Source organism: Sorex fumeus, unplaced genomic scaffold, assembly GCF_029834395.1.
Source record: "Sorex fumeus unplaced genomic scaffold, SorFum_2.1 ptg000058l, whole genome shotgun sequence".
Classification (NCBI taxonomy): domain Eukaryota; kingdom Metazoa; phylum Chordata; class Mammalia; order Eulipotyphla; family Soricidae; genus Sorex; species Sorex fumeus.
The window spans coordinates 14,291,040-15,419,459 of NW_026606115.1; the positions used below are offsets into that span (position 1 = coordinate 14,291,040).

General features: G+C 40.5%; 3 protein-coding genes, 2 non-coding genes and 5 pseudogenes across 9 annotated transcripts; 7 read left to right on the plus strand and 3 right to left on the minus strand.

Annotated features, from left to right (window-relative positions):
- Nucleotides 1-139,069: 139,069 nt before the first annotated feature.
- On the minus strand, nt 139,070-143,996 carry RTL9 (retrotransposon Gag like 9). The gene is made up of 2 exons (XM_056125685.1): nt 140,028-143,996; nt 139,070-139,495 (listed from the first exon to the last, which is right to left on the minus strand). Exons 1-2 carry the CDS (start codon nt 143,994-143,996, stop codon nt 139,391-139,393), a joined length of 4,074 nt encoding a protein of 1,357 aa, XP_055981660.1. The 3' UTR covers nt 139,070-139,390.
- A 6,124-nt stretch (nt 143,997-150,120) lies between these two features.
- On the minus strand, nt 150,121-694,958 carry TMEM164 (transmembrane protein 164). Of its 5 annotated transcripts, none has more exons than XM_056125663.1 (7): nt 693,751-693,866; nt 692,716-693,373; nt 614,476-614,525; nt 575,949-576,015; nt 536,239-536,317; nt 501,900-502,000; nt 150,121-150,236 (listed from the first exon to the last, which is right to left on the minus strand). In XM_056125663.1, the coding sequence occupies exons 2-7, from the start codon at nt 693,103-693,105 to the stop codon at nt 150,192-150,194; spliced, it is 732 nt and encodes a 243-aa protein (XP_055981638.1). In that variant the 5' UTR covers nt 693,106-693,373; nt 693,751-693,866; the 3' UTR covers nt 150,121-150,191. The 5 variants fall into 5 exon arrangements, with proteins under 5 accessions (XP_055981638.1, XP_055981636.1, XP_055981637.1 ...); XM_056125661.1 differs by lacking the exons at nt 150,121-150,236; nt 693,751-693,866 and adding exons at nt 498,734-500,237; nt 694,896-694,939; XM_056125662.1 differs by lacking the exons at nt 150,121-150,236; nt 693,751-693,866 and adding exons at nt 498,734-500,237; nt 694,133-694,151.
- LOC130034340 (U6 spliceosomal RNA) lies at nt 221,850-221,956 on the plus strand. The gene has a single exon (XR_008794106.1). It is a non-coding gene; the product is annotated as a U6 spliceosomal RNA (small nuclear RNA).
- Nucleotides 324,076-468,044, plus strand: AMMECR1 (AMMECR nuclear protein 1). Its single transcript, XM_056125659.1, has 6 exons — nt 324,076-324,558; nt 399,935-400,045; nt 441,294-441,408; nt 458,546-458,636; nt 460,020-460,116; nt 463,749-468,044. Exons 1-6 carry the CDS (start codon nt 324,086-324,088, stop codon nt 463,858-463,860), a joined length of 999 nt encoding a protein of 332 aa, XP_055981634.1. The 5' UTR covers nt 324,076-324,085; the 3' UTR covers nt 463,861-468,044.
- Nucleotides 553,983-554,189, plus strand: LOC130034329 (uncharacterized; annotated as a pseudogene).
- A 16,891-nt stretch (nt 694,959-711,849) lies between the features above and the next one.
- LOC130034308 (U1 spliceosomal RNA) lies at nt 711,850-712,014 on the plus strand. The gene has a single exon (XR_008794080.1). It is a non-coding gene; the product is annotated as a U1 spliceosomal RNA (small nuclear RNA).
- A 38,375-nt stretch (nt 712,015-750,389) lies between these two features.
- Nucleotides 750,390-752,954, minus strand: LOC130034123 (tubulin beta chain-like; annotated as a pseudogene).
- Nucleotides 752,955-829,380: 76,426 nt separating this feature from the next.
- LOC130034288 (prefoldin subunit 4-like) lies at nt 829,381-829,777 on the plus strand (annotated as a pseudogene).
- Nucleotides 829,778-847,125: 17,348 nt separating this feature from the next.
- Nucleotides 847,126-847,392, plus strand: LOC130034124 (heat shock factor-binding protein 1-like; annotated as a pseudogene).
- Nucleotides 847,393-1,091,929: 244,537 nt separating this feature from the next.
- Nucleotides 1,091,930-1,092,188, plus strand: LOC130034125 (mitochondrial import inner membrane translocase subunit Tim10-like; annotated as a pseudogene).
- Nucleotides 1,092,189-1,128,420: the final 36,232 nt, after the last annotated feature.

The window sequence follows — 1,128,420 nt, forward strand, 5'->3', positions numbered from 1 at the left end:
CAGCAAAAAAGCATGAGATCTAAGCTGTAACCACTGAAACCTTGTAATGTCCCTTTCAAGTTGACATGTGGGGCTGGGTTGGGATTGGGATGGGGACAGAATATAGGAAGACTGGGTTTGGTGTTGAAATATTATATTCCTAAAAAAACTATTTATAAATTTGTAAATATCAGTTCTTTAATAAAGAAAATGGAAAATGCTCATCACCACTTATTATTAGGGGAATCCAAAATTAAGACAATGAGATATCATCTTATACTAATTGGAATGGCACATATAAAAATTATTGGGAAAAATGTCTATTGTCAGGGATGTGGTGAAAAAGGAACCCTCATCCATTGCTGGTGGGAATATTGTCTGCTCCAACCCCTATGGAAAACAGTATGGAGGATACTCAGCAAGCACAGACTTGAGATCCAATATGATCCAGAAGTTCACCTTTGGATATCTATCCCCAGGACAGAAAAACACATATTCAAAATAATGTATGCACAACATTATTTATTATAGCACTCAGTACAATAGCTAATATTTGGAATCAACCTAGATTCTCAACGACAGGTAAGTGGATCACGAATATGTGGAACACTATATTGCTGTTAGGAATGATAAAATCCTGTAGTTCTCAGCAACATAGTACTGGAAGACATGTATGACAGAAGAAGGATAAACTTACAATGATATCCCTCATATGTAGTATTTAGAAAAACATGATGAGAGAATGCAATGTTCTAAAGGGTGGATGCCCTGAGTATAGTTGGCCCCAGAGTATAGAGAGGAGAAGGAAAGAAAATGTGGTGCGAAGCCAGAGAAAAGATAGATGAGAAGAATCGGGGGCCCAAGTCAGGGGATTCAGGCACAACAGGAGTGTTAAGGAATGATAGACCCAAATATCCAAAGCATAGAGTTAACAGCACTGAAATCAAGAGACCCAAATTTTAGCAGCCAAACTTAGAAAAGTGCCTGTCAAGAGGGCAAGCTGACAGGGAGAGGGAGAGATGAGAGGGAACCTGGGAACATTGGTGCAGGGAAGTTTTCATGTGGTGAGATCTGTGCTGCAATACTGTATGTCTAAAATTCAACTATGAATAACATTATAAATCACTGTCACTGTCCTCCCATTGTTCATAGATTTGCTCCAGCGGGCCCAGTAATTGTGACAATTGTTACTGTGTTTGGCATAGTGAATACGTCATGGGTAGCTTGCCAGGCTTTGCCATGCAGACGAGATAATCTCGGTATCTTGCCAGGCTCTCCGAGAGGGGCGGAGGAATCGAACTCGGGTTGGCCATGTTGGCCGCTTGCAAGGCAAACGCCCTACCCCCTGTGCTATCGCTCCAGCCCATTGTAAATCATACCGCTTTAATTTTTAAAAGTGGAAAAAAGTTTCCAAATATTAAAAAGTGAAAAACCTCAAAATTTTGCCAGAATCTATTAAATAAATTGAAGAAACTCTCCAATATGTGAACCTCAAATGAGATATAGTCAATCATTTGCCCCCAATGACAAATATAATGAAAATAAAAATTAACAATTTGGATTATATCAATCTAAAAGTTTTGCAAAGCAAAATGCACTCAGGCTAAAATAGAAAGACTCCCGACTGAATTGGAGACAGTATTTCCACGCAATGAATCAGATATAATATCCAAGATATATTAAGCACTCACAAAACTCACCAACAAAAATTTAATATCCTCATTTAAAAATGTGTACATGAGGGACCAAAGAGATAGTACTGTGGTTAAGTTTTTTGTCTTATATGCAACACACCCAGGTTAGATATTACTGGAAAGCTATCTTGATTTTCCTAAACTTTCAGGTTCCTTAATTCTGCATAGTAAAAACTCTCCTCATGCAGACAGACCAAAGGGTGTTGCTGTTATGCCTACTGTATTTCAAATATAGTGTCAAAAATGGTGCTGAGGCATTGCATATGGCCCCCCAAACCTTTTCGGGACTGATCCCTAAGGATAGAGCCATAAATAAACCCTGAGCACAGATGGCTGTGGCCCCAAAACAACAAAAACAAAATGGAAAGCTGAGATGAAAAGATTCATCCCCAAAGAAGACATATGGTCAGTTAGTAGCCACATGAAAAAGTGTTCATCACCCCTTACTACATAAGGAAAATCAAAATGAAAATAAAAACAATGAGATATATCAGACCACTGAGAATGGAACATATCCAAAAGATTAGAAACAACAAACATTGACAGGGTTGCAGTGAAAAAGAACCCCTCATTCACAGGTGTTGGGAATATCATCTAGTTAAGTCTCCAGGGAAAATAGCATTGAGACTTCTCCAAAACATAAACTTAGAGCTTCCAAATGACCCAATGACTTCACTTCTTGGCATCTGACCAAAAAAATGAAAGCATTAATTTAAACAATATATAAACACACCTATGTTCATTATGGTGTTAAGTACAACAGTCAGGCAATGGATGGAAACAAAACAAATGTCCAACAATATATGAATGGATAAAGATGAATGAATAAATATATAGTATTCCATAAATACACAAAACGGAATACACTATAGTTTAAAGAAAAATTAGGTCATTGTGTGTATGTACCACATTTTCTTTAAACCAGTCATCTGTTCTTTTACACTTGGGTTTTTTCCAGATGTTGGCTAGTGTGAATAATGCAGCAGTAAACATCAATTTTAGAAGCCTCTATAATGCAAAAGACATGACGGTTAACTTTTTTAAGACACCCCCAAACTGGGGAAAAACAAAAGTTGAGTTATTGTGTTCTATTCAGTTGTGGTTGTCTAGAGAATCAGTAAGTAGCTATAATCTACATGGGTTTCAAATGTCTGGCACTTGTAGCAAAAATGTGATCTAGTCTCCATATATCTCTTAATTCATTGTGCTAGCATAAATTTCTCCACCTATTCTCTTTTATAATACTTATATTATGAATAAAAAAGAAAATTAAATTAAAAATTTAAATGGTAATATAATTGTATTCTTTCCTTGATTTACATGTCTCAGCATCTCAAAGGAAGAAAATCACACATCCAACCTCAGAGAAAATAAAAGAGGACACTAGAGTGAAACAAGGGTATGAAACAGTGAAGTTTGAACAAATTTGGATCCATTGCTATACCTCAAAGCCTAATGTTGAATTAAAGAAATGGAATATAATAATTGTGTTAAATGAACAGATAACTTATTGTAAATATTTGTGCTGAATACACCAAGTATTTATTTGAAATTAATTTGTAATTGGGAGAGAATCAGACAATGAATGTATCAGGCACTCAAGAAGGAACTTCTAGAATGAAATACTATATAGTACCATATTCATGTATGCATATATACATATATACATGTACACATATATGTATAAATGTATATATGTCAGAGTTTTAAACATGCATTTTTCCAAGAGCTTGTCTCGTATATGACTAGACCCCTAAATCTATATACCTGGAAGAACCCTGTAAAAGGTATCTCCAGGAATACCACAGAGAACCGAAGAATTTTATTCATAGAAATGTACCTAGAAGAGGATTAGAATTTTTGTGTTAGGTAAATGGCAACATATCTTACCCTTAAATATATAAACACCACTTGATATGAAGACAACTTATGCTTGAAATTCAACAGATCTTTAAATCTTCATCCAATTGCATAGAAAAGAAAAGTTGCCATTTTCCCAATTGGCCAGCAGAGACTTTAGCAAATATGTCTCTGAAAAGAAATGACTGGACATGCTCTACTCCTTTTTATCCCCATTTCATATTTAGCTAACCCATTATAATATCTGTCTTGAATTTTGTGCCTGACCCAGTCAGCCATGTTGTAGAAAACTTGTCTCCAAGGAATTCTATGGCCAGATTGATAATGAAATATTATTTTGGTTCCATCGTGAAAACTCTGCAAAATTCTAAAAAGAACTTCCTTGCCTGCTAGGAACTTTCAATCAAACACCAGCTCTGCCTTGTGCAAACAGAACCAAGGAACAGTAAGATGATTGTGCAAAATGTCATCTTACATGGTCTATAAGTTTATATTTAAACAAGTGATTCTGAGAAATTGTCAAAGACATCAAGGTTTTGTCCTGAAAAGTTTCAGCAATCTTAGTCACTCACTCTCTTCCTGTAAATTTTTCCAAACAGAAAGCAATCTGAGAGGCTAATTTTCATTTGGTGGAATACAAGAGCTATTATTATTCCACCATTATTATTCACCATTATACATCGGTGAGATGAGCTGACTATATTTCATCTATTGACATTATTCTTCAAGCAGATAATCAAGATGCAGCTGTTTTGGTACCTATGGGAAATGTATTCATACACACTTGAGATTACAGACCATGCAACTGAGTTTTGGCTTACTTGTCAATAAACACTGGAGCTTTGTTTGAAGAAAACACCCAAACAATTGACTTGAGGAAGGATTGGAGAACAGCAATGGGAGCAACAGAGGAAAGAATGTCTCAGATTACACTACACAGAACTTGCTCAAAAAGCAGATCAATTTCATCAAGAGCCAGTTCATTCTCTACTACATTCCTGCTTATTTGAGAGTGATATTTCCCCTTCATGGAACTTTTACTACAAATGAAGAAGATAAATAGTTCCTTTTGAAACTGAAGGTTACTGATTCTTACTATCCAAAGTTTCCCAAACTGTTCCATGACCTCCATTATAATCACTAGAAGCTTCATAAGGAAAAACATTTCATTTATGGACAAGTGTCCTACATCTGTTCTTTGGGTATTCATATTGATTTAATAGACTTTGGTGAAGTTACATATCAATATTTTAATTTTACTTTTTTATTGAATCACTATGAGATAACATCAATTTTAATGGATTAGATTTGACCACTTCTCACAATGTAGAGGAAGCTGATACCATTAGGGTAGCACTGTAGCACTGTCATCCCATTGTTCATCAATTTGCTTGGGCAGGCATCAGTAACATCTCCATTGTGAAACTTGTTGTTACTGTTTTTGGCATATCGAATACGCCACAGGGAACTTGCCAGGCTCTGTCGCATGGGCAGAATACTCTCGGTAGATTGACAGGCTCTCCGAGAGGGACAAAGAAATGGAAACTGGGTCGGCTGCATGCAAGGGAAATGCACTACCTGCTGTGCTATTGCTCCAGCCCCACTATTAGACATTATTGGGATAATTATATTTGGGCCTATAGTCTAAACAGAAGAAAGCAATAGAATTGTATCATGACAACCATGAAAGCGGGTAGAGTTTGAGCACTCATCATAGGCCTTTGGGTAGAGCTCACCCTTGCCAGACACACTCACTGCTTTTATATTGATAATCTTATTGCCCCTCCCCCTAGCTCTAATGCATTTCACTCCTAGATTTCCTATGTTGTTTTTCCACCCAAAAATACTGTGATCTGTTTACTTTGCCTATCAAAAGACTAAAACATTTTTGAAGCTAAGATTAAGTTCTATGTCTTCTGAAAAAAATTTCTTGACTGCAACCAGACTAAACATATCTCTCCCTTTTCATAATCAGTAGAATCACACTAGTACTTGGGCATGTAAACCTTATGTCTTCCATGCCTATTTCATAAATACTAGCCTTTCTACCGGAGAGCCCGGCAAGCTACCGAGAGTATCTCACGCACGGCAGAGCCTGGCAAGCTGCCTGTGATGTATTCGATATGCCAAACACAGTAACAACAAAGTCTCCAATGGAGATGTTACTGGGCTCGCTCAGAGCAAATCGATGAACAACGGGAGGACAGTGACAATGACAGCCTTTTTACACTCTTATAAATCAATGGCATATGATAAAATAATTTTTAAACGTAAAAAATAAGTTATTGGAGACTCATGTAGATAGGTAAATTCTTTATGAGAACAAAGGTCTCAGAATTTTTGAGGCAAACACATAAAATATTACTTCCTTAGAGAGAAGAAATTGAGGAAGGATTGGAGATCCTTCTCCAAGGATTACTCCAATTGCTGCTCTCCAATCCTTCCACTGGGAGGCTCCACAGCTCACAGAGAATGCTCCAGGTCCCAAACAGAGCCGAGATCACCGGGAAGTCCCAGATGGAATAGGTGCCGCATCCCGCCTTCTCCAGATGGAACCCTGGTGACCATGAGCCTCTACAAGCATAGCTCAGGCATGCGGGAACCAGGACTTTTACTCCAAACAGTCGGGACTGCCCCGGCTCCCAGGTAACCTCTGATTCCGGAAGTCACGCCCACAACCCGCACCCCAGCACCATCTTTACAGCACACAGCAGCAGAGGAGAAAGTCCACTGGGAGGCTCCACAGCTCCTGGAGAAAGCTCCAGGTCCCAGAGCCGAGATCACCGGGAAGTCCCAGATGGGGTAGATGCCGCATCCTGCCTTCTCCAGATGGAACCCCGGTGACCATGAGCCTTTACAAGCATAGCTCGGGCATGTGGGAACCAGGACTTTTATTCCAAATCTCCTTATATACAAAGTGATCAATGTAAAGTAAGTCATCCAACGTTTCTCCCTGAAAATCAGGGTTAACTCTTTTACAAATCACAACACTCAATAGAAGAGAGAGAAAAAAAAGGAATGCCCTGCCACAGAGGCAGGGTGGAATGGGGGGGATGGGGGGTGGGAGGGATACTGGGATCCGTAGTGGTGGGAAATGGTCACTGGTGGAGGGATGGGTATTCTAAATAAATAAATAAATAAATACAAAATTTCAGAAAAAAATACTCCCTTAGATTATAAATCACATTCCAGCACAATTGACTATATTTATTCACTTTACATAAAAAATTTATGGAGAGATGGCTTTAGTCATGGTAGCTACATGAAGACATCGAAGAACCTGAGGGACTAGAGATATAGGTCAATAGGCTGAGACCATGCTTTGTATGCAGGAGGCCTGGGCTTGACCACTGGCACTGCATGTTCTCCCAAGAATATCCAGGGCTGACTCTCTGAGCACAGAGCACATAGCTACAAGTAGACCCTGAGCACTGTCAGATGTCACCTTAAAACTAAAATTGTAAGAAAATTAAGAACTCTGAATTTGGAAATCAGTAAAGTCAAGTTTAATATCCAAACCTACAGCTAATGTTAGGTGGATAAATAGAGCAAATTAGCATATTAAAAATCCACCTAAGGGGCTGGAGTGATAGCACAGCAGGTAGGGCGTTTGCCTTGTACGCGGCCGATCCGGGTTCGATTCCCAGCATCCCATATGGTCCCCTAAGAACGCCAGGGGTAATTCCTGAGTGCAGAGCCATGAGAAACCCATGTGCATAGCCAGGTGTGATGCAAAAAGCCAAAAAAAAAAAACCACTTAAGTGTATTTATAAATACATATTCTTTATTTTTAATTTTTATTAGTGAAAGACCATGAGGTACAGTTGTAGACTTACAAATTTTTGTGTTTGGGTTTCAATTATACAATGATTGAGTACTTATGCCTCCACCAGTGCCCATTCTCCAACACCAATCATCCCAGTATGCCTCTGTGGCAGGGCACTCCCTTTTGTTCTCTCTCTCCTTTGGGCTGCTGTGGTTTGCAATAGAGGCATTGAGTGGCAATCATGTTCTGTCTATAGTCTACTTTCAGAATGCCTCTTTCATCCTGGGAAGGTCCTCCCAACACCCTTTATTTGGTACTACCTTCTCTATCTGAGCTGCCATTTCCTCTAGCATGTGCAGCTGGCCTCCAATCCATGGAGTGAACCTCCTGGTACTTATCTTGGCTATTCTTGGGTGTTAGTCTCCTATTTTATTACTTTATGTTTCTCAGATGAATGCAATCTTTCTATGTCTGTCCCTCTCTTTCTGACTCATTTCGCTTAGCATGATACTTTCCATGTAGTACCACTTCTTTGTAAATTTCATGACTTCATCTTTTCTAACAGCTGCATATAGTACTCCATTGTGTAGATGTACCAAAGTTTCTTTAACCAGTCATCTGTTCATGGGCACTCAGTGCTTTTCCAGATTCTGGCTATTGTAAAGAGTGCTGCAATGAACAAACAAGTGCAGATGTCACTTTGACTATACATTTTTGCCTTTCAGGGATATATTCCCAGGAGTGGTATTGCTGGGTCAAATGGGAGGGCAATTTCTAATTTTTTGAGAATCGTCCATATTGTTTTTCGAAAGGGCTGAACCAGTCGGCATTTCCAGCAGCAATGAAGGAAGGTCCCTTTCTTGCCACATCCGCGCCAACACCAGTTGCTATTTTCTTTTGTAGGTGGGCCAGTCTCTGTGTTGTGAGACGATATCTCATTGCTGTTTTGATCCTGCATCTCTATGATGATTAATGATGTAGAAACTACAGAAATTCAAAGGATCCTTAAGCAGTACTTTGAGAAGCTTTATGCCAACGGAACACGAAAACCTCGAGGAAATGGATAAATTCCTAGATTCCCGTAGGATGACATTTCTTTGTCTTTTCTTCCTTTCTCCACAAGGAGCTTAGGTTTATCAGGTTACACCCATCACAGTGCTCCCAAGTCACTCCAATTCCTTCATTTATCTGTAATCACTTCTCTATGCTCTTTTCCCCAACCAGTTAATCAACTTTTCCCCTAATCATAATTTGTTAATTTGTAAGGTCAGATCCTCTAGGACACTGAAACTGTATTGTAAGTTAGTATTGCCTTTCTCCTCTCCTTCTGTCTTTTGAATAGTTTACTTTAAAGCAATGCCTTTTTTGTATAGACACAGGAAGACCATTAATATTATGCTTTGTAACTTACGATTTAATTGGCTTTGAATATTATTCACTCCCGGGCATCTGCTTTCTCGACTTAAGCCTCAATTGCCCTTAGTTCCTAGCACCCCAAAAGAAGGGTCCTGACGAGGGACTGAATGGACGCAGGGCAAGTGGAGAGGTACCCTGGCATCGACATGGGCCAGGCAAAAGTGCCACAATTCTTAACTATAAGTTAAGAGCTTGATCATAGACAAATGCTGTCATGATGCAAAAGTAACAATGAGACTAGGACCGTTCTAGGAATAGGAAAGACTATCTGGCCTGAGCACTGTAGTCTGATATTGAGATGGCCCTAGGAGACCAATTCTATAAGCTTAAGGTATTTCTTACTGTATCCATACAAAATGATTTATATTATATATATATATATATATTTATATTATATGTTTGTTGGACAAGGAAAGGAGAAACACACCCATGGGATTCTGCTCTAGGGTGGGTTGTCCTGCTGAGATAGTATCTTTGCCAAGGGAAAGAATTCTACCCCTATTGATTGTAACCACACCTATGTGTAATTGTTACCCCAACCCCTCATGCTTTGGTATTTAACTGTACTGTAAGAGTGGGCTGGGGTATCTGAACCGAGACTCCAGAGCAAGAGGAGAAAGGGAATCAAGATCAGTATCCAGATTCCAGAGTCAGAAGGAGGATGAAGGGGGATCTAGAAGGAGAATTAAGTAGCATGGGGAGGAAGAAGCAGGAGGAGGGGCAGAGGAGAGAGACAGGTGTGGATGGAGAAAGGATTGGAATAAACTGCAACTGATATCAACCAGCCTGGCCCTCATTCCTTCCTTCGCCTGCCCATCGCCATCAACCTCCCAAGGGTAGGGGAAGCAGCTTGAGACTACCGAACACTGGTGGCGGGACAGATAGACCGCTGCCACTGCTATATTTTTGAAAACACAGATTCCTATAGCCTCCCAAGGCTAAACCAAAAAGACTTGGAATACCTGAACAGACCTATCACCATCAAGGAAATTGAAACGGTAATAAAAAGTCTCCCCAAGCATAAAAGTCCTGTCCCAGATGAATTCACTAGTGAATTCTTTCAAATCTTTAAAGAGGACTTACTGCCAATACTTTTTAAGCTTTTCCACAAAAGTGAAATATCAAAAACACGTCCGAACAGTTTCCATGAAGGAAATATAACTCGGATAACAAAAGCAGAGAGAGAGACCACAAAGAAAGAGAATTAAAGGCCGATATCCCTGATGAACACAGACGTAAAGATCATGAACAAACTATTAGCAAATAGAATCCAACAACTCATCAAAAAGATCATACACCATGACCAAATGGGATTAATCCTACGGATGCAAGTATGATTTAACATTCGGAAATCAATCAACAAAATCCATTATATCAATAAAAGAAAAGATAAAAAACATATGATCATATCAATAGATGCAGAGAAAGCATTTGACAAGATCCAGCACCCATTTATGATGAAAACCCTTGCCAAAATGGGGATAGAGGGGACTTTCCTCAAAATACATAAAGCCATCTACCACAATCATATGGCAAGCATCATCCTCAATGGCGAAAAACTGAGAGCTTTCCCTCTAAGATCAGGGAAGAGACAAGGATGCCCACTCTCTCCACTGCTGTTCAATATAGTACTGGAAGTACTTGCAATAGCGATTAGGCAAGAAAAAAAATATTAAGGGCATTGAGGTAGGAAAGGAAGAAATCAAGCTCTCACTATTCGCAGATGATATGTTACTATACTAGAGAACCCTAAAACCTCTACCAAGAAACTCCTAGAAACAATAGACTTGTATAGTAAAGTTCCAGGCTATAAAATCAATACCCAAAAGTCCATGACTTTCCTATACGCAAATAGTGAAAGAGAAGAAAGTGACATGAAGAAAACAATCCCGTTCACAATTGTGACCCAGAAAATCAAGTATCTAGAAATCAGCTTAACTAAGGAAGTAAAGGACCTGTACAAAGAAAATTACAAAACGGTACTTCAGGAAATAAAAGAGGACATGAGAAAATGGAAAGATATCCCCTGCTCGTGGATGGGGAGAATTAACATTGTCAAAATGGCAATACTCGCCAAAGCATTGTACAAATTCAATGCTATCCCTATAAGGACACCCATGATATTCTTCAAAGAAATGAAGCAAACACTCCTGAAATTCATATGGAACAATAATCCCCCACGAATAGCTAAAACAATTCTTGGGAAAAGGAAAATGGGAGGAATCAACCTCTCTAACTTCATGCTTTACTACAAAGTAGTAATAATTAAAACATCATGGTACTGGAACAAAGGCAGAGCTGCAGACCAATATAACAGGGTTGAATATACTGACATCTCCCCCCAAACATATGATCATCTAATCTTTGACAGGGGAGCAAGAAATGTGAAGTGGAGCAAGGAAACCCTCTTTAACAAATTGTGCTGGCAAAACTGGATGGCTACATGCAAAAAAATGAGCTCAGATCTCTGCCTAACACCATGTACAAAAGTAAGATCAAAATGGATTAAAGACCTTAACATCAGACCGGAAACCATAAGGTACATTGAAGACAAAGTTGGCAAAACCCTCCATGACATTGAAGCTAATGGTATCTTCAAAGATGTCACACCACTGGCAGAGCAAGTGAAAACAGATAGATAAATAGGTCTTTCTTAAACTAAGAAGCTTCTGCACCTCAAAAGAAACAGTGACCAAAATACAAAGACAGTCTACAGAATGGGAAAGGATATTCGCTGAATACACATCTGACAAGGGGTTGATATCAAGGATATGCAAAGTACTGGTCGAACTCCACAAGAAGAAAACATCCAACCCCATCAAAAAATGGGGCGACAAAATGAACAGAAACTTTCTCAAAAAGGCACATGAATACATATTCTTTTAGACTTTTTATGGTAACTTTAAAAGGATACAAAGTAATGTTTTTACTTTAAACTCAGCATATAAACTGGTTCCCATTCCTCCATCTCTCTTGGACAACATGTTTATAATGTTAAGGATACTATGGGTATAGTTTGGCATTTAAACACAAATCCCACAACTTATGCCAGGGCAACACATTTTAGAGAGTATACACTCTTGCTACAGTCTTCCTATTTTTTAGTCAACACTTGCAAGCTGCTAAATCTTTAAAAGTATACAATATGCAAGGAAAGTGAGAAAAGCTAGAAAAACAATACTAAAAATGTAAATAGGCAAGAACAAAAATGACTGAAAACCATGTTAGTCAGCCTCCATGAAAGTCAGATGAGTTCAAATTTTCCATGTGCCTTAATGAACTATATAATACTTTTTTCCAAGGCTGATGTTCTTGGACCTCCAAGGTTCTAATCCATTGTGGGAGGCCCATAGTAACCACTAGGGAGATGGAAGCCCCAAAATAGAATCAGTATTGTTCTCTAAGAGCAAGAAAGAAAATATTTTCCAGAAACTCAGTAATCATTTGCTTAATTGTTCAGTAACAGTAACCAGAATATCTAAAATAAAATAATTGATACTTCCACATATTACCATTAAAGAAACTATTTATCTAGAGGTGTGTGACATTTGGAAATTCAGGTAAGAAGTCAAGTGAGAAGGGTAGTGAACACTTTCCTTGCATATGTAAGGCCCTGTGTTCAAACTCTGACAATGCATATGAGACAAAATAAAACAATAACCAAGAAGCAATTTCTAGGAGATATTATGTCAAAAACGAGATCCCAACCTATCGGGGTTTATGATATGATTCTTTTTCCCAAGAGTTTAGGCAACATGGAACTTAAAGTATAAGATAGTTAATACTAAGAATGGAAGAATAAAATTGCAGAATGTTAGAACTGAACACAAAATTAGGGTTCTCCTAAAATAAGGTAAGCATAATAATATTTCAAATAGTATCAATTTAAGACACTGTACATTTTTCCTTACCAGGTGTGGCTCTAGAAAAAGAGCTAAAATTCTAAAATTGACAAGATGATATCAAATATCTTCAGCTGAGAAAAAGAATATAGAGGCTCAAAAGAAGATAGGATTTACTACTTAGAGTCATGTCCTTTGATACAAGACTAACAAAAAAAGAGTAAAGCCAAGTCATTGTTAGTTTTCTGTACAAAACTTTTCCTAAGCACAGAATGCCCAGTGCAAATATACTTCAGAGTGCAGTTAAGGGGGAATGTAGAGAACTTAGATAAACCAAGCATGCTTGATTATCACCCTTTGTATGGGTTCCAGTTCTATAGTTCACCAACTACAAGACTAAGATGACTGCCCTCTGATGTCCTGATGGATCTATCACATCTTCCAGAAGGGCAATAGAGAAGATTATTCATGACTTCTACTCAGATCTCTTTAATAGCCACGTCCACCTGCCCACATACGAAATTCCGCAGGATGGATATGTCGTTCCCGACATTCTCCCTTCTGAAATCCGACACACCATCTCGTCTGTAAAGAAAGAGCACCTGGCCCAGACAAGGTCAGACCTGAACAACTGAAGAACCTGTACTCATCCATACACTGGCTCGGCTCTTCACACACTACCTGTCTGAATGCAAGGTTCCATCCCAATGGAAAACCAGCAGGACTGTACTACTGTACAAGAAGGGAGAGATCCACAACATTGGCAACTATCACCCAATCTTCCTATTGTCTGAAATCTACAAGCTGTTCACTCCAGTCATCCTGAATAGGATTGGCAGAACACTAGATGCGAGCAAGCTGGGTTCCAAAAAGGATTCAGCACAATTGAACATATCCACACGATAACCAAGCTCATTGAGGTTTCTCAGGAGATCAAGATGCCACTCCGAGCACATCTCTTTGATTCCACTGATCTTCCTGCATTAACATACACCTCGGAGACCTAAGCCCTACAAAAACAGGATGAGAACGCTACTCAGGTCTCCAAAGGGGAATCGAAAGAGCTATGCTTGGAGTATCAAGCTTCACTCAAATGAGAGAAAGAATCCGGTGTTCCGAATTTCGTCAACGCTCAAGAATCAGGGATGCTGTCTTGTTTGCCAAGGCATCGAAAATCAGATGGGCTGGACACGTAATGAGATTTGGAGATGACCGCTGGACTAGAGCCATTACTGACTGGATTCCACAGGACATTAAAAGATAGAGTGGACGCCCACCTACAACATTGTCAGACTTCTTCGTCAAGACCCTGAACGATCGATTTGAGGCTATTTGTGTTCCTAGAAAAAGCAGATGCCATTTGCCTACGCTAGCATGAAACAGGGATGAATGGAGACGTTACTGGCGCCCGCTGGAGCAAATCGATGAGTAATGGGATATCAAGTTATCAAGTGATCTATTGGTCCCAGAGATCAAAATTGCCTGTTTCACATAAAGGAGACAGAATTTTTTCCTTAATGGCATCTTCTGACTATATGGTAAGACAATGAACCTTTATAGAGTTAAAATAGCCTGTCATTCTTATATCTCAAAGAAAAGGAAGGCTTGGAGCAGAGAATGTCATCCACCCAAAAATTAAAAACAAACAAAGCTCATCTGAATTTGGATTTTCCATTTTAGGACTTGGAAACAGTTGAACAGAAACCATTACATAAAAATTATAAATGTTACAACTTGGCTCCATATTTGCCACTTATGCTTGCTCTTCTTTAGTGATTAGCCTTCAAATCTCTAGAGTAGTGTTTGTTAGCCAGGGACCATATGGACACTGTGTGACCCCAGGGTGCTCCAAGTGGACCACAAGTGAAAACTTTAATAAATGACAGCCATGGCATAAAACTCAGTGTCTAACCAGTAAGTCAAGGGGCCACAGGAAAGAAACAAGGCTGGAAAAGTGTTGCAGTTATAAAGAGGTGAGAAACATGTCTAGATCAAGAGTTAAACTTTTTCTAAAAAGTACCAGAGAGTTGGTATCTCAGATATTGCTAACTATGATAGTTGTCTCTGTAATAATTATTCACCTTTTTTACTATTCTGCAAAGGCAGTCATAGAAAATGTATGAGAAAGTGACAATAAAACTTTATAAAATAGAAAGGGCCCTAAATTTAGAAGTGGTCTATAGTTTTCTGACCCCTGCTCTAGAACCCCAAATGGCCTGTCAGCTTGCAGTTGGAAATAACAGAGGCAAGGGGCCAAGGTTATTGCAATCAACTGAAACTAGGTTCAGAGGGACAGATTCCAAGTAAGTCAGCTATGTAAGTGAAAGAAACAGACTTCAGACCCTGATGCTGTGAGAAAATAAAAGACCTCAGAAAGCAGGTTTGGCACTTAGAAGAGACAGTGAGATTGAACAGTGTTGATCCTTGTATGGTTCTCTCTGGTGGTGAGTCATGATGTCTCTCAAACCATAAGCATAAAATTATTTCCTTTACTTACCTATGTTGCCAAGCCTGGAAAGGAAGAAAGGAAGGAAGGAAGATTAAGGTAAGGAAGATTAAGGCTCAAAAAGGAAGAAGGAAGGAAGAAGGAAGAGGGAAGAAGGAAGAAAGAGGGAAGAGGGAAGAAGGAAGGAAGATTAAGGCTCAAAAGGGAAGGAGGAAGGAAGAGGGAAGAGGCTAGAGGGAAGGAAGATTAAGGCTCAAAAAGGAAGAAATCTGATTTTGCATCAAAACAATTTGGGCATGAAAAAGCCTAAGAATACTATAGGGTATTGAGAACTATACGAAGATTTTAGAATGCAGCTCATAATTATAGCAATTACAGAGTAGCTAGAAGTCATTATTAAGAACTATGCTTGAGGCCTGAATTAGGCCCTTGAGTTTTTCTTGAACAGCACTGAGTGTACAAATATTAAACTTTGACCTTCAAGGCTCTTGGAAACTAACAAGTGTATGTACCAATTCCAAACTCCGCAAAATGAAAAATAGATTTATGCAGGTGAAGCAACATGTACATATGCTTAAGAGGGTCTATTGGGACATTTTTCTCAACTGTGCCCTGAAAATAACAACTGAATTATAGACAGACAGCCAAATTTTGTTAAATCCAATGTAATCCCCTGGGGAACAAATTTTTTTGTTTCTCACTGTGTCTTGTGACATCCTAGCAGACACTCAAAAGTGGGGGCACTTATAAATCAAAGATATGCTATTCCAAGGACAAAGGTTACAATAGGATAACAACATCAACCTTAATCTGCTCTGGGTCAAAACACACTAATCCTGTGTCTTCTGAATTTTCTCCAGAAAGAGAAAGGCACACACCCAGGAGTACTATTCCAACTTAGTCACAACCATGGGGTAAGCCAACTAAGTAACTTAGAAGGGGAGAAGGGACGTTTACAAAAACACACCCTCAAGCATGTGCATTTACTCTGGAGCCAAAGTGAATCTTCAGAAGAAACAACTTTACTTTTTCCACTTATTTCTTATTAGGTTTTCTCTCTTTTGTTGTCTGAGCAGAAGACAGTCTCCTGGGTGAATAAGGAAGGCTTAAACAGAATCTAGACAGAGCTCAAGAATCAGACATGATGGAAAATTAGCAACTCCAATCTGTTAATCTAAGACCATGACCCCTCAAAAGCAGAGAGCTAGAAATTCTACTCTCAGTTTATGGAGTCCTCTGAATAAACTGTGAAAATTTAGAAACACTGAGCTTTTTCAAAATAGACCCAGCTCAGTCATGTGCCTGTAGATTTGGCCTGAGTCTAAAGAGATTCCATCTATTACAAACTTGTTTGCACAATTGGAGACATGTTTGTATAAGTTATGGGCTATGTTTTAAATATGGCTTTTCTGTATCAAGATGATATCCACAAAAATAGTCAACTGCTTTGATTGACTTGACCAAAAACAATCTATGTATTGTACCTGATTGTACATGCAAATTGATTATAGTACTCTTTCTATATTTCAATTGCTTAAATGAAAAAATGCTCAATGATGGTAGCAACAATTTACCATCTTTGGACAAAACACATATTCCTTCCTTCATCCTCTTCATTTTGTGCCAAGATATTAACAAACTTGACTGGATAAGCAGTTTTAAAACATTAATGTTGGTTATTAATACCTTTTTATGAATACCAATCTGGTATTTTTATCAGAGTGGTCTAATTTACTAGAGCAAATGATGTTAATTGTAGTGATTGCAGTTTGTCAGATTTACCTAGAATCTGGACATGGCATATAACATGGGTTGAAAAAAAAGCCAAATGTTGATCGGTTGGTTGACATATCATAACTCCTCATTTCATGGTTTATCTCTTACGTTCTTCAAAGAAAAATCAATCCTATATTGCCCCTTATCTATCTCCTCTATTTACTCATCAGGGGCAATTTACTACTCATTATCCACTCAAAAATCCTCAGGGATATTCTGGTGACCCTGTACTGATCTGAATTCTCAAATCCATTGCTATTTGGATCATGACTTAAATATCTTGAACTCCTGACTAGGTGGGTCTCTGAACTGATTTTCCTGGAAATTTTATTGGGTATGCTCATTTCAAATATTAAACCATGGCTTTGAGACTAGCTTACAGATCTGTGTCTTGTCCCTGAAATATTCATTGGAAAAAGTATTTTATCTTCTTGTATTTGTCATGTTAAAAATGTTTAATTCTATATAGAAACATAACCAATATGTGATTTTTCAATTTCATTGCGCACAGAAGAAAAATAATTATTTTAATTACTATACAAAGTTTAAAGTACAAAAAAGTATTATACTAGAAGATGAAGTAAGCCTGACTTGTGACGGAAATACTTAATCTTGAAAACGAAAACTTCTTCTGCACTGCCATAGTGTTTACCCATGAAAATAGGTTAGCTATTGATTTATAATTTAGAAGTATAAACCTGGATTCTTTACGAACTCTACTACTTTTCCAATGCAATCTTAGGTAATACACTTAAACACCTCAGCGATAGAGTCACGATAATAATGCCTAAATTGGGGGTTGAATAAATAGTGCAAAGTAAGGTGCTTGCCTTGCATGCAGCTAATCTGGGTGTAATCCCCAGCATTCTATATGGTTCCCTAAGCCCCATCAGAAATACTATCTAAACACAGATCCAGGAGTAAGTCCTGAGCCTAGTCAGGTGTGTTCAAAAAACAAAAACAAATGCCGAGTTTACCTGGTTGTGGAGAAGATTTAAGTAAAATGAAATCATTGCATGTTGCGTGAATATTCGTTCAATCAGAGGCAGGCGCTGAGACAAGGAATGCGGAAGAAATTTTTTTCATGGAGGGCCCAGGTTTTCTCAGACCTGTAACAAAGGTAGAGAGCCCCAAAATCTCCTTTTAGTGATTATGGTACCTCTACAGGGCGCAATGCAGTGGCTTTATCAAAAGAAGTTGCAGAAAGAACATTGAGGTAGCAAAACATACATTGTTTCCTTGCATCTGCAGGCCAGTAATTTTGGCCTCCAGAAAGAAGATACAAAACCAAAACTGAAACTTTTCTTTGGCTACAAGCACTGGAATTTGCATCCCAAAGACAAGGCTGGGTAGCCACCTGAAATCTACATCCTAAAGACAAACTGGGCTGGCACCTGAAATCTTCATCCCAAAGACTAGGCTGGGCTTGAGCCTGGAATCTACATGTCAAAGATCAGGCCTGGCTAGCACCTGAGATCTGCTTGTGGATCAGCCAGGCTTCTGTGAGAAAAGGAAAACTGCCCCTTTCAATATACTAAAATTATTTACTGAAGGCAGTTTGAAGGAGAAAAGATGTTCAGCCTCATCCAAATCAGTCAGGACATATGAGAAATCTTGCCCATTTTCATGGGTCCCTTTGTTCCTACCCATTGTGTGGTGCAGTCTACATGGGCTCACCCTGACAGCTCAGTCCAGCCCCAATAATTGCCTAAGTCAACCAAAATTTGAAAGCCTGCCATATACCAGATAATGGGATCTACAAAGATGTGGGAAAGAGCTTGACTTTTTCAGAGAAATGTCTACTCATCTCCTCTCTCTTAGGGTTCTTTTTTATTTTTTATTTTTTATTTTTGCCCACATCCTGTGGTGTTCGTGGTTTACTCCTGGCAGGACTTGGGAGACCATATGTGGTGTTAAGAATCAAATATGGCTGGGTCACTTGCAAGGCAAGTTTTCTACCCACTGTACTATTGTTCCTGCCCCATCCTCTTCCCAAGTTTAACATTGTTAGGGCGCGGATCGTGATCTCCCTTTAACGACAAAGAGACTCCAGAGACTGCAAACAGCAAGAAAGGTTTATTGTAAGACTGGCTAGCCAGGGTCAAGCCGCCTACACAGACACGCAGGTCAGTTAGGTGAGGCAAGACCCCGAACTTCTTCAAAGGGGATCTTATATAGGCCTTCACTGGCCGTTACAGCAAAGCCCGCGCATTTCATAGCCAATAGATTTGTAACAACATATGCTTTCTTAACCAATCCAATTAAGGGTACATCACTTCTTAGCCTATAGTTTAAAGATCAGCATTGAGCATTGGTGCTTAGGAACTGACAGGTTTTTAAGGTAGTCCTGGGTCTTGCAACATGGGTCTTGTGAGAGACATCCGATTATCTGGTCTGACCCCCACCCTTCGAGTACCTGTATCTGAATTCCTTGCTCAGGGGCAGAAAAACCAGTTATTTTGCAGTACAGGCTCCTACAAAGTGGATCTGAAAAAGCTCATCTAGACCTGTTCCTTGAAAAATAAGTTATTTTGCAATGCAGGTTCTATTAAGCTAAGCTAAATTAATTCTGGTGGTAGTCCATTTTGGGCCTGTCCCTCACAAACATGCAAGTATTTTTTCCCATTCACAATCATATTTTAATTTTAGCCCAAATTCCCTTTGTCATGAAAACCCTTTTTAATTTGAGTTCCATGTGTTTCATTTTATTTTTGTTATCTTTGCCAATGGAGTCAAGAAATTGAAGACATCACTGAGAGTTATATCTTAGGAAATTTTACTTGTTTTCTCAATGCATTTTATAAGTTCAGTCTAATTTCAAAGTCTTTAATCCACTTCAAATTAATTTTGTAAATGGTTGATTCACAGACCATAATGAGATATGGTCCCTATTTATCTTTTTTATTGGCATACCCAATTTTGTCCCTACGATTGTAGAACAGGCTGTCTTGCTCTACTTAACACACTTGACACTAGTACATAGCACTAGTGCTGGTGGAGCATATTTGAATGTGGCTTAATTAAGACAAGTTGCAGCACCTACGTCAGTATTAGTATACTCAGCTCCTTGTCTTGATCAACTGTCCTAGGCTGTATGCTTATCTCTGGGATCTCAATTCTGTTCCAATGGTATAAAAGTACCACAATTTTGATTACTATAGCTTTATGGTATCATTTTCAGTGAATGAATAAAATATCCTCCATCTTCATTTTCTCAGAATTGCTTGGATATTTGGGGGAGGTTTCTGATTCTATACAAATTTTAGCAGTATTTGTTGTAAGTCTTAGAAGATTGATGGGTACTGCCTTTAATATGTATAATAGTTTATGTAGCACCATTATTTTGAAAATATTCTTTCTTCCAAGTCATGAACATGGAATATTTTTCCATTTCCTTTTACCCTTTTCTATTTTTTTCAATAAGTGAGTTATAGTTTTCAAAGTATAAGCTTGTTACATTATTTTCCAAGTTGATTCCTAGGTATATAATACTTTTGGACACTATTTTAAAAAGAATTGTCTGTTTTATTTGTTTGTCATCTAATTAATTATTTTCAACTGAATTTTGTGTGACTTTGTAACTTGCTGCTTTGCTGTATTGGTTTATTGTTTCTATCAGGTTTTTAACAGAATCTTTGGGGTTTTCTATTTATTTGATCATGTCATATTCAAATAGTTATAATTCAGCTTTATTTCTAATTTTCACCCTGATGTAGGCAGGTAGACAGGGAAAGCCCCCTCGAGTCAATGACAAAAGCGAACCCTGCAGAAAATAGGAAAACAGGAACTAAGGCTTAATAAGACCCTCACCTGGCTCCAGCAACAGACCCAAAGAAGCTCCTCCAGGAACAAAAGGTCAGGAAAGGAATTTCAAAGACCATCACCACTCCCATTCTCCCTGGTAACCTCCTTAGCTAAAGACTTTTACCTGGGAAGAAGCCCCAAGTAGGGGCAGGTTGAAGAAACTCTATAAAGGCCACCTTGAACAAAGGAAAGGCACACATATGCTGCCCGAGCCCATGTGCTGCTTGTGCCCGCGTGGCCGAGCACATGGGGTGCCCGAGCACATGTGTCACACACATCTCCCCTCTTGAGATGTGTACTTTCATGCTTTCGTGTCTAATGCTAGGATGTGTATAGGGACTCTCTCCACCCTTGGAGAAGCCTGTGTTCTCTCTTGAGTATGTTACTCTCACTCTCCCACCCTCCACACCTTAAAAATCCTCCAAATAAAATATGTTTACTTCACTGCTTGTCTACTCCTGGAATTCCTTTCTGTGAGGTGAGACAAGAACCCAGTAACCCTGGATCCTGGGTGGCAGAGGCAGGTGGGGAGAAAGTGACCGTCTTTCTCCTCCCCACTTCACATAAGACACCCATGGGGCCCACCACATCAACCCCTTTGATTTTTTTCTCACCTGATTGTTGTGAAAAACACTTTCAAAACCACATTGAATAATAGTTTGAAGAAGGCACATTGATGTCTAGTAGGCATATGAAAAAGTATTTATCATCATTTATTATCAGGGAAATGCAAATCAACAATGAGATATCTCCTTACACCAGTGAGAATGGCATATATCAAAAAGACTGTAAAGAATCATTGTTGGCAGGAATGTGGTAAAAAAAAATCATTCTCATTGTCTGTTGGTGGAAATGTCATCTGGATTAGCCTCAGTGGAAAACAGTATGGATATGTATTTCTCAATAAAAGTAATAATAGAACTCCTATATGACCTAGTGTTTCTAATTCTTGGTATTGTGGGGAATGGGCCCAGAATTACAAGAAACAGGTCCGAAACTAACTTACAGCAACCAACTTCTTTTTCTCAGATCTGCTTTACAGGAACAATATCTCATAAAATGACTTGTTATTCTCCCTGGGGCCTGGCACCTAGATGCGGGTGCTCAGGTGACTGACAACGCAGGACAGGGGTGGTTATGGAAGATTACCCAAGGCTTACTGTTACCAACATGTTTCGGCTTGCTTAATAGTGATGTACTGACGGGCTTTGTGTGTTACAAATTCATTGGCTATGTACTGCGCAGGCTTTGTGTGTTACAAATTTATTGGCTATGTACTGCGCAAGCTTTGCCTTAATGGCCAGTGAGGGCCTATATAAGATCTTCCTTGAAGAGGCTCGGGGTCTTGCTTGGAATACTGGTCTTGCGCTACATAGGTGGAGCTTGACCATAGCCCAGCTAGAACAATAAACCTCGTCTGCCCATTGCATTCTCTGAATAGTTTCTTTGTGCAGTATGTGGACATCAAGAACCGTGCCCTAACAGTATCTACTCCCCAAACACAAAAACCTTAATTTAAAAATGCATGAATGTACATGTTCATTGCAACACTTAGTAGAATAGACAGGATATGGAAACAAACACAAATGTTCAATGCAGTTGAGCCATTTGCTGCAACATGGATGCAACGAGGCGGGAGGGAGAGTACCAGAGTTTCATATTAAGTGAAATTAGTTGGAGAGAGGAGGATGAACACCAGGTAATCTCACTTATACGTGAAGCATAGTAAGCCCAAACCAAGAAAATAACAGTAACAATTTGGCCATGAATTACAAAACTGATTACCAAGCAGTAGGAGGAATGGTGAGGGGGAATAAAGATAAGACCATCAGTGACATGGTGGAGAATCTTGGGCATTTGAGAGGATGCAGTAACTTTTTACATCAGTACCATAAACTTTAACACTATTATGACCAGGGATGGAGCAGGTAGGGAGCTTGCCTTGCACATGGCCAACCCAGGTTAGATCCCTGGTAAACTCAGGTTCAATTCCTGGCATCCAATATGGTCACTTGAGCAACACCAAGAATGATTCCTTAGCACATAGCCAGGAATAACCACTAGGCATCAACAGGTGTGACCCAAAAAACAAAAATATGGGAGAGAGAGGTCATGATCACGATCACAATCATCCTGTTGTTCGTCGATTGCCTCGAGCAGGCACCAGTAACGTCTCCTTCGTCCTAGCCCTGAGATTTGAAAAAGTGCCATATTCAAGGCTCTTTCAGGGTTAGGAGAATGAGACCCATCATTGTTACTGGTATTTGGCATATTGGGTAGGCCACAGGGAGTTTGCCAGACTCTGCCGTGTGGGCAGGTTACATTTGGTAGCCTGCCAGGTTGTCCAAAGTAAGAATAAGATAATAAGATGTCCGGGTGCTGGGTTTTATAGTGTCTGGGTCTTGGCCGTTGATGGGATTATAGGGCACCAGGGGGCCAGTTGGTGGGTGTGACCCCTGCCTACTGGAAGATGGAGGATCTGGGTGGAGGATGCTCAGCCCTGATCCAAGCAGTCTTGGAGATCTCAGCCACTGGACCTGCATGCCTTTGTTCCTCTGCCGGTACCTTCATGTGTGTGAAGAGTGGTCTCAGCATGGTTGTGCCTAGTTCTAGAGGTCTTCCGCTGCCGGAGCTCTGCTCAGGGCGGGGAGCGAAACTCAACCCACCCCCCTACAAGGGGCCCCAGTGAGGACAGCCAGGCGTGGGGGCAGGAGACTCTGCTATGTTCTCTTCCGAGAGCTGGGTTTTATAGTCTCTGGGTCTTAGCTGTTGATGGGATTACACGGCACCAGGGGGCCAGTTGGTGGGTGTGACCCCTGCCTACTGGAAGATGGAGGATCTGGGCAGAGTCTTCTACCCCCGTACCTGTCTGTCCTCACCGGGGCCCCTTGCGTGGGGGGGGGGGGTTGAGTTTCCCTCCCCGCCCCGAGCAGAGCTCCGGCAGCCAAAGACCTCTAGAACCAGCCACAACCATGATAAGCATTTTATATTTGTTAATTCATTTCTTTATAGCACTTATATAAGATAGATGCCATTATTTTACACCATTTTACAGATGAAAAATCTAGGATATTAAGAGGTTAAGAAACTTGTCATGGTCACACTTTTGATAAGTGACAGAAGCATATTTTAAATTCAATTTGTTTTTAGTTATTAACCTATACAACTAACTTAGAATGACACTTCTCTTTCTCTTTCTGTCTCTCACTCCTATCCTTCCTCCCTCCAACATTTCTCCCTTTCTTTTGGCTGAGAAATAATATATCAGCAATTTACCATTGTAGCTTCTTCTCTTTCCCTAACTATGATTTCAGAATTCAGAAAAAATTAAAAAATTGAAAGAATTCAAGTGATTGTATTTGTACTTTTAAAACTCGACATAAGGATAATTATATACTGAGGGTACATGAAGGTAGAGACTGATGGCCTATCTTTTTGGCACATAAATTTTATTCAAGTATATATGGTTATATAAACTAAAATTTACCAAGCATTTAACGTGAATCATTATAACATCCTCAAAACAACAATATGAACTAGATATGAAATATTAACCAAATGATTTATTAACTTTACTGATGAGGAAACCAACCACAGGAATAGAGATTAAGTAAATTGTTCAATGAATTATCTAATAAGCATTAAATATTAACTAGCTTTGCCTAGCTGATGCCAAGTTCTTTTAATTACTGTTACTATGTAAATATCTTAAAAGAGATCAGTAGATCCATTTTCAAAGAACAAATATATAGTAGGTAAAGGTAAAGGTAAAGGCCCTCCCGTTGTTCGCCGATTTGCTCGAGCGGGCCCAGTAACGTCTCCATTGGAGACTTTGTTGTTACTGTGTTTGGCATATCGAATACATCACGGGGAGCTTGCCAGACTCTGCAGTGCAGGAGAGATACTCTCGGTAGCTTGCAGGGCTCTCCGAGAGGGGCGGAGGAATCGAACTCGGGTCGGCCATGTTGGCTGCATGCAAGGCAAACGCCCTACCGCTGTGCTATCGCTCCAGCCCAAGTATATAGTAACAAAGAAAATTCAGATACATAAAGTTCTGAAGAAATGTCAAACTTGTGATCTACTTTAGTCCTGAGCCTCAGATCTCATTGTCTTCAGTTTCCATAGATACTGCAGTGGGAAAATTAAGAAACACTGCAAAAAATGCAGTTCGAAAAAAAAAAACCAGAATTAATGGGCCCCTTTCATAGTAACTTATGGGAAAGTCTTGTGAATATCTAATTCTAGTCTTTTGTATCTGTCAAGGCCCTGAAAAAATAAATGCAATGTTAAAATTAGGATAATTTGAGAGATCCTTAATTATGGGCCAACTCCTCATATTTAAGATACAGCTTACACATTAAAAGAGTTATTTATATAAAAGTGGATGGGATAAAGAGATGTGTATTGGACAGACCAGTAACTTAAAGCTAGAACCAACTATTGCCCTTGTTGGAGTACCAGGGGCTTAGGTTTACCGGGTTGCACCCCTCACAGTGCTCCCGAGTCATTCCCATTACGTTGTTTGTCTGTAACTACTTCTTTGTGCTCTCTTCCCCAACCAATTTGTAAGGTCTCATCCTTCTTAGACACTGAAGCTGTACTGTAAGTAACTATTGCCTTTCTCCTCTTCTTATGTCTTTTGAATAGTTTGATGCATTGTCCTTTTTGTATAGATACAGGAAGACAATTAATATTATGCTTTATAACTTAGGATTTAATTGGCTTTGAATATTATTCACTCCTGGGCATCTGCTTTCTCAACTTAAGCCTCAGTTGCCCTCTCTTCCTAGCATCCCAAGGGCAGGGTCCCGACGTGGGATTGGATAGAACCAGGGCAAGCCGGTAAGTTATGTGCTACTCTGGCATCGTGATGGGCCAGGCCAAGGTGCCACAATTCCTTTTTTTTTCTTTTCTTTTTTTATTTTTTTTTTATTAGGGAAACACCATGAGGTACAGTTGTAGATTTACAATTTTTTGTGCTTGGGTTTCGATTGTACAATGATCAGATACCCATCCCTCCACCAGTGCCCAATTTCCACCACCATGGATAATATCCCCCCCCACCCCCATCCTCCCATCCCCCCTGCCTCTGTGGCAGGGCAATCCCCTGTGTTCTCTCTCTAGTTTTGGGTGTTGTGGTCTGCAAAAGAGGAATTGAGTGGCAAACATGTTCAGTCCATAGTCTACTTTCAACATGCATCTCCACTCCTGGGAGGATCCTCCAAACACCCTTTATTTGATGCTCCCTTCTCTATCTGAAGTGCTCTTTCCCCTAGAATACCCGGCTGGCCTCTGAGTTATGGAGTAATCCTCCTGGTGCTGATCTCAGCTATTCTTAGGTATTAATCTCATATTTTGTATCCCCCAGATGAATGCAATCTTTCTATGTCTATCCCTCTCGTTCTGACTCATTTCGCTTAGCATGATACTTTCCATGTTGTACCATTGTATGTAAATATCATGACTTCATCTTTTCTAACAACTACATAGTACTCCATTGTGTAGATGTACCAAAGTTTCTTTAACCAGTCATCTGTTCTTGGGCATTCAGGTTTCTTCCAGTTTCTGGATATTGCAAAGAGTGCTGCAATGAACAAACAAGTGCAGATGTCACTTCGACTATACATTTTTACCTCTCTGGGATATATTCCCAGGAGTGGTATTGCTGGGTCAAATGGAAGCTCAATTTCTATTTTTTTGAGAATCGTCCATACTGTTTTCCAGAAGGGCTGAACTAGTCGACATTCCCACCAACAGTGAAGGAGTGTCCCTTTCTCGCCACATCCATGCCAGCATCGGTTGCTTTTGTTATTTTGAATGTGGGCCAGTCTCTGAGGTGTGAGATGGTATCTCATTGTGGTTTTGATCTGCATCTCCCTGATGATTAATGATGTAGAGCATTTTCTCATGTGCTTTTTTGCCATTCGGATTTCTTCTTTGAGAAAGTTTCTGTTCATTTCATTGCCCCATTTTTGGATGGGGTTGGATGTTTTCTTCTTGTGGAGTTTAACCAGTATTTTGTATATCCTGGATATCAACCCCTTGTCAGATGTGTATTCGGCGAATATCCTTTCCCATTCTGTAGACTGTCTTTGTAATTTGGTCACTGTTTCTTTGGAGGTGCAGAAGCTTCTTAGTTTAAGATAGTCCCATTTATCTATCTCTGTTTTCACTTGCTCGGCCAGTGGCATGGCATCTTTGAAGATACCATTAGCTTCAATGTCATGGAGGGTTTTGCCAACTTTGTCTTCAATGTACCTTATCGTTTCTTGTCTGATGTTGAGGTCTTTAATCCATTTTGATCTTACTTTTGTACATGGTGTTAGGCAGAGTTCTGAGCCCATGTTTTTGCATGTAGCCGTCAAGTGATGCTATGACAATTTGTTAAAGAGGCTTTCCTTACTCCACTTCATATTACTTGCACCTTTATCAAAGATTAGATGATCATATGATTGAGGGGAGATGTCAGTGTATTCAACCCTGTTCCATTGGTCTGCAGTTCTGCCTTTGTTCCAGTACCATGCTGTTTTAATTATTACTGCTTTGTAGTACAGTTTGAAGTTCGGGAGGTTGATTGCTCCCATTTTCTTTTTCCCAAGAATTGCTTTAGCTATTCGTGGGGGCTTATTGTTCCATATAAATTTCAGGAGTGCTTGCTCCATTTCTTTGAAGAATGTCATGGGTATCCTTATAGGGATTGCATTGAATTTATACAATGCTTTCGGTAGTATTGCCATTTTGACAATGTTAAGTCTCCAGACCCATGAGCAGGGGATATCTTTCCATTTCCTCATGTCCTCTTTTATTTCCTGAAGTAGCGTTTTGTAGTTTTCTTTGTACAGGTCCTTTACTTCCTTAGTTAAGCTGATTCCTAAGTACTTGACTTTCTGGGGCACAATTGTGAACGGGATTGTTTTTTTCATGTTGCTTTCTTCTCTCTCACTGTTTGCATATACGAAAGCCATGGACTTTTGAGTATTGATTTTATAGCCTGTAACTTTACTATACGAGTCTATTGTTTCTAGGAGTTTTTTGGTGGAGGTTATTGGGTTCTCTAAGTATAGTATCATATCATCTGCGAATAGTGAGAGCTTGATTTCTTCCTTTCCTACCTGAATGCCCTTAATATCTTTTTCTTGCCTAATCGCTATTGCAAGTACTTCCAGTACTATATTGAACAGCAGTGGAGAGAGTAGGCATCCTTGTCTCGTCCCTGATCTTAGAGGGAAGGCTCTCAGTTTTTCCCCATTGAGGATGATGCTTGCTGTAGGCTTGTGGTAGATGGCTTTATGTATATTGAGAAAAGTTCCCTCTATACCCATTTTGGCTAGGGTTTTCATCATAAAGGGGTGCTGGATCTTGTCAAATGCTTTCTCTGCATCTATTGATATGATCATATGCTTTTTATCTTTTCTTTTGTTGATATGATGGATTATGTTGATTGATTTCCGAATGTTAAACCATCCTTGCATACCTGGGATGAATCCTACTTGGTCATGGTGTATGATCTTTTTGATGAGTAGTTGGATTCTATTTGCTAGTAGTTTGTTAAGGATCCTCGCATCTGTGTTCATCAGGGATATCGGTCTGTAATTCTCTTTCTTTGTGGTATCTCTGTCTGCTTTTGGTTTCAGTGTAATATTTGCTTCGTAGAAACTGTTCGGAAGTGTTTTTGATATATCAATTTCGTGGAAAAGCTTAAAGAGCATTGGGAGTAAGTCCTCTTTAAAGATTTGGAAGAATTCACTAGTGAATCCATCCGGGCCAGGACTTTTGTGCTTGGGGAGACTTTTTATTACCATTTCAATTTCCTTGATGGTGATAGGTCTGTTCAGGTATTCCAGGTCTTCTTGGTTCAGCCTTGGGAGTCTGTAGGAGTCTAGGAATTTATCCATTTCCTCGAGGTTTTGATGTTCCGTGGCATAAAGCTTCTCAAAGTACTCCCTGAGGATCCTTTGAATTTCTGTAGTTTCTGTTGTAATGACACCCTTTTCATTTCTGATTCGGTTTATTAGGGTTTTCTCTCTCCCTTCCTTTGTGAGTTTTGCTAGAGGCTTATCGATCTTGTTAATTTTCTCGAAGAACCAGCTCTTGGTTTCATGATCTTTCGGTTGTTTTTTGGGTTTCCATCTCATTAATCTCTGCTCTGAGTTTTATTATTTCCTTTCTCCTGTTCGGTTGTGCTCCTTTTTTTTGGTCCTTCTCCAAGCTCTTAAGCTGTGAGGTTAGGTTACTTATGTGTGCTCACTCCTCCTTCCTGAGGAATGCTTGTATAGCTATAAACTTTCCTCTTAACACAGCTTTTGCTGTGTCCCATAAGTTTTGGTAACTCTTGTTCTCATTTTCATTCATTTCTAGGAATCTTTTGATTTCCTCTTTGATTTCTTGTCTAATCCACTCGTTGTTCAATAACGCACTGTTTAATTTCCAGGTGTTTGATTTAGTTTTCTGTTTTTGTGTGTGATTTACTTCTAATTTCAGCGCATTATGGTCTGAGAAGATTGTTGATACAGTCTCTATCTTCTTAATTTTATGGAGGCATGTTTTGTGGCTCAGCATGTGGTCTATCTTGGAGAATGTTCTATGTACGCTTGAGAAGAATGTGTATTCAGCTTTTTGTGGATGAAGTGTGCTGTATATATCTACTAAGTCCCTTTATTCCATTGTTTCCCTCAGATGAAGTATGTCCTTGCTAAGCTTGAGTCTGGTTGATCTATCAAGAGGTGACAAAGAGGTGTTGAAGTCTCCCACTAGTATTGTGTTGCTATTGATGTCTTTTTCCAAATCTATGAGTAGTTGTTTTAAGTACTTTGCTGGTCTCTCATTAGGTGCATATACATTTATTATTGAAAGTTCTTCCTGTTGTACAGATCCTTTGATCAATAAGAAATGGCCTTCACTGTCTCTTATGACCTTCTTCACTCTGAAATCAATGTAGTCTGATATTAGTATGGCTACCCCAGCTTTTTTATGGGAGCTGTTTGCCTGTAGGATTGTTTTCCAGCCTTTGACTCTGAGTCTGTGTTTGCTTTGTCTATTATGATGTGTTTCTTGTAGGCAGCAGAATGTTGGGTTCAATTTTCTAATCCATCCTGCCACTCTGTGTCTTTTAATTGGTGCGTTTAGCCCATTGACATTGAGAGAGATTATTGTTATGGGATTTTGTCCCATTGTTTTTTTGAAATTTGGCGTACTTGAGGGGCCTTTCTTGCCTTAAAGTAGCCCATTTAGTTGTTCTTGTAATCATGGTTTTCAGTCTATGAAGTTCCTGAGCTGTTATTTGTCTGTGAAACTGTGTGTTGTTCCTTCTATTATGAATGAGAGTCTTGCTGGGAAAAGTATTTTTGGGGAGGCATTTATTTCATTGAGTTTTTTTCACTATGTCCCACCACTGTTTTCGGGACACGATGGTTTCATCAGAAAAATCAGCTGTGAATTTTAAGGATGCTCCTTTGTAAGAGATTTCTTTCTTCAATCTTGCTGCTTTCAGAATTTTGTCTCTGTCTAAGGTTTTCGTCATTTTGAGCAGAATGTGTCTTGGGGTATTTTTATTCGGATTTCTTCTAGCTGGTACCCTTCGGGCCTCCTGAATGTGGTCACAAGTTTTCTTCAGCTCTGGAAACGTTGTAGCAATGATGTCTTTGACAGTTTCTTCTTCATCAAGGTTTTCTTCCTATACCTCTAGGACTCCAATAATTCTTATGTTACCCCTCTTGGCTTCATCACGATCTTCTCTTGCCATCTGTTCCCGAATTGTGAGTCTCTTTTCCATTTTCTGCTCTTTTCTGGAGAGTCTCTGAACTTCATCTTCGAGCTCAGTGATTCTGTTCTCAGCAGCTCTTACTCTGCTGCTGAGGCCTTCCACTGAGTTTTTCAATTCGCCTACGAGATTTTTCAGGTCTGACATTTCCGAATGCATTTTCCTCATTTCTGCCTTCAAATCCTCTTGTCTTCTATTGGCATTGCTTTCCATTGTTTCTTTTAGTTCCCTAAGCATCCTAAGTAGCTCCCTTCTGAATTTCTTGTCAGAGAGGTTGTCTAACACTACAGTACTGTTGGTGTCATCTGGGCTAGGCTCTTCAATAAGAAAGTTTGGTGGGCTTTTGCGTTGCTTTACCATTGTGAGAAGTGTGGTTTAGTCCTTCACGTTCACTGTTACTATTCTGCTTGATATGCAGTGTGAGTTAATATAGGCTTATGAGTTATTGGCTACTGTGTTTCTAGTGGCTGAGCTAAACTAGAGAAGTTTCCATCTAAGAAGGTAGCTTATGGTTCCTATGGCATAGGTAGTGGGAAAATACTTCGTGGCTACGTTAGCGGCCACGGCTCCGGAAAGAATCCCTGGCACTGGGCGAGGAGTTGGGAACGTCTCCTGGTTGGAATGAGGAGCCGTTCAGCTTTGTTGCCCAGAGCTGTGCCTCCGTGTCCGTCCCGCGCAGAACAGGGGAGAAAACCGGCTTTGTAGGAGATGGATCTAGCTGCACATGCCCAGAGAGGGTCCCAGGCCCTTGGGGACAGGCTGTACCTGGTTGGAATTGGTGCCACAATTCTTACCTATAGGTTAAGAGTTTGATCATAGGCAGATGCTGTCATGATCCAAAAGTAATGATGAGACTAGGACCCTGCTGCTAGGAATAGAAAAGATCTGGCCTGAGCACTGCAGTCTGAGATTGAGATGGCCCTAGGAGAGCAATTCTATAAGCTCAAAGTATTTCTTACTGTGTCCATACAAAATGATTTATATTGTTAGGGCACGGATTGAAATCTCCATTTGACGACAAAGAGACTCCAGAGACTGCAAACATCAAGCAGGGTTTATTGCAAGACTGGCTAACCAGGGTCCCACCTCCTACACAGACACGCAGGTCCAGTAGGTTGGGTAAGACCCCGAACTTTTTCAAAGGGGATCTTATATAGGCCTTCACTGGCCGTTACAGCAAAGCCCGCGCATTTCGTCGCCAATAGATTTGTAACAACATTTACTTTCTTAACCAATCCATTTAAAAGTACATCACTCCTTAGCCTATAGATTCAAAGATCAGCATTTACATAAATAGGCATTGTGGCAAGTGGGCATCTGGTAACTCACTCGGACATTTGGTTATCACCTGGCTTCTTTTGATTCTCAGCTCTGCATTCTGGTGGAGGTGGATAAGGGAAAAGTTCCTAACAGAGGTAATAGATAAGGAAGGCCCAACAAATGGTTCCTGAATTTACATCCCAACAGGGAAGGGTCAACAAATGGTTTCAGAATTTGCATTCCAATAAGGAATGGTTTCACTCTAAAGCTCTGCTAGGGAGGGGGCAGGAAAGGGAGAGTTACTAATTTGTAGAGTTTTAACTCTGGAATCTCCCTCAGGGTCCCTAGAGACCTTACAATATTATGTATGCTTATATGTTGGTCGAACAAGGAGAGGAGAAACACATCCAGGGAAATCTGTTCTAGGGTGGGTTGATCTGCTAAATGAGAATCTGTCCTGGAAGCAGTTTTCCTGGGTGTCCTGACTAGCTTGAATGAGACTGAACCTTTCTCCCTTTCAAACTGCCTTCAGTAAATGATTTCAGTATATTGAGGCAGTTTCCCTTTTCTCACAGAAACCTAGCTAGTCTTAGATATGCAGATCTCAGGTGCTAGCCAGGCCTGATATTTGGGATGTAGATTCCCAGATCTAGCCAGGCTAGTCTTTGGTATGCAAAGCTCAGATACTTGTCTTTGGGATCTATATTCTAAGCTCTAGCAGACTGGGCTTTGGGATGCAAATCCAAGTGCTTGTAGCTTGTGAAAGTACTTGTGAAAGGTTTCAGTTTGGCTTTGTATCTTCTTTCAGGAGGCCAAAATTACTGGTCTGCGGATGTAAAGAAACAATGTATGGTTTGCCACCTCAATGTTCTTTCTGTAACTCCTTTTGCTGGCATCACTATATTGCGCCATTTAGAGTGTTGGGATCGGGAGTTCCCTGGCCCTGGGAGGCGCGGAGAGACCAGATAGACACAATTCCTGCAGGAGTAAAAACGGGGTTTATTTAGACCAGCATGCTGGGGCTCCGCAGCATACCCCAAAAATGGGCAGTGGCTGAGAGCCCCGAACTTCTTCAAAGGGGATCTTATATAGGCCTTCACTGGCCGTTACAGCAAAGCCCGCGCATTTCATAGCCAATAGATTTGTAACAACATATACTTTCTTAACCAATCCATTTAAAAGTACCTCACTCCTTAGCCTATAGATTCAAAGATCAGCATTTACGTACATCGATTGTCAGCACAAGCAAGGTTATAGCTGGAATCATTAAGCCTTAGGTAATCTCCCTTGACCATCCTCGTTTTGTGTTACCCAAGTCTGCAGGGTGCTTTAGTGAGACAATACATTCCAGGAAAGGGCAATTTCCCCCAACCACCAGCATCCTGAGTTAGCCTTTACCCAAATCTGCAGGGTGCTTTACTGAGACAATACATTTCAGGGACAGTAAATACACCTGAATCTTGTAGAAAGAAGTTATGCCCTGTTCACTTTGCAAGTCCCCTCTCCCCCAGGTGCAAAGCAGCCAAGCAGTTTTACAGAAAGCAATGTTGCAAGTTAGCTAAAGTACACAAAAATTTGATGCCCTAATATGGATTCTTTCAAGAGGTACTATGATCCATATAAGGGAGATTTCAGGGCTCTCTGGGGGGACACGTGCATTAGAGAACCTGGGAAGATGGGGCTGAGGACAGAAGCTGAGAGAACAGGAGTGCAGGTGCTCGAGAGATCCTTGGGCCTCTATGACATACACTTTTTCCATGTAAGAAACTGCTGTTAAGACCAACCAGCTTGGCCCCCGTTTCCTTCCTTCGCCTGACCATCGCCATCAACCTCCCTGGAGTGGGGAAACGGCCTGAGACTACAGAACGCGGGTGGCGGGAGAGATAGGCTACTTTGAGAAGAAAGTGACCTTTCCTTGAAGGATAGTCACCTCAAGGAAACATCACAGCAAGAGAGTTATGGAAATGGGTACTCTGACCTGAGTCTCTCACTTTCCTCTAATCTCCCATGAAATCTTCCCATTAGCAAACTGAATGAGATGCCAGACTTCAAGAGAGTTTAGTTGAGGTGATCCATATAGTTCAGATCACAAAGACCAGAGAACAGGGAGAAAGGAGGCAGGAAAGGGCTAAGGAAAAGGCAAAAAGACAAACAGCACAGTTGTCTCCTGACTCAGCTGTGAAAATGAAGACCTACCAACCAAAATGCCCTGGAAGACTCAATTTGTTATTTCCAAGAGATCATTCTGTTCCTTAAATACTGAAACTGCTTATGTATGGATGCTACTAGAAGTCCTTAAATACTGAATTTTGTTTTGTATGAATTCTACCAGAAGTTTTAAAACATAAACTCTAAATGTTCAGTTATATAACACAATGTATAAGACTGTGAAGCATTTCACAGTACAAGGTAAGGGCACCTGGTTGTAAAGGGTTTCAATATAGGCACCAAGAATCCCAACATTTTGTGGTATTGGAATGATGCACACAAGGCATAAAACCATCATTAACAGTATAGTAAACCAGAGTACCTCAATAAAGATAAAAAATTTTAATGTAAAATCAAAACTACCCTTTATCTGATATGTTTTCCACAAGTATTTTCTCCCATTCAGTTACTGTCTTTTAGTTTTACCCTGTGTTTCGTTTGCCATGCAGAAACTCTTTAATTTGATATATTCCAATTTGTTTATTCTTTTATTCTGTCACCTTTGGCAGTGGCATTTTATCGTTGAATACACCTTTGAGGTTTATATGTTGGAGTGTTCTGCTTATATTTTCCTCAATGTCTTGTGTATATTTTCCTCAATGTACTTTATTTTATTTATTTTATTTTTTGACTGTGGTTTGGAATTTAAAGTGCAAAGATCCCATTTCTTTTTTTTCTTTTTGGGTCACACCCAGCAACACACAGGGATTACTCCTGGCTCTGCACTCAGAAATTACTCCTGGCAGTCTTCAGAGGACCAAACAGGATACTGGGAATCGAACCTGGGTCGGCTGCGTGCAAGTCAAGCACCCTACCGGCTGTGCTATCCTCTCAAACCAGTGAGAATGGCACATTACAAAAATAATAGGAAAAAACTGTGCTGGTAGGTATGTGATGAAAAACGAAGTGGTGGGAATGCAGTTTGATTCAACCCCTATTAAAACCAGTATGGAAAGTTCTCAGAAAATTTAGAGTGAGCTATCCTATATCTCAGCAATTCCACTTTTGGATATCTACGCCTGGACAGGTAAACATTCATTCAAAAGGACATATGCATGCCACTATTCATTGCACTATGCAGTACAAGAGCTAAGACTTTGAATCAATGTAGATGTCCAAAAAGAGATCAGTGGATCATGAAGATTTGGTATATATACACAATAATATGCAGTTGTAAGGAATGACAAAATCATGCAATTTTCTGCAATGTGGGTGGAACGGAAAGATATATTAAATGAAGTAAGCCAGGAGAAGAAGAAGAATAAATAGAGGGAAGAAGAATAAATAGAGGGAAGAAGAATAAATAGAGGATTATATTGCTAATATGTGGTATATAGAGAAACAGAATGAGGGAATGCATTAGTTTAAGTAAGATGCCTAGATTACCCTTGGCCCCAGAGTATAGAGAGGATAAGGAAAGAAATAGAGTGAAGGGGAAGAGAAGACATAGATGAGAAGCAATGTGGATAGGGTTTAAGGAGACCCAGGTATATTTGGTGTTGTTAAGGACGGATAAAGCTAAATAAATATCCAAATCACAGAATCAGCAACACTGAAATAACAAGACCCAAACTTTAATAGCCAAATCTGAAAGATGCTTGCCGGTATGGTAGTCTGGAGCTGGGATGGAGAGGGGTAGGAGAAGGAATCTGGGAACACGGGTGGAGGAAAGTAGACACTTGTGGTGGGATTGTGTTAGGGCACAGATCGAAAGCTCCCTTTAATGACAAAGAGACTCCAAAGACTGCAAAGAGCAAGCAGGGTTTATTGTAAGCCTAGCTAGCCAGGGTTCAACCGCCTACACAGACACACAGGTCCAGCAGGTTGGGTAAAGACCCCGAACTTCTTCAAAAGAGATCTTATATAGGTCTTCACTGACGATTACAGCAGAGCCTGTACATTTCATAGCCAATAGATTTGTAATAACAGATACTTCCCTAACCAATCCAATTAAGGGTACATAACTTCTTAGCCTATAGTTTAAAGATCAGCATTTGCGTCAGCACTTAGGAATGTCCTGGTTTTTAGGGCAGTCCTGGGTCTTACAACATGGGTCTTGTGAGAGACATCCGATTATCTGGTCTGACCCCCACCCTTCTCGAGACTAGCAACTTGAGTACTTGTATCTTATTCCTTGCTCAGGGGCAGAAAAACCAGTTATTTTGCAATGTGGGTTCCTGTTAAGCGAAGTTAAATTAATTCTGGTTGTGGTCCATTTTGGGCCTGTCCATCACAATTGGTCATGGAACATTGTATGTCAAATAAAATAAATTTTTTGAAAAATATTTAAAACTAAAGATAAATAATTCTTGACTCTTTAATTTCATGTTTTTCGCCCTCATTTGGACCTTTGGACTTACCACCATTCAACTGGTAGACAGAAAACTGGACTAAATTCACTGCCTCCTTTTTTCTAAATAGATATGAGCATTAATTCCCTCCCCTTTCTTACACAGTTAATACAGAAATTATTTTCTGTATCTTACTATTGATGCAAATACCAGATTAAATAATACTAAGTTATTACTAATTATAACAGAGACCAGTGAAAGTCCTTAAATCCATGACTTCTCAGTTCCTCATGTTACTCATGCATATGTATATATAATCTTTAAAAAGTCATTGCCTCTAAACTATTTTGGTCCAAAAAGACACAAAACTCTTCCTCTAAAATTAAAATAGTATCACAGTCCCATCTAGAAACGAGAGAGGCTGAGAAATACGGTCTCTGGCTGAATAGTCATTATTCAACTGCAACTGTAAGATATGGAATGGAATCAGAGATCTTCACTAGTTTTATAGAATCTTTGGCAAAGATAGGCTTGCAGACTTATATGAATTTAAATTCTTTGTCAATACTGAAAAATGTCATACCAGCTATTTAATCAAGTGGTTATTGAAGGCTGCTATATGGTATCTTTGTGTTGAAAAGAAAGAAAATATCAGGCATAGTCACTTTTCATAAAAGGCTTACAGTATTTACAGAGATAGCCAGGTAAAATGGCTAAAATTTGAAGAAATTATCTAGCCATTTAAAGTTATTTATGCCTGGTTCTACTGGAAACCAATATGAGTTACTAATCTAACATACACACATATTCATATCTATGTTTAAAGTCTTTCCACAGTGACTCAAATATTTCTATCATTCTAAAATTATTCCATAGACTTTGTTAAACTACCAATAAGCAATATTTATAAAATATAGTCTAGCATATTTTTTCTGTAACTGGAACAGCAGACTTCGGTGTTCTTGCCACTGCAAACTAGCTCCATTATCCCCCTCAACTGTCTTTGGCTATTTATTTAATATCAAGAAATATTTATCAAGCAGTTTAATTTTTTTATCTCATGAAAAGAATGCCTATTTGTTACATGTAATTTTACCCCAAGATTCTACTCTTCTACTCAATTTCTATTGAATTAAACTTATTCTTTTTTCCCCTTCCATATGTCCTATAAGAGCCTACTTTATTTTATTCTTTGAGACTGAATTTTGTTTAAAAGAATAGTGACACACAGATCAGTTTTGTTTTGTAAAAGGGAAAAGCTGTCTGGCAGAATAATTAACAAGGGGATTGTGAGAAAGACTGGAATACACAGATGGAGACAAACATCTGCATTCCTGACATGCCAATCTCATGTTTCACTGAGAGGAAAAAAAGTTGTATTTCTAATTATGTGACTGTGGATTTTTCCCTTCTCCTTTAGATTGATAAAACACTATGATTTACAATAAAATAAAAAATCAGTAAATGCTGCATGATTTGCCCTTGAAGATATGGTGCGCCTACATAAATTGTATAAATTAAATTGCCTCAAGTTTTCAGTCTCCTCTTTTACCCAGTCAGTAATTGCTGACAAAAATTTAGATGAGATCTTTTAAATAGTAATATTTTTCCTTGTGTGTCCTTAAGAAATACCACTGAGAAATAAAAGTACTGTTGAATTATAAAAGGAAAAGAATTTTATAACAGACTACCAATACTAGATTATAGAGACATTACTACATCTACAAGCATACAAAGCTAATCAATTGGAATTGAAATAAAACACAGAATTTACTGGTCATGGTTCTGCTGAATGGCTACTCTCTCTATGCTCATTCTCTTTACTACTTGAACAAAAGTAAAAGGGACTTTATCCACTGAGAAGATTTTAGTGGCTTATTTGATTGGTTAGTAAAAGTTGATACACAGTGACCAAGTTAGAAATGCAGATATAACTTGGTTTAGTGCAGAGAAAGAGATTAAAGTTTCCACTCATTAGAATGTTAAACTGTATTTGTCAAAATCTCATATATATGGACAGTTAATTTTTATAAGGGAACTGAGAACATGAAATGTAGTCCAACAACAGATGAATTATGAAAATGTAGTATATAAAAATAATGGACTACTATGCAGCTGCAAGCAATGATAAAATCATGCAATTTTCTTTAACATAGTTGGAACTGGACGATATGTTAAGTGAAGTAAACGAGAAAAAAAAGATAATAATAATAAACTGCAACTAAGACCAACCAGTCTGGCCCTCGTTTCCTTCTTTCAACTGCCCATCGCCATCAACCTCCCCAGGGTGGGGGAAGCGGCATGAGACTACCGAACACTGGCGGCGGGACAGATAGACCACTGCCGCTGCTGTGCTCTTTTTGAGTTTACACAGATGATCCTACAGTTGATACAATATGTGTTAAGTAAAGAGTCCTTTTTAAAAAAATTTTTATTAGTGAAACACCATGAGGTACAGTTGTAGACTTACAAATTTTTGTGCTTGGGTTTCAGTTATACAATGATCGAGTACCCATCACTCTACCCATCTACACAATAGAGTACTATATAGCTGTTAGAAAGGATGAAGTCATGACATTTACATACAAGTGGTACTACATGGAAAGTATCATGCTAAGCGAAATAAGTCAGAAAGAGAGGGACAGACATAGAAAGATTGCATTCATCTGGGTAAAGAGTCCTTCTTGATCAATTGTCCTCTTAACCAGTAAATAATTTCCATCTCCATCTTCAATTACTTTCTTTAGGTTAAGTGCAATTTGGTCTGATATAAATATGACTCACATTTTTTCTGTTTACTGTTGGATATTATGATCTCTTTCCATCCTTTCACTCTGAACCTGTGTCTATCTTGTGATTTTACATGCATTTTCTGATCCACCCATCAATATATGCCATTTGATGGGAGAGTTCAATCCATTGACAGTCAGAGAAAATTATTGGCGTAAAGGACTGTGTTGCCCTTTTATTCTTTGGGATTGTTGCTTCTACGATTGGCTATTTGATTTATATAAGTTATCCTTCAGTATTAGCAAATGTTGTCAGCTCTTGTTTGTCTGATGATGTTTTTATCCATCCTTTCCATCCAAATGAGAGCTTTGCAGGGTAGTTGAATCTGGGTGGAAAGATTTTTGCCGTGAGTAATTTAAATATGTCATTCCACTCTTGTCCATCCAGTACCACTTCATATGAGAGATCTGAGTGATTCTTATGTTATTTCTCTTATACTTAAGGCTTCTCTTCTCTTTTGACCCTTTAAGAAGTCGGTCTTTCTCTTCGGATTTTTTTACATTTTGATTATTATGTTTCTTTGCATCATTCTGGTTGGGCGTATTTTGTTTGGTACTCTTTAAGACTCTTGAATCTGTACATCTGCCTCCCTCCAGGGAGTGGGGGGTTCTCAGCTATAATCTCTCCCACCTTTCATTCTTCCCTTTACCCTCCCCTTCTGATATTCCTATAATTCTGAGATTATTCCTTTTTCTATTATCTATTTCTTATCTAATGATTGTTTAATTTCATTGTCCAGTGATTGCTTAATATCTTTTTATATTTCTAAATTTATTTTAATTTATCATCGTGAGATGCCGGAGAGCCCGGCAAGCTACTGAGAGTATTCGATATGCCAGACACAGTAACAACAAAGTCTCCAATGGAGACGTTACTGGGCCCGCTCGAGCAAATCGACAATCAACGGGAGGCCTTTACCTTTACCTTTTTTTATCGTGAGATGCAGTTACATGTACAAACTTTTGTGATCACAATTCAGTCATACAAGATCGAGCACCCATCCCTCCACCAGTGCCCATTTTTCACCACCAATGTTCCCAGTATCCCTCCCAACACCCCCACCCCTAACCCATCCCCTCTCCCCACCTCTGTGGCAGGCACATTCCCCTTTACTTTCTCTCTCCTTTGGGGTATTATGGCTTGTAATACTAAGTGGCCATCATGTTTGGCCCATAGTCTACTTTCAGCAAGCATCTACCATGATGAGCGAGTCCTCCAAGCATCATTTACTTAGTGGTCCCTTCTCCATCCCAGCTCCTTTACTGCCAGCATGTGAGGCTGGCTTCAAAGCCATTGAGCGATTCTCCTGACCTTTATTTCTACTATCCTTGGGTGTTATTCTCCCATTCTGTTACTTTATATTCCACAAATGAGTGAAGTCATTCTATATCTATCCCTCTATCTCTGACTCATTTCATTTAGCATGATACTCTCCATGTCGATCTTATATGCAAATTTCATGATTTCATATTTCTAACAGCTTTATAGTGTTCCATTGTGCAGCTTACTTTCTATCACCAATGTTGTGAATGCTGATTTCAGGTCCTTAATGACCAGGCTCAAGAATTTTAATAGACTTGTGAATTTGCTTGGGTTTCTATCTCTGTCTGACACAGCAGTTTGGTTCCTTAATTTTACTATTGGCCTGTAAGTTTTATGTAGGTTAATGGTGGAGGTTTAGATTTTACTTATTTAACAACTTCTATATTCAGTTGTTTATACCGGAGTCTGTTGATTGCTTGAGAGGGTCCAGTAATGTCTCCATTGGAGACTTTGCTGTTACTGTGTTTGGCATATCGAATACATCACGGGGAGCTTGCCAGGCTCTGCCGTGCCGGCGAGATACTGTCGGTAGCTTGCTGGGCTCTCCGAGAGGGGCGGAGGAATTGAACTCCGGTCGGCCATGTTGGCTTCGTGCAAGGCAAACGCCCTACCGCTGTGCTATCGCTCTAGCCCTGAGGCTGTTGATAATATCTCTGTTTTCAGATTATTTCCTTTAGCATATAATGCTATTTGAGTATGACAAGAGGGTCTTTAGTTAACAGAGATTAACTGTTTAATTAACAGAGATTTATAACTGTATATCATCGAAGTATGATTATTGCATCACAAAGGCTTCAATATGACAGTTTATTTAATACTAATCCTTGCTTAATAATAAACCTTGTGAGAGGGTAGGGGTAGTTGTAGTCCTGGTGCCTGGAAGCATGTGCCTGGGTTTGGAAAATTAGAGATGATGCTGAAAGGTGTAACTACATGAACTAGGGGTTGAAATTGCAAGGAGGGGATCCTCAGGGTCCCGGGGAACAGGATTGTCCATCTGGATCCCAGCTGTAGAAAGAGAGTGGGAGTGAGCAGCGTCCCTCTCCTTTCATTTCTGATTCACTGTAAACTCTTTGCATTCTCTGTAACATTCTTGTCACTTGTAAATAACACAAAGACTCAGTTTTCCCTACCCCACCTAAAATGAGCAATAGTTAGTCCTCTGTTAAGTTCTGCCCCAGCTGTGAAGTTTTTTCTCTTTTACTTTTTGGTAAAACTTCTCTGTTTCTTGATGTGATTCTGATCGTATTCCTGTGCTCACTAGTATGAAGAGCAAGCAAATTGCCTGTTTGTATCCCAGTCTCTGCTAGTACTCAAGAAAAACAAGAAATAATGAAATATAAAAAAAAGTATTTAGCTTCCTCTACAGAAGTGAACAGAAGTCTATATGAGTTATCAAATTTACCAGAACCTGATAATAACCAACACCACCACCTGAGAATAACCTAAGAACAGCATTCTTCTTGAAGACAAATATGAGAAAAAAGCAATGGATAGAGATTCATATAGCTTCAGGAAACCTATTGAAAAAATTTAAGAATTCATTGAAATATAAATGAACGTGCTAAAGAATACAGTCACAAGTTACAGTATTTTCATAAAAAGAAGTAAAACATGAATCAGTGACATTAAAGACATATCACAAGATATACACACAAGAAAAAGTGAAGGAAGGGGCTGGAGTGATAGTACAGTGGGTAGGGAGTTTGTCTTGCATGCAGCCGGCCCGGATTCGATTCCCAGCATCCTGTATGGTCCCCTGAGCACCACAAGGAGTAATTCCTGAATTTATGAGCCAGGAGCAACCCTTGTGCATCGCCAGGTGTGACCCAAAAAGCAAAAAAAAAAAAAAGTGAAGGAAATGGAAAAAGGAAAACATAATGAAGAAAATTTAAAGAATTTAATGGACTATAGCAGAAAGAACAAACTAGAGTAATAGGATTACTGGGGATAGATGAAAGAGAGAAAGCAGAACAAAGACTGACTGAGGAGATAACAGTTGCAAACTTTCCCAGTCTGAGGAGAGAGATTTATGTACATATCCAGGAAGTCCAAATCGTTTCAAATAAATAAATAAATGCAAATATAACTGAATCAAGACACAATGTTACCAAAATGTAAATAACCAAAGAGAGACAGACTATTGAAGAAAGCAGAGAAGAAAAATTTCATATACAATAAAAAATAACATAAAATTCACCTAACATTTCTCATATGAAACTATAAGCAAGAAGGGAATTGAATGACTCATTCACATCAATAATATCACTCAATGTCAATTGCCTCAACTCTCCCATTAAAAGTGTAGACCTACTTTATGAATGAACAAACAAAATATAATGCTCTGCTGTTTATAAGAAATGCACATGAAATAACATGATAAGCACATGCTCAGAATAAAAGGATAGAAAAATATCATATAAGCTAACAGTAAACAAAAAAAGCTGGGACAGTCATATTGCATCAGACCAAGTATCATTCAAGCTAAACAAAGTAACAAGTGATAGGGATGAACACTACAGACTGTTTAAGCAAGGGTTCAATATACCAAGAGGTCTTGATATTCATTAACATTAAGCACACCAAATGAAGTGACATAAAACTTTATAAAGCAACCATTAAAATATCTTAAAAGGTACAAATATGGCAACAGAACAGTGTGAGAAGCTTTGATCCTCCACTCTTATGACTGGATTAATTAACCAGACAGTAAATCAGTAAGGAAACAAGAGCTCAAAATGTAGAATTGGAAGAACAAGAACTGGGATAAATAGATATATATCGGACTCTCCACCTTCAAAATTCTAAACATATATTCTTCTTCAGTACACATGGAACATTCTCAAGGACAAACAATTTCTGGCACAACGGAAATATCCATAAAGTTTAAAAAGAAACCTTATGAAATATCTTCCGGGGCCGAGACCTCCAAGCCTACTCGAATTGGAGTCGAGCATCTTCCACCCAGATCCTCCAAATTCCAGTAGGCGGGGGTCACACCCACCACCTGGCCCCCTGGCCCCCTGGCGCCGTGTAATCCCATCAGCGGCCAAGACTCAGAGACTATACATGAAATTTACATACAAGTGGTACAATATGGAAAGTATCATGCTAAGCGAAATGAGTCAGAAAGAGAGGGATAGACATAGAAAGATTGCATTCATCTGGGGGATATAAAGTAACAAAGTATGAGATTAATACCCAAGAATAGCTGAGATCAGCACCAGGAGGATTACTCCATAACTTAGAGGCCAGCCGGGTATCCTAGAGGAAAGGGCAGTTCAGATAGAGAAGGGAGCACCAAATAAAGGATGTTTGGAGGATCCTCCCAGGAGGGGAGATGCATGTCGAAAGTAGACTATGGACTGAACATGTTTGCCACTCAATGCCTCTTTTGCAGACCACAACACCCAAAAGGAGAGAGAGAACACAGGGGATTGCCCTGCCACAGAGACAGGGGGGATGGGGGGATGGGGGTGGGAGGGATATTATCCATGGTGGTGGAAAATGGGCACTGGTGGAGGGATGGGTATCTGATCATTGTATAATTGAAACCAAAGCACAAAAAATTGTAAATCTACAACTTTAAAAAAAAAAATAAAATAAAGGGAAAAAAATCAAAAAAAAAAAAAAGACTCAGAGACTATAAAATCCAGATCCCGGACGAGAGCAGTGCAGTCTTCTGCCCCCGCGCCTGGGTGTTCCTTCCCGGAGCCCCTTGGAGGGGAGCGGGTTGAGCTTTCCTCCCCGCCCCGACCAGGGCTCTGGCAGCTGAAGACCTCCAAGACCAGCCGCCACCATGCTGAGACCACTCTCCGCACACATGAAGGTACCGGCAGAGGGACAAAGCCACGCGGGTTCCGGGGCCGAGACCTCCAAGCCTACTCGAATTGGAGTCGAGCATCTTCCACCCAGATCCTCTAAATTCCAGTAGGCGGGGGTCACACCCACCACCTGGCCCCCTGGCGCCGTGTAATCCCATCAGCGGCCAAGACTCAGAGACTATAAAATCCAGATCCCGGAACCGCGTGGCCGCATTCATGGCCGCGCGACATCTTATCAGAACTTTTTTTATGACTTCTTATTGTCTCATTCCTACTTTGGACAAACTTGCAGGCTATCGAATGTAGCCTGCCCACAGGGCAGAGTCTGGCAAACTCCCCGTGGCGTACCAAATATGCCAAATACCAGTAACAATGATGGGTCTCCTTCTCCTAAAGATCCTTGAATATAATCTCAGGGCTAGGATGAAAGAAACGTTACTGGGGCCTGCTCGAGGCAATCGACGAATAACAGGATGATGAAATGAAAATGAAAAATGAAATATCTTAGCAAGCCACAATGTCATGAACGTAGAAATTAATCATAAAAAGGAAGTGGAAAAATTAAAATATTTGGAAACTAATATGCTCCATAATAACTAATGGATCAAATAGAAAATCAAAGAAGAAAAGGAATCCTTAAAATGAAGAAAAATGAAGATGCAAACTATTAGAAGATACAAACTATTAGAAGGGACCTTGACAAAAACATACCAATAGAGGTATACATCAGAAAAGAAAAGAAATCTCAAATGAATGACCTAACCACACAGCTGGAGAAAGAAAAATAAGTAAATCCCATAATCAGTGGAAGAAAGAAATTACAAAAGTTAGAGCAGAAATTAATGATGAAGAAATCAAGAAAACAATACAAAGTGTAAGTGAAATCAGGTGTTGGTTCTTTGAAAGAATAAACAAGTTCAACAAGCCTTAACTAGCCTCACAAGAGAAAAGGAGAGAAAACGCATGTAAATAAGATCAGAAATACACCTCAGAAATTATTTTAAAAACCATGAGAGAGAGAAAAAAAAGAGAGAAGAAAAGTACCTGCTATAGAGGCAGGCTGGGATGGACGGGCAGGGGACAAACTGGGGACACTGGTGGTGGGAAATGTACACTGCTGTTGAAACATCATAAGACTGAAAACCAACCTCTAACAACTTTGTAGTTGTATATATCATGGTGATTCAATTAAAAAATAAATCATGATATAATGAGCATTTTTGTGCCACCAAGCTGGAGAATCTCCGTTAGAACCTCACATAAAACCTTCCAAGACTGAATCTGGGGAAAGTAGGTAAAACCTGAACAGACCAATCTCAGGTAAAGAAATTTAAACAGTAATGAAAAAAATCTTACCAAATATAAACTCTCATTTTCAGACGGATTCACTAGTGAGTTCTACAAAACTTCAAAAAGAAATATTACCTATATTCCTCAAGCTCTTCCAAAACAAAAGAAACAGGTCTCCTTCTCAGTAATTTCTATAAAGGCAACACTACCCTAATACAGAAAGAGGTTACTAAAATATAAAACTACAGACCAATATTTCTAACACTGATGAAAAAATCCTTAAAATAATCTTACTAAATTGAATCCAAAAAACATAACAAAAGTATTATATATCATGATCAAGTAGGATTCATGGCAGCCACAATAAAAGATTGTTTAACATACTCAAATCAACTAATGTAATACATCATACTAACAAAAGGAATAATAAGCCTATATAATCATAACAATAAGTGTCAATATAGCTTTGGAAAATTTCAACATTTATTTATGATTTCTTACTCCCTTTTGTCCTCTCTCTCCTTTTGGGTGCTGTGGTTTGCAAAAGAGGAATTGAGTGGCAATCATGTTCGGCCTATAGTCTACTTTCAGCATGTATCTCCCATCCTGGGAAGATCTTCCCAACACCCTTTATTTGGTGCTCCTTTCTCTATCTGAGCTGTCTTTATCCCTAGAGTGTGCGGCTGGCCTCCAAGCCATGGAGTAAACCTCCTAGTATTTATCTCGGCTTTTCTTGGGTGTTAGTCTCCTATTGTTGCCTCTCCGGGGTATATTCCCAGGAGTGGTATTGCTGGGTCAAATTGGAGCTCAATTTCTAATTTTTTTGAGATTCGTCCATACTGTTTTCCAAAAGGGCTGAACCAGTCGGCATTCCCACCAGCAGTGGGATGGGTGGATGGGGGGTGGGAGCGATACTGGAATTAGTGGTGGTGGAGAATGGACACTGGTGGAGGGATGGGTACTGGATCATAATATAACTGAAACCCAAGCACAAAAATTTGTAAGTCAACAACTGTACCTCATGGTGTTTCACTAATAAAAATTTAAAACAAAACCCTCTATCTAATCATGATGGAAGGTGGCAACGGTGCCAACCAGCAAAGAGTGAACCTACACGTGCTGCCAAAGACGCAAGCAGGCTTGTGTTTGTCAGTGTGCAGATGGTTACAACATGGAGAGCCCGGCAAGCAATCGAGGGTATCCTACCGGCACTGCAGAGACTGGCAAGCTGCCCATGGCATATTCAATATGCCAAAAACAGGAACAATAATGGGCCTCATTCCCCTGACCCTGAAAGAGCCCTCCAATATGGCAGCATTAGGAAGGACAAGCAAGGAGAGGCTGATAAAATAAATCTCAGGGTTGAACAAGGCTGCCATAATGAGGAAGGACTGAAATGACTGTTTGTACTTTCAATGCACATACACTGCCATAGGAAGCATCTATTGAGGACCTGATGGTGCAAGCACAGAAGATCAAGTATGATGTCATTGGTCTGACCCAGATGAGAAGGCATCGATGACATCATGCCGTTTTCGACACTGGAGAAAAACTGTTCCTCAGAACATTTGACAGTAGAGGCATCAGTGGTGTCAGCGTCCTTGTCAACACAAACTTGCCATGAGCATTGATTCATTCCAACCCAAATTGGACACTTACTTTTGAATTGATGTGGCTCATAGACGGCAGTTTCTATCTTTGTCATCTATGCACCAACATCCAACTACGACGAAAAAGAAATTGAAAAGTTCTACATAGAGCTGGAGAAGTCCTACAAAGAAGACCACACATTCTACAAGGTCATTGTCGGTGATTTTAATGCAAAGATAGGACCGAGAGGGCTGCCTGAAGAACTCCACATTGGGACCCACAGCCTAGAATGAAACAAACAGGGTGAGAGACTGTCTGAGTTCATCATGTCAGCCAAGACCATCCATGGTAACTCACAGTTCCAGAAGGCCGAATCTAAATGTTGGACATGGGAGTCTCCTGTGGGCAGTTCCACAATGAAATTGACCACATCATATTCAATCAACAGTTTTGCCTGACTGATGTTGCCGTTGTCCCAAAATTCAAAACGGGATCAGACCACTGTCTCCTTTGTGAGAAATTCTGTTTCACAGAGCAGAGAGAAAGTGCTGCAAAGTTTAAGAAGAGAACTCCCAGAACGACCACCAACTGGGAGTTCTTTGGCACTAATCTGGCAATATGGGAAGATGTCGTCGTTGACAACATCGACAAAGAATATGATCAACTGGTTCAGCATCTCCATGACTCCGTGTGTGAGGAATGCCAAGAGTGAGAAAGCCACAAAAAAAATTAAAAAATCCAAATAAAAGAAATGCATGGTTTTGAAATAAAGCTATACTCTCTGATCAACGGGTGAGAATCAAATACCCAAGAAAAATCATTATTGCAGTTAATTTTCTTTTCCCCTTTTATTCTTTACTTGGTTACTATTATTTAAATACTTTTTTAAATTCACTGATTTTTTTTTAATTTTTATTTTTTCCTTAAATTTTTATTAGTGAAACCCCATGAGGTACAGTTGTAGACTTACAAATATTTGTGTTTGGGTTTCAGTGAAACAATGATCGAATACCCATCCCTCTACCAGTGCCCATTCGCCACCACCACCAGTCCCAGTATCCCTCCCACCCCCTATCCCCCCATCCCACCCTACCTCTGTGGCAGGGCATTCCCTTTTGTTATCTCTCTCCTTTTGAGTGCAGTGGTTTGCTAAGGAGACATTGAGTAGCAATCATGTTCGGTCTATAGTCTACTCTCATCACACAACTCCCATCCTGAGAGGAAACTCCCAACACCCTTTATTTGGTGCTCCCTTCTCTATCTGAGCTGCCTTTTCCCCTAGCATGTGCGGCTGGCCTCAAAGCCATGGAGTAAAACTCCTAGTACTTATCTCGGCTATTCTTGGGTGTTAGTCTTCTATTTTATTACTTTATGTTCCCCAGATGAATGCAATCTTTTGATGTCTGTTCCTCTCTTTCTAACTCATTCCGCTTAGCATGATACTTTCCATGTAGTAGCAACTGTATATGAATGTCATGACTTCATCTTTTCTAACAGCTGAATAGCACTCCATTGTGTAGATGTACCAAGTTTCTTTAACCAGTCATCTGTTCTTGGGCACTCAGGTTTTTTCCAGATTCTAGCTATTGTAAACAGTGCTGCAATGAACAAATAGGTGCAGATGTGACCTCGACTATACTTTTCTGCCTCTCTGGGATATATTCCCAGGAGTGGTATTGCTGGGTCAAATGGGAGCTCAGTTTCTAATTTTTTGAGGATCGTCCATACTGTTTTCCAAAATGGCTGAACCAGTCGGCATTCCCACCAGCAGTGAAGGAGAGAGAGTCCTTTTCTCGCCACATCTGCGCCAACACCAGTTGCTTTTGGTCTTTTGGATGTGGGCCAGTCTCTGTGGTGTGAAATGATATCTCATTGTTGTTTTGACCTGCATCTCCCTGATCTATCTATCTCTATTTTCACTTGCTGGAGCGATAGTACAGCGGATAGGGCTTTCGCCTTACAAGCGGCCAACTATGGCCGACCCGAGTTCGATTCCTCCGCCCCTCTCGGAGAGCCCGGCAAGCTACCGAGAGTATTCGATATGCCAGACACAGTAACAACAAGGTCTCCAATGGAGACGTTACTGGGCCTGCTCGAGCAAATCGACGATCAACGGGAGGGCCTTTACCTTTACCTTTACCTATATGTTGGATAATGTTTATTAATTTCCGAATGTTAAACCTTCCTTGCATTCCCAAGATGAACCCCACTTGGTCATGGTGTATGATCTTTTTGATGAGTTGTTGAATTCTATTTGCTAGAACTTTGTTGAGGATCTTCGCATCTGTGTTCATCAGTGATATCATCCTGTAGTTTTCTTTTATTGTGACGTCTTTGTTTCCTTTTGGTATTAGAGAGATATGGGCTTCATAGAAACTGTTTGGTAGAGTTTCTGTTTCTTCAATTTCCTGGAAAAGTTTGAGAAGAACTGGCCAAAGGCCGTCTTTATATGTTTGGAAAAATTTGCTAGTGAATCCATCTGGACCTGGGCTTTTGTTTTTGGACTATTTAGAATAAGTTTTTACTTGTATTTATTTTTGTGCATATATTCCCAACACCACAATTACAAGCAGTTAATTATCAATAAAGGACCTGAGAACATGAAATCAATTAATGATCGCCTTTTCAAAAATTGGTGTTGAGAAATCTGGATAAGCAAAATTGAAGCTGTAAAAATTAAAGCTGGTTCCATTTCTCAGACCTTACACAAAATTCAGTTGAAGTACATCATAGACCCAAAATCTCGTTTTAAAAGGTTTTCCTCAGAAAAAAACGAAGCAACAAGAGAATTTTTGGTGATATCTGGTTTGTTTACTTATTTGTTTGTTTGTTTTGGTGGCTCCAAAACCTGTTACCTTACGGCTCTGCTCTATGGAATCACTCCTGGAGAGCACTGGATGACAATATGTATGTTCGCAGCATGTAAGTCAAGCACTATAATATCACTCAACTCAAGACTCTGAACTTTAGATTCTTTTTTAAAATTAAGCAACTTAATCAATTTATTTAAAATTATATTAAGGCACCATGATTTACAAAGTTATTTTTAGTTGAGTTTTAGGCATAAAATATTCCATACCAATCTCACCACCAGTGACAACTTCCCTCCCAATGTCCTCAATTTCTCTAGTGACCCTCAAACTGAGAGGCACATTTTTAAGTTTGGTTGTTGTAGTTTGTAATCATATCAAAATAGGATTCATGTAAGCAGTATTCTCATACTTTAAAATGTTTAGACTGCAACTAAAAATTTGATTATCTCTGGGGCTGGAGAGATAGCACAGCGGGTAGAGCATTTGCCTTGCACGCAGCTGATCCAGGTTTGTTTCCCAGCATCCCATATGGTCCCCTGAGCACCACCAGGAGTAACTCCTGAGTGCAGAGCCAGAAGTAACCCCTGTGCATAGCCAGGTGTGACCCAAAAAGAAAAAAATTAAATAAAAATAAAAAAATAGAAATTTGATTATCTCACCGCATACTTGTTTTCCTCCAATTTTCTCCCTAGTATGGGGTTCTAAATCTAGATCTGGGATGACCACTATTGTGGACACCATTCTATTGTGGAGTCAAATATTACCTGCCCTAGGTAACTTGCATTGTCTGGTAAACACATTTTCCCTGGTTCCAGATGTTCTCCTTAATCTGTCAATTTTTGTCAGAGTTATCTCATATTTTGTGTGAAAGCCTCAAATTGACTACGATTGCCTTTACTTCATATCCAGACTTCATCGCTTCTCCCTCACTTTGATTTACTTGATTGGTAAGTTAATAAAATTGGTAAGTGGGAGGAATGACAATCATATCTGTATAAAAAAGACATTAGTAATATATGTGCTTCTCACCTTCAGTAAAAAAAAATTCAAAAGTGTAGCAAATGCTCTACATCACTAATCATCAAGGAGATGCAGATCAAAACAACAATGAGATATCATCTCACACCATAGAGACTGGCCCACATCCAAAAGAACAAAAGCAACCTGTGTTGGCAAGGATGTGGTGAGAAAGGAACTTTACTTCACTGCTGGTGGGAATGCCGACTGGTTCAGCCCTTTTGGAAAACAGTATGGGCAATTCTCAAAAAATTAGAAATTTAGCTCCCATTTGACCTAGCTATACCACTCCTGGGAATATATCCCAGAGAGGCAAAAAAGTACACTCGAAATGGCATTTGCACTTCTATGTTCATTGTTGCACTATTCACAGTAGCCAAAATCTGGAAAAAACCCGAGTGCCCGAAAAGAGATGACTGGTTAAAGAAACTTTGGTACATCCTCACAATGGAGTACTAAGCAGCTGTTAGAAAAGATGAAGTCAGGAAATTTACATAAAGTGGTACTACATGGAAAGTATCAGGCTAAGTGAAATGAGTCATAAAGAGAGGGACAGACATAGAAAGTTTGCATTCATCTGGGGAATATAAAGTAACAAAATAGGAGACTAACACCCAAGAATAGCTGAGATAAGTACCAGGAGGGTCACTCCATGACTTGGAGGCCAGCTGCACATGCTAGGGGGAAATGCAGCTCAGATAGAGAAGGGAGCACCAAATAAAGGGTGTTGGGAGAATCCTCCCAGGATGGGAGAAGCATGCTAAAAGTAGACTATAGACCAAACATGATTGCCACTCAATTCTTCTTTTGCAAACCATAGCACCCAAAAGGAGAGATAAAACAAAAGGGAATGCCCTGCCACAGGAGTAGGGTTAGATGGGGGGGGTTGGGGGTGGGAGGGATACTGGGAGCACTGAAGGTGGAGAACGGGCACTGGTGGAGGGATGAGTACTCAATCATTTTATAACTGAAACCCAAGCACAAAAAATTGTAAGTCTACAACTGTACCTCATGGTGTTTCACTAATAAAAAAAAAAACTGTAGCATAACTTCCACTATCTCAGTCTGTCCTTTATCCCAAGCTTTTTATCATCTGGGAAATTGTGTACAATCCACTGTGTTCTACCATCACTGTAGTTAGCATTTAGAGGAGGAACCCCATAAAGGTGATTCATAGTTGTTGCCGTCAGAGGAACTAATTTCCTAACCAGTTCCTCCTACTCTCTTTCTCTTTCTCTCTCATACACAAACAACACACACATGCACAAAGAGCTTTCAAGTAAGCCCTTGGTTTTGTTTTTGTCTGAAGCCCTAAAAAATTGTTGGCAACTATAAAATAATCAAAATAACATTTGCGAAGACATAGTAGTATGTAATGATTTAAACAATATGTAATATTTTAGTCTTTACTATGTACCAAGAATTTTACTTACATTCTCTCAATTTTTACAACAATCCTAGGAGATAGGTACTGAACTATTTTGTTTCCATTTTACAGATGAGAAAACTGAATCACACAGAAATACAGAAACTTGAAAAATTATACACAAATGACAGTTTCGGACACCCTCTGCTCATCTCATTCAGCTACCCACCCGGTGGCAGTGTTCCTTCCCAGAGCCGCAGCTGCTAATGTGGCCATGAGGTATTCTCCCCCTCCACATCCCATAAGAACCATAAGTTACCCTCTTAGTTGGAACTTTCAGTAAGTTAGCTTAACCACCAGAATCACATTAGCCAATAATTCATTAATCACCTCAATTAATACTGCATCATAAGCAGAATAGTAACAGTGAGCATGAAGGGTTAAACCACACAGGTCACAATGTTAAAACAACGCAGAAGCCCACCAAGCTTACTTATTGAAGAGGCTATCCCAGAAGACCCCAACAGAAATGAAGTGCTAGACAACCTATCTGACAAGCAATTTAGAAGGGAGCTACTGAGGATGCTAAGGAAGCTAAAAGAAACAATGGAAATTAATGCCAATAAAATAAAAGAGGATTTGAAGGTAGAAATGCATAAAATACAAACAAAATTACAAACAGAAATGTCAGACCTGAAAAACCTTGTAGACGAACTGAAAAACTCCGGTGAAGGCCTCAGCAGCAGAGTAACAGCTGCTGAGGATAAAATCAGTGAGTTCAAAGATGAAGTTCAGAGAGTCTCCAGAGAAGAGCAGAAAATGGAAAAGAGACTCACAATCCTGGAACAGATGGCAAGAGAAGATCGTGATGAAGCCAAGAGAAGTAACATAAGAATTATTGGAGTCCCAGAGGGACAGGAAGAAAACCCCGATGAAGAAACTGTCAAAGACATCATTGCTAAAATGTTCCCAGAGCTGAAGAAAATATGCTCCCACATTCAGGAGGCCAGAAGGGTACCAGCTAGAAGAAATCCAAATAAAAACACCCCAAGACACATCCTGATCAAAATGACCAAAACCTCAGATAGAGACAAAATTCTGAAAGCAGCAAGATCAAAGAAAGAAATTGCCTATAAAGAAACATCCTTAAGATTCACAGCTGATTTGCTGATGAAACCCTCACGGCCCCAAAACAGTGATTGGATATAGTGAATAAACTCAAAGAAATATATGCCTCACCAAAAATACTTTACCCAGCGAGACTCTCATTCATAACAGAAGGAACAACACACAGTTTCACAAACAACAGCTCAGAAACTCCATAGACTCAAAACCATGGCTACAAGAACAACTAAATGGGCTACTTTAAGAAAAAGAAAGGCCCCTCAAATACACCAAATTTCAGCAGAAAAATGGGACAAAACCCCCTAACAATAATCACTCTCAACGTCAATGGGCTAAGCGCACCAATTAAAAGACATTGAGTGACAGGGTGGATTAGAAAATTGAACCCAACATTCTGCTGCCTGCAAGAAACAAATCTCAACAGTCAGAGCAAAAACAGGCTCAAAGTCAAAGGCTGGAAAACAATCCTACAGGCAAGCAACTTCCATAAAAACCTGGGGTAGACATCCTAGTATCAGACCACATTGATTTCAGACTGAAGAAGGTCACAAGAGACAGTGAAGGTCATTTCTTATTGATCAAGGGATCTGTACAAGGAACAACTTACAATACTAAATGTATATGCACTTAATGAGGGACCAGCAAAGTACTTTAAACAATTACTCATAGACTCATAGAAAGACATTGATATCAACACAATACTAGTGGGAGACTTCAACACTGCTTTATCACCTCTTGATAGATTAAGCAGACTCAAGCTTAGCAAGGACATACTTCATCTGAGGGAAGAATGGAAGAAATGGGCTTAGTAGATATATACAGGACACTTCATCCATACACATTCTTCTCAAGTGTTCATAGAACATTCTCCAAGATAGACCACAGGCTGAGCCACAAAACATACCTCCATAAAATTAAGAAGATACAAATTGTATCAACAATCTTCTCAGACCACGATGGGCTGAAATTAGAAGTAAATCACACACACAAACAGAAAAATAAATCAAACACCTGGAAATTAAACAATTCACTATTGGACAATGAGTGGATTAGAAAGGAAATCAAAGAGGAAATCAAAAGATTCCTGGAAACAAACAACAATGAGGACATGAGTTACCAAAACTTACAGGCCACAGCAAAAGCTGTGCTAAGAGGAGAGTTTATAGCTCACAAGCATTCCTCAGGAAGGAGTAGCGAGCCCACATAAGTAATCTAACCTCACAGCTTAAGAGCTTGGAGAATGACCAACAAAAGGAGCCCAGTCAGAATAGGAGGAAGAAAATAATAAAACTCAGAGCAGAAATTAATGAGATGGAAACCCAAGAAACAATCTGAAAGATCAATGAAACTAAGGCCAGGTTCTTTGAGAAAGTAGACAAGATCGATAAGCCTCTAGCAATACTCACAAACAAAGGGAGAGAGACAACCCTAATAAACCTAATTAGAAATGACAGGGGGTATATTGCAACAGAAACTACAGAAATTCAAAGGATCCTCAGGGAGTACTTTGAGAAGCTTTATGCCACGAAACACGAAAACCTCGAGAAAATGGATAAATTTCAAGAATCCTATAGCCTCCCAAGTCTGAACCAAGAAGACCTGAAATACCTGAACAGATCTATCACCATTAAGAAACTGAAATGGTAATAAAAAGTCTCCTCAAGCACAAAAGTCCTGGCCCAGATGGATTCACTAGTGAATTCTTCAAATCTTTAAAGAGGACTTACTCCCAGTCCTCTTGAAGCTTTTTCACGAAATTGATATAAAAAAAACTTCTGAACAGTTTCTATGAAGCAAATATCACCCTGATACCAAAAGCATACAGAGATTCCACAAAGAAAGAGACTTACAGGTCGATATCCCTGATGAACACAGACGCAAGATCCTCAACAAACTATTAGCAAATAGAATGCAATTACTCATCAAAAAGATCATCCAGGATGGGAGATGCTACTGAGAGTAGACTTTAGACCAGGAATGATTGCCAATCAATGCCTCTTTTGCAAACCACAGCACCCAAAAGGAGAGAGAGAACAAAGGGGAATGCCCTGCCACAGAGGCAGGATGGGATGGGGGGAAGGGGGTTGGGAGGGATACTGGGATCAGTAGTGGTGGAGAATGGGCACTGATGGAGGGATGGGTATTCGATCATTGTATAACTGAAACCCAAGCACAAAAATTTGTAAATCTACAACTGTTTCTCATGGTGTTTCACTAATAAAAATCTAAAACTAACAAAACATACACCATGACCAAGTAGGATTCATCCCAGGGACTCAAGGATGGTTTAACATTCAGAAATTGATCAACATAATCCATCATATCAACAAAAGAAAAGATAAAAACCATATGATCGTATCAATAGACACAGATAAAGCATTTGACAAGATCCAGCACCATTTTATGATACAAACTCTCAGCAAAAATAGGCATCGAAGGAACGTTCCTCAATATAGTCAAAGCCATCTACCACAAGCCCACGACAAGTATCATTCTCTGTCACTGTCACTGTCACTGTTCTCCCGTTGTTCATCGATTTGCTCGAGTGGGCCCAGTAACGTCTCCATTGTGACAATTGTTACTGTGTTTGGCATATCGAATACGTCATGGGTAGCTTGCCAGGCTCTGCCATGTGGGCGAGATACTCTCAGTAGCTTGCCGGGCTCTCCAAGTGGGGCAGAGGAATCGAACTCGGGTCAGCCATGTTGGCCACTTGCAAGGCAAACGCCCTACCCGCTGTGCTATCGCTACAGCCCAAGTATGTGTTCAAGTATCATTCTCAATGGGGAAAAACTGAAAGCCTTCCCTCTAATATTGGGCACAAGACTAGGTTGTCCACTTTCACCACTCCTATTCAATATAATACTGGAAGTCCTGGCCATTGCAGTCAGGCAAGAGAAAGGTATCAAGGGCATAAAGATAGGAAAGGAAAAGGTCAAGCTATTACTATTTGCAAATGATATGATACTGTACTTAGAAAACCCGAAAGACTTTATATAAAAGCTCCTAGAAACAATAGGTCAGTTGGGACTGGAGTGATAGCACAGTGGGTAGGACGTTTGCCTTGCACGCTGCCGACCCAGTTTCAATTCCAAGCATACCATATGGTCCCCTGAGCAATGGTCAGTTTAGTAAAGTGGCAGGATCTAAAATCAACACCCCTGCCACTTTACTAAACTGGCCTATAGTTTTTGCTTTTTTGGGGGTGGTCACACCCGGCGATGCACAGGGGTTACTCCTGGCTCTGCACTCAGGAATTACCCCTGGCATTGCTCAGGGGACCATATGGCTTTCAGTGGGTATACTGAGGATATTGGTGGTGGGGAATGTGCACTGCATGGAGAGATGGGTGTTTGATCATTGTGCGATTGTAACCCAAACATCTCACGGCGATTTAATAAGATTAAAAGAAAAAAAAGAAACACAGTTCCAAAAAAAGAAAAGAAAAATTACACACAACTACTAAAAGGAACCCAAGTATCTAGTTGCTGTATCTCTACAGTTATCACTCCCTTGGATGACAGTTAAAATGTCTTTATTTGACTTTCAGAGCTCCAGGATAAGTATATTGTACCATGCTTTCTAATTGTAACAAAGCCTTTCCCCCTTTAAACAAGCTAATCAAACCCATTACAGAGAATAAAATTTCTTCTCTTTGTAAAGTCTTTCTTTTAATCTCTTCTACTTTCTGGTATTAACTCTTTTTGAAACATATCTCCAAACAAATGTTGTGGGTAGTAGAGTTGTTTTACAGTAGTTGAGGGAAAATACAATGTGTCATGCTTGCACTATACTGCTGAGCCACATATCCAGCCCCCTCCAAGTTCACCTTTGTAGAAAGCCTTACCCTGCCAATTCCAGCTTCATTGTTTATTCCAGAACTTCTGTAAATGTATTAAGTGTCAGAAGATCAGTGACCAGTACACAATACTATTAAAATAGATGCTTTCCTAGAGGCCAAGAAGGACTTGAAAATTCCTTTTTATGGAAACAAAGTTTTGCACAAATGTATGTGTTTCAAATTGCACAATTTCTACCCTCTTTAAAGTATATGCTGCCACATACCATTCCCCACCAAAGTGCCAAAATCCCTCAATCACAGTTTATTATACTTCCTTCTTCACTTTATTTCCTCCTCTTCACTCTTTCTGTCTGGTAGTCTCAGCTCTGTAGTCTGAGTTCACAGTCTTATTGTTTGGTCTTGTCTGTTTCCATGTTTTGCTTCTCTGTATCCTATATGAGTGAGATTATTTGATATTTTCTTCCTCCTTTGACTTATTTCACTGAGCATTACCCTTTCCAGTTCCATTTATGCTGTTGAAAAACAATATTTCATTTTTTCTTATGGCTGTGTGCCATTCTATTGTGTATATATGACACGTGTTCTTTTTCTGTCTTTCATTAGGCACTTAGCTGTTTCCAAATCTTGGCTATTGTAAATAATGTTTTAGTGAACATAGCACTTCTAAAATTATTTCAGCATATAGTTACTGAGATACTAGTATTTATGAGACACAATTTTGGGCTTTGGAAATACCATCTTCTTCCTTAGAGATTTACATCCTGCCTTGGAAGTTAATGAATAAAAAGGACAGCATTAAAATTTGTTTGCTGCCAGTAAGTTAAAAAGTAATGAATATAAAATGAAAATGGATATCTAGTATTTGTTACAAAGAAATGTTGCCATTTTCAATAGAGTGGATTACTACATTTCACTGAGAAGATGATATTTAATATAATTCAGATAAAAACTTCAACTGAGCCATCTGACATTAACCTCAGATATTTGATAATAAAGTTGCAAACCAGGGATGGAGAATTGAATAAAAGTTATCCAACCATTTGATTTGTTTAACATGGATAAACTGTAGCTATCAGATAAACATTTAGTATACCTTCACAAGTTCCATATTATTTAATTTTCAAAACTACATGGGATATCTATAGTACAGCTTCACTTTGAAAAAAGAAGAAATGAGCAAAATTGTGTTGGGAGTTATACTTAACTGGTGTTTCCTTCTCAGATTTGCCACTTACTTCTTGCATGACTTTGAATCAAATGGATTAAATCAAACTCTTCTGCCAAATGGTGTTATAATAGCAGTAAACTCAGATGTCTATTATGGGAATTCAATGGGACAGGCACGTGATGCATTACACAAGGAGTTTGTGAAAGTTGGATTCCTGTGGCAGTTTGTTGCCAAACTATGAATGATTTGTTGGTTATAATTCATTTACAAGACCCTAAACCAAGATTGGCTCCTGGTGTCTTAGTCTCTGCCAGAACATTTAAATGGCATGATTTCCATGTGTTTATGTTTTTAATGTTCTTTGGATGAATACCTGCAAGTGGAATTGTGGCATTGTATGGTAGATCTATTTTTAATATATTAAAATTCTCACACTTTTTCCCATAGGACATAAACCAACTTCTATTCCCACCAATAATAAATGAGGATTACTTAACTCCATATCCCTGCCAGTATTTGCATCTGGCCTTTCAGATATAGGCTATTTTCTTAGGTATGAAGTGATATTTCATTGTTGTTTGAATTTGTCTCTCCGTGACAGTAAGGAAAGTTTTTTCTCCTTTATTTAAGCACTGTGGTTTACAAAGCTTTCATGATGATTTATTACAAGCATTCAATATTCCAACACCAATCCCATCACCACTGTCACCGTCCCTCCACCACTGACTCCATTTTCCAACCATATCTCAAGTCTGCCCCTATAGTAGGCCCACAATAATTTATTTTACATTGCTTGTCACCATTGAATAGCTAAAAGAATGATCAAAAATTATTTTCATAGAAAAAAGTGTAAACATCATTGTATCTCACTATGGGGACAATTAAGACGTTGAGATTTTACTAAGCTGTTTTTTGCTAGTTAAGCCCTCTATATTAATGTTTTTGTTAGCAAACGTTGTTAGGCTTCTTCATTACATCTCATCCATTCTGGTATCCTATTACTGGCATGTCAGTGTTGTAGAATCAGGACATGCCTCAAGTCCACAAGCGTGGACACGCACCAGAAAATCCAGAATGTTTAACTGGTCGTTGGTGTCAAGACTTCCAAAATTACCAGGAGGTGCAATGAGGTGACTCACCCTGACTCCAAGAAAGCCTGTAGTTTTCAGCCACAAAGACCCAAGTTCCTGGAGTTTTCAGCAAATTGTGTTCTCTGTGGCATTCAGTCCCCAGGCATGAAGGTTCAGCTGGAGGCATGACAGTGGCTTTGGGGTGTGAGATTGGTTGCCATAGCTTTGTTTGGGTGATTGCTGGCCCAGCCCCCGATGAGATCGCCCTAGTGTTTTCAGCCAGGAATGTGTGTCTGAGGAATTTTTAAGGGTACTTGATCTCTTTTAATGTTTGTGTATGAGTTTCTGAAGCAAGGCCACTAGATGGTGGCAGTGGTGGATCATGGACATGGCTTCCAGGTCTTTTGAAAGTATGGGGCGGTGGGGAATGTCACCCAATCCAACACTGAGAAACCCTCGTGACTTGTGACTTTGGTCACAAAGACCCATGTACCTGTAGTTTGGGGCAGATTAGGTTCTTTGTTGCATACCGTCCTGAGGAGGTGGGATCCGGCCCAAGGTTTGATGGAGTCTTTGGGAGGGGAAAGTAACTACTGGAATTTTATTTGGGTGGGCACTTGCCTGCCTGATCCCCGCCAAGATTGCCCCAGAGTAAAAAGAGAATTATCATATACCTATTATTCATCTTAGTTGTATATCTTCCTTAGTAAATTGTCTACTAAGACCTTATCCATTATTTGATAAGGTTGTTATTTTCTTTTTGAGTTTTATGAGTTCCTTTTTATCTGGGCTAACACCCCCTTTTTAGATACATGGTGAGCAAGTGGTTTATCTCATTCAGTTTTATGTATTTTGTTTCAACAATAGTTTCTTTATTTGTATGGAAACTTTTTAGTTGAATATAATTTTTTGTTTAGTTGTGTATAACTTCCTTGGAATTGAATCACTAAATAGATCAGAGAGGTTAATATCATTAACCATTTTATATTTTTCTTAATGTAATTTATGGTATTAAGGTTTAACATCTAAGTCATTAATGCCTTGATGTGACATTACTGATCCTTCTCAGATAGCCATATGGTTTCCCAACATAATTTATTGAAAAGACTTTTCTTTCTCTAGTTTATGCTCTTGAGTCCTCTGTCATAAATTAAAAGCTTGATTCTTAAAAGATATATAGACATCTGTTTATTATATTGCTCTTTACAGTAGCCAAGATATGAAGTCAGCTCAAGTACCTAATGATAAGAAAGTGGATAAAGAAATTGTAGTATATTTACACAATGGAAGACTAGCCAACTATAATAAAAAAAGAAATTTTCCTTTTTGATACATGTTTAGAGCTGGTGGGTATCATGTTAAGTAAAATTAACAATGAAGAAAAAGGTGAATACCAATGATCTCATTCATATTCAGCATATAAAGAAACAAAGCAAGGAATAAACGATAGCAAATAAAAACAAAACCTTCTATTCTAATAACAGAAATGAGGTTGCTATATTGAGAAAGGGGGGTAATCAATAGGAGAGGGAGTCCTATGCACTGCAGTGGAGGGACATTGGTATTTTGAAAATGGATGTGATGTAGCAGCTAACATGCATTTAGAGAGTGGGTAATTTTTTTTTACGCGTAAGACATACACAGTTGTGTCAACAAATGTTTGCTCAAATAAAAAAATTAAATAAAAATTTAATTCCTGTTTTAAAGCATAAAACATATTTTAGAATAGTTATTTGTTATGTTCCACTGTATATGACATTATTGCTTATTGTAGACCAACAAATTATCCGAAGATTTTGGGAAAAAAATAATGTCATTGATGCAACAGAAAATCACTATTTTTGAGATTATCTACTAATTAAGAAAGGTTCTTTGTAGATGGCTGAGCCTTTGGAGAGACTGAAAGTGAGGGATATTTTGTCATATGACTTAATGCCAGAAATATTCTGAACCAATAGAATACATTGCTTACTTAATTTTAGTGTACATTTTTCTATTTTGATGATAATTACTTGTGGACGGAAAATACATCAAAAATATGTGTTTGATCTAGGGGAAATGAATCTCAATTTCAAGCATACAAATAAACTTTCTTTGAATCTCAGTGAAAACAAATTTGTTTCACAGTAGACACCTGATATTTTATATTGCAGCCTACAATCTACATTTGAAGCCAAATAATAAACCCACTAAGATAAATACAGAGCAGAAATACTGAAATAAACTTCCCTACATACTGCTAAAGTACATGATCCAAAATTAGTTATATTTGAACCCCGAGTTTCCATACATCTCTTACATATTTAAACACTACTAAAATTTGTTTCAACTGTATTTTTAAAGTAGAGCTATGGAGAGAACGAGAGTCCTAGACATTAGATGTCAGTTTGGACAAATTTGACTCCTCCTCATCAATGTTATAGATATGAAAGGTCATGTTACAGCCTAATTGTTGCATTCTATTACTCAAACTGTCGGCCAAAAGCCAACAAAAGACTTGTTCTTTGGCATTTTCTTTATTTATGGTACATAAACATATTATTTTTGTACCGTTTTGATCCTATGTTATTATGGGTCACTTATGGTGATATATCTTCTAAAAGAATCTCAACTTCGCATCATGAGTTGCCCCCCACAAGCAGCTCTCCGGCCCGGCCATGACTCCAGAGGCAAAGGGACTTAATCCAGAGCCCGGCAGCTTGTGGCAGAAAAGTGAATGGACCATGCGATAACCATGGCCCCGTGCCTCCCTGGGAGGGAAAGGATGTTGCTCCCTTCCACCTCCCCCCCCCCCCCCAGCAGCAAGGTGGCCGCTGCCTCAGAGTTTATAAGAAAGCCAGGTATGGGAAGGGGGGTGATATCAGCTCATCCTTCATGCCCTACCAAGGTCACATGTTGCCCCCCACGAGCGTCTCTCCGGCACAGCCATAACACCAGATGCACAGAAACCAATCTCGTAATTATCTGGCTTTTTGCAGAAATCCAAAACCGCAAGGCCACTAATGCGGCCACACGAGATTATATGATTCTCATAACCAGCTATAGAAAACAAAGTATTTCACAATGCCTTTTCAGCAATTCTGATTTTTGGGTGGGAAATTCTAAACAATAATAGTGCATCTTTTGTCGAAATAATGAATGTAATCAATGTAGAGAATAGTTAAGTGGAAATCATCTGCCTCACAGGCATTGGAAGGGGTAGGAGGGGGGTATATTGGGGTTCTTGGTGTTGAAAAATGAGTACTGGTGAAGGGAGAGGTCTTTGATCATTGTATGACCTAGACTTAAACCTGAAAGCTTAGTAACTTTTCCCACAGTGATTCAATAAATAAATATAAGAAGAAAAAATAATAAATAAATAAAATTATGAAAAAAAAGTAAGATGGAGTTCATGCCCAATTTAATCAGTGGCTGAATAAATAGCAGTACTCCTACATTAAAATAAGAATCTCAATTTCCTGTTCATCATCGATAAAGTATATGCTTCACATGTATGAGACCCCAGGTTTGATCACTAGCACCAAGGCAAAAACAAACAAACAAAAAAAAAAAAAACCAAACAAAAAAATAGTATTGATTTTCCTTGGTATGCTTCAAATCCAACTGTCCATATGGAAATAGCTTGAAGGCAATAGTAATTTGAAATAAGAGTACAATCTTGGTGTTTTGTGATCACTATTCCTTGTTAGGCTGTTATTGATACCATAGTGTTTTCCTACCCATAGTTCTTCCCCCATCTGTCCATTTTTAGAATCTATACAATCTTGTTCAAGACATACTTCTCCCTCTGCCTGCTCCCCCTAGGTAGCTCAGTGGCTTCCAGCCTCCAGAGGCCATTGGACAGGCAAGTTTGGGCCCTCAGTGATAAGACATGTGGGCCTCATGGGGTAGGGGTGGAGCTGGCCTTTTCTTCTCCACCCCAATGAGATCCTGGGTCACTGCCCATGAATAGCCTTTCTGGCTCCTGATCAAGCTGCTTAATGGCCATGATTCCAGAGACTCAGGAACAAATCTCGGAACCCAGAAGGTTTTGGCAGTACTCCCTCCAGATTTAAGTGTTAAAATTTCGGAATTTCAAAATCACGCTGCCACTACTGCAGCCACGTGACATCATATGTTATTCTTAACCAGCAATAGAAAACAAGTTGTCTACTGTTGCCTTTTCAGAAGATCTGAGTATTGGGGTAAAATCCCAAGTAATAATAGTGGGTCTGGTGTCAAAATATTGAATGTGATCAAAGTAGAGAGAGAGTAATGTGGAAATCATCTACCCCACAGGTATGGGGAGGGTGTAGGATGAGGGTATACTGGGGTTTTTGGTGGTGGAGAATGGGCACTGGTGAAGGGACGGGAGTTTCATTGTATGACCAAGACTTAAACCTGAGAGCTGCACCAGGATGATTACTCCATAACTTAGAGGCCAGCCGGGTGTCCTAGAGGAAAGGGCAGTTCAGATAGAGAAGGGAGCACCATGGAGGATCCTCCCAGGAGGGGAGATGCATGTCGAAAGTAGACTATGGACTGAACATGTTTGCCACTCAATGCCTCTTTTGCAGACCACAACACCCAAACGGAGAGAGAGAACACAGGGGATTGCCCTGCCACAGAGGCAGGGGGGGATGGGGGGATGGGGGTGGGAGGAATATTATCCATGGTGGTGAAAAACGGGCACTGGTGGAGGGATGGGTATCTGATCATTGTATAATTGAAACCCAAGCACAAAAAATTGTAAATCTACAACTGTAAAAAAAAAAAGAAAATAAAAAAAGAAGATTAAAAATTAAAAAAAAAAACCTGAGAGCTTTGTAACTGCTCTCACGGTGATTCAATAAATAAAATTATAAAAAATGAAAAAATAAGGTAGAGTTCATGCCAAATTCAATCAGCTAATCAGTGGCTGAAAAAATAGCAGTAAGAATAGAGAGACTCTTGAAAGCATTAGAAGAAAACAGAATCCTTTTATACAGGAAAAAATAAGATTTATGATCAAAATGTTGAAGACAGAAGGTAGAATATGATATATTTAAATAGATGAAAGGAAAAACATAACATGAAAATTTTATACTCTGAAAAATTACCATTAAAATTTGTAGATAAAGATATTCTCAGGGCCTCTCTCCACAGGCTTACATGAGTCTCACCCACGAGTGAATCTGCAGAAAAAAACAGGTGCAGGACCTGTGACTGAAATCTCCAAGCTCTCTCAGTGGGGCAATGGGGCTCCCCCCATCATCTCCCAAGTTTACCAGTAGCTTGGCAGTCATATACACAAACTGTCACTCGCACCATATAATCTCATCAACAGCCATGACTCAGAGACTTATAAATAAAGATCCCAGAAGAGAGCAACATAGGCATTACCCATGAGTGAATCTGCTGTATAATCGTATTCTAAATTTTAAAATTCCTATGCCTCAAAAAAAATTCCTGGGCCTCTCATGCTCTACACCACTGATGTACCAAGAGTAGCATAACATTTGATTGGGTTTAGCAAATATGTTTGTAATCTCTTATACAAGGCATTAATGGCTCAAGGATGAAATGCAACAACTTTCACACACTTAACTTCTAAGGAAAATTTAATGGATCATTTTTAGTGAATCATTCATAACAAGCACTGTAGCACTGTCACTGCACTGTCCTCCCATTGTTCATCGATTTGCTTGAGTGGGCCCAGTAACATTGTGAGACTTGTTACTGTGTTTGTCATATCAAATATATCATGGGTAGTTTGCCAGGATTTGCCATGTGGGCGAGATGCTCTCTGAAGCTTGCTGGACTCTCCAAGAGGGGTGGAGTAATCCAACCTGAGCCAACCGGGTTGGCCGCATGCAAGGCAAATGCCCTAACCTACTCCAGCCCTCATAACAAGCAATACAAAATTATTTTTTTGGTTCTGTTTTTGGGGGCACAGTTTGGAATTTGGGTTGGAAACATTTGAAATATGGTGGTGGAAAGGAACAATGGTGGTGGGATTCATGTTTGAATATTAAATGTATTGAATTACTGTGAACAAATTTATAAATATAAAATAAAATTTAAAAAAACATTCTCAGATAAAAGTTGAAGGAAATCATTGACACTTTATATTATGAAGAAAGGTAAAGGCTGTAAATTTGAACTGAAATAAAAGAACATGGAACAGTAACTCTAATATATTATATATATGAAAATATAAGACTTAATCATCTATAACAAATGACAATATCCTGTGATTTTCTGCTATGTGGATAGAAATAGAGGGTGTAATTCTGACTCAAGTTGATCATAGTATAGTGGACTTCTGTGGAGAGAGCCTGCGCAACTACCCACCGCCCTTCTCAACAGGTCTGAGCCCCCCCCTTGCGTGCCCCCTCCCCACCCAGTCCAGAGCTCCTCATCCCCAGCCACCGACACCTGGCCATGGGCGCACCTGCCCAACTTCCACAGGGAGCACGAACGCAACTGCCTGCTGCCCTTCACAACAGATCTGTGGGCCTAGAGACTAGCATTCAGACTGGTGAGGGGTGTGGCCTCCACTGTAGAGCAATGGTCTCTTCAAAATTGGGTGTGGCCTTCTGTGTGGCCGCAGTTATATTTCCCATTTCCAGCACTCTTGACTCACATCACAACCTTTATCACCTAATTCTGCGGAAAACGTTCTGGACGCCTCAAAAACAATATGGCAACATCCAGTGACTTACTCCAATTCCAACAAAACACCAGTGCACACAAGAAGCTATTCAAGCCCAATATAAAAGAGTACCTCCTCCAATGCTTCACTAGATACCAATCACATGTCACAGAATAATGTCTGAGAGTAAAACGTATTCTAGAAGGGGAGAATTGTGAACACCATTGACCGAGCTTATTCAGAAGCCTTTCACTCAATAAGAGGGAACAGTGCTAGTGAACTTGAAGGTTATACCTCTATACAACCACAACAGCATGAAGAAACAGTGAAAATCTCCAGCACGAGGAGAGGACAAAGAAAAGAGTCCCAAATCCTCAATAGAGGTTACCCACAAAATAGATCTCTCCAATAAAGAATTTCAAGATGAAATGATGAAGAAGCTCAAAGAATCAATGGAGCAGACATCCAGAAAATTAAAGAAAGAAATGAAAGAAACAGTGGAATGGATAGTTGAGAAAATACAGGAAGAAATGAAAGCAGAAATAAGAAAGCTGCAAAAAGAAGTGTCACAAATAAAGGATTCAGTAAATTAAATTAAAAACTCAGTGGGTGCCATAAACAGTAGAATGACGGTAGCCAAAAACAGAATCAGTGAGTTGGAAGATGAGGAGTAGAAATCGTACAGGCTACAACAATCAATGGGGAAAAGACTTCAAAATAGGTCTATGGTGAATCAGAGAACTAGGGGATGACTCCAAGATGGACAACATTAGAATCATCAGAGTACCAGAAGGACAGGGAGGCAACCCCAATGAAAAAGCCACAGTCAAAGAAATCATTGCTGAAAACTTCCCAGAGTTAGAGAATGCAGGCACCCAGATCCAAGGAGCCAGAAGCGTGCCAGCTAAAAGAGAACCAAATAAAGACACTCCAGGATATATCATAGTCAAAATGATGGATGCTACAAATAGAGACATAGAGACACAATACTGCAAGCAGTATTGTGTCAAAGGTCAAAGGTCAACTCTTAGGGAAGGTCAAAGAAGGAAATCATATACAAAGGAGCACCCCCTTTGATTTACAGCAGACCTATCAGAGGAAACACTCCAAGTCCGAAGACAATGGTGGGATATAGTGAAAAACCTCAATGAAATGAATGCCTCACCAAGAATACTTTACCCAGATAAACTCTCACTCAAGCTCAATGTAACGATACACTATTTTATAGGTAAAAAAGAACTCGGGAACTTCATAGAATCAAAACCAAACCTAAAAGAAGGATTAAAAGGGCTCCTGTAAAATAACAAGGAAAAAACCCATAACCACAAGAACACTTACAGAAATATGGTACAAAATCCCATGACAATAATCTCTGTAAATATCAATGGTCTAAATGCATCAATCAAGAAACACAGAGTGGCAAAATGTATCCAGAAACTGAAGCCAACATTCTTCTGCCTACAGGAAACATATCTGAACATAAAGAGCAAACACAGACTCAAAGTTAAAGGATGGAAAACAATCCTACAAGCAAACAACTCCCTCAAAAAAGCTGGGTTGGCCATACTAGTATCTGATAACATAGATTTCAGGTTGAAAAAGATTCAAAGGGACAACGAAGGCCATTTTCTATTTATCAGGGGATATGTACAACAGGAAGAAATCAAACTCTTAAATGTATACACACCGAATGAGGGACCAGCTAAATACTTAAAACAACTGCTAACAGATTTTATGGAGGACATTGCTAGCAATACAATAGTAGTCGAAGAATTCAGCACTGTCTTATCACCTCTGTATAGATCAACAAGAACAAAACTCAGCAAGGAAACACTGACTCTGAAGGAAGAAATACAAGAGAGAGGGCTAACAGACCTATATAGAGCTTTATACCCCAAAAAGAAAGAATACACATTCTTTTCCAGTGCACATGAATCATTTTCTAAAATTGACCACGTGCGGGACACAAAACATACCTCAATAGAATCAGGAAGATACAAATTGTTACAACTATCTTTTCAGACCACAATGTGCTGAAGATAGAGGCGAATCACACACAGAAGTGGAGAACCAAATCAAACACATGGAAATTAATCAACTCAATGTTGAACAAAGAGTGGGTCAGGAAGGAAGTCAAGGAAGAAATCAATAGATACCTGGAAACAAATGAGAATGAAGACACGAACTACCAGATCCTATGGGATGCAGCCAAAGCCGTGTTAAGAGGAAAATTTATAGCTTTGCAAGCATTTTTCAGGAAGAATGAAAGGGCCTACATAGATAACTTGACTTCACAGGTCAATATCTTAGAAAAAGATCAACAAAACAAACCCAAAACTGGCCGAAGGAAAGAAATAATAAAACTTAGAGTAGAAATTAATGACATGGAAATCCAAAAAACAATTCAAAAGGTCAATGAAAGCAAGAGCTGTTTCTTTGAGAAAATGAACAAGTTTGATAAACCACTAGCAAGACTCACAAAGAAAGAGACAGAGAAACCTAATAAACTGAATCAGAAATAAAAAAGGGGACATCACAACAGAAATCAATGAAATTTGAAGGATCATCAGAGACTTCTTTGAGAGTCTGTATGCCACGAAACAAGAGAACCCTAGAAGAAATGGCTAAATTCCTGGATTCCTAAAACTTCGCTAGACTGAACCAAGAAGACTTGAAATACCTGAATAGACCCATTCATATCAAGGAAATTGAACTGTAATCAAAAGTCTTCCCAAAAACAAAAACCGAGGCCCAGATGAATTCACTAGTGAATTCTTCCAAACACTTAAAGAAGACCTTTTGCCACTTCTCCTCAAGCTTTTCTAGGAAATTTAAAAAACAGGAACTCTCCCAAACAGTTTCTCTGAGGTACATATCTCCCTAATACCAAAAGCAAACAAAGACACCACTAACAAAGAAAAATACATGCCCATATCCCTGATGAGCACAATGTGAAGATCCTCAACAAAATATTAGCAATAGAATCCAACAAATCATCATAAAGATTATACCCCATGACCAAGTGAGATTCATCCCAAAATGCGAGGATGGTTTAACATTCAGAAATAAATCAATATAATCTATCATATCAACAAACATAAAGATAAAAACCATATGATCATATCAATAGACACAAAGAAAACATTTGACAAGATCCAATGCCCATTTACAATGAAAATTCTTACCAAAATGGGTTTTGAAGGAAAACCTGAAGATAGTCAATGCCATCTACGACAAAGGTATGGCAAGTATTATCCTCAATGGGGAAAAACTAAGGGCCCCTTCTCTAAGATCAGGGACAAGACAAGGATGCCCAGTCTCACGACTCTGTTCAATATACTGCTGTAAGTAGCTGCTATAGCAGTTAGGCAAGAAAAAGATGATAAGTTTATCCAGATAGGAAAGGAAGAAATCAAGCTCTCACTATTCGCAGATGATATGATACTACATCTGGAGAATCCTAAAGCCTCTACCAAGAAACTCCTAGAAACTATAGACTTGTACAATAAAGTTGCAGGCTATGAAATCAATACCCCAAAGTCCAGGGCTTTCCTATACACAAATGATGAGACAGAGGAAAGTGACATGAAAAATGCAATCCCATTCACAATCGTACCACAGAAAATCAAGTGACTTGTAATCAGCTTAATTAAGGAGGTAAAGAACCTCTACAAGGAAAACTATGAAACACTACTCCACGAATTAAAAGAGGACACAAGGAGAACAAAGAAGAAAAACCCCTGGGAGGCTCCACAGCTCCCGGAGAATGCTCCAGGTCCCAAACAGAGCCAAGATCACAGGGAAGTCCCAGATGGGGTAGGTGCCACATCCTGCCTTCTCCAGATGGAACCCCGGTGACCATGAGCCTCTACAAGCATAGCTCTGGCAAGTGGGAACAAGGATTTTTACTCCAAACTGTGGGGACTGCCCCGGGTCACAGGTAACCTCTGATTCCTGAAGTCATGCACACAACCCACCCCCCAGCGTCATTTTTACAGCACACAGCAACGAAGAAGAAAGGCCCCTGGGAGGCTTCACAGCTCCCGGAGAATGCTCCAGGTCCCAAACAGAGCCGAGACCACCGGGAAGTCCCAGATGGGGTAGGTGCCGCATCCCACCTTCTCCAGATGGAACCCCGGTGACCATGAGCCTCTACAAACATAGCTCGGGCATGTAGGAACCAGGACTTTTATTCCAAACTGCATGGCCACATAAACCACCGTGCGATATCTCCTTATATACAAAGTGATCAATGGAAAGTAAATCATCCAACTTTTCTCCCTGAAAATCAGGCTTAACTCTTTTACAAACCACAACACCCACTAGGAGAGAGAGAACAAAAGAGAATGCACTGCCGCAGAGGCAGGGTGGGATGGGGGGATAGGGGGATAGGGGTGGGAGGGATTCTGGGATCCGTGGTGGTGGGAAATGGTCACTGGTGGAGGGATGGGTATTCAAAATAAATAAATAAAATTTTAAAAAAAGAGGACACAAGGAAATTGTAACAATATCCCTTGCTCATGGATAGGAAGAATTAACATTGTCAAAATGGCAATACTCCCCAAAGTATTACACAGATTCAATGTGATCCCCATAAGGATACCAATGAAATACTTCAAAGAAATTGATCAAACACTCCTGAAATTCATATGGAACAACAAACTCCCACGAATAGCTAAAGCAGTTCCGGGGAAAAAGAAGATGGGAGGCATCACCCTCCCCAACCTCAAACTCTAGTACAAAGCGGTACCAATTAAAACAGCATGGTACTGGAACAAAGGCAGAGCTGCAGACCAATGGAACATGGAGGAATATCCCTACACACAACCCCAAAAGTATGTTCATCTAATCTTTGATAAGGGAGCAAAAAATGTGATGTGCAGCAAGGAAAGCCTCTTTAACAAATGGTGCTGGCATAACTGGACAACCATATGCAAAGGAATAGGCTTAGACTTCGACCTCACACAATGCACCAAAGTCAGATCAAAAAGGATTAAAGACCTCAACATCAGACCAGAATTCATAAGGTACATTGAAGACAAGGTCACCAAAACCCACGATATTGAAGCTAACAGTATCTTCAAAGGTGACATGCCATAATCAACCAAGTGGAAACAGAGATAAACAAATGGAATTATATTAAACTAAGAAGTGTCTGCACAGCAAAAGATATAGTGACTAGAATACAAAGACAATTTTCAGAATGGGAAATGATATTCACACAATATCCATCTGATAAGGGGTTGATATCAAGGATCATATAAGGCACTGGTTGAACTCTACAAGAAGAAAACATCTAACTCCATCAGAAAATGGGGCAGGATATGAACTGAAAAATTCTCAAGGAATAAATATAAATGGCCAAAAGGCACATAAAAAATGTTCTTCACAACTAATCATCAGGGAGATGAAGATCAAAACAACCTTGTGATACCATCTCACACCACAGAGACTGTTCCACATCCAAAAGAACAAAAGTAACTGCTGTTGGCATGGATTTGGGGAGAAAGGGACCTTCTTCAACTGCTGGTGGGAATGCCGACTGGTTCAGCCCTTTTGGAAAACAGTATGATCTCTTCTCAAAATATTAGAAATTGAGCTCCCATTTGACTCAGCAATACCACTTCTGGGAATATATCCCGGAGAGGCAAGAAAGTATAATCCAAATCACAAATGAACATGCACTTGTATGTTCATTGCATCACTTGATCATTTGATCATTTGACTTCCCGTTAGTCATCGATTTGCTCGAGCGGGCGCCAGTAATGTCTCCATTTGTCCCTGTCGCGTGCTAGTGTAGCCCAATGTCGTCTGTTAGCTCTAGGAACACGAAGAGCCTCAAAACGATCGTTCATGATCTTGATGAAGAAGTCTGACCATCTGGTAGGTGGGCGGCCACGCAGTCTTTTGACATCCCGTGAAATCCAGTCGGTAACAGCTCTAGTCCAGCGATCCTCTCTAAATCTCATTATGTGACCAGCCCAACTGATTTTTGACACCTTGGCAAACGAGACAGTGTCCCTGATTCTTGATCATCGACAGAGGTAAGGAACTCCGGATTCTTTCTCTCATTTCAGTGAAACGTGATATTCCAAGCATAGCTCTTTCAATTCCTCTTTGGAAGACCCGAATAGCGTTCTCATCCTGTTCGCGTATGGCCCAGGTCTCTGAGGCTTATGTTAATGCAGGAAGAACAGTGGAATCAAAGAGATATGCCTGGAGTCGGAGGTTCTTCGTCCTCTTGGCTATTTCTTCAACGCTCTTGAAGGCGTTCCAAGCTGCTCTCTTCCTCCTGCGCAGCTCGAGTGCCAGGTGATTTGTCATGTTGACTTCTCGACCTAGGTACACATAGCTGTTGCATTTGGAGATGGTCGTTCCGTTGAGAGCGAATGGGGCATCAGGAATGAGGCTGTTTCTCATAAACATTGTCTTCATAAGATTCAGCTGTAGTCCGACCTTTCCACACTCACGGTCAAAGTCGGCCAGCATCTGTACCGCTTGGCTAATGTTTGGTGTTATTAGATCGATGTCATCAGCAAAGCGGAGGTGGTGTAGTTGCCGACCATCTATCTTCACTCCCATTCCTTCCCATTCCAGTCGTTGCATGATGTTCTCGAGGGTGGCACTGAAGAGTTTCAGTGAAATGGTATCATCCTGTCGAACCCCTCTCTTGACACCAATGATCACCTCCCTGTAGAATGGTGAGATTCGGGTAGTGAATCCACAATACAGCTCTCAGAGGATATTGATGTATTGAGTTTGAATGCCTTGATTGGCTAGGGCTTCAATGACCGCTTCCGTCTCAACAGAATCAAAGGCCTTCTTTAAATCAATGAAGGTTAGACAGAGCAGCATCTTGAACTCCCGAGAAACCTCCATGAGCTTGGTTATCGTGTGGATGTGGTCGATGGTGCTGAATCCTTTGCGGAACCCGGCTTGCTCACATGGTTGTCCTTCATCTAGTGTTCTGCCAATCCTATTCAGGATGAATCGAGTGAACAACTTGTAGATGACAGACAATAGGCAGATCGGGCAATAGTTGCCAATGTCATGGATGTCTCCCTTCTTGTACAGTAGTACAGTAGTACACTCCTGATGGTTTTCCATTGGGACAGAAACTTGCATTCAGACAGGTGGCATGTGAAGAGCCTAGCCAGCTCAAGATTCCAGAAGGCCGAATCTAAACGTTGGACATGGGAGTCTCCCGGTGGATGATTCCACAACGATATCGACCACATGATATTCAATCAACGGTTTTGCCTGACTGATGTCGCTGTTGTCCCAAAATTCCAAACGGGATCAGACCACCATCTCCGTCATGCAGAATTCTACTTCACAGAGCAGGGAGAAAGGGCTGCAAAGTTTAAAAAGAGAACTCCCAGAACGACCGCCAACTGGGAGCTCTTTGGCACTATTGAGGCAACATGGGAAGATGCCATTGTTGACAACATTGACAAGGAATACGATCGACTGGTTCAGCACCTCCTTGATTGTGCGAGGAAAGCCAAGAGAGAGATAGCAAAAAAAAAAAAACGCCTCTCTTCAAAAACTCAAACTTATTCGCCAACGTGTTTTGGCGCATGCCTCAGGCAACCGCAAAGCAGTGCAGAGATGCGATCAAGGAAAACCTCAAAGAGAGAAGAGCAGAAGTGCTGGTAGATGCGGCAGAAGCTGGGAAAAGTATTCGTAACGCCCTTCTGTCCTTCGCCAACTACAATACCAAGATGAATGGCCTCTGACATCCTGATGGATATATCACATTTTCCAGAAGGGCAATGGAGAAGATTATCCATGACTTCTACTCAAATCTCTTCGATAGCCCTATCCACCTGCCTATCCACCTACCAACATACCAAATTCCACAGGATGGATATTTCGTTCCCAACGTTCTCCCTTCCGAAATCCAACATGCCATTTCGTCAGTAAAGAAATGAACAGCACCTGGCCCAGACAAAGTCAGACCTGAACACCTGAAGTACCTGCCGTCAGTACTCAACAATATGCTGGCTCGGTATATTTCATCACCATTTACAATAGCCAGAATCTGGAAAAAACTGAATACCCAAGAACAGATGACTGGGTAAAGAACTTTGGTACATCTACACAATGCAATACTATGCAGTTGTTAGAAAATATGAACTGATGAACTTTGCATATAAGTGGATCAACATCCTCATGCTAAGTGAAAATTTACAGAAAGAGAGACACTTATAGAAAGATTGCACTCGTCTGTGGAATACAAAGTAACAGAATGGGAGACTAACACCCAAGAATAACAGAGATAAGTACCAGGAGGTTTGTTCCACGACTTGGAAGTCAGCCTCACATGCTGGGGGAGAGGGCAGCTCAGATAGAGAAGGGAAAACCAAGTAAAGTGTGGTTGGAGGACCCGCTTGGGATGGGAGTTTTGTGCTGAAAATAGACTATAAATCGAACACAATGGCCACTCAATACCTCTACTGCAAACCACAGCATCCAAAGGGAGAGAGAGAGAGAACAAAAGTAAATTCCCTGCTGCAGAGGCAGGGTGGGGGTGGGGGAAAGGGTGGAGGGGTGAGATGATGCTGGGATCATCAGTGGTGGAGGGTGGGCACTGGTGGGGGAATGGGTACCCTAGCATTGTATGACTGAAGTACAAGCATGAAAATATGTAAATCTGTAACTGTTTCTCATGGTAATTCACCAATAAAATTTTCAAAAAAGTAAAATAAAAAAGGAGCCTCTTCCTTTTCGTCCCGAAAGCCATGCCTGATTCTCTTCTCCTCCAGGTCAACCATTATTCGAATCTTGGACTTCGCTTTACCGATTGTATGCACCCCAGACACCCTCTAGGACTCTGGGGTGCCCACCACCACTGATCCTCTTCCTGTTCCTCCCAAACAGCCTGCTGGGTTTTCTTCCCCTCCCAGGGTGTGCACCCCCACACACACCAGGTACTCATAGGGGGCGTGGCCACTCCAGAAGTGGGCCTGGTCTCTGCAGAAGTGGGCGTGGCCTAATTTTGGGCCAGTGAACACTCACACAGCCACAGGTAAAATTACTCATACCCAGCCATCTCGTGTAACATCTCAATCTCCATATCACCACACCAACATGAAGAAATGACGCAAATCCCCACCATGAGGAGAGGACGATGAAAAGAGACCAGAAGCCTCATGAGGTGTTACTCACTTAAGTGAGCTCTCTGAGAAAGAATTCAGATATGAAATAATGAATTTTTTCAATGAACTCAATGAAACAGTGGGACAGATATACAGTATACTAAGAAAAAATCGAGAAAATGCAGGAAGAAAAGAGAGCAGAAATTGGAAAGCTACACACAGAAATGTCATGAATAAAAGATTCAGTAGATGAAATAAAAAACTTCGTCTGTAAATTTCATGACTTCATCTTTTCTAACAACTACATAGTACTCCATTGTGTAGATGTACCAAAGTTTCTTTAACCACTCATCTGTTCTTGGGCACTCAGGTTTTTTCCAGATTCTGGCTATTGGTAAAGAGTGCTGCAATGAACAAAGTGCAGATGTCACTTCAGCTATACATTTTTGCCTCTCTGGGATATATTCCCAGGAGTGGTATTGCTGGGTCAAATGGGTGCTCAATTTCTAAGTTTTTGAGAATCATCCATACTGTTTTCCAAAAGGGCAGAACTAGTCGGCATTCTCACCAACAGTAAAGGAGTGTCTCTTTCTCACCACATCTGCGCCAGCATCGGTTGTTTTTGTTCTTTTGGTTGTGGGCCAGTCTCTGATTTGTATGATGGTATCTCATTGTGGTGGGTGTGACCCCCGCCTACTGGAATTTGGAGGATCTGGGTGGAGGATGCTCAACTCCAATCCGAGTAGGCTTGGAGATCTCGGCCCCGGAACCCGCGTGGCTTTGTCCCTCTGCCAGTACCTTCATGTGTGCAGAGAGTGGTCTCGGCATGGTGGTGGCTGGTTCTGGAGGTCTTCCGCTGCCGGAGCCCTGGTCAGGGCGGGGAGGAAAGCTCAACCCGCTCCTCTCCAAGAGACCCCGGCGAGGAACAGCCGGGCGCAGGGGCAGGAGACTGCACTGGTCTCGTCCGGGAGCAGGATTTTATAGTCTCTGAGTCTTGGCCGCTGATGGGATTACACGGCGCCAGGGGGCCAGGTGGTGGGTGTAACCCCCGCCTATTGGAATTTGGAGGATCTGGGTCACACCCACCGCCTGGCCCCCTGGCACCGTGTAATCCCATCAGCGGCCAAGACTCAGAGACTATAAAATCCAGCTCCCGGACGAGACCAGTGCAGTCTCCTGCCCCTGTGCCTGGTTGTTCCTCGCCGGGGTCCCTTGGAGAGGAGCGGGTTGAGCTTTCCTCCCCGCCCTGACCAGGGCTCCGGCAGCGGAAGACCTCCAGAACCAGCCACCACCATGCCGAGACCACTCTCTGCACACATGAAGGTACTGGCAGAGGGACAAAGCCACGCGGGTTCCGGGGCTGAGATCTCCAAGCCTACTCGGATTGGAGTTGAGCAACCTCCACCCAGATCCTCCAAATTCCAGTAGGCGGGGGTCACACCCACCACCTGGCCCCCTGGCGCCATGTAATCCCATCAACACCCAAGACTCAGAGACTATAAAATCCAGCTCCTGGAACCGCGCGGCCGCATTCGCGGCCGTGCGACATCTTATCAGGACATCTTACTTTGGACAAACTTGCAGGCTATCGAATATAGCCTGCCCACAGGGCAGAGTCTGGCAAACTCCCCGTGGCGTACCAAATATGCCAAATACCAGTAACAATGATGGGTCTCATTCTCCTAAAGAGCCTTGAATATAATCTCAGGGCTAGTATGAAAGAGACGTTACTGGGGCCTGCTCGAGGCAATCGACGAAATCTCATTGTGGTTTTGATCTGCATCTCCCTGATGATTAATGATGTAGAACATTTTCTCATGTGCTTTTTTGCCATTCGGATTTCTTCTTTGAGAAAGTTTCTGTTCATTTCATTGCCCCATTTTTGGATGGGGTTGGATGTTTTCTTCTTGTGGAGTTCAACCAGTACTTTATATATCCTTGATATTAACCCCTTGTAAGATGTGTATTCGGCAAATATCCTTTCCCATTCTGTAGACTGCCTTTGTATTTTGGTCACTGTTTCTTTTGAGGTGCAGAAGCTTCTTAGTTTAAGATAGTCCCATTTATCTATCTCTATTTTCTCTTGCTCTGCCAGTAGCATGACATCTTTGAAGATACCATTAGCTTCAATGTCATGGAGGGTTTTGCTAACTTTGTCTTCAATGTACCTTATGGTTTCCGGTCTGATGTTGAGGTCTTTAATCCATTTTGATCTTACTTTTGTACATGGTGTTAGGCTGAGTTCTGAGCCCACTTTTTTGCATGTAGCCGTCCAGTTTTGCCAGCACAATTTGTTAAAGAGGCTTTCGTTGTTCCTCTTCACTACCCTTGCCCCCTTATCAAAGATTAGATGATCATATGATTGAGGGGAGATGTCAGTGTATTCAACCCTGTTCCATTGGTCTGCAACTCTGCCTTTGTTACAGTAATGTGCTGTTTTCATTATTACTGCTTTGTAGTAGAGTTTGAAGTTAGGAAGGTTGATTCCTCCCATTTTCTTTTTTGCAAGAATTGCTTTAGCTATTCGTTGGGGTTTATTGTTCCATATGAATTTCAGGAGTGTTTGCTCCATTTCTTTGAAGAATGTCATGGGTATCCTTATAGGGATTGCATTGAATTTGTACAATGCTTTGGGAAGTATTGCTATTTTGACAATGTTAACTCTCCACACTGTTGGTGGGAATGCAGACAGGTTCAGCCCTTTTGGAAAACAGTATGGACGATTCTCAAAAAATTAGAAATTGAGCTCCCATTTGACCCAGCAATACCACTCCTGGGAATATATCCCAGAGAGGCAAAAATGTATAGTCGAAGTGATATCTGCACTTGTTTGTTCATTGCAGCACTCTTTACCAATAGCCAGAATCTGGAAAAAACCTGAGTGCCCAAGAACAGATGAGTGGTTAAAGAAACTTTGGTACATCTACACAATAGAGTACTATGTAGCTGTTATAAAAGATGAAGTCATGAAATTTACATACAAGTGGTACTACATGGAAAGTATCATGCTAAGCGAAATGAGTCAGAAAGAGAGGGACAGACATAAAAAGTTTGCATTTATTGGGGGTACATAAAGTAACAAAATAGGAGAGTAACACCCAAGAGTGGCTGAGATTAGTACCAGGAGTTTTGCTCCATGACTTGGAGGCCAGCTGCACATGCTAGGGGAAATGGCAGCTCAGATAGAGAAAGGAGCACCAAATAAAGGGTGTTGGGAGGATCTTCCCAGGATGGGAGATGCATGTTGAAAGTAGACTATGGACTGAACATGATTGCCATTCAATGCCTCAATGCAGACCACAACACCCCAAAAGAGAGAACAAAATCGAATGTCCTGCCACAGAGGCATGGTTGGAGGGATACTGGGATCCAGGGTGGTGGAAAATGGGCACTTGTGGAGGGTTGGGTATTTGATCATTGTATAATCGAAACCCAGGCACAAAAATTTGTAATTCTACAACTGTACCTCATGTTGTTTCACTAATAAAATTTATTTTAAAAAAGCTTAAAGCAGAAATCAACGACATGTAAACCCATAAAACAATCCAAAAGATCAATGAAAGCAAAAGCTGGTTCTTTGATAAAATAAACAAGATAGATAAATCACTAGCAAGACTCACAAAGACAGAGAGAGAGAGACCTAATAAACCGAATCAGAAATGAGAAGGGGGATATCACAACAAAAACCAAAGTAACTGAAAAGATCATCAGAGATTACTTTGAAAGTGTGTACACCACAAAACAAGAGAACCTAGAAGAAATGGATAAATTCCTGAATTCCTGTAATCTACCAAGGCTAAATCAAGAAGATCTAGAATATCTGAATAGTTCTATTAATATCAAGGAAATTGAAACTGTAATCAAAAGTCTTCCCAAAAACAAAAGCCCGGGCCCAGATGGATTCACTAGAGAATTTTTCCAAAGGTTTAAAGAGGACCAATTGCCAGTAATCCTCAAGCTTTTAAGGAAATTTAAGAAACAGAAGCTCTCCCAAACAGTTTCTATGAAGCTCATACCTCTATAATACCAAAAGGAAACAAAGAAACCACAAGAAAAGAAAACTACAGGCCGATATTCCTGATGAAAATAGATGCGAAGATTCTCAAAAAATACTAGCAAATAGAATTCAACAACTCATCAAAAAGTTCTTACACCATGACCAAGTGGGATTCATCCTGGGGGGATGCACGGATGGTATAACATTCGGAAATCAATCAGCATAATCCATCATCTCAACAAAAGAAAAGATAATATCCATATAATCATAAGAATAGGTGGAGAGAAAGCACTTGACAAGATCCAGCACCCGTTTTTGATGAAAACCTCCTCAAAATGGGTCTAGAAGGGACTTTCCTCAATATACTTGAAGTCATCTACCACTATCCTATGGCAAGCATCATTCTCAATGGGAAAAAACTAAGAGCCTTCCCTCTGAGATCAGGGACGAGACAAGATTGCGCACTATCTCCACTGCTGTTCAATATAATACTGGATGTACTTGCAATAGAGGTTAGGCAAGAAAAACATATTAAAGGAATTCAGGTAGGAAAGGAAGAAATCAAACTTTCACTACTCGCAGATGATATGATACTATACTTAGAGAATCCTGAAACCTCAACCAAGAAACACCTAGAAACAATATTCTTGCATAGTAAAGTTGCAGGCTACAAAGTCAATACCGAAAAGTCCATGGCTTGCCTATACACAAGTAATGAGAGAGAAGAAAGTGACATTAAAAAAAAATCCCATTCACAATCTTGGCTCTGAAAATCAAGTACCCAAGAATCAGCTTAACTAAGGATGTAAAAGACCAGTACGAAGAAAATTACAAAATGCTACTTCGGGAAATCAAACAGGACACAAGGAAATGGAAAGATATCCCCTGCTCATGGATCGGGAAAATTAACATCATCAAAATGCCAATACTCCCCAAAGCAATGTACAAATTCAATGCGATCCCTATAATGATACCCATGACATTCTTCAAAGAAATGGAGCAAACACTCCTGAAATTCATATGGAACAATAAACACTCACGAATATCTAGAGCAATGCTTGGAAAAAAGAAAATGGAGGAATCAAACTCCCCAACCTCAAACTCTACTACATAGCAGTAATGATTTAAACAGCATGGTACTGGAACAGTGGTAGAACCACAGACAAAATGTAACAGGGTTGAATATACTGACATCTCTCCCCAAACATATGATCATCTAGCTTTGATAAGGGAGCAAGAAATGTGTAGTGGAACAAGGAAAGCCTCTTTAACAAATTGTGTGGGAAAAACTAGACAGCTATAATAAAAAATGGGCTCAGAGCTCTGCCATAAACCATGTAAAAATAAGAACAAAATTGGTTAAAGACCTCAACATCAGACTGGAATCCACAAGGAACATTGAAGACAATGTTGGCAAAACCCTCCATGATATTGAAGCTAATTGTATCTTCAAACATGCCATGCCACTGGCCAAGGAAGTGAAAACAGAGATAGATAGACTAATGGAATTATCTCAAACTAAGAAGCGTCTGCACCTCAAAAGAAACAGTGACCAAAATACAAAGACAGTCTACAGAATGGGAAAGGATATTCGCCGAATAGGTATCTGACAAGGGGTTGGTATCAAGTATATGTAAAGTACTGGTTGAACTCCACAAGAAGAAAACATCCAACCCTATCAAAAAATGGGGCAAAGAAAAGAAAAGAAACTTTCTCAAATAATAAATCCAAATGGCAAAAAGGCACATGAGAAAATGCTCTACATCATTAATCATCAGGGAGACGCAGATCAAAACAACAATGAGATATCATCTCACACCACAGACACTGGCCCACATCCAAAAGAACAAAATCAACTGCTGTTGGTGTGGATGTGGCAAGAAAGAGACCTTCCTTCACTGTATTGGGAATGCCAACAGGCTCAGCCCTTTTGGAAAACAGTTTGGACGATTCTCAAAAAATTATAAATTGAGATCCCATTTTACCCATCAATACCAGTCCTGAGAATATATCCCAGAGAGTCAAAAAAGTACAGTCTAAATGACATCTGCCTTTCTATGTACATTCCTGCACTGCTTACAATAGCCAAAATCTGGAAAAAACCTGAGTGCCCTAGAATAAATGACTGGTTAAAGAAATTTTGGTACATCAACACAATGGAATACTATGCAGCTGTTAGAAAAGATGAAGTCATGAAATTTACATACAAGTGATTCTACATGGAAAGTATCAGGCTAAGTTAAATGAGCCCAAAAGAGAGGGACAGACAGAAAGACTGCACTCATCCGGGGAATATAAAGTAACAGAATGAGAGTCGAACACCCAAGAATAGTTGATATAAGTACCAGGAGGTCTGCTACATGGCTTGGAATCCAGGAGCACACGTTGGGGGAAAAGGCAGCTCAGATAGAGAAGGGAACACCAAGTAAAGGATGTTTGGAGAACTTGCTCGGAATGCAAGATGCATGCTGAAAGTATACTATAGACCGAACACAATGGCCACTCAATACCTCTATTACAAACTAAAAATCCTGAAGGAAAGAGTGAGCAAAATGGAACGCCCTGCCACAGAGGCAGGGTGGGAGGGATGGGGTGTGGGTGTGGGAGGGCTATTAGGATAATTTATGGCAGAGAATGGACATGGGTGGAGGGATGGGTACTCGGTCATTGTATAACTGAAACCGAAGCACGAAAGTTTATAAGTCTACGAATGTATCTCATGGTGTTTCACTAATAATAAAAAGGATAAAAAGTTGAGCAAGCAAGAATTTGGTCTTTTTAATGTATAAGTGAAAAAAATGAATGTTCTAATAAATTTAAGTGTAACAAATAAAATAAAATGAAAATAAAATATACAAGCTTAAACTGCAAAAAAATAATAAAAAGTGACCAAGGAAGAAAATAGTAAAGAGTCACCCAACAGTTACTGTTGCACAGAAAGACAAACATTGATACACTAGACAGTGTCTACCAAAATGTCTTCCAAAAATAAAATTGGAGCAAAATAACCAGGTCCTGCAACAATTGCTCAATAAAATGTCAAAATTGCTGTGAAAAAATCATACCATATTGAGAGGGACAAATACAGAATGATCGCTCTTAGGTCGAATATAAAGAAACAAAATAGCACTGTAGCACTGTAGCACTGTCCTCCGGTTGTTCATCAATTTGCTCAAGCGAACACCAGTGACTTGTTGTTACTTTTTTTGGTATATCAAAAACGCCATGGGAAGCTTGCCAGGCTCTGCCGTGTGGAAGGGATAGTCTAGGTAGCTTGCAAGGGTCTCTGGGAGGGACAATTTTTATCTTTCTTGTCTATGCACCAACATCCAATTTTGATGGAGGAGAAATTGAGAAGTTCTACATGGGGCTGTAGAAGTTCTATAAAGAAGATCACACCTTCTACAAGATCATTGTCGGTGATTAATACCAAGATAGGACCGAGCAGATCAGCCAAAGAACTATACATCGGGACCAATGGCCTAGAATGGAACAAACAGGATAAGAGACTATCTGAGTTTATCATGTCCACCAAGACCATCCATGGTAACTCACAATTCCAGAAGGCCTTAGTCTAAACGTTAGACATGGGAGTCTCCTGGTGGACAGTTCCACAACAAAATTGACCACATCATTTTCAATCAACCGTCTTGCCTGACCGATGTCGCTGTTGTCCCAAAATACCAAACAGGATCGGACCACCATCTCCGTCATGCAAAATTCTACTTCACAGAGCAGGGAGAAAGGGCTGCAAAGTTTAAAAAGAGAACTCCCAGAACGACCGCCAACTGGGAGCTCTTTGACACTATTGCAGCAACATGGGAAGATGCCATTGTTGACAACATTGACGAGGAATACCCTCGACTGGTTCAGCACCTCCATGATTGTGCGAGGAAAGCCAAGAGAGAGATAGCCACAAAAAAAAAAATGCCTGTCTTTGAAAACCCGAGCTTATTCGCCAACATGGCTTGATGCAGGCCTCAGGCATCTGCACGCAAAACTCTGAGTTCACAAAGCAGTGCAGAGAAACGATAAAGGAAGATCTCAAAGAGAGAAGAGCAGCAGTGCTGGCATATGCAGCAGAAGCTGGGACAAGCATTCGCAAAGCCCGCCTGTCCTCGCCGACTACAAGACCAAGATGACAGCCTTCTGATGTCCTGATGGATATATCATATCTTCCAGAAGGGCAATGGAGAAGATTTTCCATGACTTCTACTCAAATCTCTTCCATAGCCACATCCACCTGACCACATACCAAATTTCGCAGGATGGATGTGTCATTCCCATTGTTCTCCCTTCTGAAATCTGACACGCCATTTCATCAGTAAAGAGGCGAACAGCACCTGGCCCAGACAAGGTCAGACCCAAACACCTGAAGAACCTACCGTCAGTACTCATCAATATAGTGGTTCGGCTTTTCACGCACTACCTGTCTGAATGCAAGATTCTGTCCCAATGGAAAAACAGCAGGAATGTACTACTGTACAAGAAGGGAGACATCCATGACATTGGCAACTATTGCCCGATCTGCCTATTGTCTGTCATCTACAAGTTGTTCACTCGATTCATCCTGAATAGGATTGGCAGAACACTAGATGAAGGACAACCATGTGAGCAAGCCGGGTTCCGCAAAGGATTCAGCACCATCGACCACATCCACATGATAACCAAGCTCATGGAGGTTTCTCGGGAGTTCAAGATGCTGCTCTGTCTAACCTTCATTGATTTAAAGAAGGCCTTTGATTCTGTTGAGACGGAAGCGGTCATTGAAGCCCTAGCCAATCAAGGCATTCAAACTCAATACATCAATATCCTCCGAGAGCTGTATTGTGGATTCACTACCCGAATCTCACCATTCTACAGGGAGGTGATCATTGGTGTCAAGAGAGGGGTTCGACAGGATGATACCATTTCACTGAAACTCTTCAGTGCCACCCTCGAGAACATCATGCAACGACTAGAATGGGAAGGAATGGGAGTGAAGATAGATGGTCGGCAACTACACCACCTCCGCTTTGCTGATGACATCGATCTAATAACACCAAACATCAGCCAAGCGGTACAGATGCTGGCTGACTTCAACTGTGAGTGTGGAAAGTTCACACTACAGCTAAATCTCTCGAAGACAATGTTTATGAGAAATGGTCATGTACCTGACATTCCATTCGCTCTCAATGGGACGAACATCTTTGAATGCAACAGTTATGTGTACCTAGGAAAAGAAGTCAACATGACGAATGACCTGGCACCTGAGTTGCGCAGTAGGAAGAGAGTGGCTTGGAATGCCTTCATGAGCATTGAAGAAATAGCTAAGAGGATGAAAATTAATTCTGGGCACATCTCTTAGATTCCACTGTTCTTCCTGCATTAACATACACCTCAGAGACCTGGGCCCTACAAAAACAGGATGATAACGCTTTTTGTGTCTCCCAAAGAGGAATCGAAAGAGCTATGCTTGGAGTATCACGCTTCACTCAAATGAGGAAAAGAATCCGGAGTTCCGACCTCCTTCGATGATCAAGAATCAGGGATGCTGTCTTGTTTGTCAAAGCGTCGAAAATCAGATGGGCTGGACACGTAATAAGATTTGGAGATGCCCACTCCACTAGACCCATTACTGACTGGATTCCACAGGACATCAAAATATCGTGTGGCCACCCACCTATGAGATGGTCATACTTCTTCATCAAGACCTTGAACAATCGGTTTGAGGCTCTTTGTGTTCCTAGAAAGAGCAGACACCATTGGGCTACACTGGCGCACGTCAGGGACAAATGGAGACGTTACTGGCACCCGCTCAAGCAAATTGATGAGTAACGAGATGTCAAGTAATCAAGTGATCAAGTGATATATATATGTATATACAGATATAGAAATGTTTAATGTTACTTAAATGAGGATACATGTGAGTTGAAGTGAACAGTCCAAATGCAGTGAAATTTGGGATCTTTATAGAGGAATGGGTGGGCTGTGGAGATAGATCAAAAGACTGTTGCATGAATTCTGGAGGCCTTGGTTTCTCCCATGTTCCTTGTGCTACCCCAAGCACTGCTCGAGATACTGTTGGAGTACCTCTGAGCACTGAAGGGTGTGTGTCCCCCTTTCAAAAAGTAGAGGGAGATGTGAAGCCATATAGTCAATTTAGAAGTGTAAATCATTCACTCTCCTAAAGAAACAAAACGTGGAAATAAAAATGGGCAATCATAGCAGATCCTCAGTGGGTGACTATATAACTGCTACTAAAGGAATAGATTGGGAAAGAATAAAAGGAAACTTATAAAAATTGGTGGAGAGACACGGAGATTGGCACTAACAGCTGCATAGTATTCCATTGTGTAGATGTACCAAATTTTCTTTAACCAGTCATCTGTTCTTGCAGGTGTGATCTTGAAACGCTATATGCCTAAAACATTGTTATTAACAATATTATAAAACATGCTGCCTAAATTAAATTTGAAGCAAGTTTTTAATTTATATATCAATATGTGATCAAATATAAAATTATGTAACTATATAATTTTTATCTGTAACCCCATAGCATTTTGTTTTATTTATTTATTTTTTTAAATTTTATTGAATCACCGTGAGATAGTTACAATCTTTCATGTTTGAGTCATAATCACACAATGATGAAACATTCATCCATCCACCAATGCATGTTCCATATCACCAATATCCCCGGTATACCCCTCCTTTCCCACCCTCCCCCTGCCTCCATGGCAGATAATAATTCCCATACTCTCTACTTTTGGTCATTATGGTTTGCAATGCAAATACTGAGAGGTTTTCATGTTTGGTCTATTATCTAATTTCAGCACACAACTCCCATCCTGACTGATTTCTCCGGTCATCATTTTCTTAGTGATCTCTTCTCCATTCCAGCTGCCTTCTCCCCTCTGCTCACGAGACAGGCTTCCATCTATGGAAAAATCTTCCTGGACCTTATCTACTGTCCTTGGGTGTCAGCTTCATGTTGCGCTATTTTATACTCCACAAATGAGTGCAGTCCTTCTTTGTCTGTCCCTCTATTTCTGACTCATTTCACTTAGCATGATACTCTTTATGTCTATCCATTTATAAGCAAATTTCTTTTAACTTTTATTAGTGAAACACCATGAGGTATAGTTGTAGACTTACAAATTTTTGTGCTTGGGTTTAGGTTGGCTGGAGCTATAGCAGAGCAGTAGGGCGTTTGCCTTGCACGCAGCCAATATGGCCAACTGGAGTTCAATTCCTCCGCCCCTCTCGAGAGCCCGGCAAGCTCCCGAGAGTATCTCGCCTGCACGGCAGAGCCTGGCAAGTTACCCGTGATGTATTCAATATGCCTAACACAGTAACAACAAAGTCTCCAATGGAGACGTTACTGGGCCCGCTCGAGCACATCGATGAACAACGGGAGGACCGTGACCGTGGATTTAGGTTATACAATGATCGAGTACCCGTCCCTCCAACAGTGTCCATTCTCCACCACTAATCCCAGTATCGCTCTCACCCCCATCCCCGCCATCCCACCCTGCCTCTGTGGCAGGGCATTCCCTTTTGTTGTCTCTCTTCTCTTGGGTGCTGTTGTTTGCAAAAGAGGCATTGAGTGGCAACCATGTTCGGTCTATAGCTTACTTTCAGCATGCATCTCCCATCCTGGGAGGATCCTCCCAACACCCTTTAGTTTGTGCTCCCTTCTATATCTGAGCTACCTTTTCCCCTAGCATGTGCGGCTGGCCTCCAAGCCATGGACTAAATCACCTGGTACTTATCTCGGCTATTCTTGGGTATTAGTCTCCTAATTTGTTACTTTATGTTCCCCAGATGAACACAATCTTTTTTATGTCTGTCCCTCTCTTTATGACTCATTTCACTTAGCATGGTACTTTCAATAGCGTACCACTTGTATGGGCTGGAGCAATAGCACAGCAGTAGGGCATTTACCTTGCACGCGGCTGGCCTGGCCAAGCCGGGTTCGATTCCTCCACCCCTCTCAGAGAGTCCGTCAAGCTACCGAGAGTATCTCGCCCACATGGCAAAGCCTGGCAAGCTACCCCTGACGTATTCAATATGCCAAACACAGTAACAGCAAGTCTCAAAATGGAGAAGTTACTGGGCCTGCTTGAGCAAATCGATGAACAGGAGGATAGTGCTACAGTGCTACCACCTGTATGTAAATTCCATGACTTCATCTTTTCTAACAGCTACATAGTACTCCATTGTGTAGATTTCATGACTTCATCTCTCCTAACAGCTGCATAGTATTCCCTTGTGTAGATGTACCAACCTTTCTTTAACAAGTCATCTCTTCTTGGGCATTTGGATTGCTTCCAGATTTTGGCTATTGTGAACAGTGCTGCAATAAACATGTGGGTACAGATGTTATTTCTGCTGTGCTTTTTTGCATCCTCCAGATATATTCCCAGAAGTGGTATTGCGGGGTCATATGGAAACTCAATTTCTAGTTTTTGAAGGACTGTCCGTATTGTTTTCCAGAAAGACTGGACCAGTCAGCATTCCCACAAACAGTGAAAGAGCATTTCTTTTTTCCCGTACCCAAGCCAGCACTGGTTTCTTTTGTTCTTTAGAATGTGTGCCATTCTCTGACCCCACAGCATTTTAATGACAAATACATTATAAGTATAAATCTAAGTTATTAGTTATATGATATACAAAAATGTAATTTTGACATTAATAACACAGTGAGTAGGGTAAAGCTGGGTCAATTCCCTATCTTAGCTATTTAACTGAGTGAAGCAATTAATAATGGTATGTATATGTCATTTTGAGAGAGTTTTTATGTCCTGAGGGTAGATGCCCCAAAGTGAAATTGCTAAATCATAAATAAGTAAAGTAAGTAAAGGCCCTCCCGTTGATCATCAATTTGCTCGAGCAGGCCCAGTAACGTCTCCATTGGAGACTTTGTTGTTACTGTGTTTGGCATATTGAATACGTCATGGGGAGCTTGCCAGGCTCTGCTGTGCGGGCGAGATACTCTCGGTAGCTTGCCGGGCTCTCAGAGAGGGGCGGAGGAATCAAACTCGGGTCGGCCATGTTGGCTGTGTGCAAGGCAAACGCCCTACCACTGTGCTATCGCTCCAGGCCATAAGGCAGTTCAATTATAAGTTCACTGAGAACTCTCCATACTGTTTTTCACAGAGGTTGTACCAGACAACATTCTTATCATGTTGAGTTAAATAAGCCAGAAAAGGAAAGACTACCAGAGGATTGTCTCACTAATCTGTGATATATAGAATACTGGATGAGGAAACCTACTACAGTAAAAGGGTGATGAAAGAAAATGACTAGTCTCCATAGAGCAAAGTAGAGACACATAATTGGAATAGGAGTAACATACAAAGAATAGGGAAGAATACTCCAATGAAATTTTAGTCAGAAAATCTTAACTACTTACCTGAGATCACCCTTGATCCCAGGAAAGAACAGAGAAAGAAATCAAGCTGGGGTGGGGCTGGGAGGCGGTGTGGTAAGAGGAGAGTGGGAAGTAATGGATGAACATGGATAGAGCTTTAGTTATACTGGTGATATAGGTTAGTAGTATAGCCATATATCCAAAACACAAACTCAACAAAACTGAAAACGTTTGTTTTAAGCTGCAACTACTGAAACTTTGTAATGTGCCTGTCAAGTTGACAGGCAGGGATGGGGTGGGAATAGAATACAGGAACACTTGTGGAGGGAAGTTGACACTGGTGGTGGGAAAGGCGTTGAATTATTATCGGCCTAAAACCCAAATATAAATAATTTTGTAAATCACAGTTATTTAATAAAAAAATTAAATATAAAAGTGAAAATGTAAAGGCTATAATGAAATACTTGTTATTGTCATTGAAATTAAGTAGGTAATAATTTAAATTATATTTCTTTGTCGTAAGGATATCATATCAATTATTATGGTAACTACAAATGGTATTTGTATAATATTTGATAAAATTCCACCTTCCAGGTGGATGTAAAAGATTATACAGCTGGTGTAAACCAAGTCCTGGAACAAAAGAGAGAAGTGAGTTGTTCCTGGAATTTTGGACTATTGGAAGATACATTCACTGATTCTCCTTCCACATTTCAGAGAATGGTGCAAGAGGTTGGACCACAGTCCAGAGGTACAGAGCTATAAAACAGAATTTCAGCATTAAATAGGAATGAAGTGTAGCTACAGAGGCAGAAGACTGAAATAGAGTTCTTCATCTTTTCCTCCGAACCACTCCACACACATAAACCAAACTGTCAGCACCATGAAAAGTAATGTAATTGTTACATGTAATGTTGATCATTGATCTCCTTTTCCCTATCATTCTTATAAAAATTGAGAATTTCAACACTAAAGCCATAATCTCGTCTGCAAGAAAACAGAAGAAATTAAACCAGAGCAGATGTATAAGAAAATTCTGAAAACAATGGTTATAATAAGGTGGAATTCTTCAAAGAAAATGACTAGTCTCCATAGAGCAAAGTAGAGACACATAATTGGAATAGGAGTAACATACAAAGAATAGGGAAGAATACTCCAATGAAATTTTAGTCAGAAAATCTTAACTACTTACATAGAAATAGAGCTAAGATCTACCTCCCCCCCCCCAAAAAAAAGGCACGAGTGCTCCAAAGAGATTGAAGATATAAAAAAAGTCCAAACAAAAGTGATGTGTATAATAAGAGTGAAATTTAATATAATATGGAAAGAATACCAAGATGATTTTATATTGTTTAAGAAATATTATAAGGGGCTAGGCTGATAGTAAACTAGGTAGGACATTTGCCTTGGACACAGCTGACCTGGGTTTGATCCTCAGCATCCCATATGGTTATCTGAGCACCTCAAGGGTAATTCCTGAATGTGGAGCCAGGAGTATCCCATGAGCATTGCTGGGTGTGGCCCGAAAGCAAAAATATATAGGAGAATTATCAGAAATTGAAGACAAAATCACAATAATGACTTATACAAGAGAAGAAATATGGAAAATAGAAAGAATCTAGGAGAAACGTCAGAATCAATTACAAGGGTAAATATCAGAAAATGGCAATCTCAAAAGGTGGCGATCCAAAAAGGGGAAGTTATCATATTCAAAGAAACAATATCTGAAAAGCTTGCTAAACTAAGGAATTAGCCAACCATAGATAACCATAAAGCTGAGAGAGCAAAAAATACTTAAAATACAAAATCCCCTAACCAAGAAACATCACTTGATCACTTGATCCCCCGTTATTCATCGATTTACTCGAGCGGGTGCCAGTAACGTCTCCATTCATCCCTGTTGCATGCTAGCGTAGCCCAATGACATCTGTTCGTTCTAGGAACATGCAGAGCCTCAGAGTGATCATTCAGGGTCTTGAGGAAGAAGTCTAACCATCTTGTATGTGGGCATCCATGCGATCTTTTGACATCCCATGGAATCCAGTCAGTAATGGCTCTAGTCCAGTGGTTGTCTGTAAACCTCATTAAGTGTCCAGTCCATCTGATTTTGATGCCTTGGCAAATGAGACAGCATCCCTGATTCTTGAGCGTTGACGGAGATCAGAACTCCGGATTCTATCTCTCATCTGAGTGAATCGTGATATTCCAAGCATAGCTCTTTCGATTCCTCTTTGAGAGACCCGAATAGCGTTCTCATCCTGTTTTCGTAGAGCCCAGGTCTCAGAGGCATATGTTAATGCAGGAAGAACAGTGGAATCGAAGAGATGTGCTTGTAGCTGAAGGTTCTTTGTCCTCTTAGTTATTTCTTCAATGCCCTTGAAGGCGTTCCAAGCCGCTCTCTTCCTCCTGCGCAATTCAGGTGCCAGGTCATTCATCATGTTGATTTCTCGACCTAGGTATATATAACTGTTGCGTTTGGAGATGGTGGTTTCGTTGAGAGCAAATGGAGCATCAGGGACGAGGCTGTTTCTCATAAACATTGTCTTCGTAAGATTCAGCTGTAGTCCGACCTTTCCACACTCACGGTCAAAGTCGGCCAGCATTTGTGCCACTTGGCTGATGTTTGGTGTTATTAGAACAATGTCATCAGCAAAGCGGAGGTGGTGTAGTTGCCAACCATCTATCTTCACTCCCATTCCTTCCCATTCCAGTCATCGCATGATGTTCTTGAGGATGGCAGTGAAGAGTTTTGGTGAAATGGTACCCTGCCGAACCCCTCTCTTGACATCGATGATTACTTCTTTGTAGAATGGTGAGATCCTGGTAGTGAATCAGCAATACAGCTCACGGAGTATCTTGATGTATTGGACTTGAATGCCCTGATTGGCTAGGGCTTCAGTGACCGCTTCCATCTCAACAGAATCAAAGACCTTCTTTAAATCAATGAACGTTAGACAGAGCAGCATCTTGAACTCCTGAGAAACCTCAATGAGCTTAGTAATCATGTGGATATGGTCGATGGCACTGAATCCTTTTCATAATCTGGCTTGTTCACATGGTTGTCCTTCATCTACTATTCTGCTAATCCTATTCAGGATGACTCGAGTGAACAGTTTGTAGATGACAGACAATAGGCAGATTGGGTGATAGTTGCCAATGTCGTGGATGTCTCCCTTCTTGTATAGTAGTACAGTCCTGCTGGTTTTCCATTGGGATGGAACCGTGCATTCAGACAGGTAACGTGTGAAGAGCCGAGCCAGTGTATTGATGAGTACTGATGGTAAGTTCTCCAGGTGTTCAGGTCTGTCCTTGTCTGGGCCAGTGCTCTTTGTTTCTTTACCGACGAGATGGCATGTTGGATTTCAGAAGGGAGAACATTGGGAACGACATATCCATCATGTGGAATGTGGTATTTGGGCAAGTGGACGTGGCTATTAAAGAGATATGAGTAGAAGTCATGAATAATCTTCTCCATTGCCCTTCTGGAAGATGTGATAGATCCATCAGGATGTCGAAGGGCAGTCATCTTGGTCTTGTAGTTGGTGAAGGACAGGCGGGCATTATGAATGCATTTCCCGGCTTCTGCTGCATCTATCAACACCGCTGCTCTCCTGTCTTTCAGGTCATCCTTGATGGCTTCTCTGCATTGTTTTGCCAGCTCGGACATTCGCTTACGGTTGCCTGAGGCATGTGCCAAACCACATTGGCAAATAAGTTCAAGAGTGTTCGAAGAAAGGCGGTTTTTTGTGGTTATCTCTCTCTCTTGGTGTTCCTCACACAATCATGGAGGTGCTAAATCATTCGATAGTATTCCTCATCAATGTTGTCAATGATGGCATCTTCCCATGTTGCCGCAACAGAGCCAAAGAGCTCCCAGTTGGTGGTCATTCTGGGAGTTCTCTTCTTAAACTTTCATTTTTTTCTCCACGTTCTGTGATGTAGAATTTTGCATGAAGGAGACGGTGGTCCAATCCCGTTTGAAATTTTTAGGACAACAGCAACATCGGTTAGGCAAAACCGCTGATTGAATATGATGTGGTCTATTTCATTGTGGAACCGTCCACCAGGAGACTCCCATGTCCAACGTTTAGATTCAGCCTTTTGGAACTGTGAGTTACCATGGAAGGTATTGGTTGACATGATGAACTCAGACAGTCTGTCACCCTGTTTGTTCCATTCTAGGCCATGAGTCCCGATGTGGAGTTCGTCGGCTGATCTTCTTAGTCCTATCTTGGCATTAAAATCACCAACAATGATCTTGTAGAAGGTGTGATCTTCTTTATAGAACTTCTCTAGCTCCATGTAGAACTTCTCAATTTCTCTTTCACCATAATTGGATGTTGGTGCATAGACAACAAAGATAGAAACTGCCGGTAGTGAGCCACATCTATTCAAGTGTAATCGTTCGATTCGAGTTGTTAGGCATTCGAATGAATCAATGCTCATGGCTAAGTTTGTTTTGACAAGGATACGGACACCACCGACGCCTCTTTTGTCACATGTTCCAAGGAACAGTTCTTCTCCAGTGTTGAAAACGGCGTGATGTGATTTATGTCTTCTCGTTTCGGTAAGATCAATGATGTCATACTTGATCTTTCATGCTTGTACCATCAGGTCCTCGATGGATGCATCAGATGCCAGTTACATGCATTAAAAGTACAGACAATAATTTTTGTCTTTCTTCGTTTTGGCAGCCTATTTCTGCCTTGGGATTTTATCAGCCTCTCCTTCCACATCCTTCTTGACTCTGCCGTATTCAGGGTCAGGGGAATGAGATCCTTTTTTTTTTTTTTACTGGATTTGGCATATCAAATAGACCACGGATAGCTTGCCAGGCTCTGCCGTGTGGGTGGGATATTTAAGGTACCCTGAAAAATTAAATGAATGTAAATAAAAAGTCGTGCGGCCGCGTGCTCCCGGGAGCTTAGTGTGATAATCTCTGGATACTGGCCGTTGTTGGGGTTACAACCAAGAAACATAGCATTATTTAATTATCAAAAGTTAATGACAAAATATACTGAAGGAAAAGGAAAAATAACATGCCAAACAACTCTATCAAACATACAAAAGCAAAAAAAACATACAAAAGCACCTCGTATCAAGTTTTTGTCAGTCTTAACATAAAAAATACTATAAACAAAAAGAAATTAAAATGACATTTACATTACTAAAACCAAGACATTGTTATTTTCTGTTAAATCACTCTGAAATACACAGTTACAAAGTTGTTGAGATTGGGTTTCAGTCATGCAATGTTCCAACACCTCAGTATACTTTTGTAAATTTCTCACCACTGATGTCTCCAGTTTCCCTCAGGTCACCTCCCAGCCTGTATCTATGGTACACCTCTCTTTCTCTTTCTCTCTCTTTCTCTCTCTCTCCCCTCTATCTCACACACACACACTTGCTGTCTCGATTTCTTTCCTTTTGGGCATTATGATTTGCAATACAGGTACTGAAAGGTTATCATGTATATTCTTTTACTTCCTTTCAGCACTCAATTCTTGTCCAATGTGATCATTTCCAATAATTATTGTCATAGTACTTCTTTCTCTATCCTCTGTCCTAACTGACCACTCCCCCAACACTTGTGGCAAGTTCCAAACATGGACCAGTCCTCCTGACCCTCATTTCTACTGTCCTTGCGTATAGGTCTCACACTATGTTTCTTATATATTCCACAAATGAATTACTGTCTGTCTCTGACTCATTTCACTCAGCATGATAGTTTCCATGTCCATCTTTTATAAGAAAATTTCACAAATTCATTTTTTATCTGGTGGCTGCATAGTATTTCACTGTGTAGATGTAACATAGTACCTAGTTATCTGTTCTTGGGCAGTCGGGTTGTTTCCAGATTCGGGCTATTCAGAATAGTGCTGCAATAAACACAAAATGCAGATGGTTTTTCTGCATTGCCTTTTTGGCCCCCTAGGGTATATTCCCAGGAATGATATTTCTGGATCTCATGAAAGCTCAATATCTAGGTTTTTTTAGGAATTCAAAAAAGGCATAACAAGACATTATTAAAAAAATAGAAATTATTAGTTTGAAAAATAAAGTGTATTTAACTGTTCATCTGACCTAAAGCAATCTATAGAATCAATTTAATCCCTACTAAAGTACTGATGACATTTATCAAGGAAACAAGACAAACAAGTCTAAAACTTATGAAACCTCAAAACTTCTTCCCTCAATATCCCAAGCAATTCTGAAGGAATGAAGTGGAATCATCGTGCTCCCTAACCTCTAACTATAATACAAATCAACACCAGTTATACTGTATGGTATAGAAACAAATATGGGAACACAGAGAAGTACAGATATATGGACATAATTGTTAATAAAGGAACCAAGATCGTACAATGAGAAAAGAAACACTTCTTTAATAAACACCTGGGAATAAAAAAGTACAAGAAAAACTGGGCAGTCGTGTAAAAAATAATGCAACTAGGTCACTACTTAACAACGTTCACAAAATTGAATTTTTATGAATTAAATTTTTGACACAAAACTTCAAACCATAAAATAAATACAAGAAAACTTTAAATGATACACTACAGAACATACGAGGTTTTTGAATATTCAGTGCCATTGTCTATAAAATAAAAGCAAGAATAAACAGAGGAACTACATCAAATTAAAAGGGTTTTACACAGTGAAAAAACTAATAGAAAAACAAAAGTACAACTTATCAAATGGAATGAAATGTTTTTGCAGAATATTTCTGATATGTGATTGATAAGAAGTTGAATTGCTGGGTCGAATGGACACCCAATTCCTAGCATTTGAAGAACGTCTATATTGTTTTTTTCAAAATGGCTGGACCAGTCAACATTATCATCAGCTGTGAATGAGAAATACATAAAGGAAGATACAACTTCAAACACAAAGACAGTCTACAAAATGGAAAAAGATATTCACACAATACCCATCCGAAAAGGGGTTGATATAAAGAATATACAAGGCACTGGTTGAACTCCACAAGAAGAAAACATCCAACCCCATCAAAAATGGGGTGATGAAATGAACAGAAACTTTCTCAAAGAAGAAATCTGAATGGCTAAAAGGCACATGAGAAAATGTTCTACATCACTAATCATCATGGAGGTGCAGATCAAAACAACGAGATATCATCTCACACCACAGAGACTGGCCCACAACCAAAAGAACAAAAGCAACCAGTGTTGGCAAGGATATGGGGAGAAAGGGACTCTCATTCACTGCTGGTGGGAATGCTGACTGGTTCAACCCTTTTGGAAAACAGTATGGAAGATTCTCAAAAAATTAGAAATTGAGCTCCCACTTGATCCAGCAATACCACTCATGGGAATATATCCCAAAGAGGCAAAAAAAAGTATAGCAAATATGACATCTGCTGGGGCTGGAGTGATAATAAAGCGGGTAGGGCATTTGCCTTGCACAAGGCCAACCCGGCTTCGATTCCCAGCATCCCATTTGGTCCCCCGAGCACCGCCAGGAGTAATTCCTGACTCAGGAATTATTCCTGACTCAGGGGTTATTCCTGAGTCAGGGGTTATTCCTGAGTCAGGGGTTATTCCTAAGCCAGAAGTAACTCCTGAGCATTGCCAGGTGTGACCCAAAAAGCCAAAAAAAAAAATGACATCTGCCCTCATATGTTCATTGCTGCACTGTTTACAATAACCAACATCTGAAAAAAATCCGAGTTCCCAAGAACAGATGACTGATTAAAGAAACTTTGGTACATCTACACAATGGAATACTATGCGGCTGTTAGAAAAGATGAAATCATGAAATTTGCATATAAATGGATAAACATGGAAAGTATCATGTTAAGTGAAATGAGTAAGTTAGAGAGGGACAGGCATAGAAAAATCGCACGTATCTGTGGAATATAAAGTAACAGAATGGGAGACTAACACCCATGGGTAGTAGAGATAAGGACCAGGAAGTCTACTCCACGGCTTGGAAACCAGCCTCACATGCTGGGGAAAAGGCAGCTCAGATAGAGAAGGAAACACCATGTAAAGGATGTTGGGAGGACTCGTTCGGGTTGAAAGATGCATGCCGAAAATAGACTATAGTCCGAACACAGTGGCCGCTCAATACCTCTATAGCAAACCACAACAACCAAAAGGAGAGAGAATAAAACAGCATGCCCTGCCGTTGATGCAGGGAGGAGTGGTAGAGGATGAGGTGGGGGTGGTGGGAGGGATGCTGGGAAAATTGGTGGGGCAGAATGGGCATTGGTGGAGGGATGGGTAAACGATCATTGTATGACTGTAATGCAAACACGAAAGTTCTTGAGTTTATAACTGTACCCTACAGTGATTCACTAACAAAATTTTTTTTAAAAGTGGGCAAGCAAACAGAAAAACAGCAACAAAATTAAAGAGAATTAAAAAGTGAACAAACTATTTTAATAGATACCACTCCAAAGAAGACATACAGATGTCCCACAGACACATAAAAATGCTCAACATTACTTATTATCAGGGAAATTCAAATTAAAATCACAGTGGATAATACCTCACACTATTGAAAATTGGTATATTTAAGAAAATATTGGAAACAGTAAATTTTGTGAGGAGGTGGAGAAAAGGGAACTCCCATAGACTGTTGGTATGATACAAACTGGTTCAGACTTTATGGAAAACACAATAGAGAGTCCTTAAAATTTAAAAATGGAAATACTGCATGTTCCACTAACACCACTTCCAGACAGTTATCTGAAAGATAAAACACACTAATTTGAAAAGACCTTTTCACCCCTATATTAATAGCAACGTTATTGACAATAACCCAAACATGCAATAAACCTGAATTCTCATTGACAGATGACTGGGAAAATAAACTGTGTTAAATATAGTTAATAAAATATTTCTCTTCCAATAAAAATACAAAGTTGTGACATTTGGAGGCAAAATAGATGGAATGTGAAGTGATTTGCTAAGTAAAATAATAAAGTAAAGATAGTTACTATTCACTCATGTGGAATAAAAGTAACTGAATCATATGGAATTGAAAACAATAAAACAACGAAACTTCAGCATCACATATGATATCCTGAGCCCTGCCAGGAGTAATCCTTGAGTGCAGAGCAAGGAGTAAGCCCTGCTGGTTGTTGGCCTAACACGCAGAAAAAAGAGAGAAAAAATAACTAAAATTCAAGAATGCTTATATAAAAACCACCCCAACACATAAAAAGATGCTCAACACCACTATTGGACAAATGTAAATTAATATGGCAATAAGATAGTACTTTACATATATTTGAATGAATGTTATTTAGACAAAAATTAAGTTTGGATAGATATAAAGAAATTAAGAACTCTCACCCATTAAGCATTGTAAATTGTTTATTGAAATGTAAAAGGTTATTTCCACTGTGGAAATAACTATGGAGTTGAGTTAGACCTATGGCCAAGAAAACAGAAGCAAAGATAAAAAAAAATGGGACTACATTAAATTAAGAAGATTCTGTACCTCAAAGGACGCAATATCCACAAATATTCCACAGACTGGGAGAAAACTTTTGTCGCCTTTTATATGATAAAGGGTAAATATGGAAAGCACTGGCAGAACTCTACAAGAAAAAAGATTCCAACTCAAACAAAAATTGGGAGAAGAGATAACAAGAAAATTCCTCAAAGAAGACATTCAAATGGCCAACTGGCATATGAAAAAGTGCTCTGCATCATTAATACCAAGGAAATGCAAATCAAAGCCACAATGAGATATCAACTCACACCGATAGACTGCTATACATCAAAAGGAACATAAACAACCAATGACGTTGTAGATGCAGGAAAAAGAAAACCTCATTCATTGCTGGTGGTAATGCTGACCCACGAGTGAAGCCCCACAGAACCGGGGAAGCGAAACTCTGTGAACTTGGACTCCAGGCTAAACGGACCCGGGAACAGAGATCCTATGCCTGCTCCCAGCAGCCCGGAAAACCTCCACTACCTTCACTACCTCCACTACCCAGCTGCCGCCACACTCCAGGACGCTTTCTGGAATACTGCACCATATTTGATGGGGTTCAAATATGGTTTGAACCATGGCAACACCCGTAAGGATGAATAGATGCCACCCTAAAAGTCTCTATCCCTCTTGGAGAGCCTGGCAAGCTACCGAGAGTGTCCCGCCCGCACGGGAGAACCTGGCAAGCTATTATCCGTGGTGTTTTCTATATGCCAAAACCAGTAAACACAATGGCTCTCATTCCCCTGAGCCTGAAAGAGCCACCAATACGGCAGCGTTAAGAAGGATGAGAAAGAGGAGGCTGATAAAATCTCAAGGCCGAACTAGGCTGCCAAAACGAAGAAAGACAAAAATGGTTGTCTGTACTTTCAATGCATGTACACTGGCATCAGATGCATCCATCAAGGACCTGATGGTGAAAGCATAAAAGATCAAGTATGACATCATTGGTCTGACGGAGACGAGAAGGCATCAATCACATCACGCTGTTTTTGACAATGGAGAACTGTTCCGCAGAACATGTGACAAAAGAGGCATCGGTGGTGTCGGTGTCCTTGTCAATACGAACTTGGCCATGAACATTGATTCATTCGAATGCCTAACAACCCGAATTGGACGATTGTAGGGTAACATTGCTTTGTCCTTCCACAAGAAGCTTAGGTTTATCTGGTTACACCCATTAATCTGGTTACACCCATCAATCTGGTTACACCCATCACAGTGCTCCTGAAGCACTTCCACTTCCATTGTGTTTATCTGTAAACGGTCTTCCCTATGCTCTCCTTCCCACCCAGTTAATCAGCTTTACCCTTAATCAGACTTTGTTAATTTGTAAGATCAGTTTCCCAGAAATCTATGATTTTATATGTATGAGTGAAATATTGCCTTTCTCCTCTCCTTATGCCTTATGAACAGTTTACTTTAAAGTAATATCCTTTTTGTATAGATACAGGAATACCGTTAACATTATGCTTTGTAACTTAGGATTTGATTGGCCTTGAATATTATTCACTCTCGGGCATCTGCTTTCTCGACTTAAGCCTCAGTTGTCCTTAGTTCCTAACACCCCAAAAGCAGGGTCCCGACGAGGGACTGAATGGACCCAGGGCAAGCAGTGAGCTACCCTGGCATCAAAATGGGCCAGGCCAAAGTGCCACGATTCTTAACTATAAGTTAAGAGTTTGATCATAGATAAATGCTGTCATGATACAAAATTAACGACGAGACTAAGATCCTGCTAGGGGTGGGAAAGACTATCTGGCCTGAGCACCGTGGTCTGAGATCGAGACAGCCCTAGGAGAGCAATTCTATAAGTTTAAGATATTTCTTACTGTATCCATACAAAATGATTTATATTATATATTCTTATATGCTTGTCGGACAAGGAGAGGAGAGGCACACCCATGGGATTCCGCTCTAGGGTGGGTCCTCCTGCTGAGAGAGGATCTGTCCTAGGAGCAGCCTTCCCTGAGGCTAAGATTTCTACCCCTATTGATCTCCACCCCTATTGATTGTGACTGCACCTATGTGTAATTGTTTCCCCAATTCCTCTTGGAGAGAGATATAAGGAGACTGGTAGATTGGGCAGAGACAGGGCAGAGACAGAAGGAGAAGGGAGCAGAGACAGATGAAGAGAGAATCAGAATAAACTACAACTAATACCTACCAGCCTGGCCCTCGTTCCTTCCTCCACCTGACCATCGCCATTGACCTCTCCGGGGTGGGAGAAGGGTGAGACTACCGAACAAGGGTGGCGGGAGAGATAGAGCCACTGCCACTGTGAGTGCCGTGCCCCCTCGTGAGTGAGTTTACACAGACGATTACACTTGAATAGATGTGGCTCACTGCCAGCATTTTCTATCTTCATTGTCTATGCACCAACATCCAACTATGATGAAAGAGAAATTGAGAAGTTCTACATGGAGCTGGAGGAGTTCTATAAGGAAGACCACACCTTCTACAAGATCATTATTGGTGATTAAATGCCAAGATAGGACCGAGCAGATCAGCCGAAAATCTCCACATCGGGACCCATGGCCTAGAATGGAACGAACAGGGTGAGAGACTGTCTGAGTTCATCATGTCGACCAAGACCACCTGTAGTAATTCACAATTCCAGAAGGCCGAATCTAAACGTTGGACATGGGAGTCTCCCAGTGGACGGTTACTCAATGAAATTGACCACATCATATTCAATTGATGGTCTTGCCTGACCGATGAAGCAGTCATCGAAGCCCTAGCCAAACAGGGCATTCAAACTCAATATATCAGGATCCTCCATGATCTGTATTGCGGATTCACTACCAGGATCTCACCATTCTACAGGGAGGTGATCATTGATATCAAGAGAGAGGTTTGGCAGGGTGATACCATTTCACCAAAATTCTTCAGTGCCACCCTCAAGAACGTCATGCGATGACTGGAATGGGAAGGAATGGGAGTGAAGATAGATGGTAGGCAACTACACCACCTCCGCTTCACTGATTACATCATTCTAATAACACCAAACATCAGCCAAGCAGCACAAATCCTGGCTGACTTCATCTGTGAGTGTGGAAAGTTTGGACTATAGCTAAATATCATGAAGACAATGTTTATGAGTAATGGTCTCACTCTTGACATTCCGTTCACTCTCAATGAGATGAACATCTTCAAATGCAACAGTTATGTGTACCTAGGTCGAGAAGTCAACATGACGAATGAACTGTCACCTGAGTTGCGCAGGAGGAAGAGAGAGGCTTGGAACGCCTTTAACAGCATCTAAGAAATAGCTAAGAGGACCAAGAACCTCTGGCTCTGGGCACGTTTCTTTGATTCCACTGTCCTTCCTGCATTAACATACACCTCAGAGACCTGGGCCCTACGAAAATAGGATGAGAACGCTATTCAGGTCTCCCAAAGAGGAATCGATAGAGCTATGCTTGGAGTATCATGCTTCACTCAAATGAGGGAAAGAATCTGGAGTTCCGACCTCCGTCGAAGATCAAGAATCAGGGACGCTGTCTTGTTTGCCAAGGCGTTGAAAATCAGATGGGCTGGACATGTAATGAGATTTGGAGACGCCAGCTCCACTAGAGTCATTATCGACTGAATTCCACAGGATGACAAAAGATCGCATGGCCGCCCACCTATGAGATGGTCATATTTCGTCAGGACCCTGAATGATCTGTTTGAGGCTGTTCGTATACCTATAATGAGCAGACACCATTGGGCTACGCTAGCATGCAACGAGGACAAATGGAGACATTACTGGCACCCGCTCGAGCAAATCAATGAGTAACGGGACGTCAAGTGATCAAGTAATCTAGTGAATGTTGACTGGTCCAGCCATTTTTAAGAACAATATGGACATTCCTCAAATACTAGGAATTGGGTGTCCATTCGACTATGCAATTGAATTTCTTAGAACGGGCTCATATATCCCACTATGCAAAAAAGACATTAGCACTCCCATGTTCACTACAGAATTAATTACAATAGTCAAAATCTGGAAACAACCTAAGTACCCAAAAATAGATGAATGAATAAAAAATCTACGGTACATATATGCAATGGAATATTACTCGATCTTAGTAAAGGTAAATCCACACAATCTGCTACTATATGAATATATCTTGATAGTATCTCACTGAGTGAAATTAGTCAGGAAGAGAAAATGACCCAGAATATCTCTCTCAAATGCAGTATTTCAAAGAGACATAGTTGGAGAATAACAAATGCCCAAAGACAATAGAAAAGAAGAACATGAGAACTGGCATTAAGTAGGAAGTTTGCTCCTGTGTGGGGCAGGGAATAGGACAGGGAAGGGGAAACTGTAGTAATAATGAAGGGAAGTGATCAGCTGAATATGGAGAGAGTGCTTAAAGGTGTTTAAGTGTTATGCATGAAACCCTACCAGAAACAGAAATGTACACCACAGTGCCAAACCTCTATTGCAAGCTGCTGAAGCCCCAGCAGCTGCACTCACATCCCAACAGCTGCCTCCATGCCAAAGGCCAGATTCCACTACCTCACAACCCAATTCTTTATAAATGCCAAATTTAAGATGCACCGAGAACTCTTGGGCCTTCTCGGAGTGAGGGTGGGCAACATCCCCCCACCCCATCCCCATACTTATGGAAGCCCTGACAGTCACATCCACATTCCACAACCACCACCATGTAAGTTCATCTATCAGCCCAGCTTTACCTACCCAAGGCTGTTAATTATTACCTCAATCTCTGAGCTGAGGAGAGAGCAATAAACAAAACAAGCTAAATACTGAAAATCTTATTGTTTTTTTGAGATACAGCCATTGCTTTTGAGTAAATACTTCATGAATTGTTAAAATGCTTTGATTAATCTCCATGTTTCTAAAGAATAGTATTTTAATCAGTTCTCCCTAAGTTCTTGTTGTTTTATGTAGAACCAGAATTTTGGAAGTCCTTACTCTGTCAATCCAAAAGTAATATTTTATAGCTCTGTTTTAATCCTAAATTTTTGTTATTCCAAACAAAATCCAAGTGTAATCAGACTCTTTATACATATGTCATGTTAACTCATATCAATCATAATTATAACATGGACACACCACGCAGTATTCACCCATTCAAAAACAGTGAATTGGGTTAAAACAGCTTAAACATTAAAAGATTCAAAAAACAGTGAATTGGGTTAAAACAGCTTAAAACAGTATTTGAAAAATCAGCTGACTTCCTCCTACAAATACTTCTGACATCACCTGCTGTGGACAGTATTCAAACCATGGAAGAGATCATGATTGGTTAAATGAAAACAGACAATGGTCTAAAAAAGTCATGAATAGGTGATAGTTAAATACATTTAATGTGCTAAAACACCTCTCTGTTTCTTTTATTTTTTTCATATGGAGAGTTTGATAAAAGTTAGTTGAACATTGTTTCAAGCAATGTAAACATGTGGCTACTCTTCTTCTTATAGTATATTTGTTTACAATATCTGCTTAATTTATTTTTTACTTTTTATTAAAATAAATTAAATTAAAATTTTAATATACTTGATTGCTTTTCCATTAATATTTTACTTTTTTAATTGGAAGAACCATCATTTATAATAGTTAATTATATAGTTTCATGTATATGTTACAATACAACACCCTCCACCCGAGTGTCCACTTCCCTCCACCATTGTCTCAAAGTTTCTATACTCAACTTCACCCACCCACCAACTCCCAAATGGGGTAAGCTCAGTTATAATTTGATTTTTATATCATTACTGAATTTATAGCAAAATGAGCAGAATCACATACATTCACGTTACTTACAATCATCGCCTTCCCCATTTTCAATATCCCTCTCCAATATGTACATTTAATGTGACACTTTCCTCCTGATTTCAACAAGATATTTGTTTTAATTCACTTTTGGAAGCTCTCACTTTTGGATAACATTGGATCCTTCAGCGACTCTTGGTCAAAAATATAACATTCAAGATCTCTTTTAATATGCCTACAGGAAACAGTTACCAAGAAAACCACTGTAACAGTGTCAATAACTAGTAAAGTAAATAAGAGAGGGGTTAAAATGTGGACATGAATACTCTTACAGTCACGAGTTGCCCGTTGCCCCCCATGAGCGGCTCTCCGGCACGGCCATGGACCCAGAGGCACACAAACCAATTTCGGACCTATGCGACTTTTGACAGAAACCCCTCCAAATATAACTAGTAAAATATCATAAATCTAAAATCGCATGGCCACGCAACATCATATGGTCTTCATAACCAGCAATAGAAAACAAATTATTTCAAGATGCCTTTTCAGCAGTCTTGATTATTGGGGGAAAATTCTAAATAATAATGGTCACATATGAATAGTGGGTGTCGTTGGACAGGACAGATATAGAGGCCAGATTACCCACAAACTGGAGAAAGTCAGAATATAAAGAGGAAAGAAGTCAAGTTAGAGAAAAAACAAGAACTCATAGTATCCAAGTCCCTGGTATTAGGCCTTCTGGAGCATCTCACATATCCTCACACCAAGGACATTTCACCCAGACCATAGCTTAGATCTACTTTGATATAGCTTAGATCTACTTTGATATATCTTAGCTTTTATTCTCAAAATATTCTATTTATTTAAAAAAAAGTATGAAGCTAACTTTCAAGGCCAGGAAAAACAGGCCAGGAGGACTGATTGGGAATTATGACAAGGGTGTGGGAAATGGAGGAGGGTCCATTATGACAATATTAGTTGAAAATGTTCATTCTGGACAATATCTGAGTTTTGAAAGTAGATACAGTGATATAAATGATAACCTTTCAGCATCTGTTTTGTAAACCATAATGCCTAAAGTGAGAGAGAGAAAGAGAGAGAAGAGAGGTGCCTGCCATTGAGGCAGATGTGGTTGAGGGGTAGCTTGAATAAGTGGAAGGAAAGCTGTGAAATTACGCTGGTGGAGGGATGGGTGTTGGAACATTGTATAACTGAAAAGCAATCATGAAAAACTTTGTAATGCTCTATCTCATGGTGACTCAATAAAGAAAACAATTTAAATAATTATAGAGCATAAATTATTAGAATTTGTGAGAGTTACACTGAATACTCACCAATGCAAGGAAATAAAATAAAAAGATAAAGAAATGTCTTCAATAATATCTTATTTTGCTAGTAAAATATATTTTTCATTCCTATTTTATCAATAATAATGTCAAGTGTATCACTTTACCTTAGGGATAACAATTTTCCCAATTTTTATACCCATATTTCTGTTCTTCGACATTACTAATTGATTGTTTGCCCTCATTCTTTTTTTTGTAAAATTTTATTTTATTATTTTTTAAAAATTTTTATTAGTGAAACACCATGAGGTACAGTTGTAGACTTACAAATTTTTGTGCTTGGGTTTCAGTTATACAATGATCAAGTACCCATCCCTCCACCAGTGCCCATTTTCCACCACCACGGATCCCAGTATCCCTCCCACCCCCATCCCCCCTATCCCATACTGCCTCTCTGGCAGGGCATTCCCTTTTGTTCTCTCTCTCTCCTTTTGGGTGTTGTCGTTTGCAAAAGAGGCATTGAGTGACAATCATGTTTGATCTATAGTCTACTTTCAGCATGCTTCTCCCATCCTGGGAGGATCCTCCCAACACCCTTTATTTGGTGCTCCCTTCTCTATCTGAGCTCCCTTTTCCCCTAGCATGTGTGGCTGGTCTCCAAGCCATGGAGCAAAACTCCTGGTACTAATCTCAGCCACTCTTGGGTATTACTCTCCTATTTTGTTACTTTATGCCCTCATTCTTGTAGATCCTAAATGTGACCCAAAAATTCTTCTCAAAAATGTTCTAAGCAGTCACAACCAACTAATTAGAATATAGATATAAATGGAAATGTCACTTCTGCCATATTTGCAGTACTATAGTTGTAGCGTGTTCATTTCATTCTTTCCCTTGATAAGGCAGCCATATGAGAACTATCTTTATGAGCACATCACACATGAAACAATTCCTGATGCTCCTTGAAATATTGTGAATATTTCTGTGAATGATTTCTGTGAATATTGAGATGGGGAAGGAACATAAACTCATAGAGGACTGAAGAATCAGCAATGCTTTCAGGGTAGACAGACCTAGTTATATATATACAACGTACATAATGTGCAAATGTACATAATGTTGGCACATTTTTTTTGCTTCTTTGGGTCACACTCGGCTATGCACAGGGGTTACTCCTGGCTCTGCACTCAAGAGTTACTCCTGGCGTGCTCAGGGGACCATATGGGATGCTGGGAATCGAACCTGGGTCGGCCCGTGCAAGGCAAACGCCCTACCTGCTATGCTATCTCTCCAGCCCCTGGCACATTTGTTTTTTTTTAACCTGATAAGTAAATTGAGATTCTAGTCTGACATAAAGAAACAGACATTATTATGTGTCAAGTAATCAGAAGATTTAATGGGTAACTTATGGACCATTCTTTATACCATATTCATTTTCTAAGTATTTTCATTTGAGGTTGTAGTTAATATCAGCCAAGAGAGAGTAAAAATAATAAATACTAAATAAATACAATAAGAATGTTGTCACTGGATTTGTGAATCAAAACTCGGAAAGAAATTTTTAATGAATATGAACATTTCTCTCATTTTGCTACTGGGGATTTTGAAGAGAAAAAGATATTTGTGCAAGTGTATTCAAATGAAACCAAAAGAAAAATGGTTTGGTTATAAATTAAAAGTAGAATCTTTCTTGTGCAATCTTAAATCATTAACAGACTATGAAACTTGCAGAGAGCTAGAGGAAATCTCTCTCAGGTTTCTTTGGTTTTCTTTAGAAATTAACTTCTTTTTGTAGAAATACCATTTATGAGAGAGGAAAAAATCTTTGTGCAGTTTTTACTTAAAGGACTCCAGATCGACCACACCTCTACCAGTGTCATTATAACAAATGCTGATACAATGCTGCCCCCTAGCAATGGCTCAAACCAGGGTTTCATCCAGCAGTACTCTTCCCAGGACACATACCTTCGTACAGCAGTAGCAAATAAACAAAGACAAGGTAGTTATTACTTCATCTGGTTCCTAATCACAATAAGATGAGGTTACAAAGGGCCATATTGGTCAAGTCACTTGCCCAAGATCATACAGGTTGTTACTAGTACAACTAGAATTAGAATGCAGATTTTTTTTATTTCATTTTGTTCTCTCCTCTCCATCCTCCTTCTTTCTTATTCTCCATCACCTTCTCTTTCTCCTCTTCTTCCTTTTCCTCCTCCTATCTCTTCCCTCCATATATTCTTTTTAATCCCCCTTTAGTCTCAAGAAAATAAACTTTAAGTTGATGTTATGGTTATTGAGACACTCCGAGGCATATCAGAACAAAGATGCTTAGAGCAATAAACAAAGGCTTCTGGGTCTCTACAAGCTCACACCATGTTCTGAGGCATTATTTGTTCTAGATGGAATTAGTCAAAAGAAAGTTACATGAGCCTGGGTGTGTTCAAGACCTTTCTAAACCATGTCCCTTATCCTGAAATGATCTGGGCAATAACAAAGTTGAGAATGGGTTGGGGAGAGAGAGTTGAGCAGTAGCTTCTCTGATGGGATCTTGGATCACAGCCAACTGTTCTCAAAGCTTACCCCTGGCTCTGCACTCAGAGATTATTCCTAGCAGGCTTGCCGGGTGGGGGGTCAGTATATGGGGTGTTGGGGTGAGAGCCTGGGTCATCCATGTGGAAGATAACACCTTGTATGCTATAGTATCTCTCCTGCCCCAAAAACAGAAATATGTTAGACCAAAACTCAACATCATTGTCCTTCAGGAAAATAAATTCAAAATCACAAAATCTTAGCCATTAGGATAGCTATAACGAAAATAATGAATAAAACTATTAACAAGAATCTAGAAAACTTAGATCCATGTATACTACTTATTTGAACTCAAAATGGATTTGCCACTATGTAAAATAGTTTGGCAGTATCTCAAAGGATTAAGCATAGAGCTAACATATCTCAACAGTTTTACTCTTAGGTATATACCAAGCAAAAATGAAAATATATGTTCACGCAAAAATTTCCACAAGAAAAGGATAAATCAAACATATAGAAAAGTTCTGCATACAAATGTTCAAACTAGAAATAAGATTTTATAAAACCCAAAAGATAGAAAAAGCACAGCCAATGAAGAGGCATTTCAAGACATTTGAGAAGGCTGTGCCCAATGATAAACCATGTGAGAACTTCACTCCATCTCCCCATGCCTAAGAGGGAGTTCAGCTGTCGGAGAAATGCCCCTAGAGAAAAAAGCAAGCTTGCCCCACTCTCGCATTGCAGTTAGACCACATAGGAACTCCAATCCACTCTCAGAGGGTTCCTAGCACTAGCATGTCAAAGGCCATCTGAAGAGAAAAGAACCATCAGTGTCACTGATGTGGATGTCATCAAATAGAGAGGGAAAGCCTTCATCTCCAGAGCTGGTAAGAAAGACAGAGAGTCAAATTTCTATTGGAAATTCACAGCACCAGAAAAAATAAAAGAGTGGAATAACTCACAGTGCTAATGCATCAAGACAAAAGCCTTAGAAGGAGTCCAAGCATACAATGTATCTCCTTAATGAGGAATTCAAAGTGAAAATGGTTAGAAATTCACTAAACTAAACAATATAGGAGAGTTCCAAGAAGGAAGGGAAGGAGAACGGTATGAGAAAATGTCGATCAGCAATGATCAAACTGAAGAGTATAGTAGGAGAGTTGAAAAACACAATAGAAGGAATAAATAAAAGAATTACAGAAGCACGGGCATTAAACAATAGCACTAATTCTGAATAGGCAAGCAAACAAGAACACTTCCTACAACTAAGTTATCAAGTTTTATGGCACTATAGCACTGTCCTCACGTTGTTCACCAGTAACGTCTCCATTGTGAGACTTCTTGTTACTGTTTTTGGCATATCAAATACGTCACGGGTAGCTTTCCAGGCTCTGTCGTGCGGGCGAGATACTCTCGGTAGCTTGCCAGGCTCTCCAAGAGGGGCGGAGGAATCGAAACCGAGTCAGCCCCGTGCAAGACAAACGCCCCAACCACTGTGTTATTGCTCCGGCCCAAGTTTGATGACACAAAATAAAACTTGACTGGCTAACACAACTAAAGGACTTCTTAATCAGTAAGTCAGCACTCAGCAAAGCACTAAATATTCTCATAGTAAAGGTTAAAGAAAAAATACTAACTACAAAATACCCAGAACCCATACAAAAATATAGCATTTAATTCCTTGACTTCAAAACTTAATGTCAAAGGCCTGATTTTACTGATTAAAGGCACAGAATGACTGTATAAATTAAAAATATGACCACAATTTTTGCTGCTAACAAGAGATTCTCTGGAGGTGTCATGATAAACAAGACCAAAATAGAAGTTTTAAAAGCAAACATATGAGCAAACAGTAATTTTTTTAAGTTGGTGTATTCAACTTGTACCATACAAAATAGACTTCAATATAAAAATAGTCATAAGACCAGAAAAACAGTATGGGGCTTAAGGCACTGGCCTTACATGTTATCAACCACAGTCAAATCTCTGGCAAGGCATTGCACCCAAAGCACTTGGGAGCAAACCCAAGCACAGAGCCGGGAGTAACACCAAAGCATCACTGGGTGTACACTAACCACAAAATTGAAAAGAAAGATTAATAAGAAGATTAAAAAGAAAAATTAATAAGAAACAAAATTATATATAATCAGAGGACCTACACACTAAAAGAGGTTCACAATCATTTAACAAATGTATACCAAAGAGTCATCAAATGTAAAACAGGTACTAGTCGATCTGAAAGAAATCATCTTTCTTTCATCTACAGCAACACAATAATAGAAAAACATTTTTGTTTTTGTTTGTTTCTTTTCAGTTCTTTAAACCACACCCACTGTGCTCAGTGCTGAATCCTGGCTTTGTGCTCAGGAACTACTCCTGGTGTACTTGGGAGAATATATGAAGGAGATTGAACCTAGGTTAGCAGTATGCATTGCAAACACCTTACCCATGGTATAATCTCTCTGGTTCCATAATAAGATAATGTAACATGATCACTTGATCACTAGACATCCCATTAATAATTGATTTGCTCAAGCAGGCACCAGTGACATCTCCTTTCATCCCTGTCTTGTGCTAGTGTAGCCCAATGGCGTCTGTTTGCTCCAGGAACACAAAGAGCCTCAAACTGTTCGTTCAGGGTCTTGACAAAGAATTCTGACCATCTCGTAGGTGGGCGGCCATGCAATCGTTTGACGTCCAGTGGAACCCCGTCAGTAATGGCTCTAGTACAGCGGTACTCTAAATGTGTAATCTCTAAATCGCATTATGTCTCCAGCTCATCTGATTTTCGATGCCTTGGCAAACAAGACAGCATCCCTGATTCTCGACCGTTGATGGAGGTCGGAACTCTAGATTCCTTCTCTCACTTGATTGAAGCGTGATACTCCAAGCATAGCTCCTTTGATTCCTCTTTGGGAGACCCAAATAGCTTTCTCATCCTGTTTTCATAGGGCTCATGTCTCTGAGGCGTATGTTAATTCAGGAAGAATGGTGGAGTTGAAAAGATGTGTCTGGAGCAGGAGGTTCTTACTCATCTTAGCTATTTCTTTGACGCTCTTGAAGGCAAGTGTGGAAGATCAAGTACGACATCATTGGTCTGACTGAGACTAGAAGGCATCGATCACATCACGACATTTTTGACACTGGAGAAGAAGTGTTCCTAGGAACATGCGACAAAAGAGGTATTGGTGGTGTCAGGGTCCTTGTTAACATGAACTTGGCCATGAGCATTGATTCATTTGAATGCTAATAACCCGAATCAGATGATTACACTTGAATAGATGTGGCTTACTGCTGGCAGTTTCTATCTTTGTTGTCTACGCACCAACATCCAATTGCGATGAAGAAGAAATTGAGATGTTCTACATGGAGCTAGAGAATTTCTATAAAGAATACTACACCTTCTACAAGATCATTGTTGGTGGTTTTAATGCCAATATAGGACCGAGCAGATCGGCCGAAGAACTCCACATTGGAACCCATGGCCTACAATGGAACGAACAGGATGAGAGACTGTCTGAGTTCATCATGTCAACCACAACCATCCATGGTAACTCATGGTTCTAGAAGGCCGAATCTAAACGTTGGACATGGGAGTCTCCCGATGGACAGTTGCACAATGAAATTGACCACATCATATTCAATCAATGGTTTTGACTGTTGTCCCACTTCATGCAAAATTCTACTTCACAGAGCAGGGAGAAATGGCTGCAAAGTTTAAGAAGAGAACTCCCAGAACGACCACCAACTGGGAGCTCTTTGGCACTATTGAGGCAACATAAGAAGATGCTGTCATTGACGACATCGATAAAGATGATCAACTGTTTCAGCACCTCCATGATTGTGCGAGGAACTCCAAGAGAGAGAAAACCACAAAAAGATGCCTATCTTCAAAAACTCTCAAGCTCATTTGCCAACGTGGCAAGCCTCAGGCAACCACAAGCTAATGTCCAAGCTCTCAAAGCAGTGCAGAGAAGCGATAAAGATCTCAAAGAGAGAAGAGCAGTGGTGCTGGCAGATGTGGCAGAAGTTAGGAAAAGCGTTTGCAATGCCTGCCTGTCCTTTGCCAACTACAAGACCAAGATGACTGCCCTCCAACGTCCTGATGGATATATCACATCTTCCAGAAGGGCAATGAAGAAGTTATCCACGACTTCTACTCTGATCTCTTCCATAGCCGTGTCTCCTGCCCATATACCAAATTCCGCAAAATGGATATGTCGTTCCCAGAGTTCCAAAATCTGACATGCCATTTCGTCGGCAAAGAAGCGTACAGCACCCAGCTCAGACAAGGTCAGACCTGAACACCTGGAGCATCTGTCGCCAGTGCTCGTCAATACACTGGCTTGATTCTTCACACGCTACCTGTATGAATGCAAGGTTCCATCCCAATGGAAAACCAGCAGGACCGTTCTGTTGTATAAGAAAGGAGAAATCCACAACATTGGCAACTATCTCCCGATCTGCCTGTTGTTCGTCGTCTACAAGTTGTTCACTCAAGTCATCCTGAATAGGATTGGTAGAATACTAGATGAAGGACAACCATGCGAACAAGCCTGGTTCTGAAAAGGATTCAGCACAATCAACCATAACCACACGGTGACCAAGCTCATTGAGATTTCACGACAGTGTAGATGCCGCTCTGTCTAACGTTCATTGATTTAAGGAAAGCCTTTGATTCTGTTGAGACTGAAGTGGTCATCGAAGCCCTAGCCAAACAGGGCATTAAAACTCAATACATCAGGATCCTCTGCAAGCTGTATTATGGATTCACCACCAGGATCTCAGGGGTTCGATAGCATTTCACCAAAACTTTTCAGTGCCACCCTCAAGCACGTCATGCGATGACTGGAATGGGAAGAAATGGGAGTAATAATAGACAGTCAGTAACTACACCACCTCCTCTTCGCTGATGACATCGTTTTAATAACACCAAATATCAGCCAAGCAGCACAAATACTGGCCGACTTTGACCATGAGTGTGGAAAGGTCAGGCTGCAGCCGAATCCCAGGAAGACAATGTTCATGAGAAACAGACTAGTTCCTGATGTTATATTTACCCTCAACGGAATGAACATCTCTGAATGCAGCACTTATGTGTACCTAGGTTGAGAACTCAACATGACGAATGACCTGGCAACTGAACTGTGCAGGAGGAAGAGAGCAGTGTGGAACACCTTTAAGAACGTCAAAGAAGTGGTTAAGAGGATGAAGAACCTCCCGCTCTGGGCACATCTTTTCGACTCCACCATTCTTCCTGCACTAACATATCCCTCAGAGACCTGGGCCCTACGAATACATGATGAGAACTCTATTTGGGTACTCAAAAGAGGGATCAAAAGAGCTATGCTTGGAATATCATGTTTCACTCAAGTGAGAAAAGGAATCCTGAGTTCTGACCTTTGTCGACGATCAAGAATCAGGGAAGCTGTCTCATTGGCCAAGGTGTCAAAAATCAGATGGGCTGGACACCTAATGCGATTTAGAGATGACCACTGGACTAGAGCTGTTACCTACTGGATTCCACAGGATGTCAAAAGAATGTGTGGCCGCCTGCCTATGAAATTGTCAGACTTCTTCGTCAAAACCCTGAAAAAATGGTTTGAGGTTCTTCGTATTCCTGGAGCGAGCAGACACCATTTGGCTACACTAGCACTCAACAGGGATGAATGGAGACATTACTGGCACCCACTCGAGCAATCAAAGATTAACGGGATGACAAGTGATACAAGTGATTTATTTTTGCAGACTCTGGCCTCTTTAAGAAAATACCTCAGACCTGGTAGGTCGTCATTCCAACAAAGCTCAAAGATGTCGCTACAAAAACTCAATGTAGTGGGTGTGGTGGATAGGAAAGGGATCAATGGAATGTGGTGACAGGACCTTGAAACACTGGTGGAGGGATTGGTGTAGTAGGTATGAAACTAAAACAGTTTCAATAGCACTGTTAACTGGCATACCACTATAAACAGCATAAAGGTAAAGGTAAAGGTAAAGGCCCTCCCGTTGATCGTCGATTTGCTCGAGCGGGCCCAGTAACGTCTCCATTGGAGACTTTGTTGTTACTGTGTCTGGCATATCGAATACTCTCAGTAGCTTGCCGGGCTCTCCGAGAGGGGCGGAGGAATCAAACTCGGGTCGGCCATGTTGGCCGCTTGTAAGGCGAACGCCCTACCCGCTGTGCTATCGCTCCTACCAGCATAAAATAAAATAAACCACCGCCCTACTAAATCTAGGAACATTCCCCAAACCTTTACCAGAAAGCTGTTTCTTTCCTCTTAAAAGCACTTTTTCCCGTTTTGCTCATACTTTTCCCCATATTTTCCATTTTGGTTATGCATTTTTCCTAACCTTTCCTTGGAAAAGTTGCCATCTTATCAGGTTCTCAGTGAAAAATTGCATAATAAAGAGAGAGGCTCATCTGAATTACAGATGGGCATGTCTCTTCTGTTATTCACATTTTTACTTGTCCATTTTGTGTGTGTGATGCTGGGAACCAAATCGTTTATACTCTTTGTATGTATGTGTGCATGTGTGTGTATCTGTTTTTAGGCTGTGCCTCATGGGCTAGAGCCTTACTCCCAGCTCCTGACAATGCTTGGGGGAACCTTATGGGGTGCTTGGGACTGAACCTAAGTATGTTACATTCAAGGCAAGTGCCTTACTCTCTGTGCTGTCTTCAGCCCATGAACCACTAACACTCTTGAGATCTGAGTCCTACCACTCCTTTTCCTGTTTTAGATACAGAATACCCAAAGCACCGTGAAACAATCATAAATTATTTGCCAAATATGCCCTTTGTGCAGAGAGAAGATGGACTATGGGACTGAGAAAAAAGGGGCATTCAGAGGAACTGGCTCTGCTTCTCCATGTATTTGTAATATGATTACCTCCTTAAGTGTCCATGGCAATGACTGACTTAAAGCATGTAGATTAAACACACACCAATAAAGTCAAATGGCATTGACGTTTGGATTCTCCATGTGGTGAATTTGGCATAAGTGACCCCCCCCCCCATGCCTCAGTTCCATCATCTCTGTTTGACTCACTGGGTTCTTAGAATTGAATGAATTATTCATGCAAAAATTCACCCCACCCCCACCCCTCATTTATCCTGGAACATGTTAGTAACTGAGTAAATGGCAACTCACTGACACACACAATACTTGTTAGTGCTGAGAGTGCTGAGCAAGCAGAGCAGCAGACAGACATCTTTGCTGAGAGCTCCTGCCTTCATAAAGTTCAGTATGCGCTAGTGGATGTAGAACTTGAACAAATAAAACAGCACTTACGTGGATATATAAAAATCAGGGCACACAGGGTAGAAGCCAGGTGTCACATACTTAAATGCAGTCAAATATAAGGAGGTGACTTAAGCAAGGGTAGTGGAGGAATGCAGGAGGCTGAGGCTGAATTTAGAGGCGTTCTGATTCAAGTTTCAAATTACTCTTTGTGGGGGAGTGGGGGGTAGCACAGGCATAGTACAACAGATAAGGCTCTTGATTTTTAATATGGCTGGCCCAGGTTCAATCCGTGGCAATGCACATGATCCCCTTTACCCATTCAGGAGTGATCCCTGAATACATAATCAGGATTAAGCCCTGAATAGCACAGATATGTATGGCCCCAAATCCCCTCCTTCCACAACTTCCCAAATAAAGTACTGCATCAATCAGTAATTGGGGCTGTACCTATAAGAGTTAGGGGATAACTCATGCCAAAAACTGCTCTGATTATGTAAATTTGTAATGAAAGGCAAATAGCATGGGTTAAAACTGATGAAAGGACTGAAGAAATAGAGTCATGCCCCAAATGAAAGGTTAGGCCTCCTGATTTTTGGACCTTAAAAAGCCTGCTTTGTCCCTGTGGAAACCCAGATGTGAAGCAAGGAAGAACACTGGGAACCTCTCCCTATTTCCAGATTAGCTGCTCTTTTAATGTTTTCCCAGCTTTTCTTCATACACTCACTCTTTTATTCATTCACTTTGGAAAAACAGATCATATGTAAAAAGTCTTAGAAAGTTATGTGAATCCAGGGATTTATCCATTTTATTCTAGATTCACCTGTTCCATGGCAAAAAATTCTCGAAGTAATCTCTGATGATCCTTTGAATTTATGTGATTTCTGTTTTGATGCCCCATCTTTATTTCTGATTCAATTTATTAAGTTTCTCTCTTTTTTGTTTATAAGTCTTGCTGGTGGTTTATCAATCTTGTATAACTTTTTTTCAGAGAATCAGTTCTTGATTTCATTGATCATTTGGCTTGTTTTTTAGGATTCTAGCTCATTTATTTCTGCTCTAAGTTTTTTTTAATTCTCTCCTCCTGCCTGGTTTGGGCTCTTTTTTTCATCATTTTCTAATATTTTAAGCTGTGAAGTTATTAAGTCAAGTTATTAATGTGAGCCATTTCTTCCTTCCTGCTTTATACTTTCAAAATTATAAACTTTCATTTTACACCTTTTGCTACCACCACTTCTGGTAGCTCATGTTCTGACCCTAGCTTGTTTCCAGGAATCTTTTGCTTTCTTCTCTAACCCCACTGATTGTTCAAGAGTGAGCTGTTCAATTTCCAATTGTTTGATTTGATTCTTCGTTCCTCTTTGAGATTAACTTATAGTTTCAGTGTCTTGTTGTCTAAAAAAATAACTGATATGATTGCTAGAAAATACAATTTTTAGAAAATCCTAAATACTCTGCCAAAAAAAGCTCCTAGAAACAATAGATTTGTATATTAAAAGTGTCAGATTAAGGGAGTAGGGTGCCACCAGCAGGTCAATCTGTACCTGTGAGGCAAGTGCATCAGCAGCCTGATGGCGCCTTCAGACTTCCAGATACCCCAAAATTGCTGCTGTGCCTTTGGCCAGATCCCAAAAACTTGGGACAAAGTTTACCAAGAAAGTAAACAGCCAAAAGTTAGGTATGTGGGAAACACACCCACAAACCACCTCCGGCTCAGCTATATATTGGAGGCAAGGCCTCTTTGGTTCCTGATTGAACTGCTTAATGGCCATGATCCCAGAGACTCAGAAACGAATCTTGGAAACCAGTGGCTTTAGGTAGAAATGCGTCCGGTCCCTGCAGTAGGTTACCGGTGCTGGGCCAACCCAGGTGGGAATAGGTTTCTTGCCTTGGCCTGTTCCCCCTGGAGACCCAGTGGCCGCCATCCTTCAGAGGCCACTGGATAGTCAGGTTTGGTCCCTCAGTGACGAGACACACAGGGTCTCACAGGATAGGGGTGGAGCAGGGCTTGTCCTCCCCACCCCAACGAGACCCCAAGTCATCGCCCATGAATGGCCTCTCTGGCTCCTGATCCAGCTGCTTAATGGTCATGATCCCAGAGACTCAGAAACAAATCTCAAAACCCAGTGGCTTTTGGCAGAAATGTGTTCGGACCCCACAGTACGTTACTGTCACCCGGCCACCCCAGGGAGGAAAGGGTGTTGTCACTCCACCTGCTCCCTCTTGGCGGCTTGGTGGCCATCATCCTTCAGAGGCCATTGGACAGTCAGGCTTGGACCTGCAGTGACGAAACTTGTTGGGCCTCACGGGATGGAGGGGGAGCAGGGCCTGTCCTCTCCTCCCCAACGAGACACCAAGTCATAGCCCACAAATGGCCTCTCTGGCTCCTGATCAAGCTGCTTAACGGCCTTGATCCCAGAGACTCAGAAACAAATCTCGAAACCCAGCGGCTTTTGGCAGAAATGTGTCCAGACCCTGCTGTAGGTTACTGTCACCAGGCCACCCCAGGGGGGAAAAGGGTGCTGTACATCCGCCTGTTTCCCCCTCGCAGCTCGGTGGCCACCATCCTCCAGAGGCCATTGGACAGTCAAGCTTGGGCCTGCAGTGATGAAACTTGTTGGCCTTCATGGGACGGGGTGGAGCCGGGCCTGTCCTCCCCACCCCAATGAGACCACAAGTCATCACCCACGAACGGCCTCTCTGGTTCCTGATCAAGCAGCTCAACAGCCATGATCCCAGAGACTCAGGAGCAAATCTCGAAACCCAATGACTTTTGGCAGAAATCCCTCCAGATTTAAGTGTTAAAATTTCGAAATTTCAAAATCACATGGCCCTACTGCAGCCACGCGACATCATATGTTATTCATAACCATCAATAGAACACAAATTGTCTATTGTTGCCTTTTCAGCATATCTGAGTGCTGGGGTAAAATCTCAAATAATAATGGTGGGTCTGGTGTTGAAATATTGAATGTGATCAAAGTAGAGAGAGAGCAATGTGGAAATCATCTACCCCACAGGTAGGGGGAGGGTGTGGGATAGGGGTATACTGGGGCTTTTGGTGGTGGAGAATGGGCACTGGTGAAGGTATGGGTGTTTCATTGTATGACCGAGACTTAGACCCGAAAGCTTTGTAACTGCTCTCACGGTGATTCAATAAATAAAATTATAAAAAATGAAAAAAAAGGTAAGGTGGAGTTCATGCACAATTCAATCAACTAATCAGTGGCTGAATAAGTAGCAGTACTCCTACAAAAGAAAAGTGTCAGATTACAAAATCAATACCCCAAAATCCATGGCTTTCTTATATACAAATAATGAGCAAGAAGAAAGAGATATTTAAAAACAATCCATTAAAACTTGGGCCTCAGAAAATAAAGGACCTCACACTCAGCTTAACTAAATAGGTGAAGGACAAAGAAAACTACAAAACTCTACTTCAAGAAATAAAAGTGGACACGAGAAAATGGAGGCACATCATTGGCTCATATACCTGGAAGATTATCATTGTCAAAATGGCAATACTCCTCAAAGCATTATAGTTATTTAATGCAGTTCCTATAAGGATACTCATGGCATATGTCAAGGAAATAGATCAAACACTTATGAAATTCACATAGAACAGTAAACTCCCACAAAGAGCTAAAGCGATCAATAGGAAAAAGAAGATGGGGGGCTGTAGGATAACACTGTTTTGTCCTTCCTCAAGTTTCTTAGTGGTGGAGATGGGTCGCGCCCATCCTAGTGCTCCCGAGTCACTCCCATTCTTTTGTTTATTTGTAATTACTTCTTAGCCAAGCGGCACAAATGCTGGCCGACTTCGACCGTGAGTGTGGAAAGGTTGGACTACAGCTGAATCTTACGAAGACAATGCTTATGATAAACAGCCTCGTTCCTGACACTCCATTCACTCTCAATGGAACGACCATCTCCGAATGCAACAGTTATGTGTACCTAGGTCGAGAAGTCAACATGACAAATCAGCTGGCACCTGAATTGTGCAGGAGGAAGAGAGCAGCTTGGAAGGCCTTCAAGAGCGTTGAAGAAATAGCTAAGAGGACGAAGAACCTCCGGCTCCAGGCACATCTCTTGGATTCCACTGTTCTTCCTGCATTAACATATGCCTCAGAGACCTGGGCCCTACACAACAGAATGAGAATGCTATTCGGGTCTCCCAAAGAGGAATTGAAAGAGCTATGCTTGGAATATCATGTTTCACTCAAATGAGAGAAAGAATCCAGAGTTTCGACCTCCGTCGACGATCAAGAATCAGGGATGCTGTCTTGTTTGCTAAGGCGTCAAAAATCAGATGGGCTGGTCACGTAATGAGATTTAGAGACAACCGCTGGACTTGAGCCATTACCAACTGGATTCCATGGAATGTCAAAAGACCGCGTGGCCGCCCACCTGCCAGATGGTCAGATTCTTCATCAAGATCATGAACAATTGGTTTGAGGCTCTTCGTGTTCCTAGAACGAACAGATACCATTGGGCTATACTAACATGCGACAGGGACAAATGGAGACGTTACTGGCGCCCGCTCGAGCAAATAGACGATTAACGGGAAGTCAAGTGATCAAGTGTGATCAAGTAATTACTTCTCTATGCTCTCTTCCTCAAACAGTTAATCACTTTTTCTCCCTAATCAGATTCTGTTAGCTTGTAAGATCAGATCCTTCTAAGGACACTGAACTTGTAAGTTTAGGACACTGAACTTGTATTGTAAGTTATGTCTTTTGAATAGTTTATCTTAAAGCAATATCCTTTTTGTATGGACACAGGAAGACAGTTAATATTATGTTTTGTAACTTGGGAGTTGATTGACTCTGAATAATATTTACTCTGGGGCATCTGCTTTCTTGACTCAGTTGCCTTTAGTTTCTAGCACCCCAAAACCAGGGTCCTGAAGAGGGACTGAATGGACTCACGGCAAGCTGTGAGCTACCCTGGCATCGAAATGGTCCAGGCCAAAGCGCCAAAATACTCAACTATAACTTGAGGGCATGATCATGAACAAATGCTTTCATGATACAAACGTAAGTAACGACGAGACTGTGAACGTGCTGGGGCTAGGAAGACTAACCTGGCCTGAGGACTGCAGAATGTATAGTGAGATGTTCTCAGTAAGAACCAAACTGTAAGTTTATATCTCTTGCTGTGCTCATACAGAATGACATTGCTAGAAATATTAGAAGTAGATTTACTACAACTATTTAAGTAGATTACTAGCTGAGGAAAGAACATACCCTCGTTGGGATCCCACCCTTGAGCAGATCCCCTAGTAATCTTGAGTAATCTCTTTAACGATGAGATTTTATCTTGAGTTAATCTCCTGGAGGAGTGGTTTTACCTCTCTTTGTTGATTTGTTAATGTTCAACCCACCTTTGTGTCACCACCCTACATGATTGCTATATAAACTAAGACTTGTAAGATCGAAGGAGCTCTGGCTTCAGAGATCCAGAGTCAGAGCGAGAGGGGCTCAGGCTTGAGAGAGAGAAGCAGAAGAGGAGTGAAGATTGGAATAAACTACAATTGATATTAACCGGCCTGACCCTAGTTTCTTTCTTCTTCTGCCCTTGGCCAACAGCCGTCCTGATCCAAGCCACACACAGCAGCTCAAGAGCACCGAACGTGGGCGGTGAGATAGAGCCGTCCAGAGAGCCCGCGAATACACAACCTTCAGGGTGCTAAGATTTTACAGGGGGCATCATCACCTTTCCCAACATCAAACTGTACTACAAATTAGCACTGTAGCACTGTTCTCCTGTTGTTCATCGATTTACTTGAGAGGGCCCAGTATCATCTCCATCGTGAGACTTGTTATTACTGTTTTTGGCATATTGAATACTTCACGGGTAGCTTGCCAGGCTTTGCCATGCGTGTGAGATACTCTAGGTAGCTTGCCGGGATCTCCAAGAGGGGCGGAGGAATTGAACCTGGCTTGGCGGGGCCGGCTGTGTGCAAGGCAAATGCCCTACTGCTGAGCTATCGCTCCAGCCCACTACAAAGTAGTAGTAGTAATTAAAATAGTATACTATTGGAATAAAGAGAGAATCGCAGACCAATAGGATAGAGTTGAATGTACTGAGACAGACACTGAAATATCACTGTCACTGTCCTCCCATTGTTCATCGATTTTATCGAGCGGGCCCAGTAACGTCTCCATCATGAGACGTTGTTGTTACTGTGTTTGGCATATCAAATACGTCACGGGTAGCTTGCCAGGCTCTGCTGTGCGGGCGAGATACTCTCGGTAGCTTGCCGGGCTCTCCGAGAGGGGCGAAGAAATCAAACTCAAGTCGGCCATGTTGGCTGCTTGAAGGCAAGCACCCTATCTGCTGTGCTATTAAATCTTTGATAAATGAGCAAAACTATGACGTGGAGAGCCTCTTTCAACAAGTGGTTCTGGGAAAACTGGGCAGCTACATGCAAAAAAGTAATGAACTCAGATCTCTTTCTATCCCATGTACAAAAGTCAAATCAAAATGAACTAAAGACTCAATATCAGATCTGAATCAATAAGGTTCATGGAACAAAACATAGACAGAATCTTCATGACAATGAAGCCAGATGAATCTTCAAAGATGAAGCACCAATCCATGGCTTGGAAGCTGGCCTCACATGCTGGGGGGAAAGGCAGCTCAGATAGAGAAGGGAATACCAAGTAAAGTGTGGTTGGAGGACCCGCTCGGTATGGGAGATGTGTGCTGAAAGTAGACTGTAGATCAAACATTATGGCCACTCAATACCTTTATTGCAAACCACAACACCCAAAAGGAGAGAGAGAACAAAATGGAATGGCCTACCACAGAGGTGGGAGGGAGGATGGGGGAGGGATACTGGATCTGTGTTGGAGAATGGGCACTGGTGGAGGGATGGCAGATGGGTACTCAAGCATGGTATGACTGAAACACAAGCACGAAAGTTTGTAAATCTGTAACTGTACCTCACAGTGATTCACTAATAAATTTCAAAAAAATATGAAGCACCAATGACCAGGCAAATTGAAGCAAAGATAAATAAATGGCACTACATTAAACTAAGATTCTTCTGCAGCCGGGTTCAATTCCTCCGCCCCTCTCGGAGAGCCCAGCAAGCTACCCAGAGTATCTCGCCTGCACAGCAAAGCCTGGCAAGCTACCTGTGACATATTCAATATGCCAAAACACAGTAACAACAAGTCTCACGATGGAAGCTTACTGGGCCCATTCGAGTAAATCGATAAACAAAGGGGGGACAGTCTTCTGCACCTCAGAAGAAAATGTGACCAAGATACAAAGACAACCCGTGGGGCGGGAAATATTATTTACCCAATGCCCGTCTGACATCTGACAATGATATATAAGGCACTGGTAGAAATTTATAAGAACAACCACCAAAACCCATCAAAAAATGGGGAGAATGCCTGAACAGAAAATTCCTCAAGGATAAATACAAGTGGACAAATGGCATATGAAAAAATGCTCTTCATCAATAATCATCAGGGAGATACAAATCCAAACAATGACATGTCATTTCAGGCCACAGATACTGGCACATAACAAATCCAGTGCTGCCGCAGATGTGGGGGAAAAAGGACTCTCATTCATTGTTGGTGGGAATACTGACTTTTCCAGCCTTTTTGTAAAACAATATGGACATTTCTCATAAAACTAGAAATTGAGTTTCTGTATGACACAGATATGACACAGATACCACTTCTGAGAATATACCCTGGTGGCCTAAAATTCAACAGCAAAAACACCATCTGCATTTGTATGTTTATTCATTGCAGCACTATTAACATTAGCCAGAATCTGGAAAGAAGCCAAATGCCCGAGAACAGAAGACTGGATAAAGAAACTCATATGCATCTACACAATGGAATACTATGCAGCCACCAGGAAAAAAAAAGAGGTAATGAAATTTGTTTATAAATAGATGGACATGAATAGTATCTTGCTGAGTAAAAAGAGTCAGAAAGAAAGGGACAGATATAGAATTATTGCACTCATTTGTGGGATTAAACAAAACATCGTGTAAGACTAACACCCAAAGACAGAGAAATGAAGGCTTCTAGTTTCTAGAAGATGGTCAAGTGTTGGAAGCTTACCAGAAGTCAATATGAGGTGGGAGGTTAATGCAGTTATGATAGAGAAGGGACCACTATGACAGTGATAGTTGGAAGTGATCACTGGACAAGAATTGAATGCGGAAAGTAGGTAAAGGGATATCCATGATAACTTTTCAGTATCTATATTGCAAACCATAATGCCCAGAAGAAGAGATAGAGAGTGAAAGAGGATAGGCGAGTGAGAGAAATAAGAAAAGTGCCTGCCGTAGAGACAGAATTGGGGGTGTGTAGTAGGATGGAACTGGCGATGTTGGTGGTGGGCAGTGTACATTGGTGAAGAGATGGTTCTGTTGGCATATTGTAGAACCAAAACCCAACCATGAACAACCTTGTAACTGTATCTCATTATGATACAATTAAAAATAAATTAAAAAATTTGTATTGAATCACAAAACTTTTTAATAGCCAAAGCAATCCTAAGGAGAAACAAGAAAATGGAAAACATTGCATTTTGCAACTTTGAACTATATGTGAGTCCCAAGTTAAGCCTAAGATTTGTGGGCAGCGAATCTATGACAACGGATCTAAAGAAAATATCTTCAACAAATTATATATTGAAAAGTTTGGGTGTGCACATGCAATAAAAATGAAATTAGAACCATTTCTCACGCCATTCACAAAAATAACCTTAACGTGCATTAATGATATCAAGATTAGACTAGAATTCATAAAATATACTGTAGAAAACATAGGCAAAACACAGGCTTCAGAAACGTCTTCAACGAGATGACCACAGTGGCAAAGATATCAAAAACAAAACAGAAAAATATGACCAATCAAATTAAAAAGCTTCTGCACATTGAAATAACTCAAGCTCTAATAAAAAGACCCATTACTGAATGTGAGAAAATACTTGTACACATCAGATAAAGGGTTAACGTCTAAGATCTATAAAGCACTCACTAAACTCAACAACAACCAAAAAAAATTCTAATGACCCAATCCACAAATGGGGAGAGGAAATGAAAACACACTTTCCCAAAATATGAAAACATGTGGAATGGCCAACAAGCATATAAAAAGTGCTCATCATCACTCATAATTAGGAAAATGCAAATTGAAACAACATTGAGATATCATCTCACATCAGTGAGTATGGCACATATCCAAAAGTCTGGAACAGTCAGTATTGATGTGATCATGAGAAAGGAATCCACATCCACTGTTGATATAGGAATGTTAAAAAAGAGGAGTTATATATATATATATATATATATATATATATATATATATATATATACACATAGGCTGGAGGGATAGCACAGCAGGTAGGGCGTTTGCCTTGCATGCGACCGGGTAAGCCAACCCGAATTCGATTCCTCCGCCCCTCTTGGAGGGCCTGGCAAGCTACCGAGAGTATCCCACCCGCATGGCACCATATTCGATATGTCAAACACAGTAACAAGTGTCACAATGTTACTGGGCCCACTCGAGCAAATCGATGAATAACGGAAGGAAGAGACAGTATATATACAATTATATTATACTGCACAGCTCTAAGAAGGAAAACAATCATGCAATTTGCAGCAACATTTATGGAATAAAAGGATATAATGCTGAGTTAAGTCAATCATAAGGAAAGGTATAATATATGGAACTTAAAGAAACACAGTAAGATATAAACAGGTGACCAAAGGCAACATAATGGGAGAAGTGATGCACATAACTTAGTTAGTGGGGATATTTAAAGGAAGGGACATTGGGGTCTTTGAGGGAGAGAGGTGGGTACTTGGATGATGAGTGAAGTATTGGGATTATGCTCTGAAGAAACCATTTTAACAGCATTGTAAGACACATAATCTCAATCAATATTATTTTTTAAAGAAACATGCAGTCATATCTATTCTAAACCTCCAAGAACAAAACTCATTTGTTAATAGGTCATAAATATGTTCCAATAAATAGAAGCCTGGCAATTATTTTAGGGAGATAAAGAAGTTTAAGAATGTTAGAATACATTTTAAGACTGAAATCTGGGCATGAGCAGCTTTATAACTGTGTATCTTATGGTGACTCAATTAAAAAAGAATGTTAGAATAAAAAATAATCTTAGAATAAATAAATTAATATTTTTAAAAATATGACCAGTATCCCTGATAAACAGCGATGCTTAGATCCTCAATAAAATTCCAGTGAATTAAACACAATATATTATGCAGATCATGTATCATGCTCAAGTGTGATTTATCCCAGCATTGGAAGATGGTTCAATATGTGCAAATCAATTAACACGCTATAATGCATTTTTTTTTATTTTGTGTAAATGAGTTTATTGACTAATACACAAGGTCAAGCTTTCCCCAGTCCTCCCTCCCCCCACCCAGATCCCAACAATAAAAGAATGGTAAGCATTCTTAGGGTGACATTCCCCCTCCCCAATTCTCTCCAGAGAACCCTGCTTTACAACACAGACACACGGGGCAGGCTCGGGTGTTTTCAAAGGCAAAAAATATAATCAATAAAAACCTTCCATAAAATAGGGGTGGAAGGAACCTTCATCAAGTTAGTAACAGCTATCATTAAACAATAATATATATGGTAAGCTAATTTTTTACAAGAAGCTAAAATAATGAAATGGAATAAAACAGCCTTTTTAACAAATGGTGTTGGGAGAATTAGATAACCACATGCAAGAAATTAATGCTAGATCCATATCTCACACCTTACACAAAAGTCAACTCAAAGTGGATCAAAGACTTTGAGATCAGACCTAAATCTATAAAGTATATTGAGTAAATTTGGGTAGAATGCTCCAAGATCTAGACCTCAAAAGAGTTTTCAACAATACGATGCCATTGGCAAAGGCTACAGAATCAAAACTAAACAAAAGAAACTACAACTAACTTCAAATTTCCTGTACAACAAAAGAAGAATTTGCTAAAACTAAATGACAGCTAACTGAATGTGGAAAAAAATTCTCACCCAGCACATCAGATAACGGGTTGATATCCAGGGATATATAAAGTACTCACAAAGATCAACAAAAAATCTAAAAGCCTCATAAAAACAGGGAGAATGGACAACAAGCACATGAAAAAATGTTTATCATCATTCAATGTTAGGGAAATCCAAATAATGGTGACAATGAGATATCAACTCACACCAGTAAGAATGGCACATATAAAAAATATTGTTGTTGGGGAGACAGTACAGTGGGTAGGGCCTTTTGCCTTGCATGCTGCTAACCCAGGTTCAATCTCCACATCCCATGTGGTCCCTGAGCACCATCAGGTATGCTTCCTGAGCGCAGAACCAATAGGGACCCTTGAGCACCATAGGGTATGACCTAAAACAAAAAAACAATATTGGAATAAACCTCTGTTGGCAGGGACATGGTGGAAAAGAAACGTGTCATCCATCCACTGCTGGTAGAAATATATTATTCAATCCCTATGAAAAACATAGATGATACTCAGTAAACACAGAATTGAGCTCTTATATGACCCAGCAATTTGACTTTTGGATATCTATCCTCAGGACAGAAAAACATTCACTTCAAAATAATGCATGTACACCATTATTCATTATTTATCTTTGCTTCAATTTGCTTGGTCATTGGTGCTTCATCTTTGAAGATTCATTTGGCTTCATTGTCATGGAGATTCTGTCTACGTTTTGTTCCATGAACCTTATTGATTCAGGTCTGATATTGAGTATTTAGTTCACTTTGATTTGACTTTTGTACATGGGATAGAAAGAGATATGAGTTCATTACTTTTTGCATGTAGCTGCCCAGTTTTCCCAGAACCACTTGTTGAAAGAGGCTTTCCATTTCGTAGTTTTGCTCATTTATCAGGGAATTAATGATCATATATTTGAGAATCTATCTCAGTATAACCAACTCTATTCCATTGGTCTGCAATTCTCTCTTTAATGGACTTGCAATTTTTGTGCTTGGGTTTCAGTTATAAAATGATCGAGTACTCATCCCTCCACCAGTGCCCATTCTCCAACTCCAATGCTCCCAGTATCCCTCCTACCCACCATCACCCCATCCCACCCCGCCTCTGTGGCAGGGCATTGCCTTTTCTGTTCTCTCTCCTTTTGAGTACTCATCCCTCCACTAGTGCCCATTCTCCACCTCCAATGCTCCCAGTATCCCTCCCACCCCCCCATCACCCCATCCCACCCCGCCTCAGTGGCAGGGCATTCCCTTTTCTTTTCTCTCTCCTTTTGGGTGCTGTGGTTTGCAAAAGAGGCATTAAGTGGCAATCATGTTCGGTCTATAGTCTACTTTCAGCATGCATCTCCCATCCTGGAGGATCCTCCCAACACAATTTGTTTGGTGCTCCCTTCTCTATCTGAGCTCCTTTTTCCCCTAGCATGTGCGGCTGGCCTCCAAGCCATGGAGTAAATCTCCTGGTATTTATCTTGGCTATTCTTGGGTGTTAGTCTCCTATTTTGTTACTTTATGTTCCCCAGATGAATGCAATCTTTCTATGTCTATCCCTCTCTTTCTGACTCATTTCGCTTAACATGACACTTTCCATGTAGTACGAATTGTATGTAAATTTCATGACTTCATCTTTTCTAACAGCTACATAGTACTCCATTGTGTAAATGTACCAAACTTTCTTTAACCAGTCATCTGTTCTCAGGCACTCAGGTTTTTTCCAGACTCTGGCTATTGTATAGAGTGCTGCAGTGAACAAACAAGTGCAGATGTCACTTCGACTATACTTTATTTCCTCTCTGGGATATATTCCCAGGAGTGGTTTTGCTGGGTCAAATGGGAGCTCTGTTTCTAATTTTTTGAGAATCGTCCATACTGTTTTCTAAAACGGCTGAACGAGTCAGCAATCCACCAGCAGTGGAGGAGGGTTCCTTTTTAGCCACATCCGCGCCAACACAGGTTGCTTTTGTTCTTTTGGATGTGGGCCAGTCTCTGTGGTGTGAAATGATATCTCATTGTTGTTTTGACCTGCAACTCCCTGTTGATTAGTGATATAGAGTATTTTCTCTTGTGCCTTTTAGCCATTCGGAATTCTTCTTTGGTAAAGTTTCTATTCATTTCATCACTTCATTTTTTGATGGGGTTGGATGTTTTCTTCTTGTAGAGTTCAACCAGTGCTTTGTATATCCTTGATATCAACCACTTATCAAATGGGTATTGTGTAAATATCCTTTCCCATTCTGTAGATTGTTTTTTGTTCTGGTCACTGTATCTTTTGACTTGCAGAACCTTCTTAATTTAAGATAGTCCCATTTGTTTATCTGTGTTTCCACTTGGTTGGTCAGTGGAGTGTCGTCTTTGAATATAGAGTTAGCCTCAATATCGTGGAGGGTTTTGCCTAACTTGTCTTCGTTGTACCTGATGGATTTTGATCTGATGTTGAAATCTTTAATCCATTTTGATCTGACTTTTGTGCATGGTGTTAGGTGGAAGTCTAAGACCATTTTTTTGCATGTGGTTGTCCAGTTATGCCGTCACCAATTGTTGAAAAGGCTTTCCTTGTTCCACTTCATATTTCTTGCTTCCTTATCAAAAATTAGATATTCATACATTTGGGGTTGTGTGTGTGGATAATCTACCCTGCTCCATTGGTCGGGGCCCTGCCTTTGTTCCAGTATCATGCTGTTTTAATTATTACTGCTTTGTAGTAGAGTTTGAGGTTGGGGAGGTTAATGCCTTCCCAAGTCTTTTTCCCAAGAATTGCTTTAGCTATTCATGGACGTTTGTTGTTCCATATCAATTTCAGGAGTGCTTGATCCATTTCTTTGAAGAATTTCATGGGTATCCTTATGGGGATCGCGTTGAATATGTATAATGCTCTTGGGAGTATTGCCATTTTGACGATGTTAATTCTTCCTATCCATGAGCAGGGGATGTGTTTCTATATCCTAGTGTCCTCTTTTATTTCATGGAGTAGCGTTTGGTAGTTTTCATTGTAGAGGTCCTTTACTTCCTTAGTTAGGCTGATTTTGAGGTATTTAATTTTGAGGGGCACGATTGTGAACGGGATAATTTTTTTCATGTCACTTTCCCCTCTCTCATTATTTGTGTATAGAAAGGCCATGGATTTTTGGGCATTGATTTTATAGGCCATGGATTTTTGGGCATTGATTTTATAGACTTTACTATACAAGTCTATTGTTTCTAGGAGTTTCTTGGTAGAGGCTTTAGGGTTTTCCAGATATATTATCATATCACCATCACGATCACGACCACCCTGTTGTTCGTCGATTGCCTCGAGCAGGTGCCAGTAACGTCTTCTTCGTCCTAGCCCTGAGATTTTTTTTAAAGTGCCATATTCAAGGCTTTTTCAGGGTTAGGAGAATGAGACCCATCATTGTTACTGGTATTTGGCATATTGGGTATACTACGGGGAGTTTGCCAGACTCTGCCGTGTGGGCATGTTACATTTGGTAGCCTGCCAGTTTGATCAAATTAGGAATGAGATGATAAGATGTCGCGCGGCCGCGGCTGAGTGTGATGATCTCTGGATCCTGGCCGTTGTTGGAGTTACACGGCAGTTGGTGGGTGTAACTGTCTAGTTACTGGCAGGTCCAGTCCCAAACTGTGCAGGCTTGGAGATCTCAGCCCCGGGTCCCACACACCTGGGTTCCTCTGTCAGTTCTTTTATGCGTGAGGCTCATCCAAGTGTGTGGAGAGTGGTCCCAGCATATCATCTGAGAATAATGAGAGTTTGATTTCATCCTTTCCTATCTGGATGCATTTAATGTGTTTTTCTTGCCTAATCGCTATTGCAAGTACCTCTAGTACTATGTTAAACAGAAGTGGTGATAGTGGCCATCCTTGTCTTGTCCGTTATCTTAGAGGAAAGGCCTTTTGTTTTTGTTTTTCCCCATTGAGGGTAATGCTTGCCATGGGTTTGTCGTAGATGGCTTTGACTATCTTGAGGAAAGTTCCTTCAAAATCCTTTTGGTTGGAGTTTTCATCATAAACGGGTGGTGTATCTTGTAAAAAGCTTTCTCTGCGTCTATTTATATGATCATATGTTTTTATCTTTACTTTTTTTGACATGGTAGATTATGTTGATTGATTTCCGAATGTTAACCCATCCTTGTATCCCCGTTATGAATCCGACTAGATCGTGGTGTATGATCTTTTTGATGAGTTGTTGAATTCTATTTGCTAATATTTTGTTGAGGATCTTCGCATCCGTGTTCATCAAATGATATCGGCCTATAGTTTTCTTTGTTGGAGGTGTCTTTGTTTGCTTTTGGTATTAGGAAGATATGTGCCACAGAGAAGCTGTTAAGGAGCGTTCCTGTGTTTTCAATTTTCTGGAAAAGCTTGAGGATAAGTGGCAAAAGGTCTTCTTTAAATGTTTGGAAGAATTCACCAGTGAATCCGTCTGCACCTTGGCTTTTGTTTTTGGGAAGTACTTTGATTACTGCTTTAATTTCTTTGATATGAATGGGTCTATTCAGGTATCCCAAGTCTTCCTGGTTTAATCTTGGGAGATTATAGGAATCCAGGAATTTATACATTTCTTCTATTTTCTCTTGTATCGTGGCATACAGACTCTCAAAGTAGTCTCTGATGATCTTTTGAATTTCATTGGTTTCTGTTGTGATTTCCCCTTTTTTATTTCTGATTCGGTTTATTGTGGTTCTCTCTCTTTCTTTGTGAGTCTTGCTAGTGGTTTATCAATATTATTTGTTTGGTCAAAGAACCAGCTCTTGGTTCTTTGACCTTTAGGATTGTTTTTTGGTTTTCCATGTCATTAATTTCTGCTCTAAGTTTTATTATTTCTTTCTTTCGGCTGGCTTGGGTTCCTTTTGTTGGTCTTTTTCTTAGATCTTGAGCTGTGTTGTTAGGTTATCTATGTAGGCCCTTTCTTCTTTCCTTAGGAAGGCTTGCAACTCTATAAATTTTTCTCTTAGCAAGCCTTTAGCTGCTTCCCATACTTCTGGTAGTTCCTGTCTTCATTCTCATTTGTTTCCAGGTATCTTTTGATTTTGTCTTTTACTTCATTCCTGACTCACTCATTGTTCAACATTGATTTGTTTAATTTTCAGGTTTGTTGATTTGTTGAACTGGAGAAGAATGTGTGTTCTTTCTTTTGGGGGTGTAAAGCCCTGTATAGGTCTATTAGCCTTCTCTCCTCTATTACTTCCTTCAAAGCCAATGTTTCCTTGTTGAGTTTTGTTCTTGTTGATCTATCCAGAGGTAATAAGGCGATGTTGAAGTCTCCAACTATTATTGTGTTGCTAGCAATGTCCTCCTTAAAATCTGTTAGTAGTTGTTTTAAGTATTTAGCTGGTCCCTCATTGGGTGCGTATACATTTAAGAGTGTGATTTCTTCCTGTTGTATGTATCCCTTGATAAATAGAAAATAGTCTTCGCTGTCCCTTCTAATCTTTTTCAACCTGAAATTTATGTTGTCGGATACTAGTATGGCCACCCCAGCTTTTTTGAGGGAGCTGTTTGTTTGCAGAATTGTTTTCTTTCCTTTAACTTTGAGTCTGTGTTTGCTCCGATTGTTCAGATGAGTTTCTTGTAGACAACAGAATATTCATTTCAGTTTCTGGATTCATTTTGCCACTCTGAGTCTCTGGATTGGTGCATTTAGACCATTGACATTGAGAGAGATTATTGTCATGGGTTTTTTTTTTGCCATCTTTCTGTAGGGGTTAGTTGTGTTTCTAAGTGTTTTCCTTTTTATCTTACAGGAGCGCCTTTAATCCTTCTTTTAGATTTGGTTTTGAGTCTATGAAGTTCGTGAGCTGTTGTTTATCTACAAAATGGTGTATAGTTCCATCAAGTTTGAGTAAGAGTTTAGCTGGATAAAGTATTCTTGATGAGGCATTCAGGTCATTGAGTTTTTTCACTGTATTCCAGCATTGTCTTCGGGCTTGGAGGGTTTCCTCTGATAGGTCTGCTGTAAATCTAAGGGGTGCTCCTTTGTATGTGATTTTCTTCTTTGACCTTGCTGCTTGCAGTATTGTGTCTCTGTCCACAGCATCCATCCTTCTGACTATGATATGCCTTGGAGTGTTTTTATTCATGTCTCTTTTAGCTGGCACCCTTTTGGCTCGTTGGATCTGGATGTCTCCATAATTTAACTCTGGGAACTTTTCAGCAATGATTTCTTTGACTGTGGCTTTTTCATTGACTCCCTGTCCTTCAGGAACTCCGATGATTCTAATGTTGTTTCTCTTGTCATCATCTCCTAGTTCTCTGATTCTCCTTAGAGCTATTTTGATGTCTTTTCCCATTGTTTGTTGTTCCCTATGTGATTTCTGTTGCTCATATTCAAGCTCACTGATCCTGTCTTAAGCTGTATTCATCCTACTGTTGAGGACAGCTACTGAGTTTTCAATTTCTTCTACCGAATCCTTTATTTGTGACACTGGGCTGGAGAGATAGCACAGCGGGTAGGGCGTTTGCCTTGCACACGGTCGACCCGGGTTCGATTCCCAGAATCCCATATGGTCCCCTGACACCGCCAGGAGTAACTCCTGAGTGCAGAGCCAGGAGTAACCCCTGTGCATCGCCAGGTGTGACACAAATTAAAAAACCTTTATTTGTGACACTTCTTTTTGTAGCTTTTTTATTTCAGCTCTCATTTCTTCCTGTATTTTCTCGACTATCCATTCTACTGCTTCTTTCATTTCTTCCTTTAGTTTTCTGGATATCTCCTCCATTGATTCTTTGAGTAGTTTCTTGACCTCCTCTGCATTTCATCTCGAAATTCTTTACCGGAAAGAGCATATTTGTGGATAACCCTGGTTGAGGATTGGGACTCTTTTCTTGGTCCTTTCCTTGTAGTGGAGATTTACGCTATTTCTTCATGTTGTTTCAGTTGTCTAGTTGTCAAATCCTGGAATTCCCTAGCACTGTTCCCTCTTATTGTGGGAAAGGATCTGGTTAAGGTCAGTCGATGGTGATCACCCTTCTCCCTTTCTAGAGTCTGACCTTCCTCTCAGGCATTATTCTTTGTCTTATGACGGGCATCTAGTGAAGCTTTGAAAGAGATGATCTTTTAATATTGGACTTGTACAGCTTCTTGCTTACTGGTCTTTTGTTAGAATTGGAGTAGGTCAGTGGGTAATGGTTGTAGTTGAGGTGGACAGGAATTTTTCCACAGAATTAGGTGAAGAAGTGTGGGATGAAAGTCAAAATTGTTGGGAGTAGGAAATGTAACATGTTTGCCACTCAATGCCTCTTTTGCAGACCACAACACCCAAAAGGAGAGAGAGAACACAGGGGATTGCCCTGCCACAGAGACAGGGGGGATGGGGGGATGGGGGTGGGAGGGATATTATCCATGGTGGTGGAAAATGGGCACTGGTGGAGGGATGGGTATCTGATCATTGTATAATTGAAACCAAAGCACAAAAAATTGTAAATCTACAACTTTAAAAAAAATAAAATAAAATAAAGGGAAAAAAAAAGAAAGTCAAAATTGTTGGGAGTAGGAAATGTAACTGCAACCTCAAAGAAGGCCACGCCCACTTTGAGGAGACCACGCCCACTTGGAGGAGGTCACACCCACTTTGAGGAGGCCGCGCCCCCAGCCAGTCCAGATGCTAGTCCACAGACCTATTGGGGAGGGGCAGCGACTAGTTGGGCTGGCGCTCGCTGCAGACGTGGAGGCAGGTGCCCCAGGCCAGGGTCCCGGTGGCAGCTGGCTTTCGGGGTCCCGAGTTTTGGTGGGGAGGGGGCACCAAGCGGGTACACAGACCTGTTGGGGAGGGGCAGCGACTCGACACCTAAGGATTGTGAGATACATCTTTACAAAGCTGTTCTTAATTACGTTTCAATCATACAGTTTTCAAACACTAATCCTCCACCAGTGTACATTTCCCAGCACCAGTGTTCCCAGTTTTGCTCCCATCACCTGCTCCCCCTCACAGCCTACGTCTATGGCAGGCATTTTATTCTCCTCTCTTTCTCTTTCACTTTATCTCTCTCTTTCCCTTGTTCTCTCTCTCTTTCCTTACCAGTATTGTGGTTTTCAGTACAGATATTGAAAGGTTACAATGTATATTGCTTTACATACTTTTATTTATATGCAATACAGGTACGGAGAGACCATCATGTTTGGTCCTTAGTCTACCTTCAGCACTCATCTCCCATCCCAAGTGATCCTCAATCATCATTGACTTAGTGGTCACTTCTCCATCCCAACTGTCTTTTCCCCCAGCAATTGAGGCAGATTTCCAACAGTGGAGCAATCTTTGTGGCACTTGTCCCTACTATCCCTGGTGTTAGTGTCATGTTATTTTATATTCCACAAATAAGTGTAATCATTCTGTCTGTCCTTCTTCTTCTGACTAATTTCACTTACCATGATGCTCTCCATGTCCGCCAAATTATAAGCAAATTTCATGACTTCATTTTCCTAACAGCTAAATGGTACTCCATTGCATAGATGTACCATAGTTTCTTTAAACAGTCATCTGTTCTTGGGTACTTGGGTTGTTTCCAGATTCTGGCTATTGTTAACAGTGCTGCAATGACCATACAGGTTCAGATGTCATTTCTACTGTGGTCTTTTTTTTGTACTGCCACCCAACCCCGGATATATTCCCGGAAGTGCTATTGCTGCATGATATGGAAGTTCAATTTCAGTTTTTGAGGAATGACCATATTGTTTACTAGAAAGGCTGAACCAGTTAGTATTCCCACCAACAATTAATGAGATTCCGTTTCTCCCCACATCTGTGGCAGCACCAGTTGTTCTTCTTTTTGATGTGTGCCAGTCTCTGTGCTGTAAGATGATATCCCATTGTTGTTTTGATATGCATCTCCCTGATGATTAGCGATATAGAGCATTTTTCATGTGCCTGTTGGCCATTTGTATTTCTTTTTTGAGGAAGTTTCTTTTTTTGATCGGATCGGAGGTTTTTTCTTGTACAGTTGTACTAATACCTTATATATACTGGATATTAACCTCTGATCTGATGAGTAATGGGTAATTTTTTCCTTCAGTGGGATCTCTCTGTGTGTTGGTCACTGTTTCTTTTGAGGTGCAGAAGCTCCTTGGTTTAATGTAGTTCTATATGTTTCTGTTTGTTTCCACTTGCTAGGTCAGTGGTGTTTCATCCTTAAAGATGCCTTTAGCTTCAATATCATGGAGGGGTCTGCCTACATTTTACTCCATGTGTCTTATGGATACAGGTACATTGAGGTCTTTAATCCACTCTAATCTGAGTTTTGTTCCTGGTGTTAGACAGAGGCCTCAGTTCAATTTTTTTCCAAGTAGCTGTCCAATTTTCTCAGAACACTTGTTGAAGAGGCTTTCCTTGCTCCACTTCACATTTCTTGAACTTTTGTCAAAGATTAAGTGATAATATACTTGATAGTCTGTGTCACAGTATTCCATTGGTCTGCAGGTCTGTTTCTATTCCAATACCATGCTGTTTTAATTACTACTGCTTTGTAGTACAGTTTGAAGTTGGGGAAGGTGATGCCACTCATCTTCTTTTTCCCAAGGATTCCTTTGTGTATTCATGGGGGTTATTGCTCCACAGAAATTTCAGGAGGGTTTTGTCTATTTCTTTGAAGAATTTCATGGGTATCCTTATAGGGATTGCATTGAATCTGTATAATGCTTTGGAGAGTGTTGCCACTTTGACAATGTTAATCCACCTGATCCATGAGCAGGGGCTGTGTCTCCATTTCCTAGTGTACTCTTTTGTTTCTTGAAGCAGTGTTTTGTAAGTTTCTTTATATAAATCCTTCACATCTTTAGTTAAGTTGATTCCAAGGTAATTGATTTTTGAGGCACCATTATAAAAGATTTTTTAAAATATTTCTTTCTTATCATTATTTGTATATAACAAAGCTATCAACTTTCAGGTGTTGATTTTCTTTACTATGCAAACACTTTACTATACAAAACTATTGTTTCTGGGAGACCTTTTGTAGAGTCTTTAAGATTTTCTAAGTATAGTATCATGCCATCCGCAAATAGTGATAGCTTGAACTCTTCCTTCCCTATCTGGATTCCCTTGCAGGATATGAAATTGTCTCCTGCACTTGAGGATATGATACCCCAGTTCCATGTACATTATGAGTAGCTCTTGACACATTTCCAAATATAACTTTTGAGCTGGGTAGAAGAGCAAGGGGTGAACTTTAGGCCAGCATAATCAAACTTAATGCATTCTGTTTCACTCTAGTGACATTATCTTAAAGTCAAGTACAGGCAAAAGCAAAAAGAATGGGGAGACATGGGAAAAGATAAAATTGTGCAATTTTCTGAACTACCTGTATGGATCTGAAGAGCATATTACTGAGTGAAGTTACTCCAAGAAGGGGTGATGTAGATACAGAATGATCTCTTTCATATGTGGGATATAAAGAAAAACAGTAGGGGAATAACAAATGTCCAAAGACAATAGAAACAGAGAATATAAAGCTGGTCTTCAGTAGGAAGCATGCCACTGGGGCAGAGGTAGGATGGGGCGGGAAACATTATGACAATGGTGGAGTGGGTACTGGAAGATAGTAAAGTGTTATGAAATCATATCAGTAACAGTATTATAAATCACAGTTCTTAAAAGGTGGGGAAAGGTGCCTGCATAGAAGTAAGCAGTGGTTGGGAGGGAAACTTGGGACATTAGTAGAGGAAAGTAAAGACTGGTGAAGGTATTGGTGTTGGTATATTGTATGCCTGCATCTCTCTTATTAATAGCTTTGTAAATCACAGGGCCTTGGTAAAAAAGAAAACAATAATTCGAAGGAGAAAAAAAGAAGAGCTATTTTTCTCCATGATTGTGGCTATAAGAAAACCAGTTTGGCTTTGGTTTTGGTTGATAGGGACAACGTAGTAGAGCTGTGGTTGGTTTTGAAAGTCTGGAGTAACACCCTGTAATTCTCAGCCAGGAGTTGTATTGTCTGATAGTTTTCTGTTCAGGCACAGCAATGTGGTGTTGTTCAGATCTGGTGGTACTGGGGGCCATGAGGTCCACACTCAAGGGTCTTAGGAAGACAGGCAATGTTGGGAATAGAACTCAGTCAGTACTTGTGCATACCAGGCATGTGCTCTACCACTTGCACTATTTTCGTGCCTGCATCAGTTTTGTTTCTAAGATATTTTCCTCCCTGTGTCAATGTTCCAGACACAAATTGTCATTCTAAGTCATCAGTTTCTTTTTCAGTACAATGTGAAGTAAGCAGTACTTTCTCCGGCTAAGAGCCACCCCAAATGAACTGAGAGATCTAAACACCACTTGAGCTTAGACAGAGGGGAAAGCTGGGTCCCCAGAGAACCACTGCCTCCCTTCCTGGAATTTGAGTTTCTCAACTTATTGCACCCTCTTCTTCACCCAAAGCAAGAGAATTGGCTATAAAGACAGCTGACAGAGCCAGATTTTTATCTGTATCACCATGGGACTGCCAAATTGTCTGCCAATCTTTTTTTTCTGAGAAATGTCTACCTCTTCCTGGTATCATACCCAATATTTAGGATATTGGAGCAGGAGACTTAAGTCCTTAGAGACAGCCTGGGTGCATGACTTTCCATTTCCACTGCCATAACCTAAGATTTAATCACCGGAGAAGTCAATCACCTTCATTATTGCAGTAGGGTGCTCATAAGTACTCTTTGAACCTTGCCCCATCCTGACTCCAAACTGTTACTCGGTTGGCTTTCTGAATACGTTTCTAATCATCTGGATCCTATTGCTATTAATTTTTTGAGGTGTGTTCCCTCTTGTTCCCTTACTACCTATTCTTGTGGAAGTGTTTTTACTACTTTCTTTATTCCTTAAATATATAGTGTACTTCAACCGCAGCTGGCTGATAGTTTCCTTTTTTCTTGAATAAATTCTTGCTTTAAGAACAAATATCTTAAATATCTCTGACTTTCGAAAAGAAAATGAACCTGGTAGCATTATGAGGGCGAGGGAGACCTCCTAATGCTATAAAAAATAAAAACAGAGATGTTCAGAGAGATTAGTATATTTGCCTTTCACATATATTTGACCTGGGTTCAATTCCAGGCACCACATATGGTATCCATAGCACCACCGGGAGTGATCCTGGGTACAGAGCCAGGAGTAAGATTTGAGCACTGCTGAGTGTGTCCTAGAATAATTTTAATAATAAACAAATACCTTTGAGTAACCCAATTACATGGATTATACTAAATAAATAACATGAATTATATCATGAATTACATGGATCAACTAAATTGAATAAATTCTCCAATCACCCTGATTTCTTGTCTTCACAGACTTCACCACAATTTCAACCTATCTTTTATGGTTTCTTACTTACTCTCTGTCTTCCCATTCCATTGGAATGAAGATTATTTTGATTGAAGTTCTGTTCTTCCTTTCTTCCTTCCTTCCTTCCTTCCTTCCTTCCTTCCTTCCTTCCTTCCTTCCTCATGCTTTCATTTTTCTTTCTTTCCATTTCTCTTTTTTCCTTCTTTCTATTTCTTTCTTTCTTTTCTTTTATCTCTTTATCTCTCTCTCTTTCTCTCTGATTTTTCTATGTTCTGGCCACACTCAGTGGTACTCAGGGTTTATTCCTGGCTCTCTGCTCAAAGATCACTTCTGGTGAGCCACATAGATTGATTTTCAGGGACCAAACCTGGGTTGGCTACATGCCCTACTTGCTGTACTATCTCTCCATTCCCAATTAAGGCTCTTTTCTGTGTGTCCCCAAAACAGTGCTTAGCACATGTTAAATAACAATATTAATTAAATTAAGTACCTGATAAATTCTGTAAGTCAAAGTTAACTCTTTTTTCACAAATAACTTTATTTACTTTTACGTTTACAAATTTAATACATGCTTACATTTGGAATCTGGAAAGTACAGGTAAGAAGAAAGAAGAAATAGACACCCAAAATCTTATCACCTTAAAGCAAACACTGCTCACATTATATTCTAACCATCTATGCCTTTAGAGTGTTGACTGTGAGGCACAAAAGCCAAAGGGAGTGAAAGCAATTAACCACTGAGGGGTCACCAGCTAGAGGTCAGAGCTAGAGATTTGCTACTGAGGGACAAAATTCATAACAACACATCAAGAAGTCAGAAATTAACAACACAAGAACACATCTGGTTATGGTAATGATAAAGTGAGATGGTACTTGTCAAGAGTTTAACACTGTATCTTTTGACTAACACATAATAAATAGTAACCACTATTACTATGACTATTCTGGGTCAAAACAAAGGGTTCAAGGTGGAGACTATAAATAGGGTATGGGCCTAGAGTCCCGTTTGGGGTTTATTAGTTGAGACATATAAGGAACAAGGCTATTGGGTGAAAAGGCTGATATAGGAGTGGGTTTCACGCTCCTTAAAGGCCCCCAGGCCAAATGTAATGGGACCAAGACTTCCTCAGATTTGTCTGATGACATGTGGCAAGTTATTCTAAGGCCATTTTGAGATAAATCATGACGTGTCTTCCTAGATTTCTAAGGCCATTTTGAGATAAATCATGACGTGTCTTCCTAGATGTCTCTCTGGACCAAGAACTAAGACAACCTCAATGGTAATGGGAATTCAGGATCTCTACACAAAACACTTGAAATCTGCACTCTGATTTTAGAACAATTCTTAGGCATATAGGGTAAAAGAGAAGATCAAATCTGACAAGTGGCATTTTGTGTGGGGTGTGCCTGAAGGAGGAGCTAATGGGGAAAGGCCACAAGGTTTATGATATATTTAAATGGAATGGGTTCAGAAACCAGTCCTCAAGTTAGCAGCTGAGCCACATATAACAGGAGAAGAATTCAGAGGTCATTTCTTGTCAGGATCCCTGCTTTTTCGAAGATGTTCTTGCAGGCTCTTTAGGGGATCTTCATGCTCTCTCAGGTAGAAATAGCGTTTAGGAAAATTCCGGTTCTAGGAGTGAAAAAAGGAGCAGAGATTTTTAAAAAGAAACACACTTACTATGACAATGACTTTTGTGCTTGGATAATTTAAATATCTTAGCAGATCAAGTAACATGGCTAATGCATCTTACTTGTCTGACTGTGACTGAGAACTATGTGGATCAAACTCCCTAATGGCCTGAAAAATGACACACATGATTACAGGTGGTAACCAGTCTCCAGTAACCAAACAACCTCCCCTTTAGAAATAGAGAGTTGAGACAGACCTGTTCTCTCTTGCAGAAAATTCTTTCAACTATCCCAAGACCTTAGTAACTTGCTAAGGAGATAATTGCTACTCAAAGTGGTTACTACAACTCAAATAATTGCCTAGCCAAGCCCACCTTTGATTCCAAGTAGATTTTTCTATTCTACATCATTAACTCAATGCTTCTCCTTGCCTCTTTCTTATTCTACTCTCAGGAACAGAGTATATTTCCCACCTCCTCATTACCTCTTCATTTCTCTGCTCAAAAGTCTTGAGTACATTACCCCATCATTACCTCGTCATTCTGCTGACGAGAACTCGGATTACCATTCAGTGTTTCTTCATTAGTACGGTTACGAGCTGATCCGACAACCTGGTTTGAATAGCCTTGGGAATTCTTCTCCTGAGCCAGCTGGCACTCTATGTAGAGAGACCTGTCTATCAGTTCTTTTAGGCTGCCAGCAACCTTCAAGAAGATCTGGCTCATTTTGGTGGAAACAGCTTCTGAGAGTCCTTCCAGGAACCTGGTCTGTAGAATGGCTTCAGACCAAGACAAGTGTTGGGCCAGCAATAGGAAGTCAGTGGCATACTGCCTGACAGACTTCTGGCCCTGCTTGGGATGGCAAAGAACAGCACTGAGGATGTCTATATTGGATAAAGAGTCATATAAGTACTTTGATCTTCTCAAGAACAATGCATTTTTACCCAAGACGGTGGCTCCTACTTCCATCTGCAAAATAGACCACCTCTCTGCTCCTCCCAAAAGAATAGAGATTAGAAATGCCATTTTTTCTGAATTATTCAAAAACACCCTAATCTGTTTCTCTTTACTGATATCTGCCTCCTCCTCTTTAGGGCTCGGATTTTGAGTTCCGTAGCCTTCTAGGAGGCAGTGGAGACTTGGGGTCAGCATGCCTAAGGATGGTACTTCCTCTCGCGGAGTTTTTTTTTTTTTTGCCGTGGTCGTCTCATGTGGTGTGGACTTTGATTGAGAGGCTGTGACATTGATGTGAGAGGCAGATGTTTCTTCAGCGTCTGTGGTTTTGGTTTCCAGAGTGAACATCATTCCAGACATTGTGGCTGTCATTTGTGGTGTGGACGTGGTGCCCAGGTTTGGGTTCCTTTCTGGTAGCATGCATATTTCCCCAGAGGATGTGACTTTCATCTGTGGCTTGGACATCCCTCCAGAGGTTGTGGCTCTCAGAAGAGGCTCAGACATTTCAGAAATCGAGGATCTCATTGGTGGCACAGGCATCCCTCCAGAAGGTGCATATGTCATTTGTGGCACAGACAGAGGGCCAGAACTAGCAACTCTAGTCTTCTGTGCAGACTTTGATCCTGGGGTCGTTTTTTTTAGTAGTGGCACTGATACTTCTCCAGAATCCACGGCTGACATCGATGGTCTTGGAATTTTTTCTGGGGCTATATCTCTCCTTGTTGACTTGGATGTCTCCCCAGAGGACCTGGCTATCTTCTGTGCAGTAGGCTTCTTTGTGGGAAATGTGGACACCACTTCAGTGGCAGTTCCTCTCTTTGGTGGTGCACACATCATTTCAGAGACCGGGGCTCTTACTTGTGGTATGGCCATCATTCCAGAGGCTGAAGCTGTTACAGTTGGTGGATGCATATCTCCAGGAGCTGTTTTCATGTGTTGTTTTGGCATTATAGGTGATATAAAAGGTGCCCCAGTAGATGAGGCTCTCATCTGTGGTACAGACACCCCTCTAGAAGCTCTGGCTGTCACTGGAGGCACAGACATCATTGTTTGAGAAACTTGTGGTGTGGGTATCACCGTATAGACTGAAGGCCACGTTTGTGGCATAGGCATCATTCCAGAAGCTGTGACTGTCATCTGAGGAGTTGACGTTTCTCCAAAAGTTGGAGGTCTTGGAGGTGTACCTATGTCTTCAGAATATGGGAATCTCACTGACGGTGAGGTTATCTCTCCAGTAGACAGTTCTGTAGTAAACAGTGATGACATCTCGATGGGGTCTTGGGCTTCCGTTAGTGGTGTGGACATAATTCCAAAGCTTGGGTTTCTCATTGTGAATATAGACATGGTTTCAGAGGCTGAGGATCGCATTTGCAGTGGAGGATTCCCTCCAGAGGGAATGGATCCCATGTACAATGTGGACATAGCTTCAGAGTCTTGGGTGCCCATTGAATGAGTGGGTACATTTGCAGAAGTTTTAGTTATCATTGTTGTCATTGGCATTGCTCCAAGGCTAGAGGTTCTCATCAGAGGTGTAGATATACCTGCAGAGTTGGTGTCTGTCATATGTAGCATGGATATGGGTCCTGATGCTGTGTTACTCATTATCATTGAGGGCATCTCTCCAGAAGTTGCAGTTGTCATGTGCTTCATGAACATAGCTTCTGGGGCTTTGGAACTCATTGGTGCCTTGGGCAAGGTTTCAGAGGCCAGAGTTCTCATTTGGGGCATAGACACTGCTTCTGCTGTTGTGTCTCTCATTGCCAGTGTGGGCCTGGCTGTAGAGGCTTTGGCTATTTTGGGGGGAGTAGACACTGTTGCAGAGGCTGAGGCTCTCTTTCTTGATTCAGCTGCTACTCCGGAGATTGTGGGTCTGTATTGTGGCACAGATATGACTCCAGAAACAGGGTTTCTTATCTGCAATGTGGACGTTGAACCAGAGAATTGGGCTGTCAGTTGTGGTATAGATATAGTTTCAGAGACTGGAGCTTCAACTGGCTTTCTGGACATTGCTCCAGAGACAGAAGCTCTCCTTTGTGGTGTGGACCTGGATTTAGAGGCTGATGATCTCTTACAAGATGTGGATGTTCCCCTCTTGGCTGAAGATTTTGAAGAACCTCTAGAATTTCTGGCCTTTGAGGACTTTGAGGGCATCTCTGTAGAAGGTGCAGTTGACATCTGTTCCATGATCACTGGTCCAGAGGTTGTGGCAGTCATCATTGGGGCAGATGAGCTGGCTCCAGAGACCAGAACTGAATTTGGCAATGTAGGCATGTTTCCAGAGGCTGAGGTGCTCATTTGTGTCGACATTGCTCCAAGGTTTGAGGGTCTCACAGACAGTGTGGACATTACCCCAGAGGCTGTTGCACTCATCATTGTAGTAGACATAAGCTGAGAATCTAGATTTTGTGTCAATGGCGGGGTCATTACTCCAGCTCCTTGTACTGGCATCAGCTGGGTGGGTCTCACTCCAGAGGTTAGAGCTGAGAATAGTAGTGGGGACATCACTCTAGCATCTGGAACTTGTGTTGGCAATGAGGACATTTCTCCACCACCAGAAACTGGTACGAATGGTGTAGATGTCATTTCAGAGCCTTGATTTGATGTGAGTGAAGAAGACACTACTGCAGGGTCTGGACCTGACATTGGCTGGGTAGACATTTCTCCAGAATCTTGTGCACGCACTTGCTCAGTTTCTGTTGCTCCAGAAGCTATGGTTGACGCTATCATTGCAGATATCGCTTCACTGTCTGTGCATGAATTTATCAGTGAATGTATATCTCCAGACTCTACTGCAGCTAATAACACACTGGACATTGCTTGCATGTCTTCATCAGTAACTTCCACTTGTGATATTTCTACAGAGACTGGAGCTGGCATGGGCTGTGCGGAAGCCGCTTCAGAGTTTGCATCTTCGATTAGTAGTGAGAATATTTCCCCAGGATCTGAGGGCCGATTCAATGGAGCTGACACCATATCAGAGGATGAGGTCCCCTCAAGTGCTGTAGGCATTACTCCAGAGGCTGAAACTGGCAGGGCCAACTGTGATGCCTCTGTAGAATCTGGTGCCTGGGACGTTGGTTCAGAGTCAGGAATTGTCATCAGCCCTGGGGATACTAATCCATTGTCAGGAGTGGAGAGCAGTGGTGACAATGGTCCAGAATCCGAGGTTGGCATTAACAGTGGAGAGAGTGTCCCAGAGTCTGAGGTTGGCATTAGCAGTGGAGCTAGTGCTTCCGAATTTGAAGCTGGCAACAGTAATGGACACAGTGCCTCAGGGTCTGAATTTAGCATAACTGGTGGAGAGTTTGGTGCTTCCATGAGAGGTGCCATCATGGTGTCAAGATCTGGGTGTGTCGGTTGTGTGGACATCCCTGCAGGATCTGATGCTGAAGTTGAGGCTGTAGGCTCTGCATGAGCATTTAGCATTTGAAGATCTTCTCCAGAGTCCATCATTGGTCCAGAGAAGATGGACTCTGTGTTTTGGGAGTCGGCATTTTCCTCCTCTGGCATGTTATTTGGTGAATTTGAATGGTTTGACATGTTTTCCATGACCACAAGATTGTGTGGAGGAAGCTGGAGTTCTCCAAAGTTGGGTCCTGCTGAAGGACACGTGGCAAGAAATCTGTAAACAGGACACAGTTTAGCAATGAAAACCCAATGTCAAGAAGATTTGGAACTAGACAAATTATTCATAAGGAAGACCTGTTTTCTCTGTGCATCCAGCTATGTGGTATTTGTTAAAGAACTTTCAGGTTAAAGAAGTGATATTGCCACAAACAAATGGAAGTAGGATCAACTATTACTTCTGTCTCTATGCTTTTCAATCCAACCCACTCACATAAATCAGTATCTGAGATTAGTAATACTATAAGTCTTAATAAATTGCAATATACATATATGTGATGCTCTATTTATATGTGATGCCAGCCAGCTGTATTCAGAATCTACTGAGCAATCCTGGATCAAATAAAGAAGCAGCACCATCTTCTGGACAACTATGAGATGTTCTGGCTATGGGTCTGTTCTATCCCTAGCAGTGCACTCACAAGAGAGCCAAGGATTGGCGGGCTTGGATGGGAAAGTTCTTCACCCTGGGATAATTATTAGTTTCTAGGTCTCTTTGATTTCTGCCAGTGGCTTAATTCTCATATTACTACTCTAATAGCCCCAAATGTTTTCCTTAGGAAAAGAAAGACATTGATCTGCTTAATGACTGACTAGAAGTAGCATTCTATGAACTGAAAACCCTAACAATTATTATTATCATTATTCTTATTAACAATAACAAAAGCCCATACAACTACCAGTGATTGTTCACTTGGTGTTGCCCACTCATGGTATTTTAAGTAACTGTGCTGTACTTTAAACTGCCCATAACTAACACACAGGGCTTAGCAATCACTGATCTTATAATGCCCTGCATAATAAGCACTCTTATTATTTGTCAAATTTTCTCAAATTATTGAGGCTACAACACCATCAGACTATAAGACTTTGACTATCACCCCTTCCTTGGGGTTGCCCTCCCTTTGTCATCCCTAAGATTGTATACAATGATCTTTCTGACATTATAGAACTTGATTTAATCAAGATTTTCCTAGTCTATGATGCCTAGATCACCCTTGACCCCAGAGTTTAGGGAGAATAAGGACCTAGAGGAAAATGCATCAAGGGCATAAGGAAGAAAACTAGAAAGGGACATAATGGGGGAACCGGGGTAAGGGCTTCATTTATACTTGTAACATGGAGAGTGGAATAGATCTAAATTCAAAGCAGAGATTCAACAACACTGAAAACATGAGAAAACATGAGCTGCTACTGCCAAACTTTCTAATCCCTATCAAGGTGACAGGCAGTAGTGGGGCAGGGGGGTGGGGGATGAAGTATGAGAGCACTGCTGGAGGGAAGTTGACACTGGTGGTGGGATTAAAATATTATATGTCTAAAACAATTATCAATGATGTTGTAAATCACAGTTCTTAAATTAAATAAAAATGGCTTTAAAATATTTGTCCAGTTTGTAATATGTTTCATGTTTTTGAAAAAACAATTTTCATGTTTTTGATGATATGTGAAGATCAGTCTAGAGCTTTACCCATCTAGTTCACCTCCCCTTCTGTATGCAGCTTTAGAATGGGGTTCTTGGAAAACAAACACACACACATTACACAATTGTTGACACATTCCCACATTGTGCCCATGCCAAAAATGGAACACTTGCTCATTTGGGGACAATGTCACAAAAATCATCAATCTGTGGCTTTGTGCCTCTTTAATAACACTGAGAATACTAACAACAGCAAGCATTTCTTAAGCATGCACTAATGAGCAAACACTTTTCGAGGCACTTTACATACATCAATTCATGTGGTTTCCAAAGCAACACTACATCTTGGTAATACTCGATCTTCATCTTACAAAGTAGGAAAAAAAGGCTCAGAGACACTTAGCCAATTGCCTGAAGAAATACAGATTGCCGGGTCCATCCAACTCCAGAATCTCCTCCTTTTCTCTATTGTGCTATAATGTTACATCTTGTCGCCCTATGTTCATTGTACTCAGTCACGTTACCAAGATCCCCGTCACCAACCCCAGGTAGCCAAAGAAAGGCAGATAATAAAACAAATACTGGTCTTCTGGCACCTTGGTTACTAGTAATTGGTATAATGGGAAAGATGAATCAAACGCACAGTAACAGATGTCCACTTCCCATCTTCAGAAAAGCCCCTGTACATGTCGCATTTCCCCACTAGCCAAAACCCAGAAAGATCTTACCTTGCAAATTAGGAAGAAGAGGAGGAATGTGTCTTTTGTGACCCTAGTTCTTTGAGTCTAGCCATTTTTTGCCCATACCCAGCCAGTTCATTAAAGCCAGACCTAACACCAGCAGCTGTTCTCTGCAATCTCCCTTAGTTGTCCCCTGCCACGCCCCCCTCCTGTCAGCCAGTCAGCCTTTCCGCCCACCTGCCTCGCTGCTTCTGACTTGCTAGTGCTTGCGCTGTCTCTCTATTCCCAGATTCCTGCCTCTATATAGGCTCTGACGTTTGCCTCTGGCTGCCTTTCACTTGACAGCCCTCCAGTGGCTCTGCTTTAGCACTTGGTCCATACAACTCCACCCCAATGGTTGCACCAGTCCTCTATACCAGCCTCTGGCTGCTCCGAAGAAAAGATATTCACACAGTTCAAATAATGAATCTAGAAGTCCTCTGTATCAAGAAACAGCACAAAGGAGAAGACATGAGAGTCTAGAGAACCAGGCACTATAAGCAATAGGACCTGGAAGCACAAACAGGGGTTCCTATGAAGGAAATAAGGCCTAGAGGTCAGGTAAAGCTATTAGAAATCTTCATAGGGGCTCACTCAGGAGCCAGGAAATCAGGGTTTGATACCTCCTGAGTAGTGAAAATTTAAAACTCAAATTGCCCCAGTGCCAGAGACTTGGTGGGAATTCTGGCAGCCAGTATCCCTACCTCAAGGCTTGGATTCAACAGTGAGGCTTAAGGGCTTTCAGGCAGCAGGCATGAAATGTACACCTCCCTTGAACATACTAGGCGGGACTTGCCCATAGACGCAAGACTTTAATCTCCCTTCTAGAGCTGCTTTCTAGAGCTTTCTAGAACTGCACAAGGTCAGAGAAGAACTGGAAGAAAAGTTATTAGAACTCTCTAACCATCTCAATGATATACTTTAAAATTACATACTATAGACAAGAGCAATTCCTAAATCCTAGAGAAGGAAAAGCCTTGAGGTGAAGTTCAAGCAGCCTAAAAATATGATCCAGAATCTAGGGATTTGGTGTAGGGTGAATTCAGGTCATTACAAACCTCCTCACACTCTAACTAACAACCAACAATATCTAGCCCTTGGGCTACAGCACTTTCCTTACATTAGACACTATTTCCTCTTTACCAGTGAGGAAGCAGCATTGAAGATGAAGTTCTGACTATCAACTCAAGACTAGTAAAGTGACAAAATCCCAGATTGAGGTCTGGTTCATTCTAGATCTTAAATATTTTCTCTGTAAAATCAGTTAAGTAGTTAGAAACACTCCAAAGTGCTGTACTCCTTGCTGCCTTCCTGATCCCATGTCTACCAATGATTGAGTCATTGTAGAACCATCATCATTAAAATATTAACTCTTTAACTGAATTCTTTCCATAAGAACTGTGCTAAGGGAATGGAGCAATAGTAGAGTGGGCACAGTGTTTGCTTCCCACACAGCCAATCAAGATTTTATCCCTGGAATTGCATATCGTCTGCTGAGCCTCAACAGAAATGATCCCTGAGTACAGGGCCAAGAATAAGTCCAGAGCACTGCCAGGTATGGCCCAAACTCCCGCTTCTCCCAAAAGAACTGTGATTAGGAAATTTACAAGCATTCTCTCATTTGATCCTAATAGCAACCCTGTGAGTTGAGGTCCTTTTTATTTCCAGTTTACAGGTAAGATAAATGCACTTCAGCAAGATAAACTGGCATGACCCAAAGAACATAGCTCTGATTCCAGAGTTCACTACTACTAAGTACACTAAAGTGAAAAGAATGATTGATCTCTCCACTTCAATAAACAAACAAAAATTCACAGAAAACACAGCTATGACAAATATTAAATATTAATAGCACTGTAGCACTGTCCTCCCATTGGTCATCGACTTGCTCGAGCGGGCACCAGTAACGTCTCCATTGTGAGACTTGTTACTGTTTTTGGCATATCAAATATACCACGGGGAGCTTGCCAGGCTCTGCTGTGTGGGCGGGATACTCTCGGTAGCTTTCCAGGCTCTCTAAGAGGGATGGAGGAATCGAACTCGGTCGGCCGTGTGCAAGACAAACGCCCTATCTGCTGTGCTATCGATTAAATATTAGTAATGATAAAAATTAACATCTACTCTATTGAGCATTATTACAAATAAGGATTATTACTCAAATAATTTTACATGCATGATCTTATCAACCCCTTATAGGAGGCACTGTTCATTTCCAGACTAAGAACCGGAGGCAGTCAGAGGTTATCAGGCATTCTGAAGGTCACACAGCTAGAAAGCACTGTTCTTTATTAAAAAATGCATTTCATAGTGAAATGAATAACTATCTTTGTGTGACAGCCATTAAAAAGGATAATCTTAATAAACTGTTATGATTTTGCTTGCAGGAATATTATAGGAAAATGCTAACAGGATTGAATGAGTGGTAGAATTAGATGTGGGGGTTTACACTTGCTTTTAGTCTGCATTTTCTTGGGGTGGAAAGATATAACAGAAGATAAGGTGTTACCTTGCATGTGGCTAACCTGGATTAATTCCACAGCACTTCACACGATCCCCCAAGAACTTGCAGAAGTGATCCCTAAGCACAGTCAGGAGTAAGTCCTTAGCATTGTTGAGTGTGGCCCAAATCCATATTTGTTTATAATGGGTTCATATCACTTGTACTGAAAAAGTTGTGTAGTCCTCAGGATTCTATCTCTGGTCCTCTTCTGGCCTACTCTCTCTAAGGGTTCTCAAAATACTTTCACTCAAGCAACTTTTTTCCCCAGGAATCTTAATGGTTTCACCATGCAAATATTTGGCCAATCTCTACAAAATGTCTCTAGTGGTTTTCTTTTTATAATTTTTGTGGTTATTTTGGCTGTATTTTTTAAATGATTTCTTGTTTCTCTAACTTTCATTTATGTTTAATCATTACATAAGCAATCTAGAAATATATTGTCAAGATCCAAACTTGTAATCCTACATAAAGATAAAGCAAATCCTGTACCTACCCCACCCCCTATCCCCTCATGTCCCATTCCTCTGTCTGTTCGCAGTTGGGTGTGTCTCCTTCCAAATTTTTTCTAGCTTGCAATGGCATTCAGAGTTCATATCATGAAATTGCTTGCAAAACCCAGTGTGTGCAAAGAGCTACAGTAAGAAGACCATTCTGTGTCTGATCACTCCTGGATTCCTGTGACTATGGTCATCAGTCACCAGATTCTAAGGAGAGAGTTCATCAATGTTCAACTAATTTGGGTCATAGATTGACAATTTATTCCTGCCAGTGTCCCTACAAACACAGAGAACAAAGACCTTTCAAGCAAGGAAAATCTCAAGAATTGCTTATCATATAACAGGTCCTTCATGTCCTGCCCAGCCTACACTGATCAGTACAGCTAGGAGGTGTCTTGCTCCTGCCACCTCACAAAAGGTAATAGAGTTTGGGAGACTGCATAGCTAACTGCTTTGGTTAATAATAATAAACAATATATTGTTCAATATGTCAATAATTAACTTTCAAACTCTTGAAAAGAAACTCTTCTTGGGTTCTCACAATATCCTCTCCCCCAGCTCCAGCACAAAATGGTTCTCAGTGAACGGAAAATAGACAACTTCAGGATAAAGAAAGACATCAGTTATTATAGGGTCCTCTGCATTCTCTAATTAATCATGGAGGAAGAACCCCTTCTTACCTCTTTGCTCCCTAACATCCCTGAAAATTAAAATATCCACCCTACTCTATATAAGTACAGAAGTAAAATAGGAAGCATTTGAGGAGTAATCTCTATGCATGGAACTGTGTTCAGTGTTTTACATACACTGTTTGTTGCACAATAAACCACTGAAGTGGTGAGAGGTGAGACAGATTTTCTAAATCATCTAAATAAATAAAGTAGAGAGAACACAAAATCAAGTAACTTACCTTGGCTCTCACAGATGGGAGAAAGTGAAGCCAGGCTTGTCAATCGGGTTTGTCTGACTCAGCTGGTGCTCTTAACTCACGAGAGAATCACACACTGTCTTCAAGTCTCTGAAGGGCTGTCATATAGAAGAGAGGGTAGGTGTGTTCTGGTTAGCTCCAGAAGGGTTTGACTGTTATATGGGAATTACGTTTTCATTGGATGTGCTTCAAATTCCCCAAACAACATGTACATGCACGTCCAACTCTATGGGGAAAAGAACAGTATAAGAAGTACAAGCAGAACTGCCTTGAATTAGGTGCCGTCCTGAAGGATCTGTGGAATTTGGGAGAACAGGAGGGATATGGAAAGACTGAAAATGGGCACAGTCCCAATTTTCTTAAATAACGAAACTACAAGATCTGTATACTGTAAACCCCAGAGTTTTAAGCTTGATGTCAATCCTTGGAAGGATTCTGCTGCAGATTATGAAACAGGTAATTTATAAGCACTTCTGATATAAGTGGTAATAAGAGGCACTGAGAGATAGCAGCAGAATTGTACAAATTGGACCAGGTTTCTGGACCAGGTTCCCAGACTCACAGTTACTGCAAGATAAACAAAATTGGGGACTAACAATTAAGTTGTTAGATTTTTTTATTTTACCAAGTAAAGACTTTAAGAAATAAAACTGACCCAAATAATATTTTATAAAAATAAAGGCTTTTCTTTAAACATCAAAAAGAAAGGGAGGCATCTGAGAGTTTAGGACAGTTCCTTAAATGTAATAGATTTTGCTTAACAAAATATGAACTGTATAAACCTAGGTCATTCTCATTGTGCTGTTTATCGCTGCAATTTTTATGGAGGATGGGCATTTGTCCAAGGACCTGCTTAAGGGAATCATTCAGGGTTAAAACAGCAACACAGATAAGATCGGCCACCTGTGAGTCAGGAAGTCTCTCTGGCCAGATGACTGAAAAACAGACATCATCATGGCCAAGGCGAGAACATTAACACAGACAAAAAAGTGTCTACATCAACAAGTATAAGAGAAATGAAAGGTGCCAAGTGCAGATTCAAGCCATGCTGAGGCGGGACTTGGGCAAGCGTATGACCTATGCCACCCCTTGGAAAACAATGCCCTCTGGTAGGAATATGTGCTTAATGCCATTCAGCATTTGGATTAAAAACCAGTCTTTGACTTGTAGCTTTCCAAGCAAACTGTTCCTTTTCTTCCTGGGAAGAGTTCCTAAAGGCAGATGAATTCAAAACTGGTTCAAAGCTTTTACTTGGGGCAGGGGCAGGGGAGCATTGCAATTCTACAATGACCTAGAAAGAGACTGCTAGCCCTGATCAGGTCCTAGTCTGCGTTTTCATCAACAGTGAAAATAAGGGCATGGATAGAATTCTCACATAATTATTTAGGGCAGAGAAGACCCTCTATGATTAGCTTAGAAATTCAAGTTACTTTTAAAATTCTATGATTTTCAATATAACTTTCTGACTTTAGTTATATTTTGTCTGTTACCAATCAACTGCAATTTGTGCTCTTCGTGGAAAGTGCTCAGTGAACACATGCTATCTCTTTTGATGCCCAGAAGAGAAATCAGGGTCCTTTATAACAACATTCAGCTCAATGTTGTCATGTTCCCTCCATGAAAGGTACAAATGCCTACTGCCTGGATTAGAAAAGATGGCAGAACAATGCCCAATTTGAAGAATCAGCTCTACCTCCAAGAGTTCACATTTGGCGTTGAAACACATCTGTTGACTTTGACCTTGTTTCTGAAGTATATACTGTCACCTTACTCTCTCAAACAGCATTTCTCTTAGTGTAGCTGGGAAGTGCTTGTGCATCAGTCATGCACTGAGAGGTTGATTAATGCGCAGGTGTGGGTTTTGGAAAAGGGAACTCCACTTTCAAAGAGTCACAAACCTACATTTGGTTGCGATCAAGGAATCTGCATTTTGACCTAAAAGATTCTAAAGTAGTGTATAAGGTTGGAAGGGGCATGTTTGGTTTGGGGCCACACCTAACACTACTCAGGAGTTGCTCTCAGCTCAGTGCTCAAGACTCACTCCCAGTGGTGCTTAGGGGATCATAAATTCCCAGAGATCAAAAACAGTTCTCACAATATGTGAAGCATGTGCCTTTCTCAGCCCACTGCGATCTCTCCCGCGCCCAAGAAATAATCTACATAGCTTGTCTTGCACATAGCTGACCCTGTTCCCCACACACTGCCAGGAGTGATCCCTGAGCACAAAGCCAGGAGGAAACCCTAAGCAGTGATGCATATGACCCCAAAACAAAATTTTAAAAAATCACTGGATTAGGGGTTTGTACACTCTAATTTTAAAACCAAAAAAGAGTGGTCTCCAACCCTAGGAATTTATTACTTTGCCTCAATTTTCTGGTTAGTGAAACAGGTATAACAGCAATGCCTACCTCACTGGCTCTGTGAGCGTTTTGTAAGTTAATGGTATGTAACGAATCTGGCACCTAGCTGAACCTCAGGAATCTTTCCTGGCCCTGCTTATACCAGCAGCCTGCCTTCTCTATTCAGCTTCTACCCTGTTGCCAAATTGCTTACTCTACGTCTGGTATTCAAACTCACAAAACCAGAGACCCTCACTGGTTCAAAATCAGCCACTGTTTTGCTTGTTGGGCAAAGCTTTCATCCTGAGCTCCTCCACTGACTGCTTGCCAGCCTATAGAGAAACTGCTGTGGGATCAGATGCCCTCTTCTGGCTCAATAAGCTATTGCCAGCAGAAAGCAGGGTCACGTGGTTCCAAACATAGCCACCTATTCATAAGAAGCTACTACTTCCCTCCTCTAGGGTCTGTGGATGGAAACTCCTTAGAAGGGGACTGTGGGTGTGGCAGGAATTCTGAGGCTTAGCCCGTCCAGTACATCTAGGCTTCTCATTTATCCAGCCTGCCAAAGGAATGAAGTGTTCAAGTTCACTGAAGTCTCTATTTAGTTCCGACTTTTCATCTCCATCAGGCCAGAACACTCAATTTAAAAAAAAACTATCCCACAGTCTGGGGCAGGAGGGGGCGATCACCTTAACTTTTAAATAAGACAGTCTGTTTCTAAAACACATTTTTAACTTTTCAAAGCACGTTTACATCTATTTCCTCCTTGCAGAGCAGACTGCTGCCACAGGCTGGATCCAGATGGTAGACGGGTTTATTTGACCCATACAATGTGTTTAGCAATTTTAAACATTGTCAATGTTTAAAAGTCAGAAAATTTCACATAAAATACTGGAGAACCCTGCCTGCCTCCCCCTCCAAAAAATAAACCTGGATCCTCCTTCTGCTGTGGCAACAGTTAGCTGCAGCTGAGCACGTTCCTCCCTGTTGACGGGCACTAACTCGCCAGCTCCCTTTAATACCCATTCACCACCTCCACACTTACAGTGTCTTTCTTGGCTCCTTAAGTCATTTTAAACCTCATTTTAATCTCAAAGCATAAGTAGACATGTTGCATAAGAGCACAGACTCTGAAGCGGAATTGTCTGAGTTAGAATCCCATTCCTACCCCTTCCTGGTTTGGGGATATTGGGCAAGTGATTGACACTCTCAAAACCTTAGTTATCTCACCAATAAAATGGAGGTATCTTTATAAGTTTCTTTATTTAACTAAGTGATCCAGGGGACTATGAACAATAAAACAATACCTAATACATGGCAAACACTAAATAAGGATTAGCATCTTTCCTTGTTTCTAATTTCATATATGGCTTTTCTAATATTCACAGGAATCTGAAAACAGAAATATAGCTCATTTGGTGGTCAAATTGGGCCCGGGTTAAAATCAGGCTGTTTCTTTATTCTGTTTAGGATTGTTTGAGTACAGAAAACAGCCACAGATTTATTTAGAGTGTTACACAACATACATTTTGTGCCCTGTATTTCTTTTCTAGATTACAAGAATTCTAAACTCCAAAACACAGCCAGCTCCAGTAGTTTCAGATATAGAATAATGGATCTAAGCTATCAGTTTGAATACCCATGTGACAGATGGGAAAACTGAGCTTCTAAGGATTATTAATGTAATCCACCAAAGATCATGCACATCTTGGAAGCAGAAATGGCATGGACCTGTAGGCATGAAGTTCAAAATGCCTATAACCAATGTCTGTGTGCACCGAGCACATCATAAACATGTTGATGCAGAGCACTAGGGGATGTCAGTCGGAGTCCCCTGAAGATGCCATCACTTAATGAGAGTGACAAGCCTTAGTAACATTCTTGTGGCTCTTTGCATTAATCTTCACTATATACAGTTGGATCAGGAGGGAAATTATTATCTTCAATTTACAGAGGAGGAAACTGAGGTCCAGAGAAGAGAAATGACTTGCCCAAATTAACAGAGTAAAAGCAGCGCTGGGACAAATAACCCAAATCTGTGCTTTTTCTTCTTAAAGCCCAAGATCAGTCCAAGAAAGACATATGCTGAAATTTCTACACACTGACCCCCACTGTCTGCAGACAATCCTAAAATTTTCAACATACCTGAGGAAAGGAGAGTGTCCCAAGAGCTCAGCAAATACCAAAGCAAGACAGCGCGTCTGCGTATACCTCATCCTTCCCAGTACCATAGGCAGCAATGTACAGACACCATCCAGTCAGAAGCCAGGGAGGGGAGATTTCTCAAAACCCGAGAAAATCACAGAGACCCTACTGTTTGCTCTTCTCTGTTGATTTTTAAGAAGCTGACATTTACTTATGCCAAAGGCCAAAAGAAATGAAAAATCTACTGGAAAGGGAATTTCATCAGTTATGAAGCAATATCTTAAAGAAACCTTTGCACAGTGTCAGTTTCCTTATTTGAAATGCAGAATATAGAGCCCTGCTGTTTTATATTGTTAGCGCATCAGAGAGCTTAAAATGCAAACATCCTTAGAACCTCTTGGCAGCCCCCTGCCTCAGCAGAAAGGACCCTCTGACACTGCCACCAACTTAAGCAAGTTTGGAAATAGAACATAGGCCACGACCCAGGTGACCTGGCATCACTCCTAAGCTCATGGTTTGAGTTCCTCCTACCAACGAATCTGCACTTTTATCACACACCCACAGCGACCCAGATCTTTGAATTCAGCAAATCTTTCTCAGGTTTCAGCAAAGCATTGGCAGCCTGCGCTATTTTGGGACACTTTCTCTGCTGTGGATGTCACTTTTGGAATATGCCAGGAACATGCTAAGGACCTGAAGCTTTCCGCCCTGGACCCGTTTTCGGATTTGCTTGCTTGCTTGCTTGCTTTTTCTTTTCTCTGGGAGGACAGTCATTACTTCAGCCAAATCCCATGAGCCTGATTACCTTGCCGGTCCACAAGGCTCCAAGAAGTAGAGTGGATGTCAGCACCCTCCTGGTAAGGGGCCACGGAGGCACCAGGGGCCGGCATCTTAGGACAGAGCCGTTCTAGGGGGTAGTCTGAGTTTGCATGTGGAATGAAAGGGGGAGGGAGGGGGCAGCAAGCTTTGCCAGACATGTTATTCTCACAGTCATCGCATCCTAATCTGATGCAACTGACTCGGCAAGCATTCAGGAATCTGCGCTCTCTATTTTCCTGTCCTAAAAGCCTCTGCACCTGTAAGTACCAGGGCTCACTGCTGCTCATTCTGTCTTTGGAGGGGGAGGGGATCCGTGGTCAGGGTCTGGGAAGGTCATCAATATCAACTCAGGTGTGGGCAAGCCCATGGCTTTCAAATTCCAGACTTTCCACTCCCCTCCCCCCCAAAGGCTTTTTAGTTTGAAAAATGAAAGCACCTCATTTTTTTTCTTTCCCAAGCCCCTAGCATACGACAAGCTCCACCTGTCCTTCTAGGACTTCAGTTCGTCAGTGCTATGCACACCTGACGTCTCACTCTGGACTTATTGGTAGAATCCACTGTACCCCGGGCATTTGGATTATTCAAATGTAGTCACAGGCTCATACTATGGGCACAGCATCCTCTGCCTTCTCCATCTTTCAGACAGCAATTTGCTGCAACCGTGAAAGATGTGGTAAACAGGACAGTATAAACGGCAACTGAGAAAATCCTCCATGTTAAAAAGAAAAACAGCCAGCCGTGGAGTTTCAGTAGATTCAAAACGCAGTTAGAAATGCTGCCACAATGGGGAGGCTCCATGCACTGCAGAGACATGGCTCTGTTCAGTGCTTTCCTCCTTTAATGGGAGGAGAAGCCAAAATACTGGTTTCCTGGGAAAGAAGCCATGGTGCTTTTGGTTATTACTTTGAGAGACTGGATATTGTCTCAGGTCTCACTGTCAGTCCCTTAAATAGCTCCAAAAGGGGCATTCATCCCTTTTCGTCTCGTTTTGGGGACTTCCAAGTTCACTCAAAATGTCCCAGGATAAGAGGGCCTTGCTCCATTATCTGCCGTAGCCCCTCCCTGAAAATTCAGACCAAACCATTCTTAGGGTAGAGAAAACATTCAGAGGCCAAGGTAAAGGTAAAGGTAAAGGCCCTCCCGTTGTTCGGCGATTTTGCTCGAGCGGGCCCAGTAACGTCTCCATTGGAGATTTTGTTGTTACTGTGTTTGGCATATCTAATACATCACGGGTGGCTTGCCAGGCTCTGCCGTGTGGGCGAGATACTCTCGGTAGCTTGCCGGGCTCTCCGAGAGGGGTGGAGGAATCGAACTCAGGTCGGCCACGTTGGCTGCGTGCAAGGCAAACGCCCTACCGCTGTGCTATCGCTCCAGCCCAAGATGAGGAATAAATTTTGACAGGAAGTGCTTTAGAAAACTTGCCATGACCCGTACTTTCCAAAATCTTTCCTCAGCCATGAATAAGAACAGGATAAGACTGGCATGTTCCATCTTTTGAGTCCCACAAAATACTGTTGTGTTGTGTATAGCAGATAAAAAGTATGAGCTGTTTATTAGACCAAGGATAGTTATCTTCAATTTCCAAAATGGAGGGATGAGCCAATTCTTGTTTGTATTCTCCTCAGAGTGCCTGGTGTGAAGAGAATTTGGGGAGGAAGTTAATAGCAGTACAAGATAAATAAAAAGGGGGAAATTCACCTCATGTTTGGTGCATATTAGAATCACTTGTAGGCTATAGAAAGAAATGAGTCTAGGAATTTGTTATTTATTTGATTGCTGCCTTTGTTTGAGGTCTTGGATAATTCACCAAACACCCCAGACCTCTTCCTTTGAAAAAGTGCTGAGGATTTTAGACATTCGTTGGATGGAATACTTCTTTGTCTTGGGGTTGGGTGTGGGGACATGATCACCTTATATGATGAATTATGACCATAAGCAAAATAATCCAGGTTCTCGCTTAGTGGTAGCCTGAATTTTGTGGTATTCCAAGAAGATATTCCCCAGTCCTTCCAAAATGGGTTATCTATCCCCACCTCTTGAAAATTCTTAACTACATAATTTTACTCAGAGCTTTGGCATCCCCTAAAATGACAATCTTTTAGTGTGCAGTGTCAACCCGTTAAGTATTATCCCACCCTGACAGCATATTTTGATAGAGGATAAGAAAGGAAAACCACAAAAAAGCACAAGATACAAAGATGAGTTCTGGATCAGAGTCTGTAAGCAGGTTCTGGGTCAAGGACAAAAGTAACTTAGAAGCCTCACTGGCAGAAATGGCAGGGATGGTGTCAGTCTTGACAAAATACGTACAACACAACTTATTGAGTCAGAGAGCCAGAATATGAGGAATAAGACAAAAGTGTACTTAAGAAAACTGGTATATTAGGAAAAAGAATAACCTCACCACACAGTGTAATAGGGCTTAAGAGAGTTCCTGCCACTAACCTAAGGCTCTCAAAAGTGGTAAGCAAACTTCATATAAAATTAGACGAAATTCTCTGTTATCTCTCAACCCTGGCAATTTTTATTAGTCGAGAAGAATAAGTGAAAGGAGTGGAGAACATGGGGTGATACCAATTCCCATACTTTCCTTTCTCTTGATCCAGCATTAATGACATACCTGGGTTGACTTGATGGTGGATAAAATAACTCACTGTCTTTTAAGGTACAAAGAGCAGTTGCCCCTGAGGAACCACAGGCCAATGGCAAAGCATTCCTACATTTCAACATAGACTCTTTTAGGGGTAATGGGTAGGATTTTGTAATCAAATTACCCATTAGTTGCACAGCTTTGGACCAGTCATGTAATCTGTCTAAGTCTCATCTGAAAATAGGCACAGTAGTAGTAGGACCTATCTGATGTTGTTGAAAAGATTCAATGAGCCAGTGCTTGCCCAGCAAAATGCCTGATATAAAAAAATTGCAAAGATTATAACCACCAGCCCCCTGTATCTGTCAGCCTCTAGGAATGAATTCCAACGGTAAATGTCTGGTCTTGTTTGTCAGAGTCTTAGGTGTTCATCATGACTTTTAGTGTGAATAGTCCCTCGTCCCTTTTGTTTTTGAAATTTTTTATTAAGGCAGGCTGGAGCAATAGTACAGCTGGTACAGCGCTTGCTTTGCATGAAACTGACCCAGCTTCATTCCCCGCATCCCATATGGTCCTCTGGATCCTGCCAAGAGTGATCCCTGATCACAGAACCAGGAGTTAGCACTGAACTCTATAGGATGTTTCCCCAAAAACAAACAAAAAAGATTAAGGCTCCATGATTTACAGTTATTCATAGTTGAGTTTCAGGCATACAATATTCCTACACCAATCCAATCACCAGTGTCAACTTCTTAATGTCTCCAATTTCCCTCCTACCCCCAATCCTACCTCTTTGACAAGCACGTGTTAAAGTTTGGTTGTAGTAGTTTGGATCTCAGGCTTTTATTTGTTGGTGCCGAGGTTCAGATACATATTTATACCACACCTGTACACCATCTCTGTATCCAAAATTCTGGCCCTGCCCCTGCTACCTCTTGTCCACCTCTACTTACTTTCTCTTTTATGATTCTTTCCTTACCTATCATTCTAAGTTCTATAATTTGGGGATCCGAGTTATGTATGTATCCCCCCTTTGATTTAATGCCTTGCATTCTCTGTCCTGTTATATATTATATATATTATGCATCATATATTATAAATTATATCATCTGGTATTTGTCTTTCTTCTTTTTTGGAGTAAATTCCATGATTTGGAGTAAATCGCATGATTTTACCCTTTCTTGAAACTGCATAGAATTTCATTGTGTATATATAACATACCTTCATAATTCACTCATCAATCATTGGACACTTAGGTTGATTCCATACCTGAGCTATTGTACTAAACGCTGCAATGAATAACTGTGCCCATATATCCTTTGTGTCCTGGAGGTAGATACCAAGAAGTGGAAATGCTGGATCATATGGTAACTTGATCCTCATCTCTTTTGTCTTCCAGTTTCCCTAGATGAAAGTGTTCCCAGGTCTTTCCTGCTACTAGTTGTGTATCCACTCCACACCCACTCTGTAAATAAATAGATTCACTGCTAGTAAGTCATAATATTCTGCCCTCGGTATGCCCCAGCCACAGACTAAGCTCCAGTACCCACTCTCTAGAGGCAAAATGGAATCATTATCAGAAGTCATGGTCCCGAAGAGGGCAACTCCTAAAGCCATAGCTTCTTAGTCTGTGTGTCACGAGTCCATGTGGGAGTAATTAAACAATATCTGGAGGTCACAAAGACTTGTTTGAAAGCTATGATTTATTTTGAGAAAATTTTTGGGTTGTATGCCTGTATTACAAGCCAGGATTATAATAGGTTTGTGTAGGGTTTCTGAATGAACAGGAGTCATGAAGGGGAACTGTTTAAGAATCTCTGTCCTTGGACCAGACAGATGGTATAGAAGGTAAGGCACTTGCCTTGAAGGTGGCCAGCAAAGTCTGGTTCAAATTTATCACCCCACGTATGGTCTCCCAAGCACTTCCAGGGGTCACACCTGAGCATGAGCACAGAGCCAGAAATAGCCACCTGAGCACTTCTGATGTTATGTTCCCCACAAATTTTTGAAATAGAAATTCTATCCTAAAGCACTACCAAAAAGTGAGGTGTCCCACCAAAACCCTTGCCTCTCCTTATCACTAGAACTATTAATTGATGATGTAAAGAAGGTATAGAGAGACCTTGGGAAAGAAATAGGGGGATCTTAACAAGTCAGTGGTTGAAATGATGTTAGCAGTACCACAAGTTTACATTCATCATCTCAGTACTATTAGAAATCATGATGTTTAACTAAAAATAACTGAGTTTTGGTGCTGGAGAGATACTAGAGCAGGTAAGGTACTTGCAAATTTTCCAGAACCTGGTTTAGTCCCCATCCTCAGCACCACATAGAGTTCACCCAAGTACCACCAGGAATGATCCCTGAGCAAAGAGTCAGGAGTGAGTCCAGGCCCCACCAGTTGTGCCCCCTCCAAGAAAAACAAAACCCGAAAGAACATATTTTTTGAAAAGATTCATAAAAATCTTATTCAACTGATGAAGTCATTACATTGCTTCTTTTAAAAAGGAAAAGAAAAGACCTTGTGTTTGTTTCCTGTGAGGCTCACTGGAGTTTTGGCTTCCCTATATCAGCCTAGGCAGGTGCACTGTGACTCTCTGCTGCTGGGGCTGCTAGGCCACTGTTGTCTCTCTCTCCCCCACATTCTCCTGCCCTTGGGACTCTCTCTTATCTGTGGCTTCCAGAAGCTTTCCTTCATTTCCTATTTCTCCCACTCTTGCCCTCTCTGAGGAGCCTGAATTCATCCTCCTTTGATGGAAGTGGTTGCAAGAAGGAGCTTTGCTTTCTGGGCAGGGGTGCCCTCAGCATGCTCTCTAAATTTTCCCACAGCCTCTATCTGTAGATGGCGGGGGAAAGTAGCCATAGGCGAGTGAGTTTATAGTACCTGTAAAATCCCAAGACAAGCTGTTATCCTCTCAAATAGGAATCAAACAGGAATCAAACAGGAATCTCCAACTATTTTGGACATGGAATTGGTTGAAATATATATTTCCATTATCATCTCCAGAGAGGTTCAGAGGGTCTGGTTTGGGGGGAAAGGGGTTGTCTCTGAAACATGCGTGTTTAAGACAATCTTGGGGCCACACCTTCAGAAAGAGTGATCTCCATTTTTAAAAATAGGGGCAGGGTTTGAGGTGGAAATTGCAGGACTCAGATTCTTATAAATGAGCCTTATCTTTTATCCTGGTTCCCTCTGGGAGTATAAATGCCTTCATAATCTTGACCTGTCCCTATTCATTCAGCGACTCCCAGGCTTCTTCACAAAGACCCTGAGCTGAAATATTTGGACAGCATGCCAAAAATTAAGGACATTACTAATGTGAGATACAGAATGAACAGAGGACAGAGAGATGCCTAAAAGGATACAACACTTCTTTTGCATGAGAGAGGTTCAGGCTCAATACCCAGCACTTCGTGTTTTCCTATGCATACCTAGAAGTGAGTCCGAAGCACAAAGCTGGAGGAAGTAGCCCCTGAGCACCCCCTTGGTGTTACCCCCAAACTAAAAGAGAGTCCTCATCTAAAGTTACTGCACCCCCTTGGTGTTACCCCCAAACTAAAAGAGAGTCCTCATCTAAAGTTACTGCACCCCCCTTGGTGTTACCCCCAAACTAAAAGAGAATCCTCATCTAAAGTTTACTTTGAGGGGCTGGAAAGAAAACACAGTGGATAAAGTACTTGATTTGCATGCAGCAGACACATTCCTGGTACCTATATTCTCCTCTGAGTACTGCCAGGATTGATCCCTGCATGGAGAGCCAGTAGTAAACCCTGAGCAAAGTTGCATGTATCTCCAAGACCAAAAGGGGAAAAGGTAGTAGGTTCTTTGAACTAGGGGGACTAGAAAAGATCTTTACAGATATTTGCATGCAAAAGTCATAGAGATAGGCTTTACCTCTCAGACATCTGATATCTGTAAACTTGGACAGCTTACTAAATCTCTCTGGTTGGTTTCTTCACCTGCAAAATGGAGCTTAGTAATAATATCTACCTTCTAGTGTTATTCATGTAGAAATAAGTTATTTTATATAAAGAATTTAGAAGCATGCCATGTGTACATGAGGCACTCAGTAAAAATATGGTTGTTCTACAGCTATTAATAGTTAAATATATTAACTATCATATTCATGAAAAATAAATAAGTACATGTATATAAACAACCATTGTTTGGAACCATTATTGTTGTGCTCCCAGGGACTTAAGAGACTTAAGAAAGAAATCAGTAGATGCCTAGGTGATTTAAAGAGACTAAAACCATCCTACATCGACAAAACTAAGGAAGGAGGTGGTCAAGGATCACTCAGAAGTTCCAAGAGAAAATAGTTATTTAGGATTGTGTTTAAACTCTCTTGACCTATTTCTATTACAGGTTCATTGGTCAAACTGGCAGGCTACCAAATGTAACCTGCCCATACGGCAGAGTCTGGCAAACTCCCCGTGGCGTACCCAATATGCCAAATACCAGTAACAATGATGGGTCTCATTCTCCTAACCCTGAAAGAGCCTTGAATATGGCACTTTTTAAAAAATCTCGGGGCTAGGACGAAGGAGACCTTACTGGGGCCTGCTCGAGGCAATCAAAGAATAACAGGATGGTCGTGATCGTGATCATTCATTTATAGGGTATGAGATTTGGTTATGATGTAATTAAAGTTTCAGGAGTCCTAGGAAACTGGACTGGGTTAAAGCACATTGGATATTTAGTATGGTCTACGAATAAACTCAGGCCAAAAAACACTGGGAAAGTACAAGTCAGTGGCTTGCCCTGAATACCCCAGAGGAACTGGATAGCTGTACTGTTTCTCATTCTATCCCAAATCACATGTCATGATTGCTTGGCTTTCATTAGCAGACTACCCTAAGGGAGCCATAGGCCATGGGGACTATCCCCATTTTGGCTCACAGCCCCAGCTGGATATGACTTCTGCCCACAGAAACCACCCCCATCACACATATACACTGTCCTGGGCAGGAGCACAGCCCTGAGAGGTAGGGCAAGGCTTCTAGCAGAAGCTGGGAAGCTTGATGTATTATCACTGCAGGTAGAGCTCTCCCACCCCTCCCATTGGAGGGGATGGGATTTACAAGGTCTGCCCTCATCCCCGGCCCTGCCTGTTCCTAGGGGGTCATTGAATACCACTCAATGGGGCCTCCCAAGTCCCACCCACCGTGGCACTCCCCCAACTAGTATCCCTATCTCTCGTGTCTCAACCTGACACCCCCCAGGACTTTACTGCCATTGCTCCCAAAATCAAGACCAACACAGTCGTGAATTATCCAGTTGAGACAATCTCCACTTGAGCCTGCTGCTGCCGGTCACATGCCCACCATCCACTGTCCCACCCTGAATCACAGCCCTTTTCCATTTACATAAAATAATGTTGCCTTCACTCCTGCCCAAACCTCAGGATCAAACTCTGATAAAATCTCTTGATACCAAGTCATTCATCAGCAAAGCTCAGCTGTGGCCTACACAACACCAGGGATACTTATGCCTCACTGCCGCAAATGGAAGGCAGAGTCCCCAAAGACTGCCTCGTACCATACTGGGTTCACCCTGGTAGTCTCTACACTCCACACTAGGCTATAAGGCGTTATCATCAGCATCCTCATTTATCATTTAGAGATGTAATTAATAGTTTCCACTTCACGGGGTGAGAAGGATAAAAGGCACTACTTCATATAATATCCCTGTTGATAATGGTAATGAAGAGGCAGATGATAAGAAGGAAGATGAGTAAGCAGCAATTCAGTCTGTTCTACATGACAGACACTATCCTGATCTCTTTCTCTGAAGGAGGGTCCACGGAAAGTGATTAGGTATGTGTATATATGGGTGCACGTATATTATAAATATAAAATACATAATATATAGCATATGTCTATGCATAAACATATGTGTGATATGGTATATTAGATGTAATAGAATCATTATCTATAAAATACATCCATAAATATATACATATAGTATATATTGTAGCACTGTCTTCCCATTGTTCATCAATTTGCTCGAGCGAGCCCAGTAATGTCTTCACTGTGAGACTTTTTTTTGTTACTGTTTTTAGCATATCAAATACGTCACAGGTAGCTTGACAGGCTTCGCCGTGCGGGCGGGATACTCTCAGTAGCTTGTCGGGCTCTCACAGAGGGGTGGAGGAATCACAGTCAGGTCAGCTGCATGCAAGGCAAACGCCCTACCTGCTGCGCTGTCGCTTCAGCCCTACATATATTATATACAAGCCACAGTGTACCTGACATTTAGTGAGAACTCTAGGCTTGCTTTTGTCTACCTTTAAAAAAATTTTTATTGAATCACCACGAGATAGAGTTTCAAAGTTGTTTGTGGTTGGTTTTTAGTCATACAATGTTCTAGCACCTGTCACTTCACCAGTGTCCACAGTTTCCCTCTTCCCACCACCAGAGTCTCTCTTTCTCTCTCTATCTCTCTCCTTTTGGGCATAATGGTTTGCAACACAGCTACTGAAAAGTTATAATGTATATCCCTTTACCACTTTTCAGCACTCAGTTCTTGTCCAGAATGATCATTTCAAACTATCATTGCTATCACTATAGTGGTCTCTTCTCTGTCCTAACTGGCTCCTGCCATTCCTCAACACTTGTGGAAAGCTTCTAACCATGGACCTGTCTACACCACTCTTGTTTCTACTCTCCTTGGGTTTAGTCTAATGCTATTTTTTTAATATGCCACAGATGACTGCAATCAGTCTATGTCTGACCCTCTCCCTCTAACTCATTTCACTCAGTATGTCCACTCATTTATAAGTAAATTTTCTGATTTCATTTTTCTGGTGTCTGTGTAGTATTCCACTGTGTAGGTGTACCATAGTTTCATTAACCAGTTGTCTGTTCTTGGGCACTTGGGTTGTTTCCATATTCTGGCTACTATGAAGAATGCTGCAATGAACACAGAAGTGCAGAAGTGTCGGTGGCTTTTCTTAAACTCTTCATCATGAGCTTTCTCTTACTGATTACTCCAAGATCAAGGAAATGATGAGGGCTAAGATATTGCAAAGGGTATCTTAACCCGACCCCACCCCCCACCTCTGCAATCGACTGTATAGTAGAAATGAGCCAAGCTCTTGATTGCCTTTGGGCTTAGGATCTAAGATTAATCTCCCTATGAATAGTTGTCATTTCTCTGATGACAAGGTTTATGCTCTAAGCATATCTCAGGCACCCCTTTTACATGCACTGATCTGATAGTGAACTTACAGCAGGCCCTAAGTGAGCTTGAGACTGGACTGACATTCAGAAGTCCTGGTTGCCAATGTCATCACTCTTTTGCAGTGATTTTCAAGACAGGTCATGGAGTTCGGGCTCTCAGGTTCTCAGGAATGCAGAAAAGACAGCATCCAGAGCCACCGAGGGGGAACCCTGTTGGCAGCAGTCTGCTGGCAATAGAGTGCCAGGCCAGAAGGCAGAGGGCCTGCATCCTGGTCACACACTGACACCAACCTGCCTGGCGACCTGGTGCAAGTCTCTGCTTGCCTGCACATATGGGTCCTCACCTGTACCACACAGTCCCTCCAGGATGACTGTGGATGCCTGGCATGGTGGCTGATAGAGCTCTGCCAAAAAGCTATGAAGAAATGAGATGCTATGAATGTAAAGGGCTGGAGTGTTCTTGGTGGGAATAATTCCCGAAGAGGGGGTGGCAAGTGAGAGCAGGGGCTTGTGTATCCAGGACAGATGGGAGCCTCTATTTGTTGTTCTCCTGCTTAGCAGCATTAGTGATTCATGCTGGTGCTGCCTGTGGAACACTCTGTCCTTGGGGATCCTCAGGGAGAAAAGAGGTTGCAGAGCAGTGAGGCTAAAGCCAAAGCATAACACAGTGCAAAATCTGCAAAATCGGGTGATAGCAATGAGGCACTACCCACACCGGTTATTATGCTTGCAGCCACACTCCTGACTGCCCACAGCACTGCCTTGCAATGGCAGCTGAAGCTAATTGCAGATCAAGAGACAGACAGCTCCTCTGTTTTATTTTCTCTCAACTGTCAGCCCTCACCACCACCACCACTACCCACTCCTGAAGAATGCCTGAGCTCTCAGAAAGGGTATTGTTGGCGCCAAAATTAAGTGCCTAGCAAGAACATGGAGGAGGCATGTACAAGAGTCTAGGAAGCTGCCATGTGGTTCCCCATCTTATGGGAATGAAGGGGTTTAGAGCTGTCTGGAATACAGACATAGCTTTGTATTAACAGATGTGCTCTCCCGACAAGACAGAGCCAAGGCACTCAACCCCTCCCTTATCCTTCATCTACATTCACTAAGGGACCCCACTCTTAATCCTTCTCCCTCTTAAATCATTAATTTCCTCTTAAGACTCTGGATCTGTCTAGAAATCACTAGGTGTTGAATCAATGGATGAGTGAATACATGTACCTTCATCCAATCCATGCAACTCCCAAGCCTTGTTCCCACCCACAAGCCATAAGAACTCTGTAAGCACTTTCCTCTGCTTTTTATATACTCTCTTTGGGCAATTTAAACTCTCACCTATATGCTCCTAACTCCCATATCTCTCTTTGCAGTCCAGTCCTTGCCAGCTGACAATGTTCCTTGTGATCTCAAATCAAACATACCCCACATAAATTCTTTGGCAGTGACGTCTCCAGCAATTTTCTAGAAGCATATATTGATATGTTACAGAATGGTGGAGTGGAGGTGGGAGAAACCCTTGCTATGCCCCTTTGTAGGACAAGGGCCAATAAATTTATTAGCAGAGGCATTTGGGATAAACTTTTAATCCTAGAGCCTCTCTTCATGCCAGGACACCAAAGCACTTTCACCCTCTTAATCCTAATTCCTTGCCATAAAGAAAGCCAAATTGGAAATCCATGTGTGCTAACTGTCCAATCTGAGCCTCTCAGACTGAACCAAACAAGTCTTTGGCAAAGAGAAGTCTTTTAAAGGAATCCATTGTGTGGTAGGGCATCATTTCTTCTTTGACACTTTCCCTACCACTCTCTTTGCAATTCTGATACCTTCTTACCACCCATCGCCCTACCGCTTCTCACCACTCCTCATCTGAGAATGTATGCACTCTCTCACATACAGACCTCCGCTGACTCTCCAACTCTATTCCTTTTCATTCTAGAGTACTGTACTCAGACTCCTTGAAAATATGCCCTTGCCAGGTAAATATTGAACCAAGATTTCTGGAAACTGGTAATTTCATTCAGTCAGAGCAGTGCTGGAGGGAAGAGCCACAATGTTTATGGAGAGTCCTCACTCAAATTCTTTCTTGGCTTTGGCAAGGATAAGAGCAAATAAAGTCCCCCTCTTCTTGAAGCCTCAAAGATTTGGACAGTAACCAAAGGACTCGATTACAGAGTAGCCTTTGGTTTTTGACAGCCTCAGGGCCTGTGAAGGCAGAACCTTTCTTTCTATTCCCCAGGACTTCTAAGTACCATATAGAGGGACAAATGCAAGGTTTGATCATAACATGCCAACTGTGGTATAGCCACATCTACACCATTTCAGGTTTAAAAGAAAAATGAAACCTTTATCACAAATTTGTTTGACACATAAGATGTGAAGTAAATTATTTAAAGTATTCATGTGTTTAATTGCAAAAACCCTCCTTTGTTTCTTCAGGAAATATACGTGTATATTTCATGTCTAAGTTCATGTCTGAGTTCCTTCCTTCACCAAATTTGTGAACTTGATATTCTTTTTTTTTGTTTTGATTGTGTAGTTTTTTTTAAATTTTTTTTTATTAGTGAAACACCATGAGGTACAGTTGTAGATTTACAATTTTTTGTGCTTGGGTTTGATTATACAATGATCAGATACCCATCCCTCCACCAGTGTCCATTTTCCACCACCATGGATAATATCCCCCCCACCCCCATCCCCCATCCCCCCCTGCCTCTGTGGCAGGGCAATCCCCTGTGTTCTCTCTCCTTTTGGGTGTTGTGGTCTGCAAAAGAGGCAAACATGTTCAGTCCATAGTCTACTTTCGACGTGCATCTCCCCTCCTGGGAGGATCCTCCAAACACCCTTTATTTGGTGTTCCCTTCTCTATCTGAGCTGCCCTTTCCTATAGAATGCCCGACTGGCCACTAAGCTATGGAGTAATCCTCCTGGTGCTGATCTCAGCTACTATTCTTGGGTATTAATCTCATATAGCACAGCGGTAGGGCATTTGCCTTACAAGCGGCCAACATGGCCGACCCGAGTTTGATTCTTCCGCCCCTCTCGGAGAGCCCGGCAAGCTACCGAGAGTATTCGATATGCCAAACACAGTAACAACAAAGTCTCCAGTGGAGATGTTACTGGGCCCGCTCGAGCAAATCGACGATCAACGGGAGGGCCTTTACCTTTACCTTTTAATCTCATATTTTGTTACTTTATATCCCCCAGATGAATGCAATCTTTCTATGTCTATCCCTCTCTTTCTGACTCATTTCGCTTAGCATGATACTTTCCATGTTGTACCACTTGTATGTAAATTTCATGACTTCATCTTTTCTAACAGCTACATAGTCCTCCATTGTGTAGATGTACCAAAGTTTCTTTAACCAGTCATCTGTTCTTAGGCATTCAGGTTTCTTCCAGTTTCTGGCTATTGTAAAGAGTGCTGCAATGAACAAACAAGTGCAGATGTCACTTCGACTATACATTTTTGCCTCTCTGGGATATATTCCCAGGAGTGGTATTGCTAGGTCAAATGGGAGCTCAATTTCTAATTTTTTGAGAATCGTCCATACTGTTTTCCAGAAGGGCTGAACCAGTCGACATTCCCACCAACAGTGAAGGAGTGTCCCTTTCTCACCACATCCGCGCCAGCATTGGTTGCTTTTGTTCTTTTGAATGTGGGCCAGTCTCTGAGTTGTGAGATGGTATCTCATTGTGGTTTTGATCTGCATCTCCCTGATGATTAGTGATGTAGAGCATTTTCTCATGTGCTTTTTTGCCATTCGGATTTCTTCTTTGAGAAAGTTTCTGTTCATTTCATTGCCCCATTTTTGGATGGGGTTGGATGTTTTCTTCTTGTGGAGTTTAACCAGTATTTTGTATATCCTGGATATCAACCCCTTGTCAGATGTGTATTCGGCGAATATCCTTTCCCATTCTGTAGACTGTCTTTGTATTTTGGTCACTGTTTCTTTGGAGGTGCAGAAGCTTCTTAGTTTAAGATAGTCCCATTTATCTATCTCTGTTTTCACTTGCTCAGTCAGTGGCGTGGCATCTTTGAAGATACCATTAGCTTCAATGTCATGGAGGGTTTTGCCAACTTTGTCTTCAATGTACCTTATGGTTTCTGGTCTGATGTTGAGGTCTTTAGTCCATTTTGATCTTACTTTTGTAAATGGTGTTAGGCAGAGTTCTGAGCCTATTTTTTTGCATGTAGCCATCCATTGATGCCAACACAATTTATTAAAGAGGCTTTCCTTACTCCACTTCACATTACTTGCACCTTTATCAAAGATTAGATGATCATACGATTGAGGAGAGATGTCAGTGTATTCAACCCTGTTCCGTTGGTCTGCAGCTCTGCCTTTGTTCCAGTACCATGCTGTTTTAATTATTACTGCTTTGTAGTACAGTTTGATGTTCGGTAGGTTGATTCCTCCCATTTTCTTTTTCCCAAGAATTGCTTTAGTTATTCGTGGGGGCTTATTGTTCCATATAAATTTCAGGAGTGTTTGCTCCATTTCTTTGAAGAATGTCATGGGTATCCTTATAGGGATTGCATTGAATTTATACAATGCTTTCAGTAGTATTGCCATTTTGACAATGTTAAGTCTCCCGACCCATGACCAGGGGAACTTGATATTCTTAAGGTACCAATCTGTCAAAGCCTGGGGCCTCCTGGATAAAATCAAGACAATTAAAATACCTACTTTTCAGAATAACAGTGGGGACTGAATTTGCACATGTGGCATTAAATGATAGTAGGCACATAAAAATGTTCAATTAGTATTAGTACTCATAATTTTCCTGATGTGCTTACCATCCTTTGTTATATTAGAAATTATAATTCATATTGGTCTTCTAAGATAAGATCACTGGTACTTCTTTATGTATCCATTCCAACTAAAAATACATACAGTTTGCTAAGTGAAATGAGTAAGAAGAAGTACAGACATAGAATGACGGCACTCATTTTGGGGATATAAATAATAGTAGGAGACTAACACCCTAGGACAGTAGAAGCTAGGGTCAGGTCAAGTGGTCCACCATTGAAAGCTTGCTTCAAGGTGAAGGGCTGGAGAAGAGGTCAGTTGGGATAGAGAAGGGACCATTATGACAATGATAGTTGGAAGGAATAGCTCTGGATGGGAGATGTGTGCTGAAAGTGGGCAAAGGAGTAAACATGATGGCTTCTCAGTATCTATATTGCAAATCATAATGCCCAAAGAGAGAGAGAGAGAGAGAGAGAGAGAGAAGAAAGTGCCTGCCATAGAGGGAGGCTGGGGTGGGGTGGTGGTGGCAGGAGGGGTAGAAGGGATATTAGTGGTGGGAAATATACACTGATGGAGGAATGGATGTTGAAACACTGTATGACTGAAACTTGATCATGAAATCTTTTTAACTGTATCTCATGGTAATTCAATAATAAAATAAAATAAAATAAAATACATACAGAATATCTGCCTGTTCCTGAAGTAAGCCCAGGTCACCTAAACAAATATGTCATGGCCCCTATCTTTGGGACTAAAAATACACTCATAGTGGTTCTGGGTTAAAACTCAATTATCAATAACTTTGTAAATCACAGTTTTTAATTCAATTAAAAATTACTTTTAAAAGGGTCCCAGGGTTAACATTGCTCCGAAGGAGCCAGATAAAGGAAACAAATCCTCTCTGGAGAAACACACCCTTAATCTAGTTTTCATAGGATTACCACAGATAAATTTTGGCTAAACATAAACTCATAAATCAAAATATCAAAGCACAAAATCCAGAAACAACAAAAACAGAATTAGATCCTTAAATATTCAGATATTTTAAATTATGTGACACATAATACAAAGGGAGTTTTAGGTGCATTAAACAACAATTTTGAGAACACTAGCTAAGAACAGGGGACTTGCAGAAAATATATAGGGAAGGTATATTTGTGCCAAGCTGGGGCCCAAAGAAGGAGTAACTTCTGTGATGTTATACAGCTAATAACAAGAGACCCAAGTCAAGTTCTGTGTTGAGATTTTTTGTTTAAGTGACGGCTTTCCTTGAACACACTTGGTTGCTTTGAATATGCCATTTTCTCCTCTTGAATAAGTCGATGGATGATGTCAATACAAAGTACCAATTAAGATCTGTATGAACTATAAAAATGAACAACAATGGAGTATCTGCCCTCAAGTAGTTTAAAAATCTGTAGAGACACAGGATTGCACACATACAAAAATAACTCCTTATGGAGTGGCCCTAGAACGTTGGTAAGCATGAGATGAAAATGATACATGTAAAGGATGGGGTGTGAAGCTAACTTCCTAAAGTTCAATATATTGTAAAACAACAACAATATGAAAATACATCATGTTATTGTATTCTGTGGTTACAAATTACTGTGATCTAGAATGGTTAGGAAATAAGACCTTGAATAAATTATAGGGACGAGGTGGATCTATGAGAAGTCATTTATAATTGGCGAAAGAGGGTAGAGGAAACTGGGAGCAACATGACCAACATCCTGAAGACAGTAATGTTCCTGAATAGTTGAGGGAATGGTGAGTTCACCTGACTAGCATACTGAACTTATGTGGAAACAAGTCTTTGTATACACAGGACTTTGCACTCACGGGGATATCTGCTTAGTATAATGCATTTCTTCACCTTGCTTAATAGTCTAAATTTAGGGCTGGAGAGATAGTACAGTGGGTAGAGCACTTTCCTTGCTTGCAGCTGACCCAGGTTCCACCCCTGGCATCCCATATAGACCCTTCAGCACCACCAGGAGTTATTCCTGAGTTCAGAGCCAGGAGTCACCCCTGAGCATCGCCATGTGTGACCCAAAATAAAAAATAATAATAAAAGTCTAAAATTTAAAAATTATTATAGTTTAAGTAACATGATTTCAGTGGTGTTAACATTTATGATATTGTTATACAAACTTACTGCACATCACTACCACCAAAGTGTCCAGATTCTCCACCAATGCCTTATATTGCTCCATATTTTTATTTTTCACTAGAATCCACATATTATGTAGTTAGTCCTAACAAAAAATGGCATGGGTATGATTAGAAAGGCATGGGAACTCTTGGAAAATATGTTAACTGCCATTTTGATATTTTCTATACAAATAATGAAAAAGAGCAGAAAAGGATATGGTGAATATAGTTATAGAAAGTCACATCGGGAAAGAAAGTTGGACACAGACAAATTGGAGAAAGAAAAAAAGTGATTAGCCAAGAAGCTATTATGATAAATCAATGGAGGCCTAGACAGGAATAATGGAAGGCATGGAGAAAAGTGCAAAGGACTTCATTTCAATCAGCTACCCATTCTATAGAAGCATCTACTTTCTACTTTGGGGAGTCATTTGGGAGCCACATTTGATGGCACTCAGTGCTCACTCTCAGCAGTGTTCCAGGGACTATATGCAGTGCCAAGGATTGAACCAGGGTCAACCACATTCAAGACAAGCACCTTAACCCCTGTACTCTCTCTGGCTCCATTATAGAGAAATATGAAATTGATGTTTACTGAACATCTTATATATACTGGCTGGAGCGATAGCACAGTGGGTAGGGCGTTCGCCTTACACGCGGCCAACATGGCCGACCCGAGTTCGATTCCTCCGCCCCTCTCGGAGAGCCCGGCAAGCTACCGAGAGTATTCGATATGACAGACACAGTAACAACAAAGTCTCCAATGGAGACGTTACTGGGCCCGCTCGAGCAAATCGACGATCAACGGGAGGGCCTTTACCTTTACCTTTTACCTTATATATACTAGACAATGTGCTAGGACTCAGAAAGAACATTTGGGCCACATTAGGACAATGGTAACAGAGGAGCAAGCGAGAGGGGAGGGGAGGATGCAGAAAGCTATTAAAGAAACCAAGGAAAGAGAACATGGCAAGCAAGTATTCAACTAAAGTCGTGTCCTCAAGAATGGACAAAAATGGTTCTAATTGGATAAATGCTAAGAAGTAGGTGTGGCAGGGCTTTGTTTCTGAATGTAGAGATAAGAAATAAGGATGTGGAAAAGATAATTTTTTTATTTTTTATTTTTTTATTAGTGAAACACCATGAGATACAGTTGTAGACTTACAAGTTTTTGTGCTTGGGTTTCAGGGAAAGATAATTTTTGAGGTTTGTGTTGGGCAGTTGGTGATGCTGATTACACCAAGAATGTTAGTTACCAAACAAATGTTAATGATGTTACTAAACTAGAAAGTGGGAACTGTTGGCATTGGACATTTCTGTCCACAAATCCCATCAGTTCCAGGGATTCTGACAGGAAGGCATGATTCATTCTCCATTTAACCCCAACTTTTGGCACCACGAATCCTCACTTAGACCCAAAGCAACTTGGAGTTCTGTTCCAAATAATGAAAAGGCAGATAGTGATTACCCCAACTTGATGACCCTATGCCAGAGTCCTGGATACAGGGCTAATTCTTTTATTACCACAAGTGTGTTTATTTCATTCATCTGCCATTTCAGTAGTTATACTCAGCTCCCGGGAGAGAACAAGGCAGAGTCTCCTACCCTGTGCCTGACTGTCTCCACCAGGGCCCAACAGCTGAAGACCTCTGGGCCCCAGCCAAGGCCATGCTGGGTCCACTCTCCACACACTTGGATGAGCCTCACACATAAAAGAACTGGCAGAGGAACTCAGGTGTGTGGGACCCGGGGCTGAGATCTCCAAGCTTGCATGGTTTGGGACTGGACCTGCCAGTAGCTAGACAGTTACACCCACCAACTGCCGTGTAACCCCAACAACGGCCAGGATCCAGAGATTATCACACTCAGCTCCTGGAAGCGCACGGCTTATCTTATCATCTTATCATCTCATTCCTACTTTGGACAAACTGGCAGGCTACCAAATGTAACCTGCCCACACGGCAGAGTCTGGCAAACTCCCCGTAGTATACCCAATATGCCAAATACCAGTAACAATGATGGTCTCATTCTCCTAACCCTGAAAGACCCTTGAATATGGCACTTTTCAAAAAAAATCTCAGGGCTAGGACGAAGGAGACGTTACTGGGGCCTGCTCGAGGCAATCGATGAACAATCGACGAACACAAATGATGTCTAGAGAGTGTTAGACATATTCATAAAGTGTGTCTCACCTGAAGATAAGAGATTCACAAATGGACTTGTGTTGATCCGCGCCACCAAGCCTGCCCGGAGGGGGAAGGGCGTTGACCAGCCCGCCCGTTCCTCTCTGGAAAGAAAGATGGCGGCCGCACGGGAGCCTTGTGGAAAGCGGGTTTGAGCCGGGCTCGGGGGGGGAGCAGCGGGGACCTCATGGGAAGGGGGGCTTTGTGGGCCGTCCCCCACGCCCCACCGGGGTCGCCAGCTGCCCCCCACGAGCGGCTCTCCGGCACGGCCACGGCCCCGGAGGCACAAGGACTTAGCACAGAGAACCAGCCGCTTGGAGCAGAAAAGCAAATGGACTTGTGTTGATCCGCGCCACCAAGCCTGCCCGGAGGGGGAAGGGCGTTGACCAGCCCGCCCGTTCCTCTCTGGAAAGAAAGATGGCGGCCGCACGGGAGCCTTGTGGAAAGCGGGTTTGAGCCGGGCTCGGGGGGGGAGCAGCGGGGACCTCATGGGAAGGGGGGCTTTGTGGGCCGTCCCCCACGCCCCACCGGGGTCGCCAGCTGCCCCCCACGAGCGGCTCTCCGGCACGGCCACGGCCCCGGAGGCACAAGGACTTAGCACAGAGAACCAGCCGCTTGGAGCAGAAAAGCAAATGGACTTGTGTTGATCCGCGCCACCAAGCCTGCCCGGAGGGGGAAGGGCGTTGACCAGCCCGCCCGTTCCTCTCTGGAAAGAAAGATGGCGGCCGCACGGGAGCCTTGTGGAAAGCGGGTTTGAGCCGGGCTCGGGGGGGGGAGCAGCGGGGACCTCATGGGAAGGGGGGCTTTGTGGGCCGTCCCCCACGCCCCACCGGGGTCGCCAGCTGCCCCCCACGAGCGGCTCTCCGGCACGGCCACGACTCCAGGACACAGAAACCAATCTCTTAACTAGCTAACTTTTAATCGAAATTCTTCCAGGGTCAATAAGTAAAATAGCAGAAATTCAAAACCGCGCGGCCGCGATAGCGGCCGCGCGACATCATTTTATTCTTAAACCAAGTTGTAGAAAGCAAATCATTTCACAACGCTGTTTCAGCATGTCTGATTGGGGGGGGGGGGTGGGTCGTAAACTCTTAACAATAATTGTGCATCTTTTATCGAAATAATCTATCAAGTCAAAGTAGATAGAGTATTAACTAGAACTCATCTACCTCACAAGAATTGGGAGGGGTGGGAGGTGGGGGTCTATTGGGGTTCGGGGTTAAAAATGAGTATCGGTAAAGGGAAATGTGTTCGGTATCTACATGACTGAGACCTAAACCCGAAAGCTCTGTAACTTTTCCCACAGTGATTCAATAAATAAATAAATTATAAAAAAAAAAAAAAAAAAAAAAAAAAAAAAAGATAAGAGATTCATAACCTGCTTATATGTAACCAGAAAACAAATGCAGCTTAAATTGCAGTCTATAAAGGCATTCATTCTACATGGATTTCAAATGTGTAAAAACGAGCAATTTTCCAGCACATCATCAGTTATGACTATTTTCAAGTTTCCTCTGTGGGCAAGTAGATTGCCAGCTATCAACAAGACCAGGAAGATGATGGATGGCATAATTGTCCATTAGAGTACAGATAACTTTTTTACCATGAGAGGGTTCAACAAGATACAGACATGATAGAAGAACAGTTAGCTAATGTGGTAGTAGTTGCCACTCCATTTGTGACAGTAACCATTCTCTGACTGAATCAATGATTAATCAAAGACACACTCTCTTTCAAAATTCTTTACTCACTGGTGCTCAGTCCCCACTATGGGTTAAATTTAATGGCATCATTATAAACCACTCTTCAAGAAACTTAAATTACTTTTCCTCGGAAGAACATGTCACCTTAGAGAGTGATTTTGTGAGCTTGTAGTCAGAGGCCTTTTAGGGAGAGTACCTGTATTTAAATGTCTAACATTTGAATCCTCAATGTCTAGAAAATGGACTGACACATACAGTGCATTCAACAGGCAGTAAAGTGAAATGAATTAATACAATTGTCCATTCATTCATCTGTTTATTCCTTCAACAGGCATTCATTAAATACAGGAATTTAATCATTCAATACAGCTATGGTCCAGGAACCAGATGCTTCAGGCTTCAAATTCTAGCTCCAACCAGCTGTATGAACTTGGAAAAGTTAGTCTGCCTCTCCTAACCTAATGCGTTCTGTGTACAATGGGTCAAACAACAGCACTTTCTCTCACAGAACCTGTGCCAAATGAGTTAGTGTATGTATTTAATACAGGATATAACCCAGCGTAAGTGCTGAAATGTATTAAAAAGTAAATATTAGCAAGTTACATATCAATTTTCTTAAAAGTAAGTTATTACTGTTGCTATCGCTACCAAGATAGGCCTTTTTCAAGTAACTTGGTCCATGGAGAAGGCATAGACTATCTTAAGAAATGACAAGACTCTTAGTCAAAGCTGGTTTTCATTAAAGTGGTTATTTATGTGTCTCAGTTCACAGCCCTACTGCCCTACATGTATCATTCCTGGCCTATAGCCCCCCTGTGCCAGTTCAAGCATTTTCAAGGTGGTCTATGCCCTCTAGAGAGGCCTCTGAGAAATTTCCTGGTGGGAAAGAGTTGAGTTTTTTCTGTGTTTTTGCGTAGTTCTTCCTGGCAACATTCCTATGTACTAATTGCTATTTGTAGTGGTTCTTTTTTTGTTTTTTTTGCTTTTTTTTGGAGGGTCACACCCGGCTATGCACAAGGGTTACTCCTGGCTCTGCACTCAGGAGTTACTCCTGGCGGTGCTCAGGGGACCATATGGGATGCTGGGAATCTAACCCGGGCCAGCCGCGTGCAAGACAGATGCCCTAACCGCTGTGCTATCGCTCCAGCCCTTTTTTTTTTATATTTTTAATGTTTATCATCTTAGCTCTATGGAACAATATAGTCCTCAATTTTAATTTTAAGACAACGTAGTAGAGAACACATGGCTTGAAATTCAGTCATGATGTAAGAGAAATGCTACAACTTAGTGGCTATGCGAGTATCTAATAGGTAGAAAACGACCACTAAAGTGCTTTGTTTCTTAGGGCACAAGATCTAAAGTCTATGAACTGCAACTGTAGAAATGGGAAAGTAAGAATAGTGATTATCTAGACTAAATATCAACTATCTAGTACAGTATCTGTTATACAGTAAAGGGCTCAATACATGATAGCTTTTTTTAAAAAAAATTTTTTATTAGTGAAACACCATGAGGTACAGTTGTAGATTTACAATTTTTGTGCTTGGGTTTCGATTATACAATGATCAGATACCCATCCCTCCACCAGTGTCCATTTTCCACCACCATGGATAATATCCTCCCCACCCCCATCCCCCCATCCCCCCCTGCCTCTGTGGCAGGGCAATCCCCTGTGTTCTCTCTCTCCTTTTGGGTGTTGTGGTCTGCAAAAGAGGCATTGAGTGGCAAACATGTTCAGTCCATAGTCTACTTTCAACATGCATCATCCCTCCTGGGAGGATCCTCCAAACACCCTTTATTTGGTGCTCCCTTCTCTATCTGAGCTGCCCTTTCCTCTAGAATGCCCGGCTGGCCACTAAGCTATGGAGTAATCCTCCTGGTGCTGATCTCAGCTATTCTTGGGTATTAATCTCATATTTTGTTACTTTATATCCCCCAGATGAATGCAATCTTTCTATGTCTATCCCTCTCTTTCTGACTCATTTCACTTAGCATGATACTTTCCATGTTGTACCACTTGTCAATACATAATAGCTTTAACTTGGGTATGATCCTGGAGTTGTGACTATTAAAGTTAAGGAGATTCAACCAACGCAGCTAGTCACACAACATTTTGCCCCTTATTCTTAGTGCTAAACTAGACAGGTCTGTTTCAAACCCTTTACAGTGAGTACTCCAGGGCCTCAAGATTATTGTTTAGTTAACTGTTATTTTGTTAGAACACTAATGAGAAACAAAATCTGTTCCCAGTAAGGGTCACTCTGTGTGCAGTTTCCAAATTCTCCTTGTGTCTTTCATGAGTTTTTGGCAAGATACTCAGTTTCCTCCTTCAGCCCAAAGCTGTGCCCCACGGGCTCATTTCATGTGTGATTCTCCCACTCTGACTAAGTAAGGGTGTGTGTGATATAAATATTACTCTGTGATAGAAAGGCATCCTGTCCAGTGTAAGTTCATGCATTACATCCTAAGCTGCCAGGAGAGACTCTAAGCTGCTTGGGAAGCTGAACTAGAACAATTCAGAGAGAAAATGACTAAAGAAGTGCCTGGAAGTGGATGTTTATTTGATATTAGAAGACTTGAGCATCTTTATTGAAAAAAATGAGGAACATTTTTGCAACCAGAAATATACTATAGGAACTGAACTCCTTTTTACATCTATTAGCCTCTGATAAAATTGGTTTCACTAAATGCTACTTCACTTAAGGTTGCCGCTTTCAAGAACATATCTGTAATGGTAAATGAAGACTCACTGTACTCCAGGATACTAGTAATTGAAGAATTTTTATTTGTATGGAAATTAAATTTAATTCATTTGAAGCTATGTTACTCATATCTATCTAACTAGAAGGTCTTGCGAACACTCTATTGCAAGAATTGTACATTATAACATTATTCACCTAACGTGTGCTTAGTAAGCACTTGGTGAATTTTGGTATTGATCTTGCAATCAATAAACTAACCAAGGTTTGGGGAGATATTTCAGTGGATAGGGTAAACTTGCACACTGACAAGCCATGTTCAATCTCCAACACCACATCTGGTTCCCTAAACCCTGCCTGTCGTGATCTCTGAGTGCAGAGCACCACTGGGTGTAGCCAAAAAGAAACAAAAATATATAAGTAAACTAACCAAGTTCCATATGTCATAAGTTTCATTAACAAACCATAGAAAAGGGTTAAGTTAGATCATAAAATTATACATTTCTGAGCTTGAAGTGTATAATTGGTATCTAGTGTAAAGCAAAAGATTTTTTTTGCATCCCATTTTACCGATCTTGTAAAATGCAGTAAAGATTACTCGATGAATTGTAATAGTAGTAGTTGTAGTCATTGTAGTACTAGTGATGGTGATTGTGATGGTGGTGGCGGCGGAGGAGGAGGAGGCAGAAACAACAGTAGCATTATCAACAGTTATAACAGAAGTAGTGAATATTTCCAAAAATGGAAGAGGAAAAGTACTCAGACACTTGTTGGTACAGTGTGTACTATTTGGAAGATGTATAGTGTAGTTGAAAGAGATCAGCCTTGTTTGAATCCCAGCTCCTCGTGAATTGAATGTGTGATCTTTCATTATGCAACATGGCCCTCCAGTTCTTTATTTGCAAAATTAAGATAATGAAAATACAAGTCTCACAATTGTATGATGAGGTTGAAATGAGATATGGTATGTAAAGCACACCCCATAGCACAGTACCTCACACACAGTAAGGACTGAAAACTTACATTCTGAATTAATAAATGTGCATTTCCAATAATAGGGCATGAATGGAACTCTGGAATCCCTTTTGCATCTGTAGGACCTGTGTCTAGAGGAATAATAGATAACTCTCAGTAAGAACAGTAAACCACCTGTCATGCCAAGAGCTGGAGACACTAAAACATCAAATTTATCAGAACAAACCATTGCCAGTAGGTGCATAGAATGAAGTCCCTGGTTCACCGCATAAGCACATAGACACTTAGAATGTGGTTCACTTCACTTAATCACTTAACTTCCCTTAGTCGTCGATTTGCTCGAGCGGGCACCAGTAAAGTTTCCATTTGTCCCTGTCGCGTGCTAGTGTAGCCCAATGGCATCTGTTTGCTCTGGGAACATGAAGAGCCTCAAACCAATCGTTCATGGTCTTGATAAAGAAGTCTGACCATCTGGTAGGTGGGCGGCCATGCGGTCTTTTGACATCCTGTGGGATCCAGTCGGTAACAGCTCTAGTCGAACGGTCGTCTTTAAATCTCATTACGTGACCAGCCCATCTGATTTTTGACACCTTGGCAAACGAGACAGCATCCCTGATTCTTGATCATCGACGGATGTCAGAACTCCGGATTCTTTCTCTCATTTGAGTGAAATGTGATATTCCAAGTATAGATCTTTCAATTCCTCTTTGGGAGACCCGAATAGCATTCTCATCCTGTTTACGTAGGGCCCAGATCTCTGAGGCATATGTTAATGCAGGAAGAACAGTGGAATCAAAGAGATGTGCCTGGAGCCGGAGGTTCTTTGTCCTCTTAGCTATTTCTTCAACGCTCTTGAAGGCGTTCCAAGCCGCTCTCTTCCTCCTGCGCAGCTTGGGTGCCAGGTCATTTGTCATGTTGACTTCTCGACCTAGGTACACATAGCTGTTGCATTCGGAGATGGTCGGCCCGTTGAGAGCGAATGGGGCATCAGGAACGAGGCTGTTTCTCATAAACATTGTCTTCCTAAGATTCAGCAGTAGTCCTACCTTTCCACACTCACCGTCAAAGTCGGCCAGCATTTGTACCGCTTGGCTGATGTTTGGTGTTATTAAAACAATGTCATCAGCAAAGCGGAGGTGGTGTAGTTGCCGACCATCTATCTTCACTCCCATTCCTTCCCATTCCAGTCGTCGCATGATGTTCTTCTCGAGGGTGGCACTGAAGAGTTTCGGTGAAATGGTATCACCCTGCTGAACCCCTCTCTTGACATCAATGATTACTTCTTTGTAGAATGGTGAGATCCTGGTAGTGAATCCGCAATACAGCTCACGGAGTATCTTGATGTATTGGACTTGAATGCCCTGATTGGCTAGGGCTTCCGTCTCAACAGAATCAAAGGCCTTCTTTAAATCAATGAACGTTAAACAGAGCGGCATCTTGAACTCCCAAGAAACCTCAATGAGCTTTGTTATCGTGTGGATATGGTCGATGGTGCTGAATCCTTTGCGGAACCCGGCTTGCTCTCATGGTTGTCCTTCATCTAGTGTTCTGCCAATCCTATTTAGGATGACTCGAGTGAACAACTTGTAGATGACAGACAATAGGCAGATTGGGCGATAGTTGCCAATGTCAAGGATGTCTCCCTTCTTGAACAGTAGTACGGTCCTGCTGGTTTTCCATTGGGACGGAACCTTGCATTCAGACAGGTAGCGTGTGAAGAGCCGAGCCAGTGTATTGATGAGTACTGACGGCAGGTTCTTCAGGTGTTCAGGTCTGACCTGGTCTGGGCCGGGTGCTGTTCGTTTCTTTACTGACGAAATGGCGTGTCGGATTTTGGAAGGGAGAACGTTGGGAACGACATATCCATCCTGTGGAATTTGGTATGTCGGCAAGTGGACATGGCTATCGAAGAGATTTGAGTAGAAGTCATGGATAATCTTTTCCATTGCCGTTCTGGAGGATGTGATGGATCCATCAGGACATTGGAGGGCAGTTATCTTGGTCTTGTAGTTGGCGAAGGACAGGCGGGCATTACGAATACTTTTCCCGGCTTCTGCCGCATCTACCAGCACTTCTGCTCTTCTCTCTTTGAGGTCTTCCTTGATCGCATCTCTGCACTGCTTTGCGAGCTCGGACGTTAGCTTGCGGTTGCCTGAGGCATGCGCCAAATCACGTTGGCGAATAAGCTCAAGAATTTTAGAAGACAGGCTTTTTTTGTGGCTAGCTCTCTCTTGGCATTCCTCGCACAATCATGGAGATGCTGAACCAGTCGATCGTATTCCTTGTCAATGTTGTCAACAAAGGCATCTTCCCATGTTGCTGCAATAGTGCCAAAGAGCTCCCAGTTGGTGGTCGTTCTGCGAGTTCTCTTTTTAAACTTTGCAGCCCTTTCTCCCCGCTCTGTGAAGTAGAATTTTGCACGAAGGAGACAGTGGTCCGATCCCGTTTGGAATTTTGGGACAACAGCAACATCGGTCAGGCAAAACCATCGATTGAATATGATGTGGTCTATTTCGTTGTGGAATCGTCCACCGGGAGACTCCCATGTCCAACGTTTAGATTCTGCCTTCTGGAACTGTGAGTTACCATGAATGGTCTTGGTCGACATGATGAACTCAGACAGTCTCTCACCCTGTTCGTTCCATTCTAGGCCATGGGTCCCAATGTGAAGTTCTTCAGATGATCTTCTCGGTCCTATCTTGACATTAAAATTACCCACAATGATCTTGTAGAAGGTGTGTTCTTCTTTATAGAACTTCTCCAGCTCCATGTAGAACTTCTTGATTTCACTTTCATCATAATGAGATGTTGGTGCGTAAACAACGAAGATAGAAACTGCCGGCAGTGAGCCACATCTATTCAAATGTAATCGTCCGATTCAGGTTGTTAGGCATTCAAATGAATCAATGCTCATGGCCAAGTTTGTGTTGACAAGGACACCAACACCTCCGACACCTCTTTTATCGCATGTTCCGAGGAACAATTCTTCTCCAGTGTCGAAAACGGCCTGGTGAGATTCGTGCCTTCTTGTCTCGGTCAGACCAATGATGTTGTACTTGATCATTCGCGCTTGTACCATCAGGTCCTCGATGGATGTATCTGATGCTAGCATACGTGCATTGAAAGTACAGACGATTTTTTTTGTCTTCCTTCATTGTGGCAGCCTAGTTTGGCCTTGAGATTTTATTGTCCTCTCCTTTCTCATCCTTCTCAGTGCTGCCATGTCGGTGAAGCCTTCAGGGTCAGGTGAATGAGACCAGTTGTAATTACTGGTTTTGGCATATCGAATACACAATGGATAGCTTGCCAGGCTCTTCCGTGCGGGCGGAATACTCTCGGTAGCTTGCCAGTCTTTCCGAGAGGGATAGAGGGATAGAATGTGGTTAAGTATAGAAAATGATAAGTCCAACATGTACAGAGTAGTTGATCATGCCACCACTTACAAATGGGTGGAAATAAATGCACCAGTATCTGGGAATTCCAAACCAAGGAACCTAGTCAAAATGGTTGAGAAATAATCATGGCAATGACATCACTGGACAGACACTTCACTTTTGACCCTGGTGTTGTCTGCCAGACTGGCAACCTCCAAGTCTGAGATATTGACCTTGACAGAGATATCAGTCCTCATGATGTTACCAAGCATCTTCTCTTGTCTAAGTGGAAGGCATAATAGACATGAAGGAAAGAGTCCTACCTTAGGAAGGAAAAAGCTGCCTTTTCTCCTCTTTCTGTTGTGACCCACCCCCATTCCCTAATTCTTGTTTGGACATGTGCTGAGAATAGCACTCAGGATTCTTGAATTCTCTCTTTTTTTAATGTTTGCATTGGATGTTGGCCAAGGCAAGTGGATTGCATTTTCAAAGAGCCAGTGAGTTTAAGGAATATCTCTTATCTTCACCAATGTTTTAACTCCCTACAAATGAAAGCAGCCAGAGGACCCCTTCCCACACAGGAAAAATATTAGGAGTGCTCGCAGGGCTTCCAAATTAAAGTCCCTACAAGACATCCAATCAAGTGGTCATTTTCAGGGAGAATTATCCAGGGGTGGTAGCTTTGAGAAAAATCTAAGAAGTGTTTTGCAGGTTCCATATCTGAAGTGCAAACCATTCCATGTTCCTAATTAGCAACTGTTTGATGTGTGACATGACAGTTGTATGTGTGTGTGAAAGAAACATCTAGTTTTCATCAGAATGTGAATGAGTTACAATTGGGGAGGGTGGGTAAATATGGTTTTGTCCCCTGGTACTGTATCTGGCCCAGACATGCAAATTCTTGTCTGCCAAATTATTCTTTTCTGTCAGAATTTAATGCATTAATGTCAGCAGTTGGCACAAGTACGCCTGTTGCTGTGCCACATGGCAACAGGTAAGGCTGACAGAAAGCTACTAGCAAAAGGGGCCCAGTCTGTCTCCAGAGCAAGTGATCTGGTCTACCAATCAAAGGAGAGAATAGGACTGAATACAAGCAAATAATGTAAGTTCAGAAAACAGAACTAGAAGTGGCCTGAAAAGGGAAAAGAGATGATGACTCCCATTTTTTGACCACTTATGCTCTGCCAGGCCTTATGTCAAGTCTGGTACTTTGTCTCAATTGATCCCAGTGAGAGTCCCAATGATCAAAAAGGGAAACTTCAGCCAGAGGGAAAAGTCAGATAAAATGCAGGAATCAGGACCAGAAGATATGCAAAAACTTTCACAAGGCAAAAGAGTTGAGACTGATTATCATGGAAAATTCAATAACCTGCATTCTTTATGGTCATGAGTATTGGGATTAGAAACTTTGTGTCTAAACTGCTCCATCTCAAAACTGGGGCTATTGTACAGTGGACAGGGCATTTGCCTTTCATGCAACTGACCTGGGGTTCTATCCCGGGATCCGATATGATACCTCGAGCAGCACCAGGAGTGATTCCTGAATGCTGAGTCAAGAGTTAGACCTGAGCATCAATTGGTGTGGCCCCAAAATAAATATAAATAAATAAATAAATAATTGCTCCATATCTTCGACTGAGCCCATTATTGGGCCAGCACACCTACCTGTAATATCTCAACATATCTGGCAAGGATCTGCCTGCTTTGTGTAGGTGCAAGACCAAAAAAGGATACACAGATGTTTAAATACATTTCTTTGAAGAATACAGTATAATCAGACATCATAAAACTCTGAGTAGCATGCTAATGAAAGAATAGAGTTGCTAAATTGCAATAGAAAAATAGGCACATAAGAAAACCAGAGTGATAATACAGAAGGAAGGTCACTTGCCTTGCATTCAGTCAACCCTGGTTCTATCCTCAGCACCATATACAATTTCCTGAGTACTGCCAGGGGTCATTCTGAGAACAGAGTCAGGAATAGCCCCTGAGCACTGCAAGGATGTAATCTATACCCCCAGGAAGAATAGGAACACATATTTGAAGCTATTGGTACTTCTTAAAACCATGATAATCATTTGCTTGTTTGGAAATGAGGTGTTCTGCCATTATTAATACCTTTTGAGAAATGCACATATGCCTGAATTCCATCAGCAGAGCCCAATGCTTAGACATACTGACAACTACAATCAAAGCATGAGTCCTACTGCAGCTAACACACAACAGAAATCACAATAGGACTCTGATTCATGAATCAACTAAATAGTCTTCCCCACAGACAACATTAGCCATTGTTTGTTCTTTAGCCAAAACTGTCCTTGGCTCTGATCAGCAGTTAGAGAACAAATGACACTGCATTACAGCATCCTGCCACTAGAGTGTACAACTCCCACATGAGATCTCTGTGCCTATGAGCTGGAAAGTCCAAGACCATCCTACATGGTCCTTTAAATGGTTAGGAAACATTTTAAAGGTGACACACATCAGAGCGATCCATTTACACTGGTCGGGCTGTGAAACAAATCAGAGGTTGGACACGAACCTCAAACAATGACAACACAGTTGCATTCCCAGCTGTATTAAATGACCAGCATATCATGATTGCCTTGTCACGCAAATGTCAATGACATAATCCTAACAGGCTTACAACACTCTCACTGGTGTAATAAAACAATGACCCAATTATTTTGGAGGGCTGAAGCAGCAGATGTGATGACTGGGTATGTTGTGCAGGGTGCTGTGTGTGATGGACAGGGCACAGTAGGGCAGCAAACTGTATTCCGAGGATTTAAAGCCCTCCTCCTGAGCCAAAACTCCTGCCATTCATCTGGTCCGGTGGGGAGAGAGGGTGAGGGAATAAAGCTATTCAGTATGAAAGTTCCCACTTGTTCTCATGATGGAGGCCAGTTGGGAAAATGTGGTGCAGCACTGATGGAAACAAATTCTGTTTAAAAAATCAGCCAGTTTGTGGATATTTGTTTATTTATAAATCCCCCCTCCTCCTTCCCCCACACTGCCTGATTCTGCAAAGGATTTGAGACAGGATTTGAACACTGGAAGTTTGTTTAAGTCCTAAACAGGTCCTGCTACTTTTTAGATTGACAACAAAATGAACTGAATCTTTGAAGCAAGCTCCTTGCTCTCTACAAAGGGCCCAGAGTTCATCCTGCATATTGTATCCCTGTGTACACCTTTGTGACCCATGCCATGTGGCTAGTGGAAACCCAGGAAATAAACATAAGCCCATAAAGCCAAAGCCTGAAAAAAGTAATAATGGTACATGTATTCATTCATTCTCTAACTTGTTTATTCATTCATCCTGCAAATATTGATTGTCTGTATTCTAGGCACAACAGAAGCAAAAATGAAAATGGCCTAGTTGTTGCCCTTGAAAGAAGAAGTTGCCCAGCCAGGGAGTAAAAGAAAGACTAAAATGAACCCAGATATTAATGTTCTCAGTTCTCTGGGAGAAATACTTCCAGGGATGGCAGGGAGGCATAGGTGAATTACTGAGACCCAGGCTCAGCATGTCTTGGGTTTAACTTTTTCTTCTGCCTCTGACTAGTTGTGTGCCTTGAGAAACCATATTTCCCAGGTTGTTTTGTTTATGTCAGCCTACTATGTACGAAGCACATAGGTGAGAGGGCCACTGTTAAATACAAAGTCCCTCCTATGAAACCAGGAGTTTACATGGTTCCACAGATCAGACCCCCAGTTCCCACATCCGTAAAATGGAACTAATAATAGAATTGATGTCATTGTATTGTAATGAATATTAAATGAAGCAATCTCTGTAGAACACTTCAAACGATTCCTGGCACATAGTTCAGCACCCAGTAGAAGTCCCATTTTCTGCTTTCTATTCCTTTTGTTTAATTTTTGTAAGACTCTGTCTGGTGATGAGACTCCAAGGACTGGTTTTTAAACAGATCTGCTTTCAAAAAACTCCTCCCTTTAGCCTGATTTTTTTTCAATTAGAATGACACAGTTCTGTCATGATTTTCCCCCTCCACAACCATATGTTTGGCAAGAACTTCAGGGAGAAAATCTTTCCCAGATGGTTTTGTTTATGTCAGCCTACTACGTGCCAAGCACGTAGGTGAGAGGGACACTCTGCTAAATACAGACAAAGTCCCTGTCCTCTTGGAGTTTACATTCCAGTAGGGGAGACAGACCATAAATAGAAAAACAGAAACAGGCATAATTTCTGAGAAAGGCAAGTGTATTGCCACTCAAAGGAATATTAGGAAGAACCAGGGGGATACTAACTGTAGATTGATATAGAAAGATTATCCCAGAGGTGATAGTTAAACTGAGATGGAAGGGTTCTAAGGAAACGCTGGTCCAATAAAAATCAAGAGTGGTGGTAGTCCAGGCAGAAGTCGTTAAACGTGCTAAGGCCCTGGGGCAGGAAAAGATTTTGATTTGTCCCAGTCAGTAATCAAAAGGACAGCAGTGTACCTGGGATCTAGATCCCTGGCAGAGAAGTCAAATCATCAGGATTTTTATGCCCATTTTTTAAAATTATTATTTTCAATCAGAACTTTGTAAATGACATGCATTTTTGGAAATGAGGAAATGGAAAGCCAGAGAGCTCAATGAACTTACCCATAATGTCTTGCACACAGTGATACTCCATATGTTGTAGCAGGCTTAGTAAATAGGGCGGAGCTGAGGCCCTCTGCTTTCCAAATTCGGACTGAGAATCATCTAGCCAAGGAGACCGAAACACGCAGTGTTTTTTATGGGTGAGTCATAGGCAACGCACATTAGCGTGTAGGGTCGAGTGGCCCCAGCTGCCGCTGGAGTGCAAGAAGGGAGGGGTGGCATTGGGCCCCGGCTGAAGCCTTTTAGCATGTTTACGATGAGCGGAAAGCACTCAGTGTTTTATTTAAAATACCACTCACACATACACGTACAATACAGCAGCAGCTGGAGGGACTGCCAGAAATTGACGCTGAAGTGTAGGAAATCAGAGCATCGGGAATACCGGCTACCCGGGACCGTTTCCCGGATCTTTTGGGATATTTCAGACCCCATAGGCCCCATCTTCCCCAATGATCCGCAGAAGATCCTCATATAGTGTTGGGGGGAGCGCAGCAGCAGATTAAAGAAGCGGGAGCCCTGCAGAGCCCTCGGAGCTAGCAGCACCAATCACACTGTACGTGCTCTTTCACATTCCTGTCTGCCTTCCTCTCCATCCACAACTGTCAAAAATACCCGTTAGAGCCCTAACTCACCCTCACGGTGAAGCCTTCCTTTGCAATACTAAAAAAATTCCCTCTTTTGTATCTCCCCCCGCTCCCCCCCCACACACACACCCCGCCTTCCCCGCGTCTTCATGTTTCTGGAAATCCGACAGTTGGGAAAACTCATTTGGCTTCGATCACAAAATCACAAACTGCTTGCGCAGGCTTGCAGCTTTTTCCAGCTTGTGTGACTTGGCCCAACCACACGGGGGCCCTCAGCACACACTTGAGAATCAGAGTTGCTTTCTTTTGTCGCTCCCCCGCCTCGGCCCTCAGCACAGTAGTGTCTCCACAGCCTGCTGTGTGCTCCTGGCGTTACATGATAACATCGTTTGAAAAACCCTTTGGGTGGGATGTCCGCTCTTAACTGAAAAATAAGTAAGAACTTCATCTTAACAACAATGTGAAAATTGTCAAGGCTCTCCAGTTTCCTTCCCTTGCTACCAACTGGACCCCTGCCCACAAACTGGATGTACCTGTATCCTTCTCAATCAAAATAACCCACAGTTCATCACTTGGGGTCCTTTTCTCAGTAAATAAACTCTGAAACACCTTCTTTCCCAACTCTCCCTATCCAAAAATCCAAATATCAAAATCCCGACTCACTCTTTCAATGAAAAATCCAAAAGTACCTCTTTGCATCAAATCCTTCCAGGCCCAAGCAATTGTCTTTACCCTCACGCCTCATAGTATCCTCTACTACTGATGTAGCCTATGTTCAAATTTCAACTCTTACTTCCCAAGACAACATCAGTGTTCTATCCTGGAAAATGGGCTAACAATCAACCTCAACTGAAAAATGAAAGTTAAGGATGAAATCTCATTGACAGTTCACTCATTTTGCATGTTTTACAGCTTGGGCCTACAGAGAGAAATACGTGTTCCTCCTTGTCATCATTTTAATCATCTTTGGAAAGCAGAGTGATGTAATGGGTAGGGGGTTCAGATCTGTTTCTAGAACATTCTATCCATGTCACCTTGAGCCAGATACTTCCTCTCTGAGGCTCAGTTTCCTCATGTGTAGAATGAAATAATAATAGCCTCCCCCCCCACACACACACATATCACAGAATCTATTAAGAAGTTTCAAAAACATAAACATACACAAGGCAAACTCCAGGGCACAGGAACTTGTCACATAAAAAAAAACGTGTTCATTCATGACTCCACACCCCTACATCTCCTTTAAGGGCATAGACAATATTTTACTTATCTTTGCATCTCTCCCTGCCTAGCCTAGCCCAGAACCTCTGCAGCTGGCAGGCCCACAATAAATCATTGTTGAGTTGAGTTGAAAACCCAAACCAGATGTGCCTCCTCCTCTGGCAAGTCAAGCTTTCAAGCTGGTGGGTTGGGCCTGCTACTCCCCCACAAGGCTCCCCTCCCACCAAGCTAAGCAACCTCCATTATTTGTACCAGGCTCTAGGGAAGGAAATTCAGTGGAGAGGGATGGGAAGTGGAGAGGGCATTGGACAAGGTAGGGAGGAGGAGAGTGTCGTTTCTTGGTGTATCCTTTCAGAGGTGCGACCCTGAAGTCGCTGTAATTTCTGAAATCATACATATCCAAAGTCACTCATTCCACCAATGTCTTCCTGCTGAGGAAAATACCACCCGCAAGTCATGACAAAAGGGGTGTCTATAAAGGTATAAGAAGACTCTCTTGCCTTTAGCAGAGAACATGACTCTGAGGATCAGAGGGAGAGATTTGAAATCATGAGTCTCAACTGAGAGCTAAACTGATGCCACTGGGAAGCACTAACAAATAACTTGCTCCCCAATCTCAGCTTCTGAGTAAGTTTGATTCCACACCCAAAATATGTCAGGGGGCAGAACAAAGGTCTTTACTGGAGCATAATACTCTAAAAAGGCTGCTGGAATGATAATACAGAGGGCAGGGTATACCTATGTCTTGCACTCAGTGACCCAGCATCCAATATGATTCCCTAGCTATCTGTGAGTGATTCCAGAGAACAGAGCCAGAAGGAAACCCTGAATGTCACCAGATGTGTCCCAAAAACCTAAAAGCAAATTGTCCAAAAAGTACAAATTTGTTTTTGAATGACAAAAATGCTCTCTATTCAGGGATTGTGAGCAAAGCAGTGCAGACAGGGAAATAGAATGCTATGCTGTCTCATGCAATGTCAAGAACCAGACACCAGAACATGCCGACTTGGACTGTAACTTTGGCTTGGTCTCAGACCAACCGGCACGACCTGAGGCAAGTGAGGACTATTATTATTTCATATTATTTCACCAGGCTTCAATAATAATACCTCCTCACACTGTTGTCCATGAGAGTTCTAATGAGCTAGTGTTTGTAAAACAATTCCCATGGGTCTAATACCTTATTAACAGCACGTGACTGTTAAAAAAAAAAGATACATAACACTGTCCCTCGCCAGCAAAACTATCCTAGGGGCAGGGTGTCCTAAAGGTTAGAGTTTGCAGGCAGTGCCAGATGTACTCTTCTGCTTCCAACCCCAGTCCTATGATCTAAGAGCTGAATTTCTTTGAACTTGTTTCACCAATTCGAACATGGGGCGAGGAGATAGTCACTTTCCTGCCAGCTGTTGCATTCTGGAACTGAGCTAACCCACAGTTCTGAACACATTGCCTGATCCACAGCACCCAAGAAAAGCAGAGCAATTTATCATCTGGATCTTGCTCCCCTCCCCTGCCTATTGGGGCCTCTTTTGGGTTAAGTTAGCACACGATATATAGTTTTGGCAATCCTGCAGTAAAGGAATAATTTCTTTGTTTTGCCAGTGAAATTTCTAAACATTTTATTCAAGTGCCAGAAAAGGGAAACAGTTTGAGATCATTTGTAAACCACACAAGCATGGACAATCAGCTTCCCCCAATGCAGCAACCCTGATCCCCATAGCTACAGAACACACTTTTCAGGACTCAATTTGAAGAAATGAGTATTTTACTGCAAACAAAAGTCACCTCTGTTTCCTGTCCAGCTTTGGGAGAAAAAAATACCTCAACCCAGAAGCCTGGAAAATTCTTGAAAATTCTCACTTGATTCCAGCAAATCCAACCAAACTGGCAAGATTTCTTACCATGTGAACCTGAGTCAGTATGAATTGCTTCTCCCCATCTGCCCACAGCACCCAGAACTCAGCAGGGTACACTGGGCGTCAATACATATTTGTTGTCCAGTCCATCATCAGAGTCCCAGATCCCATTTCTACAATGTCTGCTCCATTGCCAATACATTCAGAAAGCATGAAAATGGGGAAGGGGGAAAACACGAAACATCCATCAATTCACCACCCTAACACAACTCTCAATTTTGTGTGGAAATTTCTCTTCCAGTCTTTATCCACATGCAAACATATTTTTACAGCACTGTAGTTATAGGGAAATACTGCAGCAGTTTCAGCCAAGAATCAGATACCATGTAGCTCATGTCACTAAACTTTCCAAGTGAGGGATTTTTCTTCTCTCATTCAATCCACTCATCCAGTCACTCAGTCATTCAACAACCATGAATTTAAATCAGCTCTGGTACTGTGCCCTGGGGGTCATAAAGATGACTAAAGGCAAAATACTCACCCTCAAGTAGCTCCCATTTTAGTGCCAGAAACAGACAAGTCAGCAGGAAATTATAACACATAGCAATCAAGGCACAAATGCTGTAAAAGCACAGAAGAGAAGCATTTAAATAGAGGTGGAAAGGGGAAGGAAAGCAGAAGTTCAGTGGAGACCAGACAGAACACATACAGAAGCATGAAGTGAGAGCAAAGCAAGGTGTCATCAGATAGGGAAAAATAGCCGATTGGCTGGATTGTAGGCAGCAGCAGTGAATGCAGCAAGAAAGCAAGCAAGGGGGCAAAATGATTCAGATGGAAGATTTCTGATTTGTTATGATGATGGGTAGGGAGTTCGGGAGGGGGTTCAAGTAGGGTATGAGCAATCAATGTATATTTATAGATTGCCCCAGAAACAGAGTGGAGGGTAGAATGGCAGAGTACCTGAGATAGATGGGCAAGAAGTGAGGGGCTTAGCAGGTTGTCATAACAATGAATGGAGATGAAAAGGATTCAAAGCAACGGAGTGTCTTCTCCCCTTAACACTGCCTATCGCCTTAGTAAGTGACTTACTTTAGTAGGTGGCCACAGTGCTTGTATTTCCTCTTCTGTAAAACAAGAATCTCATAGTTGCATCTCCCTAAGCTAGCTGCTGTAAGCGTTAGATAATATGCGGCATGCAAAGCTCCTTGTGACTGGTACTCAGAAAATACTTGGTAAAAGTTGTCTTCTCCTTCCCCTCCTTCCCTTTACTTCCACCTCACCCTTCTGTAACAGGCTGCCATGGTATAGAGCATGAAAGTGACTGAAGCAGAATTTTAACCCAGACCATCTGACTCCAGAGAGCAGTGGAGAAAGTTTGAAAGTGGTTTTTTTAGGACAAAATGTCCTGATAAAAGCTCTTAGATGGCTTGCTCAGCTGAGTCAAGGGCCCGGCTGAAGTCATAAATACGACTTTCAAGTCACACTAATCAACAGAGTGATAGGATTGTCTTCATCAGAGTTCCTCCATATGGGTATAAGCACAGAGAAGGATGTTCTCAGTTAAATTTATCCAGTGGATGTGTCAGAAAGACAGGAGCAAAGCAATTGGGAATAGAAGCAGGAGTCAGGCAAACAGACCTCTATCCTTGAACATAATGATAATGGTCAAGCAAACAAACAGACCTGAAGTCTCATCCCAGGAGTCAGGCAAACAGACTCGACTTACAGTCTCATCTCTGTGCTGAACTGACTGTGGGACTTTATAGAAAACATGCAACCTCTCTGAGTCTCAATCATCTCGTAAAAAATAATAGAAGACAGCAGGACCTGGCTCATAAATTTATTGTGAGAATTACATGACAGTAATAAAATGATTCTGTAAGATGCTTAGTATGTTCCAGCATATACATAATATTTATCCTCATCATAATCAGTACCCCCGTCATCATAACCACAACTATCAGCATGTCCAAGGGTGAAGACGAAAAGAATTGAGATGGAAAGGGATGACAGGGTGAAAGAATGAAGGAGACCTGAAGATATTCCCAAGGGGGAAAAATGAACTTTGAGATGAGCAGGAAGGGTATGCATGGGGAAGGGGGTATGAGACAGCACAGTTCTGAACAATGATGAAGAGTGTTACTGCTAAAAATGGGGGTGTGTCTGCACATGGATCACAGATGTCAAACTCACCCAGAATGAAGTCAGGACTTGGGATGTAGAAGAAGACAGTGAGCCAGATGTCGAACTCTTCGTTGCATGGGTAGTAATGGGGAAAGGGATCAGATGGGGATGGTTACAATGAATAGCTGATAAGCAGAGAAGAGCGTGCCGTAAGGGAAGGAGGAGTTCTTCAGTCGTAACCGGAGGTCTACGCGTCTGAGAGAAAACTGGGGAAGCTAGAGCATAGACCCCACCTCCTGCCTAACGGTGCGTGATGTGAGAGCGCGAGCAGTGTCCACTAGAGGGCGGTGTCGGCAAAGCCGTGATTTCCTCCATGGAGACAGGTTTCAGCACTTAACGGAAACGGAGGTAGAAATCATATTCTGTGAAGATTATTTTGGAGTGCGAGATGCTTCCCAGTGGGGCAGTGTTTTTAGAGGGTACATAGAAGGCTCAAAGAACTCCGTGGCAGGAAGATGGATGAGTCAGGGGTTATGGGGAATGGAAGCAAAAGAAATCAATGGAGATAGTGTGGGAAAGGACAAATGACAGGCTGAAGGGCTCACGTTTGGGCTGTAGCCAAAGACTGAAAGATGTGAGGCTTGCTGGGATTAACTGTCCTCAGACTCCCAAATGGAGCTTTCCCCCCTTTATGTCTTTGTTTATTATAAAAGTAGCACATACTTGTTTCAAACAATTTTAATTATAACTGAAGTGAAAATCCCACATCCCTACCCTCAGGGGTAATCACTGTCCTTCAATCTAACATATTTTCCTTAATAAACCCAATAGCATCTATACCATGTTTCTCCCATTTGCTTTCATCACAATACTATATTAGGACATCATTGTGTATCCATATATAAATCGATAGCTTGTCTGTATTGTGGCTACATCATCATTGTTATCATAGTACCAGAAAGAATAGCAAAGAGTGGCAATTATTGGGTATTCTAAGTGCCAGGTACTTTCTAAGTATTTCCTGTGGACCTCGATTTTTCATCAAAGTTTTATGAAGGAAATATTTACCCCTATTTTGCAGGTGAATATATTTTGAAAGTAATGAAATATTTGACCAAGTATTTAGAAACTTGTTCAGCGTCAAACAGGTCAGGTAGGCTAGAGAGGAGGAAATCAATTTCTCTCTATTTATAAATAATGTTTAGATGAACATACAGTTCAGACAGTGTGGCTCAGCAGTAAGGCACATGTCTTGTTTGCATAAGACCTCAGTTTGAGCTCCAGCACCACAAAAAATTTTAAAGAAACATCATTATACTCCTAAGAGAAGACTTTCTGTGTTAAATGATATTTCAAGCTGCTCCCAAGAAGTTGTGCTAGCTTAGATGTGCAGCAGCAGTAAATGGATGCCAGTTCCACCACATCCTCACCAATTCTGGGTGGGCTTTAGCAACCTTTTAAATTATTGCAAAATCTGAGAGGTGAAAATGGCATTTCCATCATCGCAGTGCTGTTTTAATTTGCCTTATAGCTTACGGAAGCTGTGACCTTTTTATATGACATTAGCCCTTTCTGTCTTTTGGAAATTTCTTGTTTATTATTCTTGGATCAATTTTCTAATGTTTTTTTCATCCTTTTTCTCACTGGTCTATAGAAGCTCATGCTTTCACCCCTTCAATAGCTATTTATTGAACAACGACAGCAAGCCGGACTCTGTCCAAGCTGTGGGAATATAATGGTGAATAGGAAAAGCCTCAGCTTTCATGAAGTTGACGTGTAAGCAGAGGAAACAATAATGAACATGGAAATAGCTAAGTAATATAATTTCTAATCCTGAAGAATGTTAAAAAGAAAATAATGCACTTCCTATAGTGGGGCTCTCAAAATACTTAAGTAATATAAACCTCTGCCTACCTTCTATGTTGTGACTCCCTCCTGTGTCTTTCAACTTTGCCTGAAGCATCTTTTGCAATTCTGAAATTGTATAGTTTTTGCATAATAAAATATGTCATTCTTTTTTATAGCAAGAAGGGGGAGGGTTTCTTGTTATGTTATTTTTTAAATGCTTATTTTCCAGTTGTGTAATTGTTTCTCTTTTGAAAATTAAAATATTTCAGATCATAGGTGACCCAAGACAAGAGAGGGACAGTGATAGAGAGTTGTGGGCATGTTTTTGATGGTGGGAGCATGCAGTAACTTTGTACATCAACACCATAAACATTAACATTATTGTGATATCACCTAAACTATAAGAAAAAATGTGAAAGGAAGTCTAAACCTTAGCCTAAGTTATAATATAGTTAGGGACAGGGAATATGCTAGGGTTTCAGCTTTTTATTCTTGTAGCTGGGACCACTATCCACACATCCGGACGGGCCTCCTGCATGAAAGAACTGGCAGAGGAACCCAGGCATGCGGGTCCTGGGGCTGAGGTCTCCAAGCCTACTTGGATTGGGACTGGGCCTTCTCCAACCAGACCCCCCATCTTCCAGTAGGTAAGCATCATACCCACCAGCTTCCGCCAGCACCAGGTTGGTCCCATCAATGGCCAAGACGCAGAGACTATAAAACCCAGCTTCCAGAAGTGCGCAGCCGCATTTGTGGCCGCACGACATCTTATTATCTTATTTTTTCCTTTGGAGAACCTGGCAGGCTACCAAAAGTATCCTGCCCGCACGGCAGAGTCTGGCAAACTTTTCGTGTCGTACTCAATATGCCAAATACCAGTAACAATGATGGGTCTCATTCTCCTAATCCTGAAACAGCATTGAAATGGCTCTTTTAAAATCTCAGGGCTAGGAAGAAGGAGACTTTACTGGTGCCTGCTCAAGGAAATTGACGAACAACGGATGATGGTGATCGTGATTCTTGTAGCAGGTCTGAGCAGTAAAGGGCACTATTATTAAATGGTATTCACAGTAAGTAAGGTTGTCACAGTAAAGGGCACAATTCCTAAATGGTGTGTTCTTCTGGCCGTTGGCAATGTTGAAGCTGAGGCCTACACAAGGGAAGTGCGTTTCTCAGGGTCACATAACCAGTTAGTAGTGCCAGAAATTTAACATTCTGTGGTATGCTGCCTCCTATAGCACTGGCTGGAGCTCCATCTCCTACTACACCAGAACCTTCTTCCAGGCCTAGGCCAAGATTCTCTGTCTCCAGCCAGGTTATCATTCTATTCCAATAAACCTCTGACCTGATGCTTTGAGAGAGAATTACAGTGCTCCATGACAACGCTGCAGCTTATAAATAGACACACACCTGTTGATCTCTGCAGACATGTCAAACATTTCTTGAGGCAACATCGGCTGCAGGGGGCTGGGGACAGAGGGCAGACAGATTTGCCATTTAAGAACCAAAATAGGAAATGTCTATTCTAAAAAAAGCATTCTGGCTGTTGTTTTCATTCAGTTGCTGGTAGAACAGCTGTTGTCCCAGGAGCTTTCCAAGGGGGCTGCCATTGAATTAGGCTAAAGCGATAAGCTGACAGCATGGAAGTTTCTGAGACTTGTTTCATGGTCCCAGTTAGAACAGGCCTGAAATCCAGAATTTTCTTTTAAAAGGATGAGCATTTACCCGACCTCCAATGCAGTTTGGTCTAAATATCACAATTCACTTGGACTTTCCTAGACAAGACCTGCTTTTTACCTCCACAGTTTCAGGGACTGTGGGCATTTTTTATGCCTCCCAGGAGACAGAATAGAAGGAGAGTAACTCCGTGGAAAAAAGAAAGGGGGGTGTTGCAGTCATTCAGGCTACTTGAGGAGACGTTTTCCTTGTTACCAGGGGACTGGCAGTCCATGTTTGAACAAAATAGGTGGGTAATTGCCTTCATTATTTTTTCACTTGGCTCTCCGTGTATAGACACATCTGAAGATATTGGCAAGTTCTTTTGTCCTTCTAACTGTGGCAGGTATTTAGTTGCTTCTCTCCCAAACAATACAGTAAATTTGCTGCTTTGAATAAGGTTTTAAAAAAACCAACCTTTTAACATCCTCTCTGTTCCCTTCACTACAAAGCTGAGTGCGCAGCCATCCTCTGCAGTAAGATTTAAAGTCCTTATTCTGAAGCTTAAGATATAACTCTAACACACCATAATTAGATCAGGTATGGCCAGCACACATAAAGTAGAAATTAGCCTGAGATCCAGGTCCAAGTGTGTTCCAACTTGCTGTGGCACCTGGAGCAAGTCAGTGCCCCCCTCTGGGCCTCAGATAACTTCCAGGGAAATAAAGTACTCTGGATGGATTTTTCTAGCCAGGTTCCTCATCACAATCACCAGAAGGTACTTAATAATATGCTGATTACAGGCCCAAATCCAGGCTGATTGAATCTGATAGGCTGAGTATCTGGAACCAAAAAACCTGGACTCCAACATAACTCCTGGTGGTTCCACTGTGTGGCCAGCACTGGGGTCCTGTGAACTAGATGATCTCAGATCACTTCCTGTCATTAGGTGGTTTGATACTACCCTAGAAGGTGATGGATTTTTCTCTCTATGATGCTTTCCTTCACCTTCACCACACCATACAAAGGGAGAGGCCATTCATTCTTCCAAAACCTCAAAGATTTTCAGCCATTCAGTTGTCAGGTAGTGGCAGAGGGACAAAGCCTCGCGGGTTCCGGGGCCGAGATCTCCAAGCCTGCTCGGATTGGAGTCGAGCATCCTCCACCCAGATCCTCCAAATTCCAGTAGGCGGGGGTCACACCCACCACCTGGCCCCCTGGCGCCGTGTAATCCCATCAACGGCCAAGACTCAGAGACTATAAAATCCAGCTCCCGGAACCGCTTAGCCGCATTCACGGCCACGCGACATCTTATCAGGACATCTTTTTATGACATCTTATTATCTCATTCCTACTTTGGACAAACTTGCAGGCTATCGAATGTAGCCTGTCCACAGGGCAGAGTCTGGCAAACTCCCCGTGGCGTACCAAATATGCCAAATACCAGTAACAATGATGGGTCTCATTCTCCTAAAGAGCCTTGAATATAATCTCAGGGCTAGGATGAAAGAGACGTTACTGGGGCCTGCTCGAGGCAATCGACGAATAACAGTTGTCAGGTATCAAGGACAAGACCCAGAAGGAAGTGATACTCATATTATTGATAGGAGAGAGTGAAAATGAGGGTAAAGGAGGAAAAAACTATACATGCATCAGTAAACATGGCAGACTGTTTCTTCTTAAAAACTAAGGTTTATAGGCTTGCTCTTCAAGCCCATAGTCTCCCTTGAAAATCTATCTCTCTTGATTGTCTGTGTTTCTATGCTTGATGATTTTCACTCTGGATAAGGCTGTCTCAAACATGTACTTCTCTTTCTACCTCCCCTCACATTTTTCTAAATAAGATTCAATAAAAACTTTCTTATTTTACCAAAAAAAGAAAAGTAAAGAAAATCAAGGTCGCCAGAGACCCCCAAGTGTCATGTAGGCATTGATACATCACAGGAACCATCATAAAGCTTATTTTCCCTAGGCCATCTCTGCCTTGGAACAGTACTACACTATAAAGAGGTAGAGCTGAGTTGGGAAAGAGTTTTCATTTTAGTTGAGGTGGAATTCAGCTCCTGAGTAGCACTGAACACATCCCTCTCTGACACTGAGACCATTTGACCTCCATCTCTGGACCCACGTTCAACTGCAGACAGGAGGCCTGTCAGGAGCATTAAATTTTGACTTGAAGACACCATGAACTTGGAAAAATCTCAGAACTAAGACCCTCTTCTGGTAACTGATATCCTGTCTTCCCTTGCTGATTGCAACCAGCCACACCTTGCCAGCTTTCCCCCCCTGCTCTGCTGACCTAGATCCCTAACTCCCTGACCCCATGTTTGAGTCCACATTCATTATTCACGGTATACTCATGTGCTCTTTACTAAGCACTGACTCCAACCTGGCACTTCTGAGTTAATTAGGTCAAATGTAACAAGACAACATGGCAGTGGGTCTCAGCAAACCAACAAGCTAACATTGTAGTTTTCATCCCTTTCAGACGCTACACATATTTTTTAATTAATTTTTCTGTTTATTCCTTTACTAGCCTGAAATTCAATTCAGAGATGCTGTACCTGCCTATACATATTAGTTTGAAACTATTAGCAACGAGTGCTTGTCACATCAAGAGGAGATGAAAGTGATCTGTAATAAAAGGCTTTGCACTTAAATATGGAAACACCCACACAGGACTTCACAGAAAGATTCTCTCAAGTAGTAAAAAGCTTCTGTATCATATACAATTCCCTTCAGTGCTTCATCTACAAACACAAAGTGATAGAGAGATATTTCATTATCAACTCCCATTCCAAAAACAATATCACAATTGTTGACCTGGTTTTCTGAAATGATGAGCGATTCTGGGTAAAACTCTGTTGGAATGGGGGTAAGTGGGACCTTCCATCTCCTTGCACAATAGATTCATTTCAACTGAGGTTGTGTTAGGGAGGAGACTGATGGTGAACCAAACCTGTGCACATATATGTCAAATATTTATTGTGGGAATGCAGGTCATTCTAAACATTGTTTTCACCTCCATGGAAGTTGAAAAGAATATTCGAAAATCATCAAAATGCCTGGCTATTCTTTTTTTTTCAATTACTGTGAGATACAGTTATAAAGCTGTTAATTATTGCATTTGAGTCATACAATGTTCCAATACCCATCCCTCCACCAGTCTACATTTCCCACCACCAATGTCCCTAGTTTCACTCCCGCCAAACCCTCACCTCCCAGTCTGTCTCATGCAGGCACTTTCTTTACATTTTTATTTGTCAAGACTGTCCTGTCCAGTTCACCTAGCATCCCTAGTTCCCATCTGCTGAATTACCTCACAAAATTTCAAAGGAGCCTCCAGGAAGCAGAACTGTCCATTTGCTAGTCTCCACCATCATTTCTCCATTTGCTTAGGATTGGGGTTTTGTCAAATTTTTGTCCCCTTCATCCCCGCTTCCAAGGAATGGAGTCTGATCCTTGCCACCAGATTGGAATAGTCAACCTCAAATCCTCTTGTTCGGTTGAGCAATGCTAGGTATGACATCTACTTCCACAAAATTCAACTGCTTGTCTACATTTCAACCTGTTGTTATTCTCTTTGAGCGCCTCCCACCAGCCCTCATGCCACAACTGTCTCCTAATGTATCCCAAGGATACTTGAAGATATGAGCCTTTCCCAACTGCCAGTCCTGTAGCTGAGAAACTTCACCTTGATTGGATATTAGAGCAGGTCCATGTACAACTAGGTTGGAACATGGATTTCATTAGATCCCTATCCTATTTTGACCCACCACTAGATTCTCTTTGGGTATTTAAATACTAAAGAATTGCTGTCTTGAAGTGGACTAGAAATAACATAAGAACATTGGTGGAGGGTCTTGGGTACTTTGGTGGTGTTGCAGCGCAGTAACTGTCCAATGAGACCATAAGCATTAACAACAGTGTAAATATGTGAGCTAAACTATAGTAATTTTTAAAGTGTGATGTACTTATGTGCAAAGAATGGTCTTCTACAGGAACTGGTAGAGAACATGAATCACATGAATGAGGACCTGGGTTCAATTTATTTTCTGCAAATAGGACAGTCAGACATCTTTGATGTATACTATCGCCAGTCTTTAAGCCACTTTCTTGTAATCCACACAAATATGCCAAGCCATTTGAGAAGACAGCTCAGTCCTCTTCAAAACACTGTAGCCAAGAGCACATATTGGGAATAAGACAGACCTGGTTTCATGTCTAAGATCTATCTCATATTGCTCTGGGATTTCAGGAGTTTCACATAGATTCTCTGAGCTTCAGTTTGAATGGTTGGAAAGTGAAGATGAAAATAATACCTACATCGATAGTGTCAATGAATAAAATAAATGCCTTTAAGGGCTGGAGCGATAGCACGGTGGTAGGGCGTTTGCCTTACACGCAGCCAACATGGCCGACCCGAGTTCGATTCCTCCGCCCCTCTCGGAGAGCCCGGCAAGCTGCCGAGAGTATTTCGCCCACACGGCAGAGCCTGGCAAGCTACCCGTGATGTATTCGATATGCCAAACACAGTAACAACAAAGTCTCCAATGGAGACGTTACTGGGCCCGCTCAAGCAAATTGATGAACAACGGGAGGGCCTTTACCTTTACCTTTACCTAAGTGCTTAACAGAGATCCTGATACATAGTAATCCCCTAGTAAATTACAATTGTTGTTCTAGATATCTCATGGTATGTAATGATAATTTGCCTTTGCAATTGTACTTGTTGCATTTTGAAAGTCTCCACTTTCTCCTGAACTGAATTAGAAGGTTTTTGAGGTGTATCAGGATGGGTATCGAAACTGGGTTGAAGTTCCAACTATTGAGAAATACCAAGCTAGCAAAATATTACCATTTTCTTCACCCAGATAGAAAGAGAAAGTACACTGGTGGAGGGATGGGTATTTGATCATTGTATAATTGAAACCCAAGCACAAAAATTTGTAAGTCTACAACTGTACCTCATGATATCTCACTAATAAAAATAAAAAAAGAAAGAGAAAGTAATTTAATTGCTTTCCATTCCTGTCTCATTCCACAAAGAAAATATGAGCTGCCATTATTAAACTGACCAGTATTAGTAGGCTTTTAATGAATTAACTAGAAGCTACACTTAAATATGGCAAATACACTCCTGGAGAATTCAAGAGTTGTCTGAAAACGTGGCTGGTGAAGTTGCCTGCATCTTTAATGATCTTGAGTAGTGTCTGCCATGATGCCAATGGCAGAGTTGGGGGTGGGGGGAGCGGAGAGAAAATATTATCACTCATTCAGGTACCAAAGATAGCATTCTACTCTGGTACAGAGGATATTTTAAAAAAATGAGAATTCGTAGGTTCTCATCTGTTTGCTTACCACTAGGAGATGACCTCAAACAATGCAAATATTATTAAAAGGGACACCAAAATATGCATTTATCATTTGACATTCATTGCACACAGACGATGTATGTGGCATTATTCTGACTAGAGAAAGATGCATATAAATCATTCTAGAACCTTCCCCATGACTTACTTCACCAGTTGGGTGGTGGCCGTGGGTGAGAGCATATTTCTATACACAACGGTAAAAAACCATCAGCTAGGGCTTTCAGTGTAAGATAACATCTTCTTAGTTGCTATAATTATATTGTCACAAAATCAAAAATACCAGATATTCTGCTATTTGGTGCAAGAAAAAAACGCTACATTTATTAATATGGCCGTTTGACTTTACAATGATGTAAACTGTGTAGTCCAGAACCAAATTTTGATGGCCGACCAACCTAAGGTTTAGTTCTGTCTCTGTAATTTTACTAGCACTGTGACCTAGACCAGGTAACATAACTTCTCTGAGTTAGTTTCTCCTGGTGGAAATCGAAAGTAACAACAATAGCTTCCCCAAATTGCCATGGTAATGAGAAGAAGTATGTTACATAAAGCATTGGTCACAGAGTATATCATGAAATTAATGTTCCCTAAAAAGGCAGCTCACTGTAATAATTAAAAGAGATGAAATGATCATCCATAGCACAAGCCAAAGACATTTAGAAACTGTGAAAGAAAATTCCCACCTCTCATCCATTTGCCATGAGGACAGTTTCTCCACTTCCCCTTGGAGATGCAGAATTCTTAAGGGGAAGAGCCAACTATGCCTGGTAAAATAATAAAGTAGAAAATTCCAGTAACAGTTCCTCCTGCACCCAGGTTAATCTAGCTTCTATTCTACTACCTGCTTGCTCAGAAGGGACTTCATTCTGCCATTAAAGACTGGTCTGAGATTTCATGGTCCATTAATTTCTATATTTTCTCTTTATTGCCTCCCTTTGCAGGTTGGAACTCTCCAGCTCCTTCCATGAGATAGAAGCACACAAGAAAGGTAGAAAAGTGGTAATGTGTTCTTTCACAAAAGAATGCCCTGTGTATAAAAAAACCAACAGTGCCTCTTAGAAAATGCATTTACACAAAATGCATTTCATAAAAGGCTGTGTTTCATGCTTGAGAGAAGCAATAGGCATACATGAATAGATCTTTCATAATACACCGATTGGAAATTTATCTGTGAATCTTCATCACAGTGTGTATGGTTTCTACCCCAAAAAAGAAGCATTTGGGGTTATGATGAAACATCATAAATCACAGTTCCAACAAAATGTGGATGATGGAACCTGCTTCTGAAAAATACTACCATGTGAATTTTGTTATTTTCTTGTTGTTAATATAATAATTTTGCCTCTGAGTCAAATGTTTTTACTTATACACCCAGAATTGTGTGTTACAGGAAGCCTAATAGGCTTAATTAGTGAGGAATTTAACTTAATCCGGTAGTTTTATAATAACAGATAGCAAATCAGGTTCACTCCGCACATTTAATGGAACATAAGTGGTCAGAAAGGGCCTTTAACAACCTTAATAGAGAGAAGGCACACAGTGCACACAAACAAGGACCGTTCTCTGAAGATAAAAATGGCAGTCTGAGGTCACCCTAATTATCAATAGTGCTTTTTGCATGCCTGTCCCTATTACCTGTGTTACCTGTTGCTTTCAACTTTCTATAATTATAGTTTTTATGGGTACATGTGGTCCTCTTTTCCCCTTCCTGTTTTTGCCCAAACAGAGCACTTGAGAGAAAGTTATTTAAGGATTTCAAGTTTGCCTTGTAAGTGTATTTTAATTGAAGCAAACGTACTGAGTCCTGCCAAACGGAACCATATGAAAAAACTCACCATAGATAGGAGAGGCCTCTTGGGCTCCTGCAGCCCTATCCTTAGCACTAGGCCAGTTTCAGAAGGAAAGAAACACTAAAATCCCTTTGAGGCAGCAGTCGTGTTGGAAAAGAGAATCGAGAGGGATAGGTTCTAGGTATTAGGGTTATAAAAACGATTTAGCCCAGTGGTTCGCAAAGTGGCTGCTACTGACCCCCAGGGGGCACTGCATGGATTCAAGAGGCTATAGTAAACACAGGTGCTTTCTGCTTGTTTGTTTAATGAAAGGAGATTTCCAAGGGGCCTTGAATGATTTTTTGGGGGGGGGTGAAAGGGGGCTGTAGGCCAAATAAATTGGGAAACATTTGATTAGAGTTCAGAGGGAAAGAAAACTAAAGGAGCAAACCAGCTGTCATTTCTCACTATGGATGACACAGAATATGTGAATCACAATATGAGATGCTTTAGGTTCAATATAAGAATTTCAAAAATATGAAGACTCTTAGCTCTTCATTCCTAATAATTTGGTAAATCCAAGTCAACGACAGGTTGGACTGTTCTGGGCACTGGAAGTCACAAACTGCTGACAGAAAGACACCAAAAAGAGTCTTACAATACTTTAGGGATGCATTCTACAACAAAATGAATAGACGGGGGATATTTCATATCACCTCAATCAAGAAAGCTCCCAGAAATCAAGCACATATGTTTTTTTCCTGGAGCAAAAATAGTCTCATGCCAGTTTAAGATATGCTCCAAAATGAGTTTCCCACCACAGCACCCAAAAGGAGAGAGAGAACAAAAGGGAATGCCCTGCCACAGAGGCAGGGGGAATGGGGGATGGGGGTGGGAGGGATACTGGGATCAGTGGTGGTGGAGAATGGGCACTGATGGAGGGATGGGTACTTGATCATTGTATAACTGAAACCCAAGCACAAAAATTTGTAAGTCTGTAACTGTACCTCATGGTGTTTCACTAGCACTGTCTGTCACTGTCCTCCCGTTATTCATCGATTTGCTCGAGCGGGCCCAGTAACATCTCCATTGGAGACTTTTGTTGTTACTGTGTTTGGCATATCAAATACATCATGGGTAGCTTGCCAGGCTCTGCCGTGCGGGCAAGATACTCTCAGTAGCTTGCCGGGCTCTCCGAGAGGGGTGGAGGAATCGAACTCGGGTCGGCCATGTTGGCTGCGTGCAAGGCAAACGCCCTACCGCTGTGCTATCACTCCAGCGATAATAAAATTTTAAAAAAAGAAAGTAATAAGCACCACAAAAATGAGTTTGCCATAAACTTAAAAGAGACTTAGTTTCCAGAGTTTTGGGGATTTTGAAATGATAGATATGGGAGGAGTGTGGATTTGTATAACTTGGGCCAGCTGTTGGATTTGGTAGTGACACAGGACCTCTGGCCATGGACAGACCAGGAGTCTCTGATGTGCCTCAACTCTATTTCCTGAGCACCAAGGAGAAATTTTGAAATGATATACTTGTGAGCATGTGTGTATGTATGTACATGCTTGCATATGTAACTACACTTGGGTGTGAAGTGCAGAGACTCTCCTCATTACTCTTCAGCTCATGTCTTTCAGGACCTATATATAAAGTGCTCCCTGGTAATGCATTTCAAAGGAACAAACCCAATGGCCTACACGTGGGTTTACTTATTTTTGGTTATTCTTGTAAGTATCTTAAAGGGTCAAAAGTCCACAAATATTAAGAATCAATCATTGCAAGTTGGCAAAAACTGGTGGAATCACTTTAAGGGTTCCTGGTTATAGCCTTTCTTTTTAAGCTCTGTTCTGCAATAAACAGGATCAAGGAGAGAGCAGGGACCATGCTGTTTCCTGTTCACGCCTACTCCAGAGCAGGTATGGCCAGCCAAGCTGAAAACCCAGAAGGGTGAGGCACCCAGGGTTCTGGTTATCTGGACTAGGGAACACCCAATTATCCTTCACTGGCAGCATCTCCACTCAGGACTTAGTCACCCTAGAGGGGGGACACAGTGAGCCATGCCATACTCTCAGCATTTGTTTACTTCCTGAAGAAAATGGGAGGGGGCATAAAGGGATGGTCCTCAGTCTGTGTCCAGTCAATAGAAGGAGAGTCTCCAATTCGGGGCTGCTTCCTGCTGCCCCTTGCCCACCCATCCATTCACCTATCAGCAGGCATGGGCTCATCATTTACACTTAAGTCTCAAAGACACTAAAGGTTTTTTTTTCTTTAAAAACGTTTATTAAGCTCGTAACACCTACATATATACAGACAAATAAAGATAAAATCATTTGTAAATCAACAATCACTTGATAAAGATTATTTTCAAAAATTGTGTAGCTTTCTTTTTAAGAGGTATATAAATTTTTGGTATATAATTTTTAATGCCATAAATGATTCTATGCGGATGCATTTTAAAATTTACATGAAATAGATAAATACTACAAATATGGAAGAATAAGCTAGATATTTGTTCTTAAAATAAGAACATTTTAAGGGAAAACCTGAATAGATTTGTACAAGTATAAAGGTATGTTTTATCTTTGAAAGGAAAAATTGACTTTATTTTTAAAAATATTATAACATAGATAATGCTGAAGTTTCTGCATTAATTTGCAAATTATTACAATAAAATATCTATAGATACAAAAATCACCTGAACAGATATAGAGAATTCAATATAAATGAATCATGAATTTGCTATTGAAAAAAGTATTAAATCCTTTAGCGAGCTAGGAATAAGCAGACCTTTCTTAATCTTGTAGAGGGCAACCCAAAGTGTCAATAGTAAATGCCGCACTCAATAGTAAAGTGCTTCGTAGTTTTGTTTTGTTTTTTTTTTTGTCTTTTCAGGAAGCTCCTTTAATGCTGCTTGCAAAGCTGGTTTCAAGGCTATAAATTCCTAAAGCTGTTGCCTGCCCCTGAAGCTCTGTAGAACTTTCCTTCAAATCAGAATAATAATCTAGCTGGACAGAATATTTTTGGTGAGGTGTTCATTTCACTGAGTTTTTTTTTAAATAATACCCCTCCATTTTCTTCTGGCTCATGGGATCTCCTTTGAGAACTCTGTTGTGAATCTTATGGGATTTCCTTTGTATGGAAGTTCCTTTTTAAAACTTGCAGCTGTCAGTATTCTGTCTCTGTCTTTGGCTTTTGTCATTCTCATCATAAAGTGTCTTGGAGTTTTTCTTTTTTTGTCTTTAGAGTTCCAGCAAATGTAAGTCCTCTGCCCTCCCCCCATTCTCTCTGCCCTCTGGGAATCCAAGCTCACATCATTTCAGGGATGAGCTCAGTTTACAACCACTCCCTTGGAGGCCTGGCTTCCCTAACCTCAGTGATTCCAAAGCACACATCTGTTGCAACACTCAGGGCCCACCCTAGGCAATGCAGAGCTCTGAGCTGAGTTAGAGCCTCCATCTGCTGGTTTCCCACACCCCCACACCCTGCCTCTGCTGGAAAGGTCTTCCACTTCCCTGGGTTGTCTGCTCCCTGTAACTCTTCCCTTGCTTTTCCTCTGACAGGAAAGGCCCTGATGGAATTTACATTCAGATAAAAATCCTAAACCTACTCCACCCAGTTGCTCCAGCCAGACCACCCCCTTGCAGTTGAACTGATAGGAACCTTAAACATGGCTGGGCTTTTTGCATCACTTACAAGTAACAGAGAGTTATTTGAGGGCAGGGAAAGACTTCTGAGAACCTATCCAGTTAGGAAATAGGGCCACCAAGTAGTTGTTACCTTATGAAATATGTCCTGTAGCATCAGTCCTCATAGGACCAGACTGTTTTCTGAATTCAAATCCAGTCAGAGTGTTAGACAGCAGGAAAGAATATCTGGAATTTAGACTGACCTGAAAGGTTGAGTTGTGGTTTTGCCAAAGGTTGAGAGTGTGGGGAAAAGAAGGGGGATATAAGGAAAACAAACAGAAAGATAGGGCCAAGAGATAGTACAGCCACCTGGTAAGGCATTTGCTTTGTAAATGACTGAGCCTAGTTCAATCCCTAGCACTGCATATGGTTTCCTGAGTTCCATCAAGAGTGATCCTTCGCCAAATACACATTCGACAAGGGGTTGATATCAAGGATATACAAATTACTGGTTGAACTCCACAAGAAGAAAACATCCAACCCTATCAGAAAATGGGGCGACGAAATGAACAGAAACTTCATCAAAGATGAAATCTGAATGGCTAAAAGACACATGAGAAAATGCTCTACATCATTAATCATCAGGAAGATGCAGATCAAAACAACAATGAAATATCATTTCACACCACAGAGACTGGCCCACATCCAAAAGAACAAAAGCAACCCGTGCTGGAGCGGATGTGGCAAGAAAGGGACCCTCCTTCACTGCTGGTGGGAATACCAACTGGATCAGCCCTTCTGAAAAACAGTATGGACGATTCACAAAAAAACTAGAAATTGAGCTCCCATTTGACCCAGCAATTCCACTCCTGGGAATATATCCCAGAGAGGCAAAAAAGTATAGTCGAAGTGACATCTGCAGTTGTCTGTTCATTGCAGCACTGTTTACAATAGCTAAAATCTGGAAAAAACCTGAGTGCCCAAGAACAGATGACTGGTTAAAGAAGCTTTGGTACATCTACACAATGAAATACTATGTAGCTGTCAGAAAGGATGAAGTCATGAAATTTACATACAAGTGGTACTCCATGGAAAGTATCATGCTAAGTGAAATGAGTCAGAAAGAGAGGGATAGATATGGAAAGATTGCATTCATCTGGGGAACATAAAGTAACAAAATAGGAGACTAACACCCAAGAATAGCCGAGATAAGTACCAGGAGGATTACTCTATGGCTTTGAGGACAGCCGCACACGCTAGGAGAAAAGGCAGCTCAGATAGAGAAGGGAGCACCAAATAAAGGGTGTTGGGAAGTTCCTCTCAGGATGGGAAATGCGTGATGAGAGTAGACTATAGTTCGAACAAGATTGTCACTCAATTTCTCTTTTGAAAACCACAGCACTCAAAAGGAGAGAGATAACAAAAGAGAATGCCCTGCCACAGTGGTAGGGTGGGATGGGGGGAAGGGGGGTGGGAGGGATACTGGGACTGGTGGTGGTGGAGAATGGGCACTGGTGGAGGGATGGGTATTCGATCATTGTATAACTGAAACCCAGGCACAAAAATTTGTAAGTCTACAACTGTACCTCATGGTGTTTCACTAATAAAAATTTAAGGGAAAAAAGACAAAAAAATAGAGTGATCCTTGAGCACAGAGATAGGAGTAGGAGCAGAACACTGCCAGGTGTGGCCCAGAAATGAGAGGGAGAGGGAAAAAGAGAGAGATGAGAAGAGGGAAAATAAATAGAAGCAGTGAGAACAACGAGGAGAGAATCCAAATGGTAGTGGGGATGCACACTGGTGAAATAATTGTTTATTTCACAAGGAAATGGAATATTTAAAGTGCGTATGTTGTACTGGAAACTGTAACTCCATTGTCTCTTCCTGTCTTCACAACAACCATAGGGAATAAGAACTATTAATAGAATTATTTCACTGGGAAGAGGAAATGGAGGTTTGCTGAGGTTAAGTGATTCATGGCCAGTCACACAATCAGCAAGTGGAATCGGAATTCAAAAGCTTCACCATACTGCAAGTATCTAAGGGAGGGCACAAGCATCTTTAGGTAATAGGAGGAGCCTCTCTTTCAATACCTTTTCATCACACAAATAACCACCCAACCATTTAACTCAGAACACCTGTGTTCTGAGTTTAAAGCCTGTGTTCAGAGACCCTGGGAGAAGGATCAAAGAGGCTGAAGCAAACCCTTTACATGTGGGAGTCCTAGGTTTGACAGTCAGCCCCACTTGGTCCCTGACCATTTCTGGAAACAATTCCTGAGCACTGGTACCAGGAGTAGCTCCTAAGAAGTGTAGGTATGATCTCCCCTAAATAAACCATTTACTCTTTTTGTAATTTGGAGCACCGTGAATTACTATACTGTTCATAATAGGGTTTCATGAGTACAACGTTCCAATATCACCTCATCCACCAGAATATCAACTTCCATTCACCATTGTCTCAGTGTTCTCTCCCATCCTCCTCCTCTCCCCTCTCCCTCACCCTTGGTAAGTTTGGTTCTGTAAACCAGTCCTCAGTTTGTTATCTTTGACCATTTGTTATTCCCTTACTGTTTCTTTATCTCCCACATATGACAGATAGTTTTATCAATATAAAATTTCCCTCTCCTGGCTGACTACATTCAGCACGATACTCCCAGATACACTCATACAGCAGCAAATTTTACCTTTTCTTATAAGTATTTCATTTTGTCTATATACCACAGTTTTTGTTCTCCACTCATCTCTTCTTGGACTCTTCAGTTGTTTCCAGATTTTAGCTACTGTGAATAGTATTGCAATGAACACAGGTGTGCAGATGTCATTTTAAAATTGTTTGGGAGGGGTGCCAGAGCAAAAATACAGGGGGTAGGGTACTTGCCTTGCACGTGGCAATTTGAGATTTAATTTGGAGAGGAAACCATTAAAATATAAATAAATGATGTGGAATAGGATAGAAAGTTAGCACTGTCTGCAAGTGTGAGGTGGTTGGAATAGTAGAGAAGCCTCATTTGTTTCAAGGTCTTAGAGGAATTGGAGAGGATAAAGCTGTCAACAGGACAGACTGGCTTTAGGAGCCATAGCAGAGTTTGTGGAGGCAGAAACCCTGGCACTGTGAAAGAGGAGTAAGGAGGGATGGCATTGAGATGCACTAAAATTTGAAGATGTCATATATGAGCTTGATTTGTTTCATTGTTTTACACAGAGAAGGCTTAGCCCTTCATAGCCACACCTGAGGAGCAAAGGTCACACAGTGTAGTTGTTGGAAACCTACAGCCAAGATGCAAATCCTGCCTGTGTAATCTAGCTAAGTCACTTAGAGCAAGTCTCTGCTCAGAATTTCCATTTGTGTATCTCTCAAATGTAAGTGAACATAAAGCATGCACTCCAGGAATGAGATTGTCTATGTGGAAAACAGTCTGCACAATAGCTGGTACTTAGTAGCAACTCATTAAATATCAGGTCCATCTGCCCTGCCCTTACTACTAGAGGGAGGCCAAATGGAAAAGCCCTGGAAATATCCTCCGGAGATAAGTAAGGACTAGAACATTCATTGATTCAGCAAGTCCATAAGCCCTGAATTCCTCCTTTATACCCTGGAGAGTCAGACGTGAATAAACCAGTCCTTGTTCCCAAGAAGCTCACAGTCTAGTGGGCACAGGTCCAACAGTCTACTGCCATATAACAGAAGCATTATAATAGAGGCAGATCTTGGGTGGCAGGAAAGCTTCATAGTAAAGACCTTTGAAAGAGATTATGAAGGGTGAGTAGCAGTCATAAGGTAATCAAGAAAAGAAAACGTATTCCAGGGAAAGGAAGTAAGAAGTAGTATGTTATGGAACAAATATGGTACATTTAGGTGGGGTTGTAACAGTGCAGGTTGGTGAAAGGTTATACTAAAGGAAGAATCAAAAAAGGTAGTGTAACACCTCTGAACAGAGAGAGGTGATATTCAAAAATACATACTAATCAATGTGGCCTGAGCACAAAACACTTAAAAAGGACAAGCAACCATAAACAGCCTTTAGTAGGGCCTCAACGAAAAGGATTTCTCATATTTAGAATTATTTTTGACAACTGAAGTAAAGCTAGATAGTCTATGAATGCATATGTTAGTATTGAGGCTTCAATGCTATTGGAGTCTTAGTTTGACAGAAGCAGTGACATCCAGCATACAAAATATTTACACAATGTCACATAATACTATTCTAACAAAGTAATTTTTTATAAATCAAATCAATGTATATATATGAAAGATTCTTTTCTATCTTTCCAAATCTTGAGCTTCTACTTAATATATTATCAAGGAGAATGTACGTAGTAAGTTTATATTCCCCTATAAACATGCAAGCCACAACCACACACATAATATGTCCCTAATCAATGTTGAATTGTTCTAATGAAGTTAGTTTAGTGGAATGTCTTCCTTTTGAAATATGATTCCTGTCCATTTCTTTAAAATGTTTTGCCTAATCATTCTAATTAACTTACTTCTTTCCCTGTGCTATTCATTGCCTTGACTAATAATGTCAAAAGCTCTTAGGTTAGGGAAATAACCATTTTTAAATGGTATCTGTAGCTTGTATAGAGTTCATTCTTATTTATCTTCTGATGATTCTCCCTGACTCATCCATGGTCATCCCACACTATGGTCTTATGATAGCATAGATTTTATGGTCTGTCCTGTTGTTTTTCTCAGACTCTGAAGTGAAAGAATCAGTAACGCAGACTAGTCACACAATGAGGTTATATTAATCATTTATTTGTAAGTGAGCCAGGTCACATTTCACGTCAGCTCTCCTAACATGTCCATTTTTAACACATTTAGTATGAAAGAGAGCAAAAAAATCTGCTCCATCTAGGTAAAGACCCGCAAATGAATCTTTATTTTGTGAGTGGGACTGGGGGAGTGCTCACATGCAGGTTTAGGGAGATTCAGGACCACTTGTAGGATTACTCTGCCAATTATGCCAACAGTTCAGTCAGTGCTAGGACTAGATAATGCAGTACTGTTTGGGCTGTGCAGTTTCGTGGACCACCAGGGTCAGCTCAGTAGTACTAGTGGGGCTCTAGGACCAAATCCAGAAATGTTTGGGGTATCATGTGGTTAATGCCCATGCAACTTAACTGCTGTTCTATCTTCCTGGTTCTGTAAGTGTATCATATTTTAAGTAAAACTCTTTAGAACAAAAATGTTCTTTTTAAAATTACATTTAATTACATTTTCAGTCCTAACCAAATCAAAGAACATGAGGTCATTTCAACCTGGTGTAGGCTGTGTGGGCAAATCAACATATATTCATAAGAAGGCAGTACCTAGGGTTTAGGCTTTGAAATCAGGCCAGCCTTTGTTTAAATTCCGTCTTTACTATTTGCTTGCTGGATTTTTTTTTAAAAAAACTTTGAGCAGTTTTTTTTTTCAAACCAAGACTAGGCCTCCACATTTGCAAATTGGTGAGAAAAATACCTCCTTTTCATGGTTGTTATGAGAATTAAAGGTAGGTTTTGAAAAACATAATGTACTAAGCTGGGTGCCTGGTAGTGAACAGATGCCCATTAAGCAGTAGTTATTTTTTTGTTACTGTGAGCCCATTATAAATCAGAAAGAATCTGAGACCATGAGTCAGGACCCTGGGTTCTGTTCTTAGCTGTACCACTAATGAGGTAAAGACATTGTCTCCTCTCTGGACCTCAGATACTTTGTAAAATTAGGAGGTTTGCTGAGGTATGACTAATACATCACATGGTTTCCACCATTCTAAAGTCATTATCTATGACAGGCATTAATAATCAATCACAGCATACTCTTTCGTGATGAACAAAGAAACCAACTCCATCATTTGTAACCACCAGTTCACTACCACTCAATTAAATTTGGCAAGTGAAAGCATCTGACAAAGGGTTCACATTTAAAAAATACATAAAGAATTCATACAACTCAGTAACAAATATTCAAGTAACTCAATCAACCCCAAGATGGAAGACATACATAGAAGACATAGAGAAACACAAAAATCCAGTCACTTATTATTAAAGGGGTGCAAATCAAAACTGTAAGAAGCTATCACCTCTCACTTGTGAGAATGACCTATGTCAGAAAGATTGGAAACAAATATTTTTCAAGTATGTGAAAGGAAGAAACTCTGATACACAGTTGATGGGAAGGTAAATTGGTGCAGCATCTGTGAAAAATAGTACAAAGATGCCTTTTAAAAACTAGAAAATGGAAATTCCACATGATGCAACAATATCACTCCCCAGCATTTATCTGAAGGCTATAAAACACAAACTCAAGCAATATTTACATCCCTGTATTCATAGTGATATTTTCCACAGTAGTCAAAACATAATATCAACTTAGTTGTCCATTGACAGATAATTGGACAACTAAGAAACTGTGGTCTATATGCTCAGTGGAGTACAACTCCACATAAAAAAGCATTAAATAATGCCTCTCATTGCAAAGTGGATGGAATAAGTGGTTATTGTTTTAAGTGAACTCAATAAGGAAGTAAAAAATCAGTATGGGACAATTTTACTCATATATGTAATATTAATTTCTAAAGCAAACCAATGGCATGGAAGAACACTAACTCTTAGATGTGGTAAAAACTGTGGTGTTTGATATAAAGAAAAGAAAAGGGTAATAGAAGGAAAGAGTGGGGGAGTTTCGATGTGGTGAGAAGGCACTATAACTTTGGTGGTGGAAGTGGTGTCAATCACACTTATAGGTGTGACACCAACCCACTAAAATTCCACGATACTGTAAACCAATCATAAATCAAGGAAAATAAACATTGAAAAAATAAAATCAAGATGTCAAAGAGTTAATTAAGGGTGCTTGCCTAACACATGGTCGCCTTGTTCAATCCCCCGCCCCACATGGTTCTCCAAGCACCACCAGGTGTAGCTGTGGAGGCCCTAAGAACCACCGGGTGCCCAGGGATTCTGGCACCACAGGACCCAAACAACACCACAACCCTGGACCTTCCAACCTGTGCTAAGAATCTCAAGAAGGGGCCTCAAGATCCCCCAGCACTGTTTTGGAGATCCTCCCAAGAATAAAAATAAAATGAAAAAATATATAGGTCTGGAAAAGGTTTCTGCCTTTCTTTCTCCCATTCCAGGCCTTTATGCTCACCTCATAATCACATTTATTGAATACCAAAGCAATTGGCAGGTATGTTTTATGGACTGTTAGGGCAGCAGGTTCCCCTGCCTGACAGCATTTGTAGTTCATTGCCTTGCTGCCAAGCCTGCCGGCAAGAAGATTGGGTTTATACAACCCTGAGAGCCAATAAATGTGTCACAGTCTGCCAGAAATCAAAATAGCCTGCCTATCTTTGTTGGACTCTGAGGATGTGTGTAGGAGGTGGGGAATGGGTTCAGGCAGGGGGAGATGAAATAAGAGAACTGGGTAGAATCAGGTAAGACTTGCAGGTAGATACTCAAAGATAGGTTCATGCTCTTCACCCCACTTACCCCTTACAATTCTCATACTACAAAAAGTCGTTTTCAGATCAGTTTTGGGTAAAAGCACTGTTTCCAGATAAAACTGAAGCTAGACAAACACATTTCAGGGAAGGAGTAAGAGTACAGATATTAAGCCTGGTTCCAGGCCTGTTCACTCCCATATTTATTCTTTATGTTTCTCCTCTGAACTGCAGCATGTGGGGGAAGTAGAGGGCAGGAGACAAGCTGAACCTGTCAGGTCATTTCTTGTCTCTGATGCATAAGATGGCAGAAATTGGTAGGAAGAGAAACTCCAGGTGGTTTTCTCCCTCCATCTCTGCCTCATGTGATGGCTCCAGCATTGACTCTCTCTTATGCTCTAGTACTGCTTGTCCAGGTCCCTAGGTGCCAGCATAGGAGTTCCTCATGGTTCATCACTAGGTGGCCTTATTGTCCTCTGCCTGGCATGTCAATAGGATAACCAATTCCCTGAACTGGATTCTTTTGCTCTTTTATATTGTCCCAGTTGAAGCCAGTTAAATCTGACTGATTAATTTTCTCTTAACCAACAGCCACTGACTTTCCTCTTGTCAGTAGCCAGTTTTAAGGTTGGAATGTAAGGTCTAAAGAGACTTACCTGGGATATCTAGATGGAATAGCAGGAGAATAAGAGAGGCTGAAAAAATGAGAAATAGATGTCAAGCTCATAACATCCCAGACACAAGAAGTCTCCATACTGAGAAGAAAGCAAGAACAGAAAAGCAGCAGAATGAGCTTTGCAGGTTCTCATGTTTGTCCTGTCTCAGTGGTATGCCAGAGTTCATGGGTGCTCTGAACATATTCTCCTTTGCTATGAAATAAAAAGGTCTATTAAGACAGGTGACAGATACAGAATGCACTCTTTTAGGTAGGGTATAAAGGTATATAATATGGGAATAACACAGAACCTAATAACTGGTAAACAGAACTGAGATTACCATAGACTCAATGAAAGGACAAGGAGTGGGGGAGGAAAACCCTAAGACACTGAAACAGTAGTGGAGAGAAGCAGAAATTCTGGTAGAGAGTATGGTGTTGGAACGTTATATTTATAAAACCCATTGTGAAGATCATTGTAAATTTAAAATAAAACATAAAAATTAAAATGAAAATTTTTAATTAAATTTAAAAAATTTTAAATTAGAAACAGAACAAAAAAAGAGAGAGATGAAGACTCTAGAGAGTGGTGGAGGAATTCAGAAAGGAGACAAGCCCAGCAGTGTGGCAAATCAGCCTCTAGGTGGTGGTTGCATTCCAAGAAGACTGAGAAGAGAATACCTGCACACCAGTATCAGACCCTTTCATGGAAAGCTTTTGTTTCTGGTTAAGTGGCAAGTACTTCCATAGGAACAGAAATCACACTCATCTGTCCTGCAAATGGAAGTCCCTTTATAAACTGCATGTGGGCCTGCATAGACTCAGCCACAGTGTTTAAGTCTCATTTATCAGTCACTGCTTTATTGGATAACCTTGAAAAACAGGAAGAGGCTTACGTAAAAGAGCACATGTGAGTATTCAGGGCACATCAAACTGCAATTTCACCTCAGCTGAAGTACAAGAGCAGCTACCTGAGAAACACTTCCTGTTAGGGCCAGAAAACTAAACTGAGGAACCATATCTAAGTGCTTAAGAACATAGAGTTTTTTAAAAATGCTCTTAGAAATTACTCTTCTTATGAACAATGAAAGCAATATTGCCCTTGAATATGAAAATTTCCCCAATTTCTTAAGATGCATGCACAATGGCATTTGTGGAGATCAATTATATAGTGCCTGTAATTTTCTTAAAAAATTAAGACTGGGGCTGGAGTGATAGCACAGCGGGTAGGGCGTTTGCCTTGCACACGGCCGACCCGGGTTCGATTCCCAGCATCCCATATGGTCCTCTGAGCACCGCCAGGAGTAACTCCTGAGTGCAGAGCCAGGAGTAACCCCTGTGCATCGCCAGGTGTGACCCAAAAAGCAAAAAAAAAAAAATTAAGACTGAGGTGGGCCAGAGCAAAAATATAGCAGGTAAAGTATTTGTCTCGTATGTGGCATCCTGGCACCACAGTTTGGTCCCTCAAGCACTGCCACGCGTAATCTACGAGTGCAAAACAAGGAGTAATCCCTGGGCACATCAGGGCCTGGCCTCAAAACAAAAACAAAAACAAAAAATTAAGACCAAAGATAAAAGACAAGGGATAATAAATAAAGTTAAAATATTACATTTTTAAAGGTACTGAGGGGCCAGAAAGATAGTACTCTGTGTAGGGAACTTTCACATGCAATCCTTGGCACTGCTGCCATGAGCGATCCCTGAGCACCAAGCCAGGAGTAAGTCCTGAGCATCACTGGATGTGACCAAACAAAACAAAATGAAACAAAAAACCCTCTACTTGATAGCTATGGAATCTAGGTGATAAGGGACTCCTATGCTTTTGTATGTGTTCACATATTATCAAAATAAGTTTTGATTCCCTTTGGAATCAGGCCTGCCTTGACAATGCTTTCTCAGGCAACATGGAGCAATCATAGATGTCAAAAACTACGTGTTTTGAGTCAGTAATGATGGGGAGTTTTGGGAGACACAGAAAAGACTCAGTCACAAGTCCCAATGGCAGAAGTAAAGTTTAGATATGAAGTGGAATAAAATAATGACAAATGCTCCATCTTATATCTATGCATTCTTTTTTTTTCTGCTTTTTGGATCATACCCAGCGATGCTCAGGGGTTAATCCTGGCTCTGCACTCAGGAATTACTCCTGGTGGTGCTTGGGGGACCATATGGGATGCAGTGGATTGAACTCGGGTCAGCTGCATGCAAGGCAAACACCCTACCCTCTGTACTATTGCTCCGGCCCCATATCTATGCATTCTTTTATTTCTCTTTAAGGTTTTTGGCTTGTTTGGAGGTTCTAGCAGGGGAGCGCAGCTACTCGTATACCCTCGACCGAAGACCGGTTCGTCTCTATTGGGGAAGGCCGTCCTCTTCGACCGAGCGCGCAGCTTCGGGAGGGATGCACATGGAGCGGTGAGGGAGGAAGGGGACACCCGCCTAGCCAGCCAGATCAGCCGAATCAACCCTGGCGATCAATGGGGTGACAGATGTCGCAGCCAGATCGCCCTATGCCAGATACAGTAACAACAAAAGTCTCCAATGGAGACGTTACTGGGCCTGCTCGAGCAAATCGATGATCAACGGGAGGGCCTTTACCTTTTGGGGCTGAGCGATAGCACAGCGGGTAGGGTGTTCGCCTTACACGTGGCCAACATGGCCGACCCGAGTTCGATTCCTCCGCCCCTCTCGGAGAGCCTGGCAAGCTACCGAGAGTATTCGATATGCCAGACACAGTAACAGCAAAGTCTCCAATGGAGACGTTACTGGACCCGCTCGAGCAAATCGACGATCAACGGGAGGGCCTTTACCTTTACCTTTTAAGGTTTTTGGCTTGGGGTCAACACCCAGCCATATTCATGGGTTTCTACTGGTACAAGGGGACCATGCAGTGCCAGGGATGGAATGTGAGCCTTAGCCATGCAAAGTCTATTCTTCATTCCCCTAAGCTCACTCCATGATCCTTCTAAACTGCCATGTGATTTTTCTGAGGACTCCTGAATAGTGCTCAGGGAACCCGGAGCTCACTTCCAGTTGTACTCAGGGGCCTACAGGACTACAACACAGGATGATGGGGGGAGTCATGCTTCAGTGCCAGGGATCAAACTCAGGCAGGCTATTGATCCTTGTTCTATCTGCCCAACCCTATGCTAAAGATCCTTTCTGCTTGGAAGCCAATGAAACTTCTCCTGTGATACTTGGAGGCAGGAGCAAGTCCTTCCTAAGACACTGGAGCTCCCCTTTTGTTGTCTTTGCAGCTGTCCTAGGAGGCTGGATGTAGGACCTCTGGAATCTGGGATGGACTACAATGCCATCCTACAGAGCAACTCCTGTAGGCCCACCAAAACCTTCTTTTAAGCAGAACCCAGAGCTTCTTTGGGATGGTCAGGAATCCTGAGGCACCGAAACCTTAATTTTAGCAGAATCAGAGCTTCTTTAGGATGGTCATGATTTCTAAGCCAATTGTTCTCTCCTCCATTTCCCTGCATCTCACTTTGAAACCTGCATAGTCATTGAACACATGTGAGAACAGTGGCGATTTCAAAAGTGACAGAACTGTGTTAGATCCTGGTTTCACCAAATCCCTGTCGAGATAACCCTGAGTGTGTCATATCCATGCTCTGAACTTCTGTTGCTTGTAAAATCATAACAAAATGGTATTCCTTGCACAGGACTGAGTGAGGGTTAATAAGGAATTGTATGTTAAATTCTTTGATAGTATTAGAGTCCACAGGAATCCTCCATACCTAAACACTGATCATACTGACAGAGAAGAAAGGAAGAAAACTCCATCTTCTGCTCGGAGTGAGAGGACAGATAAGAATCAAGGCATCTCTGAATTACAGGCTGATAAACCAGGCCCAGAGCTCCTATTTAGCTTGGGCCTGAGGCTGAAGGTCAGATATTCCTTCCTACTAAGCTCCAGACAATACAGAATCCTTAGATAAGGAGCAACTCTCTGGACTACAAATTTTCTAGGTCTGGCCTACAAACTTTTTAGGATTTTACATAAAACCCCAAGCCAAAGGTTTCACATTAATTCCAATAAAGTCCCTATCCTCAAGCAATCCATACTCCATACTCCTTGCTGCTAAGATTCCAACAGTTATCTAGAAATTACCATAAATTGAACAGGCTCTTTGGTCTTGCAGGTCTTAGATTCAGAAGCTTCAGTCACTAGCTCAGGATTTGGAAGCAAGCCTCTGGGACAGTGGACAGCCAGCTCCCACCAGTTGAATAAATTACACAGTTCCCCACTGTTCTGCCAATGCTGACTGGATATAGAGAGAGGTAGCCCACTCTCCCTGTAAGTTAAACAAAATGTCACAGAAGCAGTCTTTGTGGTTCAGTGTGCAGATGCAGGGAAGATACAGATGCTTGGAGAGGTGAAGTAGGTCATCCACCATAGCTCACTATAGGCACAAAAGCTGGCAAGAGACAACAGAACTCCTCTTTCTCCAAACAACATTCTTGCCATTGGCTCCCCACTGTCTCTGAATGTAATGTTGTGGCAAGTAACAATCAGGCCAGAGTAGGGAGTGGGAGTGGGAGCGGTGGGTATGAAGAGAGGAGAGCTGATTCCTTGAAATGCCTTTTCCAAGAGCAGTGTGAATTCATAAGAATAGTGTGTTTTAAATTACCACATGTAGAGGGTAATCAATCAATGAAGCTAATCAATGAAGTGACCAGGAAGATCACAATCAAGGCAAAGGGAGAACTGTAAATAGTACACATTTATAATCAGTGAGGGAATTCTAAAGTGAAGGGACAAAGGGATGTGAAACACTGGAACTATACAATTTTCCAGAGGGACCAAAATGACACTAAACGGATGTCCAGTAATTTATTTGACTTATTTCAAAATTACCTGCAATTTTCTCAGTGCCTACAAGATGTGGAGATTTTGGTAGTTTTTGGCATGTCCGTGACTTCTAAAGGCAAAGGATGGGGGCAGAGCAGTAGGGTGCTTGCCTTGCACACACCTGACCTGGACTCAATTCCCAGTATCTGATATGGTCCTTGGGATACAATAGGAAAGATTCCTGAGCGTGGAGTCAGGAATAAGCCCTGAGTACTGCAGGGTATGGCCCTCAAACTAAAATAAATAAAGAATGGCAAAGAAAACATTAGAAGTATGATTAGAGTGATAACAATTGAAAGGGCGCATACCTCAGATTGTTACACCATTTGAGTCACTTTGCTGCAACTCCTGAGTACCTCTGTACATTCTAGGTACATATATATTCTGGCTGTATTTTTTTTTTTTTTGCTATACGCAGTCTAAAAGGCAAACTTGCACAAAACGTATGAATGGATTCGTGTATGGTTTTAGCTTCTTAAAATATGTTGGAGCTCTTCAATTGTTCACTTCATTTTTGATTCTGTACCATAGCACCATAACCTATTTCCTTCCACTTACACTCAAAGTCAGTACATGAATAATTGCCTGATATTTAATGTGATGCCAAACATTTTTGGACATGCATTTTTACATCACTAATCAATATAACTTCATTTGTCATTCTTGTCTTACAAGAAAAGATCATAATACACTCATCTGTGATTCCTGAGAATATTACAAACACTCCCATGGGAACTTTATCTTAATACTATATTTTGGTTTTTCTAAGTGAACCATTATCAGTTTTCTCATTGAACAGAATTCACTGATAATAAGGCTGCATCTGAGAATCAACAATTTTTCTATTTTTCATTCTTTGACAAATCATGGATCAATGTTAATCATGTGGCTGGAAAGATAGTATAGTGAATAAGGTCTTGCATGTGAGTGATCCAGGTTTGATTCCCATTACCTGAGCCCTGCCAGGAGCAGTCATTGAGTACTGATCCAGAAGTCAGGTCTGAACATTGCCAGGTGAGGCCCAAGCCTCCCTAACTATAGTCTTTCCTGCATGATTCAAAGATATATGAATGAATGAAAAAAAAGGAAGTCATAATGTTCAATCACTAGGGCTGTTTGGCAAATGTACTATTTGTCAACACCTGGATAATTGATGTGAGAGGGTCAGAAATATTTCTCGTGCTCGCTTCGGCAGCACATATACTAAAATTGGAACAATACAGAGAAGATTAGCATGGCCCCTGTGCAAGGATGACACGCAAATTAGTGAAGCATTCCATATTTTTATAAAGTAACAAAATAGGAGACTAGCACCCAAGAATAGCCAAGATAAGTACCAGGAGGATTACTCCATGGCTTTGAGACCAGCCGTACACGCTAGGGGAAAAGGCAGCTCAGATAGAGAAGGGAGCACCAAATACAGGGTGTTGGGAGGTTCCTCTCAGGATGGGAGATGTGTGATGAGAGTAGACTATAGACCGAACATGATTGCTACTCAATGTCTCTTTTGCAAACCACAGCACTCAAAAGGATAGAGATAACAAAAGGGAATACCCTGCCACAGAGGTAGAGTGGGATGGGGGGATGGGGTGTGGGAGGAATACTGGGATCAGTGGTGGTGAGAATGGGCACTGGTGGAGGGATGGGTATTCATTCGATCATTGTATAACTGAAAACCAAGCACAAAAATTTGTAAGTCTACAACTGTACCTCATGGTGTTTCACTAATAAAAATTTAAGGAAAAAAAAGGAAATATTTCTCTTTCATCCACATGTTATAGCCTTGTGTAAATAGATAGATTCTCACTAAACAACTTGGATGCCTCTTTCATGAGAGAATATATGAATGCAATGACGAGTTAAAAATGGAAAGGGTAGGACAAAGAAAAATTTGTGGCAGAAGACATTCCTGAAATCATTCTGCCCCTATATGGAGCTGTAGTTCAAGCAAAGGAATCTTCAGCTTTTCTACATGGAAATGTTATATTAAGAGTTGGGGATAAGAGGTGGCTCCATGATTAAAAGGGCCTGCTTTATGAGTTGACACCCCCACCCCTGCCGCCCCATGCCACAGCATATACCAAGCACAGTCCTAGAAGCTCTGATGTTTGTGATCTCTGGTGGCACAAAGGATTGCTGGGACCACAGCCAGGTGTTTGAGCATCATAGCTAAGGGGTGTGACCCCTGGTGATACTGTATGACAGCACCACAGCTAAAGGAAAACAACCCTTGCAAGTACCACCACCCAATATACGAGCACAAAAACCAAGTGTATGTGACCCATTGTTGCAAAAACATCAACAGCAGAAAGGGGATGGAAGGAAATGAGTAGTGGAAATCTGCCATAATGTGTAGAAATTTATACTTACTGTTTTAAAAAGTTGAGTGTTGGAATAATAGTGCAGTGAGTAGGATATTTACCTTACATGCATCCAACCCAGATTTAATTCCCAGCACCCAGTACGGTCCCCTAAGTCCTCCAGGAGTGATCCTGAGGGCAGAGCCAGGAGTAATTCCGAGCACCACTGGGTATGAACCAAAAAATTAAAAAATCAAACATTGAAAGGGAAAGAGAAAGCATTGATATTACATCACTATTCTGAGAACCATTTAGTCAAAGTCAGCATTTATTAATCTATGTTCACTATAGACTGGAATGGTACAACTGAACATAATGGCTGGGGAACAGTGACTTGTCTATAAATTTAGCAGTCCAAAGCCCATGTGGCAGTTACATGTACTTTTAATATGGTAGTCAACTATAGCCCTCGATGGCGTCAATGGACACTCACAGCATAGTGTGTGGGTACAGAATGTGCAGAAAACCAAGAATGAGGATTTTATACTATAAAATAAAACCCAGAACAGCCCCATAGAAACACAGGAAAGCCACACAAAAGAGCCGAATTTTCAGCACACATTTTGAAAGTATTGATCAATGTTAAGTAACTTAAAATGTGGAAGAAATGGACAGAGAAAGAACTTTATAATGATTCCCTCTACTCTCCACTTGAGAGTAACCCAATCTCCTTTTTAGTTCATTCTCCTCTGAATAACCATGTTCCAGTTAGCAAGAAGTGAACATAAGAGAGTGGTAACCAGCTGCTGCTCACCACTGAGGCTGGATAAAGAATAAACAAGTTTCAATAGCCCTGGCAAAGAGAGGCATACTAGACTACGGGTTTATAAAGAAGACTCAGGAAGCTTCTTTCCTGAAAATTATTCTGGTAAAAAATCTGAGAAAATCTATTTCACCTTCTTGACTTGATTGAGGTAATTTGATTGGATTAATAAGCTGCTTCACTGGAGCGACCAGAAAATTTTAGTCAATAAGATTCAGCCATTCTGAAGTATGAGCAACAGAATTCAACAATGCCATTTCTGTTGCAATGTATGAGAGCAAGCACTATTTCTATTCAGTTCTGAAATTTTAGGGTCTACATTGGTGAAGGAGTTCCCTGATACTTTTGAGAGTATTCAGTCCACCTAACTTCAACATATACAGGAAATGAAAAAGATATTTATTAAGTTTTAGTCCTCAAATGTTTTAGTTAAAAACAATGCTGATCTCATGGTCACTCCTCTAGCAATCAAATGGTAATCAGTTGTCAGAATATTTTTTCATGCAAGTGAATATTTTCTAACTTTGAAATGAAAGTAATATCGATCTATTGTAAACACAGATTTTAGGTTTTCTAAATTTCAGTTTATATACATTCTTCAGTTTTATAGTAGTTTTGGTTACAAAGTTGCATTATTACCAAAGTATAAAGTATTGATGTACCAAATTACTATAATAAACATCACTCAAATGCCCATGACCCTCCACCAATGTCCCTGTCTCACGTCCAGTCTAGTCACTATTCCAGTGTGGGTTTTTTTGTTTTGTTTTGAGACCACAATCCAGCGGTGCTCAGTGCTTACACTTACACTGCATTCAGGGATCACTTTTGGGAGGGCTAGGTGGACCATATGGGGAGCTGGGGATAAAAACCACATCAACCGCTTGCAAGGCAAATGCCTACCTACTATACTAACACTATGGTCCCTATTCTGCTTCATTTTTTAAATGGAAGTTGATCCTTGCATTTTTTTTAGGTTTCACATGAGTGTCAGGGGATATCTCAAAGGACTGGAGTGCATATTTTGTAAGCAGGACCCCCAGGTACTGCCACATGTAGTTAAAAAACTGAATACAAAGGTTTCTCATGTATTTATAAGAAAATGGATTCTATGTTGCATATATTTATACACTTCATAGTATCTTACCAAGTATTCATTTAATGTTAAATACCTTTAAATAATAGTTTAATATGGATATGTATTTATCTATATATCGTTATAGTCATATTGTATCACCCTGTCTTATACAACTTATTTTCCCATTGGGTTTATTTTATTTTGCTCAACTGGAATAAAAAAGTAACAAATTTGTTTGACAGACACAATTTTGATGCTGTGACCTGAGCAAACAAGTTTATTAGGTGTCTTTGAAAAAAAAGGGTCAGGGATCAAATAAACACAGATTGTGTCTATACCTCTTAGCCAATTCATTTTAGTTGAAATCAAGGTCTGCAATAACCTGTCCTTATCTTCTTTCCTCTTGCCCTACTTCCTTTCTCCTTCCTCTCTCCTTCCTTAGTCCTTCCCTCTCTTCCTCACTTCCTTCCTCCTTCCCTCATTCCTCCTCACTTCATTCCTTCCTCCATTTTCCTCCCTCCCTTCCTTCATTTCTTTCCCCCTTCCTTCCTCCGCCTCTTCTTCCTATCCTCCCTTCTTTCCATCCTCTTTCCTTCCTCCCTTCTTCCTTTTCTCCCCCCCCCCTTTTTTTTTTGCTTTTTGGGTCACACCCAGCAATGCACAGTGGTTACTCCTGGCTCTGCACTCAGTAATTACTCCTGGTGGTGGTAGGTGACCATATGGGATGCTGGGAATCAAACCCGGGTTGGCCAAGTGCAAGGAAAATGCCATACCCACTGTGCTATTGCTTGGGCTCTCCTTCCTTTTCTAAGAACCTCTCAGCATAAAGTTTCTCATCCTTCTAGCTTTGAATATTGACTTTGTAGCAGTTGTAGGTTTTATCCCCAGCACCCCATATGGTCCCCTGCACACTGGCAGGAGTGACTCCTGAGTGCAGAACTAGGAGTATCCCCTGAGCATCGCCAGGTGTGACGCAAAAAGCTAAAAAATAAGTTGGGCGGGGTGGCACTGACTGCCACCACTTTTTTAATTGAAATACTGTAATATACACTGTTACAAAGTTGTTCACGATTGGTTTTCAGTCATGCAGTGTTCTAATACCCATCCTCACCAGTGCACATTTCCTACCACAAGTGTCTCAATTTCTCTCCTGCCTCGCCCCCCACCCACCTGCTTCTATTACAGGTACATTTTCTTTCTCTCTCTTTCCTCTCTCTCTCGCTCATGCTCTCCTTTTGAGCATTATGGTTTTCAATACAGGTACAGATTATCATATACTTTACACACTCAGTTCTTTCCCAGAGTGATCATTTCTTGTTATTATTGTCATCATTGCCCCTTCTCTATCCTAACTGCACTTGGTTTCACATACTTGTCACAGGCTTCCAACTGTGGATTAGTGCTCCTGGCCCCTGTTTCTTTTGTTCTTGGATACTAGTCTCATAGTATGTTTTTTTATATCCCCAAAATTATTTGACTGTCACCATTAGTAAAGAACTTATAAGTTTCAGTCATTCTCATCTTCCAGAGAACAAGTAAACTTAATGAATAACTAAACTGCAGAAACATAACAAGATTCTAGAACTTTTGATTCCTCATTTATCACCATTTCCACTGTCACTGTCAACCTTGTCTATTGTTAATACATTTTGGCACTTGACTTAAATCGAATGTTTCTCAACCTATGTTCTACAGAAAACTAATTTTATTTAAAACTAATTAAAGTATTAAGAAAAGTCTCTTGATCAATAGGAACGGTGCTGATTCTATCTTTCCATGCAGATTCCTAGGGCATATTAGCATTTTAAAGTCTCTGAGGAGTCTTGCAATTTGATTTAGCTAAAAGATTCCATCCTCATTTGACTATAGATCCTTTTTCTTTCCATATACCACTGAATTCCTGTTAACATCTTGAAGGATCTGTAGTTGGTAATTTGGGAGGCACTTGTAAAATAAATCAAGAACATGGATTAAACTGTTCTTGCTATTCTTTGGGCACAGTTTAAGAAAGTGCCTCTGATACTGGAATCAAACAGTTTTGGCTTCCTGGAGAGTTTGTGCCTTACTCACAGAATACATTAAATGATTTGCCGCATAATCTAATTTTGTTTTGTTTTACTTCAGATTGCTCAATGTTGCGAAGATCTCTCTATATGCTCTTTTAGAGACAACTATTTTGTAAGGTATTGGTTCTCAAAGTATGATCCCTGGACTACATAACTATTATCTGAAAACATATTGGAAACACAAATTCTTGGACCTCACTAATGCAGAACTAATCAATCAGAAAGTATGGGGTGAGACACAGCACTCTATTTTAACAAGCCCTTCAGGATATTCTGATTCACTCTTAGGCTTAAGAACCCTGTTCTTTTAAAGCAAGACATTAAATCATTTCTTCTACACTTACTATTATTTTCATCTTTCCTTTTATCACTCAGAAAACACTCAAAATAAAGTTAAGTTCCATAGACCAGTATATGTGCTTGCACAATGACTCATTCAAAAGATGGTTACTTTGAATAACAAATGATAGATTCTCTCCTTTTATATAATACTCAATTTAGGATAAAAAGTTTTGCGTGAAATATGTACAGATTACTCTTTAGTCAGACTATCCTTGCCAGAACGTTGCCCTCTGAAGTAACTCTGAATATGAGACTTCTTAAAGGTACCAGACATTCTAATCTCTGTACAGTAAGTCCATTTTAATACAGACAAGTTTTGAGGGAAGATTATACAGTGAGCTCTTCACAAGCCTATTGATCAATATGACCCCAAATATTCAATGAGTGGCTACTAAAGCAAAGCAATTTGCTTCATTCTCTCATTGATAGAACATTATTTGAAAATGTTGAATTCCGAGATGCTACAAAATAGTTCAAAAGAAAGACAAGTATCATTTCAAAAATTGTTCAACATTCAGCAGCAAACAAAAAGTTCCAAAAGAATGCTACTAAACAATACATGCCTATAGAATGGAAAGACATTGTTGAAAGAACACTGAACTGAGAAGCAGAAATTCTAGTTCTTCCTCTTCCACTTAATGGTTCTGTGATCTTGAACAAGTCATAAACTCTATGATGTCTTACTTATATCCTGAAAGTTAAAGGAAATAATACCATACATGTCCAAGGGCAGGGCAGGGAAACAAATACACTGTTAAGAAAGTTTTCTGTCTGAAGACTCTAATTCCAGGTCTCAAATGAGAAGTGTCTATACAAAACTGCAGTGATATTCAAGCATGATGATAAATGTTTCAACCTAGGGTATCGGGTCTTTTGATTTTTCTGAAGAAACAAAAATAAATAATTTATTGTGAAATTTTCATATTACACATTTTTGCAGATTTTTAATGGGCCAAACAAAATATGTCTTGTTAACCTCAGGACCAGATAAAGTTCACATAAGTCTTCATAGGGAAGATGAAACTGTGAGAATTTTTGCTGAGGCTGAAATGCTGAGGTGGTATCAGTTTAATAATTAAGTTGCCTCACTTCAAACACAATTAATATTTTTTTTCTCATGTCTTTGTTTAGTAATACACAAACACATTTGCAATCAATTATAGGCTGCTTAGATCTCTCTTCCTTAGAGTTCCCCCTGACCACCCCAACCCTCATTTTTTTCTTTCTCCTTTTAGTTCTCAAAGGGATGATTTTCCATGCAATTCATTTGGCAATTAATCACAGAATGTCTTGTGGCATCTTTTCTATTGTGTTCTTCAACTGCTATTAGATGTGTTACTATTTAAGTTTCCACATGTTTCCATCTTCTAAGTTAGAAACCTTCAGTAATAAAGACCACATCCACATCATAGTCTTTTTTATATGGTACTGAGTTGACTATTAAAAGACTATTAAAATTAAATTTGAAATTAAATTTTAAAGAAAAGTAGCAACAAAAGTAGGGGTTTTAGCTCTCACCTTCTCCAAAACAATATGTGCTTGGGGACGGGGGGCGGGGCAGGGGATTATAGCATTTGACTGATACCTGTATTCATCACCATAAGAAAACACGAATTGAGCTGGAGTGATAGTACAGTGAATAGGGTGTTTGCCTTGCACACAACCAACCTGGGTTCTGTCCCTGGCATCCCATATGGTTCCTCAAGAACTGCCAGGAGTTATTCCTGAATTCAGAGCCAGAAGCAACCCCTGAGCATCACTGGGTGTAGCCCAAAAGGCAAAGAAAAAAATAAAAAGAAAATAAAGGACAAACATTGCTGATTAATAGCAATAGCTTCAAGAAAGTAAATCTATAACACACAATATAAACTTGTCTACAAACATAGATTACATGAGTTTTGTACCCAGAGTGAACAAATAATGACTTTAATAATAAACTTTACAACTTTAATAATAAAAAGACAACCTTATTGATTTGAATTTGGGGCTGTACTCAGCAGTGCTCAGGACTTACTCCTGGCACTGTGTTCAGGGGTCTCCCTAGGCAGGGCTTGGAAAAACTTTATGGGGAGCCAGAGATCTAACCTATGTTGACAGAATGCAAGGCAACTGCCCTACTCACTATACTGTCTTTCTGATCACCAAAGTAAACCTAATTTAAACTTGACAAAGGGTTTGAATAGGTGTTTCTCCAAAGAAGGTAGTCATGAGGTCAATAGTTAAGTAAAGAGGCTCAACTAGTCATCAGACACCTACAAATCAAAATCACAAGGAAATGTGATTCACACCTCCACAATTACTATAATAAAAATGTACAAAAACAACAAGTGTTGACAAAGATGTGAAAACATTGGAATTCTTATTGCCGTCACTAGTGGGGATGTAAAGTGATGTCACTGCTGTGGAAAAGTTTAACAATTACTCAAACTATGAAAGATAGAGTTAATAGTTAATACATACAGCAATTCTACTTCAAGTATATGTCTAAGAGAACCGAAAGTTTTTCTTCACACAAAGTTATACAAATGAAAGTTCATAGTTTCATTATTCACATTAGCCAAAAGATGGGTAAACAACTCCAATATCAGTGAATGTATGAACAGATAAACAAAATGTGGCTTACCAACGTAGAGGTATATTATTCTGTCTTAAAAGCAATGAAGTACTGATATATGCTACAACATTAATACACCTGAAAAACACTCTGAAAGAGAAAAAGCTAGTTTTTTCCTTGTACAATTCTACTAGTGTCTTGTATATCCTGGATACTAATCTCTTATCTGATGGGTATTGGGTAAATATTCTTTCCCAATTCTGTGGGCTCTTTCTGTATGTTGGTCACTGTTTCTTTTGATGTGCAGAAGCTTCTTAGTTTGATGTAGTCCCATTTGTTTATGTTTGCTTCTACTTGCATGGTTAGTGCTGTTTCATCCTTAAAGATGCTTTTAGCTTCAATGTCATGAAGAGTTCTGCCTACAATTTCCTCTATGTGGATTATGGGTTCATGTCTAATATTGAGGTCTTTCACGGTTACGGTCCTCCCATTGTTCATCAATTTGCTCGAGCGGGCCCAGTAACATTGTGAGACTTGTTACTGTGTTTGGCATACCAAATCAACTTTAATCTAACTTTTGTGTCTGGTATTAGACAGGAGTCAGAGTTCATTTTTTGCAGGTAGCTATCCAGTTTTCCCAGCACCGCTTGCTGAAGAGGCTTTCAACATAACATGAGGCTAACACCTAAGGATAGTAGATACATGGGACAGGAAGATTTCTCCATAGCTGGAAGCCTGCATCATGAGCAAAGGGGAGAAGCAGCTGGAATAGAGAAGGGATCACTAAGAAAACGATGGCTTGAGGAACCAGTCAGGATGGGAGATGTGTGCTGAAAGTAGATAATGGACTTTGATATGATAACCTCTCAGTATCTGCATTGCAAACCATAATGCCCAAAAGTAGAGAGAGAGTATGGGGAATATTGTCTGCCATAAAGGCAGGGGGAAGGTGGGAAATGGGGGTATACCAGGGATATTGGTGGTGGGGAATGTGCACTGGTGGAGGTATGGGTGTTTGATATTGTGTGATTGTAACCCAAACATGAAAGCTTGTAACTATCTCACAGTGATTCAATAAAATTAAAAAAAATAAAAGCTAGTCACAAAACAGCGTCATCATGAAAGTTCTAAAAGTGGCAGTTTTATAGGAAATAGCCTATGACTTGTTGAGGGAGGCAGGGATGGAAATGTGTACTAATGGTTACAGGAATCCTTTTAAAGTGATTAAAATATCACAAATTAGACTGTAGTGGTAATTGCACAACTCTATGTATGTATATACTAAAAACTGATGAATTGTACACTTTAAATGGTGGGGCCTTTTTCTTTGGGGGCTACACTTTGGCATTACTTCTGGCTCTGTGCTCAGGGATCACTCCTGGCATGGCTCAGGGAACCTTATATGGTGCTGGGGATCAAACCCAGGTTAGCCACATGCAAGGAACGTGCCCTACTCACAGTACTGTCTCTTTGGCCCCTGAATTGGTACATAAAGGTAAAGGTAAAGGTAAAGGCCCTCCCGTTGATCGTCGATTTGCTCGAGCGGACCCAGTAACGTCTCCATTGGAGACTTTGTTGTTACTGTGTCTGGCATATCAAATACTCTCGGTAGCTTGCCGGGCTCTCCGAGAGGGGCGGAGGAATCGAACTTGGGTCGGCCATGTTGGCCGCTTGTAAGGCGAACGCCCTACCCGCTGTGTTATCGTATTATGTGAATTATGTCTCAATGAATTATGTCTCAAGAGTAAAATAATCTTTATTTTTACATAGCACCTACTGTGTGACATTCTTCTAGGTGTTCCAGATGAACTCACTTAAAGCTCACAAAAATCCCTAGAAAGATGGTTATTTTATTTCATTTTCTTTTATGAGTTCAGACCCTGCAGTGTTCAGAGACTACTACTAATTCAGTGCTTGTGCTTGTAAGGGTCACTTACAAAAATACTTAGGCAATCATGCAGTTCTGGAGATCAAACCTTAACCTCCCACGTGCAAAAAATGCACTCCAGCTTGTTGATCCCTGATGGAAGAGACACTGCCTGAGAGATGGGAAAATAGAGCTATGTAAACATTACATGTTTAGTCTGATATCTCACAGTCATTATATAGCATTGGTAGCATTGGGATTCTGGTCTGGCCATCTGAATTTAGAGTGTTCCATACAGCACTTTATTAGACCATAAATAACCAGTGCTTGCCATTTCTCTATTATTTTTCTGGAACTATAATGGAGAGCATTGTACAAACTCAGTATATAACAGAAATGAGTATAGTGAAAGTTATTTAGCAAATGTAAGGAAAGATACTCTAGCTTTCTGGTTATTTTGCAACTCTTTCTCATTCCTATCACAGAAAGAGAACTTGTATCTAGTATTTAGTGACAGTGTCTGGTAAATTCTATGGAGAGTATGGGGAGGTGGTCTGGTCATCTTTAAAGAAAACATGTTGCAGGTATTTGCCTGGCCACATCCGCTTTTTTTTTTTCCAGAGGATGATGCCCCAGTTGAGAGTGACTCGTGAAATAGAAAGGAGATGATTCACATATTCCTTTTGATTCCTTGTAGTAAAGGATCCTATCTGTATTCGGGGGCTTTGGGGGAGGCCTCAGGAACAGGAAGTGCTCAGAGCTACTCCCAGTGGTACTGAAAGATCAGGCAGTGCAGGAATCAAGTGTGGGCTTCCCACACACAAAAATGTTCCCTCCCTCCGCCTATTCAGTGGTCACCTCTCCAGCCCTTCTGTATTTTTGTTACAATGCAAATTAATACGCCATTTAATTTAGCTGCCTTTTAAATTAATACTTTAAAATAAGAATATCCAAAATGTTTCTAAGATTATGACTGAAGGATATAGGATCCAGGGATGTGATTTGGTGATACCACACCTGTTTTGCATGTGTGAATCTGAACATTCTTGGCTTAGTGTGAGCACTTCTGCACATGTGATTCCTAGTACTGCAGCCAAATATGTGTGAGCCCTGATAAAGCAACCTAGTGTGCAAGCAGCATGACAGTGTGTGACCTTGACAATGATGGTAACAACGATGGGAGAAAGGGACAGTAAAAGGAAATATACATATTTCAGGCTGAGAGAGAGAGAGAAAGAGAGAGAGAGAGAGAGAGAGAGAGAGAGAGAGAGAGAGAGAGAGAGAGAGAAAGAAACTTGAGCATCACCCGAGGATTTGAATTTGTGACCATACGTTTGTTTGCAATAGCACGGCGGTAGGGCATTTTCCATGCAAGCCGCAGGCCAGCCAAGCCAGGTTCGATCCCAGCGCCCCTCTTGGAGAACCCGGCAAGCTACCAAGAGTATCTCACCCCCACGGCAAAGCCTGGTTAGCTACACGTGACATATTCGATATGCCAAACACAGTAACAACAAGTCTCACAATGGAGACATTACTAGGTTCGCTCGAGCAAATCAATGAACAATGGGAGGACGGTGACAGTGATAGTAGTAAAGGAAGTTATTTAGACTGCCTGGATTCCCTAGATTCCAAAGTTTTGGTATAGAGCAAGGTTCATTCATTCAAGTGCAATTATTTATTAAGCTAAAGGAATTGGGACATACAGTTGGTAGCAACCATTTAGGGAATGTTTACTATTCATTATGCTTTCTTTGTTCTAACCTTACTGGTTTGGCTTAAGCATCCTCAATAAGTAAGGTAAAGGTAAAGGTAAAGGCCCTCCCGTTGATCGTCGATTTGCTCGAGCGGGCCCAGTAACGTCTCCATTGGAGACTTTGTTGTTACTGTGTCTGGCATATCGAATACTCTCGGTAGCTTGCCGGGCTCTCCGAGAGGGGCGGAGGAATCGAGGCCATGTTGGCCGTGAGTAAGGCGAACTCCCTACCCGCTGTGCTATCGCTCCAGCCTCAATAAGTAGGTACCTTTATTATCATTCCCACTTTACAGATGTGAAAAAAGATCCAGAGAACTAGGGAACAATATTTCAGTCAGTTAAAAACAACGAAGAACAAAGTGATAATTCAATTCCAAGTATCTGAGACTTTTTTGCTTTTTGTACTATAATATACCTGTATCAAATGTCTATGAGACCATATGCATTTAAGAAAGATGGTAATGCCAATATCCTAGACTCTGAATACTTATAAGCCAGCTAGAGAGATAAGACTGCAACTTAGTAAAATGTAACAATTTTTAATAATAGTGATGAATTATAATCTAATAATAGTACAAGTATATTTTATATGTATTCCATGAGAAAAGCTCTTAATGTCTAATGTTTATTACATTACAGTTTTTTTGGCTCTGTTCTAATGAAATTAAAAGTAATACCTGATTTATTCTACTTTATAGAAGAGAAAGCTGAGCCAATAGTAGGTGAAATAATTGACTCAATTTTATAGGACTTCTAAGTAGCAGAGTCAGAACTTAAACCCAGGCAGTATTCTGCCATAGTAAGAATATTACTATAATAAGGGTGTGAAAAATGTTTTGGGAACCTAAAGGAAAATAATTATTTATTCTATGCGGAGTAGTCAGGAATGTTTTGCATAATTAGACTGCATCAGAGAATGGAAAAATTGTGTGGGGTTTTAAAATAAGATAGGAATATACTGATAAATAAAGAAGTAATGGTATTGGTATTGGTAATGGTATTCTAAGCAGATGGAACAACATGCATACAGTCTTATTCAAAGGCCTAGTTTATCTGAGGAATGTTGAAACTTCAGTGTGACTGGAGTCTAGGGTGTGTTAGGATTGTGAAGAGGTGAGGAGATGAAGTGAAAGTAGACATGAGACTGGTGAAAGTCTGGGTGATCAGTATGAAAGGCCTTCAGCGTAGTAAAAAATCAGCTCCAAGTTGATGTCTATTGTTAGATTCTCCCCTGCTTTTCATTACCTCTGATTTTAAGAGTCACCGTTCTTTCTCCAAGCTGAGAAATGAAATAAGTTTTGCTAGAGAAACTTAATGGGGGAAGGAGGGAATAGGGTATAAAGATTGCACTCTTTGAAAATGAGATATGCTATGGTTGTAAAGATTGTAATTGGGAAGCTTCCTGGGAGGAAGAATCACATATATTCAAATAAGACAAAGACAAGTAGATACCCTTTTCTCATCTACTCTTATGTTGAGGACAAACATAAGGTACTCGTTACCACTCAGCCCCCCCCCCCACACACACACAGAGACAGAGAGAGAGAGAGAGAAAGAGAGAGAGAGAGAGAGAGAGAGAGAGAGAGAGAGAGAGAGAGAGGCAAGAATGATGGGTCTGACATCAGGAGGAAGACACTGCTAGTGGATTTGTTTCAAGAGGTTTATTTTTCCTTATTCCAGGCATAGCTCCTTAGTTGTCCCTTAACTTATGAATCTAAGGAAACCCCTTTGGGGATTTTTTTTGCATCAAATTGTGTAAAGCTAAGTGAATTTTGTAGTATCCTGTAGATAAAGAACCACCAAAAGCTTATAAGCAAGGGATGAGAGGCTCAGTCTGGAGGCATACTGAAACTTGAATTAAACTTGAATTAAAGAAACTAAGTGAAAAAGCAAGAAACATGATGCAGAGGCAAGGGGACTTCGAATGTAACTAACACTGTGACCCTATCTGTGGAAATTAGGGAAAGTGTATTGATTCAGGAAAACCTTTTATAGAATTTAGGGACCAATTCAGCAGAGGAGGCAGGAGAATGGAATCTAGGAGATAAATAAATAAGCTGACAAACCACTGGTAAGAGGTTGTTTACATTTCTTTACTTTCAGAGCTTGCCTGAATTGTCTGTCTAGACTGATATACCAAAACAAGGTATGGACTATACATTTCATTCTCAATTTAACCTAGCAGTAAATGTCACGGTTTTCTTCCATCTCCTTTAAAGTTCCTCTTCTGCTCTTTCAAAACAAAGGAATCAGAAAGTCTTAAAGTACTGTTTCTATAACCCTCGTCTGTGTCCCTCAGATTTTTAAAGCTTTTGTTTCTTGTTGTTGATGGTGCTTTGGTTGCTGTTTCTTTCTTTTCAATTTGAGCACTGACTACTCACATTCTGCTCAATAAAGTTCATCATGACCCACTGTGCTCTTTCTTCCCTAGCTTGTACATAATTATCTTATATTTGTATGTGATTTATTTCATTATGTTTTTTTTCCACATGGCCTTCTGAATTTTCACTGAAGTATTTAAAAACAAAAAAGAATTCTGCCCAGAGCGTAGGCGCAGGTTGAATAAAGAATTCTAAGCAAAGAATTTTTAAATTACTGGCAACAACATAAAGTCCGTCATAAATTCAGATTTGGATGAGGTTAATCTTCCTAAAGAAGATCTCAGCTGAGGTCATTGAAATACTAAAAATCATCCATGATTTTCTCAGATAGTAAATGATCACATTCTTAAAGTTTGTTCTATCCCCAACATAATTTTTAATCAATAATTCCCACTATTCTTCTCTTGTGGCTACTTTACCAAGCTTGTGTTTTTTTCCTTTTATGGGGAAAGGGAGTGGTTTTTAAATCATATCTGGCAGTGCTCCACGCTACTGCTGGCTTGGAGCTTGGGGTTTGCTCCCAGCAGTACTCAAGGGACTGTGAAATACCAGTGATCAAATCCTGGGCTCCCTCATGTGAAGCCTGAGCTCAGACCCACCCCCAAGCTATCTCCCCAGAAGCCAGGTTTAATCTTTATTCAGATTCATTCCAGCTTTTTTTATTCCAGCTTTTTAGCCCTGCTTTTTCTCATCTGTTAAAATGTCAGTTACTCCTTTCTATTGGTAACACCTGACCAGGATAAGGAATAGTCATGGATACCATCACATAGTAGACATACAATAAATTATTAAACAGGCACATCTCAGGAGGGTCACAGACCACACAAAGACCAATCATTCATTTCAAATAAGGAATTCTTGCATTTTAATTAACCAGCATAGGAAAGTTCATCTAAATGAAAAAATTAATCTCAGAGGAGCATATTCGTGTACATGTGCAATTGCATGCATGTGCATGAGAGTGCTTTATGTGTGAGTGCTTTTGTTTGTGTGTGTGTGCGTACGCGTGCCTGCCCTCATGTGTTTTGGAGGATTGGACATTAGCTTTATCAACTATGTTTCAGAGGTCGTTGAGAAAATAAGACTTGCTTTCAAACTAGGTAAAATCAGATGCCAGGGAAGTTGAGTTGCCTTAAGGCAGACCCAGAGTGGACCCAGTGGAGAAAAGAGAACTAAGAAGAAATCCATGATGGGCTGTAATGTTCTCTAGTTATGAAGTCACAACTCGTCACCAAGGGAAAGTAAAGAGTCTCCTGAAATAACGGCAGCCTCTGACAGATGGCTTCTGTGATTTAACAATTTAAAATAATATTGAAAAAACAGTAGAGAGCACATCCTTTTTTCCCTCGTGGAGAATTAATATCAGATGAAAATCAGAATCTCAGCAAACCACTTACTAAAAAGTCAGCTAAGGAAAACTCTCCCTAAAAGCTGTCATAGAATGGAACGCAATCAAGAAGGGAACACTGGAGAACAATTTAAAGTTGCACTGGAAAAAAAAAGATAAGAGTGTATAACACAGAATAACAAAAAAGTGAGCCAGTTAAGAGAAAACCAGTGAAGGGTCTCAAAACAGCAACTAATAGGTGAGCAAAATGATAGGAACAGAGATCCAGAGTCTTCCAGAAACTTGAAGGAATAGTTGTATGTGTTGTTAGGAGAATTCTGCAGTTTATCAGATTGTCTGACCCTAAGTAGGGAGAAGCAACTGCCATTTCAGTGTCTCTAGGGACCATTCAGTTGTGTCTTTAGAGAACAACACACAGAAGAGAATTGGGTGGCTCAAGGTTCATCTGAGAGGTAACTGATGGGCAGTTGTAGTCCTCAAGGTGTGTTCACAGATGCCTGGAGATATGTGAAGTCAAAAATATTTTCATAAGGGCTGGAGTGATAGCACAATGGGCAGGGCGTTTACCTTGCATGCGGCCGACCCGGGTTCAATTCCCAACATCCCATATGGTCCCCTGAGCACCACCAGGAGTGGTTCCTGAGTGCAAAGACAGGAGTAATGCCTGAGCATCGCTGGGTGTGACCCAAAAAGTGAAAAAAAAATTTCAGAAATATATCAAGAATTGGGGTCATAGTGTTTACTTCAGAGATAGGGCATATGTTTTGTATAATGCATGACATTTATAGCAATAGATTTAATGCAGAAGAAGCTATGACCATCAGCTATCTTATATTAATCTAGATATTGAAAATATTTGCAAAAATAATGTTCTATTCACAACTTTTCTCATTTTGTAAAACATAATTATTTATCATGGAAATACGTTATTAACATGATAATGTAATGGTTTTGATCTTTTTATTTTAATTAATTGATAAAAGTTTTTATTTCTGTTTTAACATCTAATAAGGTTAATACTGGCAGATAAAAGTTAGACATTCTTTGAAGTCCTCAATGAGTTTTAAGCATTTACAGATTCCAAAACCAAAAACTTAGAGAATTTGCCAAACACATAAAGACTGAAAATTATTTAGCTCAGTATCTGGCATAAACACTATATAAATAGATATAATTGTTGCTATTCCATGCTGAAAAAGTTTCACGAAGTAGGTGGCACTTGACATGGATGCAAAATGAAAAGGGTGTTGAATAAAGAATGCTGCTATATGGTTGGGGTAGGGGACTTGATTCTAGTAGAAGGGACACTAAAATTGAAGAGAACATAGTGTGCTTTGGAAATAAGGATAAGTGACTTGGAGTTGGAGAGGTAATTCAAAAGAATTTGAGTGCATTCATTTATCATAAGGGAAATCCAGATAAAGACAACAATGAGATATTATTTTACACCAGTGAGAATGCTATATATCAAATATAGTGTAGGGGCTGTAGCGATAGCACAGTGGGTAGGGCATTTGCTTTGCACGTGGTTGACCCGGGTTTGATTCCCAGCATCCCATATGGTCCCCTGAGCACTTCCAGGAATAATTCCTGAGTCCAGAGCCAGGAGTAACCCCTGTGCATCGCCGGGTGTGACCCAAAAGCAATATATATATATATATATATATATATATATATATATAGTGGAAAAATAATGTTGGCAGGGATGTGGAGAAAAGGGGCCTCTTGTCCATTACTGGTAGAAATGTTGTCTGGTTCAACCTCTGTGGAAATCAGTGTGGAGAATTCTCAATTAACTTAGAATTGAGCTGCCATACGAACCAGTAATTTCGCTGTTGAGCATTTACCCCCAGAACAGAAAAACGTTCCTTCAAAAGGCCATATACACACCAATACACACTACATATACACATATACATATACACACATATACACACTACATCACTTAGTACAGTAGCAATGATATGTAATCACTCTAAGTGTTCACTAATATATGAACAGATTGTAAAGATGTGGTGTATCTACACAATGGACTACTATGCAGCTGCAAGAAAAGATGAAATCATGTAGCTTGTTTCAAACAGTTGGAGCTGAAAGATAATCATATTGAATGAAGTAAACCAGAAGAATTCAAACATAGGATAGTCTCACTTATCTCACTCAGTGATAAATAGGATAACTGGATGGGAAAATATAATTTAGTAAATGTGATGCCTAGATCATCCTTGATCCCAGAGTATTGGGAGGAGGATGGTATAGAGAGAAAGAAATAAAGGGGGGACTGAAGAAGAAGAAAAAGGGAAACTATGGGGGAATAGCGGTCAGGGGCCTTGGTTATATCAGGGATGAGGTAGAGTGGTATAGCAAAGCACAAACTCAATAACACATAAAAGATAAATACTTAAAAGATGAGACCTAAATAGAACTTTTAAATGTGCTTAAAGTCAACAGGTGGGGGAGTGAGTGTGGAAGGGAGCAGAGGAACAATTGTGGAGGGAAGTTTAAACTATTGGTGGGATTAGTGTCAAAATATTATATTCCTAAAACCCAGCTATCAATAATTTTGTAAGTTATAGTTCTTTGATTAAATAAAAATAGAATTGGGGAGCATGATGTCTATGTTGGAGCCCTGGATTTGATCCCCAGAACTTCCTGCTATCAAGAGCACTCTTAGAAGTGATCCCTGAGCACATATATAGGAGTAGTCCTCATGCAACTGTCAGGTGTGCTCTCCTCCCCAAAGAAAAAAAGGAACTTCTGAGTTCTGTGGAAATTTTCAGGAAAGTAATCTCATATCAAAGCTAAAGCATTCTGAAAAAGTTTCACAAAATAGGTGGCATTGACATGGACGCAAAATAATGAATAGGGTGGTGAATAGAGAATGTTGTTATGGGGTCAGTGTAGGGGACTTAATTCCAGTGGAAAGAACACTAAAATTGAAGAGAATAATGTGTGCTTTGAAAATAAGGAGTGGTCACATTTGGCTGAATCTCTATGCAGAGCAGGAAAAAGCTGAAAGGAAACATAGGTGACTGCATACACTTGGAAAAAGCTTTTAATGTCAGGATGAGGAATTTATATATGTTATGCTAAGGGCTGAGGCTAAGATAAATGACTGGCAACTATGTTCAGGAGAGTTGGTGAGATGATCAGAAGTGATTAAAATGAAAGTTAAGAAATGAGGGGATGAAGAGTGGAGCTAAGACTGGACCTGTCTTAAAACTCAGGTTGGGCAGTATTTCCAGAATGCAGGAAGTATTCTATGACAATTTTCTAGGCTTCTGACTCATACACATGTGCGCACAAACACACATACATGCACGCACAACATAGCAGATATCAGGGGATAAAGGGAAAGGGAAAATTTGTGCACGCATATGTGATGTATAAACAACTATTAAATAAGTAATTAGACAACCAACTTTCACATCCTCCTCCTTTTCTCCAACATGAAGGGCTCTCCATCTATTAAGAGGAGGGCATAAAGGACATGTTATATTTATGACACCTGAGTTATGTCACCTGTAGTACTGCACTGTAACACTGTAATCCATTGTTCATTGATTTGCTCGAGTGGGTGCCAGTAACGTCTCACAACATATTGTGAGACTTGTTTTTACTGTTTTTGACATATTGAATATGTCACGGGTAGTTTGCCAGGCTTTGCCATGTGGGCAAGATACTCTCGGTAGCTTGTTGGGCTCTCTGAGAGGGGCAGAGGAATCAAACCTGGGTCAGCCGCGTGCAAGATAAATGCCCCACCCGCTGTGTTATTGCTACATCCCTGTAACTAAAGAAATTGGTTCAAATATGTCTGTAAGATTTCAAAATTAATGTTCACAAGGCTCGTGAAGAAAAGGACAAAAGTGGAATGTTATTGGGAGGGAAACCATATATAGTAAAACCCAGACTCCCTGTATCCCTGTAGAAAGCAAAATGTCTGCATATTTATGGCCGATGCAGTCTAGCAGAAAGAGAAGTTATGAACTAAGCCTAAGGCCAAATGAAAGTATTTTTTTACAAACCCGAGCAAAAAGCCTTCCACCCATCCTGAATAAGAAATAAAATGTTGTACTGCACATAGTCATGGGGGTAGAAGTAGGAATTAAACTATAATCCAGCCTTTGCCCAGCTAATTAATGGTTTGGTTTGGGTGTTATTTAAAATCAAAAGACAACAACAGAAAAGAAGCCGCCAAGCTATTCAGCAATTTACCGTAATGTTCCTTAAGGTCTCCTACCATTTTAATGTACTGCCTATGGGACAATGAAGTTCCTGGAAATCTGTGGGCATCTGTGCAGGCCATTTCACAGAATTGCAAAGAGGTGGGAAGGGATCTTGCAGACAAATAAAGAGGTGTTAAGGTTTTTGCTATTCCATGTGGCTTATACATAGAGCTTTGCCAAGCAGGAGTGAATTTTAGTCTTCGTTTTCTCATTCTGTGACAAATCAGCAGAGGTAAAACATTTTCTTGGCTGGATTCCAAGAGCAGATTGAAACAGTCTTTGTCTGAGAGGGAGTGTATTCAGGGCTCAGGAAAAGCCTTGAAAATCCCACTCTCTCCACAGGTTGATTATTAATACTGTCTACCAGCATATGCTCTACAAATACTGGATTCTATCTCCTCACTCCAGCTTCACCCACAGCTCTCTGGGCTCTGGTTCTGTGATTCGAACTAGAGTGGGAAAAGGTTCCTGCAGCCCTAGGTAGGATTGACAGATTTACCTGCCGAGTACGTGTTCAAGGAGGGGCAAATGGCCAAGAACCATCCCTTCCCTTTCCCCCAATGAAAGAAAATAATGGTTAAGATGTATTGATGGCTTGCCAGCAATTCATTGAAACCTTCACGGCAATCCTGCAAGGCAAGCACTTTGATTACATTGCAGATGAAAGAAATCTCAGAGAGGTTGAAACAGCTTGTTGAAAGGCATAGACTAGCTGGTAACTCGCAGAGGTAGGATCTGAACCCACATCTATGTGAAAGTCACACTTGCACACACTTTGTATCACTAAAAGTATTTATTTATTGTTGTTTTGTATTATGTTGCTTTGATTTCATTTGGGGGCCACACTCAAAGGCACTCAGGGCTGACTTCTGGTGCACACAGAGATCACTCCAGGCCATTCTATGGGGATCATATGATCATACATGCTAGGGTGCCAAGGATAGAACCTGGGTCAGTCATATGCGAGGCAAGCGCCTTACCTGCTGTGCTATCTCTCTGCCACCCACTGAAATTATTTATTTTTTCCCTTCTCCGTACAGAGAATCATTGCACCATGGGTCTCTCTGACTCATTTTGCTAAAATCTCCCCTCTCTGGAAGGCCTTTGCTGTGTTTCAGCACAGCATTGAGATACTACCCTGCCCCGTTAGGTCTAAGAGTGCAAAACTATACAATCTCACTCAGCTTCTCATTAAGATTATGGTCACCTCGTCCAGTGCCTCATCTCACTTTGACTCCTCTCTTTATAAGATATCTGTATAAAGACCAACTATTTGAAATCATCCAGCTGGAGCTGGCTTCATGAGCACACAAGTTTAGTTTGCACTGGACCCTGAAGAGGTTATGCTTCTTCTGGTAAAAAGAAGCTCTTTTATTAAGGATACAGGCCAGCTCATATCGGGATGGCCTTGTCTCCTAGAAGGGCATCCTCGTGATGTGAAGAAATCATTTTCTCTGTAGTTTCTTCCTACTCACTTTAAAGACATATATGAGATCATATACTTTTTTATCTTTGTGACACATACATTTCTGTCTTTGTGACTCGCTCCCGGGACTTGTAAGAAAATCATTTAATTTATCTGAATTTCAGTTTCCTTGTCTCTATAATAGAAATACTTTCATCTTCATTGCATGTTCTTCTAATAACCAATAAGAGATTGCACTTTATATGTAATCAATAAGCATTAACTATATTTTACATCATTATTACCCCCACCATGAGCACATTGAAAGCAAATAACAGAACATGGTGCAGCATATAGAGCCTCAGTTAAATGAGGCAAATAACTTGAGATATTTTTATATTTTCATTATTCTCCTTACTCTCTATGCTATCAAAACTCAATATTATTAACTCCCCTTTACTGAAAACAGCCTTCTTGTTTAACAAAAGCTATTATTATCAGTCTCAGCTATCACATATATCATAAGCTTGCTTAGTGCTTTAATTTCATTTATTATTTTCCCATCATGATTTCATTTGAATTACACAATGATGACTCTATGAGACAAGCAGATAAGATATGCATTCATTTATTTATTCATGCGTTCATTCATCTATTAAACCACTATTTACTTGATTTTTACTATTTACCAGGTCCTATACTAGAGGATACTTTGTTTGCTGTTCCATGGTAATTAAAGCAGACTTGGTTTAAACCCTCTAATATTTAAGTTATCTACATAAGACCACATGATTAGTAGGAGGTAGAGCCGGATCAAACTTAATCTTTTCTTTTTATTTTTTGGTCTTTGAGCCACACTTAGTGGTACTTAGGGGCCACTACTATTTCTATGTCAGGGTTCACACCTGGCCTTGCTCAGGAAACCAGGTGATGCCAGGTATCAAACCAGGTCACCAGCTTGTAAAGCATGTAGTCATCTAATAAATCATCACTCCAGTCCAAACTATTTTTTCTAATGTTCATTCAGTGCATATTTCTCCTTTTAATTCAGTCTCTTGTTCTTCTACATTCATTGCCTTCCTTTCTCATACCTCCTACTCAGATTTAAAGCACTTTGGGCTTGTTATTTACTCTATTCTTCCTAAGCAGCACTTATATTCTTGCCTTTGAAGTTTCATTATCCCATTAGCCAAGTGGTACAGGAGCAAGTCAACCCAGTTTCGTTGAGCTCTAGACTATATGTCAGTATAATCTATCCAGAAATCAGGAAGCAAAAGAACTAAGAAATAGGTATGGAGGCTGACTGAAGTAATGCTTCTTTCTGAGTTCATTTTAATTTGACTGGAGCATAATAACCTTTCTATAAGGCAGAAGTGGCTCCTGATTGTCCATATATAATATCTAATCCAAAAGTGCCTGACTTTCTAGACCCTCCATAATCTGGTCCCTCCTTGCCTTTTAACTTTTACCCCTTTGCTCCCCCTTCACACATCTAACCATACACTCACTTCATAGCCTATATTTACCTGTTTGTTCACTTTACTACACTTGTGATTTCAATCCCACAGCCTAGATACTCTCCTTTGTCTAGTACATTCTACCTAAATCCTATTTCCTTTATTACATCTTATTTAATGTATACAGCTCTCAATGATCTTGCCAATATCTAGTAGCACTGCATCTGAGTTTTAAAAAATTAATTGTCCAAGAAGATGCTAGAGTACTTCCTCATTTAACAGCCCTTCACTTAAAAGTCTTGGGTATTTTACTTGGTCTCATGTTTAATATGAATAAATTATAGTGGCAAGGACACAAGTATATAGATAGATAGCCGGGGCATACAGTCTCAAACTCTGTTTAAAGAAATACATGCTGAGTGTCAGAAAAAATGCTTCTACTGGACTCATTAATTCATTTACTCATTAACTTAAAAACATATTCATTTATTTTCTTGTACCAAAAATTACTATTTTAGGAAACTATCCAGCGGTAGAGCATTTGCCTTGCACACAGACAGCCCAGCCGAGCCGGGTTCGATTCCTCCTCCCCTCTTGGAGAGCCTGGCAAACTACCGAGAGTATCTCGCCCACAAGGCAAAGCCTGGCAAGCTACCCATGATGTATTCAATATGCCAAAACACAGTAACAACAAGTATCAAAATGGAGACTTTACTGGGCCCACTCAAGCAAATCGATGAACAATGGGAGGACAGACAGACAGACAGGAAAATAGCCTATAGAAGTACTTTCTATAATAGTAACATCTAGTTTGTTTTATGACTTTTTCTCTTATCCTGAAGTCTTGAAGTTCCACTATGATGCATCTTAGAGTTATCACTTTGTCTTTTATAATTCTTCTTTATAATTGATACAGGATTTTTTCCTTTTATTTATTTATTTATTTATTTATTTTTTATTAGTGAAACACCATGAGGTACTGCTGTAGACTTACAGATTTTTGTGCTTGGGTTTCAGTTACACAATGATTGAGTACCCATCCCTCCACCAGTGCCCTTTCTCCACCTCCACTGCTCCTGGAATCCCTCCCACCCCCCCTACTGCCCCCGTCTCAACCCACCCCTGTGGCACGGCATTCCCTTTTTTGGTGGTGGGAAGGTCATTCCAAATAGTGCTCAGGAGATCAGGACACTACACTGGTAATTCTTGGCCAACTGGGCTAGCAATTTGACACAAATCCCAATGGTACAATGATGTGATGATATGTTGATGCAATGAGGAGATGCTGCTGGGGATCTGTGGTTCTGGAGATACCCAAGCTACCCTGATAATGCTAAGAAACTCCAGGATCACAACCAGCAATGCTTGATGCTTGGGGGACCATGTGGTGCAAGGAATAGAGGCAAGTCATATACCCTAAACTTTGTACCATCTCACAGTTCCCTTAGTTCAGGATTTTAACCTGAAAACATATATCTAATCTACTCTAAAAATCTTCAACCATTTATCTTCAAAAATTACCTTTTGCTTTTGCTATCTTCTAGAATTTCATTTAGATGTATAGTTTCTTATTCTAGCATTTATCTTAATTTCATTTTCATATTTTTCTCCCTCATGTTCTCACATTTTAACGTGTTGTGCTGTATTCTATACATACCTGAGATCTGTTTGTTATTTTAATTAGTCTTCTCTTTTTTTTTTGTTTTTTGGCCACAGTTATCTGTGCTCAGGGTTTATTATTGGAATCACTACTGGTGGGCTCAGAGGCACCAGGGATTGAACCCAGGTTGACTGTGTGCAAGACAAGTATCTTACCTGCTGTACTATCACTTCAGCCCTAATTTTTCATTAACTCATGGCTTGTTTGTAGTTTAACCTGTCAGTTTTCATTTTACCTTTTCAAGGGGAATGAAATTGAGATCTTTCAGTGCTCATCTCATATTTTTATGTTTCATATCTATCATTTTTCTTTGAAATATATGCATATACAATATAACTATTTATATATATGTACCCAGTTTCTTTTACAATCCATTTAAACCATTGAGTGTACAATATTTTGAGACACATTCGAGTGTAGTATCCATGTCATACTTATTGAAACTGGTTTTTTCCAATTCAATTTTTCTAAACACAGTTTTTTTATTTATTCTTTTTGTTTTGTTTTGAGGACATGCAGAATGTATTCAAGGGCTACTCCTGACTCAGTTCTTGGGGACCATGTGGTGCTGGGGATAGAAACCAGATCTCCTGCATGTAAAATGACTTCATCCATTGAACTATCTCTTCAGTCCATTATTCCATTCTTATGCAGACTAACACAATGGTTTCCTTATGCAATTTAAAATTTTTGCACATGATTTTATTCATGCAGGGTTGTGTTTCATGAGAACCCCTTTGTGAGAGTTTGACTCTGAATTGTAAATGTGACTCTATCAGCAGTTTTTTATTTGCCTCTGCCAGAATTCTCTATTATTTCAAGTCCTAGACAGGCTTTAACATTAAATTCTTACCTCATTGTTTCTGCACTATGTGGATACTCTTTATTTAGGTCTTATAGTAGTATATGGATTAGGGTTTGGATTTTGAACTTCTTTCTACCCATTCTATGGTAGGGAATCTATATTTTGTTTCTTAGAGAAGCAGTATGGCATTCATGAGTTAATAATGTGTGCCTCTGAGTTAGAATTCTTGGGTATGAACCATTTATCTGCTAATTCCTAGCAGTGTAACATTAACTAAATTACTCAAATGTTTTTCTTTCTCTTTCTATTTTAAAATGGAGCTATTTTAGTCGGAGAAATAGGACAGGGGTTAAGGTGCTTGCTGGGGCTAAAGTGCTGAGCCCTGCTCAATCCCAAATACCATATATGATCACGCAACAGTACCAAAAGTGATCCTTGAGCAAAGGTTAGGAGTAAGCCATGAGGTCAGCCAGGTATGTCCCAAAACAAAAACCTAAGAAGTAAAATATGAAGTGGAAGTTATTTATACTATCTTGTGATTTTCAGTATTATATAAATTAATACATCAGAAATGTAGAGCAGTGTTTGGAGCATATAGTAAAATCTAAATAAGATTTATTATTGTTGTACCCTTAAACTATTTGAAACTAATTTCATTCTGAGATGAGACAGCTTTCATCTGCTCCTTGTCTTGTTCAGAGAGCATAGTTGGAACTCAGTTCCATGACCCTCTAAAGACTCAGCCTCGTCAGAAAGAGAGGGACAAACATAGAAAGATTACATTCATCTGGGGAACATAATGTAACAAAATAGGACACTAACACCCAGGAGTGGCCGAGACTAGTACCAGGAATTTTGCTCCATGGCTTGGAGACCAGCTGCACATGCTAGGGGAAAAGGCAGCTCAGATAAAGAAGGGAGCACCAAATAAAGGGTGTTGGGTGGATCCTCCCAGGATGGGAGATGCATGCTGAAAGTAGACTATAGATCGAACATGATTGCCACTCAATGCCTCTTTTGCAAACCACAGCACCCAAAAGGAGATATAACAAAAGGGAATGCCCTGCCACAGAGGCAGGGTAGGATGGGAGGGTTGGGGGTGGGAGGGATACAGGATTCATTGGTGGTTGACAGTGGGCACTGGTGGAGGGATGGGTATTCGATCATTGTATAACTGAAACCCAGGCACAAAAATTTGTAAGTCTACAACTGTACTTCATGGTGTTTCACTAATAAAAATTTTAAAAAAGACTCAGCCTCTAAGGAACATATCTGTTTTCAGTATGCTCATGAGTTGTGAAACTTTATACTCATTGCTGTGATTTTTATTGTTTAGGGCATACACCCAGCAGTGCTCAGTGGCTACCTCTAGCTCTCTGCTCAGAAGTTGCTTCTGGTGATGCTCATGGTGAAATGCCGTGCTGGGTATTGACTCAGAGCCTCCTACATGAAAAGTATGTGTTTAGTCAATAGAACTATCTCCATTTGTTATTCTGAAATATCCTTTCTCCTGGAATATGGAGGTTTTTCTTTATTACTTTTTGAGTTCAACACTAGATTTTTGTGGCAAAATTTTGCCAGGCATGTTTGTGTTTTGAGTTTCATTACACGTAATAGTGAAAAATATTAGATAACCTACTTGTCAAATAATTGGGATCTTGTTAAATTATGGTGCTATCTTCAAATTTAATACAATGTAACACTGTCCTCCCATTGTTCATTGATTTGCTCGAGCAGGCACCAGTAACATCTCAGAACAAATTGTGAGAACTTGTTGTTACTGTTTTTGGCATATCGAATACATCCTGGGGAGCTTTCCAGGCTTTGCCGTGTGGGCGAGATACTCTCGATAACTTGCCGGACTCTACGAGAGGAGTGAAAGAATCAAACTAAGACTGGCTGTGTGCAAGGCAAATGCCCTACCCGCTGTGCTATCGTTCCAGCCCTTAATACAATGTAGAACCTAAAAATAAGTAGGTCTGAAAACCAATATGAAGTAGTGTAGAATAAAACAAAGTTGTGTTATGCAAATCTCGGAACCCAGCTGCTTTTGGCAGAAATGTGTCTGGACTCCGCATTAGGTTACCAGCCCCAGGCCATCCCTGGTGGTAAAAGGTGCCGATCCACTGCCTGTTACTCCTGGCAGCTTGGGGTCCACCATCTTCCAGAGGCCAATGGACAGTCAGGTAGGGCCTGCAGTGACCAGACACGCAGGGCCTCATGGGATAGGGGTGAGGCTGGCCCTTTCCTCTCCCTCCCCAATGAGACCCCAAGTCGTGGCCCAGGAATGGGCCCTCTGGCTACTCAACAAACTGCTTAAACCATGAACCCAGAACTCAGAAACAAATCTCGGAACCCAGCGGCTTTTGGCAGAAATCCCTCCAGATTTAATTATTAAGATTTCAGAATTCCAAAATCACGTGGCCACGGTAGGACATCATATTCTATTCATAATCAGCAATGGGCTGGAGCGATAGCACAGCAGTAGGGCGTTTGTTTGCCTTACAAGCGGCCAACATGGCCGACCCGAGTTCGATTCCTCCACCCCTCTCAGAGAGCCCGGCAAGCTACCGAGAGTATCTCGCCTGCATGGCAGAGCCTGGCAAGCTACCCATGACGTATTCGATATGCCAAACACAGTAACAACAAGTCTCATGATGGAGACGTTACTGGGCCCGCTCGAGCAAATCGATGAACAACGGGAGGACCGTGCTGATGTATGATGTAATCAGCAATAGAAAAGAAATTTTCTCATGTTGTCTTTTTGGCAGATCTGAGTATTGGGGTAAAATCCCAAATAATAATGGGGGGCCTGGTGTCAAGATATTGAATGTAATCAAAGTAGAGAGAGAGAGAGAGAGTAATGTGGAAACCATTTGCCACACAGGTAGGGGGAGGGTTTGGGATAGGGGTATACTGGGGTTTTTGGTGATGGATAATGTGCACTGGTGAAGGGACAGGTGTTTTATCATTGTATGATTGAGACTTAAATCTGAAAGTTTTGTAACTGCTCTCACTGTGATTCAGTAAATAAATTTATAAAAAAAATTAAAAAACAAAGTTGTGTTATATTGTTACTTGAAAAAAGCAACAAGAAAGAAATGTGCCTGCATTTTGTGTACATAAATCTATGCATTTAATAATCTAAGCATTTATTAGAAAGATGTACCAAAAACTATAATGAAGGGATCATTAACATAGATGACCTCATGCACTGTTCTAGTTTAGATTTGAAGGATAGCTTATATTTTAACTTCCCTCTTTTCCCTTTTTTTAAAAAAATTCATTGAATAACCATGAGATAGTTACAAGCTTTCATGTTTGGGTTACAATAACACAGTATCAAACACCCATCCCTCCACCAGTGAGTGCACATTCCCCACCACCAATATCCCCATTATACCCCCCAATTCCCACCCTCCCCTGCCTCTATGGCAGACATTATTCCCCATACTCTCTCTCTACTTTTGGGAATTATGATTTGCAATGAAAATACTGAGAGCTTATCATACCAAAGTCCATTATCTACTTTCAGCACACATATCCCATCCCAACCGGTTCTGCAAGCCATCATTTTCTTAGTGATCCCTTCCCTATTCCAGCTGCCTTCTCCCCTTTGCTCACAATGCAGGCTTCCAGATATGGAGCAATCTTCCTGTCCCATGTATCTACTATCCTTAGGTATCAGCCTCATGTTATATTATTTCATACTCCACAAATGAGTGCAGTCCTTCTACGTTTGTCCCTCTCTTTCTGACTCATTTCACTTAGCATCATAATCTCCATGTCTATCCATTTATAAGCAAATTTCATGACTTCATCTCTCCTGACAGCTGCATAGTATTCCATTGTGTAGATGAACCAAAGTTTCTTTAACCAGTTATCTTTTCTAGGGCACTTGGGTTGTTTCCAGATTTTGGCTATTGTGAATAGTGCTGCAATGAACATATAGGTACAGATGTCATTTCTACTGTGCTTTTTGCATCCTCGGGATATATTCCCAGAAGTGGTATTGCGGGGTCATATGGAAGCTCAATTTTTAGTTTTTGCGGGGAGAGAGAAAACCCTAATAAACCGAATCAGAGATGAAAAGGGGGACAACACAACAGAAACTACAGAAATTCAAAGGATCCTCAGGGATTACTTTGAGAAGCTTTATACCACTAAACAAGAAAACCTTCCTTTTGGTTTTAATTCTTTTTTCTTTTTTGGTCATACTCGGGGATGCACAGGGGTTATTCCTAGTTCATGCGCTCAGAAATTACTCCTGGCGGTGCTTGGGGACCATATGGGATGCTGGGAATCCAACCCGGGTTGGCCGCGTGCAAGACAAACAACCTACCCGCTGTGCTATCACTCCAGCCCCTGGTTTTAATTTTTATTAGCAATTTTCCAACATTTCTTTTAAAAATCAAATTATTTGAGCCAAAAGTTAGTACATAAAATAAAGTGCTTGCCTTCCATGCTACTGACCTCGAATGAAGGATAAATTCCTGACACTGCATATGATCCTCCAAGCACCATCAGACGTGATATGAACACAAACCCAGGCATAATCCATGAGCACTACCAAGTGTGGCCCATAACTAAACAAAAAGTTAAAGAAAAATATAAAAAATATAATTTAAGTAAAGTAAAGTAAAATAATTTAAAATAAATAAATATTAATACTCCCTCTCTGATCCCAACTGCCCTCAAAAGAAAGTATAATCAGTATTTACCAAGTATCTACTTGGCCAAGAGCTAAAAAGATGAATAAGCTGCATTCTACACCATATGAAGATCCAGATCTAATGAGAGTTACATACATATTTAAACACAGTGTTTTCTAAGAAATATTCTCAAGGATGTGGAGAGTAGCTAAATTTTGTAGAGGGAAAGGAACTAAAGAAAATCTCAAAGAAGAGTTTGGGCCTGAACAATTTGGAGTTTGTCAATGGAAAAGCGAAGAAAAGACATGATAGCAATCATGGATCCAGTAAGAAACTGATGGCACATGCCAAGAGGGAAAGTGGGGAGAAAGCAATTAGTGAGGGATCTGTTTATAGCAGTGTGAACAGAGCTGAGGGAAACCAACAAAGTTTGGTCACAGAAAGCCCTTCCCACTTTTAGAGCTGATTAGGTTAATAGGAGGAAGCAGTTACCAGAATACAGAGAAATTAGCCATAGCTGGAAGATAGCTATCTCCAAAAACCAATGGTCTGTGGTAGATCCTTCTGGAAAGACTCAGAAATAATACTGACACTCTACAGAGAGGGAGTCAATAGAACAAATATCCATACTGTAATCTGCTTCAGATCTCTAATTCCCTATTAGTGCCTATTATTGACAATATTCGACAATAATCCAGAGGACAATAAAGTCAGTTAATACAGTCCATAAAAGTCAACTTCTAGGAAAACAGAAAATAGAATGGATTGGAGAGATAGTACAGCAGGTAAGGCACTTGTCTTGTATCAGTTGACCCTGATTCAATTCCCCACTCTTTGTATGCTTCCCTGAGCACTTTCAGAAGTGATGTCTGAACAGAAGGCCAGGAGTTTGCCTTGAGCACTGCCAGGTGTGGCACACAAACCAAAACAACCACAATGGAGAATGCTGAAAAGGCTAAGAATCCCTGAAGAATGTTATAGCCATACAACGGATCACTATTAAAAGTCATTAAACGTTTACAGCACACAGCCACAGAGAAGAAAGGCCGCGCAGGGGCCTCCACAGCTACTGAGAATGCTCCCAGTCCCGAAGAGAGCCGAGATCACCGGGAAGCCCCAGATGGGGTAGGTGCCGCATCCTGCCTCCTCCAGAGGGAACCCCGGTGACCATGAGCCTCTACAAGCATAGCTTGCTTATGCAGGAACCAGGACTCTAACTGCAAACTGCGCGGCCGCTTATGTGGCCGCGCCACATCTTCTTTTATATAAAGTGGTCAATGGAAAGTAAATTATCCAACGTTTTTCCCTGAAAATCAGGCTTAACTTTTTTACAAACCACAACACCAAATAGGAAAGAGAGAACAAAAGGAAATGCCCTGCCACAGAGGCAGGGTGGGATGGGGATGGAATGGGGGGTGGGAGGGTTACTGGGATCCGTGGTGGTGGGAAAGGGTTACTGGTGGAGGGATGGGTATTCAAAATAAATAAATAAATTTAATTAAAAAAATAAAAGTCATTAAAAAGAAATATGTAAGAGTAGTGTGAGAAAAAAGTACAAAATAATGCATATAGTTTTCATTCTAACAAAAAATGAATACACAACAATATGTGTAAGTGTTGTATTGGTTAACTTTAAAAAAGTAAACAAGTTGAAACAAGTTATTGCCTTGAGAAGGAACTTGGTGATGAAAGTAGAAGGAACCTTTAACTTTAGCTTTTACTTTGACGAAGATGAGAAGCTTTGGGCTAGTTTTAGCAGAGTAGTGACATGATCTGACCTATGTTCCTGAAAAGTTCTGCCTTGATTCTGTTTTTTTAATTTTTTTAAAATTGTTTTTTAATTATTATTAGTGAAACACCATGAGGTACAGTTGTAGACTTACAAATTTTTGTTCTTGGGTTTTAGTTATACAATAATCGAGTACCCATCCCTGCACCAGTGCCCATTCTCTACCACCACTGATGCCAGTATTCTGCTTTTTAAAGAAAAGAGTGGCTTAGAATAGAGAGATAGTAGTGGGTGGTGATGGAATATACTTTTCACTACTTAGCCTTTGAATGTTTGGCATTCTGTGCCATGTACATCAAATACCTATGCGAAGTATATTATGATTTAAGAAGATCATGGGAGAATTTATGTCTTGGCATAAAATACCTCCCACTGCTTCAAACTTATGAAGCTTCCTGTAAGTTATCAGGTAAAAAATAGAGCCACTGTGCATCGCTGGGTGTGACCCAAAAATCAATCAAGCAATCGATAAATAAAACCAAATAAATAACTACTTTAACTTACTGTTAGTCAAGAACAAATGCTTCCCAGTACTTATGTGAGGAGAGGCCCAGAGAAGCTTCAGCAGTGCAAAAAACGGAGTCGAAGAAATGCAAAGTACCTTTGGTTGGGAGGGGGGGCAGAAGAAAAAAAAATAGAGCCACAACCAGGTATGTGCAACGAAGGTGTCTTAAACTTGGAAGGGAGATTTCTTTAGATGGTGAGGGTCATCTGTCCACCATTGAAGATGCCAGAAACTTAAGAGCTCATCTTGCATGTATAATAATTATTTGTTTTGACATATTTATTGAGTACATATTATGTACCAGGTATAGTTAGGTAGCAGAGACACAGCAGTAATAAAACAACATCTTTACATTCCCGGTCTTACATTCTTGTGGTAAATATCACTGCTAAACTAACAAAATATTAACATATCAGAAAACTACAAATGCTATGAGGAAAATAAAATGGTGTTAAGTAATTATAAAGCATGGGAGGCTGGAGCGATAACACAACAGGTAGGCCCTTGCATGCAGTTGGCCCGGGTTTGATTCCCAGCATCCCATATGGCCCCCCGAACACCACCAGGAGTAATTCCTGAGTGCATGAGCCAGTAGTAACCCCTGTGCACTGCCGGGTGTGACCCAAAAAATCAATCAATCAATCAATAAAGCATGGGTGAGAGTGCTGATTTTCAAATAATATAGACAAGGAAAGGATCAGAGAGATAGTATCGTGTGGAGGGTGCTTGCCTTGCATGCAGTTGGCCCAAGTTTGATTCCCTGTACTGCATATGGCTGAGCCCTACCAGAAGTGATCCCTGGGCAGAAAGCCAGGAGTAAACTCTTAGCACCACTAGGTGTACCCATATACCCCAATATAAACAAGAAGACAACACTAGTACGGTATCATTGCACAGACACCCAGGGGAAACAAGTGTATATGCCTATGGCTCTCTAAGGAAAGAATGTTCCAGTTAGAGAAACAGCAAAGGCCCACTGAGAATTATCTTGGTACATGTGAGAAACATCAAGACCAGTGGATCTGGATACATGTATTGCTGGAGCTGAGTAACCAAGAGAGAGGGTGACAGGCATTAGGGACACATAAATAAGGACCTCATTTCTTTCTAGGACCTCAATGCCTATAAAACGAAGCCCATGGATCCTTATATGTCATCTCAAAGCCTTTAGTTTTTACTATGAACAATACAAAAAGGCACAGGAGGACTTTAATCAAAAACATGACATGATCTCATTTACACGTGTAAATGGATTTAGCAATGATACAAGTTTAAAAGGAAGCTGTGTAAGAGTGAGAGAGAGAGAGGGAGAGAGAGAGGGAGAGAGAGATGAAAAGTGCCTGCTATAGAAGAAGACTGGGGTGGGGAGGGTTGGAAGAAGGGAAACTGGGGACATTGGTGATGGGAAATATACACTGGTGAAGAAATGGGTGTTGGAACATTGTATGATAGAAACCCAATCATGAACAACTTTGTAACTGTGTATCTTACAGTGATTTAATAAAAGAGTTTTTAATGTAAAAAAATTTTTAAGTAATAAAAAAGATGCTGTATTGTACTAAATGAAGATGATAAGTGGTAATATTCTAAATGTACATTATAAATAAAATCCACAGACTTGATGATGGATTGAATGTGATGTAAGAGAAAAAGGCGAGGCAAGGAAGACTCCAGGTTTTGGCATGAACTTGTGGCAGAAGCTGCTGTAAGGAAAATAATCTAAAAATGTTTTTGTGTGCTGGAGAGATAGTATAGGAGTTAAGGTGCTTATTTTACAGAAGGCCAATTTAGTTTTAATTCTCAGATCCATATTTGATACCCTGAGTACCACCAGGGCTGACTCCTGAACACAAAGTCAGGAGTAAGCCCTCAGCATTGCTGGGTATAAGCCCCCCAAATAAAACCATCAGAACAAAACAAAAATGAAATATCTTTTGAATCATCTCTAGTTAAAATGAGTATTATACAGCCTAAGTGTTGGAAATATGAAAACCATATACAGGACACCGAGAAAGAGTCAAGTAGAGTGTGGACTAAGAGAAATAAAAATATGTGGTGTTTTGGATGCTAGCTGAACAAATGCATTTCAAGGAGGAAGTGATATATTTTGTCAAATGCTTTTGGTGGTTAGAAGAAAATAATAACAGAAAACTTGTTCACTGAACCTAACACTAAGGAGATATTGTTGATCTTGACATGAATCAATTTGGTGGAGTGATGGAGAAATTTTTTGAGGCGAGTTCAAGAGAGAATGATAAAAGACAAACTGGAGTTAAGAAGCAGAGACAACTCTATCTTGAACTTTTGCTCTAAGAAGAACAAGAAGTGGAGTTACAGGTGAAGTGAGCAGATTTTTTTGTATTGAAGATAATGATTTTGTGAGAAAAACATTGTTGATATCACAGAACGAAAGGAAAATGACTTGCTATATGACCTTGATTAGCCACAAAGGAGCAGGATATAGTACATAAGTGAACAGGGAAGTTGTCAGGGAAATTTAAAACAGGCCATTCATAATGACAAAAGAGAAGGAAGGATTTGTTAAAATTTGTAGGTAGGATGCTGGGAATCTGTATTCTTTTTTACTACATTCATTTCCTCCATGAAATAGTTTTCAAAATCAGCAGCTCATAGGATGGGGAAAGAGGTGGGATGTGTAAAGAGAGTAAGGATGTTTAAAGAGCCATTCAAAGAGTTTAAAATGACTGGACAAAGGAAATTTGGTTTAGCAAGAAAACTGGAGAGGGGTAAACAGTTTCTACATGAGATTAATCGTTATGTGTCTAAGGTATAACAAGTCAAGATTGTTTTAAGTTTTGGTGCAGTCTGTTCAGTTGCTGGCGCAGGTTTGGAATAGATGGAGAATTCAATGTATGAAAGACTTGGTATTTGTCACTCAAATATGATGAAGGTAGAAGAGGCAAAGGCACGGGGTTATGAAAACGAGAGTAAAAGACAAGCATAGAATAAAATTTGTACAAAGAAGGAAACTGGGGTACACATAACTGTTATTTTGTAATTTTTCCATGTAAGGACTGAAAAGTACCTAGTTGTTATTTAGTAAGCAGTAGGAAACCTATAATATAAAAGCAGTGTTCTCCTACTTGTATTTCTTGAACCAACCAGCACTTCATCAACATCCTTGCGAGTGAAATCACAGACACCTAGGAAACTCTATGTTTCCTACCCTCTCTTGGAGATTCACACTTTCTATGAGTTTATTAAGGATTTCAACTATCCTTGCAAGTGAGAGACCACATTTGACATAACCAGTAGTTCCCAATTTTGATTATTCATGGAGCTTCTTCTTATGTAACACTATCACTATTCATTCCTAGAGACTAATTGTGCATGGAACACATGTAAGAGATACTAATTTAGGAAGCATGCTGGGGATTAGACACTGAGTTTTAGGGCAGAACCTCACCACAGTCTTTTTTCAAGACAGCGATCATGGCAGAACGCACAGGCCATTTCACTGTACAGCAGCTGAGCAGTATTCAGGGACTTGGGATTTGTCCAGTACTCTTACAGTCACATAAACCTAACAACGTGAATATAGTTAGTTCTCTAGCTTTCATTCAGTTGCATCTCTGGTGTTATAGTTTCAGTAACTCAAGAGCTGTTGCATTAGTAATGTAATGAAAGTACCATGAACATTTATTAACTACTTCCTTGGCCCTTGCATGATGCTTAGCATTTCACATCTATTTTCTAATACAGTCTTAAAAAGAAAAGACCAAGAAATACATGCTAAATGAAAACATTCAGAAATTCAGCAGCAGCCAAACTTCTTCAGAATTTTCTTGCCTAAACTAGGCAAATAGGGGCTGGAGCGATAGCACAGCATGTAGGGCATTTGCCTTGCACACAGCCAATCCGGGTCGGTTCCCATCATCCCATATAGTCCCCTGAGCACTGCCAGGAGTAATTCTTGAGTGCAGAACCAGGAGTAATCCTGTACATTGCCGGGTGTGACCCAAAAAGAAAAAAAAAACTAGGCAAATAGTGGTAGGCTGTAACAAGCAATATGATTGTTACAGTCAGATCTAAAAAACCTCTGAACAATCAAAACATATCCAGCTGTCTAATTTTAGTGGGTTGAATGATGTACAGCAAGGATAAATCCAACTGGATTCTCAGACTATGTGATTAAACTTAAAATAAAGAACTTGGCGATGTTATTAACATAAGGTTATCCTTATGAGTTTTCCTTGATTTGGGTGGGCTCCAAATCCAATGATGAGTGTCTTCATAAAAGATGGAAAGGACTAGACACACACAGAAGAAGTCCAAGTGAAGTCAGAGTTAGAGATTGGAATGCTGAGGCAACAAGCCCCGTAATATCTATAGCCACCAGAATAAAAGAAACAAAGGATGGGATCTCCAGAACTACTGATTGGTGCATGATCCTCTTAATACCTTGACTTCAGACTTCTGTTCTGAATTTAAATTAAAATTTTCCACAAATTACATTTGTGGAACAACTATAATCACAATTTTTGAAGATCATAGGGAGGAAGTTATGGAATTAAGGAATTAAGCCTATTTTAGTGTGAGTGTGAAAAGCTCCTAGAATAACTTAGAATCCAATTATATGTAACTTTGCCTATATACACTAATAAGCTAAATTAAATACTGAAGCTTAAAAATTTAAAAAGTATAGAATTCTCAATAGAAGTTAATGCTAATGGTTGTCTTAAATTATTTAAAATATCTATTGGGCCAGAGCGATAGTACAGTGGGTAAGGTGCTTGCCTTGCACATGGCCGACCTGGATTCTATCCCCAGCATCCCATATGGTCCCCCAGAACTGCCAGGAGTGATTCCTGAATGCAGAGCCAGGAGTAACCCTTGAGTATTTCCAGGTGTGATCTCCATAAAAGCAAACAAGCACACAAAAGAACTGTGAAAGAATAAAGCTCTGTAATTTTAAAATAATACAAAACTTGTGGCAAGTTTTATGGCATCCACACAAACAATTCAGTTTTAGGGGCTTAGGTAAATCACACATTCTCTCTCAACCTCAGTTCTCTTTTCAGAAAAAAATACCAAAAAGTGTAACCCTATGAGACCATAAGGCTACAGTGAGGGTTAAATATAATAATTTGTGTAATAGCTTGATTCAGAGTAGATACTTTCATATGGTAGCTATAGTTATTAATGAGTTAAGAGGGATCAAAAGGTATGGGATGGTCTGAAATGAGACAGTCATACAATGTATTGTTAGAATGACTATAAATATGTCAGCCAAGCAAGGCATGAGTTAAAGCATTTTCAAAGTTACCTTAAGATTTTCCACAAATTACATTTGTGGAACAACTGTAATCACAATTTTTGAAGATAATATGAAGGAAGATATGGAATTAAGGAGTTAAGCCTATTTTAATATGAGTGTGAAAAGCTCCTAGAATAACTTAGAACCCAATATATATAACTTTATCTATATACACAATTAATTAATTAAATACTGAAGCTTAAAAATTTTTAAAAGTATAGAATGCTCAATAGAAATTATTGCTAATGGTTGTTTTAAATTATTTAAAATATCTATTGAGGAGGAACAATAGTACAGTAGTACACAAGGCTGATCTGTCTTCAATCTCTGGCACCCCAATATGAACCCCTAAGCCCCACCAGGAGTAATCAATCCTTCAGTGAAAATCAAGGAGTAAGCCTTAGTGTGGCCAAAAAACAAAAAGAGAAAACTTATTTTGGCATTCTGGTTTCAGTGCAGATTTTCTGAGTTATTATTATAATATTATTAGAGTCTGAATTAGAAGGAATGCTTAGTGACATTAAGTAAGTCAGATGCAATTCCACATATCAGAAGGGATGCATAGGCAATTTTTACTTTCTATGACATGAGTACTTTTGTAAGGATGATAAGGGAAGAAGAGCTGATATGCTGCAAATCTATCAACAATAAGCTAAAGATTCTGAACCAACAGTGTTCTCTTAATCCTAGTTCTTCCCCCTCTCATTGATTGATTCACTCATTCAACAAAAATATGTATGCTTACTATTTGCCAGACACTACTCTAGAGGTTGAGGTTATAGCAATAAATAAAACTTCTTGCCCTCCTAGAACTTATGTTCTTGTTGAAATCAGCACACTATGATTCATGGTTCAAATATGGCGCATCAACAGTTTTAGTAAATATGGCTTTATTGCAATATAGCCATGTTGAATCTTTTTATATTGTCTATTACTACATTTGCATAACAATGACAAAGTTTGATATTTGTGTCACAGACAGCTTGGCCACAAAATCTAAAATATCTACACTATGGCCCTATACAGAAAAATTACATCATATCAAATACTATTCAAAATATAAAGAACAGTAAAATAGGAAAGACAGGAAATGGAGAGGAAACTACCATTTTAAACATGGAAATTAGAGAACATCTTACTAAATGGGGGATATTTGATCCAATGTCTAGAGGAAGTGAGTTAATTATAGTGACATTTACTTTTTATATAACATTTTGAACTACTGTAAAAAGTTTTACTATTGCTATGTATGAGATGGAAGGTCTATAGGAGGATTTTGAGCAAAGAATTGATATGATATAACAGTAATTTTAACATTAATCTGGACTTCAATAAAACCTCAAGTGAAGGCTGCAAGGGCAGAAACAAGAACAATTTAAAATCAAGTATAGGGATGGGTACTCGATCATTGTATGACTGAAACGTAAGCACGGAAGTTTGTAAGTCTGTAACTGTACCCAAAGATGATTCACTAATAAAAAATTTTTAAAAAAATAAATTAAATCAAGTATAATACAATTTAAGACATTGTGACTAAACCAGGTGATGACAAAGTAGATTCTATGTCTGTTTTGAAGGAAGAATGAATAAGATTTGTTGATAGAATAAATGTAGTATATGTGGGAAAGAGAACTCAAGAGTTATCCCAAGTTCTTATGCCTAAGCAAGAGGAAAAATAAATTTAAAATTGAGGAATTTAGGGAAAAGAGCAAGAATGTATATAGGTTTGATGATTGGAGGAGGGTTTTTGTTTGGTTAGTTGTTGGGTTTCTTGGAGCTAAGCTTTGGAAGTTTTAAGTATAATATATCTAATGGAAATCCAACTTGTGTGAAGCAGACAGCAAAATAAAAATGTATGAAATGGGGGGTTGGAGAAATAGTAGAGTAGTTCAGGAAGATGGAAACAATTGAATATAATACATCTAAGGCCTCAACCACTTTATACCTTTCAACTCATAATTCATTCCAGGACAAAAATCCTATCATTGCTTCTTTCCCTGCTGCTTAGGCAAAAAAAAAGTGGGATCATGCTTGAGTTCTAATAATTTGACTTCCTTTCAATTCATACTGGTACTAGTCTAGCCCAGAAGCTCAATATATCTCAATTGAGAAGCTCAATATATCTCAATTGTTTTTCTTCAATTACTTTCCAACTGGTTTCTTTACCTCTAAATGTCAAATTGAAATTTCTCATTTCATCTGTCCTTCTTCTCCCAAAATTTCTCAGCTAGGGCTAAAGCAGCTGGTAAGCACTTGCATTGCACACAGATGATCAAGGGTCCCTGGCACCCCTATATGGTATCCTAAGTGCAGATCCAGGAGTAAGCCCTGAGCATCATCAGGTGTGCTCCCCCCCAAAAAAATAAAAACATCAGCTTCTGGGATTCTCATCCTAAATAATAGCATCATCATTTATACCTATTTGTTTAATCTTGAAACTTTCCTAAATATCATATTTGTCTCTTCCATTTTTCCTTTGCATGTGTAATTTATTATCAAACTATGCCAGTTTATCCTTAAAACATAACTAACTCAGTTCTGTCCTCTTTCTTGTTCTCTTTATCATCATTTCAATCCAAGATGCCATCTTCTACCACACAGACAAATGTAATAGCCTCCAAATGTATATATATTTTATAGTTATATAGTTTATAGTTCTATATAACTATTAGATATCATTCAACTTCTTTAAAATTTAAAACTGACAGATTCTGTAGATACCCATTTTCAAGAAGCCAATAATGAAGGTGGGAAAAAAGAAGAGTTCTTCACCCTTTTCAATTACACTATCATCTTATCTTCTTTCTGTGGGTAGGGACTTGGGGTAGGGTTTAAAAATGGCCCAACACCAAAAACTGTATCACTGTATCACTGTAATCCCATTGTTTGTCAATTTACTTGAGCGGGTGCCAATAACATCTCTATTTGTCCCAGCCCTGAGATTTTAGCAGCTTCTCCTTACTTGTCTTCCCCAATGAAGTCAGGCTCTTTCAGGATCAGGGGAATGAGACCCGTTATATTTACTGGTTTTGGCATATCTAATATGACACAGGTAGCTTGCCAGGCTCTACCCATGTGGGTGGGATACTCTAGGTAGCTTGCCAGGCACTCCGAGATATATATATATATATATATATATATATATATATATATTATATATATTTCTCTCTATGATCTGTTGCCTATTGTCTAAACTTCATCAAACATGGTGTGGTAATTATGGAAATGGGTAGGAAGAGTCCCATAATGTGTCTTCGTGGCCGCGTGGTCTGTAAAGTGGCCTGGAGCATGGCAGAGTAAGGTAGTGGAGGTCAGTTGCCAGGGTTGGGTTCCTTGGGGTGGAGAGGGCTCTCGCCTGCCCACTCTAGGACTCCCTGAGTGGAAACAGCCTGGTGCAAAGTCTGGTGGCATGGTTATGGGGGCCTCCTTTTATACTCCCGTCTGGAAGGAGCAGCTGTGAGTTCTGGAGGGTGGTCGATAAGAAGGTTATCTGGTGTTGGCAGGGTGTGGTTTATGGGTGTGACCCCTGGGTCACCAGAGACTGTGGGAAACAGGCAGAGGATCTCTGCTCCTGGGTCCATTGAGTCCAGAGTCCAAGATCACAAAGTTCCGTGGGACTTCACAAGATCACAGTGGATTCCGTGGGACTTCACTCCTGCATGAGACTCAGCCCAAGCATCCGGAAAAGGCCTGGAGCGTGGCAGGAGTTGGGTAGTGGAAAAAAAAACTACCAAATCTTACTTATTATCTATTTATCTTTTGTTTTTAGTCAGACGCAGAAATGCTCAGAGTTTACTCCTGATTCTGTGCTCAGGAATCAATCACTACTGGCAGAGCTCAAGGGACCATATGGGCTGCTGGGGATTCATCACATGTTGGCTGAGGGCAAGACACATGACCAATTACTGTGTTTTCTCTCTGGCACCCCACCAGAATTTAAAAAACAAACAAAACCTCCCAAACTTCCTAATTTCCAAAAAGTTATTGCATCTTAATTCCTCAAAGAAAAGGGGAAGGAACCAGAGGAAAGACTGGTCACTGGGGGGGGGATATTACCTCTTTACATGGCTACCCTGAGTGAGGGGGCTTCAACATGTAAAAACTCTCCACAATATATTTTGTCAAAACTAAGGAGGAAAAAACCGCTTTCTTCTAAAACCCAAGTATGCATTTTTATTATTTTTTTCCTTTTTGAAGGCATTAAGCCTTAAAGTGACACTAAGGTTAAACCTGGTATTCTTTTTTTTTCTTTTTTTCTTTTTCTTCTTTTTAATGTAGGAGTACTGCTATTTATTCAGCCACTAATTAGCTGATTGAATTAGGCATAAACTCCACCTTACTTTTATTTTCCATACTTTTATTTATTTATTTATTTATTTATCATCTTATATTTATTTATTGAATCACTGAGGGAAAAGTTACTAAGCTTTCAGGTTTAAGTCTCGGTCATACAATTATCAAACACCTATCCCTTCAACAGTACTCATTTTCCCCCCCAAGAACCTCAATATATCCCCCTCCCACCATTCCCAATGCCTGTGAGGCAGATGATGTCCACTTAACTCTTCTCTACATTCATTATTTCGACAAAAGATGCACCATTATTGTTTAGAATTCCCCCCCCAACAATCAGAATTGCTGAAAAGGCATTGTGAAATACTTTTTTTTCTATAGCTGGTTATGAGAATCATATAATATTGCGCGGCCGCTATTGCAGCCATGCAATTTTAGATTTCTGCAAAGAGCCAGATAATTACGAGATTGGTTTCTGTGTGTCTGGTGTTATGGCTGTGCCGAAGAGCCGCTCGTGGGGGGGCAACTCGTGACCTCGGTAGGGTGTGAAGGACGAGCCGTTACCGCCCCCCTTCCCATGAGACTGCAGTTGCCCCATCACCGCTGGCTCATACCTGGCTTTCATATAAGCTCTGAGGCAGCGGCCACCTTGCTGCCAGGGGGGAGAAAGGCGGAAGGTATCAACACCCTTTCCCTCCCGGGGAGGCATGGCACCATAGTTTAACGCATGGTCCATTCACTTTTCTGCCGCAAGCTTCCAGGCTCTGGATTAAGTCCTTTTGCCTCTGGAGCGATGGCCGTGCTGAAGAGCTGCTTGTGTGTGGGGGGGGGGGCAACTCGTGACCTCTGTAGGGAGTGAAGGATGAGCCGGTAATGCCCCCCTTCCCATGACACTGTAGTTGCCCCGTCACTGCCGGCTCATACCTGGCTTTCCAATAAGTTCTGAGGAAGCGGCCACCTTGCTGCCAGGGGGATAAAGGTGGAAGGGAGCAACACCCTTTCCTTCCGGGGAGGCGTGGTGCCATAGTTTAATGCATAGTCCATTCACTTTTCTGCCGGGCTCTGAATTAAGTCCTTTTGCCTCTGGAGCCATGGTTGTGTATGTAGTCCAGATGCATTTCTGCCAAAAGCCACTGGGTTTCGAGATTTGTTTCTGAGTCTCGGGGATCATGGCCATTAATCAGCTTGATCAGGAGCCAGAGAGGCTCTTTGTAGGCGGCGACTCAAGGTCTCGCTGGGATGGGGAGGAAAGGGCCGGTTCCACCCCCATCTGGTGAGGCCCCATGTGTCTTGTCACTGCAGGCCCAAACCTGACTGTCTAGTAGCCTCTGGAGGATGACAGTCACTGGGCCACCAAGGGGAACAGGCCAAGGCATGAAACCTATTCCCACCTGGAGTGGCCCAGCCCCAGTAACCTACTGCAGGAACAGGACGCATTTCTGCCAAAAGCCTTTGGGTTCCAAGATCCGTTTCTGAGTCTCTGGGATCATGGCCATTAAGCAGTTCGATCAAGAACCAGAGAGACCATGCCTCCAATTATATAGCTGAGTCGGAGGTGGTTTGTGGGTGTGTCTCCCACATACCTAACGTTTGGCCGTTTACTTTCTTGGTAAACTTTGCCCCAAGTTTTTGGGGTCTGGCCAAAGGCACAGCAGCAATTTTGGGGTATCTGAAAGTCTGATGGTGCCATCAGGCTGCTGATGCACTCGCCTCACAGGTACAGATTGACCTGCTGGCGGCACCATACCCCCCTGATATTCCTTCTTCTCTCCTCCATCTCATACTGTGAGTTTCCAAAAGCAAAGTATATATTTTTATTATTTAATTTCTTTTTGAATACATTGAGCCTTAAAGTGACATTAAGCTTTAATCTGACATACCTTCTTTGTCTCACACTGTGAATTTCATTGGTACATCTACAGCAGAGGAACCACCCCCCTAAGGGGATGGCAAAGGGGAAGAACCAAAGGGAACAAAGGAACAAAGGGTGGGGGCCTCCTTTGTCAATTAGTAGCCAGTCAGGGTTCAGGAAGGGTGCCAGGGAAGCCACACCCTGCTGGAATTTTCCAAGTGAAATGGCCAGTGAAGAAGCTACATTTCTATGTAGTCTTCAGCCAGCTCCAAGTCAAGTGAAAGCAAGGAGAACAAGGAGACAGATGGGATGCAGAAAGGAGAAATGGGCTCCACTGGTGACCTGTGGTTCAGGAACCCTGTTTCCTCAGTTCCTGTACAAAGACTTCAATAATTTCTCGTTTCACTTTTCAGGGCTAGAGCGATAGCACAGAAGGTAGGGTGTTTGCCTTGCACGCAGCCAACATGGCCGACCCGAGTTTGATTCCTCTGCCCCTCTCGGAGAGCCTGGCAAGCTACTGAGAGTATCTTGCCCTCACGGCAAAGCCTGGCAAGCTACCCGTGACATATTCGATATGCCAAACACAGTAACAAGTCTCACAATGGAGACGTTACTGGGCCCACTCGATCAAATTGATGAACAACGGGAGGACAGTGACAGTGACAGTTCGCTTTTCAGCATCTCTGTCTTCACCTCTTCCAAAAGTTCCTACTTCACTCTCTCAGTTCTGACTCATCCCCAGGAATGGGTGAGGGGTAGGCCATGGATTTGGTCACTGACCAAGATGACTTCATGCTTGGCAAAGTTGTACTATTCTCCCAGGATCGCTGCACTGATACTCTTTGAACTGGACCTCTGGCCTCTGGCTCTTCTTTGGCAGATTCATTTTTAGAGGTGATTCTATCCAATGTGTGAGGTTTTCCTTCTCCTGTCCAGCATGGTGTTCATCTCCTCCATGAGCCCATACCAACCTCAACACCACCACCCCAGCCATCCCGTTATTCCACAAATCTCAGCTTTGAAGCCTCAGGGAATCCCACCAGATTTGTCCTACTTGCTGACTTTACTGAAGTTGTTTATGACAGTAGCTGCCACCAGGCGGGATGCCTAGCCCTGCTACCACTAGGGTTTTGTGCTGTGGGAAGAGGTTGTGTTAGGGGCAGGCCTCGCTCATCATCACCAGAGCTATCATAGCTCAGATTCTGGAAGAGGCAGACCAGTGGGAGAGTATCTGGAATAAGTGGAAGTACGGGAAGTTGGAGGAAGGTCCCCCAGCAAAAGAAACAGGTAAGTCTTATTCCTTCAATTTCCAGTGCTCCCACTACCTGTAAGTCCACAGGCTTCTTAGTGACTGCCTTTTCTGCTGCCCCACCTCTTCCTGGGAGGCAGCAATTTGGACCTACCAGGCAAGAGGTGTTTCTGGAGTCAGGGACTCACCTTCCAAAGCTTCTATGGCTCTGGCCATGCCAGTGGCAAACTCGGCTTCTTCCTCTTTGCTGCCAAATTTGAAGCCCCTAACTTGGCAGGCATCAGACCACTGGTAGAAGTTTGGGGTGGACTGGTGGTACTTGATTCCCTTCCCCAGGACAATGGCATTACTGATTACCACCTACAAGTCCTGATGCATGTTCTGGCTGATGATTTGGAAGGAATAGGCTGTGGGGTTGTGGTAAATCTGATAGGACTGGGATGGAGCCATCCACTTGTTTCTGTGGTGGTGGCTTCAAGCATCATGGTGGCTCACTGGAGCAGACAACCATCTTACTCAATGCTTCTTGACAGTCATGTGGTGAATACATGAGATAGGTACTTCTGGACATCCTAGTACCAGATTCACAGATGATTGGGGTTTTGCTCCAGGTTTCGCTCAGTTTCTCTCAGGAGTCCACTTCATAGTGTCCTGTCTATTGGGGGAAACATTCATGTGGTGTCGTGGATCCCCAGATACCTAGTCCCTTTTGGAAGCTTGATCTGAAGTTATGACTGCAGAAAGGGTGTGTGACATCTCCTTCTCGTTCACTCTCAGGTTGGCTGTGGCTACAATATTACTTTACTAGTATACATCTTTTTGCTACATTTCATTTCCATTCAACCTTTTATGGTAATATCATATCTGAATTGAGTTGTCAATTCCTTTATTTTTGTTTGACCACTGATAGTACTCAGGGCTTACTCCTGGCTTTTAATCTCAAAGGTTACCCCCTGGGGGTGGCTGGAGGATCATATTTGATGCTGCAGATCAAACCAGGTCAGCTACAAGGAAGGCAAGTGCCTTAACCCCGACACTGTCTCTCTAGGCCAGAGGTAAGGATTTTTATACTTACATTCTTTCCTAATAAAAGAAAGAAGTGTACACTAAGCACTAAACATTTTTATAAAATTGATGAGTGTAAAAATTAAAAAATCTGAAGTAATAAGCAGATATATAAAATCCATCATATGGTACTATGCAAAATACAATTGGATTAGGAGTCAGAAAACCTGGCAATAGTCCACTTTACTACCATTGATTAGATAAGAAGAAACTTGCTTGCCTTAGTTCCCTCATTCATAAACTAAAGGCAACACTTTCCACCTTATTTTACAAAGTTAGGTCATAAAATTTACATAAAAATTGTATGACAGGTGAAAAGAGCATGTTGTTTATGAGTAAATGCCAGAAGTAGCAGTGTCAGGGTTTGGGGTGTAGCTCGGCAGTAGAACACTTGCCTTAAATGTGTGAAACCCTTGGATCAATTCTCAGCACTTAAAAGAAAAAGAGGCAATATGGAAGATGAAGTAATCCAAGGGTACGACTTCAGTGGAAGAAAAGTCTATAGATCAGGAGAAATGTGTTAGTAAAGAGTAGTTTGGAAAGGACTGTAAAACACAAGAGACAGAGACATTAAGTTTCACTATTGAGAGACAATATAACATAACCATTAGATATAGAGTACTTATGTTGAAAGTTTGGCACTTAGTATCTGTGTGACCTTGGAAAGGATACTTAATGTCTCTTTACTTCAGTGTATTTACCCATCACATGGGGATATTTTCTGATTTCCATGAACTTGCTATAAGACTTGAATAAGTGAGTTAATGTTGGTAAAGTACCTAGAGAAATCCAGCTCAGCACAGAATACAACACATTATAGAAGGATAATCTAGATATAAGAGTGGTATTACTCTTCTTTGTAAGCAGTACATAAACCCTCATGGCTATAACTCATACTTAGTCCTGAAAGAGTGTCCACAGAAGCTCAAGTTGCTCTTCCGTGGGCCTGGTCTACTTTCTGAGTTCCAGATGTCATTCTCCAAACCAAATCCGTCTTACTGTTTATAGGGCACTGACCAAATTTAATTTGTTTCTGGCCTTTTGTGTTTCTTCCACATTCTTCATCCTTTTCCAAAGCCCAGTTGAGTTTATTGTGAGGAAAAATTGGAGTGGATCCCATGAGCTCCCCAAAGCAAATTGAGTCAAAATAGCCCAATTTTTTAAAATAATGACTTTGGCCTCCACCATAGCAACCTCTAAATACGAGCAGTCCTGAATCTAAGCTACCTTTTGGCTTCAACAAGAGCAACACTAACCAAGAATATGAACAAGACAAGGCTCAGTTGCCACCACCAGCTACTCCACAAGCACACCAGCCCATGTGGTAGATGATCTGATCAGTTGTGGATTTGCTCCACTGTGCACATCATGTGATAGAGCTACTTAAATTTACTCAAGGACTTTCAGTTCATCAGGAAAAAGGGTAGAGACACATCTTTGCCAAGATCAAGAGAAGAGGGGCCCAGGCTATGTCCTAGTGGTCCCGTGAAAGGCAGACCTAACAAGGACTGAGCCCTCATTTCTCATAAATAAAGTTTTCTCAGAAAAAATAACATTGAAATCAAATAAAAGTGATTTTGAATCTGTGTTCGGAAAATGATGAAAATCAACCTCTCTGAGCCTTATTTTGTTCCTCTGTAGCATGTAGTCTTATGGACGGTTATTAGAAACAAATAAAGAAATGGACATGAAGCTTTTAGAGCATAGAAAATGGTTAGCACTCAAAAATGGTAACTTATCATTAATAATTCCTGGGGTAATGGGTCTTTGTATTCCTAGTTCTAGAATAATCCCACCCATTATATATATCCCATTATATTCCACCCATTATCAGTTTGCCATTTCACTTTGCCCTGTCCAAACCAAAAAGATGTTAAAAATTCTGTGAGACAATAATATATCGCTGCCATTTATATTCCATTTGAGGTTTATTCCATCAATTTAAAAAATCACAGAAAAAGCATCATCAGTTCTAAGTATTCCACAAAATGTTAATAGGCCTGTGAATATATGTCAGACATCTGGGTGCTCTCAGCCTAGGGTGGACATCAAAAATCACTGATATTTATTTTTAATTTTATTACATTTCTCCTATGATTTTTTATTCTCAAAATTTTTGTACTTGCATTGGACCCAAAAATAATCCTACTGAAATAAAACTGTAAAGGGGTGACAGAGTGCCAGGCAAATATATTTTATAAAGGTTTTCCAAGTACGTCTGGTGAACATCTTTCCTCTGAGAGAGACTGGAAAGTGAGATTGTAGGAAGGGTTGGGCCTTCTTTGGAAATAGGCCAAGAAGGATAGGTATAATCATTTTCTCTCCCACACAAAGTGTGTTTGTAAACAAGCCCTGCACCCACTGGGAGAAGGTGTGCTATTTTTTCCCTCCAGGCACTAAGCACAGAGGTCTTCTCCCCTAAAGTTATACAAACAACATCCCTGTCATGACAATTGGAGAATTCCACACAGATTCTACACGAGATTTGACCTATTAATGACTAGATTAAATATGTCATGCCCAAAGATCAAGGACTATTTAACATCAAAAGTAAGAATGATTAAAGAATAATGGAATTACTTTTAGTCTGCATATCTATTCCCAGACCTAACAGTTTGCTGGCAAAACTATTTGGCCTTGATTATGATCATTAATGATTGTGCTTGCATCTCAAGTGAGAAAATTAGTTTCTCTCAAAAGATGTCAATCAAATAAAATACTTAATTTCAAAATAAAAGTGTAAAATAAAAAGAAGGTGAACAGGGTGTATGGTGCTGCCAGACAGTCAATCTGTACCTGTGGGGCGAGTGCTTCAGCAGCGTGATAGTTCCTTTAGACTTCCAGATACGCCAAAATTGCTGCTGTGCCTTTGGTCACACCCAAACTACTTGGGACCAACAAAAGTTAGGTATGTGGGAGACACACACACACACACAAACCACCTCCGTCTCAGCTATATAAACTCATTTATTGGCCTTATTTCAGAGACCCATAAATCTCAAAAGCGATCAAAAGACACAGTTAGGGCCTGTAGTGCAGAGGTAGGTGGGAACCTGTGACTGAGATTTCCAAGCCCGCTTGGATCGAGATTAGACCTCCTCCCCCTAAGTCCCCAGTTTTCCAGTAGCTTGGCAGTCACACTCACAAACTGCCCCTGGTGCATGCAATCTCATCAACAGCAAAGATCCAAACTAAAGCTCCCAGAAGAGAGTACCACAGAATGTCCTGACCCTGTGCAGTCTGTCTTCACCGGGACACCTTGGAAGGGGGACAGGTTGAGTTTCCTTCCCCACCCCAAGCAGAACCCAAACAGCTGAAAACCTCCAGAATCCAACTTGAAAGCATGCTGTCAAGCCCAATGCCACTCTCCACATGCTTGGATAAGCCTCACTCAAGAGGGGACAAGCTTCAACCAAGACGATGTGAACCTCACCAGAGAGTGGACCGGCAGGAAAACCCAGATATGCGGGAACCCGTGACTGAGATCTCAAAGCCTGCTTAGATTGGGACTGGGCCTCCTCCCCCCAGGTCCCCAGTTTTTCAGAATCTTGGCAGTCACACCCACAAACTTCACCTAGCGCCATGTAATCTCATCAACGGCCAAGACCCAGAGACTATAAACTAAAGCTCCTGGAAGAGAATGAAAGAGAATTTTCTGGACATTATATTCTATCCATAACAAGTGATACAAAACAAATCGTCTAGCATTGCCTTTTCAGCACGTTTGAGTGGTGGTGGGACTGGTGTCAAAATATGAAATGTAACCAAAGTAGAGATAGAGAGAGTATGGGGGAAATTGTCTGCCATACAAGCATGGGAAGGGTTGGACAGGGAGGGTGGGGGAATACTGGGGATCTTGGTGGTGGAAAATGTGCACTGATGAAAGGATGGATGTTTGATGATTGTCTGACCGAAGCTCAAACATGAAAGCTTTGTAACTGTATATCATGGTGAGTCCAAAAAAGGAGGGAAAGAAATAATAATAAAATAAAATTAACATTCAGAATAAAAAGTAGTGTGGCGTTCAAGCCCAATTAAATCAGCTTTATCAATGGTTGAATAAATAGCAGTACTCCTACAGTATAAAAAAAGAGGTGAACAAACATAAGTCATAAAGTATTTCTTTTATTCCTTGATATGTAGAAATAATATGTAAAAATATCATAATTCATGATGATTTGTAGTTTGAAATATTATTAATTTTTCACAAATAAACAAAATTATGGAGCAATTTTAGGTTACAATCTAATATATTACAGCATATATATTAAACAAATTTATATTCTATATTTGTAATATACAAATATATTTATTATATTTCAAATATAGAACACATTTGTATGATATACAAATAGGTAAATATTTAGTGTGCAGTGTAATATGTAAATTTTAAAGTACATGATACACGGGCCTGGTTAGTATACATAAGTATATTCATATGTAAATCTATCATATATACAAATGTATGCATTTAAATATACATGTTATATGCAACTTCATTATTTTTGTTGTTTCTGTTTGTTTTGTGGTGCAGAGAATCTAACTCAAGGCCCTGTACAAAGGATATGCTCTACAATAGAGGTATGTTGCTGCCTTCCTACATTAATTCTGAAGGTCTACCAAAACCTTAACACTTTGTTATATAATGTTGAAAATTTTAGAAATTAATTTCATTTAAATAAAAATATATCAATTTTCATTTTTCATACAGTCTATACTAGAGTTCTAAACTTATTCATACTCAGTTCTAATTTTTCTTGTAACAACAATCTTACTAATGAATCATAGTGAAAGTAACACTGTAGCACTGTCCTCCTGTAGTTCATCAATTTGTTCAAGCGGGCCCAGTAATGTCTCCATTGTGAGACTTGCTGTTACTGTGTTTGGCATATCGAATACGCCACGGGTAGCTTGCCAGGCTTTGCCGTGTGGGTGAGATACTCTGTGTAGCTTGCCAGGCTCTCCGAGAGGGGCGGAGGAATCAAACCCGGTGGGGCCGGGCTGGCTGCACGCAAGGCAAACGCCCTACCGCTGAGCTATCGCTCCAGCCCTAGCCAAAGTAAAATATTTGAAAACTAACACTTGAAGAATAAATGGCAGCATGTATGTGGCCCTGGATTTAATCCTCTACACTTCAGTGGAAAGAAAGAAGGAACAAAATAATGCAGCATGGATGAAACTTTGCATGCTGAGTTCATGTTGAGTGACGTCAGTCAGAAAGACAGGAGTAGATACAGAATTACCTCTATCATATGTGGGATTTAAAGATACATACAAAGTAGTGACAAATGGCCAAAGGCAGCACAAAAGGAAAATTGGTTCACACAACTGTTTTGGGGTTGGGTCTGAAATAGAGAAGCATTGGGGTCCTTGAGGGAGAGAGGTGGGTACACTGATGTTGGGTGTAATGATGGAATTACGTGCATTGAAAATCATCATTTTGGAAAACAGTATGGACGATTCTCAAAAAAATTAGAATTTGAGCTCCCATTTGACCCAGCCATACCACTCCTGGGAATATATCCCAGAGAGGCAAAAAAGTATAGTAGAAGTGACATCTGCACTTGTTTGTTCATTGCAGCACTCTTTACAATAGCCAGGATCTGGAAAAAGCCTCAGTACCCGAGAACAGATGACTGGTTAAAGAAACTTCGGTACATTTACACAATGGAGTACTATGCAGCTGTTTGAAAAGATGAAGTCATGAAATTTACATACGAGTGGTACTACATGGAAAGTATCATGTTAAGCAAAATGAGTCAGAAAGAGCAGGATAGACACAGAAAGATTGCATTCATCTGGGGAACATAAAGTAACATAATGGGAGACTAACACCCAGGAGTGACCGAGACTAGTACCAGGAATTTTGCTCCATGGCTTGGAGGCCAGCCACACATGTTAGGGGAAAAGGCAGCTCAGATAGAGAAGGGATCACCAAATAAAGGGTGTTGGGAGGATCCTCCCAGGATGGGAGAAGCATGCTAAAAGTAGACTATAGATCAAACATGATTGCCACTCAATGCCTCTCTTGCAAACCACAGAACCCCAAAGGAGAGAGAGAACAAAAGGGAATGCCCTGCCACAGAGGCAGGGTGGGATGGGGGGATGGGAGGTGGGAGGGATTCTGGGACCTGTGGTGGTGGAGGATGGGCGCTGGTGGAGGGATGGGTACTTGATCATTGTATAACTGAAACCCAAGCACAAAAATTTGTAAGTCTATAACTATACCTCATGGTGTTTCACTAATAAAAAAAACTACTCTAAATCACAGAAATGTGATCAATAGCAACAAAATTTTCAAAAAGAAAACATTTCTAAATTCAATGAATAATTGTTTTTAATATTTCAACAGAAGAATGCAAAAATTAACATGGAATTATGTAAACATTCAAAAATGAGATAAAACTGACTTGGATTACCTTCTGATATGTTTGGCCTTGAATACGTTCACTTCTCTGTTTAATTTTTCTTATCAAAACTGTGTAGTATTGTAGCACTGTCCTTCCGTTGTTCATAGATTTGCTGGAGCGGGCAGCAGTAACGTTTCCATTGTGAGACTTGTTGTTACTGTTTTTGGCATACCAAATACGCCACGGGGAGTTTGCCAGGCTCTGCTGTGCAGGCGGGAAACTATCGGTAGGTTGCCGGGCCCTCTGAGAGGGACAGAGGAATCGAACCTAGGCCGGCCACGTGCAAGGCAAATGCCCTACCTGCTGTGCTATCGCTCCAGCCAAAAGACCCATGCTGAATTGGCCGGGAATCGGACCCGGGTCAACTGCTTGGAAGGCAGCTATGCTAACCAGTATACCACCAATGTCTCTTTCTTATCAAAAATAAGGCTAAGAATAGCTCCTATATCAGGTGGTTGATGAGAAGACTAAATGAGAGTACAAGAAAAAATTAAAACACTCTCTGACTCATAGTAGTTATTCGAGGAATGTGAGATTTTCTTATTATTACTAGAATTTAAGTTTCATGGTGGCCATTTTTTTATTCTTCCCTGTTTTTATCATTTACCTTACATAATGAGTTCTCAATAATTATTTGTTGGGTAAATTAATGTATGTTACACCTGTATGAAGATTTAGGGAACCCAGGGAAGAACACTGTTTTACCATTGCTTCTAATCACAATTAATACCTGCAGGAGTCCTTAAAGATTTTTAAAAATGTTTTTGCATGACATGGCTTGAGTCCAGAGATTCCGATATGGCATGTGTCTAGCCTGAGTCACATGCCCACTCTCCAAATCCCAAAAGTCTTTTATAGGAGCCAGAAAGATGGAGCAATAGGTAGTGTGCTTGCCTTGTGTGCAGCAGACTCTGTTCCATCCCTGGCACCACAGATGATTCCCAGAGTCCCTCCACAAGTGGCCCCTGAGCACAGAGACTGGAGTAAGCCCCAGCACAGTCAGGTGTGGCCCAAACATCCCTTTCCCAAAATTTATAGCAGGTTCATTTAGATATAAATTTCCCGTTAAAATTGTACAATTTTATAACAATTAAAATGAATAATTTTTAGAAATTGAGCTCCCATTTGACCCAGCAATACCACTCCTAGGAATATATCCCGGAGAGGCAAAAAAGTACAGTTGAAATGACATCTTCACTTCTATGTTCATTGCTGCACTATCCACAATAGCCAAAATCTGGAAAAAAACCGAGTGCCCGAGAACAGATGACTGGTTAAAGAAACTTTGGTACATCTACACAATGGAGTACTATGCAGCTGTTAGAAAAGATGAAGTCATGAAATTTGCAAACAAGTGGTATCACATGGAAAGTATCAAGCTAAGTGAAATGAGTCAGAAAGAGAGAGACAGACATAGAAAGATTACATTCATCTTGGGAATATAAAGTAACAAAATGGGAAACTAACACCCAAGAATAGCTGACATAAGTACCAGGAGGTTCACTCTATGGCTTGGATGCCAGCCGCACATGCTTGGGGAGAAGGCAGCTCAGATAGAGAGGGGAGCATAAAGTAAAGGGTGTTGGGAGGATCCTCTCAGGATGAGAGATGTATGCTGAAAGTAGACTATAGACCGAACATGATTGCCACTCAATGCCTCTTTTGCAAATCACAGCACCCAATAGGAGAGAGAGAACAAAAGAGAATGCCCTGCCACAGGGGTGGGGTGGGTTGGGGGAGTGGGGTTAGGAGGTATGCTGGGAGCATTGGAGGTGGGGAATGGGCACTGGTGGAGGAAAGGGTACTCAATCATTGTATAACTGAAACTGAAGCACAAAAATTTGTTTTTTTTTTCTTTTTTATTAGTGAAACGACATGAGGTACAGTTGTAGATTTACAAATTTTTGTGCTTGGATCTCGGTCATACCCCGATCAAATACCCATCCCTCCACCAGTGCCCATTTTCCACCACCAGGATAATATCCCTCCCCCCCCATCCTCCCATCCCCCCATCCCCCCCTGCCACTGTGGCAGGGCATTCCCCCCTGTTCTCTCTCTCCTCCTGGGCGCTGTGATCAGCCAAAGAGGCATTGAGTGGCGAACATGTTCAGCCCAGTCTACTTTCAACCTGCATCTCCCCTCCTGGGAGCATCCTCCAAACACCCTCCACTTGGTGTTCCCCTTTCTATCTGAATTGTCCTTTCCCCTAGAATACCCAGCTGGCCTCTAAGTTATGGAGTAATTCTCCTGGTGTTGCTCTCAGCTATTCTTGGGTATTAATCTCATATTTTATTATTTTATATCCCCCAGATGAATGCTATCTTTCTATGTCTATCCCTCTCTTTCTGACTCATTTCGCTTAGCATGATACTTTCCATATTGTACCACTTGTATGTAAAGTTCATGACTTCATTTTTTCTAAGAGCCACATAGTACTCCATTGTGTAGATGTACCAAAGTTTCTTTAACCAGTCATCTGTTCTTGGGCACTCAGGTCTCTTCCAGTTTCTGGCTACTGTAAAGAGTGAAGCACAAAAATTTGTAAGTCTACAAGTGTACCTCATGGTGTTTCACTAATAAAATTTTTTAAATGAATAATTTAAGTGCACAGACTGTACAGCCATCACTGGTGAGGAAAACAGACCCTTGCTCACATTTCAGACTAACACCACAGAGCACGAGCTGCAAGGGGCAACTGAGTCTGGGTGACATGGCCCTTCTCAATCCTAACTGTCCTTTGGCCTCCCTCCCCCAGACAATCTTGTGGCAAGCTTCCAAACATTTGCTAGTTCTTCTGGTCCCTGTTTGCCTTGGCCGTGGATATTAGTCTCATATTATACACGTATTTTATATCCCACAAATGAATGTAGCCCTTCTATATCTGCCCCAATCCTTCTGACTGATTTCACTCAGCATGATACTCTCCATGTCCATCCATTTATAAACAAATTTCATGACTTCATTTTTCATAATGGCTATGCAGTATTCCATTGTGTAGAGTACCATAGTTTCTTTATCCAGTCATCTGTTTTCAGGCACTCAGTTTTTATTTCCGGATTCTGGCTATTGTGAATAGTGTGCAGTGAACATAGATGTGCAGATGATGTTTCTGCCCTGTGTTCTGGGGCTCCGAGCGTATATTCCCAGAAGTGGTATTACTGGGTCAAATGGGAGTTCAATTTCTAGTTTTTAAAGAAATACATTTATTGTTTTTCAAAAAAGGCTGTACCAGTCTGCATTCCCACCAACAACAGAGTCCCTTTCTCCCAACATCTGCACCAGAACCCATTGCTCTTTTACTTTTGTATGTTTGCCAGTCTCTATGTTGTGAGATGATATCTCATTGCTGTTTTGATTTGAATCTCCCTCATGATTAGTGCTTTAGAGCATTTTAATGTGCTTTTTTGCCATTTGAATTACTTCTTTGAGGAAGTTTCTGATCATTTATTCTCCCAATCTTTTTATTGTTTTGGATGTTTTTTCTTGCAAAGTTCTACCAATGTTTTACATAACTTTGATATTAACCCTTTATCAGATGGGTATTCGGTAAATACTATTCCCATTCATATAATAACAATAGTTAGAAATGATGATCATTTTTGGACAGGAACTGAGTGTTGAAAAATAGGTAAAGGGAGATACCCGATCATCTTTCAGTATCTATATTGCAAACTATAATGGCCAAAAGAAGAAAGAGAGAGAGAGACAGAGAGAGAGAGAAGAAAAGTGCCTGTCTTAAATGCAGACAGGTGCGGGAGTAAGTAGGAGGGAAACTAGGGACATATGTGGTGGGAAAAGTGTACATTGGTGAAGTGATGGGTGTTGGAACATTCTATGTCTGAAACTCAATCATGAACAACTTTGTAACTGTCTATCTGACTGTGATTCAATTTAAAAATTTTTAAAAAGAAATAAATTAAGCAGCATGGGGACAGTCTATATTTCAAGTCTGCTCTAGTACTGTCTATCTTGAAATAGTGTCAGTCAGATCCCACAAATTAAGGGCTCAGTCATATAAGACCACCTTCACTTCAGATGTTAACTGTAAGTACAGATTATCACGTATGTCTGACATGGTGGGCTATAAATCCAGATTTCTGTGGCCTATTTGGGGAAGTTGATAATTTTCTTAAAATATCTTGTAATTCAGTAAATAAAATTTTTTTTACAAAAAAATGTCCTTGAGGTTGTCATAGCCTCACTTTGTAACCTTGGCAACCTTGAAATGTACTCCAGATGTATCGTGTTTTTGATATGATCTCTCCCTTGCTTTACTTTTGATGTGTTTGAGAACTTTTGCTTTTGTATTCTCCTGACTAAAAGCTTCTATCCCTCTCAGAGAGCCTGGCAGGCTACCGAGAGTATTCTGCCCTCACGGCAGAGCCTGGCAAGCTATCCGTGGTGTACTTGATATGCCAAAACCAGTAAATACAATGGATCTCATTCCCCTGACCCTGAAAGAGCCACCAATATGGCAGCATTAAGAAGGATGAGGAAGGAGAGGCTGATAAAACCTCAAGGCCAAAGTAGACTGCCAAAAAGAAGGAAGACAGAAATGACTGTTTGTACTTTCAATGCACGTACACTGGCACTGGATGCATCGATCGAGGACCTGATGGTACAAGTGCGAAAGATAAAGTACAACATCATTGGTCTGACCTAGACAAGAAGGCATCAATCACATCATGCCGTTTTCAACAATGGAGAACTCTTCCTGGGAACATGCGACAAAAGAGGTGTCAGAGGTGTTGGTGTCCTTGTCAACACAAACTTGGCATTAAGCATTGATTCATTCAAATGCCTAACAACCCAAATCGGATGTTTATACTTGAATAGATGTGGCTCACTGCCGACAGTTTCTATCTTCGTTGTCTATGGACCAACATCCAATTATGATAAAAGAGAAATTGAGAAGTTCTACATGGAGCTGGAGAAGTTCTATAAAGAAGACCACACCTTCTACAAGATCATTGTCGGTGATTTTAATGCCAAGATAGGACCAAGAAGATCGGTCGAAGAACTCCACATCAGGGCCCATAGCCTAGAATGGAATGAACAGGGTGAGAGACTGTCTGAGTTCATCATGTCAACCAAGACCATCCATAGTTACTCACAATTCCAGAAGGCTGAATCTAAACGTTGGACATGGGAGTCTCCCAGTGGATGGTTCTACAACAAAATTGACCACATCATATTCAATTGACGGTTTTGCCTGACTGATGTCACTTTTGTTCCAAAATTCCAAACGGGATCAGACCACCATCTCCTTCGTGCAAACTTCTACTTCACAGAGTGGGGAGAAAGGGCTGCAAAATTTAAGAAGAGAACTCCCCAAACGACCACCAACTGGGAGCTCTTTGGCACTATTGCCACAACATGGGAAGATGCCGTCATTGACAACATTGACGAGGAATAGGATCAACTGGCTCAACACCTCCATAATTGTGCAAGGAACTCCGAGAGAGAGATAGCCACAAAAAACGCCTGTCTTCAAAAACTCTTGTGCTCACGCCAATCTGTCTTGGCACAAGCCTCAGGCAACCACAAGTGAACATCCGAGCTCACAAAATAGTGCAAAGAAGTGAGAGAGACCTCAAAGACACAAGAGCAGCAGTGCTAGCAGATGCAGCAGAAGCCGGGATAAGCATTCGCAACACCCGCCTGTCCTTTGCCAACTACAAGACCAAGATGACTGCCCTCCCACGTCCTGATGGATCTATCACATCTTCCAGAAGGGCAATGGAGAAGATTATCCATGACTTCTACTCAGATCTCTTCGATAACCACGTCCACCTGCCCACATACCAAATTCTGCAGAATGGATATGTCGTTCCCAACGTTCTCCCTTCTGAAATCCAACATGCCATTTCATCAGTAAAAAAGCAAACAGCACCAGGCCCAGAAAGGTCAGACCTGAACACCTGAAGAATCTGCTGTTCATACTCATCAATACACTGGCTCGTCTCTTCACACGCTACCTGTCTGAATGCAAGGTTCCGTCCCAGTGGAAAACCATCAGGACTGTACTACTGTACAAGAAGGGAGATATCCACAACATTGGCAACTATCACCTGATATGCCTATTGTCTGTCATCTACAAGCTGTTCGCTCAAGTCATCCTGAATAGGATTGGAGCAGAACACTAGATGAAGGACAACCATGAGAACAAGCTGGGTTCCGCAAAGGATTCAACACAATTGAATGTCCACACGATATCCAAGCTCATTGAGGTTTCTCAGGAGTTAAAGATGCCACTCTGTCTAACGTTCATTGATTTAAAGAAGGCCTTTGGTTCTATTGAGACTGAAGCAGTCATCGAAGCCCTAGCCAAACAGGGTGTTCAAACTCAACACATCAGGATCCTTCATGAGCTGTGTTACGGATTCACTACCAGTATCTCAGCATTCTACAAAAAAGTGATCATCCATGTCAAGAGAGGGGTTCGGCAGGGTGATACCATTTCACCGAAACTTTTCAGTGCCACCCTCAAAAACGTCATGTGACAACTGTAATGGGAAGGAATGGGAGTGAAGATAGATGGTCGGCAACTATACCGCCTCTGCTTTGCTGATGACATCATTCTAACAACACCAAATATTAGCAAAGTGGCACAAATGCTGCCAACTTCGACTGTGAGTGTGGAAAAGTCGGACTACAGCTGAATCTCACACAGACAATGTTTATGAGAAACAGTCTCATTCCTTACATTCCATTCGCTCTCAACGGAAAGAAAATCGCCAAATGCAACAATTATGTGTACCTAGATCGAGAAATCAACATGACGAATGACCTGGAACCTGAGTTGCACAGGAGGAAGAGAGCAGCTTGGAACGCGTTCAAGAGCGTTGAAGAAATAGCTAAGAGGATGAACAACCTCCGGCTCGGGGCACATCTCTTTGATTTCACTGTTCTTCTTGAATTAACATACGCTTCAGAGACCTGGGCCCTACGAAAACAGGTTGAGAATGCTATTCAGGTCTCCCAAAGAGGAATCGAAAGAGCTATGCTTGGAGTATCACACTTCACTCAAATGAGAGAAAGAATCCGGAGTTCCAACCTCCATTGAAGATCAAGAATCAGGGATGCTGTCTCGTTTGCCAAGGTGTCAAAAATCAGATTGCTGGACACGTAATGCGATTTGGAGACGACCACTGGACTAGAACCTTTACCGACTGGATTCCACAAGACGTTCAAAGATCTCATGGCCGCCCACCTACGAGATGGTCAGGCTTCTTCGTCAAGACCCTGAACGTTCGGTTTGAGGCTCTTCATGTTCCTAGAATGAGCAGACACCATTGGTCTACAGTAGCACATGGCAGGGATGAATGGAGACATCACTGGTGCCCGCTCGAGCAAATTGATGAGTAATGGGATGCCAAGTGTTCAAGTGATCAAGTGATTCTCCTGCCAGCTCCATCCCTAGTTATATATTCTATAAAACAGGTCTTTTATTTTGTTTTTATTTTTTGTTTTGGGGGGGCGCACCCTGTGGTAGTCAGGCCATACTCACACCTGTGTTCAGGGATCACTTTTGGTGGTGTTCAGGGACCATCAGTGGTGCTTAGAAATCAAACCCAGGTTGCCTGTGTATAAGGCAAGCACCCTGCTCTCTGTACCATTATTCTAGCCCTAAAATAGAACTTTAAAAATTAATTGAAATTCTGTGGTTTACAATGCTATTAATAATGGTTTCCCATGCACACCTTCCAACACCACACCCATCACCAATGTACCCTCTCTCTCCCAAGGACTATAAAGTCCCTCCTCCCAAAACCCCAACTAATTTGTGTATCAGTTTGCCCATTATATTGCCTTTGGACCTATGTTGCTTCCTTGCTGTGCATCTCAATTCTCTCATATGAGATATCATTCTGCAGCTATCCTGTTCCTTCTTACATACACCACTCAGTATATAGTCTAGCTCCATCTATGTTGCTGCCCATTGCATGGCTTTGTTCTCTCATAGAGCTTCATAGTACTCCATTCTGTGTATATATACCACGATCTTCTTGAGCCATTTATTTTTAGTTGGTTATTTGGGTTGTTTTTATATATTTGCTATTGCATTTCATGTGGTAATGAACATTTGTACCTGAAATGGAACTCTTGCCTTTGTAAAGGGCCCAGAGTATGAACCCTGATGTGTCCACCAGTATAATGAACCTGAGTTCTCCCAACTCTCAGAGTGTCCTGCTTGGTTTTAGCTGGCTTATGGTGAGTATTTCCACAACATCATCACAAGCACTTTCAGAACACCATTGTCACTCCTAAAAGCACATTCTACCATTAATACTCGCACCCTGTTAGCTCACAACCCTTCTGAAATCTAAATTCTACTCCACTGATATGTATGTTTGTCCTAATGCTAATATCATAATTGTTTCTGTAACTTCATGGGAGTATTTGGGGGGAGGGTTGTCCCCCGCAGTGCTTATTGAGTGTGTCTCAGCTAATCATTTGGAAGATGTGATGTTGCTGGGGCCTTGTGGTGGGAGTATCCATGATGCTCGCTACCCACAATACTAGAAAGACCATGTGGTGCCAGAGATATAACTGGTGTTGGTTTCAAGCTGGGCACGTACCCTAACCTTTTATCTATTTCTCTGATTCTGTAGTAAGTTTTGATGTTGATAAGTGTTTTTTTTTAACTTTTTGCTTTTTCAAGCTTATTTGGCTATCCTCAGTCCCTTCTATTTTCATATGAATTTTAGGATCACCATAGCAAATTGCATATCAAATAAAGGTTGGTATTTTTATGTTAATTGTGTTGAATATATAGATGAAATGTAGTGTTCATATTGCTATCTTAACAATTCTATCTACTGAGTCATGAATGGGACATTTATTTCCATTTATATATTTTTCTTTAATTTATTTCAATAATGCCTATAGTTTTCAGTACACAAGTCTTATGCTTCCTTGCACTGAGTTTATTATTTTTTACTGATTTTGGAATCAATGGAGTTGTGTATTTTTCATTTCATTTTTAGATTGCATAGTAATGCGCTAAGGGACATATCTTACTTTGGGTTTCAAAGTGTGAACATTTCACTTTGGAGGGAAGTTTCTTGAACAGAGCTCCCTTTGAATAATACAGCTACTTAATCATTTGTAGCTTTAATTTTATTAGCAAAGCCTACATTTTTCAAGGTAACAGGCATTCTTTGAACCATGATTTTATTTAGTAAATCCTGCATTCTTCCTGTTAATCTCTTTTTTTCCTTTAACCTCCTTAATGAGAATGGGAACTGGGGAGAGAATGGATATGATCTTTTCTTTTATATGATTACTAGAGAAGTAGTGGCATGTATGACAATACCACTTGTATTTAAATTCTTGTTCTGACACATACTTGCAAATTTTATATTCCATATCTCAGTTTCTCCATTTAAAATGGAGGTGTTACAGTTCTAACCACCTCTATCTTGATCCTGCAGCCCCACCCTTGGCCTTAGAACCTACTCAGAAGCCATAAAGATGCTAATGTGTCCATGTGACAACTACTCCTTCAACCTCATGAACTCCAAGGGTTTTATTTTTTTTATATCTGTTCTCAAAGACCTCCATAATAACCCTGGCATGTAAACAAGAGTAATTAGATATTCACCTGCATAACCAGTGAAATACTATGTAAAAGGCACATAAACTATTAGAATAACAGATTATAAGTAGTAACCCCTTACTGAAAAATAATGAATCATATAAGAACTTTGATTATGGGAATCTGAAACTCTACTCTCAGAACCCACAAATATTTAAAGACAATGGAACAAGGAAATTCTCCTGCCCTGGCATACAGGGACAGAAGTTCTGAAAATCATTAAACTCAAATAAAACTTCAACGGGGGTATGGTGCTGCCAGCAGGTCAATCTGTACCTGTGAGGTGAGTGCATCAACAGCCTGATGGCGCCTTCAGACTTCCAGATACCCCAAAATTGCTGCTGTGCCTTTGGCCAGACCCCAAAAACTTGGGGCAAAGTTTACGAAGAAAGTAAACGGCCAAAAGTGAGGTATGTGGGAAACACACCCATAAACCACCTCTGGCTCAGTTATATAATTGGAGGCATGGCCTCTCTGGCTCCTGATCGAACTGCTTAATGGCCATGATCCCAGTGACTTAGAAACAAATCTCAAAGCCCAGCGGCTTTTGGCAGAAATGCGTCCGGTCCATGCAGTCGGTTACTGGTGCTGGGCCAACCCAGGTGGGAATAGGTTTCGTGCCTTGGCCTGTTCCCCCTGGTGGCCCGCTGGCCGCCATCCTCCAGAGGCCACTGGACAGTCAGGTTTGGGCCCACAGTGATGAGACATTTTGGATCTCACGAGATGGGGGCAGAGCCGGTCCTGTCCTCCCCACCCCAACGAGACCCCAATTCATCGCCCACGAACGGCCTCTCTGGCTCCTGATCAAGCTGCTTAACGGCCATGATTCCAGAGGCTCAGGAGCAAATCTCAGAACGCAGCAGGTTTTGGCAGAAATCCCTCCAGATTTAAGTGTTAGAATTTCAGAATTTCAAAATCACGTGGCCACTACTGCAGCCACGTGACATCACATGTTATTCATAACCAGCAATAGAAAACAAATTGTCTACTGTTGCCTTTTCAGCAGATCTGAGTGTTGGGGTAAAATCTCAAATAATAATGGTGGGTCTGGTGTCAAAATATTGAATGTGATCAAAGTAGAGAGAGAATAATGTGGAAATCATCTGCCCCACAGGTAGGGGGAGGGTGTGGGATGGGGGTATACTGGGGTTGTTGGGGGTGGAGAATGAGCACTGGTGAAGGTATGGGTGTTTCATTGTATGATCGAGACTTAGACCTGAAAGCTTTGTAACTACTCTCACGGTGATTCAATAAATAAAATTATAAAAAATGAAAAAAAAAACCCCAAGCTTCATCAAGGAGGACTTCAAATCAACAATCTGTGCAATGGCAGTGGAAATAAAAGTCATTGGGGAAAAAATTGGTTTTGAGGGCCACACCCAGTGGTGCTTGGGGCATACTCTTGGCTCTGCACTCAGAAAACATTCTTGGTGGTGTTCAGGGGACCATATAGGATGCCAGGGATTGAACAACAGACAGTCATGTGTAAGGCAAGCACCTTACCTGCTCTACTATTGCCTGGAACCCTGAAAAAGAAATAAAATCAGATAAAAGTTTCTCTAATTTACTCACATCCCACAAACTCCTGCATGTAAACATATCCATTAACCCAGCTTTACAGACTCAAAATTATAGCTCAGAAGAAATGCAAACCAAGCCGCAAAAACTAATGGGTATGCTGGTTTTCCAGCTGAAAACACTGGTTTACCCTCAGAATATGGGCAGGCCAAATACCTGCCCTGCTGAAGCCCCAGCAACCACACCTAACACTTACTCCTCATGGCTGCAGCCATTCCAACAGACTAATTCCACTGCTTCAGGATTAATGGCAGAGACACCAAACTGCTGAACATTCCAGGTACACCAGTTTTCAGACTGAGAACTGTAGGGTCTCCTCAGAATGGGAGCAGGAAGTCTGCTCCCACCCCTATGTACTTCCTGAAGCCCTCAGACCACACCCACATTTGACAACTGCCACCTTGTAAACTCACAACACAATTACATATCTGGAGTTTCTGGAGAGCAACACCTCCAAATTTTACAATACCTACATCCCACCAAATTAGATGTGAAAGGAACACAGAAGTCAACTACAACTAAAACAGAAAGCTCAACTAGCAATGAACAGTTTAGTAAATGCTTAGACAAGAACTTAATTACCTTATGGTGACATATAACAATTTCATAAATGTTCCTTTACTGAAATATTTATTATAATTCTATTAACCATTTAGCCATAACAATCAATACAAAATATTTTGTGCCTGCAAGGAGGCAGGCTTAGGAGGTGGTAGAAAAAATGGGAAAAATGTTGGAGAAAGGTCACACTGGTGGTGGGATTGGTGTTGAAATAGTGAAGGCCTTTATTATGAACAACTTTATAAATCACTGTGTTTAAATAAAAGGAAAAAATTTAAGAAACATAAATAAACTTTTCTGGTGTATCAGAGAGTCCATGCAAATAGAATTAATGGAGTTAAAGAATAGAGTAGCAAGCCACAGTTTCAGCATGCAGAGTATCAGATAATACTGAAGGCAAAATATTAGCCATAAACAATAAAAAGTAGTAAAATAAAAGAAAAATAAATAGAAGATTATGTAAGATTGTTGATAGAAATAGGAAGAATAATAATGCCCAAATTATAGAAATACTAGCAGGAGATGAAAAAGAGAAGAGGGTGGAAATGGCTGGTAGCAGAAATAATAATTGAAAACTTTCCCAGTCTCTGGAGATAGACTTCTGCACAGATTCATGAAGCTCAATAATACAAAAACAAAACAGATTCAAAGTAACATCAAGTAATCAATGGTAGAAACAAATGGTCGAATCAAAATGGTAGAGACAAAAGACAAAGACAAACTACTTAAAGCAGCAAGAGAGAAATACAATAATCACAACACACCTTCCATATGATATTATGTAATCAAAAAAAGAGTGGAATGACATATTTAAAGCACTAAAAATGGGCTGGAGCGATAGCAGAGCGGGTAGGGCATTTGCCTTACACGCAGCCAACATGGCCGACCCGAGTTCGATTCCTCCGCCCCTCTCGGAGAGCCCGGCAAGCTACCGAGAGTATTCGATATGCCAGACACAGTAACAACAAAGTCTCCAATGGAGACGTTACTGGGCCCGCTCGAGCAAATCGACGATCAACGGGGGGGCCTTTATTTAAATTAAAATACTTCCAACCTAAACTCCACTACCCTGCAAAATTTTCATTTAGACTTGATGGAAGGATGAAAGCATTTTTAGACAAATAAGAGCTGGTAAGGTTTACAACCAATCCTGCAATAATTACTAAAAGGCCACCTATGAAAAGCAAATAGTCACTTGTTCAAAACAACTTGAGGTCACATACACATACACAAAAATGGCAACAAAAATCACTCTTAATGTCAATGGACAAAACTCTTCTATAAAAAGACATAGAGGGGGTTGGAGTGATAGCACAGCAGGTAGGGCATTTGTCTTGCACGCGGCCAACCCGGGTTCGATTCCCAGCATCCCATATGGTCTCCTGAGCACCGCCAGCAGTAATTTCTGAGTGCGTGAGCCAGGAATAACCCCTGTGCATCGCTGGATGTGACCCAAAAAGGCAAATAATAATAAAAAAATAATAATAAAAAGACATAGAGTAGTCTGATCTATCAGGAAAGAAAATCTCATCAATTTGCTGCCAGCAGGAAACACCCCTAAACACACAGAATCAATACAGATTCAGAGTGAAACAATGGAAAACAATCATACAAGCCAACAATAGACAAGAAAAAGCTGAAACTGCAATACTCATATCAGACAATATAGCTTTCAATATAAAGAAAGTATTTAGAGACAGTGATGGAAACTACTTACCACTACTTGCTGGTTAAGAGAACAATAAATCAAGATGTACTGTGATCAACATTTATGCACCAAATGAGGAGTTAGCAAAATTCATAAAGCTTTTAATCACAAACCCAAAGAAATACATTCACAGAAACACAATAGTATTGGGAGATCCCAATACTCTATTTTTCCACTAGACAGGCAAACCAGATGAAATATCAGTAAAGAGACCAGAGCCCCAAATAAAGAGCTAAAGAACTGATATTATTTGACATTCCCCTATATCACGTTCCTTAGTGCACATGGAACATTTTCCAGAATAGCTGACATACTAAGGCGTAATACAAACATACATGCATTGACAAATATGGAAATTGCACTGAGTACCCACTCAGACCACAATGTCAATGTCATGAAAGTAGAAGTTAACCACATAAAAGAAGATGGGGAAATTTTCCAACACCTAGAAGCTGAACAAAACACTGTGAAATAACAACTGTATTAAAGAGAAAACCAATATAGGCTCTAAGAAGCCATCATGTTTGGTTCATAGTATACATTCAGCAGTGACTTAACAAAATATTTCAAACCATAACATCCAAAAGGAGAGAGAGAGTAAGAGGGAATGTGTCTGCCACAGAGGCAGGGGGTGGGAAGGGATGGGAGTGGCAGGAGGGACACCAGGAATATTGGAGAATGGGCACTGGTGGAGGGATGGGTATTTGGACATTGTTTGATTGAAACGCGATCACAAAAATTTGTAAGTCTGTAACTGTATGTTACAGTGATTCATTAAAATAAAAAATATAAAACTTTAAAAATAAATAAATAAATTTAAAGAAAAAATGAGCAGAGCAATAAAAAGATGGAGAAATCCGAGAGAGAGAGAGAGAGAGAGAGAGAGAGAGAGAGAGAGGGAAAACCAAGGAAGGAAAAATGAGAATGAAGATGCAAGCTCTCAGAATCTATGGAATATTCAAAAGCCGTGCCAAGAGGCAAGTTAATAGCAATAATAACCTACATTAAGAAAGAATAAAAAGCCCAAGTCAACAACCTAAATACACACCTGAAAAATATAGATAAGGATCAACAGACAAATCTAAAATATAATAACTAAAGGAGGAAATAGTAAAAATTAGACAACAGAGAAACCAAGAAATCAATTCAAAGAATTGATGAAATCAGAAGTTGGTTCTTACAAAGAATAACTAAGGTGAATACACCTTTAGCTAGTCTCATGAGAGGAAAAGAGAAAATGTCCAAGTAGATCAGAGGAAAAAAAGGGGAGAAACTACAACACAACCTTCAAAAATTAAAAAAAAATAATGAGAACTTATTTTGAAAAACGTCAGGCTCTTAAGCTGGAGAAACCAGAAGAAACAGATAGATTCTTAGGGTTGTGTAATCTCCCAAAGATAAATGAGGAGGAAGTAGAACTCCTGAATAGGTCATTCACAACTTAGGGAATTGAAACTCTAAATAACAATCTCTTCAAGAACAGAAGTCCACATCTAGATAGATTCAATGGTGAGTTCTACCAAACCTTTAGAGATTTACTGCCTTTATTCCTTAAGCTCTTCCAAAATACTGAAGGCAAAGGAACTCTAACACCTTCTGTGAATCTAACTAATATCCAAAGCAGACAGAGACTTTTAGAAAAGAAACTTTCATAAGAATCTCCCTGATTACATCGGTGCAAAAATCTTTAACAAAATATTAGCAAACTGAATCCAACAGCATATCAAATAAAATTATACACCATGGTCAGGTGGGATTTATCGGAAGGATGCAAGGATGGTTCAAAACATGGAGATCAATTAACGTTATTCACCACATCAGTAAAAATAAAGATAACTGTTCCGTTCCTATAGTGCAAACCATAATGACAAAAGGAAAGCAAGGAGAAGGAGGAGAAGAGGAAGAGGAGAAGGAAGAAGAGGAAGAAGAAGAAGAGGAGGAGGAGGAGGAGGAGAAAGAGGAAGAGGAAGAAGAAGAAGAGAAAGAAGAAGAGGAAGAAGGAGAGGAAGAAGAGGAGAAGGAAGAGGAGGAAGAGGAGGAAGAAGAGAAAGAAGGCCTGCCATAGAGTCAGGCTGGGGAGGAAACTGGAGACTATGTTGGAGGGAAATGTACACTGGTGAAGGGATGCATGTTGAAATATGGTGTGACTGAAACACAATTTTGAACAACTTTGTAATTGTATATCTTACAGTTGTTCAATGGAAAAATCTCTCAACAAAATTGGGGTGGAAGGAAACTTCCTCAACATACTAATGCCTATCTATAACAACCCCACAGTCAATATCATTCTTTTGGGTGTGGGGGGGTGTGCTTTCTGGTAGCAGCCAGAACATGTTAGCATCATTCTTAATGGTGAAAACTGAAAGAATAAAGAATACCCTCTGATATAAATTACAAGGTAGGGATGTTTACTGATGCCACTTTTTTCAATATAATATTTATAAGTCCTAGCTACAGAAGTCAGACAGGAAAAACAGATTTAAAAGATCTAAATTGAAAGAGGACGACAGGTTACCACTATTTGCTGATGGCATGATAATATCCATAGAAGACCCTTAACAGTACACCCCCCCCCAGAAACAAAACAAAGTACAGCAATGTTGCCAGTTATAATGTCAATACATAGAAATTGGTTGTATTCTTATATAAAATAATAAATCAGGGAAGAAAGCTATCAAGAAGTCTATCCCATTTAAAATAGTGCCCCGAAACATCAAATATCTGAGAATCAACCTTTAAAAAGACATAGGACATTTGTACCATCAAATTTAAAATCATTTAAGAAAGAGATAGAAGAAGACCTAGGAAATAGAAAAATATTTCATGATCATGAATTAGAAGAATCAAAATTGTCAAATGACTATCTCACTTAAGCTATTATATAGATTCAATGCAATCCTCATCCAACTTCAGACGATATTCTTCAAGATTCTAGAAAAGTAAAAAATAAAGTGTGAGTGGAATGTGAAGTGATAGCAAATAACCAAAATCATACTGAAAAATAAGAAACTGGATGGTATCTCATTACCTAACTTGGAACTGTACTATAAAGCTATAGTGATTATAACAGCAAGGTACTAGAATAAAAACATGTTCTCTGACCAATGGGTCAGAATGTCATACCCAAGAACAACCCTCCTTATCTATGTACTATTAAGTTTTGACAAAGTAACTAAGAACATTAAATGTACTAAAGATAGCTTCTTCAACAAGTGGTAATGGAAAAAACTGGATAACCACATGTGAAAATTAAAGCTATATCCAATTGACTTACACAAATGTCAATTCAAGGTGGATCATTGGAAACTATAAAGTACTGGTTAGGAAAATAAAGGCAGAATTCTTGAAGATTTGGGCCACAACAGGTTCTTCAATGATATGATGCAATTAGAAAAAGAAACAGAATAACAATAAGCAAATAGGTCTATATCAAGTTAAAGCATTCTTTGCATAGCCAAAGAAACGTGGTTAAAATTAAAATACACTTTGCTGAATGGGAGAAATATTTGCACTCAACACATCAGATAAAGGATGAATATCCAGGATATATAAAGTACTCACAAAGATCAAACAAAAAATCCATAAAAATGTATAAAACTGGGGATAGAAAATGGACAGGCACTTCTCAGAGGAAAAGAAGCCTCTGGATAAAATACTTATCATCACTTATGGCTAGGGAAATTCAAATTAATATAACAATGAAATATTGTCATCAGTGAGAAATGACATCAGTGGGAATGGCACATATCAAAATAATGGGAACACTGTTGGTGGAATGTGGTGAAAAAGGAACTCCCATCCACTGTTGGTGGGAATGCTGTCTGGTTCAACACCTGTGAAAAACAGTATAGGAGATTCTCAGTACACTTAGAAATGAGCTGCTATACGTCCCAACAAATCTACTTTCAGGATTTACCTCCAAAGCCACAAAAACACTCAACATATTCACACCAGTATTCATTGCATCACTTGTATATAGAAGTAAACTAGGTGTCCGATTACAGATGCATGGATTTTGAAGATGTAATATATATACTATACATACAATGTAATATTATGCCACTCCAATGAACAATGAAATAATGCAATTTGCTGCAACCTAGATGGAACTGTATGATATCATGTGAGTGAAGTAAGCCAAAAGAAGGGCAACACAAAATTAGCTGTGATATGTAGAAGAATTGGAAGAATGAATATAACATAGTAATTTGGGATTCCTAGATAACCCTTGATCCCTGAGTATAGTGAAGAGAAGGACAGAAGGAAAGAAATTGGAGGGATATAAGATGAGAAAATGAAGTAATTGGAGGAGCAGAGATCAGGGGCTATGGGAACACCAATAATGTGGGGCAGTAATATATCTATACAACTTACCACAGACTCAAAAACACTGAAACAATGAGATCCAAACTGTAATAATCAAACTTTATAATATGCCTGTCAAGGTGTTATTTTGTGTGGCAAGGAAGGAGAGAACTTGGGAACACTGGTAGAGGGAGTTGAGACTGACGGTAAACTAGTGCTAGAATATTATATTTCTAAAACTCAACAAAAATAACATTATAAATAATATTTCTTTATTAAATAAACAATTTTGATGGTGGTTGTAAAATGAATCATAATTACAATGATCATAACACCTAGCTCATAGAGTTGTGATATATATATATACATATATATATATTACTTGTTGTGTATAAATGTACTTAGAGACTGGGTTGTTGCTCAGTGGTAGAATGCATATTTTGCCTATATGAGGTCCTAGGTTTGATCCCTAGCATACACAAAAGTATTTAGAATAGTTCCTGGAATTATTGAAAACTATATTCATATACTATCAACAGACTATAGTATCCAGTGGCAAAAACAGAGATTTGTGGAGCCAGAGAGATGGTATAGCAGGTAAAGGTTTTACTTTTCATTCAGCGGACCTAGGCTCGATCCCAGGCACAACACATACTCCCCCAAGACACAAAAGGAGTGATCCCTGAGCACAGAGCCATGTGTAAGCCCTGATCACTACCCATCGGGGCTCTAAAAGAAAATTAAGATAAAGAATCAAAACATGGAATCAAAACATGGAATTCAGAAATCAGATAAATCCAAGCTAAAGTCCCTGCTTTATTGTGTTTACCAGTTATATTGCTTTTGATAGTTTTTCATCTCTTTGAGTTCTAGCATTTTTTATAAGTGAGAAATGCATCTTCCATTAGAGCTATTAGAAGAAACAAATTAGTTTATTCCTGTGAAATACCTAGTACAAAATAATAGTACAAAATAATATTTTAACTATTGACAACTTCTGTTATTGTTTTAGTTATATTCCTTATTTTCACATGAGTAATGTCATATTATTAAACTTTTGCTCATTTAATACTTCAGGTCCAGTTGGAGTGCAACAGCAAATTTCATGAGGGGGATCAATACGTTTTTTGAAATTACAAACCTATGGTATACTTGTAAAAAAGGTTTTCAATTTTCACAAAATTGTATAGTTTTTTAAAAAGATTTGTTTTCACTTCCATTTCCCCCTTAGTTTCACTTTCCTTCCCAGATTTAAAAAACAACAGTTTAGTTCATACATATGCAGACCTTTCTGTATACATACATAATCACATATGTATAAGAACACATAAATGTACAAAGACAATCTTCATAAATTATACCTTATTGTATACATAAATTTGACTACCTTTTCTTTGGCAATTTGATACCTTCCCATTTGAGATCATAAAGATATAATCTCATTAATTTGTTGAGGGTGGTACACATAAGATCATGGTCAGCCTAAGATATTGCATGCAAGGCAAGTGGCTTAACTCCAGTACCATATTTCTGGCTTATCTACATATCCTTCTTAATGGTTACACGGTAGTCCATAGGGTGGATGTGTCAGTGGTTTGCTTTTTAAAATATTTCATTATTGCTCTCAGGGTAGTATTACAAAGTGTCCAATTGCAAGGTATACTTTTCTCAGTGCCTATGTTTAACATTAAGTAGTGTAAATGTGCAGTTTGAAATGAATTCACAGTTTGCATGAATCGTGAGTGTTTTGTTGAATTCTAGTTACAGAAAAAGAATAAAAAGCTAAACATTCGGGCAAAACGGAATTTTTTAGAGTGGTCAGAAGGAAAAATAAGTCATTTTAAAATAAACTTTAAAAATTTTCCTGTAGGATTCTAATATTGAGAGACTAAATGTAAAAGAAGACTGATGTTAAAAAAACACACCAAGTTTAACAAAAACCTAGAGCACCTTGCTAAATACAAAATTCTGAATCTGGTACACAAAACACTGAGGAAGAGCATGGGGATAGCCTTGCAAATGCAGGGCTTGAGTTTGATCTCAAAGTCCTCCCACATGTGCGAGTGTGATTATAATAACACTGCCATTTGAAATTCCCAGTGCTACAACGAAGTGTGTGATCTTCACTGCACCACAACCAAGTACATATGTGCACTGCAACCTATTGTGTAGCCCGTAGAATGCACTGAAACCAAAATGTATGCAAGCATCACACCTAAAGGATGCAACTCTCAGTAAGCACACATACAAACACCACCCCAATTTTGCGACATCCCAGGTATGCAAGAATCAGAGCTAAGTGTGGGCTGGAGTGATAGTACAGTGGGTAGGGCACTTGCCTTGCACAAAGATGACTCAGATTTGATTGATACCTGGCACCACATAGGTTCCCCAACCCCACCAGGCATGATCGCTGAGCACCTCTCGATGTGGCCCCCAAACAAAACAACTACGTGTGTGTGACACCACCACTAGTCATAACAACAGCAAAAGAAGAGAAAGGGACAGAATAAATATTTTTTCTAAAGATTGGGTGTATGAAAAAAACACTGAAGTAATTATAGTAATTAATATTTTCTACTGAGAAGTGGCTATAATAATGAGTCTTTCTGGATGAGAAACTAATTCAAATAATTGAGAAATGCCACATAATGATAGACATGCATACAAAAATGTATTCATTTACATAAATAAATCTGTGAAGGAGACATTAAAATGAATGCTTCCGGAATACTAAGCAAAATACATTGTGTCAATTTCTAATAGCCCCCAAACTGTCTATGTGCGGCTGATAGAGGCGTCAGAAATCTGGGCAAATATTCCAAAGGTTCAGAAGTGTCATAATACTGAGGCAATGTAGTTATAAGACAAGAAAAATGCATGTATATGGAATTATGAAAATGTCAATCACTTTAATATCTGAACAGGAGGTTGAAATCAAAGCAGATAGAAATTAGAATGTACAGTGCCCTAACTCCCACAGAATTTTTGGTACAAGCAGCTCTGGTAGCATACAGAACTGTTGTAAGATGCTTTGTGAGAAAGCTTTGTCAGTGATAATGCCTGCTATAATGACATCTGGAAACAGCTGTTTTTATCTAAGAGGCAGTAATATGTCTAAGCCTGCCAACTACAGATAATAAGGTGCTTACCTATCATTAACAAAATTATGCTTTACTTATTGACAGAATAGATCTGTTCATGTTGTGAGAAGAATATATTACAGAACTAGGGAAGAGCAACTGAAAACTATTATAGGGATGACTGCAATACAGTGATTCCTAGCCTTAATTTTGTCACCCACTAGGGTGTCTTACAATTATCCCTATCATCATGAGCTTTTTGAAAACTTCTCAAAACAAATTAAATATGACGCACTTTAATTTTTAAAAAGCATATGTCATACAGCATTTTTACAGGAAGAAAAATATGCAAAAAAATCAAGCCAACAATAGCAGTATGTTATAAACGCCCACAGGTTTGGGAGCTGATGACAGTGAAACTGGTATATTAAATGAACTTTGTGGTAGCCTTGATGAATTTTTCTGAGTTTTCTATCAGTCTCAAAACTGGACTGTCACATAAACAGTATTTTAGGAATTCTGCCTTCAAATTTTGGATGATTTTTATACTTAAGAGTTTTCCAAGCCAGAGAAATAGTACAAGGGTTAAGGCACTTGTCTTGCCTGCTGCCAGCCTTGATTTGATTGCTGGCAGTTAAAGTGGTCATCTGAGCTTGACCATGAGCACAGAGCCAGGAGTAGGCCCTGAGCACTACCAGGTGTGGCCCCAAATAACCCCCACAATAAGTTCCCCAATCATCTGAAAGCATATACCAATGTGAGCAGCCAAATCATTCATTCATAAATATTTATTGAAAACATGCTATATGCCAGATACTGATATATACACTTCCTGATAATTTTTTATCAGCTGTATATTAAAATCCCTTTTTGCTGTTTTAATTTCCTTAAAAGACATTAAAATTTCTTTAGTAATATAATATAATAGAATATACATATACTTACCAGAGTTTAACCATTTCTTTGGATATTGGTGAAATTGGACACTATTCATATTGATATTCATAGTTCTTTGTTTTAATAATAAGCTCATACTCTATGCCCAATTTTCTACAGTCTTTTTAACTGCTGATTTGTAAAGGCTTTTTACATTACTGTCTGTATTATCTTTGAGTGTGACCTTCTAGAAATAACCAAGTTTGCTTAGAAACTATCAGAGCAGAAGTAATCTGATGCTGACAGATGTTTTTATAAACCCTATAAGTATCCTTGAATCATTTTTAGTGCTGTTTACTTTTTCTGTTTCTGCAGTCTAATTCTATAAATCAGGTTATGACATAGACAAACAGACAACATTATTCAACTGTCTATAGAGAAAAAAATAGAATAAAATCTTGTCAGTGACTTAAAAAGTTTAAAACAAAATGATTCTGTAGTTGCCACTATCGACTTCCTTGTTCTTGAAGTTGGTATTAGTGTTAGTACCTTTGAAATTTTTCAGTACTATATATATTTAGAAAGATTTATGCTGGCATCTAAGGCATATTCTAAAACCTACTTTTAAAAGAATGTTAGGAGCCATAGTGATGGTATAGTGCATAGAGTGCTTGCCTTGCATATGGCTAACCTGGGTTCAATCTCCAGCACCCCAGATTGTCTCCCAATCACCGCAAAGAGTAAACCCTGAGTGAGAGGAAGGGGTAAGCCCGGAAAACTGTTGGGTGAGGCCCCCAAACAAAACTATAATAAATAAATGTATGAATCTTAGCAGGGTACGCAAACAGGTGACAAGTATAATATTGGAATTATGTGTGTAAGAAAACATAATTATCAGAAATATAAATCACAGAATCTCAATAAAAAATTTTAAAAAGAATATTAGCAGGTGTATACAATCAGCTACTGAAGACTTGGAGATTTGTTAGCAATACTGACCTTTTCAACAGTGATAGCAGGAGTTAATTAAAAGCAATACTAATGCATCTCAGTATAGAGCCACCATCACTGACAATAGACAAATACTAATATTTCTGTAGAATTGGTTCTGGTGTTATAGTGCACCAGATATGACTCTGGCCTTGCACACAGCTTACCTAGATTCTATCCCCAACATTCCATATGATCTCCTGAGCCCCACCCAGAGTGATCCCAGAATACCACTGGGTTTGACCCCAAAACAAAACAAAATTTTCATAGAATTTGTTTCTTTCTAATTTAGAATTAACAACAATTTTTGTGTATTTATATGTGTCAGGTGCTTTTACATCTAATAGTGTATATCTTTGTTCTTATGTTGAAAAACAAAATTTCACAAGGAATTCACATTCACCTACTGATTTCTTTCATTTATTTTTGTTTTTTCTCTTAAAACGGAATATAATGGAAGTTATGGTCATGATTATAATCCTAAATTTACATCTTACAGATTTAAATTACCCCCATCACTACATTTCTTGGTTTGGTTAAAAACAATCCAATTCTCACTTCATGCAGTTATTTTTTTTTCCCTTTATTGTATTTTATTTTTTTTTTAAAGTTGTAGATTTACAATTTTTTGTGCTTTGGTTTCAATTATACAATGATCAGATACCCATCCCTCCACCAGTGCCCATTTTCCACCACCATGGATAATATCCCTCCCACCCCCATCCCCCCATCCCCCCTGTCTCTGTGGCAGGACAATCCCCTGTGTTCTCTCTCTCCTTTTGGGTGTTGTGGTCCATGCAGTTATTTTTAACTTGGGCTCTTACAAGTTTCCAAACCAGGCAATTTTCAGGGAGATATATTAAAAGACTTAAAAGTTAGATTTTTTTCAGGGAGTTGAAGCAATAGTACAATTCTTGCCTTGCAAGCAGCTGACCCTGGTTTGATCCCCAGCTTTGCATTTGGACCCCCAAGCACTACCAGGAGTAATTCTTGAGTGCAGAGCCAGAATTAAACCCCGAACATTACTGAGTTGGGCCTAAAAGGCCTAAAAAGGGTTGGGCCTAAAATCTTAAAAAGTCTTTTTTTCTGGGGCTGGAAGGATAGCACAGCAAGTAAGGAATTTGCTTTGCATGTGGCCAACCCAGATTCAATCCCTGGCATCCCATATGGTCACCAAAACCTGCTAGGAATAATTCTTTTCTTTTTCTTGTGTATCATTCATTTTATTGATTTATTTTAATTATATACCTTTTCTTTTTTTCTAAATTTTTAATTTTTTAAAATGAATCACCGTGGGGTACAGTTACAGTTTTACAAACTTTCTTGAGTAACCCTTGAGTATACTGGGTGTGTCCAAAAAAGAAAAGACAAAGTTTCTAAAACCCCTAAAATATTAAATGAAATAGTGCAATAATAAAACAATTTACAAAATAAAATCCTTTGTTTCTTATCAACAGCACTGTGGCATTCATGAATGTGTTCACAATCTCAGTACCAAATGGTTACTTCTGGTTCAAAATCACTGTCTTCCCTCCCACCCCTGCCAATCCTTCATGAGCACAAGTCTCCTGCACTGGGTCTGAATAAGATGTTTCTGACTAGGACTGAAGGTTTAAAATTAAGAGAGTGGAGGCAGTTTTATATTTCAGAGCTTAGATAGACAGAGCCTCCTTTAAATGCTGAAGAGAAAAAAATATATAGTGATCACATGGGGAGAGGGGAGAGTTGGGCCACAGCTTGAGATATTAAGGGGCTATTCCTGGCTCTGTGTTAAGGAGTGACCCCTGGCTTTAGTCAGGAACACTAGGTATTTACTCAGTGCCAAGAAATGAACAAGGGTTGGCAGCATGCAAGACAAGCAAGTGTTGTACTCTCTCTGGTTCCTACATTTTAAATTTTTAAATAGACACACATAATCAAAAGTGTAACAGAACATTTGAAATCAGCAGAGCCCCCAACTTTGGTTGTTATATTTGTTGTGCATTTTGAGTACTTACTACGTACCAGGCACTGGGAAAATAACTTTCCATGTATATTGCCTCATTTAATATTTCCAACAACCATATGAAATAAGTCCTAAACATTTTTATCTCTGAAATGATGAAACTAAGACATAGTGAGGTTTAGACTACTTGCCCAAGTGAACATACAACATATGACAGAGCAAGGAACCATATCCAGGATTGACTAACTCTGAAAGACTTTCTCTTAATCACTGAGGGATCCCAACACTTCTTTAGATTTTTAGTCTCCAAATAATTTCTCTGCAGAATGGATTCAAAGGTAGGTATTTACATTGTGTATGACCTGAAATTTTTCTTATATATTACAAGACATATTACATATTTCACGAAATATTATAAATATCTGTGATCTTTACCCCTTCTCAGGTTAAAGAACACTAGCCATTCTTTCTTGAGCAATTTGATGTGACCATTGTGTTAAGTCCTCCCTTATGGACTGACTAGCTACTGTTAAGCTTTAGTCCCTATAACATTGTAATCATGAATTCCATTAATTTAACTAATATTTATTCAGTTACTAGGTTATGCTTATGCTAAGCACTATTCTCTGTTAGGGTACAGCAATGGGCAGGGCAGAGTTTCATGCCCAACTGAATCAAATAAGGACCAGGCATACATCTGTAGGTCTTTATTAGATGGTATTTACTAGTTATTACTTTTCTAGTTGAAATATATTTGCTCTCAAAGTGGTCAAAAGGTTACCTGCCCTGAACCTCTTGTGTTTATTATGTTCATTCATACCATTCACTGAGGATGCACTATGTGTTAGGTACTGTGCTGAAAGTTTTACATTAATTATATTGAGAATCTTTCCTCTGACTTGATTAAAAATATCTACACTTTTAATTCCCAGTATACAGAGTAGGAAACCAAGGCTCGCTGAGATAAATAATTTGTCTACTGTCATATAGCCATTATGCTATGAACTAGTTTCAAAGCTAGGTAGAATGCTCCCTGTAGAAGTACATTGTACTGCACCCTCAAGAGCACAAACTTTCCAAAACCATGAGTATGGAATGGTGCCTCTGTTATTACCTATGCTCTGCTGTCACTTAGGAAATCTGGTTCCGGAGATAGGCAATCTGAATGTTCTCAAGTGTAGGATTTGCCTGAGAATCTGGCAATAAGTTTAATAGAAATGTTTCAAAATATAAGTGGTATAGAACATGATGCATTGGTGAATATATGTTACAAAACCTAGAAAAGCTGAGAAAAACTACCAGAACATTTATAAAAAACTACTGAAAAGGTATTTCAATACAAGCAGCTCAAATTAAGATACTGAATATATTTGTTCTATAAAATTAGTCACAATATACCCTTTATGTTTGATGTAGTACAAAAAGCTATAAAATTTTTTGTTCCATACTGTTTCTATATTTTACTAAAATATATCATTTGCTTAGTGCATTTTAAAAGCACTTTTTCTTAACTGGTTTCATAAAAACCATGTAAGGTTAAGTACAGAAGGTATTGCCTTTGTTTTATAAAAGTATAAATTCAAAATAAAGAATGGAACCATAAATTACCAAGAACACCAAATTATAATAGAAGCACTAAAATTTGTTCCACAGAACCAGAGTACAAAATGTCACATTTCTTCATATCCTTACAACAAATGATATCTGTTCTGAGCCTTCCACTTCCCTAGCTGGCTAACAATTCAATCTCACTCTGTCAAGGTTGTTTGAAAGTCCTTGAAAATTGTACACAGACTAGAACTTTCAGGACAGGTCTTCTGTCCCTTTGTCCTTATTAATACATTTGCTACACAAAAGCACAGAGGCCCCTTGAGTTAGGTGGATTTGCTGCTTCTTTGCCACTTTGGACATTAGTGGGTAGGTGTCTGGTGAGGCTGACAGCCTCATGGCCTAGCATTCAACCTCTCTTTGAGATCCTACCTCTTTTTAATACAATAATTATTTATTGTTCGTAACAGTGTTACTATTTATGCTTTAGGTATGCATTTTTACTGCACCACCACTAAAGCGTCACTATCCCTCCAAGTACTGTCTCTAGGTCCTTTTTCATGGAACCCCTTTCCTCTTTCCTTTCCCTCCTCCTCCCTTGGTAACCTCAGTTATCAGAGTTCAGGGGTTTGTTTCATAGTTCATTACCAATATATTCCCCTACTTTGTTTTTTTAATATACCACACGTGAGTGAGATTCTTTGGGGATTCTAAAAAGGAACAAGATTAGTCTTTGTTGTTCATGAAATCTACCATAACACCTATCTTTTTGCTAGCCCTGGATATCTAAAAGTTGTAGTCTAGACTGCTACAACCACTTCTACATCACCTCCTAACTCTCTGGGACAATTTAACATCATTTCTCTCAATGAGTCTTCGCTTTAGAAAAAAAATTGTTAGATTCAGTTGATCTTGTAGGTGCCTGGCAACTTGTGCCTTTGACCTAGAAAATCAAATGCTCCCAAGATAAGGGAATAGAAGACTTGGATTTTTTTTATACAGAGGATGAAAAAATTACAACTAAAACAATTTTTAAAAATTCATATTTTAATAAAAAACCCTGAGACAAACTGTTATAATTCTTATTAATAGCTTTGTAAGGCCTGTTATTTGTAAGTTGGAATGTTGCTTGTATGATCTTTACATTTGAAGCTGATTTCAATTTATGCATATTTATTTAACAAATAACACTAAAGATTATGCCCTTTATGTAAAGTACTTTCTTTTCTTTCCTTCCTCATCCTTGCTTTCAATCAAGAAACATTATGTGTTAGTCATTGGGTCAAAGATATAAAGATAAATGATACTGTCTTTGTCCTCAAGAAGCAGAAAGTAGATGAAGTTAACAAATCTATCAATAATATCAGAGTGGCTTGATAGAGGAGGCAACATTAAAATTGATGACTTAAATAATGAGTTGGAGTTTACTTGGAAAGAATGAACTGGAGTTTACATGTAAAGAAGTGGGGAGGAAAATTCCAGAAAAGGAAACTATGATTAGAGAAATTAATAAAAGTAAATTTCTTAAAATTAATAAATAGCAAATCATTTTACATTTGAATGGAGTGTCAATTCATTTGCAATATATAAAATTATTTCATTTTTAATTTGGAGGATTTAGGGCCACACTCAGTGTTGTTAAGGGGTTAGTCCTAACTCTGTGTTCAGTGGAGATCTGGGGATCATGTTGTGCCTGTGTTGGTTGCATGCAAGGCAAATGCCCTACCAATGTACTATCTCTCCAGCCCCAGCAATAAAGCATTTAAAAATGTTCCTTCTGATGGAAGTGCCAATGTAAGTAGGAGGGAAAACAGAATAAATACAGAGAGAGTAACCCAGTGATTTTAGGTAAGAGTTGATGAAATGAGACAGTGGAAATTGATTTGAGTTATTCTTGATGGACCAAGGGTAGAAAATGAGGTATAAGTAATATATAATATTGCAGTACCAATACCACCACCAGAGTCAACTTCCCTCCACCAGTATTCCCAGGTTCCCTCCCATATTCCCTTCCCATCCCTCCAGCCTGCCCTCTTGACAGGCATCATTCTAAGTTCATTTGTTAAAGTTTTGGTCTCTTAATTATAGTGTTGTTAACTGTATGGTTTGGATATTTGGCTCTGTCTTTTTTTTTCTTTTTTTTATTAGTGAAAAACCATGAGGTACAGCTATAGGCTTACAAATTTTGTGCTTGGGTTTCAGTTATATAATGATCAAGTCCCCATCCCTCCACCAGTGCCCGTCATCCATCCCCATGGGTCCCAGCATCCCCCCCACCCTCATCCCCCCCCCCCACCGTCCCATCCTGCCTCTGTGGCAGGGTATTCCCCCTTGTTCTCTCTCTCTTCTTTTGGGTACTGTGTTTTGCAAGAGAGGCTTTGAGTGGCAATCATGTTTGGTCTATCGACTACTTTTAGCATGCTTCTCCCACCCTGGGAGGGCCCTCACAACACCCTTCATTTGGTACTCTCTTCTCTATCTGAGCTTCCTTTTCACCTAGAGCCTGTGGCTGGCCTTCCATTCATGGAGCAAAATTCCTGGTACTAATCTCAGCCATTCCTGTGTGTCACTCTCCCTTTTTGTTGCTTTATGTTCCCCAGATGAATGCAATCTTTCTGTGTCTATCCCGCTCTTTCTGACTCATTTCGCTTAACATTATACTTTCCATGTAGTACCACTTGTATGTAAATTTCATAACTTCATCTTTTCTAACAGTTACATAGTACTCCATTGGCTCTGTCTTTTTTAACACCAACTTTGCACCTTAATTCCCTGATCTATTCCCAATTGCATCTCCTTTGTCTCTTCTACCGCCCCACTCCATTCTCTCTTTATCCTTTCTACACTCTTGGTCCAAGGTTGATCTGAGTATCCTCCCCTTTAAGACATTGCATTTTCTCATCCAGTTGTTTTAAATACCACATATAAGTGATATTATCCTTTGTTTATCCTTCTTCTCTTGGATTACTTCATTTAACATCATATATTACAATTCCATCCAAGTTGCCACAAATTGCATGACTTCATCATTCCTTAAAGCTGTGTAGTATTCTATTGTGTATATAAATCAGATTTTCATTATCCACTAATCTGTCACTAGACATATAGGTTGATTTCAAATCTTTACTATTATTCTAAGTGCTGCAATGAATAATGGTGTGCGTACATTCTTTAGAATGAATGTTTTTCTGTCCTGTGAATATATACCCAATATTGGAATTGCTGGGTCATATGGGAACTCTTTTTAAAAATAGATAATTTGGGGGGGGGTTACAACACTATTAACAATGACTTTTCACAGACATAATTTTGATACCACACCCATCACAAGTGTACCATTCTCCCTCTCCCAAAGTTCCCAACGCCTCTCTCTCTCTCTCTCTCTCATACCCCTAACTCAATCGAGTGGATCAGTTCTCAGATTTGGACATTTGTCTTTGGACATTTGTTGCTATCTAACTGTGTATCTTTAAGTTTCACATTTAAGAGAGATCATTCTGTCCCTGTCTTTCTGACTTAGTTCACTCAGCATGATATCCTCTAGTTCTCTCTATGTTGCTACAAATTGTATTATTTTGTTCTTTCATAAAACTTAACAGTATTTGAGATATACAAAGCAGTCACTAAACTCAGCAATAAAAGGAGCTTCTTTAAAAGATAGGACAAACATTCCAGCACATGGCACTGAATATGGCACTCACTCATGGCATTTATGGGCACCTTCTACTAAATTAAGAATGATATGCTTACTTCTCCTTGCAAAGGGATTTTATACAAGTTATTAACAAATTCACATCTCATTTATATTAAATGTTCTATGTCTGATTAGTTTTTTAATTTGTAGAGATTTATATTGCTCTTTTACTTATTAATGAGAAATTTATGCTGTACCTATAGTTTATATTTTATAATATAAACCCAATATTTCCTTTGTTGGGATAAACACACTTTGTACATTTATAGCCTATTCATATTTTGCCTTTTAATTTTTCTTAATTCTCCTAACTTTTACTAAATTTTGTTTTTGAGAATTTACATATTTCATGTAAGCTCTAAAATATATTACTAAAAATAAACATAATTTTAATTCCTTAAATTTATGTACCTTTAAAAAGATTCCATTTTTAAAAAGAAGTCTGACAGTAAATAAGAAACAAAAGATAAGGTGGCAGTATAGTAGGTAAAGCTAATGGAAGGGTGATGTAATGTGGGAGAATGCCTTTGGGAAGAAAAGAGTGACACTCAGAGAGGCTGTAGCTAAAATGAATAGAGTCTCAGACAAATCAGGGGAAGATGAGTAATAGTTCAATGCTTCTCAAAGCATCTGTGATGAAGGATCAGTTTTATACTTTACAATGTGTTACAATTTTCTTTAAAACATAATGAACGTGGCGTTCATTCACTTCTGGTACTAATGTCGATTAGTCCAGCCTTTTTGGAAAACAATAAAGACATGACTTAAAAAAATTAACCACAAGCAACTGAAATCCCATATGACTCAACAACTCTAGTTCTTGGCATCTACTCCCTTTGGACCCTTGGACCCTTTCTGATCAGAAAAGACTTTGAGCCCCTATAGCCAAAATGTAGAAATAACCCAAGTGTCCAAAAACAGATAACTGGATAAAGAAGCTAGCACTGTAGCACTGTCCTCCCACTGTTCATCGATTTGTTCGGGCAGGCACCAGTAACGTCTCCATTGTGAGACTTGTTACTGTTTTTGGCATATTGAATACGCCACAGTAGCTAGCCAGGCTCTGCCGTGTGGGCGGGATACTCTCGATAGCTTGCCAGGCTCTCCGAGAGGGATGGAGGAATTGAACCTGGGTCGGCCGCATGCAAGGCAAATGCCCTACCTGCTGTGCTATCACTCTATCCCATAAAGAAGGCATGATATATATATATATATATATATATATATATATATACACACACACACACATACATACAACGGAATACTACTCAGTTATAAGAAAAGATGAAATCATGTAATTTGCCCCCACACCTATGGATTTGGAGAATATTATGATGAGTAAGTCAGAAGGAGAGATACAAATACAGAATTATCTCTTTCATAGGTGGGATATAATGAAATATAGTAGGAGAATAAGAGATGTTCAAAGAAAACAGAAACTGAGAATTGATATTCAGTAGGACGCTTACCAGGGACTGAATGGGCGGGGATAGTATGTAGGGGGAAACTTGGACAATAGTGGAGTGAAGCGGACACTGGTGGGTCATGTGGTACTGGAATGATTTATGAAGAAACCTTACCATTAAAAGTATTGAAAATTTGCTACTATAGACCGAACATGATTGCTACCCATTGCCTCTTTTGCAAACCACAACACCCAATAGGAGAGAGAGAACAAAAGGGAATGCCCTGCCACAGAGGCAGGGTGGGGTGGGGGGGATGGGGGGTGGGAGGGATACTGGGATCAGTGGTGGTGGGAAATGGGCACTGGTGAAGGGATGGGTATTTGATCATTGTATAATTGAAACCCAAGCACAAGAATTTGTAAGTCTACAACTGTACCTCATGGTGTCTCACTAATAAAAATTTTAAAAGTATTGAAAATATGCTGCCTAAAACAAAATTTAAGTTAAAAAACATTAAAGTGAATTATCAGGATATAGTCAGAGAAAACCAAAGACACTCAAAATATAAGTCCTAATTTTATTATTGTTTTCAGTAAACATACAATTACTTTAATAAATTATTGTAAAAGTTTTTTATTCTTACTCTTAACATAGAATATGTAAAGGAAGAAGAAAAATATGTCCATTTTTCCGAGAGAGCAACGTCAGGAAATAATAAGACAGAAAACTTATGGGTGACACAGAGAATTGAGGTAATTCCCACCTGATACTCATGTTTGTAAGGAACTAGAGATTACTGTTATTTGATGGTAGGGGGATAAATTTGGGTCATATGGTGATCAAACCCGGGGATCAAACCCAGTTAGTCTCATGCAAGGCAAGTATTTTACCTACACTTTACTGTCTCTTCAGCCCCATAGGAATCTTGATCTTTTGAAAGGCATAAGGGATTAAGAGGATAGGTAGGAGAATTAGAAGAGTATAGTAATGGGTTGAAATAGCTTCTTTGGGAAATAAGAAATCAGACTTAATAAGTAAGAGTTGTAAAACAATAGAAAGAATTGACTAAGGTTGTAATCAAAGTTTGTTGTAGAACAAATCCATTCAGTTTGGTAATTTTCACTAGCATTTTTGCAGCTTCAGAGCAGGGGTGGAGAAACACATGTTGAGGATTTGGTAATATTGTAGACTAGGTATGCAAACTGACTCTCCCACAGAAAACAACTAAATATGCCTGATAAAGTGCAGCAATTTTCATTTTAAAGGTATCAAAGAAAGAACTGGGGACATAGTAAGTAAGTATAAGTACAGATTTAAGTGAAGGCAGAGGGGTGCAGTGACTTTAGAAACATTTTCTGAACTTAATAAAAAAAAACTTTATGAATGAGTCATAAATGATATAAAAACAAAAAACCGAGGATCTAGCCAAGATCGAAGTCAAATAAGTGTCATACACCCAGACAAAACAAGAATGACAAAGAGGAACAAAACTATTAGTGTACCATCAGTTGTTGTCAAGAATGCACACACACATGTGCAGATATATACGCACACTTAACAGCAATTTGAAGAAAACAGCCTTTGGTGCTGAGTGAAAATTGAGGTGCCTGTCCAGAGACTGAAAACACAATCTTTCCAAATAAATTTTGCACTCTAAATTTGCATTATCCGGGTTCTGCAATGTACCCCATGTTCTGAATCTAAGGGAGACCCAGCCTGGTAATACCACTAGGCACCTGGCAGAGTGAAAATCCTCTCGGCAAAAAGCCACCATCATTCTGGGACTCAAATATTTCTGCAAACATTTCTCAAAGAAACAAGATTTTTTAAAAATATTTGATTTAGTTACCTAAATTACAAAGTTATCCATTATTGGCTTTAATACATACAATATTTCGACACCAACCTCTTCATCAATGTTCACTTTCCTCCATGTGATTTCTTTTTAAAGAAATAAAAATTTGACAGGTGGGGGTGGAAAGAAGAGACAGATGAGAAGCAGTGTGGAGCAGGGGTCAAGGAGATCCGAATCCATTGTTAGTGTAGGGGAGTGTTATAGCCAAATATCCAAACCATAGTCAACAATGATAAGCTCATGAGACCCAAACTTTAACATCCAATTTTAAAAGTTTCCTATCAAGATGGAGGCTGAGGTGAATGAGGAACCTTGGAATACTAGAGGAGGGAAGTTTACACTGGTGATAAGATCAGTGCTGGAGGGACTGGAGTGATAGCACAGTGGGTAGGGCTTTTGCCTTGCACATGGCCAATCCAGGTTTGATTTCTAGCATCCCATATGGTTCCCTCAGCACTGCCTGGAGTAATTTCTGAGTGCAGAGCTAGGAGTGACCCCTGAGCATGGTTTTGTAATCATGGTACTTTACTACATTTTGTAAAAGATTAAAAAATCATTTTATTTAGTCAACATGAGTTGCAAAGTTAAACATGACTGGGTTTTAGGCATATAATATTTTAACACAGATCCCTTCACCAATGCCCACTTTCCTCCACCAATTGCCTCCCTACCCAACCCGTTTGCCTCCCACCTGCCCTGTATGACTCTTTGAGAGGCATTGTTGGTTTTTTATATAACTTTTGGAATTTTGGTTTACTCAACTGTTGCTGAAAGGCTCTCATGCATAAAACTTTACTACCTTTCAGATTCTCCTTCTTCTCCTGATTGAACACTTCCCTCCACCATTGTTGTAGTCCAATCCAAGTCCTATCCCCTAAGCCCCAGCCCAAGTAGCATGCTTCCTACTGAAAGCCAATTGTCATACTCTTTGTTTCCATTGCCACTGGGCATTTGTTATTCCATTTTTTGTTAAAGAAAAAAACCTTAATTAAAAATCACCCAACACAAAACAAAACAAGATTTTGTTGTTATGTAAGACATGTTGTTGTTATTATTGTCATTTTTTAATTTTTATTACTAAATACATAAATAGGAAGTTTAAATGAAATTATTTAAATCCAGACATATGCTTAAATACAAATTAACTAAATGCTTGTGCTAAAAGAGGGTCAGGCTCGGTATTTTAAAAATCCAACCACATGCCACTACCCAATAATTACGTTGAGATCACCAAGTCAGACCATTTTTTAATTTTTGGGTCACACTCAGTGATGCAGAGGGTTTACTCCTGGTCCATGCACTCAGGAATTACTCCTGGCGGTGCTCGAGGGACCATTTGGTATGCTGGGAATCCAACCTGGGTTGGCTGCGTACAAGGCAAACGCTCCACCCGCTGTGCTATAGCTCCAGCCCCCAAAGTCAGAAAGAACTATTGACAGCAAAAGGATGAAAAAAGATATTTCACATGACCAGGAGATAGTACTACGTAGGCATGTGCTAGGCATGTGTCTGACCCAGGCTTGATTCCTGCTTACTTGATCCCTGAGCATCATCGGGCACAGCACTCGTGGCCTCCAAGCTGAGCAAAAGTGGGGAGATGATTCAAAGGGCTGCAGTGCATGCTTTCATACTGGAGCTTCAGGTTTGATCCATAGCATCGTATGGTTCCCCAAGTACCTCGAGGAGCAAACCCTGAGCACCATCCTAGAAATAGCTCTAGAGCACCACATGGTGTGGCCCATAAATTTATTTTATAAAAAGCAAGCTCATCAAGAACTACAGAATAAAAAGAACAAAAACCCCACCAAAAATGGGGAGAAGAGTTGAATAGATATTTTTCCAAAGAAGATATATAGATGGACAACAGGCATATGGAAAAATGCTCAGCACCACTGATAACCAGGGAAATTCAAGACAAAATGACCATGAGATTCATTTTGTACCTGAAAAAATGTTCTATATTAAAAAGTCCAGAAACACACATGCAGTGAAAATATGAAGAGGATAAAAGTAACCATCACTCAGTGTTAGTGGTAACCTTCATTCAAAGTTGGTGGTAATGTTAACTGGTCAATCCTCTATATTAAACAGTACAATATTGTCTCAAAACATTAAAATGGATTTAACATATGATCTAGCAATTCTATTTCTAGGTATCTGGCCCAAGAACACAGAAACACTAATCTTTTATATATATATATATATATATATATATATACACACATATGTGCACACCTACATTCATTAAAATGGTATTTAAAGCAAGCAAGGTTCATAAACAACTGAAGTGCCCAACAAAAGATGAGTACTTACAAAAATTTTGCTGTATATATATATATATACATGTATATACATGTACACAAAGGAATACTACTCATTTATAAGAAAGATGAAGTGTTACTATTTGTTATGATAAGGATGAAACTGGAGAGTGTCTGTGAAGCACAATAAGATTGAGAAAAACAATTACTGCCTGAGCTCATTTATAGGTAGTATATAAAGAAATAATACAAGAGAATAGAATGTCTATGATGAAAGTAAATGCATAAATTTATAACAGCTGAAGTGTGATAAAAATGATTGTTAGTGGAGAACAGGTAATTACATGTTGTTTGGCCATGAAAATGAGCTGCTAAACTGAGCAACTGAATAGCATACTTTTAATTATCTATTTTTTTCTCTTATTCAACCCTAGTTTGAAAAACCTTATGATAGGAAATCATCACCCTCATCTCTTATTCGATCATGGGGTCTGGCACACAAGGTTATGTCAAACAAATGCATATCTACCGTAACACATGTAGGTATTACATTCAACACTACATGCATTTTTTCATTTACTCATTATCATCTATAATATATGCACTGAGCTGCGATTTAAGATATGTTAGGTGAAAAAAGTAAGATGGAGTGGAGTAGACAAAGATCATATTATTCCACACACATGAAAGATAAAGAAACAAAGCAAATAAACAAACAGCAGCAGAGCACAAAAACAAATAATTCTGTAAGAACAAAATGGTAGTTGTCAGATGGAAAAATATAGATGGCAGCAGTAAAAGTTTGGTAAAGGGGATCAACTATTTGATCTTGTATGTAAAACAAATCATACTTTTTCAAACTTTTTGTTGAAAAATCATAACTGTTCAAGTTTTTGTTTGTTTTTGTTATATTTTGGCCACATCCACTATTGTGCAAGGCTCACTCTTGGTTCTGTGCTCAGTAATCACTCCTGGCCATCTTGGGGTACTATGTGGAGTGCTTCGGATAAAACTGGGTTTTTCCACATGCAAGGTAAATGTATAAGATGTCAAAATATAGTGTGGTATACTTGAAGCATATATAATTTTTTTTGTTTAGGGGTTTTTTTGGTGTAAAAAAAGTACTTGGGGCTTACTGCTGGCTCTGCAGTCAGGGATCACTTCTGGAACTATATGGGTTGCTGGGGATTGAACCCTGGTATGCCATGTGTAAGGCAAGTACCCAATTCCTTTGTGCTATTGTTTTGGCTCCTTTTAACTATCAATTTATGAAGAGTAGATATGTTTTTTTTGTTTTTGTTTTTGCTTTTTGGGTCACACTCAGCGATGCTCAGGGGTTACTCCTGGCTCATACACTCAGGAATTGCTCCTGGCGGTGCTCGGGGGACCATATGGGATGCTTGGAATCGAACCTGGATCGGCCATGTTGGCTGCGTGTAAGGCAAACGCTCTACCCGCTGTGCTATTGCTCCAGCCCCAGAGTAGATATGTTTTTACCCTCTACTCCTTCAATATATACCACATAATAGAGAAGATGCTTTATAGTAATTAGTTTTTACTAGGTTTAACTGCAACTACAATTTTAATTATCTTGATTTTGCCTTGTGGAAAGAATGGTTTTATATCCTGCCTACTATACAATCTCTGCAGTCCCGTATATTATTATTTTTAAACCTAGGAGCAATAGCACAGTGGTAGGGCGTTTGCCTTACAAGCGGCCAACATGGCCGACCCGAGTTCGATTCCTCCGCCCCTCTCGGAGAGCCCGGCAAGCTACCAAGAGTATCTCACCCCCATGGCAGAGCCTGGCAAGCTACCTGTGATGTATTCGATATGCCAAACACAGTAACAACAAGTCTCATGACGAAGACGTTACTGGGCCCGCTTGAGCAAATCAATGAACCGTGATTACTTCAAAAATGATTATTTTTGAAAGAATTGTAAAAATAGAACTGAGGAAGGTGAGGATAAGGAATTTTGAAGTTAAACAATGAATGTACAAGTACTGTGCCAAAGATGTGAATTTAGATGTTTACTCCTGTGACCAAGCCATGGACAAAACAATCATTTAGACTACCTTGTAATTCTGACTAGGAAAAAATTTTGGAAACAGAAAAAACATCAGTGCATTAGGATTTTATTGGGTTCCTGGGGCTAGCTTATAAAAAACAATACTCTCCTCTGTCTCTCAACTGTTTATTTCTCTTACGCCATCACTCTTCAAAGACCACCACATCATGGCATTTTGTTAGGAGTCTTCCTCCAGTGCTTATCATTACTTTCCAGCTTAAGCTCTCCCTCTTCCCTGGCTGATACTTACTATCATATCCATCAACCAACTTACAAGACTAGAAAAAAATAGTAATTGATATTTTTGAGATCAATTTATTTTGAGATTGTTTGACACTTTTTAGGATAGAAGTGTTTCTGTTTTCATTCATCAGTCCAAGAATTGCTTGTAGATATTCTTCACTGAAGACTTTGGAGTGGTGACCATCAAAGAAAAACACTAATAATTGTAATAACAATCTATCATACTTCTAGAAAATATTCAAAATTAAAGAAAAAATCTTTTGACTATACATTACTCTTTAATTCACCCCTCATTTCTTTCTTACTTCTGGTGTCAAATGTTTCAAGAGCACTGTTTACACATATAATTCCTCAGCTCTTTATTCAATTTTTTTTATTTTGCTACACCCATTACTGTTCAGGTCTTGGTTATATGCTCAGAGATCACTCCTGGCCAGCTTGGGGTACTATATGGAGTACTTTGGATAGAACTTAGGTCCTCCATGTGCAAGATAAATGCACTATTCACTGTACTATCTATTGGGCCTCCGTTTTATCTCATTTTATTTTGACTTATAACCTTTCCACCTAAATTAAACTACTCATTGCAAACAAATTCCACATCACTAATTCCAAAGGACACCTCTGTACTCATATTACTTGGACTCCCTGTACTATGTAACATAATCTGTCATTCTCTCTATCTTCTAACGTTTTGTTATTTGGATATTGTGACAGGACTATTGACTTCTCCCCTACTTAACTGGCTGCTTTTTTTTTGGTCTCCTTTGCAAATTTCTCCTTCATTGTGGTTTCTCAGAATTCAGCCCTAGGTATTCTGCACTTTTTTCTTTATATTACTTCTCTACATCATCTCACCCAGGCCACAGCTTGTAATGCTGTCTACATGCTGATAATTGCCCAAATTGTTTATCTACCAAAATTTTCTTCGAGGGATCTGGGGGATGGCTCAGTGGTGAAGCGCTTGCCTTGTAAGCATGAGGACCGTAAGTGTGATGCTCAGTGCTGCTCAAATACCACAAGTAGGGTCCTGAAAACTCTGCTGCCTGGGTGACTAATAAATAGATAGCACAGCGGGTAGGGCGTTCGCCTTACAAGCAGCCAACATGGCCGACTCGAGTTCGATTCCTCCGCCCCTCTCGGAGAGCCCGGCAAGCTACCGAGAGTATTCGATATGCCAGACACAGTAACAACAAAGTCTCCAATGGAGACGTTACTGGGCCCGCTCGAGCAAATCGACTATCAACGGGAGGGCCTTTACCTTATTTTCTGGAGCAATGCAGTCAGGTGTGTGAAAGCACCAGAGCTAAAAAATGTGTAAGCCCTGATGAGTATCATAATTAAAGTGTAGAAGTACCTCAATAAAGTGGACAGTACTTAATGAGCACAGCAAATAAAATATGCAAGACCATCACAATAAAATGTGTGCAGTTCTCAATAAACACATGTTTGCATGTACTGCTAACAAGTGTGTGACTCTCAATCGGTACCACAAACAAGTGTGTGAGCACCTTAACCACAGATGTGATCCCCAGGGAATATTACAGGCAAACATAGTGAGCATGGGCAATCTAAGCTCCAAACATAGGCAAACACAGGCAAACAAAACCATAGACAAACGTAGAGAAGGAAGTAACAAGTGTGAAAATAGAAATAATAAAGACAGAAAAATAAAAATCTAAACAAAAGTTGGGTGTTGGAAAGGAATGGCAAACTTGCAAAATCTTGAGTTACTCTGGCCAGGGAAACAGAAAGAAGACTAAAATGACTGAAACCAGAAATTTGGCAACAAACTAGATAACCTAAATGAAAGGGTCAAGTTCTCAGAAGCACTAAAAAAGACTGACTTCGAAATAAAAACAATCTCAAAAAGCCTACAACACAAAACAAGATTGAGTTGGTAATTGAAAAGTATTTTCTCAAGAAGGAAAGATTGAGGATCAGATGATTTTCCTGGTAAACTCTACTACACTTTCAAAGAGGAATCAATACCATTTTTTCTCAATTTCATCCAAAATATAGAAGAAAACTTCCCAATTTATTCTTTGAGAAAAATATTCTGATGCCAAAACAAGACAAGGACATCACAATGAAATTCAGACCAATTTTTCCTAAGGGTATAGATTTAAAAATCCTCAGCAGAATACTAAGTATAAGGGCCAGAGTGATAGCAGAGAAGATAGGGTGCTTGCATTGCAAGTGGTCTACTTGGGTTCAATCTCTGACACCCCAAACCATCCTCTGACCACCTCCAGGAATAATTCCTGAGCACAGAACCAGGAGTAACCCCTGACCATTTAGTGTGTCCTCCCAAAACCAAAATAAAAAAATACTAACTAATTGACCTAGAAATATATCAGAAAAGATCATGTACCATCCCCAAATGAACTCATCCCAGGATTGAAAGACTGGTTTAATATCCAAAATTAAGTACCAGATATATAGCCCCCTGAACACTGTTGAGTTTAATCCTGGATACCTCCACAAATAATGTGTTATGAGGTCCTGCTAGACTCTGAACACCACATAGGTAGCACTGCTGGTTCCCAGCACTGCACAATGCAAGCAGCATTACATCTTGGGCCCTAGCATTGAAGTATTTGTCCCATTTTCCAGAGTATTACTGAGAATCTTGTCCTCTGAGTACTACATAGTAGGCCCCCAAATTAAATTAATGTAATATATCATATAAAGCATAAAATACTAAATTAAAGCCCAAACACATGATCCTTTCATTAGGTAAAAAAGACTGGGATAAAATCTAACCTATCATGACAAAAAATATTCAACCAACTAGAAATAGAAAGGAATGTCCTCAATTAGAAGGAAAGGGAGGGATACAAAATACTCTCTCCTGTGTGGAACTAAAAGATATGCAGAAGGTAGCAACAAAGGACCAAAGGCAACACAACAGAACAGTGTGTTGGGGCGGTGGGAGTTGAAAAGGAGGGCTATTGGGGCCCATATGGGAGGGAGATGGGTATACCAGTGATGGATGTGATGTTGGAATTATGTGAGTGGAAAACCATCATAAATAGTACTGTGAATCACAGAACCTCTATCAATAAAAGAAAAAAATTAAAAAGCTTTCTCTTCCTCAAACTAATAAAGGGAATCTGTCTATGGAAAATAAAACCCAGGGCTAACATATATTGTGCGTAGTGGAGAAAGACTGAAATATGGGAAGTTTCCACCCTAATATTATGAAACAAGACTGGGATGGCTTCTGTCACTAATTATATTCAACATTGGACCAAGGGCTTTAGCTAAAACAATTAGGCAAGAAAAAGAAAAGGCAATGAGATTGAAAAAGAAGAAGTAAAAATATCTATTTGCAGATGACATAATCCGTGCATAAAATACTAAGAAATCTAATAAAAATCTATTAAAACTAAAGTGGATATAATATAAACATACAAAATTAGTTATATGTCTATAAAATTAACAACCTGAAATTAAAATTAGCAAAACATTTTCTTCTACAATAGCATTTATAAGAATAAATTAATTAGAAATAAACTCAATAAAAGAAATGTAAAATTATACTCCTGAAGGCTACAAACATTGTTGAAAGAAATTAACAAAGTCCACAATAAATGGAGAGAAATCCAATATTCATGAATAGGAAGACTTTGTAAGATATCAAAACTCTCAAAATGACCTAAATTAAATGCAACCCCTATCAAAATCTTAGCTGTTTTGCAGAAATTGTCATGAATATTCTTAAATTTTTAATTATTATTTTCTAAATTTTCTGTAACATAATTATTTTATTTATTTTTTATATTGAATCACAGTGAAAGACACAGTTACAAAGTTGTTCGTGACTGAGTTTCAATCATATCATGTTCCAACACACGTCCCTTCACTAGTGCACATTTCCCACCACCAATGTCCCCAGTTTCCCTTCCATCCCCCTCCCCTGCCTGTCTCTATGGCAAGCACTTTTCTTCTCTCTACCTCTCTCCGTGTCTCTGTCTGTCTGTCTCTCTCTCTCTTTCTCTTTCCTTTTGGGCCTTACGGTTTTCAATACAGATACTGAAAGGTTATCAGGTATATCCCTTTACATACTTTCAACACTCAATTCCTGTCCAAAATTATTATTTCCAACTATTATCGTCATACTGATCCCTTCTCTATTATAACTGCCCTTTGCCCTCACCAGACACTCTTGTGTCAACCATTGACCAATTCTCCTGGCCACTGTTTTTCCTGATATAATGAAATTAATATAGAAATACAAGGGACCCAGAAAAAACAAAACACTATTGAAAATAATAAATTTAGAGGCCTCACACTTCCCTGTTTCAAAACTTATATATAAGGTTACAGTTTCAACAGTGTGATACTGGTATGAGGATAAACGTACAGATTTATGGGCTAGAATTGAGAGTTCAGAGATAAAATTTTACTTTTATTTTTGATTGAATTTCTGACAAGAGTGCCAAAACATTTCAGTAGGGAAATTCAACAAATGTTGCTAGGGCAACTAGATATCCACATACAAAAGAATGCATTTAGGCCCTTTTACACAAGCTACAAAAATTAACTCATAGTGGATCAAAGACTGAAATGTAAGATCTAAAACTGTGAAATTCTTTAAATGAAACTTGGGGATAGATCTTCATGACCTTGGATTTCACGGCATTTTCTATCTATGACAATACAGGCAAAAACAGAGGAAAAAATTATTACATCAAAGTTATAACACCTCACTTTTTTTTCCACTGCAAAGAACACTATTAGGGAAGTGAACAGACAACCCCAAATATAAGAAAGTATTTTAAAATGATATGCCTGATAAGTGACTGGTATCTAAAATATAGAAAGAATTCAGACAATTCAATAATAAGAAGAAAAATAATTCAATTTTCAAATGTGAATAAGGATTTGAATAAACATTTCTCAAGATAGGTATACAAATGGTGATAAGTACATGTAAAGATGTTCAACATTGTTAGATATTCAAGAAATACAAACTAAAACTATACTGATATACCACTTCATACCCCTTGATAGCTACAGAAATTATCAAAATTTTTATTGCAGTAGAGACAATCTGGTTAAAATAGTGTTAATCTTTATGCTTTGGTGTACATAGCTACTTTCCTCCTCAACCCTACCTATATCCAAGACCCTCTACCACTGACATCTTATTGCTTCTAGTTAACCTCTTTCTCTCCCGCTATCCTTTTGTTACCTAAATTATGTATACAAAGACCAATGATAAAGTTGTCATCAGATATCATACCTTTCCTTGCCTTCTTTCTTTACGTACTACTATGGGTAAGACTGTTCCATATTTTCCCTCCTTCCTTCAGCTTATTTTGCTAAATATGATCCCCTCTAGCTCCATCCAAGTTGTACCCAAAGGCAAAATTTCACCAGTCTTATAGTTAATTAGTATTGCAATAATATATATTAAACATAAAAACAAGTACTTTAAAGGATGTGGAAACTGGAACCCTTATGCACTACAGATGGGACTTTAAAAGAGTTCAGCCAGTGTGAGAAATAAGTCCAAAGAGTTAGACATGTGGTTACTATATAGCCCTGCAAATCTACTAAAGCTAAGTGAAATTATACAGACACACAAAAACATGCAAATGAAAGTTTATGGCAGCATTACGTATGATAACCAGAATGTGTAAGCTACCCAAGTATCAATCAATTGATGAATGCAGGAATAAAACAGAGTATATTATTAAGAACCAGTTTTCTTTGGTCACAGCAAGAATGAAATCTGATAATGCTACAACATTGATAAACCTGTAGAAACATATCAATTGAAATAAGGAAGACAAAAAGGACAAATAGTGTATGAAGCCATTTATTTGAAATGTCTAGAATAGAGCAACATACAGAAAAATAAAGTAGGGTCCAGAGAGATAGGTCAACAGGCTTGAACATATATTTTGCATGCAGGAGGCTTGAGTTTTATCCCTGGAACATGATTTCCCCAAGCATCCTAGGAGCAAGACCCAGTAGCTGAGCCAGGAATATCCCCTGAGCACCCCTGGCTGTAGCACTATGCCCCACAAAAGAAGATAGATTATCAATTTCCTTGGCCTAGATGGAGAGAGTGGGAGGGAATGAACAGTGTCTGCTAATGCTTATGAAGTTCCTATTCGGGGTGATACAACTGTTCCAAAATTAATTATGTTGGGGCTGGAGAAATAGCACAGCGGGTGGGGCATTTCCCTTGCACGCAGCCGACTTAGGTTCGACTCCCATCATCCAATACGGTCCCCCGGGCACTGCCAGGAGTAATTCCTGAGTGCATGAACCAGGTGTGACTCCTGTGCATCGCTGGGTATGACCCAAAAAGCAAAAAAAAAAAAAAATTAATTCTGTTGATGCTTAACAGAAAGTCCATGAATATACAAAAATATTGAATTATAAAATTTAAACATTTGGACTATAGGCTTTATGAATTATATTTCAATATTAAGAAAAATATTAAGCAGGGCTAGAGAGGCAGTACAGCAGGAAAGGTGTCTGCCTTTCAGGCAGCCAACCTGGGTTCAATTCTTGTCACTTAATATGGTTTTCTAAGTGTAGTCAAGAGTGATCTTTGACCACAGATCCAGGAGTAATCCCTGAGCACTGCTAGGTGTGACACCCCCAAAAGAAAAAAAAATCATAGATCTTTTGCGAAAATCATAGAACATGGTGTAGCACAGCCACATATTACTCTATGAGGCATCTCTTGGCAGCCTTGGGATTTTAATTAAAGAGAAGACTGTCAAATGTCCTGAAAGAAATCCAATATTACTTGTGGGGTCCTGTGGAGGATGCAGAAGACTGCTGTGGATTAAAAGGCAGCATACCAACTAGGCAGTTGTTTGAGCCTTTGACAAATAGTACCAAAGTCAGGGACTGACAAGAGGACAGACAGGACTGAAATTTAGCACACTTCTACCAGCAGCTGAGATAGCAATCTTGGACAGTGAGTAAAGAAAGAACGGAGAGCTACCTGGCATAATCATTATACTGTACATCGCCCCATATTGAGAAAATAAGCCATAAGTGGTGAGCATTCAGTGGATGCTTGGCAAGTTTGCCACAAGGCAAAAGTAACTTATATTTTAACTAGGATCCAGTAAAATGAGGCTCACTCACTGACAAGGAGTGGCTTTGAACTTTATAATGAATATTTGCACAAAAAGAGACTTCTAATTCAGAACACATTGTTTTATCTTAGACAATGTTAATCTTCGCTCTGCCCAAACCATGCCTCCAGGCAATTGGAATAGATGCTTCAGAATACAATGGGACTATAGAAAAACAACTCTATGGTTATAATTAAATTTGGAGGTGGTCACAGTTCAAGTTTATACATTTTTCACACATCATTTTATATACAAAAGATAGCGGATGAGATACTTAAGAGAAAAAGAGAAAAACAGTCAAGATTTTCCTAACTAAAATAGATGTCTTCATGTTTTAGTTGCTTAGGACTCCTTTAACTGCCACAGATATTGTTTATTTGGGTAATTTTCTCTCTAAAATGCTTTCTTTTCAACCCCCACATTAGTTAACTTTGTTCATTCTTCCATATTCAGTCGATATTACAACCTCTAAATCTCATTAAGATTCATATATCCTTGTCATATGAAAATAGATAACAAAACAACATTCAAATAGTTTTCATTCCAATTCACAATAGAAGCTATAAATGAGCTGTCTAGAAAACAGTTCAAGGTAGAGGATGATGTTTGGGCTCATTAGTGCGTTCATTAGATAAAGAAAGGGTTCAGTAAAGATCTGTTGTGTAACCGGGAAAACAAGAGAGGACTTATCAATTTGAATTAAAAAGTAAGCAAAGAACTTCAGCATTCACATAAAGGAGAACTGATTACTACCTCCAGCACCACAACCATGCATTATAAGTATACAGCATTAGATCAAAGTAGTAGCTAAGAATATTAGCTTCTGCAGTTGTTCAAGGATGACAGTTAAGAAAGTTTGATGACAGGATAAAAATAACACTTGTTTGGGCATAAATGGAAGTCTCTCCCTCTCCCATTGAGCTTTGTGAACATTACTCACCTAAACCATACCCCCAAGAATCTAAGCAATAATTTTCAACTTTAGCAATAATTTTGTGACAAATTATAATAAGCTCAAGACCTCATTAAATTATTGTTAGTATTATTGTTAGTTTATAAAATAAAATTACATGAGACTAAATTCAGGTAAAAGTTACATTGAGTAATACATTTTCCAGTTTTACCACATATACTAACTACATAAAGTGCACAGCCTTTGTTCAAGTTCTTTTCCACAAATGTGTAACAAAGTATTTGACAAAGTTCATTAAACAGAATTATAGAGTTAGAGGCCTGCATGGAAATGCTTATAGTTTGAATATGCCTTGTTAACAAAGAAAGCAGAGCTTGTTCACTTTTTTAATTTAAAAGAAGCATGGAGGGTCAGGGAAATAGTTCAAAGGACTAGTAAAGATATTTTGCATGTGAGTTTGATTCTTGGCATGGTACCCTGCGAACCAGTGGGTGTGGCCCACAGCACCCCACCCAACCCCCCTAAAAAGAAATGTGGAATCTTTAGCTATCAGCTTGACAGTTAGTTACAAAAAGCAGAAGGCACCTTAACGTTTCCTGCAGAGGTTATTATCACCACACTACAGTATCAGCAGTGGGTAGAAACAACATGTGTTCTATCGTACTTTGACTTTTATTTTTCAAGTCAGGAGAATTCTAAGCAAGGTCAATTTTTCCACCTAATGTGCATTTTGCAAAAGATATAAAAACAAAGAAAAAGTGAAAAAAATTCATAGAATTGGATTTGTTGATTTCATGAATGTTTGAATAAAATGTTTATTTCTATGTTGGTGATTTTGCAAGAAACTAAGGCCAGGAAAAGTATTTCCTCAAAGGCTAAAAGAAGGCATTACCACCACCACCAGTAATTGCCAGGAGATTTGCAAAGCATCTTGAAGCTCAAGTTTAGTATAGGAGATGAGCCAAACTAAGAAGAAGTGAACGCAATAAAAAGGATTAGAGTATTTCTCCCCACTTTTAGCCAGCCAATAAAACAGTATACTTGGGTAAGTAACCTCCGGTGGTCAGGTACTCATGTATTTTCTATGATGACTGTGTTTGGGTTTGTCTATTTCCTTTATGCTCCTCGGGTTTGGAATTGGACTTGAAATCCATGGGCGGAATAGCTATTTTTATATTTCAGCTGGGATTTCCTTGCGTTAGGGTTTCCCATTGCTTTAGTGTCTCAGTCTGGTATGAGAGTCATGATAGTGCTTTGTCTTTTAAATGAAATGCAGAACTAAGGACATGTCTACTGGTGCTTATTAAAGATTCTTTGCTATTTTCACAAGAGTAGGGGCGTTAGACACTTGTCTACTGGCCAAATTCTAAATTGGGAGATTACATTCTGCTTTCCTAAATTCCCCTTGCAGAAGCAGCCATCCATGGTATCCTACTTTGCTTCCTGTGCTAAACTGTTATGTGATGTCATTTATGGCACAGGTTTTCTACTCTAAAAGTGAATACTTCTTAGTGGAGTGGTTAGTAAATTCATGCCTATTGTCTAGCATTGTATTTGACCTGGTTTCAAACAAGTTAATAAGTTCTATAAAGGATAGAGCATAAAAAACAAAGCAATATAACCTAACAGTTGTGGAGCATTTTAAAAAATAAACCCTTCTCTTCTCCAATGTAGGCCAAAAGATGAATGCATTCTTTTTACACCACGAGTAGTTGAATATGAAATGTTATTTGCCTCAACCAGGAGAAGAGTTCTAACAATAACAAAGTTTTAAAAGATGAGATCACATCACAAACCAGTTAACCCATTTCTTTTGCTTTCAGGTTGCCTCTAACTATCCTAGAAAGTTGATGTATTTTATTAAATCTCAATTAATTAATTTTGGGGTTTGGGCCACAGCCAGTGGTGCTCAGGACTTGCTCAATCCTCGCTCTGTGCTCAGGCATAATTCCTGGAGGTGCTGGTAAGGGGACCATATTGGGTACTGGGGATTGAACATGGGCAGTCGCATGTATGGCAAATGCCTTACATTCTGTACTATCTCACCTGCCCAATGTTAAATCTCTTTTAAAGGAGATTCTGCCTCGTCTCTTGATAACAAATTTCAGTATTTCTCGATCTCTTCACAGAAAATAAGTTGTTTCCTTTAAACCACTGTGCCATCTTCCATAGTGAAATGTCATCATCTTTATCCATCACTAACCTTTCAATAAGGTAAAAGGTAAAGGCCCTCCCGTTGATCGTCGATTTGCTCGAGCGGGCCCAGTAACGTCTCCATTGGAGACTTTGTTGTTACTGTGTCTGGCATATCGAATACTCTCGGTAGCTTGCCAGGCTCTCCGAGAGGAACCTTTCAATAATATATTAAAATTAAGAGACACAAGATCTGCTTGCATTCAAATTTTGTCAACTTTGTCACTTTCTAGGTATGTGAGTGAGGTTGTACAAATTACTTCTTTTTTTGTACAAATTACTTCTAAGGTTCAATGTCCTCATCTGTAAGTGAGCAAACTCTGAGAGGGTTACTATGGAGATCAAATGAGATAGACATTATTTTGAATTTTTATGGGATAATCTGAGGCATTCCAAATTGCATAATAGTAGCTCTTCATTTGATTATATATATACAGATAGGTTGTCATTCATAAACATTGAGAGTGGGAAACGCAATTCCTGCGATTTTCACATAGGTAAAGTGTGCACAAAGTATTGCATAGACGTTCCATATTTATTGAGTGAATAAACCTTTTACCCCTAACTTGACTGAATAGCACCATTGATTTTCTTCCTCCCTCCCTCCCTCCCTCTCTCCCTTCCTTTCTTCCTTCTTTTTTTTTTTTTTTTGGCTACACTATGCTGTGCTCAGGGCTTACCCCTGACTCTGTGCTCATGGGTCACCCCTGGCAGGAGTGGAGGACCATGCGTGGTGCCAGGATCCAACCCAGTTTGGACAGGTGCAAGGCATGTTCCCTACCCTGTACTGCCTCTCCAGCCCTAGCCCTAGCCCGGATTATTTCGAGATCCCAGCCACTTAGTTTAAAGATGAGGAAATCAATCCTCTAAATTTTGCAAATATGCAAGTATCTGATTGTGGCTAGATGTTGCCGCATGATACGGACACAAAGTAAATGACTAATATTTTGTTTCTATCAGGTTCATTCCCATGAGTTTTAACATTTGGTTGCTTGCTGTTTTAGGTACTCAGAATATATGACTGACTCAATCATCCGCCTCTCATTCAGCCAAACATTCGTTGATGGAGAAATTGTAAAAAGGAAGCCCCAAACCGAATTAAATGCCTGACAAAAATCTTTCGGAGTATGACCAAGTACCCTAACCTGCTCCTTTCACTTGTAAGATCTGTGCAGACTACAGATATAGCACTAATTGTTTTGCTCCTTAACCAGCGCAGCCCCGCCCTCACTGTTGGAGTGTAATTTACACTTACACTTCTTTTACATCTTCAATTGAATCGGTGGGGGGTTGATTGGGACTTGATGTTTTTGCTTGTAAAAGTTTTCAGGGGCTCGAAGGGAGGATTGAGGGGACCTAGGAGAAGATATGGACATTCAGTGGGGCTTGGGTTATTTGTCAGTAAGCGAAGGACTATTGCTTTTCCCAGCATCTTGGAACCCCTCACAGGCGCTTAGCTTGATATTGAAGCCACAGCTGTGGCCATTTCCCCCTACTGATTTTTACCTACTTGACTGTCAAGCTAATTCCATCGAGGGACACGACTGAACGTGGGGATGGCCAAAAGGTTCCTGTAAACTAAATGTATGATTTGCTATCGGCAAATGCTTGACTTGTACCACTATCATACAAATCTAGATTCCCTGGCTCTGTAACAATTCCTCGGGTGGAAAGGGGTCGCGAGTGGGAAAAGCTGAAGGAGACCCCTTTTCCGGGGAGGTCTCGGGTTGGAGTTCTGACCACCTGCTTGCTCACACCACCCAGGTCTTTTGGGAAAAGCCGCGCGTGAGGTGGGCGGCTGAGCGCAGGGGCCTCCCAAGCTCCGCTCAAGTGGGACTAACACCCTGAGCAGCGCTGGACATCCAGCGATGCACTGCGACCGGGATCCAAACTTCAAAAGTGTCTTTTGCCCCCGCCGCCTCCCCACCCGCAAGTTTCCCTTTCCCCAGCTGCTTCTTCGGGAGTAGCCAGGACCCTACTTGGCTCACACTCGCCAATTTTTCAAAGTCCTCGTTTTCAGTCTTTCTTCCGACCGACCCGCCTCCCGGCCTCTGGCCAGCCGCGGGGATAGAGATTGCGGTTTGCGCGAGGCGCTAGTCGGGTGGGACGGGGGCGAGGCCGGCGGCGGCAGCGCGCGCGCGCGCGCGCGCGCGAGTCCGCCGCGTGGCCGGGCGGCCCGTTTGGGAAAGAGAGCGCGCGCGCGGCCGTTGAGCCCCTGGCGCGCCCCCGGCGGCCGGGCCGCAGCGTGCTCGCCCCCGCTGCCAGCTCGCCTCACTTATGGGTCGGAAGCGCTGCGTGGGGGAGACTGTTCCAAGATGGCGGCGGGTTGCTGCGGGGTGAAGAAGCAGAAACTGTCCAGTTCGCCCCCCTCCGGCTCGGGTGGCGGTGGCGGCGCCTCCGCCTCCTCCCACTGCAGCGGAGAGAGCCAGTGCCGGGCTGGGGAGTTGGGACTAGGAGGCGCCGGGACGCGGCTCAACGGGCTGGGCGGGCTGACTGGAGGAGGCGGCGGCAGCGGCTGTCCCCTCGCTCCCCCCCAGGGCTGCGGCGGCGGCGGCGGGGGGATTTCCCTGCCGCCCCCTCCGAGCTGTGGAGTGGGAACCCTACTTTCTACTCCGGCTGCCGCCGCCGCCTCCTCGCCCGCGGGCTTGTGCGCCGCCTCGTCCTCGGCGCCCGGCGCCCGGAAGATGGTGGTGTCCGCGGAGATGTGCTGCTTTTGCTTCGATGTGCTCTACTGTCACCTGTATGGGTACCAGCAGCCTCGGACCCCCCGCTTCACCAACGAACCCTAGTGAGTACCTCGGCCCCCCGCCGCCCTCTCCCCCGCGCTCGGGATGGGGCTCGGAGTTGAGGCAAAGTCTGCACCCGCCTCCCCGCCCGCCGCCGCCGCCGCCGCCGCCGCCGCTGCTGCCGCCGCCGCCGCCGCCGCCGCCGCTGCTTCGCCCCTCGCACCGCGCCGGGTCCCCGTAGACCCTCGACCTCGCTCGCGGCACCCCGCGGGGCTGCCCTCCGGGGCCACTCGCCCCCACCCCACACTTTGGAGTCGGGCGCGGCTGCGCGGGCCGGCCCCCGGAGCCCCCGGAGGCGTCCGCCGTGTCTTTGCCCTAACTTCGGGGGAGTTTGGACCTTTTCCTGATCTCTTTGGTCTTCCCCGCCCTCGGGCTCCCCGACCGACTCCGGGTAGGGGCGCGGACGGGCGGGGGGCGGGGGAGATGTTGGCGATCTCAGCCACCCTAAGCCCTCTTTACCTGGCTTGCCTTGACCCCGTGTGAAAGCCCCGCGGGTGTGGGCAGCGCGCGGAGCCCGCGCCTGGAGCGTTCCTATCCCCTTGCGGGGTGCCAAATAGCAACTCGCCAACTTGTGTTAGTGATGGAACTCGGCTCCCGAGCCTGGCGCGCGCACAGCTCTGCTCGGGGCTTCCTTCGCCGTGTACCGGGGAGGGAGCTGGGCTTTGAAACCCCCCTTTCTCCCTCACTGCCTGTTTTGATCCGAGCCCGGCCATTCACAAGTGTTTCTAGGGAAGCGCCCGGCGAGTTCTCTCCCACTTGCCAGAGTGACCCCCTCCTTCCCTGCCCCGCCCCGCCAGACTTCATTCTGAGGTCCGTCTGGGTAATAGCTCATTCAAACAGAACTGTCCCCTTCTCCTTTGGGCCACTGTTCCCGTGTGCAGTAAGCCTGTATGTGTGTCCAGTGGACTTTTACAAACATCTGCTTTCAGCTCGGTGACAGACATAAGTTCAACAGTCCCGGCACGGAGTGTTTGGTTTCCATTGAGGTTTTGGTGCTTTTAAGGATTTTTAGCCTCCCAGCGTGTGTTTTAAGTTGTTTAAAATAACGCTGTCGTGGCTAAAAGCCAGGTTCATTCTAATCCCTGGCTATTTGGATGTGTGGGAGATGGGACATCTGGGTTTTTTTTTAATGTGTAAACTGAGTGTAAACTGACTTTTTTGAGTTAAAGGCGAGATGGAATGTAAAGCCAGCCCAAGGAAGGGAAGAATGACAAAGAGGGCTATTGTTTTTTTTTCTATGATGAGTATTTAGCATGGACAAGAAAAAATAAAAATGTCACTGAAACTTACACTGAAAAGCGTCTACCCTTTCTCTAGCTAAAACAAGAGCCCCTTGTCCCCCATATCATAAATATCTGAATTGATGTTCTTTTTATAATGCTTTTTATTTTCTGAGATTAGAGAATTTCACCTCAATCCAAAATTTTCAATTATGATCTAAAAATAGGACCTACAATAAAATGTCCTGAAAATTATAAGCTTTTGTTTTCTTTGGTCTTGATACTTGAAATGTATTAAATTTTGTTTGACTTCTGTGGTCTGCATTTCTTTCAGACTTGGTTCATCTTTGGGCACTGGTTCATGAGAATTGCATGAACAAACATTCCTAACTTAAATATCATTATATATTTTGCGTTTTTGTTCTAAAAATTTAAATCTTAAACCTACACCTGTACTTCAGCCAATTTTGTTTCTTGGTTTACACGTAAACTTCATTTTGGAAACACTGTCTTGTAAAAAAAATCTATGAAATAACTATTATGTCAAGTCACCTATTTGTTACTGATCTACCTTCTCTTGAATGTCTGTAATGTATTAAAGACAGTCTTGGAGTGACACATAGGTTGACCCTGGAAGTCATAGGACTGAAAAAATTCATTCCTGTTTAGTTATATGAGGTTGGCAAACACTGTTTTAGAATTCACGCTCCATTGTTCCAAAGCATATAAGAATACACTTTCAGGAGTGTATTTCAGGAGGTGCTAGTTTCACACATTTTAATTTTATTTATTTATTTATTTACTTATTGCTTTTTGTGTCACATCCAGCGATGCACAGGGGTTACTCCTGGTTCATGCACTCAGGAATTACTCCTGGCCATGCTCTGGGGACCTTATGGGATGCTGGGAATCGAACCTGAGTTGGGCTGCGTGCAAGACAAACGCCCTACGCACTGAGCTATCACTCCAGCCCCAGTTTCACACATTTTAAAGTGAGTTTGGGTTAACTGAATAACAAGAATTTTAAAAAGAAAGTAAGTTTGACCAGTTCCTACAGAAAACTGCTTATAGAAATGCCATTTAGTAGGGCTACTTTGCACTCCTGTGTAGGTGTTATTTCTCTTCTAATACCCCTTCCATTGGATTTCTTTTTTTCTACAGAATTGAACATATAAGAGACACTTTTGAGAACCGTGGATTATGTTGCCACTATGGTAGAAGAATAATAAGTATTATCATTTAGCAGGCCTTGGTGCATCCTGTATTCTATGAAACAACTTAGAGACTCTGAGCTTGACAAAGGGAAGAGTGAAAGTTGATTTATGTGATAAGAGGAGTCTTACCACATAAATCAACTTTCACTCTTTCCTTTGTCAATTTTGAGGCGTACTATGAAAAATCAGGAACATTTATTCTAAGTGGTGTTTACTTTTGGGAGTGAAATAACTAATAATTTGACACACCCTTAGTACCATCCCATATTTTTCTTTCAATGACACTTAATAATTATTATTATTAATTTTTGTTTTGGTATCACACCCAGCAGTGATCAGGGCTTACTCCTGGCTCCTGAGTGACCATATGTGGGGCTCTATACCTGGTGCCAGGGATCAAACATTGATGAGAGATCTTTACCCCTTGTACTGTCTCTCCAACCTGTATGTTTCCCAGTCTTCCTCACCATCACTCCCACTCCCCAGTCCATGCAATATTGAGGGGAGCATTGGGCCATACCTGCTGGTGCTCAGGGGACCATATGTGATAATGGGGATTGAACCAGGGTCTGCTGCATATAAGGCAAATGCCTTAGCTCCTGTACACTCTCTCTAGTTTTGTCACATATATTTAATAGCATTGGGTACTTACTGGTGTGGCATTTTTCTGGGGGAATATAAGACATAAATAGACATTTCTCTTTCCCCCTCAGAGCTACTAATGTCTTGTCATGAGCATTGGTGTTTCAGATTTTCTCTGTCTACCATAAGATGTATTATTGACAAGTTCAGATTCTCACGTACACAAGTGCACACTGTTTTCATTACTTTCCAGGACCTTTCTGTCAAACTGTCTGTACCTGGTGAAGTCTGCCTTTGTAAGTTTAGATGTTCTAGATTCATCAGTTTCCCTTTCACTTCGAACGATTATTAAATTTTTAGTTGTCTGTTTCAGGTTTGGGGCTGGAGAGATGCCAGTACATGAAATTGCTGTATGAATGCAAATCCATCACTTTTTTTCTGCTGCTGTTTCTTGGAGTACTTGCTACATCCCAGAGAGGTAGCAAAGGTTGCTAGAGCTTGGGAGAATGGTGTAAACTTGCTTAATAGAAGACAGATATTGTTTATATTGATAGTTAGAAATGCGCTAAATTTTTATCTCCATTACATAGGCACATTTATCTACAGAAATTAAGTTTAACGTCATGATAAAACATGACATCAGATGCATTTCACTCTTTACAATCAGAGGTCTTATTCTGGGGCAATCTCTTCCACCCAAACAAAGCCCCAGCAGCTGCTCCCATGCCCCCAAACCACTGCCATGCTATGCAGTTAAATATTCTGGATTTTCTGGAGCTCGTGGCCATATTTGCGGCTGTGTGACATCTCCAAAACCTACAACATGAACTTCCCAGTAGTGGCACACTAGATTGGATGGGAATATAATGCAGCAGGCATCCAAACTTGACTAACAAAAACAACACAGAAGGCTTAACATGCAGCAACCTGATTAGTAAACCCCAGACAAGGACTTAATGTCCCATGGTGAGATGCAACAATTTTCAGTTTTCTACTACAGAAATATTTTTGGATCATACTCTAAGCCATTTTCTAGTAATAAGCAATACAAAATACATTATTGTGGGCCTTCTATGGGGATAGGCTGTGGGGTGGATAGGAAAATTGCAGACAGTGTTGGAGGGAAGGTGACAGTGGTGGTAAGAATATTGGATAACAAATATAACAAATACTTGTAATCCGCAGTGTTTAAATATAGTGTGTGTGTGGGAACCGAACAAAATCTTAGATTTTGTCTTAGATAAAGTCCTAGATTTATATGTGGGTTCCCAGGAAACTGGAAACTGCTTATTGTAAAAGCAGGTTTTGAGCCAGTTAGACTCAGAGCAGTTGTTCTCAACATTGTTGTCATATTTGAATCACCCGGGACTTATTTAAAATATGGATGTCTGAGTCACAAAACCAGGGTTCTTATTTAATTGATCTTTTATGGGATCTTGGCATCAGATTATTAAAAAATTCCCAGGTGATTTTATTGTATAGGTCAGATGGAGGTGGACAATCACTGGTTATATTCAACTGAACCTTTCTCTGAGATTCATCTTAATTTGGTCACGAGGTCTGGGAACTTGTATTTTATGAGTACCATAGGTGATTTTAGTAAACAACAGGTTGGAAAACAGTATTGTCTGTGGAAAACATCACCTGGGAATTTGTTCAGAACGTTTGCTCTCAGGCCCCACCTCAAACCTGCTACATTAGAATCTGCATTTTAACAAGCTCCTCAGGTGATTCTTATGCACATTAAGAGTTGGGGCAGGGTGGTTCTCAAACTTAAGAGTGCATCATAATAATCTCCTGTAGTGCTTGTTAAAACACAAATTGCTGGGCTCGATTCCCAGAGTGTCTGAATCAGTCAGTCTTGGGTGGGGCTGTGAATTTGCATTTCTAACAAGTTCCCTGGTGAGGCTGCTACTACAGTTCCCAGGACCACACGTTGAGAAATACCAGGCCAGCAAGTAGTGAAGACTTGAATTTGAACTGACTATAAAAAAATGCCAGTTTTCACTGTCTGTTTCCAGTGTAAAGCTTCCTGCCTCTGTGTCTGCTTTATCATTTTTTTTCTTAGCATCAGGGAAATTGAATGCTGACAAGATTATAAGAGAGGTGGAGGTAGTGGGGTAACTCTTTGGAAATCTCTGTGTGGTATGATTATAGGTCTTTTGGGTGTGTCCGAAATTGTTAAGCGTTAACGACACATGTTAGGAGTTAAAAGTAGCATAAATATAGTATCTTAAAGTGAATTCTATTGATTTTAATAACAAGTCATTTCCTGTTCTCATAAAAAACTGCTCACTAAAGAACATGTGATAAGATTTTTAAAGCTTTTACTTACATTTATTCTTGCTTGGTTGCGTTTTAAGAATTTACTCCATTACCAAAAATATAAAAGGATCTTGCTAAGGCACTGGGATTGTTCTTCAGTTGTTCTTGTATTCAATGTTGTATTGAGTGTCATGTCCATGAACTTTTAATTTTGACTGTCTTGCCACTTTTGAATTTAATGTTATATTAACTTTTTATAGATAATACCACGCAAAATAGACTCTACTATTAAACACTGTAGGTGTGGCTCTTCATTGCAGTGAATAAAATATATTTTTGAATTTCTGGAATTGGGTATTTTGAGAGGCTCTCACTCGGGTCAGGTGTTTGAACAGTTAAGTCTTCCTTGCCATAACAGTCAGATTACTGTTCTCCAGCCAGCTTGGGAGGAATTGGTTTTATTAGGGAGGTAGAGTAGGCCCTCGTTCCACCAGACAAGTAACAATCCTTTCCCATGTTAGTAAAAGAAAAGATAATTTTATCATGCAGCACAGATTGAGTGATGATATTAAAACAGCTATTGAACTCATTATATTTCTGCTGTATCTTTTTTAATGTGAAGACTGACCACAATAGCCAGACAGTGTAGCTGTCTATTGCAGATGCAATTAGTAGGCCATTATAGTTTTCCTTATTCATGTTAGCATATTTGTTATAATGTATGGTTTTTATTACCAAAAAACTGCCCCCAAAATTGTTGCGCTTTTTTGAAGGACTCAAATGTGTTGTTTTTCATCAACGTTGATTTTCACTGGAAGGCAATCTGGCATCCTAGCTTATGGATAGAGAAGAAAGCAGGCATGCTCCTAGTTGTCATTTACTGTAACAATTGCCAGGGACCAAAAGGAAAGTATGTGAAAATATAAATTACAAAATTATTTTTGTATCTGCACATAAAGGTGTATGTAGGGCAAGGTATATTTAGACAAAAAGAGAAGCTCAATGCTTATTTTACTTTCTCCCCCATATGGTCAAAGGGAGTGATAATCTAGCTCATAATTTTTATGCTGTATTCAGGTCCCAGTTGGTGGGTGGCAGTCAAGAAGTGATCTCCACTGGGATTTCTTAGTCACTGGAAAGAAAGACCACTACAGAAAAAAAAGTGATAAATGCGCTGTTAGCTCATGCATGAGTTGTTTTTTTCTAAAGTGTATCTTAGAAACATAGTAACATTCACATTGTTTTCCTTTTGTAATGGTTTTTTATTTAAACACTAAAACCTTCACTACAATGTATTTTGATTTTGCACTCAAAACCATGTTTTAAACTTAGAGACAATTTTACATTTTTGCCTGTGATGTCTAAATATGTATATGCACAGAATTTGAAAAGTTGTGTAATGAAATTAATCAAAGTTCCCTATTTTGATAGACGTTATTCTGTTTCATCTCACTCATGCTTGCCTGTTTTAAAGCAACACAATGACCAGGCTTTTACATTTAGATTTTCTCAAATAGTCTTTTTTAGGGGATGTGTGTGCTTGTGGAATAATGTTTCTTTTTGATACTGTTCTGAATCAATTAAGCTAAGTGAACACTGTCAGTGAAAACCATGATCTACCAAAATGGACCTTCAATGTGTATGCTGCCTTTCCACAATCAGTAATTGGGTGGTTGCTCACATTACACTGGAAACAGTGTGGGAATCCAGGGGTTGTGTAGGTGGGAAGCATAGATTCCCAACAATAAACATGCTTAGAGTTGAGCTTCTGTACCTCAAGTGTTGCTAAGAGCAAAAAAAATGAGCCATAAATTTATGTAGTAGAACAAGAAGAAGCCCAAAGAAAAAAGTAAAGTATTTAACTGTTGGGCAGTTAAATAGTTTATGCTTGGTTGGTCCAACTGTCAGTGGCATCTTTTCTGTTAAGTATGGCTGTATTTCATGCAACTTTTAGTGTGTCATATTTGCAAATTTGCTCGACCTTAAAATGTTAGCATTGAGTAGCTGCGTGGAAATTATATGTCACTGGGAAAAATAACAAAAAAACCTGTTTTTGGCATGTGCATTATGCTGACTTCCATTTCTGGAAACCAGAGAAATAGTTCTCTTCTCACAGTGATTAAACTTATTCAAGATATGACACAAATATAAAAGGTAGTTAAAATACTAAGTAATGTATCTTGATTGTAAGTGAATTCCATACAGAAAAATTATTGCACAAGAGTATGGTAATGCCATGGAATAAAATTGCTGTCAGGAAAGGGGACTTTTAGAAAAGAACTTTTGAGTAAAGTTTTTAAATGGAAAAGGTACAGAGATTATTGACAAATATTCTGTATGACTAGTAATTCTTAAAGTCTTATTTGGTTGTTCTCAGACCTGTCAGTTACCACCACACCCTTTGCTTTGGTACTTGGGGATTCCCAAGCAGCTGTCTTTGGTTGGCAACTTGCATACTCAGCATTCCCCACTCCCCTTGCTCTGGTCTACAGCTCATAAAGCCTGAAGGAAGTTGAATGTAGTCTTTTGTCTTGGGAACTCTCTAGGAAGGGTGGAGAAGAGATAATTTCATCTAATTATAGTTTCTTGTATTAGTAAAAGGACAGTTTTCCCAGAAGGGTCCTGTATACTGTAAGATATGAATTAGAATGAGAAGAGTCTTAAGGTGGAGGAGACCAGCTAGGCTTAAGGTTATGAGGACAGTAGAAAAACTGGCATTGGAAAAGTGAGGACGATGCCCCAGGGAGAGAGTTTGTGAATATAGGCACATTGCAAAATCAAGAAGTGAAAGAAATTATTGGCATATGTAGGGACTCGCACTCCAGGGCCAGGTTTTGTGTAGGAGTGGAAAGATTGCAGCTCACCTGTTTTTTTGGCTTCCACCATTGCCTCTTTTCTTGGATCTGTGCCTAGCTATTCTTGTGCTCAGGAAAAGTTTGTTCAACAGCTCTATTGGAATGGCTATGAAATTTGATCACAAGTGTAAGAACCTCTCCCTCCCCCTCTTCACCTATTACCAACTGTATCTAATTTAAGAGAAAGGAGAAGACATGTCGGTTCATAAAATTTGGATCAAGTATAAAGATAAAAATAGCCCAGATAGATTTGGGGTGAGGACCTGAAATTAGTTGATTGTATGTAAAGAGACATTAAGAAAAAAAAGCTTAATGAAATTCCCATTGCTTGGGGAATTGAAAGGGAGAAAGGCTTTGAATATAATTCAGTTACTAAGCCCAAGGAAAAAGAGACAACTGAAAACATGGGGGTGGGAAAGAAAGAGTGAGAAGTAACAAGTAGTTGATCAGGTGAAATCAGCATTTTTTGCTATCTTATCAATATGAATATTTTAAGTGTTGGCAATTATCAATTGCATTTTTCCCCTTCTGCCCCCCCCCACCTCTTTTTTTCAGTTGTGGGGGCCACTCTGAGAGATGCCTGGGGCAGCGTCAGTAAATTCAAGGCCTAAGACATGTGAGTCATGTACTCTTTTTTTTTCCTTTTTGGGTCACACCTGGTGATGCACAGGGGTTACTCCTGGCTCTGCACTCAGGAATTACTCCTGGTGGTGCTCGGGGAACCATATGGGATGCTGGGAATCGAACCTGGGTTGGCTGCATGCAAGGCAAATGCCCTACCTTTTGTGCTATTGCTTCAGCCCTGAGACATGTATTCTTATCATCATATCCCCTGCCTCATAGCAGAGCCAGAAAGCAGTAACAGAACTATTGTGATAATTTAGTTGCTTTCTTGGGATCTCTCCAAGCACTACCACCCCCAATTTGTGACTTCGAAGTGTTTAGGTGGGAAATGATCTGAGATAATTTTCAGCTTTGTATGGTTAGTAAAAATTATGACGGAATGTAGGATTTCCTTCAGTTTATACATTTTCTACATCCTCCAACATGCACGCCTGTTCAATTTCTCTACCTTCAGACATATCAACTTATGAAGTAGCTTTTAAAATCTCCTTATGCATATATTATAGTACAGCCTTGAATAAAATAGAGCCTTGAGGACCATCTCAAGGACTTAGTGCATCAGAACTTGGATTAAAGAATACTTGGAGGATGAGGATTGGGCTACATTCAGCAGTGCTCAAGAGGTACTCCTGCCTCTGCTCAGGGGTCACTCATGGTGATGTTTGGTGTCCATATGTAGTGCTGGAGGATCAAACTGGGATCAGTTGCATATAAGGCAAGCATCTTAACTAACCCCCACACTATTTGTCCAGCCCCTAAAGGAAGATTTTAATAGAGGCCTCCCCAGTAGTGCTTGGGGGTCCAAGGGTAACTACTACCAATAACTGGCCTAGAAATGTGGGAAAAAATTTTAAAAAGGCATAATCAGATGTTTTGAGTAGAGCTGATCTCAGCAGAATGGGACTTCCTTTCCTTCCCATTGTTGACAATGCCTTAAATACTGATTCGGTTTCTCATAAGTACATCTTCATTTAATTGTTTTGATGAGAAAACTTCAGATTATCATGCCATAACTGATCTAGTTATCTAGAATTGCTTGCTTGTCTTGAGAATATTATAATGAAACAAAACAGCATCTTTTCATGAAGAGCCACAAGCTATACTAATTATCAACTTCCTCCCCCCTTTTTAAAAAATTTTTATTTTTTATGAATGAACTGTGATTTACAAAGTTATTTATAGTTGAGCTTTAGGCATATACTATTTCAACACCAGTCCCACCACCATTGTCAGTTTCCCTATACCAGTGTTTCTATATTCCCTCCCCACACCACCTCCTAACACATCCCTACCTGTCAACTTGACAGGCACATTACAGAGGTTCAGTGGTTGAATTTTAGATCTCACAATTTCAGTTTTATTGAGTCTCTGTTTCGGATATATGGCTATACGACTTACTTGTGTAACTGAAACCCTGATGCTTGTTCACCAATTACATCTCATTCTCTTGCCCACCCTCTGCCTGATTTCTTTCCTTCTCTATCCTCTCTAAACACTGGGTTCAAAGGTGATCTCAGCCTTCTCCTTTTACCATAACACATTTACTCATCCAGTATTCTATATACAGATATGTGAGATAATGCGGCATTTGCCTTTCTTCTTCAGGCTTACTTCACTCAACATGGTATCTTCCTGTTTCAACCATATTGTAGTAGATTTCATGATTTCATCTTGTCTTTCAGCTCCATAGTATTCCATTGTGTATACATATACCACGTCTTCATAATCCATTCATCTGTCATTGGACACCTGGTTTATTCCATATCTTATTGTACTGAGTGCAGCAATGAGTAATGGTGTCCATGTCTTTCTGAGAGCATGTTTTTGTGTTCTGGGTTAGATGCCCAAAAGTTCAATTGCTGGGTCATATGGCAGTTCAATTTTAAGTTTACTGAGAATGCTACATACTGTTTTATACAGGATTCATATCAGAAAATATTCTCACCTGTAGTGGATGAAACTTTCTTTTTCACCACATCCCTGCCAACAACAGTTGTTTCTACTATTTTTGATATGTGCCATTCTCACTGGTATGAGATGGTGATTACCAACTTTCTAAACGTCTTGGACCATGGTCAGAATTAGCTTTAAGAATCCTTCCTTCCAGACACAGGTGGTGGGTATGGAGTTGGAACGTCATTTACCTAAATTTATCTTATTGACAGTATTGTAAGTAATGGTGCCTGAATTTTAAAAAGGCATAAAAATGTGGGCCGAGTGTTTTGATAGTTGCCTTGGTGCTGCTTTGGACTAGCTGGGGGCATGTAGTGCCCTCCTGAAAGTAAATGAAAAGGGCATGTATTTCCAGGCATCTAACTTGGGGCTTTGAGCATACAAGGCATATGTTCCATCTCTTTGAGCTATCTGTCCCACTTCTAAAGGAAATTTTTGAAGGAGTAGAATATTGTTTGGTACTAGATTCCAGAACCTGTGTCCTCATGTCTATAAAGAATCAAGTTGGATTTGTTTTGCAACTTTGCTCAACAATGAAGGATTGATACTGTTGACAGAATCTGTCATATTGCTTTATGATACTTGTGCTTTTTTAATGGACAGGCAGATGTGAAATGTTCTGCTATGGTCAAGGCCTGCTGATACTAGTTTTTTTAAAAAACTAAATAGGACTTTTATATTTTTATATTTTTTCTATTAGTTTTATTTTACAGATAATTAACATTGTCACCCAAGCAATATGCAGTGCAGGGAGAGCACAGTTGACTGTGTTACACAGCATCCTGCCAGAAGAGACTGACTAGCTTTAGCTTGCTAATTGTGGGAAAGTAGAGAATTATTTAACAGCCCTATGCAGCTTACATTACCATACCATGTATTTTCTGTATGTCTTAGACACCCAGTTCTAGTAATGTATCTTATTTTGGGATCTTGGAATGCTTCAGTGTGGTTACACCAGAGTCTGTACTTTATTGAAGATGTTTGAAGAGGATATTTGAATTATTCTCAGAATGAAATCTGTGAAAATTGGCTTTGGTCTTGTACAGTATTTATTGTGTCTACCTCAAAGAGATGCTCATGAACTAGTTATGTTAGTGTGCTTTTTCTCCTGTGACATCATTGCCACATATAACAATAATAACCACACTATTAAGTATAGGTGCTTGAAGTGTATAGCTGGTAAAACTGAGACCTGAGTAATACCTCATTTTAATATGACAAATAACTTTTGTGTTCCAGGTTCGAACAAAAGTGTGGTAAATGTTGAAATGGTGGGTGAATTTTTTTGCACCCACAATTTAATATGGTAAATGGAAGATGGTGGTGATATTTCCTAACAAAGAATGACAGACTTCTCATTTTTTCTATGCTAGAGTTTTGCTCTTAGCATATTTTATGAAGTCCCCACATTCATTTGTTTGATTGAAGACAAATCAAAATTTCCATGCTTGTTTTGCATTACAAAATCCTCGTCACTAGCTTGGACCAGTTCTTGATATTGTGACTAGCTCCTTGATATTAGGAATAGGTTTTTAATGGCTTATATTTATTGTTGTTCACTTTATGGATTGGTCTACTCTATACTCTTGTTAGTTCAGAAATGCCTCACAAAACAAATGGGAATGATACAATATGTGGTTTATATGGTCTTTTATGCTACAAACTTACAAACTCCCTTGGCAAGGTTGTTTTTTTTTTTTTTTAAGAAATCCACTGTCCCACACAGATAGCAAAACACTCACTATGGAGAAAGGGGTAGTAGTCAGGAATAGAGGAGACATAAGAATGGTGGCTCTGCTGGTGGTGGTGATTGTCATCAAATAAGGTAAAACTTGGATTCAGGACAGAAAAAAGAAACTGATTGTATGGTCTGAAGTAGTACTCCAAGAGGCAAATTTTACATTATACAAATCTAGGTGTCCTCATTTACAACAAGTGACCAAAGTACTCTGGTTATAAGAAATTAGTCATAGTCTGGAGAGGTAGCTCAAAGGGCTGGAACCTATTCTTTGCATTTGAGAACCTTGGTTGGGTTCATTCCTAGTATTGCATGGGCACCACCAGGAGAAGCCTCTGAGATCCACTGGGTTTGGCCTATAGGATACCCCCAAATTATTCCTGCCATAGAAGCATGTCATGGAAGCAAGTTAATAATATGAGAACTTCGATGATTATTGCCTGAGTTTAAACTCTTATACTGTCATCAGAATGAGAGCAAGTTTGTGAACTATGGGATACAGTATGTAGCTTAAAAACATTACAAATGGATGAACAGAGTTCTTGGTCATTATCCCTTCATTTTTCCTTCTGTGTATATAAACAGTTTTAAGTGTCTATATATTCAGATACATCTTTTTTAGGCCTGTATATTTAGGTCTTAACAACATTTACGTAGTTTTATGGCATTTCTTTTTTTAATTTTTATTAGTGAAACACCATGAGGTACAGTTGTAGACTTACAAGTTTTTGTGCTTGGGTTTCAGTTATACAGTGATCGAGTACCCATCCTTCTACCAGTGCCCATTCTACACCACCACCACCAGTCCCAGTATCCCTCCCACTCCCCATACCCCCATCCCACCCTACCTCTGTGGCAGGGCATTCACTTTTGTTATCTCTCTCCTTTTGAGTGCTGTGGTTTGCAAAAGAGACATTGAGTGGCAGTCTTTTTCGGTCTATAGTCTACTTTCAGCATGCTTCTCCCATCCTGGGAGGATACTCCCAACACCCTTTACTTGGTGTTCCTTTCTCTATCTGAGCTGCCTTTCCCCCTAGCATGTGCGTCTGACCTATAAGCCATGGAGTGAACCTCCTGGTACTTATCTCGACTAATCTTGGATGTTAGTCTCCTATTTTGTTACTTTATATTCCCCAGATGAATGCATTTCTTTTTTTATAGCTTGAACAGTTATTCTCTGTAACTAAGATAATATTAAAATGAAAAATAATATTAAAGGACATAATCAGCTCTAGTTTTCTTATAACATAGTAGAGTCAAAAAAGGCATTCTGTTGAACACACTTCCTTCTTTCTTATCTCCAGTGTCTCTCAATAAGACCTACTATGGTCAAAGTAATTTACAAATCACATTCTTATAGGTAATGGAAAATCAACTGTTTGGTTAGCTTTTATCTATAGAAGTGTGCTGATTTTAGAAATTTTTAAAGCTTTTATTGTGGGTAAAAATTCATAACGCTAGATATACCCTTATATAAGCACCATGTTCAACTATTCTTTTTTTGTTTCATTTTTTATTTGTTTTGTCTTGGGACCACACTGATGGTACACAGGGCTCACTCCTGCAGAGATGGAAGGACCATACGTGGAGCTGGGGATATAACTGGAGTGGGTAAACTGAAGTTGCTTGCATGTCATGCAAGCTCCTAACCATTTTACTATCTCTCTGGTACCTCAGTTTAGTTTTTTTTCTTTTTGGTTATTTATTTATTTAAATGTTTAGTGAAACACCATGAGGTACAGTTGTAGACTTACAAATTTTTGTGCTTGGGTTGCAATTATACAATGATCGAGTACCCATCCCTCCACCAGTGCCCATTTTCCACCACCACTGATCCCAGTACCCCTCCCACCCCCATCCCCCCATCCCACCCTGCCTCTGTGGCAGGCATTCCCTTTTGTTCTCTCTCTCCTTTTGGGTGCTGTGGTTTGCAAAAGAGGCATTGAGTGGCAATCATGTTAGGTCTAAAGTCTGCTTTCAGCATGCATCTCTCATCCTGGGAGGATCCTCCCAGCACCCTTTAGTTGGTGCTCCCTTCTCTATCTGAGCTGCCTTTTCCCCTAGCATGTGCGGCTGACCTCCAAGCCATGCTTTAGTTTTCGAAGGCATATAAGCAACCTAAAACAACCCATTTTTGTAAGAAGAGGACTCTTTATAATTTATCTTATAAGGGCCAGGAGGATTGTTCTATGGCTTGGAAGCTGGCCTCACATGCTGGGGGAAAAGGCAGTTGAGATAGAGAAGGGACCACCAAGTAAATGACGCTTGGAAGGCTTGCTCAGGATGGGAGATGTGTGATGAAAGTAGACTATGGATTGAACATGATGGCCACTTGGTACCCGTATTGCAAATGATAACACCCAAAAGGAGAGAGAGAGAGAGTAAAAGGGAATGTGCCTGCCACAGAGACAGGTGGGGATCAGAGTGGGGGAGGGAGGCAGGAGGGATACTGGGAACATTGGTGGAAAATGGGCACTGGTGGAGGGATAGGTACTTTATCATTGTATGACTGAAACATAATCATAAAAGTTTGTAATTCTGTAACTGTATCTCATGGTGATTAATTAAAAAAATAAAAATGATATGAAAATTTAAAAAATTATCTTAGCAATGTGTTAGTGAGGCACAAAGCCTAATTATGGGAGAGTCTGATTTAGGCTTTGAACTATTTATTTTTCCAAATGTGATTAAAAATTATGATTAAGGTAGATTCAAGGCATTAGACTCAAAAATAAATATTTTTAAAACAGGTTTTAACTAGTAGCATTTCAGTTTTGTTTTGTTTGTTTTGTTTTGAAGCAATACCCAGCTGTGCTCAGGAAGATTGTTACTACTGGTTTTGCTCTCAAGGATCACTCCTGGTGAGGGTTGGGGGACCTTGTGCAATATCGGAGATTAAACAAGGGTCAGCTATATGCAAGGCAAATGCCTCACCTTCTGCACTATCTTTCTGGCTCCAGCATTTTGATTTATAATTGACCTGGCATTTTTCATAAGTTTTATTAGTATCCTTAATGTCAACCTTATGCATTTGAAAGGAACTTGGTTTTTCTATGTTTTTAAGTTTTATCCTCTGTTCTTTAGGACTCAGTAATACATTTCCTACTAATGATAGAAAGGAAATATCTTTGACAGAAACTTTGCCCTTGTTTACCCACTTTTAGATGTGGAATTACCTAGGTGTTAAATGGGACAGCTAGGTTTTTTGTTGTTTTAGGGCCACACCCAGCTGTGTTTAAGGGTCTGAACTCAGGGATTATTTCTCATGGGCCTTGGGGGTCTGTCTAGGGTGCCAGGGATCAAATCTGGGTCAAGTACATGCAAGGAAAATACCCTAACCACTGTACTATCTCTCCAGCCCCAGAACATTAGTTTTGACAAGGTAAACTTGTTTTTATTTGAGGAAATATGTTTTAGAGAGATGGAAAATTGGAAAACACTGCCTGATGGAATCTTTATAAATAAGTCCTTTAAGTCATTATGTGTATAAAAAACACTTCAGTTAAGCACTTCTTTTTTCTTTTTTCGCTTTTTGGGTCACACCCGGCGATACACAGGGATCACTCCTGGCTCCTGCACTCAGGAATTACTCCTGGCAGTGCTCGGGGTACCGTTTGGGATGCTGGGAATCAAACCTGGGTTGGCCGCGCGCAAGGCTAATACCCTAACCGGTGTGCTGTTGCTCCAACCCCAGTTAAGCACTTCTTAAAATTACTTTTTGTGGTGTACATATTTGGTTCTAATCAAAAGCTCATTTCTAAATGTGGTTGTATTTGTGAAATAATATATATCGTCAAGTCATGTATCTTGAAATTTGTTTACCCTGTTCTCTACACAACCAGTATGAGGCTCTTTATCATTAGCAGAGGTGTAGACATTTTGAAATTACAACTCACCATTGAATTGTAATGTATTAGTTTGGTTTTTCTTTGAATACTTTCTAACTTCCTCTTACAGATGGCTTTTCAATTCTAAAGAAGAATTTCTACTGTGATAATTCCTTTGCCTATAGACTTTTAAAAAATGACTATTTTTCATGCTCCAGGACTTATTTGCCAGCATTATCTTAAGACCGTGTGTTTTTTATATCACAACACACCTCTTATTCTGAGGTATTATGCTCTTTATATTAAGTTTAATATTTCAGTTCAACTGATAATTTGACTGCTGTGTGTGAAACACTATGTCAGATTTCTTCTTGGATGTGGGTGAGAGGTCTGTAAAATCAGCATATGCCTGGTGTTGAAAATTTGCAGTAATATTGAGGAGACAAAATTCATGAAACATATAATGAGGTCACATGTTGTTTTGTCACTAAATGAGTGATAGAGACAATGATGCCTGTGGAGTTGGGAAAAAAATCTGATGTGGGTTCTGAAGGTTGCACCAGGGAGCTTCCTGAACATGGATTTGAGCTAGGGAGACCTTTCAGTGGTGGATATAACATTCTAAATGGGAAACAACTTAAAGACATAGAGGTCAGAGTGGGTATTATACAGTGTTTAATGGATAGCTGTCTAAGGTAGATGGACATTGAGAGAACCTGTCAAGAAAGGGGACTCATCAGAAGACTGTTGCTATAATTTAGGCAATGGGAAATGAATGTCTGCCACTTGGCAATTTTAAACCATTAATGGCCTGTGAATTGTCTCTTTCTTGGCAAAGTTTCCTTTTACATTCAGTTAATTATGCCTCAGCAACTCTTTCAGTGTAGTGAATGTCCTGAAGTCTGGACAACAGAGTGGGGAAGTAACACAAGCAAGAATTTAATGTGTAGAGAGAGTGCTTTCATTCATCAATAGAAATTTGTTATAAATCAGAGTAACATTGGTTACAACACTCTGTTTATTTTGGCTGCTATGCACGTATTTCTACAGTAGCACTGCACTGTAGCACTGTCCTCCTGTTGTTCATTGATTTGCTCGAGCGGGGCCAGTAACATCTCCATTGAGAGGCTTATTGTTACTGTGTTTGCCATATTGAATATGTCACAGATAGCTTGCCAGGCTTTGTCGTGTGGGCAAGATACTCTTGGTAGTTTGCTGGGCTCTATGAGAGGGGCAGAGGAATCGAACCCAGGTCGCCTGGGTCAGCCTTGTGCAAGGCAAACACCCTACCGCTCCAGCCAGAACACTCTTTGCTTGAGCTTTTTTGGTTTGGTGTATTTTTTAAACTTTGAAACAGTATGGCTGGAGCGATAGCACAGCAGGTAGGGCGTCTGCCTTGCACGCAGCCAACATGGCCGACCCGAGTTCGATTCCTCCGCCCCTCTCAGAGAGCCCGGCAAGCTACTGAGAGTATTTGATATGCCAGACACAGTAACAATATAAAATTGGGAAAAATAACTGGCTATAAAGGTCATGCAGTTGGAAAAATAAACTACCCTAATTACTATAAAGTCAAGTGACTTTAAACCAGTTTTTCTCTAAATTAAGTAAAATTTATTTGAATCGTGCAATTTAAACCCATGTAAGGCTGGTGCTGGAAATTCAGATAACTATAGGAATGTTGCATACTAATTATTAAATGATGTAATGTGTCAAGTTAGCTTAAACATAAATTAGTCTAATGGGTATATTCTAATGGTTCTGGATGTACCCTATTTAAGAATGCTACAATTCCAACACAGGAACTATATAAGCAAATACTTTTGAAGATTTTATAGTATTTTTAGAAACTATGCTTAAGTAGGATTTAAAATTACAGTGGAACAGCACACTTTTACTTTACATTGAAAAACTACATTTTGAATATAAATAACATTTTCTTAATCTTTTGATACTGGTTTATATTTAATTGTAAAAAGTCATGTGTTAGTGTTTAAAACCCAAAACACTGGGCCAGAGGGATTCTCAGCAAACTGGGGCACATGTTTTCTATGTTGGGGGGTGAAGGTGGGGCCAAGTTTGATCCCTGAGCACCACCTTGTTGTCACCCCTCCAAAAAAAAAAAAACCCTGGTATCCGTTTTCAGTGATCACTGTAGGATTTTATCTTGGTAACTCACTTTCCAGAATATAAGGAAATTACTTCCTAACTGTGAGCCCTCTAACAGGTTCTAGCCACATAAGCATGAATATTGTGGTAATGTACTCAGGATTTAATAATAGTAGTACCACAGTGTTCACAGTGATCTTTGTGAAGTTGGTTTCTAAGGGCTTGTATTTATCTTTTTTGAAATATGTGTTACTGTACTGAGGTGAAAACGTATCAAAAGTTAAAAGAAAACAGTTTTTGAAGATAGGGGTTTTGACTTATGTAGGTGGTCATAGAACCCTCCCACATTACATAGTAAGAGACCTAATGAAATTCAGTGGTTCTCAGAGCATACCACACAATGGCACCTTATCACTCTCCACATTCTAAACAAAAGGGAAACTCTCATCAGGGAAAGGGAGGTAATTTTGTTTATATGGGTGAACAATTTAGATGCTAATTTCATTTCTCACAGGTTTCTAACAATAGGTATGTTAAATAGGCAGGGGCCCCCATAGAACACAGCAAGGGAAAAAAGTCAGTGATTTTCCGTTTTAGCTGTGGCAAGAGAACAAGCAAGTGCTATTTTAGAGAGAAAAAACTGGTGTGGATTCAAAGGGTTCTATCCTCCATTTGGATGATCTTAGAACCTTTGCTGTATTTATTTGAGTTTAGAAAAATTCATCCCTTTTTTTTGCAGAAAAGGTACACTTTGCTTTGAAGCTTTCTTTCACTTTCATGAAGAGTTGTTTATAATTGCCATCCCATAACAACCCTTTGTATCCTTTTGCTAACTTAATTGACACCAGCCTGACAATACCACTGGCACTTGCTTTTTGAAATAATTTTTGTTATATTTATTTGAATATTTTACTGCAAAACTCTTTCCAACCTGAAATTGAAGTATAAACTAGGGGTATCCTTTTTACACATCTTCCTTAATTTATTCTCTCTCTCTCTCTCTCTCTCTCTTTCTCTCTCTCTCTCTCTCTCCAGTTGTAAGTTTTGAGATCAGCAGTCTTGAGTATTTGAAGACTGGTACCTGCTTATAAAATTATGCCCCTTAAATTCTCATAATTTCAACATTATCTAGAGAGTTATGGGCTGGTTCTGCTAGTTTTATAAGTTGTGGAGCTGATGGGGTTGATGTAAATTTATGACTTCCAAGTTTTCTCAAACGAGGACTTTGAGTAGTAAAAGAAGTATGTGAATACTGTTTAACTGATTTTGAATTCAGGATGATAGATTTCAAAGATTTCTCAAAGATTTTCCAAGGAGGTTTTAAAGCAGAAAATAAGTTAAGATGTTCTACTGTGCTCCTTTTTGTGCCTTGTGTAAAAGTGGACATCTTTATGCATGTAACTGATGCTATATGATCTTTGTGGATGTGTTTGATATTGTTTAGTATTTTGGTAACTAATCTGGCCATTATATAAGTGGCTGTATGCCAGAGGGAGGAATTCATGGTTCTCCAGAGGTGTGGGAAAGTGTTAATCACCTCACCTGCTTTTCTTTAACAATTTTTTTTGAATTACTGAGATACAGTCACAAAGTTGTTCCTGATTCAGTTTCAGTCTTACAATGTTGCAACGCCCATCCCTTAGCCAGTGCATGTTTCCCTGCCACCAGTGTCTACAGTTTTCTGCATTCCTATGTTCACTGCAGCACGTTGACAATAGCCATAATCTGGAAACAGCTCAAGTTCCCAAGAACAGATGACTGGATATACAATCTATGGTATATCTATACAATGGAACACCATGGAAAAATGAAGTTAAGTGCTTTCCTTTTATTTTGTGATTCTGTTACTATGTAAGATTGCATTGCTTGGGAAGTAATTTAAAAACATTTATTCTTGAGTAAAGAGAGGACCCCTGACACCTGGGAATCCTCAGTTTCCTGGGACAGGGCTTACATTTATACTCTTATACTGCTTCATTTTAAACCAAAATTTTTCATATGTTTAGTTAAATGACTTCTTTCCAAGCTTGTCTACAGTCAAGAATGCATTAGGTCAGCAACTACACTGAATAACATACATTTGGTGAACAAAAGGATTACATTTATTTGTTTTCATGGAAATTCTTGATGTATCTGTTCTGACATTAATATAACTTAGATGAAGAAAACCAGATTTGAAGAAGCCTGTTCCAAGAGGTTATAGGTTATCCTGAAAGCACTAATAATATTTTGATATGTAATTTCTCATAAAAATTTTATGGTAGAATTGTTTATGTCATAGATGAATCAAAACTGGATCTAGAACATTAGTCTTTAACTTACCCCGAATGAATATATTCTGGCTAAGAACCAACCCTATTTTACAACTCTTAAGCCATTTACTTGTATTAATTATCTACAACAGAAATTTGGTTTTATGGAGGGGGGCAGTTAAAGAAAGCATTTTTTTGTTATTTCCTGAGTTACTGTGTACTTTACAATGCAAGGAAAACATCCAAGCATAGTCAGATGGTAGGAAAGACTCAGCAACTCATTTTCACACATTAGATTTAAAGTTTATGATCCAAGTTTTATAAATTAATGTCTCAGAAAAATGAAAAATTATATAATTAATGACTTTACTGGTTGCTTTCAAATTCCGGAAATCACAGATTTTAATTCGACGAATTTTAAAGATGCATAATAATGATAACTTACTATCTTCTGTACTTTTATTATGTCCTTAACTATGGGTTTAACTTAATTATGGGTTTATTGACATATGGAATAGAACAATAAGGTTTAGATGGAGTGTTATCATGTTATTATTTTTTTAATAATTGTTTTTTTAATGTAGGAGTACTGCTATTAAACAACATTTGTTTGTTTGTTTGTTTGTTTTTGGGTCACATAGGGACTACTCCTGGCTCATGCACTCAGGAATTACTCCTGGAGATGCTCAGGGGACCCTATGGAATGCTGGGAATTGAACCCGGGTCGGTTGTGTGGAAGGCAAACACCCTCCCCGCTGTGCTGTTGCTCCAGCCCCTATTATTTTTTAGTGAAGGTTTGTTTTTAGTTTGTGACCAGAAATGCTGAAGGGCTATTCAAAGCTCTGTGCTTGGGGGACACACTTGGTAGTACTCAGGGAATTATGTGTTATCAGGGATGGAACTTGGGCTTCATACATATGCAAAGAACTCACTTAGCTCATCAAGCTATCTTTCTGGCCCTGGGAGTGATAGCATTTTAAATATCACCTGGACTACTAACATTGATTTTTACGTGTTACTTACAGTGTTTCCCAAAGTGGACAATACTTCCCCTAGGGCAGCACAGGAATAATGGAAGATAGTAGGATTCTCTGGTGCAACTGGGTGACAATGTTTCCTTAAAAATGTTGATTTATAGGGGTACACTAAGTGAATTGAGGGCCAAATAAATTTGGGGTCTCTGATTTATATTAAGGGTCTCTATTTAAAAACATTTTTAAGTTAAAGAACTGTGATTTACTATATTATCGATAGTGTTTTAGGCATATAATATTTCAATACCAATCCCACCACCAGTGTCAACTTTGCTCCACTAGTGTTCTCATGCTCCCTTTGCACTACCCCCCTACCCCACCTGCCTCCTTTACAAGCACATTTCAAAGTTCTGTGGTTGCAGTTTAGAAAGGCGATTAACTTAAATTAATATTCTCAGGAAGGATCCCAGAAGTTTTGAAATCACCTTTATGCTATTTTAAACATTATACTCAGTGAATCACGTTATTTTTCTTCCTGTGCTATGACTGTGTGCCCTGAAGCATGACCCCACATCTTCATGTACAATTCTAGGTGCTAGTTTAAGAGGAATAGGGTAGTTATAAAGAAAACATGGGCTCTCATATTTTCCCTCCTTTCCTACTAAAATTAGAATAAAAATGTATTAAAATTTGACTAAAATTAGACTGAATTAGACTGACTTAGACTGAAAATATGTTGGCTATTTTCATCTGCAGCTAAACTAATTTAGGACACTTAGAACATTCCAAATGAAGAGCCATTTAAAAATGTTTGATGTCTACTAATTTCATATTAGGTTATTGATGCCATTATTGTCAGACTTTTTCATAACTTATAGTTCAGTTTGGCAGCAATTTTAATGAATTTTCAATTGCATTTCTATTAAATGATTTCTTTGTTTGTTTTTGTTTTGGTCCATACCCAGCGGTACTCAGGACTTACTTCTGGCTCTACTCTCAGGGGTCACTCCTGGCACTGCTCAGAGGACCATATAAGGTGCCAGGGATCTGACCCAGGTTGGCCACATGCAACACAAGTGACCTACCCACTTAACTTTCTCTCACCCCTAAACACGATTTTCTAAAGTGTTTATAGTTCCTAGGGGGAGGACTCCAAGCAAAGCTCAAGGTGCCTGGGGACCACTCCCAGTAACATGTAGCCAACTGGGCCAAATGCTAGAACTCGTCAGTGTAGTGCTGTTCAGTCGTAGTGCTGCTGGAGGGCACCAGCACCACTCTGATGTTTTTTGGGAGTACATGTGATGCTCAGTTCTTTGTGTGTACAAGACATGTGCCCCTGACTCTCGAGCCATCTCCCTACCCAGTATTCTTTATAATAGTAATACCAAGGGGCCCAGGAGATAGTACAAGTCATGTTTTCAGCCCAAGTTTTCTTTCTGACACCACATGTGCACCCTATGCATCACTGAGTGTGGCCCTAGAGGCCTCCAGCACCACTGGGTGGCTCAGATAATCGCCAGTGCCCAAGGAACATCATATCCTGGGACCCTTTGTTGAATTGCAGCCTTGGTGGGCTGATACTCACTGATGGGGCCTTAGGCCCTCATGAGCACCACTTGAAGCCCTTTGCCCACTCCTAGCGAAAAGGATATATACCTTGCACTTATAAACACCATCATCCTCATTTCATCAAAGAATACATTGAGTTTTTTGTCTTGTAACATTTTATCAATAAGGATTTAAGACAGTGTACTAGATGTTGTGCCTTTAGTCACACTATGACTTGGATAAGTTATAGTCTCTTTTATTTTCTTATTTAAAATTTAAATATATAAGTACTTATAAAGACATTATTATTTTTCAACAAATATATAATTTAAAATAATTGAAAAAGAGTCACATGTGGATGACAATAAATGCCTTTAGATTGCAACTGCCATTAAAATATCCTTGGAGACCATAGGGAAATGTAAAGTGCATTATAAATCTAAGCTCATTATATTTCTTTGTGGCAAGTTACCCATGACATATTCAATATGCCAAACACAGTAACAACAAGTCTCACAATGGAGACATTACTGGGCCTGCTCAAGCAAATCGATGAAGAACAGGAGGACAGTGCTACAGTGCTATAGTGTTTATAGATATTCATGACTTAACTTGGCAATTTGTGTGTAACTATCACCAGAACTGAATATAATTTTTATTGGACAGTTTAATGTGCCAAGAGTTAGTCTTTTAGAAGATATCAGATCCAGAACTATTTTTAATCTCAAGAGGGTGGACTAGACAGATAGTACAGTAGGTAAGGATTGCATGTAGCTGACCAGGGTTTGATCTTGGGTACCAGATATGCTCCCTTGAGCCCTGCCAGGAGGGATTCCTGAGCACAGGCCTAGGAACAAGTCCTGAGAATTACTACAGGTGCCCCCCCCAACAAACAGAAAAAAGCGTATAACAAATAAAGGGGTATTTCTGAAATGTAAGGATTTGTAAAATTGATTCTTTACTAAAATTTACAGGAATACTTGTCAAAAATAGCAGTCTTTTTTTTTGCTTTTTGGGTCACACCTGGCAATGCACAGGGGTTACTCCTGGCTCTGTACTCAGGAGTTACTCTTGGCTGTTCTCAGGGGACCATATGGGATGCTGGGAATCAAACCTGGGTCAGTTGCGTGCAAGGCAAACAGCCTACCGGCTGTGCTATCGCTCCAGCCCCATAACTGTCTTTTTAAAAACTTGTAGAAATTAACCAGGAGCTTAAAATCTGATTACCATATATTCAGCAAAACAGATGTTTTTCAGTAAGAACAGTGGGCTTTGTTGTGTTTTAATTTGCCCTAATCCCATCTTCCTGTTTCCAGTTCCAAAATAGCCTTGGAACTAACAACCTTGAAACCACAGTAGTTACAAAAATCAGTATCCACTGAGCAGTCAGACTCCCTAGATATCTCTATCCCTAGAAAATTTTCACAGTATGGACTCTCTGGTAGTTAACTGGAAAGATCCCAATTCCAAAGACTAATCTGTATTTGACTTTATCCTTGTTTATTCTCAGGACATTTGTTGGAAACAGTCAGGGGCAGCTATCTAATGCTGCATCTACTGGAGGAGGTAGAGATAATAGGAGGGGGTAAAAGACTGGCCAAAAAATTTGTAAGGTGATCTGAGAGTTACTTTGGGACTGAAAAAAGCTATCAAGGGCTGGAGAGATAATACAGCAAGTAGTGTTTTTGCTTTACACACAGCTGACCTAGTGTGATCCATAGCACCTTGAATTCTACCAAATGGGATCCCCGAGCACAGATCCAGAAGTAATTCTTGAGCACATCTCGGTATGCTCCTCCCCCACAAAAAGTTACCAAAATATCACCAGGGTATATGTATGATCTTACTACATATGTGCAACATTGTGTGCATGCTCAGTATGGAGCTGAGAATGTCCTATTCACTCATCTTGAGAACATGCATAAACAGGTAACGAAGGCTAACGTAGATATATTACGTGTTAGGACATTGACTGCATGATCCAGCATACATACACATGGGGTCTGTTGAAAGAACGTGAAAGACCTATGGTTTAAGACAGTTTAGAAAATCTCTGCCCCATCATTAGCTAAACCCTGAGCTATTGAAACAGACTTGCAGGTGACCTATGTATTTAGGAACACAGACTTGACACTGGGAAGGTGACTCAGTAAGCAACAACATCAACAACAAAACTTACAGAGGTATCTATTTTCCTAACAACAAACTTCCTGTTATGGTATTTAAAAATGTTTAGTTTCCACAGTATGCAGAGTTCTCAGTAAAACTAAAATTGAACTTCCATATGACCCAGAAATTCACCTTTTGGGCATCTACCCCAGGACATAAAAAGCACTCTCAAAAGGACATAAGCACACTATTATTCATTGCTTTACTCAGTACAGTAGCTAAGATATGGAATCAACCTAGGTGTCCAGTGACAGATGAATGTATTATAAAGAGGTAGTATATATACACAGTGGACTACTATGCAGCTGCAAGGAATGATGAAATCATGCAATTTGCTGCAACCTGGTTGGAACTGGAAGATATGCTAAGATGTAAACCAGAAGAAGAAAAACACAGGATGATCTCACTTATCTGCGATACCGGATGAGGAAATGTAGTAAAAGAGGAGGCCCAGATCACCCTTGACCCCAGTGTTTAGAGAGGAGTAGGACAGGGAAGAAAGAAATCGAGGGGTCAAGAATAGGACAGGAAAACAGGATCAGGGCTTCAGTTATACTGGTGACAATGATGGTGAGTGATATAGCCATATATCCAAAGCAGAAACTCAACAACACTGAAAACACGAGAACTAAGCTTTGATAACTGGGAATTTGTAATGTGCCTGTCAAGTTGAAAGGCATGGATAGGGTGGATTTGAGGGTCGGGAGGGAATATGGGAACACTGGTAGGAGAAACTGACACTGGTGGTGGGATTGGTGTTAAAATATATGCCTAAGACTCAATTGTCAATAACTTTGTAAATCACAGTCCTTTAATTTAAACGTTAAAACATGTTTGGTTTTCAGGAAAAAAAATAGATGGAATCATTAAGACATAAAAATATGGCACATATAGAGGGAAAAAATAGAAATTGTCCCTGAGGATACCTATATGTTGTTAGTAGATAGCAATTTTAAACAGTATATATGTAGATATATTCACAAAGGAAATCATGTCCAAAAATCTATATAAATATCTCCAGAAATAGAGGACATCAATAAAGGTATAGAAATTACTTCTAAGAAAAGAAGAAAGTGGAAAATCTGGAGTTGAAATTTTCAAAACTGAAATGGAAATGTTACTAAATTTTATTAATAAGTTGATATGATCTGGCCAAACTAAGAATCAGCAAACATGTAAATTGAGATATGCCTGTCTGAGTAACTAAAAATAGAATGAAGAAAAATGAGCTGAACCTGAGATACCTGTGGGGTAATGTCAAATGTACCAGAAGGAGAGTCCAAGAGGTGATTTAAAGAGAAATGTACCAGAAGGAGAATCCAAGACGTAACAGGGACTGCAGAAAGAATGTTCGAAAGAATAATGGTTAAAACTCCCCAGATTTGGTGAAAACATTCATCTCTAAAGTGCAGATTGTTTAACAAATTCAAAGTAGGATAAACTTAAAATGATCCATGCCAAGATATTTGATATTCAAATGTTGAAAAACAAAATTAGAAAAATATGGGATCAGTGTGAGATTGAATTAATCAGAGAAGGGATCCTCAGTAGCTGATTTCTCAGTAGAAGTCTTGGAAACCAGAAGAGCAATATCATGAGATATGCAGAATATTTTTCCTGTTTAATTAATTAATTTTTATTTATTTTATTAGTGAGACACCATGAGGTACAGTTGTAGACTACAAACTTTCGTGCTTGAGTTTCAGTTATACAATGATCGAGTACCCATCCCTCTATCAGTGCCCATTCTTCACCACCAATGATCCCAGTAGCCCTCCAACCCCCAACTCCATCCCCCTCACCCCTCCCCGCCTCTGTGGCAGGGCATTCCCTTTTGCTCACTCTTTAGGGTGTTGTAGTTTTCAGTAGAGGTATTGAGTGGCATCGTGTTCGGTCTATAGTCTACTTTCAGCATGCATCTCCCATCCTGAGCGAGTCCTCCAAACATCCTTTACTTGGTGTTCCCTTCTCTGTCTGAGCTGCCTTTTCCTCCAGCATGTGCTGCCGGCTTCCAAGCCATGGAGCAGACCTCCTGGTGCTTATCTCAACTATTTTTGGGTGTTCGACTCCCATTCTGTTACTTTATATTCCCCAGATGAGTGTAGTCTTTCTATGTCTGTCCCTCTCTTTCTGGCTGAGATATATAGAATATTGAATGAAGTGGATTGTCAACCAAAAATCCTATGTTAATTCAGAAATGGAGAAATGAGAAAAAGCCCAGATTAAAAAAAAACACCTGAGACTTTTGATGCTACAGAAAATGGTAAGGAGAAGTGTCATAAAATATTCAAAATTTTGAAAGAAGTAGACTGCAACCAATATATCTTATGCTTAATCAGAAATGATGGAGAAGTTAGAACAGTTCCAGATTTACAAAAAACCCTCACCCCAAACTGGGAATTTGTTGTTATGGACCTGCTTTTTTGGGGGACCTGATTTTAAGAATGGTAAAGGTTGCTGGAGCAGTAGTACAGTGGGTAGCATGTTTGTCTTGAATGAGCTGACCTGGGTTAGATTTCTGACACACCATGTGTTCCCCTGAGCACCACCAAGAGTGATTCCTGAGCACAGAGTTAGGAGTGATTCCTGAGCACAGAGTCAGGAGTAAGTCCTGAACAATGCTGGGTGTCCCCCCACATACACAAATACCCAAAACAAAGAATGATAAAATTGAGGTCTTCAGACTGAAGTAAAAGCCGATTTGATAGTAACATGAATGCACATAGAAAAATAAGGAACACTAATAAAGGTTACTAGGTGACTATAAAAGACAATTAGGTATCCTTGTAACTCATTTATTCTCCCATCTGATTTTAAAAGACATTTTTTAAAAGACTTTTAAAAGACTCCCCCCCCCAAAAAAAAGTAAAAGTAAAAGTAGTAGGGGCTATGGACGTAGTTCAGTAGAACACTTCCCAACACTCCAAACAATATAAAACCTACAACATCATAAAGCAATTATTATAGAAATATTTATGGACTTATCACACTTAAAGATGTAATTCAAACGGCAATAATCTTATTTTTTTTCAAATGGCAATTTTAAAGAAGGGAAGAAACAGCTATAGTGGAACAGATTTTGTGTGCTGTAGATGCTTGATAATCTGAACGAGAATTAAAAAATAAAATTTCCAGGGAAATCATTAGAAAAATCCTTCAAACCACACTTAAATTGGATTTTAGCTTTGATGGTTCTTAGCTCTAGAAATCTGTGCTTTTGTCAGAAAGATTACAGGGGATAGGGTACTTGCTTTTCTTGTAGCTGACCCTGGTTCCCTTTTTCCCCCCAACCTCTGAATTGCAATGTTTAAGATTAAAAAGCTGTACCTAAAGAAATTTGAGCCTCGCCTGTTTTATGTTAGTATGATTTTAACATTGTGAGAATTGCTTGACTCAAACACTCACTTTGTAACATATCCCCATTCACTCCTAAAAGTGCCTAATGAAATATATTTTATATTAAAATTAATGTGTTTAAGAATTTTATGACACTGCTCAAGGAACTGAAGACAAAGCTCTTTTTTGCTTTCCTGCCTTTCTTCTAGAACTAATTCCAAGAGATCTTCAGTCTGATGTGCAGTCTCTCACTAAATGCATTTATCTATTGCCCAGGAAGCTGCTTTTAGCTCAATTAGAATCTCTTTCTAAAATATTTTTATTTTTCATTATTTTCAATCAGAATCTCTTAAGAGATCGTGGTAGGAACTGGAGCATTATTACAACAGGTAGCATGCTTGCCTTACACGTGGAAAACCTAGGTTTGATTTCTGGAACCTCATATGGTCCCCTGAGTCCTATTAGGAGTGACCGCTGAGCGTAGAGTCAGGAGCCATAACTACTGCTGGGTGTGGACCAAAAGACAAATAGAAAAAATAAAGACAGTGGGAAAAGTTTTTTGAAATAAGTATGGCACATCAATAGAAATATGTTGAATGATTTTTATAACAATTTCTGAATTTTAGAAATGAATTATCTGTATACAGATTGAAGCTATCCTTAAAGTTAATTGAAGTAATTTAAGAATTTATTTTATTGGGGGCTGGAGTGATAGCACAGCATACAGCCGACTCGGGTTCGATTCCCAGCATCCCATATGGTCCCCTGAGCACCACCAGGAATAATTCCTGAGTTCATGAGCCAGGAGTAACCCCTGTGCATCGCTGGGTATGACCCAAAAAGCAAAAAAAAAAATTATTTTATCCTCCCATGAGATTGAAACAGACAACATTTCCACCAACAGTGGATGAGAAAGGAAAGGATTCCTTTCTTACCACAAACCCACCAACACTGTTTTGACATTTTTTGATGCGTGCCATTCCCACAGACATGAGATGGTATCTCATTGTTGTTCTGATTTGCATTTTACCAATTGTGAGCAATGATGAGCACTTTTTCATGTCTTTAAGCCATCTGTGTGTCTCCTTTGGGCAAGTGTGTGTTTATCTCCTCACCCCACTTATGGGTGTGGCCATTGGATTTTTTCTGTTATTGGTAAGTTTAGTTAGTGCTTTATCAGAAATATTTAGTGTGCAAATATTTTTTCCATTCAGTGGGGTGTCTTTTGTATTAGGGCGTGAGTTTCTTCCACTGTGCTTTTAATTCAGTTCAACCTCAATGGAAAGCAATATGGAGACTTCTAAAAAATAGGGATTGAATTCCCATATGATGTAGTAGTAACACATCACGGCATCTGTCACTGTCCTCCCTTTGTTCATCGATTTGCTCGAGCAGGCCCAGTAACATCTCCATCATGAGACTCGTTACTGTGTTTGGCATATTGAATACATCATGGGTAGCTTTCCAGGCTTTGCCCTGCGGGTGAGGTACTCTCGGTAGCTTGCCAGGCTCTCTGAGAGGGGCGGAGGAATCAAACTCGGGTCGGCCATGTTGGATGCTTGCAAGGCAAATGCCTTACTTGCTGTGCTATCACTCCAGCCCATCATGGCATCTATATCCTCAAAACACAAAAACGTGAATTTGAAAGGATCTACACACACACCTGTCTTTGTCTTCATCACTGTACTTACTACAGTAACCAAGATGTTAAAACAAACCAAATTCCCAGCTACAAATAAATGGATCAAGAAGTTGTGGTACACACATAATGCAGCTCTAAGAAAGAACAAAACCAGGCAGTTTGCAGAAACATGGATATTACTGGAGGCTATCATGTTGAGTGAAGTCAGTCAGAAGGAAAGGGACAGATACAGAAGATCTCTCTCATGTAGGACTTAAAGATACACAACAAGGTAACAATAGTGGTCCAAGGCAACATAGGGGTGAAACTGATACACACCAGTGAATTGGGGAGGATGAGAGGCAGGGGAGCTGTGTTCTTTGGGGGAGGGAGATGAATACTCTGGTGATGGCTGTGGTGTTAGAATTGTGTTCATGAGAAACCACTAATAGTATTATAAACCACAAAATATAATAGAAAATAAAATTTTTTTAAAAAACGTTCTTTTGGCTGAGGCATTGTGGAGATTTAAAATAAGATGTGTTTCCTCCCTGCAGCAGGACTTACTACTGGAGACAATTGTAAAAGGGTTATAATAGGATTTTTAAAAATTGTATTACATTAATGTTTACTTTAAAGATAAAGAATTATTTTATAGTAGAGTACTATCCTAACTTTTTTGAGTTACATAGAAATTCACCTAATGAAGTACAGAATAGACTTGACACTGTTCTAAGTAATAAATTCCATTTCACTTACATTATAATATTGGTGCTTTGTTCCTATGGGGAGAAAATTAGATCTAATTTTGGCTTGCTTTCAGTTATGTTTATTTGAGGGAAAATAATGTGGCAGACAAAATGATTGGAAGCTCTGATTATTTTGGGTAGATCTACTTCATTCTGCAAGTGGAATGAAATAACAGTTATACCTTAGGGGGCTGACCAGAGATGTCCAGCTGACAAAGCAGCATTCCTTATAAGTAGGAAGCAACACAAGTGGTGCTCTCAGAAGGGACTACCATCTTCTTCTCTCTCCCCCTAGGGAATCCCAGTCTCCTTATTTAGTATTTGTTTACCAAGTTTAAAGAGAGAGTAGCTTAGCAATTTTGTAGTAATATTTATCTTAGAGGCAAGCTGATGATTGAAGAAAAGAAAGAGGACTCAGGTCTAGTATATGAAGTGCTAGGTTCTTTCTATAACGTACTTGTAAATGTCATACATTTGTTTTTAAGACATACATACCTACTATACTATTTTAAATTAATTAGCTCTGTTACAAGTTAAATGATGTATTTCATAAAACTTTTGACATATGGGCCACTTTAGTGGGTCTAGCACTGTTCAGAGGCCACATGGGCCACATTTGGCATGCTCGGGGCTATGTCATGTCAGGGATCTAACTCAAGATCTTATACAGGATACACTGTGCTCTACTATATTCCTGGTCCTTTAAATGAGATTTTTAGTGATTTATTTTTAAAATTATAAAATGTTAGTTAGATGTAATGTCTTCAAAGATCATTGACCTAGGCATTAAATTACTGTGGAAATAATGACATAATAAGGTTCTCCTGCCTTTAAAAAGTTTATATTCCAATTATGTGTCCAAGGACCTGACCATTAAAAGTGTGGTAAATGTATGTATCTGCATTTCAGTACCATCAATCCCGTAAACAGTGGACCCAAACCACAGTAATTAAACTTAAAAATGTGCCTATTAAGGAGAGAGGCTGGGCCTAGGAGAAAACGTGGAGACATTAGGGGAGGGAAATTGACACTGGTGGTAGGATTGGTGTTGTATGCTTGAAACTCTATTATGGATACATTTATACCTCATGGCGCCTAAATAAAAAGCAATATGAAAAATGTTTTTAAATGTTCACATTCTATAAAGAGAGCTAAGTTATGCCCTGAGAAAACTATAATTCAAACAAGTGCCTTATTAAGGACAAATAAAAACCTGTGAAAGTTAGGGGAGATAATCATGGAAGGGATATTTTAGCTATGATGACAGATGAGTCATCAGGTTCAAAGACATACAGATATCACTCATATTTCCACAAAAATGTGTTTTTGTTAGAATAAGCCTATATCTTTTTAAGCATTACTATGTGGTGGTAATTTTTGTCCTGAGTTACTTATTGTAATTTAAAACTTCATTCCTTGGGTCAGAGAGAGAGAGTACAGTGGGTAAGATGCTTGCCATGTACATGGTCAACCCGGCTTCAACCCCCAACATTCCATATGGTCCCTAGAGCACCACCAGGAGCGATTCCTGAGTCCAGAGCCCTGAGTGATCCCTGAGCATCATTGGGTGTGACCCCAAATCTTAAAAAAACATAAAACATAAAACATCACTCCAGCGGAAGAATCAGTGGTAAAAGAAAATTCCTTCAGGATTGGGTTTTTAAGTGTAGGTAAAAAGGCAGGGTCAGGATTATAGGTTCAGTTAATTCAAGAAAATGAGTGCCCCAAACTATGCCAGATAGTGTACCAGGTACAGCTAATACTGAGATTTTGGGATTTAAAGCAAGGAAGGGCAGAGAATTCTCTGCCTTTCAAAACTTCCAAAGATACAAAATGTTTGACCCAAGTATCACTGTCACTGTCCTCCCATTCATTGATTTGCTTGAGCGGGCCCAGTAACGTCTCCATTTTGAGACTTGTTACTGTGCTTGGCATATTGAATATGTCATGGGTAGCTTGCCAGGCTTTGCTGTGCAGGCGAGATTCTCTCAGTAGCTTGCCAGACCCAAGTATGTTTGAATTTAATTCAAAATTGTTTTAATTAAAATACCATCTCCATCCTACACCTGTAGGAGAGAGTGTTCTGAGGCCAACCACTTAATAATGAAGAATGGCAATTTCAGAAAAAAATTAAGCATTATAGATCAAAAGGAAGAAAATACAGCTCAGTTGCTTGTAAAATTGTAAGGAGTTTGAGTTTTAGCTTCACTGAATATTTCAGAATGAGAATAAGCATTCTTTATAAGGGTGCTTTAAGGATTTATATTGAATAATATTTCATTAAAACTTAACACCATTGGAAGCCATATGTGATAAGTATTACTACTAGTATAAACACAGAAGAACGGAAATGTTTTTTCTTCAGTTTTTGTGCCACACTGGCTGTGCTAAGGGCTTTCTCCTGGCTCTTTGCGAGGAACTACTCCTGGTGTTTGGGGAACTCTGTGATGCTGGGGCTCAAATCTGGGTTGAATTCATGTAAAGCAAATGCTCTATCTATTGTACCATTTCTCTGATCCCATTGTGTTATTTTTTAAAATGCATCTTGTGTTGCATAAATTTTATATAAGAAATGTAGCTAAATTTAGCTGACTAATCATTCAGCATAATTGGCATAAATTTAATATACATGATAAGTTAAAATAGATAATAGGATTTGCAAAGTAGCTGTCTGAAAGTTAAACCTGTGACATAGGCAGTGAATGGACTCGACGTCTATGTTAGATGATAATTATCAGGTTGTGGTAATATATAAGATGTAAAGTTTGGGAGAATTGTGTGTAGGAAGAATGGGGAGGGGAGGATCTCTTCAAATCTAATGTTTACAGTGATATATCAACTGAAAGCTGCCTCGCCAGCAGCACATAAATACTTTTTCATTATAGGGAATGACTGTTACTGAAAGAGAATCAAAGAAAACACTTTTAAAAATTATTTGTTATAAATAACTTTTGTGATCAAATCAACAAACTCCTGTGGGTACATTATGAGACAGAGCATCACTAGATAGAGACTGTTATCTTGATGTTAACTATAATAGGTTTCCACATGTATTTCAGGAAATAAAGTTGGATTGATTCCGGTAGGTTTTATTTTTTAGCTTTAGTGCTAAAATCAGATTGTGTGCAACTCTGAATCATGGTTCTATAAATTCTTGGTTATATTAAGTAAATTACAGTATATCTTCCAGTACAATTATAAGAATGCATCAACATGAAAGATCCTTTTCTTATTTTTATGATTAAGGATTAATTTCCTTCTGAACTTGGCTGGATAGGTTTTCTTTCATACCACCTGAGTGCCAGCGATATATTTGACTGTTAACTGTTAAGTATTCAAAGAATAGTGCGTTTTGGATTTGGCAAACTTTCACAGATAAACATTTACCTATACACATATGTTTATGTTAAACATATATTTCACATATTAGTAAATAATCTTTTAAACTTAACCAGATTTCTATTTCTATGAATTATTTGATTTGGTTTTTAATATAAATTGAATTTTGCATATATATGTAATTACCCTTTGTTAACCCTGCTTCTACATTGGACCCTAATGCAAATAGTGCAAAAGAGTAACTTACTTGCCTCCTATTTTGGAGTTTTCTTCTCATTCCATGAGTTATATGTATGTATGTGCCTTCACTGGATGGGTGATATCCTAAGCTGATAACTGAAAGAGGAAAAATAGCCACGTATGGATACTGGAGGATGAAAATTCATGGCTGTAGATAAGAATAGGGGGAGGTACATTAGTAATAGTGGAGTTGATGAACTTGCTGGGGAAAGATTCTTAGAAGGTTTTGAAGTATATTCCAAATCATAGGATTTAGAATTTGATTTTGGGGGACTAGGCATTGTAATCAGTGAGGAGCATAAACAGGACTGATTGAGTAATTTCGTTCAAGGAATTACCAGGAAATGGGATATTTGAGAAGTCTTAAATCAGGAAAGAGTGGAAAGACTTGAAATTAAAGCATCTATTCACTCATTTTACTTGATTTGTGACTTATTAGAAAATACACTTGTAGCAGTAATGTGGTTGAAATCAGCTTGAGGGAAGAGAGAACTATTGTAGTTTTGCTCCTATGATCCATCTACAAATTAACTGTGAAGTTAGGTTTGAGAATAAATGATAGGTACATTTAATTGTATGGAAAGAAATGGTACCATTTGGCATTTATCTGCAGGGGTCATCCATGGGTGAGTGAGCATTGTGGTGAGAGAAAGAGAGTTCTCCATCCTGTCAAAGCTTTTCTCACCTAAAAATAATTCCAAAATTTCTGGTGTGTCTTTGATCAATACTATCTGTAACAAGTATTTTCGTCTTCCCATACCCTCCCCAAGCCCCTCCTTATTCTTTGTCTTCCTTTCTTAACTGGCACTCCATCACCCCTAATTCATAGATTTAAAAAATAATTCACTGTTTTATATTATTAAATTATTTTATGTGTTTCTCTCCCTTAGTAGACTATCAACTTTTTTTGGGGGGGGGATTCACACTCAGTGGTACTCGGTGATCGTTCCTGGCTCTGTGCTCAGGGATCAATCCTGACAGGGCTTGGAGGACCATATTGGATCCCAGGGATTGAACCTGACACAGTTTTGTGCAAGGCACAAAGCACCCTAGCCCCCTGTACTACTTCTATGGCCCATATAGACTATGAACTTCTGAATTGTAGGCATGTTTATTTTCGCTTCTGACTCTCCAGCATGTAGCACATAATAGAGAAGTTGTGCTTACTAAATTTAAACTTTAACTACAGTTTAATTTACCTTGTGTATCCATGTGGAATGGTCTTGTGTATACTAACTCACTCTCCCTACTGAAAAAGAATAGGGCAAGGAAAACAATAAGAATAGGATTTATTGTAGTCTTTCTTGATCCACACAACCATATCCCCTAAAACCAGTACCTAGTTTTGCTTTGTCCCAGATAATAGATTGAACTATGGGTGTATAGTATTTTCAGCTCTGACTTTTACTGCATGGTGCTATATAAATTACTAATTTGGAAAATTGAGGTGCAAGAAATGGTTGAGGTCACCATAGAGACTGTCATACATCCAAAAGAACAAAAGCATCCAGTGTTGGTATGGATGTGGGGAGAAAGGGACGTTCCTTCACTTTTGTTGGAAATGCCGACTGGTCAAGCGTTTTGGGAAAACAATATGGATGTTTCTCAAAAAACTAGAAATTGAGCTCCCATTTGACCCAGCAATACCACTTCTAGGAATATACCCTGAGGGCCCAAAAACACACAGCAGAAACACCATCTGTTCATTGCAGCACTTCATCATAGTCAGAATCTGGAAACAACCTGATTGCCCAAGAACAGATGGATGGACAAAGAAACTATGGTACATCTACACAATGGAATACTATGCAGCTGTCAGGAAAATGAAGTTGTGAAATTTGCCTATAAATGAATGGACATGGAGAGTATCGTAATGAGAAAAATTAGAAGGAAAGGGACAGATATAGAATGACTGCATTCTATATCTGTCCCTGAATGACTGTGTTATATAAAATATAAATAGTAGAAGAATAATATCCACGGCCAGGGAAAATGGGTTAGGAGGACTGATCACTGGTTAGAACTAACCACAAGTGTGTGGGGGGCTGAGAATAGGTAAGATAGAGAAGAGACCAGTATGATAGCTTGGAATGATCACGCTGGACAATATCTGAGGGTTTAAGGTAGGTAAGGGATATTTTTTGAGAACCTTTCATTATCAATATTGCAAACCACAATGCACAAAGTGCGGGGCGACAGAGAGAGAGAGCGAGAGAGAGAGAGAGAGAGAAAAGAGAGGTGCCTGTTGTAGAGGCAGGCAAGGGGGTGGGGGATGGGGGGAATCAGAGGGAACCTGGGGACACTGGTGCTGGGAAATGTACACTGGTGGAGGGATGGGTGTTGGAATACTATGTGACTGAAATACAATTCTGAACAGCTTTGTAATGGTCTATCTCACAGTAATTCAGTTAAAAAAAGTGTTTTAAAATGATTGAGGTCAGATTCTGTATGGTATTCTTTCTTCTATGGCATCATACAAACTAATATCTTCCACAGAATGATGATACCTAGGAAACCAGGGAATCCCCACCCTACCCCACTTAGCTAATTCTGGATTGAAATCAGATAAAATTGAGATCAGGTTATGATAATTGCTGTCACCCTCACTGGGGCAGATAGATGAGATTTTTGCAACAGCAAGTTGTGGCTGGGGACCAGAATGCTTTGTGAGTTTTTACTCAACTATGTCCTGAAGCACAGGCATTTCCCTATGCTAGTTCCCTATTTCCTGAACTAGAAGATACTCTGATTCAACAACTCCTCTGTCTCAGACATATTATATGATAATACCAGTTAGTGTGTCTCTGCATTTTGATTTCTATGTGGGAAAAGCATCCCTGGAAGGAGAATGGACACATTAGTAAAAAGTGTTTTTCCCCCCTCTGTATCCACCTCGCTTTTAAAAAATCCTATTGTTGAGTTGTATTAAATGTACTTCCGCTCTTTTTATGTTTTGGGTCCACATCCGGCAGTGCTCAGGGTTTGCTTTTGGCTTTGCACTCAGGATTATATACCTGGCATTGCTTGGGGATGTTGAGGATCCAGCCTGTGTTGGCTGCATGCAAGGCTAATGCCCTACCCACTGTACTTTTGCTCTAGCCCCATCCATTTTCTTAAAGTTGTTACTTTCACACAAATGTAAATTGTTCAAACTCATCTTGACAAGTAGCAGTCTCATTATTGGCAATCCCTGGACACAGACTCTTCTAACTAGTTACATTTTTTTATAAACAATGGTTATAAATTCTACTTTATTTTCCCTTGTATGTTAAGAATCTTATGAACATGATTTAATATCAAAGCATCTTGTGCTCCACATCATCAAAGGAAATGACATAGTCCAAAAGAATCCTTGATCTGGTAATAAAAGCACAATAGTAGGTAACTTGGGATACTCAGGATAAGCGTGATTCAGGTGTTAATTCAGGTTAATATTTTGATGAACACATTTTAGAAATTACAAGGATCTTATGTAATGGTAAGAAACTAAAGATAACCTGAAGTTACCTTTCACATAAGCTCTAAAATTTAAGGGGTCATGTGTCCACATAGTTCAAATTTAGGGTGAGTCACCACCAGAGACTATGAATACATTGGGAAACTCTGCAGTTCTTTAGCCATATGGGTGTTGGGTTCTTTTAAAAATAGGCCTTCCCAGACGGTAAGCATATATTCTGGATTTCCCAGGAAAGCCCCAATTTCAGCTTGTTCTGTTATATCCGCAATTATACTTGTATTCAGCAAGTTTTATGTCAGAATTTTTTTGGTTTTAAAAAATATGAAATCCAGACATCTAAGAACTTCTTTATTCCCAACTGAGTAAAGTTCATCATAGAAGAGAAGACTCAGCAGTTCCTCGCCCACTGTGAAAAAGTCTCTAATTTCATTCTCATCTTGTTTTCTTCCCTTACTTTGAACCAGTAGTTTTCAACTGTTTTTTACACCCATTAAAACCACTGTCAGTTAAGTGACATTAACTTTTTTTGTAGACCAGCAAGAAATTTCTGCAGACTGCAAAAGGTTAGACCTCAAAAATACTCTTAATGAGTCAACATATTTCTTTATTTGGGCATAAAAATAAAAATCTTATAAAATAAGTCTGGAGTCAATCCTTACACTCTTAAAAAGCCACTTTTTTGAGGGGGGCACACTCAGCAGTACTCTGGCTTACTACTGGCTCTGCACTCAGGAATCACTTCTGGCACTGCTAGGGGAACCATATGGGGTCCTTGAGATTGGACCCAGGTCTACCAAATGCAGAAATGTCTTAGCTGTACTGTTGCTACTTGTATCTTAGCATTTTGGTGATAACTTTCAGAAAAGATAGCACATTTTCTTTTCCCCCCAGGCATTATTGTTCCTGTGAGACTTCACAGACCTCAAAGATTTAGCAAGAAGCAGCATCATTACCACCATTTATTATTTACTCTATATAGAATTTGTGTAAAAAATTAAAAAATACTTTTTAGCTCTTACAGCCTGTGAGTTTGTTATTATTCCATTTCATGTCACAGAGATAAGTAAACATGTGTAGAGAGGTTAAGATCCGTTCAGTATCCTCTGTGTATAAATTCTTGTTATATTCTTGCTGTGTGCTCCTCAGATTCAGAATTGTTTATGATCTGATTATTCATTTCAACTCTGCACAGAGAAGATCTTTGTACTTTCCACTAACCAAAAGTGTATATTTTTGTACTCTGATAGTGTGGTTTTATATATTCTTACTAGTGTTTTCCCAAAATGGGTGGCCCATCCACTAGGAGATCACTGGAACAATCCAGGGTGGGCTGTCATATCCTTGTGAGCAACTGGGGGAATATTTTGTGTGCAGTGGCTGGCTTGAGGGTAGGGTATTGTATTTGGGCCACACCTGCCAGTGGTCAGGGCTTAATCCTGACTTTGGGCTCAGGGATCACTCCTGATTGTGCCAGGAATTGAATTTAGGTAAGCCACGTGCAAAGCAAGTGTCTTAGCCCTGTATTATCTCTCTGTCCCTCACTTCTCCCATTCCTGTATTATCTTTGTCCCCCATCTCTCTCGTCCCTGTATTATCTCTGTTTCCCGTCTCTCCAGTCCCCACTTTCTGTTTATTCCCTTAAAAAAGGCAGACTTCAGTGGTGGCATTGAGCTGATTTTCTTGTTTTGTTTTCTTTTTTTCTGAAAAGGGGTCAGTAGGCCAAATAAGACTGGGAAGCTCTGCTTATTACCTATCTGTAGTCCTCAAATTTGAACATTCCGGAATCTCACCTGGGGAGATTGTTAAAATGCAGACTCTTGGCTCTACTCCCAGAGTTTGATTTAGTAGTTCTGGGTTGAGGCTTGAAAATTTCAAGTTGTAACAACTTCCTAGATGATGCCATTGCTGCTGACTCAAGTATAACACTTTGCTACCATTTTTTATTCAAAAATTTAACTATTCCACACTAAATGTATCTAGGCCCTGTCAAGTGCTACAGAGATAGTAAAAAGGGTAGCCAGAGATTTTTGAGCTTAAAAGCTTTTATAGTCTCATGGGGCAAACAGAGAACCAATTTGATTATATTGTAAACAGGGATTGACATAGATAATAACAGAGTTGCTGTCATCTACTTTAGATTCATTGGGAGAAGGTCTCTTTGAGGTGATATTTAGCCAAAGATTTAAAAGTGTAAAAAGCTAATTAAGGCTTTCATAGCTTTGGTTTTCTCAGCTCCAGCCTCTGTTGCTTTCATTGATGATGACTATCTTGGGAGAACCCCATGATTTTCAAACAGACCTTTGGGCAATTCACTTCTTGCAATTTTCTGTGGCCTCAGTCAAGTTTGATTGCATACTTCATGATTATTTTCCTCTTCTTCACGTTAGCCTCCCTGTCTCCATATAGATAAAGTGCTGTGAATAATTTGAAGGATTGGCCGATTTTGTGTTCTGGCTCCACCTAGTTCATATTTTTTGGTCTCTGATGGCTTGAGAAGATTGTATAACAAATACTAGACCTGTGAACCATTCATGACCACTGCCTTCACCTCATCAGCGGTACCTGAGAATTCTGTTTTAATTTTCCAATTTAGTTGGAAAGAGGTATAGTAGTGAAAGACTGCATACAACTCCTTAGCTACTCTGATGTTGAGTTTCTTGAAATATTTCCAGATTCTTATGCTCTGAGATCATTTTTTGCTTTCCAGAAGTATATTAGGGCAATACAAAGCCAAACCTTGGTTCCATTTGTGTTGACCAAATCTGGAAAAAATGTACCTAATTGAAGGCTACTTTGTTCCCAGCTGTCTTCATTTCTTGTCCACCGATTTTTAGCTTTGAAGTTTGATGGCACACTCATTTTTATTCTTGATTTACCCTGCCATTATTTAGCTTTTGTTTAGACTCCTTCTAACTCTGGAGCTATTTCCTTGATGTCCTTTATTTATTAAGATATAGTGAACACCTCTTAGTTCCAGATATACCATATAATGATTAAACATTGGTTGATTAAACCTGGCCGACCCAAGTTCGATTCCTCCGTCCCTCTCGGAGAGCCCAGCAAGCTACCGAGAGTATCTTGCCTGCACGGCAAAGCCAGGCAAGCTACCTGTGATGTATTTGATATGCCAAACACAGTAACAGCAAAGTCTCACAATGGAGATGTTACTGGGCCCGCTCGAGCAGGTCTATGAACAATGGGAGGACAGTGACAGACAGTGCAGTGAACACCTCTTAGTTCCAGATATACTGTATAATGATTAAACATTGATTGATATGCAAAATGATAGCCACAAGTTTAGTCATCCTTATCCATACATAGTTTTTTCCCCCTGTAATGAGGACTTTTACGAACTACTGTCAGCAGTGCTTGGAGGGCCCACTCAGGATGGGAGATGCAAGCTGAATGTAGTCTATAGACCAGACATGATGGCCACTCAATACCTATATTGCAAACCACAATACCCAGAAAGAGAAAGAAAGCAAAAGGGAATGCCCTGCCATAGAATTGGGGAAGATGAGGTGGGGGTTGTGGGAGGGATACTGGGAACAATGGTGGTGGAGAATGGGCACTGGTGGAGAGATGGGTACTTGATCATTGTATGACTGAAACGTAAGCACGAAAGTTTCTAAGTCTGTAACTTTACCGCATAGTGATTCATTTAAAAATAAAAAAATTAAATATAAAAACTACTGTCAGCATCATTTAAGTATGCTATACAGTATTATTAAATAAATCATTATTTCCCAACATGAATGATAATGCCCCAGGGTGGCCAGGAAAAGATGGGGGAAGGGTAGTAGTAGCTTTGGGAACAATTGTTGCTTTCTGTTTGGTTGCTTAAAGAAGGTGGGTTTTCAGTTTGGGCAGTGGACACTGTCTTTTTATTTAGAATTAAAGAGCCATGATTTGCAAAGTTACTGATAGTTATGTTTTAGGCATATAATCATCCAACACCAGTTCCTCCACCGGTGTCAGCTTCCCTCCAACAGTGCTCCCAGATTCCCTCCCCATCCCACCTCTATTCCACCTCCAGTTGTCAACTGGACCAGCACATTACAGAGTTTCAGAGGTTGCCACTTAGATCTCATGTTTTCAGTTCTGGCGAATCTATGTTTGGGCCTTATGGCTATAACCCTCACTCGTATCACTGGTATAACTGAATCCCTGATGCCTATTAACGCATTACTTCTTGATTCTTCTCCCCCCCTCTTGATTTATTTCTTTTTCTAAAAAGGGACCATTAGATCAGCTTAATAATTACTGCACTAAAGTCACCATGCTGTAGATTATGTCTCCTCAACGTACTCAGCTTATTCCTGGGTGTTTATACCTTTGGGGCAGGGGCCATACCCAGTGCTGTTCAGGGCTTACTCTTGACTCTTTGCTCAGGGATCATTCCTAGTGCTTCTCAGGAGACAATATGTAGTGCTGGGTATCAAACTTGCATTGGCTGTATGCAAGGCAAATACCCTACTGCTTCAGCTCCTTTTGGCCTTAACTCACTTTATCCATCTCCCACTCTCTTCTTCTGGTGGTCATCCAATATGTTCTGTAACTATGAGCTGTATCTGTGAGTGATGGGGACATGTTTGAGTTTTAAAAACTTTTGGGAAAGCATTCCCTTTGTTGTTCTGTTCCTATAGAAGCTGAGACTCTTATTAAGCGACTCTTATTAGGTATTTTCTGAGTATTTTCAGGCAGAACATTCCTTTTGGTTTAGAAATACTTTGGCGAGGGGGTGGGAGTGGGAATCACAAGCTTCCCTTAGTGACCTTTCTGTAAAAACCTGAATCAGAGGATGTTTATCAGATGGGGAATACTGGAAACTGACTTTTCTGGTTGCCAAGGATATCCTGAGTTTATTTAAGAAATCTTTTGAACGGTTATCCAGCAAACACTTAATGAGTTACTGATGTCTTTTCTAACCACCCACATCTGAGGACAAGTGTAAACTACTTAACCCTGATTGTGAATCACCTTTTTTGTAGATTGAAAACTTTCTTACTTTTTCTCTGATTCCTGATAGTACAGAGTATATTAAAGGTTTGTATTTTATTCTTGCTGTTAAGCTGTGTGTCAACCACAGAGTGACTAGAAAAATTTTAAAAAAGAAATGACATGCAAAAGTGCTCAATTCTGGAGGTGATGAACTTTTTCTGTAGCTCTAGAGTCAGATAATCCTTGTTTGGAGTCAGATAATCCTGATCATTTCATGTCTACCCCATACCAGTGGTGTTTCAGGCTTACATATACCAACTTTTGATCTCAATTTTCAAATCTGTAAGTGGGATTAATAATTTTTTATAAAATAGGGTTTCTTTGAAGATTAAAATGCATGTAAAAGTACCTCTTTTTATTTCACACATAGCCTGCTGTTATTGAATATTAAGTATCACATGGTATTTTTAATGTCCTGGACTACTTGATTGAGCAAGCCAAAGTCTCCAAGTAAACCCATTAGTACCAAAATCTTAGATTTCCCTACACATGGAACCTTTTAAAGTACCACCTGAAAAACTATAGTTATCATATAAAATAATGTGATATTCAGAGTATCCCTACTTCTCCCATGTATCTAAAGAAGAACATGAACAGTTTCTGAGAGGCTAAATTTTGTTAACCAAAAATAATAATTATACCTTTATCCATATGACAATGGAATTATGATGCTTGGGCATTTCCAGAGTCTTTTCTAAGTGTCCTTTGTCATGAGATGAACTGTACGTGGTGTACAAGGCTGGATGCTACAATGCCTGGGCTCTGAGATGTGATGCTGCTAATACCCAGAAGTGCTGGGGGCCACCAGAGCCAACCCAAGCAATGTCTTTGACCCCTGATCTCTGTTCTTGAGCCTTTTAGGATCTTTTAATGGCTAGTGTAGTTGGAATCCAATAGCAGGCTTTCAAGTGGACAGTGTTTTTGTGTTTTCTATTCTCTGTAGAAAATTGTATGATTTATTTGACTTAAATGAGTATTGAACCTTGGATCTGTATGTTTGAATGCTCTGTTTCTATCCTCTTCCTAATCTGTTCCAGCATGTTTTTAATTTTGGAGACACGTGATAGTATTCAGGGGTTACTTCTGTCTCTGTATTCAGGGATCACTCGTGATGGGCTTACGGGGACCCTATTTGGTGTCGGGATAGAATTGTGGTTGGCCACACACAGGACATGTCCCTATTTGCTCTACTATCACTCTGACCATTGTTACAGCACTTTTATCCAACCATACTACTTTCCTTTAAATTCTGAGCATCTGGTACATGATTTATCCCATCACAAAATTCATGAGAACAGAAAATCTCTATGATTTTCCCCAGATATTATCTCTAATACATTTAAGAGACATATCTAAAACTGTGGGGATTTTAAACTTGATCTGTGGGTCTGAGAAAGCTGTTCATGTCTTTGATATAAATGCTGTCTGTATAAAAGCTAGACATCTTCTACATGTTCAAAGTATTTGGGTTTAAACCCCAATACTCTTTTATTGTGGTTGTTATTAGGTATTTTATATGTTATGAAGCAAATTTATATTTTGCTCTTAGTATGTATTAGGGACTAAGGAATAGAGGCATGCAGACATAAACTACCATCTTCATGATCCAGTGCATAGACAGTAAACAAATAGGTAGTTACATGTACTGTGAAGAAAAGTAAAACATTCAGAGGCAGGAGAGAGAGTACAATGGCACTTGCCTTGCATGCAGTCAACAAAGGTTTGATCCATGGCAAGCACCTCTACGAGAAATTCCTGAGTGCAAAACCAGGAGTTATCCAGGAGCATCACTGGGTGTGGCTCAACAATAAATCCCCCAAAATCAAGCTTTTAAGCATTTAAAACGTTTGCTTATACCATGAGTTTACTAAATTGTGCTAGCTGCTAGTGACCTTGGAAGATTCTCTAAAAGGGCTGTTTACTGGCATAGACTCAATCCAAATGATAATAGAAAGATGACTGGATAAAGAAACTATGATATATATGTGTGTATGTATACACACATAATAGACCCAGTTAAATATTGCTTTACCATTTGAAAAGAGATGAAATCACGCCTTTTATGACAAAATGTGTGAAATTTGAAGTGACTATGCTAAATAAAATAACTAAAGAAATAAAATACCATCATCAAACAGTTTCATTTGTATGGACTATGAGTGATAGTAAATTTGCTGGTTAAAACCAAAAACTAACTCCTAGGCTCATTGAAAACTATGGTGGTTAGACAAGAAAAAAGGAGAGGGGGATTTGAAGGAATGGGTAAAGAAGCCCTGGTGGTTGACACTGGAACTTTGGCAGGTTTGGCTAGTCTTATTTACATCTAGAGGTGTAAGGATATATCCCTGAAGTTAAATAGTATTGTTAGCTAGTGATGTTTTCAAAAGTGGTTGGATAGATGGCCTTAGGAAAGGAACACTGCCCCTGGCAGACCTTAGCAGTTCCTACTTTTTTTTCTTCTAAGTAAGATTTTGCTTACCAGTATTTCTGCGAGCAACACTGATAGAGATGGATTATACGGGTATAGCCAATCACATGAAAACAGACCCTAGATGAACGCTATTAATAGTAAAACACCAGGGGGCTGGAACAATAGCATAGCGGGTAGGATGTTTGCCTTGCATGCAACCAACCGGGGTTTGATTCTCAGCATCCCATATGGTCCCCTGAGCACCGCCAGGAGTAATTCCTGAGTGCAGAGCCAGGAGTAACCCCTGTGCATCGCCGGATGTGGCCCAAAAGTAAAAATAAAATAAAATAAAAAAACAGTAAAACACCATAGGAGAAACAATATCACAACAGAAACTTGTAGAGATGTTTATTTTTTATTATTTAAATGTTGTGCCTTGTCTTATTGTGTGTTATATGCAAAACATTGAAAATAGATGGATTTTTTAAAATGTCTATTCAAAAATGATACATATAACAAAAAATAGTGTAAAAGCCTCCTCAGGTGTTTTTATTTTTATGACATAAGCCCATAGAACAAACTCATTTTGATAGACATGATTTAAAAAATCTGAAGTGCCTGCAGTCTGTAAGTTTTGATAGAAGCTATTCTTACCCCAAGGCAAATATATGTGAGTTTAATTTTTAAGCTGTAAGTGCCATTTGACGTTAAATATAAACATTCTGTTTCGATTGTGGTGCTGTGTTTTACTTGTTCAACAATGAGAATATTTAAAGCACCTCTTTATTTTTTTTTAATTTTTATTAGTGAAACACCATGAGGTACAGTGGTAGAATTACAAATTTTTGTGCTTGGGTTTCAGTTATAAAGCACCTCTTTAATGTGAGAACATTAAAGCATTTTAATTGATGATCATTTATGGATCATCAGTTAAAATGATCCACGAATGATAGTGTTAAATTCTTGAAGTTTTAGCTAATGAAGTTTGTCTCTCCCTCTCCTCTTTCCTTCTCTTCCACTCCTTCCTTTCCTCTCTGTCTTCCCCCTTCTCCATCCAAAATTTTAGTAAAAAGGAGCTGTGATAACCTATATTATGACACATTATAAAATATTATGGATCCATTAATTTTTTTTTTGCTTTTGGGGTTACACCTAGCTATGCTCAGAGGTTACAACTTGCTCTGCACACAGGAATTACTACTGGCTGTGCTTGGGGGACCATACAGGATGCCGGGGATCAAATCTGGGTTGTCAATGTGGAAGGCAAATGCCCTACCTGCTGTACTGTAGCTCTGGCCCCAGCCATTACTTTTTTTGAACAGTCTTAACTATGTAGGAAAATAGATCTGCAGTTTAGTTGAAAAACTATATAAAACCATATTATTTGACCTTAAATAAGTGAAAACATTTTCCTAAAAATACTACCAGAAAAGGTTGTAAATTTTTATTTTCTTTGGCTTATGAAATTACGTGATTCTAATTTTTTTCTGCAGTTTTCTATTTTGGGGGGCATATCTTGCAGTAGTAAAAGCCTGTTCATGTCTCTGTGCTCAGGAGTGATCCTAGTAAGTGCCCAAGGGACCTTATGTAAATCTGGGAATTCAGGGTTGTCAGTTTGCAAGGCAAGCACCGTAATCCAATGTATTACACTTATTGTGAGTAAAAACATATTACGTGTTTTGTCCTTTCAATGAGACATTTTTTAATATCCTCTTCATATTATTATAACAAGCTGGAGTGATAACGAGCACAGTGGGTCGGGCATTTGCTTTGTATGCAGATGATCCGGGTTCGATTCCTCTGTCTCTTTCGGAGAGCCTGGCAAGCTACCAAGAGTATCCCGCCTGCACAGCAGAGCCTGGCAAGCTACTCATGGCGTATTTGATATGTCAGAAACATTAACAACAAGTCTCATAACAGAGACGTTACTGGTGCCTGCTCAAGCAAATCGATGAACAGTGAGAGGATAGTGCATTATTATATCATCCCCCCCAAATTTTTATCTTTAAAGCATTTCTGCTTTCTAATAGGTTATATATATATATTTTTTTCTTTTTTGGGGGGGTCACACCTGGCGATGCACAGGGGTTACTCCTGGCTTTGCGCTCAGAAATTACCCCTGGCGGTACTCAGGGGACCATATGGGATGCTGGGAATTGAACCTGGGTTGGCCACGTGCAAGGCAAACGCCCTACCTGCTGTGCTATTGCTCCAGCCCCAGGTTTTATATTTTTAATCTTCTACTTTTAAGTAATTTTATAAATATTTCCAAAAAAATGTTTGTGGGTCCAGGCATACATGCCTTTTGGTTTAATGTCAGAGCTAGTTGTTCTGGGGACCAAATAGGACAACATGCATCAGTAATCAGGAAAGCCATATGGTACTGGGGATTGAACTTGTAACCCGTGAATGTAAGGCATGTGCTATACCCTCTTTGAGGTATCTCCTCTACCTTGTCTTAATTTTTATTATTTATAAGGTGTCAATTTTATTTGTACCTGCTCTAATTTACAGTTCTTCTTAAAGCCAGTAGCTCAGTTCTACCTTAAAAGACTATTTTTCAGGTGCTTTATATGTAATAACACACACTTATTCATAGTGTATAGTTGAAAGTTGGCCTTAATTAAAGTCACACAGTGCTTGATGCAAGTCCTATGAAACAATGTAATTGCTATGTCTTGTTCTCAGTTTCTATATCTGTAAATGTAAAATAAAAGTTAGCTATTAATTTATGGGAGCTGAAGCCATACTACAATGTGTAGGCCTCTTGTTTTGCATACAGCTGATCAGTGTTTCATCTCCAGCTCTCCATATATTCCTCTAAGCCCTGACAGAAATGACCCCTGAGCAGAGAGCCAGGAGTAGGCCCTGAGTATTGCCTTGTATGGCCCAACTCCCCCTAACATTAGGTATTTTAAATAAAATGTTTATATGGATTGATATATACAAATATATGTATATTGTTGTGATCATTTGCCAAATGCTCCTTTTATTTGTAATTTTTATTGTAATTTTAAACTGAAAGTTTTGTGGCTTTGTTTCATGTTATTTAAACTGTTTTTTAAAGTTTCCATGTTTTGGAACCTAGAAACCTTATGTGTTTTCCAAGCATATTTTTCTTTTCTACGTGTGCAATTTATGATCATTCACATGGGCCGGATGGAATGAAGATTAAATTTGTTCTAGGTATAAAAGAAACTTCTATTTATATATAAATAGTTAATTTATTTGTTACAAGTTACTTTCATCTGTTATTTACATTAACAAAGTATCACATTAGTAGAGAAGGGGGTAAGAGACAGGTATAACTGTACCACCAAGTAATAAAACTACATTGGTTTCATTTTAAAATCCATGGCCCAAGTTTATCTAATTCAAATTCATCTACCCAAGCAGATTTGAAGTAAAAAGAGAACTGTCTTTTAGTGAACTGTGTCTTGGGCTAGACACACATATATTATGTAATTTTGTTTGTAGTCCATATGAGAGCTGTTTTTAAAAAGTAGAATAATCATCTGGCAATTTTGCTGTCTTGAATTACAAAATGATAAATGTGTTCCTTTGGAAAGCAATTTGGATTTGACTGACTGTTCTTTATAATCAATTGCAATAATTGTGCCATTGCTCAGTTTCGTTTCTTTAATGAGGTGCATAATTTTATGGTTTGTTGACATGGCAGAATGATGATGGGCAAGTTTGGAAGCATGAATCTGGTCACTGAAAGACTTTTTACATAAAACTATTTTATTAAAAATAAAATGAGGTACATACAGTACAGAAATTTTCATTTTTGCCTCAAAATTTTCTTAGTGTTAAATGCCAAGAGAGGGTAGAAGAAGTAGCTCCAATGGGAGACTTCCTCTTGTTTTTCAGTTCTTCGGCTATACAGAAATTGAATATGAGGGTCCATAAGAACATTTCCGATATAGAACTAGAGAGACATGATTTAAAATAATTATTCTATCTGTGAGATTTATTTAGACAGCAAAGGTTTAAGATACTGTTCTCCCTGGTTTTAAAGACAAGGTCAACAGTGGATTGGTGGAAGATTATTGGTATGTTGGAAGTTGTGGTATGGTAACATATACTTTGAAGAGATGTAAAATTGTACTTCTAAAACTCATACAGTAATGCAAACTAACATTATGTTACTAAATAAAGATGAAAAAATTAACTCAAGAATGAGCATGTTCAGTAGTTCATTCATGCCAAAGCTTGCTTCTTGTATTATGTGGTGAAACTGAGTAGAGTGGGTTACCATTATTTCCAGACCCTATATGCCATCATTGCCTAAATTTTAGTTTGTCATGTTTGGTTTAGCATTTTGGTTTGAATATTTTTCAAACTGAAAATTTAAATCCACTAGAAAACTGTGTACAGGTGCTTATTAGTCAGGCTGTTGTGTTCTCTTTTGCATTTTCAGGAAGCCTGGTCTCTTCCTTTAGCTTATCTTTGTCTCTTCCTTTAGCTTCTCTTTTATTTGTTTACAAAGCTACTGACTTTGTAACACTTGTATAGGACTATTGAAAAGATGCATAAAGGAAGAATGTTAGCAGTCATATTTTTTATGTCACAATAAGTATAGACTACATTGGTTTTTATGCTAATGACGTTCGTGAATCTTGCCATTTTTTATTCATTGGTTCTGATCTGGCTTGCATTACTACTATCTTAATTTTTTTGTGGAAACTTATGATCTGTGCCTCCCAGATTAGAAGATGGTTCAATTACTTTCTGATTTTTGGACAGTCAGAAGAGTTTCCTGACATAATAATGAGAAAATTTTAAAGTAGATTTTTGTTAATACAATTTAATGGTGCATATTGTATTCTTTTCTCCATATTTATTCCATCATAAAACAACATTTCACACCTGATTTTCTTAAAGTGGAGTTTTTCTGCTTAGGTGATTGCCTTCTACAGATATAGCATAGGGGTTGCAAGATATGCACTGTTAAGACTGATAAATTCAGTATTATCTGGTATGATAGGAAACAAATAGCTGTGCTGTAAGATTGCTTACATAATCAGAGCTAAAAAATAGACTTTAAAAATAGAAATAACAAAACAACATATATCAAGCAATATTCATGATTATTAATAACTCCCTCAAGATTTTTAGGTGCTGTAAATAAAGTTCAGATTGCAGTTACCTTTTCTAAAACAACTTGAATGGAAGTAGAATGAAGGGAGCGAGCTATTTTTGGCGTGGGCTTAAAGAAGGAAATGTCAGCATGACTATTAACTGACACTTTATCAAATTCAGTTTATACTTGGAAACTTTGATTTTTTTATTTTGTTACTTTGGGGTTTAGAGGTCTTGATTCGATATTTTAAAAGAGTGACATTGCTAACCTTTTGATTTTGAGCAGTGAGTTGCCCCTGAAATTGGTTGAGTCACTTCATATTTTTTTGAGAGTTCACCACCTGTCAAAGCTGAAGAGATTTGTCCCTTTTACTTTCTGCTTTCTGAACCATTTTCCTGTTTTTTGTAATCTTCAGCTATTTGTGGTCGGTTCTTCCTACATTTAATATGTGAAACTCACTACAAAGTATAACCCTTAAAGTGACTCAGTTTAGAAGATTTTTGAACTTCCACTTCTGTCCTTGAAGGAACAAGTAATTGGTATTACTCAACAAGAATACCATCTACTGGAGCCAGAGCAATAATCCAGCAGGTAGGGCACATGCCTTGCACGTGGCAGACCCAGTACAAGTTCTGGTACCCCATATAGTACCCTGAACCTATGAGGAATGATCCCTGAGTGCTGTGCCAGGAGTAAGCTCTGAGCACTACAAAGTGTGTTCCAAAAACCAAAAAGAAAAGAAAAAAGTGTGTTATACTTCACAATCTCTATAAACAACTAGGGACCAAATAAAATGTACAAAGTAGTTGCTTTTAGACATTTGACAACAGGTAAACAAAGAACTGTGATCCCTGAGAAAACTGGAACAAAATGAAGTGAGCCCTAGTCACTCTGACTTTTTTTTAAATGTAGGAGTACTGCTATTTATTCAGCCACTGATTAGCTGATTGAGTTGTGCATGAACTCCACCTTACTTTTTTTTCATTTTTTATAATTTTATTTATTGAATCACCGTGAGAGCAGTTACAAAGCTTTTGGGTTTAAGTCTTGGTCATATAATGAAACACCCATACCTTCACCAGTGCCCATTCTCCACCCCCAACAACCCAGTATACCTCCATCCCACACCCTCCCCTACCGTGGGGCAGATGATTTCCACATTATTCTCTCTCTACTTTGATCACATTCAATATTTTGACGCTAGACCCACCATTATTCTTTGAGATTTTACCCCAACACTCAGATCTGCTGAAAAGGCAACAGTAGACAATTTGCTCTCTATTGCTGGTTATGAATAACATATGATGACGTGTGGCTGCAGTAGTGGCCGTGCGATACTGAAATTCCAAAATTTTAACACTTAAATCTGGAGGGATTTTTGCCAAAACCTGCTGAGTTCCAAGATTTGCTCCTGAGTCTCTGGGATCATGGCCGTTAAGCAGGTTGATCAGGAGCCAGAAAGGCCGTTCGTGGGTGATGACTCGGGGTCTCGTTGGGGTGTGGAGGACAGGACCGGCTCCATCCCCATCCTGTGAGGCCCAAAATGTCTCCTCACTGCAGGCCCAAACCTGACTGTCCAATGGCCTCTAGAAATGCATCTGGTCCCGGCAGTAGGTTACCGGTGCTGGGCCAACCCAGGTGAGAATAGGTTTTGTGCCTTGGCCTGTTCCCCCTGGCGGCCCAGTGGCCGCCATCCTCCAGAGGCCACTGGACAGTCAGGTTTGGGCCCGCAGTGACGAGACATGCAGAGCCTCACAGGATGGGGGTCGAGCCTGTCCTGTCCTCCCCACCCCAATGAGACCCCAAGTCATTGTTCACGAACGGCCTCTCTGGCTCCTGATCAAGCTGCTTAACGGCCATGATCCCAGAGACTCAAACAAATCTCAAAATCCAGCGGCTTTTGGCAGAAATGCGTCTGGAACCCGCAGTAGGTTACTGTCCTTGGGCCACCCCGGGGGGGGGGGGGGAAGGGTGTTTTCCCTCCACTTGCTTCCCCCAGGCAGCTCAGTGGCCACCATCCACTCTAACTTTTTGACTGCGGTAGTTTTTGGATCATAGTATTCTGAGAAGGAAGCCAATAAGAGCCTGCATTATTGCTGAACTGATGAGACACAGTGGGGCAGGCCTAGGTGATGATAGTAGCTCGTGCAGCTGAGAACTGGAGGAGAGGGAGTTAGTCAGATTCTCAGCTATTAGTCTAGATATGTGTATCATTGTCTCTACCTTTGGCCCAGTAGGAATCTGCACATGTGTTGAGAAAACATTGTGAGCTGAGGCAAACAGCAGAATCAATAATAATTGCTTAGTAGCTTTAAACTGCAAACCTTCCAAAGCACATTCATGACCAAGAGACATTAAAATTTTACAGCCAGGTCTGAGAAACCTTGTTGAACAACCCAGGCACTCAATAGGATTACCAGATGGGGTCATACTTAGGGTTAATGTAGGGCTAAGTAGCCTGAGTGTACAAGGCTACTTTTAACTCAAAGTAACCAAACCTGTAAATAAGCCTTGAAAAGTGAGTGTCTGCAAATAATTTAAATATATAGCCAAATAAACTTTACCACTCTAGAAGAATGCAGTATGATCAAAGCTCTCGTGAATATGATTATAATATTTGGCACCCCCAAACTGGAATTATGAGAAGCACTAAGGTACGACTCTTAACCAGGAGGAAGTTCTGGTTAAAAACAGAATCAGAAATGACAGTAATAGAGTTAAGAAGGACTTTAAAACAGGTTAAAATTTTATAGCTTAAAAACAGCCATAAAATATGTTGATTGATTGGAAGAAAAACATAAATATCAGGATTAATGCAATAGAGAACATATGAAGAATCAAATGGAATTCTGGAGCTGAGAAGTCCTGAAGAGAAATTACTGGATGAGGTATCAGAGCGATAGCACAGTGGGTAAAGTGCTTGTCTTGCATGTAACCAATCCAAGTTCACTCTCAACACCCCATGTGGTCCCTGAACCCACCAGGAGTAAGCCCTGAACACTGCGAGGTGTGGCCAAAATCCCCCAACCCTCCCCAAATACTGGATGAGACTAATAGCAGACTAGACCACAGGGGGAAAATCAGTGAATTTGAAGACATAATAGAAATTCTAACTGAAATACATAATTAAAATATCTGAAGAAAAAAATATCTGAAGAAAAGAAAATAGCCTCAGTGAGCAGTAGGGCAATATTTAGTAGATTCACAAACATGTGATTGAAATACTAGAAGGAAAGGGTACATAGGCAAAAAATAAACAGCTGAACAAATAATTGCTTGAAAATTTCCAGTTACAGGCTTGGTGATGGAACATTGTATGCCAAAAGCCAAAGTATGAATAATGTTGCAAACCATGGTGCTTTAAAAAACGTAAAATGTATGGTCTATAGTCTACATTTGCAAACCACAACACCCAAAAGGAGAGAGAGAACAAAAAGGAATGCCCTGCCACAGAGGCAGGGTGGGATGTGGGGATAGGGGGTTGGAGGGATACTGGGACCCGTGGTGGTGGAAAATGGGCACTGGTGGAGGGATGGGTACTCTATAACTGTACCTCATGTTGTTTCACTAATTAAAAATAAATAAAAATAAAAAATGTAAAAAAATTCCAGTTACTCTGAAAACTATCAACTCAAGAAAACTAAATATAATAAAATAGCTAAAAATCAGTTCTATAGAGAATATTTGAAAAATAACTAAAAGATAGAGATAGAAAAGATAAAAATAATGTGTTTCTCACCAGAAACTCTACCAGCTATCTGATAAGGTAAAGGTAAAGGTAAAGGCCCTCCCGTTGTTCGTCAATTTGCTCGAGCGGGCCCAGTAACGTCTCCATTGGAGATTTTGTTACTGTGTTTGGCATATCAAATACATCACGGATGGCTTGCCAGGCTCTGCCGTGTGGGCCAGAGTATCTCGCCCACATCAGATAAGGGTTGACATATTTAAAGTGCTGAAAGAGGAAATAATGTCAGCCTCAAATCTGATATCTAATAAAAAATATTCTAAAAACCTTGCCACAATGAGGAAATGTATTAAAAGGGGGATGACTTGATCGCTCCTTAACACTAGTGTTTAGAGAGAAGGACAGAGAAGGAAAGAAATCACGGGGTAAGAGGAGAATGGCAAGTAGTGAGTGAACAGGATCAGGGCTTCAGTTATACTGGTGTTATCAGTGAGTGGTATAGCCATATATCCAAAACCACAGACTCAACAAAACAGAAAACATGTGATCTAAGCTGTAACCACTGAAACTTGGTAATGCCTGTTAATTTGACATTTGGTGATTGGGTAGGGAGGGAATATGGGAACACTGGTGTAGGAAAGTTGACACTGATGTTGGAATTGTTATTGAAGTATTACATGCCTAAAACTCAACTATCAATAACTTTGTAAATCACAGTTCTTTAAAAAATGACAAAGAAAGTAAAGAAGGAAGTAAGGGCAGAGAGGAGAGGAGGGGAGTGAAGGAGAAGATAGGATTGGATTTTGAAAAACCTGTCCAGAAATATAATACTGCAGGTAGGGTGCATGCCTTGCACAAGGCCACCTGGGTTTGATCCCTGGCACCCAGATGGTTCCCCTAAACCGCACCAGGAGTAGCTCGGAGCACACCAAATGTAGCCCAAAAAGTATATAAAAAAGAAGAAATGAAAGTGAAATATATTTGTTAGGCAAAACCTGAAAGGATTATCACCAACTAACCTGGATCTATAAGGAATATTAAAGGGAATTCTTCAGGTTGAAGGAAAATGGTACCAGATGGAAACTTAGATTAAGTGTTGAAGTGATTTTAACTATATCTGATGGATATTAACTTACTGTGATAATCATTTCTCAATATAAATTAATTATGCTGCATACCTGAAACTAATATAAGGTTATATGTCAGTTTTGAAAATATTAAAATAAATTACATATTTTAAAATATATAGGTTAAAAATAAAAAGATGGGAAAAGATATAAAGCACCAATCATAAGAAAGCTTAGTATCTATGTTAAAATGAGGCAAATTAGACTTTTTAGGATCAGCACTAGAGATAGGAAAGGACATTTTAAAGTGATGAAGTGTTCAGTTTATTTAGAGGACAACAATCCTAAAAGTGTATGAACCTATCAGTGCCTCAATGTGGGGGAAAACCAATATATAACTGAAAAGATCAATAGACAAAACTAGATTTGATTAATTCAGTACTCTTTAACAGTAGTCGATAGACAATATAAAAAGGAGTGAGGAACTTGAAAATCAGACCACATTTTTATCCAACTTTATAAAATTGACAGTTATAAACACTGGCCTAAGGCTACCAGACTACTTTTCTTTTTAAAGTGACAAGGAACACTCACTAAAGACTATATTTTGAATCATAAAACGAGTCTCAGTCTATTTAGAAGAATTGAAATAATGCAATGTATCTTTTTTTTACCAAATTAGTCTGTAAAATTACCCAGTATACCTCTAAACAAGTCATGGTTCAAAGGAATTAAAAGTGAAATTAGAGCCAAAGAGATAGCTTAATGACTGGAGCATACAATTTTCTATGCAAGAGGCCCAGGTTCAATTATTGGCATTGCATATTTCCCCTGAGTACCACTGGGTATGATCACTGTGTGCTGAGCCAGGAAAAGCCCCTGAAAACCATTGGAGTGGCCAAAAAACTAAAAGGAAAATGAGGAAAATTAGAAGACATATGAAAGTGAATTATAATGAAAACACACCATGTTAATATTTGTGTAGTACAATTTATACAGTACTTAGAGGGAAATTTATATCTTTAAAATGGGGACATTTTAGAATCAATAATCTGATTCCAGCCTATTAATCTAGATTATGAAAAGCATTTTAAACTCCAAGTATCAACACAATATTAGAAGAAAAGAATCAGCAAAATGAAAAACAGAAAACTTATGAAATCAAAAGTTAGCTACTTGAAAATATCAATAATATTGATAAATTTATAGTACACTAATGGAGATAAAAGGATAAAATATACAGAATAATGTGGTTTACCAATATCACAATTGAGTGGCCATCACTACTGGCCATAAGTGAAAAATAATAAGGGTATTTTAGTTTATCCCAATAAAACCAAACCTCATCTTCTACCTCACAGTGTAGACAAAAAGTAAAATATAATGGATCATAAGCCTAAATTAAATTGCAAAACTTCTTGAAGAAAACATTAGAATATCTTCTTAATTTTTGGAGTGATAAAGATTTATTGTTTTGGAACAGAAGTGTGAGCCAGGAAACTTGAAAAATTACATTTCATCAAAATTTTAAATGTATGCTCTTTTAAAATAGGTTAAGGGCCAGAGAGATAATACAACAGGTGAGGTACTTGACTGAGACACGTCAACCCTGGTTTTATCCCTGACACCACACATGGCCCCCAGAGCCCTGTCAGGAGTCATCCCTGAGCATATATTCTGAGTCCTGCTGGGTGTGGTCTAAGCCCCTTCCTCAGCCTGCATTTTCAATGATTGACAAAATTATTGTCACCAAAAATGAATTACCAGTTGTCTGGTTTAATAAAAAGTGCATGGTTTTACTGTATATGAATTATACCATAATAAAATTGATTTTTAAGAAGAAATATTATGGAGGTATTGATGTCGATTCCAAAGAAATCCTTACCTCTTACAAAAGAGGTTCTTAGATATTTTAGAATAGATGTTCTTTTTTTTTTTTCTTTTTGGGTCATACCCGGCAATGCACAGGGGTTACTCCTGGCTCTGCGCTCAGGAATTACCCCTGGCAGTGCTCAGGGGACCATATGGGATACTGGGAATCGAACCCGGGTTGGCCGCATGCAAGGCAAACGCCCTAGCCACTGTGCTATTGCTCCAGCCCCTAGAATAGATGTTCTTATAGCACAGCAGGTAGGGCATTTGCCTTGCACGTGGCCCATGTGGCTGACCCGAGTTTGATTCCTCCGCCCCTCGGCAAAGCCTGGCAACTACCCATGATGTATTTGATATGCCAAATACAGTAATAACAAGTCTCAAAAATTGAGATGTTACTGGGCCCGCTCAAACAAATCAATGAACAACGGGAGGACAGTGCAGTGCTACAGTTCTTAAGAGGTTGAATTTCTTTTTTAAAAGATAAAGTAGAGGAAGAAACAAAGGTAATTTAAGCATCCCTAATAAAAATATGGTTCTCCATTGTGTACTTTGTCCCTCCATTCTGCCTTTCTCCTTCCCCCTAAAATGAGAATTCCCTTTTTAAAGCTAAGCCTATCCATCTTTTTTAACCTAGAGGAGCAAGTGATCCAGTACAAGGATTTGAAAATCTAATGTTAAGTTTCTGAATTCAGAAAATATATGAAATAGATCACATTTTAATTGCAATTCTAATTAAGGTTGCAAGGCTTTCCTTGCAATAGGTAGTAAAATCTAGAATGAAGAAGCTGAATAACTTTCTGACTCTTTACAATCAAATAAATCTGGACATGTATTTCATATGTACTCTATTCCTGGAAATAGAATATGTTCTGAATATAAAACAAGATGGTTGAAAAATTTATGTGGGGAAGAAATATAAAGGTACAAAAAAAACATATCAAAACAAAATACCACTGAGCTACATCCCTGATGAGTGGTAGAGCTTATGTTTCACATGTGTGAGACCAAAGGTTTGATCTCTAGCCATAAACACCCCCTGATTCCACAAGATCCAAAACAAATCTTTTAATTTTTTTCATTGTTTTGTTTAGGTGTTATGAATTTTATGACTATCATATATTTAATCAAACATAAACACCAAAACACAGTTCCCATAAAAGTTTTTAAAGTGGAAGGGGGGCGTTCTGGTCCGTCCTTCACGCCCTACCGAGGTCACCAGTTGCCCCCCGCGAGCGGCTCTCCAGCACGGCCACGGCCCCAGAAGCACAAGGACTTAATGCAGAACCCAGCAGCTTGGAGCAGAAAAGTGAACGGACTCTGCATTGATCCAGGCCATCAAGTCTGCCGGAGGGGAAAGGGTGTTGCCCCATTCGCCCTCTCCTCTTTGGAAAGAAAGATGGCGGCCACATGGGAGCCTTGTGGACAGCAGGTATGAGCCGGGAGTGTGGGGGCGACTAAAACCTCATGGGAAGGGGGGCGTTTCGGTCCGCCCTTCACGCCCTACCGAGGCCACCGGTTGCCCCCCGCGAGCGGCTCTCCAGCACGGCCAGGACTCCAGAACACAGAAACCAATTTCTTAACTATCTGACTTTCAGTAGAAATACTTCCAGGGTCAATAGGTAAAAGAGCAGAAATCCAAAACCAACATTTAATTCTTGAACCCAGCCGTAGAAAGCAAATCACTTCACAATGCTTTTTCAGCATGTCTGATTTGGGGGGGGGGGTAAACTCTAAATAATAGTGGTGAATCTTTTATTGAAACAATGAATCTAATCAAAGCAGATAGAGTGTTAACTAGAATTCATCTGCCTCACAGGGACGGGGAGGGGTGGGGGGTGGGGTTTTATTGGGGTTCTTCATGGTAAAAAATAAGTATTGGTAAAGGGAAATGTGTTTGATATTTGCATGACTGAGACATAAACCTGAAAGCTTTGTAACCTTTCCCACAGTGATTCAATAAATAAATAAAAAAAAAAAAAAAAAAAAAAAAACTGAAAAAAAAAAAAAAAAAAAAAAAAGTTTTTAAAGTGATAAAAATTAGGATTTACTAAATCAATATTCAATGTATAACCCTGGAGTCTGATTCTCTTAGTGTTCTTTGCTTTTCTTATGTTGAATTTAGAACATGATTGACTTCAGCCTTTTAACACTTGCACACCAGCACCCATCCTGAGTACTTGTTCATAGACTAGAAGTTATAACCATGGCATTCTACCTGCAAACTGTAAACTACCTGCAAACTGTCAGTGGTCTGTGGACTGGTGATTGCTGCTTTAGAAATTTTAAGCTTTATGTGCCCCAGATGATGACTGAGTGGCTAAAGTACTTGTCACGGGAGTACAGGCCAGAGTTTAAACCTCACTGCTGCCAGCACATTCTCACGGGAATCCTAAGAGCTCTTTTTGGGATCTCTGATTTTAAAAAAGGGCCTAAAGATGACTCAGTGGCAAAAAAAGCACCCAGGGTAAGTATGAGGCTAGGATTTTAATCTGGTGCCACTTCATGGGCCAAGGTTACCATTCTAATAGCCACATTGTCTGGGGATCCCTAGTGAGAGAGAAAATGATATATTTTAGATGATGTAGCAATAGTATAGGATTTTAAGGCTCTTGCCTTGCATACAGCTATTCTAATACAATTCAAGCACTGCATATGGTCCACTGAAAACTACCACGTATGGCCCAACCCTTCCCCAAATCTTTTAAGACATTAGTAGAAGAGCATTACTTTTTTTCCTTGTCTGATTTTAAACAATTCTTTTTGTAGAAAAAGCTGAGTCTTAAAATTTCAAGCTCTTTGAACAAACAGTTTCACACCGAATTCCAAGTAAAAATGTTTTCATTTTGGAAAAATGTAGCGATTTGTCATTCAAACTTTGTGGAATGGTTTTCAGATATTACAGATTTTAAAAATTTTATTATCAAAAAACTTAGTTAATCAGTCTTAACATCTTACAATGTATTAAGTTTAGTTATAACTACAATGTAAACGTGAAGAGAAAATACAATGTATTTGTATTTTGTACATTGTATATTGTACAAATGTATTTTTCCTACTTTAGGTAGTCTTTAACATGTAATTAGGAGTTGGGTTTCTCAATAATAAAATAATAAGATCAGTGATAACAGTATATCAAGTTTAAGGTAAGTTTCTTTAAAATTTGCTGAAGAAGGGGCCGAAGAGATAGCACTGTGGGTAAGACTCTTGTCCCCAAGACCTCATGTGTTCTCCAGAACCCCACCAGGAGAGATCCCAGAGTGGAGAGCCAGGAGTAAGCCCTGACCGCCACTGGGTGTGGCCCCAAAATAAAAACAAAAAATTTACTTAATGGTCAGGTGATCGGGCAGTTACAGGCGCATATCTAACATAAACCTAATCTTGGTCTGAGTACTGGCACCACATGGTCCCCACATGATCATGATATTTGATCTCTGTAGGCTTCCACGTACCACCAGGGTGGTCCAGGTATCCCTGATTCCACAAGGCCTATGCTGCATCTCATCCCTGAGCTCAGCCTGGTTGGTGGATAGTTGCTAGTGGAGCCTTAGGATCTCCTAAATAGTGCTTGGGAGCACGCCCCCCCCCCCCCCCCGGACAAAATACATAGAAGTCTACTGGAAATTATTGCTTTGGATTTGCTAAGGGAAATAATTGGTTCTTTGATTTAAAATTTAACATGGTCAAGCGAATCCTTCAAATTTTGCTTGTGATTTGGTCAGTTATGTGTCAGTGGTGATTAACCTTGCTTTATAAGACACACACTCACATTTTCAATATTCTTAGTCATCTGAAAGACTTCAGACTTATTTACCTCTGGCATTTGTCAGTTAAATTAGCTTTGTAAAAGTGGGGAAAAAAGAATATTTTGCTGCTCTGATAAAATTTCTAGTAACAGCAAGCGAAGTATTTAGTATTTTCGGGTCGTCATTTTCAGATATGTGTGGTTTCCTATACCAACTTATTCTGTGTGTTTAGACAGTTTGTCCTGATTCTTCTGAGCTCCATGGGATATAGGCTCTTTGGAAAGGTTGGAAGAATATGATATAAGGCTATAGTGGTAATTTAATATGTGGGTGGCGATGCCACAATTTGTTTTCCTCACCATCTAACAGTACATTAATGTATCTTCTTTATCTGCAGTAAAGAATTGCTATATACAAGAAAACATAATATGTAGGCAGGATAGATATACAGCACTTAATCTCTTTGCCTTGCATTTATCTGAATCTGGTTCAATCTCTGGAACCAAATATATTTCTCTATTCCCACCAATAGTGACCACCACATTATTCAGTGATCCCTGAATGATACAGAGTCGAGAGCATGCCCTGAGCACCAAAGTGTATGGGTTCCCCCAAAATTGTAAAATTCATTAGCGCCTTATTATAAATCCTCTCCCCCACACTTGCCTCCTCTGCTCTTATCTCTCCCTTAATGGCTTACTATCGCTTTGAATTTCAAATTATCTTGAGGATTTAACACTCCTTTATTCATTAATAAGCCTCTTTAATATGAATTAAATAATCAGAACAATGACTAGCTGAATAATCGTTAACCAGTGTAAGTGGAAACTGTCATTTGCAGGAATCTTGTAGATGTCAGATACCTGATTTTATTAGAATACCTGAATTTGGTGAAAGCTGTCTATACAGCAGGGAAAATGGAAAAAATGAGAGAAAGTCAGATGTGTTACTGGATAACCAAGAAAGATGAAATGGTAGGTTTTGAATGAATTTCTAGCACTGCACTGTAACACTGTCCTCCCGTTGTTCATCGATTTGCTTGAGCGGGCCCAGTAACTAACGTCTCCATCGTGAAACTTGTTGTTACTGTATTTGGCATATTGAATGAAATAAAAGTATAAAAGCCTGTAAATTGTATTTTGTGTTAGGCCAGTTTCTCCTGGTACATTTTAGCTACCATTTCTCTAGCCTCCTAGCAGATTTGTGTCTGTGCTTACCATGTAATATTCATGGAATTTCCTTACAAGCTGGTATTTTATGAGTGGGGAGGTTGGGCCACATCTGACAGTGCTCAGGACTTACTCTTGGCTCTGTAGCAGTGCTTGTATGTGTGGTGCTGGGCATGGAACTGGGGTTGACCTTGAACAAAGTAAGGGCCTTTCCGTCTGTACTATCTCTCCAACCCATTTTTGAAGACATTGGGAATTGCTAATCAGATTAATTTTCCTATGCTGTGAAAAAGTTAATCAGTAGTATGAAAATTTGAGAACTAGAACTACGTTCTACCCGAACCAGCTTGCTAACTCTGTATTTAGTATCCTTGCAAAATTAAGGGGAAATAGCTGATTTCTCAAAACCTTTCAGCTAATGACCTCAGATAAATTATACTTTTTGAATTATATTTTGAGATTTCCTAGGACTGAATTGCATCTCCAGAAAACTCTTATGTTGAAATCCTAACCCATGATGATTGTGCTAGAATCTATCAGGGATAGTATGATTAAATGAAGTGATAAGGGTAGAGTCCTGCTCTGATAAGATTAGTGACCTTGTAAGACTAGATACTAGTGGGCTCCTTTACACATTTTTGCTCTTCCTGGGGGCTCATGGGAAAGGTTATGTGGAAAGAGGGCAGTCATTTAAGAGCCAAGAAGATTTCTCACATAGAACTTTGCTGGAACCTTGATTTTGGACTTTCTTGCTTCCAGAAGTCAGGGAAATTAATAGTTCTTATTTATGCTATCTGTTGGTGTTGTTTTGTTATGGTGACCCAACCAAACTAACACAGATTTTAACCATATTGGGTAAATTTATATGACTTGAATCTACAGTTTATATGATTTGGAAATGATATGACTTTGCTTTGAAACAGGGAGCTAAAGGTGATTAAAATGGCGGTGATTAAAGATTTCAACATTTCTGGTTTTTCCCTCTGGGTTATAAATCCTGGGGAACTACAGTCATCGAATGGGATGTTATGAGTCAGTGATAAGTTGGAGTTTTGAGATAGGCTGCTGATAAATCTCAGTATGATTGAAAAACAGTCATTATTTGATGGCAGAAGAAAAGAACCAAGCTAAAGGGGTTTTCTTTTTCTCTGTCTACCTACAATGTTAAACTCTTTGAATACCCCTATTATAGTAATTACTATTAAATTGGTGGTGATTGAGATGATACTGAGTTAATGTTAGCATCTACAAATCTCATTTTAAAGAATCTACTTGTAAAGAAGGCAACTTGTGAGAGTAAGGCCCATGCAAATGGCTGAGGCCATTTTACAAACTTGTTTCTAAAATGTTGGGGTGGAAAAAAATTCTGATAAAATATTAAGTAACTATGTCCTTACCATAGTTTTCTCCTCAACTACAAACATATTTCTCATTTATTCTAGCTTGTAATAATGGAACAGTAACAAAGATGGCATAGACAGTACCATGCAACTTTGACTGGGATATCCCATTCAGATTTACATTGCTTTCCTGTTTTTGCTGATTCCACATATATTTCCCTGAAAACTGCAACTGACCTATGGACATTGGCTGCTAGTTGGCAGGTAGGATTTACCTAGATTAGGTGGTTATTTCCTGTTCCCTTATTCAGACTTTAGAAAATGAAGAGTATTTACTTTTATCCAAAGGTTTCTTAGAAAATATTGGTTAAAAATGTCCAGAAGTTGGAAAATTCCTTTAATAAAAACTTTTTGCTACCCTCAGATAAATATTTTCATTAATATTTTATCATTTCATTTTGAGTCCCTTTCTAGATTATAGTATTTTTTTCAGTGTATGTAGGTGGCCGCAAACCATATGGTAAAAGTATTTTTCAAAAACAGTCAATCTTTGTCATACTATGAGCTGTATTTCTTATTTCCATGTTATTGAGCTCCTCCTCTGAACAGTCTCAAAATGCTTTTCTATTTTGATCTGTATCTAATCATGCTGATGTTTATCACCTTTAGGGAACTCATACATGTTTTAATAACACATTTAAGAATGAAATTTCTTATTTAGTCCCATTCTGTGTTGGGGAAAGAAAAAGATGATGCTGTTTTTAGATAATACTTATTGAGTGCATCCATAGTCATTGCACTGTGTAAAATATAGTTATTATACTCAACATATAATATTTTTATTGTTGAAGTAAAGTGTTTTTATTTAGACATATATGAGGAAGGAGGAAGATTTGTGTGTTCAGGAGAGAACATGGGCTTCTCCATCAAGAAGAAGCCTAGATAAAATCTCTTATGCTCAGTGATGCTTATTACATTTTAGCCTGCTTTTAAGATGCCTAACTTTCCAAGTTATTTCCTTTATTAAATGTTCCTTTTGGATTTGGGAGGTTATTTTAAATTCAACATCTATGTTCTCTATAAAAGATGCATGAGCATACAAATAAAATGAAGAGGCAAAGATTTTGAAGCAATAATTTTATTGGCTTCTAAAAATCTGATTTCTTCTATATTCAGGCACCTGTTTCAAACACAGTGGGGTTATCAAGTTGCAATCCCGCCCATCTTTGACACTGATACCTTCCTTGCAATACAAATCCTCAAGTGTATGTTGCTGGGGCATACAGGTATCCATGAGAGTGCAGATAATTTTGCATCTGGTCTGCCTCTATATTCTGGGAGGAGGACATATTCTATAGAAAACGGCCTGAAATCCATGGACTGTTACAATTAGAAAGACCACCGCAAGATATTAAGATTATCAAGCTGCTTTCTATTCCCTGAAAGTACTGTACACTTTTACATCATGTGCTAATCACGGAGTATCTTTTCTCTTAGGTTGCCTGGCAAAGTACAGCTTATCCTCCAGCCCCCTGACCCCTGAATTAATCATGCCTTCATCAGTGATTGCATAGCATTCTAAGAAACCATATAATTTATTTGAATGTATCCAACATAGTTTCCAAAATATTTAGTTATTTTTCTGTTTGTATTACAAATTTGGACGTCTGCTTGAGGAAATTGGATTCTAATAAGAATTATATCCTGATATATTTTAGTGGAATAACTAAGGGAAGTAAAAGTTAAGAATTTTTGTTACTTTATGTTCCCCAGATGAATGCAATATTTCTATGTCTCTCCCTCTCTTTCTGGCTCATTTCGCTTAGCATGATAATTTCCATGTAGTACCACTTGTATGTAAATTTCATGACTTTATCCTTTCTAACATCATTGTGTAGATGTACCAAAGTTTCTTTAACCAGTTATCTGTTCTCAGGCACTCAGGTTTTTTCCAGATTCTAGCTATTGTAAACAGTGATACAAAATAGGAGACTAACACCCAAGAATAGCAGAGGTAAGTACCAGGAGGTTTACTCCATGGCTTGGAGGCCAGCCACACACTCTAGGGGTAAAGGCAGCTCAGATAGAGAAGGGAGCACCAAGTAAAGGGTGTTGGGAAGATCTGCCCAGGATGGGAGATACATGCTGAAAGTAGACTATAGACCGAACATGAATGCCACTCAATTTCTCTTTTGAAAACCACAGCACCCAAAAGGAGAGAACAAAAGGGAATGTCCTGCCACAGAGGCAGGGTGAGATGGGAGTATGGGGGATGGAAGGGCTACTGGGATTAGTGGTGGTGGAGAATGGACACTGATCGAGGGATAGGCACTCAATCATTGTATAACTGAAACCCAAGCACAAAAATTTGTAAGTCTACAATTGTACCTCATGGTGTTTCACTAATAAAAATTAAAAAATAAATAAATAAAAAGAAAAAATTTAAGATTTTTTATTATTTATTTTGGTTTTGGGGACACATCTGGCAGTGCTTGCTTGGGGGCTCATGGGATCATCCAGTTCCCAGGATCAAGCCCAGGCCACTCTCATGCGAAGTATGTCCTTTAAGATATCTCCATTCCTCCAACTTCAAACAGTACTACAAAGCAGTAGTAAGTAAGACAACATGGTACTGGGCTAGAAACAGACCTGCAGGCCAGTGGAACAGAGTTGAATATTCTGTCTCAGACCCCCAAATATATGACCACTTAATCTTTGACAGAGGAGCAAGAAATGTGAAGTGGAACAAAGAAAGCCTCTTCAGCAAGTGATGCTGGGAAAACTGGATAGCTACCTACAAAAAAATGAACTCTGACCTCTGTCTAATGCCAGACACAAAATTCAGATAAAAGTGGATTAAAGACCTCAATATCAAACATGAATCCGTAAGGTACATAAAGGAAAATGTAGGCAGAACTCTCCAGGACATTGAAGCTAAAAACATCTTTAAGGATGAAACAGCACTGACTATGCAAGTGGAAGCAAACATAAACAAATGGGAGTACATCAAACTAAGAAGCTTCTGCACTTCAAAAGAAACAGTGACCAAAATACAGGAAGAGCCCACAGAATGGGAAAGAATATTTACCTAATACCCATCTTATTAGGGCTTAATATCCAGGATATACAAGACACTAATAGAATTGTAAAAGAAAACCTCCAACCCCATCAAAAAATGGGGAGAAGAAATGAACAGAAGTTTCCTCAAAAAAGAAATACAAGAGGGGAACACCTGCGGCAGCTCCGTGGGACTGTCCATCACCTAATCGGCCCCTTCCCTCCAGGTGGGTAGCCCAAGCCGGGATTGCTGCTCCTCCCTCCCAGCCCTGCGCCTTTTCCCCGCAGAACCTGACAGCACCAAGAGGGGGACACCTGCCACAGCTCCATGGGACTGTCCATCACCCCTCCTCCATTCCAGGATCCTGGGTGGGAGTGACTCTGGGACGGGACGGGGGCGTGGCCACCACGTGGGGGCGTGGCCTCACAGAAGTGGGCGTGGTCTTCCGGGCGTGCTGCCGCTTACGGGGCCACAGTTATATTTCCCATCTGAGCACTCAGGACTTTGATCCCACACCTTGTCGCCTAACACTGACCAAAAATTTCTGACCACCTCTACTATAATACAACAACATCCCACTCGCCTACTCCATTGTTAACAAAAGACCTGTATGAAATGAGCTGTACAAGCTCAATACTAAAAAGCATCTCCTCCAAAGCTTCACTGAATGTCGGTTATAAAAAAAAGAATAACGCCTGATTGAGAAGAAGGGAGAAAGGGAGAAGGGTGGCTACCATCGACCAACCTTATCCAAAATCCTTTCTCACGATAAGAGGGAACAGTACATGTGATTTCAGGGTTCTATCTCTAGGCAACCAAAACAACATGAAGAAACAGTGCAAATCTCCACTACAAGGCAAATACGAAGAAAAGAATCCCGAATTCTCAACCGAGGTTGTCCACAGTTATGCTCTCTTCGATAAAGAAATCTGGGACGAAATGTGGAGGGTGTTCAAGGATCTACTCAAAGAATCAATGGAAGAGATATCCAGAAAACTAAAAGAAGAAATGAAAGAAACGATAGAACAGATAGTCGAGAAAATACAGGAAGGAATTAGAGCAGAAATAAAAAAGCTACAAAAAGAAGTGTCACAAATAAAGGATTCAGTAGATGAAATTAAAAAGTCAGTAAGTGCCCTTAGCAATAGGATAAGTGCAGCTGAAGAGAGGATCAGCGAGCTGGAAGATGAGCAACAGAAATCCCATAGGGAACAACAAGCAATAGGAAAAGACTTCAAAATGGCTCTAAGGAGAATCAGAGACCTAGGGGATGATGCCAAGAGGAACAACATTAGAATCATTGCAGTACCAGAAGGACAGGGAGACAACCCAATGAAAAAGCTACAGTAAAAGAAATCATTGCTGAAAAGTTCCCAGAGTTAAGGAATGCAGACATCCAGATCCAAGGAACCAGAAGGGTACCAGCTAAAAGAGACCCCAGAAAAAACACTCCAAGGCATATCATAGTCAGAATGATGGATGCTGTGGACAGAGACACAATATTCTTTACAAGCAGCAAGGTCAAAGAAGGAAATTACATACAAAGGAGCACCCCTTGGATTCACAGCAGACCTATCAGAGGAACCCCCCCCCCCAAACCCGAAGGCAATGGTGGGATATAGTAGAAAAAACTCAATGAAATGAACGCCTCACCAAGAATACTCTATCCAGCTAAACTCTCACTCAAGTTCGATGGAATGATACACCACTTTGTAGATAAACAACAGCTCAGGAACTTTATGCACTCGAAACCAAATCTAAAAGAAGGACTAATGGGGCTTCTGTAAGATAGCAAGGAAAACACGTATAAACACAACCAACTCCTACAGAAAGATGGCACAAAACCCCATGACAATAATCTCCCTTAATGTCAATGGTCTAAATGCACCTACCAAGAGACACAGAGTGGCAAAATGGATCCAGAAACTGAAACCAACATTCTGCTGTCTACAAGAAACTCATCTGAACAATCAGAGCAAGCACAGACGCAAAGATAAAGGATGGAAAACAGTCCTGCAAGCAAACAGCTCCTGTAAAAAAGCTGGGGTGGCCATATTAGTATCCGACAACATTAATTTCAGGCTGAAAAAGATTATAAGGGACAGCGAAGGCCATTTTCTCTTCATCAAGGGATACGTGCAACAGTAAGAAATCACACTCCTAAATGTATATGCACCTAAAGAAGGAACAGATAGATACGTAAAACAACTGCTAACAGAGTTTAAGGAGGACATTGCTAGCAACACAATAGTAGTTGGAGACTTCAACATCACCTTATCACCTCTGGATAGATCAACAAGAACAAAACTCAGCAAGGAAACATTGGCTTTGAATGAAGAAATAGAAGAGAAAGGACTTATAGACCTATACAGGGCTTTGCACCCCCAAAAGAAAGAATACACATTCTTCTCCAGTGCGCACGGAACATTTTCCAAAATAGACCATGTGTTAGGCCACAAAACATACCTCAATAGAATCAGGAAGATAGAAATAGTACCAACAATCTTTTCAGATCATGATGCACTGAGGATAGAAGTGAATCACACACAGACACGGAGAACCAAATCAAACACCTGGAAACTAAACAACTCACTGCTGAACGAGTGGGTCAGGAAGGAAGTCAAGGACGAAATCAAAAGGCACCTGGAAACAAATGAGAATGAAGAAACGAGCTACCAGAATTTATGGGATGCAGCTAAAACCATATTAAGGGGAAAATTTATAGCCCTGAAAGCATATCTAAGGACGGAAGAAAGGATGCACATAAGCAACTTGACTTCACAACTCAAGATCTTAAAAAAGGATAAACAGAAGGAGCCCAAATCGGGCAGAAGGAAAGAGATCATAAAACTTAAAGCAGAAATCAACGACATGGAAAACAAAGAAACAATCCGAAAGATCAATGAAACCAAGAGCTGGTTCTTCAAGAAAGTAAACAAGGTAGATAAACCACTAGCAACACTCACAAAGAAACGGAGAGAGAGAGAGAACCCTAATAAATCGAATCAGATATAAGAATGGGGATATCACAACGGAAACCAAAGAAATTCAAAAGATCATCAGACTACTTTGAAAGTCTGTATGCCACGAAACAAGAGAACCTAGAAGAAATGGATAAATTCCTGGATTCCTATAATATCCCAAAGCGGAGTCAAGAAGATATAGAATACCTGAATAGACCTATTAACATCAATGAAATTGTAATCAAAAGTCTTCCCAAAAACAAAAGCCCAGGTCCAGATGGATTCACTAGCGAATTCTTCCAAACATTTAAAGAGGACCTACTGCCAGTACTTCTCAAGCTTTTACAGGAAATTGAAAAAACAGAAACTCTCCCAAACAGTTTCTATGAAGCCCATATCTCTCTGATACCAAAAGGAAACAAATACACCACAAAAAGAGAAAACTACAGACTGATATCCCTGTTGAACATGGATGCAAAGATTCTGAACAAAATACTGGCAAATAGAATTCAACAACTCATCAAAAAGATCATACACCATGACGAAGTGGGATTCATCCAGGGGATGCAAGGATGATTTAACATTCGGAAATCAATCAACATAATCCATCATATCAACAAAAGAAAAGATAAAATCATATAATCATATCAATTTATGCAGAGAAAGCATTTGACAAGATCCGGCACCCATTTATTATGAAAACCCTCGCCAAAATGGGGATAGAGGGGACTTTCCTCAATATAGTTAATGCCATCTACCACAAGCCTACAGCAAGCATCATCCTCAATGGGGAAAAACTGAGAACCTTCCCCCTAAGATCAGGGACGAGACAAGGATGACCACTGTCTCAACTACTGTTCAACACAGTACTGGAAATAATAGCAATAGCGATTAGGCAAGAAAAAGATATTAAGGGCATCCAAATAGGAAAGGAAGAAATCAAGCTCTCACTATTCGCAGATGAAATGATCCTATAATTAGAGAACCCTAAAACCTCTACCAAGAAACTGCTAGAAATGATAGACTTGCATACTAAAGTTGCAGGCTATAAAATCAATACCCCAAAGTCCATGACTTCCCTATACGCAAATAGTGAGAGAGAAGAAAATGACATGAAGAAAACAATCCCATTCACAATTGTACGCCAGAAAATCAACTACCTACGAATTAGTTTAACTAAAGAAGTAAAGGACCTGTACAAAAAAAAACTACAAAATGCTGCTTCTTGAAATAAAAGAGGATGTGAGGAAATGGAAAAATATTACCTGTTCTTGGATCGGGAGAATTAATATTGTCAAAATGGCAATACTTCCCAAAGCACTGTACAAATTCAATGTGATCCCTATTAGGATACCCATGACATTCTTCAAAGAAATGGATCAAACACTCCTGAAATTTATATGGAACAATAAGCCCCCACGAATAGCTAAAGCAGTTCTTGGGATAAAGAAAATGGGAGGAATTAACCTCCCGAACCTCAAACTCTACTACAAAGCAGTAATAATTAAAACAGCATGGTACTGGAACAAAGGCAGAGCTGCAGACCTATGGAACAGGGTTGAATATACTGACATCTCCCCTTAAACATACGATCATCTAATCTTTGATAAAGGGGCAAGAAATGCGAAGTGTAGTAAGGAAAGCCTTTTTAACAAATGGTGCTGGCAAAACTGGACGACTACATGCAAAAAAACTGGGCTTAGATCTCTGCCTAACACCATGTACAAAATTAAGATCCAAATGGATCAAAGACCTCAACATCAGACCGGAATCCATAAGGTACATTGAAGACAAAGTTGGCAAAACCCTCCATGACATTGAAGCTAATGGTATCTTCAAAGATGTCATGCCACTGGCCAAGCAAGTGAAAACAGAAGATAGACAAATAGGACTATCTTAAACTAAGAAGCTTCTGCACCTCAAAAGAAACAGTGACCAAAATACAAAGACAGTCTATAGAATGGGAAAGGATATTCTCCAAATACACATCCAACAAGGGGTTGATATCAAGGATATACAAAGTACTGGTTGACCTGCACAAGAAGAAAACATCCAGCCCCATCAAAAAGTGGGGCAACAAAATGAATAGAGACTTTCTCAAAGAAATCTGAATGGCTAAAAGGCACATGAGAAAATGCTCTACATCATTAATCATCAGGGAGATTCATATCAAAGCAACAATGAGATATCATTTCACACCAGAGAAACTAGCCCACATTCAAAAGAACAAAAGCAACCTGCATTGGCGTAGATGTGGTGAGAAAGGGACCCTCCTTCACTGCTGGTGGGAATGCTGACTGGTGCAACTCTTTCGGAAAACAGTATGGACGATTCTCAAAAAATTAGAAATTGAGCTCCCATTTGACCCAGCAATACCACTCCTGGGAATATACCCCGGAGAGGCTAAAAAAGTATAGTCGAAGTGACATCTGCACTTGTTTATTCGTTGCAGTACTGTTTACAATACCTAGAATATGGAAAAAACCTGAGTGCCCAAGAACAGATAACTGGTTAAAGAAACTTTGGTACATCTACACAATGGAGTAATATGTAGCTGTTAGAAAAAATGAAGTCATGAAATTTACATACAAGTGGTACTACATGGAAAATATCATGCTAAGCAAAATGAGTCCATCAGAAAGAAAGGGACAGCCGTAGAAAGATTGCATTCATCTGGGTAACATAAAGTAACAAAATAAGAGACTAACACCCAAGAACAGCTGTGATAAATACCAGGTTGTTCACTCCATGTCTTAGAGGCCAGCTGCACACTCTAGGGGTAAAGGCAGCTCAGATAGAGAAGGGAGCACCAAATAAAGGGTGCTGGGAAGATCCGCCCAGGATGGGAGATGCATGCTGAAAGTAGTCTATAGACCGAACATGATTGCCACCCAATGTCTCTTCTGCAGACCACAGCACTCAAAAGGAGAGATAGAACAAAAGGAAGTGCCCTGCCACAGAGGCAGGGTGGGATGGGGGATGGGAGGGTGGGAGGGATACTGGGATTGGTGGGGGTGGTGAATGGGCACTGGTGGTAGGATGGGTTCTCCATCATTGTATAACTGAAACCCAAGCACAACAACTTGTAAGTCTACAACTGTACCTCATGTTGTCTCACTAATAAAACAAAAACAAAAACAAAAAGAGTTATAGAGTAAATATTTTTGCCCTTGTGACCTGTATCATCTGTTGCTATCTGTAACTTGGCGATTGAAGAAAAGCAATAGACAATTATGGACATATCTGTGTGAGTGTGTTCAATAAAATTTTATGTACAAAAAAAGAAATACAGGGGGCTGGAGCAATAGCATAGCAGGTAAGGCATTTGCCTTGCATGTGTCCGACCCAGGTTCAATTCCCAGCATCCCCTATGGTCCCTTGGGCAGCACCAGGGGTAATTTCTGAGTGTAGAGCCAGGAGTAACTCTTGTGCATTGCCAGGTGTGAACCTCCACCCAAAAAAGGCAAAAAGCAAAAAAAAAAAAAAAATAGAAAAAGAAATATACATGGCCAAAAGGCACATGAAAAAGTGCTTCACTTCGCTAGCAATCAGGGAGCTGCAAATTAAATCAACAATGAGATATCATCTCACACCACGGAGACTGGCACACATTCAAAAGAACAAAAGCAACCAGTGCTGGTGTGGATGTGCTAAAAAGGGACACTCTTTCGCTGTTGGTGGGAATGCTCACTAGACCAGCCTTTCTGGAAAAGTATATGGACATCCCTCAGAAACTAGAAATTGTGCTTCCATATGACCCCACAATACCACTTCTGGGAATATGTCCTGAGGATGCTGACATCTGTACCTATATGTTCATTGCAGCACTGTTCACAATAGCCAAAATCTGGAATCAACCAAAGTGCCCTAGAACAGATGACTGGTTAAAGAAACTTTGGCACATCTACACAATGGAATACTATGCAACTGTCAAGACAGATGAAGTGATGAACTTTGCTTTTAAATGGGTAGACATGGAGAGTATCATGCTAAGTGAAATGAGTCAGAAAGAGCGGGACAGGCATAGAAGGACTGCACTCATTTGTGGATTATAAAACAACATAACAATAGGCTGACACCTCAGGATAGTAGATACACAGCACAGATAGATTGCTCCATAGCTGGAAGATTGCCTCTTGAGCAAAGGGGAGAAGGCAGCTGGAATAGAGAAGGAATCACTAAGAAAAAGATGGCTGGAGGAATCGGTCGGGATGGGAGATGTGTGCAGAAAGTAGATAAAGAATCAAGCATGATAACCTCTCAGAGTCTGTATTGCAAACCATTATGCCCAAAAGTAGAGAGAGATTATGGGGAATCATGTCTGCCATAGAGGCAGGGGGAGGGTGGGAAGGGGGGAGTGTACCGGGGATATTGCTAGTGGGGAATGAGCACTGGTGGAGGGATGGTTGTTTGATCATTGTATGATTGTAACCCAAACATGAAAGCTTGTAACTATCTCAAGGTGATTTAATAATAATAAAAAAGATATCTCCATTCCTTTGAAATATCTCTCCACTTTTAGGGCCTTACATTTTTATTGTTTTTGATAGCATATGAATTCATCCATACTTTGCTATTATCAAGTCATTAAGAATGAGAATACACAACTTTGGTTTATCATATCATTAATATTTATTATACTTACTGAGAACCCATCAGGATTTTTTGAAGACATAATAGTTGTTCTTAATCTGCCAGTAAACCTGTCTTTATCTAGAGATATTTTATCTAGTATTTGTTATGGGGAATTGTTGATATATAACTATCTGCACATAAATCTCTTGGACTGTATAGTTTCTTTCCCTTTCTGTGTCTTTCTTGCTTTCTAAATAAAACTACTACTTGACAAATATTAAAACTGTAATACCTTTGTTGTTTGCAGTGCTGGGACTGAATCCAACACCTCCTACGTAAAAGACAACTTCTTCTCTGCTGATCTACATCATCCTTGGCCCTCGCATTACTTTCTTTGTGCCATTTTATTTTATTTGATATTTGATGCTTGAGAGATTATTGGAAGCTATCTTATATAAAATATTTTAAAAATTACAAATATTACTTCGTTGTTTATTGCTGCCTTTTGCCTCTCCAAACCCTAGTCATTTATGTGTGGATGACTGGGGGTAGGAGTGGGGTGAGGAGGAGAACTAAGCTGAAGATGATAAAAATTGATAAAATTTTGTTCTAATAGTTTAGTTTTTGATATTTTGGACATTATAACACATTTCATTTTGTGTTTTATTAGGTAGCTATGAATATACTTACTTTCTTTGTGGCCTCATAGAAAGCAAAGGCTATTTTTGGCAGCTTTGTACTTCTTATAGCACTGTTCACAGGACTTTGCCCCTTATGTCTATTAAATCACAGGGTTTCACACCCAGTGGTGCTGAGAGGCTACTTCCAGCTCTGTGTCAGAAATCACTGGCAGCAGTCTTCAGGGGACCATGTATATCAGGGGTCAATCTGGAGTCAGCCGTATGCAAGACACGCACCTTAACCTCTGTACCATATCACCAGTCTCAGTAAATTTTTTTAAATAGATGATTTTAACCCTTTATCTAAACTAGATTTATAGATAAGTCAATAATGAAATTTCTTAAATGATGAATTAGGCAGTCATTCATAATTAGGCATTCATTCCTACTACAGCTAAGTGTCTTTAGGCAAATGGGCCTAGGTTTGAGTTCCTCACTCATTGTGTATTAATCATGGGACTGCCTCATCTTTATAATTGGACTGCTAATAATGTTGGCCTTGGTGAGACAAGTCTTGTTGGACTCGACTCTTGAGTACCTTGAGAGCTGATCGTCAGGTCTTTCATAACATTTGCATATAACCTTGCATATAATAAGTACTCAGAATACTTGCTTAAATTGATAAACTTACCCTGTTTTTATTTCCCATTACAGCCCACTGTTTGTAACATGGAAGATTGGACGAGACAAAAGATTGCGTGGATGCATAGGTACTTTTTCTGCCATGAACCTGCATTCAGGACTCAGGGAGTACACACTTACCAGGTGAAGACTAATTTTTTATTACCTCTGCTTCTACATTTTAAAAAAGTTTATGAAAACTTGAAACTGAGCTTTTTTAACTTCTTTACATCTGCTGAATTGTTGACTTTCTTGCCTATTTTTAAGAGATTTTTCTTCTCTATGATTCTCTATGACCATTATCTTAGCTCTTTAGAAAAACATATTTTATATGTATTGTTATAGAATGTTGTGATTACATGTATTCTGTTCTAGATGTTTTAGAGGTTTTTTCCTTTTTAGTAGATATTTCATTTTTTATAACTTAAAAATCAATGACCATTTATTACCAAAATGTATTATTCCACAATGAGCAATCATTGTGTTTTTTTTGTTATGCTTTTAAAAAATTGTTGGTGTCTCCTTTTCCTAACCTTTTTGTTACACTTTTCTGTACTTTGAAATTACAGAAAGAACCCAGGAAAATTGTGATGCCACAGCCTGGCAGCATAATCATTCACATTCACACTTTACCCAGAATTAATTGTAGCTTACTTATTTTGTTTCATTTAACACAATGACAAACTAATGAGTGCCTCATTACAGTTCTTAAAACTGTTCTTAATTTCTGAACTCACAAAAACTATCTAGCATGCCATCTGATTTTTTTGTTCAAGTGTAGATTTCTGGTAAATTATGTTCTGAAATTATTTCAAAAGAAGAAAATTCCTTAAATAATAAGCTATTAGTAAAAGAATTTCCTGTTTTTGTTCATATCTTAGGGTGATTATCTGATACAGTTCCTATAGTTGTGTTATTCATAGTGTGTTCAACAGAAATTGGTCCCTGATGACTGATAACCTGGGAGCAAGGTGCTTTTCCTCTGATATATGAAATTTGTAATTAATGGCATTTTGTTCTATATGCTTAATAGGGAGGTTATAGAGATGTTTGGGAATGAAGTATAATAATCACTTTGTTTTAGGATTAACGTTGCAGACTGTTATATAGAACTGCATGAATGCAGCTTATTGAATCAATAAATAAAATACTGATTATTGTGCTTAATATACTTGAATGTGTAGCTCACAGCTATAGGGTTTTCTTAGCTTACAGTGAAATTCAGAATGGCATAAGATTTGATAGTCATATTCATTTTTGAATTTTCACAGATATTAGAAAGTGGGTGCTTAGATGATGAAATAGCATACAAGAAATAAGAAGGGTCAAATGGCAAATGACCAACTATGGATTAATGGATCAAGAATCTGTGGTATATATACACAGTGGAATACTATGCAGCTCTAAGAAAGAAAAAATCATGGAATTTGTGCAACATGCATAGAGCTAGAGGATAATATGAAATCAGAAGGAAAGGAATAGATACAAAACACTCTCATATGATGGATTTGAAGATACAATAAGGTAGGAACAAAGGACCAAAGGCAACAAAACACAACAAGAAGAACTGATCTACATAACTGAGTTGATGAAGGGGGTGTTTGGAAGAGAGGGGCATTGAGGGACCCTTAGGGGAGGGAGATGGATACACTGGTGATGCGTGTGGTGTTGAAATTATGTACATGTGAAACAGTCATTAATGGTATTGTAAATCACAGAGACTCAATCAAAACATTTTTTAAAGATGAATGTTTACAGCCTTGGAAAAACATAATTTATTATGCATTTCCTAAAGTAAGTTGTTAAGAGGAACACTGAATAATTGGTATTGCTTGAAAATAGAGTTCTATGGTCATATATATTTTGTCAACACAAGTTAAACAAATTTAAACAGCTCTGCTTACTGAAGGGTTTCTCAGAATCTTTTATGTGAATAGTTTTGTGAATCTCTAAAAGAGATAGAAATTCAGTTTTTTAAGCCTTCACGTTTGGGTGGGAGGTCTGGGGCAGAATCTTTTATCTTCTTATCTGGTTTCTTATGCCTTCAAGTCTTCCAAGGAGCACATTTTCAGAAACACAAGTCTTTTATAAAACATTTGTTTCTTTATAGTTGGGGAGACTGAATTGATAACAAAGACACTGTTTGTGTTTTCTAATGAAACAATGATAGAAATTCAATATCAAATATTACATATTTTAGAAATTCTTAGTAAATGTAGAACAGCTTAGTTTGGTTTAACAAAAACATGAAGGGGTCAGAGTGATAGTACAGTGCATAGGGCGTTTGCCTTGTGCACAGCTGATTGGATTCAGTCCCCAGCATCCCATATGAGGCCCTGGGCCACCATATGTTATTCCTGAGTGCAGAGTCAGGACAAAGCCCTGAGCACCCCCGAAAGAAAACACGAAAGTTTTTGACTCTACTGACAAGAAGGGACGAAAATATCCAAGTTTTCTATGCTAGTAAATCTGTCTCCTAGAGTAACTACAAGAAGAATAACAATTATTCTGACAACTGAGATTCTGAATGAATTATTCATATACACAAACTTGGAAATTGTTCTGCATTTGCATATGTGGCTATCCTTATTGTAGTCTATGGCTCTTCAGGTTTCACTCTTCGATATAAGTTTCTAATTATATATGGTATTGTAGAGGCATGTATCTGTGTGTGCATATGTGTATAAACATATATATGCTTATCTAGATCTTTTTCACTTCTTGGTGTGATTTCTTTTCCTTAATATGATAATAAAATGAAATTATTTGGAAGAGAGAAAAAACCAAATATTATAACATACAATTGTCTTTTTGTTGATTCTTTTTGGAGTTAAAATTGGAGTTATTTTTAAAAATTGCAATATATTTTTCAGTCTGATTGGCACTTAGCATTTGCACCTGCTGTTGCTGTTCTTACTAGCTCCTGTTTATTAAGAACAGGATCACACCATCCTCGGGAGTGGCTCTTATCTCTCTGCTCTGGGTGTGCAACTTCTTCCTCTTGGGAGAAATCTGAATTCTCTCTTGAACACCTTTTCTTATCTACCTCCATTTTACTATAATTTTTCTGCTTCACTTAAAAACAAAACTCACTACATATCAGACACTGCTGAGGATCTTTGTATTCATGGTCCTCACAACTCTTAGGTATCTTTTCACATTTTTATTTATTTATTTATTTATTCATATTTTTTATTGAATCATAGTGAGGTACGGTTACAAAGTTTTCATGTTTGAGTTTCAGTCATACAATGATTGAACACCCATCCCTCCACCAGTATACATTTTCCACCTCCAATGTCCCCAGTACCCCTCCACCCATCCCAGCCCTCCCCCACTTCTATGGCAGACAAGTTCCCTCTTTCTCTCTACTTTTGGGTATTATGGTTTGCAATACAGATACTGAGAGCCCATCGTGTTTGGTCCTTTATCTACTTTCAGCACACATCTCTCATCGCGAGTGATCCTTTCAACCATCATTGCTTCTCTATCTCAGCTGCCTTCTCCCCCAGTTCATGAGGCAAGCTTCCAGCTATGGAGCAATCTTCCTGGCTGTTATCTCTACTGTCCTTGGATGTTAGTCTCATATTATGTTATTTTATAGTCCACAAACAAGAATTTTCACATTTTTTAAATGAAGAGCTAATATTTTTATTTAGTTGCACTATAGCACTGTCCTCCCGTTGTTCATCGATTTGCTCCAGTGGGCCCAGTAACATTATGAGACTTGTTGTTACTGTGTTTGGCATATCGAATATGTCACGGGGAGCTTGCCAGGCTTTGCTGTGCAGGTGAGATACTCTTGGTAGCTTGCCGGGCTCTCTGAGAGGGTCAGAGGAATCGAACTCGGATTGGCCATGTGGGCCGCGTGAAAGACAAACACCGTACCGCTGTCCTTCGCTACTTTAGGTAATAGAGTTATAGCAGCATTCAAGTTTGTGGTATTGCTGTACAAACTTACTGCCCACTGTTACCAAAGTGATTATCACCCTCCCCCTGTCCTGTCCCTATGTCACTACTGGCCAGAACTTCCTTCCCTCTCACCTATTCCCCCATTACTAGTTGACAGTTCTGGTTTTGGTGCATACTGTTACTTTCCTGAGCACCACCCATGTACTCACACCCTCCACCTAATGTCCCTGTATTACTTTCAGTTAATCTATTTGTTCCCCTTACCTCTTGCTCCCATATCTGCAACTCTCAGGTCTGCATTTCATTGTTCAGTGTTTATTATTAATTGATATTGTCTATACCCCTGATTTGTTTCTCTATATATCACATGAGTAGGATCATTTTTTGTTTGTCCTTCTGCCTCTGTCTTATTTTTTCACTCAGTATGATAACCTTCCAATTCTAATACTCAGATACTTTTATAGATAAGAGAGTTATGACTGGGCCTAGTGATGTAGCTCAATGGTAGAATACTTGCTTTGTGTGTGGGGGGGTGGGTAGGTTCAGTTCCTGGTACACAAAAATAAAAAATTAAAACCACAGAATTATGACTAATAGAGATGAACAGAGATAATCTCAAGTAAGAGTCCTTAAAATTTTGGCTAATAAAATGCATTGCAAGAGCTAGGGATGTGACTTGGTGCTAGAGTGGTTGCCTCACATATGTGATATGTGGGTCCAAACCTCAACACCTCAATAGCTAAAATGCACAGCAAAGTGTATGTCTATATATTTGCCTAAATTTTAGCTGCTGTTTATTTTTCTAGAATATATAAATGATTAATATATGTATTCTTATTTCATAAGGCAGGAGTGGAGTCTATCACAACACTTGAAAGATTTTGATTTCTTCTCCTTTGTGGGCAGTGTCTAGTACTTAATTCTTAAGTGCGCTTCTTAGTTGCTCTGTTTAATTCTGAGAAATTAGCAACTGAGATTTATCCCTTTCTAGAGAACAGCGTGACCATCATCAAAGTTTACATGTGTTATGAATTTCAAAGGGCTAAAGAAATTCTGAGAAAGGCTTTTATATCATGGTGAAAGAAGCAATCAGTGAGGAGATAGAGAAATTGGCTGGGGAACGAAGGAAAGAATATGACTTCTTCCAAGATTCACTAAATATTAGACTTTTTGAGATACAGGAAGTAGCTAAAAGGCGATTTTATTGCTTTCAAAGGTCCTGGCCAGATTTATGTTAGACCAAGTGTGCTTTTTCTGATTTAATATTGCAGTCGTTCATTTTCTAAAGCAGTTTGAGTTTACATTGTAAGAAGCATAATTATAATTCCCTTCCTCCTGGTGACCATTTTTATTCCTCATTATTTTAGATAGCTAGACTTGGCTCATTGTGAATAGTTAGTTTAAACAAGTCTCCCCTACCCCCATTTATTATTAGTCTTCATGATAGCATCACTCTGATTGATTTTTTTTCTTATGAAAAGAAAAGCTGTACATGAGTCACTTCTGACTGTACCCTACTGTCATAGAAGCTCGTTTTGGAGATGTTTAGCCAGACTATTTTTGGAAATTGTCTGTGGCAATACTTCTGGCTAAATTATGCTTTTGGAGAAATAGATGTATTAAAAACACTATTAATAAGAAAAATTAATTTACCTAATTTACAACCTGCATAAAGCAGGATGACCCGAGTCCTAAAACATGCATAGTGTGTAAATTTCAATATGTCAGTTAACAAATGAAAAAGTATGCAGTTAATAAGCATATAATTTAAGGTATAGTTTGGAGACTATATTGTTATATGCTCCTTACTTAAAATTATCAATAGTGTAGCACAGCTAAACGTGATCTGTAGAAATCTGGACTCCTCATTTTAGCAAGTATTAACCAGTTGAATTTGAACAGAGAATCTAAGATAAAGTGCCAGTCCCTGCTCCTAACTAGAGAGTATGGTCTCAATTCATGACACACCTACTGCCACAGAAATTCATTGTGGTGAGTTCTATCTACCAGGGCACCAGGCTGTTCAGTCGAAATTTCCCTGCTGCTTTAAAAGCCACAGGCACAATTTGTAGCAAAGACTCTCTGTAAAAGCTGTGAGAAGATGTGAGAAACGGAAAACAAGCTTTTGCAGTTTAGATCCCTTTATTTTTCCATGTCATAAAGAGATAATAAGGGAGCAAAGTGGTATCTCAAAAGTCTGGCATGCATGCTTTTCATGCAGGAGGCCTGAATTTGATTCGTGAGGAGGACTGCCTGAACATTAAACTGAACATAGCCACTGAATACTTTGAGGTGTGGCCTCAAAGTTCCCCCCAGACCTCCCAAATGAAAAGGGTAAACTAAGAAATTGACCTCCCCCTACCTTTTTCTTTTTCAAGATTTTATTTTATTAAAGCACCATGAAATACAAAGTTATTCATAGTTGGGGTTTTTGACATACTGTGTTCCATCACCAGTCCTGCTACCATTGTTAGCTTGCCTCCACCAACTTTCCCAGACTCCCTCTCCTACCCTCCCAATCCAACTCCAGCCAGCCATCTTTACAGGAACCTTTTAAATTTGGTTATTAAAGTTTGGGTCTTATGATTTTGGTGTTGTTGACTCTTTGGGGTGGATATATAGGTCTGTTAGTTCCTAACATCGCCAGTTTACCTGGGTTCCCTTTACCCCTCCCCCTGTTGCTTCTCATCTCTCTCTTCTCTCCTTCCCCTTCACTCTTCTTTCCTTCTGCTCCCTATCTCTGGGGCCAAGGGTGATATAGACCTTCCTCATCCAGTTACTCTTATATCTGTCTATAAACATTCCTCCTTTGCTCCTTAAAGCTTGTTCCCTTTAATCATGTTTAAAGAGTTAATCCTGTGGGCTGAATAATAGGTAGTATAGCAATTAGTGTGTGCACCCAATCCAGATTCATTCCCAGGCAAGCATTGACAGCCTTCAATCCTGGAGAGTCCTTAGTACCATGCAGTGGGGCACTGGAGGTTTTCTGAGCACTGCCTAGGTAACCTGGGTAATCCCTGACACTGCAGGGCGTGAATAGCCACCACACCCTTAGGTCCTTGAACAGAACTGATGATCCAGATGGTCAGGTATTACTGGTGGGGTTCCCAGACCTCCTGAGCACAGCTTGGGATCCCTTCTCCTCAAATAAATTTATTCTAAATTTTGCCTTGGTAGAGATGAATGTTATATAAATAATTACAGTCTTAGGTCGAATGTGGGTTTTGTCAGATAGGTCAAGAAGGTGGTATTGGATAAACTCTGTATTTGTGTTTTGTTTTGTTTGGGGGCCACAGCCAGCAGTGCTCAATGTTTACTTCTGGCTCTGCACTCAGAAATCACTGCTGGAGGGCTCGGGGAACTATATTACATGCTGCGGATCCAACCTGGGTTGGCAGTGTGCAAAGCCAACCTGCTGTACTGTCTCTCTAGCACCTACACTCTGAATTAGTAATAAAATATAAATGTATCTGAAGCATATCTTAAAACTATTTGGTTCATACCTGTTTCACTCTGAGTAAAACCATAAATGATTTGCCATTCTAGGGTTTGTTTTTATACCACATGGTCAAAAACATCCAAATTGTGGGCATTATTAATAAACTAACCACAGAGTGTTGAGTATTTTGAGAGGGTACAAACATATAATTTGAAGGGGGAAATGAAATTGCTATAAAAATGTCATCAGAAACATAGAAAATTTTAAATGTGTGTGTTGAAAGTACTTGGTTCACCGAAGAGTAGCAGGAACCAGTAGAATTATAATCCAGATGCTTGGCAAATGAAGAAAATTAAAAGTGAATAGTTTAGGGCCTGCGAGATAGTCTAGCTGGTGGATAGGATTCTTCCCTGCACATGGATAACCTGGTTTAATCTCCATTTGGTCCCCATGGTCCCCCGAGCCCCTCTATGAGTGACCCCTGAGCACAGAGGCAGGAGTAAGCCCTGAACATTGCCAGGTGGTGGTTCCAATCACAACCCTAACCCCCGCAAAGTGAATAGTTTAGATGAACTCTCACCTTGTCCTATTAAAATGAATCATCATTTGTTTCTGTATAGTCAACTGATACCTATCTTCTTTCCTGAAAATTATTGCTTGAGATGTGTATTTTTCAGACAAAATAGAGTGAAGTTGTAAAGCTAAATTAGAAAAAAATTATTGTATGAAATCACTATTAAAATAAATGTGTAGGCATTTGACAATATATTTTTATTCATCTCAACATTTACAGAAGAAATACTAGGTTTTCTTACAAGTGCCTGAAGTACTTGAGTCATTACAAATAAGAATATATATGTTGAATCTTAGTATTCTGGAAGAATAATATGATTATACCAGTGATGATCAATATAGAGCATTCATATCTAGAATACCTTGCAAATTATATGCACTTATGAAATCAATGGAAATGCTGCTAGTAATTTGATGGTACTTCAAAATAATTGGATATTTTTGTGCAGCATTTAATATTACATTTTTAGTTATTTTATGATCATGAGAGAATACCTTTTGTGTGAAGCATGAATGTTTATGAAATAAATTTACTTAGAAATATGGGGTGGCAATGTCTCTTCTGCAGACCACAGCACCCAAAAGGAGAGATAGAACAAAAGGGAGTGCCCTGCCACAGAGGCAGGGTGGGATGGGGGATGGGAGGGGTGGGAGGGATACTGGGATTGGTGGGGGTGGAGATGGGCACTGGTGGTGGGATGGGTACTCGATCATTGTATAACTGAAACCCAAGCACAACAACTTGTAAGTCTACAACTGTACCTCATGGTGTTTCACTAATTAAAAAAATAATAAATATGGGGTGGAGAAAGAAAGGAATCTGTTCAAGAGAGAACACGGGAGAGACCATTGAAACATTTTTTGGGGGGGTTGGCACAGCTGCATGTGGTTAGGGCTTGTTCCTGGCTCTGTGTTCAAGGATCACTACTGACAGGGCTCAGGGGACATTATGGAGTGCTGAGGTTTGAAACTGGGTTGGTGATGTGCAAGGTGCCTTACATCTGGTACTATCTCTGACTGAGAAAATACTTTAAAAATGCCCTTAAAAATCAAAAACAAACAAACAAAAAACCAAAGCATCACTTCGTGATATTTGCTTTTCATACAAACTTTATTTTGCTTTTGGCACCACACCTGGTGATGCTTAGGGCCTACTATCTACTCAGTGTTGGGGTTGTTCCTGACAGTACTAAGGGTAGGGACATGCAGTATAGAGTACTGAACCAGACCCACTGCATTCAAAACATGCACCCCAGTCCATTGAGCTATCTCTCCAGACCCCAAATAATTTGGAAAGGTGACACCTCAGCTGAGGTATCCCCCAAATTTTTGTACCAATAATCAAGTGTAAGACCTCAGAAATGAAAGGCAATACTGTACTGTTGAACTACATCCTTCCCAAAGTTAAATTTTCTCAAATATGGATATCCAGTGTTGTAGCCTTTAGGAAAAAATCCTTTTTATTATTGATAAAATTTTTGTGTTCTTTAAAAGCTAAACTTCTATTCTTAGACCTTGATCTTGCATTATAAATATTTTTCTTAAGAAACAGCTTCTAGATTTTATTTGATATTCACTCTCATTTTTAAGAGAAAATGCTCAATATAAAAATCTTGTACATCATCTGGGACTCTTTTTAACAAAAGAAAATTAACATGTTATTATTAATAAAATAGGCATTGACAAATGGTAACTTTAAAAAAATGTCTTGTGTTGAGAGTCAAAGATATAGTACAGCTGGTATGGTGCTTGCCTTGCATGCAGTTGTCCCTGGTTCTATCACCAACACCCAAAATGGTCCCCGCAAGTGTATCCATAGTGATCCGTAAGCACAGAGCCAGGATTAAGTCCTAAACACAGCTAGTGTGGTCCACAAACAAAAAAATTCCATTGGAGTAAGAATTTTATAGGTGCTAAGAAATTTTTTAATATTGAAAATTATTTAGTGAGTTCTTTTGAGAATGAAATTCTAATTATTGTTAATACCAAATGCACATTTTCAGTTTGTTTGAAATCCAAATGTGAAAATACTCAAGATTCAGAGTATAAATTTGCAGTTGGTTTCCTTCAGAAAACTTGTTTTTGTTAATTTTACTCCATTTCATACAAATACCATTAAGCAAACATAAAAATTCAGATTATTATGTAATCTTACCTATTTATAATCCTCATTTTTTCTTGACTCAACAAAATGCCATTTTTTGTCACTCCTAGTGGTGAGAGAGATTAGAAAAAGCCATGACATAAATTTCTCAGAAGCTTGATTAAAGAGATTGCCCTGACTCAACTTCCTGTTGTTATACCCAGTTGCTTTCAAAACTGCTTTATGGGGTCCACAAAACTGATTTGAAAAGTTCCAACTCAACTCTCACTGGGGATGAGAGGAAAAAAATTACTTTTAAACTCTTCAGACTGCCTTTAATTTAAATCATTCTTCCAATATGACCTTTTTCTGTTGTTCCCTAGCTGAGGGGATTATTTTGCTTTGGAGAAGTTGGTTTTGCCTTTGAAATGAACGGAGCTCTGTCACATATGGAGAGTAGTAAATAATCATCTGGTGCTGGTTAAACTTCGACTGCTAATGAGATTCTTGGTTCCCCATTTGCTTTGTTTTGCTACATATCAAACTCTAGACCCATGTTTCCCAAACTTGGCCAAATTCCACTCGGGACACTGGGGTAATCACTAGGGCCAAGGAGTAGCCTTGAGTACAGTTGGAAGGCACTTTTTGTTTTGTTCATTTAAGGGAGGTAGATTTCAGAGAGAGGGAGCGCTAAGCATTTTTTTTCTAAAGAGGGGGAAGTAGGACAAATGATGGAACCTCTACCGTAAGTCCTTTGGAGTTGATTGATTACAAGAGGACTCAGGCATGAGCGTGTGCATCACTCCAAGGTTTGGGACTGATTAGAGATATAAAATATGGTATATTAGGAGTACCCCCCAATTTAACTATGAGTAATATATAATAATCTAATAATAATTTGCTTTGACTTTAAAGGGAAAAAATGAGACTGTTTTTTAAAAATGTTCATTTCTTTCCAAAAACTTCTCTGAAGAATGTTAGTGTTACACTGGGGAAAAATATTTCTGGTGTGGTGGTGAAATAAAGAACACAGGCTGGGTTTCAATAGACCCAAATGTCCAATGGGAAAAAAAAGGAAGACTTCTAGTTCCGTCTCTGGAATAACCAGAAGTTGTTAATCCTCCTCAGAGAAACCTAGAGAAATCATTCATTCCCCTCTCCAACTTTAATAAAGAGGATAGTGACTAAGAATGGAATTCACCCCAGATAATAATGAAGTCAGCTGAAGCAACTCTTTAAGTGGTGAGCAGAGGACTACGTTAAATTTACAGGTTTGTAAATGTATGTAATAAAATATAATATCTCGTTTTCAAAGTGTTTTTAAGGCTGTGTTTTAAAGTTGTCATTCGTAATGTGTATTGAGATGTTCCTGGGTTTCGTGTATCAACTCACTAAGGTGTGTTTTGTTTAAGCTTATATGGCCTCCTATGTAGCTGAGTTGTGTCTTCGTCTTTGTATCTTTTATCACTCAGGACAGCATATTTGCCCCATTAACTGGATTGAGCAAAAAAAGCACCCACTAGCATAACGAACTATTCTCAGTTATTAAAATTTTGGTCCCACGATTTACAAATATATTTATAATAGTGCCTCAGGCGTATAATTTTCCAACACCAATACCACCACCATTCTCAGCTTCCTTTCACCAGTGTCCCCAGGTTATCTCCCACTCACCACCCTGTTTCCTCAGCATGCACATTTTAATATTTAATTATTGTTGTTTGGGTCCCATGTTTCAGTATTGATGGCTCTGTAGTTTAGATATATACAAACATCACGCCTCTACATCACTGATGTGTTCAAGGTGCCTAGCACTTGCCTATTATTATTATATCTGAAGCAGGACGCTCCCATATATCTACCTATATTGCCAAAAATGAAATCAATCTCATAAAATCTGTATTGCACTCAGATTAAAGTTTTGTTTTATAATGCCATCATGCTCTGGGTACCCCTGCCCCATCTCTTTGATTTTAATTAAATTTTTTTCATTGTGTTTTGGTAACATTGTTACAAGTGTTAGAATCTATGTTATTGGTATGAAAAGTGCACCACCAAAGTGCCCACATAACATAGGAGGCCCGAACACAGCTAGGACTCCCTACCCTCACACTCTAGCCATCCACAATTATTGCTATTTCACACAAATAGTCTTCCTTGTCTCTCTGGCTTTGAATATTTTCTCTGCCAACTGTGCCTCTCTCTATTTCCACTCAGTCAACTCCTACTCATCCTTTAAGACTCGGCTTGCTCATTAATTCCACTATGAAATTTTCTTGACAGTCCTCAGAAAAATTGTTCAGTGTTACTCATAGTGCTTTGTTTAGGCCTCTAACACTTCACACACTGAACTAGAATGATTAACTTTGTCTCTCTTTTGCGTTTGCCCTCAGTCACAGTTTACCAAGCCATATCAAAGCAAATAAAAAATTAGTCTCATCATTTTAAGCAAGTTTATTTGATACTGACCACCATTTCTACTCTTCCCTTCCTGTCTGCTTCTCTTAACGCATACTTTGTTAGCTTTCCTTGCTGCCAGTATAATTGAGCCATTAGGAGTTACTGATGTTGATTGATAGTCAGTGGGTAGTTTAAGGCCATTTGGAGTTATACTGGGCCAAGGGACAGGTGTCCTTATCCAGAACACTTTAGGAAGAAGGTTAACACAAGATTGATATCTTGTTTAAGTGCTCTACTTAATGAAGAAACACATGTGTATTGATACTCATAAGGAACTATAGAGCTAAAATGGGATTCTTAGAAGTCATCTCATCCAACTTCTATCATATATACCAGTCTCTCTGGAAATCTTCCAAGAAATGGACATCTAGCTTCTCTCTGAATATCTCTACAGGGATTTGGAATTCATGAGCAGTTAAGCAACCATTCCATTTTCAAATATCCCTAAACCCAGTGCCACAACTTTTGGGTACCCCTGTTACCATACTTGTTTTCTCTTGCATTTTACAATATTTCTTACTTAGTCTCATACATGATTGTCTTCCTCAGTTCAGTTGGTAGAGCCACAAGTTTCTGACCCATCGGTATTTCAAATGTTTTCATCTCTTAAGTAGTTGTAGGGGATTAGGCATAGATCAAAACAAATGTCTGAATAAGTGAGTCAGTTCTGTTATTACACTGAAGTATTTAACAGAAGTGTTAAAAAGAAGTAAAATTTGAAGATGAAAGTATCTGTAAAAATAGAACTCATTGGAAAATAAAATTACGTTTCAAAAGTGAATTCCTTTGTCTGCATTTTTATTTGCAATTTTTAAAGCAAGGAACTGTTTACTCGTTTGCTTTATAGCTGTCAGTTTTCATTTAGATGTTTAGTTGTAATTTCTAAGATTTACTTCTATAAAAATGAAACAGTTGAAGTGAAACATATGATTTACTACCATAGGGAAAATGGCATTTACTAATTCTACAAATGAGAAGAGTTAGAGGAATAGCGTGAAAATATGGAGATATTTAATGTCCTATATTTAATAACCTGTAGCACACAGTTGCAGCTTAATTAGCATTTGGATCCAGAAAGCTGCTTGTAAGAATTGTTTTTCGAAAGATGTTTTAATCACAGTGGCACTACTAGTAACATATTTTAAGTTCTCATAAGATAGATAGCCAATTCTATGAAGTTTTACTTACAGTTCCTAGTTGTAAAACACGTTTGGGTTGGTGGATTAGAGATAATTTTTCCGGGACTAGAACAGCGGGTAGGTGTTTGCCTTGCACGCGGCCGGTCTGGGTTCGATTCCCAGCATCCCATCTGGTACCCCCGAGCACCACTAGGAATAATTCCTGAGTGCAAAGCCAGTAACTCCTGTGCATCGTCTAGTGTGACCCAAAAAGCCAAAAAATTGCCTCTTTTGCAAACCACAACACCCAATAGGAGAGAGAGAACAAAAGGGAATGCCCTGCCACAGAGGCAGGGTGGGATAGGAGGGATGGGGGGTGGGAGGGATACTGGGATCCGTGGTGGTGGGAAATGGGCACTGGTGGAGGGATGGGTATTTGATCATTGTATAATTGAAATCCAAGCACAAAAATTTGTAAGTCTACAACTGTACTTCATGGTGTCTCACTAATAAAACTTAAAAAGAATTAAAAAAAAGAGAGAATGAAATCATTTTTCCATATCACTAGAGATTTTTTGGGGGGCTAGGGGAAAAGTCAAAGTCATGCTTTCACCTTGTACCACTAACCATTACTAATATGTACTTAATTATATTGGGCAGAGCAAAGTCCTGCAAGAGACTGACCTGGGTTCGATTCCTCCGTCCCTCTAGGAGAGCCCAGCAAGCAACCGAGAGTATCCCTCCCACACAGCAAAGCCTGGCAAGCTACCTGTGGCGTGTTCAGTATGCCAAAAACAGTAACAACAAGTCTCACAATGGAGACGTTACTGGTGCCCGCTTGAGCAAATCGATGAACAATGGGAGGACAGTGCTACAGTGCTAATTATATTAGCTTCTTCTGATGGATAAAAGTCCTGAAAACCTATAGAGTGATTGTTGATGTAGAAATAAATCCTGAATTCAGTGTAAATACCTTGCCCTTATTTCCCAAGGAAGAATATTTGGGGTAGGTATTGAGCAACATTCTAGGAAGTACACAAAAGTCCTTTTGAGATATGATCTCTAAGGATCCTGTCTCAGTTATCAACTGTGGAAATACTGGAATGGCTTCCACACTATTCAGAGCTCTCCTTGTCAGTGATCCTATAAAATTGTACACAACGATTAATTGTATGATGAATAAACAATTTGAAGATTTAATATAGTACTCCAAATAACTATAGAGCTTGGTTGCAGTGAGAAAAGCCATGTGATATGCATTTGATAGAAATGTGCTTATCTCAATAAAACATTTGGTATAAAAAAAGTTGTGAAAGAGGGATATTTGAAGGAGTTACAGGAAGATAAGGGAATTACTGTACCTAACAATTCCATTAGTTAGACTACTTCCAAGTTGAGGTTTGGACAGACTTGGAAATTAAGTGAGATCGAATTTGTTGGCTCTTCACTGGAAGAAGATCCAAATCCAGCTGCAGCAATAAGCTCCTACTGATTGAGAACTAAGACTCTACCCTGCGCCTCCTAGGCAGTTTTCATTAATATACTTAATATTGGCCTTTTTATTTTGTGGGAAAAGCAGACAGGCTGTCTTTGTGGTTTTTGTAGAACTTGTACAGCTGGATCTACTGTAAAAAGTCTTTTTTCATTAGCAATATTTTACTACAGATTTCAGTGTTCTTGCTATTTTACTTATTTTCTTAATAAGGTAATTCAAGCTTAGAATAGTTACTATAGTCCCATAGCTTGATTGAAAGATGCATTAAGTATTTTTTCTAAATACATAGTAATTACAACACAGCTGTAAAGATAGCATTTATTATAAACCAACAGTCCCTCTTCTCAGTTACACCAGGCTGAAATAAGGTTTATTCAGTTACATTCTACATTTATTGAACACTTAACTCTGAGCAAGGTACTGAACTAGGTACTAGGGAGCTACAAAGATGAGCAGTACATGATTTCTACCCTCAATGAGCTTTGTAATCTTGTAAGGGAGATTTCCACATATACAACTCTAAGGAAGAATGTAAATAGTGCTGCATTAAATTTTGGAAGTGAGTGAAATTAGCTCTGGTTGAACTGACTGAGAAACAGTTTTTCAGAAAATCTGACACTGGAGCTGAATCCCGGTAGATATTCTCGACTTAATTTCAACATTCAAAACTGGAAATGGGGTGGGCTTTAGAGAGAGTACCTTGCCTTGCATGCAGCCAATCCAGGTTTGATCCCTGGCACTTGCATATCCCCTGAGCACTGCTGGGAATGATCTCTGAGCGGGATCTCTGAACAGCAAGTCAGGACTAAGCCCTGGGTAGTGCCAGAATGTATCCCCCCTCCCAAAAAATAAAACCCACCAAAAACTGAAAAGTGGGGGTGTGGAGAAAGTATTCATTATGTGTCAAAAAAAGGTTTCTGAGCCCAATGCAAGGAAACAGAATAGTATTTGTTGTTAGGGGAGAACTCTAACCTTTTATGTTTTGAGCAGTAGTGAGGACAGTGGGAGAGGAAAATCATAGACTGGCACTAGATTTTTTAAAAGGCATTTTTAGATGAAAATTGATTTGATGCCATTGATTTTTGGCAGAGTAATACAACCATCAGGGATTACTGTGGCTGTTATTACAGAGGATGGAAAGGAAATGATAGAGATGTGAGGCCGAATAGTTAAAAGCCTAGTGTTAATAATTCCAAATGAGAGAGAGAAGCAGTCTGAATTCGTAGTAGGAACAATGTAAGGAGACACAGAGCAGAGACTTGTTACTGATAATACAAGATGGGACTACATGTAGAGACTAAAGATAACATGTAGAGATTAAAGATTAAAGAGAAAAGCTTCCACAGTTTCCTTCTATGTGATAGGAACAATGATATTATTAAGAGGTAGATATTTGATACAGTGCTCATGAAAGAGTTATATTTTTCTCTCAGTTGGATTTTTTAAAATACTAAAGTTGTCTTAGTTCAAGGACCAGAGTGATAATATAGCAGGTAATGGGACTTGCCTTTTTCGTGGTGACTGGGTTCAATCCCTGACATTTTTTTTCTTTTTGGGTCACACCCGGCAATGCTCAGGGGTTACTCCTGGCTGTGCACTCAGGAATTACTCCTGGCGGTGCTCAGGGGACCATATGGGATGCTGGGAATCGAACCCGGGTTGGCTATGTGCAAGACAAATACCCTACCCACTGTGCTATAACTCCAGCCCCAATCCCTGACATTTTAAATGGTCTTCTGAGCCGAGAAATTCCTGAGCTCAGGACTAGGGTAACCCCTGAGCATGCAAAGTGTGACCCCCAAAACAATATATGTCGCCTTTATTCAGCATAGAGACAGTATGCTGTTTATTTTAAATTACTACTTAATATTTTATGTCCATGTAATGAAATAGAGCAATGAAACCTTAATATCATTGTTTTCTTTGATCACAAAGCAAAGCTTATAAAATGTTTTTAAGCCACCACTCACTTGAAGAAATATCAGTATTCTATGTTTGGTCATGTACAGCTGAACACTAAAAATTCCTGTTTCTAACCAAATATACATTTTGTAGATTAGAAATTTATAAAAAAATAAAAGTTTGTAAACATTGAGCAGTTGTTATGGAATTTAATTATGTGTACTTATCATCCAAGAATGTCTGGGTTTCAAGGCTGAATTAAAATAGATGCCAGACGTCCTTAAAGGTAAACAACACATCTGTGATTTGTCTTGGACATTGGAAACTGACTAAATTTTGTATTATGATAAAAGTCAACATTTCTCTTCCATCTGTTTAGCAATACTTTGGGGGTAATCTTTCCTCCTTTGGGGGAAACTTTCCAGATTTTTGTGAATATGATTCCAATTTATGAGTTGTTTTAACTGAATGATGTCCTAACTCTGAACCATTCAAACTGGTGTGATTTTAGCCAAGAGTTCTCTGAAATATGTGTAGGAGTGCCTCATGTCCTACTGGCTTCCTCAACTTGTAGCACTGTGAAAGCCACATAGTCCGATTTCAGTCCCTATTGCAGTAACTGTAATTACTAAAGAAAATAATTTCTTTAAAATAACTGTAAATAACTAATAAAATAAATAAAATAAATTAACTAAATAAAAATTACAGAAAATAATTACTAAAGAAAATATTTCTAGGTATCAGCTGGGACACAGTAATTTTGAGCAGTGTGTGTATAGTGCAGCTAGTACCACATGATGACTTTGATGACATTTTAGGTATACGCTTGAATTAGTATATTCTGAAAGGAAAAGATGCCCTGAAACTTAGTTCAAAGAACAGGGAGATATCATCTTGTGTTTGTCCTTCTTCTGGCTTACTTCATTTAACAGGTACCTTCCAGTTCATCAATGTTGCAGCAGATTGCACAATCTTATCATTTTAAGGACAGCTGCATAGTATTCAGTTGTGTATATAAGCCACATCTTTATGATCCACTGATCTTTTGTTGGACATCTAGGTTGATTCCAAATCTTAGCTATTGTACAGAGTGCTGCAATGAATAGGTGTGTGCATATGTCCTTTTGAATGGATGTTTTTCTGTCCTGGGGATAGATACCCACAAGTGGAATTGCTGGATCATATAAGATAATAACAGTGAAATCGCAATACCCAAATTTTAATAGCTATATTTAAAAGTGCCTGACAAGACGGCAGACAGGGGCTGGGGGATGCAGTAGGAGAGGAACACTGGTGGAGGCAAGTTGACACTGGTTTCAGAATTGGTGATGGAACACTGTATATCAAAAACCCAACTATGAATAACTTTAATTCATACTTTAACAAAACTAAATTTTGGTAAGAACATGAAGTAAGTAGATCATCATAGATGGTCATGGAGAGTATCATGCTAAATGAAATGAGTCCGAAACAGAGGGACAGACATAGAATGACTGCACTTATTTGTGGAATATAAAATAACATGAGACTGACACCCAAGGACAGTAGACACAAGGGTCAGAAATATTGGTCCATAATTGGAAGCCTGTATCATGAGCTGGGGAGAAGGGATCACTAAGTCAATGATGGTTACAGGAATAGTTTGGAATGGGAGATGTGTGCTGAAAGTAGATAAAGGACCAAGTGTGATAGCCTCTCAGTATCTATATTGCAAACCATAATGCCCGAAAGTAGAGAGAGAGTTTGGAGGAAATTGTGTGCCATAGAGGCAGGGGTTGTGAAGGGGTGGGGGGAGATACTGGAGACATTGGTGGTGGAAAATGTGCACTGGTAGAGGGATGGGTGTTCGATCATTGTATGACTGAAACTCAAACATGAAAGCTTTCTAACTGTATCTCATGGTAACTCAATTAATAAAAAAGAGAGAAAAATTTGGAAAGAACAACAACAACAACAAAAGAAAAGGATGGTTTTGTACGCATTGTTGAAAGAACCATATTCAGGGGCCAGAGAGATAGTACTGCAGATCAGACATTTGCATGTGGCCAGCCTGGCTTTGATCCTTGGCATACCATATGGTCCCCTGAGTCCCACCAAAAGTTATCCCTTGGGACTAGAGAGAGAGCAGTAGGTAGGATGCTTGCCTTGTACGTGGATGACCCAGGGTCGATCCTCTGAATCTCATAACTGAGTCCACAAAGAGTAATTCCTGAGAACAGAGCCAGGAGTAACCCCTGAACACAGCTGAGTGTGGCTCGAAAAGAAAAGAAAAGAACCATTTTCAAACATTTCCACGTTAAAAGTATTATAATAGTCTAGCATTAAATGGTGAAACAACTTAAGACACATGCACCATTTGTATTATGACTACATTTGTTTGTTAATGTTTACCAAGAAAATGAATAATCCTGGTTTACTTTTGTCCATGTAGCGAATATTTCTTTTTCTGATCTTTTACATAGAAACCTCCAAACTAAAGCAACTCTGAGCTGCCTCACTCTTGCCCAGCACTTGGTTTATGTCTTGTGTTTGTTTAAATATGTTCCCAATACAAGTATAATTTAAATGTCAAAAGCACATGTAAATAGAGTCAAATGCTGATGTTGCTGATGGTATAGAACATGGTTTCTGAAACCTTTTTCCACTTGTGACCTCTTTTCGTCTAAGAAATTCAGCCTGAGAATGGGCTGCCAGGAACACCTGGGATTCATTACACATTTGATTTTGAAATAATTTTTGGTCTGCACGTGTTCAGAAACTTTATTGTTGCCAATTTTTTGTGATCTCCATGTTTAGTTCCTCTATGTGATGTTGCAGTCCAGTTTTAGAAGCTAGGGTAGTAATTGAAAGGGAGAGGTCCCACAGTCTAAACTAGAAGATGTTTAGACTGTAGGTTCTTTTCCTCTCACTTAATACTGACCATACAGACATGGCACAAATGATCAGCCTGATAAATAAAGACATTTAGTTCTTAAAAGTACGGATTTTCTTGCCCCAAACCAGTTAGAAAAAATTGTCTTAAGAAATTCATTGGCTATCACTGCAATTTTGTTGGAACATTGACCTATGATTATTTCAGTCAGTATTCTTGTGGAATAACTATCAATTTTAGTGTCCCAGATTTTCTTAAGCAAACATGTTTGAATGTTCTGGTGTTTTCAAGGATTCTCTGGAAAGTAGAGAAATCTTGAAGCTATATTTTTAAAAAATCTTTTTGGACTGAATTATAATTTTGGATGTTAAACATGCATATCTTATCTCCTCAAACAGAGAAATAGTAGAACACCCACAGTGTGCTAGTTCTGTGTGTTTTATGCTTAAGGGAAATCTGTTTGAATCCAACAGCTTACAATATAATTAGGAGCATGGTCAGACTTATCCTTGTGTTAAGAGAGCTAGCTTGGAAAATAGTGAGCTCTGATAACAGTGGCAATGTGTGCAGCCAGGAACTGATAGGTTGACCTGACTTAGAAAAGTATAGAGGTATGAGGAACAACAACCTCCAGGAATGCTACCTCTGAAAAGTGATGCAGCATTGTTAAACTTTCACTTGATCTTTGTTTCGGAATGACTAAACAGTTCATCCTCAGAGGTTCCCAAGGACCTTATTGCTCTGGTATTTTCTTTGGTTTGTTCTGGTGCATAGTTCCTATAATCTTTATAGGGATGCAAACTTTAGCCACTCTACCCCTATTTAACAGCCAGCTGTAACTTCAGGTAGCCTGAGTTTTGTAACTTCTTTATGTCTGACTGTAAGTGACTAAACTTTATTTCTTTCTCTTACCTTCTTTCTTTCTGAAACATATTTATATTTCTGATTGAGATGTTTGTGGCCTACTACAAAACTTGTACTTAGATGTCACCAAGTGTGCCCACAACTTGTATGAATGAGATTACCTAAGACCACTGAAATGGAAGTAAATGTTCCCAAACTAAAAATAATTGCAGCGGTCAAGTATGTGCAATAAAGAATGAAATATATATCTTAAAAATAGTTATGCTTGTCATATCAACTGATAAGAAACAAAAATCCTGTGAAAACTATGATGATCACTAGAAGGAAAGGTGAAAGGGTTGGGAGGAATGAGCGAAAGAGTCTTGCGTGTTAGAATGATTCTGAAACTTTGTTGGAGGGAATGATGACAGTTACACACGTTTAAAGGTATTAAAGTAAACACTTGAAATTACATAGCTTTTATAAACTTTGGTAAGTCAATAAAAATTATAAAATACTTTTGCTTATTTCAGTATCATAACTCAAAATGGACTAGCAGTCTATAATCAAACAAAGACCTGCTTTTCATGATGCTCGAGTGCATGAAGATGGTTAATTCTAAAGTCCTTAAAGGAGTTTCTCTTTCATCAAGTCCTTAACTTTTAATTACAAACCTGGTGTGCCTAACAGAGTAGACCCTGCTTTTCCAGTCAGCTGAGATTTGACTTAGCACACATTCTGAATTAGTGGAGCTCAAATTAATGAGGTTTTATTCTGTTAAGAAGAGTTTGTGTTCCATCACTGATAATTATTTCCAGAAAAGTTATGTCCACAGAAAATATTCTCTCAGTTTCCTTAATATTGTTTATGAAGTGTAGGAAGTGGCTTGTAGTTATATGTGGGAGCGAGGACGTACAGTAGCGAAGGACAATGAAGTGGTATAACCTCGTCTCTCAGATTTGTGGAGCAGACTCTGAGCAGCCTTCTAAGCCAATATTATTCCTTGTAAAAGAGAGACCAGACCTTGGAATTTTAAAGTCTGATGTGATTGAGTGAACGTGTGCTACTGCATACTAATACTTTAACCCATAACAGTCTGGTGAGTTGTAAGAACCTCTTAGTTGACAGACATTCTCACAGCTTCACCAGAGATCCATTCAGCAAGCTTTTCTATTAGGTCATTCTAGTTGCTTCAGAGAGTTGATTTTCTAGCACATTTCTTTTTGGCCTTGGGCATTTACTCTCAGTCTTGCAGAGACCACAGAAGTGAGCAGAAGATTTTTGAAAGAATTTTTTTTGTGAACTGACTTTCTTTAGACCCATGCTCTTTTAGAGAGACTGTTTCCTCGTGCTTCTCTTTTATGCCTGCCCTTGCTGCCTTGTCATTCATCCATTTCATAAGATATTCCTTTATTAGAAAGTTTGAAAAACATAAAATAGACTAGTGATATGAGTCCCTGTATGTTTCAGACTATAACAAAATAGTAGTAATAAACATTCCTCTAACATAAGAGGCTATTGACCTCCTTCAGGATGTAAAGCATCTGTGTTTTCCTCAAGGGAAAGAGGAGAGAGAGGAAAGGCCTGTGAGATCAAAGCAACTCTGTAACTCTATTGTGGAAGTAGATTATTATCTATTTATAGCAGTCTGAGTGGTACGTAGATTCGTGTTGACAAACTATGCAGCACTGTGAATATACAATAATCTGAAGACTTGAAAAAAAACAACCAACAAGTTTCCACCTTCAATTAATAACATTTAATAGATATTAAATGGGGGGGTAAATTTTAATGGACAGTTTTAAAGTTGATGAATAATAGTATATTTAGAATATAGGTGAATACTGACTGCTAATAAAGTACCATCAGTAGGTATTTTTTTTTTTACTTCTCTCAGTAGGTTTTTGAATGCTGTATTGTCACTGCTTAATAAATACAGCTCTATGAGACTTTATTATTATGTTTTACTCATTAACTGTTTACTTATCAGCTAGGCATCAAGTATATAGTGGTGAGCAAAAATGGTCAGCTCCATACTCATGGAGCTTAGAGTCTCATGTAGTTTATGCATATAACTCATGTGAGTATAAACAGTCAAAAACTTCGTTTTGACTTGTTTCCTGTGTGACTTGGCTTAACCTGATACATTGTCTACTAATAAACTAGTATCCATAACAGTTAAAGGTAATAGGGCTTTGTATGCTTAGGATCCTTCCTCTTTTTTTGTTTTGCATCTCTGAAATGAGACTTCGTATATGTGATTTGTACTTATCATTGAGTGCTTTGAACTGCCATATGCGTGCCAGTCATGTAGTAGTGTTGTATATGTCTGTGAAATCATTTGTTCTTCCACAAGACTGCAGTTAAACTCACAATGTATGTATACATTGTATACAGGCAGTCCCCAAGTTGCCATGGTTTTACTGACTTTTTTAAAATTTATGATGGTGCAAAAGTGATGTATATTTAGTATAAAGAGTACTTTACATTTTGACTTTTGATCTTTTTGTAGGTTAGTGATTTTTGGTGTAATACTCCCATGATGCTGGAGCAGTCATTTTCAGTCATAGCATCCAGTCAGTCTTGTGATTACAAGGGTAAACAGGAGATACTATACAATTTGTTTTTTTCAGTTCCAGTTCAGTATTCAGTAAATTACATGAGCTATTCAACTCTACTATAAAATAGACTCTGTTATGGATGATTTTGCCCAATTGTAGGCCAACATAAGTTTTCAAGCACATTTGACATAAAGCTTGGCTAAGCGATGATGCCAGTAGTATTAAGTGCACATTTTACTTGAACTTTGCAACACCATTGTAAGTCAAGTAAGATCTGTGTTTGTGCTTTGCACATAGCGAGCACTCAATAAATGTTTGCTGAATTAATTTATGTTCATAGATTCTTTAATAACTATAGGGGTTGCCACTTTTTCATGGCATGCTTTGTTACTTTTAAACTAAATGGCTTTTATCCATTGAATTTTTTCATTCCTGTATGATGTTGCTTCTAGATTCAAATGTGGTTTTCCTTAACAAACAAGATGCCCAACCACAGATGAGTGGGTCAAGGTGTTGAGGTAAATACACTCAATTAAAAACAATGCAGCTCTAAGAAATGACAAAATTGTGCTGTTTGCCACAATGTGGACGGTACTAGAGGATACTATGCTGAGTGAAATAAGTTAGAAGTAAAGTGAAGATACAGAATGATCACTCTCTTATGTGGGATTTGAAGCTACACAGCAAGGCAGCAACAAAGGGTCAAAGGCAGTACAAGAGAATTGATCTACGTAACTGAGTTGGTGGGGGATTTGAAAGGGAGAGGCTGTGGGGACCTTGAAAGTAAGGAGGTGGGCACTTCTGTGGTGGGTGTGATGTTGGAATTATGTACTCATAAAACCCTCATTAGAAATACTGTAAATCATGATGCCTTAGGTCAATAAGAATTCTTAAATATAGAATCTAATTTGGCTTTCCTTATGCATACTGCAGAAAAGAATAAAAAATTTTTCATCATCTCAGCTGCACATTGTGAATATTTTCAACATCTTATATCCCATGTGTTTATATCATAGATACAAAGTAAAATATGACCTTTTCAATGAACTAATTTTCTAAGTAAAATGAAAAACTTTAAATTTGTTCTTTGCTTTAGAAAATTAGATTTATCAAGAAGTGACCAAAAGAAATGAGTTAAGCTGTTCTTTTCTATTTAGGTTTTCTTTAAACATGCTTATTAACTGTGACACTTCTTTCTGTAGCTTTTTTGTTTCTGCTCTCATTTCTTCCTGTATTTTCTCAACTAACCTTTCTATTGTTTCTTTCATTTCTTCTTTTAGTTTTCTGGATATCTCTTCCATTGATTCTTTGAGTAGGTCCTTGAACATCCTCTGCATTTCATCCCGAAGTTCTTTATCGGAGAGAGCATATTTGTAGGTGACCCCAGTTGAGGGTTCGGGAATCTTTTCTTCGTCTTCACTTATTAAAAGGAATAAAATTTTTATTCCAAGTTAGATTGGTCTTATGTTAAATTAAAATTTAAGAGCTTTAACAGTACATCAGAAACTATGTATTTTTCCCATGGTGATTTTACATTGTGCTGTTTACTTGAAAATGGATAGTGAGGTTATCTTGTCCTAACTAGATTACAATTTGACATCTTTATGCATGTACAACAAGAACATGGTGATTTTTTTTTTAAAAATAAGGAACAGATACTCCATTTGTTAGAGCTTAATAAAAGAGAATTAAATGCTCTGTTAAAAATTACAACTTTAGTCTTGAATAATACTCTTACATAGTTTAGCAGGTGGGGAGAAATAATGAGACAGGAGAATGGGCTAAGGAAAAAAGAGCAAGGGAAAAGCAGAAGACGGGAGAGATGCCTGTGAGTGTACACGAAGAAAGTTTGATGGGGAAGGAGTACAGTAGAAATGCGAAAGGGGGCATTAGGTAAAATTGTATTTACTGCCTGAATTCACAGCATTGGTAGTCTGCTCCCCCCACCGCTCATCCATAACTGCTTTGCTCCAGCACTCAGAAAAGTACCAGTGACAAGCCTGACAGTGTTGAGTTACGCTGGGAAGCTCAGCATTTAATTTTTCAGCTATTTGCTGGTTCCTTTGGTCTAATTTTCTTCTTTGTTCCTGAAACAATCATTCTGGAGTATTATTGTATTAGAACATATTTGATCTTAAAACATGTGAAAAAGTAATGGAATGAGCAGTGGATGGGGGACAAGGGCAAGGGAGATGCAATATTTTATATTTTATCTATTAATTGGCAGCAGTGTGACTTTGGGCATGTCAGTATCTGCTCTGGATTGTCCCCCCTTCCCCAAAGGTCAAGTTAGATGATCTCTCGTGTTTGTAGTGCTGCCATTTGGTGACTCTTTGTATAGTGGGGCTTGTTTTAGGAGAAGACATATTATAGTGGTTTGTTTTGTTTTGGGGTCACACCCAGCAGTTCTTGGAGCTCACTTCTGGCTCTGCTCTCAGCAATCATGACTGATGGTGCTTGGGAGACCTTATGAAGTGCTGGGGATTCAATGGGTGTCAGCCTTGTGCAAGGCAAGAGCCTTACCCACTGTACTCTCACCAGCCCCAACCTAATATGGTTTTAAGAAATAATAAAGCATTTGCTTTGTCTACTTCATGGGCTACTTTCAGAGTCATATATGATAAAATATATGAAGCTTCTCTGAAAACTCTGAAGTTATAAAGACATAAGTGATTTATTTATTGCTTGTTTTTATTTAAAAATTTTAATTGATATAATATTGACTTATATCACCATTTAAAATTGAGATAATATTGACTTATATAGGTTCTGACCTCTTCAGTTATGATGATAACTTGCCTAGTACCAGAGTACCAATAACCTGCCCCCCCACACCCTTTATTTCCACCTCTCCCAAAGGGAACTATCTCCCAAAGATTCCATAGAGTGAAGAAAGTGATAACAGTTAAAATCCATTTATGTGATGCCACAGAAGTTAGAGAGACTTTAAAAGGTATGTATGATTATGTGTCATTGTTGAGAAATATGCTATTGGAAAGTACACAAATTGAAAAAAACTGGTTGGAGAGCCATTGCCTGATTAGCCACCAGGATGCTCTTGGGTAAGACACACAACTTTTCTTTCCAACATTCATTCTGCCTTTCAAGGTAAGACCCAAGGAGGAAACAAGACATGGAATATTTACCTTTCTATCATTATCTGCTTGGGTACTGAAATATATTAAAATCAGTATGGAGGAAATAGGTCATCTTAAACCAGTGTAGAGTGTGTGTGCCCATGGTTGCTTTGCATGCTGGTTTGTTATAATTTTCTGCTGATGGTTTCAGCTGTAATGTCTTTGTTTGATTCTCACCCCCGTCTTACCCCATTCACCTATATACACCTTTTCTACCACACGTCCTTCACGTAAATAAGTAAATAAATAAGTAAATAATACATTTACTCTTATTTATTATTTACTAGACTAGAAAAAGAAAGAAAAGATGAAAACATCTAGAAGGTGGGATAGAGGAAGAAGAGAAGGAAAAATAAGAGAAAAACTTATCTACATAGTACAGAGGGTTAGATTACTTAACGGTTATTTCTCAGGATGAGAAAGTTGAAAATTTGACTTTATATCTTATCTGTAAGACTGGCTTAACTTGTTTCCTTTGCTACCTTTAATCTCCAGTAACTGATCTGAAAAAATCATAGGCCACCAATAAGAACTAGCATGATAGTTCAGATAATGACAATAGTATCAGAAAGGACAGTAAACTGGTGGGTAAAACACCTGAGCAGAGCACATGAGTAAGAGTGATAACATATGTTTTTAACTACAAAGCTCAATTTATAGATTTGATTACTTTGGAAAGAGGGAAGGAAAAAATTGTATGGCTCCTTTGGTATTAGAGAGCTTATTCATTCAGGTTGGAAAAGCAAAGTAAAAAATCAGAAACAGACCTGCTAGCCTAGCTATGTCCAAAACTAGTACTTTGGTAATACCGCTATGGTTTCCAGTAGATTAAATTTCCTATTGTGAAAAGGCTTCAGAATAAGGGATAGCTTGGGATCCCACTAAAAGGACTTATTAAATTTAGGTAAAACAGATGTTTTTTAATGGCAGCAGCTCTGAATCACCAAGATCAAAACACAGAGCTAAGAGAGCATAAAGAAAGATAATATGTTCATTTTCCAAGATACCATTTATCTTAGTTTCAGAAACTGCTCACACATGGAAAGAAACATTAATTGGAGAAACAGTCTTCAAAACTGATTAAATCTATATACACTTGTTTTTAATTGCTTATGTTCTGAAAGTAGTATGTAAAAAGACAGTGGGCTTTAGAGGCAGGCAACCCTGAGTTCAAATGTGTACTCTTCCTCATCTACACAATGCATGTGTGGTTTGAGGATTCTCCAAGATAATATGTGTATACACATGGCTCACAGTAGGTACTCAACTACAAGCTCTTTTGTATTTAACAGTGTTTTGTGCACAATATCATGTATAAGCATATATGGACTGTACTCCTAGAACTGGACTATGAGCTTCAGATTAGCTGTCTCCAATGAGGGTTGCTTCTAAGGATGGTCCATTGTGGGGTTGGAAAATACTAAAACTTCTAAAATGTATACTGGTGGAGGGATTAGTGTCCGATCATTTTATGACCGAAACTCACTCATGAAAGCATTGTAACTGTATCTCATGGTGATTCAATAAAAAAATAAATCAAACTACTAAAGAGTAGGAAAATAAAAATAACAAGTTCTATTGATGATCACTGTCACTGTCACTGTCCTCCCGTTGTTCATCGATTTTGCTCAAGCAGGCCCAGTAATGTCTCCATTTTGAGACTTCTTGTTACAGTGTTTGGCATATCGAATATATCACAGGTGGCTCTCCACAAGGGGTGGAGGAATCGAACCCAGCTCAGTCGGGCTGGCTGTGTGCAAGGCAAAGTCCTACCACTGTGCTATCACTCCAGTCCCTATTGATGATCATTCTGTTTAAAATATAAAACAGTACTTAAACTCCATTAATATTTATTGTGTGGGTTGACTTTGTTGCTCTCATTTGGTATATGCCAGAGGGTTACAGTCTCTATTCTGAGTGAGTGATACTGAGGAAAGCATAATATTCATGATTTAATGGCAGTTGATTATGGCATATTTAAATATGGCATATTTAAATTTAAATATGGCCTGTTTAAATTTAATTCATGGTCCTTACTATACTTTCTTTGCAGGAGCCTTTTAAAGCCCAAAGTATAAAGTAAAATGAAGATTATATAAATAGACATGACAAGATTTTAGCTCAACAAATAATTATCATCATTCTTTGTAATATGTATGTATACCCATTGCCTATAACAAACAAAGCTGTAAGTATTCACTATACTAAGCTTGTGAAAGTATTATTATACTTATATACCTAACTAAATATACACATTGGAGATGTATGCTCAAATATTTGTTTGTTTTTTGATTTTGAGGCCACACCAAGCAGTGCTCAAGTCTTACTCTGTGCTTAGGAATTACTCCTGGTGCTCAGGGAACCAAACGGGGTACCAGGGAATTGGACTCCTGCAAGGCAAACACCTCCGGCTCCCCAAAGCTTTTTTAAAAATTGAGGTGTCATAAGAATGTTCACTCAAAAACAGTTTGGAGATGATTGGTTTAAATCTGGAAAGCCTGTCTCTCACTGCAAATCTGCTGTTCAATGGTTTTGGTTTATTTTATTCCTAATGATTTCACTGTAGTAGCATGCTGAGAGTAGACTTTAGACCGAACATGATTGCCACTCAGTTCCTCTTTTGCAAACCATAGCACCCAAGAGGAGAGAGAGAACAAAGGGGAATGCCCTGCCACAGAGGCAGGGTAGAATGGGGAGAACAGGGGATGGGAGGGATACTGGGATCAGTGGTGGTGGAGAATGGGCACTGGTGGAGGGATGGGTATTCGATCATTGTATAACTGAAACCCAAGCACAAAAATTTGTAAATCTACAACTGTACCTCATGGTGTTTCACTAATAAAAATCTAAAAAAAAAAAAAAAGAAAATATATCTAAATTTATTGAAGGTATATGCCTACAATTCAGGTAATGGACAGTTTTTTAAATTTTTGTTTTGGGGCCACAGCCGGCAGTGCTAAGGGGTTACTCCTGGCTCTAAACTCAGGAATGATTCCTGGTGGTGTTTGCGGGACCATATGGGATACCAGAGATGGAACCCAGGTCGGCTTCATGCAAGACAGTGCCCTGCTGGTTGTACTATCACTCTGGCCTGATAAACATTTCTTATATGATATCAAAGACAAGTCCCTGTGCTGGAAAGGTATTTTGATTTTGCTTTTGGGCCACACCCAGTGGTGCTCAGGGACTACTCTGGGCTTTGTTCTTGGGGGTTGCTCCAGATGGTGCTGGGGGGATCATATAATAACACAGATTGGACCTGAACTTCTTGCATACAAAAATGTGCTCCGGTACTTTAAGCTAACTCCTTGGACCTGCACCTGGAGATTATTTAAAAATCTAGTTCAGGAAAACTATAAAAGAACTACAAATCAACATATGCCTGCAGAATCATGAAAATTCGTAGTGAAAAAGCATCTTGATATAGATTTGTTGTTTTATTTCTGTAAATTTACCAATAATTCTGGGTTACTTGGTAACCAGCTAAACCAGTAGTAGAGTATATAACACATCATTCCATAAAAGCTAACCTTGTCTGACCATTTCTCTCAGTACTCCTGCCAAGAAATTTTAATGTCTTACTCATCTCCATATATTATGTTGAAATCTATTCTTCTGTCTTTCATGGACCTTCACATAATAAATGCCATATAGTAAGTGCTTAATAAATGTTTGAGGGCCTCCTCTGCAGTGTTCAGGACTGGGTGGTTCAGCGTTTTGAGCCCAGAACTGTGGTTCTGTTCAGGCCCAGTGGTCCTGCCAGTAGGACCTGAGCTTGATGATCAAAGGTTTTTTTTTTTTTTTACATTCTCATTTTCTACTTATCGAATAGCTAATACATGCAGAACTCTTATGCCATTAATTATAATGATTTTATTATTATACTGACTCTCTGAGGAATATACTATTACTATGTCCATTTTAAGCATAAGGAAATGAAGGCACCAGATATATGACTTTCCCTGATGTCACGCAGCTAGTATGCATTGGAACCAGAATCTGAATGCAGGTATTTCTGACTCTAGAACCAAAGCTTTTGACCAGTGAATGATGCGATGTGACAGTTTTGTGGCATAGTGCTCTGATAATTTAAATTTTGCATTTTAAAGTTATGTTTATTTAGTAAATAAATAACAGTAAATCACAGGGAATAGTTATACTTAAGAGATATACATTTAGTGATCCTGGAGAAATAATTCCTGTTTAGTATTGTAGAGATTTCTAAACTAAAGAAAGTGGTAACAGAATCTACATTTAATTATGTTCAAGAAGTGGTTCCATTTTATATTAACTTACAAAACATAAGGATGAGATCTCTGGAAACTTTGAAAGTCTATGTGAAGTATTTTTTGTGTTACATTCTCTTGAAAGTAGAGATGATCTCACATTTTCAAATTTCCCAAGATGGAAGTTACTGGTGCTTACAATGTAATCTGTTTTCCAGACCCATGGATATTTTTTGCCAAGACCATGAGAGTACTGTATAGTAATGGGTAATCCAAAGTCATATTAAATTAAAGGTAAATCTAAGTCATAAAGAGAGGGTTAAATCATGCTCATTGTACTCTAGAAACATTTTTAAAAGATTTTCATCAAAAATAATTTTTAAAAAATTTCTAAAACCATAATACAGTAAATCCAGAAATTCTGCACGGAAAATAGTTTATGTGTATATTATATGAAGAAAAATGAGGAATGTCTGCCGTATGCCCGTATGCATTAAACATTGAGCCATCTGTTTCTCGTTTTATTTTCCAGTTCTAGTTCTGCAGGAAATCAGTTTCCCAACCTATTCACCTAATTTGTAGGCAAAGAACATGTAGCCAGGGAACAGTTCTTAATGATATGGTTCTGGGAATCACAGCATGTGGACCAGAGAGTATTTTTCCCTCCTGGTGAGCAGTTATGGCTATGTCAAGAGTAGAAGCTTTTAAGAACTGGAGAGAAGCAGAAAAAAAGATATTTTGAGATTAAAACAGTTCAAGAACTAAGCTAGTATAAGAAAAAAATGTGTATTTTGCCATGATATGGATGGAACTAGAGGGTCTCATGCTGAGTGAAGTCAGTCAGAGGAGAGATACAAAATGATCTCATATGTGGGATTTAAAATTCACATCAAGGTAGTAACAAAGATCCAAATGCAACAGAACCTGAGAACTTGCCTACAAAACTGAATAGAACTAGGGTGGGGGAATGGGGGCATTGGGAGCATTGGTGGAAGGAAGCCAGCATTCTGGTGGTGGATATGGTGTTGGAACAATATGTGGATGAAAATACCATTGACAGTATTGTAAGATCACAGCATCTTAATAAAATAGCTGTGTGGAGAAATAACCTAATTAGAGGGCAGTAGGTAAATAACACTGGGAAGCAGTATTTCCTAAGTGGGTAATCCTGCCCCTTTGGGTGGCGGTGCTGGAAAATGGGGGGTGGTGAATAGTAATCTTGGATACCATTGGTGTGGTAGTGCTTTCTTCTTTTTTCTTAGAAGATTGCTTTTTAGAAGTGCACTGAGTGATTTTTGCAGAGGAGGAGGGAATCCAAGTTAGTTTGGAAACCTCTGCTGTAAAGTCAAATATAAAATAGGTAACAAATGACAGAAAATAGAACCCACAGGATCTGTTTCATTCTATTGACCCCTTTTTCTTACCCTTCCAGTCTTCCTCCCAAGCCTTTTGTCTTTGTCTATTTGTATATGTTCCAACCTCTTACTTTTTCTCCAACTTCTTTTCCTGCCTCTTGTTCCCCTTCCTCTCCATCCTAATTTGTATACATTCTCATTTTCTTATCTTTCCATTTTACATATCGCTTACAGTTTAAAGTTTTCTTTTGAGTCACAGCTTTCACTGAACCTTAAGGTCCTTTTCCTTCTTTCTTCACCATAACTGTGCCCTTTGTTGCTTCTATCCTTAGGTTTGATGAACAGTCACCTTTTTTTTTAAAAAAAATTTTTATTAGTGAGACATGAGGTACAGTTGTAGACTTACAAATTTTTGTGCTTGGGTTTCAATTATACAATGATCAAATACCCATCAAATGACCTCCACCAGTGCCCGTTTCCCACCACCACGGATTCCAGTATCCCTCCCACCCCCGAGCCCCCCCCATCCTACCCTGCCTCTGTGGCAGGGCATTCCCCTTTGTTCTCTCTCTCTCTTTTTGGGTGTTGTGGTTTGCAAAAGAGGCAATGGGTGACAATCATGTTTGGTCTATAGTCTACTTTCAGCATGCTTCTCCCATCCTGGGAGGATCCTCCCAACACCCTTTATTTGGTGTTCCCTTCTCTATCTGAGCAACCTTTTTCCCCTAGCATGTGTGGTTGGTCTTCAAGCCATGGAGTAAAGTTCCTGGTACTAATCTCGGCCATTCTTGGGTGTTAGTCTCCTATTTTGTTACTTTATGTTCCCCAGATGAATGCAATCTATGTCTATCCTTTTCTTTCTGAGTCATTTCGCTTAGCATGATACTTTCCATGTAGTACCACTTGTATGTAAATTTTATGACTTTGTTTTTTCTAACAGCTACATAGTACTCCATTGTGTAAATGTACCAAAGTTTCTTTAACCAGTCATCTTGAACAGTCACTTTTTGCATTCACTTTGTAACTTAGTTTTTAATAATGGGAAGTTGAAATTGCTGATTAATATGAAAGAGTTGTCATGAATAGTTTTTCTAATTTGCGTTTAGGATTCTGGTATTCTGACTTTCATAGGTCAGATATGCCCCATACAGATTCTATTCCAAATACTAATGAAAATTGCATAATTTCTGGGTGATCAACCCATCTATGAAAAAAAAACTTTTCCCTGATTTTTAAAGACTTACATCTGTTGATTTTCTTGTCTTCACCTGTTCAAATAGTGATTTGAAAATTTTAATTACTTCTTTTTTATTGAATCACCATGAATTAATGTTACAAATGTAGTTGTGATTGAGTTTTAGTTATACAATGTTCCAACAATGATCCCTTCACCAATGTTCACAACCTTCCACCAGTGTCTACAATTTTCTGAAAAATGATTGCATGTAAAACAAAATCCTTCTGCATTTGGTAATTTTCTCTGGTTACCTATGGCCATCAGTGTTTGAAAAAGTGAAGGAATGCATGAACACATGAGTGAATGTCTAGTTAGATTGACTTAAATGATTTCAATCCATTGAGTGCTATATTGTTTATGATAAACCTTGTAATATCTAAGGTTTTGTCTCATTCCAGCTGTTTCATTTTTCACTCATATTTTCCAACCACTGTCATAAGTCCTTGGATTATTTGATAGGTGAACACTCATTCTTCTTTAAAAATGTTCATTTTCATTAAAGTGCTATTTAACATTAGATATTAACGTTGACAGATGTTAATGTTGCTCTTAATTAGGTAAAATATATTCTTGGGAAGGTGCCAATCTGAATTGAATATATTTGAATTTTGTATGTGAATTAAACAGTTGTTTAAATGATACCTATCCATCATATGGGTGGTGGAGCTGCCGGTTAACTTTATACACAAGTGGGTTTTTGCCCCTAGTAATGTTTAAATATAGAATATGGCTTCCTATAGGGGCTGGAGAGGTAGTACAGCGGGTAGGGCACTTGTCTTACATGTCACCAACCCGAGTTCAAAATCTGTAGTCCTGTATGGTCCCTGAGCTTCACAAGGAGTGATCCCTGAGCATAGAGCCAGAAAAAGCCCTGAGCACTGCTGGGTGTGGCCTAAAAAAAAACAAGGAAAAAAGAAAGCAAGAAAGAAGGAAGGAAGAGAGGGAGGGAAAGGCTTCCTTTTGTAGCATAGTTATTTTGTGGGAATTGGATGTAGGATCTCTTAGTTTATTAGTTCCTTAGACTATCTGTATTTTATTTTATTTTTTAATTTTATTTATTTTTTTATTAGTGAAACACCATGAGGTACAGTTATAGACTTACAAATTTTGTGCTTGGGTTTCTATCTGTATTTTAAATTGGTAGACACTGCTTTAGTATGAAATATTTTCCATGGAAAATATTAATATTTTAAAATAATTCTATTAAGATTTCCAGCAGAAAGGAAGTTCAACTCTGTTTACCTGTTGACTACTACTGAATGCTGCTAAACAGTTGTTTGCCTTCTTTAGGGAAAGGTACTACAGGTATGAGATCAGAGTTGCCAAGTAAGGCAAGAATTTAAGTTTAAAATAAAAATAATCTTGGGGGCTGAAGAAATAATACAGTGGGTAGGGCAGTTGCCCTGCATGGAGCTAACCCAGGATTAGATCCCTGGCATCCCATACGGTCTCCTGAGCACCATCCAAAGTAATTCCTGTGTTGCAGAGCCAGGGATAACCCTGATCATTGCTGAGTGTGACCCTCAAACCCAAAATAAATAAATAAATAAATAAACGATTTAAAATATTTCATTCAAAGGTGTCAGATACATTGTGGGATATTATAAATAATTTTGGACTCGAGTCAGAGAAAGGGGCTGTATCCATACCTGGCTCGCTGACTAGCTGGGATACCTCAAGAAAATTACTATCTGGATTGTATATCCATCTTCTCAAATGGCTGGGCTTTCACAGTACTACACAGTCTATATACTTAAAAAGAAAAAATGTAACTTAGGGAAGCTGAATCTTTTGATTTATCAGCTACCCACTCCAGCCTTGCAGTTCTCAAGTTAGTTGGCAACTGTACAAGCTCCCCGTGATGTATTCTATATGCCAAACACAGTAACAACAAAGTCTCCAATGGAGACATTACTGGGCCCGCTCGAGCAAATCTTTTTATAATCTCTTAAAATCCTTGCTAGGATTTCATTACTAGTTCTTTCTCCTAGATACTCAGCAATTCCTTTCTTTTGGAATTTTCTCTCTGCTCCTTAGTTTGTAAGGTTACTTAGAGGGACCAGTGGGAGTACGGGAGGTAAGACACTTGCCTTGCATGCAGTTGCAGGGACTGCAACCCTAGTTCAAATACCCACCACCACAGATGGCCCCCTGAGCACTTCCAAGTGTAAAACAGCTCCCTCCCCACTCCATAAAAAGAAATATGGGGTCATAGAGTACAGCGGATAGAGTGTATGCCTTGTAGTTCATGCATTGTTATCAACCCAGGTTCAGCTTCCAGCATGCCATATGGTTTCCAAACTTGCCAGGAGTGATCCCCGCATACAGATCTAGGAATAAACCCCAAGAACTACCAGGTGTGGTCCAACTCCCTCTCCAAATGTTAGAGTTGATAAATAGCAAGAATTAAAAGTCTTATTTGAATAAGTGTTTCTGTAAAATCAGATTACGTTCATCATGGTTAATGTACCATCACCATTTCAAGTTTGGAGTCAACACATTTGAGTCTTTGTATGATGAGACATGATTGTTAATTTTTCTTATTAGTCATGCTAGCATTTTTGTTCTTATTCTAAACATCTTTTTTTCTTAGAAGCTCAGGACAATTGATCCACAGGTCTCCATTAACAAGTAAACCTTGCCAGCCTGATCATAGATTCTTTCAAAATGTCAATGTTTTGAAATAGTGTGAATAGCTTTTACTGGCTTCCTAGGAGATCAACAAAACAATGTGCCTCAAAGTGTTGAGAAAGTAACCATATGTCAGTTTCAGTGTGTATGTATTACTTTAAAGCTAGAACTAGTTACAGATAGTTCTTCATTAAAGGAGGAGCAGTAGTATAATAAATAGCCAAGCAATTGTTGACTAGCTTGTGGGAAAATTGGAACCTTCATGCACTGCTTGTATGTGAACAGAGAATGATACAGCCTCGGGGGAAATGTGTTGAATTCTCAAAAAAACAAAACATAGAAAACTTAGCATTTCTATGTATCTAAAAACATGTCTACCTACACACTCACACACGAATACTCATAGCTGTTTATTTCTTGCAGCTGAAATGTGGAGATAACCTAAATGTTCATCAACAGAGGGATTAAAAAATTTATTATGTCCATGTAGCACTGTAGCACTGTCCTCCTGTTGTTCATTGATTTGCTCGAGCGGGTACCAAGTAACGTCTCATAATAAATTGTCCATGTAATTGAATAATATTAGGCAATAGAAAAGATGAGTACTGATGCATGTGTTAATATGAATAAAATCCCAGACGTTACGCTACATGAAAGGAAAGGCCCTCCCATTGATCGTCGATTTGCTCGAGCGGGCCCAGTAACGTCTCCATTGGAGACTTTGTTGTTACTGTGTCTGGCATATCAATACTCTCGGTAGCTTGCCGGGCTCTCCGAGAGGGGCGGAGGAATCGAACTCGGGTCGGCCATGTTGGCCGCTTGTAAGGCGAACGCCCTACCCGCTGTGCTATCGCTCCAGCCCATGAAAGGAACCAGAAACAAAAAATAGCCACATATTAGACTGGAGAAAGTTAAAGGTTTAAGGCACTTTCCTTGCATATGGTTGGCCACAGTTGATCATTGGCACCACTCATGGTCCTTAAGTACTACCAGAAGTGCCCATGAGCACAGACCCAGGAGTAACCCCTGAGCACAGCTGTGTGTGACTCAACTCCCCCTACCAAAATGGCTATGTAATGTATAGTTTTAGCTATAGTACAGTAGCTAGATATGGTATACAGTATGTAATTTATAAGTACATAGTTATATAGTAAGTAGTATATAGTATCATGTCATATGCAAAGTGTGAGAGTTTCACTTTTTATTTTCTTCTCTGTATGCCTTTCATATCCTTCTTGCCCAATTTCTATGGATAGGAATTCCAGTACTATATAGATGAGAGGGGCAGCTTTGTCTTGTGCCCTATCCTTAGAAGGAAGGATTTCAGCTTTTCACCACTGAGTAAGATGTTTGCCTTGGGCTTGTGGTAAATGGCTTTAACTGTTGAGGAAAATTCCTTCAACCCCAACTTTATTGAGATTTTTTGTCATGAATGGGTTTGGATCTTGTCAAATGCTTTCTCTGCAGTTATTGAAATAATAAATGATTTGTATTTTCCTTGTGTTGGCATTGTGTATTACATTAATTTATTTGCATGTACTAAATCATCTATTCTGTGTCCCTGGTATGAACCCTACTTGGTTGGTCATAATGATCTTTCGGATGTATTGTTTGCTACATTGGTTTGCTAATATTTTGTTTACGGTCTTCGCATCAGTGTTAATCATTGGTATAGGTCTGTAGTTTTCTTTTTTTTTTTTGTGATGTTTCTGTTTTTGCTGGATGGAGTGATAGCACCGCGTTAGGGCATTTGCCTTGCATGTGCTGGCCCGGCTGACCCAGGTTTGATTCCTCCACTCCTCTCGGAGAGCCCGGCAAGCTAGCAAGAGTATTTTGCCCACATGGCAAAGCCTGGCAAGCTACCCGTGATGTATTCAATTTGCCAAACACAGTAACAACAAGTCTCACAATGGAGATGTTACTGGTGCCTGCTCGAGCAATCGATGAACAATGGGAAGTCAGTGCTACAGTGCTCTGTTTTTGCTACCAGGGTAATGTCTGCCTCATTATAGCTGTTCAGTAAGATTTCTGTTTCTTCAACTTTCTGAAAGAGCCAGAAAAGGACTGGCAGTAGATGTTCTTTAAAGGTTGGAAAGAATTCACTAGGAAACCTACCTGGGACAGACATTAGATTACCATTTCAATTTCCTTGATAGAATCTAAGGGCCTGTTCAGTTGCTGTTTTCTCTTGACCTTGACGACTATAGGAGTCCAAAAAGGTATCCATTTCTTCTGGGGTCTTCAGTTTCATGGCATAAAGATTTTCCTGATGATCCTTTGAATTTCTGTGGTAGCAGTTGTAATATCTCCTGTTTAATTTCTGTTTTAGCTTACTAGAGTTTTCTCTCTTTTTCTTTTTTAGTCTTTTTAATGGTTTATTAATCATGTTTATTCTTTAAAATAACTAAGTCTTGGTTTTGTTGATATTTTGAATTTTTAGTTTATTTTTGATTAATTTATCCTCTAAGTTTTATTTCCTTCCTTCTGATAATTTTGAATTCCTTTTTGTTGATCCTTTTCTAGCTGCTTAACTTGCGCTATTGGTTATGTGGGCTTTACCTTGCTTCCCAACAAATTCTTGCACAGCAACTGTCTTTTCTTGTAACACTGCTTTTGCTCTCTCCCATATGTTCTGGTAATTTGTATCTTTATTCTCATCTGTACCAATGAATAGATCATTTAGGAAAAAATCTCATTAAGGAAACAATGACCCTGAAGGAAGAAATAGAAAACATGGTCCTAGTAGACATATATAGGACACTTCACCACCAAAATGTGGAATACACATTCTTTGCCAGTGCTGCAAGCAGGCACTGAAACATGGGACTTATATTTTAGAATTTCTTTCCAACATATGTATGTATAAGTGCACTCCTATATGTCTTTCTCTTGGCTATGAATGAGAACTTGAAAATAAAACTTTATTTTCCAGCAGGAAAATAAAAGACACCAAACCAGTGTAAATGTATATTGTTAAATTATAAAATAGTAAATTACTGTTCTAGATTTGGATTATTGATGATTTTTTAAATTTTTTGATTAAATTTTACTTCTTTGTTTTATGTAGGACTACTGCTATTTATTCAGCCACTGATTAGCTGATTGAATTGGGCATGAACTCCACCTTACTTTATTTTCATAATTTTATTTATTTTTTCTTCTTACATTTATTTATTGAATCACTGTGGGAAAAGTCACAAAGCTTTCAGGTTTAAGTCTCGGTCCTACAATGATCAAAGACCTCTCCCTTCACCAGTACTCATTTTTCACCACCAAGAACCCCAATATACCCCCCTCCTACCCCTCCCAATGCCTGTGAGGCAGATGGTTTCTACTTAACTCTTCTTTGCATAGATTACGTTCATTGTTTTGACAAAAGATGCACCATTATTGTTTAGAATTTCCCCCCCCCCCAACAATCAGAATTGCTGAAAAGGCATTGTGAAATACTTTGTTTTCTATAGCTGGTATGAGACTCATATAATGTCATATAATGATTTTGGATTTCTGCAAAGAGCCAGATCATTACGAGATTGGTTTCTGTGCGTCTGGTGTTATGGCTGTGCCAGAGAGCCACGTGTGGGAGGCAACTCGTGACCTCGGTAGGGTATGAAGGACGAGCCGGTACTGCCCCCCTTCCCATGAAACTGTAGTTGCCCCGTCACCACCGGCTCATACCTGGCTTTCCTATAAGCTCTGAGGCAGCGGCCACCCTGCTGCTGGTGGGGGGGGGGGGGTGGAAGGGAGCAACACCCTTTCCCTCCTGGAAAGGCATGGCGCCTTAGTTTAACGCATGGTCCATTCACTTTTCTGCCACAAGCTGCCGGGCTCTGGACTAAGTCCTTTTGCCTCTGGAGCCATAGCCATGCTGGAGAGCTGCTCGCGGGGGGCAACTTATGACCTCGGTAGGGCGTGAAGGATGAGCTTGTACTGCCCCCCTTCCCATGAGACTGCAGTTGCCCCGTCACTGCTGGCTCATACCTGGCTTTCCAATAAGCTCTGAGGCTGCAGCCACCTTGCTGCCTGGGGTCAGGATTGGGGAAAGGTGGAAGGAGCAACACCCTTTTCTTCCGGGGAGGCATGGCACTGTAGTTTAACGCTTGGTCCATTCACTTTTCTGCCCCAAGCTGTTGGGCTCTAGACTAAGTCCTTTTGCCTCTGGAGCCATGGCCAAATTTGACTTCTTGAATGGGATAAAAAGTTTCTCCTTGATAAAGAATATTTCCATATCATTCTGTATGCATTTTCCTTTGTAGCATAGGATAGAATGACCATTAAAATACATTGAAAACGCTGAACAAAAAAGTCTTATGATAGTCAATAAGTTCTAGAGGAAGAGGTGAAAAAGAAAAAATACAGTGATGAAAAAAAAGGAAATCACTGAAATGTCAATAAAATTATTTCCAACATCTTTGAACTTTGTTGTGGCCCAAATAGTGTTTAGGCTCTGTATTTGTAGCTGCTAAGGATTAATATGTAAAAAAAAAACATTTCCTATGCCTGGCTTCTGTATAGGACTTTTGAAAATTAATGGTACAAATACAAGGTACAAATACAAGCAGTGTCATTAATATAGTGGGCAATCAGAAGTGTGTTTTTCCTGACCAAGAAATGGTTTCTATAAAATTAAAAGGAACATTCAGTGCTTCTGGTTATGTATATGAGTCTATTTTTTCTCAATTCTACTATTGCATAAAGAATTATAGCCTTCTAACATTTTTGCTCTTTACGGTGGCTTTTTTCTATGCACTGTGGTATACTGCACTTGATTATAGGATCAAATCAGAGTTGATGTACTCAAATATCCATTGATGTGATTAATGGTCTTCGAATCATACTTTTATTCTCTAGATTAGCTCTATTTCCTGTAGCTTTCACATTTTTGAAAGATATCTTGAATTATCCTTTATAGGGGGCCTTGAAATCCTTGTTGAGTGTTTTTAGTCTATAATTTGCATGATTATTTTCATTTTCCTTCATTTCTTTTGCTTCAAGGAAATGAGATTTCGATCTTCTTTTGAACTCTTTGAGTACTATTCTGTAGTAAGTGGTCAACCTCATAATATTTTTACAACCTAAAATACTTACATGTACATAACATAACTTACATGTATATAGGAATTAATTTCTCCTATATACATAACATGTTGTATTCCTCCAACACTAGATCCAGAATTCTTCCCATAAGTTTCCGCTAGTGTGCTTTTAAAACATTTTCCTCAGAAGTAAAATAAGACACTCTCATTCTATAAATAACAGGGAAGTATAATACAAAATGATTGTATAGAAACTGTAATTATCATTCATTGTTTTACAGTTGAAGTGGTCATGGCTGGTAAACACAATCTTGAATTTAAAAATGGTGACATATTGTTGCCCTTAAATATTTTTTAAGTTTGCCTTTAAATATTTTTTAGGATTATTAGCATATTTGGCTCCTTATTGACTTTTTTAAAGATCATTTGTCTTTTGCCAATGATTTTCTGAATTTTAAATTAAGAACTCCTACATTTAGTGATTGCTTTAATGTTTGCTTTGTTTCCAACAGTGCCCTTAAAGATAGCCGTTTTCCCCCAATGACAAGGGATGAGCTGCCACGGCTGTTCTGCTCTGTTTCTCTGCTCACTAACTTTGAAGATGTCTGTGATTATTTGGACTGGGAGGTAAGATAATAGAAAATTTTAAAAGAAAAATGAAGGTAAATCTCGAGTGGTTTTTAAAATTATACCCAGAAAATAACTCTTTCAACCCATTCTCTATTGTAATGGAAGTGAAGCATGAAATGAATAAATAAGCCTCACTGTAAATTAATAATAATGATAATGAAGGGTTTTTAAAAGGCAAAATGCCATTTGTCCTTTTAAGCTCTAATCTGAATTTGTTGTTCATTTTAATTCTGTTTATCATAGAACCTCATATAAGTTGTTCCTACATATTAGGAAATACTGCTTAGAATTAATTTCTCCTTTTATGTCATCCCAGTAAACTCTGGTGTGACTGCAGTTAGGAGATCAGACCAGAGGTTATATTCCAGAAACAAGGAACCAGAAGTTAGAATAATATGCTGGTTGTTCAAGTCATGGATAATGACAGGGTATTCAGTTAGCTAGAGTTGAATACTGCTATTTGTTCTTGGCTACCTTAATTATGAAATTAACATGCTAACATTATTAAAATTATATTTCAGCTGTTTCTTATAATTTCCATCATCAGAGTAGCCTTTATTGGTTACATTGTTATTCTTCACTTTGTGGGGTTGTACTCCTGAGAAAGTTCAGAGGCCCCTCATGCCTTGCTTTGGTGGTGGGAGGAGATAGTTCACTCCATGTTTCTGAAATTGTATTCACCATTGCAAACACGTTCACATTACTGAATGCCGATTATATTCAAGGCACTGTACTATCTTTACAAAAATGGTAAAAATTGGTCCATACCATAAGACATCTTCTTAACAGCAAAGAGAAGTATGTGCAAAGCATAAACAAACTATTGCTATAAAATTGAATGGATCTGTGGGATAAACATAGCATCCCTTCATAATGGACACACATAAATGGAATGACTGTATCATTATGCTTTAATTCTACTGGGGTTTTTGGTTCTCCCAAATGGTGCTCAGGGCTTTCAAGTTTTCATCCAACTAATTGGCAGTTCAATAGGAGGCCTGAAAATATAGTGCAGGAAGGACACTGTGCTGCCAGGAATCACCAGAGCCACCCCAGTGGTGCTCAGAGTCATTGGGGATATACCTAGTAGTGCTTGGGAGCCTCTATGATCAGGTTATACCTGATCAATGTTTAGGGGGCCATGTGACGTCAGGGATTGAACCAGGGTCAATGCATGCAAAGCATATACTATCTTAGATGGATGCTCCCCTTATATATTTCACTGTCCCTCCTCTTTTTTTTTTTAAGAATAACTACCCACCATGATGACTGATATGTTTTGTCATGTGGCTGAACACTGTTCTGACATTTTATTGAATGAGAATTTTTGCCTTTGTCCTGATTCTTTGAAGACTTCACATAATATATTCCAGTGCAATTCCATTTTCACATACAGAAAAAGATATTTTTAAAGTTATTATCTTTAAAATCTATATATTGTTTTTATGCCAGAGATATTTAAAAATTTCTGCAGAGAATAGGATGAAAGAGTTCCTTCTGGGTATTTTTTGAGTATTTGAGGGGTACTTTGAATATTTGAGGGATATTTTTTGAGCATTTGAGTATTTTTGATTTTTTTGTAAAGGAAAAAATGAAATTGATTGTATTTATCCTAGCAAATTTGGAATGTTTAAAACCTGTAAAAACTTCCTGTTTTCTATAAGTATATTGTTATTAGAATTTTCAAGCTTACCCATATTATAGAAACGATTCAGTACTTTATTTTTAAACCATTCCAAATAATATCTCATACTTCTTAAAAATATTATAGTTTACATGATTCTTTTACTGTCTAAGGCTACAGCTTCCTCTTCTCCAGCTAGAATTTGATTTCTGCTTTCTAAGATTTAAGGTACTTTGTGTGTATGTAGTAGTGAGAGTGAGAGAGAGAATAGGTCAAAAAGCTTGAATCTAAGAGATAACCATGCTCAGGACACTACTATTACACCCACCAAGTTGAAAGTACAGCTCTTGTGGGTATGTGTGTATATGCATGTGAAGATATTCATAAATGTATATTGCTTAAAAGTGTGTGCGTGTTTTGAGGTAAGAAAATATGGGAGATCCCAAGATTTTTTAAACAGAGATAAGTAATCACAGAGTACATTATCTTTGACTTACTTAAACACTGTCTGCAGCTAAAATTAACCTTAATAATTCCATTTGGGCTCTATTGTTCATGAGAGCTATGAGATTTCTTTTAGGGGAGTATGATGGGATGCATTTTAGGTTGGTTATATGTACTCTTTCAGGGCATATTTATCCTTTCTGATCACTTCTACCTACTTGAATTTCTAGAAAAATCTTTCTTTTACTTGATATTATATGTAACATATTCCTCAAAACTTAAATATGAGTGCATATTTAGTGTTATTTTCCTGACAAAACAATAACATAAATATTCTCATATTTTTGTTCTTTAAATGTATAAACATTTGAAAATGAACTAGAATTGATAGAGTGGCTGTGCTAAGAGAAAAAGACTGTCCTTTTCAGTTAATTGCAATTTAAAATATTTAGCTTAAAAGAACATTTTCCCAAAGATTAGTATAAAATTTCAATTCAAGTATTATACTGTGATTTGTACTTTAAGAAATATACTATAGTCAGTGATTGAAAATGGAGTGGTATTATTATAGGAGTTATTTTTCTTTGTTTTTGTTCCCTTTTTGCCACTGCAGCAGTGCTCAGGGGCTTGAGGGTGGTGATACTCAGCGAAACCTGCAAGCAGGGCCCAAGGATATAGTGCTCCTTGGTCCAAGGGGGGCCAGAGAATACCAGAGTCACACTGGCAATGCTTCAGTGACTCCTGGGCGACACCATCAATGCTCAGGAGACCATGTGGTGCCAGAGATTGAACCTGACAAGGCATGCACTATAACCCCTGTACTGTCTTACCTGGCCCCAGGAATTAATGCTCTTAATGTTTCTGAGGAAACTCTACTACTTTAAACTCAGAATGTCTGGGAAAAAATGAAAAACTTTTGGTTTTTAACATATGTATTTATATGTATATATTTGTCCAATTCCTCTCCTAGGAATAGATCCAAAAGAAAAGAGTACATGTTGAGACAAAAATTTGTACACACATAAAAAAAATGGTACATAAATGCTCATAGGAGCACTATTCAGAATAGCCAAAAAATGGAAAATTTCAAATTTTTATCAGCATATGAATGAATAAACAAAACATGGTAAATCCATGAAATTAAGTACTTTTCAGCCATAAAAAGAAATGAAATGTCAAGACAAGCTGCAACACAAATTAACCTTGAAAACTATGCCAAGAGAAAAAAACCAATCACAAAAGGACACACGCTGTATGATTCTATTTAAATCAATTTAAATATCAAGAAATGGGTGTACCTGTAGAGAAAGGCAGCATATTAGTAGTTGCCATGGTTTTGGAGGGAGAGAGAGAGGGTGAACGTGAAGTGACTGCTTAATGGGTATGTGATTTCCATTTGGGGCGATAATAAATTCTGGGACTAGATAGTGTGGTATTGTACTACATTGTTAATGTCCTTAACACCACTACATTGTACACTTTTAGGTGGTAAATTTTAAGGGTATTTTGCTACCATAAAAACATATTCGTATATTTAAAACTATCATATATATAATAGTAGAATAATTTTAATTTATTGGAAAAACTCAAAGAAATGCAAACCATTCATAATTATACCACTCAGATAATCATTTTTAACATTTTTGAATATCCCTTTCAGTTATTTTTGTGTCTTTGTGTCAGATCTGCAAATTTGCTTATGTAATAGGTAATTATGCATTCACTATTAAAAAGAGATTATTATCACTATTAAAAAGATTTGGGAAAATCTTTGCTTATGGTTTATCTTGGTGTACAAGCTAATTATATTAGACATATCTTCATGAGGAGTCGGTTTATGTTGGAAAAATATACATTTCACTTTGGGAAATTTCATTCTGTCAAAGAAGTATAACTTCCAGAATGAAGTATCCTGGGACAGAGCCATAGTACAGCAGACTGGGTGATTGCCTTGCACACTACGGACCAGCTTTGATTCCTGGTACCACATAAGGTCCTCTAAAACTCGCCAGAAGTGAGCACAGAGCCAGGAATAAGCCCTGAGTACAGCCAAATGTGCCCACTGCAAAAACAAACAAAAAAACTGAAGCTTCCTATTTACTGTAAGTTTCTGATTTTTAACTTTTTTTGTCTCACCTGGTGCTGCACAGTGGTTACTCCGGGCTCTGGACTGAGGAATTACTCTTGACGGTGCTCAGGGGACCATATGGGATGCTGGGAATGGAACCTGGGTTGCCCAAGTGCAAGGAAAATGCCCTACCCGTTGTGCTGTAGCTCCAGCCCCAAGTTTCTGATTTTTAACCTGAAATGGGAAGTGCTGTATGTTTATGCCTTAGAGGGAAAGAAATTAATGATTATAGAATTTTAATAGAAATTTTTTAAGTTGAAAATAATTAGTATGTTTTATTTAAGCAAAGGTCTCTAATACAAGACTTCTGTGGTGAAGATAAACTTGACACTGGTGAAATGTGTGTTACTATAGCAGAATAACTAATTTTAGAGGAATGAAAATATCACATCAAAGCAGGGAGAAGGAAAAATCAAGAGGTGCCAAAGCATGGAGATGGGTAACTTCAATAACAAAAGCGATATGTCTATGGTCATGAAGATGAGGAATATCAGTAGTTATTGACACTGGTTTTCAGATGATAAAGAACAAATGAACTGGCTACTTTCAGACTCTCCTCTTCATCCAAGATTTTAAACTGAGCCTGTTTGAAACTATCTTTTGGTTTCTTACTTTACAAGGAAAATTGGATTAACATCAATCTTTATCTTTTTTTTTTTTTTTGGTGGGGGAGGTTAGACCCAGCCCGGCAATGTTAAGGTCTTACTCCTGGCTCTATGCTCAGAAATTACTCATGGTGGTGCTTGGGGGACCATATGGGGTGCCAGGAGTCAGCCGCATGCAAGTGAAGCACCCTCTACACTTTGTACTATCTCTCCAGCCCCTCAGCGATCACTCTTGTGGGGGACTGAGGGGACTCATAAGGGATGCTGGGGATCGAACCCAGGTTGGCCATATGTGACCTGCTCCAGTCTTTGTCTTTAAAGACTAGAATGCTTCTATTGGATAATAAGTGAAATGTTTAAAAAATGGGTTCACAAGTGCAGTAATTCATTTCAAATCAATGTTGAACTGACAGAATTAGTAATGCTGAAATGTTATATCTCCTCAGTATAGAACATATAGCATTTAAAATGAGTGCAGCGTTCTTTAGCCTTGACCAGTATCTCTTCTGCATCACATACCAGCAGCTAAACAGAGGAGGGAGATAAGGGGTTTTTAATGTTTCTACACCTGTGGCCTGGCTCAGGTCTGTGGACTAATGACTCAAGACTACTTGTCTTAAATTAGCTCTCAAAAAATCTGGATACTCAGTAAGAACAAATGAAATATCCAAACTAAGCTACATAGACAAATTGGAACAAGACTCCTGTTCCAATTCGTCTGTACAGCTTTATTGATCACTGCCTGAATCATATTTTGATTATTTTACTGGGGTTTATAAAAAGGATTAAGAGTGATTAATTGTGGGGTCATTAATTGATAAACTGATTTGTCAACTACAGTGGTTGCTAAATAAATGAATTACTCCCATGGGGAGAAATCTGAATTGACCTATCTTATGTTTGAACACAAAAAGGTAATCAGTGTGTTATGTTCTTCTATTGATACAATTCTCTCTTAGTTCTGAATAACATAACAATTGACAAGATATGGTGCTTTAGAAAGAACAAAGTTCATAGACCATATTGGAACTCTAAAACATTAAGAGCCTAGGTCTTACATAGTTATAGTACTTTGGAGTCATGTTTCCTTTAAGTATCTGAAGGGAATGAAACCAATGATATTAACTGGAGTTCGACCTTTGGTATAATCCTAAGTATGCCATCACATAGCTGCTCATTTTCAAGATGATATAAATGAGTGCTTTTTGTTTGTAATATAACTTGTATGACAAGTATGTTATTAGTGATCCTATGGAAGTTAATGTAGTTATTTGATGACAGGAGTGAAAATATTTTCTAAATTATAGTTTTAGAAATAAGCTTTAGGCATTCTTTCAATGATAAATGTATTTTCATAAATCAGAAGCCACTTTTTGTTATACTCTGACTCCTTGGATCCCTGAAAGCCCACCTGTATATACTGCTGTCACTTGGGCAATACATTATCATCCAAAGACAGACTGTTCTTTTACAGCACCCAAAAACATACATGAAATCAAACAATGCAGCGTGTGGCTGACCAGCCTGATTCTTTTGTGATGGCAAAAACCTGTCCCTGAATTATTACCCTAAGCCATTAGACTCTGTCCCTAAAGTACCAGAACATTTGTCATTGAACGTGAGTTTGTTGGACTTCTGGTACTCATAGAACTGCACTTCACTTTAAAAGCAACCTTCAAAGTGTACCTCTTGAGCAATTGTAGATCCATTTCTGACGTGCTCAGGTGTAGTTAATAATAGGTCTTTTGTAATAGCAGCCTTCGTGAGGGTAAACAGATGAAATGAATCAATTTGCTACCATCATTATCTCATACTTTTTAGAATTCATGTTCTGATTTTCACTTACCAGCCCCCTTAAAAGTTTGTTTTTTCTAATGGGCCATTAAAAATAGTTCTTCTTCATACTTAGATGGTTAGTACAACTCCCACAGACCAAGACAAATGACTTTTAAGTATATATATATATATTCTGTAACTCTTCACTGCCCCTTATTCTTTCCTAACTATGACTGCACAACCTTGTTTTGCTTCTCTTGTAACTAAAAGATTTTATGCCTTTAAGAATCATATATAAATGAGGCTATAGCAGGCAGGGTACTTGCTTTGTCATGAGACCAACCTGGGTTCAATCCCTGCCACCCCATATTGTCCTCTGAGCCCCACCAGGAGAGATCCCTGAGTATGCCAGGAGTAAACTCTGAGCACCACCGGGTGTCCCCCCCAAAAAAGAGAATTATATATAAAAACTTGATATAAGACAAAATGCTCTTTTCCACAGAATTTTCCCAGGGCCCTAATGATTTTATGTAAGATGTCACTATCATTCAGATAATTTAGTGTTTTCTTCCCTTATAGTCTACTCAAAATGTTTTTTAAGTGCTTTGTAATGTCAAGAAAGGAATGTTTCAAGCTTTCTGGCCATCCAGAAATAATTTTCTCTGAATCAAAAAGTGTATCAGAAGCCTAGTAAGGGAGGAAGCTCCATAGAGTAGCTGTTAGAATGTGATATGTGGGATATGTGTGCTGAAAGGAGATAATGAACCAAACATGATAACCTCTCATTATCTGCATTGAAAACCATAATGCCCCAAAGTAGAGAGATTATGGGGAATATTGTCTGCCATGGATGCAGGAGGAGGGTGGGAAAGGGGGGGTGCATACCAGGGATATTGGTGGTGGGAAATGTGCACAGGTGGAGGGATGGGTGTTTGATCATTGTATGATTGTAACCCAAACATGAAAACTTGTAACTATCTCACGGTGACTCAACACAATTTAAAAAAAGAAAGAAGTTCCATTTTCTGCTAATAATCTTAGTGTAACAGACTGAGTGGTTCATTCATAGCCCTTCTCCTGATGCCTCCTGTGTTCCTGAATTGTGCTGTGTGTGGTTGGGGAGGTTTTCTTGCTTCCCCCACAATCCACAAACTCTTCTAGCCCTTTCTATCAGAGTTCCATTATACTCTTTTCCTTCCGATACAACTTGCCTGCATGTGAATTTAATAAATTGAATAAGAACTTAATTAAAAAGTACCAAATCTTAGGAATTTGGAGACTCAGTTCTTCTTGACTGTCATACCCAGCTTGTTTACTTTCCTAGGTGTCTGTTTCCTCACCAAGAAGCTAGAAAAGTTGGACTAGATAATAACTAAAGTCTCTGCAGATACTGACTTCCCCCTTTTAAAATGACTTCTGTTTCATTTTACTTACAGGGAGTGAATCACACTAGCCATTTAGAAGTCATAAGAGGGCGCTAACCCTGAAAATAGTAAAATTTTTCCATTAATCTTCCCATATACTAATAGAAGAATGGTCTCATACAATACAACAGGGCCTAGGAATTAGGATGAAAGGGAAAAGGGAGAACAGTTAATAGCTGTGCTGTGTGTATATGTTAAAACTGAATATTCCATCATCCTGTTTCATGTACAGTTGAGTTCTCAGATTTGTAAGGTTGGTATATACTTTCATTTAGTAAACAGTTATATAAATAGGAAGAAAGAAGAGGATCCTTTTAAAATTACTACTGTCAAATGAGGGCAATAAAAGTGAAAGATGGTCCAATTTTAAAAACTATATTTCAATTTTTTTTCACAAAATAATTCTCTTTAGGAAGAAACTTCTGTTCGAAACCATATATGTCTGTTTTATCACTGCTTCATCTCCCATTTTAAGTCAATATTCTATGTGTAAATCTAAATTTAGTGAATATATTAAGGATTTTTTTAGTTGACAAATCCTTTGCAAAAGGACTCACTGTAAGTTAGTCTTCCTCTTGACTTTTAAGATGAATTTACATAGGCTCAACTTAAAGGTAACTTTTTTATTGAGTCACTGAATTACAAAGTTCATGATTGAGTTTCAAGCATACAATGTTCCAACACTTAAATGTAACTTTTAAGAAATCTCTTTGGAGACTAAATAAAATCAAATTAAGCCAGATACTCAATGTACAAGTCTAACCTGAATAAGATTTTTTCTTAGTTCCTTCTGAGGCAAACAACTTCATTTCATATTGGGTATGTTTGCCAAGAGGTGGTTTCATTAACTTTTGATGAAAAGCAGGCTTTTTCTTTAAAGGTCACCTGTGTTGCCTGAACTTCCTTGCAAAGCTGCAGGATGTTCTGCTTTTAAGAAATCCTCATTATAATTAATCATTATAGAGAATTGGTTTTTTTTCCTTAATTGCACTCTGAGTTGTCACTTGTTCTCTTCAAAACCTTAGCATAAGAACAGTTTCTTTCATTGCAGATGATAAATAAACATGCTTGATTTCATAGCTTTTCAAAGCACTTCTTCATTAGCCATACCTATCTTTTTTCACTAATTCCTTAGAAGTGTATGGCTATGATTATCAGCTAGTTTAGATATTTTAGGGTTGTGTGTCTGCTATTAGTTAAAATAAATGTTATCAGATCATTGTGGTCTTTGTGAAGTAAATTGGCAGGCTTGTGTTCCTGATAGACAAGATGTCTAAATCTCCTGCATGATTAAAAATAGGCACTAATTGGTCCTTTGGTAAGCTCTACAGAAGCCAAGAATTGGTCCATGGAGACTGAACTAATTTCTAAGCTAAAGGTGACTAATTTGCAAGGATCTTGGAAGAGCAACACGTAATGCATTTCATTCAGACCTTCACAGTTTGTTTGTTTTCATCAAATCACAGGAAAAGGCAACCATTTCTGAGGTATATGGTAAACAACAGTTTATGTAATGAAAAATAATATACATGCACATATGTACATAAGTGATTATTAATGTCCAAGCGATAAATTTATAGTCAATCCTCTTTTTAAATTTATTTTTCTAGTATTTCTTCTTCTGAAAGGTTCTCACTTTATAGAGATACAAAAGCAAGGACAGGCGTTTTCTACTCTAGAGAAGCCTATGTTTGCTCTCGAACATATATTTCTCTCTTCCTCTCTTCTCACACTTCCCTAAGTAAATTTCTTTAAATAGAAATTATTTTTGTTTCACTAAAAACAAAAACAAGCAAGGACAGCTGCAGGAACTAGTCACAGAATGAATGAAATACAGCCTAACAATACATTCTGTGGTTCAGGAGATTTCAATGTTAAGTTGCTAAGGCAACAATATTTTCTATGTGGTATTAGGGTAACAGGTTATCTCTGTCTTCTCCTCAATACTAAAAAAGGTAATGGGAGGGAGTGTAATATATGTATACCAATTTTATAAATAACAAAAATTTAACCCAGTTTTACCAGTTTCTCCAAGGTTAGCAAAAGCAAAAATCACTGTATAAACAACTGAATAACATCAGTGCTGTTTTTAAAATGTACTCTTTGACCAAATTCTGACATGCTGATTTTTAACAATTGTTAATATTAGCTGTTAATTGTTAGACAGATGGGCGCCTTCAAAACTTAAGAATTGCTTCTTAAATTGGTGGGTGGATTGAAGTCACAACTTTAAGGATTTGATGGACATATCTAGGTAATATGTAGTCTAAATTATTTTTGGGTAGTAGCAGGATTGGAGGGAAGTGATTCATTAGTATTGGTACACATTGGGGCTTTTTTCCTTCTTTTATTAAAGAACCATGATTTACAAAGCTATCAATAGTTGAGTTTTAGGCACATAATATTTCAACACTAATCCCACCACCAGTGTCAACTTCTCTCCACCAGTGTTCCCATATTCCCTTCCTACCCCCAGTCCCCACCCAACCCCTGCCTATAATCTTGACAGGCACACTAGAGAGTCCCTGTGGTTGCAGCTTAGATGTCATGTTTTCAGTGTTGTCAGTCTGTGTTTTGGATATATGGCTATACCACTCACCCATATCACCAGGATAATGGAAGCCCTCATGTGTCTTCACCTATATATACTTCCTATATATACACCTATATATACTTCCCGTTCTCTTCTACCCCCTTGATTTCTTTCATTCCCTGTCCTATTCCTCTCTAAACACTGGGGTGAAGGATGATCTAGGTATCCCCCTTTTACATTTCCTTATCCATATTCTATATAAGGATTGGGTAAAAACTGTTATCAGATTTTGTAATTGAAAATTATTTATTGATTTGTGGTGGATGGTTGGATTACATCTAGCAGTGCTTGGGGCTATTCCCAGCTCTGTGCTCAGGAATTGCTACTCTTTGGTGCAGGGAGTGGGGGCAAGTGGTGACAGAGATGAAACCAAGGTTGGTTGCATGTAAGTTGTTAACCCTCCTGTTAAGTTTGCTTTCCTTGAGAAAGGAAAGATTCATTGTTTCCAGAAGGTTGAACTAGAGGTAGGGAGAAGGCACCCTGGACTATGAATGAAGAAGACACGCTGTGTTGCAGTTTTAGTGCTTTGGGGAGAAATACCACATATGGGATTTTGCTTCATAAGAATATTTAAGAACTGGGCATGCAAATAGAGGTGTTAAGGCACTTGCCTTTCATGCAGCCAACCTCGGTTCAATCCTCAGTACTACATATGGTTCCTGAAGCCCCACTATGAGTGGTCCTTGAGCACAGAGCCAGAAGTAAGTCCTAAGCACTACCAAGTGTTTCCCATCCTTCTTCCCCCACCCAAAACAAAAGAATATCAGACTGCCAAACTCCGGGTCAGACCAAGACATAGCTGTTTATTTACATGTATGCCTTCTTTATGCTAATTTCTAAACCAGAGGAGGTATGACAAAGATCCCGAACTCCTTTCATTAGAAACACCCTTTTCAGTTAATGCAGTGGAACTGGCACATTATGCCTTGGCATGTCAGCTTTACATGATGGAATGCTTTAATTGCAAATACTATTTGCCAGATTATATTATCAACAAAGACATCAGACAACCTGAAATTTTTTATGGATTCTATTTTACTGATTTCATTTTTTCAAGGTAAGCCCATTAAAACTCCATGAAATGAACTATGGCCACACTGTTACCAAGAAATCTAACATTTGGTTCTAAAAATGGAGAATAGGGGCTGGAGTGATAGTACAGTGGGTATAGTGTTTGCCTTGCCTTGCACACAGCCGACCCGGTTTTGATCCCCACCATCCTATATGATCCCCTGAGCACTGCCAGGAGTAATTCCTGAGTGCAAAGCCAGGAGTGACCCCTGTGTGTCGTCAGGTGTGACCCAAAAAGCCAAAAATAAATAAATAAAAATGGAGAAGAATGGGACTGACTGTGCATTTGCTAAGACAGGATATCACCTGAGGGAAGGTTTTTGCCCAGTGTGTGACAAAAGGCATATTTAGTCCTGAAAGTCAGGACTATAGAAGTAATTATGAGCCAAGTGGTCCAAGGTTGTATGGATGGATATTTCTTGCTTAGCCAGAATACATTTTTTCCTTATTGACATTATTAAAAAAGGGATTTTTTTTGTGCTTCAGCAAATACAGGTTTTTAGCTTGCTTTTTAGGATCACAAGTAAAGATGAGAGCCTTTTGTAGTGCTGATAATGGATTATATAGCTAACACTTGCCTTACAGAAAGACTAGGGCATTTTAAACTATGGCTATGTATCTGTGAGAATCACAATATGGATCATGTGTTATAATTGGAAAGGAGAGGGTCCTTCCTTAAAAGCTTCTGAGTTGAGACTCACCGCATTAGAGGATAATAGTTTTAAAGGAAACCACAGTTCTAACAAGTGACCAGGTAACAAGGATAAAAGAAATTTGAAGACATTCTTGAAGCTTCATATCTGCTATTATTTATAATCTCTTCTCCTGCCAAGGCTTTTACTCTATAGTAAAATTGATTAATTTGCATGTATCTCTTCTCTGTGATCGCATTATCTGTGATAAAGGTGTGCACAAATAGATAAATGCACAAGAGAGGAAAGAGGATGGAGACAATGCCAGGTGGAGTTGGGGATGCATAATTTTTCATCTGAGTAATATGGGGGATATATTTAGTGTCCTAACATTAATCATGTTTTTCCATAATTCTGAGCAATGGTAAAAACAAAAGCTTGTATAATACTGTTAATAAAATACTTGCCATGGAATGGTTTAAAATAAATGGAGCTTTCTTTTTAGCATGAAATAGGAATCTAACTGGTCTTAAGGTTCTCCCAGCACACACAGATACAGCTGTTTAATTCAATATCCTCTTATCTATAAGTCCTACATTTAATTTACTGCCATTCAAGTTTCTTTATAGCTTTGCTTTGCAAAAAATAGTCCTGATTAAAAGGATATTATCACAGCTGATGGATCTTGAAAACATTTTTCTCAGTACTTCTAATAATTTTGAAAATGACCTTCAGACTCTTGTAAGGCTAGATTTGACAGTCTCCAATTTTTACTTGGTTTTATTTTGGGCAATGCTAGTTAGGGGTGCATTTGGTAATATTATATTATCATATTGCCTTCTTATCTATCATTATAAATGGAACGTTACTAAGACAGAGTGTTAAAAAACAAGTTTGCTGCAGGGAATTTCAGGTCCCAAAAAGCTGATCTCCCAGAATCTGGAAAAAACCTGAGTGCCTGAGAACAGATGACTGGTTAAAGAAACTTTGGTACATCTACACAATGTGGTAGTACTGTGTAGCTGTTAGAAAAGATGAAGTCATGAAATTTACATACAAGTTGTACTACATGGAAAGTATCATGCTAAGCGAAATGACTCAGAAGGAGAGGGATAGACATAGAAAGATTGCATTCATCTGGGGAACATAAAGTAACAAAATAGGAGACTTAACACCCAAGAGTGGCTAGGATTAGTACAAGGAGTTTTGCTCCATGGCTTGGAGGCCAGCCACACATTCTAGGGGAAAAGGGAGCTCAGATAGAGAAAGGAGCACCAAATAAAGGGTGTTGGGAGGATCCTCCCAGGATGGGAGAATCATGCTGAAAGTAGGCTACAGACCAAACATGATTGCCACTCAATTTCTCTTTTGCAAACCACAACACCCAAAAGGAGAGAGAGAACAAAAGGAAATACCCTGCCACAGAGGCAGGGTGGGATGGGAGGCTGGGGGCTGGGAGGGATACTGGGATCCGTGGTGTTGGAAAATTGGCACTGGTGGAGGAATGGGTGTTTGATCATTGTACAATTGAAACCCAAGCACAAAAATTTGTAAATCTACAACTGTACCTCATGGTGTTTCACTAACAAAAATTTTTAAAAATATGTAAATGATGGATAATGGGCACTGGTGGAGGGATGGGTACTGGATCACTGTATAACTGAAACCCAAGCACAAAAATTTGTAAGTCTACAACTGTACCTCATGGTGTTTCACTAATAAAATTTTTTAAAAAAGCTGATCTCCTCTCTAGTTGATACTGAATTATATAGCCTTTGTCTGAGATGTTGAGCTGAAGCATTCTTCAAACTGGGAGGACTAGATTCTTGTACATGAGAGTTATACTTTGCAGCTGTGACAGATGCCTCCCTGAAAAAAAAAGCTCACAGAATTAGTTTTGGTGCTTATTTCAGGAAAGTGACTTAATTTACAAATTCAGTGATTTCTACAAGTTGGCCAAATCCATCAATCTCCACAGCAGGCCATTTCTATCCACTCTCCTGTTTTGATTGTATAGTAATGACTGGTGACTTCTGTGATTCTGGGAGTAAGGAAAATGCTATTGCTCAACAGGCAACACAAACTTATTATGCTTTGATACTCTGCTAAGAAAATCATTGCCATTCTTCCAGTTCTGCTGGTTGAAAAACCTGGAACTTGTTTTGGCTTTATATCCCATGGAGTATATATTCTTTTCAAAAATTGGTGTGTGTGAGAGAATGCCTTTTAAGCAGTGTTCATGGGGCCTCTGCCTATGCCAGGTGATATTTGACCAACAATATTGGGTGGTTTGATGGTCCAGCCAGCTGATACAGTGCTGCTCGAGCCCAGGTGCTTGGTAGTCACCAGGGATTTACCTGGTTGTATTTCAGGGGGCCATTAGGTCCTGGGAATCAAACCTGAGGCTTCACACATGTGCTACCGTCCTTTCTCCCTATACCCTCTGTGCAGTATATTTTTGACTTATGAAATAAACTATTTCTCACAAAGGATTCACTTTAAAAATCACCATGATTACAATTCAGTTTATAGGGGTTTTCCATTGTTCAGAGTCTTAGGCAAAAGAATTTCAAATTGTAAATGTGATAGTAATTCCAAAATGGTGAATCTTGACAATTTTTTCTCATATTTGATGGTAGAACCTTCTCAAATGCAAAAGTAAATCAGTTTTGTTCCTCAGTAATTTTTATATTGGCCACCAAATCCTTCAGGTTTGGTCTTTATATATACATATATATATATGTATGGACTTTTTTGATATTCACATACCATGCCATTGGTCTTAGCCAGTTACATAGTGTGAGAGGAGTCAGGGGCACAACAGGTAGTGCATGTGTATTGCTGGTAGTCAAACTAGGTTCAGCTGAATACTTTGTAGGCAAGCCCTTAACCTTTGTATTATGTCTTTGGTCCACAAGATTGTAACCTATTTTATTTTATTTTGTTTTGTTTTGTTTTAAGGACATACATGGCAGTACTTAGGATTTACTCCTGGCTCTTGGCCCAGAGATTACTTCTTGAAGGGTTTGGAGGACCATACAGAGGGCCAGGGTTCAGGTACATGACAGACAAATGCTTTACTCCCTATACTCTCTATCCAGCCAAAACTGCAATCTCTTTTAATTATGCTAAATTAGCAGCTTTAATAATATCTGAAATTGGAGCTGGGGAGATAGTACAGTGGGTAGGGCATTTGCCTTATACCCCTTAGGCCCCTCTAAGATTGATGCCTGAACACAGAACCGCTTGTAAGCCCTTGCCACAGCCAGGTGTGGCCCAAAAAGCAAAACAAAACAGCAATACTGATATTAAAATTGAGTAAGCAGTCACTGAAATTGGCTTTAATTAAAAAAAAAAGAAAAGAAAACTCAGACAATCTGACAGCCTCTAATAGATGCATAGATGAAGACCTGGAAAAAGAATGAGGTGGATTTTCTAGTTAACTTTTTATTTCCTAAACTGGAAAACTTTAGGCTAATGGCGAGAGAATCAACAAGATTTTTGTGGAGTCCGTTTCCTTTGAGGTCTTTATAGGCATACAGATGGAAAGAAAAAAGTCAGGTAACTTCACTCACTTGCTCTAAAAAGAGGCCTCTTCTGTGTGAAAATCTTTGTTTCCCTGATCTTATAGCTTCCTCTTAATCCCTTGAATAACTTCGTTCTCCAGTTGGCAACCATTGATCTAAAGCTGAGTTTCCCAAATTAATTTTACCTACCACCCCTTTTCCAGAAAAAAAATCACTCCGCATCCCCTGAAAATCTTATCTTCTTTATGCAAACAAACAAAAAGTGTACCTCAATTACTCCTAAGACTGCTACTGCCCCTCAACCACCTCTGCTGCTTGTTTATTACAGTGCCTTATAACAGGGAGCATCGCTCACTCTGGAAAATAATAATCTAAAGCAATCATAGATTTTGGTAAACATAATGGAGTTATTATGCTTTTGAATTTTTTTTATTATCAGCGTTTACAAAGAAGCTAAGAACTGTTTATGATCTTCAGCTCTATACTTTGTTCTACGAGAGATATTTTGACTGGGCTGATTGGATGTTCAACAAAGAAAAAGTACATTATTTTCAAAAACCATTAGCAATAAATAGGCCACACTTAGAATATTACTTTTATTTAAGGCTCTGCCAAGGTTTGTCTGTTTCACATAAATGTTCTAGTCGTCTCTCAGAACGAAGGAAACTGCAAAACTGCCCTTCCCTGAAAGAATTTGCTCTTAAATTTAGCTGTAGGTTTGTGAGGGCAGTGCTGTCTAGTGGACACTGAGGCACTGACACTCATAAAGCTGTACTACCTTGCTTAGAAATACTGTGATGGATAATAATCTGGTGGTGAATTTTTGTTTTGCTGCACTCATCTGACTCTGTTTATCTACATACAATTCAAACTTTCAGAGACACAAAACAGTTTGGGAAGGGAATCAGTAAGCCCCAGTGTTGAAACTTAATCTAAAGTGGTTCATATGCCCTAAAACAAGAAGTTGGTTTTGAAGTTGGTTCACTTGGTCTTATTCCTTGTCATGAGCCACAATTTGGAAAAGCAGGATTCTTGCTATCACCTTCTTATTCTACACACAGTCTCTAAATGATAGTTTCAGTTCCAAAGAGAATATAACAGCCCAGATCATGTTGGGAACACAATCATTTTCTCAGTCTCTGTAGCAATCATAATAATTCTCAAACCCAAAACTTTTGAGAGAGACAACTGTTACGGCCTAACATAAACAAGGGGGAAGGAAGAACTGAATTCTCTTGAAAATTAAATTATAACTTTTTTTCTGTTTCTATGAAGAAGACTGTACTAATAAAACTGCAAATTTCTTTCAGGTGGGTGTACATGGCATTAGAATAGAATTCATCAATGAAAAAGGATCAAAACGCACCGCTACCTACTTACCGGAGGTTGCAAAGGAGCAAGGTCATTGTTGTACTTTATTTCATATGATCTGGTGAAGAAGTTAAACAAATATACAAATTGGATTGCAATATCTGACCTTGCAGTTTTGTCTTATAATTGATCAGTGTAAAATTATAAGAAATGACTCTACCATTACTGCCACTGCAATGTCTGAAATTGGTGAATTACTCACATAGGAGTGGAATCTCTCACACTAAAGTTTGACAGAAAAAACACATGAAAGTTTTCTTTCAAAAAAGCAAAGAGTTGTAAAATTGGATTTCATTTTAAGCAATGGCTTGCTGCAAATTTGAAGTGCCATTTCCCTAATTCCATTCTACTTTAAATAACCTTTTGCCATCAGCAAAACTTCTATTTGACCACCAGACATAAAGTTTATTATCAGTATCAAACGCTTCATACCTAGGTGGTTCCCATGACTGATACTACTACTATTAAGATTTTAGGTTTCCCATTAATATTAGGAATAGTGAGACTACATGATATGTTTGTGTTTTATATGCTTGGTCTGCACTTTCTAATCCATACTTTTTTGCATATTTAGCACAAATCTATATGAACAACCACTGTAACACAAAATAACTTTTTACTCTGTAGTATCTTGTCCTTTTTAGTCACTCCAGATTGTAATTTCATGTTAGTAGAAATTAATAGTTCCATATCTTACACAGCTTTTCATCAGAAAGCAATTTAAATGGGGTTGTTTCTTATAAATGTGAGATACATAGCAGCAAAATGTTACCTAATCAAATCCCCATGTGAGAGAGTTAAACTTTCAGGTTAACTGTCTGAGAATTTACTTGAGTTGCTTTTAAAAATGTCTTAATCTTGCAGTTCCAGTGACTTTGTAAAGGATACATAGGAGATAAATGGACTGGGACAGTAGAATATCAAGCCATGTCAGATCAATAAAATGCCCTTGAATACTGCACACAAACTTTCTTGATTGGCTATAGAAGATACCTTTAGGAACAGTAATTACCGTTAGTTAGGGTGGTCGTCGTAGACATTATTGGGTTGGCACAATGATATTTAGGCTTTTCCTGCCCTCTTAAAGATGCTACTGTTAGGGAAGAGCCCATTTTTTGTGGTTTGTTAGCAAACATATCTGAGCACTTACTGCCAGCCTCCCAGACTCTTTCGCTTCGAATGGAATTGAGATAAAGAAGTCAGTGTTAGCCATCATGGGTAGCCAGAATTTTAAGTGTGGCGGTGAACCTACTTCTGAAGTTCAGGATTAAATCTTAGCTGTTTGTGTGTGATTGCTTTTAGGATCAAAGAAGTTGATGGAAGTGATAGCTGACCTCTACAAAGTCATTATATTTTACCAAAGATGTTTGCTACCTGTGCTTGACTGGTATTTATCTGCTCTACTCTCCACAGGATGGGACCATATTCAGACCATAGACTCCTTACTGAGGAAAGGAGGATACAAAGCTCCAATTACTAATGAATTCAGAAAAACCATAAAATTGACCAGGTACAGAAGACATTTTCTGGTTTAAGGCAATCTGGTACATTTTATGTGTATTCCTATAACTCTTTGATTGCTTTGTCTTCCTAACTATGCTTGCTTCTTTTTTCTAAAACAGCATGTAAATGAATGGTGGGTCCATACTGAGAGTGGATACAAAGAAACTCTGCTTGGCAGTAAAGCTTATATGATGTTTGAGTCCATCCTTCCCATCTTTAGCTCTGTGGGATTACTCTGGTGTTGTATAAGCAAGCCCTCTAAGACTTCAGACTACATTATTGAAGGAAGTTACATGAATTAGCTAGTTGGCTTGCTTTTAACACTGCTTAGCAGAACCCTAGGGTTCTGATAAGCAGCTCTCAGATTTGAATTAACCCGAGAATTTGGCAAAAATAGAAGTCTACCATGAAAGCCTGCTGAAAAATATAATTGATCTAGACTCATAAATGCTAAATAAAATTTTAGCATGGCACAATAGGAATACTTATTTTTAAAAGGGAGCTATCAAACATTTTTTGGGGAAATGGGTTGCCGTTTCCACTAACTTCAATTCCCTAAAACCACATTGAATGCCTGTAGTCTAAAAACAGACTGTTCTCAGCTCTGAGGAGTTTCAAGTTGGAAAATGTCTCCATCAATCCTCATCTATACTCACATTTTAGGAGAGTAAAAGGGGTTACAAAAATAATTATTAACATAGGGCAGAATGTGATGGGTACCATAAGATTGTAAAGTAGTATAAATCATTAGAGAGTTGATGGATGGTAAAATATTTCATAGGAGGTGGGATTGAGGCTGGACTTCAAGAATGGGTAGAGTATTTGAGAGATATAGAGGAAATGGATTAACTAGGCTTTGGAGGGGCATATCTGGCTGCACTACAGGCTTACTCTTGGCTTTGTGCTCAGAGATCACTCCAAGTGCTGCATGGAGGACCTTAAATGGTGCCAGAGATCGAAAATGGGTCAGCCCATTTCAGCAAGGCAAGCACCTACATGTTATAATACCTCTTTAGCCTGAATCTGAAGTAAGTTCTTGAGTTAAAGCATGTAGATGGCAGAGTCAGAGCAAGCTTTAAAGAAATCTTCAGCTCAGTCTTTTAGTATCTCTCTTCTTTATATATATATAAGGTGTTCATTGGAGGAAAAAATATGGTCTAGATTATAGGTTGCGTCAGATCATAGAAAATCTTGAGTCACAAATTATATAGGGACTATAGATCTAATTGTATAGGCAGAGCTAGCCACTGTGGGGTTTTAAACAGGTGGATCTGGGAAGGTAAAAGGTTGGAATATGAGACCAGCAAATTAGTTAGGAGTCATTGCTACTATTTAAGAATCTGTAGCAGTAATCCAAACAAGGTATATAATGGAAACCTTAACCAGGATATGTGGCAGTGGAATAGGGAGAAAGAAGGGAATAAATAAAAATGAATCATTGTGGAAGCAATGGAACTACTCAGATATCATCCAAAAATAGGAAAGAGGAATAGACCCAAGTCGTTAATCTAGATAGAAGGAACCAAGTTAACCCCTTTAACCAAGAGAAGGACCAGAGAATCATATTTATACATTGATTTTGGTTTTGAAGTGCTTCTTTGTATAGTAGTCTATAAGAACAATCTACTAGGTTGCTTAAAATGTGCATGTGTAGAGCTCATAGCTGGATGATAATTTAGGATCATCTGTAAATATAACTTCTAAATCTACAAGGGTTGAGTTCATTGAGAGGGGGCCAAGTATAGAGTCAGAAAATCTGAAGGTAGACACTTAGGAAAATCCTACAAAGCAAGCGTAGGATGAGTTGTTAGAGGTAAGGTACAAACAAGGGAACACAGATTTGTATAATCTGTTACATAAGAAAGCAGGGGCTGGAGCGATAGCAGGGGCTGGAGCAATAGCACAGCGGTAGGGCGTTTGCCTTACAAGCGGCCAACATGGCCGACCCGAGTTCAATTCCTCCACCTCTCTCGGAGAGCCCGGCAAGCTACCGAGAGTATCTCGCCCGCACGGCAGAGCCTGGCAAGCTACCCGTGATGTATTCGATATGCCAAACACAGTAACAACAAGTCTCATGACGGAGACGTTACTGGGCCCGCTCGAGCAAATCGATGAACAATGGGAGGACTGTGATACTGTGATACTGTGATAAGAAAGCAGAAAAGTAGCGATGAAGGGTAGTACGGGATGTATAGGCATAGATGTACAGGTTGTACAGGATATACTGGAGCAAAGGGATGTATAGGCAGTACAGGGCAGTACAGGGCAGTAGGGATGTACAGCAGTACAGTGAGCAATGCACTTGCCTTGCACACAGCTGACCCAGGTTTGGTCCTCAGCACCCCATATGGTCCCATGAGCTTGCCAGGAGTGATTCCTGAATGCAGCAGTAGAAATAAGCCCTGAGGACTGTGGTTCAAAACCCAACCACAAAAAGGTAGTGGTGAGCACTGTTATGAGGAAGAAGAAAGCTGAGTGAGGGGTAACTTTTCTGAAAGAGCAGTTTCATGGAAGAGTGAGGCAGGAGAACCCCAGGAGCACTAGGAAGGGTACGAGATAAGGATTGAAGGTAGAAAACACTACTGATCTTTTGTGAAGAGTGACAATGAAAAAACTAGAGATGGGGGCAAAGAGAGGGTTTTGAATACAAGTATTGAGAGTTTTTGATTTTGCAATAAAATTTTGACTGGTTTATCATTGGTGTAGAATGCTGTCTTTTTTAAAAAAAGAAACAAGGCTTCATTACTGTTTTTGCTTAATGGCAAGACTTAGGTACATTAGATCTAGTAGAGAGAGGAAAAGAATTGGCTAAAGAGGGAGTGATAGAAAATAGCAGAAGAAAAGCAAGTCAACTGAATAAGATTCATGTATGATGGTAATAGGTCAGCTTTCCTGTGTCTCATCCTGTTATCAAACCAGAGGTAAGGGTAAAATTTCTCATTTTAAAAAGTTGTAGAGTGAAAAGATCACTGAGATTGGACTGGATTCCATGGTTTTGATCTCAGTGTTGTGACTTGTGCATTGTAGGCCATTGGGTAAGGCACTGTTTCTCTCTGGGACTCTGTCTCCTGGTGTATAAAATTGTCTTCAAGCAAAGACAGTAAAGACACAGGATGACTGGTCCACACTGGGAAGCTTGCCACAAGGAGGTGGGGATGCAGCTAGGACAAAGAAAGGAACGCTTTGACAATGACAGTTTGAAATGATCACTCTGGACAAGAACTAAGTGCTGAAAGGAGGTGAATTGATATCCATGATAACTTTTCAGTACCTGTACTGCAAACCACAATGCCTAAAAGGAGAGGAGACGGGGAGAGAGACAGAGGGAGGAGAGATGATACTGAAGGGAGAGAGAGAGAGGAGAGAGACGGGGGAGAGAAAGTGAGCCTGCCATAGAGGTAGGCTGGAGAGGTGGGGGCAGAAACTGGGGACACTGGTGGTGGGAAATGTACAGCGGTGAAGGGGTGGGTGTTGAAACACTATGACTGAAACCCAATCATGAACATCTTTCTGACTCTGTATCTCATGGTGATTCAATAAATTTGTCTCCAAGGCTCCTCCTAGCATTGAGGAACTTTGGCATGTTACTGGCATGTTACCTCTTTCTTGTTAACTTTCTCTCTTCCCTGTCTGTTTTAGGTACCGTAGTGAAAAGATGACCCTGAGTTATGCCGAATACCTTGCTCATCGCCAGCATCATTTCCAAAATGGCATTGGGCATTCCCTTCCATCATACAACCATTATTCCTGACACTGAGCCGCACAACCAGTCAATGGGCCTCTCTGCAGACCTCTTCCAAGGAGACCCTACCCCTTCTTGGTCTAGCTATCTCTTTTATTGTACTATTTTATGATGATAGTTTCCGTTGCCATGGTGAAGATTCAACATTGTTAGTTAACATCATCATGGTAACGGGTAGGAAATGGCATTTGAAAAGATTCTGTTTTACGATTTTAGAAATTTTTTTTTGCAGCATATATAACTTTGAGGTGTTTTTTCTTACAATATTATATAGAGTTTTGCTTTGCTATCTCAGTAAGGTTCTATCTTTCTGTCCTTGTCTTTCTTCCTGTCTTGCCTTCCTTCTTTCAACTGTGGATGGAAGAAATTGTGCAGTTTTAAAGGATTTTATGTAGGATTTTCTTTAGTTTTCTTCAGTAAGATAGGTAATTTGCTAGTTAAGTTTGACAGTAATTCATAGAAAATTCAGTTTCTCATTTATTACTATCAAATTTTTCTAAACTTAATTTTGCTAAGATAGTCTATTACGTGGGTTTTTACTCCGTAAGAATACTTTTCAACCCCATGATTAAAATATATAATCTTTATTTCTAGTAGAAAACATTCAAAGGTCTGTGATAGGGCTTGTCACAGAGAGAGAGAGAGAGAGAAATCATTTATGTCTACTGTGCTGGTTATAGGAGAGATTGCCTCATCACATTATAGAATTGACTTTCAAACTGAAACATTGTTTCAAGAAAGTAGAAGTTATGTATGTTTCAGATACGCTAAGGAAATCATTTTTGAAGAGCTATGAATATCAGAGAGCAGACACAGAACTTAGTGCCTTTGAAAAGAATATAACTAAATGGAAATAAAAGGGATTAGGAAAAAAGGCAATTTAGAGAAATATTCTTATAAAAATTTTATTGTTTCTATATATGAAACAACATATTAGACAAATTCCTTACCCTTAAATATTTTTTTAAACTGAAAAAATATTTTGAGCAAATAACCAAAAAGACATTTGTCTACTATCTTAATTTAAATTTGTTAGCTTTAGATTTCATTAAGTCATGATTGGCCAGAGACAATTATAGCAACCATTTTAAGAAATGACAAAGATCATCTATGAACTAATGAAATAAATGTTCATATATGCCATGGTTTCAATAGTTTAAGGGCAATACTAGAATTTTGGAAATACTATAAAATAGGATGAATCTCATTCTGCACTACATGTTTTTGATGAGAACACATTTACTATGTTGTTATGTTACACCTACAAAAATGGAGTTGGCATTTATATTTGAAAGAATTAGAGCCCAGCCCATTTGCAGTACTAGTCTTAGGCCACTAGGAAGTCAGAATACATACACCCTGAGAAAAACCACAAATGGTCCTAGAGAAACATTACCTTCATAAGGGTAATGATGGTAAATTATATTTATATGTTTGTGTGTATACATATGTGTGTATATATACACACTATAATATTTCAAACAGGAAATTAGTATATCAAGTGATGACTAGGGTAAGTGTGGTGCAGAATATGTAGTATAAAGCTATAAAATGTTACTGAATAACAATGGCATAATTTATACATATAGTTGCTGTGACAAACGACAGGTGGCTAGTTCAGAATTCAAAAACCCTTTTCTACTTTGTGTAGTTGTTGGCTCACTTCCTTCTGCTTGCCATTGTGCGCTTTAGTTTTTTAAGAGAGTTCTTAGAAGTTTGTTGGTATTCCTTCATCCACAGCGTCTGTTGTTGAAATAACCATTTTCAGTTTTGATGCCTTAACTATTAAGCCAATTATTAGCCTGAAATGGAATCTCAGTAGCCAGTTCCACTGAACGTAGAAATTAGTCAGAGAAAGCTAGCTGCTACTGGGCTTTACAAAGGAATGTTGAGCCCTTTTCTACTTGGGAGCATCATAGAGCAGATTAGTCTTTCAGAATAAAAAGAAATGGCTACCTGATAGAAACTTTTTCTTGCCCTTATAGGGAAACTGAGCACAAGCTTAATGATATTGTCTGCTGCAAAAAAGTAAATGTTTTAAAACAAGCAAACTGAAGAGAGACAAAATAGACCAATATTGATCCATCTTATCCATCATCTCATCAGTTCAATAGGCTCCTCGTCCTGGGTGAGCTCGTGGTTAGACTTTTTTTAAAAAAAGAAAAGATCTAATACATATATGTGTGTATATATACATATACATACATATGTGTGTTTTACGGTGCTAATCAGTCTTGAGCAGGTCACGAAACTGGTCATGCGGACTCTAAAATCATATCAGATTTTTTAAAGATTCTTGATACATGCAGATGTTATACAGATTTTCTTACCAGTGTAATAATGTTATACTGAAGAAATAACCATCCTGCAGGCTTTAGAGGACGAGGTCAGCAATATTTCCCACCATGGCTTGGGGGAAAAGGATAGTTTTGTCTCCTTTTGTATCTAATTAATGCACAGTGCATTCTTGTCTTTTAAGTAGATGTTGACTAAAAGACTTTATAGTGTAAAGGGTGTTATACAAACTGTAATGGTGTGCTTCAAACAAATGAATGCTAGACCCTTTCACCTTCCTCGTATATTGCAAAGTTGTTAAATATGTGGTTTGACTTAACTTTGAACATGTTGAAATATGTAGCATGTGTTTTTTAACTCAAAGATTCTAATTGCACAGGTTGTGTTTTAGCCAGTTGTGGTTTATTTGTTCAGAAACACAAATGTGAATTGCACTCGTATCACCAGAATATTGTATAAGTTCAGTGATCTTTAAACAGCTTGGACGTAATACTTGAACTTCATTTGAGTAGCACAAAGTTTACATAGCCCCTTTTCAATGTTAATTAGTTCAATTTATGTTTTCCGTTTTCAAATGCAACTGGGTATTTCTTTTCTTGGAAAATATTGTATGTTTACTTTGGTATATAGCAAACAGCTTCCATTTCTGAAAAGTGTTTTCTTGTTCTAAAAGTTAGCCAGGTACCAGATTCTAAAAGAACAATTGTCCCCTCCCCTCCCACTACCTCCCCTAACCCCATTAAGTGGCCTTCTGACTGCACAAGAATGTGCTACTACCCGTTCCAGACTCCCCTATGATGAGAGGTCAGTATGTAATTGGTAGAGGAAGTGAAAGGCTTGCTCTTTATTCCTCACCCAATTTAAAGCAGTTAGAAAATTTTCAGTCCAGTGCATCCAGTCCCAGCACACCGGAAGTTTGTATACTGGCCTCTTTTCATATCTTGAAATGTGCAGGAAATTCAAAACTGTCATCTGGAATAGGTTCCATCTCTTATGTGCGTTAGATCAAACCAAAGAAGCCCCCTGCCATGCCCAAATGCTGCTCCAAAAGCCTGCCTTCCAGTCCTTACAAAAACCTTGCAGGATTAAATGTGTTAACTTTTTTATTTTTGTACAGTTTCTAAGTGATTTTTGCTAGTGATGTGAAATTGAGTTAAGTTTATTTGAGGGGTGTGAGCATCTCCTCCATTTAAATGAACTGGTGGCTTTCCTTTTATTTTTTAAGAAGCGGAAACCTGTCGTGTGCCTATCAATTTAAGGGTTTCTGGTACATTATTCTTAAGACCAGCATTAATTCTTTATATACAGAGATATGTTTTCCTTGTTTTTTTTATTACTGTTTCAGAAGAAAATAAACCTTTCGTTTTGCTCTCAACCCAGTAACTACGCTGGTACATAGACGCACTGAGAAAAAAAAAAAAACTTTTATAACAACCTCAGACTCTTTTTGTATATCAAAATGGGTTGCTATTGAAATATTTGGACCTAGTTTCTAAGTTATTTTAGTGTTTTATATGTGCCCCCAAGTTACGTTGACTCAGTCACCAGCATAATGAAATCTTGGCGACACAATGGTGAAGACTCGTAATGAGCAAAAGCTACCTGGAGTAGCGTTTTTCTTTCTTAGTAACTTTTTTTTGATAACAGCAAAACATCACAGATTACCTGAAACCCCTTCAAGTATAACTTGATCCTCCTTCCTTCCACATTTAATTGCTTAATAGTTTGAAGAAACTATTGGAAATGGGCATTTTATATGACATTGTATGGCTTTAAATATTGCTCATGAGCTAAAAAAATGAGGTTTATGTGGGTCTGTAAGGTATGGCTGTGGAAAGATATTGTAGTAGTTTTGACACTATTGTTATTACCTTTAAAATAATTTACCCAATAAAAAGTTAAAACTGAGTTACCATTTATTGTTTCCCTTCTTTAACTGGCAGTCACTATGGGGTCATATTCTCATGGGTACTTTTTACTAACACAATAGTGGCCTGAAGACTTTGAAATAATATGATAAAGGAAGGAATACTTATTTTCCCCCAAACTAATATTCAAAAAGCCACCCACCTGCAGCTCCTCCCTACTGGATGATTTGCCAATGTCACCCTTTGGCCTCACCCTGAATCCTGACATGGTGCTAGAGTCTAGCCTTTATTGGGCAATCTGGTCATGGATCTGAAGCATTCAAGCTTGAATACTGGTGGGAATGTAGCTACATTTTAGCCCTTTCCAAAGTGCTCTCCAAAGCAGTCTGTGTGTCTCTCCAAAGCAGACAGCTACCCCTTTGCCAGCTGGTAGAGAGCAATAGCAGTGCTCTCCAGTGACATCCTCTGAGAGGTAGAAAACTTTCTCCTGCCATCAAATTGTCATCATTCTTTCAATATAGGACAGAATCTGAAAATAAATGTCCAAGGATGTGGCTGCTCAGGTCTTGTCTATTCATACACATAGATAGGCATGCCACTCAAAAGAAACTAGTAGGGGCTGGAGGGATAGCACAGTGGGTAGGGCATTTGCCTTGCATGCGGATGACCCAGATTTGACTCTGAGCATCCCATATGGTCCCCTGAGCACTGCCAGGAGTAATTCCTGAGTGCATGAGCCAGGAGTAACACCTGTACAATGCCGGGTGTGACCCAAAACACAAAAAAAGTAGTAATCAATTTTCTAGTTCTAGTGTGGTAGGAGATGGAGTTTATACTCAACCTGTGCTTAGGGAAAACATCTGAATCTTGAACTACACAATGGGTACTACCAACTTTCAAAGCCAGATAATAAGTGCCAGTATCATGAAGGTCATCTCTGGGTGCACTACCTCTACCAGCTGTTGCCTTATCTTTCCCCTTGGAAAGGCTACCAAGGGCATCGTTGCAATAACACTGCTCTTTCTAAAGCATTTGCTCTTTCATCCATATTTCATCATGCACATTTCAGGATTAATTGCAAGTGAATACATGCAGGATGATTTTCTGTTCCATTGCTCCAAAGCCCCACCCTAGGAGAATTTTATGACAGGTGTTTCTGTCAATCAGTGGCTAAAAACAGCCATCTCAGACTCTAGAGGACTATTGTGGTTTCAAATAGCGCTTCATTGAGCCAGCTGTCCACTCAGAGCTTACTAGTTTGCCATTCATGTTTAATGGTACATTGGACTTTGTAATGATTTACATAATATTAATAGGTTCAGGTAGAGTGAAGTAATTTAATGAGCCCACAATGTTTTTTTATAGATTGTATTAGTGGTTAACTGAATGATCTGGACAGATTTCAACTTCAATAATAATTCTTCACCTACCTAAATTCTTCCTCAGAGTTCCAGCATTTCCTCTTTACATTTGATGCCTCACTGGGCATCACTGCAGGGGAGGTGGGCACGCCTGGAGGTGTTCAGGGCTCAATCCTGGTTGTGTGCTCAAGAATCACTCCTGGTGGGGCTTAGAGACTCATCTGGGGTGCTTAGGATTGAAACAAGGTCTGCTACATGGAAGGTAAGTGCCTTACCTGCTGCACTATCTCTCCAGCTCCACTTCTTTTAAATAGCTTCACTACCTCAGAGAGGAAGTATGGCTGTGTGAGCTGAGGCAGTTCTCTGTTAATGGAAAATACTACCATGTTTAAGTGCTCCTCTGTGAAGGGCAAGAAGCAAGTGCAGGGAGGAATCTGCTTCTGCACTAAGCACTTCCAGTCAGTGAATATCTGTTCCAGGAAATGGCTTTGCTCACTTTCTTTAGTCCTGAGGCAAAAGTGAAACACACACTTAAGTGTGCATGTTTATTATACTCTAATAGTTTCTCTTCTGTCTGCCAAGATTTTTCACTGAATGGCAGGTTGCAACTGAAGGCATGTCCTGGATGTACTGTTTTGGTTACTACCTTCAGAGATATCCTTGATGCTGGTAGCCTGTGTATAATCTCCTACCCCAATCCCAAGCATGTAGGAAGAACTAAGTCTCAAGTACTGTTCCCAAGCCAGTCCACACTTGCATCCCCAGATCTTGGCAAAAAAACAAAAAACAAAACAAAACAATAAAAGCACAAATACACAAAATGAGTCGATGTTACTATATATCTCACACTGCCTAAATGGATCCACACAGAAGTTGTGGAAGGCACTCAGATTGCATGTTGTATAAATAAACACTGACTTGCACTTGCAGATTTACATCATGACAGATGATCACATTAGTTCATAGTATATGCATGAAGGGTGTGTTCTTGGGCTGGAGCATGTGGCTGGGTGGTGGCTGCATTACATGTTGCTGTGCTCACTCATTGCCCTGGCATCCTTGAGCTCATGTTCCTACTCTAGAAGTAGCCAAGTCAAAAGGCTGCTGCTAACTTTTTCAGCTTTTAGCCCATAGGAGAGACCCTCCTGGTATTTTTAGTTAAATTTCATTAACATCTCATTGTGATTTAAAAACAGGACTTTATTGATAGAAAAAAAATGTATACAGGTTCCTCCTCCCAACTGTAGAACATTTCTGCTTGATATGATTTGATAGGTTAATTTGGAGGTCTGGGAAACCGGTTGCCATTAAGTTGTATGAGAAAAAAAATTCTGAGTATCCCAGATTCAGATAAAAAAATGACCCACCAAATTATATCAAGTTAGGAAAGTTCTTTTGGCTAGCAGGGAAATCCTTTATTACCTGCTGAGAATGAGTTGCCAATTACAGTTTGAAAACAGTGAGGCTATTTTTTAAAAATTTTTATTAGTGAGACACCATGATGTACAGTTGTAGACTTACAAATTTATGTGCTTGGGTTTCAATTATACAATGATCAAATACCCATCCCTCCACCAGTGCCCATTTCCCACCACCACGGATCCAAGTATCCCTTCCACCCCCCATCCCCACCCTGCCTCTGTGGCAGGGCATTCCCCTTTGTTCTCTCTCTCTTTTTGGGTGTTGTGGTTTGCAAAAGAGGCATTGAGTGGCAATCATGTTTGGTCTATAGTCTACTTTCAGTATGCTTCTCCCATCCTAGGAGGATCCTCCCAACACCCTTTATTTGGTGCTCCCTTCTCTATCTGAGCTGCCTTTTCCCCTAGCATGTGTGGCTGGCCTCCAAGCCATGGAGCAAAATTCCTTGTACTAATCTCGGCCATTCTTGGGTGTTAGTCACCTATTTTGTTACTTTATGTTCCCCAGATGAATGCAGTCTTTCTATGTCTATCCCTCTCTTTCTGACTCATTTCACTTAACATGATACTTTCCATGTAGTACCTCTTGTATGTAAATTTCATGACTTCATCTTTTCTAACTGCTACATAGTACTCCATTGTGTAAATGTACCAAAGTTTCTTTAACCAGTCATCTGTTCTCGGGCACTCAGGAGGCAATTTTGATAATTCTGAGAATTTCTCATGAGGGCAATAGAAGACAGTTGTATAGTTTCAGCATTTTGTTGGTTGCAGTTGGTTTGTTTTGACTATACAATAATAAGAAAGTCCTGACTGGCCCGGTGAACAGGGGATATCTTGTGTACTGGGTTGTAGAAATGTAAAGTAACTTCATGGGCTGGAGAGATATTCCAGCAGGGAGTGCACTTGCCTTACATACAACTGATCCAGGTTGAATCCCTGGAACCATGTATGACCTTCCGAGCTCCACCAGGAGTTATCCCTGAACACAGAGCCAAGATTATTCCCTATGGAATAAAACTTGGTACTTATTGGACTCAAGTGTAAAACCCAGTGTAGCCAGAACCTTTTTTTAAAAATTTTTATTAGTGAAACACCATGAGGTACAGTTGTAGACTTACAAATTTTTGTGCTTGGGCTTCAGTTATACAATGATTGAGTACCCATCCCTCCAGCAGTGCCCATTCCCCACCTCCAATGCTCCCAGTATCCGTCAGATCACCCCACCCCTGTGGCAGGGCATTCCCTTTTGTTTTCTCTCTCCTTTTGGTGCTGTGGTTTGCAAGAGGCATTGAGTGGCAATCATGTTTGGTCTATGGTCTACTTTCAGCATGCATCTCTCATCCTGGGAGGGTCCTCCCAACACCCTGTACTTGGGGCTCCCCTCTCTATCTGAGCTGCCTTCTCTTCTAGTATGTGGAACTGGCGTCCAAGCCATGGAATGAACCTCCTGGTACTTATCTTGGCTATTCTTGGGTTTTAGTCTCCTATTTTGTTACTTTATGTTTCCCAGATGCATGCAATCTTTCTATGTCTGTCTCTAACTTTCTGACTCATTTCACTTAGCATGATACTTTCCATGTAGTACCACTTGTATGTAAATTTCATGACTTCATCTTTTCTAACAGCTGCATTATACTCCATTGTGTAGATGTACCAAAGTTTCTTTAACCAGTCATCTGTTCTCAGGCACTCAGGTTTTTTCCAGATTTTGGCTATTGTGAATAGTGCAGCAATGAACATAGAAGTGCAGGTGTCATTTTGACTGTACTTTTTTGCCTCTCCGGGATATAGTCCCAGGAGTGGTATTGCTGGGTCAAATGGGAGCTCAATTTCTAATTTTTTGAGAATTGCCCATACTGTTTTCCAAAAGGGCTGAACCAGTCGACATTCCCACCAGCAGTGAAGGAGGGTCCCTTTCTCATCACATCTGCACCAACACCGGTTGCTTTTGTTCTTTTGGATCTGGGCCAGTCTCTGTGGTGTGAGATGATATCTCATTGTTGTTTTGATCTGCATCTCCCTGATGATTAGTGATGTAGAGCATTTTCTCATGTGCCTTTTAGCCATTCAGATTTCTTCTTTGGGAAAGTTTCTGTTCATTTCATCACCCCACTTTTGATATTTTCTTCTTGTAGAGTTCAACCAGTGCTTTGTATATCCTTGATATCAACCCTTTATCAGATGGGTATTGGGTAAATATCCTTTCTCATTCTGTAGGTTGTCTTTGTATTCTGGTTACTGTATCTTTTTTTTTAATTAGTGAGACATCATGAGGTACAGTTGTAGACTTACCAATTTTTGTGCTTGAGTTTCAATTATACAATGATCAAATACCCATCCCTCCACCAGTGCCCATTTCCTACCACCACAGATCCCAGTATCCCTCCCACCCCCCATCCTCCCCCATCCCCCCCTGCCTCTGTGGCAGGGCATTCCCTTTTGTTCTCTCTCTCTTATTGGGTGTTGTGGTTTGCAAAGATGCAGAAGCTTCTTAATTTAAGATACTCCCATTTGTTTATCTCTGTTTCCACTTGGTTGGTCAGTGGAGTGTTGTATTTGAAGATACCGTTAGCCTCAATATCGTGGAGGGTTTTGCGGACCTTGTCTTCAATGTATCTTATGGATTTTAGCCTGATGTTGAGATCTTTAATCCATTTTGATCTGACTTTTGTGCATGTTGTTAGGTTGGGATCTAAGCCCATTTTTTGCATGTGGTTGTCCAGTTATGCCAGTACCTTTTGTTGAAGAGACTTTCCTCATTCCACTTCACATTTCTTGCTCCCTTATCAAAGATTAGATGTTCATACATTTGGGGTTGTGTGTACGGATATTGCACCCTGTTCCATTGGTCTGCAGCCATGGTTTTGTTCCAGTACCATGCTGTTTTAATTATTACCGCTTTGTAGTAGAGTTTGGGGTTGGTAAGGGTAATGCCTCCCCACTATATACATTTAAGGCAGAAGTAACACTCCTACTGTTTGAGTAGAAACTACTCAACCTGGCACCTGCAACCCACTAGAGTCGTCCATTGCCACTCTGAATATAGCAGATTACCTCCCCTTTCAATTTTTAATAGTTTTTAAAATGTATTATAGTTAAGGTAATATGTTTACAATGGTATTGCTGTTTATGGCCTTGGTGTATAAAATCACCTCACCTCAGTTTAAACTATTGTACATTTAAATGTACTTTAAATTGTTTTTATTTTGGTACCACACCCAGCAAGCATAGGAAGACCAAATGCAAACAAGCGCCGTATCTGTTATGCTATCTCACCAGCTCTAAATGAAAGTTTTGTGGACTCAAATGTTTTTGGAACTTAACTCAGTTGTACCAGAATGCCACATCCCCCAGGATGATGTGAAAGCCACTGCTGGTGCCCCAATATACCTGGTTATTTTGCAAGCCTTTGGCAGGCTGGCCTTTCTTCACCCTCTTCATTTTGGTCTTTTCCTCCCATATTTCAAACTCAGCATGATCCATTAAAAATATTTACTAGTGCCATTAATATTTACTAATATTTACTATCTCAGAATCATGGAACTATACTTTGTTTCACTTTCTCTTTTTAGGGGGCATGGAGGGCACACACTTCAGTGCATAGGGAATAATCCTGCCTCTGTGTTCAGGGATAAATCCTGGTGGAGCTCAGAGGATCATACATGGTTCCAGGGATTCAACCTGGATCAGTCGTATGCAAGGCAAGTGCACTCCTTGCTTGTAATATCTCCCCAGCCCATAAAATTACTTTAAATTTCTACAACAAATTACTAGCCCAGTATGAGCTAAGAGTTGTGAATGCATGAAAGTTCAGTCTTTTTTGGGGAAAAGTTATTCAGGCAAGGGCCCTTAAAGCATCAAGCTGGTTTTATGGTGTTTTTCCCACGTGACTTCCACCTCAGAGTTCGTGGCTGGGAGCTGAGTTGTAGCCACCCCTTTTAGGAAGTGTCAGCTGTGGAAACCACCCTGCACTGAACATGATCGTGATTTGCTGAGTGGAGGAGATTATTTCTGTTCCCACAATGTGACTGTCTTGCTACCCAGCTGGAATGTGCATGGCAGACAGAGAAGTTAGGTAATTGTGTAAGAATAGGTTGGTATTCGTAAAGAATGACATTCAGTGACAAAGTTGTGTTTCTTACTGTGAACCTGCTCTCCAAATGTCATCAGGCTATTCCTATGATCAGGAGAGAGAGGAGTACAGATCAAACTAACCTCTCTCAAAAGCTGTCTAGATGTCTGAAGAGGAAAAGAAGTTTTAGTGTGCCTACTGGTTGAATGGGTGGGGAGCGGGAATTCATTCATGGGGCAGAAAGAGAGAATAGTAGGGGTTAACCCACACACAGATAAATCAGCATAAATTTCCGAATCACCTGCCACATAGAAAGGGCAGGAAGACAGTATTAAATTTAGGTATTGTAAAACAGGAAGCACAACTGGTACACAATACAATGTTTAAATCACATTTTAACTGACAGGAAGTTGCTGAGAGTCACAGCCATTGCCTGAACAGCAGGAGATTTGAAACAAGGAATTTCAAAAGCAGGAGTTTCGTCACATACTTTTCATCAAACTTGCATTTCTAGTTATGTGGTATTTTGGACTCGCCCAAGCTTCCCATGAGTGGGAACATGTTTAAGGCATTTGTATTTATCAACATACAAGATAGGGACCAGCCAAAGATCTGGATGGGGGCACTCTTTCTCCACTTCCACATCCCCTGGCTGAATAGCAAGAGGTTCTTGAACTGAAAAGACTGGAACAGCACTGACCAGCTCATGTGTTTTGAAGGCTAGTACTAGTGTGAGTAATACAAACATTTGTCTAAATTCTGCAACCCTTCTGGGACAGGCCTCAACAATGGCCCCTTTCCCAGAATTATGGTCAGAGATAGTGCGGGCTGGCCACATTGACCTCTGTACATGAAGTCATACCCCTTGTTGACTTATTTTTTGTTTTGGGGTCACACCCAGTGGTGCTTAGGAGTCACCCCGGCAAGGCTTGGGTGATCATGTGAACATCCCCTCCCTTGGTGACTTTGTTCTCTTTGTCTTGCCAAACATATGTGGTCTGTAATACTCATGGGTGTTGGGGTTCCAATGGGAAACATGGGGTTATCCTAGTTACTCAAATAGGGTGGGGCTCTCTTAAAAAAGTAGAAGCATTTAATTGACCACTTTCCCCTACTTGTCTTGTACCACTCCAGAAAAACCTTTCAGAAGGTCAAAGAAAAGCTGTGCATAGTCGGCTGCAGGCTGGGAAGGGACAGGCCTTGCTCGAAGTAAAGGTGATATAGTGAACCCCTACAGCAGGATTCACAGAGCGCTAGAAAGTACAAAAGAAACTCCATAATATAAATAGTTACGAGTCAACACTTCTACCTAAGAGCCCATGACCCTCCACTGCAGTCCCCCTCCCCATATCACCATTTACCAACCTTCCTGAATATCATTATAACCTATAACTCAAGCTATAATAAAATAATATTTTTAAAGACCAGGGCCAGAGATATAGTGCAGCAAAGAAGTTGAATGTGACTGACTTCAGTTTGACCCTGGTACCCAAAATGTTCTTCTGAGCCATGCCAGGAGTGATCTCTACACACAGAGCTAGCCAGAAGTAAAATATTAGCATTGTCAAGTGTGAGCCAAAACCAAAAAAGCAAAAAATAAAGAACCATACCAGTAGTGTGTACAGGTATATTATTACTAATTTAATTTGCTCTTACAGTCAAGAAATTCTTTTTAAAATATTCCAAGCAACTGCACTCATTTGTGGAGTATAAAACAACATAACATAAGACTGAAACCTAAGGATAGTAGATACACAGGACAAGAAGATTGCGCCATAGCTGGAAAGCCTGCCTCATGAGCAAAGAGGAGAAGGCAGCTGGAATAGAGAAGGGATCACTAAGAAAATGATGGCTTGAGGAACCTGTTGGGATGGGAGATATGTGCTGAAAGTACATAATGGACCAAATATGATAACCTCTCAGTATCTGCATTGCAAACCATAATGCCCCAAAGTAGAGAGAGAGTATGGGGAATATTGTCTGCCATGGAGGCAGGGGGAGGGTGGGAAAGGGTTGTGTATACCATAGATATTGGTGGTGGGGAATGTGCACTGGTAAGGGTTGGGTGTTTGATCATTGTGTGATTGTAACCCAAACATGAAAGCTTGTAACTATCTCATGGTGATTCAATAAAATTTTAAAAATAAATAAATAAATATATTCCAAGGAGTGGCCTGGAGCAATAGCGGGCTGGAGCGATAGCACAGCAGGAAGGCCGTTTGCCTTGCATGCAGCCAACATGGCTGACCCGAGTTCGATTCCTCTGCCCTCTCGGAGAATCTGGCAAGCTACTGAGAGTATCTTGCCCGCACGGCAAAACCTGGCAAGCTACCTGTGATGTATTTGATATGCCAAACACAGTAACAAGTCTCACAATGTTATTGGGCCCACTCGAGCAAATTGATGAACAACAGGAGGGCAGTGACTTGACTTGATTCCAAGCAGCAGAATTCTTTTCCTAACCCACAAACCATATTTATGAGGTATGTGTTTGCTTCTAAAAAAAGTAAAAGTCTAAATCTTTATTGGAAACAACTATTAATTCCTCTTGAGTCTATGGTATACTTCATAATCCTAACAAAACCACAACATAAATCTTTGAAAATATTAACAGAAAATTTCTTTTAACCCTATTTTTGACATTTTCTTTTATTGATGTGAATTTCATATAACATACAGTGAACCACTTTGAAGTTACAATTCAATGATTCTTAGGTCATTGACGATGTGAAACCACTGGATCACTACACTTTTATTTTTATGTTTGGGTGTTATTATCATACCTGGAGATGCTCAGGGGTTACTCCTGGCTCTGCCCTAAGAAATTACTCCTGGTGGTGCAGAGGGGACCATAGAAGATGCCAAAGATCAAGCCCAGGTCGGCCTCATCTGCCCTAGCTGTTGTACCACTGTTCTATTGTTGTTGCTGCCCCTCAATTTACTTTTAAAACTTTTATCTTTCCTTTAAATATACCAGCTCCATGAAGTGCTCACTCATGATTCCCTTCACCTGGCTCCAAAGTAACCTCTAAAATCTGTCCCTGAGAACAGATGACTGGTTAAAGAAACTTCGTATATCTACACAATGGAGTACTATGCAGCTGTTAGAAAAGATGAAGTCATGAAATTTACATACAAGTGGTACTACATGGAAAGTATCATGCTAAGTGAAATGAGTCAGAAAGAAAGGGACAGACATAGAAAGATTGCATTCATCTGGGGAACTTAAAGTAACAAAATAGGAGACTAAAACCCAAGAGTAGCCGAGATAAGTACCAGGAGATTCACTCCATGGCTTGGACGCCAGCTGCACATGCTAGGGGAAAAAGGAAAAGGCAGCTCAGAGAAGGGAGCACCAAATAAAGGGTGTTGGGAGGACCCTCCCAGGATGAGAGATGCATGCTGAAAGTAGACTATAGACCTAAGAGGCAATTGTTGATTGCCACTCAATGCCTCTTGCAAATCACAGCACCCAAAAGGAGAGAGAAAACAAAAGGGAATGCCCTGCCACAAGGGTGGGGTAGAATGGGGGGAATGGGGGGTGGGAGGGATACTGGGAGAACTGGAGGGGGGAATGGGCACTGGTGGAGGGATGGGTACTCAATCATTGTATAACTGAAGCCCAAGCACAAAAATTTGTAAGTCTACAACTGTACCTCATGGTGTTTCACTAATAAAAATAAACAAATAAAGTTAAGAAAATAATATCTGTCTCTGAGTTTATTTATTCTAGATATATCCTAGAAATGAAATCATACAATGTATGGACTTGGTACTTGCTCTTTTACTTGGTACTAGCTCTTTTACTTAGCATACTCTCTTTAAGTTTCATCCAAATTGTTTAGAATTTCTTTTTTTGGATGAGTAATATTCTGTGATATGTATATATCACAATTTGTTTACCTATTCATCCATTAGTGGATATCAGTTTGTTTTTGTCTTTTGACTTCATGAGTAATTCTGCTATAACCATTTGTTTCTGCAAATGTATGTCTTCATTTATCTTGGGCAAATACTTAGGCATAGAATCATGTAGTTTATAGATCTGCGTATAATGAAAATTCTGTCATTAGCTTTCTGACTATTCATCAAACTTTTACACAGAGGCTGCAGAATTTTGCATTACTGCCTTTAATTTATGAAGGTTCTAATTTCTCCACATTTTTAACAATACTTGTTAAAACCTTTTTGATTGCAGTCGTTCTATTGGTATATGTGAGGTAACATCTCATTATGATTTAATTTGTGTTTCCTTAGTGGCAAGTGAAACTGAGCACTATTTCATGTGTTTATTAGTCATTTATATTTATTTGAGGAAATGTCTGTTCATGTCCTTTGCCCAGACCTTAATTAAACTGTTTAACTTTCTTTTTTTGCTTTTTGGGTCCCACCTAGCAATGCACAGGGGTTACTCCTGGCTCATGCACTCAGGAATTACTCCAGGGGACCAGGGGACCATGTGGGATGCTGGGAATCGAACCCGGGTCAGCCGCATGCAAGGCAAATGCCCTATCTGCTCTGCTATCGCTCCAGCCCCTAAAATGTTTAACTTTTATTGTTGAATTATAAGAGTTCTTATGTATCAGGATATTAAAATCTTATTAGTTAAATTATTTGAAAATATTTCCACCCATTCTGAAGTTTACCATTTTCTTTTCTCTATACTTTGACTGAATAAGCTTTTAAAATATTTTGAAGTCCAATTTAATGTTCTTTAGTTGAACATGCTTTTGGTGTCAAATCATAAGATTTCATTGCCATGTGAGCGATCATGAAGATTTATCTCTACATTTTTCTTCAATATTTTTAGTCTTTAAGACATTTTAAAAATATTTTTTTAAATATTTATTTAAACTAAATTTTGTCAGCAGTGTGAAGTAAGAGTGTAATTTATTCTTTGGAATTGGTCATCCAGTGGTCCCAATATCACTGGAAATGATTACTCTTTGGCACTCTTATAGAAAGTTGATTCGTCAAGAGTTGTGGGCTTATTTCTGAACTGAAAAATAAAAGTTTTAATTTTTTATGTTTTTTTAAAACTTTTAGTTCTATCATACTGGTCTATATGTCTAGATTTATGCAAGTTTCACACTGTTTCTATTTTTCTAGCTTTTTTGTCATACGTTTTGAAATCAGGAACAGTTCCCGATTTCAAAACTTATGACACAAAGCTAGTTTTATGTTAATTTTACCTTACCTTGTTCTTTTTTTTTTCACTATTATTTGTACTCCAGTGATTGTTAAGATCCTTTTACAAATAAGAGAACTGACTTTTCAATTTAAAAAGTTAAGTTACTGGGATCTGTATTTGTAAGCAATAATGCTCAAAAGGAGAGAGAGGAGAGATGAGAAAGGAGAAAGGGGAGAGAGGGAGAGAGAGAGAAGTGCCTGACACAGAGCCAAGCGGGGGGTGGGCGAAGGGAAACGGACATTGGTGATGGGAAATGTACACTGGTGAAGGAGGAATGGATATGGATGCTGGAACATTATATAACTGAAACCCAATCATGAACAACACTGTAACTGTATCTCACTGTGATTCAATAAAAAATTAAAAATAAAATGACTTGGATTCTGATAGGGGTTTCATTAAACATATAGGTTGCTTTAAAGACTTGCCATTTTAACAACACTGAATCTTCCATCCATGAACATGAAGCACTCTTCCATTTATTTGATTTTTTTTCAGACACTTTTTGCAGTTTCATTACACAAACCTCCATGGTCAAATTTATTCCTATTTTTGGATGCTATTGTAAATGGAATTGTTTTTCTAACTTCCTTTCACATTGTTCACTAACTGGAATACAGAAATGCATCTGATTTTGTGTGTTGGTCTTATATCCTGTAACTTTATTCATTTGCTCTAGTAGATGTGTATTCCATGGCATAATATGTGTGACTATGTGTATATATAAAATCTTATTATTTGAAAATATAATTTAGATCCCCAGCTTTTATTTCTCTTTCTTGTCTATGGTCCTGTCTTGGACTTTCTGTGCTGAATGGTAGAAATGAAAGCCAGCATCTTTCTGATCTTAGGAAGAAAATTATCAGTCTTTTGCCACTGAATATGATGTTAGCTTTGGGAACTTCAGAAGTGCCCTTAACAGCTCAGGGCTAGAGTGCATGCTTTATATGTATGAAGCTCAAGGTTTGATCACCAGCACTTGAGAAAAAAACCATCATATTAAGAAGCTTGCCTTCTACTCCTATTTTCATAAATGCTTTAATCGTGAGAGTGTGGTAAATTTTTTTCACATACTTTTCCCCCTTTTATTCTATTATAGTGTTATACTACATGGCTGATTTATGTAGAGTTACTCTTGAAATCCTTGAATAAATCCTCCTTGATTCTGGTGTGTAATGTTTTTGACATGCCATTGATTTCAGTTTTCTGGGATTTTGCTAAGGATTTTTTATGTCTACTCATAAAAGACAATGGTCTATAGTTTTCTTCTAATATCTTTGTCTGACATTGGTCATGGGGGTAATGTCTATCTTATAGAATTTATTAGAAAGTTTTCCTATTCTATTTTTAAGAGTATAAAAGTGTTAAACAATAAATCTTTAAGCATTTGATAGAATTTACTGGTGAAGCCTGGGTTTTTGTTAGTTGGGAGTTTTTTTTTAATCATTTGTTGATCTCTTATAAATCTGTTCAGATTTTCTATTTAATTTATTTTTAGTAATTTGTGTGTTTCCAGAAACTTTTCCTTTTCATCAAGACAAATTTGTTGGCATTGAACTTTCATTCCCAGTTGCTATTTCTACATTTTAAAAACAATTTTTGGGTTCAGAGAGAGAGTACAGCAGGTAGTGCACTTGCCTTGCATATAAGGGATTTTGCTTTAATCTCAACATCCCATATGGTGTCTAAGTACTACCAAGCGTAAATCCTAACTGCACAGCCAGGAGTAACTCCTGAACATCACTGGGTGTGACACAAACACCAAAAACATTTTTTTTGGTTTTGTGGCAATACACTATGGTTCTCAGGGTGGCTTCCAGCAGTGCTCAGGGCATCATACAAAATGGTTTGCTAGCAAATGCTCTAGCCCTCCCTTAATATAATATCATTCTCTTTGTCTGGCCTAATATATGTGGTCTGTGATACTCAAGGATGATGGGGTTTGAATGGGAAACATGGGGCTGACCCTGTTATTCAAATAGGATGGGGCTTTCTTAAAATAATAGAAGCACTTAATCGACCACCCTTCCCTCACCTGTCTTGTCCCACTCCAGAAAAACCTTTCAGAAGACGGTCAAAGAGAAGCGGTGCAGAGTCAGCTGAAGGCTGGGAAGGGACAGGCCTTGCTCAAAGTAAAGCTATACAGTGAACCCCAACAGCAGAATTCACAGGGTGCTGAAAAGTACAAAAGAAATCTCATAATGTAAATTGTTACCCGGCAACACTTCTACGTAAGAGCCCATGACCCTCCAATGCCATTCCCCTCGTCATATCTCCACTTTTCCAACCTTCCTAAATATCATTATAACCTATAACCCAAGCGATAATAAAATAATTTCTTAAAGACCAGCGCCAGATACAGTACAGCAATTAGGGCATTTTCCTTGAATGCAACTGACTTCAGTTTTACCTTGACACCCCATAAATTCTCACGACTCCTCCAGGAGTGATTACTGAATGCAGAGCAATGGGTATACCCTGAACATTGCTGTGTATGTCCCAAAAAACAAAATCTTTTTTTTCTTTTTGGTTTCAGGCAACACCCTGTGGTATTCAGGGGCATTCTAAGCAGTGCTCAGGGGATCTTGAAAAATGTACCTTTGAGCTATTGCTTCAGCCCTCCCGTAAGAACTTCACTTTGTCTTGCCTAGTATATGTGGCCTGTGATACTCATTCATGATGGTGTTCCAATGGGATACATGGGGCTGTCCTTGTTCTTCAAATAGGATGGGGCTCTCAATTGACCACCCTTCTCCCCATTTATTTTGTACCACTCCAAAAGAACCTTTCTTGGAGAAATCAAAGAGAAGCCGCCTATACTCATCTGTAAGTTGGCAAGGTGCAGGACTTTGCTCAAAGTAAGTTTCTACAGTGATACTCAACAGCAGAACTCACAGGACACTAGAAAGAACAAAAAACCCTCCATGATGTACACAGTTACTGCTCAACACTGCTACCGAAGAGCCCATGACCCTGCACTCCTGTCTCCATCTCTGCTGCACCCTTATCCAACTTTCATGATTACTACTACAACACTACTGCCTATCTTCTAAAAACATTATTTTAAGAGTAGAATCCGAGACCTATTACAGGAGGTAAGGCATTTGCCTTGAATGCGACTGAATTTAGTTTGACCTTGGCACTCTGTACCACTCCAGGACTGATTCCTGAATGTAGAGGGAGGATTAACCCCTGAACATCACTGCTTGTGTCTGAAATAATACACACACACACACACACACACACACACACATATATATATATATATATATACACATATATAATTTTGGGCCAAAAAATTGGTCCTGTGGTGCTTGGGGGCATTCCCAACAGTGCAAAATGGCCCTGTGATCTATTACTCAAGCCCTTCCTTAATAACTTCATTTGCTTTGTCTTGACTAGTATATGTGACCATGATACTCGTGGAATATGAGGTTCCTACAGGAAATAGGGGCTCTCTCCTCATTATTCAAATAGGATGGAAAAGAAGTATTTAATTGACCACCCTTCCCCACTTGTCTTGTACCAAAAAGAACCCTTCTTGGAGAATGTCAAGCTGAAGATGCTCTTAGTCAGCTGTTCACTGGGAAAGCCTTTGCTCAAAGTAAACTTATACAGTGAGCCCCAACAGCAGGATTCACAGGATGCCTGAATGTTCAAAAGAAACTCCATGATGTACACAGTTACCGCTCAGCACCGCTACCAAAGTGCCCATGACCCTTTACTCCCATCCCCATCCCTTTATCCCCCTTTATCCATCTTTCCCTAATATCACTAAATTTTTATTTCCTAAGCTCTAATAAAAAATGAGTATTTTAAAGACCAGGGTCGGAGACATATTACAGACATAGTGAGGCATTTACCTTGAATGTGACTAACTTCAGTTTGATTCTGGCACCCCATATGGTATCCTGAATGCCTCCACAAGTGATTCCTTAATGCAGAGCAATGAGTAACCACAGAACATTGCTACTTATGGCCAAATACCAAAAACATTTTCATTTGGTTTTGGGCTATACCCTGTGGTGCTCATGGGTGCTCCAAGCAGTGCTCAAGGGATCATGAAATATGTTCCTTTGAGCTATTGCTCCAGTCCTCCCATATGAACTTCTTTTTCTTTGTCATGCCTAGTATATGTAGCCTGTGATACTCATCCATGATGGCATTCCAATGGGATACATGGGCCTGTACTTATTCTTTAAATAGGATGGGGCTCTCTTAAAGGAAGAGAAGCACTTAATTGACCACCTTTCCCCCACTTGTTTTGTGCACTCCAGAAGAACCTTTCTTGGAGAAGGTCAAAAAGAAGCTGTCCTTGGTCAGCTGTTGAAGGGGAAGGCACAGGCCTTTGCTCAAAGTAAGTTTATACAGTGGGCCCCAACATAGGAGTCACAGGGCGCTTGAAAGTTCAAAGGAAACTCTGTGATATACAATTACTGCTCAACACCGCTACTGAAGAGCCCATGACCTCCACTCCTGTCCCCATCACTATAGCACCCCTTTATCCAACCTTCCTGAATACTACAAAAACACTATTTCCTAAGTTCTAATAAAAAAATTAAAGACCTGGGCCAGAAACACACAGGTAAGGTAAAGTATTTGCCTTTAATGCAACTGACTTCATTTTGACTCTGGCAACCCAGATGTGCTTCTGAACCCCTCCAGGAATTATTCTTGAATGCAGAGCCAAGAGCAACCCCTGAACATGGCTGCTTGTGGTGCAAACACCAAACAAAATTTTTCTTTTGGTTTTCTGACCATTCCTTGAGGAGCTAATGGTTTTCCAAACTGTGCTCAGGGGATTGTGCAAAATGTTCCTTTGAGGTAATTGCTCCAGCCCTCCAGTAAGAACTTCTTTCTCTTTGTCTTGAATAGTATATGTGGCCTGTGATACTCATTCATGATGGCATACCAATTGGATACATGGGGCTGTTCTTATTCTTCAAATAGGACGGGGCTCTCTTAAAAGAATAGAAGCACTTAATTAACCACCTTTCCCCATTGTCTTGCACCAACCAGAAGACCCTTTCCCAGAGAATGTCAAACAGAAGCTGTTCTTAGCTGTTAGCTGGGAAGGCTCAGGCCTTTGCTCAAAGTAAGCTTATTCAGTGAACCCCAACAGCAGGATTCACAGGGCACTTGAAATTTCAAAGTAAACTCCGTGATGTACATGGTTACTGCTCAATACCACTACCAAAGTGCCCATGATACTTCACTCCCACCCTCTCCCCTACAGTGCCCCTTATCCACCTTTCCCTAATATCACTAAACCTTATTTCCTAAGATCTAATAAAAAATTTTAAAGACCAATGCTAAAGACATTACAGACATAGTGAGGCATTTACCTTGAATGCAATTGACTTCAGTTTGATTCTGGCACCCCATATGGTATCCTGAATGCCTCCACAAGTGATTCCTCAAAGTGGAGTGATGAGTAACTGCTGAACATTGCTGCTTCTGGCCCAAACACCAAAAACATTTTCATTTGGTTTTGGGCCATATCCTTTGGTGCTCATGGGTGTTCCAAGCAGTGCTAAGGGGATCATAAAAATGTTCCTTTGAGCTATTGCTCCAGCCCTCCCATATGAACTTCTTTTTCCTTGTCATGCTTAGTATATGTGGCCTGTGATACTCATCCATGATGGCATTCCAATGGGATACATGGGGCTGTACTTATTCTTCAAATAGGATGGGGCTCTCTTAAAGGAAGAGAAGCACTTAATTGACCACCTTTCCCCCACTTGTTTTGTGCATTCCAGAAGAACCTTTCTTGGAAAAGGTCAAACAGAAGCTGCCCTCAGTCAGTTGTAGGCTGGGAAGGTGCAGGCCTTTGCTTGAAGTAAGCTTATCCAGTGATCCCCAACAGCAGGATTTACAGGACACTTGAAAGTTCAAAAGAAACTCCATAATGTGCTCAACAACACTACCGAAGTGCCCATGACACTCTACTCCTGACTCCATCCCTATATCACCCCTTATCAAACCTTCCTCAATACCGCTATAACCCTATTGTCTAAAGTCTAATTAATTTTTTTTCAAAGACCAGGGCCAGAGATATAGACCAGGATGTAAGCCATTTCCTTTGAATGTCACTGACTTCAATTTGAGTCTGGCACCCCATATGTTCTCCTGAACCTCTTCAGGAGTGATTCCTGAATGCTGAGCCAGGATAAGCCCCAAAACAAATTGCAGGACCAAACCAATTCATATTTTCTATTTCTACTTCTTATTTTTGGTAATTTGTGTGTTTTTAGGAACTTTTCATTTCATCAAGACAGAATTGTTGGCATTCAAATGGTATCCTCTCAGCTTTTATTTCCAACTGTTATTTGTGTCCATTTTTGTTTTGTTTTGTTTGGAAGCTATACCCTGCAGTGCTCCTGTGCTATTCCTGGCTCAGAAGTGACTTCTGGTGGTGTTCAGTGGACCATATGTGGTGCTAGGGATTTGAAGAGAGATTGGCTGCATGCAAGGCAAGGGCATTACCTCCTATAATTATAATATCTGTGTGGCTGTACTTGTGTCTTTTTTATCCTTAATGAATCTAGTGAAGTCTTTTCAATTGTGTTGATCTGTTCAAAGACCCACTATTCAAGTATGTTGATTCTTTTGTGTTCTTTTTCATTTTTGGCTGCTTAAAGTTTATTATTTTCATCTTTCTGTTCGCTATAGGGCTTCATTTGCTTTTCTTTTCCGTGTTGCTCAAGCTGCAAAATTATGGAGCTGATGTCAGAGGGTTTTTAATTTGTTTTTGGTTTTGTATCACACTCAGTGGTACTCAAGGGTAAGTTACTCAAGGGTAAGTTACTCAAGGGTAAGTTACTCAAGGGTAAGCTCTGCACTCAGGATCTACTCCTGGCAGTACTTGGGGACCATATGGCATCCCAGGGATTGAACCTGAGTCAGCAGCATGCTAAGCAAACACCCTCCTCACTATCACTCCAGCCCCCTTCAATGTTTCTTTTAAATGTAGGTCTTTTGTTTTATTTTTGGGAGGTTTAGGGTCCATACCTGGCTGTGTTCATGGTCTACTCCTTGTGCTGTGCTCAGGGATCACTCCTGGTAGGGTCTGGGGGAATCATATGAAGTGCTGGGGAATGAACCTGGGTCAATTCCTTATTCCTCGACAATCTCTGTGATCCTATGTAAGCTGAATTTGGGCTCTGGCCACACCCAGTTGTGCTTATTCCTATTTCTGCGCGTAAGGATCACCCCTGGTGATGACCTCAGATACCAAAATGGAATTGACTATGTCAAGGCAAGTTTCTTACAGTCTCTTTTGCTCAATGTATAAATTGAATACTGAACACTACCGTCACTATGTCCCATAAATTTTGGCGTGTTTGTTGTATTTTCATTTTCACTCTGTGAATTTTTACTTCTTTAATCCATTGGTTAAGAATGTGTAATTTTAATTTCCACAATATTTTTCATTTTTCTGTTAGTTTTTTCTAGTTTTTTCTATTTTTATTCGATTTGTTGCTATAAAATGTTTTCTATGATTCCAAACTTGTTACTTTTATTGATAATTGGGTTATGAAATAATATATGATCTATCCTGGAGAATGTTTCATATGCAGAATGGAACATAAGAAAATGTCTGGTTCCTCATCTACACAATGAAACTGTTAGGAAAGATGAAATCATGAAATTTGCTTATAAGTGGATGGACATGGAGAGTATCATGCTAAGAGAAATGAGTCAGAAAGAGAGGGACAGACATGGAATGACTGCACTCACTTGTGAAATATAAAATATCATAATATGAGACTAACACCCAAGGACAGTAGAAACAAGAGCCAGGAGGATTACTCCATGTTTGGAAACCTGCCTTATGAGCTGGAGAGAAGGCACCAGGGATAGAGAAGGAATAACTAAGTCAATGATAGTTGGAGGGATCGCTTGGGAGGGGAGATGTGTGCTAGAAGTAGATAAAGGACCAAATATGATAACCTCTCAGACTCTGTATTGCAAATCATAATGCCCATAAGTAGAGAAAAAGAGGGAAATTGTCTGCCACAGAGGCAGGGGTTGGGGTCGGGTGGGGGTGGAAGGAGGGATACTGGGACATTGGTTGTGGAAAATGTACACTGGAGAAGGAATGGGTGTTCAATCATTGTATGACTAAAACTCAAACATGAAAGCTTTCTAACTAGCTCATGGTGATTCAATAAAAAAAAGAAAATGTACAGTCTCTACTCTTGTTGGGTAGAAGGCTCTGTATTAATCTTTAAGCTCTAGTTATTTTATAGTGTTGTTCTTTTATTGATCTGTTGTCTAAGTGTTCTATCCATTATTTAAAAATATAGAAATCTCTACATATTATAAATACCTATATTTTCCATTCAATTCTATGTTTACTTCATATCTCTATAATTTTATATTCACATCTTTATCATTTTATATTTATAACTGATCCTTTTATCAATAAAATTACTTCTGTATTGTGTAACAATTTTTCACACAAAATTTATTTTTCTGCTATTAATTCTATCCAGCTCTATTGGGGCTACTGTTTACACTATCTTTTTTCATTCTTAAATTGTTAAAAAATTTAACTTGAAGGCACCATTATTTACAAGACAGTTAATAATAGGGTTTAATGCACACAATATTCCAACACCACACCCTTCACCAGTGTATGCTTCCCTCCACTATTATTTCAATGTTCTCTCCCTCCAGGGATAACTTTAGTTCTGTAACCAGCATTCATGTTCAGTTGCCTTCGGCCATTGTTAGTCCCTTACCATAGTTAGGGGCTAAAATGCTTGCTATGACACCCAAATTCAATCCCCAGCACCGCATATGGCCTACTTAGCCCTTTCAGGAGTGATACTTAAGCATAGCCAGATGTGGTCCCAAAACAAAAATTCCATTTCCTATTATTTTCCTTTCTAGTCATTTTTGTTATTGGCTTTAAGTTGAATCTCTTATAAGCAGCATATAGTGCATCATATCTTCTTAATATCTGCCTTTGAATTAGTGAATTTAAGTCATCTATATTAAAGTGATTGCTTACAATGAAGGATATTTTCAATCATGCTATTTTCTCTATGTAATTTATTTATTCTTTAGTTTCTTCAATACTGCATTCTTTTTTGCTTGATGGGTTTCTTTTGGGGTCACCATTTTGATTCCCTGGTGATTTTATTTTTTATTTTCTTTCTTGTTACATGGTGGTCAGAGTTTATACAATCTAGTTTGTAGTTTATACAATTTATGTTCATAACAATCTAGTTGAGCATCTACTTTTTCTTTTCCTTTTATATAGACTTTAATTTTAAGACTGGAGAGACAGGATAGCAGGTAAGGTGCTTGCCTTGCGCGCGGCCAACCTGGGTTCAATCCATGGCACCTCACATGGCCTCCTGAGCTTCCCCAGGAATGATCCCTGAGCACCAAATGTGGACAAATACAAATAAAAAATGTTCATTTTGGAGCAGCATAAGTTTCACAATAAAAGTGAGCAGAATGCCAAGTTCCTATATACTCTGGGATATGGGAATATCCCCCTGTCATTCTCAGACACCCATACTATCAGAATCCTGCATCAGATGTTAAAACAGAGGAATTTACATTGAGAATTCATTATCATCCAACTCCAGAATTGACATCTAATGTACAATCTACGTGCTTTGACAAACATAACAAAATATGTTCAACGGCATAATCTACAAAGCAGTTTCACACCCTTATTTCCCCTTTGTACATTCACCTCCATCTCCCTCAAACTCTTGGAAACCTTTTTTCTTGGTCTCTCCTTTTAATAACTACAATAGCCAACATCTACCAAATGATCAGTGTGTGATAAAGACCAGGTCATATATGTTACTACAGTCTTCTGAATTCCCCATTTCACAGAATAAGGATCAAGTTCAAGAGTTGTCAGTTTGCAACAGGTACCAGAATCAGGATTCGAACCCAGTTGATGGAGAGTCCAGGAAGAAGGTTTTATCAGTCACTTTGCTGTCTTGATGAGGATGAAAATGAAGATGACAATGATGATGTCAGTGGTGGTAGGAATGATAGCAGTGATGCATTTAACATTAATGAAAGCTTGTAATGGGCCAAACATTGTGCCAGGTCCTTTAGGTCATTTAACAAGTCAATATTCACACCAGCTTTATGAAGTAGGTATTATACCATTTAAAACACAAGCCACATGATCCTCAGCAAAGCTAAAGAGCAAGTGCCCTCAAATGCCTTGAACCAACAACATGGAGTGTCATTAGTGATTTTATTTTCACCATTTGCCACCTCTCTTTAGAGCTGGATGTGGCTAAGACACCAGACAAGACCTTTCACAGATAACTGACCTGGCTGGTTTGGTTTTTGAAGTTCAAAAGCCAGGGACTCACACTTGATGTTATTTGATTTTCTGTTACAAGAACCAGAGAACTGACAAACACTGCTCTCCCCACAGACAGGGCAGACTCCACCCTTTGCTCTCCAGCTTTCGTGGCTGCATCTCTAGTCAGAGGAAGACCAAACACCAAGGCTTCCAGGTATACAACTATGGCACAGAAATAGCCCCCTAATCAGTCTCATCAGCTTTGAAGGAGGCCACTGCAGGAGGGGCCAAAGTAGGCCATCATTTTAACCCAGTTACAAGAGAGCAGCTATAATTTGGATTTATCAGGTCTGGCCAAGCTTTTGGGGAGGAAGGCACTGTTCAAAAACTGCTTTAAGGCCCAAGTATCCCTGGATCTACTATAGACATCCGCTTTCCCTTCTTGAAGAGCTGGGCCTAAAGGTTATAAGGGCTGAACTTAGAGTGGGTACCTGAGTGAAAGATGGTATCAGTTTCCGAGTTCATTGAAATGCCCCTGGGTTAGGGTAGTGTTTTTAAGTCTTTTGCAAACCATGCCCCCCTTGAGACCTTGTTTCCTACCTGTGGCTGCCCCCATCCAAATGTTTGGCCCCTATGTCACATGCTGTGGATCCCACTTACGTGATTTTTCACCTGTAGCCCACTTGGCATATTCTGGTGCCCACAGTGGGGTCATAAGGCGACCCGTTGAGAATTGCTGGCTTAGGATCCCCTTGGCCACTGTGTGCATGCCCTTGTCCCACATCCTAGCTCTTCTTGTACCTGTTAGCAGAAGGAAGGACATCATTGTCTTCTGTGGGTTAGCCAGCCACTCATGTCAAATCCAGGGATCCAGGATTGGATAGGCTTCTTCCGCACACCCCTACCATAGCTCACCTCTGGCAGTAACCTGTACTGAGAGTCCCCTGAGGAAGAGGCAAGGCTTTCTGATCAGACTATTATTGGAAAATGAAGACTATGGGGACACAGAGATAGTACAGCAGGTAGGGTGCTTGCCTTGCATACAGAAACCCTGGTTCCATCCCCAGCAATCTATATGGTCCCCTAAGACCTGCTAGGAGTGATCCTTGAGTACAGAGCCAGGAATAAACTCAGCTGTATATGGCCTCCCCAAAAAACAGGAAGAAGAAAAAGGAAATAAAACTAAGAAAACAAAGTTGTTGAGGATGCTGGGCCGAACCGTCTGTCTTCCTCCCTTTTGTCAGCTTTTGTCTCTTAGTCTCCCGCTTCTTCTCTGGATGTCTGTGTGGTAATCTTTCTTATGCACACACCTTCTACCATACTCCTTTCATTTTTCACAAATTATTTGCCCCCAGAAATAGCTCAGCAAAGTGGATGGTTGTCTCTAATGAGGAAACAGAAAGCTTGCCTGGCCAGGCAATACTGGCAAGGATGAAGGAGAAGATGGAGGGCTAAAATGAGGTTATAGTTTAACTGTTTGCTTAACAGCTTTTTTCAAAGAGGTTCTTTTTCTAGCAATAGGGTGACTTTCAGGGGGAAGAGGAAGAGGAATCAAAATATCAACTTCCAGCATTGTACTAACTCTAAGATATCTCCCTTTGTTCACTAATTCGTGTAACTAAATCTGAAAAAGCAAAACAAGCTGCTGGCTCACCTACAGCATACCACTGATTGGCAGATGTATCCCAACTGATAGAGTTGACTCACCAAATACACCTTCAAGCCAATAAAAATACAGAAAATTCTGTATAATTCTTTCAGACTGATGTGGCATCAATCCTCTATACCCCAAAGAACCCAAAACGGGGTGGAATGGTGAGGGTGCGCAGTCAATTTAGTGCTCTTGCCATTGAGTAGAGTTTCAGTTCCTCAGACCCTCTCATATCTGCTGATCTGACTGTGACTGGGGGAGTCTCATGGCCACTCTGGGATTTATAGAGGTCTGTCCCCTTTACCAAGAATGTCTGGGACCAAAAAGGGGACAAAGAACTGCATGCCCATTTATTGGTCTGACAAAAAAGCTTGTTTGTTATCAGCACAAGGGTTCTACTCTAGGAGAGCATATAAACAACTAGAATAGATGTAGATCAACACCTAAACCTCTGCCCAGTGAACAATTTCTAGAACCCTGATGTACAAAACTGTATGAACTCAGATGGCTCTGGGTAGGGCAAAAACAAAGGCCAGAGAACCCTACCCACTCTGTCTCTACCTACCCCTCACTCCAAGGGGGTCAAACCCCTCTGTTACCTCCATTAACCCTCCTAAAGGTCTTAGGAACAATTTTCAAGACTCTGCATGAATATAAGTTTTGGTAAACTCTGTTGAAGCTGAATTTAGCTACTATTCTTCAGACCTTTTGGTCTTAAAAATATCGTTTCATGGTACCCAAACTAAACAATTTAACTTAAAATATACCTGTCAAGGAATCAGGTTGGGAGGGAACTTGGGGTCATTGGCAGAAGGATGAAGACATGGGATGGTGGGCTTGTAGGTGAGAACACTGTATTCCTGAAACACTATTGTAAACAATTATGTCAATCTAAACAAAATGTATATATATAATTTGCCAAAAGGCCCCATGTCATGGTATTCCGTATTGTAATGGTTTCTGTATTGCAAACAGAAAGAGAGAAGGTGGGTGAAGAAAACTGTCTGCCATGGGGAGGGGGAGGGAAACTGAGGACATTGGTAGTGGAAAATGTACACTGGTAAAGGGATGGGTGTGGGAATATTCTCTGACTGAAACCCAATCATAAAAACTTTGTAACTGTGTGTCTTACTGTGATTCAATTAATATTTTTTTAAAAAAACTTCATGTAGAAGGTCCAGTCAAAGAGATGACTCAGAATGTGGAAATTTAAAAACAAAACTCTTGAAAACGTTTGCTATCAGCTTGACCATGACAACTTTAAGAACTTTCCAGGTGATTCTTAAATGTAGCAAAATGTAGGAGCCTCTGTATTGTGTTGTCTGCTCCAATAGTCTAGGAATCTGGATTCATGTCTTGGAGCACACAGCAAAGGTCCTCTCTTCTTCTGGGGCAGAACACTGAAAATCCCACTTTAACAAACATGGTCCAGCAGAGTATGTAGGGATTACGGGAACTTGGGAAGAAGCAGTTGAGGGAACGGCCAAAGTAGTCAGGACCTCAGCTGGATCTTGTGCAGAGGGGAAAAGGGAGAGAGGGTGGCTGGAGATGTCGGGTGCCTCAGTGGTTAGAGAAGCAAACACTGATGTGACTCATGCTAGTGGCCCTATCACCTTGTCTCCAAGAAATTTAGGAACAAAACCTTTGCATGAGCTGCTGAGACACTGTCTGGCTGAGATGCTGGAGTAACAACAGCAAAGTAGAAATTCAGCCAGGGAGAACAAAGCCCTTTGCGTCCTCCATTAGCAACAGGAGCAGTCTTCTGTGCTGTTTCCCTAGGTGACAGCGAAACCCCTTAGCCTGGCAGCCCAGCCTAGCCCAGGCAACGGGGATGTGCAATTTAAAGGCTGGATAAACACTGAGACAGGATGAGGAGTGGGAGCAAGCAGCAGGCTTAGTCTTTTGTCTTAGAGAAGGTCAACCTGGCCGTTGCCAAGGTTAGTAAAACACGAATCTTTGCAATCAGCAACTGCATATGTCAGGCTGACATCATGGTATCTCTGTTCCACCAGTAGCCTTGACAAACAAGGACAAGAGGAAAATTCACTGGGGGAGAGTGGCTCATCTGAGGTAGAAGATACATTCCATAGGCTGCTAGAGGCTATTTCCAGGAAAACAACAATGCTACGCACCCCAGGATAAAAGTGGAGTGACACTGGAGAGGGGGAGGGGCGTTAAATAGAGCTGAGGATAGGATAAAGCAGTTGGGTACCTTTTCCATGTTCCATCCTTTGGTTCAGGGAAGAGTGGTCCAGTGGTTCAAGCAGATGCCATTGGACTCACTTCTTTTCCCTCATGGCATGACATCCCTATGCAGGGTACCAACTACATTGGACCTTGCAGAGAAATGTGATGAGTGCTTCAGAAAAGAGATCTAAGGCCAGAGCTTGAGGTCCTTGGGCAAAGGCAACATGGCACTCATGGAATGGGTAGTTACATTTGTGGCCCTAGTCAGTCCCTTAGGTCACCTTGTATTGGTGAGTTCTCCCGCATGGTTGGAGTTCTCTACCTGTTTGGAAAACCTTGGGGTAAGGTTCTTGGAACAGCTGCTATGAAATAGGTCTTATGGTGCAGGCTTCAGATTGGATAACAACCCCAGCCAACCTCTCAAGAGCTCTACATATGTAGAGGGTGAGAAGTATGATCACAATGGCCAAGGGGATACAGGGTATTCATTGCTACTGTACAAGCAAACAGAGAGAGAACAGAAGCCCCAAGAAGATTAGGCAGGAGTGGACACCGAGGTCCTTGGATGAGAAAGGAGAGCAGGGATCTGCATAAAAAGTAAACGCTAGGAGGCAAGAAGGGGCATGACAGGATACAGTGGAACACAATCATGCTGAAACAAAGGGTCTCTGGCTATGTTTTGGGGGAAGAGGCTGTGGGGGTGAGGAGATGGAGGGCTCAGGGTCACAGCCCACACAGACTGGCAAGTTGGGGGGGCAGGCAGAGGCAAGCAAGCAGGGGCAGCTGCACTAACCTAAAGGCAAAGTACATCTGGCACAGCTCACTGTGTTGAAAGGGAAGCCAGTGAGAAAGGCCACAAGTCAAAGTCTCACTCCCTCTAGCAGCCTGTCCTCCAGGGTTGGAGTCCCCTGCCCAGCTCTCCTCCTATTTCAAGAAAGCACATCAGAGTTCCGGGGAAGTCCCAGGGAGAATGCAAAGAACAGACTCACTGGCATCTAACAAATCTGCCATGACCTCTTAGCGCCTCCAGAAATCAGTTGCAAGTCTCCCTTTTCTGTTTCTCCCGGCCATACAGGAACAGCAGGAATAATCATTCGGCTGTGCCTACGGGGGGGGGGGGGGGGGATGGGGGCATAATATGTGTGAATGGACTTAAAGCATCATGCTTGGCACAGGCCTGGAGCAAGTGCTTCACTGACGGAGAACCTGGGGTGGCAGAAGGACCAAGATCTCACCCAAGTTATTAGTTTTTAGAGTCTAGGATTAAGAGGTGCAGTGTCAGCCATAGCCAGAGGCCCAGCTTCAGGCCAAGGAGACCCATTTGCATATGGGACACTTTGGCGTGTTATATCCCTTCCAGAAGCAGCCGCAGTAGTAGAGCAGGGCCCTTGTCTGGCATAAAGGCTACTCAAATGGATTAGTCATCACAGATTTCCCTGAATATAGCCTTGATGAGGCATGTTCAAATGCTCCCAAAGCACAATTGCTCCTTCTCCATGGGAAGGTCCAACCCGGACTGCCACAGAGTATGGCTTCAGAAAATCTGGCATGAAGGAGACTGAACACATTTGGTTTCAGTTTGCCTTCTCTAGCTTAGTCCTCCACAAGCGTTTTTTAAAAAGCCTAGCAGATAACGGTGCTAAGAGCAAAAGGTGCTGGCATGCCGAGGAACTGGTGGGAGCAGGCATTGCAGACAGATGCTGATCCCATGTCAAACTTCATGGTTCTCGGGGGTAGAGATGGGCTGAGAGCCAGCTGCCTTTTGGGAGTCTGGGCATGGAGGACCAACGACCGCTTCTCTATTTTCAAAAGCAGAGGGCCTTCTGTGAGGGTTCTGGGAAGCAAGGCCAAGACTCCTGGGTTCTCACAAATCTTTTAATAACAGCAAATAAAGCAAACATTTTAACAGTATTAAGTCCTTTTTATTCAGTGTGGTCAACCAAAAAAAGTCTAAGCCTAAAATTAAGGAAGCTAAGCACATACATCCAGGATGATTTTCTTCAAAAGGTGAGTACAAAAACAGTTTCCATACAAGCAAAAGGTTTTACAAAAGCATGGATGCATCACACAATACCCCGCAACTCGTGGGAGCAAAGGCGACCCTGGAATCAGCCTAACAACCAAGCCCGGTCCCTACTGTCTGATATGAAGACAAGTCCCAAAGATAAGCTGGGGAAGTGTGATGGGTGGGACAAAGCCGGGCTGCCTGGTACCTCACAATTCCATCAGAGGAGAAGGGATGGGAGCAGAAGAAAAGGGGCCCAGGCCTACCTCATATCCCTGCCTCAAGGACACCCATCCAGAAAAAAGAATCTTGAAAATAAAGCACAACACTGACAGTGAAAGCAAGCGAGCTTCCTGAACAACAGCTTTGCTCCAAGTGACTTTTGGTTTTGGGTGTTTCGTGCCATGAGTAGCGAAGCAGTGTACCAAATTGTCACAAAAACAACCAGTGACTAGAGGTTCCTGAACCCCGATGGGCACATACTATATACAGAAGAGGAAGAAAATTCCTGTCACAGATGAAGACACAGCCCCACTCTAGCAGGGGGCCGTTTTCCAGCATGGCCCTTATCAAGGAACAGCCATAGTCAGTGCAAAAAAAAATGCTCCTTTCTGCCACTCCCGATGCTACACCAGCCACACAAGCATCCCTGTCTCCCAGATAGGTTCGGTCTTTCCGTTCTCCTCCCTCACTCTTTCTGACCACCTACTCCCTCAGGGGTGCTGGCAGCCCCAATACCACTACCTGCTGACAAGTCACTGGGTGTGTGGGGGAGAGAGGGTGACTGGGCCTCACCAAACAGTGAATTATCAACTATCAATGAGCACTAAGAGCACGTTGTTGGGTGGAGGAGGGAGCACAGCCAAAGGGATGATCTGCTAGCTAGGATGGAATACTAGATTGAAACTGTGGTCTCAACACCCACCCCCCAAAGCTCCTGACTATGTGACCAGCTGGAAAAGAGGGTTGACATGGGGAGACCGGGTCCCTGGCTTCACAGAGAGGAAAACATTGCTGGACAAAGAAGGACCAGCTCATCTTTGGTGGACTGAATCAAAGACTTGATTTTGATTGATTTTTACTTGGGGGGTTAGCTGCAAGCAGGCTGGTCCCTCTTTGCTCTTACTAGTGGGTGGAACAAGCTGGCCGGCTGAACCAACTATTTTTGTTTGCCCTGATCCTAAGCCAAGCCTACCTGGGTACCCGAGGAAGCACTCCTTTCCCTGGCCGGGTTGTTAATTTGAAAGCAAAAGGTCCATCTGACAAACACTCTGTCAGACACACGTGTGCACACACGCATGCCAAGCTCCCAGATGCTGCCAGGTGGTACACACCAGTGTGGTACAAACGAGCTCAGATGCTTGCTGCACCCGCAACACCTCCAATACAGGTCCCAAATTCCAGTGGAGTTTGTGGATTAGGTTCACTTTCTGTCTCATCTCCATGTCTCTGAGGCAGCCGAGACCCTCAAGGCCCTGCATTTCCACTCCCACTTCACCTCAAGCTGTATCTCTCTGGCCCAACCCTGCCAGGCATGTAGCTTGCAATCTCACTTCTCCTGTAAGCAGCAGGAAGGATCAGGCAAAAATGGGATGCTGTGTAGTAGCCAGAACAAAGGCAAGGGTCATACATGCCATATGGGGAAGGTTCATGCTGATTCACAACCTGAACCATGTCAAGGACAGACAGATGTTGGTGGGTGGGGGCTGTAGACTCACAAAGTCTGGGACACCTGGCCCACCCAAGCTGCAGCTCCCAGCTGAGAGTCTACATATCTCTGTGTCCTGGCAGAGGACAAGACAGGCCCAAAGGCTGCTGACAACCTGCCACAATCTTCTTCCAACCTTTCCTTTTGTGAAGAGGCCAGGGACATTAGGAGCCAGGCAGATTTCCTTATCGGTTATCCCCACAGGCAATGATTTATGCCAGGCAGGATGAACCCAACCTCCCAAGAGAGGTCTGTGCTGAAGGGCAAGCCTGGGGTGAGAGGCATAAAGAAATGTTGGGCTAAGTCCTTCAGGAGGGCCCACTGCCAAGTTTGTGCATCAACAGGAGTTCAGGGAGAGTAAGAGCACTGGGGTTCCACTCCCACCCTCGGGAATGCACACTTCCAAGCCAGCAGGCCTCTGTAAAAGGTGGTCCCTCCTATGGCTGCTGCCCTTGGTGTCTACTTGCTCAGACACAATCTCTGGCATTTGGCGGCTGCCTGTAGGCCTGCTTGCTAACATCCCACCCAGGGAGATGCCGAGGCTCTATCCAGGTCTAATACAGTAACAGCTGCAATACTGGCAATGGCCCTAGAACACTGGGAAGCCTAGAGTGGCAGGCGGGAAAGGAGCCCAGCTGACGAGGTCATTGTACCATTTGTTTCTGTTCTTCAGCCAATCTGTTCTGAGATTCCGACTAAAGGACCACCAGGGGCCAGCAAGCACTCCACCATTGCCTCCCTTCTTGAGGTCCACGCATGATGGAATTTAACTCTAGGAACTAAAGGTGGTCCTTTTGGAGCACATGATCCTCCAGCATGGGGACTCTTAGCCTGTACTCTGCCATTCACCTAGACATGAGTTTGGGGTGGGCATGAGAGAGTGTGTGCCCTGGCCCCTCTCCTCACCTAGTCAGCACTAAGTCTGACCCCAGGGACATCTCACTTCAGACTATGCTGCCAGTGGCCACATCAGGTCAAACCCACGATGTTGACATGACAACCACTACTGAAATTGATCTACAAGAGTCCAGAATCAGGCCCAGAAACAAGATATTCTCCAAACATCAACATGCAAAAAACCAATTAGCCAAAATAGAAAAACTGAAACAGATTTTTAAAAAAGCAAAAAATATCCAAGTGTAGCTCATTCTGCCCTAAAGTGGCCTTTTAAGACAGGGGCTGGCAGGCAGAGAACCAATGTTCAAAGGGCACTCTGGATGAAAACGGCATCTATTATTAACATTCAACTAAATTGGAGCTTGTGATTTAAATCACCATTTGCTGAAGCTAACCCTTGTGTTGATTAATCTCTGCTCACTTCTGATTGAGATTGGCGTCAGTTGTCCATCCTCTGTTCTCACATGCTGATTTACTGGGGTCCTGCTTATGATTACCACTTGCAGCCACTGGAACCTTGTTCAATTTGGATCTGCAATTACTACAGCTCGCCAATGTCTTGTATGAAATGGAGTCCTGGGGTTGGGCAGTGCTCCCACCTCTCACCCCAGGCAGCATCCTGGAGGGAGTGGTTGGTTGGCTACTTGCTTCAAGACATGGGACACCAGTGTGAAGAAGCTGGCCAGTTCTATTTCGTCCATGAGCCGGGAAATCCCTTGGCTCTCAGCTTACCGCTGGTATAGAAACAAGGCCTCAGTCCTCATGATGGTGGGAGATACTCTGGATGCAAAAGGGGACCCCAGTATGAGCCTGAAGGTCCCTGGCAGTGGCAGAATAAAAGATAGCCCAATCTCACCACTTCAATGCCAAAAGAATGACTGCCTGTTGTACCCTTTCTCTTCAACCAGCAACTGTTAAAGCACCAACCAGCAGGAAGAACCAACCAGCAGAAAGAAACACTGACTCCCAATAAGGCCACAGAGAACCAAGAGAAAGAGACCAAAGGAAGGAGGAAAAAGCCAGCCCTCAGCACTACACCCCAGGCTCCAGGAGAAGTCCTGGGGGCAAAAGTGGGGAAGAGTGGTGGGAGAAATGGATGGAGAAGAAGAAAGAAGAAATACACCAAACACCCTACTGCCCTCTCCCATGATTTCATCAAGAACTGGGTGTTCTCCAAGTCAAGTCAGGACTTGTTTCCTCGGGGAGAGAAAAAAAAAACAACACAAGCACCTTCAGTCTATTTTCTTGGCTGGAAGCCGAAGCAAATCTAGCAGATATTTACACAAGGGCCCAGCCATGTATGAGAACAGGATGACCAGCTTCCCGTGGGTCATGGTCATGAGAGTCTGGTGTCCCGAGGCCCAGATGCGATACCAGGGGCCGTAGAATGGGTCTGAGATGGCCGGACACAGCATGTTGTTCAAATTCACTTCGGTGACCTGCAGGGACAAGGGAGGTAAAGTGAGCGTTCACCATCCTTAGGCTTCTCTGGCTTCCGCCAATTCGGCCACCGCTATTTAATAACGGGGGACTAGGCAAGGCGAGATTGACCAATCTCTGCCTGTTCATTGGAGGGATTTCTCGCCCAGAGGTTTTCTGAGCACATCCAAGCTCAAGCCCTGGGGAGCTGAGGTAGAAGGGCGGGTGGGGGTCAGGGAGTCCGTCCAGAAAAAAAAAAAGCTCTTAGGTTTTTGCACAGTCTTGCCATCCAGTGGGTTCCGGAGATGGTTGCTGTTTCCTAAGCATCTAATATGTGCTTAGTCCCTGGAGAGATTGACAGCATGGTGCCTGCCTCCACAAGTGACCTCAAAACTGGACAGTGCTCGCCAAGCTCTCCTCACCATGTGGAGATCAGCAGAGCGCACCGAATGGGGTAAATCCTCAGAGAAGATTTCCTGAGGAAAGTGCACCTGTAATGGACTCATGGCAGATGGATGGGTGGAATGGAGATGAATGGTGTGAGGAGAGCCTTCCCTGTAGGAGGCACGTACTAGCCAGGCCTACACCAGAGCATCATCTGTCTGGTGATAGGAGGACCATATCAACCCCAGGATCCAGAGTCCCAGGAGAACTTGGGAAGAGGAAGGGTGGGAAGCTCAGACCGCTTCCTCCATATAGCGCAGGAAACCTTCATGCCACTGGCAAGGAGCTCCTGTGGCTCCCACAAACCAGAGCAGAGCAATACACCACAGGAGGAATGGGGAGAGACAACAGTGACTGCTTCTGCAAAGGGACTGGTGATACTGGTTACATGTCCTAGTCCTCCTAGGCCATGCAAGGTTCCACCAACCAATGTCACATTAACGCCACTCACGCATAAAATCAGACACATCCCTCTGGCCCCAAGCACAGCCACAACACCATTCAGTGTTCTCCTAATGCCCTTGCAGCCCATTCACTGGAGAGATGAGTCCTCATTGCTCCTCAGAGATGCTGGGCATTTGGTCCATGGCATAGAAAGCTGGAGACCACACCCTCAAAGGGGAGTTGTGACATAGAGCACTGGCAGAGCCACACCTCAAACTTCGGTCTCCTGAAAGCCCCAACCCCATCACCACCTCCAGTTTCTCCTTGCTCAGTCACCAAAAGCTATCCATGCACTCAGCAGCCACAGACGCCACAGAACTCAACTACCGAGTCCAGCCAATTGCCACTCTGTGGGCAATTCGTAACACCTAAGAATGCCACAGCTAGCCAATACTACAGTTCCACTGGCCTGAGAGCTCAGGGCATAGGAGTTGGCCCAGAAGGAACCCCAGGACAGAATCTTCTCTCAGGCCCACGGCCAGGTGAAGATTCTGCTTCCCAGTGGTGTGGAGGAGAGGGCACAGCAAACCACTTTCCAGTGGCAGCTCAGGGTCTGTCACCCTGAGAGGCCATGAGTAAAGGGCCTGTGAGCCCCTCCGAGGAGCAGAGAAACTGGCTCTATGGAAGGATTCCGGAAACTCTTAAGAGCGTAAATCAGCAACCCAGACAAAACAACGTGACATCTTGGCCTTTGGCATCCTTGTTTTCAAAACAAACCGATCAAGCAGCAACATCAGCCAGGATTAGCAAGATTTATGGAGACCTCCAAACAGAGGGGAGAGAACCCAACTTACCAGGCCCAAGATCTGCAAGACGGTGAAGTGATAAAAGAACATGAGGCCAGTGGAGAGAAGGGCCCACTGGAAACTGCGGAGGGGCTCTGGGGTGTAAGCACCTGGAGGAAAAGGGGAGACAGTGAGACGGTGCCCCTCGCTGGTGACCCACTTCTCTTCTTTGGCCCCAAGGGGATGAAGGTGCAGAGGACACTTCTTGCACAACTCAGTGACAACCACTCCACAGACCACCCAAGTGCTCAGCTTGAAACAGAATTACTACCTTCCCAGCCTCAACTTCACCCCATGCTTGGTGGGAGGCCATTATAAAAAGACTTAAATTCGAAAACTAAAGCACATTTAGGAAAGAACATTTAGCATTTCTTAAGAAAGCAAAGCAAGACAGAAGAAAATGAAGATAATAACTTCCAGCACTCGCCTATTCAAAATGCAACCAGAGCTAGCCTGTGATACAGTTCATGATTCCTTTTTCTATGTCTTAACAGTTTTTTTTCTTAATTAAGAATTGGAATAGCAGCAGGACTACAGAGATAGTGCAGCAGATAGGAAGCTTGTCTTGCACATGGCTTATCCACACTGAATCCTTGGCACCTCATATGGTTCCCTGAACCTGCCAGGAAAGACTCCTGAACATGGAGCCAGGCATAAGCCTATAGTACCACCAGGTGTGGCTCCAAATCCAAAAGCCAAACCAAAAATCCAAACAATACTGGAATTCCAGGCTGGGGATACAGCTCAAGGGACTGAGCATGCAATGTGCATGTAGAATACCCAGATTCCTGGCACACCATTGGTTCCCCAAGCATGTCAGGAGTGATTCCCAAGCACAGAGCCAGGAGTAGGCACTGGATATAAAAAAAAGGCCCCCAAATCACTCTTTATGTATATAATTGCATTTTCATATTTTTAGGCTTATTTTATTACTTTCAGTTAAGGGCTGCATCCAGCAAGTGCTTGGGGCAGGGGAGGGTGTTATTTCTAGCTCAGTGCCCAGGTACCATGCAGTGCTGGGGATAGAATCTGGGCCTCTTACATATAAAGCTTATGCTCTAGTCCTTTGGACTCTCTCCCCTACCCCTCTTCATGCTAGTTTAATCACTTTTCCATGTTTCTACAGAGGGACATCATTAGTAAAGTACAACACAGGGGTTAAGAATGTTAACTTTGATGTCAGACAGATTTTGGTTTCAATTCTATTACTGACTGTGGCACTCTGGAAAAGTTGGTTTTGGTTTGTTTTTCTTGAACTAAACCTGACTCTGTGTTTGGGAGTCTTCCCAGTGATGTTTGTGGGCTGGGCAATGCTGGGAATTGAACTAGTGTTGGCTGAATGCAAGGCTTTACCCTGTACTATCTCTCTGGCCCCCCCAAAAGCTGTTAAATTTCTTAAACCTTGTCTATTTGTCTATAAAATGGAGATAATAGTTCTATCTACTTTTATTAGTGAGCAATAAAGGAAATAGTACCTTTTTGGGGTTCTGTTTTGGGACGACAGCTGGCCCAAGGCTTACTCCTGTCTACATTCTTAGGGAACACTTTTGGTGAACCGTGTGACACCAGAGATGGAACTGGGTGCCACTGTATACAAGGCAAGTAATTTAAATCCTGTACTATTTCGCCAGACCCATTTATCATCAGAGATTTTCATGTGGGAGCTACCACACACAATCTAAGTATTTCATGTGTATTAGATGAAATCATTACCAAACCAGGATTATTATTCCTATAACTTAGGATTGTGTCATATCCAATGGTAGTGCCATTTCCCAACTGTGAAACAACAGCTCCCTCCCCCTAGAACAGCAAGAATGACACATTTTTCCCTCTCTCCTCACTTGGCGCAAACATCCCAGTGGGCCTGGATGGATTCCAGCGCTGGCAGAGCGAGAGTATGGTTTCTACGATGGTGTGGGTGTTGCTGTGAATGAAGGAAGACGAAGAGGGGTGCTCCAGAATAAAAAAGAATCTGGAGCTTTGCATCCCAAAAATGTAGATGGCAAGATGATATCCTGGACAAGTCTTCCCCCAGCCTCAGACTGTCACTGATTTTATTGCTAGGCTCTGTGCCATCTTTGGGGATGGGAAAACAAGAGGCCGGGGAGGCAGACAAGTCAGTCACCAATTTAGAACCCAGTGTGATAAGTGTGATAGCCAGAGTCTGGGTCATTTGGTATAGGGAGGACATGGCAGAACCCAGCTTGCGTGGGTATGAAAGGAGCAAAGGGACCTCTTGGTAGACAGCAAATGAAGGACAAATGAATCAGGCCAGGGGGTGGCTGGCATTCGAGTAGCAGCCTGCCTGTGGGCAGATAGCAGTGAGAGCAAAGCAATCGGGAGGATGGAGACTAAAGTTTCAGTGGTCTATAAAGGGCTATATAAGTGGGCTATATAAGACTCTTGTGGGTTTCCCAGTATGCAGTGCAAGTGGTTAACAGGAGGGAGAGTCACAGGCTGCCACCAAGCTGAGTGCTGGAGCTTTCCTCCTGTTCCTTCATGTTCTAGGCCCAGGAGCAGGCAAGTAACTGCTTCACTGAACCAAGCAAATAGCAGCAAACAGAAGAGTGACTGGGGTCTAAAAAATATTTAGGGCTCCTGGAGAATGGCCAGCTGGAAAGCCCAGGCCCTCTAAATGAGGCAGCTAGAAGTCAGGTTAATGTAATCACTACCTGGTGGGGACTTGGTCCAAAAGTACTAATCTCTCACTTTTGCAAAAGGAGGTAGAAACTCACCAGCCAGAGAGAGTACAGCACTGAACTACTCTGGAGGTGGCCGAATCTGGTTCGATCCCCAGCACCCGCACATCCCCTGAACACTGCCAGGTATGACCCCAGAGCACACAGACAGTAATGGTTCCTGAGCACCACCAGGAGTGGCGTCCAAATTACAAATGTAAAGAAATATGGTTATGAGCATTTCCTGATTTCTACATGCTGGTAAATAATTAGAATGTTCAATAGATTAAACGAAGTATATCTTCTGGAGGGACTATGACTCCCCCTGGGATCAACTTTGACCTCTACTGCATGGTCTTGGAGCAGTAAAAGGTTGAGATCTCTAGAGAATGTGTGCTGGAGAAGCTCAGTCTGGCCAACTGAGGCAGTGAGACTGCAAAGGACAAGAATTCAACAAGCGAAGAGGATTATTACTTGAAAGGTACTGAGTGGGGCTGAAGAAAAGTGAAACACAGAAAAGTGGCAGGGCATGGGACAAGATGGGACGATGAAGAGGAAGGAGCTAGAAAATACACTCTGCCAGAGGTCTAGCCTGGCCTTACTGGGTTGATAGTACCTTTGATTTTGATGAAGGAAAGAAGAAACAGCAGATCTGGGCAGAAGATCAGGAAAGGAGGCCAATTTAGCTAAGGTGAAACTGCAGTACATGTGGCTATCCAAGTGGAAATGTTTCTGACGCAGCAGGATGCAGCTCAAGTGGCCAATCAATATAAGGGTCAGAGTGTACTGGTGCCGGGCAGACATGGATTAGCAACTCCCCGCTTTTTAAGTTAGCAATTGCAGGGTCCTGAGCAAGCCTCAGTATCTCTTGAACTCTGGTTTACTCATATAGAAAATGGAATGACTACATATTTCCCAAGAAAGTGGATGAAATCACATGCAATAATTCATGTCATGTTGGAAATTCTGTAATTTGGGAGTTAATAAATGCAGCTTGTTTTGTTTTTATTTGATTTGAGGGCCACACTTGGCAGTGCTCAGAGGATCTTGCACTTGGAAGTCACTCCAGGCAGTGTTCGGGGAACCATGAGGCAGTGCTCAGGGGCTCTTGTGCTTGGAAGTCACTCTAGGGAGTGCTCAGGAACCATGTGGTAGAGGGACTGAAGCTAGGGCTCACACATGCAAAGTCAGCCCTTTGCCTTCCCTTTGTCTCCATTGCTGACCATTTTACATTTTGAGTCCCAAACTGAAATAGCAGTGGAAGCTAATGTCTAGGTACCCTCAGCACACAATGGTAAGGCAGATTCCTATGTAGAAGGAGAGAGGAGAAAGGGTAATGACAGAGGCCCAAGGAATACCTTGTGGAGATGGGCATGAGGGGAGAAGAGGAAGGAGAATGGGGCTAATAACTAAAGCCCTTCTGAGTCAGCAGGCTGCCCAAAAACGTCAAACCCATTTCTCCATTTTATGGCAAGGAAATGAAAATTTTTAAAAGCTAAGCTTCCAGATAGACAAAGTGAGGTGGGCTGACTTTCGCCCACTCCCAAATCCTAATAGCAGAGGGCTGCACTTCCAGACTCACCCAGGGCCTCGTTGTTCAGGGTGCCAACAGATAGTTGCCCAGCTCTCCTGCAGCACCATCATTATCCTTATCTGTCCCCCTATCTCGGCAAGAGTGCCTCAGAGTCAGAGCATGTGTGAGCCTAAGTCTTGATTTGGCCACCATTTTAAATGCGGCCGCTCGACATCTTATCAGGACATCTTTTTATGACATCTTATTATCTCATTCCTACTTTGGACAAATTTGCAGGCTATCGAATGTAGCCTGCCCACAGGGCAGAGTCTGGCAAACTCCCCGTGGCGTACCAAATATGCCAAATACCAGTAACAATGATGGGTCTCATTCTCCTAAGAGCCTTGAATATAATCTCAGGGCTAGGATGAAAGAGACGTTACTGGGGCCTGCTCGAGGCAATCGACGAATAACAGGATGATGAATGAATTTAAAAGTATGTGTTGTGGCAAGGCAGCACTCCAGCTTTCCACTTTCCCCAGGACAATTTACTGTCCATTCCCATGTGAGCACTGAGCCCTGTGTTCTTCCCTGGCCTCTGGCAAGAAAAGGCAATGAGGGGTTGAGGCTGGAAATGAGGCTGGAGCTCACTCTGCTCCCCAGGGCTGTGCTTTCCCCAGGTTTTCTTCCCTCCAGCCTCATTCTGGCTCGCTTTGGTGGCAGCTGGCTTGTGGTGACATAGCCCATGGGTCAGGCAGTAGCTGCAGGAAGAAGATGTGACTGGCAAAAGTTGTCAGCTAGTAAGAGGCCTAAGGAGAGCTGTATGCATGCTCTCACTGCGGGTGGGCCTCCCCTCACCATGCTCCTCCCCAGACTACCTCTGCCTTAAAGCCTCTGAACATGCCCTGCTTGGTTATGGGGGGGAAGGGACTCAGAGCAGCCAGCAGTCATGTTTCTTAGGATGCTCGCTGCCTCCTGCCCTCACCTCACTTTGGATTCATTCATTCTCTATTGCATCATCTATCTCATGACACTCTTTCTTAGTCCCAGTGAGCAGGGAGGTTTCTGATTCATCTCACCACTTCCGGCAACTGGTTGGATTCAGTAAGTTCTGGAAAAAAAAAGCACTCCACAGGCAGATCAGAGGCAGAGACTATCAAGAAAGCCACAGAACCAGAACCCTTTAGTTCAGCGATAGCACTCAGAGGACTATTGCCCCTTCCCTAAACACACAGACATACACAAAACCAACACACCACCCTTATTTGCACAAAGATATTTAGACCTGTGTCACCTATATTGAGAAACCAAAAACAAACCAAATGAAAAGATAAGTTAAGTAAACTCCAGGCCTCCATATTATGCAACAGCACCAATCTAGGACAGCCCAGCCCATTCTGTACCTGCATGAAATAGCCCCTGGCAAGTCATGGCAAGTGCAGGAAACAACATCAAGTAGCGTACAGATAATGTTTTAAAAGAAAAAACCAAGGGCCAGGCAGATAGTATACCTGCTCTGCACACAGCTAAACCATGTTCAACCCCTGGCATCTCATGTGGTTCCCTGAGCCCAACAGGAGTCATGTCTGAGCACAGATCCAAGAATAAGCCCTGAGCACCTAATATTCCCCCCAAACACAACAAATACAACATAAGAAAAAAATAAAACAAAAAAGAGCCAGAGAGATATTACAGCAGATAAGGAACTTGGCTGACCCAAATTCAATCCCAGGAACAGAAACGATCCTAGGATGACCCATATGTGCTAGGGATATCATATATGGTTCCCCCTAGCACCACCAGGAGTGATCCCCAAGCACAGTTGGGTGAGACCCCCCAAACCAAACCAAACAAATAAACAAAACAAAACCACTTTGAGATTTAAAACCAAGACCTTATGGCCAGATGTAGGCTTGATTCCTGTGTCTCCTAATGCCTGTAGGGGTGTTCTTGGGCAAATTTTGCTGCTGCTCTAACCCCACCTTCCCTTATCTGAATAGGAGGGAACAGTTACCCCATGGGGTTGCTGGGGGAATAAGAGAGAGATACAAGTAAATACAGCAGCTGGGTTGGTACACAGATGGCACCTGCTATTTTTACCATGCTCACTCCAGCCATCCAAAATCTCATCCAAGAGGGAAAGAATACAGGGACCTGATACAGGGGCGAACATTTCTCTAAAGGGGAACTTTGTGCTTTCCTCCTGCCTTTTCATTGCTGTTGGCGTGTTTGCTTTAAAAAATGATCACTTAATTTCTTGGAGAAAGAAAGGAAAAGAGAAAGCACGAATGGACTAGAGGATCGTGTCTACATAGATCTATACAAATCGGATGCAGACTCACATCAGTCTATTTTTTCTATAAACTTGGATGTGGCCCTTGGGTTCATCTCAGTGAAAACCCAGTTTTCCTCAAGGAAAGAGAAGCATGCATTTTTAGGAAAATTAAAGACATAAACTTCTTTCTATTTTTCTACCATAAAAAAACCGTGACATTTTCAACTAGCGTCACACATCTCAGGAGGAGAGAAGAAGTTCAGCTCAAAAGTTAGGGAAAAACCAAGATAATAGCTTTTTATGAAATCTATTCCTGCCAAAAGGGAATTTGATGAGAGCTGGGAAAGAAGTCAATTGTACCACCAGCAGCCAAGGCCGATCCCTACATGCCTCCTGAGGATTCTTGCTCTCATCCTCTCAACCCAGGTAGCAAAGACTTGGGCCAAGGAGATGACACTGGATTGGGAGTTTATCTTCTTCTCCAATATGCTTCCCAATCTCTTTGGCCTCTTTCCTTCTACACCTCACCCGTTTAGTCAACATTGACCCAATACACAAATGGAGCTCCATGCTGGGCACTGGGGAGGGCTGGGGAGAAACCAAGAGAGCCCCCCACCCTGGAGAAGCACCCCAAAACTGGCCGATGAATGATGAGATGGTCCGACATGGTAAGCATGAGAAGTAATGAGGACACTGAGGAAGGGGATCTGGAGAAGATGGTAAAGTTTGGAAAACAGAAGGTGTTGGGGTGAAGTTAGAGCTTAAAGGAAGGAAAGAAAGAACATTCTGGGCAGAAGAGATCTCTATAGGAAAGTTAGCGGGGTGTTGTGCCACAGCATGCATGCATGTTGAAGAAGGTCTGCAGGAGGGGAACATTACACAGGAGGGGCCACGTGTCAGTAGATGAAGCTGGAGAAACAGGTGAGTGGGATCAGGTTCTGAAGAACCTTGTTTGCCAAGCTAGGGAATCTGACCTTTATCCTGTATGTGAGAGGCCATGGAGAGGTTTTGAATAGGACAGGGCAAGGGCAGGTTCATGTTTCAGCCAGCCACACTGCTCTGAAGGCAGAGTGGATGATGAACTGTAGAGACACATGTTTGAAGATTGGTTCAGGCGCTGCACAGTGACAAAGATGACCTGGAAAATGCCCAGACATAAAGGAAACATCTAGGGTGACCCCTGGGTCAGTGACTTCAGTAACCACAAGTTGATTTAGGAGAGAGATGAGGTCAGATAGGATAGCCAGGCAAACCTCTCCAATCAGTTCAAGACTGTAGTCTGAGTTTATTTCAGGAGAGGGATCAGCCCAGAAAACATAACTTGGGATATGGAGGAGACCAGTAAAATAGAGGCCACAGAATGAGATTTAAGACCTAAGGACAGATGACCAGGAAGCAACCAGTAGAAGAAAACAGAAAATAAACTTCAGGTTGCCAACAGCTTGTTGGTGATTATATTTCAATTAAGTAAAATGAAAGGAAACTCAGAATTTGGCTCCCCAGCTATAGGAGCCATGTAACAAGTGTTCAATAACTGCAAGTGTCCAGTGGCTACCATATTGGAAAGTGCCAAAAGAGAACATCCCATAATGACAGCAAATTCTATTGGGAATTAGTGTCTCTGGCAAGGTGCAAGAAAGACAAATGCTTCTACTGGGTTTGGTGATGTATAGGTCCTTAGTGAGCTTTAGTGCAGCAATTACAGCAAAGTAGCTACACAAGAACTAGGTGGTCAAAATGTCTCAAGCCTGCACAGCACTGTCAAGGCTGCTCCTGAGCATATATTCAGGAATAGCCTCTGAGTACCATCAAGTGTGGCCCCAACCACCCCTAAATAACAAATTAAAGATAAAGAAAAATGTTACATGAGCATAAGGAATGGAAAAAGATTCCAGGAAATGAGAACAAGATGGGTGAAGTCACAAAGAACTCATCAATCAAATGACTGTATATCAGCCAGGGCTGGAGCGATAGCACAGCAGGTAGGGCATTTGCCTTGCACGCAGCCAACATGGCCGACCTGAGTTTGATTCCTCCGCCCCTCTTGGAGAGCCCAGCAAGCTACCGAGAGTATCTCGCCTGCACGGCAGAGCCTGGCAAGCTACCCGTGATGTACTCGATATGCCAAACACAGTAACAACAAAGTCTCCAATGGAGACGTTACTGGGTCCGCTCGAGCAATTCAATGAACAATGGGAGGACCACGACCGTGACCATATATCAGCCAAATGACTGGTATACATGGGGCCAGAGTGATAGTAAAGCTGCAGAACATTTGCCTTGCATATGGCTCACCCAAGTTCCATTCACAGCATCCCATATGGTTCCCTGAGCCTGCCAGTGGATGACCTGCCACTTATTCCTTAGCACAGAGCCAGGAATAGGCGCTAAGCACTAGCAGAGTGTGGCCCCAAAAGAACAAAACTAAACACACACCAAAAAATGACTGCTATTCTCAAGTATCTCTCTGAATACCCCTTTGTCCTTTGGCTCTTGCTCAAACTACCTCCAGCAACACTTCTCCCCACAAGCAGCCTACTTCATTTGCAGCTCTCTTAAACAGTGATAGGTTTTTCTCCTTTGCTTCATGTAGGGAGAGCAGGTAACTTTGTTATTTTATTTGTTATTTTATTGTTATTTTCAGACCACTGGCCCTTCATTCTCCATGGAGACACAAACCCACCTTGCCATGCTACCCACTAGCTTTCCTTTCCACAAATTTCTACAGAAGTATGGGGGTGGCCCTTCATCTTCTGCTGAAGATATCACTACCTGACTGGTATCGCCCTCTCAGAAACCACTGTCCCATTTCCTGATAATTCCTACATCTGCCAAAATAAACCTGACGTGGCCTGTTCTCATCAATGATCTTGTCCCCTAGGGTACTCCAGCCACTCATTCTCATGACCACTCTTGATCATGTCTGGAACCTTATCATTACAAATGTCTGTAGCCCCTACAGAATCACAAACTTTTCACATTTCAACCATAACTTCTATCTTAAATACTACTCCCTCTAGTCCTGACACCAATCCTTTCTTAACTCCACTGGAATCTGATGCATTGGTTTAACCAACTTTCTGCTTTCTTTCAAAGCTCTCCTTCGCCTCCTTAAATCTATGGCTCATCATCTGAATCATCTCTGGCAGATACCTTTGGCTCCCACTATTCCCCTCATTATTATACACATCTTGGAAACTACCCAGTGCTGATTAAATTCTAATCTCTTCCTCCTCCTCCTTGCTTGCACCTACACAGTTGAACCTGGCTAGAGAAAAACAACAGTACTGTGTGTTCTCACTTCAAATCTGTGAGCACAAACATCAAGGGTAATCCTTTGTATTGCTAGGCAATCATACCACACTTCCCCCATCCATTTACTCTCTCTCAGATAAAAATTGAATCCTCCCTCTCCCTCCCTCTCTCCTCATACACAATTTTGTCTGTTTGGGGGACACATCCAGTGGTGCTCAGGACCATGTAATACTGGGGTAGTATTCCAGACCTTCCACATGCAAAGCATGTGCTCAGCACTTTGAGCTATCTCCTCATTCCCTCCTCAGATCTTTGATACTTCTATCCCTTCTCTACTCGCAGATGATGGCCTTGCTTCTGCCTTTACTGAATAAAGGGGATTCAGACTGAAACACACAAAAGTTATCATGATTATCCACCAGTCTGTATTGAAACCCAATATGCTGTGTTCACCCGTATTAACATGAATTAATTACCAAGAAGTGAAGTCAACGCCAGTCTCCCCACTTATATCCTGACCCTGGCCCTTCTCCCCTACACAATGGCATTCAGGCCACGATGCCCTCCTACACACACACTTATATCAGCAATTTCTTCTCTCCTGGTTTATTTTCATAAATAAAACATACTATAACAACATTCAAAAATAATACACAACCTCACTTAAACCATTCATACAGAATGTTGCCCTGCAATCCCCATCCCATGAAAGGTCATGGAGAGACTGAGAGCTAGTCATCCCAACATTTACTACTGAGTCCAGGTATAAGCAGGAGAAAAATCTCTAATTAGTTAGGCTACCATTGCAAAGTACCATCAGCCAGGTGATGTAAACAACAGAAATGCATTTCCTCCTAACTCTGGAAGGTACAATCAAAGTGTTGGCGGATTCAGGGTATGGTTCTAGCCTACTTCCTGACTCAAAGACAGCTGTCTTTTTGTTGTTTCTGCACATGGTGGAAGGAGTGAGGAACTCTCCAGCATCTTAAAAGGCCGCTACTTCTATTGATGAGGGTCTCAACTCATGACTTCATCCAAACTAACTTCCAAATGCTCTGTCTCCAGATGCTGTAACATTAGGGTCATGATTTCTACATATAAATTGGGAAAGGGAAGTATAATGACACAAACATGCAAATTATAACAAAGAACAACGGGAACCAGAGAGCTAGTATAGTGGGTAGGACACTTGCCTTGCATGTGGTCAAAAAAGGTTCAATTGCTGGCACCGCATAGGGTCCTCCAACTCAAGTCAGGAGTGATCACCAAGCATAGAGCCAAGAGTAAGCTCTAAGCACAGCTGGGTGTAGCCCAGAAATGAAAAGGAAAAAAAATCACAAAGGACAAAAAAGTCACAAATGGTCTTTCTCCACCAGTCCCATGAAAAGGCAGTCATTTTTTTTAAAAAAAAAGTATTGAAACACTGTGAGATAGACTGTTACAAAGCTGTTCATGATGAGATTCAGTCACACAATATTCCAACATCCATCCCTCTACCAATGCACATTACCCAGCACCAATGTGCCCAAGTTCCCTTCTATTACCCTCCACCGCCCCCCATTCCCCAACCTGCCTCTATGGCAAGGGCTTTTCTTCTACCTCTGTCTCTGTATTGCTCTCTTTTTGGGGCATTGTGCTTCACAATATTGACACTGAATAGGTATCAAGAATATCCCTTTACCTATGTTTAACCCTCAGATCTTGTCCAGCATGATCATTTTCAGCTATTATTATGGTCTCTTTATCTTACCTACCCTCTGCCCCACACATACACTTGTGGTTGATTCCAACCACTGAACAGTCTTCCTAATCCTTGTTTTCCCTGGCCATGGATATTAGTCTTCTACTATATATTTTATATACCACAAATGAATGCAATCATTTTATATCTGTCCCTTTCCTTATGACTCATTTCATTCAGCATAATATTCTCCATGTTCACCCATTATAGGCAAATTTCATGACTTCATTTTTCCTAACAGCTACATATTATTCCATTGCGTAGATGTTTCATAGTTTCTTCATCCACTGTCTGTTTTTGTAAAAGCCTGTCTTTAAGAAATTACCAGTCACCTCTGGTTAAAGAAACTTTGGTACATCTACACAATGGAGTACTATGTAGCTGTTAGAAAAGATGAAGTCATGAAATTTACATACAAGTGGTACAATATGGAAAGTATCATGCTAAGCGAAATGAGTCAGAAAGAGAGGGACAGACATAGAAAGATTGCATTCATCTGGGGGATATAAAGTAACAAAGTATGAGATTAATACCCAAGAATAGCTGAGATCAGCACCAGGAGGATTACTCCATAACTTAGAGGCCAGCCGGGTATCCTAGAGGAAAGGGCAGTTCAGATAGAGAAGGGAGCACCAAATAAAGGATGTTTGGAGGATCCTCCCAGGAGGGGAGATGCATGTCGAAAGTAGACTATGGACTGAACATGTTTGCCACTCAATGCCTCTTTTGCAGACCACAACACCCAAAAGGAGAGAGAGAACACAGGGGATTGCCCTGCCACAGAGACAGGGGGGATGGGGGAATGGGGGTGGGAGGGATATTATCCGTGGCGGTGGAAAATGGGCACTGGTGGAGGGATGGGTATCTGATCATTGTATAATTGAAACCAAAGCACAAAAAATTGTAAATCTACAACTGTAAAAAAAAATAAAATAAAGGGGAAAAAAAAGAAAAAAAAAGAAAAAAAGAAAAAAATAAAAAAGAAATTACCAGTCCCCTAAGCTAGACAGGTCAAAAATCCAACAACCACTCTTTACTCCTCTCTTTCGGTTGTATTTGATGTATTATCCTCAAATCTTGTTGACTCTACTTTTAATATGTATCCAGACTTCAGTGACTTTTCTCTGCCTCTGTAGTCAATACCCTCTCTGAAGGCACTATCATCTCATGATAGTATCCTAAACATCATTGACAGGTCTCTCTACTATGAGCTAGAGTTTAATCTCAGAATAGCTCTGGAGTTACCCTTGCAGTACTGAGTTGGATCATGTAAATTTTCTGCTCAACCTCCTCCTGACTTCCCATCTTCCTTAGAATAAAAGACTTTTTAATCATTTGACCCTATTTATAATCTTCACTAGTCCCCATATTACCTCTATGACCCCATGGCTGATGACTTTCCCTTTCTATTACATAGCTATAGACACAATTGACCTTCTTGCTGTTACTGGAGTATGCTGGAAACATGACTGCCTCCAGAGTTCATGCTCATTTCCTTCTTTTGGGAAATTCTTTCCTCATCTATAAGACTTAACTCACATGTCACATTCTCAATGAGGCCTTTCCTTTACATAAGGCCACCCCATTTTGAAAGTGCAGCTCTTGCACCCCATCAATAGCACTGTGCCTTTTATCCCACTTTATCTTTTTCTCTATGACACAGACATCATTTGGGTTATTATATATTTTACTTTTTTAGTTGCTGCCTGTCTCCTTCCACAGGGATGTAAGCTCCATAAAAGCAATGATATTTGTCTACTTTGCTCACAGTTTTAGATGCAGAAATAAGAACAGACCAAGACACAAAGTGGGGGTTCAATAAAAGTTGGCTGAATGAATAGCACAGAATGTTCAAGAACTTTAGATATTCTGGCATCTCTGCACTATCCTGGCAATGAGGGAAAAACAGGAGATAACGGTCGGTACATGAGACAGTGTTTTCTACATCACGTAGATGGGTTTTACAAGTCACTGTGAGAACCTGATAAAGAATGCAAGAGATCTGCTGTGGGTCTGAGCACCCATATTTTTTTATTATTGAGACAACATCATTATACTAATGTTGCTATTTATGCTTTTGGCATATAGTTACTGGTCTTCTTCAAATACCACAGTGCTCCAAACCCTCCACACCACAGTCCCTAGGTCTTTCAAGTCACCCAGCTGTCCTCCCATCAGTAACTAACCTCCATTCTGTTGTCAGAGTTTGAAAATTTGTTTTCATTGGAGATTATCCATCCCTTAATTATTTTCTCAAATCTACTTATCACGAATGAATGAAATCATCTGCCATTTGTTCTTCCTCTGACAGACTTCATTTAACATGGCCCTTTCGAGATCCATCCATGCTGTACCAGAAGGTGTGATTTCATATTTTTTTACTTGTTGTGGCTTTTGGGCCACACATAGCAATATTCGGGTGTCATTCCCTGTTTAGTGATTTGGTACCAGGAACTGAACCTTGGCCTGAATGAGCTCTCTTGCATTGTGTTCTCTCTCTAGCATAGATCCCATCTCCTCCCTCCCCCTACTTTTTGTGAGGGGGAATGTGGGCCACACTCAGGGGTGCTGGGGGGAGGAGAAAGTAACTACAGCTCTATTTTGAAGAGTTTTTCTTGGTGATGTTAGGGGTACCATCTAATACCTGAAATGCAACCAGGTTTTGCTGCATGCTCTGACCCTCAGATTTCATCTTTCCTTAGAGTTGAGTATGGTATTCCCTGTGTATATAGATCACATCTTCATTGCCAACTCCTCTATTGTTGGACCCCTGGGTTGTTTCCAGATCCTCCGGCCATCATAAATAGCACTTCAATGACATAGGAGTACAAAGATCTCTTGGAATTACTACTTCTGTGTTATCAGGAAAGATGAGAATCTGCACTTCTAACTCCCAGACTCTCTTAGTCTTCAGACCACACATTTCTTAAGTTCCTTCTCATTGCCCTACACAATGGATAAAGCAAAAGGAAATGAATCTGAGAAGTGCTCAAGAGGCTGTCTCGACAGGATTTGGTCACTGATTTTGTGTGTGTGTATTGAGGAGTGAAGGGCCAATGTTCTATCCCTGACACTACACAGGTCCTGTGATCCCTGAGCCCACGAGTAATCCCTGAATGTACAGACAGAAGTAAGCCTTGTGAAGTGCTGGTTGTGGACCCAAAACAATACAGATAAGAAGGAAGTGAGGGTGGATGAGGATACCCTGGATTGGGAACTCATGTGGAAGATCCATATTGTTCACCTTCTATCCTGAGGGATTACAGTGCTCACGTAGGCCAAACATCCCTCTACAAATATTGGGGCCAACTGCGTCACCCCCTTCGTGTAACTATGGCAATTTTCTGACTCCTGAGGCTTACAGAATGTGGCCCCTGACCTGGCCTGGAACTCAACAGATAAAACTGAGGAAGTAAAAGATAAAAAATAAAGAAACTGGGGGCTTCTGCCTGCTGCTCTGCCATTCCAGGTGAGGCTGCCTGCAGCTGACATCATTTGACCTAATCCAAAATGGTAGGCAGAATCCCTACCTTCCACTTAGCTTCCAGCAGCTTCCACACCTGACCTGTGTCATTAAACAGGCCCACACTCAGGTCCTGAAGCAACAGATCTACTTAACAAATTTCATACTGCTCACAACTGTTCTATTCTTCCTATCATTTAGTGAAGATGGGCAGAGAAGACAGAGGGAAACCTCAGCTTATTCCATCAGCATCTTCCAGATGGTCTAACTACAAAGACTCACCTCCAGCACAGCAAGAACATAAGTACACCATGCTCAACAAGTGAAAAAAATATATCGCCAAATACATTAACAGCACCAGTAAATCCTCAATGTCTTTAGTAACACTATGATGAACATGTTCAATGAAATTACAGAAATGATGGCACAGGTAGTCAGCAAAGCATAAGAAAGTATGAATCAAAATGAAATAACTACTACAATCAGAAATGACATAAATGAAGAACATGGTAGGTGACATGAAAACATCAAAAACATAAAAACATCTGCTTTGAAAAGCAGAATAACATAAGCTGAGCAAAAGATCAAGGAGCTCCAAGATGAGGAGGAAACTGCTAGGAAATAGCAAAAGGTGGGAAATAGTCTGAAAAGAAATGAACAGCATACCAGAGAACTATGAAAAGTTCATGAGGAACAATATAAGAATCATGGGAGTCCCTGAAGAACAGGAAGGCAAATGTGATGAATACACAATAGTTAAAGAAATCATCGATAAGAATTTCTCAGCGTTGAGAATTACAGGCACTAAGATCCAAGAAGCCTGAAGGGTTCCAGCAAAAATTGACTCAATTAAGAAAATCCAAGACACACTATACTAAAAATGACAAAATTCAAAGATAGATACAGAATACTGAATGCAACAAGCAAAATAAAGGAACTTACAAACAAAAAAAGCCCATAAATGTACAGAAGATCTATCAATGAAACTGTGAACCAGCAGAGTATAGAGGAAAACAGTATAAAAACTCAACAAAATGAACATCTCACCACACTATTCTACCCAGTTAGACTATCATTCAAATTTGATTGAACAATATAGAACTTCATGATAGACAACAACTTACGGAATTCATTGCCTAAAGCCAGTGTTGCAAGAAGCATGAAAAGAGCTTCTCTAAAGGACAGGACAAAATTCCTAATATGTGGCTTGAGTATGGCACTCCAAATGGTGCATATGGTTTGCCCTAGGTATGTTTACTCCTAGCTTGCTAAGGGATTTTATACATCTTCAATAATGATCTAACATCTTATTTATATTGGTTAAAATCACTTATCAACCAGTCACCATAAACTGATTTTTATTTATTTACTTTCTGATAATTCCATTTTTTTTCCTTTAAATTTTGTTGGGGAAAGCAATGTGAAGTAAATTTGCTATATGCCTGCCAACAGGGCAGACAGGGGAATGGGAGGGAACTTGAGGGTATCAGTGGAGGTAGGGAGACAGTGGTGGTAGGACTTGTGTTGAAAGACTATATGCCTAAAACAACTCTATTATGAACAACTTTGTAAATCACTTTATTTTATTAACAATTAAAATAAAAATAATAAAGAAACCGGAGTCAGAGAGATAGTACAGTGGGACGAGTGCTTGCCTTGCAAGCAGCTAACCCAGATTCAATCCCGGCATGCCATATAGTCCCCGAACGTCCCACCAGGAGTGATCTCTGAGTGCAGGGCCAGAAGTAAGCCCTGACTACTGCTGCATGTGGCTTCCAAACAAACAAAATTAGAGAAACCTATTCAATGAAGGAGATCAAAGCCCCCCTTTTCACTATTTCCTGCCATTTTAACTCAAAGCAGCTCTTTTTTGTTCATTAAGATAAGCTAATGGGGCCAGAGAGATAGAACACACATTAAAGTACCCAGGCTGTACATATGCTCACCACATTTATGAACTATGTGCATGAGAAACCATTATTAACAACAGTGTTGTAAACCAACAGAATCTCAAAAAAGAAAAGAAATTTTAAATAAATGAAACAAGAGAAAATGAAACCTAGAGATATATTAGAGATGTGTTATAAAAAGTAATGTGGTTTAATTTACCTAAAATATTGAATAGCTGTCATTCAATATTTAGGCTCTGACTATACAACATAAGTGCCATATTGTCTATGAAGACTGATCTGATTTTTTTTTTTTGGCTCTTTTAATCATACCCAGTGACGGTAAGCTCCTGGCTCTGCACTCAGGAATTACTGCTGGTGGTGCTCAGGAGGCCACATGGAATGCTGGAGATCGAACCCAGGTCAGCAGCATGGAAGGAAAATATCCTACCTACTGTACTCCAGCCCCCAAAACTGATATGTTTTTCAAAAAGATACCAAGGCTTACCCTGGTTCTATCTCTGGTACCATGTGGGTTCCTGCCCTTACCCTGGTTCTATCTCTGGTACCATGTGGGTTCCTGCCCCTGCCCTGCTCCCCAACATCACTGGAGTCTACTCAAGTGGCTGCAAATCTCCAGGAACATGCTCTGGGTTCTCTGATACACTGCTTGCGAAGTACACTCTTAAATGGAAAGGGGGGAAAGTTAATAGAGACAGGGGATGCGGCTCAGTGGCAGAGTGTAAAAACTCAACAAAAACAAAAGCTCAATACACGTATCTGGCCTTGCACTGAAGCGGAGACCCAGGTTCTGCTTTCTACCCTTCACAAGTTTCTGGGTGAAAAACTGTGTTGATCCAAGCCCCTTCACGCTTCAGTGTTCTTCTCACAGTAAAATCTGTGAGCCCCCTGGCTCACAGAATTTCTTCACAAATAATTTTATATAAAAGCTAAAAGAGATGAGCCAGGAGCCATAGTATAGTGGGTAAGTTAATTGCCTTGCATGCAGCTGACTGGGTTTCGATCTCCAACAACCCAGATCTCCAACACCTAGAACACCACCAGGAGTGAGCCCTGAGTGCGGAGCCATTCCTGAGTACAGCCACATATGGCTTAACCCTCCAGAGCTCCACCAAAAAAAGAAAGTAGTACAGAAAAAGAAAGCTAAAGGAGGGTCAGGGCTATAGCTCAAAGTAGTAGAACCATGTGAGACTCTGACTTCCATTCCTTGTGGGCTGGATCTAACCCCAGTGGCCCCTGAACAACGCTGGACCCAATCAGCACATTACTGTGAGGGTGCCCAGGAAGTGTCCCCAGGCCCTGTGAGCACCTCTAGGGGCAAGCCCTATTAAAAAAGCAAAAGCCAAGTGAAAGGAACATGGAGATACTCTGGAGAGAAGTACTATTTAAGCAGCACACCTCACCGAGGAAGTTCATATTCACTGTGTCTCGGGTGAGCATTCTACAAGCAGAGCCAGCTTCTGGATCATCGAGGCAATGAGGCTTCCTCTCCCAGCAGTCTCAGAATCCTCTAGAGGCTGGCTCTCAGTCTTGCCCCTGATGACCTAATGCACTCAAGGGCTTACTGAAAGGCAGTTCCCTGCTGTATACTTTACAGGTCATGTTGAGATCCTATTATATTAAAAGATAACATGGGGGGGGGGGCTAGAGAAATAGTATAGAAGGCAGGGTGTTTGCAGGCAGCCGACCAGGGTATCATAGCTGGCATTGTCAAGCAGTATCAGGAGTAATTCTGAATGCAGATCCAGGAGTAACCCCTGAGCATTGAAGGGTGTGATGACATACTCCCCCCTCCCCCCGCAAAAGATTGAAGTCAGTGGTCCTGAATCAGGAATCTTACACTTGGCATTTTTTATTTTTGTTTTGTTTTGGGGTCACACCCCAACAGTGCTAAGGGATTACTTCTGGCTCTGCACTCAGGAATCATTTCTCCTGAGGCTCAGAAGACCTTACAGGGTGTAAGGGATCAAACTGGGGTTGGTCATGTGCAAGGCAAGTGCCCTACCTACTCTACTACCACTCTAGCCCCTATGCTTGGCATTTTTTACTGGTTTCCTCTGTAGGCAGCCTCTACAGGTGCAGGAGCCACAAACATTTGAGAGTCCTTGTCCCAGAGAACTCCAGTAGATGCCTGGGTCCCTGCCCCAAAGACCTAAGTGAGTCTAAGGAGATCTGAAAGGGGTCTGCATTTTCCATTCTTTGTCCAGAGTCAGTTAAATGATTCCGATTCCAGGTGTTCTAATCGCCTAGGAGACACTGAGGTGGAATCCTGAAGGTGGCTGAGGTACTCGGGGGCATGGGAGAAGCTGCCAGGAGAGACTCACAGCCTGGTGTGAAAGAGCAACAGCATCTCCAGGAAACTGAAAAATGAAATTGAAAACAATATATAACATATAACAGCTCAAAGGGCTCAGCTACACTTTACTTGCAGCAAGCCCAGGGTTCAATCCCTGATACTACATGGGCCCCGAGTCCCACCAGGAGCTACCCTGGAGCACCAAGCTTGGAGTGTGTGGCCCCAAAACAACAACAAAGAGAAAGTAAGTGAAATAAAGCAAGAATTGCTTGACTTCAGGTTCTGTTGCCAACGCAGAACTGCAGAGCTACAGCTACTTTCTCCTACACAGGGAAAAACCTCAGGGTTTTCAGAAATCTCCTGCTCTTTACCTACTCAACCTCTGGTACAGGGCTAAGCTCTGGGCCAAGTAAGCAGATTCCCCAGCTCTTGCCTCATGCACTAAACCCTGAGAAGCCTTCAGAATTTACAGTCTCCCTTCCTCTTTCCCTTTTTCGCTTCCTCTCTCTCTCTCTCTCTCTCTCACTCCCTCCCCCTCTCCACTCCCTTTCTCCCTTTCTCTCTCTCATTTTGGGGCCTTATCTGGCAGTGCTCAGAGCTATTTTCCTGGTGCAGCCATTACTGGAAAAAGCACATTTCCTTTAACTGTCCTATAAACTAGTACCAGGGCTGCATCCAACCCTCAGTATCTTTAGAAGAAGCTTAAAGTCCACTCAACGAGGGGCAGAAGATGGCTCAAAGGGCTGGAACACACAGGCATGTGGGATCCTAGAGTTAGATCCTAGATATAGTTATAGAATCACATGGTCCCCAGACAGCAAGGGGACACCAGACTCCCTCCACAAATATTCCCCCAAGTAAAGCTGGGTGGGAACTCAGATAAGAAGCACTGGTTCCAGGAAGAAGTGGCATTGTTAGAATCAAACAGTAAAAGGGCTTTTATTTTCAGTTTGTGGCCATGCCAGGCAGTTTTCAGGGCATACTCTTGGCTTGTTGCTTGGGGATTACTTCTGGTGGTGCTCCAGAGTCCATATGTGGTGGCCAGAGATGGAACCCAGGCCTGCAACATGCAAGGCAAACACCCTACCTTCTATATCATCTCTTCAGTCCAACAATATGGTTCTTACACCCCCAGTTTCCTGAAACATACTCCACTCCTGAACTTCAACCCATTCCTTTGAATTGCCAGTATTTCAAAACAACTTTCTTAACCACTAGCAAGCCAAAGGCCACTTCCTGTAATTTTGAAACTAGATCTCCTTCTAGTGGCAAAATGTGTGACTTGCAAACAGCCTGGAAACCAGACTTCTCTTTTGCCCTTGCAGGCAGGGAGATTCATCTGCCAGGGAATATGCCAAACCTCTTCTCAGAACAATGGCATCAATGCATAAATTTTAAAAAGAAATAAGGTGCTACCAAAGAAACCAGTGGTATTCAAATACAATTGTGGAAATTTTTGAAACATATCTGTGGTGATACTTTCAATTTCTTTCTTTGATACATCAAATAACAAGTTTTTTTTTTAATTTTTATTAGTGAAACACCATGAGGTACAGTTGTAGATTTGCAAATTTTTGTGCTTGGGTTTCGATTATACAATGATCAAGAACCCATCCCTCCACCAGTGCCCATCAAATACCAAGTTTTATCTGCAAGTCTACCCACTACCACCATTTCACAGTGAAGAGGAACAGAAACTGGGTAGCCTAAGCTACCCAGACGGGGTTGGAAGCCATATGTGGTACAGGCTCTTAAACACAGAGTCAGTCAAATGCAAGGCAAAAGTCTTAACCCCTGTACTATCTCCCTACCCACCTTCTTTTCTGGATCTTTCTTTTTGGTGAGGGGGGCTGGATTACCCACACCTGAGAGTTCTCAAGGTTTACTCTTGGTTCTGTGCTCAGGGATCACTCCTGGTGAGCTCTGGGTACCACACGGGATGCTCAGGATTGAACCCAGGTCAGCCACATGCTAGGCAAGTACCGTCCGTGTTGTGTTATCTCTCCTGACTTTACTTTATGAATCTTGAACCACACTGGAGAAAATGGAGTAACTACATAAACCAGAAATTAGACAAATGCCTGGAAATGTACTGTTTTGTTTTTGTTTTTTGCTATTTCAACTTCAATTCAAATTCATTCTAATAAATGGAAATTTGAAAATGCTCCATCTTTGTTCCTCAGTCGCACAAGCTACAGGTCATCTGCTTAGGATTCACTTAAGCAATGGAGTCAGTGACTACCATACTGGACAGAGTAGATACAGAATGACTGTGGCATCACAGAAAATTCAATTAGGTAGTATAGAAACAGTTCACACTCATCTACTTAACCCTATACATTTTATTCCACAATCACTTCCTTCCATTCTCAGGAATTCTCATCACCTATTACGTCATCCTGTCTCCTTTCTCACTAGTACTTCAAATGTTCCTTCATACTCCTGACCTTCATCTCCACACCTTCCTTTTCTGGAACGCTGTAACAGAGTGGCACTCTTAATCACTATGACTCTGACAACAATTCCAAGAGGACATCCTTAAATTAGCAGTGTTTCCTTCAGCATCATTGTTAAAACGTGGATGCAGCAAAAATGAAGTTAATGTCAAACCCAATGGTGTCATTCATGTCTGTTATGTAGCTTAAAGTAGCACTTTCGAAAAATCTAGGGGCAATGTGAAGTGATGATTTCTTGCATTGCCCTGGCTTCCAAGACAACCAGGTAACCTTTCAATTGCCATGTCACTAGTGCTATATCCAGACACTCTTTTTATCTCTTCTACTAACATGTTGATGTTCCCTGGAATGGTTTTGAAAGTCTCCACCTGCAGTTATTCTGGACCATCTCATTCACTCCTATGTTGGTATCTGCTACCTTTATACCAATACTTCTAAAATCAGCCTCTAGCCCGACTCCCCTGAAAACCTCTAGAATACTCTACAGGATAGTCCAGAAGTGCCTCACACTCAAGGAATGTAATCATGTAATATAATTTTCTAACCTTGATCATCCTCTTTTTCTCTGTCCTCTTAGCAGTGGACTTACTACAACCCCCTAGTCACCCAGGCCAAAATTCTGGGGTCATACAGATGTCACCTTCCTCTGACCCTTAGACAGCATCTTAATAATAACAATGTTCCAATTTTATTGTTTGTTACTATTTGTTTTCTTTTGTGGCTACACTCTGCAGAGTTAAGGGATACTTTTGTTCTCAGGCAGATCTCTGGCACTGCGTGGGGGAACCGATGTAATAATAGAGGGTTCAAATCAGGGATTGGGCACATGCAAGACAATAACCTTACCCCTTGCACTATCTTTGCAGCCCTATTGTTTGTAACTATTAACTTTTTTAATTGTATAAATTTATTAAGTCATTGGTTTAGTTACTGACACTCAGTATTACAAACACCAATCCCATCACATTGCACCTTCACGCCACCATTATTTCCAATTTTCTCAACCACCCAGAGCAGGTCCTCAATAATTTATTTTACATTGCTTGTTACAAATAATTTGCTAAAAGGATAATAAAAAATGTTTCCTTAGGAGCAAGTTAGTGAAGATTGTTGTATCTCACCAGGGAGACATTAAGTCCTTGTGTAGGAGATTACTAAGATGTAGCTACAGGTTAAACATTATCTGTTTACATTTTATTAATCGAGACTGGTTGCTTTCTACAATTGCCGCCATGCTCCCTAACAATTAAAGTTTTAAGAAATAAAACAGGCAAGCTTGCAACACAAGTTGGGAAGATTTTTTAAAGGACACTGCTGCCACCTAATGGCAAAATGCATGCACGCTTTGGTGCCATACCCAGCAATGCTCAGGGCTAACTCCTGGCTCTCTGCTCACTCCTAGTGGGCTATGGGGACCATGTGAGATGCTGAGGATTGAACCCAGTTGGTTGCGTGCAAGGCAAGTACCCTACCCACTGTACTATTGCTCTAGTCACCCACCAGAATTACTTTTCAAGTATCAGAAAATTATTTTCGAAGTATCATTTTATTATTTTAAAAGTTTTATCATTTTAAAAGTAGCATTATTTTAAAATATCACTTAAACAAAATGTGCCTCAGGCTGCCTTGGAAATTCAGACAGAGCTCCAGGGTGAACATGGAATTTGCCAGGGTTCAGGTAGGGAAGCTGGCCTGTCTGTAGCCATGAGGAAGGCCAGACAAGTGGCAGATTGTTCATGTAAAACAGGATGTGATGGGAGTTGGAACCCAAAGGAAATGAGATCAAAGACATAGGCAAGGATCCCATTTTGAAACAGCCTTGACTGCCATATAAAGGAGCTTGGTCTTTATTCTGGATGGGATTTTCAAAGCAATGAAGCCAAATCTGATTACATGCACTTTATTTAGAATGGCCACTCCAGAGACTAGACAGAGAAGAGACACAGTGGGAGGTAGGGGCAGCCAGGGGGCAGGGATATGAGGGAAGAAACAAAGTAGAACTGGAAATAGGGGCTGCGAGCCAGACTAAGGTTGGAGTGGCTGGGGTGGGAGGAGAAGGGCTAACTCTGCAAACATTGTATGAATCTGAATACTCAGAACTTCTGAACTTACCAGTAGAAAAGTTTAATTTGTTTTTGTGGGGCAGTTTGTTTGTTTGGGAACATAATGGACAGTGATGCCATGAACGAAGGAAAGAAAGAATGTTGGTGTGGACATGATGGGTCTTGTAGCCATACCTCTTTCAGAATACCTGCAAACACTTCTTGAACTTTTTGTGACATTAATATATGGGAACACAGGAGGAGCAGGAGGAACAGAGCCAGAAAAGAACCAAAAAGACAGGGTTTCTTGAAACCTGAGGGAGAAATGGTCATCTGAAAGGGAGGGTGAAATATTAAGACCCCTGACAGCCACACGTGCTGAAGCTTTAGAAAGGAGTGAGGCCCAATCCTGACCTCAACGTGGCACAATCCATAAGTGCAATCAATTCAGGAGAGGCAGCAAACACGGATTAGCAATAGCAAAACTACAGTAAGAATCACAGTCAGAGCACATCCAAGAACAAAGAAGCCTGAAAATCACACAGTAAACTCGGCACACCCTGAGGATTTGCATCCTACCAGAGTGTGAAGTACAAGGCAGAGAGGGTAGAAATCATCTGAGACTGAAAAATGAGGTCAGGGCAGGATCTCGATGCTGCCAGTACATACTGTGCACTAGGATGAAGGGAGGGGGGCACTGAAAGTCTCATTTTGTTTTGCTTTACTATTAAGGTATTTACCTGCACAGAGATGAACCAGGCTCAATCCCTGATACCATATATGGTTACCTAAGCTCACCAAGAGTGATCATTGAACAAAAAGCCAGGAGTAATCCCTGAGCATTGCTGGATGTGGGTCAAACTCAAAAAAAACCCATTAGGGGTAAAACACACACACACACACACACACACACACACACACACTGCAACTATCAACATAGCAAAAGAAAACACAGTACTTTATATATATATATATATTTACAACTTTGAATGGGAGAAGATATTTTTAAATATGACTCAAAATTCAGAAGCCATAAAATAGGCTTTTAAAAAGGCAGATATATTGAATTATATAAAAAGGTAAAACTCTGACATAGCTAGAATAAATCAGGAACTAAGTGGAGAAAACAAAAAATAAAATAGGAGAAAATATACACAACTCATAACACTGAGGGCTAACTACACATAGTTAATCCTCAATAGCAGAATATTGGATCCAGCTCTCTATGCCATATGAAAATACATAGATGCTCAAGTCCTTTATATCAAATGACATAACATTTGCAAGAAAACATTGTAAATGGTATTTATACTTCCTATAAATACATTCTTTTGATAAGGCTGTGTGGAAACAGGCACTCTTTCACATTGCTAGTGGACATTTGAACTGCAACAACTTTCATGGATTTAGAAATATCCATTTAAATTACAAGTACATATACTCTTTGATTCAGCACTACATACAGATTTATTATTAAGGGAATTAATCCTATATTCAGCTGACTCTTGTACAATGTGAGCTTGAACTCTGTGAGTTCACTTTTAGATATATTTGCTTCGGGGAAAATTTGTGATAATTTGAAAAAATCATAGCCAAGCTGTTTCGCCTACAATAATTTTCTAAAAAGGGAAAGAAAATGTATATATATTACACATGCACAAATATGTATACATAAGCGGCTATATTTTCATTTACTACCAAAAAATATAGACATAAAACTATTATAAAAGGTTAAATGTTTGAAAACTTGGGCATATACACACGGCCATACATGTGCTCATTTGCAGTCTAGAAAAATGCAAACAAATATAAGGAAGCATAAGTCCTCACTGCAGAAAATTCACTTCTCATTGACGAACAGTAACTAGTCATTGTGCTGGATAGTTAATAAACTTCTTGGTTCTCTGTGTGTAAAAATCTAATGTGTCTGTGCAGCAAAAATTGCGTGGGATGCTTATGTGTCATTACCCTCATCATTCATTGGGTGCAAGACTTCAATGGAAGTAGATACCCTTCAACAAACACAGAGTGGATGATATACACTTCATTATGTATTAGGTTCATTGCTGTTTCTAACTTTAGTCTCAAGGAATTACCTTACCATATAGCATGCCTGTCTCATAATCAAAAAAGCTGCCTATCAGCACAAGGAACTACTTTATTTTGTAACTCCTTTCATTTTAATTTAAATATGTTTCAAGCTGTACTTTGAATTTGAGTGGAATGCTGTAAACAACAAAAATTATACAATCACTCATTCACTTCTCTCTGGGCTGAGCTAATGTGAAGCAATCATTGTGCTGCTTATTTGTAATGCATTAATCATTGACCCTTTAAATAATATAAAAATTTCACATTATCTTTTAATTGTTGATGTCTATTGTTAGTGATGTGGATTATTAGCAATCCTGTACAAAAGGCATTATTGATGAAGGTTCCGAGAGACAATTTATACTGTAAACATACAAACATATGTCACCCATTAATGTGCTATGATATAGGTATTATGTATTTTGCATATGATTCCTTTGGGGTGGACTACAGGTGACAAAAGGGATCATGGTAGAGGGCTTCAGCCACTTTGTTGGTGGTGGTGGTGTGCAGTCATTGTGTAACATTAAAAGCATTCATGGGACTGGAGAGATAGTAGAGTTAAGGGCAGGGCTCTTACCTTGCACACAGCTGACGCAGGTTAACCCCAGATAGCACATATGGTCCCTTGACCATTGCCAGGAGTGATGCCTGGGTGCAGGTGTAAGAGTAAGCCCTGAGCACTGCCAGGGGAAGCCCCCCCCCAAAAATACTGCTGCTAATGTAGTATAACCATGTTACCTAAACTATAATAATGTTTTAAGAATAATAAATTTAAATTTTAAATACAAAATAGTACTTTAAAAATTACTTTTTCCTTCTAGCTTATTTTATTGGAAAGATATGGTATATAATATGCATAACATGGAAACATCTGTTAACTATATTATCAGCAATATTTCCTGTCAACAGGAGACTCTTTACAGTAAAGTTTGGGGCAGTACTCAATGTTACACAGTGATTTTTGAGTGCACAAAGGGTCATTTTCCTAAACTCTCCATTGACACAGATCAACAGATCAAGAAGGCACAAATACAAGGCCATTCAGAGCAGTAATATTATAGTAGCAAAATATTGGAAAGAATTTTAATTATTTATCAATAGAAGACTGAATAAACTGGGTACAGTGTCTTGATCTCATGCTTTGTTTCACAGCAATAAACACAGAAAATACTGAGTTCAAATCTTGGGTCTGCTACTTACTATCTAAGCTTCCAGTTTTTTTTAAATCTGTGAGAGGAAGCACAGAGTAATGCCTACTTACAGTAATGCTTACCAAAGAGTAGTATCTACCTAAGAAGTAACACCTAATACTTAAAAGTATTCTGGTCAGCCTAAGAGTAATGCCTGCCAAAGTAGTATGCCTACCTAAGAATAATACCTACCTAAGAGCACTGTTTATCTAAGAGCAATGCCTGCCTAAGAGCAATGCCTACCTAAAAATAATACCTACCTAAGATTAAGGTTTACCTAAGAGCAATGCCTGCCTAGGAGTAATGTCTGTCTAAAAATAATACCTAGTGCAATGACTACCAAAGCATAATGTCTACCTAAGAGTAATGTTTTTTTCTGGGACTAATAATACCTGCTTAAGAGCAATGTCTACCTAAGAATAATACCTATTAAGAGTAACGTTCACCTAAGAGTAATGTGAACCTAAAAGCAAAGCCTACTTGAGTAATGTCTACCTAAGACAATGGGTAGAGATGACATGAGGCAATATGTGGGAAGAGGTGGAAACAGTGGCTGGCATGTGTTCATGCAATACAGACTGCTTCCATGTTTTAATACTGGATTTTCTCCCCACAACAAGATACACATACCACTTTGGAAAGCAAAAAGGAAACTTCCTAGGGACTTATATTGGAAGCACTCTAAGAAACACTGCTAAACACAGCAGTTGTGCAGGTGGTTATTCTTAGGAAAGAGGAAAGAGGAAAGAAAAGAGTTTTAAAAGTTACTTAAATACATGCAGAAAACTCTGAAAGGCCAGATAAAAACAAAAAAAATAGTTATTATCCGAGGAGCTGTTTGTCAGCAGGGGTGAGGGGATTGCATAGGATGATAGAAAGGGCAGGACAGGTGACATTTAACACAAGAGCTTTTTGTCGGTTTGATTCTGAACTGAACTATATAAATGAATGTCAAAAGAACCATTAGGAAGAACAAGCTGACATTATTTTCTGACTTTTCAGAGCTATCAAGATAAAAGCCAACCCCCTGAGCCCAGTGAAAAGAGCTTTACATGTCTGAGTTCACCCTGCACCCAGTGTAACCTGCCCTTCTCATCCCTCAACTGTGCTGTCACCCATGCCATTCTGTCCTAATATGAGAGTTTATCCCCCCACTACATAGGCAAAACTTGCCTAGCAGATGCCTATTCCTTCAGATCTCAGTTGAAAAGTCAGGGTTCCCCTCCTCTCCAAAAAAACCCTGCAAACTCTATCATCTTGTTTTGTTCTTTGTTCTCATCAAAGCACATTCCTTTCCCTTAGAGTATTTTTCTCAGCTATTTCCTACACTTGTTTGTGTGATTATTATAACTATAGCACAGCGGTAGGGCGTTTGCCTTGCACACAGGCAATATGGCCGACCCGAGTTCGATTCCTCCACCTCTCTCAGAGAGCCCGGCAAGCTACCGAGAGTATCTTGCCCGCACGGCAGAGCCTGGCAAGCTACCCGTGGCGTATTCAATATGCCTAACACAGTAACAACAAAGTCTCCAATGGAGACGTTACTGGGCCCGCTCGAGCAAATTGATGAACAACAGGAGGACCGTGACCGTGACTGCTTGTTTTGATTGATACATATCTCCTCACTACATTAAAAATTCTATGAGGAAAGGGGTGGTGCCTGTTTTTCTTCTTTTTCTTTTTTTTTTAATCCTCAGGTCAGAACCTGACAGGAGGGGCATGTAAATATCTTACTAGGACTGGAATGTCTATGCTCACCCCTTCCCCTAAATTCATAGAATGATATCGTAACTTCCAAAGAGAATGGTTTTAGTCAGAAGTTGGGGCCTTTGAGAGGTGCTGAGGCCATTAGGATCAGCTGTTATGAGTGACAAGAGGCTTCAAAGGGATTATGTGCCCTGTCTCCCAAGTGAGAATATGAGAGAAGTGGCCATGTAAGTGCCAAGGGCCAGGGAGCTCTCACCAGAAAGTGATCACGCTAATGCCTGGATCTTGTACTTTCTAGTCTCTGGAGCTATAAGCAATAAACCCCTATTGCTTCCTTTTTTCACAGGGGCCGAACTAGGGGTTAACCCAGCAGTACACAGGGCTTATTCCTGACCCTGCGCCCAGGGATCACTCCTGACAGTGCTTGGGTGTACTATACATGATGTTGGGGATCAAACCAGGGTCAGTGCTGTGCAATGCAAGTGCCTTAACTCTTGTGGTAGCTTTCCAAGCCTGAATCTCTACTGTTTCCAAGCAACATGTAACACAGAATGTCTAAATTATGTATTATATGTATTATGTTTTAGCCATTCAAACCATAAGCCATATGCATTAGATGAATGGTTACATTGCATAAAGAGAAGGAATGGGTCCCAGGTTCTAGCTAAGACAAGTGGGTGGCCTTCATTGGAAGTCACTCCCTAGTCCACACAAAGGTTGCACTGGTCTAGAAATCAGAACTCTGGAGAAATCAGTATTTCATAAGATAAAGGTAAAAAGCATTCATAAATGTGATTGAGGAAAGCACGGCCAATGAAGCAGGATAGTCAGAAGAAGAGATTTGGGAAGGCATGAATGGAGACCATTCCAAAAAGAAATAACAAATAGCACCTGATGATGCAGAGATTTTTGTCCATGCAGAGCCAGGCAGCCGAGAAGAAGGCAATATTTGGAGGAATTCAAGTCACATAAAAGATCTAGGCAAGTGTCATGCACACCTGCCCTGTCCACCAGTTCACTCTAGGTGACAGATTTTGGGGGGGGGCCATACAGGGCAGAGATCCGGGCTTCTTCCTGGCTATACTCAGGGAATGTTATATGATGGCAGAGATTACACCTGGTTCAGCTGCGTGCAAGCACATTAAAAGAGAAAATTTTAATGCCTGAACCCAGAATTTATGAATATTAGAAAGTTTCTTTTAAGAGAGAACATGTTTGAAAAAAACTGATAAGTATCTACACATTGCAGAAGCTGACTTGACGAACATTTAGCATCTGGAGAGCTGAGATTTCGGAAATGCTGCTTCTATTTATGTCTTTTTTCCTCTTTGCGTGTGGGAAAGTTTGGGGTACACCTGATGCGTTCAGGGGCTACTCGCAGCTTTGCGTTTGGGGGGGCAAGCTTCCAACAGGGTTCAAGAAATCATGCAGAGCTGGGGATGGAAGCAGGGTCAATACGAGCACTAGAAAAAATATTTTCAAAGTTCTTCTTAAAGGTTACCTAACATAGTGGGGAAAATAAAGAATTACGTAAGGGCTAGGGATGAGAAAGTGTTTTAGTTTGTTTTTGCAATTGTGTTTTATTTTGGGACTACATCTAGTAGTGCTAAGGGTTTAATCCTGCCTCTCTGCTTAGAAATCATTCCTGGATGTACTTGTAGGGGACCATATGGAGTGCTGGGGAGATTGACCACATGCAAGCACTCTACCTGCAGTGTTTTCTCTCTAGCCCCAAGGAAGTATTTTAGAATAGGAAATATTTTGCGTCCTTATTGGTTAAGAATTCAGGCATGAACAAGGGTAGGAGGGTCAAAGAGAGCTCAATGGACTTAGTGCTGGCTTTGTACACAGGGGTCAGTTCAGTACATAGCACTTTATGGTGAACTGAGCACACACAGGAGAAACCTCTGAGCACAGAACTGGGAGTAGACCCAAAGCACCACCAGGTGTGACCCCTTAAGAAGAAATGATAGGGTTGGAAAGCCAGGTGTACATGTGACAGATAGGTGGAATGAGAGAGACACATCAGTATGTGATAGCCTCACTGGAACACCAGTTCCACCATGATGGCACAGAAGACTGTGAGGGTGGGTAAGGATAGAGTCTTAGAGAGTGAAGCTATTGAGAAAATTCCCACCTGAAAATCTCTACTTTCTCAGGCACTTGTTGGGGAGGTGAGGAGATTGGAGTGAAGTAGACAGGAGTTTGAGGAGGGTGGGATAGATTTAGCCCATGACGTCCAAGGAAAGTATGTGGGGGAACTGAGGAAAGATGGGAAACAGATGATCAATGGTGCTGTAAGGGAAGTCCAAACAGAGACCACTGCTTTCTAATTACCCACAAGAGAATGGCAGAGAAGATGCTCCAGTAGGCCAAGATTGCATACTAGGATTAAACACAGGTTCTGTGGAAAAGGATGAGGAATGAGGTATTTTGAAGAGCTGCTGAAAGGAAAGTTCCAGTAACTGGTGATAGTGGTATATAAGCTTATTGGGAAACTGAGGAGAGAAGTGGATATTTGGACCAAAGAGACAGATACAGATGCTTATAATCTCAGACAGGGGATTTGTAGGGAAAGGCAAGGTCCAGGTGCTGAAGAGAAGCTGGTGCAGAAATCACAGCAATGAAAGGAGACTAGACCTCAGGAGTGGAAGAGCGGTTCTCACTGGCAGTGTCCCAATATGATAGCTACAGTGGTGATGGAAATACCTAGAGCCAGGGATGGGAAGGATAGTACAGCAGGCAGACCACTTGTCTCACAAGCATTTGACCTGGGTTTGATCTTTGGCACCATATATAGTCCCCCGAGCACTGCCAGAAGTAAGCTCTGAGCACAGTCAGAGACCCATGGTCCAAAAGCATCTATGAATGAAGACAGGAGGGAGAGTGACTAACAGGTAAGGTGGGAGTATTAGTTGGGGGAAAAGGTAGAGGTAAAGGAGACAGCATTTTTCCTGAAGGGAAAAAGGTGAAATAATGGCCTGGAAGAGACTGTGGTGCAACAGGCCACAGTTGCACAGGGCAGAAAGGACAGTCACCACTAGCGAATTTCAGGCAAGAGACAGTCTTTGTGTTATGCTAAGAGTCAGTAGTTTTGGGGTGGGGTGGGAATGTTATTAAAAAATATATAGTTCCAGTGGGCCAAAGGCCAAGAGTTACAAAAAGAAGAAACAGAAATGGAGGAATGAAAGACTTAAGGAATAAAAGAGTTGAGCGGACAGAAAGGAATGAAATTTCTGCTTCCACAAACCAGGGGGAAGGAGGAGCTGGGTTCTCAAGCAAGTGCTTCCAGAACACAAGAAGGAAGTTGCTTTGGGAGATGTATACGTTAGGTGAAAGAAAAATTCTAAACTAGCTCTTTATGGAAAATGACAACAAAATTTCAGAAAAGAAAAGGCCCAAACCCTCAAGGTTTCTAGTTTTCAAGAAATAATCTTCCCACTGTTCACTCCGGCTCTATTTTTCCTCTGCAAAGGGTCAGAAACGCTGGTGAAATCAGCCTTGGGAAACTGTTCTTTGTCTGGAAATGTTTAGCAGTTCCCTGAAGTGGACAGTAGATGGCAACAAAGAGCCTAGAAGGAAGCCAAGATTTTCCCTGAAGCTCAGAGGTGGGGAGACATAACAGAAGGTTCTGGAAACCACATTTTCTAGTCCTACAGTCGCCTATTTCTCATGTATTGTGTTTTATTACAATTTACTGTCTTTCCCCAGAGACAAGGACTTCCTGCAGAAGAACTGGACCTCTATGATCAGTGTTATTGAATCCCTTATGCAAATGACAGCACAGGAGAGGTTTCAGTAAACCTGTTAAGTGAATGAATGGCTGAGTGAGGGGAGTATGGGGAAAAATTCCAGATAAATATGGCTGGGGAAAAGATATAGTCCTTTAGGTGAATGTGGTACATCAAAAGGAGGACTGCCTTGGGAGACAGACTAGGCTGGCTTTAAATCCTGGCTCTGCTCTTATAGCTATGGGCAAGGTCCCTCACAATTTCTAAGCCTTGATTTTATTGTCCACAGGAAGTTTTTCCATCAGATCGAGTGTGATAGGAAAATACACAAAATTGGCCTAACAGAGTGTTTTATGTGCAGCACTCAAGAAAAGCACTCCTTGTTCTCCAGCCTACAGGGCCAGGCACCAGAAGGGAAAGAATCCCTAGCAGAAAGATTTGCAGAAAAAATGGAATTAGCACCTTGATGCCAGTGTGTACCACCAGTGGCTCACACTTGAATGGGTTTTATTTAACACAAATATAGAACTGATGTCACCATATTAAGACTTGGAATCCTTTCTCAGTTTGTTTTCCCTCAATAGTGTAGCAATAGCACCAATTTAGAAGTTTTGACTTTTCAGATTATTTTTGGAGTGAAGTGGGAGCAGGTGGAAGGAAAAAGGAAACCTACCTAGTTTTTTCCGCATCAGACTCACTTAGAACAAAAGTTAAGTGTAGCTAATAGGCATGAACATTTAGCCAGAACTTGGCCATCACCTCAGACAGCAAGTACCATGAGTGTTGGGGATGCAGAGCTAGGGATGTAGCTGCCTGCATCACTCGCTTTGGAATACGGGGCGAAGACCCAAATATTAGGTAACTGTTTCTATGCTACAAGGGACAGGCCTGAGAAATGGCCTGAAATTCTCCTGGATTTTGGAACTTGAGAGTTGCTTCCCTTGAAGCTCAGGGAAGTGAACATTTAGAGCAAATGAAAAAGTGGCAGTGAAGCGACACCAAGTGGCTGCATATGTTAAAAACATCCCCAAAGAATAGGAACTTAAAAACAATCTTAACTGAAAGAAACCAGGACCCGCAGGCCAATCTTTCAGAGGGCAGGAAATGCCACAGAGAACAGGGCCATTCTCCAGCCAGCAAACGCCCAAGCTGACTGGTCCTGAAGGCTGGTTCCCAGCCATACTTTGGGGGGTTGGCCAGAATTCCTGAGTTAGAGGAAACACAACTTCCTAACCATCTTTCATCCAGGGGACTCAAAGGTCCATGTGGCCTCATGCCATTCTTCATGCACTATTAGTAACGGGGTGAGGTAGGGAGAGTCTGGTCTCCCCACAAAGGCCCAGCAAGCAAGATAAGAGAAACTGGTAGCTAAAAGTCTCAGAGACTGCCTCACCATTCAGTTAGAAAAGACACACATTGCTTTTCCTTTTGGTCTGCAGTGCAAGCAAAGCCAAGGTATTCTGGATGGTGCAAATGATGGTGCCCCCTACTTCAGGCACAAAGGAATTCGATGATTTTTTCTACCTGAGATAGGAGGTTTAGTCACCCATCCTTTGCATCAGTCCCCAAATCTCATCGTCTCTAGACTTCTTGACCCTTGTTGGATCTTCTTCAGTTCAGAGAAGATGGATTGGCTGGACCAGAGCTGCAAGTGCCTCTTTTGAGACGACTGCATGCTGCCTTCTCTCCTTCCACTATTAACTGCACCCCGAGGCAGGAAGAAGCAGCAACAAACCCCAAAGCACTACAGCCACAGAGCCCAAGACCTAGACCACCACCCCCCCCCCCAGACAAGCAGTTTGTGGCACCATCCATGTTTACCCACAAAGGATGGTTCAGAAAAGCACGCTCGACACTCGGAAGGCTTTGTCCTCGGCCCACAGGCTTGTGGCTGGCATCACACTTGTTATGGCAGCCTAGTCAGGCAGCAACTCAAGATCTTGGCAGGCATTAGGTGTGCAGGTGGGCACAGTGGTGTGGGTGAGTGGCCTTACCTCCTTTCCACAGCAGATAGATTGGAACCACATACAACATAACATGCTGGATATAGTAGACCTCCAATTCAAAAGGGAGCTGCAAAGACAAGGTTGGAGAGAGATGTCAACATGGATAACATCGAATTCTAAACCTGAAAGCCCCTGCTCTTGAGGGCCCAAACTTAGCAAACCCCCCCTGTGCTTCACACCAGCTTCCCCACCCTTTGTGGTCCCGAAAGAGACTGAAATGAATACACTTAATCATCTTTTGGTCTGTGATCGTACTCTTCCAAAGTGTACTGTGCAGATGCTACTAGAATAAAAGCTTCACTATGAAAGTTTGGTTAAAAACTTAAATGTTATATTCAATATATCACTTTAGAGGGTTGCTACATACACACACATGAACAATATACACCTTAGATGTTCACTTTATAAATCAATTGGAATGTTGACTTAAGTGGTTTCTACAAATAAGAAACTTGCTTAATACTGTTTATCTGGTGTTAACCCTCCTTTTGTTTAACCAGTGTTTTTTCAAAATTAACACTCTATAGAGAGTTTCACGAACAGGCAACAGCTTAGGGAGTTCACAGCATTGAAACCAATTTGCAAGAAGCATTAAAGGAGCTTCTTTTTTTATTTTTTTATTTATTTATGTAGGAGTACTGCTATTTATTCAGCCACTGATTAGCTGATTGAATTGTGCATGAACTCCACCTTACTTTTTTTTTCATTTTTTATAATTTTATTTACTGAATCACCATGAGAGCAGTTACAAAGCTTTCGGGTCTGTCTCGGTCATACAATGAAACACCCGTACCTTCACCAGTGCCCATTCTCCAACCCCAACAACCCCAGTACACCCCTATCCCACACCCTCCCCCTACCCGTGGGGCAGATGATTTCCACATTAATCTCTCTCTACTTTGATCACATTCAATATTTTGACACCAGACCCACCATTATTATTTGAGATTTTACCCCAACACTCAGATCTGCTGAAAAGGCAACAGTAGACAATTTGTTTTCTATTGCTGGTTATGAATAACATATGATGTCGCATGGCTAAGGCAGTGGCTGCGTAATTTTGAAATTTCAAAATTTTAACACTTGAATCTGGAGGGATTTCTGCCAAAACTTGCTGAGTTCTGAGATTTGCTCCTGAGTCTCTGGGATCATGACTGTTAAGAAGCTTGATCAGGAGCCAGAAAGGCCGTTTGTGGGCGATGACTTGGGGTCTCACTGGGGTGGGGAGGACAGGACTGGCTCCACCTCCATCCCATGAGGTCCAACATGTCTTGTCACTGCTGGCCCAAACCTGACTATCCAATGGCCTCTGGAGGATGACGGCCTCTGAGACACCAAGGGGGAGCAGGTGGAGGGATAACACCCTTTCCCCCCTAGGGTGGCCTGGCGACAGTAACCTACTGCATGGTCTGAATGCATTTCTGCCAAAAGCCGCTGGGGTTTCAAGATTTGTTTCTGAGTCTCTGGGATCATGGCTGTTAAGCAGCTTGATCAGGAGCCAGAGAGGCCATTCGTGGGTGATGACTTAGGGTCTCGTTGGGGTGGGGAGGACAGGACTGGCTCCACCCCCATCCCGTGAGGCCCAACATGTCTTGTCACTGCTGGCCCAAACCTGACTATCCAATGGCCTCTGGAGGATGGTGGCCACCGAGCCGCCAAGGGGGAGCAGGCGGAGGGACAACACCCTTTCCCCCCGGGTTGGCCCGGCAACAGTAACCTACTGCGGGGTCCAAACGGATTTCTGCCAAAAACTGCTGGGTTTAGAGATTTGTTTCGGAGTCTCTGGGATCATGGCCGTTAAGCAGCTTGAACAGGAACCAGAGAGGCTGTTTGTGTGCGATGACTTGGGGTCTCATTGGGACGAGGAGGACAGAACCGGCTCCACCCCCATCCAGTGAGGCCCAAAATGTCTCGTCACTGCGGGCCCAAACCTGACTGTCCAATGGCCTCTGGAGGATGATGGCCACCGAGCTTCCAGGGGGAAGCAGGCAGAGGGACAATACCCTTTCCCCCGTGGGGTGGCCTGGTGACAGTAACCTACTGCGTGGTCCAGACGCATTTCTGCCAAAAGCCACTGGGTTTTGAGATTTATTTCTGAATCTCTGGGATCTTGGCCATTAAGCAGCTTGATTAAGAGCCAGAGAGGCCATTTGTGGGCGATGACTTAGGGTCTCGTTGGGGTGGGGAGGACAGGACCGGCTCCACCCCCATTCCATGAGGTCCAAAATGTCTCATCACTGCGGACCCAAACCTGACTGTCCAGTGGCCTCTGGAGGATGGCAGCCACCAGGCCGCCAGGGGGAACAGGCCAAGGCACAAAACCTATTCCCACCTGGGTTGGCCCAGCACCAGTAACCTACTGCAGGGACCAAATGCATTTCTGCCAAAAGCCGCTGGGTTTCGAGATTTGTTTCTGAGTCCCTGGGATCATGGCCATTAAGCAGTTCAATCAGGAACCAGAGAGGCCATGCCTCCAATTATATAGCTGAGCCAGAGGTGGTTTGTGGGTGTGTTTCCCACATACCTAACTTTTGGCTGTTTACTTTCTTGGTAAACTTTGCCCCAAGTTTTTGGGGTCTGGTCAAAGGCACAGCAGCAATTCTGGGGTATCTGGAAGTCTGAAGGCTCCATCAGGCTGCTACTGCACTTGCCTCACAGGTACAGACTGACCTGCTGGTGGCACCATACCCCCTAAGGACCTTCTTTAAAGGACAAGACAAACATCCCAGCATATGCACTGAGTATGGTATTCATGGTACTTAAGGATTCCCTCTACTTAGATTTAAGAAAGGTATTTCTACTCCTACCTTGCTAAAAAATTTTATACATTTTTTAAATAATGAATGTCATTTATCTTGATATTCTATGTCTGATCAACAGTTTTGCATGCATAGAGATTTTTACTGCAGTCTTTCTTATTGATGCTAACAATTAAGCAATATCTATAGCATAAAATTATTATAGACTGGGGGCTTAGATCTCCAAGCCTGCTTGGATCAGGACTAGGCCTCCTCCACCCAGATCCCCCATCTTCCAGTATGTAGGCATTACACCCACCAACTTCCCCCAGCACCGTTAATCCCATCAATGGCCAAGACCCAGAGACTATAAAACCCAGCTCCTGGAAGAGAACAGCAAAGAGTCTCCTGCCTCTGTGCCTGGCTGTCCTCACTGGGGCCCCTTGGAGGAGGACAGGTTGAGTTTCTCTCCCCACCCCGAACAGATCCCCGGCAGCTGAAGGCCTCCGGTTCCAGCCACAGCCATGCTTAAGACCACTCTCCACACGTTTGGACGAGCCTCACACATGAAGGAACCGGCAGAGGAACCCAAGTGTGCGGGACCTGGGGCTTAGATCTCCAACCTTCTTGGATTGTGACTGGGCCTCCTCCACCCAGATCCCCCATCTTCCAGTATGCAGGCGTTACACCCACCAACTGCCCCCAGAGCCGTGTAATCCCATAAACGGCCAAGACCCAGACACTATAAAATCCAGCTCCCGGAAGCACACGGTCACACTCTCGACCAAGTGACATCTTATTATCTAGTTCTTACTCTGGAGAACCTGGCAGCCTACTGTAAGTATCCTACGCACATGGCAGAGTCTGGCACACTCCCCGTAGTGTATTCAATATGCCAAAAACCAGTAACAATGATGGGTCTCATTCTTGTAACCTTGAAAGAGGCTCGATTGTGGCACTTTCTAAAATCTCAGGGCCAGGACGAAGGAGACGTTACTGGTGCCTGATCAAGGAAATCGATGAAAAACAGGATGACAGTGATACAGTGAATATTATATAATGCAAAACTAGTATTCCATTTCATAGGATAAAACATTTTGTACTTTTTTAGGCCTACTTAGATTTTTCCCCTTTAAAGTTTCTTAATTCACTCATTCTTCCTTTATTTTACATTAGTAGGTTTAACTATTTCATATAAACTCAAATATATTAGCACATATTTTTTTTTTTGCTTTTTGGGTCACACCCAGCGATGCTCAGGGGTTACTCCTGGCTCATGCACTCAGGAATCACTCCTGGCGGTGTTTGGGGGACCATATGGGATGCTGGGAATCGAACCTGTGTCGGCCATGTTGGCTGCATGCAAGGCAAACGCCCTACCCGCTGAGCTATCGCTCCAGCCCCAGCACATAATTTTTTTTAAAGTTTTACATATTATAGGGGAAAAAGTTTTACATATTATAGGGAACATATGATAATTACCACAGTAACAAACAATTAAAAAATTTAAATATATTTTAGATGCCAGAGTGGAAAACCTAGTTATGTAAATGAAAATAGGCAGCACACTATATGATTAGAATTTAAATTTTTACATAGATTAAAATCATAGAGCAACCAATAATTACATATTGATTTATTTGTTTATTTTCTGCTAATTCCATTTTTAATTCTTTTATGTTTTTCTGGAGCAAGCAATATGAAACAAATTTGTTATATGACTGCTAGGGGGCAGGTGGTGGAAAGGTGAAAGAGAACCTGAGGACACTGGTGTAGGGAAGGGCACTCTAGGGGTAGGTTTCATGTTGGAACACTGCATGCTTGAAACAACTCTATTATGAACAACTTTGTAAATCACAGTGTCTTTTTTGCTGGTTTTTTTTGGGGCCACATCCAGAGGTGCTCAGGGCTTATTGCTGGCTCTGTACTCAGGAATACACTCTTGGCATTGCTTGAGGGACCATATGGGATGCCAGAGAACAAGCCCTGATTGGCTGTATGCAAGGCAAATGCCCTACCCACTGTCTTAATAAAAACAGTTAAAAAATAACACTCTGTATTCTCCAGAATACATCTGAAGAAATACAACCAACCGGCACTTCCGGTTTCTGGAATATACTTAGCAACCCAATTTAAAGATTATTTTTCAGTTGACAAGATGAATACGTAGGATAGGACTTCTAATTCCTAATTTTTCGTGATTGAAAAACAAAACAAAAGAAAAACACGACTGCTAGGTCTGGTAAAGAGTTTCACCTATTGGATAGTTGGGCTCATTCCAGAGTTATACTTACTTTTGGGTAAAAACCAAGCAACTGAGGCCAATTTCTGATCTGGATTTCCAAAAAGAACTTCCTCAATCTTCCTTCACATCCAAGCCTGCTTACTCATTATTTTTTACTCTCTTTCAAAATGGAAGATCAGAATTATCAAAGCAGTAACTAGTTTCACCCTGGCAGGAGCTCTGACCACAGCAGCATGGAGATAGGCAGCAGGAAGAGAATGAGTGGCTAAGTAAGTTTTGGGAAAGAACTTCAGCAGATGGCAAAAAGCCCTGTCCTCTTGAACTTACATACACACACACACACACACACACACACACACACACACACACGTGCGCGCGCACACACATACATTCATGGGTTTTAAGGGGAGGCCCAGAGAGGCAAGCATACCTAGGGGAAAAGTCTGCTGCCTCCCTCTTTCTTACAGGGAACGCTCAGAACCAGAAGGTGAGTGCTAATGAAAAAGAGGCAGTTCTGGACCCTCCAGGTCTAGTACCTCAAGCCTGCCATGTGCCAAGAGCTGGAGCCAAAACATAGCAGAATTCTCAGAATGAGTGCTAGCGGTGACCATGGATCTTGGACTAGACACTGGCATTTGGAAATAAAAATAAATACAGAGAAAAAAATTCCAGTGGCAACACTGGTCAACATCTGATGCTCTGATAGTATCTATCTTATAATAGCTGATGCTCATAGTCATAAATGTAAAATTGCAGATGGAGAGATAAGATTCCCAGAGTCTCTGTAGAATATGCTAGAATCGCTGGAAACAGTTGGCAGAGTTGAACATGAGCCTCAACAAAATAAAGGGTCTTTTGGAGGCCTAACAAGCTCATACCTGACCCTCACAGACTGGAGTCAGGGATCGCTCTACTAGCTCACATGTGAGTACCTTTCCTCATGTGTTCACATTCTACAAGCATCCCCCATGAAGGTAGACAGGCCAAACACCATCCTCCCTGAATGGATAAAGCAACAGATGTACCAAAGAAAGGACCTGATAGGACAGGAAGTCAAGGAGGTAGTTCAGCAAGTAAGGCCCTTGCCTTACACATTGCTGACCTGGGTTTGATCTTTGGCACTTCATATGGTCCCCTGAGCCCTTCCAGGTGTGATTCATGAGCACTGAGTCAGGAGTATGCACTGAGCACTGTCAGGTGTTGCCCTTTTGGTCTTGGATTATACTCACCATCCCCCCCCCCCAAAAAAAAACAGCCTGAGACATCCCAGCAAACTTTCACATACTTCCAGGACTTGGCTGTCTCGCTAATGGGCCTGGGAAGCTGGACTCCTATGCCCTGACAGGGAGAGGAATGTAGATAACCAGGCTAAGCAGCCACCACCCTACCCAATTCCAGTAACATGCCCACCGCTCACACTCCAGTCACTGCTCCCCGCCTTAAGATGCACAGTGCAGTGTCATTTGTTGCTCCCTCGCCTTTGTAGAAGACTCCACTGCATTCACTTGGCCCGGAAGCAATTTATCTCTGGGGCAGCTGGCAAGGACGTTGAGACCTGTAACATCTGAGCTTTCGATTTCTTTCTGTAACTTGCCCTATGACCTCAGGCAAATCATTCCATTTCCAAGCCCACTTCTGCACCCTTGCCCTGAAATTTTAAATTACGATGTCATTATCAGGTTGTCAATAAGATACCCACACTTTTAAAAGAGAACAAAACATCACCATTTATTATGTGCCACAAATTATCAGAAGCACGTTGTTAACTACTAATTCTCATAATTCTCCTAACCACCACCATTGAGCTGCTACAATGCTCTTCATTTTAGAGATAAGAAATCATGGCACAGAGAAGAGGACTTACTCAGGACCACTTGACTTCCTGGGATACAGAGCCAGGATTCAAACCCTGGCAGTCTGCTTGAGAATTTATAGCCTCAGCCAGGGTGGTTCTGTGACCACCCGACTTCCTTTCACCCTGAACAAAATGCTCAAGATGAAGAAGATATATGAAGGGAAGGGGGGGAAATGTACAGAGCAGCTATAGAACTGGTTTCTGTTCTAACTGTTCTTGCTCATGGGAACGTTGCCCATCTAGCCCATATTCATGACCCCGGAACTCCCAAACTCTCTGCCTTACCAGGGCCACAGGACCCAAAATACAGTGACCAGGCCCAGCTTGCAATATGCACCTGGGTGACAGATCTCAAGAATAATGACCAAGAGATTGATCCTACCAGCAGTGTCCTTCCTCTGAGGGCTTTCACACCCTGTCTTCACAGAGGTGGACGAACCAGAGTGCAGGTAAAACTGGGCAAGGTTACCTTAGGCATTGAGTATCTGGGAGAAGAAAGGACACAGAAAAATGGAAAGTATGAGAAAATAGAGGGAGAAAGGAAATAAAAGAAATGGGGGCAACAAGATAGCAGGAAAATGGGAGCTGAGGAGCTGTAAAGACAGTGCAGTAGATAAGGTGTTTGCCTGCATGTGGCCAGCCCTAGTTTCATCCCTGGGACCCTATATGGTCCTCCAACTCCTAAGCTTTACCCTTGGTACTAGCTCTCTGGCCCTCCAAGCCAAACTTCTGTATTCATATCCTTACATCCATACAAATAATAAAATAAAAGTATATATTCTAATATGAAATATATTAATATTAAACATTACATATACATATAAAATAGAAATATATACAAATATAACTATAAAGTTGAAAGAAAACTATTGTGGCAAACTATTTCATTACTCCTTTACATTTATCACTGTAAACTGATTTGCCTCTTCTTGCTGCCCCATTATCCAATAACATCTCCAAGTATTTTCACTCTCCATATCCCTAGACAACTGTATCACAACTGTCCTCAAATCTTCCTTCATTCACCCCTCAGTTAGTGCTATGACTTCCCCTTTCACTGGGGGAAAGGAGACACTAGAAGGAAACATCCACAGGCTTCAACCTCCACATCTCCTGCTTGTCAGCACTCCTTCTCAAAACATGTGCTGCTTCAGAGGCAGGAGCTCAGGCTTGCCCTACCTTCACACACAAGATATCATTTCTCATTAGTACCAGGTCAAAAAGAAAAGGTTCTTTTGATTCACCCTTTATTTTTCAAACTTTATTTTTTCATTTAGGTGCCAAGTTAGAGTATCCAAAATAGAGTTTCAGGCAGAGAATACTCTAACACCATCCCCTCAAACCAGTGGCAACTTCCCACCAACACTGTCCCAGTAGTCTCTCCCATTCCTTCACCTGCCTCCATACCTGGCACATTGAAGCAAAAATCCTCAACAAGTCTTAGCAATTCAAATCCAATAAGACATCGAAAAGATCATACACCATGTCTGATTTAAAGGAGGTAAGGATAGTTCAACTTAACAAACCAATTCATGTAATGCACCATTTCAATAAAAAGAAAGATAAAATGACTATACCACTCAATACAGAGAAAGCTTTCAACGAAATCTAAGATCCACTCACAATAAAAACTCTCAGCAAAATAGTGATAAAAGGCACCATCCTCATGATAGTAACAGCCATTATAACAAACCCATAGCCAGTATCATTTTCAACAGGGAAAAAAACTGAAAGCATTCCTGCTGAGATGAGGCACAAGGCAAGGATGTCCACTGTCTCTACTTTTATTCAATACAGTATTACAAGTCCTAGAAACAGCAATCAGGCAAGAAAAAGAAATCAAAGTGACCAAAATTGGAAAAGAAGTCAAACTATCACTTCCTGCATAAGATAAGATAATATACATAGACCCTGAAGGGTACACTAAATAGCTCCTGGAAACAACAAACCCTTTCTTGTCTTACAGGAAACAAGTTAAAGAAAGAAGCTATGCAATCATGCAATCTTTCATCTAAAACATACATTTTTGAGAACCTACTTCCCCCCGCCCCCATGCCAATTTCAGGAAAGGCTACAGTGAGATTCTAGTAGCCCCAGGGGATGGTATCAACTGTTCTGGGAAACACTTATCTAAAGAAACAAAAGCCCTTTAAAAAATGTGAACCACATCCAGCAGTACCTGGGTGTGTGTGTGTGGTGGGGTGGAAGTGAATGTTACCACTCTTGGAGATGATCAGGTCTGGCACTGCTTTAGGTGCTATCAGCAGTGCTAAACAAAAAGGGAGTACCAGAAATCACCCACTTGAGCTGTCTCTCCTGGCTTAAAACAGATATTATTGTGGGGCAGGGGAGTGCACACTAGGTGGTGCTCAAGGTTTATTCCTGCTCTGTGCTCAGGAATCACTCCTTGCAGGGTTCAGAAGATCATATGAAATTCCAGGGTTCGAACCCAGGTTGATTTGTGCAAGGTAAGAGGTAAGAGTACTACTCACTATACAATTGCTCTGACCCCAACTCAGATATTGCTGACCCCACTTCCTCCTCCACCTAGCATCTCCACATCTCCACTTCCTTTAATAGCAAAACTCCAAAGGTCTCCCTCATTTCCATGTCTCTGAAACATTCATCCATACACTCCACCCAAATTTTCACATTCCATCACTCTCTCTAAACTGCTATTAGTGAGGTCATCAATGACTATGCACAACAAGAATGAAATTGAGCTCATCTGGCATCATCGTTATTAATTTTAAGTAGTTTCTTTTTTGATAGCCTAGACTTATTCCCAAACCCTGAAGGCTGTGAGCACAATTATTACCTTCAAGTTAACAATCTTGTATAAGTAGCTGGGCTACCATTGGTCACTTTCAGCTTTCACTTAGACATTCCATAACATTAGATATACTCCCTCATCCTTCAAATACTTTCCACACTGAACTTCTAGGACAGGACTTCCTTCTCTTCCTCTATCCCAGTAACTCCTATTCTCTGACACCTTTTTTTTTTGCTGATTCTTTTTATATGCCCTCATCTCTAAATATGGAAGCAGCTCCAAATCAAATAATGGCCCTCACTACTAGAAAATTGGACCTAGACTCCTGATTATTAATCCCATCTCATGGCTTCCAAATGAATATCCAAGAAACAGAGAATAAGAGACGATATGCAGATACTGGAAGAAGACAGCCATTTCAAGGGAAAGAATAAGACCCTTCAAAGAAATCAATTCTACCCATCTCAGATTTGTTGCCGCCAAAACTAGATGAAAACATTATCTTTGTTTGTGCCATTTCATCTGTGGTGCTTATTATGGTAGCCAGAGTCATATACTGACCAAGCACATGCAACAAGCCAGACTTGATTCTAAGCATTTTGCAAATAATAACATCTTTCATCTTCAAAACAGATTTTGCAATCAGCAGCTCCTATTTTTGTTGGTCTCCAATTTTGGATGAAAAAAATTGAGACCCAAAGAGGTTTTTCTTAAAAGCAAAACACAGGAAATGACTAATGCCATCTCAAGGAGAATGAGAAAATGTATGATGGTATATTTATATGATAAAATGTTGTACCACCATGAAAGTAGAACTATTGTTATAGTCCATAGGAGGGCTGAATCTTAGCAATAAAATTTTGAATAAGACAAGCTAATCCCAGAACATTGCATACAAAATAATACCCTTCATAAGTGACTGTCTATGTGACAACTCCTTGGGTTGAATTCCTAGCTGTTTATATTATCGCAAAAAAAATAATGTGCTCAGGAATAAAATTAAAACAGGCCACACAGACCAGTGGTGAAGTCTGGTATGAAGTGAAGATTACAAATGTGATCACCACAGTTGTATACATTCAAGGTCTGTTTAAAGGGGAAAAAATGGTGGGGCTCAACAAAATAACTTGGTCACAGACTTAAGGCTTGCTAAAGGGCTACACCAGGATGTGAACCCAGGGAACTTGGCTCTAGACTACGGATGTCTGTTTTAGACTGCAGGTCATTTCCTCAAAGGGGAAGAAACTGGGTCTATGATGAAACGTAAATAGCTTTGAAATCCAAATCCTAAATATGAAAGCTCAAGGCCCTACCCTTTGGAGTGACCGTGAGATAGGCTCTGGCCAAACTGGACCCAGGGGCTCCAAAGTCACAAAGCTACACTGCTTCCTGCATCCCACTGAGCCAAGACATGATTTCATGTGGAGAAAAGGAGAGCAGTTTTGAGTATGACAAAAAGGTACTTCGGGACTCTGAAGCTCAGTCCTGCACACATGACTTATTATTCAAGGAGCAAAAGTAAATATTTGTGCAGATCTTTCCAGACTTCAGGGAACAGGGTAATGTCAGAGATTGTTCAAAAACCTTATAAAGGAACTAGGGAAGTAGTCAAGTCAAAAGCCAAAAAGCGTGTGTCTGTGTGTGTGTGTGTCTGTGCATGCACATGCATGAATGACTGATCTAGGGCTTGTTTACTCCATGAAGGCCTTTCATAGCTCTGACAGTTCTACAACATCAGTCTTCTTGACTGATATTCCACCCAAAAGTCTAAGACGTGGAGAACGGGAGGTACAATGAGAAAGGTGCCAAACTGCCAGTCCCTCAACAGCCCCAGCAGACCCTGGTCTATAGAGCAGTGTTTTCAAGGAACTTGCACATCAGGTGACTCCGTATAAGGCCAACCTTATACCAGCACCAGAACTAAGAAAGAGACAAAAGCATATGACATTTGGCTCTCAGGAAAGTCAAAACAGCTCAAGAGCACTGAGCATTGCGTGCCCATCTCCACCTCACCATCTGAGAGTGGAGTTCATTCTTTGTGCCTTGGAGGTTTCTACCTGAAGGCAGCCAATGAGCCAGACAGATATTTGTAAGGTAGTATCTCTGTTACTCTCATCTAACAAGTCTCCTGAGCAAGGCCTACCCCCCCCCCCCAATGCAACAGGGGTCAGTTTCATGAACCTGATGGCAAGGGAAGACATACATTATGTGTCTCTTAGAGGAAACTGGAAATGGTCCCTGACATAATGGTTCCTGTCATAAGTAGATTTTTCTGACTTTTTTCCTTTTAACTCTTTCTTTCTCCCTTCCCAAGCTACGAGTACCCTAATTCTCTGTGAAGTCTAGGTAATAATAAACTTAAGAGTCACAGTAGATCCTAGCTAAGCCAACACACAGACATGGTGAAGAACGTTTATCTTCATCACAGATTTTGAGAGAAACTTCTTGGGACCCACCAGAATGGAATCCAGCATCTTGTATTTAATCCATCTCTCTAGAAGCCATATAGGTCTCTAAAGGCAACCTGGATGTAGGTTTAATCTGTACCTGGAGAATGACAGCAGGCCAGGCTCCCATTAAGTCTTAATAGAAAGCATGGAACTCAAGAATGGTCTTTCCTAGAAATAACAGATAGATTCTGGGAAAGTTTGCTGATAAGTATAATATCACTAGTGTTGAAACAGCAATAAAGATAATAATAAAACAATCACAATGCCTAACTGTTGGTATACAGCACTTCTCTGCTAGGTACTGTCTGAAGCAGGTGATATATATTAACTAATCTTTATAACTCTGAAAGAGGCTATATAATTTCCATCTTACAGATAAGGAAATTAAGAAGCCATAGAGATAACTGACCCAAAGTTACTTACAGAGCCACCATATAACCTAAGCAGTGTTACTACAGAGTCCAGGTGTGCAACCCAAGGCCTAAATAACCTACAAGGGTGCCAAGCCCTTTAAAATATTGAGAGAGATAGTACTTGATTTTAAAGCTTGATTTATAAATGACTCAAATCCATGAGGATTTACAATTTTGATTTACAAATGACTCAAATCTTTTGCTACTGAAATATTATCTCTCCTAAATTCCTGCGATGTGACCTACATATTACCATAAGCAGTGAGCAACACTGGAAACTAGCTCCATCTTCCCCTAGATATCCATGCAGATATTCAATCAACAAATAAATATTGAGCCAGCGAGCTAGTACAGGGGTTTAGGTACTTACCTTGTAGCCAACACCAATTTAAGCACTGCCAGGAGAGAACCCTGAGCACAGAGGCAGGAGTAAGTCCTGAGCTCAGCTGCATGTGGACTAACCACCCCTTCCCTCCAAAAAATCCCCAAATAAATATTGAGCAACTACGCTTTCCCAATTATTATGAAAAGTATATAAAGAGTCCCTTTCTTGGATTCAGTTCGACCTACCTCATCCAAATGCTGATTCCTAGGGTTAGTAAGGCTCAGAAATCAAGAGATGGTTTTAATCAAGGTCTTAATGGTCCATGATCACTAATATAAATACATTATTATCTATAGAATGTGTTACAGGGGAGTTCTGATTCATCATAGAACTTAGTATTAAACTAGACTGGTATACAGCTATAACTTAATTTGAGGAATGGAGACCAAAATCAAGATTCCCCAAAGAGTCTCATAGATGATTACCATCATAAAGCTAGGACACAAAAAACTACACTTCAGAGCGGAAGTATTCTAAAAATACAAATTACCCTGTCTCTATAATGCTAAACAAATTCTAGTCTCAGCCTATTAATGAATGGGAGCAGCAGAAGAGTAATTTAGTTATCAATACTAACCTATCCTCAAATGGGTTTCCAGCCTAAATTTACACTACGTGGACCATCAGGCAGTTGGCTGAGAATGTTATGTAGCACTATACCATAGAGGTAGCCCTCAAGTGCCTGGCAATTACAAAAAAAAATACCCTCACCACAAGAGGCCATGATTCAAAATATTCATCTGAAACTCCCCCCCAAAAATCCCAAGGAAAAGAAACAATGCAAGGTAAAATAACAACTTAAACATGATAAGTGAAATGAACCAGAAAGAGTGACTGCACTCATTTGTGGAATATAAAGTAACATAAACGGGTGACTAATATCCAAGGATAGTAGAGATAAGGGCCAGGAGGATTCCTCCACAGCTTGGAAGCCAGCCTCACATGCTGGGGGAAAAGGCAGTTGAGATAGAGAAGGGACCACCAAGCAAAGGATACTTGGAGGGCTCACTTGGGATGGGAGATGCACTCTGAAAATAGAACATAGACGGAACATGATGGCCATTTAATACCTGTATTGCAAACCACAACACCCAAAAGGAGAGAGAAAGAGCAAAAGAGAATATGCCTGCCACAAAGGCGGGGAGGGGGGGGAGGAGGGACGGGCTGTGGTGGGAGGGATACTGGGAACACTGATGGTGAAGAATGGTCACTGGTCGAGGGATGGGTATTCAACCATTGTATGACTGAAACAATCACGGCTGTGTGTAAGTCTGTAACTGTATCTCATGGTGTTTCATTAAAAAATTAAAAATAAAGAAATGAACCATAAAAAATAAATAAATTTTAAAAAAAAACTTAAACATGTTTAAAATAAGTCACAATCCAAGAAAAAATAAAATGTTAGAATTTCAGAACATTATCCTTCATTATAGAATACATTTAATATATCTTTAAATGATAACTAAAATAAACTATTCCATTGATAATTTGAATTAATATGTTTCATTGCTTACTCACATAACTAAGGCAATATTAAATGAAACAAAGGAATAAAATTATCCAACAATAAGCAAAATGTAGTAGCAACCAAATTTCATCTACTGACAAATAAATGTACATGGGTTTTCATACAACTGAATACTGTTAGTCAATAAAAGGGAATGCAGTGTTATTGCTATAATATGGTTGAGCCTTATAAACATTTTGCTAAATCAGGTAAAAAGAGACAAGTATTAAATATTTCATTTCTACGAAATGCCTATTCTCACCTAAAGGCCTACTCAGGTACAGAAAAAGAGAATTTTCTCTTGATTCCATCTTTGGAAATTGGTGTTTAGTCTCCACCCTCAGCCCTTTCTTTTCCTTCCTGCCATCATTGTAATTGTAGTTACAATGATGCTTAGTTGTGATGTCTGCATGCCTGACTGCTGTGTACATTTACTCGGTTGCAATGAAGCAAAGATCATATATCTTGCTGGCACTGGGAATTCTAAACACAATACCACCAGAATTGCACTTGGCACATGAGGTGGTGTCAAGGACTGTGCTTGTGGTCTCATGCCTGCAAGGCAGGCACTCTGCCACTAAGTTTCTCCTGGGCCCATGACTTTCATATTTAATCACAGTAAGCGTATTGCCAGGCTAAAGTTCCAGGCAGTATTTTGTCAAGACAGAGGTAGCTGGGGACAGAGAGAATAGAGCAGATAAAGCACTTGTCTTGCCTGCATTGGACCCAGATTCAACCCCTGGCTCTAGATAGGATCCCCAGAGAACTTCAAGAAGTGAATTCAGAGCACTGCTGGGCGTGGCCCCCAAACCAAATAAACAAAGATATCACTGGCCATTCATCTGCCAAGATATACCCCTGGTCCCTACTTTCCTGTAACAGATAATAATCCCTTGCTCTAATCTGAATACAGAAAGGGGCTTGCCCCTTTGTCCAGGGTAGCAGCTCACCTCTGGCCTTGATTGGATAGATACTAAGAAACAGCACATATGGGTAGTAAATATGAGCCACAAGTGGGAATTGCCCAATTCTTTCTACAGTACCTCCAAGTCAGCTTTTTAACATATCAAGCAAGTCTTTTTAAAAAAATTTTTATTAGTGAAACACCATGAGGTACAGTTGTAAACTTACAAATTTTGTGCCTGGGTTTCAATTATACAATGATCAAGTGCCCATCCCTCCACCATTTTTTTCTGGGCCTCACCAAGCTATACTCTGGGCTTGCCCCTGGATCCTGTACTTAGGGATAATTCAGGCAGTGCCATAGATCAAACATGGGTTAGCCACATGCAAGATAAGTGACTTCACCTACCAACTGTTTCTCCTGCCCCATATCTTGACCCTTGACTCCATACAGAATCCCTCTTTGCCTCCCTCTCCCCATCACTCACACCCGCTAAAAGCCCTCTGCATGAATTCTGAAGTTTCCCTTGTTTGTGTTTCTGCAGGGGCTTCCAAAAATGGAAGGGGAAACAGTAGTTTGTGTTTTCTTAGAAAAGAATTCTGGAAAGCAGAAAGCCATTGTGAATCCTCTTTTCCAGCCAATGCAAAGCACATGCTCAACAGATGGCTAGATGGCTTTTAGAGCCAACATCTGGAACTGTCACAGGTTGGGAGCTGCTGTGAGCCCCAAATCGATGGGCTCCACTTGAAAAGACTCACTTACACTCATTACCCAGCTGCCCACCACCCCACGCAAGGACAAGGTGTGCTCTGGTGCCCCAGGAAAACGGAAGCAGGATCCCACCTTCTGCCATGGGATGGTCCACAGAAGGCAGTGTGAAAGTCAGGTCAGAAGCAGGGTGGAGGCAGATAGTTTCTGCAAGATTTGTTTTCTTATTCCCCCTCCATGCATCCTACCAAATTGCCATTTCTAAATGGCTAGTATCTTAGAAAACATACACTTTTGGTTCACATGGGCATGTTAAGCACCAGCCCCCACCCCATTCTCTGCCTATTTAGGGCCAACATAATTTACAATTCCCAGAATGCTTGAGAACCAGCGTATGCAATTCTGGTGCCAAGCCTGGCTGGTTTTTACAGATTTTCATTTAGCAGGTGTCTGTTGCTAAATCAGTAGCAGCTGCTAATTGCTTTTCCTCTCTCGAACCTTCAGACAGAATGAAACATCTGGTGTTCTCTCACTTTGGGTTAAAATCAGATACCTTATCATTCCTCCTTTGGGTTTCATTTTTATTAAAAAAAAGAGTTTTCAGCTGAGGCATGAAACAGGCAGCTGAGACCAAGGGCATCCCAAAAGGAAGGGGAATGATCCTTTTTATTTTTGTTTGTTTGTCTGGAGGCTACATCAGGCTGTGCTCAGGGATCACTCCTGGTAGGGATCAGGGGAGTTTAATGGGGTTCTGGGGATCAAACCTGTGTTGACTGCATTCATGTATCTACCCACTGTACTATCTCTCCAGCCCAAGGGTTGGATAGTCTTAAAGATAACACACAGGTTAATATTGCCCTGAGCCCCCAGCAAGTGTTGCTCTGGTTTGACCATAGACGGCATTAGGTCTATGACCATCCAGGGTACCACAAGCTTCATTTCTTGACCAAATGCTCTGAGGACCTGCCCATCACCCTCTATTGCAGTGGCCCTTCCTGCTTAGGACGAGTTACAGCCCTGGAAGATCTCATCCCAGCTAGCTCCCTCTCTTCCAGAAGAGGATGAGAGCTATTCAACATGCACCTGCTTTGAGCACAATCAGGAGGAATCAGAGAGTAAACACACTATATGCGGGGGTGGGACATTACAAGAACTTTCTTATTCCTTGTTCCACTTGCCCTACTGAAACCACTACTCTCAGCCACTTTGAAAGTTCCGTCTCCCCCACACCCCTCACCTCCGTGCCCAAGTTCCTTTAACTGGGTTCTAAATAGACCTCTTAACTCTAAGTTAAAACCATTCTTAAGTTAGTAGAAATAAGTACCAGGAGGATCACTTCACAGCTTAGAAGCCGGTCTCACATGCTGGGGGAAAAGGCAGCTCAGATAGAGAAGGGACCAAGTAAAGGGTGCTAGGAGGGCTCACTCGGGATGGGAGATGTGGGCTGAAAGTAGACTATAGATTGAACATGATTGCCACTCAATGCCTCTTTTGCAAACCACAACACACAAAGGGAGAGAGAGCAAAAGGGAATGCCCTGCCACAGAGGCGGGGTGGGGTGGAGGGGATGCAGTGGGGGTGGTGGGAGGGATGCTGCGATTTTCCACCATTGGTGGTGGAAAATGGGCACTGGTGGAGGGATGGGTACTCAATCACTGTACGACTGAAATGCAAGCATGAAAGTTTGCAAGTCTGTAACTGTACCTCATGGTGATTCACTGATCATCATCATCATCATCATCATTATCATCATCATCATCGTCATCGGCCTTTTGGCTAAGATCAAGTGTAGTATCTATTCTTATCAGTTTAATAATAATAATAATAATAATAAACCCATTCTTAAGGAATGGAAGGAATAGCTGAAAGTGCTGAAGTACAAGCCCAGCATGTGGAAGCTCTGGCTTCAATTCCCAGTACTGTGTGGTCCCCTAAGCACTGCCAGGTTGTTTCTACCCCAATCGCCTGGGAGAGGTCCCTGGGCCCTTTGGGCAATGATGGGGAGAACCCCTTCCCAAAGCCCTTGAAGTACCTCCATACAATCTCAAAGACTGCATATTAATACAAAAAATAACATTAGCTACTCTTCATTAAGCACCTACTCTGATCCAGACCTCTATGGATTCTTGGAGATTAATGTACAAATATGCCCTCAGATAATCCATTTTTTCATTGCTTTTTTTGCGGGGGGGGGGGGGGCTGGAGCGATAGCACAGCGGGTAGGGCATTTGCTTTGAATGTAGCTTACCTGGGTTCAATTCCTCTGTCCTTCTTGGAGAGCCTGGCAAGCTACCGAGAGTATCCCTCCTGCACAGCAAAACCTGGCAAGCTCCCTGTGGTGTATTCGATATGCCAAAAACAGTAACAAACAAGTCTCAGAATGGAGACGTTACTGGTGCCTGCTTGAGCAAATTGATGAAAAATGGGAGGACAGTGCAGTGCTACATTAAAGCACCATGATTTACAAAGTTATTCATAGTTGAGTTTTAGACATACAGCATTGCAGCACTGATACCACCACTAGTGTCAGTCACAATGGTAAGCTCTTTACATGCATCATCTTATGGGAGTATCAGAAATTATTATGATGGGCCACACTTCACAATCTGGAAGTGGATGTGAAGGGCTACTGATGTCATAGGAGCAAGATGGGTTGAATCAGAAACCTGTCCTCTGCTGATTGGAGTTATCTATTGTAAACAGGGCAATAAAACACAGTTGAAACACTAGATTTCCTTCAAAGTCATTCAGGAATAAGTGTTTATGTTGAGGAGAGGGACAACTTGGGGGTGAGGTGTACTGAGTTTTAAAAAAATTGCCGGCAACAAACTCATAATTTTTGAAAGTGGGTCATAGCTACTTTGGAATATTTTTAAGAAAAGTTTTAAGTACAGTTTTTTATAACCATATTATGTTTACTATAACGTCAAAGTTTGTGGTAGTGAGGGAAGGGGGTCGGGTTACACTGAGCACTGCTCAGAGCTTATTCCTGTGTCTGAGATCACTCCTAGCTATGTTCAAGGTATCATATGCAGTGCTAGAAATTGAACTGGAGCAGTTGCATGCAACGTAAGCTCAATGTATATATCTTTTGTTGTTGTTTTTGCATTCAGAATCTACTCCTGGCAGTGCTTAGGGGACCCTATGGGATGCCAAGGCTCAAAGCTAAGTCAGCCACATGCAAAGCAAATTCCCTTCCAACTCTATTATCTATCACTCTTCCCTCCAATTTATATATCTAAACTAAAAACACTTTATTAGTAAAAATAGTAAAAGGACGCCAATAGACTTAATCTATACAAGGTTGCCACAAATCACTGGGGCAGGTCAGGGAAATAGGATAGAAAGTGGTATAATAATATAGTCAAATATCCAAACTAGTGTCAACACTGAAATCAAGAGACCAAAACTTTGACAACCTTAGAAAGGTGCCTATTGAGAGGGGTGGCTGGGGCAGCATCTGGATATGGGAGGGAACCTAGAACATTGGTGGAGGGGAGTTGACACTGGTAGTGGGATCAGTGCTGCAATATTGTATGTCTAAAACTCAACTATGAATAACTTTATAAATCATGATGCTTTAATGAAATTTTTTTAAAAATAGATCATCTGGGGGTATATCTGTACAGTAATCTCTAGGGATCCATAGAGGTCTAAAGTTCTAGTCAGAGTGGGAATTTTTTTTGCACTCAAGTACTTAAACTTTACATTGATGGAGTATCCTTTCATTCCTCAGGTGGTGGGGAAAGAAGTATTGAAGGCGCTTTGGAATACCTCAACTAATTGACCAACATAATCTTCCTTTTGCGCTTAAGGAAACAAGAAAATCTAACACCTCTATCATCCATGTCTTTATCTCAGTTGCCAAGAATTCCTTAAATTGGTCAGCAAAACATGAAGCCAGCTAACTTTACTGTTGATTACCAAGCCTGTACTGTTACCTCTTGTCATCAGGCACTCAGTCCAAAGACTTACTGAAACTGGTACACATTCTAGACTTCCTCTATTAACATTTGAGTAATCTTATCCAAACAAAATGTGGATGGTTTTACAATGAAGTACTTTTGAGAGCTATGCCTACTGTGGGTTCTGTTTCACATGGTCAGAGACCATCTGTTTCATACAATGTTTCTCAATGCAGCTTGAGCCTGTCTCATATGAGTATATCATGAATCAAGAACTCTCAGGATGTTTGCCTTGGCTATTTTTCCAAGATCAAAGGAACTATTCAGGCTCAAGACTAAAAATGTTATTTGCAATAGATTTGCAATCCTACCTTGTTCTGGTTTGTTTTCATTTGGATTTGGGTTTGCAGGCTATATCTAGTAGTGCTCAGAACTAACCATTGGCTCTATGCTCTAGGGACACTTCTGGTGGTACTGGGAGATGGTACATGGTACCAGGGATAGAATCAGATAGTTCAATTACATGCAACACAATTCCCTTAGCCATTGTACTATCCACCCAGATCCTAAGTCGGTGTTTTGGGAGATATTTAACGGATATTTTTTTATTATGAATCTATCTGTATCTTTGTAATTTGTTTCTAAATCATATACTCACCACGAGAAAAAGCAATATACAATACAATTGGGAGATAAACTAATTAAACTATAATTAAAACCAAAATATAAATGATTACTCTTGAACTATAGAAATGAAAAGGCCAGGGAAGGAAAGAAATCAAGAGAGAAAGAGTAAGCACATATGAGGTAACAGGAGCAGGGGGTAGGGCTCACAGGGTAGATGTGTAGTATATATAAATATCTAAACCACAGAGCTAACAATACTGTAAGTATGAGAGACAAATTATAATACCCAAACTTAAAACTGTGCTGTTAAGAAGGCAGGTTGGGGTATGGTTGGGGTATGGCAGGTTGGGGTATGGGATACTGGTGGAGGGAAGCTCACCCTGGGAGTTTGGGGTACTGAAATACTCTATACCTGAAAGTCTATTGCTGATGCATTTGTAAACAATGGTGCCTAATTTTTTTAACTGAAATAAAAACATTAGTAGCTACAAGAATAGCAATTGCTATACTATTTGCATTACTGGTTTCAGAAAAATATTTCTTATCTACTTATATTTACTATACCAAAACATACCCTCTTTCACATTAAGATGGTATTTGGAGGGGCTGGAGAGAGAGCACAGCGGGTAGGGGGTTTGCCTTGTACGCGGCCAACCTGGGTTCGATTCCCAGCATCTCATATGGTTCCATGAGCACTGCCAGGGGTAACTACTGAGTGCAGAGCCAGGAGTAACTCCTGTGCATCACCGAGTGTGACTCAAAAAGCAAAAAAAAAAAAAGATGGTATTTGGAGATAGAGCCTTGAGATTTTACTAGGTTTGAATGAGGACCATGAAGGTGGGAACCTCATCATGAGATTACTGTCCTACCAAAAGGAGACCCTGAAGCTTGAAGCTCTGTTCCCACCATGTAAGTATAGAGTGGGAAGGCAGACACCTACAAGCCTCACCAGCACCCAACCAGGCATCCAACCTCATCTCAAACATCCAGCCTCCCCCAGACTGTGAGAAATCAATTTCTGTTGTTTAAATCACCCAGTACATGGTTATATTATAGCATTATAAACTAACTCATAACTTACCCTAAGTAGACCAACTATCCAATAAACATTTACTGAGCTCCCATGTATGCCAGTCCTGAAGGATAATTTGATTTCTCTCAATTTCTCAGAAGCATTGTGCAATGCAGGATCACTGTATTTTAATAGGAAATCTATTTGTTTGGACTGCTCTTTTAACAAGGCTTAAGAGTTGCTATTTTAATTTGAATGTAGATGACTCTGAACCTGTGAAGTATCACAAACCCTTTGGAAAGTGACGTTTTTCTCACTGGAAGCAATACCAAACTGAATCATGACTTAGTAAACGGTATCTTACTACCCTCGTTACAAAATATTTATTAAAGAGTACCAGGGTAACCTCTCTAATTTGATTAGGGCATCAGTTAAAAATCCACAGCTATGATCACAATAATAAAAGACTGCATGCTTTTTCTAAGATGAATAAAAGGATGTCTACTTATGCCACTTCTTTTCAAAACTGCACTGGAAGTTCTATCTGGTACAACTGTTCAAGAAAAAGAAATAAAATCTCAAATTCCATATTTGAAAGGAGGGAATAAAACTATCTCCACTGGTAGATGACATGATTTTGCCCTTAGAAAATCTTTTTAAAACAACACAAACACAACATGAGCAGTCACAGTCACAGTCCTCCCGTTGTTCATCAATTTGCTCGAGTGGGCCCAGTAACATCTCCATAGTGACACTTGTTGTTACTGTGTTTGTCATATTGAATACATCACGGGTAGCTTGCCAGGTTTTGCTGTGTGGTCAAGATACTCTCAGTAGCTTGCCGGGCTCTCCGAGAGTGGCAGAGTAATCGAACCCAGCTCGGCCGGGCCGGCTGTGCACAAGGCAAATGCCCTACCACTGTGCTATCACTTTAGCCCCAACATGAGCAGTAATAAATGATTTTTAAAGGCTGCAAGATTAATACAGAACAATAAACTACATTTCTACAGAGAAGCAAAGAGGAATCTGAAAATGAAGTGAAGAAACAATTTGAATTGTAATACCATCAAAATGAATAAAGTACACAGGAATAAAATTAATAAATGTAAAACTATCCACCAAAAGCTATAAAACATCCCTGAAAAGAAGTAAATAATTCCTAAACAGAGAGGGCTCATGCATTGGAATTCTTAATATTGCTGAAAAGGAAACATTACTCATTGAATATATACCAGTTTCAAAACTTTCTGTATAGCTACAACAATCAAGACAATATAGCACTGGCATAAGAATAGACATGTATATCAATGAAAAACAATTGTCAGTCCAGAAATGAATTCGTACACTTATTTTTGATAGATTTTGACAAGAGTACCAAGACATTTCAAAAAGGTACTGCTGTTACTTGCTTCCAGTGACTACCAGCAAGTACCACTGGGTGTGGTCCAACACTCCCCAGATTGTTTAAGTAAAGGTAAAGGTAAAGGTAAAGGCCCTCCCGTTGATCGTCGATTTGCTCGAGCGGGCCCAGTAACGTCTCCATTGGAGACTTTGTTGTTACTGTGTCTGGCATATCGAATACTCTCGGTAGCTTGCCGGGCTCTCCGAGAGGGGCGGAGGAATCGAACTCGGGTCGGCCATGTTGGCTGCTTGTAAGGCGAACGCCCTACCCGCTGTGCTATCGCTCCAGCCCAGATTGTTTAAGTACTGATACATATTATGATAAAATACAGATTTTCAACAAATGATGCTAGGACAACTGGCTATCCATATGCCAAAGAAATCCTTTGACCCCCCTTTCTTACAAATTAATTTCAAATAAATCAGAAATGAAAATGCAAGAACCAATACCATAAACTCTTAGAAGAAAAGCGTCATAAAACTTTGTGATCTGGATTGGGCAATGGTCTCTTCCACTTGGAATCAAAATGACCAGTAAACAAGAAAAAATAGAGAGATTAGTTAAAAGTTCAAAGGTTCTGTATTTTAAAGGGCTCCAGCAAATAAAATGTATACAAAACAAACTCAGGGAGGAGGCAGGGTAGGAATATCTCGAATCAGATATCTGATAAGGGGCCAGATTCTAGAGAACACTGGATCTATTACAACTAAACAAGAAAAAGACAAGTGGAAACATTAAAAGATTGGAAAGGTTTTGAAAATGTTTTCCCCCAAAACACATAAATAGCCAATAAGTAAATAGAACATTATTTACTCATAAAATGTATAAAGGGTCAGAGAGAAAAGACAAAGGGTAAGCCTTGCATGTAGTTATTTCCGGTTCAATTCCCAGTATCACATATGCTCCCCTGAGCACTATCAAGTGTCACTTCTGAGCAACGAGACAGAGTAGCCCCTTGAGTACCTCTTGAGGACTTTGGGAGTATTCATCACCCCCCAAAATGTTGAAGTATTGATACATGTTCTGATCAAATACAGATGAACTAAAAACTGTATGGTAAGCGAAGGAAATGAGTCAGAAAAGACAACATATTATATAATTATGAAATATCCAGAATAGGCAAATCCAGTGACCAAAATATATTAGTGGTTGCCAGGTGTTAGAGGGAAAATAATAGGGAGGAAATGATATTTGGCACAGATGATCTTTAAGAGACAATAAAAAGAAGTCTAAATTTAAATTATGATGAGTATAAATCTGAATATACTAAAAGCCACAGAATTGTAAGCTTTAAAATGATAAAGTTATAATATGGGAATCATATCTCTATCAAACCCCATTATTTTGTTAAAAATTTTGATTAGTGAAATACCATGAGGTACAGTTGTAGACTTACAAATTTTTGTGCCTGGGTTTCAGTTATACAATGACAGAGTACCCATCCCTCCACCAGTGCCAATATTCCACCACCACTGACCCCAGTATCCCTCCAACCACCATTCCCCCACCCCATCCCACCCTGACTCTGTAGCAGGGCATTCCCTTTTGTTCTCTCTCTCCTTTTGGGTGCTGTGGTTTGCAAAAGAGGCATTGAGTAGCAATCAAATTCAGTCTATAGTTCACTTTCAGCATGCATCTCTTATCCTGGCAGGATAGCCCCAACACCCTTTATTTACTGCTCCCTTCTCTATCTGAGCTGCATTTTCTACTAACATGTGCGGCTGGTCTCCAAGCCATGGAGTGAACCTCCTGGTACTTATCTCGGCTATCCTTGGGTGTTAGTCTCCTATTTTGTTATTTTATGTTCCCCAGATGAATGGACTCTTTCTATGTCTGTCCCTCTCTTTCTGACTCATTTTGCTTAGCATGATGCTTTCCATGTACTACCACTTGTATATGAATTTCATATTTCATCTCTTCTAACAGCTACGTAGTACTCCATTGTATAAATGTACCAAAGTTTCTTTAGCCAGTCATCTGTTCTCGGGCACTCAGGTTTTTTCCAGATGCTGGCTATTGTAAAGAGTGCTGCAATGAACAAACAAATGCAGATGTCACTTCGACTATACTTTTTTGTCTCTCTGGGATATATTCCCAGGAATGGTATTGCTGGTTCAAATGGGAGCTCAGTTTCTGACGTTTGAAGAATCGTCCCTACTGTTTTCCAAAAGGGCTGAACCAGTTGGCATTCCCACCAGCAGTGAAGGAGGGTCCCTTTCTCGCCACATCCGTGCCAGCACTGGTTGCTTTTGTTCTTGTGGATGTGGGCCAGTGTCTGTGATGTGAGATGATATCTCATTGTTGTTTTGATAAGCATCTCCCTAATGATAAATGATGTAGAGCATTTTCTCATGTGCCTTTTTGCCATTCAGATTTCTTCTTTGAGAAAGTTTCTTTTCATTTCATCACCCCTTTTTTGGATGGGGTTGGATATTTTTCTTCTTGTGGAGTTCAACTAGTGCTTTGCATATCCTTGAAATCAACCCCTTGTCGGATGTTTATTGGGCAAATATCATTTCCTATTCTGTAGACTATCTGTATTTTGGTCACTGTTTCTTTTGAGGTGCAGAAGCTTCTTAGTTTAAGATAGTTCCATTTGTCTATCTCTGTTTTCACTTGCTTGGCCAGTGGCATGACATCTTTGAAAATACCGCTAGCTTATATGTCATGGAGGGTTTTGCCAACATTGTCTTCAATGTACCTTATGGATTCCAGTCTGATGTTGAGATCCTTAATCCATTTTGATCTTACTTTTGTACATGGTGTTTGGCAGAGATCTGAGCCTATTTTTTTGCATATAGCCATTCAGTTTTGCCAGCACAATTTGTTAAAGAGGCTTTCCTTGCTCCACTTCACATTTCTTGCTCCCTTATCAAAGATTAGATGATCATTTGTTTGGGGTGAGATGTGAATATATTCAACCCTGTTCCACTGGTCTGCAGCTCTGCCTTTGTTCCAGTACCATGCTGTTTTAATTATTACTGCTTTGTAGTAGAGTTTGAAGTTAGGGAGGTTGATTCCTCCCATTTTCTTTTTCCCAGGAATTGCTTTAGCTATTCGTGGGGGCTTATTGTTCCATATGAATTTCAGGAGTGTTTGCTCCATTTCTTTGAAGAATGTCAGGGGTATCGTTTTAGGGATCAGAAAGAATTTGTACAATGCTTTGGAAAGTAACGTCATTTTGACAATGTTAATTCTCCCGATCCATGAACAGGGGATATCTTTCCATTTTCTCGTGTCCTCTTTAATTTCCTGAAGTACCATTTTGTAGTTTCCTTTGTACAGGTCCTCTACTTCTTTAGTTAAGCTGATTCCTAGGTACTTGCTTTTCTGGGCACAATTGTGAATGGGATATTTTTTTCATGTCACTTTCTTCTCGCTCACTATTTGCATATAGGAAAGCCATAGACTTTTGGGTATTGATTTTATAGATTGCAACTTTACTATACAAGTCTATTGCTTCTAGGAGTTTCTTGGTAGAGGTTTTAGGGTTCTCTGAGTATAGTATCATATCAACTGTGAATAGTGAGAGCTTGATTTCTTCCTTTCCTACCTGAAAGCCCTTAATATCTTTTTCTTGCCTAATTACTATTGCAAGTACTTCCAGTACTATATTGAACAGAAGTGGACAGAGTGGCCATCCTTATCTCGTCCCTGATCTTAGAGGGAAGGCTCTCAGTTTTTCCCCATTGAGGATGATGCTTGCTGTAGGCTTGTGGTAGATGGCTTTAAATATATTGAGGAAAGTCCCCTCTATACCCATTTTGACAAGGGTTTTCATCATAAACCGGTGATGGATCTTGTCAAATGCTTTCTCTGCATCTATTGATATGATCATATGGTTTTTATCTTTTCTTTTGTTGATATAATGGATTATGTTGATTGATTTCTGAATGTTAAACCATCCTTGCATCCCTGGGATGAATCCCACTTGGTCATGATGTACGATCTTTTTGATGAGTCGTTGGATTCTATTTGCTAATAGTTTGTTGAGGATCTTTGCGTCTGTGTTCATCAGGGATATGGGCCAGTAATTCTCTTTCTTTGTGGTATCTCTGTCTGCTTTTGGTATCAGGGTGATATTTGCTTCATAGAAACTGTTCATAAATGTTTTTGGTATTTCAATTTCTTGGAAAAGCTTAAAGAGGATTGGCAGTAAGTCCTCTTTAAAGATTCAGAAGAATTCACAAATGAATCCATCTGGGCCAGAACTTTTGTGCTTGGGGAGACTTTTTATTACTGCTTCAATTTCCTTTATAGTGACAGGTCTGTTCAGGTATTCCAGGTCTTCTCGGTTCAGTCTTGGGAGTCTATAAGAATCTAGGAATTTATCCATTTCCTCGAGGTTTTACTGCTTTCGTGGCATAAAGCTTCTCAAAGTACTCCCTGAGGATCCTTTGAATTTCTGTAGTTTCTGTTGCAATGACCCCCTTTTAATTTCTGATTTGATTTATTAGGGTTTTCTCTCTCCCTTTCTTTGTGAGTTTTGCTAGAGTCTTATCAATCTTGCTTATTTTCTCGAAGAACCAGCTCTTGGTTTCATCGACCTTTTGGATTGTTTTTGGGTTTCCATATCATTAATCTCTGCTCTGAGTTTTATTATTTCGTTCCTTCTGTTAAGATTGGGCTCCTTTTGTTGGTTTTTCTCCAAGCTCTTAAGCTGTGAGGTTATGTTACTTCTGTGGGCTCGCTCCTGCTTCCTGAGCAATGCTTGTAGAGCTATACACTTTCCCCTAAACACAGCTTTTGCTGTGTCCCATTAGTTTTTGTAACTCGTGTCCTCATTTTTGTTTGTTTCCAGGAATCTTTTGATTTCCTCTTTGATTTCCTTTCTAAGGCACTCGTTTTCCAATAGTGAACTGTTTAATTTCCAGGTGTTTGATTTAGTTTTCTGTTTGTGTGTGTGATTTACTTCTAATTTCAGTGCATTGTGGTCTGAGAAGATTGTTAATACAATATCTATCTTCTTAATTTTATGGAGGTACGTTTTGTGGCTCAGCATGTGGTCTATCTTGGAGAATGTTACATGCACACTTGAGAAGAATGTGTATTCAGCTTTTTGAAGATGAAGTGTCCTGTATATATCTACTAAGTTCCTTTCTTCCATTTTTTCCCCTCAGATGAAGTATGTCTTTGCTAAGCTTGAGTCTGGTTGATCTATCAAGAGGTGATAATGTGGTGTTGAAGTTTCCCACTAGTACTGTGTTGCTGTTTCCAAGTCTATGAGTAGTTGTTTTAAGTACTGTGCTGGTCCCTCATTAGGTGCATATACATTTAGTCTTGTAAGTCATTCCTGTTGTACAGGTCCCTTGTAAGACCTTCCTGTTGTACACATCCTTTGATCAATAAGAAATGGCCTTTACTGTCTCTTTTGACCTTCTTCAGTCTGAAATCAATGGGGTCAAATTCTAGGATGGCTACCCCAGCTTTTTTATAGGAGTTGTTTGCCTGTAGAATTGTTTTCCAGCCTTTGATTCTGAGCCTGTTTTTGCTTTGACTATTGAGATGTGTTTCTTGGAGGCAGCAGAATGTTGGGTTCAATTTTCTAATCCATCCTGCCACTCTGTGTCTTTTAATTGGTGTGTTTTGCCCATTGACATTGAGAGAGATTATTCAAACCCCCTTATTTTAAAAAGTGAAGTGAGAGAAAACATGGCAGGTGCTCGTTTGTATACTATTCTTTAACTTTCCAAAGCATTCTGATATCTCATATTTATTATCTTTCACCATCTGTTCTATTTTGTTCATAACCTACCTGGATTTTAGAGACTAAATAATACCAGTCCCAGCTGACAAACTGGAAAAGAAAATGCTTGATGAGATGGGACTGGATGATGGTAAAAATCAGAGCAACTGGTCAGCAGGCATTCCCTTAGGTGGCTTTTTTGCACATATGTCTGCTTTAAAATCCATATTGTTGATTCCTATCAGCAAAGAACCACTGGTCTGGGGATTGGACAGTGTGAAATGGCTCCGTAATGTTTTTTTAGCAATGTAACTGCCTTTCATTTATTTATTTTTTTGACAGCTTCTTTATTTTTATTAGTAGTGAAACACCATGAGGTACAGTTGTATACTTACAAACTTTCGTGCTTGGTTTTCTGTTATACAATGATCGAGTACCTATCCCTCCACCAGTGCCCAATATCCACCACCAATGATTCAAGTAACTCTCCCACCCTCCCACCCCATCCCCCCCACATCCATAAGGTTTTTATTGCTTAAAGAAACACTGCTTGGGGCTGGAGTGATAGCACAGCATGCAGAGTGTTTGCCTTGCACGCGGCCAACCTGGGTTAGATTCCTAGCATCCCATATGGTCCACCAGCACCGCCAGGAGGAATTCCTGAGTGCAGAGCCAGGAGTAACCCTGTGCATTGCCAGGTGTGACCCAAAAAGAAAAAAAAAACACTTCTTAAGTAATGGCTCAAGGTTTCCAAAAAGGAACTAGTGTCTGACTGCCTGCACCTGTTTCTTCTAATCTAATGAAGGAAAATGGAGCATTGAAAATGTCTAGAGGCAAAAAAAAGTTAGGCTTGACATTCTCACTACCTGCAGGCACTCCCTATATGGGCTGAGAAGCAAGTGACTCACAGACAAGCCTAAGGATTCAGATATTTTATTCAAACGTGGGGGATTGAGGGGGGCAGGTCTAATCCAATTGTCAGGAGGGAGGAGAGAAGGCTGACCGCTTGCCCAATCAAACAGGCTGTCTAGGAAACAAATGCAGAAAACAGAGGTACTCTTATTCACCTGAAAAAAAGCCTGCTGTGGAATTTTAATCTCACTCAGCAAGACTCACTGGGAACAAAGTGCCCATCACTTCTTCACACCAAGGGGCTCAGGGAGCTGGTGACTAAAGCTCTGAAAAGTATCATCCAAATGGACACAAATATGCCAACAGGAAGTACCACCTCAACGTTTATGACAGTATGAGGGATCACAGTAATAGCAACAGCATCTGACACTAAGCACTTAATTACGTGCTCGGCACTGGCTTGTGTTATCACTTCTTTGTTCACCCAAGATGAACCATTTTACAGAAGCAAAGGAGGGCACAGAAGTTAGGGGGCTATTGGCAGAGTCAAACACTGTCAAACACTGTCCTCCCATTGTTCATTGATTTGCTCGAGCGGGCCCAAGAACGTCTCCATTTTGAGACTTACTGTTACTGTGTTTGGCATATTGAATACGTCATGGGGAGTTTGCCAGTCTTTGCCACGCCAGCGAGATACTCTCGGTAGCTTGCTGGGCTCTCCGAGAGGGGCAGAGGAATCGAACCCGGCTTGGCGGGGCTGGCTGCGTGCAAGGCAAACACCCTAATGCTGTGCTATCGCTCCAGATATAAAACCAGTGAAGGGCTGGCTCCAGGGCTAGCACTCCAGACGCTACGCTCTAACTCCTAACAACTGTGCTGAGACACTTTGGTATACAAAGATGTGGCAAACACTGTTAACAATTAACAGCCCAATATTATGCATTTCAGTATGATGTTTTACTGTATTTTCTCTTTCTCAATTATTTATTATCTTCCTTTCATTAAGAATACATGTATATGGGGCTGGAGCGATAGTACAGCGGGTAGGGTGTTTGCCTTGCACGCAGCCGACCCGGGTTCGATTCCCAGCATCCCATATGGTTCCCCAAGCACCGCCAGGAGTACTTCCTGAGTGCATGAGCCAGGAGTAACCCCTGTGCAAAGCTGGGTGTGACCCAAAAAGCAAAGAAAAAAAAGAATACATGTATAAGTTTGCAAAGGCACAGAAGCCTCATGTTTTCTGAAATTTTTTTGTTTGTTTTGATAAATATCTTAAGAAATGTCCACCTTTTGTATTGGTGGTGATTTTATTCATTAATATATTTTCTGTATCGAATAAATTTTCAAGAATAAATATATTCTTTGTTCTAATTTTTGAAAAATTAGTGGGAGTGAAGCCAGGGATTGAATCCAGGTCTTCACTCATGTAAGGCAAGGGCTTGCCCACTGAGATACATCCATGGCCCATGAAAACTTTAAGTGGTTTAAAACATAATTTATCTGGGGAAAATATTTATCTTCCCTTTGCCTTCATACCCAAGGTCTCAGGACATGTGTGACAGGAATCCCTAGAATTTCAATGAGCAATGCAGAATTTAAGGTCAGTTGATTAACTGAATTATTCTATGTGTGGATACCTACCATGTGCTAGGTGCAAGGTCCTGAACAAAGACATAATAACCAGACACTGTTCCTGTTCAGAGAGAAGAGTTAGGAGGTAGTACTGGCAACTTGGGGAATGGGCTGAATAGATGCCCAAACAAGCTACAGAACAAAATGCATTACATCCATATGTGAAGAGATTACTGATTCACTGCTGTTAGGTTAAAAAGAAACACAATGGGAAAACACTGATTTTAACTTATTGAGGCATCAAGATTTGTGAATATTATCATTAATGTTACTATACCACACACTCCACCAAAGTGCCAACATCCCTCCACCACTGTACCTGGCACCCTCTCAGCACCTTTACAGCCCTTCCCCTGCCTCCCACTATTCACAAACACAGCTTTGTAGACAGAATCTCAGGGTTTGTTTTCATAGGTCTTTGAATATTCCTTATGCTTTGTATATGGAGTCATCTTTATAGTCTATTCCTAATGGTAGAAAATCCAAATTCAATCAAACCAACCACCCTGGAAATAAGGATATCTTTACCTGCATTTATGAGCAAAAAGTGTGGGAAGAGAAACAAACCTTTAACACAACTTACCCCACAATAGGACTCAAAGTAGGTATGAAAAGATGATTGGCTTTTTCTTTCTACTCCTCTCACTAAGAGTTCTCTGTCAGCACATATTACTTTTGTTTAAAAAAAGTCCCAGGGGCTGGAGAAATATCACAGCGGGTAGGGCATTTGCCTTGCACGCAGCCGACCCAGGTTCGATTCCCAGTATCCCATATGGTCCCCTGAGCACTGCCAGGAGTAACTCCTGAGTGCAGAGCCAGGAGTAACCCCTGTGCATCATCAGATGTGACCCAGAAAGCAAAAAAAAGTCCTATAAGTAAAATTAATTCCCCAAATCTCTAATGGAAATTTTATAATACCTTTATAAAGGTATTAATTTGGCCCAATATTTCAAAATCAATATAAAAAAGAAGGAAAGAGGAAAGGTCTCATCAGAGCCTTGTCAATTCCTGGGTATTCCATGCAAGTTAAATTTTTCTAACTTCATTTTTAACAGAAATTCGATGACCCACCTCACAGTGTTTCTATGAAGATCAAAGATGAAACACTTATAACTATTATTGAAGACTTCCTACTGCTGTGCTGTGTTGCTACATTCCTTATCAAATATACATTGTAATACATATATTAACTATATTAATTCTCAGAGCAACTTTAAGAGGGAGGTACTATTAAAACTTCCGTTTTATTAGCCAGACTATTGAGGTCCACAGAAGTTAAAAATCTTGACCACTGAAGGCTGCAAACGTCCTCTTTCCTTACCTCCCTTTCCTTGTTTTAACTTTTTTTGTTTAGTTTTGGGGCCAAACCTGGTGATGCATATGGGTTACTCCTGGCTGTCCACTCAAAACTCACTTCTAGCAGGCTTGAGGGACTATATGGGATGCTGGGGATCAAACTTGGGTTGGCCATATGCAAGGAAGGCACCTGACCCATTATACTATCCTCCAGCCCCATTCCTCCTTCCCTTTCTTCTCTCTCTTACTCTCGACATACAAACACAGAGAGGAGTGGCACAGCCAGTTAGGAACCTCAAGAATCTATCCCTGAGCCCATAGGGAGGGCATAGATAAGCAATACATATAAATCTAAGCACACTTTTCCAAAAGTGGGGGGGTAATGCCCCCATCATGAAGGTGCTGGATCCATCCAGGGGGTCAGAAATAATCTTAAGTGCAAATGGGAGAGTGCTTTCTCTTTGCTCACTTAAAGAAGACAGATTTCCAGGGTGGAGAGGGCTGAGTGAATTTTTTTTCTGAAGAGGGGGCAGTAGGCCAACTAAGTCTGGGAACTCCACCAAAACCTTTGTGGCAGAAGTAGTACCCATCCCAAGGTACAGCTTATGGTCCTTTCCAACAGAAATGGCTGGTCCTTATAGAAAACTGGAACTCATGGCTCTACTTCCTGTTCTTCAGACTCTCAGGATGAATTTACTGATTCCTACCTTCAAGCCCCGGGTTGGTCTTTCCCTCTGACTGCCCTGCCTGATTCTTTATAATCTACACACACATTCATACCATTCTCCAAGACTTGGTTTAGATTCAGGAAGTCTAAGAGGTTAATCTCATTATCTCTCCAGAAAGGAGGTCAAAAGTGCACAGGTTTAGTTTTAGCCCTTCCAAACCTAGTAACTGAGCAAATCATTTGATTTCTCAAAACCTCAGTGCTCTCATTGGGAAAAGAGGTCCTGATAGGTATTATATAATGGATGCAAAGCATAATGCCCAAAGGGTGGGGAGAGGGGGAGAGAGATAGTAGGGAGGGAGAGAAGGAGGAGGAGGAAGAGGAGAAGAAGAGGAGGAGGAGAAGGAGAAGATGAGGAAGAGAAGAAGAGGAGGAGGAGAAGGAGAAGAGGAGGAGGAAGAGGAGAAGAGGAGGAGGAAGAGAAGAGGAGGAGGAAGAGGAGAAGAGGAGGAGGAAAAGAAGATGAGGAAGAGGAGGAGAAGGAGAAGAAGAGGAGGAGGAAAAGGAGAAGAAGACAAGGAGGAGGAGGAGAAGGAGGAGGAGGAGCGCCTGCCACAGAGAGGAGGTGGGGGTGATGGGAGAGAATCTGGGGACACTGGTGCTAGGAAATGTACACTGATAGAGGAATGGGTGTTGGAACACTGTATGACTGAAATCCAATCATGAACAGCTTTGCAAGGATCTATCTCACAGTAATTTAATAAAAAGCACTGTAGCACTGTCCTCCCATTGTTCATCGATTTGCATGAGTGGGCACCAGTAGTGTCTCTATTGTGAAACTTGTTGTTACTGTTTTTGGCATATCGAATACACCACGGGTAGCTTGCCAGGCTTTGCCGTGTGGGCAGGATACTCTTGGTAGCTTGCCGGGCTCTCCAAGAGGGGCAGAGGAATCGAACCCGGGTTGGCCACGTGCAAGGTAAATGCCCTACATGCTGTGGTATTGCTCCAGCCTGATTCAATTCACAGTCACGGTCCTCCCGTTATTCATCGATTTGCTCGAGCGGACCCAGTAACGTCTCTGTCATGAGACTTGTTGTCACTGTGTTCGGCATTTTAAATATGTCACGAGTAGCTTGCCAGGCTTTGCCGTGCAGGCGAGTTACTCTCGGTAGCTTGCTGGGCTCTCCAAGAGGGGTGGAGGAATCGAACCCCACTCAGCCTGGCTGGCTGTGCGCAAAGCAAATGCCCTACTGCTGTGCTATCACTCCAGCCCCCTGATTCAATAAAAAAGTTTTTTAAAAATTATATAATAGCATACTGTGCATTCTCTGGCAATATCTTAGGTGCTGTGTTAAGATTGCCATAGCTTCTCAAGTTTTGCCTTCTTCTAGCTAAGTTGCTTGAGGACTAAGAAATGTGCCCTGACGGCTTTTGTATCTATGCAACAGGCAGCTCAGGAAAACTGTGCAGCTGAAAGCTGTGAATCAACTGATGACATTGAGCTCAATTCAAGGAGTATGAAAAAATTCTCAGAGCTTCATCTAAGGGTGGCCCTAGGACTTTGTTTAGACCAGGGACCAATACTTCTCAGTACCTTTCACAGTCTCACACTCCTTGTATTCATCCCATCAGAAACACACAGGCCTTTGTAGAAGGTTGAGGCACAAATTTACCCAAATCAATTATTCAGAAAGCCAAGGCCTCCTTTCAAACCAGGCTTTTGTACTTTAAGCACTCCTAGAAAAGCAAAGGGACATTCTGTTCCTAGCTCAGGTCCAAAATCTAAACTATAACTTTTTCAAATGGCTCGGTTTACTGGTCAGAGAAATAACTTTTCTAGGTCAATTAACACATTTCAATGTGCCAATTAGCAAGAGCGAGATTCTCAAGCCTGTTTGCATCCGCGATGGCAATGTATTCTAAGCAGCACACCCAGGTACAAGGTACAAAGTTGCATAAAAAGAACACTGAGCTAAGTCTGTGGAAGTTAGACTGATGTTCCAGGAATGACATAAAATCATCACTAGCCTGTTTTGTTCCACTTGAATGTAAAACACATTCAAAAGAAACATGGAACAGAGAAAAGGAAATGAGGGAAAAAGGGAAGGGCAGTAGAGGAAAGATGGAATGAACCAAAAGACTAGGATCGACAGGAATATGCCACAATGGGCAATTTTGAAAATGTGGTAATAATAGACTGGGGCCTTGAAGAAGAAAGGAGCTTGATGAAAAGAATCATTATCATTCTTAACATTATTCTAGCAGTAGACGGACGGCTGCAAACACAAATAAGGGCCAAGCTAGAGTAGTCTAGGAAGAAAGTTAATATATTTCTTTTGTCTGACTTGGAGCCATGGGGGCTATTCCTTGCACGTTGCTTGGAGGTCGCTCCTGGAGGTGTCCAGAGGACCCTGATGTATTGGGACTATAGCTTGGACCTCTGCATGCAAAGCACACACACCAACCTTTTGAGCCATCCCCCAGCCTTCTCATAGTTTCTAACATTTCTTTCCTAAATGATTTCTGCATTCAGAAGAAACTAATGGGTGAGAGCATGTGAAAGGGTTGCCTGGAGGCAGCTGGAATAGAGAACAGATCACTAAGAAAATGATGGCTTGAGGTCAGGATGGGAGATGTGTGCTGAAAGTAGATAATGGACCAAATATGATAACCTCTAAGTATCTGCAGTGCAAATCATAATGCCCAAAAGTAGAGGAAGAGTATGGGGAATATTGTCTGCCATGGAGACAGGGGGAGAGTGGGAAAGGGGGGGTATACCAGGGATATTGGTGGTGGAATATGTGCACTGGTGGAGGGATGGATATTTGATCATTGTGTGATTGTAACCCAAACATGAAAGCTTGTAACTATCTCATGGTGATTCAATAATTTTTTTTAAAAAGTTGCCTGGGACCAGCATCATATTGTCAAACTCTTTGCAATGTGAAGGCTGTAACTAAAATGAGAACATGCACCCAGAGGCAGAAGCAGACCAAACGGCATAGCAATTATTCAAGTCATGGACCTCTGACAAGGTTGAATGGGGGATCTTAAAGTGGGCTTCACAGGCAAACTTGGGAGATGTGCAATTGGTGTGCCTCCAACAATTTTGTTTCTGTATTGATTTGAGAAAAGATGTGATCTTCCTTTTCATCTCCTCAAAGAAGCCTATTGACCCATGTCTTTTGGATGGAAAAAAGCCAAGAAGTATATCTAATTTGATTAACATCCACACTTTCCCTAATTTTCAGTCATAAAAAAATAAAGAGCTCTTAATTCTGACTTCTAGGAGTACCCACAGTGGCTATTTAAGCAAGTCGTTTATCCTTTCAAATTGTCCCTCTTGAAGGTAAGATTATACCAGAAAAGCTTTCAGTTCCCTGCTCATTTATTTAATGATAACCAGTTCCATGATGCCTTCTTTTCCCATAAATTAAAGAAAAATCAGCCTTAAGACCCTCCATGGTGGAGAACTTGCCTCACATGTGTGAGTTTCTGGGTTCCATCCCTGGCACTGCATTTCCAAAAAGATCCCTTGTCTGAAGTGAGAAAGGGACTTTCTCCAGATTCCCCACAGCAAAAGCTCTTACTTGTAAAGAGGACCATAGAAACACGCATTCCTTCTTCTAAGGTGTTATCTTCTAAGTTACGAAACCAGGAAGAACTGAGACCTGGGCATTCTCTAGCTGGTCTACATGTGAATCTTGGTTGGAATGAGTTCTAGGACAGAGTACGGTCATGGTCCTCCCGTTGTTCATCGATTTGCTCGAGCGGGCCCAGTAATGTCTCCATTGTGACACTTGTTACTGTGTTTGGAATATCGAATACGTCACGGGGAGCTTGCTAGGCTTTGCCATGCGGGCGAGATACTCTTGGTAGCTTGCCGGGCTCTCCGAGAGGGGCAGAGGAATCGAACTTGGGTCAGCTATATTGACTGCATGCAAGGCAAACGCCCTACCGCTGTGCTATCGCTTCAGCCCAGGACAGAGTACAGGGCATGGAAATTCACTGATGGCCACAAGTCCTTTGAGCTGACTATAGCATTTTCCTCCAACTCACTCTCTCTCTCTCTCTCTCTCTCTCTCTCTCTCTCTCTCTCTCTCTCTCTCTCTCTTTATGCATTTATGTATGTGAGTGTGTGTATGTCTGTTACTGGATCACATACTAATTAGTTCATTTTATTTTTCTTGCTTCTTCATTACTGGTAATGAAGAGGGGGATTAAAAAGATAAGGGACCAAAAAGGGAAGTACAGGCAAAAGATAAGTCAAACTATAGCTTCCTGCCTAATTGGATCATCAGGCTTAAAGGAGTTGCCTACCTTCTATGTGTGTGTGCATATTGTGTGTTTCACTCTTTTTTAAATGTCAGTCTAAACTCATAAAAACATTGCAAAGCAAAAAAGCCTTGAATGTAATTAGTATTCCCAGGGGGGAACTCAACCATGCACATAATTAGTACAGTGTTTCTCAAAGTGGGTGAGACCAGCCCCCAAATCAGGTGCTGGAATCCAAGAGGGCTGTAGTAACCTCATAAGTATCCTTGAGTATAAATAAGAAAGAGAGGCCCTTTTGCTTTGCCTGCAATAAAGAAGGCAAATTTCCAGGGAGATACAGAGTACTTTTTTCTGAAAGGGGGTGGGAGACCCAATAAGTCTGGGAAATTCTGAAGTGGCCTGAAATAAATTGCGTAGACTCAGGCAAATGGCATCACCACTGTGAAATTTTCCCAGCTGCATTTTCAAAAGATTACACCAAGATTATTCACCAGAAGGACTGGAATCATTAATTACAAAAGAGATAACCAAAGAGTCTTCCATTATAAAGAGCACTGCTTTAGTGTGTTTGATAAGCCAGTTGATTACAGCTTGGCATATACTAGGGAAATATCAGGCATTTACAACAAATACAATAGCAAATATGCCATGGGTGGGGGGGGGGGGAAGAAGGGGAGAAGATAAGGGAGAAGAAAGGAAGGGGAAGAAAGATTGTGGAGGATGGGGAAAGAGAAGCCCTTTTCTAGATAGAAAAGCAAAGGTATAACAAAATGGATTACACTGGGTCCCCCACAATATTTGTATATATATCCCTAGTGTAGGGATCTATGTCAGTGACTATGTTGGAATATGGCCCTTAAAGAGATAACTGTTACAATGAGGCCATTAAAGACTGTCCTAGTTCAATATGACTGGTGGCTTTATAAGAAAAGTCCACTGAAACGCCAAGAGACAGCAAAGAGGGGCTTGCACACTAAAAGATAGCATGCTGAAGCAGAAAAGTGTGGCTATATGCCCTAGAAAAGAGTTTCAGGGAAAACAATCCAGGTGGTACCTTGATCTGGGGGCTAACCATAGTATATAAGTTTACTCTGAGGATAAAATAACACGATACGTCAAAACCATGGAAAGCAGTCAGAATAGTTCCAGGCCTCCAAGAAGTGGTAGCTGCTATTAGTACTGGTGTTGAGTGCCAAGAAGCTGAAAAACATAATTAGACTGAGGGAATGCACACATCTTTGGTGCAACACAATGCCAACTGAATTACAACCTGACCTCCGGCTTTCTAACTGAATTGGGATGTGAAAGGGTCTGGGGATTTAATCTCAAATTTGCACAATGGGAACCATAACATCTCTTATTCTGGGAGGTTCTGAAAAAGGTTTCCAGGGAACTGGAGCAAGATTGACAGATAGGCTTTGAGGCTCTATGGTAAATTATTCAGGGTCAATTTTGCTAAGACTATACTAGAGCCTTTAAAGATGTGGAAGATCCTATTTAAAAGGTATGGGCCCCAGTTTTCTTCTCTACCACCAAATCTCACCAATAGCATCGTAACTTTTAGTCCTGGGGTCACATCTGATAGTGATCAGGGGCCACTCCCAGCTTGATACTTGGGTTTTGCTCCAGGCAGTACTCAGGAGAACAGGAACAATTCGGTGCTGGGGATCAAACCAGGCCTCAATATGCATCAGTCCATGGCCTTAGAGGGATTTCGCTAGACTTTTGATTTGTCCTGGCTCTGACCCATTTCTTTATTGAAGCCCTAGTGGTTCACAAAATCCTCCCATCCCATCATCCCCTCCTGCATCTAACTGGGCCTATATCAACCCTCCACAATCAAAACAGAAATTTGTACACTCCCATGGACACGTGAACAAAGGAAGAGGACAAGCACTGAATGATGATAATGATGATGATGAAGATGATAATGAAGATGAAGATGATGATGAAGGAGTGAGCAAATACCATTTGGCAGGTTGTCTGTATGTTCCTAAAAGAGGCTATCTTATCCAACGAGTGATTTTTAACCTTTCTACACTGCAGACAAACACTGGTCTGCGAACTAGTGATTAAAAATGAGTGCTATATGCACAGCCGCATTTGTAGCCATGTGACTTCTCATACTCTACACCACTGATGGACCAAGAGTGGCACACATTTGACTGGGTTTAACAAAAATGTTTGTGGTCTCTTATACAGGGGCTTGATGACTCCGGCAATCTTTGCAAACTTTCTTCTTATGATGGTGGGAAGGTGCAATGGTGGTGGGACTGGTGTTTGACTATTAAATGTAATTATTATGAACACCTTTATAAAAAAATAATTTTTTTTAAAAAAATGGAGAAAAAGAGGCTACTTACCAGCCGGGTATTTACCACAGGAAACAGCAGGGCCAGAAGCGCTCCATTCAACATGTGCATCTGTAGCCTATGGGGAGGGATGGGGAGAAAAAGATAGTCCAGGTCACACTCAGACTATGATACAAAAGGCAAACACAGTGTATCAGGATTTGCCACACCATAAGGCAGAGCAAGTAAACAAGTGGTTCTCTATAAAATGATACTGGAGTTGACACATACCCAGTCCATGAAAAGTAGCATATTTTGTATTAACTGAAATGTTTGAAAAAGCACCACCACTGCTTCAAATTACAGCCCCCACTGCCACCCAAACACCTCCAGAAGGCATTTTGGTTACAACATTTCATTATATAATCAGCTATTTGCTCTCAAAACATACCATCTATCCCCATCAACAACTTTGACTGGTGCAGCTCAGGCAGCTTTAGAAAAGGGACCTAGCCAGGTGTTACTACATTGGAAACCTATTTATTATAACCTAGATGCAGTGTCCACCACCATATGAAATCCCTTTCCCCAAATAGAGACCCGGCATAAAATTCTAGTACAACTCCTGGCACCAACTATAGTGTTTTGTAAACTGTGTGTCCGTACTTTCTTGGAAAAGCTTGTGGGGGGGAGTGGGGGGTGACTGTTGCAGGAGGCAGAGCAAAACAGGCAGCGCTGGCAGCCATCCAGGCTTTCTTTGATCTGTTTTACATAATGGGCTCTGTGGTTACAAAGCTAAAACAAAAAATAAAAAAACCTCGTTCAAAACTCGGCAGTTCACACTGGCTTGCTCTCCTTGGCTCTTGCGCTTGCAATGAAATAGTTACTCACAGAAGCCCTAAAATCTTAGGTCACTCCTAGACCCTCACTGGGAAATTTACTTGACACATTGAGGACCTTCTAGTGCTCCTGTTCTTTCAGCTCACAGATGATATAAATTCTGTTCCAAAATAAATAAATGTATAGGTGCATCATCAATGGTAAATAATTGTCATATCTAAAAAGAGACTGCAGTGGGCAGAGAGATAGTATAGGGAGTAAGGTACTTGTCTTTCATATGGCAGATCCCTGGAGTGATCCCTGGGCACAGTCAGGAATAACCGTTGAGCACCACACTAGGTGTGATGCCAAAACAATAGAGATTACATATGAACACAGACAAAACAATTAATACGTGTTATATAAATTCACATCACAAGCATGAGGCAAAGTATTGAACCATATCATATTCAGTCCCTCAATTTTTATTAAAATCCTTACCATCTTATTTGATTCATAGTAAGAAAATTAAAGCTGTGAGAGAGTTAATGATTTGGCCAAGATCACACAGATAATGAAAGAGGCAGGAGTCACAATCCACAATTGGGTCTTACCGAATACCAGGCCAATGTTTTTGCAACTATGACCTTTTTCAGATTCATGAAATGAACACTACTCAAGTTTGTGTGTGAGGCATGGAAGGGGTAGAACAAGAGATGGCGTTGGGGGTAGACTTTAGGCAAGGCAGAAAACAAAATCCCATGTGTGCTTTTGTGGCAATACTATCCCCAATTACATAACTGTATTGTTCTCTACAGATACGAAGCATAGCCCACAAGCTCAGCAACTGACTACATCATTTTCGTTTTATATTCTCCTCAAGCCTACCACCCAGATTTTTATTGGGTTAAAGGAATGGATAATCAATCACAAAAAGTCTAGTGACAGTTACCTCATCTGTAATGGTAAATATTGATAACCAATTCATAGATTATTATAAGAACTGAATACACACAGTGTTTAGTATGTGATACACAGTAAAACACAGAGAAGCACTTCTTAAGTAAGTGCTGAAGAACTTACCCAAACCCTAAAAATAAAAAGGGGAGAGGGAAAAGAAAAATACAGATATCATGTGAAAGAGTGAACTGTTTAAAATCTAAGGTATGAAAAAGGGATCCAAAGAAGGCAACAAAACATAAGGCCAGAACCAGACATCAGAGCTTGGAGATGGAGTCCTACTCAAGTTGTCATATTTATAAATCTCCCCCTTTGCCCAGCTCAAAGACTTGGCCATTGCTATTATAACAAGGACTCTGTCTGCTTTTATTTTGTTTTATATAAGATACTCAGTTAAGTTAGCTTACTTGGTAAGAACCTAGGGTAATATGGCAAGTGCTATGGGTTTGATTCTCTTCCAGGTCAGCTAATTTAATTAAATTTAGTTATATAACATTAATCATTCATGTACCCAATATTTTTCTTAGGTGTGACAAGGAAAAAAGGAAGGAATTCAGCATATGTCTTCATGAAATTAAGTTACAGGGAAGTCAAAAGTTAAATAATTAGAGGAAATACAGTGTAATAGTTAAGAATCTAGGGTTTAGAGTAAAATCTACATTCAAATCCTAGCTCTCCCACTTACTGGTCAATAATTCTGAACAAATTACAAAATAAAATAGGAAAATAACTACCTGGTTGAAAAACTATTCAGAGAATTTCATGAGGTAAGATCATGTAATGTGATTGCTACAGTATTTAAGATATCCTAAGTATACAGTAAGTGGTAACTATTATAATCCTTAATAAAGTAATGCAAATGAACATCATGTATATTCATAATAACAAATGAGGGGGTCAAAGAGGTAGTACTTCCAGCAGTAGGGCTCTTTTCTTGCACATAGCCAACCCAGGTTTGACCCCAAGCCACATATTGTCCCCTGAGCACAGAGCCATGAATGAGCCTCGATCACCAGCTATAGATCCAAAGTCAAAAAGAAAAGAAATGAAGGTATTAAAAACCTTCATAATGAGTTCTGGAGGAATATTACAGCAGAAAGGTTGTTTGTGCCTTGCATGTGGCTGACCTGGGTTCAATCACTGGCACCTCATATGGTCCCCTAAGCACCACCAGGACTAAACCCTGAGCACAGAATCAGAAGCAATCCCTGAGCATCATTGGGAGCAGCAAAAAAAACCTTTTCATTAGAATACTAATGTTCCAATTTAACACTTGATTACAACCAAGAACAAAGATACATGAAAGGGAAAATAAGTTCAATAGGTGACTAGAAAGGCAAGTTCATAAAAAATGAATTCTCAAAGCAAATGATAAAATACGTTGAACTGGGAATCAGTGAGATAGTGCAGAGGGTAAAGTGCTTGCCTTACACGAGGTAATCTGAGTCTAATCCCAGGTACACTTTATGCTCCCCAAAGCCCCACAAGGAGTGATCCTGAGCACAGAACCAGAGTAAACATGAGCACTGCTGAGTACAGTATCAAAAGACAGCAGAGCTCTGTTGTGTGTGTATATTTATACGTTGTATTATATATATACTTCATATACACTATATATACACTATACATATATGTATATATATAAAATATACATACACAAATACATGCACAATTAGACCCCAAAACAACATATAAAATATATATATATGATTATAACATAAAATTCTTATATTAAGAAAATATTCTTAATCAGTATTCCAGGGGCTGGAACAATCTGCACACAGTCAACCCGTGTTCAGTCCCTGGTGCCCCATCGGGTTTCCAAAGCACCCCAGAAGTCTGGTGATCTCTGAGCACAGAACCAGGAGTAAGCCGTGAGTACTGCCTATGTGGCCCAATTTTTTTTTTTATTTTTATTAGTGAGACACCATGAGGTACAGTTGTAGACTTACAAATTTTTTGTCCTTGGGTTTCAATTATACAATGATCAAATACCCATCCCTCCACCAGTGCCCATTTCCCACCACCACGGATCCAGTATCCCTCCCACCCACTGTCCCCCCCCCCCCATCCCACCCTGCCTCTGTGGCAGGGCATTCCCTTTTGTTCTCTCTCTCCTCTTGGGTATTATGGTTTGCAAAAGAGGCAATGGGTGGCAATCATGTTTGGTCTATAGTCTACTTTCAGCATGCTTCTCCCATCCTGGAAGGATCCTCCCAACACCCTTTATTTGGTACTCCCTTCTCTATCTGAGCTCCCTTTTCCCCTAGCATATGTGGCTGGCCTCCAAGCCATGGAGTAAAATTCCTGGTACTAATCTCGGCCATTCTTGGCTGTTAGTCTCCTATTTTGTAACTTTATGTTCCCCAGATAAATGCAATCTTTCTATGTCTATCCCTTTCTTTCTGAGTCATTTCACTTAACATGATACTTTCCATGTAGTGCCATTTGTATGTAAATTTCATGACTTCATCTTTTCTAACAGCTACATAGTACTCCATTGTGTAGATATACCAAAGTTTCTTTAACCAGTCATCTGTTCTCGGGCACTGGGGTTTTTTCCAGATTCTGTCTATTGTAAAGAGTGCTGCAATGAACAAATAAGTGCAGATGTTACTTCGACTATACTTTTTTGTCTCTCTGGGATATATTCCCAGGAGTGGTATTGCTGGGTCAAATAGGAGCTCAATTTCTAATTTTTTCAGAATCATCCACACTGTTTTCCAAAAGGGCTGAACCAATCAGCATTCCCACCAGCAGTGAAGGAGGGTCCCTACTGGCCCACATCCACAAGAACAAAATTTTTAAAAAATGAAAAGCAATTAGTATTCCAAATTTTCACATTAAGAATCCAGAAAAAAGTGCAAAATAAACCCAAAAGCAAGAAGGAAATATAACGAGCAGAAAACAATGAAAATAAGAGTTTATCTTTGAAAAAATCAATTTAAAAAAAAGAAAAGCATCTGCCATAGAAATAAGCTGTGGAGTGGGAGGAAAACTGAGGACATAACTGGAGAACAGTGAACACTGATGAAGAAATGAGTGCTCAAACATTGTACAACTGAAACTCGATCATGAACAATCTGTAAGTTTGCATGTCATGGTGATTCAACAGATTTAAAAGAAAAAGCCAATACAATTGATAAACCTAGGCAGAATCACACATTTTAAAAAGAGAGAAGACAAAAGTTATCAACATTAACCAAAAAAAATGAACATCAGTATAGACTTACGGCAATTAGAAGAACAAGGGGATAGCATGGATACTTGTCTGTGCAAATAAAATCAATCAGGATGATATGGATAATTTCTTTTCTTAAAATTTTTGTTATTGAATCACTGTGAGATACAGTTACAAGCTTTCATGTTTGAGTTTCAGTCATACAATGATCAAATATCCATCCCTCTACCAGGGCACATTCTCTGTCACCAATGTCCCCAATATATCACCCCTCTCCAACCCTCCCCCTGCCTCCATAGCAGACAGTTTCCTCCATACTCTCTCTCTACTTTTGGGCATTATGGTTTGCAATAAAGATATTGAGAAATTATCATGTTTAGTCCTTTATCTACTTTTAGCACACATCTCCCATCCGAATGATTCTTCCAACCATCATTGACTTAGTGATCCCTTCTTTGTTTATTTATTCCAGCTGCCTTCTCCCGCAGCTCATGAGACAGGCTTCCAACTATGGGGCAATACTCCTGGCCCTTGTATCTACTGGCTTTCTCATATTATGTTATTTTATATGATACGGATAATATCTACAAAGCTCAGAAAATACCAGACTTACCCAAGATGAAATAAATAACTTGAAATATCCTATTAAAGAAACTGAGTTCAAAGTTAAAATCTTCTGAATAAGAAATTTCTAGACTCAAATTAGTTCAAGTGACCAATTCTACCAAACATTAAATATATGCATAAATAAATATAGACAACATAATAAAACATCTTTCAATTAATTTATGTCTATTATTACCAGATTTTTTAAGCTACAAAACTAAAGGGAAGGAAAAGACTAAACTAATATTCATTATCATGAACAAACAAAATTCCTAAATAAAACGTTAGCAAATGCAATGCAGCAATATTAAAAGAATATTCCATGACTAACTGAAGTTTATCCTGGTATTGCAAGGCTGGTTCAATACTTGAAACCTAGTTATAAAATCCATCAATTATAAAGTATAAAAAGTACAAGATCACATCAATTGATAGAAAGAAGGCATCTGTCAAATTCAACATCTGTTTAGAATTGGGGGGGGGGGTGGGAGCATACCCGGTGACGTTTAGGGGGTTACCCCTAGCTCTGCACTCAGGAATTATTCCTGGTGGTGCTCAGAAGACCATATGATATGCCAGGGTCAGTCATGTGTAAGGCAAGCACACTATCCAATGTACTATTGCTCTGGCTCCTATTCAAAGTTTTTTTAAGAACACTAGTAGTAACAGTAAGAGACTTTCTCAGCCTTACAAAGAGCATCAAATATGTCTAAACAACATCATGCTTAATGGTAAAGACAGAATTACCACCACTTACACATACACACATACACATATAATCATTAGGAATAAGACATATGTTAACATCAGGAATAAGACTAGGATGCTATAATTATCACTCAATTCAACATCATACTGCTAATTTGTGTTAGTTTAACAAAGAACAAATATTCTGAAAAGACTTAAAATTCTGTTTTTCATTTTTATTTTTTCATTTAATTTTTCATTTTCATTTAATTTTTATTTTTGCTCTGTATTGCACTGAAAAGACTGAAAAGGAAATAATAAAATTGTCACTATTTGCAAAAGATATGATGATAAGTAATAAGGAAATAAGGAAATTTCCAAGTAATCTGCAATGAGTTCCTATAACTAATACCTATTTTAGCAATGCTATAGGATTACAAGGTCAACAGATGTATATCAATGATATTTCTACTTAATAACAATAATTTTAAAAAACTGTGGCTCTTATTTCTTGGTTATATTAGTTTAAGATTTTTTCATTTTTTACAATACACCACGACTTACAAAGTTATTCAATAGTTGAGTTTCTGGCTGGCCATAAATCTGGAGGTTATATAAGGACTCTCAATTCTATTCCATTGGTTTATAGATCTATCTTCATTCCAGTACCATACAGTTTGATTTTTTATAGCTTTGTACTGTAATTCAAGGTTGGGAAATTCGATGTCTCCCATCTTTGAATATGTTTTATTAGGGTTGGTAATGTTCCAATACCAATCCCTCCAACAATGTTTCCAGTTTTCTTTTCCATGCCCAGGCCGCGTCTTTGCAACATTTTTTAAAATTGTAACTGAGATTCTCTAGTTTAATAATCATTTATGATGCACATAATTCCAACACTACATCCACAACCAGTGTCACCCTTCCCTCTTCCAAAGCAACTAACACACCCCAACCCCAACCACCACTCCAGACTCAAATGTGTGGATCATTTCCCTCATTATATTGCCTTTGGACCTTTTACTACCTTGCTGTGTATCCCACATATGAGCAAAATCATTCTGCATCTATCACTTTCCGATTGAATTCACTCAGCATTATATCTTCTAGGTTCATCCCTGCTGCTGTAAATTACATGCTGTAAATTGTGTTTATCTGTGTGTGTGTGTGTGTGTGTGTGTGTGTGTGTGTGTGTGCGCGCGCGCGTGCATCACTTCTAATCCATTTGTAGTTGAGTATTCGGCTTGTTTTCATATCTTGGCTATAGAACTCAGTGTGATGATGAACATAGTTGAGTATATATCCTTTCAAATTAATGTTTTTGTATTTGGAAGGTAGATGCCAAGAGGTATTGCTAGGTCATTCTGTTCCTATTTTTGGATTCATTTGCATATATTTTTCCATAAAGGCTGAGCCATATGACATTTCTACCAACAGTGGATGAGCGATCCTTTCTAACCACAACCATGTCAACACTGGCTATTTCCAGATTTTTGGATATGTGCCATTCTCACAAATATGAGATATCTCACTCTATTGATTTGCATTTCTCTTGACAATGAATTCTGTTTGATATGCTTGTTTCCTGCCCATATACCTTCTTTCAGGAAGTTTCTGCTCATCTCCTTTCCCCATTTATTGATGGGGTTGTTGGATTTTTGGGGGGTTTGGGTTTTATAGATATTTGATATATTGTGTGCAAATATTTCCTCCAACTGCATATGGTGTCTTTTATCAGAGCTTCAGTTTCTTTAACTGTACAGAAGTTTTTAAATTGGATGTAATCCCATTTGTTTATTTTTATTTTCACTGTCTTTGCCACTGTGGTCATCTCATTGAAAATTCCTCTGCGGTCAATTTCCTGGAGAGTTTTCCAATGTTTTGTTTAATGTATTTTATGGATTTTGGCCAAATCTCAAAATATTTGCTGAAAAAAATTCTTTACTCCACCTCACATACTCAGCTCCTTTGTCACAGACTATCTGACCATAAATCTGGAGGTTATATCAGGACTCTCAATTTTATACAATTAGTCTATATATGTCTCTTTATTCCAGTACCATGCCATTTTGATTTTTATAACTTTGTAAAGTAGTTCAAGATTGGGAACTGCAATGCCTCCCATTTTGAGTTTGTTTTCACAATATTAATTTGACTATTAGGAGAGTTGTATGGTTCCACACAAATTTTACTAGAGTTTTTTCCATATCTTTGAAAATACTCATTTGAAAATAATTATTGTAATTTTAATGTAATTTTAATTATATACAATAAATCTATATAGTATTTTGGGTGGGCTGGAGCGATAGCACATCGGTAGGGAGTTTGCCTTGCACGCAGTCAATATGGCCGACCCGAGTTCAATTCCTCCGCCCCTCTCAGAGAGCCCGGCAAGCTACTGAGAGTATCTCGCCCGCACGGCAAAGCCTGGAAAGCTGCCTGTGATGTATTCGATATGCCAAACACAGTAACAACAAAGTCTCCAATGGAGACGTTACTGGGCCTGCTCGAGCAAATAGATGAACAACGGGAGGACAGTGACAGTGACAGTGACAGTATTTTGGGTAGGATGGAGATTTTGAACAATGTTGATTCTTCCAATTCATGAACAGGAAGTATATTTCGATTTCCTAGTGCCTTCTTTTATATCTCTTAGCAACTTTTATATAGTTGCCTGTGGATAAATCTTTCATCTACATTGTAAATTCTTAGGTATCTGATGTTTGGGCACTATTTTGAAAGAAGACAACCATTAATTATTTTTTCTCCTAGTTCATTATTTGTGCACAGAAATGCCACCGACTTTTTGGTATTTATTTTGCAAGCTACTACCTTACTATATTATTTCTAAAATGCTTTTTGTGAGTGGAGTCTTCAATTTTTTCAATGTTTATACCATGCCATCTTCAAATAGTGATGTGTCTATTGTCTATCAAATTCGACCTCTTCGAGGGGAAATGCATGTTGAAAGTAGACTATGGACTGAACATGATTGCCACTCAATGCCTCTTTTGCAGACCACAACACCCAAAAGGAGAGAGAGAACAAAGGGGAAAGCCCTGCCACAGAGGCAGGGTGGGAGGGGGGTTGGGGGGAAATGGGCACTGGTGGAGGGATGGGTATTTGATCATTGTATGACCGAAACTCAGGCACAAGGATTTGTAAATCTACAACTGTACCTCATGGTGCTTCACTAATAAAAAATATATATATTGAATGTGATCAACGGAGAAAGAGAGAGAGAAAGAGAGAGAGAGAGAGAGAGAGAGAGAGAGAGAGAGAGAGTAAAGTGGAAATCTGCCACATAGGTGAGAGGTGGGTGGGAGGGGGGGTATACTGGCGTTCTTGGTGGTGGAAAATGTGCACTGGTGAAGGGACGGGTGTTTGATCATTGTATGACCGACCAAGACTTGAAGTGAAAGGCTTTGTTACCGTTCTCACGGTAATTCAACAAATAAATAAAAAATAAAAAATAAATAAAATAATAAAAATAAATAAATTAAAAAAAATTCGACCTCTTCATTTATCATTTGGATCTGTTTGATATCTCTTTCTTGTCTGATTACTGTGACAAGGATTTCAGAACTATGTTGAATAATAGTGGCAACAATGGGTATATTTGTTTTGCCCCTGAGCTCAGGGGAAAGGCTTTCAGTTTTTCAGCAGTGGGTATAATATTGGCTGTTTGTTTCTTGTATATGCTTATTATTATCTTGAGGTACGTTTCTTGTATTTCTATTTAAAATCATGAATGAGTGTTGAAACTTTCAAAAGTCTTCTCTAAATACATATGTATTGACCATATGGTTTTTGTCTTTCTTTTTGTTTATATGGTAATTCCATAAATTTACCTGATATATTGAACCATCCTTGAAACCCTAAGATGAACCCCACTTGATCATGGTGTATAATCTTTTTGATATATTGGTTAATTTAGTTCACTAGAATTTTGCTAAGAATCTCTGCATAGATTTTTATCAGAGATTTTTGTCTGTAATTTTTTATTACTGTCTGTTATAACTATCAGAAGCTTTTAGTAGGGATTCCTCTCTTCTCAGTATTTTGGAAGAGCTTGAAGAGCATGTGAACTAAATCTTTTTACAAGTTTTGGTTGAAATCAGTAGTGAATCCATTTGTACCTGGACTTTTGCTCTTGGGGAGATTTTTAATTACTACTTAAATTTCTTTACTCAATATTGGTCTATTTATTGTTTCCTCTTGGTTAAATCTTGTAAGTTCATATGATTCTAACAATTCATCCATTTTTTTAATTTTTATTAAAGAGATATGATTTACAAAGTTACTGATAGTTACTTGTTCTCTTCTCCCCACTCCTAAACTGATTTCTTTCCCTCTCTGTTCAAAACACTGTCACCCATTTATTTAACTTTTTGAACTTGGTGCTATAGTAACCTCATTATTTTTCTATTTCTGAAATGTCTGTTTTTATTTCTCCCCTGTTATTTCTGACCCTATTTATAAAAAAAACTCCTGTAGAAATCAAATTTCTGAAAAAAATCTCATCCCAACTTTATTAAATATAAATCAAGAAAATATGTGTAGAATCTAATGAGAAATGCAATATACTTTTAAAAGAAATTAAAGTACATCTATGCAAACTACAAAGGCACACAATGTTCATGAAATAAAAAAGGTTTAATATATGGAGACTAGAGAGATATTTTAATGGGATATGTACATGCAAGCTTGCATGCAGGGGACCGAGATTCAGTTCCCAGCACAGCATAGTGTCCAAGCACTGCTAGGAGTAACCCTAATCCCTAACGACTGCTAGGAAAGGGCCCAAAACATAGGATTAACACATGAAAGATGTGTGTTCTTACCAAAATTAAGATCCAGCTATGAAACAACTTTAATCAAAATCTCAGCAAGTAATTTTCATATATTGTTAAAATGACACTACAACATTTCTAGAGAGCAAAGAAATCTAAGTAAAATAATTTTGAAAATAAAAATGAAGTTAATTATTGTAAAACAATATAAAGTTATAGCAATCACAACAATGTTAGCTAAAAAGAGATACATCAATCAATGAAACAGAATAGTACCTACACCCACACTGATACAGTTATTTGATTCTCACCAAAAGTCCAGATCCAGGGGCCAGAGAGATAGTACAGCGGGCAGGGTACTTGCTTTGCATGGGGTCAACCTGGGTTCAATCCCTTGCACCCCATATTGTCCCCTGATCACCACCAGTAGGGATCCCTGAGCCCAGATCTACGAATAAATCCCTTAGCATACCTGGGTGTGTCCAAAAAAAACAAAATAAAAAAATATTTCACTGGTAGAAATGTGAAACATGAAGTCACTTTGGAGGGGTGAGATAGATAGGACAGGGAATTAGGTGCCTTCTTTGCAGGAGGCCAAATGGGTTCAAACCCAGAACATGTATGTTCTCAATAGCCCTGGAGGAGTCATTCCTGAGCATAGAGCCATGAGTAAGCCCTGAGCACCACACAGTGTGGCTCACAATGCCAAAATAAATAAAAACAAAAATAAATAAAAACCATTTGGAAAGTTTGACAGTTACTCACAGATTTTTTAAATTGTGGGTAAGGGCTGAAGCACCATGTGGAAGCCCTGGGTTTAATTCCCAAGCACTTCATGATCCCCTGAGCACTGAGTGTAGAGTAGCATATGAGTGTTTCTGGATGTGGCCTCAAAACTAAGATAAATAAAAATAAACCTCATAAGTTTAAAAATTCATATCATTATGATGCAATGATGTAGGTTCTGAGAAGAATATTTATGTTAACATAAAACTGTTATACATATTCTCACAGCAACTCTATTCTTAATAGACAAAAATATAGAATCAGCTTCACACTATTCTATAGAATAGATAAAAAGTGATACATACATACCAAAAAGTCAGTGACAAATAAAAAGAATGAGTGGCACATGCAACAAGTAAATGAATCTCAAAAGCATCATGCTAAATGAACAAAGACTATCTTTAAAAATAAGACAAATTGTAGGATTCCATTTATATGCATTCTGTTTGTTTTTATTTTGGGGTCACACCTGTGGTGTTCATGGCTTACATATGGCTCTGAGCTAAGGGATCACTCCTGGCTATGTTTGTGGGACCTTATGGGGTGCCGGGTATCAAGCTTAATTGGCCACATAAAAGGTAAGCACTGTGACAGCTGTACTATCTCTCCAACCCCTATATGCATTCTTTAAGTGACAAAACTATAGTGAATAAGGACTGATCAACAGTTATTAAAATTTGGAGATAGAGAGCATGTCACTGTAAAGGAACAATATTCGTTTGTGGAAGTATCAAACTATCCCATAATCTGGTTTTGGTGATAGTTATAGTAATAGTAATACATGTCTGTATAAAAGTCAAAGAAGTATCAGGATTTATCTCCTGACTAAGGCAAGAATTGCACGAGACAGAATCAATCTGATACAATTATTATCAAATTCTAGGTTCTGGTGAAGGCTCAGAACTTCCAGGGAGGAACTTGAACAGTAAGTTGTCATTATTTGTAGTCTAGAATTCAGCAAAGCTGCCAAATCCCCAACCACCAGTCCAGTGATAGGCAGCCGCAGACACTCCTGGAGTAATATATACACTGGGAAAGTCAGAGAGGGCAACAGAATTCTGTCCAATGAAATTGCAGATCTATGCTCTTATTTCTGCTTCTGATCACAGAAAGGACAGACACAAACATGTAGGCACCGCTGTTCACACAACTCTCAGCTTAAATATTCTTCCTCCATACTGCACTCCTGGAGTGGGAAAAGGGCTTATTGGCTAATTAATTGCCTTGCAAGCAAAAGACCATGAAGTTTCAATCCCCAGTAATGTCCCATTAGCTAAGCACAACCATTCTTATCTACTATCTGTGATTCTCAGAACCATATGCAACAAAAGGGTGTGACTTCAGCAAGTCATGCAACTCAAAACATGTGTGAACTATGCCAACCAGAGTTCTACCCCTGATGAGCTCATATGTTCACAGTGCAGCAAACCATCAAGTTCTACCGGAATGTGTGAGCATTACAAAGGAGTGTAAGCCCAGGTGAGCAGGTATGCAAACAAAATTAAAAGAGGTATAGGACAGAAGCAGAGCACAGGGGGTTAAGTGTTTGCCTAGCAAAGAAAATGACAATGGTTTGGTCCCCAGCACCAGACATGATTTCCTGATAACCACCAGCACTGACCCTTAAGGTCAGAGCCAAGAATAGCCCCTGACCTCCACTGGGTATGGCCTCAAGACACCCTCCAATAATAAATGTGATCTCCTCCCTGTTGGAAGCACCACAACCAAATGTGTGAGGACCACAACCAAGCGTGTTTGTCTCCTAGTTACCCCAACACCAAGATGGAAGTGACTATCTTGCCTAAACTATTGTAGATAGATTCAATGCATTCCCAATCCAAATTCAGACAACGTTTTTCAAGGATTTAGAACAGTCCATAATAAAGATTTTATGGAATCATAAAAGACCACAAATAGCCAAAACCATACAGAAAAATAAGAAACTGAGGGGTGGGGGTAATTTCATTACCTAATTTGAAACTTTCTTATAAAGACATAGTGATCAAAACAGCATGGTATTTGAATAAGGACAAACTCTCTTATCAATGGACCAGAATAGAATATCGAAGGGCAAAGCCCTACATATATCGTCAACTAATTTTTGACAAAGCTGCTGAGAGCATGAAATGGAGTAAAGATAGCCTCTTCAACAAATAGTGTGGGAAAAACTGGATAACCACATGTAAAATATTAGATCTAGATCCATATCTCACATATTACACAAAAGTCCATCCAAAGTAGACCAAAGATTAGATCCAAAAAGAAACTATATTAGTACACTGAGAAAAATAAAGGCATTATTCTACCAAATTTGGACCTTAAAGAGGTCCTCAATAATTTGTGCCTCTGTCAAAGGCAGCAGAATCAAAAATCAACAAGTGGGACTACATTAAACTGATGAGTTTCTGCATGGCGAAACTGATAGCTAACTAAACAGTGAAAATATAATTGCACTCAACACATCAGATACAGAGTTGTTATCCAGGATATATAAAGTACTCACAAAGATCAAACGAATATTTTTTTAAAAACCCTAACAAAAATGGGGAGAAGAAATAGGCACTTCTCAGAGGAAGAAAGGCAGATGGCCAATCGCCACATGGAAAAAAATGCTCACCATCATCTATCATTAGGGAAATACAAAGCAAGACAACAAAGAGATATAATCTCATACCAGGGAGAATGGCACATATCAAAATACTGGGGAACAATCTGTGCTAGCAAGGATGTATAGAAAAGAAACACTGATCCACTGCTAGTGGGAGTATTGCTAATTTCTACCACTGTGAAAAACAGTGTGGAGAGTTCTCAGTAAACTTACAATTGAGCTGCCATATGATCCAGCAATTCTACTTCTGGGTAACTACCCCAAGACACAAAAACATTCATTCAAAAGAACATATCCGTACCATTATTTATGCAGCAGTTACTACAACAGCTAAGGCATGGAATCAATCTAGGTGTCTATTAACAGATAAAGGGATTATGAAGATGTTGTAATATACATAATGAAATATGATGCATGTGTACACAATACTGTACATGAATCATGTAATCTGCTACAACCTGGAAAGAACTGGAAGATAGCATGTTAAGTAAAGCAAGCCAGAAGAAGAATGAACAAATTCAGGATAATCTCACTTATCTGTAGTATAGAATAACTAAATGAGGCAATACAATGCAGTAAAGGAGAGATGTTTAATTCACCCTTGCTACCAAAGCAAAGAAGGAAATAAACTCACAGGTGGTGGGATTGGTGATAGAACATTACATGTCTAAAAATTACTATCAATAACTTTGTAAATCAAGGTAGTTTAACAAAATTTAAAATTTGCCCAAAAAGTGACATAGGGACAATGGTATAGTCTTGGTTGGGCTATCACTTTGGTGGGGGTGAGGTGTACAAGGCTATACTATACTATACCTTACCTGCTATACTATCTCTCCAGCCCAAAAATTTCAGTTCTGTAAGCTACAAAGAGTTTGAAGATGGCTTGTGGCAAGAGTAGCAGAACAGTGTGATCAAAGTTAACACCATTGAACTGTGCATTTAAAAATGGCTTAGGTGTCATATTTTCTAATATGTACTTTACAATAAGGCTCAAAGAACTAAGCACACAAAACTTTTACTATCTAGTTAAATAGAATTTAGAAATGTATACATGCTTTGATGGCTTGGAGTTTAAGCAAGCATAGCAAGTAAAATGCTCTACCATAGTCACTCACCCTCCAGAGAGCATGTGTATAAGCACCACAAATTAAGTCTGCAGCCCCCAGGAGCACTACACATACCACAACTAAAGGACATGGTCCCTCAAGAGCACCACGATGTAGTGTGTGATCAGTACAACCTGATGTGCAACCAGTATGAGCTGCAGAACCAAGTGTGTGTGACCCATAGCCAACTACAAAAAAGCACCACAACGATGTGGGGAATATATGTGTGTGTTTGTGTTTGTGAGAAATAAAAAGCTGAATTTCCCTTGCCTGAATAATGATAAAAAACAAAATTAGTCATCCAGGTGATAAGTCTTTTAAAAAACATTTTTCACTGTTTTATAGATGAAGAACTCCAACACAAAACAGATATAAAAATTATTTTTTATAAAAATGTTTAGATGAATATAATTTAAATAATTAATATTTTGGAAAATTCTGTGCTAATGCATTTTAAAGTTTCCACGAAACAGGTATCTTTATCAACCTATCATTGATTTACAATTTTGTGGAATTCCTCTATTCAGAAATTCCTCTAGATGTTAACACACAAATACACATACACACACACAGAGGGATCTCTCCCATATGTGGGATAAAAAAGAAACCTAGTAAGAGAACAACAATTGGTCAAAGTTATCAGATCTGAAGTTTATGTCTATAGTACAGAGGGGGCACTGAGTTTGGAAGGGGTCCTTGGGACACCACTGAACAGAATCTGGTTCTCTGGTGGTATTTTTGGTGTTGGGATGATATACACATGAGAAGTGTGATTAACAGGATGTAATCCCAGTACCTCAATAAAAACTGTTTACATATTTAATTTATATATGCTTATATATCTTTATATTTTTATACATAAAACCTCTGTGCCTCCCACAGCTTGAATATAAATGAATAACTCAGCTGAAGCCTTATATACTCCTTCCTTAATAGCGTTCATCTATCCTACGCCCTAAGGCACTGTGTTACAAAATGGGTCACATGCTTAAACCCTAATCCAACAGACGGTGGATTGGCAGGGGCAGGGGGTAACAGCTTGGGCACAATTGGGGCCCACTTACTGTTTGCTTGCTTTAAAAAAGGTAGAGTTCCAGGAGAGCCCTGAGTGCTTTTATTTTTTTAACTAAAAAATGGGCGAGAGGCCAAATGAGTTTGGGAACCTCTGCACTAAACAGAGTAGCAAGCTTCCTTCCTATTAGAAGCTTTTAGCATGTATTATATGTGTATGTATTCACAAAAGATAAAGTGCCTTTTCAGGCACATCCCACTAAATAAATAATATTCATTTTAATATCTGAGATCTATCTGCATCTGCCTGTTTCCTTCTGTAAATTATATTTCACTCAATATAACTTTTTTAATTAGTCATGTCTCCATTTAGCTCCATTTCATGTGGCTTTCATTGCTGGATGTTAAATAGTATAAAAATATCACACATTGTTTGCCCCTTGTCAACCGATGGACATCTTGATAGACACTTTTTCCTTGAGCCAGTAATTATACTGAGACTGACTTTCCATAATGTGAACTGTAAAAACAACGGCTCAAGGCCAGAGTGATAGTACAGCAGGTAGGGCATTCGCCTTGCACGTGGCTGACCCGGGTTCAATCCCTGGCATCCCAAATGGTCCCCCCAGCACCAGGAGTAATTTCTGAGTGCAGAGCCAGGAGTAACCCCGGAGCATCGCTGGGTGTGACCAAAAAGCAAAAAAAAAAAAAAACCAATAACAAAAATACCTAATGGACCAACTACCCCCATTCCAGAATTCTGGCTCTTTCCATTCTGACCTTTTTCTAGAAGCCCTGGGTCTGAACATGGATATATATTTCCCACAGTGTTAGGACCACTGCAGAAGGCTGCCCTGTGGCAAGAAATACAGGTAAAACCTTACGTCAGGGCCAGAGAGGTAATACAGTGAGTGGTGCACTTGCTTTGCATGCAGCCAATCTGGGTACAATCCCCTGCATCACGTTTGGTCCCCCGAGCCTCTCCAGGAGTAAACCTGAGCACTGCTAGGTATGGGCCCAAACAAGCAATCAAAAATCTTAAGTGCCACCTTAATATCAGAAAGGACGCCAACAACCACTGGGTCCAGGTGGAGGTCACAATCCCATCAGTGTAGTTATTTCCCTATTCACTTTTTTAATGTGCTGCAATTTTTCCAAATGAAAGCTGAAGAATGAGCAAGGAGAGCTGGAGACATAGTAAATTGGGTAGGATGCTTACCCTGAATATAGCCAAGCCAGTTCCAATCCCTAAATTCACTTGTGGGTCCCTAAAGCACAGCCAGAAGTGATCCCAGGAGCATCACTGGGTGTGACCAAAAAGCAAAAAAAAAAAAAAAACCAACAACAAAAATACCCAATGGACCAACTACCCCCATTCCAGAATTCTGGCTCTTTCCATTCTGACCTTTTTCTAGAAGGCCTGGGTCTGAGCATGGATATATATTTCCCACAGAGCCAGGGATCTGAGTATCAGAGCATCCATGGGTGTGGCCCCAAAACCAAAAAATAAACAAGGGAGGGGGCGCAAGAAGAAAGGTTTGGCTGACTTTGCGAGAGACTACGATCACGATCATGATCACTATACTGTTATTCGTCGATTTCCTCGAGCAGGCCCCAGTAACGTCTCCTTCATCCTAGCCCTGAGATTTTTAAGAAAGTGCCATATTCAAGGCTCTTTAGGAGAATGAGACCCATCATTGTTACTGGTATTTGGCACATTGGGTACGCCACGGGGAGTTTGCCAGACTCTGCCGTGTGGGCAGGTTACATTCAGTAGCCTGCCAGTTTGTCCAAAGCAGGAATGAGATAATAAGATGTCGCTTCCGGGAGCTAGGTTTTATAGTCTCTGAGTCTTGGCCGTTGATGTGATTATACGTCGCCAGGGGGCCAGTTCCCTGGTTGCAGCTGGTGCTTCCACTTTCTTGTTATATGCCACATGAGGCTATAGAATAGTCTTCCAGTGAAGGGTACAATACAGTCTTCAGTGAAGTTCAGGACAGTTGGCCAAAATTCCCAACTGCAAGATGCTCTGCTGGTCAAAGGGGTTGCTCAGATGAAAGATAGTACTTCCCTATGGCCCAAATCCTAACAGTGAGAGGGGTTCACAGCGGGCAAAAATCAAAACTACAAAGAGGATGCAGCATATGTTGTTCATGGTTGTCAATTACTGAGTATTAGCTAGTACAAAGTATATGCTCTGTATTACAAAGTATATACAAAGTATATGCTCTGTATAAGGTCTCTGATCCGGAATTCTGAAACCTTTGTCATTTCCTACATGATAAAAGCATTAGGAACATCTTTGTCTTTTGTTCTGTGGAATAAAATTGGGTTACAAGAGAGGTAATTTTGCAGAGGTTCTCTTTTATCTTTGCTTTTTTTTTGTTTCTTTTTTTTTGGGGGGGGGTTAAACACGCAGTTCTCAGGGCTTACTCCTGGCTCTGTGGTCAGTGATGCCTCCTGGCAATGCTTGGGAAACCTGTACTAGGGATTAATCCGGGTCCAACATGTGCAAGGAAAGCTCTTAAAATCTCTGTACTACCTCTTCCGCCCCTGTCTAGGTATCCTGAGTCAAGACAGTGTTTCCTTTCAGCATATTTAAAGCCCTACAGCCCCAGCCCAGGTATATAGCCACTAACTTCAAGAAGAGAGCCAGCCAGTCACAGTAACTTGAATACATTGATGCAGACATGTACACCTGTGGCTCACACTTGAATGTAGTTTAGTGAACAAAAATTGCAACACCAGATATACTGTTATCTGTTCACTTACATTTCCTCACACCTAGACTGGTTCCTGCCTCAAAGAGAATGATCTCAAATTCAGAACAAGCATTTTGGGCTAGAGAGGTAGTTGAAAGGACTGGAGTGCCTACCCTATATGCAGGAGCTCTGGTTTTCATCTGGGTTTCATCTCCAACAGGACAGGATCCCCGAGCACTGCTGGGAATAGTCCCTAGGCACTGTGCCAGGGAGTGGTCCTCTTCAAACACACAAAACAACCCAAAATAGGCAATGAAATGAACAGAAACTTTCTCAAAGAAGAAATCCGAATGGCAAAAAAGCACATGAGAAAATGCTCTACATCATTAATCATCAGGGAGATGCAGATCAAAACCACAATGAGATACCATCTCACACCTCAGAGACTGGCCCAAATTCAAAAGAACAAAAGCAACCGATGCTGGCGTGGATGTGGCGAGAAAGGGACACTCCTTCACTGTTGGTGGGAATGTCCACTGGTTCAGCCCTTCTGGAAAACAGTATGGACGATTCTCAAAAAATTAGAAATTGAGCTCCCATTTGACCCAGCAATACCACTCCTGGGAATATATCCCAGAGAGGCAAAAATGTATAGTCGAAGTGACATCTGCACTTGTTTGTTCATTGCAGCACTCTTTACAATAGCCAGAAACTGGAAGAAACCTGAATGCCCAAGAACAGATGACTGGTTAAAGAAACTTTGGTACATCTACACAATGGAGTACTATGTAGCTCTTAGAAAAGATGAAGTCATGAAATTTACATACAAGTGGTACAATATGGAAAGTATCATGCTAAGCGAAATGAGTCAGAAAGAGAGGGATAGACATAGAAAGATTGCATTCATCTGGGGGATATAAAGTAACAAAGTATGAGATTAATACCCAAGAATAGCTGAGATCAGCACCAGGAGGATTACTCCATAACTTAGAGGCCAGCCGGGTATCCTAGAGGAAAGGGCTATTCAGATAGAGAAGGGAGCACCAAATAAAGGATGTTTGGAGGATCCTCCCAGGAGGGGAGATGCATGTCGAAAGTAGACTATGGACTGAACATGTTTGCCACTCAATGCCTCTTTTGCAGACCACAACACCCAAAAGGAGAGAGAGAACACAGGGGATTGCCCTGCCACAGAGACGGGGGGATGGGGGGATGGGGGTGGGAGGGATATTATCCATGGTGGTGGAAAATGGGCACTGGTGGAGGGATGGGTATCTGATCATTGTATAATTGAAACCAAAGCACAAAAAATTGTAAATCTACAACTTTAAAAAAAAAATAAAATAAAATAAAGGGGGAAAAAAAAAAAAAAAAAAAAAAAAAAAACAACCCAAAATATGCATTGATCTCTTTTTTGTTGTTTGGGGCCACACCCAGAGTTGTTCAGGGCTTATTTCTGGCTGGGAGGTCAGGGATCACTCCTGGTGGGGCATATAGGGTGTCAGACATCAAACCTGGGTCAGTTTCTTACAAGGCAAACACCTTACCTGCTGTACTATCTCTCCGGCCCTGAATTTCTTTATTCAGCCCGGAATTTAGGAATTGACACATGCTAAATAAACACAAATGATGAAAATTCAATGTACAATTTTCCTCTATAGAAGACAGCCTGCCTGTCCTAATAGCATTTTCTCTCTCACACACACACACATACACACATACACACACTCTCTGTTTTCACAAAAATGGTTGGTGTGAGGAAGACCTACACATGTAGTAACCAGACATGTCAGGAGAGAAGTGTTATTGTTTCTGTGATTAAGGAGACACGTAAAGCAAGAAAATTAGATTTGTCTAACTCTCTATAATAAGTTCCATATGACTAAATTTATATGGAGCATCTCATCTCATGGTTACTATCACTCAATGAAGTGCTGCTAATCAACATATTCTATTCTAAGTGAAGAAATTGAAGCCGAGGCTTTAGACTTGCTCAGGAAAGGCTTATGAAATGCTAAAATCATCATTAGAACCAAACCATCCTCTTAAAGTGTCCTTTAAATTATATGTGTCCAATAAACCAAGGTTGAATTAATAGGATACTGTTTAAACATATCTTATTAGGTTCATTCAAAAACTGAAATACTAGCAGATATTACAACTCATATTTAGAAGACTAAATCACACTAGGAAATAATCATAACATATCAATTTTTATTTGCTGTAAAGTAGTATATGTAAAGATCCCAATTTTGGCTTGTAAAATCAGAATACACAGGAGACTAGGAAAAAATAACATTAATAGAAGATTTTTCAGTTACTTTTGTCTTCCTCATTGGTTGCTATGATATTTTCCTTACAATAAACACAGATTACTTTTATAACAAAAATGAACATTTCTTTTCTTTTTTTTCTTTTTGTTTTTGAGCTACACCTAGAGGTGCTTGGGGGATACCTAGAGGTATCTACAAGGGGATCTCTCCTGGCAGTGCTTGGGGACTAACTGGGGGACTAACAGTGCCAAGGAGCTAACTGGACACAAGGCATACAAAGCAAGTACTTTAGTCCCTGCACTCTTTCTCTGGAATGAAACATCTCGTTATCTTTTACAAACCTCCTACACAGTCTATCCAAACCTCCTCTCATGTGGCTTTTTTCCACTGGAATTTCTTTTACCCAACACATAAAGTCACTGACTAATGCTTAGTACAGTGGCTTTAAGTCACTGCTCTGTGGACAGGTGTTGGCTCTATAATATACAAAGGTTAAAAGCCACTGGCCTGGGAGAATCTTCACTTGGCTTCTGTAAGGGATGAGAAGGGTTGCTAGAGAACCCCCAAATGCCTAGTCCTCATTCTTGTGCCCAGTACTGCTTTCTATGTGCCCCCAGGAGGAAAAAGTTCTTTGAATATCGCCTGTGTTTCTTTTTCCTCGGATGATGCTCATTATAGGAAAGGAAGGAACAAAACGTTAAAAACAGTTCCTGCTTCAGAAACCTCCAGAAAGACTTCCAGTAGAGGATTTGGGGAGCATTTAAATGTTGATTGATTCCTAAAATGGGGTTCAAGACTATAGAAGGAAAAGTTTGAGGAGAGAATGACAGTGACTCTATAGACAAGTGGCACAGAGAACAGCTTTCCCTGAACATGGAAGGGGAGGCACCCTGGGAGTACCTTGAAAGTATCCCCCCCACTTCTTCTAATATTAATGGTCAGAATGTGTCTGGCGGCCAGAACACAGTGTTGGCAGATAGCGCTTTGGAAATCAGGCACCTTAACAGCCTTTGCCACAGGAGAGAAAACTGTCCTCTATGAATGACCGCTTAATACTGACATGATAAGCAGTAATTACTATTTACCTACTTAAGGCTGTCATGATCCCTAGCATCATTCCCTTTACAATCTGCTACACTTTCAGCTAGGGCTTTTCTTTCCCTTGCCAGGAACACCATATTAACAAAATTGTTCATGGCTTGGGGCCCCTCTCCCAATACGTTTATCAGTAATGAGACCAAAGTTAAGGCTCCAAGCTGTCACTTTTGAGGTGAAGGTGCAGAAAGACTGAAGCCTTTTTAAATTATGAAACAACTGCTGTGTTAAGCCCTGGGAGCAGAGCAGGGGAAAGCACCGAGGTGGTAAAAGGACATTCAGGCACAACAGGTTCAGCCTGAGCCCAATTCTGGAACAGAAAGCACTTAGGATCTGAGTTCCCTGAGCAAGCCACGTTGCTTAAGGATTTGAGAGCATAATAGAAGAGATCAGGGCCAAAAGCGGGTTATGAGGCTCTGAAGTCTCTTAATAACATATGGCCTAAAGGCCAACAGTGCATCAATCTTGCAGGTGCACATCAATCTTGCAGGTGCACATCAATCTTGCAACTCTGCTGCCTGCTGCTGCCGCTACTGCTGCCACTGCCCCTGCCACTGCCAGAGATGCCTAAAGTCAGACTCTCCTCCTTCCCCTCACCCTCCAACCCACTGCTTCCCTCACCTACCTTGGCTCATACCCTGCCTACAGTCTTACAGCTCCATCCAACAGTGCACCCGATACTCTCCGCAGCAGGGATGAAATTTCATCTTATCTTCAAAAGCCTCCTCAGACTGAGTCAGCAGATACCCATTGCCAAACAACTGTACTTGCATCAGAGATCCACTCCTCTCCATGTGTGTGGGTAAAATGAGCTTCTGTACTGGCAGTGGCAGTGCAGGGAGGGAGGAGGGGAAGTTTCCTGAGGCAGGGGATGTGCATTTCTCTCCCCCTGGGCGGGGTCAGGGAGGCGGAGAGTTCTCTGCCATTCAAACAGCACCACTCAGTGACTCACTCTGAGTCCACCCCCCACCCCCCACCATCACAGCACACTCTGGGATCACCAGGCATGTTAAGCAGTGGATGTTTCCAAAGCTGCTAACATGATTCCAACTGGAATCTTCATCATGGGATAAAGGATGTCTTTATCCTTCCATAAGTCCTTCCAACAACTCTCCCTGCTCTGAGAGAATTCCCAAAGATTGGCTTCTCTCAGAGGCTCTTGGCCCCTTCTGCATGGAAGCATTGCGCCCCTTTCCACAAACAGCAATCAGGATAGCAAAGAGCAAACTGCGTGCTGAGACTGCCTGTTTGCTGCACTCAGAACCTTCTGTATTTATTGGTGGCACGAAGACTGAAAAGGCAGGGATGGTGGTGAATGCTTACTACTCTGTGATGAAGATACCCTCCTTTAAGCTCATAGCAGACCCCACACAGAGCAGGAAACACTGAACAACAGCTTCCCCACCCCAAGCACCCCAGGTTGCTGTGAGACCCCTGCCCGCAGATCTCAGAACTTTGGCATCTTTGACCTAAGTCTCACCAAGAGATCTTGGCTCCTAGCCTTCAGATGGGGGAAAAGAGAAAAGGCCCAGGATGTACTAACTCTGCTCCAAGAACAACATTAAACTCTCCAGAGACCTGCTTTTCTGAGCAGATGTGAGGCCACAGTTGGACATTAGGCTCTTTCCAGGTCTGGGTCAAATCGAGGGCTGCCAAGGATAAAGCTGGGGGGAGGAGTACACTCTCTACCCCACTAAAAGAAAGGGAGCTGGGGGTACCAAGTGCAGTGCTGTTTCTGGATGCAAGGACTCAGGTCTCCAGCTGACAAGTAAATCCTAAGAGCAAAAGAATTTGAGCAAGGAGGTATAGAAACAGCCAACTCAGACCCATTGCTGCTCTTTGTATCAAATGAGTTTCTCGTGGTTAATAACAAAAAACCTTGAGTATGCTTGCCTTGGGTAGAGGCTTGATCATCTATAGGAAGACTCACCACTCACCCATGGTACTTTAAGTAAAAAGGAAGAAATGGGTGGGTTTTGAATTCCATTTGATATGAACACTACTGACAGCTGCAAAAGTTTCCCAAGCCTCTGAGTAAAACCTGCCAACTCTGATTCTTAAGCCAGAAAGTGTGTCTATGAAATCTGTATTTCTCTCCCAATAAAACATGATGAGGTCTGTCACTAAGATAATGTGCAACATTCCAGAACCTCACGTCCATTAAGGCATGGAGAAATCTGTTCAAATCAGCCTTCAAACTTTGCAAGGTCACCACTGTACACAAGCCATTTATCTAGCCTCTTTTCTTTCATCCTCCCTTTCATTCTGTGATTTATTTAATTTCATGAAATTTGAGGTCAGCAAACTATGGCTCTATTTTGATGTTTTGGGTGGTTTTGTTTGCTTTTCACTGTGATAAAATATAAATAACATAAAATTTACCATCTTAACATTTTTCATTGCACAATCTAGTGTCATCAAGTACAGTCACACAGTAGTGACTCTCCTCTATCTCCAGAACCTCCTCATGTGATACTCCTTCCATTTTTTGCATATAAAGTTGCATTCGAATGTAGCTACACTCATTTGTTTACATGTTCTCTATGCTGCATTCATGCTACAAAAATAAAATGTTGTAAAACAGATATCCTATGGGCCTCACCATTTCAAATCTTTGTTGTCCGACCTTTTACAGAAAACAACTGTTTGGTCTCTTCTCCAAACTAAAATCTATGCTGCATATCTAGTCGAATAGAGCTGACAGCTGGCAGCACAGCCTCTTCCAGCTTTCCACCAAAATATCTATGAAGATACAGCAAAATAAAGCTTTCCCAACTCATTAAAAACAGACTAGGGGATCCTATTGAATGAACATTGGAGAGATCTCTATTGGCAATAAACAGCAGGTGTTACTGAGAGAAATAAACTTTGGTCAACTCAGGCAGGGGCCACAAAATCCTACCAGAAGACAGCAAAAACAGTCTTCACTGCTCACCACTACTGCCTCATAGCTTGGAAATGTGGAGTTTCTCTTGTTACCAGCAAACAGAACACATGGGTCTCTTTTGCGTAATTAACTTTTGCAAAGAAAATTAACAAAGAATCAAAATTGCACTCATTGGAGTTTCCCCAAAATCCAAGATGGAGAATTGATGCCACTGGTACTAGCATACTATTTCCTAGAACTTACTCTGCCCTGAAAGTGGGAGTCATCAAAAAAGGGAAACTGCTCGCAATGAATGCAGGATATGGAGCATGGTGACAAGCACCAGAGCTGATAAGATCTGTCCCTGCATAGTGACCCAGTAGGGAATGTCTGAGTGCATTTTATAAGCACCAGGAATCTGGTGTTGAGTCCCATCCCCCAAGAATTATCACCTAGCTGCATTCCTAACTGCAGCATCTAGCAAAGCAGAGTTGGAAAGGTGATATGTCAGTGATGCTAAACTTTGTGTGATTGGACCATCCCCTTAGGACAAGACCCTCTATAAAATATGTGTATAGTTGGCAATAAAGTGAGTGGCCATCAGCTGTCTCCTGTAGTGGTTTTTCCGCACACATGTCATCCTTTGCCACGTGTCTGCCTGGACCTGATGTGTAACGTGTCTGTGAATGTTGGGGAAAAACAGTTTCCCAACAGCAGGAGGTAGCAGTTTTCCCTTATTTTATCTGATCAGATTTTCGTAGAACCCAGAGTAGGTGATTTATCTAAGGTCCAGCGAACCTACCAAGGTAAAACTAATGAGACCCTGGAAACAGGTTAGAATTTAAGTACAGTAACCATTCTGCCAAGAGTAGAGCTGAGAAGTTCTAAACAACACCAAGAAGGACCTGGGAATATTCAAAGGCAACCCATGTACTGCAAGATGTTTTTGACACAGAGTACATTGTTCATCATTTAAATATGCATCAACATACATCCCTGCCAGCCCAACAAAACAGCACCTATGAGGATCCTTGGCAGCACAGGTAAAAAGACAAATCGTTGGAAGATTTAGAAGAAGCACAGAAATCTGAACTCAGTTTCAGAAGCAAATTAAAATGCTTTAGAAAACTTTTACATCCTAATGGAGTAAGAGAAAATATTAATTCTACAAAACATGCAGAAAGCTATATGGAATACAACATTGAGATGGAAAAACTAAATGGAGGAGGAGAAAGCTTCACAAAAGAAGTGAAGAATTACAAAGATGTTAACATTACAGCAACCGAATTAAATTTCACATTGGAGATGACAAAAGAGCAAAATCAATCAGATTCAAAATATGAAAGCCAGGCATGCAGAGGAAAAGGCAAGCTGACATTAGAAATTCAACAAAGGTTGTTATTAGGAAATCTACTAATAACATACCAACTGTGGAGGTCAAAGGGGAAAAATCCAAATGAACCTCTCAGTAGAAGTCCAAAAGGCATTAGCCAAATTCAACAAACATTTTTATTTATTTTTAAAAGGCTGGGTAATGTCAGAATAAAACAATGCCTTAGCATTAAAACAGCTATCTTTTCTAAGCCATCAACATCGAGTCAACAGTGAAATATTATAAACACTTCCATAGTTCTAAATGTTACTGTCCCATGTGAAATGACGAAAAAATTAGAAAAAGGCTAGGGAAGTATCTCAGTTGTAGAATACTAGTCTCATATGGATAAGGCCTTGGATTCAGTCCTGGCTGAAAAAAAAATAATAGTAATATTAAAATTTGAATTTTAATATTTAAAATTTCAGTCAGTCCCTGGCAGAAAAAATAATAGCAATATTAAAATTTGAATCAAAGCAAAAATTTCTTCCAGAATCACTATTGCATAATTTTGTCCTACTATTGAAAGAATCGACCTTGGTAGTGATAGGTATGGTATTGCTATGATGGCTGCATGAAAAAGTATTGATTAAAGAGTATTGTAATTCCCAGAACCTCAATAAAAATGGTTAAAGAAATAATAAATATTTTGTCCTGGAACTTGCATCCAATACAGCTAGACTTGCAATAGAGGGAAAAGTATGTTTCACTCTAAAATGAACTAAATCCTTGTATCAGAGTGATATAATTTATTTCCAAATTAATCCAAAAGTGGCAACTGAAAAACAAAATTAGAAGTATTTAAGTATGGCAATCTACCATAAAATACAAAATCAAAATCTTTTGGCATACTGAAAATAAATATTTTGAAAATATTATATGTTATCTAAACTACAAATTATGCAGGAATGGCTGATGATAAATGTATAGAAGATATACACAGATACACACACACATACACACTGAAGAACATAAAAGCAGCATTGGATAAATTAAAAAAAGATATCAGGTGTTTCCCTAGGTGGAAGAGAGTTTCTCACACACCGCAAACAACAGTTGGAGACTAATTTAATCCTGACACTACCCAGAGATAGATTCATATTCACCAACTAAAAGGCTCAGTCCCACGGGGTTACCTTTTACTTCAGAAGCCCTGGTTCTTACCTGTACTTCTAATTGCTCTCTATAAAACAGAGATTACAGGGCAGGAGAAACAGTGCAGTGGATAAGATGCTTATCCTGCATACAGAGGACCCTGTTTCTATCCCCAGCAGTGTGTGTGGTCCCTGAACACCACTGTGTGTGGCCCCCAAACAAAACAAAAAATAGATGTTCCCATGGGCCCTTCTTTGCATTCCACTAATTTGTTAGAGTAGCTCAGAGATGTCAGAAACATCTGCTTTCTAGATTACTGAATTTTTATGCAAGGCTTTAATTCGTAAACAGTCAAATGAAAGAGATACAAAGGGTGAGATATAAAGAAAGGGTGTGGCAATCCATTCTCCAAGTTTCCACATGTTCACCAACCCAGAAAGATCTCTAGACATCCCCCTCTCCTACCATACACACAACTTCTTTCAGATAGTTTGAGGAAACATCATTGCATAGTCATGGTAGATTAGCACAATGGCCATTGGTTACTGACTAAACCTCCATATCCTCTCCTCTACAGGAGAGGAATAGGTCAATCTGAAAATTCACTGCATTGCACTGTACTGTCCTCCTGTTGTTCAACGATTTGTTCAAGCAGGCCCGGTAACGTCTCCATTGTGAGACTTGCTACTGTGTTTGGCATATGGCATACGTCATGGGTAGCTTGCCAGGCTTTGCTGTGTGGGTGAGATTCTCTCGGTAGCTTGCCGGGCTCTCCGAGAGGAGCAGAGGAATCTAACCTGGCTCAGCCGGGCCAGCTGCAGGCAAGGCAAAAAAAGTCCTACCACTGTGCTAGTTAATTCCACTGGCCACCATCCTCCACAACGCTTTCATTATTTGCTCATCAACGGGTAGGGCGTCTGCCTTGCACGCAGCCAACATGGCCGACCCGAGTTCGATTCCTCCGCCCCTCTCGGAGAGCCCGGCAAGCTACCGAGAGTATTCGATATGCCAGACACAGTAACAACAAAGTCTCCAATGGAGACGTTACTGGGCCCGCTCGAGCAAATCGACGATCAACGGGAGGGCCTTTACTTTTTTTTTTAACATGACAAAAGATGCCCTTTATCATTCTTAAGTCTTATGAAATACCATCAGCTTTGGAAGCTATGAGTATGGAACCAAGGATGAAGAAAAAAATAAATGTTTTCTATTATAAATCATAATATCAAAAGGTTACAACATTAACGAAAGCTAGTTTTAAAGACACTCATCAATTTTAATAGGGTCTGGGGATAGAGTCTGAAATAAATATTCTAAGTTCACTTGGAAGGGAGAATAATGGTTGTGATCAACCAGCTCCAGATAATATAGGCAGGGCTCGAGATAATACAGCCAGCCGAGTGCTTGCCTTGAATACAGTCAACAGGATACAATCCACAGCACCCCATATGGTTCCTTGAGCCCTGCAACTGATGAGTCCTGAGCACAGAGCCAGGAGTAATCCATAAGCACAATTAGGTGTGCACCCAAAAGAATTTATTGGGCTGGACAGAATAGATTCTACAAGGGTTAATATAGTTTTTTCTTGCATGCACAGGACCCCACTTTGATCCCTCATACCATATATTGTGCCCTGAGCAGCACCATGAATAATCTGTGGGCACAGAGCCAGTAGCAAGTCCTGAGTATCACTGGGTATGACCCAAAAATAAAGAATAGAAAAGAATTTATGATGTTCAAGTAAATAACAATTGGGGCAAATACAAAGTTATCATACACTACCTCCTATACTCACAAAAGTTACTGAGATAAATTAAGAAGCTAAAGATGTCTAGTAAAAACTAAATTGTCTACCTTTTCTTAAGATAGGAAGAGTCTTCATACATTAAAATCACTGGAATACATTAAAATGGTCTGAAGGGTGTTTGGAAACTAATCAATCTGAACAATAAGTATAAAACAGTATACAGCTAAAGCACTGTGAATAGTTAGCAGGGCTAGTAGAATATGTCAGGCATTTAATACAAAAGCAGACATTTCCATGAAGCTAAAGTCTGGAGAGTATTGCCTGAAAATGTGATAAAAGGTTAGCACTCTCTGTATATAAACAATTCAAACAAAAATCATTAAAACTTTGGGGGCTGGAGTGATAGCACAGCGGGTAGGGTGTTTGCCTTGCACGAGGCCGACCCGGGTTTGATTCCCAGCATCCCAAATGGTCCCCTGAGCACTGCCAGGAGTAATTCCTGAGTGCATGAGCCAGGAGTAACCCCTGTGAAATGCCGGGTGTGACCCCAAAACAAAAACAAAACAAAACAAAAACTTCTATGTAAGAACTGCACAAAGATCATGCAGTGACAATTCATAGATGAAAATATATAGTGAGTAAGACACATACAATAATTCTGTAACAGGTTTGGAATTTTGTTAAGTTTAATTTGGAGGGTAAAAAATGAGGAAAAGGGCAGAGGAAATAAGTAAGGCACTGGTAATGAGCTGGGAAATGCTAGGTAACACAATCCTCTTGCATGTTTTTAAAAGGTAATATTATCTATTAAGAATCTGAGATGCAAATTGGTTCTTTTTGTCTGGTTTGTTGGATGGTTGTTGATTTTCTCTTTAGGGCCACACCCAGGGGTTCTCAGGGGTGACGAATGGCCATGCAAAGGGGACCACATGGTGCCCAGGATCAAGCCAGGTTTGGCTGTATGTAAGTGCCTTAACTCAGACTATCTCTCTGACCCTTGCAAATTGGTCTTGATATGTAACTGGGTGTTCTTCCTAAAGGTAATTGAGACAGATAACCTTCTTCAAAGTTAACAGTAGAATAGAAAGTGCAGAATGATCATTAAGGATATATTGATTTTACTCAAACCTGTGTGACAAAAATAATGTTGTGACTTGTACATTCAAGGTACCAGCAAGCAGCTCTTCAGGAAAGAATGATTCAAAATAACCATTAAATGAGCAAAAAGACCATGGCTTTGATTTAAAGATTCACACAATAAAACACGTAATTCTGCCACTGCTTTAAGAACAACCATGTAGACAAGAAGAATTCAAAAAGAGGTCTTCTGGGGCTAGTACGGGTTTAGGCTCCTGCCTTGCATGTGAATAACCCCAGATCTACCCTCAGTACCACCCACAGTCTTGAGTCCCACCAGGAGTGATCCTTACACACAGAGGCAGGAGTAAGCCCTGAGTACCAACAGTTATGGCTCCCAAAACAAAATTCAAAAATAAATAAATAAATAAATAAACAGGACTTCAGGGGCCAAAGACTGCCAGGGTAGAATTTTAGGAATTAGAACTACTAGAGATAGAAGAGCATCATGCCCAAAATGGCTGTGTTAATTGGGTCAGGTAGAAATTATTTCCAATCTTAGCTTTACGCTTTGGATGTATAACCTCTTGTGGGGCAGAGATCCAAAAAACAGACTTCGCAAGTCCTATGTCAAGTGATGGCCACATTTGAGACCTTGCCAGAAAGGGAAACCATCATTCTCTCTTGTCAAGAATATCAAAGGAACCCTGTGGAGAATAATGCCATCCCTCTTCCCCCAAAAAACTGTCAGTCCCTGTTCAACCTTGGGCATACTTCCTGCTGGGCAACACAATTAAAAATATAGGAAATAGATAATTTCTCAGCAAAAATAAATGATAGTGATTGGGTATGCCTTTGTGAAGAATATGCCAGTCTCTCCTTAGCTAAGAAGCTGACAAATTCATGCATTTCTGGCCGAGTAAAATGCCATTAAGAGTATAGAGTGTTTGTTAATGAACTTATAGAACAAGTATAGAGTGTTTGTTAATGAACTTATAGAACACGGCTGGTAAGAGTACCCATCTAGGTACAGTGATATTTATGGAATTCCCAATAGAATGTATAAATGGTTTTAACCCTTCACTAAACCGAGGAGCAAAAAACATTCACTTGACTAATAAAATGATTTGGCAAGCTGGGTAAGACAGACACTGAATCAAAGTCCACCTGCATAACGCACAGTCCACTAAGTCACTTCAACTTTCTGAGCCACTATTTTTTTTGATCCCACTGAAAATACTATTTGCATACTATATAGGTTGGTTGGAATAATAAAATTAAACAGTCCACAGTAAGAGTACTGAGCACACAAGCTCAGTATCATGAGCACAGAAAGAGTACTGAGCACACAAGCTCTGATTATGAGTATTAGCAAGTAAAGGAAGAATGGGAATCTTGATTGCATCTCTATGTAATCTTTAGCCAAATTACCCACAAATTTTTATTTCGCAGTTTTAGAAATATCTTTATTAGTTCATGGCATTAAAGATTAGATTATGTAAAGCAGATTACTTTGAAAACAGTGGGGCCATAGAAATAGCTCAAAAGGATAGTGCACATGTTTTGCATGTGGGAGGCCTGGGTTCAATCCCCAGCACCACATAATCCCCAGCACCAAACTCTCCTGGAATCACTCCTATAAACCCACACAAGGCACTGCAGTGGAAGGGAGGAAGTAAGAGAGGAAGAATGGAAGGAAATGATACTAAGCTATTTTTCAAACCTGTCTACATTTGAGAACTGATTTTTATCTTCCTACTATATGTGCATTGCTGCACATGTTGAATGCTATCCACCCATGAAAAACAATGTCTATGGTAAATGTGGATAATGAATGTTCTCCAAGAAATTATGCTGAGGAATAAAAAAGGCCAATCTATTTCTTTTGTTTGTTGTTGAGTCACATCCAGTAATGCTCAGGGGTTGTTCCTAGTTCTACACTCGGGAAGGTCAATCCAATTTTATAGCATTTTAAAATGGCAAACTTATACAAATATGGAACAGATTGGTTGACATTAATCATATATAAGGATATAATGTACAGCTAGGATGATAGTGGATATGTTTTTTATAAGGGCACCAGGGTAACTGTTAAGGTGGTGAACTCTGCATATATGTTGACAACCTAGCTGTGATTTTTTTCACTCTAGTTTTTACAAGAGGTTATCATTAGAAGGAACTAGGCTAAGGGCACATAGTCTCTTTGGAGGATATCTAGTCAATAGTACATATATGTGATCTCACTGTATCTTTATTATTGCATCTACTAACTTAACAAATTATATTTCATTACCTTATAATGTAAACTTTAATTTTAAAGTATGTCATTAAAGGGTCTGTAATAAAGTAGGGGGAATTTACATTTGAAGTAAACAGGGCAGAATAGGAAACCCAAACTAAAGAAGACAACAGGGGAAGGAATACTCATTTTAAGAGATTGCAGAAAGTAGGAAGAAGCAACAAAATAATTTTAGTAAACGCTATAGAATTGTACAAAAATATATTTAGGTAAAAAGAAGAAAAATATCCAAAAGTAGATACCATGAAGGAACTGATATTAGATGAGGTGCTTACTAACAACAGAACATGAGAGAGTAAAAAAAAAAAGAACAAACTAAGGCCAAGATAGAACCCATGCATACAGATATTTTTAAATGATGAGAAAAGAGGCTGCTATATGCCTAATTAAATTCCATGACAACACATTTGAAGATACAGGAAATAGATAATTTCTCAGCAAAAATGAGTGACCAGAATTGACCCCAAAGATGAATAGATTAATTATCCAAGAAGACACTGGAAAGGTGATTAAGAGTCTGCCAACTAAAAAAGACCCCAAGACCAAATGAGTTTCATGGTTGGGTTTTACTTGACCTTTGAAAATCACAGTTTCTAAGGGCAATTAAAGTACTCCAGGGCAGAGAAAAAGGAAGGAATAGTCAAAAGCTCATCTTACCTAACCTTCATAATTTTAATCACTAGATCTGATGAAAAGGTTACCAGAAAAAAAATACTTCAAACTCATTTAGGTAAACTGAGGGAAAGTTCTAAATAAAAGATTGACAGACTCTAACAATATAGTAAAATAATAATGTACTATAATGTACTATAGTTAGCAGGACTGACAGGATAATTAACGCAAGGGCAGTTCAAATCAGAAAATCTATCAACAACTCATTGTACCAAAACTTAACTGAAATATATATACCAACAATAAACATTGAGAAAACAGCTGTAAAATACAGAAACCACCCTCCTTCAAAACTATCTCTTTAACAAACCCCAAAAGCAAACACAAAAGAACAAATACACTTTGAAACTGATTTTAGAAATCACCCTTCCCCCAGCACCATTTTTCAAAACTCTGTATTTGAGTTTCTGCAAAAACAAAAATACAAGAAAATGACTAACCTTGGGAAAGGAGGAATAAAAGCAAAATAAAATGTTAGAACTAACATAATTTTTATATAAATGCTAGACAAAAGAACCATTGTTAAAATCAATAAACTTTTCCAATTCTACCAATGAAATAAGCAGCACTGCACTGCACTGTCCTCCCGTTGTTCATCGATTTTGCTCGAGCGGGTCCAGTAACGTCTCCATTGTGAGACTTGTTGTTACTGTGTTTGGCATATTGAATATGTCACGGGGAGCTTGTCAGGTTTTGCCTTGCGGGCAAGATACTCTTGGTAGCTTGCCTGGCTCTCCAAGAGAGGCGGAGGAATCGAACCCAGTTTGGCCAGCCGCTTGCAAGGCAAACACCTTATTGCTGTGCTATCACTCCAGCCCAAGGAAATAAGTAAAGGAAGAAAACATTCCAATCATAATGGGCTCCCCAAAATTACTAATTCTCCAGGAATAAATGTATCATAAAGGCACAGGGGATATAAGAACAAGAGGATAAATAAAATCAAAAAACAAAGCAAGATCTGAGTAGAAAGAAATACCAGCTTAGGTTCGAATACTCTGCCCCTCTTGGAGAGCCCGACAAGCTACTGAGAGTATCTCACCCGCACAGCAAAGCCTGGCAAGCTACCCATGACATATTCTGTATGCCAAACACAGTAACAAATGTCACAATGGAGGCGTTACTGGGCCCACTTGAGCAAATCGATGAACAACGGGAGGGCAGTGACAGTGACAGTGACAGGTTAAAAGAGCTGTATCATTTAAAAAAAATTGATTCTCACAAAAAATACAAATTTAATGCAATTCTAATTTTAGAACCCAATTTTGTGCAGGAGATTTGACTGAAAGTGATCTTAAAATTTGTATGTAAGAAAAAAATGTTAAAGACTGGCCAAGGAAAACATTTTTAACTAATGTAGCACTGTAGCACTGTCTTCCCGTTGTTCATCGATTTGCTCAAGCAGGCACCAATAACATCTCACAACAAATTATGAGACTTGTTGTTATTGTTTTTGGCATATCAAATACAACACGGGTAGCTTGCCAGGCTTTGCCATGCGGGCAAAGATACTCTTGGTAGGTAGCTTGCCAGGATCTCCAAGAGGGGCGGAGGAATCGAACCCGGGTTGGCTGCATGCAAGGTAAACGCCCTACCCACTGTGCTATCGCTCCAGCCCTAATGTAATGAAATCAATATGATTTAGGTATTGGGGGAAGTGAACAGAGTAAATGCCCCCAAACTATGCTGCCTGGCTTATGGATTGTTTTCAGCTAACTGCTATTAGATCTCAGTTGATTCAGAAAAGCATTATTTTACCCTTTCCTTAACTGCTTAACATAATTTAGATAGCAACTTTGTCCCAGGAAGTGAGCTAGCACCAGGGTTAAAGACAAAAACTATGAGCTAATTGCAGTGGATTGGGGGTCAGGATGATTTAGCAGGCCTGTTTGCTCAGTCTTCTCTGGTTGCTTTGTCTCAGCATAGCATGACAAACATATGCTCTTCTCATCCTGTAATTGTCTTCCTTGGCTTTGAAGATTCAGACCTGGAGCCCCTTCTGCCCAGCCCAGTATGGCATATAAATCCTAATGGCATGACTGCAGGACCACCTCATGTCTTTGTTGAACTCACATGTGTATGAAATTAAGTTTGTTTTTTTCTCCTGTACGTCTGTCTTATGTCATCTTATAAAAACCTGGTAGGACAGAAAGGGAAAAAAAAAATCCCTCCCAGAAAGTACACAAACAGATGAAACAATAGAGAATCCATAAATGGATCCTAGTATAAAAAAACTTTAATAGAATACAAATACAGTAGTTAAATTCACAAGGAAAACTAGTAATTACATATTATGCTATTACAGTCCATTAGCCAAGACTGGAAACCCAGAAATTAAATAATTAAAATTGCATTTGGATATGAAAATGTATTTTAAAAATTATATGAGAAATCTATACCATCAGCAAAGTCAGAGCATACATATTTGGTAAATGAAAACTTACCAATGATTATGGACAAATATCCAAATTATTCAACCAACTTTTGTAAGTTAAGTAAAATATAAACAACTCACAGAAAAATGGGAAAATAACAGAAATAATTAAAAAATAGGTGAAATACTGAAATTCATCAGTAATGAAGAAAATACATCCATTAAGTTATCAAAATTATAGCACTGCACTGTAGCACTGTCCTCACATTGTTCATCGATTTGCTCAAGCAGACACCAGTAATGTCTCCATTGTAAGAATTGCTGTTACTATTTTTTGGCATATCAAATATGTCACGGGTAGCTTGCCAGGCTCTGCCGTGCGGGCGGGATACTCTCGGTAGTTTGCCGGGCTCTCCAAGAGTGGTAGAGGACTCGAACCTGGGTCGGCCATGTGCAAGGCAAATGCCCTACCCACTGTGCTATACTCCAGCCCATCAAAATTATAAAAGAACCAAAACATCTTATGCTGGCTGGGCTATGAAAAAAATTCTTATACATTAAATACAAAAAAGAAAAAGCAAATTATAGCAGCCTGGTTTTATAAAACAATACAAAATATCTAATTTGAATATATAATGTATTTAAATATATGTATTTTTATTTATTTATAAAGAGTTAAAAGCACCAGTATATTCAGACAGGTGAATAATATTATTTCAGCATTGATAGTAGTGGCAGAAATCTGCAAAGAATGAATGTAAATGTTCACTAATAAGGAACCACTAAATTGTTGCACATCAATTAAATATTTTAAAACCTTAAGATAATGAAACTATGGTAGACTTACTTTTGAAAAACAAATAATGAACAACAAAACATCCCCAAACTCATGTTATGTGTGTATATGTGCTTCTATGTGTATATGTGTATGTCAGAGTATGTGCACATGCCTGCCTATGAGCACACAGAAAAAACCAGAAGTGGACATACTGGTGTAGTAATATGCTGGGATGGCATAGAAAGGCAAAAGCAGAACAAGGAAAATAAAAAACAAAAGTATTGCCATAAAAAATTAATCCAGCAACCATATCTGTGATTTTTGTATGTCTAGATGTATATATAAATTAACTTTAATTGAGAAAAGATATAGTGAAAAAAAACTAAACGTGATCTTATCTTATTAAAAAAAGAAGGGCAAAAACCAAAATTATCTCCTGGTGGTAGGATTACACTTGATGTGCATTTTCTTCTTTAGGTGTGTCTACATTTTCTTTAATCGGAATTTTTACCTTCCTAATAATGAAATGGTCAGACTTCTTCGTCAAGACCCTAAATGATCGGTTTGAGGCTCTACATGTTCCTAAAACGAACAGATACCATTGGGCTACGCTAGCACGCAACCGGGATGAATGGAGACGTTACTGGCACCCGCTCGAATAAATCGATGAATAACGGGGATTAAGTGATTAAGTGATTAAGTGAATAATGAAATAAAACTAATAAATGTGGCGCTTAAAACATTACACTTGAAAAATTGAGCTCATTTTGAAAAATCAAAGGAAGGAAACAAGATTAAATACTCCTCCCGCTCAGGAGCTAAGTTTCAGATACATAAAATCAGGATCCATTATTCCTCATCCAGCAGAAAGTTGCTCACCCAAGGCAAGAGACTAAATGGCTATTCCAAGGAGCTATTTGAAGCAGCAAATGGGGTATACTTTCCCCTACCCAACACTTTAATGATTTAAGTAAATCAGAAAGCCATTTGTACCACTCTGAATTATCCAAGGATCTATTGGGTTCTTTACTTCCTGCCCCTCTCTCTGGCTTGAGGCCATTTCACTGCTCAGAAACAATCCAAAATGAGAGTCCAAGAAGGGAGAAAGATGAGATTAATTTGGTCGATTTAGCTTCTCATTAGCAACTCTAATAAAAGGCTTGATACTTGAGATGGTCACAACTCATGGTTAAAATAAGGGTTCCGGGACTCTGGAGAATTTCATTTAAGTGAACTTGCCCGAGAGACTTAGATTTGATTTGAATTTGATGCTTGCTATTTTTAAGAAGTCAGTATTTGTAATAAGGTGATATGTTCCTCTCATTTCAGTTTGCACTTTCAGAGGGGGGAAAGTCACAAAAATAAAGCCCTGGGAAGTAAAGAATCATAGCCACAGTGGACCACAATACAGAAATTCTTGCAAGAAGGGGAACTTTGTAAGGGAGAATACCTTAACCATAAACCACTAGAAGGAATCACTCAAAAGGATTTGTTGGCCTTGATAAAAGCCAATTCTATATATACAATTTCTTTTACACTTGGCCCTCATAGACTTCTGTCCCATGGGGAACCCAAAGACAAGAGGTACAAACCCAAGGTATTCATAGAGAAAGTGAGTCATCCTTTGTTATCAAACAGACAAAATGGCCTGAAAAGCAATGCCAACAGAACAAAAAATCATTTTTTCCTTACTTGAAGATGACGATAGCACTGCGACATGGTGGGCAGGCCAGGAGAAAGATCTGCAATTGAAAAAGAATGAAATATGATTATCAAAAAAATGCTAGACTCAGTGAGACAATGATATAATAATAAGCATGGTAACAGTAATACTAATAATAATGAAACATTCAAATGCTAACAGCAAAAGAGATAACAAAAATGGCAAGCAGGTGCTTTTCCAAAGTGTATATATGTTTGTATTTGCAAAAATACAAAAAGTATGTGCATCTGGGCGTGGGCTTGGGTGAGTGAGGCAGGGGAGATGGAGAAAGTTTTCCTTAGTGCCTTTAACTTCTTAAATACTTCTTAACTTCAAGAGTGACACTCAATTTTTCAACTCTTGAACTTCAGTCTTACACAAGTAACCAGTCTAAGAAGATTTCACCCAGGGCAAGTAAAAAATAGATTCTGAGCATAGGACAAAATATCATCTGTTTTGTCTCTCATGAGGAAAAGTGGGTTAAGCATTACCCAGTATTGTCTGATTTAACAAAGAAAAATACAGGACAGTGAGTTTAAATCTGAATTTCAGATAAACAGTGAATAATGTTTTTGTATAAGCATTACTCTAAATATTATGTGGAACATGCATACATTAAATATTATTCACTGTTTATTATAATCTCCAATATAATTGGGCATCCCAATTTTTTGTTTTGGTTTTATATTCTGGGGTCACACCCACCAGTGCTCAGAGATTATTCCTGGCTCTCCAACCAGAGATGAATCCTAGTAGGTCTTGGGGAAGTTTGTGATGCCCTGGATCAAATTTGGCCAGCCATGTGCAAAGCAAGCAAACTTCTTGCTGTACAAGTCCCATACATATCCCAGTTTTATCGACAATCCTGTTTACACTGTCATCCTTAGACTCAAAACATACTTTTTTTCACTTTTGTTTTGGTGTGGGTCTTGGAGCCACACTTGGCAGTACCCAGGGTTTGCTACTGGCTGTGCTCAGGGATCACGCCTGAAAGTACTCAGGGGACCACAATAAAGCTAAATATTGCATTAGGATTGGCCACATGTGATATACTTATGAGCCACTCTCTCTGACCCTCAAAATAAAATTTTGATTTTACTAGTTTGTTTCTCAGCATGACTAGGTAGTTTGACTCTTCTATTCTCTTCATACGTCAAACCAAATGAAAATAACTGTGTCCTAGAGAAGCAAATGGTTCCATGCTACTTGGCTGAACACAGGTCTGACTTAACAGTATTTGAAAACCAGCAGCAATATACGTTTTGGGCCTTCACCTAAGTACTGGTCCTCAAATGTCTGGGAGGACAAAGGAACCACAGCAGAGTTTGTGGAACATGTAAATTCTTGGGCTTCTCACAAAGAATTTTGAGTCACAAGTCTGAGACCTCAGGAACCTGCATATTTAACAAATTCCCCAGGGGATTTAACCACTCCTAGCAGCCAGTAAAAGATCTCAGCCTGAATTGCTACAGGGGTCAAAGACATTCAAGCAAGACTTATGGACTGATAAAAAGTAAGTCATATGTAGGATAACACTGGTTTCATAGCCTCTGGTAGTTTATGTTTATTGGGCTGCTCCCATCACAGTGCTCTCATTCCTGTGGGTTTATTTGTAACTTCTTTCTTTGGGCTCTGTTGACTTGTAAATATTGTTTTCCTCTTCTCCTTAAGTCCTTTGCATAGTTTATTCAGAGCAATATCCTTTTTGTATGGACACAGAAAGACAGTAAATGCTTTTGTAACACGGGAGTTTATTGACACTCAGTGATATTTTCCTCCTGGGCATCTGTTCTCTTGACCTAAGTCTAAGCTGCCCTTACATCCCAGCACCACCAAAGGCAGGGTCCCAACAAGGGACTGGATGGACCCAGGGTCAGCGGTGAGTTATGCGCTACCCTGGCATTGAAATGGGCCTGGCAAAGTGCCTAATGCTTAACTATAAGTTAAGAGCATGGTCATGGACAAATGCTGTCATGATCCAAAAAGTAATAACTAGATTTGGACCCTGCTGGGATTAGGAATGATTAATCTGGCCTGAGCATGGTACTCTGAGTCTATGGCAAGATGTTCCTAGGAGAGCTGCCCTACAAGCCTCAATGTATCTCTTACTGTGTCCATACAAAAATAACTAATATTAACGTGCTGGAGCGATAGCACAGTGGGTAGGGCGTTCGCCTTACAAGCGGCCAACATGGTCGACCCGAGTTCGATTCCTCCGCCCCTCTCGGAGAGCCCGGCAAGCTACCGAGAGTATTCGATATGCCAGACACAGTAACAACAAAGTCTCCAATGGAGACGTTACTGGGCCCGCTGGAGCAAATCTCGACGATCAACGGGAGGGCCTTTACCTTTTACCTTTAACATGTTGATTGAGTTATTGGACTGAGGAAAAGAGAAAAACACCTTAGAGGTATTTTGCCCATGGGCAGTCAGGAAGGGATTTGGAATACCCCTAGGTGGTGTTTCCCAGCCCTTGAGCCAGATGGGCAGTCAGGAAGGGCTTTCTTATGTTGATTTTGCTACCTGACTGGGTGCAGTATGGCCCAGAGTGCTGGAGTCTGAGAGAGACTTGAGAGCTGGAGAGAGAACAGGGCAGCAAGATGGGGTGCGGAGGGACTAGCAAGGAGGACAGAGGGGGAAGAATGTAGGATACAGGAGCAGGGACATGGAGAGAGCCAGCCCATGTTGAGAGATGGAGTGTGGAGAGATGAGCTGGAGAGACAGGAGGAGATGGGAATGAGGGGAAATGTGAGACTAGAATGGGGGGGCTCAGAGAGATTGGAACAGGCTTGTGGGGAGAACGAAATAAACGGCATCCAATCAATCAAACGGCTTGGCCCTCTTCCTCTGCCTGCCCCAAGGCCTGGGCTACCTGGGCTGGGGAAGCGTCCTGAGCCCACCATGAATGCCGGCGACGAGGGAGAGAGCCACCAGGCCTCTCCCTGGCCGCCCCTGGAGATTATATAGTCTTATTTGTAAAGTTCTTTCACCTACATTATTCTAATGCTATGGTTTTAAAAATCATTGATTTGTATTTCTGTTTTATAGGAAGCTTCTATTAATTGACACATTGTGGACTTGTATATATTCTTTACATTTGGTTCTTTGGCTATTTCAGTGTCTATACTGAAAATGAAATAAGGAGAATCACTAAGGAAAGACACCTGCTTGAATCCCTGCTACATGGAAGAGAAACATGAACAGAAATTAGAAAGAATCTTGAAAGGAATATGACCTGGAGTCCATCACTTGTACAATACCTCAACGAAGAACTTCTCCAAGGAAATATCCGTCAAGAACTTGCCTTCCCCTCCCCCACTGTGGATTAACTTGATTAAAAGAGCAAAACATCAATGACAATTACAGGCCCACAATACTTTATTGGCAATTGCCACATCTAAAAGGCATAAAAAGCAGAAAACTGAAAATATGATGGTTTTAAGAACAATTTGGTTGCAAAACATGGCATGAACTGAACAGAAGCTATTGTATATTTTTTATATATTCCACTTACTGGGAATATGCGTACACTTTTCATAAAACCATGCATTTTGATTATGGGGTGTTGCCCTAGACCCCATTGGGAGTCTAAATAAAATACTCCCCGAGCATGGTATTTTTATCGGAAACAATTTTAAGCCATCTGATTTCTGAAATGCATCTGATTTTAATGATTTTGAATAAAGACTGTGGGCTTGAAATTTCAATCATCCAATCATTAAACTACCCCACTCCCTACCCATCCATCCTTTAGGAGCAATCTAAGAAATAAAGTTGGCATTGCTTACCCACTGACCCAGCAGTAAATCACTCACCTTAGGCACTGGAACCAAGTTGAAGGTTGCACATAGTTACCCAGCATCAGGCCCATCATAAGCTACACTAAGAATTTACATCATAAAAAAGCAGACTGGGATCCTCAACCACCTTGGAAAAGTCCTCAATACTTCTGCAGTCACCTAATAGCCATGATAGTAGCCTTCCGAAACTTCTGGATACCTAATATGCTAAACAGAGAGAGTCAAATGAGGCACTGGGCCCATGATGAACTCTTACTGTTCTACACCCACAGCCAAAAGAAGATACACAGATTCTTGGGGACATATTTTCCAGTAACTGTTCCATTTGGCTGGTTCTGATCCGTGATAACCTTAGGCCAAAAGCTCAGAAATCAACAAAAAGGAGCAAGATTCCAATCTGAAACCAGTAGACTGTCATATTATCTCTATGCAATCACCACCTACATTCTTTTGAGACAGAGAACCTAGCCACTAATTGAGTTGTCAAACAGTTGTTTGACATGGCCATGTCATTTCAATCCCCACTTGGTCCTTTATCACCTTCTCTATCTCTTCCCATAACCAGAGTAGATATTCCCTTTTCTCAAGCATTTCTTAAAGCAATGAAGACCTATCAAACTAGCAGATTGAAAAAAAAGGATCCCTAAATTCATTGCATTCCATTTCCAATGAACCTCTGGCATCCTCTAGCAATGGTTTATCAAGGGAAACCTCTCTGTCAATGCTGAAGCAACATCCATAATCACCACAAATTATAGGAAATCCATAAAAATACCCTTCAATTTCAAAGGGCTAGACTTAGCCTAAATAGACCCATCTTCTTTCTCACTTAAGTTACCAAATTTTGGAAGCATATGTTTGACGACTAGAAGACGAACAGTTAAATTCTCCCTGAAGCTGCAGAGTGTGAAAAGAGAGCCATCAGGAGTGAAAACAAGTAAAGCAAGAAAATAAGAATACATCTCACTGGATTCCAGCACCAACTTGGCACTTTACAGTCATACTGAAATGCGCATGGTTCAGCACTTTGCAGGAAAGAAAATGGCAGGTGGCATCCAAGGCTACTAAAGCACTTTCACCAAAGGGCCTTGTTATGAATCCTGTCTTCCAGATGAAGAGATGGGGGGGGGAAGATTCTAACAAACTCTCTGACAGGAACCCAATCTCATCACGCTTTCAAACTCATGAGTGTGAGGCCTCAGAGCAGCTCCTCTTCTTTAGAATTTCTGCCCACCCCTGGACCCCAGAGCACGGAGGGAGCCATCCCTATACCACACACAGCTCTCCAAGAGCTCTAAACAAGGCAAAGCATCTCCAAATGCAAGTTTAACTGAGCCATCAGTTTTTTTTCACAGATTGTTTTCAGAGCTCAGCATTCTGTTAAAAAAAAACAGGCTGGTTTCAACCTGCCTCATCCCCAGGTCAGTTGAATGCTTGAATTCCTTGAGATCTTACTAATCTGAGGCTTTCTGGGGTGCTGCTCATCCCCCAAATAGTTCATATTCAAAACTACATTCTCTCAGCATCCTCTGGAAAGTTCCAAAATTCTTTTCCTTAAAATCTGCAAACTCAGTTCTTTCCTAAGTATCTGATGTAGGTATCAGCCTGCTGTTCTCATTCCTCCTATAACTCTGATCTGCTCTGACTTTAGGCTTCCACTTTTCCTATATGACCTATTATCCATCTCTTGTCTCTCTTCCCATTCTATTTTATAGGCACAGCATTCCTGATTCTACTAGTATCACTGTCCAGCCTCCCATCAACTTCTCTTCCATCCCAACAATAGATCTATAAGGCCTCATTTTGTTAACTCTTAGAGCAGATCATTTCTATTGGCAAGAAGCATTAATATCACAGGAAGTTCTTTGGGGAAGAGAACCAGTCACCACAAAGTATCCTAAATGGATGGTAGGTACACCACACAGTGAACGAGGAATGGTGAAATACGATGAGAGCTAGAGAAATAATACAGCGATAAAGGTGCTTGACTTGCATGTGGCCAACCCTAGTTTGATCCCTGGCACTATATATGGTCCCCTGAGCTCCACTAGGAGTGATCCCTGAGTGGAGAGTCAGGACAACCCCTAACCACTGCTGGCATTCCAAAGAAAGATATAATGAAAGAGAAACATTACAGATGGGCAGGATAGTAGTGGGTGGCTTAGCACCAAAGTTTTCCAGGTATAGCCCTTCTTCAGTTCTCCTACCTTCAATATATTCCTATGTTGGCACATAGCTAAGATTCCTAAAGGCAAGTACTTATATGCATTATGCACCTCAGATAACACCCCATTCCTGATGCTGCCCAAGGACTATGTCATATAGTAGTCATAATCTCAGACCCTCATTCTCTTTCCCAGGATCACTGCAATAAGTCCTTCACTGCTAACCCATCTCCAGATACATAACTTCAAAGGAGATCTATCCTATAAAAATGCTGGTCTGATCTGCTGCTTAAAACCCTTCAATGTTACTTACCATTACCTGGAGAAAAAGTTTCAGCTTCTCAGCAAAGCAGATCAGGCCTCCTCTGCTTCCTACCACATCTCTTTCTCCAGCAAAGTGGTTTACCTGCATTCTCTCAAACTGTACCTGAAACATACCCATGCCAACTAACATGCATCTACAGCCTCCTTTTCAATGTGATTCATTTTATTCAATTTTCTGAATATGCAACAGTGCCCAACTCATCTACTACTGTTGTTTAAGTAAAAAATGAGCCTTCTAAGATGTTTCAGATACAGCTCCTCAAGATATATCAGTATAGGCTTCCCAAAGCATGTCACTTAGGCACATGGATTATTTTAGCTAAGATTAAGAGAGGCCCTGCCGACTCACAAGAAACTGTACCATTGCCCTTATTACCTAGAAGATTGAGAACTAATGGTTTGACCCAGAACGAGATATTACCAGAAACAAGCCTCCTATCTAAAAACCTGTCTATACATCATTAAACAATGTCAGAAAAGTTGGTTATTCCTGCTAAACCATGAGTCAAACTCCTAATCAGTAAAAACAGCTAAAGCAAATAAAGAAATAGTAAACCTTGTCTATATGCCAGGGCCAACTTTAATTACAAAGCAACTGCTCTTTATCATATGAACCTATCATATGAACCATCCTTCCCTTGCCATTTGAATCTAGCTCCTCTTTCGCTAAAGTCTTAGGCACCAATATTATTGTTTATTCATATGAATATATGTCCTCATTTTGCCTCCCTGGCTCTGGAATCTACATATATATGCAGATATACATGTAGATTCCCTGAATGTATACATATGATTAAATTTATTTTTCCCTCTAATAAATCTGTCTAATATTCATTATTTGACGAACCTGAAAACAATTCAAAAGAAAAACAAGGGGGAAATTTCTCTTCCTTTCAGGCAAAAGTTATATCTACATTTTCAGATCACTACTATTTCCTTATCCTTTATGTCTAGAATAATATCTGTGTCTCCAAAGGAAACATATCTTAACGTTTTTAACCTTAAGACCACCTTTTAATATTAACTTTTAACCAACCCACCCCCTCCACTCCCAAGATGGTTTTCTGTCTTTAACTGGGAATGGTATGCAAGGTACTAGTTGGACCATTTTAGAAAATGATTCTGCTTGCCTGGGTCCCTCATCTGTGCATATGAGGTATACATGTTATTAGGTTTTCATTTCTTTCTCTCTTCTGGCTTTTATTATAAGGGAAAGCTTTGTCCAAGAACTTGAAAAGGGAATGGGAAAACGGAGTTTCCTCTCCTATAAAACACACACAGGGCTAGAGCAATAGCACAGATGGTAAGGCATTTGCCTTGCACGTGGCTGACCTGGATTCGATTCCTCCACCCCTCTCAGAGAGGTATTCTAGCTACAGGGAGTATTCAACCAGCATGGCAAAACCTGGCAAACTACCCATGACATATTTAATATACCAAAAACAGTAACAACAAGCCTCACAATGGAGACGTTACTGGTGGCCCACTAGAGCAAACTGATGACCAATGGGAGGACAGTGCTACAGTGCATAAAATACACACATTTTGTTGTTTTAATTTGCATGTCTTAGATTATAAGAAATGTTATTAGCGCTACTGGTGCTTTTGTGTTTTGAAGGGGGGTGGACTACAAAAAAGGGTGATTGGGGGTCACTCCTGGCTCTGTACTTGGGGACCATGCTGTGCCATGAATTAAACATGGGCCCCTCAGACGCCAAATATATACTCACAGACCACTGAACTATCTATATGGCCTTCTGCTTAGGTTATAGCGGCATTAAATACAGGCTTTTTTCCCCAATAAATACAGACTATTTGAATCTTACTGAAAATACTTTTTTCCAGGTTCTCATTGTCATACTTCTGCTTATGATAGTATTTTAACTATCTTGCACTTTTTTCTAGTGCTTTTTCTATAGAAACTTTTTCATCTTTAGTCAGAATTATGTCATGTTCTTTATAACTTCTTTGAAATGTATGATGCACTTAAAGTCCTTTATAATCCTGGTGTTACAGCAGCAGCTGCCTATTATTTTCTAATTATTTTTTATCATTAAACTTTTAAAATTTAAATCTTCAATACCAAGACATTGTACCATTGCTATTCCTACTTACTCTTCCAGAATGTCCTTCTCATCTTTCCTCTTCTGGCTCTTATTTACCCACCAAATAAAAATCAGTAACATTTTCTTTAGAAGTCTGGCATTAAATGCCTTCCTCAGATGTCCTATGAAGTCAAATCTGTTTCCTTCTAAGAAATTCATTGTTAGTCTAAGACATTTGCGAAGATCCTTCCTTCAAAAACGTAAACACAATGGAATTAGAGTGCCTGCTAATTGTTATGCTTTGAAGTTAATACAGACCAGATTAAAAAGTCTGTAAAGTCACCTTAATAAAAGTATGTTCCTGGACATGAAAGACCAGTTAGACCACTAGAATTATACCTAAAAATGGGTTTGGTCAACAGCTGAGGTAGAGAATAAGGAAAGTCACAAAGACCTATCTGGTTACATTAGCCAACCCATTCCTATTAAGAATATGAAAGAAAGGCAGGAAGCAGTGCTAAGTGACTAAAAGTAGGAGCTTTAGAGCAGGGGTGGTGTACCTCTCCTCACTGCAAGGGCTATTTGTATATTTATAACATCAGTACAGGCCATATAATGCAAGGAGACTGGCCCAGGGAAGCCTACAAGAAGTTTATGTCTGTCTCATTAAGTACCACGGCCAGACCATGGGGTTTCATGTATCCTATACTAGATGTTCCTCAACTCTGCAAGTTGGTGTTTTCACTCACCAGCCCTGTCTCCTAGGGCAAGAGGATACTGCCTGTGTCCTAGAAGATTCTAGAGAATATTCAGTGATATATAACAAGCAAGGTATATGGCACCATGCCAAGCAAATAAGTAGCACTCCATGCACAAGTTACAATCATCCTGATCTCACTTTTTCCCAAAAATCCTTATTGTGAGCAATATCACCATTAACTCATATTAAATTTCTAATTCATCTAACTTTATTTGTTCTAATTTCACACTTGAAGATTAACATGGTTGTTTGCTGTCTACAAGAATGATAACACTTAATCATCCTAAACTCACTTTTCTCATCTGTCAAGTGGATATTGCCATCATACGGTTTCATAGACTAGATGTGTGGATTAAATGTTTTAAAAGCTGAGTTAAGTGCCAGGCACACTGTAAGAAATAAAAAAAGATATGAGTTAGAAAGCATTCTCCACCTTGGATGCCATTTTACTTCTTCCACTGAAAATGCCATGGCAAAATTTATTTCTTCAACAGGGCCTTCTCCAATAACCTCAGATAATGCCTCTCCTCCCCCCACACACATATAGTGGCCTCTCAGCCTCATTCAGTATCTAATTAAGTTGGGACATTAGATGACTCTCTATTGTCACATACACTATACACTATATTGTCACTATAGTTGATTGAGAGAGAGGATGTGATTCTCAATCTTTCCCTCCAGACAATCTTAAACTGACATTGGAGAGTTACTGAATAACATTAGAAGTTGTTTGCAGAGTCATCCAAGACCTTAAAAAGGTGATCACCACTACCCTGCCAGTTTTATTTCCCATTGTGCTTCAAATTTTCTATGAGAATAACAGTAATAGTGTTTGCCTCCAATATCATGGTCTTAGTGCTTTCTCTATGTATAAACCAAATGATTTGTAGATCCCCCTTTTTGGTTGAGGCAAGATACCTCAGACCTAACATGTCTAAATCTAAACCATCATCTTTTTTCCCTAACCTCTGCCCTCTCTGTTCCCTAAAAAAATGGAAATGTATAATGACTATGTTACAAAGTGGAATACTACTCAGTTCTATGATAAAAACCATGCAATTTGCTTCTCTGTGGATGGATCCAGAGAGTACCATGTTGAGCAAAGTAAGGCAGGAGAGGGTCAGATACAGAATAATTCCTCTCAAATGATGCAAGAAAACATAGAAAGGTGATATCAAAGGACCTAAAGCAATAGAACCTGAGAACTGGTCTACAGAACTGAACTTAACAAGGTGTTGTGTCTGTGTGTTTGTGTGTGTGCGCGCATGTGTGTCTGTATGTATGTGTGTAGGGTATGTGTGTGTGTGTGTAGGGGGGTGGGAGGAACAAGTAAACACTCTGGTTGAGGGAGTTGAAATGTTGGATACATGAAACCCTACCACTATAAGTATTGTAAATCATTGTGCTTAAAATGAAAATAAAATTGGGAAAGGAGAGTTCCAGTGAAATAGAAAATTTGTATTAGGTAAACAATATAGTAATAATTAGGCCAGAACTATTGGCAGATACTATGATTGTTAATGAAAATGTAATCATTTTTGCAACTTGTTACTTGTTAAATACAAAAGGAAAACAAATTTCTCAGTGGTGAGATCAAGCAGACACTACCTTAACCAAGTAGCACTGTAGCACTGTACTCTTATTGTTCATCAATTTGCTCGAGTGGGCATCAGTAACATCTTACAACAAACTGTGAGACTTGTTGTTACTGTTTTTGGCATATCAAATATGTCACAGGTAGCTTGTCAGGCTTTGCAGTGCGGGCAAGATACTCTCGGTAGCTTGCTGGGCTCTCCAAAAGGGCCGGAGGAATTGAGCCCGGGTTGGCCACGTGCAAGACAAACGCCTTACCTGCTGTGCTATTGCTCCAACCCAACCAAGTGGTAAAGCAGTAATAAGAAAAATCATGTTCTCCTGATATGATGATCCAAGAAGGCTACTAATTTGTGTGGTATTTTTGCCCGAGTAGCTCATACTTTATCATGAAATTGCCCAAACCATGAAGAAGCATTAGATAGGTCCATAGCCTGGACAATTTACAAAGTAACCAGCCAGTAGTCTTCAAAATTGTCAAAGTAATGCAAGACAGACTGAAAAATTGTTAGGCTGGAATAGACCAACAACACACACCAACTAAAAGCAATGTGATATACTGGACTGGCTCCTAGTACATAAAAACATATATTTATCCTGGACATAAAAAGCAGAAAGACTAATAAAATATATATAAAGTATACAGTTTAGTACCTAGAAACAATGTTAATTTCTATTTTAATGTTTCCCTTGGTTATAAAAGGTTAACCTTACAAGAAGCTCATTAGAGTACACATTACAATTCTCTTTAATATAGTTACAACTCATCTACAAATTGAAAGCTATTTTAAAATACAAAGATTTTCCAATTTTCTAATTAATTAGTGCATCTTCAAATCTCAGGGAAATCTTTGATGTCTTCCCTCGTTCTTAGCCTTTTATATGTAACTAGTCCCAGATCCTGTCATCTTGACATTTCAATTTTTTCAGTATCTCTAAAATACATCTGCACTATTTTTTCTGTTCACTTCATACAATTTTCTTTCTTTTTTTAAAATCAGGGTAGAGGGTGTTTGGAGGCCACACCTGACAGAGCTCAGATCATACTTTTGCTCTAGGCTCATGGATAACTCCTGGCAGTAGACCTGGGACCATATGCCAAGCTGGGGATTGAACCAGGGTCATCTACATGTAAGGCAAACATCTAAATCTCTCTATGATCACTCCAGCCCCTACTATTTTCTTAAGCTAATATAACTACAAATTAATTGATCTCCATATCTCAAGTACCTCCTATTCTTTACTCTGTATCATGTGTTATGGTCAGATTCTTAAAATACAACTTAGTTATCATATTCTGCTCACCCTTAAAATTTTCAGGTGACAGATTCAATAAAATCCCTAATAGAACCTCAGCTGACTTCTTTGTACAATGTGACAAGCTAATGCCAAAATTAATGTAGAATTGTGAAGTATCCCAAACAGTCAAAGCAACACTGAAAAGACTCTTACTACCTGATTACAAAATTAAGTTGAGGGGCTGGAGCAATAGCACAGTGGGTAGGGCATTTGCCTTGCATGCAGCTGACCCGGGTTCAATTCCCAGCATCTCTTATGGTCCCCCAAGCACCACCAGGAGTGATTCTTGAGTGAAGAGCCAGGAGTAACCCCTGAGCATTGCCGGGTCTGACCCCAAAACAAAAAAAAATTAAAAAAAAGTTGAAAGCAATAGTAAAATGATAGTGTGGTAGTGACACAAGGATAGACATTTAGAATTACAGGGTCAACTGGAAGTCTTAAATATTTACAAATGATTTTCAATAAAGATAATAAGACCATTCAAATGGTGAAATATGTGTCTACAACAAATGATGCTGTGATAACTAGGTTTTGACATGCTTAAGAATGAAGTCTGACCCAAGTCTACATTCCAATTATATAAAAATTAAAACAAATCAAAGCCTTAAATATGAAAGCAAAAGCTACAAAACTTAAAAAGTAAACATTGTAGTAAATCTTCTTGACCCCAGATTTGGCAATATATTCTTAAGTTGACAAAGAAAACTCCAGCAGCAAAAGGAAAGAGACAAATTGAACTTTACCAAAACCTTCTGTATTTCACCAAAAACTTTTTGTGCTTCAAAGAACACTATCAAGAAAGTAATAAAATATTTTAAAATAGAAGAAAAATTTTGCAAGTCTGTCTCTGATATGGTTCTAGGATCCAAAATTAATAGTGTTTAAAGCTCAATAATAATAACACAGTTAGAATGTGGACTAATGACAGGTGAACCTACCATCACTAAAATCACTCACCTCTGATATACAACATATAGAGAGAGATAAATAAAGCAGGGGAATAGACAGTACTAAATGATGACACTGTCACTGTCCCTGTCCTCCTGTTGTTCATCATTTGCTCGAGCAGGCCCAGTAATGTCTCCATTGTGACAATTGTCACAGGTAGCTTGCCAGGCTTTGCTGTGTGGGCGAGATACTCTCGGTAGCTTGCCTGGCTCTCCAAGATGGGTGGAAAAACTGAACCCGGTTCAGCCGAGCTGGCTGCACGCAAGGCAAATGCTCTACCGCCCAAATGAGGACAAATAATTTGAATTTGATTACAAAACTGAGGTTACCTAGCAGTGTGGAGGTGGTGGAGAGGAGGCTTGAGGAGTGTAAGGAAGAGAGAGACTAGAAGTGACATAAAGTCAGTGGTAGAGGATCACCGGCACTTAGGTAGTGGAGAAGGGATAGCAATTTCGAATGTCAGAACCAAAAATACCAACACTATTCTAAACCTGCTACCTAAGCTACAAGAAAAGCAAATGATTCTTTTAACATAGACTAAAGATTTAAATAGAATTTTCCTCAAAGAAGACATCCAAAGAGCCATTATGTACAGAAACAGATGCTCAATATCAGCAATCATTAGAGAAATGCAAATCAAATCCACAATGAGATGCCATTTCACCCCCACTGGCAAGACTAAAATTAAAAAGACAATCCTAAGTATTCACGATGATGTGGAGCAATTGGAAACCTTATATACCACTGGCAAGGTTATAAGATGGTGCTGGCACATTGGAAAACAGTAGAGTAATTCCTTAACAGTGAGAGTCATATTATGACCCAGAGAGACTCTGCTCCTATGCATACAACAATAAATATGCCCAGATGCCAACTTATACATGGATGTTCACGGTAGCAAGCTCACTAGCAAGAAGGTGGAAACAGCCTCAGATATCCACTGGTGAACAAATGGAAAAACAAAATGTGATACATACAAGTGTATTTACTATTTTCTTTCTATGGCCATAGAAAGAAAATATTACTTCTACTTTTTTATTGTTTGGGGGCTATACTCAGTAGTACTTATGGATTGATTACTGCTGACTTTATGCTCAGGGGTCACTCCTAGCAGTGCTCAGGGGACCTTATGCAGTGCCAGGTATTGAATCTGGATCAGTTACATGCAGGACAAGTGTCGTTAGCCAGGTATTATCTCCCCAGCCCCATGAGTGAAGTATTAATTCGTGCTACAACATACATGGAACTTTAAAACATTATGGTAAATGAAAGAAGTCAATCAGAAAAGACCATATGTTACGTGAGTCCATTTCTGTAAAAATGTCCATAATAGACAAATGCATAAAGATATTATGCAGATAATTAGGCTGCTTAGAAGTAGGAGAATGGATGGAGGATAGGCAGGAGAGTAAAAAAAGTAAATTGTATGGCGTTTCTTTTGAGGGGATGAAATGTTTAAACCACTGTGGGGCTGTCTGCCTATATTTGTGAGTGTACTAACAAATGCTGACTCAACGTGCTAAACAGGTGAATTTTCTGTAAGTGAACTGTATATCAATAAACATTTTTAAAACCTTTCGGTGGCTCCTTATTTTATGGGGGGAGTTGATTGGGCCACACTCAGCAGTGCTTGGGGTTTGGAATTCATTCCAAGTAGTGGTCAGGGAACTATGCAGTGCCAGGGACTGAACACTGGTTTCTTGTATGGAAAGCATGCACCCAGCCCTTTGCACTATTTCTCTGACCCCAGATCCTTCTTATTGAATAAAATCCAAATGTCTTAACTTAGCATGCAACTCCCTCCCCTTTCTCATTATTTCACCCAGGATCCAGCCCAACCTCCTGCTAATGACTCTTTCGCATGCGCTTCTAAAGAAACAAGGTCCGTTATTCATTGTACTCACATACCCCATAAAACACCTCACCACTTTAGCCTCTGCCCCTCCCTAAATCTCTGAGAAGTGTTCTAAACTTCAACTCTCAAGCTCTCCCAAAATCCTGTGCTTGATGAAGTTAGTGTTGACATTTACCAGGGCCACCAAGTATCGTTGTATAGGCTGTGCACTGCACAACCCTAGTGGCGCCATTCAACTAGTGTCTATGTGAATGGCACCATCTCCTAGGGTTGTGTAGAACACAGCCATTCATGGCGGTCCTACTGGAGACATCACTACAACTTGGGAAGAAATGGGAAGAAAGGCAGAAAGTGTACTTAAGGAAAGAACTGCTGCAATTACATTCCTATTGAGAAGTGTGAGTTCGTTAAATCATATCAAGGTTAAAAAGAAATTCAGGAGGATAACATGGTCATAGCATACAAACAACTCTACCAAAGCACCCCAGGAAGCCCATCTGGAACAAGCTCCCATCTATGACCCCTAAACTGCAAGCAGTAAAGTTATGGAAAGAAAAAGGCATGAAAGCATGTTTTGCATAGGAGAGTTTCAGTCCCTGGTAATGCAGGGTCCCCTGGGCATAAATCTGGGAGTAGTTCCCAAGCACCAACTGATGTGGTCCTCTGCTCCAAATTAAATAAACTATAAGCAATAATGTGAGACTCTCTAAAATGGAGATTCACAAAGGGCTAGAATTACTGACTGTGAAGACAGGTCTCGGAGAGCCCGGCAAGCTACCGAGAGTATCTTGCCCTCACGGCAGAGCCTGGCAAGCTACCCATGACGTATTCTATATGCCAAACACAGTAACAACAAGTCTCATGATGGAGATGTTACTGGGACCGCTCGAGCAAATCGATGAACAACGGGAGGACCGTGACCGTGACCGTGAAGACAGGTGAGCTATTGATGAAGTATGAGCATCAGGAACATCACATTTGTCCTTGCTTTTTGTTCTCACTCCAGCTTAGTTCAGTCTCCCTTTCATAATTGCTGTACCTTGCATATTTTACCTTATTCCTTCTACTTGTTCTAGAGAGTGAACAGGTACCTCACCCAAATTAGTGATTTTTCTATTTGTACTTACTGATAATATACAACTATGACTTAATAAATGCCTTACCATTACTAATAAGAGTAATACTAACACATCAGCAAGAATTCTTTATTGTGTGCTCACATTACTATTGTGCTGATATTACTATTCAGCATCTTACACGTATTATATCATGTATTTCTTATAGCAATCCAAGGAGATATCCCAAGTCATCTATATATAAATACATAAGCTACTAAAATTCTAACTTGCTCAATGTTACACAATAAGAACTATATTTCACCACATGATCATTGAAACTACATAATTGCTGTACCCAGTTTTTGTGAAATCCCAACATAATATTTCTTGATTTAAAAAAACTTTGCATAATGTTTTCACCCCAATTTTTGCTAAAAAAAAAACCTGACAGGGCCCAGCAAGATAGTACAGAAGTACAGCTGGTAAGGCATTTTCCTGATACATGGCCAAACTGGGTTCAATCCCTGGCACCTTATATGGTCCCCAGAGACCATCATGAAGTGATCCCTGAGTGCAGAGCCAAGAGTAAACCCTGAGCATTGCCAGGTGTGACCTAAAAACAAAACTGAAAATAGTTGACAAAAATCTGCAATGATTATGCAGTGAAATGCAGAATGAGCTGGATGGAAAACTGTGATTCTAAAGCGTGTTTGTAGCCAATTAATTTGATCTCACACAAACAATATTTTGTCTTTTAAGAAAGTTTCCTCTGTCTCCTAACCCTGTAGTATCAGCTCTGGAAAAATTTCCCAGGGAGCATGTGCCTGCGTTAGTGCTCCTGAATAACAGACCAGCTCAAGACAAAGCTGGAGAAAAGGAAAGAGAAAAAGTAAGTAAAGAGAGGCTCAACCATTCTTGGAGTCACATAAGTTTTCCTTCTCTGGCCCAGTGTTTCCCAAAGTGGGGAATGGGGGGGGACCAGAGCAATGGTACAGCAGGTAGGGCACTTGCCTTGCATGCAGTTGACTCGAATTCAATTCCTGGCACCTCATATGGTCTCCTGAGCAGCACGAGGTGTAATCCCTGAATGGAGCCAGAAGTAAGCCCTAAGCATCACTGGGTATGGCCCAAAAAGGAAAAAAATGGGGGATGGCATCCAGAGGCTGAGGCACTGGGATGATCAGGTGCTATTGGGGCAGATGCTTGCTTGAAGAAGGAAGATTTTGAAGAGAGGTGTTGAGTATTTTTTTGCTGAAAAGGGAGCCATAGGCCCCATCAGTTTGGGAACCTCTGAGAGAGGTTGCCTTGACATTCACCCCAGAAAAATATTGACAACGGGATGACCTAGTTGTCTTCAAAATCTTCAAGTGAACTCTGAAGAAACAAAACTTGTGCCAAGCCATGGGATGAATCGATGGGAAACAGCTCCCTGCAGGAAAGAGAACCAACTGTGTCCACAGCCATAATCATGATCATGTGCACCAACAAATGTTTGTAGAGCACTGCAACCAAGGAGCGATAAAACTGGCCAAGAATTTTCTTGGGGGCGGGGATTAGTACTGTTTAAAAGAGAGATTGTGTGATAACAGAACTGAGGTTATGGTGTGGGAGTGGGTTATGGGAAGGGTTCTAAAGACAAAGGGAAAGGTGGTTGTCTTGTGCTAACATTATACCTCTAAAACAAAAAGACAAATAAAATAAAAATAAAATGCAAATAAAAATGTACTGGGTCAGAGAGACAGTCAGAGGGTAGGGTATATGCTTTGCATGCCTCTGACTCAGGCACAATCCCTAGTTACCTTGCTAGGAGTTAGCTCTGAGCACTGGTGGGAGTGGAACAAAAATGAAAATAAATGAAAATAAAACAGTATATTCTAAAAACAAAAAGATGATGATTTTAAAATGATTCATAAAGAAATAAATTCAACTATTCAAATCAAGAAACTTTAAAAAATCTTTTTAAGGGGGCTAGAGTGATAGCAGAGCGGATAGAGCATTTGCCTTGCATACAGCCGACCCAGGTTCAATTCCCAGCATCCCATATGGTTCCCTAAGCACTGCCAAGAGTAATTTCTGAGTACAGAGCCAGGAGTAACCTTTGTGCATAGCCGAGTATGACCCAAAAAGCAAAAAAAAACTCTTTAAAATGAGACCACGGGCTGGTGAGATAGCACAGAGTTTAAGGTGCTTACCATGCATGCATGACCCCAATTTGATCCCTGGTACCTATAGATCTAAAGCCCTACAAGGAGTAAGCCCTGAGCAATGCTGGGTGCTACCCCCAAGACAAATGAGAAAAATATTACCCACAACCTGATGTACTGCTGAAGAATAAAAATAAAAATGTAATAAAGGTGTATATGGCTAGATGCCTGCCTCAGTTAGACTTGCAGGGGTTCTGAGGACATAAAGATGGAGGACATAGTTCCATCTGCAAGAAGAACAGTCATCCTGACAAAAGTCTTCTGATTTGGATAGTGTACTGATCATACTTTGCCTATCAATGACAAAGCCAGCTGGTGAACTACCCTACCTTTCAGTGCCCGCTGATATGTCAGATGCAAATTCTGGTGGGAAAGAAAATGAAAACTGTTGGCAAGAACAAAGGCTGGCCCAAAAGCCAGAAAGATACTACAAGGGTTAAAGCCAAACCTCCTTCAATCCTTAGCATCCCATTTTCCTATAAGCACTACCAGATACGGCCCTGGTAGCACCCCTAAATATCACCTGGGGACCTGGGTAATACCCAGCACTGCAGTGCCCTTAAAGCACTACATCTTTGGGTCTTCATACTGAACAGCTGGCAAAAAAGGGTTAAAGATTAAGAGGACCCCCTAACACTGACCTCTTGAACAAAAAGGCTGGGAATTCTGTATCTTTACTTCCAATCCCTTCCCATAGCTCTATATTAGAAAACTGAGAAGGGAACTCTATCAACCACAGACTTGTAAGTGAAACTTACAAACTCTTTTACAACACCCATTACCATTCCTTTTTTTTGCCTTAATAGTTTTTATCTTTATTTTATTTTTTTATTTTTATTAGTGAAACACCATGAGGTACAGTTGTAGACTTACAAATTTTTGAGTTTGGGTTTCAGTTATACAATGATCGAGTACCCATCTCTCCACCAGTGCCCATTCTCTACCACCAATGATCCCAGTATCCCTCCCACCCCCCCACCCCACCCCCATCTCACCCTGACTCTGTGGCAGAGCATTCCTTATTGTTCTCTCTCTCCTTTTGGGTGCTGTGGTTTGCAAAAGAGGCATTGAGTGGCAATCATGTTTGATCTATAGTCTACTTTCAGCATGCATCTCCCATCCTGGGAGGATCCTCCCAACATCCTTTATATGGTGTTCCCTTCTCTATCTGAGCTGCCTTTTCCCCTAGCATGCGCGGCTGGCCTCCAAGCCTTGGAGTAAACCTCTGCCCATTACCATTTCTTAATTTTTTGTAGCTGGTTTTGTTAAAAACCCATCTTCCCTGACAGCTATAAACATTTATGTTTTTGTTTTGTTTTGTAGGCTCTTTCAGGGTCAGGGGAATGAGACCCATTGTTGTTACTGTTTTTGGCATATCGGATACAGCTTGCCAGGCTCTGCTGTGTGGGTGGGATACTCTCGGTAGCTTGCCGGGCAGGAGAAGCTGCTAATATCTCAGGGCTGGGGCAAATGGAGATGTAACTGGCGCCCACTCGAGTAAATCAATGAACAACAGGATGACAGTGATGCAATGATAGTTTTGTTTCAGAGTTGCTCCTGGCTCTGCACTCAAGAATTACTCCTGGAAATACTTGGGGGACCATATGAGATGCTAGGAATTCAACTCTGATCAGCCATATACAAGGCAAACACCTTACTGCTGTACTATAGCTCCAGCCCCACCAGCTATAAACTTTTAGAAGGTAGTGACTGTTGCCGGTCCATACTAAACTTTGTAAATCACTATGCTTTAAGAAAATTTTTTTAAAAATAAGAATTTTTCATAGCTATTTTATACATAGTTTTACAATATTTTAAAAAAGTAACCTAGTAATGATGGCATGATTCAAAGTAGTAAAGCAGTGGATTCAGAGTTAGGAGTTTATACATGCTTTTCTATGTCTTTCAAAGTGTTTGTGTTTTTAAATAGTAACCACACAAAAAAATCTAGAAATAAAACCATGCTTGCAGTGGTCATCTCTGGGAGACAGTCTTTAAAGGAATATCAACTTGCTACATGCCATATCTTATAATGTTTCAGGAGTAGATGATGAGCATGTGTTGCTTTCAAGTTTAAATCATGCAATTTAAAAAAATGATTTTTCCATAGAACAGGGAGGTGTCATCTATGCTGGAGGGAAGCATTCAACTAGGAGGAAATGGTACTGAAAGGTGATAAAATTTTATGTATGAAATCCTATCAGAAACAGTACTGGAAACCACTTTGCAAAAACATACATATGCCACTCATAGAAGCAGACTGGTGGGCAGATGGAAGACAAATGGGTTTGGGGTGCATTGGTGGAAAGAAGTGGACAACAGTGAAGGGATCATTGTTAAAACATTGAATGCTTGAAATACAATCAAAAATAACTTTGTTATTTCACGGTAACTAAAGGTAAAGGTAAAGGCCCTCCCATTGATCGTCGATTTGCTCGAGCGGGCCCAGTAACGTCTCCATTGGAGACTTTGTTGTTACTGTGTCTGGCATATCGAATACTCTCGGTAGCTTGCCGGGCTCTCCGAGAGGGGCGGAGGAATCGAACTCGGGTCGGCCATGTAACTAATTTTATTTTTTTTTTTAAAAAAGCATTTTCACCAACAATAAAAATGTGGCAACTCCATTAGCTAAATACCTGGGGTATGAGAAGGGAATCAGAAGTTGGGGCCAGTTAAAAAATCCAGAAAGATTCTGTCTAACTTGTACCACAGAAAGTCAAACTGCTGTTCAAACTGCTCTTGAATTCCCCACAGACAAATGCCTTCTTCAAGCAATTGGAAAGATTTACTTTAATCCCAGAGACTGTCTCAAGCCACTGCTCAATCCCACACATCAAGCCAGCTAGATAATTGGGTACTGTTTTTGTAGGGAGAGTGTCTCTTTTCCAACTGAGCCAATAATGACATGGTTTCCATAGTAGGGCCTCTTTCACTCTTCAAGTGTTGGTGTTCTTAGCTTCTAGGCACAGAACACTAAGATGCAGGAAAAGGTGAGTATATTTCCTCAGTTTGCTTAGCTTTGCTGTTAAAACTTCTAACTGATTTTGGCTATTGTAAAGAGTGCTGCAATGAACAAACAATTGCAGATGTCACTTAGACTATACCTTTTTGCCTCTCTGGGATATATTCCCAGGAGTGCTATAGCTGGGTCAAATGGGAGATCGAATTCTAATTTTTGAGAATCGTCCATACTGTTTTCCAAAAGGGTTGGACCAGCCTGCATTCCCACCAGCAGTGAAGGAGGGTCCCTTTCTCGCCACATCCGCGCCAGCACCTGTTGCTTGCCCGAGAACAGATGACTGGTTAAAGAAGCTTTGGTACATTTACACAATGGAGTACTATGTAGCTGTTAGAAAAGATGAAGTTATGAAATTTACATACAAGTGGTACTACATGGAAAGTATCATGTTAAGCGAAATGAGTCAGAAAGAGCGGGATAGACACAGAAAGATTGCATTCATCTGGGGAACATAAAGCAACAAAACGGGAGACCAACACCCAGGAAGGGCTCAGATTAGTACCAGGAATTTAGCTCCATGACTTGAAGGCCAGCCACATGTGCTAGGTGAGAAGGAAGCTCAGATAGAGAAGAGAGCACCAAATAAAGGGTGTTGTGAAGACCCTCCCGGGGTGGGAGAGACATGCTAAAAGTGGTCTATAGACCAAACATGACTGCCACTCAATGCCTCTCTGGCAAAACACAGTACCCAAAAGAAGAGAGAGAGAACAGGGAGGAATGCCCTGCCACAGCGGCAGGGTGGGACGGGGGGGTGGGGGGGAGGATGGGGGGTGGGAGGGATGCTAGGACCCGTGGTGGGGGAGGATGGGCACTGGTGGAGGGATGGGTACTTGATCATTGTATAACTGAAACCCAAGCACAAAAATTTATTAGTCTATAAGTGTACTTCATGGTGTTTCACTAATAAAAAAAATGATAATAAAAAAAAAACTTCTAACTGAAGACTTTGTCTATAGAACTAAGCTTACATGGTGGCAGGGGACAGGAAGGAGAGAATTGAGAGGGCCTCTTGGGACACTGGTGGAGGGACATAGGTTCTCTTGTCATGGGTGTGGTACCGGAATGGTATATAATTAACAGTTTTGCAAGTCCAGGTAAGCTTAAAATGGTTTAAAAAACACAGGGGTCAGCAATAGTACATCAGGTATTTGCCTTCCATGAGGCTAACTCAGGTTCAATTCCCAGCATCCCAAATGGTCTCCCAATCCCACCAGGAATGATCCCTCAATGCATAACAAGAAGTAGTAACTCTAATTCCAGGAAGTTCCTCTTCATGATACTGACTCAATAGGTTTGGCCTAAAGCCTGAAGTCTGGGCAGCAGACACTGAGAAGGTCCCAGGGAATTTCAACCTCATCAGGTTTGCAGATTACTGCTCCCCACTGCTTAATGCCTAATATTCTTAAAGAAAAAGATTTCATGGACTATTTTCCCCATCTTCTTTCAGTAATATATTCCCCTCAAAGAAATGTAGACTGAAGAAATATGTAACCAAGACAACCAGCTGAGACCACAAAGAGTGATTTGAAACCGAAGGAAGCAGAAGAGAAAAAGTAGAGAAAAAAGACATGGTGTGTAAGAGCATGCCCCAGTGTCAGCATTTCAAATTCCTATTCCATCTTACCAACAAGGTACACCTTGACACAGAATGCCCTAAAGATGGAAAGCAGCCCTGAATTAGCAAATTACACCATTAAGAACAAGCAGTCTTCTTAATAGAATGTCTGGGGGTGGGAGAAATGGGAACATCAGCTTTTGTGGAGGTTACACACACCATTTTATATTTTCCTCCAAGGCCTCTCTAGCTTGCCCACTTGCACCTGACCCAATCGCTGAGCAGCATGACAATGAAATATGAAATGCATGCAGGCCTGGATTGAAAATGTGTTCTTCCTCTACATGCTCTCTGACCCTGAAGCTCGGATTTGTTCCCAACCAGGAAAGCACCAAGATGGATGAAAAGGGTTGGAATGCTGCAAACTGAAAGCCATGGACTAGGTCTTTTGTTCCCATTTTCAAGCAGAATCTATTCTAAAAAGCAGACATCAAAAGAAAATTTCAGTGTGTGATAAGACAAAATTGGACAAAATGTGGGGAGGCATAAATGAGGAAAACGAAGGGAGGGAGGGAGGGAGGGAGGGAGGGAAGGAGGGGAAGGGAAGGAGAGAGGAGGGGGGAAGGGAGGGAAGGGGAGGGGAGTTGAGGGGAAGGGAGGGTAGAGGAGAGGAGAGAAGGAAAGTTAAGGGGAGGGGAGAGGAGGAAAAGGAAGAGAAGAGAAGGGGGGAGGGGAGGGGTGGGGAGGGGAGGGGAGGGGAGGGGAGGTGGGAGGGGAGGGGAGGTGGGAAGGAAGGGAGGTGGGAGGGAAGGGAGGGAAGCAAAGTGAAGGAAGGGGAGGGGGGAAGGAGGGGGCGGGAAATGGAAGGGAAGGGAAGGGAAGGGAAGGGAAGGGAAGGGAAGGGAAGGGAAGGGAAGGGAAGGGAAGGGAAGGGAAGGGAAGGGAAGGGAAGGGAAGGGAAGGGAAGGGAAGGGAAGGGAAGGTAGGAGGGAAGGGAGGTGGGAGGGAGGACAGCAGGGAGGGAGATAGACAGGGAGGGTGAGAGACAGGGAAGGAGGGAAACAAAAGAGCCTTTCTTTTGAGGCTTGTTTTCTCCCATAAACTACCTCAAATTGCAGCACTGTGGACATCTCTTTCACTCCAGACACTTTGTGTAGTACCTTGGACTAAAATATGTTTTGCCACATGATTTGAGAAAAAATAAAGGAATTGGCCTGGAATTGGCAGTTATAAGAAGAAAGGTAATAGGTGACTTCAAGGAGAGCCCTGCTAGGCTCATTTTATTTCCCTTGGCCCTGAGAGACAAACCAGAGTTTATTCAGAGTGACAGTAAAAAGAAGGGAAGTCAAAACAGGAAGATATCAACTATTGGTCTGGGAGACCATAGAAAAGACTGACCTTTGTTTAATGGGCAAAAGCTCCTGTATTATTTCTTCTGATACTGGCCCTCCAGTCTCTGAGGTGTTTGGGTGGCCTGGTCGAAAAACACTTGGCTTTCAAAGACGTTGAGGGTGGCTTTGGGCTAAAGATCTTTCGAATTAGTCATCTGCTGCTATTTTCTTCCCATCACAGAGAAATAACTAGCTGAATGTCAGAACTCCTAAAGAATGCTCTACTGGAAGTGACATGGAGGAATGAGCTCTGCTGTCCTCTCCATTCAACAATCTACCTTCCATTGGAATCCAACCCTGGGTCACAGGCTCCCAAGGAAAAGCATTGCTTTCTCTTCCTCTCCAAGAACCTAGAGATGGGCCTTCTTCTCAATGCCTTTGAATTTAGTAGGTTGAATTTAGTAGGTGATCTATTAAACTTGGTTCTTTAATTCAGCCCTAATACAGACTCTATTCTTAACAAGAGACACCCATAGGAGTCATAATGTGCAAAGAACACAAAGTAAAAGGTACTCAAGTTACTCTTAGTTTAAATAGCTGAGGTAGGACTCCAAGCCCAGCAGCCTAATGGGTCCTCTTAGTTCTACAGACAGAACATAAAATGACTAATAACAACATGGATAAGAATGTATCCTTCTTAATCAAATCCTCAATGATAACAAAAATTCAAAATCATATGGGCATCACTCTTGAAGAGAGATTTAAGTTAATCACACAATCAAGAAAGCGCCCAAAAAGGCCCACTGAATATTCAGTCCCATTCCACACTCTCTACAGATGTGGAATCCCAGTTTGATGAAAAACCATCTGTTCTGTCTCAATTCTGCATGTCGCCTCACACACTGCTCCTTAGGTAAGCTGTACTCCTTTAACTCTCCACTAGGCTCAGCAATAATTAAACAAAGCGAAATTACAGGACAGACATTTTTCATTAGTTCACTCTCCCTTTGCCCCCAGATTACCACCAGTAGTGACCTCCCCCCCATAAATAATTTGAGACTGCCTCAAATATCCATAGTTGCTCCAATCAGGACAAATTGATGTTTAGTATATAATACATATCTCAGAGGAAAATACAATGGCTAAAAGTATCATCCCAAGGTTCTGATCACCAAGTAGTAATTAAATAGCTAGTCAAAATCCTTGCTCTCAATAAAACTCAGAGCTTAGATCTGAAAAAGAGCGGTAGCCCAGATCAGTGCTTCTTAGCTTGACTTAGTTTATCAAGCAAGTGAGGTAAGACAACTGACTTATTTACAAATAACAGTTAAAGTCCTATAGTTTGAAAATTACTTGCATATCTATTCCTTTCTGAGGTATCCCTCTGAATGTCACTCTTCCTCACTTGGATTCCTATTGGACCTTTCTAGAGTCAGAGCTTAGATCTGAAAAAGAGCGGCAACAAAGGTGAGTTTCAGATAAAGGGACTAAAATTTCTGCAGCACTCCAATATTTTCTTCTTAGTGGTGCAGTCTTCATTTTATTTTGTTGAAAGGGTAGAGAATAAGCCATTGTGTGCATAACAGCCACAAAAAGGCTGAGAGCCTCTGGACTAGAAAACTCATTCATTAAAAAATGAATGTACATTCATTCACTTCAAATCAAGTTATTAAGACCACATTACCTGCCAGGCACTATGATAAGTGTTGGGGATCCCACAGTGAATAAACAAGAGCCTGCCCCGGTCATTGATATTTCAAAGCATGCAGTCTAGCAAGAAGGAAGAGTAATGACAGCATGCATACACATCACACTAGAATTAAAAGAGTGATCATCTTTGAGAGCCTCTTGCATATCCACCAGGTAGGAACAGAATGATCAAAGCATGGGGGAAAGCATAGGTAAAGGATACAAAGGCACAGGGATTACAAAGAAAGTAGCATCTCTGCCTGGATAATAGAAATTGGTAAATAATACTGGTGAGGGAATCTTAAGTCAGAGCACAGAAAAGCTAGGAGGACATGTGAAGGAGTTTGAATGGTCTCTTCTAACAATAAATCCACATGATTCTTGCTCCCAGTGTGAATCAGGGATGTGTGCTAAGTATTACAAATCTGAACCCTGATGTGTTTCCCCCCCCCAAAAAAAAAATCAGGAGTCCTGCTTAAAGGTTGTGAGATTGTTTCCATTCCAGTCCAAATTCAATTGCCTTTTGCCAGTCTGGGAATACAACCCCCTAACAACGCTGGGAATACAACCCCCTAACAATGCTGTGTCCATGGAAAAATACAATCTGAATTCTAAACACAGTGTCAAAGAAACCTTTAGAACAAAACCCAGTCAACAGTTGCTGGAGAATGCCTGGAAAGGAATAAAACACATGACCTTGCTTTCTGCCTTTAGAAAAGGACTGATCGCTATGACCACTCTCTTGACATATAAGCCCCATTTTGACTTGCAGTGTTACATTTAAGTACGACCATTTAATGCCATCATATTTACATTATCAAACATTTATGTTATCACTACCCCCAAATATACTGGAGATCAATGGCCATATCCACTTTATGTAAAAATAATACAGAAATGGTTAAGAAGCTGCTCTCTTTAGATGAAAAGAAACATGGATATACACTAAGTCTGTAACTTCCACAGCAACTTCCTATGTCCCTGACCAACAAACTCTCAATTTTCTAGTAATTACTTCAACAAATATTTGAATGCTGATTGCCATCTAAGCTTTCATGGTGGTGTTTCCATTTTCTTTACATCCCTTTCAATAGAAAATCCCTCTCTATGTACTTGTAGTCAGGCAAATACTCTGTTAATGGGAATGCTGCATTTTCCTGTCTCACTACGTGCTCACTTGGTCTACAAATAGAGAAAAAAGGAAGTGTTGATGGAAATCAAAGAGGTCAAAATTGGAAAAAAAGTCAAATTATCTCTATTTGAAAATGACATCTTATACATAGAAGACCTAAAACAGTCCACAAAAAAACCTTCAGAAACAATAAACCAATACAGCAAAGTGGCAGGCTACAAAGTCAATACACAAAAATATTGACCAAATTCTTATATACAAATAATGAATCAGGAGAAAGAGATCAAAGAATCTATCCCATTCAAAATACTGTGAAAGAACATCAAGTATCTAGAAATCAACTTAACAAAAGAATTGGGAAATCTATATAATGAAAACTTCGAAACACTTAAGAAATAGAGGACTTTAGGAAATGGAAAAATATTCCATGATCTTGGATTGCTAGAATCAATACTGTCAAAATAACCATCTTATCTAAACTACTATATGGATTCAATGCTATCCCTGTCCAAATTCAGACAATGTTCTCTAAGTACTTATAACAGTCCATAATAAAGTTTTTATGGAATCATAAAAGACCCCAAATAGCCAAAACCATACTAAAAAATAAGAAACTAGAGTGTATCTTTTTACTAATTTGCAACTATACTATAAAGCCATAGTGATCAAAACAGCATGGTATCAGAATAAGAACTCACTGATCAGTGGATCAGAATAGAATATCCAATAGCTGACAAAATATATGGTCATCTAATATTTGACAAAGTAGCTGAGAGCATGAAATGAAGTAAAGACAGCCTCTTCAACTACTGGTGCTGGCAAAACTAGACAACTATGTGTAAAGTTAAAACTGGATCTGTATCTCACACTGTACATCAATCCAAAGTGGATTAATGGCCTTGAGATGCAAACAGAATGTATAAAATACACTGAGGAAAACATAGACAGAACACTCCAAGATATGAACCTCAAAGGTGTCTTCAATGAAACAGCGTCACTGGCAAAGTCCACAGAATCAAAAATAAATGTGAATATTTTTGTCTCTAAACCTTCCTTCTCCCATCCCTCAGGTCATTCTCAATCTTTAGTGTGCATAATTATCACTTAAAAGGATGGGGTAGATTATCATTTCAAATCCCAAGTTAATTTCTTTCTTACATATTTGCGCTGGGGCTGGAGCGATAGCACAGCAGTAGGGCATTTGCCTTGCACACAGCCAACATGGCCGACCTGAATTCAATTCCTCCGCCCCTCTCGGAGAGCCTGGCAAGCTATCAAGATTATCTCGCCCGCACGGCAGAGCCTGGAAAGCTACCCATGATGTATTCGATATGCCAAACACAGTAACAACAAAGTCTCCGGTGGGAGACGTTACTGGGCCCGCTCAAGCAAATCGATGAACAACGGGAGGACAGTGACAGGATATTTGCGCTCAGTCTGGTATGGAGTCCTGAAATCATTTTGAGTATGAGCCCAAGAAGACTCAAGAATCACAATCTGAGAAATACTATTTGCAAATATTTTAGCTGAGTACCTAATTTTGAACTGAGAATAATGGTTGCCAGTGAAGAAAGCTGGAGAGCTCTGATGTTTGCCATCAACAGAGTGAGGGTGAAAGAGATGGCAGAGAAAAATAGCATACTAATCAATGCCCCCAACTTTATTTTTTATCCCACATTTTTAATCAAGCAGATGGTGTTGTCTTTCCAGCAATCTCCTACCAGCACCAGAAAAGCAACTCAATAGGGACCGCAGAGAAGGAAGGTACAAAGGTGAGAAAAGAAACAGTGTTAATTTGCTTGGCCCAGCCCCCAATTTTTTCAACCTCTTTACCTCCTTCCTTGGTTTCCATTTCTAGAACTCAATATGCTGTGTTAAGGGGTCAGAGCCCAAATTCAGGCAGCCTTTATTATTCACATTAATGTTTTCTTCTGTTACATGAAAAACCAAGACTTGAATGGAAGGAGGAATAAATGAAAGGCAAACATTCTCCTGAGAGGTTAAATAGGATAAAGAGGGACCCCCGTTGGTTGAGAGCTGTGAGGTGATAAATGAACAGTCAGGATCCCTGCCTCTTTTTATTCTCACTGTTTGCCAGGAGCACAGATTTTAAAGCCCATAACGTCAGCACAGAGCTTGACAGAAATAATCAGGTATCTGTGTTTTTCCACTATCCCCACAATACCTATAATGGTCTTCAGCACTTACTGTTAACCCTAAATGTAAAGCAACTGAAATCTATTCATTCCTAAAATCTATAACTGTAAAAACAGAGAAGTAGATCTGGTCTGACCATTTATTTTATTTTACTGGAATAAGAACATTTAGCATAAGACCTACCCTCTTTACAAACTTTTAGTGTACGATGACATTACAATATGACAAAATTTTTCATAGCTGATCTCTAGTACTTGCTCATATTGTAGAACTAAAGCTTTGCTTTAACCAGCAATTTCCAATCTCTAGTAACTGCTTATCAGGCATTCATTACTACCATTCCATTCTCTGATATTTAAAGAACTTGTCTATTTCAATACATCATATAAGTGGAATCATGCAGTATTTGTCTTCTGTGACTTGCTTAAGTAGCTTCACAAAATACCCTCAAGATCAGTAATGTCATAGCATAGGTCAGTATTTCCTTTTTAAGGCTAAATAATATTCCACTGTCCACCATTTTTCTATTTGTCCCTCTATGGACATTTAAGTTGTATCTACCTTTTGGCTACTGTGAGTACTGCTGTAATAAACAGCATGGTGCTTTGAGAATCTGCTATCTATCCTTTCGGACAAATACCCCATCAGTGGGACTGCTAGAACACATGGTAATTCTTATTTTAATGTTTGTGGTGCCTCTATACTGTTTTCCATAGCAGCTGCACCATTCTGAATTTCACCAACAGTGTATGAGTTCCAATTTCTCTTGTCCTTTAATTTTTCATTAAAATATTTTAAAAGGACAAGTAATGTTCTGACCAATTTTATTCCCAGAATGTACTTTTCAATCTGTCTCAGGAAAGGGATGTTTGTGGTAAGAAACAAATCTAAGGATTCAAATGCAGGATAAAATGCAATCTCAGGACAATTGGAAGGCAGTCTTGGGTTCAAGGTTGTCATGGGGTACAGCATTCTTCAGTCTCTCAGTGTGTCTCAGTAACTTCCTGCATCAGCTTGGAAATGATCTGACATGACTGTGATCTACCTCTTTGTTTTTGAGTGGAAGAATTATTATTTATATGTAACTGAAATATGTTCTAATGAAAAGAACATATTTTAAAAGAAGGGAACATATGTTCCAATAATATATCTACCATGTATCCATTGTCTAACAAGCAAAATGATTCTTTCCCAGGTCACAGAAAAAGGTCTCACCCAAGGAAATATCACTATTAACTTGCCTTTTGAGAAAATATATGAAAAGGTATCAATAGTTGATACATTTTTGTATTTTTTTGTCATGGGACCATAGAATTTCATCTTTTTAATTTTTTTATTGGATCACTATGAGATAGTTACAAACTTTCATGATTACATTTCAGTCATAAAATGGTCAAGCACTCATCCCTCCACCAGTGCACATTTTTAACACCAATATCCCCAGTATCCCTCCCACCACTTGCACCCCATTCCCAACCCCTGCCTCTGTAGCAGGTACATTCCTTCTTAATATCTAATTTGGGGCATTATGATTTGCAATACAGATACTAAGAAGCCATCATTTTTGGTCCTTAGTTTACTTTCAGCACACACCTCCCATTCCAAGCTCTCCCTCCAACCATCACTTATTTAGTGGTCCCTTCTCCATTCCAATTGCCTTTTCCCACAGCACATGAGGCAGGCTTCCAAACAGTGCAGTGATACTCCTGGCCCTTTTCTCTACTGTCCTTAGGTGTTAGTCATATGTTATGCCACTTTATATTCCACAAATGAGTGCAGTCATTCTATGTCTGTCCCTCTCTTTCTGACTCATTTCAGTTAGCATTATGTCTGAATTCATTCTTTTGCATGTAGCTGTTCAGTTTTCCCAACACAACTTGTTGAAGAGGCTTTCCTTGCTCCACTTCACATTTCTTGCTCCTTTATCAAAGATTAAGTGATCCTATAATTGAGAGGCTGTGTCAGAATATTCAACTCTGTTTCAATGGTCTGCAGGTCAGTTTCTATTCCAATACCATGCTGTTTTAATTACTACTACTTTGTAGTTCAGTTTGAAGTTGGGGAAGGTGATGACACCCATCTTCTTTTTCCCAAGGATTGTTTTGGCTATTCGTGGAGGTTTATTACTCCATATGAATTTCAGGAGTGTTTTGTCTATTTATTTCAAAAATGTCAAGGGCATCCTTATAGGGACTGCATTGAATCTGTACAATGATTTGGAGAGTATTGCCATTTTGACAATCGTTATCCTCCCCTCCCCCAATCCATGAGCAGAGGTTGTGTCTCCATTTACTAGTGTCCTCTTTTATTTATTGAAGTAGTGTTTTATAGTTTTCTTTGTATAGGTACGTCACCTCTTTATATAAGCTGATTCCAAGGTACTTGATTTTCTGAGGCACTATTGTTAACAGGATTTTTTAATATCTCTTTCTTCTTTTCCATTATTTGTATATAGGAAGGCCATGTTCTATTGTTTTTGTTACCTATCACTCTACTATACAAACCTATTGTTTCTATGAACTTTTCTGTAGAGCCTTTAGGGTTCTCTAAGTATAGTATTGTGTGATCTGCAAATAGTGATAGCCTGATTTCTTCCTTTCATTTCTGAATGACCTTGATATCCTTTTCTTGCCTGAATGCTATGGCAAGTACTTTCATTACTATATTGAATAGAAATGGTGAGATTGGGCAACCTTGTCTTGTTCCTGATCTTAGAGGGAAGGCTCTTAATTTTTCCCTGTTGATAATAATGCTTGCTGTGGGCTTGTGGTAGATGGTTTTGACTATATTGAGGAAAGTTCCTTTGACTCACATTTTGCTGAGAGTTTTTATTATAAATGGGAGCTGGATCTTGTCAAATGCCTTCTCTGAATCTATTGATGTCCTCTACTTCTTGGCTCTTGTCTCTATATGGGTGGTGGCTCTTGCCTTCCTTAACATATTGACATTGATTCCAGTAATTCTGCAATTTGTGATCATTAAGCTACATCAAGGTCATGAAGGTGTGGACCACCAGTCGTATTTGCTGACATCAAGCACCATTTCGAACCCTTCCCCACAGAAAATCAAATGTAAGTGTGTTCTACTATAGGGGAAGACATTATGCTGTCAACTGCCAGAGGTGAAGAAGTAAAGAAAAGAGCTAGACAAATCCTGATAAACTGATAGCACCACTGGCCTTTAGCCCATCTCTCAGCAGGGGTTCAGTCAGTTTGCTTTACACCCTATGATCATCTTATCTTCCTCTAATTTTCTACAAGGGCAATGTGAGGTCAGTGCTCAATGTTAACTAGAACAAGGGAAGCAGCATCACAACCGACAGATGGCAATTGAGAGCTTACCATTCTCGGATTACTGCATTCCCTGGAGTGGTACATGCAGGAGAGTAAACATGCAATTTTGACAGCCACCTAATAATGACTGTCAGACACTTGTACTACTTCTCTTGGCTAACCCTTCCCCTATTCAGCCTTCTTTTCTCCCCTGAATTCCCACCTGTGACAATAATAAACGCCACATCTGATTAAATTCAATGGGAGTTTTGCTAGTGACAAGGACCCCTGAACAGAGGAGAAAGTCAAGTAACATAACTATAACAACAGTCTAATGAGATGGACAACAAGAACCTGTGGTGGTAGTTCTCTTGCAAAATGATTGCAGACAGAGAAAAGAGATGTTTGAGCTTCCTTGAAAATAATATACCTTTGAGTCAAACAGGGCCAACTGAAGTTGAAAACATTCTAAAGTGAGTTTCAAAGAGCAGGGCAGTAAAGGATATGAAAGAAAAGCTGAATTTGAGTTTTCCTGTAATTCTCAATGTATTCATCAATTGTCATCCAGTCATTCCATGTTAGTAATTAAGATCTAGAGAAGTGAACAGTATGGAATCTCTGGAGGATCAATGGTAGTTACAAACATTCTGTCCAATGTGTCTCCTACCACTCACCCCTTCTGAAAAATAATCCTTCAACTGAGAGATGACTCAATGGGTTAGAGTATTTGTACATATGGGAGATTTGGGTTTGATTCCTAGTACTGTATGATCCCTCCCTCCAGTAGTGACCCCTGAGCACAAACCAGTAGTATCACCTGAACACCACTCTATGTGGCCACAAAATGGAAAAATATAGCCCTTCAGAGGTTAGAAAGATATTACAGGAGTTAAGGAGATTGTTTTTCATGTGGCTGACCCAGGTTCAAATCCCTGACACTGCATATAATCCCCCACGCACCACCAGAAGTCACTCCAGAGCACAAAACTAGGACTAGCCCCAGAGTACCACTAAGTGACCCAATCCTGGCCCCCAAATAATTCTTCAAAATCCTTTATATTTCATATGAGGGGTATTATACAGTTGTTCAGGCCTTAATGCATAACAATATGATAAAGGAAAAGGTTTTCAGTTAAGGAATCACCTATTTGGGGGGGAGGCACCTGCCTCTGTACTCAGGGGTTACCCCCAACTCTGTGTTTTGGTGCTACTTGCAGTGGTGCTTGTTGCTCGGGAACCATGAGATGCCAGGGATAGAACATGAACCTTCTATATGCAAAGCATAAACTACTTCAATTATAATCTTAAAAATATTTAAAAGAAAAAAATCTGAACAAACGAATGTTGGCTCTTAATAATGATTACCTTAGGTGGGATTATGGGGCATTTTCACTTTTATTTTTTGTCATCTATGACAACGCAGAGACTCCTGCTCCCATGCCTGGATGTCCTCACTGGGGACTGGGGCCCCTTGGAGGGGGGCGGGTTGAGTTTCCCTCTCCACCCTGAGCAGAGCCCCAGCAGCTGAAGACCTCTGGGACTCAGCCACAGCCTTGCTGGGACCACTCTCCGCACACTAGGATGAACCTCACACATGAGGGAGCCGGCAGAGAAGCCCAGGTGTGCGGGGACCAGGGCTGAGATCTCCAAGCCTGCTCGGATCGGAACTGGGCCTTCTCCACCCAGACCCCCTATCTTCCAGTAGCTAGACAGTTACACCCACCAACTGCCGTGTAACTCCGTCAATGGCCAAGATCCAGAGACTATAAAACCACGCTCCCGGAAGCGCACAGCCACAAACCTCTTATTGTCTAGTTTTCACTCTCAGAGAACTCAGCAGGCTACCAAGAGTAGCCTGCCCACATATATGCCTGACTGGGAACACCTGTAAAGGTGATTAGAGGCTTCCCCCAAAGCCTCCATACCTTTCGGAGAGCCTGGCAAGCTACCGAGAGTATTCTGCCCGCACGGCAGAGCCTGGCAAGCTACCTGTGGCGTACTAAATATGCCAAAAACAGTAACAACGATGGTCCTCATTCCCCTGACCCTGAAAGAGCCCCCAATATGCCATCAGGCTACACTAGCACATGACAGGGATGAATGGAGACGTTACTGGCACTCACTCAAGCAAATCGATGAACAACAGGGTGATAGCGATAGATGACTTGCTTATATTTTTCTTCTTTCTTCTGTTAAAAAAAGGATTTGGGGGACAGAGTCGGGCATGTGGTCAACCTGGGTTCCATTTCTGGCATTTATATCATCTCCCTGAGCCTGCCAGGAGTGACTACTGAGCGCAGAGCCAAGAGTAACCCAAGCATCGCCAGTTGTGGCCAAAAAAAAAAGTAAAAAATCCATCAAAAAATGGATTTTTCAGCCTTTTATCACTTTTCATTTGAACAGGTTTGAGAGGGGCTAGAAGATAGGAAACAACAAAGAAAGGAAACTTACAGTAAAGGGCTAAGGCACTTGTCTTGTACGTGGCCAACTAAAATTTGATTCCTGGGACCATAAACAGTCTCCAGAGCACTACCACAAGTGGTCCCAGAACACAGAGTCCTAAGCACCTCCTGGAGTGGCCCCAAAACAAAAATATAAAAAGAAAAAATGTAACAAAGAAGAGTCTTTGGAGCTAGAAGAAGGTGTTTGTTCTGCTTTTTGGCAGTTGGGAAACTCAGCAAGTAAATCTCACTGAGTGGACAGAGGCAAAATGACCCAATGCAAGGGCTCTGAGGTCTGGGCTCAGGACTCAGTCTACTACTAACTTATTTAAAGTTATTCCTTTTTACTGATAATGTATATTAAACAATTAGAAAAGATCTAGTATATAATCTGCTCCTCAAATATTAACTCTCAATGGAAAGAACATTATTATTGAAAATCACTTCATTTACTTTTAGGTATAATGTCTGCTACTTAATTAAAAATACTTTAGCATAGGAATTGAGAGGTAGTACAGCAGGCAGGGTGCATGCCTTGTATGCAGCTGACCACAATTCAATCTCTGGCATCCCATATGATCCTCCAAATCTCAACAGGAGTGAGCCCTGAGTGCAGAGTATGTGTGAGCCCTGACCACCACTGGGGGTAGTCCAAAAACAAACCAAAATTAGTATTTTGGGTACAGACATTGTGATGCTTTTTATGCACATATCCATTCATTTTATTCTACATTGTGTATAGGCAGTTAGTTAACACTAAGTGGTGTGTTGGAAACCTCATGACACTGATTAACAAGAGCTGATCATACTATTCTTGTTTCAATCCTTTGTTTATTAGTGAGTACAGACTGGTAGTTTGAAATGCATAGTGAAAATGGGTTTACAAATCCTGTAAAACAGCACTTTAAGCTTTTGCCAGCACACCACTATTAATATACATAAAACCATCATCAAGATGTGAAAACATTCCGGATGTGAAGATCTGGCAACTGAAATCTCTAATCAAAGTCCACAATCAAGAATTCAACCACAAGGGTCAGAGGGATAGTACAGTAGGTAGGGTGTTTGCCTTGTGTGCGGCCAACCTGAGTTCAATCCTCAGCATCCCATATGGACCTTGAGCACTTCCATGAGTAATTCCTGAGTGCAGACCAGGAGTAATCCTTGAGCATTGCCAGTGTGACCAAAATAAGCCAAAAAAAAAATAAAAAGAATTCAACCACAAATGAAAAAACATTGTTTTAAAAAATAAATGGGCGAAGGACTTAATCAGACATTTTTCCCAAGAAGGCATTCAAGAGGCCAATGAACAGGAGGAAAACTGGGGACAGCAGAAATATATACTGATAAAGGGATGGGTGTTGGAACATTGTATGACTCTAACTCAACCATGAAAGCTTTGTAACTGTATCTCATGGTGATTCAATAAAAAATTAAATAAAATAATAATAATAAAATTGTAAGTGTAAAAAAAAATAGGCCAATGAGTACATAAAAAGATGCTCAACATAGTCACTAGGAAATACAAAATAAAATTACAATGCACTCCTACTTCACAGCTACTGAAACAGCATCATCTTCATTGTCATTTATTTGGGAGGTGGCACATCCCCTTCAATTGCTCGGTGACTACTCCTAGCTCTGTGCTCAGGGATCACTCCTGGCAGGGCCAAGGCACCACCTTGAGTGTCACGGATCAAACCTAGGTCAGTCGTATTCAAGGCAAACATGTTACCAATTGTACCCCAGGTCTATCAGCATTATGTTTTTAATGTAAAGTAAGTGTTGGAAAGAATGGAAAGGATTCCTTTAACATAACTGATAGCACTGTAGCACTGTCCTCCTGTTGTTCATCGATTTGTTTGAGCAGGCCCAGTAACATCTCCATCGTGAGACTTGTTGTTACTGTGTTTGGCATATTGAATACATCACGGGGAGCTTACCAGGCAGTAATGCATGGGCGAGATACTCTCAGTAGCCTCCCGGGCTATCCAAGAGGGGTGGAGGAATCAAACCCGGGACAGCCTGGTCGGCAGCGTGTAAGGCAAACGCCCTACTCACTGTGCTATTGCTCCAGCCCAGCATAACTGGTAGGAATTTAAAATGTCTCAGTTGCTGGGCACAGTTCTGCAGTTCTCAAAAATTTCACCACACTCAATCATTGTATAACTGAAACCCAAACACAACAACTTGTGAGTCTACAACTGTACCTCATGGTGTTTCACTAATAAAAATAAATAAATAAATAAATTTTAAAAGTTCACCACAGACAAACTATGTATATATGCCCCAAAAAACTGAAAATAGATACTCAAACAGATATGGGCACAGCAATGTATACTGCAGCATTATTCATTCAAGCCCAAAGGGAAACAACCAAAGAGTTCAATGACAGATAAACAGATAACTAAAGGATGTGGTATATTCATACAAAGGACTAACATTCAGCTTTCAGTGAAACAAAGTATCAATAGATGCTACAACACAAATCAACCTTGAAAATATTGTACTATTTGAAATAAGTCAGATACAAAAGGAGACTTGCTGTTTGATTCCATACCTGGAATAGGTATATTGAGAACAAAAGTAGGAAAGTGTTTCTAGAGGTTCATGGAGACGAAAACTGGGAGTTAAATGTTTAATTGATAAAACAGTTTCTATTTGTGGTGATGAAGTTTTGCAAGTAGATAATGGTGATGATTGCAGAACACAAAACAAACAAACAAACACTGTCCTCCCATTGGTCATCGATTTGTTGTTCACCATTTGCTCGAGCAGGCCCAGTAATGTCTCCATTGTGAGACTTGTTGTTACTGTGTTTGGCATATCAAATACGTCACGGGTAGCTTGCCAGGCTTTGCCGTGCAGGTGAGCTACTCTCAGTAGCTTGCCGGGCTCTCTGAGAGGGGCAGAGGAATCAAACCCGGCTCTGCCAGGCTGGCTGAGCGCACGGCAAACGCCCTACCACTGTGCTATGACTCCAGCCCGACACAGTGACTATAATTAATTATATGTTTCAAAAACTGTTAAAATGACAAATTTAATGTTATGTAGATTTTATCACAATTTTAAAATAATTTAATAGACCCACTGCGTACACCCTAAATAGATGAGCTATATCTGAATTTTAGCTCAGTAATGTTTTTTTTCTTTTTGGGCCATACCCAGCTATGCACAGGGGTTACTCCTGGCTTTGCACTAAGAAATTACTCCTGGCACTGCTCAGGGAAACATATAGGATGTTGGGAATCGAACCCGGGTCGGCCATGTGCATGCAAGGCAAATGCCCTACCCGCTGTGTTATCACTCCAGCCCCAATGTTGGTTTTCTCAAGCTCACCATATACTCATGGGTGAATTTCAATAGATGATGGAAGGACCCCCTATCTTGAATGTGGTGTATGCATCTGTCAAAATTTGTAGATCTATTTTCTCAAAAGGTTTTTTACTAGATGTAAACTATGTCTAAACTTTTCTAATAGAAAAATTCCACACTCAAATACCTTAGGTTAGACCCCATTCAGATGGTTTGTTTTTTAGAACAGATACAAGAGAGAATTTCATTGATAAATATTCTGGTGTTGTTCAAAAAGAGTGGATTAGCTAGCAATACTAATCAGGAAAAAAATGTTTTCTAGCACCCTTGTGTCCCTTGCGAAAATTGAACATGAATCTCTGGTTTGCCCAATGCCTTTAGAATGACTGATACTTTAGGAATAGGAGTCCCACCAAATCTTATGTCCAGTAGGAGATTTGGATGGGCTTTTTAAGAAGGTAAATCAACTCCTACCACTGGATCATTGTCACATTTACCCCAGTGAGCCTTTTATAGAAGATAATGGTTGTAAAAATTATCTGGGATATCTCTGGATGTGTAGATCAGGTTGTAAGAATGTTTTGTGTCTGATTATTAACTTGGTATGTGGCAGAGTTGGACAGGAAGTGTTTTTACTATAATAAACTGGTTGTGGGAAGGAAATCCACAGCCCCCACCTACTTGTCAATGTTGAAGATCAATGACATCCTCCAAAATAGAATCTCCTAACTATGAACAACCAAACTAGCTGATAATATCCTATCACAACAAGATTTCTTTTGCAACTCCTATACAAACAGGAACGTCTCTGATCAGAGCATCTACTTCAAGGGAAATGAAAACCAAAGAAAGAATCAACTTTCTCATTCTGGCTACAAGAACTAGCAGGGTGAGGTGGTGGGATTTGTATTTGCTACTTATTTACAATGTAATACTACTCAAGTATTTGTTTCACAGAAAGACTTCCCACTGTGGGCAGGAACCCCATTGCACCATGTAATCATTGCAGACTATACTGTGCCCCCTCTTTTTGCAAAAAAAAAGAAGTACGATCATGTGAAGCTTTTAAACTTTTGCTTTTGGTGGGTAGTTTGGGCAGCACCTTGTGCTCAGGGATCACTCTTAGCAGGGTTCAGGGGACTATATGGAGTGCTAGGGATCAAATCTGAGTAAACTATATGCTAAGCAAGTAACCTATGTGCTTTCCTTTCTCTCAGGCCCCTAACCTTTTGTTTGGGCTCCATTTTTGTTTTGTTTTTTGTTTGGGGGCCTGTACCTGCCGATGCTCTGGGGTTACTCCTGGTTCTGCACTCAGGGATCACTCCTGTAGGGCCCGGGGAACCATATAGAGACCTAGAGATTGACCTTGGGGTGGCTACATGCAGGGCAAGCACCTTACCTGCTGTACTACAGCTCCCCCCAACCAACCTTATTATGTTTATTGTCCTAATATTACTTTAAAATAAGGTGCAACAGTCATGTGGTGACATACACGATTTTCTCCAAAGGATCAGAATCCAACATTCCAGTAAGGATGGCTACACAGCTACTCTTAAAATAAAAATGAAAAGGAAAGCCCACATATCAATTTTCAGGTATGTCCTCTGGTCTCAGCATGGTCACTTGCTACTAAGTCTCACATGAGCCTGAGAGCAGTGGGTAACCTCTGAGGACCACTGGGGTAGCACGAAGTGAGGAAGTGAAGCTTATAAAGAGAAGGCAAAGGCCAGGGAAAAAAGGAACCAAAGAATTCACTTGGTTCCTTTTAAAAATTCTATTAGCCTCTATTCTGTCAAATAAAAGGTGACAGTCCATAATAACTTCAACAAGTTGGGAGGGAAAAGAAGGGTACTAGCTCACTAAGAGAACGAACATAACTACTACTTAATCTCTGTAACCCAAGTCAAGAGAAACCAAGACACTGAGGATTCTGTAAGGGGAACAGATCCACTCAGGTCACAAAAAGGAGGTTGTAGCCTGCAAAATAGGTGCATGGCTTGAAGCAAACACAAACCAAGAAAATTAAGATTTAACATCCAAGAAATCTGAAGGGAATCACTTACATTCCCAATGGGCTTTTGGTCTAAGATGTTCTCTGTGGGATTTCTTACTTTTTGGCAAACTGCCCTCTGCACTGAAGTAGACATTATATGCAAAGTTCTATCACAACCACTTTCCCCCGACCAAAAGTTTACTTTTCATTCTTTCAAAACAGCAACCAAGATGAGTAATTTTCAGGAGAATAATATCAGAGACTTTTAGAGACTGGTCCTCTCAACACTGAACTTTTAGATCTATGAGCGGATGTCCCAGCTGATTACAAAGATGCAGGCTGTCTTTATTGGCTGGGTTCCCCTGAGAGCTGTAGACGTGGAAACCCCCTCCACTTTTAGCTCAGGGATTTCAAAGCCACAGCCACACACTCTCAACGCTACATCCAGACTCCAAATGCATCCCTCTCAGAAATCCTAGGCCTTAGCAATACAGAAAATAAGAATTCAGTTCCACTAATTTCCCATAACACAGTGTCACTAAGTGAAAGTTAATTTGTTTTCCATGAAAACATATATAGCAAAGTGATTTCTTGCACTCTTCCTGAAGATTACAAAGCCACAGGTTTTTCTTAAAGTCAGACAGAGTATCCAAAGGTTAAACCCACTGAAACAAATTCATGAATGGAACAGCCTTAATGATAAGAAGGGCATTTTATAGAATCCTTACTAGAACCAAGGAACTGTACTTTATAGACACTGTCAAATCCTCAGAACCACCAGGCATAAGCTTATTTTATAGACAGGTTAAGTTGAAATTTGAAGTTAAGAAATTCACCCAAGTTCCAACACCCAACAATAGGCAGAAGCACAATTTTAATCCACTAGTGTCTGATTCTAGTTTATAGCAGAATTACCAGCAAGATAGTACATGCCCAATAAATAACATGTTGAAAAAGAATCCACAGTTTTAATCCTTAAACTATCCCACCTCCTTGATCAGAATAGAAAACACCACAAGTTAACTGATTTTATTTTTTGCCAAAATCTTAAGTACACAGTTCCAAGTAGCTTCTCTATACCCTTCTTCCTAATAGCAACTCAAGACAAGAGCTTTTCTTTAGCCTTTGACTGGTTCACAGTGAGGAAGCTGCTAAGAAAGAAACGAGCTACTCTGTTATCTTGATTGGATCTCCAAAGCAAAATATGAGGTAGGTTCAGCCCACATAAGGCTATACATTCTCACAGCAACTCCCCACAGTTGATAGAGTCTAAGACTGAAGGGCGTTCTGTTTCACTTGCAAGGCTGCTGATACATGGAGATGCAACCTCAGTTGTCTTTGAAGGCCCTACCCAGATCAAAGGTTTCTAAAGACTTCTAAGTCAGAATTAATTCAAATATTGTTTTCCCAAAAGAAAAGTTATTTCTGAGCTAGGCTGTCTCACTAAGCTAAGCTGTGCCCTCAAGGCTGGGAGGACATCCCGGTAGGTTAGAAAACAGGAGTGGCAGTCTTCTCTGATCATGTTAGGGTGTGTGAGGAAAGGGAGAGTCCTTTTGATCCTTTTTTTTTGCAATGACAGCTCATTATATTAAGTGTTAAAGTCAGAACTTAGCTACAAACACATGTACAATGTGAAAAGAGACAAGGTACAGCAGTAAGAAACACATAGAAGGAAGAAATCTATATAATCACTTAGCTTTAAGTTGGAAAAAATCATAAGATTAAAAAGAGTCTAACAAAAATGAGGGGAAAAAAGTGTGCAATCAGTCCTTCACAGAAGCAGGAAAGAGAATGTGTGGGAATGCACCTAATCTCTTAAAAGGGACAGAGATCCAACCACAGGCACCCCTGAGAACACCTCATGGTTTCAGGATTAGAAGTGAATTAGTAGCAGTCACCAGCCTTCCACCTCTTCCACAGTCAGCCATTCTCTTCTCCTTCATGTCCCAACTACAAGCCCTCAGACCTCTCTGTTGGTGTGTATCTGAGCCACAGGAAGGCACACAATAACTGGAAGCTAATGCAAAAATAAATCATTTCTGTTTTCTGATGTGGCTGCATTTTGATGGCGTTGGTGAATCATTACTGCCCAACCCCATCCAATAAAGAGGGCAATAACTCACATCCTCTCCCCACAACATGCAGGGGCCTGGCAGAGGTGACCTTGTAACAGGATTCCCATCTGTTACTCTCACTCATCACTCCTCACCTCATGAATTGTTAATGGTTCCCTATTCACCCGCCCCATATCAAGTCCACATCTCCTACTGGTATTCTAGCTTGTCACACTCCATTTCTATCTCTACCTTACCAATCTGGTACCACCTCCTTGTCATCCCCATACAAACCTCTCAATAGAGACAGTTTCCATTTTAAACTGAATTCAGTTTTGGCTCACACAGTTCTCTACCAGGATTTGGACTGCCTCTCCAGACTTCCAAACAGTCTCGGTGTTTAATCAGATAACTGCAATAGTGAGCTTCTCTTACATAGGAAAGGGACTGGATATTTAAATATTCTATATTATCTTCACTGTTCAATATGACTGCAACTGTACCATGTGAACAGTTCCACTGAAAGTGCATTAAAGTTAAAAGAACAGGGCCTCATTTCCAGTATGACATATTAAATATGCAATTGTCACGTGTGGCTAGCTAGCAGATATAAAACATTTCCCTGATTGTAAAAACATCTACAGCATTTCTATTGATACTACATAAGCAAGACAGCAGTAGTCTAACATGTGCTAAAATGGTTCTTTATCATCACTTAGAAAACTTGAAGATCCAGAGTTCACAAAAAGCAATAGAGAACTGAAGAGATATAACCCATCTTAAGTAAATACGAAAGCATTTTTTGAAGGGAGGGGAGATTTTAGGCCATAACTGGCAATGCTCAGGCAATTTCTTTTTTGAATCACCATGAGATACACAGTTACAAAGTTGTTCATGATCAGGTTTTAGTGATACAATGATCCAATACCCATCGGACCACCAGCGTCCATTTCCTACCACCTAAGACCCCATTTTCCCTCAGGCCATTTCTTTTCTTTCTTTTTTGTTTTTGGGACACACCAGCAGTGCTCAGAGCTTAGTCCTGGCAGGACTCAGGAGATCATATGGGATGCTGGGAATCAAACCCAGCTCCACCAAGTGCAAGGCAAGCATCCTACCTCATGCACAATCATTCCAGGCCCTCAGGGGCTGATTCTGGCACTGTGCTCAGGAGTGACCCCTGATGGCACTTGGGGGACCTCATGCAGTTTCAGGGATCAAATAGGTCTCAGCTGCATGCAGATGAGTACCCTAACAAGCCTCTGTGCAATCTCTCTGGCTCAGAAAAGCATTATTTTTTATCAGTGATCCCCACCCATTCCTTACACCGAGAGTATCTCGCCCGCACGGCAGAGCCTGGCAAGCTCCCCGTGACGTATTCGATATGCCAAACACAGTAACAACAAAGTCTCCAATGGAGACGTTACTGGGCCCGCTCGAGCAAATCGATGATCAACGGGAGGGCCTTTCCTTACACATCACAAGAAATTATGGTATCACCATTTAGGAAAAAATGTTTAGTGGGAACACACCTCAGGAACCTTTCAAGAAAAATATTAATAGGGATCAGAGCAATAGTACAGCAAGTAGGGTGCTTACATCGCACAGAGACAACCAGGACTCAATTACCTACACCCCATATGGTCTCCCCCAGCCTGCCAGGAGTGAGCCCTGAGCTCAGATGCAGGAGTAAGCCCTGAGCACTACTGAATGTGGCCCCAAAACAAACAAAACAAAGGATTAATAAATTAATCAAGCCACTGTAGGAAGCTCTCTGCTAGGTTCTGGGGGCTAATAGATAACATAACCCAAATCTTAGCTGAGGAGAAAATCCCAAAGGGAAAACTACAAACAGAAACAGAAATAAATACCAGACAGGAAAGAAGAAGTAGGGGGAAGAGAGAACAAATGAGTGGGAAGAATGAGGGAGGACTGCATAGCTAGGGAGAATAAAACCAGATTCAGAATTGCCCTAAAGAATGAGCAGAATTTTGACACCTAAGATCCAGCAGAATAACAGGAGAAAACTGCAGGTGTGAAAAAAGCAGTAAAGTCAATCTAGAATGCATTTACAGACAAGTGAGACAAATAAGAAATACAACAGTTAATAAATAATCATTTGAAAAGTTCCCAAAACAGCCTTAATAACCAAATACTTACAAACTGATTTAGATATCATTTATGTTTTCCTTTTTTTGCAGTGCCAAGGATTAAAACCAATGCTTACATAAATGAGGCATACAATCTACCACTGAACCACATCATCATCCCTTAGATATTATTTTCAAAAAGATTTTGCTTTCAAGAAAGTATCTTATGCAGTAGGGATGAGATGGAGGAAAAAACTCTCTCCTAGACTGCTGCTGGGAATGTAAATGTGGACTACCTTTTCTTGGAAAACAGTACCAAGTTCCTACAAACTATTCACGGCCCAACTAATAACTCCACTTCAAAGACAATGGCAAACAATGTAATACAAAAACTTATGCAGAATAGTTTTAGCAATGCTACTTAGAATGGAGAAATCATAGGATATTGTTAACTACATTACCATCCAGCTATTACATGGAGAATTATTTAACCAAAAAGACTTATGCTTTCAAAACTAACAAAAATTAATTCCCAGACTTAGTAAATAATATGGCAGCTACCAGAAAGAAAGGGTCAGTGGTAAGAAGAATCAATAAGGGAGTCCTTTTGGTGGTGAGATGGTACTGAAGTTTTCACAGATGGAGAAGTTTGAGTGTGACGCTAGAACTGGACAGACAGTACAAGCAGGTAAGGCACTTACCTGATTCAACCCCAAGACTACATATGATTAACGCCAGCATCAGTAGGAATGACCACTGAGCAGAGCCAGAAATAGATCCTAAGTAACACCAGGTGTGGGCCAGCCTCCCCTTACAAAAAAAAGTATAAAGCTATAGACCAATTTTTAAATTTAAAAACAATTTTAAATATGCTTGTGAAAAGTCTTAAATAAACTGGAAAATATGTACAAGAATACTAAGCAAAGCAACTCAGGCTACAAAAGTGGTAGTAAACCATGTATGGTCACAACCATATAAAACAGAAAGCTGGAAAGAGAAAAGTAAATAAAATGCTACATTTTGGTAGCAAGATTATGGGTGATTTGGGGGGAGCATGCCTGGAAATACACAGGGATTACTCCTGTCTCTACACTCATGAATTATGCTGGCATTTCTCAGGAAACGATAAGGAATGCCAGGGAACAAACACAGGTACACTGCATGCATAGCAAATGCCCTACCCTCTGTACTACTATTAGTCACAATTACTAATGATTTTTATTCTCTAAATCACTGCTCACAAACCAAATATGACTGACTGATTGGTGTGTGTATAAAATTTTATTGGAACAAAAATGCACACATTTTTTCCTGTGGTTGCTTTTGTCTTAGTCGGGTAACACTGACAGAGACAATGGTCACAGAATCAAAAATACTTACTGTTGGCCCTTTATAGAAAAAGTTTGTCAACGCTGGTATTTTCCAAATGTTTAAGAATGAACGTATTACAACTGCAATCTTCTTCCAAATGAGCTATTTCTACATTGTAAAGGGGTATGAAGAAATTTTTCAGACCTCATTTTTTACATACTGGGAGTCCTGGAAGTTTCTAAGGAGGCTAGCACATGATATAACAAGAAGCCAACCAGTAAAATCACAGAACACCAGATCATTTAAAAAGATGGAATTTAAACTATATTCCAGGCAGTTATGATTCATCAACAGCTGTTGATTCTGGGCCACTCCTTTTTTAAAAGGGGAAGGTTTGCCTAAGCTGTGGCTTTTGTTATTGTTTTCCAACTTCCTCCTAGGAATAAACCCTTTGAAAAGGCCTCTTCCCTGTAAATAATATCCAATCAGAAATCTCCCTCCAAAGAAATGGGTAGGGTATATGCAAATATGTGAGCTTTGTCTGGAGAGCAATGTTTTGGAAGTTTAATGGTAACATGCTTGCCTTCTGGATGTCAGTTCTTCACTTTCTAAACTTTTCCTTGTATCTTACTTTGTGATTCTCTCCTAGAAGGACACAGAAAGGACAGGGAGATGCTACTGTGTAATGGGATAGGAGAGCCAGGAAAAGTCAGTAAAGGGAAGAATATAAAATACTTAAAGATTCTATCTTAAGAAAATCCAAAGCACCCCTAATTCTATCCATTTTTAGAATCTGCTCAAAAAGCTATAAAACCTATGGGCTGTGGCCTCTAATAGGTCCATGGACCACATGTTGATTTTGTCTTTACAAAGGGGAAACAGCTGTCTCTAAAAGAAAGCCTCTCTGTTTAGACGTTTTCTCCATGTTCTCTGTCTTCCATACCAGTTTAAGATCTACTTTCCCAGATGTACTGCAAAAACCAGTTTGTACAAACGTACTGTTTACTCATTCTCTCAGGCGTGAACATAGTGAAATGATTGAAATGGTCTGAAGAGACATTTCCTTACAAACCAGCACACTACCAATCAACAAGATTAATCATCTACAGAATTAGAATTCCAAATTGCCTTATTTTCAATCTGGATGGAACAAAACCAGTATAAAGGTCTCTGGGTTTATTTTAGGGATCCTCCCCCCTTTTAAATACCTGACCTTTTTGGTACTTCAATAAATTAAAACTGTGAATTTCATTTGGGGCACCTTAAATACTGGAACTGTCCACAGGCTCTTTTTTAAAAATGCATTTATATTGGACTTTATTGGCTGACAGAGGGCAGATATAGAAAGCACGAAGGTGTTCAATTATTTAACAGCTCATACTTAACATTCTGTATTTTAACATATGCCCAGTGCCAACAATTGTTCTCACGAGCTTTCTGAACCATTAAGCTGCACTGTTCTCCTTCTAAATCAAATATAAGTAATTTGTTGTCATAGCAATGCTTCTTCCCACTTCAAAATCGTTCGATACTTGCTTTGTTTCATCAGATAACTGTATGTCTACCAAATATTGGTCATTATCTTCCATCTTCTTGACAAATGTCTTGTTAAGTTTAGCAGGCTGCCTTTTACAGTCATCAGGAGCCCATGCATCTATGGCACTTTCTAGCACCTGTACAGGAAGTTTACAGGATCCCTCTGGAACTGCCTGGAAGCATATCACAGCTAAAGCGCTAGGTGACAGGCAATCTCACTAGTCACAATGATAACAATTCTTTGCATTATTACCTGTCTTTACAGTTTATAGACTGCTGTTACCTATTTGATTCTATTTGGGGAAGTGCAAAGTGATCGTTCCATGCTTCTTACATTCCCTATATCATATTGCCAATTTAATTATGCATACCAGTTTAATACTTGACAAATCTTCCTCCTATAAGGCTGAATTCTGTTTTTCTAACCTATTAATGAGGTACACAGACATATCTCCTTTTGTTACTTCGGAGATACAGTACTATCTATCAGATGATGTTTATGGTAATTCTGACAGCTGTCAGCACCATTTTTCCAATACCATGTGTTCTAAATATTTCTTTGTTGAGCTTAAGAAATGTGTTTTTGTCATAATGCTATTGCACATTTTATTAAGCTTATTGTGCAGTAAACAGTGATCTATTATATGCATTGGGAAATCAAAATAATTCATGGGACTTGCTTTACCACAATACTAGCTTTATTTCAGCATTCTAGAACTGAACCTGCAGTATATCTGAGGTGTTAATTATATAAAGGTAATTAATAATATTAAATAAACTTCTGGAATTGTACACATGAGTAATAATACAAGCAAAGATAAGATTTTCCAGTTGCCTTGATAGATATTAACTGTCTAGATAAATAAATAAGAACACACACTACCAAAAGACAGCATTTATATTTATGCTAGTCTCATATTTGCAGGACATGCTACAGTTTATAAAGCAGTTTATAACGTAGTTTCACTAAAATGATCAAATTTAGTCCCTCTTCTTCTACCAGGGATGGATCAGCACAGTATTTGTAGTAATTCATGACTCCTCAGTATTTGTATAGTATGTGCTTATGTCCATTAGAAATGCATGTTATTCATTTAATTTTCCACTAAAGTCACTGTTCTTGATTAGGGAGAAAGTTAATGAAATCTAAAACTTGGAGAGTCAACTTATTTTTCCAATAAGGGAATTTTCCTGCAAAAAAATCTAATTTTCTATAACTACCTTATATGTAATTCATTCATTAGAAAGGCAGCTATTTAAAAAACAATATAATTATAAATGTACCCTTTGTCCACCAACCCGTCCCAACACACACACACAGTTGGATCATCATGTAGGTCCCTAAAGTCTTATTCCCTGCCTTACAGTCTAATAAGGATGAGTAACTAATGTTTCCAATTTAATGTTTCCAATTCAAGCTCTCATATTTATTTTATGCAGTCATATTCTGTAAAATCTGGAGCCCCCTACACACACACCCATTAAGTTGGAATTTCTTTGGCACTACACTTTTATGATAAAAGCAAATTTGAAGGAAAAAAATCAGAAGGTGGGAGGAGAGATTCTCTGACATTATTCCATGTCTTTAAAAAGAAGAGAATAGGCGTGGGTAGATGGATTCCCAGGAATCTTCACTTTTTCTTTATACATGCCTGTATTTTTAAGTATTTTAAAATTTATGATCATACGTTACTTCCACAATCAAAAATGAAGGGGCCATTTTTAAAAATGAAAAATTAAAAGAGGAATATCACTGCACTTAAGGGAAATGATAACATGAAGTGGGGTCCTAACATGCTCCCGTACTCCCCTTCTTTTGAAAGTCTGGGAGGGAAGGAGATGCTAGCAAAGGGAATCAGTCAGCATATGGTGTTTATTTAAGATATACAATCATAATCATCAGTAATGGCTCAACCAGATCCTGAAAATGAGATTCCACAGAACCATATAGGCTCAAAAGGTAGAGCCTCAAGAGCCTCATCCCTCAGAAAAGGACCAAAGGCAATTTGTCTCTGCAACTCTTGGCTTCATGGCAGCTGAGCCTATTCTACCATCTAATACATGGTGTCACTAGCTGGTGACCATTAACTCTTGCTTGGGCCATGTGAGCTCTTTTCTGTCATAGACTACATCACTGTCTGTATCACTGTCATCCCGTTATTCATCAATTTGCTCGAATAGGCACCAGTAATGTCTGCATTCATCCTAGCCCTGAGATTTTAGCAGCCTCTCCTTACTCATCCTTCCCAACGGCACCGCATTGAAGACTCTTTCAGAGTCAGGGGAATGAGACACATCATTGTTACTATTTTGATTAATTGTATACACCACAGGAGCTTGCCAGGCTCTGCTGTACGGGCAGGATACTCTTGATACCGCAGACCACATACTTCTTTTTATTTTTTCTGAGTGAATGGAAGAGGAGATAAATTATTAAGAACCACATTGCAACTATTACCTCGATTTCTGCACACCTCACCCCGGACATGTGGAAAGGGAAGAAGTACTACCCACAAAATTATAGTTATTAACTCTATATGGCAGAGCAATAACAAGATTGGGGCCAAGTCTCACAGAAAATGCTAAGCAGTAGGAAGAAAAATGCTGAAGGGCCCCAAACCTATCTAAGCAACACCTAGTAAAGGTCTAAGGCCCACAAGAAATAAAGCTCTCCTTCCCAACTATTCCTCAACCCAAAATGGGACAGCACATTCAAAACTGCTCTTCTAATGGTGACAAAAGCCTCTGGCACTTGAGGATATGAGGGTGTTAATTTAATTTGCCAACGTCAAATTGCCTTAAGAATTTAATTCTATAATTCTGACTTTTAATGTGTTTCCTCCCCGAAGCTCAAAATCCAATTTAACCAGTCCACCTAGAGGGATGCTTTTGCTTTCACCAAGTCATTCTTATTAATATATGGCCAGACTATGTTGTACAGAAAATCTCAATATCAGACATTTGATTAATGACTATAACAAAGTGATACCAAAAGTAACTTTCCATACCAAATAACACAGTTTCAAAATATATAAAGTAAAACCTGGTGGTCCTAAAGAAGGAAGTAGATATATTAGCGTTTATGGTAGTGAACTGAACAACTCTCCTAACAACTGGAAGAGTAATCAGACAAACAGCTTGATTAGAGAAGAGCAAAATTAAGTTGATACTAGCTTCAAGCTGGGCCACAAAACGAATATTAACAAAATTTCAAAGAAACAGACCACATCCATACCACATTTTCTGATCACAATGTTACTAAATTAGACATAATTAATGAAAGGATAACTGAAAAATGTTTCAAACATGTTTCATATCCTTCCAAACATCCTATGGTTAAAAACTCACAACGGAGAGGTCAGAGAGACAGTACAGCAGGTAGGGTTTTTGCCTTGCACAGTGGGTAGTGTGTTTGCTTTGCGCATGGCCAACAAGAGTTCAATTCCTGACACCTCGACACTTTGACACCTCATATGATTCCCTAAGCCTGCCAAGAATTATCACATTCATTCAGAGTACAGGGCCAGGAGTAAGCCCCAGGTAATGCTGGGTATGGCCCTCCAAAACAAAGAAATCACAATGGAGGGCAAAAGGGATGACAGTCCAGGGGCTAAGATACTAGCCTAATACAATGCCAGACCTGGTCTGATCCTTGGGATATATGTTCCCCAAGTACCACTAGGAGTGTGTGATCCCTAATCACAGAGCCAAGAGTAAGTCCTGAGTACAGCAAGGTGTGGTTCAAATCCACCTCCCAAAAAATACAAAACATTATCACAATGGAAATTTTAAAAATATTTAGAACTGAAAAACATATCAAACATCACAGCATCAAAATCTGGGACCCAATTAAATCAACAGTACAAAATTAGTAGACCTATATACAGAGAGAGAGAGAAAGAGAGAGAGAGAGAAAGAGAGAGAGAGAGAGAGAGAGAGAGAGAGAAAGAGAGAGAGAGAAATGTGCCTGCCATTGAGGCAGGTGGGATGGGGGGAAGCAGGGAGGGAAACTGAAAACATTGGTGTTGGGAAATGTACATTGGTGAAAGGATGGGTCTTAGAACATTGTATGACTAAAACCCAATCATGAACAACTTTGTAACTGTATCTCACTGTGATTCCATTTTTTAACTATAAAAAAAAAAGAAAAAGGCCATTTCCAAAAAAACATAAACTGCCAACTAATTAAAAAATATATAATGCTTAAAAATTATTACCACCTCTAAAGAAATGGAGTAGCCCTAAATTTCCGCACAAAAGTACCAAAGTCCAGAGTTCCACCATTAAATTCTAGTAAGCATACAAGAACATATAAATCCAATTTCATACAAACTTCCTCAGATTTTAGGAAGAGAGGCCAGATAGTAAAAGGGGTAAGATAAATATTTTCCTTAAACACAGGAGTGAACCCTGAGCATAGAGTCAGGAGTAAATCCTAGGTGTAGGTGTTTGCCATTGCCCTCCCTCAAAACAGAAAATCCTGACAAAAACAGTAAGAAAAAAAAAACTGAAGTCAGTTTCATTCATGAACATGGGTATAAAAACTACTAAATCAAATACTACCAACCACATTCAGGAACAAAGAAGGTAATACTTCATGACCAAGGTAATTTGATTCCAGGAGTGCAAAGTTGGTTTAGTATTAGAAAAATCAATGAATATAATTTACTTCATTAAAATATTAAAAGACAAATGCAATACAATTGTCTCTGTGGATACATAAAAATTCTCTGACAAAATAAAATATTCATTCATGATAAAATAAAAGCACTCAATAGAAGGAAATTTCTAAAATTTAATGAAGGATTTCAGCCAAAAACTAAATCTATGGCAAATGTCATAGTTAACACAGAAAACATGTGCATTAAAACAGGAAGTAAAATAACAGAAACAACTATTGCCACTTTTATTAAACATCATTATACTAGGGGTTTTAACCTGGAGAGTAAGGCAAGAAAAATATTTAAAATGTAATGCCTGATGCATATGCTGCCCAAGCCCATGTGCTGCTTGTCCCTTTGTGGCTGAGCACATGTGTCGCCCACATCTCCCCTCCTGGTTTGTGCTTTCATATCTAATGCTGATACGTGTGTAGGGGCTCTCTCCGCCATTGGAGATGCCTGAGTTCTCTCTTGAGCACATTGCTCTCTCTCACTTTCTCTCCCTCCTTCCCCTTTGTAAAAATCTCCAAATAAAATCTGCTTTTACTTCAAAAAATGTTATGGCTGCAAACGAAGAGGCAAAGGTTTCATTCACTTGCTGAGTGTGATTATTCACATAGAGAACCCAAAACATATCTCAAAGAAAATCACTTTAGGGCCAGGCATGTGACTCTGTAACAAAAGTGTGTTGTGGCATGTGTGAGAGTGTGGATTTAATCCCTGACACCACAAAACCAAAAAATTCTTAGTAAGGTGACTGAATACAAAAAATATGAAAAAAATCAAACTGCACCTCTAAGATATCAGCAACTAAAATCTGTAAAAAGAAAGCTTAAATTTAAAACAAACACAAAACAACTAGGAAGTGAGGTGCTTGACTTGCTTGTAGCTGATTCTGGTTCTAACCCTGACACCATATATCGTCATCCGAGGACCACCTGGAATGAGCCCTGAGTAAGTCATGAGCACAGCGAAGTGTAGGCCCAAATAAAAACCAACCCCCAATTTAAAAAATATACAACTAGACACTGTGGTAAGAAGCTAGCTGGTGAAGTCTTTGGGTCTGGTATGCAACCTAAATTTCTGCTCCACCGTTTGATATGAGGAGTGCTATTTAGTTGCCCTATGCCCTATCTTTTAGAGCTCTTGTAATGATTAAATGGGCCACTGTCACTATCACTGTCCTCCCGTTGTTCATCAATTTGCTTGAGCAGGCTCAGTAACGTCTCCATTGCGGCACTTGTTACTGTGTTTGGCATATCAAATACGTCACAGGTAGCTTGCCAGCCTTTGCCATGCAGGCGAGATACTCTCGGTATCTCGCCAGACTCTCCAAGAGGGGCAGAGGAATCGAACCCGGGTTTGCCAGGTTGGCCGCATACAAGGCAAACGCCCTACCACTGTGCTATTCCTCCAGCCCTATTAAATGGGCCAATACACATAAAGCACTAAGAACTGTGCCTGGAACACAGTGAAGGCCAAATAAATGTGAGCTGCTCTTATCACTGTGAAGAAACTGTTAGTGGGCCTTTTACCTAGAGCTCCAAGGTTCTAACTATTGGACCCATGCATCTCAAAGGTAAAAAAATGTCAGGGAGCCAGGAGCCAATGAAATTTACCCATGTTTTCCCTAGGGCTGGTCACCAAACTCCTATACCCAACACACAGCTCATTATCCCACACACCCTGCTGTCTCCAAAGCAATTAGCAGAAGCACACACCCCTTCTCTAGAGCTTTCCAGCCCAATCTTCCCAACTCTTCAACTGGCAGCAAAAATCAACAGCTTCAGACTTCCTGTAAAAATGAAATACAGTGCACCTGAAGGTTATTCTTTGTCTTCAAAAGAAAAGGTGAATTTCAGCACACAAATGAATATTGGAAAAGTTTTCTGAGATATGAGAAGAAAGGCTGCTGATACTGGCTCTCCCTCTTGGCAGCAAAGAAGAAAACAATAACCCCTATCCTATTTTTGGAATACCTGCTATGTACCACACATTTTTCTAAGGCTTCACAAATATTAACTTGTTGCATGCATCCTTTCCTGAATTTGACAGGGAAAATAGAAGCACTAGACCCATTTTAGGAAAGAGAATTACAGTGACAGTATTAAGTGATTTGCTTAAGGACACACAGCTTACTAAAGAGAATCAGCTTCAAACTCCAATCAGGGAGGCAGAGAGATAGTACAGGAGGTAGGGTTCTTGGGCTTAATCCTGGACACCAAATAGGGTCCCCAGAGCCCCACCAGGAGTGATCCCTGAGTGCTGAGTCAAAGGTAAATAAACCCTGAGCAGTGCCAAGTGTGGCCCAAAAACAAAAGCAAAAACACAAATCTGTTCAACTCTAATGCCTGATGCCAAGGTAGACTAAAGAATGCTAGTTTCTAAAATGAAGTGGATACTACATGTATGAAGCTACAGTTTTCTATTCTCCTTCTAAGACCGGAGGCCAAAATTAGGATGGAAATTTCTTTCGATGAAACTGACTCAAAGACTGAAAATCAACAAACCAGCAGCGTATCCACCTCAGTATTTATGACAAAGTCGATGAAATGCTTAAGCCATTTAATGCATGGTGGAGCAATATTTTTTTTTTTTGGCTTTTTGGGTCACGCCCGGCGGATGCTCAGGGGTTACTCCTGGCTTTGCACTCAGGAATCACTCCTGATGGTGCTCAGGGGACCCTGTGGGATTGAATAAATCCAGGTAAACCATGTGCAAGGCAAACACCATACCCACTGTACTATCTCTCTGGCCCTAACATATATGTATATGTGTTAGTGATTATGTGGTCATGTGGTCTTATTTTACCCATTCTTTTCCTGAAAACCAGACTGTTGGTGGCCAGAACATACACTCATATGCACTTACCCAGATCCAGGTAAAAATAAAGTAAAATCACTTAAGGAAAAAGACATAAGCTGAAGAACAGGATGTTTGTGAACCCTGGTTTTTGTTTGTTTTGGTTTGTTTTGGTTTGGTGGGGAGGGGCAAGGGAGAAGACAGTGATTGGGCCACACCCAGAGCCTCAGGGGCTATTCCAAGTTCTGTGCTCATGAGTGACCCCTGGTGGTGCTCAGGGGGAAGATGTGGTACTGGAGATTCAAACCAGGGCGGTAGCTGCATGTAAAGCAAGTGCCTTACCTCCTATACTAATCTCCCCAGCTCTGATGCTTGGAACACTGTGTTCAGAACTCCTGTTTAGCTGCATCACTGGGACTGACGATGTGTCTGTCCACAAGTGCAAGTCTCCCAAGTATTTTAACTGGAACCAGTGAGCCAAACGTAAACACTTTTGCGTGTGTAGCACTGACTATATGGCAAGTACCACCGCCATCACACAGCCCAGCTGTCAAGGCTTTCGCTTTCCATCCCAGGTAAAATAATTTTGTCCAAACGGTAGAACTTAGATTAAGTGTGCAGAAGCAAAACAGAACCTGGCATACGGAGTTACCTCTCAGAACCATGCATGCTATCAGCTGCCTCATACACACTGCCATCCAAAATTAGGGCCTCCAGGTTTAAGAGCATACACCTACACATGCCAAGGAAAACATAAACATATTTTTAAAAAGCAAAGCAACTATTCTAGCTACAGCACCACAGAGGCTGTATAAATAATTAACCTCATCACAGCTCTTGAATACAAGATTAGTATTAACAAAACAGATAACTGAAAAGTAAATTACACTGCAGTCTAGTGATATTTTACCACCTCTTAAATTCTGAAGGGAGACAAAAGTTGCAGGTATAGCCTGCTGTTTCAATTGCTTTTGAACTACTCTCTCTAAAGCCTGCCTGCAAAACAGAATAAAATTCTAACAGAGCATATAAACATCTCGAATTTAAGTGTCCTGTTACTTTACAATTTTTTGTTTGATCTTTAGAGCCACTTTTAAAGACGATGCATTCTGAAATTAAAGAAGAAAAGGTGTACTTTCTGATAATGAGTAAGCCGTCTTCTCAAAAGAAAATTCCCTTTCTTTATCAATCCCCAAAGGAAAAAAGAATCAATGTGGAACAGCCTAATCATGGACACGCTATTTGGGGTTAATTGACCTATGCAGGAGGCTTTGGGGAAGACTATTAGATTCTCCCCACTTTCTACACTTCTGATACATTTTGTTCCTCACCTAGTTCTTTTGATTTTTCAGTTCTGCCAGGAATTGAGAAAAGAAACAAAGTGTCACCAAATGTCAGAGCTAGAAGCTCATAGCTATCAGCTGATCGGATCCTCATCTTCGGAGATAGAAAATAATCCCATGGAAGGTCACTTACCTGACCCTACAGGCCTGGTGACTGGCAGATGCTCTGACACAAACCGCCCCAGAGTGGGAAAGAACTGTGCAGACAATTCTTCTGACTAGTTCCTTAAACAGACTTGCAGAAACTCTGCAGACTGTTCTTCATGAATTTAAAAAATACACTTGGTTATTTCTTTATAAGATATGCTCTATTAGCATAGTAGTTAGCAACATAGATTTAAGACTCAGTCCTACCAACTTTGCTGCTTCTGGCTGTGTGATGTTTGACAAGTGACTTGGCCTCTCAAAACCTTATTTTCCTCATTTGTAAAATGCGAAGGTCAAAATATCACTGATCCCATAAAGTGCCAGTCCCATGGGAAGTGATTGCTAGATGCTTGTATGTGCTATAACCTAGCACATAGAGAGTTTTCAGGTTCTAAATCCCATCTGAGTGAGGTAAGGATTCTAAGAAGAACAACTCAAGTCTCTTTACCTTGAATTATACCCTTGAATTACTTCGGAGAAAGCCCCAGACATGGAATCAAATTTCTCATATGGACACTGGCAAGGAAACAGTGAAGAGATCCAACCTGACCACAAGGAACCCATCCCACTGCATCAATTCTCAGTCCCACAGAAAGCCCAAACAGGCAACACCTGTCTTGAAGGTAAATTTCACTTGAGGGTTTGATTGAGAGGGAAAGGAGTGATGGAGGTGGAATAGCCATAAACACACTAAGCCTGGGAAATTCCCTTAGCAAGAGTCAAAAATGTCCTAATTAAACACAAGTAGAGTCAATGGCTGTTTCAGCAAAGGGGGAAACCAGCCCTGCTTAAGACGTTTTGTACCTGAGCTATAATTCAAGTATTAACCGGTGCTGGCCCTCCCTGCAAGGTATTAACAAAAACTAAAATTCAAACTTCCCCTTCCCTCAGCCATAAAATGTCTGGAAAAAGTACAAAATGGAATTTTTCATTAAAGATTTAACATGTGCCATTAAATTCTCTTGTCCTGCAACTGTTGAACAGAACAGTATAAAAGAGCCTGGGGGTTGGAGAGTACCTCAACTTACCAGTGTCAGTTCTGTAATTCCCAAGGAGTATGGCCCCAAGTGAGTAGTTTCCCACTTTGGGTTTGTCACTGAGAAACGAGATAAAAGTAGTCCTTCTGATAGGAACTTCAAAGGCCCTCTGACCTCTAGATTTTCATGGTATAAGTTCTGTATATAACCTATCATCTAAAAAGACAGTAGTGTGGTAGTGTGGTTAGACTATAAATGAGCCTTCATAATAAGTTCCCTGGGGAACAGAAACCATATCTGATATTTCTCTATCACTCAGAGTCCCTAGTTCCACAGCAATTGCATAATAAATGTTGAGAGCTATAGATATGCCTCCAAAACCTAGCCTGTCTTTAGCTTCTGTCATAAGCTTCTGTCATCTGATAGCCCGCATTCTACTCAAATAAATCTCTCTCCCCACAGATTTTGCAAATATGTCAGATTTTACCATTCCTAGCCTTTTAATAAAAACCAAACCGTGCACAAGAAAACAAGGCTCTTTTCCACTTTGGGTGACAATGATGGAACACCCGGTCTCCAGGCACTCCGTGCTGCTGTGGCAAAGAGACAGACCTAAATCTGGTGTTGGCACAAGTCCTCTGAGCTGTAAGATTAGGGGCAAGTCAGTTATAAGTGCAGTTACTGTTGCTGTGGGACACCTAAATCTTACCTCATAAATCTTAGCTCTCTCCAGAGAGACCAGTCAGCAACTAGTATACAATGAAACAAAAACTTTACTCACAATGCACCCATCCAAGGCCTCTGAGAATAGAGAGGAAATACGTATATTGAGAGGAAATGCGTATATTGACATACCAGTAAACTCTCTCTCTCTCTCTCTCTCTCTCTCTCTCTCTCTCTCTCTTTCTCAATGGTTAAGAACAATTTCATTCAGAAATACTTGGGGAGTTCTAAAAATGCTATGATAATGGGCCCTAGCGCAGATAATTCTATAAGAATGGGGTGGTAGGGACTGGACAGTCAACTTAGAGGGCTGAAGCACAGGTTTTACGTGAGGGATCGATCCCTGGGTTCAATCCCTGGTACCACATGAGTTCCTGAGCACCAAACCAGAAGCTGCACTGAGCATGATCAAACGTGGTCCCAAAATCAAAAAATAAGAGAGGAAAAGAAAAATGGGGTGGTAGGAAGAAGCATAAGTATTTTGCAAATGCTTTTCTGGATAACTAAAGTGTGGCTTCGGATGAGGATTTCTGGCTTCAGTGTATGACTCCCTTAGCCACAAACACACTGTCAGGTAACTCAGAATCTCCAAGAGCCACAAACATTCCATCTCAGTCATGTACCAGAGTATTCTAGAGCCATTAGAGATCTCTACCACTGCCAAAATCATATTTGGCAACTAAAAATTAAACAAAGGGGTGCCAGAGAACTAGAACAGGGATTAAGGCTCTTGTTTTACATGCTGTGGCCAACCCTGGTTGAATCTCTGTTACCACAAAGGATGCCCCATGCGTAGCCAGGAGTAAGCCCTAAGCACAGCTAGGCGTGCCTCCCTACCGAAAAGAAAACCCAAAATATAAATAAATGGGGATTTCTCAACCATTGGTCAAGTTCTTGAAGGCTAGTTAGTTCAGCCTGTGTCCCAACCATTCAATTTACTGGAGGCTTCAATGGCCAGATGTTTCATCCCTCTTCTTAAAATTTCTCTATTGCTAAAACTGACCCCTTCTTAACTGCCCTACTCCCTGCCTCAAAATGCTTCAGATCATTTATGAATACTCTATCCTATTCCACTCCCACTACTTCCCTCCCTTCTCCATCTCTCTCTACGCCACCCTCCCCTTTTTTGTTCTACAGACATACATGCACATGTGCTTTGGCTTCCATTTGCTCTTCACTTTGTAAATCCCTTCCTAATCAGTCTCTGCAGCTTCTTGGCAACTTTAATGCTCTTCTACACATCTCTCTCCTCATTCAGCTGGACATCCTGGCAGTGGGGAAGCTGCTTATTCCATAGGTAGCCTCTCCTGCAACACCCAAAGCTGTCACACAGCACTGGGCAGCAGGGCTCTGGGGGCAGAGTCCCAAGCGCATGATGTGTTCTACTGCCAAACCTTCTTTCTTAAGTTGGCAGTCACTAAACGTCTTCTAAAACTGATCTCCTTGGCTGTTGATCATAACCTTTCTTTCCTTGAAAAACCATTTTTTGGTGAGGGGCGGGGCACACCCGGCAGTACTTGGGGATTACTCATGGCTCTTCACTCAGAGATTATTTCAGGGACTACATGAGGTATTGGGATTTGAACCCAGGTAAGCTGTATGCAAAGCAAAAATGCCCTACCTGCTGAACTATGGCTCCGGTCCTAAAAAATCCTTTTTCTAATTAAAAAAGAAATGTGCTCTTCCATTAAAATCAAGCAACACAGAAATGTGTTAAGTAAAAAATGAGTGAGTGCCCCCGCTACCCTAATTGTTCAAAAGTAAGCACTGTTTGGTACATTTTCTACTATACTTTATGAGGTGCTCATAAACATATGCCAATAAAAGGGATTGTTTGTTGTATTGGGAAATGGATTTCTGTCATACCTATTGTTCGTAAAATTGCTTTAAAAATTTTAACAATATGTTGTGATCATCTTGCAAAAGAATACAGAAATCAACCTGCTTGTTAAAAACTGCACTAGACAATATGAACTAGATTTACATTCTGCTCCAGGAGACTGACTCCAAATATTCTCTATTCACCAGCACTGAAGCCATACATGCCCTTTCAGGAGTCTCTTCCCCTAAGAACATTCTTTGAGAAAAATACTTAGAAGTAGGGGGGTGGGCAACTTTCCACAGGACCAGCCTGCACTCACCAATTTCAGTTACCTTTTTGGAAGTACTCCGGTCTCGATGGCTTTGCATCAGGTGACATAAGGGGCATGCTCTTGTTTCTGGAAACTACTCCCTTTCTTGGGTCTTCCTTCTACTGCCTTGCAGAATGTGTCACTGAGTTTTTTTTTTCTGCTGCACTTGTGCCTTCCAAAAGTAGGCATTCAACAGATTCTTCTCTTAGCCTGTAGAATGTTCTTGTCTTCTCAGCCTTTATTGCCTAAACAAATGCTCCCCCCAAATGAATTTCTCTAGTCCTTACTACATTTCAATTTCTATATATTTCACCTGTGATGCTTCAGACTTCTGGAATTCAACAAATCCCTACATAAACTCATGACCTTTTCTTCTAAACCTGTTCCTACGTCTAAAATTCCAAAGGACTGAACTAGTTTCCATGGAAAATTTTTTAAATTTGGATTTTTATGTGCACTAAATGATGGAGGGGATAAAAAAATAAAAACACAGATATTGTATTGTGGGAATATACACTCTAAAGAATGAGGAAACACTTAAGCATGTAATGCCAGGCAGAATAAAATGCTTCAATAAAATGAGTATGAAAAAATCTGGCTAAGATGCTTGAAGAAACATCCACAAAAAACAAGTGTTTAGACTGAGCCTTGAATTGTGAGTGGCACTTGAATAGCAAGAGAAAGGGAGTCTGCCTGCCTGCCTGCCTGCCTGCCTGCCTGCCTGCCTGCCTGCCTGCCTGCCTGCCTGCCTGCCTGCCTGCCTTCCTTCCTTCCTTCCTTCCTTCCTTCCTTTCCTTCCTTTCCTTCCTTTCCTTCCTTCCCTCCCTCCCTCCTCCCTCCCTCCTTCCCTCCTTCCTTCCTTCCTTCCTTCCTTCCTTCCTTCCCTCCTTCCTCCCTCCCTTCCTCCCTCCCTCCCTTTTCTTCCCACGCTCATTCCATCTCTTTTTTCCTGTTTTCCTTCACTTCTCTTCCGCTTTCCTTCCTTTTGATTTTTAGCCCAAATACAAAAACACTGAGGGCCTATTTACTCCTGACTCTGTACTCAGGATTCACTCCTGCCTGGCAGGACTAGAGGGAGGACGACATATATGATGCTCTTGAACATGCTTGTCACATGCAAGGCAAGTACTTACCTCTCTGCCTAATCTCTCTGGCACCAGCAAGAAATATTTCTGACTGCAGGTACAGCATAGACAAAGAAGAAGTTTAGAGAAGTGTGACAAGTGCCTGCTGCTACACAGAAAAAATGCAGAACACGGGCTTTTTCATTTTTTTTCTACTCATGAATCCTTTTTCCAGAAAAATACCACCCAGATGAGCACTGCCACAAACACCTTGGATTCTTTACGTGTTTAATCTTTACTTCGTGTCTGGCTGTGACATGTTCAGAAACCTTTTACTGCTGCTAAATTCTCATGACCCCCACATTCAGTTACATGGCCCCATGACAAGCCAGTCTCTAGGGCACATGGCTGAAAGAAAGATGGAGACCAAGACTGCTGAGCTCTTTAATCCTCTCATTACAAATACAGATGTCCTCTGGATTTTCTCTCTGATAACACTCATTTTTCTGCCGACTCCAACAGATTAATAGCACCTGCCTACAAACCTATGAGAGAAAATATTTTTTTTTGCTTTTTGGGTCGCACCCTGCCAACACACAGGGGTTACTCCTGGCTCTGCACTCAGGAATTACTCCTGGAGGTGCTCAGGGGACCATATGGGATGTTGGGAATCGAACCCGGGTTGGCCACATGCAAGGCAAATGCCCTACCTGCTGTGCTATCACTCCAGCCCCAGAAAATATTTTTAAATCGACATGGCAACTCACTGGGAAAGCATGTCTAAGACTAGCTTTCCCTAGGAAGGACAGCCCAGGAGACCAGAAGGTGTCTACAGAAAGCCATGAATAACAGGAAAGTATTAGAGATTTGGGGGCAAGGGGATGGTATGACACAACGTGTATTTCAATGTGTACCATTCATTACTAGTATCAGTCCAAAATGTAAAGGATAGACAGAGCAGGAAGACAACTAGAGATGCAAAGATCAGGGCCACAGAAATAGTGCAGGAGTTAAGGTAAATATCTTCTTGCATGCAGCTGACCATGCAGTTCCATCTCTTAGCACCACATAATCTTTCAATATCTGAGTACACTGTTGCAAGGCCCAAGAAGCCACCCCATCTAGGGTGCTGTTGGCTGAGAATTACTGTGAGGGGCCTCTAGGCCTCCTAAGCACTACTTGGTAGGCAACTCTTTCACTTGAGCAAAAAAATACAGAAAGGAAGATCAGACATGAAACAGCTTGATGGAATTTAAGTTTGATCATGATAATGAACAGATGAATGAGGGCAAACAAGAATAATAAGAGAAAGATGAACAATATCATGAAAGAAACAAGGCAGCTCAGACTGTGAATATACGAGGAAGGAATATGTGGGGAGGGTGGAAATGTGTCAAAGTTTCAAGGAATTAAGTTGGGACCTTAGACTGCAGGGACATAAACCAAAAAGTGAGCACTGAGAAGTGAGTCTCATGATATGGCTTTTTAAATTCTAAATCCTCCAAACACCTGGCAAGACTTTCAAGCACCTTTGATTACTTTATTTTTTTACCTTTGATTACTTTAAGGGTGAAAAGCAAGCTATGCACTGACCGACAACCCCAGCATTTATAGATAGAAATTCGGCTGGAGCGATAGCACAGCAGTAGGGCGTTTGCCTTGCACACAGCCAACATGGCCGACCCCAGTTCGATTCCTCCGCCCCTCTCGGAGAGCCCGGCAAGCTACCGAGCGTATCTCGCCCGCACAGCAGAGCCTGGTAAGCTACCTGTGATGTATTTGATATACCAAACACAGTAACAACAAAGTCTCCAATGGAGACGTTACTGGGCCCGCTTGAGCAAATCGATGAACAACGGGAGGACAGTGACAGTGACACTCAGTATTCATACTGCCAAATGACCAATGAAACAGCCATAATATTTCATCCTAGTAATAACACACAATAAACCTTGGAATGTTTATGTTCTCAAAATGGTGACAAAGATACAAAGACCACCCATGGAATGGGAAAAATTATTTATCCAATACCCACCAGATAAGGGTTTAATATCCAAGATATAAGGCACTGGTAGAACTTAACAAGAAAAAAACATCCAACCCATCAATAAATGGAGAGAAGAAATGAGCAGAAATTTCCTCAAAGAAGAAATACAAATGGCCATAAGGCACATGAAAAAATACTCTACATCACTAATCATCAGGGAGATGCAAATCAAAATGACAACGAGATATCCTCCCACACCACAAAGACTGGAACACAGCAAACAGAACAAGAACAATCAGCGCTGGTGCAGATGCAGGGAGAAAGGGACTCTCATTCATTGTTGATGGAATGCTGACTGGTTCAACCTTTTTTGTAAACATTTTAGGAATTCCCCGAAAAACTGGAAATTGAGCTTCCATATGACCCAGCAATACCACCTCTCCTCTGGGAATATACCCAGGGGCATAAAAACACATAGCACAAATGCCATCTGCACTTCTGTGTTCATTGCAGTACAATTCACAGTACCCAGAATCTGGAAACAACCCAAGTGCCTGCGAACAGATGACTGGGTAAATAAACTATGGTACATCTGCATGATAAAATACTATGCAGCCACCAGGAAAAATAAAGTCATGAAATTCACTTATAAATGAACAGACACGAAGAGCATCATGCTGAGTGAAATGAGTCAAAAGGAAAGGGACAGGGGCCGGAGTGATAGCACAGTGGGTAAGGCATTTGCCTTGCATGCGGCTGACCCGAGTTCGATCCCCGGCATCCCATATGGTTCCCCAAGCACCGCCAGGAGTGATTCCTGAGTGCAATGCCAGGAGTAACCCCTGAGCATTGCTGGGTGTGACCCCAAAAAAGAAAAAAAAATTAAATTGGCTTCTTTAAAAAAAAAAAAAAGGAAAGGGACAGCCATAGAATGATTGCACTAATTTGTGGGATATTTAAAAGCTGCATGAGACTAATATTCAAGGACAGTAGAAACAAGGGCCAGGAGGTTGATCCAAGGCTGGAAGAATGCCTCAAGTGCTGGGAGAGAAGGTAGTTGGAATAAAGAAGGGACCACTGTGGCAATGATAGCTGGAAATGATCGCGCTGGATAAGAACTGCATGTGGAAAGTAAAGGAACAAACATGATAATCTCTCATACTTGTACTGCAAACCACAATGGCCAAAAGAAGAGAGAATGTCTGCCATAAAAAGCAGGCTGGGGAGGGGGTGGTGGGAAGGAAACTAGGGACATTGGTGTTAGGAAATGTATACTGGTGGAGGAATGAGTATTAGAACACTGTATGACTGAAACCCAACCAGAAACAGCTTTGTAATTGTGTATCTCACATTGATTCAATAAAAATAAATATTCTTAAAAGATTATCCTTGCCATTTAGAGAGCACTTTCTAATTACAGGGATAGTTCACACACAGTATTTCACTGAGCTCTCCTGCTTATCCCAAAAGAGAGAAAGGGCAAAGACCATCTATATCTTACAGATAAATTCAGTTATAGTTCAAATGCTCTAAACACTTGCTCTGCACCACCTTACTATATACCTTCCCTGTAAATATCATTTAATTTTCACATGAATCTCACAAAAAAGATATTATAACCCCCATTTTACAGAAAAGAACACAGACCCACGGAGAGCAAGTAGCTTGCCTAAGTTCAGTTGTTTGAGCTAATAAACAGCTGAGATAGAATTTTGAATTTGACCAGTCTGGTCCTGAATGTGCATTCTTTTTCTGTTTGTTTGTGTTTTGAGGCCTCAGGGATCACTCCTGTCTATGCTCAGGAGACTGTAGGTGGTGCGAGCAATACCTTACTCTTACACTATCTCTCCAGCTCCAGTTTTTCCATTTTTAACCACTGTATTGCTGTGGAGAGAGGAGCCACATATGAGGATGCTGGGAAGGGAGAGGAGCATGTTGTACCAAGGATCTGATATTAGTCCCTTGCTATGGAATCTCATGGAACTCTTCCGATCAAATGTAGGCCTATTTTAGAGGATTCTTGTAAAGTTAGATAGAGTTCAAAGGCTGAGTGCTTTGCATCCAGGAGGCTGGGGTTAGGTTTGCTGCACTGCACGATTTCTCAAGCTCAGAGCCAGCAGGAGCTCCCAAGCACCACAATGTAAGGCATCCCCCCTTAAAAATATCACTGTAGCACTGTAGCACTGTTCTCCCGTTGTTCATCGATTGGCTCGAGTGGGCCCAGTAACATTGTGAGACTTGTTGTTACTCTGTTCGGCATACTGAATATATCACAGGGAGCTTGCCAGGCTTTGCCGTGTGGGCGAGATACTCTTGGTAGCTTGCCAGGCTCTCCGAGAGGAGCAGAGGAATCGAACCTGGGTCGGTTAAGTCAGTCGCGTGCAAGGCAAACGCCCTACCACTGTGCTATCACTCCACTTATGTCCCTAGCTGAATGGGTCCCATGTCCAGTAAATAGCCTGTAGTAAATCATAAGTGGCTTTAGGAACAGGCTTAATCAGCCACCCATTTTCCTACTCAGGAGAACTGGGGAAGCAAGGCCAGAAGAGCACATGGAACAAGCAGCTGCTGTCCACTCAGAGAGGTACCCTGTAGTTACAGCCCCTCATTTTCAAGAATGTGCTTGACACTGATGTTCAAAACACATGATCTCTGTCCCTCTATTAGTGAGGTATCCAAATTTAGCTTCTTTTATGCTAGAATGATTGAAAGTGAAAGACATGCATATGTGCTATCACAGAGAGACACCAAATGCAGCTCTGCTCTATGAGATCTTTTTCGTTGATTTATCCCTGCTTTGCAACATAATGGAATTTCACCTCCGTAGATGTAGGCTACTTCCCACTCCTACCACCAAGAGACCACTAGAAACATCCTTCTCAAGCCAAGAAGACAGTTCAAGGAGCTTGAATGCAGAGCTGACACATGCTAATCACCAAGCTGGAACCCAGCATCTTATGTTCCCTAAGTGCTACAAGCTGTAGCCCTGGCAGCCCTGAGAAATTGCTAGGTATGGCCCTTGTGGTTCCCAGTACTTTTGGGCCCAAGCACTGAACTGTCAGAATTAGCCTGTACATCTGGTCAAGTATTGTTGGGGGTAGACCCCCACCCAACCTCTGAGTATTGCTTGTGAGAGGGGAAAAATACCCCTCAACCTGATTCTCACAATCTGTCTCTTGTCACCGAGTTGAGGGATTTGTTTAATCAGATATTTTTCAGCTTAAATTTATCTGTGACTTTAGGTGAATCTCTTTCCCCTCTGAGTCTCAATTTGTCCATCTGGAAAAACAAGGGAGGACACAGATGAGATGATCTTTGAAGCTTCTTTCTGTTCTAACCTGCCATCGCTGCCTTTTTAACAGCCTGATAAAGAAAGATGAAACAACTTTATCCCATCTCTATGTAGCCAAATAAATAATGAATCATCAAGAACCAAGAAAATGTAGAACAAAAATGAATGTCCTTGGTGGGAAGCTGAAAAAAGGACATATATAAGCAGAATACATAGCACAAGATAGGCTTAAAAATAGTAAGAATATTGTGGTAGCTTCTCTGAATTCCTTAAGTATGGGATAACCCAAACTTCCGGTGAGTTCCTGTTCCTAAATCAGATTTTTTGGACCACAGGATCACGTTCCAGGATTAAAGCATCTTAGAAAGACCTAAAATGAACAGTGGCACCAACTGTCTTTCAGATTGACAGACAGCTGTGACTGCAAAGACCCCAATCCCCGGGGAAGAAGATCAAGAGAAAATGTAAGTGGAAAAAGCCAGCATTCATCCCGAGTTAGCTGCAAACTGGCTTTGGAGGTGGGGGGGAAATAAAAGAAAAACAACAGGTGCAGGCCATCATGTCCTTCACACATTGTTTTCAGGAGAGACCCAAAGCAGGGAGGAAGAAATTTGGGAAGATGATACTTAGCCTACTTTCCAATTTGTGTCCATCTGAGCAAACACAGCACTGGCTGTGAGGTGTGGCCAAATACTACTTGGCCAGTCAGAAGGCCCTGCAACATGGTTGGTTTTGGATTCTTCTCCACAAATCTATGGCTTCCTTGGCCTAAAAACTACCTCTGACCTCCTATGCTGAAGACAGCCTCCTGATGCGTGCCCTGCCCAGGGAGAAAAGCCATAGGGCAGGGGTGTCCATCAAATCTCTTTGCTCACCTGCCAAAAACTCCACAAGCAAACATGGAAATGTTGCCTTGGGGTGGTGCTAGCATGCAAAGCTATTCTCTGGAGAACTGAACTGGAAAGTCCAGTGACTGGAAAGAAAATTGCAAAGGTAGAAAACTAGTTCCCTTTCCTGGGGAGGGAAGACTAATAGTCCTGCCTTCCCCACCTGGAAGTAAGGGAGAAATACCCACACAACACAATCAGCAATGCCGACCAAGGGGCTAAGTGTAAAAGTGCTGAAGATAATAAGGCACTTATACACATGACCTTCAGCAATATGCCTGCAGGGTGCACAGAATAAAGTGCAGTGGAGAGAATAAAGAGTGTCGAGACAGGAATGAGCTCGCACACTCCAGTGCTTGGAACATAAGAAAGGAAATTCTTAACAAATGCAAACTGACAAGGAACATGAAGGGGATACGAAGAGGACCCTTTGTTACAATCTCCCTTAGGTCTTGGAAGGAGTGACCTTCCACAGCTAGTGTTGAAGGGTTGCTGTTTCTCAGGGCTGCTGTTTGTTTTAGAAATGCCCTCCAAGCCAGCACCTCCCAGGGATTACAGAAAACATGACCTTCAACTTTCTTGAGTCTCTCCATTCTAAGACCAAGGAACTTTCCATTTACCCACCAAGTCTGGAAATATGCTCAGTGGTCTTCCAATGCCATCAGTGGGGTGGGGTGGGGGCTTTGAAAGTTGCACTTCCAAGTGGCTTACCTCTTTTTGTTTTTCTTTAGAGTTACACTTGGCAGTACCCAGAACTTTTCCTGGTTTTACGCTCAGGATCACTCCTGGTAGAACTCAGGAGACCCTATGAGGTGCTGAGGATGAAACCTGGTCAGGCAATTGAAAGGCAAGTAAGTGCTTCACCCGCTGGACTATCTCTCTAGCCGAAGGAGGCCCATCTTGTGAGACTGACAGTTTAGTCCTAAGAGCAAAGTGGAAAGAGAATGGCTAGTCTTGAAAACAAGATTTGTGGTGGAGCCCCATTCCCATGAGATCTCTCCAAGAAATATGGTGCAATTGTTTGATTGACTAAGTTTAACCTGCATTAGGAAAAGCAAATATTTCATCTGCCCTACTTAGACTCCCTATTGTATCCCAATCCAAACCTACAGGACCCGAGAGAGAAGTTACCAAGTCAATGAGGAAGCCTGTTTGGTTCTTCATGTAAATGCCAGCAACTCAGACCAGTATAATATAGGAAAAGAGGATCAAGATTCTTCTCTGAGGCTCACAGCACTAGAGCACATGCTTTGTGTGCAGGAAGCCCAGATTTCATCCCTGGAACTACATGGTCCCCGAGCACTGCCAGAAGTGACCACTGAGCAACACCAGGTGGGACTCCAAAACAAATCCCCCCGAATAACTTTTAGTTGGCAGTCTTCCTTCACCCCCATTTTCCCTCAACCTGTAGAAAGCATTTCATACATAGCAGACTCTGCTAATGTTCCACCCAGAGCATCTAATAAGTATTTACCCAGGGCTCCCAGAGCCATATTTAAGGGCTTTAATGTGCAATCTGGCTCCGGGCCTTATTTAATCAGCACCTGAATGAAATGTCTCTTTGCAAGCAACAGCCAGAGCACAGTCTGTTGAGTCTTTCTGCAAACACAGCTGGTAGGTTGGCAAAGGCCATTCAATTCACAGGCCAAATAAACCCTGAGTTTATACCACCACTGATGTATGATGGAGATAGTGATACTGGCAGCATCAGCATACAACTGGAATGGGCTTGTGTTTCCTTTTTTCTTCAGATAATAAGGCTTTGCCCTCTTCTACCCCCTAAACACATGCCCAGAGGGCATAGCTTGAACTGTTGCCACCAAACAGGTCAAGTCTCTCCAACCTCCTTGGGGTTCCTGCCAGGAATTCCTATCCTGATGAACCACCTGGTTCAGGATAAGACTTGCCATCTGCTTTCTCCTTTGGGGATTCCTTGCAGCTACCACTGGGAAGAACAGCAAAAACCAAGAGACTTCCCCTCCTCACTGACCCAGCAAGGCTCTCAGACTGCTAACAGCCTGAGCCCCCCCACCCACCAGGCACTGACAGAAGAGCAAGACACACCATGCTTTCCCCAGGAAAGAGCAGAGAGAGGACAGAGAGAGGAAGGCAGAACGGGAGTCTTCGGAGTCTATGGGTTGAACTGCTGCCTCCAAATCTCTTAGAGGGCAACTGCCTCTGGAGAGCAACAAATAAGGTGGCCAAATCCTGAGAACCCTAGTTATCTGGCTGGCAGCTACGGGATGGGAAAAGGCCCCAAAAGGTCAAGGGACATGAGAGAAGCCAGCTGCTTGGCAACAGTAGACAGAAACGCTCCCCATTAGAGATCAAGGTAACAAGGTCCTTTTCAAAACTCCTCCTTTTCCCCCATACCCAACTGAGACTATAAGCCATTTGCATAGGAACCCCTTTAAACCAGCATTTCCCAAAGTGAGCAATACCCCTTCGTTACACTGGAGATTCTGAACAATGGGAACAGGGTGGTAGTAGCGTCAATTGCCACTGTGGGGCGCTTTCTGTTTGTTCACTTAAAGAAGGTGGATTTCCAGAAGAGTACTGAGTGATTTTTGTTCTTAAATGGAGCAATGTGTCTGCCAAATTCCCTCCTGGCTCTCACTCCCTTAGATTGTAGGGGCATTTTCCAATTGGGGAAGGGGTTGTTTTGGAATTGGCAATACTCTGGGAGGAGACAAGATTGCAAGGCATGAGCCAGTGGAGAGACATGGAAACAGGAGAGGAAGATCAGGATAAAAAAAAACAAGGTTATCATGATATTTCCAGAGGTTCTGCTGCGGTCTTTTGCAGAGGCAGCAACTAAATACCCAGTACCACTTAAAAAGAAAAATGGCTTTCTGGCCACAGGTAGGCTGCCTGTTAGCTCATTTCCCAGACTGAATGTCCCCACACACTCATCAACAGTCTCAGTGTCGGCAATTCACAGAGAGGCTCTTCTTGACACAGTACAAGAGAACACAATTATCTCTCAGGTGGGGCAGAGAGGGAGAGGATTGTGAGCGGGTGCAATTTTGCTGACCAGCAGAGATGGGAGTTTTCTTTGTTAGACCAGGGGAGAAAGAAAAAAATGTGCCTCTGAGCAGGCCAGAGAGCAATTTAGTCATATGCCTTGCACAGGGCCAATGCAGGTTCCATCCCCAGAGCTTCATAGGGGCCCCCAAGACCCATCACGAATGATCTCTGAGCACAGACCCAAGAGTAATCCCTAAGTGCCACCAGGTGTGGCCCCGAATCTCAGACCCTGCCCCCAAAGTAGAAGTCTGCCTCGAAAATAAAATGTAAAATCGGGGACAGAGTGATAGCACAGCGGGTAGGGTATTTGCCTTGCACAAGGCTGACCCGGGTTCAATTCCCAGCATCCCTTATGTTCCCCCGAGCACCATCAGATGTAATTCTTGAGTGCATGAGCCAGGAGTAACCCCTGTGCATCACCGGGTATGACCCAAAAAGCAAAACAATAAAAAAAGGTAAAAATCACTCCAGGTTACAGTTAAGACATGTTCCTGTAAAAGGGAAGGCAACTTCGTGCCTTTGCACTTATTAATTCTTATGCCTTGTGTTCCCTGCTTCTTGCAGCACCCAGTACACTCCTACCCATTCGCTGACACAGACGTGCTTGCTGTGAGCCAGATCCCGTTAGAGACACTAGCTGAGCAAATGAGACAAACAAGGTGCCCCGCTTCTGCAGAAGTCTCCTTCCTCCTTCATGAGCCATCTCACAAATCACCCATCTCTCCTGGAAGCTTTCCTTAATTGTCCTAGGGAGAAAAGACCCTCTGTTTTCGATGTTTTCTTCAATCTGTTCCTGTATATCAGACTGTCATTTAGTCTATCTGTTTTCTAGCCTATCTGACCTAAACTGTGAGCAACATGAGGATGGGGCTGTGAGGGGCAGGAATTTTTCCTTTTTACCTTTGAACCTCTCGTGCTTTTAATATGTGGTAAGCCCTGGGGGGAAAAAACGGTCCTTGAATAGATACAAGAATGAGTAAATTTGCCTGAGCCTTTAAAGCAAGAGTTTTGCAACACTGAGTCAATACTTCCTATTGTTACTTTCTAAAGACCTCAAAAGACTAGAAAGAAAGGAGGGAATGTGGAAGGAACAGAAAATATAGATGCACTGGTAGATATACTCCACTGACATAACTACCAGTCATTGAATGAGTTTTGAAGTAACTTTAAAATCCACCTCATAATAATGCGTGACCTCCGTTCTATAATTTTAGTCATGTTAACACCTACATACATACAGATGGATGATGGGCATGTGACCAGAAAACTGGATGCCTAACTGGAGATCTGAGTAGCATAGGGCACCCAGATTCCCAAGCAGGATAATGTGCATTTGAACCAACTTCCCACCTCCTAACACCTTATCCACTAAATAAAGTCTCTGAAAGTGGGGTCCCGATCAGTCTGGCATCAGAATCACCCGGGCGTTTATAATAACTACAGATCCTTACCCTTGCCCTACACCTACTCAGACTCTGTAGAGAACTGGCATCTGCATTATTACAAGCTTCCAAGAGACTGAAAAAGTTAAATAATCATTACTCACCACATCTACAGTCTCCTCATTTCCACTCACTCAGTAACTGGCAAAGAGGTGCACCTGAGACAAGAAACTCTAAATTTATCATTAGTATTTATTTATTTATTTGAGGGCAACACTCTTAAGTGCTCATAGATTACTTCTGGTGGTGCTCAGGGGACCATGCAGTGCTGGAGGTGGAACCCACGCCTCCTGCATGCAAAAGATGTGCTCAACCCACTCAGTTATCTATTGGCCCCCAAATATTTTTCATTTAACAAATAATAAGCATGACCATAGATGACAGATGTTTTAATAAGTCAGTGGGGATATCTATTTCATTACAGACATCTATGTTGTACATGCTAAAGACCTTACAATTTTCTGCCAATTGCACTGCAAGAAAGCTAGAAAACAAGTTTTTTAAAAAGATACTTTAAGACCAAGAAAAGTTGAGAAACCTAGCTCTTCTTGCAAAGGGTATTTCAACTGAAACCAGGTGAAAATACGCTTCCCACTGAAAAATACAGAAAGGGAGAGATAAAAAGTGAGTCACCAGCCTAATAACTTTTTTTTTCAAATTACATGAAATCAAAGAAACAAAAGAAGAAAGTAAGACACGTCCAAATGTCTACCACGGGATTAATATCACATCCGACACATAATTTCCTCATTGGGATGAAAGCAAGCAGATACTTTTGGGCAAAGAACAGGCCACAGTTCTAATAACCAGCTCTTTGTGATGGAAATTCAACAAAAAAGAAGTGTGAGCTGGATCTGAAACCATCTCTCTCATCTAGCTATTTCAGAAAACAGGTTGGAGAGTGTGCTAATGGGCACAAGAGACCCAAGAACAGTGCCTAGGAGACCTCAAAGGCATATAGACCGGGCCACCAGAGGGAAAAGGAAAAAGAGAAGAAAGAAGGCAACTCCACTATGTCAATCATTCAGCTAGCATCATCGAGGCAGACATTAAACAATTAATGTGCATTATGGTATGACATTAAGCTCTGCAGGGAGTTATAGAGGGAGAAGAGTGGGGGAAAACACCACTCTTTTCCTTTCAAAAGTGTTCCCACGAATGGAGACTGAACCCCACATACAAAACCCAATTCCCCTGGCCCAGCTCTTATAGAATCATTCACATTTACACAAAGGTCTACCTTTTTTAAATTTTTATTAGTGAGACACCATGAGGCACAGTTGTAGACTTACAAATTTCACAAAGGTATGTCTTAAGGGGCTAAATTGTCTCAGGGAAAGGAGAATGAATAGGATCTCAGGAAGTCAGGTTCCTCTAGTAAGGTTTTGGATCTAGACCCTTCAGGAGTATCCACCAAGGGCAGGAAAAAACAAATCTCATGAAGTTGACGAAAGTGGCACCTCATGGCAAAGGGACAAAAATCCAGAGAGCCTGTGGCTTACCCCCTGAGTAGGAGCCAGCAACATACTGTTATTTGAAAGCAAGTACCATGCTGGGTTGTATTAACAGGTGTCTGGCAGGGAAAGGCTGGGAAGTAAATCTTTCCTCTCTGCTAGATGTGGCCTCACACTGGTGAGAATCACTGCATTCAGTTTTCTAGGCAAGAACCATGGGCCATGATCCAAACCAAAGTAACAGAAATGAGAGGAATGTATTCTGATAGCTATCAAAGAAAGGTGAAAAGGAACTGAGGTTTTACAGTTTCTGAATCTGAGGTAAAAATGTCCCGTTGCCTGGCAGCTTTGGTCAGATTTGCTCAGCTTCTCTGTTTAAGTGACCACATAATTGTTCACAAGATTACAATGTTTTGTTTCCAATATGGCCCATTTCACAGAGAAGACCAAGACAGGAAAAAGTTAAATCATTAGCTCTGGTTTCTGTAGCAAGCCATGAGCAAAACTAGCATCATATATTTAAATCCCAAGGCTGTCTGTGGGTTGTTTAATCCACAAATGCATACCACGTTTCTTTATAATGGACGCCCCCAAAAGACTGTAACAATGAAAGATGGAAAAATTCCCTGCAAATTTCCTAAGCTGGGAGGGACAGGGAGAGAGACATAAAGTAATTCGAAAAGCAATGTCATGCCAACTGCATAAGTATAATATAATGCCTCACTGCCAAGGCCCATATAAACATCATTCCCATGTATCCCTTTGGACTGATGACACAAGACACAGCCCATCTGATAAGCTGTCAGCAGATGGCTGGATCCCTCATTGTACTCATTACCCATGGACATAAATTCCAAGCAGGAGCAGTTATCAGCACTCCAGACAACAGATGGGAATGACGAGATGTGGCTGGTCTAAAGTCAGTGGAGTGGAGGGATCGAAAGCCTAGTTCTCAAATCCATCAGGTTTTCTTTACAACAAAGCTGGCATAGAGCAAGTAGAACTCCAATATATTTCTTCAGTGAACTTCAAGAGATAGCATCAAAAGTTCCAAACTGTCCTAAATCTGTGCCATTCCATGCTTTCCTATGAGAAACTAAGAAAATCAAACAGTAAAGCAAAAGCAAGTAAGACATCTCTGATGGAAATCAGACTTCTACTATCTGGAAAAGAAGACAGAAAATAAATAGACAGGCAACTCAAGTAAAGGGCAGGGCTTCCTCAGTATTACTGGCTAAAACCAAGCAGTCTGGGGCTCTGGGGTTAAAAGCATCGTTTGTTATTTGCCATAATGTATAGCTTTCATCCAGGATATCTTATGCACAGAGAGACATGCAGGCAGCATTCACTGTCATGTGCTCTAGTCACTAAGTCTGGCACCTAATCAGAAGATGTTGATGCAGATGTTGATACGGAACCAAAAGGAAATGGGTTGTTAGAGAAGACATCCCAAATGGGTGTGTTAAGTTCCTAAAACAGAGACAATATAATTGCATGGAAGGGTGAGAAAGAGCCACTCATTTAAGACGACCAGTCTGTATGAATGCAATCAGTCAAATTGGCAATTTTTTCAGTCTGCTGAGGAACTGCAGATTTTCAGATGTAAATAGCTATAAGAATCTCTTCCTGCTAAAGTCCTGCTAAAGCCCCAATTCCCACAGTGGCCGCTCACTTCTAAAGCCACAACAACTACTAACTTCTGCGGAGATTTTTGGTAAGCAACCTAATTAAGCATTCAATCAAATTCATTCCCAGTCACCCCTATCTGCCTAAATAACATGTACACAGAAACAAGCCGTGCTGGAACAAACAATTAACCATGTCATTGGCAATGCCACAATACATACAGCAGGGGGGGTTGTTTAATAGTACAGCGCTAATAAACCCTGTGCTTGCTGGGCCTGAGAACCCTCCAACACCTCATTGAGTTCAGATGTGACATGGTGCTGCTCTCTTAATCCACAGTCCCGAGACCTTGGAGAAAACAGAAAAAGAAGCCCAAGAACCAGAATATTATTCAAGAACAGAAAATAGGCACAAGCACTGCTCTTCTGCCCCTAAGCACCACTAGGAGTACTCCCTACTTTATCCAGCCCCCCATCACTGCCCTTCCTGGTGCTTATGATTCTGATGTTGGCAGTCACCCAAAAGCAGAATGGCCATGATGAGGGTCTGTTTACTTGCCTTGGGAATAAATATTTTACAAACTAAAAAATGGGAGCTGAGGCTGAATTACTAATTCCCACCAGCCCTTCTATTTCCTGGCCTGAAGCAATACCACCCTTGTTTGAAACTTATCGGGACTCGGAGAAACAAAATCTTTCTATGTCAAAGTCAACTCATCTTGGTCAAAGAGACATATTTCTGCTAAATTATCCCTTTAGTTTCAACTAAAGCTTCCCTTTCCTTACCAAGATCCCTGAAATCCACAGAACTTACTACCATAATAAACCCTAATTCACTTGCCAAAGCATGACTTCGTAGTTGATCTCTGCCCTTTTGAGTATACAGCCACAGAAAACATTTTAATTTTCTTGCTCTGGGCATCAGTAAATCTATCCAATGCTAAATAAGAGGAAGCATGTGAAAGTGCCTTATGTACAGTAACATCCTAGATAAATGTAAGGTATTATTAACCATCCTTACTATCCTTAGTCATTGCTGCAACCAGTCAGAAAACTGTTGCAACCATCTGTTGTTCAATTTTGTTTTTAAGGACTCACAGCAACTTTTTAAAAGCTATACAAGTCTGCTTCCCAGAAAGAAGCACAGGTATAGCATAGAATGTTGGATCTATCTGAAGCCAAATGCCCATGTAGGTCAAAGGTCCCTATTTAAATGAACCAAAGCTGTAATTTGGGAGTCAAGGGCAAAGGGACCTGATCCAAGAGCTACACAAAACTTCTCAGCCAGTGTGTCTTCTCTACCTCCCTAAAGCTTCAGAGTTCTGGCTTCAGAGTTCAGGACAATAGAAGACAACACAGGTGAGGAGGATATCATGGGCCCTAAACATTCATCTCTATCTGCAACAGCATGCAGATGCAAAGCTGGCAGATGATTTCATCATCCTCTGCAAATGTTCCGAACAGTGACTTGGGCAGGCTGACTTTCCTGGGGTCATACGGGGAACAAAGATGAACAAGGATGAAAATATAGAGCTACATGACCTCGCCAAAGAAGAAACTGTTTTTTCTTGATAAAGCAAGTTAGTTATTACTGAAATTTATTTAGAAAGATGTGAGAGGGAAGAGAGAAAGAAGCATTTGCTCGAGAACACAGGCCTCACCAGAGTGGAAATAAGCAGCAAAGAAACAAACAGGCGAGATTCATGTTCAACGAAGAACATGGGCTCAAATAGCAAAAGGAGAAGAAACTATTTTCCTTTTCCTATACAAGGAGTCCAGAAGCATTTCTAGATTAACCCTGGGCTATACTTCCCAAGAATCCCCCAACACGCACACTGTCAATACATAGAAGACTCCGCCTTTCACTGCAGATGGGTGAACTGAGGCTCAGGGAATGTATGTTCCCCAAAGTCACACAACTCATTAATGCCAGGACTAAATCTCCTGCATCTTCTAAAAGCCTCTAGAAACCTTTCTACTAAAAAGTCTGGTGCTGCCAGGTGTGACGTCATCACACCAGCAGCAGCCCCAGATGGGCTGAATTTAGTCCTTTGTTGACCTTCGAGATATATGGGTGCCAGAGGCCTCAAGACCCCTTTGTAAAAGAGGCCCCCTATGACCCTCACCACCTGCCATCCCCAAAAAAGCACTCCTGTCCCAAGAACAGTGGCTGAGATGTGTTGTTTCTTCTCATTAACAAAAAGCCCATTCATAAATAAAGAGAAAGAAAGAAAGAGGATTGGCTCAAATTTAGACAGAAGATCTAGCTAGGAGAGCCCCAGGCTTCCTTTGAAAGGCACCACTCCTCAAAAGCCTGCTCTTTAAAAAAAATAGCTGCCCACTCCAGTCCCACTCGATGCCAATCAATAAGAGCCTCCTTATTTCAAAGCAATCCGCACCTTCCTGCCCCATCTGCAAGACAGGAAGTAGATTAAAGCTATTCACCACATCTCACAGACTGGGAAACTGAGGCCAGAATCCTAACAATCCAGTGAGATCCAGCGAACACAGAAGAGTTGAGCTCCAATGAGACAACCAACACCACGCTGATCAGCCTTCCCGCCAAGGCTTCAACAGCCTTCAATCTGAAAAGGGGGTGGAGGCAGAGGGCAGCTGCTAATTTGTCTTTTGGCTGCAGGCAAATGACCTCTCCAGGCCCCAATAGGCCTATAAAAAAGAGCTAATCACCTCAACCTCCTGCCTCCACATAGGTTATAGTTCTAGCCTTTCCTATATACAAAAGCAATGGGGATGCTAATGACAGGTTTCAGAACTGCCCAGCAAAGATACCAGCTCTGCAATCTAAAAAAAGAGGTTGTTTCCCCTTTCTCTTTCTCATCCTCCTCCTCATCCATGTCCTCCTCCTCCTCCTCCATGATTTTATAGTTTTAGAACATCTCTCCACACAGGCTGAGTACAGAAAGACAACCTCACTCTTGGTCCTCACTCAGATTATTTTTATATATCTGGCAACTTTCCTTTTCGATCCCATTAGTTTTTCTTAGCGCCACTAATAGGAGGTAAAGAAAGCAGCTCTCTAAGCGTCCCCTGGACCATGACCACAGGAGAGAGAATAAGAGTGATAAGACAGGGAGGCATGCATAAAATAAATACCCTCTCACCACAGATAGAGGTCACCAGTCCCAAAGCAAGTCCCTGCCCCTGGGCTCAGCGTGCACTAGTGGGAACTGGGGGTTGCTTCAGTGCCATTCAGAGGCAGACCTCACCCACTCAGAGCATTCATCCCCAAATGAAAATGTGATTCGGAGAAACCCATAAAAGTATTTCCCCTAGTCCCACAGTGGAGACAAGGAACCTTACGCGACCACCTCCAAGAAAGAGTGTCAACAGGCCTCTGAGTAATTAACTTTTGGCAGGACGGCTGGGGCACAGTGGACAGGCATGAGATTCCAAAAGGGTCACCTGGTTGGGGAGGCACTTTCTGCTTGAGAGAGGCCAGGGCAGGTCTGCGCTGGGTCATGGGCCTGAGTGCCAGTGGTTCCTTGGGCTTAGGCAGTATGTTCCCCACCTCCACTGTGGGGCTGATGCCTCGTGCAAAGGTGCAGGAAAGGCAACTCTGCGCAAAGACAGCCCCGCATTGGCAAATCATGTCTGACCGTCCCACTTCCCCGGGAGCTTAGGTGCTCTACCCTGCTGAGTGTCCTGAGCACAGAATTGACTTAGCATTTAAGGTTGCCCAGGAAAAAGTCAACGCACTCACATGCATCATGGTGACCAGGTGACAGGGGTTGAGCAGGTAGATGACGGTCTTGGTGGCGAACTTAAAGCCCACCTCTACCCCGAAGGTCAGGCACAGGGCTACTAAGAGCAGATTCTTGCTCAGGCTCTCCTTGCCTTCCTCTGGCCGCTGGGTCACCTGCTCTGGCTGGCAGCCTCGGCTATCCCTACCGTCCTCCTTCGTCTGCCTCAGGATGTGCCGCAGGGCCACCAGGATCTCCAACAGGGCCAGGGTCAGGACCACCACACTTTCCAGCAGCCGCTGCTGCCAAGACAGGAAGGCAGCACAGTCGGGGCCCCCATTGCCTGCAAAACTGGGGTCCACGCCCCCATACAGCCAGTCCAGGAGACTTTGGTAGCTATACCGGGACATGCCGCCAATTGGCTCCCCGACCACCGCCGTGCAGTACACAAGAATGAGCTGGAAGACGGGCCCAGAGGGTGGCCCGGGTGATGGGACATGTAAAGAGGGCACACCCCCGCACCCGCACCCCCCTCCGGACACCCAGCCGAGGGGAAGCTACACGCGAGGCCCGGGGCAAAGTGCTGGCTCTAACTTGTCCCCTCGGCTGTCTGGGGAGCCCCCCGCGCTTCTCCAGTGGCCACCAACGAGGAAGGGTGGAAACGAGCCGTTGGCCAATCTAAAAGGAAGGAGAGGAAAAAAAAAAAGGTCTCAAAGAGGCAATTGCATCGGGAATTACGAAGCAGGGAAGGGTAACGAGCAGGGAGGGAAGAAAAGGGGAACGGGGCAGTGGTGAAGCAAGCGGGGAGCAGGGAGGGTCGGGGAGGGCTGAAGGGACCCCCGCGGTGCCGCGGGAGTAAGCGGCGGGGCGGAGGGGGGAGGTGGGAAGCGGTGCGGGGGAAGCGGGGGAGGGGGGCAAGGGGGCGGAGAGTGACCCCTCGAGGAGGGGACGTGCGGAGGCCAGGACAGGGGCCAGGGGAGCCGGGCAGGCGGGGAGGGCGACGGGGAGGGCAGGAGCTCCTCGTCTCACGCACTCGCCACAGGGGAATCGCTTACTCCTGCAACCGCGTGGCCGTCTCTGCCCCCAGCTAGCAACTTCGCCGTCGACGGGCCCTTCAGCCAATTTAGAGCCGTCCCGGTCCAGCCGCCTGCCGCCGGGTACACCCCCGAGCTCCCAGCTCCACCCCACGGCCCGGGCCGCCCGCCCTCCGGCCAGCACCTCCCCCCAGCCGGCCCGCCCGGGACCTGCCCCCCTCGCGCCGGCCAGCCTGGGCGGGAGGAAGCCGGAGGGCGGGCGGGAGGCCCGGCCAGCCAGGGGCTGGGCTCCAGCCGGCCCCGTCCCTCCACCCGCCCGGGCGCCGCATCTTCCCGCTCCCCGACCCCACCCCAGCCCGGACCCCCGGGGAATGGTCGCTGCATCCCTCCAGGCTCCACTTACCGGCAGCTCAGCCCGCGGCTCGGGCTCGGGCGACCGCTCGGCTCCCGCGCGCCCCGCGCCCCAGCGCTCGCTTCCCCGGCGGCCGTAGCCGCCGCCGCCGCTGCTGCCGCTGCCGCTCACGGCTCCTCCTCCCGGTCTTCCTCCCCCTGCAGCAGCCGCTCTCGCTTCCTCCTTCTTCCCCTCCCTCTCTCCACCCCCTCGCTGCCTCCGCCTCCCGCCGTCCGTCCGGCGCTGCTTCGCCCCCCACCCCCCCCGCCCTCGGACCACAACTCCCCCGCCTCGCCTCCTTCCCGTTTCAGCCGCGGTCCAGGCCCGCACGGCTCCTACCCCTCACACCTCCCACCCGCCCTCCTTTCCGCGGTCCCTACCCCCCCCACCGCGTCCTCAATCTCCGCCCCCCCCACCCCGGCCTGCCTCGCCTTCTGTGCTCTTCAGCCCGCACGCGTGCACAAGCACCTTCCTCCCCAGCCCCGTGCACCACTCGCCTCCTCCAGAGCTTTGAGGAGTGACTCCACCTGAGCCGCTCCAGGGGCTGACTGGCACGCATCTGCACCCCAGACACCAGGGAAGCACTTAGCCAGCCCTCCCGAAGTTCCTGGGGGAATGAATAAGCCTGTCCAGAGACAAGCTCTGCTTTGGGGGTAATTGTTGGCGATGCCCTGCTCTTCGCTTCTCCTCTTTTCTACCCCGAGCGCCCCCACCCCACCCCAACCCCCAGCACCACCAGGAAAAGTATGAGAGCAGGAGGGCGTCGTTCTCTTACCTATCTGGCCACAGCACCACTTCCCATTTCAATGCCTAGGTCAGAAGCATCTTCTGGTTGATCCTCTCTCTCTCGCTCTGGTCCTGTATTTGTCTCTCTACCTCCGGCCACGCAGCCCACTCCTGACGCACCCTCTCAGGCCCTCCTTCGTTTCTCCGGCCACGCCTTCTCTCGCAGACTCGCTGAAAGGAAAGAAAAAAATCCTTCCCCTGATCTCTTGCCCCCACCCTCCCACCCTTGAAAGGAAGCGGCTGCTTCTCAACCTGCTCCTAGCAGCCAGGATCATGTGGGTGCAGAGGGACCCAAGAATCAGATAAACTCTGCTGATTGAGACCAGGTTCCTTCAGCCCTGTTGCTTTCCACCTATAGACTGTAGGTTGCTTTTCTTGGGATAGGAAAAATGGGAAACGGACCTTTCTGTGAATCCATCTCCTGTGGGTTTCAGCGTATTGGAGACTCACAGTGCTTTTAGGACAATATCCAGCAAAACACACTTAGGCACCTTGCCTAGGAAACACTTTTGGGTGTTGGTTGCCTGCCAGATTCACAACATAAAATACAGTAGAACTGTATTGTAAGACTGTCATCCTCACACCCTTTTCAATTCTGCTTTTCCTGACAAATACAGCCTATCTAATCCTAAGCCTTGCACAGTATTTGGCATGCTGTTCTTCAAGTGTTAATTAATAAGGATCAACAAGAGGCAGGAATTGATTCAGACTCTGGCTTGTATTTTCTCCTGAGATTTCTTGCTAAATCGTCTACAACATAACCCAGGAACATTCAGGATGTGGCTGTGGAGCTCCTGGTGATGGAATGCAACATCTGGATACCTCAAGTTACTCTCTTCAAGGAAGGAAGCATGAAGTTATAGCACTCATTAACCGGCTTCATTAATGACTCTGATTTCCATGCTGAACTTCAGTTGGAAATTTGGCTTTAATGACTATAACCAAGCCAACATCCTCACTTAGCCAGGAATGCCTTTTGTTTTTTCTCATAGGCAGAATGGCCACGCGTGTTTATGACCAGGATTCTAATTCCCTGTCTGCTTTCACTACCCTAGCCCTGTCGCCTATGCAGTTTCCTTAACCCCCTGCATGTCCCTCAATTTTCAAACTATTAATATAAATGTTACTGGTGATCTATTATCTTAGTTCTAGGACTACGTTTATTTAAGAGAGTCAAATTAGATAGACCATTATGAAATATCTGCCATATAAGAGCTCAATACATGCTACCATTCCAAAACTGTGTATGCCTGCATGCCTGTGTGTGCATGCACATGTGCATATGCACTCAGATTCAGTGTCATTCATCACATCTGCATAAACAATCCACAATCCTACTCATCCTTCAAAGCCCACGTAAAATTGCACTCTTCTCAACACCAACCCCCAGCTCCTTGAACAGTCTCTCTCTCTCTCTCTCTCTCTCTCTCTCTCTCTCTCTCATTCTCCCCATTTCTATAGCATTAGTTGCCTGCACTATTCACTTTATTCTGATTCACCTACTGTCTGTTTTTGTTCTCCCCTCATTAGCCCTGTCTCCTCAGATCTTTGGCGGCAGAGGGTGATGGACCTTAATCTTTTCTAATCCCCCACCCCAGCCAGCACCTAGCAGAAAGGCAAACATGAGGAGATTGCTGATCCCATAGGTAAAAAACTAGAGATAATTGAGTTGAAAACTGTGTGTCAAATTTTGGAAACTAAAAAAGCCTCTGACAAATGTCTCTCTTATTTGCTAGCTGGGGCCCTGGCCAAAGTCTTCTTTTCTCCAAACACTAACAAGAGTAAATGAATTTTGCTGTTGAAGTCAAGCCCTGCAATACCGTGTAACAGAACTCTGAAAATGGTCCCTTCCATCAGTCCTGGGAGAAAGAACATCTCTCCGTGCTTCAGTGTACACAGTGCATTTAACTAGGTTCTTTTTCAGACTTGTTTCTAAATTATCTGGAGCCTCTAATATTCTCTGATTCTTCGGAATTTCACCTTTTTGCCTTTTCATCCAAGTCAAATTTAAACCTTAAGGAAGAAGGGGGATTAACTGGCATGGTATTGTGAAATCCCTTTGTACCTCCAAGTCCTTGGACCAAGTTAGGGACTTCAGGATCTGGATGTGGTTCAGTGATAGAGTACATGTTGCATATGGGCTTTCCTAGAACCTATTCTCAGTCTGGTTTTCATGTGCCTCCCTCCCTCTTCCATTCTTTCTGCGTTCCAGCTCCATCTTAGTTTCCATCACTCCTTCAGTTGGGTCCCCTACCTCCCCAACCCCACTGCCTCCCCCACACATGCATTCTATTCCCAAATTCCAATCAATTCCCCCCCCCACTGGCTCCCCTATTGGGTTCTATCAAGAGCACCACAAAACAAAGAACCTCTCAAATGACCTCCTGTGGAGTGGAGTCAGAAATTATTGCCACTGTTATCCCATTGAGGCTCAGAAAGTGATGTCACTTGCCTATGATCTGCAAGTAAGCTGCAAAGTGAGGATTAAAATGTGGGGCTCAGTAGCATGGATCAGAGCAAGATTGTTCTCTTAGACTTGGCCATCTGCATTTTTTCTTTCTGCATTTTTATATTCTTTGAGTCCATTCCTGCCCCTCTACCTACAATTAGTCCCCAAAGTGAAGTGCATTATCATTCAAAGCAAAAAGTATTCACGATCCCAATATTATATAAAGTACTATCAGTCAAAATAAACTTTATGAGAGTAAATGAAGGGAGAGATATTTTTCCTGATCCAAGTCTCTGTGTATTATATCTACCCTCTCTCACACACTAATTCATCCAACACCAGCCTTCATTCCACAAATATTTACTGATATGTGTATACAAATATATGAGACATGTGTAATTTTTACCTTCAATGAGTTTAATATCAGCTAGGGAGATGGCACTAAGAAGAAAAGTTAGGTAATAGCATATGAGGGGAGGGGCTGAAGTGATAGCACAGCGGGTAGGGCGTTTGCCTTGCATGCGACCAACTCTGGTTCGATTCCTAACATCCCATATGGTCTCCCGAGCACCACCAGGAGTAATACCTGAGTGCATGAACCAGGAGTAACACCTGTGCATTGCTGGGTGTGACCCAAAAAGAAAAAAAAAGCATATGAGGAGAAATCACATACAAAGCAAGGAAACAAGAGTTGCTGTCACTGAAAATCCTGCATATGGAAAATGAACTACACAGACAAGGAGGGCAAGGAGGGAAGGAGAAATTCAGGGATAGCTGAGTACCAGGAAAAATTGTAGGTGGGCAGCCATGTGGTCTTTTGACGTCCCGTGGAATCCAGTCCGTAACGGCTCTAGTTCAGCGGTCATCTCCAAATCTCATTAAGTGACCAGCCCATCTGATTTTCGATACCTTGGCAAACGAGACAGAGTCCCTGATTCTCGACCATCTATGGAGGTCAGAACTACTGACTCTTTCTCTCATTTGAGTGAAACGTGATACTGCAAGCATAGATTCCTCTTTGGGGCCCAAGTCTCTGAGGCATATGTTAATGCAGGAAGAACAGTGGAATAGAAGAGATGTGCCGGGAGCCAGAAGTTCTTTGTCCTCTTAGCTATTTCTTCGACGCTCTTGAAGGTATTCCAAGCCACTGTCTTCCTCCTGCACAACTCAGGTACCAGGTCATTCGTCATGTTGACTTCTCGACCTAGGTACACATAACTTTTGCATTCAGAGATGGTCGTTCCGTTGAGAGTGAATGGAACATCAGGAATGAGACTGTTTCTCATAAACATTGTCTTCATGAGATTCAGCTGGAGTCCTACCTTTCCACACTCACGGTCAAAGTCGGCCAGCATTTGTGCCACTTGGCTAATGTTTGGTGTTATTAGAACGATGCCATCAGCAAAGCAGAGGTGGCCGCCCACCTACAAGATGGTCAGACTTCTTCGTCAAGACCCTGAACGATCGGTTTGAGGTTCTTCGTGTTCCTAGGATGAACAGACACCATTGGGCTACACTAGCACGCGACAGGGACTAATGGAAACCTTACTGGCACCCGTTCGAGCAAATTGATGAGTAAGGGGAAGTCAAGTGATCAAGTGATCAGGAAAAATTCTATGGGGATGGAGGTCAGTATGGCACATACCTCTGGGGAGTACTGACAGAGAAGGAGAAAGAAGCCATTCCTCTTTCAGGATTCAGAGAGGCAGCCCAGGGGTTAAGGCCCTTGCCTTGCACACAACTAGCTCCAGTTCGATAGCCAGTGCCACATATGATGACATGAGTTCACCACCAGGAGAGATCCCTGTGCAAGGAGCCAGGAGTAAGCCCTGAATATTACCAGGTGTAGCCTAAATACCAAACAAAGATCCAGAGGTTGGGTGACAATCCACTGAATTTTGACCCTGGTTTTTACATGGGTGCACACACATATAAATATTCATAGAACTGCATACTTTAAAGTTCTGTACTTTCTATCAGTTATTACTCAACTTAAAAATAGTTCAGTGAGGCCAGGGAGATGGCTTATAAGGCTAGAGCACATGTTTTGCATGTATCATCCTCAGGTACAATATCCAGCACCTCATGTCCCTCAAGCACTTCTAGGAGTGACACAGAGCCGCCCATCCCTAAAACAATTTCAGAGAAAAGATTAAAACTCAGCATTTATGGCTGGAGGATTAGGTTCTTGCACCTACATCTATAATGGTTCGGGCCCTGCACTCAGCCAACCTGGGTTCAATCCCCAGTACCCCATATGACCTCCAAGCTCCACCAGGAGTGAAACTTAAGAGCCAGGAGAAAGCCCTGATCATAGTCAAGTGCAACCCCAAAACCAATTTTTAAAAGGTCTGGGGAGCATACAGCCATAAGGCACTTGTTTCCACATGTAGCGAATCCAATTTCAGTCCCCAGCACCCAGTAAGTTCCCCCAAGCCCAGTCAGAAAGGATCCCTAAGTGCATAGCCAGGAGTATGCCCTGGTTTAGGATGCCTACCTCCAAAAGAAAACTGTGGTGCTATACAAAATTAGCAGGAACATCTTAAAAGAGAAAGTAGGAGCATTTTATTGGCAATATTAATAAATCTAGTCCAGTGGTTGTTACAATTCATAATCGCTTTGAAAAACTGATCTTTGGGACTTACTCACACAATTAGAGGTAATGCAAGTAGGACTTTCATCTTTTTAAAAATCAAGATTGAGAACACTGTGGTCTCTATAGCAAAAAAAAAAAAAATCAAACTAAGACCAATGTCACACCATTAAGAAGCTGAGCAAGGGGGTATGGTGCCGCCAGCAGGTCAATCTGTACCTGTGAGGCAAGTGCATCAGCAGCTTGATGGCACCGTCAGACTTTCAGATACCCCTGAATTACTGTTGTGCCTTTGGCTAGACCCCAAAAACTTGGGACAAAGTTTACCAAAAAAGTAAACAGCCAAAAGTTAGGTATGTGGGAGACACACCCACAAACCACCTCCTGCCCAGCTATATAAGTGGAGGCATGGCCTCTCTGGTTCCTGATCAAACTGCTTAATGGCCATAATCCCAGAGTCTCAGAAACAAATCTCGGAACCCAAAGACTTTTGGCAGAAATGTGTCCAGTCCCTACAATAGGTTATTGGCGCTGGGCCACCCCAGGTGGAAATAGGTTTCGTGCCTTGGCCTGTTACCCCTGGCGGCCCAGTAACCACCATCCTCCAGAGGCCACTGGACAGTCAGTTTTGGGCCTGCAGTGATGAGACACGCGGGGCCTCACCAGATGAGGGTGGAACCAGCCCTTTCCTCCCCATCCCAACGAGACTCCGAGTCACCACCTACAAACGGCCTCTCTAGCTCCTGATCAAGCTGCTTAATGGTCATGATCCCAGAGACTCAGAAACAAATCTCAAAACCCAGCAGCTTTTGGCAGAAATGCATCTGGACCGCATACAAGATGGCCGCCGCCTCAGAGCTTATTGGAAAGCCAGGTATGAGCCGGCGGTGACGGGGCAACTGCAGTCCCATGGGAAGGGGGGCGGCACCGGCTTGTCCTTCACGCCCTACCGAGGTCACAAGATGCCCCCCTACGAGCGGCTCTCGGGCACAGCCATAACACCAGATGCACAGAAACCAATCTCATAATTATCTGGCTTTTTGCAGAAATCTAAAATCATTATATGCTTCTCATAACCAACTATAGAAAACAAAGTATTTCACAGTGCCTTTTCAGCAATTCTGATTGTTGGGGGGAAAGTTCTGAACAATAATGGTGCATCTTTTGTCGAACTAATGAATTTAATCAATGTAGAGAAGAGTTAAATAGAAATCATCTGCCTCACAGGCATTGGGAGGGATGGGAAGGGGGTATATTGAGGTTCTTGGTGGTGAAAAATGAGTACTGGTGAAGGGAAAGGTGTTTTATCATTTTATGACCAAGACTTGAACCTGAAGGCTTTGTAACTTTTCCCACAGTTATTCAAGAGATAAATATAAGAAGAAAAAAATAAATAAAATTATGAAAAAGAAAAAAGGTAAGGTGGAGTTCATGCCCAATTCAATCAGCTAATCAGTAGCTGAATAAATAGCAGTACTCCTACATAAAAAAAGAAGCTGAGCACTCTTCAGACACTCTTCTATTTAAGTTTCAGAACAAACTCTGTGAGGTCAGTACAATTGTTCTGATTCTCATTTCAGAGAGGAGAAAATAGAAGCCCAAGTCATATTGCCCCAAAGTGCTGGAATTGAGAATTCTTTCTAGATCAGCTTGTCCCAAAGTCAGTGACCTGAACCCAACTACAAGATGACATGCCACTGGAGGAACACAAGCAGAAACTCTCGATAAATGAGCTGACTGTCTATAAAGAGATCATTGTTTTTCAAATACTCTTTCTTTACTTGCCTTTCTTACTGAGGATGAACTTATATTCAATGGCATGTGTTATTAGTCCTAAGTATACAGTCCATGAGGTTTTGTTTGTTTGTTTGTTTGGAAGGGCAACATTTGACAGTACTCAGAGTGAAGGCTAACTCCTGACTCTGAGCTCAGAGATCAATCCTAGTGGGCTCAGTGATCATATGGCATGCCATGGATAGACTCTGGATCAGTTGCATGCAAGGCAAATGTCCTACCCACTCTACTATTTCTTCTGCCCTAGCCCCACGACCCTGACAGGTGTAAACACCCCTATAGTTACCATCTATTGTGGAAAACCCCTCCCAGTGAATTGCCCACTCCAGAAGCAACCACTGTTCTGATTTCTATTACAAAGATTAGTTTGACTTATTTTTTTATTTGGCTCTGAGCTCAGGGGTAATTCCTCGCTTTATATTTAGTGGCCACACCTGGCTCTATGTTCATAAGTCACTACCTCTCTGAGTCCCCTAGCAGTGCTCAGGGGCCATATGTGGTGCCAGAATTCCAACCAGTGTCACAGCCACATGCAAGGAAGGTGCTTTAAGCTCTGTACTATGTCTCTGACCCATGTTTGGCCTATTCTTGAATGCCATATAAACAGAATCATACAGCATGTGCTCTATTTTGTCTAGCTAGTTTTGCTAACCATTCTGTCTGGGAGAGTCATCAGATCACAGCTCTTTGAGGGGAAGGGAGCACATCTGACTGTGCTTAGGACTTAATCCTGGTTCGGTGCTCAGTAGACCATATGGGGAGAGAATCCAGGTTGGCCACATGCAAGGCAAACACCTTATCAACTGTACTATCTCTCCAGCCCCATCAGATCACATAGTATATCAGAAAAAGAATATTAAGTATGTGGGTTTAGTAAAATCCATCAGACTTAGGACCCACAGGCCTCAATGTTTTTGTTGCTGAGCAGAAAGCTGCTTTTTCTTAGAAGCTCTTCTCTGCCCTCCCGTTGCTATAGTTCCAGCCATGCTCCCACAGCTGTTATTAACAATAGACCTCCCATATCGTTGTTTGACTGAGTTATTCAAGACACTTGAAATACATTAATCTCATGCAATCTGGGAAGCTGGTTTGGAAAGTTCCTCCTGAAGCCCCACTGATGTTTAGTAGAAGGGTGAGAGCATTTCTGATGTAAATCCACTTTAGGAATGTTTGGTAAAAGTCCACATATTCTCCTATGTGCCTCCATCAGAGATAAACTTGTGGTGCCTTGGCTGAACCTGAATAATGAAAATGGACTCAGCTATTCTCCTCCTTCTCTCATTCCTTCACCCTTAACTGCTAGTTTTCTTATTTTTGCATCAATTCCAAGTTTTCATGTTTTCTAAGTCCATTACTTTCTGCTAGTTCTTCTCCATATAGTAGAAACCCTATAACCATTGTTTTAATGACTTTCAGGCAATTACAGATTTTTTATCTAGCCTTCTGTTTCCATTCACAGTCTCCAGCAAGAGGTGAAAATAGCTACAGCTCTCACAATGTGAAAGTCCTTTCATCACAGCTGTGAGAGGTAAAGGATCAAAATCCTTGAGTTGTGTTTCCTGGTTTTAAGTGTTTCCTCCCTGTAACCTTGACCATTGGACTTGATTTGTAAGTTTCCTGTCATCTCCAGGCATAAGCCAACTTTTATATATTGTTCCCAAGGATTTTTTTTTGATTGTTGGTTTAATGGTTTGGTACTCTAACTGCTAGACCTCTTGCTCCCCACTAGATAGCTTCGTAAGACACCTGACCCAAGAATTGACAAAAACATTATCTAGGGAGGAAGCAAAAGCCACCCAGGACCTTGAATCTTTGATTGTTGCATAACCAATATCATTCCTCATTTTCCTTTTATTTGGTAGAAAGGGATGACACATCTCTACTTTTCCCTCATCTTCACATGCAGGAGGATTTGGCATATGAAGGTCTTTGCTATCTTGCTGATTACAGAAATTTGCAAGGCTTATGGAGAAAATAATGAAGGTCCCATGCTTTCACATGGGTTAAGCCACCAAAGAGTCTATAAATCAGGTATGTGCAATGAAAATAAATACCTAAGTGACCACCCTTGAAAAGTGCAGGTATTTGATATGTGGTACATTACTATTGAACAGAAACTAAAATCATTATATCATTGCTTCACAATCTAGAAGCCCAAGTCAAGTTGCTAGAAAAGTTCAAAAATAAATTACTCCTTGAGCTTCCAAATTTAAAATTTCTCCTTATCCCCTTCATTGGCTATTAAAGGTAAAGGTAAAGGCCCTCCCGTTGTTCATCGATTTGCTCGAGCGGGCCCAGTAATGTCTCCATTGGAGATTTTGTTGTTACTGTGTTTGGCATATCGTATATCGTCTCCATTGGAGATTTTGTTGTTACTGTGTTTGGCATATCGAATACGTCATGGGGAGCTTGCCAGGCTCTGCCGTGTGGGCGAGATACTCTCGGTAGCCGGGCTCTCCGAGAGGGGCAGAGGAATCGAACTCGGGTCGGCCATGTTGGCTGCGTGCAAGGGCTGGCTATTAAAAGAGAGATGTTATTTTGGGTTGTTGTTCTAAGCCACAAGAAACTGTCATCAGAAATCTAGTTTGGCATTATTTGGCTATTTCCATCATGATGTTGTCAGGCAATTTTATTTTTTTCCAGGGGTTCCAAGAAAGGTCTGTGGTGAATGTCACAGGCTCAGAAAGAACCAAAAAACTTGCATTTAGGCACAGAGAAAAGCACTTACGGCTCCTCTGGAATGACGCTGCTCCCTTCCCCCTTCTTGTCACAGCCTGGGGCAACCTGGACACCTGGGTTGGATTTAACTAGCTTGGGCAAGTTGCTTCCTTTCTTTGGGAGTCAGCTTTCTTTTTGGAATTCCAAGGGATTTCAAATGCTCACTTCTAAATTCCCTTCTAGCTTTAATATTCCCCCAATCGGTGGCATGTTGATGTGAAAGAACTGATCTTACGAATTCGGACTGCGTTTTCTACTCCTATATTTCTATCTCCTTTGTCTCATTTCAATCCGTATCATGGTGGAGTCAAGAAATAATTGCCCCACTGAATAGAGACAGAGACAAATTCTTTCCAAGGTAAACTAGCTAGGGGCATGTGGAAGATGGAAGCCAATAAGTTTCCTGCCCAAGGTTCACTTCTAGTAATAATAATTCTTTACTTTTCTTGTCATTGTTTTTATTTTCTTTTATTGAGGGTAAATCACACTATGCATGCTCATGACTTACTCCTGGTTCTGTGCTCAAGGGTCACTTCTGGTGGAGTTTGGGGAACCATATGGAGTTTCAAGCATTGAACCAGTTTTGGCTGCGTGCAAAGAGCCTTACCCACTGCATTATCTCTTGGGCATGCCATTTTTTAATCAACATGTTTAAAAGCTACTATGTACCAGCTCATATGTTAAAAACAGGGACTTATTAGTTAAATTTCACAGACAACATAGTTTAAAGCAAAACCGCACATCCTTGCTTTTTTGCAGAAGTTGAATTGAGCAGCAATCTTTTAAGTTACCGATGCTGAAATTAATTTAAAAGTAAGTATCCATTTAATTGCATGAGTCAATATTTGAGTAACAGGAGTAAATGAACAAATCGTACATGAACTCAGAGAGACATGAATTCAATTCCTTGCCAACGATGAACTTATATAAGTACAGACCAGAGACTTAACCTCTGGTTAAGACTTAAACTCCCTAACTCCCACTGTTTTTTAAAATCAAAAGTGATACGCTATTCACAATATCCACTCTAGGATTGTTGGCAGGATTCCTGAGGCTACATGGGGTGTGGGGAAGCTAGAACCCTATCTGATATGTATGTAGTTCAATAACTTTGTCTTAGTGTGTGTTCTCATTTTTCAAATACAAATCCTCCTATTTTAACCCCAGGGTAGAAATCAGTGGGTCGAGTAGGCCAGTTTTCTATTGAATACCCTTTCACTTCTGTAGCCTGAGGTGGTACTGACAGCCTGTTCCAACACAGCATACCAGAGGTGTTATTAGAGACTGCACTCTCTCCTGCCGGGGAGGAAGAAGAAAGAAAAGAAAAAAAATAGCATCTGGTAATCATGCAATTGATTTTGAGATGTGGGCAAGCTGGCAGTTTGCAGTTGCTCTTTTCCTGAAGTGCAATGCTGTCAGAAGTCAATATTCTGAGAGAAGGTTTGGAAAGCTAGTTAGCATGCCCCCATAGGATTCTGAAAGTGATTGTCCCATCCATTCTTGTTATAGGTAAGATACCTACCCTGTCACTGTCACTGTCCTCCTGTTGTTCATCGATTTTGCATGAGCAGGCACCAGTAACGTCTCTATTGTGAGTCTTGTTGTTAATGTTTTTGGCATATCGAACATGTCACAGGTAGCTTGCCAGGCTTTGCTGTGCGATACCTACCCTAACCTACTATTTTATTTTTGTTTGGTTTGGGGGCTCATACTCAGGGCTTATTCCTGGCTTTGTGCTTTGGGTACCATATGGGATACCAGGGATTGAACCCGGGTCAGTTACGTTGAAGGCAAGCACCTTACATACTGTACTATCTTTCCACACCCCCCAGCTTCCTACTTTATAAGTCAGCACTCTCGCTCTTCCCTGTTACCCTGTTAAACAGGAGACAGAGATGTTAACACTAGTTGCTCCAGATGGAGAGACCAAGAGCTCAGATTCATTCTCTCTCTCTCTCTCTCTCTCTCTCTCTCTCTCTCTCTCTCTCTCTCTCTCTCTCTCTCTCTCTGTATATGAAGGATCTTCAAGAGTGCTTAGGAGCCCTGGGACCATTCTTTGGGATACTAAGCCTGACTATGGAAACTATCAATTTGGTAAAGTCCAGCAAGTTGGTACTTCTCAGCCCTAGAAATTTCACGGGCAACCAGGGACACACCTAGTAGTGCTCAGTGATTGAATTTGGAAACTTGCACATGCAGGGCATGAATTCCACCCACCTGAGCTATCTTCCTGGTGCCTCTGATTCATTCCTCCAAAAGTGCAATCAGATTGAGCAAAAAAAAAGTACATTTCACACCTGGAGGCATTCAGATAAACATATGCAGTTCCAGGGATCAAACCTGGTAGGCCACGCACAAACCAGGCAGTCTACCCACTGTGTTATCACTCCAACCCCAAGGAAAGATGGTAAATTTCATTTGACATGCTTTCTGAGAAATATTGATAATAGCACCCACCCTTGGCATTCAAATGTGTTCAGGTCCAGGTAAATTTGCATTTCTACTAAATTTTATTGTGAAGCGTGGCAGTAGAAATCAACTCCCAAAGTGAGCACTCTTCTCAAGCTACACCCAAGAACAGAACCCTTATTAATGGTAATAAAAATATTGACAATTATCATTTATTAAGAAGTTATGTTAAACCCTCTCAGCCCTGGGGGAACACAAGGACTTTTAGGCAAGAGATGGGAGTGATAAGAAATTGGCTTCAGGTGCTGCAGGTAGTAAAAAGACAAGTTTTCAAATTATATCTATCTGAATTTAGAGCCTGACCAGCTCACTAATCTGCCTCTTGCCTAGAATCTCATATGTCCTGTGCCTCACTCTTGCACCATGCTTGACAACGCCTGGATGATCATTTGTGCACAGAAGCACATTTGATTTTTGGAAGGTGGGAGTTGGATCACACTTGCTCTTACTCTTGGCTCTACCCAGGGATCACTTCTGGTTCTATGCTCAGGGATCACCTGTGGCAGATCAAAGGGAAACATACACAGTGCTGGGGTTCAAACCAGGATGGCCACATATGAAGCAAGCACGTTAACCCCTGTACTATTTCTACAGCACAATCTTTACCCTTTATAACTGAGTAGTCAAAAAGTACGTGGGTCATGCAGTGTTTGTGCCCAGGACCCAGCTTTATCATCACAATACAGTCAACTCTCCATATCCACAGATTGATTGCTTCCAGGGCTCCCTTAGGATATAAAAATACAGGTGAGGGAGAAAGACTGGTAAAATATGGTCCAATAGTTGCATGTGATCTATGCAATTCTCTCATATACATTTTTGGGAGGAATCAGTGCAAAATATCAAGCCTAGGGTTGCACTTAGGCACAACATGTATTCTACCACTGAGCTATATCCATAGACATCCCATATTCTTTAAATCACCTCTAGAGTGATTGAAATAATTAATACAATGTAAACATTGTATAAATACTTACTATACTGTGTTCTTTAGGATGATGTTTCTCAACATTTTTCTGATAATGTCTCCTGTCTTTTCAACATTTCTTTTCTGTGGCATCTCTTCTTCCTATCTGTTGACTCCCTAATCTCATGCTGTGTCCCACTTCCCATTTACATGATTTTTATTTGTGATCCCCTTGGAATATCCTGGCTCCTGGATGAGAAATACTGGCTTAGGGAATATTGGCAAGAAAAAATGTCTGTACATATTTAGTACAGATGCTACTATCTGTGACCCATCTGAGGTTGGTTGGACTGGTTGAGACAGAGGTTCATTAATTAATTAATTTTTCTTTTTGGGCCACATCCAGCAGTGCTCAGGGCTTATTCCTGGCTCTTCACTCAGGGTTTACTCCTGATGGGGCTTGGGGGATCTTAAGGGATGCCAGGGGAAAAGCCCAGGTCAGCTGCCTGCTAGGCAAGTGTTCCATCTGCTGTAATATCGCTCCCTCCCACACAGAGGTTAATTTTAATCATCTGACCACTAAGCTAGTGGTCAGATGATTAAAGTGCCATTGAAGATAGATAGGTTATTTCTCCTATATTATTTTAGGTTTACTTTTATTTATTTATTTGTTTGTTTATTTTTAATTGAATCACCATGAGATTCAAGGTTGTTCATGATTGAGTTTTTGTAATACAGTATTCCAGTGCTCGTCCTTTCTAGGTAGACACATTGGACTTGCCACTTCAAATCAAGAAGTAATTTAACTCTGTCACGAACTCATTTGGCACAGCTGGCATCTGCTTTCAAAACACTTGAGTATTGAATATCTTCTGAACCATTCACTCTTGGATGGGGTTCTCTGGATATTGATGGATTGTTCTCTAAGGAAACGAATCAAGACAGAAATAATATGAAATAAGATATTGGTTTTTCATTTTCCTCTGAGTTGGCCTTGAGCATTGCGTAAGTACGAGGGTCTCCAAAAATGAACACTTTCTACTCATACTTCATTTATCTCCATGTATCCCAGCTTCTTGCCAGAACTTTCCCCACTTGGCATACCTTTTGTGATGAAGACTTCATTTCAGAGCTACTTCCTGCCTCCTTCCTCCATCTCATTTATTTCTTAACGGACCATCTGCTCTTTCCATCAGATTGCTCCTGGCGGGGCTAGAGAGATAGTACAGGGATTAAGGCACATGTTTTGCGTGCACCCAAGCTGGGTTCAATTCCTGGCACCACGTATACTCTCCTTCGTGCCTCCAGGAGTGATCCCTCAACATTTCCAGTTTGGCACAAACCAAAAACTAGATTGTTCTTCCGGGGCCCCTCCATCCTCTGTAAAAGATACGCAGCTAGGCATGAGGTAACCCTTACTTCTCATGATACTGTACCAGGCACATCTATAGATACTATTTCTTTCCAGCACAATTACAGATACCATTTTCTTCCCATATTTTATTTTCCATTTATTCTATCTTAAAACAGTTTGCAGAGACTTTATGTGTAGCAAGGTATAATTCATCATCAAGTTGGATGAATTATGAGCCTCAGTGGCTGCCTAGGACTCTAATGGACATACATTCTGTTTTCTCATTTGGAATGGGACACCTCCAAAAGTCAATCATCCGTGACATTTTCTGTTCTCCAGAGATCGTACAGCATAATGTAATATGAACTGTGTCATGAAGAAAGGTAGAATAAAGAGTGTAGGAGCCAATCAAGTAAAATCTAATAGTATCATACTACACATACAGTAAGCAATACTGTGTTGTGTACTTTAAAAGTTGCTAGGAGAAAGGGCCAGTGTGCAATGGGCTTTCCTTGCATATAGCCAACCCTGTTTCAATCCTGTGCACCACATATGGTCCCCTGAGCCCGCCAGGAGTGATTCTTGAGCACAGAGCCAGGAGTAAGTCCTGAGCACCACTGGTGTGGCCACAAACCAAAAAATAAGTTGCTAAGAATATAAAGCATACGTTAAATATTCTTATTGAAAGACAAAAAAGATAATGAGATATATTGGATTTGGAAGTGATGGATATATATATGACACAGTTAAGATCATCTCAAATGTATTGTATGTATCTCCAAACTCATAAAATTGTATACATTAAATGTGTATACATTTGTATGTCAATCAGACCTCAATCAAATTGTGTCCCCCTGTTTGGGGGCCTCACCAAGAGATGCTCAGGGGCTATTCCTGGTTTTTTGTTCAGGGGGAACCATTTCCAGTGGTTCTTGGGGGGAACCATACATACATTTCTGGGGTTTGAACTAGAAACATCCTCATACAAAGAAAGTTCCTTAACCCCTGTACTATCCTTAAGACTCAAGTGGGATTTTTTGGGGCAATGTTTTATTTATTTATTTTTTGTATTGTTTTGTTCACAATAATCTATTACATTGGGTTGGAGCGATAGCACAGGGTAGGGTGTTTGCTTTGCACATAGTCGGCCCAGCCGAGCCGGGTTCAATTCCTCCGCCCCTCTCAGAGAGCCTGGCAAGCTACCGAGAGTATCTCGCCCACATGGAAAAGCCTGGCAAGCTCCCCATGACATATTCGATACGCCAAACACAGTAACAACAAGTCTCACGATGGAGATGTTACTGGGCCCGCTCGAGCAAATCGATGAACAACGGGAGGACTGTGACCATGAATCTATTATATTATTCCAACACTAATCCCACCACCATTACACCTTCCCACCACCTTATTTTGAAATTTTCTCACTGCCACCCAAGCCTGCCCCCAAAGCAGGTCCTAACTAATTTATTTATATTGTTTGTTATGAATACAATCAGCTAGAAATCATCCAAAAATTTTTTTTTGAGGAAAGTGTGTGAAGGTTGTTATATCTCACCCTGGAGCCATTAAGTCCTTGTATAAGAGATTACTAACACGTTGTTACAGTTTGAGTCTTTGTGTGCTAATTTTTTAGTCAAGATTAGATAAATTGCCTTCTACTTTAGACTCCATGAAATGGAGTGTGCTACTCTTCGTACATCAGTGGTGTAGAGTATGAGATGTCATTCCATGAATTCTAAAATTTTAAAGAGGGTGATACAACTAGAGTTAAATTTTTAACTGTATGGTGACTTGAGTCAGGAGGCATCTCTGCAGCCTGCAGCTCTCTTCTGAGATTTATTTGTGAGTCTCTGGATCACGACCATTAATGAGCTTATAAGGTGCCAGAGGCAGTTTGTGAACATGACTGCCAGGTTCCCAGAAGAACAGGGAGATGGAGGGGAGGTCTCCCATTCTTGACTCCATAAGAGTCTGGAGATTTCGGTCGCAAAACCCTCTACCTGAGTTTTACATCAGATTCATTCTCATGGATGAGGTTCATCTCAAGCCTGTGAAGATCAGCTGTGAGCATGGTGGTGCGTGGGTTCTGGAGGTTTTTGGCTGACGGGGCTCTGTGGGGGTGGGTGGTGGGATTCGTAGCCTCCTTCCGGGGTACCTTAGGTCCAAGTGGGATTTTAAAATAAATATTCAATCACCCTGAAATACAGTTTTGCAAAGCTGTTCATGGTTGGATTTCTGTCATAGTGTTCCAACATCAATCCCTCCACCAGTGTACATTTTCCACCGCCAATGTACTCAGTTTCCCTCCTGTTTCCCCTCCCCCCACTGCCTGTCTCTGTGATAGGCACATTTCATATCTCTTTCTCTCTCTCTCTCTCTCTCTCTCTCTCTCTCTCTCTCTCTTCATGTAGGTATTATGGTTTGCAATACAGGTACTGAATACAGCCATAGGGCTGGTGCTTCGATGTTTGACTTTGGAGGTTGTCCTGTGTGTTCAGTGTAGAGTGCTTAGTGATCTTCTTCTGTGTCTAGAGAATCCTGAAGCAGGACCCTTTCAGGTATCTATCTGCATGGTTCTCTCTCTAATGTTCCTGTTGTGTGGTATGGCACTTCGCACGTTTCATCCACAATGATGATGCAGCTTTAAAATGAAAGTCACGCACTTACTTGACATGGGGAGATACCATGATCACAAAGGTGATTTTCCAAGGCCGAGGCTTATCCATTGAACTCTGGATTTACTGATCCGTGCGATTTCCCCAAATGTGGGAAACTTGATTGCATAATTTGCGGTAGTGAAGGAATGTGTTCGCATTCTCCCCATGGAAATGAAAGAAAAATAATGAACACCACATGTTATTTCCATGGAATTATTATCTGTGTTCTTGATCATGCTATAGATGATTGATATTTTAATAAATAAAATATTTTGGCGCATAAAAGGAGTATAATTTAAAAATAAAAAAATTAATACCTTCATATATAAAAATCTGGAATTTCTAAGTGAAAGATATAGCAGGTAGTTAGATTCAAAAATTTCTGTTCCCTTCAAACATCAAAGAAACTCTGATTATGAATACAACAGAAACTGGGCTGGGCCATGCTTGAAGACACTTGTAAAGTAAAAAAATAAAGAACAAAACTACCAAGAGAAGATTGAAAGCACTAAGTTCTCATAATGTTTATTTCTTTATTGCCTTCAACATAATTGTTTTTAACCACAATTGGGTACGCAGTCATAAATGAAGCTGAATTTTAGCCTACCCACATCACTTGATTTGAATGTTTAAGTCAGCAATAAAACAGAAAGGACCTCCCCAAATTAGTAAATCTAAGAAAAAGGATTTATCAACTTTTTATAACAGTGTCTCAAAACTTATTAGGACTACCGAATTCCTTTCTAGACTAAAATTAATCACCACCCATCCATAAGAAATCTATGTTCTTTGTTTTTTGTTTGAGGGGCTATATATGGCAGTACTTAGAACTTCTTCCTGGTGATGCTCAGGGATCATTCCTGGCAGGGTTTGAAGGACCATATGGGGTGCCAGGGATCAAACCAGGGCTTGCTGTGCGTGCACATGCTTTAACTCATGTACTGTCTTCCCAGACCCCAAATCTATCCCTTAAAAGCAAGTAGAAAGCACCTTAAATTCCACCTAAGGCTTCTTAACTCCCCCCACTTCACCATTGGCCACTTTAGGAAACACTTTTCTTGGGCCATTTAGATTCTCTGGGGCACTCTGAGCCCTGATGGCCTCTTTTCCTTTCCCATCACATCAACAGAAGATTGAATTTCATCTTGTTTTCTAAAGAAGACAGACCAGGCTTGCCTGGAAAGAAAACATCCCTGGAGAGATTAGACTCCAACTAATTCTCATTTCCAGCATCTAAAGACAGAGGATTAGATTAAGAAATGAATAACATGATACGCTGGGCTCCAATTGCACGATGTGAGCTTTCTAATTTATGATATTTGTAATGGAAGTGAGCCAAGTTGGTTCTTAGAAACAGATGGTGAGAGTGATATTGGTCAAAGGCCCAGCACACCTAGGAAGAAGACAAGAAGAATAGCTCAGACTTAGGAACAAAAAATAAATGACTTAGTTTTTCTCCTTGCTCAGGTTCAAACACTCAAAGTCATAAGTTTCACACTCAAGAGTGTGTGTGTATATGTGTGTTCTTTGGATAGTCTCACACCCAACAGAGGAACACACACAAAACAAGGTTTTCTCAGTATTATCCTGCTTTCCACCATCCTTCTTACTCCTATCTGCCAAAATTCTTGTCTATTCCTCTGGACAGGTTAGGAAAGAAAAACAACACCCATGTGCTTCTTGTATTGCTGTAGCAACCAGCAAGAGCAACAGAAGGGGTCCGAATAACAACTTTCTTAAACTACTTGATGCCTACAGACCAGCACTTGTCCTGCATACCAGTCTGGGGACTGACAATTATAACCAAGTTGCTAGACCAGTAGTTTTTAAACTTTCTGCACCTTCAAGCTGGCAGTTGAAGAATGCTGCTGTAGAGGCTGAGAGAGGAGGAATATATGGAAGGCAGAGAAGTTGCCCATTAGGTCAGTATCACACAAATAAGAACAAGTAGGCATTGGGCTCTTATGGAGTCACTCTTCCTCACTCCATGGTGACAAAGGAAAAGCAGAGATTTGGGGGACTTATAAGGTAAGTTGAAGTCACATCTCATAGGTTCAATACCTCCCCTAATAAATGGCAAGTCGGAGTGGTGTGGTGGCCTGAATTTTAAGGAAAACAGTTTCCAGACTAGCTCATGAAAAAAGTAGTACTAAGTGCATGAACAGCCAAATGGGTATAGTCTGGGTAGCACTGTGGCACGACATTTGAGAATAAAGGATGTTTAAATAAGGGAGAACTGAGAGTCCGTGGCTACAGAAACAGAATGACAAAGTCCCACCTAGCACTCCCCGCCCACCTCAGGAGCTTCCATATTTTCTCACCCAGGTCAGGAAACCTGTGGAGCATAAGGCCACTAATGTAGCTGTGCATTCACTCCTTCACTCCTTTATATCTTATGGGCACCATACACTGGATATCTAACCTCCAGAAACCTGTCAAACAACAGCACATAAAAATAGTGCTGGCAGAAAAAGAAGATGGTGGCGGTGTGGCAACAGGCATAAGAGCTGGCAGAGTGGCAGCAGCTCTCAGCGCTCTAGACAGCTGAGCCCATGGGTCATAAAATTTCTGTGTGCATGACCCTGTAAATATTTTCTCTCAATAAGAGCTGACTTTTTTGGAAAAAAATATGGGCATTCCTTCAAAAACTAGAAATTTAGCTTCCATATGACCCAGCAATACCACTTCGGGGAATATATCCCAAGGGTGCAAAAAAGCATAATAGAAATGACATTAGCACCTGTGTGTTCATTGCAGCACTATTCAAAATAGCCAGAATCTGGAAACAACCCGAGTGCCTGAGAACAGATGACTGGTTAAAGAAACTTTGGTCCATCTACACAATGGAATACTATGCAGCTGTTAGGAAAGATGAAATCATGAAATTTGTGTATAAGTTGATGGTCATGGAGAGTATCATGCTAAGTGAAATGAGTCAGAAAGAGGATAGACATAGAATGACTGCACTCATTTGTGCAATACAAAATAACATAATATGAGACTGACACCCAAGGATAGCAGACACAAGGGCCAAGAATATTGCTCCATGGTTAGAAGCCTGCCTCATGAGTGGGATTGGATAAAGCTGGGATAAAGAAGGGATCACTAAGTAAATGATGGTTGGAGGGATCATTCAAGATGGGAGATGTGTGCTGAAAGTAGATAAAGGATGAAACGTGATAACCTCTCAGTATTTATATAGCAAACCGTAATGCCCCAAAGTAGAGAGAGGGAGTATGGGGGAAGTTACCTGCAATAGAGGCAGAGGAAGGGTTGGGAAAGGGGGGTACTGGGGACATTGGTGGTGGAAAAAGTACACTGGTGGAGGGATGGGTGTTCAATCATTGTATGATTAAAACTCAAACATGGAAGCTTTGTAACTGTGTCTCACAGTGATTCATTTAAAAACAGCTTTCACCAAAATTTAAAGAAAAAGAAAAGTATATTAATACATGCAGATAAAATGTTTTCCAAATAAACCACTTTTAAGTTTTTAAATTTCTATATAATTAAAAAAGAAAGTTTTCTTTGCAGGGGATCGTTGGCAAAGGATAAAATTTATTGTAAATAAACCTCGTATGTTAGTATTCTATTATGTTAAATCTTCTCAACTATAGTGTCATGAGTTCAAAGTGCTGACTCCTGAGAAGCACTGTGAACCAACGTTTCAAAGAAAATTATGACTTGAAATAAAAATAAAAAGAGCAACTTAATTGGAACCAAACTGGCATGCACCCACTGTGACTTGATGGTGGTGGCATCCTTGTGGCCTCACTACCACAGCTCTCAGCACGAGGGACAGCCAGTGGCCATGGCCAAAGAAGCTTAGCAGGATTGGCACTGTTCGGGTCCAGCCGGCACTGCTGTGGCATGGGTCCCGGAGTTAAGGGGGCACCCGGGTTCCCACCATAGGAGTCTTTCTCAGGCATCTCATTGTCGACAGGGAATCCCCAACCATTATTTCTTCCTCAGATCAACCTGTGCTGCTAGTGCTGCCCTGTGCATATTATGGAGGAGGGCCTCCCTCAACACCAACTGTCTGGAGACAGTCTGGTGGCGTGTGCCCCCAGGCGCTACGGCGCATCCAGATTGCCCAAGCCACGAATGGTAACAGTCCTGGCTTTGGACTGTTCCTGCATCTGCTGCTGCCACAGGGGCCAGAGACCTCAGCACCACTGGTCAGTCAACCTGGACATGAGAGAAGGAGGGCAATGGCATCAGCAACCTGACACCCCCAAATCGCTTTGACTCTGGCTGGACTCCAACATCTCAGGCAGGACCAAGTTTTCCGAGAAATTAAACTGTCATAACTTAGGTATGACACTTAGCACGCGATAGGAATTAATAGAGACGTTACTGGCGCCTGCTCGAGCAAATTGATGAGTAACGGAATATCAAGTGATCAAGTGAACTTAGGTATATGGGAGCCATGCTCACAAACTATCTCCAGCTCATGCATACAAGCTCAAGTATCAGCCTTGCTCCAGAGACCCATAAATAAATCTCAAAAGAGATCAAAAGCCACAGTTAATATTGGACCTGTGCAAGGCTGAACAGACCAACGTAGATCAGAGGAGGGCTATTCTGCCTAGGGCCCACATAAGCAGAGCCTCCGGCAGCCACTTGCTCCCACAATTCAAAATCACCATTGTGCCCCTGGCCAGACTCCTCCATCTTGGGATGGACCTCACTGAGATATCAATCTGCTGAAAGTTTTGGTATGCAGGATTTGTGAATGAAATGTCCAGGCTTTCTCTGTGTCTGGATGGGCTACCTCCCCCCAACTCCCTGTATCTCTGGAAGCCCCGGCAGTCATGTCCACACCCCAAAGCTGCCACCCAGTGGAAAAAAAGCTGCTCCAGATGTACTTTCCTGATAAGAATGCTGAACTCCCTGAGCAAACACGATGAATTCTTGGCACCTGTACTGCAAACTATAATGCTCAAAAGTAGAAAAAGAAGAAAGGTGCCTTCCATAGAGGGAGGCAGGGGAACTTAGGTTGGGGTGCTGATAAACAGCCTAGATAAACAAATTAAGAGATACAGGGTAGCAGGATGTATTAGAAAACTGAATCTGACTTTCTTTTGCCTACAAGAAACATCAGAACAGTCAGAGCGAACACAGATTCAAAGTCAAAGGCGCAAAGATAATATTTCAAGCAAACAATTCTCTTCAAAAGGCTGTAGTGGCACTATTCACAATAGCCAGAATCTGGAAACAACCAGAGTGCCCAAGAACAGATGTATGGATAAAGAAACTATGTACATCTATACAATGGAATACTACATAGCTGGTAGAAAAAAATGAGGTCATGAAATTTGCCTATAAGTGGAGAGTCTTGGAGAGTATCATGATAAGTGAAATGAGCCAGAGGAAAAGGGACAGATATATAATGACTTTTATTTATGGGATAAAAAACAGTTTGTAACTAATATTCAAAGTCAGGGAAAATGGGCCAGGAGGACTGGTCAATGGTTGGTCAATGGTGTGGTAACTGAGGGTAGTTAAGATAGAGGAGGATTCATTATGATAATTCACGGTCACGGTCCTCCCGTTGTTCATCGATTTGCTCGAGCAGGCCCAGTAACGTCTCCATTGGAGACTTTGTTGTTACTTTGGCATATCGAATACATCACGGGTGGCTTGCCAGGCTCTGCCATGCGGGCGAGATACTCTCGGTAGCTTGCCGGGCTCTCCGAGAGGGGCGGAGGAATCGAACTCGCGTCGGCCATGTTGGCTGCGTGCAAGGCAAACGCCCTACCGCTGTGCTATCGCTCCAGCCCATTATGATAATACTACTTGGAAATGATACCTCTGGACAAGAACCGAGTGTTGAAAGCAGGTAAAGGGATATACACGATAAGCTTTCAGCATCTGTATCACAAACCATAAAGCCTAAAATGAGAAAGAGAGAAAGAGAAAGTGAGAAAGAGAAGAGATGCTCCTGCCATAGAGGCAGGCTGAGGTAGGGGGTTTGTTTGAAGGGGTGGGAGGGACACTGAGGACACTGGTGCTGGAAATTGCACTGGTGAAGAAATGGGTGTTGGAACATGTATGACTGAAATGCAATCATGAGTAATTTTATATTGATCTCTATCTCGGTGACACAATAAAATATAAATAAATAAATAAATAAAGATACAAAAACAGCTGTATTGGTCATACTTAGACAGGATAGACTTCAAGCTTAAAAAGTGATAAAAGACAAAGATGTTCATTGCTTAACGACCCAGTTATATATATATATAACTGTAGCACTGTCCTCCCGTTGTTCATCAATTTGCTCGAAAAGGCCCAGTAACGTCTCCATCGTGAGACTTGTTGTTACTGGTTTGGCATGTTGAATACGTCATGGGTAGCTTGTCAGGCTTTGCCGTGTGGGCAAGATACTCTCAGTAGCTTGCCAGGCTCTCTGAGAAGGGCGGAGGAATTGAACCCAGCGCAGCCGGGCCAGCTGTGTGCAAGGCAAACGCCCTACTGCTGTGTTATTGCTCCAGCCTATATATAGAACTCACAATCCTAAACATTTACATACCTAATGAGCCAACAAAATATTTAAAATATTTAAAATAACTGCTATATACTTTAAGGCCATGGCAAAACCTGGCAAGCTAACCCATGACCTGGCAAGCTACCCGTGACGTATTCAATATGCCAAACACAGTAACAACAAGTCTCAAAATGGAGACGTTACTGGTGCCTGCTTGAGCAAATCAATGAACAATGGGAGGACAGTGTTTGTTTGCTTGTATCCTTTAAGGCATTATTAATGAAGAAATATAAATGGGAAGCAAAAGCTTCACCTAAAACAAATCGCATGCCCAGATGTGTTCACTAGTAAGTCTTCCAAATCTTTTAGGAAGACCTATTTCCAATCCTTTTCAGGTTCTTTCAGAAAGTTGAAGAAACAGAAATCCTCCAAGTTTCTTTCCCTTTTTGCCACACACAGCATTGCTTAGGGCTTAATTCTGGCTCTGTACTCAGAGATCACTCCTGCAAGGTCATGTGGCAAAATATGTAGTGCCAGGGATCAAACCTTAGTCAGCCATACACAAGGAAAACACTCCATCCACTGTACTAACTCTTTGGCCCCTCCTCCGAAACCTTTTCTATGAGGTGAACATTATTCTGATACCAAAAACCGACATAGATACCAAAAAAAAGGAAAACTACAGATTACCTATATTCCTGATGAACTATAGCACTGTCCAGCACTGTCCTCCAGTTGTTCATCGATTTGAGTGGGCACCAGTAACGTCTCCATTGTGATACTTGTTGTTACTGTTTTTGACATATCGAATACACCACGGGGAGCTTGCCACGCTCTGCTCTGTGGGCAGGATACTCTCAGTAGCTGCTGGGCTCTCCGAGAGAGAGATGGAGGAATCAAACCCGGGTCATCTGTGTGCAAGGCAAACGCCCTACCCGCTGTGCTATCGCTCCACTCTTGCTTGATGAATACAGATGCAAAAATTTTGCACAAAATACTAGCAAATTGAATCCAACAACATATCAAAAAGATCTTACACCATGATCAAGTGGAATTCATTTTGGGGTGCAAGGATGGCTTAACATACATAAGTCAATCAACATAAAACACTGTATCAATATGAGGAAAAATTAAAGATCATAAGATCATATCAATAGATGCATAGAAAGCATTTGGCAAGATCCAGTGCCCATTCATGATAAAAGCTCCCAATAAAACAGGAGTCAAAGGATCTTTCCTGAAAATAGTTAAAGCCATTTAACATAAGCCTACAGGAGGCATTATACTCAAAGGTGAAAACCTAAAATATTCCCTCTAAGATCAGGCAAAAACCAAGGTTGCCCAAACTCACCACAACTGCTCAATATAGTATAGCAATTAGGAAAGAAATAGGTATTAAAGGCATCCAGATAGGAAAAGGAGCAAAACTCTGACTATTTGAAGATTATATGATATGCTTTGAATTGAAAACTCTACAATAAAGGTCCTAGAAACAGTTGTTATAAAGTACAGTGGCAGGCTGAAAAACCAATGATTTTTTTACATGAAAATAATGGAATAGAAGAGAATTTAAAAATTTCATTCACAGCTGTGATTCAGACAATCACATGCCTAGGAATCAGCTTAACAAAACAGGTGAAGACCTAAACAAAGAAAAGTACAAACTATTACTAAAAGAAGTGAAAGAGAACATGAGTAAGTGGAAACACATCACCTGTTCATGGAACAGCATTGTCAAAATGGCAGTGCTGTGACTGGAGAGATAACACAGTGGGTAGGGTGTTTGCCTTGCACTCATCTAGCCCAGATTTGATCCGTGGCATCCCATATGGAACCTTGAGCCCACCACGAGTGGTTCCTCAGTGCAGAGCTAGGAGTAATACCTGAGAACCACTAGGTGTGGTCCCCCCAATGGCAATACTTCCCAAAGCTTTATAAAATTCAATGCAGTCCTTATAAGAATAACTATGACATTTTTCAAAGAGATAGATTGAGCACTCCTGAAACTTATACATAATAATTACCCCCTCCAGTAGCACTGTAGCACTGTCCTCCCATTGTTCATCGATTTGCTCGAGTGGGTCCAGTAATGCCTCCATTGTGAGACTTGTTGTTACTGTGTTTGGCATACTGAATATGTCATGGGTAGCTTGCCAGGCTTTGCTGTAGCTTGCCAGACTCTCAGTAGCTTGCCGGGCTCTCAGAAAGGGGCGGAGGAATCGAACCCGGGTCAGCCCAGTCGGCAGCATGTAAGGCAAACACCCTACCTGCTGTACTATCGCGCCAGCCCAGTACAGACAAAGAAATATTAGGGAGAAAAAATATGGGGGAAGTACATCTTTCAACTTAAAATTGTACTATAAAGCTGAAGTAACTAAAACAGCGTGGTGCTAGAATAAAAACAGACTCAGATCAATGGAATAGAATCGAGAATACAGAAATAGATCCTCAGGTTTCCTTACATGGACAGTTAATCTTTGATAAGGGAACAAAAAAGCATGAAGTGGAGTAAGGAAAGCCTCTTCAAGAAGTTTTACTGGGAAAATTAGTAAGGCACATGGGGAAAAAATGAACTCTGACGTCAAACACCACAAAAAAAGTCAAAGGAAAGTGGATTAAAGCCCTCGATATCAGATCTGAAGTCATAAGGTGCATATAGGAAAACATGGGCAGAATTGAAGCTAGAGGTTTATGTAAGGATTCAATGCCATTGGCCAAGCTAGTGGAAGCAAAGATAAGCAAATCGGACTACATTGAACTAAGAAGCTTCTGTACCCCAAAGAAAATAATGACCAGAATGCAAAGACACCCCACATACTGGGACGAAATACTAGCCCACAATTCATCTGATAAAGAATTAATACTAAGGAGCTGGAGCGATAGGACAGCAGTTAAGGTATTTGCCTTGCACGAGGCCAACCCGGGTTCAATTCCCAGAATCCCATATGGTTCCCCCGAGCACCACCAGTAGTAATTCCTGATTGCAAAGCCAGGAGTAACCCCTGTGCATCACCGGTGTGACCCAAAAAGCGAAAAAAAAGTTAATACTGAATAATATAAAGCACAGGTAGAACTTTATAAGAAAAACATCCAACCCAATCCAGAAAAATAGGCAGAAAAGATGAAAAAAAAACCTTCCTCAAAAAGACATAAAATGGCCAAAATATATAACATGAAGAAATATTCTGCATCATTAGTCATCAGTGAAATTCAAAAAAATTGAGATATCATTTCATGCCAGATAGACTGGTACACATCAAAACAAACAAACCCAACCAGTGTTGGTGTGAATGCAGGGGGAAAGGGACCTAAATTCACTGCTAGTTGGAATGCTGACTCGTCCAGCCTTTCTGAAAAACTATATGTGCACTTTTTGAATAACTCCTTCCGTATGATCCAGAAATTCTACTTATTTGAATACACCTCAAGGGCCCAAAACAATGCAGAAAAGACATTTAGAGTCCTATGTTCATTACAGCACCATCACAATAGCCAAAATCTGGAGAGTTCTCAACAGATGACTGGGTAAAGAAACTATGGTACATATATAATGGAACTCAGCCATTAAAAAGATGAAATCATCTGGAGAGTATCATGCTGAGTGAAATTAGTCAAAAGGGTGGGGACAAAGACAAATTGATTTCTAATACACTGGACATAAAGAAGCACAGTAGGGGAATAACAAATGCCCAAAGGCAATAGAAACAAAGAACATAAGAACTGGTCTTCAGTACTAGCATGCCCTTTGAGCAGACATAGGACGAGGAAGGGAACACTATGACAATATTGGAGGGAAGTTGAAAGGTGACAAAGTGTTACCCATAAACCATATCAGTAACATTCCTCTAAATCACAGTGTGTAAAAGGTGAAAAAAGTACTTTCCACAGAGGTAGGAGGTGAAAGGAAAACTGGGGATATTAGGGGATAGAGGTGGAAACTGGTGAAGGGGCTGGTACTGGAACATTGTACGTCTGAAACTCAGTCATAAATAACTTTGTAAATCACAGTGTCTCATTTTAAAAAAAGAAAAAGGGAGAATTGTTTCAAATCCTGTCTCCTTAATACTAGCTCCATTTCTGCCCTCAGTAACTCTTTTCACCTGCAGAAGAACACAGTTTGAGAATTCTCATCTCTTTCTTACACAAATAATTTCATTCTCTCTATAGCCACAATTTAAAATAGTAGAGGTTATAGAGGTAGGCAGGGGGTTGGGGTGGCAGGAAGGAAACTGGGGACATTGGTTGTGGGAAATATACACTGGTGAAGGGTTGGGTGTTGGAACATTGTATGACTAAAACCCATTCATGAACAACTTTGTAAATGTGTGATTTATGGTGATTCGATAAAAAAGATAATGATTATGACAGTTATTATTATTTCATAGGCACACCAGCTATGTTCAGAGATCACTCCTAGTGGGACTGAGGGGACTAACTACAGTGCTGGGGAATAGAACCATGGTCAGCTGCATGCAAGACAAGAATTTTAACCTTGTACTATCTGGTCCCAATAGCTACCATTTTAAAAATAAAGCTCTCTGTTCACCTCTCATCCTTCAGCTTCAGTTTCATGTCTCTTTTCCCTGTTACAGCAAAATTCTTTGAAAGAAATCTCTATATTCATGGTTTCTAGTTCCTCTCTGCCTCTTTCTTGACTCTTTTTCAATCAGGTTTTGTCTGTATCCTTCCATCAAGCTAGCTCCCCTAAAGGTTACAAATGAGCCTTCATGTTGTCAAATAAAATGGTCAATTCTCAGGCCCCCTCTTGCTTGACATTTCATCTGCATCTTAAACAGTTGAAACCTCTTTCCTCCTTAAAACTCTCTCTCCATGACTTCGAAAACACCAAATCTCTCATTAACGGCTCCTACTCTGCCCCTTTTTTATTTCTCTTTTGATTTCTGACCTTTAATCAATAGAAAATCCCCAGAATTTAGAAATGTTTTATTTTTGTTCTCTACACTCTTCCTGAGGTAATCACATCTAGTTTCTATGGCTTTAAATGCATACGCATTTGAAGAATTATAAATTTGTATCTGAGGCTCACACTTCTCTCAAATCCTGTCGCACCTATTCAACTATCCACTCAGCATTCCCTCTTGGAGATCTAATAGGCATTTAAAATGTAACACATTCAAACCAAATTCCTGATTATCCCCTCGATAAAGTTGCTTCTCCTTCAATCTTGCTTGCCTCTCTTGATGGCAGGCAGTATCACTAAGGACAGTTTTTTTGTCACATGTCACTGAAGAGTTGAGAGACACAATAGCAGAGCTCAAAACAACATGTTTACTTAAGGCCAGAAAGTAAGAAGGACAAAAGAAAGTCCCAGAAATAATAGGACAGGTCTTTATAGATGGATTTTGGTGAGGAGTGTTATTTTATCTTGTTTATTTATTGCTTGTTTATTATTTGGGGGAGCAATCCACACCCACAGTGCTCAGCGTTCATTAATGGAGGGTCTCAGGAGACCATGTGCAGTGCCAAGAATCTAAACAGGATCAGCCACATGCAAGGACTCATGCAAGGCATTACTTGCTGTACTATCTCTTTGGTCCCTCTCCCTATTTATACTTTTCTAACTAATGAGTTGGCCAAGCAATATTTTATTTTCTATCAAAGCTTATAAGCAGTTCCTTTTACTTTCTTGCTAAGCTCAGATGCCATAACTTCAGGGTCATTTTGCTTGTTAGGCAGGCACTGCCTCTCTGATGCTGTTTTATCTTTAGGATTTTGCTTTGCTTCTGATCTCAGGGCAGGCAAGATGACTAACATCTGGACTGTAAATCTGTGCTGCTCGACTTTGTAGCATCCTGCTTCTGGGGATTTTTCTCTTTCTCTGTTTAACCCTTCAATAGCCTCCTGTTCAGCAAAACATCCTAATTGCTGAGACCAAACCTTGGTGTCATTATAAACTCCTTTTTCTCTCAAGACATCTGCAAAACATATTAAACTTTTCTTCAAAATAGCTTCAGAAAGTCTAGGAATGTAACATGCATCCCTTACAGGCAGAAAACCTGAGTTCAGTCACCAGCAATGACCCCTCTCCCCACCCTGACACACACAAATAATAATGATGATAATAATAAGTGTGTCAGAATTTGACTGGATTTTCCCATCTCTGCATAACCCTCGATTCTAACTATCATCAGCTCCCAGCTAGAATACTGTAGCAGCCTCCCAGCTGGTCTCCTAGCTTCTGCCCCTAATCTCTTAAACTCTATTCTCGCTCAGCACTGGAGCTAGAATTACTTGCTTAGAATTTATATCACTCATTCCCCTCTAAATATTCTCTTCTTACTCCCAATTTCACTCAGCCAAAGTCCATGTCCTTACATAATTTAATTCCCCTCCCCCACCATTCTTGCTATTTTCCTGCTCAGCTCCGATCACATCCATCTACCTGCTGTTCTTAAAACATGTCACACACGCTCCAATTTTGAGGCTATTGTTCCAGCCACCCCCTCCTGGAAAACTCTTTCCCTGGATATTCACAGGAATCATGTATTCACTTCCTACAGCTCAAATGCTATCTCCTCAGTGAGTTCTTAACTTTTTTGCTTCCCTTGAGACATATCACCAAATGCTGTATTATAATTTATTTTATTAATGTAAAATTATTGTAGAAGATATTTGGTTTTATTCACTGCCTACTCCCCAGCACTTAGTGGTTGACACATAACATTCAAAGAACGTTTGCTAACTAATTGAATGCATGGATGAATGAATCTCTCTGACAAGTCTCTTCCAAAATCAATGTTACATAGAACAAGCCCTCAGTAATATTTAGGCAAAGTAGCTGAAAAGATCTGCTCACTCTCAAACAGAATGGCTACTTATCTACTGCACAAGTGAAGAATCACTTCTGTATGAGAATAAGTGACAATTCTGCACCTGCTTTTTATTTTTGATCGTTAAAACTGGAAATAAGGGCGTAAAATCTTTATTTTAGAGATGAAAAAAGTGACAAAAATCAGGGAATACGAACATTTTTTTCAAGGCCATCTAATTAAGATTCATTCTTTCATTTTTTATCCCTGCATTAAAAAGTGTTTTAAGTATTTTTTTATTTTTTATTAGTGAAACACCATGAGGTACTGTTGTAGACTTACAATTTTTTGTGCTTGGGTTTCAGTTATACAATGATTGAGTACCCATCCCTCCACCAGTGCCCATTCTCCACCTCCCTCCAATGCATTAAGTAATTTTTAAATATCCATTAAAGATGCCCTACCGAGGTCACAAGTTACCCCCACGAGCGGCTCTCTGGCACGGCCATGGCTCCAGAAGCACAAAGACTTAATGCAGAGCCTGGCAGCTTGCGGCAGGAAAGTGAACAGACTATGCGTTAATCCACGGCACCATGCCTGCCCGGCAGGGAAGGGGTATTGCTCCCTTCCGCCTTTTTCCCCCTGGGCTGCAAGATGGCGGCATCCTCAGAGCTTTTTGGAAAGCCAGGTATGAGCCGGAGGTGGGGCAACTGAAACCTCATGGGAAGGGGGGGGGGGGATTCCTGGCTCGTCCTTCACGCCCTACCGAGGTCACGAGTTGTCCCCCATGAGCAGCTCTTTGGCACGGCCATGGCTCCAGAGCCACACAAACCAATCTCGTAATTATCTGGCTCTTGGCAGAAATACCTCCAGGCTTAATTAGTAAAATATCAGAAATCCAAAATCATGCGGCTGCTATTGTGGCCGTGCGACATCATATGGTTCTCATAATTAACTGTAGAAAACAAATTATTTCACAATGCCTTTTCAGCAGTTCTGATTGTTGGGTGTAAACTCTAAACAATAATGGTGCTCTTTTGTCGAAATAATGAATGTAGTCAAAGTAGATAGAGTGTTGAGTGGAGTTAATCTGCCTCACAGGCATTGGGAGGGTTGGGAGGGGGGTATATTGGAGTTCTTGGTGGTGAAAAATAAGTACTGGTGAAGGGAAATGTGTTTGACCATTGCATGACCGAGACTTAAACCTGAAAGCTTTGTAACTTTTCCCACAGTGATTCAATAAATAAATATAAAAAATGTTCATTAAAATCTACTGAGCACAGTCCTAGGCACTAGAAATTTAACATTAAAGGGGACATGTGAATTTCCTGTTCACCATACAGCTTAAAACCAGTGCAACAAATGATATGAGCAAAAGGAACTTACATATTCTTTAACTTTATCAGGTAATGGATCAGCTGATGTTCTGTAACAAATATATTTTATTTTTTTCCTTTTTGTTTTATTTCTTTTTTAAATGTCTTTAAAAATAGATTTCATGGGGCTGGAGAGATAGTACAGTTAGTAGGGCACTTCCCTTGAATGCAGCCAACCTAGGTTGAATTCCCAGCATCTCATATGGTCCCCTGAGCACCACCAAAAGTAAAAATACTTGAGTGTAGAGCCAGGAGTAACCCCTGAGAATCTAAGGGTATGACCTCCAAACAATAAAGATATAAAAATAGTTTTTCTTCAAATAGTTTGGGAATGGGCCGAGTTTTTCACACTTTATTTATTTTTGGTTTGGGGGCCACAACCAGTAGTACGCAGGGTTAAACCTGACTTGGTGCTTGGGGGCTTGGAGGTTGATCTTGGTGATGAGAAGGATACTGTCTGGTGTTGGAAGTTCCATAGGGACCCTGCCTACATGTGAAACATGTACAATAGCCCTTTGAACTTTCTTTTTGTCCCCTTCTACATTTTACTTATTTTTTTCCTTTTGGGGCCATGGCCAGGGCTGGAGCGATAGCACAGCGGGTAGGGCCTTCGCCTTACAAGCGGCCAACATGGCCGACCCGAGTTCGATTCCTCCGCCCCTCTCGGAGAGCCCGGCAAGCTACCGAGAGTATTCGATATGCCAGACACAGTAACAACAAAGTCTCCAATGGAGACGTTACTGGGCCTGCTCGAGCAAATCGACAATCAACGGGAGGGCCTTTACCTTTACCTTTACCTTTGGGGCCATATCTGGCTGTGCTCAGGGATCACTCCTGGTACACTTGGGGGACCATATGAGGTGCTGGAGCTCAAACTCAGGTCAGCCCCATGTAAGGCAAACAACCTACCCACTGTACCGACCCTTATTTTACTTTGTTATTTTAGCAACCGTGATTTACAGTTTTACAATACTGTCAAGGATAAGGATTCATACACAAATCATCCCAATACCAGACATACCACCACAGCGCCTATTTCCCTTCATCATTGGCTCAGAGTCACCTGTTCCTTCTCCTGCCTCACCATCCACAATTTCCCTCCCTTCTCCAAGTCTCACTGCCCTGGTATGCTCAGTTCTGCACACCAGATCTTAGATTTTGTTTCTTTCGGTTATTTGTTGTTTCCATACTGTGGGTTTTTATATCCTACATAAAAGAGAGATCAATTTTTTATATCTCTCTCCATCTGGCTGACATCACTTACCCTCCAGTTTCAGCCATGTACTGGTAAATTTCATGATTTTATCTTTCCTTGTAGCTCACTAGTACTCCACTATGTGTATCTATACCATAGTTTCTTTATTTTGTCATCTGTCCTTGACATTTTGGTTGTTTCAGAATTCGTCTATTGTAAATAATGCTGTAATGAACATAGGAATGAGATACATTTTCCTAGTTTTGTGGCCCTTGGAGATAGATGTGGTTTTATTTATTCTGATTTAGGGGCCACAGGTACTCAGGGCTTATTTCTGGTGCTGAGTTCAGGGACCTCTCCTGACAGTGCTTGGAGGATCATAAGGGGTGCTGTGATTTGAACCTGGATCATCCAAATGCAAGGCAAGAGCACTTCCTACTGTATTATGGTTCCTCGATTTCTACCAAGAGTAATCTCTGAGTTCAGAGTCAGGATTAAGCCCTGAGCAGTACCAGGTGTGGTCTCAAAACCCAAAAGAAAATTATCTGTGCATTTGAATGTGGTTCTACTGTAAAAAGAAATAGAAATACCCACCTGGTTCCTGTCTTGTCAGTATCCCAGGCTGGAGGGTTAACTATAGCAGAGGGAGCAAATTTCAAATTATCTAGAGTTGAGATTTCTTGACAGGCATGCTAATTAGGGCATTGGGATCTCCAGAAGCAGTTGGTGTTCAGAGGTGCCATTGATCAGGCAGCTTTAGATAAGTAAGTCATGAAGCTCCCAATACCATAATCATCAGAGAATTGCAATTCCTGGGAAGCAAGGAAGAAAGACTGGGGGAAAAGCAGAACAGACTCCCAATCTAAAAAGATTACAAAGGCCAAAGCAGAAATGCAGGAACAAAAGGCCAGATTCAGAACAGAGACAGATTTTAGGAGTTTGGACTTCAGGATGAAGGTAGAAATTGTCGCCACCATACTATAACTGGAAATGGCTTAAACCTGAGCATTGAATGAGAGGCACTTAAGTTGCCAGAGGACAAGCCTGCCCCTAGATATAGGACAAGAGTTCTTTGGGCCTATAGATTGGGGACCATGTAGCCCAAAGGGGGATACTATGGAAAAAAGGAAGGTTTTAGGGAGAGAAAATCAACCACATAGACATACACTTCTCTCACGGTTTTGAAACCCACCAAGAGAAAAGAATGCATGTTGGGTTTTGTTTTGAATGGCACACAAAGGGAGAAATTTAATATTGATGATTAGCCAGAGATCATTTTTTAGAAATGACTTATCCCTTGCTTATCTGTCGGGCTATAAGGCATTAGATATGAAGAATATTAAACTAATATTGCCAAGGAAGAGATAGGAGAGAGATCTGTAAAGGCAAACTGATAGAAGAAACTGACAAGAGAGGACAAAGGGAACCTGGTTCTGAGAGGATATGCAGCTGTAAATTTCCTTCATGAGGCAAAGAAATGCAGGAGGAACTGGGGCAAGTCCAAATCTAGCACAAAAATGTCAGAGAAGCCTGAGTGCTCCAAGCAAACTTAACAAAGAAGGGTCACTAAAGCCCCAGGTTCCTGGAAACTTACAGAGCACAGTGACCAAGAGTCTGACATCTCTCTTTCAAAGTGAGCCAGAAAGGCAGTGTAACCCCACTGACTCAGAGCTGCATACCAAGAACTTTACTGATTGAGAATTACTTCTTCCAGATTCAGAAAGACTTACATTTCCAAGGTATGTCACTTCACTTCTCTGTACTTCACTTTCCTTCTCTGTAAATTCGATTGATTATAAAATTCCCCACAACACAGACCTATGGTGACAATGAAATTACTCCATGCAGAGAACAAGATTTAAAACAATACCTGGCACCTTGCTACTGCTTGGGAGGAGTTAGCTATTAACGATTGTTTCAAAAGGGAAGAATTGGACATGATGTGAAAGATAATCCAGCTCCTCCATTTTCCAGAAAAGGATGTTAAGGGCCACAGAGAAGTAGGGAGTTGCTCCAGGTCACAACCAATGAGCTCACAACTGGGCTAAGAACAGAAAGCTGGCCTCCTAAGCTGAATGTAGTTCCTGTCCCACAACATTCCCTTCTCAAAGGAGTTTCTCTCAACTTCTTAGATCACATATATGGTTTGCAGAGTAGCACTGTCCTCCCGTTGTTCATCGATTTGCTCGAGCGGGCACCAGTAATGTCTCCATTGTGACACTTGTTGTTACTGTTTTTGGCGTATCAAATATGCCATGGAGAGCTTGCCAGGCTCTGCCGTGCGAGCAGGATACTCTCGGTAGCTTGCCGTGCTCTCCAAGAGGGGCAGAGGAATCAAACCCAGGTTGGCCGTTTGCAGAGTAATCCCCCAAAACAACACACAGATCTGTATTTGGCACAAAATTGGCAGAAAATAGTACATCATATTATATTAATACTATTATGTTCTTCAAAACCTAAATCCATTAAGTCAGCCAGCCAGCCAGCCATCAATATGGACCTGAGAGTTTGGTGCTCAGGTTAGACAGTGCTAGAGACTGCCAGGCCTATGTTGGAGGTTCTGGGGGAACAGGCGGTGCAAAGGATCAAATTCATTCCATCCCTTCCAGCTAGCTATTCAGTCCAGAAATATAACCTTTTGGCATTTTTAGTGATACATACTAATATAAACTTATACACAAGGAGAAACAAGGCTTTAATTAATGAAATGCATTATCATAGTACTTTAATGCATGATATATTGCTATATCAAGGTTGAAAGAATGAAGCAGATCTATATATGCTGGTGGAAAAATCTCAGCAATGCGTACTTTTCTTGACAAAACAAAGACAAAAAAACTACCTGTGGATTTGGCTATTCTGGACATTTCATATTAATGGAACCATATAATCTATGGTTCTATGTCTAGATTTTCTCATTTTTACCTAATTTTTTATGGTTAACTCATGTTTTGGCATATATCAGTACTTCATATAATTTTCAGGGTTAAAAAATCCCATTATACCGATAAACCACGTATTGTTTATCCATTCATAAATTAAAGGATTTCTAAATTATTTCTTCTTTGGGGATATTTTAAATAATGCAGCTATTACTCAAAGAAATTATATGTTAATGCATACATCCACAAGAGTGCATATAAACATGCATTTCCTATGCTTTTAACCATACATCCAGGAATGGCCGTGTTAGGTCAGAGGTTAACTATATTTCATTTTTTTGAGCAACTGCCAAACTGCTTGAAAATGGCTACATATTCCCACCAGCAACGTGTTCATACAGTCCAATCTCTGCACATCCTCCTGAGCTCTTATCCTCTCTCTTTTTAATTAGAGTCAAGCAAGTGATTGGGAAATGTTATCTCATTGTGATTTTAATTGGCATTTCTCTAATGATTAATGATGCTGAAAATTTGTATGTGTTTATTTTTCATGGAGATATCTTTTTCAGGAAATATTTATTCAACTTATTTGCTCATGGGAGCTACTGATATATAAATGTATTTTAATAAAGTCTCATCCCATGGACAAAATGTTATGTAATACTGTTCCCAAATTTAAAATTTTAAGGGGCAGAGAGCTAGTCAGCTAATAAGGTGCTTGCTCTGACGGCAACCAACAGAGTGTGATCCCTGATACTGCATAGTGTCCTGTGATCTCTGCCAGGAGTCATCCCTAAGCACAGATCCAGGAGTAAACTCTGAGCACTAATGGATGTGGCCTCAAAAAGAAAAATCAGTAATTTCCAGAGGACAAAGGACAAGGCTTAATGATAGAAAGATGTTTACTTTGCATGGGGCTGTGGGTTTTATCCCTGGCACCAAACCCTAACTCCCACCCCACCCCACCAAATCTAATATTTATCAATAACACCGCTGTTTGTAATCACCACTGCTAAGACAAAACACATGAAATTTCAGGCACACAGTGACCAGGTGTATGCAAGTACCACAACTCAAGTGTGCAGTCCCTGATGAGTATTGTGACTAGGTTTGCAAGCTTGGAAACTAAGTGTTTGAGCACCACAACTAAGTGTACAGGTGCTACAAGCAAGTGTGTTAGCACTGTAACCTGGCATGTAACCCCTGGTTATCACAACAACAATATCGAAACAGAGGGGAAGGAATGTGCGAGGTAGTAATGAATGACATTTTTTTTCAGTGTAATTGAGATAACATGGTTACAACAGTTTTTATGCTTTGGCCTAGGTTTTGATGGCTAAAGTCTCTGCACCTTCACTATCACTGAAGTGCCTGAGGCTCTCTACCACTAAGTCACCTCTAGTTCACCTCTTCATTCCCCAGCCCCCAATCTCCACCCTACCACAGCTTGGTATGATCAGACTAAAATGTTTTTGCACTGTTAGAAACTCAGGCAAAAATTGTTGATAAGTGCCCTCCCAAAAGCGATAAAATGTTTCCACACCATGTATATGATTAAGGGATAATTTCAAAGATCTATAAAACACTCTAACAACTATCGCCCGATCTGCCTATTGTCTGTCATCTACAAGTTGTTCACTCGAGTCATCCTAAATAGGATTGGCAGAACACTAGATGAAGGACAACCATGCGAGCAAGCCGGGTTCCACAAAGGATTCAGCACCATCGACCATATCCACACGATAACCAAGCTCATTGAGGTTTCTCGGGAGTTCAAGATGCCGCTCTGTTTAACGGTCATTGATTTAAAGAAGGCCTTTGATTCTGTTGAGACGGAAGCGGTCATTGAAGCCCTAGCCAATCAGGGCATTCAAGCCCAATACATCAGGATCCTCCGTGAGCTGTATTGCGGATTCACTACCAGGATCTCACCATTCTACAAAGAAGTGATCGTTGATGTCAAGAGAGGGGTGCGGCAGGGTGATACCATTTCACCGAAACTCTTCACTGCCACCCTCGAGAACATCATGCGATGACTGGAATGGGAAGGAATGGGAGTGAAGATAGATGGTCGGCAACTACACCACCTCCGCTTTGCTGATGACATTGTTTTAATAACACCAAACATCAGCCAAGAGGCACAAATGCTGGCCGACTTCGACCGTGAGTGTGAAAAGGTCGGTCTACAGCTGAATCTTACGAAGACAATGTTTATGAGAAACAGCCTCGTTCCTGATGCCCCATTCGCTCTCAATGGAACGACCATCTCCGAATGCAACAGCTATGTGTACCTAGGTCGAGAAGTTAACATGAGAAATGACCTGGCACCCGAGCTGCGCAGGAGGAAGAGAGCGGCTTGGAACGCCTTCAAGAACGTCGAAGAAATAGCTAAGAGGACGAAGAACCTCTGGCTCCGGGCACATCTCTTTGATTCCACTGTTCTTCCTGCATTAACATATGCCTCAGAGACCTGGGCCTTATGCAAACAAGATGAGAACGCTATTCAGGTCTCCCAAAGAAGAATAGAAAGAGCTATGCTTGGAATATCACGTTTCACTCAAATGAGAGAAAGAATCCGGAGTTCTGACATCCATCGACGATCAAGAATCAGGGACGCTGTCTCATTTGCCAAGGTGTCGAAAATCAGATGGGCTGGTCAGGTAATGAGATTTAAAGACGACCACTGGACTAGAGCTGTTACCGACTGGATTCCACGGGATGTCAAAACACCGTGGCTGCCCACCTACCAGATGGTCAGACTTCCTCGTCAAGATCATGAACGATCGGTTTGAGGCCCTTCATGTTCCCGGAGCGAACAGATGCCATTGGGCTACACTAGCACGCGACAGGGACAAATGGAGACGTTACTGGCGCCCGCTCAAGCAAATCGACGACTAACGGGAAGTTAAGTTATTAAGTGAATTAAAAATTTTAAAACAGTTTAAGTTTTGTAATTAAGAATTTAAGTCACAGATTTTTTTTGTTGTTGTTGTTGAAGGGAACACCTAGTTGTGCTCAGGGATTTATTCCTGGCTTTGTGACTGTATCACTTCTGGCTCAAGGATAGCTCTTGGCAAGGCTTGGGTGGATGTTATGGGGTTCTAGAGATCTAACTTGGGTGGGTCACTTGAGAAACAAGTGTGTTACCCACAAGTGTGTTATCTTTGCAGGCCTACATAATCTAACATTTTAAACACACACTTTATGTGCAGATCTCACACATTTTAATTGTGGCACTTACAAGTTGAGATGCTCACATTTCATTCTGTGGCACCAGATATGGCACACACTTTCTTTTTTGGGGTAGAGGGTCACACCTGGTTGTGAGTTAAAAGTGTGGGTGTGTGACTTGTGCGTACAGTGTTCTAACGCTGCCTCCCCAGGCCTCCCCAGCAGAGGAACAGAGACAAGGGACCACAGACTGGTCATCAAAATGGTCTGTTTAATGCAGAATGTTTAGCATACTTCTGGAGCGATAGCACAGCGGTAGGGCGTTTGCCTTACAAGCGGCCAACATGGCCGACCCGAGTTCGATTCCTCCGCCCCTCTCGGAGAGCCCGGCAAGCTACCGAGAGTATTTGATATGCCAGACACAGTAACAACAAAGTCTCCAATGGAGACGTTACTGGGCCCGCTCGAGCAAATCGACGATCAACGGGAGGGCCTTTACCTTTACCTTTACCTATAGAACATTCCAGGGGTTTGAGGAATAGGACTGTACGTGTGTGTGATTGATCATTTTCAGAGTTAAAGTGTTTCAGTGGAGGCAATTCTCTTGGGGGGATTAACTCAAGGAGACACTGTCTCCCAGGGACATCTATATTTCTTTCCTATTTACTTAGTTCTCTTTAGTTGTATTAAACAATTAAGTTTACTTCTTATTAATACTTTCAGTTATTTGGATAAACACATTAAGAAACATAGACTCCATAACTTAGCTCCCTGAGCTCTGAGGGCAAGCAAGGCTTTTACCAGAAATCTCAGACTTATTCCTCAGGAAGTCCAGCTTGTCCATCCCTGAGGGGTCTTGTCTCTTAAGTCATAATAACTTGCATCAAGAGCATACTTTTATGCTTTCTAGATTGTACCGTTTTGATGTAGGGGTAGCTTTGCCACTCTCCACAGTTCCATCCCATTCCCACAGTGGGACGTGTCCTTGTGAGGTGTTAGGAACTCTGACAATTGAAGCCCTAGTCAAGTAATTATAACGAATGCCCAAAAGTAGAAACATTTCAAAGTCAATCAACTCCCAAATATTAAGAGCATAGCATTAAGGGTTTTCTTACGTTTAAGCAAAGAACATTGCTCTATAGTACACACTGTCCTCCCGTTGTTTATCAATTTGCTCGAGCGGGCCCAGTAACTTCTCCATTGTGAGACCTGTTACTGTGTTTGGCATATTGAATATGTCACAGATAGCTTGCCAGGCTTTGCCGCATGGGGGAGATACTCTCAGTAGCTTGCCGGGCTCTCTGAGATGGGCAGAGGAATTGAACCCGGGTCGCCCGGGCTGACTGCGTGCAAGGCAAACACCCTACTGCTGTGCTATCACTCTAGCCCATTGCTCTATAGTAAAATATGAAAAGGTTAAAAGGGAAACAGAAAAGCAAGTACTTCACAACAGATACAAAGTCCAGGATCACCAGAAGTTTCGACATAAGTTACCAAGACTGACTTGGGGAATGTAATAATGAGAGGTAAATCACAAAGGAATGGTTAAAGGTAAACTCAGGGGATTAGGGGTGCTCATAGAGCACTGTAAGCTTCTCTGGGAAGAGGAAAAGTGGCAATTCACTGATGAAGCCTAAAACACTTAAGGTTAATATCCAACACTCAGTGATGCTCAGGGTTGTTCCTGGCTCTGTGCTCATAAATTGTTCCTGGTGGTGCTTAGGGACCATATGGGATGCTGGGGATTGAACCCATGTTGACCCCATGCAAGGTAAAGGCCTTGCCCATTGTAATATCACTCTGGCCACTGGCACACACTTTCTTGCAGGGCTGAGGATTCCAAACCACAATTACTGTGATCACACTCGGATCCATAAGGTGGTACTGAAAATTGTTCTCCTTAAGCCTTTGCATGACAGACTTTTTGCCACTGAGCTGTCCTAGTCCACTTAGAGTTACTGATTTTTTTTTTGTTTTGGCCACTCCTAAAGGTGCGCTGGGACCATGAGGTGCCAGAGATCAAACCTGGGCCTTTCATATGTAAAATATGTCTTCCTGCCCTTTGATCCATCTCCTTGAACCTAAATTTATGAAATTGTAACTTTTATCAAATCTTCAGGAAGAATCTTTGGAATTAAATATAAGCATATGTTATAATAAAAATGCTTCTGATAGGAAAAATGGCGGTTGCCTTTAAAAAATAGCATTATGCTGACACATGCATTAATCATCACATGTCTTAAGCAGGAGTAAATAAGTCAATTAATTTTTATTTATGAATGTGGTTATGTAATCACCCCCTAGAACAAAGCATGGAATTCTTTCATTATTCCTCATGTTCCTTCTTAACGACACACCCACATAAGAAGTAATATTTTGACTTTTATCTCCATTGATTATTATGACCTATTCATTTTCTCTCTCTTTCTCTCTCTCGTGCCAGTGATCCAGGCCAAAGACATACAAGGCTAGTGCTCTACCACTAAGCCATATTCCCAATGGCTTATTTTGTTTGTTTGTTGTTTGTCTTTTGTAGGCCCCACCTAGTATTGCTGTTGCTCAAAGCCTACTTCCAGTGATACTTGGGGATCATGCAGTGCTAGAGATCAAACCTGGGTCATTAAACTATCATTCCAGCTCCCAGAGCCTTATCTTGACTTTCATTTAAATGTAATAAGGTCGCTTATATTCTTTAGTATTTGAATTCTTTTGTTCAAAATAATGTTTGTGAGATTCATCCCTGCTGTCATGTGTGGGAAGAGAAGGGAATCTTTGCAGGGAGGAACAATGATGGCAGAAATTAAAGTTTCTGTATATGAGAAGATTAAAGATGAGGGGGTTCAGGTTTCTTGCTTTCAGAGAAGGGAAGTCCAAATGAAGAAAAGGAAAAAAATGAAATGAACTTTCTGGTACTGTTTTGGACTTTCAGGTAATAAGAAAAAGTCATGGTCTGCTAGTTTTCTGCTGTAATAATGGCCACAAGTTAAATGATTTAAAGCAACACACTGGTTTTCTTATATTCAACAGGTCAAAAGTCAAACATCTAGGGGTCAGCAGGGCTGCATTCTTCTAGAGCATAGGCCTCCAAATTTATATAAAAAGTTTGTCCCCACTTTTTATTAAAAAATCTCACAGAGTGTCTGGAACCCTAAATTTTTAAGTAAACAAACATAAAACACCTACCAATAGAATCCACAGCTGCTACCCCCCTGGATCAAACCAGCTTCTTCTCAACGGGTTGTCAAACACTTTGAGAAGATTATTCTGAAATATTCATGGGGGAATGTGTTTCCTTGATTTTTACAGAGTCTGCTTATATTCCTTCTTTAATGGTTTCCTTCCTCTATCTTCAAAGAGCAGAATCCAGTCTCTGGTTTCCTCACATCTCTGTTTTGCAGTCAAACTTCCCTCCACCTCCCTTTTGTAAGGACACTTGTAATTACCCTGAACGCCCAGGAAATAAACTCCCCTTAATACAATACATTATGCAAAATTCCTTTTTATTAATGTAAGGGTTTATATTCACAAGGTCATCCTATATACCCATGGTGTATCTATACACATGGCTAGGTACAGAAATAGAATTAAGCATGTGTTTATATGTGCTTGAGTATGTATAAACATAGAAATGCTGACTTTGGGCTTGCTCTCTTAAGCCAATGTTCTCTTTTGAACATATATTCCTCCCATTCTCTTCCCTCACATATTTCTAATTAAATTTTGTTCAATAAAAATATCTTGCTTCACACACAAAAAGAAATATTGACTTTTTATGATTATTTTGTTGTTGTTAAAAAAGTTATGTGATTTTGGACTATCATGAAGCACTGAAATATCTGAACACAGAGATAGCTGGTCATTATGCTGTTTTTAGAAAAGTTTTCTGGTTTTACTGTATCATGAAGCACTGAAACTTCTGAATAAATCAATATCTTGGTATGAGGAAGCTGCTTTGTCCTTTACTTCTTTGAGTTACTAAAGCAACTTATCAGTAGATTTTTTTAAAAAAGACATAACCTTTTTCATCACTTAAGTCTTTACAAGGTACACACTGTTACAGCACAACCTTTACTTGTTAGACATAACTAGTCTATCCTCAAAACACCATACACTATACATTGGTGGCAGCAACACACTGAACCCATGCACATCACAGCTCTTATTATGACATGTGTATGATATTTAGAGCATCTGGAAAAGTGTGAACAATATGGGAAAGTAGAAGGATTATGAAACAGCTGTGAGTGTCTGGATGGGAAGAGGGGAACAGAAGTTGTGCAAAGCAAGCCTGAACATGGCTTTGGTGAAAACCCAAGCATTGCAGATGTTCTTTAATGGAAACATCTGGTAGAACCTCATGATGTGATTTTCATTAGCCTTGAGCTGGCCTTCAACCATACCGATGATAATGCAGCTGTCTAGCATGGGCTAATCATCTAAACCATTATGCTATGCTGGATTTTCTGGAACAGGAGACTACACAATCTCTCCATGATGACAGCATTCCCATGTAAGGAATAATGTGTCAAATAACTGGAGTGATGTTGAATGAGGCTAGATCTTATCTGCCCCCAAATTGTCTTGTCTCTTCCATTCTGGAGCAACACCTTGCCTTGTGGAGACCCAATGGACTGCCTTGATGGTGTCAGTGGGAGCAGTGGTGGTGGTAGCAAAACAACGTGCTTGGTTTAGACTTTCAAATACTATTCTGTGGTAAAAGAATTGGGGCTTTTTAAAAGAAATAGTTGAAGAAGGGACTAGAAAGTCCAGTGGGTAAAGTGCTTGTTTTTCATGCAACCAACCTGGGTTGAATCCCTGGCAACCTATAGGGCCCTCCAAGTCCCATAAGGGACACGGAGTGATCCCTGACTGCAGAGCCAGAAGCCCTGAACACTGTTGGATGTGATCCAACAACCCCCCCCCCCCCAATTTTTATGGCTATTTACAAAATGCAGGTAATTTACAACATCACAATCACGATCATCCTGTTGTTCGTCAATTGCCTTGAGCAGGCACCAGTAACATCTCCTTCATCCTAGCCCTGAGATTTTTTTTTGCTGAGAAGAAACATTTTAGGGTTAGGAGAATGAGACCCATCATTGTTACTGGTATTTGGCATATTGGGTATGCCCGGGGAGTTTGCCAGACTCTGCCCTGTGTGCAGGTTACATTCGGTAGCCTGCCAGGTTGTCCAAAGTAAGAATGAGATAATAAGATTATTATTATTGTTTGGCATATCAAAGACTCTCGGTAGCTTGCCGGGCTCTCCGAAAGGGGCGGAGGAATCGAACTCCGGCCAACATGGCCGACCCGAGTTCGATTCCTCTGCCCCTCTCGGAGAGCCCGGCAAGCTACCGAGAGTCTTTGATATGCCAAACACAGTAACAACAAAGTCTCCAATGGAGACGTTACTGGGCCTGCTCGAGCAAATCGACGATCAACGGGAGGGCCTTTACCTTTTATTATTATTATAATACAATTATTATTATCTTATTATCTAATTTACAACATGAGCCTAGAAAATCTTAATGTACTTTTCATAAGCAAGGAATATTTTTATATATGATAGCAATAAGTCAAAAGAAATATAAGCCATTTTGAAGAAATTGGCACTTGCTTAAGTGGAATAGTGTTTGCATTACAAAGAAAGTAAAGGATTGTGAGACCAGCATGATATAACAAGGATGAAGGCATCTGCCTAGCATGGTTGAATCCCTGGCACCACCTATGGCCCCTGAGCACTCCAGGAATGACCTCTGAGCATGGAGACAAGAGTACTCCCTGAGCAGGGCTGGATATGGCCCAAAACCCTCTCCCCAGAAGAAGGAAAGTAAATTACTGTAAATTTGAATAGGAAAATTTGAGTGCATAGATATAAGAAAATAAGCGAGAATTTGGAAAGTTACACTGAATAGGAAGAATAGAATGACATTGCAAAAAATAGTGAGTTGGAAGATATATCAATTGTATTTTGGTTATCTTTTGGTATGTAAAAATTACTCCTGGTCAAAGACAGTCTACAGAATGGGAAAGGATATTCGCCGAATACACATCTGACAAGGGGTTGATATCCAGGATATACAAAATACTGGTTAAACTTCACAAGAAGAAAACATCCAACCCCATCCAAAAATGGGGCAATGAAATGAACAGAAACTTTCTCAAAGAATAAATCCGAATGGCAAAAAAGCACATGAGAAAATGCTCTACATCATTAATCATCAGAGAGATGCAGATCAAAACCACAATGAGATACCATCTCACACCTCAGAGACTGGCCCACATTCAAAAGAACAAAAGCAACCAATGCTGGCATGGATGTGGCGAGAAAGGGACACTCCTTCACTGTTGGTGGGAATGTCCACTGGTTCAGCCCTTCTGGAAAACAGTATGGACGATTCTCAAAAAATTAGAAATTGAGCTCCCATTTGACCCAGCAATACCACTCCTGGGAATATATCCCAGAGAGGCAAAAATGTATAGTCGAAGTGACATCTGCACTTGTTTGTTCATTGCAGCACTCTTTACAATAGCCAGAAACTGGAAGAAACCTGAATGCCCAAGAACAGATGACTGGTTAAAGAAACTTTGGTACATCTACACAATGGAGTACTATGTAGCTGTTAGAAAAGATGAAGTCATGAAATTTACATACAAGTGGTACAATATGGAAAGTATCATGCTAAGCGAAATGAGTCAGAAAGAGAGGGATAGACATAGAAAGATTGCATTCATCTGGGGGATATAAAGTAACAAAGTATGAGATTAATACCCAAGAATAGCTGAGATCAGCACCAGGAGGATTACTCCATAACTTAGAGGCCAGCCGGGTATCCTAAAGGAAAGGGCAGTTCAGATAGAGAAGGGAGCACCAAATAAAGGATGTTTGGAGGATCCTCCCAGGAGGGGAGATGCATGTCGAAAGTAGACTATGGACTGAACATGTTTGCCACTCAATGCCTCTTTTGCAGACCACAGCACCCAAACGGAGAGAGAGAACACAGGGGATTGCCCTGCCACAGAGGCAGGGGGGGATGGGGGGATGGGGGTGGGAGGGATATTATCCATGGTGGTGAAAAACGGGCACTGGTGGAGGGATGGGTATCTGATCATTGTATAATTGATACCCAAGCACAAAAAATTGTAAATCTACAAGTGAAAAAAAAATTACTCCAAACTTAGTGATTTAAAATAGGATCTCTTTATTATATGAGTTACTATAGATCAAAAATCCAAAAGTGATTTACTAAGGCATCTATCTCAGGGTCTTCCACAAAACTGTAATCAAGGTTGGGATCAGAGTCATCTTAAAGTTCAACTGGGACAAAATCCACTGAAAGGTCCAATCATTAGTTGTCAGAATTCAGTTCATCACAGGGTTCTGTATGGAGGACATTGTTTATTTGCTGGCTATGGGACGAAAGTCTCCTAGGTTTCTTGATACATAGCCTCTCCATGTGGAAGCTCACAGCCTCTTTCTTTCATCAGTGTAAGTACAAGAGTTGGAAGCAAGGTCAATGTTACAACCATTTATAAACTTATATTGGATGGGATACTCTGTCACCATGTTTTTTTTTCTGAATTCCATTTTCTCCTAAAGAGCCTTGAATATAATCTCAGGGCTAGGATGAAAGAGACGTTACTGGGGCCTGCTCGAGGCAATCGACGAATAACAGGATGATGAATGAATGAATGAATGAATGAATTCCATTTTTAGAGGCAATACACTAGGTTTGTAATAGGGAAGCTATTACATGAACAATAGATATCAAGAGGTTGGGATATGGTCTGAAACTATCTGATTCAGTCTGCTTTCAGGTCCATAGTGATCCATGTTCCTTTCATAAGTATAGTATATAAATCTATATAATAAACATAGTATATAAATCTGCATATCGCTTAAAAATCGTTTAATTATAGCATAAATTCAAAGACTGGAATTTTTATCCTAAATAGTCCTAAATAGTACATGGGAAATTTAAGGCCCTCACATCTAGTTTCCTGGGTATAATGACAAATTTCAAAATGAAAATATTTAAAACTACAGAGAAAATATATCTGCTCATAACGCCCACAGAAACACTCACTAAACAATGATGTAACAGATATAGCATAACAGCGATAGATATCCCTATTGAAAATGGTAATAAATGGCATACAAACTAGATTCACTGGTCCACAACAATTTTGAAATCTACTGTTTGAAGAGGGCTGGAGCGATAGCACAGTGGTAGGGCGTATGCCTTGCACGCAGCCAACATGGCTGACCTGAGTTCGATTTCTCCGCCCCTCTCGGAGAGCCCGGCAAGCTACCGAGAGTATCTCGCCCACACGGCAGAGCCTGGCAAGCTACCCGTGATGTATTCGATATGCCAAACACAGTAACAACAAAGTCTCCAATGGAGACGTTACTGGGCCTGCTCGAGCAAATCGATGAACAACGGGAGGATCGTGACGGTGACTGTTTGAAGAGAATTGAACTGTGAGAACTGAGAATAACTAAATCTACATGGCACATGCTTGAATCCTTTAAGCTTTTGTTTCTACCTACTGTTTCACCTCTATTTTAAATATAAAGTAACACAAGTTCATATTAGTTTTTTGAAGCTTACTTACAGTCAAGATAATTGTGATCTCATCACTTTTTTAGTGCCATGTCTGTCTGTCTGTCTGTCTGTCTGTCTGTCTCTCTCTCTCTCTCTCTCTCTCTTCCTAGTGGTGTTTCTGCTAATAAAGTTTTCTCAGAAATGTTGTGAGTCTTTTGTGAAGCTCATGGGGTTTATTAAATTATACAAAAATTTCTTTAAAATGATCTCTTGGGGGCTGGAGTGATATCACAGCTGGTAGGGTGTTTGCTTTGCACACGGCCGACCCAGGTTCGATTCCCAACATCCTATATGGTCCCCTGAGCACCGCCAGGAGTAATTCCTGAGTGCAGAGCCAGGAGTAACCCCTGTGCATAGCCGGGTGTGACCGAAAAAGTTAAATAAAATAAAATAAAATGATCTCTTTTCTACTTTGGGACTGCTCAGCCAGCCAAGAAGCAATCCCTTAAGCTTCCTCAAGAGCCCATTGTTCAACTGGAATATCCAAGAGGCACACTCTTAATTGTGGCTTTGGGCTGAACAATAGTATTACTCTTTTTAACTTTCTGAGGGCAGGAGTGATAGCACAGCAGGTAGGGTGTTTGCCTTGCACGCAGCCAACCCGGCTGATCTGGGTTTGATTCCTCTGCCCCTCTTGGAGAGCCCAGCAAGCTACCAAGAGTATCTTGCCTGCACAGCAAAGCCTGGCAAGCTACCCGTCATGTATTCGATATGCCAAACACAGTAACAAGAAGTCTCACAATGGAGCCGTTACTGGGCCCGCTAGAGCTAATCCATGAGCAACGGGAGGACAGTGACAGTGACAGAAACTTTCTGAGATCTTAACAAAAGTTTCTACTGTCACAGATTTACATATTTTTGCTAGCAGTGCCAGGAAGTCATTGTTTTAAATATCAAGGTAACATTTGTTTAACATGATACTTTCCATGTAGTACCACTTGTATGTAAATTTCATAACTTCATCTTTTCTAACAGCTACATAGTACTCCACTGTGTAAATGTACCAAAGTTTCTTTAACCAGTCATCTGTTCTTGGGCACTCAGGTTTTTTCCAGATTCTGGCTATTGTAAAGAGTGCTGCAATGAACAAACAATTGCAGATGTCACTTCGACTATACCTTTTTGCCTCTCTGGGATATATTCCCAGGAGTGCTATAGCTGGGTCAAATGGCAGATCAAATTCTAATTTTTTGAGAGTCGTCCATACTGTTTTCCAAAAGGGTTGGACCAGCCGGCATTCCCACCAGCAGTGAAGGAGGGTCCCTTTCTCGCCACATCCGCGCCAGCACTGGTTGCTTTTGTTCTTGTGGATGTGGGCCAGTCTCTGTGGTGTGAAATGATATCTCATTGTGGTTTTGATCTGCATCTATCTGATGATTAGTGATGTAGAGCATTTTCTCATGTTCCTTTTTGCCATTCGAATTTCTTCTTTGCGAAAGTTTCTGTTCATTTCCTCACCCCATTTTTTGATGGGGTTGGGTGATTTCTTCTTGTGGAGTTTAACCAGTACCTTGTATATCCTTGATATCAACCCCTTGTCGGATGTGTACTTGGTGAATATCCTTTCCCATTCTGTAGGCTGTCTTTGTATTTTGGTCAATGTTTCTTTTGAGGTGCAGAAACTTCTTAGTTTAAGATAGTCCCATTTGTCTATCTCTGTTTTCACTTGCTCGGCCAGTGGCGTGACATCTTTGAAGATACCATTAGCTTCAATATCATGGAGAGTTTTGCCGACTTTGTCTTCAATAAACATTATGGATTCTGGTCTGATGTTGAGGTCATAAATCCATTTTGATCTTACTTTTGTGCATGGTGTTAGGCAGAGAGCTGAGCCCACTTTTTTGCATGTAGCCGTCCAATTTTGCCAGCACAGTTTATTGAAGAGGCTTTCCCTGCTCCATTTCACTTTTCTTGCCCCCTTATCAAAAATTAGATGATTATATGTTTGGGAGGAAATGTCAGTATATTCAACTCTGTTCCATTGGTCTGCAGCTCTGCTTTTGTTCCAGTACCATGCTGTTTTAATTATTACTGCCTTGTAGTAGAGTTTGAAGTTAGGGAGGTTGATTCCTCCCATTTTCTTTTTCCCAAGAATTGCTTTAACTATTCGTGGGGGCTTATTGTTCCATATAAATTTCAGGAGTGTTTGCTCCATTTCTTTGAAGAATGTCATGGGTATCCTTATAGGGATTGCATTGAATTTTTACAGTGCTTTGGGAAGTATTGCCATTTTGATGATGTTGATTCTCCCCATCCATGAACAGGGGATATTTTTCCATTTCCTCGTGTCCTCTTTTATTTCCTGAAGTAGCGTTTTGTAGTTTTCTTTGTACAGGTCCTTTACTTCCTTAGTTAAGCTGATTCCTAGATACTTGAAATGAGTCAGAAAGAGCGGGATAGACACAGAAAGATTGCATTCATCTGGGGAACATAAAGCAACAAAAAGGGAGATTAACACCCAGGAATGGTTGAGATTAGTACCAGTAATTTTGCTCCATGAATGGAAGGCCAGCCACAGGCTCTAGGTGAAAAGGAAGCTCAGATAGAGAAGAGAGTACCAAATGAAGGGTGTTGTGAGGGCCCTCCCAGGGTGGGAGAAGCATGCTAAAAGTAGTCGATAGACCAAACATGATTGCCACTCAAAGCCTCTCTTGCAAAACACAGTACCCAAAAGAAGAGAGAGAGAACAAGGGGGAATACCCTGCCACAGAGGCAGGATGGGACGGGGGGGGGGATGAGGGTTGGGGGGGATGCTGGGACCCGTGGTGATGGATGACGGGCACTGGTGGAGGGATGGGCACTTGATCATTGTATAACTGAAACCCAAGCACAAAATTTGTAAGCCTATAACTGTACCTCATGGTTTTTCACTAATAAAAAAAGGAAAAAAATAAAAGAAAAAAAAGGTAACATTTGTTTAAAAAACTGTGTATGTCTTAGGAGTTCTACACCACATCATACTCACTGTCAAAGTACTCTGCCACAGGTTATTGGAAGCTAATTCTTCATTTTTATATATTTTATTTTATAAAGAGTTAGGGATATTTCAAAAACACCAATTCCTAGCTCGTTTTTTGTGTAAAAATTATTTCCTGGATTTATCTCCTATTTTACATTTTACTTAAGTGGCATGATGAAATCAACCAGTACCTTCAAAATTTTGCTTGGCAATTTCCTTTGTTAGATCACCAAATTTATTATGCATACATTTTTGCTTTCCATGAAACCACAAACAAATGTCAGTAAGTTTGCTGCTACTACATAATAAAAACTCTCTTCTTTTACAATCCAATAATTTGTTCTTTGATGGTTGGTTCAAGATAATTTAAACATTGGCAATATTTAACATAGTTCTAAAAATCTTTTTTAAAACTTTTTATTGAATCACTGTGAGATAGACCATTACTACAAAGCTGTTGATGATTGGATTTCTTTTTTTGGGGGGGTCACACCTGGCGATGCTCAGGAGTTACTCCTGGCTTTGCACTCAGGAATTACTCCTGACGGTGCTCAAAGGACCATATGGGATGCTGGGAATCGAACACAGGTCAGCCGTGTGCAAGGTAAACGCCCTACCCGCTGTGCTATCACTCCAGACCCTGATGATTGGATTTCAGTCATACAATATTTCAACACCCATCACTCCACCAGTGTACATTTTCCAGCACCAGTGTCCCCAGGTTCTCTCCCATAACCGTCTACCCCCCACCCCCTGCCTGCCTCTATGATCTATGGCAGGCATTTTTCTTCTCTCTCTCTCTCTCTCTCTCTCTCTCTCTCTCTCTCTCTCTCTCTCTCTCCCCTCTCTCTCTCTCTTTGTCTCTCTTTCTCTCTCTCTCCCCCAAATCCTTTAAGTCGCCTACTTCCAGGATTCAAAGGCATTCCCACATTTTCAGTTTATGTTTCAGCCACATCCTATAATGCTCAGGGGACCATTTGTGGTGCTGGATATTTACGCCAGGGTCAGAACTATGCAAGAGAAATGTCAAAGCCCCTTTATTATTTCTCTAGTCCCACTCCCATATTTTTATGCATCTGATGAAGAATAACTTTCTTTATTAAAGAAAATGGAATCTGAGTTCAAACTCTCCCCACAAGTAAGCTTAAAGCACAGATTTCACAGGTCAATTTGACTCAACATTTAAGGATGAAAAATATAAAGTGTTCTAACCTTAAGATAAATAAAAGATTCTGGGAACTTTCCAGGAGTTGCAGAGGGAATCCTTTCAAATTTATGAGAACGACATTTCCAGAAATCTCTAGCTATCTATCATGAATCTAGATGCAACAATTCTAAACTAAATTTTAGTTATTTAAATCTAATAAAATGAAAAATGGTAATAAATTATGACAACCAGAATTTATCTCAGAAATGTAAGATTTACTGAATATTTTTAAATCAACCTACTTTACCATATTAAGAATAATAATAACAAAGCATGATCATTTCAATCAAAACAGGAAAATATTCAACAACCGTATGTATTAAAGATTAAAAGACAGGGGTCGAAGAGATACTATAGTTTATAAGGTGCTTGCCTTGCTTATTACCAAACTCGACTCAATCCTGACACCCCATATAGTCCCCTGAGCTCCCACCAAAAGTGGTTCCGGAGAATCACTTGGTGTGGCCCCCCAAAACAAAGAAAATACAAAAGGAAATCAGGAATAAAAAGGAATTTCCTCAGTTTGGTGACGAAAATATAAAATAATATCACACATTATATGAAAACTTTATTTGAAGTTTTCTCCACGGGCATATTTTTTTTCCTCAAGACTGGGGATCAATCTCAGAAACAAAGCATTTTGTTTTGCATGTTTGAGGCCCTGATTTAATCTCCAGCACCTCAAAATATTAAGGAAACCTCGGTTTTGCTCATAAGACCTTTGAATTGATTGGGTCAAATCCACCAGATTATTCAGGATAGTCTCTTATATCTGATGTCAATTGCACAGCAGAGCCTGGCAAGCTACCCGTGGAGTATTCAACATGCCAAAACCAGTAACAATTAGAGGTCTCATTCCCCTGACCCTGAAAGAGCCTCCGATATGCCATTGGGAAAGAGGAGTAAGGAGAGGCTGCTAAAATCTCAGGGCTGGGATGAGTGGAGATGTTACTGGCGCCCACTCGAGTGAATCAACGAACAACGGGATGACAGTGATATAGTGATACAGTGACCTGATGTCAATTGGTTAGGAACATCATTCACATGTATGAAATATCTTCACCTAGATTAGTGTTGAATTGAATAACTGGAAATTATTACCTAGCTAAGCTTCACACATAAATATACACATAATCCAAATATCTGTTAACAGGTCAATAGCTAGGCAACACAGGCTGAATACTTGCATCAACAAAAACCAATGTACTATTGATACATGCAATAGAAAAATATCTTGAAAGTAATGAAGGTGACTGTAGCACTGTAACACTGTCCTCTCGTTCATCAATTTGCTCGAGCAGGCACCAGTAACGTCTCCATTGTGAGACTTGTTGTTACTGTGTTTGGCATATCGAATACGCCATAGGGAGCTTGCCAAGTTCTGCCATGCAGGCTGGATACTCTCACTAGCTCTCAGAGAGGGATGGAGGAATCGAACCCAGGCCAGCTTCATGCAAGGCAAACGCCCTAACTGCTGTGCTATTGCTCCAAAGAATATATTAAAAGAGATTAACATAAATGCTGGGTCAAAGAGACTGCTCAACAGACTGAGGGAATGCTTTGAAAGAAGAAGACCTGATTTCAATCCCCAACACCACATGCTCCTCTAGCTCCACTGAGGGTAACCACTGAGCATAGAGCCAGGTCTAGATCCTAATCACTGCCTAGTGTAGCTCCAAAACAAAAACCAAATGAAAAAAAAAATAGAACAACTGCTACATGGTTCTTTTTTTACGTAGAATCCTAGCAAAGACAAATTATTCTATAGTAACAGAAAGTGAATTCTTGGCAGTTTCTAAGGGCAAAGACAGGATAGAGGGCAACGTGGAGCAGGAGCAGGAAACCACCAAAAAGTTTGAAGAGGCTTTGTGGTTGATTGGTATATTCATGTTTTATTCTATTGATGCTTTTAGGGATGTGTACACACACCTAAGTTGATCAAACTTGAAAATTTGAATATGTGCAATTATGAGAATTATACCTCCACAAAGCTGTTTAGCATTAAAACAAAAAGCAAAACCGGCACCCACAAAATTAATTTCACAACTCAATGTATTCTCACCTGCAGTTTGAAAAACACCATGTGGAAGGTTCTATGAACAATGTTTTGCTTGTCAGTTTATTTGTGAAGAGCTCCCAAGATGTGACACTGATGTAAAAATGTCAGCCCATAAGATAAAGTGTAGAGATTCTCCCTCCTTCCTCTGCCTCTCCTGAAACCAAGAATTTGTAGGCACTAACCAAGAGATAACGTTGAGTTTTCAAGTCAGCATCACTGAAAAATGCACAGTTTCAACCAGGAATTTGCTGGCCAGACTATTCCTGTGAACAGAAGGTGGCAAGCTATCTGGTAGTTTTTGGTTCTGTCATCTTTGAAGTCTTTGATTTTGGCAAGTCTCAACCCCAATATAGCTTCAATAAATTCCCTTGGGGGGTTGTTTTATTTGATTGGGTGAGCTATTGTTGCTTTCTGTTTCTTACGACCTAGAACCCCAATGACACAGAAAAAAAAGGCATGGGAGGAGGTAGAATTTTGGAGAAAAAAATCTGAAAACCCCACCAAATCTCAGCCAAGCAGGGACTGCATACCTTTTAAATTGTGCTAAGATACAAAACCACCAGTATGAAACCCTGGAGTAACTTTTGGAGGGTCGGAGAAAAGGATAGCATGCTCAACAATTTGTTGGATTTGGAGGGAAACATCTACTCAGTGGTGTGCAGAGTTTTCTCCTGGCTCTGTGCTCAGGCATCAAACCTGGAAGTATCAGGGAACGATGTATGGTATATCTTAAGCCCTGTACATCTCTCTGGCCCAACCTTTTTTTTTTCTTTGGGAGCCATACCTGTCTGTGCTGAGGGTATAATCCTGACTCTGTGTTCACGGATCACCTGGAAGTGCTTGGAGAACATACGGGATGCTGGAGATTAAACCTGGGTAAGCTACATGCAAAACAAGAGCCTTACCCACTGTATTATCTCTCTGGCTCCCCGGATTTTTCAGTTCCCATTTGTTTTTTACTTGTGGGGAAATTTTATCATTTCAAATGAAAAAGGTAAGTTCAACACAAAATAGAAAGTTGAAATGTATACTAGGACAAAACCAGGAGAAAAAGTTGTAGAAAAGGAAGAGATGAGAGAATCTCTTGTCCCCTCTGCTCTAGGGAGTAACTCAAAAACTATTAAGTGGTAGTATGTACCTTTCCAACACACACAAACATAAATATCAAAGCTGTTTTTTTTTCTTTTTGGGTCACATCCAGCAATGATGCTCAGGGTTACTCCTGGCTCTGCACTCAGGAATTTCTCCTGACCATGCTTGGGGGGCGGGGGACATATGGGATGCCGGCACCATATGAACCAGGTCACCAGCGTGCAAGGCAAATGCTGTATTATCACTCCAGCCCCAACAATGCTGGCTCTTTAAGAAAAGTTAAAGATGGGGAACTAGAAACTTAATAACCAAGACTGATCTATCTCCTTCCCCTTCATGACCTTTTCTCTCCAATCAGGGGATAAATTTCAATCAATGCTCACAGGTTAAATGGGAAAGAAGAATTCTCCAGTTAAAGGTGAGAGAGACCCTGGGTAGAGGAAATAGCACAGGACAGAACTTGGAGAGTGATAATGGATATAATACTGTCACTTGTTATTTGGACCTGGAAATCCTGAAACACCCTCCTCCTCTCAGAAACTCTATGAAAGGAAAACTCCAGCCATTCCCTCAGGCATACTTCCTTGAGGTAGCTTACATTTTTTTCATTCTAGCTATCACGGGGGCTTTGAATGGAGGATATTTAGGTTTTCTGTTCTACCTACAGTGTGGGATCTGGATGAAATCCAGCTTCTTGGAGAATTATCTTGAAAACAGAAGGGAAATATTAACTAGTCAGATTAGAAGTGGTGCCAGAATGGGGATCCATTCCATGAAGTAGCTACTATTCTAGTTCTGTGTGTTCATCATCTGCTCATTGACCTCCTTCATGGACATTCCTTCATAAAACACAGCAGCCACTGTGGGGTTCAAAGACAGTCATCATGTTCTTGGCATTGAAGACCTGCTGGGTGACTTCAAGCATGATGAGGGACCAGCACTTCTGGCTGACATACTTTTATTTTATTTATTTATTTATTTATAGATTGTAAACCTTATATTTAAAAAAAAATGTATTAGTGAATCACTATGAGGTACAGTTACAAACTTAAAAACTTTCGTATTTCAGTCATTTAATATTTGTTTACATATCCCTCAACCAGTGCTCCCAATATCCTTCCCACCACCCGCACCCCATCCTCCCCCACCCCACCCCGCCCCTATAGCAGGGAATTCCCTTTTGTTCTCTCTCCTTTTGGGTGTTGTAGTTTGCAATAGAGGTATTTAGTGGCCATCGTGTTTGGTTAGAAAAGATGAAGTAATGATATTTGCATATAAGTGGATCAACATGGAAAGTATCATATTAAGTGAAATGAGTCAGAAAGAGAGGGACAGGCACAGAAGGATTGCACTCATCTGTGGAATATAAAGTAACAGAATGGGAGATTAACTCCCAGGGGTAGTAGAGATAAGGACCAGGAGGTCTGCTCCACGGCTTAGATACCAGCCTCACATGCTAGGGGAAAAGGCAGCTCAGAGAGAGAAGGTCACACCAAGTAAAGGATGTTGGGAGGACCCATTCGGGTTGAAAGATGCATGCCGAAAGTAGACTATAGACCGAACACGATCACATACTTTTTAGAGGGGCAAGGTCAGTCATGAAGAAGTGGAGATGTGAGAAGGGCATTATATTGACTGCCAGCACATGGAGATCAGCATTGAACTGGCCATGGAATTGGAGACAGGTGATGACACTGCTCATAAGGCTGAGACAGATGGTCCAGGTCCCAGTAAGTTGACATTGTCAGCTTCAAGATGTGAAATTAGATGTCATAAATTGTCTCATTGTCTCATCAGTGTTCTTTGCTAACCGATGGATAGAAATAGTAGCATTATAAGGCTTGATCACTACGTCAGACACATTGGGTGAGGACACCACACTTAAGGTGTTCATGATTCAGTCAGGATATTCTTCACGGATCTTGCTGATGAGCAGGGTGCCCATTCCAAAGCCTGTGTTCCTGCCCAGCATGTTGGTCAGCTGGAAGCCCTGCAGGCAGTCACAACTCTCAGACTCCTTCCACAACACATCTAGCACTGAGTCAACCAGCTTTACCCCTTCTGTATAGTGCCTCTTGGCCCATTTATTGCCTGACCTAGATTGACCAAAAATAAAATTATCTGGTCTAAAAATCTGAGCAAAAGGACCTGAGCAAATAGAGTCCAGGGTCCCACATTCTAGATCCACCAAGATTGCATGAGGAACGTATTTGTCACCTGTGGCTTTATTGTATATAGATATTTGGTCCAGCTGCAGGTCACTGTCACTGAAGTAGGTGCTGGTGGGGTCCATTCTGTGCTCATCACTCATCATTTCATTTCATTTCATCATCCTGTTATTCGTCGATTGCCTCGAGCAGGCCCCAGTAACGTCTCTTTCATCCTAGCCCTGAGATTATATTCAAGGCTATTTAGGAGAATGAGACCCATCATTGTTACTGGTATTTGGCATATTTGGTACGCCACGGGGAGTTTGTCAGACTCTGCCCTGTGGGCAGGCTACATTCGATAGCCTGCAAGTTTGTCCAAAGTAGGAATGAGACAATAAGATGTCATAAAAAAAGTTCTGATAATAAGATGTCGCGCGGCTGCAAATGCGGCCGCGTGGTTACGGGATCTTGATTTTATAGTCTCTGAGTCTTGGCCGCTGATGGGATTACACGGCGCCAGGGGGCCAGGTGGTGGGTGTGACCCCCGCCTACTGGAATTTGGAGGATCTGGGTGGAAGAGGCTCGACTCCAATTCGAGTAGGCTTGGAGGTCTCGGCCCCGGAACCCGCGTGGCTTTGTCCCTCTGCCAGTACCTTCATGTGTGCAGAGAGTGGTCTCAGCATGGTGGTGGCTGGTCCTGGAGGTCTTCGGCTGCCGGAGCCCTGGTCAGGGCGGGGAGGAAAGCTCAACCCGCTCCCCTCCAAGGGGCTCCGGGAAGGAACACCCAGGCGCGGGGGCAGAAGACTGCACTGTTCTCGTCCGGGATCTGGGTTTTATAGTCTCTGAGTCTTGGCCGCTGATGGGATTACACGGCGCCACTCTCTGCACACATGAAGGTACTGGCAGAGGGACAAAGCCACGCGGGTTCCGGGGCCGAGACCTCCAAGCCTACTCGAATTGGAGTCGAGCCTCTTCCACCCAGATCCTCCAAATTCCAGTAGGCGGGGGTCACACCCACCACCTGGCCCCCTGGCGCCGTGTAATCCCATCAGCGGCCAAGACTCATCACTCATCACTTCCCAGAATTTAGTACTATCTTGGTTGCCACATAATCAGCCTGGATCTGAATGATTTCCCTTATGGTTGGCATTTGTTTTAATTTTTCTGCCCACCTCAAGGTGTGTACTGGGCAAGAAACTATGCAAATTTCCCCCTTTTGTTTGTCTGAGGCTGAAAGCCCCAGAGGCTGAAGCAGCGAGGACTGAGCACAGTAACAGGAAGGTTCTGAGAGCTCTGGTCCACATTTTAATTTTAATTTTTTTTACTTTACTTAAACACTAAGGATTACAAAGCTGTTCTTAACACAGTTGTTATTGTATTCAATGTTCAAACACCAATTCCACCACCAGAGTGACCATCCGTCCACCATTGTCCCATTTTTCCAACACCCCTCTACCAACCTGGCCCTTTAGCTGGAATGAAAAAGTACTTCAGTAAAAGAAAATTTGTGAAAATTATTATATCTCACCATGGGGAGGTCATCACGACCTTGTCTGAGGATTTACTTAACTGGGATGTCACTATTGTGGAATTTGGAGGATCTTTAGAGCTGGGCTTGTGGAAGAATTTACCTGGTGTCATCTGTGGGATGTGAATATGGATTCCAGGGTTTCTGGAAGCATGGGAGCAATAGGGGGAGGCTGTTCATCCCCACTTTGGGAAGACCCTGGAATTTTTAGCCTGGAAACAGGCATATCTGGAATTTTCATCAGTTTGGCATCTCTGCAGAGATTAATTGTGAAGCACTGGAGTTGGACTATTATCGTGCCAGTCTGTGGGGGTGTGGATGTGACTGCTAGTCCTTCAGCAGGGCAGGGACTCACGCAACGCTCCTTCCAAGGGCACCCAGAATTTTTACCCGAGAGTCCGGTGTATTCATGAATTTTAGCAGCTTGTCTTACAAATCCTCAGAAATTTAAACGTGAGTCTATAAAACTGGGCTGACATAAATTTACATGGTGGTGATTATAGGATGTGGGTGTGACTGCTGGGGCTTCCCAGAAGTGTGGATGGAGGGTAAAGGGAGGCTGCCTACCTCCACTATGATAAGACTCCAGAGTGCTCAGCCTGAAAACCTGTGTGCCTGGAATTTTCTTCAGTTTGGCATCTCTGCAGAGATTAGTCGTGAAGCAGCGGAATGGTGTCCAAAAATTTTAAACAATAAATAGAACCTGGTAGTTTGCTCTATTCGCCTAGACCAAGATTCTATCTTCAAAGATTCTATTTAGTTTGCTCTATTCGCCTAGACCAAGATTCTATCTTCAAAGACTTCATAGGGCTGGGTCAGGTGCATTGGGCGTTCCTTTCTCTTGTCCATAGAGACAAAGTTGAGTCTATAGAGAGTGAATACAGTGCGATAGCAGTTTGGCTAGTGTGAAAGATAACAGAGGGACCCTAGATTTCTATCTATCTCAGTGTGACTGAGGAATTAGCCGACTCTCTATGGTCATATTCAAGTTTCTTTATGCTTCCCTCTGGTAGAGGGACAGAGTTCCAAATCCCTCAGCAACAAAACAGCTATAGAATATCTGGAGCAGTGCTTCCCTTGACCACATGTAGCAGGCAGAGGGAATATTAACAGTTTTCTAGCAACTAACAGACAGCTTGAGAGCATCCCAAGAGATGGCAAGAATCAGTGACACGAAAAGTATGCTTGGAATTAACTCATTTTTGCAATCAAGCATCGACTTGAACAGACATCAGTGCACAGAGTGCTGAGTGATCAGGAAAACCAAAGTGTCAGATTTACCTTCAGCCATTGGGGATAGCACCAAAGTGGTGGAAGGACAAGGACAGAGAAACATTTGAAAAGAAGACTAGTGCAGACATGTCACACTCCTCCACAGCAATGACAACTCCCCCATCTTCCATTTTTGGTGTCACTTAAGAAAAACTCATTTTATCTGAACCAGTTTTAGAATGATTGTAGGAGACAGGGCACGGAATGGCTTGGATCAACACTTTTGGAAATAGATAGACCTAGCTAGAAATTCCAGCTCAAACTTAACTAGCTGTTTGTGGTAACAGCCCTAAAACCCATTTGAGAAGGATTGGGAACTTCTAAGTAAAGACTATTTGAGGGAGGCCAGAGATATTTTACAGTGAGTAAGGTGCTTACCTTGCATATAGCTAACCTCACTTCAATTCCCAACATGATATTGGTTCCCCAAATACCGTGAGTGATCCCTGACGACAGAACCAAAAGTAAGCCCTGAGCACTCACCAGGTATGATCCACAAAGCAAAAATAACAATAAGCATAATTGTGAAACAAAGGGTCCTCAGAGTAAATGCAGCAGCACTTATCTTTTCTATTGTAACAGATTTATCCAGGAAAATTGAGGCGAATGCATCTGTCTGGATCCCACTACCAGAGATTCTGATTCTGTCATTTGAGGTGAAGTATTTTCCTAGTCAGCTTTTCAGATGGGTCTGTAGATATGTTTTAAGTACTATTCTTTGATACAGAGTAGCCTTGGGTTTAAGAGTTGATATATAGGACCTGGGGGAAAGGCTGTTAGGGGATTCAACAGCTGAGCAGACCTAACTGCTGCACAATGGGCAAAATTCTTTTTCACCCTTTCTTGGATAACAGGAATGGGAGAATGGGCTGCCAGCTGTGAACTTACTTGGTTCCATTAGGTCATATACACTTCAGAGTTCAAGAAAGAATAAAAACCTACCACCCCACCATTTAATTTTCTTCATGCTTTTACCTGCTATTTTTTGAAGACTCTCTCTCCTCCACTCCCCTCTTTCAGGAGACACAAGTGATTGCTGACTGGACTAAAGTGAGGCTGTTACAGCCATGGTTGATTAAGCTGTTAAGGGTGGAGCTCTCTACTTAACAATTGTCTCATTCTCATCAAAATTAGAACAGTAGAGTGGCTGATAATGGGATAAAGGACACATCTCCTCTGGATGGCGCTCACCACTTTTGCAGTTCAAACTCCCAGGCTCCTTGATGCCTGTGCAGTTCTACAGCTACAAAAATGGCTCCTTTTGCAGTCACATCACCCTACCCTCCACTTCCTTTGACAGAGTTTCTTTCTATGGTTTAAGTTACCTTTGAGACGTTACTGGACCCGCTCGAGCAAATCGATGAACAACGGGAGGACAGTGACAGTGACAGTTGGTTAACTGAATTTTGTAAATATCAGATAGAAGGGTACGTATATTGTTATAATTGTTCTATTTCATTTTTAATTATGGATGGTATTCTTTTGCTGTGTCTAATTTTTTTTAACACAGGGCTGGAGCGATAGCACAGTGGGTAGGGCGTTTGCCTTGCATGAGGCCCACACGGCCGACCTGAGTTTGATTCCTCAGTCCCTCTTGGAGAGCACGGCAAGCTACTGAGAGTATCTTGCCCTCAGGGTGAAGCCTGGCAAGTTACCGGTGAAGTATTTGATATGCCAAACACAGTGACAACAAGTCTCATGATGGAGACATTATTGGGCCTGCTCGAGCAAATCGATGAACAACGGGAGGACAGTGCTTGTAGGTACAGTGCTAGTAAGGGACGACACTTGGCAGTGTTGGGGGCTACTCATGGTTCAATGCTCAGGAATTGCTCCTGGTAGTCCACAGGGGGCTTGGGGTTGAACCTAGGGCTCCTTAATGCAACCCATGTCCCTCAAAGAATCTCCACTACCCACCATGGCTAATTCATCAACAGAACTTTATCATTAACATGTATATAAAGGGAAAAGCACAGTATATATAGGATTCAGTACTATCTGTAGTTTCAGGTATGTACTGGGGGTGGGGGGTCTTAGAACATATTTTCCGCAGATAATGAAGGACTTATTATGTATGCCAAAATCATGCATAAGAAAAATAAATCATGACTTCTTTGCATATGACATCACAAAATGATATAATTGTTATAACACACACATTCTTCCCTCTTTATTTGGCTAAGATAGTGAGAACATAGCTGAAATTTCTATACAAGTATCTGATAAAGTCTCAGGATTGATGAAGTATATACTATGATGCTGTTTTACTTGACCTCCAGGAGCAATTAAAGGGGTCAGAAATAGTGAGAGCCCATAATTGAAAAAGTAAATATCTAATGTTTGGAAAGAGTTTCTGGGGTAGGGGGACTTAAGGAAATCAGGAGTTTCTTCATAGAAGGCTTTGGTTTTCCTGATGAATGCTGATGTTTTCTGAAATTTCATAGTGTCATGACCATAGAGGTCTGTTTTTTTTTTTACAAAAGCCACACTTCATTATCTTTCTAATAATGGTCCTATCTGCTCCAGTTAGACATCATAGTGCATTCCTTACAACACTCTCATTTGTTTGATGATGATAATCCAGGCAGCACTGTATTGGCCTAGGAGTAACACCTGGGATATAGTTTCAGGTCTGCTTTAAGAATGTGGTGTAATGTTTAACAAGCCCTGTTCTTATCTGAGAATCAGTTTCCTCCCCTGTAAAATGAGGCAGAAGCTCGAACTCTGTGTTTTTCCTAAAGTGCCTCACTTAAGTCAAAATAAAGTTTTAATCAAATATAAAATAATCCTATGACATCAGGATCCCCAAGGTCCCTGGTGTTAATCTTCAACCAAAGAAGAAATTTCAATTTGGGAAATTTATTAGTTATTTCTTTATTGGGGGGCTGCTTTGGCTGTGCTTGCAGCTGACTACTGGTATTATGCTCAGGGATCGCTCCTGGAAGGGTTCAGTGTGTGGTTCCAGGAATAGAACATGGAACAGCTGCCTGCAAGACAAGCAACTAACTCCTTATACTCTATCTTCAGCCAATTCCATTTGGGACATTTATCTACACCTGACAAATGATGCAGGTACCACTTCATTGCATATGTACATATGTTTATTGTGTTGCTTAATAGAACACTGTAAATGATCAATATGTCTATGTCCATATAAAAATGTTTGGTCTAGTACATCTTGATCACTTGATTACTTGACTTCCCGTTAATTATTGATTTGCTTGAGCAGGCGCCATTTCTCCATTTGTCCCTGTTGCGTGCTAGTATAGCCCAATGGAGTCTGTTCTTTCTAGGAACACGAAGAGCCTCAAACCAATCGTTCATGATCTTGATGAAGAAGTCTGACTATCTGGTAGGTGGGTGGTCATGCGGTCTTTTGACATCCCGTGGAATCCAGTTGGTAACGGCTCTAGTCCAGCGGTGGTCTCTAAATCTCATTACGTGACTAGCCCATCTGATTTTTGACACCTTGGCAAACGAGACAGCGTCCCTGATTCTTGATCATCGATGGAGGTCGAAACTCTGGATTCTTTTTCTCATTTGAGTGAAACGTGATATTCCAAGCATAGCTCTTTCAATTCCTCTTTGGGAGACCCGAATAGCGTTCTCATCCTGTTTTCATAGGGCCCAGGTCTCTGAGGTGTATGTTAATGCAGGAAGAACAGTGGAATCAAAGAGATGTGCCCAGAACCAGAGGTTCTTCATCCTCTTAGCTATTTCTTCGACGCTCTTGAAGGCGTTCCAAGCTGCTCTCTTCCTCCTGCTCAATTCAGGTGCCAGGTCATTTGTCATGTTGACTTCTCGACCTAGGTACACATAACTGTTGCATTCGGAGGTGGTCATTCTGTTAAGAGTGAATGGAGCATCAGGAACGAGGCTGTTTCTCATAAACATTGTCTTCGTAAGATTCAGCTGTAGTCCGACCTTTCCACACTCACAGTCGAAGTCGGCCAGCATTTGTGCCGCTTGGCTGATGTTTGGTGTTATTAGAACGATGTCATCAGCAAAGCGGAGGTGGTGTAGTTGCTGACCATCTATCTTCACTCCCATTCCTTCCCATTCCAGTTGTCACATGATGTTCTTAAGGGTGGCACTGAAGAGTTTCGGTGAAATGGTATTACCCTGCTGAACCCCTCTCTTGTCATGGATGATTACTTCTTTGTAGAATGGTGAGATTCTGGTAGTGAATCTGTAATACAGCTCACGGAGGATCCTGATGTATTGAGTTTGAATGCCCTGATTGGCTAGGGCTTCAGTGACCGCTTCCGTCTCAACAGAATCAAAGGCCTTCTTTAAATCAATGAACGTTAGACAGAGTGGCATCTTGAACTCCCGAGAAACTTCAATGAGCTTGGTTATCATGTGGATATGGTCGATGATAACCATATCCGGAACCCGGCTTGCTCTCATGGTTGTCCTTCATCTAGTGTTCTGCCAATCCTATTCAGGATGACTCGAGTGAACAACTTGTAGATGATAGACAATAGGCAGATTGGGCGATAGTTGCCAATGTCACAGATGTCTCCCTTCTTGTACAGTAGTATAGTCCTGCTGGTTTTCCATTGGGACGGAACCTTGCATTCAGACAGGTAGCGTGTGAAGAGCAGAGCCAGCATATTGATGAGTACTGGCAGCAGGTTCTTCAGGTGTTCAGGTCTGACCTTGTCTGGGCCGGGTGCTGTTCGTTTCTTTACTGACAAAATGGCATGTCGGTTTTCGGAAGGGAGAACCTTGGGAACAACATATCCATCCTGAGGCATACGCCAAACCACGTTGGCAAATAAGCTCAAGAGTTTTCAAAGACAGGCATTTTTTTTGTGGCTATCTCTCTCTTGGCGTTCCTCATACAATCATGGAGTTGCTGAACCAGTCGATTATATTCCTCGTCAATGATGTCAACAATGACATCTTCCCATGTTGTAGCAATAGTGCCAAAGAGCTCCCATTTGGTGGTCGTTCTGGGAGTTTTCTTCTCAAACTTTGCAGCCCTTTCTCCCTGCTCTGTGAAGTAGAATTTTTCACAAAGGAGATGGTGGTCCAATCCCGTTTGGAATTTTGGGACAACAACGACATCGGTCAGGCCAAACCGTTGATTGAATATGATGTGGTCTATTTCGTTGTGGAACCGTCCACCAGGAGACTCCCATGTCCAACATTTAGATTCGGCCTTCTGGAACCGTGAGTTACCATGAATTGTCTTAGTCGACATGATGAACTCAGTCTCTTAACCTGTTCGTTCCATTCTAGGCCATGGGTCCCGATGTGGAGTTCTTCGGCTGGTCTTCTCGGTCCTATCTTGGCATTAAAATCAACAACAATGATCTTGTAGAAGGTGTGGTCTACTTTATAGAACTTCTCCAGCTCCATGTAGAACTTCTCAATTTCTCCTTCATCATAATTGGATGTTGGTGCGTAGACAACGAAGATAGAAACTGCCGGCAGTGAGCCACATCTATTCAAATGTAAACATCTGATTCGGGTTGTTAGGCATTCGAATGAATCAATGCTCATGGCCAAGTTTGTGTTGACAAGGACACCGATGCCTCCGACACCTTTTTTATCGCATGTTCCGAGGAACAATTCTTCTCCAGTGTCGAAAACAGCGGGATGAGATTGGTGCCTTCTTGACCTCCACTACCTACACTACCTCCACTGCCCAGCTGCCGCCACGCTCCAGGATGCTTTCCGGACCGACACATTATAAGACACTAAATACTCATCTTCCAGAATTGCCGTACCATATTTGATAGGGTTCAAATATGGTTTGAACCATGGGAACACCTACAAGGGCGATTAGAGTCCACCCCTAAAGCCTCTATTCCTCTCGGAGAGCCTGGCAAGCTACCGAGAGTATTCTGCCCGCATGGCAGAGCCTTGCAAGCTATTCATTGTGTATTCAATATGCCAGTAATTACAATGGGTTTTATTCCCCTGACCCTGAAAGTGTCACCAATATGGCAGCGTTGAGAAGGATGAGAAAGGAGAGACCGATAAAATCTCAAGGCCGAACTAGGCTGCCACAATGAAGGAAGACAAAAATGATCGTCTGTACTTTCAATGCACGTATGCTAGCATCAGATGCATCCATTGAGGACCTGATGGTACAAGCGCAAAAGATCAAGTACGACATCATTGGTCTGACCAAGACAAGAAGGCACCAATCTAGTACATCTACGCAATGGAATATTACACAACTGTGAAAATGGTACAGAATGGCAGATATGCAATGCTCTTTAGTTAATACTGCATTTTAAATGCAGAAAAGTGAGTAAAGAGTACTTACTTTTGTGAGCTAAAATAAAAACTTTTATATATTTGCTTGTATCTGATGAAAAGACTCTAGAAGGATCCATAAGACATGAAAAGCGCAGCTGGAGAGATAGTGCAGGGGATAAGGCAACTGAATCTACAACATGCCTGATTTGAATCCCCACCATTACATATGGTTTGCCATCTCTGCCAGGGGTCTCTCCTGAGCACAGAGCCAAGAATATTCCTTGAACAGTGCTGGGTGTGGTTCAAACAATAACAACAGTGCTTGCTTAATTTTATATGGCAAGTGGGTATGGAGAAGGTAGAAATCAGGGATGAGAGACATCCGTTCTATGCATTTTTAATAATTAAATACATTTAAATATGTTTGGGCTGGAGGTATAGCACAGCGGTAGGGCATTTGCCTTGCACGCAGCCCACATGGCTGACCCAAGTTCGATTCCTCCGCCCCTCTCGGAGATCCTGGCAAGCTACTGAGAGTATTCCGCCTGCACGGCAGAGCCTGGCAAGCTACCTGTGATGTATTCGACATGCCAAACACAGAAACATCTAAGTCTCCAATGGAGACATTACTGGGCCCGCTCGAACAAATTGATGAACAACGGGAGGACAGTGACAGTGACAGTGAATATGCTTAAAACACTAGCCTTTTGGTAGCAATCATAATGTAGCACAAGCAGGTGCTAAATTAAAATGCATACATTTAAATTGTTTTAATTATTATATACAACAAACAAACAAACAAACACTTTCCTCCCGTTGTTCATCGATTTGCTCGAGCGGGCCCAGTAACGTCTCCATTGTGAGACTTCTTGTTACTGTGTTTGGCATATTGAATACTCTCAGTAGCTTGCCAGGCTCTTTGAAAGGGGCGGAGGAATCGAACCCGGCTCAGCTGGGCTGACTGCGCACAAGGCAAACGCCCTACCGCTGTGCTATCACTCCAGCCCTTGTAAATCCAATATATATCACATTTTTTAAAAAAAAGTCAGAAAAAGAAAAGTGAAAAAATAGAAGAAACAAATTCACCTGGGATCAAGCTTAAAATGGAGATAAAACAGTGGTTAACGCACTTGCTTTGCATGCAGCCAAGCTAGTTTATCCTTAACACCATATGGTCCCAGAGGCACTTCTAGGAATTACTCCCCAAGCACAGAGCTCAAAGCCCCCAAGCACTAATAGATGTAACCCCCTCCTCATTATAAAATGTTAACCTTAATGAGTCAGAACTTAGGGCTTTTGAGGCTATCCCTTTGCTGGTTTCCCCAGTAGATTCTGATGTAAGTGTTGAGAAAAATAGACTTTGGAAATATAGTTCTCAACACTTTGCAAAACAGGAAGGGCAATACAACTGCTGGCAGGTCAGAGTAGGAATATATCTACCAAACATCCCCCAAAAACCCTAAGATTATAAGCTTTTCAAAGGTATAGTTGGCATCTAGCATATGCCAATGATGTGATCCAGACTACTTTGGGACATCCTGATATTTCTTTACAGTGGAAAATCTTATGACTTTAGCACCTGTGTTTTGTTTGATTTTTTGTTTGTTTTCTCATTCATGGGATCAGATTTTAAGAATCTACTCCTTTGGAGGAATACAGGTTGCTAGAAAAGAGAAGTCCTCCTCAGAAATAAGTGCTCGTAGTGATTTCATTTTCCTTGTATTTCTGCTGCCAGCAGAGCCCTTTGAAAAGTCAGTCTTTAGAACTCCAGTATTAAGCCAGGCTCTGCATTCTAGTAAGAGGACATGTGTATGGACTTCAAGTGTGAGTAAACTGCAGATGTTGTCTGCAACTGGTTTAGCCTTACTCTTTGAGTCAATCTGGTGCCCTTCTGAACATAATATTCAACACATATATTGTGTAGTGCACTATGTACTTGACATGTTATTGGAGTAATTTTTTCAGCCCCACAAGGTAAGTACTATGAAGTTTCTATTTCCCTAGTTTCATAGATAGGGAAAATGTAGCTTAATTAGTTTAAGTGACCAGCAATAGCATTACAGCCAATAAGCAGCACAGTTTAGTTTTAAAATCTGATTCTAGAGCTAAAACCTCCCAATCATTTTCTTACATTGCCTCTCTTTCTTTGGTAGTGATAGGGCAAATCATCCTTACTCAAAGCCAAGGCCCGTGAGCCAAGAAAAACTGCCCCAGGAGCAGAGGGAATTTCCGTGAGCTCTGTCATTGATTCACGTCCTGAACCTTCTTGCTCTGGTCATTTGTACCTGATTTTGTTGCTAGTATGTAAAGCACAGATTCTCTTCCTTTGGCCTGCACATTGACATTGGAACTTCAGTTTGATTGTCTCCCTGGATTTTATTTTCAGTATTTCCCTTGGACACTAACTTTCAGGTTTGTTTTGACTTTAAGCCCTGAAGTTTCTAGTTGGTCTAACCCCAAGACCAACACAAGTCCCCAGCCATGGTTCTAGCATGAGTATAATAAACTGCTTGTATTTCCAGGAAGAGAATAGGTACTCTGGACATTCTCAGATCTGTTTGCTCTCAACTAGCTGCTTCTGCTGAACTCTAAACTCTTGATCATGTACAGCAAGGTCTTCTAAGCACCATAAACAAGGTTTTATCCTTCAGTATACCAGAAAAGAGATGAGGCAGCAGCAGTGACTTATTGGTGGACAAGGATTGTGTTGTATACTATAATTATATTTGATGCTATTTTTATCTCTCCCCAGGAGCTGGGATACAACTCACGCACTGTAGAAAGAGTTTCTAATACAATAGTAATAATTCATGCATTTTTGGGTTTTTTAGGAGTGGGGAGAAATTTGCCGCAAACTAATCAGTTGGTTTGCCATATTCCAGAGTGGGATATATTTGAAGACAGTTGGCTGTGGTAGGAGTGAGGTGGAGTCATCTACCACGATTAAATACACTGGTCCAGTATCAGAATGAACTGTAAATTCTTAGTAATGTTGGTAATCAGTTCCAGATAAGGAGACAAATTTCAACACCAGCTCAATTCTCTTAGTTTCAAGTGATCTTTGCTAATATGTATCTTCTCATCCATTTATGTCATCGAGCACCCTCTCATCACAACTCAAATTCTAGAGGCTAGATGGAGTTAGATGACTTTATCTCATTTTACTGCTGTTTTGACCACATCCTTCCCCTTCTCAAGCTCTGTAAGCACTTCTCTCATCGGAACACCAGAAAAACTAGGTCCCACCCATGGAACCCACAACAAAGATAGCTCTTGCACTGGAATACCTGAATTTGTTACCTTTTTTTTTTGGTTTGGGAGGCCATACCAGGTGATGCTGAGGGGTTACTCTTGGCGCTACGCTTAGGAATTACTCTTGGCGCTGCTCAGGGGACCATATGGGATAACAAGTTTTAGAATGATTGTAGATTTAGAATGATACAACATAAGTTGTCCACATGCAAGGCAAATACCCAACCCGCTGTACTACGGCTCTGGCAGAATATCTGAATTTGGAATCCTATTCCTGATACCTAAAGCCTATGTAGATATGGACAAGATACTGAATTTTTATGTTTCCCAGTTTCTTCCTCTGCAAAATGGGAATAATAATACCACCTATTACACTAAATTATTAGGAGAAATCAATGAGTCAATATGGGTAAAGCACTTAGACACAGTGTCTGACTATATTAAGTGTTACGTAAATATTGGATAAATAAAGTTTGCGCCTATGCATTCATTACACAAGTATCTGTTGAGCGTCTGTATGCTATTAAAAAATTGGCACTGACTCTGGACAGTAACCTAGCAAATATTTTAGGCTTTCAGGCCATATGATATCTATTTTGACTACTCAGTTTGGCCATTTAATTTTTTTTTTTGCTTTTTGGGTCACACCTGGCAATGGACAGGGGTTACTCCTGTCTCTGCACTCAGGAGTCACTCCTGGCGGTGCTCAGATGATCATATGGGATGCTGGGAATCAAACCTGGGTCGGCTGCGTGAAAGGCAACCACCCTCTCCACTGTGTTATCTCTTCAGCCCCTTGGCCATTTAATTCTTAAGCAAGCAATTATTGATGATATGGAGATGAATTTAAGTCACTGGATACCTTTGATTTATTTACGAAAACAGGCTTTGGGCTATATTTGGCCTACAGATAATAGATTGCTAATCTTTGTGCTAGAAAAGAGGTTTTCAATGGCATGCAAGACAGACCCACTAAGTTGTTTCGTCTGAAGTAGGAGACATAATAAACTATTGCATTTATCATAGTAAGCATGGGGGGTTGTGGGTTGGGGCTAGGCGTAACCTACTCTGGAGGATGACAAAGTTATTTTTCTGAGTAAATAGTTTCCAGTTGAAATAAAAGTCAGACTTAAATAGGTGAATGGAAGCATGGGGCAAGGCATTTGTGAGATCACCTGCATTTGTGTCACCCTCCAAGCCTAAAAATATCCTAAACATCCTGAATCCCCCCCCTATTTCTCTTTATTAAGTCCTTGGAGGACTAATTAATATTATTCTCCAAACCTTTCTTAAAGCTAGTTTTTGTGATTCTCAGCTAACTGGATAGCAGTTCAATGCAAGGGTTCATGAATGTAACGTAACTCAGACCCTGTGAGTTATCTGAGCTATCCTGGAAATACTGGAGTCCTTGAAGCTATTCCCATGGGTGCTAATGGACTTCCAGGGATGTGCCCAGTGATGCGTGGGAGACCAGTTGTTGCCAGGGAGTGAACCCGGCTCAGCCACAAGCAAGATGTGCATCTTAATGCCTTGTACTAGCAGTCTAACCTCCTACAGCTATTTTTAATCTTAGTGTATATAATATCTTATGAGAATAGCATAGTGGTTAAGTGTATACATTAGTCTCAGACTGCCTGGCTCCACATACTAATTGTGTAACCTTACCCTCTTTCTGTCTGTCAGATGAGGATGACAATGTTGCCAGTATCTATCTCATAGTGTGGTTATGAGCATTAAATTAGCCAATAAATTTAACCTATTTGAAAGAATGGCTCATGGTAAGTGGCAATGTGTTATCTCCTGATATTGCTATCTATTATGTTTGATAACTTTTGTTGTTGTTGTTGTTATTGTTGTTTGTGCCAAACTTGGTGGTGTTCAGGTCTTACTTCTGGCTCTGTGCTCACGGGTCACTCCAAAGTGGTGCTCAGGGGATCATATGTGGTGCCAGGGATTCAACCAGGGTTAACAAATATACAAGGCAAACACCTTAACCCCTCACTGTCTCTTCAGTCTGGTTTGATGCTTTTTGAATGCTACACTTTGTGTTTTTTCCTTCCTATTAACTGCTTCTTTCATGCTTCAAGGAAAATTACTCCACTGTTTTCTTATGTCAGGACTTGTTATCAAGGCACTGATGTGATAAAACTCATTCATTTGTATAATATGTATGTAAATATGTTTACAGACACATCTCATTTAATCCTCAAAATTAAACTTTCACAAAAATTTTCTGCCTTGCTCAAGTGTTCTTCCAGGATCCATCACTTTCCTCTTCCATAATTAGCCTTGGGCGGTATCCAAATGGTTTTCTATTAAGTTGACCCTGAAAACCCTACAAAACCATATAAATCAAGAGGTGTGAGTGTTTGTGTTCACTTTAACAATAACTGGAAAGTGTACAAGATCTCAAAAGCTTGTGTGTGCAAAAAGCCACCAAGTCTCTATAAGATGTCACTCTTTAGAAGCACAGTGTGCCACTCCATTGTTAAAATAGTGGCTTTGATAGGTGTACAGAGACCAAGAGTGGTGGCTAGACAAAGAGTCGGTGGCTTAAAAGGAGGACTGAATTATTACCTCAGATGCCTCAAAGTGCAGAGATTCATGCCGAATTAAAGGGTTTGCATGCAGATTCTTAGATCCCTGAGCATATCCAGATAAACAAAGCCCCCCCCCCCAAGTGCACCACAGAACTTCCAGTGCTCATGACTGTTTGAATCCCTACATGAGCTTTCCTTGATACATAGAGAGGATTCTTACTGAGAAAGATCAGGTTGCTCCTAAGCCTGAAGACAAAGATGCACGTAAGCAGAAGATATCACAGAAGAGACTGAAAAAACACTAACTTATGGCCCAGGGATACATTAATTTATGGCCTGAGGAAAGCAGGCATAAAATAAATGAAAATATAGTAAAACTAAATTTCTCTGCCTTTTTAAGGACATAAACAAATGTCAGACTCTCACTAAACTCTCACTAAACTCATCAATAATATACCATCAAGCATTTGTTTCTTAATTGGACAATGATTGAGCAGCCTATGCTGTGCCAGGGACTGCAATCTGTGCATTTAGATACAATCAAACCTTAATAGCCCATTAAAATAGAGAAAACTGAGGCTCTGAAAAGTTAAGTGGTAAGAAACTGAAAACACAAATGGACAATGACCAGACCATGTATAAAATATAACTCTGACCTACAATGTGCTAAAAGTGTACAGGAAAGTAAACAAACAGAATCAGTCAAGAAGCCAGCCTGCTTGAAGTCAGACTTGAAGAAAGTCAGTCTGCCATTTCTAGTGACAATCTAAAAGCCAAGTTTTAATTCCAGTAGCAATTTTCCCCCAAAGAATGAGGGCTGGATCACTAACTCATCACTTCTTTAATTTTCATCCCTGCTTTCAACTTTGGATCAATCAATCACAAAGAATATCTTGCTTCCAGTCAGCCTGTCTACAGCTTCCCACGCCCCAAACCTCCAACCACAGCAGATGTGAAGCCTTTATTTTTTCTACATACAGCTTCTCCCATCTGCCTGCCTTTGAATCTCTGCCTTACACCTAAGTGATTGTAACTGACTTTCCTGTTACAGCAGTCTTGGAGTAAATTACCTTTTCTTGTGCTCACATAGTTGGCTTTCATTTATGTCACATTAACATTCTAAGGGTCATAAAGCTAATAGGTGGCAGCGCTAGGAGTCCAACTTTGATCCATCATGCTATATAATCTCAACTTCTTTTGTGGGGGAGGGGTGTGCATACTCAGAACTGCTCATACTCTGTGCTCAGGAATCACTCTATTAATTCTCAGGGGACTAAATCCGGTGATGAGAATCAAATCTGGGAAATCAGCATGCAAGGCAGGCAACCTACCTGTTGTACTATCTCTGGTCCTAAGTTTTAAGTCTTTAACCAGAATACTGTTTCCTCACAGATTCTTTCAAGACATTCTCAAGTTATGCATTTTTATGGCACTCCCTTCACATTTTCCCATGTAAAATGCATAATATATTAAGAATTCTTATATGCAGCAATCCCTACCTCCAAGATAATTAGAATTTCCCTTTTTGAACCTTTCCTGCCTATTGCACAATTTATCAGCCTGTGCAAGCTACATGCAATATTTCCAGAACAGGCAACTCCCAGAGTAACATGATATGTTTTTCAAAGCATGCTATGAGCTCGAAGTGTGATCAAGAGAAACATCTAGATTTGTCGTGTTCTTATGATGTGCCAAGTAATGTGCAAAACACTTTTATGCATTTTATTATTTAATATAAAGAATGCTGGCTGACCCAGGTTCAATTCCTCTGCCCCTCTCGGAGAGCCCGGCAAGCTACTGAGAGTATCTCGCCTGCAGAGCAAAGCTTGGCAAGCTCCCCGTGGCGTATTTGATATGCCAAACACAGTACCAAGTCTCACAATGGAGACATTACTGGTGCCCACTCGAGCAAATTGATGAACAATGGGAGGACAGTGCTACAGTGCTACATTGCTTTCATAACAGAGATGACACATCAGAAACAGAGATAGCACTGGCAGAATTGCTGTGACTTCAAGAGTTGGAGAAAACATCTTTGCTCCTCAGAACATTTTTGAGTATCTTCTCTCCTGCTTGAATTTCTGTCAGTAAACAAGTGCTAGCTTTCTCAAAAGTGCAGATATCAAAGTTCAAATGGCTTTTCTGCATTGTGTTTTGGGACTCATAGGGTATATTCCAAGGAGCGGTATTGCTTGGTTATATGGAGGTTGTATTTCTAGTTTTTTGAGAAATGTCCATATTATTTTCCAAAATTGCTGGACCAGTCAGTATTCCCACCAGCAATGAATGGGAGTTCCTTTCTCCCAGCATCTGCGCCAATACTAGCTGTTCTTTTTGATGTATGACAGTCTCTATGGCATGCACTTCTATGTTCTTTGTAGCACTATTCACAATAGCCAGACTCTGTAAACGACCCAAGTGCCCAAGAACAGATGATAAAGAAACTATGTTAGATTTACTCTATGGAATACTAAGCAGCCGCTAGGAAAAATGAAGTCATAAAATTTGCTTATACATGGGTGGATATGAAGAGTATCATACTGAGTGATATGAGTCAGAGGGAGAGGGACAGACATGAATTATCACACTCATTTGAGGGATAAAAATAAATTAATTTGAGATTAATACCCAAAGACAGAAGAAACGAGAGCCAAAAGGACTGGTCCATGGTTGGAAGCTTGCCACAAATAGAGGGAGTACAGTTAAGACAGAAAAGAGAGCACTATGGCATTGATAGTTGGAAATGATCACTTTGGACAAGAACTGAGTGCAGAAAGCAGGTAAAGTGATATACATAATAACCTTTCAGTATTTTAGTATAAGCAGGCTGAGGTAGTGGTGGGATGAAAACTGGGGACACTATTAGTGGGAAATGTACATTGTATGGCTGAAACCCAATAATGAACAACTTTGTAACTGTGTATGTCAGGATGATTCAATTGAAAAAAGTGAAAATATCCCTGGAGGAGGTAATATAGTCATTTAGACTTGCAAACCCTTCACTCTTTAGTGAGAATAAACATACCTCAATTCTGTTTAGAAGAGTTGCTTTTAACAGGCATAAAAGTGGAGAGAAAGGAGATAATTTAGGAGGGAACAAACTTTGCTGACTAATATAATGTGAGGAAGAACTAGACAAGCTCGGCCTCAGATATTTCCTCTGTATCCGGGAGAGACTTAGAGTCTGACGCCTTCCCATTTCCATTTCCCAAACTTGCTTTTGAGTCCCGTACCAGGCAATTCTCTACCCCGGTGTCATTTACTGCTTCATGAAAATCAGGTTATCCTTAAAGCTTATTCATCTTATTTCTTCCTCCAAGTAGCTTTCCAAAGAAAGCTTACAGTCAAACATGTTTTTCTGAGCAACTGCCTAAGTTACTAGTCTGGGCTGATTTTCAGTTCGTATCATCTGAAGACTATTGCACATTCTAATCTGCATATTAATGGATCATCATGGTGTCCACAAGCTGACCTCATGAACTACTTTGAAAATCATCTTGTTGGGCTGAAGTACAGAGGTAAAGGTGTATGACCTGCATGCAGCTGATCACAAGTCAACCCCGGGCAACATATACAGTCCCCTGAGCACTGCTAGGAGTAAGCCTTAAGCTACACTGCTTATGGCCAAAAAAACAAAACCCCAACCAATAACCAAATAAACAAAAATAATCTTGTTGTATCACGCAGGTAGACTGCTTTAAAATTCAATCCATTTATTCTCTATTCCTCCTGTTTGGTTTTTAGGCCACCCTCATCAGTGCTCAGAACTTACTTCTGGCTCTGTGCTCAGGGAATCATGCATGGTGGTGCTTGGGAGACCATACGCAGTGGCAGGAATCAAATCAGATCAGCCATGTGCAAATAAAGCAGCTTTTTCACTATACTATCATTTTGGCACCTCTATTCCTCTTTATAGAAAATTTACAAATGGGATATTTAGGCAAATCAGCTAGCACCTGCGCAAATTAATTGAAAAGATGTAGAAAACCTAGCTCTTCCAATACTTAAGCCCACTATTTTCTGAAACTTCTATCAACAATCCAGTTACCACCCCTGAACTGTTGTCTTATTTTGGTTTTGGTTTTGGGCCACACCTGCCTGTGTTTAGGGCTTAATCCTGGTTCTGTGCTCAGACATTACTCCTTGTGAGTCTCAGAGATCATATGGGGTGCTGGGGATCAAATTGAGTTGGACGCATGCAAGGAAAACACCCTATCTGCTGTACTATCTCTCCAGACTTCAATAATCTCTACCTTTCTTCAACGCTGCCCAGACTCATTAATGGAAAAAGAAAGGGGGTTCAGCAGAAAGAGGGAAGTTAGGAGATATATTAAGAAATTCTCATTTTACATTGTATCCTGTCTTGTTCTTAAGTGAACCCCCAGACTTGAACTGAATATGGAGTTCTGGTCTTAAAGGTGGCTTCGAGTTGGAAAAGCATAGGTGGTTTTTCCAATTCAGTCTAAATTTTAGTCTACATTTGTAGACCGTATATCATCTGTTGCATGTACATTAAAAACATTTCAAATGTGTGTTTTCTCACCCTTGCCCTCAAATATACACTCAGAAGAACACAGAACTCTGTTCCATATTATCGTGGCTTGGTCCACAAAGCATATATAAATGTGTGTTACCAAGTTACACTCCTTTTCTCAGCCAGTTTTGGCTTCCCTTCAGTTGTGTGTGTGTTGTTATGGGATTGGTGGAGGGAATGTGCAGAGGAAGAGAAGGAAGGAGGAGATATCACTCACAAGATTAGGACTAGCTTCAAGCATGGTCTAAGCCAGTGTTCTGCAAACCTTTGTCATAAATTTCTACACAGTAAGATTTGATTTCATTTTATTTGATTTGTATTTTGGGGTCACAGCATTGGTGCTCAGAGTTTTACTATTATATCTATGCTCAGGGATCACTTCAGACAACTCTTGGGGGACCTAAAACAGTGTTGGGGATCAAAGCAAGGTCAGCTATGTGCAAAGCAAGCACCTTAAACCCTCTACTCTCTCTCCAACCTTAAAGATTGCAGGTTTTTTAGACTTTGTTAACTATAGGCTCTGTCACAGTTATATAACATCACCATTATAGCTTGAAAGCAGTCATAGATAACAAACAAGCAAGAATATGTTGCAATAAAATTTCACTTATCAAAAGAAGCAAAGAACTGCCTTTGGCCCCCAAGCTGTAGTTTGCAGTCTCTTGACCCATTCTAATGTCAATATAAGTGTTTTGAAAGATCTCGGGCGAGAACTGTGAATACCTCTTGTTCCTACTCAGATATGGAAGAGGAAATCATACAGGAGGAAACAAGGGATTTGGTCAATGTGACCCAAGCTCAAGGCATTCTCTGGAAGCTCTGTTTCAAAACACATTCTTATCACCGTTGTCTTCCTTATTTTCCCCGAAAACCAAAACGCATTGCTTTCTTGGGGTAGGGAGGGAGGAGAAGGGAGTAAGCTAGGAGATCATCACTTATGAGGCTTCAGTTTCAGTGAATTGGAATGCATCTACTTGAGGTGCCTCCATGTTAGCAGACAAGCACGCTTGCTCACAGGACAGCGTTAAACACTTGCCCATCAGCATCTAAAGTATCCAAGCAGCTTGATCACAGTTCTTTTATAATTTTATTTTATGATATCACTGTGATTTAGAAAGTTATTTATAGCCGAGTTTTAGACATACAGAGTTCCATATCAATCTCAACTTTGACTAGTGTACCCAGGTTCCGTCCCACTCTCCCAACTCCACCCCACCGCCTGTAACAATGTTAAGTTTGGTTGCTGTGCTTGGATCTCATGTTTTCATGTTGTTGACTGTATGGTTTATGTATATAGTGATACTATTCTACTACAAAACCATGTGTCTGAGGCCCTTGAGCCCTGCCATTCATTACTTCCCATTCTTCTCCTTTTGCTTCTTCCCTCAATTTCTTTCCTTCTCTAACCTTATCCTTCCTAGTTCTTAGTCAAGGGTGATATAGGAATAGAGAATAAATGGATTGAATTTTAATACAATTATTGCTGTCTACCCACTGGAGCGATAGCACAGCGGTAGGGCGTTTGCCTTGCACGCAGCCAACATGGCGACCCGAGTTTGATTCCTCCGACCCTCTCAGAGAGCCCGGCAAGCTACCGAGAGTATCTCGCCCGCACGGCAGAGCCTGGCAAGCTACCCGTGATGTATTTGATATGCCAAACACAGTAACAACGAAGTCTCCAATGGAGACGTTACTGGGCCCGCTCGAGCAAATCAATGAACAACGGGAGGACAGTGACAGTGACAGTGACCTGCATGATACAACAAGATTGTTTTTGTTTATTTGGTTATTGGTTGGGGTTGTGTTGTTTTGGTCATACGCAGTGTAGCTTAAGGCTTCCTCCTAGCAGTGCTCACAGCACTTTTTTCAATTAGTTTTTAATTGAGATTCTGTGATTAAATTCTGTTAATGATGTTTTATTCATGTAGATAATTCCAATACCACATCCATTACTGGTGTACCCATCTCCTTCTCTCAAGCACCTCCAAACCACTCTCTTTCAGTCCCTCTCTAACCCAGTTGTGTGGATCAGTTATCCTGTTGTGTTACCTTTGACCCTTTGTTGTTACCTTGCTATGTATCCTGAAACCCCAGATATGTGAGAGATCACTCTATCTAGCCCTTTCCTTCTTACTGATATCATTTAGCATGGTATTCTTTAGTTACATCCATTTTACTTCAAATTGTATGGTCTTATTCTTTCTTAGGGCTCAAGTGATAGCGCAGCGGGTAGGGAGTTTGCCTTGCACGCTGCTGACCTGGTCGGCTCAGGTTCGATTCCTCCACCCCTCTTGAGAGCCTAGCAAGCTACCAAGAGTATCTCACCTGCACAGCAAATCCTGGCAAGCTCCCCGTGACGTATTCGATATGCCAAATGTGGTAGCAACAAGTCTCACAATGGAGACATTACTGGGCCCACTCGAGCAAATCGATGAACAATGGGAGATAGTGACAGTGACAGTGTTTCTTTCTTAGAGCTGCATAGTATTCTATTGTGTATATACACCACAACTTCTTTGCTCATCTGTAGCCTAGCATTTGGGTCATTTATACATCTTGTCAGAGCCGGAGTGATAGCACAGCGGGTAGGGCATTTGCCTTGCAAGTGGACGACCTGGGTTCGATCCTCGGCATCCCATATGGTCCCCCAAGCATTGCCAGGAATAATTCCTGAGTGCAGAGCCAGAAAAAACCCCTGAGCATCGCTGGGTGTGACCCTGCCCCCCCCAAAGTAAACATCTTGTCTATTGTACTAAGTGCTGCGATGAACATAGGTGTAAATATATACTTTCAAATTCATGTTTTTGTTTTTGAGGGGGTAGATGACAAGAAGCATTATTTCTGAGTCATATGGTAGCTTTATTCCTACTTTTGGAGATATCTCCGTATTCTTTTCCATAAAGGCTGAACCAGATGACATTTCCATCAACAATGGATGAGGGTTCCTTACTCACCACAACCCCACCAACACTGGCTGTTTCCAGACTTTTTGATATGAGCCATTCTCATTGTCATGAGATGGTATCTCATTGTTTTGATTTACATTCTGCTAATCAGGAATGATGATGAACACTTTTTCATATGCCTATTTCCCATCTTTATGTATTCTTTGGGATAGTGGGATAGTGTCTGTTCATCTCCTTGCCCCATTTGTGGATGGAGTTGTTAAAATTTGTTGTTGATTTTTGTGGGTGCTTTATAGATCTTAGATAACCAACACGTTATCTAAGGTATTGTGGACAAATATTTTCTCCCATACAGTAGGGTGGCTTTTTCTTCACTGTGCAGAAGCCTTTTAATTGGATGTAGTCCCATTTGTTTGATTATATTTTCGTTGTCATCGTTACTGTGTTCATCTTGTTTAAGACTCCCCTGCAGTAAATTTTCTGTAGAATTTGTCGGTTTCCTTCAATGTATTTTCGTGTATTTGTCTGATCTCAAGATCTTTTATTCACTTTGAATTTGCTTTTGTGAGTGGTGTGAGGTACAATTGTAATTTCATTTTTAAAAAAAATTTTTTTTAGTGAAATACCATGAGGTACAGTTGTAGATTTACAAATTTTTGTGCTTGGATTTGATTATACAATGATCAGATACCCACCCCTCCACCAGTGCCCATTTTCCACCACCATGGACAATATCCCCCCCACCCCCATCCCCCCATCCCCCCTGCCTCTGTGGCAGGGCAATCCCCTGTGTTCTCTCTCTCCTTTTGGGTGTTGTGGTCTGCAAAAGAGGCATTGAGTGGCAAACATATTCAGTCCATAGTCCACTTTCAACATGCATTTCCCCTCCTGGGAGGATCCTCCAAACACCCTTTATTTGGTGTTCCCTTCTTTTTCTGAGCTGCCCTTTCCTCTAGAATGCCCGACTGGCCACTAAGCTATGGAGTAATCCTCCTGGTGCTGATCTCAGCTATTCTTGGGTATTAATCTCATATTTTGTTACTTTATATCCCCCAGATGAATGCAATCTTTCTATGTCTATCCCTCTCTTTCTGACTCATTTCGCTTAGCATGATACTTTCCATTTTGTACCACTTGTATGTAAATTTCATGACTTCATCTTTTCTAAGAGCTACATAGTACTCCATTGTGTAGATGTACCAAAGTTTCTTTAACCAGTCATCTGTTCTTGGGCATTCAGGTTTCTTCCAGTTTCTGGCTATTGTAAAGAGTGCTGCAATGAACAAACAAGTGCAGATGTCACTTCGACTATACATTTTTGCCTCTCTGGGATATATTCCCAGGAGTGGTATTGCTGGGTCAAATGGGAGCTCAATTTCTAATTTTTTGAGAATCGTCCATACTGTTTTCCAGAAGGGCTGAACCAGTCGACATTCCCACCAACAGTGAAACAGTGTCCCTTTCTCGCCACATCTGCGCCAGCATCAGTTGCTTTTGTTCTTTTGAATGTGGGCCAGTCTCTGAGGTGTGAGATGGTATCTCATTGTGGTTTTGATCTGCATCTCCCTGATGATTAATGATGTAGAGCATTTTCTCATGTGCTTTTTTGCCATTCGGATTTCTTCTTTGAGAAAGTTTCTGTTCATTTCATTGCCCCATTTTTGGATGGGGTTGGATGTTTTCTTCTTGTGGAGTTTAACCAGTATTTTGTATATCCTGGATATCAACCCCTTGTCAGATGTGTATTCGGCGAATATCCTTTCCCATTCTGTAGACTGTCTTTGTATTTTGGTCACTGTTTCTTTGGAGGTGCAGAAGCTTCTTAGTTTAAGATAGTCCCATTTATCTATCTCTGTTTTCAGTTGCTCAGACAGTGGCGTGGCATCTTTGAAGATAACATTAGCTTCAATGTCATGGAGGGTTTTGCCAACTTTGTCTTCAATGTACCTTATGGTTTCTGGTCTGATGTTGAGGTCTTTAATCCATTTTGATCTTACTTTTGTACACGGTGTTAGGCAGAGTTCTGAGCCCATTTTTTTGCATGTAGCCATCCAGTGATGCCAGCACAATTTGTTAAAGAGGCTTTCCTTACTCCACTTCACATTACTTGCACCTTTATCAAAGATTAGATGATCATATGATTGAGGGGAGATGTCAGTGTATTCAACCCTGTTCCATTGTTCTGCAGTTCTGCCTTTGTTCCAGTACCATGCTGTTTTAGTTATTACTGCTTTGTAGTACAGTTTGAAGTTCGGGAGGTTGATTCCTCCCATTTTCTTTTTCCCAAGAATTGCTTTAGCTATTCTTGGGGGCTTATTGTTGCATATAAATTTCAGGAGTGTTTGCTCCATTTCTTTGAAGAATGTCGTGGGTATCCTTATAGGGATTGCATTGAATTTATACAATGCTTTAGGTAGTATTGCCATTTTGACAATGTTAAGTCTCCCGACCCATGAGCAGGGGATATCTTTCCATTTCCTCATGTCCTCTTTTATTTCCTGAAGTAGCGTTTTGTAGTTTTCTTTGGACAGGTCCTTTACTTCCTTAGTTAAGCTGATTCCTAAGTACTTGACTTTCTGGGGCACAATTGTGAATGGGATTGTTTTTTTCATGTTGTTTTCTTCTCTCTCACTGTTTGCATATAGGAAAGCCATGGACTTTTGGGTATTGATTTTATAGCCTGCAACTTTACTATACGAGTCTATTGTTTCTAGGAGTTTTTTGGTGGAGGTTATTGGGTTCTCTAAGTAGAGTATCATATCATCTGCGAATAGTGAGAGCTTGATTTCTTCCTTTCCTACCTGAATGCCCTTAATATCTTTTTCCTGCCTAATCGCTATTGCAAGTACTTCCAGTACTATATTGAACAGCAGTGGAGAGAGTGGGCCTCCCTGTCTCGTCCCTGATCTTAGAGGGAAGGCTCTCAGTTTTTCCCCATTGAGGATGATGCTTGCTGTAGGCTTGTGGTAGATGGCTTTAATTATGTTGAGGAAGGTCCCCTCTATACCCATTTTGGCTAGGGTTTTCATCATAAAGGGGTGCTGGATCTTGTCAAATGCTTTCTCTGCATCTATTGATATAATCATATGCTTTTTATCTTTTCTTTTGTTGATATGATGGATTACGTTGATTGATTTCCGAATGTTGAACCATCCTTGCATCCCTGGGATGAATCCTACTTGGTCATGGTGTATGATCTTTTTGATGAGTAGTTGGATTCTATTTGCTAGTAGTTTGTTGAGGATCTTTGCATCTGTGTTCATCAGGGATATCGGCCTGTAATTCTCTTTCTTTGTGGTATCTCTGTCTGCTTTTGGTATCAGTGTGATATTTGCTTCGTAGAAACTGTTTGGAAGTGTTTTTGATATTTCAATTTCGTGGAAAAGCTTAAAGAGGATTGGGAGTAAGTCCTCTTTAAAGATTTGGAAGAATTCACTAGTGAATCCATCCGGACCAGGACTTTTGTGCTTGGGGAGACTTTTTATTACCATTTCAATTTCCTTGATGGTGATAGGTTTGTTCAGGTATTCCAGGTCTTCTTGGTTCAGCCTTGGGAGTCTGTAGGAGTCTAGGAATTTATCCATTTCCTCGAGGTTTTGATGTTCCGTGGCATACAGTTTCTCAAAGTACTCCCTGAGGATCCTTTGAATTTCTGTAGTTTCTGTTGTAATGACCCCCTTTTCACTTCTGATTCGGTTTATTAGGGTTTTCTCTCTCCCTTTCTTTGTGAGTTTTGCTAGAGGCTTATCAATCTTGTTAATTTCCTCGAAGAACCAGCTCTTGGTTTCATGATCTTTCGGATTGTTTTTTGGGTTTCCATCTCGTTAATCTCTGCTCTGAGTTTTATTATTTCCTTTCTCCTGTTCGGGTTGTGCTCCTTTTGTTTGTCCTTCTCCAAGCTCTTAAGCTGTGAGGTTAGGTTACTTATGTGTGCTCGCTCCTCCTTCCTGAGGAATCCTTGTAGAGCTATAAACTTTCCTCTTAACACAGCTTTTGCTGTGTCCCATAAGTTTTGGTAACTCGTGTTCTCATTTTCATTCGTTTCTAGGAATCTTTTGATGTCCTCTTTGATTTCCTGTCTAAGCCACTCGTTGTTCAGTAGAGCACTGTTTAATTTCCAGGTGTTTGATTTAGTTTTCTGTTTTTGTATGTGATTTACTTCAGCGCATTATGGTCTGAGAAGATTGTCGATACAATCTCTATCTTCTTAATTTTTTGGAGGCATGTTTTGTGGCTCAGCATGTGGTCTATCTTGGAGAATGTTCCATGTACGGTTGAGAAGAATGTGTATTCAGCTTTTTGTGGATGAAGTGTCCTGTATATATCTACTAAGTCCCTTTCTTCCATTGTTTCCCTCAGATGAAGTATGTCCTTGCTAAGCTTGAGTCTGGTTGATATATCAAGAGGTGACAAAGCAGTGTTGAAGTCTCCCACTACTATTGTGTTGCTGTTGATGTCTTTTTCCAAATCTATGGGTAGTTGTTTTAAGTACTTTGCTGGTCTCTCATTAGGTGCATATATATTTATTATTGTAAGTTCTTCCTGTTGTACAGATCCTTTGATTAATAAGAAATGGCCTTCACTGTCTCTTATGACCTTCCTCACTCTGATATCGATGTGGTCTGATATTAGGAGGGCTACCCCAGCTTTTTTATGGGAGCTGTTTGCCTGTCGGATTGTTTTCCAGCCTTTGACTCTGAGTCTGTGTTTGCTTTGACTATTGAGATGTGTTTCTTGCAGGCAGCAGAATGTTGGGTTCAATTTTCTAATCCATCCTGCCACTCTATGTCTTTTAATTGGTGCGTTTAGCCCATGGACATTGAGAGAGATTATTGTTATGGGATTTTGTCCCATTGTTCTGTTGAAATTTGGTGTATTTGAGGGGCCTTTCTTGCCTTAAAGTAGCCCATTTAGTTGTTCTTGTAACCACGGTTTTGAGTCTATGAAGTTCCTGAGCTGTTGTTTGTCTGTGAAACTGTGTGTTGTTCCTTCTATTATGAATGAAAGTCTCTCTGGGTAAAGTATTTTTGGGGAGGCATTTATTTCATTGAGTTTTTTCACTATGTCCCACCACTGCTTTCGGGCCCTGAGGGTTTCATCAGAAAAATCAGCTGTGAATTTTAAGGATGCTCCTTTGTAAGAGATTTCTTTCTTCGATCTTGCTGCTTTCAGAATTTTGTCTCTGTCTAAGGTTTTGGTCATTTTGATCAGAATGTGTCTTGGGGTATTTTTATTCGGATTTCTTCTAGCTGGTACCCTTCGGGCCTCCTGAATATGGTCACAAGTTTTCTTCAGCTCTGGAAATATTGTAGCAATGATGTCTTTGACAGTTTCTTCTTCATCAAGGTTTTCTTCCTGTACCTCTGGGACTCCAATAATTCTTATGTTACCCCTCTTGGCTTCATCACGATCTTCTCTTGCCATCTATTCCCGAATTGTGAGTCTCTTTTCCATTTTCTGCTCTTTTCTGGAGAGTCTCTGAACTTCATCTTCGAGCTCACTGATTCTGTTCTCAGCAGCTGTTACTCTGCTGCTGAGGCCTTCCACTGAGTTTTTCAATTTGCCTACGAGATTTTTCAGGTCTGACATTTCTGATTGCATTTTCCTCATTTCTGCCTTCAAATCCTCTTGTTTTCTATTGGCATTGCTTTCCATTGTTTCTTTTAGTTCCCTAAGCATCCTAAGTAGCTCCCTCCTGAATTCCTTGTCAGAGAGTTTGTCTAACACTGCAGTACTGTTGGTGTCATCTGGGCTAGACTCTTCAATAAGAAAGTTTGGTGGGCTTTTGCGTTGCTTTACCATTGTGAAAAGTGTGGTTTAGTCCTTAACGTTCACTGTTACTATTCTGCTTGATATGCAGTGTGAGTTAAGATAGGCTTATGAGTTATTGGCTACTGTGTTTCTAGTGACTGAGCTAAACTAGAGAAGTTTCCATCGAAGAAGGTAGCTTATGGTTCCTATGGCATATGTAGTGGGAAAATATTTCGCGGCCGCATTAGTGGCCGCGGCTCCGGAAAGAGTCCCTGGCACTGAGCGAGGAGTTGGGAACATCGATGGAGCTAGCTGTGCATGCGCAGAGACGGTCCCAGGCCCTTGGGTGCGGGCTGTACCTGGTTGGAATAGGAGCCGTTCAGCTTGGTTGCCCAGAGCTGGGCCTCCGTGCCCGTCCCGCGCAGATCAGGGGTGAAACCGGCTTTCTAGGAGGTGGAGCTAGCTGTGCATGGGCACAGAGGGTCCCAGGCCCTTGGGTGCGGGCTGTACCTGGTTGGAATAGGAGCCGTTCAGCTTAGTTGCCCAGAGCTGGGCCTCCGTGCCCGTCCCGCGCAGATCAGGGGTGAAACCGGCTTTCTAGGAGGTGGAGCTAGCTGTGCATGCGCAGAGAGGGTCCCAGGCCCTTGGGTGCGGGCTGTACCTGGTTGGAATAGGAGCCGTTCAGCTTGGTTGCCCAGAGCTGGGCCTCCGTGCCCGTCCCGCGCAGATCAGGGGTGAAACCAGCTTTCTAGGAGGTGGAGCTAGCTGTGCATGCGCACAGAGGGTCCCAGGCCCTTGGGTGCGGGCTGTACCTGGTTGGAATAGGAGCCGTTCAGCTTGGTTGCCCAGAGCTGGGCCTCCGTGCCCATCCCGCGTGTAATTTCATTTTTTAAAATATGTGGCTATCCAGTTTTCCCAACACCATTTGTTGAAGAGATTTTCATCATCACAGCTCTTGTTGACTTAGAAGAGACCTCGCTCTCAATGTTTCTAGGACAGCTGCTGCAATATGCTGGCAGTATGTTTAGTCCTGTGGCGGGGAGGAGAGGAATATTTCTCCTTTGGGGTCTGATATGACAGATAGGTTTTGCTTTGTCTGCCTATACCGGCTGATAGGTAGGTAGTTATTGTCTTGTGCAAGGGATTTTAAGGTCATCTCTGGGGGTGACTGGGAAAGTGAATCAGCTTGATGAAGGACTGCAAGGATGCCTAAGGGGATTAGTGCTGCTCCAGGGATGGAGATCTGGAGAAGATATCTAAGAAATGCTGAGTCCTATCTGCTAGTTGCCTGCTGACTGAGGGGAGATATTCCTTCAAACATCTGAGAGATTCAAGTGACTTTTAAGGAAGTTTGCCCGGTTAAAGACTCTTTGTTGCTGGTAATTGCCCACTGTGGTACAATCTAGAGCCATGTTTCTTAATCTTTTCCAAATCATTCCCTCTATTTATTGATGCTCTATTATTGTGTCATGCCCCCATTAGTGCACTTTTCACCTGTAACCCCTTGAAATATCTGGGGCCCCAAAAAGGTCCATATGGCCCTCAATTAAGAATCATTGACATATAGCAAACTTCTTCCCTAGGCTTCTTGTAAAGGGGGATGTATTGACTACACTGTGGATCATGTATATTCATTGTGCTAAAATTGAAAGTTTCAGACAGAAATGAGTAAAAGAGGAAATAAAGGCACATGGTTTTTACATACATATGGTTTAATCATTAATCAAATTAATCAAATTGAAATGCATCCTTTAAGAACAGATTAAGGAACAGTTTTTGGAAACACAGAGCAAAGAAATAAGCTTTCACCCATAGAAGATAGAGATGGGGCTTCAGAGAAAGAGATCATAGAAGTCCCAGTGGATGAAATAATCTATAAGCGAGATGTTGAAAGATGAAATAAATTTTAAAGTGCAGATAGGACATTGAGAAACAGCTTCTTTTTTTTTATTTTATTTTTTTTAAAGTTGTAGATTTACAATTTTTTGTGCTTTGGTTTCAATTATACAATGATCAGATACCCATCCCTCCACCAGTGCCCATTTTCCACCACCATGGATAATATCCCTCCCACCCCCATCCCCCCATCCCCCCTGTCTCTGTGGCAGGGAAATCCCCTGTGTTCTCTCTCTCCTTTTGGGTGTTGTGGTCTGCAAAAGAGGCATTGAGTGGCAAACATGTTCAGTCCATAGTCTACTTTCGACATGCATCTTCCCTCCTGGGAGGATCCTCCAAACATCCTTTATTTGGTGCTCCCTTCTCTATCTGAACTGCCCTTTCCTCTAGGATACCCGGCTGGCCTCTAAGTTATGGAGTAATCCTCCTGGTGCTGATCTCAGCTATTCTTGGGTATTAATCTCATACTTTGTTACTTTATATCCCCCAGATGAATGCAATCTTTCTATGTCTATCCCTCTCTTTCTGACTCATTTCGCTTAGCATGATACTTTCCATATTGTACCACTTGTATGTAAATTTCATGACTTCATCTTTTCTAAGAGCTACATAGTACTCCATTGTGTAGATGTACCAAAGTTTCTTTAACCAGTCATCTGTTCTTGGGCATTCAGGTTTCTTCCAGTTTCTGGCTATTGTAAAGAGTTCTGCAATGAACAAACAAGTGCAGATGTCACTTCGACTATACCTTTTTGCCTCTCTGGGATATATTCCCAGGAGTGGTATTGCTGGGTCAAATGGGAGCTCAATTTCTAATTTTTTAAGAATCGTCCATACTGTTTTCCAGAAGGGCTGAACCAGTGGACATTCCCACCAACAGTGAAGGAGTGTCCCTTTCTCGCCACATCCACGCCAGCATCGGTTGCTTTTGTTCTTTTGAATGTGGGCCAGTCTCTGAGGTGTGAGATGGTATCTCATTGTGGTTTTGATCTGCATCTCCCTGATGATTAATGATGTAGAGCATTTTCTCATGTGCTTTTTTGCCATTCGGATTTCTTCTTTGAGAAAGTTTCTGTTCATTTCATTGCCCCATTTTTGGATGGGGTTGGATGTTTTCTTCTTGTGGAGTTTAACCAGTATTTTGTATATCCTGGATATCAACCCCTTGTCAGATGTGTATTCGGTGAATATCCTTTCCCATTCTGTAGACTGTCTTTGTATTTTGGTCACTGTTTCTTTGGAGGTGCAGAAGCTTCTTAGTTTAAGATAGTCCCATTTATCTATCTCTGTTTTCACTTGCTCGGCCAGTGGCGTGGCATCCTTGAGGATACCATTAGCTTCAATGTCATGGAGGGTTTTGCCAACTTTATCTTCAATGTACCTTATGGTTTCTGGTCTGATGTTGAGGTCTTTAATCCATTTTGATCTTACTTTTGTACATGGTGTTAGGCAGAGTTCTGAGCCTATTTTTTTGCATGTAGCCGTCCAGTGACGCCAACACAATTTATTAAAGAGGCTTTCCTTACTCCACTTAACATTACTTGCACCTTTATCAAAGATTAGATGAGCATATGATTGAGGAGAGATGTCAGTGTATTCAACCCTGTTCCATTGGTCTGCAGTTCTGCCTTTGTTCCAGTACCATGCTGAGAAACAGCTTCTTTAAAGACCTCATTGCCTGTGCTTCAGTGGTTCTCAGTATTTACACCCAACACACTCAAGGAATATGATGCATCACATCTATCATTTGTCAAGTTCTGTGAGCACCTCCAGCATATCTGATTAACTTCAGAGCTCTGGCCTAGCCTTTTCCCTAGGGGATCATACATTGCATAAGAGACTCTCCATTCCAAGCTCCTATTCTGCTAATCCAGTCTCCACACTGCAATCAGAAACTACCTGTTTGTTTTAATCTCCATTTTTAAGCATTTTATTTTCTTTAGTTGGAAATACATGCAACTGACCCAAAAGAATGTATATAAAAAGTAAAATTCTCTTCTCCCCTCAAATCCTGTCTTGACGCATCATTGTTAACAAGTCTTTATGACTCAGGCAGTGGAGAACCCAAAGAAGCACTAACATGCACTTACTGTCAGCATAGATGACAGCATATCAGGCATATTGTTTAACATTTTTCTTCTCTTTTTATTTAGATCTATCAACTTTTGTCATACTTTACATTAACACGTAAAAATATTACCCATTACATAGTTGCATACTATTTCTTTAGAAGTCTCCCAAATGGTGCTCCAGAGGCTCTGGGACTACTCCTGGTGACTCTTGGCCAACCAGAATGGATGCTGGGCCTGGTTAGGGTCCTAAGATAAAGAGAAATGGAAACTGTTTCTTCCTTCCTGTCCCTTCGCTTTTGTCATTGTTGTTGTGGTGGTGGAGGTGGTGATGTTCAGTCGTTTCACATTTGGTTGTAGTGCTTGTTGAGGATTACACACTTTTTTATGTTACCAAGAAGCATTGTCACTGGGCTCATATTTGGCATGTGGAATAGTGTGAGGGTTCAAACTCTCAGTCTCACACCTACAGGGTAAGTACACTACCACTGAGCCATTCCCAATCCTGCTGCATTTTATATCTTAATATGCCTTGTGAATTTTTAACCAGCCCCCTATTAAGTACATATATTTGCATCAATATTTTGATAATGAATAATTTTTACACGCGGGAATATTTTTATATAACTCATGTATGATAAATTCTAAAGGACAGTGCTGAAGGGTCATGGGCAATTGTTTTTTGGGTCAGACCTGTATGTGCCCAAGACTTGTTCCTGGATTTGCACTTTGGGAATTATTCCTGTTTGTACTCAAGGGAACCATGTAGGGTGCCTGGGATTGAACTCGGGGTAGCTGCATACAGGCAAGCATGCAGTTTGCATCTCACCAGACCCTGCTACCCCATGGGCACTTAGGTTGTGGTGAAGGGGCAGTAACTATTAATATCAGAACCATAAACGTTAGCACTATTGTAACCATGTTATCTAAACTAAAATAAAATAGTTTATAAACACACACACATAAACACCTTCCAGAAACCCCCAAAATCTGCCTATTTAGATTTAGGGAATCTTTCAGAATCTGATTCCTAGAATTGTCCTCACATAAAACACATCTACAACTTTGAATTTACTCTCAGGGAACTCACAACTCTTCTGAATAATGCTATTTCTAGTAGAACCTGAAGCATGCCTGTACAGGAATCTCTTTGCAACCATATTTAATATACAGACTCCTGGGCCCACCCTAACATGAAAACAACGGACTACTGCCTAGAAATGGCTTTATGCATCTAAATATATCCCACTAATCTTGAGCAACACGAATGCATCCTACAACAATTTCAGGATCTCTGTTGAGACTTATGACTTAAGTTTCGATCCCTAACTATGTATCTGACTTCTGCCAGGAAAAATCCCTCAGGAATCAAGACTTAAATGAAACCATAAAGATGGAGTGACCGTTGGGTAAAATGACACATTTGGGAAATATTCTCTTCAATGATACCAGTTGGTCTATTCATTATCACACTATCCCACTGAGTATGCATCTGTGTCTCTGCCATTGTGTCTGTGTACAGGTATGAAATATAAAGAAAATTACATGTGTAATTATCTTACTCTTTTTATATGTAGATCTAAAATGACTTTTAAAAATTTTTTAATTTTTTTATTGAATCACCGTGAGATACATAGTTACAGAGTAGTTTATGATTGGGTTGCAGTCAATATTTTCCCCAACCTTCCACCCTTCTTTCTCGTTTTTTCCCATTAAAGTACAAAAGAAGCAATTTCTCACTCCAGGAGGAAAATGTGCCATTGAAGGTTGAATCATTGATGTACAAGTTGTCATAGATGTATCAGTCTTGCTGTTAAGCAGCCGTTGAGAAGGGTAATTTGACTAGCATTTGTTTGTTCACAAAAGAGTGTACTAAAGGGGAAAGTGGTTGTGTGGCTGTCAAAACTTCAGTTTGGTCTCTTGGGCCATTATTCCATTCTTTCTTGTGATACCACTTTTTCAGCCTGTAAGTCGCCTCTGCCAGGAACCTACTGCTCAATGTATGCCAATGATTTCTTCCCACAAAACAGAGCAGGTATTGACTACTTTTCCCACAACACTGGTTATTTCATAGACCTCTTTCTACCTCCACAAAAGCACCAAACACTATTTGCATAGGATTCTGGAGGAGAACAGACTTCCTGAAGCCCTAGCATGTGCTTCCTATGGTCCTTTTTCCAAACTCTAGTCCTGTACCCTTGCTCATCTGGCTCATTTGGGGAACTTGTTGCAAATCCCAAAGCCTGTGCTTCACTTCAGACCTACTTAAATGAGAATCATGAAGGAGAGACTCTAATTAGACAAACTTCCCCCCTGGATTTAGTGGATCCTAATGTGGGTCATGCTAGCACAGAATCAAGAACCTGCTTGAAGGTCCCTTTCTGTGTTCTCTGGTAGGGTCCTTTTGCTAGGGAAGTCTTTGACAAGAGCAATCAGTGAGGTCAGGGAAGTGCAAGACACTGGAATCTTCACATGTACCCATCATGTGAGTCTCTAAGAGATAATTACATTTTGTTCCCAGAGCGATGGTAGTTAAGCACTTGTTATTTGGCCAGACAGGTCTATTGTTTTGAGCATGTTTTGACTACTTTTTCCATAGCACTGTTAGGCTTCCACCTAATAGCCACTTTCAGTTCTCGTGGCAAGAGAGACATGTCATGGTTTGTTTCATTAAATAACAGTGTGCTATTGGTCATCCATCTTCAGTGTAAGAGTCTATTCTGCATCCCCATAAGTCTGAAGAAGAACCTTCAAATAACAATGATAAAATAAAACGATGGATGCATAAGAGAAAATAATTTAGTCCAGTCTGAGAGCTACTCAATGATTTTCTTATAAATAAAGGGTGTGTAAGCCTTCTACACTACAAACATAGGCTTAAAATTGTAGTGCTTGAAGCTGCTCATTGAAAAAGAAGGTTCAGGTGAACTACAGCCTGGTTGATAACAAAAGCATCAGGCCACACAACACAGCTTGGTTTCTGGCAGCCGAAGAGAGTGGAAGGATTGCCTTTGGAGGGCAGAGAAGATATTGTTTTCACAGTTTCATTCACCAATCTAGTGCTCACAGCTATTTTATAAAGGTAAGATACAGGTTGTTCTCTTAAAACTTCAGTACAGCTCACCCTTTCCTCCACCCTGCACCACTTTCAGCTAATAAGCAATCCTTGAGGAGTGGAGAAGGACGGCACTCTTGGAGAGCTAAACATATTCCTGTCAGATAGCTGTATTGCCTCATCAGGGAGAAGGAGGTTGGATGGAATATACAGGCTGTTTTGCATGCATACAAAATCTGGGAACTTCCACCTAACAGCCACTTTCAGGTCTTGTGGCAAGAGAGTCACGTCATGGTTTGTTTCATTAAATAACAGTGTGCTGTTGGTCTTCTTCAGTGTAGGGGTCTATTCTGCCTCTCCAGAAGTCTGAAAAGAACCATCAAATAACAATGGAAAAAATAATGGATGCATAAATAAGCCAAGAAGACTGATTTCCAAACTCCACTTCTCATGTATTAGGTGCCAGTAACAGTTCTATCTGTAGCATCAATAAATTCCCTTGGTGATATGATTTGGGTGGAAAGCCAACTAATCCAGATCCCAACTGTAAAATTGCTCACATGTCAACTCAGACCAGTGAGAATGACTATTTTCCAAAAGAAAAGAAACAGAGTGTTGGGTAGTATGTGGAGAGATGGGAACACTTACACATTGTAGTTGGAAATGTAAATTGTTGTCAGCATTATGTTGAGCACTCTGGAGATGCCTCAAAAATTAAATATAGAAATTCCACACAATACTGTATCCCACTTCTATGTATTTATCTGAATAACACAAACACCCTAAACAAAGAAACAAATGTACAGTCATGTTTATTGACATTTTATTTACAACCAATTACTGGAAACAGCCTAAGTATCTGTCAGCAGAAGAACAGATAAAGAAGATGCACTATATATACACTAGAATGTTCTTAATCTATCTCTAAGAAAACATGAAATTCTTCCATTTTTAACTATATTGATATATCTAAAGGGTATTAAGCTTACTCAGATAAACCAGACAAGTGCTGCATCTTTCATTTATTATGTATTATATATAAATACAAAAAAGATGGGCCAAATAAACAAAAATAAAGCACTATGTCGAAGGATGAAGACCAGTTGAGGATTTGTGAAGTGTGACTGCTAATACTCTAATTAGAATTTCAAAGACTGAAACCTCAAGTCTAAATTAATTTCAAAAAGCAGCTTATCTTGCTACGACTATCGTTAAAAATCTTAGAATTTATTGTGTTTCTTTCAACCTCAAATTAGAAGGGCCCTGAATGGTATTTCCCATGGGTAAGTGATGCTTCTAGATAACAAAATAGCTCCACTTAGTTTAGGCGTCAATCTCCTCACTGAACACTCTTTACTCATTAACTGATATTCAGCTTCCTGAGCAGGCCTCTCTAGAGAAAGTGGCTCATAACCTCACAACCTCCAGAATTCTAAGATAGGAAGCAGGGTATACACTCCCCACAGTTGTCACTGGGCCACTACTTCATTACTTTTGTGTCAGAAACGCAACTCTGTTGAATCCCTTTCATTCAAAAATACCACCATAACTTCTCTTCATGCATCTACTAAAGTTTCCTTATTTTCTATGAATAGTTGGTCACCCTAATTATTGCTCTCCACTCCAAGAATTGCCCTTTTGGAGGACCTCTGCTTAGCACTTTGGAAATTTCATCCACATTCCCTGTATGGCAGGCAGTTTTATATGTATGACAGTGCTCAGAGAAAAATTCTCCTTTCGTTTGACAATGGAAATGTCACTTCAGAGAAGTATCACCCTATCACTCTATATAAAGTAACCCCCTAGATGCCTTGATTACCCTGGTACCTAGATTATAGAAATAAGAAATACAGGAAAGGAAATAAATTGAAGGGGGATTAAGAAGAGACAACAAGAAGTAGCATGGTCATGAGGTAGTCATGAGCACATTGGTGTTGTAGGGGTGCATAGGTATACCTCTAAACCAAAGTGACAACACTGTAAGTAGGAGACCCAAACTACAGTAAAAAACTTTAAAATATGCTTATCAAGGAGGCATGGTTGGGGTGGGAAGGAAATTGAGGGCATTGGTGGAAGGAAGTTTACACTGGAGGGAGGATTGGTGCTGTAATAATTTATACATGAAACTATTGTGAACAGCTTTGTAAATCATGGTACCTTAATAATAAAATAAGCAACCCCTACATTTATACTTTCTCTTCGACATTATCTATTTTATTATTTTCCCAGCACATAGCTTATTTCACATGTGTATATGTGTGTGAGTGTAGGTATTGAGGAAAACCCAGTGGATTTCAAGGCTTACTCAGGGCTCTGTGCTGAGGGTTCATTCCTGGTATTGCTCTGGCAACCATATGTGGTGCAGGGAATAAAACTTGGATATACCGTGTGCAAGACAAGTGTCTTGATTCCAGTAGTATCTCTTTGGCTCCATATTATTAAAGGTTCTTGTGAATTGGCTTGTTTTTGTCTGTCTCCCCCAACATGAAGGTGCTTTGGAAAAAAATCTGTCTATATTAGTCATTGCTCTATCCCTAGCACCTAAAATAATTCCTTGCACATGGTAGGTGTTGTATGTAGCCTTTAAGGTGACTTTTTGAATCCCTATCCCTATTATTCATGTATATCTGTCATCTCCCCTACTTGACTGGAGAGTAAACTCTAACAAATAACAAATAAAAGGCAGCAGAGATGATTGATGTCACTTCAGGGAATAGGTTACACATGACTATGACTTCTGTATTGATTATAGTCTCTCACTCTTTTGCTCTCTCACTGTGAGGGAAACTAGCTGCAATATTGCAGATTATTCTAGAGAAAGATCCATGCAGAAAGGCTCTGGTACTTCTGATTATAGCTAGGAAACCAGGAGGCCTTCCAGCAGCCATGTGACTGAACTTGAAAGGGAGCTGGAGATGGGTCTTCCCCCAGTCAAATTAGTGTATGTTTTGGTGCTGAGCCTGGAACTCAGGGCCTGACACATGTAAGGAAGGTGCTCTACTACTGCTCTACCTCTTTCGCCCTAAGTCAAGTTGTAGTCCTGGACAATGTATTGAGTGAAGTCTTATATAAGATTCTGAGATAAAAGCAATTAGCCAAGCTCAGGTTACTGGCCAATCAACACTATAAAATAATAAATTATTGCTATTTTTAGACACTAAAATTTGAAGCAAGTTAATGCACATGAATAAATGGCTATTTCAGTGGGATTATCACAAAATTGAACTTCTGGCTTCTTGATCACATCTATGTTAAAGTCACCATGTCATCCTCAACAGCCTGGCTTCCTTTACATTGCACACACACTCTTTTGTTAAATTTTATTGAATCACTGTGAGATAGATACAAGCTTTCATGATTGGGTTACAATTACACAATAATCACACAATGATCAAACACCCTCCACAAGTGCACATTCCCCGCCACCAATGTCCCCGTCTTACCCCCCTTTCCCACCCTCCCCCTGCCTCCATGGCAGACAATATTTCCCATACTCTCTCTCTACTTTTGGGCATTACGGTTTGCAATACAGACACTGAGAGGTTATCATGTTTGGTCCTTTATCTACTTTCAGCACACATCTCCCTCCTGATTGATTCCTCAAGTCATCATTTTTTTAGTGATCCCTTCTCTATTCCAGCTGCTTTCTCCCCTTTGCTCATCAGGCAGGCTTCCAGCTATGGAGCAATCTTCCTGTACTGACATTCCACACACTCTCTTAACCACATCCTTGCCTTTGCCACCATCCAGAATTGCTCCATCTCTGCAATAATAAATTAAGACATCACAACCTCCAACCACACTTTACTATCGTTCCAACTCACTCAGTTATCCTTTTACCTCACTGGAACTGAATACAAAGACATTGTGTCACAGGTTGGTATCTCCAGAGGGACTTTAGTGAGCAGGATGTTCAGTTCTGTAGGATCAGTGCCTGGAGAAGGGAGAAGGAGGCAAATTTGGGGCAGAAATTAGAATATGATCAAATTACAGCCACTGCCTGCATCGATCCCATAAGGAAACTAGGAAGTGACAAAAGTCTTTACGTGTAGTTCTGAGTTTGAGTAAAATGGTCAGGCCTTTATAATGCTATCTTATTCAGTCATTAATATAGGCCACTAGGGGAAGGGGTGTGACTTTGTCTAAGGCAATTTGCTCTCTGTGGTTTTGAAATATTTCCTGAAGAGCCTGGCAGTACCACTGAAACAAGTTTGTGACAGTATTCCCAGCAACTAAGACAACAAGTCCTTTGCTGGAAGGTGATCTGAGTGGCATAGTCAATACATCGTGTATCATGATGCAATCTATTAGCCTTCATTCTACCCCAATTTCCCTTCCTACTGAGCATATTATACACGATTCCAACTAGAGCCAAATATTTTTCCATTATCTTTCTATATAATCTTCCAAGACAAAACTACCACCTTAATTTTTATGTAATCTTATTCCCCATTCCTGCACATGGGCTGTTGAACATAGAGAATATCAAATCATTGTGCACATCATTTGTGTTGCATAAGTCTATATTATCCAAACTCAACTGGGTCCCCCAAGATATCTATTTCACTTGATAGGTTTCCTCTGTTAGCATTTTCCCTCTCACAGTTCCAACAGTTCAAACCATCTTTATAGTCTTGAAAGTCTTGTGCACCCCACTTCTCCCACCCCAATCTAAAGATATGATCTCAATTATTTTTTTTAAATTTGTATTAGTGAAACACCATGAGGTACCGTTGTAGACTTACAGATTTTTGTGCTTGGGTTTCAATTATACAATGATCGAGTACCCATCCCTCCACCAGTGCCCATTCTCCACCACCACTGATCCCAGTATTACTCCCACTCCCCAATCCCCCCCCCATGCCACTCCGCCTCTGTGGCAGGGCATTCCCTTTTGTTCTCTCTCTCCTTTTGGTCGTTGTGGTTTGCAAAAGAAGCATTGAGTGGCAATCATGTTTGGTCTATAGTCTACTTTCAGCATGCATCTCCCATCCTGGGAGGATCCTCCCAACACCTTTTACTTGGTACTCCCTTCTCTATCTGAGCTGCCTTTTCCCCTAGCATGTGCCTCCAAGCCATGGAGTGAACCTCCTGGTACTTATCTTGGCTATTCTCGGGTGTTAGTCTCCTATTTGGTTACTTTATATTCCCCAGATGAATGCAATCTTTCTATATCTGTCCCTCTTTTTTCTGACTCATTTCACTTAGCATGATACTTTCCATGTAGTACCACTTGTATGTAAATTTCGTGACTTCATCTTTTCTAACAGCTGCTTAGTACTCCATTGTGTAGACGTACCAAAGTTTCTTTAACCAGTCATCTGTTCTCGGGCACTCGGGTTCTTTTTTTCCCCAGATTTTGGCTATTGTAAACAGTGCAGAAATGAACATAGAAGTGCAGATGTCACTTCAGCTGTACTTTTTTTGCCTCTCCGGGATATATTCCCAGGAATGGTATTGCTGGTATGACCTCAATTCTTTAAGGAGAAAATTGTTATCAGAAAATTTGTTCTACTTCTTTCCGGGTAGAAAACATGGACTTATTATATCTCCAAAATAATTAAAAAATCAATATACATATATAGTTTGGAAACATACCTGGGTGTGCTTAAGGATCAACCATGGCAGTGCTCAGGGGATCATATGTAATACCAGGAATTAAACTGGGGCTGACTACATACAGAGTAAGAGACTTATCTCAGTGTCCTAACTCTCTAGTCCACATCTTTTTTCTTTAATAGGGACCCTCACAGCGTTGCTCAGGGATAAGTCATGCAGGGGTGGAAGCATTCCAGATTCCCCAGGGGATCATGCTATGTTAAGACTTGTGCATACAAACATCATTTCTCCCCTTTGAACTCCCCCAACAAACCCATTCTCTTTACCATCGCTGCAGTTACTTTGCTATTTGAGGTCACTAATCTCTTACCTTTGAATTGCAGAAGCCATCTGCTAACCGATCTTCTTGACTCTAGATGTTCTTCACTGTCATTGAAGAGAATATCAAGCTTGCTATTTTCTTTACTCTCACACGTTTCTCAGTGCCCAGAACAGTACCTCCTGTCCCCTGCAACTTCTTCATTCTGTCTAATTCCTCATTTCTGTCTAAATCTCAGCTGAATTGAATCCTCAGTGAACCTTACTTGAGTCATCAAACTGAATTAGTAGTGCCTATTATGTTTTCAGAGTATACTATAATACCGTTCCCTTTACCCCTTTATCCCTTGTATCAGTTATTGCATGCTGTGTAGCAAATTATTTCAAAAGATAGAGGCTTGAAACAATTATTCTTTATAATACTATTTCTTTTGGGGGAGTATGCCCAGCAGTGCTCAGGGTTTATATCTGGCTTTGCACTCAGGGATCACTCCTGTTGTGGGGTGGGGAAACATATGTGGTGCCAGGGATCAAACCCTAGTCAGTTGTGTGCAAAGAAAGTGCCTTGAAACCATACTATCTCTCTGGCACCATTTGAGTGATTTTTCAAATAAAAAATTTATGTTAAACACAATAACATCTCAGTATCTGTTTTTCAGACCGTAGTGCCAAGAAAGGGAGACAGGAGAGAGAGATAGAGAGAGAGAAGGAAAGAGTCATAGAGGCAGGATGGGGGGATGGTGGGAGAGAAACAACTGGGGTCATTGATGATGGGAAATGGACACTGATGGAGATATGGGTGTAGGATTATGTGCTCAAGGATAGACCATGACAATGCTCAGGGGATCATATGTAATACCAGGAAGTGAACTGGGGCTGACCACATACAAAGTAAGAGCCTTACCCTAATGCATTAACTCTCTACCCCACATCTTTTTTCTTTAGTAGGGACCTTCACAGCACTGTTCAAGAATAGGTCGTGCAGGAGAGGGAGCATTCCAGATTCTGCAGGGGATTGCATGACTGAAACCTGATCATGAACAGCTTTGTTAACTTTATCTCATGGTGACTCAATTAAAAAATAAAAAGTTTTAAAATGTATATCTTTTCTAAAGTTTTCCCTTCACTTATTGATATGATCATATGATTTTTATCTTTCTTTTTGTTGACATGGTGCATCACAATAATTGATTTATGTATATTGAACTGTCCTTGCTTTTGCTGTTGTCCCACATATTCTGCTAGTTTGTGTCTTTATCTTTGTTTCTAGGTAAAGTAAGTAAAAAGTAAAGGCCCTCCCGTCGATCATCAATTTGCTCGAGCAGGCCCAGTAACGTCTCCTTGGAGACTTTGTTGTTACTGTGTTTGGCATATCGAATACATCACAGGGAGCTTGCCAGGCTCTGCTGTGCGGACGAGATACTCTCGGTAGCTTGCTGGGCTCTCCGAGAGGAGCAGAGGAATCGAACTCGGGTCAGCCATATTGGCTGCGTGCAAGGCAAACGCCCTACCACTGTGCTATCGCTCCAACCCTATTTTCTATTTGACAATATTAATCAACAGAATGTTATTTTGCTCCATGACTTGAAGGCCAGCCACATGTGCTAGGTGAGAAGGAAGCTCAGATAGAGAAGAGAGCATCAAATAAAGGGTGTTGTGAAGACCCTCCCAGGGTGGGAGAGACATGCTAAAAGTAGTCTATAGACCAAACATGATTGCCACTCAATGCCTCTCTGGCAAAACACAGTACCCAAAAGAAGAGAGAGAGAACAAGGGGGAATGCCCTGCCACAGCGGCAGGGTGGGAGGGGGGGGGATGGGGGGGTGGGAGGGATACTAGGACCCGTGGTGGGGGTGGATGGGCACTGGTGGAGGGATGGGTACTTGATCATTGTATAACTGAAACCCAAGCACAAAAATTTATAAGTCTATAAGTGTACTTCATGGTGTTTCACTAATAAAAAAATGATAAAAAAAAAAAACAAAGGAAAGAGAGAGTAAAAGGTAATGCCCTGCCACAGAGGTGAGGCTGGGTTGAGGGGACTGAGGAGGCGGGGAGGGCTACTGGGATCATTGGGGTGGAGAATGGGCACTGGTGGAGGGATGGGTACTCGATCATTGTATAACTGAAACCCAAGCATGAAAGTTTGTAAGTCTACAACCGTACTTCATGGTGTTTCACTATTAAAAATAAATAAATAATTAAAAATTAAAAAAAATAAAATAAATAAAGTGTTTCTGCTAATTTCTTTCTTCAAGCCATTAGTAGATACTTTAGAAATTTTGATGCTCCTTATTTGGTACATATAAGCATTCTTGATGTTAAATCCTCTTGATCCTCTTATTGATCTCTTACAATGTCCATTTCTGTCTCTTATTACCTTTTTAGATTGAAGTAATTTTGATCTTATATGATGCATGCAGGTAGACAGGGAAGGACCCCCATGGTAGTGAGATTCCTTGGAAAGTAATAAAACCAATAGCCCAAGGCTTCAAAAGCCCACCTTGGAGACATAGGAATTAGATGTGATAAGACTTCATTTGACATCAACATACCCTGAGAAGGCTGGAACACCCCCTCCAAGAGAAGCTCCAGCAGGAACAAAGGACAAGGAAAGGACTTTCAAAGAAGGTTATAAACCACTCCCAACTCTACCCCCTTGGCAACCATCCTAGCCATAGACTCTTATCTAGAAGCATCATGTGGGGAAGCTTGGGAAAAATCCTATAAAAGTCAACTTGAACAAAGGAAGCATGTGCTTATGTTGCTGGAGACCATGTGCTGCTTGTGTCCATGTGTAGAGCTGGAGCACGTGTGTCATCCACATCTCCCCTCTTGAGATGTGTACTGGCGCTCCCTTCGTCTTTGGAGAGCCCATGTTCTCTCTCCCTCTTCCTCCTTCCCTTTTATCTAAAAGACTCCAAATAATAATTTTTTACTTTACAGCTTTTCTTCTGAAATTATTTTCTGTGAGAAGGACAAGGACCTGTAAGGCCTGAGTAAGGCCTAGGACTGGCTTTCTTTTCCTGCAAAGACAATTCCTCTCTCCAGACTGAATCCATGGCTTCCTGGGAAACACCACTGGCCAACCAAGTGGAAGTAAAGATAAATGAATTAATACATTAAACTAAGAATTGAATTTAATACAGTAAACTAAGAATTTAAATTAATACATTAAACTAAGAAGCTTCTGCACCTTTGAGTTTTTAGTGTATCTCTTTTTCTTTATGTTTTCCACTCTTCCTCCCTTGTACCAAGCTATGTATGCCTTTTGTGGATCAAATTCCATTTTAAATTTGAAGTAATTAAATGTCAATTTCATTCTAAGAGACTCCAAATTTACCTTCCACATTTTCTGGTTTTATTTGGGGGGTCGGAAGAATGACTGCTCCTGGCTGTTCTCAGGACTTACTCCTGGTACTTTGCTCAGGAATCAATCCTGAAAATGCTTGAGGGATGGCATATGGTACTGTAGATCAAACCAGGGTCAGCCAAACGCAAACCAAGCATTTTACCCACTGTACTATCTATCTGACACCTGTTTTTTTGTTTAAAGTATCTTATTATTTCTGAGTTGGGTTTCTTTTTCTTTTATAGAAGATCCTTTAGTATTTCTTGCAGAGATAGTTTAGTAACCGTGAATTTCTTTAGCTGTTGTCTGCTTGGAAATCTTTCTGTAACTCCTTTAAAACAGTGGAATCATCTCTCTACAATCCAGACAGTGACTATGGCTCTGAGTTTGTGTCCACCTGGATGATTGCTGATAAATGATTTTTTTCTTTGTGAGAGAACACCCAGAAGTGCTCAAGGTTTATTCCTGGTGGGATTGGGGGACCACATGGGGTTCTGGGGATTTAACTCATGTTAGCTGTGTATAAGACAAGTGCCCTACATGCTGTATTATTTAACAGGTCTGGCCCTGATAAATTTTTTTGCGTGTCCTGCAGCAGCTACAGCTCTGATGTTAAGCAGGATTAAGCAAGACTCATGTTAACGAAGATTCTTAGTAGCACTGTGGTGACTACATGGTAGCAGCTGTGGTATCATGTAAGTGTAGGCAGTAACTGGGAATTAATGGACTCCATGGCCTTGAGAGCCCAGAGAAACTGTAGCACTCAGCTGGTTTCAGATCTACCAAGGGATTGGTGTTTGGAGCAAGTGTAGTTTCAAGGTCAAGTGAACCTGGGTTACAACCTGATAGGATGAATATTTTTGCAGGATTTGGGGGCAGCAAGTATGAGCAGTTCAGGACTATAACTAAATCTTCATCAATGCACTTACCTGGGAGTACCGGTGCACCAAATTTAGGTAGACTTGGGCAGCATCCAGGGATTTGAGCTCATGAGAGCCCAGGCCTCTTGGACATCAAGTTCAAACAAGCCTGGGAGCGACCTTGATGTAAATATTGCCTATATTTGAACAGACCTGGATGGCCATCAGGACTCACAAGTTCCCACTGGCTGTTTTGTACCAAGTTTGAACAGGCTTGAGGAGCAGTCTGTTGAGGGTCAAAAATTGCTAGTGTGTGGGACCTCCTTTACACCAAGTTACAACAGGACTGTGTAGTGGGACCAGAAATTGAGGCTCTTGAGTGTTCGGGGACACTTGTGCATCAAGTTTGAGCAGACCTGGAGTTCAATCTGGTGTTGATATTTTAAGTTCTCAGTGCCAGCTGTGTGCCAAGTTCAAACAGGTGTTATCTATAATCAAGATTCGAAGTGACTGGAAGCACCTATGCATCAAGATTGAGAGCAGAATTTCTCAATTGTGAGATCACAGGCTGTTCCAAGAGGGTCACAAGTGAAAATCACATAAATAGGGTATCATAGCTCAAATTTTGGGGGTCATCTTGTAGGAGTAGGGGTATAGAAAGGAAACAGATTGGGAAGGAAGATTACGAATAGGAAAAGATTGAGAAACACTGGTCTAGAGGGTCAGTGTGATAATCAGGGGTTCAAGGTCACCAGTGTCTTGCAGCCCCTACATTATTCTACAGTGATCACATGGACCTTTGTGTAATTGGGAAAACCTATGTAGGGGATGATCTTCAAAGGATGCTAGGGTCGCAGTCACGGAGCTTGCCCTCTGTGGCAAACTGGGAGCACAGCAGTCAATGAAGGTTCCCTTTGTTAATCTGTTGTGGTTTGGAAGGTCAACAGGATGGTTTCTGACAATGTGGGCACTGCTAGCTTGCTAAGCAGTTATATGTGGACTAGAAGGGGCCAGGTATACTTGTCAACTAGGCTTAATCAACTATCTCTCATTCCCCAGTTAATTCAGCTTTTAACTTGGGGTAAGGGGAACTCACTCAGGAATTTGCTCTCAGGATTTGTTAATAAGAAGAGAGAGTCAAGAACGGGAGAAAAATTAAAGCAGATAAGCTATTTTCCTTTGCATGTGTTGACCCTTATTTGATGCCTGACACCACATATGGTCCCCTAAGACCTTCCAGGAATGATCCATAATTTGGAGTAAGCCCTCAGAACAACTGTGTGTGCTCCACCCCCACTCTACTCCCATGGAAGAGATACTGGATATGGTGTCCACCAGCAATGTCTTCAAGATGGCATCTATTGGCAACTCCATTACTATGGCAACTGTGATACAATCTATGTCCAAAAGTAAGGTTGCAAGAGATGACCAAGACGGCTCCAGTAGGTGACTTTGTCCTCTCTTTGTATCCTAGAGTTGTTGCCTACAAGCATAGGCTTGTAGGATTGGTGTGTTTAATGTTTAATGTGACCCACTCTACCCCCCAGGCAAAGTTCTACACCTTAGAAATGTCTTCTCAATTACAGCATGTTGCTCCATGAGGGTTTCGTTTTTGGCAAAGGTATCTCTCCCACACACATTTGTGATATATAAAAATATATTATGCAACTATTACCCAAAGACAGTAGAAATGAGGGTCAGATGGACTGGCCCATAGTTGGAAGCTCTCTGGGGGAGAGGGCAGTTAGAATAAAGAAGCAACCGCTCTGACAATGATTGCTGGAAATGATCACTCTGGACAAGAATTGAATGCTGAAAATAGGTAAAGGGATATACATAATAACCTTTCATTACCTGTACTTCAAACCATTAATCCCCCAAAGGAAAAGGAGCGAGTGAGAGAGACGGAGAAGAAAAGTGCCTGCCATAGAGGCAGGCTGGAGTTGGGGGGTTGAAGGAGGGAAACTGGGGACACTGGTAAAGGGTTGGGTATTGGAACATTTTATGTACAAAACCCAATCATCACGAACCTTGTGACTGTGTATCTCATGGTGATTTAACAACAACAGCAAAAGTGTACACTCTCTCATCTTTCTGGGAGCTCGCCTGTATCTTGCTCATTGACATTTTCAGTGCATTTCTGGGATTAGTCCAAATTTAGATGTAGATTTTGCAGTGAGAACAGAAACAGTTTCTCCTTGTTTGGCTATATTGAACTCCTAAATACCTATGGAAACATTTTAGAACCACTATAAACCTTTTCATAATTGTGTGTTTTCTTATCTGTTTCCACCAAGCTATAGGCTTTATCAGTGCAGGTACTGTATCTACTACACTACATAAAAACTGCTGACCCCCATAAAATAAAAATAAAAGCAAAAACAACTGGCTTTGAGGATATGAATTACCTATGCTGTTACCTGTGCCTGAAGATCAATACTGTCCCTTGAAATCTGAATGGTAATCTAGCTGGATAGAGTATTCTCCATGAGGTATTCATTTTTGTTGTACTTTTGTCCTATATATGTCCATTCAATTCTGGCTTGAAGAATCTCACTGATAGATCTGTTGTTAGTCTTATAGGTTTACTTTAAATGTAAGAATTTTTTGTTCTTGCTACTTTTAATATTCTGTCTCTATCTTTGGATTTTGTCATTTTGAGTGCAACGTGTCTTGGAGTTTGTCTAATTGAATGTTTTTTTCTGGGATCCTCCAGGCCTCCTGGATCTTAGTGTCTGTATTCCTCAACTTTGGGAAACTCTTATCAAAGACTTTTTAAACCATTGTTTCTTCATCAAATTTGCTTTCCTGTTTTTCAGGGACTCCAATGATTCTATTATTTTTGTCTTTGGGCCATACCCAGCAATGGCCAAGAGATACTTCTGGTTCTGCATTCAGGAATTACCCCTGGCAGTTCTCAGGGGACAATATGGGACACAGTGGTTGAAACAAGGCTGGATGCAAGGCAAGTGCCCTACCCACTGTACTATAGCTGTAGCCCCCCTCCAATGATTCTTATATTTTTCAGGACTCCAGTAATTCTTATATTGTTTCTCTTGAACTCATCCATAGATCTTTGGTATGCTGTTCATTTATTTTCAGACTATTGGTTGATGCTGGTTGAGCCTTCTATGCTGCTGTTTTTTTTCTCATTGAGGTTGGTGAGCTTCCACACCTCTTCCCCACTGGGTTTGCTATACTCGTACTTTCTTCTATTTCCTAGAAGTTTCCTCCTTCTCATCTTGATATTTTTCTCAGCTGATTTTATTACGCTGTTCAGAGTTTTATTGAGTTTTTTGTATCACCCCATGCTCTTCATTTCTGTCATTTCTGATTATAGTAGTTTTTTTATTTCAACCCTTACATTTTCTTGTGCTTTGATAACTCCCTGTGTTATCATTTATCTGAGTTCACAACGATGAACATTGTTGTTCATCCTAACAATGGTGTTACCAAAGCTATTGCCTGAGGATTTACTGAAATGGATGGTGCTGGTTGAGCCTTCTGTGTTACTGTTTTTGGTGATCTTCTATACCTCTTCTCCATTGGGTTTGCTGTACTCCTACTGTACTGTAGTGGTGTGAAATTTGGAAGAGTTAATGCATAGCTGCAGATGTAGCCACATGCTTTAGGAACTGTAGAGCTGGACCCACTGATATGGCAGAGGGGGTAAATTATGGATGGATCTGGCTTGTCTAGTCAGAAGGGAGGGGAATTCACCTGCCCCCATTTTGAAGAGCCCTCAGAGTTTTCATCCCAGAAATTGAGCTACCTGGAAAAGTTTGTCTCAAATTCACCTTGAGAAATGGGATCCAAATAGAGAATGGATTCAAATGGCACCAACAGAAACCTTGACGGAGGCGGGCTTTGTATAAAGTGTTAATATTTTTATGAAGATCCAAAATCTTTGTAGTTGTTCCTAAAGATTCACAGAGGAGAATGGGTATTTAATTTTTTGCCTTCTTTCTGATAGGGAGAGAAATCTTAGAACAAAACTTTGGAGGTTTATTCCACAACCTGCTAAATTGTACTTTTGGAACGGACTATACTCTGATTCATTAGGACACAATGAGATGAAATTGTGAAGACACAAAAAACACAAATACAGTCTCAAATCAGTCATCAGGTGTAACTAGCACAGCTTATAGTTAGCACATTGCCTAAAAGTGGGAAGAAATCATAAGGAAGTCAAATAGTACAAGCTGGTGCTTGAAGTGATCAAAGTGCTTTCCATCACCAGAGCAGGTCCAGGGTAGTGTTTTGAATATTGTTCTCAGCTCTTTGGATTAAAAACTTGTTTTCATTCATCTAAATTATTCTGCAAGCTACCATGACAAATCTATTTTCTGCTTACGTCAACTAAATTTAGTTTCTGTTGCCTGCAACTAACAACCCTGAATAATATGGTGAAGTCAAATGCCTTGCTCAAAGTCATCCAAACTGCAGTTATAACGTTCTTCCTCAAATGAGGGTCTGTCTGATTCCCGGGCCTGTATTTCTAACCCTTCTCACACTACTGTCTAGAGCAAGAATTTATTTCCAAAGAGCAAGTCTCTCACTCTGTTGAACAAATTTACAGACCAATGTCATAGTAAGACCAGCGCACCCTTGATGAGATACATAAATAGCTAAACTAAACTTATGGAGTTTCTAGTTTGCAAGTCTAGGCTCTTAGGGTAGATGAGAAACAATTATATGTTCTAAGGTACATTAGAGGGGCCAGAAATATGGTACAGCAGGTAAGTCCTTTGTCTTACATGATGCCGACTGGGTTCAATATCCAGTGTCCCATATGGTCCCTGAACATCAGCAGGAGTGATTTCTGAGTGTAGAGCCAGTAGTAACCCCTGATAATTGCTGGGTGTGGCCCCAAAACAAAACAAAACAAAAAATAGATGTGAAAGTGGCCATGAAGAAGAAAAGAATGTTGCTCTTCCTTTTAAACAAATGAGTGCACAGTCATAATTTTAGTAGTAAGTGGCTAGAATAAGAGGTAGTAATTGAGGTTTATTTATTGCACACAGCTAACCCCAGTTTGTTTTTGGTACCACATACAGTCACCCTGAATACCCTGAACATAGAGCCAGGAGTAAGTCCTACATACTGCTGGGTGTTGTCCAAGGTAAAGGTAAAAGGTAAAGGCCCTCCCGTTGATCGTCGATTTGCTCGAGCGGGCCCAGTAACGTCTCCATTGGAGACTTTGTTGTTACTGTGTCTGGCATATCGAATACTCTCGGTAGCTTGCCGGGCTCTCCGAGAGGGGCGGAGGAATCGAACCCGGGTCGGCCATAGTTGGCCACTTGTAAGGCGAACGCCCTACCCGCTGTGCTATCGCTCCAGCCCAATTGGTGTTGTCCAATACAAAACAAAAACAAAAAAATCAAGTTGTTGAATATCAATGTCATGAAAGGGTTAGAGTTTGCTGTGGGAAGTAGAGTTCCTGCAGGAAGAGATGTGTCCAATAGGAAAACCAAGAAGAAACAAACAGAATGGGATTATTCCAAAATATGGGAAACTTTCTACAAATTAAATATTCATTTTCTTCAAAATAATTATAAATAATCAAAGAAAAGAGGGAATACCCAGAGATTAGTAGATATTTAAGAGACATAAAATACCCTATGCATGACTCATCATCAGGGACAAGGAAATCCAAACCACATTGCCCTATCACCTCATGCCTTTTAGAATGACAATCATCAGAAAAGATAAGAGATAGCAACATTTAGCAAGGATGTACAGACAGGGAATTGCTAGTGTACTCTTGGTGGGAATGTAAATTTGTGCAGTCACTATGGTAAACAGTATGGAAGCTCCTCAAAACTCTAAAAATAGAATTACCATATGATCCAGAAATACCACTTGTGGGTATGAATCTAAATGAAATCACTATCTTGAAGAGTTATCTGCACCCCCATATTAATTCATCATTATTCAAAATAGACAAGTAGCACTGTAGCACTGCCCTCCCATTGTTCATTGTTTTGCTCGAGCGGGCACCTGTTTTTGGCATATTGAATACGTCACGAGTAGCTTGCCAGGCTTTGCCGTGCGGGCAATTTACTCTTGGTAGCTTGCCAACTCTCTGAGGGGGCGGAGGAATCGAACTCGGGTCGGCCATGTTGGCTGTTTGCAAGGCAAACGCTCTACCCGCTGTGCTATCACTCCAGCCCACAATAGACAAGAAATTAAAAGAAAACAGTTGAAGAGTCCATAGATGGATGAATGATAAAGAAATAGTGACATAGAGCAAGGGCAATAGCTCAAAGGGCTGGAAACACCAATTTTGCATGTGAGAGCCCCCACGTTTGATTCCCAGCACTGCAGGGTCTTCTGAGAACCAGTGGAAGTGATCCTTAATCAGTTACCTGGGATTAAACCCTGAGCACCACTGGAAGTGGCCCCAAAAAGAGAGAAAATATGATAAGTATGTAGATAGTATAGAAATATTTTACATATATTATACACACATGGGAATGTAATTCAGTCCCATAAACAAAGAAATCGTTGGCCAGGGGGACATCTCAAAGGACCAGAGCTCATGCTTTGCAAGTACGAGGTTCTGTATTTCATCTTGGAACCAAGTGACAGACACCTTTCTAGAGGACCATCAGTCACAATCCTGGTCGTTCCAACACTGCTAAGCCCAAGAATCACCTGTCTGATAACAAAACTGTAAGGATCACACAGGCTTTTGATCTCTCGAAGTGGTACATGAGCTCTTGGGCATTGTTTGAGAGGCCCTCTTAAAATAAAGACGTTTTGTGACAAAATGGATAAAACTTAAGGGCATTATACTAAGCAAGATAAGAAAGACAAATACTGCATAAACTCGTTTATAAGTGGAATCTCAAAAAGAAAGCCTTGGGCCAGAGAAATAATACAGCTTGTAAAGGAGCAATACTTGCATACAAGTACTGCTTGTATGACCCTTGTTCTATCCCACACATGGTTCTATCCCACACATGGTCCCTGAGTACTGCTAGAGGTCACTACTGAGCACAGAGCATGGAACAGCTACTGAGTACCACTGAGTGTGGCCCAAAGCCCTCCTTTGCTTCCTTCAAAAATGCCAAACTAATAGAAACAGGGACTAGAAAGGCACTTGTCAGGGACTAGAGTTTAGGGGAAATAGAATGATAACTGACCAAACTTAGTTCTATACTAAGTTCCTCCCCAGCTTGGGAGTTTATTTTCCTTTCCCTTCTACTTCCCAGAGCCTTTCCATTTCCAACCCTGAGTCTGAGTCTGAGCATCTTTATTCCTCAGTATTTTCATTCTTAGAAAATACTGATCAAAGGGTACAACCTTATTTTAAAAAATGAATACATTCTTGGAATCTAATGTAATCTATAATTTAAAATACTGTAGACTCAGAGAGATAGTATCGTGGGTAGGGTATTTTTCTTGCACAGAGGGGAATTGGGTTCGATCCTTGGCACTGCCTATAGTCTGCCAAGCTCTGAGTGCAAAGCCAAGAGTAATTCCTGAATACTGCCAGATGTGGCCTAAAAACAAAACAAAATTTAAAAAATACTGTAATATATATATTTACTTTTTAATTGAATCACTGTGAAATAGACACTTACAGAGCTGTTCATGATTGGATCTCAGTTATACAGTATTCCAACACCCACCCCTTAACCAGTGTACATTTCCCTGCACCAGTGTTCCCAGGTTCCCTCCCATAACCACCCCCCCCATCCCCACTGCCCAGCCTACCTCTATGGCAGGCGCTTTTCTTCTCTCTCTGTCTCTGTTTCTATCTTTCCCTGTCTCTGTCTCTCTTCCTTTCCTTTTGGGCATTTTGGTTCATAACACTGATACTAAAAGGTGTAACATGTATTCTAAAGCTGCTAACAGAATAGGTCTTAAATGTTACCACCCATTAAAAACTGGTAACTGAGGCCAGAGAGATAGAACAGCGGGTTAGGTGCTTGACTTGCACATTGCTGACCCAGGTTTGATCCCTGACATCAGAGAGGGTACTCCAAGCTCTGCCAGGAGTGATCCCTAAGCACAGAGTCAGGAATAAGCCCTGAGTATTACAGGGTGTGCCCCCAAAATAAAAAAAAGCAGGTTAAGGGATATATATGGTAAGTTTTCAGTACCTATATTGCAAACCATAATGTCCAAAAGGAAAGAGAGAGAAACAGTAAGAGAAGAAAAGTGTCTGCCATAAAGGCAGGCCGCAGGGTGGTGGTGGGAGGGAATCTGGGGACATTGGTGGTGGGGAATGTACACTGGTGAAGCAAAGGGTGTTGGAACATTGTATAACTGAAATCTAAACCATAAACAACTTTGCAACTGTGTATCTCACAGTGATTCAGTAAAAAAATAGTTCAAAGCAAACAACTACAAAAGAAACTGACAAAAAGAAACTTATCTTGAAATGTATAGTTTTTATTTTTTCTGACTCAAACTACTAAAGTACATTCATAATTATATATAAAGAATATTTAATGCTATTAAGTAGTTTATGTTTGTGTTTTAGCAGTGAAGAACGACATTGTGTGTATAGAAACAAATATGTTATATACTTGGGCCTTTTAAGCAGTGATCAGAGGAACTAAGAAACACTCCTGGTGATTATCAGCCAACTAGACTGATGGTTGGCTGGAGCCTGAGGATGTGACATTGCTCGGGTCCTGTGGTAATGGGCCCAGCAAGGCCACCCTAATGGTGTTGATGGATTCATGGCCACACCTTGCTTTCCTCAGGGGACTCCAGGGTTACATCTGGCAATACATGGGGCCCTCCAGAGTCACACACATAAAAAGAATTCTTTGCTTTTTTCAGGTCCACATTCATCAAGGCTCAAGGGCTTCTCCCACCTCAATGCTCAGGGATTCCTCCAAGCAGTGGGGGTGGGAAGAGCATGTGGTGCCAGGTGCCTGAATACAAGGCTCGATATCAATAAATTATCTCTATGGCCTCAATAATTTTTAAAATAAAATTAGATATATAGTGCATGTACAGCTGGTCGGGCACTTGTCTTGCAGGACAATCCTGGGTTTGATCAATGGCAACATATATGGTTCCTGAGCCAGGCAGGAGTGATCCCAGAATAAATGTGAATTCAGAAATAAGTCCTGAGAACCACCGGGTTTGGTCTCCAAACTGAAAAAACAAAGGTAGTTTCTACGGAATGGTTATATCACTCATAGCCATAATAAAACACAAAAATTGTAAGTCAAGATATTACAGACTGTATGTAGTCTGTCTCTAACTTTAATAGCTATGCCCTTTAGGCAAATGGATAAAGTTCAGAAGCAATCTGCTTAATGGACTGTCTTGTGATGTCACCATATCAGCATGTGAACTCTGAAAATGCTGCAGCAGGAGGAAAAGACAGGAGCGGTTCATTGACTATTTTTAAGGGTCGACTCTAGAAATGGCTTATGTAATTTCTGTCCACATTTTGTTAGTTAGAAACCAACTACATGGTCTCATCCTAATTGTCAAGGAGGATGGGAACTGTGTTCCCAGGAAGACAAATGATGAAATAGATTTGATGAACCTATAATATGTTTGTTTGCCATAGCAAGTGACTTAATTTTTTTTCTTTCATCTGCTTCTCTGTAGAATGAGGATAATAATAATAATAGCCTACATTTATAGACTTTTTGCAAACATAGAGTTAGTACATGTTTAGCTTTCAGAACAATACCTAATATATAGTAAGTATATGAATGCATGTATATATGTATGAATTTCTAAAATGAAACTTGACACATGGTGAGGATTATTAACAACTACAGAGTAGAATTGGTGAAACAAATTATTTTACATACAAACAGGATACAGCATGAATAAAGGGGTAAAAGGAAGAATGGGGTGTTTTCTGAGTCATGGGGTAATAAGAGATATATCTGGAATGGTAGTTTGGTGATTAATTATTGAGCTCCTCAAGTACCCATTTGTTGTAAACCACCTACCATTGAAAAAATTGTATAATAAGTTATTCATTGCCTCACTTGATCACTTGACTTCCCGTTACTCATCAATTTGCTCGAGCAGGCACCGGTAATGTCTCCATTCATCCCTGTTGTATGCTAGTGTAGCCCAATGGCGTCTGTTCGTTCTAGGAATATGAAGAGCCTCAAACCGATCATTTGGGGTCTTGACGAAGAAGTCTGACCATCTTGTAGGTGGGCGGCCATGCGATCTTTTGATGTCCCATGGAATCCAGTCGGTAACGGCTCTAGTCCAGTGGTCATCTCCAAATCTCATTATGTGTCCAGCCCATCTGATTTTCGACGCCTTGGCAAAAGAGACAGCATCCCTGATTCTTGACCGTAGACAGAGGTCAGAACTCCAGATTCTTTCTCTCATTTGAGTGAAGTGTGATACTCCAAGCAGAGCTCTTTCAATTCCTCTTTGGGAGATCTGAATAGCATTCACATCCTGTTTTCGTAGGGCCCAGGTCTCTGAGGCATATGTTAATGCAGAAAGAACAGTGGAATCATGTGCCCGGAAACAGAGGTTCTTTGTCCTCTTAGCTATTTCTTTGATGCTCTTGAAGGCGTTCAAAGCTGCTCTCTTCCTCCTGTGCAACTCAGGTGCCAGGTCATTCGTCATGTTGACTTCTCGACCTAGGTACACATAACTGTTGCATTCGAAGATGGTCATTCCATTGAGAGCAAACGGAACGTCAGGAATGAGACTGTTTTTCATAAACATTGTCTTTGTGAGATTCAGCTGTAGTTCAACCTTTCCACATTCATGGTCGAAGTTGGCCAGCATTTGTGCCGCTTGGCTAATGTTTGGTGTTATTAGAACATCAGCAAAGCAGAGGTGGTATAGTTGCCGACCATCTACCTTCACTCCCATTTCTTCCCATTCCAGTTGTCGCATGATGTTCCCAAGGGTGGCACTGAAGAGTTTTGGTGAAATGGTATCACCCTGCCGAATCCCTCTCTTGACATCGATGATCACTTCTTTGTAGAATTGTGAGATCCTGGTAGTGAATCCGTAATACAGCTCACGGAGGATCCTGATGTATTGAGTTTGAATGCCCTGGTTGGCTAGGGCTTCGATGACCGCTTCAGTCTCAACAGAATCAAAGTTCTTCTTTAAATCAATGAACGTTAGACAGAGCGGCATCTTGAACTCCCAAGAAACCTCAATGAGATTGGTTATTGTGTGGATATGGTCAGTCGTGCTGAATCCTTTGCAGAACCCGGCTTGCTCGTATGGTTAATAAGTTATTCATTGCCTCAAAGAATAATAAATTAAAATGAATATTAGGTATATAGTCCAGTCTTCTCATTTTACAGAGAAAAATTAAGGCCAAGAGAGAATTTGGTAACTTGTTCAATGTGACACAATTGGCTGATGACATGGCTGAGATTATTTCAGCCTTTGGAACATGTGTATCCTGGTTTTTAGCCACAATTTTCTTCTCTCCAAAAAGTGTAAGAGAGTTTACACTTGTAAAATAAATTTGTCAGATTTTAATCTCCAATTTGATAATTACTACTTCTTCTTTGGATTACAGCTTCCTCTTCTGAAACCATGATTTTAAGGTCTCTGTTCCAATTCTAAAGTTAGAATTAACAGAACTGAGAAAATTTATAATCAGTTTAGCTTTATAGTCTAAAGCAGATATGCATTCCTTAACTATCAGTTCTCCTTCCTTAGTACAGAGCCAACATTTTAAAACAGGGAATATGGCTACCGTAATAAAAATTATATTTCCAGCCTCACTTGTATTTATGAGAACCAAGGTTTTTAAAGTTCAGACCAATGAGCTATAAGCTATGTTCTGGTGGTGAACTTACTTTCAGGAAGTATTCTTGAAAGAAGACTATTTCTTTCTTCCTCCTATAAGGAATGTAGAGATAATGACTAAAGTTAAAGAAACCATCTGGGAGGCCTGGAGCAATAGCACAGTGGGTAGGGTGTTTACCTCGCACGCGGCCGACCCGAGTTCGATTCCCAGCATCCCATATGGTCCCCCGAGCACTGCCAGGAGTAATTCCTGAGTGCAGAGCCAGGATTAACCCCTGTGCATCTCCACGTGTGACCCAAAAAGAAAAAAAAAAGAAACCACCTGGAGCCATAATGTGATATTGGTTCATACAAGTAAGTTCTAAGTAGGAAAGTATGGATCAAAATGGTAGAAACTTGGATGAAAAAAATACGCTGAATCAGAATGACAGCAAAGCTATCACTAACCCTGGACTTCCTGTGTTAACATTCACAAGAAATGAACAACAATCTTAATGCACTGTGACTATGGGCTATGCCACTTGCAACTAAACCTGCATTAGAACTGGTATCTTTAAAGAGCCTGAACTAAGAAAAGCCAAGTGACACAATTATTCCAAAAATTTGAGCTTGAATGACCATTACCAGCAATTTGGAAGTTAAAGGTAGAGTTGGCTTTTAATTATAATTTTATTATAGTTTAGATAATAGGGTTACGGTAGTATTTAAGTTTCTGTTGTTGATATACAAAGTTATTGTATACTGCTGCCACCGAAGTGCCCATATACCTCCACCCTTGTCCCTACACCAGCTATGGTATGACCCTCCTTCCCACTCCCCATTATTTGTTGGTTTTTGTTGATTGACAATGCGCATACTGTTACTTAGCAGCACCCATTGCTCCAGACCATCCACCTATCTTTGGGTGTTACTTACAGTCAACCTAATCATTCTTCCAGATCACTGATCCCCAGTCTGGCACTATCAGGTATGTAATCTAGTGACCTTGTTTTATAATCAATTGATATTTTTCATATCTTTGATTTGTTTCTCTATATACCATATATGAGCAAAATTGGGCTGGAGCAATAACACAGCAGTGGGGTGTTTGCCTTGCGTTCAGCCAGCCCGGCCGAGCCGGGTTTGATTCCTCTACCCCTCTAGGAGAGCCCAGCAAGCTACCGAGAGTATCTCGTCCACACGGCAAAGCCTGGCAAGCCACCCGTGACATATTCAATATGCCAAACACAGTAACAACAAGTCTCAAAATGGAGATGTTACTGAGCCTGCTTGAGCAAATTGATGAACAACAGGAGGACAGTGTTTGTTTTGTCGAGCAAAATTGTTCAGTTATGTCTCTGACTTATTTTGTTCAGCATGATAACCTATGATTCCATTCAAGTTGCCATGAACTGCATGACCATTTATTTCTTGTGCATAGTGTTCCATCGTGTACATGTACCAAAATTTACTCATCTATTTATCTATTATTCAACACTTGAGCAGCTCCTCTCATATCCTGGCTATTATACTAAGAACTGCAATAAATATAGGTGTTCTTACATCTTTATAATTAATGACTATTTTTGTTGGGGGGAGTAGATGCCTAGGAGCGAGATTGCTGTGTCAAAAGAATACTTTTTCAGACAGATTCGTATTATTTTCAACAGAGGCCATACCAGGTTTTGTTCCCATCAGCAGTAAAATGACTATTCCTTTTCACCGTGCCTGTCAACACTAGAATTTTTCCACTTATAAAAATAACATCATTCTCACAGGTGTCAAATTGTATATCATTGTCATTTTGATGTGTTTCCCTGAAACTAAGTGATAATGAACAATTTTTCATACTATTATTGTCCAACTATATGTCCCTTCTTTGAAGTGTATGTTCTATTCCAATTTTTGATGTAGGGTATTTTTTATGGTTTATTTACTTATTTTTTTAATTATTTTTTAAATAATTTATTTATTGAGTCACTGTGGGAAAAGTTACAAAGCTTTCAGGTTTAGGTCTCAGTCATGCAAATATCAAACACATTTCCCTTTACCAATACTTATTTTTTACCACGAAGAACCCCAATAAAACCCCACCCTCCACCCCTCTCAATGCCTGCGAGGCAGATGAATTCTAGTTAACACTCTATCTGTTTTGATTAGAATCATTGTTTCAATAAAAGATGCACCACTATTATTTAGAGTTTACCCCCCCCCCAAATCAGACATGCTGAAAAAGCATTGTGAAATGATTTGCTTTCTACAGCTGGGTTCAAGAATTAAATGTTGGTTTTAGATTTCCGCTATTTTACTTATTAACCCTGGAAGTATTTCTACTGAAAGTCAGATACTTAAGAGATTGGTTTCTGTGCTCTGGAGTTGTGGCCGTGCCGGAGAGCCGCTTGTGGGGGGCAACTGGTGACCTCGGTAGGGCGTGAAGGATGGACGGGAACGCCCCCCTTCCCATGAGGTTTTAGTCGCCTAGGGTATTTTTTTTAGTACGAAGTTTTATTAGTGTTTTATAGATTTTGAATTTTAGTCCTTTATCTGAAGTATTGAGTGTAAATACCTTTTCTCCAATTAGTGGAGTGTTTTTTTAATTTTAGTACACGTTTCCTTTGCCATGCAAACTTTTGTTTACTTTTTAATTGTTTGATTTTTAATTTAAGCAGCATGATATACAAAGTTTTTCATAATATAATTGTTTCATGCATTCAAACATTCAATGTTCCAACACCAATCCTACCACCAATGTGAGCTTCCATCCACCAATGTCCCCCATTTCCCACTCACCCTCAAACCTTCCCCTTAGGAGACACAAAAAATATTTTACATTGCTTTTTACAAAAAAATAGCAAACAGTATTGAAAATAGGTCCATAAAAGTCAATCCATGATAATTGTTATATCACACAATGATGTTACTAAAACCATTGTTTGGTTTTTGTCATTGTTTTGCTTTGGGGCCACATCTGGCACTGCTCATGGGTTACCCCTAGCTCTTCTCATGAATTACTCCTGGAAGTGTTCAGGGATGGAATGCAGGTTGGCCACATGTAAGCGAATGCCCTACCAGCTGCACTATTGCTCAAACCCCTGCTAACGTCATTATCTGAGGATTTACTGAGCTGGATTGTGCTGACTGAGCCTTTTGTGGTTTTTTTTGTTGTTGTTGTTGTTGTTGTTTGTTGAGCTTGGTGATCTTCTAGGCAATTTTTCCATAAATTTTGCTGTGCTCCTACTGAGCTGTTTGTATGGCAATATACGATGAATGTGTCATGAGACTGCATTTGTAGCTGTGTGCTCCAGAAGCTGTGGAGCTAAGCTGTTAGTAAGCCAGAGGAGGTCAGATGTGGTGGCTGAAGGCTATCCCTGGAAGGTGAGGAAGGTTCCTGAGATATTTTTGTATGTGCGATTGTTCTACATGGTATGATTCAGCTGCTTGGTTTTTTTATTTTCAAATTGTTTTGACTTCATAAAGTTGGTATTTTATCTTTTGTTTTTATTATCTTTACCATTGGAATTTGGTCACTGAAACACTTTTGAGGTCCGGAACATGAAGAATTTTGCTTATGTTTTCATTGATTTATTTTATTGTTTCTGGTCTATTGTCTAGGTCTTCGATCCACCTTGAATAGATTTTTGTGTATTATGTGCAATATGGATCATTTTTTAACAATTGATTATTACATTTTCCTAGCATCATTTCTTTAAGAGACTTTCCTTGTTTCACTTCATGCACCCACTACTTGGTTGTAGGTTTACTGTCTTTATACCTGTGTTTTTTTTTAACTCTGAGAAAAGGATTTAATATTCCTATAGTGAGATACAATTTTCACAATTTTCTTTTACTGTCATATTTTTATCATTCCATGAGCCATTTAGCGGTAACAAGCAATACAAAATAAATTATTGTGGGTTTGTTATGGAGGCAGGCTTGAGAGGTGGTTGGGAACATTGAGACAATGCTGGAGGGAAGATTACAGTGGTGGTGGAATTGGTGTTAGAATATTGAATGCCTGTAATAAATAATCAAGAACAACTTTTTAAACTGTAGTGTTTAAAGAAAGTGAGTAAATGTTTTTTTTTTAATTTTTTTCATCTTACGGACCTGTTATTTCATCAAGAAAGGAAATCTTTGGGGCTGGAGTAGAGTGGGAAGGCTTTTTGTCTTGCCCATGGCCGACTCAGGTTCAGTACCTGGCACCCCAAGCCCCAACAGCAGTGATCCCTGAGAGCAGCCAGTGTGTTTCCTCCCAAAATCAGGGGAGAAAGGGCAAAAACACCTTTTATAGAAGCCCCCAAATATTTATATTTACATATCATTGAATATAGACTTATGGGCAAGAATAGTATTATCCAAGATAGTTCCCAACTCCCATGTTCCACATTCAGTGGGCCAGAGAATTAGTACAAGAGTTAAACTATTTGCCTTGAACGTAGCAAACTTGGTCTCCCAAACACTGCCAGGAGTGATTCCTGAGCACAGAACTGAGATAAGTCTTGGGCACACAACCAGGCATGGCCCAACATCCACTTCAAATAAAATGAAATAAAAATAAGTGGAAGCAAAACCTAATTTTCAATTTCATCTAGATTAAGAAAGAAATGGACCAAGTAAACAATGGTCAGAAAGATAACTTGTTCTACTTGATATAAAATAACTTATAAAGCTATAGAGATTAAAACATTGTTGTATATGTAGTAGGAAAGGAAAGATAATGGATGTAAAACCATGGATGTGGAATAATTTGATACAATAAAGGTAGGATTTCAAGTCATTATTGGTTTCACTATCTATTTTAGGACAAAAAGAGTCATTCCAAGTCATACTCAAAAAGAAATTACAGATGATGTTCGATCATTGTATAACTGAAACCCAAGTTCAAAAATTAGTAAGTCTACAACTGTACCTCATGATGTTTCCTTAATAAAAATTTAAAAAAAAGATTTTGAAATAAACAAAACAAATGAGTGTTCAGGAAGATAATCCAGTTTTTTTTTACATGAAATATATGTTAGTATGGGGTTTGGACCATACGTGATGGCACTCAGAACTTATCCCAGGCCCTATGCTCTGAGTACAATATGTTATACCTAAGTATTTATCAGGCTGTAGCAATAGCACAGCGGTAGGGCATTTGCCTTGCGAGCCGCAGGCCAGCCAAGCCAGGTTCGATTCCTCCGTCCCTCCCGGAGAGCCTGGCAAGCTACCGAGAGTATCTCGCCTGCATAGCAAAGCCTGGCAAGCAACTTGTGACATATTCGATATGCCAAACACAGTAACAACAAGTCTCACAATGGAGATGTTACTGGGCCCGCTCGAGCAAATCAATGAACAATGGGAGTAAAGTGCTGCAGTGGACAGTGCAGTGCTAAGTATTTATCACTGGGATTTCAATTCTGATCCTTTGGTCTGTGGGCCTATTCTTCTAGTATAATGTTGTTTTTATTTCCATAGCTTTATAGCATAGTTTAAATTAATGAAATGAAATATCTCCCCACTTCTTTTTTCCATGACAGCTTTGGTTATTTTGTGGGATTTTATGTTTTCATAAATATTTTAGTAGTGTTTGTTCTAATTTCTTGAATAATGTCATTTGGAATTTTATAGAAATTGTTTTAAAAATGTATACTGTTTTAGGTTACATGATCATTTTAACAATGTAAATTCTTACAGTCCATTAACATGGAAATGCTTACATTTTCTGCAGTCCTTTTCTATTTATTTCATGTGACATAGTTTTCATGTTATTGGTCTTTCACATTTTTTGTTGTTTCTTAAGTACTTTAATTTTGGGATTAATATTATGTAGTTGTTATATTATTATACAGTTGTTATGTTTAGGTATAAGGATATATGATACTGTTAATGATAGGTTTCATGCAAAAAATTTTAATGCTACTCTGTCCACTTCACTTAACCATTGTTTCAGTTGGGATACTACTTTATCTTATTTTATTATTTTTTCTTTTTTTTCTTTTCTTTTTTGGGCATACTATTTTAAATGGAGTACATTCTTTGATCCCTTTCTCTTCTAGTACATTATTTATAAAGATGCAACAGCTTCTTTGTATTAATTTTGTGATCTTCTATTTTGCCATCCTGGTTATTGTTTCTAAGATCTTTTAAATTTCCGAGTTATATGTTGTAATTTCTTCCCTTTAATCACTGGTCCAGTTTATTTGGGTTTTCTTTGTGTTCCTCATGGGTCTAGCTATGGATTTGTAAATCTTTTTTACCCTTAAAAAAAGCCCGTAAGTGCTGGGGGAGAAGTCAGTTCAGGTAGAGAAGGGGCCACTATGACAAAGATAGTTGTAAATGATCACTCTGAATAAGAATTGCGTGTTGAAAGTAGGTAAAGGAACAGACATGATAACATTTCTGTATCTTTTTTGCAAACTATGATGCCCAAAGGGGGGGGGGAAGAGAGAGAGAAGGAAGGTGCTTGCCATTAAGACAGACTGGGTGGGGTGGTGGATGGCAGGAGGGAAACAGGGGACATTGGTGGTGGAAAATGTACACTGGTTGAGGAATGGGTGTTGGATAGTTGTATGACTGAAACCTGATCATGAACAGCCTTATAACGTGTGATTCAATAAAAATAAATACACCGTCCACCCGTTGCTCATTGATTTGCTCGAGATGGCCCAGTAATGTCTCCATTGTGAGACTTGTTGCTGTGTTTTTTCGAATACAGAAAAAGTTTCCTTTTATTGGCCCTTTGTATTGATTTCTACATAATTAATTTTTGTTCTGTTTTAAAAAATAATTTTTATCCTTGTACTGAGTTTAAAATTCATTTGTTGTTATGGTTCATCCAGCTGTGCTGTTAGGTTATTGATTTAAGATTTTTCTTCTTTCCTGATGTGAACCTGCATTGCTATGAACTTCCCTTTTGGAACTGGGTGTTTTTTTCTTTTTGAAGGGAGCATTGGCTTAGTTCTGGGGCCACACCCAGTAGTGTTTGGAGGCTACTCATGGCTCTGCACTCAGGAATTACTCCTGGTAGTGCTTTGGTGACCAAAATAATTGAACCCAGGTCAGCTAAGTGCAAGGCAAGCACCCCTACCTGCTGGACTATCTCTCCAGCCTCTGAAGTTGTTTTTGTTGTGTCGCACAGGTTCTGGTAGTACATGTATTTATTTTCATTCATTCTCTCTTTTCAAAAGGAATCTTTTTATTTGTTCTTTGATTCCTCTTTGATCTAGTAGTTATTTATCAGTGTGCTGTTCAGTGTCCAAATGCTGGAATTTTCTTCACTTCCTTTTTGCAGCTAATTTCTAAAGTAATGCCATTGTGATCCTGGAAAATACTTAATATAATTTCTGTTTTTGAAATTTTATTAATATTTAACCGTACCTCAGCACATGGTCTGTCCTAGAGAATGGTCCATGTGCACTAGAAAAGACTATTTAGCACTTTGAGAGTGGAGGCTTCTGAATATGTTAATCCCAGTTCTTCTAGTTCTTTGTTTAGGGTTCTTGTTTCCTTACTAATTTTCTGACTGCCTGCTATCTCCAATGATAGGAATGGGATTATTAAGGTTTCCAACAACTGTTGTGCTACCTTCAATGGACCTTCTCAGGTCTATTGATTTAGCAGTAAATGAGTCCCAAATTCAGTAGAAGAAAAATTTTTAAAGGTTAGAGTAGAATTTAATGATATCAAAATCAAGAAAATAATACAAGGGGTTAAGGAAATCAGGAATTGTTTTATCAAAAGAATAAACTTTGTTCCACATTTATTTGGTTCATACATGTTAATGATCAATCAAGTTCTCTGGGTTTATTGAACTCTTAATATCATTGTTGCTGTTAGTATTTTTATTATTAACAACAATATCATTTTGATAAGGTTAGGACCACATGTACAAGGCAAGTGCTCCACTACTAAGTCATAAACTCAGCCAGAAGGGTTGGTGTTTTATAAAAAAGGAAAAGTAATGATTTTAGTATTGCATATGACTAAAAGTTTCATCAAGAGATTCATAAAACTAATCCCCAAATTAGAAAAAAATAGAAAGTTCCAGAGATACTTTCTAGGGAGGAATTCAGTGTTGCCTCAAAGATTCCTTAGTTACATTTGTGAGCCTCCCTGAGCATTTAACTGTATGCTCAGAAATATGACTTTTATAGTAATTTCACTCTAACTTTCTTATAAATACACTAATTATTCATTCTAACCCCATAAGAAAACTATGGACTGAGACTGGAGTGCTAGTACAACAGGTAGAACATATGCCTTTCACAAAGCCGGCCCTGGTTCTATCCCTGGCATCCCATATGGCCCTCTGAGCACAGCAAGAAGTGATTCCTGAGTGCAGAGCCAGGTGTAAACCATGATCACTGCTGGTTGTGGTGGAAAAAAGGAGAAAAAAAAAACAAAAGCTTGGACCATACACAGCAGTCGTCCTTGAAGGTCATCCAGGAAACAACTGTTTTCTACAACAGAGTTGTAGTCAGGGGGCATTTTTCCCCCAAACTTTGTAACTCACTTTGTTCCCTGAGCCATTAAACCTCCCATTTTATTTATTTACCCGATACCCATCTGCTAAGGAGTTACTATCAAAGATATATAAGGGAATGATAAAACTTTACAATGAAAAACATCCAACCCCATCAAAAAATGGGGAGAAAAAATCAACAGAAACTTGCTAAGGAAAAGATATAAATGGACAACAGGCACAAGAAAAATTCTCTACATGACTAATCATCAGGGAGATGCAAATCAAAACAACAATGACATATCTCACACCACGGAGACTGGCACACATCAAAAATAATAAGAACAGGGGGTACGGTGCCACCCAGCAGTCCAACTTGTACCTGCAGGGCAAGTGCATAAGCAGCCTGATGGGTGACTTCAGGCTTCCTGATACCTAAATTGCCACTCTGTCTCTGCCTGGACCCCAACAACTTGAACCAAATTTCCGAAGAAATTAAACAGCCAAAAGTTATGTATGTGGGAGTGATGTCCACAAACCACCTCTGGCTCAGCTATACATGCTTATTGATCAGCCTTGCTTCAGAGACCCATAAATCTCAAGAGCGATCAAAAGCAGGCCATTTAAGTGCATTAATGACTACGATTCGAGACTCACAAATGAATCTTGGAGGAGAGCAATATGCATCACAGATGTCTCCCCACCCTGTGCCAGGCTGATTTCACTGGTGCACTTTGGAGGGGAACAGGTGAGTCCCTCCACCTGCCCCAAATGAACCCCAACAGCCGCAAACCGCCAGAACGCAATCACTGCCATGTTCATGGCTGACCATCACAATATAAAAAACATGATATGAGACTAATAACAACGGCAGTAGAATTAAAGCCCAGAAAGACTGATTGGAAGCATGCCACAAGTGGTGGGAGGCAGAGCAGTTGGGATGGAGAACGGACCATTATGACAAGGATAGTTGGAAATGATCACTCTGGACAAGACCAGAGTGCAGAAAGTAGGTAAAGGGACAGAGATTATAACCTTTTAGTACCTATAGTGCAAACCATAATGCCAAAAGGAGAGAAAGAGAGAGAGAGAGAGAGAGAGAGAGAGAGAGAGAGAGAGAGAGAGAGAGAGAGAGAAGGAAGTGCTTGAGTCTTTGACATAGAAGCAGGCTTGGGGCGGGAGGGAAACTGGGGACATTGGTGGTGGGAAATGTACACTGCTAAAAGGACAGGTATTGGGACATTGTATAACTGAAATGATAAACTTTGTAACTGTATATCTCAGGTGATTCAATAAAAAAATCCTCCCATTTTATATTTGGAATCACACAAACTACACAGTTTCTCCTGCATCTAATTTTAATTGGGTTCAAAATCAATCAAAATCAGTCTTAGAAAGCTCAAAAGGCTCTATGAATAATGTCATGCTTTGCATGCAAGCAACCTCAGTTTGATCTCTGACAATGTATGGTCCCTTGAGAATTGTAACACACTTGGAGTAACCCCTAAGTAACCCCTGAACACCTCTAAGTGGCTTAGTAACTTACTTCTAATAGAAAAAACTACAGGAAGTCACTGTTGTGATTGTTATATAAGATTTTTGCTCTGTCTTGCTATTTAGTTCTTTCTTTTTTGAAACCTACTGGAGAGATCAACATAGTAAAGAATTGAGAGGTACATCTAGTCCACATCCAGAAGGGAACTGTGGATCTCTATCTAAAAACCTATGAAGAACTGAATCACCGAAACAACCATAAGATCTTAGAAGTGAACTTTCTTTTTTTTTCTTTTTTTGTAGGAGTACTGCTATTTATTCAGTCACTGATTAGCTGATTGAATTGTGCATGAACTCCACCTTACTTTTTTTTTCTTTTTCCATTTTTTATAATTTTATTTATTGAATCACCGTGAGAGCAGTTACAAAGCTTTTGGGTCTAAGTCTCAGTCATACAATGAAACACCCGTACCTTCACCAGTGCCCATTCTCCACCACCAAAAATCCCAGTATACCCCCATCCCACACCCTCTCCCTGCCTGTGGGGCAGATGATTTCTACATTACTCTCTCTCTCTCTACTTTGATCACATTCACTATTTCGACACCAGACCCACCATTGTTTAAGATTTTACCCCAACACTCAGATCTGCTGAAAAGGCAACAATAGACAATTTGTGTTCTATTGCTGGTTATGAATAACATATGATGTCGTGTGGCTGCAGTAGGGCCATGTGGTTTTGAAGTTCTGAAATTTTAACACTTAAATCTGGAGGGATTTCTGCCAAAAGCCACTGGGTTTAGAGATCTGCTCCTGAGTCTCTGGGATCATGACCGTTGGGCAGCTTGATGAGGAGCCAAAGAGGCCATTCATGGGCGATGACTTGGGGTCTCATTGGGGTGGGGAAGACAGGCCCGGCTCCACCTCCCCCCCCATCCCGTGAGACCCAACAAGTTTCGTCACTGCGGGCCCAAGCCTGACTGTCCAATGGCCTCTGGAGGATGACAGCCACCAAGTCGCCAAGAGGGAGCAGGCGGAGGGACAACACCCTTTCCTCCCTGGGGTGGCCTGGCGACAGTAACGTACTGTGGAGTCCGGATGCATTTCTGCCAAACACCACTGGGTTTTGAGATTTGTTTCTGAGTCTCTGGGATCATGGCCATTAAGCAGCTTGATCAGGAGCCAGAGAGGCCATTCGTGGGCGATGACTTGGGGTCTCGTTGGGGTGGGGAGGACAAGCCCGGCTCCACCCTCATCCCATGAGGCCCTGTGTGTCTCGTCACTGGGGGCCCAAATGTGACTATCCAGTGGCCTCAGACGGATGGCGGCCACTGGGCCACCAGGGGGAGTAGGCCAAGGCATGAAACCTATTCCCACCTGGGTTGGCCCAGCACCGGTAGCCTACTGCAGAGACCAGACGCATTTCTACCTAAAGCCACTGGGTTCTGAGATTCGTTTCTGAGTCTCTGGGATCATGTCCATTAAGCAGTTCAATCAGGAACCAAAGAGGCCTTGCTTCCAATTATAGAGCTGAGCCGGAGGTGGTTTGTGGGTGTGTTTCCCACATACCTAACTTTTGGCCGTTTACTTTCTTGGTAAACTTTGCCCCAAGTTTTTGGGGTCTGGCCAAAGGCACAGCAGCAATTTTGGGGTATCTGGAAGTCTGAAGGCGCCATGAGGCTGCTGATGCACTCACCTCACAGGTACAGATTGACCTGCTGGTGGCACCATACCCCCGAGAAGTGAACTTTCCCCAGGAAAACTTTCCACTGAGATCCCAGCCCTGACTGATGCTTGAATTTCAACCTTGTGAGAGTCTCTGAAACTAAGGACCCAGTTGTGCCATTCCAAAATTTCTGACTCACAAAAGCTAGAAAATAAATATTTTCAACCATTATATTTATTCATGATAGCATAGTGGGTAGGGCGTTTGTCTTGCATGTGGCTGACCCGGGTTCATTTCCTCTGCCCCTCTTGGAGAGCTCGGCAAGCCCACACTTCAGTGCCTGGCAAGCTCCCCATGGCGTATTTGATATGCCAAAAACAGTAACAAGTCTCACAATGGAGACATTACTGGTGCCCGCTCGAGCAAATCGATAAACAACAGAAGGACAGGACAGGACAGATATTTATTATAATTTGATATCTGTGACAGAAAATGTATACAAAATTATTTCCTCCATTCTCATCTCGCCTTGGACCACTGCCTCCCCCATGCCAACATCTCCACCATGCTTACAAATTTACACAAACATGTTTTAGAGATAACCTGCCCAATAGTTCTACTGTTGCAGCATATTGGCATTCTGTTGTTTTATTAAAAATTTTTTTTAGTGATACATCATGGGGTACAGTTGTAGACTTACAAATTTTTGTGCTTGGGTTTCAGTTATACAATGATCGAGTACCCATCCCTCCACACCACTGATGCCAGTATCCCTCCCACCCCCCCTATCCCCCCATCCACCCTTCCTCTGTTGCAGGGCATTCCCGTTTGTTCTCTCTCTCCTTTTGGGTGATGTGATTTGCAAAAGAGGCATTGAGGGGCAATCATGTTTGGTCTATAGTCTACTTTCAGCATGCATCTCCCATCCTGGCAGGATCCTCCCAACACCCTTTATTTGGTGTTCCCTTCTCTATCTGAGCTTGGATTCTGTTTTTGGTCCACAATTTGTGCTTAGAGATCACTCCCAGTGGCTGTGGGGAACAATACATGGTGCCAGAGATCAAACCTAAGTTAATAATGTACAAGGGAAGGGGTATGGTGCCGCCAGCAGGTCAATCTGTACCTGTGAGGCAAGTGCATTAGCAACCTGATGGCGCCTTCAGACTTCCAGATGCCCCAAAATTGCTGCTGTGCCTTTGACCAGACCACAAAAACTTGGGACAAAGTTTACCAAAAAAGTAAAAGTTAGGTATGTGGGAGACACACCCACAAACCACCTCCGGCTCAGCTATATAATTGGAGGCATGGCCTCTCTGGTTCCTGATCAGACTGCTTAACGGCCATGATCCCAGAGACTCAAAAACAAATCTCGAAACCCAACGACTATTGGCTGAAATGAGTCTAGTCCTTGCAGTAGGTTACAGGCGCTGGGTCACCCCAGGTGAGAATAGGTTTCATGCCTTGGCCTGTTCCCTGGGGGCCCGGTGGCCGCCATCCTCCAGAGGTCACTGGACAGTCAGGTTTGGGCCCACAGTGACGAAACACATGGAGCCTCACGGGATGGCGGTGGAGGCAGCCCTTCCATCCCCATCCCAACGAGACCCCGAATCGCTGCCCACGAATGGCCTCTCTGGCTCCTGATCAAGCCAATTAATGGCCATGATCCCAGAGACTCAGAAAAAATCTCTAAACCCAGTGGCTTTTGGCAGAAATGCGTCCGGTCCCTGCAGTAAGTACCGGTGCTGGGCCAACCCAGGTGGGAATAGGTTTCGTGCCTTGGCCTGTTCCCTCTGACTGCCCAGTGGCTGCCATCCTCCAGAGGCCACAGGACAGTAAGGTTTGGGACCTCAGTGACAAGACATGTGGGGCCTCATGGAATGCGGGTGGATCTGGCCCTTACCTCCCCACGCCAACGAGACCCTGAGTCTCTTTGAATGGTCTTTCTGGCTCCTGATCAAGCTGCTTAACAGCCATGATCTCAGAGACTAAAGAACAAATCTTGGAACCCAGCAGGTTTTGGGAGAAATCCCTCCAGATTTAAGTGTTAAAAGTTTTGAAATTTCAAAACCACTTGGCCACTGCAGCCATGCGACATCATATGTTATTCATAACCAGCAATAGAAAACAAATTGTCTACTGTTGCTTTTTCAGCAGATCTGACTGTTGGGGTAAAATTCCAAATAATTATGGTGGGTCTGGTATCAAAATATTGAATGTAATCAAAGTAGAGAGAGAGTAATGTGGAAATCATCTGCCCCACAGGTAGGGGGAGGGTGTGGGATGGGGGTGTACTAGGGTTTATAGGGGTGGAGAATGGGCACTGGTGAAGGTACGGGTGTTTCATTGTATGACCTAGACTTAAACATGAAAGCTTTGTAACTGCTCTCATGGTGATTTAATAAATAAAATTATAAAAAATGAAAAAAGTAAGGTGTAGTTCATACCCAATTCAATCAGTTAATGAGTGGCTGAATAAATAGCAGTACTCCTGCGTACATAAAATTAAAAAAATAATGTACAAGGAAGGTGACTTATCCACTGCACTATCTTTCCAGTACCTTTGTACTATAATCTGGAAAAACAGAACACCGATTTGGTCGTTTTCTTCTACAAGATGAAAGGCGCTACCATCTGGCTGTTCATACACTTGGGTTCAATCCCCGACACCCCATATGCTCCCCCAAGCCAGCCAGGTTTGATTCCTGAATGCAAAACTATGAATAAGCCTGAGCACAGCTGGGTGTGTTAATATCTTCCTTTATTTGTAATAGCATGACATTCTCCTTAATATTTGTTCACAGTGAAGTTTATTTATATTGTCTGTTTGTTTTTCTTGTTAGGTGACCCAAATTTTCTGCTATTCACTTTAATATGGTATTTATAATCCATGCTCATCATCTCAAGTAAAGTTATATGAAAGCATCTTACACAGTACTTTTTTTCTGGGACACACACAACAGTACTCAAAACTTATTCCTGGTTCTGTACTCAGGGTTCACCCCTGGTGGGATTCAAGAAGAGATGATATGTTGTTCCATAGATTGAAACCACATAGCCATGTGCAAGGAAAATGCCTTATCCACTGTACAATCGCTCTGGCCCCAGATTTTTTTCTAAGTCAACTTTAATTAACTTAATAATGAACATCTATACAGCAGGCACTGGAGATACATCTATTGTGAATTATGTAGCTGCCATATAAAGATTACTAAGACATGAATTTTACCTTTAAAGGGCTCACAGATTAGGTGGATGGGTTATAAAGATGACTCTCATAAATTTTACTTTTAAAGGGCTCATATCTGATAATCATAATACCATGATTTAGAAGTTGTAATAAATGTCTATACAAATGGTTATGGAAAGGACAATGATGAAAGTGAGAAGTCTCCACAGGTGATTAGAGTAAATTTTATCTAGAGGGCAGTTTTGGGAATAATCCTTGATACCTGATTAGAATTTTTGCCTGTGGAGATCAGTAACAATATATTCTAGGCAAAGAACATACGATTCATCTTCAAGAAGGTATTGGTTGAAAAGTCATATTCGAATAGAGCTTTAAAAGATTTTAAAATCTCCCCAGAGTACAGGGAGGAGAAGGAAAGAAAGAGTGGAGAGGAGGTAGAGAAAAGACAGATGAGAAGCAATGGGAGCCAGGTCAGGGGATTAAGGTACAAAGGTGGTGTTAAGGGGTGATAGATATCTAAACCACAGAGTCAATAACACTGAAATCAAGAGACCCAACCTTTAACAATTGAACTTAGAAAGGTTCCTGTAAAGAGGGTAGGCTATGGGGTGGGGGAGTATAGTTGGGAATCTGGTAACATTGGTGGAGGGAAGTTGACACTGGTGGTGGTATTGGTGCTGCAATATTGTATATCTAAAACTCAACTATGCCCACATACAAAAGACCAAAAGCAACCGGTGTTGGTGTGGATGTGGCGAGAAAGGGACTCTCCTTCACTGCTGGTGGGAATGCCGACTGGTTCAGCCCTTTTGGAAAACAGTATGCACGATTCTCAAAAAATTAGAAATTGAGCTCCCATTTGACCCAGTAATACCACTCCTGGAAATATATCCCAGAGAGGCAAAAAAGTATAGTCGAAGTGACATCTGCACTTGTTTGTTCATTGCAGCACTGTTTACAATAGCTAGAATCTGGAAAAAAACCGAGTGCCTGAGAACAGATGACTGGTTAAAGAAACTTTGGTATATCTACACAATGGAGTACTATGCAGCTGTTAGAAAAGATGAAGTCATGAAATTTATATACAAGTGGTACTATATGGAAAGTATCATGCTAAGCGAAATGAGTCAGAAAGAGAGGGACAGACATAGAAAGATTACATTCATCTGGGGAACATAAAGTAAAAAAATAGGAGACTAACACCCAAGAATAGCCAAGATAAGTACCAGGAGTATTATTCCATGGCTTTGAGGCCAGTCACATATGCTAGGGGAAAAGGCAGCTCAGATAGAGAAGGGAGCGCCAAATCAAGGATGTTAGGAGGTTCCTTCCAGGATGGGAGATGCGTATTGAGAGTAGACTATAGACTGAACATGATTGCCACTCAATGTCTCTTTTGCAAACCACAGTACTCAAAAAGAGAGAGATAACAAAAGGGAATGCCCTGCCACAGTGGTAGGGTGGGATGGGTGGGATGGGGGGATGGGGGGAATAGGGAGTGGGAGGGATACTGGGATCAGTGTTGGTGGAGAATGGGCACTAGTGGAGGGATGGGTATTCAATCATTATATAACTGAAACCCAAGCACAAAAATTTGTAAGTCTGCAACTGTACCTCATGGTGTTTCACCAATAAAAATTTAAACATAAATAAAAAATAAATAAATAAAACTCAACTATGAATAACTTTGTAAATCATGGTGCTTTAATAAGTTTTTTTTAAGATTTAAAACTTGATTTAAAGTGGTTTCATTATGTTCTCTTCTAATATTTCTAAGGCACTTCAAGCAATCAAAAGGACATATGAGGATTTGAAATAGATGGAGAGTGCATTTTCAATTTTCAACCTCCACATTAGTACAAATGATCTGAAAAATGCAACTGTAATTGTGGGAATAATAAAGTCTAGTATTTGAATTTGGATCTGTCTGAGAAAATCAGGTCATTACACAAGCTCTTAAGCAGCATAGAGAAACTCCAGGTAGAGAAATGCATAAATATAACCATTGACAATTAGAGGACAAAGTTATTTTCTCTGAAAATTGTTTTATGAAATTTGCCATAGAACCAGTCACACTGAGATTTTATTTGAGGTTTCTAAGTTGTTTCTCCAAAAGTTCTTTGCAAAAAACATTTCACTGCACTCATTTTTGATGCTTTATTCATTAGCCATAAGGAAATTTTTGCTATAAAAGAGAAAATAATTTCATTTTCATTTCATTCATTTCATTGAATGTTTGGCGTTAAATTTAATTTCAGTGAAAATCTCAAAGCACACCCAATTGTATAGTATATAATTTTAGCCCTCATACTGGTTTATATAGTGAAAAGTTGACATGGTATTGTTAAAATGGTAAATGTTAACAGCTATATATATTCAACTTGATAGAAAGTATGGTGATAACATTTACCAGGAGTGTGAAATCACAGTATACTAGACAAGAAAATGGCAAAATCTCTTTGTAAATCCTACAGTGTACATAGACACCCCTCTACCTGTCAAAACCAAAAGTTTACCAAGATACAGCAGCTAGTAAAGAAGCATTTAGTAAGTCATGGCTATCTTTGGGAGCATTCATAACCAAATCTAACTAGTTTAGATACAATGGCTTTCCTTTTTAAAAAAAATTCATTTCATTTAATCATTGAATGTCACTGTAAACAGCCACATGTAGCTAGTATCTGGTATATTGATTAGGGTAGCTTCAGAAGATGGATTTACTGAGATGGAATGGAGGATGAAAAAAATCTATAGTATCCATAGTGTCGATTAAATCTTGGCATATCACTGTGGAGAATAACCCTCACTGTCTACTTACATTCCTGTAAAATTTGCATGCCTATAAAATGAGGAGAGTTACTTCAGAGGGTGATGTTATGATTAAGTAGCTAGGAAACAGCTGAGGGATAGTAGTACTTGTAGGACCAAGAATACCGGGGGACTGAATTAAAACAAAGTAAGAAAGATTATCTCAGACAATAAAAGATACAGAATGATCTCTCTCATATGTGATATCTGAAGATACACAGTAAGTGACTGGAGTGATATTACAGTGAATATGGCACTTGCCTTGCATGCGGGCAACCTAAGTTCTATCCTCAGCACCCAATATGGCCTTCCGGACTTGCCAGGAGTGATTCTTGAGCAAAGAACCAGCAGTAATCTCTGAGAACCACCAAGTGTGGCCCCTAAACAATAAATAAACAAAGATACACAGTCAGGGAGCAACAAGTGGCCAAACGCAGAAGAACTGGAATGCTGGTCCACAGAATATCGCTTGGGAGGATATGAAATGGATGGAGCATTTAGGAACTTGGCGGATGGATATGGGTACCCTGGTGGTTTACCAGTGTTGGAATGATGTATATATGAAACTACCATTAACAGTATTGAAAATCACAATACTTCCATATCAATTTTTATCTTATTACTTTATTTCTTATTGAATGACTGAGGTAGATCCTTACAAAGCTGTTCATGATTAGGTGATTAGGTTTCAGTTAGTGCTCCAACACCCGTCCCTCCACCACTGTACATTTCTGAGCACCAATCACCCCAGTTTCCCCCCATCATCCCTACCTCCCCTTCCAGACCCAGTCTGCTTCTATGGAAGGCACTTTTCTTCTCTGCCTCTGTCTCTGTCTCTCTCCTTTACAGTTTTTAAAATATATATATTATTCCAGAGTGAAACAAGTTTTTTACTTGAAAGAAGTTTAGAGAGGTGAGGGGAGAGAGATAAATGTTCAAGTGAGAACACAGAAACACCCAGCTTCACTGCTTCTGACTAATCTCAGAAGAGAAGCCAAGTCAATGAAACTCCCAAGTAGACAAGTTCTTTCAGCTGAAAACTCTTGGGACCTTCTTGGAGTGGTGCAGGTAGACCCACCTACATACTGCCAAAAGCCTCAGCATTCACACATACAAACCACTTCCTCTACCATATAGCTGGCCCAGCTATACCTCTTTACAACTAATCTCAGAAGAGATCCCGAGCTGATGAAATTCATAGGTACACCAGTAACATGCTTCTGCAGCAACGCCTCCAAATTCCACAATACTGACAGCCCAGAAAATGTCAGGCCTTCTCAAAGTTATGGTGGGAAACCTCCCCCGACCTCCTCATACTTCCAGAAGACCCAGTAGCCATGCCCAGTTAAATATTTAACTGCCTAGTTAACTTTTCAGTTAAATATTCTGGATTTTCCTGATTATGCAGCCACATTTGCGATAGCATGACATGTCCAAACTCTACCACAATGACATTCCAGTAGCAGCACACCAAACTGAAAGGAAGACAAAAGCCAGCCAATGTCAACTGAAAAATACATTAACACAGAAGGCTTAACTTGCAAAAACAGTTTAGTAAAACTTCAGACAAGGACTTAATATCCTCATTGTGAGAAACAACAATTTTCACAATTTTTTCTATGTAAAAATTTTTTATATTTTATATCCACTTACTGGTAACAAACAATATAAAATAAATTATTGTGGACCTGCTACAGAGCCAGGTTTTAGGGGAAGTTGGGAAAATGGAGACAATGGTGAAAGGAAGGTGGATCATGGGATTAGTGTCGGAATATTGAATGCCTGTAACAAATCATCATGAACAACTTTGTAAATGACAGTGCTTAAATAAATTGTGAAAAGTACTGACAGCCCAGTAGGAGTACAACAAATTAACTGGGGAAGTAACATAGAAGCCAGCTAAGCTCAGTAAGTGAAAACAATAACAGAAGGCTCAACTAGCAACAAATAGTTCAGTAAATCCTTTGATAATGACTTAAATAGCACAACTGTGAAATACAACACTTTTCACAAATTTTCTCTTACTGAACTATTTTTTTGATAATTCTACTTATTATTTTATTGTAGCAAGCAATATAAAATAAATGATTTTGTGACTGCTAAGGCTTGAGGGTGGGTGGGAAACTGGGGACAATGGTGTAGGGAAGGTCACATTGGTAGTAGGATTGGTGCTGAAACATTGATTTTCTGAAACTGTATTATAAACAACTTTGAAAACCACTGTGTCTAAATAAAGTAAAGAAAAAAAGAGAAAACATGGACTTCTCCATGGGAATATCAGAAGCAAAAGCCCTGATTTTAAAGTAATACTGGCACAAATAAGGCGTGAAGTGGTTGTACTCTACATTTTTGCAAAACAGTTTGGCATAAAATCTGGAACAATTATGGGTATCAATCCATTCCCACCACACCCAACAGCAGGATGCCCACATTCCTCCTCTTCTTGGCTTGAATATTTGATAATGTCTGCAATACTGTTTTAGAGGAATGAATGCTACATTGATGTGCATTTGATTTCTGTTTTGTTGTTGTTGCCATTGTTTATTTGTTTTGCATTGTGGCCACACTCGTTGGTATTCAGGACTTACCCTTGACTCTATAGGATCAAACTCAAGTTAGTCGTGTGCAAGGCAAGTGCCCTGCCAGTTGAACTCTCTACAGCTATATCTGTTTTTTTTTATTATTATTAACAAGGCTTAATTTAAATGGCAATAACTTTTTCTACACCCAAAAGGAAGTTTTCTTGACAGGCACCTTTTCTGGGACAGACAATTGAAAAGCACTGCTTTAAGTACTGGATTTTTAAAGTGTCAAAGGGTTGTAGCTCATCTAACACTCACCTCACATGCCTCACATGTCCAAGGCCCTAAATTTTATTCCTAGAATCAAAAATAAAATAAAATATTGATAATTAAATCATTTTTTAAAGTCAGTAGGGTTTGTTGAGAATGTGGTCCAATGGTAGAATGTAGGCTTTATATACAATGACATGATAATTGCAACAATGAAAAAACAGTTTTTAGTAAGCACCCAACCAAGACAATAACTATAGTGGCAGTAGGAAGAAAAACACAAGTGTAGTGAACTTCTACTCTGAAGTGTTTCCATTAAAATGAATCTGATCCAAAAATTGTCTTTGGCTATTATCTAGCCCCAAGATGGTGGCCACCATGATGAAGGCAGCTGTGGAAGATATCCAATGTTACTTTAGAAGATCAACAAAAGATAAACAAATTTGCATGGAATACAAGTAGAAATGCAAAGCTCAAGGAAGAAATTGATGTTAAGAAGAAACCGCTCCAGAATTTAGAAGACACTTGTGAGAACATCATACTTGTACATGATAATTGCTTAATAATACTTCATCAAGTTGGTGATATTTTCATTAGCCACTCTCAAGAGGAAACACATGTTGGAAGCAATGAAAAATTTGCAAGAAGAAATTGGTGCCTTAGAATCCTGAGTAGAATCAATTCAGCAGTTGTTAGCAGATTTGAAAGTACAATTATATGCAAAATTGGGAACAACATAAATCTTAAAGCTGGTGAAAGTTAAACATTTTTTAATAATTTTTAATTTGTTTAAATAAACGTGAATATTGTTTAAAATGGGAAAAATAGTTGTCCTCTCTGCCTTGTTTTATTCAAAATTATTTTCCTTGGAGACAAAATTCCATGAGTCCAATCTGAACCAAGTATTTATGCCAGACTTAGCTATCACTGGAGGGCCATAAACATGTACCTTAAGCATGATTGGGGTTGGGAAGGATTGCCTTTCTACAATAAAATGGTTAGTCTTAGAAAATAATAACTACAGCAAACACATATTGAGATGGAGGGTAGGAGAGGGTTAAATAGAGAGAATAAAGGACCTAGAAGCAGGATGAATCTTACAAGGTCGGGTCAGGCAGTGTCAGGCAGCACAGATTTATGATCCAGATGTTAGCCATCCTGCCTGTCTTAGAGCCAGAGACTCCAAAAGATAATACAGCTTCTGAGAGGCACAGAATGACCCTGGAACTAAACAAGCTGCATCTAAGCTCCAAGAGAAAATATTTAATTGCTTGTCCTTTTCCTGAGTTAGAAAAGTATGAAAGGAATAATAACCACTGCTCACTGGAATTCAGTCTGGAAGAACCAGTCTATTACTACTGGGATTTTTTTCTTTCCTACTTGTTTTCTTGCCTTTAATGAATGTGTTACTTTGAGTTCTGCTATTGTATCTTCTCTCATGCTTTAGTGACAGGTGACAAGAACTTGTCTGTGCTAACACTTCTAAGTGCTTTCTGTATGCCTGGAAATAATCTAAATACTTAAAGTATGTTGTTTTACTTAAGTGTCACAATAATATAGTTAGGGGAATTTCTCATTACCACACTCTAGATGAGGAAGCTGAAGCACAGACAGGTTTTTAGGAGGTTTCTCCAAAGTTACACTACCTAACAGTGATCAGCCAATCCGTCTACATCCTCACCCTGTGCTACTAACTACCGTATGATAATATGATGCCTCTCTAAGGGAATGAGTGTGTGTTCAGCGTGTGTGTGTGTGTGTGTGTGTGTGTGTGTGAATTCTGAAACACGTAGCCACCTCACTTATTTGGTTGGGTGAGAATTTTCAGGAAATATGGGCATGACAAAGTGAGAAATGATGTGTTCTTGGTCTGCCAGATTTTAACATTCCAGGAAACTGAGTCTCAGGACAGGAAATTGAGTTATTCAAGGTTCCAGAGATAATACTGGAATGGAAGGCCTCCCGATCTCCTTCTGTTTCCAGCACCACTTCCTGTTCTCCCCAAATCATCTTTGCATCCATATTTTGCAACCCCTTCTTGACATTAGAAAGGTTATAAAAGTACACTCCATTTGTTCATTCAGTTCAAACTCTGTCTTATGTATGTCCATCATTCCCTGTGTTGGTTTTATGAGCCATACCCAGCTATGATCAGAGATCATTCCCATCAGGACTTGGCAGAACATATGCCATTCTGGAGGTTGAATCCAGGTAGGTTGCATTCAAGACAAGTGTCCTAAGAGTTAAACTATCTCTCCATACCTATTGAATACCAGATATGATTGTTTGTGAAAATTTTCTGTCTATATTAATCTTTTCCATTTGTCAGAGCTTATCAATCACAGAGAAATATCAGATTTAAAACCTGGCCAGGAAGAGTCCCAAAACTGTGTAAATAAGTAATAAAGTCCAGTATAGAATTACAGTAAATTCTAAAGTCTACTATAGAATTACATTTAATTCTAATGGAAGATTTAATTCCAGTGTCTACTAACATCGTTGCAACACAGTCTACCCCAAGGTTGAAAGAAAATGCTTCCTACAGTTGTCAGAAATGAAAAGGGGGGCTAGAATAATTGTACAGGGCGTAGGGCATTTGCCTTGCATGCCACAGACCTGGGTTCAATTCCTGGCACACCATAGAGTCCTCCAAGCTCACCATGAGTGATCCTAGAGTACGGAGTTAGGAGTATGCCCTGAGCACTGCCACATGTGGCCCCAAAACCGAAAAAAGAAATTAAAAGAATGTGATCAAACAAAATGTACTGCTACTTGGGCCAGCCTTGACAGTTAGCCTGGAATTTCAAAATGTAGAGGGGATAGGGAAATCAAAGATTTGTGTCCATCCAAGTGTGTTGGGGATGTCTTGAACACTAGTACCTTTGATAGAAGACTGTAATGATGAAAGAGCCTAAGCATGGGTCAGAATGAGGCCAGAGAGATATTACAGTGGTTAGGATGCTTGCCTTTCACACAGGCAACCTGGGCTCAATCCCTGGCACCACAAGGGGTCTCCAGAACTTTGTCAGGAAAAATCCCGGAGCACCCATGACTTGAAGGCCAGCCACACGTGCTAGGTGAAAAGGAAGCTCAGATAGAGAAGAGAGCACCAAATAAAGGGAGTTGTGAGGACCCTCCCAGGGTGGGAGAAGCATGCTAAAAGTAGTCTATAGACCAAACATGATTGCCACTCAATGCGTCTCTTGCAAAACACAGTACCCAAAAGAAGAGAGAGAGAACAAGAGGGAATGCCCTGCCACAGAGGCAGGGTGGGACGGGGGGGCATGGGGGGTGGGAGGGATGCTGGGACCCGTGGTGGTGGAGGATGGGCACTGGTGGAGGGATGGGTACTTGATCATTGTATAACTGAAACCCAAGCACAAAAATTTATAAGTCTATAACTGTACCTCATGTTGTTTCACTAATTAAAAAAATTTTTTTAAAAATCCCGGAGCACATAGTCAGCACTGAATGGTGTGACCCACAAAAAGAAAAATAGAAAAAGTATTGGTAAAAATGTAGAATTTGATAAGACATTTGCCTTGCAAGTAGCCGACCTGGGTTCAATCCCTGACACCCTATATGGTCCCCCAAGCACCACCAGGAATGATATTTGAGTACACATCCAGGAAAAATCTCTGAGCATCACTTGGTATGGCTCCCGAACCAAAAAAAAAAAAAAAAGCAGAAAGCAGCAAGTGGGAATGAAAGCAGCATTGAATCTACTCAACCCTTAAGTTTTTTTTCAAAGGGGTAAGGAATAGACCATATACAGATGAAATTATAGGTTTACTCCTGTGTCTGTGGTTAGGGGTAGCTCCTGGAGGGGGTGGCTAAGAGGACTATGAGTTCCCAGTGATAGAACTGGGGTCAGTCTCATGCAAATCAAGCACTTTAAATTCTACACTATCTCTCTGGCTCTAGACAATGCTTTAAATATTAAGGTGCTATGTTAGACAAACTTTATAAGTCACCTAAGCATACCTGCATCCTATGCTCAGTACAATAGTCAAGATATGAAAACAACCAAATGCCAAACTGTGAATAAACAAATAAAGAACTTGTGAATCTCCTGCCCCTGTGTCTGGCTGTCCTCATTGGGACCCCTTGGAGGGGGGCGGGTTGAGTTTCCCTCCCCACCCCAAGCAGAGCCCCGGCAGCTGAAGACCTCCGGAACCAGCCACAGCCATGCTTAAGACCACTCTCCACATGTTCAGATGAGCCTCAGGCATGAAGGTACCAGCAGAGGAACTCAGACAAGCGAGACCCGGGCTGAAATCTCCTAGCCTGCTTGGTTTGGGACTGAGCCTCCTCCACCCAGATCCCCCATATTCCAGTAGGTAGTACACCCACTAACTGCCCCAGTGTTATCCCATCAATGGCCAAGACACAGGGATTATAAAACCCAGCTCCCGGAAGCAAATGCAGCCGCACGACCTCTAATTGTCTAGTTCTCACTCTTGGAGAATCCAGCAGGCTACTGATTGTACCCTGCCTGCATGGTGGAATCTGGCAAGCTCCCTGTGGCATATTTGATATGCCAAAACCCAGTAACAATGATGGGTCTCATTCCCCTGACCCGGAAAGAGCCTCCAATGTGGAACTTGCTAAAATCTCTGGGCTAGGGCGAATGGAGATATTACTGGTGCCTGCTCGAGGAAATCGATGAACAATGGGATGACAGTGATACAATGATACACACAGTAGAATATAATGAAGATCCAAGAAAGAACAAATTGATGCAATCTGCAGCAACATGAATGGAACTAGAAGATATCAGGCTGAGCGAAATCAGTCAGGGGAAAGAGATAAATATCAAATTATCTCACTCTTATATGGGATTACAAGGAAGTGATCATTGACATAAAGAGAGGGATTCGGTAGGGTGATACTATTTCACTGAAACTCTTCAGTGCCACCCTCGAGAATGTCATGTGACGAGTGGAATGGGAAGGAATAGTAGTGAAGATAGGTGGTCTCCGTTTCACTGATGACACTGTTCTAATAACACAAAACATTAGCCAAGTGGCACGAATGCTGGCTGACGTCAATCGTGAGTGTGGAAAGGTCTGACTGCAGCTGAATCTCATGTAGACAATGTTCATGAGAAACAAACTAGTTCCTGACGTTACATTTGCTCTAAATGGAACAAACATCTCCGAATGCAGCAGTTATGTGTACCTGGGTCGAGAACTCAACATGATGAATGACTTGGCACCAGAACTGTGCATGAGGAAAAGAGCAACATGGAATGCCTTCAAGAGAGTCTAAGAAATTGTTAAAAGGATGAAGAACCTGCAGCTCCGGGCACATCTTTTCGACTCTACCGTTCTTCCTGCACTAACATACATCTCAGAGACCTGGACCCTATGAAAACAGGATGAGAACGCTATTCCGGTCTCCCAAAGAGAAATGGAAAGAGCTATGCTTGGTGTATCACGCTTCACTCAAGTGAGAGAAGGAATCCGGAGTTCTGACCTTCATCGATGATCAAGAATCAGGGACACTGTCTCATTTGCCAAGGCGAAAATCAGATGGGCTGGACACGTAATGCTATTTGGAGATGACTTCTGTACTAGAGCTGTTACTGACTGGATTCCATGGGATGTCAAAAGAACACCTGACTGCCCACCTACAAGATGGTCAAATTTCTTCGTCAAGACCCGGAATGAACAGTTTGATGCTCTTCATGTTCCTGGAGCGAGCAGATGCCATCGGGCTACCCTAGCATGCAACAGGGAAGAATAGAGACATTACTAGCACCCGCTTGAGCAAATCAATGAACAGCGGGATGACAAGTGATGCAAGCGATATATGGGACTTAACGACATGCATAAAGGTAGAAACAGAGAGCCCAAAGAAACACAACAGGAGAACTGAACCACATAACTTAGTTTGTGTTTGGAGGGAGGGTTGCAAGGGAGAGGAAACCTTGGGGAAGGAAGGTAGGTATCCTGGTGGTGGGTGTGGTGTTGGAATTATGTGTATGGGAATCATCATTAATGGTATTGAAAACCAAAGAATCTCAATTAAAAAGTTAAAAAATATATGACATACACAGACAAAATTTGACCTAAATCCTCATGTTGCCTCTTTATTAAAGCATCTGGGATGAGTATCTGATATGCATTAACACTGGTGCAGAGTGCCCTTTTCAGGGAGACTGGTGTCATCAGCTAACTTCACTTGGTATTTTTGTACTGTAGAGAAGTGGTGCATGAATGGCCTTTAGGAAATACATGAATACCTGAAATTGTGTGTAAAATGATGAGGATTTTTTCCTAGGGAGTGTGGTGAAATATCTTTCCAGATAGTTAATGGGCATTTGATTCTTTTTAATAGTTTATATTCACTTACTAAAGTATTGAAATGTCTCAATAAAGATTTTCCACATATATTTTATAACTTATATATTATACACACATTTACCAGAGGCTAGCTAGCTAGTACAGTGTATAGTGCATTTGCCTTGCACATGGTTAATCAGTATTTGATTCCTGGTACACATATGGTCTTCTCAAGACCCACCAAGAGTGATCCCTGAGCACAGAACCAGGAGTAAATCATGAGCACAGCTGTCTTCATAGCCCTGAAACAAAATTAAAATAACATAAAATAAAATAAATGCCTCGGGATGAAACATAGGGTTACACACAATTGAAAGCACATTCTCAGCCCACTGAGTCACATCCTTTAACTCTGAAACAAAACCAAATAAGAATAAAATTGATATATGGCCAGGGTTCAATCTGGGTACATAATCCCCCAAGCACTGCTAGAAGCAACCACTTGCTCAGTGGACTAAGCAGGATGTAGCCCTGGATCACCACTGGGTGTGACCCCCACTAAAAATTGACACAGTATTTTACTTTTAGGTTTACACCATAATAATTTGACATGGATATATTGTTATGATCATCACAACATTTACTATTTATGTAATGTTTGATTTTGCATTTATTATGTCCTGTAGTTACATCACTTTGACTCAATTTGCTTTTGTTTGTTTTATTTACTTGGGGGCCACACCCAGCAATGCTCAGGACTTGCTCCTGTCTCCCTACTCAGAGATCACTCCTGATCTAATCTATTATATGGTGCTGGGGTTAGAATCTGGGTCAGCTATGTGGAAAGAAAGTGCCATATCTACTGCACTCTCTTGAAGCTTGCTTTTTTTGTAACTGGAAGTTTGTTCTTCTTGATCCTCTTCACCCATTACACACACACACACACACACATACACACACAGTCCTCACCACTCTGATAGCCATTATTGTGCAAAAGCCACAGAACTGCAGAATTAAAAAGGAGGAATATTTTTGGCAAAGAAGCATCTTGTGAGTTGGGAAGGGTGTTTATACAACACAAGTTGTAGAACAAGCTTTATAAATAGGAGTAGCTAGGTGGGGGTCTAGTTTCATGCTAAGTAGAGGTCTGATAGTGTAACAGTCTATACGCATTTAGTAATTGACAGGAGAAATTGTGTATATTTATGAAGAGATGAGATGAACATATGCAGTTGAGTAACATGCAATGAACATATAATCATGCATAGTATGTACAGAAAATTATAGAAAACATCAGCAGGGGGTTATTTCTTAAAATATTAATGAAATACATGGCTTTAGCTCTAGGTAAGCTCCACTCCGCAGCCTCCACTGATCAGTTCTCTGCAATCAGGGTCTGGAATCCTTATTATACAAATGGATTTGTAAGGTTTTGTTTTGGGGTAATCTAAGAAAAAAGAATGCAATAATGTAACAATGTAGCAATGCAACAATGTAGCAATATAACAATGTGGGAGCTGTCAGGGAAGGATTGGTATACCCTCTAGGCACCCAACCACAGGACAGCCTCTTTTAGCTTTCAGAACCCCAGTGTTAAAATTTTGAAACACAAAACTTGCAAATATTTGGAGTATTTGATTATAGCAGCAATCTCTTTCTACTGTTTTTATTTTGTGCTGTTTCATTTGTATGTTACTTTAATTTTTTTTCAGGGTTCCCCCAAGTAGTGTTTGGGAGTCCAGGCTCACTCGTGGTGATTCCCGGCAAACGGGGCAACATGGTCTAATGCTAAGACCAAAGAATGTGATGCTGCTGGGCTCTACGTTACCAGGAAAAACTACAGTCACATCTGGTGGTGAGGGACCCTAAGAGCTGCACCTAGTATTTGATGGACCAGGGGGAACATGTGGTGCCAGAGATCAGATTTGATTGTACCATAACTCCTGTATTATCTCCTCAGGTCTTGTATGTTTTGTGTCTGTGTATGAGATCCTAAAGTATATGTATTTCACTTTCTGAATTATTTCACTTAGCCCAGTACATCCAGGTCCATTATGTTGTTGCAAATGTCAAGATTGTGTCCTTTTTCACCCATGAGTAGCTTTCCATCTTCTATCTTCTTTGTCCATTCATCCATCTTCATCCATCTATTCATCTATTGAAGTACTTACATTTTTTCCAAGTTTTGGCTGTTGTAAATAATAACACAACAAACATAGGAGTACAAATATTTCTTTTCAATTTACTGTTTTTGTTTGCTTTGGGTAAATATTAGGAAGTAAAATTGCTGTATCCTAAGGCAGTTCTAGACTTAATTTTTAAGAACCTCCAAACTATTTTTTTCATAGTGACTCTATGCTATCAGATTCAACAGGTCCTTGAGCTTTAAGTGTATAAACCACTGTCTAGAATCCTTAAAGGTGAAGAAATGCACTTCTAATAAGGTTATTTCAATAACAATGAAGTAGTTTCGAAGGCTGATATTTTCTCAGGGTCCTTGAAAACTTTATGAAAATTATGCATAGAAAGTTAGTTGGGAGGTCATATTGAAATAAACTGAAAGAAACTAGAAAGAATTGCAGCAAACGAAGCAGCAGAGATATCAGGGGAATCGAATGGGGGCTGGATCACATCACTGCCAGACAATTTGAAATGGTTCAAGCAGAGAAGCCAATCTAAAAGTGCTCTGCGGGCTCAATTGATTGAGAGAGACAAAGACTCTGGGTGGCTGAAACAGAAGCTGTCTTGAAGAAGATTTGTGTAAAACTGCGATATTTAATATTCTTTTGCAAGGCAAAACAGTAGCAATCAATGTGAAAGTAAGAGAGCAGCTGCTGCTTCCCAAATACTGTCAACAAGACAGAAATGTGCGAGGTGTTGTGAATAATGGCTGTAATTAAAGTAGCGCGCAGCAGCAATTCTGGTAGGATAAGCAGGGATCTCAGGGTTATGATGATCTAATTCAGTCTCAAAAGCACTGCCTGTGTATGTCTTTATGTGTACATGTGTGCAAATGCACATGAACATTTATAACACGGACATAACATACACAAATATGGGGAATAGAAAGGTAAGATCAAGTATAGCGAAAGCATTGTGGACAGGAAGGAGGAAGGTGAAATAAGAAGAAATGGGAAGGGAAGATGAAGGACAAAAGAAAAAGCTGTGATTTTTGTTGTTGTTATTGCTCTCTGAGGTAAAAATCAGTAGCACTGTAGCATTGTAGCACTGTCCTCCCACTGTTCATCGATTTGCTCGAGCAGGCAGCAATAACGTCTCCATTGTGAGACTTGTTACTGTTTTTGGCATATTGAATATGCCACGGGGAACTTCCCAGGCTCTGCGGTGTGGGCAGGATACTCTCGGTAGCTTGCCGGGCTCTCCGAGAGGGACGGAGGAATCGAACCTGGATCGGCCACATTCAAGGCAAACACCCTACCCCCTGTACTATCACTCCAGCCCAAATATCAAACTCTAGTGATAAAGCAATAGTATAGTGGGTACGGTTCTTACTTTGCAGGCAGGGCAGCCAATCTGGGTTTGATCCCCATATTAGCCCCTGAGACTCCAAGAAGTGATCCCTGAATGAAGAGCCAGAAGTAATCCCTGAGTACCTCAAACAAAACAAACAAACAAAAACAACAATAAAAAACAAAACACCAAACCCTTTAAATAAAGTAGGTGCATATACACATACAATGTTAATCACTTTCACTACTTATCATGTCTTGAAATAATTTCCCTCACTCCCTCATCCACTTTACTCTCTTCTTCCTTACCATCTTCTCCATTGATTTTTAAGTTCCATGAGGGCAATGATCATGTCTGTGTACTCACAAAATTGCAGTAGTTGGTGTAGGCTATGCTATAGTTCAATAACAAATGATTTCCCCAAGCTAGAATAATTTCTTGTTGTATGTTATCATGTTATTTGTTTGCTATGAGTTATGACTATACTCCATGTGTCTTTACTCTAGAACACTGGTTCACAGAGTAGTATCTATGTGATATTAGTGTAATAGTGATAGGAAAAAAAGACATACCATTCTTTGACTTTGCAAGCATCTGCTTGGAAGTGTCATGGACATTGCCACTCACTTTTCATTGGCCAAAGCAATTTATATAGTTCCGTTTGAACTTGACAGGAAGGGAATGTATAAGTTATGGTTGACAAAATGTAAACAATAGTAAAATCTGCCATGTCACTGAATACTCAACATCTATTACCCCCAAACTAGAATTTTTTTTGAAGTTGCAACACAAAATTTTATTTATTTATGAAACTGACACAGCACAAATCTCAATTCTAAAATACACCAGAGTTTCAAATATAGGAATTGGCTTGCAGGGCACTCAGTGGTGTGGCCTGCCACGTTCCCTTACTGCCAGGTGAACCTGAGACAGGTTAAGGTGCTTCTCACAAGGACTGAAGTTATTCACTTAAAGGATGCAGTACAACCTCCCAGGCAAGGCCCCAACAAGTCACTTTCCATCAGAAAGGCAAATAGAAGGCAGACTCCAAATGATCCAGTATAAACCTGATCCAGTACAAACCATCGGGTCATTAAGGCCCAAAAAAGATCCTTCCCATCAGAAAGGGGGGCAGCAGGCATGAACAGGGCGAAGGCTGAGCACAAACACACAGAAGGGGCGGGGAGGCACTAGTCATGCTATGCTGGGTGTGCAATGCAGCGGTTGGCACTGCCATCACTCGCATCACCAATGTGTGTGCGCATCACCAATCATCACTATACTTATTGTGTCGGGTGCATCTCATCAACTGTCACCACTGGCTGGTTGGTGTGTGTAACCGTTGTCACTGTTGTCACTAGTCAGTGTGGTCAGTTATCACTGTCAGTGTGTGTGACTGTTGTCATCACTAGTTAGAATTATTTCTTGTTCTATGTTACCATCCTTAGTATAAAGTAGACTGTCCCAGCAGTGGTGTCCTGAAACACTGACTGTGGATTCTGAGAATAGCCAAAAGAAATTGGTACTAATGTGTATTACATAATATAGAACATTGCTATTTTTCAGGACTTTCTATAATTCTTTTTATAATAGATCAGCCAATTTCCATCTCAACCAACACTGTATAAGGGCTCCCTTTATTTCACATTTTCTCTTACACCTGTTTCTTGTCTTTTGTTTGATAGCCATTCTCACAGATGTAAACAATATCTCGATTTTTCTTTCTTTGATTTTAAATATATATCATGGTTAAGGTAGTGTGTTTCTAATAATGCTCACATTGATTGTCTTGGTATATATAGTTACCTCACATCATCACCCCAAAAGGCCTAGAGGCCCTCACTTGTGATTTTGATTTATGTTTTCATAAAAATTAAAGATTATGAAGACCTTTCATGAGTCGATTTGTCATATGTATGTCTTCTTTGGAGAAGTGTGTTTACATCTTCTGCCTATATTTAAATCAGATTGCTTTTTCTGTTTTTGAGTGTTATGAGTTCTTTTATGTTCTAAATATTAACATTGTATCAGATATAGGTTGGGCAAAATGCCATTCAATGAGATGTCTTTTATTTATTTTTTATTTTATGAGGTGGTTCACAATATTTGATTACAGTTAATATTCAAACACCAGTCCCACCACCATCACACCTTCCCACCACCAAATTTGGGATGTTTCCATCCCAAGCCACAATCACTGTCCAAAATCACAACGGAAATAATATATTTTGTATTGTCTGTTATGGAAAACCTTCTTATGATTTGTCGTGTGGCTGCAAGTGTTGCCGTGTGGTCCAGGAATATGTTCACGTGTACGTGAGGCTCAACTTTAATGTGTGGGAAATGGCCTTGAGAGTGGCCGTGGTTGGGTTTTGGAGGTTTTTGGCTGCCAGGGCTGGTCCCTTGGGGAGGGGAAGGCTCTAACCCACCCCCCTCAGGGGTTCCCTGAGTGAAACAGCCTGCCGCAGCATCCGGTGGCATGACTTGACAGCGATGTCTTTTAGGTTTTTTTTTTCTTTTTCTTTTTGCTTTTTGGGTCACACCCGGCGATGCACAGGGGTTACTCTTGGCTCTTGCACTAAGGAATTACTCCTGGCGGTGCTCGGGGAACCATATGGGATGCTGGGAATCGAACCCGGGTTGGCCGCGTGCAAGGCAAACGCCCTACCCTCTGTGCTATCACTCCAGCCCCAATGTCTTTTAGTTTTGATTAAAGTTTCTTTGGTTTTGCTTGCTGCAGAAGGTTTTGTGTTTGATGTAGTCTCATTGATTTTGTTTGCTTTCATATTGGAATCGAGTCACAAAGCATAATTCTAAGATTAATGTCAAGAAGTGTTGAGGTTATGAAGCACTCCTTGCATCCACCAACCCAGGTTCATATACCTACACCATGTTTGGTCTCCTGAGCACCACCAGCTTTAAGACTAGCACAAATCCAGAAATAGCCCTTGAGCAGTGGTGGGTGTGGCTCACCCCTGCCTGCTACCAAAAAAGAGAGAAAGAAATGAATCACCTGTGTTTTCATCTATATATGGTCATCTCAGATCTTACATCCAATTTCTTAAATTATCGTGAGCTTTATGGACACTCTGGTCTAGTGGTCTATTTTCCTCCTTTTGAATGTGATTATCCAGTTGTCCTAACACCATTAATTAAATACATTTTCCTTGTTCCATTGTGACTTACTGGCCTCTTTTTCGTAAGTTAATTGTATGTGTGTATCTTTGCTGCGAGGCTCTCAGTATTTTTATTTATGTGTCTGCTTTTATTCCAATATCATGCTGTTATAATTATTATCATTTTGCAGAGCTGTTTGAAGTTGGGGAAATGTGATTGCTCCAGTTTTGTTCTTTTCTATCAGGAGGGTTTTTGTTTGTTTGTTTGCTTGTTTGTTTTGCTTTTGTTTTGTATTTGAGCCACACCTGACTGTGATCAAGGCTTTGTGCTCATGAATCACTCCTGGCTGGGCCGCAAGTACCATATGTACGTGATGCATGGGATCACACTGGGATCAGTCATGCTCAAAACAAATGCCTTAACTCCATACTATCTCTGCAGCCCTTCTATCAGGAGTGTTTTTACTATTCAAGATGATTTATAGTTCCAAGTAAATATCATATTTTTGTTCTATTTCTGTGAAGAATGTTTTTTATATGGGCTACATTAAAATTCCTGACAATCTAGTTATCTCATTTTTTGTTATTTATCTGAAAAATAAAAGAACACCAATTTAAAGCTACATAACAGTGCTCTGTGTATTGCAGCATTATTTGCAATGGCCAAGAACTGGAAACAACTAAGTGCTCATCAGATGGATGGATAGAGATGTGTCATATATACACAGTGGAATAGTATTAAGCTAATTTTAAAAAGAAGATGAAATTATCCCATTTGCTACAATGTGAGTGAAACTAGAGGGTATTATGCTTTGTGAAATAAACAGGTGGATAAAGACAAACTGTATTATTTCACTAATATGCGATATATACAGAAAACTGATAGATGAACTAAATCAAACAAGAAGAAACTTTTGAGTTACAAGATCAATTAGTGGTAACCAGAAGGAAAGGAGGGAGAGTGAGTAAATTAGTACAAATGGAACATATATATTAACTTTTAATTATACACAACAGAAAGTTACAGGTTATGATGCAATATCCCTCAACAAAAATATAAATGAAGAAATTGGATATTTTTAAATTCCATATAAAGACATTTTTGCAAAAAATATCTTTTATTGCTTTCTAGCATATAATCCAAGAGAAAGCCATGTGCTTATCTTTTGCCTTTTAATCCTGGGTCTTTCTTTTTGCTTCTACTTTTATTTACATGCTACAATGATTTACAATACTGTTGATAGCAATATATATATATATATTTAAATTTTATTGAATCACCATGAGATAGTTACAAGCTTTCATGTTTGGGTTACAATCACACAATGATCAAACACCCATCCCTCTACCAGTGCACATTCCCCACCACCAATATCCCCGGTATACCCTGCCTTTCTAAACCTCCCCTTGCCTCCATGGCAGACATGATTACCCATAATCTCTCTTTACTTTTGGGCATTATGGTTTGTAATACAGACCCTGAGAGGTTATCATGTTTGGTCCTTTATCTACTTTCTGCACACATCTCCCATCCCGACTGATTCCTCCAGCCATCTTTTTCTTAGTGTTCCCTTCTCTATTCCAGTTGTCTTCTCCCCTTTGCTCAAGAGGCAAGGTTCCAGTTATGGAGCAAACTATCTGTCCCGTGTATCTACTATCCTTAGGCATCAGCTTCATGTTATGTTGTTTTATACTCCACAAATGAGTGCAGTTCTTCTATGTCTGTCCCTCACCTTCCGACTCATTTCACAGCATGATACTCTCCATGTCTATCCATTTATAAGCAAAGTTCATGACTTCATCTCTCCTGACAGCTGCATGGTATTTCATTGTGTAGATGCACCAAAGTTTCTTTAACCAGTCATCTGTTCTAGGGCACTTGGGTTGTTTCCAGATTTTGGCTATTGTGAACAGTGCTGCAATGTTCTACTGTGCTTTTTTGCATCCTTGGGATATATTCCCAGAAGTGGTATTGAAGGGTCCATATGGAAGCTCAAATTCTAGTTTTTGAAGAACTGTCCATATTGTTTTCCAGAAAGGCTGGACTAGTGTGCATTCCCACCAATAGTGAAAGAGTGTCCCTTTTTTCCCCCACATCCATGCCAGCACTGGTTGTTTTTGTTTTTTGAATGTGTGCCAGTCTCTGTGGTGTGAGATGATATCTCATAGTTGTTTTGATTTGCATCTCCCTGACGGCTAGTGATGTGGAGCATTTTTTCATGTGCCTTTTGGCCATTTGTATTTCTGTTTTGAGGAAACTTCTGTTCATTTCTTCTCCCCATATTTTGTTGGGGTTGGAGGTTTTTTCTTGAACAATTCTACTAGTGTCTTGTTTTTCCTGGATATTAATCCCTTATCAGATGGGTATTGGGTAAATATTCTTTACCATTCTATAGGCTCCTTCTGTATTTTTGTCACTGTTCCTTTTGAAGCGCAGAAGCTTCTTTCTTTGATGTAGTCCCATTTGTTTATGTTTGCTTCCACTTGCATGGTCAGTGATGTTTCATCCTTAAAAATGTTGTTAGCTTCAATGTCGTGGAGAGTTCTGCCTACATTTTCCTCTATGTACCTTATGGATTCATGTCTGATATTGAGGTCTTTAATCCACTTTGATTGGACTTTTGTACCTGGCATTAGACAGAGGTCAGAGTTCATTTTTTGCAGGTAGCTATCAAGTTTTCCCAGCACCACTTGTTGAAGAGGCTTTTCTTGTTCCACTTCACATTTCTTGCTCCTTTGTCAAAGATTAAGTGGTCACATATTTGGGAGTCTGTGAAATAATATTCAATTCTGTTCCATTGGTCTGCAGGCCTGTGTCTAGCCCAGTACCATGCTGTCTTAATTACTGCTTTGTAGTACAGTTTGAAGTTGGGAAGGGTGATGCCACCCATCTTCTTTTCTCCAAGGATTGTTTTAGCTATTCAAAGATTGTTTCTTTTTCCGTATGAATTTCAGGAGTGTTTTGTCTATTTCTTTGAAAAATGTCATGGGTATCCTTAATTTGTATAGTGCTTTGGGCAGTATTGCCATTTTGATAATGTTAATCCTCCCTATCCATGAGCAGGGGATGTGTCTCCATTTCCTAGTGTCCTCTTTTGTTTCTTGAAGTAATGTTTTGTAATTTTCCTTGTATAGGTCCTTCACCTTTTTTGGTTAAGCTGATTCTGAGATACTGATTTTCTGTGGTACTATTGTGAACAGGACTGTTTTTTAAATGTCTCTTTCTTCTCTTTCGTTATTTGTATATAAGAAAGCCATGGACCTTTGGGTGTTGATTTTGTAGCCTGCCAATTTACTAAACTGACCTATTGTTTCTAGGAACTTTTCTGTAGAATCTTTAGGGTTTGCTAAGCATAGTATCATACTGTCGGCAAATGTGATAGTTTGACCTCTTCCTTTCCTATCTGTTTTCCCTTGATACCTTTCTCTTGCCTAACTGCAATGGCCAGGACTTCCAGTACTATATTGAATAGGAATGGAGAAAGTGAGCAACCTTGTCTTGTGCCCAATCTTAGAGGGAAGGCTTTTAGTTTTTTCCCATTGAGAATGATACTTGCCGGTGGCTTGGGGTAGATGGTTTTGACTATATTGAGGAAAGTTCCTTTGATGCTTATTTTGCTGAGAGTTTTCATCATAAATGGGTGTTGGATCTTGTCAAATGCTTTCTCTGCATCTATTGATATGATCATATGTTTTTATCTTTTCTTTTGTTGATATGATGATTAAGTTGATCAATTTCCGAATGTTAAACCATCCTTGCATCGCTGGGATGAATTCTACTTGATCATGGTGTATGATCTTTTTGATGAGACGTTGGATTCTATTTGCTAATAGTTTGTTGAGGATTTTTGCGTCTGTGTTCATCAGGGATATCGGCCTATAATTCTCTTTCTTTATGGTATCTCTGCTTTTGGTATCAGGGTGATCATTGCTTTATAGAAACTGTTCAGAAGTGTTTTTGATATTTCAATTTCATGGAAAAGCTTAAAGAGGATTGGGAGTAAATCCTCTTTAAAGATTTGGAAGAATTCACTAGTGAATGTATCTGGGCCAGGACTTTGTGCTTGGGGAGACTTTTTATTGCCATTTCAATTAACTTGATGGTGATAGGTCTGTTAAGGTATTCCAGGTCTTCTTGGTTCAGCCTTGGGAGGCTGTAGGAATCTAGGGGAATCTAGGAATTTATCCACTTCCTTGAGGTTTTCTTGTTCCATTGCATAAAGCTTCTCAAAGTACTCCCTGAGGATCCTTTGAATTTCTGTAGTTTCTGTTGTAATGGCCCCCTTTTCATTTCTGATTCGATTTATTAGGGTTTTCTCTCTCCCTTTCTTTGTGAGTCTTGCTAAAGACTTATCGATCTTGTTTATTTTCTCGAAGAATCAGTTCTTGATTTCATTGGTCTTTCGGATTGTTTTTTGGGTTTCCATCTCATTAATCTCTACTCTGAGTTTTATTATTTCCTTCCTCCTGTTCAGATTGGGCTCCTTTTGTTTGTCATTCTCCACGTTCTTTGATTGTGAGGTTAGGTTACTTATGTGGGCTTGCTCTTCCTTCCTGAGGAATGCTTGTAGAGCTATAAACTTTCCTCTTAACAGAGCTTTTGCTGTGTCCCATAAGTTTTGGTAACTCGTGTCCTCATTTTCATTCATTTCCAGGAATCTTTTGATTTCCTCTTTGATTTCCTTTCTAAGTCACTCATTGTCCAATAGTGAGCTGTTTAATTTCCAGGTATTTGATTTAGTTTTCTGTTTGTGTGTGTGATTTACTTCTAATTTCAGTGCATTGTGGTCTGAGAAGATTGTTGATACAATCTCTATCTTCTTAATTTTATGGACGTATGTTTTGTGGCTCAGCATGTGGTTTATCTTTGAGAATGTTCCATGCACACTTGAGAAGAATGTGTATTCAGTTTTTTGAGGATGAAGTGTCCTCTATATATCTAGTAAGTCCCTTTCTTCCATCTTTTTCCTCAGATGAAGTATGTCCTTGCTAAGCTTGAGTCTGGTTGATCTATCTGGAGGTGATAAAGTGGTGTTCAAATCTCCCACTAATATTGTGTTGCTATCGATGTCTTTCTCCAAGTCTATGAGAAGTTGTTTTAAGTACTTTGCTGGTCCCTCATTAGGTGCATATACATTTAGTATTGTAAGTTCTTCCTGTTGTACAGATCCCTTGATCAATTAGAAATGGCCTTTACTGTCTCTTTTGACCTTCTTCAGTCTGAAATCAATGTGTGGGTGACGGTCTGAGACATCACTGCCAATCTGGGCACCGGGGAGATGGCCGAGACGGACCCCAAGACCGTGCAGGACCTCAGCTCGGTGGTGCAGACGCTCCTGCAGCAGATGCAGGACAAGTTCCAGACCATGTAGGACCAGATCATCGGCAGGATTGATGAGATGAGCAATCGCATCGACGACCTGGAGAAGAACATCGCCGACCTCATGACCCAGGCCGGGGTGGAGGAGCTGGAGGGGGAGAACAAGCTGATACAAACATCCTGATACTAGGATGGCTACCCCAGCATTTTTGTGGGAGTTGTTTGCCTGTAGGATTGTTTTCCAGCCTTTGACTTTGAACCTGTGTTTGCTATGACTATTGAGATGTGTTTATTGAAGGCAGCAGAATGTTGCGTTCAATTTTCTAATCCATCTTGCCACTCTGTGTCTTTTTTTATTAGTAAATCATAATTTTTAATGTATGATTAACAGTTAATAAATTTATATAATATTTTAATGAATTCCTTACATAATTTTAATCCAGTAAAATCTTTAATTCATATATTAGATTAAATATAGTTATAAATTTTTTATTAATGTAAATAAATTTACACAATAATTAAATCATTTAATCAAGCACATATGCTACTTAAGTTTACTCACAATTTATTTAAATTTAAATTTTAATGAAATTTAATGATAATTAAATAAAATTATGTTGAATTGAATTCCCAATAAATCTATTATTTTATCTTTATTGAAACTTTACCAAAAATAGCATTTGTTCATATGGGGGATATAAAGTAACAAAATAGGAGGTTAATACCCCAAAATAGCCGAGATCAGTACCAGGAGGATCACTCCATAGCTTAGAGGCCAGCCGGGCATTCTAGGGGAAAGGGCAGCTCAGATAGAGAAGGGAGCACCAAATAAAGGGTGTTTGGAGGATCCTCCCAGGAGGGGAGATGCACTCTATGTCTTTCAATTGGTGCGTTTAGCCCAATGACATTGAGAGAGATTGTTATGGGTTTTTTTGTTTTGTTTTTTGGGGGGGGCGATGCACAGGAATCACTCCTGGCGGTGCTCAGGGGACCATATGGGATGCTGGGAATCGAACCTGGGTCGGCCACGTGCAAGCAAACACCTACTCATTGTGCTATCACTCCAGCTCCACTGTTATGGGGTTTTGTCCCACTTTTCTGTTGAAATTTGGTGTATTTGAAGGGCCTGTCTTGTCTTAAAGTAGCCCAGTTAGTTGTTCTTGTAACCATGGTTTTGAGTCTATGAAGTTCCTGAGCTGTTGTTTGTCTGTGAAACTGTGTGTTGCTCCTTCTGTTATGAATGAGAGTCTCGCTGGGTAAAGTATTTTTGGTGAGGCATTTATTTCATTAATTTTTTTCACTATATCCCACCACTGTTTTATCCATGAGGGTTTCATCAGACAAATCAGTTGTGAATCTTAAGGATGCTCCTTTATAGGAAATTTCTTTCTTTGATCTTGCTGCTTTCAGAATTTTGTCTCTATCTAAGGTTTTGGTCATTTTGATCAGGATGTGTCTTGGGGTATTTTTATTCGGATTTCTTCTAGCTGGCACCCTTCAGGTCTCCTGAATGTGGTCTCATGTTTTCTTCAGCTCTGGAAACGTCGTAGCAATGATGTCTTTGACAATTTCTTCTTCATATGGGTTTTCTTCCTGTCCCTCTGGAACTCCAATAATTCTTATGTTACTCCTCATGGCTTCATCACAATCTTCTCTTTCCATCTGTTCCTGGATTATGAGTCTCTTTTCCATTTCTGCTCTTTTCTGGAGAGTCTCTAGACTTCATCTTCAAGCTCACTGATTCTGTCCTCAGCAGCTGTTACTCTGCTGCTGAGGCCTTCCACTGACATTTTCAATTCGCCTACCAGGTTTTTCAGGTCTGACATTTTTTTTTGTAATTTTGTTTGCATTTTCCTCATTTCTACCTTCAAATCCTCTTGTCTTTTATTGGCATTGCTTTCCATTGTTTCTTTTAGCTCCCTAAGCATACTAAGTAGCTCCCTTCTAAATTCCTTATCAGAGAGTTTGTCTAGGACCTTATTACTGTTGGGGTCTTCTGGGTTATCCTCCTCAATAAGGAAGCTTGGTGGGCTTCTGCATTGCTTTACCATTGTGACCTGTGTGGATTAGACCTTCACAATCACTGTTACTACTCTGCTTATGGTGCAGAATTAATTGAGATGGGCTTAATGAAATATTAGCTAATGTGTTTCTGGTGGTTAAGCTAACCTAGTGAAAATTCCATCTAAGAGGGTAACTTATGATTCCTATAGGATATGGAGGGGGAGAATAACTTGGGGAGGCTTGCATGGCCACGGCTCCAGGAAGGGGCCCTGCCTCCAGGCAGGTTCCTGGGTGAGCTAGCAGAGGGTACCTGGAACAATTCAGCTTTGGTTGTGCACAGTGTACCTCAATTCCCATGCCCCACAGATGAAGGATGTAAACTGGACATTCTCATGGGGTCTAGTTAGACACGCAGCCCTGAGAAGGGTCCTGCCGCCAGGCGGGTACCTAGATGAGTCACTGATAGCAATATTTTAGGCACACACTACTCCTAGCCCCAGAGTGTTAGTGTCCCTGTGTCTAGACCCCTCCAAACCTGCACACCTTTAACAAAATCCTTCTTTATGTTGGCAGTTTCTTCTTTATTTATTTTATTTTTATTTTTAAAAAACAATTTTTATTAGTGAAACACCATGAGGTACAGTTGAGACTTACAAATTGTTGTGCTTGGGTTTCAGTTACACAATGATCCAGTACCCATCTCTCCACCAGTGCCCATTCTCCACCACCACCAATCCCAGTATCCCTCCCACCCCCCATCCCCTCATCCCACCCTTCCTCTGTGGCAGGGCATTCCCTTTTGTTCTCTCTCTCCTTTTGGGTGCCGTGGTTTGCAATAGAATCATTGAGTAGCAATCACGTTAGGTCTATAGTCTTCTTTCAGCATGCATCTCCCATCCTGGGAGGATCCTCCCAACACCTTTTATTTGGTGCTCCCTTCTCTATCTGAGCTGCCTTTCCCCCTAGCATGTGCAGCTGGCCTCCAAGCCATGGAGTAAACTTTCTCAAAGAAGAAATCCGAATGGCTAAAAGGCACATGAGAAAATGCTCTATATCATTAATCATCAGGGAGATGCAGATCAAAACAACAATGAGATATCATCTCACACCACAGAGACTGGCCCACATCCAAAAGAACAAAAGCAACCTGTGTTGACACGGATGTGGCGAGAAAGGGACCCTCCTTCATACTGCTGGTGGGAATGCTGACTTGTTCAAACTCAGTTCTTTAAGATGAATCTCAGACTCTGTTATAATTGGTTGTTTTTCAGTCCTTTACTACATGCTTCTTTATTCCACATGTGTGAGGGATAATTACATATTCCTTACTGTCCTTCTTTTTTAAATTAATGCACCATTATCTACAAAGTTTTTCATAGTACCGTTGCTACAGTCTTTCTATGTTTCATTACCAATCCCATCACTTGAGTAACCTTCCCTCCATTTTCCCAACTACCCCTCAAACCTGCCCCCGTAGAAGATGCACAATACTTTATTTTATATTGCTTGTTACAACTAAGTGACCAAAGAAATTATCGAAATACTCTGGTAAAAGAGAATTTGTGAAAATTGTTATATCTTACCACAGGATTGTTAAGTCTTTGAGGATTTACTAAGCTTTCAATCACTAGTTGAACTTTCTGTGTTATTGTTGTTGTTCATTGAGGTTAGTTGGTTTCTATGTTTCTTTCCCATCAAATTTGTTGTGATAAATATGCAGCTGCATGGTCCATACATGTAAGTCTGTAAAACTGTAATAAGTCTGCAGAGATTCTTAGTGAAGCCATGGAGTTGGGCCATTGGCATGGCAAAAGAAGTCAGGTGTGGTGTGACTTCTGGGGCTTCAGCAGGATGGGGAATTGGTCCATCCCCTCCCAAGAACGTCCCAGAGTTTACAGCTAGGAGACTGGTTTATCCATGAATTTGAACTCCATGACTTGCATCTCTTAGAAATTTAGTTCATAAATCTAAAGAGCAGGGCCCATTGGGTGAGTCAACATGGTGGTAGCTGTGGGACTGATTCATTTTGCTCACCTCTAGCTCCATCTACCTAGAAATAAACTATGGGATCTCATCTTTTCTTATAGCTAATGAGTATAAAATTTTGTATATATGCTAGTTTATTTATCCAGTCATCTGTTGTCATGTACTTGGGTTATTTCCAGTCCTTAGCCACAGTGACAAGTGCTGCAATGATCATAGGCATACAGACGTCTTTTTCAAATTAGGGTGTTTGGACTGGAGAGATAGCACAGCAGGTAAGGAGTTTGCCTTGCAGCGGCTGATCTGGGTTTGATTCCTCCGCCCCTCTTGGAGAGTCCGGTAAGCTACTGAGAGTATCTCGCCACACAGCAAAAGCCGGGCAAGCTCCCTATGATGTATTCGATATGCCAAAAACAGTAACAAGCCTCACAATTTGTTGTGAGACATTACTGGTACCCACTTGAACAAATCGATGAACAACGGGAGGATTGTGCTACAATGCTACAGTGGACTCTGAGTTATAGGGAAACTCAATTCTTAACATTTTTCTTTTGTTTTGGGGACACCCAGTAGGGCTCAGGGCTTAATCCTGGGTCTGCCTCAGGGATCATTCTTGGCAAAGCTCTTGGGACCATATGGGGTGCTGGAGAGCAAACCTGGTCAGCCATGTACAAGTCAAGTACCCTCCTTTCTATAAAGGTGGGTACTATCTTTCAAAAACTTTTAATTTCTAATTTGATGGGTGGGGGTCGGGACTACACCAAGCTATGTTCCTGGCTTGCTCCTGGCTCTACACTCAGAGATCTCACCTGCCAGGGATTGGTGGACCATATGTGGTGTCAGGGATCAAACCCAGGTTGATCGCATGCAAGGCAAGTACATTACCCATTGTACTATAGTTGAAGATTTTCAATTCTTAATTTTTTGAGAAGTCTCTATTCTGTTTTTCATAGAGCGTGAACCAGATGACATTCACACAAACAGTGAATGATGGTTCTTTTTTACCCATACTCCTGCAACATTGTTACTACTCTAACAATTATTATTGTTAGTATTAACCACTCCAGTGAGTGTTCAAGGGCTATATTTGGTTGTGCACTCAGAAGTGACCCCGTCACAGACTTAGGGGACTATATATTGTCTAGGAGATCCAAACTAGGGCAGATCACACATAAGGCAAGTGCCTTAACCTCTGCACTGTCTCTCTGGCCCTGTTTTTACTCTTTTGATGTGTAACATTGTCACGGGGATTAGATGATATCTTATTGTTTTGATTTGAATTCCCCTGATACTAAGTCATGAAAATTAGTTTTTCATATACTTATTTGCCATCTGTCTAACTTCTTTGAGGAAGAGTTTGTTTTTCTCCTTTCCCCAATTTTCAAGTGACACTTATTGTTGTCCTTTTCAGGTGTATGGTGAGCAACAATTTCTCCCAGACTGTAGGATGTTTTGAAAATTCTAGTCACCTATTTATCAGTGCAGTAGCTTCTTAATTTGATGCAATCTCATTTGTTTATTTTTGTTTGTTTCCCTAGTGAATTACTTGACTCATTGAAGATGCCTTTAAACTCAATATCATGTAATCTGTTTTTCTGTATGTATTTTATGGATTTGGTTCTAATATTGACATTTTAAATCCATTTTCATTGATTTTTTTGTATGTGGTGTGAGATCACTATCACTATCACTACCACCCCGTTGTTCATCGATTCGCTCGAGTGGGCCCGGTAACAACTCCATTCGTCCCTATCACGTGCTAGTGTAGCCCAATGACATATTGGAGGCTCCTTCAGGATCAGAGAAATGAGGACCATTCATTGTTACTGTTTTTGACATATCGAGTACGCCACGGTGAGCTTGTCAGGCTAACCTGTGCGGGCGGGATACTCTCAGTAGCTTGCCGCGCTCTCCGAGAGGGATGGTAGCTTTGGGGGTAGCCTCTAATCACCTTTACAGGTGTTCCTAATCAGGCATATAGGCAGGTATGATACTCTCAGTAGCCTGCCGGGTTCTCTGACAATGAGAACTAGAGAATAAGAGGTAACATGGCCGCATGCGGCCACGCTTCTGGGAGCTTGGTTTTAGAGTCTCTGGATCCTGGCTGTTGATGGGGTTACATGGCAGTTGGTGGGTATAACTGTCTAGCTACTCGAAGGTGGGGGAGCTGTGTGGAGGAGGCCCAGTCTGGAACTGAGCAGGCTTGGAGATCTCAGCCCCGGGTCCCGCACACGTGGGTTCCTCTGCTGGTTCCTTGTCCAAGGGTGTGGAGAGTGTCTCAACATGGCTTTGGCTGGGTCCCAGAGGTCTTCAGCTGTCGGGACTCTGCTCAGGGTGGAGAGGGAAACTCAATCCACCCTCCTCCAAGGGGCCCCAGTGAGGACAGCCAGGCGCGGGGGCAGGAGGCTCTGCCTTGTTCTCTTCCGGGAGCTTGGTTTTAGAGTCTCTGGATCTGGTGTGAGATAGGGATCCATATGTTTTTTGCATGTGGTTAACTATTTTTCCTAAAATCATTTTTGGACAAGGTTTTCCTTGCTCCACTCCATGCACCTACTTCCTTTGTCAAAAGAAAGCTCTCCACATACCTGTCTGTATCTGGACTCTCAATTCTATTCCTTATGTCTGAAAGTTTGTCTTTATTCTAGTACCAGAGTTTGATTATTATAGCTTTATAGTATAATTTAAATTATAGTATAATTTAAAGGCTTCTTTCCCCACAGGATTTATTAGGTGTTTCAGGTAGTTTTATTACTCCATACATATATTTTAGCAGTATATGCTCATGTCTTTAAAAAGCATCACAAGAATATTGAAAGGAAATTCGCTGAATCTTTACTGTGTTTTCAGTAGTGTGTTATTTTAACAATGCAAATTCATCCAATCTATTAACAGGGAATGTATTTCTATTTCCTTGTGCCATTTTATATTCATTTTCTTTTTCCTTAATTTAAACACCATGGTTTACAAAGTTGTTTATAATACAGTTGTTATGGGAATTCAGTGTTCCAACACCAATCCCATCACCTGTATGACTTTACCTTCACCATTGTCCCAAATTTACCACCCCACTCCAAGTCTGCCTCTTTAGCAGGTAGAACATAATTTATTTTATATTGCTTGCCACAACTAAATGTCTAGTGAAATTATCAAAAATAATTCAATAAGAGAAAATTTGTAAAAACAGAATGAGTTCATTAAGTCCTCATCTGAGGGTTTAGTAAGCTGTTTGTTGCTAGTTGAGTATTTTGTGTTATTCATTTTTTTGAAGTTGAGTTTCATTGGCGTCTATGTTACTTTTCCATCTAATTTGGTGTGCTCCTACTGGGATGTCAGTATTGTGGAATTTGGAAGACCTTTAGAGCTGGGCTGGTGGATGAGTTTACATGGCAGCGTCTGTGGAATGTGGATGTGATTTCTGGGGCTTCTGGAAGTATGGGGGTTTGGGGATGCTGTCCACCTTCACACTGAGAAGATTCCAGAGCTTTCAACTTGAAAACTGTGTACCTGTAATTTTTCATAAGTTTAGTGTCCTATCAGATATTAGTTTTGAAGCAGTGGAATTGGGCTATTGGCTTGGTGGCAGCTTGTGTGTGTGTGCTGATGCCAGGGCTTCAGCGGGGTGGAGACTCAATCAGTGCCCCTCCCCAGGGTGCCCCAGAGTTTTCAGTGGGGAGACAGGTATACCCATAAATTTTAGAGCTTTGGCTTGCATCTTATTGAGATCAAATCTGAAAAGCTGGGATGATGAGAATTTCCTATTTTTTTTCAAAGTGATTTAGAGTATTTTTAAGGGTTTCAACTATTCTATTACATTGAAATTCAGGTATTTGATTTTTTTCAGCTTAATTGTGGATGGGATTTTTTTTAAATCCCTTTCTTATATATCATCGATTACATATAGAAAATTCACAGGTTTCTGCACTGTAATTTTGTAACCTGTCAATTTCAGTTTACTGTAATTTTGATTTTTACACATGAAAACTGTGTGTTTTTATTGCAAATGCTATTTCAAGAATACTCCCTTTTTAGTCCCCTTCCAAGTAGATTGATTAAAGTTTCTTCAAAACAGAAATTTTGAAACCACCGCTAGATGGGCAAAATGGATTACTGGGTCAGTCTGGGCTGGGGATTCTGAGCTTTTCAAACAATTCATGGAGGTAGATTTACTGTTATTCTTTCAAAGTCTTGAATACCAGATAATCTTTGAGAAAAAAGTTGTTATGAAGTGTGCAATAAGCATCCAAAATTCATCATGTCCAAAGAAAAATCCAGTATTCTTCCTATCCTAAAATCTGCTCCACCTTCAACCCTTTCCACTTCATTAAATGGCAACTTTCTTGTTGCTCTAGCCAACCATTTTGGGGTTGTCAGTGAATGTCCTCTTTGTCTCTTACTCTGTCTCTTTCTTTCATATCCTACACCTAATTAATTGCAATCCTATCAATCCTACCTTTAAAGAATATCAAGCATCTGATAATTTTCTGTCACCTCAACTGCTATTAATTGTTCTAAAATATCATAATCTCTTAGGTAGATTATTGCATTATCTCCTCTGACAACTATTGCTATGATATTTCCAACCACCTCCATGTTTAATTGCTTACATCACTTATTTTGATTGTGGGTCGGTGGATGGGTTAGAATGGCTCAACTACCAGCTGAGTGTCAAGTTTATATCTTTCTCTCTGTGTATCTCTTTATTCTAACTCCAGCAGCCAACTGGAGCACGTTCATCTTAAAGCAGATGGTTGGTGTATGAGAGGCCAAGACAAATCAAGCAAACACATTAAAATTTGCCACTAGTATTGTGCCCATTGGCATTCCACTGGACATAGTAAGTCATATGGCCATGTTCAGCAGCAATATGATAGTGAAGTAGAGTCTGATTGGTCTAAAAGGAACTACTGAAAACTCAGGTAAGATGAGAATAGATATAAAATCATATAATAGACAAGCCAGAGAGATAGTACATGGGTTAACACATTTGCCTTGTATGCACCTGACCCAGTTTCAAATCCCCAACACCAAATATGATCCCCTGAGTGCCACTAGGGGTTCACTCCTGAGAATGGAACCAGAATATCCCCAGAGTCAGAATACTCCCTGAGCATAGCTGGTTGTGATCCCAGAACCAAAAATATTTTTAAATGCTCAGGAATTACTTCTGGTAATGCTCAGATGGTGTATACGATGCCAGGGATTGGTCTGAGGGGCAGCCATATGAAAGTGCTATTTTATATTACCCCAATAAATATTGAATGAATTAATGAACAAATGAACTAGCAATAGCAAGAATAAGAATGGACAAGGTTGAATGGAAAAAAGTTGGACATGGGAGTGGGATATGGCACCTTATGCTAAATACCATGAAATTCTCGAAAAGAGAAATAGAGATGATAATAAAAGCAATGTTGGGAGAGAAGAGATAATAGATTTTAAAGCATCACTTTATTCATGACTATTTGGGGTTCATAGGCAGTGAGGTGACTTCTTGCTCACAAGCACATGATTGTGAACATTCCATACTGCCTTCCTGTCTGTCCCCCATTCACACATAGAGAACAGGATTACAAATTCAGGATTCTTGAATTCCTTTTGTGCAATCTTCTCCCAGAACACCAAGCGGCTTGTAGTCTTTAATGGCTGAACCTTCACTTGAGTCTATTGGGCCTGCAGTCTAGTTTGCTTTCTCATCTGAGTTCTAGTAGTATAGTCCCTGGTATAGAATCCTGGGCAGCTGAACAGAGGCTCTTTGAGGATCCTCTGACTTCTTTCTCAGGAAAAGCAATTTTATGTAGGTCAGCCCCAGGGTCAGCATGTTACTGGGACCTGTGAAATCTGGCTAAGCTGCTGGAAAGAGCACTAAAGTATTTCATGGGATCTAGGCCTGTGAACAGATTTCAATCTCCCTAAGCATCTTGAACTGTGGTGATGGTTGCAGTTTATTGGTCAAAATGGTTATCTTTTCCATCAATTTTTATGTGTGTTTGTGTGTGCAAGGTAACACACACAATAGTAATAAGAATGGCATATATATTCTTATAGAAATACTACTGTCTCTAAATATGAGCACCATGAATGACTTCGATCAGTGTACTAGTTTTCCATTTCATTCATTGAGGAGTGAAGTCCATTCGGTTTACTCTCTTCTAGAAACCACTTGGTCTGTTCTCATGTGTTACTTTGACTGGTATGATGTGGTTGAAATGATATTGAACCTGATGTCAGCTCTACTTTTTGAGAGGCCTGAAATCATTGGTATTTTCTTAGAGGCAGTAAAATGCACTGCATTAATTCTGAATATTTTGAAACTGTCATGCTGTGAAGTTAGCCATGGAAATGCATGTGAATGAGAATACAGGAACGCAGAAGACAGTGAGAACTGAGACCTCAGGCATAGGACTCCAGCCAAGCCATTCTGACCAGATCACTACAGTGCGAGGCATTCCAACTGAGGCTCCAGACATTGTGAAGCAGAGACCAGGCATACTTAATGTGTTGGAATTCCTGGGGTTAGGAAGATTGTATAGTGGGAAAGTTACTTGTCTTTTATGTGGCTCACGTGAATTCAATCCATGGCATCATGCATAGGGCACCTTGATTCAAGAGTGATCCCTGAGCACAAAGCCAGGAGTAAAGCTTGAACAAAGTCAGATGTGGTCCAGCCCTCCGCCACCCCCCCAAAAAAGTCCATGTATTGGGAGTCCTGATCCACAGAATCATGAGAAAGAAATCTAATTGTTGTTTTAATTCATAAACTTTGGGAGTAGTGCTGTATCAGCATCTAATTAAAAGAGCTGAATGTGTATAGTGAGAGATACTTTGGTGTAGTATCAAGTTAATGAACCCTGGATAAAAGTGGCTTGGGTGACACAAGCCACTGAACTTCTTCAGTTTTATTGCTTCTGACAAAGTGTTGTTAAAGTAAAGTTCTTTGAATTGCACTTGGCACATAAATTCTACTTGTTACCTCTCTTTGTGTTGTTAAGAATGCTGATGATTATGTATAATTTGCATCACGAGCAAATCTGTTTCATTCACATCTGCTCTCTTTTAATCCCAGGACACTAATAATAAACAAAAATACTGTCTCTCCAGCAGCATACTGACCAAGGGCCTTTGCTGAGTGGTAAGGAAAAAATTTAGAGCCTGCACCCCCCACATACACACCCTCCATCTGTTTCCCACTATATTTCCATTTTGCATAGACAAATGTTCAAGTCTGCATTCCTTAAGCACATAGCCACAGGGTGTCATGGAAGCAGGAGAAAAACAGCTCAAAAATGGCCTAGGAATCAGGGGAAGGCAGCTGAAAGACAGCTGAAGAGAAGTGATATTCTCAGATAAGCCACAAAGTGGCTAATTCGGCAGAGGACACAGGGTTGACTTCATAGATGATGATTACTTCCCAAGCACTCCCAGTGTCCTGAAAAGTTGCTGCTGCTACTCTCAAGGTCCTACCCACCACTGCTGGAAGGGATGAGTTGGGGCCTTGGGGGGATTGGCTTCAGTAGAAAATAAAAAAAGATAATAAGTATTTCCACCCTTTTCATGCATGGAAATCCAGCTGCCAAGGTGGAGGGGAGGTGGGTGTTAAGTTCATCTGATTAATCTGTAGATCAGTGGCTGCAGCCTGGGAGAAGTAGTAGCAGGCTGAGAAAAGGGCTGAGTCCATAAACAATGGAGTGCAAGGGGAGAGTAGGGTCACTCAGAGAAGCATGTGGAACTGGGCCTCAGCAGGAAATCAGAAAAAAGAAAGTTGGAGTAAAACACAGAGATAGGCCAAATCCTTCCCATGCCTTTACAGCCTCCTTCTGCCTCCTGCTGACTCTCCCTCATTTCCTCCTCATTTGTCATGTTTCTAGCTCAGGTTGCACATTTTGGGGGGTGTTTCCCAAATCCCTAAATAATAGTCCCCCTTTCTGGTTCTCCCCACTCTCATGTCTTCAAAACTGCCTCTTTGGGACTGGAGAGATAGGATAGCATGTAGGGCACTTGCCTTGCACGTGACCCAGCAAGTTTCAATTTTTTGCATCCATTATGGTCCCCCAAGTCCCTGAGCACAAAGTCAGAAATAAATCCTGAGCACAGCTAGGTGTGGCCACCAAACTAACAAAGAAAAGAAATAATCTACCCCGCCCCCACCAAAAAGAAAATTCTACCCTCTTCCCGCAAAGAGTGGAATATATTTGAATGAAAGGCCCACAAAGCAAGTTAGAGGAGAGTGTTGAGAGAGAGAGAGCTGCCCGGAAGCCACCAAAGCCTGGGAAAGGTGGGAGGTGAAGGCAAGGCCTGGGTCCCAGCTGGTGTACACAGACGCCAGCGGGAGTGGAGGTAGGGCTGCTTTGGGAGGCTGCCAGCTGCGGAGGAGCTTCCCCTGCTTGGCTTAGGCAAATTGCTTATGGCTGGGATTGGGGGGAGGTGGAGATATGCGGAGGGTTTGTACCTTGCACACAGGCCAGGTTTTGCAATGTGTGTGAGGCAACTGAAAGAGACAGAGAAGAGGGGTGGATTAAAAAAGCTCTCTCTCTCTCTCTCTCTCTCTCTCTCTCTCTCTCTCTCTCTCTCTCTCTCTCTCTCTCTGTCTCTGCAGGGAGCTGCCAATCCTGATGTCCTTTCAATCTCTGTGCTTCCCAACAGGAGCAGTTTCAGGCTCACAGAGGATGTTGCAAAGATCCAAAATAGCCTCTGGTAACTGCCATACGATCTGTTTATAGTCTTCCGGCCTTCTCACTGCCTGTGAGTTCGTGACACCCCACCAAGTCTACATTTCTAGAGAAGCAATTGGTTCTTTCTCTGAAGAACCTACTGGGCTCAAAGACAGTGGGTTCTTCTGTACTTGCTCTCTTGCTTTGGAGAAATGACTGCCTTCCATCTCTCCTCCATGCACAGGACCCTTGGGCTTGCAGTTTTGCATATGTCCTGGGGTTCTGAGCCATTCTCCACGCCCTCCTCCACCCCTCTGCCAGCCAAGCTCATTGATATCTGGCCTGACCCCATTATCCCTTTCTCTTTCGCCAGGGACTAATACAAGCCAATGGAAGCTGGTAGCCATCCTTCTAAATGCCTTCTTAGGCCCTCCTGAGGATGTTGACCCTTTCCTCATCGTGCTCTTGATAACTGGCACAATCATATAACAACTTGCCCTCCTATGGAACCCACTTTTCCTTTTCAATGAAAGACAAACTTCTTTCATGTAAGTGAGCATTAACACAGGCAGGCCATCAGAATACTATTCTGGAGGTATGAAATAGGAGCCTTTTACAACATGCCATTCTCCTCTGTGCTGGCAGCTCCCAACCTTAACCTATGCCTAAGACTAGCCTTGTGTCCTGAGAGTAGGGACCTGAGACTCATGAATGACTCTTAGAGCAAGGTTGGTATGAGAAATCAAAGTGGTAGGTGTAGTGGACTAGCTCTTTTGGCAAATTGGAGCACACAGACTCATCTCTATGTCAAGATCACAGTACAAAGGAAGACAATAAGCAGCAGCCCACAGTAATTGGTGGCATTACTAGGAAAGTGGATTTATACCTGAGCTCTTGGTTCTGGCATATTATATAATAGACTTGCATACAAAACTCAGAGGCTTAAGAAGTTAAGAGAAATTGGAAAGTTTAAGTGGATGGGGTATCCCCAGAGTCCATGCCTCTTCTTTTGCCAATATATGTTGTCAGTTGTCCTAATGTCAAAGCCCGGTCCAGATGACGATGTCCTGGTCTTGTCTCTATGCCTGCCTCTAGTGTATGCTGGCTCAGTCTTGTCCCTATTCCACTCACTGTCTGGTGTATACTTTCCTGGTCTGCAATATGCAAGTGGAATCCTGTAACTTGTGTTTCCTTATTGGGACTTATTGCTCTTACATCTGTTGCCAGGGGTCCTAAGGCTATACATCAGCAGCTCCCTGTCTCCTCCATTTTCCTTGGTGTCTGACCACTGCCATGAGAATGTGTGTGGGTATCTCTGCTGTCCTGTTGTCTCTCTGGCCATAGTGAGGGAGCAAAGAGAGATGCCTAGCTTTGAGTTCTTTTAATCTCCTACTATTTCACCTCCAACCATTCTATTATCTATTTTGACTGAATGCCTTTTTGACGGAGCAGGAGTGATAGTACAGTGGGTAGGGTATTTGGCTTGCACACAGCCGACCCAGGTTCAATTCCTCCATCCCTCTTGGAGAGTCAGGCAAGCTACTGAGAGTATCCCACACCCACGGCAGAGCCTGGCAAGCTCCCTGTGTCATATTCAATATGCCAAAAACAGTAACAACAAGTCTCACCTTGGAGACATTACTGGTGCCCGCTCGAGCAAATCAATGAACAACAGGAGGACAGTGCTACAGTGCCACCTTTTTGATGGGTGAGACTTAAAATGACATATCATGTTCACTAGTTTACCTGGTGGGTGCCCCTCCCTTCCACTCCCACCATAGCACTGAGCACTATCGGGAGTGATCCCTGAGCACAGAACCAGGAGTAAGCTCTGTGCACTACTGAGTGTGGCCCTGAAACAAAAAGAAAACAAAAAAACCTCATATAAGATACTGGGGTAAGACTCGCCAGTGAAAGACTCATGACTCATGAAATTTACCCAGTAACTAAATTCATCACTATTCAATTATCCATGGGAGGATTGCCTGCTCTAAGAATTAGTCATGGGAATTTTTAAATCTGTGCCCATTTCCTTTGACACTTGAAATATTCAAAATGCTGCCTGTCTTTCATCCACACTAGAGCGAGCACGGAAAGTACCAAGCCATGCACACAACAGTTAGGAAACAAATCCACAGTACAGATAAAACCAGAATCCACCCTTAATCATGCTCTCTGAAGTTCTGGCAGAGCAGATAAGAAGGAATCCATCCCAGGCTTTAACTTCATTTAATTACTTGAAGTCAGAAAGGGGAATTTGCCTGGGGCTGTCTATGCAAATTTTTATGTCTAAGCTATTCTCAAGTCATCCATACATAGGAACAGTATCCACGGGACAACACAGTTTCCTTTCACCCTTTACTTTCTTTCTTTATGTTCTTTCATCTTTATGCATTTATTGCATGCCAACCAGGCACTATCGTAGGTTCTAAGCAAAAGCAGGAAATAAGACAGCGGGTATGTCTGTCCGCTGGAGCAACAAGGAGAAAATAGTTAGGCAGATAAGAAGAAAATTCACTGGAATTCATCCTGTAGTGCAAACCTCCTTCTTCAGAAGTTCTTTTTTTCTTTTCTTTTGTGCCACACCCAGCTGTGCTGGGGATCCTACCACTGTGCATTAGTGCAAGGCAAGTGCCTTAAACCCTGTTAATCTCCTATATTATTCAAAAGCTTTCAGTACACACTGAGGAGATTTCACTTTATTCTGTCGCTGTAGGCACTCTCTTAGCTATGTCAGAGAAAGCCCATGGGCCTTGGAATTGGAAGCTTGATAGGACAGCGGTAGGGTGTTTGCCTTGCACGTGGCCGACCTGACCAACCCGGATTTGATTCCTCTGCCCCTCTCAGAGAGCCCGGCAAGCTACCAAGAGCATCTCACCTGTACGGCAAAGCTTGGCAAGCTACCCATGTCATATTCGATATGCCAAACACAGTAACAACAAGTCTCACAATGGACATGTTACTGGGCCCGCTTGAGCAAATCCATGAACAATGGGAGGACAGTGACAGTGACAATCCCTTGCTACTTACCTTAGGCAAGTTGCTTCTCTTTATGCTTCTCTTTTTTTCCTCTGTAAAATGGGGATGAAATGTAGGACCTAGTTTGACTCATAATCCTCAAAACTTGACTTTTCCTCATTTCCTCCCTCATAAATGGAGGTGATGCCACAAGCACTTTAGTATATGCATGTCTCAACCATGTTTCAGCGATGTCTTCACTTCTCTCTTTAGTCCTTCCTGGTAGCTCTGGTTGCATTCATTTAAAGTTCTAGAATCTTGACCAACTGGCATTAGCTCACAAGAGTTGCTTAGATACATATCTCAATGCAATCTTCAGAGACATCTTGTTGGTAGTTTGATATTGGTCATGGTAGGAATGTTTATAGCACACAATTGGAAAATGTTAATCAGGGCTTTTCTTGCCCCCAAAGAATTGGTTGGATAAACATTTACCAGCACCCTACTGCCTATGATTAGCTGGTCCATTGTTTGCGTCAAGGCTGGATCTTGAATTAATGAACACGATGTCTAGTCTGCAAAATGTAAGGTTGCTTTTCCTATGAAGCTTCTCACACTTTCTGAGAGTTAGTGTTCCTTAGATAGTGTGCCCTAGGAAGCCATCCCCATCTCTACCTCGTTCCAGTCCTCTGCTTTACTTCCATAAAATTATGCTTTCAAACAATATTTATTGATCACCTATTATTTACCAGGTAATTCTATTGAACCAAACAACATTCCTGGCTTTATGGAGCTTATATTCTTATGCAGAGGGTGGAAAACTAGTATGATTGGGTTGAAGAGATAGTACTGTACTGTCTGTCCTCCCATTGTTCATCGATTTGCTCAAGCAGGCCCAGTAACGTCTTCATTTTGAGACTTGTTGTTACTGTTTTTGGCATATTTAATACGTCACGGGTAGCATGCCAGGCTTTGCCGTGCGGGCGAGATACTCTTGGCAGCTTGCTGGGCTCTCTGAGAGGGGTGGAGGAATCAAACCTGGTTCGGCCGGGCTGGCTGTGCGCAAGGCAAACGCCCAAAGGGAACAAATTCTTGCTCCTTGACCCAATTAGATTCCTGCTGTGCATATAGTCTTTCAAGCACCACCAGGGGTCAATCCTGAGAACAGAGTCAAGAATAGTGCAGGGGTGAGTCCCAAACCCAAATCTCCCCTCAAAAGAATAAACATAATAAACTATCATGCAGATAGTATATTAAATAATGTTATGTGCTAAAGCAAAAAACAAAAAGCAGGCAAGAGTTTATAGAAAATGTTTCAAGAGAATGTAATTTTAGTAGGGTCAGGGAAAAACTTTTCTATAAAGAAACCATGGAAGCAAAACCCAAAGAAAATAAACAAATTTAGACTATTGGATTTCTTCTCTAATTTTAAAACTCTCTAGACAAAAAAGATTTCACTAGCTTTCATTCCAGCCTCACACATTGATCCATTTATGCATTCATCCTGTACCTACTGATTGAAAGGCTGGTACCAGGCATTGTGCTTGCAGAGGAAATAATAATAGCTAATACTTACTGTGTACCATGGGTCAGGCAGGCACTGTTCCAGCATTTTGCCTGTATCGACTCATTTATTTATTATAAGTACCATAATTATCCCCAAGGAGGCGCAGGAACAAGAATAACCAAGATGTGCTACCTGTTCTCAAAAAGTTCTCAGTCTGTTGAGGAGTCAAGATATATGGATAATTATAACAAAACTTGATATGAAGAAGGACAAGATGTTATGGCAAAATAGAGGGCTCCTATTCCAGTCTTAGATATTGGGGCTGATAGCCAGGAAAGATTTCTCAGAAGCTGCCATTGTTTCATTATGAAAAATATTGAAAGAAGTGGTTTGCTAATCATCTTCATTGGGGATCTTTTTTGGTGAGTACCATCTGCAAAATCTTTTGCATAGCTGTAAAAATTCTGCATGCCCTTTATAGCATGCCATTCTTTTGAAAGAACCCTCAGAATGTAACTATCTCAAATCCCAGGCCAGGGGTGGCAGGGGTGGAGGGGTGAGCAATGGGATTCTATTAAAAATGGAAGATATATATATATATATCAGTTTATGGATTCTGTGGCTCCTGTAACTAATTGAGTTTCCATCTTTGCCTTGGCTGCCAGAAAGCTTAGAAATAAATTTGTGTTCCACTTCTCAAGGAACAAAAAAATCTTAGCAGACAATTTTTTTCACTATTTTTGCCTCCCAGATTTTTGTTTTCTTTCCTAGTCAGATTTTCTTCTTGCTAGGATAGCACAGCGGGTAAGGCATTTGTCTTGCACACGGCCAACCCAGGTTTGATTCCTCCGCCCCTCTCGGAGAGCCCAACAAGCTACCAAGTGTATCTCGCCCACATGGCAAAGCCTGGCAAGCTCCCCATGATGTGTTCAATATGCCAAAAATAGTACCAACAAGTCTCACAATTTGTTGTGACACATTACTGGTGCCTGCTCGAGCAAATCGATGAACAATGGGAGGACAGTGCTACCTAATACAGTTTTATAGTACTAGATAAATAAGCCTTGGTGGTCTAGTGTCACAATTCCACCACCATGAATGCCATATAGTTAACAAACGTAGACAACACTTTTGATCACTGTCACTGTCCTCCCATTGTTCATCAATTTGCTCAAGTGGGCCCAGTAACATTGTGAAACTTGTTACTGTGTTTGGTATATTGAATATGCCACAGGTAGCTTGCCAGGCTTTGCCGCACAGGTGAGATACTCTCAGTAGCTTGCCGGGCTCTCCGAGAGGGGCGGAGGAATCAAACTCGGGTCAGCTATGTTGGCTGCGTGCAAGGCAAATGCCCTACCTGCTGTGCTATCGCTCCAGCCCAACACTTTTGATAACTAAAGCAAAAGTCTAGTTACCATCAAGTACCAACCAATGGACACCCTCTAACTTATTCCAATCCACCCCTCACTATGCTTTCACCCTTTGATAACCACCAACCTAGTGCTTGAGTTTAAGAATTTGTGTTTGTATTTTTATATTTGCTTTGTGTTTTATAGCTTACATGTGAATAAAATCATATTGTCTTTTTTATTTTGACTTATTCCATTAAGCATTATATACTCAATGTCACTGGAAATATTCATCTTTTTCTTTTAATAACTGAGTAGCATTTTCAGGGATTTTTATCCCTGAAAATTTTTATCCTTGTCTTTTTCCATCCAATTTTATAACATTCAGAAAGCCATGTAAACGCTTTTCACGATGAAATAAGACCAAAAAGCAGATGAATTATAAAAGACAATGGCACTTGAATAGTCTTCAGGGATGAGTTTACCAGACAAACAGAAAAGGACATTCCCAATGATACTAACAAAGAAATAAAGATATACAAATTGGTTATGCTGCAGACTTTTCTAGACAATGTGGTCTCTATTTTCTTGGGAATTCTGGGTAAAGCAGAATCTGCTGTTTGCAGAGTTGCTTGTTGGTTTGAAGACTACACAGACTAAAATAAGTTCGTTAATATTGATTGGTAGTGTCAGGTCAGAGATATAGTAGAGGGAAAAAAGTACTTGCCTTACATGTGGCCAGTTGGAATCCCTGGCACCACATATGGTCACCCCAGTATTACCAAGGGTTATTCCTGATCACAGAACCATGAATAGCCCTTGAGCACTGCAAGATAAAATGGATATACTTATTTAGTCCCCTTCATGCACCAGGTTTCATAAAAGACACGGGGGAGAGAATGATAACTAGAGTTGATGGTAATTGTTGCTGATGAAGCTCACAGTGTAGGGAAAATAGCACAGGTCAGATACTTTCCATATTATAAGTGCTTAATAAATAGTGCCATTTGTGATACAAGTTACAGCGCAGTAATAACAAGATTGCTATTAATAGTGTGGCATGTTAGGATCTGAGGACTATTGCACTTCCTGTTTGAGTCTTGGTGTAGGGAAGGTAACGAGAAGATGCTGGAATATGAAGGGGACAGAGATCCTATAAGGATTTGAATACCATACCATAGTATTCATAGTATGTATAATACATACTATGAGTTTCAACTCGTAGATTTTGGGGGAAGAATTGAGCCACACCCAACAGAGCTCAGGGCTTTCTCTTGGCTCTGTCTGTGCTCAGGGATCACTCTTGGCAGGGCTTGAGAGACCATAGAACCAAAGTTGGCCACATAGAAGGAAAGCACCTTGCCTCTGTACTATCTCATTGACTAAATCTCTCTCTCTCTTTTAATGGGGTTGACAAAAAGGGAAAGTTTTTCAGTGACTAAGTTCTTATGTCTAGCTAAAAGTGTCTTTCTTTACTTTTAAATGCATATTTCTATGCCTACCTTCTTTCCCCCTTTTTTCCCTTGGTTTTTTCACATTGACCACTACTATAGCTAGCTCTCATTTCTTCAATAATAACCATATTAGGCACTGTACTAAATTCTTCTAGGGGAGGCTTCCCAAACAGTTCTAAGAAGGCCTGGCATGCCCCCGGGTGAGTCTCAGTTAACCTCGTCTGAATTTCAATGCAAGGTGTCCTATTATAGCATATTACTCAGATCGTCAGGTGCCAGAGATGACCTGAATCACCCCAATGGTCCTTGGGGCTTCTATGTCAGAAAAGTGGTGCTCTGGGTCCACTGGCCACACCCAATGGTGCTTGGGGGGCATCCGGAACTGTCCCAGTGATGCTCAGGGGAGTGTGTGGTCTCAGGAATCGAACCCAACTCTAGCATTGGATATAGGAGGTAGCCTACTGACCTCACTATCTCCTGGTCCCTGTGCTAAATTCTGAGCTGGTACTATATTGTACCTGCTTAACAGTGTTATGAAGATTATCAGTTCCATTTAATAGATGTGAAAGTAATTTTGCGAGGTTAAGCAACATACACAAAATCACACCATTGATAAGTGGGGGACCAATTTCTGAACCCTGGGTTTTTGCCATATTAGGACTTTATTGCTGTTTTGTTTTATTTATTACTGTTGTGTGGCCACATTGAAGTGTTTGGGGAGGGATGCAGACACTGGAGGTTCAAACCCAGGGTCTCGAACATTCAAGGTGAATACGCTACCTACTTGAGCCACATATATGGCCTCATAACAACGACTTCTTAATGAGGTCCAGGTACTTGCTATGCATCACTGTATCTCATTTTATCCTCCCAGCAATGTTGTAAAAGAATATTATCATTCATTATAGATACACTGACTATCAGAAAAGTTTAGGACGTTTTCTAAAGTTACATAGCATCTGTGTAGTGAAGCACTATATTCTGAGTTAAGATAGCCCTATTTAAAGGGGCTGACTTACAAATTTTGCGATAAATTGTAAGAGATAAAGCTTATATGTTTTTGGGAAACAGAAAAATTAAAATTTTACATGGGCCACTATTTCTTAGCAGGCCCTAGGAAAGAACAAGAAGCAAGTATGGAATTTGCTTCAATGAGAACTTGAATTCCCACTGAAGCAGCTATACAACAGTTCTTAAGGCTTTTGTATATTTTTATCTATTTAGGTTTGGGGGTCGCACCGAGCTGTGCTCAGTGCTTAGTCCTGGATAGGAGCTCAGGCATCATGGGTGGTGGGGTTTGGGAACAGTAGATATAGTGTTAAGGATCTAATGGGGTTAGTCACATGCAAGGCAAGGGCCTCATTTACTGTACTATCTTTCCAGTCTCTTCCTGAGGCTTTTACAGAACCTACAAAATTGTGCAGGAGTGAGTGTGTTTGCCTTTCACGCATCCAACCCCAGTTCAATTCCTGGGATCACTTGATGCCCCATGTATCACTGGGAGTAAGCACAGAGCTGAGAAGATCCCTCAGCACTTCTGGTGTGGAATCAACCACCGAAAAATCATAGCAATGAGAGTACATACCCAAATAAGTCTTCTCTCCTCCCCATCATGTACACATACCACTCTTTCCTAGATTGTCTGATGGCATAAAACATAAGAGGAAAGGGAAGTTGTATGTGAGGAGCTTTTACCTGTTTAATGAAGAAGCCAGTGGTGGCAGAGACTAATGAATCTTGGCCTGAAACGTCTTTTTGCACACACATGTACAATTATTATGAAATGCCACTGTTTTTTGAAGCCTCTCAGCCCAGCTCCTGATTCATGGGAGATAAATTCAGAGTTGCAGGCTTGCCACCTTATTGCCCTACCAAACATTAATCTTCTGGGTTTTTTCCTTCCCCCAGCCAGCATAGAATAATCAAACAGAATTACAGCTCTAAGTTATTCATGATCATAGGATTTGCAACAAATAAACTGCTCAGACTTTGATAGCAACAACCAACTAGAGCTTTTTTCTTTGCCTATCATTTTCTTTTGTTTCTAGAAGACCAAGGGCATCTTTCTGTAATGATATTATTCTATATATACTTTATCCCAGAGCCTTGGTTTTCCATTAGCAAAACAGATGGATTTGTACTATCCAGGACCAGCATTTGCAGATACTGGGAAAACCAAGAGCCTGGTATTAGTCCTGGATTATAGAAGCCTACATACTAGGCTCTATTTGCTGAACATGTGGGCAGGGAATAAGAGCAGAGGTTGTGCTTTGGAAATGCAAGATTTGTGTAAAAGCCAAATAGGGGATCTGATCACGAGTGTCTGAGGAGGCCTGTTTTCTTTTCTCTCATTGGATTGCTGTCTGAAATTTGACCATGCATGTTAATTTCTTAGGCTTCCATTTAAGTTTCCTATTTGAATGTACATGTAATTGGAAGAGTACATTAACATGTTTCAGTGTATTGGTTTGTCTTTTTCAAATGTATGGCTAACCAAGGGGCTAGGGAGATAGCTGGAAGTGGTGACATCCGGCCCTGTGTTCAATTCCCAGCACTGCCAAGTGTGGCTCTGGTAGCCATTGAATGTAGCCTTAATGCTGGAGTGACTTCAGTAGCTCCTGAGTACAAAATTACTAAGCCTGGGTTGGAGAGATAGTAACAGCAGGTAGGATGTTTATTCGCCTTGCATGCAGTGGACCCATGTTTGATCCTTGACACCACACATGGCCCCTTGGGTGCTACCATGACTTATCCCTGAGCACAGAGCCAGGAACAAGCCTTAATCATTGACAGGTGTGTCCCAAAAATAAAATTTTAAATGCCCATCCTGCCTTTACAGGCCAAGCATGGCTGGATTGAATTTCTGGGTCCCCAGCACCACTGAGAGCAGCCCATGTGATAAAGAAAAAGCTTCTGTGTTCTGTTTGCTCTCTGAGATGGGCTTTAAGACCAATTGGGTGGGGGTATGGTGCCACCAGCAAGTCAATCTATACCTGTGAGGCAAGTGTATCAGCAGCCTGATGGCGCCTTCAGAATTCCAGATATCCCAAAATTGTTGCTGTGCCTTTGGCCAGACCCAAAAAACTTGGGGAAAAGTTTACCGATAAAGTAAATGATCAAAAGTTAGGTATGTGGGAGACACACCCACAAACCACCTTCGGCTCAGCTATATAATTGGAGGCATTGCCTCTCTGGTTCCTGATCGAACTGCTTAATAGCCATGATCCCAGAGACTCAGAAACAAATCTCGAAACCCAATGGCTTTTGGCAGAAATGTGTCCAGTCCCTACAGTAGGTTACTGGTGCTGGGCCACCCCAGGTGGAAATATCGCTCCAGCCCTTCCAATTGTTTTTTCTTAAACATATGTCAACTTATTTATTATCCCTAGATAAGGATCCAAGGGTTTACATCAATAATTTAGAGCCAAGGTGAGTTGAGTTTGAGCAGGATTAAGAAGATTCTTAGTAATCAGAGAAATTCTACAGTCTCTGGGCTCTGTTCCACCTGGCGGTCTGGTGGCCACCATCCTCCTGAGGCAACTGGAAAGTCAGGTTTGGGCCCGCAGCGACGAGACACGTGGGACCTCATGGGATGGGGGTGGAGCTGTCCCTTTCCTCCCCATCCCAACGAGACCCCGAGTTGCCGCCCATGAATGGCCTCTCTGGCTCCTGACCAAGCTGCTTAAAGGCCATGATCCCAGAGACTCAGAAACAAATCTCGAAACCCAGCGGCTTTTGGCAGAAATGCATCTGGACCTCACGGTAGGTTACTGTCACTGGGCCACCCCAGTGGGGAAAGGATGCTGTCCCTCCGCCTGCTTCCCCTTGCCAGCTTGGTGACGACCATCTGCCAGAGGCCATTGAACAGTCAGATTTGGGCCCTCAGTGATGAGACATGTGAGGCCTCATGGGATTGGTGTGGAGTTGGCCCTTTCCCCCCCATCCCAATGAGACCCCAAGTCACCAAAAACAAACGGCCTCTTTGGCTCCTGATCAAGCCCTTTAATTGCCATGATCCCAGAGACTCAGAAACAAATTGTAATGCCCAGTGGCTTTTGGCAGAAATGCGTCCAGTCCCTACAGTTGTTTACTGGTGCTGGGCCACCCCTGATGTGAATAGGTTTCGTGCCCTGGCCTGTTTGCCCCGGCGGCCCGGTGGCCACCATCCTCCAAAGACCACTGGACAGTCAGGTTTGAGCCTGCAGTGACGAGACACACGGGACCTCACGGGATGGGACTGGGGTCAGCCTTTTCCTTCCCGTCCCAACAAGACCCCAAGGCATCGCCCACAAATGGCCTCTCTGGCTCCTGATCAAACTACTTAATGGCCATGATCCCAGAGACTCAGAAACAAATCTCGGAACCCAGTGGCTTTTGGCAGAAATGCGTCCGGACCCCGCAGTAGGTTTCTGTTGCCAGGCCACCCCAGCGGAGAAAGGGTGCTGTCCCTCCACCTGCTCCCCCTTGGCGGCTCAGTAGCCACCAACCACCAGAGGCCTTTGGACAGTCAGGTTTGGGCACACAGTGACGAGACACGCAGGACCTCAAGGGATGAAGGTGGAACAGGCCCTTTCCTCTCAGGGGTTCCGCCTGGCTCTGAACTCAGAAATTACTCCTGGCAGTGCTCCGGGGACCATATTAGATGCTGTGAATTGAGCCCTGATCAGCTGTGTATAAGGCAAGTGCCCAACCCACTGTACTATCACTCCAGCCCTTCCAATTGTTTTTTTTAAAACATATGTCAACTTATTTATTATCCCTAGATAAGGATCCAAGGGTTTACATCAATAATATAGAGCCAAGGTGAGTTGAGTTTGAGCAGGATTAAGAAGATTCTTAGTAATCAGAGAAATTCTACAGTCTCTGGGCTCCAGGAAATCTCTTTTCAGAGCAAGTGGGTTACTGGGGCAGGTCTGTTTATAGTCGGGGTTCTCATATCCTGAAATTCTTTAGAATATCATCAGGAAACTATGATGACTTGTCATAGGATGCTATATAGGATGGTACTCATTAAGCACTGGAAGTTTCAAATTTTCATTACTCATGTACAGGAGAAGTTCTTCTGGGTTCTTTAAAAATTTAATTCATGAAGAGTCAAGTCCCTACAGTTTAGGGAGCAGAGAAATCAGATTTCCCTTTTAGATTGCAGCAGTGTGGGGACTGCAGTAATTTCAGCTTGTATATTAAGATTCCAAGGCATGCACTGGTGTCCATATGCCAAGTAGAGAGCACATCTGCTTGGAGTTTTCATTGCACTTGGTACTTTTTCCCTGGATCTCAGCCCATTAATTTATAAGATGGTGGGAGCAGCTTGTTCCCTCTGCCAGACCATGAATTTTTCTATGGTAAGTTAGTAAGTAAAGGCCCTCCCGTTGATCATCGATTTGCTCCAGCGGGCCCAGTAACGTCTCCATTGGAGACTTTGTTGTTACTGTGTCTGGCATATCGAATACGTCACGGGGAGCTTGCCAGGCTCTGCCGTGTGGGCGAGATACTCTCGGTAGCTTGCCGGGCTCTCCGAGAGGGGCGGAGGAATCGAACTCGGGCCGGCCATGTTGGCTGCGTGCAAGGCAAACGTCCTACCGCTGTACTATCGCTCCAGCTTAGATGGGACCTCCTGTGCCTACTCTGCTAGGTTCAGAGTAATCCTCAATGAATATTTCTAGAATCAGTGAATAAATGAATGCATAAGTTTTTTTAATTGATTTAGATAGTGTGATTTACACTACTGTTCAGTACTTTTAATGATGGTTTCTCTTGCACATAATTCCAACATCAAAACCATCAGCAGTGGACCCACCTCCCACCCCCAAGGGCCCTAAAGGTCCTCCCTTTCAAAACCTCCCAACTCAATTGTGTGGATCAGTTCTCCCATTGTGTTACCTTTGGTCCTTTATTGGTTTTTCTAGGGACATCCCCGTGGCACTTAACTCTTATCTATATTCATAACCAGACTAACCTTCCTAACAAGCAGAACATCTGCTGCTTTTTCTAAGGCAGGAATGACAATGAGTGTGAGAGAGATTAAGCTGATTAAACTTGACAAATATTTAGAAAGCCTAGTCTGAACCCAGCATTGTGCCATATGCCTTTTCAGAACAAGTATGAACCTATGCAATAAAAAGGTTTTGAAAATTGATATTTCAGGCTAGAGAGATAGCACAGGGGTCAGGATGCTTGCCTTGCACTGAGCTCAGTTTGAGCCCTGTCACTTCATGTGGTCCCTTGACCACTTCCAGGAATGACCCCTATACAGAGTGCCTAGAGTAGGCCCTGAGATTAGCCAGGGGTGAACAAACAAAACCAAAAAGTAATAATATTACACAAATAAAACTTAGTATCTAATGAACAGACACCTGAGGTGGACATATGAAAAAGTGCTCATAGTCAGTTATAAACAAGGAACTGCAAATCAAAATGATAGTATCAAAACTGAAATTTGATTACAAAGTTAAGGTTTCCAAGCATGGGGAGAGGGAGGAATGAAGAAGGGGAATAGAAGTATGAACAGAGGTAGAGGGTCTTGGGCACTTGGCGGTGGTGAGGTATGGTAAATACATCAAGACCATTAATGCTAAGACTATTATAACCATGATAGCTAGACTACAATGATAAGAAAATAAACAAAGCAGTTTGATGCCAAAAGTTAACATCTCAAGCAAACAAAAGTAATTTGAACAGTAATATGTGTCAAATATCCTCGGCCCTCGACTCAGTTAAAAATGAAGACAGGAAAAAATACATTTGCATATCCTGAAAGGCTCTGAGAATCAAGAGGTTGTTTTAATGTTTTAACTTTGGTGTCAAAATCCTTTTGGGTAACAGAACCTAACCTGAACTGATCTTCGGTGAATTAATACTCTACATCTGTTTCACTGTGACAAAGGACACATTTCACTGCAGAAATATTGATATGCTTAATTATGCAGTGTTGCACCAGACCACTCTAGGTATGTTGCCTAATAACCGATCTAGACTTCCATAACCTTTCCAAAGTTCAAACAGTTGTGAATTGCAAAATATGCAAAATCATATGGTGCAAGGCAATGCCAATTAGTGATCTTTGTGACAATAATTTTGTGCTCATCTACCAAACATTGTTTTTCAGTGTTTCCTAAAGGAACAAAGGAAAGGAGAGCACTTCCCCAGGCCCTAACTCCACACTTCTTCCTTTAGTTTTATCTTTATTTTAGCCTCTTGCTTACTTAATTCAGTTATGGCTTCAGTGTGTGCATCTGTTGCATGTTTGTTTCAGAGTTTTGTTTTTTAATTTTATTATTTTTGCACTTTATTTTTAATGATGCTCATTAAAATGGTTCATGATCACGATCATCCTGTTGTTCGTAGATTGCCTCAAGCAGGCCCCAGTAACATCTCCTTCATCCTAGCCTGAGATTTCAAAAAGTGCCATATTCAAGGCTCTTTCAGGATTAGGAGAATGAGAGCCATCATTGTTACTGGTATTTGGCATATTGGGTATGCCACAGGGAGTTTGCCAGACTCTGCCATGTGGGCAGGTAGCATTCAGTAACCTTGCAGGTTGTCCAAAGTAAGAATGAGATAAAAAGAGCTCTGTTCGGGGCGGGGAGGGAAACTCAACCTGCCCCCCTCCAAAGGGCCCCAGCGAGGACAGCCAGGCACAGGGGCAGGAGACTCTGCGCTGTTCTCTTCTGGGAGCTGGGTTTTATAGTCTCTGGGTCTTGGCCGTTGATGGGATTACACGGCGCTGGGGGTAAGATGGTGGGTGTGACTCCTGCCTACTGGAAGATGGAGGATCTGAGTGGAGGATGCTCAGCCCTGAGCAGGCTTGGAGATCTCAGCCCCGGGACCTGCATGCCTTTGTTCCTCTGCCAGTACCTTCATGCGTGTGGAGAGTGGTCTCAGCATGGTGGTGGCTGGTTATGGAGGTCTTTGGCTGCCAGAGCTCTGTTCTGTTCTGTTCTGTTAAAATGGTTATTGACATAAAATTTATCATATAACCATTTGAAAATATACAATTCAGTGGCCTTTTAAGTGAGTTTTTTAAATGTTTTCCCAGATTTATTAACACAAAATTTACAGGGGCCAGGTGCTTGCCTTGCACGCAGCCAGTCCCTGTTTGATTTCCAGTACCATACTAACTTCCCAGGGCTGGACCAATAGCACAGCAGGTAGGGTGTTTGCCTTGTACATGGCCACATGGCCAACCTGGGTCCGATTCCTCCGTCTCTTTCAGAGAGCCCAGCAAGCTACCGAGAGTATCCTGCCTGCATGGCAGAGCCTCGCAAGCTCCCTGTGGTATATTCTGTATGCCAAAAACAGTAACAACAAGTATCACAATGGAGACATTACTGGTGTCTGCTCAAGCAAATCGATGAACAATGGGAGGACAGTGCTACAGTGCTTCTACTAACCTCCCAAGCATCACTTGGTGTAGCCCCCATGTCCCCTAAAATAAATGCATAAAATCTCCAGGATCATATAACATTGAGAAGTTTAAGGCTCACAGTATAATGATTTGATACATTTATATGTTGTAAAATTATAACTATAGTGTAAGTTAGATTTCCATCTCACTAGATAATTACACTTTCTTTTTTTTGAGTTTCTTCTCATTTATTTTTATTTTTATTTTAAATTTATTTATTTATTGAATCACTGTGGGGAAAGTTACAAAGCTTTAAGGTTTAAGTCTCAGTCATGCAATCATCAAACACATTTCCCTAAACCAGTTCTTATTTTTCACGACCAAGAACCCCAATATACTCCCCCTCCCAACCTTCCCAATGCCTGTGAGGCAGATGAAATCTAGTTAACACTCTATCTACTTTGATTAGATTCATTGTTTTGACAAAAGATGCACCATTATTATTTAGAGTTTACACCCCAAAATCAGACCTGCTGAAAAGGCATTGTGAAATAATTTGCTTTCTACAGCTGGTTACAAGAATCAAATGATGTCACGCGGCCGATTTTGAATTTCTGATATTTAACTTATTAAGCCTGGAAGTATTTTTGCAGAGAGTCAGGTAATTATAAGATTGAATTCTGTGGCTCTGGAGCCATGGCCGTGCCGGAAAGTCGCTCGTGGGGGGCAACTACTGACATCGGTAGGGCGTGAAGGATGAGCCGGGAACGCCCCCCTTCTCATGAGGTTTCAGTCACCCTGTCACGACCGGCTCATACCTGGAATTCCAAAAAGCTCCGAGGCGGCCACTGTCTTGCTGTCCAGAAGGAAAAAGGTAGAAGGGAGCAACACCCTTTCCCTTCGGGCAAGCGTGGTGGTGTGGATTAACGCATAGTCCATTCACTTTTCTGCCGCAAGCTGCTGGGCTCTGCATTAAGTCCTTGTGCTTCTGGTGCCATGGCTGTGCCGGAGAGCCGCTTGTGGGGGGCAACCCCTGGACGAGCTGGGAACGCCCCCCTTCCCATGAAGTTTCAGTCACCCCATCATGACCGGCTCATACCTGGCTTTCCAAAAAGCTCCGAGGCAAATTACCCTTTCTTTTGTATGTGTGTGGTTAGTAGACTTAAAATCTGTACTCTTAGAAAACTTAAAAATTTCAAGTGCATATATATTTTAATTATATACTTCTTATAGTTCTCCCTCTCAGAGAAACCAGCAAGCTACCAAGAGTATCCTGCCTGCATGGCAGAGCCTGGCAAACTCCCTGTGGCATATTCCATATGCCAAAAACAGTAACAATGATGAGTATTATTCCCCTGGCCCTGAAAGAACCTCAAATGCAGCACCATTGGGAAGGACGAGTAAGAAGACACTGCTAAAATTCAGGGCTAGGACGAATGGAGACGTTATTGACTCGAGCAAATCGAACAACAACGAGATGACAGTGATACAGTGATACAGTGATATATTTTAATAGATCATTATAGGTTTATGTATATTAATAATATATAAAATATTCATATCATCTCAAAATTTTGTTTAGCCTGTTTCCACTCATTTCTTTCTACAACATGGTCAGGAACAAATCTGACTTTTTCTGGTATATAATTTTTCTAGTTCTAGGAATTCCTATGATTGGAATGATACAGTAGGCTGTCTTTTGCGTCTTTTTTGCTTCCAAGACAATGTTTAACATGCTTGTGTTTGATCATTTTCCCTCCTTTGGGTTTTGGGCCACACGTGGCAGTCCTTGAGGGCTACCCCTGACACGGTGCTCTAGGGATTACACAGTACGTGGCTTCTAACCCAGGGCACCCATAAGGAGAGCATGAAATTCAACCATTGAACTCTCTCCAGGGGCCCTGCTTCTTTCCTTATTGGGGGCAAGAATTTGGGCTGCATCCAGCTGCACTTAGGACTTATTCCTTTCTTTTTAAAAAAGCATTCATTTATTGGACTGGAGCAATAGAACAGTGGTAGGGCGTTTGCCTTGCATGTAGCCAACCCGGCCAACCCAAGTTCAATTCCTCTGCCCCTTTTGGGGAGCCCGGCAAGCTACCAAGAGTATCTTGCCAACACGGCAAAGCGTGGCAAGCTACCCATGATGTATTCGATATGCCAAACACAGTAACAAGTCTCATGATGGAGATGTTACTGGTCCCGCTTGAGCAAATCGATGAACAATGGGAGGACAGTGCTACATTCATTTATTAATTTATTTATTTTGGGATTTGTGCCTCACACAGTGATGCTCAGGGGCTGCTCCTGATGATGCTTGTGGAACCATATGAAATACTTGTTGGAGTACAAGGATCTTATGTTTATCAGGCTGCACCCATCACAGTGCTCCCGAGTCACTCCCATTACTTTGTCTGTAACTACTTCTTTGTGCTCTTTTCCCCAACCAATTTGTAAGGTCTCATCCTTCCAGGACACTGAACTTGTACTGTAAGTTAATATTGCCTTTCTCCTCTCCTTATGTCTTTTGAATAGTTTACTTTAATGCTATGTCCCTTTTGTATAGTACAGGAAGAAAATTAATATTATGCTTTATATCTTAGGATTTAATTGGCTTTGAATATTATTCACTCTTGGGCATCTGCTTTCTCAACTTAAGCCTCAGTTGCCCTCACTTCCTAGCACCCCAAGGGCAGGGTCCCGACGTGGGACTGGGTGGAACCAGGGCAAGCCGGTAAGTTATGTGCTACCCCGACATCACAATAGGTCAGGCCAAGGTGCCACGATTCTTAACTATAGGTTAAGAGTTTGATCATAGGCAAATGCTGTCATGATCCAAATGTAACGATGAGACTAGGACCCTGCTGCTAAGAGTAGGAAAGATATCTTGCCTGAGCACTGCAGTCTGAGATTGAGATGGCCCTGGGAGAGCAATTCTATAAGCTTAAGGTATTTCTTACTGTGTCCATACAAAATGATTTATATTATGTATGCTTATATGTTTGTTGGACAAGGAGAAGAGAAACACACCCAGGGAATTCTGTCCTAGGGTGGGTTGATCTGCTAAATGAGAATCTGTCCTAGAAGCAGTTTTCCTGTGTGTCCTGACTAGCTTGAATGAGACTGAACATTTCTCCCCTTCAAACTGCATCAGTAAATTCAGTATATTGTAAAAGGTAGTTTCCCTTTTCTCACAGAAACCTAGCTGGTCTTAGATATGCAGATCTCAGGTGCTAGCCAGACTTGATCTTGGGAATGTGGATACCTGGCTCTAGGTAGGCTAGTCTCTGAGATGTAGATTCCAAGCTCTAGCGTACTGGTCTTTGGTATGCAAATCCAAGTGCTTGTAGTTTGTGAAAGGTGAGGCCAAGATTACTGACCTGTGGATGTAAAGAAACAATGTATGTTTTACTGCCTGGGCCTCCTTTCCTACCTCCGCTGACCATCGCCATTGACCTCTCTGGAGTGGGGAAACAGCCTGAGACTATGGAACGCGGGTGGCGGCGGGAGAGATAGGGCGCTGCCGTCCCTTTGCCCGTCGTTTTTTGTGTCTTTACACAATACTGGGAATCCAACAGAGTCAGCTCTGTGCAAAGCAAGCACTTCTATCTGCTGTACTATCTTGCCACCTTCTTTCTTTCTTTCTTTCTTTCTTTCTTTCTTTCTTTCTTTCTTTCTCTTTTCCTTCCTTCTTTCCTTCCTCCCTTTCTTTCTTTCTTGCCACCTTCTTTCTTTCTTTCTTTCTTTCTTTCTTTCTTTCTTTCTTTCTTTCTTTCTTTCCTTCCTTCCTTCCTTCCTTCCTTTCTTTCTTTCTTTCTTTCTTTCTTTCTTTCTTTCTTTCTCTTTTCCTTCCTTCTTTCCTTCCTCCCTTTCTTTCTTTCCTTTTCTTTCTCCCTTCTTTCTTTCCTCTCTTTTTGTTTCTTTCTTTTTTCCTGGAGGGAGAAAGGGCACAGCCAGTAGTGCTCAGTGCTACTTCTGGCTCTATGCTTAGGGATCACTCCTGATGGTGCTCAGGGGATCAAACCAAACGCAGTGCCAGGAATGGATCTGGAGTCAACTGCATTCAAAGCAACCACTTTATGCCCTGTATTATCTCTCCAGACCTTGAGATTATATCTTTCCTCCTTCCCCATTTTTCTACTGACTTTTTATCTTGGTCCCTTTCAACTTGATCACAAGTTTAGATCCATTATAACTTCCTATTAATCTCTAGTGCAGCTCCTTCTCTCTAGTTCATTTTCATCTATGTGTACCTCTTCCCTATTTTTTAATTTACTTTTTAAATGGGTATGTTTAGGCTTAAGCTTATTCAACTTAAAGAGAAAATATTGGATGTCAGGGATGTAGCTCAAATGGTCAGGAACATTCCTTACTATGGGAAGTTCTTTGTTGCATACCCTACACTGCATGGTTCTTAGAGCACAGTTAAATTTGGGCCCTACAACTAACAAATTCTACCAATATTTAAAACAGTACATAGTAGTATATGTTAGAGCTAAAATTCATGATGGCCCTAGTCAAAAAATTATGAAATACTTTTCAGCAAATCGTTTTAGAGAAAATCTTGTTTTGTGTTTAAAAAAAACTTTAAATACTTATGGGTAATACCTTTTTTCTGTTTGTATTTTATTTTTAAATTTTATTTTTAATTGTGTCACTGTGTGATACAGTTACAAAGCTTTCATGATCTTGCTTCAGTCATACAATGTTTTAGGACCCATCCCTCCACCAGTGTACATTTCCCACCACCAATATCCCTGTATCCCTCCTGATAATATCTTTTAAAAAAGAAATAGTTTCCAATAAATAAATAAAATTAAAATTAAATTTTTTAAAAAAATTTCAGGATTCCATTCTTTATATAAAATGTGGTATTTATAAAATGAAGTACATATAAATACCTCAATTTTAATAAGACATGGACTCCTGGAACCATATTTTAAAAAGAAAAATATTTCCCCAAGTATGTAAGGTTTATTTTGAAAGATGGGCCATCTAGTGGCGAAGAGATTAACAATCCTACTGCCCCGAAAAAAAAATACAGTGTACCTTTAAAAGAAAAGCCAATCCAACACTAAACTCCAAGAACCTTTTAGACTCAAAGCAGTAACTATAATAATAAAAAAAAAAAACATGTGTAGAGCAAAGATTCAATCCAAACAGGGTAAAGAGACATAGCTGGGTGTGTGTTGGAGTACAAGGAGCTTAGGTTTATCAGGTTGCACCCATCACAGTGCTCCCGAGTCATTCCCATTACTTTGTCTGTAACTACTTCTTTGTGCTCTTTTCCCCAACCAATTTGTAAGGTCTCATCCTTCTCAGACACTGAAGCTCTACTGTAAGTTAATATTGCCTTTCTTCTCTCCTTATGTCTTTTGAATCACTTGATCACTTGACTTCCCGTTAATCGGCGATTTGCTCTAGCGGGCACCAGTAATGTCTCCATTTGTCCCTGTCGTGTGCTAGTGTAGCCCAATGGCATCTGTTCGCTTTAGGAACACGAAGAGCCTTAAATTGATCGTTCAAGATCTTGATGAAGAAGTCTGACCATCTGGTAGGTGGGCAGCCACGCGGTCTTTTGACATCCCGTGGAATCCAGTCGGTAACAGCTCTAGTCCAGCAGTCATCTTTAAATCTCTTTTGAATAGTTTACTTTCATACAATGAACTTTTTGTATAGATACAGAAAGACAATTAATATTATGCTTTATAACTTAGGAACTTAATTGGCTTTGAGTATTATTCATTCATGGGCATCTGCTTTCTCAACTTAAGCCTCAGTTGCCCTCACTTCCTAGCACCCCAAGGGCAGGTCCCCGACGTGGGACTGGATGGAACCAGGGCAAGCCGGTACGTTATGTGCTACCCTGGCATCGCAATGGGCCAAGCCAAGGTGCCACGATTCTTAACTATAGGTTAAGAGTTTGATCATAGGCAAATGCTGTCATGATCCAAAAGTAACAATGAGACTAGGACCCTGCTTCTAAGAATAGGAAAGATATCTGGCCTGAGCACTGCAGTCTGAGATTGAGATGGCCCTGGGAGAGTAATTCTATAAGCTTAAAGTATTTCTTACTGTGTCCATACAAAATGATTTATATTATGTATGCTTATATGTTGGTCGGACAAGAAGAGGAGAAACACATCCAGGGAAATCTGTTCTAGGGTGGGTTGATCTGCTAAATGAGAATCTGTCTTAGAAGCAGTTTTCCTGTGTGTCCTGACTAGCTTTGATAAGACTGAATTTTCTCCCCTTCAAACTGCCTTCAGTAAATGATTTCTGTATATTGGGACAGTTTCCCTTTTCTCACAGAAACCTAACTGGTCTTAGATATGCAGATCTCAGGTGCTAACCAGGTCTGATGTTTGGGATGTAGATTCCCAGCTCTAGCCAGGCTGGTTTTTGGAATGCAAATCCAAGTGCTTGTAGCTTGTAAAAGGTGAGACCAGGATTACTGGCCTGTGGATGTAAAGAAACAATGTGGATGTAAAGAAACAATGTATGGCTTGCCCCCTCCCTGTTCTTTCTGTAACTCCTTTTGATGACATCACTGTATTGTGCCCTTTAGAGGTACCATGATCTATATAAGGGAGATTTCAGGGCTCTCTGGGGGAACACGTGCATCAGAGAACCTGGGAAGATGGGGCTGAGGACAGAAGCTGAGAGAACAAAGGAGCACATGCTTGAGAGATCTTGGGGCCTCCATGACATACATCTCTTCCATGTAATAAACTGCTGCTAAGACCAACCAGCCTGGCCCTCATTTCCTTCCTTCGCCTGACCATTGCCATCGACCTCCCTAGAGTGGAGAAACAGCCTGAGACTATGGAACGTGGGCGGCAGGAGAGATAGGCCGCTGCCGCCTCCTTGCCTGCCGTTTTTTGTGTGTTTACACAGGTATGATATATGATTTTAGCCTGGTATTATTGAAGAAGATATGTGCATATATGCACACACTATAGATATCTATAGATATAAATATGTGTGTTTGTGTATATATCTCATATGACTTGATAGTGAATTTCAGAAACTCAACCAATGTTCTTTGACATCCCAAGGGCCTTATTCCTCTAGAGATTTTCCACAGGAAAATATAAGTGATTGCCTGGTTAAAGAAAATGAATATTTTTCTTCTGGGAAGTCACTTTAAGAAAGAATTAGTGCTACACAGGGAGAAATTGCTGTTTGAGAAGTGGCTGACTTTTGTATCATCTCTTCATTCCAGAAATCAAGACTCCAAAACACCCAAATCAAGACATTTTACTTGCTAATCATTTATTAATCAAACTAACACTTACTGAGTTATCAAATAACATCTTATGATTCCTTCTGTTTCACTCATATACATTGGAATACTTACATAAGCAGATATATAACCTAATAAAAATGTATAATGTAAAGCTGGGAGCACTCTTGATCTAGAGAACTTCAAGGAGCCTAGAATCTTTTCCATATAGATCTCTCCAAGTTGTCCAAACATAAAAATTTACACTAGAGTCACTAAGAAGACATGCAAACTCTCTGATAACCTTCAGAAATTATTACTTGTTGCATTAGTAATGTCTCCTATGTTTGTTAAGCTCTGTTTTCCAGTAAATAATGTTTTTTATAAGTACTCAAAAAATCTTACAGAGGTCCTGTCATATCAATGTGTCTGAGACTCACTTAATTTTAGCACTGAAAGTCAAATGCACTCTGAAAGTTCTCAGTTATGGGGAATCAGTTCAATTGGTCACCCTTAAAATCTGCAGAAGTCTGATGCTTAGCAAATACTCTACCACCCAAACAACCCTGAAAAAAAATTATATTCTAAGCTGTGCTTGAATGGCTGTTAATACTATTCATATATCACTGTATCACTGTCATCCCATTGTTTGTTGATTTACTTGAGGGGGCACCAGTAATGCCTCTATTCCTCCCAGCCCTGAGATATTAGCAACCTCTCCTTACTCGTCTTTCCTAATGATTAGAGGCTCTTTCAGGGTCAGGGGAATGAGACCTATTATTGTTACTATTTTTGACATATTGAATACGCCACAGGAAGATTGCCAGGCTCTGCCCATGAAGGCGGGATACTCTTGGTAGCTTGCTGGGCTCTCCGAGAAGCATATATATATATATATATATGTGTATATATATATATGTATATATATATATATTTCTCTATGATTTGTTGCCTACTGTCTGAATCCCATCAAATATGGTGTGGTAATTATGGAAAATAGGTAGGAAGTGTCTTATGATGTGTCGGTCCAGGAATATGTGCACTCATATGTGAGGCTCGGCCCGAGTATGTGGGAAGCGGCCTGGAGCAGGGTGGCATTTGGGTAGTGGAGGTTGGTTGCCAGGGCTGGGTCCCTTGGGGCAGGGAGGGATCTCACCTACCCCACTCTGGGGAGTCCTGAATGAAAACAGCCTGGCATGGAGTGTGATGGCATGGTTATTGGAGCTTCATTTTATGATCCCTTTTGGGAGAAGCAGTTCTGGAGGGTGGCCAATGAGGAGATTATCTGGTGCCGGCAGGGAGTGGCTTATGGGTGTGACTTCTGGGTCGTCGGAGACTGGGGGAAATAGGTAGAGGATCTCTGCTCCCTGGTTCTGTTGAGCCCAGAGTTTAAGTTAACAAAGTTCCACGTTACCTGGGTTCCGTGGGACTTCATTCATGCGTGAAGCTTCGCCTGAGCTTCCGGAAAGTGGCCCAGAGTATAGCAGTGGTTGGGTAATGGAGGTTGGCTGTTGGGGCTGGGTCCCTTGGGGAGAGGAGGGCTCTCACCCGCCCCACTCTGGGGCACGCCAAGTGAAAACAGCCTGGCGCGGAGTCTGGTGGCATGGTTATCACATTGGGCTGGAGAGATTCATATATAACCCTTAAAATACATTTATAAAGATATAGAGGTTCAAAGCTAAAAATCAGAAAATCTGTGATATTTAAACCAATGAAAAATCAATAAAAATATAAAACACACTGAAATTGTATACGGAAAACTACATGCATCAGATAAAATAAATTTAAAAAATCTAAATAAAGAAGCATATGCTCATGGATCAGTAATTCACTGAAGAAGCCAGTTATCCTTAAATTAACATTAGACTTAAGATAATTTTATCTAGATCCCAGAAAGAATTTTTACAAACAAGATTATTCAAAAATCTATATGGAAAGAAAGTCACAATTTTGAAAAATAGTAAGAAAGTGTAAAGAACCAATTCAACTCAATATCAAGGCTACATAGCCACTGTAATCAAGATAATGTGTGCTGATTTGGACAAAGATCAATGATCAGACAGAGAAACCAGAAATAGCCCCATTCAAGCACAGCCAAATTGATCTTTGACAAAGGTGCAAAAGACATTAAATGAAGAAAGGAAAACCATTTCAACAAATTATGAAGGAGAAATTGGACCTCAATAGGCAAAAAAGTGAATGATGCCTATACTTTATACCTTATGCAAAAAAATAATGCACGGGGTCATGAGGCATGGCTCAGTGTCAGAGGGTCTGCTTTGTAAATGTAGGGTCATGAATTCAATCCCAAGTGATACACTCATGTACCAAAAGCCATCCTGGCAGCAATGTTCTTTGGAAGCCCTGGTGCTGAAGAAGCATGTACAGATTCCAATGCACTACAGCTGGTGTATATGAGCACCACAACTAAAGACTGTGAGCCCTGGGGGAGCTCCACAGAACAGTGTGTCAACACTGCAACCCAAAGCGTATGCAACCCCCATCAACACAGCAACAAAGCAACAACCATGGGGAAAATAAAAATAAAACAGCATAGAATAAATTAAACAACAAAATTATCACAGTTTCCAAGGTATAACTGTGCCATTTTTTAGAGAAAAGAAAATCACCGGGATTTAGAGCTTATGACTTAAGAGTAGACATGACACTTATTACTTAATCACTTAACTTCCCGTTTAGTCGTCGATTTGCTCGAGCGAGCGCCAGTAACGTCTCCATTTGTCCCTGTCGCATGCTAGTGTAGCCCAATGGCATCTGTTCGCTCTGGGAACATGAAGAGCCTCAAACCGATCATTCATGATCTTCACGAAGAAATCTGACCATCTAGTAGGTGGGCGGCCACGCAGTCTTTTGACATCCTGTGGAATCCAGTCAGTAACAGCTCTAGTCCAGCGGTCGTCTTTAAATCTCATTACGTGACCAGCCCATCTGATTTTTGACACCTTGGCAAATGAGACAGCGTCTCTGATTCTTGATCGTCGACGGATGTCAGAACTCCGGATTCTTTCTCTCATTTGAGTGAAACATGATATTCCAAGCATAGCTCTTTCTATTCTTCTTTGGGAGATGTGAATAGCGTTCTCATCTTGTTTGCTTAGGGCCCAGGTCTCTGAGGCATATGTTAATGCAGGAAGAACAGTGGAATCAAAGAGATGTGCCCGGAGCCGGAGGTTCTTCGTCCTCTTAGCTATTTTTTCGACGTTCTTGAAGGCGTTCCAAGCCGCTCTCTTCCTCCTGCGCAGCTCGGGTGCCAGGTCATTTGTCATGTTGACTTCTCGACCTAGGTACACATAACTGTTGCATTCGGAGATGGTCTTTCCGTTGAGAGCGAATGGGGCATCAGAAACAAGGCTGTTTCTCATAAACATTGTCTTCGTAAGATTCAGCTGTAGTCCTACCTTTCCACACTCACGGTCAAAGTCGGCCAGCATTTGTGCTTCTTGGCTGATGTTTGGTGTTATTAAAACAATGTCGTCAGCAAAGCGGAGGTGGTGTAATTGCCGACCATCTATCTTCACTCCCATTCCTTCCCATTCCAGTCTTCGCATGATGTTCTCCAGGGTGGCACCGAAGAGTTTCGGTGAAATGGTATCACCCTGCCGAACCCCTCTCTTGACATCAACGATCACTTCTTTGTAGAATGTGAGATCCTGGCAGTGAATCCGCAATACAGCTCACGGAGGATCTTGATGTATTGGGCTTGAATGCCCTGATTGGCTAGGGCTTCAATGACCGCTTCCGTCTCAACAGAACCAAAGGCCTTCTTTAAATCAATGAACGTTAAGCAGAGCGGCATCTTGAACTCCCGAGAAACCTCAATGAGCTTGGTTATTGTGTGGATATGGTCGATGGTGCTGAATCCTTTGTGGAACCCGGCTTGCTCACATGGTTGTCCTTCATCTAGTGTTCTGCCAATCCTATTTAGGATGACTCGAGTGAACAACTTGTAGATGACAGACAATAGGCAGATCGGGTGATAGTTGCCAATGTCATGGATGTCTCCCTTCTTGAACAGTAGTATGGTCCTGCTGGTTTTCCACTGGGACGGAACCTTGCATTCAGACAGGTAGCGAGTGAAGAGCCGAGCCAGTGTATTGATGAGTACTGATGGCAGGTTCTTCAGGTGTTCAGGTCTGACCTTGTCTGGGCCGGGTGCTGTTTGTTTCTTTATCGACGAAATGGCATGTCGGATTTCGGAAGGGAGAACGTTGGGAACTACATATCCATCCTGTGGAATTTGGTATGTCGGCAAGTGGACATGGCTGTCGAAGAGATTTGAGTAGAAGTCATGGATAATCTTCTCCATTGCCGTTCTGGAGGATGTGATGGATCCATCAGGACGTCGGAGGGCAGTCATCTTGGTCTTGTAGTTGGCGAAGGACAGGCGGGCGTTACGAATACTTTTCCCGGCTTCTGCCGCATCTACCAGTACTTCTGCTCTTCTCTCTTTGAGGTATTCCTTGATCACATCTCTGCACTGCTTTGCGAGCTCGGACCTTAGCTTGCGGTTGCCTGAGGCATGCGCTAAACCACGCTGGCAAATTAGCTCAAGAGTTTTCGAAGACAGGCCTTTTTTTTTTGGCTATCTCTCTCTTGGCGTTCCTCGCACATTCATGGAGGTGCTGAACCAGTCGATCGTATTCCTCGTCAATGTTGTCAACAATGGCATCTTCCCATGTTGCCGCAATAGTGCCAAAGAGTTCCCAGTTGGTGGTTGTTCTGGGAGTTCTCTTTTTGAACTTTGCAGCCCTTTCTCCCCGCTCTGTGAAGTAGAATTTTGCACGAAGGAGACGGTGGTCCGTTCCCGTTCGAAATTTTGGGACAACAGCGACATCGGTCAGGCAAAACCGTCGATTGAATATGATGTGGTCTATTTCGTTGTGGAATCGTCCACCGGGAGACTCCCATATCCAACGTTTAGATTCTGCCTTCTGGAACTGTGAGTTACCATGGATGGTCTTGGTCGACATGATGAACTCAGATAGTCTCTCACCCTGCTCGTTCCATTCTAGGCCATGGGTCCCGGTGTGAAGGTCCCGACATGACACTTAACTCATAATTTATAAAAAAAAATACAATGGACTTCCTCATAATTCATTTTGACTGTAAATTTTCTCATTAGAAAGACAAAACCCAAGGGGGAGAGTGCAGAGAGGGTATAATGGGTAGCATTGCACACAGCTGACCCGAGGTTGATGCCCTGCATACCATATGATCCCTTGATCACTGCCAGGAGGGATTCCTGAGTGCAGAGCCAGGAGTTAGCCCTGAACATAGCTAGGTATGGCCCAAAAGCGAAAAAAAGCAAGCAAGCAATCAGGAGCCAGAGCGATAGATAGTACAGAAGGTATTGTACTTGCCTTCCATGTGGCTGGCCTGGGTTCAATCCCTGACACGCTATATGGTCCCCTGAGCTCACCAGGACTAATCCATGAGTGCAGATCCAGGAGTAAGTCCTAAGCACTGCCAGGTATGGCCCCTAAACAAAGCAAAACAAAAGATTGAAACCAAAAACAAAGCAAAAACCACAAATGGAATACCAGGAAAAAGTATTTGCAGAGCACATACTAACAAATAATGCATATTGAAGTATAAAAATAATTTTCCATCAATAGTTCAAAAAGCAAATAATCCTGTTAGCAATGTGCAAAATACCAGAGGGAACTTTAAATCTGATTAGTTTTTTTTTTTTGGGGGGGGGGAGTAACAAGACAGGGATTGGGAGTGTTTCGAAGTGCTGGAATACATCCATTAGAAGCCTCATTCAATCCACAGCATTCCATGGTCCTCCAGCATCAATGGGTGTGCCCCCCAAACAAACAACCCCCTTCCAAATTAAGATCATATACCATCAATATACACCTATTGTAACAACTAAAGCAAAAAAATAATATTTAACAAGCTATGGAGAATCTAGATCTCTCATACATTGCTAACGCGAATGTAAAATGGGAGAGAAACTCTGGAAAGTTTGGAAAGTTCTTCAAAAATGAAACACAGACTTCCTATCTAACTTGGCATATGTACTCCTCGGCATTTATCCCAGAGGTACAAAAAATTAGGTCTACAGTTTAAAAAAAATACAAAGAAAAGGAAAACCCAAAAACAAACAAACAAACTGCCAACAATTTTTCTTTGCAACTTTACATTTAAGAGCAAAAGCTGAAAACAATCGATAGGTCATACAAGTGAACTATTAAGCAAATTATAGCACATTTGATTAGGGGATTACTATTCAGAAGATTAAACAGTACATACAGAACTGATTGTGAAAAATGTTGCAAAATATTATGGGATTCTGGCGAGGACCAGAGTTGTGGTAGGCACAGCTAGCCGGTTGGGTGCCGAGCAGGGGTGCAGCTCGATTCCTCAACCCACATGCCCCACCCCTTCTCCCACGTCTCTGACAGCCCTCCGCATCCAGCATCATTCCCACTCCTCAGCAGAACAGGGGAACCGGGTCTCGGAGCCTGAGAATGGTCCCACACCAGCCAGAGAACAGTATGAGTAGCTGAGTGGGGACAGTTGAGTGATCTCTGAATTGCAAAACTTGATGTCCTTGTGAGGTTTTTTCCTGGACCTGGTGCTCTGACTGCCTTCCTGTGCTGAGAAAGGAAGAGGCTACTGACACTCCCCAGCCAGACTCCCCCTACTCTCTCTCCTGTGGATTCCCCATCATCTCTCTGGCCTTCCTCCTAAGGCTAGTTGAAGGTGGTGCCTTACAGTTTCCTAAGTTAGGTTAGTGACATGAAATGTGCCTGGCCCCTCATCCGCCCTACTTCCTTGTCCTGCTTCCTGAAGGCAATTTCTGTTTTTCTCCACCAGTTCTTCTCCAGATAGTTTTTTTACTCTCCAACTCCCTAAGCAAGATTGGGGTGGCTTCACTTCCAAATTCTAAGTGTCTAGCTTTCATCTTGCTATGTTTTTAGCATCTAGTGCTGTGCCTCGTGGCACCTGAGCTGGTGTACACTAACCCTGTGAAGATTTTATAAATGTCTTTACTTACTCAAGCAGGAGCGTTGAACCCTCCCAGTTGTGAATCAAAAATCTCAAGAAGCAAGTATTAGGTTTTGGTGTGAAAAGAAGTCTGTAATGTGAAACAACTCTTTGTCTCCCCACCTCCCTCCTTTGCCCCTTACTCCCATTGTTGTAAATACCTTTTAATGGCAAGCTGCATATTTGTACGTTTTGTCCCTAACTGCTAAAATCATTTTCTTCCACCTAGTTTGACTGTAACATTTGGAAAAGGAATAAATGCTGTCTCTTAAAAAAAGTGCATACTGTTCGCTTCTATTTGTAAAACATTCTCAAAACTATAAAAATAGAGAGATGGAGGATACGTTACTGGTTTCCAAGATGATGAGGAGAGGAATCAATTGTCACCGCAAAGGAGAAACAGAATAGCTATCTTTGTGGTAATGAAGGTTGTATCTGGATAGGAGTGGTAAATATCCCTGAGTGGTAAAAGGAGTCAGAACTGTACAACATAAAAGTACATTGTATATTGTATTAATATCAGTTTCCCAGTGTTGATACTGTACTGGATTTACATAAGATATAGCTGATATGTATGTGGTGGGGAGGACTTAATGAGGGGTACAAGGTATGAGACCTCCCTATATTTTCAATACTCCTTAATTCTAGAATACTTCTGGGGCTGGGAAGAGAACTCAAATGGCTAATACACATGGTTAGCATGCTGGAGGCCTAAATTTGAAACCTGGTACCACATGGTCTCCTGAGCAGTGCAAATCCAAGTGCATGGCACCCCATCTCACCACCACCATCAATTGCAGCCACAACAAAAGGGAAAGGAAGAGGAAAAATTTAAAAATGTGTGGTAGGTAAGTATATTATAATGCTGTTAGGCTTTTAAAGGAAAGCATTTCTTCAACACCATGAATGGAACTCAAAAATATTGTGCTACAAGGAAGAAATTGGTTGCAAACAAGAAAAATGTGTTTCATTTCATTCGTCTAAAGTAGATACATAGATAAAATTGTAGTCAGAGAGAAAGAGGTGGCTGTTAAGAACTGGAGAAGGAGGGCAGGGGAAGGGCTGTGTAAAACATGTTAGTTTCAATTTTTCAGCATGAAAAAGATCAACAACTACATGAATATACTGACTACTACTAGACTAAACCTTTGAAAATGGCTGGGCTGGCAAATTTAATGCTATGCATTTTTACAACAGCAAATTTAAAAGAGGACCTTAGTTCTGAGCTCTGCCACAAAGCTACTGAGTCAAAATGTCAAGTGCTATGTCTGTATGTTTTTTCCTAAGTTCTCCATGTGATGTTTATCTCCTCTAAACTTTGAGAACTACTGACCAAAACATATAGTAAATTCTTTCTTCCCTGCAACAAACTTGATAGTGTGAGCTTAACTTCCCTTTACCAGCAACCCCCCCGCCCCCCCGCCCCCCCGCCCAAGAATATTTATGTGCTTTCACTTGCTGCCAACTAGGGTGCTTAGAGAATGGAAAAACCATTTTATTCTTAGTGAAAGCAGAAAGGAATCAAAAAGAAAAATGTGCTGCTAAAGGAGGTCATCCAGTCCATCTCAAAGCCCAGCAGAGATGACTTTGAATCAGGCACAGTTTCAGATGATGCGTGACTCTGATTTTCTCCATTAGAGTGAGTAATTGAAAACGGGCTATGTGTATGCTGACAGAAATTATGATTTTAAATTGTTCACATTAGATAAATCGCAGACTCTGGGGCTGTCTGTAAGAAGCGATGTTGAGAATATTAATGAGCACTTTTGCTGGAATGAGATTTTGTAAATTCTACCATAAAGACTCTGGCTTTCATTGCCACCAATTAGGGAGCTGCTGAGAAGGCGCTGGTATTATTCAAGGTCAGTGTTAGGCAAAGAATAAGCTCGTGAGCGCATAATACTAGGCACTTACCATATGCTGGTCACGGGACTGGGTTCTATCCATGGAAGGACTTATTCAAGTCTCACCTTAGGTCTATACATAGGCGTTATTACTACCTTTTTTTTTTTCAGAAATGGCAGCTTAGAGAGTCTAAGCAATTTGATAGAGTTTTCTGGCTCTAGAGCCTATCCTCTTAACCCCCGACTCCATGATCCTGCTAATGTACAGTCACCCTTTTCCCTCACCTCCTGGAGCTTCTGCCACAGACCAAGAGTGCTGTCAGATGAGGGGCATTCAATAAAGAGCTAAAAGCAAATTTTTTTGCTAGTTCATTTGTTTTTAACCTCTTTTTTCTTTTTTATTGAATCACTGTGAGATATAGTTACAAGCTTTCATGTTTTTCAATCACACAATGATCAAATATTCATCCCTCCACCAGTGCACATTATCCACCACAAATGTCCCCATTATACCTCCCTTTCCAACCCCCCACTCCCCGCCTCTATGTCAAACTATTTTCCTAATACTCTCTCTCTACTTTTGGGCATTATGGTTTGCAATACAGATACTGAGAGGTTATCACGGTTGGTCCTTTCTCTACTTTCAGCACACATGTCCCATCCCGAATGACTCCTCCAGCCATCATAGTCTTAGTGATCCCTTCTCTATTCCAGCTGCTAGAAGCAAACGTTTTACCTTACTTCTGGGGTCTGGTATCAACCTGAAGCCTAGATCTGATTTCTGAGTCTCTGGCTTTTTCCCAAGTCTGTCCTGTGCTTCCACTCCCAAGGCTACAAATTAGAAATCGCTCCTTCCTATTCCAGACTTAAAAAGGAAAAAGCAATCATTTTGATATAATCAAAATTACAAAACCAATTTTTTGCTTTGTAAAAGCCTACAATAAAAGAATGAAAAGACAAGCTACAAACTGGGAAGAAATATTTGTGAATCATGCAGCCAATAAAGAAGTCATATTTAGAAAACATAAAGAACTCTCAAAAGTGAACATTAAATATATCCAGTTACAAAACAGAAAAAACATGTACAGACTTTTTCCAATAAGAATATACAGATGGCAAACAAGCATATGCTAACAAATTCAGCATCAGTACCATTAGATAAATGAAAATTATAACCACAACGAGATATCACATACCACTAAGGATGGCTAACATAATTTTTTAACAATAGCAAATGCTGGTGAGGAGCTGTAAAAACTGGGTATTTCATACATTGCTAGTAGAAATATAAAATATAGTTCAGTTGCACTGGAAAGCAATAACTGTCTACAATATAGTATAGGAATCACACTCTTTAGCCTTTAACCGCAGAAAAATAAAAACTTATATTACATGAATGTTTGGAAAAGGCATAAGTAACCTTCATGGTGAATGGATAATCCAAGGCACAATCATGAAATACAATAAAAAAGGAACTAAGAACGGATACATTCTGCAGCTTGAATGAATCTCCAGAAATTATGCTAAATGAAAAAAGCCAATCCCGAAAGGAACATATTGTATGGTTCTATCTATATAATGACTTTGAAATCACAAAATTATACAAATGAAGAATGCACTATAGTTGCCAGAAGTTAAGAAGTTGTGTGGGACAGAAGTAACTGGTTATAAAAAGTCAACTCAAGGTGCTCCTGTGTTCTTGGTACTGTTCACTGTCTTGCTTGTGGAGGTAACACAAGAAACTGACACAAGTAACTAAGTGTGCATGCACAGGTAAACACACAAATACAAATATAGCCTTGGCAATAGGAATAATAATAACGAAGTAAATCAATTGTAATACTCTAGTTTTGATAGTGCAGTTTTGCTAAATATTACCACAAGGGAAAAATGGGCAAAATAGAAGTAGTGTTTCTGGAAAGATGCAGGGACAGTAAGGTGGTGATAATAATCTCTGGTGCAATGAGATCTTTCACTTTACTTCTTTAAAGAAGATTTTCAGGGAAAACAATCCATATTTTTTTTGTTTCTGAAAATGGGGTGTTGGTGCAATAAGTTTAGGAACCTCTGGTGTACAGGGGTCTCTTCGAAATATTTTTTTGTTTGGGGGCCACCCCCAGCAATGCGCAAGGCATACTCCTGTTTTTGTGCTCAGGGGTCACTCCTGGTGGTGCTTGAGAGACCATATGTGATGTCAGGGATCAAACCAGGGTAGGTGATTCTGCATTATCACAACAAAAAATTATTTAAGAAAACAAGTCAGGGGACAGACCAAAGAGATAGTATAGGAGTTAATTGCCTTTCATTTTGTCAATCTTTTCTCCATCCCTGGCATTACACATTTACCCAAACTCACTGCCAGGAGTCTCCCCACTTCTAGCACAAAGTTGGAAACAGCCTTTAAACACCACACACGTGTATCCCAACATTTCTCCACCCAAATCATTCTGTTTATTGAATGGAGGAGCAAAAATGGGATGAGGGATAAGGGAGACCAATAAAACCATTGTGGTAAGTCAGTATTTCTTTTTTGTGACACTTATAGAAAGAAATACTGGTTATTTGGATTGGAAGTTAGTGAATATGAATAGGAATGGATGGATGTATTTTGAAGGAAGAGCTGGTAGAAACTCAGCTGTCTAGATGGCTATGAAGTTTTTAGTCCAGAAAATTTTCCAGAATGGGTCCGAACCTAATGTCGCTACTATTTTAATTCTTCAAATACAGTGTATTCTCGGTGACTTGGGCTCTCTGATCTGCTGAGGACAGAAAAATAAAACTGCTTGAAGAAACTGGCCTACTTCTCCTATCATGGACTGCGTTTTAAGAGTATCTTGGACTCTCTAGGATGGAATGATCTAAAGATGGGGGTTTTGCTATGTTCTCTTGGGTACTCAGAGACAGAACTGATCATCAATGACTCTTTTCCACACGGGTGTTTGACTTTAATTAGCACAAACCTCAAGGAGACTGGCATAAAGGTGACATCCAGAACACTTGGATCCTCCTAGGGCAAGATGATAGATATTAACTGGCACACATCTTAATGAACAAGAATAGTCAGGGGTGGCGCAGATGTGGAGAGAAAGGGACTCGGGTCAGCCATATTGGCTGCGTGCAAGGCAAATGCCCTACCGCTGTGCTATCGCTCCAGCCCATAATAAATAAATTAAAAAATAAAAATTAAAACAAAAATTTTATTTTTATAGGTCCCTGCTTGGAGATTGTCAACTTCAGTGAATTCCAGATATACCAAATTAGCTCACAACAAATCCATGTCAATCCAACTTTACAGATACATGACTAAATCTTTGTGGAGATGAAAGCCATGCCATTAAAATTCACAGGTATCCTAGTTTTCCTGGTTGAAAACTCTTTGGTGCCCTCAGGAGTGGCACTGGATATGTCTCTACCCTGCTGAAGCCGTGGCAGCCACATCCCCACCCCATAGCTGCCTTCATTAGAGTTGTCAATGGCCCAACTCCAGTGCATCACTACTAATATCTGAGACACAAGCCAACAAAAATTCCAGGTACACTAATTTTCAAGTTGATAACTCTGGGGTTTTCTCAGAGTGGAGACAGGCAGCCTATCCACAACCAAATCGTTCCAGAAGCCTTGGCAGTCACACACACACTCCGTAGCTGCCTCCATGTAAACTCATCCATTGGCCTAATTCTACAGATTGTGGAGTTCCTAGAGTGCGCAGCTGCCTATGCAGCCACACAACACCTCCAAATTTGACAATAATGACATCCCAATAGGAGCACACTAATTCAGTTGGGAAAGCAACATAGAAGCCAACTAAGTTCAGTGAATAAAAGCAATAACACAGAAAGCTCAATTAGCAATAAACTGTTTTGTAAACCACCAGACAAGGAATTAACGACCTCATACTGAGGTAAGACAATTTTCACGAATTTTCTTTTACTGAAGTTTTAAAAAATAACTTCACTAGTCATTTAACTGTAACAAGTAATATAAGGGAGGGGGTTGTGGAGGGTGGTTGGGAAAATGGGTATAATAGTGGAGAGAAGATAACAATGGTGGTAGGATTGGTGTTGGAACATTGATTGTCCATAATAACTGTATTATGAACAACTTTGTAAACCATGTTGTTTAAATAAAGAAAAAGAACAGTTGAAAATATTATTTTATTTTAAGCACAGTGACTTACAGTTCTGCTAATGATAGGGTTTCTTGCATAAACCTTTCCAACATGACACCCTCCACCAGTGTTCACTTCCCTCCACCTTTGACCCAGTGTCCACCTGTAGGGTGACATTGCTTTGTCCTTCTTCCACAAGAAGCTTAGGTTTATCTGGTCACACCCATCACAGTGCTCCTGAGGCACTTCCATTCCATTGTGTTTATCTGTAAACAGTCTTTCCTATGCTCTCCTCCCCACCCAGTTGATCAGCTTTCCCCCTAATCAGACTCTGTTAATTTGTTAAGGTCAGATTCCCAGAAATCTATGATTTTATATGTATGAGTGAAATATTGCCTTTCTCCTCTCCTTATGCCTTATGAACAGTTTACTTTAAAGCAATATCCTTTTTTGTATAGATACAGGAAGACCGTTAACATTATGCTTTGTAATTTAGGATTTGATTGGCTTTGAATATTACTCCCAGCTATCTGTTTTCTCGACTTAAGCCTCAGTTGCCCTTAGTTCCTAACACCTCAAAAGCAGGGTCCCGACGAGGGACTGAATGGACCCAGGGCAAGCGGTGAGCTACCCTGGCATCGAAATGGGCCAGGCCAAAGTGCCATGATTCTTAACTATAAGAAGTTAAGAGTTTGATCATAGACAAATGCTGTCATGATCCAAAGGTAACGACGAGACTAGGATCCTGCTAGGGGTGGGAAAGACTATCTGGCCTGAGCACCGTAGTCTGAGATCGAGATGGCCCTAGGAGAGCAATTCTATAAGTTTAAGATATTTCTTACTGTATCCATACAAAATGATTTATATTATATATGCTTATGTGTTTGCTAGACAAGAAGAGGAGAAACACACCCAGGAGAATCAGCTCTAGGGTGGATTGATCTGATAATGAGGATCTGTTTTAGGAGCGGCTTTCCCTGAGGCTAAAATTTCTATCCCTATTGATTGTGACCACACCTATGTGTAATTGTTCCCCCAATTCCTCATGGAGAGAGATATAATGAGACTGTAGAATGGGCAAAGGCGGCAGAGGCAGAGAAGGGAGACTGGTGTAGATGGAGAGAGGATCAGAATAAACTGCTACTAATACCAACCAGCCTGCCCTCGTTTCCTTCCTCTGCCTGACCATCGCTATCGACGTCCCCAGGGTGGAAGAAGGGTGAGACTACAGAACGTGGGCGGCGGGAGAGATAAAGCCACCGCCGCTATGTGCTGTGCCCCTTTTGTGTGAGTTTACACATCTACCTATCATCCTATTCCCAACCCCATTTCCCCCTACTTCTCCATGGTAAGCTTTTTACTAAAGTCCTGTTCTCAGTAGCAAGTTACCTTTGGGAATTTCTTTTATTTTACTATGTTTCTTTATATCCTGCATATGAGAGAGCTCATTTTGTATCTGTTCCTCTCCTTCAATATAGAAGCAAATCACATAGCTTCATTTTTATAATCAAATAATATTCTGTTTTGTATATGTACCATAGTTTCTTTATCCAATCATCTGTTCTTGGACATTTGGGTTGTTTCCAGATGTTGGCTGTTATGAATAGTGCTGCAATGAACATAGAAGCGCAAATGTATTTTCTGAATAGAATTTTTGGGACCTTGGGGTAAGATGTCCAGAAGTGGAATTGCTGGGTCAGATAGCAGTTCAATTCCTAGTTTTTTGAGGAATGTCCATATTGTTTTCCAAAATTAGACTGAGTTGATTTAAAGGAAAAGTGAATTTCCAGAAATGGAAATTTCCAGAAATAGAAATGATTTTTTATGCATAAACTATATAGCCTAACATATAAGGCCAATAGTAATCTGTTATCTTTAGAAATTAGAAAGCAAGAGGGAAATTACTAAATTGGAATTCATAAACGATAGTCCCTGAGGGGCAGACAAATTAGAAAAGGTCAATATAGATTGATTTATCCCTAAGTAGGGTACAAAGCCTTGTACAGAGGTGATGGATATTAATTCCATGAAGAACAGGCATTCAATGCAGTGCTAGTTTGTCTATACTTTACTGAACCTTCTGAGTCCAAACAATGGAGGAAATAACACTAAAGTTTTCTGTGCTTTTCCTTCTCTAGATTATGACAGGAACTCTATATTGTGTAGAGTGAGTAACAGACATGACTTACCTTGTACCTGGCATGTTCTTCTCCTTATTATTCTTTTGGGATGCTCCTTTAGAATTGTTTCAAATCCCACTGTCCTGCTGCCACGCCCAGAGGACGATAAAAATTTAAGTCCTTCCTAGCTGTTGTTGCAGCTCTACAGACACTAGGGGGCAGTCAACTACATAAATTTGGTCTTCCTTTGGGCCACTATGAGAGGATCTGAGGCCATGCCTGCAAGTCTGGGCAAATACTTCTGCTCTCCTCCAGAGGCTCATGGGTTCCACTGATCTGGGAAATTCCTTGCACATTAATCTCTTTGAGACTGAAGAATTGGACTACGAGTTCATTTCACTCCACAGTGGTTTAAGGAGGCAAAACAAAACTGGCTTTCTTCAGATTTTATTATATTTTTGACACATGTAGTCAATGGAAAATTTCTTACAGCACTTTAGAGATGTGAACTAGCATACTCCATATCATTTTAGTACATGATAAAGAAAACTATATCTAGAATATAAGCCAATATATTCTCTTTTTGTTGTTGGCTTTGGGAGTTCACATTCAGTGGTTTATAGAGGATTGGAATCACTCCTGGAAGTGCTCAGGGCATCAAGTGGTTCCAGAGTTCTAATCAGGATCCCCATAATTCAGAATATGCACTCAGCCCATGCTTTTATTTACTTAGTCTTCAATATACTCTTATTGGGACCCCTTGCACTGCCTTTCAAGGAGGAGAAAAGAAATACAATTTATACTTTACTCTCATAGAACACAATGCTTCTAGTAATAATAAAAGCCATTTGAATCTACTGGGTTCCCCTGATGATCTTAGATGGCAAGTATCAGTGGTCATGAGGGCCAGCTGATGGGAAGATGAGGACCATTGAAGAATAGTTCCCCAGCCTACTTGCCTGGTCTTAGAGCATAGGTCGGAGAGTAAACCTTGCATCTGAGTTGGTAATAGATTTTTTTAGATCCACAGCTTTAATAACAGATCAAATCAACCAAGGGGATGAACAATTAGATGAAATGAACAGAAACTAATCGAATGACATTTGAGAGAGCTTGCTTAGCTTCATATGGAAATAAATTACTAAGAGCCCCAAACCAAAGGTAAAGTGCTTTCAGGAGCCAACATGCTGAGTCCATTGGGCCTCAGGATGCAAAGTATATAAAAATAAGGCTGCTAAACTGAACAAAAAGAGGCAGTTCAAGAACACAGGCATCATATTCTCCAGCTGGTTTGGTACATGCCTGTGCTTCTCTGGACAGCCTGAGCCTAATTAATGGGCAAAATAACAGTGAATGGGAAAATAACAGTGAGGCATTTGGTACTTTTCCTTCTCTCAGTTATAATAGGCACTCTCTGTCCTGTGTCCAGAGGATAATGAATTTGTGCTGCCTCGTGCCCTGGCAAGGTGTTCTGCCCGTCCTCTTCAGGGCAAATGTACTTCACCGGGCAGCCTGGCACACACTGAACTGTTTTGATAAAGAACATGTATTAGGAGCTTTAAACTATTAGCATATAAAAAGGCTTTTAGAAGCCACATCTGGCTGTACCACTTCTAATGAGGCTTGGTTTTTTTTCCAACAGAGCTGCTTATATTCCTTCTTTTCTGTAGAAATTCTGTTGACAGTGTTTGAGAAATTGAAGACGTGAGGTGAGGTTCTAGAAAATGGGAATAAGCACTACCGAGTCCTTTGCCAAAAAAGAAATCCACAAACAACACAATTGTAAAGATACAACCTAAAATATAATGATTAGATTTTATTTTGAATAGGGTTTTTTTTTGAGAGTTAGTTCAGACCACAACTGGAGGTATTCAGTGTTTACTCCTGGTTCTGTGCTCAGAAATGATCCCTGGCAGAGAGAGTACCAAGCTCAAGGAAATTTCTCTGAATGCAACTGACCCAGGTTGAGTCCCTGGAACTGCAGAGGGGTCCCAGAGCACCATCAGGAGTAATCCCTGAATGCAGCACCAGGAGGAAGCCCTGAGCACTGCTGTGTGTGGGTCCCTCTCCCCCAAAAAATAGAGAGAAGGAAGATAGATTTCCTCATGCATCACCTTCTCTCAACACACTCATGGAATATCTGGGAACGCAGCTATTGTTTACTATTGCTTCTATCTTGTGAGCTTGGTATTAAACCAAGAGGAAACCATGAGGCCAGTGGGAAATTGGAGTATTTTATTTTCTCAAAGGACCGTGTGTTAAAGAGTGGTTCCCCACCTGCCCTTTAAGAGTTGCAGTGGTCGCCATTTTCTAAAAGCCACAAGAAGCACCAGGTACGAGTGGCAGTGACAGTAAATCCCAAGTCTCTCGGGACAGGGAAGGTGTGGGCTCTCCTTCCCCCCACCCCGATGGGATGCCGAGATGATGCCACATCTGCCCACCATCTACTTAGGCTCCCACATGGCCACGATCCAGAGACATACAAATAAATCTTGAACCTGAACAACTTGCAGCAGAGATGGCCCAGGACTTTGCAACAGGCCTTCTCCACTGGGCTGCTCCAGATGGGGGCAGGTGTTGTCCCTCTGCCTGCCTTTTTTTTTCTTTTTGGGTCACACCCAGTGATGCACAGGGGTTACTCCTGGTTCATTAACTAAGGAATTTCTCCTGGCAGTGCTCGGGGGACCATATGGGATGCTGGGAATTGAACCTGGGTTGGCTGAGTGCAAGGCAAACGCCCTACCTGCTGTGCTATCGCTCCAGCCCAACTCTGCCTGCATTTTAAGAGCTCCAGTGGTTGCCATTTTCTAGAAGCCAGCAAGAAGCACCAGGTACAAGTCGCGGTGTCGGTAAATCCCAATTCTCATGGGACAGGAGAGGAGTGGGCCCTCCTTCCACCCTGCCCCAATGGGACACCGAGATGATGCCACATCTGCCCACCATCTACTTAAACTCCCACGTGGCCACAATGCAGAGACGAACAACGAATCTCAGACCTGAGCAACTTGCGGGAGTGATTTCCTCAAACTCTAATTATTAAAATCTTAGAATTTCTAGAACATGCAGCCACTTTCGTGGCCACACAACATTATATTATATCCATAACAAACAATACAAAACACATTTTATAGCAATTGCATTTTTGACACGTATGAGGGGTGGTAGGACTGGTCTTGAAATATCAAAGGTAACTAAAGCAGAGAAAGAATATTTTGCAGATTGTCTGCCACACAGGCAGAGGAAGGTGTGGAATGGTGGGGGAGGATACTGGGGATTTTGGTGGTGGAAAATGTGCACTGGTGAAGAGATGGGCGTTTGATTACCATATGATCAAAGTTCAAACATGAAATTTTTGTTACTGTACCTCATGGTGAATTAATAAAAAATTAAAAAAAAATTTTTTAAAAGATTAAAAAGAATAAATAAATAAATAAACTATGAGCATAAAACTAAAAAAAATAGTGATCCCTTTTGTAGGAAAAAGCAACTTCCAGTATAACTTGTGGTGTTGGCTTCTTTTCTTGGGTGTGTAAAAATATCGACTTTATCTAGAGTGACCACCCCCACGGAGTGCTTTATCTCCACTTGAGCTCATCTTCCTTCTGCTTTCTAACATGGGTTGCCTCAATTTCCGCTAACAGCATTGGTCTTATTTCCTTCTAGAATTTCTCACACTGGAGTTTTCAGAGTTCACTTAAGTCAATGGAATCACCAAGAATGAGAAAACTGGCCCAAACCTTAACTGAAGCTTAATCAGGACCTCCAAGCTACCAGGGCACCTTTTCCCCAAACTTCTCAGCAGCTGATGAAAACCCTTGCATAGAGAGTCGCCTAGGACTGGCTTCCTCTTTCCACTCAAGAAAATTCAGACAAGTCTTAGTCACTCACCAATAATGCCATGAATAAGAAGCATATGTGGTATTTGAAATAAGGCTCTATTCATTACCATGTGTTTTATCCATACTCCGTAACAGTGGTGCTTGGGGTGCAGGGTTAAAAACAATAGGCTTGGGTTGAAGAGACAGTACAGCAGGTAAGGCAGTAAGGCACTTGCCTTGCATGTGGCTGACCTGAGTTTGATTCCTGGCACCCAATATGGTCCCCAGAGTCCACCAGAAATGATTACTGAGTGCAGAGCTAGCAGTCAACCTTTAGCACAGCAGTGACTGGCCCAAAAATAAAAAAATAGGAAAAGAAAAAAAAGCCTTACTTGTCAGAGGCTGAGATCTTAATCACTGTGTGATAGATGCGGTCTCTTGGTGAACATGAATTGAGGGCCTGTTATTCGTTTCAATTTTTTTAATCACTTTAATTTAGGTACTGGGATTTATAGTACTGTTACTCATACTTTTCATGTGTAGATCATTTCAACACCATACCCAGCACCAGAGAGTCCACTTTCCTCCATAGAATTCCAAATATCACTCCCAACTCCCCCCACCACATATAAAATCAGTTCTATAAACAAAATCTTCAATTTTGATTACTTAAACCGTTTATTATTCCCTTTCTACATTTCTTTTTAAATCTCAGATAAACTGCAGAGATGCTGACACCTATACACATATAGGTAACTATAGGTAAACTCCTGGAATTCCACAAAATACTAAACCAATGATGAACTGATCAAGTAATTTTTTTCAAAAGCGCTGTTTTACAGGTTTATAATTAAAATTAATATTCTAAATATTTTTTTTTGCTTTTTGGATCACACCTGGTATTGCACAGGGGTTACTCCTGGCTCATGCACTCAGGAATTACTCCTGGCGGTACTTGGGAGATCATATGGGATGCTGGGAATTGAATCTGGGTTGCCTGCGTGCAAGGCAAACGCCCTACCCGCTGTGCTATTATTGCTCCAGCCCCAATATTATAAATAATTGTGTGTGAATGCCTTTTAAGATTTACATGAAATAGTTAAATCCCATATTTGTAAAATTGTACACAGTTCTTTACAAGGTCTCATTTTCTTCATATATTGGATGATGACAATACTCTGAATCATCTGATTTATAGGGAATTTGGTATCTGGCATTTGCATCTGTCTATACCTCCCCACAATGCCTCAGGGAAGTTGTTTACTTGGTGAGTTGCTGTTTCATTCCCATCTTTTTAAATTTTTCATCTCAATTATGGACTGTGCTTGAGCTTCCAAGTAGCAGGAATGAAACACTAATTCAGGTTGGCTTGAACTAAGAGCTTGCATCTATATTGCTTGTATTATGAGGACTGAATAAGATACAGAATGTTCTGGGCCTGACTCAACCCATTTCCCCTAACAAAAGCTAGCAATTTTATAGCTATTACTGTTAAATTGAGTCTGAAACTCTTGACTTCTTTAGCCTCTCCTAGTAGATTGCTCTCTGTGCCTACACCAAAAAATGGTCCAAACAGAGTTTCTCAAGCAGAAGGTTATACAGCCCCCTTGTGGTCCCTCAGAATATTCCTCAGATGAAACTTGCATATACAGGGGACCATGGCAGGAGATTAGGGGGTTCGGCTCATAGGATATAGAGAATACAGGAAGGAAATAAGGTTGGAACGAGGCCACTGTTAGAAAAAGGTTGAGAGTCAGCTCCCCATTCTAGGGGGTGGATGCACCTTCACCCAAGATATGTACTCGTAGATCTCCTTTTCCTTCCTCATAATCTCTAAATAATAAAACTCTTTTACTCCACAAAATAAATAAAAGGAAAGAAAAAGTTTGAGGAGTGCTGGCCTCAATGTAACAAAATATTTCCCTATAAATTTTAGGAAAAGAAAGAGAGAGGAAGCTCTTGGGTGTCTATAGGGCTAAGAAACCCCATCTATGCCACTTTCCCCTTTATTTCTCCTCTGGCAGCCTGAATCATGCAGGGAGAAATAAGCTTACTAAAGATGGAGAAAAATGTGGGGAGGGGGGATAAATTGTGACCTTCCAGAGTTACTCAGCTCCACAAATTGCCCTCCTTCAAGATCCCCCTCCCTCCTTCTAGCAATAGATAAGAAGGTCGAAGCAGAGAAAGACCACCAGTAGCTGATCCTGCTACTAACCTATGTTTTCCCAACTCTTCCTGTTGGTTTATTTGTTTGGGGGAGGGTTACACCCTGGCAGATTCAGTGCTTAGTCCAGGCTCTGTGCTCAGGGATCGCTCCTGGAGGTGGTGGGGGGTATGGGGTGTTGGGAGGTGCTCAAGAGACCCTACACAGTTCCAGTGATCAAACCTGGGTTGGCAAGCACTTTTCCTGCTATACTAGCTCTTTGCCCCCCACCTTACCCTCCTGTTATGCCAGTCAGTTTCTTGAGTTAGCAAGAGGTGAGGACAAAGAGAAAAGAGGGAATGAGGAAGAGTGGGACTGAGGAGGGCAATTCTAGCAAGTTCACAGCTGGGTCTTCAACTCCAACTCCACAAACTTAGTCCTGTGCCAGTGGTTCTCCAGCGGTATCTCACAGTCTTTGACACACCAAAATACCCTCTCTTCAATTCTTCCTCTGCCCCACCTGAACTAGAGCAGTCTTTGTCTCTTTGTCCAGCTCCAGACTCGGATAGGAGAAGGAGATTTTCTCTGTCCCACTGGCATATCCAGCCTGAGCTATTCTAGTAACATATTTGGATTCTCCCCAAAGACTCTGCTTAAGAGAAGGGATGATTAGCCTTTTGAAGATTACATCTTATGCTGTTCAACTTCCATGGCTTTGCGTCTGTTGTTGCAGTGGCTTGAAACAGTCTGCCCCTTTCCTCCATCATTTGCCTCAAATTCCACTGATTTTGTAAAACGCTTCCCTGCTCTTTCCTCCCCGGATGTAGTTTCTTCCTCATTTCAATCTTCACCGATAGCCATCAAATGCCACTTCAATTTTCCTCATAATCACTCAGATAAATGTCTTATTTTACCTCCACCATGTTGGTGCTGAAATTTGTGTTAATTAGATCACGTTTAAGTGCGAGCCACCAGTGGTATGTGCTAATTTTAACATGTTGAGATCAATAACTTCCTTAGAGGCAGGACTATGTCTAATCATATGCGAAGCCCTGCTCTGCCTTACACAGATGAGACAGTGAACACTGAATCCTAATTACAAACGCTTCACAGAAACAGGGGTATGTATTAATTTATGGATTTTATGGGCGGCACCGTTGGAAAGGATGAGTAAGGAGAGGCTGCTAAAATCTCAGGGCTACGACAAACGGAGGTGTTACTGGCTCCCACTCAAGCAAATCGATGAACAACAGGATGACAGTGATACAGTGATACAGTGATGGACTGACTCTGGAAGCTTAACTGCTACATGGAAAAGCACTTGTTTTTGGTTTTGCTTTTGGATCACACCTGGAATTGCTTGGGGGCTGATCCTTGTGCTTGGGAGACCAGGTGGTGCCAAGGATTGAACCTTAGACTCCCACATACAAGCATGTATTCCAGCCCTTTGCACTCTTTTTCCTGCCCTAACAGTGTTTCTCTTTATGGGGAAATGCAGGCAATATCTAATTACTGCATTTATTTTTTTTATGTGTTTTCTGGTTTGGAAGGTCACATCCAGCTGTGCTTCTAGGCTTACTCCTGACTCTGTGTTCAGTGATCACTCCTGCTGAGGCTCAGGGAACCATGTGGGATGCTGGGTATAAAACCCTGGTCCACTACATATAAGGAAATGCCTTATTCTCTGTACTATCTAAACAGCTCCTAAACAGTGAATTTTATTTTATTTTATTTTTGGGGGGGTTATTTCATTTTTAAAAATTTTTATTGAATCACTATGAGATAGTTACAAGCTTTCATGTTTGGGTTACAATCACAGAATGATCAAACACCTATCCCTCCACCAGTGCACATTCCCCACTATCAATATCCTCGGTATAACCCCTCTTTCCCACCCTCCCTCTGCCTCCATGGCAGACATGATTCCCCATAATCTCTCTCTACTTTGGGGTATCATGGTTTGCAGTACAGATCCTGAGAGGTTATCATGTTTGGTCCTTTATCTACTTTCTGCACACATGTCCCATCCCGACTGATTCCTCTAGCCATCTTTTTCGTTGTAATCCTTTCTCTATTCCAGCTGCCTTCTCCCCTTTGCTCATGAGGCAGGCTTTCAGCGATGGAGCAATCTATCTGTCCCATGTATCTACTTTCCTTAGGGGTCAGCCTCATGTTATGTTGTTTTATACTCCACAAATGAGTGCAGTCCTTCTATGTCTGTCCCTCTCTTTCTGTCTCATTTCACTTAGCATGATACTCTCCATGTCTATCCATTTATAAGCAAAGTTCATGACTTCATCTCTCCTGACTAGCTGCATAGTATTCCATTGTGTAGATGTAGCAAAATTTCTTTAAGCAGTCATCTATTCTAGGGCACTTGGGTTGTTTCCAGATTTGGGCTATTGTGAACTGTGCCGCAATGAACATAAAGGTACAGATGTCGTTTCTACTGTGCTTTTTTGCATCCTTGGGATATATTTCCAGAAGTGGTATTGCAGGGTCATATGGAAGCTCAATTTCTAGTTTTTGAAGGACTGTCCATATTGTTTTCCAGAAAGGCTGGACGAGTGTACATTCCCACCAACAGTGAAAGAGTGTCCCTTTTTCCCCACATCCATGCCAGTAAACAGTGAATTTTAATATGCGCACCTTTTTAAATACTAAGATGGCCCTAGAGTAATAGTGTAAAAAAGATGGTGCAATCTTGTTCAAAAACTACAAATAGAAGACTGGAAAGAGTACCGGGGTTAAGATGCTTGCTTGGCATGAAACCAACGCTTTTCTATCCTTGTCACTTCACGGTCCACCAAATATTGCCAGGAGCGACTCCTGAGCATAGATCTAGGAATAACACCATCACGTGTGGTCTAAAGCCTAAAATAAACAAATAAATAAATAAATGCTGCAATTTGCATTTTCGGCCAGAAGAGGGCGGTATTGGAAGCTGCCAAGTTAAAACAACTTTGAACCCGAAGTTTCTTTTCCTGAACTGTATCGTTCTCCTCACTAGAGGAGGAAATCCTTCAGCAATAAGCAACAGATCCCTTGTCAGCTAGGCAAAAACTCAAGGTTGAGCTGGAAGGTGGTCATGGAAGGAAAAGGGTAAAATTATCCCCATAATCTCTGCATTTTCTTTATTAGAGCTAAGTCAACTACAATTATTTACTTTTGATATTATACTACTATAATATTATACTACTATGAAAGTAAATAATTGCCGGGGCCCCTTGGAGGGAAGCGGATTGAGCTTTCCTCGCCGCCCTGACCAGGGCTCCGGCAGCCAAAGACCTCCAGAACCAGCCACCACCATGCTGAGACCACTCTCCGCACACATGAAGGTACTGGCAGAGGGACAAAGTCACGCGGGTTCCGGGGCCAAGATCTCCAAGCCTATTCGGATTGGGGCCGGGCATCCTCCACCCAGATCCTCCAAATTCCAGTAGGCGGGAGTCACACCCACGAACTGGCCCCCTGGCGCCACGTAATCCCATCAACGACCAACACCCAGAGACTATAAAAACCAGCTCCCGGAACCGTGCGGCCGCATTTGCGGCCGCACGACATCTTATTATGACATCTTATTATCTCATTCCTACTTTGGACAAACTGGCAGGCTACTGAATGTAGCCTGCCCACATGGCAGAGTCTGGCAAACTCCCCGTGGCGTACCCAATATGCCAAATACCAGTAACAATGATGGGTCTCATTCTCCAAAAGAGCCTTGAATATAAGCTCAAGGCTAGGATGAAGGAGACGTTAATGGGGCCTGCTCGAGGCAATCGACGAATAACAGGATGGTCGTGATTCGTGAATATTATACTACATATAAAAATAGAAAACGACTTGTAGAAATTATGGTCTTCAATCATTTTCCCCTAAGATCCTATTAGTATAAGATTTTCATAGGCTTTTCTAACTGGAAGAAAACAAAGGACTAGTTGTCCTGTGGTGTTTTAATTTTTTTTTTTAATTTTTATTAGTGAAACACCATAAGGTACAGTTGTAGACTTACAAATTTTTGTGCTTGGGTTTCGATTATACAATGATCAAACACCTATCCCTCCACCAGTGCCCATTTTCCACCACCATGGATCCCAGTATCCCTCCCACACCCTTCCCCCCATCCCACCCTGCCTCTGTGGCAGGGCATTCCCTTTTGTTCTCTCTCTCCTTTTGGGTATTGTGGTCTGCAAAAGAGGCATTGAGTGGCAATCATGTTCGGTCCATGGTCTACTTTCAACATGCATCTCACATCCTGGGAGGATCCTCCAAACACCCTTTATTTGGTGCTCCCTTCTCTATCTGAGCTGCCATTTTCCCTAGAATGCCCGGCTGGCTTCTAAGCCATGGAGTAATCCTCCTGGTGCTGATGTCGGCAATTCTTGGGTATTAATCTCCTATTTTGTTACTTTATGACCCCAGATGAATGCAATATTTTATGTCTATCCCTCTCTTTCTGACTCATTTCGCTTAGCATGATACTTTCCATGTAGTACCACTTGTATGTAAATTTCATGACTTCATCTTTTCTAACAGCTACATAGTACTGCATTGTGTAGATGGACCAAAGTTTCTTTAACCAGTCATCTGTTCTTGGGCACTCAGGTTTTTCCCAGATTCTGGCTATTGTAAAGAGTGCTGCAATGAACAAACAAGTGCAGATGTCACTTCAACTACACATTTTTGCCTCTCTGGGATATATTCCCAGGAGTGGTATTTCTGGGTCAAATGGGAGCTCAATTTCTAATTTCTTGAGAATGGTCCATACTGTTTTCCAAAAGCGCTGAACCAGTCAGCATTCCCACCAACAGTGAAGGAGGGTCCCTTTCTCACCACATCCGCGCCAGCATCGGTTGCTTTTGTTCTTTTGGATGTGGGCCAGTCTCTGAGGTGTGAGATGGTATCTCACTGTGGTTTTGATCTGCATCTCCCTGATGATTAATAATGTAGAACATTTCTCATGTGCTTTTCTGCCATTCGGATTTCTTCTTTGAAAAAGTTTCTGTTCATTTCATTGCCCCATTTTTTATGGGGTTGGATGTTTTCTTCTTGTGGAGTTCAACCAGTTCTTTATATATCATTGATATCAACCCCTTGTCAGATATGTATTCGGCGAATATCCTTTCCCATTCTGTAGACTGTCTTTGTATTTTGGTCACTGTTTCTTTGGAGGTGCAGAAGCTTCTTAGTTTAAGATAGTCCCATTTATCTATCTCTGTTTTCACTTGCTTGGCCAGTGGCATGACATCTTTGAAGATACCATTAGCTTCAATGTCATGGAGGGTTTTGCCAACTTTGTCTTCAATGTACCTTATGGTTTCCAGTCTGATGTTGAGGTCTTTAATCCATTTTGATCTTACTTTTGTACACGGTGTTAGGCAGAGTTCTGAGCCCATTTTTTTGCATGTAGCCGTCCAGTTTTGCCAGCACAATTTGTTAAAGAGGCTTTCCTTACTCCACTTCACATTTCTTGCACCTTTATCAAAGATTAGATGATCATATGATTGAGGGGAGATGTCAGTGTATTCAACCCTGTTCCATTGGTCTGCAGTTCTGCCTTTGTTCCAGTACCATGCTGTTTTAATTATTACTGCATTGTAGTAAAGTTTGAAGTTAGGGAGGTTGATTCCTCCATTTTCTTTTTCCCAAAAATTGCTTTAAATTTTTAAATTGTGTTTTAAATTTTTTAAAAATATTTCAGACATAAAAGAAAGCATAGATGTTTTATATAGATATAACCAATATTCATATACCCGGCGTTAGATTCAGGGGAATTGCTTCACTAGAAATGATCGCTAGAAACATCCCTTACTCCTCCTGCCAGGCCCCAACTCTCAACAAATGGTTGCACCCCCAAGCTTTCCTTGCTAATGGCTTAAAAATATTCAACCAATGAAGCCTGAGAGACAGTACAGTGCACTTACCTTGCATACAGTTGATCTAGATTTGTTGTCTTGAACTGCATATAGTCCCCTGAGCACAGAAACAGGAACAATTCTTGAGCACAGACAGGTACACCACCCTCACCCCTGGAATAAAACAAACCGGAAATAGATTCAACCACCAATTTCTCTTCTTTATTTAAAAAAATCTGGGCCACTTCTGGCTGTGGTCAGGGGTCATACCTGGCAGTGCTGGGGAGAACTTATATGCTGCCAGGATTCAAACCAGGATTGTGATCAGGACCGCAGTTGATGCTAGGCAAGTGCCTTATTCTTTGTACTATCTATCTGGCCTTCAGCTAGCAATTTCAAAAAGTGAACACATCCCTTAAAGAATCCAACTTAGAAATCAAAACAAACAAATAAAGCAGTAGGTACCCAAGTATGTTCACTTTGTGAACAGTTTTTCAGTTGTATTTTTACTTCACATTTTCCCTGCATATGTTACAATTCAATAATATTTACCAAGAAATCAATAGATATGTGTCTATCTACTGTGTTCTCTCAACACTCTCAACACTTTCTTGTTCTAAAGTTCCTGAATATAGCCTCACACCTATGTAGTTATTGAACATTTACTACAGATTCATGCATCCATATACAATATGCATTGTAATTTGGAAGTTTTGAAAAAATTCACATAAATGATTTGAGTCTATCCTATTTTATTTTGTTTTGCTCTACACTGTTTTGTGTATTATTATAATCACTAGGAATATATTAGAAAAGAAATGACTGTGATTTACTTTTCTTTCATCTTTTAAATCATTTGATCAATTCACTTGACATCCCATTACTCATGATTTGATCAAGCAGATGCCAGTAATGTCTCCATTCATTCCTGTCGCATGCTAGTGTAGCTCAATGGCTTCTGCTCGCTACAGAAACACGAAGAGCCCCAAACCAATCATTCAGGGTCTTGACGAAGAAGTCTGACCATCTCGTAGGTGGGCGGCCACACGATCTTTTGATGTCCCGTGGAATCCACTCAGTAACGGCTCTAGTCCAGCGGTCTAGAAATCGCATTATGTGTCCAGCCCATCTGATTTTTTGATGCCCTGGCAAGCGAGACAGCATCCCTGATTCTTGATCGTCGATGGAGGTCGGAACTCTGGATTCTTTCTCTCACTCGAGTGAAGTGTGTTACTCCAAGCATAGCTCTTTTGATTCCTCTTTGGGAGACCTGAATAGTGTTCTCATCCTGTTTTCATAGAGCCCAGGTCTCTGAGGTGTATGTTAATGCAGGAAAAACAGTGGAATCGAAGAGATGTGCCCAGAGCTGGAGGTTCTTTGTCCTCTTAGCTATTTCTTTGATGCTCTTGAAGATGTTCCAAGCTGCTCTCTTCCTCCTGCAAAACTCAGATGCCAGGTCATTCTTTATGTTGACTTGATTTAGGTACACATAACTGTTGCATTCGGAGATGTTATTTCTGTTGAGAGTGAATGGAATGTCAGGAACGAGACCATTTCTCATAAACATTGTCTTCGTGAGATTCAGCTGTAGTCCAACCTTTCCACACTCATGGTTGAAGTTGGCCAGCATTTGTGCCGCTTGGCTAATGTTTGGTGTTATTAGAGTGATGTCATCAGCGAAGCAGAGGTAGTGTAGTTACTGACCGTCTATCTTCACTCCCATTCCTTCCCATTCCAGTCATCGCATGATGTTCTCGAGGGTGGCACTGAAGAGTTTCGGTGAAATGGCATCACCCTGCCGAACCCCTCCCTTGACATGAATGATCACTTCCTTGTAGAATGGTGAGATCCTGGTAGTGAATCCATAATACAGCTCACAGAGGATCCTGATGTATTGAGTTTGAACACCCTGTTTGGCTAGGTCTTCAAGACCACTTCAATCTTAACAGAATCAAAGGCCTTCTTTAAATCAATGCACATTAGATCAAGCGGCATCTTGAACTCCTGAGAAACCTCAATGAGATTGGTTATCATGTGGATATGGTCAATTGTGCTGAATCCTTTTCAGAAACCGACTTGCTCACATGGCTATTCTTCACCTAGTGTTCTGCCAATCCTATTCAGGATGATTCTAGTGAACAGCTTGTAGATGTCAGACAACAGGGAGATCTGATCTTCTCTCTTTGAGGTCTTCGTTGATCGCATCTCTGCACTGTTTTGCAAGCTTGGACGTTTGCTTGCGATTGCCTGAGGTTTGCGCCAAGCCATGTTGGTGAATGAGCTCAAGAGTTTTTGAAGACAGACGTCTTTTTGTGTCTCTTTCTCGCCGTTCTTTGCACAATTATGGAGGTGCTGAACCAGCCGATAGTATTCTTCGTCAATGTTGTCAATGACGGCATCTTCCCATGTTGCAGCAATAGTGCCAAAGAACTCCCAGTTGGTGGTCTTTCTGGGAGTTCTCTTCTTAAACTTTGCACCCCTTTCTCCCCACTCCATGAAGTAGAATTTTGCATGAAGGAGACAGTGGTCCAATCCTGTTTGGAATTTTGGGACAACAGCGACATCAGTCAGGAAAAATCCTCGATTGAATATGATGTGGTCAATTTCATTGTGGAACCGTCCACTGGGAGACTCCCATGTCCAACGTTTAGATTTGGCCTTCTGGAACTGTGAGTTACCATAGATGGTCTTGGTCGACATGATGAACTCAGACAGTCTCTCACCATCTTTGCTCCATTCCAGACCATGGGTCCCAATGTGGAGTTCTTCGGCTGATCTTCTCGGTCCTATTTTGGCATTAAAATCACCGACAATGATCTTGTAGAAGGTGTGGTCTTCTTTATAGAACTTCTCCAGCTACATGTAAAACTTCTCAATTTCTCCTTCTTCATAATTGGATGTTGGTGCGTAGACAACGAAGATAGAAACTGCCAGCAGTGAGCCACATCTATTCAAATGTAAACGTCCAATTTGGGTTGGTAGCCATTCGAATGAATCAATGCTCATGGCCAAGTTCGTGTTGAGAAGAACACCAACACCACGGATGCCTCTTTTGTCGCATTTTCCGAGAAACAGTTCTCCAGTGTTGAAAACGGTGTGAGGTGATTGATGCCTTCTCATCTTGGTCAGACCAATGATATTGTGTTGTACTTGATCTTTCACGCTTGCATCATCAGGTCCTCGATGGATGCATCTGATTCCAGCCAACGTGCATTGAAAGTACAGACAGTCGTTTTTGTCCTTCTTCATTTTTGCAGACAAGTTTGGCCTTGAGATTTTATCAGCCTCTCCTTCCTCATTCTTCTTCACGCTGCTGTATTAGTGGCTCTTTCAGTTTCAGGGGAATGAGACCCATTGTATTTACTGGTTTTGGCATATCAAATACGCCATGGATAGCTTGCCAGCTCTGCCGTGCAGGCAGGATACACTTGGTAGTTTTCCAGGCTCTCCAAGAGGGATAGAGGCTTTTAGGGTGGCCTCTAATCGCCCTTGCAGGTATTTCCATGGTTCAAACCATATTTGAACCCCATCAAATATGGTGCGGTAATCTTGGAAGTTGAGTATGAAGTGTCTTATGATGTGTTGCATGGCCACATGGTCCGGAAAGCATCCTGGAGCATGGCGGTGGCTGGGTAGTGGAGGTACTTCTTTTAGATCTGTTCATTTAATTGAATCAGTACAATGAACAAGAGAATTATCAGAAATAAGCTCATATTTGCTTTTTAAGAAGTCTTTACTGGGCCAGGGGGATAGCCCAAAGTGCTGGAGAATGTTTGCTGAAGCACCTTGGGAGACCTAATTACTTTCCTAACACTACACAATACCCAAGCACCTTTGAGATATGTGACTTTACTGAGCTCAGTGCCAAGTATGACCCCAATAATCAAATCAAATTTAAAGTCTGTGAAAAAATTTATTTTTCATTTTTTATTTTATTTTATAAAAATATATATTTTAGAGCAATTTACAAATCATATATTTATATGTAATTCAGTTTCTGTAATAAACCAGAAGCTAGAAAATATGCTAATAATATTATTCTAGAGTAAAAGGAAATTAAGTGACATTCTTTAGTAAAACATGTAGAATTCATATTGACACTAATTCAACCAAAGTATCAGAAAAGTAGCACTTTTATGTAATGGGATAAACTATAAATTTATAATTGTACTCATTACTTTAGTATAAATTGTGTACAAAAATTATTGCCTACATACATTAGTCACACTTAGCAAGTTAAGACATTGAAATTCATGATTTGTTCAAGATTAATCTATTCTAGGCTTCAGAAATGATCTTATTCCTTAGGCAAACTAGGACAGAATCAAGGCTAGCAATGAAACTAAACTTGGTTCAGAAAAACTCAATTTAATAATCCTTTCTGTTTGGAGGACATATTAGTTGAGGTGAGGGATACAGCCAGCTCCCTAGTGCATTGTGGTTGCTCCCAGAGGTGAACAGGGGACAAGGTGATGGCAGGAACTGAACGCAGGTCTCCTGCATTCAAAGCACAAACTCACATATTGACCTATCTCCCAAGGCCCTCAATATATATTTTTAATTCATTTTTAAAATTAAATCACCATGAGATACACAGTTACAAAGTTTTTGATGGCTTCAGTCTTATGATGTTCCAACACCCAATACTTCACCAGTATACATTTCGTACCACCAGTGTCCATAATTTCTCTCCCACCCCCAGACTGCCTCTCAGGCTCGTTTCTTCCCTCTCTGTCTCTCTCTGTCTCCGTCCCTGTATCTGTCTTTGTCTCTGTCTCTCTCTCTCTCCTTTTGGGCATTATGGTTTGCAATAAAGGTACTGAAAGGTTATTATGTATATCCCTTTACCTATTTTCAGCACTAAGCTTTTGTCCACCATGATCATTTCCAACTATCATTGTCAAAGTGGCCCCTTCTCTATCCTAAATTCTCTCCCCCTCCAGCTTGTGGCAAGCTTACAACTATGGAACAGTCCTCAAAGTCCTTGTTTCTACTGTGCTTGGGTATTAGTCTCATACTAAGTTTTTGATATGTGATGCATTTGTCTATGTTTATATCTTTGGTAACTTTTCTTCTACTCTTTAGGAAGTATACTTGAAACTTTGAAGGAAGGTGATTAGATTTGGGAGAATCAGTCAACTTGAAGGAATCTCTAGAAAACAGCCCCTATTTCATAGTAAAGTCTCTACTCTCCACATAAAGCTGCACTTCAGACTTTTTTGATCAGGGGTAAAAAATACTCAACCAACAATGTTTTCTTGTTTTATTTGTTTACTTTGGGCCACACCCAGAAATGCTCAGTGCTTACTCCTGGCCCTGTGCTAAGGGATCACTCTTGGCCAGTGCTTCTGGGGGACTATATAGTGTTACAGTGTCCAAACCTGGGTCAGCTGCACGCAAGGAAAGCACCCTATCCACTGCATTATCTCTCCAGTCCCACAACCAACAATCTGAAACCACAAAATTATCCAAAAAGGCATCCTTCATACTTCACAAATGCAAAGTTGTGCAGAAAGGTATCACAATGCATATGAAATGGCACAGAGTGAACACTGATTTAAGAATGCTCTAAAGTTAATAAGATATATTGAAACAAAAATTCGCCTAAGTATGGCTGAGTCTCTCTGAGGGTTAACAAAAATCCTTCAGTATCTTGATCTCCTCAAAAACAGCAGTTGCAGGGTAAAAGAAAGAAGTCAAAGGGAAGTGGTAAGAACTTAGCACTTGCCTAGAACTGGAAACCCATCTGTATGTTCTGGAATTCCACCATTTTAGTTTCTGCTGCTTTTCCTTAACCCAAGTGAGAGTCAATTAAATTCTTTTGCAATTAAATTGTGTCTTTAATTTTTTAAACTTTAGGCACCATGGTTTACAAAACTGTTACTGATAGGGTTTTATACTTAAAGCATTCTAGCACCACAGCACCCATTAAAGTGTCTGCTTCCTTCTACCACTTTCCCAGTTCCAGCTCAAATTCCCCTTCCCCAGCATTATAAGTTTCTAGCTGAAGACCGATTTTCAGTGTCTGTTGCCCTTGGGCATTTGTTATACTCCTACTATGTTTCTTTAGATCCCACATACGAGACAGATTGCTCTATGTTTGTCCCTCTCTTTCTGAGTCACATCACTTATCATGATCCTCTTCGAGAATCACTCCTTCAAACAGGCATATGAAGGAAAATTGAAGCAAGCTGGGAAATCATTTTACATACACATCTCATCTCAATTTTATATTAAGACCCAGGGGGGAAAACCCCTCAGATAATCACCTTCTCTCTTTCTCAACACTTTACCACTTCTTTTATTTAAAGGACAGATTCCCTTCTTCCCCTATTATTAAGAATATATCAAACTAGAAGCTTCTGTGCCTCAAAAGAAACAGTGACCAAAATACAGAAAGAGCACAAAGAATGGGAAAGAATATTTACCCAATACCCATCTGATAAGGAATTAATATCCAGGATACATAAGGCACTAGTAGAATTGTACAAGAAAAAATCCCAACCCCATCAAAAATGGGGAGAAGAAATTAACAGAAGTTTCCTCAAAAAAGAAATACAAATGGCCAAAAGGCACATGAAAAAGTGCTCCACACCGCTAGCCATCAGGGAGATGCAGATCAAAATATCAGTGAGATATCATCTCACACCACAGAGACTGGCACACATTCAAAAGAACAAAAGAAATCAGGCTGGGGTGGATGTGGGGAAAAAGGGATACTATTTCACTGTTGGTGGGAATGTACACTCGTCCAGCCTTTCTGGAAAACAATATGGACAGTCCTTCAAAAACTAGAAATTGAGATTCCATATGACCCCGCAATACCACATCTGGGAATATATCCCAAGGATGCAAAAAAACACAGTAGAAATGACATCTATACCTATATGTTCATTGTACCTATATGTTCACAATAGCCCAAATCTGGTAACAACCCAAGTGCCCTAGAATAGATGACTGGTTAAGGAAACTTTGGTACATCTACACAATGGAATACTATGCAGCTAGTCAGGAGAGATGAAGTCATGAACTTTGCTTAAGAATTGATAGACATGGAGAGTATCATGCTAAGTGAAATGAGTCAGAAAGAGAGGGACAGACAGAAGGACTGCACTCATTTGGGAGTGTAAAACAACATAACATGAGGCTGACTCCTAAGGAAAGTAGAAACACAGGACAGATAGATTGCTTCATAGCTGAAAGCCTGCCTCATGAGCAAAGGGGAGAAGGAAGCTGGAAGAGAGAAGGAATTACTAAGAAAATGGTGGCTTGAGGAACTGGTCGGGATGGGAGATGTGTGCTGAAAATAGATAAAGGACCAAACATGATAACCTCTCAGTTTCTGTATTGCAAACCATAATGTCCCAAAGTAGAGAGAGTGTATGGGGAATATTGTCTGCCATGCAGGGTGGGAGAGGGTGGGAAAGGGGGGTTTTACCGGAGATATTGATGGTGGGGAATGTGCACTGGTGGAGGGATGGGTGTTTGATCATTGTGTGATTGTAACCCAAACATGAAAGCTTGTATCTATCTTACCGTGATTCAATAATTTTTTTAAAAAAGAATACAGTGTCACAGAATTTCAGGGGTAGAATTTAACACCTATATGAGCATATAACTCACTATACCCACCACCAAGTTTCCAAGGCCATCCTGTCACCAAAAAAGACTCTTGTCCTATTTCTCCAACTTCCACCTCCACTTTTTCCTTTTGCCAGTTTGGCTGCTTTACTTATTATGCTCATAATTAGTGGATCCATCTGCTAATTGTCTTTCATTTCCTTATTTCATTTAGAGTAATCACCTCAAGTTTCAACTATGTTGTCTCAAAAGGTATGCTTTCACCTTTTTGAGCAGCAGAATTATTCCATTAAGTACAAGTACCACAGCTTTTTTTAAATTCAGTTATCTGTCAGTGGGCATATAGGTTGATTCCTTATCAGAGCAATTATGACTAGAGTTATTATAAACATAAGGGTACAAATATCCTTCTGAATTAGTGTCTTCCTAACCTTCAGGTATGGTAAAGACTACAGTCTTTGTTAAGATGTGATATAAGGAGCTGGAGTTAAGGTGTCTGCCTTGCACATGGCCCCTCAACACCACTGAGAGCATCCCTGAGCGTGAGCTAGTAGCACTGTAGCACTGTCCTCCTGTTTTTCATCGATTTGCTCAAGAGGGAACCAGTAATGTCTCCATTGTGAGACTTGTTGTTACTGTTTTGGCATATCGAATGCACCTCGGGGAGCTTGCCAGGCTTTATCTTGTGGGCGTGATACACTCAGTAGCTTGCCAAGAGGGACGGAGCAATTGAACCCCGGGTAGCCACATGCAAGGCCAACGCCCTACCTGCTGTGCTATCACTCCAGAACATGAGACAGTATGAATAAAAACTCTATCAATCAAGTAATTTTTAAAAAATCTATATAGCCTTAATATAGAATGAGATTACCTGTTTGTTGATGGAGGTAGGTGAACAGGAAGGGTCCTTGGGACATTGATGGAGAGAAGCTGGCACTGTGGTGATGGATATGGCATGAAAGTATCATTCAGAGTACTTTGAATCAAGGTACCACAATAAAAATGGGGGAAAACTCACAAGGGATAGCCACAAGGTTTAAAAAAAAATTTGAACCACACCTGGTATTGCTCAAGACTTTTGTCTTGCTCTGTGCTCAGGGATTACTACTGACTCTATGCTTAGGGATATCTTCTGGCTTGGGGACCATAAGTGGCTCCTGAGATCAAACGTGGATCAGTCACAGGTAAGAAAGCATCTTCACCTTTGTACTTTTACTCTGGCTACCATAGTCACAATATTTTTTACCTTGTTTCTTCTCCCCTTTTTATTTCTCATTGAATTTTCCAGAGTAAATTTAGATTGAGAACATTCTAAATATTTGTAGGCTCAATAACACAGTTAAGTTCATTTCATTTGAAAATAGGCCTATACTTCTGCTTTAAGAGAGTTCTCCCTAATGTTTTGAAATTATACCTTTCTTTGTGAGACAAAGGCAGTTTACTTTTTTAAGAGAGCTGGGTAAAAGGCTTTGTATGCCCTACAGCTATCCAGTCATTTTTAGAAGAATGAATAATCACTCCAATTAACAAAAGAAAGAAGAAAATTTCATTTGAAAATTTAACCAGCTCTAAAGATTTCCCCTCAGCTACTTCCATGTTTTGGAGACAACATACATTGGAGACTAGAGACTATCTTGAAGGGTCAAGCACTTCCTTTGTGACTCAGAGCTCAAAGTCAGGAGAGGATACATTTCTTCCATGAGGATGAATTTTAACTTGGATGTGAGGGAACATTCCTTCCCTGGATCTGATTAAAAATATTCAGACACTCTACACAGAGAGCTTTCAGACTCCAGGCTTTTTCAAGTTATTAGGATCTGCATGAGGCAAAGGAGGTATCTCCCTAACAGGGCAGAGGGGTGCCTATAAATACAGTAACAAAGATCCAGAATCTCAGACCCCCATATTGACAGAGATGAACAGAATTACCACGGATTTTCAGACTCTCAACAAGATGACTAGAGATCAAGGTGATGGAGGAGGGATAGCACAAGGAAGAGTAAAGAAACAAAAGTAGTAGCTTTATGAATGTCTCTGACCACCCAATACAGGGTTTTCTGTGACTTTTCCTTGTGCTTATTAGGGCTACAGGAACTTGATATTTGCCAGGACTAAATAATCAGAATCAAATAAGCTTCTGAATCCTCATCCCACCAGAGGCAATCATTTTCTGGTCCTCAGTGGGGTAGGGTATATCCTTTGCATGTGGAATCACCTAATTCCAACCTTCACGTCACATGGTCTCTCAGGCACTTCGAGGAGTGACACTGCCTTCATAAGCACAGAGCCTGGAGTGGTCCTAGGTACAACCTGGATATGACCACTCCCAGTTCAAACTAAATCAAGCCACATTACTACCTCTGGGACGAGTGTGGAAGAAAAAATGAGAAAGTGCTGGTAAAGTTGAGCCAGAAAGACGTGGAGGAGGAAAAAGTAGGGTGGGGTTGGAGTAATGCTTCAATTCCTTACTGGTTCCTGGTTTCAGGGTGCTGAATAATCAATCATTTCAGGATATCTGGGGACAAAAATGTCACCTGCTGACACTGGACCTTGTCCCTCGGGTCAATGACAAGCTACCCTCTGAGCAGCCATTGAAGCTAGGCAGTCAGTCAGGTGATATTGGGGGCGTCTCATGATGAATGCCTATTTGTTAGAGGCAAAGGTATGTTTTTATCTGCTCAAAAAATATTTTTCCAGCTATATCAGTACATTGAGCCAAATGGGTGACTTTACTGAGAAAAAAAAAAGAAAAGAACACACATGAGTGTGGCAACTAGATAACGGGAACACACTAAATTAGCCATGCCACTCTACCCAATTGAGAGGACACTGATGGGTTTTGAAAGCGTGTGGCTTTCTGGTTGCTACAGTTTTAATCAGTTGGATCTGTGCTCACTTTCCTGAGTCTCTGTAAGTTTGACTTCGTTGCTTGTGTCCTTTCTGGTTTCCTTTGTCAGTTTCAGTTGTTCTCACCAGTAGAAAGGTTCTAATATGACAAGGCAGAGGCAGCTCCAGGCAGCCAGGGTGCGGACTTCCTGTGTGGTGCAGCCAATCACTCTGTGCCATTCCTGCTCCATTCACCATGGGCTTCCTCGGAACATGCCAACAATCACATGGTGGAGTTGGTACTGTAGATGCTCGTGAAGAAGGAGCTATGTAGCCCCTAACAACAATTTCAGCTAGAAAAGATGATAAAGGCTTTTCAGCAGAAGTCACGTTCCCACAGAGTCCCAGATAGGACTGAATGAGTCAGGAAAAAGTTCGATGTGAAATTTCCAGAGAGCGATTAAGTAATGTAACTTTCTACATATCTGCCCCCACAAAAACGTGTATGTGGATTTCACAATGGCTCCAAAGTGAAGACAACCCAAATGCCCTTCAACTGATATATGGATAAGCACAAGATAATAGATTCCTACAATGAAATTAGATTCTACCATAAATCTTATTTGTGTGCTCCTATAATAAGAATCAACTTCAAAAACTGTTATGTTATTTGAAAGATGCCAGTTACAAAAGGTCACATTATCCATTATTCTGTTTATATGAAACATCCAAAAAAGCAAATTTATGCAGATTTTAGTGGCTGCTAAGGGCTAAAGGGAAGAATATAGATAAAGAATACAATCTTTCTCTTGAGGAAAACATTATGCTTCCTCTATCCCCCAAAATAAAACATTGTAAATGTTTATAGTGGTGATGGCTGCACATCTCAGTGAATATACAGCAAAGCTGGGAATTGTTCATTTTTCATTCCCTGGATGATTTTTATTATATGTGAATTAGACATCATTTTGTTAAAAAAGGTAAAAATTGAATCGTGAGGTCAGGGGTCAAGGGTGTAGCTCAACAGTATAAAACTTGCCTTGAAGGTTCAGAAACCTAGATTCAGTCCTGGAAACACACACACACACTGATCGAGATACAGTACTTTACAATCCAATAAACCAGTATTATAAATCACAGTGCCTAGCTTTAAATTTAAAAAAGAAATAGAGTAAAATACATATGTTTTAAAGACCCCAGGGATGCGACCCAATGGTAGAATGCCTGTCTTGGAAGTTTGAGTCTGAGAATTCAGTGCTACACAGCATCATTTTGCCTAGTATGATCCCTGGACCACTGCCAGTGTGGTTTCCTGTGCCACAATCATGTGATTCTCAGTGCACCACAGCCAAGTGTGCACTGGCTCATGTCCCAAATTGGGTAGCTTTTAGTGACCACCGCAACCACCTGTGCAACACCACAATATCTCAACAAAAAAGCGAAAGGCAAAAAGGGCATGTCTGACAATGAATGGATCATATGGTATGTGAGGAAAAATGTCTTTAGACATAAACAATGGTAAGGGCAGAGGCCCTGAGGGTGGGGAGAGTTTGGTTTATTTCAGGAATAGAAGACCATAATGACTTCTTTTTAACATAAGTAAAACAGGACTTGAGAGATAGTCCAACATGGAAGGCATTTACTTGCTTATGACTGAACCAAGTTCAGTCCTCAGTATCACATAGAGTCCTAGGAGTGAGCCCTGAGCACAGGGTCAGGAATAAGCCCTGAGCATTTCTGAGTGTGGCCCAAACTCCAGACCCCCTCCAAAAAATGAGAAAGTAATGAAAGATGAGGAAAAGAAATAAATAGGAATGTGATATTATAGGGTTCTAGGTTATTTGAATAAATCTTTTATATCTCAAAACAATGAAATGGCATTGTAACATTTGAGTCAGGTAATGACACGGTCTATTTGAAATTTTGGCTGCCTGGTGAAGGAGAGATTGGGAAGTGGGATTATAGTGACAGATTAGATTAGAGCAAGTGGGCAGGCCACTACAGAGGGTGTGAATGTGTAGTAACAGAGAATAAGGAAACAACAGAAACAATGAGAAGAAGTGAATGATTACGGTCATACTTTGTAGGTAGAACTACTTGGACATAATGAAGTAATAAATGAAGGAAAAGTATGAAAGAAAAGTAGAAAATAGGTCTAAGTACTCTAGTATTGATTACAAGCAAGTCATTACTTTTGTTTACTGTCTCTTTGGAGATCTGTTAGGCTATGTGACAATGCATGACTTTCTCTACTTGTAACTCAAAAAGACAATGTGCTCATCTTTCCCTGTTTCCTGAGTCATTTGTCCACTGTCTTATTTGTTTTCAGCCTCTACTCTCTCAAACAGGGCTGGAGCGATAGCACAGTGGGCAGGGTGTTTGCCTTGCATGCAACCAACATGGCCGACCCGAGTTCAATTCCTCTGCCCCTCTCGGAGAGCCCGGCAAGCTACCGAGAGTATTCGATATGCCAGACACAGTAACAACAAAGTCTCCAATGGAGACGTTACTGGGCCCGCTCGAGCAAATCAATGATCAATGGGAGGGCCTTTACCTTTTACCTTACCTTTACTCTCTCAAATAACCTAACTCCTATCCATAGTTGTATGATGATAATGAAGTCTTTCAAAACTAATTTTTCTCTTCATTGTTATTAAAATATTGCTTCCTCCCACTGTTTTTGCTTGCTTTCTACATATAAACTTTGACTTTCTGAAGCATAAACTTTCTATGAAAGCCATTTCTTGACCATTTGTATCTGCCAGAGAGGTCAACTCAGGGTTCTAAAGAGCTACAGGAGGCTACATATTTTCCCCCTAGGAGTTACCCATGGAGCTTTGAATTGTCTGTGGTTTTCAATTATTTGTGCTATTCTTTATTTCCATCAGCATAGCTAATTGAATTGGCTCTCAGTCTCAGAGGGAAGAAAAGGCTTTATAATAAAGAGTGAAGGGCTGGCAAACTCATTTCGTGGGACTCAGCTAAAAAGCTTTACAGGAGAAACTTAATAAGATCAAAACAATGTTTTTTTTCCTCTTGTATGCAATCCAGTTTTATAAAAAGCTTTGGTTCCTAAAATTGCTTTTAAAATTAATGATTTCTAGATACAATAGTCTTCTTACTAAGAAATCAAGTAATTGACATTAACTCAATGTTTAACTTCATTAACCATGCAAGTTCTCAGTGAACTACTGGGAAAGTAATCAACTTTCTTTCCAAGCTATTTATCTAACAGCATTCAAAGGAGATCCATTTACACCAGATTTACCCAGAGTGTCTCATTAGTTTCCCTTTCATACTTGCATCTCCTGTATCCCTATCTTAATAAACAACACTATCATTCAATCAGCCAAGTCAGAAACCCCCTTCATCTTTCTCTTTTAATCAGTTACTAAGTCGTGCCATGGTGATTTTTCCTTTTGCAAATTCTCTGTCCTTTCTCCATGTAATCCTGTAATTATGAGCACATGTCCCACACACTTGACACTGAAGTATGCATATCTCTGGTAGCACTGGGGACTAAATTTGTGGCCTCAGACTTGAAAAGCAGTTGCCTCTAAGGCATTTGGTAATAACCCATTTTTCTTCATTTAGACCTAATTTAATGAATTGATTAAGTAATCCATTAGTTTATTTTTGGGGGATGCCTCCCAAGTGGTGCTCAAGGGTTTTAGGGGTCCCACTAGGCAATTCTTGGCCAACTGTGCTCAAAGCAAAGCACAAAATATGCAGTGGTCCTCAGGCCCTGAGATGTGGGGGACCATTAGGCCATTCCAGTGGTGCTCAGAAGGCACCAGCGTTGTACCTGGAGATGCTCAAAGGGCCATGTCAGAGTTCACACCCAGATCAGCTGCATGTAAGGCAAGTGCCTTGCTCCCTGTATTATCTCTTCAGCACCTAAACCCGATTTCAAATATCATACCTAAAATCTTTCAAAATCTCTCTCAAGTCAAGGGATTAGGGAATATTATATCCGCCATTTGGATATTGGGGGGCACACCTGCAGTATCAGGGTTTACTCCTGTCTCTGTGCTCAGAGATTACACCTGGAAGTGTTCAGGGAACTCTTTGTTGTGCTAAGTATCAAAACCATATAGGCTGTGCTTTCTTTCCAGTCTCCGATTTGCTATTTACCTAACATTGTTTGAGGGCCAGTATGGTACAGGCATATAGGCTGCAGGCGAGTGGTAAGAAGCATGGTGTCTGTTGTACCATACTACAGGATTTCATGGGATTTATGTAGCCTACAGGTCAGGCATTCCCACTCCTGTTCTAGTCAAGATCTATATCAAATAAGATCAAATATGTGTTGCCTAGTCAAAAAACACCCAAACCTTAAGCACAATGTATAAAAGCCTTTATTAGTTGTGTTTTGCGCACTATTTCAACATCATTTCCAACTCTTTCCTACTTGGACAACTTTAATGCCCTTATATATGTTATAAGTGTTATTAGTTGTATGTCCCAATTTATTGACTGCATATATTGCCCTTTTGTTCAGATGAATACTTATTATTCCAACCCCATCCCTGAGACCCAGCTTAAATATTTTCTACGTGAAACTGCCGAAACCCATTCCTCAGCTCTGAGAGAGAATAGGCGTAAAAATAATTTATCCAGTACAAAATGGGTAAGTGTATCGGATGGATGGAAGAAGCCTAGTGGTGATAAGGGTGACAGATGAAATGAAGACCCCAGACAGCTATAGTATTTGACAAGCTGAGCCAGAGAAATTGGATAAAAGATAGGAAATGAGGTTTTTTCCATTCCAAACCCGTGTTCTCTCTTGAACATATATCTCTAATTTTTTTCAAAAATACTATTTTATTTCACAAAAAACTTAAAAAGTAAAAAATGAGAAAGGAAGAAAAGTTTCAGAGAACAGAGGGATGAGGAAAGGCAGACTTGTGTTCATCCTAGTTTAGGATGAAATTGCTATACTTAATGACTTTATTCAGAAAAAGTGAAAGAGTATCTACTGAACAAAAATTCCCACAGGGAAAAAAGGCTTTGACATAAACATTGTAGGAATAAGAAGGAAAACAAGGGCATATTGAAACACATGTTGTTTTAGTTTTTGGTTTACAAGTGCAATATATTTTCATTTAGTGCTCTGCCCCTCTCGGAGAGCCCGGAAAGCTACCGAGAGTATCTCGCCTGCGTGGCAAAGCCTGGCAAGCTACCCGTGACATATTCAATATGACAAACACAGTAACAAGTCTTAAAATGGAGGCATTAATGTGCCCGCTCAAGCAAATCGATGAACAACGGGAGGACAGTGACAGACAAAGAAACACACACTAGAAGAAACCCTATACATTATTCATTGTTCTAGTATATACTTTTCCTGCAAAAATAATTTGGAAAGTTTATTTTTCACAAGAGGAACTTTATTTTTTATTTTATTTGTTATTAATTTTATTGAATCACCATGAGATAGTTAGAAGCTTTCATGTTTGGGTTACTATCACACAATGATCAAACACCCATCACTCTACCAGTGCACATTCCCCACCACCAATATCCCCAGTGTAATCCCTTTTTCTCACCCTCCCTCTGACTTCATGGCAGATATGATTCCCCACAATCTTTCTCTACTTTTGGGCATTATGGTTTGCAATACAGACCCTGAGAGGTTATCATGTTTGTTCCTTTATCTACTTTCTGCACACAACTCCCATAGCGACCAATTCCTCCAGCCATTTTTTTCTTAGTGATCTCTAGTCCAGCTGCCATTTTGATAATGTTAATCCACCCTATCCATGAACAGGGGATGTGTCTCCATTTCCTAGTGTCCTCTTTTATTTCTTGAAGTAATGATTTGTAATTTTCCTTGTATAGGTCATTTACCTTTTTGGTTAAGCTGATTCCGTGGTACTTGATTTTCTGAGGTACTATTGTGAACAGGATTGTTTTTTAAATGTCTCTTTCTTCTCTTTCGTTATTTGTATATAAGAAAGCCGTGGACTTTTGGGTGTTGATTTTGTAGCCTGCCACTTTACTAAACCGACCTATTGTTTCTAGGAGCTTTTATGTAGAATCTTTAGGGTTTTCTAAGCATAGTATCATACTGTCAGCAAATAGTGATAGTTTGATCTCTTCCTTTCCTATCCGTATTTCCTTGATACCTTTCTTTTGCCTAACTGCAATGGCCAGGGCTTTCAGTACTATATTGAATAGGAGTGGCGAGATTGGGCAACCTTATCTTGTGTTGAATCTTAGAGGGACGGCTTTTAGTTTTTCCCCATTGAATATGATACTTCCCGTGGGTTTGGAGTAGATGGCTTTGACTCTATTGAGGAAAGTTCTTTCAATGCCTATTTTTCTGAGAGTTTTCATCATAAACAGCTGCTGTATCTTGTCAAATGCTTTCTCTGCGTCTATTGATATGATATAGTTTTTATCTTTTCTTTTGTTGATAAGATGGATTATGCTGATTCATTTCTGAATGGTAAACCATCCTTTCATCCTTGGGATCAACTTGAACATGGTGTATTATCTTTTTGATGAGTCATTGGATTCTATTTGCTAATAGTTTGTTGAGGATCTTTGCGTCTGTGTTCATCAGAGATATCGACCTGTATTTCTCTTTCTTTGTGGTATCTTTGTCTGCTTTTGGTATCAGGGTGATATTTGCTTCATAGAAACTGTTTGGAAGTATTTTTGATATTTCAACTTCGTGGAAAAGCTTATAGAGGACTGGGAGTGGTTTAGTCTCTTTAAAGATTTGGAAGAATTCACTAGTAAATCCATCTGGGCCAGGACTTTTGTGCTTAGGGAGACTTTTTTATTACCGTTTCAATTAACTTGATGGTGATAGGTCTGTTCAGGTATCTTGGTTCAGCCTTGGGAGGCAGTAGGAATCTAGGAATTTATCCATTTTTTTTTGAGGTTTTCTTGTTCCGTGGCATAAAGCTTCTCAAAGTACTCCCTGAGGATCCTTTGAATTTCTCTAGTTTCTGTTGTAATGACCTCATTTTCATTTCTGATTTGGTTTATTAGGGTTTTCTCTCTCCCCTTCTTTGTGAGTTTTGCTAGAGGCTTATAGATCTTGTTTATTTTCTTGAAGAACCAGCTCTTGGTTTCATTGATCTTTTGGATTGCTTTTTGGGTTTCCATCTCGTTAATCTCTGCTCTAAGTTTTATTATATCCTTTCTCCTGTTCTGATTGGGCTCCTTTTGTTGGTCATTCTCCAAGCTCTTAAGCTGTGAGGTTAGGTTACTTATGTGGGCTCTCTCCTCCTTCCTGAGCAATGTTTATAGAGCTATAAACTTTCCTCTTAACAGAGCTTTTGCTGTGTCCCATAAGTTTTGGTAACTAGTGTCCTCATTTTCATTTGTTTCCAGCAATCTTTTGATTTCCTCTTTGATTACCTTTTTAAGCTACCCATTGTCCAATTAGTGAGCTGTTTAATTTCCAGATGTTTGATTTATTTTTCTGTTGTATGTGATTTACTTCTAATTTTAGTGGATTGGGGTCTGAGAAGATAGTTGATACAATCTCTATCTTCTTAATTTTATGGACGTATGTTTTGTGGCTCAGAATGTGGTCTATCTTTGAGAATGTTCCATGCACACTTGAGAAGAATGTGTATTCAGCTTTTTGAGGATGAATTGTCCTATATATATCTACTAAGTCCCTTTCTTCCATTTTTTTCCTCAGATGAAGTATGTCCTTGCTAAGCTTGAGTCTGGTTGATCTATCTGGAGGTGATGAAGCGGTGTTGAAGTCTCCCACTAATATTGTGTTGCTATCGATGTCTTTCTCCAAGTCTATGAGTAGTTGTTTTAAGTACTTTGCTGGTCCCTCATTAGGTGCATATACATTTAGTATTGTAAGTTCTTCCTGTTGTACAGATCCCTTGATCAATAAGAAATGGCCTTCACTGTCTTTTGTGACCTTCTTCAGTCTGAAATCAATGTTATCTGATACTAGGATGGCTACCCCAGCTTTTTTATGTGAGTTGTTTGCCTGTAGGATTGTTTTCCAGCCTTTGTCTTTGAGCCTGTGTTTGCTCTGACTATTGAGATGTGTTTCTTTCAGACAGCAGAATGTTGGTTTCAATTTTCAAATCCATCCTGCTACTCTGTCTTTTAATTGGTGCGTTTAGCCCATTGACGTTGAGAGAGATTATTGTTATGGGGTTTTGTCCCATTTTTCTGTTGAAATTTGGTGTATTTAAGGGGCCTGTCTTGTCGTAAAGTAGCCCATTTAGTTGCTACAAGAATAATTTTAGAGGGAAGAGTCAATATTCCCCAAGAGTCTATCGAGTTCAACTATAATAATTTTTTCAGAACTACTTTTTTTTTAATTTATGAATTTCTTTGTAGTACTTTCAAAAAGTGATTTTATTTAGGCATTGTAATTTGTAATGTTATTATAATAGAATTCCCAGAGAATTACATTTTCCAACTCTGAACCGACCACCAGTGCCAGCATCCCTTCACCAATGACCTAGGGTTTCCTTTCACCCACATCCCAATCACCTATCCCCAAGTCCCTAACAAACTCACTTTTTTTTTTATAGGAGTACTGCTATTTCTGGTTCTGCAGGTCTTCCTGCCGCTGCGCCTGGCTGTCCTCACCAGGGCCCCTTGGAGGGGAGCGGGTTGAGTTTTCCTCCCCACCCCGACCAAGGCTTTGGCAGCCGAAGACCTCCAGAACCAGCCACCACCATGCTGAGACCACTCTCCGCACACATGAGGAGGAACAAAGGCACACACGTCCCAGGACTGAGATCTCCAAGCCTACTCGGATCGGGGCTGAGCATCCTCCACCCAGATCCTCCAAATTCCAGTAGGCGGGGGTCACACCCACCAACTGGCCCCCTGGCGCCATGTAAACCCATCAACGGTCAAGACTCAGAGACTATAAAACCCAGCTCCCATAAGTGAGTGGCTGCATTTGCAGCCGCTCGACATCTTATCATCTCATTCCTACTTTGGACAAACTGTCAGGCTACTGAATGTAACTTGCCCACATGGCAGAGTCTGGAAAACTCACCGTGGTGTACCCAATATGCCAAATACCAGTAACAATGATGGGTCTCATTCTCCTAACTCTGAAAGAGCCTTGAATATGGCACTTTTTAAAAAAATCTCAGGGCTAGGACGAAGGAGACATTACTGGGGCCTGCTTGAGGCAATCAACGAATAACAGGATGGTTGTGATCATGATCTTCGTGACTGCTATTTATTCAGCCACTGATTAGCTGATTGAATTGGGCATGAACTCCACTTTACTTTTTTTTCATTTTTTATAATTTATTTATTAAATCACCGTGAGAGCAGTTACAAATCTTTCGGGTTTAAGTCTCGGTCATACAATGAAACACCCATACCATCACCAGTGCCTATTCTCCACCACCAAAAACCTCAGTATACCGCCATCCCACACCCTCCCCCTACCTGTGGGGCAGATGATTTTCACATTACTCTCTCTCTCTCTCTCTCTACTTTGATTGCATTCAATATTTTGACACCAGACCCACCATTATTATTTGGGATTTTACCCCAAAACTCAGATCTGCTGAAAAGGCAACAGTAGACAATTTGTTTTCTATTGCTGGTTATGAATAACATATGATGCCATGTGGCTGCAGTAATTTAACAATTTAACAATTAGATCTGGAGGGATTTCTGCCAAAACCTGCCTGGTTCCGATATTTGTTCCTGAATCTCTTGAATCATTGCTGTTCAGCGGCTAGATCAGGAGCCAGAAGACCGTTAGAGGGCAGCGACTCAGGGTATTGTTGGAATGGGGAGGAAAGAGCCGGCTCCACCCCCATCCCGTGAGGCTCCAGGTGTCTCATCCCTGAGGGCCCAAATCTGACTGTCCAATGGCCTCTGGAGGATGGCGGCCACCTAGCCGCCTAGGGGGAGCAGGCAGAGGGACAGCACCCTTTCCCCCTGGAATGGCCCAGTGACAGTAACCTACTGCGGGGTCCAGACGCATTTCTGCCAAAAGCCACTGGGTTCTGAGATTTGTTTCTGAGTCTCTGGGATCATGGCCATTAAGCAGCTTGATCAGCAGCCAGAGAGGCTGTTCGTGGGCCGCAACTCAGGGTTTTGTTGGGATGGGGAGGAAAGGGCCGCTCCACCCCCATCCCGTGAGGCTCCACGTGTCTCATCACTGAGGGCCCATACCTGACTGTCCAGTGGCCTCTAGAGGATGGCGGCCACTGGCCGCCAGGGTGAACAGGCCAAGGCACAAAACCTATTACCACCTGGAGTGGCCCAGTGCTGGAAACCTACTGCAAGGACTGGACACATTTCTGCCAAAAGCCACTGGGTTCCACAATTTGTTTCTGAATCTCTGGGATCATGGCCATTAAACAGCTTGATCATGAGCAAGAGAGGCCATTTGAGGGCGGTGACTCGGGAGTCTCATTGGGGTGGGGAGGAAAGGGCCGGTTTCCTACCCCTTCTGTGAGGCCCCATGTGTCTCATCACTGCGGGCCCAAACCTGACTGTCTAATGGCCTCTGGCGGATGGCGGCCACCAAGCCGCCAAGGGGGAGCAGGCGGAGGGACAGCACCCTTTCCCCTCTGGGGTGGCCCAGCGACAGTAACCTACTGAGCGATCTAGACACATTTCTGGCAAAACCGCTGGGTTTCAAGATTTGTTTCTGAGTCTCCGGGATCATGGCCATTAAGCAGCTTGATCAGGAGCCAGAGAGGCTGTTTGTCGGTGGCATCTCGGGGTCTCATTTGGATGGGGAGGAAAGAGCCGGCGCCACCCCCATTCCATGAGGTCCCACGTGTCTCATCACTGTGTGCCCAAACCTGAGTGTCAAGTGGCCTCTGGAGAATGGCGGCCACCGGGCCCCCAGGGAACAGGCCAAGGCATGAAACCTATTCCCACCTGGAGTGGCCCAGCGTCTGTAACTTACTGTAGGGACTAGACGCATTTCTGCCAAAAGCCGTTGGGTTTCGAGATTTGTTTCTGTGTCTCTGGGATCATGGCCATTAAGCAGTCTGATCAGGAACCAGAGAGGCCATGCCTCCAATTATATAACTGAGCCGGAGGTGGTTTGTGGGTGTGTCTCCCACATACCTAACTTTTGGCCATTTACTTTATTGGTAAACTTTGTCCCAAGTTTTTTGGGTCTGGCCAAAGGCATAGCAGTAATTTTGGGGTATCTGGTATGACGGCGCCATCAGGCTGCTGATGCACTCACCTCACAGTTACAGATTGACCTGCTGGCAGCACCATACCCTCACACACTTATTTCTTACATTTAATTGTTTTCTTTTGGGAGGCCACATTTCAGGGTTTTCTCCTGGCTGGCTTGTGGAACCATATATGATGCCAGGGGTTGAATCTAGGTCAGCCACATTTAAGACAAGCTTCGTACCCACTGTACTGTCTCTCTCCCCCTAAATTTAATTCTTATAGTTTGGGATATAAACTTTAAATAGTACTGGCTTATAGTTTTGATACATAGATATTTCACCTCACACTTCCAAGTGTCCAAAATCAATCCCCTATGTCATACTCAGTCCTTCTTTGCTTTCTCCCTTCCTCCACTGCCCTACCCCTTCCTTGACATTCTCCTTTCTGTAATCCAGGACCAGGGGTTTACTTACATTTAAACCTTCCATTTCCTGTCATACTACTCTATATACAAAGATCAGCCAGAACATCCAGTATTTGTCAATCTTTGATATCACTTAATCACTTAATCACTTAATCCCCGTTATTCATCGATTTATTCGAGCGGGTGCCAGTAACGTCTCCATTCATCCCGGTTGCGTGCTAGCGTAGCCCAATGGTATCTGTTTGTTCTAGGAACATGCAGAGCCTCAAACCGATCATTTAGGGTCTTGACGAAGAAGTCTGACCATCTTATAGGTGGGCGTCCACGTGATCTTTTGATGTCCCGTGGAATCCAATCAGTAATGGCTCTAGTCCAGCGGTTGTCTGTAAACCTCATTACGTGTCCAGCCCATCTGATTTTTGATGTCTTGGCAAATGAGACAGTGTCCCTGATTCTTGAGCGTTGACGAAGATCAGAACTCCGGATTCTATCTCTCATTTGAGTGAATCGAGATATTCCAAGCATAGTTCTTTCAATTCCTCTTTGAGAGACCCGAATAGCGTTCTCATCCTGTTTTCGTAGGGTCCAGGTCTCTGAGGCATATGTTAATGCAGGAAGAATAGTGGAATCAAAGAGATGTGCTCGTAGCTGGAGGTTCTTTGTCCTTTTAGTTATTTCTTCAATGCTCTTGAAGGCATTCCAAGCCGCTCTCTTCCTCCTGCGCAACTCAGGTGCCAGGTCATTCATCATGTTGATTTCTCGACCTAGGTATATATAACTGTTGCATTCGGAGTTGGTGGTTCCGTTGAGAGCGAATGGAGCGTCAGGAACAAGGCTGTTTCTCATAAACATTGTCTTCGTAAGATTCAGCTGTAGTCCTACCTTTCCACACTCACGGTCAAAGTCGGCCAGCATTTGTGCCGCTTGCTGATGTTTGGTGTTATTAGAACGATGTCATCAGCAAAGCGGAGGTGGTGTAGTTGCCGACCATCTATCTTCACTCCCATGTTTTCCCATTCTATTCATCGCATGATGTTCTCGATGGTGGCACTGAAGAGTTTTGGTGAAATGGTATCACCCTGCCGAACCCCTCTCTTGATATGGATGATTACTTCTTTGTAGAATGGTGAGATCTTGGTAGTGAATCCGCAATAGAGCTCACGAAGGATCCTGATGTATTGAGTTTGTACTCCCTGATTGGCTAGGGCTTCCATGACCGCTTCCGTCTCAACAGAATCAAAGGCCTTCTTTAAATCAATGAACGTTAGACAGAGCGGCATCTTGAACTCCCGAGATAACTCAATGAGCTTGGTTATTGTGTGGATATGGTCGATGGTACTGAATCCTTTTCGGAATCCGGCTTGTTCACATGGTTGTCCTTCATCTAGTGTTCTGCTAATCCTATTCAGGATGACTTGAGTGAATAGTTTGTAGATGACAGACAATAGGCAGATTGGGCGATAGTTGCCAATGTCGTGGATGTCTCCTTTCTTGTATAGTAGTACAGTCCTGCTGGTTTTCCATTGGGATGGAACCTTGCATTCAGACAGGTAGCATGTGAAGAGTTGAGCCAATGTATTGATGAGTACTGATGGTAAGTTCTTCAGGTGTTCAGGTCTGATCTTGTCTGGGCCAGGTGCTCTTTGTTTCTTTACCAACGAGATGGCATGTTGGATTTCGGAAGGGAGAACATTGGGAACGACATATCCATCATGTGGTATGCGGTATGTGGGCAAGTGGATGTGGCTATTAAAGAGATCTGAGTAGAAGTCATGAATAATCTTCTCCATTGCCCTTCTGGAAGATGTGATAGATCCATCATGATGTCGGAGGGCAGTCATCTTGATTTTGTAGTTGGTGAAGGACAGGCGGGCATTACGAATGTTTTTCCCAGCTTCTGCTGCATCTACCAGTACTGCTGCTCTCCTGTTTTTGAGGTCATCCTTGATGGCTTCTCTGCACTGTTTTGCCAGTTCGGATGTTCGTTTGTGGTTGCCTGAGGCATGTGCCAAGCCACGTTGGCGAATAAGTTCAAGAGTGTTCGAAGAAAGACAGTTTTTTGTGGTTATCTCTCTCTTGGCATTCTTTGCACAATCATGGAGGTGCTGAATCATTCAATCGTATTCCTCATCAATGTTGTCAATGACGGCATCTTCCCATGTTTCCGTAATAGAGCCAAAGAGCTCCCAGTTGGTGGTTGTTCTGGGAGTCCTCTTCTTAAACCTTGCATTCTTTTCTCCTCGTTCTGTGAGGTAGAATTTTGCACGAAGAAGACGGTGGTCTGATCCCGTTTGGAATTTTGGGACAACAGCAACATCAGTTAGGCAAAACCGCCGATTGAATATGATGTGCTCTATTTCATTGTGGAACCGTCCATCGGGAGACTCCCATGTCCAACGTTTAGATTCAGCCTTTTGGAATTGTGAGTTCCCATGGAAGGTATATATACTTTGCTTAAAATGGTGCCCTTCAATTCCATTCAAGTTGGAATCAACCACATGGTTTCACACTTCCTTGCATAATATTCAATTGTGGATATATCACAACTTCTTTTTTTGAACTAAACAGATTTTATTTGGTGGGATTTTTGTAGGAAAGGAGGAAGAGAAAAGTGGGAGAGAGTGGAGAGTAAGAGAGACAGAATAACAAAGCGCTCAAGAGAGAAAGTGGGCTTCTCCAAGGGCAGAGAGAGCCCCTACACACATCCCAGCATTAGATAGGAAAGCATAAAAGTACGCATCTCAAGAGGCGAGATGTGGGCGACACATGTGTTTATGCACCACATGTGCTCAGCCACGCAGGCGCATGCAGCAAGCACATGGGCTCGGGCAGCATATGCACCTATCACGACTTCTTCTTTTTGTTATATTTATTTATTGAATCACTGTGGGAAAAGTTACAAAGCTTTCAGGTTTAAGTCTCGGTCATGGAATGATCAAACACCATTCCCTTCACCAGTACTTATTTTTCACCACCAAGAACCCCAGTATATCCCCTTCCCACTCCTCCCAATGTCTGTGAGGCAGATGATTTTTACTTAACTCTCTCTACTTTGATTACATTTATTATTTTTACAAAATATGCACCATTATTGTTCAGAATTTCCCCCAACACTCAGAACTGCTGGAAAGACATTGTGAAATAATTTGTTTTCTATAGCTGGTTATGAGATCCGTATGATGTCACACAGCCGTGATAGTGGCCGTGCAATTTTGGATTTCTGATATTTTACTAATTAAGTCTGGAGATATTTCTGCCAAGAACCAGATAATTATGAGATTGGTTTCTGTGCATCTGGTGCTATGGCCGTGCAGGATAGCCACTCGCGGGGGGCAACTCTTGACCTCGGTAGGGCATGAAGGATGAGCCAGTACCGACTCCCATCCCATGAGGCTACAGTTGCCCCGTCACCGCCAGCTCATACCTGGCTTTCCAATAAGCTCTGAGGCGACGGCCACCTTGCCTCTGGGGGGGAAATGGCGGAAGGGAGAAACACCCTTTCCCTCTAGGGGAGGCATGGTGCTGTAGTTTAACGCATAGTCCATTCACTTTTCTGCCGCAAGATGCCGGGCTCTGGATTAAGTCTTTGTGCTTCTGGAGACATGGCCGTGCCAGAGAGCTGCTCATGGGGAGCAACTCGTGACTTCGGTAGGGCGTGATGTATCACAACTTCTTGATCCACTCATTTCTCTTTAGACATTTGGGTAGTTTCCTTATCATGCTTATTGTACTAAGCACTGTAATATATATATATATATATATATATATATATTGCTCTTTCATCATTTCCGGCAAAGCTCAGGGATTACCCCTGGATATGCACTCAGGAATTACTCCTGGTGGTGCTCAGGGAGCCATATGGGATGCTGGAATTGAACCCAGGTCAGCCATGTGCAAAGCAAGTGCCCTACCTACTGTGCTATCGCTCCAGCCCATACATATATTTTTAAAATTTGTTTTTTGTGTTTCAGGGTAAATGACAAGAAGTGGAATAGCTGGGTCATATGGGAGCCCTATTTATGATTTTCTAATAAATTCTATTCTGTTTTCCATAGTGACCAAATTAGACAATGTTCCCACCATCAGTCAATGAGAATTTGTTTTCCTACCGTATCTTCACCAATACTGATTGTTTCCAATATTTTTTGATATGTGCATCTACTGGTGTGACATGGTCCCTCATTGCTGCTTCACCTTTGGTTTCCCTAAAAAGTGACTATGAGCACTTTTTCATGTACTTATTGGCCATCCACATATCCTCTTCATAAAAGTGTCTGTTCACCTTCTTTTCCATTTTTGCATGAGCAATTGTTTACTTTGCTGCTGAGCTTTGTGAAAGTTTTATATATCATGCATATTAGGCCTTTATGTGATATATTGTGTGAAAATATCTCCTATTTGGTAGGGGGGTCTTTTAATTTTAACTTATTTCTTTCCTTCTCCCCAATATTCCTTGGTGTTTATTGTCTCTCCCCACCTAATACTCCACCCTCAACTTTATTGAATAATATGACTCAAGTTTCTTTTATCATGAAAAAAATAATTTTATATAGTCCCATTTGGTTTTTTTTGTGTCTTCTATCTTTACCAGTGGAATCATATAATTGAGAACACCTCTGAGCATTTTGCTTACATTTCTTTCAAAGTGTTTTATGGATTCTGATCTATTGTCAAGGTCTTTGATCGATTTAAACTTTATGTATGATATGAGTTACATAAGATCCACTGCAAATTTTTACCCACATTTAATATTGAAAATAGATATGTGATGATAGTTAATTCCTCCGTTATTCAAGACACCAACAAAAGAAATAATTATAATATGATAGGGACTGAGAGCGCTCTCTTTTCAAGGTCATTTGCTTCAGCCCTCATTTATCATGGAAGAGGAAATGAAACCCCACAGAATTTGGGGTGGTAGTAGAACTGGAGCCATAACCAATAAATTAGTAAATTTTTCATGATAACAAACTCTTTTTGTTTGTTTTGGGGCCATGCCTGTAGATGCTCATAGCTTACTCCTGGTTCTGCATTCACGAATCACTCCTGGTGGGGCTCAGGAGACTAGACAAAATGTCAGAAAGGGAACCTGTGTTGGTCACATGCAAAGCAAGCATCCTACCCATTGTCATATCTCTCCAGTTTCCATGACAACAATTCTTATTCATGCAATAGGACAAGCCACCTGGTGCATAGCAGACATTGGATCTTAAGTCAGTCTTTGACCTGAGTGATAGTGCAGGTGGTAGGGCACTTGCATTACACACGGCCAACCTGGGTTTAATCCTCTAAGCCTTCCCATCCAAGGAGTGTTCCCTAAGTACAGAGCCAGGAGTAAGCCCTTATCTCTGTTGGTTATGGTTCCCTAAAACAAAATCATTCTATCTAGGCCGAGTGTAATTGCTTAGAGATTTTGAACAACTGCCTTGTAAGCGTGATGTTATGAGTTCAGTCCCTGGTGCTATCACATGCACAAGTGCAATCCTGGCACTTCCGCTTCTTGTGATTTCCAGTGCTGCAAGTAATTTCCAACCATACTGCAGTCAGGTATCTGTAAGCATACAACAAAGCAGTGTGGTAAACACTAGAACTTAAAAAGGTGCGTGAGGACAGGAGAGATCGTACAGAAGTTAAGGCACTGGTCTTGAAGGTGGCAGGCCCAGATTTGATCCTCACTATCCCAAAGCATCCCCTGAGCACTGCCAGCAGTTATCCCTGAGTACAGAACCATGAATTAACCTGAGCAAGAGGGGTGTGGCCAAAATAAATCAATAATAAATCAATAATAAGATGTTTTAGCATCAAGGCAGGAAGTGTAACTCCTGTAGAGCAGTGTGTGAGCAATATAGAGATACCCTGGCAAGCACTATAGTCAAAACAAATGTTATGTCTTCTTCTGACTATTTACAGTCTCTGTTGTTTGTTTTACTTACTTAATGTAGATTGTGAAGTATTGTGACAGATTTGTCAAGTATGTCTTGCCTTCTCCATGACAATTTAAGTTTTTTGGAGGAAGGTGTCTGTTTTTACTTAGTCTTTTTATCACACAATCTCTAACTCCTCTTAATGTGCTAAATGGTATTTGTCTAAACACATAGTTGTTAAGTGAATGGATAAAGGATTGAATTAATAATTACATTTATTGAGTACTTAAATCTTTTCACTTATTGAAGGCTCACAAAATTTCTCTGAGAAAGAAACATTCATTATTTCATGCAACAAATATGGAAAGTAAGATAGAGGGAGAAGGAGGAATCAAGAACTTTGAGTGCTAGACTAACAACCACCAAGCAAATGACTTAAGCTGTTTAAACTGCTACTTCTTCCTGATTATGTATCATCATAAGGCTGGACCAAATTAAATTGTAATTTGTTGTCAATTGTGGCAAAAAATTGGTCTGAGAAACAACCTGGCTTTGGAACTGTTGGGCAACCAGGGTATTTGGGTTGCCTCTAATTATCATGTAAGAATGTTTTCTTACCTACAGTCAATGATTTCCTGTTGCTATCAAAAACTGAAGAACCTAAGGGTTGTCCAAGTGCCCTTGTCATCACTCAAGATGACTGAAGTACTCCTCATAACACAGCTTGAGGGGTAGTGTCATAGTGGATCCATTTCCAAACAGCAGGACCCACTTTGGATTCTGGTCAACATAGAAACGACACCTTTTTTTTAAAGAATAGATACAACAATGTGGCAAAAAGCTGAAATCATGCAAACATTTCAAGGACTTGTCTAAAGAAAGGTATTAAATCCAAGTTTTAATATGAAATGTAACCCACTGTCTTATTTTATTATTTTTGCCAGACTGATTTTTATTTGCAAACCCTTATGTTACACAGTGTTCTCACAGAATACATTTAGCCAAAATGACAATATAATATGCTGCACAAAGTAGAACATTTTTAAGAATAAAAGTGGGTTACATTAGAAATTATAACATGATGTTAGGCTTCAAACCAGTATTGACATATAAAACTTAGACATATAGTCACACTACTTTTTGCTCATACATTCTAAAAGTTTTCAATTTCCCATTTTTTCCATTTCTACTTTGAAAATTAGTAATTAAAAACATAAAACTTGCCTTTTTCTGTCTGATGTATTGCATTTTGCTTAACACTCTGAAGTACTCTTTAATTTTACTTGTAAGTTAAAATTAAAAACAAATCAACAAACCCATAGAAATAGAGGATAGGGGAATAGGGTGAATGATTACCATGGGTTGATGATAGGGACATATTGGTCAAAAAATACAAACTTCTGGTTATAAGTTGAATACATTTTGAAGATTGAATGTTTACCATTATGTTTATAGTTATTAATAATAAGTATTGTTGTGCATACATGAACATATTACAGTAATGTATTATAGAGTTGAAATTTGCTAAGAGTAGATATTAAGCATTATACCATAAAATGGTAACTGTGTGAGTTAATTTTATTAACCAAATTGTAATAATAATTTATAGATATCAAATTATCATGTCATACACTTAATTTTAATTTGTTTATTTTAACCATTACAATTTTTTAGTCTCACAAGCAGTATTCAGGGGACTCCGGGCTACTCCCAGTAATGCTGCTGGGCCCATCTGTAGTAGGGGCCAGAAGGCCAACCCTGGTAGGGTAGTACTCAAGGGACCACGTATAACCTAAATTTTAACAAGATTTTATGTTACATTTATAATGACTTGAACATAAGCTGACCTGATTGTTTGTTTTCTATTTGTTTGGAATTAGTATAAGAATCCAAATTCTAGGACTGGAATAATAGTACAATGGGTAGGGTGCTTATCTTGTATGTGGCCAACCAGGCTTCAATCCCTGGAACCCTGTATGGTTCCCCAAGCCCGCACAGGAGTTATCCCTGAATGTAGAGCCAGGAGTAAGCCCTAAGCACTGCCAGTTGTGACCCTTCTCCAGAATTTCAAATTCTTTTGCGAGACACATGTTGCACTCCACACTGTAATCACATATATTTTCCAACATCGGGTCTGGGCTCTGCCTGTACTGATGGGAAACTCCCTTGGAACGCGTTCAGTCTTGCTTTTTCTGCACCATGTCCTTGACCTTTCAGGCTTACCTGACCAACCTCCAGCAATATCTCTTGACAACTGCTTTTGCAAGAGTTTGTGAGTTGTTAACTGTTCTGTCTGCTTATGATAGGGTGTGCCACTGGAATTTTGAGCAAGTATTAGACATGTTCCCCAATGTCCAAATATGGAAACAGTGCACACAGAGTAAAAGCAAACACGTACAGGCAGTAACATGGAAATGTCATTGACTCTCCATACACACAGAGGATGCTACCAGTTAGCAATCAACTCTGGCATTGTTTGCCACCAAGTCATCAGTTGCAAATGTTGCTGTGAACAGCCCTGATTTCTAACTTCATGATCTGACTACTTATTGTTCCTTTTTCTGTTTCCCCTAAAATAGCAAATGGTGACTGTTTTATATATGAAATGGAGAAGAGAAGTTGGAAAGGGAATCAGAAAAAGCAATCATAAGCTAATACTGCCGGAAGTAGAGAAATAAAATCAAACCAAAAAGCAAAAAGCAAAAAGCACTGCAGGGATTAGGAAAGAGTTATGTGGTTAGGTTATAGACATAGCATGTGTTCAGTCTATGTTTGATCCCTGGCATCACATGTTTCCCTGCAAGCATCACAAGATGTAAACTTAAAGGCTCTCAAACACTGCTGGCTGTGACAGTGGAGGCTCCCACACCTCCTGCACCACTGGGGTACCCTGAATAATCCCCCAACACTGATGAATTCTCAGGCCCTTGCACTGAACCACTGCCTGTATTGACAGAAAATCACTGGTGGGAACCCAAGGCTTCCTGAACACTGCTTGAGAAGCACTCCCTCAAATTTTCTTTTACCAAACAATAATACTCTTTCACATTTTGTGCTTGGAAACAGCTGCTTTCCCCTTACTGCATGAAAATATCCTTCTGGGCTGTGTGATTCCATTGGACTAAAGAATACTAAACCACAAAGAGCACTGAGAGTCACCTTAGGGTGGAAGGAGGGGTCATTGATTCAGACAAAAATTGAGCAATGAAAGGAGAAAAATCCTTCCAGGAGCTTATTGGTCACAAAGTAAACTCATGACTCAATCTCCCACTCATGCTTATTTGAAATGTTGCAAGTTTGAGAGAGCAACCCTTCCAATGTAAACAGAATCTGTGGAGAGCAAAGGAATCTTATATCTTTCCCCTGGTTCATCTGGAAAGTGCCTTTACTAGAGTCAACTGAAGTGGGTCGTTTTGTTCTGTTTTTCTATACGTTTCTCTGGTCAAAGGTTCACTGTTACCACCAGTTGCCTTTGGGCCAGGCTTACTTGAGATTGCCTTGCCAAAGTTTGGGGTGAGTAAGAGGTGGGGACGAGAAAGCAGATGAAATTGAGCCATCAATCTGTCTCAATCATGAGTTTTATTTCTTGGCATCATATCCAGTAACTATTTTTAATTACTAAATTGAGGGTCCCCTAAGTGGTTCTTGGGGAACTGTGGTCCCCTTCCTGTTGATTCTTAGCCAACCATGAGAGCAGTTAAATGCAAGTGCTGAGAATGTTGTGGTACTCTGGTTCTGTGGTGCCTGGGACCACCAGAGTCATCCCAGCAGTGTTTGGAGGCCTCCAGGCTCACATCCAGTGATGAACCATGGGTTGCCAGAGATCCAAGGGTGATCAGATGCATACAAGGCAAATGCCTTAAACCCTGCGCTGTTTGGCCCTTCCTATAACTATTTTAGATTAATGGTTGTATTCTTATAAGTGTGAGGCCCTTTTTCTTAACATTTCACCTTTGTCCTCTCTATAATTATTGCTTCTATTAGCCTATGGCATATCATTCGCCCATATTTTACTCTAAGAGCCACAGTTTCTTCAGTTCTGATGTCCTACAGAATTGGGGCTTTGATTAATGGGAGACAATGAGGGGGAAATAACAATCACTAACATTCATAAAGCACTTACTTGTGAAGTTTTGATTCATTTAATTCTCATAACAGCCTTATGAAATAGATATTATTATTATTATTATTCCCATCCCACATATGTGAAAATTGAGGCCTGAAAAACATGAGTGGTGTGTGGTTGATATCATACTTATAGTCCTTAGACTTTAGAGATAGGATTTAATCCATATATATTTCATTCCTGAAATATATATTACAGCCTTATTACAGTCCTTTATTTCTACAGTTATGTATTGGATAAGTAATTACAGATAGAAAAAGTCTCAACATATTAAAAATACAGGTCGGGAATTGTGGTTTGTTCCATTCTTTTGCTGCCATCACCATTAATCCAGTTCCATGTACAATATATGTGATCATAGATTTCTCTGAGATACACTTGGGTAAATCTAATTTCAAGGACTAAATTTTTATGGGGTCTAAGAGCAGTGTAGAAACTAAACATGTATACTGCTGTGTAAAATCTCAAGTCGAGTCAGTGATTAATGGGGTGAACTGTTCCAAGTGCTTATGCCTGTACCAACTTTCCAGCCACTGGAATAAGTTAACCAACTTGGGGAGCACAGGAGTATTCATTACTAGTTACCCCAGAACCATTGGCCACTCTGTCTGAATGGCCTGGAGTTTCAATATGTCCATATCCTCTGGAGTAGGACCAGGGATGAGCATTTCTGAACTCCTAGAGAGTTAAAAGAGGCTACCTCTTGGACTTTCATCCCATCACCATAAGCAGCTCATGAGGTGGGGTTTATAGAAAGGGTCTTTCCCAAATAGAGGAACTTCAGGAATTAAAGCCTGGCAAGGAGGCAGCTGATGTCAACTTGACAATACTCTGGGAAACTCCTAAGGGAAGAGTTAAAAAAAACACTCCCACTTACCAGTCTTTTTAGTCTCAGAGATGAACATCTTTTTTTCCTTTTAGTATTTTTAATTTATTGAGGAGGTTAAACCAGATAACATATCCACTGACATTTCCACTAGTGAATGAGAATTACTTTTCCTCCACATCCCATTAGCACATGCTGTTTCTGGTTTTTTGGGGGGATGGGGCTTGAGGCAAACTCTGGCAGTGTTCAGAGTTCAGCTTATTCCTGGCTCTGTGCTCAGAGTTCACCCCTGGTGGAACTCAAGGGACCATATAGAGTGCTGCGGGTCAAATTCTCCTCAGCCAAATGCTAGGCAAGCACTCTACTGGCTGTACTATGTCTCCAGCGTCTGGTTTTGGCAATTTTTAAAATTGAATCACCATGAGATACAGTTACAAAGATGTTTGTGATTGTGTTTCAGTCATACAATGTTCTAACGCCTATCCCTTTATCAGTTTACATTTCCCACTACCAATGTCCCCAATTTTTTCCTCCTGCCACCTCACCCACCTGCCTATATGGCAGACAATTTTCTTCTCTCTCTCTCTCTCTCTCTCTCCTTTCTTTTTGGGTATTATGATTTTCAGTACAGGTACTGAAAAGTTGTCATGTATACCCCTTTACTTACTTTCAGAACTCAGTTCTTTTCCAGAGTGATCATTTTCAACTATTTTTATCATAGTGGTTCCTTCTCTATCCTAATTGCTCTCACCCTCACATACCTGTGGCAAGCTTTGTTTTTGACCTTTCTAGTACAGGCCGTTCTCATACCACATATGAGATAATAGCTCAGTGATGAATATCTTAGTCAAAGGGAAGAAGTGGTACCATCTTATGGATCAAAACTAATGGAATGCTTAAGTCCCAGTCACTGAACTCAGACAGGCTTGGGTTTCAGGCCAAATTCTGCCACTTTCTAACTTTATCATATGAGGTCAGCCACTTGACTAGCCTTAGTTTCCTCATGTGTAAACTGGTGATGATAAGGGCCCAAGAATTAACACAGGAGTTAAGGCACTTGCCTTGCATAGATCTGACCCTTTTAAATTCCCAGCACCACATATGATTCCCAAGCCCTACCAGGAGCAAACCCTAAGCACAAAGCTGGAAGCAGCCCCCAAGCAAGCATGCCCCAAATAAATAAATAACATGGAGTTTATGCATGTGTTTACTTCCCAGAATTCTTCTGTTTACTGAATGAGTTGATTCATACTAAGTTTTAACTTTGAACTTAACTGTTTCAGGACTTCACTTGGTTTTGGCAATCACAGTAGAGAAAGCAAACACCTAGGGTCAACTATTGAACAAAGCAATTTACTGGCACCTGGATGTCATTGGGCATCCCTTAAGAATATTGATTTCTGGAATCTATTAAGGATAAAGTCCTGTTTTTTCTCATTCTTCATGAGACATGACTTGTGGACCTTTCCAGAACTGTGGTGGAATATGTATAATATTTATTTTGGAGCTTTACTCCTACCCAGTTATCACTGGATTTTGTCCTTTGCAGCCCAGTGACCTTTGCCCTGACGTCAAGATCATGTTCTCTCTATTTGTTATTTTGCACCAGACCCAGCATTTCTTATGGTTTATTCCTGACTATATATTCAGGGATCACTCTTAGCAGTTCTCACAGCACCATAAGGGGTCCCAGGGATCACATCTGGGTCAGATACATACAAAACAACTGCATAAACAGCTGTACTTTCTCTCCAGGCCAAGTTCTAATTCTCTTGCCTAGTGCATATGATCTGAAGAGTGGGTGGTTCTAGGTTTGGGTAGTGAATATAAATAGTGTTTTCTGAGTGAAGACATTGGGATAGCACCCATGAATGGCACTATCCAAAGATGATTTAGTCACATTGACTGGCTCAGCCTGCTTTAGAACTGTGTAACTTTAACAATACACATTCCAAGTCCCATCATTTGGAACTCTGGCTCAAAGTGTCAGGAGTAGAACTCAATGTTTAATAAACTTCTGAGATAAATTGGGTATGCAGGCTCAAGAAACCATGCACACCTGAACAATTATTATAATGTCAGTGAGCATATGGATTTGTTTTGGTGGGTTGGGACTCATTAAAATGCAAAACCCCCAACTCATGAGCTATTCCAATCCATGACTTGCTTGGTTGCATCAGATGCAGGGCTCTCATCTAGCTGCATTTAAGGCTTCCATTACAATCTTGTGGATTCATTTGAAAGCTCAACGGGGTGAGTATCTGCTTTCAAACTCACCATGATTGTTAGAAGTACTTGGCTCCCTTATAGCTGTTGGCCAGAACCCAAAGTTTCTCTCCATAGGTCATCTGACAGCTTACACATGGCAGCTGAGGAGGAAGAAAGAAGAAAGGAGAGAGGGAAAAAGTATAGTATATTTCTTTGTAATCATATCTTGTATGTGAAATCCATTATTTTCACCATAAACTGCTAGTTAAGAACAGCCCTATAGATTTAGGCGTTACAATAAGGGGAAAAATTACACAAGGACTTTAATACCAGGAGGTGGGACATGGGGGTCTTCGTGGACCATCTTGAGTCATTGTGGGTCTTCCTACCACTCATGAAGATCACATTTTCAAATAAATTATAATGCAGTCTTTAATATTATTCAAAATAAAGAGAGTGACTTACTTTTTGAGTGATGTGCGCCATTTAAATTGTGCGAAACAAAACACGATAAATTGATGAATACATTTAAACATGACAGTACAATGTGTTTTGTTTGGAGATTGAATGCATGTTAAAATGTCAAAAGCAATTTAATTTTGTCATAAAAATAGACAAAAATGTTTTCATGTTGGGATGCTTGAATTGCTTGCATTTTATCCTCTAAAAATAAATACATGTATTTGCATAACTTAGTGGTTTGCTTCTAAATGGCATTAGAAAATAGTTCTGCCTTTTCTTTATAACTTTCTAGACAAATAGCAAAGAAAATGCCTTTATTCTTTTTTCTCAATAAATGTAGAGCCAAACAGTATTTAACTGTAATTGTACTTTCAGTTTTGCATTTGACTTTTAAAGGATCAGAGATAACTTAATGTACTATGCATAGTTTTTTTATTAGATAGCAGTCACTTAAAAACTTGGCAAGGGGCAGCTTCAGACAATATATTAGTCTGCAAGGACAGATATAACAAAGTGCCACTGACTGCAAGGTTTTAACAACAGAAATTCACTGCCACAGTTCTGTGGGGGGTACTCTAGTATAAGAACTAGCATTACTAATAGAACATGGTAGTGAGAATTCATGAAACCTCAAAGAAGTTCAAAATCAAAGGCTCAGCCGTGATGTTTTCTGACTCTATGGTCTCAGTTAGGCCGTCTACTACTTATAACTTCTCTTTTTCTCTCTTGTCCTAGATCCTTCTCTCATTTTGCGGGGTGAGGGTACTGCGTGCAAGGTAGAACTTCATATCTATATGTTCTCTCCATCTATGCCCTTTTTTAAGGATATCATTCATTATGGATTGATTGTAAGGAAGCAAATCAAATTACCTCTTTAAATTTTGTGTATGAGAAACTCTGAGTTCCATCTCCTGTACCACATGGTCCCCACAGCAACATCAGAATAGACTCCTGAAGTGTGACCTTAAGCCAAGAAATTAGGGGGCTGGAGAGATAGTACAGCAGGTAGGGTATTTGTCTTGCACATGGTCAACCCGGGTTTGGTCCTTGCCACCCGGGTTTAGTCCTCTGAGCCCACCAGGAGAAATACCTGAACAAAGAATCATAGGTATTATAAGTAAGCTCTAAGCACTGACAAGTGTGGCAAAAAACCCACAAATTAACTAATTAGATAAAATAGCTGAGTGATAAGTATTTAAGCAATATCATCTGCGATACACTGACTGCCATGTATTCTCACTAGCTATGCCCTAGATGTTATCAAACCGTACTATTTTGAAATGAGTGTTTTCAAATAATTTTACATTGATTGATTTTTGGTTTTGCGGTCACACCTGGAAGTGCTCAAGGGCTACTCCCAGTTCAGTGTTTTGGCATCATTACTGGCAGTGCTTAGGGGACAATTTGCTGGCCAGGATCAAACCTGGGTCTCCTGTATGCAAAGCATGTATTCAGCCCTATGAGCTAAGTCCCTAGTCCCTTAAATTATTTTTTGTTTTAATCATTATTTCTTTTTGGATCACTCCTGATGGTGTTTGATGGTTATTCCAGGGTCTCTGCTCAGGGATTACATCCTGTGGTGCTCAGGGAACCACGCGGTACCAAGTATCAAACTGTGGTATGTTGCATGCAAAACATACTTCTTACTCCTGTCCTCAGTGCCTATCCTTTAAATAATTTTATATATTAACTTGTTGAGTCAAAAATTTAATAAAAGATGCCATTTCTGATTTGTTTTTGTTGACTTGGGGGGAGCACATACAGCTGTGCTCAGGACTTACTCTTGACCCCTTGCTCAAAGATTACTCCTGTTGGAGTGCAAGGTGATGTCCAGGAACCATACATGGTGGTCAGGGGCCCATATGTAGTACTGGGGATTGAACTTGCATCAGATATATGCAAAGTAAATAAATTCATTCTTCTAGCTCTACAGTCTGCCATTGCTCATTTGAATGAGGCAAAATCTCTTGGGAAATGCCACCCCAAACCAGACTTCATACCTGCTTCTTGAGCTCAGAGTTCCCCAGAAGCCCAAGCTCTGGCCTTGGTGCTGCGCAAGAAGCAAGAGTCTCTCACATATACCATTCCAATTTGTTATTCTCACAAGGAATTTTGTCTACTATTTTTATTTCATTTAGTCACAATGAAATTACAAACAGTTTCAGGCATACAATGTTTCAACACCAATCCCTTCACCAATGCCCACCTGCTATGTGAGGACTATCTATATCCACTGCCCTCACAATTTTTCTTCCCACCAGTAAATCTGCTTCTATGAGGGGCACTCTTTCCACACATTTTTGTAATAAAATTTACAGTACTGTTGTTGATAGGGTTTCATGCATAACAATTTACCATCTTTAAGCACCACCTCCTTTTCCCAGTTTAATGCTTTACTCCACCATATATGTTGTCCTCCTCTCTGTCCTTATCCCCCAGCACCCTCAAGTAGTGTATTTCCTACTGAGTATCAGATCTCATGTTCTTTGTTTCCATTATCTTTGGGTATTCGTTTTTCTTTATTATGTTTCTTACTATCCCGGTATGAGATGATTCCTTGTCTTCCTTGTCACTCGCCCTCTTATTAACTTCACTGGGGTCTTCATGTAGCATCAAATTTCATTACTCTATCTTTTCTTATGACCAAGTAATATTCCATTGTGTTATTGATACCATAGTTTCTTAATATAATCTATTCTTGTACACTTGGGTCGTTTGCAGATTTTGGCTATTGTGGATAGTGGTACAAGTAACATAGGACTGCAAATGTCTTTTCTCTGTTTTATTTTAGGGACCTTGGGATATATTCAAAGAAGTGGAGTTGCTGAGTCAAATAGCAGCTCAATTTCTAGTTTTTAGGAATGAACATATTGTTTTCCAGAGAGGCTGGACCAGTTGACATTCCCACCAGCAGTAAATGAGAGACACTTTCTCCACACAACCACATCAACAGTGATTGTTCTTGTTCTTTTTATTGTATACTAGTTTCTGTGATATAGTATCTGATTGTTGCTATAAATTGCATCTTCCTTATGATTAGTGATGCAGAACATTTTTTCATATGCCCTTTGGCCATCTGTATTTCTTCTTTGAGGAAGTTTCTGTTCTTCTTTTCTTTCCATTTTTTGATAGGGTTTGATTTTTTTCTTGTAAAGTTCCATCAGTTTCCTATACCTTTGATATTAACCTCTCATCAGATAGGTACTGGGTAAATAATTTTTCCTATTCCATGGACTATCTTTGTATTCTGGTCATTATTTCCTTTGAAGTGCAGAAGTTTCTTCATTTAACGTAGCTATATTTGTTCATCTTTGATTCCACCTGCTTGCTCAGTGGTGTTTCATCCTTAAAGATGCCTTTAGCTCTAGTGTCATGTAGAGATCCAACTACATTTTACTCTATGTACCTTGTGGATTCATGCCTGATATCAAAGTCTTCAATTCATTCTTGTTTGCCTTTTATGCATGCCATTAGAAAGAGGTCTGAGTTCATTTTTTCATGTCGCTGACCATTTTCCCCAGAAACACTACTTGAAGAAGTTTTCCTTGGGTCTACTCTTTTTTAAAATTTTTATTAGTGAAACACCATGAGGTACAGTTGTAGACTTACAAATTTTTGTGCTTGGGTTTCAGTTATACAATGACTGAGTACCCATCCATCCACCAGTGCCATTCTCCACCACCACTAATTCCAGTATCCCTCTCACCCCCCCATCCCCACCCATCCCACCCTGCCTCTGTGGCAGGGCATTCCCTTTTGTTCTCTCTCTCCTTTTGGGTGCTGTGGTTTGCAAAAGAGTGGCAATCATGTTCGGTCTATAGTCTACTTTCAGCATGCATCTCCCATCCTAGGCGGATCCTACCTAAAATGCACATGAGAAAATGCTCTATATCATTAATCATCAGGGAAATGAAGATCAAAATAACAATGAGATATCATTTCTCACCACAAAAACTGGCCCACATCCAAAAGAACAAAAGCAACTGGTGTTGGCGTGATGTGGCGAGAAAGGGATCCTCCTTGGCTCTACTCTTGAGTCTTACGAATTGAACTAGACATGACAAGATCCCAAGGTGAACAAGAGTCAGAAACCTTCCAGAAACAGATGGCTCTTCATTTCTGTTGCTACCATAATTGTCACATTACCCTCTTTCTTCTCTTTGAATTTTATCATTTAAGAAAAAGACGAACAATTATTCTGTTTTCTTTCTGCTTTATTTTATTATTAGTTTGTCAACAATGATTATCTGCTATTTTCTTTGGCCACAATTAAGCATTCCACCATCGTGAAAGGTTAAATAAGCTCCTACAGTCTGGACTTGGGACTTGGACATTATTTGTGTGGTTAATGTTGGGGAAAATGGGTAACAAAGTTCAGATGAACTCTTTAGGTGCTGGAGAGATAGTCCTGCAGGTAAGGTGCTTGCATTCAGCCAACCTGGGTTTTATTTCCAGCACCACATAAGGTCCCCCAAGCACCACAATTGATTCCTAAGCACATAACCAGGAGTAAGCCCTGAGCACCATAGGTATGGCCCAAAATACAAAAACAAATAAAAAAGATAATAAGTGCTTAGTAAGACTTTTTTTCCTGTTTGGGTCACACCCAGCAATGCTCAGGGGCTACTCCTGGCTTTTCACTCAGGAATTACTACTGGCAGTGCTTAAGGGAACATATGGGATGCCAGGGATCGAACCCGGGTCAGCCGGGTGCAAGGCAAATGCCCTACCCGCTGTGCTATCGCTCCAGCCCCCTAGTAAGACATTTTTGAAACTCTGTATCTCCAAGCTTGGAATTGCTGCCATACTGTGTAAACGTGGCTAATTTAAGAATATTATGATGGAAACAAAGTTTATTTAATATCAAAATTTTCCTGAGCAAGGCAGTCTTTCCCTCAGGGTTCACAAAAACTTGTCAGCATCTTGCTCTCCTTGAAAAATGCAGTCACAGTGCTATGGAAGTCAGAGGAAAATGGTAAAGACGTGGCACTTGCCTAAAACTGGGAACCCATGTCTGTTTTGGAATCCCAACACCATTTCAGTAACTGCTGATTTCCCTTAACCCAAGAAATATCTAATGAAATTTTTTTTCCATACTCACTTGTACTGGTTGTGAGCATACTTTTGGCTGTGGAAGAAGATATCAAATACTCAGAAGACATCCTTTCTACTTGAGATATTTTCTTCTAAGAACAATTTTTTGGGAATAGTTAATGTTATTAAAATGATTATGCTACCTAAGCTTTTATATTGATTAAATGCAATCTCCATCCAAATTCAGGAGACACTCTTCCACGACCTAAAAAACTGAATAATAAAGTTTTCATAGAATCAGAAAAGATTACAAATAGTCAAAGCCTTACTGAAAATAATAAATTAGGAGGTATTTCATTACCTAATTTGAAACTGTATGGTACTGGAATAAAGATAAGCTCTCTGATCAGTGGATCAGAAATGAATGCCCAATGACAAAACCCGATGCATATAAACAATTAACTTTTGGTAAGGGAACTGAGAATATAAAATGGAGTAAATATAGCCACCTCAACAAATGTTGCTGGGGAACTTTATAACTATGTGTGAGAAATTAAAACATGATCTATATCTTATGCCTTACACAAAAGTCAATTCAAAGTGGATCAAACACCTTGAGATCCAACCAGAAACTAAAAAGTACATTGAGGAAAATGTAGGGAGAATGCTGAAAGATTTGGATCTCCCGAAGCCCTGGCAACTGCACCCAAACCCCAACTATGCCTATGGATGGATTCCACCACCTCACGACTGAGCTCCACAGAGATGCCAAACTGCAAAAATATCAGCTACACCGGGTATATTTTGCTGAAAACTCTGGGCCTTCTAGGAGTGGGGGTTGGTGACCTCTTGCCACTGCCTCCATATTCCTGGAGGCCCCAGCAGCCACATCCACATTCCACTACTGCCACTATGTAAGCTCACTGCCCAGTTAAATATTCTGGATTTTCTGGAGCATACAATTGCACATCTCCAATGTCTACATTACAAATATTCCAGAAGTAAAACACCAGATTGTATGGGAATGTACTGTAGAGACCAGATAAGCTTGATTAACAACATTAACACAGATGGCTCAACAAACACCTATAGCTTAGTTAACCCTCAGACAAGAACTTAATGTCCCCATGGCAAGATATAACAATTTTCACAAATATTTATTAACTGAAACTTTTTTTATATAATTTTTAGTTGTTTAGTGGTAACATGCAATATAAAACAAATTGTTGTGGACCTGCTACAGAGGGCAGACTTTGAGGGTGGTTGGGAAAATGGGGACAGTGATGGAGGGAGGGTCACAGTTGTGATGGGCTTGGGGTTGGAATATTGAATACCTGTAAAAATCATCATGAACAACTTCATAAATTATGGTGTTTATAGTGAATAAAGAAGATTTGAACCTCAAAGTCTCTTCATCGATCTGATACCACTAGCAAAGGCAATAAAATCAGAAATAAACAAATGAGACTACATGAAATTAAAGAGCTTCTGCATGGTAAAAGAAACACGGGATTCTGGCTGCTGAAAACCTCCAGAACCCAATCACCACCATGCTCATGACTACTCTTCACAATCTCAGATGATGCTCACCCACGAGTGAATCTGCAGAAGAACCCAGGTATGCAGAACCCGTGACTGAAATTTCCAAGCTCGTTCAGAGTGGGAATGGGCTTCCTCCACCCATCTCCCAAGTTTACTAGTAACTTGGCAGTCACACCCACAAACTTCCCTTGGCCGCAAATAATCTTATCAGCGGTCATGCTCCAGAGACTCAGAAATAAAGTTCCCAGAAGAGAGCAACGTTGGCCTCATCCATGAATGAATCTGCTCTATAATCATATTCCAAATTTTAGAATTCCTGGACCTCTCATACTGTACATCACTGATGTATCAAGAGGAGCACACATTTGAATGGGTTTAACAAACATGTTTGTAATCTCTAATGCAACAGGCTCTAGGAGAAATACAACAATCTTCACAAACTTTCCTCTTATGGTGGTGGGAAGGTACAATGGTGGTGGTATTGGTTTGAATATTAAATGTAATGAATTATTGTGAACAACTTTATAAAAATAAAATTAAATTTAAAGAAAGAAACACATGCTAAAACTAAAGGACAGGTAACTTAATGAAAAAATATTTGCATAAGACACATCAGATAAAAGGTTAATTTCCAGGATATACAAAATACAAAGATCAATAAAAAATTCAAAAGGCCTGTCCAAAAATTGGGAAAGGAAATGAACTCACACTTGTCATAAGAAAACAAGCGAATGGCCAGTAGGGACATTAAAAATGCTCAGCATCACTTATCTTTAGAGAAATTCAAATCAAGGAGACAATGAGATACCATATCACACCAGTGAGAATGTCACATGTCAAAAATAGTAGAAACAATCTGTATTGCCAGGGCTGTGGTGAAAAAGGAACTCCATCCACTTCTGGTGGGAATTCTGTCTCATTCAGCCCCTGTGGAAAACAGTATTGAGAGTCTTCAGTAAACATAAAATTGAACCAGAATATTACCTAAAACTTAGAACCAGAATCTAATTCCAGAAACTTAGAATATGACCAAGCAATTCCACTTTTAGCTATCTACCCCCAGAACATATAAAATTCTCTCTCAAAAGGGCATATGCACACAATTACTTATTGCTGTACGTAGTACAATAGGTAAAATATGGAATCAACATTGGTGTCCAAAGACATATCCAAGGTATCCAATAACAGGTAAATGGATTATGAAGATTTGTAATATATACACAATGGAATACTATGCAGCTACAAGGAATGATGAAATAATGCAATTTTCGGCAAGTTTGTGGGAAATGGAAGATAACATGCTGAGTGAAGTAAGTCAGAAGAAGAACGACAAACACAGAATGATCTCACTTATCTGTGGCATATAGAATTGGATAAGGAAATGTAATGTAGTAAAGGGGCAAATGCCTAGCTCACCCTTGACCCCAGAATTTAGAGAAGGACAGACAAGGAAATAAAGCAAGGAGTGAAAATGATAAAGATAAAAGGAGTAATAGGGCTTCAGTTATACTAATGATGTGGGACAATGGTCCTCGGTCAGTCGGCCGGTCCTCACGTTGTTCATCGATTTGCTCGATCGGGCCCAGTAACGTCTCCATTGTGAGACTTGTTGCTACTGTGTTTGGCATATTGAATATATCACAGGTAGCTTGCCAGGCTTTGCCGTGTGGGCGAGATACTCTAGGTAGCTTCCCGGGCTCTCCGAGAGGGACAGAGGAATTGAACCCGGCTAGGCCAGGCTGGCTGCGCAAAAGGCAAACACCCTACCACTATGCTATCGGGACAATGGTATAGCTATATATCCAAAACCAGACTCAACAACACGAAAGCATGAGATCTAAGCTGCAGCCACCAGAACTTTGTAATGTGCCTGTCAAGATGACAGGTGGCAGTGGCAGGAGTGGGGAGGACAGGGATGGGGATGAGGGTGGAAAAGTAATATGGGAACACTGAAGGAGGGAAGTTGACACTGGCGGTGGGATGGTGTTGAAATATTATACCCCTAAAACTCAATTATCAATAACTTTGTAACCACAGTTTTTTAGTTACATAAAAATTATTTTTTAAAAAAAGAATAAGTTGTCTTTTTGCTATGGGGCACTCCCAGAAGTATTCAGGAATTGCTCCAAGGTCAGTGCTCAGAATTTGCTCCCAGAAATCCTCAGGACATCATGCCCCCAGATTCTGCATGAAAAGAATGCACTCAGCACTGAACTATCTCTTCAACCCATCTCTTATAAATAAGCTTGGTTTTGCAATAGGCAAATTTTATTACTTTGTATTTTCCAACTTTCTCCAATTCTATTTTGGGAGAACTAAGATCTTTTTATTTCATGTTTTTTCCCTATTCCTTGTTTTAGCTGTCTTTGTCATCAGTATGATTAAAGACAGGAAAAGTTGCACACTTTGGGAGGCTTATATCTTAAGTGGCAGGGGCAAAACCAATTTGAAAACCTGCGGTGATAGAAGCTTCTCAGTTCATCCTCTGGAAGTTTTCTTAGAAGATTCTGCTATTAAGCTATGTTTTTCTGGGTCTAGAGAAATAATACAAAGAGGGTTAAGACGCTCACCTTAACTACACTCCATGACTCCTGCCAATACACGGTCCACTGAGCATTGCTTAATGTAATCCTGAAGGTCTCCAAGCACCTCTGTGTATCCTGGAAACCCCCTAGGGTGGCCTAGATCATTGTTAGTACAATAGAGCCCAAGCAGAACCACATACTCAGAACCTTGTAATAAATTTTCAGCCTACTTGTCCAAGAATTGGTAGGATGGGGGCCTTAGGCCTCTTGAGCATATCTTGGGTGATAAAAAAAAATCATACAAATGTGTGTCTTTAGTGTACCATTGAAACTATCCAGTGTGTTCTGTGCTCAGTAAATGATGGGTAAAGGCCAATTTACTGGCTACAAGAAATTACTAGGTCCACTTTCCAATCATCAGAAGTATAGAAATCATGATTAATAAGGTCTTGGGCAATGTGTGACTATACTGGAGGCTGCATTGTCTACAAACAATGAGAAAGCAATGTCAGACACACTGGGAGTGTATTTCAGGGCTGAGCAAGATTGGTGACTCCCTTCGCAGAAGCTCTGAAACCACAGTAATATGGTTATTAAGTCCCATTTTCTGGACTATTCAATTTAAATGAAGTTAACAGAATAGTTTTATACGGGTGGTGTCACTGGAAGCTTGAAATCTGACTCTTAAACCTCATCCTTGTGAAAGAGAACTGAGTGGGTTTGAGGGAGGTAGAGAGGAAGGCTGCCAACAGAGAGTGAAAGGCCCAACAAAATAAAACATGAGGATGAAGAAATTGAGAAATATATGAAGCAACATGGTTCATTATTTTGGACTGAGATTTCAGTAACACTTTCACACAAGATATGTTATGTCTCCGGAAGGAAAAAAAAAGACTTTTCATTTTCCCTCAGACTGGATGTCCCATGGTGATCCCATTTAGAAGGCTTGGCAGTTTTCTTTTAATTGCAAATGTAGCTCTCTTGACCTCTTTGAACTATTTTCCAAGCACTCAGTTAGAAGGACCCAATCTAGGCCAGAGAGAGAGAGAGAGAGAGAGAGAGAGAGAGAGAGAGAGAGAGAGAGAGAGAGAGAAAGCTCAAAGGATTGGCACATGTGCTTTATATGCTGGATAGCTGGGTTGGATCCCTAGCACTGTGTGTTCACCCAAACACCACTGGAAGAGACCCCCGCTGTGAGCAGAGTTGGGGGTAGCACCCGAGCACTGCCAGGAATGGACAAAGATAAAAAGGTGTCAAGCTCAGACGCTTAGTTTTAGAATAAAATATAAAGTATAGGGACCAGGAATGTGTCTCAAAGATGTGGAGCGCAAGTCTGCAATATATGATGCCCTGAGCTAGATCACTAGCAGGACATCGCCCCTCAGACACCACTAAGTGTAGCCTAGTGGCCCTTGAGCACTGTTGAAGTGGCTGTGGAGGCCACCAGCATGAAGCATCAGGCCTGTACTACCACATAGAGTATCACTTGGAGCAGTCTGCAAATCTCCTCATGATGACCGGGGATAGCCCCTGTAAAAAATCATTTAAAGGAGTTGTAGAGATAGTACTGTTGGTAAAGAGTTGCTTTGCTTGCAGCCAACCTGGGGCCAATCACCACACCATATAATGTCCACCAAACCCTACTAATAGTGATCCCTGAGTGCAGAGCCTGGAGTATGCCCTGAATACAGCCGAATATACCCCTATAACAAACAAACAAACAAACAAATAATGACTGCATAAAAAGTCAATAAAAATATTTAGTGGTCAGAGAGATAGTATAGAGGGCCAGGCACTTGCCAGGCACTTGATATTGCATTATGGTCCCCAAGTATCGCATGCACCACCAGGGGTCACTAATGAGTACAGAGCCAGCAGTAGCTCCTGAGCGCGACCAGTATGGCCCAAACTTTGCCAACAAAAAGAGTGCATGTGCCCATAAGAAAGACACACACACACACACACATACACAGAAACAGAGACAGAGACAGAGATAGAGACACAGAGAGACAGAGAGAACACTTTGAATATATAGCTGAGGAGACATCTCAAAGAGATGATGAATATGCTTTGGGTACAATAGCCCTGTTTCAATCCCTGGCACTGCAAGGTCTTCCAGGCGCTGCCAGATGCAATCTTGGAGCACCATGCTGGGAGAAAGCTTCAAGTACCACCAGGTGTGACCCCAAATCCAATAATAATATAATGACATCAACAATAGAAATAATACAATTTAAATCAATCAAAATAATTTTGCTGAATAATTATTGCATACTCGAAAGTCTTTCTAGAAGCCTGTAGGTGCAGGCTATAAAATGAGATTTTTTTTTTTTGCATCAAAGTCATCCATGAACTACCTGGGTCAATTTTCAGTGTGAGTTCCAAGCTCTTCCTGTGGTTCCCAGTGATGTAGCCTCAGGTGTTCTCAGAAATCTCTGAGTGGTTTTCTGAGAACCACTGACATCTACTACTGACCTCTTGCCACTTCTTATTTGTTTGTTTGGGGCCTATGCCCTGTGGCATTGTTTCCTCATGTTACCTATAAAAATGCATAAATTGAATAATTTGTGGGGGAAGAAGAGAAATGATCTCTCACTTTATATTCAATGTTCTGATACTGAATTGGTCTTCAAAATGCACCATGACACATGGAGAAATTTTGCACATTAGCCACTAGTGGGCGCCAGAGGCACAGCGAGAAACTATAGATGAACTTAAAGCAGTTTTCCTTTCAAGTTGAAGAAATGGAAAATAATCTTGGACTTTCTTCAGCATTTTTTAAATTTTTACAGTTTAAATGAACGATTCCTGGACCTTAGGCTTAGTTCATAAATGTAACTCATAAGTAGAGCACTTGCTTTTCATGTGCAAGTCCCTAAATTATAAGAGGAGGAGAGAGGAAAGAGAAGGGAGAAGGAACATATAAAAAGTGACTTTAATGTCAGTGGACTATGCACCTACTTTGCACGAGGGAGACACTGATTTGATATTTGTCACCACTTGGTCTCTTGAGCACCTCTGGGAGTGAACCCTTAGCACAGAGTCAGAGTAGCTCCCAAAGAGTATCATGTATTTCCCCATCTCAACACCCCCACACCCACCCACACTCACAAATAGGGCTTGATTATTCACATTTCAAATCATCCAAAACAAATAAAAAGGAACTGCTTCATTTGTGACGCATGATGAATAAAGACTTTACAATTTCCAGAGAACACTAGATGAAATGACATAATAGACTCTGGCAAGCAAAGCTCCCATGCCATACAGCTAGGAATCAACTACATTATTGCAGAGAATGCTCCACCCTCTCTCAGCCTCCTTTGACCCAGAAACTGCATCAATCTCTCCGAAGGTGGGTAATAGGGCCTAGAAGAGAATGAAAGGGGAAGAATCTATACATGAAGTGCTCCCCAGGCATAGCAGTTGCCATGAATACAGGCAAGCCTGACCAGCAGGGAAAGAGATGAGAATGTAGAAAAATACAGCCCACGCTTCAGAGGTGACAGACTGCGCTGCTGGCATCTTTGAAATTATGGGAACAAAAATCAGAGTGATGCCTGGTGATTTCAGCTAGTGACAGTGCTATCTGCATTGTCCCTCTCCCCTCCCTCTGGGAATAGGTCAGCCTCCAGCCACAGCCTAGAGGTGGACATTATCAGTCCTTATGGAATTGGATGGCATAGAGGACAAGGGGTAATGTGAATGGGCATTACTTTGGGTTTTTTGTTTGTTGTTTTTGTTGTTTGCGTATGTGGTGGCGCATAGAACTTATTCCTGGTACTATGCTCAGCAATCACTCTTGGGAGACTTGGTGGATCATATGGTGTACCAGGGATTGAACTCAGGTCAGCCGCGAGCAAGGCAAGCACACTACTCATTGTATTATCACTCCTTGCCCAAGATGGCAATTTCTTGGCTGCACCCCAATCATCCACATAAACAGAGTAGCAACATTGAGATAAATCCATTGTGAGTTTTTCCCTCTTTACCCTTTTGGTTCAGCATTTACATCCAATGGTGCTCAGGATTTATTGGCTCTGTGCTCAGGGCTTTGTTCCTAGCTTTGCACTCAGAAATCACTCTTGGCGGTACTTGGACGACTGTGTGCAGTGCTAGGGATCAAATCTGTGTGAGTCACATGAGAGGGAAGCATTTTAACAACTGAATTAGCTCTTTGGCCCTCTGTGAGATTTTAAATCACCCCTACTGTAGGATAACATTGGTTTATGCTTTCTCCTCTGTTACAAGGAGCTTGGGTTTACTGAGCAATACCCATCACAATGCTTCCCGAAACACTCCCATTTTCTCGGAATTCACCTTTAACTTCTCTGTGCTCTGCTTCCCCTATCTGTTATTCACTCATTTCCCCTAAGAAGTTACTTGTAAAGTGACTTGTAAATTCAAACTCTTCAGAGATTTCTGGATTTGTAAGTGAAATATCGCTTTTCTTGTATAGACACAGGAAGACATTTATGCTATGATTTTGTAACTTGGGAATTACAATAACTTCTGGGCATCTGTCATATTTACTCTACTTAAGCCTCAGTTGCCCTTAGTTCCTAGCACCCCAAAAGCTGGGTCCCGATGAAGGGACTGGGTGGACCCAAGGCAAGTTGTGAGCTACCCTGGTGTCAAACGGGACAGGCCAAGAGCCATAATATTTAACTGTAAGTTAAGAGCATGGTGATGGACAAATTCTGTCATGATCCAAAGAGTAACAGCTGAATCTGCTATGGTTAGGAAAGAACTAGCTGGCCTGAGCACTGTGATCTATAGCGAGATGTCCCCAGAAGAGCCACCCTATAAGATTAATATATCTCTTACTGTGTCCATACAAAATAGCTAATATTATTGTGTCCATAAAATGACTACAAATATGATTAAGTAAACCTAAGATGATTGTTTATGGACTAAGGAAAGGGAGAAGTATGTCCTTAGATAAAAACATGGCTTGAGCAAATCTCCTAGCAGGAGATCTTTGTCTTAAAAGAGCTTCCTCTGAAGAAAGGACTTTCATATGTTGATTGCACTACCTCACCTGTGTTTAGTTGCTCAGGCAACTTTTGTGTGGTAGGGCTCTAGACTAAGGTGGAGAGACAGAGCACGAGAAAACTAGCATGGGGGACAGGAGGAACTCAGGAGTAAGTGAGACTCGAAGGAGGAAGAGGGAGATGAGATTGAAATAAACTGGAACTGATTACCAACCAGTGTGATGGCTCTGTTCCCTCATTCATGTCTGTTGGCAGTGGCAGCAGGTCACAGTGGGGAAAGTGGCTCATGACCACGAAACACAGGTGGTGGGAGAGAGATCTCAACATCCTCTCTTATTTATTTTGTGAATACATACTCTACCATCACTCTATTCTTCCTTCTCCCTGGTTGGTCCACATAAAGAAAGGTGAATTCCAACACTAACAACACTTACAGGGAATTCACATTCTTTTCAAGTTCATGTGGAATCATTTTAAGGATAAATGATACATGAGCACAAATAGAAGTCTCGAAGACCATGATCTTAAAGTACAGATGCTTAGGTTCATGCCTAGTATGTGCCTGGCTGGGAGTCAATATGCAAAACCACATGGTACCCTGAGGTACTGCCACAAGATGTAGCCCTGGAGACCCCCAACACAGCTGGGGAGGCTTGAGTATTTCCTGTCACTATTGGGAATAAGCAGCATCACATCTCTAGGCCCTTTGATTGAACCAATGGTCCAGTTGACCAAGATTTGGCATTATGACTTGGAATCTTCTGAGTGCTACTTGAGAGGCAGCCCCCAACTCCCAAAATAAAGAAAACCTTTTTGTTTTTACTTGGGCCACCCTGGGCTGTGTGCAGGGCTTAGTCTTGGCCGTGTGCCCAGGGATACCTTCTGGTGGTGTTGGAAGAATCGTATCAGAACAGGAGATTGAACACAGGGTCTGCCATGTCATGTGCAAAGTAAGCACTGCAGACCCTATACTGTCTCTTCAGTACTCTCAAAAGAAATATTAATAAATATATGAAGATTGAAATCACATCAAACATCTTTTCTGATTATAATAGTATAAGGCTAGAAATCAGACAATAAGTGGTATGGGGAAAATATTATATATGTGGAGACTAAACAACATGCTTCTCCTCAGTCATAAAAGAAATAAACTTAGAAATAAAAAATTACCTGGAGAACAACAAGGATTTTCAAATTCCAGGTGATACAAAACAATACAAGCCCTCTGCAATAAACAAGAAAAATATCTCAAACAAACCTTATACATCAAAGAACTAGAGAAAGAGGAAGAAACAGCACTAAAAATTAGCAGAAGGAAGTAAATAATTAAAATTAGAGTGGAAATAAAATAGAAGTTAAAAAATACAACATAATCAATGAAGTCAAGATCTGCTTTTTTTTTAAAGAATAAAATGAATTAAACCCTTTCTTAGGTTGATGAAAGGGGAAACAAGAGGAAAAGTCCTGATAAAAAGAATTAGAGGGATCACAGAAATAATACAGGGATTAAGGCACTTACTTTGCATTCTACCATCCTCAGTTTGAATCCCCACATCTGATCTCCCAAGTATCATCGTGGGCCAATCTTGAGCAAAGCGCACTTGAGCACTACAGGGTATGGAACCAAAACAAAATAATCAAAAATGAAAGAGGTGAAATTATAATTGACACTGTAGCAAGACAATAAGACATACATCTGTATGCAAAGAAATTGGACAATCTAGAAATAATTCACATATTTTTTATTCATACAACTTTCCAAGACTGAACGAGGAAGAAATAGAAAGCTTGAAGTCATCAGTCACAATTTCAGCAACTGAAATGGTAATCAAAAGTCTGTCTAAGAACAAAAGCCCAAAATTAGATGACTTTATGAGGAAATTCTACAAAACTTTCAAACATCTATTACCCATCCTGCTCAAACTCTTCCAAAAATCAAAGTGGGAAACATTTCCAAACACATACAACAATAAGACCAATATCACTCTACTTCTTTAGCCAGAAAAGGGCAGTACAAAACAGACAAATAATAAACTACATAATATTTTTAATGAACATAGATGCACAGACTTTCAACAAACTCTTGTCAGATTGACTCCAATTACACAAGAGAATCATTCATAATGCTTAACCTACTCCCAGTGCTTATTAGGGACCAGGCATAGAGAGGGATCTTGCTAAAGGTGACAGTAGTGACAGATTTGAGACTCCAAATGTAGTCCATCTGAATCTGAATCCAGTTTCCAGACCTGTACTGGCCACCATATCACCTTGGTACTCTCTTTAGTCTACATTCTCACGGTTGTGATATAGGAAAGATTATTATAATTATGGTGTAACACATATTTGATTAAAAATCAAGTGAGCTCCTCAGCTATAAAAAAAGAGATGAAACCAGAGGCAACAGATGGGGCACTTGCCTTGCATGCAGCACACCCAGGTCAGATCTCACGGACCACATATGGTCCCAAAGCCCTACTAGGAGTGATCCTTGAGAGCAGAGCCAGAAGTATGTCCTGAGTACCACCGAGTTTGGCAAAAAAAAATCAAGAAAGAAAAAAAAGAAAAGGTGAAATCATGAGATTGTCTGCTATGTGGACCAAACTGGAGGATACCATGTTGAGTGAAGTCAGTCAGAAAAAAAGGGATATATACAGAAAATCAGAGATCCCTCAGAGAGCCCGGCAAGCTACTGAGAGTATCTCACCCACATTCATATTCAATATGCCAAACACAGTAACAACAAGTCTCAAAAATGGAGATGTTATTGGGCCCTCTCGAGCAAATTGATGAACAACGGGAGGACAGTTTTTTTATACAGAAAATCTCTCTCATATGTGTGATATAAAGAAACATAATAAGGCAGCAACTGACCAAAGGCAGTAGACCATGAGAGCTGAGCTTCCTCATGGTGATAGGAAATGGGTGTGTGTGTATGTTGGAGGGGACGCTTTCATGGAGGGTGTGTGATTGGAACATTGTATGCACAAAGCTCTATAATTAGTAGTATTGTAAAATCATGGTGCCTCAAATTTAAAAAATAAAGCTTTGCATTAAGAAAAAATTCAGGCAGTCTTAAACCATGGTTCAGTATGCAATTAAATGGGATGAATAAAATAAAAAAACAAAGGAGGCTGAAGAGATAGTATAGGGGTTAGGGGCTTTCCTTGAATGTGGCAGACCTAGGTTTAAGCCCCTGAGTCACATTTGGTCCCCCAAGTATTGCCAGGAGTGACCCCTGAATACAGAGCCAGGTGTAAGTTCTCCTGACACAGCTGGGTATGGCCCAAATCCCCCAAAGATAACAATAAAAAGTTAATTAATTAAAACAAGCAAGTAGAATAGGGCTTAAATTCCCCATGTGAATGGATGCTGTGGAGAGATTGGTATAGTAGCTCTGCAACTGTAAATTAACAATTTCAATAGTCTTGTAAACAGTACGCAATAAAAAAGAAAACTGGTTAATGGTTAAAGGAGAAAATAAAATAGTAAGTTATTTACTATAAAAATAAAATAACATTGATTATAAAAGCAACAAAAATAAATAAGAAATTCCCAGGGACCAGAGCAATAGTCCAGTGCTTGCCTTGCACATGGTCTACTAGAATTCAATTCCCAGCACCTCATATGTCTCTGAGCCTGAGTGATCCCTGAGCACAAAGTCATATGTAAGCCTTGGTGGACATTAACACTGGGTTTTATAGCTACTATGGTCTAGACTCTTGATATAGTTGCAACAGCCAAAAAGGGAAATGATTTTTTTTCTCTAAGGCTGGCTCAAAAAACATTACATATATATATATATATATGACCCCATATATATATATGACCCCATATATATATATATGACCCTTCTTAACTCTGAATTATGGAAGAAATGAACTTATAAGGAAGAGAACAAAAGAATAGGCAGGTCTAATTTTGTATACATACATATATATATATATATATATATATATATATAGCAGGTGGGAAATGCTTTCATTAATCCATTTCAAAAATTGAGCATCAGTTGACTTCGAAGGTAATGTAGTCTATTGACTGCCCTAATTATGACTTTCTGTAACAAATGTTCTATATAGTTTGTAGTTACAAAAATTGTAGTGCCAACTATGTTACAAGGATGTTGAGTAGTAATATGTACACATTCCAAATAGTGTTTTAGTTGCTTTATTAGATTATATTTATATTATTGAAGGGTCACAGAAACCATTCTTGGCAGTTATTATTATTATTATCAAATGAATACATGTGTGTATTTAGCTGAGCAGATTAGGGCCATGAGTTCTCTGTTGATAAAACAGCAACTTCACTCTCTTCAACTCCTACATGCCTCTTTTTAAAAATTTTTTATTAGTGAGACACCATGAGGTACAGTTGTAGACTTACAAATTTTGTGCTTGGGTTTCAATTATACAGTGATCAAATACCCTTCCCTCCACCAGTGCCCATTTCCCACTACCACGGATCCTAGTATCCCTCCCACCCCCATCCCCCCACCCCACCCTGCCTCTGCGGCAGGACCTCTTTTAAGAGGAAACCACTCTTCTCTTTTTTGGTTTTGGATTTTTTGTTTCTTTGGGTTGTTGGGATTTTTGTTTATTTTGTTCTGTTTTTTGCTATTCAATGCTAAGTTCTTGAATTACAGTTTAAATTTTTATTTGTTATTCATTTTAAGTCTTCACTTCCTAAATGTACATAATGTTTTCACTCTCTTGCAACCCTTTCTCCTCCTTCTAGACTACCCAATTCTTTTGTTTTGCTTAGGCTAATTATAGATTTCTTTTGTGTTTGCTTATTTTTATATTCCTGTCACTATGAATCCATCTCCAGACTTTCCAAAGGAAGCTTAAACCCTTCTCAATCTGGTCAGCACAGCAGGTAATCTGATGATTCCATCTTTTCCTGGAGACATCCTTCCAGAACCCTCTAATTACCTGTCTCCAGCCTGCAGCATGACTCTTTTCCTGGGCTCTCCTTTCATCTCCATCTGGGGAATGTTCTATTTTCCTTTGGGGGTGATGGGTGGGAGGGTCACATCCTGAAATGCTGTTGGGGGAGGGGCAGGTGGAGCTCTGCTCCTGGGCCTGGGAATCAAACCATGTCAGCCCATGAAAAGCAAGTGCCTTAACCTATACTATATTTCTGGCCAACTCTAAGGGAATCAGCACTCTTATATTTGTCCCTTTCAAAAATCCCTTTTTTTCCTCTGACTTCTCCCTTGTCTTGTTGCAGCAAATGTTTTGGTAGCTTTGTGAAATGGGTTCACAGGAGGTAAATTTTTTGAGATCTTATCCCCAGTTTTGGGAATTGTATCTCAGCATGTGTCTTACAGTAATTGTACTTGTTCTTTTAATCTGGAAACTCATTTCCTGCCATTGGGAAAGGCTTCTTTTATTCTACCTTTGACTATTTCTTATCATTTTTTTTTTGCTTTTTGGGTCACACCCGGCAATGCACAGGGGTTATTCCTGGCTCATGCACTCAGGAATTACTCCTGGCGGTGCTCAGGGGACCATATGGGATGCTGGGAATCAAACCCGGGTTGGCTGCGTGCAAGGCAAACACCCTACCCGCTGTGCTATCGCTCCAACCCCTCTTCTCATTTTTTATTCTTTTCTTGGAAGCACCTAATGAATACTGGGTTTTCTAATCCTATCTTGCCCTTATTTCTATCACCCTTGCCATTTTGTTCTCCATTCTTGGAGGTTTATTTAAATGTATCTTCTATCTACAGAATTTAAAAGTGTTGTGTTCTAAGAGTATGACTTCTTCAGAATTTGGTTTTTTGTTCTGAGAATGTTTCCTTTTAACTTTTAGCATCAGTGTATGTTTTGTGTACACAGTGCATCCATCCACTTCTCTAAGAATATTTATTATATGCTTTGATTTATGCTATTTTGCTCCCCTCATTGTTTTATTCGTGAGTAGTTGAGTCACACCTGGCAGTGTACAGGTATTACTCCTGGCTCTGTGCTCAGGGATCACTTATGCAGGGCTTAGAGGACCATATGTGGTACCAATATGGAATGGAGGTCAGCTGCATGCAAGGCAAACACATTAACCCCTGTACTGTACTATCTCTCTGACCCTCTCCCTACAATGGTTTTATTAAATTTCTTTCAAGTTTTTTTTTCAGTGTTTGTTTTGGCTTCTTTTTGTCTGCTAAAAACTTTTCTCCAGTGTTTTATTATACTTGGTGTTTTTATTATGCTTAACTATTCATTTGCATTTAGGAATAAGACAAAATCAAAGTGCTCTCTAACTCTCTCACTTTGTGTATGTCTATGAGTGTATGAGTGTGTGCCTCTGCATGCTGTGTGTTTGGGTAATTACTGAGTCATGGATCTTACATTCTAAAGTAGGCCTGATTATTTCATTTATAGACCCTTTAAATGATAGTATCTCAGGGTCTTTTTTCTTAGGCCAAACAAATTCCCAAGAGTGAAGTCATAATTTCCTACACGGAGAAGATTAAACCTGACCTGAGGGCCAGTGTTAAGGGTGCTGATGAGAAAGAGAAATGGAAGAGCAGTTTGGTATCACCATTGTTTTTATCTGAGTGTTATCACCCTACCTCAAAAACATTATTATCATTTAGAGCCAGAAGTAAGCTCTAAGCACCACTGGGTGGTGCCCCCAAACACCCACAAAAATTATCATTACCATCATCTCCATTGTGAGCTTTATCATCATAATCATCACCATCATTACCATCATGATCATGATCATTGTCATGGTCTTTGTTAGCTTTATTGTAATAATGGATTAATTTATTGAGCAATCTTCAAACACAAGACTAATGTACAAGCTTGTTCCTTATACAATTATTGAACATAACAAAAAATTGGAAATAATATAAATACTAAAAATGATGCCAATGCCCACAATCATGGTGTCTTCATACTATTATAAGGAAGGTGAGCATTAAACCAATCTCATTAGATCTACTTGTTGAGAGGAGCCACCATAGAGGTCACCATACCAGAGAGGTCTCATTTCAGTTGAATTGTCTATGAACATATCTACCCCAGCTACCCACATAGAATTGGATTGAAAAGAAAACAGATTTGTTTTATAATCACTAGACAAATGAGGTATCTTTATAGTATAAACACTCCTATCTTGGCCATTTTAATCCAAACAATGTGGCAACAACTAGCTAAAACATTTTATAAAGATTTCAGAATTCACTTTTCTTTTATATTAGCACACAACTAGCTATGCTCAGGAATTACTCCTGGCCATCACATTCAGGAATTACTCCTGGAAGGGCTTGGGGTGCCAGATATCAAACCTAGGGTAGCTGTGTGCAAGGCAAGCACCCTATTTACTGTATTATCTCTCTGGCCCTCACAATCCATTTTATGAGCCAAGATGTGCTGGCTCCTGTGTACCACAGGAGGGAGTCCCTGGAGAACTAAAGGGGTCAGACAATGACTTAGTCACCATTTTTTAAGACTGTGCCTTCATACCTCTAGAAAGGAGTCAAGAATTCAGGAGGTGATGAGACAGCCAAGTGAAGAGAGATAAAAATCCTATCTTGAAATTTCTGGTTCCCATGAAGTATGGGAACAAGGGCCTTAAAGGAAATTGGGACAAAGACGTTCCTCAACTCCTTCAAAATATACAAACATGATTGTGAGCACACATGCCATGGAGTCAATAGGAATGTGCCTCAGAAGAATGCAGAAAAAAAGCACCAACTTGTAGATGCAAAGAAATGAATAATTGGAGGGCTTTGAAGAGCTAAGCTCAGCAGCACCCAGCTCCAGGTTTTCTTTTTCACTTTATCTTTTTTTGTTCTTGGGTTCTGTGCTCAGGGACCACACCTGGAGGACTTGGAGACCATATGGGGTGCCACGGATCAAACCTAGGTCAGCTGCATGCAAGACAAGTGCCTCATCCACTATACTATTTCTCCAGTGGCCAATTTTGGAAAAAATTAGAACCACTACATGTTACCTGGTAGTAGTCTGAGTGGTTAATAAATACACAGCTACTTATATTTTTCTCCTTATGCTTCTATGAATATTTTTGTACAACTGACTTATTTTTATTTAAAGTATTTTTTAATTTTGTATTGCTGATGAGGCTACAAAAATGTCTGTATAAGTATGGAGATGAAGTTAACAGCAATGCATTTTCTAGCACATATGGTAATTCAGGGTGAAAGGAAGAAAAGATGACTTCTGGCGGTCAGTGTTGGGGGAGTCATAAAGACCAATGGTCCCCTCCTTGAGAGAGGACTCTAGGTCACAAAGAGACATTTTGAAGTCGTGGAGATAGCTCAAAGACCTGAAGCATAAGATTTGCAAACAGTGAGTGTGGACCAAGAAACCAGAGAAAAATGTATATAAAGAAAGACAGACAGACTGACACAGAGACAGATACAGTGACAGGAAAGGAAAAATATTGTAGCTCCTTAATAGCTTTAATTCAAGGATGTGGATTCCTTCCTTCTCCTGATTCCTTGAAGGTTTCAGATGGCGTGTTTTGATAAATTACAACATTAGGTCTATTAAAGGTCAATTTCAAGCAGCTTAAAAAGAATGAATTGTTATGGCTTTTTACATCATCAGAGAAGCAACATTTGGTCTGGAAAAAGATATTTTCTGTGATTTATACATTACCCAGAAACAACTTGGCTTCCTGGAATTCCCTGTAAAAATTCCATTTTCCCAGCAGCAATGTTCAATCATTTCTCCTAACACCTTGCTTCACTTCAGTCACTGAAACTAACTGGTTTTGCCCCCTGCGTGGAGAATGGCACTGCCTTTGGCAGTAGATCTAAAGACCAGAGTCAAGTTGCACTCTGAACAGGTCCCATGACAGTTCTTTAATATCACTTAAAACAGTCCATCCATTTTTAACATTTCCGTTGGCAGTAACTTTGTGTGTTTCATAAAAATGTCCTAGTCACTCTAAAAACAGCCATCCCCAAGAAAAAAATTGAATTATTCTGTCATAGCTAAAAGTTGTGATCATTTAATTAATACTAAAAGGGTACCATAAACACTTTGAATCTGAAGTTTGAGTGCCATCTAGTTGACTGTCTAAAGTTACCTGTGACAAAGGAAAATGCAGTTCTTCACTGAATATGTGCTCTAAGCATTTCCACATTCTAGGGAAAGACAGAGACAAGGGAAGACATAAACTCTTGTCTCTGTCTTTTTTACATTTGCTACTTGTCACCCTGTGACCTGCAGAACTGACAGTTTCCTAAGGAGAGGAATTCATTTTCTGAGCAAATCTTGTCCTTGGGAAATTTTACAAAAATGCCAGTTAACTGTCTGAATCTTTCTTGTGACTTTAGCAAAGGTGAAGTGTGTTGTAGATTTCCACTTGGATTCTGAGTCTTAGGCCTTTTAGCTGAATTCCTTTGGGACTCAGACTAATAATCACTTTTATGACCTGGGGCAGGATGTTTGCATAAGAAGTGTTTATGGCTCCAGGTTAAATGTTTGTAACTCATTGCACTGGAGAAATTAGATTTGGAATAACTTAGAAGATAAGTGTCATTCTCAGGAGATCAATGGTCCTCCAGCCGGAAATCTAGAAACTAAAGTTGTAGAGAATGTAAACATACCTTCACTCCATTGCGTGTGAATAGAATCATGGCAAGCTGGAGCAGATCTTTGAGGAGATGATGCCAACAGACTAGAGGAGGTAGGGGAGGTATGCGGATGAAAAGTCTTGGAAGTTACTCCCTCTCCTTTTAATCATCCACTATGGATTTATTAATAGTGAATCTTGCTAAACCTTTCTTGGGGGCTGGGGGGGGGGTATGACTTAGGGTTATCTTGCACCAATCTGTCATGGTAATGGTTTCTCTAAGTTTTTTCCTCACTGAGTAAAATCATACTTGCCTCTGTTTTTTCCATTAAAAATACTTCATTCAATCACCATGTGAGATGGCATTATAAAGCTGTCCATACAAAGTTTCAGTCATACAGTGTCCCAACACTCTTCCCTCCACCAGCGTGTAATATTTCCCAGCAGCAATGTCTCCAGTTTCCCTCCCACCCCCATCTACCCCCAACCCCACCTGCCTCTACAGCATTGCCTCTATTTTGACTTAGACACCTAAAGGGGAGTCTTTCTCTATTTCTTTTGGAACTCATTGTTCACTCCTGAGGCTTCTGGTGACTTTACAGCTTGCCAATGCATCCACAGCTCCTCAGCCTTTCCAGTGGAAGAACAGCTAATCTTTGTAATCAGGCGTCCTTATTGCCATCTGGCAGCCCCTCCTCCTTATGGGCACTTAATCTCTTTCTGAGGTCTTGGTTAGTTCTTCCACTGAAGCTATAACCTCTGTTCTATAGGCCTCTCTCAAAGGGCAGTGACCCAAAGTGTCTCCAGGGTATGGCTAATGGAGTGATTGCTTAACCATCCTCTGGGAATTTCCACCCAGCAGCAGAGACCAGGTGTCATGGGGGTGGGGTAAGGGCAGAGTGAGGGGGAGGACCTAAATCTGGAGGCTTCAACAGCAAGAGGGGAAAAAATCAATGCACTCAGGAATCCATTATGGTTAGCTTAAGTGGAGATTGACTGCTTAGCTCTGATGACTTCTCCTTTGTCTGAATAGTCCCTATGTTTTTTGCTCTGTGAAAACCCTTTATGAGAGCACCTCACCTTCTTTGGCTCTGCTCCATGACTTTTCTCTTCAGGAATATTTGCCACATTCCACTTCTGGAGAGGGGCCTGTGATTTCACAGTTCATTGTGTGTCAGCAAAGAAATGTTGTGGCTCAGAGGTGAGTTATTTTGGACAAGGAGAGGAAATTGCTTCCTAGATCATGATGGATCAGGACATGAACATTTATTTGATTTTCTTTGTTCTCAGACAATTGCTGGACTTTGGTGCCTTGGGTCATGAGTATTATCTACTCAAGTGTGGATAATCTGAGTCAGATGATCCAGCAAAGTATTGTTAAAATGGCATATTGTGAGGATAACAATCTAATTGGAATAAATCACAGACTGCATTAAGGATCCCCTAAAGGACTGTTTTTCAAAGTGACTCTTGGTTTTATTCCCTAAGTGACTGTGGGGTTAGCTGGAGAGGCAGAGACGCGAGGTAAGAGTAAGAGTGGAGAAAGGAGGGGGAAGTGATAAAGATACATGAAACTGTCTTTCAAGGACATCTCATTATGTCTGCTTCCCACTCCTAATTCCGAAAATACACACACACACACACACACACACACACGTTAAAAACAAAAGTGGCAGTGCAGGAAGGCACGCAGCATCTAGTCTACACTTTCATGACTCACTTTTCCCGGAAATTTGAGTCCAGATTTACATGTAAATAGAATTCCGTTGAGTAAAAATGTTTTTCCTTCATGGAACGTGAACTACATATACCATATACATATACATATACATATATGCACATGGGGCTCCATGACATTTCTTCCTTGACTTTTTCTGGAATTACGGGACTGCACAATAAATTTGTGAAAGCAAAGAGTATGGCCAAAGAATCAACTCCAAAGGAGCCTTACCCACAGGTCATTTGACTTTTTCCTTAGTTTTCCAAAGAGGTCTTTGTCTTGACAGAATAGTAGCTGGAGGAAAGGTGGATACCTTTCTATCCCATTAGGTTCTATTTGAAAATATTTGCAGTTTCTGGTACACTCAGAATTCCTGAAGTCACTTTGAATTCTAATTTATTCTGCTAAGTGAGAAAATGATGTGAGTGGTAAGGGTGTCATCATAAGGGTCCCATATTTGAATGGTCACACTCTAGTCTTTAGCAAATACAGACCAATGTTGGATTGGCAATTAGGAATTAATTGCTATGCTTGTTAAATGTGAAAGTGTCTGAGGAAAAAAGTCTTGTGATTTCTAGCAATGTTATTGTGTTATTATAGTCATAGATTAAGGTACTTTGGTATAGCTGGAATTTCAAAGCTTGGTTTTTCAGACTAAAGTATCTCTTTCACTTACATACAATGCTGTGAAAAAAAGCCTTTTTAAGAATTAGACACAGTGCCACAAGACATCTATAAGTTCCATGAAATGTTCCTGAAATCACCTGCTAAGTGGAAAATTGAGATGGTTTTCCCCCTTCATATAAAACTATCTTGCTTATTCTGATATATTTGTGAGGAAGAAAAAGTAGAGTGATATGGCCCAAATAAAGGAATAAGGTTAAAACAAGTATGTTTATAGATTAATAAATTCAGCAAGCTAAATTCCTTCAATTCAGAAGACATACAATGATTGTGTTGAATTGAATAATGGAGTCATGAAAATAGATTATATTTGCCAAAGCATTGGAATGATTGGAATGTTCTAAACAATATATCTTTTAATGATTGAGGTTCTGTGATTTACCATATTATTAATGATAGTTTCCCATGCACATAATTTCAACACCATACCCATTATCAGTGTGCCCACTTCCCTCCCTCAAAGATCCAATGACCCTCCCTATCATCTCCTCCGACCACCCACAAACTCAGTTTTGTTGATGAGTTTTCTCACTGGGTTGCCTTTGACCTTTTTTTGCTACCTCGTGGTGTATCTTTTAGTTCCACATACAAGTGAGATGATTTTGTGTTCATTGCAGGGCTTAGAACAATAGCTAAGATATGGAAATAACCCAAATGCCCTATCATGGATGAATGGATCAAGAATTTCTGGTATATATACACAATGTAATACCGCACAGTTATAAGAAAGAGCAAAATTATTCAATTTGCCTCAACATAGATAAACAATATAATGTGACTCATCTTACCAGCCATTGGAGTGTTATCATGCAGATAAGATGAAATGCAGCACTCCTGTAACAGTAAGTCTACATCTCAGAAACTATTTAAAAATATCCAGAACATCCAAGCTATCATAGCTAAGTCTCCTCTCCAATGCTCTCCCCCAATTACTGCAGCATATAGCTCTGGAAAATTAGAGGTTGAAAGTTTGACTGCTTTTGAAAAACTAGTTTTTCTTCTCTCAAAAATGAGAGACCTGGCTTCCGTTTTTTCTGTCATGTTATTCTGACAATTAGTTGAAAGTGAGGGATTGATGAACTGATGTACAGATTGGTTTGTGAACCAACTGCTCTGCACAATGGTCATAACTGTAAGGGTTGAGTAGACAGGTTGGAGCTTGTTATGAAACCAATTCTGCTAACCACATCCAAAGCACAACTTTCTGATAAACTGTTTCTACTAATAGATGACCCTAGATTTTTCAAGGTTGTCATTTAACAGAGAATGCGCTTGGACTGTTGAAGCTTCCAAGGAAGCATACCTAGTGATTCTATAAATACAGGAGTGATTCTGAGAAACCTTAGACTTGAAAAGGATGTGGTAATTGTAAACAGAGTATTCTTATCTTGATGGTAATGATGCTGTTATTGGTCAACATCCCAAAGGGTGCCCATGATGTCCTTTTCTCAGGAAATGTTTAATAACTGCCTTTTTGTTTAGTTGCCATGTGATCTAGAGCCTAAGGTCATTCTTTGGGAAGTACAGAGTCAAATGCAAACTGTAATTTTAGCATATTTTTTCATTTTTAATAATTTTATTTGTTGAATCACCGTGAGAGCAGTTATAAAGCTTTCGGATCTAAGTCTCGGTCATACAGTGAAACACCTGTACCTTCACCAGTGCCCATTCTCCATCCCTAAAACCCCCAGTATATCCCCATCCCACACTCTCCCCCTACCTATAGGGCAGATGGCCTCCACATTACTCTCTCTCTACTTTGATCACATTCAATATTTTGACACCAGACCCACCATTATTATTTGGGATTTTACTCCAACACTCAGATCTGCTGAAAAGGCAACAGTAGACAATTTGTTTTCTATTGCTGGTTATGAATAACATATGATGTCGTGCGGCTGCAGTAGTGGCCACGCGATTTTGAAATTCGGAAATTTTAACAATTAAATCTGGAAGGATTTCTGCCAAAACCTGCTTGATTTCAAGATTTGTTTCTGAGTCTCTTGGATCATTGCCATTAAGCAGCTTGATCAGAAGCCAGAGAGGCCATTCTTGGGCGGTGACTCGGGGTCTAGTTGGGATGGGAAGGAAAGGGCTGGCTCCACCCCCTTCCCGTGAGGCCCCAGGTGTCTTGTCACTGCAGGCGCAAACCTGACTGTCCAGTGGTCTCTGTCAGAGAGCCACCAAGGGGAATCAGGAGGAGGGACAGCACCCTTTCCCCTCTGGAGTGACCCAGTGACAGTAACCTACTGTGTGGTCTGGACGCATTTCTACCAAAAGCTGCTGGGTTTCAAGATTTGTTTCTGATTCTCTGGGATCATGACCGTTAAGTAGATTGATCTGGAGTCAGAGAGGCCATTCGTGGGCGGTGACTCGGGGTCTCATTGGGATATGAAGGAAAGGGCCGACTCCACCCCCATCCCGTGAAGTCCCACGTGTCTCCTCACTGTGGGGCCAATCCTGACTGTCCAATGGCCTCTGGAGGATGGTGGCCACTGGGCCGCCAGGGGGAACAGGCCAAGGCATGAAACCTATTCCCACATGGGGTGACCCATTGCCGGTAACCTACTGCAGGGACCGGATGCATTTCTGCCAAAAGCCGCTGGGTTCTGAGATTTGTTTCTGATTTTCTGGGATAATGGTTATTAAGCAGTCTGATCAGGAACCAGAGAGGCCATGCCTCCAATTATATAACTGAGCCGGAGGAGGTTTGTGGGTGTGTCTCCCACATACCTAACTTTTGGCCGTTTGCTTTCTTGGTAAACTTTGTCCCAAGTGTTTGTGGTCTGGCCAAAGGCACAGCAGCAATTTGGGGGTATATGGAAGTCTGAAGGTGCCATCAGGCTGCTGATGCACTCGCCTCACAGGTACAGATTGACCTGCTGGTAGCACCATATCCCCCTGTAACTTTAGCATATTCACTGCCACCATTTTCATGATATATTAAATAGTGGAAAGGTATGAGCTCTTTTTATTTTTGCTTTTTGGGTCACACTCAGGGATGCACAGGGGTTACTCCTGGCACTGCATTCAGGAGTTACTCCTGACTGTGGTCAGGGGACCACATGGGATGCTGGAAATCGAACCCGCTTCAGCCAAGTGCAAGTCAAACACCCTACCCGCTGTGCTATCTCTCCAGCCCCAGTCATGAGATTTTTAAAACAGTTTTCTTAAGTCTAGTTTGAGCTTGTAATGCAGAAAATTCCAGGGAACTTCACAGAAAACTGCACTAGACTGCTGTTACATGAAGAAACAGCAAAGTGTCAGTGCTACACTGTTGTCATAGTATAGTATAGTATAGTATAGTATAGTATAGTATAGTATAGTATAGTACAAGTTTGGATATGCTTGTGGGCATGTGACTGTGATCCAGAGTGCTCTAAATAGGTGTCCTGTTAAAATTTTCACCATTAGTTTCTGGAAGCTGGGACCCATATCACTGCTCTCTAGAGTGGTATAACGCTCCTCAACTCTCAGGGAGGGACTGACGCTTTCTCTTGTGTCTTCTACTTGCGTTATTCTAGCATTATAAATACACTCTTCGGAGCTTTGATCAACAAGACTGATATCCTTTAACAGATTGGGTTTATAAGGAGGAGCAACTTTGAGCAAAAGAAGACCAAATATAAAAATGACTGTTAAATACTGTCTAAGGTTTCCATGAGACAACAAATAGGGAGTGATTGATCAGCTACACACTGGGAACAGCTAGCTAAATGCCAGCCCTCTTTACCACAACCTGGTGGCAAATCAAAATGCGAAGTCAAAAACAGTGCCAGGGTCAGAGAAATAGTGTAGTGGACAAGGCACTGGCCTTGCACATGACTGACTGGGCTTCAATCCCTGGCATCCCATAGGGTTCCCCAAACACCATTAAGAGTTATCCCTAAGAACAGATCCAGTAGTCAACCCTGAGCACAACTAGATGTGGCCCCACTCCAAAAAAGCAGAAAAAAATAGTTCCACCAGCAGCTGGAATTTTGTAGTTTATCCTGTTTCCTTTTTGTTAGGAAAATCTGCCTTGAGGGAGTCATAAGGTGGCTAGCAGTTTGGAGGAGCAATTGGTTACTCTATTGTTAGAAGCCTGTATTTAATAGCCTCAGTTCTGATAGAAAGAAGGGCACAGGACCATGGCTACCTTGGAGAAAGCAAAGTTAGCAGCACCAGAGAACTTGGCATATTCTCAGATAGAGATTTTTTTTATGGGAGAGGCACAGGGGGTTCTCAGGGCTTAGTCCAGGTTTTGGGCTTAGGGATCCCTCCTGTCAGAATTTGGGGTACCCTGTGGGGTGCCTAGGATCAAACCTAGGTCAGCTGTGCGCAAGGCAAGCATACTGCTTGCTGTTGCTGCAGACTCTCAGGCAGAGACTTTAGATGCTGTTTTCTCAGATGGCCTTATTCAAAGACCAGATGTCTAAGGTGGTCTTGTGTACTTCTTACCTCTTTATGACTTGTGATAGCCAGTCAACCATTATTTGCTTCTCTGGGACTCAGTCTTTTCCAATTGTTGATGGGAGTAAGAGAAACAACTCATTCTTGGAATTCACCAAGGCCAGGGTGCAAATCACTACCTTGGCGCTTGGGGATAGCTCAGTGGTAGAGTACCTACTGCCTACCACATTTCAGGAAATTCCTGCAGCACTGTGCCTGTGATCTCTAGCCCAACAGAAAAAGTATGAGATTTCTAGCATACAGCAACCAAATGAGTATAAGTACTACACAAAGTTTGTGGCCCCCAAGGTAACTGAAGGAAAATATGTGTAAACCACACAATCAAGTAAACAAGCATTGGAACCAAGTGTATGCAACTGCTGGTCATTACGTTTTTCACTTTTTTGGGTTATCTTTTGTTTGGGGACTATAGTTGGTAATGGTCAGAAGGCACTTCCCACATGGAGGAGGGGAGCAGACATCTGGAACTGTGTATCAAAAATCCAGGACTCCTGCATATGAAACATGTGTTCAGCTGTTTCAGCTATCTCTCTGGTTCTATCATTTCCTGTTTGTCCTTGAACAATTAGTTATCCTCCCTGAACTTTCAGTTACTTATCCAGAGTAGGATAAACAATAGTTATCATACGAATTTAGGAAATATTATAGTATCCATAAACAAAATAGACACTCAACAACTATTTGCTGGATCCATAAATAGATGATAGTGAGTGACTGACACATAACTGGTGATTTTTAGGTCTAGAATCATCTACTTTATTCTGAAAATATAGTTTATTTCACTAGGCTGTGATCAGCTCTTACTCATGGTTCTGTGCTTAAGGGTCACTCCTGGCAGTGCTCAGAGGACCCTATGTGAGGTTGTGGATCAAATCCTGATTCACCATATGCAAGACAAACACCTTACCCTCTAAACTATTTATCTGGCTCCCAAACGCATATGAAATGGGGCACATAAGTGAGACAAATTATTCTTACTAAGCCACTGGATCTAGATGCCAACCTCATTCTATAAATTACTATATAGTCCTTTTTTTCTGCTTTTTCCCACATTGGATACCATATACAGAAATGTATATCTTAACTATACAAATGGTAAGTATGTCATGATTAAAGAAAAAAAAATCAACTTCCATTGAGATTTTTTGACAAACATAAAAAGTGGAATAATCAATGTTTATGAAAAATGTATACACATTGCTAAAGACATATATGAATACAAGCCCTAGCTTAAAATCCTCTGTTACTTGGAGAGGTAAAGTAGCCAATGGCAGAGTTATCATAATAACCTTGTAAATTTAAAAAAAAAATTTTATTTAAAAATTTACTTTTGTGCCACGCTTGGCAGTTCTTAGGGACTATTCCTGGCTCTGTGTTCAGGAGTGATCTCTTGTGGTGCTCAGAGGTCCATATGATATGTAGAAGATCAAAGTGGTAATGGCTGCATTCAAGGCAAATACTGTACCTGCTGTACTATCTCTCAAAACCTAACAGTAGTAAATTTTTTTGCTGAAAATTTTAGGTTTTATGTAGATTAAAAATAATAAAAATAGGATTTCTGGGTCAGAGCAATAGTACAGAGAGTAAGGCACTTGACTTGCATGCATCCCATGGTCCCATGGAGCACAGTCAGTGTGGCAAAAAAAGGAGTGCCAGAAAACATGCCCTGGTGGAGGATGGGTGTTGGAGCACTGTATGACTAGAATCCAATCATAAACAGCTTTGCAAGGCTCTATCTCATAGTGATTCAATTAAAAATGTTTATAAAAGAAAAATCAAAATAAATAGCATTGTCTTTTCTACAAAAGTTCATTCTAAAGAATGTTTCATAATCTTTTCTTTATGGCACCTTAACTTTATTTTTGGACTTTGGGGTCAAATTTGATGATGTTCAGGGCTTACTCCTAGCTCAGAACTTTAGAATTATTCTGAGTGGTGCTCAGGGGACCATATGGGATGCCCGTGATTGAACCTGGGTCAGCTGTGTGTAAGGCAAATGCCCTAGACACTATACTATCGCTCTGGCCACACCTTCACTTTTTTACTATTTGGTGGTGCTTGGGGGTCACCCTTAGTGGTACTCAGGGGCCAGAAAATTCATCCAATAGGATTCAGATCCATGCCGGGAATTGTAGCCAAAGTCTCACACATTCAAATCATGTGCTCTATTACTCGAGCCAAATCCTTAGTCTGTCTTTACTTTGCTTTAAACATGAACACAGTTTTTTCTGGAAAAGAAGAAAGTAGAGAGTTAAAAGATGAAGATCAGAGATTTAAAAATTTCTGTCTGTTTTCACTCTCTTGGTTTGGAGTTAGTAAGATCTATAGCTGGCTGTTGGTAAAGATTTTAACTAAATTGTAAATCTTTCTAATTGTATGTCTCCATGTGCTAACCATAACTAATCTTCAAAATAATTGTCTGCTCTCTCAAAATGCTATGTGTAATGTCAATGACCAAAAGTCTTAGCCTCATTCTATATAAATATGTGTTCTTTTCTCTATAGCTTTAGCTTGAAGCTTTTTGTCTCAGTCTTCTCAAGACCCTGTCTTAGAACAGTAGCCGTAGTCCTAATTACAGTCTTCATCATGCTGCTTTCCCCCCAGCAACAGCATGATGTTAAGACACCGATGTTAAGTTTGTGTCTTAACATCATGACTTGGTGTATCTTTATAGCATTTTTTTCTGCTCTCTTCCCCTTGTCCTCCCACCTCGCCCTTCCCTCCCCCAGCTTGTGGTTGTCCCACTTACATCTATCCTATTGCAGCCATTTGAATATGGAATAGTCATGCATTTTCTATCCTAAAGAGGTTGTGTTTCAGTGAGTATTGTTTCTTTGCCAGCAGCCTGGCTATGTTCCAGAACCTGACCTTTCATTAAATATTAGATTAGGCTGGTAAAGCCAAGGTCCTTCATTACGGCATAATTCTATGATGTGATTCTGGGCACATATGGCTGCAATTTTGTCCACAAGTCAATCCCAGGAAGTGACACAGTGAACTTTGTTTTAGTGGAAAGCATGATCGTTATCCCAGGACAGCTTTTGTTTTTGAAGATGTCAATGATAGGCTCCTTCCTTACTATATCAGTGGTCAAATGCACCAGACAGAATGTTCTGACCAGCTGAAAATCTTCACATGTGAGTCACTTCCTCCTTCTCTGTATCTTACCCCAAGTCTCTCCCTTTGTAGACTAAGATGCATATACTGTCCTCCAAGAGTCTGAGGAGTCCTATTAACCCCTTTTATATGAGAAAAAAAGAATGGTTGGTGGAAAAGCAAACATATCCATGATCCAGACACAAAGAAATAAAGACAGCTTTAATCTTTAACGCAGATTGAGGGGTAGAGAGATAGTACTGGAGCTGCAGAGCTTATCTTTTACGAGGCTGACCCTAGTTCAATTCCCAGCATGACACATGCTCCCTCAGGCATCATGAGGAATAGCATATAAAGAGGAGTATCCCTCAAACACTTCCAGGTGTGACTACTGTCCCACTAGAGCATTCACACATATTTAAGCACTAGTACTCTCTTTAAGAGGTAGGGTGATGGTTAAGTGTTTAATCACAAAATACATGCAGCACTCTCTCTTCACATGCGTTCAGTGGTCAGACTGCTTTTCCAACCCGGATGGCAGTTGGCAATGGACAAAAGAAGGAGAAAATGGGGGGTCAGACTGGTTGGTAATCACTTGCTGTTTATTCTTCCTCTGCCTCCTTCCAGTCTCACTCACTGCCCGTATTCCTCCCCCTTCAGTCCACTCCCACAGCCTAGTTATACAGAACAATCTCCAAGGTTTGGGGGTAGCAGTTACACATAGGTGAGGTAGAACAATCAACATGAAAGTCCTTCCTTCTAGGGAAGCTCTTCTAAAAGATCTCATCCTGCTAGGAGAGGAATTTCATCTAAGGCCCTATTTCTCCTTTTGCTAGTCCATAACTATTTAAACAGTCACCTTAAATTTACTTCTTAATAATCTTTTTAGTCATTTTGTATGAACACAGTGAGATACATATATTAAGCTTAAAGGGTGACTTGCCTGAGAACATCACATCTTGCTATAGATCCGAGACTACAGTCTTCAGACCAGATTAGTCTTCCTAATCCTAGCAGGGTTCTTGTCCAGTCACTTTTCTTTGGGTCATGACAGAATTTTTCCACGACCATGCTCTTAGCTTATTATAAGTTTTATGGCACTAAGCCTGACACATTTTGATGCCAGGGTAGCTTACTGCTTGCCCTGGGTCCATCCAGTCCCTTTGGCAGGACCCTGCTTCTGGGGGGCTAGGTACTAAGGGCAACTGAGGCCTAAATCAAGTAAATATGACAGATGCTCAGGAGTAAATATTTTTGGAGTCAATTAATTCCCAAGTTATAAAAGCATAGCATTAACTGTCTTCCTGTGTCTATACAAAAAGAACATTGCTCTAAAGTAAACTACGCAAAGGACATAAGGAAATGAGAAAGGCAATTATTTCACTTACAAATACAAATCCAGAGATCTCTGAAGAATTTGACTTTACAAGTCATAGGTTCTGGTTAAGGGAAATGAGTGATTAACAGATAGGGGAAGCAGAGCACAAAGAAGAAGTTAAAGATGAATACCAAGGAAATGAGAGCTTTGGGAGCCTTGTGATGTTGGGTATTACTCAGTAAACCTAAGTTCCTTGTGGAGGATAAAGGTTGGAGGAGAAATGGCAAACCAATGTTAAATCTAAAATGTTTAGAACTATAATTAAACAGTTAAGGGCATGGACTCATGTCCCCAGACCCATAGGCACAAAATCTGATTCTTTGTGTTAGCAGTCTAGAGAGACTTTGGAGCATTTAGTTTGCATAAAAGCCTTGGTCTTTGGATATGACATTAATTATAATATGTACATCACTGGTTTTTTCTGAGGGTTATATTAAACACACTGTATATGTATATATGTGTGTGTGTCCCATATATGAGTTTCTTAAATAGGTTTTAATAAAAATAGCTCCTTTTAATTATTTTTATGATTAAGAAGATGAGGAGGATCTGTAATGATAGTACAAAAGATAGTGCATTTGCCTTACATGTGGATCGACCCACGTTTGATCCCTGGCACTCCATAGATGCCAAGAGGATTGATCTCTGAGTATGCCCTGAGCACTGCCTGGTGTGGCACAACGCCCACCTACAAAATGTGGAACTCTTTCTACCTGCCCCATCCTACATGGTCTCCTGACTTCAACAGCATATTCTTCTATCTTTAACTTTATAGGATGAAAGAATCACTTATATTATGAACAAGTACATAAACATGTTTATAACTCTATTTCTCTAAATTTCCTTTTGTGACAGTTCTGGAGTTCTCCTTGTGGGCTCTACTACTACAACAGAAAAGACACTCTTTAATCTGCAAAGTAAACGGAATACAAAGAGGGAGGGAAATGAAACCAAGAAGCAAGAGGAAGGCTGCTTAACACATCAAAGGCCCTAGGCCAGCCAGTAGGAAGTAGAAGATTAGAGTTACCCTTCGGGTTTTGTGGTCTGCTCACTTTGTTCCGCTCTCTTCTCTGGCTTACTCTCTCTTTCCCCTGTTGTCTTTTCCCATACTCTGTGTTTTCCCCTAAACACACATACACACACACAAACACACACACTCACCAGCATGTTGTAGTGGCTGACGTAAAATCTGGTTTGTGGTAGCTCTTACTGTGTGATGACTCCTGTTGAAAAGCAGGGATAATTTTCATGATGGGGGATGCAAAGGGAATTGTATCAGTATAGGATCTCAACAACTGGGGGACAGACACACTCAGCTACAGCAGTAAATAAGTTAATTTTCCTAGCAACCCTACCCCCACCCCACAAGCATGGATCTTCCTGGTGTATAAAAAGAGTTATAGAGGGCAGATGTCTGTGCGAATCCTGACCACAACATTTTGAGCTTGGAAGAGGGGGATCATTGAGAACCTTATAGCAATGAGATAAAGTGTTTGGTGGGGAGTGAGGAGAAGTTGGGTTACATTCAGTGGTGTTTAGGAGCTACTCCCAATTCTGTCTATTGGTTATTCTCAGTCATGCTGGGGTAGTATATGGTGCCAGGAATGAAACCCTGGTTTTGCACATGTAAGGCAAAAACCTAACCCTCTGTACAAGCTCTGAAGCTTGGTAATGACATGTATTTTTTCAAACTTTGGTGATTGTTTATCTAAATATGGAGGATTTATATAAAAGCAATCAAGGAACAAACTAGTGAATGAAATGCTACCAGTGTTTTACTCTTTTTTCTTCCTTCACAAATCACACAAATCACAAATCATCCTGTTAATCGTCGATTGCCTCGAGCAGGCCCCAGTAATGTCTCCTTTTTCTTCCTTATCCTTGGGCTGGAGCGATAGCACAGCAGGTAGGGCGTTCGCCTTACAAGCGGCCAACATGGTCGACCCGAGTTCGATTCCTCCGCCCCTCTTGGAGAGCCCGGCAAGCTACCGAGAATATTCGATATGCCAAACACAGTAACAACAAAGTCTCCAATGGAGACGTTACTGGGCCTGCTCGAGCAAATCAACGATCAACGGGAGGGCCTTTACCTTTACCTTTAACTTTGGGAACTTGGGATTTTCCTGATTCTCTGTTCTCCTGGGAACAACTCTCTATTCAGGCAAACTTTCTTGTCTCTAATGTTGCCAAACATCTCAAAGTTCAGAACTGGAGATGGTAGGACACTTGCCTTGCACATTGCTGACCTCTGTTCAATCTCTGGTACCCTACGGTCCACTGATCCATGCCAGGAGTTACCTCTAAGTGCTGAGCTAATAGCAAGCCTTGAGAATCACCTGGTGTGGACCCCAAACCAGAAAATTCCAAAGAAATCACAGTGATACCTGACTAGAAAACTTGACTGACTCTATGACAGAGTCTTACTCTCTGCTGGGTGGCCTTAACTACTTGAAGTGATGTCATAAGTTAAGCAATGACAAGCATTGTGAGGAAGAAGATGACAGTTTCCTTCTCTTCCACTGGGTTTGAAATATTTCACTCTCTACCCTCCTCAGCTCCATTCACGAGTCTTCTTTTGATGTACTGTTTTTCTCCTCTCCCTGACTTCCACTCATGACTTCAAAGTTTCGGACAACTTCAATGTAGCTCTTGTTCCTAAAGAAGATCAGAAACTTCTCTAATAAAACTTTTCTTGATTTATAACCCATTTCTTTGGCCTTTTCTGACTGATCAATCCAATATTTGGCAATTATGTTTGATTATTATGGCAGATAACTAAAGGCTCACTTTGCTACTTTCCTCAGGAAACATCTACATTTTAGTAGATCTTTCAGTATGTTATGCCAAGGAGTTGCCAAGCATTTTTGGTAAAGGAATAAATAGAAAAATTTTAGGCTTTGAGGGCCATTGAGTCTGTGCAACAACCTAACAATGCTATTGGAGCGTGATGTAAGAGCCAATTCATAAACTAGTTGAAATAGCTGTGTTTCTAATGAATCTGTTTTCTACTAACTCAATACATTGAATTTCATATAATTTCATGTCCTCAAATACTAATGCTCTTTTGATTGTTTTCTTTATGAAAACTAATGAAAAAAATTGTTATTTTGGATATATGAATACATGTGGCAAGGTAGATTTGGTTAGTGGACTTTATTTGCCAACTGGTGCCTTAGTCCAAAGGATTGATAAAAATAGTTTTCATGTGCTTTTATAAATTGCATAGGTTGTAGAGAGCAATAGTTTTAGATTGGAATTGGGACAATCTTTCCATCATCCTGAAATCACACAAACCAGGTATCAATGCTTGGTATGTTATTGAACACGTTTTATTGAGTAATTACAACATGAAGAGCACTGTTACTGTAACAGGTGACATCAGTGTTACTACATATATACTTTGACATACAGTGAATATACTATAAGCAGAAATAAACAATAAAACATATTGTGAAATTGCTTTCACAGTGTGCATTTTTTTTTGCGGGGGAGTTGCACCTGACATTGCTCAGGGGCTATTTCTGATTCATTTGTCACTCAGCACTGACAACTGATGGTATGCAGGTAGACATATGTTGTGTCAGGGATTCAAACTGAGTTCAGTCACACATTAAGCTTACCCCCTGTATTATGTCTCCAGCCCTACCTTCACAGTGTTTGAAGAACAACAAGAAAAATAGATAATCAATAATTAAGTAATAAATGTATAATTTCTAACGGTGACAAGTATATAAATGAAACACAGAAAATTTTCTCCTCATTATAGAGAATAAACTTAGAAATTGTGATCAGGTGGACTAGAGAGATAATACAGGGGTTAGAAATTTGCTTTGTATGTGATCAACCCCAGATTGATTCCCAAATACTGCAGATGTTACCCAAGCACTGCGAGAAGTGACCACCAGATATGGCTTCCAGTCCCACACCCATAAAGTAAAAGAAAATAAAAATTATGGTCAGGGAGTTTAGGAAGAAGTATTTTAACTAAGGTGTGTGCCTGGCCACCAGACAGGAATGGAGGAAAAGAAGTTCCTTCCAGAGAGAGGGGCCAGAGTTCTGAGACAGGAGAGTGCTTACCTGGCTAACAAATGCAAAAGGAAATTGTGTGACTAGTAGGGCTGCAGGAAAGTAGTCCAAGAGGAAGTGAGACAAGACAGGAAGGCTGGATTACACAGAACTTCATAGTTTAAAACAAAAATAACTTCATAGTCCAATGAAAGAGTATGAACTTCATTTAACATGCAAGGATAGTCCATTCAAAAGATTTATGTAGCTGATGTGTGGAGAGTAGATTAGAAGTAAGGAGAGAATATAAATTGGATAAACTGTTAAGAGTTTAATTACTATAGCATGTGTAACAAGTGATGGTGGTCAGGGGTCAGAAGGACTGGTCAATGGTTAGAAGCTTGCCTCAAGTGTGTGTGTGGGGGTGAAGGGCAGTTAGAATAAAGAAGGGACTAGTATGACAATAATAGTCAGAAATGATCACTTTGAACAAGAACTGAGAGTTCAAAATAGGTAAAGTGATATAGATGATAATCTTTCAGTATCGGTATTGGAAATCATAATACTAAAAGAGAGAGACAGAGAGGGGGGTGGAAATAGCCTGTCATAGAGGCAAGCCTGAGGCGGGGCACTGGGGACATTGGCAGTGAAACACATACACTGGTAAAGGGATGGGTGTTGGAACATTATACATTAATATGACTGAAACCCAATCACGAACAGCTTTGTGACGGTGTCTCTCGCTGTGATTCAATAAAGGGTTTAAAAAAACTGAAGTGACAGTGATACAGACTAAGATTCTGGCAGTGAAATTGAAACTGGTAGGCAAGTACATGATGTATATATTGTTTTCCCTTTGTTTGTTGTTTTGGTAAAGACAATGATGCTCAGGGGCTGCTCCCATTCTGTATCTGAGGGTCACTCCAAGTGGTGCTTGGGACACCACACATTGTACTATTTCTTAGGCCCAGCGGTGAAGTATTTGGGAGCTAGAAACTAATGAACTTGCTGATTAGATGGTAGAGATAGGAGTGATAAAAGAACCATAAATAGCTTGTAGGTTTCTGGCTTTTGGCTTCAGTAACTTGGTGGCTGGTGGTTTCTTTCAATGAAATTGAAAGAAACAGAGAAACACAGAAAGAAAGACATATTAGGGTGGCTAAGAAAGAGAGCATTAATAAAGAGTCCTATTTTGAGCATCTTAAGTTTAGAATAAGTCCGAATCCTCCAAACAGTTATCTAAATAGTTTTTCATGTGAGTTTAGCATTTAGAGGGAAGTTTTGAGGTACGGATATTAATATGGAGAAAAATGACAGATAATTCCTAATGGCATGGCACTAGAGGTCACTTAATGAGTGCAGAAATAGAAGTTCCAGAAACTAGTCTTGAGCACTTTAAAATTTAAATACTGCTTAGAGAATGAACTTCCAAAACAAATGAACAGAAACAGAGACAAGCAAATTTGGAGTCCAGGGGTTTGGTTCACACCCTATGGTGCAGAGGGCTTCCTTCTGAGTCTACTCAGGAATCACATCTGGGTGTTCTCAAGGGATCATCTCTGGTACCATTTAATGAACTGGGGTTTATATCATGCAAGGCAAGTACTTTAACCTCTGTCTGTACTATCCCTCTGGCCCAGGAGAGTATTTTTAAAGTGGGTAATATCAGAGCTGAGGAAGGACACTATTGGAGGAGAGAATGGTAAACTGTGTTAAAATTCTGGAAAATAAAGTTATATGAGAATGAAAAACACACTATTGAGCTTGATAACATAGAAAACTTGATGACCTTGGAGAGAATGGCTAGACTATGACTGAGGTTAAAAGAGATGTTAGGCATGTGGAGATTTATCCCATAAGGAAGCTCCAGAGATGTGATCTTCAATGAATAACTTGGTGGTTTCCAAGACAGATTCCCACTCAGATAGCACTGAGTGGCATTTTCTCAAGGCCTAGTGCAGCTCTTTCCACTCTGCCTATGTGCTTTCTAAACTTTATTAATTGAGATTCTATGATATACTATATTATTAATAATGATTTTTTTCAAGGGAGCATAGCTGATGGTACCCAGGGATTACCCCTGGCTCTGTGTTCAAGATCCACTACTAGAGGGACTCAGGAGACCATATGTAGTGCTGGGGGCTACAGCCAGATCATCCAGCCACTTGCAAGGCAAGTGCTTTAACCCCTCTACTATCTGGTTCTCCTGCATCGTGTATTTTATTTTATATATTTGTGTATTTTTATTTGGAGGCCACAACAAGTGGTGCTTAAGGTTTACTGCTGGCTCCATGTACAGGGATCATTCCTGGAGGTTCTCAGGGGATTGACCATATGTGGGGATTAAAAACAAGTCTGTTGAAACCAAAGCACAAAAAATTGTAAATCTACAACTTTAAAAAAAATAAAATAAAATAAAGGGAAAAAAAAAACAAAAAAAAACAACAAGTCTGTCGTGTGCAAGGCAAGCACCTTACCTGTTATACTATGTCTCCACCCTGCAATATTGATTCTAAAAGATATAAAATGCTAATTCATTTATCTATCAAATATTTTTTGAGTAATAAATAAGTGCCAGGCATGTTAGCAGCAGGAGAGTAGGAACAAAACAAACAAAACTTTTTGCCCCAGTAGGACTTAAAGAGACTACTGCAATTTGGTACTATAACAGATGATTTACCAGCCAATATCATTAATTCTAGCTACTGTAACAAACAAACCCCCCATATCAGGAATTCCACACAATCTGCTATCATTTATATCACAGGCAAATGCTAGTCAAGCAGTTCTCCTAGTCTTCTTGTCTTCCAAGTAGTGACTTGGGATATAGGCTCTTTCTGTCTTCAGATTTATCTATTCTATAGATCACCTCAGAATCTTCCCATGAATCCTCTATATTCTGCAGGTCATTAAGAAAATGGATTCAGGAACTATAATATAGCGTGATTTAGAGCCAGACTTGATAGTGATTAGAAGCCAGGGAGACTTTAAAAATGGTTATCTTCCTCTTTACCCAATTGGGAAATGGGATTTGTGAGAAACTAGCCAATCTCTGCCACTGAAGCATAGGATAATAAGTGTTCTGAGGAAGAGCTCGTAATATTTACATAAGACATCACTAAAAAGGTTCCTGGATTAAGTGACATTTCAGTATAATAAGAATGAAAACCAATTTACCTGAGGAAGCAGGGCTTCACAATGTTCCAGTAAAGCCCAGGACATAACTCAAACAACTGGAATACATGCTTTGCCTATGAGACCCTTCTGTCTGATCCCTGCACTGCCTGGTTCCCCCAAGCACCACATGGGAGCTATTCCTGAGTGCTGAGCAAGAGTAGTCCTTGAACTCTTAAGTACTACCAAGTGTGTCCCCAAACCAAACCCATAACTGTGTCCAAGCAGAGAAATATTAGCAGCTGCTAATGACAGGAGATATGAGAGAATGATTGGTTTGAGGAACTGAGGAAAGTACCACTAGAGCAATAAGTCAGGAATAGCAACAGATGACAATGGACTAGGAGAACAAACAGAGGCAGAGCTCCAAAGGGAGGCTTAGAGATAGAAAAAGGCAGAGTTCTTTGAGAGGGGCTGAAAGTACTGGATAGTTAAGTAAAGTGCTTACCTCACCTTTGGTCAACCCTAATTTGATCCTGGCACCACATGTGGTGCGTCACACACTGATAGGAGTACTTCACTGAACACAGAGCCAGGAGTAAGCCAAGAACGTCGCTGGATATGGCCCCAAAACCAAAAAGAAGAGAAAGAAAGAAAAATAAAAGAAAAATCTTTTTTTTTGTTTATTTATTTATTTTTATTATTTTTAGTGAAACACCATGAGGTACAGTTGCAGATTTACAATTTTTTGTGCTTGGGTTTTGATTATACAATGATCAAATACCCATCTCTCCACCAGTGCCCATTTTCCACCACCATGGATAATATCGCTCCTACCCCCATCCCTCCCATCCCCCCCTGCCTCTGTGGCAGGGCAATCCCCTGTGTTCTCTCTCTCCTTTTGGGTGTTGTGGTCTGCAAAAGAGGCTTTGAGTGGCAAACATGTTCAGTCCATAGTCTACTTTCAACATGCATCTCCCCTCCTGGGAGGATCCTCACAACACCCTTGTATATAAATTTCATGACTTCATCTAAGCAAAGAAAAATCTTTAAGTCATTTTTATAGTAGCTAGGACCTGAGAAGACTGAATAGAGATACCAGGATAGAGGTGTTGCAAATGCAAAGTTATCCATGGGATAAACAGAGAAGTTGTATTGAAAATAATAGATTGTAGTGGTGCTGATAGTGAGGTAGTTTATGCATGCTATGCTTAAGTATATTACATTCAAAATGAAATGAAAACAAACTAATGTGTAGGAAAATTGACCATATCTGCTATGGATCACAGTTAGAAGGCCTCTAAAGGGCTGGAATGTAGCTCAAGTGGCAGAGAACAGCCACCTGATATGTGAGGTACTGATATTGAACCCCAGTACTTCATAATCCCCCAAGTATCTCCCAGTAGCCCATGAGCACTGCTTGACATGGAGTGCATGGACTCCCACAGCTAAGTCCCCACAAAAGAAATCTCCTTGAGAGTTCTTGCAGTTAACAAAAATTTCGGATCAAAAAGAGAATATGGGAAGGTTTTAGTTTCCATTCCAGTGCACTGTCAAACTGTTGATGCTCTGAGGGTTTCACATCTCTCCCCTGTTGGTTTTGGGTAATTGACTGGCATAATAGCAAGTTTCTTGAAACTAGGAATGTGATTATCTTATTTCATTTCAGCAACAGCAATAATAAATACAATTACTATATTAATCCATTTATAAATCCTCACAACAACCTATTTGGAAGGTACTATTGTTGGCCCTACATTTCAAGTGAGGAAACAGAGTAAATTCGGTTACTCTCCTAATGTGGCCCAATTAGAAAGCAACAAAGATGGGCTTGGAACCAAGTCAAATGGTGCCTAGTTAATGCTCTATCTGAAGCCTGCCTCTCCATAGACATATCGCACTGCTTTTCTGCAAATATTTGCTGGACTACAACTGTTGGGCACTGGGCTAAATCTCAAAGCAAATGAATTAAACTAACCTCTATCCATGGGGAATTACAAGCCCATTACAGGCTCTTATTGGCTATTTCCTGACTGTTGCCTTTTTTTTATTGACTCTTCGTGAGAAATACAGTTGCAAAGTTGTGCATGAATGAGTTTTAGTTATATAGTGTTCCAACACCCATCCCTTCACTAGTGCACATTTCCCACCACCAATGTTCCTAATTTCCCTTCTGCCCACCTCCCTCATCCACTCCTGCAGCCTGCCTCTATGCTGCCTTCTTTAGGACCAATGAACAAAGAATAGTAGTTAAACTTTTTATATGGGTCAAAAGATAAGAGAAAAAGTGTATGTTTGTATGTTTCATGCATAATGATACATGGAAAGACTATTAAATCTCAGTTTTAGTTCATATAAAGACTGGAGCATGGAGTTCTCATTTGTTTATGTGTCTTCTGTGACTATTTTCTCATTGCAACTTAGTGTTGAATTATTGCAACAGAGTGCATGGCTCGGAAAGCCCCAAATATTTACTGTCTATGCCTTGACCTAAAAAGCATGCTGACTGTTTATGTCTGTTTAATGCCAAATTATTTCAATACAAAATTAAGCAAGGCAGCATTACTCGTTGGGGAAAGTTACAGGATTTGGCTCAAAGGAATTGCAGACTAGTATTTGCATCTCAACTCCAGCTCCACCAGCCATGTAGTCTGCAAATTACTTGACTCTCTGAACCTGTTTTCAAGAAAATAAAGTGAATAACACCCTTTTCACCTACCAGTTGTGAAGACATGAGGAAAGTATGCATAACACTTGCCATAACACTTGCACAAAATACTCAAAAACTGATAATGCCACCACTACTAACAATGCTAGTGTTTTGATAGAGGAATTAAGATGTTCTTTAAATTGACAACAGGGACTCATAAAACACATTAGAGGGATTCTGGGAAGGGTCTTGAAGAAAAATACTACTCCATGAACTGATCTCTAGTGTTAAACCGACCTGTTCTGAACCATAGTTTGTTTGCTTTCTAGCTGTATGACTTGAACATTATTCTTCCCTTATAGGTAAAATAAATATAATAATAATAATGATGATAACAATAACATGATAAAAATGCTGTGGCTGTGGAAATAGCCCAGTGGTCTGAAGCACATGCTTTATGAGTATGAGGCCTGCTTTCCATCCCTGACATCACATGGTCTCTGGAGCACTTCCAGGAGAAAGTCCAGAGTACTGAGCCAAGAATACCCCCAGAACACTGCTTGCGTGAAGCCCAACTCAACAACAATAACACTAATAGTAATAATAATGCTGTGCCCACAGAGTCAATTGATAATTAAATAATATTTGCTTATACAATGCACTGTGCTATTTGTCATGTGGTAACTATTCATAAAAGGCCATGATTGTCACTGATGGTACACGGGTTGCTATTATAATGTAGGCACAGGCTTTAGAGGCACAAAGGTCAGGGCTTGCATTACTGACCATGAGCTAGTTACTGAATTTGTAGAAATCTCCATTTTTGATCTACAAAATGGAGGTAATGATATTGAATAGGGTATAATTATTAGGGTTAAATCAGATCATCTATTTACTCCAATATCTGGAAGATATCAAATGCCCTGTAAATGACAGCTACTGAAATAAGATACAATTATGGTTACAGTGAATATCTAATAAATGTTATCAAATGGGGGGCTGGAGAGATAATACAGAAGTTAAGGTGTTTGCCTTGAAGCTATCAACACAGATTCCATCCCCAGAACTCCATAGAACTCTGTGCCTACCCAGGAGTGATCCCTAAGTGCAGAGAGCCAGGAATAAGCCCCAAACATAACTGGGTATATAAACAAATCAAAACATAGACATTATCAAATGGTCAACTAATCAGAGGATTTAAAATATTCATATTCTGGGGGTGGGAAATTCTGTGGGGGAGAGATAGTACAGCGGAATAAAAACTTTCCTTGCATGTGGCCAGCCTAAGTTCATTCCCAGAACTCTCTATAATCCCCTAAGCACTGTCAGGAGTGATCCTTGATAACAGAGATAAGAATAAGCCCTGAGCACAAAGCCAGGAATAAGCCCTGAGCACTAGAGTGTGAGGGTCAATGTCCCCTGCCCTCAGATAAAAGTACTCATATTCAGTAGTTGGAAGGAAAACTCTCCAACTTTATATATGGACCTTATCTAGTCAATATAAAACTGTCTCTTTCTACAAAGTTTTGATAGCTTATATATACTAAAACCTTTTCAGAATTTTATGTTATTTAATAACTACCATTATAAGCTAATATGTAATTGTGACTTAAGAGTGCGTGTAAAGTTACTAAGCATGAAGGGAAATAGTGCTCCTGGCTACTTGTCTTCATCAATAAGTAACCCACCATTTGATGAAGCAAAAATCTCATTGCCCTAAGAAAAGTTCAGAAAGGCTATCACTCAGAACTTTCAAAATTCCTATTTGGTAAGCCTTCAGTAAATATATATTTAGATAATAATAAACCAAGGTCCTTAGGCCAAGTTTGTAATCTCCTCCCCTGCTTCTGTGACTGTAGTTATGCAACTAAATGGAAAAAATGTTCAAAGAGACCAGGGGCCCAAGTCCAATATTTGGACTGATTTAATTTCCTAACTCCATTTCCTTTTGCAACTCTTTCCCACCTTGTCTAATGGCCTCTGTACCAGACTGACCTCTGAAAAGGCACGTAGCAGGGCAATTTTGTTGTTGCCACCTTCTAAGCTTTCTTTCCATTCCTCTCTGACCTGGAGACCCAGAATCTCTGCATTCTCCAGTCACAAAGTCCCTCACTGAATGTGCATGTAACAAAGTATCTTCCCAGGGCACAGATAACTCATGCTTATCCCTCCCAACAAAGTTGACTTGGTCACTCTGGGGCCCTGCTCTTTGTTCCTAAAGTCACAGGAGATAAAACTATAATCAATGTCCCTGATGTTCAGTGTTTGAACTCTGGTATGGTATCATACACAGTTCATTGCCACAAAAAAAAAATCCAAGAGTTCAAGAGTTCCTCAATGGTACCCAGCTGGAAGTCCAGGTTTCGGAGAGTTGAGATGATGTTGTTCTTTGAAATCCATGGTAGTTTCCAACTGGGCACCCTGCCCACGGAACTGTGGGTACTTTGTCCAAACACACAAAAGTTTCCATTCTGTGAAATGAACTAGGGCCAGTCCAGGGTACAGGAGGAATAAAGTAGAATAGGAATGATAACAGTAACTAACTTCCCAGGTGGTGATGATGATTCAATTAATAATACACATAAAGTTTTCAAAAAGAATGTGCATACGTGTCTAATAAATCGTAGTTTTTGCAATCCCCACCCTTCCACACACTAAAGATTGTATAGCTACTCAGCAAGGCTTCTGGTCCAGTATAGCTCTTGAATATATGCTGTAACCCATAGTTCACCAGTCTTTCCTGAGCAGTACCCATCCTCATTCAAGGACAATATCTAAGGGCTAGAGAGATAGTACAGCAAAGGAGGCACACCTTGTACACAGCATACCAGGGTTGAAACCTGGCATCATATATGGCCCCTTGAGACCTGCCAGGAGTGATTCCTGATCACAGAGGCAGGAGTAATCTCTAGACAGTGCCACGTATATCCTCATAAAAAATAAGAACCAAAAAATGACACTACATAAACCCTACGCCCTGCCTTTTCCTATCTGTCCAGAATCTCCTGTCTGCTGATAACTTCTTTTATACCTTCAGTAGACACCCTAATGTGCTCTTTACTCCCATCACAATCTACAGGCCATATACTGGCAGCAAACTATGTTCTGTGGACATACTTGTTTGCCTTATGACATAATTAAAAAAATTTAGCCAGAGTCATAGTATAGCAGATAGGGCAATTGGCTTGCATGCAGCTGATCTAGGTTCAGTTCTCAGCACTACCTATGGTCCCCTGAGCCCTGCCAGTAGTGATCTTTGAGAACAAAGTCGGGAGTGAGCATTGTGCACTGCAGATCTTAGAAAAAAATATTAACCCATAGAAAAATATTCCAGTTGGTTGCCCATTGAATATTCCATTGAAAAATCAGAACACACACACACACACACACGAAAAATCAGAACACTTCCTTTGAAAAATATGGCCTTAGAGCTTAAATTTTTAAAATCTAGTATCATAGATTCACGAACTGCATATCTTTTAGTAGTACAATTTCATGCCCCGTCAAAAATACATGTTAAACACACTGCGGCAACCACCAAAGTACCTACCAATATTCTTCTACCATAGTGCAATAAACCTGTTTGGTTTCTGTCTTTAAAATATCTTGGATTTGGGGGATATACCTGGCAGTGTTCCTGGCCCTGTGCACATGGCTCACTCCTGGTGGTACTCAGGGTGACCATATGGGGTGCTAGGGATCAAACCTGGGTTAGCCACATTCAAGGGAAACACCCTTCCCACTCTATCTCTCCAGTCCCTAGATTTTGGCTTTTTAAAAAAAATCTTAAGGGACCAGAGAGATAACTCTCCAGACTGTAGTGCATGTTTTGCATGTGGGAGATTAGAGTTCAATCATTGGCAGCACATGGGTCCCCAAATACCACCAGTAGTGCCTCTCAAACACAGAAATGAGTGTTGCCCCTGGTAACTCCAGGGTGCAGCTCCCAAAGTTCCATAAGTACAGGCTCAAATTCCAATTAGCAAATAACAGGTTTCTCTGAGTGGTGCCTGCCCTCCCCTAAAAGTAGCCGTGCTCTCTGTGACCTGTCACTCATACACTGCCAGGAATTAAATCCATTGAAAAGAATGCACTCCAGCACATTGAGCTATCTCTCTGCTTCCTCACTTATTATAAACACTAGCAATTGCCCTTTAGGAAGCCCTTCCCACCAGCAAGAAACACAATGCCATATTAAAACTGAAGCCTGAATCCATGGCAACAGAAAATAAGTTTATCTTCCCTGGAGATAAATAAAATATTGAGTGTTCATAGAATCCAGTTACCTGACAGTAGTAGACTTACTGAAGAGAAGTGGAGTGGTGTTGCTTTTGATTCCATGCATCTAGAGATCCAATGACCTCCTCTTATGGAGAAAGGGAAAATGCTGGATGTTATATAAATGCTGATTAACTTCTAGGAACCTATCTCCTTTCAGTCAAGGAAACCCACGTGAGACTGCTCCAATTAAGTTATCTTCTCCCTCCCTTCCACCCCCTCGCAATAACTAAAGCTTTGTGGAGTTTATTTGTTTGTTTGTTTATTTATTTAGTTTTTTTGGTCACACCCGGCAATGCACAGGGGTTACTCCTGACTCTTGCGCTCAGGAATTACTCCTGGTGGTGCTCGGGGGACCATATGGGATGCTGGGAATCGAACCAGGGTTGGCTGCGTGCAAGGCAAACACCTACCCGCTATGCTATCGCTCCAGCCCTGGCTTTGTGGAGTTTATAAGGGGTATGTGTTACACACATTCTTTGGGCTGCTTTGTATATACACTGATGAGCATTCGTATGGAAAACATTCTGGAAACTCTGTAAAATCCTGAGGGATGGGATAAAAAAGAATACTGAATGTTTGTTCAGCCAAACTTCTCCAGAGGAACAGTCAGCATCTGGGGGATGTAGGGCAGCTGCAACTCCTGCATGTTGCTAAGCATGGCAGAAATGCTGATACAAATGGGAAATGTTGGCAGCTTGCTTTATGCTTTTGGTTTTGTTTTTCTGGTTCAGGACCACACCAAGTGATGCTAGGGGTCTATTTCCAGTTAGGTGATTAGAGGTCATTCTTGGAAGTGCTCAGGGTCCATGTAGTATTAGGGATCAAACCTGGATCTCCAAAATGCAAAATGTGTGCTCTGGTCCTTTGAGCCATCTCCCTGGCACTGTAGCTTGCTTGCTTGACTTTTTAACTTACTGATCGAGGTTATGTGATTTACAGTATTGTTAGTGATGGTTTCCCATGTACATGATTCCAACACCACATCCCTCAATAGTGTACCCACCACCTTCTCCTAAGGAACCTCGTGCCCATCCATTTCAACCTCAAAATGGCAAATTAAATCTTGTTGATGACTTCTCTAGCTGTGTTGCCTTTGGCCCTTTGTTGCAGCCTTGCTGTGTGTCTTTGAGTGCCATATCCAAAGAAATCATTCTATATCCATCTGTTTCCTTCTGACTGACTCCACAAAGCCTAGATTCTCATTTCATCCATTATGTGGCAACGTACTTGATTTTGTTCTTTCTTAGAGTTGCACAGTGTTTCATTGTGTATATGTACCACAACTTGTTGATCCTTTCATCCTTAGTTAGGCATTTCGGTTGTTTCCATAGCTTGGCTATTGTATTAAGCCCTGTAGCTTGTCTTTAAGAATAAAAGTTGACAAAAGAAGCATGGGGGAAGCCCTATTGCAAAAACCATCTTTGTAAAGTCACACCGGGCTCATTCTCCACCCTGATTATTTGCTCACATCCCAAAATATAATGTGTACCTTCAGCTTCATATCTCTGGAGAAGACTGTGTTTTCTTTTGAACATGTATACATATTTCTCTTTCTCTACCCTTACATTTATCTAAGTAAATTTCTTGAAATAAAACTGGGCTGGAGCGATAGCACAGTGGTAGGGCCTTTGCCTTGCACGCAGCCAACATGGCCGACCCAAGTTCGATTCCTCCGCCCCTCTCGGAGAGCCCGGCAAGCTACCGAGAGTATCTCGCCCGCAAGGCAGAGCCTGGCAAGCTACCCGTGGCGTATTCGATATGCCAAGCACAGTAACAGCAAAGTCTCCAATGGAGACGTTACTGGGCTTGCTCGAGCAAGTTGATGAACAATGGGAGGACAGTGATGATACAGTGAAAACTATTTTACTTCTGAGCTCGAGCAATATTACAGTGAGTACAACACTTGTCTTGCACAAAGCTGATTCGTATTTAATCTTCAGAACCCTTATGGTCCCCCAGCCCCACCAGGAGTAATCCTTGAGGGCAGAGCCAAGAGTAAGCCCTGAGCACCACTGATTGTGGCACCCCTCAAATTTACTTTAATAAATAAATAATGTAGAGGGGCCAAAGAGATAGTCCAGGGGTTAAGGTGTTTTCCTTTAATACAATGAACCCCAGTTCTGCATATGGTTCCCTGAGTACCACTAGGAGTGATACTTGAGCACATACTGGGGAAAAAACCCTAATCCCCATTGAGTGTGGCCAAAAAATATGCAAACAAAAACAAAAACGAAGGTACAATAGCTCACTAGACTCAAGGGCATGCTTTGCATGCAGGAGGCTTAGGCTCCTTCCCTGATAATTCATAGACTAGGACTTTTTGTTTTTGAAATTAACAAATGGAAATTTTGGAGAATCATCTCCATAAAGGTGTGGAAGGGACTTTTTTGTTGCTGACTAGACTTCTTTTCCTGAGGATCTATCTCTGTTCTGCTCTTCTTTTCTTTTTTCTTTTTCTTTTCTTTTTTTTTGTTCTCAATAAGTGGAGAACCATTTATTTTATTTGAGAGCCAGAATCTCTAAGCAGCCATGAAAAATGTCAGTATTATTCATGAATTTATTCTTCTGGGGTTGTCCAGTGACCCCCCAGATCCACACCATGCTCTTTGTGCCGTTTCTTGATATTTAATTTCTGACTTTGATGGGGAACATGGTGATGATTCTTTTATCTTTCTTAAAGGGACGGAAGCACCCCTACTTAACACTCATGCCTCTACCAGAAGAGGAATGTGGTGGATGTGCATTAAAATAGTCACTACAAGGTTCTCTGCATGTATCAAAATGAGCACATAAAGAAAAAAAGAATTCCAGAGGAATGGGCCTCTGGGAGGACAGAAACAAAGAGGTTCATGTTTCTTTCAGATGAGTTCTCTCCTTCACTGTCTCCCACAGAGAAAATGAAATCAGGACAAAATAGAAGAAACTTGTAGTCTAGCTCTTGGTCAGGTGTAAAGTTAAAGTTAAATGGGAAAGTCAAAGGGGGCGAAACATCCACCTTAGAAAGCTCAGCTCATGGGGCTAAGAAAATTAAAATGGATTAAAAACAAGAGCATATGACTCTAGCAAATGAAAGCTTGTGAAAATCCAGTGATACAACTGCAGCATCTAGCCTTGATTGGGATTGGACTGGGGCAAAGCAGAGTTGGAAAAGTGATAGGCCATTAATGCTAAACTTTCTGTAATTGGACCATCCTCTTAAGCTGAGACCCCCCAATAAAATATGTGCATATTTGGCAATAAAGTGAACAGCCATCAGCTGCTCCTGGAGGGTGTTTCTCTGCACATCCGTCATCCTTCACCTCACGTCTTCCCGGACCCAGTGCACAACGTGTCCAGGAACCGTTGGGGGGAAACTATTCCCCAACATCTGGCACCCAACGTGGGGCATCTACGAAGGTAATTGGTGAGGTTTTTGGATGGGTGAGTTCCCCTGACCCAATCTGGAGGAATACCGGGCTTCTTCAGCCCCTCAACTATCTTTTCTCGTCTCATTTTCCTCCTGACCTCTCCAGTGCACTTGCGTGCAAGACAGCCATTTACACAGCTGTTTGTGAAACTATCTTATCCTGAGCTATCTCTCTCTGTTCATTCACAGCTCGTGCCAGCACAGTGCTGGAGCAGCCTCTTTTCCTCTCACCTTTGAATTCTAAACATGTGAGTGAGTGGAGCCAATTGAGTGTCTGGAGAGTGAGTGAATAAGGCCCCATGGCTTTGGCTACGGGGTCTGAGTGGGCTCCAACCTGTGGTTCCATGGATCCCATAACGGCTAAAGGAGACTAGTCCTGCAAGTGAGCAACCTGGCAGGGGGCTTATACCTGTGCTCCAATGCCAAGGGAACCTTAAGATCCTACGAAGGGTCAGGCCCGGCGAGCACCAGTGAATTGCTCCTCCCTTCCCCCCACCTTTTTCCTCTCTTCCTCCCTTTATCTGTAACCATGGGAGCTATCGGCTCCCAAAACTCTCTTATTCTAAACAACCTGCAAGAAATCTTACACTCTCCTGGCATGAAACTTAGCTGGTCACAGGGTGAGGTTTTTTGGGAACATGTGTGTGAGATCGCTCCCTGGGTCACCAAACCCACCTGGTCCCAAATGCAGTTCTTGGCCTCTAGGGCTCAGGTGAGAGATAAGAAAGTATTTTCCCTGAAATTTTTGCCATTCTTTCAACCCTTCGCCAGTGCCTTAGGTCTTTTGAAAAAGCTTGAACCGCACAGGAGGCCTCGGGTGCATCCCCAAACTGACAGACGTTCACCCAGGGTGGCCTTTGGTGGGGAAGAATCAGGTACTGCTTCTAAGGGCCCCCCTGGAAGTCACTTCTGCCTTTACTTTGTCCTGCTGAATCTGTTAATTGCCCTATTCAGGGCCTGCCATCAGTTCCCACCACCCCCATCCCACTCCTGTATCCAGTTCTGGAGCCATCCAGTGTCCTGCCAGACGCAACCTCCCTTTGTCCAGTATGTGTAGTGCCAGGAGCGCTCCATACGTGAACCCCCTATTCTTCTCAGGAACTCAAGGATCTGTGCACTGCCATTAAGGAGGATGGCCTTAAGTTGCCTTGGACAAAGTCAAAACTGTACATCATTTCTCTATCGCTTACACTCCCCATGATTGGCGAGTCTTTCCTCCGGTTGTCGTGCCGGGCTCTCCTTTGCTTCAGTGGGAGACCTTTTATAGAGATGAGTGCTGTGAGGCTGAGGGTCATAATGCATGCTCCCACACACCACCAACTTGGACCTTGGATCACCTGCTGGGGGGTGTAGCTAGGGATCCATACTCCCTTTTACATCAGCCAGCTGAATTTTTCTCCCAAGTCCATTTATGTTCAAATCAGTCCTGGGAAAGGCTAACACCTGGAAATGATGGACCCTCTGCTATGTCTCTAGCTTCCCTGCATCAGAAAGCAACAGAGATTTTTCCTGACTTTGTTCAGAGAGTCAAAGAAAGTGTGGAGTGCAAAGTCTCAGAACCTATTATTCAGGATAAGATGGTACACCAATTGGTCTGGGATGGAATGACTCCTGAGTGTAAGTGTGCCTTCAAGGGCATGCGGCATGCTCATTACAAGAATTAGATCATAAAAACACAAGATGTAGGATCATCTTCCTTCCATGCTGCAGCAATGGCTGTTGCTTGCAAGATCACCACTTGAGCAACCCTCGCTGCTTTAAATGTGGTGAGTTAGGTCACTGGAGGAAAAACTGTCCCAAGAAGGACACCCCCAGAGGAGATTCCTCCAAACCTAAAACCCTCTGACTTTGATGTCAGAATGGACATCATTGGAATAAGGATTGCAAGTCCAAAACCCACAAAAACGGGGCTCCTTTGAAGACTTTAGCATTCCCACCTTTCCCCTTCACACCAAAAATTTTCTGAAACGTCTCAATAGTCCAGAACTCCCACTGATCCCTATGTCTGATAAGAAAACTCTTAAATCTCTGTCTCAGAACTAGGGAAGTCAAAAATGGTGACACGTGATCACCTTAGGCTTACAACAACTTTGTCATAATTTGTTTTGCCAGATTTGTGTTATCAAAAGTGCTTTTTTGACCCATTTTTAAAAGCAGGAAACAGGCTGATCAGGCTGAGAAACCGGGGGGAAAAGGTTCCCAATCAGCCAAAAGGGTAAATTTTTCCCTGGGAACTGTCCCTTCCTTTCTTAGTCCCTGCTATTCTTGAAGGGTCAGATCAATCGATCATCAGTGTATGTGTGCACATGTGCATGTGGTGTTTGAGTCAATCAATTGTCTATCTGTCTATGAAAATCAGAAGTAGAAATCCTTAAACTTGGGTAGGAAGCATCATCACAAGAGCTCAGAGTGATATGCAACCCAGCAATTTAAAAGGTTTCGGTGGTTTTTTTGGATAGAGAAATTGAAATTCTCAATCTAATCTCTTATTTGGAAAAACATTAATGGTTATTAACAGTTGAAATTCTACTGAACTTCAGAAGCTGCACTATCTAGAAAAAGCTGTGGAACTAGAGCCTGAAACTAAAGTGAAATCAGAGTTCAGAGAATGCAAGGCTTTATCTTACAAGCCTCTGTGACTCTTAATGAAAAATTAGGGTGTTTTTTACAAACAACAGAGGTAGAGTTTTCTCGTGTTTTTTTGTAAATATTGGCAGTTCAAGTATTTTCTTATTCTGCTATGTCAATATATATTTGTTTGCATCTGCATTGGATTGTTAAAATGAGAGTTGAAATAATTGTGGTACCTAAAAACAGGTTCAAAGAGTAATGGTTTGGTTTAAAATATGAGTTTCTATGATCAATGATCATTGTATAATTGAAACCCAAGCACAAAAATGTGTAAGTCTGCAACTGTACCTCATGATATATCACTATTAAAAATTTTTTAATAAAAAATAAAATAAAATATGAGTTTCTAGAGTTATGAAATTGGTTGCAAAACTTATCCTACCTGTGTTTTATTTATCTCTGAGACTTTTGGTAACTAAAATTTCTACAGCTACTTAGCAAAGAGTTATAATGGGTTAATATCAGATGCCCACCCACCCCACTCTCCCTTCTCAGTTGAGGCAAATGAGAGCTGAGAATGGAGACTATCAGTCTTATGCTGATTATAGTCTTGAAGTTAGGAAGTTAATATCTAAGTGTTAAAAGTTTTGAATGCATTTTGAATAGAGTATATCCAAAAAACAAAATATGTATTTGTGGTAAAAAGGAATTTAAAGTTTAAAGTATTCTGAAAGAAGAGTTTTGTCTCAGAATTATGAAAAAACAGGAGATAAAACAGGCAACAGGAAGGAATATTTGATGTTCATACTAAGATAAATATAGACAATCTAAAACTTTGTTCCCTTTCTCTATATTATGTTATTTTCAAGTATTGCCTAAAAAATCCAAGCTTAAACTGTATATATGACTATTTGAGTTGTGTATTGGAGAAAAATAAAAATTGAGGTTTAAGTCTTTTTAAAAATATAATTACCTAATGCAGTCCACTGGAAGTAATGAAGTGGGCAAAGATTGAAGCTACATGTAGGTAAATGAAATATGAATCTTCTGGGCATTTTAAACCTCTTATCCATATTTTCCTAAGACTCTATGTTATATAGATCTTTAAATATGCACATTGTAAACCTTTTGAATATCTATAGGACTGATGTAATACTTTATAAAGTGTTCTGCAGAGTACAGCTCAGTCATGGTAAATGCAATAATGATTAGCAAACTTCTTTCCAAATTTATTGGTATATCAAGCTATTATTAAGTTCAGTAAAAAAGGAGGTTAAAACTTGTGATATGACAATAAGGAAGGAATAAGTGTGTATTTTAAGTAAAAAGAATGGTGGATGGAGATATCATTAGTGAAAAATGGGGAAAGGAATACTCTTAAATTGGAGCTGGTTTTGAAGAACAGGGCAGAATTAATGTAAAGAAATGTGTAAGTGTGAGATTGTGTCTTAAGGATAGAAACTGTGATCAAACGATATTGTTATAAAATCTCTAAATTATATCTGCAGAATTATTCTAGTATCCAGACTCCTGTTCCAGTGCTCGTGATAATTGGAAATCAAGGTTCTCAACATTGAACTAAATGAATTAGACATGATGTTGTTAAACTGTATATTCTGTCTCTGCAGAACTTAATGCTTCTTTTGACTAGGACCCATAACAAATGGGTAAATCCAGATAGAAAAACTTGCTTTTCTGTATTAGAGTCTGTCCCTTATGCAAACAAATATACAAACTATCAACAGATAATGGAATCCTGGCACCAACGCTGGCAGGTGGGAGCTTACAGGTTTCTGTCTAGCCCCCTCCAGGCCCTACTATCTACAATACGCACTTAATCTCCACCCTCCTTGGTAAAAACCTGTTTCTTAACTGCTATTGTCCCCCAGTTTACCCTTTACATTTGGGATGTACTGTCACCCAGAACCCGACAGGAGCGTGCACTTCTCCTGTCCCTTTTGGCTGCCTCTGGTCTACCTGCCTCAGTGTATTGTTCTCTGGTGCCCTGGCCAAAACACTTTTGACTGCTTGAGACTTCACCATCCAGCTGCAGATAGTGATTGACTGTACCACGTCATCACTGGCGATGTGGCAAGGTCAGATTAATTCCTGGCTGAAGTTGTGGACTTAATGGACTTAATTTCAACAAAAAAGGGGGGAGGGTCTCTGTGTTTTTTGATGAAAAATGTCAATTTTATTAATGAATCTGGGATAATTGAAGATTTATATGTAGAATATGGTTTAAATTTGCGTTAATCTTAGGGAACACTTCAGTAACCACTCCCTCTTCTCCTGGTCCATTGCCTCAGTGCCGCCTTGGATATTTGCCTCTATCAATTTACAGTCCAGCAACAAGAGCCCCTAACAACCATTTCTTCTACAGGAGACCACTCCCAACTATATGGGTGTACATATATTGCCTTTTCATTTCATTTTATATTGCTTTTCTCTTTCCTTTATGTCCTTTTCATAGTTTATTTTTTAGAATAATGTCCTTTTTGTATGGACACAGGAAGACAGTTAATGCCATGCTTTTATATCATGGGAGTTAATTGACTCCGAATATTATTTCTGGATATCTGTAATATTCACTTAACTTCAGCTTCAGTTGCCTTAGTTCCTAGCACCCCAAAGCAGGGTCCCAATGAAAGGACTGGATGGACCCAGAACAAGCTGCAAGCTATCCTGGCATCGAAATGGGATAGGCCACGTGCCATAAAGCTTATCATAAGTTAAGAACATAGTTGTGGACAAATTCTGTCATGATCCTAAGAGAGGTGACTGGAAAAGGGCCCTGCTAGGGTTGGGAAGGACTAATCTGGCTAAGGATTGCAATTTGATAATGAGATGTCTCCAGGAGGAGCCACCTTTAAACTTAGTACATCTCTTGGTGTGTTCGTGCAAAATGACTAGAAATAAATTTAATATGATAGTTTAAATGTATTACTAGCAAAGGAAATGTGAAGACAATATACCTTTAAACTTTATATACCTTTAAACTTTAAACTTTAAACCTTTATGATCTCTCCATTATTTATGCTGCTAGCCTTTGAATTAAATAAAAAGGGAGAGATGTGGAGTATGGTGACAGACACTAGTACAGATAATACCTGACTTTGCAAAGTAACCTGGAGGCAAAGCTTCACAAGAGGGAGTATCTGGGCAAAGTTGGCAAGAACAGTGTGTCAGCCAGCACCAGTGTTCGGCCTTGAGCCTCACTCACATGAGTGAGTCCTAGTCACATGAGTCCTAGAAAAAGAAACCACATATGCTTAGCAAGTCACCCTAACTGCAGCATCTAGCCTTGATTGGGATTGGACTGGGGCAAAGCAGAGTTGGAGAGGTGATAGGCCAATACTCCTAAACTTTCTGTGATTAGACCATCCTCTTAAGCTGAGACCCTCCTATAAAATATGTGCGTATTTGGCAATAAAGTGAACAGCCATCAACTGCTCCTGGAGGGTGTTCCTCCGAGCACCTGTCATCCTTCACCCCACATTTGCCCAGACCCGGTGCACAACATGTCCAGGCACTGTTGGGGGGAAAACTGTTCCCCAACAAAGAAAATCAAAATGGATTCAAAACAAGAGTGCATGACTCTCTGAGATGAAGGCTTATGAAAGTTCAGTGATACTTTATTATTGTTTCATCTGCTTTTCTCTTTTTTTCCACTTCTTTTTAAGTGCAGAGTTTCTATTATATGTGAGACATAGATGCTATTTAGTCAATAAATTTTTAAGTCATCTTGTTGTGCTTCCTTACCTCTGCCCATTCTATACTCTACTGCAGTTCCAGTCTCATTTTTGTTTCAAGATGTCCCCAGAGAGAGTAGGCACCAGTCTTGACTTCCCCACAGTAGCTTTGGGTAGGAGGGACTTGTGACCTTAAAGGGCCTTTCTTTTTCACCTCAGCTATAGATGTTTACTTGCTACCTCAGGGGCTCAGTGAAGTTCTGTGACAGGAAATATTCCTGCAGGATATATATTGTTCTCAAACTCAGCCACTTGCAGGCTATTTCCTGTATATGTGAAGTTGCCTGGATGCCTGAGTGACTATTCTTTACTCTTGAAGCTAGGTGAAGAAATTGCTGATCATTCATTTCCTACAGTAAAATAAACAGGCTCCCTGGAGTTGTGGTGGGAGAGCCCAATACAATGGTTCTTTTATGGGATCTGCCTAACAAAAATCCTGCAATGTCAGAAATGATATAGTCCTTATCATACAAGGAATTTACTATTCTCTTAATATAACTTGCTCTTCTTAATATATGAATGTACTATCAATGTCTGATCAGTAGTAGCATGACAACTTAGTACTATTTGTTGTAGCAGATAAATTATTCTGCACGATCTTTCAATCTTTCATTCTTTACCCCAGGGGCAGACATTTTCCATTCAGAGTTGGCCTTAGAATGGAGAAAAGCTAATTGATCCACAAAGCTAATTGACCTGGAGCTTTAACTGTCTCAGCTAATCATCAAGAAATGCCTAAATCTATTGAACTTTTTATGGACATTTCCTCATATGACTCCAAGAGAATGAATTTGTAGTCTATCTGAATTCTAATTCTGACTTTTCTTATGAACTTGGGTAATTTACTTAAGCGTTCTATTGTTCATTATGATTATAAAATAAACTAGTATTAATACTTACTTTGGGGGCCTAAGAATGTGACTCAGTGCTAGAATATTTATGCCTTGCATGTGTAAGATCCTAAAATAAAATAAAACTAAATAATAATTATAATAACCTTATTTAAATATTGTTGTGAGGATTAAAAGAGAGAATATATGTTAAGCATCTGGAATAATGTCTGGATAAAGAAATTATGGTTAATCTATACGATGTAATGCTACTTAGCTATAAGAAAATATAAAATTATGCAATTTGCTGCTATATGGAAGGATCTGAAGAGTATCATGCTGTGTGGTATTAGAAAAAAAGGTACAGATAAGGGTCCTCTCCCTTACAAAGAAACTTTGTAAGGAAATAGCAAATACCAAAAGGTAGAAACTGAGAATTTGTGTCTAGTGGTAACTTTAAGGTGGTGAGGGTGGAGTGTGGGTTGTCAGGTTAAGGGGGAGTAGGACAGTGGAACAATGGTGGGAGGAAGCGGACACTGTGGTGGAGGGTATGGTGCTGGATGTTTTATGCATGAAACTCTACCATTATTGTATGGTAAATAAGGGTGCCTAAAATAAAATATTTTTCTTAATTTAAGGGGTTTGGGGGGTCCTGGACACTTTTGTGGTGGTGGAGTGCAGTAACTGCACATCAACAACATAAACTTTAACATTATTATAACCATGTGACCGGCTGGAGTCATAGCACAGTGGTAGAGCATTTGCCTTGCACACAGCCAGCCCAGTCGAGCTGGGTTCGATTCCTCTGCCCCTCTTGGAGAGTCCGGCAAGCTACCGAGAGTTTCTTGCCTGCAAAGTAAGCTACCCGTGACATATTCAATATGCCAAACACAGTAACAAGTCTCAAAAATAATGGAGATGCTACTGGACCTGCTCGAGCAAATAGATGAACAACCATGTGACCTAAATTATAATAAAAAAGAAAAAAATTATTTATGCACTGTGATTTGCAAAGTTGTTGTCAATAGTTCAGGCACACAATGCTCAATTCCAATCCTATCACCAGTGTCTATGTCCTTCCACCAATGACCCGAGCTCCTGTCCCTCCATCCCCATCCTCTTTCCTTGACAAACATATTTTAAGTGTAATTTTTTGAAGTTTGGCTACAAAACCAGAAGAGTGGGTAATGAAATTGCAGTGGGATACTATGCTATAATACACGACATAATACTATGTAGCTATAAGGAACAATGAAAGCATGCGATTCACTTCAATTTGTATGGAACTGGAGAATATCATGTTAAGTGAATTAAGTCAGAAAAGGACAAATACCAGATATTCTCACTCTTCTGTACAGTTTAGAATAACATGACAAGGGAATGGAATATACCATCTATCCTCTTCTATCAATTTTTTAAATTTATGTTTTATGAAGTTTTAAGATTTTTGTTTACAATATTATTAATAATGACTTCTCATGGACATAATTCTAACACTACAGCCATCACTAGTGTATTAATTTCCCTCCCCCAAGAACCCCAGCCCCCCCCATTTCTACTCCCCCCAATTCTACCATCTACTTATTATCTCATCAAGGGCCTTTGAGAAATTTCCAATCTAGTAAAAGACTTCAAACAAAAACATGATGCAACAAAAAGGAAAATATGATTCCAGGAATGTGAGGCATACGTACAATAGTCATATTATAAACACAGAAAGTTAATGGCTGCCAATGACTGAAAGAACAGGGAAATGGGGAGTTATTATTTCAGAGGTACAGAGTTTCAGAATGAGGTGGAGCTTTTTGGCAACACTTGACTGAGTTCAGACTTACTCCTGACTCTGGTCTCAGATATCACACGTGGCAGGGTTTGGGGGGATCATATGTGGGGCTGGGGGTTAAAGCAAAGTCCACTCCATGTAATATAAGTGTCTTGTGCCCTGTAGTATCTTTACCTAACCTAGAGTTTCAGTTTGAGATGATGTTAAACTTTTGTAACTGAGTAGTGGTGGTTATGATTACACATCATATGAATGGGTTTAGTACTACAAAGTAGTACAATGAAACAGCCTGTCTAGTTCATTTTATGACATGAATATTTATCACAATAGAAAAATGCAATATACAGGCTAGAGAAATAGTGCAGCCTGTAAGACACTTGTGTACAGCCGGCCTGGGTTCAGTCTTCAGCATTCTATATGGTCCCCTGAGCACCGGCAGGAGTGATTCTTTAGGGAAGAGCCAGGAGTAACCCCTGAGCACTTCCAAGTGTGGCCCAAGATCAAAGAAAAATTAATAAAAAACAGTGATGCAAGACTGTAAAAAAGCTTTACATGCTAAATTGATGGAACCAAAGATAGAAACAATTTCTGATCAGAATGGATTCTGAATAACAAAAACTGAGGGAGAACTAAAGTAGCTTAGTAACATCTTATAGAGAAAGGTAAAAGCCCAGCTTAGGGTTTGATCCCCAGCACCTCTTATGATGCCCCAACCACTGCCAGGAGTATCTCCTGACTGCAGATCCAGGAATAAATTCGGAGTCCTGCAGGGTGTGACCTAAAATCCCCAAAAAAGAGCCTATCTTATATGAATAAAGAGAATTGTATTTGAAGGAATGGGGGGAGAGTTGTCGGTGCAGTGATCTCAATGTAGTGAAAAAAAGGCCCAGACAATGTGTAAAGTAAAGGTGTATGCTTAGGAAGCATTGGAAATGATGGCTGCAAGAGTGAGGTGGTGCCTGAGCACAAAAGGACTTGAACATCAGGCAAATACTTGAAATTGAAGCCTTGGGCACTAGAGACTGACTATAATGTTATTCGATTGAATTTTTTACTCTAAAATCTGAGCAACATCTGCAGTCTAGTTAAGTATAATGAGCCAAGGAGACTGATTTTGACAATACACTGTAATTGGGTAAGGTGTCACCATTTAAAGGAATCTGGGTAGTGGGAAGAATGGACTGCTCTGTTCTATTATTTTTGGAAAGTAGAAAAGTTTATTGGAAAGTAGAAGAGAGAAGAAAAGGAGCTTCCCAAGTGGGTAGGACTTAGTATAGGACTAAGTTCAATTTCTATTTTTCTGTAACTTCATCAGGGTATAATTATTTTTAAAGAAAAAGTTTGAATGTTAATGTATGAAAGATTAGTTTATGTGTTGAAAGTTTGAAAGGAGACAAAATGGAGACTATGAAAAATCATTGGTCCTGTCTAAACCAAACATCATTCAGGAGAGTGTAAGCGAAAGCGTTAAAGCACATTAACCAGTATGCAAGTGCTACTCCTTGCCCAGGGCTCAGGGGTCACTCCAATGTTGCTCGAGGGGACATATGGTGCCAGAGATCAAACCAGGGCCAGCTGCACTCAAGATAAGTTTCCTATCCCTGAACTGTCTTTGTGGCCCCTCAAAATTTTCATTCCCAATTTTGTCCAAAGGGAAAAATTGAGTTTATTTGTTTTATGATCCAACCATTGTCTCACTTGATAAGGATATTTGATCTTTTGAGTTAGAAGTTGAGAGCGATTTTTCCAGAGTAAAATTAATATTAAGAAATTCTATTTAAGTAAGAAAGTTAGAAGTGAGTTCCCAAGCATGCCCAACCAGAAACTACAGGACTCAACATGCTTTCCAATGGGAATAAAGGTGGCATTCCTTTCACCCAGCAGGATCTCCTTCAAAGTCTGTTTAATGAGGTAGTAGTTTTGATTCTAGGGAAGTGCACATCTATTCTTATTTTCCTAATTTCTTTTGTGTTTTTCTTTCTGAAAAAGCCCATTTTGTTGGCAAAAGAACTGATTGCTTTTTGTTGGAGATCTACACTCAGCAAGCACCTAAAGATGAAACAGGTCCTGAAAGGACAAACAACAACTTATTTATTCAGTGATTCATATGCTCAGATGTCAGACCAGCAAATCTAGAGCTTATTTTCTGGCAAAGCACAATGGAAACAGCTCTGAAGTTCTATAGCCTAAAGAGAAGACTCTGTGCTTGGTAGAATTTTCTACAGCAACTGAGGGGGCATCTAGATGCACAATATGCTCACTGAATTATGAAGACTCAGGAGTTCCTCATCCAAACATCATCTGCTTTTGCAATCAAGTCAACTTTGATGGAAGAAAACGTGGAATACTGACAAGCAAATGTTCACAATTTCTGTTCCTTGCATTTCTTTTTCAAGGAATAGTTGGTTGGGTGGACGGTGAATGAAGGACAGGCATTGGAGAGCATCTGTCCAAATCATCAATTTTTGGGGGAGGGGACACACAGAGGACCATATGGGGTGCTTGGATTTCAATGGTTGTCAGTGCTGCAGGCATATGCAGTATAAGTGCCTTAACCTCTGTACTCTGGCCTTAAATCGTTTCTCTTTTTAACAGGCACAGCTTCTTTCATTTCCCCCTCCCCCAGCTGAGGCCTTGGATGAATCACTTGAAGTAAATTTGACCAGCTGGCTGCAGCAAGTTGTCTTGATACAGGCCAAAACTGAGGTGGAAGAGTGATAAGGAACTGAAAGCTCTTTCTCCTGTTTTCATTTCCATTACCCTTCCTTTAAAACTTTACATCCTTTTATCCCCTTTGGTTTCTTGTTTTAGAATTTCTTTTCACAGCACAGGGTTCCTGCTGCCAGTTTGGGTTTTGCCTTGCAGAGAAGCCTGCTTCCTTCGTGCTTCTGAGGTAGCTCAATTATCTCAATTGTTTCAGTTAGGGCTGCCGTATTAAGCCAGCCAGCTCTGAATGCACAGAGGATTAATCACTTAATAGCTGAACTGCTTGGCTCTTTAAGAAGTAAGAGAAACAGCCAACTGATTGTTCATCTTATGGAAAATGTAACCAGAAGAGGTTCATTCGCTTCCTGTTCTATCCTCTACTGTAATTCTGTGTGAAAGGAGGGCTTGTGTGCTGACTTTCTCTGGCCTTGGGGCTTGGAAGCTAGAAAGTAAAGGACACAGCAGAGTGAACTACAAACAGAAAACTGGGACCTTTGAGAGCAAACTGTGTATATCTTAGGTATTTGCATATCCCTTTAGACTTGTGTCCTGTAACTTAGTTCCAAGAGTATTTGCATTACTTTCTGGGCAGGTATTTGCATTCACATGGGCAGCTCTTTTCCAATCCTCCCTGTAAATCCTGCATAGCTTTAGAGAAATATTAGAATATATGTGCTGAGGGGACTCCAAACTTTAATTCTTTTTTCCTTTCTTATATCTAAAACTATTTTCCAATTCAGCTGGTGACTAATGAGGGCCATTCACTCTGGCCTACATCAGTGGCCAGAAACTAGGCTATACATGAGGCAAAAAAGAAAGGAGTGGTAAAATGCTCAACCTAGAATCCTTAAATTTTTGTTTGTATTCCGTTCACACTTGGTGGTGCAAGGGCTTACTCCTGGCTCTGAGATAGGGGATCACTACTGGGTGGGCTCAGGAAGCATATGTGGCACCAAGGATGAAATCTTGATTTCTTGCATTATGTGCACCTTACCCTAACCAATTGTACTATATATCTAACCATATTGCTCATACTTTACTCTCAAATTGTGAGTTGGCACTGGGGGTGGCAAAGAGTGGTTCAAGAAAAAGGGAGATTACCTAGATTACCCTTTTCAGAGGAAAAGAAGCAGATGGCCAGTAGGCACATAAAATGCTCAGCATCACTTATCATTACATAAATTTAAATCAAGATGACAATGAAACACCATCTCACACCAGTGAGAATGGCACATATCAAAAATAATTGGAGTAATCTCTGTTGGCAGGAAAGGGTGAAAAAGGAACTCTTATCCATAGATTGTGGGAATGTTGTCTGGTTCAACTCCTATGGAAAACATTATGGATAGTCTCCAGGAAAATTATAATTGAAGTGCCATATGACTCAGTAATTTCTCTTTTGAGCATTACTTACCCCTAGGACATAAAGTATTCTCCAAAGGACAAACATACAACATTATTTATTGTTGCATTCAGTACAATAGCTAAGATATGTAATCAACCTAAGTGTCCAACAACAGATGAATAGGTTATGATGATGTGCTATCTATGCACAATGGAATATTATGCAACTGCAAGGAATGATGAAATCATACAATTTACCACAAACTTGTTGGAACTGGAAGATATTGTGTTGAGTGAAGTAAGCCAGAAGAAAGACAAACACAGGATGATACATACTACTTCACACTACTTATCTATAGTATATAGAATAACTGGATTAGGAAATGTAGTAAAAGTGGGATGCCTAGATTACCCTTGACCCCAGAATTTAGAGAAGAGAAGGACAGAGAAGGAAAGAAATCATGGGGGTAAGGAAGAAGAGAAAGGTAAGTAATGGGGAAACAGGTGTTAGACCAGTAATACTGGTGATATGGAAGAAGGGTATAGATATATATTCAAAACACAGACTCAACAATGAAAATATGAGCTCTAAGCTGCAACCATCATAACTTTGTAGTGTGTCTTTTAAGGTGACAGGTGTGGGGGAGTGTGGGGGATGGGGTGGGGATGGAATATGGGAACACTGGTGGAGGGAAGTTGACAGTGGTGATGGGATTGGTGTTGAAATATTATATGCCTAAAACTCATCTATCAATAACTTTGTAAATTATGGTTCTTTAAAAAATATTACTATAAAAAGAAGAGAAATTCCTTAAGCCCTTCAGCAGTGGACTATAGTCTGCCCTGCTCTCAACTTGTGCTCTTGTACTCTAGACAGGCTAGGCTACACAATCAGGTTTATGGTACCCGGAAATAGTTCAAAGAGCTGGATCACAGACTTCAATATACCCTATACTGCATGGTCCACTGAACAATGCCAGGGGTAATTCCTGTGTACTGTTTTGAGGACAGTCCCTGGGCACCAGCAAGTGTGGTCCCAAAACAAACATTAAAATAATAAAAGATAGGTAAAGGTAAAGGCCCTCCCGTTGATTGTCGATTTGCTCGAGCGGGCCCAGTAACGTCTCCATTGGAGACTTTGTTGTTACTGTGTCTGGCATATCGAATACTCTCGGTAGCTTGCCGGGCTCTCCGAGAGGGGCGGAGGAATCGAACTCGGGTCGGCCATGTTGGCCGCTTGTAAGGCGAACGCCCTACCCGCTGTGCTATCGCTCCAGCCTTTATATATATGTGTGTATATATATATGTATATATATACACACACACACACAACTTTTTTTCGAGCAAAAATAATAAAAGAAAGAAAAAATAATCAATTCTTGGGTTTTTTGTGTTTTTTTTCCCTTTTTTGATTTTTGGTAAACAGCTGTGCTCAGGGCTTGATCTGCACTCAAGGATCACTCCTGTAGTAAAAGTGGGATGCCTAGATCATCCTTGATCCCAGAATTTAGAGAAGAGAAGGACAGAGAAGAAAAGAAATCATGGGGGTAAGGAAGAAGAGAAAGGGAAGTAATGAGCAAACAGGGCTCATTACTTGACCAGTTAAGCTGGTGATGTGGAAGAAAGGTATAGCTATATGCCATTTGTAAGTCAGGTTTTTTAAAAATATTAATATAAAAAGAAGAAAAATTTCTTTGTATAGTTATATACCATTCTGATGGTGCCCAGGGAACTGTATGAAATGCCAAGATATCCTTGAGCACTGCCAGGTGTGATCCCAGACCCCAAACAAACAAAAAGCAACAAGTCCCTCCTATACCGTCATAAATGTGATTATGTACCACATAAATCTGTACATAAAAGTACCAGAATACCCCTGCTAAAGCATGTAGGATACAGAAAAAGGATCACTTGTCCCCGATCCCACACCCTTCAATCCTCTCATGGAGTTCTTATCTTTTTAGTATCGCTGGGGATATTTCAGGGCATCATTTTTAAAAATTTTATTAGAGAAACCCCATGAGGTACAGTTGTAGATTTACAAATTTTTGTGCTTGGGTTTCAGTTATACAATGATAGAGTACCCATCCCTCCACCAGTGCTCAGGGCATCATTTAAAACTAAATTGACCCTAAAGCCAGACTACACCAAAGGCCAAAACAAAAATGCATTTGTTTGGACGCTTGGTAGATTTATGAGAAACATAGTGCTCGGGGGTTTCTCTCAGCTCTGTGCTTGGGATAACAGGCAGGGTGCAAGCATTGAATCTTGCTTTCACATGAACTATGTCTCCCTCTTCCCCCAAGATGTAATTTTTTTTTGTTTTTTGGGTCACACTTGACAGTGCTCAAGGCTTTTTTCTGGCTCAGTAATCAGTACTCATGTCAAAGCTGAGGAACAACATGGGGTGCCAGGGATCAAACTTAGGCAAGCTTCTTACCCACTGCACTATTTCTCCAATCCCCAAGATGTATCTTTTTAATATTAACTTATGCCAAGGTCCATTGCCTTGCCAAGCTCCTCTGATAAGGTTGGAATGAAAGTGGGAGGTCGCAGTAACAATTTGAGCAATGCAGCACAATCAAACACTGTTGGGTAATAGCAGAAGAAAATTAAGTGCCCCTACTGTGTTGTGGGGTGTTTTACAAAAAATCTAAAGAAACTCCTCTTGCTAGTATAGTTTTCTAAGTTCCATTTAGCCCGCTTAAAGGTGCCTGCACCCCTGTACCATCTACTGCCATACCACCTGAATGCACTCGATTTTGTGAAAGGTGCCTGAACCTCTTTGCCAGCAACTTCGGGCTAGGGGTGATGTTCACTGGGGAAGGTCCTGAGGCAACAATATCTCTCTTGCTGGTTAACTTCCTTCCAAGCTCGTTGTGGAGGAGGCATCTTGTTTGTCTCCTTACTTGCAATGGATTATTTGCAAGATCTATGCAAATGTGGATCATGGGATGTTTCAGAGAAGAAAGAATAAAGAAGCCTTAAGTCAGATAACATAGAAGGTAAAGAGCCTGCCTTTCACTTGGTCAACTCTGGCTTAGTGATCTTTGTCGGGAGTGATCCCCATCACAGATTCAGGAGTAATCCATTAGCACTGCTAAGTATGGCCCAGATCCCACCTCTCAAGTCCAAAGTGAAGAAGCAGGAAAACATTTGTCACACAGAAGCCCATCTCCCAGCTGTGACCACTATCATATTTTTCTCTCTGACTTTCTTTTGGTTTGAAAGTGAGATAATGCTAGTTTATAGTTCTGTCTTATATACTTATATCATTTTTATACCTCCTCAAAGTCAGACTTTATTTCTTGCTGCATATTTTTGACAGGGATTGGATCTTCCATTTTGTGGTCTGCAATTCCTCTTTTATTTTCATTTTTGCAATTCCCTCTTGAGTAGCATTTTATCCATGCTTTGAAAAACTCTATATTACCACCACCTTAAATGTAACCATTATATTCTGTCCTACCTTGCATTCCACTCATATAATTTATAATGTATGTATTATGTATAATACATGCATATATATGATACCATTGTGTAAAATCCTTCCATAAAATTTATTGCTGAAAGAGAAATGGAAGGTGACATTGTTTGAGGGCTTATTGTATGCAACTAGTCTAAGTACTTTTCAAGTATTAACTAAATCCTTATATGATGCTACAGGGCAGGCAAAATGTTATCCCCATGTAACAAAACACAAACCAGGGCCTAGGAAAGAAGAGTGACTTGCTTTGAGAATGTAGATAGTGAGTGACAAGGCTCAACATCCAACATTGCACATTTTGAGTTTATGCTCATATCTGAAAACTGGCAATTCTAGAAAGAAATACAATTATTAAGAGAGTTGACAATAGGGAATAATTCTCCAGATGAGACAAGTATTCTCGAGCGCCAATGCCTGATCTGGTCTACATTGTAGGTACATAAAAGTATTTCTTAGCCACAGGTAAATGACCTTTCTCTTCATGTCAAAGATCTTATGGAATAGAAGACAGGGAAAGAAAATGGTACTTTTGGTTCTCTAGAGTGCTGCCTTGTAAGTGCGAATTTAACCAAGAACTGTAAATATAAAAATGATGAAAGAAACTGCCCATCAAGAGAGTAACTGCTTTCACTGCCTATTAGAGGGAAATAAATCATTTGTGTAATAGGATCTCCCTTACATGGGAGTACTGATTTTTTGACAAAAAGAATGCTTTTTTCTTCAGAGTTGGAGTGATAGTACAGGTGGGTTGTGTTGCTTTGCACACAACATACCTGGGTTTGATCTTGGCATGCCATGTGGTCCTGTTGCCCCCTCCAGAAGTGATCCCTAAGCTCACAGAAAGGAGTAAGCTCAGAGCACCACTCAGTGTGGTCCAAAAAATGAAAAAGAAAACGTTTTATTTTTACTTTTTAATTAAGGTGAGATGATTTACAGAAGTGTTAATGTTTATGCTTTAGACATGCAACGTTCCTTGACTGGTTTCTTGCTTTATTTATTTATATCCACATGTGAATGAGATCATCTGCCATTTGTTCCATTTCACTTAGTGCAATAGCCTCTGATTCTTCCATGTGACAGCAAAAACCAAGACTTTATTTTTTTTTTAATTTTTATTAGTGAAACACCAGGAGGTACAGCTGTAGACTTACAACTTTTTGTGCTTGTGTTTCAGTTATACAATGATCGAGTACCAATTCCTCCACCAGTGCCACTGTCCACCACCAATGAATCCTGTATCCCTCCCACCCCCCATCCCCCCATCCCACCCCGCCTCTGTGGCAGGGCATTCTCCTTTGTTCTATCTCCTTTTGGATGCTGTGGTTTGCAAAAGAGGCATTGAGTGGCAATCATGTTCGATCTATAGTCTACTTTCAGCATGCATCTCCCATCCTGGGAGGATCCTCCCAACACCCTTTATTTGGTGCTCCCTTCTCTATCTGATCTACTTTTTCCCCTAGCATGTGCGGCTGGCCTGCAAACCATAGAGTAAACCTCCTGGTACTTATCTAGGCTATTCTTGGATGTCAGTCTCCTATTTTGTTACTTTATGTTCCCCAGGGGCTGGAGCGATAGCACAGTGAGTAGAGCATTTGCCTTGCATGCAGCCAACATGGCTGACCCGAGTTCGATTCCTCTGCCCCACTCAGAGAGCCCGGCAAGCTACCGAGAGTATCTTGCCCTCACGGCAAAGGCCTGGCAAGCTACCCATGATGTATTCCATTTGCCAAACACAGTAACAAGTATCACAATGGAGACGCTACTGGGCCCGCTTGAGCAAATCAGTGAACAACGGGAGGACAGTGACAGTGACAGTGATGTTCCACAAATGAATGCAATCTTTCTGTGTCTGTCCCTCTCTTTCTGACTCATTTCATGTAGCATAATTTCCATGTAGTACCACTTGTATGTAAATTTCATGACTTAATTTTTTCTGACAGCTACATAGTACTCCATTGTGTAGATGTACCAAAGTTTCTTTAACAGTCATCTGTTCTCAGTCACTTAGGTTTTTCACAGGTCCTGGCTATTGTAAACAGTGCTGCAATGAACAAACAAGTGCAGATGTCAATTCAACTATACTTTTTTCCTCTCTGGGATATATTCCGAGGAGTGGTATTGCTGGGTCAAATGAGAGCTCAATTTCTAATTTCTTTAGAATTATCCATACTGTTTTCCAAAAGGGCTGAACCAGTCAACATTCCCACCAGCAGCGAAGGAGGGTCCCTTCTCGCCACATCCGTGCCAACACCGGTTGTTCTTGTTCTTTCGGATGTGGGCCAGTCTCTGTGGTGTGAGATGATATCTCATTGTTGTTTTGATCTACATCTCCCTGATGATTAATTATGTAGAGCATTTTCTTTTTTTTTTTTAAATTTATTTATTTATTTATTGAATCACTGTGGGAAAGGTTACAAAGCTTTCAGGTTTAGGTCTCAGTCATGCAAATATCAAATACATTTCCCTTTACCAATACTTATTTTTTACCATGAAGAACCCCAATAAAACCCCACCCCCCACCCCTCCCCGTCCCTGTGAGGCAGATGAATTCTAGTTAACACTCTATCTGCTTTGATTAGATTCATTGTTTCAATAAAAGATTCACCCTATTATTTAGAGTTTACCCCCCCCCCAAATCAGACATGCTGAAAAAGCATTGTGAAGTGATTTGCTTTCTACAGTTGGGTTCAAGAATTAAATGTTGGTTTTGGATTTCTGCTATTTTACCTGTTGACCCTGGAAGTATTTCAACTGAAAGTTAGATAGTTAAGAAATTGGTTTCTGTGTTCTGGAGTCGTGGCTGTGCTGGAGAGCCGCTCGTGGGGGCAACTAGTGGCCTCGGTAGGGCGTGAAGGGTGGACCGAAACGCCCCCCTTCCCATGAGGTTTTAGTCGCCCCCACACTCCCGGCTCATACCTGCTGTCCACAAGGCTCCCATGTGACCGCCATCTTTCTTTCCAGAGAGGAGAGGGCGAATGGGGCAACACCCTTTCCCCTCCGGCAGACTTGATGGCCTGGTTCAACGCATAGTCCGTTCACTTTTCTGTGTAGAGCATTTTCTTATGTGCCTTTTTGCCATTTGGATTTCTTCTTTGAGAAAGTTTCTGTTCATTTCGTCGGCCCATTGTTTGATAGGGTTGGATGATTTCTATTGTGGAGTTCAACCATTACTTTGTATATCCTTGATACCAACTCCTTATCAGATGGGTATTGGGAGAATATTCTTTCCCATTCTGTAGACTGTATTTGTAGTTTGGTCACTGTTTCTTTTGAGGTGCAGAAGCTTCTTAGTTTAAGATAGTCCCATATGTCTATCTCTGTTTCCACTTGTTTGGCGAGTGGTGTATCATCTTTGAAGGTACCGTTAGCTTCAATGTCATGAAGAGTTTTGCCAAGCTTGTCTTCAATGTACCTTATGGATTCCGGTCTGATGTTGAGGACTTTAATCCATTTTGATCTTACTTTTGTGAATGGTGTTAGGCAGAGATCTGAGCCCAGTTTTTTTGCATGAGCTGTCCAGTATTGGCAGCAAAATTTGTTAAAGAGGTTTTCCTTGCTCCACTTCACATTTCTTGCTCCCTTATCACAGATTAGATGATCATATATTTGGGGGGAGATGTCAGTATATTCCACCCTATTCCATTGGTCTGCAGCTCTGCCTTTGTTACAATACCATGCTGTTTTAATTATTACTGCTTTGTTGTAGAGTTTGAAGTTAGGGAGGTTGATTCCTCCCATTTTCTTTTTTCCCAAAAATTGCTTTAGCTATTCGTGAGGGCTTATTGTTAATATGAATTTCAGGAGTATTTGCTCTATTTCTTTGAAGAATGTCATGGGTATCGTTATAGGGATTGTATTGAATTTGTACAATGCTTTGGGAAGTATTGCCATTTTGGCAATGTTAATTCTCCTGATACATGAGCAGGATATATCTTTCCAGTTTCTTGTGCCCTCATTTATTTCCTGAAGTAGTGCTTTGTAGTTTTCTTTGTACAGGTCTTTTACTTCCTTAGTTGACTCCTAGGTACTTGATTTTCTAAGGCACAATTATGAACGGTATTTTTTTTTCATGTCACGTACTTCTCTCTCACTATTTGCATATAGGAAAGCTATGGACTTTTGGGTATTGATTTTTTAGCCTGCAAATTTACTATACAAGTCTATCGTTTCTAGGAGTTTCTTGGTAGAGGTTTTACGGTTCTCTAAGTACAGTATCATATTATCTGCGAGTAGTGAGAGCTTGATTTCTTCCTTTCCTACCTGAATGCCCTTAATATCTTTTTCTTGCCTAATTGCTATTGCAAGTACTTCCAGTACTATATTGAACAGCAGTGGAGAGAGTGGGCATCCTTGTCTCATCCCTTATCTTAGAGGGAAGGCTCTCAGTTTTTCCCCACTGAGGATGATGCTTGCTGTAGGCTTATGGTAGATGGCTTTAACTATATTGAGGAAAGTTCCCTATATCCCAATTTTGGTGAGAGTTTTCATCATAAACGGGTGCTGGATCTTGTCAAATGCTTTCTCTGCATCTATTGATATGATCATATGATTTTTATCTTTTCTTTTGTTGATATGATGGATTATGTTGATGGATTTCCGAATGTTAAACCATCCTTGCATCCCCAAGATGAATTCCACTTGGTCATGTGTACGATCTTTTTGATGAGTTGTTGAATTCTATTCGCTAATATTTTGTTGAGAATCTTCGCATCCGTGTTCATGAAGGACATCGGCCTGTAGTTTTCTTTTCTTGTGGTGTCTTTGTTTCCTTTTGGTATTAGAGAGATATGGGCTTCATAGAAACTGTTTGGGAGAGTTTCTGTTTCTTCAATTTGCTGGAAAAGCTTGACAAGAACTGGCAATAGGTCCTCACTAAATGTTTGGAAAAATTCGCTAGTGAATCCATCTGGACCTGGGATTTTGTTTTTGGGAAGACTTTTGATTACAGTTTCAATTTCCTTGATGTTAACAGGTCTATCCAGGTACTCTAGATCTTCTTGAATCAGCCTTGGGAAATTATAGGAATCCAGGAATTTATCCATTTCTTCTAGGTTCTCTAGTTTTGTGGTATACAGACTTTAAAAGTAGTCTCTGATAATCATTTGAATTCCTTTGATTTCTGTTGTGTTATCCCCCTTCTCATTTCTGATTTGGTTTATTAGGGTTCTCTCTCTTTATTTGTGAGTCTTGCTAGTGGTTTATCTATCTTGTTTATTTTCTTGAAGAACCAGCTCTTAGTAAAAACGATTTCATTTCATTTTTCATTTCATCATCCTGTTAATCGTCGATTGCCTCGAGCAGGCCCCAGTAACGTCTCTTTCATCCTAGTCCTGAGATTATATTCACGGCTCTTTAGGAGAATGAAACCCATCATTGTTAGTGGTATTTGGCATATTTGGTACGCCACGGGGAGTTTGCCAGACTCTGCCCTGTGGGCAGGCTACATTCGATAGCCTGCAAGTTTGTCCAAAGTAGTAATACCGTGTAATACCATCAGTGGCCAAGACTCAGAGACTATAAAATCCAGATCCCGGAGGAGAACAGTAAAAACGATCTTTCGGATTTTTTGTTGTTGTTGTTTCCATGTCGTTGATTTCTGCTCTAAGCTTTATGATGTCTTTCCTTCTGCCTGATTTGGGCTCCTTTTGTTGATCCTTTTCTAAGGTCTTGAGTTCTGAAGTCAAGTTGTTTATGTGGGCCCTTTCTTCCTTCTTGAGAAATGTTTGCAGAGCTATAGATTTTCCCCTTAACACTGATTTAGCTGCATCCCTTAGGTTCTGGTAACTCGTGGTTTCATTCTTATTTGCTTCCAGGTATCTTTTGATTTCGTCCTTGACTTCCTTCCTGACCCACTCATTGTTGAACATTGAGTTGTTTAATTTCCAGGTGTTTGATTTGGTTCTTCGTGTCTCTGTGTGATTCACTTCTATTCTCAGTGCATCAGGGTCTGAAAAGATTGTTGATACTATTTCTATCTTCCTGATTCTATTGAGGTATATTTTCTGTCCTAGCACATGGTCTATTTTGGAAAATTTTTCGTGTGCACTGAAGAAGAACGGGAATTATTCCTTTTATCTGTGTAAAGACCTGTATATTTCTATAAGCCCTCTCTCTTCTATTTCTTCCTTCAAAGCCAATGTTTCCTTGCTGTGTTTTGTTCTTTTTGATCTATTCAGAGATGATAAGGTGATGTTGAAGACTCCAGCTACTATTGTGTTGCTAGCAATGTTCTCCTTAAAATCTGTTAGCAGTTGTTTTAAATGTTTAACTATTCACTCACTATGTGTGTATACATTTAAGAGTGTGATTTCTTCCTGTTGTACGTATCCCTTGATGAAGAGAAAATGGCCTTCGCTGTCCCTTCTAATCTTTTTCAACCTGAAATTTATGTTTTCAGATACTAATCTGGCCATCACAGCTTTTTTGAGGGAGCTGTTTGCTTGCAGGAATTTTTTCGATTCTTTAACTTTGACTCTGTGTTTGCTCTGACTGTTGAGATGAGTTTCTTGTAGGCAGCAGAATGTTGGTTTCTGTCTCTGAATCCATTTGCCACTCTGTGTCTCTTAATTGGTGAATTTAGAGCTTGATTTAATTGTTGAGACATTATTGTTATGGGGTTTTGTGTCATCTGTCTGTCAGGGTGTGTTGTGCATGTAGGGTTTTTCTTGTCTTATAGTAGTCCCTTTATCCCTTCTTTTAGGTTTGGTTTTATTTATTTATTTATTTAAATTTATTTATTTATTGAATCACTGTGGGAAAAGTTACAAAGCTTTCAGGTTTAGGTCTCAGTCATGCAAATATCAAACACATTTCCCTTTACCAATACTTATTTTTTACCATGAAGAACCCCAATAAAACCCCACCCCTTACCCCTCCCAGTCCCTGTGAGGCAGATGAATTCTAGTTAACACTCTATCTGCTTTGATTAGATTCATTGTTTCAATAAAAGATTCACCACTATTATTTAGAGTTTACCCCCCGCCCAAATCAGACATGCTGAAAAAGCATTGTGAAGTGATTTGCTTTCTACAGTTGGGTTCAAGAATTAAATGTTGGTTTTGGATTTCTGCTGTTTTACTTATTAACCCTGGAAGTATTTCTACTGAAAGTCAGATAATTAAGAAATTGGATTCTGTGCTCTGGAGTCGTGGCTGTGCCGGAGAGCCGCTCGTGGGGGGCAACTGGTGACCTCGGTAGGGCGTGAAGGGAGGACCGAAACACCCCCCTTCCCATGAGGTTTTAGTCACCCCCACACCCCCGGCTCATACCTGCTGTCCACAAGGCTCCCATGCGGCCACCATCTTTCTTTCCAGAGAAGAGAGGGCGAATGGGGCAACACCCTTTCCCCTCTGGGCAGACATGATGGCCTGGATTAACGCATAGTCCGCTCACTTTTCTGCTCCAAGCTGCTGGGTTCTGCATTAAGTCCTTGTGCTTCTGGGGCTGTGGCCGTGCTGGAGAGCCGCTCGTGGGGGGCAACTGGTGACCTCGGCAGGGCGTGAAGGACGGACCGGAACGCCCCTCTTCCCATGAGGTTTTAGTTGCCCCCACACCCCCGGCTCATACCTGCTGTCCACAAGGCTCCCATGCGGCCACCATCTTTCTTTCTAGAGAGGAGAGGGCGAATGGGGCAACACCCTTTCCCCTCTGGGCAGACATGATGGCCTGGATTAACGCATAGTCCATTCACTTTTCTGCTCCAAGCTGCTGGGTTCTGCATTAAGTCCTTGTGCTTCTGGGGCTGTGGCTGTGCTGGAGAGCCGCTCGTGGGGGGCAACTGGTGACCTCGGTAGGGCGTGAAGGGCGGAGCGAAACGCCCCCCTTCCCATGAGGTTTTAGTTGCCCCCACACCCCCGGCTCATACCTGCTGTCCACAAGGCTCCCATGCAGCCACCATCCTTCTTTCCAGAGAAGAGAGGGCAAATGGGGCAACACCCTTTCCCCTCCGGGCAGACATGATGGCCTGGATTAACGCATAGTCCATTCACTTTTCTGCTCCAAGCTGCTGGGTTCTGCATTAAGTCCTTGTGTTTCTGGGGCTGTGGCCGTGCTCCAAACTTAACTCTTATTTTCAGGGAGAAACGTTGGGTGATTTACTTCCCATTGATCACTTTGTATATAGAGAGATGTCGCGCGGCCGCATGAGCAGCCGCGTGGTTTGGAGGAAAAGTCCTAGTTCCCGCATACTCGAGCTATGCTTGTAGAGGCTTCTGGTCACCGGGGTTCCATCTGGGGGAGGCGGGATGCGGTACCTACCCGATCTGGGACTTCCCGATGATCTTGGCTCTTTTTGGAACCTGGTTTTTTTCTCCGGGAGCTGTGGAGCCAGCCCTCCATGTGGCCCTTCTCTTCGGCTGTATGCTGTAAAGATCTTTGGTTTGGTTTTAGTCTATGAAGTTCCTGAGCTGCTGTTTATCCAGAAATTAGTGTTTGAGTGAGAGTTTAGTTGAATAGAATATTCTTGGTGAAGGGTTCATTTCAGTGAGTTTTTTCACTATATAACACCATTGCCTTTGGGCTTGGAGAGTTTCCTCCGATAGGTCTGCTGTGAATCTAAGGGGTGCTTCTTTGCATGTGATTTCCTTATTTACCCTTGCTTCTTGCAGTATTGTGTTTCTATCTGAGGCATCCATCATTCTAACTATGATATGTTTTGGAGTGTTTTTTTGTGGGGTCTCTTTTGTTTATTCATTCATTTTTTTATTAGTGAGACACCATGAGGTACAGTTGTAGACTTTCAAATGTTGTGCTTGGGTTTCAATTATACAATGACCAAATAGGTGGGGTCTCTTTTAGCTGGCACCCTTCAGGATCCTTGAATCTGAATGGCTGCATTGTCAAGTTCTGGGAATTTTTCAGCAATGATTTGTTTAATCGTGGCTTTTTCATTGGGATTGTTTCCCTGAGCTTCTGGTACTCCAATGATTCTAATGTTGTTCCTCTTGGAATCATCTCCTAGGACTCTGATTCACTCTAGAGTTATTTTGAGGGCTCTTGCCATTGTTTGTTGTTGCCTGTTGGCTTGGTGCAGCTCATCTTCCAGCTCACTGATTCTGTCTTCAGGTATGGTCATTCTACTGTTGAGGGCACAGACTGAGTTTTCTATTTCATCTACGGAATCTTTTATTTGTGATATTTCTATGTGTAGCTTTCCAATTTCTACTCTCATTTCTTCCCGTAATTTCTCAATTGTTTCTCTCATCTCCTCCTTAATTTACTGGATATCTGTCTCACTGTTTCATTGAGTTCATTGAACATCTTCATTACTTCATATCTAAATTCTTTCTGAGTGGTTCCTTAGGTGAGTAGCACCTACTGAGGCTTCTGGGCTCTTTTCATTGTCCTCCCCACGTGGTGGCAATTTGTGTTGTTTCTTCATTTTGGTGTGGAGGTATGGGGACTGAGATGTTACACGATATTTCTGGGTATGAGTAAACTACCTGCAGATTAACTGACCTCATCTCCAGGCGGATCCGTGCTGCCTCCCCGGGGACAAATCAATGTAGCTCGAATGGAGCAGGGAGGGACGCAGGAGCTGTAGCCCAGCACACCATCCTTTCTCACTGGCCTGCCTCCCCTGCATGTCCCAGGGACTGCTCAGGGTGCTCCCTCGCGGGCCGCTGTACTACAGGGTAATCAAGCTGTGCTCCCTCCCCTTGGCTCCACTCCCCTTATTCCTCCTGCTCTCCCTCCCTCGCTCCCTTGTTCCCCCCCAACCAAGACTTTATTCTTGAGCTCAGTGGCAGCATTTTAAACATTTCCTGTTAAGAGCAGAGAAGAAGAGAATACTGCTCTTGGTCTCAGAATGTTTCTTAGTTCCCTTTATCGCCCCTCTCCATCTTACAAACCTCGCCATGTCCCCATCCACACTGTCTGAGATTTCACACTTTCCCTCTCTGGTCCCGGTACAACTGCCCTTGATCTACTGAGGTGGGTGTGGTTTTTGGTTAGGGTTAAAGCTTCCAATCTCTTCCATGAATATAAGTCCCCACAACAATAGTTGATATACTTGGCCAATTTCATCACTGTCCAATCCCAGCAATCTCTATCCTCTTCTTATGGTCTTGTATGTCTCCAACACTGATAGCCATTCAGGTTTAGCCCTACAGGGTTCTGTCAGTACACCTCCACCTGATTCTGAGTTTGGCTCACCTTGGAATGAATCTTTTTCTGAAAAGGAGCTCTGACGCAGGAAGTTTGCTCTGCAGCTATTGCTGACAATACAGTGTCGGCCTGCAGGCAGCAAAAAAATGGACTTTATCTCTTTTTCATTAGTGTCAGTTTGTGGGCACTGTTTTTATCTGACATTCTCCCCTTTCCTTCCAGCAGAAGCCATGTTCAGAGTCTGCCCTGGAGCTGGGTCAGTGAATGTTGCTCTGGCTTGTACGTTCAGGGGCCAAGAAGAGATCAAAATACGTGGGTCCTTTCTAGTCCTGCCTCTGCTTCCGTTCACTAAGCCTCCCTCCTTGTTAACAGTCTGGGAAAACCCCTTCCATGAAGCTTATTCCAGGCATTCCACTGAGCCTGTGCATCTGTAGAGGGAAGGAGAATTGACATTTGATCATCGTACCCCTTTGACCCTGACTTTCCTGCTCCACACTGACTCCAATAGGCCTGTGCAACACATCCCAGTCGGGTTGGCACTATGCAAGAGATGCAGTCCTGTATTTTCAGACGTCAGCGACTTTTTGTTCTATTTCCCCCTTTATACCTGGTTTACTACTCTACTTTCTATAGTGCATCATCGATCTCCAGATAGGTCCCCTTAAATGGCCTCTGGGGTGGACTTGTTGCTGGCCCCAGGGTACCAACAGATGCCTTCCAAGAGAAGGAAGTGGGATTTATCCCAGAGATGAAAGAATGTTTAACATACAGAAGTAAGTCAATGTAATATGCCTTATCAATACAAAAAAGAATAGCTGAGATAAGTACCAGGAGGTTTACTCCATAGCTTGGAGGCCAGCCACTCATGCTAGGGGAAAAGGCAGCTGAGATAGAGAAGGGAGCACCAAGTAAAGGGTGTTGGGAGGATCCTCCCAGGGTGGGAGAAGCATGCTGAAAGAAGACTATAGACCCAACATAATTGACACTCAATGCCTCTTTTGCAAACCACAGCACCCAAAAGTAGAGACAGAATAAAAGGGAATGTCCTGCCACAGAGGCAGGGTGGGATGGCGGGGATGGAGGGTGGGAAAGATATTGGGATCAGTGGTGGTGGAAAATGGGCACTGATGGAGGGATGGGTACTTGATCATTGTATAACTGAAACCCCAGCACAAAAACGTGTAAGTCCACAGCTGTACCTTATGGCGTTTCATTAATAAAAATTAAAAAGTACAAACCCTCTTGATCAACAGATATAAGAGAAAGCATTTGACATGATCCAGCATGCATTTATGATAAAAACTTTCAATAAAGTGGGAATTGAAGGAACTTTCTTTCACATATACAAAGCCTTTTATCACAATACTCAATGGAGAAAAACTAAAAGCCTTTCCTCTAACATCAAGCACAAGACAAATTTGCCCACTCTTATCACTTCTATTACCTACAATACTGGGAATAGTGTCATAGCAATTAGGCAAGAAAAATATTAAGTTTATCCAGATAGGACAGGAAGGAGTAAAGCTTTTACTCGTTGCTGATGACATGATGACATGATGACATGCTTAAAGACTACAAAACACTATATTTGGAATGTGGAAGGCTACAAAAGTTCATGGTTTTTCTATATACTACTAATAAAATGGAAGACAAGATTTTATTAAAAAACCCCATCCACAATTGTGCCTTAGAAAATCAAGTACTTAAGAATCAGCTCAACAAAAGAGGTGAAAGACCTATACAAATAAAACTCCAAGATAATACTTCAAGATTTAAAAGAGGGCATGAGGAAATGAAAATACATCCCTGCTCATAGATTTGAAGGATTAACATCATCAAAATGACAACATTTCCCAAAGCATTATACAGATTCAGTGAAGACCCTCCCTATAAGGATACCTATTGCACGCAGCTGGCCTGGCCGACCCAGGTTTGATTCCTCTGCCCCTCTCGGAGAGCCTGGCAAGCTACCCAGAGTATCTCGTCTGTACGGCAAAGCCTGGCAAGCTACCCGTGACTTATTATTCAATATTCCATACACAGTAACAACAAATCTCACAATGGAGAAGTTACTGGGCTTGAGCACATCGATGAACAATGGGAGAACAGTGCTACAGTGCTACAGATTATATTACTAAAATAAATAGATCGAACACTCCTGAAATTGTATGTAAAATGATGGGCAGCAGAGTTATAGCATCTCTTCTTCATCACTCTCTTCCTTCTACATCTTTTCCTGATCCATGTTGAATCCAGTTTGGGGATCTTCCTCATGTCCCAGGAGATAGGTCTGACCCAGAACTGAGGACGCAAAAGATGGTCTGTTACTTAGTGTTAGAGGCTTATTGCCTTACTTTTCTTACTATTCCTGTTTGGGGTTGTTTCCCCCACCCCTTATATGTGCTTCACATGCAGCAAGAAATTTGCTTGCAAGCCTTGCCTGGTTGTAGAAGTTTAGCCTCTGCACTGGGACCTAAACTGAGAACAGATCTTGCTTCCCAATCCTGCTTCTTTTTTCCACTAGAACCCTTACACCCCACATTGACCCAGCTCCTTGTAGCAAGAGTAGCATTTTCCAGCACACTGAGCTTTGGTGAGTGGGTATGCAGTGGTTGGATCCCTGTTTCCTGCCTGGGTCTTCAGATCCTGAGCCAAAATATCTTTATCCATGTTTTTCCTCACTCCAGGTTAATTCTGGTTCTGATGGAGTGTTTTACCTGGAGCAGAAAGAGAAGGAACCCAAGAAGCACATGTGAGTTGTAGTCAAGGCTACTGAAAATTCCTTTCACAGCACCAGATCTAGGAGCTGAAACTGAAATACCTGAAACAGTTTAGGAGCAGATGCAGCTTGGGGAGGCAGGCAAAGTGGGAGGTATAAACACCTCTTCCCATCAACAGCTGCTGGTTCAGGTATGCAGTGTTAGATCTCCCCCAAAGTCTGATCACTTCTGGCACAGAAATTCTCAGAGATACCCTGGATACCCTTGAGGCTGGCACACATGTTCAATCTTCATCAGCCATCGCTGCCAACACAATCACTTTTGAAAGCAAAGGCCAGCTTTAGAAAACAAATACTTGGATAACTAATCCCATTTGCACCAAAGAGATAATAAAGATGTCAGTCAGTGGTCAGTGCAGTATGGTTATTGCTGATGACACTAATATCTGCTGCAGGAGACAAAACCATAGGTGAACAAGGTATGAATGAGCCTATAAACCCAGAGAAAGAGGTAGTGGCAAGATCGTCACGATCACAATCACGACCATCCTGTTGTTTGTCGATTACCTCGAGCAGGCCCCAGTAACGTCTCCTTCATCCTAGCCCCAAGATTTTTTTAAAAAGTGCCATATTAAAGGCTCCTCCAGGTTTGGGAGAATGAGACCCATCATTGTTACTGGTATTTGGCATATTGGGTACACCATGGGGAGTTTGCCAGACTCTGCTGTGTGGGCAGGTTACATTGGGAAGCCTGCCATTTTGTCCAAAGTAAGAATGAGATAATACGATGTCATGTGGCCGCAAATGCGGCCACGTGCTTCTGGGAGCTGGGTTATATAGTCTCTGGGTCTTGGCCGCTGATGAGATTATACGGTGCCAGTGGGCCAGTTGGTAGGTATTACCCCTACCTACTGGAATTTGGAGGATCTGGGTGGAGGATGCTCAGCCCCGATCTGAGCAGGCTTGGAGATCTCAGCCCCGGGACCTGCATGCCTTTGTTCCTCTGCTGGTACCTTCAAACGTGTGGAGAGTAGTCTCAGCATGGTGGTGGCTGGTTCTGGAGGTCTTCGGCTGCCGGAACCCTGGTTGGAGTGGGGAGGGAAACTCAACTCGCTCCCCTCAAGGGGCCCTGGCGAAGACAGCCAGGCATGGGGGCAGAAGACTTGCACTGTTCTCTTCCAGAAGCTGGGTTTTATAGTCTCTGGGTCTTGGCCGCTGATGGAATTACACGGCGCCAGGGGGCCAGTTGGTGGGTGTGACCCCTGCCTACTGGAAGATGGAGGATCTGGGTGGAGGATGCTCAGCCCCGATCCGAGCAAGATGGTAGAGTGGATAATGTGCTTGTTTTGCATGTGGTGGACTTGGGTTAGAAGCTTGGCACTCTATATGGTCCCCTGAGCACTCCATGACTAGTCCCAGATCACGTAACCAGGAGTAAGCCCTAAGTGTGGCTCAATAAGAAAAGAAGAGACATCAGGGAACACAAAAGTGAGCTAGGTGTCCCTGGTGCAGGTCTGAACTGACTCTTACTTGGCTGTCCAAGACACACTTTGTTTTCCTGCTCAAACTTTCTTTCTTTGGTCCCAAGCAAAGGAATTAGTGTTCATACCAATGACCCAATGGCTGCAAAGGGTAACATGACATATTTAGCAGCTGAGGGAGAGTCTTTCCTTGATGATATTAGCATTTATGTTCCTCTCATTGATTTTAAATTCTTCACAAGTTAAAAATTCAGATCTATACTGGAAGCCTCATTCCACTATTTAGTATAAATCATTTTTCATGTATTCTACCTAAACAAGACTACCAAAATAAATTTTATTTTTTGATTCAGACATTGTTCAGTCCCACTGCAAGTCAGAGTCCTTTTCAAAGTGTTCTATTATGCTATATATGGGTTTGCAACATAATCTTTGAATGTGATAAATATTTACATAATGTCTTTTCTGGGTAAACAGTTTTTGCTAACCTTTTTATGGGAAAAATTAAGAATAAATCAGGAGGCCCAAGCTCCCTTTCTCCAGTTATGGTTGATACAAAGACCCTGATAATGTCCCTGTGTTTTTCTTTAATAAGAATGTACAACCACAAAACACAGAAAAACAAGGCCTGGCATTGACCTAAAAGTGATATAAATGAAAACATTTTTATAAAATCAGTTTTATCTAGAGAAATTGTTTCAGCAGTATCTATGTGAATGTGATGACCGCAACTGAAATGGGAAAGGATCCTTCTTTATTGTTTTTGTTTGTTTTGGGGTCTTTGGGGGCCAAACCCGGTGGTGTTCAATTGGAAAGTTGTTTCTGGAAGTGGTTGGGGACCCATGGTTGAGTATGGAATCTGAGCTTTCATCATGAAAGACATGTGCTCAGCCTATTGAGCTAGTCTTCTGGTCCCACAAAAAAATTATATTTGCACAGGTAATATTTTCACCCAATCCATTTACAAGTTCTGCCAATCTAAGACTGCAGAAAAAGAAATCACAAAGTAAAAATTCCATACATACCTGTGATCTAACATGGTTTCTACTTTTTCATAGGCAGGAGTTTGACCTCACCCACAGTGCTCAGGGGTTACTCCCAGCAATCTGCTCAGGGGTCAATCCTGCTGGTGCTGGGGGACTATGTGGTGCTATGGGATCAACCAGGCTCAGCCACATGCAAAACAAACCCCTTCGACCCTATGTTGTCTCTCCAGTCCTATAGGTTTTACTTTAAAAAATACCCCCTGATTAGTTATCTTTTTCATTGCTTTATGGTGCTAGGGAATCAACCAGGCTCAGCCACATGCAAAACAAGCCCCTTTCACCCTATGTTGTCTCTCCAGTCCTATAGGTTTTACTTTAAAAATATCCCCTGATTAGTTATCTTTTTCATTGCTTGACACATATGTCAAAGTTATTACAGTGCACAAGTAGCTTAACTCATGACAAATGCAGAGATTTTCACTAAAGAACAGTCAGCTGGCTAGCTGTCAAGAAGTAAGATTTACTTTGTTCAACAAAGTGTTGGCACATACGTTTCCTGAGCCCATGTGCCACTTGTGCCCACGTGGCCAAGCACCTGTATCACCTGCATCTCCTCTCTTGAGATGTGTACTTTCCTATCTAATACTAGGATATGTGTGGTGGCTCTCTCTCCGCCCTTGGAAAAGCCCATGTTCTCTCTCTCTTTTTTGGGGGTCACACCCAAAGATGCTCAGGGGTTACTCATGGCTCTGCACTCAGGAATTACTACTGGCGGTGCTTGGGGGGACCATATGGGATGCTGGGGATCGAACCCCAGTCAGCCACATGCAAGACAAATGCCCTACAAACTACTATCTATCGCTCCACCCCCACGTGTTCTCTCTTAAGCATGTTACTCTCTCTCACTTTCTCTTCCTCCTTCCCCTTCCTAAAAACACGTGCAAATAAAATATGTTTTACTTAAAAATACCAAAAAGACAAAGTTGAAGTACAAGGTTGGATTCCCACACTGAGTGTCCATAGTCTAGCTGTGGGTGTACACTAACAAAGGTCACAGCACAACGTCTCAGCCATTGTATTTCCATTGTCTTTCCACAGCTAGACCCATGTTCCCAACTAGATTTCTGTCTATGTAATATCCCTGGACTCTGTACTTGATTGCCTACTTCGGGCTCTTTAAAGGTCTCTCTAATGTGCTGACCCTTTCATTCATGGAGAATCATTCATTTGTTCATTCGTTCAGCAAATATTTACTCACTGACACTGTTTTGTCCTGAGTATGAGGATAAGTACACACAGTATATAATTTGGTTCCAGTTTTTTAAGTTATAATTACACTGCATTTTGGTTTCTCTGCAAAGGCCACTTTGATTGGAGTTTTACATGTATCTGAACTTCAAATCACACAATTTCAGGTACTCGCTTAATTGGTTTTCCCTGGGAAACTAAAAACATTCATTGTATGGAAATTCTACTACTTTAAAAATCATACCCTTTCTCCAGGTTATTGAGGCCTTCTTGCTCTTTGGCCCGCTGAATTAGCATCGACTCCTTTGGATTTTGGGTAAAAATAGTCACTCCTGATACTAGTACCATCCTTGTACATAGTGTTATAACTATTTTCTTCCAATATTCTCAGAGGAATTTCAGTAAGTGAAATCAACCAGCATTTCCTACCAGGACTGGACATACTCAGCTCTGGCAGAATAATTTAGTCCCCAATTGCAGACACAGCCCCATCTCAGAGGCAGGAACCTATGATGATATTGAACAAGTCAATTTGGTGGATCTCTGGTCCAGAAGCTCTGGTTTTCAGCTTCAAGTCAACTGTGGTGTTGGTCTGTTATTAGCTCTTTTTCTCCTCTGTGGGATGGGAATCGAGCTATGTGTAGGAGCAACTGGGTAACTTTTGGTGGAACCAGAAGAGTACAATTTCTCTCCAATGTTCACAAGACACTGTGAAAAGTTTGAGAGCATAGCCAGTCTTTCCAGGTGTCCTGGAGAGAACCATGAACAAAAGCCAAGGCAGTATGTAAAGTTACAGAGACAACATTCCAAGGTCCAAGAGCACACAAAAGATAAAATCTAAAATGAGATTAAAGACAAAACAAAAAAATGCAAACAATAATGAGTTAAATGCAGTATTTAGAGTACATTGAGCCTCTGCTCCGTTTCAATCCCCTGTCACTACATGGACTACTGGATGCAGTCCTGGATATATTCCTGCACTTTAGGGTCTGAACAACCTTGTATCCTTGAATCTTTGCACTGAACCATGTAATCAGTTGGTTGAGTATCATCAGAAGAGGTCCATAGCCCCTTGGTTTTTGAAAGAACCCTCAAAATAAAATCAAATATAAAGAAATCCTAGAGACAGTGAGTGCTTCTCAAACTTAAAAACATAACCCAAGCCTAAGCAATAGTACAGAGGGTAGGGCACGTGCCTTGCCTACCAGGTTTCATCCCTGGTACCCTATATGGTCACCCAAACATTGCCAGGAGTAATTCTTGAGTACAGAGCCAGGAGTAACCTCTGAGTATTGCTGGCTGGGTAACCAAAAAACCCAAAATATACCCTCAAATAGATTAAATACTTAAAAATAAATAAATATATGAGGCTGGAGAGATAGTACAGCAAGTAAGGTGTTTGGCTTACCCACCAGGAGTGATCCCTGAGCACAGAGCCAGGAATATGCCAGGTGAGGCTCAAAAACCTGGATAAATAAATAAATAAATAAATAAATAAGAATCACTTGATCACTTGACTTCCCGTTAATCATCATTTGTCTCTGTCACATGCTAGTGTAGTCCAATGGCATCTGTTCGTTCAATAAATAAGAATAAAAATAATAATCTTATCTCTTAAAGAATAAAAATCTGGCTGGATAGATATCTCAGAGGGCTGAAACACTTGCTTTTCCTGAAAGATGCCTGAGTTTGATCCTTGGCACCACTAGGTTTGGCCAAAATATTTAAACCAAAGTAAAAAAATTAACTAAAATATCTAGTCACCACATAACTTAAATGGATTGGTGTACAAAGTTTATATAAAGTGACTCTAGTAGAGAAAAGAGTCTGGTCCCTTTGTACTGAGATGTTGATAGACTCTTGCCCATTTCTGTTAATTGGCAGTTCAAATTGTTCACTTATTTTCTGCATACATGATTTAGTAATCTTAGACTAATTCCCCTAGCCTGGTGGCTCTTATAATAACCCTTGTTGTTTTGATTTGCTCTTCAACCTCCTTTCCATATTTCTGATGATCACGTCTACTCCTGTACTTTTATTATAGTCAAATTCTTCTTTCAATGAGTAGTTCTAGACTGTTGCAGACATACCTACTATCCCATCCTTAGCGATATGCCTCCCAATCAAATGATTCATTTAATTACTGCCTGTTTTCAGACCTTGTTAACATGTTAGGTACTGATCTAAATGTCCTCTGCTTGCAAAACATGTACTTACTGAATTGAACTTCCTGGAAACTTCCTAGGTTGCCTGCCTTGCTCCAGTGGGTCTCACCCTTGCCCTCTTATTGAGTATCTAGGTTTGTGAGGTGTCTAGTTTTGAGAAAGGTAGCCTGGGATTTAAGATTGCTATAATAAAAATGTATTTATACAGTGGGAGTGGAAATATGGGGTGCTAGGGAAACTCTTAATCTAATTGGTCCTTGTATCCAACTAAAAGAGATAATGAGGGCCAGAACTATTGTACAGGGGCGAGGGCATCTGCCTCACAAGTGACTGAACCCAGCATCCCATATGGTCACCCAAGCACTTTCAGGAGTAATTCCTGAGTATAGAGTCAGGAGTGACCCTTGAACATCTCTGGGTGTGACCTCCCCCCATAAAGAGATAATGAGATAGCTGGGGGGTGGGAGATAGTAGAAGGTAAAAGGAAGCCCCCAGCGAGGAAGGAAGAGTCTTTGCCCAGACAGATGGCTGGACAGCAGGAATCTCACTCCCATGCATATTACTGGAGACTATGGAAATCCAAGGAAGAGGTTGCTGCTGGGGAATAGTCCTAGAAAGGCCTAGCAATAGAGTAAAGAGCAGCAAGCCTCAGCAAGGGGACATAGTCAACAGAGTTCCAATTGTAGATTTCAGACTACAAAAGAATACATTGGCTAGAGGATGGCAAAGGGACAAGACTGGAGCATTATATACTAGACATACCCAGACTGCAAGGGACAGCACTTAAGATGTCATACACTGGACATCTTAAGTCCATCGAAAGACAGGACAGATGACCTCATACACAAAAACCCATCTATTTGAACTGTACAATAAAATTTAGCTTCTTAAGCATCTAAGTTTTGTCTGCAAAGTCTTTCATAGAATTCGTCTTTTGCTTTTTTGGTTTTGGGTCACACCCAGCAAGCACAGAGGTTACTCCTGGCTCTACACTCAGGAATTACTCCTGGCAGTGATCGGGGGACCATATAAGATGCTGGAAATTGAACCCGGGTTGGCTGTGTGCAAGTCAAACATCCTATCTGCTGTGCTATCACTCCAGCTCCCACTTTCATAGAATTCTCAAGAGCCCAGGGGTCAAAGTGATATTACAATGGGTAGGTTGTTTGCTTTGCATGCAGGTGACCCTGGTTCCATCTCCAGCATCCCATATTATTCCTCAAGACCACAGGAGTGATCCTTGAGAGCAGAGCCAGAGGAAATCCCTGAGGACTTTTAGATGTGACCCACAAGTGAAAAGAAAATAGAAAAAAAATGATTCCCAAGAACCCAGAGATCAGGAACAAATCCACTTTTATGTTAACAATATGAGCATTTTTTCAAGCAAAGGTGTTATATTATTGATATGGTCCACACCCTTGTTTTCTTATCTATATGCCATGGATGAGTGACATCATCCTATATTTTTCTTGGCTCTGGTTTATTTTCCTTAGTGTGATCCCATACAAATGTATGCACACAACTTGGTGCAAATGGCATTACTATTTATTTAGTGATTGCACAGTATTTCATTGAGTACATAGAGGTAGAAACTCTGAGCCCATGGGTAGTGCTAAGGTAGGTTACAGTATTCACTAAAACCATACCCTTCAATCAACAAACAATGGAGGAATGGTTAGGAGGAAGGGACATTGAATCAGAGGTAACATAGGGATGGGGGAGGGTTATGGGCACTTCAGTGGTAGGAATGTGCAGTAAATTTGTCCGTCAATGCCAGAAACTTGAACACTATTATAAACTATTACCTAAACTACAGTACTTTTGAAAAGAAATCACACTGTGGTATAGCATAATATGTATACATATGAGCAGTGCTATCTCATCAAAGCTATAATTTGTTATCAGTGAATGTTCTACATCATGTATTTTCAAAATTATGGCTTCAAGTGCTTTTCCAACATATCTGTCTTTTGTATATATCATTTTACAATGATATAACTAGGTTATTTTTCTCTAATCTAAACTTACACATTATAATAGAATGTAAAGGAGAAATATTAGTTAGTTTGTACCTTAAGAAATAAGTATAAATATAGAAACACATTCACCTCAGCATAGATATTAAGCCCTTGCTTCAGTGGTTTGAACAGTTTTAAAATACATGCAATGATTTCTAATGCCTCTAGCTTCTAAGGGGAAGAAAAACTTACCTGTAGGCAATGATTTTATTTTAGTTTTGAGACCACACCTAGTGATGCTCATGGGCTACTCTCAGTTCAGCTCCAGCTAGCTAAGAATATTCTGGCCCCTTTATGAATTTGAGGGTGGTGCCACAGGTGACAGTAATCAGGAACTACTCCTGTAAGTGCTGGGGATCATATGCTAAGTACAAATAAATTTATAACTGAACTAAAAATAGAAACTAGTCAATATTTCTTTGCAGAAACTGTTAACATGTAGAAAATACAGGCTAGCGAGGTAGTGCAGGAGTTAAGGCACTTGACCTGCATATAGCTAAATCTCTAATTCACCAGGAGTGACCCCTGATTTCCTTTTCTTGATTTTATTCCCAAATCCTAAACCTTAACTGGAAATCTTTATTTGAATTTGTAGATAAAGGCCTTGCAAGTGGCAGCCTCATGTTCTATCTCTGGCATCAAATATAGTCCATTGAGCACTGCCAAGAGTGGTCCCTGAGCACAGTGCCAGGAGTAAGCGCCCTGAGCACAGCTGGGCATGACTCCAAAAGAAAAAGAAAAATAAAAAAGAACGCTGTTTGTACAGCACATAGACACTAATATATAGTTGAAACAAAAGGAAAGGGCAGAGGAATGAATAGGCCATGAATGCTGGAACAAACAAAAAGGGGAAAATTTAAATACAAAAGAATCAGATGACCACCTGAAAAAGCAATAATACTGACTGGCCTTATGGAAATAAAAATAGTCTATATATATGTATATATATAAAATATAGAGAAATATGAGAAAATTTCAAACAGAAATAATAGTACTAGAGAGCTCAATAACTAAATGGAAAAAATAAAGGGAGACTCAAGAGTACATATAGCCGTACTAAAAGAAAGAGAATTTATCCTTAATTTGGCAAGAAACATAAGCCTACAAATCAGATTGACTAATAGACTTCAAACAAAATAAAATTAAATGAAGTCCTTACAAAGCATATTAAATTTCACCAAATTTTTGGGAGGAATATACAAGCAAAAAATCTTGAAAGTATTTGATCATTGTATAATTGAAACCCAACCACAAAAATTTGTAAGTCTAGGGGGTATGGTGCCGCCAGAAGGTCAATCTGTACCTGTGAGGCGAGTGCATCAGCAGCCTGATGGCGCCTTCAGACTTTCAGGTACCCCAAAATTGCTGATGTGCCTTTGGCCAGACCCCAAAAACTTGGAGCAAAGTTTACCAAGAAAGTAAACGGCCAAAAGTTTGGTATGTGGGAAACACACCCACAAACCACCTCTGGCTCAGCTATATAATTGGAGGCATGGTCTCTCTGGTTCCTGATTGAACTGCTTAATAGCCATGATCCCAGAGACTCAGAAACATATCTGGAAACCCAGCGGCTTTTGGCAGAAATGTGTCTGGTCCCTGCAGTAGGTTTACAGTGCTGTGCCACTCCAGGTGGGAATAGGTTTCGTGCCTTGGCCTGTTCCCCCTGGAGGCCCAGTGGCTGCCATCCTTCAGAGGCCATCGGGTAGTCAGGTTTGGGCCCCCAGTGACGAGACATGCAGGGTCTCACAGGATGGGGGGAGGAGCCAGTCCTGTCCTCCCCACCCCAACAAGACCCTAAGTCATCGCCCACGAACAGCCTCTCTGGCTCCTGATCAAGCTGCTTAACAGCCATGATCCCAGAGACTCATAAATAAACCTCAAAACCAAGTGGCTTTTGGCAGAACTGCGTCTGGACCCCGCAGTCGCGGGGCCACTCCAGGGAGGAAAGGGTGTTGTCACTCCACCTGCTCCCTCTTGGCGGCTCGGTGGCCGTCATCCTCCAGAGGCCACTGGACAGTCAGACTTGGGCCCGCAGTGACGAAACTTGTTGGACCTCGCGGGATGGGGGGGGGGCAGCCGGACCTGTCCTTCTTCCCCAACAAGACCCCAAGTCATCGCCCACGAACGGCCTCTCTGGCTCCAGATCAAGCTGCTTAATGGCCTTGATCCCAGAGACTCGGAAACAAATCTTGAAACCCAGCGGCTTTTGGCAGAAATGCATCCAGACCACGCAGTAGGTTACTGTCACTGGGCCACCCCAGGGGGGAAAGGGTGCTGTCCCTCTTCCTGCTTCCCCCTGGCGCTCCGTGGCCATCATCCTCCAGAGGCCATTGAACAGTCAGGTCTGGGTCCACAGTAACGAAACTTGTTGGGCCTCACAGGATGGGGTGGAGCCGGGCTGTCCTCCCCACCCCAATGAGACCCCCAAGTCATCGCCCACAAATGGCCTCTCTGGCTCCTGTTCAAGATGCTCAATGGCCATTATCCCAGAGACTCAGGAGCAAATCTCGAAACCCAGTGGCTTTTGGCAGAAATCCCTCCAGATTTAAGTGTTAAAATTTCAGAATTTCAAAATCACATGGCCCAACTATAGCCACGCCACGTCATATGTTATTCATAACCAGCAATAGAACACAAATTGTCTACTGTTGCCTTTTCAGCAGATCTGAGTGTTCGGGTAAAATCTCAAATAATAATGGTGGGTCTGGTGTCGAAATATTGAATGTGATCAAAGTAGAGAGAGAGTAATGTGGAAATCATCTGCCCCACAGGTAGGGAGAGGGTGTGGGATGGGGATATACTGGGGTTTTTGGTAGTGGAAAATGGGCACTGGTGAAGGTACAGGTGTTTCATTGTATGACTGAGACTTAGACCCGAAAGCTTTGTAACTGCTCTCATGGTGATTCAATAAATAAAATTATAAAAAATGAAAAAAAGTAAGGTGGAGTTCATGCACAATTCAGTCAGCTAATCAATGGCTGAATAAATAGCAGTACTACTACATAAAAAAATTGTAAGTTCAAAAAAAAGAAAAAAAAAGAAAGGAATGAGTGGGGAAAAAAATCTTGAAAGTAGCCTATTGGGAAAAGCAGTTTGAATGACAGCTCATTCTCATTAAAAAAATTAACCACAGGGGCCTGGAGCAAGCAACATAATATTTTTTAAATTTTGAAATAAAAGACTTGTCAACCAGGGGTGAGGGACTGGAGAGTGAGTACTGGCTTTCCAAGCAGTACCACCTTAAAAATATAGTCCCCCAAGACTGGAGAGTGAGCAATGACTTTACAAGCAGAACCACCTTGCAAAATATAGTCCCCCTGATACTACCAGGATCAATCCCTGAGCAACTTGAAGGAGTAGACTCTGAGCACCACCAGGTGTGGCCCCAAAACCAAGAAACAATAGTCAACCAGTAATCCTATATTCAGAAAAAAAATCCATATCCAATTTGGAAAAACTAAGAAAATGTATCAGAAAAAAAATCCATATCCAATTTGGAAAAAACTAAGAAAATGTATTATAAACAGACCTACCCTAAAAGAATGGCTGAACACATGCTTTGCATTCAGGAGATCCAGGTTTGATTTCCAGCACTGAATGATTCTCAGAATACTACCTGGAAAGACTCCCAAACATAAAGCTAGGATTAATCACAGAGCACTAATGAGTGTGATACAAAAATGAAAAGAATGGCTAACAGATGTTCTATAAACAGAAAGGAAATAACAAAAAAAGGAATCTTGAAAAATCAGGAAGGAAGAACACAGCAATTAAAAATAACATGGACAAATACAATACACTTCCTTTTCCTCTTGAGTTTTACGAATGATATTAAATAGTTGAAATAAAAAGTACTAGTCTGATGCCATTCTGCATTTACGTAGAGGAAGCATTTACAACAGTATGCAATAAACTGGAAGATTAAGGGACTTAAAAAGAAGTAAAGTTTCAACACTTCACTCAGATTGTTAAAATAATGACTGTAGTAGAACATGAGAAATCGTGCATATAAATTGTAAGATGCAAACCAACTTCTAAAATATATTACTAACGGGACTGGGGCAATAGTACAGCGGGTAGGGAGTTTGCCTTGCACGTGGCCAACCCGGGTTCGATTCCCAGCATCCTATATGGTCCCCCGAGCACCGCCAGGAGTGATTCCTGAGTGCAAAGCCAGGAGTAACCCCTGAGCATCGCCGGGTGTCACCCAAAAAGCAAATATATATATATATATATATATATATATATATATATATATAAAATATATTACTAAGACATATACTACAATATATGACAGATAGTAATCAAATAGAATTTAAATAAATTTTCAAATAACCTACTGGAATGAGACAGAAAAAATTTCAAATAGCACATGTATACCCTATAACATCAATTTTAAATGTAAAAAACACAAATACAGCTAAAATGTATTAAATACAACTAAAAGGTTGGTAAAGTGGCTAAAACATGGCTTGGGTCCAGCAAGATAGCTCAAAAGGGTATAGAACATGTTTTGCATGCAGTAGACCCTGGTTCCATCTCTGCCACCATATAGACCCCTAAACATTTTCAGCAGTGACCCATGAGCACGAATATGGGGATAGTCCTTGAGAGCCACCAGATATGACTACATTGCCAACTTCCCCACTATGATCTGACAGTTGTTTCAAGACTTGTGTTCAACCCGGAGAACTAAAGGGGGGAAATAACCCAGTTAAATGCTTAAAAAACACCCACATCATGTGCAGGTTGAAAGTTGAAAAAAATATATCATGAGAACGTTAATCAAAGGAAAGTAGATTTGCTAATTCACATCAGATAAAGCAGACTTCTGAGGAGAGAAAATTAGATATAAAAAAATTACATAAAGATAATAAGGTCAGTGGTCAAGAAAAATAGCTATCTTAAATGTCCATGTACAAATGATTGCTCCAAGATACGAAGCAAAATCTGATAGAACATAAAAAGTAAGAAAGAAAATTTCCATATAGTTCAACACTTCAATGCTCCATCTTAACAACTCATAGAATAAGGAGACATAAAATAAGAGCAAAGCTATAGAAGAATTCAACAACACCATTATCCATCAAGATCTATTTGGTATTTATTGAACACTCTATATCACAAAATTGTTATTATTCTCAAGCACCCACAGAATACACACACACACACACACTGTATTCTTAGACATAAAACAAGCCTAAACAAATTTCAAAAAATTGAAACCATGCAAAAAGTGTTCTCCAATTAGAGTGAAACAAAGTAGAAATTGATAATAAAATAACTTTGAAATAGTTGGAAACTAAGAAACTGAACAACATGCTTTAATTGTATAGGTTGGAGAAATGACTCTAACACTGGAGTGCAGGCCAGAGTCGTGGTTTAAGTCCTCAATCATATGGCCATGAGAAGCAACCCCACCCAAGTGCAAGAAGTGAGAGTGGCTTGAGAACACTGCAGTTTGTGGCTCAAAAACCAAATAAAACATAATAACAAACTACATAGTCTGTGAGTCAAAGAGGTCTCATAGGAAATAAAAAATGCATGGAATAAAATTAAAATGAATTAAATTAAAAAGTTAAAACGTGGACCATGATGATACATAAGAAGGAATTTAGTAACAATTCTTATAGTTGAAAGTGATAGTGTCTGAAATCACTAATCTGAGATCCCATCTCAAAACCCTAGAAAAAAAGGAGCAAAATAAAAACAAAGCAATCCTACAGAAAGAAAGAATTGAGTAAAGAGCAGAAATAAATGAAGTTAAAAACAGTTAAACACTAGAGAAAATCAATAAAACCAAAGTCTGGTCTTTTGAAAAGATCAATAAATTCAACAAACTTCTATTAAGACTAACAAAGAAAAAAGAAAATAAATAATTATCAATATCAAACTGTGGATATTACCCTAGATTTTGAGAATATCAAAGGATAACAAGGGAGAAATATAAACAACTATAAACACGTAAATATGAAGTAATTCCTTGAAAAACACAATTTCATACAAATTGGAAAGGAAATAAAACTCCCAATATTTGTAGATAGCAAAATTTGTGACTGCTTATGCAGAAAACTCCAATGATTAAAAAATACTACAAGTATTCATAAATTATTTCAACAAAATTGTAGAATACCACACTAATGTAACATGGCCCCCAAATTCTATTTTATTTAAATATATTAGTAATTACATGTTCAAGCAATGTTTAAAATAACAATACCACTTATGATTTCTCAGTAAAATAAAACTTAAGTGTGAATCTAATAAAACATATTCAGGATAAATATGCTAAAACTTAATTACATAATGCTAATGAAAGAAATGAAAAAAAGTCTAAATAAACCAATAGGAAAACTGAATTTCTGGATTAGAATACACAAAATTAGAAAGATGAATACAACTTCTCCTCAAATAGATATATAGATTTAATGAAATTCTTATGAAAATCCTTCAAACCTTTCTTATAGAGTTAGACCAAATTAATCTAAAATGTATGTAGATGGGCCAGAGAGATAGTACAGTGGATAGGGTGTTTGTCTTGCACACGACCAATCAGGGAAGCACTTCCAGGAGTAATTCCTGAGTTCAGAACTAGGAGTAACCACTGAGCATCACTGGGTGTGGCCCAAACAGCAAGAAAACAAGTTTGTAGAGGTGCCAGAGAGATAGTACAAAGTTAAAACACTTCATTTCCACAGAGTCAACCCCAGTTCAATTCCTGGTACCCTCATTTGATGTCCTTAGCACCACCAGGAGTGATCCCTAAGCACAGAGGCAGAAGCCCTGAAAATTAACAAAAATAAAGAAGTGAAATGCATAGACAGAAAAAGTAGATTAGACAAAAAACAATTTTGAATACCCAGGAATTTTTCAGTGGTAAAAGTGCCTGCCTTGCAAGCATGATGAAGGCTTAGAGTTTGATTTCTAATGCTTCCCATATACAACTGAGCACGGACTCAGTGGCTTTGCTATTTGGGTCTCTGGGACACCATACCAGTGGGCAGGACTCCAGGGCACTGTAGCCAAGTATATGTGAGCATTGCAATTGAAGTATGCAACCCATAAGGTGCCGGGCAGAGGCGGGGGGAGATAGCTCAAAGGACTGGAGCACGAACCTTGTGTGCCCTTTGCCCAAAATTCAATTTCTGGTATCACATGTCTCCAAGTTCAATTTCTCTGTTATCATATGCATCATCAGCACCACCGAGTGAAACACTAGTACCCCCTGAACACTGTAGAAATGGTTCTTATAGCCCCTAGCACCACCAGACATGTATCACAGGGTCTGAACTGTTAGAACTACACTGTCAGTCTTAGTGACATCGTGAATGGCTCAGGCTGAGTAGCATCAGGCTCTTGCACACTGGGGAAACTTGTCAAAATTAAGTAAATAGGAACTGGAGAGACAGTCAAGTGGGTAAGACACTTACCTTGCATGCGGCTGACCCAGGATCTCCAAGCATCTCAAATTTTCCAAGGTAAATACTTTTTAATTTACCAAAGACAAGATAAAGAAAGATTTCTGCATTCATTTTTACTTATTTGTTTGGGGCCAGATCTGGCCATGCTCAGGACTTATTCTTGGCTCTGTGTTCAGGGCTCATTCCTGGCACGGCTCAGGGAATCATATCAGAGATTAAACTCAGGTCAGTCATGTGCAAGATAAGTGCCCTGGCCATGGCACTATCTCTCTGGCCTCCAAAACTTTTGCGGGGGGGGGGGGGGGGGCGGAGGATGGCAACACCCAGCTGTGCTGCAAAAGACACAGGGGTCAGGGTCTGTTTGGGAAAACAGGTAGTGCCAGGAATCAAACCAAGAAATTAAATGCTGTCCACTGAGCCAAATCCCCAAGTGCAATGAATTATTTCTTTTTAAAGAGATTTCATTAAAGAGTTGCGATTTACAAAGTTATTGATAGTTGAGTTTTAAGCATATAATATTTCAACACCAATCCACCACCAGTGTCAACTTCCCTCCACCAGTTTTTCCATATTTCCTTCTCATCCCAACCGCTACTCCACCCCTGCTTATCAACTTGACAGGCATATTACAAAGTTTCAGTGGTTGCTGCTTAAATTTCATGTTTTCAGTTCTGTGGAATCTGTGTTTTGGATATGTGGCTATACCCTTAAGCCATATCGCTAGTAAAATTGAAGCCCTGATGCCTATCAACCCATTACTTCTCGTTCTCTTCTTCCCCTTTCGATTTCTTTCTTTCTCTGTCTCCTCTCTAAACACTGGAATCAAGGGTTATGGGAGGAATCCGCCTTTCACTACAATACATTTCCTAATCGAGTATTCTATGTTCCACAGATAAGTGAGTTCATCCTGTGTTTGTCTTTCTTCTCCTGGTTTACTTCACTCAATATGATATTTTCCAGTTCCAACCATGCTGCAGCAAATTGCATGATTTCCTTGTTCCTTGAAGCTACATAGGGCTGGAGTGATAGCACAGCGGTAGGGCATTTGCGCATTTGCCTTGCACGTGGCCAACCTGGCTGACCCGGGTTTAATTTCTCCGCCCCTCTTGGAGAGCCCAGGAAGCTACCGAGAGTATCTCGCCTGCACGCCAAAGCCTGGCAAACTACCCGTGTCATATTCGATATGCCAAAAACAGTAACAAGTCTCACAATGGAGACGTTACTGGGCCCGCTCAAGCAAATTTCATTAAATAAACCCAGAAAAGTACAAACCCAAAAGAATTTTCTTAAAACATTTAATTAACCTTTATTTAAAACTATTATACACAAAACACATCAAAATATTGAAAAGGCATGATTTAGGTGGAGAAAAGATGACTGCAAAGCATGCAATGACTGAGAAAGGATCAGGAGGACAGTGGAAGATCCCTATGGGAGGAGGCAAAGCAAAGCATACATTGAATAGCTAGAAACCCCTTCTCATTTTAGTGGGTCCCCACCCCAAAATACAGAACTGCCCCAGATATATCAGTTTGGAGTTTGGAGCCCTGAAAAGCAAACTTACTTCCTTTCCAGTTCTCAGAGTGGTTTTTGAAATAAGGAAACTTCCTGATGTCACTTCCATTCACAATCTGATCTCAAATTACATTTGTTCCATATTTCTTGGACATGTAGAATGTGAAATATCATACTTCAAATGACAGACTCAGTGACCCAGCCAGTATGGAATAGTCCCTTGCTGTGGTTGTGCTGGAGGGCTATGCTAGCCTATCTACCAAGGCCAGGTTATTTCTTCCAGCTTCTTTGTCATAGACTGGTAACAGTGGACCCCAGGAAATGGACACTGCACATAACCCAGCCCAATGGGATTCACAGGCTAAGTGGTTTGCAATCAACTCAATGACTATAGAAGTCTTGGGCCAGAGAGTACTGAGGTTAAGATACTTGCCTGGCATGCTGCCAACCCCAGCACAGCATGCCTAACACCCTGGCACTGCTTGGAACTACCTCCAGCAAAGAATTGTGAGTAGCCCCAGGGCACCACAGGGTGTGGCCCAAATCTCCCTCAACACTGTGCTGGTTTACAGTAGAACCCGTTTTTCCGCCTATGAAAGACCTCAACAAATCAGCCTAATACTCTGTCCCTACCTGACTCAAGCTGCCACAAAACGCTCTCTCTCTCTCTCTCTCTCTCTCTCTCTCTCTCTCTCTCTCTCTCTCACAGGAGTTTATACACTGCTCTTATTTTTTTGTGAATTTTGTTTTCTGGCCCTACCCAGCTATGCACAGGGCAATATTCAATATTTTCTGACTCTACTTGGGTATTAGCCCTGGCAGAACTGGGGTACTATATAGGGTCAGTCACATGCAAGGCAAATACCCTACCATCTGTACTATCTCTCTGGCCCCATACACACTGTTTTTTAACCAGAAATTTACTAGTGACCTGAAACAACATTACGGAAGACCAGACTTTTACTTTCTCTTTTTTTTTCAGTGTTGGGGATTGAACTCAGGGCCTCATACATGCAAAGTATAAAAATATGCTTGATGTGTTGGGTAAAAAAGGGAAATGATTAGTATCCAGTATATATATATATATATATATATATATATATATATATATTTGTCACTGTCACTGTCCTCCCGTTGTTCATCGATTTGCTTGAGCGGGCCCAGTAACGTCTCCATCGTGAGACTTTGTTGTTACTGTGTTTGGCATATCGAATACACCACGGGTAGCTTGCCAGACTCTGCTGTGGGGGCGAGATACTCTTGGCAGCTTGCTGGGCTCTCTGAGAGGGGCAGAGGAATCGAACTCGGGTTGGCCATGTTGGCTGCGTGCAAGGCAAATGCACTACCCACTGTGCTAATGCTCCAGCCCCCATATATAATTAGTTTTATATTATTTAACAGATTTCTACCAATTTATATAGTTCTGTATACAACTACCTATAACTATATATGTATATGTTATATGTTACAGATATATAATTATATGCAGTTTAATATGTGATTATATAGTTATTTTTGTATATAGTTTATATATGCCAATATGTAATCTACAATTTTTGGGAGGGACCACAGCTGGCAGTGCTCAGAAGTTACTTCCAGCTCAGTTCTCAGAGCTCACTCCTTCCAGAGCTGGGTACCAAACTCAGATCTCCTATGTGCACACAATGTACTTCAGCCTGTTGAGCAATCTCACTGTTCCAATATGTGACAAAGAAGGAGAGCTTCAATGGGGGCGGAAGAGGATAGACATAAATGGGTGATTTATGAAGCAAGAAACTTAAGCAATGGATACAAATGTGAAAAATTGCTTTCACTAGTAATGAACAAATTGAAAATTAAAGCAATAAACAAATTTTAATGCCCCAGATTGGCTAAAAATGAAAATGGTTCATGACACCAAGTGTTAGTGAGTTATGGGGAAATGGAAGTTCCTACTCTGCTCAGGACATCGAAAATTTGTGTAATTGCTCTGGCACACAATTAGTGATAATTAGTATCACAAATAGTAATTAGTGATATTTAGTAGCATTTAAGATGTAAATTAATGAAGAGCTTGCAATTTTATTTCCTTATCTCACACTATGCGGTAGATACTAGATATGAACATAGTCTCTTTTCCAGAGATTTTCACACTTTCATGTGCATGCAGATTTTGCTAAAGTAAGTCTTATTAAAATCCAAGTTTTGATTCAGCAGGAATGAGTTGAAGTCCATGACTATTCATTTTTAAGATATTTCTAGGTAATACCCAAGCAAGTGAGAGGAAATGTTGAGTAATAAAGACAGTCAACCCCAGCATCCAACAAAATATGAGTGGCTAAAGAAAATGCACACATATACACAATAGAATATTATAAGAAAAGACGACATCTTTCTATTTGCTGCAACTCGAATGGAAGTGAAAGTATTCAGTCTAAGCGAAGTGACTAAGAAAGTAAAAGACAAACACCAAATGACCTCACTCAAATGTGGAGTATAAAGTAACAAAGCAAGGAAATAAATTACCCCACAATGGAAGCAACCCTGAGATATAATCACTAGAACTATTTACTGAGAGATTGGGGGGTGTGTCACTTAATCACTTAATCACTTAACTTCCCGTTAGTCATCAATTTGCTCGAGTGGGTGCCAGTAACGTCTCCATTTGTCCCTGTCGCGTACTAGTGTAGCCCAATGGCGTCTGTTCGCTCTAGGAACATGAAGAGACTCAAACTGATCTTTCATGATCTTGATGAAGAAGTCTGACCATCTGGTAGGTGGGCGGCCACGCGGTCTTTTGACATCCCGTGGAATCCAATCAGTAACAGCTCTAGTCCAGCGGTCGTCTTTAAATCTCATTACGTGACCAGCCCATCTGATTTTTGACACCTTGGCAAACGAGACAGCCTCCCTGATTCTTGATCGTCGACGGAGGTCGGAACTCCGGATTCTTCCTCTCATTTGAGTGAAACGTGATATTCCAAGCATAGCTCTTTCAATTCTTCTTTGGGAGACCTGAATAGCGTTCCCATCCTGTTTGCGTAGGGCCCAGGTCTCTGAGGCATATGTTAATGCAGGAAGAACAGTGGAATCAAAGAGATGTGCCCGGAGCCGGAGGTTCTTCGTCCTCTTAGCTATTTCTTCGACACTCTTCAAGGCGTTCCAAGCCGCTCTCTTCCTCCTGCGCAGCTCGGGTGCCAGGTCATTGGTCATGTTGACCTCTCAACCTAGGTACACATAGCTGTTGCATTCGGAGATGGTCGTTCTGTTGAGAGCGAATGGGGCGTCAGGAACGAGGCTGTTTCTCATAAACATTTGTCTTCGTAAGATTCAGCTGTAGTCCTATCTTTCCACACTCACGGTCAAAGTCGCCCAGCATTTGTGCCGCTTGGCTGATGTTTGGTGTTATTAAAACAATGTCATCAGCAAAGCGGAGGTGGTGTAGTTGCCAACCATCTATCTTCACTTCCATTCCTTCCCATTCTAGTCGTCACATGATGTTCTCAAGGGTGGTACTGAAGAGTTTCGGTGAAATGGTATCACCCTGCCGAACCCCTCTCTTGACATCAATGATTACTTCTTTGTAGAATGGTGAGATCCTGGTAGTGAATCAGCAATACAGCTCACGGAGGATCTTGATGTATTGGGCTTGAATGCCCTGATTGGCTAGGGCTTCAATGACCGCTTCTGTCTCAACAGAATCAAAGGCTTTCTTTAAATCAATGAACGTTAGACAGAGCGGCATCTTGAACTCCCAAGAAACCTCAATGAGCTTGGTTATTGTGTGGATATGGTCAATGGTGCTGAATCCTTTGCGGAACCCGGCTTGCTCGCATGGTTGTCCTTCACCTAGTGTTCTGCCAATCCTATTTAGGATGACTCAGGGAACAACTTGTAGATGACAGACAATAGGCAGATCGGGGGGGGGGGGTGTAGGGGAGGAAATTTGGAGATAAAGGTGAATAGATCTTGGCACTCCGGTACTGGATATGTTATAGCAGCTTCGTAAGTATAAAACAGTAATATTGGCACTACCCTAAAGGAATTAAATAAGTACATATTTAAAATGAAAAAAATGCAGGAGTAGCAGTGAAGGACATTTTGGTGATCGGTGAAGTACACTAACTTTTTTTAAACAAAAGCATGAACATCAATATTATTGAAACAAAATTGACAATATTGAAACCTCAACGACAACTTTTTTTTAATTTTTAAAATTTTTATTAGTGAGGCACCATGAGGTACAGTTGTAGACTTACAAATTTTTGTGCTTGGGTTTCAATTATACAATGATCAAATACCCAATCCCTCCACCAGTGCCCATTTCCCACCACCACGGATCCCAGTATCCCTCCCCCCCCCATCTCCCCCATCTCACCCTTCCTCTGTGGCAGGGCATTCCATTTTGTTCTCTCTCTCTCCTTTTGGGTGTTGTGGTTTGCAAAAGAGGCATTGAGTGGCAATCATGTTTGGTCTATAGTCTACTTTAAGCATGCTTCTCCCATCCTGGGAGGATGCTCCCAACACCCTTTATTTGGTGCTTCCTTCTCTATCTGAGCTCCCTTTTCTCCTAGCATATGTGGCTGGCCTCTAAACCATGGAGCAAAATTCCTGGTACTAATCTTGGCCATTCTTGGATACTAGTTTCCTATTTTGTTGCTTTATGTTCCCCAGATGAATGCAATCTTTCTATGTCTATCCCTCTCTTTCTGACTCATTTCGCTTAACATGATACTTTCCATGTAGTACCACTTGTATGTAAATTTCATGACTTCATCTTTTCTAACCACTACATAGTACTCCATTGTGTAAATGTACCAAAGTTTCTTTAACCAGAATGACAACTTTTTTTAATTAATGAGGTAAGTCACAAGTTTAATGAAAAGAGTACCTTAAAATCCCTAGAAGCTCAATTTCTAGTTTTTGAAGGACTGTAAAAATTTGTTTTCCAGAAAGGCTAGACTAGTGGGACTTGTGGAGTTTAAAACAACGTAACATGAGACTGACACCTAAGGATAGTAGATACACGGGACAGTTAGTTTGCTCCATGCCTGGAAGCCTGACTCTTGAACAAAGGGAAGAGGGCAGCTGAATGGAGAAGGGATCAATAAGAAAATGATGGCTTGAGGAATTGGTCGAGATGGGAGATGTGTGCAGAAAGTAGATAAAGGACCAAACATGATAACCTCTCAGTGTTTGTATTGAAAACCATAATGCCCAAAAGTAGAGAGAGATTATGGGGAATCCTGTCTGCCATGGAGGCAGGGGGAGGGTGGGAAAGGGGGGGTGCATACCAGGGATATTGGTGGTGGGTAATGTGCACTGGTGGAGGGATGGGTGTTTGATCATTGTGTGATTGTAACCCAAACACGAAAGCTTGTAACTATCTCACGGTGATTCAGTAAATTTTTTTTTAAAAATCCCTAGTATGCCACATGGATGCAAAGCTGACCAGGCAGGGACTGCAATGAAGTGAAGAAGGCATATCCCGAGTATGGAGGGCTATTCCTGGCCATTTCAGACTGCATAGGGCAAATTCTAAATTCCCCAAATAGGCTGGAAATGTGGTTTTACATAAAATATTGTTATTTTAAAATGCCATCCCATATTTAAAGAGGAGAAAACACTCTTTGAGAAAAAAATAGATGTATTCTTTTATTGGGGAGAGCTGGGGATGGCCACACCTAGTGGTGCTAAGAGGACAATATGAGGTGTCAAGGATCAAACCAGGGTTGTAGCCTGCAAGAAAAGTGCCATAACCCCTGTAATGTCCCTCTAGCCCCGAAAAAAATATAGATATTTTTGGCAAGGTATAACCTGGTTTGCCTTACATGCAGCCAATTCCTCTCCCATATTCAACATTGCATGTGGTTCCCCACACACTCTCAGGAGTGACCACTGAACATGAGTAGACCATGAGCACTTTTGGCTGTGCTCCTCACAAAAGATATAACTTGGTGGTCTTCAGTGTACAATATCTGATCAATAACTGAACAAGAAATCCAAGACGAAGCTGCTAAGTTTGTTTCTGGAGTGGAGAGAGAAGGAGCAGGGAGACAGTTGCTTTGTAATATATATATTTTTTTGGTTTGGGAGAACATCTGGTGGTGCTCAGGGCTTATTTCTGGCTCTATGCTCAGGGATCACTCCTGGTGGGGCTCAGGAGACCATATGCTTGACAGGGATCAAACCAATGTTGGTTGTGTGCAAGGCAAGGGCCTTACTGCTATACTATCTCTCCAGCCCCCAAACAGTTGTGTTGTATCAATATATTTTCTCAACTGCTTGATATGTTACTGTGCGGGCATTGCTTTGATTTAGAAAGCCTTGGAAGGTCACACACAATGGTGCTCAGGGGATACTCCTGATTTTGTGCTTGGAGGTTGTTCCTGGCAGTACGTAGGGGACAATACAGTGTCCAATACCTGAATCAAACCTGAAGCTCCCATATGCTGAGCATATGCTTAACTCTTTAACCTTTCTATAGCCTGAAAAAAACACTTTTTTGTTTTTGGGGTTTTTTTGCCACACTAGGGAGTGTTCATGGTTTTCTCTTGTCTCTGTGCTCAGGTATCACTCATGGCAAGGTTTAGGGGACACTATGGGGTGCCTGAGATTTAAACCCAGGTCAGATGTGTGCAAGGCAAATACCCTACCTGCTGTACTGGTGTTCCAGCCCTCAAAAATATTATTATGTTAAATAGTTCAGACTGAATTCAAAGTTATTCTATATTTTCTTTCCCATGTAACTATGATTTAGTTCAAATTTAATCAAGAATATATGATCTAATTAATTACAATGTTCCTTTTATAAAAATGCAATAACCTACTTTATAACAGTCCTTCTGCGATGTGATATCTAGGAATTTAACAGTGATAAGTAAAAATGTTCTAAATAAGGGTGTAAAACAGATTATACTGGATCTACAACTTTCTCAAGTCTCTAGAAGTCAACCAATAGTCCAAGACACACAGTTTGGGGTTTGGGGCTTATACCTTGCAGTGCTCAGGACATATTACTGGCTATGTACTAAGGAATAGTTCCTGGTGGCACTTGGGGGACCATATGACATATTAGAGATTTAACCCACCTCAGCTATGTGCAAGGCAAGTGCACTACCCACTATACTATCTCTCCAGTCCTTACTGCCTAATGGTTTTGATACACTCACAATATGCCAGGCAATAAAACCCCACAATATTTGATATATGCCCCAATTTTTTGAGCCTAGAAAATCAATTTATAACTTCTGGTGACTTACTTAGTCACACAAAGAATATTGTTACAATGGAGAAACTTAGTAGAGGTCATCTTAATTAAGTGATCCAAGTTAACACTGCCAACACTGGAACATCATGTGCTTCTGATGTAGCACTGCAGATGACACAATATGACATAGCATTTTTTGTCAAAATACATTAATTTCAAGTTATTTGTTGTTTTGTTTGGGGGCCACAACTGGTAATTCACAGGAGTAATCCCAACTTTTTGCTTGGGAGCCCTCCTGGCAGTGCTTGAGAGACCATGAAGTATCAGGAATTGAACCTGTGATACCATATGCAGTATATGTACTTACTGCTTATTAATGTGTTTTGTGACTCATAGTCTCAAATTAACTGCCAAAAATAAATATGAACTATAGAACAACTTACCTGTACTCTAAAAACATGCTAATATCATAAAACAAAAATAAAGACTGAGGGGCCAGAGACATAGTATAGTGGGTAAAGTGCTTGCTTTGCATATGGCAGACCCAGGTTCGATCCCTGGCATCACTGAAACCAGCCAGAGTGATTCCTGAGTGAAGAACAGAAATAAGCTCTAAGCACTGCCAGGTTACCCCAAACCCAAAACAAACAACAAAAACAACAACAAAAAACAAACAGAAAATGCCTCCCCCAATTGTATTCCAGGTTACTGTCACTGCCTGATGCCTGACCCGCAGGATCATTCCAGTTATTGCCTATGGGAAACATTAATCTAAAACAATTTTCAGTTTTAAATGATATCAAAGTAAACTTTATAAAAAACTAAATAGGTACTATCTAGTTTTTCATAAAATTCTATCTATTACTATCCTAGACCACAAGAAGTAGAGTAAAAAAATCTGAAAACCAAGTAATTTTACACAATTACTATGTAGTGGAATATATATTTAAGCCCAGGGTTTTCTGATTCCCATTTCATCCATCTGTGGTAAAGATCTCAAATGAGCAATTTTATTGTGTTTCTGAGAACAGAATATTTGCGTCAAAGTCAGTGCTTTCTATTAAAGCAGTCATCTTGGTATGTTATTTATTTGTTCTGTTGATGTTCTTGCTGCTTAAAGTTGTCTCTTTAGAAATGCCCTCTAAGATCAGTGTGCCAATCACTTACAGTTCATTTTTTATTTTTTCTTTGATGTCCCATATCTCAGTACTACTCCTGTAATATTCTTTTCAAGGGAATGTGTAAATATTTTATACGTAAAAAAAACTTTGACAGGACTGTGTAGATAGCTCTTTGTAGGCTTTCTTAGCTCATATCAGGAATGAATGTTAACAGCTTTGAAAATCTAAAACCAAGACAATTTTGTGAGAAAAGAATAGGAGCTTTAATTACCATTGCAGGAACAATGGAAGAGTCATATACCAAATTATGAAATCGGATTCTTAACTCACACCATCTACCGAAATGAATGGATCAAAGATAAAAACGCTGGACCTAAAACGATCATGATCACAATCATGATCATCCTGTTGTTCGTCAATTGCCTCGAGCAGGCCCCAGTAATGTCTCCTTCGTCCTAGCCTTGAGATTTTAAAAAGTGCCATATTCAAGGCTCTTTTAGGGTTAGAAGAATGAGACCCATCATTGTTACTGGTATTTGGCATATTGGGTACGCCATGGGGAGTTTGCCAGACTCTGCTGTGTGGGCAGGTAACATTCGGTAACCTGCCAGGTTGTCCAAAGTAAGAATGAGATAATAAGATGTTGTGCGGCCACTAATGCTGCAGTGTGCTTCCAGGAGCTGGGTTTTATAGTCTCTGGGTCTTGGCCATTGATGGGATTACACAGCGCTGGGGGTCAGATGTTGGGTGTGACCCCTGCCTACTGGAAGATGGAGGATCTGGGTGGAGGATGCTCACCCCTGATCCGAGCAGGCTTGGAGATCTCAGCCCCAGGACCCCCATGCCTTTGTTCCTCTGCCGGTACCTTCATGCATGTGGAGAGTGGTCTCAGCATGGTGGCGGCTGGTTCTGGAGGTCTTCGGCTGCCGGAGCTCTGTTCGGAGCGGGGAGGGAAACTCAACCCGCCCCCCTCCAAGGGGCCCCGGTGAGGACAGCCAGGCGTGGGGGCAGGAGACTGCGCTGTTCTCTTCCGGGAGCTGGCTTTTATAGTCTCTGGGTCTTGACCATTGATGGGATTACACTGTGCTGAGGGTCAGATGGTGGGTGTGACCCCTGCCTACTGGAAGATGGAGAATTTTGGTGGAGGATGCTCAGCCCCGATCCAAGCAGGCTTGGAGATCTCAGCCCCGGGACCTAAAACACATAGACTAAAAGATAAATCTTTTTATTGAATCACTGTGAGATAAAGTTACAAAACTTTTATGTTTGAGTTTCAGTCATACAATGATCGAACATCCATCCCTCCACCAGTGCAGTCTTTACCACCAATGCCTCCAGTATATCTTCCCCTTTCCAACCCTCCCCTGCCTCTATTGCACACAATTTCCCCAATACTCTCTCTCTACTTTTGGGCTTCATGGTTTGCAATATAGATACTGAGAGGCTATGGCGTTTGGTCCTTTATCTACTTTCAGCACACATCTCCCATTCTGAACAATTTCTCCAACCATCATTGACTTAGTGATCCTTCTCTATTCCAGCTACCTTCTCCCCCAGCTCAAGAGACAGGCTTCCAACTATGGAGCAATCTTCCTAGCCCTTGTGTCTACTGTCCTTGGTGTCAGTCTCATTTATGTTACTTTATATTGTACAAATGAGTACAATCATTCTATGCTGTCCCTCTCTCTCTGACTCATTTCACTTAGTATGATACTCTCCATGAACTTCCACTTGTAAGAAAATTTAAAATATAAATCTTGATGTGAATTAGGCAGTAGTTACTTATATATGATGACCAAAGCACAAAAAAATAACAAAGAGAAAATTGTAATTCATCAAAATTTAAAATATATATTTTGAAAAAAATGTTAAATTGTTTTGTCATTGTTAAACATATCCCATAGAATGGGGAAGTAATATGTAATTATCACTTAGAACTCAGTGATGAAAAAATAAATAACCCAATCTAAAAATCAGCAAAGGACTTGAATATACAATTCTCCTAAGAATACATAGGCCAGCAAACACATGAAAACATTCTTAACAGCTTTATTCATTAGGGAAATTAAACCAAAACCATTGTGAAATATTAAGTTATATCCAGTAAGATGGCATTAATCAGAGACAGACAAAGAGAGACAGAGAAAGTGGCAGAAAGAGAGAATGAGCAAGTGAGCAAGTGAGCGAAAGAGAGAGAAACAAGAAAAGTATTGATCAGATTGTGTAGAAATCAGAAACATATTTACTTTGCTGGTGGGAATTTAAAATGATACAGCCCACAAGAGAAATATTCTGGCAGTTTCTCAAATTGTTAAATATAAAATTATAGCATATTTTACCTATTTATTTCTAAGTAATATTTAAGAAAACGTAAAACACATGCCCTCCACACATATGTAACGTGTCCCCCCACACCTGTAACACGAATGTTTGTTCATAACAGCCAAAATGTTTAACAACCCAAGTGTCCACGAGCTAATAACTGCATAAACCAAAATTAACTATGATACATAGATACATATAATGAAATATTACTTGGCCACAAAACAAAATGAAGTACTCTGCTAGGAATGTATCTCAGGAGCAGAACACATGCCTTTCATGTATGAGTATAAACCTCAGTGTCATATATACAGACAGATAGAATTAAATATTCAGACACAAAATAGGCTAAACCTTAAAAACAACATGCCACATAAAAGAAGTAAGATTATATAATATCATATATGATTATATATGATTTTATGGATTGATTTCTATGAAATTTCAAGAACAGGTAAATCTATAGAGACAGAAGAGGTTAGTGGTTGCCAAATGATAAGGGGTTTAGGAAAAATGGGAAGTAAATATACATGGGATTTCTTCCGGGATAATAAAAATGTTCTGCTGTAGGTTGTGGTGATCAGCGTACAATTATGTAAATAGACTAACAACCATTTTAGCGGTGGGTTTTATTGTATATATTATTAAGATAAATTATATCTTAATAATATATGTAGTAAAAAAAACAGCTTGTTCTGATTCCTATTCCAGAGTTGTTCTAAGCTTTTCACACATCTACACTCTTCATTCCTTACCTTCCTTTTCTTCTCAACTAACTCTGATTAAGAACTTAATACTACTTTCCAGATCGCTCTTGAATTTGATGTGATCCAATATTTTGCCAGTCTATTCACAAGTGGTTTAGCATAGGGCCCCGGACTCATGTCAGAACAATTTATTAGAAGATGCAGTTAGGAATTTCTATTACTTTTACAAAAAAGTGAATGCCATTGTTCCCCTAGCAGTTTTAAGACTGAAGTTGCCTGGGGTTTCCAGCATTACCCGAAATTTCTCTTCTGGTGAAAGAAAATGTGCTCTGGATTAAGCTATGCACAAGGTTTGCCCTATCTCTGAAAATTTAAGCTTATAGTGAGCTATGAATTACCTATTTTGCTCAACCCCTTTGGATATTTTCTTTTCTTTTGTTTGGGGGTGGGTGGCCACACTCAGTAGTGTGCAGGGCTTACTCAAGGCAGTGCTCAGTGGACTGTTTTATGGTTCTGGGAATTGAACCTGGATTGGCGACATGTAACCCTTAGTAGCTATACTAGCTCTCTGGCCCCATGATTCTTTTATTGTCACTTTCAATCCTATATGATAGGGTCATTTTTGTCATGGCTCCAATTTGTCAAAGCAGGAAATTCCTATACTCCAGCCCATGTAAACTGGATCCCCATATGACGCACAAATAAATAGGCGTAAAAGAATGATCACTTACGAGAATGATCACTTACCAGATGGCAGAAATGGAGACATAAATTTTTTCTAGGAATGCCCATACTGACATCTAAGAATCAGTTAAAGTTAAACAAATACAATGTTATATATCAAAGAACATCTTAATCAAAAATTAAAATAGTAAAAGCCTATGTTTTCAAAAGTACCTTCTAAGCCATGTTTCCTCAACACCTAAGAGCCAGCACCTTACTTCCAAAACTCTGCTGCTTTTGTATTTGTTGTTGATTGTTGGTTTGGGGCCACACACAGCAATGCTCAGAGTCTATTTTTAGGTTGTTGATGGAGACGTCCTCCTTGATCTTACATAAGATCAATCCAGCTTTGGGAACTGGACATATGGTATAGTTAGTAAGGCGCTTGCTTTCCACATAGTTGACTCAGGTTCAGTCCTCAGTACCACATATGGTCCTCTGAGGACTGCCAAGAGTAACCCTTAAGCAAAAATCCATGACAAATCCCGGAGCACTGTGCATGTAAACCCAAAGCAAAACAAAACAAAATTCTGCCATGCCTACTGTATGTACTTCAGCCCTGTAAGTTATCTCCTGATCATTCCTATTTGTCCTGAATATCTGTATTTCTTTAAAATCAAACCTTGTCTAAAAAATTATTTCACTTGAAGTAGGGATCTAATTGAGAGTAGGCATACAATTAGGTATTAAAATATGTATTGGAGAAAAAATTTTATATACCTGAGGGCTTTTATTCACAGTGGCCAATCTATGTTTTAATTATTTTTGTTTTAATTGTGTTAAAATAGACACAAAAATGCAAAAGACCCAAAAAATTGTCATGATAAACATTTTTAACTATACAGTTCAGTAGTGTCAAATATATTCACAATAATATGCAATAGATCTATAGAACTTTTCATTTAGCAAAACTGAAGGTTTAGGCCTGAAGATGTGGGACAGCAAGTTAGGTGCTTGCCTTGTCACATCTAAACTGGGTTAAATCCCTGAACCAGGAGGAGTCCTGAGCATAGCTGGGTATGACACCAAAACCAAAAAAGCTGAAACTTTATACTTCCTAAACAACTGCACATTTTTCTCCTCTACCCAGTTCCTGGCAATTATTAATGTGTATCTACTTTAATTGTGGGGTTGGTCAAAAGTATGTGCTCAGGACATATTTCTGGTTCTGCACTCAGAGGTCACTCTTGGCAGTGTTTGGGAGACCATATGTGTTGCCTCTGATTGAACCTGGGTCAGCAGCAAGCAAGACAAACACCCAACAGGCTCTGCTATCTCTCCACCCAATAATCATTTACTTTGAGTAAGGTTAGCCTCCACTTTGACTCAACTTGGATATTAAGGCATAACCATCAGAGCTGGAGAGATAATATAGTGAGTAAAGCACTTGTCTTGCATGCAACTGATTCAGGTTCAGTACCTGGTATCCCATATGGTTTTATTAGCACATCCAGGAATAATTCCTGAGTGCAGAGCTAGGAGTGACACTTGAGAATGGCTGGTGTGGCTTCCAAAACAAACAAACAAACAAACAAAAACAAAACCACATTCTGTTTGTCTCCCCAATTGTTTTGAAGAGAGAATATCCGGAGATGCTTGGTGGCTATTCCTGGCTTGATACTCAGAGGTCATGCCCAGATTTTCAGGGGACTATGTGGCTTCAAGGATCAAAACTTAGGTCTCTCTCATGCACAGCATTGCACCCAGCCCACTGAACTATCTCTTCGTTGTTTTTTTTTTCATTTTTATTTTGTTTTGGGCCACACCTGGCAGTGGTCAGGGTTTACTCCTGGCTTTTCACTCAGGAATCACTCCTGGAGGGATCTGAGAACTCTTATGGATGGGGTGCAGAGGAACGAACTAGGGTTGGCAGTGTGCAAGGTAAGTGACTTACCTGCTATACTATCTCTCCAGCCCTTCTGGTTTTCTTATTTTGCTCAAAATGATAAATGAGAATTAAGGTAGAGTTGGGACACTTCATCAATTCTAATTCAACACGAATTAATCACCTAACTAGCCTCATCATTTGTCCCTAGTATAAAAATTTGATGAACTCCTGAGACAAAAATAAGTAAACTGAAGTCTGCTTTTTTAAAATGTGTACTTGTATCTTGAAATTGCTATATTTCTTTAAGTTACAAGCATATTCCTGATCTTCAGTCTTAGGTTGTTTCCTCCTCTCTGATAACTAATGTATCTTAGAATATAAATGCAACAAGAAAGGTTTTTTAATGTGCCAAAACATCTCACAAACATAAAATAATAGGATTAAATGCTATTCAGTGATAGTCATGAACTTGATACAGCCTTTATGTAGGTGTTATGAAGTTGACTTAAGAAGGAAAGATAGGAATCTCCTAATTAGTACATAAAGTGCCTTCAGCATTGGGTAAAGAAAAAAATCCCAAGAAGATGGAAGGAAACTTTGACTGCCTTTAGGGCTTTTGAACTATTAATTCAGTGAAGAAAGCTCTGAGTCACCTGTGTGTTTTACAATCCCAGAGGAACATGAACAAATCCCTAGAGCCAGGAAAAGGGTGTAAAATGAGAATGGTCCAAACTTCTTACTTGCTCATACTTGTCCTGTGATAGTCTGAAAAAATAAGACCTCTGTCAGATATGCTAGTTCTGTTCTGCATCATTTTAATTTACATGGCTAGGACTTACCTACTATTTCAGAAATATTAACAAACACATAAATTAATACTGTCTACAGTAATTTTCTACTTGCACGCATGTTCCCCCATGAAGCTCATTCTGTCTGAATTTTCTGAAGCAAAGTCTCAAATATCCTCTATGGCCTCTTTTTCTTTACTCAGAATTATTCAGAATATAAGGCCAGCTTCCCACAGCCTACACTTTGGGATTAAAGTGACATCATCAGAATGAGACCATTCAACAGAATGGGACTCAGAAAGGTAAGGAATCAAATATTAAAAGCCAATGGAGAATTGAGAGATGGCAAATGGTTAGGACACATGCTTTGCATGCAGCAGGCCAGGGTTTAGTCCTTGGCACTTCGTGATTCCCTGGTACTTAGGGTCCACATGAAGTGATCCCTGAACACGTAGCTGGTAGTAATTCCTGAACACTACTGGGTGTGGCCCCAAAATAAAAAAGCATAGAGAGAAGGGTGACAGCAGTCTAACTCTGTCAAAGCAGGCAAAGAAATTTTCAAATAGTAGAAGTAAAGTTTATGCTGCAGAGTTATAAAAAGACCATGGAAGAGAAGAAATAGGAGGAAGTAAGAAGAGGTGAATGGAAGATAATAGGGGCTGGGATCAGGGACCTTGAACTTGTTGGTGGTCAAAAAGTGTATATATGTATGTGTCTAAATCATAGAATCAATAGAAGCATGAGACCCAAACTATAGAAATCAAACTTTTAAATGAGTCTGTCAAAGAGGTGGGATGGGAAGTGGGAGGAAACTTAGGGACATTGGTGGAGAGAAGTTGACACTGGTGTTGGAATTTTGTATCCCTGAAACTCTACTATGGACATCATTTTAAATTAGAATGCTTAAACTAAAAAGAATTTTAAAATATCATCCCAAGACTTGGCCGGGATGTTTGTTAAAAGTAAAGTAAATGCCTTATATACATGAGACATGGGGTAGATCCCCAGCACTTCAGATAAATAAATTGTGCTAAAGTATGCTAAACAGTATTGAAAGTATAGACAGCATTTACTTTGCTAGAGGAGGCTAAAGGTAAAGAAGCTACATTTAATACTTTCTAGTTGTTACAATTTTCTTCCAAGTATAGAATAATTTTATTCTGTATCAAGCACTTAATGTAAACAGAGAAGGTATTCTTTGGGGATTTGGGGATTGGATGGGGTACACCACTGGCTTACTCCTAACTCTGTGCTCATGGGTCACTTCTGGCAGTGCTGAGAGTATTTGTGTGGTGCTGGGCATTAAATCCAGGCCAATCATGTGCAAGGCTAGCACCTTACGCACTATACTGTCTTGTTGGCTCCAGTATTCTCTTTTGTGTTTATATGTTTTGGTGACCAGAATCCAAAGACAGCCCACAGAATGGGAAAAAATATTTACTCAACACTCGTCTAATAAGGGATTAGTACTCATGATATTAAAGGCACTGGTAGAACTTTACACGAAAAACATACATTCCCATTAAAAATAGGGAAAAGAAGATGAACAGAAATGTCTTCAAAGAAGAAATACAGTGGTCAAAAAGCACATGAAAAAATGCTCTACATCACTACTTATCAGGGCTAACAACAATGAGATATCATCTCACACCACAGAGATGACACACATCAAAAAGACAACCAGCTTTGGTACATTTACACAATGGAGTACTATGTAGCGGTTAGAAAATACGAAGTCATGAAATTTACATACAAGTGGTACTACATGGAAAGTATCATGTTAAGCGAAATGACTCAGAAAGAAAGGGATAGACATAGAAAAATTGCATTCATCTGGGGAACATAAAGCAACAAAATAGGAGACTAACACCCAAGAATGGCCGAGATTAGTACCAGGAATTTTACTCCATGGCTTGGAGGCCAGCCACACATGCTAGGGGAAAAGGAGCTCAGATAGAGAAGGGAGCACCAAATAAAGGGTGTTGGCAGGATCCTCCCAGGATGGGAGAAGCATGCTGAAAGTAGACTATAGACCAAACATGATTGCTGTGCATTGCCTCTTTTGCAAACCACAACACCCAATAAGAGAGAGAGAGAAGAAAAGGGAATTCCCTGCCACACAAGAAGGGTGGGATGGGGGGAATGGGGGGTGGGAGGGATACTGGGATCCGTGGTGGTGGGAAATGGGCATTGGTGGAGGGATGGGTATTTGATCATTGTATAATTGAAACACAAGCACAAAAAATTGTAAGTCTACAACTGTACCTCATGGTGTCTCACTAATAAAAATTTAAAAAATAAATAAATAAAAATACTTAAGAGTGAAAAAAAAGACAACCAGTGCTGGTATGGATGCAGAGAGAAAGGGACCCTTATTCACTGCTGGTGGAAATGCTGATTGGTTCAGTCTTTCTGGAAAAAAATATGGATATTCTTCAAAAAACTAGAAATTGAGCTTCCATACAACCCATGACTCAGCAATATTGCTCCTGAAAAATATACCCTAGTGGCTCAAAAACACAATGCATAAAAGCCATCTGCACTCCTATGTTCATTGTAGCACTGTTCACATTAGCTAGACTCTGGAAACAACCCAAGTGCCTGAGAAAAGATGAGTGGATAAAGAGACTATGGTACATCTACACAATGAACACTAGACAGCTGTTAGGAAAAATGAAAGTCATAAATTATGCTTATACAGGGATGAACATGGAGAGTATCATGTTGAGTGAAATCAGTCAGGGAAAGGCAAACAAAGAATAATTGCATTTATTTGTGGGACATTAAAAAAATAATATGTGAATAATACCCAAAGACAGTAGAAACAAGGGCCAGGAGGCCTGGTTTATGGTAGGGAGCTTACCACAAACGGAGAGGGGAAGTGCAGTTAGGACAGAGAAGGGACTACTATGACAATGATACTTGGACATAAACACACTGGAAAAAAACCTAGTGCTGAAAGGAGGTAAAGTTATATGCATGATACCCTTTCAGTAATAGTATTGCAAACCACAGTGCCTAAAAGGAAAATGAGAGAGAGAGAGAAAGAGAGAGAAAGAGAGCAGGGAGGGATTAGGGAAAAAAGTGTCTGCCATAGAGGCAGGCTTTGGGGGCCATGGGCAAGGATGGGAGAGAGGGAAACTGGAGACATTGGTGATGGGAAATGTGCACTGGAGAAGGGATGGATGTTGAAACATTATACGACTGGAACTCAACCATGAACAACTAACTATAAATCTCATGGTGATTCAATAAAAAAGAATTTACACCTATTTATCATAACTCATACAGACATAAAATGAACATGTGAATATATGTTATTTAATTATCTGTTAACAAGAGAATTGGTAAGATGCTACAACCACTCAAAGAAGTTAAAGCAAACATTTTTATGGAATAAGAGAAAACTGAAATGGGCAGATGATGTGGCTTAGTTTTAGAGCACATGCCTTGAAAGTTGAGGCCTTAGATTTTATTTCTGGCACCCCAAAATGATAATATGACAAGTTTAAAGGGACAGGACAGGGGTTAAATTGCTTGCCTTGTATCCTGCCTACCCGAGTTCTATTCCTTGGCGCTGTATATGGTCCTCTGATACAGTGCTTAGACTATAAAAACCAGCTCCCGGAACCGCACAGCCGCGACACCTTATTATGACATCTTATTATCTCATTCCTACTTTGGACAAACTGGCAGGCTACCGAATGTAGCCTGCCCACACGGCAGAGTCTGGCAAACTCCCCGTGGTGTACCCAATATGCCAAATACCAGTAACAATGATGGGTCTCATTCTCCTAAAAAGCCTCGAATATAATCTCAGGGCTAGGATGAAGGAGACGTTACTGGGGCCTGCTCGAGGCAATCGACGAATAACAGGATGATTTGTGATTTGTGATTTGTGATACAGTGCTCAGGGGTCGCCCCCGAGCACCAAGGGATGTCACTACCAAGATACTGCAAAGATACTGCATTGTAGCACTGTCCTCCTGTTGTTCATCGACTTGCTCAAGCAGGCACCAGTAACATCTCCATTGTGAGACTTGTTACTGTTTTTGGCATATCGAATATGCCACGGGAATCTTGCCAAGCTCTGCCACGCAGGCAAGATACTTTTGGTTGCTTGCCGTGCTCTCCGAGAAGGACGGATCGAATCCGGATCAGCCGCATGCAAGGCAAATGCACTACCCGCTGTGCTATTGCTGCAGCCAAATTTAAAGAACAGCTGTATAAAACACATGCAAAAAGATACCATTGGAAGGAATTTTAAAATTGACATGAGAGGCTAGGAATGTAAAACAGTGGGCTAGAGCACATGCTAGACACACACAAGGTCTCAAGGTGACCCCCCCAGAATCTCCTGACTAGAGAGAGGCACTCCATTACCAGGTAAATCCAGGAATCACTCAGGTCAGCACAGCCAGACTGAGTATTTCGGAAATCGGCCCTAAGTGCACTTGGGCAACCCTTCCAATTAAAAATGATAATTGAAAAATAAAAATGGGTGTTATACTGAGTTTTTCCATAAGGGAAACAGAAGGGAAGCCTATTGAACCTGGACCACATAAAATAATTTTGTATGTCTATAGACCCAATTACGTTACATTACTACAAGTTATCTACAACTTAGAGTTTTAAAATAACTCAAAGACCAGAAAGATAGCTCAGTGGGCTGGGCTTTGATTTCCAGCATCACCAAGTTTCCCAAGTATCTCCAGGAATGACCCAGTACACCAAGCCAGGAGCAGCTCCTGAGTAACATGGGGCATGACTCCCAAACCAAAATAAATAATTGAATAAATAAAGGAGCTTTAAAATGGTTTTCTTTAAACTGGAGTTGACAATCAAGAAGTAATCAATGCATAATTTCTATTGGACATACTCAACATAATTTTTTCTTTTTTCTAAGTTTCCTCGTACACTTGAATTACAGACAGCAACAGAATACAAATGAGATCATTGTAAGCAAACAAGGCAGAAAGGTGTATGGCAGTGGGTAGGGATATTTGGCACCATACTTTGAACTCGCAAATGGTCTGGAGGTTTTTAGTTTCAGTTTTTTAAAAATAGGGTCTTTTAAAAAGAGATTAATACAAGGTAAGGCAAGTCAGTTTGCCTTAAGAATGATTGAAAGGGCCAGAGAGGTAGTACAGTGTGTAGGGTGCTTGCCTTGTATGTTAATAACACTGTCTTGATCCCTTGCACTACATAGGGTACCCTGATTACCATCAAGAATGATATTTGAGATATAAAGAAATATAGTAAGAGAATAACAAGTTTCCAAAGGCAATAGAAATAAAGAACATGAGAACTAGTATTCAGTAGGTAACATGTCACTAGGAGCTGAGTAGCTAAGATCAGGAGGGAACAATGGTGGAGGGAAGTGATCATGCTGGAGGAGCCTCCAGAGTGCTGGAAGGTGGTAAGTGGTATGCATAAAACTATGTCCATAACAGTAAACCATAGTGCCTAAAAGGAAAAAAAGGTGCTTACCATAGAGACATGCTGGAGATGGGAAGGAAATTGGAGACATTGATGAAGGGAAGTGGTCACTGGTGAAAGGATTAGTGTTGCCTGAAATTCAATCATCAATAAGTTTGTAAATCACGGTGCCTCAACTTATAAGAAAAGAGTGATTCCAGAGTCTACTGCCAGGAATAAACCCTTAGCATAGCTGAGTGTAGCCAAAAAAACAAAAAGAGAGAGTCATTGATAATGAGCTACTCTAAGTTTTGAGTTCAAGGGAATTTTAAAGGTGGAATTCCCAGCTTTAGGCATAGCACACTTGATGTTTGCTTAGACCAGCATTTAATTAAGCTCATATTTAGCACAACATTTTTAAAGAAATAAGTAGTAATTAATTTTATTGGAGATACTTTCCTTACTGCTAGAAATTAGGGGTATTAGGTGAGCAAGAAAAATGTCTGATTAATGTCCTAATGAGAGGGTTGCACTGACAGGCACTTACGAAAGTTGTATTCATAGCCACATGTGAATATATAGCACAATATTTAAAACATAATTATGTACTTATATGAGGTGATACAAATATTAATACATAGATGTGGCCTTACGTGTAGGCAGCCACCTACACTGTGTGATCTGAAAAATGAGCAATAGTTTCCCTGTTCCCAGATGTGACCCTAATGATAGGCCATGTGTCATGACATTTCACACCGTGAATGTGATTTCTTTGGAAGAGTTTCAGAGGCCTAAGTCAAAATGCAGCCAGAGGCACTAGAGACATAACACAGGGGTTAAGCTTCAAGCCCTCAATCCCAGGTATTTTACATATGGGCCTCCAAGCAACACCAGGACCAATCACCAAACACAGAGCCGAGAGTAGTCCCTGAACACTGCCAGGTATGGCCCAACCCTCCACGTCAGATTAAAAATCAAATAAATTTCCAATATTTTTCCCAATTTTGAGAAGTCTGTGCTCAGGGATTATTCCTGTCTCTGTACTCAGGGACCACTCCTGGCAGTGTTTAGTGATGTTGGGAATTAAACCCTGGTCAGTGGACACAAAGTAAGCACCCTACCTGTTGTACCACTTCTTCAGCCCATGGAACAGGGCCTTTTAAAAAGAGATTAACAAATTAGTGGGTAAAAAAGATGTATAATGATTTGCAAAAGAGGCCTATAGTACCGGCAGATGAACTGACCACAACACCCAAAAGGAGAGAGAACAAAAGAGGAATGACATGCCACAGAGGTAGGGTGGAATGGGAGGGATGGGGGGTGGGAGGGATACTGGGACCCGCAGTGGTGGAAAATGGGCACTGGTGGAGGGATGGGTACTTGATCATTGTATAACTGAAACCCAAGCACAAAAATTTGTAAGTCTACAACTGTACCTCATGGTGTTTCACTAATAAAAATTAAAAAATAATAAAAAAAAAAGATGTATAACGAAGGCAAAGGAGAGATGAGAGAGACGCACCAAGAGGCCAATTCTGGAAAGCACCACAGGCAGTGCTTACAGATGTTGGAAGGAGACTTGGTTGCAAAGAGGGCTGGAAAGGAAGACTGGAAATATTAGAAAGCAAAATTTACAGTTCCAGATAGAATTGTTATGGGTCTATAACAGTATGTAGTGATCTAGATAAATTAATAAGTCCATACGAAACATAAAATAAGATATACTTTATAAATAAATATTTTTAAATTGAATCACCATGAGATACACAGTTACAAAGTTGTTCATGATTGGGTTTTAGTCATACAATGTTCCAACACCTGTCCATTTATCAGTCTACATTTTCCACCACAAGTACCCCCGCTTCCTTCCTGACACTGCCTACCCCAGCATGCCTCTAGAGCAGACACTTTTTCTTCTCTCTCTCTCTCTCTCTCTCTCACTCACTCTTGCTCTGGCTCTCTCTTGCTCTCTTTCTCTCTTTCCTTTTGGGCATTATGGTTTGCAATACAGGTACTGAAAGATTATCATGTTTGTCCCTTTACCTTTTTTCAGCATTCAGTTCTTGTCCAAAGTGATCATTTCCAGCTATCATTGTCATTGTGTTCTCTTCTCTGTCCTAACTCCCCCCCCAAATTGTGGCAAGCTTCCAACTAAATTTTCAGTTTGTTTGCCTTTGGGGTCACACCCAGAGATGCTCAGGGGTTACTCCTGGCTCTGTACTCAGGAATTACTCCTGGTTGTGCTCGGGGGACTATATGGGATGCTGGGAGTCGAACCCGGGTTAGCCGTGTGCAAGGCAAATGTCCTACCCACTGTGCTCCAGGGCCCCCCCCAACCAAATTTTTAACGGGAGACCAGATGGGGCCAGAAAATTAGTACAGAGGGTAAAGAAGGTACTTACCTTGCACGCAGTTGTCTTGTGTTTTGATCCCCGGCACAACAAATGGTCCTCTGAACCCCACCGGGAGTGATTCCTGAGTGCATATTCAGGAGTAAGCCTAGTACCATCAGGTGAAGCTCAATAAAACAACCAAAAAATGGAAAGTCTGGAGATATTGCTCAAATAGTTGAAGTTCATGATTTGAACGTAGGAGGCCCAGATTCAATACCCAAATCTCATGGTCCCCCAGATTGCTGTGAGTACAACTGCTGTGAGTGACTCCAATCACAGAAATATTTATGGTCCCCCACTGGAAATAAACAAAGAATAGTAAAGAGAACAACACTAATTCAAAGGGATATTTGCTACCCTATATTCATAGCATGGCAGCATTAATTACAATAGCTAAAATAAAGGCTCAATCTAAATGTTCATCCTCAGATGATTGTGATATTTTTACACAACATTTCTACTCTGCCATTAGAAAAGATGAAATTGTGCACTTTAGTACAAGATCAATGGACCTCGAGGTGATCATGCTCAGGGAAGTAAGTGTTAGGATGTGGATCATGATCTCCCTTTAACGACAAAGAGACTCCAGAGACTGCAAACAGCAAGCAGGGTTTATTGCAAGACTGGCTAGCCAGGGTCGAGCCACCTACGCGGACATGTGGGTCCGGCAGGATGGACAAGACCCCATTCTTCTCCAAAGGAGATCTTATATAGGCCTTCACCTGCAGTTGCAGCAGAGCCTGCGCATTTCATAGCCAATAGATTTGTAACAATAGATACTTTCCTAGCCAATCCATTTAAGAGTACATCACTCCTTTGCCTATAGTTTAAAGATCAGCATCTGCGTCAGTGCTTAGGAACGTCCTGGTTTTTAGGGCAATCCTGGGTCTTGTGAGAGACATCTGGTTATCTGGTCTGACCCCCACCCTTCTCGTGACTTGCAACTCGGGGCACTTGTATCTGAATTCCTTGCTCAGGGGCAGAAAAACCAGTTATTTTGCAACGCGGGTTCCTGTTAAGCTAAGCTAAATTAATTCTGGTGGTCCATTTTGGTCCTGTCCCTCACATAAGAAAATGTAAAACAATTACCAGATGGTTTCACTCATATGTGTAACCTAATAACTGAAGCAAACAAATTTTAAAGAGACAGCTAAACTGCCTACTAGGTTAATAAAAACTATGGTGGTTGCCAAGTGAAATGTGGGTGGGTGGGTTGGAAATAGAGGGGTTTTGATATTTTGTGTAATGAACCTTATGTAGTATTACAGAGTGGTGTTCAGCCAATCCTTCAGAAATTTTATAGGATTAAAAACTAGTCATTAAACATTTTTTTGTTAATTTTGAGTTCAATTCCTCCGCCCCTCTCGGAGAGCCTGGCAAGCTACCGAGAGTGTATCACTTGCACGGCAGAGCCTGGAAAGCTCCCTGTGACGTATTTGATATGCCAAACACAGTAACAAGTCTCACAATGTTACTGGGCCCACTCAAGCAAATAAATGAACAATGGGAGGACAGTGCTACAGTGCAGTGCAATTTTGAGCCATGCCTGGCAGTGCTCAGGGCTTATTCTTGTCTCTGCGCTCGGGGATCATTCCTGTTGGGGCATGTGGAACCATATGCGGTGCCAGGGGTCAAACCTGATGAGCCATGTGTAAGGCAAGGGCCCTACTGGCTGTACAATTTTTCAAAGAGGGGGGGGAAAGATAGAGTGACTTTGTAGAAGAATCTGGTTTCAAAGAATAGGTCACCTATTATATGAGAGACATCTAATTTTCCTGATATTAGTATGTTGTTGAAAATTGTTTGGCTGATAACTGATACTCTGAAACCTAAGTTGCAAATCAGGTATTACCAGAAAACAAAAAGAGAAGTGGAAAAACTGGTTTATCATCCAAGGTTAAGGGATTAAATGCAAATAGCTGAGAGATATCTTTACCAAAATCTACATCCTCATCCCCTTGGGATCAAAGCAGTTGCTAAATACCTGTTGCTACACTGCTGTGAAGCAAATGAACAATCACATGCACAATCCCCTGCCCTCATAGAATTTTCAGAGCAGGAATGCACAAACCCCTACCATCACAGAATTCTGTATTCAATGGGATGCAAGGCAAGCTCTCTGGTCAAAAAAACACCCTTTCCTGTTTTGTTTTGTTTTTTAAGCCACATCCTGTGATGCTCAAGGCTTACTCCTGGCTCTGTGCTCAAGGAACTATATGCAGTACTGGATATCAAGGCTCAGTGCATGCAGTCATCTCGGTGAACAATGTGCCAGTCCCTATCTAATGGATTGATTGTGATCTGCTGCTCTTAAGATATAGAAGGCGAGAGCTTGCCCCACCGCACTAGTTGGGTGAGGCTCTCTACTTCATCACAGTGAGAGGAATTTAAAAAGAAAATTGATTCTGTTTAATTTTGTTATGTTTTGCGGGCCAAATACAACGGTTCTCAGGCATGATTCCTGGCATGGTGCTCCCTGGTCACTCCCTTCAGTGCTATGGATAGAATGTAGAGCTACTACATGCAAAGCATGAGCTCTGAACCCTTGAGTCATCTTCCTGGCTAAAAAGATGGATAACTGAGCTCTTGCATCTCAGCCAATTTTGTAACTGATAGTCTCATCTCCTGTCTGCCTCCCTGGTGACCCACATCTCAGTTGCTTTCAAATAAGAAAGAGAAAAGGGAGTGTAATTGATTTTTCTCTTAAAATCCAACACAGCAATGCTACAATTTATCAGTGAGAAATGGAGAGGGCACATAAGAACACCGGAAACTCAGATTTCATAGAAAAAAAACTCAAACTACACTCCTTCATTTTCTTTTCGATAGTAATCTCACAAAGATATACTGCTTAGTCCAGAGGTTTTCAAACTGGAGCTATCTGCATATAATGAAAGACTTTACAATTCCAACCCATCATGAACTGATATTTGTTAAAAGTGTAACAATGAAGGCTGTGTGTATGTGGGGGTGGGGAGGTGGTGGTGAAATAGTACCACAGGTCAGTTGCTCACTTGCACACAGCTGATCCAGGATCAATTTCTGGCATCCCAAATGGTTCCCCAAGCACTACCAGGGCTAATCCCTGAAGACAGAGCCAGGAGTAAGCTTTGAGCACTACCAGGTGTGGCCCAACTTCCCTCCTCCATTCAAATAAATTGAAGGTCAGAAAGATAATACAGGGGACAAGGGAATAATACAGTGGATCTTGCATGTGGATGTGCCCCAAACAACTCCCCCATAGTACAAAAATGATTGCTATAAAGTGATATGAAAAAAATACCAAAGATATAAAAATACAACCCCTATAATCTTTATACAAACTTAATATATATACATACATATAATTTTATAACAAACTTAATATATATAACATACATTCCCTGAACACATAGGCAGTGTTCAGGGAATATTCCTGGCTTGTGGATCAAGGGTCTCTTCTGGCCTTGCTATTCAAGCCCATAAGGTAAAGGTAAAGGCCCTCCCGTTGATCCTCGATTTGCTCGAGCGGGCCCAGTAACGTCTCCATTGGAGACTTTGTTGTTACTGTGTTTGGCATATCGAATATTCTCGGTAGCTTGCCAGGCCCTCCGAGAGGGGCGGAGGAATCGAACTCGGGTCGGCCATGTTGGCCGCTTGTAAGGCGAACGCCCTACCCGCTGTGCTATCGCTCCAGCCCATTCAAGCCCATGTTCTCCGTTAAATTTGTATCTGGTCTGTTACTTTGCTTGTATTTGTTCTACTCAAAAGAATTCTATGTTCACTCTCAAATATGTACTTTTCCGTTTTTCTCCCTCACATCTTTGTAAATGAGTTTCAATAAAAACTTTCTTCCTCACCCTAAGAAGGGTCTCTTCTGAAGCTTATTGCAGGACCATGCAGTCCCAGGGATCCAATCCAAGGCTCCTGAATGCAAAACATGCACTTCAGCTTCTTGAGCTTACTCCTCAGTCCATGGGCCCTAGGTTTTAAATACTTAGGCTAACTATGTATTTTAAAATGCCCCATTACATTGCTATAAATGTTGTAAAAGCTAACTAACTCTCTGACATCTCTCATCATAAACCAGTTTACAAACAAAATTTGTTTACAGACCAAGCACTGCAGAGTGTGGCCCAAAGCACAAAAAGAATAAAAAAGAAAATAAATTTGGTCCACTTCTTTTTTGTTTGTTTGTTTGAGCAACCAATGGTTCTCAGTGCTTACTCCATGTCCTGAGCTAAAGGCAGGGCTCATAAGATCATATGTAGTGCCAGGGATCAAACCTGGCTTGGCCGCGTGCAAGGTAAGAACCCTACCTGTTTTGCTATCACTCCAGGCCCATTTCTTTTTGCAAGACAGATCTCCTCTAAAAATGGGACACTGTGTAGCATCAGACTTCTAATTCCCAAGAATGGGTGGTTGGAGTCAATAAATATTAATAACTTTCACATCAAATGGGAGTCTGAGTAAAGCACTGGACTCTATTGTGCATCTTGTGACTGCCCAATTACTTAATATTATTGTATACTGAGTGATAGCATAGCGGGTAGGGCGTTTGCCTTCCATGTGGCCGACCCAGGTTCAATTCCTCTGCCCCTCTCGGAGAGCCTGTCAAGCAACTGAGAGTATCTCGCCCGCACGGCAAAGCCTGGCAAGCTACCTGTGACATATTGGATATGCCAAACACAGTAACAACAAGTCTCACAATGGAGATGTTACTGGACCCGTTCAAGCAAATGTATATGCTGATGCTAGGTTCCTACGAAATGTTTTGGAAGGGATCTAAATGAGTTATAAGTATATATCCTCATGCTAGTGCATAAAAGATATCCTGTACCCTTTAGATTCAGAGACTGGAGAAAGAGTCAAACAAGCATAAGGCAGATCCATAAGTAAAGAGGAATGGGGGACCCAGCAATGCCAAAAACTCAACCACTTAGTCTTAGTTATCATTTATTTATTTATTTTGCAGTGCTGGGCTGGAGCAATACCACAGCGGTAGGGCATTTGCCTTGCAAGCGGCCAACATGGCCGACCTGAGTTCGATTCCTCCACCCCTCTTGGAGAGCCCAGCAAGCTACCGAGAGTATCTCGCCCGCAGGGCAAAACCTGGCAAGTTCCCCGTGATTCGATATGCCAACACAGTAACAAATGTCACAATGGAGGCAATTTTATTATTTTTTTAATTGTTGTCTGGGGGGATGTTTCTTGGAGGCTGCTCTGCTGTTTGGGGATGTCTCCCAGTGGTACACAAGGGACCAAGTGGAGGTCCAGCAATTCCTCTTCTTCACATCTATGCTTCTAACCCAAGACCACAAAAGCCCTATTCAGAGGGACTATAGTAATAGTACAATGGATAGGTCATTCGCCTTGTATGTGGCTGACATGGATTCAATCCATGACATCCCATATTGCACCCTGAGCACTGCCAGGAGTGAACCCTGAGCACAGAGCCGGGAGTAAGCCATGAGTATGGCTGCATGTGACTCCTGCAAAACAAAAGAACACAAATGAACCCATTCTGAAGATATATTTGTGCCTTTATGGTTGCTGCATCACTATTAACAATAGCCAATACCTGGAAAATAAACTTCGGTACATACACACAATGGAAAGTAAGAAAAGATGAAATCATGCAATTAACTTTTTTATTGATTGAGATTGTGTAGTCTACAATACTGTTAATAGTTGTTTCTCATGCACATATTTCAACAATACATTTGCCACTCATGTACCCCCATCCCTTCTCTAAGGACCACAATGCCCATTCCTTTGTTGCTATCACACAATTTATTGCTGTTTGGATGAGAGTATTGCGCTAGGTGAAGTAAGTCAGAAGCAGAAGGACAGATACAGAATGATCTCTCTCATGTATGGGATGTAAAGAAGTAGAAATATAACGAAGGCTCAATGGCAACAGAAACTGTGAGCTTGTCCTCAGTAGGAAGCTTAGCACAGGGAGGGATGGCAAGGGGAAAGGAGGCCCACCTGAACCGTGTAGAGGAAAGCAGATACTATGGAGGAGAATGTGGTACTGGAATGTTTTATATATGAAACTCTATCATTAACAGTATCATAAACTACTGTGCCTAAATTTTTTTTTAAAATGTTAGTTCTACCATCTCCATAAATTACATCTTCCCAGGGAGAAACCCTCAGAGAAATGTTTACATGTAAACATTTCAGAGGTCATCCCCATTCTATTTTCGGGCTGCTTCTATGAAACTAATCTTTTGTCAAAGATATTTTTGGAGGTGGCAGAATTTTTCTTCCATGCACTCACAGCATGTTCTTTCAATCAATCACCTCACATTTTCTTCTGATAATTTTGCTAATTGGCCTTTACATTTTTCTTTCACCCAGAGGCTGACAGAGTCTGTGCATGTGAGTCAAGGAGCTGGAGGACTGGTTCTCAAGGCCCCACTCATATGATTCATCATTCAGATATAAATATGACTCTATTAGGCAAGAGAGTTAGTACAGTGGGGAAGATACTTGCCTTCTTCATGGTCAAACCTGGTTTGATTCCCAGCATCCCATATAGTACAGTAAGCCCTGTCAGAAAAAGCTCTGAACACAGCAGGATATTGCCTCCAAACAAACAAAACCCCCAAAAGCAATCAAATATAAATCTCTTGAATCTTTTATAAAAAATAATCTTGTCAAAGACACTGTCATACAGAACCACACATAGTCACAGTCCAAGATTTAACATTGGTGGATCTTCTTCTAGGAACCAGTGCACTATTTACTAGTATTGCCTTAATATTGTCTCCTAAAATATTAATTCTAATTTTTTCTAATAAATGAAGGCCTGGAAGGCATTCTTGGAACTAGAACATGTTTGAGTCAGGAAGAATGTGTTGGGGGTGCCCTGGAGCCTTGAATATACCTGAGTCGGGTGAAGAAGCCAAGTGTGCCAAATAACCTTGAAACAGTTTCTATGGAGATTTGTACTTTTCAGAGAAGTAGCTGATTGTTCCCAGATCTCCCCCTTATTTTGTAGTTTTCCAATGCCAGCAACTCATTATAAAAAGCTGCCATCATCAAGCTACAACTGAATGGCATAGAATATAAACTGATTGTCTCACAATATCAAACAAACATGTTTTTCAGAAAGGGAAAGCTAAAACTCTGCTTTGCTCTCACTGTTCCAGCCTTTTCTGTGTGTAGGGGCTGATACAGAGCTATTCAGCCACAGCAAGCCTCTGACCTCATTGGGGCACCCAGTTTCCTTTGTGGTAAATTGAAGAGACTTTATTTTTCCCAGTTTGGTCTGGTAAAACTACAGGTTTCCAGTTTCAAATTTCCTCAGAGGCACTGAAATATTGTTAAAATCATAGGATAAAATGATAGTATAGCAGGTATGGCACTTGTGATTCATGTGGCCAATCAGGGTTTGATTCCTGGTACCCCATATGGTCCCCAAGCCCCACAAGAAGTGATCCCTAAGTGAAGTGAGAGGAGTAAGACCTGAGCAACGCTGGTTGTGGTTTCCCCTCACCCCACAAAAAATGGCTCAAACCAATTTTAAAGTTGATATAAAATCAACTGCAAAGGTGATTCCTGGGTGATTCGAAAGGGAAAGCTACGGGGGAAAAAGCAAGTCAAAATTCTGACTTAAATTGATTTTTATTTATTGAGGAAGGGAGTGGAGAGAGATTTAGTCGCCCCGTGACTGTACTTGGGGGTCACTTTTTGCAGTGCTTAGGGAGTTATGTGGTGGCAGGGGGAAAACCAAGATGGGGTGCATGAAAGACAAATATCTTAAACCCCCGTACTATCTCTGTGGCCCTAAAGTTGATTGGTTTATTTATTTTGTTTTTATATTTAGGCCATACCTGATCGTACTCAGAGACTATTCCTGGCTCTGTGCTCAGGAGACCAAATTTGGTTCTGTGGATAAAACTGCAGGTGGTCACCTGAAAAGCCTTACTTTTGAGGGTGTGGTGCTGCCAACATGTCAACCTGCACCTGCGGGGCGAGTGTATCAGCACCCTGATGATGCCTTCAGGCTTCCTGATACCCCAAAATTGCCACTGTGCCTTTGGCTGGATCCCAACAACTTGGGACCAAGTTTACCAAGAAATTAAACACCCAAAAGTTAGGTATGTGGGAGCCATGCCCACAAACCACCTATGGCTCAGTTATACAAGCTCATTTATTGGCCTTATTTAAGAGAACCATAGATAAATCTCTAAAAAGATCAAAAGCCACAGATAATCTCAGATCCGCACATGGCTGAATAGACTGGAGTAAATCAGAGCCCCCAGCAGCCACTTGCTTCCACAATCCAAAATCGACATCATACTCCCAGACTGACTCCACCATCTCCAGATGGACCTCACTAAGATATAATATGCTGAAAATTGATTCAGGTATGTGGGTTTTGTGACTGAAATCTCCAGATTTTCACGGAGTTGGATTGGGCTATGTACCCTTACTTCCCAATACACATGCAAGCACTGGCAGTCACCCTCATAAACAAACTTCAGCACCACTCTGTAAGCTCTATTACTGGCCTTGCCTCAGAGACCTATAAATAAGACTCGAAAGAGATCAAAAGTCAGAGACACAGCAGTGAGTCCCGGATGGAGCAGGTTCAGTCTCTCCGCCTACTCCAGGTGGAATCCCAGCAACCAAAAACTTCCACAAGCAAGGCCCAGGTATGCAGGTCCCAAGACTAAATCTCCATATGGCATGGTGACAGAGGTGCTGGCCTGTCCCTCCCTGGCTCCCCGCTCACTTGTTGGTCTGACTGTCACACCCACAATGTGCCTCCAGGTGCCATTTTAGATCACCAACAGCCCTGGTCCAGAGATGCACAATTGAATCCCAAAATGGATTAGTGCCCTACAGAAATGTCTCTGGAACCCAACCACCTACAATCTAAGATTCCAGAATCACAAGGCCACCTGATATTCAAAATGAACAAGGGACAATAAATGATCTAGCATCTGCCCCTGGCAAGCAGGCTTGAATGATGGTGGGAAAATTCGAGCAAAACATAATGCTCCAAATTAGAGAGGGAGTATTGGTAAAATTGTCTGCCATGGAGGCAGGGTGAGGACTGGGGTGGGGTTGGGGGATATACTGGGGACACTGGTTGTAGAAAGTGTGCACAGGTGGAGGAATGGGTGTTCAATCATTGTACAGCTGAATCTCGACCATGAAAGCTTTGTAACTATCTCACGGTGATTCATTTAAAAAAAGTAATGTGGAGTTCATGCCCAATTCAGTCAGCATAATCAATGGTTGAATAAATAGCAGTACTCCTACATTTTAAGAAAGAAAAAAAAGAAAAACCGTACTGCCTGTACTATCTCTCTGGCCCTCTTAACATTGAGTTTTAACAGAAGAAATTGGTTCAATGACTTTTAGAGGCATAGAGTAAGACTTTGTAAATCCAGGACTTCAGCAAGGGCTATGGTATGTTCATGTCTGATTTAGTAATTTAAAGACCCATGAATTTGTGCAAATAACAGGCAAGAGGCCTACAGACTACTAGAAACAGGGAGATTTGTATGATTGCCATTGAATTGAAAATAAGCCAAAGAATATTAGTTATCAAATCCTGCTTCAAAATAAAAAGTCCTGCTTATTCCTCAACTAATAAGTAAACCTGGTGCGTATTTGCCTGAAATACTCATTTTAAAAGCCTCCCTCCCTGTTTATGAATATTTTGAGAGAACCAGGAAGGAATGGTTATTTTTTTCATAATGGGAAGCTAATATTATCTTTAATTAATTTATTGAATCACCGTGAATTACGCAATTATGGAGTTTTCATGATTGTGTTTCAGGGATACAATGTTCCAGCACCCATCTTTTCACCATTTTCCACTTTCCTTCATTAATGTCCCAAGTTTTACTCTTGCCTCCCGTCCTGCCTCTCTGACAGGCACTTTTTTCTTTTTCTTTTTTCCTTTTAGGCACTGTGCTTTACAATACTGTTACTGAAAAGGTATCATGCATATCATTTTACTTCCTTTCAGAGCCCAGTCCTTGTCTTGTCCCTCTATCATTGTCATAGTGGTCCCTTCCCTGACCTATCTCCCCTACCCCTACAGTGGGTAGGGGTCTTCATACTGAAGACGTGTTCCCCAGCCCTTCATTTCAATTGTCTGGGCATTAGTTAAAAATGCTGTTTTAAATGCTGTTTTCTGGTCACAACTGGCAGTGCTCAAGGATAACACCTCACTCTGTGCTCAAGGATAAATCCTGGTGGTTCATATCATATCCTGGTGATCATACGTGGTGACAGGGATCAAACCTGGGTCAGCTGTGCCAAACACTGTACCTACTGTTGTATCTATAGAATCCTATTTCAACAAGTGAAACAAAATTGTTCTGTTGCTCTCATTCTCTTGCTGGGTAATTTGTCTGGGATTTCCATTAAAACCCTCTACTTATAGCACAGCAGGTAGGGCGTTTGCCTTGCAAGCGTCCAACTTGACCAACCCAAGTTTCATTCCTCCACCTCTCTCGGAGAGCCCAGCAAGCTACTGAGAGTATCTCGCCCACACGGCAAACCTGGCAAGCTCCCCGTGACGTATTCAATATGCCAAACACAGTAACAATTGTCACAATGGAGACGTTACTGGGACCGCTTGAGCAAATCGATGAACAACGGGGGGACAGTGACAGTGACAGTAACTTACTCTGGGCATCCTCACTTGGATTCTCAGTTGCCACACATTCAAGTTCAGTAATGGAGGTAACGAAGAATTTGAGAAGAGTCATTTAAGGAGAATCCAGTCTTTTGATAAGAAAGCGCCAATGAAAGTCCCTCAGGAGGTCATATTTCCTGGTGTCAGTTTCTTTAAATGGCCCAGTAGAAATTAGTCACTGGTGAATGAGAACACCTTGGTTCTCATCCAAAGGAGTCCCTGAATAGCTCAGACCACTGTGACAGAATACGTGGCCAAAATAACCGCTCACTCTAGACTCGCTGAGCACACTGTGCATGCCACAAATCTTCCCATTGATTTTGCCCACTACTTAATCACCCCCAAATTCCATAAATGATTTACCTGACTGTCCTTTTCACTATCTGAGATTCTTTGGGGAGATCTATTTTTTGTTTGGGGGGACACACCTGACAGTGCTCATGGCTTACTCCTGTCTCTGTGCTCAGGGATGACTCCTAGTGGTGTCCATGTCGACCAAATGCAAGGCAAGTGCCTTACCTAATATATTATCTACTAGCCTCTTGATTCATTAATTTGTGCTTCATATTAAGGGGCATTTAATTGTCTGGTTGTTGTCTTTGGTTAACAAGTGGCAATTGTCTTTATGTTTTTGTTAGCAATTCATAAAATAATTTTATTTATTTTATTTTATTTTATTTATTTTATTTTATTTTATTTTGGTGAAACACCATGAGGTACAGTTGCAGACTTGCAAGTTGTTGCGCTTGGGTTTCAGTTACGCAATGATCAAGTACCCATCCCACCACCGGTGCCCATTCTCCATCCCCACCAATCCCAGTATCCCTCCCACCCCCCCATCCCCCACTGAATCATCGTGAGCTATACTTAAAAAGATTTTATGTTTAAGTTTCAGTCATACAATGATAAAACACCCATCCCTTCACCAGTGTACATTTTCCACCACCAATATCCCCAGTATCCCTCCCCCCATCCCACCATCCCCCTTGCCTTTATGGCAGACAATTTTCCTCTTTCTACTTATAGGCATTATGGTTTGCAATACAGATAATGAGAGGCGATCATGTTTGGTCCTTTGTCTACTTTCAGCACACATCTCTCATTCCAAGCTATCCCTCCAACCATCATTGACTTAGTGATCCCTTCTCTATCCCAACTGCCTTCTCCCCCAGCTCATAAGGATGACTTACAAGTGACAATTATGTTTAAACTTTCATATATTTAATTTTTCTCAGGTGAAAATTCTTAGTGAGGAAGAATCACTGATTTTTAATATCCTCTTCTTGCACCTTCGTGCATGCACTCTCTTTTTGGTTTGGCCCTCCTGAAGTCTTTTGAAAGCTAATCTGGACTTCTAATGATATTTGTGAATAGTCTCTGCTTTCCTGATCTCTTTATGATTCTTGTATTGTCGTAAACTTAATGCAGGGTGAACCTCTCGATGTGGCTAATTGTAGAAGAAAGAGTTTTAAATATTATTTAGCTTTCAGAGGAAATTTGAGGGCCTCTTAAGCCATTCTTGGATCCAAAGACTTGAGATCAGTATAGTTAGGGTCTAAAAATATATTTGTGAATGGTCCACTGTAGGAATCTTGCCACAAGTGTTTGGGGGATGCAGTTAGGACAGAGTAGCCACCACTATAACAATGAGAGTTGAAAATGATCACTCTGGGCAAGAAGTGGGTGCTGGGTAAAGTGATATGTATGATACCCTTTTGGTAACAGTACTGCAAACCACAGTGCCTAAAAGGAAAATAGGTGGGGTTGGGGAGAAAGAGAAAATTAGTGTCTGTCATAGAGGCAGGCTGGCGTGTGTAGGGAAAAATATTGGGGATATTTGTGCTGGGATATGTACACTGGTGAAGGGTTGGATGTTGAAACATTGTATGGATGAAAGTCAGTCATAAACAAATTTGAAATTATGTATCTCATAATAATAAATTTTAAAGGCAAAAAGCAATTTTAAGGCAAAAAACCCTTACATGGTTGCTTGGGTGTAGAGGAAATAATATTATACTTATTATCTGTAAAATGCTTTCAACTTTTCAAATATGTTTTAACATGCTCTCATTAAATCTTCACAAACTGCATTGTGAAGGAATAGATATTCTTATGAAAATTTATGTCAAAGGATAAAATAACTTCCTCAAAAGTAGTTTCAACTGGAAGTGTTGAAGTTGTACTTTTGCACAGAAGATTTGATAACATATTTTTTCCATCCCTGGCAGAAATGAAGTGGAAAAAGATTTCCAGAAACCAGAATCTTAGAAATTGGAGTAAGTACTCAGCATTGCCAGAAATTTTTATCCACATATTTTTATTTCATTTTGTGTGTTTCAAGTTCATTTTGTCAGCTGGGCTCTCTTTATACAGTAAAGAAAGATGGAGGATAGTCCCAGTTTACAAGACAGTACAGCCCATGATCAAAATAGAATTGAATTTTACTTCAGGTGATTTTGGATGAGGACTCCAATGTGCTTCACTTCTGTGACGTATTCAATTACTGTTTACACAGAGAGGAGTGAAATGGCTGGGCCAGACTTTGCTCATGTGCATCCTGTTGTAGTAGTGTAGGGAAGGACTGAGGGTGGACAACTGACTAACCACTTCACTAGAAAGGCAAGGAATGGGTAAGATTTCTCTAAAGTCAAGTACATGATATTGCTAGTCATAAAAGAGTGGGAAAGTATGCAGTGTAGACGTCAAACACAACTGACATTAGACCTAAACTCTGGAAAATTGAGGTCTCTCTTTTCAAAATCATATGCAGAGAGAATCAGGAGAAACAAAACAGTTAAACATATAGGGGAGGCTCTGAGGAATTTATGAAGGTTATTTTGGAACCCATAGTCAGTACTTTTAAGAAATCCTAAGGAAGAAAGTGTCTGCCGATGTGAAAAGTCTGTGTGTAATCCATAATTGAAAACAGGAAACTGGTCATTATAAAAGTGATGTTTGGACAGTTATGAGAAAGCAGCAGTTCTGAAATATTTTGGTCTGAAGAGCCCCTTACATTTGTAAATTTTTATGAGTACTCCAAAGAGTTTTAATTATATGAGTGACAGGTATCTGTACTTATCAAATTAGACATTGCAACTAAGGAAATTTTAAATACTTATTAAGAATTTAGCACTGTAGCACTGTCACTGTAGCACTGTAGTCCCGTTGTTCATCGATTTGCTCGAGTGGGCACCAGTAACTCCTCCATTGTGAGATGTGTTGTTACTGTTTTTGGCATATTGAATACGCCACAGGGAGCTTGCCAGGCTCTGCTGTGCAGGCAGGATACTCTCTGTAGCTTTCTCAGCTCTCCGAGAGGGATGGAGGAATCGAACTCAGGTTGGCCATGTGCAAGGCAAACGCCCCACCCGCTGGATTATCGCTCCAGCCACTAAGAATTTACAAATAATAAATTTCCTGTTAATGAAAATAGTCTCCTAATGGAAAATTATGCCAATTGCTACTGTTTCATTAGGACATTCCTAAACTAAATGACTTCAGCCCAGCAAATGCATGTAAAGAATGCGATGAATATTTGACTAGAGAGACAGAACAAGGGATAAGGCCCTTACAATCCCTGGCACCCAAAAAGAATACAATGATGAGCAGTTAAACTACCATTGCGTTTTAACTATCAGCATAAATGTCAAAGCTCTGAAAATATAAATATTTTAGTCTTATTATGAAAGTAATTTTTATCTTTCTAGCCCTCTGAAAAATCTTAGGAACCTTCAAGTATCTGTGGACTACATTTTGAGAACCAGAAAGGCTGCAGTAGAAGAGATCATTAAATAAATATTCCATTTCAGCTAGCATCAAATACTGAATAGCAATCAGCCCAGCTTTTTACAAAGCAAGTTTCTCTGGCATTTAAATCTCCTCTTTTTGATAGAAAAAGTAGGCCAAGGCATTAAAAATAAAACCCTAAGATTCTAACAATATCATATTAAAACCATTGGAAAATCTATTAGGTTTCCACATCCATCAAGATCATAAAAGCTTTCCTTAAGTTTGCAGTTCCATAGGACAGCTCCTTTCTGCTAAGGGTTTAAATTGCAAGCTAAACTACACTGACAGAGCTAACCACAGGAATAAATGGTAAGAGAAACAAGTCACAATTAACGGGGGAAAGAATAGCTCAAAGTGCTGTAGTGCAGGCTTTGCATACAGGAGGCCAGGGTTCAAACCTTGCATTGCATGATCCTCTGAGCACCGCCAGGAGTGACCATTCTTTCCTGTGGTTAGCTCTGTCAGTGTAGTTTAGCTTGCAATTTAAACCCTTAGCAGAAAGGAGCTGTTGGGGATCATATGGGTTGTCAGAAATGGAATCTGGGCCAACCGAATGCAAGGCAAGTGTCTTGTCTGCTGTACTATCTATCCATCACTTTCGTTTGATTTCTGGGGTCACTCAACTGGGGTGGCCATTTTAAACCAGGATAAGTTGGGATAATTAGTTTGAGTAGGAACGGAAATCTATGACTTGTAGGCAAAATCTGGTCCATGGCCTGTTCCTGTAAATTAAACTTTTACTTGTTCTTGTTCTTCTCCTTCTCCTTCTTCTCCTTCCTCTTCCTCTTCCTCTCCTCAACCTCTTCTCCTTATCCTTGTCCTGCTCCTGTTCCTGCTCCTGCTTCTGCTTCTTCTTCTGCTTCTTCTTCCTCTTCTGCTTCTTCTGCTTCTTCTTCTTCCTCTTCTGCTTCTTCTGCTTCTGCTTCTTCACCTCCTTCTCCTCCTCCTCCTCCTCCCTGGCATTACGGTTTACACTACAGGCAATAAAAGGTTATCATTTTTGTCCCTTTATCTATTTTCAGTACTCAGTTCTTGTCCAGAGTGATCATATCCAATTATACTTATTGCAGTTTTTCCTTCCTTATCCTAATTGCCCTCCGCCCCCACTATTTGTGACAAACTTCCAACCATAGAACAGTCCTCATGGACCTTATCTCTACTGACCTTATATATCAGTCTCATATAGTCTCACAGTGCTTTTCATATATCCCACAGAAGAGTCATCTGAGACACAAAAATATGTGCTTCATCCTTTACAACTAAATATTAAAATATCTAAAAGTAAAGTACTATTATATTAATATTAATGAATGCTCCAGTTATGAGTTCAAAGACTTTGAGTTAACACTTTAGATTATGAATTATCTAAGTGAAACTGTGCACCACTCTCCTTCTCTCCCACAGCTTTAAACTTTTAACAAAGAGCAGCTTACTCTTCTTCGAATAACAAAGCACTGTCTTTCCCTAAGTCTTTGCATCACTTCTATGCACTCAGAATGCAAGCTCCCTCTGACATCCCTTATTTCATCCAGACCTCAGTAGTGGCTCCCTTATTACATCATCAATGGTGTCAATGTCTGTCTCTCTCTCCCTTAACTTGATTTATTATTCATCACAGCACTTATAACCACATGAGATCCTATATTGCATTTTTTATCTTCCCAACTGAGAATATAAGCTCTGTAAGAGCAGAGGATATTTATTAGGGTTAGTTTACATAGAACTAATTCTACTTAGCACTTAGAATACTCCTGGATATAGTAAGCTCAGACTGATTCACTGTAGAAGATAAGAATGAAAGAACAGTTTCCTCCTGATCCATGTATAACAAAATTCTTCCAAACACAACACCTCACAACCATAAACTCATGGAATTAGAATGGAATGATGAATGGCAAAATGCTTCTGTGGTCATTTGACTGATTTTGCAAACATATGTATACATTTTGATCAAACAGAAGACATTAGTACCATCAGTATATCAGTGTTCCTGAAACAAAATGTGTTTGTCATCAAAATAATGTTCATTGTGCTGCTAATATTGACTCCAAAGGGGGCAGTTATCATTACAGAAGGCAGGAACAAAGTTTTATGCATGAACTGAAGCACAGTATGTCTTTGAAGCAGTAGTAGTGGTGGAATCTCATTTTTTTAGTATTGGGGTATATCCTGTTTAACTGATCCTGTGCTTGAATTCAAATAACCATGTTATGTGACGACGAGGTGTTGTGTCAGGGCACATCACTGAACTAAACTGAGTCCATACAGTATATAAGAGTTAAAAAGGAAAGGACAGACAATAATCACGATGGTGGCCTATAGCAGAACCATTTTTATGGTTTGTCAAATCATCACAAAATGGAAGGAAATAGGTTATTCTCACTTCATTTAGTCAAAACTGTTCTCATTATATTTAAGCTTTATGGAGTATGGTTTATTGACACAATACTATTGATGAAATATTATTATGAATCGGTCCATGCATAATTTCTTGTTCCTTGGTTCTTTTATTTTTATTGAATCACCTGAAATACAGAGTTACAAAGTAAAGTAAAGTAAAGTAAAGGCCCTCCCGTTGATCGTCGATTTGCTCGAGCGGGCCCAGTAACGTCTCCATTGGAGACTTTGTTGTTACTGTGTCTGGCATATCGAATACTCTCGGTAGCTTGCCGGGCTCTCCGAGAGGGGCAGAGGAATCGAACTCAGGTCGGCCATGTTGGCTGCGTGCAAGGCAAACGCCTGCTGGAGCGATAGCACAGCGGGTAGGGCGTTCGCCTTACAAGCGGCCAACATGGCCGACCCGAGTTCGATTCCTCTGCCCCTCTCGGAGAGCCCGGCAAGCTACCGAGAGTATTCGATATGCCAGACACAGTAACAACAAAGTCTCCAATGGAGACGTTACTGGGCCCGCTCGAGCAAATCGACGATCAACGGGAGGGCCTTTACCTTACAGAGTTACAAAGCTGCTCATATTTAGGTTTCAGTCATACAGTGTTGATTATTTTTTAGTGAAAAATTTACTTATTTTCTTTTTGAGTTTTTTGTTTCAAATACTTATTTTCAAATACTTATTTCATTTTTGTCGAAAAAAATAAAATAAGTATTTGAAAATAAGTATTTGACAACGTGGCAGGCTACCGAATGTAACCTGCCCACACGGCAGAGTCTGACAAACTCCCCGTGGCGTACCCAATATGCAAATACCAGTAACAATTATGGGTCTCATTCTCCTAACCCTGAAAGAGCCTTGAATGTGGCACTTTTTTGAATCTCAGGGCTAGGATGAAGGAGACGTTACTGGTACCTGCTCGAGGCAATCAAAAACAGGATGATCGTGATCGGATAGTGATTTTATTTTTGAGTTTTTTGTTTCAAATAGTTTGTTACTATTTTCCATTTTTGTTTGCAGTGAAGAGCTTACCAAAGTTTTTGTTTGGTTTTGAGCACCCAATGGTGCTCTAGGATGACTCCTGGCTCTGCACTCATGATTCACTACTGGCTGGGTTTTGGTACAATATTTAGTACTGGGGATCTATCCCAGGTTAGTTATATATAATGCAAGCATCCTACCCACTGTACTATCTATATGACACCTTATCAAAGTTCTTATAATTGTTCTACTTCCTCTCACAAATCCCTTAACAGTAAATTCAAAACCTGAGCCTATTTTCTGATTCATTGTCAATGACCTAAAATAAATCTAAATAGCTTTGTCTTCAGCCTCTTAAACATCGACTGCCCCAACAACAACAACAAAAAAGACATTTAGTGATGGAATTCTATGTATTTATCACTCTCCATTTCACCTGGGTTTTGAAAACCCTTTTGCAATTTACTTCTAAACCTCAAAACTCTAAATGTTCCTACATAGAAACAATGGCAACAAAAGACCTTCACATATAGGAATAGAAATCAGGGGAGTTCTTTTGAACTAACAAGTTAAGACAAGCAGGAATAAAGTAGTTAAAAGTACAAATACTGTGGCCAGGGAGATAGTACAGTGGGTAGGGCGTTTGCCTTGCTTATGGCCTGCTCAGGTCTAATCCCTGGGATCCTATATGGCCCCCAAGCTATACCAAGAAATCCCCTGTCCTTATCAGAGCTAGGTTGCCCAAAAGAAGCAAGAGAAGAAGGAAAAGGAGAAAAATAAGAAGAAGGAGGAGAAGAAGGAAGAGGGGGAGAAGAAGGAGCAGGAGGAGTAGGAGAAAAAAGAGGATGAGAACGAGGAGCAGGAGAAGGAGGAAGAGAAGGAGGATGAAGAGAAGAAAGGGAAGCAGAAGGAGAAGGGGAAGGGAAAGGAGAAGGAAAAGGGGGAGAAGAAGCAGAAACAGAAGCAGAAGAAGCAAAAGAAAAAGCAGAAGCAGAAGCAGAGGAGAAGAAGAAGGAGAAGGACAAGGACAAGGAGAAGGAGGAGGAGGAGGAGGAGGAGGAGGAGGAGGAGGAAGAGGAGGAGGAGGAGGAGGAGGAGGAGGAGGAGGAGGAGGAGGAGGTGGTGGTGGTGATGGTGGTGTTTTGGAATATTTTGTGACTGAAACCCAAATAACTATAACTATATAACTATATATCTCAAGGTGATTCCAAATAATTAGAAGGGGAAAAGTAAACATTAAATTAAATTTTTAAAAAATGAGTTTAGAGTAAAGACAAGATAGGATCCGGTAAGTAAATGGTGTAACAAAATTATATATATTTTCAATACAGACCTGTTCTCTGTGGATGGCTTTCTTTGGGGCATGATAAAGTCTGACTTTTAGTTCTATGATCCTATCTGACTTTCTTGCCAACTCCAAGAGGTAGAAGTACAAGTTGTACTACTGAAATAGAGGCAGAAGAATTTATTGGGTTAGTGGGGGTATAACCACAAAATTAGTCAGCTTATGAGTCAATATCTGCGAGTGGTATCTCCTGACCCAAATATGACATCCTCTCTACTACTAAAAGAGTTACTGAGTAATTTTTTGAATCAGAGGGAGAATGTCAAATTCACCCAAATTTTAATTTGTTCTTTCATTCCAGCTCACAAGGGAATAAAAACATGCATTGCAGAATTGTGTAAAAGGAAAAACCTTGCTTTTATCACTATTTTCTCCTCTTAAAATTTAAAAAAGTTTATTATTGTAATTTCAGTCAATAATCTTCAAGCACCAGTTCACAGACTGGTGACAGTCCACAGGTACTGAAAGGTTGAAAACCACTGGTCTGTCCTTTGGTTATAACTGCTGGTTCATGGAAAAGTATTTGGACCAGCCTCTGCATACCTGTCCATGGTGCCTAGATCTAAAAAGATTGAAGAACATTAGTTTAGACATCATGGTTACAATAATATTAATAATAATGGTTTTTATTTGCTCGAGCGGGCCCAGTAACGTCTCCGTTGGAGACTTTGTTGTTACTGTGTTTGGCATATCGAATACGTCACGGGGAGCTTGCCAGGCTCTGCCGTGCGGGCGAGATACTCTCGGGAGCTTGTCGGGCTCTCCGAGAGGGGCGGAGGAATCGAACTCGGGTCGGCCATGTTGGCTGCGTGCAAGGCAAACGCCCTACCGCTGTGCTATAAGTTACCACACCTTCACCACCACCAAAGTGCCTAAGATCCTCAACCACTGTCATTTTGTCACTTCTGTTCCAACTTTTCTTTCCTCCTACCACTCTCCCCCAAATGTTTGGTAATCTCAGTTGTGTAATCTAGGGCCAAGGGTTTGTCATCATTAACTATTGTTTCTGCCCTTGTTCACTGTCACTGTCACTGTCTTCCCGTTGTTGGTTGATTTATTTGCTCGAGCGGGTCCAGTAACGTCTCCATTGTGACAATTGTTACTGTATTTGGCATATCGAATACGTCACAGGTAGCTTGCCAGCCTTTGCCGTGCGGGCGAGATACTCTCAGTAGCTTGCCGGGCTCTCCGAGAGGGGCAGAGGAATCGAACTCGGGTTGGCCATGTTGGCCTCGTGCAAAGCAAACACCCTACCTGCTGTGCTATCGCTTGAGCCCTTGTTATGTCTTTCTCTATAGCACAGATGATATCATCTAGTAGTTGTCCTTCTACCTCTGACTAATTTCACTTAATATGATACCTTCCAATTCTATTAGGTAGCAGAAGACTTCAAGATTTCATGTTTTCTTATGACTGCATAGTGTCCCACTTTGTATATATATTTACCTGTTGTTGAACAATTTGGGGCTGGAGTGATAGCACAGCGGTAGGGCGTTTGTCTTGCACGCAGCCAACATGGCCGACCCAAGTTCGATTCCTCCGCCCCTCTCAGAGAACCCGGCAAGCTACTGAGAGTATCTCGCCCGCACGGCAGAGCCTGGCAAGCTACCCGTGATGTATTTGATATGCCAAACACAGTAACAACAAAGTCTCCAATGGAGACGTTACTGGGCTAGCTCGAGCAAATCGATGAACAACGGGAGGACAGTGACAGTGACAGTGAACAATTTGAGTCATATATTTACCTGTATTGACCGTTTTAAGTCATATATATATATATATGTACTTACCTTATTTTTCCATTTATCTGTTATTGGACATTTGAGTCATTTCCATGACTTGCAATATACTGTAATGGACATAGACATGCACATGTCTTTTCAAGTTAATATCTTTGTGTTATTAAAATTTGTAAGTCTACAGCTGTACCTCATGGTGTTTCCCTAATAAAAATTTTTAAAAAATCCTTGTGTTATTGACCACTATTTTGAGGTATGAGGATTTACAATACTATTAATTATACGTTTTGGGAGAGGGGCCTTTGGGTCACACATAGTGATGCTCAGGGGTTATTCCTGGCTCTGCACTCAAAATTTTTTTTCAGGGTAAATTTATTTATTTATTTATTTATTTTAGAATTTTTTAATTGAATCGACATGAGATGCAGTTATAAAATTTTATGCTTGACATGGCTCTGGTAAGTGTCCACCAGGACAATTCTTCCAAACTGCATGGGGGCGCTGGACCAGGCAGTTCCATTCCAACTCCCAGTCAGCCCCTGATCACGGAGGTCACACCCTCAACTCACCCCAGCACCATCTTACCACACTCAGCAGTGAAGAAACCTGACCGGTGGGCACCACAACACCCGCAGAATTCTCGGGGCCCCATACCAAGTGGATATTACTGGGAGGTCCCAGATGGGGTAGCTGCAGTCTCCCCACCTTCTCCAGATAGAATCCCAGATACCATGAGCTTCTACAAGCATGGCTCCAGTATGTGGGCACCAGAACCATTCTTCTTAAACCATGTGGCCACACGTGACCTTTCCTGATATGCAAGGTGAACAATGGAAAGTAAATGATCTTTATGTAAATGTCTGTCCCTGGAAGGCAGGCTTGAATGGTGGTCGGACAATTCGAGCAAAATATAATGCCCAACAGAAATTCATCTGGACTGTGCAATAAACTACAGCACCATGCTACCCTGGGAGGGGAAGCGTTTTTGTCCCACCGCTTTTCTCCCCTGGCAGTGGTGGCATAGTGGTTGCCATCTTTCAGAATCTAATGGACAGCTAGGTATAAGACTGCAGCACACATCTCCCATCCCAAATGATTCCTCCAACCATCATTGACTTAGTGATTCCCTCTCTATTGCAGCTGCCTTCTCGCCCAGCTCATGAGACTGGCTTCCAACTATGGAGCAATCATCCTACCCCTTGTGTCTACTGTCCTTGGGTTTCAGTCTCATATTATGTTATTTTATATTCCACAAATAAGTACAGTCATTCTATGTCTGTCCTTCTCTTTCTGACTCATTTCACTTAGCATGATACTCTCCATGATAATCCACTTATAAGCAAATCTCATAACTTCATCTTTCCTTACAGCAGCATAGTATTCCATTGTGTAGATTGCACTCAAGAATTTCTCCTGGCGGTGAGTGGTGGACCATAATGAATTCAGGGGATTGAACCCAGGTCAGGCACGTGAAAGGCAAACGCCCTACCTGTTGTACTTTCTCTCTGACCCAAAACTGTTAATTATACTTTTAACACATACTGCATTCCAACACAACACCAATCATCTGTTTCCTCCACCAGTGTCCCAAGGACCCCTCTATCCCCCTCATTTTTATAGGATGTCTTTTATTCTTGTGGGTAGATACCAAGAAGTAGAATTGCCAGGTCATATGTAATCTCTATTCTTATTTTTCTGGAGACATTTACTTACTGTTTTTCATAAGGCAGAACCAAATGACATTTTCAACAGCAATGAAGGAAGGTTTCTTTTTAGGACAAATTATCATATGGCTGTTTTCAGTCTTTTTGATCTATGCTGTTCTCATTGGTGTGAGATGATAGCTCATTGTTGTTTTTATTTGTATTTTCTGACAATAACTGAGCAATGAACATTTTCTATACCTAGTGGCCATTCATATGTTCTCTTCAAAAATATGTTTGTTCATTTCCTTTCCCTATTTTTTGATGAGGTTGCTTTTTGTTATTGTTGTCATTGTTATTGTTGCCAGGCCTCACAAGAGAGGGGAAGTGGGCCTTTTTCCTCCTCCACCCCCCCCCCCTGCGATGGAACTCTGAGATGACGCCACATCCAGCCACTGTCTACTTAAGCCCCCACATGGCCATGATCCAGAGAAACACAGATCAATCTCGAACCCGAGCAACTTGCTGCAGAGATGGCCCTGGACTTTGCAATAGGCCCTTTCCACTGAGCTGCTCCAGATGGGGGCAGGTGCCATCCCTCTGCCTGCCCTTATGAGCCCTGGTGGCCGCCATTTTCTAGAAGTCAGAGACAAGCTTCAGGTACAAGTGGGCCCTTTTCCTTCCCCCCACCCCAATAGTACTCTGAGATGATGCCACATCCGGCCACTGTCTATTTAAGCTCCCACAAGGACATGATCCAGAGACACACAAACGAACCTCGAACCCAAGCAACTTTGCTTCAGTTATCTCTTCAGACCCCAATTAGTAAAAATTTAGAATTCTTAGAGTGTGCGGCTGCAAGAGCGGCAGCACATTATATTGTATCCATAGCAAGCAATAAAAAAACACATTGTCTAGCACTGCCTTTTTGGCAGGTTTGAGTGATAGGGGGACTGTTCTCGAAATATCGAAGGTAACTAGAGAAAGAGAGTATTGTGAAAATTGTCTTCCACACAGGCAGGGGAAGGTGTGAAATGGGTCAGGGGATGATACTGGGGATTTTGGTGGTGGAAAACATGCACTGGTGAGGGGATGGGTGTTTAATGACTGTCTGGTCAAAGCTCAAACATGAAAGCTTTGTTACTGTGCCTCACGGTGAATCAATAAAAAATAAAGAAATAAATAAAGCTCAAAAAATAATACACTAATAACAGTTTCTCATGCACATAATAGCAACACCACAACTGCCTCACTAGTGCACTCATATCCTCCCCCGAGGATACTGATATGTTTTTCTCTCACCCTATCCCCAACTCCTTTGTGTGGATCAGTTCTCCCTTTATGCTGCCTTTGTACCTTCATTGCTACCTTACTCTGTATCTTTAAGTTCCACATATTGAGAGATCATTCTGTAGTGTACCTTTTATTCTGACTCACTTCACTTTGCATAATATCCTCTAGCTCCATCCAGGTTGCTGCAAATTGCATGATTTTGTTCTTTATTATAGCTACATAGTATTCCATACAACTTCTTCATCCAATCATCCCCCAAAACACAAAAACATTCTAAATTAATTGAACTCACATGCAACTTCATCATCAAAATCAATAACATTAATTCATACCAACTGGGTATGATCCAAAAACAAACAGAAATATTTTTCATATTGCTCTAAGATTCTGAATGATCTGACACATACTTCTTTCTTCAGCCCCCATCTTAATGACCTTCAACTCTCAATTGATGTTCTTCCTAAGCCAACTCTCTTTGTTCTTCACCAAGTTTACATTCTTTCATGTTCCCTCCTGCTATGGACCTCTGGTTATTTTTATTGTATTGTTTCATATCTTTTCTGTTCCTCTATTTTGCTTTGTGGCCATATATACTGGTGCTCAGGTCTTATCCCTGGCTCTGTGATCAGAGATCACTTCTGGTAGTGTTGGTGGGAGACATTCAGAGTGCTAGGACAACCAAGTGCAAAGCAAATGTCTTGCCCTGTACTATCTCTATGACCATTTATTTATTGTTTTGGGCCCACACCGGCTATAATTAGGACTTACTCCTCCTGACTCTGCACCCAGGGATCACTCCTGGCTAGGCTGGAGGACCATTTTTGTTGCTGAGGGCCAAACACCAGTTGGCTTCATGAAAAACAAGTTCCCTACCCATTGTACCATCTCTCCAGCCCCAATATTTTTTTCTTCTAGCATAACCTTCAGCTATCATTTTTATAACTCTCTCAGGGAAGCTTTCTTTGAGCTTCCTGACTAGGTCAACTTCACCTGTTACAACACAGTGTACTTACTTGCACTTGTAAAGGCTTCTTTGATCTTATTTAGTGTGATTATTTGATTGTTGGCTGGATTCTCACTAAGTTGTTAGTTACTTGAGAGCTAGAACAAGCCACAGTGCACCCAGTACTAAACACACACACTGAGCCTGATACACAATAAACTTTTAAATGTGGGTTAAATGAATGACTGAGTACATTAAATGCTCATTTCCAAGCCTGGAAAATCACTGCAACTTTTAAATTTGTAGTACATTCCTTTATTTACTAACTTGTTTCCATATCAATGCCCATGTTCAAATAGTTTTGCAATTTATGTACAAAAATTTCAAAAAAGAGACAAAAATATGGCGAGAGAGATAGTAGAGGGATTGAGGCAATCTTGCATGTGGCTATTTCCATGAGCACAGAGCAGGGAGGAGTCCCCAAACAACACCATGTGTGGCCTCAAAGTAGAACTCCCTAATAAAAGGAAATAAAAATTCAGGACTAGTTATCACTCCCCCAAATTTAGAAATCAGTGGAATGGAATAAAAAGAATAGGAATTTTCAGTGAAAACCATTGAAGAGAGTATCAAGTCACTTTTGGCATACTAATCATTTTTTAAAACATTTTGTTCAGTGTGTGTTTTACCTTTTAGTCATGATCAGATACTTCACATCACTGTGATAAGACTCACTCTGTTAGGCCGGAGTGACATAGAAGGGCTCTTGCCTTACATGTGGTTGATATGAGTTGATTCCCGACACCTCTTCTGGTCCCCTGAGCCTGCCAAGACCGTCCACTGAGTTCACAGCCAGGAGTAAGCCTTGAGCACCCCTAGTGTGGCCTCCAAACAAACAAAACAAAGCATAAGAAAACTCTGATTTGGATTATATGAATATAGGTTTGGCATGTAAGTTCCAAAGCAAATGGATTTATGTTTGCCTGAAGCAGGGGACAACAGGGATCAGGGGAGGTCAGTGTAAGCATTGTCACCTGTCCCAACCTGTGGTGCCTGTCCGGGAGCTCAGTGGTGCAGGAATGGGATGGATCTCCTCAAGGTTCAGCAGCTTGTGGTGGAGTTGGAGGTAGAGATGATGACTAATATGTACAACAGAATGACCAGTGCCAGCCACTGGAAGTGCTTAAATAAAGTGGAACTTTCCAAGAGCAAGATTGAGTGCTTAGATCAGTGTGTCTCTAAGTACTGGACATCCATGAGCAGAAGGACAAAACGTTAACGAAGTTCTCTACACAGAATGAAGAGCTGGTGTAAAGGTACAGCAGAGCTTTGGACCTGTGTGAAGCCCCAGACTGTATACACCCCAGTAACTCCCAGTTCCTCCCCACTTAATGAAAGTGTTGCTTATGGGTGTCTTCTGTAAAATAAAGCAACAAGATTACATTCTCTTTCCTAAAATCAATCAAGTAATTGAAATAGAAATAGACATTTCTTAAAAGCAACGTTATATTCGTAGAAAAATTGAGCAGACACTACAGTATGTCTCCAGATATTCATTGCCTTCTCTACCCAACAGCATCTGTTGGCACAATAGATGAACCTTCACTGACACATTATAATCATCCAAAGTCCCTAGTTGACATTAAGACATGATTTGCATTAGCCATCATATAGATTGGGACAGATGCAGAATAATTATTAATCTATATCTATACATATCCACTATTATATACATAGTCACTGCTGTAGTATCATACATATAGGTTAGTTTTACTTTCCTAAAAAGATTGTATGGCTGGAGCAGATAGGGCATTTGCCTTGAACAAGGCCTAACTGTATTCAACCCCTGTTACCCCATATGATTCACTGAGCCTACCAGGAGTAATCTCTGAGCCCCACTAAGTCTTGAGCATCACTAGGTGTGTCCCCTCAAATCAAATAAACAAAAAGCCTCCATGCCTCCTTTCTTCTATACCCTGACATACAGAAAGTAATTTAGTTTGGTAAGACACTGACTTTCCCTTTTTGGATGCCACATCCCACAATGCTCAGTGTTGGGCATCACTACAGTAAGTGGTGTTAGAAATAATGCAGGTCTGACTTTTTCACAATGTCCATAGACTGACTTTTCCAGAATGTCACATATTTGAAATCAATAAGATCTAGTCTTAATACTGGCTTTTTTCACTCCAGAAAGACAGCTCAAAGAGCTTTGCATGTGGGAATCCTAGGTTTGATCCCTGCACCAAATGATCTCCTGACCACCAAGTATGGGGTGATTGACTTCTTTAATTTAGTCCTGCGCAGTTAAGTTCCTTCATATAGTTTCATGATTTTGTTAGCTGTTTTAGTGCTGAATAATATTCCATTATAAGGGGATGGAATTTATTTATCGGTGGAGCGATAGCACAGCGGGTAGGGCATTTTCCTTGCAAGGAGCCGACCCTGGTTTGATTCCTCCATCCCTCTCAGAAATCTCAGCAAGCTACTAAGAGTATCCCGCCAACACAGCAGAGACTGGCAAGCTCCCTATGGCGTTTTCAATATGCCAAAAAGAGTAACAAGCCTCACAATGGAGACATTACTGGTGCCCACTCGAGCAAATCGATGAACAATGGGAGGACAGTGCTACAGGACAGTGCTACAATTTATTCATTCATCTAATAAAGGATATCTTGATTGTTTCCAAGTTTAGACAAGTATAAATAAAGCTCCTGTAAACAACAGGTATTTTGTTTATAAAAGTTGTAAATTCTTTTGGAAAAATACTAAAAGGTGCAATTGTATCTCACAGTTGTTTACAACTGCTGGTCTATGACTCAGTGTCACCCTGCAGCTATGAAAATGTTGAAAACCACAGCTGTATCATATTGAAAGTAATTTAGTTTGGTAAGAAACTGACTTTCCCTTTGGGGACGCTGCACCTCATAGTGCTCAGGTGTTACTCTTGGCAAGGAGCTTGGTTGTCACTACAGGTGGTTCTGGGGACAATGCAGGACACCAGGGATTTGAACATGTGCCCATAAACTTGCCAGGCAGATGCTCTAACTCCTAACTCTGGTCCACTCTCTCTCTCTCTTTTAGGTTATTGTTGTTGTTGTTGTTGTGTGTGTGTGGTGTCAGGAATCACAGATAGCAAAGTTTCAGAGTTGCTAGAATCACACTTGTAACATATGGGGCATAACTCATGGCCATATACTTACAATATTTCAAGGCAAGTGATCTAAGCCAGTGATCTTCAATCACTGGTCTATATCCTTGCTTTTGTTTATTTTTTGGGAGGCAACCTCTGGTAATGTTTAGGGATCACTCTGTGTGGTGCTCAGGGGACCAAATGGGGTGCCAGGGATTGAACCCAGGTGACCCACATACAAGGCAAAAGCCCTACCTACTATTAGAACTCTCCAATCCCATATTGTCTTGACTTTATTTTTTTTCTTTTTTTATTAGTGAAACACCATGAGGTAGTTATAGGCTTACAAATTTTGTGCTTGGGTTTCAGTTATACAATGATCAAGTGCCCATCCCTCCGCCAGTGCCCGTCATCCATCACCACGGGTCCCAGCATCCCACCCCCACCCCCAAACCCCCCCATCCCATCCTGCCTCTGTGGCAGGGCATTCCCCCTTGTTCTCTCTCTCTTCTTTTGGGTACTGTGTTTTGCAAGAGAGGCTTTGAGTGGAATCATGTTTGGTCTATAGACTACTTTTAGCATGATTCTCCCACCCTGGGAGGGTCCTCACAACACCCTTCATTTGGTACTCTCTTCTCTATCTGAGCTTCCTTTTCACCTAGAACGTGTGGCTGGCCTTCCATTCATGGAGCGAAATTCCTGGTACTAATCTCAGCCATTCCTGGGTGTTAATCTCCGTTTTTGTTGCTTTATGTTCCCCAGATGAATGCAATCTTTCTGTGTCTATCCCGCTCTTTCTGACTCATTTCGCTTAACATGATACTTTTCATGTAGTACCACTTATATGTAAATTTCATAACTTCATCTTTTCCAACAGCTACATAGTACTCCATTGTGTAAATGTACCAAAGTTTCTTTAACCAGTCATCTGTTCTTGGGCACTCAGGTTTTTTTCCAGATTCTGGCTAGTGTAAAGAGTGCTGCAATGAACAAACAATTGCAGATGTCACTTCGACTATACCTTTTTGCCTCTCTGGGATATATTCCCAGGAGTGCTATAGCTGGGTCAAATGGCAGATCAAATTCTAATTTTTTGAGAGTCGTCCATACTGTTTTCCAAAAGGGTTGGACCAGCCGGCATTCCCACCAGCAGTGAAGGAGGGTCCCTTTCTTGCCACATCCGCGCCAGCACTGGTTGCTTTTGTTCTTGTGGATGTGGGCCAGTCTCTGTGGTGTGAAATGATATCTCATTGTGGTTTTGATCTGCATCTCTCTGATGATTAGTGATGTAGAGCATTTTCTCATGTGCCTTTTTGCCATTCGAATTTCTTCTTTGCGAAAGTTTCTGTTCATTTCCTCACCCCATTTTTTGATGGGGTTGGGTGATTTCCTCTTGTGGAGTTTAACCAGTACCTTGTATATCCGTGATATCAACCCCTTGTCGGATGTGTAATTGGTGAATATCCTTTCCCATTCTGTAAGCTGTCTTTGTATTTTGGTCACTGTTTCTTTTGAGGTGCAGAAGCTTCTTAGTTTAAGATAGTCCCATTTGTCTATCTCTGTTTTCACTTGCTCGGCCAGTGGCGTGACATCTTTGAAGATACCATTAGCTTCAATATCATGGAGAGTTTTGCCGACTTTGTCTTCAATAAACATTATGGATTCTGGTCTGATGTTGAGGTCATAAATCCATTTTGATCTTACTTTTGTGCATGGTGTTAGGCAGAGATCTGAGCCCACTTTTTTGCATGTAGCCGTACAATTTTGCCAGCACAGTTTATTGAAGAGGCTTTCCCTGCTCCATTTCACTTTTCTTGCCCCCTTATCAAAAATTAGATGATTATATGTTTGGGAGGAAATGTCAGTATATTCAACTCTGTTCCATTGGTCTGCAGCTCTGCTTTTGTTCCAGTACCATGCTGTTTTAATTATTACTGCCTTGTAGTAGAGTTTGAAGTTAGGGAGGTTGATTCCTCCCATTTTCTTTTTCCCAAGAATTGCTTTAGCTATTCGTGGGGGCTTATTGTTCCATATAAATTTCAGGAGTGTTTGTTCCTTTTCTTTGAAGAATGTCATGGGTATCCTTATAGGGATTGCATTGAATTTGTACAGTGCTTTGGGAAGTATTGCCATTTTGATGATGTTAATTCTCCCCATCCATGAACAGGGGATATTTTTCCATTTCCTCGTGTCCTCTTTTATTTCCTGAAGTAGCGTTTTGCAGTTTTCTTTGTACAGGTCCTTTACTTCCTTAGTTAAGCTGATTCCTAGATACTTGATTTTCTGGGGCACAGTTGTGAATGGGATTGTTTTCTTGATGTCACTTTCTTCTCTTTCACTATTTGCATATAGGAATGCCATGGATTTTTGGGTATTGATTTTATAGCCTGCCACTTTACTATACAAGCCTATTGTTTCTAGGAGTTTCTTGGTAGAGGCTTTAGGGTTCTCTAAGTATAGTATCATGTCATCTGCGAATAGTGAGAGCTTAAATTCTTCTTTCCCTATCTGGATGCCCTTAATATCTTTTTCTTGCCTAATCGCTATTGCAAGTACTTCCAGTACTATATTGAACAGTAGTGGAGAGAGTGGGCATCCTTGTCTCGTCACTGACCTTAGGGGGAAGGGTCTCAGTTTTTCCCCATTTAGGATGATGTTTGCTGTAGGTTTGTGGTAGATGGCTTTAACTATATTGAGGAAAGTCCCCTCTATCCCCATTTTGGCAAGGGTTTTCATCATGAATGGGTGCTGGATCTTGTCAAAAGCTTTCTCTGCGTCTATTGATATGATCATATGATTTTTATCTTTTCTTTTGTTGATATGATGGATTATGTTGATTGATTTCCGAATGTTGAACCATCCTTGCATCCCTGGTATGAATCCCACTTGGTCATGATGTATGATCTTTTTGATGAGTTGTTGTATTCTATTGGCTAGTATTTTGTTGAGAATCTTCGCATCCGTGTTCATCAGGGATATTGGCCTGTAGTTTTCTTTTCTTGCGGTGTCTTTGTTTCCTTTTGGTATTAGAGAGATATGGGCCTCATAGAAGCTGTTTCGGAGAGTTTCTGTTTATTCAATTTCCTGGAAAAACTTGAGAAGAATTGGCAATAGGTCCTCTTTAAATGTTTGGAAAAATTCGCTAGTAAATCCGTCTGGGCCTGGGCTTTTGTTTTTGGGAAGACTTTTGATTACAGTTTCAATTTCCTTGATGTGAATAGGTCTATTCAGGTACTCTATATCTTCTTGATTCAGCTTTGGGAGATGGTAGGAGTCCAGGAATTTATCCATTTCTTCCAGGTTCTCGTGTTTCGTGGCATACAGACTTTCAAAGTAGTCTCTGATGATCTCTTGAATTTCTTTAGTTTCTGTTGTGATATCCCCATTCTTATTTCTGATTCGATTTATTAGGGTTCTCTCTCTCTGTTTCTTTGTGAGTGTTGCTAGTGGTTTATCTATCTTATTTATTTTCTCGAAGAACCAGCTCTTGGTTTCATTGATCTTCCGGATTGTTTCTTTGTTTTCCATGTCGTTGATTTCTGCTCTAAGTTTTATGATCTCTTTCCTTCTGCCTGATTTAGGCTCTTTCTGTTGATCCTTTTCTAAGGTCTTGAGCTGTGAGGTCAAATTGTTTATGTGCATCGTTTCTATCGACTTAAGATATGCTTGCAGAGCTATAAATTTTCCCCTTAATACAGCTTTCGCTGCATCCCATAAGTTCTGGTAGTTTGTGTCTTCATTCTCATTTGTTTCCAGGTATCTTTTGATTTCATCCTTGACTTCATTCCTGACCCACTCATTGTTCAGCATCGAGTTGTTTAATTTCCAGGTGTTTGATTTGGTTCTCCGTGTCTTTGTGTGATTCACTTCTATCCTCAGTGCATCATGGTCTGAAAAGATGGCTGATACTATTTCTATCTTCTTGATTCTGTTGAGGTATGTTTTGTGTCCTAGCACATGGTCTATTTTGGAAAATGTTCCGTGCGCGCTGGAGACTTTGTTGTTACTGTGTTTGGCATATCGAATACATCACGGGTAGCTTGCCAGGCTCTGCCATGCGGGCAAGATACTCTCAATAGCTTGCCGGGCTCTCCGAGAGGGGTGGAGGAATCGAACTCGGGTCGGCCATGTTGGCTGCGTGCAGGCAAACGCCCTACCGCTGTGCTATCACTCCAGCCCTCATCACATATAATGTGCAGCATCTTTCCACTTGCTTATTTTATTCCTGCATAGCTAATTGTTCAGGTGTTTGGCTCATTTTTAAATTGAGATGTTTATTTGCATATTGTTGAGTTTTTAACAGTTCTTGGTATACTTTGAATAATAGTCCTTTATCAAATATGCCATTTTGCAAATATTTTTTCTCGGTCTATGACTTAGCCTCTAATGTAACATTGTCATTCAGAGAGCACCTTTCAATTCTTTAAAAGTGTATTCATTTACTTTTTGATTTCCGTTCCCTTTCCCTCTTTGCTCTTGTTGTAATGACCTGCAATCATTGCACACTTGTGTTAAGTGCTTGAACACTTGGTTGTGATGTTTGCTGTCAATGGAACAGCAGGGGAAGTATACTTTAGTTGTGGTGCTAACATCCACTTGCTTCAGTGCAGTTCATATTGCACCCTTTGTTGTATGTATGTGGATTATACAATGGCAGTACCCCTGGAACTGAACTTGGCTGTTGGATAAGTAGAGCCAGGGATAAAACTTGTAACCTCTTGCCTGAGAGCCACTGAGACACAATCTCGGGACTCAGAATATTTTTATTTTGATGAAGTCTAGTTTATCAATTATTTCTTTCCTTTTATTTGCCTTGGGGTGCTTCACCTGGAATTGCTCAATGGCTACTCCCAATGTAGTGCTTGGAAGTTAGCTCCCAGTAGTGTTCTGGGACCATATGGTGCTAGGGATCAAACCCAGGACAACACATGAAAAATCATGTTCTCAGCCTCTTGATCTACCTCTCCAACCTCTATTCTGTATATTTTTTCCTTAAAAAACTTTAGATAAGTTTTGTTGATTGTCACAAAATACCTTGCAAAAAAATTTAATGGGAAGGCATAAAATATACAAACCAACTTGACAGAAATTGACATTTTGACATTATCTAGCTAGTCTTTCTGTCTGTGAAAATGGAATATCACTTACTTATTTAGTTCTTTGATTCTTTGTCCCTCAGAGTTTTATAATTTCCTTCACATCGGTCCATCTTGTGCACATTGTATTAGATTAGGGGGGTGTGCAAGGCAAAATAGTAAGTACTCAGGGTTCACTCCTGACTCTGCACTCAGAAATCACTCCTGGCAGTCTCAGGGGATGATATTGGAGTCGAGGAATCAAACTGTGATTTACTGCATGCTAGTCAATTGCCTTACCCTCAGTACTACCTCTCCGGCCCCTAGATTTTATTTTTTGTTTTGGGGCCACACCAAACAGTACTCAGGGTTAACCACTGGCTCTGCACTCAAAAGTCACTCCTGGTAGGCTTGGGAGTCCATTTGGGGTGCAGGAGATAGAATTTAGGTACTATCTTTCTGGACCTCTCATATTGTATTAGATTTAAACCATACTATTTCATTTTTAGATGCTAATGTAAACAGTATTGCAATTTCAACTTCTGTTTGATTATTCAACTTCTATTTGATTAACTTCAGCATATGGAAAAATGACTGATTCTCATATATTAACTTTGTATCTCACAAATTTGCTATGAGAGTTTATTAGTTTAAGAATTTTGGGAGCAGTTCTTTGGGATTTTAAACACAGATGATCATGTCATCTGCAAACTAAAAAGTTTTATTTTTTTATTTTCCTTTTTTTTACATTTTCTTTCCTTTCATGGTCTTATTGAACTAGTTATGGTTTTCAGTATGAGACTGAAAGGAGTGGTAAAAAAAGTGTCTGTAACTTTTTCCTGATCTTACTAGGGAAGATTTAGTTTCTCACAACTAAATATGATGTTACTTTTAATATTTAGATATTCTTTTTTAAGTAAAGGAAGTTTCCCCTCTCTTCCTAGTTTGCTCAAGGATTTCCCTCCATAATTGAAGTACCACTGGACTTCTTCATGCTTTGTCTGCACCAATTTAGATGGCTAAGTTTTTCTTTTTTGACTATTGATGTAATGGATTAAATTAGCTAAATTTTTCTTAATTTATTGTTTTTATTTTTGGACCATACTCTGCAGTGCTCAGGGGCTGCTCAGGGATCACTGCTTGAGGGTCATTCCAGGCAGTGCTTAGGGGACCACGTAGTGTTAAGAATTGAATTCAGACCTCCTGCATGCAAAAGTTCCAACCTATTAAGCTGTATCTCTAGACATCTTCCCATTAATTGACTTTTCAATGCTTATCTAATCTTGCATACCTGAAATAAATCATACTTGGTCATGGTATAGAATAATGTTAATATATTTTTTATTTAATCTGCTAATATTTTGTTGAGTATTTTTTGTATCTATGTTCCTTGGAGGTGTTAACCTGTAATTTTTGTAATAACTTTCTAGTTTTGGTGTTAAGGCAATACTATTTCACTGAATTACTTAGAAAATAATCAATTTCTAACTTCTGAATGAGATTATAAAATTATAACAATTTCTATTGAAAATGTTCATTAGAATATATAAATGGACCTATTTCATCCCACTACTTTCTATTTTAGAAGGCAATTAACTATTGACTCAATTTTTTTGCAAATTCAGACTGTATAATTCTTCTTGTATTAGTTTTGTCAGATTGTTTGTCAAAGAGTTGACTCATTTTATCTTTGTCTTCACATATATTGGCATAGATTTATTTATAATAGTTATTTATTACCCATTCATTGTCCACTGGACCTACAGCAATGTCCCTTTTTAATATTTTTGAAGTAAAACGCAGAATTTATTTGCAAGTTTAGAGGAAGGGGGAAAGAGAGAGATGAAAATACTCTCAAGAGAGAACACAGGCTTCTCCAGAGTGGAGAGGGACCCCAAGTACATATCTAGCATTAGATATGAAAGTACTGAAGCTTACATCTTAAGAGGAGACATGTGGATGACACATGTGCTCAGACACAACCTGTATTCAGCAGCAACTCATGGGCACAGGCAGCACATGCACACCTGTTTAATTTTGAATACTAGTAACTGGTGTCATCTTTTTTTCTTAACCACCCTAACAAAAAACCAAAGATTTTACTAATCTTTTAAAGGAACCAATATTTGATTTTGTTGATTTCTTTATTGATCTCCTACTTCCAATTTGATTGATTTTTGTTCTACTTTTTTAAGTACTTATGTTTACACTGGGTTCGTTTTGCCTTTTATAATCTTGCAGTTTTCTATTAATAATACCCTCAAGTTTCTATTAATACTACCCTCAGTCATGTCTATTCTATTAACCAGCTGATCAAAGGCATTTTCATTTTTTCTCTTGTCTTTTTGGTGTCTAGCAAGTTTTGGTGTTGCTAAAAGCAAACCCAGGGATTCAGGTAATGAGGCACATGCTCCATTACTAAATTAATCCATGGTCCTAGCATTTCTTTTTTTCTAGAATTTCTATTTTTAGAATTTTCATCTGTGTGTTTACATTACCCACCTGTTCCTATGTGTTCTCTAATTTTACATTTGATTCTTAAAATAGTAATCATGGTTGCTTTAAATTATTGATAATTTCAACATCTATAAAATATCTGAGTTTTTACTGTTGCTTACTTCAAACTGTACACACTCACATATATGCATACACATACACAAACACACACCATGCCCAAGATCAAACCCAGGCCTTATACATGCAAGGTATGTGCTCTTCTACTGAGTCAAATCCCCAGTCACTCAAATCATTTTTACCATTGATATGGGAATACTGGTATCATAAGTTTGGGGGTTGAAAGTTAAACATACTGTTGTTAATGAAAAGAACACCTTTAGCAATGGTATGGTAAGGTGTGGGAGATGGAGAGTTTTCTAGAGTCTTATGATTATGTATTAGTCTTTTAATAAGCCTGCAATTCTTATTTTTAGGCTTCAGTTGCATCTCTCAATCATTGTTTCTTAACTTAGGTAGGACAAGATAGCTGGAGAGGGCTGATGTTGGGTATCTCCCTTCCCCCATGTGGAAAGATAAACGGAACAGAGGTATTTTTTAAGGTACTATGGTTTAAAATATTATAATGGAAGGATCTCTTCCATAAAAAATTCGAGCACCACACTCCATCACTCTCTCAGTGTCCCACCATCCTATCCCCCCAAATTGGTCATGTGGTAAGCTTCCTACTGAAGAGCAGTTCTCAGTTTCCATTGTTGTTGGCCATTTGCTTTTCCCCTATTATATTTCTTTTTTCCTTTTTTTGTTTTTGGATCACACCCAGTAGTGCTTAGGGTTTATTCCTGGCTCTTCACTTAGAGATCACTCCTTGCAATCCTCAGGGAACTATACGGGGTGAAAGGGTTTGAACCAAAATGATGGTAGGGCATGCAAGGCAAATACCCTACTCACCATACTTTCTCTCTGACACTACTGCATTTTTTGTTTGGTGACTACAGCTGATGACACTCCTATTACTCAGGAATTACTTCTGATGGTACTCAGGGACCATATTGGGTTCCAGGAATCAAGCCAGGGTTGGCTGTGTACAAGACAAGAGCCTTAGCTGCTCTATTTCTCCAGTGCCTGTTACACTTTTTATCCCACATGTGACAGATCATGTGCCTCTCCTACTAACTAATTCACTCAGAGTGATACTCTAATGCCTATTTAAATAGCAACAAATTGCTTGTTTTCATCTTTATTAATAGTCAAATAGTATTTCAATGTACATGTGTCACCATCATTTCTTAATTCAGTTATCTGTTCTTGGACACAAGTTGTTTACAAATTTTGGCTATTGTGAACAGTGCTGCAATATAGGAGTGCAAATGTTTCTTCTTAATAGTGTTAGGGATTTGAAGTAGACACCAAGAAGTGGAATTGTTGGGTCAGATGGAAACTCAACTGCTAGTTTTTTGAGAAATGTTCGTATTACTTTCCAAATAGTCTGAACCTGTCAACATTCTCACCAGCAGTGAATGAAGGTTCTTTTTCTTACAGTCCATGCAAACACTGATTATTTTTGTTCTTTATGATGTGTTTCAGGCTGGAGTGATAGTATAGCGGGTAGAATGTTTGCCTTGCACGCCGCCAACCTGGCTGACCAGGATTTGATTCCTCCGCCCCTCTCAGAGAGCCTGGCAAGCTACCGAGATTATCTTGCCCGCATGGCAAAGCCTGGCATGTTACCTGTGACGTATTCAATATACCAAACAGAGTAACAACAAGTCTCACAATATTACTGGGCCCATTCGAGCAAATCGGTGAACAATGGGAGGACAGTGACAGTGACAGTGACAATCATGTGTTCCAATCTCATTGATGTGCGATAATATCTCATTGTTGTTTTCATTTGTATTTCCCTAATGGTAAGTGATTCAGAGGATTCTCTTTCATATCCCTTTTGGCCATCTCTATATATTTTTTGAGAATGTTTCTGTTCACATCTTCTCTTTTTTGGATGGTTTTGGTTGTTGGGTTGTAATTTTTATTGTAACGTTCTACCAGTGCTTTATATATCTTTGATATTAATTCCATATTTTATGAGGCTAAATATTTTCTCCCAGTCTGTGGAGTGCCTTTTTATTCTGGTTATTGTTTCTTTTGTAGTACTTAGTTTTATGTTGTCATACTTGTTTATCTTTGCTTCTGATTACATTTCCAGTGGCATTGTCTCACTGAAGATATCTATAGATATAATGTTATGTTTTATTATATCGATGTTTTCTTCGATAAATTTATAAATCCAGATATAATGTTCAGGTCTTTAATACATTTGGATTTGACTTTCGTGCATGGTGTTAGAATTTCTTCTTTAAGTGACCAACTAGTACTTTCAATATTATTTTTTGTTTTTTTTTCAGGTGTCACACCAGCAGTTCTTAGGACATACTCCTGCCTCTGTGCTCACAGATTATTCCTGGGGAGACTTAGGACACCATATGGGATGCCAGAAATTTGAATCCAACTTGGCTTCATAGAAGGAAAGCTCCCTGGTCCCACAGTATAATTTTTGAAGAACTTTCGTTGCTCCACTTCATACTTTCTGTCCCTTTATCAAAGATTACTTGTCCATATACTTGAGGATATGCTTCAGAACCCTTAATCCTATTCCACTGATCTAAGAGTCTATTCCCATAAAATTCCAAGGTTAAATCAGGAAGAAACAGAGTACCTGAAAAAACCAATTAGTATCAAAGACATCCAAATGATATTCAAAAGTATCTCCAAAAATTAAAAATCAGATCCTGATGGGTTTTCTAGTGAGTTCTTCCAAATCTTTAAAGAAGACCAACTTGAGGTCAGTTAACCCGCCAGTATTCGAAACCAGAACTTAGCTTTCTCTGCACTCATGCCCCAGGCGTTCTCTAGAACTCTGGGACGTGCTGCATCCCTAAGCATCTTACTGTTTGTCCCCAACGCTGTGCTGGTCTTCTTTCCCTCCCAGCTGATACCCCACCACACACCAGATACTCGTGGGGGCGTGGACTATTCAGAAGTGGGCGTGGCTCCCATAGAAGTGGGCATGGCTAATTTCTGCCAGCGGGAGCTCAGGCGGCTGAACATAGTTTAGGCATACCAAGAAGTCTAGTGTAACATTTCAGTCCCCAACCTCCACACCAACATGAAGAAACAACGCAAATCCCCACCACGTGGGGAGAACGATGAAAAGAGTCCAGAAGTCTCAGTATGTGCTACTCATGTAAGGGACCTCTCTGAGAAAGATTTCAGAAATGAAGTAATGAAGATGTTCAATGAACTCAATGAAACAGTGAGACAGAAACAATCAAGAAATTACGGGAAGAAATGAAAGCAGAAATTGGAAAGCTACGCACAGAAATGTCACGAATAAAAGATTCCGTAGATGAAATAAAAAACATAGTCTGTGCCCTCAACAGTAGAATGACCACACCTAAAGACAGAATCAGTGATCTGAAAGATCAGCTGCATGAAGCCAACAGGCAACAACAAGCAAGGGCAAGAGACCTCAAAATAGCTAGAGCGAATCAGAGTCCTAGGAGTCCTAGGAGCAATGTTAGAATCATTGGAGTACCAGAAGGTCAGGGAAACAATCCCAATGAAAAAGCTATGGTTAAACAAATCATTGCTGAAAAATTCCAAGAACTCGACAACCCAACCATTCAGATTCAAGGAGCCTGAAGGGTATCACCTAAAAAAGACCCTAAAAAAACCACTCCATATTGATTTAAAGAAGGCCTTTGATTCTGTTGAGATGGAAGCAGTCATTGAAGCCCTAGCCAATCAGGGCATTCAAGCTCAATACATCAAGATCCTCCATGAGCTGTATTACGGATTCACTACCAGGACCTCATTTTACAAAGAAGTAATCATTGATGTCAAGAGAGGGGTTCGGCAGGGTGATACCATTTCACCGAAACTCTTCAGTGCCACCATCGAGAACACCATGCGACTACTGGAATGGGAAGGAATGGGAGTGAAGATAGATGGTTGGCAACTACACCACCTCCGCTTTGCTGATGACATTGTTTTAATAACACCAAACATTAGCCAAGCGGCACAAATGCTGGCCGACTTCGACCATGAGTGTGGAAAGGTCGGACTACAGCTGAATCTTACGAAGACAATGTTTATGAGAAACAGCCTCGGTCCTGATGCCCCATTCGCTCTCAACAGAACGACCATCTCCGAATGCAACAGCTATGTGTACCTAGGTCGAGAAGTCAACATGACAAATGACCTGGCACCCAAGCTGCACAGGAGGAAGAGAGTGGCTTGGTACACCTTCAAGAGCATTGTAGAAATAGCTAAGAGGATGAAGAACCTCCGGCTCCGGGCACATCTCTTTGATTCCACTGTTCTTCCTGCATTAACATATACCTCAGAGACCTGGGCCCTACGCAAACAGGATGAGAACGCTATTTGGGTCTCCCAAAGAGGAATTGAAAGAGCTATGCTTGGAATATCACGTTTCACTCAAATGAGAGAAAGAATCTGGAGTTCCAACATCCGTCGATGATCAAGAATCAGGTACGCGGTCTCGTTTGCCAAGGTGTCAAAAATCAGATGGGCTTGTCATGTAATGAGATTTAGAGAGGACTGCTGGATTAGAGCCATTACCGATTGGATCCCACGGGTTGTCAAAAGACCGCGTGGCCACCCACCGACCAGATAGTCAGACTTCTTCATCAAGATCATGAACAATCGGTTTGAGGCTCTTCGTGTTCCTAGAGCGAACAGACGCCATTGGGCTACACTAGCACGCCACAGGGATGAATGGAGACATTACTGGCGCCCACTTGAGCAAATCGACGATTAACAGGAAGTCAAATGATCAAGTGATCAAGTGAACAAAACCACTCCAAGACATATCATAGTTAGAATGAACAATGCTGCGGATGGAGACACAATACTGCAAGCAGCAAGGACAAAGAAGAAGATCACATACAAAGGAGCACCCCTTAGATTCACAGCAGTCCTATCAGAGGAAACCCTCCATGCCCGAAGGCAATGGTGGGATATAGTGAAAAAACTCACTGAAATGAACAATTCACCAAGAATACTCTATCTGGCTAAACTCTCACTCAAATTCGAAGGAACGGTGCACTATTTTTCTGGATAAACAGCAGCTCAGGAACTTCAAAAACTCAAGATCAAACCTAAAAGAAGGGACAAAGGGGCTACTATAAGACAAGACAAACCATACACACACAACACACCCTTACAGAAAGATGACAAAAAAACCATAACAATAATGTCTCAACAATAAAATCAAGCTCTAAATTCACCAATTGAGAGACACAGAGTGGCAAATGGATTCAGAGACAGAAACCAACATTCTGCTGCCTACAAGAAACTCATCTGAACAGTCAGAGCAAACACAGAGTCAAAGTTAAAGGATGGAAAACAATCCTGCAAGCAAACAGCTCCCTCTATAAAGCTAGGGTAGCCATACTAGTATCCGACGACATAAATTTCAGGTTGAAAAAGATTGGAAGGGACAGCGAAGGCCATTTTCTCTTCATCAAGGGATCCGTAAAACAGGAAGAAATAACTTTCTTAAATGTATACACACCTAATGAGAGAACAGCTAAATATTTAAAACAACTGCTAATAGACTTTAAGGATGACATTTCTAGCAACACTATAGTAGCCCGAGACTTCAACATCGCCTTATCACCTCTGGATAGATCAACAAGAACAAAACTCAGCAAGTAAAGGTTTGTTTTGAAAAAAGAAATAGAAGAGAGAGGGCTTATAAAACTATGCAGGGATTTACACACAAAAAAGAAAGAATACACATTTTTCTCTAGTGCACATGGAACATTTTCCAAAATAGACCATACGCTAGGCCACAAAACATACCTCAATAGAATCAGGAAGATAGAAATGGTATCAACAATCTTTTCAGACCCCGAAGCCTTGAGAATAGAAGTGAATCACACACAAACACGGAGAACCAAATCAAACGCCTGGAAATTAAACAACTCAATGTTGAACGAGTGGGTCAGGAAGGAAGTCAAGGACGAAATCAAAACCTACCTGGAAACAAATGAGAATGAAGACACGAGCTACCAGAACCTTTGGGATGCAGCAAAAGTCGTGTTGAGGGTAAAATTCATAGCTCTGCAAGTATTTCTCAAGAAGGAAGAAAGGGCCCACATAAACGACTTGACTTCACAACTAAAGATCTTAGAAAAAGACCACCAACAGGAGCCCTAACCAGGCAGAAGAAAAGAAATCATAAAACTTAGAGCAGAAATCAATGACATAGAAACAATATAAACAATTTGAAAGATCAATGAAACCAAGATTTGGTACTTTGAGAAAATAAACAAGATAGATAAACCACTAGCAAGACTCACAAATAAAGAGAGAGAACCCTAATAAACCGAATCAGAAATGATAAGGGGGATATCACAACAGAAACCAAGGAATTCAAAAGATCATCAGAGACTACTTTCAAAGTCTGTATGCCACGAAACAAGAGAACCCAGAAGAAATGGATAAATTCCTGGATTCCTATAATCTTCCAAGACTGAATCAAGAAGATCTAGAGTACCTGAATAGACCTGTTAACATCAAGGAAATTGAAACCGTAATCAAAAGTCTTCCTGAAAACAAAAGCCCAGGACCAGATGGATTCACTAGCGAATTTTTCCAAACATTTAGTGAGGACCTATTGCCAGTTCTTGTCAAGCTTTTCCAGCAAATTGAAGAAACAGAAACTCTCCCAAACAGTTTCTATGAAGCCCATATCTCTCTAATACCAAAAGGAAACAAAGATACCACAAGAAAAGAAAACTACAGGCTGATATCCTTTATGAACATGGATGTGAAGATTCTCAACAAAATACTAGCGAATAGAATTCAACAACTCATCAAAAAGATTGTACACCATGACCAAATGGGATTCATCCTGGGGATGCAAGGATGGTTTAACATTTGGAAATCCATCAACATAATCCATCATATCAACAAAAGAAAAGATAAAAACCATATGATCATATCAAGAGAAAGCATTTGAAAAGATCCAGCACTGGTTTATGATGAAAACCCTCGCCAAAATTGATATAGAGGGGACTTTCCTCAATATAGATAGTTAAAGCCATCTACCACAAGCCTGCAGCAAGCATCATCCTCAATGGGGAAAAACTGAGAGCCTTCCCTCTAAGATCAGGGACGAGACAAGGATGCCCACTCTCTCCACTGCTGTTCAATATAGCACTGGAATTGATTGCAATAGCGGTTAGCCAAGAAAAAGATATTAAGGGCAATCAGGTAGGAAAGGAAGAAATCAAGCTCTTACTATTCGCAGATGATATGATACTATACTTAGAGAAACCTAAAACTTCTATCAAGAAACTCCTAGAAACAATAGACTTGTTTAGTAAAGTTGCAGGCTATAAAATCAATACCCAAATGTCCATAGCTTTCCTATATGCAAATAGTGAGAGAGACAAAAGTGACATGAAAAAAACAATACTGTTCATAATTGTGCCCCAGAAAATCAAGTACCTAGAAAATCAAGTACCTAGGAATCAACTTAACTAAGGAAGTAAAAGACCTGACAAAGAAAACTACAAAGCACTACTTCAGGAAACAAAAGAGGACACAAGAAAATGGAAAGATATCCCCTGCTCATGTATCAGGAAAATTAACATTGCCAAAATGGCAATACTTCCCAAAGCATTGTACAAATTCAATGCAATTCCTATAACAATACCCATGACATTCTTCAAAGAAATGGAGCAAACACTCCTGAAATTCATATGGAACAATTAGCCCTCATGAATAGCTAAAGCAATTCTTGGGAAAAAGAAAATGGGAGGAATCAACCTCTCTAACTTCAAACTCTAATACAAAGCAGTAATAATTAAAACAGCATGGTACTGGAACAAAGGCAGAGCTGCAGACCAATGGAATAGGGTGGAATATACTGACATCGCCCCCCAAATATGTGATCATCTAATCTTTGATAAGGGAGCAAGAAATGTGAAGTGGAGCAAGGAAAGCCTCCTTAACAAATCTTGCTGCCAATATTGGACACCTCATGCAAAAAATTGCAACTCCACAAGAAGAAATCATTCAACCCCATCAAAAAATGAGGCGACGAAATGAACAGAAACTTTCTCAAAGAAGAAATCCGAATGGGAAAAAGGCACATGAGAAAATGCTATACATCATTAATCATAAGCAAGATGGAGGTCAAAACAACAATGAGATATTATCTTACACCACAAAGACTGGCCCACATCCAAAAGAACAAGACCAATCGATGTTGGCACAGATGTGGTGAGAAGGGACCCTTCTTCACTGCTGGTGGGAATGCCGACTGGTTCAGTCCTTTTGGAAAACAGTATGGATGATTCTCAAAAAATTTGAAATTGAGCTCCCATTTGACCCATCAGTACCACTCCTGGGAATATATCCCAGAGGGGCAAAAAAATTATAGTCAAATTGACATCTGCACGTGTTTGTTCATTGCAGCACTGTTTACAACAGCCAGAATCTGGAAAAAACCTGGGTGCCCAAGAACAGATGACTGGTTAAAGAAACTTTCGTACATCTACACAATGGAGTACTATGTAGCTGTTAGAAAAGACGAAGTCATGAAATTTACATATAACTGTTACCACATGGAAAGTATGCTAAGCGAAATGAGTCAAAAGAAAGGGACAGACATAGAAAGATTGCATTCATCTGGGGAATATAAAGTAACAAAATAGGAGACTAACACCCAAGAATAGCCGAGATGAGTATCAGGAGGTTTACTTCATGGCTTGGAGGCCAGCCGCACATGCTAGGGGTAAAGATAGCTCAAATAGAGAAAGAAATACCATATAAAAGGTGTTGGGAGGATCCTCTCAGGATGGGAGATGCATGCTGAAAGTAGACTATAGACCCAACATGATTGCCACTCAATGACTCTTTTGCAAACCACAGTACCCAAAAGGAAAGAGAGAACAAAAGGGAATGCCCTGCCACAGAGCAGGGTGGGATGAGGGATGGGGGGTGGAGGGATACTGGGATCAGTGGTAGTGGAGAATGGGCACTGGTGGAGAGTTGGTTACTCAATCATCGTATAACTGAAACCCAAGCACAAAAATTTGTAAGTCTACAACTGCACCTCATGGTGTTTCACTAATAAAAATATAAAAAATAAATAAAGAAGACCTACTTTCAATTCTTTTCAGGCTCATTCAGAAACGTAAAGAAACAGAAAAGCTCCCAAGTAGTTTCCTTGAGGCAAATATTACACTGATACTTAAATCAGACAGACACATTACAAAAAATGGAGATCTATAGACATACGCCCCAGATGAACATAGATGAAGGGTAGGATAGATAGTTCATAAGGTAAGATACTTTCCTTGCACACGACGAACTTGTGTTCAATCCCTGGTATCCCTTATGGTTTCCTGAGTATTACCTGAGTGATTCCTATGTGCAGAGCCTAGAATACCCCCAGAGTTTCACTGAGTGTGTCCCCCAAAACAAAGCGCAACCAGATGAACACCATGCAACAATCCGTATAAAAATATTAAGCAAGTCATACCCACCAATCTATCAAAAATTTCACACAACAGGACCAAGTAGGATTCATAACAGAAACAAGAGTGTTTAATATATTCAAGTCAATCAATGTAATACACCATATAAATACAAGGAAAAGTAAAAATTCTATGATCATATCAATGAATGCAAAGAAATAACGACATGCCCAACACCCATTCATGATAAAGGAAAATGCTCAGTAAAATGGGGGTCAAAGGACCTTTTCTCAAAATAGTTAAAACCAAGGGCTGGAGAGATATTACATTTGATAGGGTGCTTGCCTTGCGTGTGGTTGACCTGGATTTGATCCCTGGAATCTCATGGGGTCCCAGAGCCTGCTGAGAGTGATCCCTGAACGCAAAGGCAAGAGTAAGGCCTGAGAACTGCTGGGCATGGCCCCCATACAAACATAAAAAAACCACAACTACAAATCACTACTGAAAGAAATAAAACAGGACAAGAATAAATAGAAACACATCCCCTGTTCATGGACTGGAAGGATTATCATTATTAAAATGATTATCTTGCTCAAAGCATTATACAGATTCAATGCAATTCCTATAACAATACTCATGCATTTTTTTAAAAAATAGTTCAAAATCTTTGAAATTTACATGGAGTAATAAAATCCCCCAAATAGCCAAAACAATTATAGGATTGAAGAAAATGGGAGGTTTCTCTTTCCCCAACTACAAACTATAATATGAAGCTGTAGTAATCAAAACAATGTGGAACTAAAATGAAGTTAATTTCCCCCCCTTAAGGAAGATTTGGGTATTTATTTGGGTATGTCTTTTGTCCAGGATGATTAGATTTAGGTTGTAATATAATCACAATTAGTAAAATGAAAAATCCTATTAAGTAAAAGAAAATCCTATTAAGGAAAAAGTATATTCTGTTCTGTTTCAAAAGGTGACTTTTTCCCTCCCAGTTTCAGAAACCTAAGAGAATTTTTTTCTTTTTATCACCTTGAGAACCTGATCACAATGTGAAACTTACAAAGATGCAGGCCACATTTAAAGAGTATCTAACTCACAGACTTATCCACAGAAAGTGTCCAGCAATTCATCAATTAAAGTTAAACTTTTCAGGCCAGAAACAAATAGCACTGACCAGAGTGATTGCTGAGTTCAGAATCATAACACTGCTGAGTGTGGCCCAAAAAACAAAACAAAGTTAAATTAAGCTTTTCTGTACTGGAGAATACAGTAGGTACAGTACTTGAATTGCACAAGCAGTTAGGTTTGATTTCAAGAAACCCATATGGTCCTCCAAGCCCAGCTAGCGGTGATCCCCACTGACAGCTGGGTGAGGTTCAAAAATCAAAAAAGAAAACTCAATAAATAATAAGAGTAAACTCTTTCTATGTAAGTATGGGTTTCAGTTTGTGAGTTTCTGCTGAATTTCATATGACTTTCTATCTACCTCTCTAAAATTTTTTGGTTTGGGCTTATGCTTCACTAACAAGCTGGGACATTTACATAGTGGAGGGTGTGGGATTCTAAGATGTTCTCTATTTTCCCCCTAACTTTATTAAAACACTGTGGTTTAAAAAGTTGTTCATAATATAGTTGTTTCAGGCACTCAATGTCCCAACATAAATCCCACCACCAGTGTGACCATCTCTCCACCATTGTCCCCTGTTTCCCACCTGACCTCCAACACTGCCCCCTAAGAGGTTCAAAATAATTTTATATTTCTTGTTACAACAAAATGGTAGATGGAATTATAAAAAAATAGTTCAGTAAACAAAAATTTGTGAAAATTGTTATGTCTCACAGTGGTGTTATTAGAGTCATTGTCTGAAGATTTGCTATGCTGTTAGTTGCTAGTTGAGCCTTCTGTATTATTGTTTTTGCTTATTGAGCTTAGTGGGGTTTCTGTGCTACTTTACAATTTAACTTGTTGGTATTGTGGAATTTGGAGGTGCCACGTAGCCATGTCAAGAGGCTCCAGGAGTTTTAGAACTGTGAATATTCTTGGCCTACCCCTCTTCTGAAGAGATCAGATCCCAGAGTTTTCATCCTGAAGACTGGTTTACCTGTGAGTTTCCTTGGCTTGGAATCTCTTCCCGTATTAGTTGTGAGTTAGTGTAGCTGATCCATTTACATGGCAGAAACTGTGAGATCCTCGGATGTTCTTTCTTATGTTTACTTTCCTTCATATCTAAATCATCATTATTTTTATCCTGTATTACTAAAATATGTTGCTGTTTACTCAACGGACTGGAGGACAATCCCTGGCACCCTGTGGTCTCCCAAGCACTTTGGGGAGCAACCTCTGAGCACTGATTCAAGAATAGTTCCCCTAGTACCACCGCATTTCATCAAGAAAACAAAAGAACAAGAAAAAGATAACTCTGTGTGTGGAAGAGTGACAAAGCATTTCATGAATGATGCAATTCTCTCTATACTGGTATATTTAAGGAGATTTAACCTATCATTTCTGTGGTCTTTCAAAGTTTATGGCGCTATTAGGATCTGCAGTTTTTCTCTCCCAAACTTCTGTCCAAATCTTCCCTAATCGTCTGAATCTTCTGGTTTTGCCAGACCAGCCTCCAGCTTTTCCTTGGCATGTCCCATTCATTTTCAGTTTCTTTTAAACATTTTAAAAACATTTTTTATTAAGTCACCGTGACTTGCATAGTTGTTCATAGTATATTTTCAGACATAAAATGTTCCAACAGTTTCTGCCCTGACTCTTATGATCTGTTCTTCCAAGGGTCTGCTCTACTTAGCTCTCTGATCTCTTTCAGTGTCCATCTAGCTCAAATTCAGGTTTGGTAACAGTCACTCCTATCCTGGTCTCTTGGAATTGTTCTAGTTAACACTGCAACATTTAACCCATTTATTTTCTTCTATCACACGGCAGAGCCTGGCAAACTCCCAGTAGCATATTCGATATGCCAAAAACAGTAACAACAAGTCTCACAATGGAGACATTCCTGGTGCCCACTTGAGCAAATCGATGAACAACGGGAGGACAGTGGACAGACAAAAATTTTCTTTTATGTCTCACTTTGTTTTAAGTATTTAAATCTTATCCTCATATAAGAATTATATCTTTTCACATCTACCATGGTACTTCCTAATATAGGGGACACAGGAATCAGCCTTTTCTTGTTGATGACTTGTTTGTTATTTTCCACATTGGAATATTTACTAATTGATATATATTAATCCTAACACTCTATGTGGCTAAAATCAAGGAAATTAATATTTTCTAAATAGTTTTCCAGATACTAATAAAGTCTTGATTTTTTTGATGTTCACTGAATTTTTTTTGTATGTGTCATACTGCAAAAAAATATAAACACCTGCTAATTCATGTTGACTAAACAGTTCAAAGAATATGAGACAAGCAGAAAAATTGTGACTATATTTATCCAAGACTTACAATAGTCTGGAATTTATGCAAATAAATGGTTTGAATACACCCACTTTCATAAAAAAGAAACTTTTAAAAAATTTCTTTCAAAGATGAAGTTTGTTTTATGAAAAGAAGCAAGTGATTTTCTGTGTGAAGTATTTATAAAAAGGAGAGTTTACTAAGGGGCGGGGAATCAAAATAAGTTAGATAAATCTTCTGAAGGAGGAAAGTCTTTGTTAACTTAAGAGGCTTTGTATAAAAGCCTCCAGGGAGCTTAGAGGATAAACGCTGTCATCGGCTGCTATTACGCTAGACAAGATAACTCCAAGGATTCTCTGCGGAAACTGAAAATGTATTCCTTTTAATAATAGGAGGAGAACGATGACTAGCTTTGGTGCTGTATTCTTTCATATTGAAGAATAGCAGTTTGTGGGGGGAAGGTAAGCTTAAGAAGTTCCTTTTCCGGGACATTTCACTTTCAAAGTGGCCATATCCCATGTAGGGTGTGTAATTTCTTCATTATGGGGTTTTCTCTTCTCTGTCATACTTCCTATAAAGTTATTTCACTTTAAAGAAAACAGCAAATACCAGACTATCTCACTCATCTGTTAGATAAAACAGGGAATAAACAGTATTGAGTAATGTCAAAACTTTAGCCTTGTATAACAAAATCTACTTTTACAAAACAGCGGGGAACAAGATGGGGGTGGGTGAATATTGAACCGAAGGTGACATAAGAGTGCTGGAAGGTCAAAGACATTTTGTTGGTAGTGGGGTGCATTGACTTCGTACATCAATACCATAAACTAATACTATTAAAGTAAGATTACCTAAATTATAATAAAAATAAAGTCCCAGTTCTGACTCCTGCAATCATTTAGCATTATCTTACAAGTTTCAAATAAATATGAATCTTAAAATAAAATAATTGTATATGTCAATTATAGTTAAATTTACAAAGCTATTGGAGAAATTATAAAGAAAAGAAAAATAAAACTCAGTTCTTATTAGAAGTGTATTTGTATTACATAATTCTTGAAAACAAGAATTATGTAATACAAATATCCCAAACTCTTTCCAGCTGGTGAAATGAGATCACATGAACATTACCCTCCAAATTTCATCAGCTGCAAAGCCCCACCTGCTTACAGAGGAATTTAACTCCCTTCCAAAGACTCTACAGTTATTTCTGGCTTTGTTCAGCTAGTGCTTCTTTTTTTACCACGTGTGTATAACAAGCTGAATCTGATTCTTAGAGTCCATCCCAGTAGCCAAAGCTGCTCATTACTGCTACTGTCACAAGATATCCTCTGTGCAGTCCATGAAGTAATGAAAGCTGGGGTTCCTTTCCCACATTTTTGTCACTTTGGCCCTAAATTGCTTTAGTTAAACCACAAGTTACAGAAGGTTCTTCATACAGATGAAGATTCCTTCAAAAAGGGAGAATAGAACTCAAGTATGACCCAGCAATTCCACTTTTTGACATGTCTAGAACACACAAAAAATTCATTCAAAAAGATAAAAACACTGGTTGCTCTTGTTCTTTTGGATATATGCCAATCTCTGTGGTGTGAGATGATATCTTGTAGTTGTTTGATTTTGATTTGCAAGTCCCTGATGATTAGTGGTGTAGAGCATTTTTTGATGTGCCTTTGGGCCATTTGAATTTCTTGTTTGAAGAAATTTCTGTTCATTTCCTCTCCCCATTTTTTATGGTATTGGATGATTTTTTCCTTGTAAAATTCTAGTAGTGCTTTATAAATTTGATATTAACCCTTTATCATATAGGTATTGTGTAAATGATTTTTCCCTTTCTGTGGGCTGTCTTTATATCTTAGACACTGTTTCTTATGAGGTGCAGAAATTTCTTAGTTTAATGTAGTCCCATTTCTTTATCTTTGCTTTCACTTGTTTTGTCAGTGCTGTTTCATCTTTGAAGATGCCTTTTGCCTACATTTTCCTCTATCTAGCTGTAGATTCAAGTTTGATATTGAATCTTTAATCAATTTTGATCTGACATGTGTGCATGGCATTAGAGAGAAGTCTGGGTTCATTTTTGCATGTAGCTGTCCAGTTTTCCCAGCACCACTTCTTGAAAAGGCTTTTCTTGCACTATTTCACATTTTTACCCCTTTACCAAAGATTAAATAACAACATATTTGAGTGTTTGCGTCAGGATATTCAACTCTATTCCATTGGTCTGAGGATCTGTCTTTATTCCAATACCATACTCTTTTAATTACTATCTCTTTGTAGTACATTTAAGGAAAGTGATACCTCCCATCTTCTTTTCCCCAAGGATTGCTTTGCCTCTTCGTGGGAATTTATTGTTCCATGTGAATTTCAGAAGTGTTTGGTCTATTTCTTTGAAAAATGTCATAGGTGTTATTTTACGGACTGTTTTGAATCTGTATAATGCTTTGAGGAGTAATTCTTTGAGGAGTATTGGTCTGGATGCGGGGTGATAGGGGCTCTCTTTCATTGTTAGTGGGAATGCCAACTGATGCAGCCTTTTTGGAAAATAATATGGTGGTTCCTCAAAATAGTAGAAATTGAGTTTCCATTTGACCCAGCAATACCTTTTGGGAATATTCTCTGGGGGCTCAAAACACCCATTAGAATTGTCACCTGCACTTTTATGTTTGTTGCAGCACTATTAGCCAGAATCTGGAAACAACCTGAGTTCATGAGAACAGATGACTTGATAAAGAACCAATGGCACATCTACACAATGGAATATTAGGCAGTCATTAGGAAAAATGAAGTCATGAAATTTGCTTGTAAGTGAATGGACATGGAGAATATCATGATGAGTGAAATGAGTCAAAAAAGAGACACAAATATAGAATAACTACACTCATTTGTAGGATATAAATTAATAGTATGAGATTAATTTCCAAGACTAGGGAAAGCAGGGACCATGAGAACTGATCAGTGATTGGAAGCCTGCCACAAGGATATCTGGAGGGCAAAGAGCCTTTAGGATAGAAAAGGGACCAATATGACAATAATAGTTGCGAATGATCATTTTGGACAGGAAGAGAGTGTTGAAAGTAAATAAAGGGATACTCTTGATAACCTTTCAATTTAGATATTGCAAACCATAAGGACCAAAAGGAGAGGGGGGAAGAACCTGCCATAGAGGTAGGTGGGAGTAGGGTGAGGGGGGTAAACAGGGGATATTGGTGGTGTGAAATGCAAACCAGTGAAGGGATGAGTGTTGGAATATTATATGAATGAAACCAATCATGAACAACTTTGTAATTGTGTATCTCACAGTGATTAAATTAAAAATAAAATAAAATGTGTGGAAAAATGATATAAGCACACCTGTGTTCATTGCAGTGCTTAGTGCAATAGCCAAGAAATGGAAAAAAGTCACATGACTGGTGAATGGATGATGAGTGGCATATGTACACAACGAAATACTATGTGACTGGAAGAAAACACAGAATCTTATAGTTCATTGCATATTAGATGAAACTGAAGGGTATCCTTTTTAGTACGTAAGTCAGAAGAAGAGGAACAAATACTGGGTGATTTAACTCATCAGTGGAATACAAAGAGAGAAAACAAGGAAGAGGCAGCATTGAACAATGACAAACTCTTAGACTTGAGTAGCAACACTAACTAACTAATGAACAGTGGGAAGGAGAGGATAGGAGAATGAAGATGAGACTAGAGGTGACACAGGGATAGTGGGGGCAATTCCTGAGCATTTTGGTAGTAAAGGTATACAGTAACTTTGAACATCAATACCATAAACTTAATTTTTTAAAGATTAAAGTCCTCCCGTTGTTCATGGATTTTTTGCTCGAGGGGGGCCAGTAATGTCTCCATTTTGAGACTTGTTGTTACTGTGTTTCGCATATTGAATAGGTCATGGGTATGGCCGTATAGGCGAGAATTTTTTAGTATTCAGTGGAACACTTTGATTCCTTCATCTTTATATCTGGAAGAATACAGGAATTAATAGTACTCACAGTTAAGAAACTACTAAAAATCAATTTCTTTTTATCACACGATGGTGTGAAGGTGTCAAAGAGATAGTACAGATAAGATATAGTCTTTGTATGCAGCTCACCTGGGTGAAGGTGTCAAAGAGATAGTACAGATAAGATATAGTCTTTGTATGCAGCTCACCTGGGTTCAATCCTGATCACTGTATATGGTCCCCCAAGAACTGCCATGAATGACACTTAACTAAGCACAGAGCCAGAAGTAAGCCCTTGCATAGCCAGGTGTGGCCACAAAAAAGATGCCATAGAAAGTGATTGATGAAGTGTTTAACAGATCTGTTTGTCTTAAATTAATTTTATTTCATACCCAGAACTGTGATCTTCTGTTCCATTTATTAATGGAAGATCTTTCTGGGCATACTCACTCTAAAAGGAAGATAAGATTACATTTGAACTGCAATGATTCCAATACTGATGAAATTCAAAGAATCCCTTTTAATCAGTCATGTTTAGATAGTTAAACTAAAAGAAACTAATAAAACAAATATTTAAACTATTACCTCATCATTGGTTTGTTTTTGAGCCACACCTGGCAATGCTCAGGGCTTACTCTTGGCTCTGTAATCAGAAATTACTCCTGCCAGTGCTCAGGGGACCATATAGAGTTCCAGAGATTGAATCCAGGTAGGCTATATGCAAGGCAAGCTCCCTATGTGCAGTACTATCACTCCCACCCCTATTATCTCACATCTTGAAAGAATTTGCAAACAAGATGTTTTGGCTAGTGTACCTATGAGGGAAAGGACATTGAACTCAGATTCTATTATTCTGTTAAGACTATTCAGACTAAAATGGAGGGTAGAGAAAATCCAGGAGCTGTAAGTTAAAGTCATAAACTTTCTTGAGCATCAGGATCCTGACAATATATAGAGCAAGTTTACCTAGAGTTGATAAATATATTAAAGGGTGAAGATTGTGGTACGGTAATGAATAAATAGTTACATTTTCTTAAGTTGGAAATATTTGCCAGATGTTTTTCTTTAAATAAGGATTTCTTTTGTTTACTTGCTTTGGTGCTTAGTTCGTGTATCACCCTAAGTGGTATACAGGGGTTGGATACTTTTTAACTTTTTAATGTATTGAATAATTATGAGATACAAGGTAGCAGGGAATACTTCTGGCTCAAAGCATGAGTTTCAGCCTTTTGAACTATCTCCACTTCCCCAAGCAAGTTTTTTAATGTTAGTATAGTTTCAAAGTAAAAAACATGCAAACTCACTACAGAGGCTTCCAAAGTTAACATCTCACTTTGTATGATACATTGCTACAATCAAGAAAGTAATATTGGCACATTATTGTCATTGTTATTACTGTTATTATGCCACACCCTATGGATATCAGGGCTTACTCACGTTCTATGCTCAGGGCTTACTCCTGGTTGGGACGATATGTAATGCCTGGGACTGTGCCAGGCCTTACTGCATCCAAAACAAGAACCTTAAGTCCTGCACTCTTTCTGGCTTGAGTCACATTATAATTAAATAAAATTTTCATTTTGGGGACTGGAACGATAGTACAGTGGGCAGGATACTTGCCTTGTATGTGACCGACCTGGGTTCAATCCCCAGTACCCCATACACTCCCCCAAGCACAGCCAGGAGTGATCCCTGAGAACAGATTCAGGAGTAAGTCCTGAGAACTGCCAGACATGGCCCAAAAGTTGTAATAAACATTTTAAAAAGTTCACATTTTGTTCCCACTTCCTTTGCTACCTTGTAGTCTTTTACATAGACCACTCTTCCCCAGACCTGAGGTGACTGGCTCCCTTTCAAAACTCTTACCTCAGCTCAAAAGTTTCAGCTCACATATCTCAGCTAAGCCTTTCCTAATCACCTTATCTAAAGTAAACTTTTTTTCATTTTTTATAATTTTGTTTATTGAATCACCATGAGAGCATTCACAAAGCTTTCAGGTTTAAGTCTCTGTCATACAATAAAACACCTGTACTTTCACCAGTGCCCATTTTCCACCACCAAAAACCCCAGTACACCTCCATCCCACACCCTCCCCCTACCTGTGGGCAGATTTCCACATTACTCTCTCTCTACTTTGATTACATTCAATATTGTGACACCAGACCCACCATTATTATTTGAGATTTTACCCCAACACTCAGATCTGTCTCAAAGGCAACAGTAGACAATTTGTTTTCTATTGCTGGTTATGAAAAACATACGATGTTGCGCGGCTGCAGTAGTGGCCATGTGATTTTGAAATTCGAAATTTTAACAATTAAATCTGAAGGCTGGAGTGATAGCACAGCAGTAGGGTGTTCGCCTTACAAGCGGCCAACATGGCCGACCCGAGTTCGATTCCTTCGCCCCTCTCGGAGAGCCCGGCAAGTTACTGGGAGTATTTGATATGCCAAACACAGTAACAACAAAGTCTTCAATGGAGACGTTACTGGGCCCGCTCGAGCAAATCGAGCAAATCTGAAGGGATTTCTGCCAAAACCTGCTGGGTTTGTTTCTAAGTCTCTGGGATCATGGCCGTTAAGCAGTTTGATCAAGAGCCAGAGAGGCAGTTCATGGGCGGCAACTCTGGGTTTCATTGGAGTGGGAAGGAAAGGGTCGACTCCATCCCAATCCCGTGAGGCCCCACATGTCTCATCACTGTGGGCCCAAACCTTACTGTCCAATGGCCTCTGGAGGATGGCGGCCACTGGGCCGCCAGGGGGAATAGGCCAAGGTACGAAACTTATTCTCACCTGGGGTGGCCCAGCCCCAGTAACCTACTGCAGGGACCAGATGCATTTCTGCCAAAAGCCACTGGGTTCCACGATTTGTTTCTGAGTCTCTGTGATCATGACCATTAAGCGGTTTCATCAGGAGCCAGAGAGTCCGTTTGTGGATGGGGACTTGGGGTCTCTTTGGGACAGGGAGGAAAGGGTCAGCTTCACCCACATCCCATGGGGCCCCACGTGTTTCATCACTGAGGGCCCAAACCTGACTGTCCAATAGCCTCTGGTTGATGGCAGCCACTGTGCCACCAAGGGGGAGCAGGCGGGGGGACAGCAACCTTCCCCCCCCCCCGGGGTGCCCCGGCGACAGTAACCTATTGCGGGGTCCGGACACATTTCTGCCAAACACCGCTGGGTTTTGAGATTTGTTTCTGAGTCTCTGGGATGGCCATTAAGCAGCTTGATCAGGAGCCAGAGAGGCTGTTCGTCAAACATGTTCTTCCCTCAGAATAGCGTTTTGTGTTGCGTGTAGCACTTACCACTGTCTGAGTTTATCTTTTGTCTGTCTTATGCATTAGTGTAAGAGATTTCCCTAGGGACAAGAACTATGTCTCTTTAGTTCAGCCTGGGGCTGTATGTCCCATACCCAATGTGTCTCAGGGTCAACATGAAATAACAATTCTTGTTGAATAACAGAAAATGAATAGGTCCAAAGAAAAGTTTTCAATTTTCTGGAAATCCTCACCTTATTTGGGGGCGTTGGGAGCAAAATCCTGCTTAGTCCTGGTTCTGCACTCACTCCTGGTGGTGGTCAGGGGACCACGCAGGTATTCTAGGGATCAAACCCAGTTCTGCTATGGACAAGGCATTCGTTTTAGTCCCTGTACTATTGCTCCAGGACAGAAACGTTCACTTTTTAAAATCACTTTTTCAATTGATTGAGGTTTTATGATTTACAATACTGTCAATGTTGGTTTCCCATTACATAATTCCAACACCACACCCTTCGTCAGTGTACTCACCTCCATTCCCTAAGGACTTCAATGCTCTCTTTCAGCTCCCCCAAATTCAGTTCTCCCATTGTGTTACTTTGGGTCTTCGTTACTGTCTTTCTGTGTTTCTTTAAATTGCACAAATGAGTTTCCTTCTGACTGATTTCGCTCAGCATTATATCCTCTAATGCATCTATGCTACAATAAATTGCATAATTTTGTTCTTTCATAGAACTGTATAGTGCACCATTGTGTACCTCAAGTTTTGATCAAATCTCAATCTTAAAAATGTTTTTGTTGTTGTAAAATTTGTATTTATCTAGAATATTAACTAAAAATGATGTACACTGGTAAGGCTCTTGCCTTCCTTGAGGCTGACCCAAGTTTGTTCACCAGTTTTTCAGGGTCCCTGAGCACTGTAAAGTGTGGCCCAATCCCTCATCTTCCCAATAAAGTAAGAAGTGCAGATTGGTGGTTCAATTTCAAAGTATGGCATCTTCTAAAATAACTGTTCATGTAAATGTTATATTGTTTAGGAATGCACTACATAATGTAGATTTTTGCTATACCATAAGATTATTTGACTTGCTTGCTGTATGTAAAGCTACATTTAAATGCAAAATTTATTCAAATATAATGCTTTTTTGAAATAATTTTAAGGTATCAGAGTGATAGTAAAGTAGGTAGGGTACTTGCCTTACATGCGGCCCACATGGATTGGATCCCTGGCATCCCATATGGTCACATAAACACTGCCAGGAATAATGTGTAGAGCCAGGAATAAACCCTGAGCATTGCCAAGTGTAGTCAAAAAACAAAAGAATTTTTTAATAATCAAAATTTAAATTTTGGGGCAGGAATACAAAGATTAAAACACCTGCCTTGCTTAAATCTTATTGTTTTACTTGCCTTGTGCTATTTGGGGGGAGGACAGAGCTATGTCACACTCAACAGTACTTAGGAGCTATTATATATCTCATTGTTGAGATTGTGGCCTCAATAATGGTTCAAATGTGAGCACCATGTGTTGCCTCCCAGAGTATTGCCAGCTGTGACCCTTGAGTACTGATTTGGATGTGGTCCCTGAGCCTCATTGAGTGTATCCTTAACAGAAACTAATAATTAAAATCGAATTCTTAGATTTTTTCCCACTTTGGAGAAGCAGTAAAACCCTTAGGGACAGAAGAAAAATCCATGGTGAATCTGTGAGGTTTTAGAACTTAAGGTTTCAAGCGAGATTTTTAAAAAAGTATTCACTCCTGAAAAACTTAACAAGCTTGCTTTTCGAGCCTGTTTTCCCTTGAACATGTAACTCACTTGTCACTGTTTTTATGCTGTTTGTGTTCTCTCTTGGACACATTTCCCCTCTTTTTCTCCTCTCACATCTAGAAAGAAGTAAGTTTCAATGAAAAAAAAAGCTACCCTGCATCACTATTTCATCTCCTTTTGGAATTCTATTCTATGAGGGAAAGGCCGTGAACCCACTATACCTATACTTACCAAGCTTAGGACTGATTTGATCTAGGTATGACATTTCTCTGAACACTGGTGGCTGAGGTGGACAAGCAGAGAGGTAGACACACTCTTTTCTCAAGCTGACCCTCCTTGCTACACTCTTTACTGAGTCACCGGCAACAGAAGGGCTGCTACTCCAGAGAAGTGCTCCTGCAGTTTATGCAGAAGTATGGAGAGGCACACAAGGTAGCACTTTCCAGGAAGAAATTAGGCACAGCATAGTGGAGTTTGTAATTTTTAAGAGTGCAGAGATACCTGTCCGGAATGAAGTGGACCTGGTTGACAACCTTTGCAGATTTCCAGGTTGGAGGGACAGCCCCAGAGTACAGTGGGTCCCAGATATCCCGGGTGGTAGCAGTGGTCAGTAGGTGGTTTCCAAACCAGACTGTGAGTGCTTCATCATGATACTCATGCACAGGGTGCTGAGCAGCAGTAGCTGGTGGCCAGAATGAAGAAATTCCACCCAGAGCTCTCTTGTCCCGCAGTCTTTTTCTTAAATTTCACCAATAAACTTTAAAAAATAAGCAAGGGGATAGAGTGGTAGTACGGTGGGTAGGACATTTACCTTGCTTGTGGCCCACCAGGGCTCAATCCCCGGCATCCCATATGGTCCCCCAAGCACTGCCAGGAGTAATTCTTGAGTGCAGAGCCAGGATTAATCCCTGAGCACCCCCAGGTTTGGCCCGCAAACAAAACAACAAGAAGAACAAACCGAGAAAGCTAGGGGTTTAGCTCAATCGTTTAGCCCAACCTGTCATGTATGAGATCCTTGATTGAATCCCTGCCAACACATATACACATGAATTCACACAGAGAGAAAGAAACAAGAAAATGGGTCAAGAGAAGAGGGCAAGAATAACACTCCAAAAGTCACTCAACATAACTTTTTATTGTTTTGGGAAGAGATTCCCCAATCAATGCTCAGGGGGCTCGGAACCACTCCCAACAATTCTTGATACAGCAGTGCAGGCCCCCAAATATGCTCTTGCTTGGGCCCAGTTGTCCTGGGCCCAACCAGGGTCACCCCAAGGTGCTATCAGTGCCATTCTGTGCAGGGACTTGAACTTGGGTTCTTCACAGTCTGACATGCTCCAGCCCTTTGAGTTATCTCTATGGCCCATGTTCAGTTAATTGTAACTGCAGGGAACTTTGTCTCCTTAGTTTCATTTTCTGAGATATTACATACAATTGTGTATTCTCTAATGCTTTAGTTCTTGCACTTGAAAATATTTTATAATCTTATGTTTTATTCATTGTACGCATACTTATGATAATTATATTGAGGTAACATTAAGACAAAAGGCACCATTTTAAGCTGAATCCTTCAGTAGCACCTAATATATTCATAAACATAATGCAACTACCTAGATCCAAATTAGTTCAGAACTCTCAAGTGAAACCCTCCACCCATGAAGTAGAGTCTTCTCACTACTCAGCTCTCAGTATCTATGATGCTACATTCTGACCCCTTGGTTTTGTTTATTCTAGACATTTCTATAGCATCAGACAATGTCTGACCATTTGTGTCTTGCTTTTTACCCAAACATACTGTTTTCCAGATTCCTCGTGTTATAGCACATATTGCTAATTCATTTATATTATGACCAAGTAATATTCCATTTCATAGATATACTACATCTTGTTTATTCACCCATGTTTTATGGGCATATAGGTTATTATCATTTTTGGATTACTGTGAAAAATGTCAGTAGGAATATGGAATAGCATTATTTGTTTGAGTACCCATTTTCTATTATTTTGGGCACATAACACCTAGAAATAAAAATGCTAGATTTTACTGTAACTCTATATTCAACTTTTGGAGGATTTGCTGTACTACCTTCCATAGCAGCTGCAGCATTTTGCATTCCTGCTAGCATTTCAGGAGCATTAAATTCTGAAACACTAAAAAATCTCTCTGTAATACCGGGTCTTGGCAGGCCTTGAAGTTTCTCTGATATAGTTCAAAGAAATAGCAGGAATAAAAGTGACAGATGATGTAAGGTCTAAAGAGATAGTACAGTTGGTAAGACTCTGGCTTTTCTTTAAGACCTACTCTGGTTTGATCTTCAGTATTGCTTATATTCCCCCTGAGTCCTAACAGAAATGACACCTGGGTGCAGAGCCAGGAGTCTGAACACCACCTGGTGTGGCCCAAAACTCAAAAAATAAAGTGACAGATGAGGAACAAGGAAGTCAGTGTTGATAGGGTTAGTTAATAGTATCAATTATACTTACCATCTGGTAAGGAGACGTTTGCTACTTAGAGTTAACCTTAATAGGAAAGATGAACTACAATTCAGGTCATTAACAAATGTGTGGAGAAATTTGCTCTTTTTTCCTTAACAAACTAGGTAAGGGAAAAGGAATCATTTTTCTCCTCAAAATTCCCACCTGTGGACCGAGATTAGCACCAGGAATTTTGCTCCATGACTTGGAGGCCAGCCACACATGCTAGGGGAAAAGGAAGCTCAGATAGAGAAGGGAGCACCAAATAAAGGGTGTCGGGAGGATCCTCCCAGGATGGGAGAAGCATGCTGAAAGTAGACTATAGACCAAACATGATTGTCACCCATTGCCTCTTTTGCAAACCACAGCACCCATAAGAGAGAGAGAACAAAAGGGAATGCCCTGCCACAGAGGCAGGGTGGGATGGGGGGAATGGGGGGTGGGAGGGATGCGGGACCCATGGTGGTGGAGGATGGGTGCTGGTGGAGGCATGGGTACTTGATCATTGTATAACTGAAACCCAAGCACAAAAATTTGTAAGTCTATAACTGTACCTCGTGGTGTTTCACTAATAAAAAAAAATTCCCACTTGTGGGGTCAGAGCAATAGTACAATGGGTATGGTGTTTGCTTTGCATGTGGCCAACCCAGGTTTGATTCCCAGCACCCCATTTGGTCCTCAGAGTACTGCCACATGTGACCCCTGACTGCAGAACTAGGAGTAACTCCTGAACATCACCATCTGTGGCCCAAAGATTTAAAAAATTGCACTAGCTTTTTCAGACATTCCCCAATAAATTGAGCAGATAATATTTTTCTAATTTTCCTCAGATGCTCCTGTTATTTTTATTCAAGTAATTATAGACACTTTCATACACATGATTGTTTTGCTCGTTGTTAGAGTTTCAAACCTCTGTGAAATTGATATAAGGTGGACAAATATGGCAAAACAGGAAGTTTTGAGTTGAAACTCAAGAAACTGTGTTCAAGTTCCTAATTCTTAAATTACTAGTTTGCTACATTGGATAAATTACTTTAAACTCTTGTGCCCAAGTGTTTGCAATTTGTATGTGAAGAAATGATTGGTCTCTGGATTATCTTTGAAGTCCTTCATAACTGAAAATTCTATTTGAGATGTTTGAGTGGTACATCCTTTACACTTCTAAGGCAAATGCATATAATACCTTTATCTTCATGTACACAAATTAACAGCATTGCTTCAGTTAAAATTTGTATCAATAAAGTACATTAAAAAGCAAGAGTAAAGGATCCTGGACACAGACTTTGAAGTTCTAAAAATCATGGTCTCTACTTGTGTGTTAGCCAATGACTCTATGTATGTGTGGTGTGAATGTGATGATCTGCCCTCTGCCCCAAGGTTTCTTAATCTACATTTTGCAATGTGTGTCATAGATATTTGTTTATCAAACTCTGCAACCAGCTCAGAAAAGACAAAGTACCATTTCCTTCTCAGGATCTCAGACATGTCTGATCTGATGGACTTTTCCAGTGTTTCATTCATTAAATCTGTAACCTTAAATGAGAACACCTTAACTTCCACTTTATTGATAATGCATTTAATTCCCTGTAAAAAAAAGGTATACATGCTTTGAATTTTGAAAACATTTTCCCTCCTTTCACTAGGAGGACAAGTTATAACAAATGGCAAGGTGATTCTGAATCTTTTACTTTCTCAGGGCAGGCCCTAGAGAGTTTTAGGTCACCCTACTACCAATTGACAACTTTAGTCCCCAATGAATATTTGAGTACACAAATTTCTTTTGTGTGTGTAGGGTGAGGGGCACACCCAGCAGTGTCAGGGCACCAGGCAGTGTTGGGTATTGAACCTGGGTCTCTTGCATGCAAAGCATGAACTCCAGCTCTTCAAGCCATCATAGGATTCAAGTTATTGTTTTAGTTTCGGGACCATACCCAGAAATGCTCAGGGATTTTTCCTTGTGTGGTGCTCAAGACTATGAGCAGCTGAGTGTTTTTATTTTATTTATTATAATAAACAATGACTTTATTTAATTTTTTTCCTTTCCACTTTTGCTCGAGCGAGCGGGCCCAGTAACGTCTCCATTGGAGACTTTTTGTTGTTACTGTGTCTGGCATATCGAATACTCTCGGTAGCTTGCCGGGCTCTCCGAGAGGGGCGGAGGAATCGAACTCGGGTCGGCCATGTTGGCCGCGTGTAAGGCGAACGCCCTACCCGCTGTGCTATCGCTCCTTTCCACTTTGTTTTTACTAAAACATTGAGATTTACAAAGTTATGCCTAGTTAAGCTTTCGACATAATATTGCAACACACATCCCACACCGGTGTCAACATCCATCCACCAATGTTCCCAGGTTCCATCCCATATGCCAGCCCCCAACCCCCAGTCAGCCCTCTTGACAGGTACCTTTATAAATTTGATTGTTAAGGTTTGGCTTTCTTGATTTCAGTGTTGTTGACTCTATGATTTGGATATTTGGCTCTATCATTCCTTAATACCATCTTTGTAACTGAGTCCCTTGACCTGGTCCTTT

Excerpts from the sequence above, each read along its gene's own strand:
- TMEM164 (XM_056125661.1), bottom strand. The coding sequence starts at position 693,105 with ATGTCCCGGTATAGCTACCAAAGTCTCCTGGACTGGCTGTATGGGGGC. Across the intron at positions 614,526-692,715 it reads ACCTGGTCACCATGATGCAT|ATCTTTCTCCTGGCCTGCCC; the intron begins GTGAGTGCGTTG and ends TTTCAATTGCAG. Across the intron at positions 536,318-575,948 it reads CTGTGGTAAATACCCGGCTG|CTCCCTTTTGAATTGGAGGT; the intron begins GTAAGTAGCCTC and ends TTGTCTTTGCAG.
- AMMECR1 (XM_056125659.1), top strand. The coding sequence starts at position 324,086 with ATGGCGGCGGGTTGCTGCGGGGTGAAGAAGCAGAAACTGTCCAGTTCG. Across the intron at positions 324,559-399,934 it reads CGCTTCACCAACGAACCCTA|CCCACTGTTTGTAACATGGA; the intron begins GTGAGTACCTCG and ends TTCCCATTACAG. Across the intron at positions 458,637-460,019 it reads GGAGGTTGCAAAGGAGCAAG|GATGGGACCATATTCAGACC; the intron begins GTCATTGTTGTA and ends TACTCTCCACAG.
- RTL9 (XM_056125685.1), bottom strand. The coding sequence starts at position 143,996 with ATGGAAAACATGTCAAACCATTCAAATTCACCAAATAACATGCCAGAG. Across the intron at positions 139,496-140,027 it reads CTCGTCAGCAGAATGACGAG|AACCGGAATTTTCCTAAACG; the intron begins GTAATGATGGGG and ends TTTCACTCCTAG.